The sequence below is a fragment of the Aythya ferina genome (genome assembly GCF_964211825.1).
Source record: "Aythya ferina genome assembly, chromosome: 1".
NCBI lineage: Eukaryota > Metazoa > Chordata > Aves > Anseriformes > Anatidae > Aythya > Aythya ferina.
The window spans coordinates 48,326,065-49,479,497 of record NC_140296.1 but is presented as its reverse complement, the minus strand read 5'-3'; the positions used below and the strand labels follow the sequence as shown (position 1 = coordinate 49,479,497).

The following is a 1,153,433-nucleotide window of genomic DNA, read 5'->3' as shown; positions in this document are numbered from 1 at the left end:
GGCAGACCCAGGAAACTACAGGCCTGTCAGTTTGACCTCAGTGCCAGGAAAGCTCATGGAGCAGATCCTCCTGAGAGTCATCATGCAGCACTTGAAGGGGAAGCAGGCGATCAGGCCCAGTCAGCATGGCTTTATGAAAGGCAGGTCATGCCTGACGAACCTGATCTCCTTCTATGACAAAGTGACGCGCTGGGTGGATGAGGGAAAGGCTGTGGATGTGGTCTACCTTGACTTCAGCAAGGCTTTTGACACCGTTTCCTACAGCATTCTCCTCAAGAAAGTGGCTGCTCTTGGCTTGGACTGGCGCACGCTTCGTTGGGTTAGAAACTGGCTGGATAGCCGGGCCCAAAGAGTCGTGGTGAATGGAGCCAAGTCCAGTTGGAGGCCAGTCACTAGTGGCGTCCCCCAGGGCTCGGTGCTGGGGCCGGTCCTCTTTAATATCTTCATCGATGATCTGGACGAGGGCATCGAGTGCACCCTCAGTAAGTTCGCAGATGACACCAAGTTAGGTGCGTGTGTCGATCTGCTTGAGGGTAGGAAAGCTCTGCAGGAGGATCTGGATAGGCTGGACCGATGGGCTGAGGTCAACTGCATGAAGTTTAACAAGGCCAAGTGCCGGGTCCTGCACCTGGGGCGCAATAACCCCAAGCAGAGCTACAGGCTGGGAGAGGAATGGTTGGAAAGCTGCCAGGCAGAGAAGGACCTGGGAGTGATGGTGGACAGTCGGATGAATATGAGCCAGCAGTGTGCTCAGGTGGCCAAGAAGGCCAACGGCATCCTGGCTTGTATTAGGAACAGCGTGACCAGCAGGGCTAGGGAGGTGATCGTCCCCCTGTACTCAGCTCTGGTGAGGCCGCACCTTGAGTACTGTGTTCAGTTTTGGGCCCCTCGCTACAAGAAGGACATGGAGGTGCTTGAGCGGGTGCAGAGAAGGGCGACGAAGCTGGTGAGGGGCCTGGAGAACAAGTCCTACGAGGAGCGGCTGAGGGAGCTGGGCTTGTTCAGCCTGGAGAAGAGGAGGCTCAGGGGTGACCTTATTGCTCTTTACAGATACCTTAAAGGAGGCTGTAGAGAGGTGGGGGTTGGCCTGTTCTCCCACGTGCCTGGTGACAGGACGAGGGGGAATGGGCTTAAGTTGAGCCAGGGGAGTTTTAGGTTGGATGTTAGGAAGAACTTCTTTACAGAAAGGGTTGTGAGGCATTGGAACAGGCTGCCCAGGGAAGTGGTGGAGTCACCATCCCTGGAAGTCTTCAAAAGACGCTTAGATGTAGAGCTTAGGGATATGGTTTAGTGGAGGGCTGTTAGCGTTAGGTTGGAGGTTGGACTCGATGACCTTGAGGTCTCTTCCAACCTAGAAAATTCTGTGATTCTGTGATTCTGTGATAGAATCATAGAACACCCCAAATTAGAAGGGACCAATAATAATCATCGAGTCCAGCTCCTGGCTTCACACAGGTCGACCCAAAAATTCAGACCTTATGACTGAGAGCATAGTCTGTACGCTTCTTAAACTCTAACAGTCTTGGTGCTGTGACTACGTCCCTGGGGAGCCTGTTCCAGTGCCCACCCACTCTCTCAGTGAAGAACCTTTTCCTGATATCCAGCCTGAACCTCCCCTGTCTCAGCTTGACTCCATTTCCTTGGGTCCTGTTGCTGGTCACCAGAGAGAAGAGATCGACACCTGCCCCTTCAGTCCCCCTTGGGAGGAAGCTATAGACTGTGATGAGGTCTATAGCTCCTCAGCCTCCTCTTTTCCAGGCTGAACAGGCCAAATGACCTGAGCTGCTCCTTGTACGTCTTCCCCTCTAGGCACTTTACCATTTTTGTTGCCCATCTATGGACACTCTCCAACAGTTTTACATCCTTTTGTACTGTGGTGCTCAGAACTGAACACAGTACTCAAGGTGAGGCCACACCAGTGCAGAGTAGAGAGGGACAATCACTTTTCTCAACCAACTAGCAATGCCGTGCTTGATGCACCCCAGGATATGGTTGGCTCTCCTGGCTGCCAGGGCACACTACTGGCTTGCTATCAACCAAAACCCCCAGATCCCTCTCTGCGGGGCTGATCTCCAGCATCTAATCTCCCAGTCTATATGTATCACCAGGGCTGCCCCTTCCCAGGTGCAGGACCCAACAGTTGTTCTTGTTAAACTTCATATGGTTGGTGATTGCCCAGCTCTCCAATCTGCCCAGATCCCTCTGCAAGGTCTTTCTACCCTCAACAGTGTCAACAGCTCCTCACAGTTTAGTATCATCAGCACATTTACTCAAGACACCTTCTAGCCTTACATCCAAATCAATTGAAGTACACCATAAGGACAAGGGCAGTTGATCTTGAGGTATCTCTTAGTTCCTCAAAAAATAATTCATTGGTGTCATCATCCTGGCCGGGAGGTCTGTAATAGCTTCGCACAACAACATCCCCTTTGTTTGTCCCCTAATACTCGACACAAAATTACTGAAACTCTCATTTGCTTTCAAGTTTATAATTCAGTTCTTTTTGTTCAATCACTATTAATTGCTTCTATTAATAATGTATTCGGGCTAAAAAAATTATCACTGTCTGTGCTGTGTAAATTCCATATGTTCTTACTTTTCTTTTAAAAGTTCTTTATTTTAAATTCTATTGAAATTTTTATGTCTTTTCCAAAACGCTGGATATTATCTCATCCTGCTTTGTATAACAAAGTGCATTCCCTTTGTTTTGTCCTTCTGTTTTTCTGTGTGACCCCAACTCTGATTCAGAAGACACCTTTCTGCTCCTCTTTTCCTTTAATAATTTGGAATCGTCGTTGTTGCTACAATACTGGAGTATCACAGACACTACATATGTTTCAGTCCAGACTTCATGACTCCTTTGCTTGGCAAATTCAATTTTTAGGGGCTAATTCTGTGTCTTCCATATGACTTTCAGTGTTTTGTTCCATTATAATCTGACATGCCATTTAAGCTCCCAGCTACAATGAGATAGATTCTTATCTTATTCTTACTCTTATGAATGTGTACGCAATGTTTCATTTCTGTATCCTTGTTTAGAAAATACCAATCATTTAAGTCCTGTAGCACTCAGACTTTTGCAATGTATCTGGTGCCTGAGTTAACTTAAAATTTTAAAGGAAACAACAACAGCAACCTACAAATAAATATAATAATAAGCTACTGCAAAAATAACATTAACTGTTTTCCTTCTTCCTGGTGCCACTACTTGAAAATGCAGAACAAAAAACTGTCTGAACTTCAGCCAACTGTCCCTTCCATATTTAAAAATTTCAGCTAAGTTGAATTACTCCCTCCTCCTGATAAAATTATTGTAACAGAATAATCTTTGACCAGTAATCCCTCATTGTCAAAACAAATCAAAACAAAACAAAACAAAACAAACAAACAAAGCCCTTTGGATTAGATCTGCATTCTTTTGTTTTCCATAAATTCTGTTGGCTATCAATTAGGTTAGGCAAATAGTTTAACTGAACGTATGTAAGTAGCATTTCCATGCAGCTCCTTGTAAAACTGTTTCACATTTACAAGTCCTCAGTTTCCAAAGAACAACTTTATATATTGTCTGAATTTACACTCTTCCTTTCGGGTTAGCATAATTAAGATGTAATAAAATTAATCCAGCAATGTCTAAAAAATTGTTAGTTTAAGCCCATGGAATGCTATGATGACCTTCTCATATTATTAGACAACAAAGAGAGCAGTTCAAACTGCAGCAGCACTGCTGAAGCAGCCTCAATTTTTTCTTTTGTTACTTTTAAAGAAGTAAAATGTTTTAGTAGAAAGCAATGAAAATGAAATCAAGTGGTACTAGTTGTTATTCCTTGTAGGTCCAAAGGATATTAATGATCACAGCTACTCCCCAGCTCCAAGAATTTTGACACAGTTCCACAGATTTCAGTCCTAGCACCATTTGTCTTTGGACATCTGCATTCAAACTTTAGGGAATATGTGAATTAGCATATATAAGAATTCCCTCGCTGTTCTCCTTTTTCTTTACATCCAGAACATTATTATACGTGCATATGTTTAAAAAGAAATTAAAATGTCAACTAAATCTGAATAAAAAATAGAATGAAAAGTTTCTGGTCAGAAGAAGCATTTACAGGAAACAAATCAGACAGTAATTTTAGGTTTGCACTAGTCAGGATAACATGAAAACAAAAGTGTCATGTGACTTTTTACTGATCCTGAATATACCCATCATCACCCTTCAGAAGCATTTTCTTACTTCTCTAGCAAGCAAATCACAGTGGTTCAGTGGTTCCTCAAGAGGAATAATTTTTATTTTTTTTAATTTTTTTATATCTTCCTTCTGTAAGGTTTCAAAATTTGACTCAAATGTTAACAATTCTTTCAACACATAAAATGTTGATTTTTTTTATTTTTAAAAAATCAGTATCTGTTGAAGACAGATTTATTATCTAGTTTCAGATAAGTATTATTATAGTTTATTAGTTTATTATAATTTATTACAGTTTTATTATCTAGTTATCAGATTTATTATCTAGTTTTAGACCCCTGACACAGATTTGAAAAAGACTGTGTGAGGTTGAAATTTGAAGCCCAGATTTGAAAGCACAAAGCCCTTTGGATTAGATCTGCATTCTTTTGTTTTCCATAAATACTGTTGGGTATCAATTAGGTTAGGCAAATAGTAAATATAACCATTTACCTACTAGATTAATGAATAGTCTGCTGAGACTTTCATAGAATCATAGAATCATTTCATTTTCATAAAATCATAAAAAGATAGAATATCCCCAGTTGAAAGGGATCACCAGGATCATCGTCTCCAATTCCTGGCTCTGCACAGGACCACCCAAAAATCAGACCACGTGTCTGAGAGCATTGTCCAAACACTTTTTGAACTCTGGCAGGCTCGGTGCCATGACCACTTCTCTGGGAGCCTGTTCCAGTGTCCAACAACCCTCTCAACGAAGAACCTTTTCTTAACATCCAGACTGAACCTCGCTTGACGCATAATTGTGATGGATTAATAGGACCCTTGGGTCTTACTGCTGTTCACCAGAGAAAATAGATCAGTGCCTTCCACCCTGCTCTCTTTTGTGAGGAATCTCTAATCCACGATGAAGTTGTCTCTCATTCTTTTCTTCTGTAGTGAATTATATGATTCAATGATCAGGAAAAGCTACGTACAGGAAGTAGCTTAGCATATGCCCTAGCTATTAGAAGTATAAAAGCATGTCAGTGTAAATTGTTTAGTTGCTGTTTTGTTTTTACTGCAGTTAGTCTACTCACCTGTCAGTAACAGAAATCAGGTCAATCTTGGATGTTATGAAATTTCAAATATGTCCAGGTTTTACAATGCCAAGTAAGTGACTTACTTCAGGTATAATTAACATAGAAAAAGAAAAATGCAACAAAGACGGGGAAAAATATCAAAGATTGAATGAACACTAGTCAAAATATTTGATGTTTAAAAAAGTTTCAAATTAACATAATCTCTTAGGTGAGTGATTATTTCACAGTGCTTTCTGCTGGCCTTCATGTGCAATTAGGCTGATGAGTAATGCATTGTACCTCAGAAAATCATTATTTGCAATGAGAATGCTCCCTGACATGTTTCTGAAAATCATGAAGTGTGCTATACTGAAATATCATGAAATACCATCAAATATGGTATTGTTGAGACCTCTTCAGGAGTCATAAATGCTGAGAAGGTCTTCAAACCTTTGTATATTGAGATATGTTGCAGCAAAGGAGTCTATCTGTAGACTTGTTTTCCCAGCTTCCGTTAATGACGGCTCTGCTAGAGCTGACAAGATACTGCTGTGAGGAAGCTTGTAGTGGACCTGAAACACAGCTGCTGTTGGAAAAGATAAGCAGATACTGAGAAAATGTATGAGATGAAAAGAGTCAACAAATAAAAATAAAAATAAAAATAAAAATAAAAATAAAAATAAAAATAAAAATAAAAATAAAAATAAAAATAAAAATAAAAATAAAAATAAAAGCAGAACACAAACTGAACTGAAGAAAGCAAGAGTAAAAATGACATTTAAAATACCTTAAAATCTCTTTTAACGTGCCACTGAGTAAAGAAGATGAATTGTCATCTGTAAACTGCTGTAAACTGAATCCTAAGTTTTGGAAATCTTAGGATTTCCAAATAAACAAACATACAAAATAAACAAAATAAATAAACAAGCACACAAAACTAAACAAAATAAAACACACATATACACACACAGGAAAAAAAAAAAAAAAAAAACTTTCATTATCTTGTATGCTACAAGGCCAGAGGACATTGCTAGTATCACTTCAGAAATAAATTTTTGTACTGGGAATAAAATTCCATCTGTCTTCAGATATGTGTATATAAGGGTGCCAGAAAAAATGACACATCATTTAAATCTTAAGAAGAGGTATGGAGAATTGCTGTATTGCTTTTGACTCACTTTCTGACATTTGATGAATTACATTCCTCAATAACGTATTTGTAACTTAATTGCATGCATTTAATTAAAAAAAAAAAATCCCGACAAGGGTAAAGAAAGGGAGAGAAGATCATAATAACAATGGCAATGTGAATAATAACAACATTAAAAATAAATGTTTCTAAGATTATTTACAAATGCACTTTTTTCTGTCTGAAAGATGTTAGATGTTTTAAAAAACATAGTCATTAAAATAAAGAGATTCTGAAGCTGAACAGGATCACCATGATTAATATCTGTCTCTTTACATAATGCAGTCAAAGGAACTTCCTTGATTAAAGAATTTTGCAAACAATTTCAGAACCTGAATACATAAATCTCATCATATTTCCTTCAGTGTCACTCTCCCCCAGAAGGGACACACTAATGTTCTAAGTCTGTCTTAGATGCTTTGATATCAGTGTATCAAAGAGACAGACTTTAGGCATTACATTGAAATCTATAATACTGAAAATAGCAGTTATTAGTTGCAAATCCTGGAAATTCTTGAATTCCATGAGAAATTTACTTCTTTTTTTTTTTTTTTTTATCTTTTTCTTCTTCTTTCCATATGCACCATATCTAGCTACAACACTGCATTTCCACAGAACTGCCAGAATTAATGGACCAGCATTGTACTGGAAATACGAATGAAGGAAGTCCGCACAGTAGAGATCTTATCATTTCATGTGCCTGGGAGCACATGCTGAACAGCTAGAAAAGGCTAGTGAGAACACAGATCTCCTCCTTCACTAGCTCAGGAAATCAAAGTCTGGATTAACTTCTACATTTGATCAGAATACAGAAATGAAGCATTAAATCTCCTTTCACCCTAATCACTAGCTGTAGGCTAATCACAATGTACCTGTCTGCTTCTGTAGAGGAGGGAAGCCTCCAGTGACTCTCAAGTGACAAGGCATTCTAAAAGCATGCTAACACACACTGACAGAATCAGGCTCCATATGTAATGTAGCATTAGCTGACTTTTTCTTTTAAAAAATGCAGCAGCTGTCAACCTAATTTTTAAAGAATAACTTGGGGCTTGAAGCAATGACCAAGGTTATAGACAATAAATGATCAATTTCCTCTTCAGTCTTTGGTGATTTAAACCATTTTCCATCTCTTAAAAATCTTCCACTCACTTTCATAAACAGCTTAAGGTGTGTGTGGTGCTGCTGGGACTAAAAGAATGATACAGGTAGTTTGCACTCCTCCTTTACAATTACAGTTATCCTGTAGCTAAGAAAAGAATTGATGGTCTACTGTGAAGATTTTTTTTATTTTATTTTATTTTATTTGTTTGTTTGTTTATTTTCATGGTCATTCTTTTCTGGAAATGAAAGTTATGCATTCCAGTTTTCAGTCTAAAATATATCTTAGATAATATTCAGCTGATGATACATAAAAACCTGTATCTGAGCCAGCCACATATATAGGTACCTTCATGGATCCTAAAGCATACACTCATACACAGTTTCCTAAACCTGAACATTTTTCTCCACATTTTCAAGAAGACGTTGGAGGTAATTTTTTCAGATAACATCAAGTTAGGCAAGGTAAATCTTTACAAGGGAAATTTTTGTGTGATCTTTTATCTGGTAAATATTGAGGTAATTTCTACACAACAGACCTGCAGTACTAGATATTGATCCTGAAACATTCATAAAACTGGCAGATAAACCTTTCTTGACAGGAAAGGTAGTAATAGGTGCTAAATTTTGATCTTTGCTCTTTTATGCAGGATGATATCTCAACTTCCTAAACAGAGTATTAGACGCCATTTTAAAAGGGAAATTTTATGAATTTCTTAAGTTGGAAGGCAGATACACTTACGGTTGGAGAACAGTATCTAGTCTGTGCAGCCTATCTCTTGGTCTCAATCTAAGAAGCTATCTCAGTGTCAAGTTGACATGGATTCTAAGGCAGATCTTATCTTTTAATGTGTATAAACAGCCTGGGGAGCTAATACCCCTATTTCATGACCCCTATTTAAAAGTACACATAGCAATTGGTTAACCTTTAAAATAATCAATATAAATTATGTTAATAACATATTTCTCAAAGGGTACATCAGGGAGCATTCCAGCAGTGTCAGATACACATGCAAGTATAACATTTTAGAACTGAAACCAGTATCCTTCAGATGTTAATTTTCATCAGAAACAGATATCCAATAAGTTTGATAAATATATTTTTTTTTAAATAAAGCTGCATAGTTAGTTTGCATTAATAAAATCATTATGAATTAAGTCCTGTGTCATCAGCTACATTATCATACTTGGTACCAGTATCAGGATAACTGGCCTGTAACTTTCCATGTCATCACATTTGCTTGTTCTGTATAATTACTTGGTTCTTGGTAAGAGCTTTAAAACTTTAGCTGAAACCTATTCAGATCTGCTATTTTAAATAAATAAATAAATCTACTTTTAACAGTTGACATTTTATATTCTTCTGTCTGATGTTGGGATGGAGCATATGTTGTCATCATAACAAATGCATTTTCAAAGTTTTTCTCCAAAGCAGATACAAATAACAGAACACTTTTACCCATGCATTTTGGACCAGCTGGAATTTTCCATAAATCCAATGGATAAAGAGCAAAGTGGAAGAGGAAACAATAGCTAATCTAGTGCATTGTGTTTTAAAACAAAACTGTAATAGAAGAAAAAGGTCACCTTTCCTTTACTCTCCTCAATAATGTAATGAATCTTAGTGGAAGCCAAAAAGTGTCCCCTCTATTTGAGATTAAACACCTCCCTCTTCTGGAACTTTCTGTGAAATGCATGGCAATTAAGATTCTGAACTTCACTACATGAAGCACTGTTTAATTCTTTGTACACATATCATACAGGAACGCTGGCTATGTTTTCTTTTAAATCTAGTATGTCATTAACTTGAAGAAGTAAAGAATCATATGGTTTGTTTTTTTTTTTTTTTTTCCTATTTATTTTCCTTTTATTTCCTGAGGATCTAATTTTCTTTGTTACAGAGAAAGGCAAAAGGAACAGTTGTGTTTGTTGTTTTTTTTTAGTATCTTTTTCCTTTTCCTTTTCCTTTTCCTTTTCCTTTTCCTTTTCCTTTTCCTTTTCCTTTTCCTTTTTTTTCTTCTCTTTCTCTTTTCTCTTTCTCTTTCCCTTTTGCTTTCGCTTTCACTTTCGCTTTCCCTTTCCCTTTCCCTCTCCCTTTTCCTTTTCCTTTCCTTTTCCCTTTCTCTTTCTCTTTCTCTTTCTTTTTTTTTTTTTTTTTTTTTGATACTTCAGTTATAAGTGACATATTATTAGTATACTGCAAAATTCTATCCGATTTGTCTTTTAAATGATTAAACCCACTAAGATGAAATGAAAAGTCACTATCTGTTTATCAGACATCTGCATGTGCTGTGTTAAATGCTTGGCCAATTTTTATGAATTATTAATAAACATGGTAACTTAGCTGGAAGAATGTTCATTAGTGTCTAAAGGATTAATAATTGCAGTCTGGCAACCGGTATCCCCCTCTCTATGAAGCATGTACCAAATCGTACCTACTGAGGTCAGGTACATTTTTCAAACTTAGGTTCATATTTCTACTCATCTAGTGGTTCTTAAATATACTGGTTCTTAAACTTACCTGTAACTGTCACAGACAATAATGCTGTGCTATTATAGATATTGCTGCCAATCAAATCATCACAGGTGTAATACCACATTATGGGGAGCCACTTCTTACTATGTTAATAGGAAGAGATGCTAAAATGACAAGGAGCACAGACTTTAACTAAACTGACAATCTTAGTTTATGGGAGTAATATCTTCTAGCAGTGAAGCTTCCAAGATTTATGAAAAAAGTCACTGTGAACAGTTCTCAAGTCCCTCTGGTAGTTATTTTTGTATGAAATACTGTAGAATCTGTCATGAATAGAGGAAGTACAAATATATCTTAATCTAAATATTCCTATTTATTTGTATGTACACAAACATGTATATATACAAAATATATAATTTATTTTATTTTTTATTTTATTATACTCTACATATTAATTTTATTTTATTATTAAATAAAATATATAATAATAATGCATATGCAAAATGCAGTAATGTTTATATTCACACACATGAAAATTACAAGTATTATGGGATAAATTATATTTGGGAAGTTGATGTATGCAAGTACACAGAGAGTACACACATACAGATTGTTTACTGAACACATGCACATACAGGTATAATATTTTAAGGAAAATAATTTACAGTCTATGTACCACATAAGAGATTATGTTGTTTTATTTCATTCTTTTATGTAAGATAATGAATTCTGTAACAACAACAAAAAAGTTTTATTAAAAATATTTGAATCTCCTTTTTCATTACTGACTTATATGGAATATATTGATGAATACAGTAAAATCTTGGTATTCTTTCAAATAATTCTGCATATATTTATATATTTTTATTTACAAAAATATGGGAAAACATTCAACAAAGTTTTTTCTTTTGTTGTTGTTTTGTTTTTTTTTTTTACTTATCACACTATAGCACAAGAATACAATGACTTATTTGTACATGTTGATTAGACCACCTAAAAAAATATAATTAAAAAAAGTTATTTGAATTGAAGAATTTCTGAACAATCTTTTTAATCACTGAAGTTATATTCTTAGCTCTTCTAATGATCACTATGTTCTTTGGAAAATCAGCATAGATTAAGAAAGATTAAATTTACACGTCACCTTTGATTTTTTTCTTTGTGATTTTTAGTTAACAGTGTTCTTAAATCTCCTCTTACCAAAGAGTGAATTTAAAATTAACCTCTGAATTTTGAAGTTAATTTTGGACCTCATGAACACTGTAGAAATTCATCACTGATCCTTTGTAATACATACAATTATATATATATACGCACATGCATCATACACATTTATTTAACATTAATGAAGATTACTGTAACCAGTAATCCACCATAATTCCCATACCAATCTACAGGTAATCACTTCATAGACTAAATAAATATATAAAATTTATGGTAAAGAAAATGAAAAGATGTGAAATAGCTTCAGAATCTATGAGAGAGGATACAAGTATTTTCTATGGCTAATGATCAAATGACCAATATGTACATATACATATACATATACATATTACCTTTATTAATAACAGAATCACAGGATCACAGAATGGTTTGGGTTGAAGGGACCTTCTGTGATGGTTTTATTCATCTGAGCATCTGATCTTCACAACAACTGCTCTCTCACTCCTCGTCCTCAAAGGGAAAGGGGTGGGATGGGGAGGAATGCAATGAAAAGGGCTCAAGAGTTGAGATAAGGACAGGGAGATTATTCAATAATTAGGGGGCTCCTCCACAGGCTGCACGGGAACTGCTGCTGCGTGCCTGGAGCACATCCTGCCCACCTTTTGCACCACCCTTGGGGTCTGCAGGTTTTTTTCTCACTCCTCACTCTCTCAGCTGCTGTTGGGAAGTGTGCTGTTGGGAAGTGTGCCAGTGTGCTGTCGCTCACTGGCTCGGCTCTGGGCAGCGGCCATTCCCTTTGGAGCTTGCTGAAACTGGCCCTTCTGGAGCAGCTTCTGGATTCTTCTCGAAAAGGCCTCCTCCTATAAATATTATCTATTTATACATTGAATATATAAATACCTAAAAAATATCAAATATATTATGAATACAAATATTTAATATATTAATATATATAAATTATATATGTAAACATATATAATAAAATATATTTTTGTTTTGTTATATATTTTTATATTTATAAATTCATATAAAAATATAAATACATAAATACATACAATATATAGCAATTTATATTGTTATATATTTTTTTATATAATTCATAAATTATATGAATTTTAATTATATATATTTGATTGGATGTATATTAAATACATGTATAAAGTATACAAACAAATTACGTGAATGTGAGTTATAGAAACATTTGCGAAAGAAAACTTTGCCATTGAAAATGTACTTGAAGACATATTTCATGCAAAAGTATAAATGTCTGAACTATTAGTTTTAAATTTTTAAGGGTAACTGGCATTTACTTTGTCATTGTTCTCTCAGGTGTTTTTTTAAAAAGTAAACAAGCAAAAATAAAAACCCACTTACTTCTCTTCACACAAAGATGCATGACATTTATCAACGGCAGAAGCATCACAGAATCACAGGACTACAGAAATGTTAAGGTTGCAAGGGACCTTTGGAGATCATCTGGTCCAACCCCCCTTCTCAAGCAGAGACACCTAGATCAGTTTGCCCAGGACTATGGCCAGATGGCTGTTGAAGATCTTCAAGGAGGGAGACCCTACAACCTACATGGGAAACCTGTGCCAGCCTCAAGTATTAAAGTGTTTCCTGATGACAAGATGAAATCTTTTGTGCCCACTGCCTCATGCCCTGCCCTTGGACACCACTGAAAGGTGCCTGGCTTGGTCTTCTTTAAATTTTCCCTATAGTATATTACTAAGATCCCACCTGAGGCTTCTCTTCTCCAGACCGAACTGTCCCAGTTCTCTGAACCTTTCTTAATAGGAGAGGTGCTCTTTTTCCTTAATCTTCTTCATGGCCCTCTACTAGACTCTTTCCATTATATCTAGGTCTCTCTTGTACTGGAGAGCCCAGAACTGGACAGTATTCCAGATGCAGATTCACCAATGCTGAATAGAGGGGAAGGATTACCTCTCTTGGTCTGTTGGCAATACTTTACCTAATGCAACCAAGAATACTAGTAGCCTTCATATTTGCAAGGGCACGCTGATGACTCGTGTCCTATTTGGTGTCTACCAGGACCCACAGGTCTTTTTCTGGCAAGCTGCTTTCCAGCTGGGTGACCACCAGCTTTTACTGGTCCCTGTGTTTGTTCCTGCCCAGGTGCAGAATTTTGCACTCCTCCTTGTTAAATTTCACAAGGCTCTTATCAGCCTACCTCTTCAGCCTGTCAAGGTCTCTCTGGCTGCACAACCCTCTTTCATATCCAGAGGTTCCCCCCACCCCCCCCAGCCAGTTTTGTGTCATCTCCAGACTTGCTGAGAGTACACACTGCCCCATCATCTGGATCATTAATCAAGATATTGAACAGGACTGAACCCAGTGTTTCCCCCTGGGGTACTCTGATAGTTACTGGTTTCCAACTAAACTTTGTGTCACTGATCAGCATCCTCACGGCCTGGCTACTTAGCCAGTTTTCGATACTTTATCAGCTTGGCGGTAGCATGGGAAGTAGCATTTGTGTCAACAGCAGCAATAACAATGTTTTTCTTAACTCAAAATGCCAACATTCCTCTTTGGGATTTTAAAATGTGATATTTTCAAGGGAAATCCAGGTATCAGTTCTTGGAGCTTCCTGGATTTTGTGGAATGACTGGATTTAAACAAGAAGAAATTCAAAACTGGTCATTTCAGAAAGTCATCATGAGCCATGGTTTTGCTTAGATTACCAGCATTCCCTGTAGAGTAATAGCAAACAAACAAAAAATTAGCCATGAAGAACTTCCAAGCAAGTCATCAGCTTCATGTATGCCCATCAAGAACTGCTTATAAAAATCAGGAGCAAATGAGCTGGGAGAAACTTCCTGGTCCCTGAGAGTCATAATCTCCTTAAGGGCAAATGAGAACAAATATTTTGCACATGAAGATCCAGGGATTGTAGTTGGCCTAATTGAAATCTTCAAGATCTAACTAAATATTTTATTATAAAGTTATTATTAAACAATTATTAATTAAATAGAGAGTTTTTCATACTTAATACAGATGTCCTCCCTACTGATATTCTTACAGTGATATGCAAAGAAAACCAGCCTCTCCTCTCTGGTGTTCAGTGTTCCTGCCCAATAATGGCAACAGTTCACCTCAGCCTGGAATGGCAAGTGTCCCAGAAAAGGCTGGCAACCTATGGTACTCAAAAGAAGGAACAGGATCCGTGTAGTGAGGCACTCTTGGCCCATAGACCCGGTTGGGGCTCTCAGGTTTCTTTTCTACCCACTGTCCCCTGAAATAAGGATGGTGTCATCACTGCTGCCCTGACATTTCCTCAGCAGAACTCCCAAGAACATCACAGGAAGCACCAAAAAGAAGCTGCTGGTTTGGGTGCATGTCAGAACCTGGAGCCTTGTGCTTTGTCAGGACTTAATGAGAAAAAATACTTCTCCCTAGCTTCACTTGAAGTGGTGCTGATCCCTGTGTTAGAATAGCTTATCCTGATATGAGAAAGTAAAAAGCATTTTTATGCAGTAGAATTCATAATAACACAATTTGTGTAAGACTTCATTTTTTCCAAAGTGTGTCAATGTCATACAATTAATAAAATGAGAACACTACTTACATTCACAATGAGAAACAAAACAAAACAAACAAAACAGCCGTAACAAAAAAGAAGTGACTCTTGTCTAGGAATTTAAATTGTTTGTGCCTTGCCATGGATCAAAGAAGTACTTCGTGGTTTGATTGTACTTTCACTCTGATGTTTCATTCCAGTTTAACAGGTAATATTTAAGCAGCCTCTGTGCGGCCTCTAGTGGAGAGACTTAAACCATTATTTGAATGAGTAAACTGTTACTCAGCAATAAGAATACCTGGTTTCAGCTGATCCGCTTTTTTTTTTTTTTTTTTTTTTTCAAAAAATAGTGAAAGTCAAATTTATACACATAATAAAGGTTGCTGTGCTGAAAGTAGAACAGAAATTGACCTATCTGTTTTTCCTTTCCTTTCCTTTCCTTTCCTTTCCTTTCCTTTCCTTTCCTTTCCTTTCCTTTCCTTTCCTTTCCTTTCCTTTCCTTTCCTTTCCTTTCCTTTCCTTTCCTTTCCTTTCCTTTCCTTTCCTTTCCTTTCCTTTCCTTTCCTTTCCTTTCCTTTCCTTTCCTTTCCTTTCCTTTCCTTTCCTTTCCTTTTTTTTTTTTTTGCCTTTTCTATTTTCTTTCCAAAAGAATTAAGGCCCAAATAGATACTCAAAATTAGTTTTACAGCACAGCTTACATCCATAAAGAGAAAGATATGAGGCAGATGGTTTAGGTTTATGGTACCTTCTCAAAAATCACTGTTCAGTTTTATAACCTCAGAGTTCTTTGATTTCTCAGTTTATAAAATCCAAATTCCGTTGCTCCCTACATTTCTACTAGAAAGAATCAGACAGCTATAATGAACCTATTATATTTTGGCTTTTTTTTTTTTTTTTTCCTTGCTCTTGACCTAAAACCAGTAGATATTTTCTATCTCAATAACCTCATTCCCTCCTCCTCTGCTATCCTTTCCCCAAGAAAAAGAAAAAGAACCTAACAAAGCCTCAGAGTTCCTCACTAGCTAAAGTATTGACCCGAACCCTGGGAGAACAGAAATGAGTCACCCGTTTTGTTCCATGCAGAACAGAGATTTTAACCCAGAAGTTCCACTTCCCCCCCGGATACTCAGCAGAGTGTCTGTACTGGTAGTATAAATGGAGGAAGGAGAAAAATACAGTGAACTTGCATACTGTTAGCATGCTTTCTGGAATAGTTTGGCCCATGCCAGCTAGTGCTTGTTAACACAGTGTTGAAACATGATTCCCAGGATGCCACATGCCAGGAAACTGAGGATATCAAATTTTTGAAGAGTAAAAATGTTTTTAAGTTGGAAGATACCAGCAGTATGTGCTGTTTGTCCTCACAGTCAGGGAATGTTCTTAGGTTTTATAGGGACAGAAATGTAGTTTCTGATATTGTGAAGTGCCTTTTTAAGTCTCTCTTGTTGAAGTTTTTGGAATCTGGATATCAGTTATCCATCAGGCCATTGAATCTTATTATTTCCAAGACTAACAATATTTAAATGTTTCAGGTACAGAACTTTGACTGCATTAATTCAGAATATCCTGCATTCTAAAGAAATATCTATAATATCCTACTTAATGAGTTGGGCACAAGTATGAATTCAAAGATGTGATTCATCCCAAATAGATTATTGCCTTAATTAGTGTCTCCTACATTCTAGACTTCCAATCTGATTAGTAAAGCAGGTTAAAGAATACTTTATTCAGTCCAGGAGTAGGTTTCTATCTTTCTCTGAATGGCTAGACTTAGGTTCTGTTTTTCCCTTGGTATATTCTCCTAACTGTTTTATACAGTTCCTTATGAGAGCATGGGTTTAGTCTTCATGGGCTAAACGTTTGACACAATATTACTTTTTAAGTGTCTTCTTTGATATTATTTTTTTCAGTGCTGTTATAAATGAAGTCTCAACTCCGTCTGAATTTAGTCATATTTATAAAAGAAATATTTATAAAAGGTAAAAAAGGGAAGTAAACAGCGCTGGGTGTGCGGGGAGGCTATGCTCCACCAACACGCACACACGAACATCAAACATTCTAAATATATAGAACATTGCTTTACATACTAAACCCAAGTATACCTATACATTTGTACAATCAGGAAAGAATAATCCTTTAAGTTCCATGACTTAACAGTCTCCATTTTCCACTCCTTTTCTTGATTACAAACAAGTCTCCATTTTCCATTCCTTTTGAACTATACGTCTTGCTTTAAGTTGTCAAGCAACTCGGTCTTCAGGTCTTATGTATCTTATGTATCTTATGTTTCTTCCCGGATCGAAGAAAAGCATATCCATCTCCTTTTAAAGGCCAATAAGCCTGGGTCAAAAGGCACGTCCAGGTCAGCAAGGGTCGTAACAGCAAAGGCCTGCGATGGCAGTAACAGTGGGGGGGGGGGGGGGGGAGGCAATGGTGTAGCAGAAGAATCAGTAAATGAGCCCGCAGCTCCCTCACTATCTGGCAAACCACACGTTTCTGACTGTGGTCCCATATGTCTCTTTAAGGCCTCAGAGATTGCTCGCCAGGTGCTGAGCAATGCCACCGCAACCTTTTCGGTTTTAGTTGCAGAGTCCCATACCTTGACGTCAATTTGGTTCCATGTTTCAGGATCATAAACTGTCCGATCATTAAGAAGCAGAATAAGCTGTAAGGCTACCAGGAAAGTCTTTGTTCCTAAGGATGTATGATTCCCCATAATGCACAACTTCTTACCAGCGAGAGGCAGTTGTGTGTGCAGGTCCGCTTCTCTCAGGTTGAGCTTCTTCCCAGCTCCGGTGCACCCATTTCCAGCGACTTTCTGTACAAGCTTCTCTGAGCAGTTTGCTGAGTCTGGCTGAACATATCTTCATGAGGCAATCAATGTGCCTGTTCCTGTCCTGGTTTCCATTCTGCTAGCCTGTTCCTTTTCATTCCTTTTTCTGCTTCTTTATTGATGACATAACTTACAGAATCACAGAATCACAGAATTTCTAGGTTGGAAGAGACCTCAAGATCATCGAGTCCAACCTCTGACCTAACGCTAGCAGACCCCACTAAACCATATCCCTAAGCTCTACATCTAAATGTCTTTTGAAGACTTCCAGGGATGGTGACTTCACCACTTCCCTGGGCAGCCTGTTCCAATGCCTCACAACCCTTTCAGTAAAGAAGTTCTTCCTAACATCCAACCTAAAACTCCCCTGGCGCAACTTAAGCCCATTCCCCCTCGTCCTGTAACCAGGTACGTGGGAGAACAAACCAACCCCCACCTCACTACAGCCTCCCTTGAGGTACCTATAGAGAGCGATAAGGTCACCCCTGAGCCTCCTCTTCTCCAGGCTGAACAAGCCCAGCTCCCTCAGCTGCTCCTCGTAGGACTTGTTCTCCAGGCCCCTCACCAGCTTCATCGCCCTTCTCTGCACCTGCTCAAGCACCTCGATGTCCTTCTTGTAGTGAGAGGCCCAAAACTGAACACAGTACTCGAGGTGCGGCCTCACCAGAGCTGAGTACAGGGGACGATCACCTCCCTAGCCCTGATGGTCACACTATTCCTGATACAAGCCAGGATGCTGTTGGCCTTCTTGGCCACCTGAGCACACTGCTGGCTCATATTCAGCCGACTATCCACCATCACTCCCAGGTCCTTCTCTGCCTGGCAGCTCTCCAACCATTCCTCTCCCAGCCTGTAGCTCTGCTTGGGGTTATTGCGCCCCAGGTGCAGGACCCGGCACTTGGCCTTGTTGAACTTCATGCAGTTGACCTCAGCCCATCGGTGCAGCCTATCCAGATCCTCCTGCAGAGCTTTCCTACCCTCAAGCAGATCGACACACGCACCTAACTTGGTGTCATCTGCAAACTTACTGAGGGTGCACTCAATGCCGTCGTCCAGATCATCAATGAAGATATTAAAGAGGACCGGCCCCAGCACCGAGGCCTGGGGGACGCCACTAGTGACTGGCCTCCAACTGGACTTGACTCCATTCACCACGACTCCTTGGGCCCGGCTATCCAGCCAGTTTCTAACCCAACGAAGCGTGCGCCAGTCCAGGCCAAGAGCAGCCAGTTTCTTGAGGAGAATGCTGTGGGAGACGGTGTCAAAAGCCTTGCTGAAGTCAAGGTAGACCACATCCACAGCCTTTCCCTCATCTACCCAGCGCGTCACTTTGTCATAGAAGGAGATCAGGTTTGTCAAGCAGGATCTGCCTTTCATAAACCCATGCTGACTGGGCCTGATCGCCTGCTTGCCCTGCAAGTGCTGCGTGATGACTCTCAGGAGGATCTGCTCCATGAGCTTCCCTGGCACTGAGGTCAAACTGACAGGCCTGTAATTTCCCGGGTCTGCCCTCCGGCCCTTCTTGTAGATGGGCATCACATTTGCTAGCCGCCAGTCAACTGGGACCTCCCCCGATAGCCGGGACTGCTGATAAAAAACTTCATCACAGCGCGTTGCCTCTTTTTTACCTTGAGGGCAGGCTCCCCTCTTATACCCTTCTCTCCACAGCAGTTCTTTTCAAAACAACTTTTCCTTGGTCAAACAACTTTGAATATAACAGCAACAGCAAACACCCAGAAACTTCCATGTCTTAATGGCTGGAGAGCAAGCAACCCGAGACTGCATGGAGTCTCCTGAATCACCCTTCTTTGTTCCCTCTTAACTCTTTTGTATTCCTGATGGCCTCATCATTAAGAGTCTAATGTTATCTCAACCACGGGACTTGCCCACCCCCATGGCCACACTCCCAAATCTCCCCCTTCTTTGTTAATATAAACCATTTTCTCAACACAAATTACCACTCCATATATAACATGCGCAACTGCTTACCAGCGAGGGGCAGTTGTATGCGCAGGTCTGCTTCTCTCAGCTTGAGCTTCTTTCCAGCTCCAGTGCACCTATTTCCAGCAACTTTCTGTACGAGCTTCTCTGAGCGGTTTGCTGAGTTTGGCCAAACCTATCTTCATGAGGCGATCAATGTGCCTGTTCCCTTCCTGGTCTCTGTTCCGCTAGCCTGCTCCTTTTCATTCCTTCTTTCTGCTTCTTTATTGATGACATAACTTCATCGTGTTGTCTTTTTTTTTTTTTTTTTTTTTTTATCTTGAGGGCAGGCTCCCTTCTTATACCCTTCTCCCCACAGCAGTCCTTTTCAAAAACAACTTTTCATTGATCAAACAACTTTGAATATAACAGCAACAGCAAACACCCAGAAACTTCCATGCCTTAACAGCTGGAGAACAAGCAACCCAAGACTGCATGGAGTCTCCTGAATCACCCTTCTTTGTTCCCTCTAAGCTCTTTTACATTCCTGATGGCCTCATCGTTAAAAGTCTAATGTTATCATTAACCACGGGGCTTGCCGATATCTCCCCCTTCTTTATTAATATCAACCATCTTCTCGACACGAATTACCACTCCATATATAACAGTGCCAACCTTTTTCCATTTTCTGATCTAAGAAGATATCAATAAACACAAATAAGACCCCAGTGGTTCCAGAATTTATGAAGTAGAAACATATTTTAATCATCAGCAACTGAAGACAGACGTTTGTTGGTAAGTACATACTTAAAGACCCTGCTTTGTTACAGATTCTTTTTTTATTGCTTTTCTGAAATTATGTGAAAAGAAAAATAATGTAAAATAAACTAGCTCAGTACAATGGCTCAACTCTGAGTGCTGTATAATAGCACTTCAAGAAATCTCTTGAGCTTCTAAGACCAATAGGTTTCCTATTGCCATGATTTAACAAAGTCTAATTTTGTTCTATTAACTGTTTCAAAAGATCCTGTTTCGCTGTTATCTGCATAGGTGAGGTGATTTTCTTTTTGTTTGTCTGTTTGTTTGTTTGTTTGTTTTACAGTGTTGGATAGCAGCGTATTTTCCATCTTCTCTGTTAATCTTCAAACCAGTGTGTCTATTATGATAAATAAAGCCCACAAGTATTTAGACTTTACATTTGCCCCATGTTTCTTTCTTTTTTATCTACTAAATTCTGCACAATAAATGTGTAAGATACTAGACAACAGGTTATCGGTGTACTGAAATATGACTTTTCTAACCTCCATGAACAGTTATGTGTAGGACAAAAAAAAGGACTTTAGAACAGTTATGACTGTCATTGTTAGGAGAACCTTACCTTTTCTATCACAGTAAGTACTATTATCTGTAGGACAAAATCTGATTTTTCTTAATACAGCATTGACATTGATAGTTTTATAAGGAAAATAAAATTGATAACCGTATGTCTTTGTTGGGGAGGCATGAATGATGCATTTTCCTTCAGAAATATAAAAATTGAGGGGTGTTCAGTGCTACTGTAAATTATTCTGGACAGCTATATGCACCTATATGGTTTCCTTCTTCTTCCTTGAAACCGCTTCACTTAAAAAGCCGCACGAGTCAGCTGGCATGCAAATGTATTTTATATAGGTATTATATATACACTCCATATATATTCCCTTCATTCCCCAACTTTCATTTTATGATACTGTTATTTGAGCTTATTCAAATACCTTCATATGTAATATACTTTCACTGTCGGTCTGCATCACCTTTTGAAAGCAGAATCTGCCAATGCGCCAAGCTAAGTAAGCCATGTTTCTGCTTTAGTACTGTTCTAAGCTTGAACCATGAATCAAAATATTTATCATCTTGGACTTAATGCTACACTAAGTATGGCTGAAACTTGAGCAGAGCTCACGTGTAACCTTCTGCAAAGGACTGTGTAGACATACTCTTGCATTTTTATTGCTGTAATTACACTGTAATTATATTGCAGTTTTTATGCATTTATTATTGTCACCAAAATCTCAGTTGACTGCCTCAATGATGTTAAAGTTTAAAGTTAAACCTTTTAATTTACTATGCTTTGTGATTTCCATCCAGAACAAAGACCTAGGTTTTCTTTTCAGGGAAACTGGTCAATGTGAAATAGGAAACTGGTTTGTATATTGTTGCACCCCAAGAGGGAGTTATGATGCAGGATGGGACAACTACTAAGGATGGGACAATTACTCAAGCACTCAGAGGTTCATTAACATAAAAATATGCATTTTTACTCTACTTGATGGTCAGATGATGAAGGTTTTTAATTGCCTAAATGAAATGGTAGTAATACTGAAATTATCCTGATATTATACAACATGATTCCTGTTTTTACTTTCAAATTATATAGCAGATGAATTAAATTTTGGAAATGACCTTTTTTTTCTTTGAAGGTTATGATAGATCTAACTCCAAATATGTGCAAAGATAATAAGTACAGTGTTACTCTTTATTGTCTTATTTTAAATGTAATTATATGGAAACTGAAGAACTATTTAATTTCAGAATGTCCATATGAACATATAACTTTATTTTTTCAAATGCACTTAAATTACTGCCTCCTGAAATTTCTCCCTTCTAAAAGGATAAGAAATGTAGGATAAGGATATGTAGGAAAAGGATAAGAAATTAGTATTGCTATCACTAGCAAACCTGATAACTCTAATACAAAAAATAAGCAAACAAACAAACAAAAAACTATTCTTATCTGCTGTTACATACACATTTTTAAACTTCAGTACATCTTTTTCTTGGATGCAGTTTCAATAGGTGTCTAGTTTTTGTTTTAAAGCCTACATAATTCATGGGCAATAAGTCCAGGTCCTCAGGAGATATCTCCATTTAGAATGCTAAGGAGATAAGGATTTTCTTCAACAAATTTGTTATAAGAAAATATGAAACATCAGGATATTGAATTTGGTTCTATTATATATATTTCTTTGTAGCCATTCAATTTTCTTCATCTCTTCCTTTGCTTATAAAGCAAATTGATGCAAATACTGTCTTCATTTCCTCCTCAGTAGATTTATTTTATATGTAAGTAGGAAAATAAAATATAGGGTATTATGTATTTTGAGGAATGCATTTTTGATTGATAAAAGTATAATTAGCAGTATTATTTTAAAGAAGAAAATGAAAAATTACTTACTGTTCTGAACATTGGGATATAGTTTCCTTTTTTTAAAAAAGTGACTATGAACATATGTATGTGTAAAAAGTGACTATGAATTTATGTAAATTATGGAATATATAAGAAAAAAATATATACCTACTGCATATATTAAATGTCTTCTGTACTACTTTGGTTCAAACTAATGAATTAAACTACAGAGAAGTGTACATTTCAGTTCAGAATGGTGCTACAGAGCAATAGTATGGATGGTGCAATGAAAACAAAGGGCTGAAAACTGATTTTTTAAAAAATATTTCCAGGTTGTTTTTTGTTCTTTACTGGAGTCATAAAAGATTTTAAAACTTTACACTTCACCAGAAATATTAAATTATTGAGAGAATCAGGTCCAAAATGAGAAAGTGGCTTTAAACTTTATGAGGTACAGCTGTTGTATAGCATATAGAAAACATAGTGCAGCATCTCTTGTGACTAAAAAAAATCAGGAGTTCCAAGTCCTTCATGAATGTTATAAACAAGGACAGAATCTCAATGATGTGTTTCTCTACAAGTCTGTATAGAAAGTACTATGCCTTTATGAAAAGAGATTTTCATGGAAATCCTGTACCTCATTCAAATCAGTTAGAAAAGTAACTCAACTTCTGGGATAAAGGTTGTTACCTCTTTTACTAGAAATGCAATGTTCAGACTGAGAAACTTTCCATTTGAAATTTTTCAGGGTATCAAGAAGAGCTGAGTTTGAACAAACTGCTAGTTTTCTGCTTTCTAGTGGAATACTGACTCATGAGAAAATATGTGGTAAATTCTACTTCTAAATTAAAAATGTAGAATTAATTATTTTTGTAATATCAATGGACTTTTTTTTTCTGCTAATTAATCTGTTGTATAGTTTAACATTTGTGGTGTTTGTCCACACATCTACACACCTGTGTATATTTTGAAGACTATCCCAGAGCTAAGCATATATTAGTTGAGTGTTACATTTATTATAACTTAAGTTGCATATCTGCAAGTCTGTTCTTGTCTGCAAGTACACTATCAAGGGATGTTTTTCAGTGGGGATAAGAAAAAATGACACATCTGTTGTTGCAAGGTAAATCACTTTCACAAATGATTACACAAAATAAATTTAAAAAAAAAAAAAAAGTATATTTTCTAAATTACACTTTCTGAGGTTCCTTTTTTTTTAGTCAGTGCTCACATTAAAATACTTCTGTTCTAAATAAGGTAAATACCATCATTTATTTCAAAGTACATCAAATTGGTTTTGCCCTGGTTTGCTTCCACCACTCCACCCCCCCCCCCCCCCCCGCTCCCCAGAAAAGCAGTGAAAGAAATGACTGTATATGAAAAATGTTCCAAATATCTTGAAGATCGTTCCATGTTTAAAATAACCATAAAATAAATAAAGACAACATGTTTTCATAAAATCTTAAAATGGTTTGGATTGGAAGGGACTTCAAAGATCACCTAATCACAACCCCCCTGCCATGCACAGGGAAAAATGCCACATCTGTTTTGGTTAATGGCTTCTTTGAAAATACAGTGTATACTTGTCATGAATGACAATAAACAAACTAAATGTTCAGAAACATTTGTGACAGTGATATTGACCTATGAAACGGTCCTGTTAAACCAAGGCGAACAATGTACTTGTGTGGCATTTATGACACTTAGTCTGCATTCTGTCTCCAATCTTCCTTGGTGTTTGAAGATATAGCTGCAACAAGGGTGGGTGGGGGAAATGACTACCCTATAATAATAGCAACAAAGAACTTCAGATACTGTTCAGGAAACTGTGAGATGTGTATGTCCTGTTAGACTGACAGAATACTGTTTATAATTGTTTGTTTCCATTTCCCTAACATGTTATGACTTCAAAGCACCCCCTGGTATCTTACTAGTCAGGTGTGATCTGGTTTGGGTAAACTAATGTATGTAGAAAATTAAATTGCTAGATTCTGCCACTTAGTAGCAATAGAATTTAGCTGTATATTATGAGAAATGCATTTCTGACTGATGAAAGTGTGAGTTACAGCATCATCTGGAACAACAACAAAAAAAAATGAAAGTGATACACTATTCTCATCAATGGGATATATTTGCCATCAAAAAAAAAAAAAGAGTGACTGCAACTTGCAATTATTTTCAATTTATGGAAACATTAATTACTAGATTTTTTATTTTTTTTAATACTATTGACTTTATATTCATAGTCTTTCAGGTTTCTACGCTACTTTTCAAAGAACTGGGAGGCTGTTATGAGTGGACGGGGTACTAGCTAAAGGAGTCAGATCAGGGGGTTAGATGGCTCTGTCCTGTGGTGCCAGCTGCTGGAGCAAATAGTATCCTGGCACCAGCTACTGGAGTCAATGGCATCTTCTACTCTCAGCCCTGGGATGGGAGCTGTGTGTTTTCACAGGACCAGCTATTGCAGGAGGGACTGGTGTCAGTAAGGTAAGCGTGGGGCTCTGCTCCAGTGGCTGGAGCTGGGCTTCAGGTCACAGCAGGAACAAGTTTCTGTATCTTCCTCAAACCTGGTATGTGCAGGATGTGCATGCATATTCACTAGCAAACTCCAGGCTGGGCTAACCAGTGTGTTGCAGAAGCCTTATTTTTGGGCTGGAGTATCAGGCAGATGGACATCTGTGCTGGTATACTCAGGGAGATTTGCAAATGTAGTGTGCATAAGGGCCAAGTGTGTGAGCACATACATGTGCTTGTGGTGGTTTTACTGTGCTGGGCAGCTAAACCCCACAACCGTTCTCTTACTCCCTCTCCTTTAGATGAGGAAGGGGAGAAGTAAAGCAAAGAACAACTCACGGGTTGAGATAAGGATAATTTAATTAAAGGGAAATAATTATAATAATTAAATAAAGACTACCATGAACTAAACAATTTAACTAAGGGGAAATAAAAAGGGAAAGGGGAAAAGGGAGGGAAAAAGGAAAAATAAAAAGAAGGGAGGAAAACAAACAAACAAAACAAATGAAGGCTATATGGAAGTGCAGAGGAAAGAAATTACTCTCTACTTCCCACAAATGAGCAATGATTGACCATGTCCTTGAAGCAAGGCCTCAACGTACGCAGCCAGTGTTCGAGAGGACGACCGACGTTTTCTCAACGAGAGCCCACCCCTCCCCTCTTCTTCCTGTTTCCACCTTTTATTGCTGAGTGTGACATCACATGGTATGGAATATCCCTTTGGTTGGTTTAGGTCAGCTGCCCTAGTGATGTTTCTCTTCACACTTTTTGCCCACCCCCTAAGAGGGTTGGAGAAAGGCCCGATGCTGTGCCACTGCTGCTCAGCAGTAGACACAACACAGGTGTGATAACACTGCTGTTCCAGCTACAAGTACAGAGTACGGCACTGTATGGGCTGCTGCCGGGAAAGTTAACATTCCAGCCAGACCCAGTACAGCTGAAATCTTGAAGCTAGACTAGCTGGAGAGTTGGCAATGCTTGAAGCAGGTAAGCAGGCCCAGGATCCAGGCAGGGATGCCAGAGAGACAGAGGGGATGTGCTGGTATTCAAGAGATTTGCAAATGTGTGTATGTGAACCTAGAGTACTCTGTGTATGCTTTCAATAGCGGACTTATATCTCTACCAGCTGGAGAGGATCAAGAGGACTCAGCTGTCTGTATCTAGGTTTTATGAGTCCTGCATAACTGCTGTTAAAGACAGCCCTTGATGGGGGCTGCTTGTGTGATCAGTTTTCTCAGCATCCTGTCTGTGCCTGCATGTGTCTGTGTGTCTCTGAGATATGCACTCATCTTTGGTACTGTTTGGATCTGCAAAAAGAGAAAAAGACAACCACGTCCCACAGCCTGGGAACAGACTCCAGGTCCCCAGACCTAGGCCCCAGGGTTGGGCCTCAGCAGCCAGACAGTAGCAGTCTTAGGCTGCAGCAACTACAAGAGGCAGCTGCATCCTTCACCACACTTAACAAATGTAATCATAATGAGAAAGGATGGAGTGCATCATTAACATACAGCTCAGATAATTACACAGTTCCAAAGGGGTACTGGAACTATTCCTTTTTCAAGATGAAAGCTATTCATGGGACCATGACATTGCTCAGCATGTCAGGAGAGAGAGGGTAAATCTTAAAGATTCTCTTTGTGTATATCATTAAACAGCTTCAGTGGCCACTGAGTACACGGATGCGTACCTATTACAACTGACTTTTTTTTTTTCCTTGCAGATGCCAGTATGTCAAAACACTGAAAGGAAATTTTTTTGTCTAGGCTCTTAGAAAAGCTCCAATAATACTCCAACTTTTAAGACTTTGCTTTCAGAAGACAAGTAACAGGTCTCAGTAATTGAAACTAATGCCAATTCCCAGCAGAAAAGCATACAATTTGGTTAGAAAAAACGGCTTTGTGGTTACTGTTGTGGTTTAACCTAACCAGCAGCTAAGCACCACATAGCCATTTGCTGACGCTCCCTCTACAGTGGGATGGGGGACAGAATCAGAAAAAAAAAAAAAAGTAAAAGCTTGTGGGTTGAGATAAAGAGAGAAGGATATTAGGACAGAAAGGAAAGAGAAATAATAGTAGTAATGATAATAGTAATAATAATAATATGTACAAAACAAGTGATGCACAATGCAATTGCTGACCAATGCCCATCCCATCCTCTAACAGCAGGATGGGATACTCCCCCCTCCCCCAAAACCAGCCCCCATATTAATTGTTCAGCATGACACCATATCATATGGAATATCCCTTTGGCCAATTCAAATCAGCTGTTCTGGGTCTGTCCCCTCCCAGCTACTTGTGTAGCTGCAGCTCCCTCACTGGCAGGGCTGTATGAGAAGCTGAAAACTCCTTGGCTTAGAGTAATTACTGCTCTGCATCAGCATGTTATCAAAATTATTCTCATCCTAAATCCAAAACTCAACACCATACCAGCGACTAGGTGGAAAATTAACTCTATCCTAACCCAAACCAGAAGTTAACTGGGCAAAATGGAATTGGTCCAACAGAGGGGGAAAAAAAAAAAAAAAAAGAATCTACAGTTAAGAGATGCATCAGCTCAGTGGAAAGTTCTAGATTCATGTTTCACATGGATTTTTTTATTATTATTTTTTCCAGCTGGAATTATTCTATTTTATGTCAACCATATTCAAAGGACCATCAAATTGTGCCATAGTTTCAGGGCATAACAAGTGATCTACATGTGCCATGAAGAATAAAAATAAAATATTTTTTTGCCGTCTAGAGAAGAAAAAGTTATTTAAAATAAAACTGTGATCTTTTTAGTAGTGGTAGTTGAAAATTGCAGTTTTTCTTGAACAGAATTGCCAATTTTTGACTACACTTAATATATAAAGTGCTGTTGCATAGCTACTTGACAACTGTGAAAATGTTTATTACTAAACGTATCTGTTTTGCAGCAACTGAAATAACAAAAATAAAATAAGAATAATAAAATATGACATTTCAAAATATTATTTTCAAAATAACATCTCTTAGACTTCTAAATCCTGTATATAGACTTTTCTAGATATTTTTCTATCTTTTTAGATAGATGTTTGCTATCCTTCTGATTACAGTATGAAGTTACTGTTCATAACTTTACAAACTAAATGTCTCTTCCATAAATTATTTTATAAATAGCTATAGCACATGTGTAGCATTGTCATATATGCTTTTGCACAAGGCTGTTAAATGAGGTTTGTTTCATGACAATTTGTCTGTTATTACTTTATGAATTCTTTTCACAGTGATTTTAGGGATGTCATTCAGCTGCCATTTAGACAGCCTATAATACCTAAAAAATCACAGAATGTTGACAGATATGATGCACAGTCTTCAAGTGACCCATGCATATTGATCATTGCACTTGTTATCTTGAAGGTCTTTCAGGCCAAGAAACAAGGCCAGTCAGCCAGTTCTCAACCCACCTTGCCGTCCACTCCTCTATCCCACACTTTCTCAGCTTTGCTATCAGGATGTCATGGGAGACAGTATCAAAAGCCTTGCTAAAGTCAAGGTAGACATCCACCGCTCTCACCTTATCTGCCCAGCTGGTGATGCCATCCTAAAAGACAACGAGGTTGGTCGAGCACGACTTCCACTTGGTGAATCCATGCTGACTACACCTCATAACCTTCTTGTCTTCCTATTTCTTGGAGGTGGCATCCAGAACAAGCTGTTCTGGACACCTTTCCAGGGACAGACGTGAGACTGACTGGCCTGTAGTTTCCCAGATCCTCCTTCCTGACCTTCTTGAAGACCGGAGTGACATTGACTGTCCTCCAATCTTCAGGCACCTCTGCTGTTCTCCAGGACCTTTCAAAGAGAGTGGTTCAGCAGTCACCTCTGCCAACTCCCTTAGCACACGTGGATGCACCCCATTGGGACACATGGATTTGTGTGCGTTGAGCCCACTCAGACACTCCCGAACCACTCCCTTATCAACAAGAGGGGAGATCTCCACTTCCCAGACTCTTTCTCCTCCCTCAAGGGTCAAGGAGTCCTGGGGGGGGAGTCCTTGAAGCAAAAACTGAAGCAAAGAAAGCATTCAGTATCTCTGCCTTCTCAGCGTTGTGAAATGTGTTCATCTGATTTGTGTCAATATGGAACAATGCTAGGGCCGCATGGTATGATGAATGTTACCTTCTGTCTTACATACCCTTGTATAACCACAAGTCTAAGAAAAACAGAGTGGTTAAAGTATATGGTTCTTGTATCCTGCAAAGGAATGTTTTTAGCAATTTGTGTCAATAGAGAGCTTGAAGGGAAATGCATTTGTAGGCTTTTCCTTGAAGTCTCTGATATCTGGGGGGTTTCAGAATAACTGCTATTATGACTATTGCATGGGACACTAGGCAAGTCTCCGATATCTGGCCAGGACATTAAGAAGGGGAAAGCTGAGGGAAGACTAAAAGACAAAGCTTGCAGGGGACGCTGCACAAGTCTCTGACATACAGCCAAGTTGGACAAAGGAGAAGGACAAGAGGGAGGAAGACTATGAGCCTTCAGCACAAGAGACCCTCAGAGACCCCCAGAGGGACCACCGGAGATTCATACACATGCTCCAGTAGGAGGGTTTGGATTCGAGAAACTAATTATAATAACCCTGTTCTTTTTTTAGAAGTAGTGATTATGTATTAGCCTAGGAGCATAAAAATCAGCTGCTTGATGTAACTGGTGTGCGTCTTGGTGGAGCAGAGACTCCCGGTGCACCCAGCACTGTTTGCTTACCTCTATTCCTTTAATAAATTGTAAACTTTGATTATAGTCCTATTCTGAAGACTGAGCCATTTATAACAGCGTCTTCCATACCAGGACACCCCTCTCATTCAGCAAGGGACCCACAGTATCCCTAGTCTTCCTTTTACTGTTTACATACTTATAATAAGAAATTTTTTTTTTTTTTTTTTTTTTTTTCTTTTAACTCTTTTGCAAGCCTCATCTCTAGGTGGGCTTTAACCTTCCTTGTCACGTCCCTGCAGGCCTTGACAACCCTTCTATACTCTTCCCAAGAGGACAGGCTCTTTTTTCCACATTTCATAAACCTTCCTCTTCCTTTTGATCTTATCAATGAGCTCCTTGCTCATACATGCAGGTTTCCTGACCCCCTTCCCCGATTTCCTACTCTTAGGGATGCACTGATCCTGAGCTTGGAAGAAGTGCTCTTTAAATGTAGCCCAGCTGTCACATGCACCCTTGCCTTCTAGCAACCTAGCCCATGAGATACTCCCAAGTAGGTCCTGGAAGAGGTCAAAATTGGCTCTCCAAAAGTCCAGGGTAGCAATCCTGCTTTTAGCCTTACTTCTTCCACCGAGTTCCATCTTGAACTACACCATCTTGTGGTCGCTGCATCCCAAGCTGCCCCCAACCTTCACATCCCTAACAAGCCCATCCCTGTTGGTAAGGACAAGGTCTAGGAGCACCCCCTGCCTCATCAGCTCCTCCACCAACTGTGTTAGAAAATTGTCTTCAATGCATTGTAGGAACCATTTAGACTGCATGTGCCTGCCTTGAGTTGCTTACCCAACAGATGTCTGGATAACTGAAGTCCCCCATGAGAACAAGCACTCGTGACTGTGAGGCTACTACCAGCTGCTTGTAGAAGGCCTCATCAACCTCCTCCTCCTGATCTGGAGACCTGTAGTAGACCCCCACAACAGTGTCCCCCATACCAGCCCATCCCTTAATTCTCACCTACAAGCTCTCCACTTGTCCTTCACCCTCCCCCAGGTGGAGCTGGGTACACTCTAATTGCTCATTCTAATTGCAACCCCACCCCCTTGTTTCCCCAGGGCATTCCCCAAGGGATTTCTCCCTTGCTTCATCACTGGCTGAGTACTACAGGTTCACAACCTACCTGATGCTTATTATTGTGCCCTATATGTACAGTTTTATTTGACCTACGTTTAATTTCTCCTTTTTCTCTTTGGAACTGGAGAGGCCTATGATTTCATAGCTTCTTGTTCTTATCAATTCTGCAGGTGTTTGTGTTGTTTTTCTTAGCCATCCTCCTTATTTTGGGATAGTGGGACTTTCCACTATCACCTTATCTGCTTAATCCCCCTCTGTTATGCCTGCACAATCACTTTTTTATATGCAAGGTTAGTGGAATTTTCCATTGCAAAAACATAACCTTAATTCTTACATTTATGAATTTATTTAAATGTCCAACTTAGTTGTGTTTTGTTTTTTTGTTTGTTTGTTTGTTTTCTTCTTGGTCTGAACAAGAACATGTATTGGTGAGATGGAGGTTAGAGAGAAAATTTGAAAGTAAGGGCATAGTTGTTTCATTGTTGAAAAGGAAATGATATGAAGATATATAAAGTGAAGCTGGATGTAGGAAAGTGATTCACTAAGAATATTACTCTGGATAGATACTAGTTAGATAATACGTGAATGTAATAATTATATTAAGCAAGTCACTAAAAAAGAGCAGAAGTTGTGAAGCTTAATATCAAAATTCCTTCACTGTATACTTGAGGCCAAGATCAGTCAAACAGTTATGCAGTTTATATGTCCAAGTATCATATAAGACTGTGGTATTGTCTGCATTGATAAATAATGATGATGATGATAATAGTAACAACAACAAAATCAGAGGTAGTTTTGCAAGAGAATTTCTAAAAGCTTAGTCTTTTCAAAAGTCTGTTCTTAAATATACAAAATATACTGACACCTAAAAGAAGTTGACATCTTATAGCACCACCAAAACAGCCCTTGTTGAGATGGAGATTTGCAAGACACAACTGGTGACTGAATTCAAGTTTGCAGATAAAATTAATTAGAGATGAGTAAGGAAAGACAAGACATAAAGACAAAACAAGAAAAAAAAATGGTAATACTGAAGAAAGAAATTAGAATTATCAAGACATGATCCTGGCATACTGCATAGAACATAGTGTTCTATTCAGAAATTTAGAGTGGGTTGAAGATTAAATGATGAATGATGAAAATTAAAGGGAAATGTAGTTATCCATTCAACTACAGAAACAGGTCATTGGTCAAGGAAGATAAAGATGTCATAATAGTTCTGAAATTTGACTGAAAGGAGGTAAGACAATGCAATAGCTAAGAAGTAGGAGAAACAGATGGCACTCTAGGATGAAATCAGAAGAGAGAAACTATACAGAAAATGTGTATTATATGTTTATCTTGCAAGTTCATGTCATGTGGCATTATTCGCAATTTTAAAGAAACTTTGAAAATAACAGAAGAATATTGTTCTAAAACCAAAATTTTAAACAAATGTAGTCATTATTCTTTGTTTGTTTTGTTGAAAACAAAATTCTTTTGATTTCAATATTACAATCCAACTCCCCTGGTCTTTTTCTCCTGTTAGTATTTGATATCAATTTAGAATTAGTTTACAGATCTATTGCACATTGGGGCTTTCAGATTTGTGAGTTTCCCTAGCTGGTTATTAATTAAATAATCAATGATCATTATTAATTAACTAATTAGATGGTTATTCTTTTCATAGATCATAGTATTGTAGAATCATAGATCATAGTATTGTAGAATCATAGAATGGTTTAGGTTGGAAGGGACCTTAAATATCTTCTAATTCCAACTCCCCTGCCATGGGCAGGGACACTTTCCACTAGACCAGGTTGCTCCAAGCCCCATCCAAGCTGGTCTTGAACACTTCCAGGGACAGTGTATCTACAACTTCTCTGGCAATACAATACTGCTCATACAGAAGTTTGCAATTAGTCATACATCTATTTGAGATTATTCCATCATTGATCAAGGTTTCATGAAATTAGATATCATAAAAGCATTTAAACATTTTTAATCATTTCTTGTTTCCTATGTTCTCTCCTGATCGAATACCTTAGACTGATTAATAAAATATATGCATTTCTAGGAAGTGTCTCTAAGGGCACAAAGAGGGGAAAAAACAACCACCTTAGTTAAATATTTCTTAATTCACTAGATAATTAAAAGTTATTAATGACATAAAGCACTCTGAAATGTTGTAGAGCAAATGACAACCTTGGTCTTAATTGCATATGCTAAATTGTCTCTAGAAATCTGTCTCAAATAAACAAACACTGTTCTAATTAGGACCAATTTTATCTCACTCTACCAGGTTCTCTCAGTAAGACTCCACAACCTAGATAGGAACAGCTACTACTTGGGGAAAAAAAAAAAAAAAAATCCAATATGTGAAGTCTTTAATCTTATGCAATTGAATTTGATTACAGATCAGTAGCTGTACTTCTTTTTGCTCTTTACACTCATTTTAACTCATTGATATTGTTTCATGGTAGGCTAATCAGTTAGCCTTTGGTAAATAAAGATTTAAGAACAGAAATGCTCACCAGAATAATGCAAAACTTTAGAAAAGATCATTTAAATGTTTTGGTGGATATATTCAGTTCCTGAAATAAAAATAGACACTATAATACTTATGTGATTGAGTAGTTAATTCATGGAAGCAAGAAACAATGCAATTATAAATGAAACATAAATAGCTATTTATAAAACCTTAGAGTCATAGAATCATAGGCTAGATAAAAGTTTAAGTACACTTATTTTCATCTGTGCACTCTGCAATCCTTGTTTCCCACTTCGAACTTGCACTTCCTGATTTTTTTCTTTGTCTTCACCACTGGAACCTGGGAACGAAAGGGAATGATGCACACACTCATGTAGTGGGTTTACGTGACACGGTTTTGGTAGCAGGGGGCCATAGGGGTGCCTTCTGTGAGAAGGATCTAGAAGCTGCCCCATGTTTGGGAAGGGCCCCACTGCTGCCCAGAGATGAGCCAGTAAGTGATGTTGTTTTGCGCCTCTGTGAGAGCATATTTAAGACAGGGGAAAAAAACGCTGCACCACACAGCAGCTGGGAGGGTGAGAGGAGTGAGGAACAGCCTTGCAGGCGCCCAGGTCAGTGAAGAAGGAGGGGGAGAGGTGCTCCAGGCGCTGGAGCAGAAGTCCCCTGCGGCCAGTGGTGAGGACCATGGTGAAGCAGGATGTCCCCCTGCAGCCCATGGAGTACCACGGTGGAGCAGGGTTCCACGCTGCAGCCCATGGAGGAGACCACGGTGGAGCAGGTGGCCCTGCACCGACAGAGGCTGCCGCCTGTGGAAGACCCCTGCCAGAGCAGATTCCGGGCCAGACCTGTAGCCCGTAGAGAGGAGCCCACGCAGGAGCAGGTGACCTGGCAGGAGCTGCTGCCCGTAGGGGACCCAGGTTGGAGCAGTTTTCTCCTGAGGGATGGACCCCATGGTACGGACCCATATCTGGAGCAGTTCTGGAAGAGCTGCTGCCTGTGGGAAAGCCATGTTGGATCAGTTCAGCAAGGACTGCATTCCGTGGGCGGGACCCCACAGCACATGGGACAAGAGTGACCGAGAAAGAGCGGCACAGAAGAAGCGCTATTGACTGGCCATAACTCCCATTCCCCCGTTTCCCTGCACTGCCCGGGGGAAGAAAGTGGAAGAGGGCGGATGGGGGGAAGGTGCTTGTGGTTTCTTTCCTTTGATTCTCAGTTCTCTAACTTGTTAGTAATAGGTACTAAATCTTACTATCTCCCTATGCTGAGTCTGTTTTGCCTGTCACAATAATTATTGCGAGATCTCCCTGTCCTTATCTCAACCCTTGAGCCCTTTTCATCGTATTTTCTCCCTGTTCCTCTTTGAGGAGGGGGAGTGAGAGAGTGGTTGTGGTGGAGCTCAGCTGCCCACCGGAGCAAAACCACCACACCTCATCACATCATATGATTAGCATGCAGTAAAGCCAGTGTATGCTCAAGCTTCTATGGACAAAGATCCTGGGTCATATTTTTTGGTGTTCTTTAATCACCAGTCTAGCTTGTGAGAACTTAACAGTGAAGTAATCCATGTATATGACTGCTTTAACATCCACCTCTACAGTTTATGCTGATAAGGAATTCTTACTGCAACCTTTTCTCCTATACCTGTATTTTTAAACAGCACAGCTGTAGATAACACTCTGCATAAATGCAATCTTAATATTAATCATAAAGCAAATGTAACTGGTTACAAAAAAAAAAAAATCATCCTCTTAATTTTAATTTTGTTAAGGAAGTCAACTATATCAGCACAGTTTAGTTCTCATTCTGAATCATATGAAAGATAGCCCGTTGATCTCTTATGAAAGAAAAAATACACCCCATCATTCTCAAATAGCAACAGTGATTATAATGGTTTCATTAAATTTCAGCGGTTTTGACTGATTATTTCTTGCAGATAAGTTTCAGACAGCAACAACTGTATTTTCTTTCTTGCTCTGACCTGATTTTGTTGTATTTTTTCCATTACTGTTTATGATGTACTGTGTTTGCACCCTGCTAAAATTTATCAAGAGTAAAATAGTTTTCTCTTTTTTCCTTTGCAGAAGAAATACGTACCTATTTTGTGTGAACCTGCAGGTTGTGGATAATATATGGAAAGGAAATGTTCCTTATCAGCCTTCACAGGGAGAAGCTGACAACAGTTCAATCACTGTTGTACAATGTTACTTGTTTTAATATTAAATTCAGTATCCACTGAAAAATCCCACTGAACCCCAAAGCCTCAAATAAAGTAAACTAGCTAACAAAGAAGGACTGGAAATATACCATATTTGTGATCTGTACATATATTTAAATTACTCAGACATTATACATTGTCTCAAATTTTTATGTATACAGTAATAGATATGTAATAATAATATTATATTTCCAATTTATCTGTATATACACAGAGGCTTAAAAACATAAGTTCACCTGTAGACATTGTATATATTATTCTTGATTTCTATCAATGTCTGGTATTGTGGAATCCAAATAAACATGAAAAGAATCAGAGATAACTTTCAATGTAATGCCGATATTAATGTGATTTCCAAGCAATACTTGATTTCAAATACAGAAATTATGGGGAGTTCTCAGAGTCTGACTTTAGAGAGAAATTTTCCCACTGAAAGTGTTTTGTTTTGTTTTGTTTTGTTTTTTTAATCTGCCCTGTTGCTTTAATACCTTTTATTATTTTAATTTTTATTTATTAGTATTTTATTACTCAATATTAGATATTTTCTCATCTTGAAATCATGGCTTATTTTTCAGCACAAATATACTATTTACAAATAGTATAAATTATTTACAAATATATTGTAAATAATGTGCAACTTCCAATATTTGTTTATATATTGCCTTGAAAATGTTTATAGATTTTCATATGCCATTCTTCAGTATATTTGTTGTGTATAAACACAGTCAGTCCCTTTTTCAAAGATTATCCCATTGCACAGTTGAGGATTCTTGGCTCAATAAAGGATCTGGATTCTGTTGTATGAAGCTGAATTATACTTTTCAAGGCTGTCTTACCATTTCCATTAATGGCATCCTCAGAAAGAAAATAGTAGTGCACTACGTTATTGACAAAAAATGTTATTGACAGAAACTCATTGAAATAACTTGTCAATAAAAAGGAGAGCTGGGATAAAATATGAAAAAAAAAAAAAAAAGATGTTGAAGGTTGAAGTAACTCAAGTAGTAAGACATTCAGCAACACAAAATTAAAGGGTAACACCTGTAATTCAAAAGGCTGTTTTAACAAAGTACTTGGATATATTTCCCAAATTGAGGGTCTTTGAAATGCTTAAATGAAACAGACATAGAAACAGAATGCTTTGCATTCTTTTAATCATCATTCAAGAAATGATTTCTATATCTTTCTTTCAGAATCAGTAAATTCCTTTTCAGAGATAGGTAAACCATTCTATGATTCTATGCATTATTAATGTTGTGAAGGGTCACTTGAAATATGATACAGTGTAGTCATCCATGATCAAGATTAATTGAAAGCAGAGCTGGTGTAAAGAGGAGCTATTTGTATGATCAGAGCTATGCAAAACCTGCCTTATTAATGAATCAGGGAGCTTGAGTTGTTTAACAACATTCAAATGCTAATGACTGCTGTGGTTTTGTTCAGTCACTCACACTAAAAGGCTATTTGTGCCATATTTTATAGTACTTTTTTATAATATAAAAAGTATGTGGAGGATTATTTATTTATTAAATCTATGCTAGCTGCCCATTTCTGCACATGCTCAGTGTCTGAGGACACTTGCTATACAGATAGCAGCTACTGAATATATGCAGAGAAACTGTATGTTAAAAGCAGGTGCTATAGCTGATAACCTATTACTGATAACATCATTCATTTGATGTAATCTCACCCTGAACACATCTGTTTGAGTCTGCAGAGGTTGACACTGAGGATTACACCTGTGGTCTCCAAGGTCTTTACCACAACAGAGTACTCTTAACTGCAAAATAGATGTTCATCTGGCCTGCATTTGTCCCCAGTTAGTGTGGAAGTCTGGCAGCCTGTGTTACTGCCAGAATTAGTTAAATGGTCAAAATGCAAAAATGGAAGTTTCAGATTTGGCTCCCTCCAGTCGATCAGATTTATCTCATCAGGTTTCAGGCTCTTAAACATTTCCAAGTGACTTCATATCTCATCCCAGAGCAGGTAGTACATAATTTCAATTCCAGACTGGTAGACTGCAACACAAATTTTACATTATTTTAGACTCAAAGAACAGAAAAGAACATGCAAAACATAGAAGAATTCCATCTTCATGTTCTTGGTGCACCACAGAGGAGACCAAAAGCCAGTAACCTCTAGAAGGGGATAGATCTAAACAGTGTAGACATGAGCTTGTCTGTGCTGCTTGGCCTTTTTTATTTGGTAGTACAGAAATGGACAATATGGGCAGGGAAAAAATATATACACACCTGTGGAAATAGAAATGTTGTTTTTGCAGAGTTACATTGTTTAGAAGGAGGGAATGTGGTACTGAGATATGCTTACAGTGATAAGAAAGTTTAGCAGGCGACCTTGTAAAATGCAGACAATCAGACTCCTTAGGACAATTAGGTGAAAATCACAGTGTCAAGTCAGATAAGTGAAGAAACATTACCACTTCAAGCAGTAAAAATGTCAAAAGAAATTTGAAATTTAACAGGCCGGCGACTGAAGGCCATGCATTGTTTGTGAAGCATCAGATAGATTGTGAATCTGGATTACCCACTCAGTGGGGAAACAGGGGAGGGTCCTGCCATCAAAAGGTATATAAACTGTGTTTTGGAACTAGTAGATGCGCTCTCTCCTGCTTGTGGGGCGCCCGCCATTGCAATCGCGAATAAATTACTACTTCACTGAGATCCTCGCCTGAGCCTAAGTTATTGGCTACGGAGTGTTTCTCACACACCAGCCTTAAAAAGAAATCACTCTGCATTTTGTTAAATTTCTAAGTGTGCAAAATGTTAGGGAAAATGTTGATACATTAAAAGATGTTAGGTCTCCCAGAAAGTCATACTAAGATATTACCTACAGATAACAGATAACCCTTCCTTTAGAGGATGTGATTAATGTTTTAGACTAAAATTTGGATTTGTTTGGGTGGAGAACATTTCTGTGAACAATCTTTCTTATATGTTGGGTTTGAAAGAGAATCAAAATTGAGTGGGCTATAGCATCAGAGGGAAGGGGAATAATTCTTTTTATGTATTATTAATGAACATAGCGAGGTTGCAAGACTAGGATGTAAGGATGCAAGCATGAGTAAGCCACAAATGGGCAGAAAATGCATAAATATGCTCTCTGTGTGAATTCAAAAACTTATTGGAGCAGAACAGAGCAAATGTAATTCAAAGCAAAAATTTGCATAATTCTGTGTAAGATGTGAAGACTACCAAAGAAAGCTACATCTAAAACAGTATATATGAGCAAAAGATGTGCTTATGTTTGTGGAGGAAAGTCAGGAAGAGAGAGATCTACTTAATTATTTAAGAACTTGATAGACCTTTTATAAATTACCTCTTCTAATGTATGTTGTATATATATATATAAAGGTGTTGTGAATATATATAAGTCTAAAGATGATGAAAACCAATTTAAATGTTTCATTGGTAAATAAGGAAAACTGGAAATAATGAAAGTTGCTGCACAAACACGTGTATGTTAACCCATAACATACAGCAGTTAAAGTCATGCTTTTTTTTTCCCCTCTTCTGATTTTATTTTGTGAAGTTCTAAGCATTCCACTAGAATGGTTAGAATGTTTCCACTGGAAAATTCACTGGAATTAAATATACTTTGGTCTGTGCAGAGATATTGAACAATCTAGATGTTCATCCCTGTGGGAATAGAAATGTCGTTTTCTATGTCGGGAGGTGCAAGCAATGTGTGATGTTGTGCTAAGAAAGTATGTCTGTGTAGGAATATACACCTTAGGGAAGCACATATGTAGAGAATGTACCATATGTCAAAAGGTAAATAAAAAGGTCTTCTATAACCCATCTAGAGGGGGACGGGAGCCAGGGGTTTGACCTTTCCAAAGTATACAGGTAAACTTTACTGAGTTACTTGTTTGTCCTAATTGACCACGTGACTAGATGGGTGTAAGATTTACTGCAAGGGTTAAAGCAGGCCTTAGAGATTGAGTGGGATTTTCACAGCCCCTGGCACCCTTCCTCTTCTGGGAAGGTGGAGCGAATGAATCAGACATTAAAGAAGCAATTAACTAAACTAGTGTTAGAAACCCAACTTCCTTGGGTAAAATGCTTCTGTAGGAGTCTACAGGTTTAAACAGCACCAAGAAAGGATATAGGAATTTCACCATATGAGATGCTGTTCAGATTGCCCTATCTGGGCAGAAGGGATGAGATACCACAATTCAAAATAAGAGAGTTTCCTTAAGAACTGTATTCTGGGGTTGTCTTCTTCTTTGTCATCTCTCAGGACCTGTGGGTTGTTGGCTCAAACTCCACCTTTGAAATTCCCCATTCACCACCATCACCCAGGAAACCAGGTCCTGATTCGGACCTGGAAAGAGTCAACTCTGGCCTGAATGGGAAGGACAATTACTGACCACTGAAACAGCCGTAAGAACTGCGGAAAAAGGTTGGACTCACTATACTCAAGTGAAGGCATCCGTTGACGCTAGTACCTGGGAAGCTGTTCCTACAAAAGACTTGTTGGAAGTTGAAATCGAAGAGAAAAATCTCATAATGGACTCTGAGTAGGATAAAAGCTTACAATTGTAATCTAACCTTTTATTTTCACAGGTAACTAACGAGTGTGACTTGTGATTGAGAAAAAGGACAGACCTATAGCGAACTGCAGTGCTCCCAAGGGGGGGGGTTGTTATAGTAGTAGTGTACATCTTATTCTTTGTATTGATAATTATTTGGAAACCGAAGGTTTAAAAATAATGACAGGGAAAAATTGATTACTAATTTTGTTTTTAGTGATTCTAGGCCTCAGAGAAGGCCTCGGTCAATTGGCAACTTTGAAAAGGCATGACCAGATAATAGCAAAAATGGGATACCCCATCAAAATATGGGTGACTGTGACAGAGGGTTATGTACCACAATCTGTCACGTTTGATGTTTGTGAGGTGTTAGTTTGTGGAGATTTAAATGCCCAACGACAATTGAGCAGACAGAACAAATAACTGGGAGAGACCCAACAGCCAGATTGAGAATAGCTATATGGAAATGATCCTCTATTGCCATCAGAGAAAGGGAGAAACTCAAGGAGAAAACAGGAGAGAAAACAGGAGGCCCTCTGAAATGTGGCAGTTCAAACATTTGAGATTCAAACAGGGTACGGGGATGTGAATGCCTGGATAGAATGGGTCAAATATACTGTCCAGAGTCTTAATCGTAGCTACTGCTATGCTTGTGCCTTGGGATGACCGATTGCCCAGATAGTGCCCTTCCCATGGGGGTGGACCAAAGACTCCCAAGGGATGCGATGTATGATTGCATTGTACCAAGAAAAGACTGCCTGGGGAAATGAGTCCTGTAAGTCTCTCTTTGCCGTTCCTTGCATGATAGCAATATCGCAGTTCCCCCTGCATTCTCTACAGCTATAGGTAACCATACAGCTTGCCTCTCATGGCAGGGTGTGAGTGCTACCTGGCATCTGGGAGAATTTGCCTTGTGCTACCAAGGACTTGATGGGAAACTGCTCAAGACTAGAGATCCCCAGGGCAGATCTCTGGTGGTACAATGGAGGGAAGATCTTACGGTCCACCCTACCATCTAATTGGGGAGGCACTTGTGCACTTGTTCAATCAGCTATACCCTTCATCCTGGCATTTGAAAGAGAAACATCACAAATACCCAGAAGAAGTAAAAGAGGCTTAGGAATATCATTTGATGATAGAGTATACATAGATTCTATTGGGGTACCTAGAGGAGTTCCGGATGAACATAAAGCCAGAAATCAAATTGCTGCAGGGTTTGAGTCACTGTTCTGGTGGGTAACAATCAATAAAAATGTGGATTGGATTAATTATATCTATTATAATCAGCAGAGATTCATCAAATATACCAGGGATGTGATGAGAGGAATCGCTGAACAACTAGATGCCATCAGCAAAATGTCTTGGGAAAACAGGATAGCATTAGATATGATGCTCGCGGAGGAAGGAGGTGTGTGTGTGATACTGAGCAACCATTGTTGCACTTTTACACCCAACAATACTGTCCCAGATGGCTCAGTAACTAGAGCATTGCAAGGGCTGACCACCCTTGCCAGTGAATTGGCAGAAAAAGTAGGCGTATTTACATCCTTGATCATAGTTGTAGGAGTTTTGACAGCCATTGGTTGCTGCATTATCCCCTGTGTAAGAGGACTAGTACAGTGGTTAACTGAAACAGCACTATTGAAACAAATGACCATGGAGCTACCACCTTACTCAGATAAGGTGATAATGAGGAGATAGAGAGCAAAGAAAGTGAAGAAGAAGAAGATATTTAACAAATTACACTTTAAATAAATAAATAAATAAATAAATAAATATAAAAAGAGTTTTTGCAAAAATCAACAGTTTATAAAAAAAGAAAAGGGGGGAATTGTGGGAATAGAAATGTCGTTTTTGCAGTTACATTGTTTAGAAGGAGGGAATGTGGTACTGAGATATGCTTACAGTGATAAGAAAGCTTAGCAGGCGACCTTGTAAAATGCAGACAATCAGACTCCTTAGGACAATTAGGTGAAAATCACAGTGTCAAGTCAAGTCAGATAAGTGAAGAAACATTACCACTTCAAGCAGTAAAAATGTCAAAAGAAATTTGAAATTTAACAGGCCGGCGACTGAAGGCCATGCATTGTTTGTGAAGCATCAGATAGATTGTGAATCTGGATTACCCACTCAGTGGGGAAACAGGGGAGGGTCCTGCCATCAAAAGGTATATAAACTGTGTTTTGGAACTAGTAGATGCGCTCTCTCCTGCTTGTGGGGCGCCCGCCATTGCAATCGCGAATAAATTACTACTTCACTGAGATCCTCGCCTGAGCCTAAGTTATTGGCTACGGAGTGTTTCTCACAATCCCTCTTTTTCTCTGAGCAGCACAGTGGAAAAACAAACAAACAACAGCAACAACAAACTACTGACATGTTTAATTTCAGCATTTTTTAAAGAAAAAAAAAAGTGCGGAAAAAAAAAAAAAGAAACAATTTTATTATTTCAAACAATAACTTATTTTTTGTTATTTTTAGTGGAAAGCACACTTAGATATTTGTATTTATTTTCTTCACACAGTGTCTTGGTTTCATCTGGGATAGAGTGTATTTTCCTCCTAGTAGCTTGTAAAGAGATGCATTTTGGATTTAGCATGAAAATAATCCTGAAAACAAGCTGATGTTTTAGTTGTTGCTGAGCAATGCTTATGCTAAGTCAAGGACTTTTCTGCTTCTCATACTCCCCTGCTAGTGAGGGGACAGGCTGGGCTCAGCAGGTGGCCAGCAATTGCATTGTGTATTACTTGTTTTGTATATTCTTTTATCATTATTATTATTTTTCCCTTTGTTACCTGTCCTATTAAACAATCTTTATCTCAAGCCATGGGTTTTACCTTTTTCCTGATTCTCTCCCCAGTCCCACTGGGGGAAAGCAAGCAAACATTTGTGTGTTGCTTAGCTGCCCGCTGAGTTAAACCACAACAGTCCTCCCAATGTGAGGCACAAAGGATTGAGTTAACGACAGATCTGACCAGAGTGCATTAAAATAAATTTGTTATAAGTGTCATATTAGTATAATAGTTGCTGGTCACAATGTTGATTTATTTGCTCTTAGAGTTGTCATGCTTGTTCTCAAATTCATGTTGTGTAACACTTTACTTGCTGTCTAAGTGTGCCCTGTCATGCTGTCATCTCTGGAGGCTGGATTTAGGTAATCATTTTTCTATACTGTATAATACTAGTTTATAGTATGATAAAACTACTGGTCGTAGAACTAATCTGGTTTCACTAATTTGTACTCAGCATTGCCATCATCTCCATACTTTGTGAACCATCTCTCAGAAACTATTAATGATTACTCTCTTCACCTTCTCTCCTCAGAGATCCAATCTGCAAGGGAGACAAGGGTGGGAGACACTTTCTCTTGCTCTTTCACCTTTCCTTTCTGAGCCCATGCCGTCTGAGCCCTGTTCAACACTCTTCAGCACCTTCTCAAGAGGAAGAGAATGTCTCTGGATCTGAAGACAAAACAACAGGAACAGCGCTCACTCCAATCCCCCATGACAGACAGCTACTCCAACCCCTGCAACAAGCAATGGGGTTACTCCAGCCCCTGTGACAGGCATGGCAGCTGAACCAGAGTACCAACCTGTGCCAGTATCTGTCACCCATATATACAAGAAGGAATAAAGGATGTGAAAGTCAGCTGGTATAGTAAAAAAGAAATTAAAAACTTTAGTATAGTAAAGAAATCTTGGAAATGATAATGAACTGGCCAGAAGGCAAAATTTCAGAATATTGCTAGAGAAGGAGGTGCTGCATGCTGAAGATGCCTCAATATATGGCATAAAATACCAGAAAATGAGAAGCAGCATGCCCTGTTTTATTGTGGGAAACAATCCTACTGTTATTGAGTCCTATATGGCAAGTCACTGAAACTGTTGAAGGAAAAGATCAATCGAGCCAATTTGCAGCAATGAAGGCCATCCAGCTGGCTTTAGATATTGATCAATGAGAAAAGTGACCAGTGCTCTATCTCTCTACTGAGTTATGGATGGTAGCATATGCCTAGTGGGTGTGGTTACAGCAATAGAAGCAGAGCAACTGGCAGCATAGAGGCAAACCCATCTGGGCTGTCATACTGTGGGAAGGTATTGCTGCTGAGGTAGAAAACCTAGTTGTAAAAGTACATAACATAACATAAATGCTCACATACCCAAGTTGGGCCACTGAAGAACATCAAAACAACCATCAGGTGGATCAGAATTATAGAATTGAAGTCTCTCAGGTGGATCTGGACTGGGAACATAAAGGTGGTTTACTTATAGTTCAATGGGCCCATGATACCTCAGGCCATCAAGGACAATGCAAAACATACTGGCCTCATGATCAAGGAGTGGACTTGACCATGGACATTATTGCACCGGTTATCCATGAATATGAAATGTGCTGCAGTTAAACAAGCAGTCATGGTTTTGGCTAGAATTGAGCTCATTTTCTTCATAGAGGCCTATATGATGTTGTGATTTTGATTTTTGATTAAAATAGTGGTGATGACATACTGATGTTCTGAATTGCATATGTATGTTTATATGCTACACATTCAAAAAAATATTGAAGTCCTTATTAAAAATGTATGCACTTAAGTTGCATTTCTTGATATTTCACACTTTTCTTATTATAACAAACATATACATATATAACACATAGCACACACAGCTTGTGTAATGTGTCAGTTAATAGCACTAAAAGTTATTAACGTTGCCCAATATTTCTTCTGTGTTGCACAATAGGTTGTCTAAAATTTTGCTACAGACAGTTTAGCTGAACAATCCAACACTTTCCAAAACTTGTAGCTGTGCAAATTTGTGTGCTTGTGTGTGTTCTTGCAACATAAAACAGAAACAAAGAGCAAGAGAACTAGTGACTTAAATTGTTTGCTGGTAGTCATATAAGTGAGAGTAGAATCGCTGTTAGGATAAGTATCCTTCTCTCTGTCTCCCTGACTTCTACTAAGTTCATCCATGCCAATAAAATTATTTTAGAGGTCCTTTTATCATTCTTATTATACTTTGAAAGATAGAAAATCACCATTAATTTGTATGTGATTTGGATCTATGGCAAGTGATAGTATGCCAGGACTGGAATGTTGAGAGGAGGGAGGGGCGATTTCTTCATCACTATTGGGTAGGCTGTTACAGTATTCCATGGCCTTTTTATTGTCTGAAAGTGGTTATTACTCACTGCTTTTGCTTTTTTGTTTGTTTGTTTTGGGTTTTGTTTTGTTTAGAATCATAGCATCATAGAATCATTTAGTTGGAAAAGGCCCATAAGATCATCAAGTCCAATCATCTGCTAGCACTACAAGTCCACCACTAAATCATGCACCATATTTGCATGTCTCTTAAATACCTCCAGGGATGGTGTGGAACACCGATGATGCATACAACAATAAATATTTTTGTTTCTTTCTTTTTTTTTTTTTTCTTTTTCTCTGTGTTACTCTTCTTTTTCTAATAAATCCTCACATTCAGTCTTAGCTGTTACTGATAATAAAGATGAGAATCAAATACAAGGCCTATTAACTACCCTTGTGTGGTGGCTTGACCTTTGCCAGCTGCCAGACTGCTACCTATCTGCTTTCCCTCTCCTTCGCAGGACGAGGAGAAAATAAGATGAAAGAGATAGTTGGCTGAGATAAAGAGAGGGAAATCTTTTACCAATTACTATCACAGGTAAAACATATTCAATTTGGGGAAATTAATTTATTGCCAATTAAAAATGGAATAGGATGGTGAGAAACAAGAAAAAAAAAATTCCTTTTTTCCCAGGGTCAGCTACCCTCATTCTTTTCCAGTCCTCCGGGATAGCACAGGGGGAGGGGGAATGGGGGGTTATGATCAGTTCGTTACAGTTCCTCTCTGCTGCTTCCTCCTCCTCACACTTCCCCTCTGCTCTAGTGTGGGGTCTGTTTCATGAGTTACAGTCTTTCAGGAGCTGCTCCACCATGGTCCTCTCCACAGGCTGCAGAAGAATCCCTGCTCCAGCAGAGGGAGCACCTCCTCCCTCTCCTTCATTGTTTTTGATGTCTGCAGGATTGTTCCTCACTTTTTAACCTCACTACTCACTGCCATCCAGTGATTTGTTTGTTTGTTTTGTTTTGTTTTGTTTTGTTTTGTTTTGTTTTGTTTTTAATATGTTTTCACAGAAGTGCCACCAGCTTGGCTGATGGGCTCTGCTTTGGCCAGTGGTGGCTGTGTTGTACACTGACCCAAAGCTCCAGCATGGGGCAGCACCAGACTCTTCTCACAGTGGGCACCTCTGTAGCCCTCCCCACACACTATCCACCATTACAAAACTTGTCAGCTACATCTAATATAGCCCACTTAAAAACAAGCAAACAATCAGCAGACAAATAAAAACGCTTGTATTAGCTATGAATAGGTCCTTCACATTTTTTTCCAAGTGTAGAGTCAAAGGAAAAGTAAAACACTCTTTCTTAAGAAAGCACAAGAGATTTTATTTATTTATTTATTTATTTATTGCAGCAGAAGGCTGACAGGATGGATGTCCACAGATCAGTAAAGAGGAATATCTTTCAAGAAGCGGGTATAGAAGCGGGCTTAAAGGAGAATTGACCGTCCAACAGGAAGAAATGAATCCCAGCTAAATACCAACCATTTGTTATGTGAAGTTATTATATTGCATTTTGACCAATAATTTTGGGAAAATTAAGCTCTTGTCATTGACCACAAGTCAGAATTTCAACACTTACATGGCACTGAGCTTTGTATGTCAAAACGGTCTCAAGAATGTAGATGCTGTGGTAGATGGTATAGATGTGTAGATGGTATAGCAACTGGCTTACCTTTTCTTTGAAGCACAGCTGTGAGGAGGCCAATCTTGTGACCGACAGTGTAGTTTTGACACTAATATTGTAGCAATTAGTGCTAGTTATGTAACAGCTCACATAAAGTTTATCTCCCTCCATGGAGTAAAAATATTAATTTTTATATCCATACATACAGTTTCCATTTGCTAGAGTGGGGTTTCTCCTTCAGCCGATGTTGGGTCAGTACACAAAGACATACATTCACAGAGACTAATAAGAGTTTTTTATTTATAGAAACATTGGTTTTTATCTGAACTCTCTTTTCTAACCTTGATCTAGAAGAGCATGGAGACTGTAACTGGAAATTAGGATGTGAGATTCTTCTTTGCTACAATAACATCTGGAGAAAGGTACTGTATCTGAATATATCTGAGAGATAATCATAAAGCATAAAAAAAACAGATGAAGATATTGAATATGCACAAAAATCATAGATGGAAACTGGACACAGTAGGGAAAGAGAAAGTGGGTGGATGGAAAACTTAGGATTCTCCTTTTTCATCTAAATTTCTGTTTCTTTTTAAGTTTTATGAAAATATTCTTCAGCTGTAGATAACAGGTGTTTATTATATCTATAATAAAGCACAGAACTCAGTTATGCATAGAAGGCAACTCTCATATTTCTCATCTCTTGAAAAAACGTTCCATTTAAAAAAAAAACAGTATAGATAAGGTTATTTCAGTTTTTCTAATAAAATAAGTTGATGTTGGAATTTAAAGTTATGTAATGTAAACTTAAAGAATCGATTCTAAAATGAAAGAATAAAGCAGCTATCAACATTTAGGATGGTCACCATTAAGATATTATGTTTTTATTCACAAACATATCTGTTTAATATCATTTAGAGTTGCTCTGAAAAAAAAATAAATACGTGAAGCTTAAATGGAATAAAATTTCAATGAATTTAAGAGATATTTTTAAAATATATTTTACTAAGTTAACATATTTTCATATGGGAAGTAACTGACCAAATTCATATTTGGAAAACAAGAGCTTTCATTAGGAATTTGCCAGATACTGTATGTGATTAAAAGGGGAATTAAAAGGAAGTAAAAAAATCATTTTTGTAAAGGTGATATTTTTGTTTCCTTCTTATAATATCCAGATACAAAGAGAGAAATGTTCAATATGTTGACAGCAGATGGAACCAAATAATAGATGTCCCAAAGGAAAATAATTTTAAAATAGCTAAAAGAATAATTACTTATTTTTGTAAATTTATGCAAATACGGAAAGTATTACACTCAAATGCAGCAGAAGCAGTTCCAAAAAGCAGTAAAATGCCAACATTTTCAGTGGAACTACCTGTCATTCCAGATTAGTGTTCACAGATGTACTATATATTATAGACCATTACTGAAATTGGACAGAAAATTATCTTATGTAATGCTGAAAAAAATGTCAGGCTTTGGCAAGAAAGGAAGGATATATGGAAAAGTTATGTCATAGTGAGAATAATAATGAAAAAAAAATAAAAACAAACAAACAAAGCAAGACAATAAATGTTATTCCAGTTTAGAAACAGGAAACCAGTAGCAAAAGGATTAAAAGAGAGAGAGAGAGAGAGAGAGAGAGAGAGAGAGAAAGTGTATTTTATGCAGTGGCAGCCATTTAGAGCAGTGAAACTATTTCATAGTGTTAACACTTCCTCTTATCTCTATGATTCAAAATGATCAAGGAAGCAGGAAGTACAGGATTGAGTGAAAGCTCATCAAAGTCAATTGAAAGATTCTTTGTTACTTGTGTGGGTTATCATCTATGTTTCCATAGCCTCAAGATCTGAAAACACCACGGATAGCCTGTAGTGGGAGGCAGAGCAGGAGATGTCAGAATCTTTGCTTCAAGTTTCCTTTATTAAGACTTTGTTTGATATTGGGTTTATTTACTAATCTCCAAATCTCTTTATGGCTCTTCACAATTGATTTTAGTCTTGCAAAGGAAAACACAGGAGTACAAGGAACCACTTACAAACATCCTTTGAAGGATCAGGGACTTGCAGAACAAAGTGTGTGGATAACTCTGCCATGACTGAAGTTGCAATGATACAAATAAAAGGTTCAAATTGGAAAACTGGAAAATTTGAGTTCACTGAAGTTAAATATAATGAAAGCATTAAGGTCTGAGGTTGATTAACTGACATTTTGCATAGGTCTAGAAAGATGATAGCAAATGCATGTAATATCTAACATGCACCTGCACTTATACATTTTACTGTTTTATGCTATTTTTAAATTTTGATTTGTAAATGGTTAATATTTGAGGATCACCTCCTCCAAGCTCAAGAGTAGTGCACCCAACAAAGATGAAGTCAGGCATAAGTGCCAGGAGGCCTGCATGGATGAACAAGGAGCTCCTGACCAAACTCAAGAAGAAAAAGGAGGCCAACAGAGGGTGGAAGCAAGGCCTGTGAGAAATACAGAGACTTTGTCTGAGCAGCCAGGGATCAGGTTAGGAAAGATAAAGCCCAGATAGAATTCAGTCTGGCCAAGGACGTCAAGGGCAATAAGAAGGGTTTCTACAAGTACCTCAATGAAAAAGGAAGAGTAGGGAAAATGTGGGCCCTCTCCACAAGGAAACAGGAGACCTGGTTATGTGACAGTGGTCACAAACTGGAGCACAAGAGGTTCCATCTAACTATCAGAAAGCACTTATTTACTGTGTGGTTGATGGAACACTGACATAGGTTGCCCAGAGGGGTTAGGGAGCTACATGGAGATCGATCTGGACATAGTCCTTGGCATAGTCCCTGCTATAGGCGTCTTTGCTTGAGCAGGAGTGTTGAACCAGATGACCTTCAGAGGTCCTTTCCAACCTATACCATTCTCTGATATACACAAATCTGTGGAAAACATCCTACATTCTTACTTGCCAACAAAATAATAACTTCTTTGTTCTGAACACAGGATATTATCTGAAACCAGAATGCAGGCATCACTTCAGGGAGTATTCTGACAACCCGCCTTGTAAAACAGGTGTTTAGTCCATAGTGTCAGACATCTCAATATGAAAATTAGGTAATAAATTTGCTTAACAGAGATGCAAAGTATAACTATCATGACAAGTATCTTTAAAAGTGGCACATAATCATAAGCTTTAAAAGGTAAAAACAGGAGAACACAGAGAATATCACACATATGCATTATAAAAGAAATATAGTAACACACAGCATATGGTAAATTCTCAGGAATAATTTCAAAACTATTCAGAAGTTCTACAAATATAAATACAAAGGGATGTATTTTATTCTGTTCTTATTAGAATGCTACTATTACATTACAAAAGTATATGTATCTTTTGTAGCTGCCAAGACTAAAATATATTAAAACCCCCATTTTTATGGGATACAGGGGACTGATCTATTTTCTTCAGATACTCTGCAAAAGCAAACTTGTGTCATTAGAAGAGATGTACATGTAACACAAATAGCTTTTTCAGTAATTTTTGAACTATTGCCATTCTGATTTAAATATGCATACCTCTAAATGGTAGTCTGTTAGAAATCATAAAAGTAGTCATAGAACTCTGAAAACACCTAAAATATGATTACAATGTTAAAGGCATGACCCTCTAAAATCATGATGAACTAGATGCATATATCTTTTTCTAGATCTGTTTTTTGTGGAAGAAACCAACATCTTAGTATTTGTTTACCAACAGAAAAGACACTGAGTAGGCCAACGCTTTAAGTACTGTAGTTAATTTTATTCTTATTTTTTAATTTTTCACTGGATATGGTTTGTAGCAGTTATTGTTATGGTACATTGATTTGTCTCAAATTTCTACTTCATATTTATCTTTTTCTGATTAACACCTTGAATATCATCATTATTTGCTTGTGAAGCTAGTATTTGGTCAGCGGGTACCATGCTTGCACATTCTGTTTATTCACTTAGATGAATGAGAAAGCTGTCAACTCTCAACTAATCTGAATGCAAGACAACATATTTATTTCTAGGTTCATTATCTCTCAATAATCTGCGACCAGAAGTGTTTCAGATCCCCAGATTTGGCAGTACTAGTTCATTCTACTATACTAATTACACAATCATTGTTTTCAGTTCTAATCCTTCAATAAATATTTTAATTTTTTAAATTTTATTTCAATCTTAAAATATAGTTCATAATTTATGTTCTGCTTAAAGTCTAAGTAGGTCAAATCCTGTCTCTTATTGAAGTAGTTCTTTATTTATAAATATACTACATGTAAGCAGGAGGCATGCACATTAAGAATGAACCCATTTATGGCTTTATGAAATACTTTGCACTGCTTTGTGTGGCATTATCTAACCTGTGTCATTTGACACACAAGTGAAAACTAATACTTTAATTTATAATTTAATGTAAATGTACCTTATTTAGAGTCTACAGGAGAAAAATATACTACCAAATGTCTGTTCTTTTCAGATTAAAAGCTGAGCCATTGAATACCTTAAAATTCAATGTTTATTTTGCAGCAGAATTCTGACTTTATGTTCTTTCTTCTGACAATATTAAGACAGCATTTCTGAGTATACACAGTCATCTTCTAAAGACTGTCCTAGATAGAAATAAATTTGTCCTCTTCCTATTCATTGTTAAAGGAGTTGCTTCACTGTGTCTATTAGTAAATGTTCTTAATTTTGATGCTGATGCTTCTGAGGTTCAGAGAGTTTTTAGGACTGCAAAAGAAAAAAAGTTTCATCATGGCATCTGATTTTTCTTCCATAAATTAGATGCACACACACATATTTGCTTTAATTGCTTAGCTAAATCTCACTTTCTCAAATACATCAATCTATTCCTCATTTACACTATTTCAAAGGGATATTCTTAGGTAACCTTGAGTACCTTTTCTGACATTCAGCTGCCTTGCCAGAAGGGAAAGATTTTTTCTAAAGGCTCTCATCATATCTGCCATGCCAACACAGGGGACATTAGTAGTCTAAGGTTTCTCAAATGGTGCTGAATGTCCAAGTTAGGCAAATAAATTGTTACTTCTTATTTTCTGACAAGAATTAATATGAACTATATGATTTGGCTGAACAGGCCAAAGGCATAACCACATTTCTTAGTGCAAATGAGCTAACTAATCATTAATTGAAGTTACTAAAATGTAGTATCCTGATGAAATGCTCTATTTATGAAATCTCAAAGGGAAGTGATTTAAATCTGACAGGAACTGATAGCATTCTTTATGTTTTTGTTAGTATTCATGCAATTTTAGCAATCATTTCAGGTCAGATACCAAAACAAAACAGTTTGATTCTTAAGTCAGTTCACTCCCACAATGGGAGTGAGTAGAACAGCTATATGAAAGGAATCAAGGCAGTAATTGTTCCTAAAATAAGATGCATGGTCAAGATCTGTTACAGGAAGATACTAGATCAAGTACTACATTCCCTTATAGTAAGTAAGAGTGTTCTTGGTAAATAACAGTATAGTGGGGATTGATAGCCCTTCAGCTCTTGAAGACTTCATCCCAGTGCTTTTCCTAGCACCAGACTGTACTTGAATTATACCACAACTTTCTTGGTGTTGTATAAGAAGTAAGGTACTTTTCAGCTTGAAAAATGAAATCAGAATCTGTCCTCAAAAGAGCTGCAGAACCTCTTAACCATATTTCTGATTTAGCTTCAAAGAATAACACTCAAAAGTACATGAACCTTTGTAGATTCTCCCAGCTGAACATATCTGAAATATGAACTGCATTTCATCATTTCTTCTTTCATTTTTCAGACAGATTTTTCTCCTATGAATTAATGCTTGAAATCTTCCTGATGCTTTGTGAAGTTTTTTATTTCCTTCATGAACTCATAGAGTTCATTTATCCCAGCTAATTTTTCTAATTCTCTCTGCAGTTCTCATAAAAAAAAACCTACAACAACAACAACAAACAGTATCACATAGCGTAAATAAACATCATAGCAGATTTCAGATACAGCACAGCCTGGATAACAACAGCTTGTATGATGAGATGAGAATGTCAATAGTGCATAAAAATGGGACACAAATTTGTCTGACAATGTGCTTCTCTAAAACTGATTAAACTAAAGAAGAAGATGAACATAAAACAGATACCAGGAACTTAAAGGCACTTCTGAAACAAAGAAAGAAACAGTTTGAAAGGACATAGAAAAGAAAACCCATGTCTGGCCTTATGGCCCTGGAGGGAAGGAGAAGTGGATGTGACAAGGAATCAGAAGTCCGTGTGATTACTGACGAGTAGGTGTTTGGAAGTTTGCTGGTGTTTAGTGAGGTTAACTGGTGATGTTAACTGTCACTGTGGCATTGATGATATTGATCCTGAAAGTATAGTTTATTGATTGCTTGTTAGTCACGTGTTCTCAATAAACTCTTTTAGTCCTCATCTGACTTTAAGCAATGAAAATTGGACATTTTTCCCCTGTGACAAAATCCCTCTTTGGTCTAACTTACAAATGTTGATTGATGATTTCTTGAATCAGTAAGTGATGATATAGTTTCCCTGAGATGCTTTTACAATTCTTCCCCCCCAAAACAAACCTTCTCCATTACTTTCTCTCCACCATTTCTTTCCCTATTCCTTTCATTTCCCCGTTCCTATCTCCTTCCTTTCCCAAATTCTCTTCTCTTTGAATCCAGTTTCAGCATTTACATTCAACATGTTTTTTTCTTCAGAGATGTTGTCCAGTAAAAGTATCATCAAAAGGTATAGGACTTTGAGGCACTTACCATCTGCTTCTGCTATGTCAAGTCATTTGTTTGTTTGTTTGTTTTTTTTTCATTACTTGCTAGTTCTTTCTCCCCCTCCCCACTTTTGCCATGCATTCCTATGATTTTTAGTGAATTACATGGTAAAAATGCAGCTACTTTGTAACACTGCATACATTAAAAAATGCTCTTAACCTGTGTTATTCATCTTTATGAGGCACATAGTGTCTCCACAGAGAAGTTTGAGGTGATGACGAAAAGCTACTTAAGTTCTGTTAAAAATAGAATACATCTTTTAAAAAAGTTTAACTAATAATGCATTTTATTTTGAATTTAGGTAATCTCCTTCAGTAGTCTTTTCTTTTTTGCGTGCTACATTGGGTCACACAATGAATCTCTTGCCATGCTGGTTGAAAGACTGCTGTTGTACACTGTTTTTTAACATCAAAATAGTACATACACAGAGAAATAAGACCCAACATTAAATTATTTTCACAATATGATCTTAAAAATATTTATCAATTGTGGTGGTTTAACACCAGTAGGTAGCTCAGCATTACCACACCTCTCATACTTCTCATCCTCAAAAGAAACAGGAGGAGAAAATATGATGAAAAAATATTCATGGGGTGAGATAAGGACAGGGAGATCACTCATCAATTATTGTCACGAACAAAACACTCTCAGCATAAGAAAGGTTAATGTAATTTACTGCCTACTGATAACAGACTAGAGCAGTGAGAAACTAAAAGTAAACTAAAAACACCTTCCCTGTCATCCACCCTCTTCTACATTTTCCCCATGAGGGGTGAACAGGAATGGGGGCTGCTATCAGTCCATAATGCTTCATCTCTGCTGCTCCTCCATGGTCACTCTCTGCCCCTGTGGGTCCTTGCCATGGGACACCATCCTTCCCAAACTGATCCTGTGGGGGCTTCCCACAAACAGCAGCTCTTCAAGAACTGCGCCAAACTGTCCTTCAGGAATGGACTGCTTCTGCAGCTCCTGCCAGAGCTCCTGCTCCATGCTGGGCTCCTGTCCACAGGTTACAAGTCTGTCCCAGAGTCTGCTCATTCAGGGGCTCTCCATGGGCTGCAGCTTCATTCAGGCCTTATCAACCTGCTCTGAAGTGGGCTCCTCAATGGGCTGCAGTGTGGAGATCTCTACTGTGGTACCTGTGGGCTGCAGGGGGACAACATGCTCCACCATGGGCCTCTCCACGGGCCACAGGGGAACCCCTGCTGCTGTGCCTGGAGCACCTCCTGCCCTCCTTCTTCACTTGTTGTCTGGAAGGTTGTTTCTCTCATCACTTTCTCAGTCTTCTCAGTCTTCCCCCTTTGAATCTGCTCTCCCAGAGGTACAGCAAACATCATTTATTGGCTTGGCTCTGGCCAATGGTGAATCACTTTGGAGTCAGCTGGGGCTGGCTCTGACCTGACATGGGGCAGTTTCTGGACTCTTCTCACAGAGGCCACCATTTTAGCCACCTCTCCACCTCCTAATAACAACAACTACAACAACTGCCACATAAACCTAAGTAATTGACATCTAGGATTACAATTCCAACAGTGACTGTAATTATTCCTTTACCACTCATATGTCTTCTCTGTAGTTCATTCTATTTCAAATATCAAAATGATTTTTACAGATGAGTTCAACCCATATTCATTTTATTTGTTCCACGCATTTAACCAAAGTGACTAAATTAGAGCTCTGACTTGCCTTAACAATTAGCCATAAGAGATATGGCACTGGAAAATATTGAAATGATAGTTTCAGTAATGTTATGTTTGGTTTGTACAAAGATACAAATATTCTTTTAAACAGTTTTGACAGTTATTTGTTTACATAAATATATATTCGGTAGTTCAAAACCTGGAATTTTTTTTAAGAAATAAAACTCAGCTGCCAAATAAAATGACTAGCTTAAGTTAATTTTATTCAGAAATCATAAACACATCAAATTTGGGCACTGAATGCATATTTTGAAGTTATATTTTAAATCAGAAACAATCACAGAATTGACCATTAATTGACCAGTTTTGTCGACCATTGTTTCCTGATGTCTATGATGTCTGTCAGGACATCATATGTCCTGATGTCTTCACACTGAAACAGAGTGAATATTATGGGAATATTACTTTTCTCAAGAAAATAACAAGAGAAAAATCTATGACATGTTGTTATCACTGTGTGAACCTTAATAATCCAGCAGGTCATGCCACTGTTCCTATCAGAAAATAAATGCAAATAAAATAACTTATTGTGTTAAACTATAACTGAATGTAAAATCAATGTAGAATATAAATATATATAATATATATAAGTAACTTACACACAGCTTAGTCCAAAATGGGATTATTTTATAACCCCTAAGGTTTATTATGTATGAACACTTTACCTGAACTAATTAAGCAACCTGACCTTGCTTGTTGTAACTTCGTAGATAAAATGTTACTCTTTAGCGGCTTAATCCAGTGCCTGCTTAAATCAGTACAACTGCTCTGGCTTGTCTCAGGCATTTCACATGTTGTCTTCAACTAGTAGTAAGACATTACAGTTAAAACAAGTCTTGTCTCTCTGCCTAAGTAATACATAACAACTCAAGTAGTGAATTGTCCATGGAAGAGAAAAATATTCCCCTCCCCTTCTTGCCCCCTTAATTTTTTTTTTTAATTTTTTTTTTTGGAAATGTGTGTGGAATCGCTTCAAATCATCAGTTTTTCATAAACTGTTAAAGAAATGCACTGCTCTAAGTGTTCCAATAAAAATAACAATAGCTGAATAAATGCAAAGAAGTTTGATAGAGGAAAAGTGTTTGCCAGTGAAGGATTATCATTAAAAATATTCTTAATTCAGTGAAAAACTTCCACAGAAATAGATAAAATTTAGTCTGCTGCCAAAAGAACTGACACGGGCTCTTTTATTTTTTCCTCTCTATATTCTATTTGTTTCTTTTCTGTATATTAATGATATTTCCAGAATGAGACAGAATGGAAAATATTATAGTAGCTCAATTTGTAACAGAGATAGAAATGCAATGTGCAATATAAGGACAAAGCCTTTTCCAAATAACAGTACAGATGAGGTCCATTGAAAATTGGTGAAAAAATATTTTCCTTAATTTTGTGCTCTGACTTCAATCTGATTGTTATTTACTGGAAATCATTGATATTTCTCTCATCCCCTTAAACAAAAGCAAAGTGATCATTCAGATGATTCTGTTTTTCATATTGTTGTTAAAGCTGAAAACCAGGCAGTTCAGAATAAATTATACAGAAATGGGAAAGCCACTGTATAATAAAATCAAACTTTATTTTGACTATTTTGACTATTCATCTTCCTTAAGGAAGATAAATTTAGCACTCTCTATGTTCACTTGTAATTAAAAACAATCTTGCCAAAGTTCTCAAAGATAATATGTTTATCTACATGCCTAGAAGGTTTTAAACAATGCTCTTTGATAAATAGTGTAAGAATACATCCAATGAGATGTTTCAGGTCGAAAAATGAGATTGCATGCTATCATTTGATTTCATACTCAAATTCTGCAGCTAATACGCTTCGCGAATTATTTTTCTTCCCTTACCATTCCTTAAGCATATATTTAATCGTCTTCGCAGAATGTGACATCTGAGTAATGCAGAATTATTCAATTTACTCTTATTATTATTATTATTTACTCTTATTATTGTTATTAATTTTGAATATTTTAATAAATCAAGATGTTATTATTATTATTATTATTATTATTATTATTATTATTATTATTATTTTATAATTAGTCATTATTTTGTATTTTAAAATGTATCAAAAGAGTCTTTTCTAATAAGTCTATCTCAGTGCTCCTGGATACTCACAAGTTAAAGCAAAGTTTTTGTTTGTTTGTTTGTATGTTTGTTTTATGTAAAAGGCATCACACTTTGGTAATAATACTGAGATTCTCTTATGATGCCTCATAACCATCTGACATAAAGAATTCCACATCATTCCATAAAGAATTTTAGGAGTAAAAAGAGAAATATAATTCTTACAGATAAACAAAAATAATTTTCTTGAGGTGGAGAATCCTGGATGAAGCATTTATAGAGGCTGAATTTTTTGCAGGTCCACCCACAGCAGTGGCAGCCATTGTTAGAAATGTCAACTACTATTTTTGTTGTTGTTTCAGTTGACACAATGACTCACATTTATATGAGAGGCTTGTCCCAAAATGCCACCAAGAGATCAGCTCAGGGATCCTTTTACAGGTTGTTGTGTAACTCAAAGCTGACTGGAACAAATCTCATGCAGGAGCTACATTTTCCCACCACTGCAGCAAAATTAATCATCTGAAGCAAATATATCTGCTTGATGTGGAGCATTTTAATCTTCTATAAATTTCACAACTTTCAATCAAATTTTTGGCTCCCGCCCCCATCCTCTTTACTGTGAATGCCTTTGGAATCTTAATAGTGTGAATATATACTGCATATAGAATAATTTAGGAATAGAATAGAATAGAATAGAATAGAATAGAATAGAATAGAATAGAATAGAATAGAATAGAATAGAATAGAATAGAATAGAATAGAATAGAATAGAATAGAACAGAACAGAACAGAATAGTTCAGTTGGAAGGGACCTTCTAAAATCATCTAGTCCAACTGCCTGAACACTTCATGGCTAATCAATCATTAAAGAATATTATTAACGGCATTGTCCAAATGTTTCTTGAACACTGACAGGCATGGGGCATCAACCACCACTCTAGGAAGCCTGTTCCATTGTTTGACCACTCTCAAGGTAAAAAAGTTTTTTTCTTATATTTAGTCAGAAACTCCCCTGCTGCATCTTTGTGTTGTTCCTGCACATTCTATGATTGGTTACCAGGGAGAAGAGATCAGCACCTCTCTCTCCACTTCCTCTTCTCAGTAAGTTGTAGAGAACAATGGGTCATCTCTTAGCTTCCTTTACTCAAAACTAGACAACACAAGTGTCCTCAACCTCTCTTTATAGAACATGCCTTCCAACCCTGTTGTCAGATTTGTTACCATCCTCTGGATGCTTTCAAGAACCTTAACAATCTTTTCTTGAATTGTTAAACCCATAACTGCACACACTATTCAAGGTGAGGCTGCAACAATACTAAGTATAGTGGGAGAATCATCTCCTTTGACCAGGTGGCTATGCTATGTTTAATACATCCCAAAATGTGGTTTGTCCTCTTGGCTGCCAGGGCACACTGCTGGCTCATGTTGATCCTACTGTCAACCGGCACCCCAAGATCCCTTTCTGCTGAGCAGCTCTTTAGCTTCTTGTGTCCCAGTCCAGCATTACTCCATACCAGGTGCAGAACACAGCAGTTACCTTTGTTGAACTTAATGAAGACAATCAATACTCTGTGCTCCAATGTATCTAGATTCTTCTGCAAGGCTTCTCATCCCTCCATAGATTCAACAGCACCTCTCGATTTAGTACTAACACCAAATCTACTGAGGACACACTCCACTCTTGAATCCAGATCATTGATAAAATGTTAAAGAGAACTGGCCCTAGAACTGAGCCCTGGGGCCATTGATGACAGTCTACCAACCAGATGTAGCCCCAACAGCCTTTTCAGTTCTACCATTGAGCCAGTTCATCACTCAGAACAACATAAACCTGTTTATCTCAAAGGTGGACAATTTCTCAAGAAAAATACTGTGAGGGATAACATGGGCCTTACAGGAAGATTACATCCACTGCCTTCCCCTCATCCTATGATAAGATCACCAAGAGGGTGGTTTTATTATAGAAGGAGGTCAAATTACTAAAACAGGATGAGCCCTTGATAAACCCATGTTGAGTATGCCAAATAATACCTTTGTTCTTTAAATGCCTTTCAGTATCTCCCAGGAGATCTTCGGATCAGTTGCCCTTGTTCTTATGGGAGAATTCAACTTCCCTGACATAAACGGGGAATATTCCAATGTCATGACAAGTAAGGCTGGGAAATTCCTAAAGCATGTTGAAAGCATGCTGAGCTGAGCTTTGTAAGATAAATGACAGAAGTGAAAGCAAATAGTCATGTAAAGTATTTAATGTAAAGACAGTAAAAAATAATTATCAATTAAAAATTAATTATTTAATAATTAAACTTTTGAGTGCAAAACCTTGATGCATTAGTTTTTAGGTATTTAATTAGGTCCAGATCTCATATTTTATGATATTTAAGTGAAAACTTTTGCTGTCTCAAATTCTAAAATTTTGGCAGTTAGAGCCCAAGACTATAACTGAACTTTTTTTTTTTTTTAAATGCCATTAGAGAGCAGTTGTGTTTGCTTTTGTGTTTTTTTGTTTTGTTTTGTTTTGTTTTTTTCAATTTAAACTTTTTTTTGTTTTTGTTTTTGTTTTTGTTTTTGTTTTTTCAGTTTTATTATGATACTATTGCTGACTGACTCAGGACTTTAAAAATTTACTACTTACAGTCAGCACTAAGCATCAAGATGAATCCCATCACTGCTCACCATAGTACTTCAGTGGAAATTTATAAAATCACATTTTAAAGTTTTGTTGTTTTTTGTTGTTTGTTTGTTTTGCTTTTGTGGGTTTTTTTTTTATTTATTTATTTTTTATTTGCCCCCATTTTCCTGTCAACAACAATTTGAGATCCTTGAAGAAAGAAGGGATTTTATTTTTATATAACAGAGAGACTTTTGCAAAAGAAAATTCAAGAAATTGTTATTCTTGTTGCTGAAAGTCATTATTTATCAGAGAAAAAAAAAATAAAAAAAGTAGTGAAGAAGGATTATTGAAAATTTGTTTCAGATGACACTTTTTGAGCTGCCTTGCTCTCAAATATTCTTTTTATCACTATCCAATGAAAACATGATGTACTGACCTGTCAAGAATATTTAAACCCATATTTTTCCCTACTGGCTTTGTTCACTATGGAAAAAAACACTTCCATAATTCAGGAACGATTTGGTCATGTTTTAAGAATTTATTATGACTTCAGTGCATTGGTGAAAATAGAATAGACTTACTGATGTAAATCTGAGTGTCTGAAACTTAGACTGCTATCATAAAATCTTTTTTTTTTTTTTTTTTTTTTTTTGTATCAGTACAAAGTGTACTTTGTGCATATATATATATATATATATATATCTCCATTAAGTATTAATCTGATCAAAAATAAATTCATGCCATCTTGAAAGTTGTTTTGGGAGAAACTTACAGGAGCATAGAGTGACTACATGAGGAATACACCTTTTAAAATTGGACAGATGAATTATACCTGTTAACTGAGTAGGGAATACAATTTAGGGAGAAAAAGGAAACAGGCATACTAGCAGGAAAATACAATTGCATGTAGCATTGCTTTCAAGGAACTGAAACCAGCTTCAGATATGTAAAAATACCTCATTTTAAAGATAGCTGGGACATTAAAATTTGCTTCCTTTTAAAGAGAGATGTCAGATTAATTCTTTATTATTATTGTTATTACTATTTATTTAAACATTTTGCCAAATTAAATTTTTTTAAAATATTTTAAGCTGAATGGATACTTGAATCTTGGAATTTTAAATAAGCTCCTCAAGTAACTGGAGTCATTTTAGGTGTCTGAGTGCCCAAATATGAGATTAAAAATAGCCAATACCATCTTAAAATTGTTGTACTATACAATCAAATTTGCAAGTCAAAAGAAGTTTCAATAGGTTTATTTTTTTTGGTTGTAGAGGTATAAAAAAAAAAATAACCATTTGTAAACCTGATTAACAAATTGAGGCAGATTGATGGGACTGCATTCTGTTTAGCTTGATGCATAGGTTGTGGATGTAACAATATAGTTAGTGGCAACGCAAACATTTTCAATGGTTTGTAATTAATATTTTCACTTGTTCAGTGACTCTTGGAAAGCTAAGGTCTGTGATAAATGAACAAGCAAATCTATACCTGTGTTTTCCAAGTAGACCATCCCTTCATTGCCTTATGAAAATTTCCTGCTTTGTAAGCCAGTAGTTCTTGTTCACACTACTAGACTAGTAATCAACACATGTATTGTCTTTTTTTTTTAATTATTATTTCCTTTATTTTTTATTTATTGCAGATGATTCCTAGTTTGTTCTTTCAAAGTGTAAAAGCTTTTTCTGCTTTGCTCTGGAGAAGATGCTGTGTTCTGTATTCTAGTTAGATGTAATTAATTAAAATCAGATTTCAAGTATTGCATAAGTTCAACTATACCTCTGTGCTTAATCTTTGCAGTTGTTTTGTGTTGTTCTAATCACTTGGAGTTGTTGACTATTCAGGCCATATCTTTATTGTTAAACAAGAGAGGCTAGAAAGTGAGCTTAAGCACTATATATCATCCTCTATAGTGTGAAATATAGTGAATTAATATGCATTAATTCAGTTTCAGGTTCCAAACTGAAGGAAACAATTTATACGGTATTGACAGATCTCCACCAACTAATGAGAGCCTGCATAGTCTGGTTGCATGCAAAAAGTTAAAAGCGATGAATGTCACATAGCAGTGCTCCTTTTCTAACTTTGTTTCAGATTGATGTACAACTCAGCCTGTCTTAAAAAAAGGGCAAGTATGTTCCCTGCTGTCAGGACCAAGTGCGGAAGCTCTTAGAATCTGCATGCCAGGATGGGAATTCAGAAACCACCTTCAGCCTCTTACGCTTCCTCTGGAAGAAAACTGGTACACACAAGGAAAGAAATATAGTATGCTTCAGTGGGTTCCTGAATTGAACAATCAAGGAGAGAGGACTGAACAATGCAGATAGATAGATAGACAATACCACATCCACACTTTAGAATCAACCATTAACTGCCCAAAATAACACGTAGCAGTATGACTACTTTCTTTGCACAAAAATGTTGATTTTATTCTTGAGAATAAAGAATATCTCATAATTTTATGATTTCTTCTCTTTTTGTTCCATTCTTTGGGGAAAAAAAAATCACAAATGGGCTAAACCATACATTTCTTGATTATGTAATACTATATTTCCATTAGCTATATTATTACTGTATTTCTCATTCTGGGAGCCTGGTATTTTAAAATACCTCTTTAAAATAAAGAGGTATTTTAAAACTACATCAGTAATAAACAAAATTACTAGTAATAAATACAAAAGTTTCAAAAGTAGATGCATTTCTGCTTCTTATAAGTTACCACTTTTTCATGTTGAGCTATCAGGTAATGTCAGAGAGTGAGCTGCTTTGCATACTCTTATTTAAATAAGCAACAGAGCAACAAAATATAAGAAAAATGAAGAATTAGGAAAATCACAGTCAGTAGTAACAAAACTATCTTGCATGGGAAATAATAGAAACACAAAAAGTTCAATTGTTGAAAAAGTTCAACTGGCAACAGTGATATATAATGTTGCTAGCTTTTCCTCTTGTTATGGAATTAAGTTTTGTGGTGGGTTAGCTGTGGCCAGCAGCAAAGCACGGCACCACTGTTACTCACTCCCCTGATATAACCTCAGAGGAACAGGGTAGTGAATAGGAAAATCAAAACGGACTGATGTATCACAATAAAGACAGTTTAGTAAGCAAAGGAAAAATGAAGAAATAAAACAAACAAACAAAACAAAACCCAAATGAAACAAAACAAACAAACAAAAAATCACAAGTGATGCAGAGGCAATCACTTATAACCTCGCACAAGTAGACCAGTATCCAGACAGTCTCTGAGCAAAGGCTACCTTCATGCCAATACAATCCCCTCAGTTTTTATTGTTGCAACCATCACAGTCATTAATTACTATATGGCACCAGGATCTGAAGTACTTGTTAGTAACAAGTAGGTTACTTATTAAACCTACATGTTTTACAGGGTCAGAAGAAGGGAAAAAAAAAAAAAAAAAAAAAAAAAAAAAAAAAAAAAAAAACAGCATTAAAGTGTTTTTGAAAGAAGAGATCCTACAGTCATGAAATACATTTCTTTAACAGAAAATAAAGAAAAGAAAAAAATATCATCATTTATGAACTATCACTATGTGAGGGTAAACAAAATAAAACCAAAACAAGCAAATAAACGAAAAATGAACAAACAGAATGAAACACTAAGAACCAAATTATTTTGGCTTAGCTGTCTGAAGTAATGAAGATCTCTGAATTCTGTGCTGAACTGATGAGAGCCCAATTTACATATCCTACCTGAAGATATTTGTTCCTTATGTTATGTTTGCCTATAATCTGCAGAATGCTCTCCTGGATATTGTTACACTTTTAGAGGAAAGCAGTAACACTGTGTGAGGAAAGGCTGCTACATCTTAGCTTTATAGGATTCTTAACCTTGCAACTAGATATCTGAGATAATTCACAGATTTTTATGTTTTTACTAATTTCTTTGCATCATACTGTAGATATTTCCAACTTTGGAATCTGGCTTTCTTTTAACGTTCCTGTCCATAAGAAAACTTTAGATTATTGCAAATAGAAAAGAACATTTAGAAAAAGAAGCCTGATACAGATTGCAGTAAATGAGGTCTCCTGCAAACAATGGAAAGGGACATATTCTTCCATGAGATGTGTCAGTCCATCTAAAATCTGAATTATTCTCTGCTTGTGCCTGTTTCTGTCTATGAAATACTTAAAAATCTGAAGGCAACTACTAGAATACCTGTGTAGACCTTATTATTAGAATTTCTATAATACTGTGGATCTAAATTTCATAAAACTGTTTTACCTGCTTATTGAATGACAGATTATATTTCTTCGTTAACTAACGTTCTTCAAGATCAATGCTGCCTCTCTTTTTCCCTCTCAGACTTCAAGCTATGATACAGAAAATGTTTTCTGCAACATATTCAGTTCAGTTTGCATGAGAAGACAAACAAAACCGGTATAAATTTATTGAGAATATTCTAGAAAATAATTTTTAAAAAGTGGTAAAAATTCTATCTGCATAACAAATATATGTACTATGCTAGTGTAACTAGCATTTCAAATGCAAGATGAATGTAAGTTTTTCTGTGGGATGACTTGTCTAATTTAATTTTACCCACCTAAAAGTTAAATATGTGATATGAGCAGCTCATATACAACACTCCATACACTTAACAGAAAAAGACAGTCTGAATGACTGCTAGACAGATAGACTATTCTTCCAGGAGTAAAATAATGACCTAAGACAGACAGAAGAGACTTTTCATAATTTAGAGACAGCTTTAAATTACTATATTATAGATGGCTTAAACTATATAAAATGAATCCTACCATAAAATAAAATAAAATAAAATAAAATAAAATAAAATAAAATAAAATAAAATAAAATAAAATAATAAAAATAGATAACCCTAAAGTGACAAAATGTTTAAAAATATAGATAACATGTAAATATCACATTTTTTTAACCTGGAGTAAGAGATTGCAGGTAAATCAAATTTGAATGGTTGGCTTGGGCTTATATTACGGATTTTGATCTGGTATGCCTTCTGATCTACCAAATTAGGACTGACACTGGACAGAAGCCAAACAGCAACCCTGCCACTTGCTCACTTCTCTCTCCTATGGAATGGGGAGAAAATAGAGGGTAGGCAAGAAGACTCATGAATCAAAGTAAAAAAAAAAAAATCAATAGGGAAAGCAAAAGGTGTGCATGCAAGCAAAACAGGAAGAGGAATTAATTCAGTGTTTCCTTTTCCCATCATCAGTGTTTCACAGGAAGTGTCTGGACTGATGATGGGAAAAGCACATATAACAGTTCCTTGGGAGAGCAAATCCATAACCACAAATATCCTCCCCTTTCTCTTCCTTTCTCTGAACTTTTATTGTTGAACACAGCTTCATGTAGTATAGGAAGCTGTGTTCAACAATACTCTTTGGTCAGTTTGGGTCAGCTGTTACAGCTGTGTCCACTCCCTACCTTTTGCACACACCCATCTTATTCATTGTCATGAGAGGTGTTGGAGAGAAAGAAAGCATGAACATTTTGAAAGCACTGCTCAACAACAGTTAACACTGCTTTAGCCACAAATGAAAGTACACCACACTATAGGCTTCTATGAAAAAAATATTAACTCCATCCCACTCAGTAACAGTGCAATTAGAGTGCTAAGAACTTATTTATTGATGTCCTAAAGCTTCTTGCTACCATACCTCAAGCACTGAATATCTACGTACTGTACTAGCACCATGATACAAAATGCCTCTCAAGGAGAGCTCAAGTTGACTCCCTTCTAGGTTGTGAGTTTGGGAGATCTTCCAAGCTTTTGTGATTTGACAGCGACATGTAGCCATCCAGCCAATTGTCAATGCACCTCACTGTCCACTTGTCTGTCCCATACTTCCTGGACTTCTTATGTGGATGTTATGGGAGAGTGTCAAAAGCCTTGCTGAAATCAAGGTAGATATCATCCACTGCTCTCCACTCATCTACCCCACTAGTCATCTCATCATAGAAGGATATCAGATTGGTTAAGCAAGATTTCCCCCTGGTGAATCCATGCTGACTATTTCTAATCACCTTCTTAATCTCTCGAGGCTCAAGGAATTTGAGATAAGGATGATAGTTGAGAGAAGTAACAGGCAAAACATAGATTGGATGTTCATTAGAAATGAAATAGTTGTGAAAACTATTTTAAAGAAAGTAATAATTGTGAGGAATATGTTTTGTAGTAATGTGAAGGGAAGAGGGGTTGAACATGTGTAAATTGCCCACTTTGTCAATATTGTCGATGATATGTGTATTTTAGTGTGGGTAATTCTTTTTCTCTTTGATGTAAGTGAACTTTGTGATGATTATGATGACTGTGAAGTAAGAGTATATAGTGATTATTCTTAAATATGCTCCCACAGAGGCAAAAATAACATTGCTCATTGGCTCGGTTCTGGCCAGTGGCAGATCCCTTTGGAGCAGGCTGAAGCTGTCTCTTATCTTACATGGGCCAGCTTCTCTGGATTCTTCTCACAGAGGCTACCCCTGCAGTCCCCCTCTACCAAAACCTTGCCACGTAAACTCAATACAACTGTATACTTCCTTCTTCTGCTTGAATTTTGCCAGGAGCTCTTTGCTCACCCATGCAGGTCTCCTGCCCTCTTTTATTGCCTTCTTGCTCATAGGGATACATCAACCTTGATCTTGGAGGAAGTGATGCTTGAATATTGACTAGCTCTCTTGGATCCCCATTCCTTCTAGGACCCTAGCCCATGGGATTCTTCCAAGAATGTCCTCGAAGAGGCCAAAGTTTCTCTCCTGAAGTCCAGTGTTGCTATCCTAGTTTTTGTCCTGCTGTAGAATTCAGGATCCTCAAGATCCTGAGTTCTACTATCTCATGGTCATTGCAGACAAGGTTGCCCCCAACCTTCACATGTCCAAGCAGCCTTTCCTTGTTTGTTAATATAAGGTCCAGCAACACACCTCTTTTTTTTTTTTTTTCTACATAAGAATCCTAAATTATCTTGCCACTGACTGGAATTTATAGATTTGAACAATTTTGCCATTGCAGTCTTAACATAGAGATATCCTTTGCTCATAAGGCACAAACATTAATGAAATTTAAGTGGGGAAAAAAAAAAAAAAAGAAAAAAAAAAAAAAAGGAGCATTTTATATAGTCTAAACATATCGTTTCTTCTATTTTTCAAAACGGCTTATGAAATGACTATTTGATTAATGTTCATATATTAAAAAAGATGACAAACAATATAAATTTTCTGTTTATATTGCACCCAATTATCAGAGACATCTAACAACAACTTACAAGCTACAGAATAAAATACCTCAAGCATTTAATTCTTTTGTCATAATGATTTGGGTGAATGTGTTAAGGAGTAATTATAATTTCAATGTGTTCACACAATATTTTGTCATATAAATTATATAATGTTTACCTACCAATTACAGTATGAGCTGTATGTGAGTATAAAATGAGGATGCATGCAGGTTTTACAAGTGCCTAGTGTAGAAATTATTTTCTTTGAGTGCTAAACTTTATGCAGAAATTTAACAGAAATCAAATTCAAAATGAACTTTAATGCTGTAAAACACACTAGAGGCTAAAGGTGAGGACTTCAGTTCCAGGGATGTAATTCACAGTTCCAAGGGTTAAGCACCTCATTGCGCACGAGCTGTGAATTAGGTGAGAGACAGGATTTATGAGCTCAAGCCCAGTGATGAGAGCTGGCCACGTCAGACAGATTGGGATGTAGGTGGAAAGAATACCTGACTTTATTCAAGAAATTACATTCTTAAATTGGATAAAAGAAACTTTACTGTGAGCAGGAAGACACTTCAGCCAGCTAATAAGAAACACTCTTCCAGATGAAGCATTTGATTTTATATCTCACTGAAGCTACGTAAAATGCTTGCTCTCTACTCCTCTTCTGCTTCCGGCTGCATGGTCTGCATATCACCGGACCCTTCTATGAGGCGGGAAGGGAAGGGAAGGGAAGGGAAGGGAAGGGAAGGGAAGGGAAGGGAAGGGAAGGGAAGGGAAGGGAAGGGAAGGGAAGGGAAGGGAAGGGAAGGGAAGGGAAGGGAAGGGAAGGGAAGGGAAGGGAAGGGAAGGGAAGGGAAGGGAAGGGAAGGGAAGGGAAGGGAAGGGAAGGGAAGGGAAGGGAAGGGAAGGGAAGGGAAGGGAAGGGAAGGGAAGGGAAGGGAAGGGAAGGGAAGGGAAGGGAAGGGAAGGGAAGGGAAGGGAAGGGAAGGGAAGGGAAGGGAAGGGAAGGGAAGGGAAGGGAGGAACACTATTCTTCTTTGCTGGCACATGAATATTTTGCTTTACCTAGTAAACTATCTTTATCTCAGACCATGAGTTCTCACATTTTAACCTTTCTAATTCTGTCCCCCATTGCACCTGGGTAGAATGAATAAGCAACTGTGTGGTGCTTAGCTGTCTGTTGGGGTTAGACCAAAACACAAGTCAAGTGGTTAAAGCCTCTTTGGTATGGAGGACTCTGGATGAAATATCAATCTTAGGAGGCCTGGCAGTTTGATTATATCACACTCCTCAACTGCAAATGCCATGTACTTACAATGGTGGAAGCAACCACTGGATAGCTAGAACCATATCCTGTGCTCCATGCCACCACCTGGAATGCTATCCTGGGTCTTGAAAAGCAAGTCTTTTGGTGATACTACACCCCAGAAAGAACTGAGTCAGACAATGGGAGGATATTCTGAAATAACCTTATAGGCACTTAAGCCAAACTGCACAGCAATGAATGGATATATCACATCCCCTATCATGCACCAGCCTCTTGGAAAATTGAACGATACGAAGGACTATTAAATACTACACTGAAAGCAGTGTCTGTGGGGGCAGTCAAACAATGAGATACACATTTAGCAAAAGCCACTTTGTTAGTCAACACTATCTGCCAACTAATCTGTTTGTTAATTAACAACAATCTGCCAATTGAGCTCATCCTGCTCAATCAAAGCTCTTACATACATGTAAGAGTGTTCCTTTACATGTAGAAGGGGATAAAGTTCCTGTATTGCAGATATAAAAATAAATAAATTAAAAAAAAAAAAAAAATGCTTGGAAAGACAGTTTGGGTTATTCTTGCTTTGGGCAAAGGCAAACTCATCCATGAGATTTCTTTTGCTCAAGGACCTGGTTATATTTTGTGAGCAATGTGAAAGGATGGCGACATTTCATGTGCACCTCAAGGGGGCTTGATTTTTAGACACTTGATTACAGTGATTTGAACAATATGATGTTATTTTCTGTATAATACAGTATGCTATCACTGTTATGGTTTCTATATGTCATATCAATGGTATTACAATAAAAGTCACAATGATTAATGAAAAAATAATCTTTATGGAACCAGGCAAGTGTGTGTGTATCAAAAGACAGGAAAGGTGGAGGTGATTAGTGAGGATGTATTAAAAAGTGTAAGGCAGCAAAATGTAGACAGCATAGAAAAATGGGTGGATATTATCCTTGTTTCAACTGTGATACATATTGTCCTTGTTTCAACTGTGATACAGTTATTTTTCTTCCTAGTAGATGGTATGGTGCTTCGGATTTAAGATAAGAATAATGCTAATAGCACAGTGCTGTTTTAGTTGTTGCTGAGCAGTGCTTGCACTAAGTCAAAGACTTTTCAGCTTCTTGTGCTGCTCTGACAGACAGGGGACTGTGAGTGCACAAGAAGCTGTGTGGACACATGGAAAGGTGACCCATGGAAAGGTGACCCATGGAAAGCTGACCCATACTGGCCAAAGGGATATTCCACACAATATAATGTCACGCTGAACAATAAAAACTGGGGGGACTTGACTGGGCAGGGCAAGTGAGGGTGGGGAGAGTGGCTATTGCTCATGGATTGGCTGGGCATTGTTTGGGTGGTGGTGAGCAATTGCATTGTGCATCACTTGTTTTATTTTGTTTATTCCTTTTTGTTGTTATTGCAGGTGGTGTGGATTTTTTAAATTTATTTATTTATTTATTTATTGTGTGGGGTGTGTGTGTGTTAGTAAACTGTCCTTATCTCAATCAACAAGTTCTTGCACTTTGCTTTTCAATTTTCTCTTGTATCCCACTGTAGGGATGAGTGAAAGAATGGCTGTGTGGTGCTTAGCTCCCTGATGGGTTAAACAACAATACTGCCCTATCAATTTTTGCCAATATTTATTTTTTTATTATATATATATAGTAAGAAAATAAATATTTCAATAAATAAATATTTTAATAAATATATTCTAATACCTAAGGGTGTGATCATTTGTGTAGAAGACTAATATTTACTTAGTCTTTGCTAGGCCTCAGGCATACACTAAATATGTTTCTGCATTGCAATTATTCCAGAAGCCATTTCACAACTGAGATTCTGAGGTTATTTTCTTATGCTAGTAAAAAAAACTCTTGAGTTTAGAGACAGTAAAACTAGATTCATTCTCTATAAAATTCTAGTGTAGCCTGGTATTGACTAACATTCTTATTGTTACAACTTAAATGTAAGCACCTAGGGAAAAAACAAACAAACAAACAAACAAAAAGCACTCTCAGTTATTAGTAAAATATATCTTTTGGTGTCTCTAATTATTTCCCAGAACAGCTCTGCAGACTTTATTTCTGCAGTTTACATAGGTCAGTTGTTCACACAGAGGTAGGTATACATCTCAAATTATACCGAAGTAATTCTAGCTAAATACTGCTCCAGAGAAAAGGCATAAAATTGTTTTAATGTGCAGAAGTTTAATTTATAGTTCATGTTATTGGGAGAAAATACAATGTATAAAGTTCAGCTTAAGAGAAATGTTACTATGAACTTCATTAGAAGGTCTCGATCTTGAAGTAGGTCCAACAGTTCTGTTAGTAGTTAAAACATGGAATTGGAAGGAAGAATTACTGATTTCTCTTTTCAGATTTTCCACTAAAATAATAGTCAAGTTATATAACTCTTTTCTGATTTTATCCATTTAGAGAATGTCTCTAAAATACCTACTATTTAAAGAGTGACTAATAGTAATTAGTTTTTCAGAAGAGAACTTATCTTTGCTCCTCCCTCCCTCCCTCCTTCCCTCCCTTCCTCCATCCCTCACTCCCTAACTTCCACCCCCCCTCCCTCCCTTACTTCCTTCTTTCCTTCCTTTCCCTGCAGTCTAATCTATATTGAGTAAAACAAAAATTTTGCTTTACATTGCATTTTTTAGCTTGAAAGATAATGTATTTCTTTCTAAGTGTATAATGTCTCTCTAGGTAGGAATTCAGAACTGAGTACCAACATACTGATATATGTTTCCATATCATCTGGTGATATACCAACATACCAATTTTTGCTAACATCATGTGTTAGGCTGCCATCTTAACAGTGTCTGTTGCTCAGGCTGATGAATGCATAATAACGAAAAATTGCTGAAACTTAAAGGATTGTTTGTTACCTTTCCTGATTGTACGTATATATAGGTATACTTGGGTTTAGTATGTAAAGCAATGTTCTGTATATTTAGAATGTTTGATGTTCATGTGTACGTGTTGGTGTAGCGTAGCCTCCCCGCTCACTCAGCGCTGTTTACTTCCCTTTTTTACCTTTTATAAATATTTATTTTATAAATAATACTAAATTCAGATTGAGTTGAGACCTCATTTATAACAACATCACACAGCCACTCATTCACTACTGAGAAATAAACCGGCTTCCCTGGCATATCAATCCAAAGTAGATGGAATTCAGTTAATGGCTTCCAAACTTACTCAGTGTCAAACTTCAGACTCCTTAGTTATGTCTCACTGACATTAATTAAAATCATATGAATAAATATTTGATTAAGACTAATTAGGCCAATAATTATGATTGTACCAGTAGATGCAAGCTTAATTATGTTATAAATGAGATCAGAAAAGGTAACAAACAATCTTATCAGTTCCATGACTTAACAGTCTCCATTTTCCATTCCTTTTGAGCAATATGTCTCCCTTTAAGTTGTCAAGCAACTCAGTCGTCAGGCCTTATGTATCCAGTTCTTCCCAGATCGAAGAGAAGCATATCCATCTCCTTTTCAAGGCCAATGAGACCTGGGTCAAAAGGCACGTTCAGGTCAACAGGGTGTGAGAAACACTCCATAGCCAATAACTTAGGCTCAGGTGAGGATCTCAGTGAAGTAGTAATTTATTCGCGATTGCAATGGCGGGCGCCCCACAAGCAGGAGAGAGCATATCTACTAGTTCCAAAACACAGTTTATATACCTTTTGATGGCAGGACCCTCCCCTGTTTCCCCACTGAGTGGGTAATCCAGATTCACAGTCTATCTGATGCTTCACAAACAATGCATGGCCTTCAGTCGCCGGCCTGTTAAATTTCAAATTTCTTTTGACATTTTTACTGCTTGAAGTGGTAATGTTTCTTCACTTATCTGACTTGACTTGACACCGTGATTTTCACCTAATTGTCCTAAGGAGTCTGATTGTCTGCATTTTACAAGGTCGCCTGCTAAACTTTCTTATCACTGTAAGTATATCTCAGTACCACATTCCCTCCTTCTAAACAATGTAACTCTGCAAAAACAACATTTCTATTCCCACAATTCCCCCCTTTTCTTTTTTTTTATAAACTGTTGATTTTTGCAAAAACTCTTTTTAATTTTATTTATTTATTTATTTATTTTAAGTGTAATTTGTTAAATATCTTCCTCTTCTTCACTTTCTTTGCTCTCCATTTCCTCTAATATCATCATTTTATCTGAGTAGGGCAGTGGATCTATGGTCATTTGTTTCAATAATGCGGTTTCAATTAACCGCTGGACAAGTCCCCTTACACAGGGGATAATGCAACAGCCAATAGCTGTCAAAACTCCTGGTACTACAATCAAGGATGTAAATATGGACATCACCATCCCTTTCCATTTACCAAACCAAGATTTCAACCATCCTGTGATGGAAGCATCTGCTCCCGAATTTTCTGCCAATTCATTGGCAAGGGTGGTAAGCCCTTGCAATGCTCTTGTTACTGTGCCATCCGGGGCAGTATTGTTAGGGATAAAAGTACAACAATGGTTGCCCAGCATCACGCATACATCACCCTTCTCCACGAGCATCATATCTAATGCTATCCTGTTTTCCCAAGACATTTTGCTGATGGCATCTAGTTGTTCAGCGATTCCTCTCATCGCATCCTTGGTATAATTGATGAATCTCTGCTGATTATAATAGAAATAATTAATCCAATCCACATTTTTATTGATTGTTACCCACCAGAACAGTAACTCAAACCCTGCAGCAATTTGATTTCTGGCTTTATGTTCATCCGGAACTCCTCTAGGTACCCCAATAGAATCTATGTATACTCTATCATCAAATGATATTCCTAAGCCTCTTTTACTTCTTCTGGGTATTTGTGATGTTTCTCTTTCAAATGCCAGGGTGAAGGGTATAGCTGATTGAACAAGTGCACAAGTGCCTTCCCAATTAGATGGTAGGGTGGACCGTAAGATCTTCCCTCCACCGTACCACCAGAGATCTGCCCTGGGGATCTCTACTCTTGAGCAGTTTCCCATCAAGTCCTTGGTAGCACAAGGCAAATTCTCCCAGATGCCAGGTAGCACTCACACCCTGCCATGAGAGGCAAGCTGTATGGTTACCTATAGCTGTAGAGAATGCAGGGGGAACCGTGATATTGTTATCATGCAAGAAACAGCAAAGAGAGACTTACAGGACTCATTTCCCCAGGCAGTCTTTTCTTGGTACAATGCAATCATACATCGCATCCCTTGGGAGTCTTTGGTCCACCCCATGGGAAGGGTACTATCTGGGCAATCGGTCATCCCGAGGCACAAGCATAGCAGTAGCTACGGTTGAGACTCTGGACAGTATATTTGACCCATTCTATCCAGGCATTCACATCCCCATACCCTGTTTGAATCTCAAATGTTTGAACTGCCACATTTCAGAGGGCCTCCTGTTTTCTCTCCTGTTTTCTCCTTGAGTTTCTCCCTTTCTCTGATGGCAATAGAGGATTGTTTCCATACAGCTATTCTCAATCTGGCTGTTGGGTCTCTCCCAGTTATTTGTTCTTTCTGCTCAATTGTCATTGGGCATTTAAATCTCCACAAGCTAACACCTCACAAGCATCAAACGTGACGGCTTGTGGTACATAACCCTCTGTCACAGTCACCCATATTTTGATGGGGTATCCCGTTTTTGCTATTATCTGGTCATGCCTTTTCAAAGTTGCCAATTGACCGAGGCCTTCTCTGAGGCCTAGAATCACTAAAAACAAAATTAGTAATCAATTTTTCCCTGTCATTATTTTTAAACCTTCGGTTTCCAAATAATTATCAATACAAAGAATAAGATGTACACTACTACTATAACAACCCCCCCCCTTGGGAGCACTGCAGTTCGCTATAGGTCTGTCCTTTTTCTCAATCACAAGTCACACTCGTTAGTTACCTGTGAAAATAAAAGGTTAGATTACAATTGTAAGCTTTTATCCTACTCAGAGTCCATTATGAGATTTTTCTCTTCGATTTCAACTTCCAACAAGTCTTTTGTAGGAACAGCTTCCCAGGTACTAGCGTCAACGGATGCCTTCACTTGAGTATAGTGAGTCCAACCTTTTTCCGCAGTTCTTACGGCTAGTTCAGTGGTCAGTAATTGTCCTTCCCATTCAGGCCAGAGTTGACTCTTTCCAGGTCCGAATCAGGACCTGGTTTCCTGGGTGATGGTGGTGAATGGGGAATTTCAAAGGTGGAGTTTGAGCCAACAACCCACAGGTCCTGAGAGATGACAAAGAAGAAGACAACCCCAGAATACAGTTCTTAAGGAAACTCTCTTATTTTGAATTGTGGTATCTCATCCCTTCTGCCCAGATAGGGCAATCTGAACAGCATCTCATATGGTGAAATTCCTATATCCTTTCTTGGTGCTGTTTAAACCTGTAGACTCCTACAGAAGCATTTTACCCAAGGAAGTTGGGTTTCTAACACTAGTTTAGTTAATTGCTTCTTTAATGTCTGATTCATTCGCTCCACCTTCCCAGAAGAGGAAGGGTGCCAGGGGCTGTGAAAATCTCACTCAATCTCTAAGGCCTGCTTTAACCCTTGCAGTAAATCTTACACCCATCTAGTCACGTGGTCAATTAGGACAAACAAGTAACTCAGTAAAGTTTACCTGTATACTTTGGAAAGGTCAAATCCCTGGCTCCCGTCCCCCTCTAGATGGGTTACAGAACACCTTTTTATTTACCTTTTGACATATGGTACATCCTCTACATATGTGCTTCCCTAAAGTGTATATTCCTACACAGACATACTTTCTTAGCACAATATCACACATTGCTTGCACCTCCCAATGACTCTTTTGATGTAAAACAGTTAATATTTGCCTCATTATCACTTTATTCAGCATTTCTCTCCCATCAGGGAGTATCCGTTTTCCTTCAGACTTCATGGCTCCTGATTCCTTAAAAAAATCATTTTTTTAAAACTTTTTAGTTCTTTCTTAATTTTCAACAATTCCCTGAATCCTCTCTGGATTTATTCTTCATTTTCCCTCAGACATTAGATGCCTTAAATACCTGACTTCTCTTTCTCCATATTGTAACTTTTTTTTTTTTTTTTTTTTAATACTCTCAAGCCCTGCTTTCCCAGAAAGTTGAATAGCTTGTTAGTAGCTTTCTTCACAACTCTTTTCTCCTGTCCTGACAACAGAAAATGATCCACATATTTGTAACATTAATACCTCCTTGGGAGGTTGTAATTGCTCCAAAATCTTTTTTAGAACTTACCCAAATAGATAGGTGGCCCTGTAAACCCCCCAAGGTAAAATTATCCACCTATATTGTTGCTTCCGCCCCCATTTCAGGGTCTTTCCAGTTAGAGGTGAATATACGTTTGCTCTCAGGGCCTGAGAGCACTCCATTAATTACACTGTTATTCCAGTCTAATAATTTACTAGTTGAATGCCCAATTTAATCATCAAATCCCTTCCCAACAAGTTAGTCTCTGCCTTGGATACATACAATAATTGCCCAGTGATCATTTTATCCCCTAGTCTCAGCTTGGTATCCCCCAAAAGTGGCACTGTTATCCCAGCCCCTTCTACCCCCATCACTTTTTAGGGTTTCATTAGTTAATTTAATCCCTGATACTTTACAAGTCAGTAATGACCTAGCTGTTCCCCAGTGTATTGGGTTTGATGGCAAGGTTCGGGGGCTGTGAGTAGGGGGGTGGGAAACTGCAGTGGCAGCCCCCGTAAGCAAAACCCAGAAGCCTCCCCGTGGCAGATAAGGGACAATTTCATCTGGCCCCAAAAGGGGCCCACTGCTGCCCAGAGCCAAGCCATGAGCAATACAGTCCGTGCCTCTGTGAGAGCACATCCACGAAAACAAACAAAGAAACAAACAAAAACGTGCTGCTCAACAGCAGTTGGGAGAGCGAGAAACCCCCCCCACAGACACCAAAGTCAGTGCAGAAGGAGGGGGAGGAGGCGCTCCAGGCTCTGGAGCCGAAGCCCCCCTGCAGCCGCTGGAGAGGCCCCTGGTGGAGCAGGCTGTTCCCCCCTCCCCGATGCTTGGGAAACTGAACAAACACCACAGCAAATATGCAAATATACCAAAACTTCTAGACTGTTACTTAGATAATGCCTACATCACCTTTCCCTGCTCATTCAATTTCAAACAGCTCTGTTAAATATTACATGCCACACCTTTAACACCTTCGGCAAGACTTTTAACACTTCCTTTATCTTTCTCCAGCCCGCACTTTTCTAATACCAGCACCAAAGGCTCAGTCAGAGTCCAACTTAATTCCATACCTTTTCCCTCCAAGATACTGAAACAACATATCAATATAGCATATTTCATCCCATTTTCCTTCTTTCCTCCTTCTTCCACTCCAGATATTCCTATTCGAAGTGGCCAGCCTGGCCACACTTAAAACATCTTATCAAAGCCTGTCTCTGCTAGGACTCGGGCCACAATACAGGCAGCCCTCTTTGCCTGCCATTCCTTCATCTCTCTTCCTCTCCTTTCCATCCTGGCCCTAACTCCCCCTGAAGATTTTCTTCATCTTTCTCCAACCCTCTGCCTCACTACCCGCTGCACTGTCAATACCATTAGTTTCAATCTCTTTTTTTTTTTTTTTTTTCCTTCTTATCTCCCCTCCAGACACACACCTCCAGGGCCTCCCGCAGGAGGGTCCCCCAGTGACTGTTCACTACATTCCCCCACCTTCTGAAGCATTTTCTGCGTATTTTGCAAGGCTTTAATCACACAATGAACTTTCAAGAGCCCTTGGGATACTGGGTCCTCAGGTCTCATCCCCAAGTACTTTCTCATTCTAACCCGAAGTCTCTCATATGTTTTCTGTGTTGCACACTATTATTATTCCAGCCAGGATTGGCAAGTGGGTATTTCTGCCCTGCCGGTATTACCCCTGGTCCTGGAGGATGAGCTCTTTCCCATTCTTGTATAGCAGCTCTCCTCCTGATCATTCACATTTCTTTCCCTGTAAACAATATACTTATAGACATAATTCCCTCCCCCAAGAGTATAAATAAGGTTGTAGGAACTGGTCTAATTGTTCAACTAGGCTGTTGGGGTCCTCAAATAAAGAATTCCTCTCCTTCTTAAAAGTCCTAACCTCTCTGCTGGTAAGGAGGAGGGGATAGTTCACCTAAGAGGATACGCAGTTAGTGTTAGTAGTGTTAGTATCAGGGAAGGCAAAATTCTCAATATATCTTCTACCTTGTTCAAATTCTTGCCAGAGCCTAGAGTACGATCCTTCTTTAGGGACAGTGTTAATTACAGTCCCTATCTCCCTTCCTGGAGTGACTGCTGCTGCCACCAGTTCAATATTAAGATTATAGGGAGCATAACTTGGCTCCTTCTCTGTAAAAGGAATCTTATTGTTTACACATAAATTTAAAGCCTGAATTTTCATCAGACCCGTATTTTGGCCAAAATACTGCTGTTTCCTTAATTGGTTCTTTTGTCCAGACTGATACACAATATTTAACCTTTTTTTTTTTTTTTTTTTTTTTTTTAATTATTTTTCTTTTACAATCCCTCTAATTTTGCGATTATGTTTCCAATTTCTTATCATTCTTCAGGAAGAACTATTAGTAGGCACTCCCCAGGGATATCTCCCTGTCCCCTGGAACTCATATTTTCCCATATTTCCTAACCCTCGCCAGTATGTGCTACAGAATTTTCCCTTCTGCAGTGTACCACACACCAACGTACTGAAAGATGGGGGTGTACCGCCAAGCACTTCCCCGTGCCAGCGTTACTGCACACCTGAGTTTACCAGATTCCCTGGTGTACTTCCAAGCACTTCCCCATGCAAGGATTACCGTACACCAGATTCCCCTGGTGTAGTGCCAGCACTTCCCCGTGCAAGGGCTTACCATACACCAGATCACCCGACCCCCAAGGCAATACTTAATATTTCTTACCTTGGTCTGTGCACAGAGTTACCAGATCGATTCTTAAAAACCTGGAGTGCCTACCTTCTTCCTTTCCCCACTACTTCACGGATCCTGCCTCTTTAACCAGTCTCGGGCCCTCTGTCAGCTTTCCGCAGAACCGCCACCGTCGATGCACAGGACCGCTGAAATCAGCGGGGCATGCCTTCCTGCTGCTGCGGCGGTGGGGCTCCCCAGTAGGTGACTGGCTCCCGGACGAGCCCCCAAATTGTGAGAAACACTCCGTAGCCAATAACTTAGGCTCAGGCGAGGATCTCAGTGAAGTAGTAATTTATTCGCGATTGCAATGGCGGGCGCCCCACAAGCAGGAGAGAGCGTATCTACTAGTTCCAAAACACAGTTTATATACCTTTTGATGGCAGGACCCTCCCCTGTTTCCCCACTGAGTGGGTAATCCAGATTCACAGTCTATCTGATGCTTCACAAACAATGCATGGCCTTCAGTCGCCGGCCTGTTAAATTTCAAATTTCTTTTGACATTTTTACTGCTTGAAGTGGTAATGTTTCTTCACTTATCTGACTTGACTTGACACTGTGATTTTCACCTAATTGTCCTAAGGAGTCTGATTGTCTGCATTTTACAAGGTCGCCTGCTAAACTTTCTTATCACTGTAAGCATACCTCAGTACCACTTTCCCTCCTTCTAAACAATGTAACTCTGCAAAAACAACATTTCTATTCCCACAAGGGGGCGTAACAGCAAAAGCCTTCGATGGTTGTAGCAGCAGAGGGGCCCATGGCATAGCAGTCAGATCAGTAAAGGAGCCTGCAGCTCCCTCACTATCTGGCAAGCCACACGTTTGTGACTGTGGCTCCACATGGCTCTTTAAGGCCTTAGAGACTGCTCGCCAGGTGCTGAGCAATCCCACTGCAACCTTGTCATTTTTAGTTGCAGAGTCCCACACCTTGACCTCAGTTTGGTCCCATATTTCAGGCTCATAAACTGTCCAATTGTTCCAATTGTTCTTATTTATTGATGTAACTTCATCGTGTAGCTTTTTTTTTTTTTTTTTTTTTTTTTTTTTTTTTTTTTTTTGAGGGAAGGCTCCCCTCTTATACCCTTCTCTCCACAGCAGTTCTTTTCAAAACAACTTTTCCTTGGTCAAACAACTTTGAATGTAACAACAAAAGCAAACACCCAGAAACATCCATGCCTTAAGGGCTGGGGAACAAGAGAACCATCTGGAGAACAAGAAACCTGAGACTGCATGGAGTCTCCTGAATAACCCTTCTTTGTTCCCTCTAAACTCTTTTATATTCCTGATGGCCTCATCGTTAAGACTCTAATGTTTTCCAATCCCCATGGCCACACTCCCAAATCTCCCCTTTCTTTATTAATATCAACCATTTTCTTGACACGAATTACCACTCCATATATAACAACCCATTCCCCAATGTAGAAGAGAGTAGATGAGGGGAAGGTGTTTTTAGCTTGTTTTAATTTTCTCACTGTTCTAGCTCGTTATAGTTAATAAATAATAATATTATTATTTATTAATTAGAATTAATTAAGTTAGATTAATATATTAATATATGATGAGTTTGTTATGTTCATGCCGACAATTGTTGAGTGATCTCCTTGTTCTTATCTCATCCCTTGAGCCCTTTTAATTGTATTTTCTTCCCCTTTTCCTTTGAGGAGGGGGAGTGAGAGAATGTTTGTGGTGGAGTTCAGATGCCCAGCTGGGTAAAACTGCCACACAAGTAGAGTGTACAATTCTTTTTGCAACAGCTTCATCTCTGACTTTGTATTATTATAAAGTCCACTTTTAGCAGGACACTAAGAAAAGCTGTTGATGAATCCTAATGAAACCCCACATTTCTGACCCATTCGAATAAAGAATAATGACAACAAGGACTTCCATATGTCTCTTCACACAACAGAACAACGTTCATATGACACAGGAAAATAAATGATAGAGTTATTCTGGAATGACACCATCTATAGTAGCAGATACAAGAACCCCAAATCAAGATTTGTAATAGTTAATTAGGGAAAGGGGGCATCTGTTACCAATTTCAATGCAATTTATTTTACTTTGAAGAAAAAAAATGATGAGAAAAATTGCACATGATCCACTCATAAATTCTCGATTAAAGATATAACTTATCTCCTTTAAGTATGTTGGTAATCAGATAGTTATTAGTTAGGACAGCTATTATTTAAAACAGTATTTTGTGACCTCTGGTATGAGGTTGCTGGTTAGTTCAAATAATAGAAATGACAAATACTGCTAAAAATACCCATTCACTCTAGATTTAAAATTTATTTTAGCAGCAGTGCTATTTGTACTTGTTCCCTGCTAATATTTCAATGAACTAATTTACCGTCAGCAAACTGTAGATTCATTATGTGTCACAAGATATTAGCAAAATTATTCAAACTTGAAACAGGAAGTGTTATCATTGAAAATATGCAAAAAAATTACAAACACAGAACTAGAGAATGAGAAAGTTCTAGCTGATAATTCCAATAGCAGCTTAAATTTCAAGTAAGTGCATACAACATATTCATCACAATCTCTTTGCCAAAATTTTTCAGCAATTAGAATAAATTAAATAGAATTAAATAGAATTCAGCAATTAGAATAAATTAAAAGAGAATGTGTTCATAGATACCTCACTAGTAAATGTTTTAAGAAAGTTCCAAAGATGTGCTAGTAACAGGGAACTAAACCGAACTCTTTAGTAAATGATGAAGTGATAATATTAACCTTTTTTGTACTAATCCAATTAGGCATTCCAAGATTAAACTTTCTTTCAGTATTCCTATCTTTCTCACAATATGAGTAATCAATGAATAAATTCTTTTAGTATATATGCATAAGTACTGGGAAAAATGTTTCTTGCTCTCAGGATGACAGTATCTATTTAATGGATCTATAATCCAGCCATACAACTATCCTAATCTAAATATAATCAAGGGTGAAAGGACAAAAGCCCTTCTATAATGATGTTTAAACTGGATAAAATATTAGCTTGTTCTTCTGTTCTATCTTCCACTTTCTTTAAGAGCTTTAAGTTTTAATGCCTGAAGAGTATAGAGTTGATCAAGATTTTTGATTTGGATAATTACATCAGATCTCTTTTGATGTATTCTGAAGTGTTTGGAGTAAAACTCATTTGCACCAAAATTTTTATTTCTGTCTTCTGCAACTGAAACACAAATTCCAAGCTTAACCTCTTACAATAAAACAATCCTGAAGACAGAAAGTTTGGGATTCTTTAAAGTGTAGATTGTGGATTTAAATTTTATGTTTTAGATGGACTGTGTGGCCAAGAGTTTTGTTTGGAGTGTTTTATAGTGTTTGGTGATAATTCACAATTAATATTCACACAAAATGGAATTTCAGATTCAGTCATGCTGAAATTCTCTCCAGATCTATCGATTTCCTTATCAACTCTCTGTTTATCATATACAAATCAGAATGAATCATGCTTCAAAATTCAGCTTAACATTCAACCAAAACATGCAAAAAATACTCAGTGTAAAGGAACTCAACAGTAAATTATTTATAATTTGTTTTAATTTATTTAATAATTAGTGCATGATGCAAGAAACCACAGAGCATTTTTAGAAATAGTGCACGTAAACTAGGAGACAGACAAAACATAAGTAAGTTCTTTTCTTTCTGGTATAAATGGGAAATGTAAATTCTCAATTATTTCCAGAAAACAAAAACAAAAACATAGCAGAGTAAAAATTTCAGCATCACCAGACTTTTACCCTAGTGATTCTATACTCTTTATAAATATCACATATTTTATAAATGTCACATATAGTACAAAGGACTTGACTTTGCGAAAGCTGCAGTGTAGTACACAATGAATCCACTGGAAGATGATTATTTGGAGTGTAACTGTGCGGTATTCCCATGTATTCGGAGGCAACATCTAAAAACTGTGCCAAATTTTGGGCCTCCGAGTACAAGAAAGATATCGACAAACTGACATGAGTCTAGCTAAAGTCCACTGAATTAGGAAACTGGAGCACATGGAACACAGTGAGAGAATGAGAGAACTCTGTTTGCTCCAGATGAGAAGGCTTGGAGGACTGATATACTCTGTCAAAAGAATGGTTCTGGAGAAATCAGAGTCAGACTTTCCTCAGATCTACATAGCACAGAAAAGGCCACAGGGTGCATCAAAAGAAATTACAACTACATATATGGCAAAACAAACAAACAAACAGGGTGGCAGTTACTAAACACGGGAATTAGTTGCCTGTAGAATCTGCATCCTCAGAAATTTTTATAACTGGATAAAGTCTTGAGTGAGTTGGTCTAACTTTGAAACTAGCTCTACTCTGAGCAGGAGGTTAGAACAGATGACCTCCAGAGATCTTGGAATTATTGAATAACTTAGGTTAGAAAGGATATATGGAGTTCATCATCCATGCTGTGCTTCTTCTATCATTGCTTGACGTCCTACACATTGAAATGGAATCATGCTGGAGATTGTCCTTGACGATCAACAATCTCTCTATGACCCTTTGGATCTTTCAACATAGATCCAACTGAACTAGCTGAACTACATGAAACCTGTTCTACTGAATTTAAGGTTTATACCTCGTATTTGTCTTGCTTTTCTCTCGGGATTTAGGATCTATTCTTCAAACTTTTTTTTTTCTTCTTTTTTTCCCCCTATAATTTTATGTAAAGTACAAATACATAATTCCTAGAGTAAAAAAGTAATACAGTGATGCACTTAAACTATATATAACTGGTACTCAATGATTTTCTCAAGTCAAATTTTCCTGTGATAAATTCAAAGATGGATTTTATTAGGAAAGGGTTAAAAAATACATCCATAGAGAAGTAGCTGAAAGCATAAATTATAACTGAAATATTTTGCATACAATTTAATTTTTCTATTTAAAAAAATAAAAAATAAAATAAAAAGAAGCTTTAAATCAGCAGAAAATCTCATTCTCTTAAGATACAATCAGGATATCATAGTCATAATATAAAAATATATATTTTTTAATGCAGAATCAACTATGGGTGAAAACTGCATTGCTGTTTTTTTGTTTTGTTTTGTTTTGTTTGTTTGTTTGTTTTTGTGTAGAAATAATCATCCACAAATCAGTAATTCATAAGTATACATCTGACATAGGACTTAAAGTCTTTAAGATGGCTGATCAGTTTAAGATTTGAATATAAATCTTAGGAGGTAATACTTGACTACAAATATGGTTCCTTACTACATCATAAAGGCTATAACAGAGGACATTATTAATCTTAGAGATGGATGAACCTTGGAAAACCTGCGTGCAAAGCAAACTTACCGCCTGATGTGCTCCTGGAGACTGCTGGCTCAGCAGGTTTATCCTAACATATTTCTATCAGTAAGAGAGCATTAAAAATAGTGGTTATGTCCAAGTAGTTTGTGATTTCATGCTTTGTTTATAAAAGTACATCTCCATTTTTTACATTTTCATAATCCATTCCCTTAACTATAGTCTTTACACATATTGTTCTCTCTATCCAATATGCATAACTAACTTGCACGTTTACGTCTTTCATCCATTTGTCATCTTCAGACTCATTTATGTTAATCCTTTATTAAAATTATCTGCTAAATCACAGAATCTTAGAATGGTCTGGGTTGGAAAGAACATTAAACATCATCTAGTTCCAACTAATGCTGCTGTGAGTAGGGACACCTTCTACAAGACCATGTTGCTCAAATGAATGGGGCATATACAGTTTCTCTGGACAACCTGTTCCAGTTCCTCACCACCCTCTGAATGAAGATTTTCTTCCTTATATCTAATCTAAATCTACCCTTTTTTCATTTAAAGCTGTTACTCATTGTCCTATCACTACACTCCCTTACAAAGTGTTCCCCTCCAGCTTTCTGTCGGCCTCCAGACTGAACAATCCCAGCTCTCTCAGCCTGCCTTCATAGGGGAGGTCCTCCAGCTCTTTGATGGCTTTCTTCTGGACTCACTCCAACAGGTCCATGTCCTTCTGATCTTGGGGTCCCCAGAGCTTAACACAGTACTGCAGGTGGGGTTGCATGAGACCAGAGTAGAGGAGGAGAGTCACTTTTTGGCTTTCTGGGCTCCAGGCACACACCGTTGGCTCAGCTTTTTATCAATCAGTACCCCTAGGACCTTTGCCATATGACTTCTCTCCATCCATTTACCGCCTAGCCTGCATTTGTGCTGGGGATTGACCCAACCCAGGTGTATGACCTTGTACTTAGCTTTGTTGAACTTCATGAAGTTCACACAGGCCCACATCTCAGGCCAGTCCAAGTGCCTCCGGATGGCATCCCTTCCATAAAGAAAAGTGGAATAATTTCTATTCCACGTAATTAAGCAGAGAGAACTGAATGTAATAGCTGTAGAAGTCATAGAATCCCTCAAGTAACTGCATCCATTCACTTTCCCTTAGTGAAAGAGTCACAAAATAAATTGCAAATAGTTAATAAAATTAACATTCATTTTAAAGTAAGACTATAATTATATGGTTACTTAGCACATGTTATTTATAGAAGTTAGAAAAATCAGAATACATTTCAAAGGAAAATTGCTCTCTACTTTCATTTTTTTTCAAAAGATCACACCTGTGCTGAGTAATATCAGAAACATTAGGCTCAGTGTCAATGCTATTTTGGGATTTGGTTCAGTTCAAATATTTCTTATCTTTCACCTTCACCTAAATTTATCATTTTTATAATACGATACTATTAGTTTCAGTTGCATTTTTAGTTTCAGTTATATTTTAATGGTATTATACTACTTTTTGCCAAAATGAGAAACAAAACAAAACAAACAAACAAACAAAAAAGAAAAATGAAAACACCTTTTTGGGTTATTTTGTCAGTGTTTCTTTCACTGTAGATTTACCAAAACTAGTTCTCATATTTTTGTTTGTTTGCTTGTTTGTTTTTCCTTTTCCTCCTTCTGTAATGTCAATTTACTTAGATTAGTTTGAGCTCATATTTGCCCTATAATTATTTGAATACTTATTCATGTCAAGAACTGAAAACATGTATTTCTAACCAATCAAACTTTCCTACTTAGTTCTTTTCATAAACTCAGACTTTGTTAACAAGAAATACTTGAAATAAGAATTGTTGCTTTCCTCCTAGCAACAATCTGGGCCCTGCTTTTGTATTGTTTCTTACAAGTCATAAGATTCTTCAACTTGTCAGTGATGAGTAGAAATATATTAATCCCTCCTCCCCCCTCCCCCCCCCCCCCCTTTTTTTTTTTTTTTTTTCAATTTAAACAGTTCTGAATAATGAACTGAATCATCCAGCTGGGAGTCCAGGGAATACCATAAAGAACATAAGGGAAGTGTTAAATGCATGAAAGAGTGCCTTTCAGAGTGAACTATCAGCTCAACAGTAACCTGTAGGTTCAGAAATGATTTCTTTCCTACCTTAGCAAAACAGTAAATCTAGTTACCCAATGTTTAAGGTTGTACTTGCACTTATTTATGCATTTGACTAGATATGCAAATTGGGGTTTTAACCATTTGAACCCTCTGTCAAAAAAGTAGCTGTATAATCAATTGTATAATCAATTGTAACTTTACAGTTTGAGAAAAGATAATTAATTTTGAAGATTATTTGCTTGTAATATCTGAGGAAGGGAAAATCATTTAAATTACAATATAGTTAAGTCATTCACTTGAAGTGAGTATCATATGATTGTGCAACATCTAGAACTTTCTTCAATTTAAAGCAAATATTCAAAATATTTGCTAACAATATTTTAATTTGGCTTTCTTTTGCCAGATAATGTACCACAAATTACTGCATACAAATTCAGTTCGTCATTGTTTTTATATAGGCACCTACACTAGATTAATTAATGGAAAAAAAAAAAAATCTCAAAATTATGTCTCCCTGTGCTATAAATGAAGATGGAAAGCCAGCATTTTGAATTTTGTGACTTCTAAGTGTTTAAATTGATGTTGTATTGCCACATTTGTTGTTGTTGTTGTTGTTGTTTGTTTGATTTTCTTTAAATAATGTATTCCTTTGGATTAATATTGATTTAATGGAGCCTTTCTTTCATGTCTTTGACACACTTCTCATTTCTATTAAAATGTTTTGCATTACTTCAAAGTGTTGTCAATTTATTAATCATAAATATGCAAAGTGTTAATTTGCCTTGTCTCTGACATGCCTCAACTTTCTATTTTTGTATTTATAGTAGTGCTTGTCTGCATGTAGATTCATTGCAAGAAAGCATTCTGCAGCTAAAAAATGTTTTAGTTTAAACAATTTAGAATCTAAGGACACTTCATCTCAGAATCATTACTGGCTCACTCTTTTGTAAACAAGTTTTCTGTTATAATGCTAACTTTTTTGCAGTCAGTCCAAGAGTGAAAAAGCCATAATGTTCCCTATATTAACATTCAAATACTGCTCATTATTGAATTTTCATTTGTTTTTCTTTTCTTGTAGATAATGATTTTCTGTGTGGTAGTGTGGCACGCTTACCACACTTCAAAAAAAAAAAAAAAAGCCATGCATCTCACATTCACTATTTCACTGTTAGAAAAGCTACCTTCAGATACCTTCAGAACTTTTTTCAATTGATCTGTAGTAGATTTTGTCTAAATTTTGTCTCCTTTACAAATAATTTTTCAGTGTACATAGTATTCTTTCAATAGCATAACTCCTTTCTGTCTTCCTCTGTCAAAGAGGTGGAAAACACCTTTAGTATTATAGTTGTTTCATTCTTCAGTAGCAACTGTTGCTGCCATGTCAGGTATTCTAGATTATAATGTTTTCTTACCTCTTTTGGATTTTAATGATTTTATAGAAATATTAATAAGAGTAGATACTGGGTTCTCTGAACCCAGAGAACTGGGTTCTCTGTCATCTCTGCTGAGTGCCCTAATTATTGGACAGTATGCTGTACATTGCTGGTCCTTGAGGACTTGCCATAGGATAAAGAATGAAATTCCAAATGCTATTACTTCTTCTCTACTGATGTTGTGGGAGAAACAAACAGAAACTTTGGAGATGACTGGAAAATATTATTATATAATTAAGAAACACTATGAGCATACTATTTATTTAGCAAGTTTATAGTATTACTAGAGAATAGCCAACAAAAGTATCATGCCAGCCATAAAGGTAAGCTTGCTTTCTTTTTGAGATCAAACTGTGAGTTTTCACAATAACAATAGTGTAAGGCTCTCCATCTGTGGAAAGCGACAGATATTACCAACAACCTCTTTCCAAACACTAGCAAAAACTGATAGAAACATTGAAGCAGAAGAAAAGAAAAGAGCCAGAAGCCTTAAGACAGAAAATTCAGAGATTTCATAATGTAAATAAAATCTGAGGACATACATAAATGATTGAAACCCTCATAGTCCAAAGAAAGCAACAATAATAATTAGGGAAAAAAACTAGGAGCTCAATCTGAAAATAAATTTAGAAGCCTGGCAATAGTGAGACCCCCAGAATCTTTTTACTTCTATTTCAGACAGAGAGAGAGAAATTAAATTCAGGAAACAATGTTATACTCTTAATGTTGCAAATTAATGCAGAAATTAGAATAAGTATGGACATACCATTCAGCACTGCCTATATGTGTGTATATACTGGTTCTGCTCTCCCAGCCAGGTTACAGCTGGATGTAAGTAAAGTATGTAAATGAATAAGGATATTTGCATGACATTGCTTTGTAGGTAAATCCTAAATGCACTGGGTAATGTGGTAGAAATAGTGGAGTCTCTGCAGTCTTCAGGTTTTAGTTTTGACTTCAATGAAGAGTACTTTAACATTTTTGGAGAACATATTTATATAAATATAAATATTTATATTGATGCTTTGAAAAGTCTGTTCTGTGACTTGAAGGAATTTTGCTCAAAATTAGTCAATAAGTAGTATATGTCAGATGCAAACCACAGAAAATTTTGTATCTCTAGGTGGCTGTTTCAAAAATAATTTCAGTGTGAGGGCAAGAAATAACGTTAAATGCCACTTAACTGTTTGAAGTTCTGCAAGCAAAGATTAAATCCCTACTCTTTTCAAAGCATAGAGGTAAAGATGCTTTTTTTGCTACACAGGGCATCGTAATTTCATTGTGACAACATGTAGGCATAATGGTCCTGTGGATTTCTTTGTTGCATCTAGGACTACAATGAAATTGAAAAGTTCATAATGGAATTGAAGACATCAGAATCTGCATTTGATAATATATGCTAGCAGGCTCTTTAGTTCATGTCACTATATGTCAGCAGCTGACATGCCACCAAACCAATTAGGGAAAGTTGCCAGAGTAAATTTAGCTACAGCAGGCTGTGAAACTGTGCTGAAAAATATTTCACATCCTTGAAGCAAAAGTAGCTGTGATGTGCCCTACAGTAAACGTCTGCCATGTAACATAGGTAGCACTATGCATTCCATTTGAAGGCAGCAGGGAAAAGAGAGTGTTATGGAGCAGTTATGGGAAGGGCTGAAGCAATGACTGGAAGGCCAAGACTGATAGCATCTGATAATGAGACAAATGGACCCCTTTGCAGTAAGAGAGAAAAGAAGATGCCTGTGCTTAGTAGCAGGCCCTGGATTACTTACACCTGCAGCTAGTATTCAGGTCAATAGTGAAGAATATACCCATTTCACAATCAAGACACGAAGCAATGCTTCATTAATGTTAAACTGATATAACTCAATGGTTTCTAAAAATTAAAACTCTGATAGCTTTTAGCAAATTATTGTTCAGTGCCTTCCTCTACCCATTTTCTAGCCTTCCCATTACAATCCATGTTTCTAAAATGAATTTCTTCCTTTGAGGAACTGGTATAAATAAAATCTCTGTATTCCATATTATTATTTATTTTTTTAAGAGGTATTTATCTGTAGAGAGATAATGAAATAATGATGGTAACTGTATACACTATTTTATTAAACTCCTGATGTAACATTTTTGATACAATGCTGTCCTGAATTGTGGATGTGGACTTTGGAGACAGGGAAGTGGTGGAATCTCCACCCCTGGAGGTATTCACAATGTGTGGATATGACATTAAGGGATGTTGCATGGTTTAGCTATAAGAATCAGAAGATCAGGTTAATGGTTGGACTTGCTGATCTTTTCCAATCTAGATGGTTCTATAAATCTATAAATGCTTTCAGGATGTAGAACTTCTAGAGAGGGTAGTCCCATGATTAAGGGATTGGAGCATCTGTCCTATGAGGAAAGACTAAGTGAGCTGGGCCTGTTTAGCCTAGAGAACAGAAGACTGAGAAGGGATCTTAACAACTTCTATAAATACCTGTGGGGACAATGTAAAAAGGATGGGGCCAAACTCTTCTCAGTGGTGGCCAGTGATAGAACAAGGTTATAAATATGTATAAATTGAACCACAGGAGGCTTCATATAAGGAAGAACTTCTTTACTGTGAGGGTGACAGAGCATTAGAACAGGCTATCCAGAGAGGTTGTGGAGTCTCTTTCTTTGAGGCGGGTTTCAAAACCTGCATGGATGTGATCCTGTGTAATATTCTCTAGGCGACCCTGCTTGAGCAGGGGGGTTAGACTAGATAATCTCCAACCTCAGCCATTCTGTGATTCTGTTTGAAAACAAACAAAAAAAGAACAAAGCATGTGAAATTAGACACTAGAGTAAAAACAAATTCCCAAATTTACAGTCTCCAGATAGCTATTTTTTTTTTCTCTGTACTGATATGGAAGGAGGGAGTTTGGACTGCCAAATCTGTATGTCTTATATGTCTTAAATGAAGGTGTGTGATGAACTATAAAATTCTACAGGTATTGTACGGTCTTGTCTTCTTTGTGGTCCCATAACTACATTGATATTAATTAATTGATGTTCATCATAAATTTCTCTTGAATCCTTGTTCCCATGAAGGTCCATTTCCCATCATGCTAGCTTTTGTTGTTGCACAGAAAAAATAACCAGGATTTATTGGTCTTTCACTCAAGGAACAGGAATGTAAGTGTACATATCAAGGTTGAACCTAGATTTATTGAAGACACATACCAAATATGTGTGTTAGTAGTTTCCAGCCTTCATTTTGAATGCACTTTAGAGTGGAACAGGAAAGTATTTATTTACATCTGCTGAGCTGTCTGCTACCATTCTCACTGAAATATGATTCCTTCTAATGTTACACAAAACGGATGATATACTTCAAAACTTCTGCATCCTTCCTCTGTGTCCTGCAAGAATAGAAACGCCTTTATTATTATTGTTATTGTTATTGTTATTTGTTTACTGAGAACACTGCATCTGTTCAGGCAGGCAAATAGCTAAATAGAAGAAAGCTTATCTCACCAGAAAGATGATGCATATAGATCTACAGCCTAAAGCAGGTAGGTGTGTTTTTACAGAAGAAGTAGATGATTCATATCATCTAGGGACCTAGTTATATATCATATACACATTTTCTGCAAAAGACTTACTTTACTACAGTAATGGTGTTTCCTGGGAGTCAAATGCAAACGTATTAGTTTTAAATCCTATTCCTAAAAAATTCCTATTGACCTCATAGGATTATGTGGATTTTTTAAAACTATTTATAAATTTACTGCTTTAACTGTACCCTTATCCTGATTTCTTTTAATCAAAAGGAAAGAATAACAAAGAACCCAATAATTAATATTGTTTGCTTTGAGGAAAAAAAAAAAAAAAAGATTTCTCAAAAATCTAAAATGTTTTTTAGACATCAATAATAATCAATAAAAATACAATGGCTTTTATATGGCAGCATAACAGATTCAACTCTGCACACAGTTACTGAAAATATGAAAAATTGAAAATAATGTAACTCTTGGAAGTCTCATATAATCAAGTTAATCTCTACACCGAGAAATATGGATAATACAAAGCCTCCATGCTGAATCAAACCATCAAGCTTTCAGAAGTGTCTTGCTTTCATAACACTGTTACATAAAGTAAGTGTCTCTGGGTATTTTCATGTGTTTTTATTTGGTACAGTTTTGACATGTCTTACAGTGTCATTCTCTTATTAAGGAATATTTGCTTGCAGGAGAGTTTCTGGAACTTGTATTCATGGTGATAAGTACCTTCAGAACATGAGCTGGCAGTGTGGCCAAGAAGGACAACGGCATTCTGGCTTGTATCAGGAATAGTGTAGCCAGCAGGACCAGGGAGGCGATTGTCCCCCTGTACTCTGCTCTGGTGAGGCCGCACCTTGAGTACTATGTTCAGTTTTGGGCCCCTTACTACAAGAAAGACATTGAGGCCCTGGAACATGTCCAGAGTAGGGCCATAAAATTGGTGAAGGGCCTGGAACACAAGTCTTATGAGGAGAGGCTGAGGGAATTGGGGTTGTTTAGTCTGGAGAAGAGGAGCCTCAGGGAAAACCTTCTTGCTTTCTACAGCTACCTGAAAGGAGGCAGTGGTGAGCTGGGGGTTGGCTTCTTCTCACTGATATCCAGCAATAGGACTAGAGGGAATGGCCTCAAGTTGCACCAGGTGAGGTTTAGTTTAGAAACTATGATAAATTTATTCTCAGAAAGAGTAGTCAGGCATTGGAACAGGTTAACCAGGGAGGCAATGGAGTCAACATCCCTGGGGGTGTTCAAGGAAAGGTTGGACATGGTGCTTAGGAACATGGTTTAGTGGGTGACATTGTTGGTAGGGGTTGGACCAGATTATCTTGGAGGTCTTTTCCAGCCTTTGTGATTGTATGACTCTTTGGCACATGTATAGTGATTTAACTGGCAAAGCTTCCTTTACTCAGGAATTACAAGCTGATCTATCTTATTTACCTGAAGGCATGATTATTACTATTTTTAATGACTTAAGAAGCAAATTTTTGTGTCTGTACAGTGAAATTAAAGCAGTATGGAATGAGTTTAGCAATGAACCCCTGATCCATGGTTTAACTGTTAACTCATTCTCTGGGTTTCTTGTGATCTATGAACTTTATCAAAGATGAATCTCTCTGTGGAAAATTGTGATGTTATATATGGAGTGGTAATTCGTGCCGAGAAAATGGTTGATATTAATAAAGAAGGGGGAGATTTGGGAGTGTGGCCATGGGGGTCAGAAAGCCCTGTGGTTGATGATAACATTAGACTTTTAACGATGAGGCGATCAGGAATGTAAAAGAGTTTAGACCTTTTCTGATTGTATAGGCGTACTTGAGTTTAGTAAGTCATGGAACTTAAAGGATTGTTTGTTACCTTTTCTGATTGTACATATGCATAGGTGTACTTGGGTTTAGTTTGTAAAAGCCATATTCTGTATATATAGAATGTTTGATGTTCGTGTGTGCATGTTGGTGGAGCGTAGACTCCCCGCATACCCAGCGCTGTTTACTTGCCTTTTATACCTTTTATAAATATTCCTTTTATAAATACTACTAAATTCAGATTGAGTTGAGACTTCATTTATAACAGTTACCCATGCAATGTTCTAAAAAACAGGCGTTGATATGTGACCTTTCAGGTAACATAGCACTGGATGTTGCCATTTGTTTATAATTATTTTGGAGAGATTTGTTTGTTGTTGTTGATGTTGTGCTTTGTTTTTTGTTTGTTTGGTTGGTTTTGGTTTTAGGTATCCTCCATCTTTAATTGTACAAACAATTGATTCTGTTGGCTTGGATAATTAGGATACTTATGCACACTCTTATCCATTTTTTTCTCTCCTTCTGCTTGATCTTAGCTTTTCTCTCCTCTCTCCTCAAGGAACAGAAGGCTAACACACTACCTGCTTGTGTAGATCTCTTTGTATTAGGATACCTTTAACAACTGCCTCATCTTTCATCTTTCTCAAATCTTTTTTGATATTATTTGTGTTGTGGGGGCAAAGGTATGCAAGAAGTGAGGTAGGGACACAACCAGAACAGCTGACCCAAACTGGCCAAAGGAATATTTCCTGCCATATGATGCCATACTCAACAATAAACTCAGGGGAGTTGGCCCTGGGGAGCTGTTGTTGCTCATGGGCTGGGCATCAGTCAGCTGGTGGTGAGCAATTTTTCTGTGCTTTTTTAAATATAAATATAAATATATATATATATATGTTGATATTTGTTGCCAGTGTTGTTTTATTTATTCATTTATTTTTCTTATTAAACTGGCCTTAACTTAAGCCTCAAGTTCTTGCACTTTTATTTTAAATTTTCTTCCCCATCCCACTGGGTGTGGAGGGTGAGTACGCAAACATTTGTGTGGCTGCCTGCTGGGTTAAGCTACAATAAATGAAAAAAAATTTGTGTGTGAAACCCCACACAAAATGAGTAGGTCAATATTGGAAATGTCTGACAACTTACCAAATCACTGGTCCATTTTCAAGTCATAAAGGGGAATGAAGAATCATCCTGATTAGAGTCAAAGACTCAGGAGTACCTCCATTCACTTTACATTCCAACACTCCCCCCACCCATCAATGACAGTATTTATGTATTTTTTTTGCATCTATATAAATGTAATTCGGTATGAAAAGATACTAACTGCTGCTGATCTTACATGTTTTTAAACGTTAACTCAAAATCTTCTTTGATTCTTCTTCTAGAAGAAAATCTTCTAGAATTTATTGTTGGCGTGATTATAAACTAAATCATTTAACCAGGTAAAAACAAATACTCACCACTATGATAGTTACAATAATATTAGTACATTCTTTCCAAATTACTACAGAACACTTTGTTTAGTATCACTCTATAATATGTCAACAAACACATTAATATTAATATCTAAATAAAACAGTAACAAAGTAAGTCTATTTTTTTTCAGCTATCTCAAATTCCTGAAATATTAAATGTCACTGCTTCATTACAGCAACTGCAGAGATAAGGCTTTCTACTGGCTAATCATCTACACATTTTAGTAAAGTTAATTTATGTCAAGAGATAAATTCCCTTGATCCAAACTCAATACAGTCTAATTGAGAAGTCTCATTATCAGTGGTTTGGCATACTTAATTGATTCTGAAAAAATTCATGTGAAAAGCTGTTAAGAAAACAAATATATGCTTTAAAAACAAACACAAAAGCTCTTTTATTCACATTTATCATTAGCACAGCTGTCTGATTATTAATCTGAAGATTGTTCATTCACTGCAGCATAAATACGATATATATAATGAGGAAATATGTCTCTAAAACTGAGAAATTTCCATTATTCATAAGTTTCCCACATGGTATGTGATATTACTCACCGTATAAAATAACATTATATCAACTTTTATATCATGTAGTAGTGAAATCCTCCAAAATCTACTAAAGATGATGTCTAATGTTTGTAGAGTTCCTCTTCTTTCTTTCTGTTAGATAGAAAGCTTTAGTTTCTTGAAAAGGTTTCAAGAATAACTGTCTTGGCTGAGAGACATTTTTCTCAGTGCAAGAATTGAACATGGTATTTTACATCATTTCCCAGAAAACATGCCATTACAAGGAATTATAAGATGATACTAACATAATGCCTACATGCCTACTTAATATTAATTAAAATAATGTAAGCAAAAGTCTTGTGTTGTGTTTTTGAGAGCGTGAAGAATGTCAATGACTGGAATGTTTCCATGTTTTAGTTCTAGTTGTAAGATTGCAATTTTTAAATTAGTGTTTGGAAATACCAGTGATCTCTGAATATCTGTGTATATTCTTCCACTGCAGATTAAACAGATCTATGGCTTTGTAGATGCAATGGATAGATCTGCTATGTGCTCTTTGTGGAAGTAAAGTGGAGAAAGAATAAAACAGAAATTTGCTATCAAACAATAAAAGGGCAGTTTTACATAAAAACTCTAAAAACACCATTCAGCTATTTTACAACAAAATTGGTAAACAAAGAAAAACAAACAAACAAACAAAAATAGGCTTCCCCACAGCCCGGGTTTTCAAGAGTGAGGGTTGTTATGGGGATCTTTGAAATATTTTAGAGAATTTCATGAATGAAGGTAAGTTTATAATTTACTTCTTGAAATTAAAGACTGAACAGAAGCAGTGAAGTATATTTGATTCTTTCTCATGCACTGTTTTAACATTCAGCATTTGCAGATCTATAAAATGTCTGTATTTCGTTGAAAAAGTTATTTCTATTAATGTTATTTCTGTTCCTTTTTTTTTTTTTTTTTTTTTTTCCTCCACCCACACAAACAGGTATTCATGCAAACACACACACATATACACAAACATGGCAAGGCACAGTCACTTCAACTAAACATAGATCCAAAGAAGTCAACCAGGTTGATGCTAATTAAACAAATTGGATAGCTGTCACTATCCAAGCAAAGACAAACAATTACTTCTACTCTAAACATGCTATATGTAAGGGTAAATTATATGATGTTTAAAATTCTGGCACCCTCTGTACCACTGCACAAAGTAATGTACTTATTAACGTTATTAATGCTGAAGATGAAGCAATACCATTTATTTATTTTTTTTGGGGGGGAGGTCAAAAAAGCAATACTTTTTTTTTTTTTTTTTGTCAAAAACACTAGGAGTGATCCACCTAATATATACTTTTTCAGTCTCTAACTCACTACTTCTGAGACCCTGTCAAAATAGACGTTCTTTGTCTGTTCAGAAAAGAATTTAATATAAATGTTGACATTATCTGTCTTTTAAAAAGTGAAGCTAGACACAATGGTAAGCATTTAAATTCAGTGAATAAAATAAATTATATGACGAAAATGGATTGGTGCCGGTGCAATTCCTACATTGCAGCCTCACTATAAATTCCTTTATTTTTTAAGATACCTGAATTCATTAGCTGGAAAAGATAAGTATAATTGCATGTATTACAGGCCAGTAATTGCCATCAAATAACTCTAGAATGGGGTTAATTAAAGTTAGAATAAATTAATCATTAAAATGTTTATTTTATTGTATTTTTCATTTAAATCTTAGAAGGAAAATTCTCTTCCTAATTTAGAGACCTTTCTATGTTTTTGTTTTTCAGTAAGGTGAACTTCATCATACACCTCATTGAAATTCCAATCCATAAGAAGTTTTATTAGGAAAAGTAAAGAATAAGGTCATTCTGTCCTCTTCATAAAGAAGATTAAGTAGCTACTGTATAAAAGCATTAGAGAGGAGATTACCTTGAGATTCACTATGGAACCACAGACATCCCATAATAAATTTTCTCTAAACATACATAGACAATAAACAGACAAATGAAAAAGTCTGGTCTGCTCTTTTTCCTGTGAATGTTCTGAACAAAAGAACAGCAAGATGTATCTCTGAATTTAAACTTAATTTGAAAGGACATTCCTTTTTTCAAATATTGTTAAAATTGAGTGTGTAATTTAAAATGCCACATAGCAGTGATCATTTTTCTCAAGAACTATGATGACAATGAAGCATTTTTTTTATAATGCTGAAATCATTTTGTACATACATTTCATATGTATGCTGATTCATATGTAAAATGCCACCGGGGGGGGGGGGGGGGGGGGGGGGAGGGGAAGTGAGTGCTATTTTGAGTACTTAAGATTAATGAAAAAAATCCTCTTCATTCTGCAGTCTGAGAATTTAACCTAATGGTCATGATTAAAATTAACGGTCTCATAGCTTTCATCCTCTTTCTGCTTATAAAAGGAGAACCTGGTGTTTACAGGCAAGATTATAACTTTAGAGTATTATGTGTTTGTTTAGCAACTATACTGGACTACAGGTCATTTGCAGATAAACAGCAGCAGTTCCTTTTGGAGGAATATTTATTCCTGTTTCACAGATGCATTATGAATAAGTAAACTAGTTTCATTTTACAGATGAGGAAACTAAAATACAAAGGTATTTATGTCACTCATCTAGTTGCTTGGACACAAATGAAATGACTAAGTTAGGGAACATGTTTCTGTCTTTTGTTGAAGAATAATGCACTGTATTTAGGAGTTGCAACTAGTACCCTGAAGGGGAAATTTGTGTTTAACTGCTCAGAAATGGTAATTTCTGACCACGGAATAATTTGGCATGGAGGACAAGAAAGACTGACTGAGGAATTTGTTAAACTGTCTGAAAGCAGACAGTTGTGGCCAGAAACCACAATGACTCAATGTAAGGAAGTGAAGTTTCTCTTGTTCATGAGGTAAGAAATGACACTATTTTCTTGTAATCAAGGGATGGTAGTGCTCTCTGGCTGCCTTTGTTGAGCAGAACTAGTGCTGGGGAATGAACCCCCATGCTGATGCTCGTAGGATTGGTGACACACAACTGAAGCTTGAAAAATGCTAATTTAAGCATGGACATAGGAAAATTTAAAAGGTTATCCATCTGAAACTATCATTCCTCTTCTGGCTTTTCTTTCTCTGTACATTCATTCCAAGTGTCAGAAGAGGAAAAGTAGTCACTACTTTAAATGTATCATTTAGGTCCCTATGATACATGGGAATAATCTCTTTAAAAGTAACTTGTGAAGGACATACATAACTATGTTTATGCTGCTAGCTTCAGTACAGATTCTTGACTCTCTTTGCCAGATGTGGAAATGGCTTATGACTCAGTTCTGGGTCAGAGCCAAGTATTCATCCACAGAGCTATGGTTTCCAGGGAAACGAAAGATGAGCTCACAGGCTAGATCTGCTAGTGACACACTTGGAATTTATGAAGACGTGCTACATAAAGTAAATGTAGACATTACTATAGTGAATTAGTGCAGACTTTTATGTCCTGACTTCTGGCTGTTTTCCTATCCTTTTGACAAGTTGCATCTAGTTAAAAAAATATTAAAAATTGGTCTATTTTAATTGAACAATGCAAATAGTTCCTAAAGATCTAAAAGCCTACTTTTGTGTGTGTGTGTTCGTTTCTTTTTGGTTAGAAATAAATAAATAAATAAATCCATATTGAATGGGAATATCCTGAATTAGTGTATATTCCATATACAACCTAGTTTACACATTTTGTTGTTGTTTTTTTGTTTTGTGTTTTTAATAGTATTTATGTTTGTACTGATAAAGCAATATATATATAAAGCAATATATAACAATATATGTAACAATATATTGTTACAAAATATAATATGTATGATAATGATGCAAAGTATGACTAATAAGCTTTGAGCTTTCATGAAATTTTAGATAGTACCAAGCAATCCTCCACTCTTTTATTATAGAAATACTGTGCACGTCAGTGCCTCATGCACTGACATTTAGTGCATCTGAGTCACAGAAAAGCATCCTACGGTTTCCTTTTGGTTTATTTATGTGATTGTAACTGAATTTGCCAAATACTTTTTTCCATGATACTTACCATTTTTATCTTAGACACCCAGAATATAACTTACCATCATATTTAAAACTGATTTATGTACTTAGGAGCCCGAATCCCAGAGATAAACAATGAAGCGTAGGGTCCTCAGTTATTCAGGTCCTTTGAAAACCTAAGTTCTTGCTTTAAGGACTTCAGTCTTACTCCTATATATCTAGATAAAGCAACAATAACTATGTTTCTTTCTCTTAGAAGAAGAAATGTTTAATGGCTGGTCCTCCTATAAAGGAAGCTACCAATCAGGAAAAGAATGAAACCATGTTTTTGCCCCTTATATCACATCAACCAAGGGAACTGAGTTATCACCACAGCAGAAAGAAATGTGTACAATCTACACTACACAGAGCATTAACTACAGCAGGCAAAGGGGAAAAAAGGAGTTCTTTGACTGATGTGATGATGGATATGTGTATTGGGTTTATGCGGTAAGGTTTTGGCAGCAAGGGGGCTGCAGGGGTTGCCCCTGTGCACGGAGACCAGTAGCTGCCTCTGATGCCAGCTGGCTCCAAAAGGGACACACCACTGGCCAGAGCTGAGCCAATAAGTGACATTGGTTGTGGATCTGGAAAAGCAGATTTAAGAAAGAGAAAAAAGAGAAAAAAAAAAAAAAAAGCAAACAAACCAAAACAACAAAAACAAAAACTGATGCACAATAGCAGCTGGGAGAGTGAGGAGTAAGAAATAGTCCTGAAGACACCAAGGTCAGTGAAGAAGGAAGGCAGGAAGTGTTCCAGGTGCCCCAGAGCAGAAGTTCCCTTGCAGTCTGGAGAGGTCCCTGGTGGAGCAGGCTGTCCCCCTGCAGCCCATGGGTCCCACATGGAGCAGATCTCCATGCTGCAGCCCATGGAGGAGCCCCCGGTGGAGCAGGTGGATGTGGCCTGGAGGAGGCTGCGGCCCATGGAGAGCCCCTGCAGGAGCAGGCCCCGGACCAAAGCTGCAGCCCATGGAGGGGAGCCCACGCAGGAGCAGGAGGCTTGGGGGGAGCTGCCGCCTGTGGGGGACCCGTGCTGGAGCAGTTTGCTCCTGGGGGATGGACCCCATGGTATGGAGCCATATTGGAGCAGTTCTTGAAGAGATGCTGCTTGTGGGAAGCCCCCACAGGATCACTTCAGGAAGAACTAAATCCTACGGGAGGGACCCCATAGTGCAGCATGGGCAGAGTGACTATGAAGGAGTGGCAGTGGCAAAGCATGAGGGACTGATCGCAGCCCCCATTCCCTGTTCTTTTGTGCCACTTGCAGGGGGAAGAAGTGGAAGACAGTGGATATGGGGAAGGTGTTTTTAGTTTGTGTTTAGTTTCTCACTGTTATAGTCCACTAGTGATAGGCAATAAATTTTATCGATCTCCCTAAGCTGAGCCTGTTTTGCCAGTGAAGATAATTGTTGAGTGATCTCCCTGTCCTTATCTCAACCCTTCAGCCCTTTCCGTTGTATTTTCTCCCTTTTTATCTTTGAGAACGGTGAGTTAGAGAGCAGTTGTAGTGGAGTTCAGCTGCAAAACCAGCACAATATGTAAACACATTAAACAATCTTTATAAAATCTGTGGCTAAGCATAGATTACCTGAACAATAAGACTACATATAGTCTGTAAAAGTAAAGTCTTCTGGAGAAGTCAGATTTCTGAAATAACAGTTGAAGAAGAAAAAAAAAAAGATCAAGAGAAATGAGGTCATGTAAAATGGAGACAGCTTTAGGTTATAAAGCTGTGTGCTCAGGTGGCCAAGAAGGCCAATGACATCCTGGCTTGTATATGAAGCAGTCAGCAGGTCTAGGGAAGTATAAGAAGTGGCCAGCAGGTCTAGGGAAGTGATCGTCCCCTTGTACTGAGCTCTGGTGAGGCCGCACCTCAAGTACTGTGTTCAGTTTTGGGCCCCTCACTACAAGAAGGATGTGGAGTTGCTTGAGAGACTCCAGAGAAGGGTGACGAAGCTGGTGAGGGGTCTGGAGAACAAGTCTTATGAGGAGTGGCTGGGGGAGCTGGGATTGTTCAGCCTGGAGAAAAGGAGTCTCAGGGGCGACTTTATTGCTCTCTGTAGGTACATTAAAGGGAGCCGTAGTGATGTGGTGTTTGGTCTATTCTCCCACATGCCTGGTGACAGGACAAGGAGGAATGGGCTAAAGTTGCGCCAGGGGAGGTTTAGGTTGGATGTTAGGAGAAACTTTTTTATCAAAAGTGTTGTTAGGCATTGGAATGGGCTGCCCTGGGAAGTGGTTGAGTCACCATCCCTGGAGGTCACAGAATCACAGAATCACAGAATTTTCTAGGTTGGAAGAGACCTCAAGATCATCGAGTCCAACCTCTGACCTAACGCTAACAGTCCCCACTAAACCATTTTCCTAAGCTCTACATCTAAACGTCTTTTGAAGACTTCCAGGGATGGTGACTCCACCACTTCCCTGGGAAGTCTGTTCCAGTGCCTCACAACCCTTTCAGTGAAGAAGTTCTTCCTAACATCTAACCTAAAACTCCCCTGGCTCAACTTAAGCCCATTCTCCCTCGTCCTGTCACCAGGCACGTGGGAGAACAGGCCAACCCCCATCTCGCTACAGCCTCCCTTGAGGTACCTATAGAGAGCGATAAGGTCGCCCCTGAGCCTCCTTTTCTCCAGGCTGAACAAGCCCAGCTCCCTCAGCCGCTCCTCGTAGGACTTGTTCTCCAGGCCCCTCACCAGCTTCGTCGCCCTTCTCTGCACCCGCTCAAGCACCTCCATGTCCTTCTTGTAGCGAGGGGCCCAAAACTGAACACAGTACTCAAGGTGCGGCCTCACCAGAGCTGAGTACAGGGGGACGATCACCTCCCTAGCCCTGCTGGTCACACTGTTCCTGATACAAGCCAGGATGTCATTGGCCTTCTTGGCCACCTGAGCACACTGCTGGCTCATATTCAGCCGACTATCCACCATCACTCCCAGGTCCTTCTCTGCCTGGCAGCTCTCCAACCATTCCTCTCCCAGCCTGTAGCTCTGCTTGGGGTTATTGCGCCCCAGGTGCAGGACCCGGCATTTGGCCTTGTTGAACTTCATGCAGTTGACCTCAGCCCATCGGTGCAGCCTATCCAGATCCTCCTGCAGAGCTTTCCTACCCTCGAGCAGATCAACACATGCGCATAGCTTGGTGTCATCTGCGAACTTACTGAGGGTGCACTCGATGCCCTCGTCCAGATCATCGATGAAGATATTAAAGAGGACCGGCCCCAGCACCGAGCCCTGGGGGACGCCACTAGTGACTGGCCTCCAACTGGACTTGGCTCCATTCACCACGACTCTTTGGGCCCGGCTATCCAGCCAGTTTCTAACCCAACGAAGCGTGCGCTAGTCCAAGCCAAGAGCAGCCAGTTTCTTGAGGAGAATGCTGTGGGAGACGGTGTCAAAAGCCTTGCTGAAGTCAAGGTAGACCACATCCACAGCCTTTCCCTCGTCCACCCAGCGCGTCACTCTGTCATAGAAGGAGATCAGGTTCGTCAGGCATGACCTGCCTTTCATAAAGCCATGCTGACTGGGCCTGATCGCCTGCTTCCCCTGCAAGTGCTGCATGATGACTCTCAGGAGGATCTGCTCCATGAGCTTTCCTGGCACTGAGGTCAAACTGACAGGCCTGTAGTTTCCTGGGTCTGCCCTCCGGCCCTTCTTGTAGATGGGCGTCACATTTGCTAGCCGCCAGTCGATTGGGACCTCCCCCGATAGCCAGGACTGCTGATAAATGATGGACAGTGGCTTGGCCAGCTCCTCTGCCAGTTCCCTCAGTACCCTTGGGTGGATCCCATCCGGCCCCATCGACTTGTGCACATCTAAGTGCCGTAGCAGGTCACCAACCAGTTCTTCATGGATAATGAGGGCCACATCCTGCTCCCCATCCCCTTCCACCAGCTCAGGGTACTGAGTATCCAGAGAACATCCGGTATTGCTGCTAAAGACTGAGGCAAAGAAGGCATTGAGCACCTCCGCCTTTTCCTCATCTCTTGTAACTAAGTTTCCCCTCGCATCCAGTAAAGGATGGAGATTCTCCTTAGTCCTCCTTTTTGTGTTGATGTATTTATAGAAACGTTTTTTGTTATCTTTAACGGCAGTAGCCAGATTGAGCTCCAGATGAGCTTTGGCCTTCCTAATTTTGTCCCTGCACAGCCTCGCTACTTCTTTAAAGTCCTCCTTAGTGGCCTGCCCACTTTTCCAAAGCTTATAAACCCTCTTTTTCCTCCTAAGATCAAGCCACAATTCTCTGTTGAGCCAGGCCGGTCTTCTTCCCCGCCAGCTCGTCTTTGGGCACGTGGGGACAGACCGTTCCTGCGCCATTAAGACTTCCCTCTTGAAGAGCGCCCAGCCTTCCTGGACTCCTCTGCCCTTCAGAACCGCCTCCCAAGGGACTCCACCAACCAGTGTCCTGAGCAGCTCAAAGTCAGCCCTCCGGAAGTCCAATACAGCGGTTTTACTGGTCCCCTTCCTGGCCTCGCCAAGAATAGTGAACTCCACCATTGCGTGGTCACTCTGCCCAAGACAGCTCCCGACAATCACGTCCTCCACCAGTCCTTCTCTGTTTGTGAAGAGAAGGTCTAGCGGGGCACCACCCCTGGTAGGTTCACTAACCGGCTGCGTCAGGAAGCTATCTTCCACGCTCTCCAGAAACCTCCTAGACTGCTTTCTCAGGGCTGTGTTGTGCTTCCAGGATATGTCAGGGAAGTTGAAGTCCCCCACGAGTACAAGAGCTGACGATTTTGCAACCTCTGTCAGCTGCCTGTAGAATTCCTCATCCGTCTCCTCATCCTGGTTCGGCTGTCTATAGCAGACCCCGACCAGGACACTAGCCTTGTTGTCCCTGCCGATCCTAACCCAAAGGGACTCGACCTTGTCATTCCCAACCTCGAGTTCTACAACCTCGAAAGACTCTCTAATATAGAGAGCCACACCACCACCCCTTCTATGCTGCCTGTCCCTTCTATAGAGCTTATAGCCAGGCATTGCAGCACTCCAGTCATGAGACTGGTCCCACCACGTCTCCGTGATGGCAACCAAGTCGTAGCCTGCCTGCCACACGATGGCTTCCAGCTCCTCCTGTTTGTTACCCATGCTGCGTGCATTGGTGTAGATGCACTTCAGCTGGGCCATTGCCTTATCCTCCGGCCTTGCCATTGTTCCCCCTAGCACAGCCCCAGCAATCATAGCCTCAGCCCCATCCCCCTTCCTACCTAGTTTAAAGCCCTCTCAATGAGCCCTGCCAGCTCCTGGCCCAGGATCCTTTTTCCCCTAAAAGATAGGGACCCGTCTGCGGCCATCAGGCCAGGTGCTGAGTAAAGTGCCCCATGATCAAAAAACCCAAGATTTCTGCGTTGGCACCAGTCCCGGAGCCACGTGTTTAACAGGTGGGCTTTCCGTGTCCTCTCTGTACCCCTCCCTGCCACCGCAGGGATGGACGAAAACACCACCTGCACTCCCACTCCATCCACTAACCGACCCAGTCCCCTAAAGTCCCTTTTGATAGCCTTGAGGCTTCTCTCTTCGATGTTATCACTGCCCGCCTGGACTATCAAAAGGGGGTAATAGTCAGAGGGGCGTACCAGGTTAGGAAGCTTCCTGGCAACGTCCCTGACCCTGGCCCCAGGGAGACAGCAGACTTCCCTACAGGTAGGGTCAGGCCGACAAATAGGGCCCTCTGTTCCCCTAAGAATCGAGTCACCAACAACAATAACCCTCCTGTCTTTCTTGGTGGAGGCAGTCCTGAGGCGCGGAGTTGACCTCCTCGCCCCAGGCATCCTCCTGGGAACATTTGCTACCTCTTCCTCACACACCGGCCTCTCAATCTCTAGGGCCTCAAACCTGTTGCGTAAGGACACCTGGGAAGGTGGGGCCGGAAGGGGAGGGCATTGCCTGCGATGTCGAGCAGGGACCTGTTTCCATTCCTCCTCAGCTCCCAGATCCCCTCCCTCTGCCCGACGGGGACAGGGCAGGGGGTCTGCCCCCATTTGAGGAGTCTCACCTCGGCACCTCCCCTTGAGGCCCTGCAGGGAGTTACTCCACAAGTCTATCTCCCGCTCACACTCCCTGATGGCCCTCAACCTCTCCACCTCCTCCTTGAGCTCCGCCACCATGCGGACCAGATCATCCACCTGCTCGCACCTCACGCATGCAGTTTCTCTGCCTCCCGCCGATGGCAGCAACAGGCTCAGAAGGTCTTTACAAGACATTTAGATGTAGAGCTTAGTGATATGGTTTAGTGGAGGACTTGTTAGTGTTAGGTCAGAGGTTGGACTAGGTGATCTTGGAGGTCTCCTCCAACCTACACGATTCTTTGATTCTGTGATAATTTGATGCTGTATGAAGAAAAGGAAGAGGAAATAATGAAAAGTTAATTTCCATCAAATAAGAACATACATGTATATTCGAAGTTCTGTGGCTGGAAAAATTCCTGGTAAATCTGGATATTCGACAAAGGTTTTAATTATTATTTTTATTTATTTATGCAATTGGATTTATCCTGGAGGAAAAAAAAAACAAACAAACAAACAAACAAAAAAAAACAACAACAACTACAACAAAAACAACAGCAAAAACAGACCAAAACAAAGCAGTAACTGATAAGAGAAAAAAGACAAAATGTTCCTAATCATACACTCTCAGGCCAGTATCCCATACCTCTTCCAGTTTTCTTTTAGAAAAAGAAGAAAATACCATCCAACTTATGTAAAGTATACCATATAGAGTATTCAGATATAAATTCGAGTTTCAAGCCAATGAAAAAAGAACAAAGTGTAAAGCACGTTGCTAAATGTGTAAAAGGACCCCAACGGGAAAAGAGGAAGAGGAAGAAGACATCTGCCATTATCATCACACTACAAACACACAAACATACACATGCAAAGGCATGGGCTTGCATACCTGCAATGCACATACAAAGGACTCACAATACTGATGATTCATTGGAAAACTCCAGTCCTCCTTTTAAGGAGGACTGATTCTGTTGAAGGTCAACAGAAAGGTCAAATGTAACAACAGAAAAAAAAATGGGTAGATACTAAAAGAACTTTTTTTTCTTTATTTCTTTTTTTTTTTTTTTTTCCAGACATTTTAACCTGTAATATGGTTTTCTATGTAATACACAATTTAAAGCAACTGAAACACTAGAAATTCTGTATGAATATCAGGAAACACTTTTTCATTGGGAGAGTGACTAACTGGCACAGTGGTTATGGGGTCTTCTTGGAAATCTTCAAAGGCTGTCTGGACAACTGGGCAACCTGATCTAGGTAGTATTGTTTGAGCAGGGGAGTGATGACCAGATGACCTCTGGAGGTCCCTTCCAAATTCAACCATTTTGTGATTTTGCAAATTTCAGTTGTGAGCCTTAGTATTATTGTAACTGAACTAATAATAATAGCTGCTATATTTTGTTCATATTTTGATGTTTTAAATATTTGTTAATATTTTAGATTAAACAAACACTCTCGGTTTCACATAGTTCAACTTTTGTAAGTTGTTATCCTCTTTCTGTAGATAATAATAGTCTCAACATTACACTCATCCTGTGCAAATTTAGCAAAGCTTTGAATGTACAAATGAACTAATTGCAGTTTTCAATCTAAGAAAATAAAAGTTTAAAACCAAGTAGGCTTTTCCTTAAAGCTGTGATATACTGATATGATATGGAAAAAAAACAGGGTCGTATCTCACTAGAGGATCTAAGTATATTCACTCTTTGGCATCCCCTGGGAACTTAAATACCATTTTCAGATATAATTCCTTTCAGTTTGAGAAAGAAAACCCTGAAAAACAGCAGCTTTCACTATATTTCATAGGTTGATCTTTTTGATGGTTTCAGCTGAGCTACTGTCATCATTGAAACATGTCATTTCCCTTTCTTTATTTTTGACACTTTGAGATTCAGAGTAACTGCTATCAACCTGCAATTCAAAAAGGCTCTGTGCTTCCTAATTTTTATAAACTTTTTCTTATGTGTTCAATACTGTGCAGAATAAAAGACAGAAACTACAAACTGAATGCTAAAAATATAAATAAATAAATAAATAAATAATCAATCAAACAACAACAACAACAGCAAAAAACTTGGAAAAAAAATATTGGAGAAAATTGAAATTATTGGAGAGTGTTCAGAGAAGGGCTACAAAGATGGTGAAGGGCCTAGAGGAGAATATGTATGAGGAGTGGCTGAGGTCACTTGGCCTGTTCAGCCTGGAAAAGAGAAGGCTGAGGGGAGACTTCATTGTGGTCTACAGCTTCCTCATGAAGTGAGGAGTGGAGGGGCAGGTGCTGATCTATTCTCTCTAATGAACAGTGATAGTACCTGAGGAAATGGAGTCAAGCTGCAAGAAGGGAGGTTTAGGCTGGATATCAGGAAAAAGTTCTTCACTGAGGGGGTTGTCACGCACTGGAACAGGCTCCCCAGGGACGTAGACACTGCACCAAGTCTGTCAGAGTCTAAGAAGCATTTGGACTACGCTCTCAGTCATATGGTCTGATTTTTTTGGGTAGACCTGTGTGGAGCCAGGAGTTGAACTCAATAATCCTTGTAGGTGCCTTCCAACTCGGGATATTCTATGATTCTATGATTCTAATTCTACAAGTTTTTGCAGTGGTGCTCAAAGATAAAACCTGTGAATGTTTCAGAGGCATAACTGTATTTATCACTTCCCATTAGCTCCTAAACAACTTTCATTTTCATCTTACTCTGTATTCTAAATGTCTTGCAGATCTGAAAGTTGCAAAACAGCATTCACAACATATATGTACAACATATCTTACCTGACTTTGATTCTACAATTTCTGACAGTGTACACATCCCCTATTCAGGGACTCCACCTGCTCTAGTGAGGTCTCCTGACCACATTCAGCTCTGAATCAAGGAATTTACCAGTTCATTGAGACATGCTGACACATTGGCTTAATAAAACTTCATAGCAGAGAATGAAAATAAGAAATCAAAACCACTCATGATTTAATTGAAGGGTGTTATTCAGATATCGATGAGCCCTCAGATGCACAATAATCAATGCAGGAGGAGAACAGGCCTGAGCCTGTTTAGTTTATACTTGCCTACAGAATTTCTCTAAGGTGTTCTAGGTAATGTTATACTTTGTGCTTTTTAGTCTGAAAACATTATTCCATTTCATTGGGCATTCAGATATTGAATCATAATTGCCTCAGTTCTTGCTGTTGTATTATATTCTGCCAATATTCCCTGCTACATATATGTAAGAATATTATTTGTTGTAGTAAAAAAAAATAAATACTAACTTCAAGGCATATCATTACATATGATATTACATATCAATTAATTTTCACTTCAAAAACATCAGTTCAAAAACATCTTTCTTCAAGAAAAGCAAAACTAAACAAACAAACAAAAATATTCATGATTCTCAGGTATTTTTCCAAGTCCATCTTCTATTACCCATGCAAAAAATCCAGATATTCAGAAATTAAGGTAAATAAGCTTGCATTCAACATCACTTAAAAAATCTATTTGTTTAGTCCTTTATGTCTCTATGGAAAGTCTGAACAATTTTTTTTTTTATATGCAAACTACAGATATGTATGAGTTGGTGAAAACGGAAATCAAAATGCTCTTCTGCATGAAAGTCTAATATGAACTTAGATTTTTCAACAGCTATGTTATCATAGAATCATAGAATTGTAGAATCATAGAATTGCAGAATCATAGAACTGTAGAATCATAGAATCAGAGATTCTTAGAGTCATAGAATGATTTGGGTTGAAAGAGGCCTTAAAAACCATCTTTATGCGGTTCCAACTCCCTTGCCATGGGCAGGGACACCTACCACTAGACCAGCTTGCCCAAAACCCCATCCAACGTGGCCTTGAACACCTCCAGGGATGGGACAACCACAGCTTCTCTGACAACCTGTTCCAGTGCCTCACCATGCCCACAGTAAATAATTTATTACTTATATTTAATCTAAATCTCCCCTCTTCTAGTTTAAAACCATTACTCATTGTCCTATCACTACACTCCCTGATAAAGAATCCATCTCAGGCTTTTTTGTTGGCCCCCGTTAGTTACTGGAAAGAGGCTATATGGTCTTCCCAGAACCTTCTCTTCTCCAGGCTGAACAACCTGAACTCCCTCACCTTTCTTTATTGGAGAGGTGCTCCAGCCCTTTGATTATCCACATGATCATACAGAAGTTATTCTAAAAAACAGTTTTGTAGGTTTTTAGATGCTTATGCTCAAAAGCATCACTGCCAATTAAGACAAATTTTTTACTTGGAGTTAGTGCAGACTTCTTAAAGTCCATCTTCATTCTGACTATCAGAAACTGTTATGTAGTGAATGTGAATGTACAAAACTGAAAAAGTCAGAACTCACAAACTGAAAAATGTGTGATTGTACTATGTGTGATGCCTGCACTAAAGTTGGTATCTCTTAGGTTCATAAGGTGATCACACCTCTACATAAGAAGGACTGTCCATATGAATGAGACAATACAACTGATCCTTAGGTCTTCCTAAGGACAGAAGTATAGTGAGCATGATACAAGACTGCAAGCACTACATAATTATGGCATTAGAAGCAAAATTAGTTTTCAGCTATCTGGAATTAACAAAATAAAAGTAGTTACTGAAAAATATTAAGATCACTATTTTCAAACAGTAATAAAATATTTCTATGCTTGTTGTTGTTGTTGTTTTTTATTTTAGTGAATGTATGCTAGGTTACAAGGAATTGTAACAGTTCTCTGATTCACAGATAAATCTAGCTATTTAATATAATACCTTGAGAATAAACTCATTGTGAACAAACACAAATAAAGAGGAAAACGTATTTTTACTATGGATATTTTAACTTTTATTAACTCTCAACTTTAAGAAATCAATAAACTTAGGCATATTCCCTGATTTGCATTTTCATCACTCTGCTTTAAAGTTGCCCTCAGTACTCTGAATCAAAAAGAGGGTAAATCTCCAATATACTCCTGAGCACTTCAATCACACTATGCTTCTAAGTCAGGATATGCCACTTAGATAAATAATTTTATCCTAGGTGCATGTATATTGATTTCAAACTCATTCTAGACACCTCTAAGAAATACTTCTTCAAGGAAAAAAAGGTAAGCTCCAATGATGTTGTGGTTTAACCTGGCAGACAGCTAAGCATCACAGAGCCATTCACTCATCCCTCACACATACACTGGTGTGGGGGTGAGTATCAGAAAAAATAAATAAAATAAAATAAAATAAAATAAAATAAAATAAAATAAAATAAAATAAAGTAAAATAAAATAAAATAAAATAAAATAAAATAAAATAAAATAAAATAAAATAAAATAAAATAAAATAAAACCTCATGAGTTGAGATAAAGACAGTTTAATGGCACAGAAAAAGAAGAAAATTAATAATAACAGTAGCAATGATAATGATAATAATAATTATAAAGCAAGCGATGCATAATGGAATTGCTCACCACCCACTGACCAATGCTTATCCCATCCCAAAGCAGCATGCCCTCTTCCCAGCAAGGCACCTCATTTTCAGGATGACATCACATGGTTTTAAACATCCTTTTGGCCAAAATCAACTCCATACCTGCTGAAAAAAAAAAAAAAAAAAAAAAAAAAAAAAAAAAAAGATATGTAAGATATGTCTTGCAGCACCTTAGAAAACTGAGGTGCTAGGAGTCAGTTCCAAATGTTTGTCCCACCTTGTAGGAAAATGATCTGCAACAGAAATAAGATTGATTTTTTTAATTATTATTTGGAGTGAGGAAGATAGAAGGGAGATACAGCCTCAGAAGCTCTGTGTCTCTGTGAACGAAGTCACATTAAAAGATACTGGTAGGGAAATAAGAATTTGCAGCATTAGAGATATTCAGATGTTACAGATTTTTTTTTTCTTTTATTAAATGATCATCAGTTTTGTAACCCTTGTGTCCTGTCTGTGCTAAAATAGCTGGAAATTAATGACATTCAAGATGCTTTACATGTTTGATGACTTTATATAATTCAGTGGAAAAGTGTCTCTAAGAGAGTGATACTTACGAATGGAATGGGAATTTCCAAAACCTTTAACTCTGGTGTGACTGTTGATTTTATTCTTTGGATCTTAGAGCTTAACATTACTAGTTTTATTGTGTTTTCAATTTTTTGAATTAATCTCAAATTTGTTGATATTAATGGTTTTAGATCAGTCTTTGAGCTGACACTATTTACATACAAACATAAAAACAGTTAAAAAAATATACGAACAAACCTCCACTGTCTTTCTCATAGCTGTTAGGCTAAATCCTTTGATTTGTAAGTTCTGTGTATCTCAGTTACACTCTGTATTAGGAGCTACTAAACCTGCAGCCTGAGGCAAGGCTGCTGCAACTTCATGTTCCTAGGCATAACCAGTACCAAAGCTGAAGATGCATTCCCATTAAGCACACACATACACCAAAAGTATACATCTATACACAGTCAGGAACACATAGCACTCACACAAATGTAGACAGTACCAGCTGCCTCAACCTGCTCCCCTCTGGCTGAGCAGGAGAGACCCTCCATTAGGAGTACTTAAACAAACGAACATACAAAGTGGATCCTCCCAGCAGCTGAGACACTTAGTATAAGTGGCCCCTGGATGCCATTCTCCACAGTTGCTGAAACCTGGATATACTAAGATCCTGAGGCTGCAATCCACTGCTGGTGCGGACTGTTTCACTCACTCACATGTGTACACACACACACACACACAGAGGCATTCATACCTAGAGCTGGCTGGGGTGCTCCTGCCTCTCCAATACCCACTCTGCCATGGTCTCACCCAGAGACACACTCACACCCCTGGCTCCCAGGCTGCTCCACCTACTGCTACCCAGTCAACAATCATCTAGTTCCAACCCACCTGACAGGGACTCCTTCCACTAGACCAGGTTGCTCAAAGCCCCGTTCAACCTGGCCTTGAACACTACCAGGGACGGGGCATAGACAGCTTCTCTGGGCAACCTGTTCCAGTGCCTCACCACCCTCTGATTGAAGAATTTCTTCCTTATATTTAATTTTAATCTGCCCTCTTTCAGTTTAAATGCATTATGCATTGTCCTGTCATTATACTCCCTGACAAAGTTTTCTCTCCAGCTTTCTTGTAGGCCTCCTTTAGGTACTGGAAGGCTTCTATAATATTTCTCCAGAGCCTTCTCTTCTCCAGGCTAAACTATCCCAGCTGTCTCAGCCGGCCTTTGTAGAAGAGGTTCTCTAGCCCTCTGATAATCTATGTTGCCCTGCTCTGGATTCACTCCAGCAGGTCTATGTCCTTCTGATGTTGGGGGCCCCAGAACTAAACAGTATTGCAGGTGGAGTCTAATGAAAAGAGAGCAGATCAGAGGGGAAGAATCACCTCCTTTGACCTGCTGGCCACTCTTCTTTTGATGGACACGTTTAGGACACGTTTAGCTTTCTGGGTTCCAAGTGCACACAGCTGGCTCACGATGATCTTCTCATCAAACAACATTCCCAAGTATTTCTCAGATCTACTCTCGATCCATTTTCTGCCCAGCCTCTTGGGATGGGATGTGTACTTGGGATTGCACAGGCCAGATATAGGACCTTGCATTTGGCCTTGCTGAACTTCATGAGGTTCACACAGGCCCACCTCTCAAGCCTGTCCAGGTCCTTCTGCATGGCATCCCTTCCCTCCACCATATTGACTGCACCACACTTGGTGTCATCGGCAAACATGCTAAGGGTGCATTCAGTCTCATTGTCCATGTTGCTGACAAAGATGTTAAATAGCGCTGGTCTCATGACTAACCCCTGAGGAACAGATATTCAGCACATAGCTAAAAATCAATTACACCCAAAGCTTGACAATTAATATTAATTTCTGCACCTGAGCAACTGGACATCTGTGAGTGCTCAGAACATTCTTACTTCCATCCTGATCTACCTTTTTGCTAATTTAATGTATTATTTTATATAATGTCTGTATTTGTGTTTATTTGTTTTTCAACAAGGTGGCCTAATGTTTGCCCTACAGCTACTGTGGATAAAGAGCAATGAGAATCATGGTTTCTGAGACTAATCATGTAAACTACACCTTTAGATCCATATTATACTACCTTTGAAAATTATTTCACTTATTGAAATGTCCATTTTAATGGCATTTCATTTTTATACAGACAACTTACACCACAATGACCTTTAAAAAAGTGTGTTATACTGATATAATCAGGTGAATAATACAAGATATGTGACCCAAAGACTTTTTGTTCCCTGTAGCAGTTTTCCTGGTAACATACCTACAGTAATTATGAAGAATCTGCTATGATGTGCAGAGATACTCTTTCCTTTGACACCCTAGGGAATTCTACAGTCATGTCCTTGGACTTAAATAGATTGATTCCCTCCAGGTCTTTTGTTGTAAGGTTTATGTGGAGATATATATATATATAATTCTAATGTCTGTGGAGTTCTTCAGAGAGTGATGCCCTTGAACATCTGCCAAAGTGATTCCCTGAAGACCCTCTATTAGACAAGCATGGTTCATCTGAAACCTTCAAGAATAGGAAGTTTATTACTGTTGAAGAGTTTTAGGAGAGTGATGATACCTGAAGTGTCTATTTGCCTAAGAGTTAAGATGTTTAGATTGACAAACCTCAGGAATATTCCATGTGGCTGTTTTGTCATTTCAATTAATTCTATTCTTATAGTGGGAGGGTGTCAAAAGTTTTTGTTGTTATTGTTGTTGTTTGTTTCTAAATATCCCAAACTTTTTTTTAGATGTTAAGTAGCCATAAAATTAAAGCATGTATATGAGATAGCATATGCAAACTCAGCAAGCATAAAAATCCTATTTTTTCCTTGCTGATCTTGAAAAGCTACGTGTTTAAAAGTGAAGTTAACATATTGTTGAATTTAAACTTTCTTATTGTTTGACACATATTTTAGAGAAGGAAATGCAAGGAAGTGCTATTAAGAATTCTAGGTAAAATGCTTAAAATATTTTTTATAAATCTGTAACACTGCCTATATACATTTTATATTATTATTATTATTATTACTTAATTACTTAATTTATGTATTAGGGCCTTTTTACGAGTTGAAGGAATCACAGCATTGTAGGGGTTGGAAGGGACCTCAAGAGACCATTAGGTCCATCTCCCTTGCCAAAACAGGTTCCCGAGAGCAGGTTGCCCAGGTCCAGACGGGCCTTGAATATCTCCACAGGAGATTCCACAGCCTCCTTGGGCAGCCTGTTCCAGTGCTCTGTCACCCTCACCGTGAAGAAGTTCTTTTGTATGTTGGTGCAGAACTTTCTGTGATCCTCTGTCTCCCACACTTAAGATATTTGTGAACACTGATAAAATCCCCTCTTGGTCTTCTTTTCTCAACAGACACGGGTCTCTCAGCCTTTCGTCATAGAGGAGATACTAGATGCTCCAGGCTCCGTATCATCTTTGTGACCCTCCACTGGACTCTTTCCAGGAGATCCCTGTCTTTTTTTGTACTGGGGAGTCCAGAACTGGACACAGTACTCCAGGTAGATCTTGAATGAATGAAAGAATTAAATGAAAGAAATGAAATTAATGAATGTAATTTTGAAGAGAAAAGAATGAATGAAATCTCAGAAATTTTAATTATATTCTGAAAGTACCAAAGTTTCTTGACCAAAGTTTCTTGAACATTTTTTCTTTTTATTTTACCCTTCTCTATTTCTTCAGTTAAGTTACTGAAATTCAGGATTTATGAGCTTGAAAAAGAAAATTTATACCCAGATGTTGGGCTGACCTTAAAAATTAAAGCATAAGGGCATAACCAAAAAAGTAATCATATAAACAATATAAATTTAAATAATGCTGAATTGCTGTTTTTGAATAGTAACTTTCATAATCCAACCTTGTCTATTGTGCATGTCAGTAGGTGTGCATTGGTGATAAAAATGTTCAGCATTCTTTAATAAATTCCTGAAGTAGATTAATCTTTTTTTTTTTTTTTTTTTTTTTTTTTTTTTTAATTTACTTTACTAGCTGTCAGAGTTAATAGGACCTCAACACTACAAAAATCATCACTAAAACACTGTATTTCATCTAAAATGGTATTGAGACAGTCTAGAAATAATCTAATTGCTTTTTGCTGTTCATATACATTTTCAAGTAATAATTCTTTTTGTGAAGATCAAGATTGTAGAAATGCAGAATTGCCTAAGGAGGCTGAGAGCATGGCTTTTTATATTCTTATTATTTGTCTGCTTTATTTTTTCTCTTGTTCAGAAAATTCCTTGTTATATAGACTTAATACATTGACAAGGTACCTTTGCTAGAGCTTAATGTGTCACTGTTGCTGACATAAATCTTCTGTTCAGCATGATGTTCAGCAGAAACCTTTTGGGCTTACCCAGAATATGACTTCTTTTTGTCTTAGAAAGTAAGACCAATGACAGACTCATTCCAATTTTTTAGTGAGTAATATATGTAGTGATATCAATATTAAATCCCCAAATAGCTCCACTTCCCCCACAGCACAAACACATACAATAGATGCTGGTTGCCAGAACTTTCAGTTCTATGATGTCAAGGATTTATTCTGCTTAGTAAATAGTGTGTTATTTTCTTTCATGTAGAAGAATTTACATAATTTTTAAAAGCATAGAAAACTGTGGCCTCAGAGAAAACAACAGCAAGTCTGTGGACAGTAATTTACTCGCTATCGTTTACAACCCTCTCCCCTCCCAACCTGAGATAGAAGTATTAATTTGTTGTCACACCTATTCCATAAGTTCCAGCTACAGATGTACTTTCCTTTTCAGTAGGAACATCTCTAAGAAGCCCTGTAAAAATCATGCAATGAAAGATTGCAAAAGTTTTAATACTGTGAAATCACTGCAGTATTATTTTACCTAATATTTACCTATACCAGACTGACCATTTAGTCTAAGGCATTTGTTAGCATGTCCCACAGTCTTCAGATGTCTTTGGGAGCCTGAGTGAAGCACACAGCAACTCCCTTCCAGACTCTATGCAAAAATTCCTTTCCATGTAAATGTGAAACAGTAGAGAGGTGTGCCTGAGCCTTGCTGTGACATAGAATGAGCAGCAGAGAAGTAGTCCTCATTTCTACCTGATAAAGATTTCCTTTCTCTGCTCTCTATGGATTGAATCTCAACATCTATTTTTGGCTAGATGACCGACTTTTAGTCAATATATGCTTGATGAGTTTGTTAGTGCAGAATTCATTTAATTTAAATTTTATACAAATTATGCTGTGTATTCCAACCCAAGCCATTGTATCATTCTGTGCCTGAATCTAACCTAGTCTATATTCTATATTCTGTTTATAGTCAGTGGAGAGAAAGAGGAGTTGTATCTTCTGTTTGTTTGTACCTAGCTGGTCATAGTTTTAGATATAGAAAATATCCCAGGTGTGCTTTTATTCTTTTATTGACAATGGAGTGAAGAGAGTGTGACTAAAGCATACACAGGTTTCACTATGTAGGCAGTGTATGTAGTATGTAGTGTATTTATGTACGTATTCATTATGTAGTTTAGTACGTATATATCCTTCTGTGACAGACACTATTCCCATATGATATCCGATATGGTATAAAGCAAGTAGGAAAAATAAATAATCTCTGTTTTACAGAGATTAAAATCATATCACAAAAATAGTATTCTCTTCCAGATATTTCCTTGTTTATCCAACAACAGTGTACAATTCTTGTAATAATATGTTGATTTTTGTTGTTGTTGTTTGGTTTCATTTGTTTGTTTGTTTTTCATTTCAATCACATTTAGAGTATCTGGAAGACTAGTATGTACAGCTTTCAGTAAAAATAAACTAGATTATTATTATTATTATTATTTTTGTCAAAATCTAATAGAACTTACCTAGCAATAAAATGCAAAGCTGTAAGTAAATACAGTTGCTTATGATATAAGATTTGGTAATCAAAGAAGCAGCACTCCTGTATTTGGTTTCAGATAAAGGTTCAAAAAAAAAAAAAATAAAAAATCAAGAACAACACAACTTTACCTGATTTTTTGGAATATTTTCTTCCTGCTTAATGCATACATATGAATATTTTGAGAACAACTGGGTAATTGCACTCATTCTTCCACAGCTGCCTTGAAGTCTTTAATAAAAACAAATATTAAAATATTACTTTAACACTTTCCCAACAGTTTTAATTTCTATTACTGCAGCTTTCCCTTAGACATTGGTCAGTAGAGCTTTCCATTTGCCTCAGAAAGAAAATGCAGTCTAAGCTTCTCAGTATTTATTGTAAGAAAAGCTAAAGATAGAAAAGTGAAGTAAAAAGCAAATAATGCTGGATAGGAAATGCATGTATGTTTTCTCACCATCAGCTCACAAAATTCAGTAGTATTAGCACTAAAGATTTTAAGATGCTGAACAGAAAGGCCAAGGCTTCTTGAAATATGCAGTTGACATTTTTCTCTGCTATTCTGTACTCTGTGATGGTGAAGTTATGGGTAGAGTTATTAGTTAAATTATTTTGCAAGTGAACATAATACCTACAAGGTGCATTTTATTGCAGCTCATGAAGTTTTTATTTCATACAAAAACACCGGAAAAAAAAAAAAAAAAAAAAAAAAAAAAAAAAAAAAAACACACGTCAATCAACCAAGAGCATAAAGGAGCTGAATAAAGAAAACTGAAGAGGCAGAACAAGGAAGGGGTGAAAATGGATATTTTGATATTTGTTACTGTGAGTAACATTCTGCTAGAAGTCTTGTAAAAACCTTCATATATATATACACATATTATTTTATTTATTTTAAAAAGATTAATGCTTATCATTGCACATAGCCATGTAATGTAAAAGTGCCTTTAGTCTGACATTTTCAGGGAGAAAAAAAAAAAAAAAGCCATCAAAGATACATATCCAGCTTGATACAAATCACTGTTTCTTTCTTTCCTTGGTTGTTTCTTGTGTGGATTGTTACATATCATGAAATTTATGTTTATGAACTTTACCAGTGCCATCTGCTTTAAACCAGAATAATGCAAACCAACCCCTGCAGAAAACAACCATAGTTGTAGGACTGGGGCATTGCTGTTTAGACACTGAAAGGAAAAGAAGGGGCACAAAGAGCAGTAAAATATTTTTGGACTTGAGACAAACTTATTGGAGAAAGTGATCAGATACTGTGGGACAAGCTAGAAACAGTAGATCTAATGTGGGTACAGTCTACTCCTGAGCCATTAAGATTTTCTTCTTGAAGAGTGCCCAGCTTTCCTGGACTCCTCTGCCCTTCAGAATAGCCTCCCAAGGGACTCTACCCACCAGTGTCCTGAACAGCTCAAAGTCAGTCCTACGGAAGTCCAAGATTGCGGTTTTACTGATCCCCCTCCTGACTTCGCCAACTCTTCGAGAACTTGACCATTTTGTGGTCACTCTGCCCAAGACAGCTCCCACCAGTCCTTCTCTGTTTGTGGACAGAAAGTCTAGCAAGGCACCTCCCCTGGTAGGCACACTAACCAGCTGTGTCAGGAAACTATCTTCCACGCTCTCCAGAAACCTCCTAGACTGCTTCCTCTGAGCTGTATTGCATTTTCAGGGTATATCTGGGAAGTTGAAGTCCCCCACGAGAACGAGAGCTGACAATTTCGCAGCTTCTGCCAGCTGCCTGTAAAACTTCTCGTCAGTCTCCTCATCCTGGTTTGGTGGTCTATAACAGACCCCCACCACAATGCTTGCCCTGTTGGCCTTCCCGCTGAACCTAACTCATAAGGACTCAACCTTATCAGCCCAGTCTCGAGCTCTACAACATCAAAATGCTCTCTAATATAGAGAACCACACCACCACCCCTTCTGTGCTGCCTGTCCCTTCTGAAGAGCCTAGGGCATTGCAGCATTCCAGTCATGATAGTGGTCCCACCCCATTTCCATGATGGCAACCAAGTCATAGCCTGCCTGCCACACAATGGCTTCCAGCTCCTCCTGTTTGTTGCCCATGCTGTGTGCATCAGTGTAGATGCACTTCATTTGGGCCATTGCCTTCTGCCCCTTTTAATATATCACAGAATCATGAAATCACAGAACTGTACGGGTTGGAAGGGCCCTCAAGAGCTCATTAGGTCTATCCCCCCAGCCAAAGCAGCTTCCCTAGCTTGGTATTTTTATTGATATTCCCTAGCTTCCCTAGTTGATATTTTTGGAAATATCCAAATAGGAAATACTTCCCTAGAGCATTTTCCCAGATAAGCATCCAGATGGGTCTTGAATATCTCTAGAGAAGGAGACTCCACAACCTCCCTGGGCAGCCTGTTCCAGTGCTCCATCACCCTCACAGTGAAGAAGTTCTTTCTCATGTTGGTGCGGAGCTTCCTGTGATCCATTTTTTGGCCATTGCTCCTTGTCCTCTCCCCACAGACCACTGAAAAGAGGTTGGCCAAATCCCACTGTGTCCCACACTTCAGGTATTTGTAAACATTAATAAGATCCCCTCTCAGTCTTCTTTTCTCAAGGCTGAACAGACACAGGTCTCTCAGCCTGTCCTCATAGATGCTCCAGGCCCTGAATCATCTTTGTGGCCCTCTGCTGGACTCTTTCCAGGAGATCCAGGAGGTCTTTTTTTGTAGTGGGGAGCCCAGAACTGGACACAGAACTTCAGGTGAGGCCTGACCAGGGCAGAGTAGAGGGGGAGGGTCACCTCCCTTGACCTACTGGCCACGCTCCTTTTAATACACGCCAGGATCCCACTGGTCTTCTTGGCCACAAGGGCACACTGCTGGCTCATGGTCAACCTGTCATCCATCAGGACCCCCAGGTAAATATGTGGAAAGGAAGAACTTTCTGCTTCCCCAGGCAAAAAATATAGTTGCCCTTTTAAAGTAACCTGTTCATTACAAACTCTTTGGATTAAATCCAATGTTGCTGACACTTAAAATACTTCAAAGTTAATGATTTATGCAAAATGAATGCAGTCTGGAAAGGTGGAAGGTGGAAACACTATCTTCTCTTATCTATGGTAGACAACAATGCTGAAGTTACACAGTATGAAGGAACTCTGAGGTCAGAGGAAAATGACAGTCCTTTCAGTACATAATTGGTAAGACCTGGAGTATATTACTTTGAAATAGGATGAGTGGTTATACTAATGCAAGTAGAAATGTGCTTCTGAAAAAGATTAGTTTACAGACAAAAGGACTGTTAAAAGCCTATTATTTCAAAGTGTACAATTGACTTACACTTTTTGTTATTATTATTCTATTTATTTTTCCTCAACCTGCTCTTTTGCTTTGTATTTGATGTGTGTTGTTACCTTCTAATGGAGGAGCTCACTCACTCATCCTAACTTCGTGGACAAGGCAGGCAGCCAGAAACCATTCAGGCCACAGAAGACCTCTGTTGTATTCTCCTTCTGTCATTTAAAAGACCTTTTGTCAGGACTGCACTTTTGGCTTGGTTCAGGAAAGCTGATGAAAAAGTCAGATGGTGCCACTTGCTCAAAACAACAAAGGGAATAGAGAGCAGCAGAAAGAATTGAAAACGATTTTGAATGCTCACTTCGTAAATAAAGCTACAAATGTTCCTTTCTGATCGATGACTTCAGGGGCTTCCAGCACAAAGGAGAACAACAAATTCAGAGCACTTGTAATGCTTGTAAAACTGTGCCAGAATCCCAGAATAGGTTGGTAGAAGAGGAATGTTGATTGACCTTTAGAGTAGCAAGATACAGGGAAAAACAACTGTTCCATATTTGCTGTCCTTGGCATATTTCAAATCCCCAATGTTCTGATTAAGTGAACTCTTGCTAACATGAGAATGCATTCATGAAAATTCTAGATGGTGCCTAAACAGTTTGTGTCTCAATAACTGACAGAAAGCCAGGCTATTATATTTTGTGGGAGCGAAAACTGAAAGCAAGATACATGCTTTTAAAGATATTTCCCTTGTCTTCATATATATACATACAAAGAAACTAAATTTTTTGATAATGGTTATTTCACTATACATTCCTCCTCATTTATTATTGAGAGAAAGCATTAAGAGACAGTATTAATAAGACAGTATTTGGACAAAGAAGGAAAAATTTGCTGAAACAGCTTTTAGTCAGAGGTTCCTGCTTCTGAGGTAATGAAAATAAAGTATTTCTCTCTGATATTCCAAATAAATTTTCCTCCAGTACTTGCTTGTTGAGGAGCAAAGTCCGTCTTTCTATATCTCTTTCCAAATGAAAGAGACTTTTTTTTTTTTTTTTTCTCATTCTCCTAATACTATAGAACTCCTGAGACCATTGCATTATTTATGAAGAGGTTGTAGACTTGTACCACAGTTTTGCCTTACTCTTCAGACTGATTTCAAGGCAATTCCTCCTTTGAGTCTATCTATTCTTTCAGTCCTGCCAGTTCTTTTCATAAATCCTCAGAAATTTCAAGACTACTTCCTATTATCTGAAATGTGATCAAGCTCTCAATAAGAAAATATCAAGTTCTTCACAAACCTGGTAAAGCTGTCTTTCAAAAAATATGCATGGTATTAAAATAGTAGACAAGAGGCAATGGATACAAGCTGAAACACAGGAGGTTCTGTCTAAACATCAGGAAGCACTCCTTTACTGTGTGGGTGATGGATCACTGGAACAGGTTCAGGTTGCCCATAGAGGTTGAAAATCTCCTTGGAGATCTTCAAAAGCTGCCTGGACACGGTCCTGGTCAACCTGCTCTAGGTGTCTCTACTTGAGCAGGGGGTGTGGACCAGATCACCTCCACTGCAGCTTTAACATTCTGTGATTCTGTGATAAGTTTCCTGATGTAGTGAGACTGTTGCCTGATATCTGTGAGACTCTCTGAAGTGTCTTTTGTTTATTCTGAAAAAGAAAAGAAAAGAAAAGAAAAGAAAAGAAAAGAAAAGAAAAGAAAAGAAAAGAAAAGAAAAGAAAAGAAAAGAAAAGAAAAGAAAAGAAAAGAAAAGAAAAGAAAAAAGAAAAGAAAAGAAAAAAAAAGGCCAATAGCTCGTTTTCGTCTTTGTGAAGTTATTGTGGCCATGATCATCAGGAACCACTGAAGTACCACCATCAAAAACAAAAACAAACAAACAAACAAACAAACAAACAAACCAACCACCACCAACAAACAACAACAACATGTTCTCAGTACAGAAACTTTCTCAGATAATGACCCATGGGTGGTGGATTGAATTCCACAGCAACTGCCACTCATCCTTACCACTTTTCAATAATGTTTTAATGTTGGAAAGGTTTCCATTTGTTTTTGACATTAAATCAACAAGCACTGCAAGCCACCTACCAGAAAGACATAGAGCAGCTATCCTTTCAAATTGAATAAATTGTTTCATTCTCACAACGAATAAAAAAAAATAAAAAAAATAAAAAAATAAATCTATAAATATGTTAAATAGAAGAACAGAAAAAAGAAAAATGAAGATGTTTACATTTTACTGACTACTAAGTTCAGCAAGAAGCCCCCTTCCAGAGTTTGCACCTATTTCAAGTGGGTAAGTGTAGAGTTAATACTTTTTTCAAGGCTAAGTGTCTGTATTAAGGTGGGTGATTTATGGGAGCCAAGCAAAGAAAATACACTACATCTTGGAAAGCTACCAACTGATTTTCTCGTGAAGTTGCATGTGAACAAAATGCACAATTAAGAATGAACTTGTATTTTCAGTTCCACCAGCAGGCTCTTCCTGCTACAATTACATGTGGTGTTTTTTTTTTTTTGTTTTTGTTTTGTTTTGTTTTGTTGTTATTTGTCCCTTAAAATTCCCATACTTCTCCTTCTAATATATCCATATGCAGGCTCCTGCTATAGGGAGCATAGATGAAAAGTGGCCTGCCAGCAAAGTAAGAGACTTTATATATATATATATATATATATATATATTTTTTTTTAAAAGGACTGAAAGAGAAAAGAAATTATTACAGTATTTATTATGTGTCTAGACTAATAAAAAGATTCTATGGACAAGATATCCTGGTATGGTGAAGCCTTATAACCTCAAACCATACAGATGCAAATTTACACTTTAAAATAAAATATTTCAAAATAACAATACCAATCTATCTAATCATCTGAAATGACAAATTTACAAATACCTATCATATACTAGATACCTATCTATATACCTATCTATACAAAGGAAACAACCAATAAAGGTTTATTTCCTTTCAAGGCTGTTACTGAAATAAGAAATAAGAAAAATGGGAAATTGATTCTTAGTGCATTTACTAAGTCATCCCACTCATCTTTTATATGTGAGATTGTTTGAATTCTTATCTGGATTGCTGTTACTTTTGCCCTCTTGAACACATTGTTAGAATGCAACATATTAACAGTTATGCTAAGCATTCTAGCAAGATTGACAGAAAACAAATAAACACTGACAATGAGAAAAAATATTTTGTTAAATCATCTAAAAAGTCCTATTCTCTATCTCCATCTGCTGGAGGATGCTTAACAACAGATGCTGGCAATTTTTCTAATTCTTCCTGAGTGCATCAGCTATTTTCAAGGAAAGCTAAATCCCATTTCAGAAAAAGACTAAAGGCTATCTCTCTTGGAAATAACTTTTGAAGCATAATCTCATTAGCTGAATCGTCTCTGTTTAGACATAAACACTTTCATAAACACCTAAAGTTGTACAAAACAGAATTTAGTGACCTAAATTCAAGAGTAATCATTAAAAGTACTCTCACTGACTAAGGGAACTAGGATTCCCTAGACACCTTTATTTTCACTGCTGATGTTCCCTATGCGTCAAAACTTATGCAACTGTAAGGCTATATCTATATCAGTAACGAGTGTTCAGTGATGAAAGCAGCAAAACAACTGCTGCCAAGGACCCAGAATCCACATTACATGCATTTTGCAGTGTTTTACCCTTACCTAGTTGTAGTCTGATTCTGTGTACTGAAATCCCATCAGCAGTTGCAACACCTTTACAGTTAGGTTCACTTCTCTTAAAGTTTAAATTGAAAGCTGTCTGGGCCCAGAGACCATTCCATGGCACACACCTTAACCTTAATAATTGCATGATTTACTTAAAACACACAGAAAACACATGATCTGAACCTAAATGCTAATGTCAATGCACAGTGCAGCCACCATGCTGATGCACCACTACCTGGACAAGCTGAGCAGCTAACAAGGTATCCTTTGTATTATGTCATTTGATTTTTTTTTTTTTTTTTTTTTTTTAATGTTTCCAGAGGGAACCAATTAAGCCAGGATGCTTGCAGCCCACTTAACACAAACTGACAGCATCATGTTCTGAATCAAATCCAGCAGTCATAGCCAATTTCACTTAATATCATTGTCATAAATATTGGAGCTCCACATTCATAAGTATTTCGGAGATGAAGTGAGAGACCTCCATTTCATGTCTTCTTAGATTTCAAAGTATAAGCTTACATCCTCTGTTTTCTGAGTGGGGTACACAAGCTGGCTGAGGAAGAAGCTGTTTGGATGCAGGAGAAGTAACATGCTGATTGCTCCAGAGTATGCTGATGAGATTGAATCAACACTGCAATGAGAAAACTCAGGTTTATAGGGCCAAATTCATCAAAATTAAAAGAAATGGTGACTTAAAAGAGAGAAAAAGATAAAAGTTGGGGGTTCCTGTGCCTGTTCAAACAAATAACGGTTTCGTTATAAAGAGCCATTAACTAAGTTACTCGTGTAATATGATGAATATGGACTGAAAAACAGATTTCTGCTGTTATTAGATCTTTATTTGCTTGCAGAGTTTGTCTCTGTCTTAAATTAGTGATCATTCAATTTACATGGTACACTTACAAAGTTAGAAAATGTGATAAAATATCTCAACCTTAGTATGCAAATCCCTCTAGAGTGGCCACTCTCCTTACAAGTAGGAAAACCATTTTTCAGTCACCAAAAGCTAAATAATTGAATCCAGAACTGAGAGAGGCATGTCTAATTGTGACCTTATCATGTAAAGAGAGAAAACATACCTTTTCTTTGTCCTTATTTCTCTGTTTTGTATTCTCTGTAAGTGTGCATTAGATATTCTAAATGCATACCTTACACATTAAGCTGCATATTAGAATCACATGCAGGGAAGCACAGCTTGTGCATCCTTAGCAGGCTTAGGTATTGAGACAGTTTAAATAAAATAATACCTTTCCACTTACTGAATAAGAGCACATTCAATAACTGAATTATTTAATATTTTTTGTTTGTTTTGTTTTGTTTCAGCAGCTAAAGAGTCTTGCAGTAGGTACTCAGGATAATGACGATCAGCATGATCCAAGAATATTTCTACCTGAAAGTATATTGCTCTTATATACATATACACTTATATACAGCTACCTGAGAAAAATGGAATATTTCAGGCCTTCTATTTTTTGCTGATGTGCTAGAATTACTACATTTGCTTTTTATCAAATCCATAATACACCAAATTCTGTTGGTGTGTGTGTAAAATTAATGTTAGTACAACCTCCAATGCAAGTAAAGTAGAACATAATGTTTAATACTGTATTTTCAGGATTTAAAGAGAGCCCATTGGGCTTCTTAAGCCACAGCTAACAAGCTAAAAATATAGTAAGAAAATGAAGCTGGAACCTTCAAACAATGTTAGTGTTAAACCTAAAGACTCAATAAAAAGAACATACTTTGTTTTATTACTCTGTCTATCTGGTATCAGACTGAGAAGGAAAGAAGATGAAAACAGTGAATCTGGGGAAATAATTCTGAAAAAAAAAAAAAAAAAAAAAAGAGAGAGAGAGAGAGAGAGAAAAAGAGAGGTTTACAAAGTATACTGGGGTGAAAAGGTCTTTTTCCAGCATGGAGAGTCAAGGCAGAGTCTGTGTTTTACATTTTAGATTCTGTTCTTGTGTTGTGTCAGCTTTTAGGAAGGAATTCCTTTCACTGAATTCTCCAGGAATAGCTGCAAGAATCTTCCACTAGTAATACTTGAGCAAAGTTTTCCAAATTGTACTCCTGGATTTAGGCAATTATATTTGATGTAATGCTAATTTAGGACACCTAAACTCTCCATATTTTAATGCAACACTCAACATCACACACTTTACTATTTTACTATTTTGAAGCATAATCCATCCCTTTTCAAAATCAGTGGAGTGTTTCTATTAATTTCCATAATAATTGGATTAAGCCCATACAGCTCAATAGAAAAATTACTTTCTTAGTCTTTTATGCAGAATGCATAGATCATGGTAGCAAAAATATCTCTACATGTGTTCTCTATGTTCATATCATCAGACCTTCATCACATGAAATCTGAGGTGTATCACTGTAGTTAATTCTTTCATAAAATTTGAACAAGTTATTTTATAGAATCATAGAATCATAGAATATCCTGAGTTGGAAGGGACCCTTATGGTTCTTTTGTCCACTTAAAATTCTAAATATATTAACATTGTTTATACAAAAATGGCACTCTTAAAGAAACTTTGATGCAGACCATGGAAGAGTACTCTGCATTCTTTTTGTATGTAACATAAACAGAAATAAAGTCAGACTTTCAAGTTCACAAAATAGTCTTTAACAATCTACATCTAATCTTCAATAATCCGTAACTGAAAGCAAGCAAAAATAAAATAAAATAAAAAAAAACTGATTTGTGATGGAAAAAATAATTTAGTAATTATGTTAATTCATTTCATTATATTACAGAGAAAACAGCTTTAATTGCAATCAATTTACCATTAACTTGTTAATAGATTTTTAGATTTACCAATAACTTGTTAATAGATTTTACTATGGCTTACAGTTAACATTTATAGTTAAATACTCCGTTTCAAAGAAGTAAAAGTCATGCAATATGTAACTGTGAAATTATCTATTAAAATACAACATGTTACCAAGGACATACACAGAGTCAGGGGGTACTTTAATTCATGGAGCATTAAGGAACTGTCAAGATTTAAAACATCTTCATATTAAAGATCTGATGGAAAAATCTAGGGAAAAATGTCATATACACAGTATCAATGTAACGTTTATTACTTAAGATCTCTGTGTTGTTGTTGGTGGTGGTGTTTTTTTTTGTTTGTTGTTTTTTTTTTGTTTGTTTGTTTTTTGGTTCAAGATATATTTACCTACTCTAGTACACAGCAGTTCACATCTTAGAGCCCCGCTCCTCACAATTTTCAGATCAAGTACTTAATCTCAGCACTGAGAATGCCTGACTGACTTAATTCCTGAAATACTTTGATGTGAAAGATGAGAGAACTGGTGTGCTCTGGAATTTTGCTCAGAAGTAATCAAGGCTATTTCTAGAATGTCCACATAGGGATTAGTGGTTATCCAAGCTCTGGAAGTGGAGATATAACTTATCTCTGCTGCCATTAAAAATTTTATTTCTACTCACTATTGACATGGCTAGTGTCCTTATAGAAGCACTTAAGCAAGCAGGGCGTGGTAGTTCTAGTATTTATTGCTCACTTTTTTCTTTTCCTATTGTGTAGAAAAACAAGTTTTCACAGAACCCATTTGAGTCCTGTGAAACAACATTCTGCCAAAGGGAGTAATTCAGAGCTGTCAAATGTGCCTGCAACAGACACTAAGTAACAGCCACAACAATTCATTCAAATCCCATTGTCTGCAGATGCTCTTATACTACTAGCAAGAGCTACAATTTCTACACAAATCACTATGGTCATCATATTGATTCATATTTCTCTAAATCTATAGACACTCCTATCAAGTGTGCAAAGGCAGAGTGAAGGAAACACTATCAAAACAATAATAATAATAATACTCTAAATACTCCCCACGTCACCTCCCACACTCCTACTTTCACCCCTTCCAAATTCTAAACATTAATTGTCCTGGTTTCAGTTAGGATAGAGTTAATTTTCCTCCTAGTAGCTGGTAGGGTGCTATGTTTTGGATTAGAATGAGAAGAGATAACACACTGATGTTTTAATTGTTGCAGAGCAGTGCTTACACTAAGCCACTTTTCAGCTTCTCGCTCTGCCCTGCTAGCAGGCAGGCTAGGGGTGCAGCAGGAGCTGGGAGGGGACAAACCCAGGACAGCTGACCCAAACTGGCCAAAAGGGTATTCCATACCATCTGACATCATGCTGAACAATATATAGAGGTGGCTAGCCGGGATGGGAGTCCATCTGCTTGGGGATAGGCTGGGCATCAGTCAGAGGGTGGTGAGCAATTGCATTGTGCATCACTTATTTCGTACACAGTACTAGTAGCAGTACTATTATATTTATTATTATTATTATTATTTTCCTGTCTTAATAAACTCTCTCTGTCTCAACCCACAGGCTTCCTATTTCTCTTGCCCATCCCAGAGAGGGAGGGTGAGCAAACGGCTATGTGGTGTTTAGCTGCCGGCGGGGTTAAACCACAACAAACCTGAAAACTATTTAGGAAAAAATATTAATCTTACCCCCCTTGACATGTTGGCAAATATTTTATGTGATTCATATGTTTTGTGTGACAAGATACCTGTGGTGTTTTTCCTTGGGTGGGCAGCCAAGCTCCATCTCAGCTGCTCTCTCACTGTCCCTCCTCAAAAGGGAAGGGAGAGAAAACACGATGCAAAGGGCTTAAGGGTTGAGATAAGGACGGGGAAATCTCTCAACAATTATTGTGACAGGCAAAACAGACTCAGAGTAGGGAGATAATACGCTTTATTGCCTATTACTAGCAAGCCAGAGAAGTGAGAAACAAAGAAACCAAAAACACCTTCCCCCCCCTTCCACCTCCTCCCCCTGAGCGACACACGGGAACGGGGCATGGGGGTTGCGGTCAATCTATAGCACTTCAGCACTTCAGCGCTCCTTCTCAGTCACTCTCTTCCCCCGCTCCAATGTGGGGTCTGTACCACGGGATGCCGTCCTTCCCAAACTGATCCTGTGTGAGCACCTCAAAGGCAGCAACTCTTCAAGAACTGCTCCCACATGGCTCTGTACACCCCCTGGGAGCAAACTGCTCCAACACGGGTCCTCCACTGGCGGCAGCTCCCCCCGGATCCCCTGCACCTTCGTGGGCTACAGCTCCAGCCTGGGGTCTGCTCCTGCATGGAGAGCCCCCCTCCCTGGGCCGCAGCCTCCTCCAGGCCACATCCACCTGCTCCACCAGGGGCTCTTCCATGGGCTGCAGCATGGAGATCTGCTCCATGTGGGACCCATGGGCTGCAAGGGGACAGCCTGCTCCACCAGGGGCCTCTCCATAGTCCATGGGGGAACTGCTGCTGTGTGCCTGGAGCACCTCTTCTGCCTCCTTCACTGACCTTGGCATCTGCAGAGCTGTTTCTCACTCCTGTTTCTCTCCCAGCTGCTGTTCCTCAGCAGTTTCTTTTGTTTGTTTGTTTGTTTGTTTTCCTTTCTTAAATCTGCTCTCACAATCATGCAAACAACATCGTTTATTGGCTCAGCTCTGGCCAGCAACTGGACCCTTGTCTAACATGTAGCAACTTGTGGACTCTTTGCACAGAAGTGACCCCTATAGCCCCCCCGCTACCAAAACCTTTTCACATAAGGTTGCATATTTGACACGTCCATTAAGTCTAAACGTGTAAAATTGATAGACAGTTCCCTATATATATATATATTTTTTTTAATTAGGTCATTTTCCTGTAGGTGGATGAAAGACTTCATGATACATACACAAGTTGAAGTACGAGATTTCTGTAAAATCTATTAATATTCAACTGTTTAATGTAAGATATTTGTAGCATTTACATATTTCAAAGGAAAATAAATGTTTTCAGAAATGTATTTCCTTCTAAGATGCTGAAATCTAGCCAATCTCATACACTCCACAGTGCAAAATTATTTCACACATTTTTTGTACACAATAACAGTTTTCATTAACTAGCCAGAAACTGGTACATAAAAATAGATTTTTCACCTAGGTATTTTTTTCTTTCATTTTTTCCATGTTTTTCTGAACATACATTAGGTACTCTGCAAGCACAGGGTGTGTGTGTGTGTGTGTGTATAATTTAAATTTAAGTTAAACAAAAAGTTCTTTTAAGAGTCTACTTTCTATTCTACAGTAAGGTTCTTTATTGATTAGTTTTACTTATTCTTGGGAATAATGGGTCTCATCTTTCTCATTCTGCTTATTCTCTTTTAAACTGTCACATAATTGTCACCAACAAGATGGTGTGTTGCCAGAATTTAATTAAGCTTCTCAACAATGCCATCTGGTGGGGTTAAACCAAGTTTTTTTGAGCTAACATCTGACAACAGAAAAGAATGACAATTGGTAATCTCTTTCAAGGAAACGGCAAAGCAAAACAAAATTCATTCAGTCAGCTTTGCTATTTTAGTAATAATAATTACTAAAATATGATATATCAAAGCCTGTATTTCTTAGATTATCTAAACCACAGCTAGTTATATGCACAGCTTGTGCCCAGACTGAATCTTCGTGCTAATCTTGCCATCTTTCAGGATGACATCCATCATATTCTCACCTTACACCAGGAGATGTTTCCTGTCTCTGTATTCATTTACCGTGACCTTATGACATTTATGTGACTGTTGTAGTACAATATGTTAAAGGCCATGTTGGTACAGTTGACATAACTTCACAGGGCTTCCTGGGGTTGTGGGCTCTTAAATATCCCCACAATTTCTATTTAAGTTCCTCAGAGCATCCCTACTGTAGCAAATTAACAAGTTCTTGCCAAACTGAGGGAATGGTTTATTGCAGGAACTGCTTCCTAAGAACTTAATTCAGAGAAGCAATCACAGTCGGCTACCTCTACTCCATATGATTCACCAGCACTGTTTTAAAGACTATATATTTCAGACAATCCTAGATACCTTCATATCACACACTAACACATACCCTTAGACTAAAATGATGCAGGTGTTACTTCTCAGGGTTGAGACATTTCTTTCATACTTTTTTTTTTTTTTTTTTTTTTTTTTTTTCCCCAATACTCATCCTTTCCTGCATAATAATACATTATTATACGTGACACGGATGTACCATGTGGGACCCAGAGAAGACCTGTGCTAAGTTCTGTGTAGAATGGACATAGGAAGGTTGTCCTGGATGTCCCAGAGAGAGCAATCCAAGAGCGTAGAAAAAAACAATCTGTAATACTTGTCAAAATGAAGAGATGAGTATAAAGAGGAGACTCCCTTATCACTGCAAATGTAGCTTGGAAAGTCCCATTTCTCATCTACAGAAGAACACAAGGGTACCAATTTCAAATACAAGCTCTTTGAAAAACTCTTTGAGTTTCAAATGCAAAAATGTTTTTTACATTGTCTCTGAGACACCGTCTTAGAAGAAACAGTAAAACACATAATTTCATCAAGAATCTTAGAATATACAAACTGGATGTACAGAAGCCTCTTGGGGCAGTTCTTCAAGCACTGAGTCTTGCAGAAGAAAAGGAGTGAATAGTCAAGGCAACCGTGTTAAAATCCTTACTCATCTCTGGTTCAAAGACATATAGCCTAGTGGCTGGGTCACTCGCCTCCTACAAAGTGAAACACCAGGGTCACAGGTTCAAGCTACAGCCTGGGATGCTTTGCTAGCTTCTTTTGAGCTGGCAGTATACCCAGGAGGCCACGAAGGTCAATGGCATCCTAGCTTGTAGCAGGAATAGTGTAGTCAGCAGGACTAGGGAGGTGATTGTCCCCCTGTACTCTGCTCTGGTGAGCCTGCAGCTCGAGTACTGTATTCAGTTTTGGGCCCCTCAGTACAAGAAGCACATAGAGGCCCTGGAATGTGTACAGAGAAGGGCTAGTAAGCTGGTAAAGGGCCTGGAACACAAGTCCTATGAGGAGAGGCTGAGGGAACTGGGGTTATTTAGTCTAAAGAAGAGGAGGCTCAGGGGAGACCTTCTTGCTCTCTACAACTACCTGAAAGGAAGGTGTAGGGAGCTGGGAGTTGGCCTCTTTTCCCAGATAACTCCTGATAGGACTACAGGGAATGAACTCAAGTTGTGCCAGGGGAGGTTCAGGTCAGAAATTAGGAGACACTTAATCTCAGAAAGAGTAGTCCCACATTGGAATGGGTTGCCCAGGCAAGTGGTGGAGTCACCATCCCTGGGGGTGTTCAAGGAAAGGTTGGACGTGGTGCTTAGGAACATGGTTTAGTGGGTGACATTAGTAGTAGGGTGATGGTTTGACCAGATGATCTTGAAGGTCTCTTCCAACCTCAATGATTTTATGATTCTATGAAAACAAAACAAAACAGAATACAAACCCACATTTCTATGACTATTTATATCTCTTGCATTAACTTGCTGAGAGGGACATTAGTTCATTCAGTCAGCTGAAGAATAGTAAGGAAGGGAATGTGATGAATTCAGGAGTGCTTATAAAAAAAACAAACATATTAGTGACAGAATAAGGAATTATGTTAGATTTGCACTGCTGGTGCCTTTTGGAAGGAGAAAACACAGTATTAACAAAGTGTGCATAAGCCAAACAAGAAGAGGTGTGCCAGGCTGCAAATCAAGGAAGTAGGCACAAGGAATGCAGATCAGGCAGTCATGAGAGAGGAAAAAAAAAAAAAAAAAAAAAAAGGCTGAAAGCTGTCTTCCATTGTCAAAAAACATCTTGTTGTAGATCATGGAAATTAAAGTGCTGAAAAGCAGCGCAGGACATCAAAAATCTTTACTGTCAAAATGTTGAGCAGATGCTAAGACTTATAGAAAAAATGAATGCTGACACTTCAGCAACTGATGGCAACTGATTGAGGAGCTAGATTAAACAATTCACTGAACAATGTTTAATTAGGATATAATAAATGCTTGTAGTGATGGTGACTATTCAGTCTTCTCCAACTCAGAGCTTTTTGCTGACAGCAGTTATCAAGGAAGTAATCTGAATGCCCAAAGTACAGAATTTATATGCGCATATTTGAAACAATGCTCATTACACCTACTATTGAAACAGGCCTCTAGTGCTACAAGAGTAACAGTAGAAGCCTAACTGGACTAGACTTTTTATGTCTAAAACATTTTTGTTGTTCATTTTGGTAAGCACCCTCAAAAGACCAGAAGTGCTTAAAAAAAGTTAAAAAGTTGTATCTTAGGGTATGGTAGAACTAATAACATCAACAAGTAGAGGAAACTCAGAGGAGATAGGAATAAACTAAAAGAATGAAAGAATGTCACGCTTCTTGTGCTTCTTGCAAGTTCATCCTTTCCTCCTTGCTTGTTTTACTCTGGCAACTCTTTTTTTTTTTTTTTTTTTTTTTTTTCTGTGTTGGATTTTAGGCAATCACTTCTGGTTCCTAGGAATTCTCTTTCTGACACTTTGACATGCATTTTCAGCAGTATTTAAATCTTTACTGTGCTCCATAGCCAGGAAATTTGTCTGTTGCCTAACCTTTTCTCTTTAAAGTAATATAATATAAATAGTATCATACAAACAAGCACTGCAGGTTGCAAAAATTAAAATACATGTTGTACAATAGACCCTTCCCTCATTCATCCAATTCTCATTAAATTATATTGAGAAGCCCAGAAAACAGGGCTGGTAAACATGCCAGTTAACACACCAGCTACATATAGTTAACACACCAACTATTTGTTGTTTACAGAGTCAGACTTCTGCATCCCTATGCACTTTCCTGATCAAGGAAGGTGTATACCTTCAACCCCTTTCTACACAGGGATCTGCTTTGTAACCACAGAGTATTTATTTAATTGTTGCTAGGAATAACAACAACCAGGACCAACAAAAAGTGATTTACCAATCAGGTGTTTTTTTGTTATTGTTGTTATTTTGTGTGTGTGTGTGTGTGCAGTTTTGAGTTCCACTGTATAAAAAGGATGTTAAGGTTCTTGAAAGCATCCAGAGGAGTGTAACAAATCTGACTAAAGAGCTAGAAGGCATGTTCTACAAGGAGAGGCTGAGGATACTTGGTTTGTCTAGTTTGGAGTAAAGGAGGCTAAAAGGTGACCTTGTTGCTCTCTACAGCTTCCTGGGGAGAGGAAGTAGAGAGGAAGGTGCTGGTCTCTTCTCCCTGGTAACCTATGATAGGACATAAGTGAACAACAAAAAGCTGCTCCAGGGGAGGTTCTGGCTGATATAAGGAAACAGTTCTTTACCATGAGAGTGTTAAAACACTGGACCAGGCTTCTTAAAGAGGTGGTTGATGCCTCATTCCTGTCATTGTTCAAAAAACAATTGGATAATGCCCTCAATAATATGCTTTAACTTTTGATTAGTCCTGAAGAGGTCAGGCAGTTGGACTAGATGAACATTGAAAATCTCTTACAACTGAAACATTCTACTCCTATTCCATTTCATTCCGTTCCATTCCATTCTGTTACGTTCCGTTATTCTATTCTATTCTATTCTATTCTATTCTATTCTATTCTATTCTATTCTATTCTATTCTATTCTATTCTATTCTATTCTATTCCATTCCATTCCATTCCATTCCATTCCATTCCATTCCATTCCATTCCATTCCATTCCATTCCATTCTAATTTTCTCCCCTTCCCCTTCCTCTTCCCTTCCTTTCCCTTCCCTCTTCCCCTTTTCTTTGGTCTCTAAAGAATGAGAGAAGCCATGACAACTAGAGGACAGAGGTGGATAGCTCTTTAAGTATATTAAGACTAATTGCTTCTACAGCCTACAAGAAGAATGCAAGACAGATTCAAGTTCAACCATTCGTTTCAGTACCCTTAACTAGGGTATGTCTGTCAAAATATCTTAAAATAATCACTGAAACCATAATTTAAAGTAAATGTAAAATTACTGATGAAACATGCAATCAGGATTAAAACAAGATAGAAGAAAAAAAAAGAGCATGACAGAGTGATTATGAAAGGAAAGGAAAAAAAAGGAAAAAGTACCACTAATGGGGAAAAAAGGCAAATAATATTTCTTGCTATTTCCCCCCCCCAAAAAAAAAAAAAAAAAATTGTTTATATTGTTTCAGATTGTCATATTTATTGAGTAAAATACAGTGGTTTAAATTTAATATTTTATGTATGTTTTTTTTTGTAGTTTGTCAATAAAACTTATCCATAAATATCCAAGTAATCTGATTTTACTGGGTTTTAATAAATGAATATTACTCAAAACTAAATATACAAAAACTGATATTCATCTTATTTAAACTTTTCCAAGATAATACAGTGAGTATTGGTATTTTTCAGAACTTAACATTCATGGTTTTTATGTCCTAATTAAAAGCATTAACTTCTAAATGTGTAAGTGCTTAACATTGTGTCTTTTTTTTTAAATTCCCTTTTAATTATATTTTACTTAGGGATATTTTATTAGCTCAATGATGACTTTTATACTGTGTTTAGAATCATACGAGATAATGCTAAAATGCATTTTTATTAGTAAATGTAAGAAGTGTTTTTTTTTGTTTAATTTTTGTTTTTTTACACTACCATAATATTCAGTTATATATAGCTAAAGAGTCACTTGTTGGCTTAAATTCAGCTCATTAAAACATTAAAATACTGTTTTTCAGACCCCAGTTCAACGGTCAGTGGAGAGCTGGGACTATCTCCTTAATACAGACTGTTAATGTTGTATGAGACATCCTTAGGCCATTTAAGATTTCCAGAAGGGTTTGTGGCTATGATGCTCAAATTGCACTTCTTGGAAGGCACCAAGAAGCCAAACAGGATATGCTGGATCACCATGTGCATCTGTATAAGAAACAGGACCAGCCCTAGTCTTACAATCAAAATCTTGTTTATGGGCAAAGAGGAAGCACACTTTTTGCAGCTATGTAAAATCAGGAAATTATCATCAGTATAATTAAAATATTGAGTTTAATCATTACTAGTCCATGTCTGACTGTTGCAGAAGGATAATGAATAATAATATAGTTAAAACTGTTACACAGACTTCCTTTCTACCCCTCTTTCTGTTTCTATGCTCATCTTTACCCCGTTGCTTTTGATCCTAAGGTTGATGGTTTCTTGGGGGGGGGGGGGGGAGGGAGGAGGAAGGGGGGGGTTAGGGGCACATTATACTTTTCAGCCTCTGGAGTTCTTTGCCAAGAGGACTAAGATGTTCATGTTAATAGTTCCTTATCCATTGGTCTAAGGTCCAGTTAGGATCTATCTTAAATGCTTGGTAACACACTTTTACATCTTCACTCCTTCCTTGGTCTTTGGTCTGCAGCTCCATATTGCATCCAAATGTACTCTATATGGTACCTTTTAGATAATATCCTAGATATTCTTTCTTCTCTTTGTTATTCCTAAAACTAATTTTGTCCAGTTCCTGGTCCAAATTTCTTCAATGATTGTGAGTTGTTTTTAACTGTGAGGCCTCTCATGCCAAGCCCATTCCACAATACATACCTGAGCTCCTCTGTAACACATCATGTGTCTCTGCCTCTGAAGGCCTCTGCCATCAAACCACACATCACACCTGCCTTTCTCTGCACTATATCATTAAATTAGAGTCATACATGTTTCATTCTGCATAGAAAAACTGCTTGTTACAGCTATCTGTATAAAACTATAGTTTAAATAACCAAAGATCTGCAAAAGTAGAACAAATTAGCCTTAGACATCTGGTCAGTTAAGAGAAATTGCTGTCACAAGTAAATCGTGTAAAATAAAGCTTCAAACAGGTCAACAAAAGTTCAGATAGAGCAGGCCTGCAAATAAATAAATAAATAAAGAGACCTTGCAAGCTCAGCATGAAGCATGCTAATGGCAATAAGCTACACAGTTTCACAAGAGAGAAATGCAGCATTACCGCTAACGAAATGTAGGACCTCACTTCAGCTGCCCCAAAATTGGTGCATAACAATATTTGAGAGGTTCTTGAGGTTGTCACTTTAATTTTGGTTACCATTCTAGCAGTGTACAGGCCTCCCAAGTCCTCCTCTTACCTGCTTCACGTGTGCAGGTATTTTAGACACCCTAGAATATCTCAACCACCAGACTCATTGTCCAAGCAACTGAGCCCAGCCCTACTCTGTTTTATCGTTTCAGAGTGAATTAGCAACTCCCTAGTGTCTGGTGACAGTCCCAACTCATTGCTGCATTAGAATTTGAAACAACTGATTCACTTGCGCACAGTGAATGCACACAAATGCAGGAATGCTAAGCTCTATGGTGCACACTGTACTGTTTTTAGATTATAAATATACTTACATTTTAGTAAGAATATTTTTTAAGCTTTAGAATTTGTGTGTGTGTGTAAAACATGTAATTCCGTATGATAATGATGCATTGTGTGACTCCTAGTTAACTTCTAGTTTACAGTATAGATCGGACTTCCTTTGAAATTTTCCTTTATGGTTGCAGATGTTTATTCTGATGTAACTTGTAGAATCTTATTGTCCTTCATGTCCTCATCTCTCTGTTAAATTAGTTGTAGTTTCCAGAGGATTAAAAAACTATCCCACTCTGAAGGAATTATTGTAGTCAAGAAGGCAGTTACATAAATACATGCACATGTGCAGTGAGATGAATGCAGGAAAAAGATATATTATGATTACACCACTTTAGGTCCTTACAGTAAATGCTACTATCCAGGATAAGGTTTAATACAATTCAAACTGTAAATTCATTTTTTCACACATATATAAAATTATCAAGATACCCCTCACTAAATGGAAGCTTAGTTTTTGGAACAAACACGTCTTCACCATGAAGTGTCTAATTTAAACGGGAGTATATTGTGGTGTATATCATACAATTAGATACATATTTATGTCCTCAGCCTTCCTACCTAGGCATCTACTGATTTTTGTATTACTCTTTTGAATTTCATAAAGTTACCTGGAGGCACCATTTTACTCCTATGTTCTTCAGTTTCTCTGGAGAAATCATCACAAAAAGTGGTACGGTATCAATTCCTCATGGTTTACATACAGTCTTCACCACCAAAATGTAACCTTTACCAGGAAGACAATGCACTGAAATTCCTTGTCATCTAGAGAAGTGTGATAGTAAATAGTGGTATTTTGACCATGGTGTGGTAGTTGATACTTTATTTAATGATGTTAACAAATATGCCATTTTTTTTCAGGCAGTTTCATTACACATCTCTGGCATATTTGTGAGGTTGGTGGATCAAAGACAGTATTGCTTTCACTAACCAGTCTACATTATCTGTAACAAACATATCTACTGACCCAAAATGACGATCAGGTGAGTTTGTTGTGATGGATGAATGAACACAAATTACCAGCCTCTTTGTAACAATGCAACTTGATATAGAGTGACACGTAGTGCTATAGCACATCACCCAGAAAATCTGAATCAGTGTGTCTAATTTTTCACAAACACTGAATTTGAAAGAGAGCAGCTAGCTTTTCAAAGAAGATTCTGTCAAATCAATTTTCTCTTCAGTGCTGAAAGTAAAGAGTTTATGTTACATTAACAGAGGAGATTTTAAAAGGTTTACTGTAGTTACATGTCTATATTCTGGGATACGTGGGGAGATCTTAAACTGTCACCAATACTTTCTAAAACATGAAATTGTCTCTGGTCACTGCATATGTGTTGTGGTTGTGTGAGAAGAACCAGAAGATGTATAACAATGTCCCGTGCATTTAATGATGACTTTGCTTATTCCAAGTTCAGTTTCCATCTACACTACCGGGAATTCAGTTTAACTACATTCATGTCCCACTTTAATGGAATATAGTGGTTTTGCCCTACCAGGGAGCTGAACTCCACAATTGTTTTCTCACTCACGTTCCTCAAAGGGAAACGGGAAGACAATATGATGGAAAAGGATCAAGGGGTGAGACAGGGACAAGGAGATCACTCAACAATTATCATGGACAAAATAGACTCAGCATAAGGAAAGATTAATACAATTTATTGCTTATCAATAGTGGACTATAACAGTGAAAGTTAGAAGCAAACTAAGAACACTTTCCCCTGATGCTTCATCTCCGTTGCTCCTTCTGCTCCTCAGTTGCTCTGACCCTGCTCTACATGAGGTCCCTCCCATAGGATGCAGTCCTGATCCTGCGGGGGCTTCCCACACGCAGCAGTTCTTCAAGAACTGCTCTACATATGTGTCCGTACCACAGGGTCCATCCATCAGGAGCAAACTGCTCCAGCATGGGTCCCCCACAGGCAGCAACTCCCCCTAGACCTCCTGCATGGGCTCCACTCCACAGGCTGCAGCTCTGGCCCAGAGCCTGCTTCTGCAGGGGCTCTCCAGGGGCTGGAGCCCAGCTGGAGCTGATGATGATCTGACATGGGGCAGCTTATGGATTTTTCTCACAGAGGCCACCCTGCAGCCCCCCACTATAGAAACCTTGCCATGCAAACCCAATACAATAATAAATTAAATACAATGCAATAAGCTAAAATAAGTTAATTGGTTGGGTCACCTTATAGTTAGACAATTTTTAGAAGAAGCTTACTATTTTCCTGCAAAATGCTTGCTAAGAGGCAAATACATTTAACATTTCTACTCTAAGAGAAAAATAAATTCAGCATTTCTGCTGCTTGTCCATTTGCTGTTAAAACACCTTAGGCAGGGGAAAAAAAAAAAAAAAAAAAAGATGCATGCTATATCAAACTAATACATGTATTATAAATAATGGAAGAACTCCTGTGATAAACAGTGATAAATTTAGTGCAAGGACAAAGTCATACCTTTTTTAGCTTGCCTATTTTGCTCCAGTAAACTGATCTAATTATTAATGTAAAGAAGGTGTACGCATTTAACTATTTGCACCAAAAAATCTGTTAACTCTTCTACAATGTTTTCCTTTGAAATGAAATGAGGTAAGCATTCTTCTCACACAACAGACCTGATTGTAAGTTTGCATAATAGCTCTCAAAATGAAATCCAGATATGCAGAAAATTATTCCTTTGTCAGGTAATACAAAAGAGTCCTAAGCTACTCGCAAGTAATGGATTTTACATGGCAAGGTTTTGGTAGCAGGGGGCTGCAGGATGGCCTCTGTGAGAAGAGTACGGAAGATGCTCCAGGTCAGATAAGAGCCAGCTCCGGCTGGCTCCAAAAGGGACCCACCGCTTGTTGGAGCAGATCCAGTGAGTGCCAGTTGTGCCTCTGTGAAAGCAGATTTAAGAAAGGGGAAAAAAATTGCTGCACAACAGGAGCTGGGAGAGTGAGGACTGAGAAACAGCCCTGCAGTGAAGAAGGGCAGGAGGTGCTCCAGGCCCCAGAGCTGAAGTTCCCCTGTGGCCTGTGGAGAGGCCCCTGGTGTCCCCCTGCAGCCCATGGGTCCCACATGGAGCAGATCTCCATGCTGCAGCCCATGGAAGAGCCCCCGGTGGAGCAGGTGGATGTGGCCTGGAGGAGGCTGCGGCCCAGGGAGAGCCTTCGCAGAAGCAGGCCCTGGGCCAGAGCTGCAGCCTGTGGAGAGGAGCCCACGCAGGAGCAGGAGGTCTGGGTGGAACTGCTGCCCATGGGGGACCCGTGCTGGAGCAGTTTGCTCCTGATGGATGGACCCTGTGGTACAGACACATATGTAGAGCAGTTCTTGAAGAGCTGCTGTGTGTGGGAAGCCCCCACAGGATCAGTTTGGGAAGGACTACATCCTGTGGAAGGGACCTTGTGTAGAGCAGGGTCAGAGGATGACTGTGAAGGAGCAACGGAGATGAAGCATTAGGGACCAACCACAGTCCCCATTCCCTGTTCCCCTGTACCACTTGGGGGGAGGAAGTGGAAGACGGTGGATGGGGCAATGGTGTTTTCAGCTTCTTTCCTTTGTTTCTCACTGCTCTATTAAATTTTATAAACATTCCTATGCTGAGTCTCTTTTGCCCATGATGATAATTACTGAGTGATCTCCCTATCCCTATCTCATCCCTTGATCCATTTCCATCATATTTTTCTCCCTTTCCCTTTGAGGAGGGGGAGTGAGAGAGTGTTTGTGGTGGAGTTCAACTGCCCAGCTGAGTAAAACCACCACAGCTGTCATTACAGTATATATAGCAGAGCTCTGACAAACTTAGGTAGCCATGGTGTAACGAGCAGTAGCCTTAAACAGTAGCTTTTATGTTTAAGACAGTTTTAGACTGGGGGAAGCTGTTTTACAACAACACTCCCACTGAGAGCTCATGAGAAGGAAACACAGAAGGAAACTAACAAATAAAATAGACCCAGTCAGATAACAAGATTTGAAGACAGGCAGTCCCTGTCTTACTACCCTCAGCTGTTGGCTGCCCCCTCTGCCACAAATTTAGACTGGGGCAGTCACCAGAACAGAACCGCACTTCTCCCACTGTGAACTGCCCATTTTTTTACCCAAATGGTTCGGGTGTACACAGGTTTAGATTATGAAGACTGATGGGAAAAAAAATGGCACTGCATACTTTGGCCTATCGTAAATACTCCATCACCTATTTTTCTCCCTCATCCATGAAACTGACTCACATTTTCCTTGGTGAAATTTTCCATTAGATTGTTGTAAAGAGAAGAGAAGCTAAACAATCTGAAGCCAAGGCAAGCCTAGAAAAATCTATGCCCTGTCAGTTCAATACAAAGTCTATAGTCTTGTACTATGGACTTACCATTTAACATGGTAAAAATCCTATTTCTTGGGCTTCAGCTAGACATAATCCAAATCCATGAGATTGTCTGGGATTCATTCACTGGTGCAGAAACAGCAGACTAATATGATCGCAAAACTGATACAAACTATGGTGGCTGGGCGAGATTTGTGATTACTAGAAAAACAAAAACACGTTATTTTTAAATTTTACAAGGGCAAGAAGGACTAGTGGCAAATTCTCAGTTACACTTCAGTCCATTTAAAGGCTAGGAGAACAATCTTTTGGAATCCATTTCAAAGGTCACCAGGTAAATATAACTATGTCATTTCTAGAAAAAGGATGTATTTATCTGATGCTGCAGGGTCTTGGGATTTGTCTGAACTTGTCTTAGCCTGAGCTGGTATTAGTTTGTTTTAACTGTGACAATAATTGCATAGCAGTCAATGTGCTGTGGTCTGTTGTCTAACCAGTTTTAGCTGCAGAAATACGATATTATACAGTGGAAGACAAACAAATCAATATGGTCACTGAATAACAAAGATTAGCCCTTTATGTTATCCAAATATTTCTATTTTTACAGATACTTATTTAAAGAGGAATAGGGAACTGTAAGATTTTCAAATAAATGCAATTTAAAATTTCAGAATGAATAATTCTGAGGGGGGTGTGGCAACAGACAACAGGACAATGAGATGGGACACATTAGAAGTGATAACATTTGTCTTCCCCAAAAAGCATTACACATTAGAAGCCCTGCATTCCTGGAAATGGCTGAACATCTACCTGCTTGCCAATGGGAAGTAATGAATGAATTCCTTCTTTTGCTGTGTTTATGTGCAGCTTTGCTTCTGTGACACCATGTGACTCTTAAATCAACCAGACTGTATTTTAGAACCAGTCAAGAGGACCACTTTTCTAGCATTGACATCATGTGACCAAATATCTTCTACATGTTCTGGTCTGAGAACATACAGCTGATCAAAAACCTCACTAAGACAACAAGAATGATTTTACTTTCATCCACATTCTAAAATAAATAATCTTGTTTTCATTAAAGTAAATAAAATCCTCCAGTATCATATATTTATGTAATGTTTCAATTTTCAAACAATTCCAGATGCGTACAGATTATTACAATAGATTTATATATCTAACTCATATATCTAATGTGCTTGATTAGTTTCTAACAAATATAAGAAGACATATACCACAGTCAGACAAAAATAGCAAATGGAAAGAATATTCTTGGTGATTTAGCCTGAACTCAGAGTACTCAGCAGCAGTGGATATAACAGGATATTTAAAATAATGCATTAAGACTTAAAATAGCATTAATCTACTGTCATATTTTATTTTTACTATTATCTACTATTGTAAAGGGAAGAGCAAACAGATTATCAAAGGCTGGTAACTAAAGAAGCTTTTGAAAAGTCAACATTTAAAACATTATGAAATCAGAAGTTTGGAAAAGATGAAATCAGTGGTAATGAACAACCCAACAGATACGTTCACAACATCCTTCTTATGGAAGGCTAAACACAATGTATCTGAAGGTTATAAATCTTGGCTTTATATTTCATTAGTCATGTCACGTTATAATTTATGCTGTTGAAATATTACATCATGTAATTTACGAACATTTCACAATGTCACAATAATTAAAGAATTCATAGCCGCTCAAAATTACATAATGATTTTAACCTGGATTTAAGGTCTTTTGGTATCCAGTGTCTTACATTCATTATTCCTATGTTGAAAATATTAAATGAAATCTATTAATTTGTGGGATATCTTACTCAAGGCTTAGGCTGATGAAATCTTTAAAGATGGAAATTCCACATTTTCCTTGTAGATTGAACTTGTGCATCGATTGAAATCCAATTAGATTTTTATTTATTTTCTTCTAGTGAACTATATAGAAATTTCATCAAAAGTTTGATGGGTTTCTTATCTACAAAGAAGTCAATGTTAAAAACTATGGGGTCAGAGTAGGTACTTGATTATCCTTCTCTATCTCCTATTCTATCATTCCTCCTGAAAACCTTGAACCCACTGTCTAATTAGACTAGATTAGATATCTATACTTTAGATATCCTTTTCCTCAAAACTGGAAACCTACCTTATAGTGCAAAAACTTGTAGTTAATGTTGGATGAAAAAAAAAAATGCAGGAGATACATATGTGTATTACACAGGAAAAAAAAAAAATGCAAGCCCAGAAGCAACTCTTTCTTTAAAACAAAAGTACTATTTTACAAATAAAGATAGGAAAAAAAAAATTGCATAAGGTGTTAAGGTGTCTTTAAAAATTGACTGCGAGCAATTACTTCTTTCTTTTGAAACTTGATATCATAAACTATCTATAACGGGCACTTCTGAGTGAAGCAACCACCATCTTGCAGGTGATCTTATTCCATAATAAAACAACAAGCCTAGTACTAAGTAAGCAAGCAAGTAACTAACTTTCTGACTTAGGTACACAAAACAACGTTGTCTTGCATGAATTCAAACATGTTATTGCTCTCCCACACTTGTCTGTCCAGGAAAACTGCAAACTGATAGTGTAACATAATTGAGAGGGCAGGTCTTATTCTAAGGTTACAGAAAATAAAGGAAAAACTTTCAAAGATTTTGTTGTTGTTGCTGTTTTTTAAGATTGGTTAAATTATCATTATTTTTATATTTATTTCTTTGTGTGGTCATCTTTTGCAACCACAGGTACAATTAACTATCAATAACATGTGTTCATTTTTCTAGCACACAGAGCAGAAACAAATTTATTTCATATCTTTTTTTGCTAAATGTAAACATAAATACAGATAATAATCACTGACTTTGTTTTAGTTATGATCAACTCTGATTTTCATCATTGTCACGCTAATACTTAGATGGGTGGGTTTTAATATTTCAATTTTGTTACTTGATCTGCGGAAATCGAAGTAAAAAAAAAAAATTTTATGAACACATGTGGAGTATTTCTAGCAAACATCACCAGACTACTACTTCATTGCATTACTGTAACTCTTGAAAATATATATTATGAGCATGAATAAGATCATAAAAACTCAGCCATTAAAGAGATAAGCAGAAGCATATATATTTATAAATGCCAAATGAAACTGAAATTCATTGAAATTAATTGCAAAGTTTCCAATGTTTTCTATAGATCCAAAATGTGGAAACATTCTAAACTGAGCTGGATATTCGCATAAAGATCTCATTCACAAAAGGCCTTCAGTAGATATTCTATTTATATATTCTATATAAATTCTATTCATATTGTATCATCAAATAGGATTATTACTTAAATAAGTTGACCAAATGATGATGTCTAATGTTTATATGAAGCTGCAATTCAGTCTGATTTGTCATTTGGTTGCTGTGAAAAACATCTTTAGTCCTGAAAACAAATTTAGCCTTGCTGTTCATATCAAGAGTTTCTATTTTCAATTTTCAGTTTAACATTATTAGTATTTTGTGCATTATTTTAATATTATTGTATTCTTCTTCTTCTTCACTTATTCAAATTATGTTTGAACTGAAATGAATTCCTTATCTTGTATTTAATGATTTTAATGACTTTTTTTTTTTTTTTTAAGTCGTTAAAATACAGAAGTGTTACCTGGAACATGGCCCGAAGACTGCCCAAAGGCTGGTCAATTTTGTACAGACCTTTATATGAATTTAAAATATAATAATTTAAACTAATGGTGATAATATGACTGGAGTTTTATCTTTAGTGGATGGCAGTTGTCAGAAGAAGAAAAAAAAAAAAAAAAAAAAGATTTTCATGTTCTCCTTCTCAAGTAAATTAAGCATACAAGCTGAATTAATAAAGTGAAATTCATATTTTACAAACAATCCCCCCCCTTTTTTTTCAAAATCCATCCATTGAAAATATTTTATTTCAACAATTCTGCCACGAGAGGGAGATGTTGAACTATAAATCTAAAGCAATCTTTCCTGACTACACTTGACTTATACATTATTTTGAACAATAAAGATTCCAAAACTTTATATTTTTGCATATACTTATTTCAAAGAGGAATAGGACACTGTAAGGGTTACAAATAAATGCAATTTAAAGTTTCAGAATGAATACAGAAGGAAAAATAAAATCTCTGTTGTGTTCTCTCCTTCTCAACCTCAAAAGGCAAACATTGATAAATGAGTCACAATAATCTGATTGGATATTATCAATGTATACATGTATGTGTATTAAACAAGAGAATTTATAGTTAACACACCAGTTTTAAAAAGTCATTAAAGATATTGTTATGTTTGTTTGATTGATTTTTTTTTTTTTTTCCCATTTCCTGTTTGAATCTCTTTTCTGATTTAAATTCTTACTTGGTTATGCAGGAATTACAGATTATGAAGGACATGTGAAGATATTTGGTATGGTGGTTTGTAAAAGAACAGGGCAAAATAAATTATAATGTCTGTAATATGAAAACATGAAACATGAAATCACAGCCACAAGCTGTCTTTGCTCTGTGCCACCACCTGACTCTCAGCAGCCTCATGCTGAGGACCTGTCAGCAACCATGTACAGATTGATCAGCGTTCTCTTTACTAATGGACAAGCAAGCTTTTGAAGAATTTATATTTCACTGATCTGTACTTAAAAACTGCACTCCTCCGTATGATATCTTTATGAAACAGGGTAATGAGTGGAAACACATTACACTGGATGAAGAAAACAAGGTTTCTATACTCTGAATATCTCTTAATATCATTAAGAACATTGGATTGATTTTTTGATGATATTTTTCATTGTTTGGTACAGTGTTATAAAATTGAATATTAATGAAAACCACGAGTTGTTACTGTGAAAGACTTGAGTGTGCTTAATGTTGACATATTAGTTAACACTGATTTGTCAATTACTTGTTTATATCATACTATTTAAGAAATCCTGATAAATGGGTGTCTTTCCAATTGCTGCAGGGTGAGAAACACCTTCAACAGAAATTAATGGGTGTTTCTCCTGTTTACTTAATTGTTAATCTTACTTATCTTTCAGCAGTTGACTTTTAAGCAATCCCACCTGGAAAAAAAATAACAATAACACCTGCCTGGACAGTAAGATAACATTTAACTGCAATGCTTGTCTTTAAAATCACGTGTGTATCTATGTATATCTTTGTCTACGTACAGTTCTAATTTTTAATTATCCACATTACATTATTTTCTTTTGTTGCTAAAAGTTAGAATTCAAAAAAAATATTATTTACTGCAATTAATTTCTTATCTATATAAATAATACACGAAGGTATTAATTTTCAGGCTCTTGAACAGTTGATACTTCCACAATTAAGAAAAAGGCATGAAGTTAAACATGAGCGATTAAATGTAATTCACACAAACAAACAGACAAACACCATGATGCTGACAGCTTCAAAAGAATAAAAACAAAACAAAACAAAACAAAAAAAACAGAAACATAATTAATTTAGAAGTTTGGAAACAAAATTTGGCAGCATTGTGAGGATGGAAAAATACAGTGTATTTTTTTTTCCTGCTTACTGCCACTGAGACAAATGTGAATGATTCAGACTGTTGTGAACTCGTATACTGCCGGTTTTGATTATCTGTTTTTCAGACTGAAGCAAGAAATATCAAGTAAAGTAGCATTCATGATATACATTTTATCTTAAAATTACATTTTTCAAAACTAGATTAGGTCATTATTTTCCTTTGTGAGGACACCAGTATCTGTGTTACTCCAGATCATCCATAAATATTAGGAATAAACCAAAGATGAGCTGGCCTTAATTGAGCTTCTTAATTATTGTCATTTCTAGAAGCTAACATCACATGGCTTGTTTTATATGAGCTGTTTTATGTTGATATGACTTTTTAGTGGTATATGCTAAGCTTTCAGATAACAAAAGTATTATTTCCATAGCACTCCTACAGTGTCACTACATGACTTTATTTTTACTATGAAAGGTGTGAGTGTGATCACACAAGTTTAGCTAGAGAAGATTGCCAAGCATCATGTCCACTTGGGTTTTGAGCAATTCCAAAGATGGAGACTCCATAACCACTCTGGGCAACCTGCTCCATGGTCTGACCTTCCTCATTTCAGTCATTACACCATGTTTTGTGAACTAATGTAATTCACTGGCTGTAGACTGAGAACTTCAGTTGTAAAGACATCATGATCACATTTTCCTTCTTTCTTATTTCTTCCTTTCCTTCTTTCTCTCTCTCTCTCTCCCTTTCTCTCTTTACTTTGTTAGTCTTTGATGTTAAATGTGTAACAGATTTTCCTATGCTTATATGGCTGGCAGGATGAAATAGGTGTCATCCTTTAAGGAAAAATAATATTTTTAATACTATAATATTCATTTACCACAAAACAGAGAAATTTTGGAAGACATGGACTAACGATTTTTACACAATAATACTACATGAATGCAATGAAAAATTAAGAGGTAGTCTCTGTATGTATGAATTGAAACATCATGCAAAGTCAACTGAAAAATGTGATGGTCTTAGTGATAATGATTGAGATCGTTATATGACAGTTGAACAAAATGGTGTTATATTTTGTCTATTGAAATGATACTATTTCAGACTAACCACACTGTCTATGAAGAAAAGAAAGCTATTGTGGCCGTCAAAATTAATGTAGCTTTGATATCTTTGATAGCTTTGAACTATCCTGATAAAACAGAAAGCTTAGACTGCAGCTGTAGATTGTCCCCTCTGAGTTTACTCTGTATAGTTTATAACTTCAGCCTGATCTCTACAAAAACTATTTATTGTGAGACACCCACAAAGGAGATTAATACAGGGAAGCCATAGTTTGGAATACTACCGTTTCTTTGATGAAGATAATCTAGATCTATTTTCACTCTGTTACAGAGACTGATTAGCTGATACCTAAAAATCTTCATTCATATAACAAGAATATTTTTTCCATTCAATGACAGCAATAATTTCAATCTAAGAGTTATATACCAGTTCTATGTTTACTTTGATGAAAAAAGGATTATTAGTATTAGATACACATTATTAGTATCTAGGTATATGTTTGGAATATGTTCTATAAATTTTCTCTTTTGCCACTTCTTTCAGGATATAGAATCAAGAGGATATTACATTACACTCTGTAATTACATTCTGTAATTTTGCACTCATGTTACTGATATATTAAGGAACTTATTAAAATCTTAATAGACTACTTTGTTGTTTTTTTTGTTTGTTTGTTTGTTTATTTTTCTCTTGCAGTGAGACTTTAAATTATTCTGTAGGTCTACGCAGATTCATAGAATAGTTAAGGTTGGAAGGTCATCTGGTCCAACCCCCCTGCTCAAGCAGGGACAGCTAGAGCAGGTTGACCAAGACCATGCATGATCAGACAACTTTTGAAGATCTCCAAGGAGGGAGAATCCACAAGATCCCAGGGCAACCTGTTCCAGTGGTCTGTCACCTGCACAATAAAGAAGTACTTCCTGATGTTTAGATGAAATCTCTTGTGTTCCAGTTTGTGGCCATTGCCTCTTTTCCTGACAGTGGGCACCACTGAAGATAACATGGCTCCATCTTCTTTGCACACTTCCCTCAGTTATTTATACACATTGATAAGATTGCTGCTGAGCCTTCTCCAGGCCGAACAGTCACAACTCTCTGGTCCTTTGATCATATTGGTGGCCCTCCACTGGACTTTTTCAAGTATGTCCACGTCTTTGTTGTATTGGGGGCCCAGAAATGGACACAGAACTCTAGGTGTGGCCTCACAAATGCTGAGAAGGAAAGGATCACCTCTCTTGACCTGCTGGCAATACTTTACCCAGTGTGTTGAAGAATGCCATTAGCCTTATTAGCAGCAAGGGCACATTGCTGACTCAAGGTCAACTTGCTGTCTAACAGAACTCCTAGGTTCTTTTCTGCAGAGCTGCTTTCCATCTAGGTGGTCCCCAAAATGTACTGGTGCATGGGTTTCTTCTTCCCCAGGTGCGTGGCTCTTCACTTGTCCTTGAATGTCATGAGATTTTTATATCAGCCTACCTCTCCAGCCTGTCAAGGTTCCTCTGCATGGCCCTCCAGCGAGTCTGCCACTCCCCCCCACCCTTCACCCCCCTTTTGGGTAATCCATGAATTTACTGAGGGTGAACTCTATCCCACCAACCAGACTGTTAATGAAGATGTTAAATAGGACTGGATCCAGTATTGATCCCTGGGGTACTCCGCTCATTACTGGCCTCCAGTTAGAATTTGTACCACAGACAACTACCTTCTGGGTCTGGCTGTTCAGACAGTTTTCAATCCACCCCAGTGTCTTCTCTGCACTCATTCAAACTATAGAGAAAATAAACACATAAATAATCACAGTTGAGAAAACTGAAAAGCATCTGAGTGGTTGCTGCCATTCATGAGCATGTAGCACATATAGCATGTACATCTTTATGTATGTGCATGGTAGACTTATATAAGATGTAAAATATCAACCAAAAACTTATGTTTGGTTTTGGTAAGCATATGATCTTCATTTACACAAAAAAGCCTCCAAAGATAAAATGATTTTCCATACTAAAGCTAGATAATTTATTTTCTAGTTAGAACTGAAAATATTCTTTAAGGATACTGTAAACTCAAATATATGGTTCTTTTTGGGAGTATTTATCTTATTGTTTCAAAATACAGCTACAGCCTGGAAATAGCAGGGGAGAAATAATTTATATTTATTCAGTTAGGTTACACTACACATTGTACAAAACTTTTTATGAATTCACTGACCACGTTCACTGTTAATAATTGGTGATTACCATATCGTATTATTTTAATGAGAAAAATCTAACCCCGATACCATGCAGAATACCAAACCCTACTACTGACTCAGTAGCTGTCTTACTGGTAAGCTCAAACCTGCTCACATTCTGTGCTTTACTGAATTCCATATGGCTTTGCATGGATGCCAGTATATGGTCAGTAGTAGTTAGATCTTTAAGTCAGAGTCAGACAAAAAGTCAGAATATTCCTTTACTATGAGTTCTAAACAAAGTTTCTTCTACAAAATCCCAGGTGAAAAAGAGATTAATTTAACTGGAAAAGTTAAGTGTACCTAAAAGGCTTTATACATAAGAAAGGTACATAACAAGTAGCATTTAATACAATAGATTTTTGGAAGTAGAAATATGTCTATATTAAAACCTACTTTATTTATCAGTGCTGATATGCTTCTTTTCCTGAGGAAAAGTAAAGGTGTGTAATAATATGACCACAGCAATCAGATGGACTATCTCAATGAAGAAAGTCACTGCTTTACTCTATTCTAATCTCCTTCAGTAATAAAAAGAACAGCAAGCTCACTCCTCCTGGCCTACTTCCTGTTTTTTCTTTACTGGAAATATTCCCACCCCTGTCCGTATCCCTCCCTCCTGAAGAAACTAAATTGAATCTTTTTTTTTTTTTTTTTATAAAGAAGCTTTTTTCCCCCTTTCCCCACCTTTTCAGGGGCAAAGTGACTGATTCTGCTGTACTAATGTCATAGATAACATAAGCAGCACAGATTCAAGATTTGAGCCACAAAGGACATTTCAAGATAAGATGCTGTATATGAATAAATATGGATATATGTTGTATGTGAATAAGAATTCTTACTGTCACATAAGATTCAAAGGATCAATTTGTCTGTATGTCTGACTGAATAAAAAAAAGCAGTAGTCAGCATCTACCTAAATCAAAATTGAAAAATAACACTGAAGAAGGTTTTATAAGCCTGTCCCTACTTTGGAAATAAAACAGTAAGTTGCCCCATGAACTTGCTGTTAGAATCAATTTTTTTAAGAAGGAACTTGACACTTTTTTTTTTTTTTTTTAATAGAGAGAAATCCCCTGGAAACTTTTAAAATAGTAGGCTTTTAATTTAGAAAATTGTACACTTTTTGTTCTGATCATTACTTTTTCTTCTATCTAATAAATTCATTCTATAGTGGCTGCATGACCTTTATATTTTTAAAAGTTACATTCTACAAACAAAGAGATATTTTAGAATAGAAGCCAAAATGAAATCACTGGCAGATGTAGGTTTATGTGTTCTCCCCACTTAGACAGAAAAGCTTTTTAATATTGCTGAAGTGAGGGCTAAATTTTTAATGAGCTCTATTTACCCCATGATAGTAATGTGAATAGAAACAAAGAGTATGGCTACATGGCGGAATGAAAAGTTGAGAAAAAATATTCAAATAAATAGCTACTCTATTAATTAATAGCATCTGAGAATTTAGATGCAGGGATTAACTGAACAATTCTGGCCAACTTGCTACTAAAAAAAATGACAGTAAAATAAATAAATAATGAATAAATAAATAAATAGATAAACCAAGTATTTCAGGATAGACAAAAGAGCATAGATTTGTAACTCCTTTCCTTATTTGTATCTGTATCAGGTATATTCACTCTTCTTTATAGCTTCTGCGTTTCGCATTAAAGCCCAGTTTTCTTGCACTCTTTTCTATAACAGTACTGCATCAGGGAAGGGTGAATTTCCCTATAGATACCCAGAGAAAAGCTGAGGTAAGGAGAAATGGTTTCCAGTTCTTCCACTTCCTGAAAAGTCTTACTAGTCTGCTATTGTGCAAAAGGAGAACACAGCCACTAGGAACTTAGATACAGGTGCTTTTTTGTACCTCTGTGTTGTAGGTTAACCCTGGTAAGCAACTCAGCTCACCCCTCTTCTCCCTGCAGTGGTATGAGGGAAAGGAAAGAAAGAACAAAAGCAAGAAAATTAATTGGTCAAGACACAGTTCAATAAGCAAAGCAAAGAGGAAGAAACAAAAATCTCTAAAATGGGATGCCAATGCAATCAATCACCACCTTGCATAAGCAGACCAATATCCAGCCACTGTCGGAGCAGTGTCTGCCTTCCCAAAAATGGGCCTGTTGTAGTTTAATCTGGCAAGCAGCGAAGTACCAAAGAACTGGTCACTCTCTTTCCCCAGGTGGAATGGAGGAGAGAAGCAGAAAGGTAAAAGTGCAAGAACTAATGGGTTGAGATAAAGACAGTTCAATAGGTAAAGCAAAAGATGTGTGCAACAGCAAGGCAAAGCAAGGAATTAATTTGTTATTTCCCAATGGAGGGAGATGCTCAACCACTTCCAGGAATGCCAGACCCATTCATTACCAGCAACAGTTTCTTGGAAAGACAAATGCCATCATTCTAAAAGTCCCTCTCCCCCTTCCTTCCTCTTTACCCCAGCTTTTGTTGCTGAGGATGATGTCATATGGTATAAATTATTTCCATGGTCACTTTGGGTCAGCTGTCCTGGCTGTGTCCCCTCCAAATCTCTCACATGCCCCCAGCTTATCTGCTGGGAGAGCAGAGCTGAAAAAATAGAAGTGTAAATATGGCTCAGCAATAACCAGATCACTGATGTGATTTATCAACACTATTTTAGTCACTAATCCAAAATGCAACACAATACAGACTGTTATGAAGTAAATCAAATCCCTCTCAGATAGACCCAATACATTTTGTTAGCTACCAACCTGGGAAAATTATTTAGGATAAGATTCGTCTTAGGGACTGCAGTTGCCTAAAAACTACTTGTCTAAGCTAAACTCTAGATTTCCCACTAAATGACAGAAAGCAATAGAGACTTCCAGAGTGATACATTCAACATTTTAAGATGCCAATCTTATTTACAGTTTTACAGATAAGATGAATAATCACTGATTTGTGCATGAATTAAATAAAGGACAATAGGACAATAAACTTAGGTTGAAGTAATGACATTTTAGATTGAAAATTAAGTGACTTCAGTACTGTACTGAGAATTCTGACTGATGAGAGGTGTTTCCCTCTGTCAAGATTTACAACTGAATACTACTTATGACTGTAGAGATCAAAAAAAACCTTTGACCTGTGCACACACTGGTTTCAGTCCCTATATTGCATACTCAAAGTTAGAGTTCAGAGTGTAAGTTATTACCTCTATAAAAGACATGCATTTTCAGAAAGAAAAAAAAATCAAATTCAAAACAGAGTTTAAATATGAATTGATTAGACTTGTGTTGGACCTATGAATTTTACTGAATATACATATGATCCTCAATTGAATTCTATGGCTAGTTGCAATCTGGTGACATTCCAAACTTGATTGTTTACTGCAGTATTTATTTACTTTTTTTTTTTTTTTTTTACAAGTTGTCTGATACGATGTATGTTGGCTGTATTTCTGTGGAAAAGAAGTATCAGGTAACGTACAATTAGTTTATGCACAGACATGCATTATCATGAATAATCTTTGGCACAGTCAGCACACAGATACTAATTTGTGTCTAATAGGATACTAATGTCAAATATCAATGCATTATTCATAGCCAAAAGAAAAACAAACTGTTTTACACAATAGTTTCAATATTTCTTGTTTTCTTATTGAGACATAGAAACAGATTAAAGAGAACAATTTTTTACCACTGGAAAAAAAAAAAGTATAAACATAAGTAAATTGTCATACCCTTTGTTTTGCTTGTTGATTACTGCATGCTTAGTGATTATTTTTTCTTTGTTTTCCTTTTCCTGTAAAGGGCTTGTAACATAGTACTATACATGCACTTTTGTAACTTTATGAACTGCTGACAGCTGAATTTCAAGTTAGCACTTCATCTGAACTGTTAGTATCTTAGACTGTAATTTGAAAAAGGACATCATGGTACATCACAGACTTGTACAGCATGTGTGTTCATGCTTCACCGTCTATCTTAGGAACAGAACACCACAAAGATTTTCTTCTATTATGGTGTGGTACAGAGAACAAAAAAGTTCTGTTATTTACTTTGAGAACTTTACACAATTTGGTTACCTATGTAAAAGTAAAGAGAATGTACGTAGCACAGATAAACTTAAAAGTATGTTCTAATTTAATCTTTTTATTCAAATGTTGGTTAACAGATACTGAATGGATGTCCAGAGAAACTAGAAAAGAAGTAAATGCACAAAGAAACCAAAAGAAATTCCTCTTGACTTCACACTGTGTTTTTCTCTTCTACCTGACAAACAGGTGCTTTGCACCACTTGGCTGTTAACAGTTTCACTGGCTATGTGCTAGTAGAGAGGATGACTTCATTCTAAAACTACAGTAAAATTACTGTAAGGTTAATGGACAATAATGCTTCTGGGATTGCAAAAGTTGCTATAAAAGGGAGCATAGGTAGAATATTAAAGAGGTTTTCAGGCTGATAGCATGTTACATAAAGATCAGATCACTTACCAGATGTCTGGTAGAAATACAGTACAGCAGAGAGGAAACAGACTAGGACATTCCTGTGTAAGACAACTTCCTGACACATCTGGTGAGTTAGCCAGCTAGAGAAGTGAGCCCTGCTGGACCTTTTGCTTACAGAGAAGAGCTTGTGGATGATATGAAGGTTGGAGGCTATCTTGGGCGTAGCAATCACAAAATAATAGAGTTTTCAATTATTGGAAAAGTAAGGAAGGGGTTAGCAGGCATGCCACCTTGGACTTACGGAGGGCAGACTTCATTTTGTTTAGGTGCCTGTCTGGCAGAGACCCTTGGAAGGTAGTTCTGAACGGCAAAGAACTCTGGAAGGGCTGGACACTCTTCCAGCAGGAAATTTTAAAGGCATAGGATCAGGACATTCTCACATGCCAAAAGATGAGCCAGCAGGGAAGATGATTGGCCTGGCTGAACAGAGATGTGTTTCTAGTGTTCAGAAAAAAAAAAAAAAAAAAAAAAAAAAAAGATAGAGAGAAGAGTTTATGATCTTTGCAAGAGTGAGCAGGTCACTCAGGAAGACTACAAAGATGTCATGAGGCTATGCACAAGAAAATTAGAAGGGTCAAAGCCCAACTGGAGCTTAATCTGGCTACTGCCATTAAAGACAATACAAAATGAATTTATAAATACATTAGCAAAAAAAAGAGGACTAAGGAGAATCTCCATCCTTCATAGGATGTGGGGAGAAAAATAGTGATGACGGATGAGGAAAAGGTTGAGGTATTTACTGCCTTCTTTGCCACAGTCTTTAGAAGTAGAACCTGTTGTTCTCTGAGTACTGAGCCACCTGAGCTGGTAGATAAGTGTTGGGGAGCAGAATGAAGCCCCCATAATCCACAAGGAAATGTTTAGTGACCTGCTGTTCCACTTAGATGCACACTAGAATATTGGCCCAGATGGGATCCACACAGTGGTTCTGAAGGAGCTGGCAGAAGTGCTCACCCAGCCACTTTCCATCATTTACCAGCATTTGACTATCAGAGAAGGTCCCACTTGACTGATGGTTAGCAAATGTGATGCCAATCTACAAGAAAGGACAGAAGGAGGATCCAGGAAACTACAGGCCTGTTATTCTAATCTTGGAGCCAGGGAAGGTCATGCAGCAGATCATCAGATGACATACAGGACAACCAAGAGATCAGGCCCAGTCAGCATGGGTTTACAAAAGACAGGTCCTGCTTGATGAACCTCATCTCTTTCTGTGACAAGGTGACATGCTTAGTGGATGAGGGAAAGGTTGTGGATATATTCTACTTAGGCTTCAGTGAAGCTTTTGACGCTGCTTCCCACAGCATTCTCGTGGCTTGGATGGGTGTATGCTTCATCAGGTAAAAACTGTCTGGGTGACTGGATTCAAAGAGCTGTGGTGAACAGAGGTAAATCCAGCTGTCAGCTGGTCACAAGTGGTGTCCCCCAGGGCTCAGCATTGGCGTCAGTTCTCATAAATATCTGGACAAGGGGATGTCAATGGTCTGGAAAAGGGGATAAAGTGCACCCTTAATAAGTTTGGAGAAAACACCAAGTAGGGCACAAATGTTGATATACAGCAGGTCAGGGAGGCTCTACAGAAGGATCTGGATGGACTAGACTGATGGGACAAGGCTAGCTGTATGAGGTTCAACAAGGTTAAGTGCCAGATTCGCCTGGTTGTCCTGTATGTCATGTGATGGTACTCATGATCAGCTGCACGTGGGGCACGACAGCCCCATGCAATGGGGTTGCATACAGGGTACAAGAAGAGTGGCTGGAAAGCTATGCAGAAAAAAAAAGAATTTGGGGGTAGGTCCATTTTGGTCAACAGCCACCTGAATATAAAATAGCAGTGTGCTCAGGTGACTGAGAACACTAATGGCATCCTGGCTTTTATCAGAAATAGGGTGACCAGCAGGACTAGGGAGTGATTGTCCCCCCATACTCTGCTCTGGTGGGGCCACAGCTTGAATACTATGTTCAGTTTTGGGTCCCTCACTGCAAGAAAGACTTTGAGGTGCTAGAATGTGTTCAAAGAAATGCAATGAAGCTTGTGAAGGGTCTAGAGGATAAGTCTTATTAGGAGCAGTTGAGGGAACTGGCTTTATTTAGCCTACAGATAAGGAGTATCAGAGGAGACTGTTTTGGATGTTGTGCTGATATGGGGTCAGTCTCTTGTCCTAAGTACCAAACAATAGGACAAAAGGAAATGGCCTCAAGTTGTGCCAGTGGAGGTTTAGGTCAGACATTAGGAAAAGTTTCTTCACTGAAAGGGTTGCAAAGTAGTGGAATAGGCTACTCAGGGATGGATTTATTTATTTATTTATTTATTTATGTTTTATTATTATTTTTTTAAATACCCCCAGTACCCCTGGAGGTATTTAAAAGACATGTAGATGTGGTGCTTAGGGACATGATTTAGTAGTAGATTTGACATGAGGAGAGGAGAGGAGAGGAGAGGAGAGGAGAGGAGAGGAGAGGAGAGGAGAGGAGAGGAGAGGAGAGGAGAGGAGAGGAGAGGAGAGGAGAGGAGAGGAGAGGAGAGGAGAGGAGAGGAGAGGAGAGGAGAGGAGAGGAGAGGAGAGGAGAGGAGAGGAGAGGAGAGGAGAGGAGAGGAGAGGAGAGGAGAGGAGAGGAGAGGAGAGGAGGGGGCAAATGGAGGGAAAAGGAGAGGGCAAATGGAGGGCGAGGGAGAGGGAGAGGGAGAGGGAGAGGGAGAGGGAGAGGGAGAGGGAGAGGGAGAGGGAGAGGGAGAGGGAGAGGGAGAGGGAGAGGGAGAGGGAGAGGGAGAGGGAGAGGGAGAGGGAGAGGGAGAGGGAGAGGGAGAGGGAGAGGGAGAGGGAGAGGAATTAACCTGTTCCAAAATGCCGACTCATATCAAGGAACATTTCCCAGTTCAACACCAAAAGTTATAAACAAGACAGATTCTCTCAGAACAAGTTAGAAGATTTTAACTTCGATACTAAATTCTTCCTACACTGTACAGAACCATGTGTTCTCTGTGAATGAAAGAGAACTACAGAAGAGATTGAAAATCTATTGCACAGAAACTGAAGAAGGAAATAATGTATATTAAATAAATTTTTATACCTCTAGAATAAGCTAAATAATGCAATTATTAAAAAGGAATACTGAAGAAGAAATAGCTTGGCATCATCTGTTTCAAAAATAAAGGCTATTTACAATCACTGCATCATATTTCCTGAAATGGCTAAGAAGACACTATTTCATACAGTCATGTTGCTGAGGATATTAAGATAAAATGGATTGTGTTTGTTCACTCCAGCAAGAAATGTAAAGGAACATACAACTTTTTAGCTTCTAAAAAAAATATATATATATATATATATAAATAATAATATTAATTTCAATGTTCCTTTTATTTAAAATACTTTGGAGAACAGGATTCATGCATGATGATGATTATCAATGTATCATGAAAATCCACCTTTTCAAGCATAATCTATAGATTTTAAGCCTAGTTTCTATATTTGAAATTAATATCCCTTATATGGCAAACATTCTCCAAAGCAGTTTAGAGGTGGTATTTGTAAGTTATGACTGAAAGAACATGAGAAAGCTTTCTGTTACTTCTCACAGACTTCCCATTAGTCTTCAGAATTTTCCTGAATGGAAGGAATGAATTGTTAAAACCTTCATCATCAAAAGAAAACAAAGTATTCCAAAAGAACCTTCCCAGGCTTTTTCTGGTCATACCAAAATTTAGAATTTATGTAATTCATTCTTAGTTGTTTCCTCTGTAATATATACAGTTATAGAAGCCTGCACAGCTTACCATAACACAGAATTTAATAAAGCATGTTACACAGGATTCAATCATCCTCTGGAAAGGGTTATATACAAGGCCATTCTTAACAACATTGTAACTTCAATCTATATGAAAGAAATTCATCTTATATATAAGAAATAAAACTCAATACCTGAGGGAGAGTTCTGTATAATATATGTATAGTTAGAGTGGTATAGTCTCCTCATTTCTATGTGGAGATGCTGTATTTAGTGAAGAAGAGGAACGATCTAAAAGATTTAGGCCTTTTTGGAAGAAGGGATGACAATTTTAGATTTTATTTATACAGCTTCACAAATTTTAAGATTGTCAAATCAATTGATAAAGGTGAATGTTTAAAGTGGAGAATGCAAAATCCATGTCAGTTCAACCCTGTCGTGTACATGGGCTTTCAGAATCATATTGCTTATAATAACCTACTTAATGATTCTTAAATTTTGGTAGAAAACACACCAGTGGCCATATTTTTATAAATCTGGTGAATATATTATAAGGAATGGCAAAAATTATCAATAATCATTCTCCGTTGTTTTTATTTATGTATTATTAAGAAATGGGGAGGTGTTAGTAGTTGATTTGTGGAAACACTTTTGTGATCAGGTTTTACATTTGTGGATATTAACTTAAAAGCAGAGCAAAATTATTTTCATTTCTGATATAAATATATATAGCGATAAAGATATCCCCCATCTCAAACATTCAGCTACAAATGAAGTGCAAGTACCTGTAAAATATTCAGTAAAAATTAGGAAGAATTTGACTTACAAATTATAAAATCAAAATGAATAAAGAATATCATGACAGACAGATGAGAATCTTTGAGCCTTAAAACACTTGCATTCAAGATATAATTGCAAGATTTATTAAAAGTAGCAACATGAAATAAATGACGTGTTGAGAAAAAAAAAAGAAATCAAATTCTTACCATTTCTTATGAATATTAATCTGTTGTTATTATTTTGCAAAATTAAATATTTTATCTGTAGAGAGTTAAGTACCAAAGAATTCATTCTAATAAGCCAATATATATATATATACATATACCAATATATGTGTATCTTGGACAAGATTTTTGGAACATTATGATACTATGCTCTTTCAAAGGCCAATGAAACTTGGAAACCTCTCAGCACAAAAGGAGTTACTGGAGTCTGACTGGTATAGAGCCTCTAATAAACAATCAGTAAAGTAATCAAAGACATGACATGAAAAACAAAACAGAAAGTGTATGTTCTACAGGATAAGTATGCGCAAGGAACAGATCTGTTGGATCTGTTCTACAAGATAAGTATGCCAAGGAACAGATCTCACCAAACAACAGATTTGGTCTGTGTTTTTGTGGCAGTAGGACGAACAAGGAAGTAGTATTTGTAGCATATAAAATCAGCTGAAGCAGTGCAGGAAGGAGGATGAAAATGTTTCTTGGATGAATGAAACATTTTGCCATAGTCCTACTGCATCTAAATATATTAATACCTAACACAGAATACATGCCTTTAAGATTGTACCCCCCCACACACACACACCCCTGTCCCCCGACTGACTTTTATCAAATAAATGTTGCAGGCAAATAGAATAGAATCTCACTTGGATGGATACCAACACACTGTACTAATATCTGTAAAACAGACAATTAGAATCAAACCAGTTCTCTTCCTACAAAACGCAAATGGCAGTTTTAAAAAGCACTGACTGTAATCACTGTGCAAACATTAGCACTAATATTCTATCTATCTATCTATATATATATATATTTTTTTTTTTTCAGAAATAAAGCATGTAAAACTGTAAATCTTCATCCCTATCCCAGTCAAGCTGGGTTGACTAGACTAAGCTGTACTGTCTCATTTATATTTTTGAATAACCTTTCATTGTATTGTGATAGACATATTTTCCAGAGGACAAAGTTTTCCTTGTTGTGTGTTTTGTGAAGTGTATTAAATCTGTATTTTTTTTCCATTTTTAAAGCAAGCATTTGCAGATATAAAATAAGTGCAAGATCTGTCTAAGAGAACAAAAGGCAAGAGCTGCAGCAGACGTTTACTGTTTAGCAAAATCATCCATTAATAGCAATCCACAAGATATTTAGCTGAATTTTACTTTCCGAGGTTCAGTTCGATAAGGGAAAAAAAAAAAAAAAAAAAAAAAGGAGGTGAGGCGAGTTTCAGGAGAAGGAGGAGCTGATCTGTCTCAAGGTGGAGCTATATCTTGTGTTAAATGACACTGGCAGATTAAAGCTCTCTGATGGGGAAGGGCTTAAAGGCTGAGTCAAAAGCCAAGAAGTCTCTTTATTTACGCCTACCTCCCAGCCCCTGGCAATCTGACTAATAACAAACTGAGCTAACAAGAAAGACTAGAAACAGCAGAGAGAACATAGAAGCAGCTTGGATCTAAAAATCAGACAAACCAAGTGATCAAGTAAAGCCCTGCTGAACATCTTGTTTGTTTACTGCATCCAAATGCTTGCAAACAGTTAACTATATGCAGAAAAGTCAGCATAGCTGTGAAGTATGCTGTGAATTTTAATTGAGGAAAAAGGACAACTGATTACAGGATGGTTTAATGTGCACTCTGTCTGGACGATTTTTTCAGTTGAAAGCTTTGTACTTTGTCTTCTGAACAAGGATTTTGACTTTATGGAGCTGTAACGTTACCAGAGCTTGCAGCAAAGAAACTCAGAGCAAAGTGTGCATTTTTCACAAAGAAAAATTACATTGCATTCAAACAGCTGCTCCAACTGTGTATTACTGGGTATTTTGGGCAGTTTTACGGCTGTGCAGGTAAGATAAAATCTAGTTCATTAGTTTAGGGTGTAAGAAACTCATTTCTTATCAATTGAATTTATTTTTCTGCATGACTTAGTATAACTTTTATGCTGAACGATGGCTGTTTACCCTGTATTGCAAATGGTCTTCCAGGTGCAATCTGTTAACAGTGTATGTGGATAGTTGAGTGTGTATATTAAGAAAACACTGATCTGAAATCAGCTGAAGGTGGGAGGAATGTGTGTTTCTTTTTATTTTCTGAAGTGCATGAATGATCTTAAATCTGACTGTGGCTCTATTCAGAATTTAATAAACATTCCTGAAAGCTTTTAGAAATCACCAGTTCCAGGCTGGAGACTTTAAAATTCCTCAACTTGCATTTTTTATGCAGATGAATTAAAACAAACAAATAATAAAACTTCAAGAAAGAAAGAAAAAGAAAAAAAAAAAAAAAAGCTGTTATTGATTATTATTTGACAAACATTTGACTACTCCTGAAAGTATTCAACTTTCCCTTGTAGAAAGGACTGTGACATTTTTAGTCTTTTAGAAAGCACATTGAAAAAGCTCAATTACATTATGCAGCTAGTAATGACTTTCATGAAAGTAGATAAAACCAACAAACCTAAGTTACCATGTAGTTTGCTGAAAAATCTCACCACATGAAACAGAGAAAGGTCAGCCTTATTAAGTTTTTAAATTAAAATTTATTATATTGTGAATTCATTCAGTAAATATTGATCTAATGGTACTTGAAAGTGGTTTTTATTTTACAGTTGTAGCCCACTGAGAGTTTCATTACATATTGCTGAGTGTTCAGACCAAAACAAAAGTTTTAAAGGGGAAAAAAAATCTTATTAATTTTTAGCATGTGTCTATTTATGTGTGTGAGAATTCTAGCAGTGTTGCCCACAGAAGTATGATGATGATTAAAACGGGAATGTTTTCCAATTGGTTACAAATGTTGCTACTTTCATCTTTGAGAGGAGGGCTCTCATTTTTATAAACAATTTTTTCAATATGTATTAGAATGCAACATGCTTTTCAGATTACTTTTTTTTTTTTTTTTTTTTTTTTCATTTACATTTCCTCTGGGGCTTTGTAAATACAGTTTGAATTCAATGCAGCTTGAAACTAGAATTCCTATGGGGGGGGAAAAAAGTGTGCAAACAAGTACAAATAGTCATACAATAGGTTTAAAGATGGCATCTGTGTCAAAAGGCTACATTCTTTTTTAATGTGGTTCAGAAGAAAAGATATTGATGCATGTAAAGCATGAAAAAATATGTAGTATACTGTGATCCTAGCATTATCCTGCATACATTGAAGTAAAGTTTTGGCATGTTGTAGCCTGTTCCCAGTACTTTTTGGGGTGGGAGGTGGGGGGAAAAACTTAATAGAGATTATATATATTAAACATGGGCAGCTGTAGTTCAAGGACTATTGTATGAGACAAATATATATACGTATTTGTTTTACTGAAACAGAAATAAAACACCATATATTTAAAGGCACTTTCTCATATTATGAATTGCAGTCACTGCTTTTAAACTCCTACATCTGCTTCCAGTTATCAGAAATTTCTAATGGAGGAAAAATACAGTTCACTCTGCAGTCATTTACCTTTTTTTTTTTTTTTGTGTGTGTGTGTGTGTGTTTGTTTGTGTTTGTTTTTTATGTGTGTGGTTTGTATGTGTAATGCTCATAAGAGAGCAATGAAGTCCTTGGATACTTAAATCTCTATATCTTCCTGTAACAGAAACCTTGAAGTGTTGCTAGTAACAAAGGTATTTGATTGTTTAAACTGTATTGCTGAGAAATGACAGAACATTTAGCCACACTATAAGAATATTCACACATATAATTGAATAGATTAACTAATCTTTCAGAAATTAAGACATCAAATGGTTAATTCTGTAATGATGTTTTTTTTCTGTAGTGACATTTTGTATTCCATGTTTTAATAGCTTACTTTGAAACATCATGTGACCTTTATTAGCTGGATTTTTTTAAGAAACAAGCTTAGTTCAGCCTAGAATGAATAAAGCCTAGAATGAATAAAGCACCCCAAAATTATTGTTGTAAATCTTCCAGTCCACTGTAAGATTTTTTTTTTTCTTTTAGGAAATGTGGAAATATTTATTTTAATTAAAGATTATAAACAGAGATTTTGCTCCATCTCATAGATCAAGAAATATCTTTGTTCCTGCTAATCAGACAGAAACAGAATTTTCAAATGAGGTGTAGCATAATCTAATTTCAAACGATAACAAACGTTTGATTTCATTGTGTAGATTTTGCTCTTGACTTCATAGTTGTACTGTAATGATGCATTTCTCTGGTATTGCAGAGTTTGAGATCAGTTAGACGGCTGACAAGTTAAGTTACATAATGTATTTGTGATACTGGTGATGATTTGTAAGTAGAAAGGCAAAGTTAATTATGCGTACATTTCAAAATATTTGTGTTAATAATTCTAATAGTTGGAAGGAGCTTAATAAATAGTCTTAAAAAAACTGTTTGCTCCTTGCCTAGTTGTTTCTTCTGAAATGTACTGCATTGTAAACTCTCTTCTTCTTTTCTTTGCGTACACAATTATTTTGTGTGCACACCATACATTACTAAAGAGGCTTAAAATGTGTTGTGTTTCTGCCTTCACTAAATATACATGAACTAAACCATGCACATTAAAATTTAATTAGAGGAAAAGCAATATTTTACCTACTTACTTTTCAGTCTGGGGGGGTACAAGGATTGCAGAGGAAGGATCTTTTAATTTACATACATAATGCAGAACCAAAGGAGGGATTCCCTGTATCCTGCCTGAATGGGCTTTTGCTTACAAAACATTGTTGAACAAAAACAAATCTTTTATCTCTCTTTAACAGCTGGACAACATTAAGTTGAGCTTAGCAAGATACTGTTAAAATCTGCAATGCTATATGGTGACACAAAGAAATGATCCAAAATATATTAGCCTTGATATAAGTTGCTTGGGGCAGTAACTTACTATTTCTGTCTACTGTCAAAACATATGGCATATAAATGGTCTATGTATGATATATAAATAAATACAATGCATTCCTGATTATCTCTTACTTAGGTGTATCAGCATAAAAGTACTGAAGCACTCCTCCTTATTACTGTGTCTATTGATTCAGTATGTTAAATTAAATATATTTCTCTCTGCTTAGAAAATCATTTAAATGCTTTGCAGGATATAATAATGCTAGAAAAGGTGAGGCAGGTCAGTGGAAAGCACCCCTCAACCCCCCGCCCCCTGAAAGAAAGAAAGAAACACAAAACCACAAACTGTGAAATCATGACTCTTGCTTTTTTTTTCTCCCCCTCCCCCCCCCCCCCTTTTTTTTTTTTGTATAGAATCTGCTGGGCAAGATGAAGCTCTGGATTCTTACAGTATATTCAGTTCTGGTTGCATCTGACCCTTTCCAGTCAGAGTCTTCTTTTTCTTCAGTCAGAGGATCTTGTCAGAGTTTGTGTTCCTGCGAAGAAAAGGATGATACCGTGATTATAAACTGTGAAGAAAGAGGCATCAAGATGGTATCAGAAGTAAATGTCCCACCATCACGGCCTTTCCATCTTAATCTGTTAAACAATGGCCTGACTACGTTACATGTGAACGATTTTGCTGGCCTTGTTAATGCTATCTCTCTACATCTTGGATTTAATAACATTGCAGATATCGAGCCTGGGGCTTTCAGTGGTCTCAGCTTTCTTAAGCAACTTCATATCAATCACAATTCTTTAGAAATACTTAAAGAAGATACATTTAATGGATTGGAAAATTTGGAGTTTCTTCAAGCAGACAACAATTTCATCACAGTGATTGAAGCAAGTGCCTTTAGCAAGCTCAACAGGCTTAAAGTGCTTATTTTGAATGATAATGCCATTGAGAATCTTCCTCCGAACATATTTCGTTTTGTGCCATTGACCCATTTAGATCTCCGTGGAAACCAATTACAGACACTGCCGTATGTTGGCTTTCTAGAACACATTGGTAGAATACTAGACCTTCAGTTGGAAGACAATAAATGGGTCTGTAACTGTGATTTGCTTCAGCTGAAGATATGGCTCGAAAATATGCCTCCTCAGTCAATTATAGGTGATGTTGTTTGCAATAACCCTCCAGTTATCAAAGGCAGCATCTTAAGCCGATTGAAGAAAGAGTCACTTTGTCCTACTCATCCTGTCAATGAACTTGAAGATCCTTCAGGGTCATTACCGTTGGTTGTAACCACCTCTATGGGTGATAGTCACCTATCAACTAAGGTCATTCCTATCCTGAAAGCTCCTACTAAAGAATCAGGTTTAGTGCTTCATACTTCAAAGCCAACTACTCAATTCCCAGGAATCTATTGTCCCATTCCCTGTCACTGCACCAGCCATATGCTCTCAGGAGTTCTCATGCACTGCCAAGAGCGAAATATTGAAAGCTTGTCTGATTTAGGACCTCCTCCTACAAATCCTAAAAAGCTTATTCTAGCTGGAAACATTATTCAGACATTGCTGAAGTCAGATCTTGTAGACTATGCTAGCCTGGAAATGCTTCATCTGGGGAACAATCGTATTGAAATCCTCGAGGAAGGATCTTTTATGAATATGACTAGACTGCAGAAATTATATCTCAATGGCAATCATCTTACAAAGCTAAGTCAGAATCTCTTTCTTGGCCTTCAGCACCTTGAATACTTGTACCTTGAGTATAATGCCATCAAAGAAGTTTTGCCGGGGACATTTAATGTGATGCCAAAACTTAAGGTCCTCTATTTAAATAACAACCTTCTGCAGACTTTACCACCCCATATCTTTTCAGGGGTTCCACTTACAAGATTAAACCTAAAAACAAACCAGTTTGCTCATCTGCCTGTGAGCAATGTCTTGGATGAACTGGATATGCTGGTACAAATTGAACTTGAAGACAACCCATGGGATTGTACCTGTGATTCAGTTGGGCTGCAAAAATGGATACAAAAGCTGAGTAAGAACACAATGATGGGTGATATTTTTTGTAAATCTCCAGGACACCTAGAAAAAAAAGAACTGAAATCCCTGAACAGTGAAGTATTGTGTCCAGGTTTATTAAACAGCCCTGCCCTACCATCTCATGCCAGTTTTGTGGTTGTGACAACTTCCACTACTACTACCAACACTGCAGACACAATCCTGCGGTCCCTTACAGACGCTGTCCCACTTTCTGTTCTAATACTAGGACTTCTAATTGTGTTTATAACTATCGTATTTTGTGCAGCAGGCATAGTTGTTCTTGTTCTGCATCGGCGGCGAAGATGTAAAAAGAAGCAAGCAAATGAACAAATGAGGGATAGTAGCCCAGTTCACCTCCAGTACAGCATGTATGGGCATAAGAAAACACACCACACAACAGAGCGCCCAGCTGCAGCTCTCTATGAGCAACGTATGGTTACTCCCATGGTTCAGGTCTATCACAGCCCATCCTTCAGCCCCAAACACATGGAGCAACAAGAGGAAGGAAGTGAGAAAGTAGTTAATGATTCCAAACATCTCCGCAGAAGCCTCCTGGAAAGAGAGAATAGTTCACCTCTTACTGGTTCAAATGTCAAATATAAAGCTACAGATCAATCTGCTGAATTTCTGTCTTTTCAAGATGCCAGCTGCTTGTATAGAAACATTCTTGAAAAAGAGAGAGAACTGCAGCAACTAGGGATCACAGAGTACCTACGAAAAAATATTGTCCAGCTCCAGCCTGAAATGGAAGTTCATTATCCTGGAACACATGAGGAACTGAAGTTAATGGAGACACTAATGTACTCCAGGCCAAGAAAAGTTTTTCTAGAACAAACTAAAAATGAGTATTTTGAACTCAAAGCTAATTTACATGCTGAGCCTGACTACCTGGAAGTCTTGGAGCAGCAAACATGAAATGATGCATTGGGCTGGGCCAAATTTCTCTAATTCTATTTTAAGTTAGAACCGCTGTAAATAAGTGCCTTATAATAACAAGTCAACAGTCAGAACTTAAGCACAGCAGTAATCCTAGCAAAAAAGAATAAAAAAGAAACAACAAAAAAACAACAACAACAAACAAAAATAACTCAGGGATCACTGTGGGAAGCCATGGGGTTGTGTGCAGATAATATCTTACCCCCAGTTAAACATGAACTGTATGACTGAACTGTGGGAGGAAGATTGCTTATTGCAATACTCCTCAACGTGTTTTAAAGGTGTGTATGGCACTCTTCTTTCTGTACGTAATCTATGGAAAAATATTTGTTTCTTGTACTCCTTTTCTGTCAAATTAATTACATTCCTTAAAACAAACAAACAAAAACACCTGTGTTTGTAGTCACAAGGTTAGAGCGTATTGGTTAGGTATTAGCATATGCACTGCATATATGGCCATTGTCTACAACAACACCTAACATACCCTTGTAATAAATATGAAAGGATTTGAAAAGTTGTCATACTAAATGTCAGTTAAAAACAAAATGAAATATTTTTGCATATGCACCCATACATCCAGAGCCTTCAAATACTTGATATTTACATGGAACTTCATCAAATATGTTCTTTATCAGCATGAGGAAGGAAAATATCTATGCTTACCCAACATCTTACAACAAGAAGAAAAAAAAAAAAAAAAGCAAGCCTTTGCATACTTTCCCTATCTGATAGCTTTACTTAAGTTTGGACAATCTTTTCTTAAGCTGCTGCTATAAAATATTGTGCATCACTGGTGTTTCAACTCATAATCATGGGCAATTTGAAAAGCTACTGAGAATCAGCTGTAAATATATTGCTGTGTTTAATAAGTTTGATTTTTTATATGTCTATCAATATATATAAATAACTTCTGTACTGGCTTTAAATATACGTGGAGGGAATAAGTTTGCTGTGGCTAGGAGATTCCAGGTGCAAAAGCAGGTCCTGACTGACACTACCCAAAAGCAACTCCACCCCTCCCTACAACAAAACAGTTTTGTGCAACTGCAACAAAACACATGTATGAGGAACAGTAATAGTATTTAGATGTTGTTTGTACAAAAAATATGTTATATTTTGCAGAATCTAGAAGAAAATAGTGTTGTGGGGAAATAGGGAAAAAAAGAAGAACACTGCAGATTTATTTTTGCAATGAATTCTAGCTAGATTTATATTTACTATTTATTCTGTATAATTTTGTATTATTGTTTTTTTATTATTTTTTTATTATTTTTTATTTTTTTTTCAACTCACAAGAAAAGAAAAAGCTTATTCCTAGCTGCCTTTCAAGCAAATCAAGGAACTCTTTCAATGAACATGAAATAAAGAGTATTTTAAATGTCTTTTTCTTAGAGGTCACTTTTTAAAGAATAAGGTCGCAACTTCATGCACAAGTTTAGAACTGTTCAGGAATTTTCAGAGGACACGGCTTCTCACTCTTGCCATGTGGACAGGACCATCTTGTCTGGAGTGCAGTAGGGCCATTCAATTTCTGTGCATGGTTGACACAGTGCCAGAACACAAATTATGATCTGCATTTATCTTCTTCTAAACAAATCTTTGGTAAATTGTCTATGCATGAATAACATTTTTTTTTCCTAATTTCTATTTGTAGAGCTAAGTATCAGCTGAATTTCTACATATGTATGCCAAACTTGGCACTGAAGTTTTGATAAACTAAAAGAGATACGTTCTTTAGTTCATCTTACTGCTGATGTCTTATCTACTTGTATACATATATGTGATTTCTTCATTTTCTTTGCACATGGGTACATAGGCTGCTGACAGAATTTTTTCCTATGCTGTATACAGAAGTCAAATTATCAGTTCTTTCAAATTTGCATAGAGATAATTACATTGATGGTGTTATCCTAATTTTTGTAACCCAAGGATCTGACCACTTGTTTCTGTTAACAATTCAACTTCCTTATTAATATTCTTAAAAAGTGATCACTTTGCTATGGAAATCAACCTTCCTAGCTTCCAAGAATCAAAATGTTAGTTATTAGAAAATAAGTATTCTTTCTTCTTTCTACAGCTGAGAATAATTCAGTTTAGAAAACCTCTGTATTGAGGAAGCGTAAATCTGGTTGCAATATATTTTTTCCTTGCTATCTTTATTCTAGACAAGTGAAGGTAATGCTAAGTATTACTTGTGGAGGTAAAGGTGAGACAAAGGGGAAAATGCAACTACTTTAATTTTACATTAACTTAAGTATTTAGTGTTATTTTAGCTGTCCTTGCACATCTTCATGGACATGTCAGAGAACCTATGGAAACCCCTGCTTTCATCTAGAGAGGCAACTGAAGCCCAGGTGAGATGGCTTAGAGCACTAAAATTACTCTAATTGTCTTCATCTAACTAACTAAATTAAATTCTGAAAATAATCTATTAAGAAACAATGAAAAATTGAATTCAGTCGATAGAACTGACAATAGAAAGCTTTGAATTTTAAACAGACCCACAAATATCCTTCAGTGAATTCTCAGAGATCTTAAATTAATGTGGAAAAAATCAACAACAACATATATGGTATATAAAAACAGACTTTAGCATTTCTGTGTCTTTCATTTCAGTAGTCATTTCCATTAGTAAAAAATGGGTGTAAAAATAATTCTCTGGAATTGGCAAGATGCAGGGAAATGATGAATCAGACCCTCAGGCTTTGATTTAAGAGAAATAGTTTTAGACTAAAGACAATTGCCACATGCACAGATGTCACTTTGCTTAGCTGCTAACAGTTACTTGGCAGAATGTTGAGGACAACTGTGTGGCAAAACATTTTTCTGCATTGCAGTCTCAAGGAATAACAATAAAACAAAACAAAAAAAAAGCTAAATTCATGTCAAAGCATCTCAGTTACACAGCTGTATCAGAGCATCACTCAGCAGAAGTAAACAGAGATTTAGCTTTTAGCTTTCCATCAGCAGGGTGATTCACACCATTCATTATATTAGGGTGACTGTACTTTGTGGTAGTCTGTAATGCTGCAAGTCGTTTTTCAGTATCCAGAAGTCAGTAGAATGTGGCATGTCATCCATTTTCCTATCATCTGTCCCTGCTGAACTGCCATGTAGTAAATGTTTGTATTACAAAGTGAGAGCAGGTCTGTCTATAGACTTTCCTCATAATTACATTCTCAGACAGTGACTTCCTAAATGAGGAGATTTTTTATTTTTTTATTTTTTTTCAGGAAGAAAATTTATATTGCCATAACAAAAAGGGATAAGAATTTGGCCTTATATGATTATTCTTCAGATGAAGAATATCAGTATCAGCTGATAAAATCATAACATAGGGAAGGTATTATACAACAAAAGAAGGATGAAGTATGTGTTCCCAAAAGTTCCTTGGTAACTTATTTTCATTATATTAATTATCAATGTGTTCCTAACACATTGATACCATCCTTGATACCATCTCAACACAAGCAATGTGTTCCTAACATTGTTACTGATGTTTCTGGAAAGTTGGGAGTGGTATTCAGATTTTGTTGTTATTCCTAAAGCCATGTTCTTGTATTTATTTACTTATTTATTTTCCAATGACAGACACAGTAAGTGATTTTACACATTTCACTTATCTAGAATAATGAAGGCTGGAAGGCAAAGCAATGTTTGACAGTCTGCAATGAAGTGGATCCATTTTTTTCCTGTCAGCATGATATTTTGAGGAATGATTGAGTTTGATTGAGTGGAGGAACAGCGTACAGAAGACAGGTGTACTTTGCAGCTATATTATTGTTGTTAGGGTACCTCAAAGTAACTAACATTAACATTTTTCCCCTTGCATTTGAGTGAATAAAATATATTAAATAACGATATAGACCTCTTCTCTAAATAAAAAACATAATAAATACATCTATTGCACTAATTTATTTTAACCTGCTTTTATATTTCCAACTTCATAAATGTCAAACATTCTCATTTCTTCCTGCTACAGGTGTTTTTCACACAGACTTTTAGTATTTATTTAGTAATATATTTGTATTACCTGCAGTGATGTCTCTTCAAGCTTATGAACAGAAAAAAGCAACACCCCCCCCCAAAAAAAAAAAACAAACATTTTTCAACCAAAAAAATGTGAATTTGCACATGAATTATTTGTCTATTCTGAAATGGTTCAGTAATTTCATGCGTTTTCCATTCGAATGACAGATCATCCTTTCTATAACCAAGTTGTAAATTGAAAATAAGTTCATACTTTTTCTCTGTGATGTGTTAAATCTACAAGATTTGAACTTGAGCCTTTTCACCTTCAATAACTGATTTTCTGATTGGAATCAGAGAATCAGGTTCTGGCCCTTCTCTTTATAAAGAAGTCCTCAATTTAACCCCAAACAGCAGCTCTTCATAATGTGACCTACGTAGAGGTTGCTAACTGCATAGGTTGCTAAACTGGAAAGATACTGATGAGTATAAAGATGACTTGGAGGGGAAAACACTTCATCAAGATCCGTTTCTGTTATGTGAATAGAACATGGGTATTTACTGCAATGAAAACATTATTTCACAGGGCATAGTGTTAAGGGAAAAAAAAAGAGACTGAGTCTCAAAGTCAGCATCAGAAAGAATTCTGAATTATAATTTTGAGGATGCAATTTTCTAAAGCAATATATTTCATCAGCCACACCACAACAATCTGCACATTTCAGGTAAATGTCCTGAAATTGTTACAAGGCTAAAAACAATCAAGCGCTTGTCTTAATTAAAAAGATCAGCTGAGAAACTTGCTAAAGACTTTGTCTATTTCTCTTCTCTTGTACTGCCCAAATATAAAATACCTTTATTTCCATTAATGAATTTCCATCATGGACAAATCCCGCTCTGCCATAGACAACACCCTAGCACTAAACTGAAACCTACTCCATGGGGAAGTTCTGTGTGTGTGAATTGCCTTCAGTTTTCAGTTCCTCTGCCACTTGATGTTTAGTTTACCCTACTGGATTTGGGACAGGGAAATGGATCTATTACAGAGCTTAATTTTTGAATTATAATTCAAAAGATTTGTCCCTGTTTGATTTTCTGAAGTTTATGATATTCTTGATCTTGTTCCAGGAGATGGTATCAAATACATTTTTTTGTTTGTTTGTTTTTGTTTGTTTTGTTTTTGACTTGAAATAGAAATGAGCTGTAGATGGAATCAATATGGTGAACTTAACTGCCATACTGAAAAGATGTAGCATGGCATTTTCTTTCCTGCACATCTCCTAACAGTCTTTTGGCTTCTTGACACAACAGAACAAATTCTTAAGAGCCACAGTCTAATGGAAAGCAGTTAACATAAAGAAGAAAGTAAAACACCAGATGCTGTTCAGTTTTATGAAATCAAGATGTGATGAAAAAAATTTTTTTTTAATCAGTTTCAACAAGATTGAGTGCATATGTTCCTCCTACTTCTACTACAAGGACTACTTCTACAGTTACTTTTAGTTCATGTTATGGAATGATAGCAGAGAAAAGAAGAAACAACTTAGTTTCATATATTAAGGAGAAATGTTATTTATTGTAACTTCATCTGTTTACCTTTGTAGATCAATTCATCTAGATTATTTCATTTTGAGACAAATTATTTTAGGAAATAAGTATTTTAAAAATCTTCCAGTTGTAATTTATTACCTACTAAACTCCAGAGAAATATATAAATTCAAATATAAAGACATCTAGACCCCCTTTATACATCCAGAAATCTGTCCTATGAAATGTTAGCATAAAATTGCTTTTTAAAATAAACTATAACTTTTATTTTGTTAAATTATAAAACTATTATTTTTAGTTTTGAATTAAGAGCCATCCCAGTCAGTATTTTTGCATTTTTTAATTGAATGCCAATATAACACTTTCATAATTATACATATTTGGGTTAAATACATATTAAATATTTCCATACTAAGACACATTAAAAAACAATACTGTCAAATATAATCTGACACCCACCTCTTCTTTCTCTTTGCAGAAACAATGCAGTTTGCTGTGAAAAAAAATAAAAATAAAAAAAAACAACAACAACAACAACAAAAAGCATTTAGTGGGGAGGAACAAACAAACAAAATTATCTTGTGTCTTCATGACCTATTTTGTGAGTGAAATATTTTGGATCCCCATCCCTGTGGTGCAGTATGTTCATACAGTTCATAGGAAGTATCTAAGAGGTTCAGACTAAAACAATTAAAGACATGACACTGTTAACACAAAGGAGTGGCTTAATTAATAGTCTATGTAATTGTGTTCTTTTGTAAAAAGGTAGTTGCAACAACACTTTTCAAAAGATGCGGTGTGTCAAATTTCCTTTGATTATATCTGCTAAATTGGACCCCAGTGGTCCTCTTACATCTTTATGAAACTTAGTAAGATGTGAGATTCAGGCTGCCAGTGCTGGGCTAGTTCATGGCCATCCAGACACTCTGTATGCTTGGATATTTGGAGGCCAGCAAAAAACCTCTAAGGTGATGTGTTGAAGTGAAAGAAATTCTGAGAAACAGTTAAAGATTTAGCTGGCTCTTTTCATCTTGCCCAAGATGTTCAATATTCCATAGTATTATATCGTGTGACTTAAGGATGAATGTAAAATACTAATAAATCAGAAATGTAACATTTAGATGTCACTGTTCACAAAGGGTAAATGATTACATGAGATGCCATGGAATGAACGTGAAGGTAGGGAGACTTGAACAGCCTCATGTGTTATGTAAGTGTCTTTAAGTACACTCAAAAATAACAGTATAACCCCAGAAAAGTTGGTAGGGGAGCAGAGATTTTTGTCTATTGACCGCTCATGAATACAGCATTTCTGAAGGGAAATGCTCTTCTGAGGATAGCTAACTTCATGCTTCCATACAAGATATTACGAAGGCTGAATCATGTTCTATAGTTTCTAACATAATCTTGTATGATAGGCTGAAATCTGTCACTGCTTTAAGCCCTAAAGTGTCATCTGAAGTCAGCAGGACTTCTTGCATACCTAGATTCCATGGTTATTTTTACTCATAAAAATGATCACAGAATAAACTTTTTTTTTTTTTATTATTATTTTCCTACATAAAATCAATCCTGTAAAGAAAATGATTCCTTCTGAATTTTTCATTCATGTCTTATTCCAAGGGACATTAAAGCTAAGCAAATATGTCTTTCAGATCTGGATTTATGCATCATTGTATTAGAAGTCTATAGTTTTGCCTGCACAGATACATATACATGTAGATTTAAAAACTGTGCAAAAACTTAGTGGTGTTGTTGCACCGTCTTTGATCAGCCAGCATGAATTGTGAGCACGAGACCAGCTACCATTCTTAAATTTAAAGCCAAGCCATATATATTTGAGGTTCTGAAGATTCACTTGACACTGCTTCCTGAAAAAGTGAAAGCTATGTCTTTTTATTTTTTTTAAGTTCATTTTCTCCAACAGATAAGCATGTAAAGAGATCACAGTGTAGGTTATAGAGGTCAATATCAAAAATAAACACCTAAAAGATACCTGGACTTTAAGAATAGCCTTCTTCACTAACGGAAGTAGTGCAGCACTAAAAAAGGTTATACAAAGTGTCTGTGGAACCTTAATCCCTTGGAGATTTTCAGGATTTTTCTGTACATTCTCAGCTGGTATACAGTAAGCAGCAATGCTGCTCCAAGCATCAGGAAATTGGACTTGACAACCTTCAGAGATCCCTTCCAATCAGCATTTCTTTGATTTCAACATGATTTTGCAAAAGATTTTTGAGGGTAAAATAGAAGGGTGTTTCTTTTCTTTATACACATTTCCTCAATATGAAGTTAAGCAAAAAGGTAAATACAATACTCACCAAACACTGAAATGAAGTAAAAACTTTTCAATTAAGTCCTGTAAGATACAGAGAAGCAGTAGTATCAAAGCTGCAACAACTTAAACAGTGCTTCTCTGATGTTGGTCAGAACGCATGTGAATTGTGGTTACCTAAATTTATTGTTTAAAGTATTTTTTTACTTGACATATTTTAAATCTCTAAATAAAATACTGAAACTATCTTAAATCCTTGACTGATTCTTTATTTATTTTCCTTTTTTTGTACTAGTTCAATTAATGAACTGTATGAAGTTCAACAAGGCCAAGTGCCGGGTCCTGCACCTGGGGCGCAATAACCCCAAGCAGAGCTACAGGCTGAGAGAGGAATGGTTGGAGAGCTGCCTGGTGGAGAAGGACCTGGGCGTATTGGTTGATAGTCAGCTGAATATGTGCCAGCAGTGTGCTCTGGTGGCCAAGAAGGCCAACAGCATCCTGGCTTGTATAAGAAGCAGTGTGGCCAGCAGGGCTAGGGAAGTGATTGTCCCCCTGTACTTGGCTCTGGTGAGGCCACACCTCTGTTCCTGTGTTCAGTTTTGGGCCCCTCACTACAAGAAGGACATTGAGGTACTCGAATGAGTCCAGAGAAGGTTGACGAAGCTGGTGAGGGGTCTGGAGAACAAGTCCTACGAGGAGCAGCTGAGGGAGCTGGGCTTGTTCAGCCTGGAGAAAAGGAGGCTCAGGGGCGACCTTATCACTCTTTATAAGTACATTAAAGGAGGCTGTAGCAAAATGGGGGTTGGTCTGTTCTCCCACATGCCTGGTGACAGGACAAGGAGGAATGGGATAAAGTTGCACCAGGGGAGGTTTAGGTTGGATATTAGGAAAAACTTCTTTACCGAAAGGGTTGTGAGGCATTGGAATGGGCTTCCAGGGGAGTGGATTGGGATTCCAGGGAAGTGGTGGAGTCACCATCCCTGGAGGTCTTTAAAAGACGTTTAGATGTTGAACTTAGCGATATGGTTTAGTGGAGGACTTGTTAGTGTTATGTCAGAGGTTAGACTTGATGATCTTGAGGTCTCTTCCAACCTAGACAATTCTGTGATTCTGTAATGAACCCTGTTTTCTTGAAATACTGTTTTCAAAGGTGGTGATAATCTTAGTTTTTCAAAGGGTCTTCTAGGCTCTAAAAGGACCCCTTTTAATATTATTAATATTATGTATTTAATTAACATTATTAATATTATGTATTTATTATTATTAATATTATGTATTCTGATTGTCAAAAAGTCAAATTATTGTGGTCTATGTGATTAATGCAAATTGTAAATTAAAAAATATTTTTTACATAAAATGCTACTTTGAATCTTTCAAATTATGGAGCAACAGCTGGCACAAAGTTCTTCAGAGAAAAGGTCCCTATATCTATATCTATCTATATCTATAAATCTATATCTATATCTATGTCTATATCTATATTTATTTCATACAAATATATTTCAATGGTAAATAAATAGATAAAAATTCATATGTTTCTCTTAGATCTATAGTCAGAGATTTTGACTGTTTTTATTTATTTATTTATTTGTTTATTTGCTTATCATGCTTTTGGCAGCAGTAAGCTTAGGAAGAGTTTTTCATACTCCTAAAATTCCTTTGAAACTCTATGAATATTCAAGATATAATAACAGTAAAATATGCTATTTTTTATTAGAGGTGTTGGTGGGACTGTCAATATTAACATCAAGTTTCTTGTTAATTGCTGTAATCCTCTGTGAGTCTACGGTAAACTGACTTGTTAGCAGAAAAGACACAATACTTTATATCCCTTGTAACAACACTTAGTTCAATTAGTTCTGAAGCAGACTTTTTTAGTTTAGATGGCCACTGGAAACTGATGAAAAGTGTGGATGAAAAAATAATGTACTTCAAATAGTTAAGTAATGTTTAATGTTACTATACCTAACAAATTATTCTAAAAAGATTGCATTTACAGTTTGTTTGCTCTGTTCCCTGGGTGATATTAGATGTATGAACAGCTTTTATATACTCTGCCTCACTTGTCACTTAGCTAGGATCAACTTTGTAACTGTATCAATGGAATTTTAAAACCGTATGAAATTTCTAGGCTTTGATGAATGAAGTAAGCATATTTCTTTCTGATAAACACATAATCACAGATATTCTATCAATTCTCATCAAACCAGTTCACTTTCTTGGTTACTACCACCTTACTTTGTGTCATAAACTACTGAGGGTAATACTGTGTCACTTCCTTTTCTCCATCAAAAATGTAAGAAAGACTAGAAATACGAGTATTAGAAAACCTACTGATCAGATACAAGTACTCAATGGAACTATTTAAAAAGACACATATCCACATGTTTTCTCAAATAGAAGTGTCTTTGGTTCTAGTTGGACTACAGGTTATATCAGAAAATAGCTCATGCCTCTTTTTTTTTTTTTAAAAAAAAAAAAAACAACACAAACTTTCAACCACTATGTTTTCTTGGAGCGTGTTGTCAGGGAGAAGGTGGTATGGGAAATATTAATGTTGACCAGTAGAAATATGTAATGGATATAGTAGAAATATAGATATAGCAGTAGAAATATGTAATGAATATCAGACCTCATTGATTTAAATGCATTGCTTCATGCTAGTTTTAATTAGTAGTTTTATAGTCCTTGTACAATATCTGCTATCCAAAGCTAGATACTTTCATAACAGAAAAAGAGAAAAAATGCATGCAACGATATTTGCCTTATTCCTACATTCTTTCCCAGGCATATACTTTTTTCTTTCTTGGAGAATGAATGGATCTTTGATTTGACCTGGAATGTCTGTCACTAAGTTATTGTGCAGAGTCACTGTGGAACTAATTTTCTCAGGCAGAATTGTAATTAGAAGTGTTTTTATTTTTAATTATTTTTAATGGACTTTTTTTTTTAAATGGAAATTCCTAAGAATTATTATAATTATGTATTACATTAATCTTGTACCTCTGAAAGGTACACACCTGTATATGTTTCTAACAAAACAATTATTTAGCCAGAAGAGGAAGTGAAAGATTCAAAATCAGAGAGACTGTTTAGTCAGAGAGACTAAATACATGACAGGCTATGCAGAGAACAACAACAAACTTTAAATCTTTTCTTCCTTCATGACTTTTTTTTTTTTTTTTTTTTTTTTTTAACCCATTGTTTTCATTAAAACACCACCTATGTTTTTTCTGTCCTTCGTTGGAACTTCCTCTTAGAAGTGCGACTGAGGTCGCTGCAGTACTTTGCATTAGATCATTATGTTCCTTAGCCTGTTTACGTATTTCTTGTCAAAAAAAAATAAATTATGTGGGAAAAGAATTTTCAAATCTTTGTGGGTGTGCATTGTCATATGTAGGTAGAAAACAATTACATTTGTGATTGACATTAATGTCAGATAATTACAGGTCCAATGTCTAATTTTATAGTTTTACATTGTAGAAGTAAACTTCTTATGCTGATTTGCCTTTTTTTTTTTTTTTTTTTTTTAATATATCACAAACTGTGTTTTGGTCTTGTTGGCAAGTTTTCAGGTGTTTGCTGCTTATCACTATGTAATGGGGTAGTCTCCATCCCGGGCTTTTAAAAACAGATGGGTAATGTTCTAATATATTTGCTAGTCTGTATCTTATTATTTACGTTCTTTTCTCTTTTGGAGTAAAAACCTCACAATACGAATGATTAAAACAGTTTGTATAGATGGGAGAGCAGGGGAGGAACTATATCTCAAGCTGGCTGGGAATTTTCCATCAAAGTAAATTTGATGGAAAAAATGTGTTTTCAAAAAAAAAAAAAAGAGTTTTTAACACAGGTAGACTTTTTTTTTTTTCCATAAATAACTTTTTTTTTTTTTCAGTTGAACACAGTTGTCAATAATTAAATCTTTCAGCTTGTCAAACTACTCTGTTTTGATTTATTTCTACTTTATCCACATACATGTATAGTCTTTAATAAAACCCCATGGAAATTGTAAGAGGTGAGCCTATGACTTTTTTTTTCTGTTTAAAAAGTTTATTAATTGAACATTTTCCCTTGTATCTTTATAATTTCCCATCTACCTCTACTTCTGGAAGGCATGGCAGCACAAAAACAATAGTATAAAATATACAGACTTCAATATGGCAAATATTATGGTGGTTCAGTATGAGTTTTGATTGTTGTGACAGTCAAAATGTTATCAGGCAAACCAAAAATAATGGTTCACATTGGAATTATATATATACATAAAGTTGAACATATTTATGATAAACTTTTCGTAAATATTTTACTATTTTTACTTTGTCTTTTAATGCAAGTTCAAACAGTGATGAAGTTCACAATTTTCTACTATTTTTTTTCTACTAATTCTACTAATTGTGTGAAACACAGCAAATAATTTGCATAGTATAAGATTATCAGTTCTCATGAACTGATAGGAATGTTAATTACATAGTTTGGACGCCAGACTCTTAAAACACACACCTTTCTGGAATCACCCATACCAACAGAATTCCAGGCCTGTAAGCCTCTGCACTGGCAGCTCTTGTATTAGTTGCAGATGATTCGTCTGACTCACTGACAGATATCACGAAGTAGATGACCTGCAACGTGTATTTAATGTTCATAAAGCAATGAAAGAGCCTTGATTCCCATGGCCTGGAACAGCTTCTAGTTACGGATAAAAAACCAATTCTCTTCCAACTAGTTTAGAGAAATACGTTATGTGTATAAGAAAAATAAATATGGTAACTACTGAGAGGTGTCTATTTTGATTGAGAAAGTATAAAGTCAGCCTCTGTGTAAAGAGATAGCCTTTTATTTTTTAATTTGTTGTTGTTCCTTTTTAAAGGACCTAAGTAATAATAACTATGTAATTTTCCTTGGAATGAAGGAATGCTAAGTATAATGATAATTTAATGATTTCTCTGCAATTTATTACTGGCATTTTGTGTAAAGGTAGTGATTTTGGTTCTTTTCATTTTGCATAGTGTGAGTCAAGAGTCCAATACTATCAAGAGTCCAATTATCAATGAATTTAAAATCATACAAAAATGGATAGTCAAGCAGATATTTCAAGTATCTGACAAGTGATAATTTAGTAACCTGAAGAAACACTTTCCACTTTAATATTTGTCACTTGCAGAGGATAGTAGTACTTTCTTTATCACTTAGAAAAGAAAATGGAGAATTACACATGAAAAACAGAACTAAGAGTAGTAACATTTGGACCATCTCTCCTCTCCTTTTCTTTCTTTTTTTTTTTTTCTTTTTAAGACCAACTGTTTTAAAAACATAAAAGAAGAAGTCATTTCTTGTATCAATGTTATATAATTATTTCTTAATTTCTATTTGAACATCACTCTGTTTTTTCCCACTACCATCAACACAACAGGGGAAAAAAAAAGTTTTAAAAAAAGTTGTTCTGTTGTTCTGCTATCATGTATCTGTTGGGGAAGTATGTGTGTATCTCTATTTATTTACTTATTAATCTTACTTATTAATCTTTCTTATGTTGTTGGTGTAATGAGGGATCAGTTTTTATACTCCAGTATCCATTACATATCTTTGTCAATTATACGTAGTTAATATGCTAGAATATACAATTTTTGTGTACAACCAACAAGTTAAACTTCAAATTAGGGAAGTTTAATAAGCAATTCCATCTTTATTACTGGGTTTGGATCGTTTGTGTAAAAGAGGGATGTGGCAGTGATGTAATCCAGTTATCAAAAATTATTCTTTGTAGTGCACGCTTGGCGTATTATCAAAGATGAAATCCCAGCACTACAAAAAACTATTACAGATAGTTCCATTTATTAATCCAGTAGCCAGACAGAGGCAAGACTACCTCTTCACTGGCTGAACCAGTAGTGAGGCTGTGCACATATCCCCAGTTGGTACACGTACACCCAGCACACATACACATATACACGAGGCCAGCCACACAGTTCAACACAGGTAAAAGAAAGTGCTCAATGGTTTCATCTCGTTCCTCTCTGTATCTCATCAGGAGTAAGGACTGTTAGTGGGAAATAGATACATACATAAATATATCATATATCTGAATATATACATTGAGAATTGTTCTAGTAACTGGATCTGGGGACTCAGTCGCTCCAGTTGGTGGCACGAGAGGCGCCCAGCCTCACTCCCACTCCAGTTGCCGGTAGCAACCGTCTCACTCGTGGAAACACACAAATGTCACTCCCACAGGCAAGCTCCCACAGTAACTAACTTTAGACATCCAATATATCTACTATTGTTTGTGGTGGTTGTGGAGGCTGTGGATGACCAATCCCTGGAGGTGTTCAAGACCAGATTAGATGAGGCCCTGAGCAACCTACCTAGTGGGTGGCAGGGGTTTGGAACTAGATGATCTTTGAGACCCCTTCCAACTGAAACCATTTTATGATTATATGATTCTCTGATAATGCTCTGAGATCATCAGTCTACATAGCAGCAGGCAGCTGGGGTGTGAGCATTCATGCTTCACAGCCCTACTCCACCTGCAGGTGTTCAGATGCCCTTGCGCACATGTACACACACATGAACACACATGGACTCTCTTTGCCCTGCCCGCTGCCCACAGCAATTACTCTTAGACACAGTCTACCCAGCAGCTGGCCCTTGGATCCTCTCAGATACAACTACCTCACAAACAGACTGCACACGCAGATGCGTCTGAGTCCACCTCCAAGCCCCACAATACTTGGCTTACATCTTCTGATCCCTTCAGAAGCCAATTCGTAGACCCTCCAGTCTCTCCAGTATCCAGCACAGATTCATACATAGGATCATATAGAACAGCTTGGGTTGGAAGGGACCTTAAATATTGTCTAGTTCCAACCCACTTCCTATGGGTTGGGATGATATCCACTTGATCAGGTTGCCCAGGGCCTCATCTAACCTGGACTTGAACACCTCCAAGGGCGGGGCATCCACAACCTCTCTGGGCAACCTGTTCCAGTGTCTCAACCTCTGAGTGAAGAATTTCCTCCTAACCTCTAATCTAAATCTCTCCTCTTTCAGTTTAAAACCATTCTCCCTTGTCCTAGCATTATCTGCCTGAGCAAAACGTTGCTCTCCATCTTTTTTATAAGTCCTTTGTAAGCACTGAAAGGCAGCCATGAGGTCTCCCTGGAACTTTTTCTTCTCCCGGCTGAACATTCCTCTCTCTCTCAGCCTTTCTATATATAGAGGTGCTCCAGCCATCTGATCCACTTTGTGGCCCTCCTCTTGACCAGCTCTAATAGATCCACATCCTTCTTGTGCTGGGAACCCCTTGGATACCTGCCTCCCAATCTGCTTATCCTACTTGCAGATTAGTCTTGAAATTCATTAACTATCACACACTGATATATGTACCCACATAATCAACCACTACAGTTTCTCTGCAGTTGCTGGCACCACAGATAAAAAGGCTGCCAAGACCTGTGGTTCAACTCTAGCTCCTACACTCAGATCTCCATAGATTCCCTCACAAACAGAAAAGAGAACCTCCTCACCTAGAAAAATAGTAATTTCTAGTGAACAATCACATAGAAAGTGAGCTCCAGAAAATAAATAAATAAAAATAAAAATAATAATAAACCCTCCTGTTGCTTCCACAGTATAGCTTATAACTGTTGGAATGGTATAGCTCTGCCTGTAACTGCTGTCTGCACCTGGGCCCTTGCAGGGGCAGGACATATCTCTCTTAAGGATTTGTGACAGACTTGGCTGTTTGAAGCTTGTTGGAGCCAGTTGTAGCCAGTTCCCTGCCCTCCCCAGGAGCTGATGTGACTCACCATGCAAGCAGAGCTGCCCTTCTCTTTAGGATCTCCAAAGGCTGCTAGAGAGAAATAGCCTAGCAGAGTTTAGCCCTCCCTCCCCTGGTGAGGCAACCAGTGAGGACTGGTGGGTGAAAAATGCATGCTGAAAGTTCTCAGGCCAAGGGAATAGGCACCACCCCCATCAAAGGATGGTGCCTCCCAGGTCCCCTTCACTGGAGTTCCTCTTCGCTCCTCCCAGCAAAGATTAAGCAAGGCCATGCTGCTCTTGCAGTAGTTCTTAAGGTAAAACAAAGACTCTTTTTTTGTTTGCTATAAATATTTAAACAGTTGTTAGTATTTTCTGTATTGCATATTTTGGAACATTATTTAGAATAACAATAAATTATTGTGGTTTTAGCATGTGTTTGCTTTTGCCTATAAGAAGATTTCAGTAGACAGATAGCTTTCTGTCGAAGTTCTGCTTTTTCATGTGGGGAAGTAGAGAGGGAGGTGCTGACCTCTCTTGTCTCTCTGGTGACCAGTGATAGGAGATGAGAAAATGGCTTAAAACTATATTAACAGAAGTTCAGATTGAATATTAGGAAAAGGTTCTTTACCAAATGGGTGGTTGGGCACTGGAACAGGCTCCCCAGGGAAGTAGCCATGGCACCAAACCTATAAGTCTTCAAGAACTATTTGGACAATCCTCTTAAACATATGGTTTAACTCATAGATTTCCCTGTGTGCACTCAGGAGCTTGATTCAGTGATCCTCATGGGTCCCTTCCAATTCTACATGTATGATTCTAAGTAGACAGCCAGGTAGGCATCAACAGAGTAAAGTAATACACTGTACTACTTAAACCAAAAAGTAAGAGTTAAGCACTGAGACAGCATTTAGGCAGATTAGCCATTAGGTTTTACTTTCACCAACCTCTAATCAGTAAAATTGAAGAAAGGGTGAACATGTCATGACAAATGCCTTCACTTTAATTCTAAGAGCACAACTTGAAATAATCTTTCATTGGATCATAAGGCACACTGTTGTTTATTTATTTATTTACATTTTTATTTATTATAGTTATTAAAAATGTAGTTTTGCTACAGCAATATATTTTCTTGAACTAATGTTTAATGGTTTCCAAGTTTGTTCAGAGCAAGAATCCTTACCCCCATTATACATCCTGCTTTTTATGTTTTCAACATGATTTTTAGGAAAAAAAAAGTTTGTATTTCCCCAGAGCTTATACTGTTCACCTTTATTTGCTTCTAGAACTTAATTATTCAATGACAAGACTACATTTTGAGGTTTTCAAATGAAAAGCTACTTATCCATACACACAGAGGAGTACCTCATATATGCTGGGGCATGGTGCAAACAAAGGCATTCATTCTAAGAGGAGGCTGAGCAAGAGTCAAATCACAATAAAGGACCTAAGGGCTCTCTGATTTAAGCTTCTAAACAAGGTAAATTTTAACAAACCTCAGAAAATTACAATACTAATTAGAAATAGCCGAACCTAATTGTTTACGAGTAGGACTTTTTAATACTATTACTTTTTAATTCAATATGGTTGTCAACATAGATATTATATTTTTCAGTCCCTTCTCCATTAAATGTCTTCAGAAACCTGTAGACATTATGTACTTAGTATAGGATACAGATATTAATGTATAGTTCTATATATTACTAGATAGTGCACTATACTAATCTAGAAAATTCATAGAGCATACAACCTGAGAAAGAATAGGACCAGCAAGCCATTTGAATGCATTAAAGGACCAGGAACTATTATGGATTTGCAGCTCCTGGAGTACAGTCACTGGGAGTTTAAGTAAATTAATTTATACAGTTTCTGTGACTATTAATATTTTACTGTTCATATTCATTCAAACTAGTAAAGACATTTTTGAGACTCAATATTACTATAATGAATAAGTATTTTAGCAAAGATTATATTTATGAAAAAATGTTTTATTTATTGTTTTAATATATGGAATAGAAGTTATTGAAATGATAGCCATGAGCTCTGTTTTGCTTCACCGAGTGATAGTGTCCACGTGAAAAAGAGAAGAGAAAAAATAAATATATTTGCCTTTGGCACTTGTTCATCCTGACTTGCAGAGGTGAATAGGATAAACAAAGCAGCAGACAAAGATTTGGTTATTTGATACTTTCCAAGGCCCTTTGCCTTTTGATAAAGCTAACCAAAATGACAAAAGAGTCTTCAGAGAGATTTTCATACAGTTTGTAGCAAATCAAAAGAAAAAAACAAAGTGGTGGATGTGGGGGGGGAAGTTAACACCCAGTCTTGTGAGCTTATTGTAAGATCCGACAGGCAAAGGACATTTTCTCTGGTTAATGGGCACGTTATAGGGGCCCATTGTAAAGGTTGAGTTTACAGTTATAATAATAAAAGTGTAATCCACTCTCTCAGAGCTAAGTCAGCCCCACACTACCAATGAATAAAATTTAGCTTCATGGTTTTCGGTAGTCATAAGGTAATTATATTATGTAAATGTACATTTGAGGACTGAAAAGTAAATAGTTCAATTCTAGGATGAGATTTCTTACTTCAGTCAAAATTTGGCAATTCCCTAACTTCACTTTTCAGTTGTTTAAAATGAATATGTTTGTATTTGTCCAGACACATAGCCTGCTGTTTATGTAATTGGTTCTTTGCAGACATGAAAGAGAATGACGTTCATGCTCAGTGAGAGAATCTGGATCATTCAGCAATAAAACACAGGCCTTTTTCATTTAAGTTACAGGAAAGCTTAAGATAAGACAAAGCAGCTGTACAGTGTTAAACCATTTCTTTTATTAGAGTTACTCTGTAATAACAACAAAGAAAATGTATTTGCTGTCTATTTACTTACAGCAGAAACAACCAGATGTTTGAAAGAAATAAAAGATAATGTACAAATATCAAATCTAAAATATATATACATATACATACACACAAAAGCATATGTGCATGCAGATAAATATAAATTAAAAAATAATAACCTTTGATCCTTTGGACAAGTGCTAGTTTTTCTTTGTTTATATTTTGTTGCTGTTGTTGATGTTGAGGCAGAATATTAAACTACCTAACTAGCAGCAGCAGCAGATTAGTAGGTAGCAATTCTGTAAAAAATGAACATTTTCAAAGTGGTTCATGAACCAACAATGATTAAAGAAAACTCCACTTTTGCAAAGAAAAAATATGTGGAATAAATAGTAATATTTTCCATTTGTTCAAAACCAGAGGCTTCAGCTGAATTACTATTTTCAAGTTTGTGCACCGTAATTTAAGAATTTAGAACAGCCAGAAAAAGACCAGAGGATAAAGAATAGTCATTGCCTAGAAAATATAATTTTTGTAAAAAGACTGAATGAGCTGGGACTGTTTATTCTAACAAAGAAGAAACTATGGAAAGAACATGGTGGTAGTTTATATAATACATGAAAGTATGCTGTAAAGAAGAAACAATTTCTTAGGAAAATAATAATAGTCTTCAGTTCTAATTGCGGAAAATTAGGTTAGATGTTACTAAGAAACCCCCATGGAACTTTATAACAAAGATAGCAGAACATGTAAATAAACTGAGAGGTTCTTAAATCTCTGTTATGGGAGGTCTTACAGGAAGTAAGTAGGACAAACAGCTGTCAAGGCTATCGTGTGTACAACTAATTCATCCTTGGAGCAGGAGTTTCACTTCAACTACTTCAAGTCTTCTAAGATCAACAGTGAGGTTTTTTGTTTTGTTGTTGTGTTTGGGTTTTTCTTTGTTCCGTCAACAAAACGTTTCACTATGATCATCATTGATGCATTTTTAAGACATGACCTTTTGTCTTACAGTTGTTGTGACTAAACGTATGCATGCAATATAATCTAAATTCTGAAGGCTAGACAGGGAGACACAGTATCATAGGTCAAGTACTATACAGGTGTACTTCATTATTCCCTCTATTACAAGAGGAGAGAATTCATGTTCTTCTCATGGAAGAATTCAAAGCTCAGCACAGTGTTAACTCACTGGACTCAGTGATCTTGGAGGTCTCTTCCAACCTAGATGATTCTGTGATTCTGTGAATCACTTCCAAAAGCAAGTGAGATGATTAATTAGCAGGTACATTGCAATCCACTTAGTATATCATAAAATCATACATGTAGAATTAGTTGGAAGGGACCCACAAGGATCATTGAGTCCAACTCCTGGCTCCACACAAATACCAGACCATACATCTGAAAGCACTGTCCAAACGCTTCTTGAACTCCAGCAGGCTCTGTGCTGTGACCACTTGCCTAGGAAGCCTGTTCCAGTGCCCAACTACCCCCCCCGGTAAAGAACCTTTTCCTAATATCCAACCTTAATCCCTCCTGACACAGTTTCATGCCATTCCCATGGGTCCTGACGCTGTTTACCAGAGAGATGAGCATTTGCCCCTCTGCTCCCGCTCATGAGGAAGCTGTAGACTGCTCTGAGGTCTTCTCTCTCCTCTACTCTGAACAAACCAAGTGACTTCAGCTGATCCTCATACATCTTGCCTTCTAGAGCCTTCACCATCTTTGCAGCCCTCCTTTGGACACCCTCTGATAGTTTTATGTCCTTCTTACATTGTGGCATCCAAAACTGCACACAGTACTCGAGGTGAGGCTGCACCAGTGCACAGTAGAGCGCGACAATCATTTCCCTTGACCAACTAGCAATGCCATGCTTGATGCGTCTAAGGATACACCTTGGCCTTTTGGCTGCCAAGGCACACTGCTGACTCATATTCAACTTGCTGTCAACCAAAGCCATCAGATCCCTTTCTGCAGGGCTGCTTTCTCATCCCACAGTTGTTATATACAGCCAGATATGTCCCTTCCCAGGTGCAGAATCTGGCAGTTCTTGTTAAACTTCATGCAGTTGGTGATCGACCAGCCCTCAAATTTTTCAAGATCTCTCTGCAAGATCTCTCAAACTGTGAGGGAGCCACCAGCTCCTCCCAGTTTAGTGTCATCTGCAAACTTACATAATACACTGCCAAGTCCTGCATCCAAGTTACTTGTGAAAACATTAAAGAGTATGTTTCTCTTAACACTTAATGTTATGTTTTCATGGACTTGTTAAACTGTACTATCATTCACACTGTTCAGTGCTAGCTGTTTTTTTAAGCCTCAGGTGTGTCCCCTGACAAATGAGAAGTCAAAGCTAGAACCTATGCTGCATAGAAACATATTTGTACAATAATTACTGTCTCTAATTAAAAACAAACAAACAAAACTCTTTCAGATGTTCTATCTTTTTATATATAATGACAGATAATGTTAGATAATGCCACTACTCAGAGGAGTGCTGATTTCTTGTTAGATCAAATGTTTTAATTTGTACTTCATGAAGGATTCATTGAAATAATTTATTCTAGAAATAGAGATGTCAAGGGTAACTGTGAAATGGTCTAAATCCGTAGAAAAATAAATGAGATTACTTCGTGTGAGACCTTAGTGGGTGAGTGGTAAAAAATACCTTTTTGGTATGCAAGTGTTTTTGGTTTTGTTTTTTTTACTGCGGTCTCAGCTATTCCCAATTGGTTTGAAAACATTTTAGAAACTGCATCTGGCAAATTCTAACTGTTTTTCCATACTCATTTTGGTGATACTGAGTTGATACTGAGTTTCTAGTGCTTGGTTTTAATCATTAGTTAGTTGTGCTTCCTTATAAGTTGTTTTTTTTTTTTTTTTTTTTTTTTTTCCTTGAAAGCTGAATTACTGTAAATGGTTTGGTTTTCTGTTAAGCATAAATATAAAGGAGAGGTTTGTCACCATTAGGGATGCTTGGACTCTGTCATTAACATTTTTTTTCTTTGAAAGGAAATAGTTTTACAAATGATGGATGCTAAAGGTTATATATTCAGTTTAGAAGAACTTTTTGTGATAATCAGCTTTATTTTCTCCCAGAAGAAAAACACATATACAGATTGTATTTATTGGAATGGAAATACAACGCTTTGATGTAAGTCTCGTTAGAAAGTAAAAAAGAGACTAAACCAGACACAGTGGTTTGTACAGACTGCGCGTTTCCAAATCTTTTTGACATTCTGTCCAGAAGAATCAACCAGGCAACCAGGGGGATTGAGAAGAGACTTCCTAAGTGATTTTAAAAAGTAATACAGTTTCTTAATTCATCAACTGTTATTAAATTAGTTTGCTCCCTCAACTGTCACCTCAGGTTTCATTCAAACAGCATTCTACAGTAATATCTAACCTCAGGACATGTATTCACAAAACCATTTAAAATGCATCTTTTTTTTGCAGATGTTCTCTGTGTATTCTTCCATACTACAATTTCTTTTTAATGACTGTGGAACAGCAATACTGTTAAGAAGATAAAATTAAAGAGCATAAATTATGTGTTTAACTTAGGAATTGTTTAGTATATCAAATAGTTGGGCATGTCCTTCTCCTTCAAAGCAAGTGCTAATATAATTAACAAACTTTCCCTTTGAAATGAACAGTCCATTAAAAGAAATTTTACAAGTGCACATATGCATAAAATCTATTCACAAGCATTAATGTGTGCATACTATATTGGATTTATATGGCAAGGTTTTGGTAGCAGGGGGCTGCAGGGGTGGTGTCTGTGAGAAGAGTCCAGAAGATGCCCCTTGTCCGAAAAGGGCCAGTTTGAGCCATATGCAAAGGGACCTGCTGTTGACCAGAGTCAAGCCAGTAAGCGAGGTTGATTGAACCTTAGTGAGAGCAGATTTAAGAAAGTGAAAATAAAATTATAAACAAAGAGCAACAAAAACAACAAAGTGCTGTACAACAGTAGCTGGGAGAAGGGAGTGAGAAACAGCCACGCAGACACCAAGGTCAGTGAAGAAGGAGGGCAAGGAGGTGCTCCAGGTGCCCCAGAGCAGTTTCCCTGCGGCCTGTGGAGATGCCCCTGGTGGAGCAGGCTGTCCCCCTGCAGCCCATGGGTCCCACACGGAGCAGATCTCCATGCTGCAGCCCATGGAGAAGTCCCTGGTGGAGCAGGTGAATGTGGCCTGGAGGAGGCTGCAGCCCATGGAGAGCCTCTGCAGGAGCAGGCCCTGGGCTGGAGCTGCAGCCCATGGAGAGGAGCCCATGCAGGAGCAGGGGGCCTGGGGAGAGATGCTGCCTGTGGGGGACCTGTGCTGGAGCAGTTTGCTCCTGGGGGATGGACCCCATGGTACAGACCCATGTTGGAGCAGTTATTTAGGAGCTGCTGCCTGTGGGATGCCCATGCAGGATCAATTCAGATAGGATGGCAGGAGCAGAGGTGGAGAGTGACAGAGATGAAGCATTAGGGACTGACCACAGCCCTCATTCCCTTTTCCTCTGCACCACTTGGGGAGAGGAGGTAGAAGAGGGTGGGTGGGGGAAAGGTGTTTTTAATTCATTTTTAGTTTCTTACTGCTCTAGCTTGTTAGTAATGGGTAATACATTTTATGAATCTCCCTATGCTGAGTCGTTTTTGACCTTAAAGGTAATTGCTGGGTGATTTCCCTGTCCTTATCTCAACCCTTGAATCCTCTACATCGTATTTCCTCCCTCTTTCCCTTTCAGGAGGGGGAGTGAGAAAGTGGTTATGATGGAGTTCAGCTGCCCAGCTGGGTAAAACCACCACACATGGATACACTGTTTTCTCTTCAATGACTTTTTACACATCCTCGTCTGTACTGAAGTCCTCACTTCTGTTCTCCTTCAGATAATGTCTGAAACCTTATTTGCTATTACACCTCTTGAAGATTTTTATAAGCTTGTCACCTCTATTTTTGATGAGTAAAATGTTTTGTTGTTGTCATTGTTTTGGTTGGTGTTGGTGTGTGTGTGTGAATTTAAACATTTATATTTTGAAGAATGTTGGTTACCATGCATGCTACTGACAGACAAGGCTCTTCCTCTCCCCGTTTCCTTCTCAGTCTTAAGAACCAGATGCATGATCCAAGAAATCTTACCATGTAAGAGATAGGAGATTGAATGTACACATCTACCAGTTTGCCCAGTTACTTTACATCCTGACACAATGCAGTGTTCTGTAAATTACATTACTCTGTACCCTGTAGTAGTTTATAATTACTGGGCAAAATTTAGAGAAAATTATTTAAAGAATTCATAACTTCAGATTAACATTACAATAATTCTTCACCAGGAAAGGAAGAAATGTTTGGAAATACTACTATTAGGGATATTTGTGGCAGGTGGAGATGGTGCAAATTTAGCAGCCTGATAGAAGTTAGGCTCCCTGCCCCCCAGTTCAACCAGTAGCAAGGCTAAACATGTATTGCCAGCAGGTCTTCCCCTACACAAATGCACAATACAATGCACACGTATATAAATATGTATACTTACTTGGCCAACATTGGCACACTCAGTACGCACACAAACACAAGCAGTGCTAATGTTCTCATCCAGTTTTTGTCTTTGCTTGATTAGGCTGAAGGTCTGTTTGTGGGAAATATGTATGCATGTATGTAATATATATATCTGCACTGTGGATTCTTCTAGCAGCTGGGCTCAGACATTCAGTCTGCCTATTTACAGCTCCTGAATTCCATTTTCCCCAGTTTCTGGCACCTGGACATACAAGGTTCTTAGGCCACAGTTGGTACAGAACTGCATGCAAGCACACACAAAACAAATGCCCCGGCAGCTGACCCTGAGCGTTCAGCCAATCCCATCTCATCCCATATCTTTGCTCTTCCCTCTAGACACACACACACACAGACAAAAACGTATCAAAATTGGCACCCTAGACCCCAGGTTCTCTCCAGCAGCTTCATGGGACACTCCTGGTCCCTCCAATACAAAGCTCACTCTTAGAAACCCATGATACTGAAGCCACTTTGTTAGCCCCTTGTGATCTTGTTAGAAGTCATACACACACTTGTCATGAACTTCCTCCAGTTCTTGGCAGCACAGACAAATGGACCCCCTTGACCCAAGCTCTCATTTGTAGAAATTCTTTCCTGGGAAAAAGAGTTGTACTGATAGCCTATAAAAGTAGCATGTCTAGGATCTGGAAGGGAATGGCTGAGGGCACATGTGAGATGTAAAAAGGCTTTGTATGGTTTTATGGTCATCTGAATTTATTTGTTTCCTCCACATAATTATTTTCCTTCCTCTGAGTAGTCACCTTCATATCACTGGTTTCTGAATTCATTATTCAAATTTGTTTTATTGCTATTTGTACTTAAAAAAATAAGACAGCGTATAGACCTTAAAAATATGCATCAGTTAAACTCTTTAAGGTCTGAAATATTTTTGTTTCTTACTAATGAATCACTATTATTAGACTTCCCCTGCTATATTTATCATAAATTTGCCTTTCTATACAAATTGCATTAAAAATTTACTAGTTCCTCAAACTATTTTCATGTATTATGCTTCTAAACTATAAATACTGAATGTAAACATCTCTGTAAGCTTGCATTTGCCTCTCCTTGTTTTAGTGTAAATAGAGGAAAATAAGTTGTTTATCAAAATCTGAGTGTTTCTGTGGCTTAATTCTGTACAGCTTTTCATCAAGTGTCATTATTTTTGTGTATGTACACAAAGTACAAGTAATACTAAACAAATAGTTTTTGTCCAATTCACATGACTGAACAATGACCTAGAAAACAAAGAATCAGGACTGTGATGTTTATGAGAGGCCTCCCCAAATATAAAGCATTTTGGAAGACTGGCTTTTTGTATTATTGAGGTTTGGTTTTCTTTCTAAATATGATACTCCATATGCTGAACCAAAGCTTTGAAATATTGAATGTAATATTTTACAACTTTTCCAAAGTATGTTCAGGCAAATTATCTTTAATGAATGTAATATAGCATGTATCGCTTCATAATTATAATCTGATGTGAGTTAAACAGTTAAGCCTGGCTTCATGTATAAAGCTTAGCTAAAGTATTGAGCTCGTCTTAAGTCACAAAACTTTTTTATTTTTTTTTCTTTTCGTTTGTAATGACAATGAAATCTAATCAAGTACTTTATATTAAAGCTTTAAGCATCTTGTTATGTCCATCCCAGACTTCATCTCTTGGGGGAAGGAATATATACATATGTGTACCTGTCTATCCCCAGGCTTTTATAGATAAAGATGTATAGATACCTCCAAATTTCTTTTCTGTCTGCCCATAAGCTACACCACTACATTACATGTAGCAAGTGAAATATTACCTATAGTAGGTAACATTCGATTCTAGCTTAAGCGTTATAACAAATGGAAAGTAGAAAACATGGACATATGTATACTAGCAAGAAAATGAACAATAACTCAGAGACAGAATAAGTAGTAGCAATGCTACAAAAAAAAAAAAAAAAAAAAAAAAAAAAAAAGCCTAGAGCCTATGACTATATATTTAAACAAACTCTCCATATCAGGAGAGTTACTAGAATATATAAAAATTATTAGAATATATTTTAAAATGTTTCTTTTTATTTATTAAAAACAGCATACCATTTTATCCATCTTGCATATTGTTATCAAAACAACCATTACAGTGAATGTAATATATCACTTTTGTATAGTAATGCAAATTATACCTTTTTTATTTATAATTTTTTAATTCCTTTGACTAATTCAGGCAGGATAATAAAGACGAACACACAGAAAAATAAAGTATGGCCAAATTTAGAGGAAAGATATATAAAGGGTCTTTTTTCCCTCCTTTCTGTGGAAGCATATTTCTTCCTTTTCAACATAGTTCTATGGGCAGGTGAGGAAAACTGAGCCAGCCAAAGCTACAAAGCTAGTAGAAAAAAACAGCAAATGACATATGTACCTCTATCATTCACAAAGTTGTGACTAATCCATGGGCAAATCATCCCATAGTAAATGACACCTGAAGTTTTATTAATTTCTAGTAAATTATCTGAACTTGTCCTCTAAGTGAAGACAGAGCAAAGACTAGGGACTGTGAGCCAACAGTAGCAAAGTTACTAATGTTTCAGTGGTTGAAGGTGGGCTGCAGGACCTTCACTCCACACATCATAGTACTGTCTGTGCTTCATTAGGCAGGGCATATGTAACTCTGAAAAGCAACTTGAGATTTTTTATATTGTTATGTAATGCTGTTTAATCTATTGCTTTTCACGCTTCAGATCTTTTCTTGTTTGTGTTTCTACCAAGAAAAATTCCAAGAACATTCTTCCAGACTTGATAAGATGCAAGACTTTGCCCCTTACAGAAATAAAATCATCTTGTTTATACAAAAGAATAAATGATAATAATGTAATTTTTTGTCTTATTATGTGGATCAGATGACTTCAAGGTCACATCAAAGGAGAACACAGTTGTAAAATAGTAGGTGTAGATAATAAATGTAAAAAAATGTCTAGAGATAAGCACTAGATAAATCTATAATTGGGGACATTTCCATGTCCTTCTTCTGCTGGGTGCCCCACAGCCGAGCACAGCACTCTACATGGGGTCTCACAAGAGTAGAGTAGAGAGGGACCTCCCTCTCATGAGACCTTGGATCTTGTGAGAGCAGAGTAGAGGGGGACCTCACCTCTCTCACCCTGCTGGCCATGGTTCTTTTGATGCTTCTTTTTTCTGTTTAAGCTTGGTCAGGAGCTCCATGTTCATCCATGAAGGCCTCATGGAATTTTTGCCCAACTTCCTCTTTGTTGGGATGTATTGTTCCTTTGTTTGAAGGAGGTGATCCTGGAATATTAACAAGCTTTCTTGTGCACCTTTTCCCTCCCTGTCCCATGGTACTCCACCAAGCAGATCCCTGAAGAGTCTGCTCTCCCAGTGTTCAGGTTAGTGAGCTTGCTTTGTGCCTTCCTTGCTGCCCTCAGGATCCTAAACTGCACCATTTCATGCTCACTGCAGCCAAGGCTGCCCTTGAGTTTCGTATTCCGCACCAGCCCTTCCTTGTTGGTGAGAATGAGGTCCAGCACAGCACCTTTTCTCATTGGCTCCTCTATCACTTGGAGAAGGAAGTTGTCATCAGTGCATTCCAGTAACCTCCTGGATTTCCTGTGCCCTGCCATGCTGTCCCTCCAACAGATACTGGGGTGGTACAAGTCTCCTATGAGACCCAGGACTTGTGAGGCTGCTTCTATTTGTCTATAGATTGCCTCATCTGCTTGGTCTTCCTGATCAGGTGGCCTGTAGCACCTTCCCCCTATAATGTCCCCTGTCCCTGCCCTCCCTGTAATCCTAACCCATAGACTCTCCATCCTTAAGCTGTCATCTCCTTATCCATCCCCATGCAGCATCCTTAAGCTGTCATCTCCTTATCCATCCCCATGCAGAGCTCCATACACTCCAACATCTCATTGACATAAAGGGCAATGTACAGTACAGGGAGGATGTTTCCCCTGTATCTACTTTTCCTTCCTTCCACTAGTTCACCATGAATTAACCTCTTTCTTAACATTACATTTTATAATTATTGAGGGGAGACTCAGTTTCAGAATAGGAAGAAAAAATTAAATGTGTAGATGTAGTTGTCTGTCTAACCAAAAGTTAAGATCAATGTAGATCTTGCTAATAGAGTCAGCGGAGCCCAGAGATTAGTCTGTTGATCAAATATAGGTGCTTACTTCAGTGTGACATATTTCCCCAGTCTCTATTGTCTTAAGTGACTGACTCTCCCCTAACTGTAAAGGAAACCTAGACAGCTATCAAAGCTAAACATTCTAACTATTAGGTTACAAGTTAAGAAGTCAATTCTCCTCTGGTTTAATGAATTTAAAATTCTCTTCTGTCCACAAACCACCTTCAGCAGCAAGAGTTGAAGAAAGTCGTCGTGACATGATATTTTCACAACAATACTCACAAAACTTACATGGCTTTTCAGGAAAGATGAGGAATAATTTAGCAATTATTTTTTTGCTAAATTATTCCTCAAATTGCTAATAATTGAATAAAGAAAAGAATAATTGCTAAATTATTCCTCAAATATTGCTAAATAATTCTAAAAGGGAAGGTTGAGAAGGGAAGATACAGTGACTTGGTGTCATGGTTTTGTCTGGGATATAGTTAATTTTCTTCATAAAGGCTCATATGATGCTGCATTTTGGATTTGTGATGAAAATAGTGGTGATAACACACTCATGTTTTAGTTGTTACAAAGCAGTGCTTACACAAAAACAAAGACTTTTCTGCTTCTCATGCTGCCCTGGTAGTGTGGCAGCTGGGGGTCCACAAGAAGCTGGGAGGGGGCATGACCAGGACAGCTAACCCAAATGGACCAAAGGGCTATTCCATGACATCATGCTCAGCAATACAAGCTGGGGTGAAAAGGGGGAGGGACATTCCGAATGATGGTGTTTGTCTTCCCAAGAAGACGTTACATGAGCCCCCCTTTCCTGAAAGTGTTTGAACATCCTTCTGCTGATGAGAAGTAGTGAATGAATTTACTTATTTGCTTTGCTTGCATGCACAGCTTTTGCTATACCTAGTAAACTGTGTTTATCTCGACCCACAAGTTTCCTCACTTTTACCCCTTATCCTGCATTGCACTGCAGAGAGTGCATGAGTGAGCAGCTACGTGGTGCTCACTCATGCCCACCTACAGGGGTTAAACCACAACAGTTGGCCTGGCTTAGACTGAAGAGGAGAACACTGAAGAGGAACCATGTTAATAATCCTTAAATAGATCAAAGATTGCTGCAGTGACAAGCAGATCAATCTGTTCTCCAGGCTGTTGTGGAGAAAGCAGGAAATGAAACAGTTGAAGTTAAGCATGAATGGGGAGTTCAAGTCTGTTCGTGTTACTCTGACCAATGGCTTGAATATGAGCTTAACATGGGCATGAATTTTTAATCATCTGAATTTGGGATAAGTTGAGTTTTAGTCTCTATATTGATTACATTAAACTGAAGCTGATTGCCTCAATGGATCCTATTTAGAAGGGAAAAAAAATAAAATAAATTGAAAGCAAAGTCTTATGAAAAAAAAACACATTTCTTTCCACAACAGATTTGAATGATTACAATTTGTACTATTTGTTGACCCCATACTTTCTTAAAAAACAAACAAACAACAAAAAAAATTAGATTGTCATTGACATTTAAAAGATAAATAAGTATAAATCAAATAAAACTTTTTATTTAAAAATAAAAATCGAAACATCTATGATCTCTCTGCCTCTAAGCTTCATCCTCTGTATAGTTAGTCATAATTAATTAACATAATTAACATAATGAAATATACATAATTAATTAGTCATAAGTAATAGGGTATTCTAGTCAATATGGCTTACTATGCAGTTAGAACGTTCCCATTTAATTATTTGCTGTGATATTACCTGTTCACTGTTAGCGTATTCTGATTTGTCACTTGCTGTTTTTCTTCCTGTACACACACAATCTGTCTCTTGAATTATACCATTTAGCAACTGTTACACAATTATTTCAAGGACAGTAGTGTTACTAAATAGATTTTGTCATCTTATTTACCTCATTTTGCATAGGCTTTTGAAGTTAAATGCATGCCTAAGATTTTCTTGAACCATTTTCTCTTACAGACCAACTGTCAGCATCAACAAAGCTATCTGTGCCAAGACATGGGTGTCTATATTTAGAATGAAACACCCTTCTTATTTTACAGAATGATAGAATCATAGAATGGCTCAGGTTGGAAGGGAATATATAAAATAATTTGATTGTATCTCCCACCTTATTAATATATGGACTGCAATGCATTTTTCTCCCAAAGAACCACTGAAATGGTGGTTTCTCCTTAGAAATAGACACCTCATTACTAGATAATATAATTTTACAATTTTATATGAATAGATACACAGTAGTATGAAACTAAAGTTATTGCTTCCCACTTTGTGCTGGTGCAGCCTCACCTTGAGTACTGTGTAAAGTTTTGGATGCCACTATATAAGAAGGAAAGCTATTGGAGTGTTCAAAGGAGGGCTATAAAGATGGTGAAAGGTCTGAAGGGGAAGATATATGAAGACCAGCTGAAGTCACTTGATTTGATCAGCCTCCAGAAAAGGAGAATGAGGGGAGACCTCATAGCAGCCTAGTTTCCTTATGATGGAGTAAAGAGAGGGAGGCACAGATCTCTTCACTCTGTACACCAGTGATAGGGCCCAAGGGAACAACATGAAGCTATGTTAGGGGATGTTCAAGCTGGATATCAGAAAAAGGTTCTTCACTGAGAGGGTGATCGGGCATTGGAACAGGCTCCCCAGGGTCATGGCACCGAGCCTGCCGGAGTTCAAGAAGCATTTGTATTATTCTCTCATACATATGGTCTGATTTTGGGTTGGTCCTGTGTGGAGCCAGGAATTGGACTCAATGAACTTTGTGGGTCCTTCCAACTCAGGATATTTTTTGATTCTATGAAGACTAATAATGGATATTTTTAGTCTTCATATACAATACAAATACCCAATATGAATGGGTAAAAATACAGAGGTACAGCTTACTCAGACTATTTTCTTACTATTATTCTGACAGGATTAAAAAATGTAACAATTGTATCACAGAATCACAGAGTTGTAAGATTGAAAGAACTGTAGGAAAATCATTGGAAAAATAAGTTAAAATTATAGAAGAAAATGACAAAACTGTTGTTTTCTAAGGTCAAGGGTTTTTTGTTTGTTTGTTTTTGTTTGTTTTTTTCTCTTCTTGTTGATTCTTCTGTACTTATGTTGTGATAAACATATTTTCTCAGACTATACTATGGCAATCGTTTTGCTTTGCTTTCTGGAAACAAAAATGAAAATACGGAATTTCTCCTTCCTAAAGATAGTGACTTATCATAGAAGTTTTTTACACTGACTATGCTCAAAGTGATTCATATTTCAAATAAAAAGCCATCTAACTAAAACTAAATTTCAGAATCTGTAGATTAACATGACTTCACATTCACGTGCAAGATAAAAGGTAAAATGCATACTGATTAATTTTGGTTATTAAAATTATGGTCATTATCTGTACTTAATTTTCCGTGCAAGACTGTACCTTTCATTTGTATGGGATGTAGCAAGATTCCCTTGTAGTGTAGTAATTTCCAGCTTTCACTGGTGCACTTGATCAAAATATAAAACACATTATATGTCAAATGTATCCACAGTGGCAGGCATTACTGCATGATTTGAATTGCTTAAGTGGACCCAAAATCCAGGGGCCATTCTGATTTTACAGTCAGTGGTTGATTGAATAAAACAGAAAAAATCTAATTAATTATAGATTGAATTCGTATATTAGAATTTGAATTAATATATCTGGACAATTTCTGCCCTGGATTTAGCTTTGAAATGTGTAAAGGCCAAATCAGGATAAGACTGAGTACATTCTTTGCAGTGCTGGCATAGTTAGGAAGAAAGGCTTAACCATCTTGTGGGCATGGTCTGATAATTGATGGATTAGCTCTCTAAAAGTCAGCTATTTAGCCTGCATAAACTTTCCTGGACTTTTTCCAAAGTCAGTACAGAGTGATAAGCCCTCTAGCACATTCTTTAGCAGTGGAATGAATTACGCCTACATATTATGCCTGGCTTTTGAAGACTTATACATGGTAAAATGAACCTCACTTTTTTTGGTTCTAGCTGGATTCGCCTCTGGCACATTCTCTGGCATTTATATGTATTTGTACAGTACATGCAAATCTATGAGTTGAATTTCAAAAGGAACACTGACACCCCTGTGCTGCTATCTTTTGGAGGGGATTGAGGACCCTTTGTTAGAAACCAAGACCCACTACACGCTGTACATGGAGAGGAGAAGGCCTGAAGATAAGACCAAGAGATACCAGCACATTGATGTTAAGTGCTGAAAAGCAGAAGCCTAAATCCTACGCCATATTGATGATTGTTATTTCTAGAGTGAAAATAGGTGTGTGAAACAACTCTTTCAAAAAAAACTGATACTTTCAGAAAATAACCAGTTAGCTCTGGTCTCATCTGTGTCACAGAAAAGCAATGCTGTATTTAGCACATTTTTCCCTCCTCCTGCTTAAGATGAGCTATTAAGTAATGAATAACTTTAAATTATGCAATTAAGAAGAAAACATTCAAATTCCAACAGTGTGTTTTGGTAAAGAGATATAAAGGAGGAGGTAGTTTTTCCTTGTTTCCTTTGCTCACAGTCTTCTTGATGGTCCTTTAGGTTAAACTTTATTAGAAAATAAAACAATATAATAAATTATTAGAACAGACATGAGAAATCAAGGTTTTTAATCTCTGCTCAATGTTGGAACTCAAAGCTTAACAGACAAGTTTATATTTCCTTTCTTTTCCTGGCCCACTGAATCTTGAATCATTCTGCTAACAGGCTCTTCAGAGAGAAGGAAAGTGCTACTACTCTTTCTTCTACCCAACTGATAGCCTCCAGTTTAGTGCTTAAGTGACTGTCATAAGAATGAGAAATTTACATTGCAATCTTTCATGCATGGAGGGAAATTGAATCTCAGGTTTTTGTTGCATGAATAGATATTTCAACCTGTCAGGTTTGTTTAAGGGGACTTTACAATCTTTCAGAAAAGAAGTATTTTAGAAAAATACAGCTGCCTTAACTACATGTTGTTTCATGTATTATTTCTTAAGTTGGTTCTTTTGGAAGCAATTGGGTGAACTCCATTCAGGCCTACCTATATGAAAGCAGATAAGCTGTTCAGGATTTCTAAATTGGAAAAAGTTAGTAATAACAGCTGTAGGGCCAGATTTAGTATAATCTCCTTTCACTTCAGTCACAGATGAGCAGTCATTACAATTTTGGATTTAGCTACCTACTTTCTGCTTGTTTGTTAGTGTTTGGCTTGCATTTTCAATGGGAAACCTAGCCCCAAGTGTAAAAAGAATCTGTTGTTTTATAACAGATTTTTATCCTCAGTAAATTTGCAGATGACATCAAGTCGGGGGAAGTGTTGATCTGCTGGAGGGTAGGGAGGCCCTTCAGAGGAACCTGAACAGGATGGGCCAAGGCCAGTGAGATGAGGTTCAACGTGGCTAAGTGCCAGGTCCTGCACTTTGGCCACAACAACCCCATACAATGCTACAGGCTTGGGGCAGAGTGTCTGGAAAGCTGGTCAGAGGAAAAGGATCTGGGGGTGTTGGTTGACACTTGCCTGAACATGAGCCAGCAGTGTGACCAGGTTACCAAGAAGGCCAACAGAATCCTGGCTTGTATCAGGAATAGTGTAGCCAGCAGGACCAGGGACATGATTGTTACCCTATACTCTACTCTGGTGAGGCCGCACCTTAAGTACTGTGTTCAGCTTTGGGCCCCTCACTGCAAGAAAGACATTGAGGCCTTGGAACATGTCTAGAGAAGGGCTAGGAAGCTGGTGAAGGGACTGGAATACAAGTTCTGTGAGGAGCAGCTAAGGGAACTGGGGTTGTTTAGTCTGGAGACAAGGATGCTCAGGGGTGACCTTCTTGCTCTCTACAACTACCTGATAGGAAGGTGTGGGGAGTTGGTGGTTGGCCTCTTCTTGCAGGTAACTAGTGATAGGACTAGAGGGAATGGCCTCAAGTTGCACTAGGGGAGGTTTAGTTTGGAAATTAGGATAAATTTATTCTCCGAAAGCATAGTCAGGCATTGGAACAGGTTGCCCAGTGAGGTGGTGGCATCACTGTCCCTGGCGGTATTTAAGGAAAATTTGGACATGGTACTTAGGGGCATGCTTGAGTAGGTGATATTGTTGGTAGGGGGATGGCTGGACCAGATAATCTTAGAGGTCTTTTCCAATCTTAATGATTCTATGATTCTGTGATACTGAATAACTTTACCACTTTTTTTTTTTTTAAAACAGCATTCCCTAGATAAATGAATGTGGTGTAAAAATTTTAATTACATTTGCTCTTCTATTTTCCTTAGGAAGAAGTAAGTATGTTCTTTATTTTGTGTTGGTTTTGCTAGCTTGCAACTTTTTAAGAGGTTGAATTGTGCTATTTGGAAAGATGTGTATTGAAAGCTATCCAAAACTATACTAAGTCACACAAAACTCAGAAAAATTTTGCTCTGGGGGCAGGTGGATTAAAGGAGTTGAACTCTGTCACCAGTTGCAGTCTTTGAGTCTCCTGAGGATCTGAGCAGAGGTTCAGTTCCTTGATTTGTGGAACTGTAATAGTAACTGGCTTGGGAGGGGGTCAGAGAAGGAACAGAAAGCAGGAAATCAGAAAACAGTTTTCTGAAAGCCAAAACATAGAAATGAAAACCATTGTAAGGGGAAAAAAAAAAATGGGGGTGACAATTAAATGGAAAGGGTTGCTCAAATCCCAGTCCAACTTTGCCTTAAACACTTCCAGGGATGGGGCATCCACAACTTCTCTGCCCCACCTTTTCCACTGCCTCACCACAACCACAGTAAAGAATTTCCTCCTAACATCCGATCTAAATCTGTCCTTCTTCAGCTTAAAACCATTACTCCTTGTCCTGTTACTAAACACACAGAATAAGAAACTGTCTCCTGCTTTCTTGTAGCCCCCCTTTACGTACTGGAAAACTGCAATGACGTCTCAGTGGAGCCTCCTCTTCTACAGGCTGAATAACCCCAACTTCCTCACCCTGCGAGGTGTGGGTTGAGCCCCTCGATCATCTTGGTGGCCCTCCTCTAGACTTGTTCTAATATTTCCATGTCCTTCTTGTGCTGGGAGCTCCACGGCTGAACACAATATTCTAGGTGAGCTCTCATGAAAGCAGAGTAAAGGGGGAGAATCAGCTTCCTCACCCTGATGGCCATACTTGTGATGCAGCCCAAGCTTTCTAGACTGCAAGTACACATTGCAGGATCATGTTGAAATTTTCATAAGACAACACCAAAAGTTCCTCTCAATATGCTCTCAATCTGTTCTCCACCCAGCTTGTATCTGTGTTTGGGATTGTCCCAGCATAGGGGCAAAACCTTGCACTTGGCCTTGTTGAACCTCATGAGGTTCACACAGGCCCACCTCTCAAGCCTGTCAAGGTCCCTCTGGACAGCATACCTTCCCTCCAGCATGTCAGCCACACCACGCAGCTTGTTGTCATTGGCAGACTTGCTGAGGGTGCACTCAATTGCAATGTCCATGTTAACGACAAAGATGTTAAACAGTGACTGTCCCAATACTGACCTCAGAGGAATACCACTTGTTACTGATCTCCACTTGGACTTGGAACCATTGACCTCAAATCTTTGAGAGTTAACATCCATCCAATCCCATACCCACCAAGGGGTCCATCTGTCAAATCCACATCTCTCCATTTTAGAGACAAGGATATCATGCAGAACAGTGTCAAACACTTTTCACAAGTCCAGGTGGATGATGTCAGTTGTTCTTTCGCTATCCAGCAATGCTGTAACCCCATCATAGAAGGCCACCAGGTTTGTCAGGCATGATCTGTCCTTAGTGAAGCCACGTTGTCTGTCACCGGTCACCTCAATATTTTCCATGTACTGTAGCATAGCTCCCAGTAGGATCTGCTCCATGATCTTGCTGGGCACAGAAGTGAGACTTGACTGGCCTGTAGTTCCCTGGTCTTCCTTTTTTCCCTTTTTAAAAATGAGGGTTATACCTTCCTACATAGTCAGTGGGAACTTCACCAGACTGCTATGACTTCTGAAATATGATAGACAGTGGTTTGGCAACTACATCTGTCAATTCACTTAACACCTTTAGATGCATCTCGTCAGGTCCCATGGACTTGTGCACCTTCAGATTCCTTAGCTGGTCTCAAACCTGATCTTCTCCTAAAAAATTGACTAAATTATCTATCTCAAATAGTTCAGAATTATAAATAACCATTTTTTTTTATTACAATATTTCAACCATTTTGAGACAAAATTGTTTTGAGGATTCATTGTTTTCCAGTGGGAGATTTTTTTTTTCCCTTCAGTTCTACTAAAAATATTTTGTACCTAAAATTATATGAAAGTAAATATAATAACATAATATTACTAAAATTAAGTGTATTTAATTGACTTTGTATTGATTTCTTCATTTTTTATGCTGTTTTGAGAACCATTTTAGGTGACTTTGTAGTTTGTTCTAATCTCCCATATTTATTTGATAGACATCAAATAAAATTAAGATAGATTAATCATTTGCTGGAAGACAGACTGCATTGGGGTAGGTGGCATGATTTTGGTTAGCAGGGGGATGGGAGGCTGTAGAGATGGGAGGCCTTTGTGAGAAGAGGCTGGGTCTACATAGCTGGTTCCAGCCAGTTCCAACAGACCCACCGCAGGTTAAAACTGAATTCATCAGATGATCATCCTGTTGTTATCTCATCCCACAAGTTTTTTCCACCTTGTTTTCTCCCTTTGTCTCACTGAAAAAGAGAAGTGGTTGGGTGTGGATCTGGCAGCTGGCCAAGGTCAGCCCCGCCACACAGACGGAGACTTACAACTGAAAAAGCAAAGGTGTGTTATTCAAGTGTTAGTTTCAATACAAAGTGCTTGTGGGTAAACCTCTGATATCTCTTTGTGTCTCCTTTATGTTTGAAGGAAGGGAGGAGAACTTTGTTTGCTAGGGATGTCAGTACTGCATTTTCATTGTAAAAATAGACACAAGTAAAATCACACAATAGAGATATATATCAGAATAGAAACTGCCTTTCTGGAACATCTGCTTCAGGTGATTGCATGTTTAAAACAAGCAGTGCAAGTTTTATCAGATTCAGAAGCTGAATTCACTTTACATAATAACACACCACTGCAAAGTGCGCTACTACAGGAATCAAACAAACAAGTAAACAAACAACTATACCGTTAGTACTAAAACATTAAAGCATCCTATTATTTTTTGACTTGTGATTGTGCACTTCTGTAGGAATATTAGCTTTCTAAGTTCTTCAGCAAGACTGTGATAATTTCATCCCAATGGGCACCTAAACTCCACCATAGCCACTTACTCCCACTCCTCTAAGGAAGAGGGGGTGAAAATGTGATCAAAAAGGGCTTAAGGGTTTAGATAACAACAGGGAGATTGCTCACCAAGTACTGTCACAGGCAAAATACACTCAGCATAGGGAAATTAATATAATTTATTGCTTAAAAAAATTAAAACTACAAGCAAGCTAAAAGCATCTTCTCCCCATCCACCCTCTTCTATGTCCTCCCCCTGAGCAGCTGAGGTGAATGAGGAATGAGGGATGTGGTCAGTCCCTAACATTTTGTCTCTGCCGCTCTTTCATGGTCACCCTCTGACCCTCCTGCAGTGTGGGGTCCCTCCCATGGGATGCCATCCTTCCCAAGCTGATCCTGTGGGGGCTGTCCACAGGAAGCAGCTCTTCAAGAACAGCTCCCACATGGGTCCCCCATGGGCAGCAGCTACCCCCAGATCCCCTGCTACTGCATGGGCTCTGCTCCATGGGCTGTAGCATGGAGATCTGCTCTGTTGTGGTACACCACAGGCTGCAGGAGACAGCCTGCTCTACCATGGGCCTCTCCACAGGCCACAGGGGACTTCTGCTCTGGCACGTGGAACACCTCCTCCCCCTCCTTCTTCACTGACCTTGGTGTCTGCAGGGCTGTTTCTCACTCCTCACTCTCCCAGATGGTGTTGCGCAGCTGGTTTTTTTTTTTTTTTTTCGTTGTTGTTGTTGTTTTGTTTTGTTTTTTTCTTGCCTTTCTTAAATCTCGTCTTGCAGAGGCTCAATCAACATCACTCACTGGCTCAGCTCTGGCCAGCAGTGATCCCTTTGGATCTGGCTGGAGCTGACTCTGATCTGACATGAGGCAGCTTCAGGCCTTCTCACAAAGGCCATCCATACAGCTCCTTGCTACTAAAATCTTGGCACATAAACCCAATACACAAGTATTAAAGAAGGAGACCAGGTACATAGCATTTTCTGAGAGATTTTTTTGTGTGTACAGTAACGGTCCTTAAGGTGACAAGATGGATCCTTAATGTTAAATGAAAGGAGGTTTTTTGTTTGTTTGTTTGTTTTTCACACTGCAATAAAGGGACTTTCTGATATATGAGGCAGAAAACCTGCAGCTCTCCTCAGCATTTTCCACTAGCAAATTTACTCTGCTAGTACAGCAGTTTGGCTTCATGGATTGCTCTAGGTTTGTAATTCTTCCCATGCACTATGAAATATGGTTGGGCGCTAAAAACAGACTATTCCATAACATGGAAAAATAATATGAACAGCAGAAATTGCAATGCCAGGCATTTTAAGACTTATCTCTTGTCTTAAATGTTTTATTTTCTAATAGAGAATGGGTGACAGTCTGGAATGATGGTCCTATCATTTCTCGTTGGTTCTGTGTAACCTACACCCACCGAGGAGCAGGGGTCTGGGGGGAGCTGCCTCCCGTGGGGAACCCATGTTGGAGCGAGCAGTCAGTTTGCTCCTGAGGGATGGATCCTGTGGTACAGACCCACAGTGGAGCAGTTCTTGAAGAGCTGCTGCCTGTGGGAAGCCCGTGCAGGATCAGTATGGGAAAGACGGCATCCCGTGGGAGAGACCCCACGTTGGAGCAGGGTCAGAGAGTAACTGTGAAGGAGCACCAGACACAAAGTGTTAGGGACTGACTGCAGCCCCCATTCCCCATTTTAGAAGAGGACATATGAGGGAAGGTGTTTTTAGCCTGTTTTTAGTTTCTCACTGTTCTAGCTTGTTAGTAATAGACAGTAAATTGCATTATCTCGCTATGTTGAGTCTGTTTTTCCCATGATGATAATTATTTAGTGATTTACCTGTCTTTATCCTTGTCCTATTCCTATCCTATTCCCTGTCCCTTGAGCCCTTTCCATTGTATTTTATCCCCTTTTCCTTTGAGGAGGGGGAGTGAGAGAGCAGTTCTGGTGGAGTTCCACCACTACAGTCCAGTGTAGTTCCACCAATAAATTAGTCAAATTAGTTTTTCTAATTACACATACATAAAGAAAAACAAAAGAAAACAAAAAAACCCTTGCATGTAAAAGAATAGCATATTAAAACAAATAGAAACATGTTACAAGATCCAAAATTACATTTGCTGTAATTGCCTAAGGATCTAAAAACCTAAGGTTTTTATGCTTGCTAAGCCAGGCAGAACTAAGTCCCTTTGGTGTCTTGTAGAGTTTAGAAGGGTGCTTAGGACACAATTAATTTACCCAGGTTTTAGAAAACTGGAATCTGAATATTTGATTCTAAATTGATTCCCAGGTGCTTCATTTCCAGACATTCACAAGGAAAAGGCACATTTAGATGGAAATATCTCTAGTCCTGAAAAAAAAGGTGTCTCAGATATACAGAATAATTGCCTTTTGACTTGTTACATGAATGCGGTGAAAGCTGCAGATGACTAGATTTAGTGTCAAACTTCAAAGGGACAAAATGATTTCACTATAATGGCCAAAGAAAATCAATAACTTAGTAATCATTTTGCTCTACTTTATTTTAAAAGTCACAATACATAAATCATATTACATAAATAGAGAAGCAAGATTTTAATTTCATCGTATTAAAATATTTGTCTAAATGCTACTTTCCATGTCATAAGTGATGAAAAATAATATGTAATATTAAATATTTCTCTTTTTCATGGATACAAGTGTTAATTTACTTTAGTTTTAAATTTTCACCATGAAGCAGCAATGATTTTGTCATACAAGCTCTTTTTTTTCCTTTTTTTCTTTTTTTTTTTTTTTCCTATAATATATGGTTATAGGTTATGGTTATTATTGAAATATTTCAGTGTTTCTTAGTATGGTGAATGGGGCAAAATCATTGTGACACTCACATGGAAATGTTATATACTAAGAAAAATACCCATTTAAGAAATCTATCCTATGGAAGGAAGTGTTAAGAAACACATGCTTATATATCATAATGATAAAAAGTAATCATTACTTTTCAGTCATTATTCTAATTAATAAACATTTAATGGAAAGGTAATTATTTCTCAAGAAATTTTTATTTAAGGGAAAAAAATCTTAAATGATTCTTGACAAATTGCTCTGCTTTCAGTGTTTTTCTGCCATACCTGTTAGATAGAATTGGTTATATATTTTATGGTTATATATATTGGTCTTTCATTATTTGGAATGATCCCAGGGTTTATTTTCACACTTTTAAAGATTAACTTCTGGATGAAAAATTATATTAAAAACAAACATACAAACAAAAACCCATGACATTGCAAATGTTTTGGAATGAGTTTTCACTAAAGGAAATACACCTTTGATTAACACATATTTGAAACATGGTATTTTCTATATTTTATTTCACAGCAGCTATGACTGCCTATGTTTAGTTGTGGCATTAGAAAGTATCTTTGTTTTAAATTTGCGCTTTAAAGTACAGCAAAATATAGATTATCTAAGATATTGTTTTCAAATATACCACAGTCAACAAGGTTTTTCTCTTTTAAACATCTGTATTGTGGTGTAGCAGAAAAAAAAAAAAAAAAAAAAAGCTTTTTGTAAACATAATTTCACCTGGTGTAATTGGCGTAGTGACTGTTCTGAAAAAGGAATTTGTTTATGAGGAGTATGTATGTACTCATACAGAATGTTACATTTGTCAGCCTATATCCAGCCTTCAAAGTATGGCAATTTTTCATTCAGATAACAAAGAATAGTTGCTATTTTCAAGTAGTATTTATGGTCTCATCACTTATGCACACAGGTAAACACCTGTGTCTTCTTATTTCTGAGAAGATATCTTCTTAAAAGTAAGAATGTATAAATACTGATAAATATGAAATATACTAAAGAACAGTGCGTCTTTGAGGTTATGTATACAGATTTAGCATTTTTATGAATCTTTTTCCAAATAAGAACTTGTTTATCTAGTTATTCTTTTACAGGACATTGATTCTTTTTGCTGCAGCACTTTCATCTTTCATTTATAAAGAAAGGCAATATATGCGTAATCCTTTAGAGTGCTTTCAGAATTACAAAAAAAAAAAAAAAAAAAGAGAAAAAGGTCCTTGTATTCTTAAAAGAGCACCATAGAAAGTTTGTCCTTGTCTTCACATTGACACAGATGTCAGCTTGTAGCCAAGTCTATTTAATTTTAACAAGTTTTTCCTCTTATTCAAGGGGGAAGAGAGGGAAGTGTTGGAAGAATCTATAAGCTGAATCACTGCTGTTAAAAAAAAAGAAATCTAACACACAATAGAAATCTGTTATAAAAGGAGATCTCACTGAGAGAAAAAGATTTTTCTTTTTTTTTTTTTTGTCATGAAGAAAAGATAATGCAAAGCTTTAATCTTTCTAAAGGCTTTCTACAGATATGAAAGTGTGTTACATTTTGTGTTGGTTTTTGTACTAAAACTGGCAGGTGGCTGGAAGAGGACTCAGGAGAGGTTAACATCTGTCTTTTAATAGTTTGAAGAATTCAGGTTTCATCTTAACTCATTTTAACTCTTAGAATTCTGACAGTATTAAAATCCCCTTTATATTATATATATATTGTATATATATATTGTGTATATATGTGTGTATGTATATAAATATATGTTATATTTTTTTATATTTTCTTCTTCCATTTAACTGATCCTTGTTCACGTTAATTAATGATTTAAAGGATTTAAAGGCAGAATATAATTTTCATTTCTGATGGTAAAATTTCCCTCTTTATATTTGTCTGGACCTCTGGAGAGATATATATATAATGTATATGTATGTATATATATATGTATGTATATTTTTCCTGTGAAATAAAGAAACTAAGCTGCAGATTCTAGAGAGTTGTTAATTAGCTTTCTTCTTCTTCTTCTTCTTCTTCTTCTTCTTCTTCTTCTTCTTCTTCTTCTTCTTCTTCTTTTATGTTAAGAATATCTAAGTTTTTAAACTGGAGAAAATTGTAAGAAAAAGCTTTTCTCCATAATATGTAATTTAGTTACATGATTTGCATTTATACACTGATCTCATTACTGTGCATAAAAGAATGTATGTGTATGTGTATGTGTATATGTATATGTGTGTACCTTTACTGCATATGTGCTACAGTATGCTTATACTAAATATATGAATACTATTTGTACATTGTATACTATATCTACTATATATACACACACTACATTCGTATTCTTATCTGTATATGTTTTTTTATACTATACTATATGGTTTAGTGGTTTCATGGAGGACTGGTTAGTGTTAGGTCAGAGTTTGGACCAGGTGATCTTGGAGGTCTCTTCCAACCTAGACAATTCTGTGATTCTGTGATTATGTGTATGTGTGTGTAAATTTTAGGAGATAATGGAATATGTAGCAAAAGGTAACAGAAGGCAATCCTTAAGGTCTTACACTACAAAAAATGGTGGAAAGAAAAATCCCTCCAGACTTCTAATTTTCTACTGTCTGCAAAGTATTAAAAACTTAAGTGGAAAACATTGGCCATAAATACATGCCAAAGTGAATAGGCAGTGGCATATGCTTTAACTTCTTCAGCCCGAAATATAGCAGTGTGGAAGAGGAAAGGAGTGCAGAAGTTATGCTTTCCTCTGTAGTATCTCTTATTGCAGCAATGCTGAGCTGGATGGACCACTGGTTTGGGCAAGTAGTGGTCATTCCTTGTGTTTGTTTGTTCTAAATACATTTCCAGAAGAGGACTAAGGACATCTGTAAGTGAATTACTAAATTAAACCTTTCTGATCATGTTTTCAGGACATCTTGTCACCTAGTTTCTCTTCTTTCCACAAGGTACAAATATACCCAACTACTATGACACTGAGTCCTGAACACACAAACACATATTAGTTGTGAGATCCTAATAAGAGTAAGTATTTAAAACTGTATGCTTTTTGAAATAAAGGGATCATATGAAAGTTAAAGTTTATTCTTCTTCACTGCAAATTTTAAGGATGTGACAGATATAATACATGTACAATTACATAGAAACTTAATTATTTACATTTACAAGAAAAGAAGCAAAGAAACGACTGCTGAATACCATTTCCTGGATTTCATCTGGACCCTAACTTTTTGAAAAAATAATTCCCTTATGTGTCCAAAGCTAAGGGTATGTCTAGTCTACTACCTACAAAACAGGAAGGGACCTAGCTCTGGTCCAAGGCTAAATGACACCAGCTATCTCACATCTATATTGTTTAGATATAGCCTAAGTAATATATCTTGTAGACATATCTGATGTAAAAACCTAGTTGGAGCAGCCCAAAATGTAGGCAGGAAATCAGCTAAGCAATGAAGGTGATCAGAGTTCTAGTGCTTGAGCTTCCTGGCTATCATTTATTTACTGCTGCAGTTATAGACTCAGGAATTTGCTATCTCACAATCCTGCAAGGACATAGGGAAGAAAGGCATTATAAGAAAGAAATATTTCTGGTAGTGAGGTGGTTGGGTGCAGACAATAAAACAGTGAAGCCTAGAACTCCAACTCAGTCAACAGATAATATACATCGGTCTTTTTGTTTAATAGTTTATGCCAAAATTTCCAGTCTCTTTTCCCATTTTGTTTTTCTCAGTCTCAATCCACCCACCCTATATCTTTGCTTCTGCTTTTGCTTGTTTTCAGTCCCTGTTTTGTACTGCATCCTTGCAAAATTACATAAAGAAACTTGGAACCTCATAGAATTCTGCAAGACAAAGCAATTATAGGTATATTTTTAAAGTCAGTCACTTTGTACCTGCATCTCAGACAAGGCAGAAACACATAACAACACACTACCACTAATAAGACTATAAAAATCCCCACAGTGAGAACTGCTTCTCCCCAGTAGCAGTGGGAATTGAGATACCGATAGTTACGAATGCACCCTTCCTTCAGATACAGAGAATATTCTCTTCATCAGTGCACAAAAGAAAAAAATATAATAATAATTAAAAAAAAAATCAATGTGTTATACCCTTCCAGAAACCACATTTTATACAGTTTATGCAAAAAAAAAAAAAAAAAAAAAAGCACTGGGCTTTTGTACCTGTCCTGTAAATTCATAGCATTTCTTGACACTTCTCACATTTAACTTTGACTGGATGACAAGTATGAACACTCTTGGTCTAAATTTATGAAACATAAAACAGTTCTCTTGTCACAACTGGAAGTGCTAAAGAAAACATCTAAACTGGGAAAGATTGTCTGGAACTGTTCACACACACACACACACACAAAATGCATGATGGCTGCTTACTGTGTCTCTTTCATATATCTCTCCTCCACACATATATTCACAGTCTGTGTATACATAGAATTCAGTAAAACTCTCCCAAAAAAGAAGCTCTGCATTTTCAAGTGCTATTAATAAGTGTGTTTAATGTGAGCACACTTAACTAAGCTCTTAGGAATTGCTGTCAATATTATTAGAATCTGACTAGGTTTGTAGAAAAATCTTTGTTGAGTTACAAAGGCATACAGAAATATTCTGGTTTAAAGATAAATTAGTTATGAAGAACTAATAGTTACTAGAACTAATAATAGCTAATAGTTATTAGTAAACTAGAAAAGATCCATTTGGATCAAAGTGGCCAATATCACAGTTAAAGGACTTCTTATATGTAACATATATAATCAGTTCAGGTGAACCCTTTGTAGTTCATCTGCAGTTTAGTTTGACGAAGTACACTTCCTACATTACCCATGAAAAACATGGTAAAGACTTCAGCTTGCAAAGATATATACAAAATACAAAAGGTATAAGATTCATCAGTAAAATCTTTCTGGCATTCTGTGCCTTGCTCGATCACTCTTTTCCCACATCAGGAAATGTTATAATGGCAATCTTTACTAGTAAGTATCAATTAATGTCCAAATTATACTTCTATTTACTCTCTCTGTATCTTTGCAATTTCATAAAAATCCATTGATCCTTGATCAATTAAAAAAAACTGATTTTCTTACACTCAAAGCAAATATCATTCACATTGAAAATATACTAACATATAATAAATAAACAAGGTATGTAAAAGAAGTCCATAGCATCAAAGAACTACATTAGGACAAGTAATCATTAGCGAGAGGACAGAAGAAGAGAGAAGATCCAACTGTGTTATATAATCTTGCCAGTGAGTCTTAAGGCCTCTTTGAAACTAAAGTTGACATCTTCTAGATTTCCAAGCCTCTTCTTAGGGTCTGGGCTATCACTATATGGGCCCCAGTATCACTATCACTTCAGACACATTTTGGTCCACAAACTGATCCTAACCAGTACAAGAAAGAGGCCAATGAGAAATGTTGGAGATCCATGTGTTACTGACACTGTTTCAGTTAATGACAAGTTACTGGTGAAATCACGTTTCTGAGTTATATTACTAACTTAACTTCACAATTCCATTAATGATTTGAATCTTTTAACTATAGAGATTGCAAACAACGACAAGAAAAAAAAACAGACAATATGTCTAAATTCTGGAAAATATCATATTTGATTGTGTCAGTAAGAAAGCCTATAAAACATAGACATTTTGCTGTTGTTTCTTCTGCCATTAACATGTCTACATAAAACACAGTGTAAAAAATTGCCACCAACAAGGTGAGAATTAATGTGTATTCTATTTTTTTTCCAGCTTATTGGGGAAAAAAATAATAAATAAATAAATAAATAAATAAATATCAGAGAAGGACAGAAGTTAAAAAAGAGACAGCTAAAGCAAAGTTTAATCCCTCACCTTGAAAAACATCTTGTTTCTGTCATTAAGTAATCAAATCTTCTGAGCTAGGCTTGTTTGCTTGTTTGTTTTTTTTTTTTATTTTTATTTTTATTTTAATTTTGTAGATGTGGAGGAATACATGCTACTGAGTACTTAGGGAATATGTTAAACAATGTAAGATTGTACAGATAACAAATGTCCATAAACATCTCTGTAAGCAACTTCCTAAATTGACAAACATGGCCTGAGAGATTTTTTTTTTCCCAAGCCATCTATGAAATAGGTCACATACTCCAGATTTTAAATGAATAAATGCAAATGAATAAATGCAGCACTAAAGCAGCAGAAACTAATTAAGAGAAAATAAAAAGCAAAGCAAAGCAAAGCAAAACAAGACAACAAATAAATACCTTTTATTTCTTCCAATAATTTCTTCAAGTAAAGGTCCTGTCCTGGACCCAAATCGAGATGTCAAAAAACAAAACAAAACAACTGAGAAGTAGGCCTGGATCTGTGCCATCCCCATAAAAAGAAACAAACAAACAAATAAATAGAGTAAATATATTTTTTTTTTCCCTGAATTACCTATTTGCTGATTTTTTTTTCTAAACATCTATTAAAACTTCTGCATCCGAATTTCTGACAAATGTCAAAATAAATTGTCCAGTGAAAAATATTTCCTGTATAATTTTGAACTTCTAAACTGTTTAAAATTGTACTATCCCATCATTGTGCTTTACTTAAGAAGCTTGTATTCTATTTGATTTTTTTCTCCATCTTTCTTCTTATGCATTCTAAACTCTTGTTTGAAAAATTTAGCTAAAGACCTGAACACTTGTTCCCAAATTTTCTTCATTCTTTCTCTCCAGACTGGTTTGTGAGAATCAATTTCTGTTTCAAAAAGATTATTTTTCATATTTTATAATGTTAATTATTTTATAAAATTACCTGGTTTATTCATTTACATTGATTTCTTGTCTATAATGCACATAATCATTCTGATTTAAGATAGTATAATAAATCATATTTGTATTATTTAATTTTGAAATTTTAACAAATAAAAAAGTTCCAGTGAACTTGAAGTACTTTATCATGTTGATTTTTGCTGGGATAGAGTCAATCTTCATTGTGTGATGCTATTTTTTGCAGTAGTGACCAAAACAATCCTGGTTAGATACCACTCTTACCTGTTGCTGAGCAGTGCTTTACACGGTGCCAATGCCTTTTCTGTTTCTCAAACCAGCCTGCTGTTGAGGATGCAAGACGTTTGTAGGGGAGACAGTCAGAAAGGTGGCCCCAACCTAAGGGGTATTCCAAGCCATATGACATTATGATCAACAGTAACGGCTGGGGACTATGCAGATTCTGGCATAAAAATTAACACTCCGTGATGTAACTATATCAGACAGTAGTCTTACTCTATAGTATAGTGGAATAGAGGACATACCGTGCTACCATATTTAGAGTACATGATGCTTTAGAAGAAACATCTCCTAAACAGGTAGTTTAAATATCTGTATTTCTCTCTCTCTATATATATATCTTAAATACACATCTTAAATTTTGTGGATTTTAGATTTTAGTCCTGTTAGATATGAAGAGCACATTCACTCATTATGAGTGCACTGTGTGGACACCGTTGATGTAACCCTGTAGTACAAATAATAACAGGCTGTCCAGGAACTGTATCTTGACACATTGTTGATCTTTCTCTCACTTTTTTTTTTTTTTCTTTTTCTCATGTTGCAGAAAGACTGTTAAATTAGTAAATATTTTCAAAGTGGTAGGTATTCTTAGATACAGTTTTTAAAAACTTACTGTTTTTTGATCTTGAGATATATTTCCCCATAGCTAGAGTGGTTGAGCCTGGAAGAAATCTCTCGAGTGTCTAGTCCAACTGAAAACAGGGTCAACTAGAAGAGATTGCCAAAAGCCATGGCCAGTTTTGAATATCTGCAAGGACAAAGACTCTACGATATGTCTGGACAGCTTGTTTCAGTGTAAAATATAATGTAGTACTCACAGTAAAGCACTTTTTCAAGACCAATTTTTCCTCATTCCAGAGACTAATGGTAATTATTTCAAAGACTACCTGTTAATAAAGATCTACTGATCTTTAGGAACTCTTTTGAATAGAGTTCCATTTCAACTTTAGGAGTCCTACAAAATGTAGCTGTGGTTAGTGACAACCTATATAATCTTGTTAATATAAGCATTCTGTCATGAAGAATTAGCACTTTTCATGTGCTAATCTCCACTTGTTGCCCTTTCCCTTGAGATTAGCCTTAGCTAAGCTTTTGTAATTGTAGACCAGTAATGTGGACATAGTATTTAACATCTGGAATATTGCTACCTCATTAGATCCTTCTTGTAGCTTCCTTCAGTATCTTTACAGAAATAGTTGTGCAGCATTGGAATAGACTGTCCAGGGAGTGGTTAAGTCACTGGAAGTCTTCAAGAAACATGCAGATTTAGAACTAAGTAACATGGTATTGTGGTGGACTTCAGTGCCAATTTAAAGGTTGGACTAAATAATCTTTTTCTTTCCAACCTGAATGATTCTATGATTCTATGAAATGTTTTTTATTTTATTTTATTTTATTTTATTTTATTTTATTTTATTTTATTTTATTTTATGCGTACATTTATTGAATTTGTTTTAATAAGAGTTTCAGATGACACATGGCAAGCTTGAAGATACTGCAAATATTCAGTGATATGGCTCACCAATAATGTGTCAATAAAGTTGTAATTATGTGTGGGAAATGTCAGCTGCTGGAAAAGAGGCAACCACACAAACTAGATGATCTCCTGACATGTGACAGTTTCCAGCATAGTATTTTGTGCCCTGTGGGATATGTTTTTCAAAGAGCTAGAGCTGAAAACAGGAGAGAATGCATCTCCTAAAGAAACTAAGAAATAGAATAGTCTTTGATGTGGCAACAGAATAATGTTTTTCTCCATCCCTTAACTTTTCTAGTGTAAGATGTTTATGGGTTCCTAAATTAATTTATGAGGCTAGCTAGGATTCTGTGGTAGTATAATGCTAGTCAGATGTGGAGAACTAGTTTTTGGTGGGACAGAATTCTGGTATACAGTTTGTTTGCCCGGTATGTATTAATGATTCTCAGATGAATTAAATAAAAATCTATTATTCTATAGAACATTCTTTATATTTCATCTGTTTGTATACAACTGAGACAAATGCATCATATTGCATTACTCTGCTGTTAAGCAGCTTTGTTTTGTACTTTTAAGAACAAAACTATGTTGCAAGACCATCAGAATAATGTGATTTAGACAGACATTTTTTTGGCAAAAGAAAAACTAAGGGGAATTTTATAAGCAAGGAAAGGGGAAACTTGTGAGGGAGAAAACTAACACTGTAGGTGCCATTTCTAAGGCCAATTAAAGGAAAAAAAATCTTAAAGTTGAATGCTGTTTGAAAAAAAAAAAAGAATTACAAGGAATTTTTCATGCATAAAAGCAACAAAGTACAACTTCAGGATATTCTTTTTTTTTTTTTTTTTTTTTTTTTCCAGAAAATGAGTTACCCTTCTTATGATTAACTCCAGAAAATAAATAAATAAATAAATAATAAATTTATTTCTCTGAGGATGAAAAATTCATAATGAAATCTTCCCATACTGAATGAAACTAAACTGAAATCACATTCCATCATCTATCACTAATGCACATTGCTGATGTCATTTACATGTGACAATCCCAGGAAATATGATTTCTAGAAGTAAAATGAGGTTGTTTTATACAAGTTTGCTTTGCTAGCCTAATGCATATTGAATTACATGGCAATGGCTAAAATTAAGTGGCAGACCTTATGATCTTCTGCTAAAGTGGGAGGCTTTTCATTCTCCCAGACCTTGCTGTTCTCTTCTGTAACTTGGGCGGTATGGCTAGAGCACTTGCCACTGAAGACTGTCGCTTAATAACTCAGCCTTCTCCATATCCCAGGTAACCAGGCCTCTTATTTTGTTCTGGAGAGAGCTCACATTTTCCTTAATCTTCATTTTATCATGGATGTACCTATAGAAGCTTTTCTTGTTATCTTTGATGCCCAAATTTATTCTACTAGGGCTTTAGCTTTCCTAACCTGGCTACTTGGACAAAGTCTCTGTATTCTTCCCAGGCTATCTGCCACACTCTGTAGACTTTTCTTGTGTTTGAGTTTGGCCAGAAGCTCCTTGCTCATCCATGCTGGCCTCGTGGAGTTTTTATTTCCTCTTTGTTGGGATGCATTGCTCCTGTGCTTGGAGGAGGTGATTCTTGAATATTAGCCAGCTTTCTTGGGTCCCTCTTCTGTCCAGGGCTTTGTCCCATGGTACTCTACCAAGCAGATCCACAAAGAGGCCATAGCCTGCTTTCCCGAATTCCAGGACTGTGAACTTTCTGTGTGCCCTCCTTGCTGCCCTCAGGATCCTAAACTGCACCATTTCATGCTCACTACAACCAAGGCTGCCCTTGAGTTTCATATTCCCCACCAGCTCTTACTGTTGAGAATGAGGTCCAGCATAACACCTCACCTTTCTGTCTAGATAGCCTCATCTGCTTGGTTTTTCTGGTCAGGTGGCCTCTAGCAGACCCCCACTATAATATCACCTATCTCTGTCTTCCCTTTAATCCATAAACTCTCAGTCAGCTCCTCATTCATCACCAGTCAGGGCTCCATTCACTGCAGCTGCTCACTGACATAGAGGGCAACACCCCCTCCTCGTCTCCCTTGCCTGTCCTTTGTAAAGAGCTTGTCTCCTTCACTTCCAACATCCCAGTCGTAGAAGCCATCCCACCATGTCTCTGCGAGGCCAATAAAATTATGGCCCTGCAGACATGCACTTATCTCTATTTCTTTATTCCCAATGCTATGTGTGTTTACATATAGGCAAGTTGGCCCCCAATTAAGTTGACTTATTGGCTAGAGTGGCTGGAATTCCTTTGTGCTGCTTTTCAGGTATCCTGCTGCTGTCCTGTGATCCTTCTCCAAACTCTGGGCATATATCACTTGTACTGGCATCAACTTGTTAGGAGTGGGATGGGTTGAGGTCCCCTTCCCCGGCCATATTTACAATACAGCTTTTACAGTCACATACAGTCTTGGAAAAGAACAGAAAGTTTTAATTTTGGCTGGTGAAAGTTAAAAATAACACACATATGCTTCAGGCTGTAGGTAGAAGTGTTTGAATATTTTTACCTTGATCAAAAGGGTTATAGTAAACTGTGTAATTCAAAATAATGCATAGCAATCTGCATGCTTTTTTGATGAGGAACAAATAATTATAAAGTTCAATCTTGTTCCATAAGAAATTTAATAATTTAATACATTAGAGCTGACAAACTATAAAGAAAAGTCCAAGATAGGGAAAAAAAGTTTGGTAATATACTAGTAACAGCTTTTTATTAAAAAAAAAAAAAAAAGGAGAAAAAAGAAAAAAAAAAAAGATTTGTTATTTCTAAGATTTAAACTGTAATTCTAGTGTTCTTAGTAGCCTGATAAACTGTTCCTCCTGCTGTTGCTGTCACCGTAATAAGTGACCAGCAATTTTGGACTTTGATTACAGGAACAGGCTGCCCAGAGAGGCTGTGGATGCCCCATTCCTTGAAGTGTTTAAGGCCAGGTTGGATGGGGCTTTGAGCAACATGGTCTAGTGTCCCTTCCCACGGCGGGGGGGGTGGAATTAGGTGACTTTTATGGTCCCTTCCAACCCAAACTGTTTTCCGATTCTGTGTTTCTGTGATTCTGAGATGATTGTTCTCTGTGAAAGTAAAATAACAGTTTTTACTCTAGTTTGTGTACGTCTATCTGTTACTATTCTGAGAGATGACTAAAGCAAAAAGAGAAGTCTGTGAAAAGCAGGGGAAAGTACAGATTTTCATACTTTGCCTATATGTGAACACACGAGTGGTTTGACTTATTTATATCAATACCATATTTTCCAAGGCATAATGGATGTGTAGGCCTGTTTGTTTGTTTGTTTGTTTTCTTTAGAGACATGGAGCTCAAAATGTGCATTAGTTCTTTCCTTTTCTGCACTGGAGGAGGTGCAAGTTACTTTCTGGATCTCAATAAAGTGCAATAGCACATTAAATATTAAAATTGCTTTACTAATAAGATAAAATTAACAAGAAAAATATGGATAGCAAGTAAATCTTACTTGTCCAATAGTATATTATTTGTCCAACAGTATATGATTTGTCCATCAATATATCTTTTTCTGGTTATTCATGTGAACAATGTCAACTTCTATATTAATTCTTTTGTACATCTGCTACAAGTTAATAATATGTTTCTTCATGTAGTAATTCCTAGGACAGTGACATATTGTCATACAAAATGAGGTAGACAAACAATTTGGCAGAATGCAATAGTATTGCTTCATTACTTTAATTTAAATCATAAATGAACATTACATTTCTGAATCAGATGTCTTTGCTGTTGAAAAAAAAACAGATCTAGAGAATCTGCAACTGAAAATATACAGCTCTTTGCCCAAAAGAAACAGTACTTATTAACTGCTCAAAGTATTTTGGACGTCTTTTACTTTTGTTCTGTGACCTTTCAGCAGCATGCCCCAAAATCCAATTTCTAACTTTTCCAGTTTCTGTTAAATTTGTCCTTACACTGATAGCTAAATATTGAAGTGTTTATTTTAGAAAGATTTCTATTTCAATCAATTTTGCTATTATTTAAAGTGAAATAAGTGGCTGAGCTTGCAAGCAGGGAAGCTGGGAAAACAAAACAAAACAAAACAAAACATTAAAATTGACAAATATTTTATGAACTTTTTAAACCAAATAATACTTACTTCAACAAGTATCACCATGCATGCTATCAATATGGTTTAGTTTTGTATATATAAGTATGTATTTCTGAATTCTACTCTCTAGGGCAATGAAATACTTGAAAGATTTGACTACACATCTCTCTCTCATGTCAGATATTTGACACCTACAGCACACTTACTATTTCTGTGCATTACATTTACTAATGTAGTAAAAGGGAATCTAGTAAATCTAGTAATCTAGTAATCTAGTAAAAGGGAAATAATAGCACCTTTTTAGCTGCCAGGTCACCAGGTAGAGCTATATTAAAATAACTGTTAATGTGTTTTTCTGATCACAGAATCACAGAACTGTAGGGGTTGGAAGGCACCTCGAAAGATCATTGGGTCCAACCCCCCTGCCAAAGCAGGTTCCTCAGAGCAGGCTGCCCAGGTAGGTGTCCAGACAGGTCTTGAATATATCCAGAGAAGGAGACTCCACAACCTCCCTAGGCAGCCTGTTCCAATGCTCCATCACTCTCACCGTGAAGAAGTTCTTTTGCATGTCAGTGCGGAACTTCCTGTGCTCTTACTTGCAGCCATTGCCCCTTGTCCTATCCCCACAAACCACTGAGAAGAGGTTGGCTACATCCTTCTGTCCCCCACCCCTCAGATATTTATATACACTGAGGAGATCCCCTTTCAGTCTTCTCTTCTCCAGGCTGAACAGACCCAGGTCTCTCAGCCTTTCTTCATAGGGAAGATGCTCCAGGCCCCCTGTCATCTTTGTGGCCCTCCGCTGGACTCTTTCCAGGAGATCCCTATCTTTCTTGTATCGGGGAGCCCAGAACTAGACACAGTACTCCAGGTGAGGCCTGACCAGGGCAGAGTAGAGGGGGAGGATCACCTCCCTTGACCTGCTGGCCACACTCCTTTTAATGCACACCAGGATCCCATTAGCCCTCTTGGCCACAAGGGCACAGTGCTGGCTCATGGTCAACCTGTCGTCCACCAGGACCCCCAGGTCCTTCTCCTCTGAGCTCCTCTCCAGCAGGTCATCCCCCAGCCTGTACTGATACTTCAGGTTGTTCCTCCCCAGGTACAGGACTCTACACTTGCTCTTATTAAATCTCATTTGGTTTCTTCCTGCCCATCTCTCCAGCCTGTCCAGGTCTCACTGAATGGTAGCACAGCCTTCTGGAGTGTCAGCCACTCCTCCCAGCTTTGTTTCATCGGTGTACTTGCTGAGGGCAGACATTATTCCCTCATCAAGATCATCAATGAAGATGTTGAACAAGACCAGACCCAGCACTGACCCCTGGGGAACACCGCTAGTCACAGGTCTCCAGCCAGACTCTGCTCTGCCGATCACCACCCTCTGAGCTTGGCCAGTCAGCCAGTTCTCAACCCACGTTGCCGTCCACTCATCTATCCCACACTTTCTCAGCTTTGCTAGTAGGAAATATACATATTATGATATGATACATAATATAACATTAGATATGCAGATGAATTTCTTTTGATATTTAAAATCAAATAATTTTTCAAGATAGTGTTGGAGGGCTAATGAAGTTTTTTGTTTGCTTATTTTAGAAAAGATGCAGTGAAGGTTCTGGCACTGATGAATGAAATTGAATTACCTATAATATCTGTTCTAAGTGAGAAGCTGCAGTATGTTGTGAAGAAACACTCCAAGCAAAATACTTTGTCTGGACTTCAGTGTCCTTTGAATGTCCAGCTATATGAAGGCCTATTAAAAACAATACTTATTTAAAAGAGCTTATGAATATTCACCATAAAAGTGACCTCTAAATCTATTTGTGGATGAAAGAGAATACCACTTATATGGAACTAAGAATTTATTGACAACCCAATTAATGTTTTAACAGCCTAATCTAAATACAATAGTTATTATTAGTTCTGTTAAAATAACAATATATCACTCATAGTCATAACTAATAAAGAGAAGTCACATTATTAACCTCATATTGTTATAAATGAAAAACTGTTAATATCAAGTCCATTTTATTGTGCATTAAAACCAGATTAAGCCAATGCAAGTGCAGGAAAGCCTGCATTGCCAGGTCAATACAAATCATATTTATTAGGCTATAACAAAATAGTATTTACTAGGCTATGATTAAATCTATGTGGACCTATTTCTTATACTTGCAAGTTCATTTATGTCATCATGTGTCTGGGCAATCATTTATCCAATTTTCATGTCCAGATGCCCATTTTTGCAAACTTACTCAGCTTGCTTTCAGCAGAATTTGCATCTGATGCTTTTATTTAGTAATCTGAATTTTAATTAAAAAATGAGAGAAATCTAATTAATTTGAAAGAAAAGAAACTCAAGGAGAGGTTGAAAGACTGTAAAATTTAAGTAGTACAAAGAAATGCACATAATTTTATTTTGTAGACAATTCATGTTGACAGAGCACATAGTCTGCTTTCTCTTGTGCAAGACAAAAATATCATATTCCCATCCTTAGAAAGTCACTAGACCTTTCGTGATACAGAGCAAAATAAATAAATAAATAAATAAATACAATGCAAAAATAAAATAAAATAAAATAAAATAAAATAAAATAAAATAAAATAAAATAAAATAAAATAAAATACCCAGCATTATTTGAGGAAAATCATTGGATTTAGGGAGACAGCGTTGCTGTACACATAGTTGGAGTTTTAGGGAGACACAATGTCTACATACATGTACATTGTCCCAGCTTGCAAAATTGCAAAGAAGAATGAATAAACCCCAAACAAGTTACCTTGGAATACAGTCATCTTTCATCTTTTCACAGTAAAATATTTCTCTTTTCTAATTATAACTTTTTTTTTTTTTTTTTTTTTCACCAGCTGTAATTTGAAGGTAGTTGCTTATGGAGTTAAATAAGGTGTGTTTAGGAACCTCATTATCTTTTATAAGCATCTGGTAAGCAACTGTACTGACAGATTTAAGCCTGTATATGTACTGGTTTAGAATATGAAGTTGAACCTGCCTTCACAAATGATGTGAGAATAGATGACCCAGCAACAGACAGGTCTCTCTCTGTATATTACTGTATTGTAATTCATAACTTATGAATTTATGACTGACTGAGTACTGTCTGGACAAAGACATGAGCCCATTTCTCAGAGTTTGAGGCACTGTAACAAATAGCTACAGTAACAGGGCTCTTCCACCTCTGTTTGCAGTATAGTGAAAATTTAATTAAATAACTGGAGCAGATTCAAGGCCTCAACATCAAAGTACCTTGTACAACAAGATTAAAAGGTCTTAATTCATTACAAATTAAAGATTAAATAAAATTGTTCTTTCCTTTGGACCATCTTCAAAGTAGAAAAACTTACAGACCTCTGTACATAATGGTGTCTCAGATTGGTTAAATGGGGTCATATGTTGCCTGTTGCTTTTTCACATTTAGTAAATACTAAGTGAAAGGATTTCTCCATAAATATTGAGGCAAACATACATTTATGGCACAGAACACAGTATCAAGTAATCCACTTCTACTGCCAAATAGCTTAGCTGTCCATACCCAAATTACCTTATCATTTATCCTATTTGTTTGTTTATTCCCAAACTTCATTTTTGAGTTAAAGTAAAAGTTTCCAGTAGGAAAAAATAATATCATTCAATATGGTTCTTATGTCTAGGTCTGACCAGCACTGCATCATGTTTATACTCTTTTAATCTACAGAATTCTCCATTGCCCTTCAAATAATCGCAGAATCTATTATTTCAGGTATTTTATGGTAAAAGAAACACACAAAATATATGAATATAAATAGATGTAGGACACCATGTGGGGCTTGGATTGGGATCCAGACTCAAATGGTTTGTAACATGGATGTGACCTGTCTCTGCTAGAAAGAGGTAGTATTCTTGGTTTGCAGGTGAAGAAATAGACAGTAGAGTTTATACAATAGGCAGTGTAATTTAAATTTTTGTGCCTAACGTTGCTGCAAAAATGAAGAAAAAAACAAACATCAGAGAATCATAGAATATCCGAGATTGAAGGGACCCACAAGAATCATCGAGCCCAACTCCTGTATCCCCAAAGGACCACCCAAAAAATCAGACCGTGTGTCTGAGAGCATTGTCCAGATGCTTCTTGAACTCCACCAGGCTCAGTACCATGACCACTGCCCTGGGGAACCTGTTCCAGTGCTCAACCACTTTCTTGGTGAAGAACCTCTTCCTGATATCCAGCCTGAACCTCTCCTGTTGCAACTTCAAGCCATTCCCTTGGAACCTATCACTGGTCACCAGAGAGAAGAGATGAGCTCCCTCCACTCCCCCTCATGAGGAAGCTGTAGATTGTGATGAGGTCTCCCCTCAGTCTCCTCTTATCCAGGTTGAACAATCCAGGTGACTTCAGGTTCTCCTCATATGTCTTCCCCTCTAGACCCTTCACCAACTTTGTCGACTTCCTTTGGACACTCTAACAGCTTTATATTTTTCTTACACTGTGGAGCACAAAACTGCATGCAGTACTCAAGGGGAGACCAAAATTAAAGGACAATCACTTCCCTCAGCCAGTTAGCAATGCCATGCTTGGTGCACCCCAGGATACGGTTGGCCCTGCTGGCTGCCAAGGCACACTGCTGGCTAATGTTCAGCTTGCTGTCAACCAAAACCCACAGATCCCTTTCTGTGGGGTTGCTCTCCAGCATCTCATCTCCTAGTCTGTATGTATAGACAGGCTTGCTCCTTCCCAGGTGTGGACTAATTGCCTAAAGTAAGTGGGAAAATTAAACTAATATTCACATTTTAAAGAAACTGTACAGCACTGAAGAAGCTTTCAGGGTGGAGTGTAGCTGCACTACCTGAGTGTTCCCTAGGCTTCCGACATTAGATGCTATCGCACTAGGGGAACCTGGTGTGCTGACTCTAAGGAGCAGTATGGCATGTAGAGCTGAGTGGAGACACCATGGCTAGGCTCTGTGACAAGAGGGGGACTCAATTGCTCTTGTGGACACTGACATTGATAAACTGCACATTTGGTACCCAACCGTTTGGAGCCAACGACCTGTCATATTTGTGACAAAAAGCTGTACTCTAGTGAACTTTTGCTCATTATAATATTATTATAATACCAAAACACACCTCCATCCCAAAAGCTACCTGCCTCCAAGGTGCAACCACCCTTCACTGAGCATGCGCTCCGAATTTCTTGGAGCCTATACCTTTAAATGAAAGTGAGAGAACTTTTTACCAATCATAACCAAGATATGCTTGACTAGAGTCACTCAAGCTCCACCTAAAAGATAGAAAATAATATAAATTGGATTAAGAGAAAAAGGATGTCAGGGAAGATACCATCACAAATGATACCTTCTGACTTCTAGGATCAGCCAACAGGCTGAGCCTATCTTCCCCCCACACTGGGACACTGGGGGGTAAGATTTTAACACTTGGTTTTACCAGATGTCTCTGTGGGAACTTAGAAATATCTCTAAAGTCTTTACACCTTTTGATGCATTAATAGCCAGGCTGTGTACCTGTGTATTTTATGCATGCTAGCTTGCTTTTGTAGACAGTAAATTTATTGCCAGCAATCCAAAGAACCTCTGTACTTATTGCTGTAATAAATTGCACTTAACTGTATTGTTCCTAGCTATGATAGTTCTCATTGAACATGACTAGCGTGAGGCTGTGTTACATTGTTGGTGAATCTGTGACCATAATAGTTGAGCACTCTAAATCTGAACGGAGCCATATCAGTTAATATTTTATTGGTGAATCTGTGACCATGATAATTCAGTACCCTGAATCCAACCAGACCCATAAAGGTTAATCAGCTACATCCCTTAATGCGACACCAGGTGCCAAATCTGGCAGTTGCTCTTGTTAAACTTCATAGTGTTGGTGATTGCCCAGCTCTCTAATTTGTACAGATCTCTCTGCAAGGCCTCATCACCCTCAATGGAGTCAACAGCTCCACCCAATTTGGTATTGTCTATGAACTTGCTCAAAAAACCTTCAAGTCCTTCATTCAAATCGTTTATGAAAATATTGAAGAGGACTGGTCCTAAAATGGAGCCCTGGGAACTTTGCTGGGGGATGCTAGCCTTTGGTTCCATCTCTTCTCTGTAATAAAGAGATGATCTTTGGTCTTGGTTGTATGTTAGCAGTGGTTACATGTTCATTTGAGAACAGCAGGATTTCTGCAGCCTGCTGTTAGGTAAAAGAGGTTCAAAGAGCACCACCTGTTAGGAAACACAGGCTCCAAAGCTGAGCCCTCAAGTGGCAGAGAAATGATCTAATTTGAGAAAGCGAGGCACCACTTGGGGCATCCCATGCTCAGCTGGGCGGCAGCATGCCCAGCTCCAGGCAGTGAGGTACAAGGATCCCAACAAGGGACAAGTCACCATCCCAATGTAACCCCATTTACGAGAACCCTCTGGACCTAACCTGTCAACCACCTATTCACCCATTTTTTGTTTTTATCTAACTGTATTCTGGTCATGTTGTCCAGTAGGATCCTATGGGAATCTGTCAAAATCTTTACCAAAATCCAGAAAGATTACATTAGCTGGTTTCCTTCGGTCAATTAGCTGGGTGATCTTGTCATAAAAGGAAATTAAGTTTGTTAGACATGACCCTCCCCTTGTGAACACGTTGGCTCTGACCAATGACTGCATTGTCCTTTTTCAATAACTCCCAGAATAATCTCCATAATTTTACCAGGCACTGAAGTAAGACTGGCAGACCAGTAATTGCCAGGGTCTTCTTTCTTGCCCTTCTTGAAAATTGGCAAATTTGCCAGCTTTCAGTAAATTGGGACCGCTCCAGATTCCCAAGACTGTTGAAAAATAATTGATAGAGGTCCTGCAATTACATCTCTCTGAGTACTCTGAGATGAATCCCATCAGGCCCCATGGATTTATGTGCATTCAGCAAATCCCACACAAGTTCAGGGTTAACTGGGAATTTATCATTAACCCTGAAATTATATTAAAAGAGAGAGAGAGAAAAAGTAAGACTGTAATATGATTGCTTGTCATTTTATCAGGACCAATTAAGAGACAATTGCTTGAGAAGTGAAAACATTCCTATATGCAAAAATGTGTTAATAGCATTGATTTCAGTAGCTAAAATGATTTCAAATTTCCTGATTTTTTTTACAGAACAAGCCCCCAGATAATTCAATCCATTCTGTGGGATTGTTATAAATTCTTTGACGTATGTTTTCAAACTTTTTAGAGTGATTCCTCTGTGACATGAAGACACTTCCCATTGTTACCAAATCTGATTCTTCATTTCTTTCAGAAATTACATCAAAGCCCTTCAGGTCCTTCTAAGAATGTTTGAAAATGAACCTCTTTGTTATGATTTTATTTTTCCCCTTGTCCCTCCCCCCCAACTTTAAAGGACTGTTTGATTTGAATTAAACTGTCCCTAGGCTTAGTTTGCAAACTCTTCCCCCCTCCTTTCTTTCTTTTAAACCAGCGTGTTTATTTCAACAGTTTTTTCCCTCAGGTGTTACAGTTCCATGTATAATACATTTCTATTAATGGCAACGAAATACTAACAAGAATTAAATGACTTCTCAGTTTTTAAAGATTATAAACTCCTAGCTGCTGAAATGATATCTGAGCTTTCTAAATCTAAAATAAGTTTCAATATACTTCGTTTGTTATCTGTTGCTCTGAACACTGACTGCACTAAAATATAGTGAGTAATTCAATTCCTCTGGTAGGAGGGCAAGCAATTCCACAGAAAATTTAACTCTATCTCATTTGTCTTTAAGGGAAACAGAATACCCAGAATCATAATTCCTAAATAATCTTCATGACCATCAAAACTAATGTTGGCAAAATGGAATAAAATGCTACAACATTACTACTGTGTTAAAAGATATTTCAAATATCTATTATACAAACCAAATTGCTCATTTGTAATTTATATGTAAACAGGAAAGTCAAATTTTCTTTGAAATATTCACAGAATTTTGAAAGAAAATGTATAACATTATATCACCTCACAAACAAGGTCATGTCACAAACAAGAACATAGGCAAAGCAGAGATATTTAATGCCTTTTTGCCTCTGTCTTCAACACTGATGATGGACTTCAGGATCCCGGGTACCCTGAGCTGGAGGAATGTGGCAGTGGGAATGATGAACTCCCAACCAACCCTGAAAGTGTGTGGGTGTAGTGGGTTTACGTGGCAAGGTTTTGGTAGCAGGGGGCCATCGGGGTGGTTTCTGTGAGAAAGATCTAGAAGCTGCCCCATGTTTGGGAAGGGCCCCATTGTTTTCCAGAGCTAAGCCAATAAGCGATGTTGTTTTGTGCCTCTGTGAGAGCATATTTAAGACAGGGAAAAAAACGCTGCGCCACACAGCAGCTGGGAGAGTGAAGGGAGGGAGGAACAGCCTTGCAGGTGCCGAGGTCAGTGTAGAGGGAGGGGGAGAGGTGCTCCAGGCGCCGGAGCAGAAGTCCCCTGCGGCCAGTGGTGAGGACCATGGTGAAGCAGGATGTCTCCCTGCAGCCCATGGAGTACCACGGTGGAGCAGGGTTCCACGCTGCAGCCCATGGAGGAGACCACGGTGGAGCAGGTGGGCCTGCACCGATGGAGGCTGCCGCCTGTGGAAGACCCCTGCCGGAGCAGATTCCGGGCCGGACCTGTAGCCCGTGGAGAGGAGCCCACGCAGGAGCAGGTGACCTGGCAAGAGCTGCTGCCCGAAGGGGAGCCAGGTTGGAGCAGTTTTCTCCTGAGGGATGGACCCCATGGTACGGACCCATATCTGGAGCAGGTCTGGAAGAGCTGCTGCCTGTGGGAAGCCCACGCCGGATCAGTTCAGCAAGGACTGCATCCCGTGGGTGGGACCCCACAGCACAGGGGACGAGAGTGATCGAGTAGGAGCGGCAGAGAAGAAGTGCTGTAGACTGACCATAACCCCCATTCCCCTGTTCCCCTGCTCCGCTCGGGGGGAGGAGGTGGAAGAGGGTGGATGGGGGGGGAAGGTGCTTTTGGTTTCTTTCCTTTGTTTCTCACTTCTCTAGCTTGTTAGTAATGAGCAATAAATCTTACTATCTTCTTATGCTGAGTCTGTTTTGCCCGTTACAATAATTATTGCATGATTTTCTCGTCCTTATCTCAACTCTTGAGCCCTTTTTACATATTTTCTCCCCATTCCTCTTTGAGGAGGAGGAGTGAGAGAGCGGCTGTGGTGGAGCTCGGCTGCCCACTTGAGTGGAACCACAACAGTGGAATTTGCTGATCCACCTGGATCCATACAAGTCCGTGGCTCTGGATGGGTTTCATCCCAACGTGCTCAGAGAGCTGGCTGATGTCATCGTGGAACCTCTGTCAATTATTTTTCAGTGGTCTTGGGATTCCAGAGAGGTCCCAGCTACATCAGGCTAGCAGCCATTAACCACTGGGCTCCCCCAAGGCTCCATTTTAGGGCCAGTTGTTTTTCAAAGTTTTTTATAAATTATTTGGATGTAGGACTAGAAGGTGTTTTGAGTAAATTTGCTGTTGATACTAAACTGGGTGGATCTGTTGACTGTTGAGCGTAGAAAGGCCTTGAAGAGAGATCTGGGCAGATTGGAGAGCTGGGCAATCACCAACTGCAAAAAGTTTAACAAGAGCAAGTGCTAGGTCCTGCACCTGGGACGGGGGAACCCTGGCTGTACATACAGACTGGGTGATGAGACATGGGAGAGCAGCCCTGCAGAGAGGGATCCGGGGGTTTTGGTTGGTAGCAAGGTGAATGAGAGCCAGCAGTGTGACCTGGCAGCCAGGAAAGCCAACAATATCCTTGGGTGCATCAATCACAGCATTGCTGGTTGGTTGAGGATGATGATTATCCCACTCTACTCTGTGCTGGTGTGGCCTCACCTCCAGTATTGTGTTCAGTTTTGGGCACCAGAGTACAGAAAGGATGTGAAACTATTGGAGAGTGTCCAGAGAAGTGCTACAAAAGTGGTGAAGGGCCTAGAGGGGAAAACATATGAGGAGCATCTGAGATCAGTTGGCCTGTTCAGCCTGGAATAGAAGAGGCTGAGGGGAGACCTCATTGCCATCTACAGCTTCCTCAGGAGGGGGAGTGGAGGAGCAGGCGCTGATCTTTAGTGACCAGTGATGGGACCTGCGGGAATCGTGTCAAGCTGCGACAGGGGAGGTTCAGGCTAGACATCAGGAAGAGATTCTTCACTGAGAGGGTTGTCGTGCATTGGAAGAGGCTCTCTAGGGACATAGTCACAGCACTAAGCCTGTCAGAGTTTAAGAAGCATTTGGATTGTGCTCTTAGTCATAACTGCCAACTGCCACGAGTTGGTTTTGGTGATCCTTATGGGTCCCTTCCAACTTGGGATATTCTATGATTCTATGATCACATAGATATTACTATGTGAATGTATTACTACTTCAGACAAGATATCCTCTATCATTTTTACATGTCAGCAAACACCAGGAAAATATTTAATGTTGCAAATACCTGTGTTGTACTTTTCCCAGTGACAGGATGTTAAAGTGCAAGGGACTTCCCTTTTCATATTTCTTATTCTTTTATAGTCTACCAGGTGCAAGAGAATATTTTTCTAGCCTTTAAAAGGTGAAGATACTGTACGTATTTGAATTCTTTTTACATTCTTCTTTTTACTTTTTTTTAACATTTTGTTTTGTTGAGATGTACTGTTTCGATATGTTCCATAGTAATTTAAGCCTTTATATTTCATAGGCAACTTCGGAGTCTGCTTTTTATTTGTTTTCACACTGCTAGCTCATGTTCATGTTGAACATCCCCTCATCCAAATAGATGATGTCAATTGCTTTTCCTTTATAAGTAACAAATTAAATGCCATCTGAATAATCTGAAAACTCTGAAAAATAAATCCAGAATATTGTGAATATACAATGTAAGGCATTTGTGTTATCCCAGATATTTGTTCTGTACTACAGCAGATTATTTTTTTCCTACCTGCCCTCCCCCAAAAAAATAAAAAAAGAGGTTATTTTCTTTTAGAAGGCAAGTCAATTTAGCAGTAGCTAAAATATCTTTTTACTATAATGTTATTTTCCCATTCCTAATTTAATTAAGATTTTTCAAAATATTAAGTTTTTCTGTCCTTTAAAATACAATGATTCATGGAGCACATCAACTTACTCTATAGTATTGCCAGACTTGTATAACTTTTACTAATCTGCCTCATTTAATTAGTAATAATGTGAAAGAGGTCAGTTCTACCTCAGGTCTCAAATGCATGTGAGAACTGAGAACATTAGGAATATTCACAGTTGGCATGTACTGTAATCCATATGCCACAAGCCTAACCTGTCAGTGCTAGATGAGAGAGATGTATCACATTATATTACCTACCAGCAGTTATCAAGCCACTGTGATACTGGAAGATAATGTCGATTGGATTACCTGTTCCAAATACATTTGCCACCACAAAAAATATATAATTAAGAATAATTCTGTTTTGTACGTTTTTACTTTGGGCTAAAATCTAACAGGAGAAAAAAAAAAAAAAAAGGAGTAGAAGTCTTCCTGATTTTTCATAATATGCAATTCCTTAATTTAATCTTGTGCTTCAAACAACAGAGTTGGAAACTTGCACTTTTTATGCATCACTCAAGTTAATATTCATTATGAGCACAATGGCATATGAAAATGGATTTTTGTTATTCAGGTCACACATTATGGAAAAGGTTTTCTGGTGCATTTACTCTGGGCATAACATTATTCCAGTGAAGCTTTCTTGATGCTTTTCAATATACCTTTTAGATGTAGAGCTTAGTGATATGGTTTGGTGGAGGACTTGATAGTGTTAGGTCAGAGGTTGGACTCGATGATCTTGAGGTCTCTTCCAACCCAGAAATTCTGTGATTCTGTGATTCTGTGATTTTAGACTAAAAGCTTGCAGAAAATCTACAGTATTAAATATTCCTAGATGCATAGGAGATACTCCACTTCAAGTATATGTATAGTATATAAACACACACAGCAGTATATGAGTTTGTGGGCACGTGTATGTATATATAAAAAAATGTTATCTTAAAAATATGTATTTTTTGCTATGGCAGCAATATTTGATAGCATTTTTGATCATTTGAATTTACCTTTGATATCATATTCAATTCCAAGATATTTATTGCTAAATCATTATTAATTTATTTCATTTACAGAACTGAAAATGGGGCCTGGGGCCTGTGTAATTACATTAGAAAGTAATTCAGAATTCTTAAACAATTAGGTATAAAAAAAAAAATCAATACCTCAATATATGTGATTGTGGGTATGTATAGATACACAGAAAAAGTATCATCAAAGAATCATAGAATGGCTTGGGTTGGAAGGGACTTTAAAGATCATCTAGTTTCACTCCCCCTGTCATGGGCCAGGACATGACCCACTAGATAAGGTTGCCCAGGGCTTTGTCTATCCTGATCTTGAACAACTCCAGGGGTCGGGTGTCCACAGCTTCTCCGGGCAACCGGTTCTACTGCCTCAGCACCCTCACCATAAAGAATATCCTCCTAACTAACCTCCTCTCTTTTAGTTTAAAACCATTCCCCCTTGTCTTGCCATTATCTGACTGAAAAAAAAAAGTCACTCTCAATCTTTTTTAAAAGTCCCTTCTGAGTACTGAAAGGCTGCAATGAGACAGCCTTCCATCCAGGCTGAACATCCCCACATCTCTCAGCCTTTCTTCATAGGAGAGGTTCTCCAGCCCTCTGATCAGCTTTGTGGCCCTCTTCTGGACCTGTTCTAACAAGTTGACATCCTTCTTGTGCTAGGGGCCCCAGACCTGGACTCAGGACTCCAAGTGAAGCCTCACAAGGGCGGAGTAGATGGGGACAATCACCTCCCTTGACCAACATTGGCCATGCCAATGTTGATGCAGCCCTAGATGCAGTTGGCCGCCTGGGCTGTAAGTACACACTGCTGGCTCATGTCAAGCTTTTTGTCCACCAATAATCCCATATCTTTCTCTGCGGGGCTATTCTCAATGAGTTCTTCACCCAGTCTGTAATCTTTTCTGGGATTGCCCCGGACCAGGTGCAGCACTTTGCATTTACACTTGCTGAACCTCATTCAGTTCATATGGACCCACTTCTCAAGCTTATCCGGATCCTTTGGTTTCCTTCCAGAGGGTTTCCTTCCTTCTTTTGTATCAACCATACTGCTCAGCCTGGTGTCATCTGCAAACTTGCTGAGGGTGCACTCAATCCCTTCCCTTCCCTTCCCTTCCCTTCCCTTCCCTTCCCTTCCCTTCCCTTCCCTTCCCTTCCCTTCCCTTCCCTTCCCTTCCCTTCCCTTCCCTTCCCTTCCCTTCCCTTCCCTTCCCTTCCCTTCCCTTCCCTTCCCTTCCCTTCCCTTCCCTTCCCTTCCCTTCCCTTCCCTTCCCTTCCCTTCCCTTCCCTTCCCTCCCCCCCCTCCCCCTCCCCCTCCCCCTCCCCCTCCCCCTCCCCCTCCCCCTCCCCCTCCCTCTCCCTCTCTCTTTCCCTTCCTTCCTTTATTTATTTATTTATTTCTTCCTCTGGGAAATCAGGCAAATTCTCAGATTTCGTTCTCTTTTTTTTTTGATTTTTTTCCTTCACATTATTGATTTCTTCCCCTCTCTTTTTTTTTTTTTTTCCATTTTTTAAGTATTAGATGAGTCTTCTGAATCCTCTTGAGTGATTCTGACTGTAAGAAAACTACATAGAATTTTCTGTACAGCTTCATAATCCTTCCATAGTTTGTCAGTGTAGAAATATAAGGTTCTTGCCACCTTTAATAGTAAAGAAAAAATTGATTCCTAGTGGCACCTGACCTTTCTATTGATCTCTTACATGTATGTGTTACAGTATGTATTTCACACATACTGTGTGAAAAATGTTCATGCAAAAACATAGATAAGATTGACACTGGTATTTGCTGTCTCATTTTTTGGTCCTTCAGAACATATTTGATGAGTGTAATTGCAATGTCTGTGATGTGACATATCCTGGTGGAAGAGTTACATAACCTCAACTTCTTTTCAGTCATGATACTGACTTTATATTTGTTGTCTGGTTTCTGGCAATTGTGAACAGTGTGACAGTATCTCAAACCAGCTCTATGATGTTTACAAATGTATGATGTTTACTTCATACAAATGAACTGCTTTAGTTCAAAAGGTATTTAAGCTTTAAAAGTTTTCTTGTTTTGTTTGTGCAGTCTTTGTCCTTTTCATGCTGTTAGTCCTTATCTACAGAGGGACTTTTTGTTTTGAAAAGCTCCAGATCAGTGAGTTAGACACTTGTTTATTTTTAACCTTTTCTACACTTAAATATAATAGAACAGGGTCTTTATGACCTGTACTAAGTAACTAAAATAATGAATCTCTTTTACTCTTTTTGTACTCTGTTTCCGATAAATTCATAAAAAGCAGTATCATTATTTCGTGGTTTTAATCTTTAATATTTATATTGTTAAGTGTTAAAAAATGAACTTGTTCACTAAAAGAAATAGTTAACATTCTGACCAATACTGTCTCATTTTATGTATTATTAATCAGACTACTTGTATAAGTCTATAGTGTCTTCTTTTATGCTTAGCTTGTGAGATGCCTGTGATAAGTTCATTTTTTTGTTCTGTGCTGGTACTGCTCAAGGGATACCCAGACTGTGACAATGGCCCCTAGGCGGTACTTGGTAATTACCCATAGGTAATTCACAACAGGGATCATATTTCAATTTGACACATCTAAGAAAATGGAAATTCTACAAAATAGATTTTATTATATATAATAATAGATAATACATCACTATATATAAAATCATTTACTTTCTGGAGATGAAAGCAATTTATTGCAAGTCAAATGTGAGCAGTGCAAATCAAGGATGTGGACAGAACCTACTGTTAAGCATAAGTGCATGTCATATCTTTCTATTGAAAGAATGTATTTATATATGAGTGTTGAAATTTTTGTTTTGCCTAAATGATAGTTGTGGTGGGTTAACCCCACCTGGCAGTGTTGTGGTTTAACCTGGCAGGCAGCTAACCACTACATAGCTCACTCTTCCCTCATAGTCAGATGGGGGTGAGAATGAAAAAGTGCAACTTGTGGGTTGAGATAAGGATATAAATATATATATAATAAGGAGAATATATAGGAAATAATATATAATAAGGAGGAAAAAAAAAAAAAAAAAAAAAAGAATAAATAAAACAAGTTATACACAATTGATCACCACCAGCTGACTGATGCCCAGTCAGTCCCCATGCAATGACAATTCCCTCAGCCAACTCCCCCCAGTTTTTATTGCTGAGCATGATGTCATATGCTATGGAATATCCTTTTGGTCAGTTGATGTCAGCTGTTCTCGTTCTGTCCCCTGTCAGCTTGTGCACCTCCAGCCTCCTCACTGACAGGGTGGTATAAGAAACAGAAGAGTCCTTGATTTAGCACTGTTCAGGAATAACTAAAACATTGGTGAGTTATCATCAGTATTTTCATCCTAAATCCAAAACATAGCACCATACCAGCTGCTAAGAAGAAAATAAACGTTATCCCAGACAAAACCAGGATATCTTTCTCTTAAAAGAATAAGTATGTATGTATATACATACATGAATACTGTCAGAATTTTTATTTTGCCTGAATGATAACAGTGATGGGTTGATAAGGTGTCAGATAAGCTCCCATCCAGCTGTTCACTCACTCTCCTAAATTTTATTTCTAAGCATGCCATTTTAATGGTATGGGATATCCCTTTGGTCAGTTGTGGTCAGCTGTCTGGGTTGTATCCCCACTCAGCCTCTTGCCCATCTCCAGCCTACTCACCAGGGCAGACTGAGACCTTAATGGTGTATAAGCACTGTTCAGCAACAGCTGAAACATCAGTGTGTTAGGAACAATGTTTAGGTCACAATCCTAAAATACAGCACCATACAAGTTATTGTGTGGAAAACTAACTCCATCCCAGCCAGACTAAGTACAATAACTAATGATTTTACTTTATTTCCCTGTGGTCAGTATAACAGTATTTTTAATGACTTTCCTACATATTAAATTTCTTGAGAAACATTTTTGCTTCTTGAGAAAGCAAAGTACATACTAAAATGTGTGGTCCTTCTTTGAAATGTCCCAAATAGATTAAAAATTAAATATATACTTTATTGTCAAAATAACACATTTTATACCATTAATCAGGTTGCTCTTATAATTCATGAATTCTGTGGCTGAAGTGAAAACATGGAGGAAAATTATCTTCAAGTGACAATATTAAGAAACCTTGATCATTTTTTAAATGTATACCAAAATATGACAGTTTAATAGATTATTAACAGATCTGTGCCTCTATGAATCATATGATTTATTCTGAAGGTGCATTAGGTTTCAAACAGTAACTATAACAGTGAGAAAACCCCTGTAGGAAAATTGTAAGCTCTCATTGTCTTATAGGTATAGCTAGGAACATAAGGAAATAAAGCAAAGTTATAACAAACAAGCTACTTCTAATTGCATATTTCCTACTCTTGCCAATTACTTATTTCCTGTTCTTGGAACTCATGGGAAAGGAAATTTTATTCAAAAGCATGTACAGTTGTGTATATTTCACTCAGAAGATTTCTGTGTATTTCTTTTCTCAGAAGATATCAAATTTATCTTACCATTCACAGATATGAAATACCAACTTTGTTTTAAAACTTGCTATATGTGATGCGGGATATTTTGAAATATCAACATGAAATATGTATCTTCTATAACATCTGGCAAGTAGAGAAGTATTAAAAACATTAACTTAGTACTGAAAACACAAGTTTAGTCTCTTAAAGGGTACTTAATACCAGGCTATAAAGCCATCTGGGTGTAAGAAATGCCTCAATTAAACCTACACAGTAGTAAATAATACAGGGAATGATAGGTAGAGAACATGTGGTGAGAGATCTTTGAAGAGAAGCTTTAGTTACACTTCAGTTGTGCCCAACAATTATACAGCAAATGATTCCTAGCCTTTGTTAAAGAAAATAGGCTAGACTCCTTTATTTACCCAAGAATGTAAATAGAGAAGACCATTGGACAGATGGAAATCCTGCGGCATTTGAAAGGCTAGAAAACTCTATAGGGCTTCTAGTGATACATCTGATAATATTAATAGAGCTGGCACAAAATAGTCTGAGTGAAAGAAATTCTAACTGCTCTCAGTATCTTAGAGAAAAACACATTTGAAAGTGTTTGTAGATTTGCCCAATATTATCAACACAAGAGTTCAGAAAGTCATATACCACTTTTTTGTCTGTATGACAGGAAATACAGAAAAAAATATATGACAGCAATATGGGTCAGCTTACCCACTGTTTATAAAGCAGCATTTTTAGCATTTTTATAAGGTGTCAGAGAGTACCTAACAGTACAACTTAATATATGCTAGTGGACGGGATTCCCTACTTTTTTCTTTTCACTTCATGAATTTTCATGACTTTTCACAAGTATACTTTTTACTCTTCAGATATTTACCAGTTCAAAAACTCAAAGTCAAAGGATAAATGCTGCTTAGTGATGTACTAAAACTTCTCCATTTTACTTGGAGATGACATACTGATTGATGCAAGTCCCCTGACATTTCTGACCAGGCTCATTTATAAGTTTTAGAAACTCTGGAAAGCCTTTCCTTTGATAGGAACAATATTTATTACACATACCTACTTTTGAAATAAACAAGTAACTTTAGTCCATTTAAGTTTCATCACGGAACTTTCAGGTAGTACTAAAAAGAAATTAGTCTTTTTTTCTTTTTTTTTCTTTTTTTTTTTTTTTTTTAAAGTAGAAATAATACATAACTGAAATTACATTGCTTGCATTTTTATCTTCACAGTACTTGTTTTCCTCTGTCTTTATCAGTATTTGTCTTTTTATTTTCAGTTCTGCAGTACATTAGGTTCTTTAATCTGAAGTAGTGTCTGTTACCTTCCCGTTTCACACTGTCAAACTCCTGAGGCTTGTAATACAAATGGGAAATGCATGAAGAGTTCTTTATTTACTAAAAATAATAAATAAAATTAATAATAACATATAATATTATATGTGAACATTAGAGATAAAGAGGAATCTTTTGAAATGTGAACTATAGTATGCCAGTCAGTTTTTATTGTCAAAGTACTCTTTAAGAACATTTTTAATGAGCAACTTTATGATATTTTTTTTTTTGCAGTCAAATTCCTCTAGGACTTAAGCTATTTGTGCTAGCTGTCTATGCTTTCTCTACTATTAATAGAAGGAGACAATCACCCACAGAATGGAATTGATCCTATTTCAAATACCTATTCAGGTATCTATCTATATTCATTTTAATGCTAGGAGAAATTATATAAATTGAGACATTGCATCTTGGCAGGGAAAAAATAGCAAGGAGAAAATGAAAAGTTTTTCATCATTTTATGAAGAAAAGATACGTAGGATATTTTTTGTTATTGTACTTTTATAGAATATAGATGTTGTATCTGTAACGGTAAATTCAACAGGTTGAAGAAATTTCCTCCATTATTGAAAAACAATAATATATACTATCAAATTGTAAGAATGATCTTTTATACATTTTTAGTCTGCTCTGTCTGACACTTTCAAGTATTTAAAAGTGGTTTTTGTATGAGCATGGACCACTAAATTTTCCATTTTCTTGAAAAGCCAGGAATGTGCCAGTTTGGTGCAGTGTTTATTACAGAGCCCTCCAGCACTATGTGGCCTGTTTCACCTATGCACAAACCTCTCTGTGCTCTCACTCCACACCACAGGTCATGTCAAATGCACTATGCATGCCACAAAAGCTCAGCTCCTTGGGACTACAAAGGAGTTCTCTCATTCATTGTTGATGGTGGTTTGATGTTGTTGTTTTATTATTATTATTTATTTTTTTATGGCAGGGTATGTCTGGTTTCATACCCTAGTTATCTAGGACATAGAATCAGAGAAATGGAATAATTCATGTTGCACCTGATTAATTAATTAATTAGTATCCAGTGATTCAGTACAACATAAAAAGTCCTCTAATTCAACCTCCTGCACAGAGCAGGTCCAGCTCTGAGGTCAGTCTGGGATGCTCAGGGCTTTCTCCTGAGTATCAGGGTGGACTGACCTTGCATTTGGTGGACATTTGGTGGACATTCTGTGATTTTAGAAAATTGTTATTGCAACATATGTCAGGTATATACAGTCCATTGAAGGAACTGGGGTGTGTGATCCAGAGACTTACTGGATTTTTCAAAGATTTTTCCTTATCTTGATTTGATAGTCTGTAACAAACTCCCACCATGCTATTGGCCATCCCACCTATTGGCCTGTCCTCTGTTCCTGACTAAAAAGCTTTGTCTGCCTGTCCTACACCTCATCCAACAGCTCTGTGCATTTGCACATTGCTTCTTCAGATCCTGACCCTTGTCTTCCCTACCCATCTTTCCTGAAGAGCCACTGCAGCACACTGCAGCACGCCAGCTGTGTTAGCTGTCACACTACATCTTAGCTATTGCAAAAATGTAGTAGTATATGATCCCATGAGGTGCTCTTAGTTACTCCTGTTTGTTTCTTTGGTAGCGTGTATTTGTACATGTATACTTGAAATCGGTGTCCTTTTGCCTTGATTTGCAACTTCTGAAGTCTCTTGTTCCTGCCTGTGCAGTTTGTTTTCCACCTTTGCTAACCATTTCCTCACTTAACTCTTAGTTTTTATCTGCTTCTCTCATAATTCACAGTTTAAAGATCACCACACCAGCTTCACCAACCTGATGGCAGAGATTTTTTGCCATATTTGGTCAGATACAGTCTTCAAAGAGCCCCAGCTGGACACCAGTGCCCTTGACCCCAGTGCCCTTGACCCTTGTGTCCACAGCCCAATAATCATTCTTGATATGCCTGAGGTCACTTGCTTCCAACCTTCATCATCACAGGTATTTTCACTCTCATTTGGAAGGAGCACAGTCTCCGAATGTTCCTCCTTCTGTAAAACTAGGGGTTTGGGTTGTTGCATCTACAGGGTCTCTATAAGGATCCTATCTATCTCTTTTTCATTTTTCTTGATGCTGCACAGTCTGCTCACCTATTTCTGCAGCTCCTTAACTAGGTGGCAAAGTTTCTCAGTCAGAGCACTGCTGCAGGCATGGGCACCATCTTCATTTGCTTCAGATTCAGTGAGGTGTTCCTGGGCTCCCTGCAGCCCAAGCTTTATCTGAGGAGTCTCTGATGTGCCAGGCTAGCTGCTCTTGTTGGGGCCAGGTATCATGCCCTGTGGCATAACAGTGTATGTTGAGCATTCCCATGCTGCCCTCAACAGAGTTTCGGGCTCTGTTCCACATGCTCTTCTGCACAAACTGCTGTGCAAACTATTGCATCTGTGAGTTGCTCTGTTTGATGGTCACCCTCAATTTAGCCTGCAGGGAAATTGGCCAAAAGTGTACCGGGAGTGCAGATTTTGCTTTGGCTAGGTTTATCACATTACCAACAAAACCACATGGTATGGGAAACAAAAAACAACTGCAGAGAGATTAAAAAATAAAGACAAATGGCATGCTGGCTCACCTTAGTGTATTTGCTTTTATGTCTATCTGTACTGGCTCTTCAGTGTTATGCTCCTCATTGCTCATCACCTTGGAATTAGAGAATCATAGAACCCCTAAAGTCATGGGGGAAGGGAGGGGGGGGGGGGGGAGGGGGGAGGGGAGTGACCTCTGGAAGTTGTCTGGTCCAACCCGATCTGCTCAGAGCACAGATGGTTAGCGCTGGTTCTCAAGGCCCTGTCCAGTTCAGTTTCGAGGGACAGAGACTCAACAACCTTGCAACAGCTACGTGCTTATTGAGAAGGAGAGCACCTGCAATTCAGTATCTTGTGTCCCTCCATGCCATAAGCAGGGTCAAAGAGTGCTCTACAGAAATTCCTTACCTAACAATTTGTGATTAAAAGGCCCCTTTAAATTCCTTAGGTGTGCAGTGTCTGCCACATGACACAGAGAAGAGGGGTGTATTGCATAACATGCTGCTGAGTCATACTGTGAATGGGTGGGAATGCCTATAGGACATAGTCCATGTCAGGGCCTGTGCCACATAGCTTGAAGTAGGGATCTGATCATCACAATTTAGGGTAGGGTAGATTACTTGTCTAGTCACAAGTGATGCCGTGCCAGCTGGCCTCAGTGCCAGGCATTTGATTTAATATTTTATATGTGGCTACAGAAACAAAATTCACATGATCATTCTGTGTTTTCTTTTTTTACTGTCCATAAATTAGTTGTATCTTTCTTCAAAGAGTGAACACTTGCTGTCATAATTTTCAATTTCCAGTCTGCAGAATCTGAATTTTCTAAAATGATGGCATGAACAGAATGTATTTCAGATGCTGAGCAGAGATTAAGATTATAAAGGTAGAAATATTTATTTTAGACTAGGTTGTTATGAAGTTGAATTATGTGATCTATTATATCCTACTTCACCATACAGAGGAGATTGTATTTTAGTGAAAGCACATTGTTTTAAATGGAAGAAATTCACAATGGATTTAAAGAAATACTACTTTTCAGAGAGTGGTCCATAGATTGAATATCTGAGAACCACAGAGAACACAAGTTTTTAAGCAATCAGTGAATACATCAACTTGTACTGAAGGGTACTGGTAATCTAGCAGAACTTGGCTTTGAGTATAGTCAGCCATACTAGCTATGTGCCAGAAGGGAATTCCTCACTAAGCATACTAATTCATAGATCTGCAGCGATTTAATTCACATAGAATTGTTGTGTGTTTTTTTTTTTGTTGTTGTTGTTGTTTTTTTGTTTTTTGTTTCCACATATACAAGCAATGAATTATTTTGCAGTTATGTTTTAAATTTAAATCCCTATAAATTCATGTGGACAACTTACTTGGCAAATCATGCCATTACATACATCTAATTCTACATTGCTGCATACCATGTTGTACTTTCTGCTTTAGAAAATACAAAATAAACCTCAAATTAAAACTGTGCAATAGTTTAACAAGATATAAATTATCTGTTATGATTCAACAGAAATGCCTTTTGCAAGTATATTTTCTGTTGTGGATACCATATGCATAGAAGGAGCATAGAGCTGGCTGTATTACACCTTAGTTGAACATGTGCTTTACTACAACAGATTTAACAGAGCCAGTTCCTAGGTGTGTATACACAGGAGCATTCAGACTAAGAAAAAGGACTGGATAATTTATATCACCTATATGCAAATATGTAATAACTATGTTAATCAAATATAGTCTACATTTAAAGTCTTGAGGATTAAATCTGTGGAATGTTTTTTTTAAACTAGTCTGAAACCATGACTAAATCAGTAATATATGCATTAATTTCAACTGCTGGCTATGTGCTTGCTGATGGTAATTCTTATCCAACATCAGACATGTGCTGTGTTAGAATACTTCATTATGAAGGTCTCTAGGTGGTCAATAATTGAACCAACCACTTTTTTTTTTTCTTTCTTTTTTTCTCTTTTTTTTTTTTTTTTTTTTTTTTGACTAAAAGAAGCTAAAGCACAGTGCCCCTTTGATACTGGCTTGTCCACCTACCTGTATGTCTTCAAAGTGCCTTTTAGCACTGTTGGAGATATAGTGTCTGTTAACAGAATTTCTCCATTTTATGAAATGTGGAAGAACTGCTCTGACAAGATAGACCAGATGGTTTTATGGTTTAGTGGTGTTTTTTGTTTTGTTTTGTTTTGTTTTGTTTTGTTCTTTGTTTTGTTTTCACTGGCAGTCTATTTTTTGGCATTTCTTATGAAGTTGCTATTACATATTGACAATAGCATTTTACAAATCAAATTTATTTAATAACTTTTTAATGTTTATCAGTTCTGTTTTGTTTTGTGAAGATATAAAAAATTCTGGGATCTTTGATGAATTTTAACTGTTTGTTGAGGTCAATATTCCACATTCATAATTTAGAGGAAAAAAAATATTTTACTGAAAATAAACAAAATTTGGCATATTTGTTAAAATTCAGACTAAAAATGCAGCTGAAGTATGTATTTGAACATCTCCATGTTTACATTAGTGTACTGTATAATAACTTTTGTGTTATTTTTCGATCATTAAGAATGTGTTAATATGACAAAATAAAATATTCAGAAATCTAAAACACTGGACTCAGGGCTTTTCACAAGTCACTAATTCTTTGCTTTGTGCATTTAAAACAATGTCTTTAATAACTGGATAACATAGACTGACATTTATTTCGTATTACTTCAGCCATCTAAAAGTTAGGTTTCTAGTTTAAACTAAATGTGTAGTGTCTCTATAATCACAAATCTAGAAAGTTACTTGTATTAGAACGGATGGAATTATTTGCCTTTATGGTATACTCACCTCTCTTTCAGAAATTAGACTGGATTAGATTAGCTTTTACATGATTCATGACTAAAGCTATTTTTTTTTTTCCTGTTTTCATTGCATTTATCTATTTATCTATTTATTTATTTATTTATGTTCCTGGAAGAGCTTGAATCCTTCACAGATCCTTCACAGAGAATACTAATGTTCTAAAAAAGAAATTACAGTCTTATAATAAAAGAATTATTTGCAAGTAGGGTTTCAGTCTTACTTATTGAAGTGGAACTTCAGTTGGAACTTGAGTAACAAATGGGGTGGGGGATCACAGGAAGAGAAAAAAGTGCTTGCAATTGCTGTTTTGACAAGTGACCTAGCATGCCTTCTCGACAGTGAGAAAATTCCAGAAATCAAAATATGTTCAATATATAAAAGCTATTTCTTCCATCTTAATATAAACACTGCCAGTTGTTCAGCTCTCCAGATTCTACTGCGTGTGTACCTTGAGGGCTCATTTCTGCTGCCCACACAGACTCTACATATTATCTGAGACATGCATGTGGGCAACTTGGTGGTGATTACACAACATTTATTCTGTGTGTGGTTCACTATTCTGTATTACTTCACATTTGGTGCACGCTATCTCAGGAACTGAACACTTCTGCAGCAGGAGCACAGCACTCTTACGCTGCATCTTCCAGTTCAGTGTAATGATGTTTATATTTCTTGAGAGCACTCCAAAGTGACTTAATTTACAAAAGGTATAGCAAAGTATGAGATTTACTTCAGAAACTCATGGTTTGTCATAACTTGAATTCTATATCCTATGACTCTAGACTGACCATATATCACACAATATATTGATATATTGAATATATTGATATTGCATGCTGTATGGTCAGTCTGGAGTCATGGGACTGGACAAAGCTGAAAATTAATGATTGAAAAGAAACATATGCAGTTCTATTAATATATCAAAATGGTTTCAACTCAGCTGCCCACAACTCTGTGATGATGTTCACCTTAATTTCTCTGTTCTCTACAACTCAAGACAGAAATAAGGCATAATAGTATCTCTTGGCCTTACTTGTCAAATTATTTTTAAATCAAATCTAATCAGGTTTTAAAATTAATTACAATATCAAAATTTGAGCACTTTGATCTGTTACATCTTGGTCACAAAACCAAATGTGGAGAACGTTTGTATATCCCATTTAAAACTGAATCATGAAACAAAACAAAACAAAACGAACAACGACAGAAAAAAAAAAAAAAAAAAAAAAAACAAAAAACAAACAGCAACAAACACAGCAAGGACTTCTGATACTGTTGAAAAAAAAAAGAACAACAGGATTTTCTAAATATTCAAATTTAACGTGCAAAACAGGATTGCCAGCTACCACTGGCAAGAACTGTTATGTTTCTTTGCATAAATTTTGTAAATTGGTTGTAGAATTGAAAAAGGTCAACTACTTGTAATTATATGAATGTACAGTAAATTATTCTGCAAGAATACTGTTGTCACTCAGTGTAAAATTCTATTAATTCTATAAAGTTTCTCCAGTTTCTCCTACTGCACTTGAAATCAGAAATAATTTTTGGAGTTCATCTCCAGGAAGGGGTTTCTGATGAACGCCTAATTTATAAAGTAATCAGCCCATTTCCTCAGTTCAAAATTTTCCTGAAGCTTATCACAAGGGATTAATTTGACTGGTTTGCTTGTGCAAACATAAGGAAAACAAAATTGTAATTTTTATATATTTCCCATAAGAGTGCAGAATGCCAATAAATTACTATCAGGGTTTTTTTCAGTAACAGGCCACCTAAATGAATATTTTTCATATCACTCTGCAGCAAGTTACAGAAGGAAACATGCAGCAAGCATCACATATGAATGCACAGGCACAGCTCTAGGAAAAAAGAAAAAAAAAAAAAAAGCAAAATCTGAAGCAGAGTTAGAGATGACCTATTTCTTAAACAGCAGACTACTGTGCTTAGTATGACTATTACCCAATTTAATGTGTGAGTCATAGAAAGGACTTGGCCTTTACATGCTGTTTGCTGTTGTTGTGAGATCATTCATGACTCGTTATATGACACCAAAAAGTGGTATCAGCAGGAGGAGTTGCTCATTGGTATCCTCCTGTTCCTTGTTCCTTTTGTCATGATGCATGGGCTCCATGTGCACACCACTGAGAAAGCAATACATCCAAGAAGAAAAGATTCTGCTTTTCCAAAGCCCATGATTCTATAACCCTTATTATCATGGAGCAGAGCCACACTCTGAGTTTTCACACTGATTTCAATAAGATTATATGAAGAATAAGATTATTCTCTCAAGAAAAGAAGGGAAGAACCAGTTTTATGTATAAAAGATCCAAGCAGAATTTTCTCCTAATAAAATCTGCATCCCTGCCCTTCATTTTTATGATTATTTATTTCTCTTTATTAATGGTGAAAAAACTTCGACTTATTCTGGCAATTTTTTATTTTTATTTTTTGCAGAGATAGCAAAAATGATTAAGAAAATCTTCTCCCACATGTAACAGCTTTAAACACATGCTAGACTGGCAGATTTGTGAGAAACATGCTTCCACCTGTATAAAGAGAACTAAAGAGAAGTAAACTAGAGGAAAAATCTCTTGCTGGCTTGCAGCTTTTCTCTTATACAGAAATGATAATGCCATTCCACTCTTCAGCTCTGACTACCATCAGGGCTCATAATACCTTTAATATTTCTCTTATTTTTATTCTTAACCTTACTTAAAAAAGGGTAAGTGTAAAGGGTACTTAGAAAAGGGTAACGGTGTAAAGTGACTTCAATAAGTTCACCAAGGAGGTCAGGAGTAGAAATCAAAAAAATCTGAAGCTGTCATTAGTTTTGCTCTGCATGTGCCTAAATTACCCTTTTAGTTCAAATGGAATATGGTCCAGTCTGCATGACAAGATTGGGGCTCATCATAAATGAGCCTTCAAAACTTTAATGGTGTTGACAATAGATCCTTGGCAATAAGCATTTCTATTTGCAGATTCACTTCTACTGCAGTGCAGAACATACAGGTATATATGTTGGCTCTGTGCTCTGAGCCACATAGGAGGAAAACAGAAATCCTTCCATGTGAACAAATGCATACATATGTGAAACCACATCTTCTCATGACATTTTGCATTCTACATATTCATTTTGTTTATAGTATATGCTGCTAGTCAAGTCATGTGGAATACATAATCAAATGTAATCTTTCTTGATTAGCCATACGTACTCTACTAGAGGGAGAAAACTGTTCTCTGGCATCTCTGGCAGTAGAAGAACAGTTGCTTCCACAAAGTGTTTTCTTAAATTTTAAAGGCTAACTCCTGAGATGATTCCATCTTCTTAAAGATGTGCTTTCCAAAGTACTTTCAGAGACCGTCAGAGAAAAAAATATTTCCATGAACATCTCTGTCTGAGAACCCTATTAGTGAATCAAGAAAAAAGTCAAAACTAAGCATGACATTAAAGAAGTAGAATCCCTTCCCTTTTTGATTTTGTGTCTGTGACTTGCAATGCTCTAAGTCATTTGAATAAAGATATTTCAAATATGCATTATTTCACTCTGAGCAACTGTTAATTAAACTATGCAAAATTGGAATTTGAAAATTCAAGTTATACTTAATTCAATTGATATGTAAATTATGCACTGACTTTGACAAAAAGCTGTACATAAATTCATTATGAATTTGCAGAGGATCCATTAACTAAAATGAAATTGGGATAACAGGTGTTATAAATACTTCATAATTAAATGTTTTAAAGTCATTTTTAGAAATTAAAAAAAAAAAAAAAGTCATTTGAGTTTTTGTTAGCTTTTTAAAAGATCCTAAATTAAAGTTTGAAAAAAATAATGGTTTTGAAAAACAAAAGTTCTTTTTTTTTTTTTTTAGTGTTCTATTGTGTTTTAGTGTTCAAAATGCCCTAGAAAAATAATATGATAGTCACTTGAAATTTTCAAATATTTGTAAGGGAACATGGCAAAATACAGTAAAAAATGTGCCAGATAAGCACAAAGCACACATAAGCACAATGAGACAACAGATCAGCCCTAAAAATATCTATTACAAAACCAAAGCTTTATGAAAGCAATAGTTACTGAGATCCATACACAAAAGATGTCAATGAGTAGCATACACTCAACTCAAAACAGACATCAGCAAAAATTCAGGAAAAAAATATGCTAGAGGTGTCAATATTATTTATAGACAGCCATAAATGCCTCTTTTGCGCTTTCATCTACATAAAAAAAATAAAAATAAAAATGTCAAAAGGCTGACTAAATCACTAAAAGATACAAATACATGCTAGGAGAAGTGAACTGTGTCATTTCCTTTTAATTTGCCATTTCATCCTCTTGAGAAGGTTATTCTAATCAAGAGACTAAAATAAGACTAAATGCCACCCCTCTTAGTATTTGAGACATATGTGACACAATTTCTATTTAGAAAGAAACAGGCAGTCCATTTCAATGAGACAGTTTCCCTGAGGGAGAGGAACAGTTATCTAATAAAATAGTTGACAAAATAAAATATTAGATATCCAGAGGCAAAAGGAAGCATACACAGTGCATGCAATATGTACTCTTTTTTCCCCATGCACACAATCATTGTGGCAGTGGACAATGATGGCACAGCCCTAATTAAAAAGTTAGAGAAAAAAACAAGGTTACAAGTCTGGGCAAACTGTGGTCAGCTGAATTTCATGGCTATGGGTTACTCCTGGCTGTTCCTTCTAGTGACATTGAAACAGTCATTGCAGCATGATATTTCTTGTCCAGTAAGGAGAGTGTCATACACACTCAGTCAGAAATGTCTTTTTATAAAGGATAACTAAAAGTTTATTTCTAAATCAGTTGTTTAAAGAGTATATGAAATATCATGAAAAATTAAATTCCTAACGTAAATCATTAAAGTACTCATGTTTTCCTGCCCCCCAGGGTAGATATGAATTTCTCATTAGGTGTTATAGTTAGGATAAAAATACAAAAGGTTTGTAGGTTTAAAAAGATCAGTCTTTTTAAACCTTTCTAAACCTGAACCAGAACCTAAATTTAAACATATGTGTAGCTGGAGATCTTTATTCAGGCTTGTCAAATGCATACAGAAGTGTAGTTCCAGAGAAAATGTAGCCTGATATGCCTACACTGTTAAAGATTCGCATGCTACTATAAAAGAGTTCCTTTAATCCTGTGTCTTACGCTGCCTATTACCCTGTTTCAGCCCAGCATCTTCAGCTGTGGAGTTCACACCACTACAATTGGATGAGCAAGGTGTTATGCATTCACCAAAATATATCTTCTAACTGAAGGATTGAATTGGACACCTACAATGTTAATCCAAGGCAGGGTATTGTGAGAATTAAAGTTGTGTTTTTGCAGTGGAAAATTCCACTAACGTTGCATATTCAAAAGTGATTGTGCAGGCATAGCAGTGGCATCACAGTGAGGAGTATGTTAAAAAGATAAAGGGACAGCGGAAGGTCCCACTGTCCCGAAATAAGGAAGATAGCTAAGAAAAACAAGGCAAGCAGTGGAAAATCAATAATAAAAAATAAAATAAAATGAAATAAAAATCACAGATCCTTGAGTCAAAAGAGAAGAAGGAAAAAAAAAAAAAAGGAAAAGGGTAAATTCACGGCTGATCAAGTAAAATTGTACATTTTTTGTACAGTAATAAGCATTGGGTGGTTTGTGAACCTGTAGTACTCAGCCAATGAGGAAACGGGAGGAATCAAGCATTGGGTAATAGGAGATACAAGGTTATGATACATTTTTTGCTGTGCGTTCATGCTTGCAGGACACCTGCCATTGCAATTGAAAAAAAAAAAAAAAAAGAGAGAGAGAGAGAAAAAAAGGATTTTCAGGCAAGGATTTTCACTGAAATCCTTGCCTGAGCCTGTGTTATTGGATGGAGATTTTTTCTCACAGTATATAGTATATTGAAAAATAGTCTATGTGAGCAGGTGCATAGGCTTTTATGTTGCTGACCATCCATTTTGACCAAAAGCCAAGAAGAAAACAAACAATCCAGCCTTTTAATTTTCCTCTCTGACTGATGGACCATAGTTAAAAGATTCCGTCTTGTGCTCACAGAAATCGGTGAAATGACAACCAGTAATTTCAGAGGCCAGTGAATCAGGGCCTAAATTCTCTTTTGCTCCCGTGGGACAAAGTGCCATATGGCAAGCTGGCTGTGCTTGCTCATGGTCTTACCTCAGAGAAAGGGAAAAAAAAAATATCTATGTGATCAGACATGGGTATCTGCACCTGCTCCTTTCTTTTCAGCATCACTTTAGAGCTGAAGCTGCTTTCACAGTTGCTGAATATACGAAGTGATAGAGAGAAAGGGAAATAAGAGCTAGCACTATCTCTATAGTATCATCACAATAATATACATTTTATTCAAAGATTCAGAGGAAAAATGTATGCACAGCTATGATTTCTTGAAAATGTTAGTTCATTTGCTTGCTTGTTTGTTTGTTTGTTTTTCTTTTTTTTCCCTTTGCTATTGTATCTGAAATGATTTATTTTTGATTTCTTTCTATTGGTTTAGTAGAATATTTCAGAATTTATGCTATTTATATATGCTGAGTTATTAGATACTTCTTAATCCTGAAATTACAGTTTTTAATTCTGCAGTTACTAGTGTTGTCTTGCTTTGAAAAATAACATAATATGTAATGACATTGACAGCTCATTTAATGGATATGGGTCCATTAAAAATATTTCACTTTTTTTTACATCTAACGTCTCAATTTCTCATTTATATACAGGGAGAAAGTATTGATTAGTCTTAATTTAATGAATATAGAAAATAGTTACAACTTTTAATTGAAATCCAGCTCTACAAGATTTATTGTGTGTAGAACAATATAAATACGTCCCATAGTATTATTTTCTGAAATGTATTATTTAAATACAGCAAATTAAACATTGTAAGGTTTAATTACAACTAATACAGAGATACTGTTATCTTTTGTATAAATGTTGAACTTGATTAACACTGTATATATTTAGATCAATATAATTAAAATTAAAAATAATAATTAATTAAAAAAAAAAATCTAACCAGATTCAGATTCATTATGAAAAGAATACATCACGAAATATTATATGAACTGATACAATGAAAGATGGTTATCCCACCCTTTACTTTTTGCTACACATCTCTTCCCTTCTCTTGTGAATGAATTAATTGCACTTCCAGTGGTATAAAGTTCTTTCTTTAAAGATTCATCAGTTGGTTTGCTGTTATGGTTTATCTTCCCAATTATTTCCCCATTAGACCATTTTTCTTAGCTTTAAGTAACTAATCTTTCTTTGGATTTCCTTTATACTTTTCATACTTCTTGATGTTTTTGAGAGGTACTAAACCAACACTCGGGAGATAGAGCTAATTTTCAGACATTGACACATTTCTCTGGAAGCTTTTTCAATAATTTAGTCTAAGTTTCAAATCCTCTCATGACAAACACGTAAAAAAGTGTGTGGTGGTGGTTTTTTTTTTCCTTTTTTCTTTTTTTTTCTTTGTTTTGCTTTTCATCTTCAATCCTCTTGTTTTTACATTTAGATTACAAAACCTCCAAAGTAGAGATCAATGTTAACTATATATAGCATACTCTCTCTACCATAACACATACACCCTGAATCTTGCTTTGGATCAGAGTTGCTTTCAGTACAAGTAGTTTCCAGGAACAACATGAAAATGAAACATTACTCCATCCTGAAGTACACTGATAACCATGAAGAAAATATCTATTCTGTGGTTTATGGACTCTCTCTCTCTCTTTTTTTTTTTTTTTTTTTTAAGTATTGTAAATGTTTTACTTCTTACAGGCTCAGATTTTTTGGTTGATTGGTTGGTTTGGTTTATTTCTATGCACTTAAATATTAAATATTTTTGAGGTTGCATATAAGGTGTATGTGAAACACGCATGCAGTAAACTAATCAAAATCATGTATTTTGGAATGTTTAGATGCAAAGCAATTTCAGACTGAAAAATAAAAAAAATTAAAAAAAGGGTAAAGAAAATAAGAGCACAGTGCTATTACAGAATGCTTAATCTTGAAGATGTTCACAAACATAAATTTAAGAAAGTGATGCATAACTGAAAAGTCAAGAAAATTCTGTGAAAATACTAAAGGCTATTTAAAGTTCTATTTAAGTATATCCTCAGTTATGGGAGATGCAGAATGTGCCTGTGGCAGATTTCAGGAAGCACAATCCTGTCATGCTTTGAGACGGGAATAGGAACATACCATTTGCTTACCACCTTGTTCCTGCTTTCATCATTTCTTCTTCAGAGGTCCCTCCCTCCAAAACTTACCTTTGCTGTCCATTTGAGGTGTAAAATTCCTTGAACTTTGTCAAAGATATGAACCAAGCATATGAAAAGTTATCCTCAATGTGTCTAATCTAATATTTCTGAAAAAGGGAAGAAATTGTCATATTTATGACAGCAAAATGTGTTTATTTACTATTCTGCTATAGCTGCATATAATGATAATCCCTTATTAATCTAAATAATTCTTTATAACTGAATATTTTATAGTAATCTCAGTTAAAGTAAATAGAAAACAAGACGTTTACTCATGCCCAATGCAATACCACTCTTCAATATTATTGTGAGCAACACCACCAAGATATCAACATCTTAGAAATCTCAGAAATGCCGTCATTCTAAGTCAAAGAAACTTGCAATAGATTTGGATTTATGTAGCAATTAAATATTTCAAAATTCAAAATCTAAACTCTTTTCTTTTATAATAATTTGCTTAACTTTTTTTTTTCTTTTGAAAATAAGAGAAAATAAATATTTTATGAAATTAGGCTATTCAAAATTCAAGTTAGCATTGAAGCACCTTATGTGTCTTTTGTCCAATTGACATATCAATGTGACTCTACCATATCCTTTCTCTCTCCATCAGAGTATCTGTAGTGAAATTTAGGTCAGCTGTAACAAAAAGTTTCTGCTTTCCTGAGCCATAGTATCTGCTCCTTTTACTGTGAATAATACCATGCTCCCATGAGTTGAAGAAAGTCTCTTTTTTTAGGAATATAAATAAAATCAAAATACTTTGCTGGTATTGCTTCATAATATCTTAATTTTATCTTCTAGAAATCTGTTGTAGTGCTTCAAAGTATAAAAGTTCTTGATGTCTACAAAAGACCTAATTAATTAACTAATAGACATAATTCACCTTAGTCTCAAACCTATCTGTTAGCTGCAGAATTAACCCCCCCCCTTTTTTTTTTTTTTTGATCAGCTCCACTTCATAGTCATATTAAGTATTTAACTTCAGATTCAAGTTCTCTTTGTAGGTGAAAAAAGTAGCACCTGAAAGAGAAAATACGGGATTGTAAATAAATAAATAAATAAATCAGAACTGTGGAATCCACATTCAGTGATGTGCAAGCAAAATAAATAAATAAATAAAATTGGAGATGAACTCGTGCACTCTCAGAAGCATTCTGCATTCTGTATTGGAGTAGGTCCACTGTCATATTTCAGTGAGGAGGCAACTAAACTCTATCCATATTTCTAAACTGGGTGACTAGGGCACTACTAAAAATAAAGAAAGATGTGGGTCCAGGACAGGGCCTTAGTTTCTGAGTCACCCCCCTCATAGAAAAAAAGAATATGAATGACCAAACTATTTTTGGAAAGTAATAATAATAATAAAGTAAAAATCTGACTAAAATGATTTTTCAAAAAGACTAAAATGAATTTTCAGTGAATAATCACAATGATTAACTTCAGGTATTTGTGCAATTTTAATCTTACCTTTGAGTTCTCTGTTGTTATCAGGATCTTAGAAATTTGAGAAACCTTGTACAATGCATGGTCTGAGATGCATTTTTGGGGAATTTAAATAACTGAATTCTAGCTCTGTCTCTTTGGACACTTGGTGTCTCTGCACCTTGGTTACTATTTGATGGAATATCATTTAAAAGAGAATTCAGAAGCTGTTAATGGTGTTTTTCATTTCCTGGATCTGTCAGTTGACTCACTTGTATGAGCTACGTAGCTGCTGAATACTTATACCTATAACTGAAAAATCAATGGAAGACAAGATTTGAAGGAATGATATATAGAGTTCATACATAATGTGCTCCAAAAAAAAAAAAAAAAAAAAAGCAGAGCATGTTGTATTTAACTGCTTATTCAAAACAGGGACATAGCTTGACCTTAAATCTTGGTCTTTCAATTCTTCCTTCATAAAAATGGGATGGCATTATTTTTCTTATAACAGTGTTGTATGCTAATTAATGTTTGTAAACTACATAATGTTTTGGTGGTGCATTAATCCATAACTCTGTTTTCACAGCAATGTTCACATAATGTGTGCTGAATAAATTGTGAGATTTTAAATTGAACAATGAGGAAAATAACAATCCATAAGAAGGTGGTCATTAGATCACCATCTGTTCTCCATACAAAACTAAATAGAAAAAGAAAAGTATAAACAGATCATTGACGTCTATACCACAATGCAAATGCCCAAGCAAGTCTGTCAATACTCCAGCTTCTAAATGACTGATGAGCTATAACAATATTGGATGGCAGAGTTTCACAAGATTTTGTGATTTTGAGTGATTTGGCACAATAAGGAATTAAAACTATTGTTGGAATTCAGTTTGTGGTTAGACATGCAAGTGTAAATAAGTACCTACATGGAACTGTCTACATGCGTTAGATATTTAAATTCCCACTATAGTCAATGGAGACCAGAAGATTAATTCATCTACCTAAGCATGGAGATAGTTGAGCTAACAGATATGACTGTTGCAAATCTGACATAAAAATTGTTGGAGAAGTCATTGGTGTGGTACCAGGATGAAAATCAGTGTACCCTATGGTATGAATGGTTTGAGACAGTTCTAAGTGGGCTAGTTGAATCACAGCAGTCAGTGATTGTATCACACCTAGTTGATACAGTCACTGGAAGTTATTCCAGCTTCCCAAGCTGTCTAAATTAAAAAGCAAGAACTGATCAACTAGGTTTGAGCATAACATGAAATAAATCTGTACTGCTTATATTTAAAATACTCCTTTGTACAGTTTTGTCTTGACAGTTTGGGGAAATAAAAAAGGCTATCCTGTTTTGGAAAAAAAAAAAAAAAAAAAAAAAGAGGTAATTGTATTGACATGATCTTTACTAATTTACTAATTGAGATATAAACTTATGTGTTCTATTCACAGTCTCTTTGTGGTTCTTCGGTGAGGATGATTCTTGAATCACCTAGCCGTTGCCATGAACAATAGAAGTAAAAAGACCTGAAGATGAACTTTAGATTGCATTCTCTGCTTTCAACACTTAAACATAAAAGATCCTCCTAGTCACTATGTCACAACTTAAAGGGGGTAAGTTAGCAAACACAATTTCAGTAGAAGTAGATTTTGGAATGTATTGTTATTGCCAGGTGAACTGAGACTAATGCTGTTCATATATTCATATTCTCTTAGCAAATATTTACCTAACAAAAAATATTTGAATTCTTCAGTGGCTAATAACTCACAAGACCAGGTGCACTGTACAAAAGATGTCTGTAATAATAAGAGAGGAGGAGTCTATTGACTGTTTCTTTCTACTTAACATAATAATTTCTTCCAACTTCTACCTGAGCATGTTAATGTAATGCTTTACATTCTCAGCAATAAGCATGAGGAAAATGTGCAGATGTCTAAAAATGCTTAGCTCTCCCAAAGTATATGCTTCTTATATATGAAGTTTCTTGAAGCTTGCCACATTTCTATTATTTCTATCTGACAGCACATGGTGTTGTTAGTGAGGATAATAAAGGGAGAGCAAGTGGGAACAAAATTTGTATGTATATTTGTTTTATGGGAAAAATTCTACTTTTAAGGTGATGAGCTCAAGTCTCACTAAGGTGTGTGGAGTGTGTTTTGAGTCAAAAGTCGAACACCATGAAATGATCTTCGTGGAAGTAAAGTTTAAAATTTATCTTTCAGCTCTCAGGGAAGAAAAATAGTACATGTATGTAGCTATCAGGGGGAAAATAATGTATGTAGCCCACATGCAATCCGCATTGCCTACAAACACTGAACAGTGGTGGTTTAACGCCGGTAGGCAGCTGAGTTCCACACAACTGCGCACTCACTCCCCCATGTGTGTTGGGGAAAGGGACAAAACTCATGGGTTGAAATAAAGACAGATAAATAGGGAAAGCAAAAGCTGTGCATGCAAGCAAAGAAAAATAAGTAATTAATTTAATACTTCCCATCAGCAGGCAGATATTTAGCCATTTACAGGAAAGCAGGACTTCATCACCTCTTAACAGTTACTTAGGAATACAAATGCTGTAACTTTGAACATCCTCCCCTCTTCCTTCTTTCTTCCAACTTTTATTGCTGAACATGATATCATATGGTATGGAATACCTCTTTGGCCAGTCTGTGTCAGTTGTCTTGGCTGCGTCCCCTTCCAGCTTGTTGTGCACACACAGCCTACTTGCTAGTGGGACAGTGTCATAAAGAAGGTCTTAATTGCTGTGTGAGAACTGTTCAGCAATAGCTAAAACACTGTTTTGGTCATCCAAAACATAGCACAATATGAACTGTTGTGAAAGAATTAATCCCATTCAAAAATCTTATAGCAAATAACAGATTTTTCATTTCTGATAGCTGAACACTGAAAGAAAGAGATTAGGCAAAAGGTTATATTTTATCTCTTCTCTTGTTTTCTTTCTCTAAAACAATAGAGGGAAAAAAAAATGGAGAGAAAAACAGTAGAAATGGAATTTCATTCTTTAAATCACTCACAGAACTGAGGTCAGAAGGGTAGTAGTAAAAACAATCTTTCTGTTAGCTATTTACCTTGTGACTTTGATACCTACTCATGATGAATGTAATCTGATTCAATTTTCTCTTCTTCTTACCCACTCAGGTGTTCTAATTTGCTTTTTTTTTTTTTTTGCTTTTTTTTTTCTTTTACTTCTTCTAGAGAATATCATATAAATGTTTATTATGTTTATCAGAATTACCATAATCAGTCTCCATTATTGAAGGAACTTTGTAGTAAGAGCTAGTCAGGAAAGTCTAGGCCATATTAGCATTTCCTATCTTATCCTATTGTGTTTAGGTTTTTGACATATTGTATCCAAAGTAAAGCATTAGTTGCTTGCATTCTCCACCAGTATATTGCACTGCAACCTGACTGTGAAATATGTTCATCTGATTTGTGTCAATATGGAACAATGCTAGGGCCGCATTGTATGACGAATGTGACCTTCTGTCTTACATACCCTTGTATAACCAAAAGTCTAAGAAAAACAGAGTGTTTAATATATATAGTTCTTGTATCTTGCAAAGGAATGTTTTAGCAATTCATGTCAATAGAGAGCTTGAAGGGAAATGTATTTGTAGGCTTTTCCTTGAAGTCTCTGATATCTGGGGGGTTTCAGAATAACTGCTAACTATTATGACTATTGCATGGGACACTAGACAAGTCTCTGATATCTGCCCAGGAGATTAAGGAGATGGGGAGAGCTAAAGAACAACTAAAAGACAAAGCTTGCAGGGGATGCTGCACAAGTCTCTGACATACAGCCAAGTTGGACAAAGGAGAAGGACAAGAGGGACGAAGACTATGAGCCTTCAGCACAAGAGACCCCCAGAGACCCCCAGAGGGACCACCGGAGACTGATACACGTGCTCCAGTAGGAGGGTTTGGATTCCGGAAACTAATTATAATAACCCTGTTTTTTTTAGAAGTAGTAATGAATATATATTAGCCTAGGAGCATAAAAATCAGCTGCTTGATGTAACTGGTGTGCGTCTTGGTGGAGCAGAGACTCCCGGTGCACCCAGCGCTGTTTGCTTACCTCTATTCCTTTAATAAATTGTAAACTTTGATTATAGTCCTATTGTGAAGACTGAGCCATTTATTACATGACCAATTTATGTGAATCAAAGAAATACATCCTATATTCAAAGACAAGAATTAATGGACATCTAACTGAAATCTCAAAAGTCTAGTTATTGTTAGTCAGTAATATAAATTAAAATGGAAGAAAAAAAATCTTGGTGATAATCCAGTTAGAATTGCTATGCTCCAGTTTCTAGTACCCATCCCTTCTTTCTGCTGTTATGCTCAACTTAGGACCCATAGGCCTTAGGCCCATGGGTCCTAAGGCTGATGACCTTAGTGAGTGTTAAACTGAATTGTCGGCATTCAGAGTCCTTCCCCAGGAGAGTATGATGATTCTTGCCAATGGGTCCACTTGGGGTTATTTTTATTCATTTTCTAACACTCCCTATACAGTGATTTTTCTTCACTGCTCCACAATTTCTCACTTTATCTGTATTTACTATACATGTTGTGTTTTACTTACTTGAAATACTTCCTTTGTTTGCTTTGTTAGCTCTAAAAGAAAAGAGGTTTACCTAGCTTCTAAGGTTACATTTCTGTAATGACGCATAATTGGGCATTAGTGGGAAGTTGTTAACCCTCGGACCTCTGGTATCATGCCATACTTTCAAGGTCTGTGTTGTAATTTCAAGCCTGCACTTCTCTTAATCATTTTGTTTGTTTGTTTGTTTGTTTGTTTTAATTTTAGGTCTGTGGAGAGCTCACTTTACACAGAATAACTGCATGCATACTTCCTGTATATAGTATATATACTGTATAAACACCTATTAAAAAAAAAAAAAAAAAAGGATACTCATCACACACACAAAGATATATTAAAACATGTTTAGTAAGAGTTGCTTGGTCATTAGACAATGGCTGTTGCAGCCAAACAAGCTAGAACAAGATTCCAACCAAGAGCAGATTAACTTCAGGCACAAAAGAATCAATTAAAGCCAGTCCTGAGGCCTCACAGTGGTAATACAAAGACTGCAGCCTGCTACCAGCACTAATAATATTGCAATTAACAGGACACAGCTCCTTCTGCTCAGGCTTGTTATGTAAGCCCTTTTTCATATATCATTTGGTAGTGCCAAAAAGCAGAAGGTGCTTTTAGAATGTTCACTATGATTTGATTGCTACCAGTTACATTGTTATTTTTGAGTAACTTCACTGTAGATTGTTCTTTAGATAATCTTTGTAGCATCTTTGTTAATGTGACTATAAAATCACTTAAATTGGATACTGATACAAGGTAAAGAATACTGAGGATTTTTGAAACACTCTGACCACCTGTTCTAACACATGTTCTAGTCTTTTTACCATATTTACTATTTTGTTTTTTACAGATTTCCACAATGATCTTTTATTAAATAGTAGATACTTTTGATTATTTCTATCATAAAAGTTAGTTTTGGGTTATGATTAATGATTCTCCTTTTATTTTCCCCTTTTTATTTATTTATTTTCTGATGTGATATTTATGTTTTGATTTGTTCTGCTTTCTCTTCCTGATTATTTTACTTCCTGCAATTTTTACTGGACTTAGAATTTAGGAATTCTCCTTTCAGTGTTTCAGTGTTTCCCTCCTACCCCCACCCCCATCCAAATTACCTCATTTCTTGGCTTCTCCAGTTCATAATCCATGTCAATATCCAACTGTGAAAGATAGAGGTTGACTCACACTAGCAGCCAGCAATCACTGTTTTAACATCAAGTCCAATGTATATATCACCTTCTTCTGCTTCCAACAGGGACTGAAATCTGTTCCTCAGTTTAAACTGTAATTTCTCACCATACTATCATTTTTTTAAATTTTTCTGTTGGTTTCTTTGTTGCTTTCTGTTATAAGTTCAGTCTTTTTCAGCTTTAGTTTCAATATAGCAGTGCCAAGACTTTGTAACTTCTCATACAAGCTGCTGAGCATGCCCCTGCAATTCGGATAAATTTTCAAATTGATACAGATATAATCAGTGTGTACTGGATTTATTGTTGTCATTGTTGGTTTTGATTGTATTTAGCCATCTGGCAGGCTCTACTGAGCAGGTTACTTGAAAACGAGGTTAAAAACATCAAGAACAATTCTATGACTCTTTTCATTGTTTTAAATAGTAGTACCTCTCATAGATTAAATCGGTCAGACTGTGGAGGAAAGAATGATGGAACTGGTGTTTACCTGTTTTGTATGCGAAGGAACATACTGCTGTAAAAAGGACATTTACAGGAACCTCATCCATATGAATTAGTAACAAGAACAGAGAAAAATTCCATTCACCCAGGTATACCTCTTGCAGCATCCAACAGGAAAAGCCTCAGAAAAAGTAGAATAGAGTGAAACCAGAGTAATGCTATTTTTCTAAGCCCCAGCTGTTTGAAAGATTGTAGCCTCTTAAATCAGAAATCATATTTTTACCTTTCCTACTAAGGATATCCTACAAAGTATGAGGAAATACTCTTAAGCTAATATTTATATACTTTTGGTTATAGTAGACTGTTGGAATATTCTGCTGAGCTTGCAGGTATAATTGTTCTTTTAGTCTATCTCTCTGCTTTTCAGATTATTTAGCATTTCTATGCATTTAACTCTCCTACGTATCTTGACATTTGATTTATGTGTTTCAGTAGCAGACAAATGCTTCAGATATACATTAACATAAACATGTATAGTAGTGCTCACATTTGTAATTACAAGTATCTTCAGAAGTCTAAAGTAAAAAGAGATACTTTAATCAGCAATCGTGCTCTAGTGTTCTAGTATTTGTGGTTATACAAAACAACAGCTGATTTTATAATCAATAATCACAGAATCATAGAATGACCAAGGTTAAAAGAAACCTTTAGAGATCATCTAGTCCAACCCCTCTGCCAAGCAGGATCACCTAAAGCACATTGCGCAGGATGGCACCCAGGTGAGTTTTGAATATCTCCAGAGAAGGAGACTCTACAACCTATTTTGGCAATCTGTTCCAGTGCTCTGTCACCTTCACAGTAATAGATTCTCTCTTAAATCTCTACAAATGCAGTAATAAAAGACATGATAAATGCAATATTATCATTACAGTTATGGAAAAGAATGAATTAAATATTCTTGTTGGCTAAATACAACTCTCACAAGTAATATCAGGCTTTGCCATTACCCCAAATATTGATGTTCGCAGTGTTCTGCCTAGTAGGGTATCTCTTGACATTACCTCTTATTTGTAATCAAGTGCTTTGAATGACTTCCAAATCCATTTGGGTATACAGCTGTCATCAGAAATCAATCCAATTGCTTCCAGAAGAAGCTGTTTTGTTTTGTTTTGTTTTGTTTTTCATATTGGACCTGCTACTTTTGGCATTAAACTTCTCACATAGGCTAAAATAACATCTGACTGAAGTGTCACGTTACTATAATCAAACAAATGGAAAAAGACATCAACAACCAAAAACTCAGTATCTGCATCATAGTTGGTATTTGAAGAAACTGAAGGGCTTATTTACAATAAACCATAATTTTTTCAAGGCTATCATGGGTTTTTAATTCCAACACGCAAGGTCTTATGAATGAAAATAGATGGTAATTTGCTAGTCATAATCTGCAATGGGTTTATATGCCTCTGAGAGAAAAAAAAAAAAAAAAAAGTAATCAAATTTTAAAAGAAAGTGAGAAGACAGATATACAGTGGCATCAGGGACCAGTGGTTGACAGCTGTCTGTATTCAAGGCTTGGTATTTCTAGGTCACCAAAGTAGATAGCAGTTAAATACTTATGCTGTTTCTGACACATTTTATTTTCTCATCAGTTGACTGCTCAAGATTTCTAACATCCAAGCTTTTGGGAACAAGAAATGTGTTACCTTTTACTGCCTTGATTACATCCTGACTTCTTATCCGTCCCTCACAAACTGTGTGATACATTAAGGATGATTGCAGGAAGTAAAAGCCCCTGCTAGCAGACATCTTTATGATCATAACAACAGCTTGTAAGGGTGTCTGGCTTCATAAAGGAAGCTATTAAACTTGCATGCAGTTCAGCAAAACAATTCAAGTGGCAAAGATGCATCTTAAAGCAAGCAATTTAATCTACCAAAAAGAGTCAAGTATTAACTGTTATTTATTTCTGACACAGAATCATAGAATCATTTAGGTTGGAAAAGACCTTTAAGATCATCAAGTTCAACTGCTAACGTAGCACTGCCAAGTCAACCAATAAAACATGTCCTTAAGGACACATATAAATGTCTTTTAAATACCTCCAGAGATGGTGAATCAATTAAATCCCAGAACAGCCTGTTTCACTGTCTTACAACCCTTTCACTGGAGAAAAAATTCCTAATATCCAAACTAAACCTCCCCTGGCACAACTTAAGGCCATTTCCTCTTGTCCTATCACTTGTTTCTTGGGAGAAGAGACCAAGCCCTCAGCCAGTGACTATCCTTAGAGATAGTTGTAGAGAACAACAAAGTCTCCCCAGAGCCTCCTTTTCTTTAGGCTAAACAACCCTGGTTCCCTCAGCTGATTGGGGAGACTTGTTCTCTAAGACTTGTTCTCTAGACCCTTCACCAGCTTTGTTGCCCTTCTTCGGATATACTCCAGAACCTTGATGTCCTTCTTGTAGTGAGGGGCCCCAGACTGAACACAGTATTCAAGGTGTGGCCTCACCAGGGCCAAGTACAGAAGGACAATCACTTCCCTAGTCCTGCTGGACACACTATTTCTGATACAAGACAGGAGGCTGTTGGCTTTATTGGCCACCTGAGAACACTGCTGGATCATATTCAGCCAGTTATCAACTAATACGCCCAGCTCCCTTTTCACTGGGAAGCTTTCCAGTCACTCTTCCCCCAGCCTGTAGCATTGCATGGGGTTGCTGTGACCCAAGTGCAGGATCTAGCATTTAGCCTTGTTGAACCTCATACTGTTGGCCTCAGCCCATCAGTCTAGCCTATCCAGATCCCTCTGCAGAGCCTTGTCACCCTTGAGCTGATCAACACTTGTGTCTAATTTGGTGTTGCTTGCACTTCTCCCAGCTGCTTATAGAACATTTTGTCTACCTCTTCAGCCTTGTTGGGTTGTCTATAACAGAATCTCACCATGATGTCTGCCTTGTTGGCTTTCCCCCCATTCTTATCCAAAACCACTAAACCTTGCTGTCATCATTATTAAGCTCTAGACAATCAAAGCACTTCCTAGCATACAGGGCTATCCCATTGACTCTTCTTCCTAGCCTATCTCTTGTAAAGAGTTTGTAGCCATCCATTGCAGCACTCCAGTTGTGCAAGCCATCCCACTATGTTTTTGTGATGGCAACTATGCACAGTGGCTTGCAGCTCCTCCTACTTTTTGTCCATGCTGCGTGCATTGGTTTAGAAGCATTTCAGTTGGGCTGGCAAATCCATCACCTTTTGGGGGAAATAAACCCTACTGTCTATGTAATCATTCTCAGGCACTTCTGTGATTTCTAACCCATCAATATCCCTTGTGCTTATGCTGTCACATGGCTCTTCATCCCCTACCTCTACCAGGATGGCAGACCAAGGGACCTTGCTAACACACCGTCCCACAAACACTGGCGTACTGTCCCTAAGCTTATCTTTAGCAAGCCTGTTTTTATCCCTGTTACCCTTCAAATCTAGTTTAAAGCATTTTCAATGAGGTCTGCTAACTCCTGAGCAATTATCCTGGTGTCATGTAAAAGGATCCAGGATAAAGAAAAAAAATAAATCAAAGTTCTGCTGGAGGCACCAGGCTTGGAGCCAGGTGTTGATCTGCTGGCTCTTTTGGTTTCTGTCCTCATCACTCTCTGCAACTGGAAGGATAGAGGAGAACAATGTTTTGTGCTCCTTGGCCATTAACCAGTTGTTTCAAGGCCCTGAAGTCTCTATTGCCCTTGGAATTCTTGTTGAAACTTCATTGCTGCCTTCCTTGAAAAATCAGTAATGTGTAATAATCTGAGGGCTGTATCAAGGAAAGTAGCTTTCTCTTCACATCTTTAACCCAGGTACCAGGGAGGCAGAAGACTTCCTTATAAAGTGGGTCCAGTCTGGGCCTCCTGTTCCTTTCAGACAGGAGTCTCCTGTGAAAATGACCCATGTTTTTTTCTTGGTGAGAATTGTTTTGATACACTGTGTAGGCTGACTTGACCTTGGCAATACCTCCCAGCTAGATGAACCATACTCCTCAACATTGTTCAGTTCCACTTGCAGAGACTCATACTGAGTGTGCAAGGGTACCTGGGAATGTGGGGTAGTCACTGAGAAGATGTGACTGCCTCTCTGGGCAGGAACTTGTCACCATCACCCCTTATCCATTAGATTACTGTGTACAGCCGGATTGAGGAAGGACAGGGAATCCTCCATATTGTGCGTCCATTCTGCCTTTGGGGCCTGTCTCAGGGAAGGAAGGGAGCGACTCCAGTAATCTATCTCCATCTCTGACTCCCTGATAATCCTCAACCTACTCACTTCCTCCTGAAGCTTTGTCAGTAAGCAGAGGAGTTCCTCCACCTGAGAGCACCTCCCACAGGTGTGCTCACTCTTGCTGTCCTGGTGTAAGAGTAAGGCACACTGCAGCCTGGCACTTGGGTAGCAGCATGTTCCCCCCAGAGCTCTGCCTGGGGAGCTGCATAAATTGTGGTGAGTGCTAAGCTTTGAGAGGCCATGGCCTTCTACTGGGTGGATACCAGTGTTCCCTGGTCAATTTGGCCAAGTTTCTGTGCCCTCCCAGGTGAAATTCCACCTACATCCTGACTGCTGCACCACGCCCTGTTTGCCCACCCTAGCTGCAGCACTGCAAGTCACTTGAGCTCGTCAGCAGCTGCCTTTGTACATGTGTGGCCTCTCTGGGCCCCACTCAAGCCTCTCAAGCTGCTTTCACAAAGGCTGTGGCCTCCTGGTGGCTCCTTTGTCTCCCCTGAGTTTCTCTGATGAAAGGAACACCACTATCCTCTGCTCTGCTGCTGAACAGCCCTGGAGCTGATCGCCTCGGTGATCATCAGCAGTGTTATAATAAACACCAGTCAGACATCCATCATTTCAGATTAACAGCTGAAACAGTCTGACCAGATGGTGCCAGGATTTATGGCCATGAATCTGAAGCCCCTGTGCTGCTGTCACAAAAGGATACAGAAGTCTGATTTAAATCTTAGTAGGGTCTGTCTTAGGTTTTAATGAGTACACTGAGCTTCTGATATGTAGAAAACAAACAAACAAACAAACAAACAAACAAAAAGAACTCAGGGGTAAACAAGGGTGGCATATATGCAGAAATGCATATCTGAGTGTTTCATCTAATACTTAAAACAGATCTCTAAAATAATTTGGATAAATTAAGTTCTAAAAGTTCCTTATTTCTCTACTTGCCAGGAAATCTGATCAACATGATCAAATCTCAGAATCACAGACACACAGACTGAGATTGAAAGGGACCTCTGTAGAGGTCTGAGTGTTTCGTCTCATACAATGTCCCTACCAAGTAGGGTCACCTGGAGCATGTTGCACAGGAACAAATGCAGGCTGGTTTTGAATATCTCCAGAGAAGGAGACACCACAACCTCTCTGGACAACCTGTTCCAGTGCTCCATCACCCTCACAGTAAAGAAAGGTTTTCTCATATTGAGATGGAACTTCCTGTGTTTTAGTTTATGCCCATTGCTTCTTGTCCTGTTGCAGGGCACAACAAAAAAGAGACTGGCTCCATCCCCTTGACACCCTCCCTTCAGATATTTATACACATTGGTAAGATCCCCTCTTGGTCTTCTCTTCTCCAAGCTAAACAAGCCTGGGTTTCTCAGCCTAGAATCAGCCTCTAATTTCTCAGCCTCTAATCATAGAATCATTAAGGTTGGAAAAGACCTTCCAGATGATCTGGTCCAACCATCACTCTACTACTAATGTCACCCACTAAACCATGTTCCTAAGCAGAAGGTGCAACCTTTCCTTGAACACCCCCAAGGACAGTGACTCCACCACTTTCCTGGGTAACCTGTTGCAATGCCTGACTACTCTTTCCGAGAAGAAATGTCTCCTAACTTGTAACCTAAACCTCCCCTGGCACAACTTGAGGCCATTCCCTCTAGTCCTCTCACTAGTTACCTGTGAGAAGAGGATGACCCCCATCTCCCTACAACTTCCTTTTAGGTAGCTGTAGAGAGCAAGCAAAGATCCTCCTCTTCTCCTGGCTCAAAAAACTCCAGTTCCCCAGCCACTTCTCACAAGACTTTGTGAACAGACGGTCCAGCGGGGCACCTCCCCTGGTAGGCTCACTAACCAGCTGAGTATAACTAACTTTAAACTTTTTGCCCATCTCAGCAAAAACTCCTCAAACACTATGAATGGCAAACAGTGCATTTGTATTCTAGTTTGAGGAATAAGCATTAAAACAGTAACATCTTCTTCAAAGGGTCCCATCTACTCTTGATGTAGAAACAACTGTAGAAACAACTGGACCTGAGCTACCCAGTCTAAAACATAAGTGACTACAGCTGATAAAGTAGATCACAAACACCAGAGGAACCTGCAAAAAGCTCTACAGGCATATCCTGAGTTCTTTTGCCCCTACAAGCACTTGTATGAGTGTGAAATTTTGTGCATGATTAAACAGAGAATTTCAATCTGAGCTTGGAAAATAACTAGATAGGGCCTTTGAGCTTGAAACAATAAATTGAGATTTTCATAGTCTGTTATGGCTTTATTTTTATTTTGGGGTTGGGGTTGGTTTTGGGTTTTGTTTCTGTATTTTCCTTTCTTTCAGGTGGCTTTAATGTTTGTATTCAGATGGTATTTATTACATTAGCCCAGACGTTTTAGTTAGAAAATCAGGTATTACCATGCTTTGGCATTCAGGTTTCTTTCATTCAGTCAGAAGAACATGAAAAAATGTATTTTTGAAGATGTGATAATTTTTACCTAGAAATCCCTGAGTATCCCCCAAAAATAATAATAAAAAAACCTTACGCTAAAAACAGCAAACAAAACCCACCACCAAAAAAAAAAAAAAAAAAAAAAAAAAACACAAAACAAAAACACAACAAAACACACACAAAAAACAAACAGCCTTCAGTTAAATCATGCATTAAGATATATAAACAAGAATAGATAGAAATACAGGTTTTTATATATTGTTAGTTTTAATCACTGAACACCAAATAGATTTGACAAGTAACAACAAAGCCACATTCGTCACACAGAAATTATATAAAAATAGCCCACATATAAATTAGAAATGTATTAGAATTTCCATAGTCTGAAAGATAGATAAGCTTCATCTGGAGAATTCCACATTATTTCTAACAGTTATGGTTGCCATATGCCTAGGTAATTCTGATGTATGAAACACTTTTTTTTTTTTTTCCCAATATGAAACTAATGAAAAAGTAAGAAGACAACAGAAAAATTCTGTATTAGAAAAATATGAAGCTTAACAAAGAGGCATTTTCACTATATGATTAGAATAGTATTATGGTAAAAATAGTGAACTGAAAAAGTGGAATTACTATGAAACCAATTGTCTACTACAAAGTACAATCAAAATATAATTAACACATAAATTTATATTTTTGATAGGCCTTTCTTTAGTAAGAATTTATATCCTCTCCTCTCCTCTCCTCTCCTCTCCTCTCCTCTCCTCTCCTCTCCTCTCCTCTCCTCTCCTCTCCTCTCCTCTCCTCTCCTCTCCTCTCCTCTCCTCTCCTCTCCTCTCCTCTCCTCTCCTCTCCTCTCCTCTCCTCTCCTCTCCTCTCCTCTCCTCTCCTCTCCTCTCCTCTCCTCTCTCCCTTCACAATATTTATTTTTATTTTTAAAACATATGAATTTATCATTTGCTATTAAATCATCCTTTCTAATTTAAATCTAATAATTGAGTAATGATAGAGTAGACAATAGCAGTTTAAAAACTCATCAATATGACTTTTTTTTTTTGGTGAGGTCTGCTTGCTTCCTGTTTTTACTTCTCTGTATGTGCCTTGAAAATATTGGAAACAACCACTGACAGTTTCTGCAGTTTCTACTCAAAGATTACATTGCAGTCCTCTATGAAAAAAAAAAAAAAAAGTACTTGTCATATGCTTTGCAAACAGCAATTTCTTTCTAGAAGTCAGTACAAAGAAGGAGTATAGAGAGGAGGCAACAAAATATACTGTTAGATTAGAAATCTAACACATTTTGCCTCACTCTAAGATCAAAGCATAATGAATAGTCTTTATTCATTTAAAAAAAATAAAAATAAAAAAAAAAAAGGTGTGAGCTGAAAGGGTGGTTGTCTGTTGATGCAAGAATATTTTCAATGCAGGTTTTCAAGTTGACTGAGATGTTCAGTGATACTGTAAAATTAGTAAACATATTTTAGCCAGCACATTCCTGTGCTTCATTTTATCCTAACCCAAATCTCATAATTGTAATCTTAGAATTGAAAGGAGTGAAGCTGAGAGTGCTCTGAAATGCTGGGATTTTGAGCTCCTGTGTCTTGCCCCTGTTGTTGTTCAGGTATAAGCCAGCAATTCTAAGTGTTATTCTATTGTGTGATGTGAACATTGCAGCACCACTCCAAACTGAGCAAACCTGGTGCTTCTGTGCAGTGTACTATGTGGAGTTGCCTTCTGAGCATTTTAGACTAACAAGACTGCCCTGCTATTGATGAATTCAATTTCTATTTTTAACTTCTTTGGCAAGGCACTCTGAGATATCAGAGGTAAAATTCAGTTGTGTCTGGATTTCCTTATCCAGCAGCAGAGCCCACATCCAGATTCAGATGTAGCCACTTAAATAAAGGTATCTCATATGTGGGTATTTATAGGTCAACTAGGTCTCTCTTTTTATGCTCAAAAGAGTTCTAGTGCTCAGTTCAGGTTTTCACTGCTACACATTTAGTTCCAGCTAAGGATTTACCAGTCCTACACAAGGCTGGTAAATATGTCTGGTAACAAATCTGCATTCTTTTGCATTGGCAACTGGAACTCAGGCTCAATACCCAACAGAATTAGCAGTACTCACATATGTTTGGGACTGTTGTTTCCAGTCAGCTGATAAAATACAAACATCTGGTTTAGAGTGAGATGAAGATGTCTCCAGATTACTCACATAATTAAATTGTCTAGATATACAAAAGTGCCTTTAAGATCCTTAAGATGCCAAATATTATTATTTGAGGTAATCAATAGGTTATTCAAAACAGTAACAAGGAGCTGGCAGATATGACACAGAAGAGACTTGTAAACCACTAGATTCAGTAGATGCAATGTCTGAGGGAATTTAAAATCATACTAGACATTTATTGGTGGACAATTTAATCTTGCTCTAGACAAGATAATTGATATGGAGATTGGTCAAGATATTTGTGTGTATTATGGCATTTGATGTTAATTTAGTTGCACAAAGATATAATGCCTATATCTGATGTCTTGCAAAGGCATAGAGATCTACCATAGGTCAACTCTGTGGATCTCTCAAAAGTTGTGACATCTCAAACAGTGGTAAATGAAATAAACAAATAAACAACATGCAGTCACCAATATGTTGGTGTCTACAATATGGATTTTAATCCTACCACTTCAATAAATATTATTTTAATTTCACTCACTCTGTCCAAAACTGACTTTGATATTTACATTCCAGGCACAATCTAATTAAGCAGCTATGGGCTAATAAAACTGAGATAATTATCAATAAGCAGTCCAACTTTTAACCAAGACACAGTCTCAAAAACTTTATCATATGTACTTGCTTTCTAGCAAGTTTTGTGTCTGCTTCAAGATCATGGGCTAAAGCCCTGGAAAGGGGTCCCGTAAAAGATATAGGTAAATACATTTTAAGGCTGAAGATCCTTGAAGCCTAAATTTCAACTTGCATTGAGAGTTTCATCATCTCTCTAGTCTTTTTAGATGATTAATGTTTACAAATGCTTTCCATTTCTATTTTCTCTACTGTTGTTCGCTAAAGCTATACTATACCACCTATAGTGGTAATTTAAACAGTACAGAGGAAAAGTTGCTGATTGTGACCTCTTTTACTATTTGAGATGAATCTTCAAAGTGACGGAAGAAAAGATACCTTTGCTATGCCTGCATGACAACCCAAGAAAAAACTCTGCAGGTTTCTGTGCGCCTAATACATGTTTTCACAGATAGCCAGTAAGGGCTATCTTGAAAAAAAAATCATGTAGATTTTTTTTTTTTACTTCCTTTTAAAGGTCCATGAGACAGGAGCTCCTAAGGAAGGAATTGTACAAGAGGTTTAATAAGTATTCAGTTATGTATATAAATATATAATCAATGGTATTTTGCAAACCTTGAAGAAAAAATAAGTACAGGAATGTGAGAATTTGGGAAAGAATGGGATCTTTATCTAGGATAGCCTGACACAAACAGTGAAAGATGTTTGAATTCTATTAGAAATCCATTCTGTTAGCAAGCCATTTTTGGATTGTATTCTTTTTCCCTTGAATACTATCCAACCATGGCAAATCAAGCACAAAGTTAGGTACATGGAATATATATAACTCTGTGGTTAGTTTGCTTCAAGGAATCCTAATTGAAGCTAAGCAAAGAGCCCCAGGCAGCTTCAGTCTTACTTATCTTCTGTGAAAACTAGTGTTGTCCCCTCAAGGCACCTTTAAATGGATGTCTGTTATTCATACTTTTTCTCCCTTGACTTGACATTTATGGCACTTCTGACATCTAAAACAGTAAAAAAGGGAAGGATCCTTGATATCATCCACAATTTCAAAGACATGAATGTATGACTCCCAGATATCTTAAAGATAGTTTCCTTCCCTCTTTTTTTTTTTTCTTTTCAGTTTCTACATCTTTCTGAATCACTCAAAACAAAACAAAACAAAAATTATTTCCATTGTTTCACAAAAATAAAACAACACAGCTAATTATCATAATTTAATACTCAAAATGTCAATAATGAACAGGTAAAGTAGGAGACACTAAAAATTTGCATTCCTGTAAGTATTTTGTTAAACACAAGTTTCATCTTTTGCAAAAACCTCTCCCCTATTGTAAAAACATTTCCTTACCTTGTTTTCAACAATTTTTAATGCCCCATATAAATCACAAATATCACCATTTACAAAAATAAGTGTTAAAACTTGGGAACTTTTAACTGCATTTGGCTTATGTCTACAGAACGTAGACATGAAAACCCCTCTATGGTAGGTTTTTCTAGGACGAGACCAAAGTAGACAGAACTACCATTAAGAATTTTGTGACCCAGCAAATAATGATATTTCTGCTTCGTGATTCTCTTTTATTCAACAATAAAACATCACTTCTTTTGTCTCCTGTCCTGATCTATTTATCCTCTTACTTTTCTGCTTAAACTTTCTTGGTTTACTTCTTCACCTAAAAACAGATTATCTGTCCTTTCAGAATTACTTCTTACTTTTGGTCTAGGAAAATTCTGTGCATTTTTGGCCATTGAAAATAAAAAACATAAACCTTATAATGATACTTTAAAACCTTTGTGACTGATTTATTTTGTTATACCCTTATATTTATGTTACTTTCTTCCTCTTTGTTCTATATAGTTTAATAAATAAATAAATAAATAAAAATTAAAACCTCCAAATATTTTATGCAAGGAGTTTTATTTCCAATGAACTTATATTTACTGTTGACCCCAAGTGAAATCAATGTCAAATTCCTATATTCAAGTGGAGCTAGGACTTCATCCAAGGTATGGAGTACTTTCTAGTCACTCAAGCTGGCCAAGATTGCCATGGATATGTTAAAAAATATGGTTCCTAGTTTATTCAATGAAAGAATAATTCATATAACTGTCTGTTTTCCAGAGACAAATATACAGAACCTGCCTTCCTGTAACTGTTACATTATAAGCAACAGCTTGGAGGTTTTGTTCTGAATTTCACAAGCAGTAAATTCTACTTAGAAAATGGAACCTATTTCATATCACCTAAGGTTACCTAACAAGTTAATAAACTTCTGATAACATTTTGCTGAATTTCAGCATGATATCCACTTGGCTGTATCCACTATTGAAATTACGAGTGCCTAGTTTTGTGACTTTTCATTTCGCATTTACAAATCATTTAAGTTTAAATCAATATGTAGGTCTTATTTATTTATTTATTTATCTATATGTGCTGTGGAGTGTGACAAAATTCAATAAATAATTACTCAGTTTGAACTTGAATTCTCATTTGCCCTTCAGCTGCCAATGTATAAGGGGAAAGTTTCCTGCAAATTGTGTATAGGATAAAGAATATCATGCAAAGCCTATCAACCTACCTGCTGAATACTCTGTTGACCCTATATGGAGATTTGGTTACCACAGTACATTTCCAAAGGCGCTGAGAACAAATATTATGTCAGTTGAAAGGAATCTGTGTTGTTCTACTGCCTTAACTTTTTCCAGGTATTTTCAGTGGGTGATCTCTTTTTTCCAATAATGACTTTTTTTTTCTTCTCATCTGAGCATAGATATTATACATTCCTATTTGCAAATACATCTTCTGTGATATATTATACATTCTGGATACTTCTATTCAGGTATACTCTGCATTATAAATATTAACTACAAAGTGTCTATCTTTTTTAATAGTAAAAAAATAAAAAATATATAAATCTCTTAGAAACAACTTACTTATGCATGAATTATGAAACATTTCACACGGATTTGTTCCACACATTCAACAGGCAAAGCCTTTCCCCTTTATTTGTAGCAGTCTTTACATTAACATGTAAGTTCTGATCATATAAAAGATATTGCAGGTTGAATGAAGGTAGGAATGTCTAACCAATTTTTATCCATAATCCTGTAAGCTCAAATCAATTGTTGACACTGAACTGTATAAAGCCAACTGACACACCTTACAGATATGACAGGTTCTCTGTTCAAATAGACTATGAAATGCCTTAAGCCATCTCTAATGTCAATAGATGTAGCCCTGTGAGCATCTGAATTGTCTTCAGTTCAGCACAAGGACAGTATAGCAGGAATATAAACACACAAATTCAGTAGATTTAGTGGATAGAAAAATAGCTAAAAAACATTGAAATTATGGATTCAAGCACTTGAATTTACAGGAGTTATTAACTCCCAGAAAAAAAAAAAAAAAAAAAAAAAAAAAAAAGAATGGATAGATAGACAGACACATGACACACGTTGCCAGAGAAGCTGTTCAGTACAGTTTAAAGAGTCTAGAAAGCCATTCAGCTCACACCTACAGTTCAACTCACTAGCCTGACTATAGGCATTTAGATCCCTGAAATGTCTGTATGGAGTGGACAGATATGATACAAGATTCACAGGGATCCCATGTCCTCATGGACAAGCAGCTGCAAATGATGTAGAACACCCACAGACTTTACCAATGTTAACAGATGTATGTACTTAGGGAGCTGAATTCAGCCCTGAGTAGCTAAGTATCTCCTTATTATACTGTACACCCTATCTCTGAAAGCAAATAAATGTATTAAGAAAGAAAAATACAATTATGACTCTGAGCTCTCTCTCTATCTACCAGCTGTATACTTTAGGACTCTGTAAAATAATTCTCCCCTCCAGGCAGAAACCTGCAGTATTCTGACCCAAGCTAGTGAAGTTCTGCAATATTTTTTCCTTTGGGCTGTGTCTAAATGACATACTGAATCTTCATTAAGCTTCAGAATTCTATTTTTAAACCAAATGGTGTTTGTCAGCTACACTGCTACCAATTTCATGTTTAGTACAGGCCATATTGATAAAATAGCATGGTGTTACATTTCCATCTATTCTCAACTTTCTTCCACATTGCAATCCATGCTACAAAAGAAACGTTTAATGTTGTGTTAAATGGATAAGACATTTAAATTTGGCATATTTGTACAGCATGACTTTGAATATATAGTCATATTTTGAGTAATGAGATGTGTCTAGTTTCAAAAGAATGATTATGAATGGTTATATTTATTGTACAAAAATGTAGTGCTGAAAGATGTCATATTTTATAAGTATTATCAATTATTTCTCTGAAACAAAATAAAACAATAACAACAAAAACTTTTTATTTGGAAGATCATGCTTTTCTTTCCTGCTTTCTACTTATCTTGTTCTCCTTTAAAGTGAGTGGAGCTTTATACAGCTCAGTATGACAATAATGTAGTTCTGTTTATCAGCCGATAGAGGGAAGACTCAAACCTAGGCCTCCTGCAAGATAACGATGGATAAAGCATTGATGCCAAGCCACCTGGACAAGCAATGCTTTCTTTCCAGTGTTTTGTTACTGTACACTTATTATGGATGACCTACTTTCTTTATCTTTTCTAGTAATGTAGAAGAGTATCAGATCCAACTAGGCTGCCAGTGTGGTCTGTAATTTCCAGTTTAGGAAGCAGCTGTATCCCAAAGGAAAGATGGTAGATCAGATTACCATCTTTAGCTGCATTATGCTAGATAACTAAGGCTGAAGCATTACAAAAGTTTGAAACCTAACAGCTGATTTCCAGCATGAGGTGTTGTGTTTTTTTTTTGTTTGTTTGTTTGTTTGTTTTTTCAATTTATTTTTCCAACTTTTAAATGAATTATTTGTCTTAAAAATTAAGTTTGTTCCATAATTGGAACAATTGAAATGGATCTTTACAAGTTTAGCTAACAATACTTCCTCTGTGGGGAGAAAAAAAATAATAGTTTATCTTTTTTGAGCTAAAGAAGTTGAACAAAATACGTCTAGAGTTAGGTTTCCTTTCTTCTTTCTGATAACCAGATATTTAATGCCTATTTAGTGTTATCCAAAATAAAAATTCTGACCTTCTTACATTCAATTTGATGTCTCAGTGCAACACCAAAAGTGCTTCTTCTTTCACTTACACTGAAACTGATATTCAGGAAACGTGATTGATGCATGACTTGGATGTTCATTGGTACAGAACTGGCCCAAGAATTCTAGGAAAACCCTCAGAGCTCCACAGAAGAAGAAACTAAGAAGTACAAGAAAATTCAGTTTTGTGTCAGCTGAGTTCAAATGACTGTAGAGAATCAATTTAGTTATGTGGAAGTCAGAGAATCAATTAAGTTATCTGGAAGTCAGAGAAGAGACTCTTATACTTGTGGGTATGCTGCAGGGAGACACAGATATCAACATGCCTTAAAGCACAGAATGCATATCTTCACTTAAACTACTCTGAAATTCAAGTACATTTGACTCTAAGAAATAGTGCGGAGTCCTGAACATTTGCTGCAATTTGCTGTTGTTCAGTCTAGATTTTTAGTTTGGGTCTCTGACAAACAGCAGCAGAAAAAATGGCTAACTATTCTAAACATTCACAGAAGTCACCTTTTGCTACATGATTTCTGTTTTCTAATCCTTATGTCACCATTATTTATACTTAATTTTGGTTAAAATTTAGCTTAAATGTTAAGATTCAGGATAAACTGTTTATCCTTTGCCTGATATTTTCTCTTTGTTTACCCTTATAAACCCTTACTGCCTATAGAAACACATATTTTCGAAATGCAGAAGGGGACAAAAAAAAAAAAAAAAAAAAGCAACTAAAATTATTAGGTATATGAACACATTAAAATTTAATGCATAGCTGAACGTTATCTTCATGGTGATAATACAGTATGCCATGCTTATTAGTGTCAAAGAGGTCATTGTTTCTTTGACAAGAGGTCATTGTTCAAAAGAGAATTCTGGAAGGAATAGTACTTTTACAGCAATCCTGTAACAATGGCTCTGAAGAAGTAATTCCTTGAAAGCAGTGTTGAATTAAGTCATCAACACAGCCTGCTGTGTAGGTTTTCCTGCTTATTCCCAGAAATCCTATATATTCCATGTGAGGATTTTATACTTTATGACAAAGAATGGACAGAGAGAGATGTTATTTAGCAAAATTTCATCTCATCAGTAGTGGAGTTCATTTATTAATGAATGCTTTTAAAAGTGTATGTCCTAAAGAGAATTCAGTGAAACAAATTTGTAGTCCTCATTACAGCAGAGAAGTTCATGGATACTGAAGTTTGTGCTTAACATAACAACAGTAAACCATGGTCCAGAGGACATCACAGTTTTGTTTTTTTTTTTTTTTTTTTTTTTTCTTTAGATTTTAATAGTAAGGCATTAATCCATATCTGCATAATTGCTGTAGAAATATATTCCTTGGTTGCTACACTCAAGGTCGCATTGTTTACTTTTTATATTAGCACAAAGGAATAATTTCAGTTATCTAAAGGCCAGAAAAGTCAAATAAATCTTCTTAGAAACAAGTTCTACACAGGTATTTCTTACATGTTAAATAATCTTCCGACTCCCCCTTTAAATACTACTTAATATACATGTATGTCCTCTTTTTAAAGTAATGATGGGAAATTAGAGGAAGAACTTTCACTCTATCAAGAAATTGATTTTAATTGCAATGTGCAAATCCTCTATCTTGTCATTTATCAATACCTATATTGATAATGTTAGAGTGTACTCAAGATAAATAGTTAAGAGAGTGTGGTGCAATTGCCTGAAGTAACTAGGAAAATAAAACTAACATTCACATTTTAAAGAAAATGTACAGCATTGAAGAGGCTTTCAGGGTAGGGCATAGCTGCATTACCTGAGCGTTCCCTAGGCTTCCAACCTTAGATGCTATCACTCTGGGTGAACCTGGTGTTCCAGTTCTAAGGAACAGGATGGAGTGGAGACACCACGGCTAGGCTCTGTACCAGGTGGGGACTTGATTGTTCTTGTGCACACCGAGACCAATAAGCTGCACTTTTTGCTACCCTGAGCCAAGGACCTGTCATGTTTTGACAAATGCCGTACACTAGTGTACTTTTGCTCACTATAATATCATTATAATACCAAAACACACCTCCATCCCAAAAGCTACCCACCTCCAAGGTGTGACCACCCCTCACTGAGCATGCACTCCGAATTTCTCAGAGCCTATTACTTTAAACGGAGATGGGAGAATTTTTCACCAATCAAGATATGCTTGACTAGAGTCACTCAAGCTCCACCTAAAAGACAGAAAATAATATAAATTGGCCTAAGAGAGAGGGGATGTTGGGGGAGATACCACCATCAGGGGAGATACCATTCTGAGGGAATACAACATCCTGAGGACCTTCTGACTCCTGGGACCAGTCGACGGGCTGAGCCTCTCTTCCCCCTATTGCGATGCCTTTGGGTGAGATTTGAACACTTGGTTATAAATCTCTCTAGATTCTTTGTGCCTTTTAACGTATTAATTTCCAGGCTGCACACCTGTATCACCTGTGTATTTCATGCATGCTCGCATGCTTTTGTAGACAGTAACTATCGCTGGCAATCCAAAGAACCTGTGTACCTGTAGCTATAGTAAATTGCACTTGATTGTATTGTTCCTAGTTGTGATAGTTCTCATTAAACGCAACTAGAGTAAGGGTGGTTATACTTTACTGGTGACCGTGGTAGTTCAGTGCTCTGAATCCAATCAGACCCCTAATGGTTAATGCGTTATTGCTGAATCTGACTGGACCCCTAATGGTTAATATGTTACTGGTGAATATGTGAGTGTGATAGTTCAGTACCCTGAATCCGACAGGGCCCATAACGGTTAATCGGCTACACCTCTTAACACCACAGAGAGGAAATGAAACTTTAGTGTACTCACTTTGGCATTTGAAAGCCTTCAGAATTTTGATGTATATTTAGTTAAAAACAATTAACGGATGTTTAAGTAATGTTAACTGATTTACTTGAAAGCTTAACTCTAAATCGTATTAGCTGAGGACCTAGTTCAGTGTTTCAGAAACAAACATGAGCTATTGCACAAGCCATTTGCCAATGGAAAAGTTTTAGATGATTAAGTTTATTTCAGTTGAGTTGACTGTCTGAAGAAATATATATAGCGAATCTCTGATAAAGCAGATCATTCCAGAAGAAAATATATATATATATATATGTATAAATAAACTGGTGAAAGTGAGGACATAATAAATAACAGTTTTATTTATTTATTTATTTATTTATTTATTTATTTATTTATTTATTTATTGGGGGGAGAATACATCACTCAATATGAAAAGAGTGAGTTAACGATATTAACTAAAATAATGCCAGATTTGTTTTTGCTAAAAACTTTTTTTTTTTTTTTTTCTGATCTTAATGTATTTTCAAGAGCGTTTCAGTCACAAAGTTGTTGACATTTCAAACAGGAATACAGAAAATCTATATGCTTTTCTGGCCAACATTTTCCCTTCAATTACAATGACATAAAAATTCCAATATTTTTCAACTGAGAGCAACTCAATTGCCGAGGCAGTCGTCTCAGGGCAGACGCGTTCAGCAGCGGAGCGGGGTATCGGGACAGGCAGGGCTTTTTTTCGACATCAAGGCCACTCAAGGAAGCCAAGGGAGCCGCCAGGGCCCAGCAGCCCTTGTGAGGGAGTCTGATGAGGCATAAGCGGAGCCAGCAGCACCCCCTCTACCCTGATGTTCAAAAGCAGCCCCTAGGGAGCACAGAGACCAGGACAGGTAAACAGGGTGGGGCGGGGCGTGGCAGGGCACAGTGGTTTGCACAGGCATGGTGAGCAGGGAGGGCCTCCCACCCATAAGAACAAATCTTCTAACGGTTGTCTACCACTAGCTAGGCCGCAATGGTCTACACTAGGCAGAGAGCTCTCCCTAGGAAGTCTGTATCCACCCAGACTGACTGCCCGCTCAAAACTGTGGCAGTTCAGATCTCTGGATGCAGGGAGTGCCTGAGCCTGTTGCTGCCCTCTGAGGGCAGCAGAGACACCATGTCTGTGAGGTGCGAGCAGGTGGATGACCTGGTCTGCATAGTGGCAGAGCTCAAGGAGGAGGTGGAGAGGTTGAGGGCCATCAGGGAGTGCGAGCAGGAGATAGACTGGTGGAGCAACTCCCTGCCAGGCCTGAAGGAGAGGTACCAGGGTGAGACACCCCAACTGGGGGTGGACCCCCTGCCATGTCGCAGTTGGGCAGAGAGAGGAGACCTGGGAGTTGAGCAGGAATAGAGACAGGTCCATGCTCGACCTCGCAAGCAACACCCCCCCCCCGCCTTCCACTAGCCCTACCGGCCCCACCTTCCCAGGTGCCCTTACATAACAGATTTGAGGCCCTGGAGCTTGAGAGACTGGTGGGTGAGGTTGAGGTAGAAAGTGTACCCAGGAGGATGCCTGGGGCAAGGAAGTCGACTCCACACCTCAAGGCTGCCTCCACCAAGAAAGATAGAAGGGTAATAGTTGTAGGCGACTCCCTTCTCAGGGGAAGAGAGGGCCCTGTTTGTTGGCCTGACCCTTCCCATAGGGAAGTCTGCTGCCTCCCTGGGGCCAGGGTCAGGGACATTGCCAGAAAGCTTCCCAAACTGATTTGCCCCTCTGATTACTATCCTCTTTTGATAGTCCAGGCTGGCAGTGATAATAGTGAAGAGAGAAGCCTGAAGGCTATCAAACAGGACTTTAGGGAACTGGGATGGGTAGTGGATGGAGCGGGAGTACAAGTGGTGTTTTCGTCCATCCCTGCAGTGGCAGAGAAAGGTAAAGAGAGGACATGGAAAGCCCTCCTGATAAACACATGGCTCAGAGGCTGGTGCCAACACAGAAATTTTGTGGTTTTTTTTTTTTTTTGACCATGGGGCGCTTTACTTGGCACCCGGCCTGATTGCCGCAGATGGGTCCCACCTATATCTCAGGGGAAAACTGATCCTAGGCCAGGAGTTGTCAGGGCTCATTGAGAGGGCTTTAAACTAAGTAAGAAGGGGAACAGAGCTGAAATAAGGCTTGTTGGAGGTGTCCCAGGGGGAATAATGGCTAGGCCAGAGGACAAGGCAATGGCCCAACTGAAGTGCATCTACACTAATGCATGCAGCATGGGTAACAAACAAGAGGAACTGGAAGCCATCGTGCAGCAGGCAGGCTATGACTTGGTTGACATCACGGAAACGTGGTGTGGTTCTCTATATCAGAGAGAGTTTTGATGTCATGGAACTTGAGGCTGGGAATGATAAGGTTGAGTGCCTATGGGTTAGGATCAGCGGGAAGGCCAACAGGGCAAGCATCGTGGTTAGGGCCTGTTATAGACCGCCGAACCAGGATGGGGAGACTGATGAGGAGTTCTACAGGCAGCTGACAAAAGTTGTGAAATCGTCAGCACTTGTTCTCGTGGGGGACTTCAACTTCCCAGACATATCCTGGAAGCACAACACAGCCCAGAGAAAGTAGTCTAGGAGGTTTCTGGAGAGCGTGGAAGATAGCTTCCTGACGCAGCTGGTTTGTGAGCCTACAAAGGGAGGTGCCACGCTAGACCTTCTATTCACAAACAGAGGAGGACTGGTGGGAGATGTGGTGGTCGGGAGCTGTCTTGGGCAGAGTGACCACAAAATTGTAGAGTTCTCTCTTCTTGGCAAAGTCAGGAGGGGGATCAGTAAAACTGCAGTCTTGGATTTCCGTAGGGCTGACATTGAGCTGTTCAGGACACTGGTAGCATCCCTTGGGAGGTGGTTCTGAAGGGCAGAGGAGTCCAGGAAGGCTGGGTACTCCTCAAGAAGGAAATCTGAATGGCTCAGGAACGGTCTGTCCCCACGTGCCCAAATACAAGCTGGTGAGGGAGAAGACTGGCCTGGCTGAACAGAGAGTGGTGGCTTGAGCTTAGGAGAAAAAAGAGGGTTTATAATTTTGGCAAAGAGGGCGGGCCACTCGGGAGGACTAGAAGGATGTTGAGAGGCAGTGCAGGGACAACATTAGAAAGGCCAAAGCTCATCTGGAGCTCAATCTGGCTACTGCCATTAAAGATAACAAAAAATGTTTTTATAAATACATCATCACAAAATGGAGGACTAAGAAGAATCTCTATCCTTTACTGGATGCAGGGGGAAACTTAGTTACAAGAGATGAGGAAAAGGTGGAGGTGCTCAATGCCTTTTTCGCCTCAGTCTTTAGCGGCAATACCGGTTGTTCTCTGGATACCCAGTACCCTGAGCTGGTGGAGGGGGATGGGGAGCAGAATGTGGCCCTCATAATCCACCAGGATATGGTTGGTAACCTGCTACAGCACTTGGATGTACTCAAGTCTATGGGGCCAAATAGGATCCACCTGAGGATACTGAGAGAACTGGTGCAGGAGCTGGCCAAGCCACTTTCCATCATTTATCATCACTCCTGGCTATCAGGGGAGATCCCAGTTGACTGGCGGCTAGCAAACATTACACCCATCTACAAGAAGGGCCGGAGGGTAGACCCGGGAAACTATAGGCCTGTCAGTTTGACTTCAGTGGCAGGGAAGCTCATGGAGTAGATTATCTTGAGGGTCATCATATGGCACTTGCAGGGCAAGCAGGTGATCAGGCCCAGTCAGCATGGGTTTATGAAAGGCAGGTCCTGCTTGACAAACCTGATCTCCTTCTATGATAAAGTGACGCGCTGGGTGGATGAGGGAAAGGCTGTGGATGTTGTCTACCTTGAGTGGCTCCCCATGGCTTGGACTGGCGTACGCTTCATTGGGTTAAAAACTGGCTGGATAGCCAGGCCCAAAGTGTTGTGGTGAATGGAGTCAAATCCAGCTGGAGGCCGGTCACTAGTGGCATCACCCAGGGCTCAGTACTGGGGCCAGTCCTCTTTATTATCTTCATCAATGATCTGGATGAGGGAATCGAGTGCACCCTCAGTAAGTTCACAGATGACACCAAGTTAGGTGCTTGTGTCAATCTGCTCAAAGGTAGGAAGGCTCTGTAGGAGGATCTGGATAGGCTGCACAGATGGGCTGAGGTCAACTGCATGAAGTTCAACTAGGCCAAGTGCTGGGTCCTGCACCTGGGGCACAATAACCCCAAGCAGAGCTACATGCTGGGAGATGAGTGGTTGGAAAGCTGCCTGGCGGAGAAGGACCTGGGAGTATTGGTTGATAGTCGGCTGAATATGAGCCAGCAGTGTGCTCAGGTGGCCAAGAAGGCCAACAGCATCCTGGCTTGCATAAGAAACAGTGTGACCAGCGGGGCTAGGGAGGTGATCATCCCCCTGTACTCAGCTCTGGTGAGGCCACACCTCAAGTACTGTGTTCAGTTCTGGGCCCCTCGCTACAAGAAGGACATCGAGGTGCTTGAGCGGGTGCAGAGAAGGGCGACGAAGCTGGTGAGGGGCCTGGAGAACAAGTCCTACGAGGAGCGGCTGAGGGAGCTGGGCTTGTTCAGCCTGGAGAAGAGGAGGCTCAGGGGTGACCTTATCACTCTCTACAGGTACCTTAAAGGAGGCATGAATGGTGGGGGAATGGTGTAAAGTTGCACCAGGGGAGGTTTAGGTTGGATGTTAGGAAGAACTTCTTTACCGAAAGGGTTGTTAGGCGTTGGAATGGGCTGCCCAGGGAAGTGGTGAAGTCACCATCCCCAGAGGTCTTTAAAAGATGTTTAGATGTAGAGCTTAGTGATATGGTTTAGTGGAGGACTGGTTAGTGTTAGGTCAGAGGGTGGACTAGATGAACTTGGAAGTCTCTTCCAACCTAGATGATTCTGTGAACTCCATTCAGATTTGTAGTTTCTGATTTTCTACATGAATATCAGCATACAGTATAAATAAGTGATCCAGTTCTAGACCTATACTTACGAAAGACTAGTGAAATTGCACTTTTTTTTTACTTTAATACAGTGTCAGTTAGACTAAATCTGAATATTTGCTATAGTAATGACCACATAACTAATCATGATAATGTGGACTACACCCTCAAAATGATTTCTCTTCATTGTCTTTTAAAGTAGAACAGCACTAACTGATCAGTGACAACAGTTAGATAAATCTCACTCTCAGTAAGCTCAAGGAAATTTATTTACTGTATCCAAACTTTCTGAGTCTAATTCCCTGAATTAAATAGAAATCAGTAAGATTTTTCTCTCAGCTATCTACACACAGAGCAATTTAAAAATAATCTTTAATGATTATGCACAGTTTCTCTCAAATTCTTATTTCAGAAAAATCAGAACATTTCCTTCCAAAATAGAATTACCAAATCTCTGAATGGTCTTATAGACTTACATAAGACAGTTTCACTTTCTATTTCTTTACAGTATGCAGACAAAGTGAATAACTTTGTCCTTAGTCGTCTTCTAATTTTTTAAAAATAAAAATAGAATCACATGAACATTGTGCCTGGTCATTCTATAATACTGAGCTGTATAGTATATCCTGTTCTCCAGAATTTCATACTTTTCCAGTTCAGGACTGGAGTGTTGGTACTTACTTTTTTTTTTTATTTCTTAAAAAGTATTTCTAACAGAAAGCTGTTTTGTTGTTGTTGTTATTGTTAGGGATTGACTATTTTCACTTATGCTTCACTAAATCATGCATTCTAGTATAATCAATGAGTCTTGGACTTTGTAGAATGGAGTCTGGGGTACATGGATTGAATATAATCACTATAAAAATCTTGGAGTCTGCAGAACTCTCACAAAATGTAGAACCTTTAGGCCTGAAATCCCTCTCTCTCTCTTTCCCCCTCCCTCCCTCTCTCCGTTTCTCTCTTTTTCTGAGAGTTTCCCATTCTGGTCTCTCAGACTTCTTACCCTGTATAAGTTTAAAAAGCAACTCTACAATAAGTTCTTGACAGTACCTTCAAAAATAAGCAATTGGAATGATGTAGGAAAATGGGGATTTACATCAAAGATGTTCATAATTTTCTTTGGCAAAATCCGCCAAATTTAACTGCAGTATAGGATTGGTATGCAATTATGCTGGTGAATGCTTATTATTTTCAGGTATCAGCCTTTTGTTATGCAGCAAAATCATGTACATGAGTGGATATTACTTTTTTTCCCTTCGGAAGAACTAGAGGATGTCAAATTAAATAATCATGAGGGGAAGGAAGGGTGAGAGGAAGGAAGGAATGGAGGAAGGAAGGAAGGGAGGAAGGAAGGGAGAAAGGAAGGAAGGGAGGGAGGGCTTTTTACATGCAACCTGTAATTAAACTATGGATTTTGTAGTCAGAGAATCTTGCAGAATCTTTGAAAATTCAAGACAATTTTAGAAAAATAAATTGGAATGAAAATCATCAGTCACAGACTCTTATGCATGAAGACTATATTTAGCTATACTGCTATATAAAATAGGGCCCCATGGCATTACCTAGACACAGGTCAGATGGCAGACTGTTTTGTAGGTACACCATAACCCTCAAAAGTACATTAACCATGTCCATGACATATAAAATTTGGCATTTGTTTCTCTATTAGACTCTAGTAAGTTTAGTTGGAAGGTGCAAAAAGAGAACAATTCTCAAACCAGATCCAAGCTTGTAAGTTATCAGCAATGAGCCACAAAATGACACAGTTGAAAAGGAGTTTTCTTCTAATACAATCAAAGGCAACTGTTGTGCTTCTCATGGGAACTAGAAAGTGAAAAATAAGAAAGTGGACAAAGCAAATGTTATATTACGTTTACTTCTTCAAGACTATAGATACCTGATTTCACCACTTCAGGGTTGTTTTTGGGATTTGTCTAATACCTCGGGACATTTTTGTATGACAAAAAAATTAAGAATGGCAACTACCTTTTTACTTCTCTACTTACTCTTTAAGGCAGTCTGGCACTTTGAAAAATTTAAAAGTATGTTTCTGTATGTAAGGAGAAACTAAGATTTTCTTTAACCTTAAGGTAACCTGTTTGTGAGATTTTATTAGCTCAGTAATTATTTTATTTATTTTACTTTTACTTGTGAGGATTTTTTATTTTATTTTATTTTATTTTTTATTTCAGTGTAGGTATTTATCTGCACTCTCTAGTTTTACTGAAGACTCAGAACAGAAATAATGAAATCCAATAGGAAAAGAGAATGTTTCCAGACTTCCAAATGTGCTCAAACTACTGTTGGAAATGCAGGTTTTATGAGAGACTTTCTTTTGGAATTCACAGCTCTATTCATAAAATGTTATTGTATTTGAATACATTTCAAAAAACATAGCAAATTTTCCATGCATATCTGGACCAAAGTTACAAATATTTCTCAACCTTTACTGATTCTAATATATATTGGTTTCGATCATTTTCAGTATTTCAAAGATGCTGCAAAGGTTTCATCTGAGCCCCCCCTGAGAAACTGTGTGTTTCTAAAACAGCAATTATATCGTGTGCTATGCAAATTGGACTGTGATACCGATACTTTTTTATTATTTTTTTTCCTTTACTCTGTGCTCTGGGATTATAAATCACACTGATATCCTAGAGAAAAAAAAAAAAAAAAAAAAGTAAATGTGGCATTTTTTATACCTTTATTTAGGTTGTGTCACTGTAGACCTTTTTCTTTAATACTGTGCAAAGTTGGTATGCTTGTAAGGATAAGTCATGTACAGGTACATGTACATGAGAACCTAGATATGACTTTAAAATGTATCAGAACAAATATCAAGAGAAAATGGATTCTCCTATATACACACACATGCTGTTTCAGTTGAATTTAGCAAGGATTTTCTTCCCTCTGTTAGCTCCTGTTTTCCATTACCGTGCTATGGTCCTGGTGAGTTTAGTCCTACCTCATGTAATTCCAAGTTGAGCACTGCAACTTTTTTTTTTTTTTTTTTTTTTTGGCCACTTTGATCAGGTAAGATAATGTTTGAAATAATGACTGATTATACCTTCTAATTTCTGATGCCATAAATTGTTAATTAACTGCATGGGTATGCAAGTTTTATACTTATCATACTGAAAGTATTCAGATATATCTTGAAAGAAAGTTTGACGTGAGCCAGCAGTGTGTGCTTGTAGCCCAGAAGGCCAACTGCATCAGGGCTGCATCAATAGAGGCATGGACTAGGGAAGTGATTATCCCCCTCTACTCTGCCCTTGTGAGGACCCACTTAGAGTACTGCAACCAGGTTTGGGGCCCCCAGCACAAGAAGGATGTGGACTTGTTAAAACAGGTCCACAGGAGTGCCATGAAGTTGATCAGAGAGTTAGAGCACCTCTCCTAGGCTGAGAGAGATGGGGATGTTCAGCCTGAAGAAAAGAAGGCTCCCGGGTGACTCTACCACAGCTTTTCAAGACTTAAAGGGGGCTTATAAAAAAGATGGTGTGTTGAGGGATTTTTGAAACAGCAAGGAGGCCATGACTTGCTGCAGCTGAGCAAATCAACCTACCAGGACAACCACGAGAAGTTCCCATGACAATGTTTCCTTATCGCCTGAGTGATTATATTATCAGGAATAATAATTATAATATTATATTATATTATATATAATAATAATTATATTATTAAAAATATTGTTGCCAGCAGCTGGCTTCAAGGACAAGATCTACGTGACTTCTAATCACAAGGGGGTTGTTTTCTTGCAGTTGTTTTTCTGAGTGCTTTTGACCAATAATCTTGTGTGAGACACTATCCGCCCCTATTAAATTTCCCATAAAAGTCAGGCTATTCGGGTAATAAAGGGAGAGCATGATCTGACCATACCGGTGTCTGATGTGTTTTCGGCTGTTCTTCCTGCAACAATGGAGAGCAACTTTTTGCTCAGATAATGACATGGCAAGTTTTTAAAGAGGAGAGATTTAGATTAAAGGTAAGAAGGAAATTCTTCACTCAGAGGGTAATGAGGCACTGGAACAGATTGCCCAGAGAAGCTGTGGATGACCTGTCCCTGTCTGTGGATGACCTGTCTTGAACATCTCTGGAGATGTTCAAGACCAGTTTGGGTGAGGCCCTGGGCAATCTTATCTAGTGGTTGGCAACTCAGAGCGTGGCAGGGGGTTAGGAACTAGATGATCTTTAAGGTCTTTTCCAACCTGAACGATTCTATGGTTCTATGATTCTATAAATATATAGGGATCGGTTCTGTATAGGTGTTTGTTGCTGTTGTTGATTGTTGGTGGTTGTTTTGTTTATTTTTATTATCTGTCTCTAACTGCATCTCATCTTTGTCTATCTTGGTACCTGTGTCTTTTTTACCTCATGTCAGACATGCGTAAAAATTGATAGGACCATAAAATCATGAAGGCTGGAAAAGACCTTCCAGATGATCTGGTCCAACTATCACCCTACCACCAATATCACCCACTAAACCATGTCCGTAAGCACCAAGCCCAGCCTTTCCTTAAACACCCCCAGGGACGATGACGCCTCCACATCCCTGGACAACCCATTCAAATGTCTGACTACTCTTTCTGAGAAGAAATGTCTCCTAGTTTCCAACATAAACCTCCCCTGGCACAACTTGAGGCCATTCCCTCTAGTCCTATCTTCTGTGAGAAGAGGCTGACCCCCAGCTCCCCACACCTTTCTTTCAGGTAGTTGTAGAGAGCAAGGTCTCCCCTGAGACCTCCCTCTTTTCCAGGCTCAACAACCCCAGTTCTCTCAGCTTCTCTTTCTGTTCCAGACCCTTCACTAGCTTCGTAGACCTTCTCTGGACACGCTCCAGGGCCTTGATGTCTTTCTTGAAGTGAGGGACCCAAGGCTGAACACAGTACTCGAGGTGAGACCTCATCAGAGCAGAGTACAGGGGAACAATCACTTCGCTGGTCCTGCTGGCTACGCTATTCCTGATACAAGCCAGGATGCCATTGGCTTTCTTGGCCACCTAGGCACACTGCTGACTAATGTTCAGGCAAGCATCAATCAACACCCCCAGATCCTTTTCCTTCGTCCAGCTTTCCAGACACTCTGCCCCAAGCTTGTAGCGCTGCATGGGCTTGTTGTGGCCAAAGTGCAGGACCCGGCACTGGGCCATGTTGAACCTCGTCCCACTGGCCTGTGCCAATCAACCCATCTTGTCCAGGTCCCTCTTCAGGGACTTCCTGCCCTCCGGCAGATTGACACTTTTCCCCAACTTGGTGTCGTCTGCAAACTTACAGTGGTTGTACTCAATGCCCTCATCCAAATCATCAATAAAGATATTAAAGAGGATGGGCCCCAACACTGACCTCTGGGGAATGCAAGGATTGCAGCTTTTTAAATCTCTCTTTCAAAGGCAGCTATTATATCCTGATCATAATTGTAGCAGTCCATTTCTATATGTCCTCCACCTCCACTAAAAAGTTCTTGAGATGGAGAGACAAGACTAAACACAGTTCTCAGGATGTTGGTGTTTTATATGGTAGAAAATTATGCCTTCTCTTTCCTCCTTAATGTCTTTTCTGTTTATTCTTACCACCTCATTAGCTTTTCTGTCTCCCACTGCACACTGAAAAGAGTTTTTCCAAAAACTGCTAGTTATGTCTCCACTATATCTTTCTCAAGTTGCCAACTCTGACTAATCATGTAGGAGCAATTTAGGTTATCTTTTGCTATGTGTGGCATCTGTAGCAGGCATTACTTTGGACTTACGTTGTGACATAATTTGCTGTCCTTGTAGTTATCAGTGTAAAGAAAGGAGAGGTCTTTTTTTCTTAAAGGTCTTTTCTAACCTGAATGAGTCTATAATTCTATATTTATACACATGCACACACACATATATTCCTTTCTATTCCTAATATATATTCCTGTCTTCAATAAGATAGCCCTCATCTCTCATTAATATGTTTCCTCCCACATCCAATAAAGGATGGAGATTCTCCTTACTCCTTCTTTTCTTGTTTATGGATTTATAAAATAATTTTTATTGTCTTTAACAGCAATAACCAGCAAGATTGAGCTCAAGCTGGGCTTTAGTCCTTTCAATTTTCACACTGCACAGCCTCATGATACCTTTGTAGTCCTCCTGAGTGCCCCACCCATTCTCCCAAAGGTCATAAACCCTCTTTTTCTTCCTGAGCTCTAGCCACAGCTCTCAGCTCAGCCAGGCAAATCTTCTTCCACATTGGCTCACCTTTCAGCATGTGGGGACAGCTTGTTTCTTTGCCTTTAGGATTTCTTTCTTGAAGGGTGTCCAGCTTTCCTGGACTCATTTGCCCTCCAGGACTGCCTACCAAGAGACTTCACCAATCAGTCTTCTTAACAGGTCAAAATCTGCCTTCCAGAAGTCCATGGTGGCAGTTCTGCTAACCTCCCTTCCTTACTTTTCCAATAATTGAAAACTAGAATAGAATTATAGAATATCCGGAGTTGGAAAGGTCCCATAAGGATCATCAAGTCCAACTCCTGGAACCCCACAGGTCTACCCAAAAATTCAGACCATGGCTCTATTCATTTATTATTGATTAATAATTAAGTAATTAATTAACTCTATTAATTTGTGATTGCTATGCTCAAGATGGCCTCCAACCTTAACATCACCCACAAGTCCTTGTTTATTTACAAGCAAAAGACCCAGCGGGACATCATCCCTGGTTGTCTCACTCACCAGCTGTGTCAGGAAGTTATCGTCCCCACACTTTACAAACCTCCTAGACTGTTTCCTTTCCTCTGTGTTGTATTTCCAGAAGACATCTGGTAAATTGAAGTCCCCTATGAGACAAAAGCTAGTGATTGCAAGACTTTTGACAGCTGTTTGTAGAATATTTTGTCTGCTTCATTTGTATATATGTGTATATATATGTATGTAAACACACGTATTCACATATATAAGAAAAGTGTATATTTGTACACACATAAATATATTATTTATAGACAGAAGAGAGGCATAATCAGATTACATACTTAGCATAAACTGATTTACAAAATTTAAGATCCTCCATATTCACTGACTTCTTCATAACCTTCCAGGAACAAGAGGGTCTGTTTATGTCAGGGAACACCCTTTTTCACTGAAAGCATAGTACTTGAAAACATTTAGTACTTTACAATCAGTCACAATCAAGCTCCTCTTGCCATCCTCTAAGGACAACACACTCTTGTAAAGTAGAATATAGTTAGAAATATGCTTATCTTTTGTATAGCAACTGCAGGTAAGTATTGGTGAATTAAAAAAAAAAAAAAAAAAAAAGCAAAATAACATTTCTGGTAACTCTAATTCTCCTGTCTTCTAACTGATACATTAACTGCAAATCTTGAGACAGACAGAACTATAAATCAAGGAAAAAACTATTTCTAAAATATCAAAAAGTCAAACAAATGTCTTTAATAGATATTCTGAGTCTCTATGTTTATAAAAAAGGAGGATGAAACAGTAACAAAGAACTATGTTTAAAAGCACATGGTACTGGTACTGGGTCTTTGGCTTGCATGCAGATTGCTAACCTACTAAAAAGTTGTTATAATGGTACATTTTACTTTAGTATAAAAATGGGTGAAAGAAAAGATCAAAGGTTACTAAGAACAAAAAAAAAAAAAAAGTCTGGACTTTTGGGTCTAAATGTAGACATTACAGTTCCAAGGCAATCATTCTGACAGTATAAAGTAACATCTGCTTTAAAGTTTAAAACAATGTACATTTGGAAATAACAGTAAGGACATTTCATAAACAGGAAAAGGCAGTGCTATAAATATAATTCATACATTTTTTTGAACAAAATCCTATAAATCAAAAACCAGTCTGTTTATCTATATACAAATTCCTGAGAGCTTCCCCCCTTCAGTGGTCGTTTTCCAAATGGAGATAACACTGGTGTTCATTGGTCATTGATATTTCTCATGTTCTGAAACATACAATTGAGCTTTAAATTAATTACTTTCTGGTAAGTGTTGGAATGGATTACCCAAGGAATTGCTGTTGTCCCTATCTTTGGAGCTTTTTGAGGCATGGCACTAAGGAACACGGTTTAGTGGTGGCATTTGGTAGCTCAGGGTGATGGTTGGACTTGAAGGTCTTTTCAGACCTAAATGATTCTATGATTCTGTTATGATATGGTTTTAGGTTCACAGCTGAAACAATGATATCGCTTTCAGTAATCCCTGAGTAAGTCAGGAAACTTGCTCTCTGAGAAAGTGAAATTGGTTCTAGTTCCGTTATGCTAGTTTAAGGTGACATACATTAAATTCATCCCTGCATACTCCTATACATTTTTACACTTAGAAAATACTATCATTAGTTAATACTGGCTCAAGTCAATACAATGATTTATTTATTTATATATTTTTTTTCTGGGATAGAGCTAAGGTAAAACAACAATGATACAATCTGTCTTTAATTTCTGCAGATAAGTGTATTGGCAAAATTATGCTGAAGAGCTAAGGATTTAAAAAAATATCTTTAGTTTATTTGACTTCTAATAAAGTAGTAAAACTGCAAATCAGTTAAGTTGTTATTCTTTTTTTTTTTCTTCCCTTTTGAGAAGAAAAAAATCTAGCAATATCTGGAATGTTTTAGGAGAGAACATATCTTGGCTTCTCAGAATGGGAAAACAGAAGGAACCTTCTGTAATATCACTGACAGTTTTTCAGAACTGCCCAAATGAATTTGAAGTGTTGACAATGTTTCAGATGCTTTTATTACCAACAGACTTTGCTCTTCACTTTTTTTTTTTTTTTTTAATTATAAAAATCTATGTGTAAGAATACATTTAAAGAAGCAGTTTTCTCTTTGCTTTAAGTGGTTGGAGATAATGGAAGGCATTCAATTGTAAGTACAGTAAAATGTAAGACTTCTCAGCTTGAAAGATAATTAAATCATTAAATTGAATTATTGCTAAGCAAAATATTTTATGATTCTGATAACAATTTGATTCCAAACAGTGTTTCTAGTTATTGGTGACATAGGAGTTATGAGATGTAATTTGCGTGCATATGTCAACTCTTCACCTTCTTTCCAACAGATTTCAATCATACCATTTCATCATGTTCAGCACTTATCTGACTTTGTCTGCACAATTTCAGAGAGACCATAAGCACAGCATGCTCTGAATTGCCCTGACTTTTCATCTGAAGGATTCTCTATGAAACAATGGTATAGTGAAAACAGATAAACAAGGCATTGTATACTCTAAAGCGCATAGCTCCAGCTATCTTTGAAGCTGTGTTTCAAGCTTATTGTGTAGAATGCTGATGAATCTGATTTTTTTTGCAGCTTAAAACTTTATTCAATACTTTGTTTAAATTGTGTAACCAACTTAGATTATGCATGTAATAAAATAAAATAAAATAAAATAAAAAATAGTAATAAAACAAAAAACAAAAAAAAAAATGCGTCTAAAACCAAAGTTGAAGTAGTAGTAGAGGGGAAGTACTTCAGAAGAAAAATAAAAATAAAAAAATACTAGATTTCTTCTACAGTAATCAAGAGTTAAATAATTCCAGTGCTGAGGGCGGTGTCAAGCCCCAGATAATCTAACAGTCCCACATGATCTAAGAATGACTAGAAGTCATAGCCCATCTGCTATGATTCAGTAGGAGCTGTGATAACTTGCCCATATGTGATTTTGAGGTTTTTCTCTTTTCTCTTCTTTAAAAATAAAATTATATACTAGAACAGCAAAACAACAAAAACTCCTCAAAGTTGAACAAGTTATAAAATCTTGTTTTCACAGAAACTCAGGTCTCCAGGTCTGTACTCACTTTCTGTTTTTTTCACATTAAATGTTTAGTTCTACTCAATATTTCTATCTCTGCTTCAAAATCCTTCATGAGTGATACATTAGCTAACAGAAATATTTTTGTCTTTGCAGTCTTCGGTTCACCTGACAGCTATGCTGCATTGGACTTTTGGACTTCCCCCTCCCCCCCAAAAAAAATAAAATAAAACAAAATATAGATCTCCAACAAGAATGGAGACAAAATTAAGAAATTCAGTAATCTGATAAGAATGCCCTCAAATATCACCATGTTCTGAACAAAATAAAGAAATATACAGCTTACTACTTTGAATGTTGTTTTCCCTCAATAGGTTCTTTTCAATTATTAAAAAAAAAAAAAAAAAAAAAGCTGAAATGGAATGTACACTGTCTGTCATCATTTCCTGCTAACAAAATGAGTTACTTTGATACTCTGCTGGAAAGGGAAACACACACACACACAAAAAAAAAAAAAAAAAAAAGGAAAATTCTGACATGTCATTTTCAAACCAGTGCCATTGCTTAGCATGGTTTGTGGTGAGAATTTTGATTATAATTTTTATTTTTTTATACATTTTACTTGAACAACAAACAAACAAAAAGATGTTTTGATGAAAAGGTTAATAACAGATGATATTTCAGATTCTGGAAATAAAAGGCTGAGAGGCTGCAGCCCAGGAGGGGGTGATTGAGTGATGGCCACCCCCACACATACAAAAGCAGTCCCTAGGGAGTGAGCAACCTGTAATGCAGCAAACAGGGTGGCCAAAAATGGTGTGGCACATCAGCCAGGGAGTGACACGGAAGTTTGCATGACAGCTCATGAGGGAGGGAGTGCAAGGAGGGTGGAAGGCAGGACACTTTCTTCTATTCTGGAAGCAACCAGAAGCAGCCTTCTGCTGAAACAAAAATGTTGTCCACTCACTGCAATTGCCAGCCTGAGGCTGAAACCCGTATGGAGGCATCACAGATTCCCCACACAGACATCTACTCCCAAACAGACCTCATGATGACTGAAAGAGCTGCCCAGGGAACATCTGGAAATTGCTCTAGGGCCTGAAGGCAGAGGTGTCAAGTGTACAGGTGTGCACAGCTGGATGAACTTATTGAGCATGTTACCATGTTGTGAGAGGAGCTCACCAAGCAGCATAGTATCCAGGAATCCAAGCAAGCCATTGATGTGTGGTATTGTGCACCGACATAAGATAAGCAACAGCCCTGTGTTAAGTCTTTAAAAAAGGAAGGTCAGCTAACTTCCAACCCTGAACTGATGGGCTTGATTGACTCACAAGACAAGAGAGACTGGACCCTTGTCTCTGCTTGGGATGAGCCTCCCTCTTTCCCCTGAAGTTCCCCTATGCAACAGATAAATTGCTCAGGGACTGAGGAAAGACAAATACCTTGGATGGTCAAAACCCGGTAAAGGACAACCACAGAAAGGTGGACCAACCAAACACCTGTATTAGAACCTGTGCCACCAAAAAAGTGCAAAGGGTGTTAGTAATTACAGATTCCTCACTGAGAAGCAATGAAGCACCCATTTACCATCCAGTCTCTCTAGAGAGGTTTGCTGCCTGCTGGGGCCCACATTCACAGTATCAAGAGGAGGCTACCAAGCCTAGTAAAGACAGAGGACTATCACTTACTTCTACTCTTTCACATAGGGTCGAATGAGGCTGCAATAAGAAGACACCAAAATGTCAATATACCTTGGTGAAGTTCTTGTCCATTGTAAATCTAGGGAACAAGGACATTTAGTTTAGGTTTGTCTTCCAAAAGCTTGGTTCCAAAAAATGTGGTGTAGCTATACTTCATTAGTTGCATAGTAATTGACTTTCATATTCTTTCTTTTTCACTTGCATTGCTATGTGGCCTAGAGACTTTGTCTCTGCTAGAGCTTGAAAAGCTCAGAGCAAATGGGAATGTAATAATTTGAAATTTTTAGTTAGGCAGGCCTATTAGAGAGGGGAATTTGACTGTTAGTCATGAAAGACACACAATATGTAATATGTTAGAATGTGAAGGCCTTTGAAAGTAAATTGATAGCTGAAGTCATAAACAGAGTGCAGACAATATCAGGTAATGTATTCATACCATGTATTAGTGTTGCTTGTCCTAGTGATCTTGATCTTAAATATGATTCATGGAAAGTTCCATAAGCCAGGGCTCTAAACTTTGCTTCTCTATACCATTATAAAGACTGAACCTCTCTAAATTGTCTACCTGCTTCAATGACTTTAGAGTGAGTCAAGGTCCAGCAGACACAGATAATATGCAGTCAATGATCTATATTACTCTACTAACACACAGTACTTTTCCTTCCTTCCTTCCTTCCTTCCTTCCTTCCTTCCTTCCTTCCTTCCTTCCTTCCTTCCTTCCTTCCTTCCTTCCTTCCTTCCTTCCTTCCTTCCTTCCTTCCTTCCTTCCTTCCTTCCTTCCTTCCTTCCTTCCTTCCTTCCTTCCTTCCTTCCTTCCTTCCTTCCTTCTTCCCTTCTCTCCCCCATCCCTCCCACTCCCCTCCCCCTCTCCCTCCTTCTGCCCCTCCTTCTCCCCTGCAACTTTGCCACACTATCTAAATAAGTCAAAGCAAAGGACTGTGAAACAGTTATCTTTACAACAGAGTTACAGATAAACTGAGTAAAAATGTATTTTTCATACCTGAAGAAGCCAACGCTTTTGTAACCTAGATGTAAAATGTTGAGAGTATGGACAAAGTTGTAGTTTTCCAGACAAAATCATTAAACTATGTCTTTATCAGGTGACCTAACCATAATATAAAGATTTCCTTTAACATCACGCTATTTTCCAATATCAACTATGTGGGGAAAACAGTTGAATAATCTTTGAGTTTTATTTAATTGCTTTAAAAAAATAAACTAAAATAAATTAATAAAATAAAATAACTTGTTTGACACCTAATCCAAAACAATGTCTAGATCAGAATGTTAGAAATGCTGGTTTCAAGAAATTCATTTAATATTGGTCACTACTAACTGTTGTATTTAGAAATTGATGGCAACCTATACTATCAGGCAGTAGTATAAAACAAAAGTAGATCTAGCAACTGTCAGAGAAATGATTTTAAAATGATTTATAAGATTTTTAAGAGTTAGTATCGCTATATGATTCAGGTGAATAACATAGTGTTCGGCTACATTCTGAAAGAGAAAATAAACAGATTCCAAATTTCCAGTGGTAAGTAGGTTTTACAAGCATAGAACACATCAAGTCCTGAGAGATGCAGAAGGCTGTCTGTAATGTTCCAGAAAATGAAAAGAGAGGCAATTTAAAATGGAAATTAACTTTAAATAAACATATGTTATGAATTTTAACATTCATTCTATTTATATTTTTAATTTCCAATTCTTTGATTTGTGTTACTCATATTCTTATGGATTATTGTGTGATAATGTACGAGAGGACAGATAATGTCAGAGATAATATTGGCAATAAAAAAGTAATCTGTAGTAGATCTTTGAAGAGGAGAATGATTGTAAAAAGAGGTTACGCAAGATTATGGAGCAACAAGAAGTGTCTATATCAACATTAGGATAATTGATGTGGATGAGAAAGAAAACTATTTAATTAAATTAATTAACATTAGATTAATTAATATTAACATTAAATTAATTAACATTACATTAATTAACATTAAATTAATTAACAATAATCTATTTTTAAACAATAGTATTTACACAGAAAAACAGGACTGTTGCTTAATTGCAACAACATTCTAATAGAAGCAGTATTTTCCTATTTACAGATGAAACTTTCCTAATCTACAGCTTCAGACAACTTGCTCACCTCTGCTTGTTCATATATTGTTTTATCACATGAATTATTAGTGTGTTTTAATCACTGCCTTTGCACAAATGGTAATTTACATTTTCCTTAAGTTATTTTCTATTTTTCTGGCTATAGAGTTTTCTGGAGTGAATCAACAGAGGATCCAAAATCCAAAAGTCAGAATATATGTTCTTCTGAGGCTTTGTTGACTAGAGGAAAACCTCTCTCAAACAGTATACTTAAAAGAAAAACCCAATGCGAGATATAATATAGATTTGATCTTATCTAGTTGTTTTTTTTTTTTTTTTTTTTTTTTTTCTTTTTTTTTTCTTCCTATTGAGACACTAGCCACAGACAAGGAAAGGTTTGTGAAAAAAAATGCTCATTAAAGTGTGACCTCATCTTCATGCTGAGATAAAAAAGGTTCAGTCTCTATTTCTAAGCCATGAACTTCCCTTAGAGGAAGCTTTGTCTTTGTATATGGGAAATAAGGAAAATAATTTAAGTAATAATAAAAAGATACTCATAACACAGCCTTCATTTAACATCTTGTGTTAAATGAGTGTGACCTTTCCATTACTCAGAAAATATAGTCAGCTTGAATATAATTGCATTTTTGTCAAATTTGTAAGGCTCTTGAATTCTTTTCTCTTTGAAGTTAATGATTTTCAATGAACTGTGGGATTGAGAAAAAATTATAAGCATTGCTCAAAAAGGGAAGGGTGGTTCATAACATAAACATAAAATGCTTAAATATGCTGATAAGTCTTTTCATTTGAACTTTGTTATATACAATGCTTGTTTAAAATAAGGCCATTAAAGGTTGTTTCAAAAACAGTACCTTTCATGAAGAACATTGCTTGAGATTACTGATGTATAACAAATAAACTCTGACAGTTTGTAGAGCACTCATGGTCATCATCATTTTGATCTGTCACACAGAAGCATGCATCCAGAACACCATTTCCTCTTATGACTTTTTTTCTGCTTGCATGTGTTTTTAAAATAAAATATAAATGTTTTGCTATCAGCTATTTTGTTGGCATCAGCAAACAGCAACAGTGAAAATGATTTTTTTTAAAAAAGTGATAGACAAGACAAATGAAAAGCTGTTTTTAACTGACATTGATCCCCACGCTCTAACCCATGACACTCCCTCTTGAAGGACACTAGGTTTTATTTGGGTATTGCTGACTGACCTGTGTTGGGTTTATGTGGCAAGATTTAGGTTGTAGGGAGGCTGCAGGATGGGCTCTGTAAGAAGAGATCAAGGGCTTTCTGCGTGTAATGGGTTTACGTGGCAAGGTTTTGGTAGTGGGGGGCCATTGGGGTGGCTTCTGTGAGAAGAATCCAGAAGCTGCCCCATGTTAGATAAGGGGTCTGCCACTGGCCAAAGTCAAGCCAGTAAGTGATGTTTGCATCCCTGTGAAAACATATTTAAGAAAGAGGAAAAAAAAAAAAAAAAACGCTGGGGAACAGAAGCTGGGAGAAAGAGAGGAGTGAGAAACAGACTTGCAGATGCCAAGGTCAGTGAAGAGGAGGGGGAGAGATGCTCCAGGCGCCAAAGCAGAAGTTCCCCTGTGGCCTGTGGTGAGGACCATAGTGAAGCAGGCTGTCCCCCTGCAGCCTATGGTGGAGCAGATCTCCATGCTGCAGCTCGTAGAGGAGACCACAGTGGTGCAGGAGGATCTGCACTGAAGGAGGATGCAGCCTGTGGAGGACCCCCTTGCCAGAGCAGTTCCTGGGCCAGAGCTATATCCCATGGAGCGGAGCCCACACAGGAGCAGGGGATCTGGGGGGAGCTGCCGCCCGCAGGGAACCCGTGCTGGAGCAGTTTGTTCCTGATGGATGGACCCCATGGGACGGACCCATGTTGGAGCAGTTCTTGAAGAGCTGCTCCCTGTGGGAAGCCCCTGCAGGATCTGTTTGGGAAGGATGGCATCTCGTGGGAAGGACCCCATGTGGAGTAGGGGCAGAGAGTGACTGAGAAGGAGTGGAAGAGACAAAGTGCTATAGAGTGACGGCAGCCCCCATTTCCCCATTCTCCTGTGCTATTCAGGGGGAGGATGTGGAAGAAGGTGTATGGTGGGAAGTTTTTTGTTTGTTTGTTTGTTTGTTTTTTCCCCTTTGTTTCTCACTTCTCTAGCCTGTTAGTAATAGACAATAAATTCTACTGTCTCTCTACTCTGAGTCTGTTCTTCCTGTCACAATAATTGTTAAGTGATCTCTCCCTCTCCTTATCTCAACCCTTGAGCCCTTTCATCATATTTTCTCCCTCTTTTCCTTTGAGGAGAGGGAGTGAGAGAGTGGATGAGGTGGAGCTCTGCTGCCCACCTGAGCAAAGCCACCACACTGTGACAGTCACTGATGCTTCCAGCTGTCTTCAACCCACTGCTGGACACAAGTGCCCTGTTAACCAAGGTGGTGGTGCTTGTAATATATTTAAGAAAGGATAGAAAATGCCGCAGGACAGCTGTGAGACAGAGACGTTGTCCTGCTTTCAGCTAGGATAGAGTTAATTTTCCTCCTAGTAGCTGGTATGGTGCTGTGTTTGGGATTTAGGATGAGAATAATGTTGATATCACACTGATGTTTTAATTGTTGCAGAGGGGGATAGGCTGGGAATTGGTCAGTGGGTGGTGAGTCATTGCATTGTGCACCACTTGTTTTGTACACATTGTTATTATTACTATTATCATTACTATTACTATTGTTATTATTATATTATAATTATTTATTTTCTGTCCTATTAAACTGTCTTTATCTCCACACACAAGCTTTTACTTTTTTCGTATTCTCTCCCCATCCCACTGTGGGGGGAGGGTGAGTGAATGGCTGTGTGGTGCTTAGCTGCTGGCCATTTTAAACCACAACAGATCTTTAAGGTCTCTTCCAACCCAAGCCATTCTATGGTTCTGTGTTTACTGAACTGGAAGATAAAGTCCAGTGGATACCTAATGCATTGCAGCTGTAAATGGGCAGTCTGTTCAACTAGGCTATATCTTGTCTGAAGTAAAGTAACCCCCTGAAACATTTATAGTATAGATAATCAGGTCCCCAGCACCATTTTTTTTTTTTTTTTGCTTTTTAGTTTTGCTCCTTTTTAATTCATGCTATTTGCTATTGTAGCTTTTTTTTTTTTTTTTTTCCTAATGTAGCAGAAAATTTTGCTGTTGATTATACTAGCAAGTCCTTTACATTTACAGAAACAGACTAAAAATATTTTACTGATGAATTTACCATCTTTCATTCATGAACAATCTTTCAGGGGATTATCTAGAAAAGAAAAATAGTTACATAGGTGCCCATTACTTTCGGTCTCTTTGAACTTCAAGGTCTGTAAAGAGCTCAGTAAATCTGAGATTAAGAGCAGAGGGGCAAGAAGTCCTAGTAATGGATGTTGTGACCTAACCTTGCTCACTTGCATTTAAAATTATGGTTTAAAAGTATTTCTTAAGGGGAGTCTGCAGTGCCTGAGTTTGGACATATTTAAGGAAGAGGATAGGAAGAGAGAGAGCTTGATAAGTACACAGCAGAAAAGGCACTCTTAAGGTATGGTGTGTTCCATAGCAGTGGAGGGACACCCCTGAGGTACTGCTGTTTGCAAGCAACAGATGCCAAGGTAGGAACATTGACAGGCAAAAAGGAGTAGAGAGAAAATAGTAAGCAATGAATGGTAGTAATTAAGACAACCTCTTGGTGCACTGCCGAACACTGAAAGAAATGGGACAGACTGAGTGCAACCTGCAGTGAATACAAAGGAAGTAGAGACCAGGAAGCAGGGTGAAAAAGTATATTTTTAGTTTTATTGTTGAGAAGGAAAGCTCTTTCCTTAGTTAGTTAGTTAGTTTTTTATTATTTTATATGTGTGTGTGTGTGTGTGTTTCCCCACAGTACTGGAATCAATGATCAGAAGTCATTGTTAACTGACCATAAATTTAATTAAGTACAATTTCAGAGTCGAGATTGTTCTGGTTGCTACAATAATTCATCTGGGACCACTTATCTTTAAACGATGGTTGTTCTTAATGTATGATTGGATGCAGAAATATTTCTGTGATGTGGTTTGCTTCTTGCTACTATTATATATCTGCCTTTTTGTTTCAAAGCATGTTGAAATGACATTGGCATAGCACTGGGAGAGCTGAGGAAGAAAATATGTTCTAGGGTTTCTATTCTGTACAATAAGTGAAGGTTAGTATATAACATATACATCCTCTTACTCAAATTTTAGAAAGTAGCTAGGCTTCCCCAATGCATAGTTTATTTTATCCTTATAGCTTTATTTTTTTTGAGCTGTCTCTCTCCTCTAATTTCCTGTATTTGTTATACCAAAGACTTTTAGAATGAAAATACATCACACATTAACTAGAGGCAAACTGTAATCTTTAGATTACAGTAACATCTATGTTTAGTAAAGTATAGAAGATTAGGGCCCTGGATCAGTTTAGAGAAATACCACATTTCCTATTTTCTTCTACATATGTAGCATGTATCAAAGTATTATTTCTAATGAAGAAAAAATGCTTTGAAACCCACAGCCTTCTTATTAGTCATCTTTATTTTTTCCATCCCAAAGAACTTCTTTTGTGAAAGAAAAAACACCAGTGCATAATTGTATTTGGGTTGCATTTTTCAGCAAATGCTTGTTAGTGACATAATTAAATAAGTTTAAGATTTAGCATTAACATAAGGTACTGATAAATGAGAGAATAAATGTATTTTAGTGACTGTCACATTTTAAGAATAATTATCTCTCTCACACATACACACGTTACATTCCTTCCACTGTTCTGGATTTTATTTCACAGAATCACAGAATTGACGAGGTTGGAAGAGACCTCTGAAGATCATCTAGTCCAACCCCTCTGCCAGGCAGAATCACCTAAAGGACATTGCACAGGATGGCATCCAGGCGGGTCTTGAATATCTCCAGAGAAGGGGACTCCACAACCTCTTTGGGCAACCTGTTTCAGTTCTCCATCACCCTCACAGTAAAGAAAGGTTTTCTCATATTGAGATGAAACTTCCTGTGTTTTAGTTTGTGCCATGCCTCTTGTCCTGTCACCAGTCACAACTGAAAAGAGACTGGCTCCATCCTCTTGAAACTCTCCCTTCAGATATTTATACACATTGGTAAGAGCCCCTCTTGGTCTTCTCTTCTCTAAGCTAAAGAGGCCCAGCTCAATCAGCCTCCTCTTGTATGATAGATGCTCCAGCATCTTTGTAGCCCTCTGCTGCTAACCCCACTTTAGTTCTATGTTCCTTTTGTACTAGGGAGCCCAGAACTGGACATAATACTCCAGATGTGGCCTCAGCACAGCTGAGTAGAGGGGGAGGATCACCTCCCTTGACCTGCTGGCAACACTCTTCTGAATGTACCTTAGGATAGCATTGGCCTTCTTGGCCACAAGGGCACATTGCTGGCTCATGTTTATACTGCTGTCCATTAGGTCTCCCATGTTCTTCTCTTCAGGGCTGCCCTCCAGCAGGTCAGCCCACAGCCTGTATTGGTGCTTGGGGTTATTCCTTCCTAAGTGCAGGACCCTGCACTTGTCTTTGTTGAACTTCATGAGGTTCCACACTGCTAAACTCTCCAACCTGTTTAGGTCCCTCTGAATGGCAGCACAGCCCTCTGGGGTATCAGCCACTCCTCCCAGCTTTTTATCATCCACAAACTTGTTGAGGGTGCACTCCATTCTATCATCCAGGTCATTAATGAATAAGTTGAAAAACACTGGACCCAGTACTGACCACTGGAGGAAACACACCTCCAACTAAACTGCACCATTGAACACAATCCTCTGTGCTCATCCAGCCAGCCAATTATCAGCCCACCTCACTGACCACTCACCTAGCTCACACTTCCTGAGTTTGTTTATGAGGATTATTTGTTGATATTTTTTCCTATATTTGTTTGTTTTCCTGTTTTCTTAGGTAACTGCAGGGTTTGTTTGTTTGTTTGTGTTTCACAATATCTATCATATTTCAAAGAACTTTGGCATAATTTTGTGCAAGCTAGTTACTTGGAGAACAGTAGTAGATCAAAATAACAATTTGCTGAGAAACAAGAGAAAAAAACAACCACACATAAGAAACATTTGGTTGTATTGATGCAGTTGGAACAGTGGAAACCCATGGATAAGACATGAATTGCCTTTGCAGTCATGCCATTACCTAAACTAAATATACACAACAAAAATAAATCAGAGAGAGGTCCTGATCTTTGTAAGAATTTAAAATTGAAATAACATTCCCCTATTTCTTTGGTAGAATTTGCAATACATTTTAACAGGATCTACCTGAGTCAAACATACATGGTGCAGAGTGATGAAGAATTAGGCTACATTTATCCTCTTCAAGCTTTTCTGCATTTTGCAAAGCATCACAACCAATAAAAGCACAGCAACTGGTCATCATCATTGAAATTTGTCATATTTGTCATGCATGACTTCCCCTTGGTAAAGAAATGCTGTCTACTCCTGATGATATTAACGACCTTCATGTGCCTGGAAATGTTTTCCAGGACTAGCTGCTCCATCACCTTCCTGGGATCAGGGTGAGATTGCCTGACCTATAGTTTCCTGTATCCTCCTTCTTGCCCTTCTTGAAGATAGGAGTGACATTTGCTTTCCTCCAGTCTTCAGGAGTTTCTACCAACCACTATGTCTGTTCAAAGATTACTGAGAGTGGCCTTATGTTGACAGCCATCTCTCTCAGTTCTTGTGGATGTATCCCATTAGGGCCTATAGACTTTTTATGTCTAACTTGTTTAGGTATTCATTGCACTGATCTTCTTTCACCAGGGGTATATCTTCCTTGTTCCTTGGCCTCTGGGACTTGGGATTCCTGAAGACCAGTCTTAGTACAGATTGAGGCGAAGGTACCATTCAATACCACAGTCTCTTCCATGTCATGTGTCACTAGGTTCTCTGCTTCATTCATCATTTTACTTAGTATCTTGTCTGTCACATGTATTTATAGAATCTTTTCCTGTTACCTTTGCAATCCCTTGCCAGATTTATTTCCAGTTGAGCTTTGGGTTTCCCAACTTCAGCTCTGGATGTTTAGACAATGTCTCTATTTCTCACAGGTTACCAATCACTGCATAATCAGTGCATAATATTTTATTATTTGCTCCTTCTTCCTCATGCTTTTTCCCTGCTTCAGTGCTTCAGTGTGAAGTCCCTCCCAGATGATAAAGTCCATCATGAGCTGCTCCATCACATCATGGGTCCTCAGGTTGCAGTTCCTTCTGGATGACCAGCTTCTGAGCTTCCCACATGTAGCAGCTTCCTTCAGACCACATTCACATGCTGCAACATGGGGTCTTCCATGGGCTGCAGTGTGTAGATCTGCTCTGAAGTGGTACCCCACGTGCTGCAGGGGAACAACCTGCCTCACAGTGGTCTTCACAGACTCCAGGGCAATCTCTGCCCGGGTGCCTGGAACACCTCCTCCCCTCCTTCATCACTGGTTTTGGGATCTGCAAAGCTGTTTTTCTCACTCCTCTCTCTCACGGCTGTTACACAGCATTTTGTTTCCATTTCTTAAATATTTTATCACAGAGGCACCACCAGCATCACTCATTGGCTCAGCTGTGGCTAGTGGAAGGTCCCTTTTGGAGTTGACTGGAACTGGCTCTGTGGGCAACTCCTGATCTCTCTCTGCTACAAAAAACTCACCAGGCAAATCCAATACAATTATTTTGGAATTATGGGTCTAAAATACATACACAAAATATATATCCAAATATATAACAAATGCAAACCATCCACTATACAAAATTACAAGATCTCATAGTCAAAGGGCACAATAAAAAATCCCATAGAAGATGTAGGGACAAGTTCTGTCTAGTGTGGACATAGTAATTCAGTAGGAGAAGGTTCAATTAACATAGTGCAATATTAAGACAAATCTGCATAATAATAAATAATGCATCATAATAAAGTACAATAAATGTTCTGTGTAATTTCAATAAAAACTGAGATTATGGGACTGTGACCCTTCCTTCCTTCCTTCCTTCCTTCCTTCCTTCCTTCCTTCCTTCCTTCCTTCCTTCCTTCCTTCCTTCCTTCCTTCCTTCCTTCCTTCCTTCCTTCCTTCCTTCCTTCCTTCCTTCCTTCCTTCCTTCCTTCCTTCCTTCCTTCCTTCCATCCTACCTCCCCCTACTCTCCTTTTCTCCTTCCTTCCCTCCCTTCCCCTTTCCCTCCTTCCTTGTATCTTTAACAAATAATCACAGTCAGAGTACTTTTGCTGCTAGAGTTCTAAAATTCTAAACTCTTAGTGCTATGTACAAATTTCTCTCTTTTTTTTTTTTTTTTTTTTTTTTTTTTTCCAAATTCCCCTTTTTGTGTGTGTGTTTGCATTTTCACGTTCCCAACTTTGAATGGCAAATTATCAAAATGGATAGTGAATGAAAGCATAGGTGCTGTAGAGTTGCATGTCACCCATAAATATCAAATACAAAACCTATTGATTTTTTTTTTCATTAATTTTCTTTCACTTTTCAAAACTCTGGATTTAATCAACAGCTTCTGTATGACCATGAATAACACTAACTGAAAGGAAGATATATTTTCTAAAAGACTTTTTTAGCAATGAAAACCAAAACCAACAGTAAAACCAGCATGATTTATAACAACTCATTCCTCCATTTCCGTTATCATTAAGGAAATATTTTTTCAAAATGAAGAGTTCATCAACTCTGCCTTATAAAAAAATGATGCTGTTGCAGATAGCCTTCAAGGAAGACTCCAAGAGAGTTTGGACAAATCTTCTTCAATAAATTAACCTTGGTAAAGAGAGCAAATGAGAGACCTGGTTAAAAGGAAGTTGCTGCTCAGAGATGTCCTGCCTCTGGGAACCTGTCAGTGAAAGTGGGGCATGGCCAGGTCAGGATTTCATTTTATATGCTTGCCAAGAGCATATACCACAAACAGCAGAATGTGTATCCTAGCTCAGATAGAACTTGAACAGCCATAAGTCAAATTCCTCATTGTGATGTTTGGAAGACAGCACAACATGTATATTGTCATCTTCTGAAAATAAAATTAAAAGTAAAGTAAAGCAGAGTAAAATAAAATAAAATAAAACAAAACAAAACAAAACAGAACAAAACAAAATAAAATAAAAATAAGTGACTAAGCACACCCTGAAGTACACATAGTATCAGGCATAAAGTTTCTACACTACACATTTATGATACATTTTATAATTTAAAATATAACTGGATTTATATACTGTAAGTGAGGGGAAAAAAATGGAACGTGATAAACATTGCAAAATACGTGGCATTTTGAAGTTCCTTTAATGAGTAGCCAAAAATATTATTGGAACCTTATTCTGAGAGAATTTGTTTGTATGCATGGCATTTAGGCCTACACTATATGAAAGAGTTTCAAAGTATAAGATTATGAATGGAAGCTACTGTTGAGCTTAATATGAACTGTAAAATTCAGTGGAGTGCCAGAAACTGTCAGCTGGAAAGAAGACAGGAGAATATCAACAGACTGCATTTAGAAGGAATCCTGATGTGTTGATGTAATAGTCAAATAATGAAATGATTTGCCTGCCTTAATATTCCATTTACAAAGAACTCTTTTAGCCTTTGAAGTAGAAGACTTTAGAGATCATATAAACATATGCTAGGTTGAAAACAGTCTCTGTAAGTGTATTATATTTGTCTTTATAAACATTAATTCTGATGTATCAGTAGCTACAGTTGATGTATTTAATAAACAGATATAGAAATACATTTGATAGTTTGCTAGCTATGAGTTTAAAACTAAATCCCACTTTTCAGTAAGCACTGGAAAAGTTAGATTTATCTGTCTACACAAGGGCAAGTGTATTGTCATCACATGAATAGTGTACAGAGTAACTGAAAGATTTACGGATATATTGTATGAAAAAAGGAGCAAAAGTGCTGTTTTCAAACAGTATTGAGGTGACTTGCCTCATAAATAGGAACTTTATCCACTTTTATCCCACTTCAATCAATGTCTACTATGAAAATATTCATATTGGGTTATAAAGGCTCAAGTTTCAACTGATAATGTTGACAAGAAAGCTACTCTTGTCTTTACATTCTTCATCATCTTACTAAAACAACCATGTTGAATGCAGCAATGGAATTGAAACAGTCTTACTTAATGTGACTGAAACCATGATTTCTATCATCTCATAAGATTTGACAAAGCCTTTCATTATTACTCTTTTACTCATCCAGTAAGACTGCACTCATCTCAAAAATGCAGGATGTTATATAATGCATACTACAGAATTTTCATTACTTCATGCTGTTACACAATGCCATTTTTATTTTTACTTTTATTTTTATTTTTATTTTTATTTTTTGGAACCTCTGCTGTAATGCTTTAACATATTTGGTAAAAAAATCATGATCTTTCTACAACTGAAATAGTAATTTATTTAAGTGTTTGTGTTTGTGTTTGTTTTTCTTAAAATGTGGAGGAGAATCATACTTAATTATGAACATGTTTTGAACAGATTTCTTCTATAAATGCTCTTTTAAATTATTTCATATTTTTTCATCCTTCATATTTTAAAAACTACCTGTTATCTGTTTCCTTCTTTTTAAAAATAATATATTTTTTTTGTTTGTTTCAAGCTTGTAAAATGTAATTTAAACATCAGAGATCTCCAAACTTGAAAGAAAAACAGGACATGGGAAAAAGGAAAAAAAAATAGAAATCTTTCTTTCTAGGTACATCCTCCAACAAGAAAATTTAAATTCTGATACTAAAAGAAAGTAGACACGGTTTAAAAACAATTAAACTGATTAATCCTTTCATAACACAAATTTCAATATATAACAGGTTTATTTTTGTTCCAAAATAATAACTTCTAGTAAACTCTGAAGAGTAAGAGTTATCTTCAGCATCAACGTTTCATAAAGATTTTCAGATGCACATAACAATTATGTGGTAGTCTGTATAGGAGGAAAGATGACCACTGTGATTTCAGTCCCTGATTCTTTGAAATATTTTACATGATTTAACACAAATTTTTAACATCATTACTCAGTATTATCATAACATAAAATGTCATAACATAAAATGATTTTGAGGTAAATAAGCATACATTCCCAGTTTACAAAAGGACTTTTCAAAAATTTACATGCCAAGGCCCAATTCAGCTTCAATTCTTTGGCAAGTTACTCAGTTTGTCCAAAGCAGAGGCCTAATTTTGGTCTACTAAAGAATGTATATGCAAGATGCTGAAAAATGTGTGAAAAAATATGTAAACTTATAAAGGAGTATTAAAACCTACAGTGTACAATGTCTGACATTACAGCTAATTAATTGAAAATTAGAATGCAACATTGCAAAATACTTGACTTGGGAAGCAGATGTGAAGAAAATTATATGACAGTAAAAACAAAGATAAAGTTATTCCTCCATGATTCACATTAAAGTAATATTTCTTTGTGAGTACACTTTTGAAATAAAATATTGGTATCAAAGTATACCTTTTCTTTCATAAATCAGTAAAATATTATTTTGTTTCCTTAAGATTTTTTAATATATTTATTTATTTATTTATTATTTTTTCCCAGAGAGCAAAAAGGCAAAACAAACAAAAATGGTGGAACAAAAGTAAGTAATTCTTCATCTTTAAGACAGAGGTAAGATCCAGGTTTGAAATCCAAGAGGTGATCTTTCTTCAAGCTTTCTATTTCATATTTGAGATGTGATATGAGCTAATAATTCCATTCAACCTACTAAGAGAAATTCAGAATCATTTAAAAGAGAGAGTAGGTGGCCTCTACTTTGAAAAAAATCTTATTAAGGTTTAAAAACAAAACAAAACAAAAAAGAGAAATGGTTACATAAAAAACATTATGTTTCCCTCTCAGGGAAAAAAAAAAAAAAAAAAAAAAAGGAAAAAAATATGCTATTTTCTAACTAAATCAAGGAAAAAGATCTGAAGAAGATAATTCCCAATGAACTTTTATAGTTGCATTTTTTCTCTGTTGGGGAGAATTATAATGAAAGCTAATTTGAAAGAGGAAGAGGATGATTGCTTTTCAACTGCATCAGAATTAATTCAGTTATCATAAAAGTAGACAAGCATCTGAGCTCTATGAATATTTGCCATGGGACAACTTAAGGTAGAGTAGCCAAAACAAGCAAACAAACAAACAAACAAAACAGAATCACAACAGATAGTGAAATAAAAATGATTTGTTTATTTATGAAGTGGGATGAGCATGGCAGATGGACAGTGATCTCTTCTAAAGTTCTGTTTTCTCTTGTGTTTCTGTAGTCAGTTTTAAGTTGGACTAACAAATTAAATAAAGCTCTTCTAATTTTCTCTCGTGACATAATATTTCAAAATTTAGTTTGGATTAATAAGGTTATTAATTGGTGGCTTAATAAGGTTATTAATTAAGGTTATTATTATTGGTGGCTATCCAGTAGTATAATTTCTGGGGACATAAAAAAAAAAAAAAAAAAATCTAAAACTGGAAAAAGAACTCTCCCAGCTTCTTGCATTCATAAGAACAAACAAACAAACAAGGTTTTGACACTGGAAAGTAAAACCAACCAAAAAAAAAAAAAAAAAAACCAACAAACAACAACAACAAAAAACACTTGGTATTTAGAATAGACTGTATATAACCTTATTTTTTAATGTGGTTTTCTCTCACTAGCTTTTCTCTTTCATATAATCCTATTACAAGTCAATAAACACTATTAAGTGACACTACTAAGATACTGCAACTAAAGGTAGCATAATAATACTGAAAAAGCGTTACTTCCTTTTGTTATATTCTCACAGACAAAAACAGATATATTATTGTTTAAATTCCAAAGAACTGAATATTATGAGTAGCTTTTTTTTTTTTTTGTTAATAAAGAAAAAGGTGACGTTCTTTCTCCTCAAATGCTGTATGTTATTCTTTTCACTGTCAGTTCTTCTCCTCCAATACAGACATACATACATGTTAATATACTAGCAAAAGTATAATGGAAATAACACACTCCCCTAACACAGCTAGCTAAAATTATACAGACCTCATCAAGGATTTTCTCCACTGCAGATACAGGTTGCTGATAGAAATCACAGAATCACAGAATCACAGAATTGAAGGGGTTGGAAGGGACCTCGAAAGATCATCGGGTCCAACCCCCCTGCCAAAGCAGGTTCCTTAGAATAGGCTACACATGTAGGCATGCAGACGGGCCTTAAATATTTCCAGAGAAGGAGACTTCAAAACCCCGCTGGGCAGCCTGTTCCAGTGCTCCATCACCCTCACCATGAAGTTCTTTCGCATGTTGGTACAGAGCTTCCTATGATCCATTTTTTGACCATTGCCCCTTGTGCTATCCCCACAAACCACTGAAAAGAGGTTGGTCAAATCCCTCTGTCTCCTACACCTCAGGTATTTATACACATTGATTAGATCTCCTCTCAATCTTTTTTTCTCAAGGCTGAACAGACCCAGGTCTCTCAGCGTTTTCTCATAAGGAAGATGCTCCAGGCCCCGTGTTATCTTTGTGGCCCTCCGCTGGACTCTTTCCAGGAGATCCCTGTCTTTTTTGTACCGGGGAGCCCAGAACTGGACACAGTAGTCCAGGTGAGGCCTGACCAGGGCAGAGTAGAGGGGGAGGGTCACCTCCCTTGACCTGCTGGCCACGCTCCTTTTAATGCATGCCAGGATCCCACTGGTCTTCTTGGCCACGAGGGCACAGTGCTGGCTCATGGTCAACCTGTCGTCCATCAGGTCCTTCTCCTCTGAGCTCCTCTCCAGCAGGTCGTCCCCCAGCCTGTACAGATACATGTGGTTGTTCCTTCCCAGGTGCAGGACTCTACACTTTCTCTTATTAAACCTCATTTGGTTTCTTCCTGCCCATCTCTCCAGCCTGTCCAGGTCTCACTGAATAGCAGCACAGCTTTCTGGAGCGTCAGCCACTTCTCCCAGCTTTGTGTCATCGGTGTACTTGCTGAGGGCAGACATTATTCCCTCATCAAGGTCATCGATGAAGATGTTGAACAAGACCGGACCCAGCATTGACCCCTGGGGAACACCGCTAATCACGGGTCTCCAGCCTGACTCTGCGCCGCTGATCACCACCCTCTGAGCTTGGCCAGTCAGCCAGTTCTCAACCCACCTTGTCATCCACTCATCTATCCCACACTTTCTCAGCTTTGTTAGCAGGATGTCATGGGAGACAGTATCGAAAGTCTTGCTAAAGTCAAGGTAGATGACATCCACTGCTCTCCCCTTATCTACCCAGTATGGGTAATCACAAAAAATTACCAAAAAATGTATCACAAAAAATATCAGGGGAATTAAGACTTCTGTAGATCCAATCTTATCTATTAATGTTCAAATGGAATTGTGAATGTTTTTATAAATGTTGTATTTTCATATAGAATAATTCACTGGTATTCAACATATTTCTCAGTGTTTAACAATATAATAAAAGATATCAATTTCTATACTTTTTTTTTTTTTCCTTAAATTAATCTGTTCTTTTAAAGTGAAGTTTTACGTGTATTATGCTTTCAATTTACAAGAAAAAGACTAAATAACTGCAGCATTATGATTTCATTCACACTTTACAGAATGGATGCAGCAAGGTCATTAAATTCTGTCAATACAACTTTGAAAAGGATATCACAAATCACCCAGTCCTGGAATTTAGGCATGAATATATGCCCTTTTCTAGGGAATGTAGAGAGTCTCTAAGAGGGATCTATATCTATGCATAGTTCAATGAAAATATATTGGGACTGTCAAAATAGATGTCCTTTTTATTATTTTTTCTGTGATTGTGTATATCATAGAAGATCTTTCAGAACAAGATACAACCTACCTTTTGTTAAAAAAGAAACTAGTCTAGTACTGCAAAGTGTGTGTGGGGGGGAAGTATTCTCTACCTCCACATTTCTATTTAATTCTGCCAAAATCTGTGTTTAGAAACTCATTTTTTAGCACTAAGAAAATTAAAATATCTGTCCTGGTTCCACCTAGGATAGAGTTAATTTTCCTCCTAGTAGCTGGTAGGGTGCTATGTTTGGTTGAGAAGAATGTTGATAACACACTGATGTTTTAATTGTTGCAGAGCAGGGCTTACACTAAGCCAAGGACTTTTCAGCTTCTCGTTCTGTCCTGCCAGTTAGCAGACTGGGGGTGCACAGGAGCTGGGAGGGGACAGACCCAGGACAGCTGACCCAAACTGGCCAAAGGGGTATTCCATATCATCTGATGTCATTCTAAACAATAGATAGGGGTGGCTAGCTGGGATGGGGGGGCCAGCTGCTTGGGGATAGGCTGGGAATTGGTCAGCGGGTGGTGAGCCATTGCATTGTGCATCGCTTGTTTTGTACACATTATTATTATTAGTAGTAGTTAATCTATTAATATTATTAATTATTAATTATTATTAATATTGATAATATATAATTTATATTATTATTATTAATAATAATTTTACTGTCTTAATAAACTGTCTCTATCTCAACCCACAAGCTTCACTTTCCCATTTCTCTCCCCCATCCCAGAGAGTGAGGGAGGAGAGTGAGCAAAATGTTGTGTGGTGCTTAGCTGCCGGTCGGGTTAAACCACAATAGCTTAATAGTAATCTAAGTGCTGGGGTCTAATCTGCATTTCCCTGTTTTTTTTTTTTTTTTTTTTCTTCCTTCCTTCTATTTATTTATTTATTTATTTATTTATTGGGTAAAAGCATATAAATGCATATTTCCTGGAACTGGAATACAAGACATCTGTCACCTGTAGGCACACCAAAGAATGCTAATAGCTATCTTGCTCGAATTACTCATTTCCAACACGATAGGAAAAATGTGGTTACAAGCTGTGTGCAAAGAAAGCTTTTTTTTTTTTTTTTTTTATGTCAGCTGTATTTGACACACATTGTTCTACTCACCACTCACCTGCTCATTTAATACTGTTGACCCATGCACAGAAATCCATTTGCTTGCACTACTGTTATGGTGGCATTCTTCTGTTACACTATTTTTGCACAAAAATACAGAACGAAAAACAATACAGAACAAAACAACAACAACAAAGCTGAGCTTCATTTATATTTAACACTCTGCTGTTGTAGACCAATTTTAATTACGTTTCGTAGTTTGGTTTTAGTACTTCTATTGTAGTTCTGTTAAGTGTTTATATTTGTATCAGAGCTAGAGGCAGGTGTTACTCTTTCTCGTTTGTACAAACTGTTCACCCAGTTTTCCTAATAAGAGTTAGTGAACTTGTTCCTGTGATTTATTTCACACTTACCCAGAATAAGAAAAAGAAATGTTACATCTAAGTAGACCAGGTAATCTGGTCACAAGGGAGCTACATATCTCTTTTTCATACATTCAAGGGCTTAATTTTAGTTCCCGGGGAAGGCTTTCTAGCTCTGAAAGAAATGACCTGGAGAGGTGGGGGGAGCATGAACTGAAAGCTGAACAGGGTGTGTTCATCCAGACATGAAGGGTGGCCATAGCAAGAGAAGGCTGAGGAGAATAAATATCCTTCCTGAATAGCACTGCAGTGGTCATGTATGCCCAGATTTGGGATCCTCAGGTCAGAGCAGTGCCAGGTAATTAGGAAGAGACCTGGAAAGTGCTAATCTGGGGGCCTGGACACACAAGAAGAGGTTGAGGGGGATGGGTTTGCTGAGTCTGGAGATTGCTTAGGGTGGGAATTTGTAGTGCTAGAAGAGAGGCTAATCGAAAGATTTTATTATTAATTTATTATTATTATTATTATTATTGTTATTTTCCTTGCAGGTACATACAAAAGGACATAAAATAATTGACACAGAAGAAATTCTCATTAACTATAAGGAGAAGAAAAATTTGCAATGAGATCAATTATGACCAGAGTGGCTGTAAGTGGAGAATTTGAACACATGAACAGTCTAGGCTCTAGGCAGCCTGATGTTACTCTGAACTTAGTATTGCACTGATGATCTCCAGAGGTCCTCTCCAATTTAAAGTACTCTGTTCTTCTGTCATTGCTTTATCAATTTTATCTTAATATTCAGTTGTTCACTCGTTCCTTTGAGTGAAATTCCTCAGAGCGATGTGAATGGCTGTGCTCATAGTTTAGTTTCCTGTAAAAACCTCTTAAAATTTTTATGATTATTATTATTATTTTTTTTTTTTTAATGGGATGCACCCACCATTTTCCAACCCTATCCACTATTGTTTTAGATGGAGACTTTAAAAAAAAATTAAGATGAGACATAATTTAATAAATTCTTGTTGGTAAAATTTTGTGATATGAAACAACTGTTACGTGGGACTATGACAGTAGGTTATGTTTTTTTCAAGAATTTCAAAGAAAAAAAATACTAGTGACTCTTCCTGTTCTTTCTTTTTCTTCAGAAACTGCTGGACATTAGCTGGTGAAGTATTTTGAAATAACTCTACCAATAAGAAAAAATGGCAGAGGAAGATATTGAATCCATATTAGTATTTCTTCATTGAGTTCCACTGAAAAAAAAAAAAGCATTGATATATTTTCAAATTAAGCTGATATTCTTCAGGTTTGCATTTTAAGGCAGCAGAATGGGAACAGATACGCGATCTAACTTTAGTCTAACTATAATAACTACACAAAATATAACACCAAAACATGCCACTGCAGACTTCAACATAGGTCATTCAGTAGAATAAAAAATGCAAGATTCCCAAGTAAACACATACAGCCTGAAATGAAGATTCTTCTGCATGACTTTTTACAATGATTTAATACATGCTGTTTAATATCAAACAATACAAAACATATTTTTGATTGCCTCGCCATAAAAATTTCAATCTCAAATTCTATTTGGAATTTCAAACAAAAAAGAATTAAAAAAGTGAAAAAACAAACAAACAAAAAAATCGAACCTCCAGAAGGAAAATTTCTAATTCTGTCTTACTGCTTTTTTCACTTTATTATTTTATTTTATTTTATTTTATTTTATTTTATTTTATTTTATTTTATTTTATTTTATTTTATTTTATTTTATTTTATTTTATTTTATTTATTTTATTTTATTTTATTTTGTTTTATTTTATTTTATTTTATTTTATTTTAATTTTTATTAGTATCTATACTTGCTTCTGGTTCTGCAAACCACATTCTATTCCATTGTTTCACACAGCTCAAAGTAAGAGTACTACAGGCAAATTTCATGTCATCCTATGAATAAGGGGCCAGTTATTCATGAAATATGGTTACCTCACACAAAGATTTCTAATTTACATCAAACAACTTTTTCAGCTATGATATTGCTTATACTATACAATAATGTCTTCCATGGTAAATACTTACAAGATTTTACTAAATATTTCAAGTGAGTTTGCCAAAGCTCTATACATTCACAAATGATTCAAACAGTTTTCAGCTTACAAAGCACATTTTTCTGTGTGTGTATATGCATTTTAATTTCTTTTTGTCACAACTTGGATGTCAACTTTGTACAGTAACCTACAGTATAAAAGCATTCTGTTAAAATCATTGTTGGTTCACCTATGCTTCATATCAGTACTTATCCTCTAGAAGTTTTCTGAATTGTACTTCAAATAGTTTTTTGTTGTTTCTTCCACAGAAAAAAAAAAAAAAAATCCTTCCACATGAGAAAAAAAAATCATAGAGACCTATTTTTCTTTCAATTTGATTGAAGTTCATAAATAGTTTCCAGATGACTGAAACCACATTACACAAATTCGTCACAAAAAGACAACTACTACTTGCAGTAAATTTCAGCAATGTAGTTACAAACTCAGAATGCATAAGCATAAGCATAAGCATAAGCTAGTTAATTATGGTTAAACAGGAAATCATTTATTGGGTATTTCTAAACTAACACATTTTTGAATGTACAACAATATTGTTACAATATTGTTATTTACAAGGGTTTGTTTTTTTTTTTTTTGATTTTGTGTGTGTGTGTGTGTGTGTGTGTATGTGAATCAACACAAATGACAAGACTAGAAAATACTATAAATTGTATAAATTAACTCTTCTCCCCTTATACCCATCCTCCTTCTCCCCTCCCCCAATTTTCTGGTGTGTTCTACCAATTGCTTCCACAAGGAAGAGAGTTCAGAGAACATAATATTGAGATTTGCTAATGGGAACAGATTTTCATATACAAAAGACTAAAAAAGGAAGAGAGGTGGTAAAAACACATTATTATTATTATTGTTGTTGTTGTTATTATTATTATTAGAGAAAAGAAGATTAGAAGTATACAAGTATACAAATGGAGACCCTTATCTTCCTCTTCTGACTAAACTTTGAGTGATTGATTAAGGTGGAATCTGTGATTAAAAAATAAAAAGTTGTTCAGTGAGCTCAATCTCCTGAAAGCCCAAGTAATACTCTGTCATAATGCAAGATACTTTTGTTATTCTGTCTATTCTGTATACATCATTAAGTAGAAGAAATTCAGATAGCATTAAAAATCTGAACCCTGACTTTTTACCAACACTGCTAGTTTAAGCCAGATGTTTCTTTAAGTCAGCTTTTATGGTACACTGAATACCCTTAGTTCTTTCAGCGTGTTTGTAAACAGACTTCATTGTGTTTCAAACAAAGAGCTAGAGCTGCTCATGCTGAGTTCTGAGAGTCCCTCAGAAACGCTTAGAAGAACTAAAGGAAAAGTCAAATGAGTAAAGTGCAGCAAAATGAGTAAAGTACAGCAAAATGCAAGAAACAGTATATTAAAAATAAAAATAATAATTAAAAAATAATAATAAAAAAAGAGAATAAGTGACTGACGTTATTAAATCCAGCAAACCACCTAATTGATCTATAGCCACATAAGTATCTATAAGTACACTAAAGGAGGCTGTAGTGAGGTGGGGGTTGGTCTATTCTCCCATGTGCCTGGTGACAGGATGAGGCGGAACAGGCTAAAATTGCACCAGGGGTGTTTTAGGTTGGAGATTAGGAAGAACTTCTTTACTGAGAGGGTTGTGAGGCATTGTAATGGGCTGCCCAGGGAAATGGTGGAGTCACCATCCCTGGAGGTCTTTAAAAGACGTTTAGATGTTGAACTTAGTGATATGGTCTAGTGGAGGACTTGTTAGTGTTAGGTCAGAGGTTGGACTCGATGATCTTGAGGTCTGTTCCAACCTAGAAAATTCTGTGATTCTGTAACTTGCTTGAGTATGCAGAGAAGAGCAACAAAGATGGTGAAGTGACTAGCAAATAGGATATACAAGGAGTGGCTGAGGGAACTGGGGTTGTTTAGTCTAGTGAAAAGGAGGGGAGACCTCTTCACTCTCTACAACTACCTGAAAGGTGGTTGCAGGGAAGGCATCAGTGTCTTTTCTTGGATGATAAGTGATAGAACATGAGGCAACAATCCTAAATTGCACCTTAGGTGCAATTTAGAGAGGTTTAGGTAGGATATAAGGAAGAAGTTATTCACAGAAAGAGTGGTTAGGCATTGGAACAGGCTGCCCGGGAAGGTGGTGGAGTCCTCATCCTTAGAGGTATTTAAGAGAGATTTGGATGTGGTATTTAGGGACGTAGTTTAGAAGTGGATTTGTAGTGTTAGTTGGATGGTTGGCCTTGATGATCTTAAAAGTCTTTTCCAACATAAATAATTCTGTGATTCTAATTTCTCTGTTAATTATGAGGAAAGAGACATGTAAAGTTGACATAAATTGATAAAGGAGAACTATGAAGAGAGTAATATATTTTTTTTAATTTTTCTTTTGTTAGCAAGAATAAAAGAAAAAAAATGTTTAGAAGAAATAGCAGGGAACATTTGCTTCACTTTAAAGGAAAAGCTAATCTAAAATTAAGTTTTGAATGAACTATGCTAAAGAAGAATGTAAGATTTTTACTATCAGAGAAAATTAAAGGTTTATACATCTCATAAGTATAGTTCAGGCATAATTTAAACAGTCTTATCATGATGAACTATATTCTCAATCTCCTATTAGCAGTTTTGTTCTCCGGTTCCTGCCTTTATAGCTTCTGCTTCCAAAGGCATTATCAGTGTCTTATCAAAATAATTCTGTAATGTACTTCAACCTTACACTTTTTTTTTTTTCAGCAATTATATACTGTATATTGTTTGTGTTGTAGATGCCATTTCAGTAATGAAATTCAGTGTTCAGTTTTAGACTGTGAATATGTACACTGAAGTCCATTCAGTTTTATCAAATATAAAAGGCTTCACTAATAATCTAGTCGCTCTCTCTCAAGGAGGTTTTATAAATATCGTTGTTGTTGTTATAGTAATCTTTTCTTTTCAAGTATATCTCTGAGAATAATGAGGAATTAATACTGTTTGGTTATGATACTTTTTCCCTATCAGTTGTCTGTCTCTTTTGTCTCAGCACAAGAGCTATGGCATCATTTAAATTCCATTAATATCAGAGCTTTCATGGTGGATAGGAGTGCTGTTATTTATTTTGCCCCAAGGATAGTGTTAAGATATTACATCAGTTACTTTCAGAAGTAAACAATTTTCAATTGTGTTAACTTATGCAAATTGTAAGTATGAAATATATATATATATATATAAAATAATATATATGTGCAGAAATAACTATGATTCCTGCTCGACATCACAGGCAATGCCATCCCCTTCTGGCCTCACCTTCCCAGGTGCCCTTACGCAACAGGTTTGAGGCCCTGGAGATTGAGAGACCAGTAGCTGAGGAAAAGGTAGAAAGTGTACCCAGGAGGATGCCTAGGGCAAGGAAGACGACTTCAAGCCTCAGGACTGCCTCCACCAAGAAAGAAAGAAGGGTTATTGTTGTGGGAGTCTCTCTTCTCAGGGGAACAGAGGGCCCTATTTGTTGGCCTGACCCTACCAGTAGGGAAGTCTGCTGCCTCCCTGGGGCCAGGGTCAGGGATGTTGCCAGGAAGCTTCCCAACCTGGTTCGCCCCTCTGATTACTATCCTCTTTTGATAGTCCAGGCAGGCAGTGATGACATTGAAGAGAGAAGCCTCAAGGCTATCAAACGGGACTTTAGGGGGCTGGGGCAATTAGTGGACGGAGCAGGAGTACAGGTGGTGTTTTCGTCTATCCCTACGGTGGCAGGGAGGGGTACTGACAGGACACGAAAAGCCCACCTGATAAACACATGGCTCAGGGGCTGGTGCCAGCACAGAAATCTTGTTTTTTTTGACCGTGGGGCACTTTACTAGGCACCTGGCCTGATGGCCGCAGATGTGTCCCTATCTCTAAGGAGAAAACGGATCCTAGGCCAGGAGCTGGCAGGACTCATTGAGAGGGCTTTAAACTAGGTAAGATGGGGCTGAAACAAGGCTTGTTGGAGCTATGCCAGGGGGAACAATGGCAAGGCCAGGGGATAAGGCAATGGCCCAGCTGAAGTGCATCTACAGTAATGCACACAGCATGGGTAACAAACAAGAGGAGCTGGAAGCCATCGTGCAGGAGGCAGGTTATGACTTGGTTGCCATCACGGAAACATGGTGGGACCACTCTCCTGACTGGAGTGCTGCAATGCCTGGCTATGAGCTCATCAGAAGGGACAGACAGCACAGAAGGGGTTGTGGTGTGGCTCTCTGTATAAGAGAATCTTTCGATGTTGTAGAACTCGAGGCTGGGAATGACAAGGTCGAGTCCCTTTGGGTTAGGATTGGCAGGGACAACAAGGCTAGCGTCCTGGTCGGGGTCTGTTGTAGACCGCTGAACCAGGATGGGGAGACGGATGAGGAGTTCTACAGGCAGCTGACAGAAGTTGCAAAATCATCAGCGCTTGTTCTCATGGGGGATTTCAACTTCCCTGACATATCCTGGAAGCACAACACAGCCCAGAGAAAGCAGTCTAGGAGGTTTCTGGAGAGCGTGGAAGATAGCTTCCTGACGCAGCTGGTTAGTGAGCCTACCAGGGGAGGTGCCCCGCTAGACCTCCTCTTCACAAACAGAGAAGGACTGGTGGAGGACGTGATTGTCGGGAGCTGTCTTGGGCAGAGTGACCACGAAATGGTAGAGTTCTCTATTCTTGGCAAGGCCAGGAAGGGGATTAGTAAAACCGCTGTATTGGACTTCCGGAGGGCTGACTTTGAGCTGCTCAGGACACTGGTTGGTAGAGTCCCTCGGGATGAGGTTCTGAAGGACAGAAGAGTCCAGGGAGGCTGGGCGCTCTTCAAGAGGGAAATCTTAATGGTGCAGGAACGGTCTGTCCCCACATGCCCAAAGATGAGCCGGAGTGGAAGAAGACCGGCCTGGCTCAACAGAGGGTTGCAGCTTGAGCTTAGGAGAAAAAAGAGGGTTTATAATCTTTGGAAAAAAGGGCGGGCCACTCAGGAGGACTAGAAGGATGTTGTGAGGCTGTGCAGGGACAACATTAGAAAGGCCAAAGCTCATCTGGAGCTCAATCTGGCTACTGCCGTTAAAGACATCAAAAAATCTTTTTAGGAATACATCAACGCAAAACGGAGGACTAAGGAGAATTTCCATCCTTTACTAGATACGGGGGGAAACTTAGTTACAAGAGATGAGGAAAAGGCTGAGGTGCTTAATGCCTTCTTTGCCTCAGTGTTTAGCGGCAATACCGGTTGTTCTCTGGATACCCAGTACCCTGAGCTGGTGGAAGGGGATGGGGAGCAGAAAGTGGCCCTCACTATCCATGAAGAAATGGTTGGCGACCCGCTACGGCACTTGGATTTGCGCAAGTCGATGGGGCCGGATGGGAGCCACCCGAGGGTACTGAGAGAACTGGTGCAGGAGCTGGCCAAGACGCTTACCACCATTTATCAACAGTCCTTGCTATCAGGGGAGGTCCCAGTTGACTGGTGGCTAGCAAACGTGATGCCCATTTACAAGAAGGGCCGGAGGGCAGACCTGGGAAACTATAGGCCTGTCAGTTTGACCTCAGTGCCAGGGAAGCTCATGGAGCAGATCCTCTTGACAGTCATCACGCAGCACTTGCAGGGCAAGCAGGTGACCAGGCCCAGTCAGCATGGGTTTATGAAAGGCAGGTCCTGCTTGACGAACCTGATCTCCTTCTATGACAAAGTGACGCGCTGGGTGGATGAGGGAAAGGCTGTGGACGTGGTCTACCTTGACTTCAGCAAGGCTTTTGACACAGTTTCCCACAGCATTCTCCTCAAGAAAGTGGCTGCTCTTGGCTTGGACTGGCGCACGCTTCGTTGGGTTAGAAACTGGCTGGATAGCCAGGCCCAAAGAGTCGTGGTGAATGGAGCCAAGTCCAGTTGGAGGCCAGTCACTAGTGGCATCCCCCAGGGCTCGGTGCTGGGGCCGGTCCTCTTTAGTATCTTCATCGATGATCTGGACGAGGGCATCGAGAGCACCCTCAGTAAGTTTGCAGATGACACCAAGCTATGCGCGTGTGTCGATCTGCTTGAGGGTAGGAAAGCTCTACAGGAGGATCTGGATAGGCTGCACAGATGGGCTGAGGTCAACTGCATGAAGTTCAACAAGGCCAAGTGCCGGGTCCTGAACCTAGGGCGCAATAACCCCAAGCAGAGCTACATGCTGGGAGATGAGTGGTTGGAAAGCTGCCAGGTAGAGAAGGACCTGGGAGTATTGGTTGACAGTCAGCTGAATATGAGCCAGCAGTATGCTCAGGTGGCCAAGAAGACCAACAGCAACCTGGCTTGTATAAGAAGCAGTGTGGCCAGCACGGCTAGGGAAATGATCGTCCCCCTGTACTTGTCTCTGGTGAGGCTGCATTTTGAGTACTGTGTTCAGTTTTGGGCCCCTAGCTACAAGAAGGACATTGAGGTGCTTGAGTGAGTCCAGAGAAGGGCAATGAAGCTGGTGAGGGGTCTGGAGAACAAGTCTTACGAGGAGCGGCTGAGGGAGCTGGGATTGTTCAGCCTGGAGAAAGGGATGCTCAGGGACGACCTTATCGCTCTCTATAGGGACATTAAAGGAGGCTGTAGCGAGGTGGGGGTTGGTCTTTTCTCCCATGTGCCTGGGGACAGGACAAAGGGGAATGGGCTAAAGTTGCTCCAGGGGAGGTTTAGGCTGGATGTTAGGAAGAACTTCTTTACCGAAAAGGTTGTTATACATTGGAACGGGCTGCCTAGGGAAGTGGTAGAGTCACCATCCCTGGAGGTCTTTAAAAGACGTTTAGATGTAGAGCTTAGTGATATGGTTTAGTGGAGGACTGTTAGTGTTAGGTCAGAGGTTGGACTCGATGATCTTGAGGTCTCTTCCAACCTAGACATTCTGTGATTCTGTGATATGATTAAATAATGGTGTATTTGTTCTCTCAGGTGACTTCCTTTGATCTGAATTCCTTAAATGCAAATAAATGTAAGTTTACAGTCAAGGTATGTTTATTCCATATTTTATTTTATTTTTTTTAATCTTATTCGTTTTCAAATACATTAATTGAAACCTGTTTAATAATTTTTATGTCTTTTTATATCCGTATGTATATGATGAACAGATTTAGTACACACAAATGTATTTTATATCATTTCTTCTGGACTGTGATGGAGTGTTCATTTATATGAAGCTACATATAAATCAACAAACATTTAGTGCCATGCCTCACTAAATCAGTGGAAAAACTTAAACTGCCAGAACATCCGTCTGATAAAAAGAAGTAAAATAAATAAGTTAAAAGAAGTGAAAATCCTTTAACCTTTATTTTCTAAATGATTTGTGTCATCAAATGTCACACATTATAATAGAAATATTTAAATTGTAACTCTTAAGTAAAAGAATGAAGATGTGAGTTTGAGTTTAAGAATTTTGGAGCATTCTAATCATTTGAGAAACACAACAGATTATTGATATGATATTCTACAATCACATTCCAGTAAATACTAAATATATTAAAACAACAACAAAATGCAAACTGATCTTTTGTTCATTCCTATATATTAAACTCTTTACAATCTGATATTGTAAATTGGAAATATCCTAAATCCATTATATATGTATAGTCTTAAAATTGTGCAGACTCCTCTCAGTACAAAAACAGATGTTGAATTCAAACTTGAATTTCTGTTTTCAGTGATACAATTGTAAATAACAAAATATACTCTCTAAAAGAAGTCCATTTACCAGAATTTCTGTTTTACCATATTATTTCTTGGCCACTGGAATAGACTAGAAACTAACTTCATTTAAAAATGTTAGAACAGAGCAAAGCTTTCATATTGGACAGAAATAATATGACTCATTCAGATGCAGACATCTACATTTTCATCGTGTAAAGATAAATAAGTTGGATCCCTCAAAAGTATCTTTTTTTTTTTTTTTTTTTTTTTTTTTTTTTTTTTTTTTCCCAGAGATACACTGGTCACTGAAACTGAGTCTATTCTTTAGGGGAAACATAACCATGATAAAGATTCACAGCTATTATTCAACCCTAACATCATAATTCATTTATGTAGATACTGCAAATAACCTGATGCTTACAAGCTAATTTCTATTTCTGTCCATTTTCTGAAAATTATATATATATTTTTATTTTTCTCTAAAATTGAAAGTTCAGATAGTCATTGCTTTTTCTCTTGTTTCTAATGGGTATTTATCTGTTTGAGGTATGTAACGTGATATTGTACAAGAACTCAGAGGTTATTAGTAGCACTCAGTGAGAGAATTGAAAAGCCCCTTTCATATCTGAACTTTTTTAAAGAGCCATTTTGGCACCCCCACATGTGAGTATAAAAGACACAGCAGAATCTGTGCAATATCCGGTGACCTGATTATTTCCCAAGATATTTAAAAATAATCTGTAAAATCTCACAACATAGCAGTGTTTACTGAGGTTGTATCATTAAAGCTAAACAGTTTGAGAACTGGTGCCGCACTTCAATGAAATGATACAGTTTTCTGTTATTCTGTTTTCCAAGTAAGCAGAGTGGTTCACATATACTTTAAGAAATTCAGAGCCATCCTCTACTCATTCTGGCAAAATGTTAATTGATTCCATTAAGTGCAGCCAGGACCATAATAATTCTTTCTTTATTCCATTAACTCAGTATTTTCTGTAAATGCAGATTCAGGAGCAGAAATTGGGAGTGCCATGAACTTGTTTTAACTGAAACTGAAGGACAGTATACTGAATTCAGCAAAAGCTTGTGTGCCCTTAGAGGTGGCTTTGAAAAATTACTTCCCCCATTACGCACAGCATCATTTTTTATGTGGTATTCTGGAGTTTTTCTGGAAAATAAAGTTTTGTTTGCAAAATTAAATAATTTCTAAAGAAAAGAATGAACCATGCAAAAATAGGTAGCTAAAGATCCGTGGTATAAAGCACTGATCTATAACATTTAATTTATTTTATTTTTTTCCTAGACACCCTTGGGCAGCACATGGTTAACTAACCCTCTTCAGAAGTCTTAACCACAGTTATTGCTGAGAAACTGAGAAAGCATAGCTTTGGTAGTAAATCCTATTGCTCAACACGCTGACACAACTGGCTCAGGGCACATGGCAAGCCACCAAGAATACTTGAAGTCCTACATTAGTGATAGTTTCTAGAAAAGAACATATGATCCTGTGTTCACCAACTACAACAGGAGTGTTCCCAATATTTCCTGAAGAAAGTTGAACATCTCTCTAGATGAAGCTTCAGTAATGACATGGATACGCATAAAATAGCTAGCCTACTCCCTACCCACCTGTTGATCAGGAAAACAGGTATCTCTCCTATATGGTTCACATTTTTTGGAGTAAGCATCTGAAAGAGGTAACAAAACAAGTATATAAGAAAAAATGAATTAAAAAAAAAAAAACAAACTCCAGCCCTCCAAATCCCATCTCTCTGAATGACTGGAATGCTCACTAATATACTTTAAGTCTTCTGTCTTAAAGATATCTAAGCTAAGTAAGATTTGTATTACATATTCAAAAGAATTTGATATCAGTACAGAAAAGTGTAGTCAATAAAGAAGAAGGTATTTTTGATGACTGGATGCCTTTCATCTCACTAATGATTAAGGCAATTCTAATAACCCCTAATATAGGAGAATATAAACTATACTCCTTGGAGTGTCATGAATGGCACTTTGTTAGCAGAACTGCCACCCTGGACCTCTGGAGGGAAAACTTTGGCTTGTTAAAAAGACTGATTGGTGAAGTCTCTTGGTAGGCAGTCCTGGAGGGCAAATGAGTCCAGGAAAGCTGGACACTTCAAGAAAGAAGTCCTAAAGGCACAGGAACAAGCTGTCCCCACATGCTGAAAGGTGAGCTGATGTGGAAGAAGACTTGCCTGGCTGAGCAGAGAGCTGTGGCTAGAGCACAGGAAGAAAAAGGTTTATGACCTTTGAGAGAAGGGGTGGGGCACTCAGGAGGACTACAAAGGTGTCATGAGGCTGTGCAGTGTGAAAATTAAAAGGACCAAAGCCCAACTTGAGCTCAATCTTGCTGGTTATTGCTGTTAAAGACAATAAAAATGATTTTATAAATCCATAAACAAGAAAAGGAGTAAGGAGAATCTCCATCCTTTACTGGATGTGTGGGGAAACATAGAGACAAGAGATGAGAAAAAGGCTGATGTACTTAATGCCTTCTTTGCCTAAGTTTTTAGCAGCAAGACCAGTTGTTCTTAGGATACTCAGCTCCCTAGACTGGTAGATAGGGAGTAGAATGAAGCCCTCATGATCCATGAGGAAATGGTTAGTGAGCTAAACCACTTAGATATACACAAGTCTATGGGGCCAGATGGGATCCACTTGAGGGTAATGAGGGAGCTGGTGGAAGTGCTCACCAATTCTCTTTCCATCCTTTATCAGCAGACGTGTATCGGGGGAGGTCCCAGTCGACTGGTGGCTAGCAAATGTGACACACATCTTCAAGAACAGCTGGAAAAAAAGATCAGGAGAACTACAGGCCTGTTAGTCTGACCTTGGTGCCTGGGAAGGTCATGGAGCAGATTATATTGAGTGTCATCACACAGCATTTATAGGATAACCAGGCGATCAGGACCAGTCAGCATGGGTTTATGAAAGGCAGATCCTGCTTGACAAATCTGATCTACACTCAGTGGATGAGGGAAAGGCTATGGAAGTGGTCTATTTAAACTTCAGTAAGGCTTTTGACACTGTTTCCCACATTCCCCTGAAGAAACTGACTGCTCAAGGCCTGGATGGCTGTATGCTTTGTTGGGTTAAAACTGGGTGGCCAGGCTCAGAGAGTGGTGGTGAACGGAGAGAAATCCATCTGGAAGGATGGTCCCTAGTGCTGTCTCCCAGGGCTCAGTATTGGGGCCAGTTCCCTTTCATATCTTTATCAGTGATCTGGACAAGGGGATTGAGTACACCCTCAGTATGTTTGCAGGCAACACCAAATTAGATGCAGGTGTTGATCAGCTCGAGGGTAGCAAGGCTTTGCAGAGAAATCTGGATAGGCCAGACTGATGGGCTGAGGCCAACTGCAATTCAGCAAGGTTAGGTGCTGGGTCCTGCACTTGGGGCACAACAACCCCATGCAACACTACAGACTGGGGAAGAGTGACTGGAAAACTTCCCAGTGAAAAGGGACCTGGGGGTATTGGTTGATAACTGGCTGAATATGACCCAGCAGTGTTCTCAGGTGTGAAATAAGGCCAACAGCCTTCTGGCTTGTATCAGAAATAGTGTGTCCAGCAGGACTAGGGAAGTGATTGTCCTTCTGAACTTGGCCCTGGTGAGGCCACACCTTGAATACTGTGTTCAGTCTGGGGCCCCTCACTACAAGAAGGACACTACATCAAGATTCTGGAGTGTATCCAAAGAAGGGCAACAAAGCTGGTGAAGGGTATAGAGAGAACAAGTCTTATAAGGAGCAGCTGAGGGAACTGGGGTTGTTTAGCTTAGAGAAAAGGAGGCTCAGGGGAGACCTTATTGCACTTTACAGTTACTTTAAAGGAGGTTAAAGGGGATCAAGCTCTTCTCCCAAGCACCAAGTGATAAGATGAGGGGAAAGGTCCTCAATTGCTCCAGGTTTAGGTTGGATATTAGGATATTTACTGAAAGGGTTGAGCGGCATCGTAACAGGCTGCCCAGGTGTAGCCTATTAACCGTTATGGGTCCGGTCAGATTCAGGGTACTGAACTATCATGGTCACAGATTCACCAACAATATAACACACCCTCACTCTAGTCGCGTTCAATGAGAACTATTACAGTTAGGAACAATGTAATTCCGTGCAATTTATTACAGCAACAGGTACACAGGTTCTTTGGATTGCTGGCAATAAATTCACTGTCTGCAAAAACAAGCTAGCATGCATAAAATACACAGGTACACAGCCTGGCTATTAACATGTTAAAAGCCACAAAGACTCTATAGAGGTTTCTCAGTTCCTGTGGAGACACTTGGTATAACCAGGTGTTCAAATCTCACCCAAAGGCAACCCAGTGGTAGGGGGAAGAGAGGTTCAGCCTGTTGACTAATCCCAGAAGTCATTATGGTATCTTCCCTGACATCCCTTTTCTCTTTTGCCAATTTATATTATTTTCTATCTATCTTTTAGGTGGAGCTTGAGTGACTCTAGTCAAGCATATCTTGATTATGATTGGTGAAAAGTTTTCTCGCCTTTGTTTAAAGGTGTAGGCGCTGAGAAATACAGAGTGCATACTCAGTGAGGGGTGGTCGCACCTTGGAGGCAGGTAGCTTTTGGGATGGAGATGTGTTTTGGTATTATAATGATATTACGATGAGCAAGAGTTCATTAGAGTACAGCATTTTGTCAAAAACATGACAGATCATCAGCTCAGGGTAGCAAATGTGCAGTTAATCAGTCTTGGTGTGAACAAGGACATTCAAGTCCCCCTCTTGTCACAGAGCCTAGCTGCAGTGTCTCCATTTTGCTCTAACTCCATACTGTTCCTTAGAGTTAGCACACTAGGTTCCTCTAGTGCGATAGCATTTAAGGTTGGAAGCCTAGGGAATGCTCGGGTCATGCAGCTACACCCTACCCTGAAAGCCTCTTAAATGCTGTACATTTTCTTTAAAATGTGAAAGGCAATTACTCCATACTAAGGAAGTAGTTGAGTCACCATCCCTAGAGGTCCTTGAGAAACATATAGATTTAGAACCTACTAGTATGGTTTAGTTGTGGACTTTTCAGTACTAGGTTGATGTAGATGATCTTAAAGGTCTTTTCTGACCTGAATGGTTCTATAATTCTACTATTCTATGATTCTGTGAATACAGTGTTATCCAGAATTACGAGATGGACTTAAAAAGGAAAAACTTTTAAAAGTCTTCATGTTACAAACTGCATTTTATCAAGAAATCTGCTTTGAATCTACAGTAGTTACAGTGAAAAAAAAAATTAAGGAGAGGCTTATATATCAGTGCCACATCGTAACTGACTCCTTGGAGTGTGAGAACTGATAGAAAGGTGTTTAAAGTTTAAAGGTGGTTGAAGTTACAGGCAAATGAATTAAACAGTCAATGACAAAAATATCACTGTTATTACTCATGACCCATGGGAAATAAAAATACTCATTCTGGATGGCACTGGTAGGTTTTCATTCTACTCTTCTTTTTGGCAGGACTCTTTGTTGATTAAAAATCTTAGAGGACTGAATGGAAAACAGACATATACAACCTAAAATGCAGAATGAAAGGGTAGAGAAAATAAGTTCTTGTAAACAGGAAATGAAGATAGGTTTCTACTCATGGTTAGAGGATGGTTTATTTATTGCACGTGTTGTTCTTATGCTTTCCTATGTAGTTGAAATGTCAATGGCTTTGGAGAAATACCAAATTCCCCTCTTCTCTCCCTCCTTCCTTTACTCCCTCTAATGTGTCTATATTTTTCCATGTTGCAGAGCATTTGCACTGAAGTGTAATCAGAAAGATTTCTGCTATTTTAACAAGATTATTTCCAAACCTATAAATACTTGGGGAAAAAAAAAGGAGAGGAGAGGAGAGGAGAGGAGAGGAGAGGAGAGGAGAGGAGAGGAGAGGAGAGGAGAGGAGAGGAGAGGAGAGGAGAGGAGAGGAGAGGAGAGGAGAGGAGAGGAGAGGAGAGGAGAGGAGAGGAGAGGAGAGGAGAGGAGAGGAGAGGAGAGGAGAGGAGAGGAGAGGAGAGGAGAGGAGAGGAGAGGAGAGGAGGGGAGGGGAGAGGAGAGGAGGGGAGGGGAGAGGAGAGGAGAGGAGAGGAGAGACAATAATTTGGTTTCTGATGTCATCTGGAATTCCATTATATTTCAGGTGAATGAAATGGCATTACTCATAGGGCAAAATACTCCTCAATTTGAAGGTGATATATTTTGTCATCAACATTGAAAGACTTCAAAAAGACATGAAAACAAAATATAAGGAAAGAAGTCATGTGGAAGACTGAATGCACCAAGCATCTTAATGATCTGAGAGCAGCACATCAGCTTTCTATGTGAGAATACAAGCCATATAATTTTAAACAAAAGTGGGGGAAACAACCTTTTCCACAGTGCCACTTCTCTTTCTACACTAGATTTTTTTCATGTCTATGGAGATTTTATCTTCTATATGCAAAGTGCTAATTACAGAACTGTTTCTTTTTTGTTGTTTAAAAAATTACCCACCCAAACACTCTGGCTCTCTCCAGTTACAATTTTCAAACACTTTAAAGAATTTCAGAAGTTCTGTGGTTTTTTTTGTTTGTTTGTTTATTTTTTTATTTTATTTTTATTTTTTTAGTCTAATACTGTATGTAACTGCTTTCCTCAAGATCAAATGAAACATTCAAATACATATAAACCTTCTATGCCAATGTTTAACCCAACCATTTTTATTAGCCTGAAAAGTCACCAGTTTTAGTGGTAGCAAAGAGCTGGGCAAAATGATAGATAAAACCTACAACTCAAAGATATTAAAAAAAAAAAAAAAAAAGAAAAAGTTTTTACATACTAGGAGTTGAGTTAGTTAAGACATACTTTTTGGCAAATGTTCACATTTGTAGACTTTGACATCTTGGTTTTGGAATTGCATTATGCAATCACTTTCTGCTTTGTGACTGGCAATAAGTTACCCCATGGAAACACAGCATTAATGTAGACAGATACACTTAAAGTTGACGTGAATAGGAAGAACAGGTTCTATGCCTGAAGAACTTGGGAAATCCCATATCTACTAAAATGGGCTTTTGAGAATTATCTACATTAGATACTATGTACAACCACATAATTTTATTTAAGGTTATCATATATGGTATACATCAAAGAACAAAGATCGTTCCTTAGTCTCACTAGCAGCTCTGCTCCTTTCTCCCTTGCTCTCAGGTAACCAAGTTAGTTACATGATAGTTTCAGTATTAGGGGAGTGGAATTCTCCCTGATTCCTTTTTTTGCACGCTTCTCTTCCAGGGAAAAGCTAACATGCTCAGTGTACCTATTGCATATTCTTTCCATAAATGAATAATACCAAACAATTCAGATTGTGAAATACTTTTTTTCTAATCCACAAAAAACAATCACTTATCACTTAGAGCCATGAAACAGCCCTTTTTGTTCCACAGACAAGGCTTTTTCTCTCATTTAAAACCACCACCAACAAAATCAATAAAATATATAATCTGGAAATCATTCTTATTTTATATTTATTCCAAAGTTTGTTACTTCTATTTCTCACCTAAAGAAAGACTTATGTGAGTGAAACCTTGCCCCTTTTTGTTCATCTTCAGGTAATAGATAGATATATATATATATATTATGTATTTACCTTCACTAACAGAAATAGATTAATTCTACAGAAAAAAAAAATAAAACAAATTTTAAAGATTCAAACTTTCTCAATCTTTATGAATATTCACATTAGGAATACAGAAAAAAAATAATTCTGGCAGGAATAAAGATCAGTCATTGAATTAAGAATGACTTCATGGTAATATCTGCTTATAAAAAAGATGGAGAGTGACTCTTTGCCCAAGGTAATGACAGGACAAGGGGAATGGTTTTAAGCTAAAACAGGGGAGATTTAGATTAGAGGTTAGGAGGAAATTCTTCACTCAGAAAATGGTGAGGCACTGGAACAGGTTGCTCAGAGAGGTTGTGGATGTCCCATCCCTGGAGGTGTTCAAGACCAGGGTTAGATGAGATCACTATAGCAACCTGCTCTAGTGATTGGCATCCCTTTTTATGGCACGGGGTTTGGAACTAGGTGGTCTTTAAGGTCCCTTCAACCTTCATTCTATAATTCTATGGTCTGCTCAGGTAAAAAACTACCACCACCAACAACAAAACAAAACAAACAAACAACAACAAAAAAAACACCCACTCGCTAGCTTAGATACTAAAAAGTTGTGGTCTGTATTTAAAAAAAAGGAAGACAAAACTCTTCAGGAAGAAACTACACAGGAAGTAATTGCTACTTCAAATACTTGCTTGAGGAACTACACAAATACTTTTGTAAGAATGGTATTCAGGCTGGGTTGCAGGTCATCACTCAGGAAATCCTCAGGCCAGGAAGAAAGAATACATCAACATAAATAATAATTAGCTGTGTGAAATAACGTTTTCTCTTTCCTCTCCCTTGCTTTCTCCTTTCTCCTCCCTCTCTTGCTTTCTGAATGTTCTTGAGGTTAAATTCAGGTGCTCTACAGAATTACCTCTTTGACACAGAGTTATTGCTCTTCCTTCTTTTAAAGGATTTCTCACTGTACAGATGCCAATTACATCTACATTTTTTTTTCACATCACAATAAGAAGAAACTTTCATTTTAAGAAAAACATCAACCAAAGAACCAAAGATGCCTGTAAAGATACAGATATAATCTGATCTAACATATATATATATATTATATTATATATATTATATATTATATATATAATATATACAGTTAGTGAGATATTAATTTTATTGATTTATTTTTGTGTTAGAGAGAACACCTGTTTTTTCTGCTTTAAAAAGTGACCTTCTGCAATCAAAGAGGTGTACATAAACCTAGTAGACTATAGTCAGGAGACTTTAATGTATTGCAAGACATGATACCACTTAATTAGAAAGAAAGGGAAAAAAGTACAAAAGAACCTTCAACCATATCCAAATTTAATAAGAGAAATACAATCTTCCTGAAGTCAGTAATCTTTTAGAATATGTGGTTAAAGTTAATTAAACAATACACATGGGCACAAACATCACAAGAAACTAAGCCATGACAAATCTTCAACACAAAGCACGTAGCACAGTCTGAGCTCTCCATCTGCTAACAGAAACCAGGCACTGAGACTATCTGACTCAGATGAAGTGTTTCCCTCATTCTTTCCTTGGCAATGCTTGTTTTTAGTGAGAAACCGCTTGTGTATTTTTATTTTTATTTTTATTTTATTTTATTTTATTTTATTTTTGGTTGACTGGTTTTGTTCTTTGTAGTCTGTATGTGTGAACCACCTACAATCTCATTTAGTCTTATTTAGCAACATTTGGAAAATGAACACTTCTTAACATTCTCAGTAGGGTGCAGTGGTCTAGAAGAAAGAACTAATTCATAATAAAACTTAACCTCAGTTCCTCAGTCTGGAAAGAAAAAAGGAAGGGTATTGAAGAAGGCAACAGCATCATTTCCACTTTTGGTATAACAAAATGACTGCCTTGTTACAACCATGCAGGTGCATTATAAGTAAGATATAGCTTTTGGAAAAGAAAAACAAAACAACAAACAAACAACAAGAAAGCAGGAGCTTCTTGCCTCAAAAATCTGTGTTAACTGAAAAACATCTCTGAATATATTACCATATGCAGACAGTGCCTACACAGACGGGACTGTAACTACTTCTCCATTTAGTGTGTCATGTGCCTCCAAAGTCATAATAGAACTAAAGGATTTTAAAGGTCATTTTCCAACATAAGATTCCACTATGGGAAATTATAGTGCAAATAAATGGGTGATATTCAGCCTTGGCTTGCATCTCTGGGAGTCATATATTTCTTATATCCTTCCTTACATGTATGTCTTACATCCTTCACAAGATTTGGCAATGGTTATAAGAGAGCCAGAATTTCTGGAGGCTGTTAAGTCATCCTCCCGAGCCCAAAAGCTAAATGAAATGAGATAATCACTAAGCAGGTGGGGTTTCCAGCCTTCACCATGTACAGTACAATAATAAAAAAATCAGTGAATTTATCATTAGGTACCTTTGTCAAACTAAGATTTTAGATGAGAGAGGAAATCATGCTGCTCAGGAGGGCTTCTTAATTCTGTTCAGAAGAAAGAAACAAATTGCTTTAGCTTGTGCCACAAGAGTGTTTAATCCTTAAAAGTACTATATCTATGCTGCTTTAATAAGCCAAAGTGACTTTGAACTAATTTCTATTAAGAGTTCTTTACGTCTACACAGATAACTGTAATCTTCAGCTCATGATCTCAGATTACTCCCTTACTTGTCCATTCAAATTACATATAGATACAGATGGGCTTTTCATTTCTGAAATTCAGTCAATGAAATATTATTTACAATTATGCTGAAAAATATATATATATATTTCCCCCATCTTCTGTTTTGAGATGAATGGGGAGGCTTACTTTATAAATGAACTCAAAACCCAGAAATGTAATGAGATCTCAGTATTACCGGGAACTTATCTGCTATGCAAAGCAAGTGAAGATAATATCTTAGAATTCAGTCCTTATAAAAAGCTCACCTTTAACTTCATGTTCAATCCCTTGTTTTCCACTTTAGTAATGCATTCATTTATTCCTGTGGCTATACCATGTTATTTGTGTGCAGCACCAAGAAAGATATCTTCTGAACTACTGACAGACAGCAGTGCAACTGTGGCAATTTAAAGTGTTATAGCAATTTGGAAGATATGTGAGTTAAAATCATGCAATTACTTTATTCATATGTTTGTTTCTATATACCAGAGGAAAGTTAGTGTCTCTTGAGGATGAAATTATATACTTTGCTTGTAAGAGAGAAGCAACCATATATTTATTGATACAATGTACTGATCTAACAAAGTGTAATCATAAATAAGACAGCGACTCCACAAGACTTGAGGTAGCAGGGTACACTCAATTATTTACTTCACAGAGAACAGAGTAAGTCAGACATGTCATGGAAACCCTTCTTTTTTTGAGTCACAAGCCACTCCCACTCCTGCAACAGGTCCTGCAGCCTCTTCAACTCCCACAGCTGGCCCTGTGGCCACTCCAGCTCCTGCAAAAGACTGCAACTGGGCCAGAGAACAAATCCATGCTGGTATCTGTCACCCCTTCACACAAGATGAAAAAATACACGTGAAAGTCCGCTTGCTTAGTAAGGAAAGAAACTGCTAAAATGGGGAGAGAGGAAGAAGAGGACAAGGCAGACTACTCTGAAGCAGGGCCATTATGGGAACAGGAGTAGGAGATCATAAATGCAGCAGTAACCACACGATCACTATCCTTGGGTGAGCTGCAACATATGCAAAAAGATTTTAGCCGTTGTCTATGTGAGCACATTGTCACCTGGCTGCTCTAATTCTGGGATAATGAGGCCAGTAGCTTGGAATTAGAGGGCATGAAAGCCAAGCAGCTGGGATTCCTCTCTAGGGAAGGGGCAGTGACAAAGCTATTGGATAAAGGGCACAAACTCTTATAGCAACTCCTGTCAGGTGTGAAGGAAAAATACCCTTTCAAGGAAGATATTCTATGTCACCTAGACAAGTGGACTACCATGGAGAAATGTAACCAGTACCTGAGGGAATTCGCTATGCTGGAGGTGATTTATGACCTAGACAATGACCACATATCCAAAGATTCAGATGAAGCTAAACACATGCAACCCACGTGGCAGAAGTTTGTATGGCATGCACCATCACCATATATCAGTTCATGACCTGGAAAGATGAAGAGGAACCCACAGTGGATGGGTTGCCATCCACGCCCTAACACTGAAAATCCTCCTAGGATTCTACTTCACAGCCCTACAAGCAATAGAATACCACCAAGCCCCATTTTCAATCGCCGACGTCATCTACGGCTCCACTTTCTTCGTTGCCACCAGATTCCACGGGCTCCACGTAATCATTGGATCCACCTTCCTAACTGTCTGCCTCCTCCGATTAATCAAATTTCACTTCACATCAGACCACCACTTTGGATTTGAAGCCGCAACCTGATACTGACACTTCGTAGATGTTATCTGATTATTCCTCTACATAACCATCTACTGATGAGGATCTTGCTCTTCTAGTATATTAATTAGAATTGACTTCCAATCTCTAAAATCTGGTGAAAGCCCAGAGAAGATCAATGAACATATTCACATTCATATTCTCCCTATCACTAGCCTTAAGTGCCATCCTAACCGCACTAAACTTCTGACTCGCCCAAATAAGCCCTGACTCAGAGAAACTCTCACCATACGAATGCGGATTTGACCCCCTTGGATCCGCCCACCTACTATTCTCAATCCGGTTCTTCCTCAGTAGCCATCCTATTCCTCCTATTCGACCTAGAAACTGCCCTCCTACTTCCTCTACCATGAGCGATTCAACCACAGTCGCCCCTACTAACCCTCGCTTGAACCGCAGCTATCCTACTTCTCCTAACACTAGGACTAGCCTACGAATGAGCCCAAGGGGGCCTAGAATGGGTAGAATAACAGAAAGTTAGTCTAATCAGAAGACAGCTGGTTTCGGCCCAGCAGACTACAGCCAACCCTGTAACTTTCTTATGTCACCCCTACACCTGAGCTTTTACTCAACCTTCGTCCTTAGCAGACTGGGATTGGCCTTCCACCGAACCCACCTAGTATCCGCCCTACTATGCCTTGAAAGCATAATGCTTTCAATGTTCTTAGGCCTAACAATATGGCCCATCGAAAACCAAACCCCCTCATTTACCATAGTGCCAATCATTATGCTCACCTTCTCAGCATGTGAGGCAGGCACTGGCCTGGCTATTCTAGTAGCCTCCACACGCACCCACAGTTCCGACCACCTGCATAACCTAAACCTGCTACAATGCTAAAAATTATTCTACCAACAATCATACTCCTCCCAACAGCCCTACTATCCCCACCAAAATTCCTATGAACTAACACTACTATGTACAGTCTACTGATCGCCGCCCTTAGCCTCCAGTGACTAATCCCGACCTACTACCCCTACAAATTCCTGTCCAATTGAACAGGAATTGACCAAATCTCTTCCCCCCTCCTAGTACTATCCTGCTGACTACTCCCACTTATAATTATAGCAAGCCAAAACCACCTCCAACAAGAACACCTGTCACGAAAGCGAACTTTTATTTCAACCCTAATCATAGTCCAACCGTTTATCCTTCTGCACCACAGAACTAGCACTCTTTTACATTGCATTTGAGGCTACACTCTTCCCAACCCTGATCCTAATCACACGATGGGGAAGCCAACCTGAACGCCTCAGCGCCGGCACCTACCTACTATTTTACACGCTAGTAAGCTCACTACCCCTTCTAATCACAATCATATACCTATACGTAAAAATCGGCACCCTGCACCTACCAACCCTAGAACTAACCCACCCAACCCTGTCCACCTCATGAACAAGTATCTTATCAGGACTAGCACTACTCATAGCATTCATAGCAAAAGCCCCACTATATGGCCTACACCTTTTTCTACCAAAAGCCCATGTAGAAGCCCCCATCGCAGGTTCAATGCTCCCCGACGCCCTACTATTAAAACTAGGAGGCTATGGAATCATACGAGTTATGCTACTAATGGGGCCACTGTCCAACCTTCTCCACTACCCTTTCCTAACCCTGGCCCTAGGAGGTGCCTTAATACCATCTCAATCTGCCTTCGACAAACAGACCTGAAGTCACTGATCGCCTACTCATCCATCAGCCACATGGGACTGGTGATTGCCGCAGGAATAATCCAAACCCACTGATCATTCTCGGGAGCAATAATCCTAATAATCTCCCACGGGCTAACCTCCTCCATACTATTCTGCCTAGCCAACACAAAGTATGAATGCACACACAGCCGAATCCTACTACTTACACGAGGCCTCCAACCCCTACTACCACTCATAGCCACCTGATGACTACTAGCCAACTTAACAAATATGGCCCTCCCCCCGACAACAAACCTCATGGCAGAATTAACTATCATAATCACCCTATTCAACTGATCTGCCCTCACAATTATCCTGACAGGAATTGCCACCCTACTAACCGCATCATACACCCTATTCATGCTGCTGGTCACCCAACAAGGCTCAATCCCCTCCCATATCACATCCATCCAAAACTCAACCACACGAGAGCACCTACGCATAACACTCCACATTATCCCCATATTCCTCTTGATCCTCAAGCCCGAACTAATCTCTGGAGCCCCCTTATGCAAGCATAGTTTAAACCAAACATTAGATCGTGATCCTAAAAATAGAAGTTCAAATCTTCTTGCCTGCTGAGGGGAGGTTAAATCAGCAAGGACTGCTAATTCTTGCATCTGGGCTTTAAACCCCAGCCCCCTTACTTTTAAAGGATAACAGTAATCTGCTGGTCTTAGAAGCCATCTATCTTGGTGCAACTCCAAGTAAAAGTAGTGAATCCGACACTACTCATCAACTCCCTCACACTGCTCACACTAGCAACCCTCCTAACCCCGATCATCCTTCCACTTCTCTTTAAAAACTTTAAAAACACCCCTGTTACCATCACTCACACTGTAAAAGCCGCATTTCTAACAAGCCTAGCCCCAACAACTACATTCATTTACTCTGGGCTAGAATCCATTACCTGCCACTGAGAATGAAAATTCATCATAAACTTCAAAATTCCACTAAGCCTAAAAATGGATCAGTATTCAATAACATTCCTCCCCATCGTTCTGTTCATAACATGGTCTATCCTACAATTCGCCATGTGATACATAGCCTCCAACTCCAGCAATACAAAGTTTTTTTTTTTTTTTTTTTTTTTTTTTTTTCCTTACAGTCTGCATCTTGGCCATGGAGAAAGTTTCCCAAGAGGTCCACATACTCAAAGAGAATGTTGTAGAAAAACTGGGAGTTCTTCGGAACTCTTGGGAGTTCCAGCAGTTCAAAGTGATCGTGTCCTTCTCCCCACCTGTACAAATCAGAATCTTCGGTATTAGGAGGAAGTGTTGCTTTGCTCAAGAGAGACAATATAACGAGTACACACCACTTGTCACCCTGTGGTTTTATCTGTGTGACCACAGAGATGATATGAGGAAATGGGATGGAAAATATACCTCAACACTAGAGGCACAGATACATTAGTTACAAGGAAAAACAACAATAAAAGGGGGTTCTTCCATGAAAACCGTTGCTCCAGTTTCCAGTGGAAAGTCCCCCAGACACAGTAACAAATGCCATGACCGGGACTAGAGGACCTTGCCTCCAACCATGTGAAGGAACAAATAGGATTTGGTGTCCTGGCACATCAGACCCACAAAATTATAAAGCTCTAGTGGACACCAGTGCACAGTGTACCTTAATGCCATTGAGCTATAAAGGGACAGAACACATTTATATGTCTGGATTGACAGAGGGGTCCTAGCAGATAACTATATTGGAGGCCAAAGTGAACCTAACTGGGAATGAGTGGCAAAAGCACCTCACTGGGACTGGCCTAGAGAATCCATGCATCCTTGGCAGAGACTGTTTCAGGAGAGGACACTTCAAAGATCCAAAAGGGTACCAGTGGGCTTTTGGCATAGCTGCCTTGGAGACAGAGGACATTAAACATTTGTCTATCTTGTCTGGTATCTCACAGGACCCTTCCGTTGTAGGGTTGTTGAGGGCTGAAGAACAGCTGGTGCCCATCACTACCACAACAGTGCACCAGCAGCAATATTGCACTGAGATTCCCTGATTCCCCCCCATAATTTGATTCATCAGCTGGACAGACAATGAGTGATCAGCATGACTCACTCATGCTTTAATAGTCCCAAATGGCCAGTGAAAAAGTATAATAGAAAGTGGAGATACAGTGGACTATCATGGTCAGAATGAAGTCATGCCAGTGCTGAATGCTGCCATGCCAGACATTCTGGAACTTTGATATAAACTGGAGTCAAAGGCAGCCAAGTGGTATGCCACAATCAATATTGTTAATGTGTTTTTTTCAGTCCCTTTGTCAGCAGCATGTAGGCCACAGTTTACTTTCACGTGAAAGGGCATCCAGTACACCTGGAATCGACTGACCAAGGGGTGGAAACTCAGTCCTACCATTTGCAGTGGACAAATCCAGACTGCACTGGAACAGAGTGAAGCTCCTGCACTGGAACAGAGTGAAGCATCTGCAGTACACCAATGATATCATCATGTGGGGCAACAAAGCAGAAGTATTTGAGAAAGGGAAAAAAATAGTCCAAATCCTTCTGAAAGCCAGTTTTGCCATAAAACAAAGGTCAAAGGACTTGCACAGAAGATCCAGTTTTTAGGAATAAAATGGCAAGACAGATATTTTTGAGTGGACCTGTGTGGAGCCAGAAGTTGGACTCAATGATCCTTGTGGGCCACTTCCAACTTGGGATATTCTACGATTCTGTGATTCTATGATTCATATTGTCAGATCCAAATGGATGTGATCAAGAAAATAATAGCTATATCTCCGTCAACTAGCCAAAAGAAACCTAAGCTTTCTTAGGTATTGTGGGGTTCTGAAAAATGCATATGCCAAATTACAGTCTGATTGTAAGCCCTCTATATCATAGATAATCATTGAGCTGATAATCATAGATAATCAGCTGATAATGGTAGAATGGCTCACATTGGAAAGGACCTTTAAAGATCATCTACTTCCAATCCCCCTGCCATAGGAAAGGATGCCACTCACTACAGCAGGTTGCCCAGGGCCTCATCTAAGCTGGTCTTGAACACCTCCAGTGACGGGACATCCACAACTCTCTGGACAACCTGTTCCAGTGCCTCAGCACCCTCTGAGTGAAGAATTTCCTGCTAACCTCTAATCTAAATCTCCCCTCTTTTAGTTTAAAACCACTTCCCCTTGTCCTACCATCATCTGATTGAGCAAAGAGTCGCTCTCAATCTTTTTTATAAATCCCCTTTAAGTACTAAAAGGCTGCAATGAGGTCACGCCCTGAGCCTTCTCTTCTGTAGGCTGAACAGCCCCATTTCTCTCAACCTTTCTTCATAGGAGAGGTGCTCCAGCCCTCTGATCAACTTCGTAGCACTCCTCTGGATCAATTCTAACAGATAGAAAGACTTCTCCAGACCTGGATGCAGCACTCCAAGTGGGACATCACAAGGGCAGAGTAGAGGGTCACCTCCCTCAACCTGCTAGCCACACCTCTTTTGACACAGCCCAGGATTCAGTTGGCCCTCTGGGCTGCAAGCTGGCTCATGTAGAGCTTTTCATCCACCAAAGTCCCCAAGTCCTTCTCTGCAGGGCTGATCTCAATGAGTTCTTCTCTCAGTATGTACTCATGTCCAGAATTGCCCTTTGGCTAGGTGCAGCACCTTGCAATTAGACTTGTTGAACCTCATTAGGAACACGTGGGACCAATTTTCAAGCTTGTCCAGGTCAGGTGACCTGGAAGAACAATCTCAAATGTGCCCTGAGCAATTACAAGCCTTTGAACAAATGGGTGATAGTTCATGCAGTAGCAATTGGGCCAGTCAGGAAGGACAAGATGTAAAAAATATGCTTTACTATGCAGCCAGGAAGAATGGTTGTACCTGGAGCGTCTGGTAGAAAGCACCAGAGGAGACTCAACATTGACCCTTAGGATTTTAGTGTAAGGGATACAGAGGACATGACTTCAATGGAAAGAGCAATCTATGAAGGGGTTTCAGTTACATTAGAAGTGGTGGGTACTAAAGCACAGCTCCTCTTGGCACCCTGACTGCTGGTGTTGGGCTGGATGTTCAAAGGGATGGTTTCCCATACATTTCATGGAAATGATGCTACATGGAGTAAGTGGGTTGTACTGATCACACAACAGGCTTTAATAGGAAACCCCGGTTGGCCAGGAATCTTGGAAGTGATCATGGACATGTTTCAAGGTAAAGGGGACTTATCAGTCTCACATTTGCCTTTTTCAGAGCCCTGCTAAGGACTTTCACTGAGACAGTTTCACAATGTTGAACATATTAAATAAGGTGACCGATTATTCAGAAATTATTCAGAATTGCTGTTGATAAATACACTTACAGCAATAGTGCTAATATATGATAAAAGTGATAGCAAAATGCTATCCCAGTTATTCCTCACCAAAAGGTGAAGGAACAGAGCTTACCAAGAAGGTGTCCCTGTCTTGGTAGAGGAGGAATACAGCCCGTCAACTGCCTCTTCTAGGTTTCCAATTTCTTCTTTGTTCCACCACTCTTCTTTTTTTCTCACCTTTTTTTTTTTTTTTCCCTAACACTAACTTTCTTTACACTAACTACTAACACTCTCTTATATCCTAACCTTATTTGTTCACTCCTGGGTGTGATATTTAGCATGATTTGTGTGAAGAATCAAGTACTATAGTCATATATGTTTAACATGCACTCCATTATGCTCATTATCATTGTCAGAGGTATGAACATCAGTATTCTTTTTACACATAATAGAGCAAAAGTTTTCACTCTCAGTGTTGTGGCCTTCAGGATTCTGTTCTTTCATCAAAACAGAGCCATCCCACCAACACAAGACTCTCTCCTTCAGCAACCTCTCGAACTAAGCCTGTGGACCTCCATCCACAAAGTTTGTATAAGAAATAAACAGGAGCAAGTTGCTCAGCTCCCCTTTGCCCAAGGGCGGTGCTTATCAGTGACACTAACAAGTCTGACTGCTCTCCACAACAGGTCAGAAGGCAAAAATTTCAGGCAATTGTCAAAGAAGAATGTGATGCATGCTAAAGAGGACCCACTACATAATAAAGTAAGAGAAAATGAGGAGCAATACACCCAGCTCACAGATGGGCCCTGTCATACTGTGGGAAAGCATTGGAGTTGGAGGGCTGCTTTATGAAGTCCTACATGGCAAGTTGCAGAAATTGCTGAAGGAGAAGGTGAATCGAGCCAATTTGCAGAAGTTAAAGAGATCTAGCTGTCTTTAAATATTGCTGAAAGAAATAAATGGCCAGTGGTCTGTCTGTATACTGATAGTGGAAAAATGTCCTGTGTGGGTGGTTACAGCCGTGGAAGAAGAGCAATTGGCAATACAGAGGCAAACCTATCTGGGCTGCTGCACTGTGGCAAGATATTGCCATTCTTGTAGAGAACCTGGTTGTAAAAGCACACCACATAGGTGCTCACGTGCCCAAGAATGCCACTGAGGGACATCAAAACAACCAGCAGGTTTATCAGGCTTCTGAAATTGGAGTGGCTGAGGTGGATCTGGACTGGCAACATAAGGCTGAGTTATCAATAGCTCAGTGGGCCATGTGTGTCTTACACATCAAGGAAGAGATGCAACATATAGATGGGCTCGTGACTGAGGGGTGCACTTGACCACAGACTATTGAAAAGATTATCCATGATTGTGAAACATGTTCTGCAATCAATTAAGCAAAATGATTAAAGCCTCTCTGGGAAGGAGGACAATGGCTGAAACATCAATATGGGGAGGCCCAGTGGATTGATTGTGTCACAGTTCCACAAACCCACCTTGGTAAATGCCATGTGCTTACTATGGTGGAAAGAACCATTTGATGGCTGGAAACATATCCTCTGCCCTATACCACTGCCTGGAACACTATCCTGTTCCTTGAAAAGCAAGTCCTATGGCAACATGGCACCCCATGAAGAATTGAGTCAGACAAGGGGACTCATTTCCAAAACAACCTCATAGAACCTGGGCCCAAAAGCATGGTATTGAATAGGTTTATCCACATCCCTTATCATGCACCAGCCTCTGGAAAAAGTGAATGATACAATGGACTTTTTAAGACTACACAGAGAACAACAGATGCTGGGACTTTCAAACACTAGGATACACATTTAGCAAAAGCCACCTAGTTAGTTAGCACTAGGGGATCTTCTAACTGAGCTGGTACTGCCTAATCATAACTCTTACATCTGTAGAAGGGGGTAAGGTCTCTGTAATGCACATAAAGAACATTCTGGGGAAGACAGAATAGGTTATTCCTGCTTCAGACAAAGGAAAACCCCATGCATGGGAATCTTTTTTATCAAGAATCTGGGTTCACTTGGTGGGTAAATCAGAAGGATGGGGAAATCCAATATGTACTTCATGGGGATTTGTTTTGCAGGAATAATTGCACAAGATTTGAATTGTATTATTTTAATTGCTATATAATACTGTCATGACTGCTATGGTTGCTATATGTAATATCAATGGCATTACAGTAAGAATTATAGATTAATGAAAATTAAATTTTGACAGAACCATACAAGTGCAGCAGTGATGGAACCAGAACTGACTTCAGCATGAAACTGTCCAAAACCACTCACCATCTCTCCTGCCTTGAAGGACTTCTATGACAAATAGAGCTCAAAGTCATGGATTAAATGAACTCCTTGAATGTTTTAAAGAGATGGCACATAGACTAAGGGAATAGTATTTGTGTGTATATATCAAAAGACAACAAAGTTAGTGGTGATTAACTGGGATGTATTGGAAAGTGTGGGACCTGAACATGGTATAGATGATACAAAATAAAGGGTGGATATTGTCCTGATTTTGGCTGGGATATAATTAGTTTTCCTCTTGGTAGATGTTATGGTGCAGTGTTTTTGATTTAGGAAGAGAATAATGCTGATAACACACTGATGTTTTAGTTGTTACAGAGCAGTGCTTACCCTACACCAATGACTTTTTAACTTCTTACACTTTTCTGAGGGTGCACAAAAAGGTGGGAAAGGACAGAACCAAGACATCTGACCCAAACTGGTCAGACCAATATTCCATACCAGATGACACCATGCTGAACAACAAAATTGATTGGAGTTGGCTGGAGGATGCTGAAGGGAAGGCTGCTGCTTGGGGTCTGGCTAGGCATCGGTCAGCAGGTGGTGAGCAATTTCATTGTGCATGCTTTGTATGTTCTTTTATGATAATCATTATCATCATTATCACCGTCATCAAGTAAAACAGACAACATGTCACTGTGATTGGAATATCCTTTCGAATTTAGTTGCATTTTCCTAAATTACCATTCAAATTTCAGTGTGCAAGATGTCCCTCTCACCTTGTCTTAGAATTGATGCTACCACAGATTGCATCCATAGGTGATCTTGCATACAACTATGAGTTAGAGAAACATTATCTTGGGCTACACCAAGTGCATCTACAATCAGTTTGTTGTCCTTTATGTTATTTTTTTCCTATTGAGGTGATATATCTGATAAGAGCCATCGATTAGTTCTACAATGCTAATGGAGAAGACCACAGAGGATATTCTAATTCATTTAAATCACTTGTTGTTGTGTTTAGTTTATTTTTGAGTACTTCAGCATGTATACTATGTAAGACTCCCAATCCTGTTCCTGTGATACTAGTCACATCTCTCTATGTTTGTTTTAGAGAGGTGAGGGTTTGCCTATGTGTGGCAGAATTGGATTTACACAACTATAATATAGCAGCAATTAAGGATTTATTATGTACCTTTATAGTAAATATCAAGGTTATATTATATGATTTTAGCAACTCTTAAGCAGTATCTAGGTATATATGATCCAAGTATTAGTCAATTAACACAATAGTCTAGGAATGATCAAGGACTTTGCTAAAATAGAAATAGTGACTTGGTTGAAGATTTGTGAATGGCAAGGTTCATCCAAAACTTACTGCAGGGTCCTGGAAGGTTTCTGGATCCAGTCATGCACTTAAAAAACACTTCCTAGACTGAATTACCTACCCTATTTCCTTTTTGGTATTTGTCTGCAGACTAGCTTGTTCCTTGAGGATTTGGCCTTGAGATGCTCTTCCCCTTAGGGCATCCCAGCTCAGGGGGAGATCAGGGATGCAGGTCACTGGGTCCCTGGAGAGCTCAAAGAGTTCTTGTTTTGGATCACTATTTACAGGATTGAGAGACCATTGCCTTTTGATTTTCCAAAATTCAAGTCTTTTAACAGTTTGTTTAGAAATCAGATTGTGCAGTTCCCTTCCACTTAGCACTTAATTGTGTCCTTGTCCATTAGTCACAGAGAGTCAGGATATGATCACAGGGTAGGCCTGATGATCCAGTGCCTATATTACATAAACAACAGGTGTAAAGAGGAGAGAGGCTGTCAGCCTTCACCACACTCTGTTGATAATAGAGGTGACTTTTCCTTTGGTTATGGAGAAAAAAGAGATGTGACACCATATTTATTAGATAAAGTGATTGATTTGTAGTCAAGCTCAGATTCCTTCATTAATGCCTATATGAGATTTCATGGGAATGAACTCTGCCTGGATAACGAGCTGTCTGGTTCAAAGAGTGATCACATCAAGGCCAACTTTGGCTTAAAAGCCTGAGCAAGAGTTATGCCAAGTACGGGAGCAGAGCTTACCCACCACACTGTAAAGGAACTGAGCGTATCCACCACACTGCATATTATAATTACTATGCTATACTATACTATACTATACTATACTATACTATACTATACTATACTATACTATACTATACTATACTATACTATACTATACTAACCGTCCTTCATAGGATGCACTTAGAGAACAGATGGGTTTGATTGCAGAGATAATCTTTTGCATCAGTAAATTTACTCATTTAAGAGACCATGATGGGTGAAATAACACTAGTTGCTGGCTCGTATTCCTGACCACATACAGTCCAATTTCATAAATTTGTGGGGATAAGATTGTGTTTTGTTTTGTTTTGTTTTGTTTTGTTTTGTTTTGTTTTTTTAATTATTTTTACTTGGGGCAGAAGTTGTTGTACTAATCTTAGTAATGTCTATTTTAAATTTAAATGATAGTCCCGTGCTATGTTAAACCCAGAAGTAGACTAAATAAACAGGTTAAGGTATTAAGGTAAAATTGTACCAACAGTCCAATCTTTCAGAGGTGCAAAGTTTCATATATTTTGCTTTTGGGTTTGATGTAGTGTTGTACACAGAAATATGCCAAGAAGGCCAACGGCATCCTGGCTTGTATCAGGAACAGTGTGACCAGCAGGGCTAGGGAGGTGATCGTTCTCCTGTACTCAGCTCTGGTGAGGCCGCACCTCGAGTACTGTGTTCAGTTTTGGGCCCCTCGCTACAAGAAGGACATGGGGGTGCTTGAGCGGGTCCAGAGAAGGGCAACGAAGCTGGTGAGGGGCCTGGAGAACAAGTCCTACGAGGAGCGGCTGAGGGAGCTGGGATTGTTCAGCCTGGAGAAGAGGAGGCTCAGGGGCGACCTTATCGCTCTCTATGGGTACCTCAAGGGAGGCTGTAGCGAGGTGGGGGTTGGCCTGTTCTCCCACGTGCCTGGTGACAGGACGAGGGGGAATGGGCTTAAGTTGAGCCAGGGGAGTTTTAGGTTAGATGTTAGGAAGAACTTCTTCACTGAAAGGGTTGTGAGGCACTGGAACAGGCTTCCCAGGGAAGTGGTGGAGTCACCATCCCTGGAAGTCTTCAAAAGACGTTTAGATGTAGAGCTTAGGGAAATGGTTTAGTGGGGACTGTTAGCGTTAGGTCAGAGGTTGGACTCGATGATCTTGAGGTCTCTTCCAACCTAGAAAATTCTGTGATTCTGTATGAGATATGCCTTCTTATCAGTAGACCCATTCATCATCTGGAATCCTGGTTTAATTTATTTCCCTGCCATTTCCCAAAGTTTGGGAACTTTATTATCAGATTCATCTTTATCTAAGCTCCATTCATTTTCTAAGTATAATTCAGTTTCATGCATGACCACAGTAGAATGATTTAAATACTACTTACTCCTTACTACAGCATATGCCCATACTCCAAGCATACCTAATATGAGTTTGAGATCACAGCCATTCTAGGGTTCTTTGCCCACAGGTTGGGAAGAGTAGTATTGTTAATATTTGGAATAACACCATGAACACAGCATTTCTGTCCATCATCTTGTGGAATGCTGAAAAAAAGAAAAAAAAAAGAAAAAAAAAAAGATTTGTTTCAGTGGGGGAATTCCAAACATGTTACCCTAATAAAAAGAAGGAAAAATCCGTTGCACACTAATTCTGCACTTTGTACTACTGCTATTGGTAGCTTGGTAGCTTACCAAGCAAGTGGGCCACCAGGTTTAGTAGGGTCATATGTACAGTACTGTTGGATGGTATATTGGACATCACAGGATTCCTTGGCTGTAGTTTTGGTATATTATCTTTCCCCAATAGGTGGAGAGCTAAATTCCACTTTTAAAAAGAAAGCTCAGCCTACAGAGTAGGCTGTGTACCCTTAGGTACATATGTCATTGATGGAGTACTTTGAGACAGGTGTGGTTTGAAATTCCTTTTCAGTAAGCCATTAGCTCTTTTTGCCATCCCATTTGATTGAAGGTAGTATGATCTGTGGAATACCCAATTAATTCTTTCTTGTTTTGCCCAGTCTTGTACTTTCTTACAAGAGAAGTGTCACCCATTATTACTTTGGATAACATCAGGGGTGGGTAGGTAGATGAGAGAAACAGGACAATAACCTTCACATTGTATTTTGCACATCAGTTTTCTGCCACTTAATAAGCAAGCTGGAGACTACTTCCACTCCTTTAAGGATATATCAATATCCCACAGAGGATTTGAATGGTCCAATATAAAATATAACCAATTGGCCTGAGAAACCATAAAGTTTACCCTTCATTGATACATAGAGGTAGTGTTTTAGCAGGATGATCTGCTTATAATTTCAATATACAGTGGGAAAATTCTGTAATAATATTTTCACAAGTTTTTGTGTTTGTTTGTTTTCTTGTTTTGTTTTTCTGTTTATGGGGCAGCCCTTATTCTGTGCCTCAAAGTAAAGTGCTTCCTTACCAGTATGACCTAAGTTTTGATGTAACCATTCTCCCAACCAATACAACTCAGTATTTAGGGAGTCAGGCACTATCTGCCTGAGCATGGCCTTAGGCATAATGGCCAGTGTTTAAGCAAGACAATGGCCAGATAAAAGTGGGGTGAGAAGACACACTGTCATAGTGTTTAACTGTTTTGAAAATCTGAGTAACTACCTCTGCAATAATATTCAATTTCAAACGAATCTACTGCAATCTGGAATTTCGAGTTTTTAAATATTAGTAGGAGCATGCTTCTAGATACTGGTTGCCCTCTACAATCTTGATGGTCTGTGTGTGAAAGCAAACTCTACCCACCACTCACAGTCTTTATCCCAGTGGAAATTCTGACAGCAGTGTTCATGATCACATGTTTTCCTGATAACACATTGGTTGTGTACATACTTGGAATCCTGCCCTATAAACAAGGTTCTGCATAAGAGCCATCTGTCATTAGAAAACATGATGTATACAAACAAACTGGACAGCAAAACCAGAAACATTTATTTTCCTTCCTGTATGCCTGTGTGGTCCTCCTGTCTGCTTCTCACTGAAGGCCACCTGGATCTGCTTCACTTGCAAAACTGTCACGAGGACCTCCATAGCTGCTGGAGGAACATGGTGGCAAACAGTAAATATATGAAAAGTTATGGCTTTTTTTTTTTTCCCATGTGCAACAATTAGGGGGACATAATGCAAATCACTGACTGAATGTTATGTATAAGCTATGTGACAACATTATGCATGCTTTCCCAATAAATTAATATTTCAGTCTGAAATCCAGTCCCAAGAGTAGAGATCAACTGTCCACAGCAAACCTAGAAATGCAGTCATGTGTTAATATAGCCAAAAGCAGGATGCAAACAGAGCTCTGCAAGATTTTCAAAACCGGAGGACACATCTACAGGAAAAAAACATATAGGGGAAAATAGAGAGGATCAAAACTATACTTCCAGTGGATTGGCATATTGAAATCCAGTAGCCAGACTAGCAAACGTAGCAGTTTTGAGTCCAACAGGATAGTCATAGTTTCCATGGAGCCTTGACTAGCAAAACACTGGTATTCCATAAGGGTATCCAAAAAGAGAGCTTCACAGACAAACAACGTAAAACATGACATTTTACCTGGACCGAAGCTTTCAATAGTGCATTATAAAGTCATTTCAGTCATTACTGGAAAGTATAATTAAAAACAGATTTCTTTGTGACTTCCAAATATTATCTAGCTGACACGGGTTTAGGTTCTTTAGGTACTCCAAAAGATTCTGTCTGCTCCATGCATGGAAAGCCAAAGTTTTCTTTTTCTCCTGATATTATCTTATTCTGGATAGATTTTATTAAGTTATGCTATATTCCTTCTTCCAGTAAAATATATTCACCTTTTTATCATAATTACCATTTTGAGCTTCTCATTTTCTAGGTATCTGTAGTAAAATCTGGGACTGATAATTTGTTTTTCCTTAAAATGAATACAAATGTGTTAGTTATCATTTTAGCTCCTTTTGTCTGCCATTGAGTAAACATTCATGTGTTTCAGTGAATTAAAAAAAAAAAAAAAAAAAAAAAGATACCTGCATTGTCCCTCACAGTGAAAATGGTGAGGAAAATCTTAGAATTGTTATAGCAAGGAGAGTTGCTATTTCACCTGGAGACTTTGAAGTCAATTTTCAAAGGTTATTTCTTCTCGGATTTTAAAAGTTAGTGTCTTTAAACAAGAGGAAACCTCCAAACAAATCATACCTTTAGTTATCTAACAATACCTCAAAAAAAGGAAAGGAAAAAGTTAAAGGCATGCATGATCCATACTGACCTACCTGTTTCTCCCTCAAAATATTTTCTGGGTTTCAATATTCATTGAAACTATATTTTATTTATTTATTTTCTGAGAATTTAACTGATTCAGGAGATTCCAATGCTATTTTATAATTTTACAGACTTCAGAAATCTTAGACACTTTTCAGAAAAAGTGATGGTTCTTTACTTTTCTGTTCTTTGGTGCCTAAATCTTTATATTCTCTGATATAATCTGGGACCCTTCCCCCCATAAAAACTGTAAGTACACAACAATGGAAAATATTTTTAGAGTATTGTATTCTTGTACTTTTCTAACCAGTAAAATAAGATGTGGTTCTATGGTCAAAAAATGTGTTAAGTCAGATAGGTCTCCAGGTAAACTGACATTTTGAAGTCAAAAGTGCTTGTTTGAACTAAAAAATAAATAAATAAATAAATAAATAAAATATCATCCTGAAATCAAATGAGAAATTTAAAACAGTTGTTGTTTTTATCCTTGTGGTGATATATTTTTTTCAACAGAGATGTCTAGTCCACCAGAAGAGACACCAGCACTGACTAAAGCACTAGCTATCTCACTCTGAAAGCCTGTCAAAGCCTCTCAAGCACTTGGCTTCTGATGAAATTTTGTTTCCTGAAGGAAAATGATTGATGGAAGTTTTTTACTTTCTCTGACTATAGTTGAAGTCTGACTGGAGATCAGGAATCAGGAAGAGAGGGATATTGCTTTGAACCAAGAGCAAATGCTGACCTTGTACCCAGATAAGGATTTGCAGGAAGAACCTGTGTGAATGCCAAGGACAAGTTTATCTAACTGGGGAAACAATGCTGCAGATGGATTTCCCCTGAGGAAAACAAGTGGAAAATTTCTTCCCCTTGCTATGCTCTTCTAGGAGGACAGAACCTAAGTTAGTCTGGCTGACATAAGGGCATAGCTTTTTAGAGTACAGTACTTCCCTGAAAAAGAAGAAAGAAAGAAAGAAAGAAAGAAAGAAAGAAAGAAAGAAAGAAAGAAAGAAAGAAAGAAAGAAAGAAAGAAAGAAAGAAAGAAAGAAAGAAAAAGAAAGAAAGAAAGAAAGAAAGAAAGAAAGAAAGAAAGAAAGAAAGAAAGAAAGTCAGTTCCTTTCATAGAGTTACCTAAGCTTGTGAAGAGTACTCGTAAGTAAACTAAACATCACAACCTTCCCTTTTACATGGCATATTTCTAAAGGCTTTGCAGACTCTGACATAACTATACAGTAACATGAATATTAAACCTTCATGAAAAAAGGAACTCCAAACAAATAACAAAAACTAATATTAAAACAGAGAACACCATTCACTTGCTTTTCCATTAATACAAACTATGAGAGTATATAATGCATGACAGATGTCAATCACACCTCTGGGATGTACATACATATTCCAGTGATAGGCATATTGAAAAGATACATATTAATTAATATACAGTTGATTAATATTTAATTAATATTAATCAACTATTAATTAATATATATTAATCTACAACATCCAGCTAACTACACAAAACAATCCAGCATAGAAAATGAGAGCCATCAGTCATCTCATTGTTATTATTTGATCTAGGATAGTATGGTGGAAGGAAAATGTAATTATGAATATAAATAGGCATTTCCTGCCTTCCACAGGACTTCAGTGTTATACACAAGATGCAAGCAGTACCATTATCATAGCAAGGCATGAAAGGAATGAATTGAAGGACAGGGAGATTCCTACTGCCCTCTCTCCCGTCTGTCATTCTTGTGGTGGCACAGTGTTAGCATGTTGTGCATAGCACCCATAACCTCTCAGCAAGATTGTTCTTGGAAATGTATATGAACTCTGTATATAAATGTAGGGTTAAATATTCCATTTTGGATCTGCATTTACCACAAGAGCTTTGTAATGCCTACAGAAGTACAAAATACTGTGTCAGAAATTCTGTGGATAGATTTTTCCTGTGTAAGGTGCAAACTACATAAACTACAAAACTACATGAAAAGTTTACCACAAAAATTTTGCCTGAGATTTTCAACACTAGGAAAAGTTGAAAGTCCAGTATGTATTAAGAATAAAGCTCTCAAAAACATCTTAAGGAAATAATATCTCAGACTTTCAAGTCCAGCAGCTAGTAAACAACATTTGTCCATAAAAGGCACATTTCATAACACTATCCCACGATTCAGTAAGTTATACAAACCCAAAGCAGAGGTAGTATACCAGTGTATTTTATCTCTGGTTGAAACTATCATGCATAAAGAAGATCAATTACCTCAGTATCATCAATACAGGAATTTCAGCATACCAACATTTTATTTTGAATGTCAGCCTGAACAGACCCGAGTACAAAAAACTGCAAACAATTCCTTGCTATAGGGGTATTCCTTGAGTTATGAATATTTTGTTTCATCAAAATAGCAACTTTTTCATAGGAAACATTATTATTTGTGTGTATGTGTGTGTATATAATTAATTTTCATAAATCATTACTTTTTTTTTTTTTTTTACTTTTTTAACAAAAACTAAAACATACTACAGTATTGTTAAATTGAGAAAAAAAAAAAAGTTTTTTATTCTTACCAATAAAGTTTAGATATTTGACCCTGAGGTGGGAGCAAATAAATATTTATAATGGTATGTACATATTTTGGAAGTTTATTTTAAGCCTCAGCATGCATTTTAGTAACCTTCTGAGAACTTCTCTTTTTTTTACCTGTTTATCTTCAGTGTCTTTGAATATACAATTAAAAGTCATTGATACTGAATAATTTATGGGATTGAATTGAAACATAAAACTTCAAATATAACCAAATAAAATATGTTTTTGATAAATCAGCATTTTTATTCAGATTTGTTGACCTCTAGACTCAGTGTTGTTCTAATTATGTAAATAACAAAGCAGATTACAGAGTTGGATAAATATAAACTCTGAACTATTTTTCCTAGTATAATGTGAAAATCTTTTGTCTAAATACATACATAAATTTCTGATTTATTAATTTTCATATCTATGACTCCAAATCTTCATTCTTCTACACCATTTTGGACTAATCAAGTTAGCTATTTGTTACTTAAAGTGCTCAGATGTTTGGAAATGTTTCTAGAAAATGATGTTATTTCTATTTCAACCCCATAAGTGATATAGAATAATTCAAAATGTCTCATATTGCCCTTGGAGGCAATAACTCAGCAACGATTTTTCCTTTTTCTTTTCTTTTCTTTTCTTTTTTCTTTTCTTGTCTTGTCTTGTCTTGTCTTTTCTGTTGCTTCTATGTTTGTTAAAAATGTTTTATTTCTACTTAAACAAAACATAATAACTGGACATTCCTGCACAGAACAGTGGGTAAGAATTCAGGATCTGCTTCTGTTTCCATGCAAAATCAGATCCAATAGCTGAGATCTGATTTCACAGGGAATGAAACTAAATTATCACACCATGTAAGAGTCTGATATATTTTCTGTTTTTCTCTTTTTCTTTTTCTTTAATAATACATCACAATAATATGATCAGTGGGAACTGATCTCCTGTTACATTAATGGGTCTATATATCAGAATATAGTCCCATGTATATATTTAGAATCTGTGGAAGTTCTGGGCTTATTTTTCTGTGCATGTATTTTTCAGACATGTACTGCCTATTCATGCAATATGGCTTCAAAGCATGGTGATTTTTCCCTTGATGCAGAGCAACAGTATGAGAACACTGTGGGTGATTTATCCTGTGTGATTCAGTTCAGCGAATGTGAACTGTCAAATAGTGAAATGAAGTGTGTATATTGTATAATGGAGAAATTGATACAGAATTTATAAACTGACAGTTTATTATAAAATATTATGCAATTTCCAGAATTTATGCAAATTCTTTAAAATCCTATTGCAAGTTGTTTCAGCAGCAGCTGCAGCTGTTAAAGACATGCTGGGAAGAAGTGATAATGGCAGTGCTTAGCACTTCATTACTTATCATTAATTCATGTCATCATTATGTTTCTCTATTTACATTGTGCTGGCATGTAATTTATCTGCTTACTTTCTTATAAATTCTTTCCAAGGATTATTTCCCTTAAGTTTCACTGCCAGATTTTTTCTCAAATAGGATTACAACACTGTTAGCTTCCTATATGGGCATTTGAAGTTGTTGGGTTTTTTTTTGTTTGTTTTTATTCCCCCCCCCCCCCCCCCCCCCACACACACACTTTTGGATTCCTGCAAGTATTACTAGGAAGTTAGTCAACGGTGAGTTAGTTTAATACTTCATCACTTCATCATTCAGAAGAAACTGGCATGCCCTTCACAGAGCAGCCAGATAACTCTAGAGAGGAAAGGAATTCCTGATCTGATTCCTGATCTCTTGTCAGGAATATAAGATGCTTTCCACTGGTAGGAAATGGTGTTTCATACATCAGGCTGTTGTGTTCGTGCTATCGTTCCGATATCTAGCATAAAAAGAGTCCCATCTTCTTTACCTGGGAGGAGAATTAGAACTTCTTTGTCTCTCCCGAGGCCAATACTTACATGTATGCTGGTACTTCATTAAATTGCTCAAGAATGATGGAAACTGCAAGAGACTGAAAAGGTCACTTTGCAGTGCCTCCTGTTTATGCCCAGTGAGCAGTAAACCTGAGGCTAAGTAGAGAAAAAAAAATCATGTCCCTAACAAACGGGCAAATAACCCTACCAATGGACACATAAGGCAACTTAAAGGTTTAATAGCTGTCTTTATTAGAAATCTAAACATACATTTATGACTATAGTCATTACTACTCATGATTAATGAAATCACTTTTTTTTGTTTGGTTTGTTGGTTTGGTTTCCCATTTGCTTTATATGTTGTTACCCTTTCAGAACAGTTATGCTCTTTAATTTTAGCAGATCTAGCAAATCTCCAGTAAATTCTAGCAAATCTCCAGCTATTTCACTGATTATGTATGTTTCTCATATATATATATATATATATGTAATTTTTTGAATAGTTTTTATTAGTCTTTTGAGGCAAGAAAAGGAAGCCAACTTACCATGTTGAAATACATCTCTATATTGTGGATTGAAATGCTTGCCTTAACCATAGGTACATACATCTCCAATAGATTTTATTTGAATTCTAAATATTCTGTCATGCTTTAAATGAGTTCACAGTGATTCACACTGGAACAGGACTTTGAGGAACCTAAAGCATCATTCTGCTGTGAAAACATCAAAATAAGTTCTGTATCAAGAACTGTATTGAGACACTATGTATATACATATACACAATTTATTTATTTATTTATTAAGAAAGTTAAATTCCAAAATATTTGCATATTTATATATTTTTTGCTAATTTAATATTAAAACATTTGTGATGTTGAAAAGATTTTTATTTATTTTTTAACCCCCAAAGTATTCTAAAATAAGCCATTCATTTTCATATAAGAAGACCTAGAGAAATGTAAATATATTACACTGTTGGAAGATCCTCTTCTTTGTAAGCTCATGGAGCAGATCCTCCTGAGAGTCATCATGCAGCACTTGAAGGGGAAGCAGGCGATCAGGCCCAGTCAGCATGGCTTTATGAAAGGCAGGTCATGCCTGACGAACCTGATCTCCTTCTATGACAGAGTGACGCGCTGGGTGGATGAGGGAAAGGCTGTGGATGTGGTCTACCTTGACTTCAGCAAGGCTTTTGACACCGTCTCCCACAGCATTCTCCTCAAGAAAGTGGCTGCTCTTGGCTTGGACTGGCGCACGCTTCGTTGGGTTAGAAACTGGCTGGATAGCCAGGCCCAAAGAGTCGTGGTGAATGGAGCCAAGTCCAGATGGAGGCCAGTCACTAGTGGCGTCCCCCAGGGCTCGGTGCTGGGGCCGGTCCTCTTTAATATCTTCATCGATGATCTGGACGAGGGCATCGAGTGCACCCTCAGTAAGTTCGCAGATGACACCAAGTTAGGTGCGTGTGTCGATCTGCTTGAGGGTAGGAAAGCTCTGCAGGAGGATCTGGATAGGCTGCACCGATGGGCTGAGGTCAACTGCATGAAGTTTAACAAGGCCAAGTGCCGGGTCCTGCACCTGGGCGCAATAAGCCCAAGCAGAGCTACAGGCTGGGAGAGGAATGGTTGGAGAGCTGCCAGGCAGAGAAGGACCTGGGAGTGATGGTGGACAGTCGGCTGAATATGAGCCAGCAGTGTGCTCAGGTGGCCAAGAAGGCCAACGGCATCCTGGCTTGTATTAGGAACAGCGTGACCAGCAGGGCTAGGGAGGTGATCGTCCCCCTGTACTCAGCTCTGGTGAGGCCGCACCTCGAGTACTGTGTTCAGTTTTGGGCCCCTCGCTACAAGAAGGACATCGAGGTGCTTGAGCGGGTGCAGAGAAGGGCGACGAAGCTGGTGAGGGGCCTGGAGAACAAGTCCTACGAGGAGCGGCTGAGGGAGCTGGGCTTGTTCAGCCTGGAGAAGAGGAGGCTCAGGGGTGACCTTATTGCTCTTTACAGATACCTTAAAGGAGGCTGTAGAGAGGTGGGGGTTGGCCTGTTCTCCCACGTGCCTGGTGACAGGACGAGGGGGAATGGGCTTAAGTTGAGCCAGGGGAGTTTTAGGTTAGATGTTAGGAAGAACTTCTTTACAGAAAGGGTTGTGAGGCATTGGAACAGGCTGCCCAGGGAAGTGGTGGAGTCACCATCCCTGGAAGTCTTCAAAAGACGCTTAGATGTAGAGCTTAGGGATATGGTTTAGTGGAGGGCTGTTAGCGTTAGGTTGGAGGTTGGACTCGATGACCTTGAGGTCTCTTCCAACCTAGAAAATTCTGTGATTCTGTGATTCTGTGTGATTCTGTATCACAAAGAGGTCTGGGAATGCATGAAAAGAAAAATAAACAAAATAAAGTAAAATAAACTCCTGACAAAAACTCTGAAGCCCTGAGCTGAAAATTATTATGGATATATATGCAGAATTAGTCTGGCACACCATCAGAGTCAAATAATCTGGATAACCAATAACCAGAGTCCAATAACCAGGTTCTTTGAATACTATACCTGTGGAGAGTGGAGGGTTATATACACAAGTGTTCCCAAGGTACCAAGCATGATCTACACAATCAGAATGTGAAAGAATCTAATCTCTAATATCCAAAAAAATTATTTTGCAGAAAATATTATTTGGAAAATGACACCAGGTCTTTTAGAGTCATTGAATCATAGAATGGTTTGGGTTGGAAGGGACCTGAAAGATCCAGCTCCACCACCCCTGTCATGGGCAGGGGACACCTCCCGCTACATCAGGTTGCTTAAAGCCCCATCCAACCTGACCTTGAACAATCCAGGTATGGGGAATCCACAACTTCTCTGGGCAACTTGTTCCAGTGCCTCACCTATCTTACAGTAAAGAATTTATTCTTTATAAGAGAGAGGGGATGTCGGGGAAGATACCATTGTTAGCGAAGATTCCGCTGTCAGGGGATATACCATCCCAAGGGAATATACCGTCCTGAGGACCTCCTGACTCCTGGGATCAGTCGACAGGCTGAGCTTCTCTTCCACCCCCCTCCCCATCCCCCCCCATTGGGACGCCTTTGGGTGAGATTTGAACACTTGCTTATACTGTCTGTCTCCACAGAAACTTAGAAATCTCTATAGAGTCTTTGTGCCTTTTAACACGTTAATTTCCAGGCTGTGCACCTGTGTCATCTGTTTATTTCATGCATGCTAGCTTGCTTTTGCAGACAGTAACTATCGCCAGCAATCCAAAGAAAATTGCACTTGATTGCATTGTTCCTAGTTGTGATAGTTCTCATTAAACGCAACTAGAGTAAGAGTGGTTATACATTATTGGTGAATCTGTGACCGTGGTAGTTAGTGCTCTGAATCCAGCCAGACCCCTAATGGTTAATGCATTATTGGTGAATCTGACCGGACCCCTAACGATTAATGTGTTACTGGTGAATCTGTGATTGTGATAGTTCAGTAACCTGAATCCGACAGGGCCCATAATGGTTAATCGGCTACACCCCTTAATGCGACAGAAGTGAAGGCTAAAGAAGAGGAGTGAGAGAGGTTTCCGCCATCAGCAATAGATTCATCAAAGTTTGCTAATTGTTACCATCTCACCAGTTTCACCTTCACATCCTGAAAACTCTGCTAACATTTTCAGACTCCTCATTCATGACCTACTTTAAAAAAGCTTGAGACATTGATAAATCTCTTCTTGCTATCATCAGCTATCTAAAATTATAATAAACCACACTTTCTCAAAAATTCATTTTGCTGTCACTGCAAAACCAAATTTTGCCTACAATAGTAAGGAGCCTTGAGATGTTTCTCAGAGTGCCCTATAGCAAGCCTATTTAAAAGCCAAGTAAGCAGTCATGTTTCCTTTCCTCACCAACAGCTTGCAGTGAAAAGATGTAAACCAGGAAAATCATTCATATCTTTCCTGTCTAAACAGTGCCTGACAGCTCATTGTAATTACTGAATGTCATCTGTGAGTTCAGCCATGTGCAAACACATGGAAAGAAATTGTTCCTGTAAAAGACTTGAGTGGTTCAGAGACATGAAGACTCAATAATATTGGTTAAACAATTTACATAAATATATACACATTTGTAAATACATAAGACCACAGTCACTGACTTAAAATTACACTTTAAAAAGTAAATTTTGTCAGTGGGTCACATGATACACACCATCCTCTGTTCCTTCAGAATACAGAATCGTCTAGGTTGGAAGAGACCTCCAAGATCACTGAGTCCAACCTCTGACCTAACACTAACAAGTCCTCCACTAAACCATATCACTAAGCTCTACATCTAAATGTCTTTTAAAGACCTCCAGGGATGGTGAGGTCACCTCCAGGGATGGTGAGGGAAGTGACCCCACTTCCCTGGTCAGCCCATTCCAATGCCTAACAACCTTTTCAGTAAATAAGTTTTTCCTAATATCCAACCTAAACCTCCCCTGGCACAACTTTTAGCCCATTTCCCCTTGTCCTATCACCAGGCACATGGGAGAATAGACTAATCCTCACCTTACTACAGCCTCTTTTAAGGTACCTGTAGAGAGCAATAAGGTCGCCCCTGAGCCTCTTCTTCTCCAGGCTAAATAACCCCAGTTCCCTCAGCCGCTCCTCATAAGACTTGTTCTCCAGACCCCTCACCAACTTTGTTGCCTTCTCTGGACATGCTCTAGACATGCTCCAGGACCTCCCCCCTCCCCCCTCTCTCCTCCCCCCCCCCCAAGTACGGGGGAAATACAGGTACAGTATAATATTATCATAAATATCAGAACACAGTATCATTATTATTTTTTACTGACTGTGCTTTAGAATCATTACCATTGTGAACAATTCTCCAAACAGTTGAGAAGACAGAATAAAGAAAGGAAGTTTAATGCAGAAATGTCTGATGATAAAACAGCTTTCTCATCATATATTCAGATCTGTTGCAATACAAGTCAAAATCTTCACCATTAAGGTAATAGCATTAAGTATGTCCCCACATATTAACACTTATTTTTCAGGTTCCGTAGAGATGTATGATGCAAGGTTCTAACTATTTTTAACTATTTTGTTTAGTAAACAATCTCACAAACATATTTCATTCAGGCAATTGGAATTATCTGTTATAATGTTTTCTCATGTAAGAACCTTATCCCATGGAAGTCTGTGAAGACACAGGATCAAGAAAGAGAGAGCAGAGAGAGATCAAGAAAGAAAGAGATGTCAGATTTGGCTCATTAAGTATTTATTTATTCCTTGCATGCTTGTGTTTGACAGCATCTTCACCATATGTCTTCCCTCTCTAATTTGATGTCCACAGATGTCCCATCATTGCTTTTGCTATTTCTTCTAAGGATAGATAGACTGACAAGATAATAACAGAGATGAGTCTCCACTTTCAAATAAAAAGGAGTCAGTGAATGTTTTTTTTTTACTGTTAAACATAGACTTCTGGAAAAAAATGGTCTTTCTATTTTTTCCTGCCCTTATGGAAACTTTGATTATATCACATGCACTACATATTTTATAATCAAACTATTATTTTCCATTCATTTTGAATGAAGCTGACCTATGATTCTATTATTCCTGGTTCTCTTGAGAGGTCCCAGAGGACTGGAGGCTTGCTGATGTGACTCCCATCTACAATAAGGGCCATATCGCAGAAATTGCAAGCCTGTCAGCCTGACCTCAGTTCTGGGGAAAGCTATGGAGCAAATCATCTTGGGTGAGATCACATGGCACTTGTTTGTGGCATCCAAGGGATCAGGCCCAGCCAGCACAGGTTCACAAAAGGTGGGTTGTGCTTGTCCAACCTCATCTCCTATGACTGTGTGACCAAATTGGTAGATGAGGAAAAGGCTGTTGATGTAGTCTACGTAGACTTCAGCAAAGCCTTTGACATGGTCTCCCACAGTATTCTCCTGGGAAACTGGCCGCCCATGACAGGTATACGGTAAAGAACAGGCTGGAGGGCCATGCCCAGTGGGTCGTGTTTAATGGAGTTAAGTCCATTGGGTGTCCCATAACAAGTAGTGTCCCCCAGGGGCTGGTACTGGGCCCTGTCTTGTTTAACATATTTATTGATGACATAGATGAAGGGATTGAGTGTACCCTCAGTAAGTCTGCAGATGACACCAAGCTGGGAGGTAGTGTCAACTTGCCTGAGGGTAGGGTGGCCCTTCAGAGGGATCTAGATAGGCTGGGCTGCTGGGCTGAGGTGATAACGCTCAACAAGGCCAAGTGCTGGGTCCTGCACTTTGGCCATAATAACCACATTCAGAACTATAGGCTTGGGGCAGAGTGGCAAGAAGACTGTAAAGAGGAAAGGGACCTGGGAATGTTGATCGATGCTCATCTGAATATGAGCCAACAGTGTGCCAAGGTGGCCAAGAAGGCCAGTGGCATCCTGGCCTTTATTAGAAATAAGTTAGCCAGTGGGGCCAGGGAGATGATCATCCCCCTGTACTCAGCTTTGGTGAGGCTGCTCCTCGAGTACAGTGTTCAGTTTTGGGCCCCTCACTACAAGAAAAACATCGAGGCCCTGGAGCATGTCCAGAGAAAGGCAACAAAACTGGTGAAGGGTCTGGAGCACAAGTCTTATTAGAAGGGGCACAACTTGTGCCTGGGGAGATTTAGATTAGATATCAGGAAAAACTTTTTCTCTCGAAGAATGGTCAGGCACTGGAAAAGCCTGCCAAGCAAGGTGGTGGGGTCACCGTCCCTCATGGTGTTCAAGAACGCTTGGATGAGGTGCTACGAGTATGATTTAGTAGCTTAGTGGGGAGTATTGGTGATAGGAGGATGTTTGGACTAGATGATCTTGTAGGTCCTTTCCAACCTTGTGTTTCTATGATTCTAGGATTCTATAGCACCAAATTAAGACATAGAAACAAAGGATCAGTCTACAGAACATATGTAAGAAAAATAACCAAAAAGTATACTAATATCTAGTTTATAAGTTTAAGCTGTAAGTATTATTTCACAGTCCAGTGGTGTTACATATGATACAGATACTCTTAAATTTCCATCCATTGAAGTATTTGAGCTTAAGACTAGACCATCTGATTTCACTGGCTTGATGAGATGTAAATATCTACGTGCCTTGCTTGTCTAAATAAAAAACAATCTAGCCTGAGTCCCTGTTCTTTAGAAAAAGGTCAAGTGAATGTTTTGCAGTTGTTTAAAACAATTCCGACATATTGTAACTTCAACTCTTATATTGCCTATATAAAACCGAAATGTCAATGTAGGGAACTGTAAAATAACTATTATCATTTTTAGAGTAACAAAAAATCATATCGTGATTGTTCATGTGCAAAGCTGTGTCTTGGAATTGTCAGACAAAACATGAACTTCTAAAATCTCAATATTTTAGGTATATTAAATATATATATATGCGGAATTTTTTGTTCTCTTCCTTTTGAAGGATGAAATCTGAAGCCAAAGAGATTTTTTTAAATATAATGTTTAGTTCAGTTTTGGAGCATGACTTCAATTAGCTTTTTGTTTTTTTTTTTTTTGTTGTTGTTTTTTTTTTTGTTTGTTTGTTTGTTGTTGTTGTTGTTGTCATTGTTTTCAATTGAAAACATTACTTCCTACGAAGAACTGAAGAACTTTAGCAACTTTTTGTTTTCATAATCATAGCATCTATCTCTACTTCCCTATAAAGGCCAAGTAAAATCTGGTGGGGAATTTTTCTCATTCGTCCTGGGCCTTGATACTATTAGCTTCTAAAATTAATTTTGGCTACATTTGCTTTATTTGGATTAATTGCTTTTAAAGATAAAAGTCACTCTGAGTATCAACCACATCAAGTTTTTCCTTTTCTTTAGAGAAAAGTGGTCACTTTCAGTTTTGTGCTGGTGTTTGTCAGGATTCTTTCTGTATTGCTCTTCTTTTCTTCTTCTTCAGCTTAATAGAGAAATCCTCATTATTCACTCAGAATTGCATATATTTTTATATAATTATATGTCTGTCCAAAGTTAAATCTCACCCTTTTTTGTAAGTTAAAATCCTAGTAGATTTGAAATAGTTTTCACCCTTGATAAATTCATGAACAGTATTCTGCATGCAACACAAGTGATAACCTCACTAAGTGCTGCTTAGAAGCTTTATAGTTTCACAGAAAATACTAAAGATTTCTTATGTCATGTCCATGTCTTGTACGTCACATATTTGTGTCAAGCTGTGAACTGCCACTTAAACATAATCTATAAGACGTCATTCACGAGACTGTCCAAACTGTTTAGCATATGATCCCACTGTGGGGATCTGGTCAGCATGGAGAAAAGAAGGTTCAGGGAGACCTGATCAGTATTTATAAATACATGACAAGTGAAGGCAAAGAAGACAGAGACTATTCTCAGAGGTATCCAATGACAAGACAAGAAGCAAAGGGCAAATTTTGAAATCTTAACAGAATAGTTTGTCAATTGTTTGTTTTCTTTGTTTTACTATGGGGGTGGTCAAACACTAAAATGGGTTACTCAGGTAGGTTGTGGAGTCTCCATCCCTGGAGATACTCAAAATCTGAGCGGACATATTTATATTTATACATATACATAAAAATATAAACTAGATGTTTATTATTATAAACACCAATTATCACTTTGAATGACAAAATACTATATTTAAATCAAGAAAAATTAATAACAAGGTAAAAGAAATATATGCTTTACCTATAAAGGACAATTTACCTGCTTCTCCTGGTTTTGGCTGAGATGGTGTTAATTATCTTCATAGTGATACATTGGAAAATGGAAATAGAAAATTAATTCTATCCCAGCAGAAACCAGGACACTAACTGGAAATGTCCACGATATTTTCAGGTTGTCCCATGCACAAGTTGGAAGAAACAGTAAAAGTACTTTTTTTTTTTTTTTTTTTTTTCACATTGATTGAATTGTTAACCATACAACTCAAATAACATAGAGCCATAGCATAATATAGGTGAGTAGGACCTTTTCTGCACAATTTGTCCCATTGTTTGGCTGTCCACACCAGGGAAACTTCTCTTGCTTAATTCATACCTCTATCCTCCTGTCCTCCTGTCACTCATTACTGTAAAGAGTAGCTACTGGGGCTGCTCCCTAGGCCTTCGACAGACATGTCTTTCACAGGCTGAACAAACTCTTGTGCTTCAGTCCCACCTCAAAATGAAGCTGCTCCAGCCCTGGTGGCTTTCTCATAGATTGGCTTAAGTCTTATCTGAAATCCATGAACAGCTTTATTATATCATCATATTAGTAAAAATAAAATATGCCATGCAGTAGAAAGTGTTCTAAATATTAAAGTGAAGATAAACTCAATTTTACAAAACAAAAAAAATTTGAAAATCAAGATGTCCTGTGTTATCCTTGCATAATTAAGAGAACGAGTTTTGCCATTGTAGATCAAATGCTTTAGATACTATAATTAGAGTGTTCTAAATTACATTAATATATCCTACTGCATGATTAATATTATTGTAATAAAAAAAAAGGATGATTCTTTATACATTTTATTATTATTATTATTATTTAATGGGCAAACTTCAAAACATTGATATTCCTCAGTCTTTTAAAGACTAAACTACAATATTGTCCTGCTGATACTGGGGAAAAAAATAGACTAAAAAAAAAGACATGTTCCTAAGAAAATAGTATACAGGGAAATCATTGCTGTGCTTTAGAACAGTTCTTGATTCTTAGCTCTGCATGTTTCTTTTCTGTCTGAAGCTTCTACTTCTAAGGAGTTAGGTATTTTTAGAATACCTGTCCCTATGCTCTAAAGCTCCAGCTAAAATACCTGAAATATGAGCACATACTGATGAGCTGTAAAACGTCCTGGTTTCTGAAAGTTTAGTATCAGACTTTTAAATTAAATTTTGTCCATCCCCTATAAAGGAAGTCTAAGTACAGTGTAAGCTGACTTATTTGGTGGCAATGCAAGCTCATGGTAACTATGAGCTCTCTATGAGCCCTCAACTCAGTTTTCTGCCTTTGAAATTTACAAACTGGTTCGGAAAACTGTTTTATTTAGAACAATTTTATTTATTTATTTATTTATTAAATTCACAAATCAATTAAAGGTAATTAAAATCAAATTAAAAACTGATTAATGTTAAGGTGGGAACAATGACAGGAAACTTGCTTTGATATTTCCAGTTGATATTTACATGTTGCAGTATCAAACAGCAGCTACAGTGGATAACTCTTAGCTAAATCTGGGTGAGCAAAATCTAACCCCTATTTGGGAAAATAAATACAATACAGTAAAATACAATTTAGTCATGAATAATGATCTGTAAACCTGATGAGGATATATTTATGGAAATTAGTTATTTTCAATGTCAGTTTATAATAATTGTATTCATATTTGAGATTTTATTCCATTTTGCTTTGGAGAATGAGAAAAAAAAAGTTTTTTTTTTAATATACATTTTAGAATATTTAATATAATCTTGAATGTATATTCCTATGACTTTGAAGTAACAGGTGTCACTATTAATGTCATATTTTTATTCCATTTTCACTTTTATTAATTCCAGAATTATTGAGCTTTTTATTTCTAGACCCCTCAAATAAATAAATAAATAAAATAAAAGTAGGGGAAAATTGTCATGTATTGCTTTTGTTTTCATATTTGAAATTTTAATTTAGAAGTAATTTTCCACAATTTACTTGTCACTCACCTTCCAAGCCCTTTATTGTTGTCTCTATTCCTCCAGGCAGAGAACAGTTTATTTTATACTTTATTAAAACTTTGTTATTACCGCTGCCATAGGTTCATAGAATCATAGAATATCCTGAGTTGGAAGGGACCCATAAGGATCATCAAGTCCAACTCCTGGTACCACACAGGTCTACCCTAAAATTCAGACCATGTGACTAAGAGCACAGGCCAAATGCTTCTTAAACTCCGACAGGATTGGTGCCATGATTACGTCCCTGGGGAGCCTGTTTCAGTATGTGACAACCCTCTTAGTGAAGAACCTCTTCCTGATATCCAGCCTGAACATCCCCTGCCGCAATTTGACACCATTCACTTGGATCCTATTGCTGGTCACTAAAAAGTGCATCGGCAACAGTGCATCAGCACCTGCCCCTCCACTCCCCCTTGTGAGAGCACTGTAGAGCACGATGAGGTCTCCCCTCAGACTTCTCTTCTCCAGGTTAAACAGGCTAAGTGACCTCAGTCACGCCTCATATGTCTTCTCCTCTAGGCCCTTCACCATCTTTGTAGCTCCTTCACATATTTATAGCCACAAATAACAAAAATGCGAAACACATATGCAGAAAATTAGAATAGTTTATATATGAAATTCCTATCTCAAATTTATATTTCAGTAAATTCACTCGTTCATATCAAAAAGGAAAATTTCCAGATAGTAAGGGTCAAGCATTTCAGTAAGTCTTGTGACAAGCTCCAAGTAAGGTTTCAGAAGTGTGACATAAGACTTAAGTGGAATGGAAGCAACTATGTCTTCCATTGTGACCAAAATCCCTGATTCAGCTCCTGCCTATTCCCACAATTTTTGTTAATGCAACACTTTCAAGTCATTCTCAGAGTTACTTAGAAGTGATGTTTTAAGTCCTGATGGAGATGAGTGTATTGCCATTAATGTGTTGGTGAGCTCTGCAACCTTTTTATCCTGACCAATAGATTAATTGTCATAATTGTGCAAACATTGCTGATCTTTGCCTACAGAAATGGGCTCAACCAAAATAAAATGTGGTTGGTTTATTTCATACACAGTTGTCCTTAGTCTCACTTTTTATTGCTGTCTAACAAATGAAATATTTGTCTTGCAAGTCATTGCTTAGTTGCTCCCTATTGTTTGCCCCTCACTTCAGGAAAGACATAGAGGCCCTGGAGCATTTTCCAGAGAAGGGCTACAAAGCTGGTGAGGGGTCTGGAGCACAAGTCCTGTGAAGAGAAGCTGAGGGAATTAGAGTTTAGTTTGGAGAAGAGAAGGCTCAGGGGAGACCTTCTTGCTCTCTACCTGAGAGGAAGTTGTGTGGAGCAGCGTCTTCTCACAGATAACCAGCAATAGGACTGTAGAGAATGGCCTCAAGCTGCGCTACAGGAGGTTTAGGTTGTAAATTATGAGAAATTTCTTCTCAGAAAAAGAGGAATGGGTTGCACAGGGAGGTGATGGAGTTAGCATCCCTGCGGGTGTTTAAGGAAAGGTTGGACATGGTGCTTAGGGACATGGTTTAGTTGGTGACGGTGGTGGTAGGGAGATGGTTGGACCAGATGATCTTGAAAACCTTTTCCAATCTTAATGGAAATATAATATGAATGGAAATATAATTCTATGAAATGGCACAATTCTCTCCGTGTTAATCTCCTTTTGTAGCTGGCTGTGTTCATCCTGTGTTTGTGGATGTGTCCATGTGTTGATAGGGAATATGTACTCAGCTGTGTTGTTGGCTGGACACAAGGGCAGATAAAAGCAGTAACATGGATTATAGGGAACCAGGAGTCAGTCCTTGGTATCTTAAGTTAACATCAAAAGCATACTGAACTGAACCACACTTCACTGAAAGCTTTTTTATTATTATTATTTTAAATATATATAATATATAAAAATAATACTTGACAAGAAAAAATTTCTTTATGTTTATATTATGTTCAGCCTAGAACCCTAATTTTGAGATCTTTAGGGTTTTATTTCAAGGTTATATTTTATATAACTCACATACCTTCTGCATTTTTTTTATTGTATTATATTTTATATTTGTATATTTTGTATATCTCAGATAGTTTCCGCATGTTGAATTCCATGTGCTTTGTAGGTTATGCTTTTCATAAGTATACAATTAAATAGTAAAAGATATTCTAGTTTGTTTTATACTAATCAATATTTGTCAGTATTTTTGTTAGTGGGGTTATCTCTTTCTATTTTACTCAATTTTGCTTAGTGATTTTTATTATTATTATTATTTTTTTTTCTGAGTGCTTCTGTATTTGTCTTACTCTTATTTTAGGTTTAAGACTTTTTTTTCAGCTAAATTTTACTATTTATAGTAAAATAATAATAATAAAGCTAAAAAAAAAAAAAAAAAAAAAAAACACAAGGAGATAAAACATGTTTTGTACAAGATAATTTAATTTTAGTGACAGACAACCTCAGCAGCATGGCTTATCAATGTTACATTAGCATAGTCCTTACTCTGTTTGGACATAATAGAGAAAGAAAAACTACAAATTGCCACTTCCTAATGTCAGTGCCAGTTTTTCACTCCAATGCTAGATAAAGACATTAGATGCTCATTCTCTTGGAGAACTTAACCATGAAATTTTCTATTTCTTCCCTCATGCTTTCCATCAATATGTTCATGGCCTAAGTACAACATCTCTCTGAAATTTACCATACAGTCCTATATTCCTGGGACACATGGGACATCTCATGCAGGAGATGATAGAGTGCATGCAGCCCATTTTTTTTTTTTTTAATATTCTGTATTTCAGAAAATATTTCCCATCAGTAGAAAGGCCACATTATCAAATCACAGAGAATTGTTTAAGTACATTTGATTTTGCCTATGTATTTGACAGACAGCTGCATGCAAGTCTAAACAGAGAAATAGGAGATTGCAATTTTTTAGAGAAACTTTTTTTTTTTTTTTTTTTTTTTTTCTGAATTGAGATGGTCTGTAAGGAGAAATTATAATAAAAATAATAATAATAATAAAAAGGCATTATTTCAAGGAAGCTTTTGGTTGGAAACCAGTTGGCTAAATAAATAAAATAAGGGAAAAAGGTGATTAATACTATACAGAAATGCTGTTTTGTTTGTTCGGTTAAAATTGTTGTCATTACAAACATGTAATACTAAAAAGATACAGATATAGAAGTAAAATAGCAGTTACGAGGTGAAATTAACCAAATGATAATATACCACAAGATATTACTTATTATAATGGTTCTTTTTAAAATATAATGTACTCTTTTTAAAAACTTATTGGATTGTATCGAGTAAAAAAGAAGGCCTCATTGACATGAACTAAGATACAATAACATAGAATTTTTATGTTGATACCACAAAAATTTTGACCACTGCAGACACAGACTCATTTTTGTATGTCACTGAATAGTTGGGAATATGAATGTGTTTTCACAGAATTACAAAAGAAAAGAGAATACTAAACTAATGGATGTTTGTGTATAGAGTTAAGATATTCTGGAAATATTGTTGTTATGTCTAGATAATTGGCAAGGTATAAAAATGTAATGCAATTAGAAAACTTTCTAATTTTCAAGCATTTTCATAAAGCTATTCTTTACTATAACACGGATGAATTATACCCTCTACTTCCTTATATAAACATAAGAGAGGACTGGAGACACCCACATTACCCTCACAAATGTAGCCTACCAGAGCCTTTACCTTTATTCATTTTTCCTGCCTTGAATATTCCTTAATTATTTCAAAATTTTAAATGGTTATATCTTTTTGCTAAGGCTTTACATATTGGATGGGTTTTCTTTGTTGTCTTAGAAACAAACACCTCCTCCTGCTTTTAGAAGGGTTTTTAGTTGCCCTAGGCTTCTATGGATTGAACCCAGATGTCTTTTCCCTTTGGAGCTGTTGAATATTTTGAAGTAAATATGTCCCTTGTGCAATAGTTGACTGGAAGAAAAATACTTTAGTTCTATGTTGATACCTTTCATGGTTCTTACAGGCTTGTTTTAAAGGCAGCTTTATTTAGCTACAAAAATACTTTTCATATTAAAACAAGAACAAAACAAAACCACAGAACCCTCTAAGCCATGAGAATACCAAGATAAGAACTTAAAATATTCAGTGGTTAGGGGCATATTAATCTGAGAAGACTGAAATAGACATAATTTAGAGAAGCTAGTCTATGTTGCTACACGTGCTGTCAAACCACCAAAGCCTGGAAATACCCACCTGGCTACAATCAGATGTCCAGGATATGGAGGACTGGACTGCAACACTGAATAGTGTATACTGTTAAGTAACTACAAGGTAAATCTACTTTGTTGCTTTTGGCAGGATGTTGCTCTATTTAACAGCCTTTGTGAATCCCAAACCTCCCTCCTGCCTACTGAAAATCTACATCCTTCAGAATTACATTTTTGCTGTCTCAGCCTTGGTTTTGGTCACTCCAGGTGAAAAGGTGGAAAGGAGTATGGAGTTGTCTTAACTTTTTGTAATCCATCCTTAACCACAGTGGCAGATTGCCCGTGTCTCCTTTATATGTCCCGGAAAACGTCTGTGTGCTTGGAAATTAATTCACAGTCACAAAATGAACTTACATGGCTAAAATGATGCACTGATTGCTTGTTTCATTTTAAATTATGTCTAACTTCTGTTATCTGTATTCTTATTAATGCAGAAAAAGATTAAAAACTGTCAAAACCAAACACATCCTTACTGTATTCTGTAAATTCTTATTGATTCTAATATGAATGATTACACTTATTTCTATTATGCAGTCTTTGATGTAGGTGACCGTAATTGTTTGTATGTAGCAAATAAATAGCATGTTTTTTATTTTATTTTTATGTTGGTTTTGCTTCCTTGTTACCCATCATGTTGTTTTACTCAAATACTTTTGAGTAAATTCACCTCTCCAGATCAACAATAAAAATAAGGGGGAAAAAAAAGGTTATGTAAAATTAAATAAAGTAAAACAATAAAATAAAATAAAATAATAAATAATAAAGTAATAGATTCAGAAAGAACTAACAAGAAACCTTTTTGGTCAGATGATTTTCTGACCAAAGCAGTGGTGGCAATCACAAAGCCAATCATTTCATTTTAGCTCTGATTTCAGCTAACAGAACCTGACAACCTTTTGCATAGTCTCTTGTTCTTAATTGTTCTCCAGCTATAACTCTGCTTTTGTTATATCACACATGATACTGATATACTTTAAATGGCCTAGTAATTACAGCAATGCCCTTAGGCTACTGCTGATTTTGATTTCATCTTTCATCTAATTTCACTTGAGCATACGTGTATGCGTGTGAAAAGGAAAACAAGCATAGCCTTCGACAGTTTGTCAATTTAAAACTATTTCAAAATAATAATTTATAAAATAATCTTTAAGGTAGTCTAATATATACAGGCTGCCAATAATCAAGCACTATTTCATCAATACAATTTTTCAATAAATAAGTTAAAGCTGAGCATCTTAGCCAGTCAATGCACTTTTTTTCAGTTAAACCATAGAAAATTATCAGTGGGATAGAAACAATGTAATAACTTAGATCTCTGGGTAACAAATTAGATTATGGTAGCAGAAAACGTGCAAGCTGCCACAGTTTTCTCAGTTTAGGAAATTTTGAGATATTTTTTAAAGAAGAAAAATTAAAACAACAACAACAACAAAATGATAATGTCAAACATACAAAACATTAAGTCACTTTGGCAATGATAAATGCATGAAGACAAAACTAACACTTTTTCTTCTCGTTCATATATTAAATGATACAATGCTTACTTGTTAAAAAAATTACAAGTTCCCAAAGGCTTTTTATCTTCAGAACTTTATAAAAATAAAAACTTGAAAAACTGGTTACAGTATACTGATTTTATATATTCAGATGGTGTTTGTAAAATGCAATGAGCAATCATCACAATGTTTATTTCTGCCAGTGATGCTTGCTTTACTTTCTTAATAATAACTTGGAAGCTTTTTATGCTTGTTGCCCTTTTCACTGTCATGTGAAATTATTCACAACAAATTATTCACAGCAAAGCAAAAAAGAAGTGACACAATAAGGGGAATGTACATACAATTTCTTTGTTTTTCCTGTCTTTATAAACACATGGTGTGGTTTTAATATGTCAGTTCATCCTCCTATGTTATTTTCTTCAACTGCTGCAGTAAACAGGCTTTCAGAACTGTTTCTGGCTGCCAGCTAGCTAGGCATGTGTCTGTTTGCAGACTTACAAAGAAACGTACAGACCACTCCAGCATTGTTGGATCAGTCCTGTGAGAAAGGTGTTACATCTTTATAAATATGTAACAAAATATGTAATGAATGTCTGGTAGAAAACATGTTTCTGAGCACTCTGTTTTTGCTATATCCTAAAACATTTTATTATTTTTATAGCAGCCTTACAAACATCAATGAAGAACAGGATAATGTTAAGAAATCTAAAAGGGGAAAAAAAATAATGAAACAACACTATTAATCTCTGGTGAATTCAGCAGAAATATTTAGGTTTATCTTTCTGAGCCATAGGTTCAACTTTGGCAAATTAGGGACTTATTCTATACCACTAGAGTCACACACATTTGCTTGAACAGGGACTAGTAAAGTCACTGCTATAATTTCCTTCATATAGTAATTAAATTGAAACAGGAGTTGGGAACTCAGAAAAGTACACTACACTATCAGTTTTCTGCTGACAAAATCAGCTGACAATATTTTTACTGAAACATAGAATCATAGAATCATAGAATATCCTGAGTTGGAAGGGACCCTTAAGGATCGGATCATCAAGTCCAACTCTTGACACCGCACAGGTCTACCCAAAAGTTCAGACCATGTGCCTAAGTTCACAGTCCAATAGATACCAAAACTTGTATAAAAACAAACTTCTGTAAAATCTCAGCTCTTGTATCATTGAAATAAAACTGTTGCCAAAGAAAGTCTGATATGAGATACTGAGATGGAAAGGTAAACAGAATATCAGGTCCATACCTTGAACCTTAAAAACAAAAAAAAAAAAAAAAAAAAAAAAAAAAGGATTCCTTCCATTTGTCAAAAGTTGAATTAGTCTATAGTCTGAAAATTTTACTTATGATTTTAGTTCTTTCTGTTATAGAAAAGCTGTAGCTAGTGAGGACTCTTGTTCAGTCCTTCTTTGGATTTCTGGAGCACATTGAGTTGTACTCCAGAATATAAAAAATAGATCTGTGTGTGTTTATCCACAAACAAAATTTCCTAAAGGTCATTCAAGTGAAAAATGTATTGTTAAGCACATGATTTACTTTGTGATTAGGAAATTATTAGATGACCTAAACATCATAATTAGATGATTATTAGATGATCTAAAACAATTAGATGAATTAGGAGATTGTTAGATGACTAATATAAGCTTACAGAAAGATTATAGCACAAGTTTAAGATTTTCTGGGTTGTATTTTACATGAAATAATCACTGGGTGAAAGGAAGGACAATCTCTTTTCCCCCAGAGCAACATCACAGCTTGCCTCTATCTCTGTCAAACTTCACACAGGGCCAACTTAAACAGAGGTGCTATGCTGTAATCATGAGAAGAAGGGAACTGCACTACAAAATCAAATCAAATCAAAACAAAACAAACAAACAAACAAAAAATAAAACCTCTCTGACAGTCCTAAGGGATTTATAACAAGTTTGCTAATCTTATCAGATATTCACCATGCTAAGCAAAACATTGCCTTATTTTTCATCTGTATATTGATACCTACAGACGAAGGAAAGCCTTGTGACACTTACAAATTTTAAGTGTGATAATCATGATAATCAATATTACCTCTAACCAAAATACAGGTTTATTAAAATATAATAAGCAGAGAAAATGTATAAGTAGCTTGTAATTGTCAGCTGCATTGTATAGTCAGCTGCATCATATGTCTGTATAAATACATAAGCAATGAGACCACTAAAAAGAAAACAAAACACACAAATAAACAAACAAACAAACAAAAAACATTAATTGTTGCAAGCAGCAGTCCTGAGAGAGCTTGTGAACAGCATCCTACCTAGCAGAATTTGCCAGATAAAGAACAAAGAACATGAAAAACAAAAGGGACTGTAAGCAGCCAAAACATCCGGCTGAACACACAGGAAGGATGACCAGTAAAACCAAAAAGAGAAGCAGCTAAGACACCAAGGATGATGGCAGAAAGACAGAGTACAATGATGACACCCAGCATCAGGTCCAACTTCTCTCAGCAAAAAGCTCTCAAACCCGATTACCTTGATCTTGGTGACTACAGATCTCCAAGGACTGAAACCATCAGTATTGTACTCACAGACACTTTCATAGTTGTAAGATGTGTATGGTCATAATGATTTGTTAGAACTAACCTATAGTATGAAGTATTCCTTGTATTCCTTGCTTTTCTGTGAGCACTACTAATGTAACAATCTGTTAATACCGATTTTTTTTGTTCTCAACAGAGGAAGTTCAGGTGTAGCTGGGGTGGAGGAACAAATGAGTTACAGTGAGAACATGTGATGGGATGTATCCAGTATGTACACATTTCCCTGAAGGGTGAAAAAGAAACCCAGCTGACCAAGTCAGAGATTTCAGTGTTTGTTTTTGACAAAAGCCTGTTAGATATTCATGTTCTGACACAAAACACATCCCAGAGTAAATACCAGTAAACAGGTACCTAGACATCAGAAATGTCCCTCCATTGGGATAACAAAATGATATGAATCTGTCAATTTGTGGTGAAGAACACATACACACATACATTATTTTTATTACTATTATTATTATTAATAATAATTTTATTATTATTTTACCTGATCAAATCAAACTAAGTTATTTACAATAAGCTTTGTTACAAAGTATATGACTTGCCTTTGTTTAAAGTTCAGTTACCAATAGTAGTCTTTCTCTGCACTGATGAATTTTCTGGTGACCTGAGTTTATAGATAGATAGAAAGGAAGACTGAAGCAGTTTAATTTTTGACATAGAATCGCTGTATATTTGAAAATAGAGTAGAACATATGCTAAAGACTACTTGTCATCAGCTACTTAAATTTGCACTTACAGGCACACAGAAAAATTTAATATTTAAAACAAAAAGTGTTCAACCACAATAAATCCATTATGAAAATCTCTTTTTCAAAAAGGGCCTAGTGGGTAAAACACTGAGCAGCTCTAATACAGAAAATACAATTGTTTGAAAATACATCAGTTTTCTTAAATGTGCAGAGGTCATGCATAATGCATATGCACAGGGATGACTTGTAACAAGGCAGGCATAAACTTAGAGATGCATAGTCATTGCAGAAATATACAAGATGCTATCTAGGCCACTAAGAGTAAAGTCTGGATGCTTACATCTTATGTGGTTAATCATTTTCACCCTGGTTAGGCCAATATCATGTCTCAAAACTATTTTTCAAGACAGGTGAATTTTTCTTATTATTTTTGGTTTTGTTCTCCCATTTATTTATTTATTTATCTATTTATATATTTATTTATTTTTAACTTGATCCACTTTGAAATGTATGCTACAAACTTTATGGGCTCTGGATCTAATTAAAGATCTTTGTTATGTACTGCCTAAATGCTTTCAGACAAATTTACTACGTTAATACTTTAACTCCCTAGTTCTCTGTCACATTTACTGACAACAGGGAAAAAAAAGTGGAAGAGCACAACTATAACTGTATTCTACTTTATTTATTACCTCACCTGAGCTGAGATTGTGGATTAATGTGGATTAGTAGAGGGAATGCTTGTACTAATATTAATATTAAGAGGTGTCATACTTACACTAATATTTATATTTAATAGTAGGAAAAATTAGAAAAGAGCCATGTAGTTTCCAGATGTCTATACATTTTCTCATGGCAGACCCCATTTCTTTTCTGAAATGATTATTTTCAGAAAGAAAAGTCCATCAATCATTGACAGGATTTATTTCCTATAGAGCAATAATTCATCAGAAACAGGCCAAAGGATGAATTGAAGCACTTTTGAGACGGAAAATATAGTTCTTAGTTTATTTGAAAACAGTCACTTTTGATTGCTCGAGGGTCTTTGAATGTATGTGTGCATTAAAAGCATATAAACATATAATTTTGCTATATTTTGTCTGTGTTAACAACCTATAAGAATACATAGTATTTGCCCACCTCTACAGTGATTTAGATTACAGTGATTTAGATCACTGATTAAAGTGATACAGCAGGCAGGTAGATGTAAAATTTGAAATAGTGATTTACATATCACAAAGGAGCCTTATTTCAGTGAGAATTTTGACTGCGCCATAAGTAAAGAACTTGGCCAGCAATTTTATAATATACTTTGATTTAGAAATCATGTGTTTAAATAAAAAGTTCTGCTATAATAATATAATAGAATAGAATAGAATAGAATAGAATAGAATAGAATAGAATAGAATAGAATAGAATATATAATACAATACAATACAATACAATACAATACAATAATAAATGTGTTTAAGTAAAAAGTTCTGTCAAGTTCTAAGTACAATGTTTTTGTTTGTTTTGTTTTGTTGTTCATGGTGGGTTTTGTTTATTTTTTCTTTGTTTCTGACTATTTTGGAAGTCTCAATAAAAGTGTTCAGTGTAAAGTTTCAAAATTCGGTATGAATTTAAATTAATGGTAAATATACTGGCTGGATTCAGTCCAACAGGGAGATCATTAGCAAAGCAGCAAATGTTACAGTAGTTTCTTGTTCACAGTATCAAGTTAAAATTATGAATTTTATAATTTCTATTCTTCTAAGCCTTTTGACTCTTTGTATTTTCCTTGGTACAGATACCATTCTTGATCTGGAGTCAGAAGCAAGTGTGATATGATTTTCTTGGCCTAAAGCATAAAACCTTATTAACAGCATTTTTTTTTTCTGTTCTGGAATGCAGTATGTGTTTGTGTCTGTGTATGGATGCAAGCTGACCCCAGAAAACAAAACAAAAAAGAGAAGAGAAGAGAAGAGAAGAGAAGAGAAGAGAAGAGAAGAGAAGAGAAGAGAAGAGAAGAGAAGAGAAGAGAAGAGAAGAGAAGAGAAGAGAAGAGAAGAGAAGAGAAGAGAAGAGAAGAGAAGAGAAGAGAAGAGAAGAGAAGAGAAGAGAAGAGACAGAAAAAATGTCTCTGTGCATTTACTTTTCCTATGGCTAAAAAAGTATCTGTCAAAATTTGATCTCCTTGAGCTTTTAATTAAATATTGATGTAAAGGGAAAGAAAAGTATCCCATTTAGTTGCTGTCATCAAGTACTAAATGCACATGCATGTGTATGCACAAATAATATTATTTTCAACAAATAAGGCTCCAGAATATGAATCTTCCTATAAGTGTTAATCTTAAATGTGAACAAATTCAAACAGATGAAGTGGTATTTTTTCTACATCTCATTAGTCTGTATTGTATCTTGAAGCTTACAGACAAATTTCATTTCAGGCATCCAGTACTATTATCCTCGTCAACAAGCACATTCAATTAAAATCACTTCCTTTCCAAAAACAACTTCTCCCCCATCAAATGGATTCAACATGTTATCCCATGAGTTCCTGAATCAGAGTTGTAAAAGTACTAAAATGTACATGGCATGCACTAATATTAACATATGTAAGTATTTCTTTGTGTGTTTTTTTTTTTTTTTCAGTTCATAAATGGTCTGCTAAGTACAAATGAACTGCTGAAGCTCTCAATTTATGGTATGAAAATACTCAAACTGTAATTTTAAATTTAGTTTTGGCATGAAATACTGTTGTGGTTTAACCCAGCAGGCAGCTAAGCATCACACAGCTGTTTGCTCACTCCCTCTAACAGTGGAATGGGAAAGAATTGGAAAAAGGTAAATCTCATGGGTTAAGATAAAGGCAGTTCAAAAGGACGGAAAAGGAAGGGAAAATAACAACAACAATAACAACAACAGCAACAATAATAATAATATGCCACAATGCCACTGCTCACCACCTGATAAACCCCAGCCAGTTCCCCCTAGCTGTAACTCTTCTGCATGAAGTCATCATAGAATCATATGTCATGGAATATCACTTTGGCTAGTCTGGGTCACCTGTCCTAATTGTGTCACCTTCCAGCTTCTGCTGCATCTTTGCTGGCAGGGCAGTATGAGAAAAGTCCTTAACTTAGTGTAAGCACTGCTCAGCAACTGCAAAAACATCACCTCGTTATAAACATTATTTTTCTCCTAAATCAAAAACACAGCACCATAGCAGTCACTATGAAGAAAATTAATTTCATCTCAGTGTGAAACCAGGACAGAAACCTTAAAGAATAAATAGGTTAAATATATATATATATATATATAATATATATATATATATATACATATATAAAAGAGAGAGAGAGAGTTACAGCAAAAATATTTTTTCAATAGTTTGTCATTCTTTGGTTAAATATTTTTTTTTATTAAGAGCCATATTGCCACTGTTCAAAATAATCAGACAAAACACTACATAAAGCCAAATGCAAAGATGGAGAAAATACGCACAGATTGATCTTTATGTTTCATAAACTAAGAATCAACTTTGACAAACTTCCATCTGAGCCTTAGTGGCTACAGGAGAGTCTCAACACTTCAAATCATTCAGGATGTCTTACTGAAATTTGAGGGATTCCTCAAGTGTGTGCAGGATATTGTTTTCATCATGCATTTGTAGAAGACAGTTCCTTTGGATGTTGCATGAGAAAAAAACATATTGGCTCCTAGCAAATCCATTCACATTATGGGGCCTCTGCAAATTTTTTATATTATACATAATATTTGACAAGCAGCAAAATGACCTAGGAATATGTAACTAACACAAAAAGCATTTCAAACCTTCAGTGAACTTCTGCTAGAAAGAAAGGAAAAAAAAAAAAAAAAAGAAGAAGTGGATGGACCAAAGTATCCACTAGCACAATATCCAGGAGACCTACTGTCCTGGTTTCAGCTAGGATAGAATTAATTTTCCTCCTAGTAGGTAGGGTGCTGTGTTTGGGATTTAGGATGAGAATAATGTTGATAACACACTGATGTTTTAATTGTTGCAGAGCAGGGTTTACACTAAGCCAAGGACTTCTCATCTTTACAAAGCCAAGGCCAAAGCTCATCTGGAGCTCAATCTGGCTACTGCCATTAAAGATAACAAAAAATGTTTTTACAAATACATCAACACAAAAAGGAGGACTAAGGAGCATCTCCATCCTTTACTGGATGCAGGGGGAAACTTAGTTAAAATAGATGAGTAAAAGGCTGAGGTGCTTAATGCCTTCTTCGCCTCAGTCTTTAGTGGCAATACCGGTTGTTCTCTGGATACCCAGTACCCTGAGCTGGTGGAAGGGGATGGGGAGCAGAATGTGGCCCTCACTATCCACGAAGAAATGGTTGGTGACCTGGTACGGCACTTGGATGTGCACAAGTCGATGGGGCCAGATGTGATCCAACCAAGGGTAATGAGAGAACTGGCAGAGGAGCTGGCCAAGATGCTTTCCATCATTTATCAGCAGTCCTGGCTATCGGGGGAGGTCCCAGTTGACTGGCGGCTAGCAAACGTGACACCCATCTACAAGAAGGGCCGGAGGGCAGACCCGGGGAACTATAGGCCTGTCAGTTTGACCTCAGTGCCAGGGAAGCTCATGGAGCAGATTCTGTTGAGAGTCATCACGTGGCACTTGCAGGGCAAGCAGGTGATCAGACCCAGTCAGCATGGCTTTATGAAAGGCAGGTCCTGCTTGATGAACCTGATCTCCTTCTATGACAAAGTGACGCGCTGGGTGGATGAGGGAAAGGCTGTGGATGTGGTCTACCTTGACTTCAGCAAGGCTTTTGACACCGTTTCCTACAGCATTCTCCTCAAGAAAGTGGCTGCTCTTGGCTTGGACTGGCGCACGCTTCATTGGGTTAGAAACTGGCTGGATAGCCAGGCCCAAAGAGTTGTGGTGATTGGAGTCAAATCCAGCTGGAGGCCGGTCACTAGTGGTGTTCCGCAGGGCTTGGTGCTGGGGCCGGTCCTCTTTATTCTTCATCGATGATCTGGATGAGGGCATCGAGTGCACCCTCAGTTACTTTGCAGATGACACCAAGTTAGGTGCTTGTGTCGATCTGCTCGAGGGTAGGAAAGCTCTGCAGGAGGATCTGGATAGGCTGAACCGATGGGCTGAGGTCAACTGTATGAAGTTCTACAAGGCCAAGTGCCGGGTCCTGCACCTGGGGCGCAATAACCCCAAGCAGAGCTACAGGATGGGAGATGAGTGGTTGGAGAGCTGCCAGGCAGAGAAGGACCTGGGAGTGATGGTGGATAGTCAGCTGAATATGAGCCAGCAGTGTGCTCAGGTGGCCAAGAAAGCCAACAGCAACCTGGCTTGCATAAGAAACAGTGTGGCCAGCAGGGCTAGGGAGGTGATCGTCCCCCTGTACTTGTCTCTGGTGAGGCTGCACCTCAAGTACTGTGTTCAGTTTTGGGCCCCTCGCTACAAGGACATCGAGGTGCTTGAGCGAGTTCAGAGAAGGGCGACTAAGCTGGTGAGCAGTCTGGAGAACAAGTCCTATGAGGAGCGGCTGAGGGAGCTGGGTTTGTTCAGTCTGGAGAAAATGAGGCTCAGGGGTGACCTTATAGCTCTTTACAGGTACCTTAAAGGAGGCTGTAGTGAGGTGGGGGTTGGTCTGTTCTCCCACGTGCCTGGTGACAGGATGAGCGGGAATGGGCTAAAGTTGCACCAGGGGTGTTTTTGGTTGGATCTTAGGAAGAACTTCTTCACTGAAAGGGTTGTTAGGCATTGGAACAGGCTGCCCAGGGAAGTGGTGGAGTCACCATCCTTGGAAGTCTTTAAAAGATGTTTAGATGTAGAGCTTAGGGATATGGTTTAGTGGGGACTGTTAGTGTTAGATCAGAGGTTGGACTCGATCTTGAGGTCTCTTCCAACCTAGAAATTCAGTGATTCTATGATTCTGTGATTCTCAGCTTCTCGCTCTGTTCTGCCAGCAGGCAGGTTGGGGGTGCAGCAGGAGGTGGGAGAGGACAGACCCAGGACAGCTGAACTAGCTGGCCAAAGGGGTATTCCATACCATCTGATGTCATGCTGAACAATTAATATAAGGGGGCTGGCCGGGGCGTGGGGGGGCAGCTGCTCGGGGATAGGCTGGGTATTGGTCATCGGGTGGTGAACAATCGCATTGTGCATCACTTGTTTGGTACATACTATTATTAGTAGTAATCTTATCATTATTATTATTATTATTATTATTTTATTTTATTTTATTTTATTTTATTTTATTTTATTTTATTTTATTTTATTTTATTTTATTTTATTTTATTTTATTTTATTTTATTTTATTTTATTTCCTGTCTTAATAAACTGTCTTTATCTCAACCCACAGGCTTTTTTTTTATTTTTTTATTTCCCCATCCCACAGTGTGGGGGGAGGAGGAATGGTGGCTGGGGGAGGGTAAGCGAATGGCTGTGTAGTGCTTAGCTACCAGCCGGGTAAACTATAACACCTAGATTTCACTTCTCACTTTCTCTCAACTCCCCACACTGGAAAAGCTGTTGAAGCAGCTGTTCAGTGTTGCCTGTCATTTGGTTGCCATTCACCAATGACCTCTACAGGAATTTGTGGTAGTACTGATGAGAAGCAAATAGCAAATTCCCTCTCAGTCCTCCACAGTAATAAAGATGTAAGAACCAACCCTGTCTCTCCAAGGTGCTAGAAATCCTATCCTAAATTCCAAACATTGTGTTTATGTCAATATTGCTAATGCTTACTATTTTAACATTAGTCCTGGCATGTACTTTTATTTTAACATCTCTATCTTGGAATTGCATTGCTGCTTTTTAGTTTCAAATTATAATTATAGAGCTCTCCTTTCTTGTCTTGCAGAAAAGGTAAAATCCAGTTCAAAACTGTGAAAAATGTAAAAAGTTTAGTGTTTAGCCTTGTTATGGAACTTGTATGAGAACAACTACGGAAACAAAAAAGATCATCCCTGCCTTGTTATTCAAAGCTGACTGTTGCTATTACTTTAATATAATTTCTTATCTGCTAATTAATGTGATCAGAGCACTATTCCCCTTCTGTTATTTCATATAAAGAACTATTTATTTTTTTTTAACTCCCTGTCAATCATTCTTTCAGTGTTAGTTCAGTTCAGGAGCAGAATCTCCTTTTAAAACAGAGATTGCTCCACATATTTTTATAGTTTGTGTCATTTTTGTGTTGCTGTGTCTTTTTATCAGTATTTCTCATGAAACAGGCATGACACCCATCAGCAACACTGATGGGTTCTTAAAAAACAGCGTGGCTTTGCACTTCAAAATATTTAAGCAAGTTTTGATATAATGCTAGTATCCAAGGGACCTTACATGTACTTTACATTTTTGAAGGAATTCTGCCCCCCTCCCCCCGTTTTTTAAACAGTTCAATAATATATTACACCTCTCCTGATGTGCAGTGTTATGGCAGTACCTATGCAAAATTTATGAACATGACCTGTTTTATTTGATTATATAGAGTTACTCAGAAGAAAAGCTTTCTTTTTGTGGCAATTATATCAACTGTAAGTGTCTGGAAGAATTTAGGCCAAAAAAAAAAAAAAATCCCTAAATTTTGAAGAGAAAAAAATAACTTCATTCTTTTTAAGAAAAAGAAACTGACGTTTTTGTTTGGGTTGCTTTCAAAAATGGGTACATTTCATTGTAGTGCAAAGTTGAAAGATACAGAAAATAAAAAACAAGTTTTTGAAAGTAGCAGGCTTTTGAGAAAGATAATGGGATTATTTATGTTTAAACTATTTGAAAATCAATATCATAAGTAGAGAATTGACAAGCAATACTTATTAATAGTTAAGGGGTGCTGAGAAGATATGCAAGATTGAATGAAAGGGTTGTGAACCTCACAGTCCTCTTAATAGTTCTTACAATGTAATTTACACAAACTAAAGTGAGAATTAGAATGAAACAGAAATGAAAGCTCTTGAGATTTTCTTGGACGTGTTAAACTAACTTTATAATAATAACTTAAATAATATTTCTATTCCAATGTGAACTATATAAACAAAGATAATATTACTATGAATAATAATCCTAGCAAGTATTATATTAATGTACACAATGTATTACTGAAATAACATTTTTAGAGTTACTGTTGCAAGGAAATAAGGTATTTATGCTGATTATTTATTCATACCCCAAATAAGTTTATATTTGCTAACAAAGATCACAAATCTACTAAGTACAGTACAAATGGTGTTACGGATTTGTCTGGAATAGAGTTAATGATCTTCATACAAGATCACGCAATACTGTGATTTTAGGGTTTTTGATGAAAATAGTGCTGATAACACACCAACGGCTTTAGTTGTTGCAGAGCAGTGCTTACATACAGTCAGGGACTTTTCTACTTCACATACCTACCTTTGCACTACCAGTGAGGAGGCTGGGGGTGCACACAAGGTTGAGAGGGTATGTGACCAGAACAGCTGACCCAAAATGACCAAAGGGATATCCTGTGCCATATGGTGTCATGCTCAGCAATAAAATCTGGAGTGAATAAGGAGGAAAGGGATGGCATTCAGAGTGATTTGTCTTCACCTGAAGCTGTTACATGTGACGAACACTGCTTTCCTGGAAGTGGCTGAACCCCTGGCAACCTGATCTAGTGGGTGACATCCCTGCCTATGGCAGGTGAGTTGGAATTAGGTGATCCTTAAGATCCCTTCCAACCTGAGACATTCTGTGATTCATTCTATGATTCTATGTTATTTTGAAAAATATGAATCTGAAAAAATCAATCTGAAAAAATAATAGCACAGTATATAGAACCTTCTGGTGAAGACAAATGCCATCACTCTGAATGTCATCCCCTTGTGAAATATTCTTAGTTTAATTTCTAAATTATATTATTTTTTTTGGTCTTGAGGAAACTGAAATAATTAATAAATATATAAATAATTAAACTGAAATAAATAATTAACTGAAATAATTAAATTATTAAAGGTAATATGATTGCCCTCAGCTACAGGATAATCTTTAACTTAGATCTTTTTTCCTCCACTTTTTTTTTTTTTTTTTTTTTTTTTTTTTTCTGTTCAGAGCTGTTATCTAAATCCAAAGGTTTCTGCTTCCAAAATTCTTCATAAAATAATATTTTTTTTAAATGTAGAAGTAATCATTCAGAGTGTGTGTGAACACAGTTTGCATGTTTATAGTATAAATATAAGTTTGATTGAAAAAAATAATATATATATATATTGTTCATATCTGGGTTGAACTGACAAGTACATGTCCTTGTATTCTAAAGACTTAAGAAAAGATGTATTGTTATACACTTTCATCCTGTTTGCCAAATCTCTGTAGTTCCTGCTGGAACACACCTGTTACATCCTGGGGTCTTTCTTCCCCTAATCATTCAGTCACACAGAAACAGTCCATGGCTTTCTTCCAGCCCAGATGGATCAGATTTTATTTCCAATGGAGATTAGAACTCAAGAGAAACTGTACTTCAGTCTCAGTCTGGTTGAAAATCATTGAACCATAGTGAATCTCGAGGCTAATCTGAAAAGTGCATCTGGCATGTCTAGGCATAACCATTAACAAAGGGGAAAAGTGCATACTTAACGATATTTATTTTGCTAGGTGTTTGCAGATGAGGCTTGTTTTAGACATATATCTTTAGCAATATGCAACCCAAATATTTTTAACTGTGGTCTTATTATTGGTCCCTTCCTATTGCTATTGTAAGAGGAGGCATAATAGATCTGTTTCTTATGTAACAGCTAAAAGAAAAATGTTGGATGAATTTCTGATTTAAAATAAATAAATAAATATATAAATTACAAAAGCTCTTCCATTTATTCAAATGGGACCAGAATTTCACCTACCATCTGCTGAAGTTAAAAGAAGAGACTATGTTTAGAATTACTGAGACCTAGTGTATATTTACTTCCATATGTTCAATTAGGAATGCCTAAAAAGTCATTGATTAGGGCCATGATTAGGCTTTCATTATCCTTACAACAATCTGTCATGGTTTAACCCTCGCAGGCAGATAAGTACTACACAGCTGCATACTCACTCTCCCCAGGTGGGACTGGGGAGAGAATCAGAAAGGTAAAAGTGCAAGAACTCATAGGCTGAGATAAAGACAGTTTGCTAGGTAAAGCAAAAGCCACATGTACAAGTAAAGCAAAACAAGAAATTCATTCACTACTTTCCATCATAAGACAGATGTTCAGCCACTTCCAGGAAAGCAGGGTTCATCACATGTAACAGCTTCTGGTGAAGACAAATGCCATCACTCTGAATGCCATCCCCTTCCTCCTTATTTACTCTAGATTTTATTGCTGAGCATGACAGAATATGGTACGGAATATCCCTTTGGACACTTTGGGTCAAAAACCTAAATTCACTGTATTGCGTGATCCTGTATGAAGACCATTAACTTTCAGACAAACCCATGACACAACAAATAAAGGGGCAAAGTTGTCTTATATTGCCAGCAGGTAACCGAGTTTCAAGGAGATGAAGTGACTTGCTGAAGATCACATATCTTTAGCTAAAAACTAAGTAATTGAATCTAGCTCTAGTAACTCTCATATTAAGAGTGCCATTCTACTTCTTAGGGTATTTGAAGACTCATAAAAGAGAGCTGAGTATAATTTGAGACTAAACTTATAAAGTGTTTTAAAAGCAAATGATAGCCTTTTAAAAAATAAAAATTCCACTTTTTTCCAGAGTGCCTTTTTTTTTTTTTTTTTTTTCCAGCTCATGGGCTGATCCTAGAGCAGATTCTCATGTAAAATTTGTACTAATGAGGATTTGTGCACCGAAATTCCGACCTTGGTTGTTTCAAAATTCAGGAGATAATTTATCAAATTAACATTCATGTTTCTGGAATACATTATAAAAATATAAAATTTGATTCTTCTATGAATTCAAAGTCAATGTTCTCTGAGCAAGACTTATTAATGAGATGTTATTCTGTTAGGGCAATTAAACAGGAAGAAGAAAAGATGTCAACACCTCTGATTCTACTTTTAAAACAAGAGAAACATTAAAACAAGCAACATGTTGCAAAACTGATGGGAGAAAAATTATTATTGAGAAGTGAAGTAAAGTGTGAGCACCTAAGGTGTTTTTAGCACCAAAGCAAAGACTTTTTTTTAAGCAAAAAGATGTTAAGGTTGACCATGTCCCTCTAAGCAAGAAGTGTCCTCAATCTAAAAAATCTAATCTTACCCATCAAGACACAGTATTTCAAAAAATCTGTATAGAGGAATTATTTGTCATTTCTTTCCAGACTGTCAGCCTGATGAAAGGGTTTTGTTGTTCTTCAAACAATACTCAGACAGCATCGCCCAAGTTGTGCAAGATGCAAGTAGTTTTCAAAAACTAAAACACCATGAAAAAAACATCCATTAAATATATATGTATTATATATATATATATCTTAGTACTTTCATCGTCTTCTTCTGGCTAAGGATTTTCAGAAATAAGAGAAAAAGGAGGTGAATATATATTTTTAAAGTTCTTTATTACTGCCTTTTTCAATTCACCTTTGAAGCCCAAGATGAAACTACATAGAATGTCAGGTCTTCAATTTATTTCCTAATGTTGTGCTAGTTAATATCACCATGAAGAACAATAATTACTTTCACATACCTACTTTTACTTATAAATATCTTATTTATAAATATTTACTATTTATACATATTGTATTGATATGTTAATCACAGGAGAAAAAGAAAAGAAAAATGACTAAAAACTAACCAATCAACCAAATAAATAAAACAATGCCTACATGATTAACACAATCTTTACAGGTAAGAAGAGAAAAGGTATATTGTACAGCTTCTCCTGTTGGCTATAGCTTTTCAGAATGATCTATAAATGAAAACCAAAATCTAGTACTCTCTCTGTTCTGAAAGAGAAATTATACTGCATTGTTCTAGAAGGTATATGCATGGAATAGCTAAAGCTGACACTTTATAATATAGCATATCCCAGAATCCCAGAAGCAAAAATTTGAGAAAGCAAAGCTCCATTTCTATTTTTATACACTTGAATATATCAAAATGTAAGTTAGAAATTAGTCAATTTAGTGATGGTATTGAACCACCATAAGCATAATGCTTATCCTTTTGGGGAGTTTGTATCTTCTTTAATCCAAGCAATTGTTCATGTATGTGGACAAATATTCCACATGAAGCTAAATGATGTTAGCATCATTTTAAACTTGAATTTGAATGGAAAACTTAGTCAAATGATTGCCAGATCATTTGCCTAAGGCCATTAATTCCTTAAAGTCTTTAAATGCTCTTAACAGTCAGAGAGGGATGCAGGGAAGGAAAAAAATAAAGAGGGAGGGAGATACTGTTTTTTTAAATACTGCTTCCTTAAGATGCTCAAGTTTATTTTCTTTCCCAGTGTAAGATACTAGCATTTATATTACTGCATTGAGAAACAGGCCATAACACTAAGTGGAAACTGAGAAATGCACCTTTTACATTCACTTCTTTAATCACAAGGCACTGGTGGGTGACAAATTCCCTAGCACAACTTCTTGATCTCAGTCACACTGGAAGAAGAGATTGGACTGTGAACTTAGGCACATGGTCTGAACTTTTGGGTAGACCTGTGCGGTGTCAAGAGTTGGACTTGATGATCCTTAAGGGTCCCTTCCAACTCAGGATATTCTATGATTCTATGATTCTATGTAGTTAATTGTCTTATTACACAGGAAATATTCAGGAAAGCAGAAGGATGAACTACAAATCTAGCCATATGGTAGCCTAAATCGAAGTCAATCTAATGACTGTGCTTTATCTCAGTGAGATTAGAATATGATTAACTTTTGTAGATGATACTATGAGGGAAGTAAAATTTTAAATTATAAAATCAAGTGTTTTCCTACAAATTAGTAGCTCTAATCTGGTTAGGTAGTTACATGGATGTTTTGGACAATCAGTGAAAATTAGAAATCCTGAAAATAAGAAATGTTATTCAATTTAAAACTGAATGTAATCATTCTTCCTACTTTTGCATTTCAAGATTTTTTTCATAGCCTCTTTATTTTACATTATTACATGCTGTCATTACAAGCTGCAAAAATCTGAAGGGAGCAAGAATCTTTTATTGAACCCACTGATATACTTGTGGAAAAAATGATGCAGGCATAGTTTTTCAAACACGGAAAGGAAGAATCAAACATGATAACTATATGAATTCTGGGAATGGTTGCTGTGAAATTCAGTTCATTATGTTAACTTACCAATTTGACAGAAAAGGGTAGTTAACATTTTGAGTATAGTGACACATTAGCAAGGAGAAAGCAGAAAGATAAAGCTAGTGGGGTACACTTTTTTCTTTCAGTAAAGACAATTTATGAGTTCCTGTCTTGTCTCCAGTTTTGCACCTCCATAGCTGTAGCTGAGTGAAATTGTAGGGGTCAGAACTGCCTCTTATTCCTTAAGCAGGTAAAATTAGTGAACCAGCTAACAGCTGCTGTTCAAGCTGTTGCAGAGTTGATCTATGATCAAAGGGAACAAATGACATGGCTACTCCAAGCTGGGTTTGAAAGAAAAGTCATTATCTTATGAAACTACACACTACTGGAAGAGAGAGAAAGAAAGATGTAATTGATTCTTGCAGAATAATGAGGGGTTAGCAGGAGTTGAAAGTGAAAAATTTGCAAAGGACCACAAAACAATCCCTTTTAAAAGTCCAGTAACTGAGGAAGTCAGATCTGGAAGATACGTGTTTTTGTTCTTCTCCCTCCTAAGCTATCCCAATATTCTTCTTCCTAGACAACTGCAGTTACAAGAGCACAATTGTAAAATGATTATATTTTTTTTTTTCAAAGCATAATATATCTGTAGAAGGAAAACATCTCATTTGAAAGCTTGTTTTTTTTTACACAGATACTTGCCTATATGTATATAGAAGTCATATATTATTTCTCCATATCTATTATTGTACTGTATTCAGCTGTTGGATAGAAAGCATGGGATAGAACAACCTTTATAATCTCTGTCATTCATTTTCATTGACTAAGTGCTTTCTTTTAGTTCCCCAGAAATTATAATGCAAATGCCTATAATGAAATGTCAGAATTAATTTATTTTGCTTAAATTTCCTTAATTTCCCCAAGTTGCAACAAATACACATGTCATCATTGAGCAGAAACTGATGTTTAAACTAAAGCTTTGGTTTGGTATGGTTGATGAAACAGTGCATTAGCATTGATTTAAAGATAAAACACATTCTGTAACTTGGTCACTGAATTAATAGTCGTTTAATGTAATTTGTAGCACATTAATTGTTCAGGCTGTATCTGCACATTTTAATCAATATTTTAATTGAATTTTTAAAGAATTATTATTTTTTAATTCTCCATGAATTTTGGGGTAAGAGAAGAACTGTCTACTTCCATTTACTTCATTTGTTTGCTTTTATGAAAATTATGAAAATGAATATTTAAAAGGAAACAAAATATAGGACATTTTATGAAAGAAATAAAAAGGAAAATTTTAAACCATATTTTACAATGAACACTACTGCACATATATGTATATAACACATTTGCAAATGTATCTATTCAAAAATTTATTTCAAAGTTTTACAAGCTTATTCAAACTTTTTTAGTAAAATGTAGCAGTACAGTCTTCAGTTACATTTAACCAACTTTTTTTTTTTTTTTTTTTTTTTTTTTTTGACAGGCATTTGTCTGGCTTTACATTACTTAGAAACAATTAGAAACAATATGAAAACAATATGGAAATAGTCTTAGACTGTGATTAAAAAATAGTAAAAATCATCATTATCACTTGCTTTTTTTAATGTCCTTTTCTCTTCAGTATCTGTGTTCCTCAAAAACTGTAGTAAGCAATTTGATGAAAAAAAATATTCTTTTTGGTATCAGTTGTAGTTCACCTTATTAATAAATTAAATATTAAATTGCACTAAATCAGTGCAAATAATAAAAATAGTAAATGTGAAAACATGTATGTCTGCCTTTAGCAAAAGCATACTTTTTCATTAGGGAGAATGATTGCTCTGATAATTTGATTGTATCTCTTAGAGTTAGTATATTCTATAATCCAAAATGTGCAGGTGACATCAATGTGTTTGCAAAACTGTAACTTGAGACAGTATTGGGCAACAAAAAAGGCTGGGGTAATCATCATCAACATAGCCTAAGAGGACTACTTGAACAGTTTAACATGACATAAAATCCCAAGCCTAAAAGCATGTCAGGAACTGTTCAAACAGTTTAACATAAAATAAAATCACATTTCAGTGTCCCAAAATGTTCCAAAACATTACTGAGTATACAGGTATAAATGTAGCCCCCACAGGTTTTGCCCAGTTTTGTGAATTTATAAGGCTTCAGCTTGTAGTCTACATGCTAAAAGATACCCAGTTTTAACACACTCTTATGAGAAATGTTTGATGTTTTCATTTTCCTTATTGCATATTTTGGAAGAAATGAAATTAATCATTATTGTTATTCTGTAATGCTTGCCACCATTACAATTATAAGAATGGTTGGTTTTGTTTCATTATGGTACCTGTACTTTTTGAAGAACTGACCTTGTTCAGTCTGAATACTAAACAGTCTGCATGCAATGAAAAGACCATACGCAATGAAAAAATATTTATTTGTGGATAATATATTGTTTAAATTAGAATGAAAAGGTCTCCTAGAATTAAACATTATTCTATTATAAAAGGGCAAAATAAATATCTAAATTAGCCTCAGACTTAGCAAGCGTTCCATGTCAGACTGGAAGATTTCAACTTCAGGACAGAGCAATAGTCAAATGAGTCTGCGATGTTTTGATTCTTGTTTGTTCCTGCATGACTAGATTCTCCTTTATGCTTTCTTCAGTTTACATAAGAGCTTGGGGGTTTTATATCATTAATACTGGAACAACTGTTTGCTTTTGAATAAATGGAGTCAAGCCAATAATACCCTGCTGAAGGAATTTCCAAAGTAGAGGAATGGAGACTGGAAATGCAGGTTCTTTTCTGCTTCAGTCTTCAGGGTTAGTTTAAAAGTACATGATAGAGAGCAGTTGTGCTACCATTTATTAAGAAGTCTACTGTAAAACTGCAATTGACAATGAAGAAATTTTGAGTCAGCCTCAATTACAAGAGAAATATATTACCCTTAAATACCTCCATCAGGCATGAACAGCATGAACAATAAGATGTCAAGACACGTTAGCATAATACTTTTTGAGTGCTAGTACCTCCATAGATTTTGTCTTGCTGGAAAAGAAAGTATAGTTAATTGAGCATGACCTCATTTAGCTAATTTTTATAATCAAACCAAAACAACAGGGCAAAATTTCTGACATATGGACCATTTATCTCTATCTCTTAATTTTTCTGTGTCATGTTTGCCCAAATTAGAAGCACATAAAATATTCTCCTTTCCAGAACTTCTTGTCTAAGATGTCACAAAAGCTAAATGATGAAATTTTTGAATTCTTATAACCTAGTATTGGGAAAACAAGAAAGTAAGATATCTAGAAGATATAGGCAAATATATGTTTCCTGGCTATGCAGGATTTCGTTTTACTTTAGCAGCTGAACAGTCATTTTGTCAGGCTAGACCATTCTGTCACTATGGAGGTCAACTGTTGGTACTCAGTGGCATTATTCTGGAGTCTCATTCAAACATGATACTTTAATTTGAAAGATATATGAAATATTTTAAATCTCCTCTGAATGAATGAAATCGTAGTGCAAACTTTTTTTTTTTTTTTTTTTTTTTTTAAGCAATTCAAAATCAAAGAACATTCTGATTCTGCTCTGCCTTTTCATCGTATCAGTTTACTCTTTCAATCCTATTTCAAGCCTCAGACTCTAATGCTTTTAGTACTGTTTTAGCATTGCTACCTGCCTACCAGCTCTACAGAGATTAAGAAAATTATGCTTGTCTTCCCAGGGTAATTTCTAATGAGGTACCCAACAGACTTCTCCTAAAACAAGCAAACTACAATCATAAAAGGAAAGAAAAGGAGGAAATGAAGACACACAAATCCTTTTTCATCTCCAGTTGTATCCTGTAGATTTAGAACACATGGCACCCCTTAATGGGAGAAATGCAGTATTCCTTACAGTGTTGTTACCTTTTTCTTCCCTTCCCACTCAAAAAAAAAAAAAAAAAAAAAAAAAAAAAAAGGCAAAATGACATGTGTATTTTGTACAAATTCATTCCAAAATCCTGTTTAGATCATGATATTTTCTCTAGGACATTTTTTTTTGCAAGATGTGCTCTTTAAGGCATGTCTTTAAGGCATCAGCCAGGGACCATTGTCCTTCCTTTTTTCCAAATCTGATATTATTGATGGGCTGATCAAAGAATAAAAAAATGTGAATTACTAAAGCTGAAGTTTGCTACATTTCTTGGTGAAAATCATACACTGTAATGTACAACATTACAGATTAGTCAGTTGGTTACAAAATACTTTTATTTATTTTACATAGACAGAGATTGTTTTTATGTATGTCATGCATTCTTGCCATGTTTGGAGATACTCCAGCTTTCAGTGGCCTTTTAATGTAAATAGAATATGTATATGAATGTAGGTCACATGCTTGTTGCGTCTAGCTTGGCTTAGTTCAGTTTCAGGCCTCCATATAGTTTATTAACATTGCTTAAAATTATACAGTACATTACAGTATTCCTGCTATGAATTACTGAATTCCTGAAGTAATTTCTAAATTCATTAATGTTACTGTCAAGATAAGACACCTCGTACCTTCCAAAAAGTATGTACCACAATGTATTTGAAAGGACCTACCAGAAAGAGACAGTATCTTTGAAGCACAGAATGTTGTTGTAATATTACGACTTTAATTCTCCTACTCAGAGAGAATCATTGATTACCTTGATGACAAGCCACAGCTATTAGCTTGCTAGTCTTGGGGTAGCAATTAAATTTTTTATCATTCTTCATAGAGCTGTAAAACTGTTGAATATTAAGGAAAATATTCATCCAGCATACATATGAATGCCATGTAAATGTAAATGTATATTGTGATGTGTCTCTTATATTTGCCTTTGCACATACCATAATCTTTTGGGATTATTTGGATTTGTATTTGGCATATTTTATTTTATTTTATTTTATTTTATTTTATTTTATTTTATTTTATTTTATTTTATTTTATTTTATTTTATTTTATTTTTTATTATTTATTTATTTATTTTGCTAGGCATTATGCTAAGCATTATGCTAAAAAGAACAAACTACAAAACAAGTAATTTGCTTGTCTGTCTGTAAACAAATATCAAGACTTTGCATAAACATAAAACACAATATTGAAAGATATTTAAAAAAGTGATAGCATACTTTTTTTTTTTTTTTTATAAAAAATGTTTAGACCATGTGACTAAGTGCACAGTCCAAGCACTTCTTAAATTCAGACAGGCTTGGTGCAGTGACATCCCTGGGGAGCCTGTTCCAGTGTCCAACCACCCTCTCAGTGAAGAACCTCTTCCTGATGCCTAAACTTCCCCTGCCTCAGCTTAACACCATTCTCATGGTCCTATCACTGGTGTTTATGGAGAATAGGTTGCCTGCCTCTCCACTCCCCCTTGCGAGGAAGTTGTAGACTGCGATGAGGTCCCTCCTCATAAAACAGTAGTTAACATAAGTAAAGACTGCAAAATGGAATTTATAATATTGATTTATGTTGGACAGCACTTGTTTCTGACTACCACTAATTTCTTTCTGGAGTTTTGATTGGTGGGTATGAAGCTTGGTGGGTATGAAGCCACCAAGTTATAGGTTATATTTACTGCTCTAATTACTTTTACATTGTCCCAGGAGAGTTTGTGCACTTGTGTAAGCATGGAAAACACATATGAAAAAGAAGTGAATTAGCATTCGGAAAACAAACAAACAAAAACACATGAAATCACTTCAGGGCAGATTAAAGATAAAGGAGAAAGAAATAGTCTATTTTTACAGTTTACTTTTCCTCTTCTTAAACTCCTGTAATGATTGGTAATACCTTTGATAATGCAATTCTTAAGATGATTGTTAACAGAGGCTATTAAAGTCTACTTATAATTAGTATAAATGTTTCAGCTTTAACAATTTGGAGAATAATTTTTTCTTCTGTGGAGAGCTGTGGCAGCATTAGTAGACCACACTAGCATTACTAGTAAATCTGCCATAAATTCACTGCTTCTAAAGAGGAGTGAATATCTTCCATAACAAGAAATTCGAAGGACTTGAAATGAACTGTTACTATTATTATATAATAAATAATATAACTATTTAATATAATATACAATTATATTATATATTATTATATATAATATTATTCATAACATATATAATATAATAATTATATAATATAATCAATATATGAATATGTAGCAACATATTTGTATAAAAATAAATATTATTAATTAAATAAATTATTTAATATTTCAATCACTAAAACTGAAAGAATTCTTAGCTGAAACAGCTGGGGTCTGAAGTCCCCAGTGAAGGTATTTTTACACTTTTGATCTAACACTCATTGAATTACTTGTGTACCAGAATGGGAAAGGGAATATGCAAAACAATGACTTCATTCTTAATTAAAATCAGGCTCCCTACACACACACACACACACATATTTTTTCTTCTGAATGTAGACGTTTTACGTTCCTTAGTATCCTGATTTATTTTCAGAGCTACTGTTCCTTAGTAGCTCTGAAGCCATGTCTTTGGCTCTTCTGTTGTTTGACAAATGACAGAAATATATGGGTTCAAGCAAACAGGCCTACATCACAGAATCATAGAACCATAAAATCACAAAACCATAGAATATCTGAGCTCTTCTGAGAGAGCTCTGCAGTCATGAGGTTCACACTTCTCGATTTATTATAACCCATGTTGCCAGTCTTTAAGCTTCAAAAGTCTGATTAATCCAATCCCACAACATTCATCACACACTTTCTAGTCCTGGAGGCAAAGGAGATAGGTCCAGTAGTGATAGGGGAAAAGAGAAAAAGATTTAACTTCTATCTCTAGGTTAGAGAAATCTGAAGAGATCTGATGTGTCAAAACAAACAAACAAACAAACAAACAAACAAAAAAAAGAGCCCAAAGTTTGGGTGCTCTTTCTCCTTGTCAAAAGTCTTCTGGCAGAAGGCAGAATTAAAATCATCCCAACTCAGTTTGACTGAGACACCTCAGTTTAATGTTGTCCTGGCTGAAGGCTGCACAATGCAACCTGGACAAACAGCCACTGCCACATGCATATGATAAGGTGCTTTACAGCAGAGGTTCCACAGAAAACAGCTCTGATAACAGTCTGCCATCTTGTCCCACACTTGCATGCACATTTCTAATTAATTTAGGTTATAAGCAACAGTTAAAATAGAAAACATTTAGTTTGCCATTACTATCTTAAGGCAAAATTTACAGACTTAAAACTTATTTTCAGCAGGTGAAAAATATACTTTCTTATATGCTCACGCCGTTTTGGTTGGATTTGGGCTTCACTAGATCTTTGACACTGTATATATATATATATATATTTTTTTTTTTTCAATAAAACAACGTTGTTTTTTTTTTTTTAATTAAATCAATTATTTAATAATATTTATATAACTCTATATGTTTATATATATTAGAAAAAGAAAATATATAATGTATAATTGTATGTATCTATAAATCATATAAATATATGTAATCAAATAAATAAATGTATGCATGTATACATGTATATAAATAAAATATTGCACAATAATTATAGCATTATAATAATATGAATAATTAATTATACATGTATATTCAATTTTAAATATAGAACTGAAATTAATATGAAAACCCCTCGCTTTTTACATTGTGTCTATATCATGATAAATGACATGTGAGTATGCCTTACCCATTTCTAGACATTCTCTTCTCCCTAGTACCTATTAGAAGTTGGGGACTAAAGATGGCCTCAGAAGTGTTGTAAAGAAGCACCAACTGCTCCAAGCCCTATGTTGTATGTGAACACAGTAGCAGAAACAGCTCTGTGCAGGTCTGTATGCCATTAGTGCTATGCATAATAGTTTAGAAAGCCCTGTCTTTTATGACTCATGTTTTGCTCAGAGTCTTGGTACTCAAAAATTACTACAATCTTCCAAGAAAAGAAAAAGTGTTGAAGTACAAGTCCTTCTTGTTGTTTTGTTCCAATAACAATGTCCATCATTTAAAGGATTTATCATTTGTAATCTGAATCAAGTTGGTTTCTGTTTCTCATTGCTGATACTTGGGATGATCTAAGAAAAATATTCTCCATCCTTTGACACCTTCATTTCAAGAATATTTTTCTTTCTGAAAGGCTTGCAGTTATCAAACAAGTTACTCAGTTCAAGAATAACAAATGAAATTCAGTAGCATCTGATGTGTGAGTGCTCACATGAGATCAAGATTCTCTGACCTTTAAATATACAAGTATTTCTATCCATTAAGTACAAGGATTATAGTTATACTCTGCTTCATAAAAAACAAACAAACAAACAAACAAACAAAAAAGCTCTTTTAGTTTGCTTTCCATTCAGTGGAGAGAAATAAAATCTCTTTATTCCACTGATTAGATAGAGAGGTTTGGGATATTATCTCAGGCCAACCAAGCATCCCAGACCAGTAGAAGTTTGACTGGGTATCTGAATAGCTAAGTGTCTTCCACTAACATTGGTACAGTTTTGCTCTCTACTTCAAACAACTGTTCTCCATTAAACTAAATGGAGGGTCACTTTATTCCACTAGTTACTTCCCTGGATACGAAAACTTGACTAAACTTTTTGTAATGTTTGTTTTTCAGATGAAAATGTAAGAATTCAGATGACAATGTAAGAATTTATGTTTTTCTACTATGATTATAAAGTAAGTCTGTAATAACTGAATAAGAAGTAAACTACATAACAAATTGATAGTATGTATCAATTAAAGTGACCCTTTCTATAACCTTAAACAGAATAAACTGTACGTGATCTTGAGTGTGAACAGTTCTCTCTCTGTATCATCGGGCTACTTAAGGCAGTGAAAAGGAATGTGAAATTAACTTGTTTCTTCTCTTTCTTAGTTATAGTTATAGACTAATTTGAAGAACTGCATGTCTTACATGTTCTTTTATCAGAACCAGATGTCTACCGGATGTCTAAAGCCATTTGCTCTACAAAGTGCTGAACACAAGTACTGAGTGTTTTAATCCGTCACCACAGTGATATAGGGGCTTAAAACATAACTCATAATGCAAAGTTCAAAGGTCCTACCCAGCCAACATTCCTATGATTCCTATCATAATTGCTGCCAGAAATAGTTTTAGCTAGATGTTATATAACATTAGCCATGAGGCTACAGATGGAATAAAGACCAAGTGAACAAAGGATAGAATGCAACTCTCGCATTTCAGTTGTTAAGCTTCAGTATGATTTTAGATTATGGGTCCAGAGAGCTTAAGTCCCTGCAGATAGCAAGTTGCACCTCTGCACTAGACTTTTTGTTCAGATCAGAGCATAATGTGGAGTGGTCTAAGAATACAGTACTAGAATTTCTTCCAGATGAAAATGAACCAAAATCTCTCCCAGGAGAGATTTTAATAATCGCCAGTTGCAAACGGCCATACAGTCTACACTGTCAGACCAATCTATGTGAATTTTTCTAAAAAAGGAGGAAGAAAAATGAGACTTTAAAATTTTAGAATTGGAAAGCAAGGATTTTAGCATCAACATTTTCTTGCTACAGACCTACTACTTTTAGTCCCCAACAGATTTCAGCATAGTCATAGCAGTAAAGTGTCTTGTTTCTCATATGTGTAAGGTATCTTCTCTGTGCATGTCTGCATCCTGTCTACCTGTAGTGCATGAAGTGGAGCATTGCTGATGTCTTCATGTCATCATGTCTTCAAACCATCATGTATGTTCAGTGACCTTTTAAGTCAGATTTGAGGTGCCATTTAATATAAGATCTGAGCTGATGATATCTCCCTGAATTTCCATTTTGTTTTTGAGAGATTATTCTATCTAGAGATTCTCTAGATAGAAATAATATGGAAGGATACTGGTGACAGATTCACCTTTTATAGGCTTATCTAGGAATATAGGAATTACATTAGGGTGTTTACATAATTCTAACACTTTAATTAAAGCCTGTAAGCTCTTATTAGATGTATTTCTTGTCTGTCTTCCTCATGATTACAATATCTCTAACAAGAGATACTGAAGCGTAACTGTTCTTTTTATGAGATTCAACATATAACCTTACAGAACAGTAACTACATGCTTGGTTGCAAATTGCTTATTTACTCTTCTTTATGGTCTGTCTAGCAAGGTTAATTACATGAAATCAAAATAATAACAATTTTTTTTTTAAATGGTGTTTTTTTTTTTCTTTTGTTTTGTTTTGTTTTTTCCTGTTTTCCTTCTCACATGAAGAAAAATATACATGTATATTTTAAACATGTATATACATGTTTAAAAATATAAAATATATATGTATATTTTAAAAACATGTATATTTTTCTTCATGTATACATGTATATACATGTATATACATGTTTAAAATGTATTTAAAATGTTTATATTTTAAAATATACATGTATAAAAATATACATGTATATTATAAAATATCACAACTATTGGACATGTGACCTTTCCCTGGTCACTTAAAATATCAAACAAAAAGGCAAGGGCTGCAAAGGCACAATCTGTACCTGAATTTACCAGAAGAACAAACACTTCTCTGATCTGCTAAATTAAAATCACTGTTCTGCTTACAGAGGTTTGTGTCATGCATCCAGATTCTTTGTCTTTGGTCTATAGCAGATTCTTAGGAGACAAGGAATATTATTCATTATATAGCATTCCTGTGACAATGTTAAGGAATTCAGATCCATCTGGCATCTCTCTCATTTGGCAAAATCTATTACCACTTTAATTCTAAAGTTCATTCACTGATATTGATTGCTAAGATAAATTATTATATTGGTAATTTTTAAATTTGATTCTCTATTGCTATCTTTCTCACAAGACTTCTATGAGGCACTGCTCTTCTGTATTAACATATTTATTGCTATGATTCAAATGTAATATCATAAAGAAAAAAGATAGAAATGTGAGAAAAGAAGAAGAGTTTGGCACAGATTCTTTTAAAATGGTCTGCAATTTTCCCAGTATGAATAGAATTGCATCTAATGTGATTTGAATACTGCTAAGAGTTCTTAATTTCTAAAAACATATGTGCTATAAACTTTTTAAGGAAAAGTAAATATATATATATAACTTTGAAGAGAAATGGAAGAAATGAACTATCTCAATATTTTTAATTTTCTCTCACTCTTGTTTTATCATTGTCATTTTAAGATCATCCCTATGTTCAAAAAGGTATATTTTATGTCAGCTCTCTGTTCTCAGCAAATCTGAATTTGTGAAACTCCAAAAAGGAGTTTGCATTCCTGATCCACATCATTCCTTGAATCTTTGACCTCATGTGCACAGTAAGACAAATCCACTAGTATCACATACCATTTTGTCAGGCTTCCAGGATGAGTCCCTGAGATCATTGGATTAATCTCCAGAAAGCAGCTGCATTTGTGCACCCCAGTCTCACTCAACCAGTACATTTTGTGGCATTCAAACCCATCTTTAACCAAGTCACCCAATGGTCAAGACTCACTCATTCCCCCTTGGACAGCCTCAGCCCATGTAGAAACCTTCTGATATTACCTGCAGTTTGTAATTTCCTTGGCATTGCTGGGAGGAGAAAGAAGAGGTTGGTAATTCTTGTTCTAGTGCCACCAGGCTTCCTAGGGAGCACAAGTTCAGGGAGAGTAGCCCTTGCTTCACAAAACAGATTTTTCTATTTATATAATATTCATTCTCACACACTCACCAAAATGTAATAGCGAAGTTCAGCAAAGACTTCTAGATCAAGTATGTTTTATGCCATGGCAACTCTGATGTGTCTGTCAAATAATGTCATTTATGTAGATGAATTTCTCAAAAAAAAGGGAGGATAGAAAAAGGAGGAAACAAATGACCACTCATTTAGAACCACAAAAATCAAGAAAGAAAGAAAATTTCTTACATGCCTGGATCCTTTAATTTATTAGAACAAGTATGCCCCAGAAGTATTATTTAAATAAAAATAAAATAAATAAAAACTCTCTTTAAATAAAGGATTATGTGGCTCAAATATCAGTAAAAATACCATAAAATATTAGAAAAGATTAAATGAACAAGGAAAATTGATAATTCATATAAAAAATATTTTACATTTTTCTAAGTCACTGACATTTGAAAAATAAAAAAAAACAACAAAAAAGTATCTTGCTTGTTTATGACAAGTCTTAGCAGACTAAGAAAAAGTACAAAAAGTATGTCACAAGCCATACAAATGTGCAAGAGAACAAGAAGACTAGCTTCTTTAATCCTTCATAATATGTATTTTATTATTATTATTACTTTGGAGATCTTTTAGCTTCATGCTACTAAGACTTGCAGAAATTTGAACTAATAAAACCAAGATGTTTTAAAATAAGTAAGCACACTCAGAGCTAGAAAAGAAAACTTCAGAAACATCTTGAAAAAAGAAGTACTGTTCCAAAAAAAAAAAAAAAAATCTCATGAGATACATATTAGCTATCACTATGAAAATTTTGATGAACTAATAAGTAGGTTACTATTCTACTGTATTTGTGATAAAATTAAGTGCCAGTATGGTATACCCCCTTGCTAATAAATTACATATATATATGTACATGTACATATATAAAAAGACAGGCAAAAACATGCATGAATATACACTCACAAATGCAAATAGAAGAAAAGGAAGTTGATAATTTTAATTCACTAATAATTTTAGAAAATTAGTAAGTGATGTGAAAATATAGAGAAGCAGCACAGGAAAGAAGAACTGAAGAGTATCACAGAGGTTGCTAAAACTGTCAGGATGTACAGTTAACTCTAAATCTATATTGTATTTATATTATACCACACCATATATAAAAAATATGAATAGACTTTTATCTGTTTAGGGAGAATGTCCTGGTTTCAGCTGGGATAGAGTTAATTTTCTTCCTAGTAGCTAGTACGGTGATGTGTTTTGACTTTAGGATGAGAATAATGCTGATAACACAATGAGGTTTTAGTTGTAGTGAGTAATGTTTTCTCTAAGTCAAAGATTTTTCAGCTTCTCATGTTGCCCTGCCAGCAAGAAGGCTGGGGATGCACAAAAAGATGGGAGAGAAAAGACCAAGAAACCAAGAAAACTGATGCAGACTGGTCAAAGGGATAACATATGATGTCATGCTGAAGAATAAAACTGTAGGACTTGGCCTGGGAGGTTGCTGTTGCTCAGGGACTGGCTGGGCATCATTTGGCTGGTGGTGAGAAATTGTCACTCATTTATATTTTTGTTTTATTATTATTATTATTTGTATTTCATTTTATTTTATTTCTTCTTATTATTCTTTCTTATCATCCTTATTAAACTATCCTTATCTCAACCCATAAATTCTCATACTTTTACTTTTTTTTTTTTTTTTTTTTTTTGTATTCTCTCTCCCATCCCACTTCAGGGTAGTAAGTGAATGGCTGTGTGGTACTTAGCTGTCTGTCGTGTTAAATGTTAGCAGGGAAAAAGCCAGTTGACCTTCATATCATGTTAAAAATATTTCCACTTCATCGTAATTAAGAGGCCAATAAAGAATGTCCATTAATATTAGAATCTTAATGCTATCAGATCTAGATAATGTGTTTTAGACAATTTGAAAAGAACTAGCTGCTGAAAGCTCTGGAATATAAAGGTCAATTTTCACTAAGTGTCTGGAACTGATGAAATTATAGTTGCTTGAGAGAAAAACGGTATGTTGCCAGTATCTAAAAGTCATAAAAGTGGTTAGTTAGGTCATTACAGGTCTGAGACTGATCCCTAAATAATGGCAGAGCTGATAAAAGACTTGTTTTTCTCTATCTTCAGTATTTCTTCTAACCAAGATTTAATTTTGTTTGGTAAAGGTAATTGGTAAATTTATTCAAATACTTGTAAGTAGAAGTTTAAGCACCACATTTAGATTAGTGATCTGACACAAAATGAATAAGTTTATACATTGTGAATTGTGCTTCATCCTTTATATAGAAAGAAATTGTTGAAGTATTATCTTCTTTCAGTGAATGATGTCACAAAATTTAATTCAAAATCTGCCTTCAAAGTTTAAACCTTTTTTTATTAATTCATAAGGAAAATTATCGTTGATGAAGTTTGTAGGTGACTGTTGTGAATATTGTAATAAAGAAATATGAGTGATATATTAGTGAGATTAAAAATCTGCTTTCCACAGCCAAATATGCACAGTCAGGCGAGATTCATTTTACTGTGAACTACTGTAAAGTTGTGTATCTTAGATGGAAGAATGCAGATAATATGGGTTGGAAAAAGCATATCTTGGAAAGTAATACCAACCAAGATATAAAATCTTGAATAGCCAGTGACACAAGAAGTGCTATTTATCTTCCAGACTTAGATACAATAAATATATTTATATGTATATACATAACCTTAAATTGAAAAACAAATGAAGTAGTAAATAAATAAATAAATAAATAAATAAATAAGTGATCGCAGTCATTGACTTTTTTTTTTTTTTTTTTCCTATGTGAGAGGCCTTTAGACCTGCTTTTGTGTTGCTAACCTAAGAAAACAACTGAAGCTAGAAAACAAAGGAAGGATCATTTTTATCTGGGATATTCATATAAGTCGGAGTTCACATTGTGGGTTAGAATCTTTCATACATGAAAGAGGTGCTAATGTTTTCATTGAAATAGCATACATTTTTTGATTTACTGTTCAATGCCAGGTCTTTCAGCCAGCATCAGAATCTTAGTTATAAGTGTGCAAATAGAATACAATCAATAACTAGAGAAGCCTCTGTCTTTGTGGAATCCACCTTAATCAAGAATCAGTTATCTCAGTTTGTTTGACATAACTCAAACAGATTCTGCTAAAGCATAGTGCACTACCTGAGAATTTATGACAAGGTCACAACCCAATAGCATCAGGGATCTTCCAGCCCTGCCTAGGGCATCGTTAGAACATTGACCTTGAAAGCTTTTCTGTATTTAAACTATTTGCTGCCTGCAGAGTAAAAAGATAGGGCCTGAAAACAAAAGTGTGGGGCAAATGTCACAGCTGACAATCTGTGTCAAAAAACATATACATAAAAAAAACATATACATAAAAAAACATATACAAAAAATGTATATGTTTTGTTATGCCGAATTACAGCATGTAATAAAAAAAAACAATGAAACAGATAGGACACAAATAGTCAAAGTATGTCAAGAAACATAAAAGTTGCAAATGCTGCTTACTTATGTTGACCAAGAACCAATGCTACTATAGCAGGTCTAACTATAAGGTATATACAACCTATAAAACAGCTGGTCTATAAAACCACTTTGGTTTTATTAAAAAAAAATAATAAATAAAACCACACTGGTCTATAAAACCACTGTAGACAGTGGTCTATAAAATCACTTTGAAATATTACTGGAAATAACAAAATATTAAAAAAAAAATAAATAATCCCCCTAAAAAATAGTGAATAAATGTTTCCTATTTTTTTTTTTTTTGTGGCACAAAGATCAGTTTAACATTAAAAGTAAGACAAGAAGCAATAAACAGCATTGACATTTGAAAGCTCTACTGTTCCACTTTTAACTGCAAATTATTTCAGGAAAAAAAAAAAAAAAAAAAGCTTTTAATCTAGGATATACCTCTTCCATAAGCACAGTTAAAACTTTTGATACTATATCCTGCCCTCCCCCCTTCATGTATATTTAAATCACATTTTTATTAGTCTGCCTGTCTAATTCTCAAGTAGTATTAAGCTTTATTCTTGCTTAACTGTTATTTTGTAGTTTCAAAACATTTGTCATTAATCTGGATAATTGGGGCTCAGATTATCAGAACTATTTTTTTTTTTTTTGATTTTTAATTGCTATTATCTGAAAATTCCCATTAAAAATGGCAAATTTATGAAACTATGTAAAGTAACTATTTTTATTCTCTTTTGTATGGTTCCGCATTTTTCAGGCTGATGATTGAGCACTAGGTATCCAGATTTCATATGGAGCACAGCTCCTTCACAGCAAAGCTTATTGAGGCTAATAAGAGGAACCTCATGAGTTCAACAAAGGCAAGTTCTGGGTCCTGCACCTAGGGAGGAATAACAGGCTCAGGGCTGACCTGCTGGGGAGCAGCCCTGCAGAGTCCTGGTGGACAGCATGCTAACCATGAGTCAGCAATGTGACCTTGAGGCCAAGAAGGCCAACTGGGGTATTCAGAAAACTGTTGCCAGCAGGTCAAGGGAGGTGATCTACTCAGCCCTGGTGAGGCCACACCTGCAGTATTGTGTCCAGTTCTGGTCTTCTCTGTACAAGAGGGACATGGAACTACTGAAGTGAGTCCAGAGGAGCAGTGGAACAGGTTCCCCAGAGAGATTGTGGAGTCTCCTTCTCTGGATGCCACTTGGATGCCATCCTGTGCAATGTGCTCTAGGTGATCCTGCCTGGCAGAGGGATTGGACTAGGTGATCTTAAGAGGTCCCTTCCAATCTCAGTCATTCTGTGATTCTGTTATTCTGTAACAGCAGTTTTGATTACAAGATATGGACAGAACATTCTATTTAGTTGTAGTCATTTGAGACTTCAAAACAAAATACTTAAAGGAAGCAAACATACAAATTAAAAAGTCTAGACATAGGAAAGGCACAATTAAGGAAGAAAAAAAAAAAGTGATTTTTTCTGAAAATTGTTGTCTTTAATTCATGAAAGAAATTGGTAACAAATGATGTTAAACACATGTTAAACATATGAGGTTCCACAGATCCATTCATATTCTTACCAGTCTTACAAGACCATATTTTCAAAGAGAGGTATATAAGTAAGTCCATATTCAAGCATGTACTCTTCTGGGGAGAATGAATGCTACAAATATATATATATTTTATAGTATATAAATATATATATACCCCTCTTCCTCTCACCCAGAGTTTTTTCCTGGCATTTGTCTCTCCCTTTTTGGGTTCCTTTGTAATTTGTCAGCCAGTTCCATATCCTTACTGATATAAGTTACTGTCCTGTAAACTCATACTATTATTTCCATGTGGAGAATTCCTCTACTTCAGATTACAGATCTAAAGTGATGATCTGAAAGCAAGTAGAATGACAAAGGGTATAGAAATATTAAAAACTGACATTAGTAAAAAGGTATTTGTGTACACCTGCCAAGGACTTAGTAATAATGTGAAACTATGGCTCAACACTCAGCAGGACTTTTCACAGGCAAAGACAAGTGCCTATTTTTATTTTTTATTTTTTTATTATTTTTTTTTCCATTAAATGCACTTAGAGTATTTAGGGAGCCAGAGACTTCACGTAACTTTTTCCTGACCCTTGGGGCATTGCATCTTTCTGTTCCCATTTCCCAGAGTTTGCTTTCATTAACACGCTATAGACAAGGACAATTCAGAGAAAAGAAGAGAGAGAAGAAGCATACATTCATTATTCCACTTGCTGAAAGTGAACTGCCCTGCAAAGAATGCAAGATTGACAACAACAGAGAGAATAAACAAGAGGGAGTCTGGCTCTGCAGGCCAACAGAGAAAGAGCCTGTGATCCCCCAGTGCTGACATAGGCAAAGAACCCTCTGCCATATGCAGCAAATTGTCCAAGACAAAAGACTGGCAAAGATTGAATGGACAGAAATCAACATCACAGACACTTATATAAATGTATCTCTTTAAGGAATATCAACACTTAAGAGACCTTTATCTATCTTGTAGAGGAAAATATGTTACCTCATCCCAAGAAATCACTTCCAAAAAAAAATGAACTTTTTGAGGACATTAAGTCTTATTCCAATAGAACAATATGCTGCTTTTGCTTGAAGAAAATAGGAGTGACATAATTTCAGCCTGACAGTTTTGTTATAACCCTGTCTTCCTTGAGCTGAAGATCTATTGAGCTGTATCAGCTCTCACAAAGGCTAGATATTTTTCTTCAAAAGCATCTGATTAAAGAGTTATTTTCTAGAAGTGAGTAATGGTTATATAATTTGAAATAGTTCCACACAAGATCAGTGAACTACCTAAGAATTACAGAGAGAAAAAACAGCTTAGATATCTTGAATGAAAGTGAGCTAAAGTAAAAATAATTAGAGACTGCTGAGTAAAATGAAACAATCAAAAAACAGAATAACTTTAGGGATTCAAATTATCTCCAGTGAAAGTACTTCAAGAGAGCTACTTAAAATGATTACGGAAACAGCTATAGCTATAGCAGGTTACTTTATAAAAAAAAATAAGGAATAAAATAATAAAATAGTGGCTACATATAGAGGCTGTAATATTAATAATAAAATAGGGGCTATATTCCTTCAAAGTGGCTAAATATGTCTGTCTCCTTAAGGTGTTTTGTTTTGTTTTCAGTTAAAGAACAAAATCTTTTATGACTAAGCACCAGCCTTGCAAACTCACCATGAAGTTCATGAATAAAAGTAGGTTTTTTCAGTTTTATGTATTGTTACCAAATTTGCAGTAAGAATTTAGCTGGGAATTCTGTGTATGTGTAACCAAGAACTGTCCATTATGTTCAGTTTCAGGGACATAATATCAGCCTTGCAAAAGCAATAGAGTGTTGTGATAAAAATAGACACAAAAATGTGCAGTTCATCTGAATTTCGTTTTTTCATTTATTTTCTCTAACTTTTTGACCAAAATTAAATTTCAGAATTTGATTTATTCAAAAAGTATATTTAACATCAGATAAAAAATAATAATGGTATGTACTACACATCTAGTGCATATTTGCAAGTGCAAGACAACAAACAGAAATTAAAGAATAAAAAACAGATTTTTGCTGAATCTTCTCCTACTGTCAGCCAAATATATTGACAAATTGCCTAGAATTTCAAATCTGCAAATCTTCAAATCTCAATTCAAAGCATGGTGATCTCAATTCAAATTCAATTCATAATTTATATCTACCAATTTGCTGACTTATCATATAGTGTTGACTACTGATAAAAATATATCTGTCTATACATATATACACATATATATATATACACATGTACATATATGCACACAGAATTCCCAAGGGACCAGAATAGATTATTGATTTGTATTTTATATACTACAAGTTGAGGGGCAAGAATGAGGGACTGAGAGTAAAAATACTTCATAGGTGAATAAGAGTGAGAGTCATGAAAAGTAAGCTTTAAACTGATTGTAAAACCAAGACAACACCTTAGTTTTTCAGGATATATACTGTGTTATCTCCAGTTTTGCTACACCACATTCCCAGAGGAATTGGCACCTTAGAAGGCAAATAAACAACTTATCTAAGTTCTATTGTGGATTAAGATTTATTAACAGCATCCTTGCAGCTATGAAATATAATGTCTCATCCTGAAAAAAAAAAACTACTTAATATAAAAAATTCATAATACAGGGAAGTTAACATATATGGAAGAATTCAATGCAAAATACAATCAGCACCTTACTCTTTCACCAAACTGAAAAGTGCCTTCTAGCGTTGTTTGCTTTGTGGGTTCCCTGATGCCACTGCAGAGACATTGATGTATCTAGTTCTGATCACTGGACACCTTCCACTAGAGCTGGTTCCTCAAAGCCCCATCCAATCTGAACTCTTCAGTGATGAGTGATCACAACTTCTCTGGGATGAAAGGTTGTCTGTTCCTGTTCCTGTGCCTGTTAAAGACCAAGTTTAATCTGGAAATGATTTATTAGAACAAGAATGAGGATGTGAGTTTTTTAAACATGGCCTGATCAAGCTACTTTGTCAAAAAGATGTTAGATTTGACTGCGTAATACGGAGGTCCTACCAGAATTAGCATAGCCAAAGGAGCTGATACCAACACTATTTCCCTCTTTGCTAGAAATCTACCTAGATGTGAGGAAATAAAATTCCCTAATATTGAATTGTTGAAATGCACTTTTCACTTTTTAAAATTATGTGTATCCTTGGTTAGTATGTTAATTATTTCAGTCTGGTGTATTTGACTCTACCTTATTTTCTGTATAATTCAAGTCTGTGAACTGTATTAGCTTAATAGGTGATTAAATTAAGGAGCAGCAATGTTCTGGTATATAGAGTCCAAATCCCACTTACAGACCCCACTTACATGTACATCCTACTTAAACTTGCTGTTTTATTACTTAGGTAGTTTTAGTTTTTAAATTCAATATTTTAGTCACGTATTTATTTTTCTTTACTGTTTATATAAGGATGTTTCAGAAAATACAGCACCACAAGGTTTTGAACCAAAGAGATATCTTTCTTCCCTGTCAATTTATTCAAGAAAATAAACATGCATGACAAATGAGATTAATGATGCAAGGACTGCAGTCTGTTGTTTTTGCTTTGTTTCATTTTGTTTTCTAGTGTGTTCATCTCAGAAGTTTCCCATTGCCTTATAAGACTAGGGAAGACAAAAACAAAAATAAAAACAAATAAAACAATAGACATTACCACTTTTGATCAGTCACAAATATTACAGAAAGAATACATAATAATATACATAACACAGAAAGACTGGATCTAATGAGGAACTTAGCCGTAAATTACAGTCCTTTGGCCTCTGCAGAGAAAAATGAAATATTGAAGCAATTGTTTATACCCTTTATACAGTAAGTAGGAAGAGCATGCAATTTTAAGTGACAATTGTCAAGTCACAAATCTTTAAACAGAGCTCTTTAAAACTGATTAGGAAATTATATTAAGCAAACAAAACAACAACAAAACCCACCAAATATAAAAAACAACCAATGAAACAAACAAACAAAAAAGTATGACAATTGGCCTGGAATCCAATTGTTCTGTAGGTTTTTTACTGTCTGCAGCACTGACTTTGATGCCTTTGTTTGTTTGGAGTTTGCAGTGTACAAGACTCCTTAATAGCTTTGTTATTTGATATGCTTTTATATTTATTTATTATATGCTTTTATAATTATTTAAGGGTAGATAAATCCCTGAGTCTTTTATGATAAAACATTATAATTTATATATATATATATTTATTATTATTAAAGGAAATTAACAGTGATGATTATTCTGCATTCGAGTTTGAAGGCCTAAAGATTTTTGAAAGCTTCATTGCTGTTACCCTCAGTCTTGCTTCATTAAAGTTCCATAATATTATGCAAAAAGTAGGTTATTCTTAGTACAAGTCTGGTCTAGTCATAACAAGACAGGGAACAATTTTTCATGGTAAGTAATCAGGCTCCATGGTGACGTATATGATTTTTATTTTTTTTTTTAATTCTGTAAAACATTTTTTGTGGGAGGAAAAAAAAAAAAAACAGTAGAATTAGAAGAAACAGACCTATATTATTTTATAAGTTGATGACAAAAACAAACAAACAAACAAACAAAAAAGTGTCTATTTAAACCTTAAAGTACAATAAATTTAGTTTAAATGAGAGTTCAGCTTAAAAATGTGTGAATAACACAGGTTGTACCAACAATAGATACAAGAACATCTTCATGTGTTCAGGTATTATTAAAAAAAAAAAAAAAAAAAAGAGTAAGTTTGGGAAAAGATGCCTAGTTATGAGGAAAAAAAAAAAAAAAGTGTGTGTTGGGGGAGGGAAGGGAAGGAGGAAAGATAGAAAGAAAGAAAAAAGACTAAAACTACAAAAGAAACACAGTTTCTTAAGGTTTAACTTTCCATAACTCAATCAGTAGGACCACATACCAGAGTGAAGTTTTCATACACAATGTTGGGCACAGATGTTATATGAATATGTGTGTGTGTGAGTGCATGTCTATATAATAGAATTTTGGGGAGGTTGTTTTTAATATAAGTATTCTTCCTACTCTGACGATCAACAATTTTTGAAAATAAATAGCTTTCTCAATGAAGGAACAAACAGTAAATTCTTGCTTTACTAACAGAAAGGAAACTCAAAACAGATGCAGTGAACTGAATAAAAGAAAATGCATTCAGAATGAATATCTACAGAAAGAATATCTCATTATCTATACATTTTATGTATAGCTATTGTAAAAATAAGATAATGAATTGTATTGACTTTACATGGCAAAGCTTTGGTAACAGGAGGGCTGTAGGGCTGATCTCCCTGAGAAAAGTCCAGAAGTTGTCCCATGTTAAATCTGAACCAGTTCCAGATGACTCCAAGAGGGACACACTGCTGGCCAGAGCCGAGCCAATGAGTGATGCTGGTTGCACCTCTGTGAAAACATATTTAAGAAGGGGAGGAGATGCTACACAGTAGCTGGGAGAGGAATGAGAAAGTGGAGAGAGAAACATCCCTGCAGACACCAAGGTCCATGAAGAAGGAGCAGAAGGAGACACTGTAGGTGCTGGAGCAGGCTCTCTGGAGCAGGCTGGAGCAGGGACATCCCTGCAGCCCATGATGTACCACAGCAGAGCAGATCTCCACATTGCAGCCCATGGAGGAGCCCATGGAAGAGCAGGTGGATAAAATCTGAAGGAAGCTACAGTCCATGGAGAGCCCTTGTAAGAGCAGACTCTGGGCCAGACCTGCAGTCCGTGAAGGGGAGCCCACAGTGGTCTGGCAGCATCTGCAATGCACAGGGGACAAATGCTGGAGTAGTCTATTCCTGAAGTACTGCAACCCATAGTATGTTGATTCATATTGGAGCAATTTTTGAAGAACTGCAATCTGTGAGAAGCCCACATTGGATCATTTTGGGATGGATCACATCCCATGGGAGGGACCCCACACTGGAGATGGGGAGAAGAATGAGGAGGAGCAGCAGCAACAAAATATTATGGAATGACTGTATCCGCTATTCCCCTGCACTGTTTGAGGGAACAAGGGAAAATAAGGTAAATAGGAGGGGGAGGTGTTTTTATTGTGCCTTTAGTTCTCACTTTTGTAGTCATCTGTAGTTATCAAATTACAGGAATCTTTCCTAAGCTGAGAAAGTTTTTCCTGTGACAGTAATTGGCAAGTGATCCCCTAGTCCTCATCTCAAACTATGAGCTTTTTCAACATATTTTGACCCCCCTGTTCTGTTGAGAGAGAGTGAGAGAGACTTGGTGATGTTTAGCTGTCCATGGTTGTTAAATCACCATATGAATAGGTCAGAACGTGAGATATTTTGTATGGTTTATTAATTTACTTAAATTTCACTAATGCTGGAACTAACGTATTTTGTTACAAAAACAGTATAACTGATTTATTTAATAGCGCCTCTGAGTTTTTTTACCTGCACAAAGTATTTCTTTTAAAATAGATTCAGAATACAGAAGTATATTTATTTTTTGTTGAAAGAAAGTTGACACCTGACACGTGTTGATTTTATAGCTATTTAAAATAATTTTATTATAAAAACTGATAAAGATAAACTATCCAGTGATAAATAAAACCTGAAATGAATGAGAAGTGAAAGGAAAGACTTGCACATTTTTTTCCATTCCTATATTTGTTGTCACACTAGTGGATATTTCACAATTTCAAGAAGCTTTCACTTTCACAGTGAAGTCAAAAAAATAAGACAAATATGATGACAAAAGCAAAAAATTGATGACATTTTTGCCTTTGAAGGCAAAATAAATATTGATTTTTAAGCTATTGATTGAAAATGGCATAGATATACTTTAAAAATATTGATATATGATGAAATATATAGTGCAAACGGGTTTGACTACTTTTCAAATTAATTTGGGTACATTAATGTTAAATTTAATTTTTAATAACTTCTGTCACTAAAGCCACTTCAGACATTGTCCACTTCTGGACACATAGTTCCAGAAGGTTATTTAGGCTACAGAAGACTTTTAATCTCCAGTGATAGTAAGAGCCTGGAGCCTTAGGCTGGGAAAGAATGTTACATTTAGTGCAACCACCATCAGATGCTTCAAGCAATGAATCAAGAAACTCCATATCTGTTGAAAATAAACACACCTTTCTTACAACGCATGAATTCTTCAAACATAAATCTAAACTTGCATAACTTCCCCCACCCCCCAAGAGTACCATCAAGATCATACCATTTAGTGGTGAATTCTCAGGAAAATAAAGAATATTCTTTTTGGTTTCAAGAAATGCTGTTAGAAAAAAAAAAAAATCATTAATTTTAAAATAGTTACTTGAGTATTTAAATAATGACATTGGAAACTATCTTGTGCTGTATACAATTAAAAATGATAATCTTTTCAAGCTTTAAAACAAAACTTTTCATCCCCATAATAGCATAATATCATATAGATTCCTACAATTGTTTTTGCTGCCCTCCCCCCCTCTCCCCCCCAACTTTTGTTAGTTAGTTAGTTTTTTGGTTTTCGCTTTCTTTAACAGGCTGGTATCCCTATGTTACCTTTTAGTTTTTGCTAAATAATTTAAACAGTAACATTCTGTATTCCAAATACAGACATTTGCATAACTGATTTATTGAAACATGATGCAACAATTGGCATTGTAAAATATTATGAGTGCCGAAAGTGATTTTTTCATTAATCACTGTAAATGGTTCTGACATTTTTTTAGGGCCAATTTGATGTGGAAATTATTCAAACCCTTTGGGTATAACAATTTGTTATTTAAAACCTCTTAACATGGATTGGTGATTCTACTTCAGTTTGTTTCAAGAGAGAATTATATGGCCTTTTGGAGAAGAAACAAATTCCTGAAGAATGCATTTTTAAAATATAAACATTTTTAATTGTACTATTTACTAGTAACTAAAATTACAGTTATGCCTTTTTCTTTCTTTATTTTTTTTTTCCTTGTAAAAGTACAATTTCATGGTACAGGTGGCTAAGAATAAGCCTTTCATTTCTAATATTTATTTTAGCAACTTATTAACACATAATGTATTTTAACAAGCCTGAGATATTTCTTCTTGTGAAAGGAAAATAGAGAATTTTTATGCACCTCCTTACTATCACAGAGCTTTACCTTGAAAAGTTCAGATGTGTATATTCAGATTTTTAATGTAACTTCATCTCCCTCACAAAAAAACAAACAAACAAACAAAAAAAAAAGCCTATGTATTTCATTGTATTTTTTTTTCTTTAAATAGTTCATACAAACTATAAGAATAATTTATTTATTCTCATAAAGATAAGGGTAAATATATACCAAATCTGCAAAATGTCCTCATTCTGCCTACTGAAACTGAATAGTCTTTCAATCATTTCTAGCCAGATGACTTTATGAATTTGCCTACTGAAAAAAGTCTAAAATGTGCATTCACTGAGATATTTTCCTCAGAGGCTGGCAAGCATGAAAAATCTGATCTTGTTTGATCATCTGGAAGAATCACTGTACATGGTCTCATAGGGTTAATAAGCAGAAGGATTTTTTAAGATAAAGATGATATTTTTACATTCATTTTTTATGTTGCTTGCTACTTTCCCAACAGCACAGAGTGGCAAGTATTAGCTGTCTACTACATTTCTCACCTCTGAGTGGCTTTTCTTCCCCAGGCTTCTAAAGTGAGGGGCTGGGAATAAAGAACATCAAGGAAAACAAGTGAAGAGGGGGGAAAAAATGGCTTTTGAGAACAGTTTCATGAACCATACTATCACTAAATGAATAGTGATGCTGTCCTTGTCCTTCCTTTACTTTCTTGAAGTTTTCTGTTCAGACATCCAACAGTATGCTGGCTTGCTTCTGCCTTATTCTCTTCTTCTTTAAATTCCTGCTATGGTCAAATCCATTGCTCTGTTGCAGATATGCAACTCCAGGCTGTCTGTGTATATATGCAGTAAGTGAAAAAGGCAGACAATGTGAATTAATTATTCCCTCCCTCCCCCACAAAAAAAAAATAAAATAAAATAAAATAAATAAAAATAAAAAAAAACCTTTGGCAACAATATATCAAGATCAAGCTTTGATGAAAGCTGACAGCTGAGAAAATATTTTTTTTTTTTTTAATTTTATTATCCACACTTCAGACTGTGAATCTGTTACAAGAAGATTGTTCTTTATTACAATAGAAAACTAAAGTGTAAAGGTTCATTGTTTGGTTGAATAGAAAAAAATATATACTTTCCTTATCTATTAAAGACTGTTACACTTTAGATGAAAACAATAGATATAGATAACACTTATAGATAACACTTATAGATATATTTAGTATCTGAAGCATGAATCAAAAAAAAATTGTATTTGAGGACAAAATAATACAAGTATAAATAATTAGTAATACCAGGTTTACCATATAATAGTTAAGAAAAATGAGAATAATTAGTTTTGATAGCTCATTCCAAAGTTTGCTTTGTCCTACTGGCTACTGACTGCAGCTGACATCACACATTAGTTTCCCCTACACTACAGCCATTTGACTTAACCATTTTTTGGTAATTCCAGATGGAGCATATGACTGATCAGAATGGGCTACCACAGAACACTTTAGAAATCAGACTTTTCCAGCCTTGCCTAACAGCACTTTATTGAATGCTCTTTTTTTTTATAGTGATTTCTACTTGTCCTTAAGCGAAATGTGTACAGCCATTCCAGTCACTCTTATCGATGATCTGGATGAGGGAATCGAGTGCACCCTCAGTTACTTTGCAGATGACACCAAGTTAGGTGCTTGTGTCGATCTGCTCAAAGGTAGGAAGGCTTTGCAGGAGGATCTGGATAGGCTGGAACAATGGGCTGAGGTCAACTGTATGAATTCAACAAGGCCAAGTGCTGGGTGCTGCACCTGGGGCACAACAACCCCAAGCAGAGCTACAGGCTGGGAGATGAGTAATTGGAAAGCTGCCAGGCGGAGAAGGATCTGGGAGTATTGGTTGATAGTCAGCTGAATATGAGCCAGCAGTGTGCTCAGGTGGCCAAGAAGGCCAACAGCATCCTGGCTTGTATAAGAAGCAGTGTGGCCAGCAAGGCTAGGGAGGTGATTGTCCCCCTGTACTTGGCTCTGGTGAGGCCACACCTCGAGTACTGTGTTCAGTTTTGGGCCCCTCGCTACAAGAAGGACATCGAGGTGTTCATATATATATATATATAATTTCAAGTTAGCTGGGAAAAAATAACATGACTGGAATTTTGTCAGCATTTTTATTTTGAAGTTTGAATAAGGTTATATTTTAACTATTCCATTTCTGCTGTGTTTGTCTTTGTTTCCTTTGTTATTTTTACTTTTTCTCCTTGTCCATTTTGCCATTTTTCAAATAATTTCTCTTTGAAATTTTCAGTGTGTTTCCTATTGCTATCAGAATTCTGTTTAATATATACAGAGCTCTCATTCACTTTGAAGGACTTCGAAATTTTCTCATCCAATTTGAAGGAATACAGAAATGTCTATGTTTTTCATCTTTCTGAATTCTTATTTACTTATTTCTTAGTTACATACACACATGCCCAAGCATGTTCTTTCGTGTATGTATATTTCCATATATTTTTGGAGATATGGAAGAGAGATATATATCTCTTGAAGAACAGACACCCAAGATAATGGAAACCAATTTCTGGTTTGGAAACAATATCCTTCTTGATGAAAAAAAAAAAAATGTGTGTATATATATTTTCATGACCACTGTGGCATGAAAAAATCAATGCTTTTGATATTTTTCCTCTTTTATCTTCATTATCTGGAATAACTTTTATATCTATCTATATCTATCTATGAAACTATATACTGTAGTATATAGTATAAAACTATAATTATATATACTTAAGTATATATATATTACTTATGTATATACGTAATATATATACTATAATTATACATTATATATGTAAATATATATATAATATGTAATATAATATGTATATAATATATTACTTATAATATATATATCACTTATATGTACTTATATATTGTGTATATATATAGTATGCATATCATATATACTATATATACTATGTATACTATATATAATAATATATATATAGTATATAGTATAAAAAAACTATAAAACTATATATAGTATAAAAACTATAAAAAACTATAGTATAGTATAGTTATATACTATATATATATAACTATGTATAGTTATATATAGTATAGTATAAAAACTATACTATATAAAGTATAAAAACTATAGTTTTATACTATATACTATATATATATATAGTATATTTTATAGTATGAAACTATAACTTCTTTATTTATCTATGAAAATATAATTCCCATTTCTCACCATACTCTCAATTTGGTTAAGTGATCTCACTCAAATAGCCATATGGAAACAAGTTAGTTTGGATACCAAAAATTTAAAAAAAAAAATATTTAGCACACTTTCTAATTAAATTTGGAAGCAATAGAGTAACAAATTATGTATAATTTGTTATTATTATATTATTTTAAACACAGACATATTATTATAAATACAGACAACAATTATCTAATAATGATTTTATAATTATATTTGCTTATATATTTTTAAATAATAACTGTGCATTTTAATAAACAATTTAACAATGCTGTTGCATCATTCTATTTTTATTCTATCCTCTGTACAAATACAGCTTGATACTTAAGACAATGACTTTGTACTTTGTGCATTAATTTACTTTTTTTGGAACATATTCTGTGAAATCTTTGTAGAAAATCTTTTGTCCTCTTTTGTATCACATATTTGTATCAGGCACTTTGTCAAAATTTTCTTTTGCTAGACATTTTAAATCATATCCTTCTTACAGCAGAGATTCTTAAGTAATGAAAATGAAAAGTTTGTTTCAATCCAAATTCAGAAAATTTTTCCTTTTCATAATATGAACTATAAATTGCTATCACAAAAATATCTTCCTTCATAGTATCTTGTTTTTCTCCTTGCTTGCTGCATGGACTGTTTACTTTACTGGGTTACATATACCTCCTTTGTTTTATCTCACTTATTTCACATTTACCCAATCCTTATCTCAACTTGGAAAGTTGCAATCGTGTTTTATTGTTGTTGTTGTTTTGTTTTGTTTTGTTTCAGTAAGCATCATTGTCATCTTTAAAATATATCAAACTCCTGAATACTTTGGAGCATCCATATTTTTATGGATTTTATTTTCACAGTCTGTATCACTTTTGGAAATATTTGTCTTGCTTTTTTTAGACTCTGACTTCAAGTGATCTGAATTGTGACCACTATTGAAAATCTGAAATACCTGCCAAAAAATGGCAACAACATGATTTGTACTACCACATTATGTGGAGCTAACAAGTACAAATTTTATTATTTGTTCTGCATTTCTTCATCTGCATGCTGGTTGCAGAGCAATTTCTAAGTTAATATATTTCCTCTGAAAATTGTCCATTATTATTTTATTTATTTAAAAAGTAAACAAGGAGAACTTCAGCATTGCTGTGTTTTTTGAAACAAACAAACAAAAATCAAAAAAAAAAAAAAGAAGAAGAAAGAAATGGAGAATATAATATGTATGCATGTATATTTCAAGATAAAAGCAAAGGTGTAAATCAAATACCAACAGAACTAGTTCACAGGGCTTCTGTATGGAACACTTGTTAATATGTAGTTTGCCTGATGAAAGCCTAATTGAATGAACACTATTACAGCTTCAGGGAGGGAAAAACACATAATAAAACAGATGTCAGGGATCATCCAGCAAATATGTTAAGACAGTGCTAATACAACTTTCTTGGTAGTCATAGTCATTCTGTTGATCATTGTTCTAAGCTCATAAATAATGCAAATTACTGTTGGTTTATATGTTGTGAAAATGTAAGTTCAACTAATCTCTCCAAACTCAGAAGCTTGGTGTAGGGAGCTTGGATAAATCCATAAGATTTGCAATTATCTGGCTGCCATAAATATGAAATATTTTCTGAATTAAGCCATCATTATTTCCATTCAGAGATATCTTAATCTCTGATTTTTCACTGAAAATGTTTGTTGGAAAACATTTGGTTATGTCTATATTAGTAAACTAAATAAGCCTGTGAATGTTTATGTGCATCAAAGCTAGCAAAACAGAATGGTCTGCATCTTGTCTGGTAAGCTCTTTTTACTTTTGAAAAAAGGTGAAAATTACTCATGGGACCTTGAAAATTATATCTTTGAATACTTCCTTGAGAATTCAAGCTCTTAGATCATGCCCAGCAATAGTTTGGACAATGCTAGGCAAAGCAGGCTAAGGGCTCTTTTAGCTCAGGAACAGTATAAGAGGTTGTATCCCAGGGCCCAGGAATGCCCTGTAATGTGCATTGTGTGATATTGTATTAAAGGTAGGACTCCAGAACTTGCTGGGTCCTGCACCTGTGGCACAATAATCCCAAGCTGAGCTACAGGCTGGGAAGCTGCCTGTAGTGGTTGGAAAGCTGCCAGGCGGAGAAGAACCTGGGAGTATTGGTTGATAGTCAGCTGAATAAGAGCCAGCAGTGTGCTCAGGTGGCCAAGAAGGCCAACAGCATCCTGGCTTGCATAAGAAACAGTGTGGCCAGCAGGGCTAGGGAGGTGATCGTCCCCCTGTACTTGGCTCTGGTGAGGCCGAACCTCGAGTACTGTGTTCAGTTTTGGGCCCCTCGCTACAAGAAGGACATCGAGGTGTTCGAGTGAGTCCAGAGAAGGGCAACGAAGCTGGTGAGGGGTCTGGAGAACAAGTCCTACGAGGAGTGGCTGAGGGAGCTGGGTTTGTTCAGCCTGGAGAAAAGGAGGCTCAGGGACGACCTTATCACTCTCTACAAGTACATTAAAGGAGGCTGTAGTGAGGTGAGGGTTGGTCTATTCTCACTCATGCCTAGTGACAGGATGAGGGCGAATGGGATAAAGTTGCACCAGGGGTGTTTTACGTTGGATGTTAGGAAGAACTTCTTTACTGAGAGGGTTGTTACACATTGGAATGGGCTGCCCAGGGAAGTGGTGGTGTCACCATCCCTGGAGGTCTTTAGAAGATGTTTAGATGTTGAACTTAGCGATATGGTTTAGTGGAGGACTTGTTAGTGTTAGGTCAGAGGTTGGACTCAATGATCTTGAGGTCTCTTCCAACATAGACAATTCTATGATTCTGTGATTCTTGTGCCATTTAAAGGGTATCTTATAATATTAATATATTATGAACGGCATCCTCTCTTGAAAACAACAACAACAAATAAAAACAGAAAACAATCTTTCTCTACAAAGCAATTCTGTTTTGTAAGGTTTAACTGTCTGTGATGGTCAAGAGAAATTTCATTTTTATTTGTATTTATTTATTTTTCTCCCTCTTCATTGCCTGCTTTGTAGCACATAGCAAAAATGAGAGAGAATCCTATCAACAGTACATAAGGATTTAATTAGAGTTTATTAATTTGTTTTTCACTCACTCATTTTTTAGTAAATATCATAACATAATGGCACAGATACTTCAGCGATTAGTAAAATAAACTAAAAGGATAGACTTCATGGATCAAATAACCATGAAAAGGGAGGAGGGCACTTTTATTATGACTGCAGTTTACTTTTAATGAAACATTGGTTCCCACAATCACCTGGATTAATTTTGGTTTAAAAATGGAATGAAAGAGCCCTTCAGCAGTCATTATGCAAAAAATAAATTAATACAAAACAAAGTAAAAGTGATCTCTATTTATTTCCAGATTCTGCCGCCTTTTTATGTCCTGGAGATTATCTTATTCCTTCTACATAAAGCAGAACCTATATCTAGGTGTAAATTATTATCTAAAAGTACTAAAAAATAATGCATGATGCCTTATAATCATAACAATTATTTAAACAACCTTGATTCTCACAAGGCAACTTCAAAATTTTCAATCATTTTTTTCTTATAGAAAAGAAACTCTAATGGAGGCAAGCAACATAACCTATTTTTATTTTCCTTGTTACATAGGCCTCCACAAGAAAGGGTAGAAGCAGTCTTTGTTCTCTTGAACATTAGATTTTTCAGGTTTATATGATCTTTCAAACAATGGTAGATGATAGTCCAAGTGAAATAGAGGGTGTGTTGAACAGTAGATTTATGCATTGCTCAGCATGACTAAAATTCTGACTGAAATGCCTTGTGGTAACAACAATAACAGTAAGGCAGTAAAACAGGCATAAGTAAAGCGGTGTGCCAAAACAGTAAGTGCTTTAATTCTGTGCACTTTAGTGATCTACTTTGTTTCTGCTTCTTATTTATTTGATTATGGACATGAAAAAATGTATATTATAAATATTAGAAAAAAAAAATTTAGAGTACTGAGAAAATATATTTTTAATATTGTAATTTTGTATGAAGTGAAGTAAAAAAAAAAAAAATACAGCAACTAGGACAGAAAAAAAATGAAAGGAGATCACATCTGAAAAATAGGTTGAAACTGTTACATGATTAAGCAATGTGACCCCACCACAGTGTTGCACCAGAATGCAACATCTAGACTGCATTACTAGTAGGTCAAGGGAGGTGATCCTTTTCCTGTGCTCAGTCCTGCTGAAACCACATTTAGAATGCTGGGCCCAGGTCTGTCTTCCCCAGAAGACATATCTGGAAATACTAGAGGGAGTCCAGTGAAAGACATTGGAAATGATTAAGCATCTAATGGAAAAGGAGGTGCTGAAAAAGCTGGGACTGGTCTGCCTGGAGAGAACTCACAGATATGCCAATATGCTCATTTTCTCTCTGTCCCTTACCTTTAATTTTCTTCACTTTCCAAGCAGTAAAATCAAGAAATTATATCCTTTTTTGTGTGTTCAGTCATTCAGTCATAGTTCATTGATTTACATACACACACACACACATCTCTGTAATTCCTTAATATTTTTCCATTACTTAAATTGCATAACAAATGGTTTCAGTTGGAAGGTCATCTGGTCCAACCCAGAGAGGGTTGCCATGTCTAGGTGATTTTTGAATATCTCTATGAAGAGAGACTCCACAACCTCTCTGGGAAGTCTGTTCAAATATTTGACTACCCTCAGGGTGAAATATATATATGTGTGTATATATATATAAATATATAATTATATATAATATTTTTTTTCTCTGATGTTTAAATGCATTTTTCTGTATTTTAGTTTGAGCTCAAGGAAGACACACCCACATTCACTATGCAATTTAAAGAATTCCATAAACATTTTTTCAATATTTAAATTGGAAATCGATTTAATAATATTTCGAATACGATAGCAAAATAATAAATATACAGATTTTATTTAGAGTAATAGTCCCAGTACTGATTAGATCCATTGAAATGGATAGCACATTTTCTTGCTCCAAAATTTAAAGGCACATCATTCCATTATCCAAAACTGTTCAAAGTACAATTGTTCATGGATGATTGAAAACCTGTACAAGAAAATGTACTTTAATACTTGTCTTCAAACACAGATGTTTTCCATGCACAAATAAGGCTTTTTAGGGATAAAATGAATCTCTTTAAGTTTGACTTTTTAAAAAGTTTTTATAAACGTGAGATTTCAAGCATCAGTCAAATTTAACAAAAATATATTTTAAAGTAAATTTAAAAAGGGAAGTGAATTTCTAAATAAGACCAGAGCATCCATGTATGTTATATAAATAAAATTAAATACATCTTAAAGATGAAATAAATTACTCCTTGTTGCCAGTACCTATGTTCAAGTTATTTTCTGACAACAGCAGACCACTGGGATCAAAAAAGCAGGAAAATACTTTCAGATGATCCAGCTGAAGATAGCGAGGGCAGAAAAAATAAAGAACTTAGACAATAGGATGCACACATTGGTGTTGTGGTGATAATGAGTTTTCAACAATTATATTTTCGTTTAACTGAAATGGAAAAAATGTAAAATAATATAATCAGAATGTAAAATATTTTAAGAAGATCTGCCTGGGTATCTAAGATTAAGAAATGGCTATAAATTTCAAAATCTTGTGTGGTCTTGTTGTTTTTATTTTTTTTTTTAAATTAAAACACTTATCATTTATTTGTAATTTATATATATACATTACTCATATTAAAAAAAAAAAAAAATGTCCCTGCACTTCAAAAGGCTTGCAAAAGACATAAAAGATAATAAGAAGGTTTTTTTTTAAGTATGTAAACAGTAAAAGGAAGACTAGGGATAATGTGGGTCCCTTGCTAACAAGGAGGGTGTCCTGGTAACGGGAGATGCTGAGAAGGCGGAGATACTGAATGCTTTCTTTGCTTCAGTCTTTGCTTCAAGGACTCCCCCCCGGGACTCCTCGACCCTGGTGGGAGGAGAAAGCGGCTGGGAAATGGAGGGCTCCCCCCTTGTTGAAAAGAGAGTGGTTTGGGAACGTCTGAGTGGGCTCAGTGCACACAAATCCATGGGTCCTGATGGGATCCATCAGAAAGAAAATATGTGTGCTATATGTGTTTTATTTTATGTGTGCTAAGGAAGCTGGCAGATGTGATCGCCGAACTGCTCTCTATAATCTTTGAAAGGTCCTGGAGAACAGGAGAGGTGCCTGAAGATTGGAGGATAGCCAATGTCACTCCGGTCTTCAAGAAGGGCAGGAAGGAGGATCGAGGAAACTACAGGCCAGTCAGTCTCACATCTGTCCCTGGAAAGGTGTTGGAACAGCTCATTCAGGATGCCATCTCCAAGCAGTTGGAAGAGAAGAAGGTTATGAGTAGTCAGCATGGATTCACCAAGGGGAAGTCATGCTCGACCAACCTTGTTGCCTTCTATGATGGCATCACCAGCTGGGTAGATGAGGGGAGACCTGTGGATGTCATCTACCTTGAGTTTAGCAAGGCTTTTGATACTGTCTCCCTTGACATCCTACTAGCAAAACTGAGAAAGTGTGGGATAGAGGAGTGGATGACAAGGTGGGTTGAGAACTGGCTGACTGGCCAAGCTCAGAGGGTGGTGATTGGCAGCACAGAGTCCAGCTGGAGATCCATGACTAGCGGTGTTCTCCAGGGGTTGGTGCTGGGACCAGTCTTTTTCAACATCTTCATCGACGACCTTGATGAGGGGCTAGTGTCTGCCCTCAGCAAGTATGCCGATGACACAAAGCTGGGAGGAGTGGCTGACACGCCAGAAGGCTGTGCTGCCACTCAGCGAGACCTGGACTAGCTGGAGAGATGGGTAGGAAGAAACCAAATGAGATTTAATAAGAGCAAGTGTAGAGTCCTGCACCTGGGAAGGAACAATCCAAAGTATCAGTACAGGCTGGGGGACGACCTGCTGGAGAGGAGCTCAGAGGAGAAGGACCTGGGGGTCCTGGTGGACGACAGGTTGACAGTGAGTCAGCAGTGTGCCCTCATAGCCAAGATGGCCAATGGGATCCTGGTGTGCATTAAAGTGTGGCCAGCAAGTCAAGGGAGGTGATCCTCCCCCTCTACTCTGCCCTGGTCAGGCCTCACCTGGACTACTGTGTCTAGTTCTGGGCTCCCCGGTACAAAAAAGACAGGGATCTCCTTGAAAGAGTCCATCAGAGGGCCACAACGATGATATGGGGCCTGGAGCATCTTCCCTATGAAGGAAGGCTGAGAGACCTGTGTCTGTTCAGCCTTGAGAAAAGAAGACTGAGAGGGGATCTCATCAATGTGTATAAATACCTGAGGTGTGGGAGACAGGGGGATTTGGCCAACCTCTTTTCAGTGGTTTGCAGGGACAGGATAAGGATTAATGATCACAAGACAGAGCACAGGAAGTTCCACACTGACATGCGCAAGAACTTCTTCATGGTGAGGGTGACAGAGCACCAGGGATATTGTGGAGTCTCCTTCTCTGGAGATATTTAAGGCCTGTCTGGATGCCTACCTTGGCAGCCTGCTCTAAGGAACCCAATGATCTTTCAAGGTCTCTTCCAACCCCTTCAATTCTGTGATTCTGTGGTTCCTGTCATCTTCAGTATAGAATAATGTCTCTGCAGTTAACTGTTTTGATGGTATGTATCATACCATCACATTATTTCTTAGATATGGTAGTAATTTAAAACAAAACCATACAATAGAACATAATCCAAAACTTGTTAGTAAAATTAATAGTTTTTTGTGTTGATTTTTAATGTGAATACTTTATCTTCTTTCCTTTATTTATTTATTTATTTATTTATTTATTTATTTATTTTCTCATTTGTCTGGGAAATAACCTCATTTTTTGTTTGCTTTTTTATTTTTTTTTAATTTTTATTTCTTTTTCTTTTATTTTTTTTAATTTTTAATAATTTCTAGAAGTCTTTTATTTTTTCAGTAATTATCACTCTTCTGTGTAGCAATGCAGTCATTATTGAATAGCCAAGAGTAGAGGGTATTCATTAGTAGAAAGAAGTCTATAGTTGGAAGCCAGTAACTAGCAGGGTACCCAAGAGATGAGTACTAGATGCAGTGCTGTTTAACATCTTCATTAATGATCTGAATGATGAGGCAGAGTTTGCAGATGACACAAAGCTGGTAGGAGTGGCTGATAGACCAGAGGTTCATGCTGCTATCCAGATAGACCTTGAAAGGCCAGAGAAATGGGCTAACAGGAACCTTATGAAGTTCAAAAAGGAGAACTTAAAGGTCCTGCAGCTGGAAAGGAACATATTTTCATATGCATGAAAATATGTTGGGGTTCACCCAGCTGGAAAACAGCTTTGCAAAACTCAGGGGTCCTGGTGGACACCAAATCGAACCTGAGCCATCCATGTACTCTTGCTGCCAAGGAAACTAACTTTATCCTGAGCTGCATTAGGCAAAATTTTGCCAGCAGGACAAGGGTGGTGATAGTTCTCCTGATGAGTCACTGATGAGTTCAAACATGGAGTTTGGGTCCAGTTCAGGGCTCCCTAGTACAAGAAATACCTTGACACTACTGGAGAAAATCCAATATAGGACCACAAAGATGATGAAGGGACTGGAGCTTCTCTCCTATGAGGAAAAATTGAGAGAGACTCTTCAGCCTGGAGAAGAGATCCCATTGATAAGATCCCAGTTGAGATCTTATCAATGTACATAAACATCTGAAGACAGAGTCTGAAGAGCATGGAGCCAGGTTCTTTTCAGTAGTGCCAAGTGCAAGGACAAGTCAGTGGGCACAAACTGAAACACAGGAGGTTCAATCTGAACATCAAGAAGCGCTTTACTGTATGGGTGGCTGAACACTGGAATGAAATGCCCAGAAAGGCTGTGGAGACTCCCTCCTTGAGATCTTCAAAAGCCATCTGGACACAGTCCTGGGCAACATGTTCTAGGTGTCCTTGCTTGAGTAGGGGGTTTAGATAAAAATACCATTCCAGCCAAAATCATTCAGTGATTCTGTCATATGCACGTTAAGATTTCTCTTACTCCCTTTTACTTTGAGGTTTAATGGAGGCATACACATCATCTTTTCCTTTTTATGATTCCTGAAAATGACTGAGTAAATATTTAGGTACAAGTATTTTTGTACCTAAGATTGTACCTTACTGTGAGGCAAATGGGTTGTTTGAGAATTATTGTTATTATTCCACCTGTTTTCCTACTATTGTAAAAAATGTCAGGAATGTTCACAGTCAAAATTTGGAAATGTTTTTATCTAATCTCACATAAACTCTCTAATGTGAGCTTACTACTAACATACTACTTTCACTTAGACTATGATTTCTAAGTTGTTCTGCATACATTTTGCTCTCTGAATGTTCATTGTTAACCATAGTAGTGGACTTGGTCTTACAGAAATATAAACATGAGGTTAATTTTTGCACTTTTCATAGTTCCGTTGTGATCATTGAGATGAACTAAATGAATGTCTGTTCAGTAACATATTTATAATTTGCAGGAAGGATCAAGATATGATTACATGGTTGGCATAATCAAATACTGTATGGCAAAAGGTTGTATTGCAGACTTCACCAACGTGTTTTTTACTTTCTAATGAGGCCCTAATTTAGATTGCAAATGCATGCTTATATCATGGGAAATTTTCTTTCTACCAACTCAATCCCTCTGAAATCATGTCAAGGAAAATATATTTGAACTGCTTCATTTCTTTTTCTTTGAACGATTTTCATAATACTAAACTTTTACACTATATTGAGGATTAGGGAGACTAGAACACATACTTTTCTCATGAATAAATTTTAAAATGTCATAGGTAAATTTTTTCTTTATCTGGAAGGAAGAATCATGTAAACACTGGTAAAGAAGGGAAGTCACATTTAAGGATGATCTCAACACTGGAATTAGCAACTTCAGCACTTACTTTGCATTATTTAGTCCAACAACTTTAAATAATTAATAGAAAATCTACTGAACTTTCATTTCTAGAACACAGATTTTGGCTATTTTTAGAGTGAAGTTTTATTGTTCTCCCTTTTGGCCCAGTACAGCATAACAAGCAGTTCTTTACCTAAGTAAAAATTCTGTAATGAAAAAATTTACCCTCCATTTCTGAGCCCACTATTTCATTTATTTTATTTTATTTTATTTTATTTTATTTTATTTTATTTTATTTTATTTTATTTTATTTTATTTTATTTTATTTTATTTTATTTTTACTTTTTTTTTTTTTTTTTTTTTTTTTTTTTTCTGAAATTGTGCCTAATATTTTTTAAGAGGGGACAGGGACAAGGTTTGTTTTTAGGCTTGCCAAAGGTTTATTGTGTCAGGATCCTGGAAGCAACAGTATGGTTTTGTTTGTTTGTTTGTTTGTTTTGTTTGTTTGTTTTGTTTTATTGGGAGGGTCAGGGGATTACATCCTACAATTGCATTCTTCCAAGCTGGCTTTTGGAGAAGAAAGGCCACCTGGGAACATATTCCTTCATGTCCCAATGTGCTTATGTTTATCCATGTGTACATATGTACTCTGGATAAACATGGTGCTAGAAGTTTAGGTTCTTTAATAAGAATATCAGCTTTTAGAGATTCAAAACAAAACAAAACAAAAAACATATTATTATGAGCTCATTTGTGCAGAAAAATATGAAATTGATTCATACAAACATATATTTACATATATTTACAGTACTACAGAGCTAAATCAAGTATGCCATAAGCAAGAGTACTTTAAAATTATCATGTATTATCAACAAAACCAACATAGGATCTTTATAACTGTTATAATCACTGATTCTAGCAAAAGTGAGCAGAAAGTAAAGATGCTATAAGGGGGCTATACATCTCTTTTTGAAGATCCACAAACAAGTATATGCCAACTATACTTATTTTGTACACGGTCTCAGAAATATTTGATCTCCTGATTAAGATCAGATTATATGTTGGACTATCCATTTTATTACATCAATAGTCATCCAATATTTAAATATTTAAATATTCAAATAATTACCAAACATACATTTTATCGATATTGCATTCAATATTTGCAAAACAATTTCCACAAGGAGCAGAATCTAACACTGTATTAACTGCCACATATTTCACAGAAAGTAATGAGCATATTTACACACCTATATATATCTTCAAACAAAATAAAATCAGAAGGAATACTTCTCTGTCATTTACAGTGCTTACAGCTGAGTATCAATATTTATTTGTCTGAAGAGTAAACACAGCAGTCCTCTTGTAATATTTACCACAATAGATCTTTAGTATCACTGAGTTATGAAGTGACTACTGAACCTCTCTGAATTATCCAGCCAACCAAATACCAATCAGTTGAGGCTTACATTAGTGTCACTGTAGGGTAAAAACCCATGTTTCTCACACACACACCAATGTAATTTATAAGATGTGTCATGGTTTTTATTTAGTTTCAATGATCACCCTTTGAAGTCAGTTGCATAGAAAGAAACTTACATCCTTTCTCTTTATCATTAATAGTCTTTTTTTTTTTTTTTTTTTTTTTTTTTTTTTTTTTTAAGTTATCTGGAATATATCCATAACAGACAGTACAGTTCATTGTGTCTCTAAACAGAATACATTTTCTCATGTGGTATTTTAGCTGCTTTTACTTCTAAAATTAAAAAATAGAAAAAAATTTATTCTGACAATGGCATGAAAATGGGAGGGATAGTTACTGTTTCAGGCTTAGAAGGAACTCTCTGAACTGTAGTCAAAAAAAAGAACAGGCTTTTTCATGGTCTTCCTTTAAACTGTAAAACTGTTATTTTAAAATCTACAGCACAGCTTGTTTTCCAGACTGCACTTTGATACTATGCAATACCAATTCAAATGCTGTCAACTGGCACATTTACCTTTAGAACTTTTGAATAATGAACTAGAAATTCAGCCAGGCATTCATTCAAAATCTAAATTCCTGTATCCATTAATTGACTCTTCTCACTCCATTACTTGAGCCAGAATTTTAACAGTTTTAATGTAAAATATCCACTGACGAAAAAGAGACTACTCTTATTTTCTTAACTGAAAATCCAAATGGTAGAACACATTCCTGAAACACCAGTAACATACATGGCCTGTCCATGCTTTGACTAGAGTTTGTTAGAAATTAGACTTCCTGGGATGGAGATTAAAGTGTTTCATAGCTTCTCTGGATTTGCAGAAAGATATTAGTAACACAGACCTTCATTGGTAGGTGGCTACAGACCAGACAATACTTTGATTCTTAAGGTTTAGAAACTCCACTTGTTTGGACTTTGTTCAAGAATTGGTACTGTAACCTAAAAAGTTGCTGAAAAAGTTACTAAAAAGTGCTGCTAGCACTACATTCAAACAGGTCATAATCAATAGTATTACAACAACATAATCATAAAAATATCTATATGTGGTAAAAATGTAAACTAGTAATAAATAGTTGGAATATGAAATCTATGTTAAAAAGAATTATTTACAAGTCTCTACATAAACTGAAAATAAGGAAATACAATATTTGTGATACAATACTATATCTATACAAAACAATACAAAATCTATAGATCATTGACTGCCAAACTCCGTAAGCACATTTTACAATATTTAAGTCAAATTTTGATTATGGTAAAAATGAACCATGTTACTTTATTGTTTCTTCCAAGCTAGTTTAATAATGTACTTATGTTAAAAAAAAATATGTCTTTTATAGCTTACTTTTGGGAAATTCAGGTATGGAAAGGAGATGTAAAATTCTGTGCAGAATAACCTGTGATCATCCAATTTAAGTTCTCTCCTTTAGGAGTTGTACGCTTCATTGCCTTTCCTCTTACATAGTCAACTACATACACAAATGTTGAACACCATGAAATATGAACCTTTTTAACTCTAACTGAGGGATTTATTCACATTTTCATTACAAAGGAAGTAGATACCATTACAATAAATTTGCACAGTCAAAGTATCATGTAGTCAGAGGTAAGGATTCCCACGAAAAGAATCTTTCATACACGGTCTGCATAACTGACCCAGAGATCCGTAATCTGAGTTCCTAGTTACAATACCGTTCTGACAGATAAATAAGGAGATACTAAAACTTTTGCAGCAAGCAAACTAATGAAGATCTAAATTATAGTTTATAAGCCATACCTAAGTTTTAGTGAGGAATCTTAAAATAAGCAAATGTACTTCATGATTATATTGCAATTGAAATGCTTCTGACACAGAAATTATGACCAAAATCAGCTCTGAAACCAGAGCTCTTTTTAAATGTAGTAGTTTAGCAAACAGAGATATTTTTATGACCTTATTAATCTCTCAAAAGTTATTATTGTGCTGGTATTTTTAAACATTAACTTTTAAAATGAGAAAAGAAGGAAAAAATGTGGAAAAAGATTTTGTATTAGGAAAGCTTTGAATGCAAAAACAAAAATAATAACCTTTTTCCTTTTTCATTATTTATCCCCTCACTAAATCTTATCTTCTTTCCTTAGGTTTATATCCTCCTATATTGTACAAAAATAAAATAATTGCCCTAAATAATACACACATGCTTTTCTTTATTATTCAGTGTGGTGGTATGTTTTATGTTATAAGATTCTAGTAATTATTATAAGGTGTTTGAGGCCTGCAACAACAGTTGCTAAAGCAAGATAATTCATAGAAAGGGTCAAAAGGCAATTATTTGTAAACATTTGAAAGATTTGACAGGTTTTGTTTTGTTTTGTTTTTCTTGCTTCTTGTTTTGTTTTGTTATTTCTTGCTTCTTTCCCTCTTGCCTGATAATATAAATATATTTTTTTCTTGTAAAATAATAATGATATTATAAATATTATATAGTATAAAATAAACAGAGACTATAATGAAATCCTTACTTGTGGCAAAGAGCTTCAAAGTAAAGTAGAGTCACTGTCCAAAGTCATAACAACAGATATCTGAGAACCTTAGACTCATGAGTAACTTCATCAAAAGGGTCTCAGTTGCACCTGAGATATTCTAATATTAGTGCAGAATAATCATTTTGTACTCCAGATAGGTGAAAATGCATAAAAATAATCAGGTTTAAATTGTTTGAAAGAAAAGTAACATTTATTTGAAAGTATAATGTCAACAAGAAATTAAATACATGCTGTTTATAAGTACATTAAAAGGAGGCTGTTGTGAGGTGAGGGTTGGTATGGTCTCCCACGTGCCTGGTGACAGGACAAGGGGGAATGGGATAAAGTTGCACCAGGGATGTTTTAGGTTAGATATTAGGAAGAACTTCTTTACTGAGAGGGTTGTGAGGCATTGGAATGGACTGCCCAGGGAAGTGGTGGTGTCACCATCCCTGGAGGTCTTTAAAAGACGTTTAGATGTTGAACTTAGCGATATGGTTTAGTGGAGGACTTGTTAGTGTTAGGTCAGAGGTTGGACTAGGTGATTTTGGAGGTCTCTTCCAACCTAGACAATTCTGTGTGATTCTGTATGTCTCGTATAAACTTTAAAGGAAAAAAAATATAGAGTGATTTATCTTTAAGAAGCAAATATAAGTAGAAAAAGGAAATTCATTATTATTTCAAGGATTTTGTCTTTCTCTTGGCTGATATGGCATACCCTGCAGGGATTTAGAGGACACTGAGGAACTACCTTCCAGGGCCTGTCACATTCTGAACATACTAAAAAAAAGAAGCTTTCACATTGACCCTGATTTCCATAGGAAATAAAATCAAACTCAATATTCAACCATATAAAAGAGAAGATTTGGGGAAAATAAGTTTTCTGTAAGCGTTCTCCAGAGAACCTCTGCAGGCTTCAATGGTTCAGCTCTCTTGATGCCTAATTCTAATTCAGCTGCATAAAATCTCACCTCAGCTGCATTGGCCCTGCAGCACATACGCTTGTTTTTTAAAGCCCTGTGATCCATAAAAAATCTCCTGAAAAATTCTCCGTCTTGACCAAAGCAACCCAGAAACTTCTTTTCAGATTCAGGAGGCAGAATAGGAGTGCTAATAAAAACTGAAATGACATTATATTTACAGCAAGAACATCATGTTAAGCCAATAAAGCAAACTAATTATATATCCTGACAAAATTCAGAGATGCTATCAAATGAAAGAATTTGACTGGTCCAGTTTCAGCTGAAAATTTGAAATTTCACTTCTGGTATTCAGTTGAACTATAAGTTCAACTCTGAATTCTGGCAAACAGAATCCTAATTTTTTTTTTGTGAAGATTTGACTTACATGTTTGAAAGGCAAGGTGTCACAGTAAGTCTTGAAGAGGTACTGTATGAGGTAAAATTACTTGTTTCACTTCACAGTCAAGTTCAGCAAGCAAATAATAAAAAATTGTCTGAGGAACTCATGGAAGAAAACTGTTCCTACCTTATTAATTCCATACTGCTCTTACATAAAACCCATATGCTCTCCATCTCCTTTCTATGCAATACCTTTTGCATTAATAAATTAATGCAAAATAATAGTGTATTTCTTTCATTCTTATTTCTATTTATTTATTTATTTATTTTCCCCCCAAGATCCCAAGCAATTAATATGTTGATTTAAAAACTCTTAGGTAAAATATACATCCACATAAAATTGACACTATGAGTTTAAAAAGTCCTTTGATGCAATTGAGATTCTTTCAATGATATGATGAAAAGGGTTAAATTCAACACCTTGCAGTGCTGTTTAGGGAAAAGAAAAAAAATATATATATATTATTTTTTTTCAGTATTGAAACTGTCATCTGGATGACAAAGATGTTTAGGAATATAGTTTTTGTTTTGTTTTGTTTTGTTTTGTTTTTCAATTAGCATTTTATAAGGCATATATCGTCTATAAACAATCCATATACTGGAGCAATAATTCTTGCAGATTTCCAAAAGCAAAGCTTATTCTTATTTACTAATACTTATTAGTGTATCTGTATTAGTGTATCTAGTGGACACTGTCTAACTCTTCTTACTGTCCTGCATGAATGTTCACTATCCCAAAGTCATATGAGCTCTTGGGTAGCTAAGATTACAAACTGGTGAGCTAGTTTGATAAAGGTTGCCTTATTTACAGACTTGTGTTTTGGCATTACAGCACTTTGGCTGAAAGGATTCTTAAATTAAGAGAGAAAACTTTCTACAGGTAATTTAGAAGACTGATTTGGAAAGGCCAAATTTACAGTAATTTATTTTAATCAAATATACAGGGAGACAGCATCTCAGCAAACCTAATGAAAGCTCAAGTAGTTAAGTCACATGTAGAAATCTCTTTTACAGATGTCCATATTTTGGGATCTGAATTTGAAGTTGAATCCTATTCATAAACACGTACCAACCATGGTGTCCAAACAGATTATTTGTGGCAGTTCCTAGAGCCGTCTAATTATGTAACTGCTGTTAGGTTTGTCTGGGAGGATGCATAGTTTTGCCTCTGTGGGAAGGAACCTGCAGACAATCTCAGATATGGGAAGAGGACCCTGGGAGCAATGATTATTGACAAAATGGTTGTATCCAAGTTGCTTAGTTCTTTGTCTGATCAGGAACTCAGGAAATCCAAATGGGGTCATGAGCAGGTCAGTAATTCAACATCTCTTCGATCCTTCCTGAAATAGAAATCTCAGCATTTCTACTTAAAACCAGTGGGGGACTGAAATCACCCGGAGTTCTTACAGAATCCATTTAATGTATAGATTTTTCTTTTCTTTTGTAGGATACTGAGGTCTCCCCCTTCCCATCCCCTTTCTCCTCAGCAGTGAAATAGAATAATAATAAGCTTATTATTTACGGTGATGTATGGTCCTGCATGACTGATAAAGATCCAGAATTATAAGGAAAAACAGCAAAATATGTTTTGTGCACTGGCATTTTATATATGCAAATGGATGAATAATATTTTGTCAATTATTCATTAGTGTTAAATGAACAAACCACATCCAATTGGTTGTATGTAAACTAATTCCTGCAAGGCAAACAAAATTTTAAGCAGATGTCTATGCTGCAAAAATAATGTGTGTGTAATTAAACATGGTTAAATACTGTGTATACGATTCTTTTTCTTTCATCATGTCTTGCTACTAGAATGAAGGAATAAATTCTTATTCTGCCACATTCAGATAAGGGTGACAGCCACAGCCATCTGGGCTGTGAGTTTGCAGTGCAGTTCATGTCCAAAGAACTTTCCCCCCCCATTTCCATACTGCCACACAAAAACCAAATAAAACCAAGCAAAAAGCAAAATCCTAGATTTCCAGATGACTTACGGCATTTATTCTTTTCTGTAAATAGGAAACTATATTATATGCTTTGTAAAGTAAATAAAAATAAAGTAAATAAAAATAAGAGACAACAACTTCAATATTTGCAATTTGGGCCCGTAAGGGAAATTAACTGCATGGAAAAGACCTTTCTAGAACAAATAAATGCTGTAATGTTCACCTTATTTTTTTTTCTGAACCTGTGTAGATGTGTGAAATTCTACTTGGTTGACAAGAAAGTCAACTTTTTATTAACAGTCCTATATTTATTTCATGGATTCCCAGATCTCTATTATAATCTTTCAGACTAAATCTGCATATTGGAAAAATACACAACAATAGAGCTGTTGATATTAGTTACTTTTTTAACGATTTTAAAAAGATAGTAGCAGAATTGAATGACTGAAAAAAGAAAACACTTGCAAAAAAAGCTGCACTTGCTGCAGTTGTGTGCTTGCTTCAGAGAAACCAAGACCATTTCGAAAATAATTTCTCACTGACGGTGCCTACGAAGACAACTAAATGTATTTTTCAATACATTTGATAAGAATAAAGCATATGATTTAATAGTATTAAAGCAACCTTAGGTTTTCCTTCTTTTTAGCCATGAATTTGCAATCTGAATGTTGTCCTCATACATACTGTATGTCAATAGAAGCTTTCAAAGACTCTTTTTTATAAGAGAGCATATGTTACATTTTCCCTAAACTGGGGATGTTAATTTTTAAAGAAATGATTCTGAGAATTTATGAATTTATCAGGATAGACTGCCATTTATTTTATTAAATGATCTCTCCCTTCAAGACAGAATTCTTATTGGTTGCAAGATGCTGCAGAGCAAAACAGTTTGCTTTAAAGTTTTTACGAGAGCATCATAGGATTTGTTACTAAGCATGAGCCTAAATAATAAACTCGACATTACCAAATCAGAACTAGCCAGGAAACCACAATTTTCATTTTGAAATAAATGAAACATTAATATAGTTGTGCTGGTTCCCAACTCACATGCACTGCTAGCTACAGTCTTCTTAGCCACCACTGTTAGACTAGGCTGAAAGCTGAGGTTGAAATGATCCCTAAGCAAAGTCCAACTTCAAGTTACATTTTGGGAATACCATGCATGTAAAGAATATGTTCTTTGACATTGCTGGTGATTTTAATAATACCTATTACATTTCATAATAATACCTATCACTTTTAATAGCAGCTGAGACCACCTCAGCTAAACCCCAGATTTATAAGGACCTGAGCAGTACTCTATCTTGAGAGATACACAAATTTGTAAAGTTTTATTAAATAGAAGCAAAACACTACAATGAAGTATTTGTATTCCATTTGGTCTTTGTTCACAGTGGATTTTAACATAATTTCAAGTATTCCACACTATCCACCAAGCAGCATTCTGGGCTTGAAGACAGTATTCTCAATGTGAACTGAACAAACCTGTCTTTCCTGTTGTGCAGATAGATATGCAAAAACAGAACACTAAGGATAGGTAATTTTCTTTTGATTATTTTATCTCTCAGTTTTAATTCTTTAGGATATTTTCTTTATCTTTTGAGAGATACTGACAGGCCCAGGGAATCTAGCTATCCAGAAGGACCAAGTTCCCTCAATCACAGCACAATGTGGAATTCTACTTGGGGCATTTGATATACAAAGTGGAAAATTAAGAAATTAAGTTTGATCAGATTGTGTTTGCAGTCCTCAGACACTCTACTTGTGAGACTGACAAGTCAATTCACTCTCTGTCTGTCATGAATTGTACAGCTGGTCTCCACGTGACTTATGATTCTGTTATGTAGCTCCTCAAGGGACAAGACTGGAGGTGTAAACAGATCTCAGGTACTTTATCATCATGGTAAATTAATTTCAATTTCTGAGCAAAATTGCATAATACAATATTGAAAATGCCATTACTAGTTCTGCTTTGTTGTTGTTGTTGTTTGTTTGTTTGTTTACCAATTCTACTACTCCGGCAGTTGACAGTAATAAACAAAGATGATATATAGGCTACAAAAACAATAGATTTCAGTCTTCATGGATTTATATGTGTATGTGCATATAAAATGTATACATGTATTATTTTTTCTTACAGAAAGGTAAGGATTCCCTACCTACAGACAGGTATGAATTAGACCTTCCATGAAAATTCAGTTTTATATGAAAAAAATGCAAACATTTTCAAAATAATATTTGGAAGAAAATTCTTTCTGGGTCAGTAAAAGTTTTCTTTCTAGTCAATATGACAGAATATATTTTAGAGTAAAAAGTTAAATATATTTCAATGAAAAATCAAAGTATTAAGAAAGTATTACAATCTCTGTAGCTCTTTGTATTATTGTGTTATTCTAAAAAAAAAAAAGTTAAACGATTTAGATTTCTAACTATTAACTATTTAGATTTCAGATTTCAGTAAAAAAAATACTAAAACGAAAAATATTTTACAATCCATAGACTGACAGTTTTCACCAAAAGGATATATAATAAATCTATCAAAGTAATTTCATAAAAAGGCATTAAATCATGTTTCATGGCATAAAGCAGACAATTGGTGATGCTTTTTAGGAGTATAATTGCTTTGCTCTGGTTATTTCGTAAACACAGATAAACTGTGTAAGACAACATACTTCAGGGGAAATAACTATTGTGCTGCTGTTTAATCTGACTATAGCAGGGCCCTGAAAAGTAGTGCCACCTGATGTAGCACCCTCCTACTAACATAGCCCTGAGAAGGATTAGTTAATATCACATACTACTTGGGCAGAGACACTTTGATGAAGGTGGTCTTAAAAGCATGCACAAAGGGCAGATCACCCTTTAGAGCTCCCAAAACAAGTTTCAGCCGAGTCCCACTTTGTTGGCATAGATATTTTCACTCATCCATGTCTTAGCTTTATCCCTGCCTTAAAACTGAAAGCTAAAGTCCTAAATCAGGCAACTTTCCAGACAGTTTCAGGAATGGGGAGTTCTGTGTCAGCACTGTGTAGTTTGACCTTTCACTTACTTCAATGAGCTGTAAGTAAAACATTTAATCTTATGTGATCCAGGGTACTGGGATGAATGTTACAGTGAAAGAGTAGTTTTAAAACCTCTTTCCTGTGATCTACATGAGAAAATATGATTTCCGTGGTTTATATAACATTATTATGAAGTTTATTCTTGCAAAGGTACCCCCCACTATTTAAAGGGAACTCCCCACTATTTAAAGACAGCTCCTAAGTGTAGATGAAGAAAGAGAAAGAATTTTCAATTACTTGCTATCAATAGAAAAGCAAGTTATTTTCCACAAATGTATACATTTTAAAAAACAATTTCACCAGTTCATATTTTTTCCAATATAAGAAAATAATACTTTCACTCATTCTCCCATCCCATATATATATAAAGTTTGAACATATTTAGTATAGTTCTTTGGAAAAAATTGAGAACTCATTCAAGATGTCTGTAATTAGAGCAGTCAACCCTGCTTTGTATTATTATTAATTAATTTCTATATAAAATACCTTTTTTTTTTTTTTTTTTTTGAAAAATGTCCATTTCTACTATAAATTTTACAAAATAATTCTGTCAAACTTTCCTTTATTCCTTTAACATATGCTTGAAAATTACGTTTTTACAGCTTTTCACTGGTAAGGAGTTCTACATAAGGTAATTTCTCTCAGAATAAGCATCTGGTTCAAAAGAAAATGTGAACATGTTTTCAGCAGTTCCTGAAGGTTTGAACGGCTACTGACCTCTGCGTAGAATGAATGAACAGCAGAGCTGAGAAAAAAAGGAGTCCTCAGGCTACTATTAACTCACGCTAATAAGGCAGACATGATGTACTATGGTCAGTACAAGTCTCATTTGTACATAAGCCGTAAAGAAAAAAACATTTCATCACTAACGAAAGATCGAAGGTTAAAGTATGATATGATTGCTTTTAACTGATCTTCCAGTGACAAATTTCTGAAATATGAGGAGTTCTTACATTTCAGAAATATATTCAGTGTGACTTTATATGTATGTGGCGTTTGGTGTTACAAAATGTACATGCCAAAGAAAAAGCTTTTATGTGTATTTGTGGGAACAGGCAGGGCTGAAGGGAAGGGGATGTTAAGTTTTTTTCATTATGTAGCAAAAGTAACGATTGCATAAAATCTTTACATTTACTGGCACCTAATCTTTTAGAAAAATGAAACTATTTCTTTTACAAAGCATATATTAATTTAGTAAGAACTTGAAATATAAGAAGGAAAAAATATTTAGTAAATTACTTTGACAATTGTTAGAAATATGTAGAATACCTTGAACATCATTAAATATGGTCAGATTGTATTATTATTATTATTATTATTATTATTATTATTATTATTATTATTATTATCCTTAATTGGACCTGATTCTCCAATGGTATTACTTTCTTATGTAAAGTTTATTTTTCCACACAACTTCAGAGCTTGAACTGTTGTCCTTGAGGGAGGGAAGGGAAGGAGGGAAGGAAAGGAAGGAGAGAGAGAGGGAGGGAGGGAGGGAGGGAGGGAGAGAGTGAAGATTTAAAAAATACTTTTCTTGCAATCAGAAGCTGGTAGTTGAGTATTTGCAAACCATATTACTATTTCTTTAACTATAGTCATATTTTTCTGTTACAGCCTGTATACAACGCAAACCTAAATGGCCTTGGGACAACAGTCTACGTGACCAGAGTATTGCTATCCAGCAATGGTAGGAACTCTTTTTAAATCCAGAATGTGTTAATGAAGATTCTGTGGCTGGTTCCTATATCAGTACTGTTCCTATATCACCACACAGCTGCTCACTCACTCTCCCAGGGTGGGTTGAAGGACAGAATCGAAATGGTAAAAGTGCAAGAACTCCTGTGTTAAGATAATGACAACGTACTAGGTAAAGCAAAACCTGTGAGCACAACTGTAGCAAACAAGGAATTAATTCACTACTTCCCATCATCAGGCAGGTGTTCAGCTGCCATCACTTTGAACATTCCCCTTGCTGAATATGGTATCATATGGCTTGTAATAAGTCTTTGGTCAGTCTGAGTCAACTGTCCTGGTTCCATCTCTTCCCAGCTTCTTGTGAACCACTGTGCCCCTTGCTAAAAAGGCAATACAAGGAAAGTCCTTGACTCGGTGTAAGCACTGTTCTGCAACAACTAAAAACATTGATGTGTTATCACCACTATCTTCATAAAAAATCCAAATCATACAAGTTTCTGCAAAGAAAATTACCACTTTCCCAGACAAAAACATAAGTGTTGTGTTGCAAACCTCCAGAAAAATGCTAGTCACCTTTGTTGATATAAAAATATTCATTAAAGAATATAAATGTAAGAGCTTTGGCAAGAATGATCTCTTCTGATGTTTGATGCTAGGGTAAATTTGAAAATGAGAATGGAAGAGTATCTTCCCATTACAGTTCTGAAAAACACTATACATGTATGACATTATGAAAATGATCTACCACCCCTCTATACTGTTAATCAAATTATTCTGAGATTGGTGTATAGGACCTCTCAGTAGAAAGTGGAGAAAACACCTGCAGGAAGTATCCCATTCCATTTTAAATTGAGTGTCCAAGAGAAACGAGATGAACCGTGGGAGCTACCATTTTGCATCATCAACTCACAGAAGCATCAGTTTGTCATAGAAATCTGTTTAACATGTATTTTAAGGCAAAGATACTCTATTTTTGAAATGGGAAAATAATAAAAAATAAGGCCCTAGGTAATTAGGAAGTTGAGGGATTGAATTTGATAGTCAAACTAAATTGTAAAATCCTAACTTCATAGTTGTTGTAATAGATTTTGCCAAAAGGAAGGCACATGCTATTGTATTACATTACATCAATAGCTGTACACCAGGAATGTTTATTGTTTCCCAGAGGAGGTGAATTATGTAATTTTCTTTTCTGCTTTTCTACAGAATTCATATGTGACCATCACCCCTTATTTCTTCTGAGTCAGAGCTCTGACTCAGACCCTTATACATACTCAGACCAACCTCTCATTGCTCTATGAAATTCCAACTTTATCAAGACAGTTACCAATTTAAGAATACATATCAGGAAAATAATTGAAATCTTCATATTTAAGTATCTACCTTTTGTGATCTTGCAGCTCTATGGGTAATAGTTTTACTGGCCAGAATATATAGAACAACCCTTGCTTTTAACAACTCCATATTAGTCTTTCTCTTCTTCTAATACTTTTTATTCAGGAAAATGTATATTATTAATTTAAGTGCCTGTACAAAATAGCTTTTGTCTTTTGTAAAGCTGTTCGCATCCTAGATGCCCCCCCCAAAAATAAGCATGTTAAGCTACTAAGTCCTGGCCTTAAGTTGACCTCTTTCTCTTATATAATAAAAATGTTAAAAGCTTGATGTTAATTAATGCAAATTCTTAAGAATTCTGCCTGTTCAGACCATCGTTAATGCAAAAATTCTAAATAATTATGTTCTCTGAGGACATAATTACAGCTCCAATGGTAACTTTCACAAAACAATGAAGAGTTCCACTTGACTTTTTCTTTTTCCCTCAGTAGCATTTTTAATGAATAGTTTAAGAATTGCTTCTGGTAAATTAAAAATCAGGCCCTGAAAGTAGATTTTATGAAATGGTAACTATTTGATTTGGCTGAAGCCTCCAGATGAATTTGACATATTTTTCTTTTATTTTAAAATATTTACTGTAGATAGGATGCAACAGAGAAAACATCATAGCTTTACTCTGTAGTACAAATGTCAAAAAAGTCCTTTTTCCCCAGTGCACTCACTTCAGATAAATGTCTCTATGACATTCTTTGGAATGAATTAAGGGAGAATCTAAGTTGCTTTTTACCCTGTCAAGTAAGGAACTGTAACACTAACAAGGACTGGAAGAATCAACCTAAATTAGATGCCAAGAATTATTTTGCTTCATTTCAAGTTATTCAGCTTCTGAGGATGAGTCAAAAAATGTAAGGTAATGAGCTGAGCAAGAATGAAAAACTGCTTTCTTATGACATCCTTTCTCCTCTTGATTGTACTAAATGCTTGAATGTTGCTTGAAACTTGGCTTTTAGCCTCAAGAACAATTTCAACATGGTAAGATGCATTTCTCAGCCCTCTGTGCTTCAGCAGTTGAAGATGATGCAAAAGTTGATTGTTGGATGCAGCATAGCCAGTCATATTGGTGGAACTGCTCAACAGGTTGCTGAAGCCATGTTTCCCATCATGGCTGTATGTGAAAACTGGAAAATCTGGCCTTACATAACTTAAGGAACTCAGAGTAGAATTTTCCAAGATAAGCAGATCTTATCAGCCTGAGCTTTATGGAGGAGGTGCACTATGTCATTTTATATCAAGCACATGAAAAAGAATCCCTTGTGGTCCTATGTATGGTAATCAAATTTCCTGGTTACAGTGTATTCACCCAAAGGACAGGCTTCAAGTCTTCAAATCTTGCCTTAGAGCTCCACAATATTGCCTGACCTCTCAACAGAGAACTGCTGCTTTGGAGGATAAGAAAACATATACATAACAAAGATATACATCTCCAAAGTTAAAACAAACAAACAAACAAACAAACAAACTCATGACACATGATTAGAAAGATGCTAGATCAAAAGCAAAGTGGCCATTTTGCAAACTAATGGCTGGATTATAATAGAATTTTATTTTATTTTATTTTATTTTATTTTATTTTATTTTATTTTATTTTATTTTATTTTATTCTATTCTATTCTATTCTATTTTATTTTATTTTATTTTATTTTATTTTACTCCAAAATACTTATCTACTTGTAGAAAAGGGGCTTCTGACAGCTTATTTCATGGTGTGGTTTACTTGAAAGGAAGTCACTTTTATAGTTCAGAAATTACAATTTTAATGTACTCATTAAGCAAGTAAAAAAAAGCCTGACATTCTCAGTCTTTAATTAAAATGTAGATAGTTTTCCCAGTTTGACTGTCAAATGATAAAATGGCATTTCCATGTTTCTGTAGGGTGTGATAGTGTTCATGATAGCCTACATTACAGTTTAGCTTTGTGATTTTAGATTGAAGTTTTAAGAAAAAAAGACAGGAAGTGCATTGGATATTTTATTCAAAAACCACTTCTCCTCTCTCCCAAAGTTGTTTCTCAGGCATAAGTGTTCTCTTTCAGTCACACACTAAACAAAAATCTAAATTATGGCCACAGTGAGATCATCATACAATGATCTCTGCTCTCAATTCCACTGTTGTCTCAGTACTTACTGAGAAGAGGAATGCCTCAGTTCTCAGTGCCTCCTGCACTTGCTGCTGTGGCATGTGCATTTCTAGCTAAACTGTGGAGTAATTTTTTCCTGTTTCTGTTAGGACCAACTCAACAACAGCAGGCAAATAACATTTAAAGGAACTTTGGCTAGTATGTGACTCTATAGTGAAACTAGCTTCAGCTATGTCTGTTTTGATGGAGTTACACAAAGATACTGCACAAGAGGTAATTCAGTTCAGCATGTAAACAGGGTGATTACAGTAACAGCAACTGAATAAAGCTGTAACTTCATGGCTTCTCATTTAGTCATTACTTATACTCCGGCAGAAAGATTTTTGAAATTCAGTATGCTATTTCCTGTCCTTTTGATCTATAAAGAGGAAAACGATCCTCTTTTCAAAGAGCCAATGTTTAAAAGAATACAGGAATGAACATTTTACAAACTGTAAGCATGTCAATTACTGGTGGTAGTTACTGTCTTTGTTGCTAGACGAAAAATGAGAACTTTGGTTGGTTGGTGGTAGAGTACTTGACAGGCTGTCTTGAAGGTTGTTTAAATACAGAATATAAACTCGGTGCATTTTATTAGTTTATAAAAAAGTTGCAATTGAATGACATTTTAATATTTTTTTTAAAGACATGGTCTAGGTGGATTAATTTATGACAATTAAAACTATACATATTCGTAGCAAATGAATAAAATGTAAATATGGGACATACTTTAAGGAAGGGTTTCAGGCTTTCTAGTTCTATGCAAGTAAATTAAAACAGTTCTCACTCATGGCACTTTCAGCAACCTTGTTATGATGAAGAACCTTTTGACAGTGATCATATTACAATCAAGTAGAATAACAAATGAACAAGCTTAAAATATTATATCTTTCCTTTATTTGAAGTTGTAGGTGGAGATAGCTGTAACAGTAGGAGGAATGACTTAGAAATAATGCAGTCTTAAAGGAATTTATAATATAGCGGGATTTAGGCTAGTAAAGAATAGAATGGAAAAAAAATCAAAGTTTGATTATGGCAGAGTAGTGAATGGAGAATAGAACTGCTAGCAACAGCAGGAATTTGGGAGAAAAGTCTCAGAATTAAAAAGGTGAGTATGAATAGAGTCAACTGAGAAATCATTTCTTCAATACAGTGATTGATGTGGGTTTTGTATTTCCCTCTCTTCCTGATCATCTCATCTGCTTTCAATTTTGCTTGGTAAGAATATTTTTTATACTTTTTAATGATAATTTTTTGTATATCTAGAGGTGTTGAGGGATTTTTGAAACAGCAAGGAGGCCATGACTTGCTGCAGCTGAGCAAACCAAGCTACCAGGATGACTACAAGGAGTTGCCATACAATGTTCTATCGTCTGATTTAGGAATTAAAAATATTGCTGCAAGCAGCAGGCACTCCCTTCAAGGACATGATCTATGTGGCTACTAATCACAAGGGGATTGTTTTCTTGCAGTTGTTTTGTCTGAGTGCTTTCGACCAATAATCTTGTGTAAGACACTATCCGCCCCTGCTAAATTTGCTATAAGAGTCAGGCTATTCAGGTAATAAGGAGAGCATGATCTGACCGTATTGGTGTATGTCATGACTTCGGCTGTCCTTCCTGCAACACAGAGGACCCTGTTCAAGTGATACCATAGTTGCAATTTTACAGGAAACATGAGAAGAAAGGCTAGGAGCACTAAAGGCTCTAGACATCTCCAAAACACAGATAATTTTCTCTTAAATTCTCTTCTAGAAATCAGCATTGTAATCCCATTTTATTTTTGACTCCACCTCTCCAAGGGAAAGAGTAAAGCATTGACGTAAATCTCAGTATCTCTTTCTCTGTTGACCTGAACCTTCTCCAGTTATTCTTTCATAGCCATCCAGATAAAGTTGTCTGGCTCTCAGCTGAACCCAAGAATTTACCCAGAAAGTAAATAAAATTTTTGATAATTTTTTTGTGAAACCTGATTTGAGATACCATAGTCTGCATTCATATGCATGCTCACATACAGTGTCTGGATTATCTAGTGACTAAAATGTGGTCTCAAAAATACTCAGATGCATCCCTTTTAAGATGTAGTAACTAGAAGAAAAGTAAATTATACCACTTTTTACATATAGTTTATTTATGTCTTTTGACCAAGAGGAAGGAACCTTCATTCTAGGTCTTCTCCAAAACACATGGATTAAATACAAAATTATTCATTTCTGCAAGAGTCTGTAACTCCTAAGATACTGATTAGGCTTTAATTAGGATATATGAGGCACTCTACATTTAATCTATTAAACACTGTTATGGAGAAAGAAGCTTAAGTTGCACAAAGTCAGTGAGGAAAAGAAGCTTGAGAGAGAGCAGGGCGTGTGACTGAGCTGTCTTCTGCAATGAGCAGAGTGCTGATCCATTGTTAAAGTGTTAACTCTTGGTTTTATTTTTTATTGAATTTATACACTTCTGAATTTATAGAATATGTTGTTACCTAAAATTCTTGTTACCTACTTCTTGTGCTGCATGTATTTTAGTTGAATATTACCTTGAAACATCTATCTTCCCCTGTGCCCTATATGTAACACCTAGCACATGAGTATCCTTCTGCTGTATTTCAGCTGTTTACTTGTTTGTTTCACTGGTTGGAATTAATAAGATAAATAACTACTCCTCAAATTGAAGTAAAATACTGAAAGTTTCAATGTTAAGTTCTTCTTTCTGCTACAATAAAAATGCAAAAATACAATTATTTCTGCTTTTAGGAATTGGACTAATGACTTAGCTTCCCTTATTTATTAATTTAGGACCATTAGTCCTTAAAAAGCACTAATTTGCTAACCACAATTCTAACTATCTGCTTTGTTTATCCAGTATTGTTAAACAAGTCATTTTGGACACTGGGGAATGGAGGTCTGTCTCCTGAGCTGTGTCATGGATGAAATTGTATGCTTCACTTGTAAGAGAGAAATAGCAATATATTTTTTGATATACTGTTGTTATACTTGATTATTCACTACATAGGCGACAGGGTAAAGCAAGACACATTGGCAAGACCTCCTGTTGAGGTTCAGAATGGACCCCCTTGCTTTCTAAACTCCTTGAACCAAAGAGCTAAGGAGCCTAGGTACAGCTGAATCCACATCCAGTCCCAGTCTTGGTCAATGGTTATGTCTAAGGATTATGTGCACAATTAATCTAAGATATAATCTTAGCAAAGCTTTCAAAGTTTATCAAGCTATTAATCACTTGCCAAGGATCTGTTGCAGCAAGGACTCTCTTGCAAGGCATATGTGGGCTTGAGAGGTGTCTCTACTCAAGGGGAAATCGTGTCATGCAGCCAGCTGCTGTGCAGAATAGCTCAAACAGCTCTTGGCCTGCTTACCATTTATGGGGTAAGATGACAGACTAATAGTCACATTGGGTTTTAGGCACATGCTCCATTGCCCTCAGCTTCTGAACAAGGTGTCTCTGTCAGTTTCTCCAGTACCCATCTTGATCTGATATTGTGTTTGCTATCTGCCTAAGCAAGACCTTGGGTGTAGGCAGTTCACTGGTAACTCTGTCTGCCTGAGAAAGGCCTTGGTGCAAGGGACAGTGATTAAGCAAGGCAATGGCCAGACCAAAGCCAAGTGGGGGGTGAGCACACTATCACAACCTGTTCACCTATGTCAGAGTCATCAGGTATATCTGGTATATCCAACAGCTTGAGCACTGCAACAGCTTTCTGTATAGTCTAGGCTTTTAGCTTAACTTCAGTGGTATAGGAGGAAGAGGAGAAAATAAAACTTGATGAGTACATCAAGTTTTACAAAAGTAGCAGCCCAACTTCCTACAGATGACTGATATATGTTCTCCTCTTGCTAGTGTCCGAGGCTGCCCACCCACATTCCTCACCTGTTTGGAGATGCAAGTTGCAATGTGAACTGTCATGGCTGACAGCAGTGTCTTTCGCTGTTGCTTCTCAGAATGGGGTTCATTTGTAAACACCTTTTATTTGACAGGACATCAGTTTGGATCTCTACCCTCAACTTTCCTAAACCTATTTGGAAATGCAGTATCTCTAAGATATCTACAGTTCTGTCAGTTTTGGTTAATGAGCCATCAGATTCAAAAGTTACTGATTTGAGACAGATAGACAGCTGGAAAAGTAGAATGTTCTCATCAGCCAAGTTTCTTCTTTAAAAAGTAGGAAAATGCAAAGTAAAATAAATAAATAAATAAATAAATAAAACATGACCAGGAAATAGAATAGAAACAAAAATAGACAGCAGAAACAACAGAAGGAAAAGGGGAAATGGGTGTTACACACAGCATAGAAAAAGAACAGAGTGTGTGTTCAGAATTAAAGGAAAGGAAAAATCAGACAAAGGCGTGATTTAAAACCTGAGATGGACTGTTAATTTTACTTATATAACACTTCATTTTACTCATTCAGTGTTAAGGATTTCCAGCAAAAACTAGAATCACAGAATAGAATAGAACATAGAATCATTAAGGTTGGAAAAGACCTCCAAGATCATCTGGTCCAACCATCACCCTACCACCAATGTCATCCGCTAAACCATGTCCCTAAGCACCACATCCAACCTTTCCTTAAACACTCCCAGAGAAATGACTCCACCACCTCTTTGGGCAACCCATTTCAATGTCTAACCACTCTTTCAGAGAATAAATTTCTCATAATTTACAACCTGAAACTCCCCTCCTGCAGCTTGAGGCCATTCCCTGTAGTCCTATCATTAGTTATCTGTGAAAAGAGGCCAACCCCTAGCTCCCCACAACTTCCTTTCAGGTAGTTGTAGAGAGCACGAAGGTCTCCATTGAGCCTCCTCTTCTCCAGACTAAACAACCCCAGTTCCCTCAGCTGCACTTCATAGGACTTGTGTTCCAGGCCTTCACCAGCTTTTTAGTCCTTCTATTGGACATGCCTCAGTGCCTTGATGTCATTTTGTAGTGAGGGCCCCAAAACTGAACACAGTACTCGAAATGAGGCCTCACAAGAGCAGAGTACAGGGGGATGATCACCTCCCTGTTCCTGCTGGCTACACTATTCCTGATCCAAGCTAGGACACCATTAGCCTTCTTGGCCACCTGGGCACACCGACGACTCAAGTTCAGGTGAGCATCAACCAACACTCCCAGATCCTTTTCTGCTGTCCAGCTTTCCAGCCACTCTGCCCCAAGCCTGTGGCATTGCATGTGGTTGTTGTGGCCAAAGTGCAGGACCCGGCACTTAGCTGTGTTGAACCTCATCCTATTGGCCTCTGTCCATTGATCCAAATTACCCAGGTCCCTCTGTAAGGCCTTCCTACCCTCTGGCAGATTGACACTTCCCCCTCAGCTTGGTGTCATATGCAAACTTACTGAGAGTGTCCTCAATTCCCTCATCCAAATCATCAGTAAAGATATTAAGGAGGATGAGCCCCAACACCAGCCCCTGGGGATCACCACAGATGACCTGTCGCCAGCTGGATTTAACTCCATTCACCACAACTCTTTGGTTCCAACCATCCAACCAGTTTTAAACCCAGCAAAGAGTGTACTTATCCAAGCCAAGAGCTGTCAGCTCCTCTGGGAGACTTTGGGAGACTGTGTCAAGGCTTTGCTGAAGTCTAGGTAAACTACATCAATGCTCTTTCCCTCATTCACCAGGTGGGTCACCTGGTCATAGAAGGAGATGAGGTTGGTCAGGCAAGACTTGCCTTTCATGAACCCATGCTGTCTAGGCCTGATCCCCTGGTTGTTTTGCACATATTCTGTGATTGTACTCAAGATAATCTGTTCTATAACCTTCCGTGGCACTGAGGTCAGGCTGACAGGCCTGTAGTTCCCCAGATCCTCCTTACTACCCTTCTTATAGATAGGTGTCACATTGGCAAGTCTCCAGTCATCCATGAACTCTCCAAATAACCACAACCACTGATAGATGATGGAAAGTGGCCCAGCAATCACATCCATCCCTCAGCACCCTCAGGTGGATCCCATCTGGCCCCATGGACTTATGACAGTCCAGGTGGAGCTGCAGGTCTCTGTTTACACCTGAACTGGGGAGAGGGCTGGGAGGGGGGGTTGGGGGGATTATTCTGTTCCATGTCCCAGACATCCAGGTTGGGAGGATGAGTAATCCGAAGATAAGTGGTCTAGCTAGTAAACACAGATGTGAAGAAGGCATTGAGAATCTCAGCTTTTTCCTTACCCACAGTAGTCATGCTCCCCTCTGCATCAAAGAAGGGATGAAGATTCTCCTTGTCCCTCTTCTTACTGTTAATATATTTATAAAAAACAGGTTTTGTTATCTTTTCCCACAGTGGCCAGGTTGAGATCAGGCAAGGCTTTAGCTTGTCTTTTTTCCCAGCATATGCCAGCATATGCTAGCAACTTGCTTGTATTCTCACCAAGTTGCCTGCCCCTTCTTCCACTGGACATAAACTCTCCTTTTCTTCCAGAGACTCATCAAAATTTCCCTGTTCAGCCATGTTGGTCTTCTTCCCTGCTGGCTCATCCTACAGTACATGGGAATAACCTGCTCCTGCACCTTTAAGACTTCCTTCTTGAGAGGTGTCCAGCCTTCCTGGAACCCTCTGCCCTTCAGGACTGACTTCCCAAGGAACCCTCCCTACCAGTGCCCTGAACAGTTCAAATTCTACCCTCTGGAAGTCCAAGGCAGCAGCTTTACTGCCCCCATTCCCGACTTCACCAAGCATAGAAAACTCCACTATTTTATGGTCACTCTCTGCCCAAGTCAGCTCCCTACAACCCGCCTCCCACCTTCCACTTCTCTGTTCATGAACAGCAGATTTAGTGAGGTACCCCCTCTGGTAGGTTTACTAACTAGCTGAGTCAGGAAGCTATCCTCCACACACTTCAGGAGCCTCCTAGAGTTCTTCTTCTGAGTTGTACTGTATTTTCAGCATATGTCTGGGAAGTTGAAGTCTCCCATGAGAACAACTGCTGGCAATGGTGTGACTTCTGCCAGGAAAGTCTTCCATTACTGCAGTGTTCACTTTCCCTGTTTGTCGTTACTGTCTTGATCTTTTCGTGAAGTGAAATTTCCAGTCTTAACTATGCAATCTTAAAGTATTCAATTTTCAATTACTGCAGTTCCTGTGAGCTATAAGATTCTAATTTCTATAAAGTTAAATCATAATAGGAAATCGGGGAAGGGGGGCAGGAAACCCACGCGGATGAGCAAGGAGCTCATAATAAGATCAAACAGAAGAGGAGGGTCTATGAAATGTGGAAAAAGGGCCTCTCCTCTTGGGAGGAGTATAGATGTGTTGTTAGGGCCTGCAGGGATGCAACGAGGAAGGCTAAAGCCCACCTAGAAATGAGGCTTGCAAAAGAGATAAAGGATAATAAGAAGGGTTCTTTCAAGTATGTAAACAGCAACAGGAAGACTAGGGATAATATAGGTTCCTTGCTGAATGAGGGAGGTGTCCTGGTCACGGGAGACGCTGAGAAGGCAGAGATACCGAATGCTTCCTTTGCTTCAGTCTTTGCTTCAAGGAGACTCCCCCAGGATTCCTCACCCCTGGCAATAGGACAAAGGGTCTGGAAAATGGAGGGCTCCCCCTGGTGGACGTTAGAGTGGTTCGGGAGCATCTGAGTGGGATCAACGCATACAAATCCATGGGTCCTGATGGGATATATCCATGTGTGCTAAGGAAGCTGGCAGATGTGATCGCCGAACTGCTCTCTATCATTTTTTAAAGGTCTTGGAGAATGGATGAGGTGCCTGAAGATTGGAGGATAGCCAATGTCACTCCGGTCTTCAAGAAGGGCAGGAAGGAGGATCGAGGAAACTACAGGCCAGTCAGTCTCACATCTGTCCCTGGAAAGGTGTTGGAACAGCTCATTCAGGATGCCATCTCCAAGCAGTTGGAAGAGAAGAAGGTTATGAGTAGTCAGCATGGATTCACTAAGGGGAAGTCATGCTCGACCAACCTTGTTGCCTTCTATGATGGCATCACCAGCTGGGTAGATGAGGGGAGAGCAGTGGACTTTAGCAAGGCTTTTGATACTGTCTCCCTTGACTTCCTACTAGCAAAACTGAGAAAGTGTAGGATAGAGGAGTGGACAGCAAGGTGGGTTGAGAACTGTCTGACTAGCCAAGTGTCCTGGTTTCAGTTAGAACAGAATTAATTTTCTTCCTAATAGATGGTGGAATGCTGTGTTTTGGCTTAGGATGAGAAGAGTGCTGATAACACCCCGATGGTTTAATTGTTGCAGAGCAGTGCTTATACCAAGCCAAGGACACCTCAGCCTTCTGCTCTGTCCTGCCAACAGGCAGGCTGGGGGTGCAGTAAGAGCTGGGAGGGGACAGACCCAGGACAGGTGACCCAAACTAGCCAAAGGGGTATTCCATACCATCTGACATCATGCTAAACAATATATAGGGGTGGCTAGCCGGGGGGAGGGGGCCGGACTGCTCGGGGTTAGGCTGGGCATCGGTCAGCGGGTGGTGAGCAATTGCATTGTGCATCACTTGTTTGTACATATTATTACTTTCCTATTATCACCATTGTATTATTATTATTATTATTTGTTATTGTTATTTTTGTTATTATTATTTTCCTGTCTTATTAAACTGTCTTTATCTCAACTCACAGGCTTCACTTTCCATTTCTCTCCCCCGTCCCAGAGAGGGAGGGGGAGGGTGAACGAACGGCTGCGTGGTGTTTAGCTGCCGGCCGGGTTAAACCACGACACCAAGCTCAGAGGGTGGTGATTGGCAGAGCATTGTCTGGCTGGAGACCCGTGACTAGCGGTGTTCCTCAGGGGTCAGTGCTGGGACCAGTCTTGTTCAACATCTTCATCGATGACCTTGATGGGGGAATAGTGTCTGCCCTCAGCAAGTACGCTGATGACACAAAGCTGGGAGGAGTGGCTGACACGCCAGAAGGCTGTGCTGCCATTCAGTGAGACCTGGACAGGCTGGAGAGATGGGCAGGAAGAAACCAAATGAGATTTAATAAGAGCAAGTGTAGAGCCCTGCACCTGGGAAGGAACAATCTGAAGTATCAGTACAGGCTGGGGGACGACCTGCTGGAGAGGAGCTCAGAGGAGAAGGACCTGGGGGTCCTGGTGGACGACAGGTTGACAGTGGGTGAGCACTGTGTCAAGAGGGCTAATGGGATCCTGGCATGCATTAAAAGGAGTGTGGCCAGCAAGTCAAGGGAGGTGATCCTCCCCCTCTACTCTGCCCTGGTCAGGCCCCACCTGGACTACTGTGTCCAGTTCTGGGCTCCCTGGTACTAGAAAGACGGGGATCTCCTGGGAAGAGTCCATCAGAGGGCCACAAAGATGACACGGGGCCTGGAGCATCTTCCCTATGAAGAAAGGCTGAGAGACATGTGTCAGTTCAGCCTGGAGAAGAGAAGACTGAGAGGGGATCTCCTCAGTGTATATAAATATCTGAGGGGTGGGGGACAGAAGGATGTAGCCAACCTCTTCTCAGTGGTTTGTGGGGATAGGACAAGGGGCAATGGCTGCAAGTTAGAGCACAGGAAGTTCCGCACTGACATGCAAAAGAACTTCTTCATGGTGAGGGTTATGGAGCATTGGAACAGGCTGCCTAGGGAGGTTGTGGAGTCTCCTTCTCTGGAGATATTCAAGGCCTGTCTGGATGCCTACCTGGGCAGCCTGCACTGAGGAGCCTGCTTTGGCAGGGGGGTTGGACCCAATGATCTTTTGAGGTCCCTTCCAACCCCTACAGTTCTGTGATTCTGTGATAACTTGCCTTCCCTTTGCTTAGCTTATATTCTAATAATCTACTTTTAAATTATTATAATTTTTAAATTATAATTATTTCTTTTCATTTACTGCAGCTACCTGAAGCTAAGACAAATATAACACCATAAGAACTTCCAGACTTCCAAGTCAAATAAACCCATACATTGTATTAAAATTTTCAGATGATCCAAGATTTTAGGCTGCAGGGACATTTAGATCCCAGTTTGGACTAAGACAATTCAGTTTAAAATAAATCCTTCTTGAGGTTTTACTGATTGGATCGGGCATGTAGTGGAATAAGAGACTGTTGCACAGCAATTATTTTAACTTTTGCCGTTTTGCATTTTCCTCTGATTCCACTGAAACTAGGAGAATATTTTGTAGGATAAATTATATCTAATTTTAAAACACACAAAGAATAGAGTCTAAGGGCTTATATAAGGCTTGTTGGAGGTATGCCGGGGGAACAATGCTAGGCCAGAGGAGAAGGCAATGTCCCAGCTGAAGTGCATCTACACTAATGCACACAGCATGGGTAACAAACAGGAGGAGCTGGAAGCCATCATGCGGCAGGCAGGCTATGACTCGGTTACCATCACGGAAACATGGTGGAACCACTCTCATGACAGGAATGCTGAAATGTTTGGCTAAAGGCTCTTCAGAAGGGACAAATCACTTGGGAGGACTATAAGGATTTTGCGAGGCAGTGCAAGGACAAAAAAAAAAAAGGCCAAAGCTCATCTGGAGCTCAAACTGGCTACTGCCGTTAAAGATAACAAAAAAAGTTTTTATAAATACATCAACACAAAAAGGAGGACTAAGGAGAATCTCCATCCTTTACTGGATGCAGGGGCAAACTTGGTTAAAATAGATGAGTAAAAGGCAGAGGTGCTTAATGCCTTCTTTGCCTCAGTCTTTAGCGGCAAGAGCAGTCATTCTCTGGATACCCAGCACCCTAAGCTGGTGGAAGGGGATGGGGAGCAGAATGTGGCCCTCATAATCCACCAGAAAATAGTTGGTGACCTGCTATAGCACCTGGATGTATGCAAGTCGATGGTGCCGGATGGGATCCACCTGAGGATACTGACAGAACTGGCGGAGGAGCTGGCCAAGTTGCTTTCCATCATTTATCAGCACTCCTGACTATCGGGGGAGGTCCCAGTTGACTGGCGGCTAGCAAACGTGACGCCCATCCACAAGAAAGTCCAGAGGGTAGACCCGGGGAACTATAGGCCTTTCAGTTTGACCTCAGTGCCAGGGAAGCTCATGGAGCAGATTATCTTGATGGTCATCACACGGCACTTGCAGGGCCAGCAGGTGATCAGGCCCAGTCAGCATGGGTTTATGAAAGGCAGGTCCTGCTTGATGAAGTTCATCTCCTTCTATGACAAAGTGACGTGCTTGGTGGATGAGGGAAAGGCTGTGCATGTGGTCTACCTTGACTTCAGTAAGGCTTTTGACATCGTTCCCCACAACATTCGCCTCAAGAAACTGGCTGCTCATGGCTTGGGCAGGTACAGTCTTTGCTGGGTTTAAAACTGGCTAGATAGCTGGGCTGAAAGAGTTGTGGCGAATGGAGTCAAGTCCAGTTGGAGGCCAGTCACTAGTGGCGTCCCCCAGGGCTCAGTACTGGGGCCAGTCCTCTTTAATATCTTTATCAATGATCTGGATGAGAGCATTGAGTGTACCCTCAGTAACTTTGCAGATGACACCAAGTTAGGTGCATGTATTGATCTGGTCGAAGGTAGGAAGGCTCTGCAGGAGGATCTGGATAGGCTGGAACAATGGACTGAGGTCAGCTGCATGAAGTTCATACAAAGTTCAACAAGGCCAAGTGCTGGGTGCTGCAGCTGGGGTACAACAACCCCAAGCAGAGCTACAGGCTGGGAGATGAGTGGTTGGAAAGCTGCCTGGCGGAGAAGGACCTGGGAGTATTGGTTGATAGTCAGCTGAATATGAGCCAGCAGTGTGCTCAGGTGGCCAAGAAGGCCAACAGCATCCTGGCTTGTATAAGAAGCAGCGTGGCCAGCAGGGCTAGGGAAGTGATTGTTCCCCTGTTACTCAGCTCTGGTGAGGCCACACCTCGAGTACTGTGTTCAGTTTTAGGCCCCTCGCTACAAGAAGGACATGGAGGTGCTCAAGTGAGTCCAGAGAAGGGCAACAAAGCTGGTGAGGGGTCTGGGGAACAAGTCTTATGAGGAGCAGCTGAGGGAGCTGGGATTTTTCAGCCTGGGGAAAAGGAGGCTCAGGGGTGACCTTATTGCTCTCTACAGGTACCATAAAGGAGGCTGTAGCGAGGTGGGGATTGGTCTATTCTCCCACATGCCTGTTGATAGGACGAGGGGGAATGGGATAAAGTTGCACCAGGGTAGGTTTAGGTTGTAAGTTAGGAAAAACGTCTTTACCAAAAGGGTTGTTAGGCATTGGAATGGACTGCCCAGGGAAGTGGTGGAGTCACCATCCCTGGAGGTCTTTAAAAGATGTTTAGATGTTGAACGTAGCAATATGGTTTAGTGGAGGACTTGTTAGTGTTAGGTCCGAGGTTGATCTTGAGGTCTCTTCCAACCCAGAAATTCTGTGATTCTGTGATTCTGGAGGTCATAGGACCACAGCCCTTGCTCAAGCAGGGCCACCCTTCCTTCAAAAATACTGTTACGTGTTTGCATAGCTGATAAGAAAGCTGTATTCTGGTTATTCTTTGTCAAGCTGAAAGGTTACTCTTTTGTCCTGTATTTCACAGTTTTCAGTCTGGCCAAATTGTATAAAGATAATATTTGATGCTAATGCCCCCTAATAGATTTTCAAGCTGTTTAGGGGGTAGGGTTAAGTTAAAAATATATCAACAACTCAAAGGAATACTCAGAAAATATTAAATCTGATTTGGCAAGAATAAAATTTTTATACTTGGTGATAATTAGCTGAAGAAATATAATATGTATCATTAGTGGATAAGCCTTAGCACTGAGCAAGGGAACTGGGAACTTTCACAATTGTGAAAAATAAAATTATGCAGGAATGTATAATAGATGCATTGTCCAAAACAAAATTCATTGATTTCTTCACCCTCAGAGTTCAATTTAGAGATACGCACAATTCAAGAAGTATACAGGTCAATTTAAGAGAACACAGGGAGACAAAGAAAAAAGTCAGATCTAGAAAACATGATCTACAGAAGGGATTAAAGAATTGGGGATATTTCATTTAGAGAAAGTAAAATCTGAGGTGTAAAAGTCTGATGCATAGGGAGGAGTCATCTGCCCTCTATGCCTGCAGTAAACAGCACAAAGAGCACTACTCTTGTAATATATCAGGAATAGTTTGAAATGATTGCATAAATGAGTTTTATTTTTTCCACAACCATTAAATTTTCAAATTATAAAAATCTCCTCATAAAATTTCTGGTGTACATGAAAGTACTAATTTCAGTGGAAAAAAAAACATAGCCTGTATTTATTTTTAGACTTTTCACATATGATTTCCCCTCTAGTGAACAGTTTCATTCATTGCCAAAATTTTCTGAATATCAGGGAGATATATGGTAATTGAATTATTATAATCTTTGCCATCAGCAAAAGCTGGGTGTTTTCCATTCTTTCACCTCTGATGAAAGTGACATGTAAACCCTTTATGAAATTTCTTCTCTTATTTTTTGGCTCTGCCTCTCTATTTGACACACTCTGTTTTCCAGCATGAGTTCAGAACAGTCAGATGACATTTCTTTTGAAAATTCATGTTTTGTACCAGAGAACTACAATATGGATATAATTACTTATAAATCAACTACAAAAGGCATTTTGTAAATGGATAATAATATTCCTTATACAGGCAATGCATGTTATTTTAAAAGATAAAATATAAAGCCTAGACAGGCTTGGAAATTATTATTAATATAATTTCATAGTGTAAATTTTCAGGTGCTAGGAAAATTCTATATTTGTTCTGTGACCGAATAAATAATGTATCAGTATGTTTGCATCATGTATGCCAGTAGTAACTGAAAGAAATAAGGTTTTGTTTTGGTTTAATTTTTATGTTATATGTTTATACTGACTTCCTGGCCTTAAGAACAAAGCAGGATTTTTCTGTATGGGATATAAATATTCCAAAATAGGTAACCTAAAACATTTGTTTTCATAAGGTTTGGAGGAGGGTTGAGGGGGGAGGGATACCATAGAAGTAATTAGTATTTTATTATTATTTTTTTTTTGAAACATGACTTCAGCTAGGAATATTTAAGATGCCATTTAAGTAACAGAACAAGTGGCAATGGGCAAAAACTGAAAGTATAAAGGTTCTATCTCAACATCAGGAAGCACTATCTATTTCCCTTCGATCTGGGAGGAATAGGATACATAAGGCCCGAAAGCCAAGTTGCTTAACGACTTAAAGTAAGACATACTGTTCCCACGACTAGCTCCTGAAACTCGACAGTGTTTGTAATCAAGAAAATGAATAGAAAATGGAGACTGTTATATGATCTGAGAAAAATCAATGAAGTCATGGAAGACATGGGAGCACTTCAACCGGGATTGCCATCCCCAACTATGCTCCCCCAGTAATGGACATTAATAGTAATAAACTTAAAGGATTGTTTGTTACACGTTTGCCAGAATTCAGAAGAATTCACTATGTTTATGTTTCAACTGACACTTTTTCTGATTGTATTTTTGCATTTGTCTGTGCAGGAGAAAGGCAAAGGGTGTGTGTAAATATTTTCTGTCAGTTTTTGCGACATTAGAAATCCCCAAAACAATTAAAACAGGTAATGGGCCAGGATATGTGGCCCATGCAACCCATGTTTTTTGAACAGTTCAACATCTGATGGGTATACTTCATTCTCCCCATGGGTCAAGCAATTATTAAACAAGCCCAAGGTACGCTAAAAGCTATGCTTCAAAAACAAAAAAGGGGGCGTAGAGGTGTGACCCTCAGGAAAAGATAGCTAAAGCATTCTATGTTCTTAAATTTTAAAACTGATAGACAGAGGAAGGTCCTCCAATTCACAGATATTTTAATCACAATACTTTAAACTCAATTAAAGAAATGGCAGAAGTCGTGGTTAAAAAAAAAAAAAAAAAAAAAAAAAAAAAAAAACCACCAATCATTGGGAAGGGTCCTACTCTCTAATAACTTGGGTCCAAGGCTGTGTTTGTGTTTCAACAGGAGCTGGTCCTAGATGGGTCCATCTGTCCGTCTCATCATCTGCCTTAACATGATCACAGCACTCTCCTCTGCAGTTTGGACTGCAGCTCAAACAAAATACAACATATGGGAGGGTCTCATTGACATATGCAGGACCCACAAACAAGGACTCCAGGATCTGGAGGGGCAGCCAGAACCACCCACCAGCTGGGCAGCACTCAGTGCCTGCCTCTCCCAGGGGTGTGGTTACAAAGTTTGTTAAAGACAGGATTAGTATGCCTGGTAGTTTTTCTCTGTGTTTTAATTTGTGTTAATTGTGCTTTCTTTGGTAATAAAGAAGGGGGAGATGTGGGAGTGTGGCCATGGGGGTCGACAAGCCCCATGGTTGCTGACAACATCAGACTCTTAAGGATGAGGCCATCAGGAATGTAAAGAGTTTAGAAGGAACAAGGAAGTGTGATTCAGGAGATGCCTTGTTGTCTCTGGCTGCTTGGTCTCCAGCTGTTAAGACATGGAAGTTGCTGGGTGTTTGATGTTGCTGGGCAAAGTTGTTGACCAATGAATAGTTAGTGGAAAAGTACTGCTGTAGAGTGAATGGTATAAGAAGGGAGCCTGTCCTCAGTAAGAGAGAGATGAAGTTATGCCCTCAATAAGAGAGTTGAAGTTATGTCATCAATAAAGTAGTAGCAGTTACTGATCCTGAAAGAACCCTGGTGTCTGAGTGGTCCTTACACCACACCTCTCCTGACCTGATGGCTTTACTTTGCTTAATGCAGCACAGGAGAACATTAGACTTCTTTGAAGCTGGAGAACATTGGATTTGGTGTCCAGCCAAATTCCCTGGATGTTTTCCATCAGGTTGGCCCCCAACATACATTGGTATCTGATATTGTTCCTCCCACAGTATAAGAACTTTCTGAAATTCATGAGGTACCTATCAGCCCATTTCTTCAGCCTGTCTATGTCAGCAAAACCCTCTGGTGTATCAGCCACTCCTCCCAAATGTTTGTAATCTGCAAACTTGCTGAGGGTACATTCTGTCCCATCATCCAGACAATTAATGAAGATGTTGAACAGTATTTGACCCAATATTGATCCCCAGTATTGACCCTAGTTACTGGCTTCCAGATAGACTTTGTGCTACAAATCCATCCACCCATGAACACCTTGTCTGTGAGAATCTTATAGGAGACAGGGTTTACTGAAGTCCAGGTAGAAATATTCACAGGTCTTCCTTCACTTACCTTGCCAGTCATTTCAAAATAGAAGTTTATCAAGTTGGTTAGGCATGACGTCCCCATGGTGAATCCATGCTAAACTTGTCTGGTGATTTTCTTGTCCTTTTTCTGCTTTCCAGAATTAGCTCCTCCATCAAACTTGGCAGGGATCAAGGTGAGGGTGAATATTCTGTAGTTCTCTCAGTCTGCCTTCCTGTTCTTTTTGTAGACAGAAGTGACATTTGTTTTCATAGAATCACAGAATCATTATGGTTGGAAATAATAGAATCATTAAGGTTGGAAAAGACTTTCAGTTTTCAGGCAATTCTCCCAGTAGACATGATAAATCAAGGACTGTTAAAAGGAGTCTCACAATGACACCTGCCAGCTCCCTTAGCACTCGTGGACTTATGTATGTCCAATTCTCTTCAGTATTCTCACACCTGATCCTCTCCAACAAGGAGAGGATCAGGTGTGAGAATTCCTTGCTCCAGACTTTCCCCCTGGTCACTGGGACCTGAGATTCCTGAAAGCCGGTCTTGCAGTAAATACTGAGGCAAAGAAGGCATTCAGTACCTTGGCATTTTTCTTGTCTGGTGTAACCAGGTCCCGTCTCATTCAGCAATGGAACCGCATGTTTCCTAGTCTTCCTTTTATCATCTATGTACTTATGAAAGCCCTTCTTGTTTAGAAACCCTAATTGTTGTGTAAAAATGGTAGTTTGAAACTCAGTAAGAAGTCTACTGAAACTTTTCATTATTTCATTTGTTTATTTACTATGTGTTGCACTTTACACTTATTTTGTTGTTTAAGAGTTCTTAAAAAAAAAAGAATATAAAAAAAAAGAAAAGAACCTGAACACAGAATGTGTAACAGTTTAAACATTAAAAATAAAAATAAAAGTAAAAATAAATATAGAAAAGCAAGAAAACACAGTAGGACTATGAAGCTATGTAGGATTTTTTAAAGGTCAATACCAAAATGATTCATGAAAGAAAAACAGCATTTTATTGGCAGACTATAATAGTGTGGAAATAGATGTAAAAAGGACCAATCAGTATGAAAAGCACCCTCAGGAGTGACACATTAGTGCCATTGAAGTTGTTTCAAAAAAGTGGATTAGAACACATACAAAAATAGTACTGTGTGAGGAGAAAAAAAAAAAAAAAAAAAAAAAAGCAAGTGTGAAGAGCAAGCAAAGAGCCTGATACAAAACATACCAAAGACAACAGAAATCATCTGTTTCTTTTACTGCTTGGGGTTAGGACCTTGACAAAACATGTAAATAATTGAAAAAGGGAAAATTATTGCAGAAACAGCTGGAAACTAGAGTTACGGCTATAGAAAAACTAGTACTGGCAATAGTGCTGTTGAAACAACTTGGTTCATAAACTGAACTGTGTTTTAACAAATCATTGTTTTTAATAATATAAATTTACCAAGCGAAATAGAAGGTAGCCTGTAACATTAACACTCCTAGCCACCAAATAATAGGACCTTTCCTTTATGGCAGTTCATATGAAAATTATTCTCCAAAGGTTTTGTTGTTGTTTTTCCAAAGTAACAGAATTGCACAGAATTTTTATGACTAAGCTATTCATAAAAATAATTAGTAAAGTTTTTAAATATATAGGTATATGTACCCACACATAAAATATGGAGAAATTCCAAGTTAGACAAAAAATGAATTGAACTGGAAATACAGGAGTTATTCATTGTCTATATTAATAAGGTTTATCATATTAGGTCAAAGTGTGCTGTAACTGGTTTATATCTAGTTTGTCATGATGTCTAATTTAGAGCTTCCCAACCCTCTTGTAACCAGATTTCTTCATAATATGATCTTGTAAATAATTGGAAGAGAATTAAACATGGCTTTATTCAGTCCACCTACAGCATGTCCACTGACAGGAAAATTTTGTCCAAGTAATGTATGAAGTCCACTGAATATATTTTCTTTAGTAATATGAAAAGATAAAAGAAGGAAAGTAACAATCTTTGATAAAAGGCAACGTAACAGCATGGAATTCTTTAGTATTAATGAAATTCTAGAAATTTCTAGCTTAAGAGAGCTCACAGAAGGGTACACTATGCAGAACTCTCCAAGGTGGAAGATACATCAAGCTTATATATCAGTGAACCATTATCATTTGAAACAAAAATGTATAAATTTTGCATCTCTAGACTGGAGACAGAATAACTGCACAGAGCTCAGTATAGCTTATTAGGTCAATGAAATATCATATTAACATAACTTCATAGCTTACAGTTTCAGCTATCTTATTATTCTTGACCCACATGATTCTAGAATTCATTTCTCAGTGCTTGCAGTCCAAAATTTTGGAAAGATGAACTTTCATTTATTTTTGTGGGACACTTACAAAAATATATTTCTAAATGCCTATCATGTTTGTATTGTAAAAACAGAATCAGAAGTATGTTAATTTCTAAATAACATCTTATTTTCTAAAGTTTCTAATGTATCCAGTACTGACATACCATCAGATATTACAATAGTATACGCCCTTGTGCCAAAGCACCAAGATAAAATCTTAACTAACTAAATTGTAAATACAAAATTGTATAAAACTTCCATACGTAATAAAGAATAACTTTTTTTTTTTTTTTTTCTCATGAAGCAAACAAGTTCAGAAGGTAATTAACAACTAGTTTTTAAGCCTGATCAGAACTTCTAAAAGGGAAGTCTGGGATTTGCATCTATATTTTCCTATGGAAGTCTTTTCTATGATGAATTCATATGGTTCGATTTGTGCATTTATTGAAAAACACCTTTCCTGTGACCATGGATTGTAGTTGTGGATATATTTATGACAATATTTGGAACTATCCAGAAATTATGTCAGCTATTCTTCAATAATTATTTATTAAAATTTAGCAAATGTGGAACTGATCAGTGTTGATGAGACTTTGATGGTTCAGTTATATATTCTGTGCTGATCAGGTAGTGTTTAACTGCCCAAGGAAACTATACTCAAGTCCTTCATCCCCCAGTTTGTTCATTCCCCATTCACCTTAAAATAAAAAAAAATGTCAGTGACAATGACAATTTCCCCACCTTTTCCCTCAACACTTCTCTGTTTATTAGGTTCATGTGGCAAGATTTTGGTAGCGGGGAGTTGCAGGGGTGGCCTCTTAGGGAAGAGTCCACAAGATGCCCCATGTCAGATAAGGGCCATTTTTAGGTGACTCTAAAAGGGACCCACTGCTGACCAGAGCTGAGCCAATAAATGATGCTATTTGCATCTCTGTGAAAGCATATTTAAGAAAGGGGGATAAATGCTGCACAACAGCAGCTGGGAGAGCAAGGAGGAGTGAGAAACAACCCTGCAGACACCAAGGTCAGAGCAGAAGGAAGGCAGTAGGTGCTCCTGGCATGCAGCAGAAGTTCCCCTGTGGCCTGTGGAGAGGCCCCTTGTGGAGCAGGCTGTCCCCCTGCAGCCCATGGGTCCCACATGGAGCAGATCTCCACGTTGCAGCCCATGAAGGAGACCCCCGTGGAGCAGGTGGATATAGCCTGGAGGAAGCTGCGGCCCATGGAGAGCCCCTGCCTTGGGCTGAAGCTGCAGCCTGTGGAGAGGAGCCCATGCAAGAGCCAGGTGACTGTGGTGGTTTTATTCAGGTGGGCAGTCTAGCTCCACCACAACCGCTCTCTCACTCCCCCCCTCCTCAGAGACGAAGGGGATGAAAATACAACACAGAGAACTCGAGGTTTGAGATGAGAAAGGTTTAATTAAAGGGAAAGGGAATGGGGAGAAAAAGAAACAATAAGTCCATGTGGAAGCACAGAGAGAAGGAAAAAACAAATATTCTCTATTTCTCATCAACAAGCAATGTTTGGCCACGTCCTGGAAAGCAGGGCCTCAAAACTCGTAGTGGTTGTTCAGGAGGAACAGCCCCCTCCCCCACAAGAGTCCCCCTTTTTATTGCTAAGTGTGACATCAGCTGTTATGGAATATCCCTTTGATTGGTTTAGGTCAGCTGCCCTGGTGATGTTCCCTCCCCATCACTTGCCCACCCCCAGCCTGCTGGCTCTTGGGGGCTTGGAAGGAGTCCTGATGCTGTGCTAGCACTACGCAGCAATAGATACAACACTGGAGAAATATCAGTGCTGTTCCAGCTGTGAGTGCAGAGTACAGCACTGTGTGGGCCACTGCAGGGAAAGGTGACTCCATCCCAGACAGACCCAACACAGTGACCTGGAGGGAGCTGCTGCCCGTGGGGGACCCAGGTTAGAGCATTTTGTTCCTGATGGATGGACTCTGTGGTATGGACCCATGTTGTAACAGTTCTTGAAGAGCTGCTGCCTGTGGAAAGCTCACACAAGATCAGTTTGGGAAAAACGTCATCCTGTGGGAAGGACCCCACATGGAGTAGGGGCAGAGGGTGACTGAGAAGGAGCAGTGGAGATGAAGCATTAGGGACTGACCACACCCCCCATTGCCCAACTGTAGCACTCGGGGCGGGGTGGGGGTGGGGGGAACATATAAGAGATAGATGGGGGATGGTTTTTTATTATTTATTTATTTATTTATTTATTTTAGTTTTTCACCACTCTAGCTTGTAAGTAATAGGCAATAAATTTTAGCAGTCTCCATATGATGAGTCTGTTTTGCCCATTGCAATAATTGGCAGATGTTATTCCTGTCCTTATCTCTTGAGCCTTTTTCATCATATTTTCTCCCTCCTTTTCCCTTTGAGGAGGGGGAATGAGAGGGCAGTTGTAGCAGAGCTCAGCTGCCCAGCTCAGTAAAACCACCATACTCTGTTGGACAAGTGTTGTATATATTTGCCTTTCTTTCAGATTTCATTTTTATTCTTCTCTTGCTGTCACAAATGTCTTAGAGCTGTCTTATTCTGCATTACTTACTAATAAATTTTCCAGTACTTCAGCACAGTCTTTACTCTCAGAGATACAATTTCTCAGCATTCTTGTTTTCTGCTTTCCTCATAACCTCATTCTAACTGTTCTAAGTTCTGATTTCTCCTAAATCCAGTCGTGAGTCCTTACAGCTATACATTATGCATTATTTTTTGGCTGCCTAATTCCCCAAATTATTCAAGGCAGACAGTCATTAGAAGATTTTTCCCAAAATAGCCATCACACATGCAGCTACTAAATAGTGATTCTGTTTAATGTTTATGGTTTGAGATTTATGAGGAAGATGGCAATTTTAGTTAAGTTAGCTTTTCTCTATTTGACTAAATTCATAGAATGGCTTGGGTTGGAAGGGACCTTAAAGATCGTATCGTTCCAACTATCCTGCCATGGGCAAGGATGCCACCTTGATGGGTTGCTGAGGGCTCCATCCAGTCTGGCCAAGAACACCTCCAGGGATGGAGCAACCACAATTCCTCTCGGCAACCTGTTCGAGTGCCTCACCACTCTGAGTAAACAACTTACTCCTAACGTCTAATCTAAATCTTCCCTCTTTGAGTTTAAAACCATCTACTCTTGTCTTATCACTTTCTGCCTGTACAAAAAAGTCACTCTCCATCTTTTTATAAGTTCCTTTTAAGTACTGAAAAGCTGCAATGAGGTCTCCCTGGAGCCTTCTCTTCTGCAGGCTTAACATCCCCATGTCTCTCAGCCTGTTTTCATAGAAGTGCTCCAACTCTCTAATCATCTTTGTGGCCCTTCTCTGGACCATCTCTATCAGGTCACATTTTTCTTGTGCATAAGGCCCCAGACCTAGATACAATATTCCAAGTGGGACCTCAAAAGGCAGGTCGTCAACCTTCTGGCCACTCCTCTCTTGATGAAACCCAGGATGCAGTTGGCCTTCTGGGCTGCAAGTATACACTGCTGGCTCATGTCAAGCTTTTCATCCATCAAAACTTCCAAGTCCTCCTCTGCAAGGCTGCTCTCAGTGAGTTCTTCTCCCAGTCTGTCTTCTCCCATTCTATTCTGCCTCAGTTTAGTAGTCTCAACATGAACTTGTTAAACCTCATTAAGTTCACACGGGCCCACTTATCTAGCTTGTTGAGGTCCCTTCATTCTATTCTGTCAGCTGTACCACTCAATTTCATGTAGTTTCCAAAGTTGCTGAGGGTGCTTTCAATCCCACTGTCCATGACATTGAGAAAGAGTATTAAACAGCACTGGGACCCAGACCCACCCTTGAGGGACACCACTTGTCACTTGTATTTCTGGTCAGATTACTATTATATAATGATTTAGAAGATTAAAAAAAAAAAAAAAAAAAACTAAGAGGAACTCAACATTGCAACACTTAACCACTGCCTGCAAATAAGTTATTGAAAACAGTAAGAAAAACATCAAGAGACATAATGCGATATACTTTTTAAAATCAACAGTAAGATCAGCCAATGCTGCACAAAAAAAAAAAAAAAAAAAAAAAAAAAAAAAAAAAAAAGCAACAAAAACAAAACAAACACCAACACCAGAAAAACAGTAAACCAAACAAAACTAAATCAAACCAAACCAAAACTTACCGAAATATTCTACAGTGGAAAACAAAACAGGTGAAATAGCTAGGTGTGCAGCTATGTACATTTAGAATAAAACTGTGATTAGTGAATTTAATCAAAACATTATACAAGGAACTACACAGATAACTCATGATACCTCTAAATCTCTATTTTGAAAGCAATTGATTATTGATCAACTTGTATACTGGAGACTACTTATAGAATAATTTGCTCATTATAGACTGTCTTTTAAAATTGACCAAACACGTTAATAATGCATAGCAAGGGTGTGAGTCTTTGCATTGTAGAGAACTATACTTAGGAAGATAAATCACAACATCTGTGCTTGAGATATTTGACCTTAAAATTTTTGGAAATCATTTAAATTTTATGTATGTGTGCTATCAATCTTTATTATGCACAGCTCAGAGGACTAGCTGAAATATATCTGCAAATATATTTCAAAATGCTCATACTAATCAAAGTAACCATAGGCTATGTGTGCTGAAAGCATTACTTGAGAACTGAAGGGATTCACTTTGAAGTACAAAAATGAAGCTCAAAAAAGCAAAATATTGAATGGTCATTGAAAAACATCAGAGCTGCAAACCATGACATAGTAAAATAAATCTATTTGGATAGAGGAATATTTTTTAATCAAAATAAAATAAAATATATGCATCTTACTATTTCAGTGAACTATCACAGCATGAATTAAAGTAGCAAAGTAGAAAAAAAATAAGAAAAAGAAAAACACACTTAGTTGGAACAGTCATGTAATACAGAAGATTTTTTAAAATCCAGTTATGAACATAACAGAAGCATTTTTTTTCAGGGGGAACAGGGTATGGGGAGCTTGTTTAAAGTCATCTTATACTTGGACTTGAACAGAAGATGAATATTAATTAAAAACAAAACAAACAAAAAAGAAAACAACTATATTCATTCAAATTATGGATAAGCAACATTCATAATGGCAAGATCAAGAGTAATTGTTGAAGAAGTACTCATATATTGCTAGCACATGCCTTGTATACTTATATACTCCATTATTTCTGTTGTTCTCTGTGTCAGTGATGTATCTTATGACTAAAGATTTATAATTTTATATAGCTTCAGACTGTTTTGTAGGGAATTTTTAGGATGTACCAAAAGCATGTTAGCAAGCATGATAATTACAATATATTCATTTTAAAATTTAAAATTGCTACATTTAAAATTTAAAAATTTTCTTCATTAACCAAAAATGCATTCAGACATGAAAGAAATAATACAAAAAACCTTTATACTCAACATCTGGAGACACTAAAAAAGACTGAAAATTGTGAACTTAAAAATATGTACAAATACTCTGGACAAGCATGCAAACATTAGACTAGTTGTTCATTTTAAATAGATTGTTTGAGCTCCACTTTCTTCTTCAGTTCACTAGTGCTTTTAGTCACCCAGCTCTTCATGTTGTTTCTACTTGCTTCCCTGCTGCTACATTTTGATTTTTGCTTCTTGTCTCTGTCTCCTGCTGTTCTTTTCAACAGTATTTTGCTTTTTGTTTAATGAGCAGTGAAAATTGCAGAATTCTTGACCTCTAAAGAACAGAGAGAACTTCAGAAATCAGGAATCTTGTAAATTGGACTTGGCTGCTGCTCCATGGAATACCATTAAACATCAAGGAGGACTAATCCCCCTCCCCCCCTCTTTTATTTTTTAATTCTAAAAAAGTGTATATAAAAGGTCTTACACTATAATATTGCACATGGAATAATTTCAGACTCTGGCAAGCATTAGTACAGACATTCCTGTTTTTAATTCTGCAGAACAAAGGCAATTTCAATTTAAAGCCAGGAGTAATTTTTTGCACAATTACAAAACCTCTCAAAGTAAAGGGTTATCATTTACACTGTCCAAATTATTACTCTTTTCCTTTCCCCATTAGGTAAAAAAAGTGGAATATTATCCAGAATATGATTACCTTGCACAATTCCTGTGCTTTGAATAACATAAAGGCTTTTTATTTATTTATTTATTTATTTATTTATTCCTGAAAGCCTATCAGACATGTCAGAACATATGACATCTAGTCTTTGGTATATGGGTATTTTGTGGTATGCAGTACTCAAATCAGACAGGCATGTTAATTAGTTTAGCACATGTGTGCAGAAAAATTATGTATATTTCCCAGAATGCTAGCTGAAAAAGCATGTGCATCTGTACAGATACATGTAAGCAATAAGTTATTTTGAGAACGTCTTTACCTAGTGCATGGCTGCTTAGTTCACTTTGTTCTCAGAACGTAGGTCAAAACTAAGCAAAATTTGTACTGGTAAATGTGTAGCAAGACTTTATTGTCAACAGTTTATTTATTTTCAAGTTTTGAAATGTTATTAGTTAGCTCAGAACTTAAGCACCTTACTTTAGTTTAAACCTCCAATACCCTTTAAAAGTCTATATCCTCATATAGTAGTAAATTGAGAGTGAGTTGAATGACTCCAGATTTCACTTCTAGAAAATTCTTATCTGCATAAGTAATTTTCTACTGTTCACGGTATACTTTTTAGGGCTGTGAGTGTCTAATAGTTTTAGGTTAGATGTTAGGAAGAACTTCTTTACCGAAAGGGTTGTTAGGCATTGGAACAGGCTGCCAAGGGAAGTGGTGGAGTCACCATCCCTGGAAGTCTTCAAAAGACGTTTAGACATAGAGCTTAGGGATATGGTTTAGTGGAGACTGTTAGCGTTAGGTCAGAGGTTGGACTTGATGATCTTGAGGTCTCTTCCAACCTAGAAATTCTGTGATTCTGTAATAGGCAGCTCCTCTCTATTGCTCCTTTCCTTCACATTTTTCCCCTTCTCCCCTGTGTGAGGCTGCTCCCACAGGCTACAGTCTTGACTGTAATCAATGACTGCTCCATTGTGGGTCCTGTCCTTGAGCTCCAGTCTTCAAGATTGGACTGCTCTAGCACAGATATCCCACCGCCCACAGTTCCTACCAGAAACCTGAAACAGCAAGTGCTCTCTATATGTGGCAGTTTCCTCGCAGAGCTTTACTGGATCTGGATGGGAAGGTATTACCTTTCCTCATGGTAGCCCAGCTAGTACTGTGCTTTGTACATTTGGCTAGATTGGTGTTAACACACCAGTGTTTTGACTATTGCTGAGCAGTGCTTGTGGTTTAACCCATCAGGCAGCTAAGCACCACACAGCCATTCACTCACTCCCCACACTCCTGTGCAATGGAGAAGAGAATCGGGAAAGAAAAAATAAAACTGGTGGGTTGAAGTAAAGACAGTTTAATAGGACAGAAAATGAAGGGAAAATAATGATAATTATGATAAAGGAATATACAAAACAAGTGAAGCACAAAGCGTTTGTTCACAACACACTGACCAATGCCCAGCCAGACCCCAAGCAGTGACCACCCTTCCCCCAGCCAACCCCACCAGTTCCATTGTTCATCATGATGTTTTATGTTATGGAATATCTCTTTGGTCAGTTTGGGTCAGCTGTCATTCTTCTGTCCCCTTCCAACTTCTTGTGCACCCCCAGCCTCCTCACTGGTCAGTTGGAAAAGCTGAAAAGCCCTTGACTTAGTGTGAGCACTGCTCTGCAACAAGTAAAGCACCAGTGTGTTATTACCATTATTCTTATCCTAAACCCAAAACACAGCACATAACCACGAATGAACTGTATTCCAGCAGAAACCAGGACAAGCACCAAGGCTGTCTCTCCAACCTCCCCACCCCTGCCAAAATCCAGTAGGCTGGGGGTGAGCAAGAGACTGGGAGGGAACCGAGCCAAGTCTCTAAGAAACCAAAGGTATATTGCATACTTTATGAAATCAATATGTTGAACAATAAAACCTAAGAGAAAAGAGGAAGCAGGGGGCATTTTATGAGGGAGCTTGATTTCTGAAGAGAGCTGCTACTTGTACTGAGGCCATGCTTCCCAGGCAGTGACTGTATGTTGCCTGCTGATGGGATGAGAAGTACAGATTTTTTTTTCCCCTTTTGCTTCCATCCATGACCTTTGTTTTTCTTTCACTAAGTCAACTTGCAAGTTTTGTTTCATGTATGTATTTATTTATTTTTCTATCTTATTTTCTTTCCCTGTCCTGCTGTGGGCACCTGGTGACCAGCTGAGGTTAGCCCACCAGAAGGGCATATCTACATTGTGTAGTCCTCCACAGGCTGCAGTGTGGATATTTGTTCCAATATTCAGTCCATTTCATGGGCTGCAGGGTACCTGCATCACCATGGTCTTCTCCAGGAGCTGAAGTGGAATTTCAGCTCTGGTGCCTGGAGTACCCCCTTCCCATCCTTCTCTGACCTTGGTGTCTATAGGATTCCTTCTTACAGGTTTTTCCTCACTCTTTGTCAAATGCTACACGGCATTTATTATTATTATTATTATTATTATTATTATTATTATTGTTGTTGTTGTTGTTGTTGTTGTTTTTATTGTTATTAATAATAATTATTATTATTAATTATTAATGTAATAATAATAATAATAATAATAATAATAATAATAATAATAATAATGTATTTATTTATTTATTTATCAAGCAGTGCTACAAGTTTCACACATTGGCTCCACTTTCTCCACAGATGGATTCTTTGCAGAACTTGTTGGAACTGACTGTGTCCAGCAGGGAGCAGTCCCTGGCCTCTTCTCATGAAGGCCCGTCCTACACCCTATATGCAACCACCACCTTGCTACATAAACCAATAAAGGGGATGAGGGCACTGGTCATGCCACTGTCACCCTCAGCTATGCTTCACTCCTGCTTGAGGAACAGCCGTGCTAGCACTCATAATCCCTGGCAATACTTAGCTAAAGAATGAATATGCCTATATATGCATTCATATGCATGTATGCAGCAACACATAAATTGCTGGCAAAAGTCTGGGAGGTGATAATAATACTCATGAGTAATTGTAACTACGAGCTATTTTCCCATTATACCTATGTTTCACACAACAGCAAGCCCTTCAGAATTCCTGGTGTTGTTATCCCTTTGCTCATCTTAACAGGTAAAACCACAGCAAAAGTAGTTATTAATACAGGAAGGAGTATAACAATTAAAACTAGTAAGCAGTCTCAAAAAAATCAAGTATCATAAAGTAGTCTTATACAATAACAAAGTATTATTCAAATATATCCATTTAATAAATACCCAAAAAGGATACTTGAAATAAGACTACACTTATATGGTCACTTTCTCAAATAAATTACAGTTGTCTTGAACATCAGGGTTTGGGCAATTTTATATGGGTGTCAGTGAAATTATTGTATTATATCTCTAATTTGCTTGAAGCTATTAAATGAAGAATCTAAATTATTATTATTATATCTATTTTCATTAGTGTCCTCAAGTACTCTGAAATGTGAGACATAATTTCCTAATGAACATACAACTAAAATTAGTTGAAGCTACATTCTGATAAACTAATAGATCTGAAAATGTACATAAAAATAATTGCTATCAGCAGCCAAAAGAAAATTTCATTTTATAAACCTCTACCTCTAGTAACTAAGATTGTTATGTAAAAATAAATGTTGAACTGTTTGCCTGTTTGATCTAGGAATAATTTGCAAAATGGAAGCAAAAAGCTTATTTTGCTTTTTAAACCATTGATATAGAATTTAGAAATAATGGTTTGCTTTAGTTTTCTAAACAGAGTTTAAATTGAAGTAAGTTATGAGTTTTGAACTGCTTGACAGGGAAAAGAAAGAAGTACAGTTCAATGTTTAGCCTCTGATTCTATTATGACTCCGGTAGAACTTCAAACGGGAGAAATGAAGCTGTCTAGATGTGGAAGTCTGAGATCAGCTAAGACATTGTAAGTTTGGGATATACATGTTATATGTGTTAACAGAGAAACTAACAACTTTCCATCTTCAGCCCTAAAGCAGTAGAAATCTCTATTCTATGCCTATTACAGGCATTTGTATTTTGTCAGAAGGTTCTTTCACAGATATCCAATGAACAGCTACCTCTTTCCAGCAGACAGAGATCAGACCATATCAAATGTGATCCCTCCCATTTCTCTTCTTTATTGCAAAAAGAAAGCAAATCTAAAAAAATATATCCCAACTTGTTACAAGACATCTCATCTCATTCTCCTATCCTATTTCTTCATGAAATAGGGATGATTTGTGATCCTGATGAGAGCAGGTTTGGTGGAGGTAGAAACTACACTTTTTGAGAAAGGACATCTCTGCAGAGATCCTAGCATGAGAGCAGAGGTGTAGAGATTAATTGTGAACACTGCACATATTAACAGTACAAAGAAGAAAAAAAGTAACTAAGAAAAAAAGTATATACGTTCTGTTGAATAAGGGACAACGTCTAGAAAAATGAGGGAATTCTCTCCCTTAGGAAAGGAGATACTGATTCTACTTATTTTGTTAGATCTTGGATTAATCTTTCCTGTGCTAAAACAATTGCAAATATTTTATAGTTTTTAAAATGTATGAAGATGTGTTTGTTATGATGATGCCACTTGCCAAAATTACTGATTCATCTTACTTGATAGTAGCTTATAAGTACTTAATCTTTAGTTGAATGTATTGTAACATTTTTGAGAAATAAGGAAATGCTATGACAATCTCCACAGGTCATGAATCACCACAGCTTAAACTAGGGTATTTATTTAACTATCTGTATTCCAAGTTATTGGAATTATTCAGCATGGGTTTATGAAAGGCAGATCCTGCTTGATGAACCTGATCTCCTTCTATGACAAAGTGACGCGCTGGGTGGATGAGGGAAAGGCTGTGGATGTGGTCTACCTTGACTTCAGCAAGGCTTTTGACACCGTCTCCCATAGCATTCTCCTCAAGAAACTGGCTACTCTTGGCTTGGACTGGCGCACACTTCGTTGGGTTAGAAACTGGCTGGATAGCCGGGCCCAAAGAGTCGTGGTGAATGGAGTCAAGTCCAGTTGGAGGCCAGTCACTAGTGGCGTCCCCCAGGGCTCGGTGCTGGGGCCGGTCCTCTTTAATATCTTCATCGATGATCTGGACGAGGGCATCGAGTGCACCCTCAGTAAGTTTGTAGATGACACCAAGTTAGGTGCGTGTGTCGATCTGCTTGAGGGTAGGAAAGCTCTGCAGGAGGATCTGGATAGGCTGAGGTCAACTGTATGAAGTTCAACAAGGCCAAGTGCCGGGTCCTGCACCTAGGGCGCAATAACCCCAAGCAGAGCTACAGGCTGGGAGAGGAATGGTTGGAGAGCTGCCAGGCAGAGAAGGACCTGGGAGTGATGGTGGATAGTCAGCTGAATATGAGCCAGCAGTGTGCTCAGGTGGCCAAGAAGGCCAACAGCATCCTGGCTTGTATCAGGAACAGTGTGACCAGCAGGGCTAAGGAGGTGATCGTCCCCTTGTACTCAGCTCTGGTGAGGCCGCACCTCGAGTACTGTGTTCAGTTTTGTGCCCCTCGCTACAAGAAGGACATCGAGGTGCTTGAGCGGGTGCAGAGAAGGGCGATGAAGCTGGTGAGGGGCCTGGAGAACAAGTCCTACAAGGATCGGCTGAGGGAGCTGGGCTTGTTCAGCCTGGAGAAGAGGAAGCTCAGGGGCGACCTTATCGCTCTCTATAGGTACCTCAAGGGAGGCTGTAGCGAGGTGGGGGTTGGTCTGTTCTCCCACGTGCCTGGTGACAGGATGAGGGGGAATGGGCTTAAGTTGAGCCAGGGGAGTTTTAGGTTAGATGTTAGGAAGAACTTCTTTACTGAAAGGGTTGTGAGGCATTGGAACAGGCTGCCCAGGGAAGTGGTGGAGTCACCATCCCTGGAAGTCTTCAAAAGACGTTTAGATGTAGAGCTTAGGGATATGGTTTAGTGGGGACTGCTAGTGTTAGGTCAGAGGTTGGACTCGATGATCTTGAGGTCTCTTCCAACCTAGAAATTCTGTGATTCTGTGATTCTGTGATTATTGTGTCATTGCTGATAATGAATAAAAGTTATGTAATCATTTCATATGTATTTCTAAATAAAGTTCAAAGTCAAGTAAGGTGTTCAATTTTTATGTCAATATGTTGATTTTCAGGGCCTAGATATCCATCTTTACAGAAATCTAAGGTAGATCAAATCTGTATTAGGATTCATGTTTCAGAGGCTTCTTTGAAAACAAATGAAAGAAAAAGAAAACTACCTTGCACATAGGGTATAGAAAGTCATAGTACATGTTATGTGATGAACAGAAGTGAGGCTGTAACAGGACAAACATACAATAAAATATAAATAGGATGTCAGCTAAAGTGTTCTATTACTCTCCGTAGAGTTCAGACAAATTGGCTTTTTATTAAGCCTGCCTGCATCAGCAAATCTGGTAATTTTTCTTCAGTTGAAAAAGCCACAAATCTGTTAACATGTAGGAAGCTGGTAACCTTCTCCAGCCTCTTATAGGAGAAGAGGCTGTTGCTCTGAGTTTCTCTGTCATTCTCAGGAACAATATATAGTGGCTGCTAGATGTGAAGTCAAGCCTTTCAAAATGGGGAATGCTCTTCCAGCTGAGGTCAGAAAAGTGTCCAATTAACTGTCACGTCATTGACTGCTCATAGTCCAGCAGCAAAAGAAAATTATTTATCTATTAACAAAGTAAAATTTGCACTAGGTCACTGTTAGCAATTTATTTCCACTCCTGTAACAGTCATTTCTTAACTGTAATAATCTCTTTTCTCTCCCTGGTCTTTTGATGTGAAAAATATGTTAACAAATCAAGACTGAGGGAAAAAAAAACATGGTGCTTGCTATCACCTGATGTCTGGAAATACAACTAACATTCTTTATTCAAGACACTCTTTCTGTAAATTTTTAAACAGCTACTTTTCATTAGTAAATTTAGAAATATTACATTACATTTCTTTAAACTTCTTTTGTGGTTTGGGGCTCACAATTATTATTGATACAGAATAAAGTTCTGACAGTGATGCTGCCACGGTGCTAAGATTTTATTGTTTTCAGTAGTAAACATAAAGATGTTCTTTAGCCTCACAAGGTGTGAAGCCTTCCATTCATAGAAATAAGAATTTCATTGGTAACCTCAGTTCATGCTAGGTATTTCTCAAGTCATACCCTTGTAGGAATACCCAACTAACGAGGCTAATGATTATAACAGAAGTGTTGAATTAAGTATTAACTAGTTCTCTCTTATTGAAATCATTGCAGCTTGATGCTAATGCAGTGAATTACCAATTAACTTTTTATTTTTATATTTTTATTTTTATTTTTATTTTTATTTTTATTTTTATTTTTATTTTTATTTTTATTTTTATTTTTATTTTTATTTTTATTTTTATTTTTTTACATTCAAAAAAGAGTAGATTCTATATTCCTGAATAACTGATGCAGATGAAAGTTTATAAAGCTATATCCGCACTGTCTCTGCCCCTGCAATGCTTGATACTTTTGATTTTTCATAAGACCTTAGAATAGTGAAAAGAGAATAGAAAATGTTTCCATACTGATTAATAGCAACTTTAATATGGTTATTTGACATAAAGGACACGAAGAAGGGATGTTCCTTTGTACCAGTTCAGTGAATACAGAAAGATTTGTTGAGTTCTGACTCTTCCATAACTGCTAAAGCATTTCTAGAATGACTCTGAAGCCTGTGCTGCCCCTGAGGTCCTGGCACCATGAGCAGGTAAGGTAGTTCATAAGCTGCCTACATTCAGACTGCTGAATGTATACTGGCAGAATACTGGCCAGAATACTGGCTACAAGTCCTATCCATTCTTGCAGCAAGAAATGTCAGAACATTTCTAGGAAAGGCTAAAGAATTTCAATTCTCACTGGAAATGCACTTTGATACCTAGACGATATGCACTAGGTTAGTTAAGCTTGAGAGTATGTTGCAGGAAGAATGGCCGAAAACACGACAGACACTAGTATGGTCAGATCATGCCCTCACTTTTTTACCCAAATAGCCTGACTTTCATAGTAAACTTAACAGGGGAGGATAGTTTCTCACACAAGATTATTGGTCAAAAGCACTCAGACAAACAACTGCACGAAAACAACCTCACCTGCAAGAAAACAACCCCCTTGTGATTAGCAGTCATGTAGATCCTGTCCTTGAAGCCAGCTGCTGGCAACAATATTTTTCTAAATTCCTCAATTGGGCGATGTGGGAACACTGTCATGAGAACTTCTCATAGTCATCCTGGTAGCATGGTTTGCTCATCTGCAGCAAGTCATGGGATCTTTGCTGTTTCAAAAATCCCTCAACAAGAGTACTTGCACAAGAGTATAATCACAAGAGATATCACCCCAGGAATCTGCAATACAATGTCCCTATGTTGCAGGCAGAACACAGCCACCATCTAGCACACCAACTTCTAAGTGATGTGTGAGTGTTATTGTTCTGGCCTGGAGGCTACCCCAGGCACCGCTCTATACATCGTGTTGTATCACCTCTCAGAACTGCACATTGTTAAATGTTTTATATGACTTAGAGCTATCAGCAAAACTGTTATTCTAAGAGATGCATGTTGAATAATTTTCCTTGTGTGTTTATTGCCGTTACAGTTTTGAAACTGACAGGGACAGCATAGTTTTGTTCATTCACTAAGGAAATAAAAGCATTTAACCAATAAGAGCAAGAAGAGAAGAAAAGGAGCAAGCATTTTTATTTCTGTTAATTATTTTTATTAATTCATTTTTTAATTTAAAACATTCAACTATTAGGAGCAAGAAGAGGAGAGCTCCGAGTATCCTAAATATGTATCAAGTGAATTACATTACGTCAAAGCACTTATCTGCACCTATGGGTAATTTACTTAATAGGCACCGTAGATACAGAAGATTTAAGGTCAGTATTAGCATTGGAAAGAATAATATTATTTATAAATTGTATAACATATCCCATTGATTGTGTATTCAGTCGGATGTTGGATTTGGATTAATAAAGGTTTAAATTTCTTGCTGTTTAATTTTCTCATAGAAAATTTTGTGTGTGTACTTTCTGAGATTCTCATATGGAAATTTTGTTTATTTGCTTATTTAAACTGCAAATAGTGGAGCAATTACTATTGTATTTTCCATGCTGAAGTTTTATCAGATAAAGAGTTAATCTGAATCTGACTGTGAGGAACTGGTAAAGTCTACATATTCAGGTCACCCAAGATAACTGCACACCCATTCCATCTCCCTGATATGACAACTGCTGAACTTCTGATGTCTGCACTATAGATATTTGCATATGATAGCAGTATTTATTATTATTTTTTTTTACATGGACATAATATTATAACTGGACATGATATAAGCCATGCTTTAAGCAGGGAGTTACATCAGACAATCTCCAAAGGTTCCTTACACCCTAAATAATTACATGATTTTATAATCCCTACCTGGAGCTCCAAATTTGACACTTTTTCATTATGACTACTTCTAGTAGCTGCATAACTTCTCTGTCATTCAAGTTGGCTATTTTAACAAGAACAAACAAATTACATTTATCCCAGATGTGTTATTCTTTATGCTTAATGCATAGTTGAAGACTTAATAAATACATTCTTGTAATCAAAATAGCAGGAATAGAATTACAAAGTTTGTCTCTGACTTTTTTACAATCACATTATTACTTATATTTTAGGGAATCAATTATATATATTGCTTCTTATTTAATTTTTAACAGGTAAATACTTGATTAAGAAAAATAAATACTTGAGGAAGTGCATAAAATGTAAAAGTAAACTAAGGTGAATCACAGTGTCATTTAAGGCAAATAAACTATCGGACAGAAAATGTTCTTTTCTACCTGGGACTCCTTGTCTGTGATATTGGGATTCTGTTCATTTACAGTCATTGCCAAATCACTCATAAAAGTTCTATAGTGTTATGGCTAATGATGACACCAGGCCTATGCAGCAGCAGAACAGAAAACACTTAGTCATCACTTTACAGACAGCTGTCAGTGTTCTAAGTGAACTTTCTTTCCCCCCCACCCAGTAATTAAATATGGATTGTCATTAAACAATTAGTTTTCCCTTCACAGTATTACACTGAAATATATGTCAAATTTTCAATTAATATGGACATATAAGTTATAGTTAAAGTAATAAAATAGGAACCCTTTGTTCCTCTAACATGTAAAATACAAGTCAATATTATACTGTTTATAATAATTTGTATAATTATTTAAGGTTTTCAGGTCTAAGTTATATTTTTCCATGACCTCTTTAAAGGGCAATAGGAAAGCTGATAAAGGCCCATTTCCACTCAATCAATTCAAATTAACAAACAAACAAACCTATATATATATATATAATGTGTTGTTACCCTTTTTTTTTTTTTTAAGAACATATCTCTATGTAAGATTATGACTTTCTAAAGACTTTTACAGCATAGTACATTTTCTGTAAATATATGTATCAAAAATTATCTTGAGAAAAATATAACTTTTTATGATTATTATTTTCTGATGTTTCTTTGATATTAAATACATGAGAATTGTAATGCAAGAAACATTTTGTAGAATTCTAATGTATAGGGCTAGTCTTCACAATTTCTTTAACAGACTTTTTTTGTTTCTTTTTCATTACTACATCTGATGTGATTGTAGAATTTTCCTTCTCTTGTGTTATTACAGACTCTTGGAAACCACTCTTTATCTGTTATGTTGACTGCATCTCATGGTATGACTAGGTAGAACCTTTTAATTTAAAATATGAAGATCCTTGTTGCAAAACATCTGCAAACTTGGTGTCATCAGCAAAGTTACTGAGGGTACACTCAATGCCCTCATCCAGATCATTGATAAAGATATTAAAGAGGACTGGCCCCAGTACTGAGCCCTGGGGGACGCCACTAGTGACTGGCCTCCAACTGGACTTGACTCCATTCGCCACAACTCTTTCGGCCCAGCTATCTAGCCAGTTTTAAACCAGCAAAGACTGTACCTGCCCAAGCCGTGAGAAGCCAGTTTCTTGAGGCGAATGTTGTGGGGAACGATGTCAAAAGCCTTACTGAAGTCAAGGTAGACCACATGCACAGCCTTTCCCTCATCCACCAAGCACGTCACTTTGTCATAGAAGGAGATGAACTTCATCAAGCAGGACCTGCCTTTCATAAACCCATGCTGACTGGGCCTGATCACCTGCTGGCCCTGCAAGTGCCGTGTGATGACCATCAAGATAATCTGCTCCATGAGCTTCCCTGGCACTGAGGTCAAACTGAAAGGCCTATAGTTCCCCGGGTCTACCCTCTGGACTTTCTTGTGGATGGGCGTCACGTTTGCTAGCCGCCAGTCAACTGGGACCTCCCCCGATAGTCAGGAGTGCTGATAAATGATGGAAAGCAACTTGGCCAGCTCCTCTGCCAGTTCTGTCAGTATCCTCAGGTGGATCCCATCCGGCACCATCGACTTGCATACATCCAGGTGCTATAGCAGGTCACCAACCATTTTCTGGTGGATTATGAGGGCCACATTCTGCTCCCCATCCCCTTCCACCAGCTTAGGGTGCTGGGTATCCAGAGAATGACTGCTCTTGCCGCTAAAGACTGAGGCAAAGAAGGCATTAAGCACCTCTGCCTTTTACTCATCTATTTTAACCAAGTTTGCCCCTGCATCCAGTAAAGGATGGAGATTCTCCTTAGTCCTCCTTTTTGTGTTGATGTATTTATAAAAACTTTTTTTGTTATCTTTAACGGCAGTAGCCAGTTTGAGCTCCAGATGAGCTTTTGCCTTTTTTTTTGTCCCTGCACAGGGACAACATCCTTATTGTCCTCCTGAGTGGGGGGAAAAATAAGGACAACATCCTTATTGTCCTCCTGAGTGGCCTGCCCTCTTTTCCAAAGATTATAAACCCTCTTTTTTCTCCTAAGCTCAAGCCACAACTCTCTGTTCCGATGGGGACAGACCGTTCGTGCGCCATTAAGATTTCCTTCTTGAAGAGTGCCCAGCTTTCCTGGACTCCTCTGCCCTTCAGAACTGCCTCCCAAGGGACTCTACCAACCAGTGTCCCGAACAGCTCAAAGTCAGCCCTACAGAAGTCCAAGACTGCGGTTTTACTGATCCCTCTCCTAACTTTGCCAAGAATGGAGAACTCTACCATTTCGTGGTCACTCTGCCCCAGACAGCTCCCGACCACCACATCTCCCACCAGTCATTCTCTGTTTGTGAACAGAAGGTCCAATGGGGCACCTCCCCTGGTAGGCTCACTAACCAGCTGCGTCAGGAAGCTATCTTCCATGCCCTCCAGAAACCTCCTAGACTGCTTTCTCTGGGCTGTGTTGTGCTTCCAGGATATGTTTGGGAAGTTGAGGTCCCCCATGAGAACAAGTGCTGACGATTTCACAACTTTTGTCAGCTGCCTGTAGAACTCCTCATCAGTCTCCTCATCCTGGTTCAGCAATCTATAACAGGTCCCCACCAGGATGCTTGCCTTGTTGGCCTTCCCGCTGATCCTAACCCATAGAGACTCAACCTTATCATTCCTAGCCTCAAGTTCCACAACATCAAAACACTTTCTGATATAGAGAGCCACACCACTATCCCTTCTGTGCTGCCTGTCCCTTCTGAAGAGCCTATAGCCAGACATTGCAGCACTCCAGTCAGGAGAGTGGTCTCACCATGTTTTTGTGATGGCAACCAAGTCATAGCCTGCCTGCTGCACGATGGCTTCCAGCTCCTCTTGTTTGTTACCTATGCTGGGTGCATTAGTGTAGATGCACTTCAGTTAGGCCATTGCCTTCTCCTCTGGCCTAGCCATTATTCCCCCCGGCACTCCTCCAACAAGCTTTATTTCAGCCCCGTCACCTTTCTTACCTAGTTTAAAGCCCTCTCAATGAGCCCTGCCAGCTCCTGATCTAGGATCCTTTTTCCCCTTATAGATAGGTGGGACCCGTCTGCAGACATCAGGCTGGGTGCCAAGTAAACCACCCCCTGGTCAAAAAAAAAAACACAAAATTTCTGTGTTGGCACCTGCTTCTAAGCCATGTGTTTTTCAGGTAGGCTTTCCGTGTCCTCTCTGTACCCCTCCCTGCCACTGTAGGGATGGACGAAAACACCATCTGTACTCCTGCTCCATCCAGTACCCGACACAGTCCCCTAAAGTCCTGTTTGATAGGCTTCTCTCTTCAATATTATCACTGCCAGCCTGGACTATCTAAAGAGGATATCAGAGTAATCAGAGGGGCAAATCAGGTTGGGAATTTTTCCAGCAAAATCCCTGACCCTGGCCACAGGGAGGCAGCAGACTTCCCTACGGTTAGGGTCAGGCTGACAAATAGGGCCTTCTGTTCCCCTGAGGAACAGTAGGAAATGCCTACATCAATTACACTTCTATCTTTCTTTGTGGAGGCAGTCTTGAGGCGTGGAGTAGACTTCCTCACCCTAGTCATCCTCCTGGGTACACTTTCTACCTCATCCTCATCCACTGGTCTCTCAAGCTCAGGAGGACACGAGGCCCCTCACTACAAGAAGGACATGGAGGTGCTTGAGAGAGTCCAGAGAAGGGCAACAAAGCTGGTGAGGGGTCTGGGGAACAAGTCTTATGAGAAGCACCTTTTTTTTTTTTTTTATTGTTCAGCCTGGAGAAAAGGAGGCTCAATGACCTTATTGCTCTCTACAGGTACCATAAAGGAGGCTGTAGCGAGGTGGGGATTGGTCTATTCTCCCACGTGCCTGTTGATAGGACGAGGGGGAATGGGATAAAGTTGCACCAGGGTAGGTTTAGGTTGTAAGTTAGGAAAAACGTCTTTACCAAAAGGGTTGTTAGGCATTGGAATGGACTGCCCAGGGAAGTGGTGGAGTCACCATCCCTGGAGGTCTTTAAAAGATGTTTAGATGTTGAACGTAGCAATATGGTTTAGTGGAGGACTTGTTAGTGTTAGGTCCGAGGTTGATCTTGAGGTCTCTTCCAACCCAGAAATTCTGTGATTCTGTGATTCTGGAGGTCATAGGACCACAGCCCTTGCTCAAGCAGGGCCACCCTTCCTTCAAAAATACTGTTACGTGTTTGCATAGCTGATAAGAAAGCTGTATTCTGGTTATTCTTTGTCAAGCTGAAAGGTTACTCTTTTGTCCTGTATTTCACAGTTTTCAGTCTGGCCAAATTGTATAAAGATAATATTTGATGCTAATGCCCCCTAATAGATTTTCAAGCTGTTTAGGGGGTAGGGTTAAGTTAAAAATATATCAACAACTCAAAGGAATACTCAGAAAATATTAAATCTGATTTGGCAAGAATAAAATTTTTATACTTGGTGATAATTAGCTGAAGAAATATAATATGTATCATTAGTGGATAAGCCTTAGCACTGAGCAAGGGAACTGGGAACTTTCACAATTGTGAAAAATAAAATTATGCAGGAATGTATAATAGATGCATTGTCCAAAACAAAATTCATTGATTTCTTCACCCTCAGAGTTCAATTTAGAGATACGCACAATTCAAGAAGTATACAGGTCAATTTAAGAGAACACAGGGAGACAAAGAAAAAAGTCAGATCTAGAAAACATGATCTACAGAAGGGATTAAAGAATTGGGGATATTTCATTTAGAGAAAGTAAAATCTGAGGTGTAAAAGTCTGATGCATAGGGAGGAGTCATCTGCCCTCTATGCCTGCAGTAAACAGCACAAAGAGCACTACTCTTGTAATATATCAGGAATAGTTTGAAATGATTGCATAAATGAGTTTTATTTTTTCCACAACCATTAAATTTTCAAATTATAAAAATCTCCTCATAAAATTTCTGGTGTACATGAAAGTACTAATTTCAGTGGAAAAAAAAACATAGCCTGTATTTATTTTTAGACTTTTCACATATGATTTCCCCTCTAGTGAACAGTTTCATTCATTGCCAAAATTTTCTGAATATCAGGGAGATATATGGTAATTGAATTATTATAATCTTTGCCATCAGCAAAAGCTGGGTGTTTTCCATTCTTTCACCTCTGATGAAAGTGACATGTAAAACCTTTATGAAATTTCTTCTCTTATTTTTTGGCTCTGCCTCTCTATTTGACACACTCTGTTTTCCAGCATGAGTTCAGAACAGTCAGATGATATTTGTTTTGAAAATTCATGTTTTATACCAGAGTTTAAAAACTGGCTGGATAGCCGGGCCCAAAGAGTTGTGCGAATGGAGTAAAATCCATCTACCGGCCGGTCAGTAGTGGCATTCCCCAGGGCTCAGGACTGGGGCCAGTCCTCCTTAATATCTTTATCAGTGATCTGGATGAGTGGATCGAGTGCACCCTCAGGAAGTTCACAGAAGACACCAAGTTCGGTGCGTGTGTCGATCTGCTCGAAGATAGGAAGGCTCTGCAGGAGGATCTGGATAGGCTGGACTGATGGGCTGAGGTCAACTGTATGAAGTTCATACAAAGTTCAGAAAGGCCAAGTGCTGGGTGCTGCAGCTGGGGCACAACAACCCCAAGCAGAGCTACAGGCTTGGGTAGTCATAGCTACAGGCTAGGAAAAAGCAATTTCTTGCTTTTTTCCTGCATTATCACAAAACCTTCTTAAAGTTGGCCTGAAATGACACTAATCTAGCATAGCTATTTGCAGTTTAATTAATGGATTTCTGTCTATGTAGATTTACACAGACAGATGTTTTGGGTCTCACCTGCTGGCAGTATGATGACATTATCAGGATGGAGTCACTCTGTGTTTCAAATAGCAGAATAATACTTTTGTAATAACAAATATGGTATCATACAAGAAAATCATACAATTTACTGGAACTGAAAAAGCAGATGGGACCTTTGGCAAATGATGCTATTCTTGCTTGCCATTGAGTGTTTATTCTAAAAGCATCTGTAGCACTGCAGGCAACATTTTTTTCTGAGTGAAGAACCCTGTGTACTGGGTTAAGTACCTCACATTTCCTTAAAAAACAGCATGAAAATTTACTTATTTTTGAAACTTTTCCCTCTACTGCCTTGTGAATGATGTAGAAAATAGAATCAAAATATATAAGACTAAAAGATTACAGCTATGCTGTTTTTTCTATGTAGTGATGTATAGTTTGCAAAAAATATTACTACAAACACATTTTTTGCAGTAACACCCCCATTCTCAGCAAGAAATCAACAATATAACAAACTTACATATTACCTTAGTCCTGGTGAAAAAAAAAAAAAAATCTGAAAATAAATTAGTAATTTATTTCAAGCACTATGATATTATTGTATTTACACTAATTGAATCTTTTACTCAAGGTAATTTATAGTTTATATGTTCCATCATTTGTAAAATTGATGCTTAAGTAAGTTTTCTGTAAAACTAAATAAATAAATAAATATATTACCAGTTCTTGACAAATAAACATGATGATATTACTTCATCTTTCCATTATATAAAATTACTCAGGTAGTTTAAGTAATTCAAAGTTCTACCTTATACACTTGTTTTCTGGAACTAATCTCATCCATTATTAAGATGATATGAATCTATAACCTGGTAGAAAACTGATGGGCTTTTTTCTTGTTGCTTTTTTTGTTTGTCTGTTTGGTTTTTTTTGGGGGGGTAGGAGAGTAGGAGAGGGACCTGTTTTGTTTGTTTTTTTCCTGCTGGGCTTACTTATTGCTGCCATAGGGAACTTAAATGTCCATCTGCAGCCATTTAGATCAGCAAAATGTCACTTCACTTGAAGTGGGATATAATATTGCATAATTCAAGTCGATAAACAAAGCTAGACAGGAAATCCAAGGTGGCTTGTCAAAGTGATTTCTTATAAGCATGAGCATATTAATCTTTTTGATGTATGTTGTTAGCCAACACTTGGAGTCTAGCAGATTGTATCAATTATGAGAAGAAACTTCATTTAAGGAACTGTTTAATTTGATTCAGTCCTGTTTATTTATAAACAAGTTTGTTTTAATCCTGGTCACAGCACAAATCACATAAAAAAGAGATTTGGAACTTTGAGCACATAAACTATAAACTAAAAGTCTCAAGAGAGCATCATGCACCTAGTATTTGCCAGTAAGTTACCTTTGGTTTTCAGAATTATTCTACATTCTCTTTTGAGAAGAGAATTCCCACTTTTCCCTCAAATGTCATATTCATTAAATAATACTCATGGAATATTATAATATTATTGCAAATAACACACATTACAACTAATTTGTTGGATGTTGCTCCTTTTGTTTTGGCACGGGAGATTTTATAAAACAACATATCTTTCTTAATAATTAATAAAATGCCTATCATTGCTTTCTGTTCTATTTTTAAATTTCTGAACCACTCAGATTTTGTTTCTTATCCACTGGAGTTTGTTTTTTTCAAAAGTTAAAAGTCTTGGGCACGTTAAGGAAATGGATAAGTCATTTTCCTTCTCAGACTTTTTAACTTGTATAACATCTATTTATAGTTGCAAGTAGGGAAATAATTTTTAGTATAGTGTAATAATAATAACATCTTCAGAAAGTCACATCCTTCATATGATATTAAAAATGCAAATTACAAAAAATAAAATTAAATAAATAAACACAAAATCAGTATCTGAATCAATGAAGGAATGGGGAAACATAGTATACCACAGGAAGATTAGAAGGTATTCAGAGATACACATGTAGCAAGCAGGAAATATTAGTGCTGGTTTCACTTCATTGTTAATCTGCAAGTAGTTAAGAGTTTGATTATTTTTAAAAATCTAGTAATATTATAGTGTACCATGCTACAGGTATTTAAATGTAAGTAAAAAATAATATCTACATAAGGAAAAAATATATACACTTTGTGTTGATTAATAAGTTACAAGAAAAAGATCCACCTTCCCTGCTGTGGGAGGGGACACCTACCAGTAGACCAGGTTGCACAAAGCCCCATCAAACATGTCCTTGAACACTTCCAGGGATGGGGCATCCACAACTTCTCTGGGCAACCTGCTCTGATGCTTCATCACCCACACAGTCAGAATTTCTTCCTTGTATATAATCCAACTCTACCCTCCCTCCCTCCCTCCCTCCCTCCCTCCCTCCCTCCCTCCCTCCCTCCCTCCCTCCCTCCCTCCCTCCCTCCCTCCCTCCCTCCCTTTGTCCTTCCTCCCTCCCTCCCTTTGTCCTTCCTTCCTTCCTCCCTCCCTTTGTCCGTCCTTCCTTCCTTCCTTCCTTCCTTCCTTCCTTCCTTCCTTCCTTCCTTCCTTCCTTCCTTCCTTCCTTCCTTCCTTCCTTCCTTCCTTCCTTCCTTCCTTCCTCCCTCCCTCCCTCCCTCCCTCCTTCCCTCCCTCCCTCCCTCCCTTCCTTCCTTCCTTCCTTCCTTCCTTCCTTCCTCCCTCCCTCCCTCCCTCCCTCCTTCCCTCCCTCCCTCCCTCCCTTCCATATTAAAGAGCATGTGTTCTCTGTGGCCTTACTCAAAAATGGCTGAGGGTTGTGTTTTTGGTGTTTTCTTTTGTTTGTTTGTTTTTGTTTTGTTTTGTTTTGTTTTGTTTGTTTTGTTTTGTTTTTTTAAATGAATATTAACTATGGGCAAACAAGAATTCTTTAATAAATAGGAAGCTAAATTTTCAGTAAGTGAGGTAAAGAAGAGAAAAATGCATGCCTTAAAATATTATCCAATTACATTTCTCAAAGAACTCATGCTGCATCCAGTATAATTGTGACAGCACTTTAAGATTTTTTTCCCCTGTAAGTAAAAATAGCAAATGACATACTATTCTCCACATGGCTTAAGGTTTATATAGATATGAAATTTTGTATTTTTTCTTACTTCTCATTTCTGCTGCTTTTGTTTTTATTTACCTTGTGTATAATTCATAGAATGAAATAACTTTTCTAATAGTTATCTATGATCTGGATACTACTTTCATCTTCATTTTTAGTTCAGGAAGACTTAGGGATTTTTTTAAAGTATGTCTAAGGAACATTGCATTGTCCTTTGATGCTCTTTATTTTACAGTTACTTCACATAAATACTGTACAGACCCACATTTATTTTAATTTTAATCAAAGACCAAAATATTTCTTCACCATTGGAAAAGATGTAGTTCTCAAAATACATATCAAACCAAACTGCAAGAAGAAAAAAGAAAAAAAAAAAGGGGGGGGAAAAAAAAAAAAAGAAAATCAAAAGAGGGGAAAAGAATTAGATTCACAATTTCCCTAAACAATATTTTATCATAATTTTCATAGTCAGGAAGAAGTCAGACAGCCCCTTAATAAATATATTATTGTCATCCCTTCAATTCCTCTTCTGAAACTTTTCCAAGGAAAAGGAACACTTACATAAGTCACTTTTGACCTAATGTAATTTTAAGTGGTTTCAGCATAAAATTAACATACTCATTGATTTCTAATAACTGTAAATATTCAAAGTCTTGTTAATATATCCCCTTAAATTTAATCTATGTCTGAATACTGAAAGGCACTACTTTTCATTATATAACAATATTTCTCTTGTTACACATTACATTGTACAGTGATATAACGTATTGTGTTATGTTATATCGTATCATATATGATATTATATAATATATATTGTATAATATCATAAAATCATAGAATGGCTTGGGTTGGAAGGGACCTCAAAGATCTTTTAACTCCAGCCCCCCTGCCATAGACAGGGTTGCTACTCACTAGATTAGGTTGTCCAAGGCCCCATCCAGCCTGGCCTTGAACACCTCCAAGTATGGGGCATCCAAAATTTCTCTGGGCAACTTGTTCCAGTGCCTCACCACCCTTACAGTGAAGAATTTCCTCCTAACGTAATCTAAAACTCTTTTAGTTTAAGACCATTCCCCCTTGTCCTATCATTATCTACCCAAGTAAAGAGTCCTCCATCTTTTTTATAAGACCCCTTTAAGCATTTGAAGGTCACAATGAGGTCTCCCTTGAGCCTTCTCTTCTCCAGGTGGAACAGCCCCTGCTCTCTTGGCCTTTCTTCATAGGAGAGGTTCTCCAGTGCTCTGGTCATCTTTGATGATCAGGCATCTGGTCATCTCCTCTGGTTTTGCTCTAACAGGTCCACTTCTTTCTTGTGCTGGGGCCCAAATATATATATAAATTATTTTATAACAATATAATGTTACACAACATTGTATAACAATATTTCTAAGTTATTTCCTATATTTTAGATATTGACATTAGAAATGTTGTGACATTATTTTTAAAATTTAGCCGGTACATTTCTTAGAAGATCAAAGACCTCCAATGGAGCTAAAGTAGTCACAGTAAATGCAAACTCTTTTTCTGGTTCAGCTTCTCTAGTTGATTTTCAGGGTTTTCTGGTGTTTGTACTCACTCATCCCTCCCACCCCTCTTTTTATTTCTTTAATAAAAAATCATTAATGAATGGCATGTACAATGTTATTTTTCAACAAAATTGGTTAAATTTTTGGTTGACTGTCCAATATGCAAATGCATAATAGAGGTAGGGACTGCCCTTTCCAGAACCCTGGAGTTCTCTCTTTGCATATGTAAGGTCTGACAGAGAAACTGTTCCTGGGATTTTTAAAATTTAAAATGCAGACTGCAAGCCTTGCCGTTCCATCTCTACCATTCTTGATTTCAAGAGCTTCTGGTATCTGGCCAAGTCTAGAGAAGATTGCCAGAACAGGAAAGCTACTCTGTAGTGGGAAGTATGAGCTGATGTTCTGGCACAGAGGTACAGCACAAGATTTTTACTAATTAAAAACATATGAAATGTGGTTTCTTTTGACCATGGTTTGACATCAAAGATGAACAATAAGTCTGACACATAAACTATTCTCAAGCTCTTTTAAAAAAAAGCTTTAAAGTACTTGAAAGTAACCATGTGTCATTACTAAACAAACATTGGAAGGAGGAAAATCTGCCATTGACAAACAGCTGTTCTTCTTCAAAATATGTATATACATTCTTGACGTTCCTTTCTATCTCTGTATCTTACAACCATTCTAAAATGTGGCTGGCAGGGACTACAAGGGGAGGCCATGTGGACCACGCATGGGAAGAGAAGCCTCAAATGTAGACCTAAAAATAATTCTATAGTAAAAATAAAATAAAATAAAATAAAATAAAATAAAATAAAATAAAATAAAATAAAATAAAATAAAATAAAATAAAATAAAATAAAATAAAATAAAATAAAATAAAATAAAATCAGACTGTTTTAAAGTAGGAAAAAAAAAAAAAGTAGTATTCTGACTATAGTTAGTATTCTAACTAATTCTGTAGTATAAAAAAATCTGATAATATTTTTTATGTATAAATAACCAGAATATGTCTCTTCATGACCTTTGATTATACTGCCAGAGAGTCTGGCAACCAGTATACAATGACTGTTTAGTGGATGTGCATGATTACAACTTGGGAAGTGACTGTGGCAATTCATTCTTACATTCTCTCAATTAACAACAATTTTCAGTCACTAGTGACCTTGGATTAGTTAAATCCATCAGCCTAACAGCACAAGGTATACCAAAGAAATAGAACATAATCATCTTTGCTATTTTAACATACGTTAAAATGTTTATGCTTTTTCTTGTATAGAAAGACTGTAACAGCAAATTGTATCAACAGTGAAAATAGTAACTCTGAAAACCTGAAAGGCTAATCTAATTTTCAAAAATGAAAATCAAAATAACATCTGTCTCCTCACAAGTCCTACGAGGAGCAGCTGAGGGAGCTGGGTTTGTTCAGCCTGGATAAAAGGAGGCTCAGGGGCGACCTTATCACTCTTTAAAAGTATATTAAAGGAGGCTATAGTGAGATGGGGGTTGGTTTATTCTCCCACGTGCCTGGTGACAGGACAAGGGGGAATGGGATAAAGTTGTGCCAGGGGTGGTTTAGGTTGGATATTAGGAAGAATTTCTTTACTGAGAGGGTTGTGAGGCATTGGAACAGGCTGCCCAGGGAAGTGGTGGAGTCACCATCCCTGAAGGTCTTTAAAAGACGTTTAGATGTTGAACTTAGCAATATGGTTTAGTGGAGGACTTTTTAGTGTTAGGTCAGAGGTTGGACTCGATGATCTTGAGGTCTCTTCCACCTAGACAATTCTGTGATTCTGTGATTCCTTGTTGGGGATATCGGGGGGGGGGGGGGGGGGGGGGGGAGAGGCATCAGACATCACTGTTTTTCATATATGTGATTTCATAGGTATGAAATGCTATGGGAAAATTTCACTGAAAGTGATATAATATCATATAATGTCATATGACCCTCGTGCTTTTCCAACATTATGTTGTCCAAATATTATTTTTCCTTTGTTAATGTAAGATTCAATTTCGCTATTTTTCCTTACTCTCTTGAGAAATTAATTCTATGAATTCACTCTATGAAACATTCATTTCAGTAGTATTACTTTTCTTATTAAAATTAAAATCCCTAAAAGTCTAATAAATCAAATAAATATGTTCAATACTTTATTTTCAATGTTTCTTTTTCTTTCTGTTGTACTTTTCTAAAAACAGGTGTCTATTTTCTTTGCTTTTTGTTAGGCAACTGGAGATATCTTAAACAACAACAACAGCAACAAACAAACATACAAAACCCCTCAACTTTCAGAAATTTTTGAGGACTACTCTCTAAAAATAACTGATTTAAAAGCCTAAGATTGGCTAACTAAACACTGTAAAATTAAAATATTAGATCTCTTACAATGTTACCCTAAGCCATTATTAACAATGATCTGTTTTGATAGTTTTAAAGTCAGATGTCACTTTGTCATCTTGCACAATCTGTTAGTCTGTAACCATGAAATAAATTGTATAGTCTGTTATACAGATTAAAACAAAAACGTTATTGGTAATAAATTCCCAAGAGAAAGTGCAGTTATTCTATGGTGTGATTGTCTTTGATCAGCTAAATGCCATATTTGCAAGATACTAAGTGTTACAAAAATATTTCCATGTTTTTCAGAATGCTTACCTGGTAAAGATAAGTAAGATAAAGATAAGTAAAAATAAAATAGAGTTCATATACATCTCACTCATTATTTTCAAAGTTTCATTTTCAATTGACCTTTTGCTGATTCATAATAAGGCATTTAGAACTGTTTTAATTGTTCAAAAATAAATAAATGAACGTGTGTGCAAACTAATGATAATTTTCATGAGACACATTAGATAATGCTTAAAAGCAGGAGATGATTTACATACCTGATTCAAAAGATCTGATGATGTATAATAACATTAGTATTACTGTGTCTCTACTGGTTTTGCTACAGTTATTACTAATACACATTTGCATCTGAAAAGAGAATTGTACTCCCTATTCCCTTTGGAAGGAAAAATAAATAAATTAAATTAATTTTACATTTATGTTTTTCGTTGGACAGTTACAGGTACAGTTCAAAAGAATTTTGTATAAACATTTCATGCAGAAATATATAATCATTGTTTTCTATTATTAAGCAGATGATTAATTTCAGACTTCAGCTATTTGGTACAAGTATTTTGATTAGAGAAATTAACAGCAAGATAATTCCTTTCTTTGTTAAAATCAAAATATTTTCTACCTCCATTAGCAGAGAAGAGAGAGAATGAAAGTCCTTTACTCTCAAGGGAAATGTGTCTGTCTTCAACAGGAGTAAAATTGGCTGAATATCAGTCAATAATTTTATTTTTATTTTGCTTTCTAAACTTTGAACAGAGAAAATATGATCCAAAATCAAACAGATATTTACTGTTTATATTAGCACATGGTACAATATTGTGACTCTCTTGAAAATTATTCACCTTTCACACTTTTCCAAAGGCTGAAATTTTGTCTACACAAAAGGGTTTGGCTTGCTTTATTCTGACTAAAATGACCAAAGTTTAAACAAACTAATTCTTACTATGGATTTAGCATTTGGATACTGTAGATTTTATAAGCCTACTTCACAGAGAATTATGTAAAAATAATAATAATAATAATTTAAAAAAGCAGACTAATATTTGTATGAGAAAATCACTACACATTTCTCTTAGCAGTACTCCAGTTATGATCTATTCTGATTGCATTTTCCATAGGTTAACTGATATGTTTACATTCCTTCCCATATGCTGAGTACACTGTAAATTCTCTGCTAAAATGCTGTCAGGAAGTATGAATTAAGCCATTTGTCATTGCATGCTTGTAAAACAAAATTATTTTGACATTAGAATACATACAGAAAACTATGCAAAAGAACAACTAAAGATGTTACAGTCCTATATTTAACAACGTTGAATGAGGAAAAGATTAGAAAAAGCCAGGGCCAAAAATCTAAAATCACACCATGTTTAAACTATCCATTCAGATTTTGTGAACAGTGAAATTAGAGAGCATCCACATTATCCTTTTCTTTTTCTTATTTGTCTTTTGCTCGGGCAATCCCACCAGGAAATTACTTCTCTCTGTGTACAGAAGGCAGTAATTTTTTCCTTAACCCTTCCTTTCCAACACAATGAAAAGCCTTAACGAGCATAAAGAAAGCCTTCTAATACGTTATAAATTATACTGACTAGAGAACTGTTAAAACTGGGTACAATCTGAATATGTTTCACTCTTTGATCAACATGCAGTTGATCAAAGCAATTGCAGTTTTCAATGCATTTTATGAGATTCCGTGATAGCATTATTATATTCTGTGACAGAAGCGTTACAAAAATGGTGGATAGGAAAAGGAAGAATGAAAGCAGAAGTGTAAGAACAAAAATTTTTTTCTTAAATGTAAGGTACTAAAAGGTGTTGTTTGTTTGTTTGTTTTTAGTATCATTACTGTTTTTTTTTTGTTTTGGCGAGGAAACAGCTTAACATGCATTTCACTTAAGATTACATCAATCAATCTTCCAGTTCAGAAATCTGAAAGAAAGAAAAACTAATGTAGAAGAATGGGTTTAGACTTTTCAGAGATGCAAAACTAGGCAGGTGAAGTATGTAATGGACTTTTCTGAGACTGGAAGAAAAATAAATAAATAAATAAATAAATAAATAAATAAATAAATAAGGTTGGAAGAGACCTCTGGAGTTCATGTATTCTAACAAAAACTGAGATGTTTTACCAGAGCTTCACAATGAACTGAAGCTAAAGAATATGTGAATGTATTGGATTTACATGTGTGACAATTAAAGTTGTGTTTTTGCAGTGGATAACTCCACTAACCTTGCATATTTGAAAGTTATCGTTCAGGCATAACAGTGGGGGGTATGTTAAGCAGATAAGTGGTGGGAGGAAGATGGGAGAAACCTATCCAAGTGGGGCCCTAGGTTAAGGAGGCTACACCCACCACAGGCACCCTGCTACTCCTGTCAGGAATACCAACCCATGTTGCAATACTTACCACCCCATGTTGAAGGATTCTGGTGTAGTCAGCCAGGGGGCCAGACAAACATAGGACACATTGGAGAAGAGTGTTTGGTGTTAGTTACATCTCTTGTGTAACACTTGTAAATGGATCATTAATTAAGCTTTTCTGTATTGGTAGAGAATGCAACTATTATTTCATTTGTAGCTAAGTAATAATTACTGTATTTTGATTTGAATATCTGACTCCACTTAAAAGTATCGAGAGCTCTTTTTTCCCCATGACAAGACATATATAAAGTGTCACAATATTCTTATAGTGAAATCCTGTATGTTGAATGAAAATAATAAATAAAATGTAAACACATGTTAAGTACTTTATGTATAACAGAGTCTGCTGTATTTTATTCAAGAAGTTCTGCATGAGGACAGGGTGATAAAACAGACAGAAAGAAAGAGAAACTAATCTAATCAAACAGCTGTTTTTATTATTATTTGTATGAAAAGGAGAGTAGAAGAAGAGAAGCATACTAAAAGTATTAAGGGTTTTGGATAAGACAATTTGGCAAGCTTTCATTTCTACTTATTAACTTGCCCTCCCATGAGCCAAGATCCACAACCTTCTTAAACTTTGAAGGTTGCAAATATTTTTAACTGGACTGGTTATTGACAGCAGATCACTATAGACACTTTCTGTTATTTAATAAAATGGAATAGTGAAACAGCCAAAGTGTTCAGCTGAAGACCAAATAATAATGACAAGGGAAACAAAATCGTTCTGTAGAATTTCAAAAGCTTGAAACTGCCTGTAGCTTCTGAGTTGATCAAACAAAACAGAAATAAATTGGACTTAGGGGGGAAATAAAAATAAAAGCCTGGAACATAATGAAAGGGGCTTTGTCTTGGTTTTGTTTTGTTTTCTTTTAATCTTAGCATTACCATAAAAATGTAGATGCTCTGAGCAAAAGTCTATATTCTCTACTTATCTTTGCTATATATTCGTCTGGCTTGTACTGAGGCTGCAAAGTGAAACATGAAGAAATCCTGATGTGTGGATGTTATGATTTCAACAACAACAAAAAGGTAAAAGAAAACAAACATTTGTTCAGCAGTTTACATCATTCCTTCAAATCTTATTATGAATACAAGATGACAAAAGAGATTTAAGCATTTTAGCACCTTTAGTAACAAATCCTTTATTCATAAATACATTGAAATAAAATAGATAAAATAGATAACTTTGAATAGCTTTGCAGCATCTGTTGGAAGAGTTTAGTGTGAATAATACTGTTACAAATTAAGATGTTTATATCAGAACAAAAATTGTTTGTGTGCATTCTGTATTTTTAGTGTTGTTTTCAGAATTAGTGATGATGGTAGTGTTATCTATTAAAGATCATAAAGCTACTGAAACAAAGTTTAAAAAAAAAAGTGTATCATAGAATTTGTTGTTGAGTTCATGCAACTCCACTGTCCTGACATATCTGCATATTTGAAAACTGAAGCCCTATTTTTTTCTTAATTTATGTTATATTTATCATTTGGAATAATATGGTACCATTAGGAAGAAATTATAAATCTGTTCAAACTCAGCAAGTTTCTGTATCACACTTTGATGCCATGAAAGACCATTTTTAGGTTATGTTCTCATTTTAGAAAAGAATAAATTTATCATCCTCATGATTTCTTTATTCTAATTTTTCCCCTGACTGCACATCCATAAAAATTCAAAATAGTAAAAAAAAAAAAAAAAGCTACAAAGAAAAAGCTTCTATATGATCCACATTCAACAAAGCCTTTAAATTCATTCCTAAAGTTTTGCCATTCTTATTTAGCATAGAAATTAAGTTAATGCAATTTCAGAAAGTGTTTGATTTATTGGATGAATCAGAGTCTTTTAGCAGTATTTAGATTTCATTTCTAAGGTCTTAACTCTGACAAAAATTCAAGGTCATTTGTATATGATTAACATACTTCTCTGGATTCTCAACTCAGTATTACAATTGAATGAAGACTTGGCGACCTCCTGGGATCTTAGAGAGGATTTCATAGAGTCCTAGGAGATAATCACTTAATTCTGTCACAGAGGAAATACAAGGAAATGACTTCTGTGACTAAAACCTTGAAAAATTACTCTTATTCAGCAACCTTGAATTTATTTGATCAAACAGAAGACTCATGTTTATTACAGAGGTCCTTCATCCAAAGGTTTCCAGTGTCTTCAGAAACCAAATTATTTGCAAATTTTACTTTTGACTGAGCAAATTAACCTTTGAAAGAATTGACTGTCTTTAAGTTACAGATTCAGCTGAGTAATATTCATGCACAGAGGTGTTCAGACAAAAGAGACAATGCTCATTTGCGAGACTCCTCAGAAAGGAACTTTAGTGCCTTGTGTGCAAGGGATTAGTACTGAGCAAGGGTGGCCAACATTGTGAGTGTGGTGATGGGGATCCAGAGCAGGATTTAGAATAACCTTGTTCTGCCCCAGCTCTACAACAGCAGAGACCACCCGGATAGGGTCACACCAACCCTACCATACCACATTTATACCACCTTTGTCCAGGTAGCAGCAGCCACCAAAGCCTGTTCTTTTCAGTATTTGGGTATTTGCATCAGACTCTGGCCTGAGGCTCTCTTGAAAAGTTGTACCATTGGTATTGCAGTTCTTTCTGCTTTCATATATTGTCACTTCTACGTATTTATTTCACCTGGGACCTTAAATTGGATGATAATTAAAGTAAACACTTCTAAAAAAATCCAAGGTTTGAATTTTGTAAACTAGGCTTTAATAAAATATTAACTAGAAGTAGAAAACATAGTAGCTGTGCTTAAAATAAAATACAAAAACTAAAATTGTGTAAATTATTTATTTTTTCCTTTTTTTTTTTGCTACCTCACAAGATAGATGATTTCCTCCTCACTTGTTTTGCAGTCAGAACTTTCAAGAAGCTTTCTGATTGTCTGCAATGCCTAAACACTCTCCTCTGGTTCATTGAAAACAAAAAACAAACAAACAAACAAACAAAACCCCACTATTTTTTTCACTACATCTCAGTTTATTTCTTCTTTTTACCTGTAGTCATGTCAATGTTTCCCCGCTAACAGTATTTCTCACTATCCACCCTACCTGTGCCTCAGAAGTTTCTTTCTCATCAAGGATTCAGTGTTGCTTTTTTTTTTTTTTTTTTTTTTTTCTACTCTAGAGATATACTACTTATTTAGAGCACAACAGCCAAGAAGTCAGCAAATAGGCAGTCTTCTTGCTTGTACCATTTAAGCAAAGCAGCTCTCTCTCTCTCTCTCTCTCCATATATATTATATATGATATATTATATATATTATATATATTAATATATATATTATACGTTATATATATATATATTTTATATATATATAATATATATAAAATATATAATATATATTTTATATATAAAAAATATATAATATATAAAATATATTATAAATATAAAATATATAATATATAATAAAATATAAAATATATAGATATATCTATATATTTTATATATAGATATATATAAAATTACAGGTGAACAAATGAATTGCAACCATTTTTTATTTAATCTATTCAACCTCCTTTATTTAAGTAAGATCTCCTAGTATTTGTAAAAAAAATATGCTATCCACTCCCAGAAGCAGTGAAATATAAACATTAGAAATTACTTTTCTCAGTAAATAGTCACTTCTCAATGTTAAATAATATTTTACTTTTCAAAGTTAAATAATCAAGTTTTTTGTTTATTTGTTTTGTTTTTCTTCTGCATAGCTTTCTCACTGCTCTATTAGTTGATCAATTAATTCAACAGATTAATGATTGAGGCCATTTGGCTAAAATTAAAAAAAAAAAAAAATGGGTATGTATTATCATTCAGATGACCTTTTTCTTGTCTCTGCCAAAAAGCCCAAGGTTTACATTTGTGATGCAGAGAAAGACAAGTTATGCAGGAAGTAATAAATATCTAACAAATTTAATTATTTAATTTTATTATTTAATTAATTAATTTTAATTAATTAATTTTTAATTATTTTTACTGTCATGTAAAGAAAACCCTCTCTGTTTCATTATTCTTTGTGTCTTGTGAAAACATTCATATGATAATAAAAGTGACAGAATCTCAAATACAATGTTAATTTCAGTGAAATCTCAATCTCTTAAGGGAGCGCCTTGAGCTGTTCTGTCTTCAGGTTTGCACCAAGACATACCAAACTCTTCAAAGGTTTAGTTTTTAGAAATCATAAGAAAATACAAAGTAATAAAAAGTAGCTCTTAAAACAGAAAATGAGGTATACTCATATGATTAAATATAAATGATTGATTATATATATATACATATATTCATGAACACACTATGTTGTGATGTAGATCCTTCTACTAATCTGTTCAGTACATCACCTTTAATAATTCAGATTGAAGAGACTCCATTCTTTCCATTAAACCACTATGGATTGGCTTTGGGTCTCATTGGTACTGTAGGCAAACTTCTGGACTTCTACTAATCTATGTCAGCTTTTCATTTTTTCTGTCCTTAACTCCTATCTGCCTCAGCTGCATTAACTGATTTGGTCAGTGGTGGTCTGCCTCCCCCAAAACATAAATACAAGAGAAAAAAGAAGAACAAGCAATTTTATACTTATTTTATACTTATCCTTTTCAATAAGAATAATACATAATAAATTATGTGTTGTGCATTGAAAACAAAATACAGTGAAGTAACTTTAAACTGCTAAGCTTTTTGCAATTATTCTGACCAGTCAATGCTGTACCTCAATGGCTGTACCTTGTCTAGGCTTAAATACATATACATTTCTGTAAAGGACATTTGGAAGAGAAAGAAGCTGAAAAGTAATAGAGGTGATTAAATTATTATTTAAGATATTTTTCAAATAATAGCAGAACAATAATATTAATGGAAAAATTAAATTAAAAAAATGTTTTCAATTATAAATATAATCCGTCATTAATATAAACTGGTTGTCATAAATGAGAAAACTGAAAGGACAGAGTGAAGAAAGAATTTGTGTTATATCCACTTAGCTGTTACACAACATTCAAATTTATATGAAAAGAAAATGCTTGCTACAATAGAGCTGTGGTAGTAACTGAAAAAAAAAAAAAAAAAATTGGGGTCAAAATTTCAATAGAATTAATAGTCATTTAAAAACATTAACAATATGAAGCTGAATTTGATCAATTGAAGAACTGACAGAAATATGCTTAACCATAAATGTGTGTGATTTAGCTCTGTGATTTAAGATATACAGGAAATCTTATTTTTAAATATATATATATATTAATATGACTTGCAAAAAAAAAGGAAGGGCAATAAGAAAACATTTCAATACTCCATATATCTCCATCAAGGAAATGTCAATAGTTATTTATATCCTGATTACAACAATAAATATTTGGTATGCAATTATACGTGCATTAAAAATGTTTTTCAAAGCAAGTTCTCAGAACACATATGTTCAGTCAGCAGATAGAATATTTTGGAGCAGCCACGTCACACAGTGTTACCAAGAAGGGCCTTCTGTGACACCATGAAGTATAATTATACTGATACGGTAAAATTTCCAATTCCAAAGAATTACAAAGTGGGCAGTTTGAAATCTGCATTAGAAGTAGAACTGTAGGAAAAGTAAACAGAACAAGGAGAGTAACTAAACAGCTGATTTGACCTCTACTGAAGGTAAGTATGTACAAAAAATGACTACAACAAAACTGACGTTTTCAGTACTTCCATGACCAAAATCTCTTACATCTCAACCCAGGTTTTTCTCCAAAGAAAACCCGAGGCATTTATTTCTAGGATACTCTTCTGTTCTGACATTACATGCAAGACTTTCATTGATTTAATGAGACTAAGATTAGGATTTTACTTTCCATCACGCAACTATTCACATAGATTTGTTTTTTTAACAAATAATATTAATAAATATTATCTTTAATAAATATTGTAGTAGGTAATACTGTGGTATGTACACTGTTGTGATCTACAATAAATTATTAGTAAATTATTAGTAAATTATTAGTAGTAAAAAATTATTAGTAAATCCAAATAAAATAGAATATAGGATACATATTTAATTATGTAAAAATAATACCCCTTTTGAACATGTTCTGAAAAAAAGTCAACCTTTTTTTTTTCTTTTTTAATTTTCCAGAGCTGAATATCAGTTACTACTTGAGATAAGCTTTTTAAAACTCTTCATAAGAATACTTTTCTTAGACATTGTGGAAGAGATATTTTTTATATCTACATGTCTAGAGGAGAAATTTTCTTTAATATTATCCCTTTGCAATTAAATATCCAGCCTGAAACAGGTTATCAGGCTGTCTGATGATGTTGTCTTCCTCAGTGGAAGATTCACTTCCAGAAGTAATTCAGTCTGCTGAGTTACACACAAACAACACAAAAAAGTCTTGCTTTGGGGAAGTGCCAGTCATCTTTCCACTGACTAAGGATGAACTTGAATGCTACTGATAACCATCTAATTTCTAAATGCCTTGAAGTAGGTGAGAGAAACTCAGCTTTAATGGTAGAGTTAAAAGTATTTTATTTTATTTTATTTTATTTTATTTTATTTTATTTTATTTTATTTTATTTTATTTTATTTTATTTTATTTTATTTTATTTTATTTTATTTTATTCAGTAAGCCCAGCATTTAATTTTATACTCTGTTTTTAATCAGATAATAAAAAATGTATTACGTGTACTTAAGGAGAACTTTAAAATAATATAAAAAGAAAACAAAATCATTCTACATGAGCTATAAATGTACAAGCAGTAAATGATCAGATCTTCAGTTAACATGATTGTCTCATCAACCTACTCAGTGTTATGAGTTATCATTATACATTATTTAGGAATCCAGATCCAGAAATACTTTTCTCTTTAACATGAAGTTTTACAGAGAGATGACAATAATAGTGACAGAAAAAAAACATGTCTCTTTTTACATTATTCCATTTGAGGTGCTAACTGAAAGTTATTTGCATGTGATTTCAAACCTTTTACAGTCTGTATTTCTACAGAAATGTTCAATAAAAGAGCTTTTTTTGTTGTTGTTGTTGAAGAACTAGTACTTTGGCGTCAGCACACCAACATAGAACAAAAAATAGTAATTAGTATATCCTTCCTGAGAAGAAGCTGAACCAAATAAGACCATACTCAACTTATCTTTCATTTCCCTTTCACTTGGTCTGTTTGAAGTAGAAACCCATCTAGAAGGCTGCATTTTCACATAAAGCAGGTGAGATAAGAGTCATTTCAGCAGCAAAGATATTCTGGGAAAGGCCAAAATATGAGCTCTGTACACACAGCAGGAATTGAGTATCTTCTTATTGTACGCAAAGAAACGAACAGCTGGAATGAACAAAGAAATGAACAAAGCCAGGGGCAAGGTATCTTAATGGTCCCTCCTCATCAGGCAGGTACATAACCTTTAATCTTAAAATTAAGTTAATTGGAGGTAATATATGTCCTGAAATAATAATTGTCCTGAAATGGACACTTAAGTCTTTCATTGACAAAAGACAAAAATGAAAGAAATGTCACAGATTTGATAACTGGAAAGGAGAACTGATATAGTAAAAAAAAAAAAAAAAAAAAAAAAAAAGGGCTTTATGGTGTGTCTTGGACAGGATAAAAATCCCCACAAACGTAAATAAAGTCATAAATATTTATAGCAAAACAAGTGAGTACTCAGGACATACAGAGTTGTTAACCCAATCCTTTCTTTTGTCAAGTTATTCAGGATTGAAATAAGGATTGGAAATTGACAGGAATTTTATTTACACTATATTACCTAATTTTCAATTGTGTAAAATGCAAAATAAATCCAGTGAAATTAATGCAAAGATTCACAGCTGTTTCTGAGATATTATGGCTTATACGGACATATATCTAGAATGTTATTCACCATCTGCTTGGAGATGTAAACTTTGAAAGTAACTATACAGAATATTACAATAGTTTAATTTAGTTTTGTTTTGCTTTGATTATTTTTTTTTCCAGAAAGTATGCTTTCTTCTTCCACTTAAATTAACATTATCTTTTTTTCACATTCCTCCTAGGGAAGAGCGTACAGTCCAAACATCATAAAAAAAGAGAAGCATAGCCAATGAGGAATTTTGATATTATGAAACATCGGTGTGTTTTTCAGTCCCAAAAGTCAGGTTTTTTTGTTTGTTTGTTTTCAGATGAAATATCTTTACAGTACAAGGTTTAGTCGGTATCTGCAATTTCATTTATATTGTTTTATTTATTAAATAATTTATATAAAAATATACAAATTGTTAAATTCTGACCTGTTACACTTATCCCTCTATTTACATTAAAGTTGTAAATTCACATACTTTAATTTATATGAAACTAAACGCTGAAATTTTCAAGCACAAGAGAATACAAAAACACACTAACAATGTACCTCACTAATATATTTAACAATAAATATTAACGGAAATTTATTTTCCTGAAAAGAGAAATTAAAATTTAACTTCCTTCTCATTTCTTCCTTCTGTGTGCTAAGAGATGTTAGAAATAGAATTTCTATTATATTATATATATATATATATATAATTTTAGAAAATCAAGTGAGAAACAACATATATGCTATTGATTTATTACTTAAAGTGAAACTTCAATTTAGTTACCATGAATGGAATAGATTTTTGATATATTCCTCCCTTAGTAATAAGATCCTATGAGTTTTAATTCTAAGAGCCTCAGTATTGCAATACTTCATATTATTTGATATTATACACTATGCCGAGACATACATTATGTTTGATGTTACAATAATGAAAATTTGGCTTACTCTGGATATTTTTGAGACCATACACAGATGTGATAGTGATAGATAAATCTGAGGAGGAGTTTTTTTAGTACTTAGAGTATTAAAAAATCATCTGCTCAATTTTGTCAAAATTTCAAGTTGATTTTATTTATTTATTTATTTGTTTGTTTTGTAAGCCAAGCCACTTTGTTCATCCTTAATAATTAGGTGATGAGATGAATAAGTCATCTTCGAAAAAATAAGAACAGATTGTTTACTGTTCTTTGGCATTAGGAACACTGCATGTTGTGCAAAGTCTGTTAGCATCTGCTTAAAAATATGAGCACGAGTGTGTAATGAATTGAAAGATGCTTGAACCAGTCCCTTTCAGTAATTAAAATGAGGCTTCGGAGAGTGGGAAGAGCCCTAGTTTTCATTTGACATGTACTTTGTCACATCATTGCATGTTGCAGTTTAGAAGGGAATCATTAAACTACATTTAGGAAACTATATTCTCCCTTATAACTTTCTCCTTTGAAGAATGAAACATCTGATTCTTTTTATAAAAACAAAAAATAAACATATGTAAACACTTTTATACATATATACATGTATATATATTGAAATAAGACGATTATATTTTTTAGTTTAATGTCACTTGCATTGTAATAATAAAGGATAATTTAATAATATAGTAGAGAGTAGACGGAAGAGATTTTGGGGTATTTTGTTAATTATTTTTTCTAATTTTTTTCCACAGAATTTATCTTTCCTTTGAACTGTGTCTTTTTTTCTACAATTAATCCTTGTAGAGTAAATTCTGGTTTTATAGAATAATATATTGTTCTTTAGGACAATATGTTGATAGTATACTGTCATGGAAAGACTTATTATCCTTTAAGGTCCTCATCACAGAATTGAGGGTTTAATGTATTTCTAAGTGAAAAAGTTTTTTGTTACAAATTTATTCTGAATCGTACATGAATTTCTGGCTTGCTATATGTAGAAATATATTTTAACCAAAGATGGACCCACAAAACTGTTGCTATTGTCATTTCACAATGAAGACTTTAAAAAATCATTTAACCACTCTTTTCACATATAAAATTATAGGGACTATATTCACGTAGAAAAATATCTTCAAATTATATACCAGTTATACATTTCACAATGTTTAATTTTCACTATGTAACACTGAAAAATTTTATGTATACGTTTTCCTAGCAGTTCTGCACACAATGGGGACTTACATACCAAACCCAAATTTCTATAACCACTCCACAGACATCTTAACTTATGTGATTTAATTACAAACCAAATTTTATTAATTTCTGTAATATGGTTTCCATTTTGGTTCAAATGGAATGTTTCTAGAGTGTCTCTCACACTGTCATCTGGCTTTCATTACATAATTACTTGTCAATTACTTCTTTCAGAAAAAGTACATCTAAATTTTTCATAGAATACAATGTAAATGAACAGCATAATCATGTATAGTCTTATATAATCACAGTACATAAAGAGGGCCTACAGGAAAGCTGGGGGGGACCTCTTTGACAGGGAATGTAATGATAGGAAAAATAACACCTTTAAACTAAAAATGAGTACATTTAGATTAGATATGTGGAAGAAATTCTTTACTCTGAGGGTGATGAAACACTGGAGCAGGTTGCCCAGAGAAGTTGTGGATGCCCCATACCTGGAAGTATTGAAGGCCAGGTTGCATGGGGCTTTGAGCAACCTAATCTAGTGGGAGGTGTCCCTGCCCATGGCATGGGGTTTGGAACCAGGTGATATTTGCCTTAACAGAAACCATACTATGATTATATAATATGTTTTTTTAATGTTGTTTTTATGCTATGAATAAAAATGTCTTTTGTTTGTTTGTTTGTTTGCTTATCTATGCAGTGATGTATCTTATTGATAGCTTGTGAAGAGACTGAGAGAAAGACTGATTGGCTGATCAAGTGATTATTGTTATGCATGATTATTCCTTTTGATGTTTTTCAATGGTCAAGTCAGTTTCTAAATCTTACATATGCTGTAGTCAATTAAATCAAAATAAATCTAAATTTAAACAAATCATCCATGTAAATCAGTGTTGATACGACTGCTTATCGATAAGTGTTGTGGGTTTTTTTCTCAAGTAATTAGATTAAATGATGTTAAAGACCTGTATTCTGTTTACTTTTCATGTCAAATTTATCTGAATTCACCAAAATACAAAAGAGCAGACTATTATACCCAGGGACAGATGTAAAGTCCTTCTAGAAAATTTTGATTTCATCAGACTTCAGCAGATAATTTAGGCTGATTTTACTTATTCATTAATATTTCACTTTATAAAAGTTGTTTTTGTTGTTGTTATTGTTGTTTTAATGTCCTTATTTAAAACAAGAAAGAGGACACAAGAAAATAATGTATATATTACATTCAGTGTTAAGACTACTTTAGTTACTTTATTTTAACAGTTGCATCTCTAAAATAATATTTAAAATTTTAATTTAATGTTGTAGACAACCTCTATGTACTGAAAGTTAGTGACAAGAAGTAAAACTTGAAAGAGTAAACAAAGTATGTGTTCTTTGTTTTAAATAACAAAGTTTTTTGGAAAACTGTGTTTTTCTTGGTTTCTCTTTATCCAGGCTTTTCATTTTAATTTATATTAGTTTGGTAATTTCATTAAGCCATTGTCTCTACGTGTTTTATTTCTTACTTCTCTGTGGTAATAAACTATTGCATAATTGAAATTATATCAGCATGGCAACAGGAGCCTCAGTTAAAAGCACAGGAGATAAATTACTCCCACTAAAACAGCAAAGAAGTACAAAATAGAAGATAAATAAAATATCTTCTGAATAAATAGAATGAAGGGTATGAAATTTGCTTTTGTACTGTAATGGTTTACTTTAGAGAGTCTTCATTGTCCAAAAGGAAGGTTTTAGCGCAAAGACACACTGATACATAAACCTCCAAGTAGAAGACTTTTTTTGAAATGGCTGTTCTACTCAATCATGAATATAAATTCCAGCCAGATTTTTATGGATAATGAAAGGAATCAGATCATTCATGATAGACAATGGTCCACTGATGTTTAGTTGACATTATCAATAGTCACAGCATATTCAGTTCTCTGACATGATTTTTTAGATTGGAATTTTAACAGCATTTTGATTGAAAATCTACTTACATAAAACTGTATCACTGCTTATATTAAATATTTGAACTCTACAAATGATTATTTGCAGTTTTGGACTGAACCCTATAAAGTTATAACTTATTCCAATATATTCTAAATATATTTATATTTATTAACATAAATTCTGTACACTTAGGTGTTGCTTAAGCATTAAATCTCTAAATAGATAAAGTCATGAGGGGACTGGCAAGCCTAGTCTTTTTCATCTTCAAAAAGGAACAAAACTTAAAATATTGAATGCAAAACAATGGGGAAGACGTACTCTACTGTATTGCAACATAATGTCACTGACAAAGATGTTAAATATCAATGGTCCCAGTACTGACCCCAGAAGAACACCACTCATTACTGATCCCCACTTGGACATCAAGCCACTGACCACAACTTTTTGAGTACAACCTTCTAGCCAATTCCTTACCCACCAAGTGGTCTATCCAATAAATTCATGTCTCTCCAACTTAGAGACAAGGATATCTGGGGGACAGCTTTGCACAAGTCCAGGTAGATGATATCTGTTGCCTTTCCCCTACCCACCAATGCTGTAACCCTAACATAGAAGGCCATCAGATTTGTCAGGCACAATGGATCTGTCCTTAGTGAAGCCATGTTACCAGTCACCTCCTTATTTTTATGTGCCTTAGCATAGTTTCCAGAAGGATCTGCTCCATGATCTTGCAGGCACAGAGGTGAAACTGACTGGTCTGTAGTTCCTTAGGTCTTTTTTCCCCCCTTTTTTAAAAATTGAGTTTATGTTTCCCCTCTTCTGGTCAGCGGGAACTCCACTGGACTGCCACGATTTCTCAAATATGATAGTGGCTTATCACCTACATCCATCAGTTCCCTCAGGACCTATGGATGTAACTCATCAGGTCCCATGGACTTGTGCAGCTTTAGGTTGTTTAGGTGGTCTTGGACCTATACCGGGTAGTTCGTCATTCTCCCAGTCCCTGCTTTTGCCTTCTAGGGCTTGGGCTATATAAGAGTTCTTGCTAGTGAAGACTGAAGCAAAAAAGTCATTGAGTACCTCAGCCTTCTCCGTATCCCAGGTAACCAGGTGTTGCAAGTTTACTTTGAATATTTGCAATATTTAACGTTTTTATTTTTATAATTTTGTATTATTATATATTAATATAAATACAGAATGGAAAATATTGCATTTGTATAGAAAGCCATTTCATTGTTTTCTGCAACAGGGTATTAAAGGTATTAAAGGATAGTTGTATCACAAATATTTATGTAGGACATAGAATATTTGTTTATTGGAACAAAGCAGATAAAGCTTTCATGATTTGAGGTCATATCTGCATATTATTTAATATAAATTTAATTAAATATAAATCAATTATATTTATAATTAATTTAATCAACGTGATTATATATATATAATATATATATATTTATAATTGATTTAATCAACATGACAGTGACTGCCATTATAACATTCTTTCAAAAAGCAGAGAGATAGTGCCTATATGAGGCTTTATGTTTTCAGGGCAAACTAGAGCAATGTCTGCATAATTCAGTAAATAGAGCAATAATTTCTAAAAAAATAACTTTAATTTGGAAATAAATAAATAAATAAATTGATGAACCCAATAACCACCAATGGGTTGTTAAACTTATGATTACAAGAAGCTATCTGATAATACAAGGAAATCCATGCTAATTTCTAAGACTAAAATTGTTTTTGCTTCTAAGAAAACAAAAATATGCTGCAAGCTGAGGAGCTGGATTATTTACAAAATATCAGTAAAAATTTAATAAGATTTCTTAGTATTTAAGGAGTGCATTTCATATAATGAAACAATTTGATCTTTGATAAAGAAACACAAACAAAGAAACATCTTTCTTTGATAAAGAAAAATGGTAGCAATACTGTCGATTATGACAAAAATCACACTTTTAGACAATGATGTAATATATATTACAAATAAGATATTATTTGAATACTCTTCCAAAATTTTTTCAATCTTGTTCTTCATCTGCCAGAAACATTTTGGAAATACGGATGTAAACCTAAAAATAGTCACAGGGAAGATAATTTTGAATCTTTACCAGTGCAGAGGCTTTTCTCTGTAAGATGATTATGTTTATTATCTTTAGTTGATAGGATTTTTTTTTTGAAGAGTTCTTTCAGATATTAAAACTAATTTTGTACATTAAATAATACCTATTCAATTGTATGTTAATAATAAAAATGGTAGTGCCAGAAATAAATTTTAAGATAATATTTCTGTATCTTTACTGATGTGTTCACACACAACCTAATGATGCATTCTTGAAATTAACAAACTGGTCTTGTATGTTATGTATCACATTAAAGATTCTGTTGGAATAAAAATGGTGAGAAACTAATAACAGCAAATTACAAACTAAAAATAAAAAATGAAAGGATTTCAATAAAGACATACTCTCAAATATTAGACTTCATATTTTAATTTTACTTAAGATTGCTGTCACCTGATTTATTTACAGCTTGGAAAAAGTTGTCTTTTTAACTATACCATAAACAGAGACATAAATCAAAATACAGACTTGAAAAGAGCCCAGATTTGAATTTAGTTATTTATTTACTTATTTATTTTTGGTATGAAATACATAGTACCGTAAGAGATTCATTGGAATAAGTGTACATGATACAGTTTTAAAATATAAATAAATAAATCATTGAATATTTCTTTTTAATTTTTTATTATATTAGTATTTAAAAACTACTGGTATGAACTGCATTCAGAAAAAGAACTACATTCACTGAAACTGAAAACTAATATGGAAAAGGAAGATTTTCCTGTGATAGGCAGACCTAGACAAGTTGCAAAAAGGTGCTCCATAGTCAGTAGATGGTCATTGTAATTCAGTTAGGAATTAAGTGCTAAAGAATAGGAACCACAGATAATAATATACCAAGGGACCTGTCTGATGTATCTTAAAAATGAAATTATTAGGACAGCATGAAATTTGAAAATTTTACATGCACACTGTTCGATGAGGCATTGCCCCAAGGCATTTGCAGCAGTCAAGGCATTTACTGAACCCTTTTACGTAGTCAGTTGGAAATGGGAATCTTAAGGATGTGTCTTAAAATGTTTTTTCACTCAGATGAAGAGACTGCAATACTCTGAGCAGGAAGGTACCTCCATCTGTAGAAAGACTAATGAATACTTGAATAATAATGACATGAATAATGAATAATAATGACATGTAGTGTGGCCAATTATTTCAACTGAAAATATACACTGTTAGATCTTCAGTTGCTCTTAAAAAGTCCTTAAATAAACAAACAAATAGATTTGTAAAAAGCAAACAAATGAAAAACAGAATGAACACTGAACAATACATAAAGAACAAAGCTATAATTGGAATACACTAACAAAGAAAATATCTATGTCACAAAAGCCCAGTATTTTTATAGTGAAGCATGTTACCTGGAAAGACACTCCTGTTAACAGAAAACTAGTTTTCAGGTTATTTGCTAAAGTTTTTAAATGATTTTTCTTTTAGTTCATTTAATTGATAATGCACTTTATGCTGCTCTTCTGTCATGTTCTTTAGAATCATAGAATCACAGAATAGCTGGCATTAACCTGGCTGGCAGCTAAGCAACACACAGCTGTTTGCTCACCCTCCACCCCTCCTCTGTGGGATAGGGAAGAGAATTAAGGGAAACAAGTGGATTGAGATAGAGAGAGCTTATTAGGATAGAAAAGAAAGGATGATGATGATGATGATGATGATGATGATGATGATGATGATGATGATGATGATGATGATGATGATAAAAATAATAATGTGTTATAAACAAGTGATGCGCAATGCAATTTCTCACCATCTGATGAACAATGCCCAGCCTATGCCTGAGTAGCTGGTCCCCCCACCCTAGCCAGCCACCCTATTTAATTGTTCAGCATGACACCAGATGGTATGGAATACCCTTTTGGCCAGTTTAGGTCAGCTGTCCTGGTTCTGTCCCCTCCCAGCTCCTGCTGCACCCCCAGCCTGCCCACTGGCATGACAGTGAGAAGCTAAAAAGTCCTTGGCTTAGTGTAAGCCCTGCTCTGCAACAATTGAAACATCAGTGTGGTATCGACATTATTCTCATCCTAAATCCCAAACGCAGCACCATACCATATACTAGGAGGAAAATTAACTCTATCCTAGCTAAAACCAGGACAATATCTACCCCTTATATCATACCATTTATGTCATGTTTAGGTTCCACACTTTCCAATACATTCCAATTAATTACCACTTTTCATATATGTATATAAAATATCCACTGAGTTTGCGTAGTCCATGACTGACTTTGGGCTCCATCTGTCACAGCAGTCTTTTAGGGCAGAAGAGATGGTGTGTTATGTCGGATTATCACATGCTGAAACCTGTTCTTGTTCCATTATACTGCTGTGCTTGTGCAATACTATCAAAATTAATTTGTCATTATCCGTGTGGCTGTTACTGTGATACCATTAATAGGACATTGACATATAGAAATTATAGCAGTGATGACATACAGTATTATATAATAATTAACATAATACAATTCAACTCATGTACAGGATATTCTCACCCAATATTAAACCCCCTTGAGGTACACATCGGACCTCCCCATTCCTTTGCATTACCCTCCAAGCGAATGTAGGTCCCTGCACAAAAGCAGTTCCACAAATGGGTTTGCCTTTGACTGAAGCAGGAATAGTCCAGACTGTCTTCCCCAACATGTTTTTTATGTGTGCTACAGGGACTTTGTACTTTGTCCCCTTCTAAAGTACATAACAGGTTTGATTAGGGAGGTCTAGCTCAGTTGGCAGATGCTCTAGTGTTGAGTAATCAGGTGGCTTTTGCCAAATGTGTATCCCAAAGTTCAAATGTCCCAGCACCCATTGTCTTCAGCGTAGTCTTTAACAATCTATTGTATCTCTTGATTTTCCCAGAGGTTGGTGCATGATAGGGGATGTGATACACTCCCTCAATATCACGCTCTTTGGCCTAAATGTCTATAAGGTTGTTTCAGAAATGAGTCCCATTGTCTGACCCTATTCTTTCTGGGGTGCCATGTCACTATAGGACTTGTGGCATGGGGCACAGGATGTTTCCAGTCATCCAGTGGTTGTTTTCACCACAACAACCACGTGGAGCTTATCATTGTTGATTTGAGGGAGTGTGATGTAATCAATCTGCCAGGCCTTCCCATAGTCATATTTCAGTCATTGTCCTCCATAACAAAGAGGCTTTAACCACTTGGCTTGCTTGATTGCATCATGTCTCACAATCATGAATAATCTGTGGTATAGCATCCATGGTCAGGTCCACTCCTTGATCACAAGCCCGTCTATATGTTGCATCTATGTCTTGATGGCCTGAGGTGTCACAGGTCCATCGAGCTATAAATAATTTGCCCTTATGTTGCCAGTCTTAGTACACCTGATCCATTTCAATTTTAGCAGCCCAAATCACCTGATAGTTGTTTTAGTGTTCTTCAGTGGCCCAATTCTTGGGCACATGAGCATCTACATGGCATACCTTTACAACCAAGTTCCCCACCAGGGCAGCAGTATCTTGCCACAATGCAGCAGCCCAGATGGGTTTGCCCCTGTGCTGCCAGTTGTTTTGCTTCCATTGCTGTAACCAGTCCCACAGGGCATTTGCTAACATCCAAGAATCAGAACAGAGATAGAAAAATGGCCACTTTTCTTGTTCAGCAATATCTAAAGCCATCTGGATGGCTTTCACTTCTGCAAACTGATTCAATTCACCTTCCCCCTCAGCAGCTTCTGCAACTTGTTGTGTAGGACTCCATACGTCAGCCTTCCACCTCCAATGCTTTTCCACAATAGGACACTCATCAGTGAACAGGGTATATCGATTCTCATTTTCTGGTAGCTTGTTATACAGCGCGGCCTCTTCAGCATGGCCCACCACCTCCTCCGGCGATATCCCAAAATATTTGCCTTCTGACCAATCCATAATCACTTCCAAGATTCCTGGGTGACAGGGTTTCCTGTTCGAACACCCTGAGTAATCAGTGCAACCTGTTTACTCCATGTAGCATCAGTTGCATGATGTAGAGAGTGTTCTTCCAACCCATTACCAGCAGTTGAGGTGCCAGGAGGAGCTGTGCTTCAGGACCAACCACTTCCAAAGCAGATTGAACTCCTTCATATGCTGCCAATATCTCTTTTTCAGTTGGAGCCTCAGATCCTCTCTATTCCCAACTCCAGAATGCTAGGGGTCAACCTCAAGTTTCCCCGGGCTCTTTTGCCAGAGGTTCCAGGTGGGGTCATTCTCCCCAGCTGCAATGTAGAGCACATTCTTTACATTTTGTCCTGCTTGGACTGGCCCAAGGGCTGCTGCATGAAACATCTCCTTTTTAATTTGTTCAAAGGCTTGTCATTGCTCAGGGCCCCATTTGAAATAGTTCTTCCTATGGGTTACTTGATAGAGTGGGTTTACAATCAGACTGTAATTTGGAATGTTAATTCCCCAAAACCCCACAAAACCTAGGAAATCTTTTTTTTTTTTTTTTTTCTTAATTGGTGGAGACATAGCTGTTATTATGTTGATCACATCCATTAGGATGTAATGACATCTGTCTTGCCATTTTATTCCTAAGAACTGGATCTCATATGCAGGTCCTTTGAATTTATTTTGTTTTATAGCAAAAACATCCTTCAGAAGAAGGACTATTTTTCTCCCTTTCTCAAAACTTCCTCTGCTCTGTCACCCCACACGATGATGTCATCAATGTACTGCAGGTGTCCAGGAGCTTCCTCCATTCCAGTGCAGAGTGGATCAGTCTATGGTAAAAGGCAGGGCTTTATTTCAACTGCTGGGGCAGTCAGTTCCAGGTGTATTGGACACCCCTCCAAGTAAAAGCAAACTGTGGCCTGCACTCTGCTTCTACAGGGATGGAGTGATATCAGTTGTGGCATACAACTTGGCTGCCTTTGATTCTAGTTCATACTGGATATCCAGCACTGCAGCACTCAGCGGTGGTGTGATTTAATTCAGGCCACAGTAGTCCACTGTTAGTCTCCACTCACCATTTTTGCATTGGCCATATGGGACTTTTAAAGGGTGAGTGAGTCTTGCTGATCACTCCTTGGATCTCCAGTTGACAAATTAGCTTATGGATGGGAATCAGAGAGTGTCATCTGGTACACCATTGTGAATTATCCATACCATACTGAATATTGTAGCCACGGGAATGCTAATACCTATAATGCACACCAAACACAACGTGGGGATCATCCTGTAACCAGATGACCAGTCCCAAAAGGCAAATGGTGGTATTGACTATGGGGTAATAAACCCAGGAAGGTGTTGCCCCTGTGCTGGAAGGGAGATTGTACCCTGAGGGCAATGATTCCTAATATAACTATTATTGAAGATAGACAAAACCAAAGCCACCTTGGGAGCCATATACACAGAATTAAGAGGACTCCAGCTAATCATCTAGTAAAAAAGGAACAGGGTATTTCACAGTTTCATGAAGTGGTTTATCCTTTGGTTATGGGTTAGTGAATTAGAGAAATCTATTGTGAATACATCAGCTGTAATCAAAGAATTAGAAAATAACACTCTGGATGCAATCTAGGCACTACAGGAGGAGGTGACAAGTCTGTCAAAGATAGTATTCCAGAATCTAAAGGTACTGGATTTATTACTGGCCTTGCAAGGAGGGGTTCACACTATAATTAATGCCAGTTGCTGTATGTATGTAGACCAAACAAGGCAAACTGAGACTGATCTCAAAAAATTTTTGTGAGAAAACCAAGATTTTACAAGAGGAGGCCCAATAAGATACTTCCTGGGCATTTAGAGACATTTGGGAAAAAATGATTTCGCGGTTGCCTGGAGCAATTGGCTCAAACAACTATTTGTTAGTATTCTAGTAATAATGGCATTGTGCATCTGTCATCCCTCATGAGTAAAAATATTGCACTCTAATGTTGGAAAAACTCAAGAGAGAGAAATGCGAAGAGGTGCAAAACCAACAAATAGTAGTAAGAAAAGAAGAGGGGGAATTTGCGAGAAACAGTTGTGTTTTTGCAGTAGAATGTGTTTTTGCAGTGGAAAATTCCACTAACGTTACATATTCAAAAGTGATTGTGCAAGCATAACAGTGGCATAACAGTGGGGAGTATGTTAAGGGGAAGGTCCCACTGTTCCAAAATAAGGAGGATAGCTAAGAAAAACAAAACAAAGAGTGAGAAATCAGTAAAAAAAAAAAAAAAAAAAAAAAAAAAATATGGCATAGCAATAAGTGTTGAGGTAGTCTGTGAACTTATAGCACTCAGCCAATGAGGAATCAGGAGAGGAATCAAGCATGAGGTAACAGGGAATATAAGGTTATGATATACTTCTGCTGAGCCCTCCTGCTTGCAGGATGCCCACCATTGCAATCATGAATAAAAATACTACTTCACTGAGATAGATCTTCACCTGAGTCTGTGTTACTGGCTATAGATTCTTTCTCGCAGGAGAACACCATCTCTACTTGAATTTAGATACGAGATAAGCTTGAATCTTCTAAAATCACATGAGTATAAAAATCATGGAAACAGAACTTTAGATGGTGACTGTCAAAACAAGCCACTAACTACACTAAAATTTTTCAAAATTAAGCAAAAATCTCAGTCTTGTTTTAGTATTATTGCATAAATATATTTTCTCTCTTTTTCCTTCTTAATCACTGCAGCAAATTTCCCAAACTCATTTTTCATTCACTGCTCTCAATTTGATATTTTTTTTCAGGTAGTAATTATCTTTGCACTAAAGGACCACCTGCTTCTCAAATGTACCAAAAGACAAAAGGTTATTAAATAGCAAATCATAATAGTTTGAAAGATTTTAAGAAGTCTCCAGATGCAGCTTTGAAATACTGCTGATGCAGCTCTACCAAAATGATGTGCAGTTATTTGGGATTCCAAAGCTTTTGTTTGCTATATAAGATTCTTATTTTTTCCATTTGGTAAAAAAAAAAAAAAAAAAAAAAATTGTCCACATGCAAGAGTAAGCAGGAACTGTCTTTATCAATAGAAAAATAAAATTAAAAAGTAAAGTAGGGACTGAAAGCAAAAGAGAGAAATTAAAGGATAAGGAGGAATGTGAATGGAAAGTGGAAAAGGGAAGAAGAGAGAGAAAGGGTAGGGAAAAGGGAAGGGAAGGGAAGGGAAGGGAAGGGAAGGGAAGGGAAGGGAAGGGAAGGGAAGGGAAGGGAAGGGAAGGGAAGGGAAGGGAAGGGAAGGGAAGGGAAGGGAAGGGAAGGGAAGGGAAGGGAAGGGAAGGGAAGGGAAGGGAAGGGAAGGGAAGGGAAGGGAAGGGAAGGGAAGGGAAGGGAAGGGAAGGGAAGGGAAGGGAAGGGAAGGGAAGGGAAGGGAAGGGAAGGGAAAAACGTTTATTCAGCTAAAGTTGGTAAATAAAATATTGGTAAAATTGAGAAAGCACAATAGATATGTGTATCAAAAGACATATGACCAGCAAATCGAGTGAGGTGATTCTCCTCTTCCACTCTATTCTTATGAGACCCCCCACTTGGAGTACTGCATTCAGCTCTGAGGCCCCCAGCACAAGAATGACAGAGACATATTAGAATAAGTTCAGAAGAGGTCCATGAAGATGATCAAAGGGCTGGAGCACCTCTCTTAGGAAGACAGGCTGAGAGAGTTGGGGTTCAGCCTGGAGAAGACAAGGCTCCAGGGAGACTTTATAGCAGCCTAAAGGGGGCCTGCAGGAGAGCTGGAGAGGGACTCGTTATCAAGGAATATAGTGATAGGACAAGGGGTAATGGCTTTAAACTAAAAGAGGGTAAATTTAGATTAGATGTTAGGAAGAAATTCTTTAGTGTGAGGGTGATGAGGGACTGGAACAGATTGTCCAGAGAAGTTGTAGATGTCTCATCCCTGGAAGTGCTGATGGCTATGTTGGATGGGGCTATGAGCAATCTGCTCTAGTGGAAGGTGCCCCTGCCCATGGCAGGTGGGTTGGAATCAGATGATCCTTCCAACCCAAGATGAAGTCCCTTCCAACCCAAGCCATTCTATGATTTTATGATTCTATATAAAAAAAGACTGTAGTTTAAATCTTAACCATGCTAAGACAAATACAACATCCATAATAGAATAAAGATTTTAATAATATTTCTCAAGAAGTCTTTGCACACTGAAACAGTGTAAAAAAAAAATAAGTACAAGCAAATATACGAACAAAAAAAAGACCAACAGAAGGGAAGAAAAAAAAAAGTTTTCTGTATAGGAATTTTTAAATTGTCTTGGAAATGCAGATTAAATAATCTCTAAATTCAGGTGTCATAATTTTAGTTCTCTGATTTATGTATTAATATTCTATGTATTTTTGTGCATTATGTATTAGTTTTATTTTTATGACACTAATGCTTCACTTAAAAACATTTTATATGCTTCATAAACCTTCAAAAAAAAGTAGTTTAGCTTTGAGAAAATTCAAATCAAAGTATTTTGCTATTCACATTTTTATCATAGAATCTTAGAATATCCCAGGTTGGAAGGGACCCACAAGGACTATCGAGTCCATTTCCTAGCTCCACATAGGATGACCCAAAAAATCAGAATTTGTGTCTGTGAGCACTGTCCAAATGCTTCTTGAACTCTGGCAGGCTCGGTGCCATGACCACTTCCCTGAGGAGCCTCTTCCAGTGCCCAGCCACTCTCTCAGTGAAGAACTTTTTCCTGATATCCAACATTAACCTCCCCCTGTCACAGCTTGACTCCATTCCCTTGGGTCCTATTGCTGGTCACCAGAGAGCAGAGATCAGTGCCTGGACTGATCAGTGCTCCTTCCCCTTGTGAGGAAGCTGTAGACCACAATGAGGTTTCCCATTAGTCTCCTCTTCTCTGTGCTGAACAATCCAAATGACTTCAGCCACTCCTCATATGTCTACCCCTCTAGACCCTTCACCATCTTCATCAACTTCCTTTGGACACTCTCTAACAGCTTTATATCTTTCTTATAATGTGGTGCACAAAACTGCACACAGTACTCAAGGTGAGGCTGCAACAGCCAGACAATCATTTCCCTTAACCAGCTAGCAATGCCGTGCATGATGCATCCTGAGATACAGTTGGTTCTCCTGGCAGCCAAGGCATACTGTTGTGTGAACATGAGCCAAGGCTCACATTCAGCTTGCTGTTAACCAAAACCCCCAGATCCCTTTCTGTGGGACTGCTTTCCAGCATCTCCTCTCCCAGTCTGTATTTATAGCCAGTGTTGCCCCTTCCCAGGCAGCAAATCCAGCACTTGTTCTTGTTAAACTTCACATTGTTGGTGATTGCCCAGATCTCTTATTTGTCCAGATCTCTCTGCAAGGCCTCGCCACCTTGCTGTTGACTTGATGGAGTCAACAGCTTCACCCAGTTGGTATTGTCTGTGAACTTGCTCAAAAAACCTGCAAGTCCTACATCCAAAGCATCTATGAAAACGTTGAGGAGGACTGTTTCTAAAACGGAGCCCTGGGAAACCCAGCTAGTGACAGTTCACCAGCCTGATATAACCCCATTTACAAGAATGCTCTGGGTCCGACATAACAGACAATTGTTATTACTCATCTTATTATTCTTTTATCTAATTGTTCTGGTCATTTTGTCCGGAAAGATACTGTGAGAGACAGTATCGAAAGCTTTACTGAAATCCAGAAAGATTACATCAGCTGGCTTCCTTTGGTCAACTAGATGTGTGATCTTGTCAAAAAAGGAAATTTGTTGAACATGACCTTCCCCTTGTGAACCCATGTTGACTGTTACCAATGTCTGTGTTGTCTTTCAGGTTTTTTTCAATAAGTCCCAGAATAACCTTCTCCACAATTTTACCAGGTACTGAAGTGAGACTGACAGGCCTTTAAATACCAGAGTCTTCTTCCTTGTCCTTATAGAAAACTGGGACCAAATTTGCCAGCTTCAAGTCAACTGAGACGTCTCCAGATTCCAAAGACTGTTGAAAAATAATTGAGAGAGACCACACAATGACATCAGTTAGCTCTCTGAGTACCCTGGGATGAATACCATCAGGCCCCATGGACATCCATGCATCGGGCGGTGCAGCAAATCCTGCACAATCCTTTTCCTTATCTCTTGTCACTATGTTTCCCCCCATATTTGATAAAGGATGGACATTATCCATAGTATTCCTTTTCTTGTTTATGTATTTATAAAAACATTTTTATATGTAACAGTAATTAGAGACTCTCAGTATCTTGTGGAGTCTTGTAATATGCTTAATTATGGATATTTGGATAATCAATATATTGTCCCTGGCACTAATAATTGTCTCTGGCATTAATAAGTCTTCAGTGACTTCAACAATTTTAATGAAACTGCTCACAGGAGACATTGCTTTGAGATAACTGCAAAGCTGAATATAAAAATTCCTTAGGGATTTAAGCACCTTAAAGCAAAGTTAGACCGGTTGAAGGATTTTCTAGTACACTGGCTTGCCTTGACTGCCTGCTGATTACAAGCCAAAGGCAGACAACTTGTGCAACATGCATCAAAAAAACAGCCCACTCTCAGGGTCCTTCTTTTCCAGATTCAGCCATCTGTGCTCCCCAAATCCCAGAGTTCTCAGAGGCCTGAGCACATTTACAACCTGTAAATTGCTTCTAGTGATTTTTTTTTTTCTAATGTCATCTTGAAAAATCATATGAATCATTTTTTTTTCTGTGTTTGCTTTTTGCAAAGATTCTCAATCTTCATTGCAGAAAAAAAATGTCAGTGGTATTGACACATTCAATGTAATCACGCTGTAATATAATCCCTATGAAAGCGCACACTTCAATATGTCATCTACCTTAAACTTAAGTGCTTGACTGAAACACGTAATTAGAGAATATATTTGATATATTTGTCTTTGGATCCACGTTAATGATGGAAAACATCACATATATCTGAGGTAGGAATAAGATGTATAGAGTGCTTGAGTGTAATATTGTCTACAGTGTAGTCAATAAGTTACTGGAAAGGAATTCATGAATATGTTTCCCTTAACTTCTCATCTTGGCCACTTTCTGAGGTTTATGTACCTGCAAGGTGTCATGAAGTGAAATTTAGTTTGTTTTGAAATAAATATACAAAAGAACCTAGAGTTGTTATTAACCTTCCTAGTCATTAACCTGTGCCCTAACAGAGCATAACTTGGGAGTCAGGAGTTTCTTCTTTAGGTTATTCTATAAATATCTACTTTGGATGAAAATATTTGTGAAACATTTTGTACAAACAGTTGGTCTGCCACAGAATAATAAGCAGTGGCATAAATAAAGTTACATTTGCAATGTGCATATAGTCTATGCTAAGAGTTTACTACCTAACCCTAAGAATTTATTCTGGAGATAGAAATTTAAGTAATGTTTCTGTAGGACTTGATTGTCTCTGTTTCTTAAGGAAACAAACACACATTGAGTCAAAATATTCCTTGACAACCAAAATATCAGTTATAGGCATTTTTCTGCTCTACAGTTGAAGTACAATGAAATAAATTTAGATGACTATGATACTCTCACTTCACCTGATTATGGTTTTATGGGCTCAAAATGGTGACTGAAACAAAGAGGAGGTACAATATTATTACACATATATCTTTTCTGTAATTATCCAACGGTGTATTCAAAGTAATTTTATCTTTCATATCATAGATGCAAATGTAAGTAGGGAGTATGTACCTTTTTGTTCTACTCCCCCACCCTGAGGCACCCCCTCCCCCACCCCTTTATCCATTTTTTTTTTTTTATGACTGTAATAATTTTGTTTTATAAATACATCCTTTATATACTACTGATATAGATTGTTACCATACTGTAATTACTGTAGCTGTTGCACTATATTGTGAAGTATGGTATTTGGATAAGAGAAGAGGTACTTTAGATTATTTTTTTTTTCAGTAGTGAATGTCTACCTAGGAGTAATTATTTAAAAAAAAAAAAAGTTATGAAGAATCCTTGTGATTTTCACTCTGTTGAATTAAATAGCAAATTCTTATGTTTAGTTTATATACTTATCATCTGTATAGAAGTTCTGCATATATTATGTAGAATATATACAGCAGAAGGCTAATGGGAAAATCATTGACAGTATGTTATCCTGACAGTAACCACTAAGGATGGTTGTATTCATCATTTTGCCTATTTTCCAGTTTATTCTGCTCTTTTATTTATTTATTTATTTATTTATTTATTTATTAGGAATATATAAGCATTACCCCAAAAGCATAAATATAACCAGAAAATTATGATTACAAGGACATTTAGTTACATATATATGAATCATATAATTCAATTATGACAGCTTTCTCCCATTTCATATATAAAAAAAAACTAAACACCATTCATAAAATAACCATTCAGCTGGAATATATACACAGATGATCATTTTCTGCAGTACTGTCGTAATGTGTACCATGACTATGTTTCTTACTGTTCAGCACTTTAATGATTTTATCCTACAGATTTTTGCATAATCATACATAATAGCTAAGCACCCTATTGTGAAAATATAAGCTGAATCACCATGTGCCCGCAGTCTTCTTGCAAACCTAGCAGGTTTTTGATTGGCTCTAGCAGGTTTGGGGAAATGACCATTTCAGACAGGACACAGTCAAGCAGAAAATGGTCAGATGCTGTAAATTGCATAATCTGTACAAAGAAAACTCATCTGCCATTTATAGTACATGAGATTAAATGATGAGATACTGACTGATTCAAGCTAATTTAATGACAACCTCTAACCATCTGGCTAGAAAACTGAAAGCCCTAATGCTGACCCACATAAGTTAGTCTAAAAACGTTTGGTGAGTTTAATAATGAATTATACATCAAAGCAAGAACTCATTACTGTTATAAGTAATGAATTATTTATTTTTAATCTGACAGTTCTACTACGGCTAACCAGTAAGAGATTACATTGTAAAGCAACATATATAATAAATGACTGAATACTTTTCTGTTGTGCTAGTAAATGCATAGCTTTCTGAGCCCTATGCTTTCACTTGCTGACAATATGAATCTGTGGGAAATAACACCTCCTTTTTTTTTTTTTTTTTTTTTTTTTTCCCAAGGATTCTCTGGCATTGGATCTTCCTTTGCTTTTTGGACTTACCATTTTGCAAACATATTAACCAAAACTGATGAATTTGACTGTCTTGTTTATTTCTTTCTATTTAGCATGATTTTATAAATAGTCTAAGTCCTGTAGCCCAGATTGTGTCGTTGATGTTTTTGCTTGCAGAGTCTTTGTGGACTGTCATTGAAGAAGAAAATAAATAAAATAAAAAAAAAAAAAAGCACAATTCAGAACATGATTTTTCTGACAACATCCAATTTACTGGTGATGTTTTGCGAGGTGGAAAGGAACCAGCTTGATTCTCAAAGCTGAGCTGGCAGTTAGAAAATGTACATCAGCAAATATGTTCCAAAAGCAGTAAAGCAATAACTTTCAACTTCCCCAATGCAATTTTTATGGAGTATTTTTTTATTAACAGAGACACATATTAAAATATTGTTGAAATATGGTAATGACAACTGTTTTTGAGACCACCTGTGTAATTTTCTGAAGAGATATTACTCATTGTACAGGTGCATAGTGTTGTATTTTTATTTTTGTTTTTTCCTCTCCCACTTATTTTTTGAAACATATGAATTTATTTTACATATAAGAATATATACAGTTTGATGAGTGTGTTATATCACGTTCTGTTCAAAGTAGAAGAGATCTGAAAGTAACAGAAACTGCTGAGAAATCAGAGGGTGTGATTCCATATAAATTCTACACAGGTATAAGAGGAACTGTCAAATTTTTTGAGGCATAGAGGTCAGTTATGCCAGTTGTAACAAAATATTATAGACAAGAAATACATTGATTCATGTACTATTCCTTCACTAACATCTGTCGAAAAATACATGACTTCCCTGTGTAGCAGTAGCAAGTACTAATACCTAGTCTGATATTAGTACTTGCTACTGTAAGTAAAAAAAACTAAGATTATCTTGAGAAGATTCCATTACTTGTCCTATTTAGTCAAGATTATTTAGTGTCTCTGGTAGTCAGCAAGTTGAACATTGCTGACATTCAAGAATAATCCTTACTAGGTTCACGTAGATTTAAGTGCAAAAAGTTTTATTTGAGATAGTGTATTGTGTACAGAAACCAAATGATAATAATAATAATAATCCTAAAGAACAAAACAATGGTAGTTATTATTTTGCCAGAGCATTCAACTCATAAACTAATCTCAATGCAATGCAATTGCTTTCAGATGTGGTGATGTGGTTACAAAGATAGAGAGTATAATTTGAAAGACTACCCTCATGGCATTGATCAATTTACTCACAACTATCTATATGACATCATACTGATATTTTCCATTACACTATGTAAGACAAAAAGGTATGTAAGATGATAATAATATGATGAATGAAAATAATAACCATTACTGAGGCAAAATGAAATAATCCTTCTGGTCAGGAAATCTTTTTATCTACTTGGTCTTATTCTTCTGATCAGTGTGATCCCACCATGAAAACTATGCACACAAAGAGAAGCTTTCCTTCATTTGAAATGAGATCTCTCTGCAACGCCTTTCGACCCTCATCAGAGTACACAACTCCTTCAAGTTTGGTAACTTCAGCAAATTTGCTCAAAACACCTTCTAGTCCTACATCCAAATCATTTATAAAGACATTGAAGAGGACTGGCCTTAAAATGGAGCCTTGAGGGACCCCACTAGTGACCATCTGCCAGCCAGATGTAGCCCCATTAACCACAACCCTTTGAGCCCTGCCCGTCAGCCAATTGCTCATGCGTTGTATGATGTTTTTGTTAAGTAGTATGCTGGACACTTTGTCCAGTAGGATCCAATGGGAAACCATATCAAAAGCCTTGCTGAAGTCTAAAACGATCACATCAGCTGGTTTCCCTTGATCAACTAGATGGGTGATCTTATCACAAAAGGAAATCAAATTTGTTAGGCAGGACCTACCCCTCATGAACCCATTTTGGCTGGGACCAATGACTGCATTGTCCCCCAGGTGCGCCTCAGTAACTTCAAGAATCATCTTCTCCATAATTTTACCAGGCACTGACATGAGACTGACAGGCCTGTAATTGCTAGGGTCTTCTTTCTTACCCTTCTTGAAAACTGGCACAACATTTGCCAGCTTCCAGTCTACTGGGACCTCTCCAGATTCCCAAGATCATTGAAAAATAATGGAGAAAGGTCCTGTGATGACATTAGCCAGCTCTTTAAGCACCCTGGGATGGATCCCATCTGAACCCATGGACTTGTATGGATCCAGGTGGAGCAGCAAATCTTGCACATGCTCAGGGGAGGCTGGGAGTTTGTCATTCCCACCGTCATGGTCTTCCCGTTCAGGGCACCCTGGGTCCCAAAGCCCATCATCAGCATTGAAGACAGAGGTGAAGAAGGCATTAAACATCTCTGCTTTGCCTATGTCATTGTCTGTGAGGAGACCTTCCCCATCAAGGTCTATATTTTCTTTGGTTCTCCTTTCTCTGTTAACATATCTAAAAAAAAACTTTTTTATTGTCTCTCACAGACATGGCCAGCTTTAACTCTAGTTGGGCTTTGGCCCCATGAATTTTGTCCCTACAAACATGAACAGCATCCCTATATTCCTTTCTCATCACCTGACCCTCCTTCCAGCAGCCGTACACTTTCTTTCTCCGTCTAAGTTCCAGTAGAAGATCCCTGGTCAGCCAGACCAGCCTTCTGCCCCACCCGCCTGCTTTCCGATATTTTGGAATTGCCTGATCTTGTGCTTTTAGGAGGCAGTGCTTAAAGATTGACCAGCACTGATGGACACCAATGCCTTCAAAAGCAGCTTCCCAGGGGACCTTGCTGACTAGTTCCCTGAGCAGCCTGAAGTCCGCTTTCCCCATATCCAGGGCTGAAGTTTTGGTGGCAGTTTTCCTTCTGTCACCATAAATTCTAAACTCAACCACTTCATGGTCACTATGACCAAAACAGCCGCTAATTGCCACATCTCCCACAAGACCCTCTCTGTTTTCCAGCAACAGATCAAGGAGGGCACCTTTCCTAGTTGGCTCCCTTAGCACCTACACCAAGAAGTTATCATCTAGGTGCTTTATGAACCTCCTGGACTTGCTCGTGTCGGCTGTGTGGTGATCCCAGTTGATGCCTGGCAAGTTGAAATCTCCCATAAGGACAAGGGGAGTTGATCTCCAGGCATCTCTTAGATCTCTATAGACTGCAAAAAATAATTCATTGGCGTTGTTGTCCTGGCTGGGTGGTCTGTAATAGATTCCCACAATGACATCCCCTTTATTTGTTCGTCCCTTAAACCTTACCCAGAGGTTCTTGACTTTGCCATCCCCAACTTGAACTTCCATGCAGTCCAGCCCATGCTTCACATACATCGCCACGCTGCCACCTCTCCTACCCTCCCTGTCCCTCCTGAAGTGCCTGTAACCATCTATTGAAGCACACTAGCCACAGGACTCATCCCACCAGGTTTCGCTTATGCCGATGATGTTGTAGCTGTGGGACTGGGCCAAGACTTCTAGCTCATCCATTTAATTCCTCATGCTGCTTGCATTTGTGCAGAAGCACTTCAAATGCACTTCCCTACACACAGCACCCTGTAGAGCCGACTGAAGGACCTCACTGGTACATAGTCCCTCTGATTCTAGAGCACCATCCCTTAGCTCATCAACGGCGTGCCTGGTTTTATCCCCTTACCCCTTCAACTCCAGTTTAAAGCCCTATCTATCAGCCCTGCCAACTCCAGAGCAAAAATCCTTACCCCTCTCTGAGAGAGGCACATCCCATCTGGTGACAGCAGGCCTGGCGTCACGTAGACCTTCCCATGATCGAAAAACCTGAAGTTCTGTTGGTTGCACCAGTCCTGAAGCCACGTGTTAATGTGATGAGCCCGCTTGTCAGCATCAATCCCCCTATCAGATGGGCAGAGGCAAACACAACCTGTGCCCCTGATTCTTTAAGTAGTTGGCCCAAAGCCCTAAAGTCCCTTTTGATCGCTCTCAGACTTCTTGTTGCTACCTCGTCATTACCACCCTGAAAGACCAGTAGTGGGTAGTAGTCGGTGGGCTGTACTAGGTGCTTGACTTTCATAGCTAAGTCTCTCACCCGAGCCCTGGGGAGACAACAGACTTCCCTGTCAGTTAGGTCCGATCAGCATATCGGGCCCTCTGTCCATTTCAAAAGGGAGTCCCCCGTGACAATAATCCTTCTGTCTTTCTTGACAGATGATGTAGCAATGTGGGGGGTAGGTTGCCTTGCCTTAGGCACCCGCTCCAACTGGGACGGGCTTTCGTCTACTTCATTGTTCTGACTATGGTGTTCTAGAGCCTCGTACCTGTTGCATAAGGGTAGATGGGAAGGTGAGGTGGGCAGGGACAGGGCTCACCTACCACCCTGAACAGGAACCTGCCTCCATTCCCCCCCGTGGCCTAGGTCCCCTCAATGCCTTGTGGGATGAAGGGACTTTTGTCTTCTGCGCAGCAGGAGGCACCTGTGCTGCAGCAGGCTCCTGAGTCTGTCTCAGAGAGGGTAGAGTACACCTCCACCAGTCAATTTCCCTCTCTGACTCCCTGATGCTTCTGAGCCTGCTCACCTCCTCACAAAGCTCCGCTACCTGTTTGAGCAGCTCGTCAACCTGGGCACACCTCCCACGGGCACACCCCTTGCTGCTGCTGTTGGATACGGACAGAAGACTTGGGCACACCCTACAACCCAATATCTGGATGGCTCCTGGGCAAGCTCTGGAAGTGTGGGATCCATGAGTGGACAGTGGGGTGAATCAAGAACTAGATGAATGACAGAGCTCAGGGGGTTGTGCTTAGTAGTGCTGAGTCTATTTGGAGTCCTGTGGCTAGTAGTATCCCACAGTGATCAGTACTGGGTCCAGTGCTATTCAATTTGTGCATCAGTGACCTGGATGAAGGGACAGAGTGCACCCTCAGCAAGTTTGCAAATGATACGAAGTCTGGTAGAGTGGCTGACACACCAGAGACCTGTGTAGCCATTCAGAGGGTCCTGGACAGGCTGGAGAGCTGGGTGGAGAGGAATCTCACAAGATTCAATAAGGTCACGTGCAGCGTCCTGCACGTGGGGAGGAACAGCTCCAGGTACCAGTACAGGCTGGAGGGTGACCTGCTGGAGAGCAACTTTGTGGAGAGGAACCTGGGGGTCATGGTGGACAGCAAGTTAACCATAAGTCAGAAGTGTGCCCTTATGGCCAAGAAGGCCAAGGGAATCCTAGACTGCATCAAGAGGATTGTGGACAGCAGGTCAAGAGAGGTGATCTTTCCCCTCTACTCAGCTCTGGTGAGGCCACACCTGGAATATTGTGTTCAGATCTGGGTTCCCCAACACAAGAGGGATTTACAACTTCTAGAGAGGGTCCAGCGTAGAGCTACGAAGATGATTAAGGGATTGGAGCATCTGTCCTTTGAAGAAAGACTAAATGAGCTGGGACTGTTTAGCCTGGAGATTGAGAGGGGATCATAAAAATCTCTATAAATACCTGAGGGGACAGTGTAAAGAGGATGGGGCCACTCTTCTTAGTGGTTGCCAGTGATAGGACAAGGGGTAATAGTAAAAACTGAACCACAGGAGGTTTCATCACCATATGAAGAAGAATTTCTTTATGGTTCAGGTGACAGACCACTCGTTGTGGAGTCTTCTTTAGAGATTTGCAAACCCTGCCTGGATGCTATCCTGTTTAACATACTCTAGGTGACCTTGTTTTAGTGGGGGGTTGGACTACAGGATCTCTGGAGGTTCGTCCAACCTCAACCATTCTGTGATTAGGGTGTTGTCTTCAGTATTTCTTTCTGTCTTTTGACAGATTATTTAATTCTATCTTATTTGTAGGATCACTCATGTAAAATTGCTGCCAGAAGGTAACTCTCATTAAAACCAAGTGTAAAAGCATGTATGTCCCTTTGTGTTCAAAAGCTTACACAATTAGTTCACATCACAATTGTCAGAATAAGTTACAATTCTCAGAGTTCCCATTCCTCATTTAGCTCGGCACAGGATCTGCTACCTACTTTTTTTTTTTTTTTTTTTTTTTTATGATATTATACATAAATGCAATGGAGACTTCTCTATTTAACGTAGGGATAGAATGTCTAGGTTGTCAGCCTCAGAAACAGAACTTCTTTTTTTTTTCAGACCTAAAATATAAAAAATTCTGCTGACAAAATGGCAAACATAATTCTAAGAAAAGCCTAGTTTAATTCTCTAATTTGTACTTATATTTATTGTATTTTTTGTTGTTTTTCTCTTTCCTAGATTAGCACTACAAATAAAAATAAAATTTAAAAAATCCACTTTTCAAAGTGAGTTACTGAGTAACAATAGATTTAAGGAATTTCAATTCTATTTAGTTCTACTCTGTTTTCTTTACAAACAAAATGGAAGAACAGCTTCAACAACATAAGACTACTTTCCAACTTTCATTTTAATTATACTGTAATCATTTCAATATTAACTACATTTTTCAAAGAGTATGTCGTTGTCAAAGAGTTGTTTTGCTTGCTGCTCTTAGGATCCTAAGCTTTATTATCACTGTTCACTGTAACAAAGGTTACCCTTAATTTTTGTGATTAACAGGTCCAGTAAAATGCCCAGTATCCTAGAATAATGGAATATCATAAAGGATATCCCTGGAAGGGACCCTCAAGAATCATGGAGTCCAACTCGTGGCTTCACATGGAATCACCCAAAAATCAAACCTTATGTCTGATAATGTTGTCCAAACACTTCTTGAGTTCTTTCTGGTTCAGCGAAATGACCAAACAGGCTCCTGGGGAGCCTGTTCCAGTGCTCAACCACCCTCTTGGTGTAGAACTTTTTCCTGATATCCAACCTGAACTTCCCTTGTTGTAGTTTCATGATGTTTTCTTGGGTCCTATTACTCATCAGAGAGATGACATCAGCATCTTCCCTTGCACTCCTCCTTGTGAGGAAGCTGTAGACTGTGATGAGGTCTTCCCTCAGTTTTCTTTTCTCAAAGCTGAACAAGCCAGGTGACCTCAGCTGCTCCTCATACATCTTGCTCTCTTGACCTTTCACCATATTTGTTGCCCTCTTTTAAACACTGTTTAAAAGTTTTATATTCTTGTTATGTTGTGGCATCTGTACACAGTACTCAAGGTGAAGCCTACCCTATTGGCTTGTTGATAACCTGCATAATTGTCCTTGGCACTTCTCAGAAATTTTCTTAGTTGTTTCTGACCTTTATGTTTTCCTAGTAACAGATAGTGAACAAGGTGAATTCCTTGTTTCACTTTGCTTGCATGCATGCCTTGTGCTTTACCTAGTAAACTGTCTTTATCTCAACCCACGTGTTTTCACACTTCTACCTTTCTTATTCTCTTCCCCATCCCACCTGGGAAGAGTGAATGAGCAGCTGTGTGGTATTTAGCTGCCTGCTGGGGTTAAATAACAACAGAACCACAAACGGAATAAACGTAATAGTTTAGATGCCATTATGTATTACTATTACAAAATATTCCTAGATAATTAGCATTTTTAATCCCCCTTTCTTTCATTTTAGATTCAGTTTTTCTATTGTTCCGATTTAATAGTTTTTTGGTATTGTGTATTATCTTCCCTCACTCCCTCACATTTCGAGTACTGCATCCAGTTCTGGAGCCCCCAGCACAAGAAGCATGTATATCTGTTAGAGCAGGTCCAGAGGAGGGACACAAAGATGATCAAGGGGCTGGACCACCTCTCCTACAAAAAAAGGCTGAGAAAGTTGTGGTTGTTCAGCCTACAGAAGAGAAGGCTCTGGGGTGACCTAATTGTGATCTTTCAGTACTTGAAATGGATTTACAAAACAGATGGAAAGGGACTTTGCTCAATCAGATAATATATATGAAGAGAATATATGAATTAACTTCTCTTTTGTTTGTCAGTGTTTCATTATCCCCATATTTATTTATTTATTGCATTCAGCTGATCTTAGTTTCCTGAGTCTTATAACTCAAAGTGAAATGCAAAAAGTAGTTGCTTAATGTAGGTGCCTAATTTTGTCATTGCCATGTCAAAGTGAGAATCTGATATTACAAATTTACTGTCTTACTTTTCAATACAGCTAATGGAGATATATGGGAACCTCTGAATACCCACAGAAGGCTTATAGCTATCTCATTTTACTTATCTTTACCCTACAGAAAGCCATTTTAAAATATCAGACAACTTAATTCCACTGGGGTTCTATATGTTCACTTATTTACCTTACCTTCATAACTGGAAAAAAAAAAAAAAAAAAAAAAAAAAAGCTTTATGTATTTTTAATTGTTTTGCTCTGGTGATGAGGGCATTTACTGGATTGTAAGACACTGAGCTGTTTCAAGATCTTTAATGTCTGAATGAGATCTTCTACATTACAGTTTATACAGGTGATCCTGAACACCAAGCAGCATTCATCTCTCTTCCTTGTGTAATGTAGGATGGTATCAGGCCAGAACATAAGTAAGCTAAAAACAATGCAAAAAAAAAGAAAACAAATAGTTTAGTGTTTGGGGAATTGATGTATGAGAACATCATGAATCATAGCCTGGAAAGAAGGTTTGGCTCTGGAGTCACCACCAGGGAAGGTATTATTAGTTATGATGGTTTATGGACATTTGAATCTGCAGTGAGGTCTCAAATGGAGTGTGTACGGCCACACACTTAAACCTGGAACACAGTAAACTTCTAGATACAAGGAGAAACAGGATTTATTTTTTACATTTACATAACTATAATGCCTAGATAAATTTCAAGGAAAATAGGTAAGTTCATAGTTGAATTTACACTGCATAGATTCAGGCACTTCTACAATGTGTACTAGATGCCATCCAAAGATTATAGGTAGAAATATTTGAACTATTTTCACAGCATAGCTTAGCCTTCAGTCTTTCTGTGTTTAATTCCCTCTTCACCCCCCTCCCTATGTTGCTTAGTATTATATAGTTCCGTATTATGACAAAAAAAGATTTTTCTATTAAAAAAAAAAAAGGTTCTAATCTGAAAATGTGCATCTCTTTGTTTAAATGAAAACAGTTTTAGCATTATTTTTTTCTAAAAATTTAGCAATGTGTATTATTGTACTTTGACAAGATTCTGCTCTGAGAGAAGATATACTAGACAATCAAGTTTACTATATTTTGAAACTTGGGTTGTCTCTCTTGTCTTGTCTATCTATTTCTAGATAGAATGTTCTAAATGTTCTTAAGACCTTTTTTTCAAGCTTTTTTTTTTTTTTTTTTTTTTTTTTTATATATATATCAAAACTTATTTCATTACAAAAAGGAATGAATAATCCAAGTGTTAGTACTGTCCACTCATCCATCGTGTAGATTCTTGTAAACATTTCCCAGTACAAAAAGGCATTTTGCTTTAACATGTTGTTGTCTTGTTTACTTCCTAGCCAACAATATTTGCTTTATTTTAGTCTCCCCCTCTCTCTCTCAAAAACAAAACAAAAATGGCAACAACATCAAAATCCAAGCCACCACACACATTTAGAGTAAGTTAAATCTGAAAGCTTGTAGAGTATTTAAGGGACAAGTTTTTCTTCTTGCCGCTTCAGTTTTGCTTTCATGCAATAATAAAATGACAGCTATATTCATACTTTCATGAACAAGCTACTATGTAAATTTTAGTCCTTCATTCCATCTGAAGTGGAGCAGAGGGATGTGATACAAAATAATTGCTGTCTCTGTTTTAGTTTGGTTTTCCTCTCAGGATTTCTGATTTTCCCTCTTCATTTTGTTTGACTGATGTAGGTTTTGGGGGGATTTTTAATGGTCTGATGATCATACAGTGATTAACTAAGGTTGTGGTTCAGAAAATTCTCTCTCCTTTCTAATATACTTCTTGTGAATGTGATTAAGACATTCTGAAATACAAGGAGCTTTAACAGGCTAAATACTTGAAGGCTGTTCTAGAAAACAGAGGAAAAATATAAAACTATGATGAAATATTATAAATAAAAATAACAAGTAAAAAAAAGAAAAAGAAAAAAGATCACCTAATTTTATCTTTTTGAAAAGCTGTGTTTTTTTTACCAGGCAGCTAAGAACAACACAGTTGTTCATTCACTAGCCCCCTGTTCACCTTACAAATACATAAAAGAAAGATAATGACATATTATAAACCATGTGAAATAAGCACTTTGAATAAACCAGTACTATTCCTCTTCTTCCCCCACAAAGGAGAATATGCCTATAAATATTTACTAAATAAGTCTTGATTTTGCTTTTTCAAAAGCATCTGCTTATATTTCCCTCTTCACAGAGACATTTAACAGTCAGTCAGTCAGTACAAAGAACAATGTTATTAAGGACTCCCTAGTTTACTGTTTTCACCGTATAATCAAGGTAGTTTCAAATGAACACCTCATTTGTTCTTTGTGCAGAAGCATATATTTCAGTTTCTGTAATCTATTTTTGTTTGGTTCAGAAATTCAGAAAATAATTTTATCTTTTAGTCAGCAAAGCAGAAATATATGTAGACTGCCCCAGGGGTGGAAACACAGCCCTACCATTTGCCATGGACTGATCCAGTCTGCGCTGGAGCAGGGGGAAGCTCCTGAACACCTGCAGTACATCGATGACATTATTGTGTGGGGTGATACAGCAGAGGAAGTTTTCGAGAAAAGGAAGAAAATAGTCCAAATCCTTCTGAAAGCCGGTTTTGCCATAAAACAAAATAAAGTCAAAGGACCTGCACGAGAGATCCAGTTTTTAGGAATAAAAGTCTGATTGTAAACCCGCTCTACCAAGTAAACCATAAGAAGAATGAGTTTGAATGGGGCCCTGAACAACGACAAGCCTTTGAACAAATCAAGCAGGAAATAGTCCATGCAGTAGCCCTTGGGCCAGTTCGAACAGGACCAGATGTAAAGAATGTGCTCTACACTGCAGCCGGGGAGAACGGCCCCACCTGGAGCCTCTGGCAGAAAGAACCTGGGGAAACTCGAGGTCGGCCCCTGGGGTTTTGGAGTCGGGGATACAGAGGATCTGAGGCCCGCTATACTCCAACTGAAAAGGAGATATTGGCAGCATATGAAGGAGTTCGATCTGCTTCGGAGGTGGTCGGTACTGAAGCGCAGCTCCTCCTAGCACCCCAGTTGCCGGTACTAGGCTGGATGTTCAAGGGAAGGGTCTCTTCTACGCATCATGCAACTGATGCTACATGGAGCAAGTGGGTTGCACTGATTACTCAGCAGGCTCGAATAGGAAACCCCAGTCGCCCAGGAATATTGGAAGTGATTATGGACTGGCCAGAAGGCAAATACTTTGGGATATCATCAGAGGAGGAGGTGGGTCGTGCTGAAGAAGCCCCACATTGGGCGCCAAAAAGACTGTCGTGGTTTAACCTGGCCGGCAGCTAAACACCACGCAGCCATTCACTCACCCTCCCCCCTCCCTCTCTGGGACGGGGGAGAGAAATGGAAAGTGAAGCCCGTGAGTTGAGATAAAGAAAGTTTAATAAGACAGGAAAATAATAATAACAAAAATAACAATAACAAATAATAATAATAATAATACAATGGTGATAATAGGAAAGTAATAATATGTACAAACAAGTGATGCACAATGCAATTGCTCACCACCCGCTGACCGATGCCCAGCTTAACCCCGAGCAGTCCGGCCCCCTCCCCCGGCTAGCCACCCCTATATATTGTTTAGCAGGACGTCAGGTGGTATGGAATACCCCTTTGGCTAGTTTGGGTCACCTGTCCTGGGTCTGTCCCCTCCCAGCTCTTACTGCACCCCCAGCCTGCCTGTTGGCAGGACAGAGCAAAAGGCTGAGGTGTCCTTGGCTTGGTATAAGCACTGCTCTGCAACAATTAAACCATCGGGGTGTTATCAGCACTCTTCTCATCCTAAGCCAAAACACAGCATTCCACCAGCTACCAGGAAGAAAATTAATTCTGTTCTAACTGAAACCAGGACACCTGGACAAGTACTTTTTCCCCGTTGTTTCCTCTAGCTATAGAAAACATACATCTGATCATCTTAAGAGTTCATCTTCAAAAGATAGTAAAGATAGCAAAATTGCATAAACCAGAGTTTTCAGGAAGTAAATTTAAGTATTCTCTGTATTGGGAAGAAACTCAAAACAGCTTTTGTTAAAGATAGATGAACTTTTTTTCTTTGGCAACAGCATTAAAAAAAAAAAAAAAAAAAAAAAAAAAAAACTCTTAGTTGTGAGGTCTTTAATGCTAATATGTGAAAAATGCACTACTGGTCCTTTCCAAAAATTTCCATATTTCAAGTTCCTGGCTTCTGATGATAGCAAAGTCTGATGAAAAATAGAATTTAAATTATACAGACCTAGCTACCAAGGTTCCACTGGCAACCTGAAATGAAGTGGTGAGAACAGTGGAGTGATGGAGTTTTGGTGATGCCCAGCAGGCAGAACAAAGACCAGCTATCCAATTATTCCAGAGACGATTGTGCTTCCCCTTTCCACGGCTGACAAATGGTTGTTGCAATTTAGGGAATATCTTTCTTGTAGTCAGGGACTCAGAACTGAACACCATACTCAAAGTGTGGTCTTACCAGAGCCAAATACAAATGAAAAATCACTTCCCTAGTCCTACTGGCCACATATTTCTGATGCAGACCAGGATGTCATTGGCATTCTTGGCCATCTGGGCACACTGCCAGCTCATGTTCAGATGGCTGTCAGCCAACACCCCCAGGTCCTTTTCTGCTGGGCAGCTTCCTGACACTCTCCCTTGTCTCTTCACACACATATAAAACCATGGCAAAACAAAAATAAATTAAATCTGGTCTGCAAATGAAACTTTAACTAATATTTTATACTACAATATTATGCCTGTTTTTCCTTCTTTACTGCATTTTTAATACATTTTCAAAGTTCACAACAATATTTTTACTCATAGGTTGAAGCCATTGTACCCAGAACCCTGATCCTTACTTAAGTATTATAAAGGTTTACAGTGAAAAACTCATATATTCAATTTTTGACATATGAGTTCATTTATTTTCTTGAAGTTAACATAGTGATGTGCCTAAAATAAGTGGGACTCATTTGATTTAAGCTCAATCTATGTGGCGTTGGGAATCTAAGTATATTATGAGAGAGTAATGTAAATATTAAGTTGTAATATTATTGTCTCTGTCTACATATAAATAACGAGAAAGAGGCAGTATCCATGGTGCCTTGGCCACTATTATCTAAAATCTGAAAGAAGGGGAACACAGTTTGGTGCTAGATAAAATATCAACCTTTAAGAATAGACTTCAAAAACTTTTTAAAAATTTCTTCCTGCTGACAAACTATGTCATTAATGATCCACTTATATGCATAGTTTATCTTTTGTAGCCTCAGGTCAATCAGTAACACCTGAAACAGAAAAGTAACACAAGGTAGAGCAATCTATGTTGTTATTGAATATAAAAACAAAACACCTTCATGTTGCAAATTACTTGATCAGTTCTTCACAAGTAGATATGGTTTCTAAGGGAATCAGAAAATTTATATCAAAATCTTTCAGAATATTGATGTTCTGTCATAAGTAACTACAGTTTCTAAATCTAATCAATTTTACATTTTGATAGATTCCTAGTGATAACAAAACATAACAACCAAACGAAGCAGTAAAATATATTCATATTTTCATATATTCATATATTCATATTTTATATGAATAATATATAATATATAAATATATATACATTTATAATATATAAAAATATATTCATATTTTTATATTCATATAAACTAACTGCTGTTCATAAAAACCCCTTCCTGATTTTAAATCTCAGTCTTATTTGTTTCTTTATACATTCATCTAGTTTGACTAATTAAAATTTAAAATATCCTTTAATTTCATTTATTTCTCACAAGAATATCAGTAAATGCTAGTTTTCAAAGCAACCTTAATCAATGTAAATGCCAAATATTTATCATTTTAGATGTAGGATTCAACCTCATAACTTACCATTTTATAGACCATAAAGACTGCTTGCTACCCTACAACTTCAGTGGGATACATAGTTGAAATAACAATCGTAAAAATGCCCAAATATGTATGATTTTTCTTCCTAAATTTCATTGCTGTTTATACCGTATTTTTTAGTGATAGTGTTTTTTTTCACACACGTACCTTGGGTAATGAAAATTAAATGAATGCAAGAAGAAATACTTACACAAAATTTTTAGTTAATGTACAGGCAATAATAAATTAGCACTTGTTTAATAAAATCATAGAATCATAGAATATCCTTAGTTGGAAGGGACCCACAAGGATCATTGAGTCCAACTTCTGGCTCCACAGTTCTTTCTACTCAACAATTCTAACCATATAACTAAAAGCACAGTCCAAATGCTTCTTAAACTCCGCCAGGCATGGTGCTGTGACTATGTCCCTGGGGATCCTGTTCCAGATCGCGACAACCCTCTTGGTGAAGAACCTTTTCCTGATATCCAGCCTGAATCTCCCTTGTCACAGCTTGACTCCATTCCCTCAGGTCCTAGCACTGGTTACTAAGATCAGGGCCTGCCCCCCTACTCTCCCTTGTGAGGAAGCTGTAGACTGCAATGACGTCTCCCTTCAGCCTCCTCTTTTCCAGGCTGAACAGGCCAAGCAACCTCAGCCACTCCCCATACATCTTCTCCTCTAGGCCCTTTACCATCTTAGTAGTCCCTACTGGACACTCTCCTCTGGAGTAGTCTCCTCTGGACACTCTCCAATAGTCTCACATCCTTTTTATACTGGTGTTCACACAGTACTCAAGGTGCTGCCGCTCCAGCACAGAGTAGAGCAGGACAATCACCTCCCTTGATCAGCTAACAACACCATGCTTGATGCACCCCAGGATACAGTTGGCCCTCCTGGCTAACAGGGCATACTGCTGGCTCGTGTTCAGCTTGCTACCAACCAAATCCCACAGGTCCCTCTCTGCTGGGCTGCTGTCCAGTATCTCGTCCCCCAGTATGCACATATAGATAGGGTTGCCTCGTCCCAGGTGCAGGACCTGGCTCTTGCTCTTGATAAACTTCATGTGGTTGGTGATTGCCCAGCTCTCCAATCCATCCAGATCTCTCTGCAAGGCCCTTCTACCTTTAAAAGAGTCAACAACTCTTCCCAAAGAGGAGTTTACTGTGAAGATCTAATATACTGTGCGCAAGTGGAGTTTGAAACATTTTGGGGTGCCAGATCCTTCTGACAGATCCAAGAAGGGATCTAAAAGGCTTTTGAAGTCAATGTGAAAAGTTTTAGCTAATTTCTGTATCTTAAAAACAGAAGAGAACACAACCCTTTAAAGAACTTTTGTGTAGTACACTGCTTGTGTGTTCAAATCTACTGAAGAATTTGCAGAGGATCTTCAAAATCTTGTGGGTAGCATTGTGAAGGGTACATGACTTCCTTTGAATTTTACGAAAAGGCAAGGTGGGACAAAGAACAGAAACAGGACAGCCCCACAAGCATTGAAAAAGATATACATATATATTTATATATATATCAAAGCTGGAATCTATTAGGCTTTGCACTGATTAGGTTACATGAGGATGAAAGAATTTGGCCAGGCAGTGGCAGAAAATATTGCAGGAACACAAGAAACATTGGCATCCAAACTTCTAAATGTCTAAATCTGTTTGTTGTTGTTGTTGTTGTCATTGTCTTCAGATAAAGCCCTATCTATCTGACATGAAATAATGTATTTTATACTTATGTATTATCTTAAAGTCCCCAAAGTTCCTAATTGTTTTAGAAAAGCTCTTACTGTGATGCCACAAATCACCACGGAAATGCAAAATAAAAGATGTTTAAAGTTGCTTTTATTCTTTTTGGAGAGATGAAGATTGGAACACTTTATTTATGATAACTTCCATGAACTAAATATTGTGTTTTATCTCATTCATGTATTATGTCTTAGCTCCAAATAGAGGCACAATGTTTATACCAGAAATCAATTCTAAATTTAGATACATAAATTTAGTTGTCTGAAACAACTCAAGACATAAAATAAACAAAGGTTATACCAAATTGTACTAGTTGCTAACTTATCAGTAACTACAGAGTCCAGTGTTGATTTAAAAAAAAAAAAAAAAAAAAGTTTTCCACAGTGTTCAACACACCAAATGGGCACATATGTTTTAGGATGATCTGACCAGCTCTCTTAATTCTGCTATTCTGCTAACTTTAAATTTTACTGATTAGATAAACAATGATGTGTATGGAGTCATCTAACTTGCAGATAGATGCTATAGAAAATTTGCATGTCTTAATCTGGAGCCAAATTCCTCCCTGGATATTGCTGTCTACTTTTACTGGAATACAGAAATACAAGATGCAATATAGTATTATCCATGATTCTTTGGACAGACAAACTATTTTCAACAACAAATTAAGAAAAAATAAAAGATGCATGTAAAACACGGTTGTTGTTAAAGCTTCACCTACACTTAAAGTAATACACTTTGCACAGCTAAAATAACTATGTATTGACAAATCAATTAAGCAATTAACTCCTCTTTCTATTGAGAAAACAATGAAAAATATTTTGGAAAACACATATTCTTCACAATGTTTAAAAATGCCTCAAAGCAGGAAAACATAAAAATATGTGGAAATTGAGTTTGAATTTGAACTGGCTATTATTTCTTGATTATTTCCCAGTCATAAAAGAAGCAGTATGAGTGATATTTGAAAATGGTTTTTAAAGTGTATAGCAATGAAATTGCTTTGAGCTCTCATCACTTTCATATGTTAATATGAGCATAAAATTGGAAGACAGATTAAATATATAAATTAATGTGTTTTCAGCTATCTTTCTATTTCACATATTGCCTATCATTAACAAAACATTTTAGATAGCAATTTAAAAATTTCTACAAAACATCCTGCATTTGTTATTCAGCAACATGTGAGCAGACTGAGGCACGTTCTTACAATATGTTCTTACTGTAGCCTGGAAAGTGTTTTCTAGATATTAGAAATTATTTCTTTATGTTATGTAAATTTCTCATTATATTTTTTTTTAAATTTCTTTTTATTTTAAGAAAACAGAGAGTATTATAGACCTTTGATTACAGGATATTGCTTTTACTTTTCCCTTAATAGCTGATATATTTTATATTCTGTTTTAAAATTAGGACACTCTCTTCAAAGTGTCAATGATATAAAACCTTAGTTATTATATATTTTTTAAAAATGTTAGGGATATTTTTATCATAACTTGTTTAAATATGCATATATTGGGAAAAGAATAAAATTAATTTTGATTTGTTCTATATATTTTTTCTCAAATATCTGATGTAGATTTTAAGTTTCAGGCACTGAAACTAAACCCAAGCAGCAATGTTCTCTAGAAAAGTATAAAATTTGTTTAAAATTGATTGCAAGCGTTAGAATGCCTAGAAATTTTGCATATTTCCAAGGGGTTAGAAAATCAGAAAGTTATGACAATATGCTGTTTCAAATGTTCAAGTTTAAGTATGTTGCAATTCAAAATAAAGCAGTAGCAGCACTCCAGCCCTTTAACTGCTCAGATGTTATCCATTTCACATTTACAGGTAAAAATTTATGCATAGTTTTTAATTATATTCTTTTGTCTACTTTATAACAAACATAGAGATTTAACAGCAGGTGAACATGTATATGTTCAAGAAACATGAAGGTTAGTGATTGTATTAAGTTCTAATCAACAGTATGATTACTAATGATGAACATGGTAAAGAAATAGCACTAATTACATTCAATTCACAAAAAGTTCACTTGGCTCCTCTCACGGACAATCTAGGAATTAGCAATCTTGTTAATAAGTGCTGTTTTCGTATGTGCCTTGGCCTCAATAGTTGGCAAAGCTTGGTTTTCCTGTTATTTTATTGATATGACTTATATGACTTTCTAGTTATCATCCAACTTCTTCTTGCTTTGGTTAGCTAAAACAAAAATAAAAAATCCTCCTCTCCCCCTCCCCCCCCCCCCCCCCACCCCCCAGTCACTGGTACAGTGTTCATTAATCATTTGAAAATGGGATGAATAATAGGTTAGCAAAGCACTAAGTAAAGACTAAGAAGCTTAGAAGTTTAGAGTTACCTATTTACATCAAATCTTCCTAATCTGATGATTGTATGAGATCTGCCTGCTACTCAAGTCACCTATTTATGAAAGCAGATAAAAGTAACATTTTTTTCTCTTATAATAATATAGATATATATTATTATATATTATTATTATATATTAATATATATATTCTGCATAGAAGATATCAGCTCCAAGTCTTAGAATCTTGTTTCTGGCATCCAATGTGACTAGTTTGAGCTCAAAGATTAAGTGACATTTTAGTTTTAGATAAAAAACTGAGTAAGCAGAGCACTTGCAATTTTTTAAGATGTGCAAAAAAAAAAAAATAAATAAATAAATTAAAATGTGTTAGCCCTTAAATGTTTCAGCAAATACCTCTAATATTTATTTTACTTTTCTATTTCAGGGTACTTAAAAACCATGTCATATACTCTGAACTTTATCTGCTTGAGTTGTGTTTCCTTCAGGAATGTGCAGCTCTACTGTATTTGAATGGTTAGAAAAGACTTAAAATTAAATACAGTAGTTCTTTTTATATTTTATTTGATTAATTAGACAGAATAATGTCATTTTCTCAAGTATTTCAATATATATGAATGACTATTTTCATAAAAAGGACCTTTGTTTTTACAGCCATTCATTAAACAGATTATAGAGTATATAGAATAGAGCATATATCAATGTCAATATTAATATAATTATTAATATTATTATAATTAATATATTAATAATTAATTGATTATATATAAATAGATTATAGAGTATATAGAATTCCCCTGTAATTAGGATGATCAAAGCCAGAAGAGAATCATATTTAAAAGAAGACATAGAAAACATGATATATCCTTTTGGTTAGATTTAAAAAAAAAAAAAAAAAAAAGAAAGACAAATAAAAACCAAAACACAGGTATTTAAACAAGCAAGCTTTTAATTCTCTAAAATTAAAAAAATAAATAAATAATCATTGTTCTCCAACTATTTTCTTGCAAACTGAGGGACTTTTATAAAACAGATAACATTACTAGCATTGAAAGCAAATATTAGTCAATTACGTCTTACGGCATTTTTAAGCTTTTAATCCTCTGTCCACTGTTTACAGGCAGTCAAGAGGGCTGTTTTTTAAACGTATTGATCGGACGGACAATATTATCCAGGAAAATAATATAAATACTGTCATATTTTAAATTACTAATCTCTTCTTTTGTCATTTAAATTTGGATAATTTTCATATGGCAGCTCTGGGAAAAGTAAATGTATTTCTATGAATATTCTGAATATTAAAATTAAATAAATAAATTAATTAATAATCAATAAATAAATAAGAATTACTGGGTAAGTTTACTAGAGGAAAATGAACAATACAAACACATAGAGTCTTTTTTTTTTTCTTTTAAAGTGCCTAAACTGATCTGGGTTTACAAACAGTACAGAGGAAGTCATATCACTAAGGTAGACAGGCAAAAAAAGCCTGAATGGGCATCTTACTGTTTAATATGAAAATGTATCTTACAGTTCAGTATGAAAAAGTTAATGTATATTTATGGAAGAGTACAACCCAGCCATCATTGTAGGGGTTAGATATGTGACATGGCTGAAAAATTGGAACAGGCCTTTATGAATTGCATGAGTATTTGATGTTGTGTGTGCAGGTTTAGTATTCTCACGTCTTCCACTTGTGAAAGGTGTGACAAAAAACTTCTATTTTATCTATTATTTCTGATCTCATTTTTTTCCTCAAAGATCATTTATCTAAAAAATTTCATCTGACATGCATCAAACATGTATGGATTTGTACGTACATGTTGGGAATTGGCATACAGGACGTGGACATGTGTCCGTGGAACAATTGTTCAATCTGAGCTTACCTTAAGCAACCAGGAGTAGGCCTTAGAAAATCTCGTGGCCTGCTGTAGCTGAGCAAACCAAGCTACCAGGGTAACTGTGAGAAGCTCCCACGGCAATGACTCCCACATCGCCCAATTAAGGAACTCAGAAAAATATTGTTACCAGCAGCTGGCCTCAAGGACAAGGTCTACGTGACCGCTAATCACAAGGGGGGTTGTTTTTCCTGACTGCTAATCACAAGGGGGGTTCTTTTCTTGCAGGTGGGATTGTTTTCTTATAGTTGTTTGTCTGAGTGCTTTTGACCAATAATCTTGTGTGAAACACTGTCCGCCCCTATAAAGTTCACTATAAAAGTTAGGCTATTCAGGCAATAAAATGGAGCAGCATGATCTGACTCAACTGGTGTCTGTTGTGCTTTCGGCCGTGCTTCCTAACACGTACAAATGCATGTACACTTAATTATGGGCTGAATAACTTTTAAAAAAGATTAATATTAAAAAGAAAAATAAAATGTAGATATGGTAAAAAGGACTGAGCTTATCTACAGAATAAGAATATGGAGAATTAATTTAAAAGTAATATTGAGAGCATATTTAGACCATATGGCCTCCAAAGGTCCATTCTAACCTAAACTATTCTGTGATTCTGTGAAATAGAGACCTATGCATTTTTTGACTAAGAAAGAGACTAAGGTAACAATTTCAGTGTGTATTTCAGAGAGAAGACATTCACTCACACAGAGAGTGAGGATGAGGACATATAGATGGAGTCATAGAATCATAGAATCATTAAGGTTGGAAAAGACCTCCAAGATCATCTGGTCCAACCATTCTCCTTCCACCAATATCACCCACTAAACCATGTCCCAAAGCATCAAGTCCAGCTTTTCCTTAAACTTCTCCAGGGATGGTGACTTCACCACCTACCTGGGATCCCATTCCAATGGGATCCAAGATTCCAATACTCTTACTGAGAAGAAATTTCTCCTAATTTCCAAACTAAACCTCCCCTGGTGCAACTTGAGACCATTCCCTCTAGTCCTATCACTAGTCATCTGCAAAAAGAGTCTGACACCCAGCTCCTCACATCTTTCTTTCAGGTAGTTGCAGAGAGCAATAAGGTCTCCCCTGAGCATCCTCATCTCCAGACCAAACAAGCCCAGTTCCCTCTGCTGCTCCTCATAGGACTTTTTTTCCAGGCCCTTCTCCCACTTCACAGACCTTCTCTGGATATGTTCCAGGGCCTCAATATCCTTGTAATGAATTCAGTACTTGGGGTGCAGCCTCACCAGAGCAGAGTACAGGGTAACCCCTCTGGTCCTATGACTACACTATTCCTGACACAAGCCAGGATGCTGTTGGCTGTCTTGGCCACCTGGACACACTACTGGCTCATGTTCGGGTGAACATTGAGCAACACTCACGGATCTTTTCCTCTGCCCATCTTTCCAGCCACTCTGCCCCAGTCATGTAGTATTGCATGGGGTTGTTGTGCCCCAAGTGCACGACCTGGTACTTAGTCATGTTGAACCTCATCCCATTGGTCTCTTCCTATCAATCCAAATTATCCAGGTCCCTCTGCAGGGCCTTCCTACCCACCAACAGATCAACAGTTCCCCTGAACCTGGTGTCATTTGCAAACTTACTGAGGGTGCACTCAATTCCCTCATCCAAATCATCAGTAAAGGTATTAAACAGGATGAGCCCCAACATCAACCCACAGGGAACACCACTGGTGACCAGTCATCAGCTGGGTTTAACTCCATTCACCACTATTCTCTGGTCCCAGCTGTCCAGCCAGTTTTTAACCCAGCAAAAAGTGTACCTGTCCAAGCCATGGGCTGTCAGCTTCTCCTGGAGAATATTATGGGAGAAAGTGGCAAAGGTCTTGCTGAAGTCTAGGTCAACTACATGAACAGGCTTTCCCTCATCCACCAGGTGGGTCATCAGGTCATAGAGTGAGATGATGTTGGTCAGGCAGGACTTACCTTTCATGAACCCATGTTGACTGGGCTGTGACTTGTCTTTCATGAACCCATGTTGACTGGGCCTGATCCCCTGGTTGTCCCACACATGCTGCATGATTGAATTCAAGATGACCTGTTCCATCACCTTTCCTGGCACCAAGGTCGGGCTGACAGACATGTAGTTCCCCAGATCCTCCTTATTACCCTTCTTATAGATAGGCATCACATTACCAAGTCTCCAGTCATCTGGGACCTCTCTGGATGACCATGACTGCTGATAGATGATGGAAAGTGGCCCAGCGATCACATCTGCCAACTCCTTCAGCACCCTTGGGTGTATCCCATCTGGCCCCACGGACTTGTGACAGTCCAGGTGGCGCAGCAGGTCTCTGTATCCACCTGAACTAGGCAGGGGTGGGGGTTATTCTGCTCCTTGTCCCAGACATCCAGGTTGGGAGGATAAGTAATCTGAGGATAACTGGTCTGGCTAGTAAAGACAGATGCAAAGAAGGTGTTAAGAATCTCACCCTTTTCCTTATCCTCAGTAGTCATGTTCCCTTCTGCATCCAGTGAAGAATGGAGATTCTCCTTGGCGTTCCTCTTACTGCTAATATATTTGTGAAAACATTTTTTGTTACCCTTAACCATACTGGCCAGGTAGAGCTCATGCTGGGCTTTGGTCTTCCTGATTTTTTTCTCTGCATATGCTGGCAACTTCCTTGTACTCTCCCCAAATTGTCTGTCCCTTCTTCCACCGGACATCATCACTTTTTTTTCCCAAATACTCAGCAAAATTCCCTGTTCAGCCATGCAGATCTTCTTTCCAACCAGCTCATCTTATGGCAAACAGGGACAGCCTTCTCCTGTGCCTTTATGACTTCTTTCTTGAGGACTGTCAGCCTTCCTAGACCCCTCTGCCCTTCAGGACTGACTCCCAAGGGACCCACCCTATGAGCATCCTGAACAATTCAAAGGCTGCCCTCCAGAAGTCCAAGGTAGCAGTTTTACTGACCCCCCTCCTGACTTCAACAAGAATAGAGAATTCTATAATTTCACGGTCACTCTGCCCAAGACAGTTCCTGACCATCACATCTCCCATCAGTCCTTCTCTGTTCGTGGACAGTATGTCTAGCAGGCTCACTAGCCAGCTGAGTCAGGAAGTTATCTTCCATGCACTCCAGGAGCCCTCTAGACTGCTTTTTTAATAGAACACAAACATAAATCATTACTTTTTTATACATTTAATAGAAAATCATTATTGAGGGCAATCCTAATTCTACTGAGGGAAAATTCAAAGACTTTGTTTATAGCCAGTATAGATACCTACAGAAATTATTCACTGCATGCTTATACAGCTGTCTAAGACTGGATACATAAACATTTCTTTAGAGCTGTTGGATTTTCTGCATTGACAATAAAGGGCTCCCAGGAAATGAAGCAGAGATTTAGACATCAGATATTTAAACAATCTGATTTAGATTATGGGATACTGTCCCCTCTACTACCCTATAAATGAACTCTCAAGAAGTCCTTATATTGAGACAGTAGCCTTCAGATTTTCTACTTACAGTAGCACTTAGATTTTCTACTGCTTCATGATGAATCAGATTCCTTCCTTCTATCTTAAAAGAAGAGGTATATATTAAATATGCATTAGGACAAGTTGTACCAGTTGACAAATATTAGGAATCAACACAATTCTACTGTCATATGAGAAACCTGTCACAGTGAGACCACTTTAACTTCTACTAGTGACCTTATCAAAAATACATCTGAAACATGATTTCCTCATGAGACATGACATCTGAATTTTATGAGCTCAAATGCATCCTATATCCTGTCAGAAAACTGCTGTCTTTTTTCAAGAAAGAGTCTCTATAGATGCAAGTAATAACACTTTTTTTTTTTTTTCTGAAGAATATTCTGAAAAGACTATTCCAAATATACAGTGCTTGTTGTTCTGAAGATACTCTAGGGATGTTTTGAATTGTTTTTCTTTGCAACTTTTTCAGTTTTGCACAAAGCATTCCAAAGACTGCTTCAGCCATGAAGATTTTAAGTATCACCTCCTAAGAGCACAGGAACAGGCAATTCCAAAATATCAGAAGTCAAGAAGATGGAGAAGTAGAATATTTTGGCTGACCAGGGATCTTCTTCTAGAGCTTAGGCAGAAAAAGAAAGTGCATGTACATTGGAAGTGAGGTCAGGTGACACAGGAATACCAAAGAGATACTGATGACAATGATAGGGAGAAAAATCATGCAGCCAAAGCTCAATTAGAGTTGAAGTTGGTCAGTACTGTAGGGGACAATATAAAGCGCTTTTATAAATATATTAACAGAAAAAGGTAGAACAGGTATAGCATTGGCCCGTACTTGATGAGGGACATAAATAAAGCAGAAATATTTAATGCATTCTTTGCCTCTGCTTTCAACACCAATGATGGGTCCTGGGCCACTAGAGCCCCAGTTCAGAAGACCATGACTGCAGAACACAGTCAGTTCCAAACTAGTGCATTTGTATGTATATACATCTATGGGACCGATAGGTTTCCTCAAAGGATACACAAAGAACAGGCTGATATCATAACAAGACCCCTCTCAGGTATTTTTCTTGGGAATCTGGAGGGGTCCTAGTCAAGTGGAAACTGGTAAATGTCCCATTTTTTGTCAAGTGCAAGAAAGAAGACACTGGTAATTACAAGCCTGTCAGTCTTACTTCAGTGCCAGGTAAAATTATGGAGAAGATTCCTGAGAGTTATTGAAAAACACCTGAAAGACATACAGTCATAGATCACTGCCAGCTTGGGTTTCTGAGGTGAAAATCCTGTTTAAGTAACAATTTCCTTTTCAGACAAGGTTACCCACCTAGCTGACGAGGGGAAAATGGTTGATATAGGTTTTTTGGATTTCAATGAAGATTTTAATAACGTTTCTCACAGTACTTTTCTGGAAAAATGTACAGCATACAGCTAGACAAATACATAATACAATGGGTGAATAATTGGCTGATGGGTCAGGCTCAAAGAATTATGAGGTTACATCAGGCTGGCAATTGGTCATAAAGTGGGTTCCCAAGGGCTCAATTTTAGGACCAGTTTCCTTTATTTTTTTCATAAATTACCTGGACGGAGGACCAAACTAAATGCTTACTAAGTTTGCAGTTGATACTAAATTAAGGGGAGCTGTTGACTTACATCAGGGTACAGAATTCAATCTCATTTGCCCTGAACTAATATTTTTTCACTTTTTTTTTTTTTTTTTTTTTTTTTTTTTACTCTTACTGAGCTCATAGTTATGAATGAAAAATAGTAACTGACATAATGAAAATTAGTAGCTGGAGGTGTGGAGGTGGCTTCCACCTCCAGCTGCTCTGGACCAGCAGTGCTTCTATCTGGCCACTGGGGCCACTGGCACCCAGCCCAGTGCCCAGGAAACAAGGGTCTCTGCCCAGGCTGGGGGATGCAGCTGCCACTTCCTTTTTTGCATGTTCAGCCAGTAGCAAAGCTGAGCATGTATCCCAGAGACACACAGACAGTGAAAAGACACCGGCATGACCATTCATAGAGGCTGCCCCAGTCAACGTCTGCCTTCAACAACACACATGAAAGAGACACAGACAGATGAGACCCCTTTCCTCCTCTCTGGTTGGTAGGGATAGAAGGTCCCTACTGGAGGCACATGCAATCACATCACCTGCTAGGTTCAGAAGCATATATCCACACATGTGGATCCTTTGAGTACCCGGCATGCATGTCTGTTCAGCACCCTTGCCTGCATCCTGGGCTCCTTGCTTGGCTTCTTCAAATACAGGTGCAGCCTCTCTGTCCAGAATCCCTGCCTGGATCCCAGACCCCTTACCCACTTCACAGGTCACCTACTTGCTGCTTAGTCCGGCTGGAAGTTTCCTGCAAGCACACAAGTACTCACTCACCAATCCCTCATGTACACCACATTTGCAAGTCCCTCTGGGTGTACCAGCATGGACTGCCCACCCACCTCATACCCTGGTCTAGATTCAAGGCCACATCACTTTCTGGCTAGTCCAGCTTCAAGCTTGCTATAGAACACACATGGACACCCATGCAAACAAGGTTGGGAAAACCACATTCTTCCCCCAACCCCCCAACCCTCACCCTGACAGCAGCCAGCACCAGGCACATGGGCTGCAACCTACACATGCTGTTCCAGTGGCTAGTGCAGATCCCTGCACTTGCCTCTCTCACGCTGGTCCCCCCTCTTCTCAGCATCTGGTTTGGGAACATCCACAGCACCTGCCCCAGTGTCTGGGAGTAGAAGACCTTCACTCCAATAGCTGATGCTGGGGCCCTGTTCTCTCCAGTTGCTGGCACCACAGGCTGGGGATGTCTAAATGATAAAATCTTTCTGGATTTCAGCAAAACTTTTGATACTGTTTGTCACAGTATCATTCTAGACAAAATGCCCAGCATATAGCTAGACAAATATGTAATGCAATGAGTAAACAATTGGCTGATGGATCAGGGTCAAAGGATTATAGTAAATGGAGCTATGTTAGGCTGGCAGCCAGTCACTAGTGGGGTTCCTCAGTGCTCCATTTTAGGACTAGTTCTTTTTAATGCTTTCATAAATGACTTGGATGCAGAAGTCTGTCGGGGGGAACTGCATGTGCAAGTTGAACTAGTGCCAGCTACTAGAGTCATAGGTTCATCTTTCCTGTAAAGTGTTATCTGTAGATTATTAGCCTACCAATTAGTGCGAGTGAGATTTTTTGATATTTTTTTGTGTGTGTGTGTGTTCATCTCCACAGTCTTGCCAAGTCTGTGTCTCATTCTCACTTTTTAGCAATCATAAATTAGATAATCCTGCTGGAACAACCTTCCTATGTTCTGTGTCTCTCCTTATTTATTAGTACAGCTGAATTTGGCCGTTGTCTTTTGGTTTTACCAAATGATCAGGATTTCTGTATGTAAATGTTTGTTCTTCCCATCTCATTTTTCCTGTGATACCCTTTGTCAGACTGTTTTATCCAAGGAATAAGCCATCTCAAACTCTTCATATCCTTAAAAGTGATATGAACAAAGCCTCAACTACAGCCTTTACTGTGTAAGGAAATATGGCATTAGTGCTTATAACCCTCAGACATCCCAGTGTGTAAGATCAGGACCTAGATAATTTTTTCATCATATCTTTTATTTTTGCAAATAAATCAAAATATTTTATTATTCAAAAGGATCACTTTCAAGCTGTCTCCAACACCAAAAGCACCTTTGCTTTTCTCTCTTTTTGTAATGAAGATACTGACAGAGGATTTTACCTCTGTCTATTGAATACAGCTTTTTCTTTTACTTATGATTTTAACACATAGAACTCTTGATAAGCCTAGCTGTTGTCATATCATTTCCTCATCTGAACTCCTTACTTCTCACAACTTTCATCTCACTAATGTAAATCTTGTAAAAGATGTCATATTTCAAAGCTACCATAATTAGAGGGTTCAAATCAGAAAGGGAGATTAAAATGTTTTTCAAAGTAACATGGAGAAGTTCAGATCTCACCAGAGGAAATTGTAAATCTTCTTCATTTATTTATAGCAAGAAAACATCCTTTTATATATACATATATATATGTATATTAAGTGGAAAGTAGAAAATATAAATATTTCACAGTGATAAATATTAAATGAGAATCTAAATAATGAGAATCTAAATAATTTTTATATTGTCAAACTTGATTATGATTTCTTATCTCAGCAGGTAGGCTACTGTACTAGATTTATATGACAAGGTTTTAGCAGCAGGGGGACTGCAGAGGTTGCCTCTGTGAGAACAGGCCAGGGACTGCTCCCATATTGCACAGAGACAATTCCAGCTGACTCCAGTGGAACTGTTGCAGGACAGAGCTGACGCATCAGCCAAGCCAGTGGCGGTGCATCAGTGATAATACACTTAAGCATGGGTAAAAACCTCTGCCCAGCAGTTCTGTGAGAGGAGAATGAAGGGAAAAAATGTAAGAAAAACAATGGTGCTGGAGCAGAGATTCTTCAGAGCAGTTGAATATGCCATGCAGGAAGCTGCAGCTCAGGGAGAGACCATGTGTGAGTAGGCTTCTGGCAGAACTGTGGCTTGTCCAGAGGGGTCCACACTGCAGCAGGTTTTCTGGCAGTAATTGAGTCCCATGAGGGACCCATGCTGGATCAGTCTGTTCCTGAAGGGCTGCACCCAATTGTATGAAATAGACCCTTGCTCAAACATTCCTTGAAGAACTGCAGCCTATGGGAAGGACTCACACTGGAGCAGTTGTGAAGGACTGTATCCCATGAGAAGGACCCCACATTGGAGCAGGAAAAAGCCGTACGGAATTTTATGAACTGACTGCAAGCCTTGCCATCCCCCACCCCATGCGTCCCTCATATGGGGAAGAGGTGAAACTGCTAGGAACAAGGGAGTGAAATTGAGCCTGTGAAGAAGGAAGGTGGGGGGAATTCAGAGGGAAGATGGTTTTAGTTTTGTCTTTTCTTGTTACCACCCTACTCTATTTTTAACTGCCAATAAAATAAATCTTTCCCAAGTTGAGTCTGCTTTATCCATGACAGTAAGTGATCTTCCCGTCCTTATCTCAACTCTCAAGCTCTTCCATCTTATATTTCTCCCATTTCCTGATGAAGAGAAAGAGTGAGAGCAGCTGGGTGGGATTCTGCCAGCCAGTCAAGATCAAACCTGCCATAGCTACAGACCTACTTACCTGAGAAAGTAGTTATTTTCCCAAGATATCCTACTACCACAGCTGAGATTAATCAAGAGACTTATAAAGAGTCTTATAAAGAAAAAGGATTATAGACATGGAAAAATCGTGTGGTTGAATTTAATTTTTGTCCAATGTAGCTCATATATTATATGTCTTGTATTGAAAATGTTGCATATTTTTTATTAAAAGTAGGGGATGTACTGTGAAAGTACTACATTGTTGTGCTAGTGGATGCTTTTTCTTTCTTCTCTTTCTTTTTTAAAAATATTTTTCCCTTGAAGAACTGATTTTATACAATCTTTTCACAAACTGTTTTTTTTAATCTATATATTATATTTTAGTGTATTATAATAATTTGTAGTTTTACTTTTGATGAAATAGGAATCTTAAGATGAATTTGAATTGAATATTTAATGTGTGAATATTATAAATGTAAAATTTATGTAAAATGCAGATACAAAGAAAAATACAGTGAAACTACAACTTTCTGTTTCCACATTAAGTCTGCAGCTGTCTTCCAGCTAGGTATTCAATCACACCTATTACACTGTAGATATAGCATGATACAATAACTGTGGGAATAAATCATGATGGTCACAGAACATGGCTATGGTATTACTTTCTAAGTGATTTGATATGTGCATAAGTGAATAAGAAAGTTTCAGTAATCATAATAATTAACAGAAATATCTGAAGACTCCATAAAAAATAAATAAGTCTGTAACGGGTTAAGAGTTACAAGAAAAGATTATAGCAATAAGCAAGTTTGGGATACATCTTGAATATTTAAGGACATTTTGTTTAGGGGAAAAATCAACCTAAATATGTCACATCTCTTCTGTGTTTTTTTTTTTTTGTTTGTTTTGTTTTGTTTTGTTTTGTTTTTTTCCTTTTCCTGTTTCTTATTAACAAAGACATTTTTATGGAAGCATTTCTTATTTTATAAGAATTCATCTGCTGCTACTGTTTATTCCTCCAGCTGAAGTCACAGTCTTCTGACATCACAATCATTGTCAGAAAACCTCAGGTTTATGTCAAAGAAGTGACTCAAAGTAAACACAAAGAAAACAATAAGATTTGTTTCATAATTAAATCTTACCTCCATATTGTGGTGGTTTCACAGTGATGGACTGATAAACTCTCTCATTCCTCCTCCACAAAGGGAGAGATGGGGAAGAAAGTAGGATGGGAAAGAAAAAGGCTCATGAGTTGAGAGGTTGAGATAAGGATAATTTAATTAAAGTAAAAACAAGAGGGGACAAACAAAACAAAACAAAACAAAAAGGCCATGTGGAAACACAGATAGAGAAAAATCAAACAAACAAAACACCACAATTATTCTCTACTTCTGTAGTGGGTTTAAGTGGCAAGGTTAAGCAGGGGAGCCATAAAGGTGGCTTCCAGGAGAAGAATCCAGAAGCTGCCCCGTGTTAAATAACAAAAATAAAAAATAAATAAATAAAACCATATCGCTTACCGATACGGTTTAGTGGAGGACTTGTTAGTGTTAGGTCAGAGGTTGGACTCAATGATCTTGAGGTCTCTTCCAACCTAGACAATCTGTGATTCTGTGAAAAAATAATAATTAAAAAAAAAAAAAAAAAAAACCTGCTCCAGAACTGCAGCTAGTAGAGAGAAAGGAGTAAGTAACAGCCTTGCAGATGCCAAGGTGAGTGAAGAGGGAGGGGGAGAGGTATTCCAGGCACCAGAACAGAAGTTCCCCTGTGGCCTGTGGTAAGGACCATGGTGAGCAGGCTGTCTCCCTGCAGCCCATGGACTACCACGGTGGAGCAGATATCCATGCTGCAGCCCATGGAGGAACCCCAGTGGAGCAGGTGGAGCTGCACTGAAGGAGGCTGCAGCCTATGGAGAACCCCTGCCAAAGCCGATTCTGGGCCAGACCTGCAGCCCATGGAGAGGAGCCCACACAGGAGCAGGAGGTCTGGGGGGAGCTGCCACCCATGGGGACCTGTGCTGGAGCACTTTGCTCCTGACAGATGGACCCCGTGGTATGGACCCATATTTGGAGCAGTTCTTGAAGAGCTGCTGCCTGTGGGAAGCCCATGCAGGATCAGTTCAGGAAGGACAGCATCCTGTGGGAGGGACCCCACAAGGAGCAGGGGCAGAGAGTGACTGTGAAGGAGCGGCAAAGATGATGCGTTAGGGACTGACTGCAACCCTCATTCCACCATTCTCCTAGGCTGCTTGAGGGGAGAAAGTGGAAAAGGGTGAATGGGGGGAAGGTGTTTTTGGTTTCTTTCCTTTGTTTCTCACTTCTCTAGCTTGTCAGTGATAGGCAACAAATCTTACTATCTCCCTACTCTGAGTCTGTTTTGCCCATCATAATAATTGTAGAGCAATCTCCCCATCCTTATCTCAACCCTTGAGCCCTTTGCATCATATTTTCTTCACCTTTGAGGAGGGAAAATGAGAGAGTGGCTGAAGTGGAGCTAGGCTGCCCATCTGAGTAAAACCACCACAACTTCCCAACAACAAGCAATGTTTGGCTACATCCTGGGAAGCAGGGCCTCAATGCATGTGGCAGTTGTTTGGGATGACAGATGTGGTCAACAGCTCTATGTCCAAGTGGAGGTTGGTGACAAGTGGTGTCCCTAAGGGGTCTGTCCTGTGATCCATACTGTTTAACATCTTTACCAATGACATAGTCATGGGGATCAAGTGCACCTTCAGCAGGTTTGCTGATGACACCAAGCTCAGTGGTGCAGTTGATACAACAGAAGGAAGGGATGCCATCCAAAGGGACCTGGAGAAGCTTGAGAAGTGGGCCAAATGAGCTTCAACAGGCCCGAGTGCAATGTGCTGCACCTGGACAGAGGTAGTCATAGAGAGGCATACAGACTGGGACAAGAATTCATTGAGAGCAGCTGTGCAGAGAAGGGTTGGTGGTTCTGGTGGATGAAAAGCTTGACATGAACCAGCAGTGTGCACTTGCAGCCCTGAAAGACAACTGCATCCTGGGCTGCATCAACAGATGAGTGGCCAGCTGGTGGAGGGAGGTGATTGTGCCTCCCTTCTCTGCCCTTGTGAGGCCTCACTTGGAGTCCCCAGCACAAGAAGGATGTTGATCTGTCAGATCAGGTCCAGAGGAGGGCCACAAAGATGATCAGGGGGCTGAAGAACCTCTCCTATGAAGAAAGACTGGGAGAGCTGGGGCTGTTCAATCTACAGAAGAGAAGTCTCTGGGGTGACTTCATTGCAGCTTTTCAGTACTTAAAGGTTTCTTATAAAAAAGATGGAGAGCAACTCTTTGTTCCATCAGATAATGACAGAAAAAGGGGGCATGGTTTTAAACTGAAGGTAAATTTAGCTTAGATGTTAGGAGGAAATTCTTCACTCAGAGGCTGGTGAGTCAGTGGGATAGGCTGCTCAGAGAGGTTGTGGATGCACTATCCCTGAAGGTGTTCAAGACCAGGTTAGGTGAGGCCCTGAGAAACCTGATCTAGTGGGTTGTGTATATATGTATATATGTATATATATATATGTATATATGGCCAGGGGATGACCTTGAAGGTTCCTTCCAACCCAAGCTATTCTACGGTTCTATGATTCATAACAGGAGCTTTCCTACCTTTTATTGCTGAGTGTGACATTGCATGGTATGGCATATCCATTTGATTGTTTTAGGTCAGCTGCCCTGTTGACGTCCCCTCCCCACATCTTGCCCACCCCCAGACAGGCTTTGGGGGATTTGGAGTCTTATCTATTGCACTACTCAGAAATAGACAAAACATCAGTGTGATATCAATGCTTTTTGAGCCTTGTGTGTAGAGCAGAGCACCACTGCTAAGGGGAAAATTAACTACATCCCAGCCAGACTCAGTACACATCTCCCTGCAGGAAAAAAAAAATAAAAAATAATAATTAAAAAAAAAAAAAAAAAGGAGAGAGCCATAGAAGAAATCCATACAACAGGATGAAGTAGGGGCAACATTCCATCATAGAACCTAGAACCATCCTACTTTCTGACTAGAAAGAAGGCAACTTGATGTATATTAGGAAAAAAATTTCTATTCTATTCCTTATTGAACATTTTAAAACGATGTTTCATTGGAACTGATACACGGAATTGCATGTAAATTAAATTTTAAATTATAATTTAGCATAATAATTCATTTAAAAGACAGAGAGTAAAATGAATGATCCTAAAAATAAATAATAGGAATTAGTACTTAATTTTAATTAAAAAATAGATTAATGTAGATAACAAACATGTTCAAAATCAAAAATATTGCTTTGCAGTAATAGACTTAATATCCTTCATCAGTTTTGCTAGCTGCAGAGGTGTGATTAGTAACTCTGATATTTTTTCCTCCTTTAAAATATTTTGAATCAGAAAACTGTTTTGCTGAAAGTCATTTCTTTAAAGAAATTTAGGCAACATCTAAAACTAAGCTGTAAACTTTCCCAGGATCAGAGTGGAATCCCAATAGAGAGACCAAAACCTACTGCATAGAAGTAAAAGAATTTAAGGCATACACTTGGAGTATGTCAGAAATTAAATTTAATTCCTCTAAAACTGAATACTTATCTAACCTTCCCCCCTTCTAAATAAGTGTCCACTTTAGCTGTTCTGTTGAGTTCTCTGGTTTTCAAAAACTTAAAACAAAATGAAAACAGTTCAGTGTTAACCACAGTAGGAAGCTAAGCACCAGACAGCTGCCCACTACTTCTTTCTCCATGTGATGGGGGAAAGGATTGGAAAAGTAAAAGTGAGAAAACTGGATTGAGATGAAGGCAGTTTAAAAGAGAAACCAAAAGCTATGTGTGGAATCAAAGCAAGATAAGAAATTCATTCACTACTTCTCATTGGCAGGCAGATGTTCAGCCATTTCCAGGAAAGCAGAGCATCATCACACGTAAGAGTTACTTGGGAAGACAGAAATTCAAAACATAACATTATATGAGTTATTAGAAAATTAGCTCTATCCCAGCAAAACCAGTACAATCTTGTACAAATTCTTGTCTGCTAGCCATATAATTGAATTTCTAACACTACAAAGAAAAAGATGAAATAATTTGTCTAAAATTCAAATTCCTCAGCCTTGATTGCAAGTAGCATTAAAATGAGGATTTGATGATTATGCATTATATAGAAATAAGAGATACAATCCCTTGAACAAAAATTTTAGAATAATCTCCAAAATATTAATTTGAAAATAATTTCTTGTTTGGATTAGATTTTTGTTGCTGTTTCTTTCTTCAAGTATTTCCACATTATTATATTTTACTTCGTTTTCTCTATTTATCTCATTCTTCTTAGCAGTGAGAAAGAAGGACCGGCAGAAGTGACAAAATAAAGAAAAAACACTTCAAGTTCATTTCTTTGGATTTTTCATAGAATTCACAGAATCAGAGTCACAGAATGATTTAGGTTGGAAGGGACCACTGGAGGTCATGTAGTCTAATCAACTGCTCAAGCAGGGAAGCAGGGATACCTAGAATACAACTTTTGTTGCATATAATTTTTCTATCATCTCTAGCTTTTTTTTTTTTTTTTTTTTTTTTGAGGTCAAGATAGTGTTTTTGTTAATAAATAAATAAATAAATGCACTGGTCTTACCAAGATTGACTAATCTTCTGTTTAAGTGCAAATAGCATGATCCACTCAACTGATATAGACAGCTGATCTGCTCAACTGATACAGCCATTTGTCTAAAACACAGGCCACTTTTTGTTCAGCTTTTTATGCAACAGTCAGTTAATGCCAAAGTTCTTCCCTGAGCTTTGTTAGTACATTGACCTTGCCCATCTTCCTTAAAACTTCAACCACTGTAAGGTTTTCTTGATTAGTCTAATCATGTCAATACAAGATATCAGTCTTGTGAACTAAATTCATCTATTTATCAGCATATTAAATCCTTCACTCAATATTATGTGCTGTCAGTTTTAATGGATGCATTCAGAATTCATAAAAAAAAAAAAAAAAAAAAAAAAAAAAAAAAAAAGCTGAACTTGGAAGACTGTGGATTTGTTGAATAACTAAACCTTTGTCCAAGGGCTGTCTCACCTTTCTTATCCAGGTGAAGAAAGTTCTATTTTTCTCAGTCAGATAGCGAAATATTAACAAAATACTTGAGAAACATAGCTATGTTGTTTACATGTCGGTTACTTGAAGAAAGGGTGATCCCTTATCAATAATATAGTTGTCAAACACCCACTCTAAAGTTACTTTTCAGCTACCCCATCCTAGTTTCATTGGTGTATCTTGCTTACTTAAGAATAATAATAAATTTTACCGTATGGCCACATGCTTTTATTTTTTTTATTTTTTCCCCAGGGATTTCCCACTTTGCATTAAGAGCAATTTGCTATTATTCTTGAAATGTAATTTAAAAAGACATCTCTACCTCAAGTGAATCCCAGCTCCTCCCAGTTTAGTGTTGTCTGTAAACTTGCTTTGACTGCTGCATCCAAGCCATTTAGGAAAACATTAAAGAGTCCTAAAATGGAATCCTGGAGAACCTCACTAGTGACTGACTGCCAGTCTGATGCAACTCCATTTGCTATAACCCTTTGAGCCTGACCTGTCAGCCAATTTTTCAACCATCATATTATGCATTTACCTAGCTGTATGTTGGACATTTTGTCCAGAATGATACTATGAGAAACCACATTGAAAGCTTTGCTGAAATTCTAAAGGTTTCAACTGGCTTCCCTTGGTCCCCTAGGTGGGTGACCTATAGGTCATAAAAGGAAATTAAGATCATTAAGCAAGTCTTTCCCCTTGCAAATCCATGTTGACTGTGACCAATGACTGCACTTTGTTTCATGTATTTTTCAAAACCTCTCAGAATAATCTTTTCAGTATTTTTAAGAGAGTCCTCTTTCTTCCCCTTCTGGAAACTTGGAACAATATTTACCAGCTTCCAGTCCACTAGGGTCATGGTAATGTTGTAAATAAATAAATGAAGAAATGAAATTATGGTGACATGGCTCTTGTAGATAGTTTCAATAATAGATCTTACAATTTCTGAAGCAATTAGATTTATGATTTAATTGGGGCTTCTCTTGGGAGTCCCTTGGGAGGCAGTTCTGAAAGGCAGAGGAGTCCAGGAAGGCTGGGCGCTCTTCAAGAGGGAAATCTTAATGGTGCAGGAACGGTCTGTCCCCACATGCCCAAAGACGAGCTGGCAGGGAAGAAGACCAGCCTGGCTGAACAAAGAATTGTGGCTTGAGCTTAGGAGAAAAAAAAGGGTTTATAATCTTTGGAAAAGTGGACAGGCCACTAAGGAGGACTATAAGGATGTTGCGAGGCTGTGCAGGGACAAAATTAGAAAGGCCAAAGCTCATCTGGAGCTCAGTCTGGCTACTGCCGTTAAAGATAACAAAAAATGTTTTTATAAATACATCAACACAAAAAGGAGGACTAAGGAGAATCTCCAGCCTTTACTGGATGTGGGGGGAAACTTAGTTGCAAAGGATGGGGAAAAGGCTGAGGTGCTTAATGCCTTCTTTGCCTAAGTCTTTAGCGGCAATACCGGTTGTTCTCTGGATACCCAGTACCTTGAACTGGTGGGAGGGGATTGGGAGCAGGATGTGGCCCTCACTATCCACAAAGAACTGGTTGGTGACCTGGTATGGCGCTTGGATGTGAACAAGTCAATGGGGCCGGATGGGATCCACCCAAGGGTACTGAGAGAACTGGCAGAGGAGCTGGCCAAGCCGCTTACCATCATTTATCAACAGTCCTGGCTATCGGGGGAGGTCCCAGTTGACTGGCGGCTAGCAAACGTGACGCCCATCTACAAGAAGGGCCGGAGGGCAGACCCGGGAAACTACAGGCCTGTCAGTTTGACCTCAGTGTTAGGGAAGCTCATGGAGCAGATTCTCTTGAGAGTCATCACGTGGCACTTGCAGGGCCAGCAGGCGATGAGGCCTGCCCTCTGGTGAGGCCGCACCTCGAGTACTGTGTTCAGTTTTGGGCCCCTCACTACAAGAAGGACATCGAGGTGCTTGAGCGGGTGCAGAGAAGGGCGATGAAGCTGGTGAGGGGTCTGGAGAACAAGTCCTATGAGGAGTGGCTGAGGGAGCTGGGTCTGCTCAGCCTGGAGAAAAGGAGGCTCAGGGGTGACCTTATCGCTCTCTACAGATACCTTAAAGGAGGCTGTAGAGAGGTGGGGGTTGGTCTGTTCTCCCATGTGCCTGGTGACAAGATGAGGGGGAATGGGCTTAAGTTGCACCACGGGAGTTTTAGGTTGGATCTTAGGAAGAACTTCTTTACCGAAAGGGTTGTTAGACATTGGAACAGGCTGCCCAGGGAAGTGGTGGAGTCAGCATTCCTGGAAGTCTTCAAAAGACGTTTAGATGTAGAGCTTAGGGATATGGTTTAGTGGGGACTGTTAGTGTTAGGTCAGAAGTTGGACTCGATGATCTTGAGGTCTCTTCCAACCTAGAAATTCTGTGATTCTGTGATTCTGTAACTAAATATGTATTTGTTTATTCTTCTCTCCTCTGTAAATCTCAGATCTGGCAAGCATCACCAAACTGAGAAAGACTGAGGAGAATTATTAATGAAAAGGCGAAAACAGCTAGGGGGTATCTTAGGCTGCACACTGCTAAAGATATCACAAAGTCACCATTAGTCAGAGCAGCAGCACGCAAACTAAAATTGTCAGGAGTGCTAGCAGCATTTTAAAAATGGTCAACTGACACTTTTGCATCAGACTGTGAAATCAAAGTGTTTCCCTAATTGCTTATGTGTGGTATAAAACATTCTAATGCAGAAACTTCAAGAACCATATGTGAAATGATGTATCTATGGCTTTCTAATCAGTGGGGGAAAAAAAATAAATAAATAAAAAGGAGGAAAGAATAAAATAATAAACTGATGGACTCTAAATGAAATATATTACATTTTATTGTTAGCCGAAGAGCCATCATTTTTCTGATATTTATGTATAAATTAAATTCCAATGTAGAATTTCACGTAGAATGTAAATTTTCATGTAGGATTTTCTACTATTATCTGTAAAACAACCAGCACAGTATTCATATTCTATTTGTGCATTCTCTGCAATTCTATACCATCAGTAAGGTTCCATCAGTTATTTTATTAGTATTCTTCAATGTTAGAGCAGGGGAAAGTTCTCTGATCTTGTGCTAACCAATGGTAAGAACAAGAAACAATACAAGGGCCAGAATCCCATGTTCTTCACTTACTGGCTGTGAGGTGGAAGGAAGACAGGAGTTAAATCAATAACTACACTGAGATAATGCTGTGGAGAATCAGTCCTGACATATTCTTGTGGAAAAAGAGAGTGGAAGCTTACATCCCTACCATCCATTTCCACTGTTATGGGTTTACAGGTGTGATCGGATTAAAGGAAACTAGTATCTGAAGAATTTAATGTTGTTGAAATTAGTGAGGCAGATAAGAAAGCTGTAGAAACTTATCAGATTATACTTACAGACACATAAATACACACATGCACATGAACACATGTATGTAGATATATATAAAAAACCAAAAACCTATGCCCTTAATACTTAGAAAATTAACTGTATTACCAGACGTTATTGAGACCAATGTTTTTTCACCACACTTTCACTACTTCTGAGTCAGCCATAGAAAGTCTGAAAGATGACAGGCTTGATAGAAACTAAATTTTAATAACTGTATTGATAGTTTTCTGATTTATATTTGGGAATTTCCATTAAAAACAAAAGATATGCAGGTTTATAGAGCATAACAGAACCATCACCATTTTAATTATGTGAGACTTGTGAACTCTTAATTACTGGCCTTGTTATTTTATTCATTACATATATTACTGAAATGTGTTTGCCAATTTTGAACTACTGAAGTAGGTGTAAAAGATAGAAAGGAAAATGTATATATATATATTTCCAGATAGTGATTATCTGATCTGATCTAAAATATTTACAGCACTTGACACTTACACAACCCTGTCATTATTTACTACTTGTCTGATTGCCTGGTTGCAATGTGGGATTAGACTGAGCTTAGAATTAAAGTATAACTTTAATGAAAGGTGGGAAGGTGTCCTCCTGCAGATCCTGAAGATTTCTGAGAAATTTAAAGGCAATTTTCATAAGTGACTAAATGACAGGTAGCAAAAGGGGTGAAGCATAGATGATTTCATTATGTATGTTTTCTGTCTATTACTTGCAAAAAGCTGTTATTCACAAACATCATGTGGGTGTTTAAAAGGTTCCTTTGGGAAATTAAGATAGAGAAAAAATAAATGTATGTATTCATACATAATTTTGCCTGAAATGTTTTTGTTTTATATGCCTGGTAAAAATATAGTACCAATATAGTACTACCCTTTGGGAAAGTTCAAGCACTTTGTCTCAACTGATTTGGTGAATTTCATAAAATGAAAATGTGTGGCATTGAGAAGTACATGTCATTTCTTTTACGTTGGGTTAATGTTTTCCTCACGCTCTTAGCTAAAGCATTTTCACATCTGTCATAAGAAAAGGCAAGTTGATTCTGAAATTAGGTATTATCTTCTCATTCCACATTCCATGTAGCTGTCCTGGTTTCAACTACCATGGAGTTAGTTTTCCTCCTAATAGCTGGTACAGTGCTGTGTTTTGGATTTAGGATGAGAATAATGCTGATAACACAGTAATGTTTTAGTTGTTGCACAGTACTGATTAGACTAAGTCAAGGACTTTTCAGCTTCTCATACAGCCCTTCCAGTGAGGAGACTGAAGAGAGCTGAGAGAGGGACACAGTCTGGACATCTGATCCAAAATGGCCAAAGGGATATTCCATGCCATGTGATGTCAGGCTGAACAACTATATGGGCTGACTGGCTGGAGTGTGGGGGGGGAGGGGTACCACTGCTTGGGGACAGGCTGGGCATTGGTCAGCAGGTGGTGAGCAATTGCATTGTGCATCACTTGTTTGTATACATAATTATTATTACTATTATCATTATTATTTCTCTTCCTTTTCTGTTGTATTAAACTGTATTTATTTAAACCCACAAGCTTTTACTTCTTTTTTTTTTCCTGATTCTCTTTCCCATCCCTCTGTGGGGGGAGGGGAGGGTGATTGAGCAGCTTAGCTTCCTGGTGGTTTAAACCACAACAGTAATATGCAGCAGTTTCAAGTTAATAAAACTGTTAAAATATCTTTTCTTTACTTCATAGAACCAGTTTCTGACCAGAGATATATACTAAGCACTTAGGTTCTTAATGCCTTTGACAATGCACCAAAACTTACCTTAAAAATCGTAGCTAAAAACAAGCTATCAACCATGATACTACTTTCCTATGATGAACAAAATCCTTTGCCATAAGAATACCAAATATTTTGGAATACAAACAACTTCAACACATATTCTTTTTTATTTCATCAATACTAAGGTAAGATAATTGGAAGTCACTGGCATCTTTTTTATCTACTAAGACTAAATTTCAATTAGTAAGTCTATTCTAAAAAAAAAAAAAAAAAAAAAAAAAAAAAAAAAAACATGAGAAATTTAAAAGTAATTTAAAAGTAATTTACTTATATCTGTAAAAAATAAAAATAAAAACAAAAACAAAAATTTACTTCCCAAAACAGCAAATGTAACCTCTGCAAAGAAATTACTCTACATGGTTCACAAACCTAAGTGAACCATAAAATCATAGAATGGCTTGGGTTGGAAGGGACCTTAAAGATCACCTAGTTCCCCCTCGCTGCCATAGGCAGGGATGTCATGCACTAGAGCAGGTTGCCCAGGGCCTTGTCCAACCCGGTCTTGAACACCTCCAGGGATGGGGCACCACTTCTGGGCAAGGTACTGTAGTGCCTCATCACCCTCTGAGTGAAGAATTTCCTCCTGATTTCTAATCTAAATCTCCTCTCTTTTAGTTTAAAACCATTCCCCCTTGTCCTATTGAATCATTGGAATTAGAAATTAGAGAACAATTGATTAAGAATGAATTGGTGCTATATTTGTGATGTACTTCCCCTGTGCTGCACTTAGGCCTCCAGATAACAGGAGCCCCTCATGGTTCAGACTTTAACCAAGGGGTCAGAGATAAGTAGGACTGCTTACAAAGGGACAAGATAAGGAATGTTAAACATACAAGGTCTCAAGATAACAGGAGCCTCTCAGACCCCAAGAACCAGATCAAACCAACCTTATGACCCAGATTGTGACCAAGGCCTCAGAGAGCATGCGCAAAGAGATGAGGTGAAAAGTTCAACCCTGATGAAGACATCTTACTTCATCCCCATGACCCTCAATGCCCACCACCACAAGGCACTAAGTGCAGACAAGAGGAATTTATGGAAATGACTTCTTGTAGCTAATTTTAATACTAAGCGGGGACAGGTTATGCATATGTATAGGCGTATTGGGAAACTTCATGCGTATGTAACTCTTTACTGTATATACCCATGGCAAGTTGCCATGTTAGGTGCACATGACTTTGGTGGGACTACCCCCCATGCTGCCCAGTGCTGAATAAACATACCTACTTTACTATCTTACTGACTGTGGAGTCAGCTTTCCACAAGTCACTATCACTATCTGCCTGTGTAAAAGTCAATCTCCATCTTTTTATAAGCCCTTTTTAAGTACTGAAAAGCTGCATTGAGGTCATCCTAGAGCCTTCAGGTTGAACAGTTGGCCTTCTGGACTGCGAGTGCACACTGCTGGCTTATGTTGAGCTTTTTGACCACCAGAACTGCCAAGTCATTCTCTTCAGCGCTGCTCTGAAAGAGATGAAAGAAAAAAAGTCAACTTCCTTTCTCTCTCTCCCTCTCTCTCCCTCCCTTCTCCTCCCTCCTCAACAAAACCCTTTAGTATACTGGTCTTTCATTCTAATCCATAAATAATTGTTTTCCTTAGTAAACATTAACGGAAAGATTTTTGTAATTAAAAAAAAAAAAAAGGTATTTCTTCCTCAATTAGGGGAATAAATCTAACATTTAAATGGTGAAATACAATTCAGAGGATAGTCAGAGAAGCATGAATGAGAAATCTATCTAAATACGTATAATAACAAAAGTTATTATACTGATGGAATGGGAGTCACTGCATTTAAAACTGTGAGTGAAAAGAAATGAAAGCATAGACTTTTAAGAATAGATATTATGTATCATAAACTGTAATAATACAATGTTTATTTTAATATTTCAGTGATAAAAATCTTTCAGAAATATGGCTAAGTGATATGAAAGCCTGGTAGTAAATTAATACTTTATTCTATTTTTAGTTATGCAGTTTATTACCATTTGTTTTCATAGTACACTTTCTTCTACAAAATGCATACATATATTTTGCATTCAATAATTTATTACTAATTAGTTTCCACGCAATCAATAAATATTTTGTTAGCCACACTTAATTTAACATAGGGTCTGTAAGACAATACTTTTTTTTTTTTTTTAATTATTCCTCCATATATATATATATATATATGTGTGTGTGTGTGTGTATATATATGTATATATATATATAAACATATATATAAATATTTTATTATTTTTTTTGAAACCTTTGGTACTAGCTTAAGATCTATTTTTGGACATAAAATAAATAATTAAAAATTGTTATGTTTAATTTACTTTTGAGGCCAGTGTTTTCCCTGTCATCATGTATTGTTGTGTACTTGTCAGCATTAGATTTCATTTGCCTTGTGTCAGCCCAGTTACATAAATAAAAGTCTTTTTGAATTTTCCATATATTTAACACCCAAACTTGTTGACTGGTAACTTCTTTTAAAATACTTCCCATCTATCTGTCTAGGTGATTTATTATTTCCAGACTAGAAGACTTACATATGATGACTTCTGGTGGAACTGCACCAGAACTACACAGTGTTTTAGCAGTTAAACGTTTCCTCCACCTTGTTTTACATCCTGTATTCAGAATGGACACAAATTATTTCATATCACTTTATAGGCTGGGAAAATATTTTCTTTCTCCTGATCTATAACATATCTGTATGGATATTAGACAGTGATCAAATACATGTATTATAATCTTGGGGGGGGGGGGGGGTCTAGAGGGCAAGATGTTTGAGAAGTGACAGAGGTCCCTTGGTTTGTTCAGCCCAGAGCAAAGCAGGCTGAGGGGAGGCCTCATGGTGGCCTGCAGCTCTCTCACAAGGGGAGCGAATGGGCAGGCACTGAGCTCTGCTCTCTGGGGACAGCAACAGGACCCGAGGGAATGGCATGGAGCTGGGACAGGGGAGGGTCAAGCTGGGTGTTAGGGAAAGGTTCTGCACCCAGAGGGTGGTCAGGCACTGGATCAAGCTCCTCAGGGCCTCAATGGCTTCAAGCCTGCTGGAATTCAAGAAATGTTTGGACAGTGATCTCAGACACATGGTCTGATTTTTCGGTGGTCCAGTGCAGAGCCAGGAGTTTGACTTGATGATCCTTGTTGGTCTGCTGCATCTCAGGATATTCTATGATTCTATGGCTTTTATCAATTGACAGATTTTTGTGTGTGTATATATATATACGTACATATAATTCTTTCTCTTTTTAGATTAAGCTGTGTGATTTTCATAGTGATAACCTCATAGTCTCCTTAAGGCCTTTAGAGACAGAAAGGATAGGATGCTTGGATTCTAAAGTTGTGCTGAAAATGGTACATAGCAGTTTGTTTGCACCAATGTTAATATTCTAGGTGGATATGCTATTTATAACCTTCATTATTAGCTAACAAGGGCAAAATTATTTTACTCATAGTCATCTAGCATCATCAAGAGATCCTTTTCTTCTATGAAGGTCTTCTGCAAATGCTAATTTTTATCCATCAACCCTAGATTATCCTAAATAACAAAATGCAACTATGATATTCCAGTAGTGGAATATCAGTTGGATCTCTTTCTGGCCTCCGCTGTCTACTTTGCCATTGGCTAAAATGGGAATTGGAAAACATAGCTAATATATGGACACTTTTACGTAGTTGCCTACATATAGGTGTCTTGCTCTTGAACCAGATCTCACTGCATATACTTCTCCTGTTAGAGGAAATAATTTATTCATTTAGAGAAAACACAAGGTACAAATAATAAATTTCCTCTTTAGGTACCACAGAGCTGGCCCCTAATAAAAAGAAACTGAAGGAGGGAGATGATATGCAAACATACCTGTTAAAGTCCTGAAATAGAAATTCAGGACATGCAGTAGTGAAAGTACGCATTTTGTATACCTAGAAGGAATGAGTCATAGGAATAATTTTCTCTTCAAGCTAAGGGGAAGCAAAAAGTTCACGTGCTTCCTTGTACTGGGTGGCAATATCAAGTAGATGACTAAGTGTTTTGTTGACCCAGGAATTCCGCTCCAACTTACAGAAAGTACATAAGTATCCTCTTTGAATTGTCAATATTAAATCTACTACTAGATGAACTAGAAGGCATAGTTAACCTTGCTTTAAACCCATGTTTTCTAACTCAGTAAAAATCTTGTCAGTACATTCTGCATAAATAAGATATACGTTAGATCCTACAAAATGTATACTGAAATACTAGAAAAGATTCCTCCTCAGAAAAGTTACTATTTGGATTTTTTTCTTTATTCTTTTTTTTTTTTTTTTTTCATTTATCATTTCTCCAAACATTTTTTTCTCTTTTTAAAGCTGACACCACAATGATATATGCATCTCTACATCCTGACATGTTTATAACAGTCTAAATATAACATGCCTAAATAATAATAATAATAATGGAAAAAATAAAGATAAAAAACATAATGTAACATAAAAAATAAACATAAAAACATAAAAAAAAAAAAAAAAAAACATAAAAATAAAAATCCTGTCACATCTGCATTATAACTGTTTGTTGTTGTTGTTTTTCTTGTGAGTGTACCAATGTCTGAACTTCTGTTCTAAAGTTTGCCTCAAGCTTAGCAAGCATCTGGAGTTACAGATGTTTATCTGGAATGACTATCACAATAATTTCCTGGGTTAGCCTATTCCCTGCTCATTTTGTTCTTTGCATTGCATGTTCTTAACAGTATTTGGAATCTGATAGGAGAACTATTCCGAATATTTACCACTCTTATACTTTTTTCAACGTCTAGGAATAAACCATAGCCATCCAAAGCATTTTGTTGATTTTTTTCTCTATATAATTGTTTTAAGTATTGCGCTATTAGTCTAATTTGACATACTCATAACCACATTAGAGGACCATGAAAGATTCTATTTTCTTTTGATTTTGATTCCTCCACCCCCTCATAGGTTATTAAACAAGTTAAATTATTAGTGTAATTAATGAAATGGTTTATTCATTAGTATAATATAGCTCTTTTTTTTGCTAATTTATTCACTTTTTAACAGTAATCACAAAAGGTATATACATATACAAGAAATAATATATAATTTATTATTTATATGTATATATTATATATAATATAATATATATTATGTATATATAACATGATATAATATATAATGCATATAATATATTATATATAGTGTGTATATATAATATATAATATAATGTATATATAATATATTACATATATTATATAATATATAATATATGATATTATATTATATATTATATAATATATGATATATGATATAGTGTATATATCATATATTATATATACTATATAATATATCATATATTATATATATAATTTATTATATATATTTATTATATATAATTTAAGGTATAGTTCATCTAACAGGTTCAACACTGTAAAGCTTAGCATGTACATATGTAGCTGAAGTAGCAAGCCAATGCAAACAGAGGGAAATATGGCACAAGAAAAATAAAGAAACTGATGTTTCCTTAGGAATCTATGCTGTTATTGCATAATGCAAACTGTCAATGTTAAAACCATTGTATTTTATAGTTATGGTATTCTGTTTTACTGGGCCTGGACCTAAGGAGAAAAAAAAAAAAAAAGAAAAAAAAAAAGATACTTACTAAAATCAAAAGAGAGAAGTGATTGATGGTTCTTTTTTTTGTTGTTTTTTGTTTGTTTGTTTGTTTTTGTTTTTGTTTGTTGTTGTTGTTGTTGTTGCTGTTGTTGTTTTTTTTTGTTTTTTTTTTTTTGTTGTTGTTCTCTTTGTTCTTTTCCCGCCTTATTCATAAACTGTGCCTACTGTGCTGCTTTTTGACTGAAAAATAAATAAAAAATAGGACTGATTATCTTGAAGCAAATCTCCAGGTCACAATACATGATCATGATCCCACAAGACATATAGATCAAAATAATACATTTGCTTTACCCTGCCATCTCACCTGCATTAATCAGTATTGCCTCTGATTAAGTTTACTTAGACTGCACACAGAGTTGCATTTTTATTCAGTGCTAATTTTGGGAACCTTTTCCTTGCTGTTGTAGTATACATATCTCTGAGAACTGAATGCGTGTTCAGTGCTAGCTCTCCATTCTTAATGTTAGAAGGTAATATGTTGTGGTATGTTTATGGAAATCTAGCTGTCACTCAACTTAATGTTTTTATGACCTGTTTCCCCAGTTTTGTAAATTTGCAGCAGGCAGTGTTGAAATTTTTAAACTTTCTTTTTTTTATTATTATGAATCAAACTTGCTTTTTGAGGTATTTCAGAATCTTGAATTTTACCTCACTACTTTGAAGCTTAACTTGACGAGACACTCGTAAATTGATTCTAAATTTGAGAGCACTTGTATCTGTTGTATCTTCTGGATGAAGAGTTGTTAACCTCAAAATATCAGCTTGTACATGCAGCTTCATAAAAAAAAAAAAAAAAAACAAAGCCCACAAATTTGGAAGGGATCAGGATGCTATGAAATTATTTCCTGTCTGATCAAAGTTATTTAAATGCTAACTTCAGTGGTTGGGAAAACATAGTAGCAGTATGATGACAGTGACATGAAAATCCAGGAATCCCTTACAACCTAAAAAAAAAAAAAGATATTGTGGCGGCTCAGTGTGACTTAGTAACATACTATTGTATTGACACATACGGCCTGAGTGGGTAAACATGGTTATCTAGTTGAAATAGTAATCAAGTCTGGTTAATTCACACCTAATGGCATCCCTTTTGCATTTACTGCTTAGAAATCATTTGAATTTGACTATCCTCTTCCTTGGCATATGATGTGGAAAGAAATGAAAAAAACAAGGATTTGTTTTCTGGATTTTGTTTTTCTTTGATTTCTAGACAGTCCGCAGGAATCACTTTGACTAATGGAAATAGCTTGAAGAAGACTCATTTCTATTATCAAAAACAGAAGAACAAAATTCAATCCAATATAATGAGGCCTAGACAACTTTTCTGCTGTAAATGATTAGAATTTTTATTTTATAAATATATATATATACACACTCTGTATACACAAATGTGAAGAGAGAAAGCGAGAGAGAAGTATAATGTATACGTACATATCATAGAATCATTCAAGTTAGAAAAGACTCTAAGATCATTTAGTCCAACCTTTAAAATAGCACTGACAAGCCCACCACTAATCCATGCTACTAAATTCTAAATCTACACATTTCTTGAAGACCTCCAGGGATAGTGACTCAACCACTTCCTTGGGCAGCCTATTCCAATTCCTCACAACCCTTTCAGTAAAAATTTTCTCCTAATATCCAACCCAAACCAATGTTGGCATAACTGAGGCCATTTCCCCTCTATCTTATCACTTTGTGCTTGGAAGAACAGACCAATCCCCACCCCACTATGACCTCCTTTGAGGTAATTGTAAAGTACAATAAGGTCTCCCCTGAGCCTTCTTTTGTCCAAGCTAAACAAACTCAGCTCCACACGATACTTGTTCTCTAGACTGTTCACCAGCTGCACCACTTCACCCTTCTTTGGACATGCTCCAGCACCATGATGTCCTTCTTCTAATGAGGGGCCTAAAACTGAACACAGTATCCAAATTTCAGCCTCACCAGAACTGAATACAGGACAATCCCTTCCCTAGTCCTGCTGACCACACTATTTTTGATACAAACCAGGATACTTGTGTAATAAGTATATATATATGTATATATATTTGTACTATATATATATACACACACACTATATATATATATGTATATATAAACCATATATAAATAACATATTCCTATTTTGCAATGAGGTCACAATTGAGCCTTCTTTTCTGTAGGCTGAACAGCCCCATCTCTCTCTGCCTTTCCTCATAGGAGAGGTGCTCCAGTCCTCTGATCAGCTTCATGGCTGTCCTCTGGACCCACTCAGATCCACATCCTTCTTTTGCTGGGGCTCCAGACCTGGATGCAGTACTCCAAGTGGGGCCTCACAAAGGCAGAGCAGAGGGGCACAATCAACTCCTTCAACCTGCTGCCCTCTCCAGGCTGTAATTGGCCTTCTGGGCTGCAAGCAGACACTACCGGCTCACGTCGAGCTCTTCATCCACCAGAACCACCAAGTCCTTCTCTGTAGGGCTGTATTCAATAAAACCTATAGCTCTCAGTAAAGCCTAGAGAAGAGAAGGCTCCAGGGCAACCTCATTGTGTCTTTTGAGTACTTAAAGGGTGCTTACAAAAAAGATGGAGAGGGACTCTTTTTGCTCAATCAGATAATGACAGAACAAAGGGGAAGGATTTTAAACAAACAAACAAACAAAAAAGGTAGATTTAGCTTAGAGGTTAGGAGGAAACTTCACACAGATGATGGTGAGGGACTGGTATAGGTTAGCCAGACAGGTTGTGGATGCCTCATCCCTGGAGGTGTTCAAGACCCTGTGCAACCTGATCTAGTGGGTGGCATACCTGCCTATGGAAGGAGGGGATGGAACTAGATGATCTTTGATGTTCGTTTCAACCCAAGCTATTCTCTGGTTCTATGATTCTATGTTTCATAACACGAGCTCCTCCCCACCAAGTTGGTTGGTTTAGGTCAGCTGCCTTGGTGATGTTCCCTCACCACATCTTGCCCGTTCCCAGTCAGGCTTTGGGAGATTTGGAGTCTTTGTGCTGCACCAGCACAAAGATAAAATATCAGTGTCGTGGTTTAACTCAGCCGGCAGCTAAACACCACGCAGCCGTTCGCTCACCCTCCCCCTCCCTCTCTGGGACAGGGGAGAGAAATGGAAAGTGAAGCCCGTGAGTTGAGATAAAGAAAGTTTAATAAGACAGGAAAATAATAATAATAATAATAATAATAATAATAATAATAATAATAATAATAATACAATGGTGATAATAGTACTACTACTACTAATATGTACAAACAAGTGATGCACAATGCAATTGCTCACCACCCGCTGACCGATGCCCAGCCTAACCCCAAGCAGTCCGGCCCCCTCCCCCCGGCTAGCCACCCCTATATATTGTTTAGCAGGACGTCAGGTGGTACGGAATACCCCTTTGGCTAGTTTGGGTCACCTGTCCTGGGTCTGTCCCCTCCCAGCTCTTACTGCACCCCCAGCCTGCCTGTTGGCAGGACAGAGCAAAAGGCTGAGATGTCCTTGGCTTGGTATAAGCACTGCTCTGCAACAATTAAACCATCGGGGTGTTATCAGCACTCTTCTCATCCTAAGCCAAAACACAGCATTCCACCAGCTACTAGGAAGAAAATTAATTTTGTTCTAACTGAAACCAGGACAATCAGTGTGATATTAATGCTTTTCAAGCTACATTATATGAGATTATGATACATATACATATACATCCCCACCTGGATTGAAGTTTGGGGCTTAATTATTTTTCTTTTGGAATATTCCCTAAACTTTCTCTATAGTTTTTTCTAAAGATATTAAACTAAATTATTTTATATATTCTTGTGTCGTGGTTTAACCCAGCCGGCAGCTAAACACCACGCAGCTGTTCGCTCACCCTCCCCCTCCCTCTCTGGGACAGGGGAGAGAAATGGAAAGTGAAGCTCGTGAGTTGAGATAAAGACAGTTTAATAAGACAGGAAAATAATAATAACAAAAATAACAATAACAAATAATAATAATAATACAATGGTGATAATAGGAAAGTAATAATATGTACAAACAGGTGATGCACAATGCAATTGCTCACCACCCGCTGACCGATGCCCAGCTTAACCCCGAGCAGTCCGGCCCCCTCCCCCGGCTAGCCACCCCTATATATTGTTTAGCAGGACATCAGGTGGTATGGAATACCCCTTTGGCTAGTTTGGGTCACCTGTCCTGGGTCTGTCCCCTCCCAGCTCTTACTGCACCCCCAGCCTGCCTGTTGGCAGGACAGAGCAAAAGGCTGAGATGTCCTTGGCTTGGTATAAGCACTGCTCTGCAACAATTAAAACATCGAGGTGTTATCAGCACTCTTCTCATCCTAAGCCAAAACACAGCATTCCACCAGCTACTAGGAAGAAAATTCTGCTCTAACTGAAACCAGGACATCTTGCAGAACTGAAATTCAAAATGTACTGAGTTAAAATCTGAAACTTTTTATGACTGAGTCATGTTATTTTGCTGGGTACTTCTTGAAGACATAGGCATTGTTTATAAAGAAAATGCATTTATAAAGAAAATGTAGAGAAAATTGTGCATTATATTTACTTGCTAAACTCACTGTCTTGCACAATATGTGTATTACTATTCGTATCACTTATCGCTATTTGAAACAACTTTAATGTGCTTATCACTTTCTAAATTACCCATGACTCTTTTAATTTTAGGTTAACTATGGTGATGAGTTCTTCCCCCTCTTCAAGTCTGGCTTAGATTTTCTTTTTATCCATTTTTTATCCACCAACTTCAATACTGTCAAATCTTTTACTACCTTATCAGGAAGATATTGTGTATCATTTTATATATATTTCTTGCTGTATTGTAATGTTGATAATTTTATATTTAAAATTTCTTTATTTATGTAAACAATTACTTTATTTAAAAAAAAAAAAAAAAATGACTTTATTTAAATGTTTCCGTCTGGAACATGTATCTGTTTGATACATTTTCTTAAAAACATTGATACTATTCACACATTTATGTACTCCTGGTCTCTTGATAACATCCAGCTTTAAGAAACAAACTAAAAAATGTAGTCCCTTGAGATAACACTAAATCCTTTTCCTATTATGCAAATATGAGTATTATCAGGATTTAACCCTGAAAAAATAATAAGCATAATCTAAAGCACTGCTGAGACTCTTTCTTCATCAATAGTGATGAAGACAGCTTTATTTATGATTTTATTTTTTTAATGTTTTTGTTTTTTTCTACTAAAGAATGAATATTATGCTCATCAACATTTTCAGCCTATTCCGAGGTTGGAACAAATGGTTTTATAAAAAACTTCATTTAGAAATTTTTGGAACTATAATTTTCTACCTTGACTGATAACTTTAGAAAGAATAACATATTTTTTTCAGATGTGATTTAATTTTTACAAGTTCTTGTCTCTTAGTTGCTCTTTGAATTTACTTTTATTGTCTATTCTGTAAAATAATTCAACTTTCTTTTTCCTCATCTCAGTTTTAGATTGCTCACATATTTAAGCTTTTGCTTAAATCACATTAAATTCAGTTGAACCTGTGAACATATTTTTATTTTTACTTACTTGTTTCAAAGTGAGTTTATGAATAGCGTATATATCTGCTTGACTTCCATGTTATAATCTTTTTTCATGGAAACTTACTTAAAGAAATTCCTATCCTCGGGCCTTTGCATAATATATAAACAATTTATTACATATCTTAATGATTTATTACTCTTCTGTACAATATAATATTTCTGCAAGACATTGACTTCCTAAAACTAAGTTATTGAAGCTCTTCTGAATGTTTGGTCAATGGATCCTTGAGCTTTTGTGGATACTTCTTAAAATTATGTCATAACTATAAGTGTTACTATCTTTGCTATATGCTATCTAACTGTTTTTGTCAGAAGACCATATACGGAAAATTTCTAGTAGAGCTAATCCTGAAAAAAATAAATAAATAAATTATGTGGCAGGATAACAGAGTTAAATCCTTTTTACTGTGGAAACAAGTATACATCTTGTCATTTTTTTCACATCTATTTCCTTTTTTTTTTATTTATTTGTTTGTTTGTTTTCCCTAGTCTCTCAAGATCACTCTTGATAGATCTTGAGAGTATGGAGAGGAACAATGAGGAATATTTTAGGAAACAGATGAATAGTGTAGCAGTTTTTATGGTTTCATGACATTTTGTATTGTCCTTTAAAAAGAAAAAAAAAAAAAAAAGAATGAGTAGTTCTTTTTTCCTTGACACAAGAATTTGAATTAGACACTACTCAGGAACATTTGTAAACCCTCTTTTGTATTACTACAATTGTTTTGTGTAAGTTTGTTTTAAATGCTCTAAAGTGTTTTCTAAACTGAACACAACATTAGGGTCTTAGTCAACCAGAGATGATAGCCTTATCTGCTACAAGTTTAAAGTGTTTCAAAAAATATGGACTTCACTATGTAATATTTACTTCTTTCCTTTTACTTTTATACACTGATATACTTATGTCAACATAACCTACAAGTTGATGAGTTTGTGTTTTGTTTTTGTTTTTGTTTTTCCATCTTATTTCATCCCATTTCCTGTTATACATTTGTGTATCTTTTCTCAACATTCTGCACTCCTTAGAACATAACTTTTGTCTTCAGTTTTCACTGAAGTAGGCAGCACTCATCACTTGGTCATATAAATAAGTATCAGATATCCAAATACTACAGCTTTGCAGAGAGCAGCATCTGAATGATTAGATTTTTTATTAGTTTTGCCACCATACTTTATTCTATATATTTATATATATCTATATTTATCTATATTTATCTATATATTTATCTTCATTCTTTTAGGACTGATCTTCAACCAGCTATACCTTATCTATGCTCACTTTTCTTCAGAAAATACAAATTAATTATTTAGTCTTCCGTGCCAGATAAAATACAAGTCAACCAATTCCTTTACAGTCAAAGAGAACTTAAATTTTTTGTAAAGAACTGCAGTGTCTTCATTGTAGATTGCTTCAGTTTTCAATGGTATATGCTATTCTTCTTTTAGAATTAAAAAATAGAATAATGTAATGAAGTTCTTTGGTTTTATTGAAGTAGCAACTGTAGAACATAAGCATTACAAATCAGGTACACTTGTGTAGATAACTGGTTAAGTGTAGGAACTGCAAAGGTCACAATGACTTTAATCAAATCTCTTGTGTGCAGTAATAATGCGTATCCTATTTTTTATGGCAATAACTTTAATTCTGTCACATTATAGGAGCTCATTTAGATGGTAGGTAGGTATCCCTAAAAGTAGTCAAAGAACTTTAAATTAAATGCAGAAGCAATATTCCTTTTTATTTTTTAAGATGGTCTCATAAAGAATATAATCCCGACCTTCAATAAGTGATGCTGTGCTTTAGAACAAGTCTTTTCATTGAATGCAGAAAGTAAGCTGCAGTTAGTCAGAAAACTGAACAAAGAGGTTGCAATACAGATAACACGTCTCTTCTGTCTTTCATTTCCTACAGCTTCAAGTGTATCTGAGCCTGTGGGATGAACTGATTGAAGTCTCTGATATTTCACTTACTTTCAGAAAATCTGAATAGCCAGTTATGTTTTTATAATAAAAAACCACGGTGGCAGAAAAGATCACCTATGCAGGATGAGTGAGTACCTCATTAGGACGTGAACACTGTGCAACTAAGAACAAGAAAAGAAATACTGCAGTTATAGAAAATACTTCCTATAACATATGACTTAAAGTTCTAAACAGCCTGCACATGAACATATGCATAAATATGTAAATGGCATATTGAATTGTGAAAAAAATGCCATCAAGCAAATTAAACAAGAAAACATAATATACATAATATAGAAGCTTTACATTTTTTTTTTTAGATTTATTTTTTTAGATTTTTTATGCTTTTAGATTTTGCTTCCTTGCATTTAGGAAAACACATACATTGAATGCAAAAAATATTCCAATGGAATATTCCATTCCAACTGATATTCCTAAGTGCCATTAATTTTAACCTGATTCTTAGTAAGTTGTCTTAGTAACAAGTAGCATAAGTATTCCATGATGCATTACACAGTTCTGGCAAAAATGCTTCAGGCATATCTTGACCGTGTTTGGGCAAACCCTAATGACACCTTCCCTCCGTGTACCTTTTTCTCTGGGAGGAGGTGATGCTGAATTGTAAAGGTGGGTCTCACTATGTTCAATAAGTCTTCTAGCATGGACAATTGCAGGAATAGAGCAATTAAATATATATATATAGATTGTGCTTGTTTGCTGGGAGTATACAACTGCAATGTTTTTAATTTAAGTTGATAGGAGGAGAATCAAATGAGTAAAAAATAGAAATAATCAGTATGCAACATGGGGGAAAATGGTATCAATATTTTATGACATTTTGTATGAATTTTCTGGTTAAATGTATTATTTTTTTATTATTTTTTAAAAAATAAATCTATCTTCAGTGTGTTCTACTTTAATTCACTGATGGAAGAGAAAATGGCACCAGGTTAGGCATTTCAACTCAGATACTGTGAATGGCTACATACCAGACAATTTCCTACATAGCGCTCATTAGGCTTAATTCTGTCTGCTAAAATGTAAAGAAACTTTATTTTTTTAATCTGAAAACTAAACTGGATTTAAAAGTTATTAGTTCTGTAATGTAGAGAAAATTGCTGTGGTAAAAATGACTATGAGAGTAGCATAGCCCTCCTCAAGGGCTATAATAATTATATCTTTGTACAAAATACTTTCAAAACAAAATGTATATCTACTTGCTTTACCTTAAGCTTAATTTGTTAGTAAGTGCAGTGTGAACAGGGCTGCTCCAGATGGAGGAATGAGGCAGGAGACAAAGCTGACCCCAGCATTAGCTGTGCTAGCACCAAGTGGGCTTAGTCCCACAGCACTTGATTTGTGTGGGCAAACACAGGTACTGGTAAGAGAGATATCAAAAATCTCAGACGCAACATGTGGTGGATTAGGTCCAGGTATATGTGGAATGTCCAGCCATGATCACCAGGAGATGACTGAGAAATAGATGTATCTGGAGACAAGATATGGCAGGTGTTGATCAGAGACAGGTCAGGATCAGAGCTGAGACACAGCCAGAAAACGGGCCCTCCAGCTGTCCCCAATGCTTTTGGCAAGCACTGAGACAAGGCTGGGGTGCAGTAAGTGATTCCTTCAGGAGCATGGGACTGCAGAAAGTGCATCTGAGAAGACCATCCAAGAGGTCCATACAGCTAACAGGGATGGAAACAAGCTGTCTGAGGGGTCTGTCAGCTCAAAACAGGCCCATCTACAATAAATCTCACCAGACTGGGGATGAAAAGAAGGCCCTAGGTCCATGGGGTCCATGGGTATAGAGGGTGTGCGCAGAGACTCAGCCAAGGTGGACCAGAGATATTAAAGACTATTTGGTACTTTTCAGACCTGGAAATAGATGTTAACCTCTTTTATTAAACTTTTTTAATTTTTTTTCTTTTTTTTTTTTTTTTTTGCAAAATTTGTGCAGTGTAAATATTTTTCTAGAGACAAGTGGATTTTCCCACAGAGAAGTCTATGTTTGCTTTTCACCTTCAGAACTGAAATCTCAAAAATGTTAGTAAGAACCATTGACTCTGAAGTCTGTGATGACATGTATATTATAGTTCCCTTAACATCTGTGAACATCTCTGGTCCTCTAAGAAGCTTAATAATTAATTGTAAGAAACAGAACAAAAAGTGCACACAGTCCTGTCCAAGAGCCTTGGAGCTGACTCAGAATTTGTGTTGACTGCCAGATGACAACAATGAGGATATAGATCTTGTCCACAAAAATGAGATTTCTGGATAACCTGGCAGAAACTTGATAAATATGCTTTTGCTATTAATGCACATTTTGCTGCTAAAAGTTACAACTTCTGAATTCACAAAGTGAAGTTTAACAAAGTGGAAGGAATTATGGTCTTCCCAGAAAGGTTAGACAAAAACTTTATGAAAACTGGATGAATTTCTGAAGTTCAAAGATACAGTGAATCTAGCTGGAATACATTCAAAGTCCTGCAAGTACTTTTACTTTCTCTTTTAGCTACAGCATGCTACATTGAAAGTGGCTGGAATCCTGCCTCTAATCACATAATAAAGGCTTCCTCTAAAGCTTGGGCACAGAAGGACTATCAAAAATATAACATCTGGATATAGATTTAGCTAAATAGGGACCAATAGGAAAAAGTAGTTGGGGATGGGTTTCTTGGGAACTGTCATGGCCAAAGAAGGGCGTGGATCCACATGGATCACAATCATAGAAAATGGAGAGAAAGGAGGAATAAAAGGTGCTAATTATGTGTAAATGGTCTGCTGGTCAGTACACTTGTCTAACTGAGCCCTTCTTCTCATTACCACAGTCTGCCCTCTTGTTAATACATCCGGTTCTTCTCTATTTTCTGTGCAGTCTCACTGTCTATGTTCTGTGTATATGTACCTAAGTGCCAACACCTGGGCAAGGATAGACAGTTCACTGGGAGCCTGTAGGTCCTGGGTGCATGTAACTGTATAGAATGGAGTACACTCCATTGTGTATGTTTTAGTAATTTACTAGGGAAATTAAGATTGGGCTAAAGTATCTCTGAGGCATACACGAACATGGTTTGCTTGTGCAATCAAGAAAGTTTGTGTGGGGCGTGCATGTATGTTCATGAGGTTACCTCTCCAGCTGAAACTGCAGAATACATGTTCAGTCTCCTTATTGCTCAGATCTGCAAACAGGAAGAACAGCAGCTATATCCATTGCACTGAGAAGGAAGAAAGAACCTGGGTCTGACAGTGCACAGGATTCAGCTCCAGAAAGGTGGGAAGGCATCCCACAGCCTGCAGTCCAATGGATTCCGTAAAACTCTGAAGGCTGAAAGATGAAGGATGCACCTATTCCATAAGGTCCGAAACTGTCAGCCAAAGTTCTAAAGCTAATAAGGAAGATATAAACACAAAATTTATTTGTTTATTTATTTATTTATTTTTCAGATGACATAAGTAAACAATCCAAGTGCCATAGAAGTTTTCTCATAAGAGATAACATCAGCACACCTACATATGCAGAACTAAGAACATTAACAGAAGTTATAGTGCTTGGTCAAGTGTTTGCCAGCAATACCAGACTCTGAGTAGTTAACTTAATGTGAAGCTTTCTAACCTAACCCATGTATAGCCTGTGTATTTTGGCTTCTAATCTTCATTTTACTATATCTTAAGTTTCTTAATCATATAATAAATATCCCCTTTAATATGATATTTTCCTCATATCTTATCAAGAAGATCCCACATTGCAAATAAAAGGTACAGATGAAGGAAATTTAACACGGACTAAACCTAGTGAATCCAAAGGTAGTATCATGTTGCAGGATGGCCAGTGGCTCCTACAGTGCAGTGTGCCAGAACCAGCAGGGGCTCCCTCTGGGGCAGCAGGATAGTGCCTGGAAGCCAGGGTCTGTCCCAGGTAGGTGCCGGGCAGCTAGGGGCAAAAGAGGCAGTTGAAGACCACAGCATCTGAAACCTCCTTGTGGACTGACAGGCTGAGACCAGGCTGGGACATGGGCTGTTGGGTGGGAACAGTTTGGTGGTGCTCATGGCTGGGTAGGGCAGTGCTGTGAGGAGCTGGAGCAGCTTTTCTGAGGAAGGGAGACACGGCTTCAAAGGCTGAAATGGGGTTCTGGGACATGGACTGGACTGAGGTAGCCTGGGGAGGCTGGGCAGGACCAGTAAGAACTAGAGGTACCTGCAGGGCCCTGACAGCTAAAAAATTAATTTAAAATCTGAAGAAAGTTTGAAATATTTATTTTGAGCTTCTAAATTTTAACTCTTATGTTTCACTTGTATGCTCCTTGGAGGTTGAGTTGGATTCTATTTCTGAATAAAGTGGAAGAACAATTGTTTATATACTATTACAGACTCCAAAGGACTGCTTGTATCATCTTACAAATTTCATGTTCCCATAGTGTTTCTTTACACTTGATCTTTATTACTACCATAACTTAAATTTTAGAAAATATCCAATGCATCATGTGAGGTTTACTGTAGGTTATTTTTTTGTTCTTGTTTTCTTCTTTTTTTTTTTTCTTTATTTCTCTCTCTCTCTCTCTCTCTCTATATATATATATATAGTATACTTCTTTTATATATATTTATATATATTTCTTCTTGTTAGTGTTATTAGGTATTCCCCATCACTCACCAGAGCTGGAGTTATGTGGTCTGTGAGACAGCAGACAGCATTGCGGGATAAGTATGAAACCTATTGCAGGTTTTACAGTTATGACTGTTCGTACTTGGAAGGCACTCAGAATTGATGGGTAGCAACAAAAATATCTAAAGATAAATAAAAGGAGAACATCATGCAAAAGGAATTGGCAATTTCAGAATTTCAGGGACAATCTAAAAGTAAACTCTCTCACTTTTTTTTTTTTTATTATTATTTTTTTAATGTCCTAGCAACTACCTAGTGCTAAATTCTAAAGATAAAGGTTTAGAGATGTTGATAAAATGTCTTGGTCTTGCAGACTTTATGACAATTTTTTAATGTTGTAAAAATCTTTTTGCTTCAAAAGTCACACATACTCAATAAGACACAAATTCTAGAGTTACGGGTGAACCATAAAACAAAGTCTAACTACTTACTTAAAATAACTACTAATGTAAGCTTATGAGAATGTACACTTTTCATTAAGAAGGCTTGAATAGTTCAAAATATGTTATATTTCTCCTATATTTTTTACTTCTTTCCACAGGAACTATTTTCAGAATTAGAAGTGTTGTTATAAACCATTCTAACCTATATATTTCAAGTTATTTCTTTTCAAACTAACCTAATACTATGTGGGTAACACCAGTCCTATGTTGTGTATACTACTTTCCCAACTTGAAAGATGTTATGTTACTATTTTTTTTACATCAAATATATCTATAAAAAGATAAAAAGTTGGATAAAGAGAGGCAAGATGATTGTTTGCATATTTTCTGTTTCTACATGCACTGAACTGGGCAAAAAGCTTTCCCGTACAAAACTTCCTATTTACTCTGAAGTCAGGCTTTTAAATATAATATAGATATATTTACATATAGTCATTTGGCTCACTTTCTTTTATGATAAGGGAAGAAGAATATCTATAGTTTCAAGAGCAAAGATTCTTTTTGAATTTACTGTATAAGACTGGCAGTCAATGGATCAGCATATTGATTATATTATTGATTTTGCTATTTATCCTGAAGCAAATCTGATTCTCATATAAATACTGTCTTACTCAGGGCTACATTTAGGGTTGCAACACATGCAAAAAAATATTTCAAATGTATTGAATATGCTTCATGCTTGCAGCTCAGATGGCCAATTTTATATTAGGTTACATCAAAAATAATGTAGCTAGCAGGTCAAAGGAGGTGATTCTCCTCCTCTACTCATGAGATCCCACCTGGTGTACTGCATCCAGGTCTGGGGCCCCCAGCACAAGAAGGACATGGACATGCTACAGCACATCCACAAGAAGGCCAAGAAAATGATCACAGTGCTGGAGCACCCCTCCTACAAAGACAGAGTGAGAGAATTGGGGTTTCTTAGTACAGAGAAGAGAAGGCTTCAGGGAGACTTTATAGTGGCCTTCCAGTACTTAAAGAGGGACTACAGAAAAGAGGGGGAGAGACTCTATCAGTGTTTGCCATGGACAAGGGGTAATGTTAAACCAGAAGATTTAGATTAGATATAAGGAAGAAATTCTTTACTCAGAGGGTGGTGAGGCACTGGAACAGGCTGTCCAGAGAAGTTGTGGATGTCCCATCCCTGAAGTGCTGAAGTCCAGGTTGGATGGGGCTTTGAGCCAGATGGTCTAGCGGAAGGTGTCCCGGCCTACGGCAGGGGAGTTGGCATCACAAGATCTTCAAGGTCCTTTCCAACCCAAACCACTTTATGAATCTATGATTCTATCATTCTATGTTTAACATGTACTTAAGTTCTGTTTAATAACATGATCATGAGCTTACACTATGCTTCTGAAACACGTTGTTCTTCACCTTTGAAAAAGACAACTTTAGTTCCTCCACTGTAAGACACAAATGATGATTCTTAATTACTATGTGTGAAAATTTGCTAAAGAGATGCAGAATTTTGTGCAAAGGTAAAAACAATTATTGTTATACTTGTAAACTGTATCAGCAGATTACTCACAGAATATTCAGAAATATTCTCCTCTTAATGATGCAGAAATATATGGAAGACAGGGAAGATTAACGTTGGGAATGTTAAGGTCAAAAGAATAAAGATGAGAATCTGTGAGTCATTTGAAAAAAGCTGTGGAATTAATTGAATTCTGTTACACATATAAATATAGTTGACACCTCCGTTGAATCACAGATTAGAAAAAGAATGAGTGGATTTTTAAGAACAGTAGCAACAGTAGTGTACTCACACTGGGAAGCTGCCATTTAATAGTCAACTTCTGCATACATAAGGATTTAGGTATTTCGATCTTGGGCAGCCCTTTGAGAAGCCAGGTATGTGGGCATGTGGGCTCCTGACTGACTTCAACTCAGTATGTGGGGCACAAGTATGTTGGGAAGCAAGCTCTCTGGGCTAATTACCAGGGCTTTAAACTAGGTTTTGACAGGGAAAGGGAGGGGAGCTAAAAGTGAGAAGGGCCTGTAACTGTTGAAGATAGTAGAGAAAAACCTCTGAGTTGTCCCATAGGATCGTCTGAGGGCATCTTAGAGAAGGTGATGATCCCGATACCCTGTCCAGAATTTTCTTCTTCTTGCATCCCTGTAGGAATAACTGTGCCTGCTGCTTCCCTAAAGTGCCTGTATACCAATGCGAAGAGCATGGGAAATAAACAGGATTAGTTCAAGATCTGTGTTTGGTCGCAGGGTCACGATCTCATTGCAATCACAGAGACATGGTGGGACAGCTCGCATGACTGGAACACTGTCATGGAGGGCTATGTCCTTTTTAGGAAAGACAGGCTGGGGAAGTGAGGGGGTAGGGTTGCCCTTTATGTGAGGGAGCAGTTAGAGTGTACCCAGCTCCACCTGGGGGAGGGTGATGGACAAGTGGAGAGCTTGTGGGTGAGAATTAAGGCATGGGCTGGTATGGGGGACACTATTGTGGGAGTATACTGCAGGTCACCAGATCAGGAGGAGGAGGTCGACGAGGCCTTCTACAAGCAGCTGGTAGTAGCCTCACGATCACGGGCGCCGGTTCTCATGGGAGACTTCAATTTTCTGGACATCTATTGGGTAAGCAACTCGGCCAGGCATGCGCAGTCCAAATGGTTCCTACAATGTGCTGAAGATAATTTTCTGACACAGGTGGTGGAGGAGCCAATGAGGTGTGGGGTACTCCTGGACCTTGTCCTTACCAGCAGGGATGGGCTTGTTAGGGATGTGAAGGTTGGGGGCAGCTTGGGATGCAGCGACCATGAGATGGTGGAGTTCAAGATGGAACTTGGTGGAAGAAGTAAGGCTAAAAGCAGGATTGCAACCCTGGACTTTCAGAGAGCCAACTTCGACCTCTTCTGGGACCTGCTTGGGAGTATCTCATGGGCTAGGTTGCTAGAAGGCAAGGGTGCATGTAAGAGCTGGGCTACATTTAAACAGCACTTCTTCCAAGCTCAGGATCAGTGCATCCCTAAGAGTAGGGATTTCTTAAGAGTAGGAAATTGGGGAAGGGGGGCAGGAAACCTATGTGGATGAGCAAGGATCTCTTTGATAAAATCAAAAGGAAGAGGAAGGTTTATGAAATGTGGAAAAAGGGCCTGTCCTCTTGGGAGGAGTATAGAAGGATTGTCAGGGCCTGCAGGGACGCAACAAGGAAGGCTAAAGCCCACCTAGAGATGAGGCTTGCAAAAGAGATAAAAGATAATAAGAAGGTTTTGTTTTGTTTTGTTTTGTTTTGTTTTGTTTTGTTTTGTTTTTTATGTAAACAGTAAAAGGAAGACTGGGGATAATGTGAGTCTCCTGCTGAACGAGGGGGGTGTCCTGGTAACGGGAGATGCTGAGAAGGCAGAGATACTGAATGCTTTCTTTGCTTCAGTCTTTGCTTCAAAGACTGCACCCCCTGGGACTCCTCAACCCTGGAGGGGGAAGAAAGAGTCTGGGAAGTGGAGATCTCCCCCCTTGTTGACAAGGGAGTGGTTTGGGAGCATCTGAGTGGGCTCAGTGCACACAAATCCATGGGTCCCAATGGGATGCATCCATGTGTGTTAAGGGAGTTGTCAGAGGTGATTGCCAAACCACTCTCTATCGTCTTTGAAAGGTCCTGGAGAACAGGAGAGGTGCCTGAAGATTGGAGGACAGCCAATATCACTCCAGTCTTCAAGAAGGGCAAGACGGAGGATCCAGGAAACTACAGGCCAGTCAGTCTCACCTCTGTCCCTGGAAAGGTGTTGGAACAGCTCATTCAGGATGCCATCTCCAAGCAATTGGAAGAGGTTATGAGGAGTAGTCAGCATGGATTCACCAAGGGGAATTTGTGCTTGACCAACCTTGTTCCTTCTATGATGGCATCACCAGCTGGTTAGATGAGGGGAGACCTGTGGATGTCATCTACCTTGACTTTAGCAAGGCTTTCGATACTGTCTCCCATGACATCCTACTAGCAAAGCTGAGAAAGTGTGGGATAGAGGAGTGGACAGTAAGGTGGGTTGAGAACTGGCTGACTGGCTGAGCTCAGAGGGTGGTGATCGGTGGTGCAGAGTCCCGCTGGAGACCTGTGACTAGTAGTGTTCCCCAGGGATCAGTGCTGGGTCCAGTCTTGTTCAACATCTTCATCAATGACCTTGATGAGGGACTAGTGTCTGCCCTCAGCAAGTATGTCGGTGACACAAAGCTGGAAGAAGTGGCTTACACTCAAGAAGGCTGTGCTGCCACTCAGCGAGACCTGGGCCAGCTGGAGGGATGGGTAGGAAGAAACCAAATGAGGTTTAATAAGAGCAAGAGTAGAGTCCTGCACCTGGGTAGGAACAACCCAAGGTATCAGTACAGGCTGGGGGACAACCTGCTGGAGAGGAGCTTAGAGGAGAAGGACCTGGGGGTCCTGGTGGACAACAGGTTGACCATGAGCCAGCAGTGTGTCCTCGTGGCCAAGATGGCCAATGGGATCCTGGCATGCATTAAAAGGAGCGTGGCCAGCAGGTCAAGGGAGGTGATCCTCCCCCTCTACTCTGCCCTGGTCAGGCCTCACCTGGAGTACTGTGTCTAGTTCTGGGCTCCCCGGTACAAAAAAGACAGGGATCTCCTGGAAAGAGTCCATCAGAGGGCCACAACGATGATATGGGGCCTGGAGCATCTTCCCTATGAAGGAAGGCTGAGAGACCTGTGTCTGTTCAGCCTTGAGAAAAGAAGACTGAGAGGGGATCTCATCAATGTGTATAAATATCTGAGGTGTGGGAGACAGGGATTTCGCCAACCTCTTTTCAGTGGTTTGTAGGGACAGGAGAAGGAGTAATGGTCACAAGATAGAGCATAGGAAGTTCCGCACCAACATGCGAAAGAAACTCTTCACTGTGAGGGTGATGGAGCATTGGAACAAGCTGCCTAGGGAGCTTGTGGAGTCTCCTTCTCTGGAGATATTTAAGACCCGTCTGGACGCCTACCTTGGCAGCCTGCTCTGAGGAACCTGCTTTGGCAGGGGGTTGGACCCGATGATCTTTCAAGGTCCCTTCCAGCCCCTTCAATTCTCTGTGATTCTGTGTGATACTCTGAAATCAATTAACCTCTAACATCAATCAACCTCTACATCCTCTGGAAAATGGCATGCTGTAAATTATGTACCCATTATCCTCAATTTTCTTAGAATCTGTTTCCTTAAATCAGTTGTCTTTTTGTACTACAAGTAAAGCTGTAAGAAGTAAAATATTTGTGCTTGTTTTTCTGCTTTCTCACACTTTGGGTAGTCATTTATACACAGGCAAAACAAACCTATTTATGTCCTGAAGACTTTCTATTGCCATTTTGCATGGAAATGGGTGATTGGACAACACCTAATAAGTATTGCAAAGATTAACCCTCCTGCAATCTAAGCACTAACTGGCTGTGATTTTTTATTTATTTATTTATTTATTTATTTATTTGCTGTTTATCAACAAAAGAGACGCTGAGCTTCGTCTTCTGATCTTCTTAAACTTCTTATTGTAAGTGACAATAAGGGACAAAGAACAAAAGAAAAAGGATTACTATACTTTGCAAACGCACTGATGTTGCATAGAGGGGTGAGAGAACATTATAAATATGAGTATTATATAATATTATCCATTCCATAAAGAGAAACATGAGCTTTCAGTAAACAAACAAATAAGCAGCATTTTTAGAAGTCTTTCTGCAAAGCAGAAAGGCAGTGTGATCTCTGGTTTTAGTAAAGTGAATATATCTCTGGATACAGTAAAGAAAAAAAATGTTCTGCCTAGCTACAATTTTGCTGTGGTTACTGTGGATCAGTTCTCTGAGAGGTCACAAAGCTCCTTTACGTCATGAATTCCCTCATGAATTTTAGCTGCATCATCAGCAAAGATATCTGTTTCAGTGAGTAGTAGATCATTCTAAAAACAAACAAACAAACAAACAAACAATTTCATCTGTTGTGAGCACAAATGCCAGTGTTACAGTAAGCAACATTTTCAACAGTAGATGGTCTAGTTCATATTTAAAGTCTGAAATAACTTTTAACACTTAAATATGAAACTAAAAGTTAAACAATAATGATCCAAATTTAAAGATTTTAGTGACTGTTAGTGAGTATTCTCTGGTTAATCTATGTAAGTGTTTAAGTGAAAATATTCCCTGACACAGGTGGTCCTGTTTCTTTATTACTCTTGAAAAGCTGTTGTCGGTACTTTCATTAAAAAAAAAAAAAAAATATGTATGTATCAAAATTATAGCACTAAGAGTATTTCCTACATTCTGAGAATGTTTCTTTAAAAGAATCATTGACCATACCATGAAGGTACATTTCCATTATGTATAGATCAAATATAAGATTTGCCTTGTAGCAATATTGCTAAAAATACAAGTGACTAATGCCCAAACACTCTCTGAGGAGAGGATACCCTAAGGAAATGAACCCAGGATTCTGAGCTTAGCTTAGTATTCATTGCCAGACTTCCTAAGATAACTATGTCTCTGGTTCCCTTCTGGGCTAAGTATAGAAGAAATCAGGCTGTGAAAGGGTAAGGGAACAGTCAACACTATTAGAAATCTTTATTTATTGAATTATTTATTTTTTTTTTCTACTATTAGTATAAAGAGCTACAGAGCTCCTTAACCTACAAACTCAACTAGTAAATTACATCCAGTAATGTTCTGCTTTTGTTAGAAACAATGTGGAATAATCTCTTTATCCATGTGGAAAAAAAAGCATAAATCACCCTAGAAATGGTAATCGTTAAGCAACAGTCCTAAAAACAATTTACAGGCATGCTTAAATTACACTCCCTTATAAAATCCTTTTGATGTCTTTGAGATAGCTTTTGCTTGAAGTCTGTGAGTTATATTAAATATTCTGCAAATTAATAATAACAGAAGTAGAGTTCAGCCTAACATCTGAAAAGCGGGACATAGTAATGTTTACTTGGCCTGCAACTTAATAAGACTTTGGATAAAAAGAATGTGGAGATAGATAATGTATGATTAGTAGTAAATTACGGAGCGATACCTCTCAAATGTAATTGTACCAATACTGCAACATTCCATTTTCAGTAAAATTGAGAGTACTAAGACTCCAGCTCAACGCAGTTTTCATGATTGAAAGGTGACTGCCTGGTCCTGGTTTTCTCTTGTACGCCTTTTCTCTTGACATATATAGGGAAGCCTTGGAGTTCCTCAATACCGTATGATTTGTGAACAACTCACCAGAATCATTTTGTTGTCTTGGGAATCATAGCAGCAAAAGAAAATTTAATTTTGCCCTTTTTCCTCATGATGTACTCTGTAGTGACTGGAGTTAGATTAGAGGTTTCAGTACTGTTCTGAGTTAAAATTTCCATGTTGTTGAAATCCTGAGATGATTTTAAAATAAGATTTATATTTCCACTACACCACAGTACTATCAAAAATAGTATTTAATCTTCCTAAAACCTGGTCTCTTTTCTTCAAAAACAAATTATCTATTGTATTCTATCAATAACAAAGGCTCCAGTGATGCCAAAAGAAGGTTTTCAGATATATAGATACTACAGAAACAACATACTCAGATTAGGGGAAGCATTAACTTTTAAATAGCTTAATGTTAAATGGGATGAATCTCAAGTTTCAGATAGGGTATGCTGATTTTTCATTCATTACTATATTCGCTGATGCAGAGAATCATCTATCTGCTTTAGGTCAAAATAAATCTATGCTACCTTCTGGCTTTCCAGAGAATATCTTAATTTCTTTTGAATGAAGAACAGCTAGCTAAATGAGGAAGAATGTGGTAAACCTGATAATTGTTTGATTAGTCTTCTCTATAGAACTAACATATTAGGAATATACATTACTGTGTTAAAATAGTTTGCACAAATGTGTTTACTAAAAAGTCCTCTGTTTAAATGCGTGCACATTTCATAGACTGCAGAATCAAACATTGTCTTATGCAGATAAACCAAAAAACATCCACACTAGAAGACACAGTTATGAAGGGGAATTTTCAGACATTAGAGTAGTTTACAAATATGTTCTTCACCTAAATAGAATTACATATACAAGAAGAAATGTTGCAGAGAATTCCTTCTCAGTCCATATCTTGAACCAATATGTTTCTTATATGCACCAGTTTTGTTTTCAATCAGTTCAATTAAAGTAATGAACTCGTCTGGCCAAAGCTTTAATCTGGATTGACAAAGGAAGTAAAACACAATGGTGCTTGAAGCAATTTGTTCATTATAGTGTTCCCAGGCCAGCAGTTAATGAGTTTAGGGGAATAAAGCAGCAGGGAAGGCAAGAGATTTGTCTTTCAGAATATCTTTTTCTTTCTGAAAGGTTGTACTTCTTTGGATCAGTTTAGGTAATTTAGTTACTGGGGATAAGAGTGCAGAGCAGACAGGGAGGTGGAGCAGGTAGATGAATAGTCAGTTACTCTCTGTATACTATGATTGTATGTTTCCTCAGAGAGAAGGAAAAAAAAAAAAAAAAAAAAAAAAAAAAAAGATCTGTCATATATGCAATATCTATTCAGTGATCTTCTGGGACTTGAGGCTTGGAAACCTAGAGAAAGGTTATTCTAGATTAAAGCCTCAGACTTTAACATTAGTGATAGCGTTGGAATTAATGCTGGAGTATAAATTCAAGGGTACTGCTTATGTGCTATGATCTATTTCAGAGATAGCGAAGCTCAAAAATCCAGTCTCATACACCATGAAAACTTGGTGTCTAACACAGAACATGTAAGATAACAAACTCTGAACTGGTGTCATAAATGTGAAAGGTTTCTTCCATCTATTAATTTGGTTAAAATAATTCATTACCCACTCTGTAGCTGTCATCTTTGACAACAGTTTAGAAATTGCAACTAACATTTTTAGTTGCAATTTCAGTCCATTTTATAGGGACTGATGATAATTATGTCAGTCTTTTTGCTTACTCTTAGACAAATGCTTTATTATGATATTTGTGTAATGCAACTGAGCAGGTAGACAATATTTTTGTTTGTTTGTTTGTTTAGTTGCATTCTTGCATGATAGCTAAGTAGTATGCACTGCTATTTTTATTGTTAGCATTATATAATGGTTTCAAATTAGGCTGTAATAACACAAAGATAGTTATATAAATCCCCCAAATAGATCAGAATAGAGGTTTATTACAGACTTCTGTAATATTAAAAAATATCTGTATGGTAGATGATGGTCTGATACACTGATTTACGCTTGTGGAAACTCACATGGAAATAACAGATGGTTAAAAAAAAAAAAAAAAAAAAAAGGATTATCTTCAACTTAGTATCAGAAAAAGATGGACAAAACTTTTCTGTCTGAAATTCCTGTTTGTTTTTGTTGCTGTTTGTGTGTGTTTTCTTGTTTGTTTATTTGTTTTTGACTAAGTAAAATGAAAAAAAAATAGTGAGTTTAAAAATGTTTACATGAGCATTGTTATATTTTAAGAGACTTTAGATTTGAAAAAGCAAAAATAAAAATTGCTGTATTGTTACAAAGTCTGCAAAAGCACCCTAGTTCTAATCGGGAATATATCACAGACATCATTACATTTTTTTCTAAATTTGCATAAGTGTTTTATATTTTACCCTCAGCTAGATATCCTTAAAGAGTGGACATTTACTCATACAAACCAATTTTGTCTCTTATCTAAATGTTATAATTCTCCAAGTGGTAAATGTATAACAACTATTGTCTTACTACCACTTACTTAGCAAGTGATTGTGGCATGTCTCACTTTGAAATTTGAGAATTTGTGAGCTGATGCTTTTTGTCCTAAGCATGTTGGAAGAGTAAATTTTAGTTTCATTCTAATGTTTGAATGAATGTGAGATGGAAAAGATGCTAAATGAAACATCTATTGTTTAAAATACACATAGTAGTATTTGTTGTTGTTGTTGTTTGGTTGGGTGTTAGAGTACTGTCTGTTAGGAGAGAGATTACTTTTTCTGTTATACAAATAATAAAGGCAAATTAGCTTGTGTCCATGTTTTAAAATGCAAGGAGATGTAGAGCACTTTGTGTTCTTCTGATACAGATGTTGTAGGATATATATATACATGTATTTACACAGATATATGTATGTATATATATATGTTTCTGGTTTTGTTGTTTGGTTTTTTTTGTTTTGTTTTTGTTTTTGTTTTTACATCAGCTTGCCAGTTAATTCACTGGCAAATGCTCTTAGTGGATCCTTTCTCATTCAGAGTCTCAGAGGAACAATGCAGGCCACTAGAAGCGTGAGAAAAAGAGTGCTTCAAATGAAAATATCAGAAAATTCTAATTCTAATATTGAATGTTCTTGACTGAGATTTCCTCACATTAGGTCTTTTGGGAAATAGTCAAGACAGGTACATTCAGACAAATATCACACTTACTTTCAAAAATAGCTTGAAGTAAGATCCAGGGAACTAAAGGCCAGTCAGCATAACCTCTATCCTAGGAAGACTATGGAGCTAGTACTTCTGAAAATATGCCTATGCATATGAAGAAAAGAAGGAAATTGGGAACAGTCAGTGTGGTTTTACTAAGGTGTGGTGGTTTTACTCAGGTGGGCAGCCGAGCTCCACCACAACCGCTCTCTCACTCCCCCTCTCCTCAAAGAGGAAGGGGGAGAAAATACAACACAGAGAACTCGAGGTTTGAGATAAGAAAGGTTTAATTAAAGGGAAAGGGAATGGGAGGAAAAAAAAAACAGAGACAAAAGAAGCAATCAGTCCGCGCGGAAGCACAGAGAGAGGAAAAATTATTCTCTACTTCCCATCAGCGAGCGGTGTTCGGCCACGTCCTGGGAAGCAGGGCCCCAAACGCGTAGTGGTTGTTCAGGAGGAACAGCCCCCTCCCCCACGAGAGTCCCCCCTTTTATTGCTGAGTGTGACATCAGGTGTTATGGAATATCCCTTTGGTTGGTTTAGGTCAGCTGCCCCAGCAATGTCCCCTCCCCATCACTTGCCCACCCCCAGCCTGCTGGCTCTTGGGGGCTTGGAAGGAGTCCTGATGCTGTGCCAGCACTATGCAGCAATAGACACAACACTGGAGTGATATCAGTGCTGTTCCAGCTACGAGTGCAGAGTACAGCACTGTGTAGGCTGCTGTAGGGAAAAGGTGACTCCAGCTCAGACAGACCCAACACAACTTCCACCCCTTATTCCATAACATTTGTGTCACAATCAGGTACAGTTTAGTATATAGATGTTCTCATCACCATTGTTTTCTGTTCATTGAAGCATTTTTATGTCTGTACTTCTCTTTATTCTATAGGTCTTTTCCCAAAATGCTCATAAGAACTGTTGATGGTTTCGCCTTCATCTGTCAAAGTGGTCACTCAGGGCAGGCGAAGTTGGTTTTCTTGACACCAGCACCAGCTTAGCTCACATCAGTGTTGCACTTGCCCGGTTCCTTGCAAAGTTGACCTGTCATTGGTTCTGCAGTGTCCTCCTACAACACATAACTTGGATGACAGATTAATTTTCTCCCAGTGTTAAATCTCCTTGAGGCACACACTTGATATCCCCATCTTTCTGCATTACCCACCAGGTATACCCTGGTCCTTGGGCAAAGACAATCCCACGAGTGGGTTTGCCTTTTCCTGAGGCAGGGGCAACCCACACCGCCTTCCCCATCCACTTCCCCACACGCACTACAGGGACTTTAGCTTCTCCCACAGTGTGTAGGGGTTTTGTTTCAGCAGGACCAGGACGGCTTTCAGACCCCCTGTTGTTAACTAGCCAAGTGGCCTCTGGTAGATTTATATCCCAATGTTTCCATGTCCCAGCACCCAATGCTCGCAGCATAGTTTTTAACAGTCCATTGTACCTCTCAACCTTCCCAGAGGCTTGTGGGTGATAAGGGATGTGATACACCCATTCAATGCCATGTCTCTTGGCCCAGGAAGTGATCAAATTGTTTCGGAAGTGACTCCCATTGTCGGACTCTATTCTCTCCGGTGTACCATGTCGCCACAGCACTTGCCTTTCCAGGCCCAAGATAGTGTTTCGGGCCGTGGCATGGTTTACAGGGTATGTTTCCAGCCACCCAGTAGTTGCTTCTACCATGGTGAGTATGTACCGTTTGCCTTGGCGGGTTTGTGGAAGTGGTCCGATGTAGTCAATCTGCCAGGCCTCACCATATCGAAATCCAAGCCATCTCCCCCTGTTCCAGGGAGACTTTACCCTCATGGCTCGTTTAATTGCAGCACAGGTCTCACACTGATGGGTAACCTGTGTGATGGCCTCAATGGTCAGGTCCACCCCTCGATCACGAGCCCATCTATATGTGGCGTCCCTCCCCAGATGTCCTGATGTTTCATGAGCCCATCGAGCTACAAACAGTTCACCCTTACGTCCCCAGTCCAGGTCCACCTGAGCTATTTCAATTTTTGAAGCTCGATCTACTTCTTCGTTGTTCTGATGTTCTTCGGTAGCACGATTCTTAGGCATATGGGCATCTACATGACGTACCTTTACAGCCAGGTTTTCTACCCGGGCAGCAATATCTTGCCACAGGGTAGCAGCCCAGATAGGTTTACCTCTGCGCTGCCAGTTGTTCTGTTTCCATTGTCGCAGCCACCCCCATAGCGCATTTGCCACCATCCATGAGTCAGTGTAGAGATACAGTACCGGCCACTTTTCTCTTTCAGCAATTTCTAGGGCCAGTTGTATAGCTTTCACTTCTGCATACTGACTTGACTCACCTTCCCCTTCCATGGCCTCCACAACTTGTCGTGTGGGACTCCACACAGCAGCTTTCCACTTCCGATGGCTCCCTACCACACGGCAGGATCCATCAGTGAACAACACATATTGCTTTCTGTCTTCTGGCAACTCATTGTATGGTGGTGCCTCTTCAGCACGGGTTACTTCTTCTGTCGGTGCTCCGAAATCCCTGCCCTCTGGCCAGTCCATAATCTCTTCCAGGATTCCCGGGCGATTGGGTTTCCCCATTCGAGCCCGCTGTGTAATTAACGCTACCCATTTACTCCACGTAGCATCGGTTGCATGATGTGTAGTGGGGATTTTCTCTTTGAACATCCAATGTAACACAGGTAGCCGTGGGGCCAAGAGAAGTTGTGCTTCTGTACCAACAACTTCTGAAGCTGCTCTAATCCCCTCATATGCTGTTAATATTTCCTTTTCAGTTGGGGTGTAATTGGCTTCTGATCCTCGATAGGCCCGGCTCCAGAACCCCAAAGGTCGGCCTCGAGTTTCTCCTGGGGTCTTCTGCCAGAGGCTCCAGGTGAGCCCATGCTCCCCAGCTGCAGTGTACAGTATGTTTTGCACAGCTGGTCCAGTACGGACAGGCCCAAGGGCTACTGCACGAGCTATTTCTTGTTTGAGTTGTTCAAAGGCCTGTTGTTGCTCGGGGCCCCACTCAAAAGAGTTCCTCTTTCGAGTCACTCGATATAGAGGACTCACAAGCTGACTATAGCCTGGCACATGCATTCTCCAAAGTCCCACAAGACCTAGGAAAGCTTGTGTTTCTTTTTTGCTAGTTGGCGGAGACATAACTGTTATTTTGTTGATCACATCCGTCGGAATGTGGCGACGTCCATCCTGCCATTTTACCCCCAAGAACTGGATTTCCTGTGCAGGTCCCTTGACTTTATTCTGTTTAATGGCAAATCCAGCTTTCAGAAGAATTTGAATTATTTTCTTCCCTTTCCCAAAAACTTCTTCTGCTGTGTTACCCCATACGATGATATCATCGATATACTGCAGGTGTTCAGGAGCGTTCCCCTGTTCCAGTGTCGTCTGGATCAGTCCATGGCAGATGGTAGGGCTATGTTTCCACCCCTGGGGCAGTCGATTCCAAGTATACTGAATGCCCCTCCAAGTGAAAGCGAATTGTGGCCTGCATGCTGCTGCTAGAGGGATAGAGAAAAATGCATTAGCAATATCAATTGTAGCATACCACTTGGCTGCCTTTGACTCTAGTTCGTACTGGAGTTCCAGCATGTCTGGCACTGCTGCACTTAGTGGTGGTGTGACTTCATTCAGGCCCCGATAGTCCACTGTTAGCCTCCACTCGCCATTGGACTTCCGCACTGGCCATATAGGACTGTTAAAAGGTGAATGAGTCTTGCTGATCACTCCTTGGCTCTCCAGATGGTGAACTAACTCATGGATAGGAATCAGGGAGTCTCGGTTGGTGCGATATTGCCGCCGGTGCACAGTTGTAGTTGCAATTGGCACTTGCTGTTCTTCAATCCTCAGCAATCCTACAGCAGAAGGGTCTTGTGAGAGACCAGGCAGGGTAGACAGCTGCTTAATCTTCTCTGTGCTCAAGGCAGCTATGCCAAAAGCCCACCGGTACCCTTTTGGATCCTTGAAGTACCCTTTCCTGAGGTAGTCTATGCCAAGGATGCACGGAGCCTCTGGGCCAGTCACGATGGGGTGCTTTTGCCACTCATTCCCAGTTAGACTCACTTCAGCTTCCAATATGGTTAGCTCTTGGGATCCCCCCGTCACTCCAGAGATAGAGATGGGTTCTGCCCCTTGGTGGCCTGACGGCATTAGGGTACACTGTGCGCCTGTGTCCACTAAAGCTTTATATTTTTGCGGTTCCGGTGTGCCAGGCCATCGAATCCACACAGTCCAGTAAATCCGGTTGTCCCTCTCCTCTACCTGGACAGAGGCAGGGCCCCACTAATCCTGGTCGGAGTATCTATCAATTATTTCTTCCAAACGTGAAGCAGAAACCTCTTCATCAGGGTCAGGAGTAATACTATTCCTTCTACTGCCTCTGGGGGACTGTTCAACAGAAACTGGGGCAGCAATCTTCCTAGGGGCCCTCTTTGTTGCTGTTGTATCTTTCCGTAGCTCACGTACCCGAGCAGCTAGGGCCGAGGTCGGTTCACCATCCCACTTCCTCATATCTTCCCCGTGGTCACGTAAATAAAACCACAAGGTACCTCGCGGTGTGCGTCCCGGATTCTCCCTTGTTTGAGCCGGGGACTGCTGGCGCTTGATGGCCGAAAGATTTTTCCGTTTAGGTGAGGACGAAGCTATGTGTTCATCTAACCGTTGGGACAGTTTCTCCACAGCTGAAATGCAGCCCCGTACTGGGGGAGAGAGATTTTCTTCATATTTATGAAGCTGGTTGGACACGGTATCCACAGTTGGCCCCATCCCCTCGTCCCAACCCATGACTGCCAGTGTGCTGGCATGTGTTGGGGGTGCAGCTCGTACAAACTTCCGCCACATGGACGCTGTGCATTGCACTTCATCGGGGTCTTTAGGTGCCTGGGCGTTGTTTAAATCACTATAAAGCATCTCCAGCACAGCTAATTCCCGCAGCTGCTGGAGGCCCTTATCCATAGTGGTCCATTTGTTTACTTGGTAGACAATATCCTCTTTGTGGGGATACCTTTCTTTCACTGCTGTTAGGATTCGCCTCCAGAGGCTGATAACTTGTGCCTCTCTTCCAATTACTCTATCAATGAGTCTTTCTCTAGAAAGGGATCCCAGCTGCTTGGCTTCGTTGCCTTCTAGCTGTTGGGTATTGGCCCACTATCCCAGCATCGAAGCAGCCAAGTGAGGATGTGCTCACCTGGATGGCGACTGAAGTCTTTCCGTATTTCTCGCAGCTCACTCAGAGATAGAGACCGAGTAGTTTCTGATTCATCTATGATTTCAGTCTCTTCTTCGCGATGTTGCCGTGATAACGCTGCTTTAGAGCCACTTGCCTTTTCCTCTTCTCCCTCATCCGTAGAAGGAGCTTCTTCCCTTACTAAACGACCTGATCTCCGTTTCCACTGTTTCGTCTTCACTACAGGGGCGACTGATACCATAGATGGTCGGTCCTCTAGGGTAGTCACAGTGTGTGCTGTCTCATTATCAAATTCAGGAAGCTCCCTATCCCCTTGAGGGTGCTGGGCAATGTTAATTGACATCTGATAGGCGTAAGCCAGACCCCAGCAGAGTGCAGCCAGCTGGTGGAGTTCTCTAGTATTGCCAGGGTCAGGGCATACGTCTTTCAAACATTCCACCAGTTTTCTTGGATTTTGTACTTGTTCAGGGGTGAAATTTAGAACCATTGGAGGAGAAAACCGTGATAGGTACCTGCCCAAATCCCCCCACACACCTTGCCACCCACAACTTTGTCTGGGGACAGGTCCTTGAATAATATTCTTAATAAATTGCTTTACTTTGGGGAAGATGACAAACACTAGACCTAGTGATAGGAGGATAATATCTGACCAGGGGTATCCAAGATACTGAAAGGCTGCTGTAATTAGCCCACAGGGAGAAAAGTAGAAGGCACTGTAATTCCTAATATTTTCAATAAGATAATCTCCAGGAGACCAGGAGGATAACAATGCCGGGTCTGAATACCAAACAAAACTGAAGGCCAGTATGTTACAGCACAACATGATAAAAAAAAACAAGCACAGACTTCAACACTTTCTCCGATCGGATGTAAAGGAAAAAAGAAAACAGAGAGTGGGCTATATACAACATATCCACACAGAAAAGTATTACCAGAAAACCGAGCATTATGACTACCAATATGTTAGTTGTAAATACTTCAATCAATGCTATTATTATCTCAACCCTCGAGCCCCACGTTGGGCGCCAAAAAGGACTGTGGTGGTTTTACTCAGGTGGGCAGCCGAGCTCCACCACAACCGCTCTCTCACTCCCCCTCTCCTCAAAGAGGAAGGGGGAGAAAATACAACACAGAGAACTCGAGGTTTGAGATAAGAAAGGTTTAATTAAAGGGAAAGGGAATGGGAGGAAAAAAAAAACAGAGACAAAAGAAGCAATCAGTCCGCGCGGAAGCACAGAGAGAGGAAAAATTATTCTCTACTTCCCATCAGCGAGCGGTGTTCGGCCACGTCCTGGGAAGCAGGGCCCCAAACGCGTAGTGGTTGTTCAGGAGGAACAGCCCCCTCCCCCACGAGAGTCCCCCCTTTTATTGCTGAGTGTGACATCAGGTGTTATGGAATATCCCTTTGGTTGGTTTAGGTCAGCTGCCCCAGCAATGTCCCCTCCCCATCACTTGCCCACCCCCAGCCTGCTGGCTCTTGGGGGCTTGGAAGGAGTCCTGATGCTGTGCCAGCACTATGCAGCAATAGACACAACACTGGAGTGATATCAGTGCTGTTCCAGCTACGAGTGCAGAGTACAGCACTGTGTAGGCTGCTGTAGGGAAAAGGTGACTCCAGCTCAGACAGACCCAACACATAAGGGCAAACAATGCCTAATCAACCTGACAGTGTTCTAGGGTGAGATGACCTACCTAGTGAATAAGGGAAGAACACTGGAAGTTGTTCATCTTGATTTTGGAAAGGTTTTCAACTAGAGAATATTACAGATAAACAAACCTCCACACATTAATTGTAAAATATATATAGAACTGTTAAACTTTTGCCCAAGTGATCATTTTTGCCATCACTGTTTCTTAAAAATATATTACAATTCCTTTTCAAATTAAGTATCTCCCGTAACCAAATTCAGATTTTAACTGACATTTAACTAACATTCTGACATTACTCCCACATAACAACACAATACCCATATGTGTTCTCATATTCTACTTTTGGTTTATTTATCTACACATTTTTATATCATGGATGCTTATTGGGATACTTGCAGTCCTCTTCACTTCTGAAAGCAAAATAGATTTAGATGCTTCTGAAATGTGTTGAAAATCAATTTAAAATAATGTTCATCTACTGAGCTTATTAATTTTCTTCCCTGAATTTTCAAAAATCCTTTACTTCTGACTTCTGAAATACAATAATGTTTATAGTGATTTTAATCTGTGTTGACTAAACCTGGGAATGATTATTAATGATACAAAGCATCTATAAATTAGGAAGGGTTATCTTATGTCTCTTTGGTGTACCATTTAATATATGTATCAAGCTGGAAAGTTACAAAAACAATCAGAGCCTTAGAGATCCATACTCATTATTAGGGTAGAAAACGTTAATGATTTGCTACTTAATTTGCTCTTTCACTTACTCACCTGATTTTCATGCAATACTGAAAAAGTCAGCTTTAACACAAAGCCACCTTGAAAGATTCAGGGGATATCTGTTGCTGGAGGACCAAATAAAAGCTAGACAGAATGCTGCTTTTTTTCCTGAACTTCATATTGTAATCCTTTACTCAGAGAAATTGAGAATGATGCAAATTTTAGTAACTGATTCACAGTAATATCATTATATTTATTACACCTGTTGCATATGTACTTTTAATATCAGAATCTTGGGTTTTGATTTATTAAACCATTAAATAAAAAAAAAAAAAAAAAAAAGGAGTTTAACGGTTTCATTTAAATATTTAAAATACCTTTAATACCACTTTAAAAGGAATGACTTAATGGAGAATGTTTTGGGGGCATAATAGCATAATACAGATTTTAACAGTTGACATCAGTTAAACTTGAATACAAAAGTTATACGTAACCTCTCTAGATGATAGGGGTTGCAGCATTGAGTCAGCCTGTAATTAGCAGAAAGATATAGCCTGCTTATGAAATACAAGGTATGTAGAAGCAAAACATGCCATTTTTTGAGAGGACTGCACCTGTTATGCCCCAAAAATGACTGAAGTTTCTCTTGTTTTAATATAACAGTAGATTAAAATATATCCAGAACTGAAATAAAAGGTGTAAGTGGTAAGCAGAGAACAGTTGTACCATTAAGGTAAGCAAAATTATAGAACTTTGTAGTCTTATTACTGAGGGTTTTCTTTTATTATTATTATTATTTTATTTTTATTTTTTACAAAACTTAGAAGAAAAAATGGAAAAGTGGAAGGTTATATCAGACATAATGTAAAAAATACGTAAATGTAAATGTTTTATGTTTATGTTTGACATAAATGTAAAAAGGACAGCTGTGAGAGATTATACTTGGCTAACTGAGAAATATATTAATAGTTTTTCTGTGCATGTGTCCTTACCAGGTACTTGCTGTTTCTTCAGAAGGATAGCACTCCTCATAGTATGTGGTTTTATATAGATGGATTTATATGTTTCAACATATCAATATATTAAACTAAGTTGTAAAGCTTCTGGTTCTGTATTTTTTTTGACAAAAAGAAACAGTAATATTTGAAGCACAAAATGAATATACCTCTGCTCCTAATTTCTGCAAAATACAATCTGAATGCTGGTTGTGTTTCAATAGATGTTAGCAAACATTGACTTTGGAAGTAAGAGAAGGATCTTCAAAATCATTAAATACAAAATCCACAAGTATTTACCGTATTTACAGTATGGGTGAATGAAGGTGACATAGTAATTGTACTGTGCTGGATTTTGTCTGGTGTACATTGTTTGTACAACAAAATGTCTAAATATAAGAAGGTTTCTATAATTCCTTAAGCTAAAATATCATGAATTCAATGAGAAATGACATGGCACAGAGAAATCTATACAGAAACAGAGAATATTGCCAGGGCTTCACATATAAGGTTCAGTATTATGACCCTGAAGGACAAGGTTCATAGTCATAGAATCATAGTATATGCAGAGGTCAAAGGTACTCACAAGAGTCACTGAGTCCAGCTCATGGTTCCACACAGGACAATCAAAAAATCAGACCATATCACTGAGAGCATTGTCCAAATGCTTCTCAAATTCCAGTGGGCTTGTTGCTATGACCGCTTCCCTGGTTAGCCTGTTCCAGTGCTTAACCACTCTCTTGCTGTAGAAACTTCTCCTAATATCCAGCCTGAACCTTCCCCGTCACAGATTCATGCCATTTCCTTGAGTCTTATCACTGTTCACCTGCCCTTCCATTCCCCTCATGAGAAAGCTGTAGGCCGCTGTGAAGCTTCCCCTCAGCCTGAACAATCCAAGTGAGAAATCCAAGTGATAACTCCCAGCCACTGGGGCAGGTGCTGTGGGTGTTCCCAAACCAGATGCTGGGAAGAGGGGGGACCAGCGTGAGAGAGGCAAGTGCAGGGATCTTCACTAGCCACTGGAACAGCATGTGTAGGTTGCAGCCCATGTGCCTGGTGCTGGCTGCTGTCAGGGTGAGGGTTGGGGGGTTGGGGGAAGAATGTGGTTTTCCCAACCTTGTTTGCATGGGTGTCCATGTGTGTTCTATAGCAAGCTTGAAGCTGGACTAGCCAGAAAGTGATGTGGCCTTGAATCTAGACCAGGGTATGAGGTGGGTGGGCAGTCCATGCTGGTACACCCAGAGGGACTTGCAAATGTGGTGTACATGAGGGATTGGTGAGTGAGTACTTGTGTGCTTGCAGGAAACTTCCAGCCGGACTAAGCAGCAAGTAGGTGACCTGTGAAGTGGGTAAGGGGTCTGGGATCCAGGCAGGGATTCTGGACAGAGAGGCTGCACCTGTATTTGAAGAAGCCAAGCAAGGAGCCCAGGATGCAGGCAAGGGTGCTGAACAGACATGCATGCCGGGTACTCAAAGGATCCACATGTGTGGATATATGCTTCTGAACCTAGCAGGTGGTGTGATTGCATGTGCCTCCAGTAGGGACCTTCTATCCCTACCAACCAGAGAGGAGGAAAGGGGTCTCATCTGTCTGTGTCTCTTTCATGTGTGTTGTTGAAGGCAGACGTTGACTGGGGCAGCCTCTATGAATGGTCATGCCGGTGTCTTTTCACTGTCTGTGTGTCTCTGGGATACATGCTCAGCTTTGCTACTGGCTGAACATGCAAAAAAGGAAGTGGCAGCTGCATCCCCCAGCCTGGGCAGAGACCCTTGTTTCCTGGGCACTGGGCTGGGTGCCAGTGGCCCCAGTGGCCAGATAGAAGCACTGCTGGTCCAGAGCAGCTGGAGGTGGAAGCCACATGCTTTATTTTCCTTAGCAACTATGATTTCAGTAAAATTAAAATAAAAAGTTAAAAAATGCTAGTTCAAGGCAAATGCAACTTTCATTTCTGAATTCAGAATAAAAGGAAAGAACAAAAAATCATAATGTCAGAACCCTTAAGGCACTTCTTTGCCTCACTGGCCCTGTCCAGCACTCCAGGGCTCCCCCAACACTTCCCACGGCCCAGGACCCCATTTCATTCACCTTGTGCTGTCAGCCCCTGCTTCAGGAGCATGCAGCAGGACTAGTCTCCAGATCCCCACAGCCCCGTCCTGCTGTCATGGGCCCTGCTGAATCCATGTCCCGTCCCAGCCTCTGTCTGTCCTTTTCCAAAGGGAGATGTTCAATGCCCAGGCTGGGGCTGCCCTCTTTGCCCTCTCAACTGCCCTGCTCCAAGCTGTGTTGTTGGAACAGGCCCTGCCCTGCCCAAGTGCCTGGAGAGCTGTCACCATTCCTGGCCCCAGCCCCAGGAAGCCACCAGACTGTGCTGTGCTAGACAACTAAATTAACCAAATTTCCTTTAAAAGGAATTATGTATATTTGAAAATTATTAATTATTTATTACACTTAGCAATCCATACAGGTTATGGTCAATTATTTTTGTTTGTTTTACTGTGTAAACTAATGCATGCCCTGAAAACTCTGGTTTCACACAGAAAAAAATAAAACAAAATAAAATAAAATTCCCTTGTATAAAATAGGAGCCAAGAGAGTATACTAGCAATGCAAATCTAATAGATAACTTTTTGTCAGTAACGACAAACAAATGGTTTCTTTCATTTCATGTCAGATATAATCTCTGTTCCCACAGTGAGAATAAGGGTAATCAAGAAATGTTTCCTAAGTTAATTTCATGAAAAAAAAAAAAAAAAAAAAAAAAAGAGTGATGTGATAAACATTTAATAAGAAAGAACACAGAACTCTTTGAGTTTCATGAAGCTGACATTAATTTTGTTTGTAAGATTCTAAAATGTGTGACCCAGACACAAACCTCCCTCCCTCATCTCTGTGGGAACACAAAACTGAGCATAGGACTGTTAAACAAAAAGTACTATTGTGAGGCCATAGACCTTTTACAGAAAGGCTATTGTATTCATTGTATTTGAAGTGCAGCATTTCTCAAAGATGCTGATTTTTGTCCAAAACTTAGCCTATAATAATCTATTGGACATTATCTTAGCTCTTTTGTCATGGATCTTCTTGGATCCAAATAAGTCATTTTTGTCAAACCTCACTACAAAATGGGAAAGTATAATTATGTTGCATAGTAACAATTTGTGGCCCAATCCTTGCTGCCCAATTAGACAAACATCAATACAATCTAAACGGATTTGCATTTAGCAGTATAAACTGAACAAATTCAATACAATATAAATGGATTTGCACTCAGTAGTATAAAGTAAACTGAACAAATTCAGAGTGGTGAAGTTCCTTCTACAATGTTCATAGACCGAGTCTGGCAAATTTTCAGGGCAGACAGATAAAAATGGTTTCCTCACTCATTGCTTTGCTGTCATGTGTGATCACCTCATCTGATCTCATAACACTATGTTATAATGCTTGCATTTCTTTGCAATGTTAATGATTTTTAAAAGACACAAAATTTTATTTCAATCATGCATTTTTAAAAGGTCATTTTCAGTGTTTTATGGTTTCCTCTATTTATTTATTATATTTTTTTTGGTATTATTTTCTCTCAGAAACCTAAATTAGTATTCCCTACGAATGACAATTATTTTTCATTTAGGTATTATTGATCTCAGCTCTGCAAACCACATTTAGTTGATAGTCTAGTGGACCCAATAGTGCATAGCAAAGTAGACTGAATTTTGAGGAGAAAAAAAAAGGAAAGAAAAAAAAAAAAAAAAAGAGAGAGAATCATAGAATCATAAAATCACTTAGGTTGTAAAAGACTCCAAGATCATCAAGTCCAGCCATTAAACTAGAACTTCGAAGTCTACCACTAAACCATGTCCCTAAGCACCTACACAACTTTTGAATACCTCCAGGGATGATTACTCAACTACTTCCCTGGGTGTCCTATTCCAATGCCCCACAGTGATTTATTTTTTTTCTTAATATCCAACCTAAACCTCCCCTGGCACAACATGAAGCCATTGAACATGAACATGAGCCATGAAACCAGCTAGTGGCTGCCATTCCTTGTTTGTACCTATGTTACTGCAACAGTCATTCATAAAAAGCTGAAATCTCTATCTCCACCTCTGGAGAAGGAAGAAGAGGAGGACAGCTAACCTCACTGAAAGAAATTGTCTTGAGACTTTCCATGGGCTGTCTAGTGCCATATACTGTGGTGGGTGAGAGCCAGGGGAAGGAAGAGGGAAGAGGGAAGAGGGGAGGGACGGGGAGGGGAGGGCCCTTCCACTGTCCCTAGGGGAAGGGCAGGGACAAATTCCACTAGACCAGGTGGCTCGAAGCCTCATCCAGCCTGGCCTACTTCTCCTGTTCCAGTGCCTCGCCACCCTCTGAGTAAAGAATTTCTTCCTTTTATCTAATCTAAATCTACTTTTTTTTTTTTTTTTTTTTTTTTTTTTTAAAGCCATTACTCTCTGTCCTATCACTACATTTCCTGATAAATGTCCCTCTCCAGCTTTCTTGTAGGCCCTCTTTAGGCACTGGAAGTCCACTATAATGTCTTCCCAGAGGCTTCTCTTCTCCAGACTGACCAACACCAATTCCATCATTCTGTCTTCATAGGAGAGGTGTGATTGTCCTCATGGCCCTCCTCTGGACTCATTCTAATAGGTCCATGTCCTTCTTATGCTGTGGGCTCCAGAGTTTAATGCAGTACTCTAGGTGGACTCTCATACAAGCAGAATAGATGGGGAGAATCACCTCCCTCGCCCTGCTGGTCATGTTTCTTTTTGATGCAGCCCAGAATACAGTTGGTTTACTAGGCTGCAAGTACACATTGCCAGCTCATGTTGAGCTTCTCATCAACATAATCTCCAAGTCATTCTCTCCAGGGCTGCTCTCAATCCATTCTCCACTCATCTTGTATTTGTGTTTGGAATTGCCCTGACCCAGGACCTTGAACTTGGCCTGGTTGAACTCCATGAGGTTAACACTGGCCTGCCCCTCAAGCCTGTCCAGGTCCCTCTGAATGGCATCCCTTCCTTCCAGCATGTTGACTGCACCACACAGCTTGTTGTCATTGGAAAACTTGCTGAGGGTGCACTTGATCCCACTGTCTCCATCACTGACAAAGATGTTAAACAGTGCTGGTCCTAATACCAACCTCTGAGGAATACCACTCATCACTGGTCTCTGTTTGGACATTGAGCTGTTGATCGCAGCTCTTTGAGTGCGACCATCCAGCCAATTCCTTATCCACTGACTGGTCAATCCATCAAATCTGTGTATCTCCAATTTAGAGACAAGGATGTTGTGCATGACATATCTCAAGAAAGAGAAAGTTTCCTTCCTTTGAATTAAAAAGCAGTTTTGTTTTTGCAGTTTTATTTTTCACACAAGAAAATACTTAGGGCTGTAGAGAGTGAAAAAAAAAAAAAAAAAAAAAAACATTTTTGGATTCTGCTTATTAAGTTGTAAGAGATAAATAAATAAATAAATAAAATGTCATCTTTAGACAGAAAATGGTGGCAAAGGGAAGAGAAAGAAACAAGCTTTGAAAAGGAGAATTCAGAAGAACTATGGAGAGGTAAAAGTGAAGAAGCTTGACATTGGACAAAGGCACAGAAGTTATACATGTGAGAGTATGGAGGGATCCACATGAGAAACTGTTTTGTACACCACAAAAATTATCCGCTAACAACATCTGGTAACTATATATAAAGCCAGTTTCTACTGTACAGTTACAGAAAATGCTTGAATCACAAAAGATGTGTCACACTCTCCTACACATGTTTTGGGCAAAGGTCTTTCACCTGCCTGCCACAAAATACAAAGCAAGCCTATGCTGATATGCCATGTAAATGTTCTGTGTGCATTAAAAGCTGTTAGAGTGTAAGTGTTGATGTCAGATGATGTCAGATTCAATCTGAGTAAATCTGAGGAAAGTGACTTTTGATCACCCTTTTTGTAATTATTACCTCAGCCTTGTGTGAGAACAGGAGGCTAAGAGGTGACCTGATTACTCTGTACAGCTTCCTGAGGAAGGGAAATTGAGAGGGAATTGCCCTGGACTCCTGGAAATGAGAGGATGCATAGGAATGGTGCAAAGCTGGGCTAGGTTCAGACTAAGTCTGAAGAAAAATGTCTTTAACTTTAGGGTAGTTGAACATTGGAACAGACTTTCTAGAGAGGTGGTTCATGCACCATATCTATTCAAGAGGCATTTGTGTTCAAGAGGATAATGCCCTTAGTAATATGCTTCAAGTTTTGCTTACCCTTGAAGTTGGAGTTGATAAGCTTTGAAGGTCCCTTCCCACTGAGTTAATTTAGTCTAGTCCAGCCCAGCCTATGATTTCCACTGCCCATGAGCAAGTCACTCTGTTCCTGCTTCCACAACAATGTTAACGGAAAGAGCTACTCCTTTAGAGAGGTCCTGGTTCACTCTAAGAGGTTCACTCTAAGAAATACCATTTTTTTTCTCTTCCCAAAGAAGTAAAATCCTGATAGCTAATTGTTGCCTGCTTCTAAAGGGAAGAGATAAGTACTAGAAGTACTAGACTGTGCTTGGAGGAAGACCGTAATAGCTAAGCTTGAATTAATGCACCCAAACAAACAAACAAACAAACAAAAAAACAACTCTGGATTAAGAATCTAAGTGTTTAACACAAAAATTAAAAACTACCTTCTGCAAAATATGTTCATATGCATTTATGTACAAATGCACTAGGCATTCGGATGTATACTGTGGAATAGGGAAATGCTGGCAGAGAAAAGGCATACTACACAAGGTAAGGTTTTTTGTTTGTTTGTTTGTTTTCCCCTGAAATACAAATGCGTGTTGAGGGGCTTTAGTAAACTATTTTCCTTTAATATAATCATTTAAGCAAAATACATTTGCTGCTCTCAGAAACACACCATGCTCTCTAAAGTGATCCATATTCTATTTCAAGTTAAAGTCTTCACATGGTTATTTAAAATTCTTAGTAGATAAAGACCTTCAAGTCATAAAGGTACATTATACTCCAAAATACTAGTGATAATAAAAATGCTTAATACATTATATTGTATAGCAAATAAACAGACTAAAACTAGAAAATCATTCAAAATTAAGGAAAAAAAAAGGCAGGAAGGAATTCCAAAATCTCTACAAACTAAAAAGTCTTACAACCTATAAACTTTCAAAGACATTAATTATCCTACATCATCACAGAGATTTTTAATATTTTGCAAAGGAGGGCTAGATTGTCTAGCTCCCAGTTATATATTACATTTAGAAATGTATACAATTTAGTAAAATTAATCTTGTAATCCTATAGTTTCCTATAGTTTGCCTGCAAAGATAATTTAATTTTAACTGTAAATTTGTGATGGGTATTCTTCTCAATTCCATTATTTTTTTTAAAATACAGAATTCATTATTCTGAGCAGACTTCATATGTTTGCCATGACATTATTTAAAAACAATGTATTCGCTTTTCAGAAGAAAAATCTGACTGAGTGAAGGGGAAGTTATTCTGAAAAATGTAGTAAGATCCCTCAGCTTTTAGAAAACCTCTGCAAATATTACAGTGAAATAGATTGTATTTAATTTAATTGCTTGTATATTTCTACATTTGTGAATATTGACAGATATTAAGGTGAAAATTAAAAATATTTTATTAAAAATATTTTCTTTAAGGTATTTCTGTTAGTGTTGGTTTGAGTCTGAAGGAAATCTTCCCTGCCCCCTCCTCCTTTCTGAATTCCTATGTATTATGTTATCTCAAACTGAAAACCTCAATAACAATAGCTATCTTTTTATTATGGAATTATGGCGTGATCTGCACATAATGCAGATCAATTATTTTATTTGTTAATATCTGGAAATCCTACAATGGCTTTACCAAAGTAAACACTGGCTTTCCCCAAACAAAGTTTGGTCACAAGGTGAATTCATTCTTTATTTTATTTCATTTTATTTCATTTTATTTTTTTAAAGGCGTTTGGAGTTTTTGATCATGAGTTTTTTGTTGTTTTGTGGGAAGAAAAATATTTATATGTTTTGAAGGTAAAAGAGAGTCTCTGTAGATGAAGATACAAATGCCCAAAGGATAGTATACTGCATACTAATGCCATTCTTTGACTAAAGAACAATTGTCTGAGATTTTAGGTAGAATTTAGAGAATGAAAAAGAAATATCACCCCATAGCCATGGGGGGTGGGGGGAATATTTTATTAGGGATTTCTCAGTACATCAGTCTAAATAAGACCCAGAACAAGGTCAAGATGTTTTTTGTTTCTTTGTTTTTGTTTTTCAGAAATTAAGAACTGTAAGCATGAACAAAGAGGTTTACTACATTTATGAATGCAAAAGAAAAATAAATTTACTTATGTACATATCTGTATTACTATTTCTGTTTTCTCCTACACTATATATTTATTCAAGAGATCTAAGAAGATGATTTAAGTGATCTAAGAGGGAGATGAGACAGGCAGTTTCATTAATGTTTTAGCACATATCAATAATAATAAATATTCTTAGAAAGTAGCCCCATGCTTATTGCATTTTTGTTTGCATTTTACTTTATCCTACTCTACATTTCTCTTTTGGATCATGCACTAGATCAGCATAAAAATAACATTGATGAATGAATATGAATTCAGTGTCAATGTGTCTTTGTGTTGGTACATGACCAGAATGCGCATCTGTTCCATCATGAATGCCTACACTTTGTTACGCATTTTTAGTTTTTAGTTTTGTTGTTGTTGTTTTTTAATCAAAAATGCTAGAAGACAATCTGATTTAAATGGTTTATGGCACCATGCACCATATGCACCCTCACTGTGTGTACCACACTGTGGCATGACACACATTTTACAGTCATAACTATACTCAAAATATAGAAGGTACAGTGCATGAAAAAAATGTGGAAGGCCTTGGACTCTTACCTTAGAAACACATGCTTTATTTTTTTTTCATTTTTTCTTTTTTTTTTTTTTTCATTTACATATATGAATCACTGTCTATTTGGCATTATAGAGAGCATAGACATCTACAGTCTAAAGGTAAATTATACTCAAATCTGTTGAGTATATTCGTGACTTCAAATATAAAAATATGAGCTAACTCAGACCAGCGTATTGCCTGCCTGCATTACTGCAGGCATTACTGGTGACCCACAGCCACACACTGATTCACTTGATCAAATATATATCCAGGGTCATCTGAAATACTCTCGTGATTTCCTGCCAGGCCTTCTGTCAATGCTCCATAATGACTTGGGTGTCCTGTAGCCCCTATTTCATGTCTGCCAACCACATGTGGATATCTTGAATCCCTTAGGGCATGTCAAGTGATCAAATAAAACTGGATGACTATATTTAGGCAATTAATCCCACACCCATTTTCTCTCAAGTCCCAGTTTGAGGCTGCTGTCAATGTAATAATACTGCAAAGTATTTCATGAATGTGTATCACCTATTTCATCAAAAAATTACCATGTCTGTGTTGGTGTATCACACAGAACTTGATCAGGTTCCTTCTTCATTTTTCAAATTCTAAATAAGCAACATTCTGAGAATCAAACAACATATAAAAATTTTCAATGCAGAAATGTATCTAAATGTGCAATACACCAGTGAAAGTGAACATATTTTTCAAACAAACAAGCAAACAAAACCACACTGGCAGAGCAACATCTGATTGTACAAGTTCCTTCTAGATCATAGAATCATAGAATGGCTTGTGTTGGAGGGGACATCAAAGATCATCTAGTTCCACCCTCCCTGTCTGTGGTGGTTTTACCGTGCTGGGCAGCTAAACCCCACAACCGCTCTCTCACTCCCCCTCTTTTAGATGAGGAGGAGAAGAAGTAAAGCAAAGAACAACTCACGGGTTGAGATAAGGATAATTTAATTAAAGGGAAATAATAATAACAATTAAATAAAGATTATTATGAACTAAACAATTTAACTAAAGGGAAATAAAAAGGGAAAGGGGAAAAGTGAGGGGGAAAGGGAAAAAATAAAAAGAAGGGAGGAAAACAAACAACTAAAATAAATGAAGGCTATATGGAAGTGCAGAGGAAAGAAATTACTCTCTACTTCCCACAAATGAGTGATGATTGACCACGCCCTTGAAGCAGGGCCTCAACGCAGCTGGTGTTCGAGAGGAGGACCGACGTTTTCCCAACGAGAGCCCACCCCTCCCCTCTTCTTCCTGTTTCCACCTTTTATTGCTGAGCGTGATATCACATGGTATGGAATATCCCTTTGATTGGTTTAGGTCAGCTGCCCTAGTGATGTTTCTCTCCTCACTTTTTGCCCACCCCCTAGGAGGGTTAGAGAAAGGCCCGATGCTGTGCCACTGCTGCTCAGCAGTAGACACAACACTGGTGTGATAACACTGCTGTTCCAGCTACAAGTGCAGAGTACGGCACTGTATGGGCTGCTGCCGGGAAAGTTAACATTCCAGCCAGACCCAGTACACTGTCATAGGCAGGGATGCCACCCACTAGATCAGGTTGCTCAGGGCCTTATCCAGTCTGGTCTTGAACACCTCCAGGGATGTGACATCCATAACCTCTCTGGGCAAACTGTTCCAGTGTCTCACCATCCTCTGAGTGAAACACAGATGTAAGCATAACACATACATATATGTATCTGTATTATATATTTATATTTATGTCTGTGTATACAATGTTTATTATTTGAGTATGTATAACTAAAATATACATATCAGCATATTCTATTTGTATGGTGTATATATGTAGAGAGAATATTCTTCAAAATGGTAATTATAATATACAACGGTCAAACAGTCGACTATTAAATGTAAGTAAATAAAATAATATAGATATAAACATAAGGCAAAAAGGGTAAATCTCAAAGATGAAGACCAAGAACTCTATTCTTCAGGAACTGTTTAACCTTTATTAGCAATTCATTATGACCAAGGAATTACTATTATGCCCTTTGCATATTTATTAATCCTTTAAAAATGTATTTACTCCAGAAAAGTAATTTATTTCTTTTTAATTCATTCATGATTTGTCTTCATGATAATCAAAATGTTTGATTATCTAAGACAAACAAGGTGGCAAGAGGAATGAAACATTTTTCACCAAACCTTTATAATGAGACTTTCAATATTACATTTAAAACACTTAATGTCTTTGTGCTGTATTTTGAAGTAGTTAACAGAAATGTTTAAGTAATTTTCTTCAGTTAAAGCTTTCAATACTTAGGCAGATACTAGAAATTATGTGTAGACCTATATAAGCTAATGTTTCTATTTTCTTTAAATATTGCTTCTTATTAGATTCTCATATATATCCATACCATTTTAAATTACGGTCTGTGCTATGTTTATACTTATGGAAATTATTCATTCACATTCATTCATCCAATCAGCCACTAACTATTACTGCTTATTCTCCTATTCATAAATCTCGTGTTTAATTACTTTAAAGCTCCACACAGAGGAGTAAAATCAGCATGCTGTGCAACTGAAAGAACAACCCACCGGCCCTACACCCTGCTGATATTTATTGTGTGTTGACAGTGATGGAACCTGATATAACTGAAGTTAATTTTTTATTTTAGTAAAAACTTCAAGATCCTTCATGCAGTGTGAGTCTAGTCATTGTAACAGAGCTAGGGCTCATAACAGAGATTTTTCAAATCTTACTTTAAATGAGTGAAAATCTGCTCAGCAAATACAGAAGTGAAGCATTTTTCTTTCATACCATAGATTCTCTCTGCAGAATTACAAGATTGTAATCAAGGGTACCATATGGAAAGCTGTTATTAATTAATATATTTTTAGTAATCAAATCAAGGTACTAACCACTAGCATGCCAATTATTTTATTTGTTGCAAAAATAATGAATTCCAAATGACCTGTAAATTATATGTATATATTTAAAATCATTTATATATATATCCTATGATATCATGACATGAAAGACTTCACAGACTTTACTAGCACTCAAAATTTTAAATTTGAAAACAAAATAATTAAAATGCAAATCACTACAATGAATCCTAATGGGGAATTTCAGCCACCCACATGCCTGCTGGGAAAGTTATGCATCGGGCTGCAAGCAATCCAGGAGATTCCTGGAGTATGTTGAGGAAAATTTCCTGGCCTGAGTATTAGAAAAACCAAATGTTACTGGACCTGGTGCTTGCCAGTGCAGATGAACTCAATAAAGAGGTTAAGAATGTTAAGACTGTTAAGATTGGCAGTCTGAGCTGCCAGCCATGCCCCAGTTGAGTGCCTAAGAAGCTACTTAGATGGCAGTATGTAACTAACAGTACAAATGAATAGCAAGCCCCTTTTCAGCTGATATTTTTGCAATATGTCTCTCTTTTCCCTCTTTCAGCACTTCTTCAGAATGTATTCTGAAAATAAGGAAGCTGTGCCATGGTTATTAACTGCAAAATGAATCTGAATATTTACAGTGCATGACATAGAGAATATATTCCTAACAGGTAAACACGTCAAAGAAATACTGCTTCTGTTTTTCCTAAGATGCTGATATAATCGTGCTTCTGGTCTTGACAGCACTAAATCTGTGGTGTAATATGCCAAATAAAGAGGAAATACTGCTGAACAAAAAGAAAGAACCATGTTCTCAAAATTAATATGAACCTTCCCTGTGGCATAATGAGATTTCTTTATTTTTCTTTAAAGAAATTATTGTTTTCTCAATGGGGAAGAAAATGCATTATAGTTAAAGAAAAAATGACAAAAAACTGAAAGGAAATATAAGGAGTTTTAATTTACTTTATTATTAGATTCTTACTTTGTTAGTTAAACCATTTGCATATTTACCATTTAAAAATGATAAAAGGTAAACAATCACTTATATGATACATTCACTCTTGGTGTCTTTTAATTCCTTTTGTTTGTTGTGGGTGCCATTTGATATGGAAATTATTTTAAATATAACAACAATACATACATTTTTCCTTTTTAACTTGATTCCATCAGAGACATTTTACAGCCAGAGGCATAACTGAAAGGAAGTTGGCAAAATCTTTTGTCTAAGATAGCCAGAACTGTTCCACCTCCTTCATATGCAATTCTATCTACAGGTAACAGGAAGTCAGAACTGAGCTGTAGTAGATGATGAAAATCTCCCTTCAGCTATAGAGATTACAGGCAGGTAAACAGAGCAATACGCATCCTCAGTCTACATCCCGTCAAGTACTGTAACTGAAAATTACCATTTTATGCTTATGCTCTTGATGATATTGTGATATTTGTTCAGCTATTTTTCAATTTCTCTTGGATTTGTATTGATTTAACACACTTTTATCACTTTTTTGTTACATTAAATTTAGAAAATAACAAATAATGTTACAGAGTATATTAAAATTATCAGAAATGCTTTTTATTATTTTGGTATTTATGTTTCCTTCTTTCAGTATATAAGATCTTAACACATACGAGTCTTCACTGCACCCAGGAATTTCCAGCTGCATATTTTTCCTAAAATGGAGTTCATAATGTTTACTATATCTTAAGTAGCAGATTTCCTCCTATTAGTGATAAAACAAAACCTGGCACATGGAAAGAATTTATTTTCTTGTAATAAAAAGAAACATTTTATAATGTCCATTGTGATTTATCAGTTGTAAATACAGAATAAAGGCAATGTGATGGAGTTAAACAGCTCTCCATGGGCCACTCTCAGATGCTTTGTAACCCCTCAGATCGCTTTCAAACCCCTTAGCAGAAATTTTCAGAATAATTACATCCATAATACTGATGTTAAGTAATTTATCAGTAGGACAAGAATTCTTCTGTGAAGAATTCTTTTCCTTGGAAAGAAAGAGGTGAAATAATTTTAATTTCTCAGAAACAGAGCACTGCATTGTAGAGTGAATATTGTATTCACTCTGTGGTTCTCAGACCTACTAATTGTGCTGGGGAAAAAAAAAAAAGAGAGAGAGAGAAAGAGAGAAAGAGAGAAGCATAAATCAAGCATTAATTTCTGCCAAGTAAGAAAAACAATTCAGAACTGACAAATCAAATTTAGAGATGGAGGTACATGCCTACATTTACATGCAACAGACTCTGAATTTTTGAAGTTTTAAAAATAAAGTAGGAACACGTGTTTTTAATTGAAATGCAAAGAATATAATCACCTGTTTTAAATATCAGCCAGCCCTTCATTAAATATTAAATGATTCAAAATGTGGTTCAAAACTATTCCCAGTAGCAATTAACTCCCCCTTTGCACTTAAGAATTCCTCATCTAATCTGCAAGCCACACACTTGGAAAAAAGTCAAAGCAACATCTTTTATCATAAAGTGTATTTTTAAATGAGAAATATATTTAACAGCATATCACCTGGACTTATTTTAAATGTCTCATTGATGTCTACTAACTGAAGTCAAATGACTTCTTCACTGTGTTTAAAATAATCATAAATACCAGTCAGAGAGAAAAAAAATGCACAGACTTTTGATCCCTTTGCCAAGAGAAGAATTAAACCTAATTCTACTGAATGCACTTCAGGACAGGAATCTGAGCAAAAGCAAAGTTAGAAGTGATATCAAAGAACCTATGTCCACATGGGAAAAAAAAAAATAAATAATAAAATAAAATAAAATAAAATAAAATAAAATAAAATAAAATAAAATAAAATAAAATAAAATAAAAAATAAAATGTGAGAGTGACATGCCTGAATGATATGACTGAATTATGACTGATTTCAGTGATATGACTGAAATATGCATTCTACACTGTCTGCACCGTGTAGTGCTTATATTACATTTAATTTTTGTGGGACATCAAGGCCTGATGCAATTTTTAGATGAACATTAATCCAACAAGGAGCATAATGTTCTCTGTGCCTCCCTCCCAAAATAAATGAAGCCTTTTAGGAGGGTGTTTTAAAATACATAGTGACACTTATATGTAGCAGGCAGGATCCTTTGCACTCTGGGGACAATGCTGAACTCTATGCAAAACTTTGCTATTTGCATGGACTATAAATTAAAGAGACTTTGACATACATGTATAGTGTAAAAATAGTCTTCGTCTTTCAGCCATAATGAAAGTATTATATAATTTATATATTTTTTTATCATTTTATAACATGCAAATAGAAATCATGTCTCCAACTCCATTTCATCCAAAGGAAAAAAAATAAATAATTTGAACACAATGTATAGTTTTCTTGAAATAGTAATCCAAATATAAAGAATGTTTGATTGATGCTAGTAAGTATATGAAACATAAGCTTCTATTGATATACAAATATATATTTATTTCACATTTAATTTGAAATGAAAAAGTACAGTGGTTTTGTGACCATAAAATGGCTGTCATTTTCTTCCATGAGTGATTGTCTTTTGAAGACCTAGAGACTATTTCTGTTGTCCATCAATTTTAGGAACAATATAAGATAAAGAAATGAAACAAATATGAAAATATATATATATATTAAAAAGAAAAAAGTAACATTCAAAATCTGCAGAGTCAGTTTCAAAAAAGATACTTTGGAAAAGATACACTTGGATACTGGTGCAGAAAGCAAAAACTATTATCATATTCCTCCTGGCAAAGGACTCCAGAGGCTGGCAAGTTACAGTTTTATCTATACGTGCATGTAGAAAGACAGTATCAGCTACTGGAGAGTGTGAGGATCCTGGTGTCAGTAGCTGGAGAGGGGCCACAGTTCTCCGGATCTAAGGAGGACTTTGATACCAGAGTGACAGCCACTGGAGGAATTTGTATGACTGGGCTGAGTGCCAGCTGCTAGAGTGAGACCAGGGTGGGGGTGCCCCTGCCCTGTGCTGCCAGCTACAGAAGCCAGTGGGGCATTAACTACTGGAATGGGAGGGATGTCGTCAGCCTCCTTCCCCCAGGGCAGGAACAGTGTGTGTTACCAAATCAGCTGCTCAGGGATAGGGTTGAGCAGGGTGAGTGTAGGGCTGGGCTGGTGGCTGGAGCAGGGCTGCAGGCCACAGCATGGTGCTGGGGGCAGCATCTGTGTCTGCCCCAAACTGGGTGTGCATGGGAGGGGAGGGGTGCATTCTATGGAGCAGCCAGCAGGAAGGGGACCCGTGGGCAGGTGAGAGGGGCTGGGATGAGGACAGGGGTGCTGGTTGGGCAGAGGGGCCCTGCTGGCACTCGGGGCACCCGTGAGTATGGGTGTGCTGGTGGGCCTGGAGCGGTGTGTGTGTGCCTGCACCAGGGAGCTGCTGTCTGTGCCAGCCCGAGGGCAGGAGGGGGCTGGGCTGTCTGTGCTGGTGTGGTGTGTGAGTGCACTGCGCCAGGCACATCCCTCAGTGTGGGTAGAGACCCCAGGCACCAGGCAGACCTCCAGTGGCTGTGAAGTAGTTGTCCTGAGCTGAGGCTGCTGGAGGAGACAGTTATGCTCTAACATTGCTTAACTCTATTCTGTCAAGGAGTCCAAAGCTAATGACTTTATTGTTACAGGTATATGATTTTTGCTTCCTCTTTGGCCATACACAATATTTTGAGCATAACACTAACTTGTTTTTGATTATTCTTTAGCATAACAAGTTTGTTTCCACAGAGGAAGCCTGGTTTCAAATTACTTATTTATATACCCTGATTCATTCCAGTGAACTTCAGGCATTTAGCTAAGACATCTGAACAGGGCTAGACTCAATCAACTGCCTTTTAAAGTTAGTGCAGAGACACCAGCATGGCTAGAGGGCAAATCTGTTTCTAGTGACACTAAAGTGAAATTGTACAGTTCAAGAAATTTAGAGAGAAGAACCAGAACTGAATCCTAATTTAAGCACCTCAAAGAAGTGCATGTGCAGAAGGATTGAATGATATAAAAAATTAATGTCACTGTAAGCCAAAACCTCAATTTTCTGATAATCTGAAGTAGTACAAACTGTATAAAGTGAAATGGGGAGTTCTGTGGCAGCAGGCTATGTTGAATTATGATTACTCAGCAGGAATCAGGGAACACAGATGGTAAAGTGGTGTGGTGGTTTCATACCGTAAGGTAGCCTAGCACCACCACACCACTTTATCCTGCTCCTCAAAAGAACAGAGGGAGGAAATATGATGACAAAAGCTCAAGGGTTGAGATAAGGACAGGGACATCATTCACCAGGTACAGTCATGGGTAAAACATACTCAGCATAATGGAAATTTATTGTTTATTGATAACAGACTAGAGCAGTGGGAACTAAAAGCAAATTAAAACCACCTTCCCGTTATCCACTCTCTTCTACCATCTCCCCCGAGCAGCACAGGAGAATGGGGAGTAGGCATTACGATCAGTCCATAATACTTCATCTCTGCCACTCCTTCACCTTTACTCTCTTCCTCTGCTTCCCCTGCTCCAGCGTGGAGTCCTTCCCATGGGATGCAGTCCTTCCTGAACTGATCCAACAAGGGCTTGTCACAGATGTCAGTTTTTCAAGAACTGCTCCAATACGGATATATACCATGGGGTATGGATCCCTTTAGGAACATGGAGCCCTTTAGGAACAGACTGCTCCAGCATGGGTGCTACATGGACTGCAGCTCCCACCTGACCTTCTGATACACCGTGGGCTCCTCTCCATGAGTTGCTGTTCTGCTCAGGAGTCTGTTCCTGCAGGGGCTCTTATCTACTTGCTCTGGTGTGAGCTTCTCCGTGGGCTGCAGCATGGAGATCTGCTCCACCAAGGTGCACCATGTGCTGCAGGTCAACAGCCTGCTCCACCGTGGGCCTCTCCACAGGCCACAGGGGAACTTCAACTCTGGAGCCTACAATACCGCCCTCTTCACTGACCTTGGCATCTGCAGGTTGTTTCTCTTTTCATTTTCTCACTCCTCTCCCAGTGGCTGTTGAGCAGCATTTTTTTTCCTTTTCTTAAATATACTCTGACAGAGGCACCACCAATGTCTCTCATTGGTGCAGCTTTGACCAGTGGTGCTCCCAGCTGGAACAGGTTGTTATCTAACATCTAACATTTCTTCACAATGAGGGCAGTGAGGAACTAGAACAGGTTGCCCAGAGAAGTTGTGAATGCCGCATCCCTGGAAGTGTTCAAGGCCAGATTGGATGGGGCTTTGTGCAACCTTCTAGTGGAAGGTGTTCCTAGTCATTGCAGGGGGGTTGGAAATGGATGATCTTTAAGGTCCCTTCCAACTCAAACCATTCTGTGGTTCTATGAACATAGGACAGCTTCTGGACTCTTCTCACAGAAGCCACTCTAGCAGTCCCCCACCCCCAACACACCCTTGCCATATAATCCCAACATGAGTGGATAAATATAGGAAGGACATAGAAGAATTATCTGGGAAGAATACTTACTGAAAGGAAATAAATAATCAATACTGATTACTTGCCCCTGCATTGTATCTTGATCATTGTTTTTTGTTTTTTTTTGTTTTTTTTTTTTTTTTTATTCTCCCATCTCTAACGAAAATTCTAAAAAGACTTGTAGATGTCTGTGGTTCATAGTGATTTGTCCTGGGACCTGCATGTAATGGATAATTTGGAAGCCAGTCAGTACCCCAAATTTCCAAATTTTAAGTCACAGATGGCAGTCCATCAGGTACCTAGAATTCTTGAGTTTCAACATTACATGTCATGTTCAACCTCATTCAGACCTTCCACAGAGATCATGTTTATCACAAGCTGTCTCTTTCAGTCCGCAAACTCAAGAGCTAACGATAGTATGTAATCCTTCTTCCTCATCTTTTCTGGTTAATAGTTGTAATATACATGAATTAAAGTATATATTGAATAACACTGTAAGTGTTGAATTAATAGCATATTTCTGGAGGCTAAGAAGTGTTAGTTTGAAAGACATCTATTACCTTACCTCTATTACCTTACCTTACCATCTATTACCTATAAGAAACACCAAAGAAAACAATTTTTTTAGATAATGTTAAATAAGTTTTAAAGATTTTTTTTTTGTCTTCATAAGATAGGCTAAGTTGTTAATGCAGAAGAAGTGAATAGAATAAATTGGTTGGGATTGTATGTAACATAAAAGTTTATTGTTGTTTACTAAATCATTGCTGCTTAAAGCCATTACTAGTGCATTTCAATCACTTAATTTCATACTGGTTCAATTTCTTGAACTGAGTATAACTGTATACAATAAAAATGGCTTAAATTCATGCATGCTTATTTACCATAATCCAATGCATGATCTGTTAGACTCTGAAAAAAATGAGTTGTTCTTTGTTTGTTTGTTTTTCTTAGAGAAGAATTATAACTTGATTGAAAATACATATTAATTATAGAGACATTTAGGTTCAAGTAGATACGCACAGATGCAAAGGTGATCTTTAGAACAGAGATTTTTTTAGTTTTTATTTAATTTTGAAATAAGTATTCTCCAAAGAATCTTGTACCATCGTTTTGCATTTCTTTCTTTTTTTTTATTTTTTATTTTTTATTTTTTCTGGGGGGGACACACAATAAAACTGATCAGGTAAAATTGAAACAGATGTCATCTCATGAAAAGTTTATATTTTTTCTTCTGTACTATATAAATAACATTGACATTTACATTTTAGTTGCTTAGTTCCCCATAACACATGAATTAATACATTTAAGTGATAGATGTTTACAACTCTGCTTAAAAGGATCATACTGGTTTGGAAACCCTATTAATGTGTTATATATTTATATGTAATTTAAAAAAAATTCTTAAGTCAGGCACCCAGTATTTATATTTAAGTACATATTTCTTTCTGATCAATTAATCACATTGAAAATGAAACCATGTGTCTACCATGACTTACAATACCGATTAACACTGTTTATAATGACTATATAAATAAACAATTTAGTCTCAAGTATTCTTTATCACAAAATTAAATCTGGATAAAGATCTAAACTTTTCTTTCAGTTTTGTTTAAGTCAGCCAAACTGAAAGAAAGAAAAAAAAAAGTAAGAATAGGAAAAGTAAAATAATACCAGTATGCATAATCTAAATTCTAAAACTTCATATTGGCTGATCACCAATTATATGTATGCAGACAACCATATGCCCAAATTACAAGAAACTGGTGCTTGTAACACACCAGACACCAGACAACAGAAAAGTCTAAAACTCTAGAACTAATCTGCTACACTATATATATACATATTTATTTATTTATTTATTTTTATTATTATTTTTCCTAGAATACTAAAACAAAGACTAGCTTGAGAACTGGGCACATGTGAACCTAATGAAGTTCAACAAGTCAAACTGTCAGGTGCTGTACCTGGGCTGGGGCAATCATGGACAGGAATCACAGAATCATAGAATCATTAAGGTTTGAAAAGACATTCATGTTTATCTGGCCCAACCATCACTCTAGTACTAATATCACCCACTAAACCATGTCCCTAAGCACCAGGTCCAATCGTTCCTTCAACAGCCCCAGGGATGGTGACACCTCCACTTCCCTGGGCAACTGTGGTGGTTTTACCTTGCTAGGCAACTGAACTCCATCACAACCGCTCTCTCACTACTCCTCCTTAGAAGAGGCGAGGAAGAAGAAAAGGAAAAAAACAACTCATGGGTTGAGATATGGATAATTTAATTAAAGGAAAAATAATTATTAAGGAAAAAGTATTAATTAAATAATTTAACTAAAGGGGAAAGGGGAAAGGGGAAAAGGGAAAAGAAAAACAAAACAAACAAAAAAGGCTGCATAGAAGTGCAGAAGAAAGAAATTACTCCGTACTTCCTACCAATGAGCAATGCTTGACCATGTCCTTGAAGCAGGGCCTCAACACACATAGCTGTTGTTTAGGAAGACAGACATTTTCAGAACAAAAGGCCTACCCTCCTTTTTCTTCCTTTTTCCACCTTTTATTGCTGAGTGTGACATCATATGGTATGGAATATCCCTTTGGTTGGTTTAGGTCAGCTGCCCTGGTGATGTTCCTTCCTTCCCTCTTGCCCACCCCCAACCTCCTGGCTCTTGGGGGGTTTGAGGAAGTCCTGATGCTGTGCCAGTATTGCTCAGCAGTAGACACAACACTGGTGTGATACTGGTTTCTCTTCTGGCTACAAGCGCAGAGCACAGCGATGTATGGACTGCTTCAGGGAAAGTTAACTTCATCCCAGTCAGACCCAGTACCTCAACCTGTTCCAGTGCCTGACTAATCTTTCTAAGAAACGTCTCCTAATTTCTAACCCTTCTGCAACTTGAAGCCATTCCCTCTAGTCCTATCACTAGTTATCTACAAGAAGAGGCTGACACCAAGCTCCCCACAACTTCCTTTCAGGTGGTTGTAGAGAGCAATAAGGTCTCCCCTGAGCCTCCTCTTCTCCAGACTCAACAACCCCAATTCCCTCAGCCAGTCTTCACAGGACTTGTGTTCCAGACCCTTCACCAGCTTCATAGCTCTTCTCTGGACAAATTTGAGGGCATCAATTTCTTTCTTGTATTGAGGGGCCCAAAGCTGAACACAGTACTCGAGGTGTGACTTTGACAGAGCTGAGTACTGGGGAACGATCACCTCCCTGGTCCTGCTGCCTGCACTATTCCTGATACAAACCAGGATGCCGTTGGCCTTCTTGGCTACCTGGGCACACTGCTGGCTCATGTTCAGGCAAGCACCAATCAGCACCCCCATATACTTTTCCTCTGCACAGCTTTCCAGCCACTCTACCCCAAACCTGTAGCACTGCATGTGGTTGTTGTGGCCAAAGTGCAGGACCCGGAACTTAGCCATGTTGAACCTCATCCCATGGGCCTCTGCCCATCGACCCATCCTGTCCAGGTCCCTATGCAGGACCTTCCTACCCTCCAGCAGATCAACACTTCCCCCCAGCTTGGTGTCATCTGCAAATTTACTGAGGGTGCACTCAATTCCCTTATCCAAGTCATCAATAAAGATATTAAAAAGGGTGGGCCCCAATACCGATGCCTGGAGAACACCACTCATGACCAGTCACCACTGGTCACTGGGCTTGTGTTCACCACCACTCTCTGGGCCCAGCCATCCAGTCAGTTTGTAACCCGGCAAAGAGTGTGCCTGCCCAAGCCATGGACTGTCAGCTTCTCCTGGAGAATATTATGGGAGAAAGTGGCAAAAGCCTTGCTGAAGTCTAGGTAGACTACGTCAACAGGCTTTTCTTCATCTACCAGGTGGGTCACCGGGTCATAGAGGGAAATGAGGTTGGTCACGTAGGACTTGCCTTTCATGAATCCATGCTGGCTGGGCCTGATCCCACAGTGGTCCCGCATCCATTGCATGATTGCATTCAAGGTGACTTGTTCCATCACCTTTCCTGGCACCAAGGTCAGGCTGACAGGCCTGTAGTTCCCCAGGTCCTCCTCACAACCCTTCTTATAGATGGGTGCCACATTAGCAAGTCTCCAGTCATCTGGGACCTCTCTGGATGACAATGACTGCTGACAGATGATGGAAAGAGGCCTAGCAATCACATCCATCAACTCCCTCAGCACCCTCGGGTGGATCCCACCTGGCCCCATGGACTTGTGATGGTCCAGGTGGAGCTGCAGGTATCTAATTGTTTCCATCTGAACTGTGGGAGGATTCTTCAGCTCCCCATCCTAGACTTCCAAGTCAGGAGGCCAAGTACCCTGAGGATAAGTGGTCTGGCTAGTAAAGAGAGATGCAAAGAAGGCATTAAGAACCTCAGCCTTTTCCTTATCCTCAGTAGTCATGTTCCCCCCTGTGTACAGTAAAGAATAGAGATTCTCTTTGGCCCTGTTCTTGCCATTAATATATTTATAAAAACATATTTTTTTTTTGTTATCCTTAACTATACTGGCCAGGTTGTGCTGGGCTTTTGCCTTCCTGATTTTTTCTCTGCATATGCTGGCAATTTCCTTGTACTCTTCCTGAGTTGCCTGCCCCTTCTTCCACTGGACATAAACTCTCTGTTTATCCTAGACACTCGGCAAAAGTTCCCTGTTCAGCCACGCTGGTCTTCTTCCCCAGTGGTTCACCCTGCAGCACACAGGTACAGCCTGCTTCTGCACCTTTAAGACTTCCTTCCTGAGGAGCATCCAGCCCTCCTGGACCCCTCTGCCCTTCAGGACTGACTCCCAAGGGACCCTCCCTACCAGTGTCCTGAACAATGTAAAATCTGTTCTCTGGAAGTCCAAGGTAGCATTTTTACTGACCCCCCTCCTGAATTATTCTGCCGATGACAACTCCCTACCACTACATCTCCCACTTCTCTAGACTACTTCTAGACTGCTTCCTCAGGGCTGTATTGTATTTCCAGTATATGTCCAGGAAGTTGAAGTACCCCATGAGAACAAGTGCTGGCAATTGCATGATTTCTGCCAGCTGCTTGTAGAATGCCTCATCCATCTCTTCATCCTGGTTTGGTGGTCTATAACACACCGTCAACAGGATGTCCACCTTGTTGACCAACTGCCTGATCCTTATCCATAAGGACTCTACCTTATCATTCCCAAACCTGAGCTCAACATGGAAACACTCTCTAATATACAGAGCCACACTACCACCCCTCCTTAGTAGCCTGACCCTTCTGAGGAGCTTGTAGCTGTCCATTGGAGCACTCCAGTCAAGAGAGCGGTCCCATCACATTTCAGTGATGGCAACTAGGTCATAGTTTACCTTCTGTACAATGGCTTCCAGTTCCTCATGTTTGTTGTAGAAGCTGCATACATTGGTGTAGATACACTTGAGTCGCACCCTCAACCCTGAGACTGCTCCCCCACGCTCATCACTAGAAAGTTTTATTCCCTCCCAACATCCCTCTTCATAACTAGTTTAAAGATCTCTCAATGAGCCCTGCCATTTCCCTGGCTAGAGTCTGTTTCCACCTTTGGGACAAGTGGGACCCATTGGCAGCCATCAGGCCAGGTGCTAAGTAAACCTCCCCATGATCTAGGACAAGAACTCATTGAGAACAGCTGTGCAGAGGACTTGGTGGTTCTGGTGGATGAAAAGCTCGACATGAGCTAGCAGTGTGTGCTTGCAGCCCTGGAGGCTGACTGTGTTCTGGGCTTCATCAGCAGAGGAGTGGCCAGCAGGTCAAGGGGGGTGATTGTCTGGATTTACACTGCCCTTGTGAGGCTCCTCTTGGAGTACTGCATCCACGTCTGGAATCACTAGCACAAGAAGGATGTAGATCTGTTAGTTATAATGGATCCAAGAGTGGACCATAAAGTTAATCAGATGGCTGGAGCACCTCTCCTGCAAAGAAAGGCTGAGAGAGCTGGGACTGTTCAGCCTGCAGAAGAGAAGGCTTCATTGTGGCCTTTCAGTTCATAAAGAGTACTTATAAAAAGATGGAGAGTGACTTTTTACACAGGCAGATAGTGATAGGACGAGGGGGAATGGTTTTAAACTAAAAGAGGGGAGATTTAGATTAGATGTTAGGAGGAAATTCTTCACTCAGAGGGTGGTGAAGCACAGGAACCGGTTGTCCAGAGAAGTTGTGGATGCCCCATCACTGGAGGTATTCAAGACGAGGTTGTACAAGGATGTGGGCAACCTGCTCTAGTGGGTGGCATCCCTGCCCATGGTGGGAGGGGGGAGGGATTAGAACTAGATGATCTTTGATGCCCTTCCAACCCAAGCCAATCTAAGATTCTATGATTCTGTGATCAACAAATCTTACTATTTGATCTATGCAGCACACAAAAAAAGAAGCTGACTCCTCATGCATGACTCCTGTGGAGGGAATTAATAGATATAGGAAACTATTGCGGAATATATACAATTGATTGCATAAAATTATAGTAACCATCAGGACCAATTTACTTGGGGTTATTCTGACAGAGTTTGTTCTAACTTTCTTCCTGTAATTTAGATATTTTACACTGTGGAGTAACACCAAAACCCTTTGCAGATTGTTTTTACAGGAATTTATCCAGTGATACCAAACTGAAGCATATTGTTTCAGCTTCTGAAAAGGCATGCAGACAATGAGCAGGGAAGAGTCTTGAGCAGATCTATATTTCACAAAGGCTTTCCAATACCACTGAGCCAACATCTAGAAAGTTGCATAAAATTACTGCTATCACAGATGTTCCATGATTTTCCTTAGTAATTTTTTATGATGATTAATTGCTGCATAATTGTTTCCTATTCTACATTTAATTTTAAAAGGTTTCATTATTGATTAATATTGATTTTGTGCCTTTTTTTGATAGATTAAAAAGACCTGAGCTAGTCTCCATACATGAAACACCCACCATATGTGAAGCAATACAAAACAAAAGGGTTCTGAGTCATTGACTCAACATACATGAGTACATATATGTTGTAATTACTTTAGAACAGTATTTCACAGAACCTCAATTTCATGGCCTGTAATTCCACAGTACAGTTTTGCTGGCAGATACAGATCTTTGCTGACACAGAGATTAAAATGAATAACAGAACAAAAAATTACACATCATATTTTTGTGCTTCTGCAAACATTATTGATGTATTAATTTGCAATATCAAAAAAAAAAAAAAATAGCACCAAACTCTGGCAACCACAAACCATCAAATCTTTATTTATATGGAGATAAAAGGGAGGCGATCTTCATTTTTAAGTACAAAACTCTACAAGCTGATTTTTTTCAAATAGGTCAAAACCCAGATAAAAACAATATGAATCTAGAAATCTTAATACAATGTACCACTGGCATCAATCTGCCAGTTCACCTTGATGCATTGTAAGGAAAGTAATAATATTGACAGACTAAAACAATTTTCCTATCGTAACTATCTTACTGTATGATGACAGGTTGAATGGGGCTTTGAGCAATCTGGTCTAGTGGTTGTTTCGAGCAACCTCTGTGCCTGCCCACAGTAAGGGGCCTTGAGCTACATGATCCTTAAGATCCCCTCCAACCCAAACCATTTGATGATTCTATCATTTCATGTGACATTTATTTCACATCCTTTTGTGACACCTTTATTTGAATTTTCTTTAGAATATAAAGAACAGTCTACAGTATGAACCCTAGAAGAATACTTAAAGAAAGGGCATCCAGGCATTTAACAATGAGTCTGCTCATTATTAAATGGCTGTTTCCTTTGAAAAATGACTAATAAAAATGGTATTAAATTTTACATATACGCATGTTTTTTATAAGGGTGTTCTGTTTTTTTTGAAAAGTACAATTTAAAACTCAAGTGATTCAAGGAATGTCAAAAGGATTAACTGTTGAATTCTTTAGCCCACACTGTTCTTAAAATTGTATACACAATGAAGTAGTAGAATGTAAGTTATAGATAGTGGGGCCTTAACAAATCTCATATTTGTAGTTTGGTATGTTTTTTTTCTACTGATCTTAAACAAAAAAAAAAAAAAAAAAAAAACACTTTTTTTTAAGTAATTGTGGGTCTTGGCATGGTGAACAAAAAGTAGCTCGACACTTCGGTACTGAAATGTGGAGTTTCTACCTATGGCACCAATTATCTTTGCTGCAAGTCTTAATTGCTCTGGAAAAAAAAATACACAACAACAACAAAAAACCTTTTGTATGGACTTTTATATTTCTTTCAGGCTAAGAATACTGGATATTAGAGGTGAAATGAAAGATTTTTCCATTGGCATAATAATGGTTATCTGATGGCTATAATAAGCTATATAATGGCTATATATATAGTAAGCTATAATGGCTATAATAATTGGCTATCTTCATCCATGCTGGTTCTCTTACAAGTTTATTTATTTATTTTATTAGGCAAATAGATAACACTTACTTGTTTGTGCAAGCATGATAATTAAATTAGTCCTAAATTATTTGGAGTATGTGGTGCATCAGTCCTCTTGAAATAACAGCTTATTAAGGCAAATATCTTCACTTTTTTTTTTTTTTTTTAACATATTACACAGAAAAAAAAAGTGTTAATTTGTTGGAATTAAGTGTTAATTTGTGAGAGAGATGAATATGATCTAAAATTACAAAGACAAGTCTTTACAGAAAAGAGTTCATGTATTATATTTTAAAGCTAGTAAAAATAGATTTATATAGTAAACTATACATGGTGACAGAAGCTATGTAAACAGAGGAAGAAATATATATATTCACATTCATGAAACATGAAAGCTCATAAAACCTAAGCAATTCTGCTATATTGGTTTGTTTGTGTATTATTGTTGTTGTTGTTGTTGTCATTATTATTATTTTATTATTATTATTATTTTATATTGTTGTTATTGTTTTCCTATGGTAAAGAACTGAAAAATAACTCAAGAATGTATGAATATATGTGGAATGTCATCACTCTTTGGTTTGGTCATCACTACTTTACCTACTGTTTTGAAGACGACATCTTATGCAAACCCAGATCAAACTAGAAAGAACACAGAAACTGATCCTCACAACTATGTGGTCCCTTCCCATTATTGGAAACTAGAAATGTACAAAGACAGTAATGAAAGCTACAAATCCATGTTTTTGTTTGTTTGTTTTCATTTACCATATCAATTAACTATTCATTTCCATACTCCAAAGTGGCAAGTTACTTAGATGAAATCCTCATAAAAATAAAGCTCCTACAACACCATAATAATAGTTTTCACTATTCATAAGGATGACTAAAAATTATTCCCATATTGATTTAGTCTACAGTGTTTTATATGGCTATGCAGTCTAAATGTTGTGAACATATTTTTTTTTTTTCTGTATTTTTCTAGCAGCTATTCTTCTCTAAATTTGTTTTAGACTTTTTGCTACTGTGTTGGGTCTGTCTGAGCTGGAGTCACCTTTTCCCTGCAGCAGCCCACACAGTGCTGTGCTCTGCACTCGTAGCTGGAACAGCACTGATATCACTCCAGTGTTGTGTCTATTGCTGCATAGTGCTGGCACAGCATCAGGACTCCTTCCAAGCCCCCAAGAGCCAGCAGGCTGGGGGTGGGCAAGTGATGGGGAGGGGACATTGCTGGGGCAGCTGACCTAAACCAACCAAAGGGATATTCCATAACACCTGATGTCACACTCAGCAATAAAAGGGGGGGCTCTCGTGGGGGAGGGGGCTGTTCCTCCTGAACAACCACTACGCGTTTGGGGCCCTGCTTCCCAGGACGTGGCCGAACACCGCTCGCTGATGGGAAGTAGAGAATAATTTTTCCTCTCTCTGTGCTTCCGCACGGACTGATTGCTTCTTTTGTCTCTGTTTTTTTCCTCCCATTCCCTTTCCCTTTAATTAAACCTTTCTTATCTCAAACCTCGAGTTCTCTGTGTTGTATTTTCTCCCCCTTCCTCTTTGAGGAGAGGGGGAGTGAGAGAGCGGTTGTGGTGGAGCTCGGCTGCCCACCTGAGTAAAACCACCACAGCTACCTTGTGCTACTGAGCATCAGGTACTTCATAAAATTGGCTGTGACAGTAATCTGTTTTATTCAAGGCTTTGAGCTAAATTTATTTGCACCTTTTCTGTGAAGTAAAACATTAAGTTCAGTAAAATTGTTTTTAATCTTGAAATCTAGGTTTCATTACTTAACAGAAAATAATATTCAATGAACAATGAATCATAAACAGAGCAGTTACTTTTCACTGCAGCAGCCAGTCCATCTCTACAGTGTGCTTTCTATCATTATAATGGAGCTTTTGTTTATTTCCTTTAGGAGGAAAATAGCAGGTATTTCATGTAGCCAGTAAATTTCTACAATACTCCTGTGACGGGTTTCCTATTATAATGACCTGCTAAACAATCCAGATACCCATGTGTAGCTTTAACTCTTGCCTCGCTGGCAATTTATTTATCAAAAACCATCAACTGACAACACCACCACAACAACAGTAACAACAACAAAAACTTGGACTATTTTTTGGATCATGGATATATTAACAACCTAAGTGATTCTGTGATTCTGTGCAAAAGATCATTTAGAAATTATTTGTGTGATGTTGCACTTGATGCTGAGGAACAATTAGCTGGAAAGCAGCTTTCCAGAGAAGTACCTGGGGGTCTTGGTGGACAATCATAGAATCATAGAATATCCTGAGTTGGAAGGGACCCTTAAGGATCATCAAGTCCAACTCTTGACACCGCACAGGTCTACCCAAAAGTTCAGACCATGTGCCTTAGTTCACAGTCCAATCTCTTCTTAAATTCAGACAGGCTCGGTGCAGTGACCACTTCCCTGGGGAGCCTGTTCCAGTGTGCAACCACCCTCTCTGTGAAGAACCCCCTCCTGACGTCCAGCCTAAATTTCCCCTGCCTCAGCTTAACCCCGTTCCCACGGGTCCTGTCACTAGTGTTAATGGAGAAAAGGTCTCCTGCCTCTTGACACCCCCTTACAAGGAAGTTGTAGACTGTGATGAGGTCTCCCCTCAGCCTCCTCTTCTCCAGGCTGAACAGGCCCAGTGACCTCAGCCGTTCCTCGTACGTCTTCCCCTCCAGGCCTTTCACCATCTTCGTAGCCCTCCTCTGGACACTTTCCAACAGTTTCATGTCCTTTTTATACTGTTGTGCCCAGAACTGCACACAGTACTCGAGGTGAGGCCGCACCAGTGCAGAGTAGAGCGGGACAATCACCTCCCTTGACCTACTAGCGATGCCGTGCTTGATGCACCCCAGGACACGATTGGCCCTCCTGGCTGCCAGGGCACATTGCTGGCTCATATTCAACTTGCTGTCTACCACGACCCCCAGATCCCTCTCTTCTAGGCTGCTCTCCAGCGTCTCATCGCCCAGTCTGTACATGCAGCCAGGGTTTCCCCGTCCCAGGTGCAGGACCCGGCACTTGCTCTTATTGAACTTCATGCGATTGGTGATCGCCCAGCTCTCCAACCTGTCCAGATCCCTCTGTAAGGCCTTTACGCCCTCATTTGAGTCCACAACTCCTCCAAGTTTGGTGTCATCAGCAAACTTGCTCAAAATACCCTCTATTCCTACATCCAGATCGTTTATAAAAATATTGAAAAGTACCGGCCCTAAAATGGAGCCTTGAGGGACCCCACTGGTGACCGCCCGCCAGCCTGACGCAGCCCCATTTACCATAACCCTTTGGGCCCTGCCCGTTAGCCAATTGCTCACCCAGCAACAGACAAGCTGAACATGAGCCGTCTACATCCCTATGTAGGAAAGGTATACAAAACAGTGTATACCTGTTACAGTGTATACAGTGTCTGAATGACAGAGAACATTACTAGCAGATTGAGGGAGATGATCCTACCCATGTCGTCAGCCTGATAAGGCCACATCTGAAGTGTTGTGTCCAGGTTTTATGGGAAACCTATGGGCTTTTTGGACTGGCAGCTTGATACCAAGACCTTAGGTCACCCCAGAAGTCTATGTGTAGCTAACTGAATTATTTGCATAAGTTCTGTGTAGTCTGCTGATATACCAAGCAGGGTTTCAATTCATCTGCCATGTGAATAGGTTTCTCGTGTCATTTCAAATACCTGAGCTGTTGTGGGTATCTTTGCCCATGGTGTAGGTGCACTTTTTTGAAATCCACCAGTGTATCCTAAATGTTACTAGACATCTTTGCAAATGAGAACTGGAGAGAACTTCAAATCTCTATAAGATATATACATGTATATATACATACATACACATCATATTTAGCCAGCTATATTTAGATACCTAAGTTTACAAGTCCACCATCTGTGACTCCATTTTACCCAAACAACCACTAACTGTGTTGTATAATAGCTAACAATCCTTTCCAAATTGTTGAGTCCTCAGGCAAAGAATAACTCTGAGAGTCAAATCCTGATGTGCTAATTTGGACAACATCACTTCCATTTGTTACACAGTTTTTCACTGACATTAGAACAACACAAACATAATATTTGAACTGGAATTTCATTTTAGTTCAGGGGTAGATAAAACTGCATTAATTTCTCTAGAGTTTAAATTTTCTATCTAAAACAGTTTTCTTGTTTAGATATTTATATTGGTCAAATATCTGGACAAATGCTCGAGACCTGACACTGATGTTACCTAAACATAAAATATCAAGAAAACCAATCCAGCAAAAAATAAGAAAAAATATAAATCTTTGAATATTCTTGGTTTTGATCAGTAGGACCAGTGTTGTGATTCAAGCTTGGAAATATGTACATACATAGCCCCTACACATACACCCCCACACACATTGTGTTTTTATTTTTTTTATTTTTTAATATATCTATTCTTTCCACTGAAATAAAGGAAAGATTTATTTAAATTTGCTTAATCAAAGCTATTTTTACTTAAGCAAATAGAGTTAAAAGTGCTGGCAGTTGGATTCAAACAGAAATCTGCAGACCATCTGTGCCTATAGAGAGACCACAGCACATACCCAGACAATCCCTGATATCGGCAAAACGCTAGCCCAGTTGACTCTTAAACGACCACCTAGAAGACATATTTCCTTCTGTGATAAAGAAATGGGAGTTCTAACATGTACTTTTAAGTACAGTGATGTTGCACCCTTGTTTTAATTACCTATCACTAACAAAATCACAGGAAGACTATGGGGATTATTTTGCATTATTTTTTCTAATTTACTTTCTAATATATATATATTATTTTTATCTAGAACAGTTAGGGGTTTTGTGTGTGTTTGTGTTTGTTGTTTTTTGTTTGTTTATTTTGTTTTGTTTTTACAATGCCAGAACCTTTGAAATATTTATGTTTTATTGTTTCATTCATAAACTATCATAGAGAAGATCATTCTAAATGACCACAGAAGAATCCACCAGGAAAGTCTTCAGTTTCTTTTAAAAAATTCTATCTATCTATCTATCTATCTATCTATCTATCTATCTATCTATCTATCTACCTACCTACCTACCTATCCACCTATCTGTCCATATATATATATAAAAATACAATATATATATATATATATACATATATATATATATATATCTGGAAATGTTAAAAAAAAAAAAAAAAAAAAAAAAGTGAAAATAAAACAGGATAAAAGTTTCAACTGTAACATCTAGGATGAGCTGTAAAAGTGCTGGTGAAAATTAAAATGTAGGTACCTCCAGAGTAATGCAATGAATAATTTAGCTTCAAATCAAGGAGAAATGCAAGACTCAGAATATGGAGAACATCTGAACATTGTAGATGCTATTTTAATTCAGGAAACAAAGAAAATTACTTAAGACCTTTTCAGACAATATACAATATAAATTTGATAATACTTGTGTAAGTAATCTGTTTTTCCTTTGTTTTTCATGTTGTTTACCATATTGAAAAGTCTTAGTAAATACATACAGTATTTTTCTGGTAACAGTAATTTTATAGGGAATATATATTTTCTACTTAAAAAACCTATCACTTTATAGCTATGTTTCAATAGCATGTAACCCCAATCTTTATTGTCTTCAGAGTCATGGAACTGAGAAACAATTAAATAGTGCCTATAATTTAGATCATATTATGGTTTCTGAGTGGGATACAAATTATTGGCATTAATTATGCATTAATTTTAAATAGGTTTTGCCTTCTAATATAAAACCAATTTCCTGATGTCTGTGGATATTTTCATCTTCCTTTTCTGGCTTGTAAAACCATTTGTTTACTCTATGCACATGTGTTAAAATAATGAATTCCTGCTGAAATCTGGTGCAAATGAATGTTCTGTTCTTTCACTTCAAAGCTCAGTGACTTCTGGACTTCTGACAGAATTGGTTCAAGACTTATATATTTACAGTATTTACAGAAGACAGAGGTTTACATGTACAGAGGTACATGTAGACGATGTATTAGGTCCCATCCTGCAACCATTATTTATTTCCTCATTAAATTATTACATTTTACTATAGTATGTCCAAATAAACATTTGCATTGATAATAATATATAAATAAATAAACTTGGTCTTGGAAATAAAGTTTAGTGATTAACAAATATCATAAGAAATACAAATGAAACAAATGAATTAAGAATATTAAGAGAAAAAAAAAAAATGGATTTTAAATTTCAAGACCCCTCAAAAATAATTGAAGTCAATACAAGTTATTTTGATTCAACAAAGTCTTTGGTCAGTCCAAATGTTAATGCTGAATGAATCTTTTTTTTTCTTTTTTTCAGGATTAACCATGCATACTAAAAATCAATAAGAGGATTAATATCCAGATATTCTTTCCAGAATAATAAAAAGAAGACTTCTTAAGGAAAAGCTAGACTATTAAAAATATCACAAGTTCACATTTTTGTGTTACTCTTGAAAAAGATGAAGTAAATGATACTCTAAAAGAAGTAAAATTGCATTAAGGAAATAAGTAAAATAATAAAGTGTCTTTGCTTGAACATTGCAGGATATGGTTACAACCAAAACCAAGATTCAAACAGGGAAAATTTTTGCACATGTTTAATATTCAGAGTAATAATGAATTATGCATAATCAGTAGTTTTCAACATAATGTACTACTTATTGGAAACAGAATCTGAAAACTTGAAGTAATACTGAGATAGATACATATATGTGCATACACAAAGAAGCAGAGAAACAACATGTGTGGTGTATATATAACTTTGTGTGTAACATATGGTTTTTATCACGTTGTTTAACTATATTAATCTTAAAAATTGAAATCTTTCCCATGTGCCTTCCATATGTACCTAATTTCCAGAAATTTCTAAAGCTTGAATGTAACTAGTTAGACTATAAATATAAAATTTTAACTTACCCACTAATATACTTATATAGTAACATAATCACATTTTTTAAGAAAAAGACTGAAGTGGTTCATTAAAAAGTTTAAAACTCATGCTTCCAATCATTTTACCAATTACATCTTTATTTTAATATTTTAAACAGTTTTTGTTGTTTTTTATTTGTTTCTTTCAATAAATAAATAAATAAATCAGTCTGTTGCATGGTTCAGATTGTATAGGTCACATCATCATGAAATAAATGCATAGTGACATTATGCCACCTGAAATGTCCAACCAGCACAGACCCTTGTCACTCAGCCTCATTGTCATTTTTAACAATTATTTATTTTTGTTTGTTTGTTTGTTTGTTTGTTTTTCCTGTGAAGTTAGAACATAGATTTGAAAAGCTCCTACAATAACAATGGAAACAGCACAAAGCTTCTGTATTTAGTGGTCAAGAAAAATTGTCTGATCTCATGTATAAACTGCTTAGTGTGTGAGGGTTTTAGGTGGTACAATTGTACTTCAACACGCATTACTGGAGTAAGAGAATTTGATAATACAGTCATTATATTTTTGTCTTTTTTTTTTTTTTTTCTTATATACTTATGGAACAGCATGATTTAGCCTGATAAACTTGGTATTTCTGATCATGCAAAGAGATTTGATTCTAAATGTCAGCATGATGCTTAAGTAATGCATAATGTATGTAGTGAAGGTAACTATTACTTAGTGTCATTTTTGTTCAATGAAATAACTCACTTTCCACTGTGACCTGCTAGAAGGTAAGGATTATGCTTTTTCAAAGACTGTGCTCACAGCTAAGTGAGATGTGAGATAAAAAAGAAAGAAGTGCTGGAAGACTAGATAGACACAATCTCAAGATTTTGCCCTAAATTGCTCTGGTAACTAAAATCAGGAAGTTATTCCTACAGTTCACTAGATCTTGATTTTCAGACACAGAACATACGCTTCATTTTTACTAACACAAAGGGGAAGATCATAAAATATTGTAATGAGATACTTTTTTATCATCCTTCATTTCAGTTAATCAAAATATGGTACCCATTTGCTATGTAGCATGACAGTGAAGAAGAGAAGTGCAAGGAAACTGGATAATGTGTGTCAGCACCCACATCAAGTATGAATTTAGTGCACCAAGCAAAATGAAAACTTAAGTTAACAGAAGGCCTCCTGAGATTGAGAAGGTCTTTCTTTACTCCATTAGAGAAGCAATTCCTAGGAACTGAGGATGTGGAGTAAGAAGATGCAAGAATTTCTTTCTCTAGTAAAGCATTTGTTTTTCCTAACTAGGAGCTTGCAGATCTGTGCTCAAAAGCTACAGTGTTCCATAGTAGCAGAGGAAGGAAAATATATAAATAGCGGTTACATAAAGATGTTGTAATTGCTTGCACAAAAGACAAAACAAAACCATAAAGCTTACTTCATTTGATTTCAATGAGATTTTTTTTTATATACTCAGTTGGAGGCAGAGTGGTTTTGTTTGTTTTATTTTTACTTCTCATAAGAGAAACTAGTGTTGGGAGACTGCATCGAGTACACAACACAAACCATGCTATATTTATGTTATTTATGTTCTATCAAGTCTTGATTTTCTAATTAAACACATTTTTCGCAGAGACCAGGAGTCTAGCTAACTTTGCAAGCACTATTGTTTAATAATAAGATAATTGTTTAAAATATATGTGTTGCCTCTCCACACTTGATAGCTTTAATTTATTCCTACTACTGGTATCTGAGTTTCTGACTGCACTAATGCTTAGGTCAATTTATAATTGACCTAATATTCACTTCTATAATTTTATCATTCTAAAGACTAGTCTAAATATATGATAGGCTTTAAATAGCACATTAATTCAGCATCTGACTGAAAGCTATGGTAGGAATGTATGTGTGAGATGTTATTTTGTTTCCAGGAAATAAGAGACATGGCCATGTTTCAAAGAGTTGTTATTTTTTTTTTATTTCAAAGAGAATGTTACTAAATTCATTTAATATTAAATATAATATCATGTCATGTTTTGGTGCTGAAAGACAAAGATTTAAATAAACAACAACAACAGCAAAGGTGAATCAGTAATATTGTACAAACGGAAGTAGTCTCATAATATCCAGTAATAAATCAAAAATTTATAAACAGAAATTTTGTCTATGACTTATTTATTCATAAATCTCTTTCAGATGAATACATTTAAAATAAATACATTTAAAATAAATTATTTTCAAAACAAGATTCGTGAAGTCATTTACAACTAATGAACTTTCTCAGTGATAGTAAAATAGTAACAAAGAAGGACTTCAACATCCTACATTTCCATTTAAAAAAAACTGTGCCCACAGAAATCTTCTCCTACTTTGTCATTTTTAGCAAAAATAATCTATATCTTCATATATTTTAAAAAAATATAATGTTAGAATTTACCATCCATAATAAAAACATCTCTTAAGCCATGTTGTTTTTTAACCCAAAAGACGTTTAGACGTAGATCTTAGGGATATGGTTTAGTGGGGACTGTTAGTGTTAGGTCAGGGGTTGGACGCCATGATCTTGAGGTCTCTTCCAACCTACTAATTCTGTGTGATTCTGTGCACCACAAAGACGCTTATTCAGTCACCCACAGTGGGATAGGGGAAATAATCAGAAAGGTAAAAGTGAGAAAACTTTTGAGTTGAGATAAAGACAGTTTAATAAGAAAGCTAAAGCTGCATGCACAAACAAAGCAAAACCAATGAATTAATTCACTGCTTTCCATCAGCAGGCAGATATTCAGACATTTCCAGGAAAGCAGTGCTTGTCACATGTAACAGCTACTTGCAAAGACAATTACCATCACTCCAAAAGTATTCCCATGACACCTTCTTTACCCAGGCTTTTATTGCTAAGCATATGAGCATATGAGCATATGAGCATATAATGCAATATCCCTTTGGCCAGTTTAAGTAAGTTGTCCATGCTATTTCCCTTACCAGCTTCTTTTGCATGCCCATCTTCCTCGCTGGCAGGGCAGTATAAAAAGCTGAAAAGTCCTTGGCTCTGCATAAGCACAGCTCTGCAACAGCTAAAACATCAGTGTGTTATCACTACTATTTTAATAAAAAATCAAAAACTTAGCACTATATGAGTTACTATGAAGAAAATTAACTTCACCCCAGCCAATATGTCCATAGACAGTGTGTCCCTACTGAGTCATTTGCTAAGCTTTCAGGTAGTATAAATCAATGTTTCAGATGTTATTAGTCTTACAACATTTAATGTAGCAGAGCACTGGCAAGATTTCATGTAATTTAAAGTTAGTTCTTATCGTCTGCTCACAATGCAATATGGGAGCTCCTGTAACAAGTAGCTTACACATCCTGTCCTCTCTAGTACTTTTCACAGTGCTACTGTACCTCTGGCTTTCCTGTTTTCCTCCTGAATACTGCGGTTACTCTCTCTCCCCGTCTTTTCATCTCATCATGTATGGACTGTTCTTTGTCTTCTTTTCTTCCTTGTTATTATATCCCACATTTTCTTCCCTCCCTATATTTTTATTTTTAACCTTTAGCCTCATTTTTGTTAACAATTGCTGCATTCAGTTGTCTGATAGAAGCAATGCTGCCACAGCCCCTGTCCCTTGGTAAAACCTGCAGAGAAGCTGAGCAGATATTCCCAGCAGGCAGGTAAACACGTGTACATGTGAGTTAAAAACATATATATGTGTCCAACCACACAGATCAACACAGACATAAAAATCAACACACACAAGAACACAGACATCATCAATGGCCTTATGCTGCTCCAATTTATGATTATTAAGAGATAGTAAATAAATAAATAAATATATATATATATATAATACATACAGTGTAGGTTCCTTCATAAGCTGAGATCAGACACAGTCTGCCCGGTAGCTGTCCCTGGATCCCAGTCTGCCCAGTTGCAGGCACCTAGTTATATGAGCCCCCAGTGCCTCAGCCTATCAGCCCCTTTCTACCGACTGGCATTCACACCCACTTTTAAACATCAACACACCCATACCCATGCCCATTGTGTCTCTCTACAGTTGCCCTTAGACACTCAGTCTACTCAGTAGCTGGGCTCTGGATCCCTTCGTCTTTCAGTTTCCATGTGCACAGACATGCACATATGTAAATTGATATTTCTGATAGCTGATTTAGACTTATGGTCTGACCAGCCTGCAACTACACCATCAATGGTATGGACCTCCTGGTTACTCCAGTAGCCAACTCACAGGCCATTTCCTCTCTCCAGTCAGTATCTGTCACAGACAGACATATGGCTATTTCAAAACAGGACTCTCAAGCCGTTATTCTCATTTATCACCTATTCTGTCTTGATATTCATTACACCAGCACACCAGCACATGTAGAATGCCTTTTTTTGCTTCAGTCTTTACTGCTAAGTTCAGCCCTCAGGAATCTCAGACCCTGGAGACAAGAGAAGAAGTTAGGAGAAAGGAGGACTTTCCCTTGGTTGAAAAGGGTTGGTTCAGAGATCATTTAAGCAAACTTGACATCCACAGATCACAGAATCAGAGAATCACAGAATCATGTTATTGCTAGGCCACCTTCCATCATCTTTTAAAGGTTTTGGAGAACAGGAGAGGTGCCTGAGGACTGCAGGAAAGCCAATGCGACACCAGTCTTCAAAAAGGTCAGGAAAGAGGACTCAGGAAACTACAGGCAGGTCAGTCTCACCCCTGGAAAGGCGATAGAAGAGCTTATCCTGGAGGTCATCTCCAAGCATATGGAGGATAAGAAGGTGATCAGGAATAGTTAGCATGGATTCACCAAGGGGAAATCGTGCTTAACCAATCTGATATCCTTCTATGATGGGATGACTAGCTGGGTAGATGAGGGAAGAGCAATGGATTTTGTTTACCTTGACTTCTGCAAGGTTTCAACACAGTCTCCCATAACATTCTCACAGGCAAGTTCAGGAAATGCAGTCTGTATGAGTGGACAGTGAGGTGGACTGAGAATTGGCCAGATGGCAGAGCTCAGAGGGTTGTGCTTAACGGTGCAGTTTGCTTGGAGGTGATTAGCTAGCAGTGTCCCCCAGGGGTCAGTACTGGGTCCAGTGTTCAACAACATCAGTGACCCGTATGATGGAACAGAGTGCACCCTCAGCAAGGTTGCTTGATGGCACAAACCCAGAGGAGTGGCTAATACCTCAGAGAGTTGTGCTGTCATTCTCAACAAGCTGGAGGGATGGGCTGAGAGGAACCTCATGAAGTTCAACATAGGCAAGTGCAGGGTCCTGAACCTAGGGAGGAATACCCCCATGTACAAGTACAGGCTGGGGAGTGTCCTGCTGGAGAGCAGCTCTGCAGAGAGATACCTGGGAGTCCTGGTGTACAGCAGGCTGACCAGAAGTCAGCAATGTGCCATTGTGGCCAAGAAAGCCAATAGTATCCTGGGGTGCATTCAGAAGAGTGTTGCCAGAAGGTCAAGGGAGGTGATCCTCCCCCTCTACTCAGCCCTAGTGAGGCCACACCTGGAGCACTGTGTCCAGTTCCAGGCTTCCCAGAACAAGAGGGACATGGAGCCACTGGAGTGAGTCCAGAGGAGGGCTACTAAGATTATTAGAGGACTGGAGTACCTGTCATACAAGGACAAGTTGAGCGAGCTGGGCCTGTTTAGTATGGAGAAGAGAAGAGTGAGGGGGGAACTCATCAATGTGTATAAATATCTGACGGGATGGTGTCAAGAGGATGGAGCCAATCTCTTTTCAGTTGTGTTCAGCAACAAGAGGCAAGGAGCACAAACTGAAGCACAGCAAGCTCCGGCTGAATATGAGGGGGCATTTCTTTACTGTGAGGGTGACAGAGCACTGGAACAGGTTGCCCAGAGAGATTTTGGAGTCTCCTTATCTGGAGATATTCAAAACCTGCCTTTCTCTGAAGATATTCAAAACCTGCCTGGATGCTATTTTGTGCAATGTGCTGTAGGTGATCCTGCTTGGCAGGGACATTGGACTAGATGGTCTTCAGAGGTCTCTTCCAACCTCAACCATTCTGTGATTCTATGATTCTATGATCCCTGAACTATGACAGCTCTAGTTGCTGACATCATGGATATGTGGGCCCTCTAACCTCCGTTCCCCATCCAGTGGCTGGCACTCAGACTCCCATGAACACCCTTCAGTCATTTATAACTTTTTATTTATTTATTTATTTATTTATTTTTAAATAAATGGAGTTCAGTAAGAAGACAGGTGAGACTGTACTAATGTATCTGCAATTACAATATTTTTTAAGACACTGAAAAAGTTTTTTCTTCTAATGTAGATACCATCACTGAACAGACAAAACAGAAAGAATTATAACTACATGGAATAAGCTGAAAAAAATGTTTTAAAAAAATGGTTACATTGATTAACTTTAACTAATGTTGAAGGAACATATTGTATTTTATGGCAATTTTAATCAGCCGAACTTCATAGGAAGATACTCCATGTTAACTGACATTTTCAGTAAATTCAAGAACATGGATAACCCTGCCTTTATAAAATTTAGATACCTTCTTATACCTGTAAGCAATGAATTTTTATATAACTGTGGAAAAATGGTGCTGACTATCTTCAGTCATGTCTTACAGATGTAAAGAATATTTCAGAGCTCTTAGTTGAATGATTTTTTTTTATTTATTTTTTGTTTGTTTGTTTGTTTTTAAATTTTATTGACTTTGAAGTTCTCATTTAAGCTTATGATATGGCACCTGGAATATGAGTCCACTCCTGTACTGTGAAGATGACTCCACTTTTCTTTGGGGAGTCATTTCAGGTTTTTATCTATTTTTCTTTCACTATTGCCTTAAGTGATTGACCCTCCCTATTTCTTTTGTTTTTGTTTTGTTATTATATCATCTGTCATTGGCCAACCTTAGGCTATACTCATCTATATGTTAAGGCTGAATTACCTGACAGAATTGAAATAGTTGTTTCAAGCTTTTCATAAGTCTGAATTTAAAATGACAAATATATATATGTATATATATATAAAGCCTAAATTTTAGATGTTTTCACCTAAGATAGCTCCATTTAAGGGTCATATTTAATAGTCAAAGGACAACAAGACAAATTCTTAGACCATTATCTATTTCATCTTAATGGAAAAAGCATAAGCTGGTCAAATGACCCTTCCCCCAAAAAATCAGAATTTAATATCCAATATAATATGAATAAACCAAATTGAAATTCATCAAACTGATGATTCACTGAAATCCTGGAAACAAATGATATTTGAATATCCATAGCTAATTAGAAGTTGATTCTGCTGCTCACTAAAACTGTGTGTTTCTTCAATATTATCTGAAACATGGTCTTTAGTGAGCTATGAATTTGTTGTTGTTTTTATTTTTTATTTTTTCCCCAATTTATTGAGAATACATACTTTCTGTACTTTAAAATGAAGCTAATGAAATTACCTAAAAACTAGTGTTAAAAATAAACCCGTGGCACAGGATGGAAGGTGCAGGGCAGTCCCAATGGCTGAGGAGCAGCCTTTCTCTCTGGCAAGCCAAATGGCCCGGGGGAGCCAACCCCAGGAAACGGACCCTCAGACTCCCAGCCCTCCTCCTTGTTCACATGAGGGCATCTTCCAGGCCGATCCCAACATGGCCTTTGGCCATGCGTAGGCTGCTCCATCACAGAGGCTTGCTGAGGTCACAGTGGCCACCACTGCCCCGCCTTTGCTGCGGGCCCTATAAAACAGACCCCCTGCAGCTGGGCCACCATTTGCTCAGCATTGTTGTGGTTCCGCTCGAGTGGGCAGCCGAGCTCCACCACAGCCGCTCTCTCACTCCCCCTCCTCAAAGAGGAATGGGGAGAAAATATGTGAAAAGGACTCAAGGATTGAGATAAGGACGAGAAAATCACGCAATAATTATTGTAACGGGCAAAACAGACTCGGCATAAGGAGATAGTAAGATTTATTGCCTACAACTAACAAGCGAGAGAAGTGAGAAAACAAAGGGAAAAAAAAAAAACAAAAGTACCTTCCCCCCCCATCCACCCTCTTCCACCTCCTCCCCCCGAGCGGCGCAGGGGAATGGGGAATGGGGGTTGTTATAAGTTGCCCCCTTAATTAATTTTCAGAGAGCATTGCATTAATAATAGAAAGGAATTTATTGAGTAAGCAACAGCAAGCAAAACAGCGCTGGGCGGCCGGGGAGTCTCGGCTCCGCCAACGGCGCGCACCTCACCCCCCCCCAGGGTCCCTTTTTATATCTTATTACGCAGCACATCTTGGTGTATTCTGCGACTGCGCGCACTGTTGCTAGGGGGTCGTCTCTGTCCCTCTGGTGGTCGTAAAGATGAAGGCCGTAGTCTTCCTCAGCGTTGTGGTTCAACTTCTTTCTTTATTTGGTCATGTTGGCCCAGCGTGGGACAGGAAGGCGAAATGTTGATACACTAGTTTAACAACTTATCAGGAGATGGTTACATGAACTTTGCAGCAGTGTTTTCTAAACAAAAGAGGCTACTGAGATGCAGAAGGAGAGAAGGGGAGAGGGTTCTCTTTTTGTTACATTAAGCAAAGGAATTTTCATAGTGTCTAGCTAAGCATTATACATCTCCTTACTTCAGCAGGAAACAACAGAACTCCTTGTTTTTATAATACAAAAGACAATGAACAAACATTTATGGTGTATGTATTACAGGGGTTATGGTCAGTCTACAGCACTTCTTCTCTGCCGCTCCTTCTCGGTCACTCTCGTCCCCTGTGCTGTGGGGTCCCACCCATGGGATGCAGTCCTTGATGAACTGATCCGGCGTGGGCTTCCCACAGGCAGCAGCTCTTTCAGAACTGCTCCAGATATGGGTCCGTACCACGGGGTCCATCCCTCAGGAGAAAACTGCTCCAACCTGGCTCCCCTACGGGCAGCAGCTCCTGCCAGGTCACCTGCTCCTGCGTGGGCTCCTCTCCACAGGCTACAGGTCCGGCCCGGAATCTGCTCCGGCAGGGGTCTTCCACAGGCGGCAGCCTCCGTCGGTGCAGGGCCACCTGCTCCACCGTGGTCTCTTCCACGGGCTGCAGCGTGGAACCCTGCTCCACCGTGGTACTCCATGGGCTGCAGGGGGACATCCTGCTTCACCATGGTCCTCACCACAGGCCGCAGGGGACTTCTGCTCCGGCGCCTGGAGCACCTCTCCCCCTCCCTCTACACTGACCTTGGTGCAAGGCTGTTCTCTCACTCCCTTGACTCTCCCGGCTGCTGTGTGGCGCAGCGTTTTTTCCCTGTCTTAAATATGCTCTCACAGAGGCGCAAAACAACATCGCTTATTGGCTCGGATCTGGAAAACAATGGGGCCCTTCCCAAACATGGGGCAGCTTCTAGATCTTTCTCACAGAAACCACCCCTATGGCTCCATGCTACCAAAACCTTGCCACGTAAACCCACTACAAGCATCTAGGCCCTCTGACTGCTAGTTTGCCCAGAAGGAAGAAGACTAGAAAACCAAGGCAAGCAGCAGGCCTGCTTGGTGTGCGAGGACAGCAATGCAGTCCAGTCAAGCACCAAGAAGGAATGCACCTGACCAGAAGGAGGTGTGTCATGGGTGGAGGGATAGTGCCGGCGGCACAAGACACCAGTCCCCAAGGGACCTCTGGCTCCCAGCCCACAGACACAGGTGGTACCATTGGCACTGCAACAATGTGGGGAACAGGCCAGCCCCTCAAACACCCAGCAACAGGGTGCCTGGGCTTTACCATAGGAGCAATGGTGACATGGGACAAATATGGGAGTATCAGACAGACAGCTGTGGGGATCAGAGGTGTGTCCATAGTCTGGAGCACAGTGAGGGACCCAGTAATGGCTGTAAACCAGACAGCACTGTCGGACCTCTGCATGAACAGTCTCCCCAGTGAAGTAGTCACTGCACCAAGCCTGTTGGAGTTTAAGAAGCATTTGGACTGTGCACTCACTCACATGGTCCGAATTTTTGGGTTGACCTGTGCGGTACCAGGAGTTGGACTCGATGATCCTCGTGGGTCCCTTCCAAATCGGGATATTCTATGATTCTATGATTCTATTAAAGGTATTCTACGTGTCTGTGGCAAACACAGATTAGCCATTTTCCTTTACATCATGAGCACCTAGCAGATGTACTATTTTGCCAACAGCTTTTCTGCTGTTGGGGTTCATAAGAAATCATCAAAAAGAAGGTAGGAATTCCTTGTGGACAAAATTTTGTGACAAGATTTTGTGTCTACTCTTTACTGATTTATCTATTGGCATTATTAATGATAATTTCATAAAATGTATTTACTTAGGAAGGCATTATGAATAAAATGTAACTTTTTTGACTTATATCATTAAGACCAGGCATGGAGAACTGGTCTGGGAAAAAAAAAATAAAAATAAAGAAAGAGTGAAAGAACTATCAGGGTGAAGGAATTGAAGGAGTTACAAAATTAATTTCCACTAGAAATGTAGGAACCTAAAATACACAAAATTAAAATTGCATTTTAATTGTCTCAAGCTCATTAACATGATTATGCCTAATGAAGGAAAGTCAAAAACAGATCTTTCTTTCAAAGTCAGGTGACATAGATAACACTATGAAAATATATAGAAATTAAGATTGGAGTGCAGACTTTAGAGCAAAGTGTTGGATTAAGAATTCTGAAATAAGAGAAGGCGGGAAATTGGTGAGGCAGGTTGGAAATAAACAGGCTGTCAATATCAGCCTCCCACATATTAAAAAGATATCTGGAAAGCTCCAGAATAAAGTACAACACGCAGAATCCAGGTTCAGTATTCAAGTATTGAGAAATGTATGGAAAATCTGAATTACTATTTATATTTCCTTTTCCTTTACATTATCCAGAATAAGTGTTTTCTTAAATCTGTTCAATGTCCCCTGAAACAGAACATACATGTTTATTTCTGTGCTTTAAAATAATACTGGCAGGACTTCAGGCATGTGTGGTTTTTTGGGTTGTTTCTTCTCATCTTACGAAAGCAGTGTTTCTCAAGCCATATAAGTAGATTCCATTCTTCTCTCTCTCATTTTTTATTTTATTTTTTTGTTTGTATATTCCCATATGTACAAGAATTAATACTCAGACTTAAGAGAAATGGCAGTTTGTTATGATCTGTGAGAACATACAGCTCGGTACAATATTCATAATTCCCCAAGGGGAAAAACAAAGCAAACCCAAAGTAGTGACATTAATATTGAAATGAAGAGTAGCTTCAGAAACAGAATCTCACTTATACTTTATCATCTCATCCTCAAAATAAGATAAAATTTGGGATTAGCTTTTCTGATCGTTAACTTACTGTAGATACACTTGCAATATAAACAGTAGAATACATAATTACTCATTTAAAGATCTATCCACAGCTACTGTAGAGACTTGATTGAAAATATTTCATCACTTTATCTTATACTGCTTAAATTTTACACTTTCATTATCTCAGAAAGTGTTTTATATCTTTCCAAACTGAAAATTATTTTATTTTATTTTATTTTATTTTATTTTATTTTATTTTATTTTATTTTATTTTATTTTATTTTATTTTATTTTATTTTATTTTATTTTATTTATTTTTTGTTTTAATGTATACTTTAGTATTTAGGTAGGACAAAAACATGTTCATAAAAGAATTGTTCCTCCACTGTGTTGATTTCAAATAGCTGTGCCTTAATGTTACTTGGTTTTGTTAAAAACAGAGCCTTACAGCTCATTCTTTGGTCTGAATAAAATAGACCATCAGAAGAAAAAAAAAAAAAAAAAAAAGCATAACAAATAAAAAGCATTTAGTGCACAAAATTTAGAAACTCATATTTCCCAAAAGCTCCTGTGAGGCGTAAATGCTGGATTCACTGAAGATCAAAGTGAGGTCATGTACAATTCTGGGTGTTCAGAGAAAATATATTTGTACTGAACTAATAAGGAATGCCCTGAAGCACCAGAAGCGAGGGAATATCGTCTTTTCTTATATAGCAAGGGTTTCTTCGGGAAACACTAATTTGATACAGTTCCTATGTACTTTTGCAAATCTTGTTACAGGGGCAAGGATCATCACTTTTAGTCTTGAGAAACTTTTAGTGGCAGACATGCACTTTTATGTATGGAATATTGGTAAGCCTGAGATGTGGACTGTCACTTTCAAATAATAGGACGGAAATGAAATAAGGAAAAAAACAGAAGAGCAAAAAGGGCAAATGGAATGATGGACTATGTCAAAGTTTACCTTGTTTGCCTTTCTCCTATGCTTCTGGTAACTAAATAATATAAGAATTTACAATAAAATCACTTTTGATTGCAATATTTTACATCATAGTTCCTTATTGAAGGCTGATGTTATATATTTTCGTGTAACTTCAGCAGTCTGGGAAAGTGAGAATAGCAGAAGGTGTATACTATACACTGAATGAATTCTAGATCCATCAGTATGTATCTGATATAACTTATTGGTACATTTGACTATATTTCAGCAAATGGCTCAGTATGCAGCAGAGACAGTTGTGCTGTGGGTATATTTCTCTTTTTTATATGACAACAGAACCTAATGAAATATGTTCACTGATATGAAAGGGCTTTGGTCAGTTTCTCATTGGCAGTCACTCAGAATGCTAGATTTTTCCTGGTGCAACATTGATTTAAGGAAAAATGGGAAAAAAAATCACTGAAGAAAACAAGATGAAAAGAAGTTTTATTTATATATGTGGTACTTTATTTCATTTTCCATTTGTCAACTATGAAATAAGTTTCATATGATGTATCATTTTTCATTATCTAATAATGTTACTACTCTACTAAAACTCTTGAAAAAAAGAATAACATCTTGATAGATAGAAAATAGGTTCATTTTCAAATACAAACTATAATTTTAGTTAGGTTATTTAAGCCATAGTTTTCCTCCTGGACTTGTGCTGCCAAAACTGGATAGGAGGCTTTCTCCCAGAAAGTATCTACATCCATGTTAAATTGGTATTACCATAGGAACATAGAATGGCTCGGGTTGGAAGAGAACTTGAAGATCATCTAGTTCCACCCACCCCTGCCATGGGCAGGGATGCCACCCACTAGAGTAGGTTGCCCACATCCTTGTCCAACCTTGTCTTGGCATCCATAACCTCTCTGGACAACCTGTTCCAGTGCCTCACCACCCTCTGAGTTAAGAATTTTCTCCTAACCTCTAATCTAAATCTCCCCTCTTTTAGTTTAAAACCATTATTCCTTGTCTTATCATTATCTGCTTGTATAAAAAGTCGCTCACTATCTTCTTTATAAGCTCCCTTTAAGTATTGAAAAGCCTGCAAGGAAGCCGAGAATATCTGGAGAAAAAGAAAACATCAATAATATTTTCAAAAGTGTTTCCCCACTACAAAATTTCTGTTAAAACCATCCTTTCCTTTTTTTCAAGTTCTTCCTGCAACATATTAAATATACATGACTGATGTATGGTTGTTTTAGATGAGATGTTTTTGCTGCCAGGGCTGTCTTGAAAGCTTCTGAGTATTTGGGGGAAAAGAATAAGAAACTTCAGCTTTCCAAACAGGAAAGAAGCTTGGCCTACAGATGGTTATGCATATGTGCAGTACTTACACTTCATATGTTGTAACTTCAATTCAATTCCTCCTCCATCTTTTCATGTAATTTATTTTAAGTGGCCTGCAATAAAACTGTGGAACAGGGGCTGGTGACATTTGGAGGAGTCCTTCCAAATAAGCTTTGGATGTCTAAGAACATGTGCTTATGGTGACAAATGACAGTGCTCATTCATAGAAGGTTTCATTTTAAAGAACAGAGCTGGTCTAAAAACTTGAAAGAGGAAATATTTGCCTTAAGTTTTCATCTAGTACCAGCATTAACTGATTCAACACTTCTGTGGTAATAATCACACAACTCTACAAATGTTAGAATAAAATGAAGTAAAATAAAAAATAAAACAAAGTAGAATATATAAAACAAAACAAAACAAAACAAAAAAAATAATTTTCAGTTTGGAAAGATATACTTCTGAGAAGTGAAGGAAAAAGGAATTAAATGGAAATATGTGTTCTGGTCTGTACTCTCTAAAAAGCTGAGAAAAAAAAAAAAAAAAAAAAAAAAAAAAAAAAGGCTGGTTTACATTGGATTAAGTTGTTTCTTCAATAAGAAAAAAGAGGCACAATGCAGTTGTGTAGACACTGGTATAGCTTCGTAATTGTACCACTGTTAATGCTTTGACATAAAAATTACATTTCACAATGTTCTACACTGACTATCAAACAACAATTCAGTGAGAATCATGGGGCCTGTGTCAGAGCAACAGATAAAATGATAACTTATTGTTTCTTCTGGTGTTTTCTCCAATAAGCAGTATTGTCCAAAGATCTGTTGTCACACACGAAGGTATGCATCTTGTCAATATGCATCTTGACCCCTGAAGGTGAGATTCATATCATATACTTCTAAATATCTAAAAGTGTAATGATTAAGTCTGAACTAATCACTGTATACTCCTTTAATTCACAGTATGCTTCCTGAAATAGTATGATCAATATGATTTATTTCAGTTACCTGCTCTCTGAATAATATTAATTGTCCAATTCTGGTGTTTATTTCTCTCTAGAGACTGCAAAGAGTCTGGGGTTGACTGGGGTGGGATAACTTGTGAAAACTTGTCAAAAACCTAACTATGGAAAATAGACCCTAATTATATCTTTCTGCAGCTTGCTTTGATATTTCATACTGCTAAAGGTCTGAAACACTGCCTTGTATGTGCCATGAAAGGCCTGAAACACTGCCATGACAGGGCAGATGGTTGCGTTAGAAAAGAGAGTAATGTGGTGTCCATAAATCAAATAATCAATCAATCTTGCCACTGGGAACAAATTTGGAGATGAGGCAGCAGAAAAGAGGAAAGGTTTAGAGGAAACACAGAAGAATGAATGGGTTATTTAGATAATGCAATTAAGAAAAATTGATCAACATCTCCTTGAGAGAGAATAGTTGGTAGGGTGTACGTACTTATCTGTCTGAAAAAAATATATTGATGTTTCATTCCAAGATGGAATCACCTGATCTCTTTTGTGACTTTAAGATGATATCTACACTAGCATACAATCAGGCTCAGTATGCAAAGCAGATCTATGGAGAGCAGCTGGTGCTGAGGCCTTGATGTCCATGCTATATATGTATTTTATAGAATCATAGAATCATAAAATAATTAAGGTTGGAAAAGACCTCCAAGATCATCTGGTCCAACCATCACCCTACTACCAATGTCACCCACTAAACCATGTCCCTAAGTATCAGTTCCAACCTTTCCTTGAATCTACCTCCCTGGGCAACCCGTTCCAATGGCTGACTACTCTTTCTGAGAAGAAATATCTCTTAATTTCTCTGTCTTCTCTTTTTTTTTTTTTTCTTTTTTTTTTTTTTTTCTTTTTTTTCTTCAAACTAGTTTCACTCTGGTGTCATCACAGGCTGAATAAATTTATGGCATTTTGGTATACATCTGAACCACACATCCTTCAACTTAGTGTCATCAGATAGGTATTCATCACATGGTTCTAACACTCTGTTAGCACCACTCCATGATGCACACCAAAGCACAGTAGCAGTGATAAACAGGAGATTAATTTCAAAAGCTCACTCTTGATCCAGACTGAGACAGTAGTGTAGATGAACTTGGTCTTCACCAACACATTATGGAAATAAAGCTCCAGAGTGCTCTCTCTGTCCCATCATGCAGTCAGCATGACCCCTGAACAGGGCCATTTTGATTCTGTGAAACTGTTTCTCAAAAGGTTATCATAAACCTTCCATTGAATTTTAATTTGGAAATAAAGTTCAGGAATGCACACAGATGATAACAACAGTCAGTACATAGATGATATCAGCAGTCAGTACCACAGAAGGTACCACAAAATGTTTCTAGTTTATATTTCAGATGCAAATGTAAAGAACCAGAATAATCTTTGCCAAAAGGCAGTGGAAATTGTTGATATTCATATTTGACTGTTAAAAGAAAAAAAAAAAAAAAAAAAAGACAACCTCAGCTTTTATCTTTAAAATCAGTCCACTTCTTACACAGGATATGGCTAAAGAATTTTAGGGAGAGATTTAGAATAAGGCAGAAGCCAAACTAGTTCACAATTTCTGATATTCCTTTTCCTGTTCTTGGGGGGGAGGAGGGGGGAAGAGGTAGAGAATGGGGGGGGGGAAGCGGACAGAGCCCCAGGCTTTTTTCACACTGTCCTGGTTTCAGTTAGAACAGAATTAATTTTCTTCCTAGTAGCTGGTGGAATGCTGTGTTTTGGCTTAGGATGAGAAGAGTGCTGATAACACCCTGATGGTTTAATTGTTGCAGAGCAGTGCTTATACCAAGCCAAGGACATCTCAGCCTTTCGCTCTGTCCTGCCAACAGGCAGGCTGGGGGTGCAGTAAGAGCTGGGAGGGGACAGACCCAGGACAGGTGACCCAAACTAGCCAAAAGGGTATTCCATACCATCTGACATCATGCTAAACAATATATAGGGGTGGCTAGCCGGGGGAAGGGGCCGGACTGCTCGGGGTTAAGCTGGGCATCGGTCAGCGGGTGGTGAGCAATTGCATTGTGCATCACTTGTTTGTACATATTATTATTACTTTCCTATTATCACCATTGTATCATTATTATTATTATTGTTATTATTATTTTGTTATTATTATTTTCCTGTCTTATTAAACTGTCTTTATCTCAACTCACGGGCTTCACTTTCCATTTCTCTCCCCCGTCCCAGAGAGGGAGGGGGGAGGGTGAGCGAACGGCTGCGTGGTGTTTAGCTGCCGGCCGGGTTAAACCACGACACACACTAAGAACTGTGTTTAGTTAGAATAAAGTATATATAACTGGGGGAATACAAAGATGACAAAGTAACCTAATTCATAAATAACAGTATTCTACAGAACTTTTGCAACTCAACTTCCCTAGTTATTCAGGAGCTGTACCTAGAAATACAAGTACATTTCTTTGATAAGTGACATGATTTGTTGGACTACAGAAATTGTACTGATACAGATGAAAAGCATTCAGACATACAAACATTGTAGACTTATTTTCCTATGTTGTCATTTCTCTTGAAAGAGGAAATTGTAACAGCAGCATTTTTAAAAATTAATTTCCTCCTGAAGTATTATAAAGATCTGTCCATGGTGTTACCATTACTATTGTTTTCCTTCACTAGAGTCACCTATCATGGCAGATTAGTTTTAGGTAATACTAGAGACAGGGTGTCAGGAATTAGTGTGTGAACTCTTCCTGTCTATCACAAGAGAGTACAAAAGTAATGCTAAGGAGCAAAAGCTATGCTGACTTTGCAAGCAACTTTACCAGCATGAGTATCAAGTTGGATCACTTAGCTAAAGTTATTTAAATCCATTTGTCTACAACATACATAATTTCCTATTTTACAGAGGACTTGCATTCACAGGATCACAAAAAAGGTCATTTTATACACAAACATTCTGATTAAATAATAACAAAGGTGGGAGGGGAACAATAACACTTTAATATTATAAGCTTGATATTTAATGACATTGCAATGATAGACCAAGGCTCATGACAGCTGAGTTCAAGTGGAATCTTTCAGTACAGCATGTGGCATGATTTGTTAAATATTTTTCTTTTACTCTTTATTTGAGTAGGTAATGATAGAACAAGGAGTAATGGTCTTAAACTAAAAGAGGATAGATTTAAATTAGACATTAAGAAGGAATTCTTCACTGTAAAGGTAGTGAGGCACTGGAACTATGGCAGGGGGGTTGGAACTAAGTGATCTTTAAGGCCCCTTGCAACCCAAGCTGTTCTATGATTCTATGAATCCACATAAGAAATTCTTCCACATAAGAAATTAACTGGGTTGATTTCTTTTTCCGTTCCTTTTCACAGAGAATTGAAATCAAATGGTCATGTGCTGTTAGTGCATTTCTAATGCTAAAAGATCTACTTCAGTGATGATCCTCATTATGTAATTGCTAGGGTCTCAGTCATAAGTGTGCAATTAGGAGAACAATTTGCTTCCTTGGAAACCCAGTACAAAATTTGTATAGTTTGTATAAGGCTTGAATTACTCCTTTCTTCATCTACCATTTAAAATGTCATGAAATACTCCTCTCTGTGAAGAAACAGAAGTGTAAGTTTCCTTTATTTAAATGGTTGTCTTTAAAATCAACGAGCAGGAAGTATTGTTTACATTTTGATAAATATATTTAATTTGAATTGAATTATATTGTGTTAACTGTTCTGCCATTTCTGAAAAGTCTTTATTAAATATTGCTAATAGAGAAGGATTTTGTTACATCTTACCACAAGCCTTCCATATCTTTGTCAGTTTATTTATTAGATCCTGTGAGATTGAGACAGTTCAGTGAGGAGTCATTTCACAGCAATAAAACAAATTATTTTAAAATATTATTTTTTTTCCTTGAATGTTTTCTTCTTCAATATTCCATTGCTGTGGCTTTTTTGTTTTGTTTTGTTTTGTTTTTTTTCTACTAGAATGCATTAAGTGTGAAAAATATTTCCAATAAAAGTTGGTAGATTCATTTGATTCATTTTGTTGCTAATTTTGAATTGAGATCATTTACTGACAGAAGCAAGCATAAACAGCTTCAGGAGGAATAAGGTAGATTAAGAATTATCAGAGAACTGTTTTCTTCATCTCTCTCTCACTCTCTCTCCCTCCCTGCTCCCAACCACCACCAGATGAGCCTCTTTAACATACATGTACATGTATACCTTATTTCAACTGGATCTAAATGTTTATAAAGTTCCTTCTATCCTCAGTATTTGCACACAAGCAAATAAAACACTGTTCTAACAGTTTGACAGTCCTTTGTGACCTTTTTATTGTGACCTTATTATTTGTGACCATTACTAAGATAAAACTGTAGATCACAAGAAACCCCTAAAGCATGAAAATTGTCAACAAAAGAAAAAATAAAAGAAGCCATCCTTTAATTGTTAAAATAGAACTTGAGTCTAGGAGAAAAAGGTTGATTTTGGGCAGCAGTGGATGAGTCTTATTTTGTCACATGACAAATGAGTCATGTAATGAGTTCTGCCTTCTAAATATGCAATAAAAGTGTCAAAACAAGACATATATTTGGCTGACATCTGGTAATTAAGAGCAGGATCACCTCCATGCTTCCCCAACAACCCCCCCAAAATATAAAGTTTTTTATAATTGTAAAATTATACTTAATTTTCTCTAGAGAGCCCCACAAATATGCATTTTTGACATATTTTCTTAGATATGTAGTGGACGAAAGAAGCTTATCTAGATTGGCAGATTTAAAGTTTTTTTTTTTTTTACTTTTTACATTGATTTGATGAAATATCTTGGATAAAGTGGAAAAACCCCACTGTTCCAAAAATCATTTATTAGCAACACCATAATGAGTTCAATTAGTTCCACTAGGCATAATATTGGGCTCTGATTTCTGTTTCTTATGCTTTGGAAATATTATATATGCATATGCATATGTATATTATATATGCTATTTTATACACTAAAAGATATATATACACACATACTTTTTACATATATATATATATATAAGTGAAATAATATTTTTAAGCGAACCACATGTTAAATATCATTCTAGCTACAGCTTTTGAATAAGAAAAGTTGTGTGGGTTGACCCTAAAAAAATCTATGTTGCCATCACCTCTGACAAATGCCTCTTGAATTATTACAATTAAACATCAAATTTATGAGTGAATGTAGAGCCCAAAATTGTTTTTCAAGAACAGTTCAGGGGACATGCCATCATATGGAAAGGAACTTTAAACTACAATCCTGACAAGTCCTTGTCCAGAGGCCTTGGAGATTCATAACAAAACCTTTGGTATTTCACTAGCAGTGGTAATATGATTTAGGCTTATAGAGTACCATATAATCCCATACAGGTTATGCAGGGAGAGGAATTAAGTCTGTTAACATCTAAAATTCATATTTCATGCTTCAGGCACTTAGAATAAGGTAGAGGGTAATAGGTTTTTCTCACCACCCTAAGAATTATTTGCATGTTTTCGCTAATATATGTTTAATATTAAGATACAGTTATGTTCTTTAGTGAGTGAAACCTACAGCTCTTAATAAGTGCAAAAACTTTTTGGTAGAAAAGAATCTTTGGTAGTAGGATTGTGCTACTATTTTTGACCTAGTCAAGAAAAGAGGGTGTTAGACAACTGCAAAGTAAGAATAGAAACTCCTCTGACTGCTTATAGCTGTTTGGTTTTGATTTTATTCTGGGCAAGTGTATCTTTCTGTTTAGAGAAAAATGAATGTAGGCAACTGCTTTATCTCCTAATTACTGTTTAAAAAGAGAGCACAATCACATGGATTTTTCTTTCCTTCTTTCTTTCTTTCTTTCTGAAAAGACAGAAACAACAACAACAACAAATCTTCATGATAAGTGTGAACTCAACAGTGGTATTTCTAAGTATTTTCTATGGAGCAGATTATATTGCTCTCCATTGTTCTCACCAAACATTTCCTGTGTAACTAACACCAAGTAATGGTGAATGATTTGTTTGGGATCTGTGCATGCAGCAAGAGCAGGTGAGTGGCCCAGGAGTCTGGAATACAGGCTCCTAAATGTTAGCCATTGCAGTACTTAGCATTATGTCACCTACATATGTCTCTCTTCCCAAATTCCTCACAGTTCATGGAAAACAAAGACAGGAAAATTTATCTTAATACTTCCACTCAGGTGTTTACAGAAAGAAAACAGATCCTTAGCTCAGCTTTATGAACTCTTAGCTGGCTTTAATCTTTCAGTCTGCAAGACCTGCAGACTGCCAAAGAACTGTCTTTCCTTTTATTTCATTTGAGTTCTTTATCAGTAGGTTTACTACAGTAAACAAAACTATGCCTCTGACTGTCCATTAAGCAGGACAGTCTGACTAGTTGGGTGGTGGATGGAATCCCTAAGAATCCTGAGAATCACTAAGAGTATTTTGCAATACTAATTTTAAGTAAATCTTAAAGAAGGTATTGTGAACACTGTAAATGGACTGAAAACTTAAACCTGTATTTACACATCATGTTATGACATGCTGTGCTCTTCTCTCCATCTTACTACACATTGTGTAAACTTGTCTCAGCAAAAGTCTGTTTTTTGGGAGTAGGGGAGGAAAGTATCAGCATTATCTCTAAAAACAAACAGATCATTTGAAAATTCTTGTCTTCTATCCAAATATACTTTCAGATTAAAGTATCTCTTCTATAAAAATAGCTTTATATTTATGAAAATTAAAATATTCCCAGATTGTTCTCTGCTATGTATTGTTATAGAAAAAATATGTTTGTGGTGGCAAAGAGATAAGAATCATCTGGATTTGGTTTATAGATGTGGGATAGAAAGCGATATTAACAATGAGAACATTTTTAAATTTAGCTAAATCTAAACTGCTTATCCTTCCACTAGACATGCGTGAATTACTGCACGATCATTTCAATGCTTTGATTTTTTATAAATCAAAGTGCAGTGGCAAAAGACTTTAGAATTACTTCAGTACTCTAAAGTTAAACAAAGTTGTTTGCCTTTTTTAAATACAAATTGCATCATAAATCATGCCTTTATTAAATATTTTACCAATTTGTGCGAGAAAATGAATGAAACTTCATCTTACTTGATATACGGAAGTAACAAAGACAAAGTAAATTGCTTAAGGTCACAAGATGCTTCTTGGCAAAGGTGAGTTTCAAGATTTTTAAGCCCAACTAACAAATCTTTTCCTAAAAAAATCACTATAACATTTATAGGAACAGTAATGTTCCTATATAACACATATATAACAGTATTGAATATCTAGTGGGTGTCAGATTGAATCCCAACCTTTGTCTTCTTCTTGATTTTCGCACTGGTAAAATACTGGATGAAAGGAATATAATCAGAAAGTGTTTAAACTTTATTTAATTATTTATCCTTACAAGTCACAGCTGGTGCTGATGATTATGACGGAGGTATACAAATCATAGAATCATAGAACACAACTTCTCCAGGCTGCCCATTCCTGTTCTGTACAAGCTTCAGAAACAGTAGCTTCATTGTACAACTGGGTCCTTTCCTAAGCTTTTCCAGTGGAGGTTCAACAGTTACTTATTGATTGTAACAAACTCAGTACGATATCCTTTTGGAACCTGTTTCTTCCCATTTCTGAGTCTGGTTCTATATTCTCCTTACCAAGGAATCTTTCTGTCTTTATTTACATTACAGGCTACTTACTACTTATGCCTCATTGTGTGCCTGCCCTACTTAGCACTCCAGGATACACTACCAGCTGAGCAATCTCTAGGTACTCCAAAAAAGGAGCAATTTATTCTGTCTTACTTAGTTACGATTTATTGTAACAATGTATTGTACATTGCAACATTGTAACACATTGTAACGGTGTATTGTTACATGTATGTAACAATTTATTGTACAATGTATTGTAACACTCTGGCCAAGAAGGCAAGAAGGTGATTTTCCTTTCTGCTTCCCCAACCTGAAATAATAATAATACTCATTACACATATAGCAAACAGAGCCCAAACAAATGGAAATTATATCACTTACCACACTAGGCAAGAATGCAGTGACAAAAGGTTTCAGTTAACTATAAAAGCCCTGAAGCAGGCTGCAAAAAGCACAGCCTATGCTGTAAAAAAACAGAAATACATGATAAGGTAGATTTCAGAGAACTTCTAAGAGAAATTGCAATATGACTCTTGCACACATAGACAAGAAGTGTAAATAAATAGGACAAATCAAGCATATATAATCTGAATTTCTTGCTGCAAGCTGAGCTAAGTAGATGAGCATCTACTTTCTGATAAAACATATTCCAAGCAGTTTAAATATTAGACTGTACTGATATGTATGAAGGCATGTAAAGAAGGAAGGACATCAACTGCAAATTCTTGTTCTTACAAGTATGGCAGGGAGATTACAATTAATCGATCTATTGCAGAAAACTGTTATCTATCCTTGTCCCATGTCCCATCCTTACCAGTTTAACAAAGGTGTAGTATTGTCCTCTTCTGGAAAACAAAACAAAATAAAAACAAATAAACAGACAAATATAATATATTATTTAAAACCTCCTAATGCAATCTCCAAATTCTCAAACTGGGAATTTAAGCTGGTGCTTTCAAAACAGATTTATCCTATTTAACCCAATAAAACTGTTTATGTACTGTGCCTTCCAAAAAGTCTCTAATTAGTATCTTACTCCTCTTCAGTATTGGAATTAGTTAATTTTATTGCAGTGAAAAAAACATCATGAAGAACATGCTGATGCCAATAACACATATTGCCAACAAAATAAAATAAATAAATAAAAATATATCTTGACTTTCTCTCTGAGATGCATTCATTTAAATGAAGTGTAAAAACTCAATTTTTGATCTTTACAGACACCATTTCTCACCATATAGCAAATTTATAAAACTCTGAATCACAAACTTCTGAATAATATTCAAACATGAATTTAGTTTCTAAGAGGTGTCTCATTAGTATACTGAGAAGTGCTTAAGTTTAATACTGAAATTAAATAAGAACATAGCTTAAAATAACAACTGTGTGAATAATAATAAACTTCTCCAAGCATGCACTAGCAATAAATTCTAAAGTTGTGTCAGAAGGGGGAAATACATAAATGTCTTAAGTGTACAAGCTTAGAGAATGAGCCAAAACAAATTTCTCACAGATTAAATGTAGCTTAATAGAAGTCAGTAGACTAGTACAATTTTGTATATATGCATAATATTTGTTGCTCCAAATCTTTCAAGTATGCAAATTGCTGAATGTGGCAGTTCCTTTTCCCATAATTGTTAATTTTCCTTTCCACAACATATCCCCAAATTAAATGCAGAATTTTTTCACTGAACTAAATATTTCTCAAAATATGAAGCCTCCTTTAGTCACCTCAGATTCAAAACATGAATGAATATTATACCATGGATAATAGAGCTAATCTTACAGTTAGCAAATTGAATTCTTGGTCAGTGTAAAACCCTATATAAAGCTTTGTTTGATTAAAGGATAAGCTAAGATTGTCTGGAGTATGTGGAAAGTTTCACTTCATCTAACTGGAATAGACCATGACTTGTCAAAATTAAATAATTTCTGCCAAACTCCTCTGTCACATAAAGTATGTTCCTTATGACTTTCAGTGTTTTCTCACACGTTCACAATACAGAATACTACGAGAAACATTTTATTCTTGGGAACCTAATTAATCCTGTCTTTATAAATAAATCTTTCTTCCTTTCTCAGCTCTATCTTACTCTCCTGGGGTTTTCATGTCCTTTTGTTCCAAGATTCCAGTTTACAGCTTCTTCAGTTCCTCTCTGATCCAGGAAGCTTTTTCGACTCTCACAGTAGCTCCTAAATTCTCTAACGACTTTGTTGTTGTTGTTGTTGTTGTTTTCTTTCCACATCTTCCCTTCCATTCAGTCCTATTTTTGTATATGTATGGCTGTATATATGCATATATATCCAAAGTGGAACTGTCCTTGGCCCATGCTGTCCTCTAACTGTGTAAAAGCAGTTCCTAAGAGTCCTAGCAGGCCTATGCTTGGGAACTTCCTTACAAGTAAGCTGAATAATGGCAGTGTTTGTAACCTTGCTCTCACGACTTTTCTGGAATGGGACCCAATCTCTAAAACAGGTTGCCCATTGGTGATGGAGTCTCTGTCTGTGGGGGTGTTTAAGGAAAGGCTGGACCTGATGCTTAGGGACACGGTTTAATGGGTGACATTTGTAGTTCAGTTATGGTTGGATCAGATGATCTTGAAGGTCTTTTCCAACCTTAATGATTCTATGATTCTATGACTTTGCTAGTATTGATTTTCAAAAGGGTTTCAGACTGAATTTCTACCTGATTGGTACCTGCCTCCAATTTTGCAGCATAGGCTCTGCTCCCATTTAACAACCATTTCACTCAAGGTTTAATGACACAAAGTAAAGGACAGAATTTGGATCTGCTAGTTCTTTTGAAGGAAGACATCTCTAATGCTCTAAAGTACATTGCAGCTCACTGTTTTTGCAACACCAAGAGGCTGAGCTTAGAGCAAAGAACTATAACATTTTGGCAACAGACACTATAGTAAATCAAATAATGCTGTATAAATGTGGGGAGAGTTTATAGGAGTGTTATCAAGCTTACTTATAGAGCTCAAAAGGGATATACCAACTACTCTTAGATAATTTTTTTTTTTTCCAAAATAAGGGAGAAGAAACCAGGGAAGTGGCCGTAATTGAAGAATATATAGTATCTCTCTTAAAACAGTATAAATAAATAAATAAATAAATAAATAAATAAATAAATAAATAAAGTGCCTCAAGTTAAAAAAAAAAAAAAAAAAAAAAAAAAAAAAAAAGTTAAACTGCTTTATACTCCGAGTCATCTTACTTACCAGACTAGCAATTTAAAGAATTCTTTTAAAGGCTGCTTAAAGTGTCAACCTGTACAACCAGGAAAGCATGAAATTGAAATACGTTTCCTTTTAATGCTGCACCATGCAATAATGCACCATGCCATAACCTTTTTTCAATATCATTCCACTACTATATGAGAAGAGTGACAGGTCAGAAAGACCAGTACCTTCTTACCATGTAATGGGACATCTTACAATATTAATTGTAAGTGGAAATACTGCTTGAAGAATGTCATCATATTGCTAGTGCTATCTGTAGTCACATTTTTTTTTTTTTTAATTTGTATTTTCTATTGGTATTAGCTTTTATTTTTTGATTCATTAAAGAAGTCTCCCTGAAATTAGGTCTCCTTGAAAACAGAGTCATAATTCTTTTGAAGCTTGGCAACATGGCTCATATGCTAAATAGACGTTTATAATGTTGACATGAGTTGAGCAATATGTCATTTTAATTCTCTCTTCAAAATTGTTTCCTAGTTATTATTTAAGACCACAACAGCAGCTGTAACAGAATGTTTCTGAACTGATTTTCTACAGTGAGGTAAAAACCTAGATAACAAAACATTAGTACTGAAGTAAAAGCAGTGAACCAATAAAGAACAAGCTAAAGAGTTTTAACTGAGTATAGTGCAATTTGTGAAGTGAAAAGAAATATTGATAGAGGAAAGCGAATGGGGAAAATATTCCAATATCCCAAAGTAAAGCTAACTGTATGTTGCCATTGATTAATTAATGTTACCAGTCAAAAAAGTTTGCAAGATTATAATAAACAATTGTTTTCAAGTTAGTTTATCTTCCAATATAATTCATGTCGTATGGAGCTAGAAGTCCTTCCTTTTCTTACTAATGCAAATTTAAAGAGATCACAAGGACATATTTAACACAATTTCATGAATAAACATGTAAATCCTTTTTTATTTATTTTTATTTTCCCTGCTGCAGTGTTTTTTTTTTGTTTTGTTTTGTTTTGTTTTGTTTTGTTTTTTTTCCCACATTTTACCTCATCTCTCCATTTTTCACAGTTCTTTTAATAGTTCTTTTAATAGTTAAAAAAAAATCACATAAGTCTGTGGTAGAGTTAACATAGGCAAATGTACATGCCAAAAGGGATATTTACTAAAAAGTGCATTTTTTTTCTACAAAATCTCCTGGGGAAATAGCTTAAGTAAGATATTTCTATTTATAGCAGCATCATAAGGAGATGAAGTCTCCCAAAGCCATTTTTAAAGATTAATATTACATGCCAGGTGTGAGCTTTCATTTTAATCTCTTTTACGAAGTTACTATTTAAAACGTCAGATTATGTGTAGGTGGTAATTTTTTCCTTGTTAACTTTCAAGTTTGAAATAAGAACTGTATAAAATCAAAAAGGATTTTCATGTGAAATGGCTTACTACATTTTGATATACTATTTAAAAAGTCTGTTGGATTAGGGACTGGTTCTCTAAACAGCTGCTCAGTCTATAAGAAAAATTCATCATAGAAAACTGATTTAAATATGGGAAGTATAACCATTCACTATCACAACATAGCATAGACATCCAGAAAGTTATCTGAGTCATGAAAATCATATTCTAACACAGGAAAATCTGAGTTACAGCATTTTCAGTGAAATGATATTGTAAAGTTCTGTACAACTCTTTCACCAGGTCTCTGATTTGTTCTTGTAGGCAAAGACCCAAGAAGGAATATTTCTCCTCTTGGATCTGTTTCTCATTAGGCGAAACATCATAATGACTTAAGACATAATATGACTTCATGTGATAATTTTCATAAATTAAAGATAAATGTCTTTTATGTTTGTTTTGTTTTGTTTCTTCATTCTCACTTTATTAAAATTAAAATCTAGTGAGGTAGTTTCAGAGCTCCAGAAAGATATGTTTTTTTTTTTGGTGTTTCAAAGAAGAGGAAAAAAATAATAGCTGGTATTCCTAATATCTTAAACGTAATAGTTATTTCCTTCACCTGTTCACATGCACACAGTAATTAACAAAGAAATTGTACAGACTAATCAAAGCTCTGAATTATAGCTTAATTTTTACTACATATACCAAGAACTTAACAAATTATTAATAATGCAAGTGATTATCAAGGAACTTATTTAATGATTTTGTTTTCTTTAGGAAGTCTCATTTTCTGTCAGCTACACTTTGCTACATAGAATCATATAATCATTTATGTTAGAAAAGAACCTCAAGATCATGAAGTACAACCATCAACTTGACCTACTGTGTCCCATCACTAACCCATGTCCCTTAGTGACACATCCACAGGTGTTTTAAGCACTTCCAGGGATGCAGACTCCACCACTTCCCTGGGCAGCCCATTCACTCACTGAAACTTCCTCACTGTAACTTCCTTTTGTTTAGTTGTAGGGGGCTATGGGGTCTCCTTTAGCCTCCTTTCTCCTGACTAAACAGCCTCAGTTCCCTCAGCTTATTTTTTTTCACACAATTAACTGGGGTACATATAATAAATATATGATGAAAGAAGCCTATGAGCTACTATTTTGAAAAGTTTTCACTTAATTCTATAAAAGATGCACCACCAATGCTCCACCATACATATAGCTTTGAAAATGCTAACCTTTACCCTTCCCTTAGTTTATTCAAGTCCTGCTGCTGCTCATGTGTTCTGCTTTTTTACTTGTAGACATTTGCTTATTCTAATCTCTTGTTAACTCTTCACATCTTTACTTTACATATGGCATATCACATTTCTTAGGCTTTCTCATGTATGGACTTATGTGCCAGATGTTCTAGGGCACCTTTCCATCATCTCTATTGATGGATTCTGTTCATTATGTGCCAGATGTTCTAGGGCACCTTTCCATCATCTCTATTGATGGATTCTGTTCATTCATTTCATGACAGCTGATGACTGGGAGTGTATATTAAAGGGAAGAATCATTAAACATATCCTTTTACTCACAGATTCAGAAGAACTTCTGAGTATTTGATGCACTAATTAAGAAACAGAAGCAATAAATAGAATTTCTCATTGGTAAGTTATACCATTGAATCAAACTTCACAATAAATTCTTTTCTTATGCTCATTCTACATGCACCCTTTATGGTTCACCTTGGGCTACAAGTTGAAATAAGATGCCTACTGGTATTGCTCAGTTTCACAGGGTTTAATACAACTTCAGAACATTCTAAGATAGCCAAGAGTCATGGGAAGAGTAAATGCTTGGACAATCATAATTTTTTATTTTATAAAAATTATAATTTATTTTATAAATTGGGGAAAGTCAGAGGTACAATAATAAAGAATACCTTTAGAAATTATAAATTGCATTACTGTAAATCTACAATGAGAAAAAAAAAATAGAGAAAAAAAAAAAAAAAGAAGAGGAACACTATCACTCTACACTAGATCAAGACTTGCTCAGAAGAGATATGAAGTTTGAGTTCTTAAATGTTAGCCCCCAATAATTTATTTATCAAAATGCCTGAAATTAGCTGAATTTTGAAATGCTTATTTTTTCTTCACAATCTGCATTAAAATACATTCTATACAGCCCTCTCAATAACAGTAAAATATAGGTGTTGGATCTACAGGTATGCAGTGTATGCAGGTGGCATAGTGTTGGCAAGCAGAGCTACAGGGAAAGCCCTGTGAGGAGAGTCCAGGGCTACCCTGTACCGGACAGCTCCAGCAGCCCCACTGCAGGGCACTGCTGAGCCCAGCAACCACAGATGGGTTTCTCTGGGAAAATGGATTTAAGAAAAGTCAGAATACCATATAGCAATGTGTGAGAGGGAGGATGCATTGGCAAGCGGCATGGGTTTACATGGTAAGGTTTTGGTAGCAGGGGGGTGCAGGGATGGCCTCTGTGAGAAGAGCCCAGAAGCTGCCCCACGTTAAAGAACAGCCAGTTCCAGCTGACTCCAAAAGGAACCTGCCACTGGCTAAGACTGAACCAATGAGCGATGTTTGTGCTTCTGTGAGAGCAGATTTAAGAAAGGGGAAAAAAAAAAAAAAACTGCTACGCAGTTTTTCTCTCAGCTACCTCTGAGAGAAAGGAGCAAGAACCAACCCCACAGTCCCCAAAGTCAGCGCAGAAGGAGGGCAGGAAGTACTAAAGACAAAGGGCAAGTTCCCCTGTGGCCTGTGGAGAGGCCCCTGGTGGAGCAAGCTGTCCCCCTGCAGCCCATGGATCCCACACGGAGCAGATCTCCACACTGCAGCCAGTGGAGGAGCCCCTGGTGGAGCAGGTGGATGTTGCCTGGAGGAGGCTGCGACCCATGGAGAGCCCCTGCAGGAGCAGGCCCTGGGCCAGAGCTGCAACCTGTGGAGAGGAGACCACACAGGAACAGGGGGTCTGGGGGCAGCTGCTACCCATGGAGACCCATGCTGGAACAGTTTGCTCCTGACAGATGGACCCCGTGGTACAGAGCCATATTGGAACAGTTCTTGAAGAGCTGTGGGAAGCCTGTGCAGGATCAGTTCGGGAAGGATGGCATCCCGTGGGAGGGACCCAAAGGGGAGCAGGGGCAGAGAGTGACCATGAAGGAGTGGCAGAGATGAAGTGTTAGGGACTGAATTCAGCCCCCATCCCCCTGTGCCACTCATGAGTAGGACCTGGGAAAGAGTGGATGGGTGGAAGGTATTTTTAATTTGCTTTTACTTTCTCACTGTTATATTCTGCTAGTGATAGGCAGTAAATTATATTAATCTCCCTATGCTGAGTCTGTCTTGCCCATGATGATAATGGATGAGTGATCTCCCTGTCCTTATCTCAGCCCTTGAGACCTTTCCATCATATCACAGAATCACAGAATCACATGGTTGGAAAGCTGCCAGGCAGAGAAGAACCTGGGAGTATTGGTTGATAGTCAGCTGAATATGAGTCAGCAGTGTGCTCAGGTGGCCAAGAAGGCCAACAGCATCCTGGCTTGTACAAGAAGCAGTGTGGCCAGCAGGGCTAGGGAAGTGATCGTCCCCCTGTACTCGGCTCTGGTGAGGCCGCACCTCGAGTATTGTGTTCAGTTTTGGGCCCCTCACTACAAGAAGGACATCGAGGTGCTTGAGCGAGTCCAGAGAAGGACAACAAAGCTGGTGAGGAGTCTGGAGAACAAGTCCTGCGAGGAGTGGCTGAGGGAGCTGGGTTTGTTCAGCCTGGAGAAAAGGAGGCTCAGGGGTGACCTTATCACTCTTTCTAAGTACATTGAAGGAGGCTACAGCGAGGTGGGGGTTGGTCTGTTCTCCCACGTGCCTGGTGACAGGACGAGGGGGAATGGGCTAAAGTTGCACTAGGGGTGTTTTAGGTTGGATATTAGGAAGAACTTCTTTACTGAGAGGGTTGTGAGGCATTGGAATGTGCTGCCCAGGGAAGTAGTGGAGTCACCATCCCTGGAGGTCTTTAAAAGATGTTTAGATGTTGAGCTTAGCAATATGATTTAGTGGAGGACTTGTTAGTGTTAGGTCAGAGGTTGGACTCAATGATCTTGAGGTCTCTTCCAACATAGACAATTCTGTGATTCTGTGATATTTTTCCCCCTTTTTCTTTGAAGAGAGGAAGTGAGAGAGCACTTGTGGTGGAGTTCAGCTGCCACACTGGGTCAAACCACAGCAGAGGAATGGGCAAATAATATGTGAAAATAATCACCAAGATCAATAAAGAAGGGAGAGGAGGTTCACCATGCACCAGAGCAGAGTTTGCCCTGGATCCCATAGAGAAGACCACGGTAAAACAGGTTGGTCTCCCAGCAGCCCATGGAGAGTACCATCCTGGAATAGATGGATGCAGTACATGGAGATCCTGCACTGGAGCAAGCTCCTGGCATGTACTGTGGCCTATGGAGAAGAGCCCACAATGGAGCAAGTTTTCAGGCAGTAAGTGCAGCCAGTGGTGGACCCACACTTCAGCAGTCTGTTCTGGAGGGACTACTCCCTGTGAAAAGGACCCATGATGGAACACTTCTTGAAGAACTGTAGCCAGTAGGAAGAACCCACATTGGAACAGGGGAAAAGTGTGAGGAGGAAGGAACAGGAGAAATCTGTTATGGACTGACCGTAATCCCCCATTTCTTGTACCCCTGTGCCACTTGGGATACTGGGGGGGGGGGGCGGGGGGGAGCTGGGAATGGAGAAATGAATTTTAGCCTGGGAAGAAGGGGTTTGGTTCCCCTGTTGTAGTTTTTCGTCCTCCTACTCTATTTTTCATTGGCAATGAATTAATTTTCCCCATATGGAGTCTGTTTGTTATGTGTGTGTTGTTTTGTTGTGTTTTGTTTTGTTTTGTTTTGTTTTGTTTTCCCCATGATGGAAATTTTTAAGTGATCTCCCTGTCCTTACCTTCACCCATGAACTTTTCCATTTTATTTTCTCTGTCTCTCCTGTTGGGGAGGGGGACTGAGAGAGTAGCTGGGTAGGGTCCTGAGGGTCAGCCAAGGTCAACTGCCCACAAGGTATTGCACTTTTTGTAACAGTGTTCCTTGCTCCTCCATAAGCATTTTAACTTTGCAAAGGGAGAGACTGTTTCTTTTTATATATATATATAAAAGAAGATCACAAGCCTCATTTCAGGTTTACTTTTCAAAATTAATTTTGGCAGAAAGTATTCAGACTGTCCTTGTACAAAATAGAACCAATTGTACATCCTGTTTATGAGTAATTCTATATTTTTAATTTCAAAGTATGAGTAGTTACTACTAAAGGAGAAAGATATCAGGTAAACAGCTTCTGTAAGTACTGCACTGTCTACTACATTACTACCGCTGTGGTATGAATGTGATAGTTTCCACAAAAAATAGGCCATATAACGGGTTGGTACTATATGCTGAAATTAGGTGAAGAATACTTTGCAATGTGAATAGAATAGAATAGAATAGAACAGAACAGAACAGAACAGAACAGAACAGAATAGTCATAAAGGACCTTTGAAGTCCAAGTGCCTGATCACTTCAGAGCTAACCAGAAGTTAAGCACATTACTAAGGGCATTATCCAAATGCCTCTTGAATGCTGACAGGCACGGGTCATCAACCACCTCACAACCACACAACACCTGTTCCAGTGTTTGACTACCCTCATGGTAAAGATTTTTTTCCTAATAGCTTTGTGCCATTCCTGTGTCCAGTGAGTGGTTACCAGGGAAAAGAAAACAGCACCACCTCCCTGTCCAGATCCCCTCTTCAGGAACTTGTAGAGAGCAAAGAGATTGTCTGTCTCTTAGTCTCCTTTTATTGAAACTAGACAAACCAAGTACCCTTTGCCTTTCCTCATAAGTCATACCCTACAGCTCTTTTACTGTCTTTGTTGTTCTCTGGATGTATTAAAGTGCCTTAACATCTTTTTTGTATTTTGTGGACCCCAGAACTGCACACAATATTCAAGGTGAGGCTGTACCAATGTGGGAGAATCACTTCTTTTGACTGTATTTAATGCATTCCAAATGCATTGTGTGCTCTTGTCTGCCAGGGCACCCTGCTGACATATGTTAAGCTTACCATTAATCAGCTTCCTTTCTGCAGAGCTGCTTTCTAGCTACTCATCTCCCGATCTGTACTTGTGTACTGCATTACTCCATCCTGCATTACTCCATCCAGCATTTAACTTTGTTGAGCTTCGTGCCACTGCAGATTGCCCAATGCTGCATTCTATCTAGATCCCCCTTCAAGGCCTCTTGTCCCTCCAGAGAGTCAAAAGCACCTCCCAGTTTAGTATCATCAGTGAGCTTGCTAAGGATGCATTCAACTCCTGCATACAGATCATGGATTAAAAATGAAAAGAACTGGCCTTAGGACTGAACTTCAAAGAACACTGCTAGTGACTGGCCATCAGCCAGATGTAAGATAGGAATGATAATAAATAAATAAATAAGCACCTCTTAAATATACACGATTGTTACTGAAAAACATTTGCAGTTACTGGCTCATATGATATCTAATTACTTCTTGTAAGTAGCAATAAAAGGAAAAAGTATTCTGTTATACACAATACTAATGAATAAAACTTAGTATTATCTGCTTAGAAGAGTTTCATTACTGCTTGATCAACTCAGCTCAAGTGAATTTAAAATATCTGTGATAATCAGGTATTTCTCATATGATGCAATTTATAAAGAGGCTTTTAGAAATCTGAGGGTGACTGTGTTGGTATTAGTGTAAGAAATTCTCCAAACAGAAGTCAGATTACTTCAGGCACCAGAGCTATTGTACACAATTTTGTGAAATAAACACTGAAGAGGAAGCATATCAAGGAGTCAAAGTCACACTCTCCTCTCAAAACACTGATGAGTGCCTCAACTACCAGAGAGAACTACTTCTGAAGTGAAACTATGCCATTTAACCATTATTATTATTATTATTATTATTACAATAATTATAATGAATCTTTTCTTTAATGAAGGAGAACACCTGAATTGGGGTCAGCGCTTCTAGGACAGTTTATATATTAAATTGAGAGACTGCTTAATATAAAATTGATAAGTAGTCTTAAGAACATAAAAAGCAGATCTTTTCCCTTCTAGATCAGTAGTCCTAATAATCAGGCTGCAGAATAAAGCTATCAATGGCTGGTATTTGAAAGAAAATTGTGTCAATTTTCCAAACTCCACAGAAAGTAACACTACGTTGGTAGTACTTGTGATGTGAAACTCTTCCCTCCTTCAAGGTCAGGATGGTCTAATCTATACAAGCCACTGATAAAAGCTTCTGAATCAATTCAAAGCTTGTTCACACAGTCTGCCTGATCTTCTGGGAGAATATGTAATACAGACCAACAACTGTGATAGAAAGCATCATAAAATGGTATGAATAATGGCAAGACAATAAAATACTCAATCTCTGTTTATTTTCTCTCCTTTCCTGTCTCTCTGTACTTGTTCTATTTTTAAGAACACCCTATTTGAAGGTGGGAGTTTTAAAGTCCCTCTTTGAGGCAATAGGGTATAAATTACAGTTCTTTATCTGACACTTGTAACTCGATGATCAATTAGTATTTATCAGAAAATACTAATCCTCCAGTGATTTTGAAAAAAAAAAGACTGACTTTTTCTTCAATGAATGATCAATAGTCTCTGGAGAATGCTCAGAGGTCCTGGTTTTATGTACATGGTTCCCTTGAGATCAGATCATTATAATTGACTCTGGGAGGTTTGGGAAGATACTCCCAATCCAAAGGAAGATACTCCTTGATTGTCACCAGATATTATTGCCTCCTATTGCTCTTGATATTATGAGTCCTGTCTGAAGGTATCTTGAGATACCTTTCCTCTGGACAGGAATCATTTTGCATTAGTCAGTACATTACTCCACATTACCAGCACGCTTTACTTTAGAATCAGCGTGCTTGAATGTTATATTAAAATCCCTTATGTCCCTAACCTGGAATATCTTGAGATCATAATCTCATAGAAAGACTGCAAAGAATCACCAAACCAACTCAAGGTCTCTGAAGTTAACAATCTAGTTCATCCTCTAACTAGATTAGTCCTCTGAATCTCCTGAAACATTAAATGTTTTTAGTACTTGCTGTTACATGTTTCATTATTGTGGGAAAGAATATATAACATTATTTATGTAATTTAGAGGTGGTTGATCAGATTATTTATCAGTGGTACAAGTTCAATTTTTCATAAATATAGTGTATATATTTATGTATATATTTATACACATATACACATATGTATATATGTATAGTTATAGCTAACTTTGTTTCTCAGTTTTGCCTTTCCAATTCTAAAGTAAATAAAATCAGATGAATTTGTTTAGATACACTTAATCACATAAGTCACCTTGCTTTAACAAAAATAGATGAAGCCTAGAGATATTACATGCATAGTAAGCCAATATGCCAAATTAAATCACAAAACTATCAAAAAATGAAAAGCATAACAACCAAGAGATGCATTAAAAAAAAAAAAAAAAAAAAAAAAAAAAGATTTGAATTCTTAAGGATTTTATTTGCCTGTTTGTTTTACAGTACACTGTTCTCTACTGATTATCTCAAAATATACATGTCAAAGAAATTTAACATGACTAATCAAGTAACATTCAGCATTTTCATTTAACTAAACTTGTTTTCATTCTGTTGTAGCCAACTGGATATTCAGTAAGACCATTCAACAAATAGATCAGATTGTAAAAGATTTAGTATATAGAATAGAAAATGTAATTATAATGTGATCATATGTTTTGGTCTCAGTGTCAAACATGTCACACTGCCTTAAAATATTTTTAATCAAGATTTAGCTGATTGATAAAAAGCATAGTTAAAACAGGTTAAAACACATGAAAAAAGGCAAATTCATGTATCTTACAGGTGCTTATACCATAGAAATGCTATCATCAAACTCAATATAAAATATATATATTAGGTGTATATAGTATAATTATATATTATTCTACAATTATATTGTAGAATATAGAATATATATAATAATACGATATATATATTTAATATATATAGTAAGTAAGGTATATAAGTACACCTATAAACGTTCTTGAGAGCAGTATTAATAGCATGGAAACTTTAGGTTCAAACAAAAAATCACAGTAACTGTTATAGAAGTGGTAATAGTTAAATAGAAGCATGAACTACAGTTCTGAAGTGATTTTTTGCTTAAGTCATTCATCACCCTAGGATGTGATGCTGGACTCTCACATTTAAAAACAAAACAAAACAAAACAAAACAAAACAAAACAAAACAAAAACAAACAAACAAACACACACACACACACAATTAATAACAGTCAAAAAAATAATTTGTCCCTCATGGTTTAATGTCAGGAATACAAGGAATATATAAATTATTCTGTGGATAGTTAAGCAAGCAGCTCTGTCTTATGCAGATTTTGGTAATAAGCAAATGTTCTTCTAAAGTATTTTTCACATTTTTATTTATATTCACTGTCAGTATTGCACATAGCATTTCCCTTAAGATCATGCTTTATCCTAGCAAATTATATGAATACTGCAAAATGTATTCGTTTCATTTAATGCAGTTATTGTTTTCAATTTAGAAAACTGAAAATGTACTGTTCATTTAAACACCATCCAACCAGGGTCTTGAAGAATGAAGAAAATTATTGGGAAGCCAGCTGAAAAATATGTTGTTCAGTGAAGTTTTAAATGTTTGGATTTATTTTTCAAAATGGGAACCAATAAAATAAAAGAGTTTATCTAGGACATTACATATTCCCATAACTGTTAATACTATTTTTACAGGCAGCAGGAAGATAACAGCTAAAGGAGTACTTACAAATTTAATGGGTACAACTTCTCAATAAAAAGGTCTCATTATCTCAAATTAAATGAAATAAAATGTTAGGAGCAACAGCATATCTGTTCAAACAATTTAAAATATGGGCTCAGAAAATATGAAGACACTTATCACTGTTATTATTTCATTGTAAGACAGAATTATGAAAGAAACCAGTGAAGAATTTAAATTATGGCACAACTTCTGTTGCTGTTTTGTTTTGTTCATTTTCCCAATGGATTTAAAATTCATCCTACACATTATTTCAACCTATGTAATAATGTATACCAAGAACAGTTGCAAAGGAATGTAGATTTTGCTTTTTGCCAAGTCCATGCCACAATGGACAAAATCGTAAAAAAAAAAAAAAAAAAAAACAGGAAGGGGAACTTTAGTAGTCTTTTTAACTATACTATATGGACTGGAAATGACAGAGAAACTTGCTAAATATAGATAAGGAGGAATATCACTGAAGGTCTTCAAGCACTTTACATGTGCTATCAGTTTAAAGTGATTCTTAGGGTATAATGTTGTTTTATTCTTATGAACATGAAGTGACTAGTTGGTCATGGAGCTAATCGATGGCCATAGTGCATTGCCACTATGAGGCAATAAGACACAAAATCTGGAACATTAGATGTCTCAACTGTGCAACTTTCTTCCTCTCCCATTTAGACTGGGAATGTAGAAGTGAAGAAGTTTGAAGAAGTTTGTTTTCAGCTGTCATTAGGACAGACTCTTGGCATGCAGGCCTACAAGAAAGAAACATCCTCTTAGCTCATCTTTAAATGCATCCACTTAAAAATATTGTGATTACCCTTTAATTTATAGCTTAAGTGTAAATACATTATTGATATATATTGATATATATTTTTTCTTAGTCTTTAAGCTGCCTAACATAGCTGAAAATCATGGAAGCCTTAGAAAGAGACTCTCAAGAGTGTAACTGATGGCATTATTCTCCAGACTACAGGAAGATAAATAAACAGAATAGTCCACTTTTTCTTCTCTCTTAATAACAACTGTCACAAAAATAGTATTTATATTTGCATTACTTTGAATTAGGATTTTAATAGTTCTACTGATATCTTTTCCTACTTCAGAAATTATCCACAAGGAATAATTAATTTCAAAATAAACTAATCTATACTGTGCTTTTGTATCTGATTAAATGACATCCTCTCACACAAGCTTTTTCAGTTTCCTTTGAATTTTAAAAAGCACTATGGCAAATATTGCGCAAACTTTTATTATTTAACTGCTAGGCTTTTAAATTGTGGATTTTTTCTTATATTCTGCAATATATGCTGAAGACTACTATAGCTCTGGAGGAATTGTTATCAAATCATATGTGATGCTGTGAGTCTGTTAACTATGAATATAAATACTATTAATACAAATAGTATTGAGATAAATAGGTTATTAATGCAAATTATTAAATAACTAAAAGATTATTTAATTCAAGTAACTTAAAATCTAGCATAGCGTAATGTACTATATTTCAATATAATGATGTGTAATTTGTTATATGTAGTTTATTATAATGATATTGTAATTTGTTACATTATATTTTTATGTTATAGATTGTAATTATAGCATGATTAGATTACAATGCTTTTTCAAGTATATAATGATATTATTATATCATTATAATGATATCATGCAATATTAAAATCTGAATTATTAAATAATGCATGCTATTAATGTAAGCAGGATGTTAATATAAATAGCTTAATTTATTACTATAGTTATGGCAGTAGTTATAGTTATGGCAGTAGATTAGCAGCCCCACTGTCAGGTCCATAAAACTGAATAGCAACTGCTTGTCAGTTGCTTGTCAGTTCAGACAATAAATAGGATACTGATAAAGCTGAGTAAGTATTTATGCATGCTTTTTGGTGTATTTTTTTCCTACCCTGTTCTTTGAGAAACTTCCTGAACAGATTACTGATTTCAGTTATCTCTGAATAATTACGAAAGAGAAGCAACGAGCAACAGGAATTATTATTAATGTAGTCAGAATTTTCAGAAAAACAGTAAGGAGCTCAGAATGAGATTTCCTCAGTGAAGAGAAAGACATACCCACCACCATATAATTATGCCATACAATCGGGGATGGTTTATATTCCTCCTATACATGGCTAAGAACAACTGAGGCTAATGTATACATTGCTGTAAAAGGCATTAGAAAGCCTTTTTTTTTTTTTTTTTTTTCATAAGGACTGTATTTCTTTACTTTTGTTATTTTAATCTTTGGTAAAAATATTTGTCAAATATGGTAAACATAGTGCTTTTGTTACCAAGCTTCCATTCCTTTAAAATAGAGTGAATTGTGGCTCCCCACCCTACATCCCCTTGTTCCCAGAGACTAAGAAAGTTTAGGGCAAAGAATATGGATTGGTAAAATGTGGATTTTACAATCAGCATGTCTTCAGATGATGCTAACTTCCATTGACTGAAATGTTGACTTTAGAGTAACAGAAGTTCTACACAATGGTAAGGTTTGCTGCTACATCTAAGAGAGCTGGAGAGTACGCGAGTACGCCTTTCCTTTTTCAGTTATTTATACATGGACTACAATCAAAGCATTCCAGAACTACTGATTAGAACAAATTTGTGCTGTAATAATAAATATTTTAATAAAAGAGCAAATCCAGTTTTAGGAGTCCTACTTCCATATGAGAAATACCACAGCCACATGAAAAAGCATTGGTTTCATATACAGAAGAACTCCTTAGCTGCTCAAAATGGGTTTATTTTTATTTTTTAACCAGCTGAACTTTGTGCCAGATAGGATTTTATAAAGAGTAATGTATCCCCTATCCTCCCAAGAAAGGATAAATCCAGTATACTCCAAAGTCAGTAGGAGGAGACTTATATTTTTTGCCCCGGTTACCTTAACATTATTACATTTCTATACATGTGGAGTCAGGGTTGAATTTGTGCAATTGAATAATCCTGTCATAGAATCATAGAACCCATGGCTTGGGTTGGAAGGGACATTAAAGACCAGCCAACCCCCCTGCCATGGGCAGGGACACCTCCCACTAGACCAGTTTACTCAAAGCCCCATCCAACCCAGTCTTGAACACTTCCAGGAATGAGGCATCCACAGCTTCTCTGGATACATGTAACATAGATTTTGTGAGATCACAGTCTGAGCTACGTTCTTGAATTCCTTTGTGGAGCAGGCAGGGTGTAATGCTCTTTGTCACTGCTTGTGTTTCTTTTTGGATGGTACGTAGAAGACTAGGTGACCAGAAAGCATTGTTTTCCATCTGTCTTTCATTTTAAAAGGACAGAAGAATTTCTAGTGGAGGTCCCCTGTCATTGTTCAGTTACAGGAATTGTACAAGACCTTGTGACAGCCGAAGAATGTATCTTCATGTTTCTATCAAAGACTGTCTCTTCCTATTTCTATCTGATGTCTTCATCATTTAAAGTACAGGCCAAAAATGTGTCTCACAAGATGAGCAATGTTGGTGTTTCTTCACCTGTACTTTCATTTTCATTTTCTCTAAGGCATTTATTCATCTGGGGTACTAGTTTCTCCAGATTGTTCTAGTCTTTCTCTACCTGCAAGGTAAATGCTATTCTAACGCATGAGATTTTAATGTGTGCTAGTAGAATACCAAGTCATAGTAGACAGAGTGCTCCGTAATCATTGCCATTTAGAGCAGACAGGAATCTGCCATCTGCCAAGGACATCAGTGCCAAGGCTTCTGTCATATTGATACTATTTCACTGACTGAAAAAGAGATACGTAAAGTTAACACTTGTGTTATAGCAAAATGAGAATTTGAATTATTATCCCCAGAGCAGAACTAAAGAATGAATCATTATAGGTAATGTAGAAAAAACAAACAAACAAAAACCACAATTTTAATAGCATTGTACAAGTCACTCACATGACATTGTCTAAAATATAGCACAAGTTTCTGGTAGTTCAAGTTTCAAGGAAATATAAATTTAAACTTGAATAAATGCATTCAAGTGCTACTGGAATAATGAGATGAGAGACTGCTAATAGATACATGTGTATTAGATAAATCTATACATCTACAAATGATGGAAGATATTTACACAAAATAAAAGAACAGACAAAAGAAACCAACCGTAATTCCATTCTAGCTAATGTTTAATATGTTATTAAAATAAAAATATGTTATTAAAAAAATAAAAATAAAAATAAGAAAAATAAAATATGTTATTATTATACATTATGATTGTCCTCAAGAGCATGAAACTGCCTCAGTGATCCAAAAGATCATTATTAGTACTGTATATCTATATACCAATTTTAAGATTTAACTAACACTCCTGAAACACAGAATAAATATTTTCATGAAGATGGCAGCAAGAGAAGAAAAAGGAGAAAGATCTTTTCAATTGATAACAGAAGTGTGTACCTGTATAAAAACAATCAGGCAAAGTAATTATAAAAATACCCTCCCTAAAGCACCTGGCTGAAAATTTAATTCAAACAACCTTCAGTGTATCACAAAAACATCTGTGAAGGAAAAACAATAAAAAAAAAAAATCCAGCTAGACATACTGAAAACTGTATATATAAATATATATACATATATGTAAATGTACATGGATACGCACATATAATTCATATCATAGAATCAATAAGGTTGGAAAAGGCCTTCAAGATCATCTGGTCCAATCACCCACTACCACCGATGTCACCCATTAAACCATGTCACTAAGCACCATGTCCAACCTTTTCTTAAACACCCTCAGGGACGGTGACTCCACCACTTCCCTGGGCAACCCATTCCAATGCCTGACTACTCTTTCTGAGAAGAAATGTCTCCTAATTTCCAACCTGAACATCCCCTGGCATAGCTTGAGGCCATTCCCTCTTCTATCACTCGTTAGCTGTGAGAAGAGGGTGACCCCCAGCTCCACACAACTTCATTTCAGGGAAGGGTCTCCCCAGAAGAAACCTAACATAATTCCATTCAAGCCAACATTTTCCATAACATATAAATACTTATATTTATAAATATATCATTACAAGCAATACAATATACTTGGTATATCTACATCAGAGAAGTAATTATCCACAATAAACTGTAGAAATTTTGCTGAGACATGCTGACCTCTGTTTCATATTAATACTAAAGCAGGTTAACACAAACAGAAATTAATTTGCTCAAAGAGAACTACTGTGTAAATAAATGAGACAATAATGATACTATTTAGGGACTGTGGAGTTATGAGAGTGTATTGGAGAAAGATGTTAAATATGTATAGAAATATATACATGTATATATATATTGTCATATTGCAGCTTTGGAGGTTAAAATTTCATACAATAAAAATAAAAAAAAAAAGGTTAGCTATACAAACTTTCACTTCTGTAGTAGTTACAGATTATCACGGCTGATAAAAATTGTAAAATGTATATATTTTTAATGTTTAATTTTCTTTTATTATTATTTCTTTTAATCTTTCTGCAGCATATTGATTGATTTCACACAGTATATGGGGAGCACTGTGGAAGACATTGTATTCAAGGAATTAGTGATCTCAAGCTAGCTATGTCACCCATACCAGGCCTAGTAACCATTCATTGGCATGAATGATCTATGTATATATCCCCTTGTATGTAACAAAGACAGAGAACATGCTGAGATAACCTAAACATATGCTGATAAAGATCCTGGAAGCATGCAGATGGATATTCTCTGTAGAAAGAAACTTTTGACACTGCTACCTGTCAAAACAAGAAATGAAGTTTAGTTTGTTTGGGCACCACAGAATGCAAGGGAAACTAAATGTCTCCACAGACAGGAATTCTGTGCAGTGTGTTGTGTCTGTCTAATGGGCATCTGTCCAAAGCTGCATGACAGCAGGATTCCCAGCTTCTGAAGGGATTTAGGATTTACTTACTAGCTATATTTTTTCCTATTTCCTATTATTAAAGTTATACTATGCTATTGTCTTTTTTTTAAAAAAAAAAAAAAAAAAAAAAAAAAAAACTGAGATCTGAAAAGAACCCAGTCCATTTTTACTGCAATGTCTTCTATTTTCTTATATACTACTTTCCTTCAAATACTTGTGCCTTTATTTCTTGTATGTGATATTAAATCAGACACTTAGAGTTCTTTTTTCTGTAAAAAGTAAGTTGCTAACACTCTATACATGATATTCACTATTGTAATTGGAAACCTCACGGGAAATGAAGCATGAGCTGCAGAACAAAAATGTATTGTGAAGGAAATAATGCAAAGCTCCATGCCATCTAGGTAGACCAAATTCATACGATCTTTTTCTTTCACATGCTTTTCTTCTTTTTCAAAATCTCTATTTTGTGACTGGTTCTTCTATACCCTAATATTTGTCTATTCTTCCAATTATCTTCCTCAGATCTTCTCTTTCATTATCTCTGAAGGTTTCTTTCTTACTTCTACTTTGTTCAAACAGATAAAATCAGAATAAATTATATGTGCACCAACTGATGTGTATGAATGCATGTTTGATAGCTCTATTTTACCATAAAGAGTCTAAATTTCGCAACTTTGCTATTTAAATAGCAATTTTCTCTTTTGCAGTTTCAATGAAAAATGCTATTCTGATTGCCAAGTTTTGCATACGTATACCACCTTTTTTTCCCCCATATATTTCAAATATATAAATAGTTATTCCGAATACAAGGCAGTGAAAATCCAGGTCTTTTCCTTCCTTCCTTCCTTCCTTCCTTCCTTCCTTCCTTCCTTCCTTCCTTCCTTCCTTCCTTCCTTCCTTCCTTCCTTCCTTCCTTCCTTCCTTCCTTTCTTCTTGCTGCAAAAGTTTCATAAACAGGATTAATAATCCAGTCTTCTGTATCTCCTAAGTTAGTGTGAAGAAGACCTGTCTTGTAACCTCACTGAAAATAATCAAACTAAACCAAAACTAAAGAAGCATACCAGGATTTTCAGAGTTCATTCTCCTCATCCCTTAAATCTCTTGTCAGCTTTACATTTATTTATTTATTGAGCCAGAAAATTATTTATTTGTACTACTGCATGTGTAATAAGTATTAATCAGGACAGTTTCAATGGGAAGACATTGCTTCATTTCATTTTGAAAGTTTAATTAAAATGTTTCAATTTTAAAAATATTTTTTTTGTGTGTTTTCCAGCTATGACATAAAGCATTTTTTTCAGAAAAGCCTTAAATTATTGATTATTTATTTATTTATTTATTTATTTATTCTGAGTTCTGATTATTTCCTTTCTCTCTCCCTTTAAAGAAACTCTGGAGTTTCTGCATTATAACCTTTGACATGAGTTTGGAAATAGATGTTTCTTAATAAATCACAAAAGCAATTATCTATCTGCATAATTCTAGGAAAGCAAACAAACTAGTAAACTTTGAGGATTCAATATTAATCTCATTGTGGTAAAAACATGATATTGAGTCAGTCATCACATAATGTATCATGTCTTCATGCATGCTCTAAAATCTAGATATGCTAAGCTAGAAATTCCATAAAGGCCTGTGGCTTGACAGTAGTCACAGGCTTTACGAGGCATCTATCACTAAGTATCAAGTTTCACTATCACCCCCCAATAGACTAGATTTATAGAAGCTGAAATAGGGAGTTTGATTTGTGAGCTGAGAGTTTCAGTGTTTTAACTGAAACATAATTTAGCCTGGAGAAGACAAAGCTTAGAGGGGATCTTATCACTGTGTACAAACACCTGAAGGCAAGGTGCAGAAAAGACAGAGCCGGGCTATTTTCAGTGGTGCCCAGTGACTGGCAATAGGCACAAACTGGAACACAGGAAGTTCCCTCTAAACATCAGGAAGAACTTCTTTACTGTGTATTCCACAACCTGTGTTCTAACTTACTAGATGAGAATTGTGAAAAGTGGTGTGCAGTCTCTATTAAGATCATTCAGTTCTCCATGCACTCGTAAGTCATAAGCGATTTATTTCGCTGCTTTGACCCATACTTTTCCCTCAATCACACCTGATGCCTGCCCCAGTTCTACATAATATTCTCTGTTTTTCTTGCTGTGTTTTAGTTTTTAGAAATTGGTATAAGAAATCTCAGGCATTTTTTCTTTTTCCTGCTAGCATACCAGACTATTTCATAGCATATGAGCAAGATCTCCAAGTAAAATTCATGATGTTCAGTCAGTCTGCTCCTTTGAAGCCTGCTTTTATTATATTTGGTTACTTGCCCATTTTGAAGATCAAGAATTATCTACATAGTACATTAAATGACGTTGAAAATTTCTTACAGTCAGTTCCCTTCTTTCTCAAAAGGATTTGAATTTGTCAATAAAAACAGAATCTCACTATAACACACCCTACTGTTTGCCAGAACTGGAGGGAAGGTACAATACCTGTCAATTATGATTTCCTCTCCATTTTGTTGATGAAATAACTCTCCAAACACTTTCTGATTAAATCCACTGAGATTATCTTTTTTGAATACTCTGTTTATTCTTTAATTTGTATCTTCCCTCTGTGTATGTTTTCAATGTCATCTAGTTGGGCTGGGTCTTCTTTTATACAATAATTTTCTGTTTGAAGTATATTCCAAGTTCAGGTAACCTTGTCACTTTTTCCCCCCATTTGCACACTTTCAAAAATGGGTGAGCTTTCTTATGTATGAGCATTTTTTTTTTCCTGATATAACTAAAAGCAACCCCTCTTCCCCACCTTCAGATTTAGGATCTTATACAATTGAGTGGTATGGTTTTGTTCTTATGCCCTCTTATAAATTTCCCGTGTCATGACTTTCTAGTCAAAAAAGAGAACTAGAGCTGAACAGTTCACAACTATAAAGCCCAGTAATTTGGTATTGTCAATGCTAATAACAGTCCATGAGCTTTTTACGAAATATGTAAGCCTTCTGGAATGAGGCTTGTCAGGCCTGCTCTGTCTGAACTTTGCTTGACCTACCTACAGCTTTGTTTTGCTTGGTTTACATGTGACAGCAATTTCCCTAATTAATCATGTGTCTAGCACTAATTTGCTCTACTTTTAAGGCAGCACAATTGTAGTTGTAATAATCAGTTTCTCTGCACAGAATTAGTTATTTACAACTCTAACAAAATGAAGTAGAGTAAGTCAGGCCTGGTATGACAGTAGAGACCTTAAGAAGTGGAGATACAGGATATGATGTAGAAGAGCTCAGGCATGGAGTTATAAGACACGGGGCACAGGTGTGGCAACAGAGACACCACAGCTCTAAACAACTCGCCCATCATCAGTTAAACAAGTGCAGACTTGAGGCAGGATAAAATTGGTTTTTAGGGGGGTAACAAAGAGAACAGAAAATAATACCTAACACTTGTAAAGGGCACCAAATATAGTGAATTTGTATGGAGCTGCAAACCGATGAATAGAAAGCAATGGTGTAAAAAAGTGTGTTAGCAAATATGTTGGAATCATTTCAGCTAGATCCTAGAGCAAGAAAGGAGGATTCATCAATGTGAATATCTTATTCCACCCAGCAAAGGACTCCACAAGCTGACAACTCACCATCGACTCCATCATGCCTCATATCAGAAAGAAACCATCAACCTTTGGGCCCAGATGAGCATCTGGAGAGTGAATGTAGCACAAAACCAAGGGGTGAATCTGAGAAGGGTGTGTTGTAATTGCATTTTTATTTATTTATTTATTTTTGCCAGCAATTAGATCTAGATTAATAATGACTAGACTCTTAATATTTAATTTATACTAACAATGAATTCTTGGCTTTACTTGTTTATGGAGTGCTATTAGTTTGGCCTGAAGCAAGATTTTGAGCATATAGTTCACGTATACTGTATACGTGTACGCGTATACGTGTATACTGTACACGTATACATATATTTTGAGCATACAAGTTCACGTATACTGTAATATCATTGCATTACTCGATCGAGTCATTTTAGCAGTAAAATGTGTATCTGTAATTAATTTTAAAGGATTTGAGGATACTTATGTGGTGTGATTCCAAGATCTACAAATATACTACTTGAAATCAGATAGGGAAAAAAAATGCAGGTAGTTCAGTAGAACCAGTAAAACAAAGCAAGGTTAATGGAATTACGCGATACATTACATCCACGAAGAGTGCAGTTGGTATTGACAGGGAAACATGTACAGCTTGGATTTTTAAAAGCATTTTCAGTATTCAATGCAATTAAGATCAGTATAGATATTAATATAATATCATATTTTTAATGCATATATATCTACATAAAATAATTTAAAAACAACAACTCCTAATTGTTTCTCTCTGTGGTTTTAATACATATCAGCTTTTTTTTTTTTTTTCTCTTACATTCGTAGAACATTCACTTTAATTAGAATGTGTTTTACTTTTCACGGCATTAAGTCAACGTCTGAAAGATTACAATTGTTATATTTTAAGGACAAAAAAAAAAATCCCGACACAATAACAGTATTGGATGATAACGTGTAAATTAATGGGGATTAAAACTGTAACAGGAATGCAAAAACTGTATGTACAGTCCAAATAGTAATTTCTCTTATTTTTCTAGTTTTGCACATACATCTTGATCTCCATGTCCATGATGAATAGGAAAAGAAATAATGGGCTTAAGTGCAGCAAGGGAGATTCCAGTTTGCCACTAAGAAAACTTTTGTTTGCAAAACTTAGTTTGCTCAGCCTCCAGTCTCCAAAACTGAAGGCCTTTTAAACCTAAAAATATACCTGACAAAATAGGTAGGCCTGGTCATGCTGTGAAGTAGCTCTCATGCAGCTCTCTCGCAGCTGAACTGCATAATTCTGTATCATTTATCTTCGATCTGCTCTGTGCCAGTCTGGAAATACCAGTTTCATGGGACAGCTGCAGCTCAATCTGTAAGAAATGCTGTTTCTTTGTCCATTTGCTGTTTAACTTCAGGCTGTTTTGGACTAAAACCAAATTTTGAAAAGCTTCCCATGAAGTTCAAGCCTAACTATTGAGACAGATTTAGTGAAATTCTTATATCTGACACCTTCAAAGGCAGTGGCATCCCACAATAGCATTGCTTTTGGACATCAGAAACACTTCAGAAATCTTCCCAAGCCCACAGCTGCCTGGACACTATTTTCTCAGCAGCGACCCAGTTGAGAGCTTGTTTCTATTTAGGAAATTGAGGGACAATATGACAGGAAATCAAGACGTTTATGATTAACAAAAGGTCATCTTAGCCACAAAAAAGACAAAGCAAAGCAAAAAAAGAGGAAATTTTCAGTATTAAAAGAAGCAGTCAGTGGATTTACAGTCTTTCAAATAAAAGAGCAAAATACAAGTACTTCAAGTATAAAATTATGTGTTTTGTTTTGTGGGTTAATTGTGATCTTAGGTTTAAGAGCTCACCCCACAGAAATTTGCCCTAATGCTTTCAGTCAGGAGAAATCAAATTTTCAAGATGCTTCAAGTACTATAGAAACTTTTTTTTTTTTTAAAGGTGCCACCATAGTATTTCACATGTAAGTTTTCTTTTTATGTATTTTTTTCCCTGCTGGTTTGTTTGTATAATTCTTGGTACTAATACGTTTCCTTTGACATTTGAATGGTTCTGCCACACAACATTTTGACAGGGTATGGTAAAATAGAGATTACAAAATGAAACCCCTGAGAAATCCACACAAAAAGAATTAGTTAAGATGAAGGCTTTACTTTGGTACACTTCACTTAGACAAAATAAATTGAAAGACTGCTATATTGGTAAAATAAACGTCTCAGACTTTCTCAAAAGTCAATGACAGTGTACAGATAGTAAACACTGATGTATTACAGTTCGTATAGTTTTCAGGCATGCTTCTTTCTCTCTGACCAATTAATCTTTTCAAAGAGGTAGGATTTGTAAATTGATTATATTTGTGTATATACATAGATATATGTATACTAGATGAGTATACATAGATATATGTATACTGAGATGTATAGCAAATTATTTTTATTTTTTAAGAAACTAATAAGTGTTTTTTTTTAATGTTGATGATGAGTCATGTCTAATGATGGCAATAATGCAGTAAATATTAGGGATAAAATGCTATTAAAAGCCTGTATCAAAGAATGCAGTGGTGAAAGTCGTTTCCATATTCTTTATTTTGGGCTTCTAGTGGTGGGATTAGGGTAAATATTACTCTGATCCTGCATAAAATTGAAAGAGAATGAATTGTAAGGAATAGAATGAGAAATCTGGTGGGTTGTCCACTATTATACCATTTCAGGTACAAACAGGGTGTTCAGAAACCAGTAAGGAAATTAAGTCACTATAAGCAGATCTTGTATTAGGAGAAGAAGGGGTAAAGGAGGTTCAAGATCCGCATAAACTACATTGTCTGTGGTATAGAACTATCCCCCCCTTTGTCTTAATCCAGACAGTCAGTATTCATGGCTCATGACACTTAAGAGAATGCATATAAAATGCTTGCCAAAGTAAACAAGGATGAACCTATTTTTAATAAATTATTGTTTCACCACATTTGAATGCATTCATAGGTATAGAAAGGCTTAAACTTCAAGCCTAACTAATTAATTATTCAGTAGTTAACCATATTCAAGTTGCATAGAAATGAAAAGAAAAAAAGGTGTATTTTTTGTTATCTCAAGCTTGTTCCTGATACAAGAAAAAGAGCAACAATGAAAGCAGAGGGTTTAGTTATGCAAGGTATAGTGTAAGGTCTTCTGCCTAACTCATGAAAGGGAAAAGGGAGTGCAGCAAAACTTAAGGTATTCCGGTAGTGAAAATGGTCCTGTAAAGCTGCCAATCACTTCCTGCCAAACAGAAGAAATATCATAAGGTAGAGGATATAGCTAAGCATATCATTAGCATGCTAACAGGGACAATGAGATTTTTAATCACATGCTTCTTAATATATCTCAGTATTCCATTTTCTACAAAACTATGAGTTCAAGGTGATGGCTTTTTTGTTTGTTTTTGACATTTCTGCTTAAAAGTGTGATTACATCAGAAAGCTACAAAGCTACAAGATCTGTTTCTCAAATGGAAATGCAAGGCTGTTAAACTGTGCAAGTAAAATTAAAAGACTATGAATGGCCACTCCTTGTCTTCTGAAAAGAGAAAACTACAAAAGAACATAGTGATTGGTAATAGTGTAGGTGGTACCTTTCAGGAAATATGTATATATATATATATACACACACACACACACACATATATATATATATTCTATATGTATATACTGCATATATTATGTATATATATTATACATATGTATATATTTCCTGTGTTTTAGTCTTTTGACTTGTATCTCATCACCAAGCAGAAGTCCTGTTATTGGTAGTTGTAGCAGTATTTCTTTTGAAAAGAAAATTATAAGAACTTCAACTGACCATCAACAGTGTGTGGAAAGAGTCTTTTTGCTCTGTGGAGAAAATTAAAAAGCATATGCATGAAAATATGTCAGATGGTGTCTGTTCAAAAAGAAGTAATGACGTCTAGCTGGTAATGTAGCGCTGCAGTCAAATTTTTATTGTGACAGGGGTTCTTTTTTAGTCAGTATTACATGTGAAGAATTGTTTCAAATCACATGCTAATTAGCAGGTGAATATATTTGACTAATTCCCAAATGGTCTGACAGGCTTGGTTATACTTGAACTGCTATGATAAACTAGTAAGATGTGTTTTATTATTCTGTTTAATGCAGATGTCACCTATAATGCACCCATGTTTGGCAATTCACTACAAGTTTATTTGTATCACTGATTCTCCAAAAATTAGAGGATACATTTTTGGCAGCAGTACTGTTGATAAGAATGTTCTCTGAAGGATAATTAATGCTGGAATTGGCAATGATAGCATTATTCTTTCTGGGCCTGGTTCCACCACTTTTCTTCCTACAGAGCTGATGCCTGAGAGAAGCCCCAATAAATCAGTGAAGTCATTCATAAATAACACAGTATTAACCTTCAATGAGAAAGGAAAAATCAAGTCAATTACTATTAAAATCCCTTACAACTTTTGGGATTTCACCCTTATATTTTGATTACTTGTTTAACAGTGGCATTCTGCTGAGTATTAGTGGCATTTATAGTGCCATTTCTGTTGAGTATTCTATCCAAATATTCATATGATAGTCGAGTGTAAATCTTCATTAATGTTACAGATGAGAAATACTGAAGCTACTTCTTGACTTTCTTATCAGAGAGCAACTTCAGCAGTACAAAGGAAGACATTGTGAAGCATGTTCTTTTCAGTTCCTTTGAAATGCTTGCATCTTATTCTGAGCCTCTTCAAGAAAATCACATGCAAGGAAAAGCAAGAAAAAGGCGACAACTATCTATTGTGCTCCTATTAGCATATCATCATCCGTAAGTAGAAGTGCACTGGCACAAACAATTCTGGATGGAAGTAGAGAAGATGAATGGCTGAAAGCTTATAAAAATTGCAATAGTCTTTGTATTTTTTCTTTTAAAAACAAAACGTTAAATATACTTTTTTTTTTTTTTTTTTTTTTTTTTTTTTTTTCCCCTCATCTGAAGGAATGAGACAATAAAGTTTCTGTCTTGATGGTATTCTTAAATCCTGCAAATTTAACACATTATCACAAAGTGTTGGGTAACAAGGGCTACTTTCAGGTCTCCACATATCTCAGTATATCTACTGAAATCTGTTAGCTGGAAACTAACAGATCATCTAGTTCCAACCCCCTGCCATTTGCAGGGATGTTGCAGGAACCCACTAGATCAGGTTGGCCAAGGCTCCATCCAGCTCCAGGGGTGGGGCATCCACAACTTCTCTGGGCAACCCATTCCAGTGCCTCACCATGCTGAGTAAAGAATTTCCTCCTAATCTCAAATATAAGTCTCCCCTCTTTTAGTTTAAAACCATTCCCCCTTGTCCTGTCTGATTGACACACACTGTCGATCCTGTCTGATTGACACATCTGATTGAGCACAGAGTTGCTCTCCATCTTTTTTATAAGTACCTGTTAAGTACCACAATAAGGTTTCCCCTGAGCCTTTTCTTGTTCAGTATGAAAATCCACAGCTCTCTTAGCCTTTCTTCATAGGAGAGGTGCTCCAGCCCTCTGATCAGCTTTGTGACCTTCCTCTGGACCTGCTCTAGCAGGTCCACTTCTTTCTCGTGCTGGGGTCCCCAGAGCTCAATGCAGTACTCCAAGTACTCCATTTGCAAATTTTGAAAAAGAGAATCTGTGCACTGAACAGGGAATAAAAATAGAATTGGAAACGTGATTTGCAATATGAATTCAAAAACAGAATAAAATTATGTAATCTATATATTTTGAATGGCATTTTGTATTTGTGTGTGTATATGCACATATATATTCACATATACATACCTAATTAATGATAAAATTCCCACTCCCTAGTTTTTAAACTAGTCTGCAAATTAAGCTCTTTTTATGTAAAGTTCTAGTAGGCATCTTTATTATATCGCTGTTATTATCCATATCTACTAAACCTTTTCAGGATCTGGTGATAATGTATAGTATTTGTTTTCTCCACTAAGTCTTCCTCTGAACTACTATGCAGAATCACCTGAGTGGTAAAACTTCAGCAACTCATGAAGCATCAGTGATTTCAATTTGATGTAACTGTTAGTAGGACAGATTGACGAGGAACTTGTTTATTTCCAGTCTTTTCAGTTTACCATTGTGGTATTTTAACCACCACACTGCTCTCTCACTCCCTCACCTCAACAGAACAGGATGAGAAAATATGAAGAAGAAAAAAAGCTTATGGGGTATGATAAAAACAGGGAGATTACTTACCAATCATGCAACAGAGAAGTGAGAACTAAAAACACCTTCCCCTCATCTGCTGTCTTCTACTGCCTTCCCGCAAGCAGCACAGGGGAATGGGGAATGAGGGTTGTGGTCAGTCCCTAACGCTCATCTCCACTGCTCCTTCACAGTCCCCCTCACCATGCTCCCTCCTGTACTGGGTCTGGCTGGAATGTTAACTTTCCCGGCAGCAGCCCATACAGTGCCGTACTCTGTACTTGTAGCTGGAACAGCAGTGTTATCACGCCAGTGTTGTGTCTACTGCTGAGCAGCAGTGGCACAGCATTGGGCCTTTCTCTAACCCTCCTAGGGGGTGGGCAAAAAGTGAGGAGAGAAACATCACTAGGGCAGCTGACCTAAACCAATCAAAGGGATATTCCATACCATGTGATATCACGCTCAGCAATAAAAGGTGGAAACAGGAAGAAGAGGGGAGGGGTGGGCTCTCGTTGAGAAGACGTCGGTCCTCCTCTCGAACACCGGCTGTGTGCGTTGAGGCCTTGCTTCAAGGACGTGGTCAATCATCGCTCATTTGTGGGAAGTAGAGAGTAATTTCTTTCCTCTGCACTTCCATATAGCTTTCATTTATTTTGTTTGTTTGTTTTCCTCCCTTTTTCCCCTTTCCCTTTTATTTCCCCTTAGTTAAATTGTTTAGTTCATGGTAGTCTTTATTTAATTATTATAATTATTTCCCTTTAATTAAATTATCCTTATCTCAACCCGTGAGTTGTTCTTTGCTTTACTTCTTCTCCTCCTCATCTAAAGGAGGGGGAGTGAGAGAGCGGTTGTGGGGTTTAGCTGCCCAGCACGGTAAAACCACCACAGTCCTTTTTGGCGCCCAACGTGGGGCTCGAAGGGTTGAGATAACAATAGAATTGATTAAACGCATACAACTAACACACTTGCTTGCTAGTAACCATGTACGTTGTCCTGTTAATAATAGCTTTGTTCATATGTCATGCAATCCGTGTCATATTCTCCTTTCTCCTATATATCCGATCCGACAAAGTGCTACAATCTGTGTTCACTTTTTTTAATTCCCTGTGCTGCCAAGCACTGACCTTGGGTTTACTATGGAATTCAGGCTCTGCGCTGTTATCATTTGGGTCCCATGGAAACTATCTTCCAGAGAATATTCAGAACTACACTGCCTTCCTTTTCTCATCTGGACACCAGTTTATTAATAATATCAGGAATGGTACCTTTCCCTTCTTTCACAGTGGGCTAATTACAACAGTTTGGGAGTATTTTGAAGATCCATCTGTAACCCATGTATTGCTATTTCTAATTCTGAATAACAGGTTTCATTTTCTCTCTAAGATTAGTCGATTGTTTAGAAAACTTATTTGGGAATCTGTCCCGAAACAGTCTTGTGGTGAGTGGCACGGTGTGTGGGATGATGTTAGCAGATACCTGTCACAAGTGTCTCCTCCAATAGTTTTGAACTTCACCCCTGAGCAAGTGCTAAATCCTAAAAACTTGGTAGAATGTTTGAGAATTGTATGTCCTGACCCTGATAATGCCGGAGAACAACAGCTTGCAGCATTGTGCTGGGTCCTGGTTTATTCCTATCAAACACTGTTTAACATCATCCAGCAATTTGAAGAGCGGGAGGACCGATGGCCTGGCACATCAGAACCACAAGAATACAAAGCTTTAGTGGACACTGGCGCACAATGTACCTTAATGCCATCAGGCTACCAAGGGACAGAACTCACCTGTATCTCTGGAGTGACAGGGGGATCCCAACAACTATCTGTACTGGAAGCTGAAGTGAGTCTAACTGGGAATGAGTGGCAAAAGCATCCCATTGTGACTGGCCCAGAGGCTCCGTGCATCCTTGGCATAGACTATCTCAAGAGAGGGTACTTCAAGGATCCAAAAGGATACCGGTGGGCTTTTGGCATAGCTGCTTTGAGCACAGAGAAGATTAGGCAGCTGTCTACCCTGCCTGGCCTTTCAGAAGACCCTTCTGTTGTAGGATTGCTGAAGGTTGAAGAACAACAGGTACCAATTGCTACCACAACGGTGCACCGACGGCAATATCGCACCAACCGAGACTCCCTGATTCCCATCCATGAGTTGGTTCACCGACTGGAGAGTCAGGGAGTAATCAGCAAGACTCGCTCACCCTTTAATAGTCCTATATGGGCAGTACGAAAGTCTAATGGCGAGTGGAGGCTAACAGTGGACTATCGAGGCCTGAATGAAGTCACGCTACCACTGAGTGCTGCAGTGCCGGACATGCTAGAACTTCAGTACGAACTAGAGTCAAAGGCAGCCAAGTGGTACGCCACAATTGATATTGCTAATGCATTTTTCTCCATCCCTTTGGCAGCAGCATGCAGGCCGCAGTTTGCCTTCACTTGGAGGGGCATCCAATACACCTGGAATCGGCTGCCCCAGGGGTGGAAACACAGCCCTACCATTTGCCATGGACTGATCCAGTCTGCCCTGGAGCAAGGGGGAGCTCCTGAGCACCTTCAGTACATTGACGACATCCTCGTGTGGGGCAACACAGCAGAAGAAGTTTTTGAGAAAGGGAAGAAAATAATCCAAATTCTCCTGAAAGCTGGTTTTGCCATTAAAAAGAGCAAGGTCAAGGGGCCTACACAGGAAATCCAGTTCTTGGGGGTAAAATGGCAGGATGGACGTCGCCATATTCCAATGGATGTGATCAATAAAATAACAGCAATGTCTCCGCCAACTAGCAAAAAGGAAACGCAAGCTTTCCTAGGCCTCGTGGGATTCTGGAAAATGCATGTGCCAGGCTATAGTCAGCTTGTGAGTCCTCTATATCAAGTGACTCGAAAGAGAAACTATTTTGAGTGGGGCCCTGAGCAACAACAGGCATTTGAACAAATCAAACAAGAAATAGCTCGTGCAGTAGCCCTTGGGCCTGTCCGTACTGGACCAGCTGTGCAAAATATACTGTACACTGCAGCTGGGGAGCATGGGCTCACCTGGAGCCTTTGGCAGAAAACCCCAGAAGAAACTCGAGGTCGACCTCTGGGCTTCTGGAGTCAGGGCTATCGAGGATCAGAAGCCAATTACACCCCAACTGAAAAAGAAATACTCACAGCATATGAGGGTGTTCGAGCTGCTTCAGAAGTTGTGGGTACAGAGGCACAGCTCCTCTTGGCACTGCGGCTACCTGTGTTACACTGGATGTTCAAAGAGAAAATTCCCACTACACACCATGCAACTGATGCTACATGGAGTAAGTGGATAGCGTTAATTACACAGCGGGCTCGAATGGGAAAACCCAATCGCCCAGGAATCCTGGAAGAGATTATGGACTGGCCGGAAGGCAGAGATTTCGGAGTGCCAACAGAAGAGGTAACCCGTGCTGAAGAGGCACCACCATACAATGAGTTGCCAGAAGACAGAAAGCAGTATGCGTTGTTTACTGACGGATCCTGCCGTGTGATAGGGAGCCATCGGAAATGGAAAGCTGCTGTGTGGAATCCCATACGACGAGTTGTGGAAGCCATGGAAGGGGAAGGTGAGTCGAGTCAGTATGCAGAAGTAAAAGCCATACAACTAGCCCTAGATATCGCCGAAAGAGAAAATTGGCCAGTATTGTATCTTTGTACTGACTCATGGATGGTGGCAAATGCTCTGTGGGGGTGGCTGCAGCAATGGAAAGAGAGCAACTGGCAGCGCAGAGGTAAACCTATCTGGGCTGCTACCCTGTGGCAAGATATTGCTGCCCGGGTAGAAAACCTGGATGTTAAAGTACGTCATGTAGATGCCCACATGCCCAAGAGTCGCACTACTGAAGAACATCAGAACAACAAAGAAGTGGATCAAGCTTCGAAAATTGAAGTGGCTCAGGTGGACCTAGACTGGGAACGTAAGGGTGAGCTGTTTGTAGCTCGATGGGCCCATGAAACATCAGGACATCTGGGGAGGGATGCCACTTACAGATGGGCTCGTGATCGAGGGGTGGACTTGACCATTGAGGCCATCACGCAGGTTACCCATGAGTGTGAGACCTGTGCTGCAATCAAGAAAGCCATGAAGGTAAAATCTCCCTGGAACAGGGGGAGATGGCTAGGGTTTCAATATGGTGAGGCCTGGCAAATTGACTATATCGGACCACTCCCAAAAACTCGCCAAGGCAAACGGTACATACTCACCATGGTAGAAGCAACTACTGGGTGGCTGGAAACATACCCTGTAAACCATGCCACAGCCCGAAACACTATCTTGGGCCTGGAAAGACAAGTATTGTGGCGTCATGGTACACCAGAGAGAATTGAGTCTGACAATGGGAGTCATTTCCGAAACAATCTTGTTACCTCCTGGGCAAAGAGGCATGGTACTGAGTGGGTGTACCACATCCCTTATCACCCACAAGCCTCTGGGAAGGTTGAGAGGTACAATGGACTGTTAAAGACTATGTTAAGAGCATTAGGTGCTAGAAACAATGGGACACAAATCTACCAGAGGCCACTTGGCTAGTTAACAATAGGGGGTCTGACAGCCGTGCTGGTCCTGCCGAAACAAAACCCCTACACACTGTGAAAGGAGCTAAAGTTCCCGTAGTGCATATAGGAAGGTGGATGGGGAAGGCAGTGTGGGTTGCTCCTGCCTCGGGAAAAGGCAAACCCACTCGTGGGATTGTCTTCGCCCAAGGACCAGGGTATACCTGGTGGGTCATGCAAAAAAATGGGGGGGATATCAAGTGTGTGCCTCAAGGAGATTTGACATTGAGAGAAAACTAATCTATAATCTAAGTTGTATGTTGTAGGAAGATGCTGTAGGATCAACGACAGGTCAACTTTGCAAGGAGCCGGGCAGTGCAACAAGGACTTGAGCTAAGCTGGTGCTGGTGTCCAGACATCCAACTCCACCTGCCTTGAGTGGCCACTTTGGCAGAGGAAGACCTAATCATCAACAGTTCTTATGAACATTTTCCAAGAAAGACCTATGGAATGAAAAGATACACCTGCCTATTAATCCTGTCCTGTTAAATCCTTGTCCTGTTAAAGGACAAGGGATAATGATGAGAATGCTTGTATGCTAAAGTATGGGGATCTGAGTGTGACACAAATGTTATGGAATAAGGGGTGGAGGTTGTACTGGGTCTGGCTGGAATGTTAACTTTCCCGGCAGCAGCCCATACAGTGCCGTACTCTGCACTTGTAGCTGGAACAGCAGTGTTATCACGCCAGTGTTGTGTCTACTGCTGAGCAGCAGTGGCACAGCATTGGGCCTTTCTCTAACCCTCCTAGGGGGTGGGCAAAAAGTGAGGAGAGAAACATCACTAGGGCAGCTGACCTAAACCAATCAAAGGGATATTCCATACCATGTGATATCACGCTCAGCAATAAAAGGTGGAAACAGGAAGAAGAGGGGAGGGGTGGGCTCTCGTTGAGAAGACGTCGGTCCTCCTCTCGAACACCGGCTGTGTGCGTTGAGGCCCTGCTTCAAGGACGTGGTCAATCATCGCTCATTTGTGGGAAGTAGAGAGTAATTTCTTTCCTCTGCACTTCCATATAGCTTTCATTTATTTTGTTTGTTTGTTTTCCTCCCTTTTTCCCCTTTCCCTTTTATTTCCCCTTAGTTAAATTGTTTAGTTCATGGTAGTCTTTATTTAATTATTATAATTATTTCCCTTTAATTAAATTATCCTTATCTCAACCTGTGAGTTGTTCTTTGCTTTACTTCTCCCCCTCCTCATCTAAAGGAGGGGGAGTGAGAGAGTGGTTGTGGGGTTTAGCTGCCCAGCACGGTAAAACCACCACACATTCCCTCTCTCTTAGGCCAATTTATATTATTTTCTATCTTTTAGGTGGAGCTTGAGTGGCTCTAGTCAAGCATATCTTAGTTATGATTGGTGAAAAGTTCTCCCATCTCCGTTTAAAGTAATAGGCTCTAAGAAATTCAGAGCGCATGCTCAGTGAGGGGTGGTCGTACCTTGGAGGCAGGTTGCTTTTGGGATGGAGGTATGTTTTGGTATTATAATGATATTGTAATGAGCAAAAAGTACACTAGGGTACAGCATTTGTCAAAACATGCCAGGTCCTTGGCTCAGGGTGGCAAAAAGTGCAGCTTATCCGTCTTGGTGTGCGTAAGAACAATAGAGTCCCCAGCTGGTCACAGAGCCTAGCCGTGGTGTCTTCACTCCACTCTATGCTCTGTACTGTTCCTTAGAGCTAGAACACCAGGTTTCACCAGCGCAATAGCATCTAAGGTTGCAAGCCTAGGGAACGCTCAGGTAATGCAGCTACGCCCTACCCTGAAAGCCTCTTCAATGCTGTACATTTTCTTTAAAATGTGAATGTTAGTTTTATTTTCCTAGTTACTTCAGGCAATTGCACCATAGTCACTAAAGTATGCATTTTTACTTTCAAAGCAAATTAGCCATGATGTCAAAAGCATGCAGATTCACTGCTGAGAGGCACTGTTATAAACAGCATATGGAAAATAGCCAGTTTCTAAGAAGTAATTGTTAGAATTCCAAAATAATATCTGTTTTTCATAACGAAGTCTTTCATAGCAATGGAAAGAATACTGCTAACCCAGACATTATTGTAATCTACATGGACAGAAGCACATACGTGCATACTTGTCCTGTTTAAGCTTCTGGGTGGATGGATATGAGAGGTCTTTGGGTGGGTATGTTTGCGTACTGAGTTACTATAGCCAGCATTCAAATACCTCTATATAACTATGTACTTTTAGACAGATCTTTTGTATTGCTAAAGTCTGCAATTATGAAATTGACTAGCTTGGACCATGAGCTTACATATCATTCTAGCTAAAGAATGACATAAAGTAGCAAACTCAGAGGACACAGACAGTCAGATTAAACTCTGTAATTTAATCTGTAATTACTACGCTGGAAAAGGTTTGACTGAAATTGCTCTTCTGGGAACAGTTAATTTATTGTTTGTTTTCCTGATGAGTACGTATGGTAAACATTGTAAGCATTGTCCAAACTCTTGTCATAGCCATTTGACTGAAAATAGAATTACAAGTTCTACAGAATCTACCAATCCTCATCAGATACATACTTAAAATATTTTTAAAGGGTAAGGAAAAGCGAAAGTATTTTAAAGGTTAAGGATAAAGGGAGAACCACTTCAATTTATCCTTTTATTCAAGTGAGCAAAACAAGTGCTTAAACCACCTCTCAGCTACCTTATTTGGTACAGCAGGCTCAGTCTCGCAATAAATTATTCTAAATCTGTTACTGAATAAAAGCAGAAACATAATCATTGTTTTGGTTCACATAACCCACTTCTCCACCCACCCTCCTTCAGTAACACAGGAACTAAAAGGAAGCAGGAGCCATCATTTGGAAGGCACCACCCCCCTGCAGGCACGGCCCATCTATCACCTCAGAAGCCACACCCTTCATGTGCTCTGCCTTGATTGGCTGGGCAGGTCAGCTGCCCATTAGACCTTTCCCTCTGCCAGTTCAGGGGCTGCCATTTTGTTTCAGCTGTTATTTTATAGCAGGAAACTGCCTTATCAGTAAACTTAACTTTTTGTTTACTGGCCCATGTGTGTTTGTACTCCTCGGGGGCTGTCTGATGGCCATTTCTTGATGTCATCATACCCATATGTACTCAGGCAATCCTGTGATTGTCTGGCTGGACCAACCACCCCTACCAGTGTAGCCAGAACGACTTTGGAAAAGGAAGCATCCTCTCACTGCGTACTGGAAGGCTGCCACATTAACTAGAATTATTAGGTATAAGCCCATCCTAATTGGCTATACATAGAATCTAAGTACTGCTGCATGCATCTAATCTTTCATACAAAAGAAGGATGCCTAAAGTTGGGGCCACTGGCTCACAGTCACTAGTTTTGGTTTGTTTTAATTTACCTTTCAAATTATTATCAAAAGTATGTGGAAGTATGGAAATTAATCCATCTTGTAGCTATTACTATTGAAGCCAAGTGAAGTTTCTTCACAAATCATTTTTCTCATGCTTTATATTTTTGTCAATAAGAGCAAAAGATAAAATTACATGTTTTCCCCAGCAGATCTGATGAGATCGCTCTCAGAATCTCCTCATCAATCACCTAAGTCTATTTGTGAATAACATGTCTTCAGAGAGTAGAGCACTCTAATAGCATGTAATAATCTTAAATAGATTATCACTGAATCTTCCATTTCTAAAACACCTTTGCTTACTGACAAATGGTTCTGGTTCTAAAAATGAAATTACAGCAATTTTCTGGTCTGCTGTCCCTTTCCTCTTGAAAACATTTCATGAATCTTGCCAGACATAACCTGGAATATCATACTATTGTGATGAGAAAGTCTAGGAAATTCCTGAAGAATGTTGAAGATAATTTTCCTGAAGATAACTGCCTTTTCTCCAAGTCCTCTCCAGAATCTGGCTATTTCTACTATGTCATGAGCAAGTATGCATTGTGTGTTACTTAGAAAAATGAAAATATTTGGGCATACCCTATAAATGAAAAACAAAATTGTGTTATGGCCTCATGTAACTACTGAGATGGCGGGCTGTCTGTTTGATTCTGCTTTTTACGTGTTGTTTGTTTTTTTTTTTTTTTTTTTTTTTTTTTTTTCCCAATGCTTTTGAATATCTTTTGTTTGCTTAGGAGCACAAACCATATCTAATCTCAGATAGTTTATTTCTAGCCATATACAAATGTCGTGTATTCAGAGCTTTTCTCTGAAGGTGAAGTAAACCTGTGTGAAACCTAGAATTTGAGTTTCTGGTCACGTTTCTATTTTATGGAAACTGATTAGCATGCCAAAGGAAGAGGAAGGAGAAATTATATTTAGTGCTCCATGAATACAAATGATGAACTTGTCATTGAAAGCTAAATATGATAATCATAACTTGTTGGATTTCTGATCTTGCAAACATCATCAAATTTAAAGTGCAATTGTTTTATGGGTCTGTCTGAGCTGGAGTCACCTTTTCCCTGCAGCAGCCCACACAGTGCTGTGCTCTGCACTCGTAGCTGGAACAGCACTGATATCACTCCAGTGTTATGTCTATTGCTGCGTAGTGCTGGCACAGCATCAGGACTCCTTCCAAGCCCCCAAGAGCCAGCAGGCTGGGAGTGGGCAAGTGATGGGGAGGGGACATTGCCGGGGCAGCTGACCTAAACCAACCAAAGGGATATTCCATAACACCTGATGTCACACTCAGCAATAAAAGGGGGGGCTCTCGTGGGGGAGGGGGCTGTTCCTCCTGAACAACCACTACGCGTTTTGAGGCCCTGCTTCCTAGGACGTGGCTGAACACCACTCGTTGATGGGAAGTAGAGAATAATATTTTTTCCTTCTCTCTGTGCTTCCGCGTGGACTGATGGTTTCTTTTGTTTCTTTCCCCCCCCCCCCCCATTCCCTTTCCTTTTAATTAAACCTTTCTCATCTCAAACCTCGAGTTCTCTGTGTTGTATTTTCTCCCCCTTCCTCTTTGAGGAGAGGGGGAGTGAAAGAGCAGTTGTGGTGGAGCTCGGCTGCCCACCTGAGTAAAACCACCACAACAGCTCATCAGTAATGGAGTGCTAGGTGTATGCTCAAAGCCATGACCATGAAGGTACCCACTGAAACCCCTCATAAGTTAATGACGGATCACATCATTGTAGCTCTGAGGCGGAACATTACTCAGAGGTGACTCCTTGAGGGTCAAAGCTTGTCTGTGGACAAACAAAAGGGGGAGAAGTTTGGAAATGCACAGCAAAGTTTAGAACCACCCACCCACCAAGTCTCTCCTGAACCTCGCCATTCTCAAATCTTTAACTAAGTTGCTGTTTCTATTGTAGTAAATTGTGTTGAAATCATTGTGCAAAATTAGCTGCTTAAATGTTGATTAAATGCTCTAAAGAATCATAACAACTAATCTTGTAATTTACCGTGCAAGTGTAAAATAAATCCTAAATTGCTGCTAACTCAAACTTGTGTAAAAAATCTATTCATGACAATATATTGTAAACTTAGAGATCAGCATGTAGCTATTTAGAGAAATTTCGACTTTCCCTTTAGATATTTTGTTGTTTAACATATCAGCAAAATAATGCTATGAAAAAAAAAACATTATTTTTTTTTTAATTTTTATTTTTTTCCCCGTGCATCAATGATACAAAAAAAAAATGTTTAAATAATAAAATGTTAAAAGTCATGGCTATTGGCATTAAGCCTGTGATGATTACAGGCAATATAATTTAGAATGCTGGTCTTATCTAAGATAAGACTTCTGCTAAGCCTCCTTCTTAAATTATGTATTTACTTATGCTGTCTGATATATATATATAGATATACACACGTGCAGGTATATATATTTATTTACACAAGCACTAAAACACACATAGATTTAATATAGACACATGATTTCTTTGGAGATACCCTTCTTTGTGGTCTTTTCTTTGTCTTTTCACTTCAGAGTTGTGAATACTAAAGAGCTCATCATTTCTTCTTTTAAAATTTAACAGCAAAGAAGAAAGAAAATAAAAGGGGGAATGTCTTTTTATTCTTCACTTGTTTGTACTGTGTGCTGATTGATCATTTAATTAGTTAGTTGCACTAATTTAATTAGTTTAGCTGCACTAAATGCTGGTTTTAAAATGCAATTGCTTTTTGGTAGCAATGTAATCTTGTTAATGCTTACTTTTACATACTGTCCCATCCAAAATTCCTCAAGAATTTGTTTAAATTGTGTCAACATTAAACTGCACGAAAATCAATAAAATGTTTATTAAATGCTTATTTTTAGAAAGTGAACTTACATGAGGAAGTTACAGTAGTTATATTTCTAAGTAAGGTCAAACACTCATAAAGCCTTTAAACAATAAGACAGTCAGGGTTAAATTCTCAGACACCCAGGGATAACATTTTCCTGTCTTATATCTCTTATAAATAAATAAATTCTGCTGTTGCCACATAATAAACTCTTACATGAATTACTGACAAGAGCATTAATTACATCAACTCTTGTAAGCATTCAAACTCAAATCTTTATTCCCTAGACTGGGACTGTCAGGAAGAATGTTAGAGTCAGACTGTTAAACATTTTGTTTAGGTCTGTCTCTGCCATCTCTCCATTCAGCCATTTCTGTTCTTACCCAGTAGTCTGTTTGATCTGGAGATGGGCTAGCCAAGGGATTATTCACTGTGTTATAAATGAAGTCTCAACTCAAGCTGAATTTAGTAATATTTATACTTATAAGAGGTATAAAAGCTATAAAAGGCATAAGAGGCAAGTAAACAGCGCTGGGTGTGCGGGGAGTTTACACTCCACCAACACGCACACACGAACATCAAACATTCTAAACATACAGGCATTGCTTTTACATACTAAACCCGAGTGTGCCTGTACAGTCAGAAAAGGTAACAAACAATCCTTTAACTTCCATGACTTAACAGTCTCCATTTTCCATTCCTTTTGAACTATATGTTTTGCTTTAAGTTATCAAGCAACTCGGTCTTCGGGCCTTATGTAGCCCGTTCTTCCTGGATCGAAGAAAAGCATATCCATCTCCTTTTAAAGGGCCTGGGTCAAAAGGCACGTCCAGGTCACCAGGGGGAGTAGCAGCAAAGGCCTGCGATGGCGTAGCAGTCAGATCAGTAAAGGAGCACACAGCTCCCTCACTGTCTGGCAAACCACATGTATCTGACTGTGGCCCCACATGGCTCTTTAAGGCCTCAGAGATGGCCCGCCAGGTGCCAAGCAATCCCACTGCAACCTTGTCGTTTTTAGTTGCAGAGTCCCACACCTTGACCTCAATTGGGTCCCATGTTTCAGGGTCATAAACTGTCCGATTGTTAAGAAGGAGAATAGGCTGTAAGGTTACCAGGACAGTCCATGTTTCTAAGGACACGTGATTCTCCATAATGCGCAACTGCTTACCAGCGAGGGGCAGTTGTGTGCGCGGCTCCACTTCTCTCAGCTCGAGCTTCTCTCCAGCTCCAGTGCGCCTCTTTCCAGCGACTTTCTGTACGAGCTTCTCTGAGCAGTTTGCTGAGTTTGGCCGAACCTATCTTCATGAGGCAATCAAAGTGCCTGCTCCCGTCCTGGTCTGCGTTCTGCTAGCCTGTTCCTTTTCATTCCTTCTTTCTACTTCTTTATTGATGACATAACTTCATCACATCGTGTTGCCTTCTTTTTTTTTATTTTTTTATCTTGAGGACAGGCTCCCCCTCTTATACCCCTCTCCCCGCAGCAGTTCTTTTCAAAACAACTTTTCATTGGTCAAACAACTTTTCATATAACAACAACAGCAAACACCCAGAAACTTCCATGCCTTAACGGCTGGAGAACAAGAAACCGGAGACTGCATGGAGTCTCCTGAATCACCCTTCTTTGTTCCCTCTAAGCTCTTTTACATTCCTGATGGCCTCATCGTTAAGAGTCTAATGTTATCTCAACCACGGGCCACACTCCCAACCCCCATGGCCACACTCCCAAATCTCCCCCTTCTTTATTAATATCAACCATCTTCTCGACACGAATTACCACTCCATATATAACAAAACCTGAAAAGAAATGGAAAAAGGTAATAAGAAAACAATACAAAATGGTCTAACACAGATTGTAGATAAAGAGATAAGCAGAGAAATAAATGATTGGGGAAAAAAAAAAAAAAGCTAGAGAAGTAATTTTAGAAAAAGATGAAGGAAGGGCTGATAGAACTGATGTAGTTAATAGGGCTGATAGAGCATTGATGGTGGTGATGCAAAATAGGCCAGAGATAAAGGGAGGTTTAACAAGGAGAAATAAATATCTTTAATTTAAATGAAGATTTACTGAAACCAAGGAATTCGACTTAGTAAATGTGGTCAGAAAAACTGTGCATTTATTCCTAAATAAGACAGCTGATCCCTTGCTTGAGATCAAGTGCAAACAACTGGCTTTTATTCAGACTTCTTAGGGCTAGTCTACTTTATGTCAGATTTCTCACAGAGAGGGATTTTTGGACATGGTCAAAATGGAACCACTTAAGCAGCATGGATAATTAGATCTGCATTGTTACACCTCACTGTTATTTAACAAGATATACTTCCCTAAGAGATGTGGAGGGGAAATAAAATGTTTCAGGAAACAAAAAAATAAAAAAAGACAGGAAAATAAAAGCCAAAAACAAAAATAAAGTTCAAAGGAAACCGATGAAGGCTTTTAAAAATGTTTTATGATTACACTACAGTTTGCTGCCATATGGTGAAACACATACATTCGTGTCTATTCTGACATTTGAATGTAAACTGGTAAAGGATAAAGCCAAATTTCAACCAGATCATATTGCAGTACTAGTATCTTTCCACAACATCTGACTATCAGCTAACACAGCTTTACTCTGTTGTCTGCCACCTTTTGTGATGCAGGGAGCTGAGGAAGATTGAGCTACTCTCTTTTATTCCATGTCTGGCTCCCTCTGATGCATTTTGTTCTGGTGGTACACTTAGCCCATGCAGCTCCATTTGTACCTGTAATCTGTAATGGATATTTGAAAAGATAAAAAGAAAAATGCCTGAACATCAGCCAGCCATTCTATGAATAAGGCCAGTGATATCCAAAAAATCTCTGTGAAGCTGCAAAATGCTAGGAAGAATGATGCATAATATCCATAAATGAAAAAGCAAGAATAGTTGATTTTGAATATTAAAAAACAAACAAACAACAACAAAAACCCACAACCCTCAATCTTTTGGATTTGAACAGCTTGGAAGTATAAAAATGACTAACAGGTTTTTTTATATATATTTACCAAAGCCTCTTGGTGGCCATATTTTAGGGTTTTAGCACCTTTCTCACTTGCTAGAAGGATCTGACAGATTCAGAACACCTAATCGTCAGGTTAGATTGTTACAGAGGATCACCCTGATTTTGAACAAAGCTTCACCTTATGAGACTGCAAAGAAAGAATGGAGTAACAGAGTTGTATAAGAAGCAGCTAAAGTCTTGCTGACTGCTGTCATTATTTCAGATATACAGGCTGCTGCTTCTCCTAAAAGGCAAAGCTACCATCTCATCTCCCTTGTCTGCTGCTGTAGACAGATAGTCAAAGGAAACAGATGGGTCAAAATAGTTCCATCTGTTTCACTATCATAAACTTAAAAAAGATGTTCTAATTTTAGTGTAAGACTCATGACATTAATTCAAAAAGTAAAGAAAACTAAAAAAAAAAAATTACTTTTCTAGTTTATCTTGTCTGAGTTCTTTGTGCACATCTAAATACAATGAGGTGAATGAAGCCCTGATTTGATGAGTATGCATTATATAGTATTGTTATTTTTTGCTGCCCTTTTGTTGAAGTTGCACAGCAATATCATATGCTTCATTCCTACTAAAACACAAATACACCATAAAACACAAATATACCATGACTTCAATTTAGGCACAGGAAAAAATATTTGTGTGAATACTAGAAAATGGAATAGAGATCTGAGGATTCCCCCACAACTTTCAAAGCAGAGATGCAGCCAGTTATACTGATATTTTTCCACATGCAAGCCAGTTCATAACTAAAAGGAGAATATTCATGTACTTTGTGCACACTACGCAAATAAAGGAACTTAAACTATGTAACTTTGGAAATTGAAGCAGAATGGAATTTAGCTTTGACATGGGCAGGTGACCCGTACATGCACTGGGAGATTGCGGACTGGAACAGTACAGCCAGTTTGGGTATATGGTTGCACTCAGCCTTGCTCTTCCTTCTGCATCTGCACCTGAGCCCTAGGCATATACTTGCAAAGATCAGGAAGCCTAAAAACTTTCATTTAAGTGGACATTATGTCCTTCCATAAGCAAATAAATAAACAAACAACAAGAACAAACAAACACTCATATCAGTGGATTCAGTGGCAAGGCATAAAATGAAAGGGAATCCCAGAGATGTGCAAATCATTGCTGTACTGGAGTTAGAATTTCATGATGCATTTCAGTGACACTCAGATTTCGTTCAAAGATCATTGCCACAGACTGGTCCATGGTGTCTCTGAACTCCCTAGGAACCTGGTGAGTGCAATTTACCTTATCTGAAGCACCTATACTTGTGTATAACAGCAGACGGTTGGATCTATTATAAAAAACTGTGGTGTTTGTACTGCAGTTACCTGTGTGAGAAAGGAAGCTACTAAGTTGAATAACAAGTAGATAACAAGAATGCTTTTTTCTTTGTTTGCAAAGTATCTCCTTTACAATATGATTTATTCACTGTTTTCTAATTATAGATTCTATGGATTGATCACACTCAATTTAATTTCATTAAGATATTGAATTAAAAATCCTTAGTATTTTTTCTCTTTATTGTGATTATGAAAGCTTTTTAGACTTTTGTCTTTTTTAGGTGTTTCAAGTAACGTATCAGCTAAATTGTACCAAAATGTCATACAACAGCTGGCATTCTCTTTTTGTAGATGGCTGGCACTAAGGAACTCCACAGATACAGCAAATGTCAGTCTCCCATTAAGAATGAGTCACATCATTCAAACTTTTATAATGCCAAACCCCAGTATGTCAATGGTTTTCAACAAGAATGATCTAATTGCCCATTTAACATAACTTCATTACTTGTAGAATCATAACATTATCCTTTAAAAAAAGAAAAAAGGAAAGAAAATAAAAAAATAAAGACCTTTCTCGTGAATATTGTAAATGATTTTATAAGAATATCAGAAATTAAAGAACTCTATCGCAATATTGTCAAAATAATTTTTTGGTGGATAACTGAAAATTGCAAATTCAGAGGGGGCTCCAGTAACAACAAACTCCTTTACAAGCATAGACGCAAAATGAATGTGCTTGACATTTTATGAGCAGAAGTGACAGGCCATTTCCAAATTTCTGCTGTAGAAGTTCTTCAAGGAACCTCTTGGTTTTGAGTGTGAGGTCAAAACTGAACAAAGTCCTGATATGCATCTCCTTCTTCTAAATAAGCCATGGAACACAGACATCTTTGCACTACCAAAAAAAAAAAAAAAAATCATCCTTTTTGCAGTCAGACATAGACAGATAAAAAATGATACATGTAATTATGTAGTTCTTTAACATGCAGTATTTTCACATACTTATAGCTTTCAATAAAGCTTCCTTCCAGCCAAAATTCTCCATGCTTAGTAAGATTTATTATTTGTTATTAATAACTCCTCTTTCTTCCATGGAATACATTAAGAAACAAAATATTAAAAGAAAAAAGACAAGTTCTGCTTTAAAAAGTCTTCCAGTGTCACTATATATAGCTACTAGTAGTAGAAATACATTTTTAACATTCATGGATTATCCTTAATATGATAAAACAAGCTTTCAATTTTCAATTTTTATATATTTCACAAAACTATATATATTTCATATATATATATATAATATGTATTATATATATTTCTATTTATATATATTTCACAAATGTCTTGGATTTACATGGAATAATGTTTCTTACCTTCATACTTTGAAGACTGGCACAATATTTAAATATCCATCAAGTAAATTTTATACTTTTGGTTTGGCATTTAGAATGACTTTTTTTTCTATTCATTTTTAGACAAGTATCAGTAGCTGTACATGTTATGAAAAGAAAACTGAGTTAAGACAAAGGAAGAAAAATGCAGAAAATTGCTCTGATCTTCTGTCAACTATTCAAAGTAAGTTTATATCTTTTTTGTAGACTGTCATGTGTAGAGCTGTCTAAGTCAGTTTTTATAGATTCTTCTGATATTCTTCACAGCTGTTGACCCAAACCTTGTTCCCACTCAGTTTTTGTTAAAATTAAAATCACCTGTGTCAAGTTCTTTCTATAATCTTGAAATATCTGGATCGTAAATCTTGTGACAATCAAAAGTGCAGCAGTTCTACAGATTACAAAATAAAGCAGTGCAACATGGAAGAATGGTTATCTGATTTAATAGAAATAGTAGATTTCATTCTGTTTTTGGCAACTTTTAAAAATTATCTTATTTTGCTAAATGTGTCATCTTGGGAAGTACCAGAATGATGATATTTCAAGATAGTACGACAGAATGAATGCTTGTAACACCACCATGAAAAAGAGATATGTAAAAAACTAATTCAAGCTGACAAAACATTGAAAAAAAATGACATTACATTTGCTAATCTTAAAATTTTCAGTTACTATCTAGAAACCATACAGTAAAAACTAGGTGACAAACTTAATTTTTCTATGTAGAATAGCTTATGATTTTTTTATTATTTTTTTTTTTTTTTTCATCATGTTACTGGTATTCTTGCCCTTCTGCTGTTGTGCATATATGCTGTGTTTGACTGCTGGTCACGTATTGTGTTTACATAGCAAGGTTTTGATAGTGGGGGGACATCCATGGGTGGCCTCCATGCTAAGAGTCCAGTACCTGGCAGTAGCATGGATAGAGAATGCATGCAGAAGTCAATTTCCAAACAACTGCACTCCCTGTACAGGGTACAGTCCATGTGCAGACCTATATTGGAGCAGTTCTTAAAGAACTGCCATCTGTGGTGAGCTCATGTTAGAGCAGTTCAGGAATATACTGCACCCATTGGTAGGTGTGATAAATTAGTAGGGGTTTGTTCATTGTCCTTGAGAATTTAAAGAATCTACTGAGGAGATAAGGTTTCACAACTCACGGCATTGTAACATGGGGACAAATGGGGAAGGGGGGTTGGGTAAACATCCTTGTTAAAACAAAGATTCTGTAAGATACCACCCACCCACCGCAAGACATCCTGTTTTGCCCCCACCTGAACACAAACACAACGCATGATCACCGGAGGAAGAATAACGACCCCCAACAACAGACTGCGCAGTCTCAGGACAGGTCTCGACAAGTCGACAAGTCTCGACAAGCCGGAACTTGAATGCTATAAAACAGTGACACTGGAAAGGGAAGTTGAGTGCCGTGGCGGAGCGGAGACTCTCCAGCCGCCCAGCGCTGTTTTGCTTGTGTCTGCTTACTTGATTAATAAAATAATTTCAATCGACCAGAAAATTGTGTGGTCTAACTTATAACAGTAGGGATCGGATGTTGAAGCAGGGGAAGAATGCGAGAATGAGGTAGTGGCAAAGTGTGTAAGCCGGTTGCAACCTTCATTTCCCATTTCCCATCCCCCTGCAGCACCTGGCAAGGGGAAGAGATAGAAGAATTGAGATGGAATTTGAGCCTGGAGATAAGGGGGCAAGGAGAAGGCGGGTTTAGTTTTGTTTTAATTCTCACTGTTTTGTGCTGTTATTAGTTGCAATGACAATTAATTACAATTGAAAGTAACTTGTAATTCCCAGTTAAAGTACATTGGTAGCAGATGGACTTAGATTTATATGTGGTCTTTGGCTCACACTCAGTTGGCATCACTTTGCATTATCCACATAGAACTTAGTGTAGAATAAACAATTTGGTACAGTGTACATAGTACAGTTCAAAATCACCTTCCCCTCTTCTCACAAGCTTGTTGTGGTGCAATTGCCTGAAGTAACTAGGAAAATAAAACTAACATTCACATTTTAAAGAAAATGTCTGGCACTGAAGAGGCTTTCAGGGTAGGGTGTAGCTGCATTACCTAAGTGTTCCCTAGGCTTGCAACCTTAGATGCTATTGTGCTGGGGAAACCTGGTATGCTAGCTCTAAGGAACACTATGGCCTATTACTTTAAATGGAGACAGGAGAACTTTTCACCAATCATAACTAAGATATGTTTGACTAGAGTCACTCAAGCTCCACCCAAAAGATAGAAAATAATATAAATTGGCCTAAGAGAGAGGGGATGACAGGGGAGATACCATCCTGAGGGAATACACCATCCTGAGGACCTCCTGACCCCTGGAGTCAGTCAACGGGCTGAGCCTCTCTTCCCCCCTCCCCACATTGGGATGCCTTGGGTGAGATTTGAACACTTGGTTATACTGTGTGTCTCCGCAGAAACTTAGAAATCTCTAGAGTCTTTGTGCCTTTTAATGCATTAATTTCCAGGCTGTGCACCTGTGTCACCTGTGTAATTCATGCATGCTAGCTTGCTTTTGCAGACAGTAACTATCACTAGCAATCCAAAGAACCTGTGTACCTGTTGCTGTAATAAATTGCACTTGATTGCATCGTTCCTAGTTGTGACGGTTCTCATTAAATGTGGCTAGAGTAAGGGTGGTTATACGTTATTGGTGAATCCGTGACCATGGTAGTTCAGTGCTCTGAATCGAACCAGACCCATAACAGTCAATCAGCTACACCCCTTAACGTGACACTTGTGTCTTGTTAAAAAACACTCTCCTCTTTGAAACCTCATGACACTGCTCAGGAAGTTAAATAAAATGCTGCGTGAATGAAAGAGACTTTGATGCAGGACACTATATTAAAAAAAATAAAAAAATAAAAAAAAAAAGGATGGATGGTAGGTTTAGAACTGGTACATATTGGTGAATATTGGTCTAAATTTTCACCTTCAGAAGCTATGTACATTTTTGCATTTCTCTACAATGGGAACAGAGTCTTGGCAGCATGGAATTTTTGTTGTTGTTGTTTAAATTTTGGTTTAGATTGTTTTTTTCCCTTTGAAGTGATTTTAATATTATATCCTAGGGGAAAATAAAAGGCTACAAAACTATAGAATTATCAAGTCTCTGTAGTCCTTCATCTTTAAGCAATTATGACCTATTCTGGAGAAAGAATCGTAAGAAAATGAAATGAAAACCTTCCTACATATTAGAAAGGTACTTTGTCTTTCTGGACATTTTTTATTCTATTTTCTGATATCAAAATAATTGTTATAGCTTTGATTTTTAGAAATTATTATTAGACAATGCATATTCGTTTTTCAGACGAAACATAATCTTTTTTTTTTTCCTTTTTTTTTTTTTTTCTGGGTATAATTACAATAACAGAGCTTTCTGGTAATTCAGAGGACCATTATCTATCTACCTGTACTTTGAGATACAGCTGAAATCTTCAGAGTTGACAGAGTTTACGATAAGTATAAAATAAAATAAAAAAAATAAATGGTTGTGCCTGTTCAACTTTCCATAGGACAAATTGGTCCTTTGGCTAATTTAAGTAATTGATCCACTTAGAGTAACATTTTGATTTGGTTACTGATTAGTAGAAAATTCAGAGATCCTGATGCCCGTATTAACATTAGAATAATTTGCTGATCAAGACAAGAGGAAAAATGTTTTAATCGTATTAATTAGACTCATTCCATTATTTTATCTGACATAAATACCAATTAGCTATTTGGGAGATGGCAGCTATCTTTAGTAGAGTTAAGTTCTCTAAGGATTTACGTTTTCCAAGGAGTTTCTCAGACACCGTCAGTGAGTGACTAGAATGCAGTTGTTTTGAGTGTTAATATCATTATAGGTGTATTAAACCAATATTTCCTCATCCACTATATGCATACGTGTATATGACTTCATAGTGTAAACACTAGCTCAGACTAGTTAGTAACACAGTACTGTGGCATCTAGGTGAATTTTCAATGAAACATGTCATACAAAAGTAAAATTATATAGGATATAAAGTGCAGGTCAGTTATAGTTTTCTAGATAACCATGAAATGTTCCATTACAGTAGGAATCATCCTGTTAATAGAATGAACAGGATGAAGGAGATCTGCTAAACTTCATCACTCAGATTCCTCCTAGGAATTTTTTTCTTTTATTGATAGAAATGATGCTCCCAAATTATACAGTTATTTTGGAATTCATAGAGGATTCTTTCACTGAAGATCCTATTTTTAAATTTCCTTTTGTGACCTAACAAAGACACTTAATTGAGTACATTTATGATAAATTGTGTCATTTTGTTATGATCCCCCTTACTCTGGCTAAGGCTGTGGGTTATTCCCTTGTCTGTAAAACCTCATATCATAGACCTAATATATGTTATGCTTTACTTCTTATTTGCTGTATCCTGAACAGAAGATATGCCCAAGCAAAAAAAAAATAAATAACATAGCTATGAAATTCCTTCATTCAATATTATCATGGCAGAGCTAAATCAAAATTATAAAGCTGATACTATTATTATTATTATTAGCTGATCAAAATTATAAAACAAGTAACTGATTTAAATATATACATATATATATTGTGTGATTACACTCTTTGCTGATGGTTGGTCTCTTCAATGGTGAGAAGGTAGCTAAAAACTTTTTTTTTCTTTTTGCATTTCTCAAGATATATTTTTAATCTCATCAACAGTGAGATATCTTTGACATCTGGTATGGTATGCATCAGATTATAATACATTCACTGAAAAACATGGCATGCTAGTCCATTTATTTAAGCTAGAATATACAAGAACCGGAAAATGGGATTTGAGACAAGTTTTATGTATTAACAAACTGTTTCCATTAAAAATAATAACAAAAAAAATGTTATTGCTTTATTGCTGTATTTGTAAATACAAACTACTTTAAAGGCCATAAGATCAACCACAATGGAAATGTGGGAAATGTGTTTAGTTTAGAGCTTAATAGAAAATCTGGATCTTATGTTTTTTGTCATTGTTGTTTGTTTGTTTTCCCTTGGTGATGCCTCTCGTAGCAAATTGGCAGTAATATTTTTTGACTTGACACTACTTCTACTTCTTGATTTTCAGCATCTAATGCAAGCTTATTTTCATTTCATTCAGTAGCCCTAGGGCAAACTGAAGCCTTACTACTGCTTGCAAAGACAGAAAACGAAGGGAACCTGTCCAATGGACTAATACTAACACTTTCCACTTCACTGAAATGCGTAGAGACTCTTGCTCCCTTAGGAATAGGTGTTGTATAAGTAAGTACCATGTTGTTGTAATCCTTATTCTTGAATAAAATATGATCTGAGTATTACAAGACATTGGGAGTGGATAAAGGTAACATTAGGCTTGGTGGAGTCAGGAATGATGAAACACTGTAATGGCCTTTGTCTAAACAGAGCTCAGCACTGCAGAAAATAATAATAATAAAAAAATTCCTTTGTCTTTAATTAGTAGAGATTTGGTTGTCTATGTTGTTAAAGCTTCTGCCTTAGGTCTTGATTAAAATGTGACCCAATAAGTTACATCTCTTTGTAACCAGTATTCTACCTAGCATTTATTTCTCAGTAATCGTCTTGTAATTAGTCTTTATAGGACAAGAGGAAATTAGTTGTAGCCATATGGTCCAAGCCCCAAGAAGGCAATGGAAGCATGAAGAGCAGCCCAGTGTATGATAAGATCAGGTTCAAGATCTTCTATGGAATGTAAAGGTGCAAATGTCCATGTGGCCTGATGACATACATCTTTGGGTCATAAGCGAACTAACTGGTGGATGTAGTTACTAAGTTACTGTCAATCAGATTTGAGAAGTCATGGCAGTTTAGTGAATTTCCCATTAACTGGAACATGGGAAACATAACCTTCATTAAAAAATAAAATAATAATACTAATAAAAAAAAAAGAAATAAAAAGAAAAAAAGGAAGACCCAAAGAACTATAGGCCAGTCAGCCTCACCTCTGTGCCTGGAAAGATCATGGAACAGATCCTCATAGAAACTCTGCTAAGGCACTTGGAAAATAAGGTTATTTGTGACAGCCAACATGGCTTCATTAAGGAAAGGTCATGCCTGATAAATCTGGTGGGCTTCTATAGTGGGGTTACAGCATTGGTGGGTAGGGGAAGAGCAACTGACACCATCACACCACCTACCTGGACTTCTGCAAAGCATTTGACACTGTCCTGCATGATAATCCTTGTCTCTAAATTGAAGAGACATAGATTTGATGGAGGACCACTTGGAGGATAAGGAATTGTCTGGATGGTTGCATTCAAAGAGTTGTGGTCAATGGCTCAATGTCCAAGTGGAGATCAGTAGTGTTCCTTGGGAGGGGGTGGGGGGGTGTCAGTATTGGAACTGGTGCTATGTAACATCTTTGTCAATGACATGGTGTGGTGGTTCCACTCGAGTGGGCAGCCGAGCTCCACCACAACTGATCTCTCGCTCCCCCTCCTCAAAGAGGAATGGGGAGAAAATACAATGAAAAGGGCTCAAAGGTTGAGATAAGGACAAGGAGATCACGCAGTAGTTATTGTGATGGGCAAAACAGACTCAGCATAGGGAGACAGTAAGATTATTGCTTATTACTAACAAGCGAGAGAAGTGAGAAACAAAGGAAAGAAACCAAAAGCACCTTCCCCCCCTCCCCCAACCACCCTCTTCCACCTCCTCCCCGAGGGGTTCAGTGGAACAGAAGAATGGGGGTTATGGTCAGTCTATAGCGCTTCTTCTCTGCCGCTCCTTCTCGGTCACTCTTGTCCCCTGTGCTGTGGGGTCCCTCCCACAGGATGCAGTCCTTGATGAACAGATCTGACATGGCCTTCCCACAGGCAGCAGCTCTTCCAGACCTGCTCCAGATATGGGTCCGTACCACGGGGTCCATCCCTCAGGAGCAAACTGCTCCAACCTGGTTCCCCCACAGGCAGCAGCTCCTGCCAGGTCACCTGCTCCTGCATGGTCTCCTCTCCATGGGCTACAGGTCCAGCCTGGGATCTGCTCTGGCAGGGGTCTTCCATAGGCCCCAGCCTCTGTTGGCGTAGGACCACCTGTTCCACCGTGGTCTCCTCCACGGGCTGCAGCGTGGAACCCTGCTCCACCGTGGTACTCCATGGGCTGCAGGGGGCCATCCTGCTTCACCATGGTCCTCACCACAGGCCGCTTGGGACTTCTGCTCCAGCACCTGGAGCACCTTTCCCCCTCCTTCTTCACTGACCTTGGCGCCTGCAAGGCTGTTCCTCACTCCCCTCACTCTCCCAGCTGCTGTGTATCACAGTATTTTTTTTCCCTGTCTTAAATATGCTCTCACAGAGGCGCAAAACAACATTGCTTATTGGCTCGGCTCTGGTCAGCAGCAGGGCCCTTACCTAACATGGGGCAGCTTCTAGATCCTTCTCACAGAAACCACCCCTAGGCCCCCCTGCTACCAAAGCCTTGCCACGTAAACCCACTACACATGGAGACTGGGAATGAGTGTACCCTCAGCAAGTTTGCCGATGAAACCAAGCTGTGTGTTGTTGTTGACACTCTGGAGGGAAGGGATGCCATCCAGAGGCACCTAGACTGGCTTGAGAGGTGAACCTGTGTGAATCTCATGAAGTTCAACAAGACCAAGTGCAAGGTCCTGCATCTGGGCCAGGGCAATTCCAAGCACAAACACAGGCTGGGTGGAGAATGGATTGAGAACAGCCCTGATGAGAAGGTACCTGAGTTTGTTGGTTGGTGGGAAGCTCCACATGAGCCAACAATGTGCACTGGTAGTCCAGATGGTCAACCATATCCAGGTAGAACCATCAAAAGCAGCACGACCAGCAAGTTGAGGGAGGGGATCCTCCCCGGCTACTCTGCTCTCATGAGATCCCACCTGGAGTTCTGTGTTCAGCTCTGGGGACCCAAGCACAAGGACATGGACCTATTAGAATGCAGAGTAGGGTTATGAGGATGATTAAAAGTCCTGGAACACCTCTCCCATGAAGAAAGGCTGAATGAGTTAGGGTTGTTCAGCCTAGAGAAGAGAAGGCTCCAGGGACACCTCAATGCAGCCTTCCAGTACCTAAAGGGTACAAGAAAGCAGGAGAGGGATTCTTTGTCAGGCAGTGTAGAGATAAGAGGGAATGGTTTTAATATAAGAAATGGTAGATTTAGATTAGACATTAGGAAGGAGTTCTTTATTCTGAGTGTGGTAAAGTATTGGAATGGGTTGCCCAGAGAAGTTGTGGATGCCCCACCCCTGGACGTGTTCAAGGCCAAGTTGGATGAGGCTTTGAGCAACCTAGTCCTGGGGGTGGTATCCCTGTCCATGACAGGGGGTGTGGAATTAGATGATCTTTAAGGTCCTTTCCAATCCAAACCATTCTATGATTCTGTGAAATAGCCTCATGCTGCACTGGAGGTTTAGGTTGTATATTAGGAAAAAAATTATTCACTGAAAGGGTTGCAAGGCATTGGAACAGACTATCCAGGGAAGTAGTTGAGTCACAATTTCTGGAGGTATTCAAAAGACATGTAGAAGTGGTGCCTAGGTTTAGTGGTAGACTTGGCAGGATAATGGTTGGACTTTATGATCTTGGAGGTCTTCTCCAATGTAACTGAGTCTATGATTCTATTATCTGATTCTATTTTTAGGGAAAATTGCATTCTAGGTTCAGAAACTGGAGATTTTGGTAGTTCAATATATGAAGACAATCTTTGTGGTTTTAACAAAGCTGCCATCATTTGAAGCTCCATATATGTGTATGTCTTTAAACTTGTTTTCACTTTCTGTTAAAACAGCCATCTAAAACGTGATTTTCAACTTTCTTAGGGAGAAAGAGGAAGTTAATAATACAACCAGAACTGGTATTAAGAGTACTTATTTTTCTTGGTATTTGCCTTCAGTTTTATGTAATTCACCTTTATTTCATAATTTTGGAATAGAATAACTTTGGAATAGAATCAAAAAATAGAATAGAATTTGGGGCTCCTGCCTCCAAAGTAAATGACTTAATCATTGGGTTAGAAAATGGTGTTTATGTTAATAGTCCTGTAACCATTCAGTTCAGCAACTCAACCAAAGTAACCAAGAGAGAATAAAGAAGTCCTCCAGTCAGGTCATTAGGACATGCATGCATTTGATACAGAACAGAATGAAGGGAAAACTGAACCTATGTACCACTTACAGATAGTTTATTGTGTAACATGAATTGGGAGATTGGGCAGCAGACATTTACATCATAGAAAATCCTATAAATAATAAATGCTTTTTAAATGGAATTAGAGAATGGCCTTTACCAAAATGGTAAACATTTATCTTATTTAATGATACTTTATAAACAGCTGCAGCAGACTTGGTTTTGTGGTAAGATTTGCTATTTGGATTTTATGTTACAGAATCTGTATTACTCTTTGGTATAAAGTTAACATAAAACATTTTCTAAAATAAGAAACAAAAAGAGAAGAGTTTTGGGACCTGATCATTAATTTGCTTACACAAAGAAAATTGATATCATGGACTCCTTTAACTTAGTCACGTGACTTAAGTTAGATTAAGATTTTACATTGAAATATATATATTATATTATATTATCTATATTTATATAATATATATATATTATATATATATTAAAGTGTCTTTGCTATCATTACTTCTTGCAGGAGTAGATCAGCATTTCCTAAATGTTTTTACTAATATAAGTCCCTTTAAGTTTCTATTGCTTCTGAAGGCAAATCCTCAGAATGGAACTTCCTCCTGTCTCTTTCAAATCAAAAGGGCTATTAGGTGCTCTGAGAAATTGCTGTAATTATTGTCTAAAAGTGTACCATTAGTCAGGGAACAGCTAACTGCCTTTAATTGCCAACAACAGCTGGGTAATTAATGCTACACAGATAGTATAAACACTTTGTAAATTTCTTTGAATCTTTCTGTGACTCTCTTGGGTATCATAACTCACAGTTTGAAAACATAAAACTAGAGTAGAAGTTGTGAAATTTACTATTAAAGGCAGAAAATTCAATCCCTTGTTGACTGAAACTTAAGCATCCTTTATCACAGTCACTCCCAAGGCTTATTACTAGGATTATTTATATAGCTGTTGTTATTGTCCACTATGTCCTGTTTGTACATAGGTGGGAACAAGTATTTTGTGTCAAAAAATGCTTAGAATATAAGACTTTGGTGATTAGTCAATAAATCTGGTTGCCTTTATGTATCTGTGGAGAAATAACCATAAGAGATAAAGGCAGTTCAGGCTGAGCAGGCAACAGAATAGTATAAACTATTTAGGGGGAAGACTTGGCGAAAACAGGAAATGCTTTCATTTGCTACCCTATCTGTGAAGTAAAAGAAACAAAGCCAGTATCACAGTGTCCAAGAAGGCAAGATTTAGTTTGCAGATTAGATTTATGTCTATATTCTCCTAATATAGCTGTTTCCTTCAGGGATATTTGCACTGTACATATTCTATAGTAAGAGTAAAGTTACCCAAGCTTTTTGTAAATAAGGTAAGGTAGTGCCTGTTTTCCAGTAAGAACAGCAGATCAGGCTGTGTTAATATAAGAATTTGCCAAAGCTGGTCCAGTTATTTCCTAAGACTGGTTCATGCAAAGCTAACTCATTTATAGATACACTAAACTAGTCCAAAATCCAGGCATAGTGAGACCATAAGATTATGTGTGCTCATGGACAAAAGGCTGAATCAGCAATAAGAATCATAGAATGGTTTGGGTTGGAAGGGACCTCAAAAATCATGTAGCTCTAAACCCCCTGCCATATGAAGGGATACCACCCACTAGATCAGGTTGCTCAGGGCCTCATCTAACCTGGTCTTCAACACCTCCAGGGATGATGGGGCATCCACAACCTCTCTAGGCAACTTTTTCCAGTGCATCACCACCCTCTGAGTGAAGAATTTCCTCCTAACCTCTAATCTAAATCTCCCCTCTTTTAGTTTAAAATCATGCCCCCTTGTCTTATCATTATCTGACTGAGCAAAGAGTTGCTCTCCATCTTTTTTATAAACACCCTTTAAGTATTGAAAGACCGCAATGAGGCCACCCTGGAGCCTTCTCTTCTTCAGCCTGAACAGCCCCAGCTTTTTCAACCTTTCTTCATAGGAGAGGTGCTCCAGCCCTCTGAGCATCTTTGTAACCCTACTCTGGGCTCACTCTAACAGTTATACATCCTTCTTGTGCTGGGGGTCCCAAACTTGGATGTACCACTCCAGGTGGGTCCTTACAAGGGCAGAATAGAGGGGAACAATCACCTCCCTCGACACATTGGTCACACCTCTTTTGATATAGTCTAGGATGCAGTTGTCCTTTGGGGCTGTAAGCGTGCACTGCTGGCTCATATTAAGCCTTCCGTCCGCCAGAATGACCAAGTTCTTCTCTGCAGGGCTGCTCTCAATGAGGTCTTCTCCCATTCTGTGCTCATGTCAGGAATTGCCCTGGCTCAGGTGCAGCACCTTGCACTTTGACATTTTGAACCTCATTAGGTTTATGTGGGCCTACTTCTCAAGCTTGTCCAGATCCTTTTGGATGGTATCCCTTCCTTCTGTTGTATCAACTGCACCACTCAGCTTGGTGTCATCTGCAAATTTGCTGAGGGTGCACTCAATTCCACTGTATATGACATTGATAAGGATATTAAGCAATATCAGTCCCAGAACAGACCCCTGCAGTATACCACTCGTCAACAGACTCCACTTGGACATAGACTTAGACTACCACTCCTTAGGTGTGAACTTCAAGCCCACTCCTTCTCCACTGAATGATCCACCAATCAAATCCATCTCTCTCCAATTTGGAAACCAGGATATCATGTGGGACCAAGTCAAAGGCTTTGCAGAAGAGCAGGTAGATGACATCGATCAGTCTTCCTTTGTCAAGTGATGCAGTCACTCTGTCATAGAAAGCCAACAGACTGGTCAGGCATGATTTACCCATCGTGGAGCCATGCTGTCTCTGATCACCTCCTTGTCCTGCATGTGCTTTGACATTGCTTCCAGGAGGATCTTTTTCATGATCTTGCCAGGCACAGAGGTGAGGCTTACTGGTCTGTATTTCCCTGGGTCCCCCTTTCTACCCTTTTAAAAAATGGGAGTGATTATTCCCTTTTTCCAGTCGCCAGGGAATTCGCCTGACTACCAGGACTTTTCAAACAGTGTGGAGAGAGGCTTGGCATCTACATCAGCCAATTCCTTCAGGACTCTTGGATGCATGTTATCAGGCCCCATAGACTTGTACTTGTTTAATTTCATCAGGTGGTCTCAAATCTTCTCGTCACTTACAGTGGGTGGGACTTCATCTCTCCCAGATTCTATCTATGGCTTGAGGGAAACGAGATACTTGGTAAGCCTGACTGTCAGTGAAGACTGAGGTAGAGAAGTTGTTGAGTAGCTCAGCTTTCTCCATATCTGTCATTAACTGTTCACCCTTCTCATCCATCAGAGGGGGTACGCTCTCCTTGGCCTTTCTTTTCTGAGCAATGTACCTGTAGAATCCCTTCGTGTTATTTTTTCCACCCCTTGCCAAGCTCAGTTCCATTTGTGCCTTGGCTTTCCTTATCCCATCCCTGAACATCCCTGTACATGGGATGACATGCTGAGTACAGCATCCCTGTACTCTTCCCAGTCCATGTGTGCACAGGCTTCCACTGCCTGTACATTTCCCTCTTGCACCTCAGTTTGCCCAGCAGGTCCTTGCTCAGCCATCCCAGTTGTCTGCCCTCACTGCCCACTTTTTTTACGTGGGGAGATGGAGAGTTCTTGCACTCTAAAGAAAACATCGTTAAAGGGTTGCCATCTCTCCTCAGCTCCTTTGTCCCTAAGGACAGTGTTCCAGGTGATCTCATCTACTAGGTCTTTAAATAGCTTGAAGTTAGCTCTTCAGAAGTTCAGGGTCCAAACTTTGCTCTTTTCCACACCTCTATTCCTCAAGATCACAAACTCAACCAGGGCATGGTCACTGCAGCACAGACTGCCTCTTTAATGAGCTCTTCCACATTAGTAAACACCAAGTCAAGTAATGCGTCTACTCTGGTTGGTTTGTCTAGTACCTGGACCAAGAAATTATCCTCAAGGTACTCTAGGAATCTTCTGGATTACTTACAACCTGCTGTGTAGTTTTTCCAGCAGACATCTTGGGAAAAAAAAAATGTAATTCTTTCCTGAATAAGTGTCTGTGTAAACAGAAAAAGAATCGCAGTCTGGCATTGAACCTCCATTAGCTGTGGATAACAGACAGTGTACTGTGTACAAAATATCTGAAAACTGTTCAGTTTCCATGGGGTTTTCTATCTATAGCTATAGCTAAATAATCATACCTTGGACTTCAGGAGGGCTGACTTTGACGTATTCAGTATACTGGTAGGGAGGGTCCCTTGGGAGTCATGCCTGAAGGGCAGAAGGGTCCAGGAGGGCTGGATGCTCCTTAGGAAGGAAGTCTTAAAGGAGCAGAAGCAGGCTGTACCTGTGTGCTGCAGGGTGAACCACTGGGGAAGAAGACCAGCGTAGCTGAACAGGGAACTTTTGCTGAGTGTCTAGGATAAACAGAGAGTTTATGTCCAGTGGAAGAAGGGGCAGGCAACTCAGGAAGAGTACAAGGAAATTGCCAGCATATGCAGAGAAAAAATCAGGAAGGCAAAAGCCCAGCACAACCTGGCCAGTATAGTTAAGGATAACAAAAAAAAATCTTTTTATAAATATATTAATGGCAAGAACAGGGAGAATCTCTATTCTTTACTGTACACAGGGAGGAACATGACTACTGAGGATAAGGAAAAGACTGAGGTTCTTAATGCCTTCTTTGCATCTCTCTTTACTAGCCAGACCACTTATCCTCAGGGTACTTGGCCTCCTGACTTGGAAGTCTAGGATGGGGAGCTGAAGAATGCTCCCACAGTTCAGATGGAAAAAATTAGAGACCTGCAGCTCCACCTGGACCATTACAAGTCCATGGGGCCACGTGGGATCCACCCGAGGGTGCTGAGGGAGTTGATGGATGTGATTGCTGGGCCTCTTTCCATCATCTGTCAGCAGTCATTGTCATCCAGAGAGGTCCCAGATGACTGGAGACTTGCTAATGTGGCACCCATCTATAAGAAGGGTTGTGAGGAGGACCTGGGGAACTACAGGCCTGTCAGCCTGACCTTGGTGCCAGGAAAGGTGATGGAACAGGTCATCTTGAATGCAATCACACAGCATATGTGGGACAACCTGGGGATCAGGCCCGGTCAGCGTGGGTTCATGAAAGGCAAGTCCTGCCTGACCAACCTCATCTCCCTCTATGACCCGGTGACCCACCTGGTTGATGAAGGAAAGCCTGTTGACGTAGTTGACCTAGACTTCAGCAAGACCTTTGCCACTTTCTCCCATAATATTCTCCAGGCGAAGCTGACAGCCCATGGCTTGGGCAGGTACGCTCTTTGCTGGGTTAAAAATTGACTGGACGGCTGGGCCCAGTGAGTGGTGGTGAACAGAGTGAAATCCAGCTGGCAACCGGTTACAAGTCATGTTCCCCAGGAGTCGGTGTTGGGGCCCATCCTTTTTATTATCTTTACTGATGATTTGGATAAGGGAATTGAGTGCACCCTCAGTAAATTTGCAGATGACACCAAGCTGGGGGGAAGTGTTGATCTGCTGGAGGGTAGGAAGGTCCTGCATAGGGACCTGGACAGGATGGGTCGATGGGCAGAGGCCCATGGGATGAGGTTCAACATGGCTAAGTTCCGGGTCCTGCACTTTGGCCACAACAACCACATGCAGTGCTACAGGCTTGGGGCAGAGTGGCTGGAAAGCTGTGCAGAGGAAAAGTATTTGGGGGTGCTGATTGATGCTCACCTGAACATGAGCCAGCAGTGTGCCCAGGTAGCCAAGAAGGCCAACGGCATCCTGGTTTGTATCAGGAATAGTGTAGGCAGCAGGACCAGGGAGGTGATTATCCCCTTGTACTCAGCTCTGGTGAGGCCATACCTCAAGTACTGTGTTCAGTTTCAGGCCCCTCACTATAAGAAGGAGAACAAGGCCCTGGAATTTGTCCAGAAGGGCTTTGAAGTTGGTGAAGGAAGCCTGGAACATAAATCCTATGATGAGTGGCTGAGGGAACTAGGGTTGTTGAATCTGGAGAAGAGGAGGTTCCAGAGGAGACCTTATTACTCTCTACAACTACCTGAAAGGAAGTTGCACCAGGGGAGGTTTAGGATAGAAATTAGGAGACATTTATTCTCAGAAACAGTAGTCAGGTATTGGAATGGGTTGCCGAGAGAAGTGGTGTCATCACTGTCCCTGGGGGGGACTTAGCTTAGAGAAGATAAGTCTAAGAGAGGATTTAATCAGTGTGTACAAATATCTGATGTGTGTGAATAAAGAAGATGAAGACAGGCTTTTCTTAGTGGTATCCATTGGCAGGATGAGAGGTGAAGGGCACAAGTATAAAAATAGTAAATTCCACCTAAACACACATACACAAAACAGGAAAAAAAAAAAAAAAAAAAAAAAAGAAAGAACAACAACAAGAACTTTACTGCAAGGGTTGTTGAATGCTGGAATGGGTTGCAGAGAGCAGTTGTTGAGTTTCCATTCTTAGAAATATTGAAAACCCAAATGGACATGGCCTGGAGCAACCTATTGTAGGTGACCTTGCTTTGAGCAGAGGGATTGGATGATCTCCAGAGGTTCCCTCAACTGTTCTGTAATTCAAAGTAGAACAGTATTTTAGCAGAAATAAAATGTACACTTTTCTAAACTGATGTTTCATGTTGATGTTGAACTGTCATTTAGGAAGTACAAAAATCTTTAACTGTTACAATTCATGGAATACTAGCTAAATTATCACTTATAGATGTTTTGTGTATTGTTTTATGTTTTTGTTTGTTTTGGGGGTTTTGTATCCTTTTGTTTTGTGGGTGTTTTTTGTTGTTGTGGTTGTTGTTGTTTTTGTTTGTTAGTTTGGTTGATTGATTTGGTTTTATCAGAATATATAATGACAGGCAATCCAAAGAAAAGCTACGTTGTTTAAGTATATCTACTTAAGTACTAATGGAGTTATAATTATTCAGTTTGAAGCCCAAGAAGTTAGTCATTAGATGTTATTTCTTTGTGGCGGTTTCTATGTTGGAAACCTAATATAAAGACTTGAAGTGCTATCTGACTGAAAGATGAGCAGGATAATTTAAGATAAACCTGCATACAAGAAAACGTGAATAACTGTATTGACTTATAATGTGCATGGTTCCTGACCTTTCTTCTGTTATTGACAGGATTTCAGGGCTAGACTTTTTTTTTTTTTTTTTTTTTTTTTTTTTTAAATGACATCACAAACTCTATCTACAATATTTGCTATTTGGTTTAAAAACTAAAAAAATATATTCTAATGATTTTTCCTTCAATCATTTTAATTTGTAAGTGTTCCATTTCATAGTCCATCCTAAAATCTGTCTCAGTCACAAGGAAATAGTAAATCTCTTATCTGCTGATTTAATGACTGTCAATCACCTTGGCCAGACAAATGCTAGCAGAATGCTAACCTATGTTCAGTAGCACAATACTTAGGGGTTTATCTCAACCTAGACTTTTAATTTTATACTTAGGCAACTGACCAATGGTCCATTTCAAAATTTCTGATCATATTGTTTGTAGATGATACGAAGCTGAGTGGTACAGTTGATACAACAGAAGGAAGAGATGCCATTCAAAGGGACGTGGACAGGCTAGAGAAGTGGGCCCCACCTGGAGTCCTACATCCAAGTTTGGGTCCCCCAGCACAAGAAGGATGTGTAACTGTTAGAGTGAGTCCAGAGGAGGGCTATAAAGATACTCAGGGGGCTGGAACACCTCTCCTACAAAGACAGGCTGAGAGAGGTGGGGCTGTTCGGGCTGAAGAAGAGAAGGCTCCAGGGTGACCTCATTGTGGCCTTTCAGTACTTAAAGGGTGCTTATAAAAAAGACAGAGAGCAACTCTTTGCTCAGTCAGATAATGATAGGACAAGGAGGCATGATTTTAAACTAAAAGAGGGGAAATTTAGATTAGAGGTTAGGAGGAAATTTTTCACTCAGAGTGTGGTGAGGCACTGGAAGTGTTTAAGACCAAGTTGCATGGGGCTTTGAGCAACCTGATCTAGAGGGTGGTGTCCCTTCATATGGCGGGGGGGTTGGAATTAGAGGATATTTAAGGTCCTTTCCAATCCAAAACTTTCTATGATTCTATGAAAGTCTGCACAATAAAATCTCATCTGTGAATAGGGCAAATGTAAGTATACTGCATATAGGTTGTTTAGAGTGTGTGTAATTTCTTTGTTGTTGGTGGTTTTGTTCCTCTGATGTGTCTGAATCTTTAGATGACAGCTACTTACTAGATTTTGTAGGTGGTATCCCATACCAGAAAGGTCTCTTCTATGCATTTAATTTGTGTATTTTTTACATGATAAAACAAGTTGAATGTCATCCAGAATGTTGTAATTTTTAGTTTTGCTCTTTAAGGTGAATGAATTTTGTGTAGAATGCTCAGTAATTTACAGAAGATGAGATAAAAAGGAAAAAAAATCTCAGTTTCTCTTTGCTTTAGTTTATTTTGTTTGTCAGAGTAATTTTTTCAAGCTATGCTTTCACTTCCTTAACCTAATCTCCCATCCTCCAGTGACTTAATTATTCAAGGTGTTGTTTCATTTACAATGCCAGACTTGTTTTCACTTGTTTTCAAGCAATATATTTTAAGTTAGAAAATTGACTTCTTTCTTGTTCTGATTAACAGAAAGGAATTCGTAAGTTTGTTTTGCTGTCACTTCTCTGGTCACATGTAATGTACAACCAAAAAATAAAGCTTAAACCAAGATCATCAGTACATTGTTAAATCTATACTCTGTATTTGCTTTCACCCTAAGTGGTGGGGGAAGAAGAATTAATTTTTTTTTTTTTTTTTTTTTTTTTTTTTTTTTTTTTTTGGTGTCTGAGAGTGTTCCAATCCTTGTCTTTTGACTTAGCTCTAAAGTGTTGGCTCGTAGCACACAGGGTCTACTTTCTATTGGTCCTGGTAAGATAAATATATTAATATATATAACTATAATATTTCTTGGAAGAAGTAAGGAATCATAAGAGCAGAGAACAAGCATGCCTTCATATCCCAGTGAGCTGAGAATAAGGATTCCTCTGTTCTTAAATCTTCCTCTGCTATGTTTTTTGGTTTTACTGTGTCTCTGTAATTCTTATTTTTATGTTTGTCCTTATACTCTTTGCCTTGGTAAATAGTGAGCAGAAGAAATGGAGAAAGAGTGTCCCATCCAGAATGAAACTCATGATAGCTAAGTATTTAACCCTTTTAGTAATGTTTACTGTTTGTGGCAGTTTGCTATTCTGTATAATTCTTCTGGGACTTGAATTCTTCTTGTTGGTGTTGTCTAATCTGGGCTGGAAGTTTCTGTGTAACTTCTCATTGTGTCACCTTGTCCAGGCACTGCTAGGACCTGAGGGTCCATTCTGAACTCCAGAGTGCTCAGACTTGAGGGTTAAATGCACAGAAATTGCACAGAAATGTTCTTGTCCGACTTTAAACCAAACTGAACAAACCACCCAAACCTGACTCCCTGTTTGCTGTTATTACTATTATTATTATTAATAATAATAAAAGATGAAGAAGAAAGAGAAGGAGAAGGAGAAGGAGGAGAAAGGTATGATGTACTTACATACTTTAGCACTTATGGCTTATTCAGACCTTGATCACATTGTCATCTTGTTCCTGGAAGTTGTCTTTCAAAGCCATACAGTACTGCAGAAACATTGTGAACATTGTGCTGACAAACTTCATTTTCTCCAGCTGTATTCAGCAGAGTGTCTTGTGTATGTAGTTTCATCTCTGAACATGTGTGTTGCCATGGCTGGCTATTGACTTAAATGTACTTAGTCTGTATTGTTTCACTCGGTCCAATGTACAAATCTACTGGAATTTTTGAAGTGTTAAGCACTTTAGCCATTAGTTAATAAGTTTATTAAAATTTTCACTTACTCTGTCAACACCAGTAAAGATTGTCTTCCTTAAGAATATATCAATATATCTACAAGTTAATCTTTACTACAGATTTGAACATAAGCATGAATAAGGGAAGAGTAAAGGTCAACATTTATTTTTACATAACCCCCCTCCCTGCCCCCAGCCCCCCCTCCAGCTTATAAACTGGGAAAAAGCAACATCAGGCAACATCACTGTGCAAGAAGTACTTCCTCTGAGGTGTTCATGGCTTTCCTTAAACAAGGCTCCACAGGACAATAATGAAGCATGAAGCTATCTTCTGAAAAAGGCAAACTTATTCAGCCTTTGTTCTGAGACAAACAAATACATAGCCATACCCCTTGATTAAATTGCTTGATTTATGACTAGTGTTTTGGGGTCTTACACATTTTATGTACATGTATGTACATAACTAGTACATACATGCAAAAACATCGCATACAGTGCTTCTTCAGGAAAGACTGAAAAGATCAAAGATCTTTTGACTTTGATCTTTTCAGTCTTTCCTGAAGAAGCACTGTATGCGATGTTTTTGCATGTATGTACTAGTTAAGAAATTTTTATACTCTATCAGGCCATCTGTTATGCACAATCAAGGCAGATCAATGATATGAATGTCTCAAAAATGGATTTTTTATGAACTTTATGAATTACTATTTAATAAGTTCTCAGAACAGATCTTTATAGCATAGCTAAGAAAAATGTGAGTCATGACAAATCTGATGTGTCTGCATATGCTATTAAATTGTAGCAACGGTCCTGCTAGGTTGACAGATTCTGCGATTTTCTGTTTAATCCTCCCATAATTCGTGGCAATTATGCTTCACATGAACGGAGAATATAAAACGAAAAACAAACAAATAAATAAATAAAGCCAGTGCAGGTCCTGCACTTCATTTTATAGCAACAGATGTGGTGAACTGAGGATATTAAAACAAATCTCCCAAATTAACACCATGAAGCATTCAAGGCGCCTGCAGTTTGACCTAGAGCTCCACCTAGTGGAACTTCCATGACGAAGTAACAAAAATACTTGTGTTTAAATTGCAGGCTTTAAACTTTATGAGGTTGCTGTCTGATACAGGTAATCACATTTAAGAACTCTAGGTGTTATAAACTGAGAGTTTATCCGAATTTTAAAATTAATTTATTTTAATTAGCATGGAGTATTCCTTCACTTATTTCACCTAGAAACTTAGGAAGGTGAAAAGCCATGTATAGAATATTATAATTTTGAGATTGCTAAAGAATATGTTACTTTATTTTCAGAAATCCTTTTTTAGTTCCTTTCTTTATCCTATCTGCCTCTTTAAACTCTTTAACACTATTCAATGCTATTCAATGCTATTTTAGATTTCACTTGGAGACATGTGAAAGAGCCTTCTCCAATAGGTATCCCTTCTCCAAATAGGTATCACTCTGAGTCATATTGTCATGTTTGTTTGGTTCTGAGTGTTATATATAGAGTGGTAATTCGTGTCGAGAAGATGGTTGATATTAATAAAGAAGGGGGAGATTTGGGAATGTGGCCATGGGGGTTGGGAGTGTGGCCCGTGGTTGAGATAACATTAGACTCTTAACGATGAGGCCATCAGGAATGTAAAAGAGCTTAGAGGGAACAAAGAAGGGTGATTCAGGAGACTCCATGCAGTCTCCGGTTTCTTGTTCTCCAGCCGTTAAGGCATGGAAGTTTCTGGGTGTTTGCTGTTGTTGTTATATGAAAAGTTGTTTGACCAATGAAAAGTTGTTTTGAAAAGAACTGCTGCGGGGAGAGGGGTATAAGAGGGGGAGCCTGTCCTCAAGATAAAAAAATAAAAAAAAAGAAGGCAACACGATGTGATGAAGTTATGTCATCAATAAAGAAGTAGAAAGAAGGAATGAAAAGGAACAGGCTAGCAGAACGCAGACCAGGACGGGAGCAGGCACTTTGATTGCCTCATGAAGATAGGTTCGGCCAAACTCAGCAAACTGCTCAGAGAAGCTCGTACAGAAAGTCGCTGGAAAGAGGCGCACTGGAGCTGGAGAGAAGCTCGAGCTGAGAGAAGTGGAGCCGCGCACACAACTGCCCCTCGCTGGTAAGCAGTTGCGCATTATGGAGAATCACGTGTCCTTAGAAACATGGACTGTCCTGGTAACCTTACAGCCTATTCTCCTTCTTAACAATCGGACAGTTTATGACCCTGAAACATGGGACCCAATTGAGGTCAAGGTGTGGGACTCTGCAACTAAAAACGACAAGGTTGCAGTGGGATTGCTTGGCACCTGGCGGGCCATCTCTGAGGCCTTAAAGAGCCATGTGGGGCCACAGTCAGATACATGTGGTTTGCCAGACAGTGAGGGAGCTGTGTGCTCCTTTACTGATCTGACTGCTACGCCATCGCAGGCCTTTGCTGCTACTCCCCCTGGTGACCTGGACGTGCCTTTTGACCCAGGCCCTTTAAAAGGAGATGGATATGCTTTTCTTCGATCCAGGAAGAACGGGCTACATAAGGCCCGAAGACCGAGTTGCTTGATAACTTAAAGCAAAACATATAGTTCAAAAGGAATGGAAAATGGAGACTGTTAAGTCATGGAAGTTAAAGGATTGTTTGTTACCTTTTCTGACTGTACAGGTTTAGTATGGTTTAGTATGTAAAATATACTCGGGTTTAGTATGTAAAAGCAATGCCTGTATGTTTAGAATGTTTGATGTTCGTGTGTGCGTGTTGGTGGAGTGTAAACTCCCCGCACACCCAGCGCTGTTTACTTGCCTCTTATGCCTTTTATAAATATTCCTTTTATAAATATTACTAAATTCAGCTTGAGTTGAGACTTCATTTATTACATGGGTATGTATATTTTGATTAGTGAGAATGTGGCAACAGATAAAGGGCTTTCAGTTCAGAAGACTGAAATGAATTAACAAGCACCTCAGTAAATCTATAAAATTTTCACTCAGTAAAGTGAGCCATGGATGTTGTTTTCTGGGCTCTGAGTTTGCCAAGTATATAATTTACTGGGGGAAGAGTAATACGTTGGGAAAAAAAAAAACAAAAACACAAAACAAAACAATACAACCCCCTCCCCCCTCCAGCCACCTACACACACACGCACACACACACAAAGGCATATCCCCCATGGGTAAAATTTGTTAATGCATGGAACTTTGCTGACCAGGGTGTATGGAGGGAATTGTTACGCATATTTACACATTTCAATCCTCATACTTATCTAATGTTATCATTCCTTGTTAATATCAAATAACATCTATAAGATCAAGCAGAAAATAACCTGCTGTTTTAGGGAAGGAACATATCTGGTAAAGTGGTGAAATCATAGAATCATAGAATATCTTGTGTTAGAAGAAATCATCTAGTCTAGCAAATAGTTTCATTTAAGTTCTAACCTTGGATGCTTGACATCTCCTGTCACCTGCAGCCAGGTTTTTATGATTTTGAATACTGTTTGCAACTCAGAGGGTTTCCCTGAAGTGTCAGCTTGCTCAATATGATTATGCTGCATGTGTTGCACCTGACCTGTTTGTTCTGTGGGAGTCTGATGCATTTAATTAATGTGTCCTGGGGAGAAGCAAGCTGTTCCCAGGGGAACTGAGGTGAGAAAAGGCAATGAATAATGGAAAATAGAGTTGGAAAGCACCTTTGAGGTCATCTAATTGATTCCTTTCCTCATGGTGAAGTGTATAAGTGTATTGCTCCTAGTTCTCATTTAAGAAAGGAATTCTGGTGTTATCAGTGCACAAGAATTACATCTTGCATGATGTCCTGAAATCATTCTTTGAAAACCACAGGGATTTTCACTATTAAGGCACTGGTTATTTTCTGTAGTATAGCAACATTTTGGTATGATACTGAAGTTTCTGGAGTTACTACTTTTGCAAAGAGAATATTAAGTCTTCTGTCCAAGAGAGGGTGCAGAGATATAAAGATGATGTAGAATGTGCTAGGTTGGCCAATGGCAATCAAAAATAGCACATGGAAACAGCTGTGGATCTGGCTTTTCATTTGAAATCACAAGGAATTTGAGTACTGTTTTTCTCTGGACTCCTTGGATTTGCTTCCATTTATATAGAGCTCTGCAAGATCAAGTTGAATTCAGGGATAACATTAGCTTTGCCTTCTGAAAATGGGATATACACTTCATGCTGCCACTTGGTATTGTGAATATAACTAAAAATGAATGTAAGAGGTGACAAATCAACTTATTACTGGTGTCTCTGTGCCCTTGTGCTTTTTGAGTGAAAGAGTATTTTGTAAGGACATTATGGACTCAGTCTCAGCATTCACACTATTGCTACACCTTTACTATGGGACAAGTGTGCACTAAGATGCTCACTGCACTTCCTGTCATGCTGCCATTGCCCAGACCAGACAGCTTGTTGAAATACAACATAATGATTGGCCCGCATAAATATTGATGCTTGCTTTGAAGGTAGGTTGTCATTCTGAACAGAGGACTGTTGAGTACTCTACAATATAGAAACATATCGTATCTTTCTGGTACAATGTATAGAATAAGTATGATGTCCCCTCTAGTTTATTTAAAGCTAGTTAAACCATCACTGCTTTATTTCATCAGTACACATGTCTTTTTAAGACAGGGATAATGTGGAATTTAGTTTCAAACAAGCCTACCCAGACAGCACCTAATCATCCTATTTTTTGCCCAAGTTCCACAATCACTGAAAGGCTGTCTACACACCTACTGAGAAGTGCTTCAATTTTGGTAGCATCTTGGCACCTATTTCCCAAACGTGCCTGAGAATCATTTAGAAAAATGAAGCAATCCTCAGCCAAATTGTTCTTCACAGCTTGATCTAATAGTCATGTTCAGAAAACAATTAGAGATCCTATATATATATGCCACATATATAGTGGCAGCCAATATGACCTTTAAAACAAATGACGAAGTGGAAACACAAGTGTTATTTCTTTTTAAATCTATACTGTTTGAGTAAAAATACTTCAAACAACTGGACGTTCTTAGAGAAAAAAAAAGTGTATATAAAGTGTATATTTAGCACAATATAGTCCTCTAGCCATTTTTTGTTGGAGTGAAAAGGATGGAGTTAAAAAATAAGCAAATAAATTAAAGCACCTGCCTGCCCTACAAAACAATAGTTTCTTAATAAATTGTAAAAGATGAACAATCAGTTGTTCACAGTTGAACAGTTCAACTGAAAACAGTTGAATATTTTAATTTTCTCAATTTATATAGGAATCACAGAATCATCTAGGTTGGAATAGACCTCCAAGATCACCTAGTTCAACCTTTGACCTAATGCTAACCAGTCCTCCACTAAACCATATCACTAAAGAGATGCATCTTCATTTTGAAGTTCTTTTAGAATTATTGTTCATTGTGTATAATTCAAATCTTCTGTCTTTTTGTGTGATTTACATATATATAACTACAAGAGACCCTGAATACCCTCCTTTCCAAATTTTATTTTAAACTGTAAAATCTATATATTAGGTACATGACACAATTTCCACATGGTCAGATAGTCTTTCTCTTAGTTCTTCCTCATCCCTCTGGCTTTTCACTTTAGATTTTGGCTGTTGACATCATAGCTGTATAGTAACTGTGACTCCTGCATTTTTTATTTGTTTTTAATTTGCATTTTTTTTTTTTCTTTTGGCTGCATATCAGCAAAAAAGTGATGAAACTAGTATATATCCTTCCTTCCTTCCTTCCTTCCTTCCTTCCTTCCTTCCTTCCTTCCTTCCTTCCTTCCTTCCTTCCTTCCTTCCTTCCTTCCTTCCTTCCTTCCTTCCTTCCTTCCTTCCTTCCTTCCTTCCTTCCTTCCTTCCTTCCTTCCTTCCTTCCTTCCTTCCTTCCTTCCTGTCTTTAATCGCTTCTCTTTCTTTTTTCTTTCTTTCTGTCTGTCTGTCTTCCTATCTTCCCGTCTATCCTCTCTTTCTTCCTCATTCAAGTAAAACAACTTCCAATCCATAAAAGAGAGTAGTAGCACTGACACACACAATGCAAACTGATAGCCACTGCAAAACATTTATTTTCTAAATGCTCGATTAGAAATTTGTCAGTGGAAAAATCCATATGCATCTATGCAACTCATTTGCATCTGACATCTAAACTTTTTCAATTTCATTTTATCTCAGAGACATAAAATCTGCTTCCAGTGTTGCCTGAAAGGCTACAGTGAACTTTCCAGATCTTTTAGCAATTTCCATTATTACATCATGTAAAGTCAGGGCAACAATAGTGGGAGACAAAACATTCTTGGTGTATTGTGTCCAGTTTGGGTGTATTATCTAAATTCTCATTTACTTTGTTTCTTTATTCACGTCATAGAAGTTTCCCTTAAAACAAACAAACAAAACAAGACCAAAACAAAAATGCCCTAAGCTGTCTAAAGACTAGAAATAAATAATACAAATTCCTTCCAGCACCACTACCATCATTGTTTCCTAAAGCGTTTTTCTGTGTGTGGTTCACAAAGACTATCTGAGACAATTTCTAGCAATGGGAATGACACAGCAAAATGACTTTATAAAATGCTACTCTGTAACTTTACAAGTGAAGACACGACTTTTTCTCTAAAACTGTTTTAAGCCCCTTTACTGCTTGAGATAGGCAACATTCTGTGAGGGCAGTTTGAACTGTAGCAAGGCAACAGAAAGCAAGTTTGTGAACTTTAGGAACTGGATGATTTCTTCATCAAGCATTTGCACTAAAGGGTCATAAAATATTTTGTAGTAAAGTTCTGAAAGCCTCACAGGGAATCTATGAAGACTTAAACTCATTTATAGAGACTAGAGCACATGCAGTGTGCTCTAGTCACCTCCATGTAAAAAGGTCTTCTAGTCAGAGAGCTCCTTTATTTTAGGTTACAATTGTTCAATTAAAATTACTAAGTAAGATTATTTCTTTTAATGATCTATCATTAATGTAGTAATGATAAAAAGGGGTTAAAAGTTGGCTGGGTGGCAGACCCAAAGAATCATGGTGAATGAAGTTAAATCCAGCTGGAGGCTGGTCACAAGTAGTGTCCTCCGGGTCTTGGTCTTAGTCCTGGGGCCACTTCTCTTCAGTATCTTTATCAATAATATGGATGAGGGGATTGAGTGCACCTTCAGTAAATTCACAGACAACACCAAGTTAGGCACAAGTGTTGATCTGCTCGGGGGTAGAAAGGCTCTACAGAGGGATCTGGACAGGCTGAGCAGATTGTATGAGGTTTAACAAGGCTAAGTGTCAGGTCCTGCACTTCAGGCATAACAATCCTAGAGGCTGGAGGAAGAGTGTCTGGAAAGCTGCTTAGTGGAAAGGGACCTGGGGGTGTTGGTTGATAGCCAGCTGAATATGAGCCAGCAGTGTGCTCAGGTTGCCAGGAAGGCTACCAGCATTCTGGCTTGTATCAGAAATGGTGTGGCCAGTAGGACCATGAAGGTGACTGTCCCCCTGTACTCTGCTCCGGTGAGGCTGCACCTATAGTACTGTATTCAGTTTTGGGCCCCTCAGTTATCAGGAACGACATTGAGCCCCTGGAGCATGTCCAGAGAAGGGCTACAAAGCTGGTGAGGGGTCTAGAGAACAAGTCTTATGAGGAGTGGTTGAGGGAACTGGGGATGTTCAGTCTAGAGAAAAGGAGGCTCAGGGGAGACTTTGTGCTGTACAATTATCTTAAAGGAAGTTGTAGTGAGGTGGGGCTTGGTCTCTTCTCATATTCAGTAATTGATAAGATAAGAGAAAGTGGCCTTAAGTTGTGCCAGGAGACATTTAGCTTGGATATTAGGAAAAAAAGGCTTCACTGAAAGGGCTGTGAAATATTGGAACAGGTTGCCCAGAAAAGTTTTTGAGTCACCATCCCTAGAGGTCTTCAAAAAAAGTGCATAGTGACATGGTTTAATGGTGAACTTGGCAGTGCTAGATTAAAGGTCGGACCAGATGATCTTAGAGGTCTTAGAGGTCTTTTCCAACCTAAATGATTCTATGGTTCTATAGCTGGAGAAAGTTGACAGGAGGCCTGATAATAGTTTAAGGTTTTGAAAGACTTCTATAAGAACAAAAAATGAACAAATGAGAAATTATTCCCCGCAACCAATGACTAGCAAAAAAGAGATTTAATTTCTAGTATAGAAAGTCTTCGTAGGGATGTCAGGAATAAATTTAAAACTAGTATAACATGAGATTTTTGGGACAATGTAGGACAAGAAAGACAGGAAAGATGTTCAGATACACTATTGGTATCTGTCTGCTTCAATACTAACTTTGAAAATTAATTATTAAAATTAATTCAAGTCAAAAACAGTAACAACATCTAAATTTCACACAGTCTGTGTAAAAAACAAAAACAAAAACAAAAACACACAAAACAAAACACAAAAACAACACAAATAATAATAATGATAATAATAATAATAAAGTAAAAGAGTATGAGTTTTATCACTGCATGTTAATGAACACTCAGTGACTATAATCTCTGTCCTTTATATTTAGTTCTCTGAGATGACACAGCTGCTTTCAAGTGTTGCTGTTTTCCAGAAAGGTCTCACGTACCAAAAAATGATCTCTGCAGAAGTCATCTCAGAGAGAAATTATGGAGGTTTGCAGTAGATGTGAAATATATATTATTATATGGTATATCGTTTATATTGATATATTAGTATTTAATGTATTTTATATTTAAGAAGTTTTCTGTCTTATAATTAATGTACCATAAAAATAAATAAATAAATAAATAAATAAAGAGTTGATGAAATATTATTATTGAGCATGTTACTATTCTTCTGAGGCAGAAATTTATGAAATCCATCATTTTATATTTATACTTAATTATTGCAAATAATATTGGTTAACTCTGTAAACATTAATCACTAATTTTTTACTACAAGGAATGGATGAAAAACAGGTAAACCTTTTATCTTTGAGTTCATGAAGTTTTCAGCAATTATGTCTCCCTGCAGGGTTCTACAGTTCTATAGTTCAAATGAGTTGTTTCATAGGACAAAGTAATTAAACAAAATAAAGATACTAGGGATTAGCTTTTTAAATTTTAAAATATCGTCACTGTAAATAAAAGGCCTTTTTCAGTTCAGGAATAGAAATACATACATACATACATGCATACATACAGATATATATATATACACACATAATATGCATGTTCAGATATATGTATGCATTCATGATACTACTACTAAAACCTTTTAACCAAAATCACAGACAAACACACAAAACCAACATATAATTACTTCTTTGGTTTTTTTTTGTTTGTTTGTTTGTTTGTTTTTAATATACCCTATCTCCTACAGTGACATACAAGTAAGGAATAGAAAAGATTTACATCAAAATATTAGCAATTAAAAATAACAAATTCACATTTTAGAGGGTGTTAACTCCTTTCCACCAAGTTGCTGATAAAATACTATTTGTTTTCAATCGTAGCACTTAAACATGGTAAGACTAATGGGGAAAAAAATGAAAATTTAATGCTGCATAAAAACAAATAAACAAACAAACATTGATATAATACCCAGTGTCAAGCATGCCAACAAAAAGAGAACTATACAAAGTATTACATTAAAATGTTATTTATGGGCAAACAGGAAACACATCAACTTTGTATGGAAAGCCAAGAATTTATTGCTAGGCTAGCACAAATAAAATCTTAAGAGTCTAACCATTATTAAGCTAATTGTTACAGGAAAGAAAACAGTAATGCAGTTAAAATTGTTGTGCACACAATTCGTATTTACTATGGCTATTTCTGGTGTTATACTTACCTTTCCCTTCTATGGACCCTGAAGTTGGTGATTTCATTCTAGTGTATGTGGTAAGGGAGGTGACAGGATTACACCAGGTAGCTGCTGTAATCATTCACCAGGAGGAATTTCTGAATTTCTTTTACGATCTCTTACCATCTCTTTTTTTTTTTTTTTTTTTTTTTTAACCACTTTATGATTCACACGGGGTCATTTTTATGTTTGCTAACATAACATACTTCTGCACCTTTCATTTTCTCCATGGGTCTGCAGCTCCGTGTTATATCTAAGTTTAACATTTTTGGTGTCTTGCAAGTATCAATTATGTATTCTCTTTTTCCCCTAACACCAGTCTTGTTCAGCTACAAGTCTGCATTTCTTTACATGAGCTGTTTAAAGCTGTGGTATCTCCAGCAGCCTGTGCCCCATCTCTTATGATCCCATGCCTGAGCTTCTCTACATCCTATGTCCTCGCTTCCTGAGGCCTGATTCCAGTGTGCCAGATCTGTGTTTCTCTACACTGTTTCACTGTGTTACACTAGTAAAAATCTCATTCTGTGACATATCTGCTTCTATATCAAACTATGGTTGTGCTACATACAGATACCTAAAACTAGAGAAAAAATGCCACTACCACTTGTTCAATTAGAGAACTTGCTGTCACAGCTAAACCAAGTGAAACAAAGCTGAAGGCAGGTCAAAAAATGTTCTAACAAAGGAGGCCTGGCAAACCTTAGCCATGTGGGCTTGCAAATTCAGTACAAATCCCTTTACTAGTAATGGTAGTATGGTATTGCAGTGCTACACGGTTACTGATGCATAAAGAATCATATTTGCCCTATCTTTATATTTGACCTAGTTTCTCTAAAATCATCTACAAAGTTAATTTACAGCACAAGGTAAAATTGAGTAAAAAACATCTCTATGAGTGCAGGTATACCTTTATTATTTGGATGAGTTCCATCCACAAATAGGAAAGAACAAAACATGGCAGCATACAGCCCTGATTATGGATCTCTAATGTATGTGTATTTAAAATCCCTGTTTGAATACCTGCTAGGCATTCCATGTTCTTTCAGGTCTTCAGCAAAATTGTATGTCTTAAAAGATAAACTTAACCTCATCAGCATGACATCTTCATTAACCAAAAAAAAAAAAAAAAATAATTTTAAATATGCATGACTTAAACATGTTATGCTTTTTAAAAAGTATAATTTATTTCACTTGAGTGTGCGTAATTATAGCAATTAAATAAACATTTGTTCATCTTCTGAAGAGAATCAAAATTTTGATATCTTAAAAGAGGGTAAATTAATGAAAACAAAACAAATAGTTCCACTCTTAAACAATGTTTTCCAATTCAAGAGTTGGACTTGATGATCCTTAAGGGTCCCTTCCAACTCAGGATATTCTATGAATTTACACTATTACAGCAAATTTGAACCCTCTGATGGAAACCCATTAAATCTTAGCTTACAATAAATGCAGACGTGCATTAATGCTTATTTTTATTGGCTTAATCCTTTTACATGAAGGATCCCCTCACCCCAAACACCATCTAATGTGTAATTCAATTACTTAGCCTCCAGATTCTTGAAGAAATAAAAGTTTTTTCTTTCTCCCTGAGTTGGTGTTCAATGAGGTAAACTTACACACTGAAATGTTTCATATATATAACTGAAGGACTTAAAGCATGTGTACAGGACCTCATTTTGATAGCACACATTTTTTTTTTTTTCAGAAAAAAAGAAAGTTGAAATTCCAGCAAAAATCTTCTCATGATTATTGTAGAGTAGGATAGAATTAATATTAGTTATGTATTATTTATTATGACTTATTTATTCTTTGCCTTTCAACTGATGTCTGTCATAAAGGAATGAGGTTCCTATTTTTAACTACCTTGAACACTATTTCCCAGCCTTTGCAGATTTCAACAGCGTTGTGGACTTCCTTGTTCTATTTCAAATAAATGCAGTATAAGCATTACACCTTCTGTTTCTACTCTTCTTTCCAACATGAAAAGATCTTTTATTTTACTTTTCATTTTTCATGTCTGCATCTTAATTTATTCTGCTTGTACTCAATTAACTTTGATGTGCTTTTTGACTGCAGTGTTTTCAAAACTTCATGCATATCTTATTTACGCTATTTCAGCACTGCTTTTGAGATGACTTTCTATTTTTTTTAAGAGTAAACACTAGTTAATGTAAGTTACATTGAGACAGAAAGAATCATTTTGAAGACGGAAGTAAAAAGCTGATCTCTTGTGGTTCAGAGAGAATAAATGACTGCATGGAAAGTAGATGCATATTTTTAGGCAAGGATATTTCTAGCCTTTTTTAAATGATAAAAATTTTAACACTACTTTAAACAGTATTTGGTCAGAATGTTTGTGGAAGATTTTTGGATACCATTAGCAACTTGGTCTGCTGAGATTATTTTAATTAGTCTTCTTGAGATCCGTATGTTCTGGATCTGTATTGCACTCAGTAAGAACTACTAAATAGGAGTTCCAAGACATCTGGAACACACAGATTTATATGTTTCAGAATCTTGTGTCTGCAGCAGATCTAACATGTTGTTCAAGCACCATCTTTACTGGTTATGTCTACATTGCTATATGAAAGATGGACAGCAAGCACTCATTTGCCCCAGAGGTGACAGGCACCATTGTTTGTTTATTGGCTGGTTCTTTTTTTTTTCTCTTTGCTTAGGGGTACTCCCTTTAACACTGACTCAGAGAGAGCTAGTTATAACAGTTCAAAAGTGAGTAATGAGGTGAGCTTACAATTAAGCAGTGTAGATGATCAGGGGGACATTTCTTGAGTTTTTTTTTTTTTTTTTTTTTTTTTTTTTGTGGCAGTATAAACTTATGTTATCTGCTTGGGCACATGCATCTATGATTGCACAATTAAAACTGTATGGTTAGAGGAGTATGATAGTCTTCCATTGTGTGCACCTAATATGTTGTCTGTTGTGAATTTGTATATCTGACTGTAGAGATATTTTCTCCTTCCCTTTTTATCTGACGCTTCACGCATCTCAAGTATTATGTTAACCTTGATATGTTCATGTATAGTTATTGGTAAACAATCATTCAGAGAAATATGAACAAAGTCTTTCTTTAAATACTACAGGACTGTACTTCTGATCTCAAAAATTTGTGATTAATGATTTGTAAGATATAGTCTTTTTTTCTTTTTTTTTTTTTTTTTTTAAATACTTTTATGTAGATTTTGAGACATTTAATTTTGACATGTCTGGGGCAAACTTTCCTTAAAATATTTGAGTTATGCATAATACCTTTTTTTAGTCCTCCTCTATTTGGAAAGAATATTAAATTTACTTTGCTTCTAGTGTAAATACTGATGATCTGGATTGAGTCCTTCATTATGAACTTGGGTTAAAGAAGAGATACATAAAATATACATCCTTTCCTCTGAACGAATTAGAAACTCAGAGCTTGTAGTGAGTTTGCGTAGCAAGGTTTTGGTAGCGGGGTACGGGTGTGGGGGGACTGCAGGGATGGCCTCTGTGAGAAGATTCCAGAAGCTGCCCCAGGTTAAAGAACAGCCAGTTCCAGCTGACTCCAAAAGGGACCTGCCACTGGCCAAGACTGAACCAATGAGCGATGTTTGTGCTTCTGTGAGAGCAGATTTAAGAAAGGGGAAAAAACTGCTGCACAACAGCAGCTGGGAGAGAGAGGAGTGAGAACCAGCCCTGCAGACCCCAAGGTCAGTAAAGAAGGAGGGCAGGAGGTGCTCCAGGTGCTGGAGCTGAAGTTTGCCTGTGGCCTGTGGAGATGCCCCTGGTGCAGCAGGGTGTCCCCCTGCAGCCCATAGTGCACCAGGGCAGTGCAGATCTCCTCAGTGCAGCCTGTGGAGGAGCCCCTGGTGGATATGGCCTGAAGGAGGCCGTGCCCAATGGAGAGCCCCCACAGGAGCAGGCCCTGGGCCAGAGCTGCAGCCCGTGGAGTGGAGCCAACGCAGGAGCAGAGGGTCTGGAGGGAGCTGCCGCCTGTGGGGGACCTGTGTTGTTTCTCATTGCTCAAGCTTTTACCCTTATAGATATTACTTTATTACCTTTATAGGTAATAAATTTTATTAACCTCCTTATGCTGAGTCTCCTTTGCCCGTGATGATAATTGTAGAATGACCCTGTCCTTATCTTGACCCTTGAACCCTTTTCATCATGTTTCCTCCCCTTTTCCTTTGAGGAGGGGGAGTAAGAGAACTGTTCTGTGGCATTTCAGGAGGCATATAATATAAAGTTATAAAATGTGTACACAGATACAAAAAGTTTAAATATGTCATCAATTTTACAACTGATGACAGATCAGTAGGAAATATATGTGTGTATATATATATATATATATATATATATAATCACTCTTAGAACACTTTCATTTGTTATGGCTCAGTACTCCCTTGGAAATTCCTAAGGGTCGAATTGTTCATATGCTTTTTTTTTTTCTACACATACAAGACATACAACATATCATCATTTTCCTGTTATTAATATTCTACTCTGACACACTTAAACACTGTTCTCCACTATTTTGGATCTTCTGAATGGGAAAAACCTAACAAACTGCACCTGAATGGCCATATGTGGACTTCTGAAGAAACCAAAGGCTGACTACCTGGTAATATTAACATGACTGACCTGCTTTAGGGGATGTTAACTCTAATTAGTATATAAATCGACCCATAAAAATTTGCTTCAAGTTCATGGATCAGTCTCTGAACAAGTTTTATTCAACAGTAGAACATTAAAACTACCCAGATTTTCCATTAACTGCTTATAGACCATGACTCTGTGACTGCTGCCCAGCTGCCCAACCCTGCCTATTTCCTCAGTGTTGTTTGTTATCCCTGGTAGGTAGTTAAGCACCACACAGACACTTGAAGACTCCCCACACTGCCTCAGGGACAGGAGAAGAGGAAATGAAGAGGAAGAGCAAGAAAATTTCCATTCAAGATAAAAATTGTTTAATATGTGAGGAAGTGGGAGAAAAGAGAAAGAAATCAAAACAAAGCAGGTGATACAAATATAATTAATTAACATATTCCATAGGCAGACCAATGACCATCCAGTTCCTGAGCAAAAGTTGTCTAACTTCCCTAAACACACTTTTTTACTTTTTCATTGCTGAGCATGATGTTATACGCCATGCAGTATATCTTTGGTTAGTTCAGGTCATCTGCTCAGCCATGTCCCCTTCCAACCTCTTACGCGCTCCCAATCCATACTGGGGGAGAAGAACGAAAAACAAAGAGGGCCTTGTGTTATGCAAACACCATAGAACCATAGCTGAAACAATAGTGGGTTATCAACGTGGTTTCAGTCACAAATCTAAAACAACACCATAGAAGCTGCTATGAAGAAAAATCATTACACCCTAGACAGAACCAGTATACCCTATCTCTCCTATGATGAAAGATGCCAGATAAAAGCATAGAGAGCAAAGATCAGACTTGCATAGAACATAGCATTATGATCCAAGTAGGTACACCTCATAAGCACAAAATGATTCGGAATATGTATTGGTTGGTTTAGTTGAACTTAGAGAATGACCACAGTCATGTTCTCACTTAAGTAGTGCTTGGAAGGAACTGACTACATTCTGCCCCGCCTCGTACACCCTTGTGTCCATATAGTCATCCTTCTGTCCATCAACCCCCTCATTAGTCTGGCTGCCATGGAGTCCCAGGTCCACCAGAACTACCACCATGAATGTATGGCCACCGTCACTGGGGCAGAAATCACCGAGCTGCACGCAGCCTAATCTGTCTTTTCATAGCATTGCATTTCAAGTGGAATGATGTGGCACTGCCCCATCTCTGATGCTTCTTCCAGGAGAAGGCATGTGAGGAGCAGGAATGGGCTGAGGGGCTGCCTTGCTTCCAGAGCCAGCACAACCACCACATGCTGTTGCTCAATGTCAAGAAGCCAGAGTACTGTGTTCAGTTTTGGGTCCCTCACTACAAGAAGGACATTGAGGCCTTGGAATGTGTCCAGAGAAGCGCTATGAAGCTGATGAATGGCCTCGAACACAAGTCCTGTGAGGAGCGGCTGAGGGAACTGGGGTTGTTTGGTCTGGAAGGGGAGGCTCAGGGCAGACCTTATTGCTCTCTACAACTACCTGAAAGGAAGTTGTGGGAAGCTGGGTGTCAGCCTCTTCTCACAGATAACTAGTGATAGGTCTACAGGGAATGGCCTCAATTTATGCCAGGGGAGGTTTAGGTTGGTATTTAGGAGACATTTCTTATCAGAAAGAGTAGTCAGGCACTGGAATGGGTTGCCCAGAGAAGTGGTGGCATCATTGTCCCTTGGGGGTGTTTAAGAAAAGGTTGGATGTGATGCTTAGGGACACAGTTTAGTGGGTGACATTGGTAGTAAGGGACGACATTGGTAGTAAGTTGGACGAGATGATCTTGGAGATCTAAAATATTCAGATTGTTCTAGTAACTAAATTAATAAATACTTTTAAAATCACTTTTTCTATTGCATGGAGAAAATGAAGAACCAAAACATTAATCTGATTATACAGAATTCTGCAGAAATGCTTGCTATTTCTTTTTCTATAGACTTTATATTTTTAATGATGGTTTCCCTTTACCCAATCCTTTCTCTATACTTTTTATATACTGAGACAGAAGTGATTCATCATTGATAAAGGAAATAAGCAGACAGTAAAGTGAATGTCTCTACATGGTCTGTACCCCTACTTTGGATGCTGTGGGGGAGTCCCCACAGTGAACCATATTTGCTAGCTTGTGGAAGAAGCTTAATGGGCTGATGTGAAAAGAATACATGTGGCTATGAAAATACCACGTACCAGATGGCCCTGTAGGAAAGCACACAGTATCCTGTGGATCCAGGGCAAGAGCTGATTTCTCCCACCACCATTAGCTGATTGTTACTATTCTGTGAAGGAAAGGGAGAATCAAGGGCATAATGGTAGCATTCAGAATTTCATTTCTGCTCTGCCCTGGTACCAGGGCAAAGTCATAGCCTTAACAGTGGAAGCATATCCTTACAATGCAAGTTCACATAGTTCAGACATCTGTAATGAAAAATGACAAGAAAACCTTTGAAAAAGTTTAATGTAGTGTAAAATATATAGTGCTATACACTTGGACGTTCTCCGCCAGAACTAGGAATGCAGATAAGCTTACTTGGTTTGTTGATTTGTAGGTTTATTGTTTTTCCTGGATAAAATGTTAAGATGATGATATCAGTAAACTGAAAAATCGAAAAGAAATTTAGAACAGGTATAAATATTTCTTAATATCTACTGTAATGCACAATATGTCTTACTAAGTACATGTAAGTATCACGTTAAACTGAAACTGTTAAACAAATCCCCAGATTGAGAAATTAAAAGTGAAAATAGTTGTAAGTGTAGTAATGGAAGCATTGGTAGGAGATTTGAAGCTGAATAATAATAATAATAATAAAGATGGAACAAAACACACACAAATGAGTTTGAGGCCTTTAGCAAATAATGTATATGAAAGATTGGACATTTTACTGTGGAATACAATCAGTGATAGAAATAAAAAAACAATATTTAACCCTATTATTTCCTTTTATACTATTGAATTCACCCTTGATAAATTAACCTATGGGCCTGTCCTGGTTTCATCTGGGATAGAGCTAATTTTCTTCCTAGTATCTGTTATGGTGCTGCATTTTGCGTTTGGTGTGAGAATAATGCTGATAACATATTAATATTTCAGTTGTTGCAGAGCAGTGCTTACACTAAATCAAAGACTTTTCAGTTTCTCATATCATCCTGCCAGTGAGGAGGCAGGGGGTACACAGGAAGTTGGGAGGGGTCAGAGCCAGGACAGCTGACACAAACTGGCCGAAGGGATATTCCATACCATATGATGTCATGCTGAACAATAAAACTGGAGGGAATTGGCCTGAGGAGCTTCAATTGCTTGTGGTCTGCCTGGGCATCAATTAGTGGGTCATGAGCACTTGCATTGTGTATCACTTGTTTTCTATATTGCAGAATCACAGAATCACAAAATGATTGAGGTAGGAAGGGACGTCTGGAGATCATCTTATCCAACTCACCTGCCAAGCAGTGTCACCTAAAGTGCATTACGTAGGATCACATTCAAGTGAGTTTTGAGTATCTCCAGAGAAGGAGACTCCACAGTCTCTCTGGGCAACCTGTTTCAGTGCTCTGTCACCCTCACAGTAAAGAAATACTGTCTCATATTCAGCTGTAACTTCCTGTGCTTCAGTTTGTGCCTGTTACCTCTCATCCTGTCACTGGACACAGCTAAAAAGAGACTGTCCCTGTCCTCTTGACACCCTCCCTTCAGGTATTTATACATATTGGTAAGATCCCTTCTCAGTGTTCTCTTCTCCAAGCTAAACACACAAAGCTCTCTCAGCCTCTACTCATATAACAGATGCTCCAGTCCCCTCAACATTGTAGTAGCTCTCTGCTGGACTTGCTCCAGTGGCTGCATGTCCATCTTGTACTGGGGAGCCCAGAACTGGACACAATACTCCAGGTGTGGCCTCACCAGGGCTGAGAAGAAGGGGAGGATCTGCTAGCAACACACTTCCAAATGCATCCCAGGATACTGTTGGCCTTCTTGGCCACAAAGGCACATTAGTAATGGTTAGCCTGCTGTCCATCAGGACTCCCAGGTCCTTCTCCAGCAACAATGTTTTGCAGCACATCAGTCCCAGACTGTACTGGTGGATGTGGTTACTCCTTCTTAGGTGAAGGACCCTGCACTTGCCCTTGTTGACCTTCATGAGATTGCTCTCTGACCAACTTTCCAGCCTGTTGAGGTCCTTCTGAATCGCAGCACAGCCCTCTGGGGTATCAGGCATTCTTCCCTGTTTTGTGTCATCCACACACTTGTTGAGGGTGCACTCTATCTCGTCATCCAGGTCACTGATGAATAAGTTGAACTTAAGAAGACTGGACCCAGTACGTACCCCTGGAGGACACTGCTAGCTACAGGCCTCCAATTAGACTCTGAGCTGGTGAGCACAACCCTCTGAGTTCTGCCATCCAGACAGTTCTCAATCCATCTCACTGTCCACTCACCTAGACCACACTTCCTGAGCTTGCCTGTAAGGATATTATGGTAGACAGTATTAAAAGCCTTGCTGAAGTCAAAGTAGACCACATCCATTCCTCTTCCCTCATCTACCCAGCCAGTCATCCCATCATAGAAGGCTATCAGATTTGTTAAGCATGACTTCCCCTTGGTGAATCCATGTTGACTATTCCTAATCACCTTGTTACCCTCCATATGCGTGGAGATCCCCCCAGGATGAGTTCTTCTATCGCCTTTCTAGGGATTGAGGTGAGGCTGACCTGCCTATAGTTTTCTGGGTCCTCTTTCTTGACCTTATTGATGACTGGTGTCACATTGGCTTTCTTGCATTCAAGCAAAGAAGGCATTCAGTAACTCTGCCTTCTCTGTATCCTTCATTACCAGGGCACCCACACCATTCAGCAGCACACCTACATTTTCCCTAGTCTTCCTCTTGCTACTGATGTATTTGAAGAAGCCCTTCTGGATGTCAAGGACAACAATTCTTCCCTGAATTAGCTTGAATGGCAGCATCTTTTTGTTATTTTCACTTGGTAACTGTTAGAATGGGTTAATGTCCAAGGGGGATTTCTAAGTATGGAAATGATATAAGTAGTGGAGATAAGATAAATTCAATACTATATTTTAAATTTCTGTCTTCCAGTAAGGTCTTACCTATTTTACTCACAACCCAGCTACATATGTTTCCTCCTACATAAAATATCTATTTATTTTACTCTGTTTTAATCATTATAATTAAACACATGAAATAACAACAGCAAACATTTTGATTATGTTTTTGAGATAGTATCTAAATATTATTACAGTGTTCTTAGTAAAATGCATAGCATTTAACTTGACTTCCCAAAAGTGTTAATGTAGTACATATAATTTTTTGAATCTCACTGGAATAACATCTTTATTCTGTGAATATTTGCTGCCATCTGCAGAAAAAATATAAGAAATGTTTCTTTTTTTTTTTTTTCTCTATAAATAAAATGTTGAACATTTATCACATCCCACCCTCACCCCTGCCCCAAGAAAACTTGCTTATTGTGACTAAATAAGTCTTAACTAAGAGATTCAAATAAATGGCTTCAACTATCAGCTAGAATAAAATCCTGGGAAATCTAATAAGCAGTTAATATGATTTTTTTGTGGGGCGAGAGGAGCAAGGTAGGGGGATTTTTGAGTAATGGTTTAATACATTCTTATAGATCTTTATTCAACTGTTAGTGACAGTTGTTTTTAATTGATGTTTCAAATAAAATTTTATAATATGAAGGTTAGAATTTTCTGTTACAGGAACGATGCACTCTGAAGTTGGAATTTCAAATTTGGCTGGACTAAAATTCTTAACCCTCCAACTTGCAAATTTTAGTAATATGTCTTTGTCACAGTTTGTCATTGAAAAAGACCAGTCTCACAATCATTGTGGACAAGGACTATTGATTTTTTGTCATCTATACCTCTGAGCTTGAGAGAGATGATCTCAGCTAATCTGTTCATATCCTATTTCTAATTCATGTGATTAGTTGTCTTACCCCTTGTCCCAAACCCTATCTGATGAAAAAATATTTTTAATAGAATGCCTACAGATTTTCTAGTGTATAAAATGAGAGAGGGAGTTTTACAGGATTCAGCTGACACTACTTTAATCAAGCAGTAGAATTTCCTACAGACATATTATAAGGGGGCTGATTTGAAACAATACTGAGCACAGTATATATAGACAATTATTGTGGAGACACATAAATATAAGTAAATCGTTCACTGTTGCATCTATGTAGTTCCATTAAAACATTTTTATATATTATACAACGCTTTTTTTTTTCTTCTTTTTTTTTTTTTTTCTGAGTACTTAATACTTTTGTTCCCATTTATTTTTGTAAATGCCTACAAAGACTGTCAATTTAGTCAAAAAAAAAAAAAAAAAAGCCAAAAAACCATGAAGCCAATATTTAATGAAATCACATATGTAACAAATCTACTTATTCACTGCCATTCTTACAAAAGCTAATAGACTATTTCATATTTTCTTCAATATAATTTTCACATAATACATAGTCTACTTCACTTTCAGTAATCATCACTCTTTACAAAGACAACTTTTAGGTTATATTTGATTGAAATTCTACATTTTGTACACATTCTATTCTGTACTTGGCACAATCATAAAATAACTCTTTTCAAGCAATACAATATCATGTACAAATCATGTAGGACACATTTGTCATGTGTGTTACTTTATTTATTTATTTATTTTTCTTTTGTTTTCCTATGGCAGAAGGAATCAAAGAATCACATAATCATAGAATGGTTCTACTCTCTAACTCCCCTGTCATGGGACACCTACCACTAGACCAGATTGCTCAAAGCACTATCCAACCTGGCCTTGAACACTTCCAGGAATGCGACATCAACCACTTCTCTGGGCAACTTGTTCCAGTGCCTCACCACTCTCATAGTAAAGATATAATTCCTAATATCTAAGCTAAATCTACCCTCTTTTAGTTTAAAGCCAGTACCTATTACTACACTCCTATCACTACACTCCCTGACAAAGAGTCCCCGTAGGGCCCCTTTATTGTAGGCCCACTTTAAGTACTGGAAGACCAATCTGTGTTAACTCCAGAGCCCCCTCTTCTCTAGGCTGAACAACCCCAACTTTATCAGCCTGTCTTTGTAGGAGAGGGTGTTAACCCCCCTGATCTTCTTTGTGTCCCTCATTTGGGCTTGCTAAGGTCTATCTCCTTCTGTGGGCCCCAGAGCTGAACACAGTACTCCAGGTGGAGTCTCACAAGCACAGAGTAGAGGGAGACAATCATCACCCTCAACCTGCTGCTTATGCTTCTTTTGATGCAGCCCACGATGCAGTTGGCTTTCTGGTCTGCAAGCATACATTGTCACATCATACTCAGTATTTTGTCCACCAATATCCCCATGTCCTCTCTGTATGGCTGCTGTTAATCCACTTATCACACAGCCTGTATTCATGTTTGGGATTGCCTCCAACCCAGGTGTTGGACCTTTTACTTGGGTTTGTTGAACTTCATGAAGTTTGCATGAGCCCAGCTCTCAAGCCTGTCAATGTCCCTCTGGATGGCATCCCTTCCCTCCAGCATGCAGACTGCAACACACAGCTTGGTGTCATTGGCAAACATGCTGATGTTGCACTCAATCCCACTGTCTATATCACCACCAAAATGTTAAATAATACTGGTCTCAATACAGATCCCTGAGGGACACCACTCGTTGGTCTCCACCTGGACATCAAGCTGCTGACTGCAACACTTTTGAGTGCAACCATCCAGACAATTCCACAGAGCCATTCATCAAATCCATGTCTCTCCATTTTAGAGACAAGAATGTTGTGCAGGACAGTATCAAACATTTTGCACAGGTCCAGGTGGATCATGTCAGTTACTCTGGAGATGTAGTGTTTTATTTAAATGGAAGCAAGGTTGTGTGTTTCTCTTCCCCCCCCTTCTTTTTTTTTTTCCTTTTTTTTTTCCCTTTTCTTTCAGCATGCAGGTTTCTATGTATTTATGTTGAAGAACAGAGTTAGAAGTTGGAAGGAATAATTACATTTCTGATGATTATGATATGTTTTTAATTTTCAAAGGGACTTTGCACTTTTCCTTCTATTAAAACAGTTACATGAAACTGCAATTAATTCCATACATAATATTATTTGAAGATTCTTAATATAATCAGTTTTGTGGCTTGTAAGCTTGCAAAAATTAATTTTATAAGGTAACAATTGCAATATTCAGCAATAGAGTAAGAATTGAATTCAAAGCAGAAATGGACAGAATTAGTCTTATATAGATTTCTGATGTTTTATTATACAGACATTTAAATCCATGTTTTCTACTCAGTACCTCTTATAATTGGGCTATTATGTGTCTAGTGATTGTATCATTTTCAGTCTTTCCTATACACTTAGAAAGCAATTTCTAAGATTTGATGAAAGAAGTTCTTTTTATGATTGTATAAAATGTAATAATATACTTTTGGACAATGTTGTTATGGCTTGCCATTTTATGGTATTTTCTGCTTGCTGTTACAAGCCTTTAGAGGAACTATAAATACTCATCAGGTAATGAAAGTCTGAAGTATGATAACACCTGTGTATTTGTTTCTTTAGGAACTGAACTTCAAATTTTGAGATTTTTTCATTTGTAAGATGCATTTTGAGCAAAAGTTGATGTGTAATTCAGGCTATGCTAAGGACTGACACATGGCCAATTCATCCAGTGCCTTCAACCTTGTGCCTTCAACCTTGTGCCTTCATCTATGGGTGGCAGATTAAGGTTGGTAATATTGCCAATATCAATAATGTGCTTGTTTGCTATTATTTCCTTTAAAATTATTATCATTATTATTTATATATGTATTTATTAGATTGAGAGCTTGTTGTGCTAGGTAGTTTAGCAATGTAAGAGAATTTTTGTCTGGTCCTGAAGAATTTACAATCAAATTTGAGTCTTAGTAAGTAAAAATGGCAAATAATAAGAGTGGAAATCATTTTATTAGGTAAAGTCAGCTGCTCCACAGCTGTGTATTCTGAATCATTTCTGTAAAATAAGTAAATACTTTTCACAAAATCATTATAGAATAAAATAATTTACTGATTGCTGTTGAGCCACTGATTACATGTAGTGACAGCAAGAAAGTGTGAATGTCAGGGAAAGTTTTGAAGTAGTAACTAATAAATAGATTCATATACATATATATATATATATTTTTTTTTCCCTGTAATCCTGTAATCCTACTCAGTTATTATCATGTCATATATTTATCTATTGTAATCAAAGCCTCAAATCTTTATAATACCATGACATTTTATTTAATGGAAGAATTTGAAAGATATTTTTATAGCTTATGTCAGAAAATCTGGATTCTCAAACTTCTATTGAAAGTGCAATTGCTTTTTTTAATGTTATTTTTATTTTATGTTAAGTGATGCTTTTCATAGTATATGTATTTCTGAACTACAAAGTTCTGGATTATATATATATTCAATATATATATATATATATATATATAAGTGTTTATGCTGAAATTAATTTCCACAACCAATATGCCTAGATGAGCATCTTATGTGTGGCTCTGAGGGCTCTGAGGTCACTCAGGATTTTCCTAATAGGGAAGTGAGTGGCAAAAAAGAATAATAATAATAAAAATAAAAATAATAATTAAAAAAAAAAAAGCATACTATGAGGCCTTACAAAAAGAGACTAATGTAAATTCATCATATTTCTTGCCAAAATACACACATACATTAAACTAACTGTCTAGTAGTCATCTGTCCAAGATGAAGGGGCTTTAGTGTTTAGAATCTAGTTATATGGAGGTGGAATAGAAAGATATTAAGACTCTCTATGCTTTTCCAGTAGGAATTTTACTTTACCTTTTATATCATGTACACCTTTTTGCAACAAAATATTAGAATAAGCTGTGAAAAAAAAATCTAATTCTCAGGCCCTTTTCATTAACTCCTAAAGAATCAGTACCAAAATCTCAGGGGTCAGTTGAAAGGATATGTATTATGGATACGTTTGACTGTTTTTATAGTATTCAGATTGAAAGGCTAAAAAGAGGTCATTATTCAGAACTTGGTCTTCTTCTTTATTATATTTTTGTGGCATTCCTCTTTTCTGGTAAGAAAAGAGGAATTTTTTCTGGTAAGAAAAGAGGAATATTTTTCTGGTAAATAAAGAATAATTCCTCTGTAATCTTGTTCTTCATGAAGCTGATGTGCAGGTAAGAGTCTGAGGTCATGATTTCAAGTATATTGCATATCTAAATTGTTACAGTCCGTTTACTTTGAAAAGTCCTCTGGTCACAGTATACTGTTTAGAAAAAGATTTGAGAAAATACAAAGGAGATTAATAGCTCTTTATTTAATCCTTTTCCCATCTCTCTTCCTCCCTCCTCCTCTGTTAAAAAAAAAAGGAAAAAAAAAAAAAAAAAGAAAGGCAGGGCAGAGGAAGGGGGAGGAAATGGTTTGCCAGACTGTGGCTATTATATAAAAATCTTTCTGATTGTTTTGACGTGCTGCACTTGTGTTCAGCACAGCTTAATTATTAAATTGTGTGTTGATGCCTCACTCAGAAGCATGAGATGCCAAGGTTTATTTTTAAAGCTGAAATTCTGTTTGGGTGTGCAGCTCATTTCTTTCAATTAATTCAGCTGCACTGTGTGCCTTGCTTTCTGTCATCTGCATTACAATACCAGTGACTTCCTAGCCTGTGTGGGCACCTAGCCAGAGAGACAGAGTAACCCCACTGTCTCCCTGTTCTTTCAGTCCGACTTCTATGGACTACTGCTGTCAGCAGTAAAAATACAATAAATTGAAGGTCTTTCTCTTGCATAAATTCTATGATAGAATTGAGGAGTACTGTAATATTTTACAGGAGACTGAGGCCATCTGTTAACATCCAGCTGGATGGCTTTTGGTCTAAGAAAGTAGGAACACATCTTGTGACTATTTGGGTGTTTTCTTCAGCTGTCTTTCCCATTGCTAATCTTTCAGTAATTACATTCAGTGTCACTAAGCGGTCAGAGCAATTTCCTCTCTCAGGTCAAACCTTAGGGGTTATGCTTTTAATTTATTTAACAAATTACCAACTTGCTCAGTTAAAATAAAGTCCTGTTAAGCCTTACCCAGAGAGAAGGTAAAGAGGAGGAAGATTGGAATGGTGAAGGCATTGCTATTTAAAAAGGTCAAATTTAGGACTCAGATACCATACATCTAAGTAAAGAGCAACAGGAAGGCTAGGAAACATCAAAAGTTAACCTTAGCATGGTATTTCCTGATACCATTTATTCTGTCACTGCAACAGACAGACCATCTATTTTGCAGTATATCTCAGATACAGGATACAGTCTTCATAAGGTTCACGCTTCACCCCACATATTTATTTTGCACATCAGAAGTGTTGCCAAAGTTGGTATGAAATACTTGTCTACCTTCATGTAAGTGGAATTGCTACCCTGGTGTTTTGTTTTTGTTTGTTTGTTTGTTTGTTTTATATGTATATATATATATATATATACACATACATACATACAAACATATGTATGTGTATATATATACACATACATACACACATACAAAGCTTCCTTCAATCACTAATTCCCTGAGACATGTTATATATATACATATATACTTTATACATATGATCATTATGGTTTATTCCAATTTTATATCCTCTGACTTTTCATCCTGCTTTCATTTAAAAGTATCCCAGCAACTGTAGTGGTATGACTTTAGTGAAGTCTATAAAATGAAACATATGCTTAAATCCTTTGATAGTGGGAAGGGAAGGGAAGGGAAGGGAAGGGAAGGGAAGGGAAGGGAAGGGAAGGGAAGGGAAGGGAAGGGAAGGGAAGGGAAGGGAAGGGAAGGGAAGGGAAGGGAAGGGAAGGGAAGGGAAGGGAAGGGAAGGGAAGGGAAGGGAAGGGAAGGGAAGGGAAGGGAAGGGAAGGGAAGGGAAGGGAAGGGAAAAAATATCTTGTGTAAGAAAATCTGTCTTTCACACACATGCACACACACATACACAAAAAAAAAATAGATTTAGTCAGTCCAAATGCCAAGTTGTTTTTTTGCTTGTTTTGCTTTGTTTTGTTTTACAAGGTAGATTTAACGTATCTTGTACAATTTACTCACTAGTATTGTATTGGTCAGTAGTGCATATGGTAGTACAGTAAAATAGGTAGGCAACAGTATTTGTTCCACCCAAAAGCAGAACCACCATTTACTGTAGAATATGATAGACTTCAGAGAATCTGAAGAATAGGAAGAATAATTTAAAACATTCTTTCCTGCAGTGAAACGTTAGATTAGCAAAGCCTGGGCTATTTCAGCTTCATTTCTTGGGTTTCATTCAAAAGCTAAAACCTAACTTGTAAAGATGTATGGTGATGTAAGATGCATCAAAAGGATTTTTAGTCCTTCTGGACTAACTGCTTATTATCTTATTTCCCAGCAACTGAAGGAGAATGACTTTGATCATTTCATTGGTCTGTGTTCCTGCACTCACTAATTCTATTATTACTGGGGACTATGTAGACTCAGATCTTAACCTCAGTGAGCACCCTTTCCAATTGTATATATGATAGATGTTACATGATATCCATATTCCAAGAAATGGACAGAATGTAATTTAAAGGTTTCTGTAATTTCCAGAAATAGGTTGTGCTTCATATGAATTCTGTAAGAGGCTTCTCATCATTCACCAATGTTCTGTACTTGATCACAGCACTATTGAGTTAAAAAGGTAGAAATGCATTAAGTGGAGTAAATCCAGTTTCACTTATTCTAATTTCTCACTTTATGGTTTACGCAGAGGAAAGAGTCTCAGATATGGAGCTAATAGGTTGGCTGCCAAATTCTATTAAATGAGTCTGCTCATCCACCACCATCTCTTCAATGGAACATAACCACATCAAGAAATGGCATGACTGTCAGAGTAAACATTTTAAAATTTGGAATTAAACTGCTCCATCTGTACTCAGATCTCTTAGCATGAGGCTTTCATAGAATCATATCATAGAACATCTTGGGTTAGAATGGACCTTAAAAATCATCTAGTTCCAACCCCTCTGCCATAGGAATGGGTACCACCCACTAGATAAGGTTGCCCAGGGCTCCATTCAACATGGACTTGAACACCTCCAGGGACAGAGCACCCACAACTTCTTTGGGTAACCTGTTCCAGTGCCTCTAACACATTTTTGCATAGTAACTGCAGCTTGCCAAATTAAACTTTTAGAACATGATATCAAGGTTTCTGTTTGTTAGTTTTATTTCATTGTTTTCAGTAAGTTATCGCATGAGAGCATAACACAGACTTGGGTTGAATGTTATAGAGTGGTTGCACTAGAGGGCTAAATATTATAGAATGTTTGAGTTTAGCATGGTGTCATACATACAATGATTCTTGGACCAAAATAGTAATTACTTTTACCTAGAGAGAACTGTAGTTCTTCCATTCCAGGAGGGTGAAAAAGAGAGAGAGAAAGATGAACGAGGATGAACGTGAATTGAAGAACTGGGGAAACAAGGCTTTGGAAAGAAACAGCCATTTAAACACGTGCAAGTATAAAACCGTCATAATTGAGTTGCTGTTTTTATCCAACAAGGTTTTCAACACATTCTTTTTCAATTACTTATTTGTGTACCATTTCATACTACCATGTGGAATGCATTTAGAGTTAACTTTCAAAAAAGAACTAAAGCCAATCTTAGAAAAACTTTTTTTTTTTTTTTTAAAAAAGGAAAGAAAATAAACGAAGGAAAAGAAGGAAAAGAAGGAAAAGAAGGAAAAGAAAGAAAAGAAGGAGAAGAAAGAAATAAGATAAAAGGAGAGAGAGAGAGAGAAGGAGAGAAAGAAGGAGAGAAAGAAGGAAAGAAGGAAAGAAGGAAAGAAGGAAGGAAGGAAGGAAGGAAGGAAGGAAGGAAGGAAGGAAGGAAGGAAGGAAGGAAGGAAGGAAGGAAGGAAGGAAAGAAAGAAAGAAAGAAAGAAAGAAAGAGAAAGAAAGAAAGAAAGAAAGAAAGAAAGAAAGAAAGAAAGAAAGAAAGAAAGAAAGAAAGAAAGAAAGAAAGAAAGAAAGAAACTAGCAAATACCTATAATTTAGGTAACCTTTTTTTTGGGCTATATTCTTTTATTGAAACTTTTTGAATACATTCATAGACATTATTAGCAACTCATTCCATTTGTAGGGACAATGTAAACAATAAGATAAGCTCTTAAAAAAAAAAAAAGACATAAGAATGTTGACAAAATTATACTAATATCCAAGTATATACTACACTTGTACATACTATATTATATATATATTATACCATATCCAAGTATGATAGTAATTATATCATAAGAAATCTTTTTTTCAGATGGCACAAATGGACTCTGAGTTTTTAGACTTTGCACATAAAATCTTTTTCTTTTAAGAAAATAATGTGTTCAGTGTAAAATAGCAAATCATGTGCAATTTCATTATTTTTTCAAGTTTTGGTCTTTTTTTTTTTTTTTTTTTTCTCTCCACTTTCAGTAAATCTTTTACTCAAAAGAAAAAAAGGACAAATAGCTTACAATTTCTTCTTCCTCCTTTTTAACTGAAATAAAATAAAATGGCTTCTGAAAGATCTACAGATTAGTATATAGTCTCAAACAGGAAAGCCATTTCATGAAAGTCAAACTTAAGTTTGACTGTACATAAAGACAATGAAGACAGGTCAACTCAATAACTGCACAGGAGGTAAATTCTCATTCAGTGATTCCTTCTATGAAAGATAATATCCTGTACAGTTGTTTATTTTGTGGATTCTCAGATACACTCATATCACCTAGACTTAATACTATTTCAGTTTTATTTTTTCCCCTGTTTGTGTCCTGTTTATTTAATAAATGCAATGCTCTCCTCCCCCCACCAATAAAATAAATAAATAAATAAATGCTGGCTTTTTCTAGCTAGACTACTTCAGGAGCTGAACACATGCATCTCAATGAATATTTTGTCTCATTTTCTTATGTTTGTTCATTGGCTAAATACTTCAAGTGATCAGTGTCGTGTACACTTACTGACCTTGCTGCAATGATGTAATTGTATTTAATTTCAGCTAACTGAAGATCAGTTCTACTAATTTTAGTTAAATAAGCATGGTACATGCTATAACAAATAAAGTCAAAATTAAAAGCCCAGAGTTTCATAATTGCAACATGAAGTTCAGTAAATTGGTGACTTTTAAATCTGACTTTGAAATTTGGTAGTAGAAAAAAATTGAACAGAACTATCAGAGATCTTATTTAAGAAACAAACAGACAAAACAAACAAACAAACAAACAAAAAAACAAAAATAACTTTGTTTTATTAGTGTTATTCAAGTACCTAATGTTTTAGGTGTACGTGTAAAGAACATACTTCAAAGGATTAAAAGAAGTTTCTAGGGCTTTAAGCCCTAAAATCACACATAGTAAGGTACATTTCCTGTCCAAGAAAGTTTAATAACACAGAAGTGGCACATCTACTGAGAAGAACTGTAGAATCCAAGTGATTCTACAGGTCAGGCAACAGGTGAAGACTGGATTTGAATTTTTTGACTTCTGGGCCACTGCCCTAAATGTGTCTCCTTTGCCTTAGAGGTATTTTAGAATTACTTAACTCCTGCCCAGTAAATTGCAGGGAAAATTTTTGAACTTATTGTCAAATATGAGTTAATAGGTGTGAGTTTGATTGAATGTAATACTTTTTCAAATTACCCTTTTGAAATTTAACTTCTGATTATCTCTCCTATTAACTGGATGGCTAAATCCCTAAAGAACAAATTTATGTTTCTCAAATTATATGTAATAAAATAAAATAAAATAAAATAAAATAAAATAAAATAAAATTAAAATAAAATAAAATAAAATAAAATAAAATAAAATAAAATAAAATAATCACATTGTCCATTAATTCTGTTGGAGAAAAGGATAGCTTTGTAATAATGTGTCTCCTAGACGGATACTAAAAGGAATGTTATTCCTACCAGTATGTTGTTTCCAGTATCAATTTATGCTGTCATTCTCTCCAAGGCATTATTTGGGAATCAAAATATAACTCTTTTTATATTGTTATATCTGGAAGACTCTTCTGTGGATATCCTTCCATTTTTATTCTGACATAGAGTAATTTCTTATTTTTCTACTACTTTTTCTTTTCTAAACAGACTGTTTTCTTAAAAAAACACTCAGAAATGAACTTAATTTAAAATTAAGTTAACTCTATCTTGGTTCAGTAAGGTATAGTCATAGGTATATATGTATAGGTGTAGTCATAAATTAATATACAAATATTCATTTAGGAGCCTATGAGATTCTGGATAGATACACAAACATCAAACCAGAAAGGGACCTAGGTTACTCTGTTTAACTAGTCAGAATAAAACATGTTCATCTTTGACTTTTTCCACATCCATCAAAATCCCTGATGACCTGTTCACTGTGTTCATGCAAATTTATTGTGTCTTGTGGCATAATACAAACCGCAGAATGTCACGAACCTATTATTGTAGCAAATCCAATTGTCACTTGTTCTTGAAGCTCTACTTCTGTGTATGTAAAGATATAATAGTGTATAAAAGTGTATATAAATATTTAATGTGATTTCAGGAAAAGTTCCAGTTCTGCTTAAATTCCAGTTATAATACATAATTATGTGTGAGAGACCAAATTCTCCTTTGAGTTTGTGAGATCAGAAATCCTTAGTATTGAATACTCAGCAGGTGTAATGCAACATCGTTTCATTAAATGCAGTGGAAGCAGGGAAATTTGCATAGACTGAGGATGTGTTCCTCAATATTTAATATATTTTCCCAAATGATTCTTCTAATTGCACTCTATGTTCAGCTTTATAGCTATCTGGCAGTTATAGTAGGAGGGTTATCAAATATTTAATTACATTCTGGAGTCACAGCTGTATTTTATTTCAAATCATTCCCAAGTGGTTTAAATCAATTTGTTCAATATTAAAATTTTAAACACCAACAGGACTGACTTTATGGCCAATATCAGTTAGCATAATTCTGTGAAAGTAAGTGCATTATATCACTTCCAAATCCAGTTCTGTTTTGAAAAAGGAGAGCAAAGCAAGCATTTCCTGTCCTAATTATTTGTATTTCTTCCCACAGACACTCACTGATGTTTATTTTTTAATGTTTCTGTTATTACCAGAATTCATAGTCAAAATCCATCCATTGTATGAGTTTTCAAAGCCATTTTTGGACATGAATGGAAGTTCTATATATTCCTGCTTTCAATGAAAGCAGGAATTAAGAAAATGAAATAATTAAGAAATGATTTCTTACAATTTATTTTCTGTAGACTGTTTTCATTGTATTCAATTCTACTTTTCTTATAAAATATTTCAGTTTCCATAATTTGTTATAACTAATACAATATAAACTTTTATTTGCATATAAAGTGTTTTGGTGTTAAGAGACATTTGCAACCATGAGACTTGAGACTGTCATTGAAGAGTCCGTATCCCTTAAGCAAAATTCTGGAGGCAGAGATGCATTAATAATTGAAAAGGAGATCAGCTAACATTTGTTTTAACAATTTACTTGATAATCAGAAATGTTAATTTATTTACACACATAATTGTTCAAATGGTTATGTTGAAGTGTTTAGTGCTTTGGTGCTTTAGTGTTACTGCAGACTTTCATTGTACACACACAGTGCTTTTATCTACATATAGATATGTATAGATATAAAACTAAGTTTTTCCTGAAGGGTATTTAAAACAATATATATATATTATTTCACAGAAAGTAAAGCTCTGACAAAAAATAGAGCTTTGAGAATAGCTACAAAACCACTAAGAAACTAATTAATTTAATTGTAAAGAAAATTATATCATAATAAACAGTTAAGCTTTCAATACAATCTGGCATTCTGGGATCAGGTCTAGATAGGTTATTTTGGCACTATACAACATTTCACAAGTGAAGTAGCTAAATGCAAATAAAGCAGGTCAGATTTGTTTCATTTTTTTATTGGTCACCATGATTTTCCCTGACAATTTTAAATAATCAAAATCTCTGACAGTCAGAGAAGTATCCTTTATGGGCACATGTATTTCAAGATTTGTTCTTCAAAAGAACTTTTAATTAACAATAGATTCTCACAAGTAATGGCTAATAAGCAAATTACTGTGACCTCATCTGTCATGTCATCTTTTCAAGAGCTCTTGAGGAACAGGGTGGTGAAAAAGGCATTACCTTACTTTTTGCTATTTTGATTATTAGACTGATTCTGTTGCCAGTCTATTTATTATTTAAATTGCACTGGACTTGTAGGATTGAAAGTTGATTAACACAAAGCTATTTTTCAGTGAGACATTCTGGAAACTTCCTGAGAGAACTGCAGACTGCGGATAACTGGGAATAACATTTAAACCTCTGAAAATAATAGAAATTATAATAAAAATGTGGAAACAAACAAACAAACAAACAAAAAAACACAACACACACACACAAAAAAAGCTTTTACAGGAATAGTAAACCAAACACTAAAACTATTTCTCACAAAGTTATCTTTGAAAGAATGAACAGGTGTATGAAGAAGTTTTGTACTCAGCAGTTACAGGCTATTCACACTTGCAAAGTGCATTCAGAAATGTTCTTCAGTAGTGTATATTAAAGAAGATTTGGTATATCTGTGTTGCTAATAAAAGAAGTGGCAACAAATCTGATCACCTCATTGTGCTCTTTGTTGACAGTACTTATTTTTGACTCTAATTCAGGCTATCCAAACATTTGTCTTCCTGATAAGTCAGTTTCAATGGTGACAAATGCTAAACTCTGATGACATGAGCTAGTGCTTGTCTTCTAAACTTATGAACAAAATTTGGTGCCTGCCATGCTTATATGAAGCACGAAGAATCAGAAGTGTAAAAGTGAGAAAACTCTTGTGTTGAGATAGTTTAATAGGTAGAAAAAAAAAAAAAAAAAAAAAAAAAAAAAAAAAAAAACTGATGCAAAAACAATTGGTTACCACCAGCTGATTGGTACTCAACCACTCCCTAACCAACAGCAACCCTTGGCAAACTCACCTCCTCTCCCTAATTTCATTACTGAGCATGAAATCATGCTATATGACTATGACCCTTTGGTCAGTTTGGGTCATCTATCCCAACCTCTTTTCTACCCACAACCTTCTTGCTTGGCAGGGACTAGACTGAGGAACAGAAAAAGCCTTGATGTTGTGCTCAATGGTTCTATGTTCAGGTGGAAGCCAGTGACGAGCTGTGTCCCTAAGGGGTCTGTCTTGGGACCAGTGCTTTCCAATATCTTCATCTATGACATAGATAATGGGATTGAGTGCATCCTCAGCAAGTTTGCAGATGGCACCAAACTGTGTGGTGTGATTGATACCAAAGAGTTAAGAGATGCCATCCAAAGGGACCTGGACAGGCTGGAGAAGTCAGCTCATGTGAACAGCATGAGGTTCAAGTCCGAGTGCAAGGTGCTGCACCTGGGTCGGGGCAATCACAGACATGAGGACAGACAGGGGGAAGATCTAATTGAGAGCAGCCCTTCAGAGAAGGACTTGGGGATTCTAGTGGATGAAAGGCTTGATGTGAACCAGCAGTGCATGCTTGCAGCACAAAAGGCCAACTGCATCGTGGGCTGCATCAAAATAGGTGTGACCAGCAGGTCGAGGGAGGTGATTGTCCCCCTTGTGAGGCCCCAGTTGGAGTCCTGCATCCAGGTCTGGGGCCCCAGCACAAGAAGGATGTGAACCTGTTAGTGCAAGTCCAGAGGAAGGCTGCAAAGATAATCAGAGTGCTGGAGCACCTCTCCTATGAAGAAAGGCTAAGAAAGCTGGGGCTGTTCAGGCTGAAGAAGAGAAGGCTCTGGGGTGACCTCATTGTGGCCTTTGAATACTTAAAGGGTCTTATAGAAAAAATGGAGAAGGACTCTTTATTTGGGTAGATAATGACAGGACGAGGTGTAATGGTTTTAAATAAAAGACAGGAGATTTAGATTAGAGGTTAGGGGGAAATTCTTCACTCGGAGGGTGGTGAGGGATTGGAACAGGTTGCCCAGAAAGGTTGTTGATGCCGCATCCCTGGAGGTGTTCAGGACCATGTTGGATGAGGACCTGAACAACCTCATAGGTGGTGTCCCTGCCTATGCCAGGGGGATTGGAACTAGGTGATTTTTAAGGTCCCTTCCAACACAAGCCATTCTATGATTTATTCTATCCACTAACACTTAACTACCAGTTCCTAATTAGAATTTTCAAAACAAACAAACAAACAAACAAACAAAAAAACACCTCCTCTCTGCATGTTCTGCTACACCCTCTTTTCATCCACTCACAGATGACACTGAAGGGGATGTCTGACTCTAAGCAGCAAGAGTGTTGCTGCTGTTGCAAGGAGGAATATCTTTGTCTTTATGTCTTTGATGCATCTATAATACACTTGTATTATTACTACTTAGAGGTAGTAATGACAAAAGCAAGCTGCAAAGGAATAAGTTACTCCCCTATCTTCAAATGGAAGGCTGTAGAGGGCTGCAGAAGAATGCAAAGAATTACAAAAGAATTGCAGTCTTCTTGAAAAACCTGTCCAAACATCCAAATTATTTAATGGCTGTGAATTAACTGAAACTTCTCAACAAATCTACTTCTAGGAAGTTCAAATCACTTGTAAATCATATTATCAAAGAATCATCTAGGTTGGAAAAGACATTCAAAGTCATCAAGTACAACCATCAACCTGACCTATTGAGTTCCATCACTAAACCACATCCTTACTAACATGTCTCCACATCTCTTAAATACCTCCAGGGATGGGAACTTTACCACTTCCCTGAACAGCCTGTTCCAATGATTGAGAACCCTATCCTCAAATAAATTCCTCCTAATATCCAATCTAGGCCTTGCATAACTTGAGAAAGACCGTTTCCTTGGGTCCTGACGCTTATCATCTAAGAAAAGTGACTGACATTTTCCTCATTGCAACCTCCTTTCAAGTAGTTGTATTGAGCAATAAGGTCTTCCCTCAGCCTTGTTTTCTTCAGACTAAACAACACCAGTTCCCTCAGTCACTCCTCATATGTCTTATTTTCTAGTCCCTTTACCAGCTTTTCTGCTCTGAGCTCATGCTCAAGCAAGTCTATATCCTTTCTGTAGTGAGAATGTTGGTATTCTTATAGTGAAATGTAGTTAGTTTTCTCTACGGTCCAACTTCAGGACAATACATCAGAATGTATTAGATACATCCTTTTTCATCCTAATTTAAGCCATAAAAAGCATTCAAATCTCATTACAAAAATCAGTGACAAAAAATCTTATTTTGAACTGAACACTTCTGCTTAGTATCCTTACTAGTTGTGATAAAACAACCAAAAATTGTCCATTCATTTCAACCATTTGTCCTTTGAAAAAATGTTGTCCGAATGACTATGGTCTCTAGCCCAGAACAGTGTCTTCAAAAATCAGCTTAAGTTTACTGTAACTTTTCTTATTCTGCAAAGAGGTATTCCTTTAATAATAAAATGTGTGTAATTCATGGTATTTTCCCTTAAGCAAGTATAAATCGGATTCATTAAAACGTGTATCTAAATTAAGGTATACCGAAGTAAAATAACTGTTTTTTTCATGTTTGACTAGTGGTAGTTACTCTGCCAAATTTCAGGGATTCAGAAATGCAAACTCAGCTCTGGACTCCATAAGTAATGATAATGCAAATATAGGATGCCCATAGAAGAAACAAGCATGAGAGTAAATTTTGTCTTGTGATATTCCAGACTGCCTTTCTGTGTTGTAACAACAGCTTGGTGCTGTTCAGTGCACTTCAGAACTGCCTTAGCTAGTCAGAGACAACTCTGATCAGTGGGATCAAATACACAAAAACAACAAAGGACGAAGAAGCACATCAACCAACACATGTCAGCAGAAATCACTATGCTTTTGTGACCTCAAACAAAACAGTCTCTGTACCAAGAGATTATTTTAATCATGAAACTCTTTCAAACATCCAAAGTGGAAATATGAGACATCCAAAAACTATATAAAAGCTAGAAAATGAAAAAAGAAAAACAAAAAGGATATTTAGTGTTGGTTTTCTTTCTTTTATCATTCCTTCGTTCTTTCAGGGAAATATAAGACTGTTAAACTCATGCTTTTAACAAGTAAGCTAGGAAGCATTGGATCAGCTCAATTTTTCTTTCATTTGCTTAAGCTTTTACATTGTAGTCAGTGTATTGAATGTTCATTAAATAATAATTCAGTTGTATATTATTAAGTATTAAAACCATCAAAACCTTTCATGAGTAGAATTGATTGAAAATAATGATGAAATTGACCTATTTTTGAGATTTTTTTCTGAAGAAAGGAAAGGGAAAATTGTCTACCTTACTCAAGATAGGTTAACTATCTGTTAATATCTGGTTAGATTTCTTTTCCCTTTTCTTAGCATGCTAAGAAAATAAGCTATTCTTATTGTGGAATAATTCTGCTACACAAGTTTTCTGAAGGCAGTCTTAAGAGCTGCTTTTATGGCACTGTGAAGGATAGCTTTAATCTATAAACTCATATCTATTATCTTTAAGTAACAAAGAAAATATGAGTATATTGGTCCAAGAAGACAAAATTATCTGGTAGCCATCCAGTAGCCTAAATTATGTGTTATCCTTACAGATTCAAAACCTTACTTCAAAGCTTTCCAGAGTCAGCAGAAAAACTCCTTTTCCGAAAACTCCCATTCTCTGGGGATATTGCAGCTTGTTAAATACCTAAATGACACATTAAATGATCAAATAAACACTTCATAACCACTCCTTCCTTATAAAGATAGGGGAGGGTTACAATAAAGCATTACTCAGAACCTAAAGAATTTATACTAGCCAAGGTGTTGATTACATTCTTGTTAAGTACTGCTTTGAAACAGTATATTTACCTTATGAAGTATATGAAGTACTTTTTGGACAATGCACTCTGTGTGGCATTACCTCTTTATTTGTAATTTTGCAATAAGTAAATAGATATAGCAAATGCTTTTTTTTTTTTTTTATATATATAAAACAAAATAAACAACAACAACAACAAAATGTTTAGTACACGTTGCAAAAGCAAGAACAAGACAAACTAGTTTTGTGCTCCAGTTTTGTCTTCATGAACACAGACATCTGGCTACAGGAATTTCTTCACACATATAAAATGACAATGATTTAGCTAGAAATGTGTGCATGAATGTGTGGGAAGACTGAGCAAATAAAGCTCTAAATGTGCAGGACTAGCCATGACATAAATCTTAGCCAAACTAGGTAAATACAAAAAGAGGGTATTGGATCTGCCAGAGAAGAGAACTGAAATTTGACTGATCACTTTTTCCTGAAGAATTTCTTTTTCTCTAAATATTTTATTTTTCTTGTTGCCAACTTAGTTTACTATGCAATTTCCCAGTCACATGGGGAGGAGTAGAATTAAAGCTCTGCTTCTTCCCACGTTTTTTGTTTGTTTGTTAGTTAGTTTGTTTGTTTTTCTTCCAAAGCTACAACAGATGTTTAACTTCCTTAGTAATTTCTTGTGTCAGTAGCCAGGACTACCACAGTATAACAGAAATACTGTACAAGTTCCTTTCCTGTGTTCAAAGCTGCATCCATCACTACTGAGAAAGCTTGGGCAAGCAGTAAGTACCAATATGAAATTAACTAAAGTCCAGGTATAAATATGGGGTATGTAATAAACAGAGATGGAGAGTACAGTCAGCAGAGAAAAGCATTGGTACCAACACATAACCTTGCAAGGAGCAAGGAGGATGAAGACGAAATTATTCTGTCACTACAATATTTATAATGACCAATGGTCTTGTGAACAGCCTGTGGACAGCCTGCCTGCTCATGCCTGAAAGCACATTAAGGTGTGCACAGTTTGTAAATGCAGTACAAGCTCCAAGGCATACAGAATCACACATATTTTAGGAATGACCTTCAGCCATATCTGCAGGCTTGCTGACTGGACAAACAGTGAATCTGATCTTAAGGGCAGTCAAAGCCAGTATAGTGGGATAAAATATCTCACACTCTAAGTTTATAAAGCACGTCCTTGCTCAGGGCCATATCTAATACAATAGTTAATAACAATTTATAGTATCTAAGACTATAGTTTGAGACTGATTGGTGTCTAATAAAGACTAACATGACACAAATTAGAGTACTTGAATGCTGGAGTATTTTGATGCAGCTTCCTAGTACATTTTGACAACATGAAAGCATGTTGAAATTCTGGTTAAAACTTTTCCAGGAAAGAAAGCACATGAAGATTTGATTGAGAACTGACAATAAAGCTGGATGTAAATAATTAATGACTTCTGAAGTCTGAATAACATTCTATTTTCACAGTTAGTGAAATTTTAAAATTAGATTTTTCATTTCCCATTCTCTGATACAGATATGAGAGCTGTTTCAACTCTTAATACATTCTGGAAAGACTTGAGCAAGTCTTTTGGTTTCAGGTGGAAAAAATATGAACAGGAGTCACTGATGGTTGACCAAAGATTGCTATAACAAGCTAAAAGGCAACAAGGTAAAAATTTGTCAGGAAAAAAAAAGGTACAAAAAATAAATAAAAATAAAAATAAAAATAAAAATAAAAATAAAAATAAAAATAAAAATAAAAATAAAAATAAAAATAAAAATTTAAGGTTAGGTAGTGAAAGAAGATTCACAATGGGACATAGACTACAAAGAAAAATGTTAACTTTAAGGTTATTTCTCCTGTGTCCCAATACCATTAGTTATTTGAATGTTGTCTTTGCTTAAACATAATTGCCTTTTTTTTTTTTTTTTTTAAATACGGATTTATGTTTGATGTGAAAAATTTGCTTATTTTTAATTGGTCTTCTTTCCCCTAGGTTAATTTGCAATGTGTACTCCTTTCATTCGAAATCAGCAACAAATAAAATCTATCTGAAAGGGCTTTTAGGAGGTAATGGAAATAATATTCTGCAGAACTGAAACTCATTCAGCAATGGAACCATTAAGCTGCTGAACCTCCAGACAATAAGAAGACTTTGAAAATCACTTTGAAATTCAGTAACATAGAAAGGATGCAAGCAGGTGAGAATCTGTTATATAGAACTTGTGTCTATTCTTTTATAGCCCATGTAGGACTATTTCATGAATGTTGATTGCAATACACTGTAACACCATTTTTAGACAGTCACAGAACTGGTAGCCACAACAGTATTTATACTGATGCTTTTAGAACTCCTGCTGATAATCTTTACACTGAAATACACATAATTATACAACTATTTATGTAAAGGGAAAGAACTTAGGGAGGTTTACTTGATGTGATGGTATGTGGCACAATATGGCGTGTAGTATTATAGTAGGATCTGACAGGGTTTTCAGCTTCTCCTGGATATAAATTGGTTCAGAGTCACTCAAATATTTCTGCACTTTCCAGAAATCTGTTTGAAGTGTCATCTCCTACCTTTACTTCTATCTGAGATCTGTAGCTGAGCTTCATACACCAGACTCAGTAATTGCCTCATTCAAGGTAATGGCAATAGAAAAGTGCTAGGACTTTGTACCTTTGAAATTGTCTCTGTTGGTGATGGAATCAATTAATTTAAACTGCCTTTAGCTATCAAACACTAAGAACACATAATATCACCCACAACTAGAAAAGCTAACCAAGAGATTTCAAAAAACTCTGATGTGGATCTATACACCATAAAAGTGATTGGAAATAATACTTTTATGGAGAAAAGGAAGAATGGTGGGTATCAGTAAAATACAGGTATTTGGGAAAACACAAAGAACTAGAATTGTAATTTATTGCTTAATTAAGCCTACAGTATTTTGCTTGAAGTATTTTCCCAGAAATCTATAGGAAATTGAACGTAGTGTTCAGAAAATTTTTGACTGGATTCAGCTTGCTGCTATGCACCCTACCTATGCTTCTACCTTATGCAGATTTAAGGCAGCAAGCAGTATCACAGGTCCTGGTATGATTACTACAGAAAACTAAAAGCTGCAACTCTTAGGGGTCTTGAGGCTTAATAGTGAGAATCCACATAAATGTTTCTTACTGTGATTTTTGGTTATCTTCTACGGAATCATGAGTGTCTGTCTGGAAGCATAAGACCCTGTGGAGGGTTATTATGAAGTACTAGAATATGAAGACGCTGAAATTACATAAAAGTTACTACTATTATCATCAAAATGCTTTAGGAGATATTGTAGTCCTGTAATATAATGAGGTCTCAAGTAAAACTTTCATTATTAAAACTGCTTCCATTCACTTTCATTTCACTTCCATTCGCTGTCTTGTCTCTCCCATCAACTAGCTACTGTTAAGTTTTCAAGGCTGTAAACAAATACAACCTTATTTGGATGTGCAGGGTTTTCTTCACATCAGAGTGAATGCAAGTGGAAGTCCATTCTATCATTTCTATATGTTCAGTTTAGATAGAAGATTAAAAAAAAAATAATCACATCAAAGCATTACTTTTAAAATTAATGCTAAAATGTAATTTCTCTGTTCAGTTGGTATTGCAATAGACCTTGCTCAGGCTGATTTTCAGGCTATAGAAAGGAAAGTATCTTCATTTTTTTTTTTTTTTTTCTAAAAAGATTTCACATATAAGAATGTGCTGTTATTAAAAGTATTTAACACAGTTGTTATGGAGAGTATTAATTACAGAATCAGAGAATGGCTGAGGTTGGAAGGACCTCTTAAGATCATCTAATCCAACCCCCCTGTCTTGAAAATACTGTGACTCCACAGTCTCTCCGGGCAACCTGTCCCAGTGCTCTGTCACCATTACAGTAAAGAAATGCCCTCTCGTATTCAGATGGAACTTCACAGAATCACAGAATCACACAGAATCACAGAATTTTCTAGGTTGGAAGAGACCTCAAGGTCATCGAGTCCAACCTCTGACCTAACGCTAACAGTCCCCACTAAACCATTTCCCTAAGCTCTACATCTAAACGTCTTTTGAAGACTTCCAGGGATGGTGACTCCACCACTTCCCTGGGCAGCCTGTTCCAATGCCTAACAACCCTTTCAGTGAAGAAGTTCTTCCTAACATCTAACCTAAAACTCCCCTGGCTCAACTTAAGCCCATTCCCCCTCGTCCTGTCACCAGGCACGTGGTGAACAGGCCAACCCCCACCTCGCTACAGCCTCCCTTGAGGTACCTATAAAGAGCGATAAGGTCACCCCTGAGCCTCCTTTTCTCCAGGCTGAACAAGCCCAGCTCCCTCAGCCGCTCCTCGTAGGACTTGTTCTCCAGGCCCCTCACCAGCTTCGTCGCCCTTCTCTGCACCCGCTCAAGCACCTCGATGTCCTTCTTGTAGTGAGGGGCCCAAAACTGAACACAGTACTCGAGGTGCAGCCTCACCAGAGCTGAGTACAGGGGGAAAACTTCCTGTGCTTCAGTTTGTGCCAGTTAAATTACTTGCATCAACTTGGGAGGAATATGTTGGAATATGCATATCAGCAAAGATTAATGGGTCAAATGTATGAAGACACTGAAATCAGTGAAGTTAAACTAGAAACAGCTTTCTTCCAAATTATTATAAGCATAATTTGTTAAGAATACAAAGAAGAATTACACCAAATACTTTAAGTATGCTTATTTGTGTACACTGACTGGCCAGTCTCCCTGGTACCTGGTACCTGGGACATGAGCATTCGAGGTCCACAGTGCCACTCCATTTGCAGGTTTTCAGACTCCCTTGCACACATGAATGCTCCCATTATTTGTTTTTGACTTTACGGCCCCTCCAGCAGCTAATTTACTGACCCTCCCATCTCTCCAGTATCCAGCACAGAGTTACAGCCTCTTTGATACTTACCTCCCATACTATTTATCCTACTTGCAGATTAGTTCAAGCTGATAATCACTAGTAATCACACATCACATAATCCACATGTATCTATGCAACATCAGGGGAAGTCCCATTGGGGGAGGTCCCAGTTGACTGGCGGCTAGCAAATGTGACGCCCATCTACAAGAAGGGCCGGAGGGCAGACCCGGGAAACTACAGGCCTGTCGGTTTGACCTCAGTACCAGGGAAGCTCATGGAGCAGATCCTCTTGACAGTCATCACGCAGCACTTGCAGGGCAAGCAGGCGATCAGGCCCAGTCAGCATGGGTTTATGAAAGGCAGATCCTGCTTGACAAACCTGATCTCCTTCTATGACAAAGTGACGCGCTGGGTGGACGAGGGAAAGGCTGTGGATGTGGTCTACCTTGACTTCAGCAAGGCTTTTGACACCGTCTCCCACAGCATTCTCCTCAAGAAACTGGCTGCTCTTGACTTGGACTGGCGCATGCTTCGTTGGGTTAGAAACTGACTGGATAGCCGAGCCCAAAGATTTGTGGTGATTGGAGTCAAATCCAGTTGGAGGCCAGTCACTAGTGGCATTCCCCAGGGCTTGGTGCTGGGGCCGGTCCTCTATAATATCTTCATCGATGATCTGGACGAGGGCATCGAGTGCACCCTCAGTAAGTTTGCAGATGACACCAAGTTAGGTGCGTGTGTCGATCTGCTTGAGGGTAGGAAGGCTCTGCAGGAGGATCTGGAGAGGCTGCACCGATGGGCTGAGGTCAACTGCATGAAGTTTAAGAAGGCCAAGTGCCGGGTCCTGCACCTGGGGCGCAATAACCCCAAGCAGAGCTACAGGCTGGGAGATGAGTGGTTGGAAAGCTGCCAGGCAGAGAAGGACCTGGGAGTGATGGTTGATAGTCGGCTGAATATGAGCCAGCAGTGTGCTCAGGTGGCCAAAAAGGCCAACAGCAACCTGGCTTGCATAAGAAACAGTGTGGCCAGCAGGGCTAGGGAGGTGATTGTCCCCCTGTACTCGGCTCTGGTGGGGCTGCATCTCGAGTACTGTGTTCAGTTTTGGGCCCCTCGCTACAAGAAGGACATGGAGGTGCTTGAGCGAGTCCAGAGAAGAGCGACGAAGCTGGTGAGGGGTCTGGAGAATAAGTCCTACAAGGAGCGGCTGAGGGAGCTGGGCTTGTTCAGCCTGGAGAAAAGGAGGCTCAGGGGTGACCTTATTGCTTTTTACAGATACCTTAAAGGAGGCTGTAGTGAGGTGGGGGTTGGTCTGTTCTCCCATGTGCCTGGTGACAGGACGAGGGGGAATGGGCTTAAGTTGCGCCAGGGGAGTTTTAGGCTGGATGTTAGGAAGAACTTCTTTACCGAAAGGGTTGTTAGGCATTGGAACAGGCTGCCCAGGGAAGTGGTGGAGTCACCATCCCTGGAAGTCTTCAAAAGACGTTTAGATGTAGAGCTTAGGGGTATGGTTTAGTGGGGACTGTTAGTGTTAGGTCAGAGGTTGGACTCGATGATCTTGAGGTATCTTCCAACCTAGAAATTCTGTGATTCTGTAAACATGCCCACTTTCATCTCTCTGGTCACTGCCAGCACAAGCACACAGGCCCCAGTGGAGTGTGGTCCTCCTTTCAGCTGCTGGCACTAAGATGCCCATATGAACCCATGCACATAGAATGAAGAAAGAGCTATAACAGGATTTTGATGAGACAGGATGGATTGCATTGATCAGACATGAGACATGGTCAGACAAGTTTACTGATGAGCAAAATGTATACATGTGGCCAGCCCCCTTAATTCCCACAAACTTTTATTTTTCCAGATGTATTCCTCCCCAAATCACCTGTGTCTATCCCTTTTCTCACACATAAACATCCTGTAATAAATTCTGACCAATCCTCAAGTCCCCCTCTCTTTCCCCTATTGCATAATATGTCCCCTAGTCAGCAAGGTGATCCAGAGATTCTTCCCCACCGACTGACAGTGATGAGTGACTCGTGGGGCTGAAGCTCCTATAGGACAGCTGTGGGAAGGCCAATGCAGGGGTTTATTTATCTGTCTGGCTTATTGGAGTTTTTCCACCTGTCTTCTTTCCCTGTACTTTGTGTCTGGGGGGAGACAAGCTTTTTATCACATAAACTAACATTTCAGTGGGGTACATGAACAGTATTGATGAGTGTATATTGCATAAGGCTAATTAACCTGTTCCAACTTTTACTAGCTTAATAACAGTAATAATATGTGTCAGCTTTTCATATATATTTTTTACTCTGTACAATTTAGGAATGTTTGTTGTTTATTGTATGTATTTGTGGTGGTTTTGCTCGGGTGGGCAGCCAACATCCACCACAACCACTCTCTCACTCCCCCTCCTCAAAGGGGAAGAGTGAGAAGATACAATGCAAGGGTTCAAGGGTTGAGATAAGGACAAGGAGATCACTCAATAATTATAATGATGGGCAAAACAGACTCAGAGTAGGGAGATTTATTGTTTATTACTAGCAAGCTAGAGAAGTGAGAAACAAAGGAAAGAAACCCAAACCACCTTCCCTTCATCCACCCTCTTCCACCTCCTCCCCCTGAGCGACACAGAGGAACAGGGGAATGGGGGCTGTGGTCAGTCTATAGAACTTTGTCTCCCCTGGTCCTTCATGGTCACTCTTGTCCCCTGCTCCAACGTGGGGTCCCTCCCTCCCATGGGATGCCGTCCTTCCCAAACTGATCCTACATGGGCTTCCCACAGGCAGCAGCTCTTCAAGAACTGCTCCAATAGGGTCTGTACCACAGGGTCCATCCGTCAGGAGCAAACTGCTCCAGCATGAGTCCCCCACAGGCAGCTACTCCCCCCAGGCCCCCTGCTCCTGCGTGGGCTACTCTCCCCAGGCTGCAGCTCCAGCCTGGGGCATGCTCTGGCAAGGGGGCCCTCCACAGGCTGCAGCCCTCTTCAGTGCAGCTCCACCTGCTCCACTGGGGGCTCATCCATGGGCTGCAGCATAGAGATCTATTCCACTGTGGTACACCATGGGCGGCAAGGAGACAACCTGCTTTACCAAGGTCCTCACCACATGCTGCAGGGAACTTCATCTCTGGTGGCTGGAGCACCCCCTCCTCCTCCTTCTGCACTGACCATGGTGTCTGCAGGGCTGTTTATCACTCTCTTCCAACCGCTGTTGAGCAGCATTTTTTTTTTCCTCTTAAATACACTCTCACAGAGGTGCAAACAACATCACTTATTGGTCTGGCTCTGGCCAGTGGCAGGGCCCTTATCTAACATGGGACAGCTTCTGCATTCTTCATGCAGAAAACACTCCTGCAGCCCCCTGCTACCAAAACTTTGCCATGTAAACCCACTGCAGCATTGTAGAACTGCATGGAGAATCAGAGTAAGGTAGACAAGAGGAATTAAATATTTATGTTGTTAGAACAGAATAAACCTTTGGTTTCATCAGAGGTCACCTCTACCCTACACAGTAGGTTCACTCTGTTCAATGTCCTCTATCCTAGCCTCTACTATGTCCATACTGGGAGACCTTACACTGGGAGCACCACAGTGTAAGCATGACCTCAGGACTGCTTTCAGTATACTCAGTCAGAGAATATGTGACAGGAGTTATAGGGAAGAACGGTTGTACCATACTAAATATCACAGTAGCATAGCATGAATTCTCTCCTGTTTCACATGTCCTTCACTCAGAGAGTGAGTATTTATGTTAGCAATATGGAAGAGAAAGGTACGAATGAATGTCACATTCAGAAGCTGACAAATCTGGGAAGTGGGAAGTTCTCTGAAGTCTTATATTTGCATGTGTATAGATAAAGTGCCTCTATGCAATAAAATATATTTTGCCCTTGGAAGAAGCTAAAAGAAATCAGATAAGAAAACTAAACCTATGTGAAAAAATGCCCCAAACAAAAACAAACAAACAAAAAAATCAACTCCAATCCACTGAATTTGATAAATTAAATCAGTAATTCAATTCCAAATGTGATTTTAATTAATCACAAAAAAAAAGTGATTATAAAGACAATGGACCAACTAATCACATGATATTATTATTATTATTATTATTATTATCATCATCATCATCATCATCATAAATATCAGTGTTCCTCTAAAATCGGTCATTCATCTTTCAAATGTAAGTAGAAGTCTCTTGCAATCTAATCAGGGCAATTAAATGTGTATTATTTAGGACTTAGTTTTTTTAATCATTGTACAATTTATAACTCAGTTTCTTTTATCTGTAACTTGAATCCATGAGAACAGAGCACTTGAGGGATTGAGCATCATTTTCATTAGATATAATTACTTTGAAGTAAAATCTTCATTCTATTGCAGTATAATTCCATGTTAATCTGAATCACTGTTATGCTGTTATGCTCTGGCCTGCAATAAGACTTATTTTACAGCAGATGACTGTAACTGTGAGTTACAGACCTAACAGATTCTAAAGGCATAATAGTCATAATTGGTACAGGGTACACCTGGCTTCTTGTTCCTATTTTATTTATATTTTTATTTTAACTTTAGATTTCAGAGTATCTACACTTTGCATAAAATGATTAATTCTTTTGCTGGGTGAGAGCTCCACTTGGTGGTTAATTGGACATGTAACACTATGACAAACTTTTCACTATAAAAAGAATTACAAATACATTAATGGTTATTTTCTTAGTATAATATAAGGAATTAATTTAAAAATCTAGAAAAATGATCTCCACCTGTAGTTTAAAATTAATAATAGTATTTTTATAGGTGATAATATCAGGAGATGCTGATAGAACTTTAACTATTTTTCTCCAAATTCTTGATTTATGTAACAAAATATTCTTATTTGTGCTTGGCAACTCTAGATCAGAGGACAAAAAAAATACCTTTTTCATAATAATAAAAAAGTACATTTGACTTTTTATTGTGATTCATAGTGGGGGAGGGGACAAGGGAAAGAGAGTGAGAGGGAGTAAATATAAGGCGGGGGAGAAGAGGAAAAGATGGAGAGAGAGGAGATTAAGAATTATGTTTAGCTAATTTGTTAAACTCTGATTCTATTCTGAGCCAATTAGCTGTATGGTATATGATTTTTTTTCCAGCTATTGAAATATAGATTCATATTTTCAGATTCCAAGATTTATAATCCTAAAATAAGTTTTTCTTAAATTATTAAATAAAGCATCTTGTAAGAAATTCAACCTTATAATACTACAAAGAACATGTTGTTCACTGGGAAAGTCAACACTTTGCAAGTTTCCCTTTTCTCTTTCCTTTTTTTTTTTTTCTTCTTTCTCTTTTCATTCACTGGTTTTAGCATCAAATAACTCCTTTCGCTTAATCATAAAGTTTTACAACTGGAATCTTGAACTGACAAAAGATAAGAGGGTAATCTAACTTCTACCAGAGACAATGGACAAGAAATACCAAACAGGTTCCCACTCTTTGTTACATTGTTATATCTCTTTCTTACATTGTTATATCTCTTCTTAGATTGGAAGATATGTAGTTGCTGCCAGCCAGCAGCCTAGCCACTACTTGCTGTCAGCTCTTTGACCAACTAAGAGTTTACAGAAATTCTGCCTTAATCTTGTGACTTGGTAAGAAAATCTCAACACGATTTTGAAATTATAATTGCTGTCTTATTTTCAGAGTTATTGGGAGTGATAGAATAATGACACTTAATAACGTGATACCTGTCACTCTCTGGTGACCTGAATACCTTTTAAATTAAGTGGGCATATAGACAAGTCCACAGTGCTTTATTCACTATTTTACTTACTCTGAAAATTTGTATTTCTGTAGATAAAACAGATCATAATTTCTGAAAATCTTTATGAATTCTTCTTACTGTTATTGGCTTTATTATTATTATTATTATTATTATTATTATTATTATTATTATTATTATTATTATTATATTCTTACTAAATATTTATATATTTTTGTGATCAGGCAATATTTGGCTGTTATTATAGCTAATTGACCATGTTTTCTCTCCTTCAGAAGCATATTTCTTACTCTATGACCTGTTCAGTACAGGTCAACTGAAAGTCTTTTTCTCTAAACTGTCTTTAGCATTATTATTCCAGATAAAATTTAAATAAAACAAAAGAGGTAATATTATGTGCAAAGGACTCAAAATGTTTTTATATAACCTCATAGAAAATTTCAAAATGGATAACTACAGAAAAAAAAGGCAAAATAATAATAATAATAAAATGTCAAGCTGTAGAATGACAGTGACATTTTGAAATCACCTCCTGATAATTCTATAGTCTATATATGATTTATTAGTTTGTGATAAAATCTATGATAACATGAACTGCTATTCAGAGAAAGAAAAAAGTTTAGCAATGCATGCTTAAAAATTATTCATTTATTTTTAGATTTATTGCTTTCACATAGTGCTTTTCACATACAGTGCTTTTCACATATTTTCACATATTGCTTTTCACATATGATTTATTATATCTCTTAAACCTAATCTTTGAAGAAGAAATGTTTTATCTTAAATAAATAAATAAATAAATAAATAAATATTTTACCTATATAGACAAACATTCACACATTGGAAATTCAACTTTGTTCTGAAAAAAAAAATAAATATATATATATATTTAATTTACTTACCACTATAAATTTTACACTATTTTATCAGTCACAATAACATATTAGTATGATGATTAAAATACTTTAAAACTATGCCAAAAGTTCTAAATAATAAGTGTTTCATATGGTGCAAAGTTAGAATGCTTTGTGTGGAATACAAAGTTAAAAAATAAGGAGTTCATTATGCTTAAACCTAAGTTACATTTATCCCCTGAGAGTTAAAAAAAAAAAAGAAAAAAAAAAAAGTGACAAATGTAAACTGTTTTCAGATGCTACTAATAAAAATGATGTGTGAAAGTTCATATTTTACACCCATATGAAGAATTAGATCTCAGGTGTGATTAATTACATATAGTTTTAGTTACCCAAAAGTTAGATATGTCTGACCTAATTTTCCTATAATGTCCTCATACTCAATATGGAGAAATAGACAGCTTTTGAAATGGATTGGACAAAACAATCCTGACCATTTATCTAAGAATAAGGTGAATTGAAATCTCTCTCTATATATACATGTATTTATATATATATAAAAAGCACCTATCACCATATTGATAAACACTCTTTGGAACCACTCTGATGGTGGGGTAAGAACAGGAGATGTCCTGTTAGTACCTCAGTACCTCAGGATATTTTCACCCTGCTGGACAACTGAACTGTACCACAAATGCTCTCACACTCCACCTCCTCAAAAGAAGCGACGAAGAAAGTATGAAGGAAAGAAAAAAAAAAGAAAAGCTCATAGTGAAATAAAGATAACTAAACTAAAGAGAAAAGAAAGAAGGAGAAAAACGAACAAACAAACAAAAACAAACAAACAAAACACCAAGCAAAGGAAATGCAGAAGCACAGAGAAAGTAAAAAATACTCTTTACTTCCAATCAATCAAGGAGATGTTTCTCCTGGGAAGCAGGGCCTCGATAGCAGCTGTTTGGGAAAACAGACATTTTTACACCAAAAGCCCCTCCTTCTCCTTCCTTTTTCCCACCTTTTACTGCTGAGTGTGACATCACATGGTATGGAATAAAAAACTCAAATTGTATGACAAATCCAAAAGGTCAATACAAATTTAAAGAGACTGTATTTTACTGGGATTTTTTTGTGGAATGTTCTGGCCCAGAAACAGATAGAGTTTAAATGTTCCAAGGTGTCATCCCCCTAAAATACATTTTTCAAAATACTTTTCTAAACACCATATAACTCTGAAAACATTCTAAGTGAGATTTTAGCAAAGATATGCTCTCTCCTCTGAACACTGTTATTACACTAGAAATTAAAAAGTTAAAACAAAAGATTGTATATTATATATGAACTGAGGCATCAGAGATTGGCAAGGTTTATGAATGAATTAGAAAAATGGTATAAATTACAATGTAAAAAGGACAGCATTATTTCCACATATAAAACTTATTCGAAAAAAAGATCATGATTTAGTACTATTTTGGAACTTTTTGAACATGTCTGTTATATTCAGTTTGCAATAAAGATAAAAAAGAAATTAATGGAGTAGAATCATACTATATTCTATGATTATCCTAAGCTGATAAGGATCATTGATTCCAACTCCTGGCTCTAGGACTACCCCAAAATCAAACCATATATCTGAGAGCATTGTCCAAACATTTCTTGAACTCCAGTGGGCTTTGAGTTGTGACTGCTTCCCTGGAGAGCCTGTTCCAGTGCCCAACCACCTTCTCAGTGAAGAACTTTTTCCTGAAGTTGAACCTGAACCTCCCCTGTCTCTGTTTCTGTTGCTGGTCACCAGAGAAAAGAGATCAGTGCCTGCCCCCTTCAAGGACTCTCCACCTCTGAGAGAGTCAACAGCTCATGTATGTAAGGTCTATTATAAAACCTTTTTTTTTTTTTTTTTTAAAAAAAAAAAAGATCATTTAAGGATAAATCATATAGTGAGAGACAAATAATAGACAGAAATTAAAATCACTGAAAAATATTGTGATTATACTTACTTTTTTTTTTTTTTTTTGGGTGGTCCTTTTTGGACCCAGAAGTTGGACTCAATGTGCAACCCTTCTAACTCAGCTGTTCTATGATTCTAAGATTCTGTTTTGGCAGATTAAATAATCTGGCATTCAGTCTAAAATTTGATATATTTTATTTTTATTGCAATATTATTGTATAGTCAGTGATGTACAACCTCATTTTATTGGATTTTATTGGATTCTCTAAAATATTTAATCAACAAATCACTATCACAAGAATCCTTTTTTTTTTTTTTTTTTTTTTTAACAGTTTTTATTTTTCCTTTTTTATCTTCTTGAAATCTTTACAGATCTTGATGTCAAAAACAATAGAGCAAATTATCAAGGACTTTGTCTATCTAGAAGACAGCATCTGTGAATAAATTTGCTTTTTTAAATGTTTATGTAGCAGAGATCAAGAACTTACAGTATGCTATGAAATATGAAGTGAGACCTTGTCCTCTCTGTTGAAAGCATTTTGTTAAACAGCTGAGCTAAGCTAAGTCTGAGCTAAGTATGTATAGGACTTGATCCTTCACATTTTCTTTCTCCTGGGCTACCAGAGACAGAAGAAAGAATCTCTGCCCACCATTCCTCTGAGTATCCACTGAAGTTAGTTTTATATTGATCATTACAGAGAAGAAATCCCATGCCATGCCATGCCATCTGTCTGTGCTGCTTAATAACAAAGGATCATGGAATAAATGCTGGCATTAAGGACAAAAGGTATCATCTGCTTAATACCTTACTGATAGATTTGTCTTGGAGAAAGCTATCTGGAGTGGTTCAAAACAAGTAACATTGAGGATCAGTGATCTAGGGCTCAAACTGGCTTTTTTTGCTCTATTTACTTAACAGTATATATGTATACAGTATTGTTCCTGTAGCTAGGTGTGAAAGAACTGAAATTAAGATTGTCTTTATGATTCAGTTTGTGACTTTGACTTTAAGACTTATATTCAACATGTGGATTTGAAAAAAGGATTAGGTATTATGACACACAACATTACAGTATTTAAAGCTAGGGGCTGAACTTCAAGAGCAGTACACATTATGTAGTGTTTATAATATCTAAGATAATTGTATTTTGTGGAAGAAGAACACATATGAATGACACTTAGCATCAAAGATGCCACGTTATATGGTCAATAAAAAAAGACAAATAGCTTAACTGACATACACTCAAATGTATCGATTTATTATTATTATTATTATTATCATTATTATTATTATTACTATTACTATTACTATTACTATTACTATTATTATTATTATTATTAACTCTTGTGGGAGGCAGATACAATTCTGATGCCAGTGAAACTACAGTTTCATGAATATTTATCTTCAGGGATATAGAAAGCAAAGTCTTCAGATGGTGGAAAGATTTCAAAGTGTGAATTGTGTCCATAAGCCAGATTTATATGTTGACATTCAAAAATTCTAAGCATTGGCTTCTTCTAATGACTTTAACAAAATCTGTGGCTTCTGCAGCTTTAATCTTTGACTGAAGATGGGATATTTGTGTATGTGTATATTTGTGAAGGAGGAAAAGGTTAAGTCACTGTTTGTCCTGTGTTGAAGGAAGAAATTTATATTAAAACTTTCTGACAAGCTACGGGTTAAATGATGGGCCTTAAAGTGCCTTCCTGAAACTGATTGCTAGAGAAATGCAGTCTTCCATCATATTAGGTTTCTTAGATCCTGTGTAAACTGATTGTTGTGAAACATCCAGCATACCATTTCATGGTAGTTTATTTACATGTTTACACATATATTTTTGTGAGGAAAGTATTTTCATAACCCAAAAAATGCTGTGTAATAATGAGAGGAGGAAACAGATGTTGATTACGAATCAGAACAAGAGAGGTTTGCTTCTGTTTTTATAGATAGGTTTACTCTTCTGGGAAGATTTAACTTCTAGTTTCTGATGAGAAGTAATCCAAAGTAAAATATGAAAAGGAAACAATTTATGATTAATAAAATTAAGGGGGGAAAAAGCTTACGAGAAATTAATTTTTGCTGCTATATTACTTTGAGTCTGGGAATTTCTGCATTATATTTTGTACTACATTAATTATCAACTTCTGAAACCTATTTCAACATTTAAAACAAAAGGCAAATTCACCACTTTGTATTTCCCAAATTAACAGGGAATACAAAAAAAATGGACACACGATCCAGATAATTCTGCAAGGTTAAAATACCCTTTCTTTTCCCTTGTCTCTACAATAAAATGTATTTAAAATGGCTTTTGCTGTCCTATAATAATCTTATAAAAATTGTTCTGGCTTTATCACTTGTAAAGTCCTGACATCTGATGTCTGACAAACCTAAAGGTTTTAAACTGTTTTTAAAAATGTTCCCCATGAGTTCCATGAAACATTTTCATACTTTATTGACTGAAAGCATCAAGAGATGTAGTAAATTATGAATAAGTAATCCCAATTAGTAATAATAATAATAATTTTCAATAAAATAATTATAGATTGCTTTGAATCTTTTTACTCTTTTATTGTACCACATGAAAATAAAGCAAAACCTACACTGTATGGAATTCTGGGGATAATCATGAGTAAACTATTTGCTCTGGCTAGGAACAATCAATATATTTCTGATTTTCTTCTAATATGAGAACAGATGTCAACATCAGACATGTTTTACTCGTAAGTAATCATAACATTTTGTGCAGCAGATCCTCTGTTGCATTATTCTCTTGAATTGTAATTCCACTGCACAGAAAAACTGTGACAGAGGAGTGATCTATGATCTAAAACTTGCTTAAGACATCAGTGTGGACAAAAGATCAGGTGCTAAAATACTTGCCAGTCTCAGCTCATTAGGAAATGGTACAAACTGGCAGCTGTGCTCTGCCCTTCAGTTTCAGACTCCCGTGTCCTCTGGCAACATGTTGCATATCCACTACATATTTTGGAAAAGCTATTTTTCAAATTATGTCTTCAATTTAGTCTCACAGTTAATGCCAGGGATTACAGCTTGAGTTCATTATATCTAACAAATGACACAGAAGAAGTTCGGATTTAAAAGTAAACACATACACACACACACACCACCATTATTAATGTTCTTAGTACTTAAAATTATACTCTCAACAGTTATGTCTTAAGTGACACACAACCTGCTGAATTTTTTTTTACAAAAAGAATGAGGAGTAATCAGACAAGGATCAATGTATTTCACAGCATAAGATGTGTAGTCTTTCAACATCTGATGCATAACTTACAATAATTTCTCTTGCAGTTCTTAAGAGACAAATTAGCTGTGATCTAAAATAGGCCTGTTCAAATATATATGTGTGTATATATATATATATTATTTCTAAGGGGATTTGGTTTGACACAGAGAAAAACAAATAATTAAAAAATATATCTACAAAATAATGCCTACATTTTATCTGTAAGAACAGGGTTTCATCTCACCCACGGTTTATCTCACCCCATATTACCTAGCAAAGGAGTTATGCTTCTGCTTTTACTGTTCTTTTGCATTGGCACTTGTATCAAGAATGCACTTGATACTCTCCCCTGGTTCACAATGTTAAAACCACATATTTCTTCTTCAGCAGAACTATCTATATTTGTTTCCCTAAGAAAGAGTACTTTGACAGCAACAGCCTTCATTATGTAGGGAGAGACTGAGAATATATTCTTAAAAAAAAAAAAGACACATATAGCAGAAAAAAAGATTGGCTTTATTTTTACAACTCCTTTAATGTCTTAGGAAGAGACAAGGGATACATGGAACATTAAGGATTTAAAAGAAAAATTGTGAAGGGAATAAAGAAAAAGTTTTTTATCAGGAGCATCTAACCTCATCACGAGTGACAACAGATGCCACAAATAAACTCTAATTAATGATGCTCTGATGAGAGTAAATGCCCCCTAGGGAGGAAAAAAATAATAAAAAAATAAATAAAAATAAGAATAGAGCACTGACAAAATTTAAGAGAGAGAAAAAAAAATAAGGACAAGACATAGAAAAGGTTATTGTATAAGAGCTCTGTATTTAACTGAAAACAAAGCTCAATTTCATTAAAAATAAATGCTCATGCATCTTGTAATAACTTTTGCTGTTTCCGTGGTACTTGTCACATTTTGGAGAGATGTAATGTACCCTTGGGGAACCTGACTTTACATGCTTCTTTGTGGCAGTAATTAGAGAATTTCAACTTCGTAAAAAATCTTTTTGACCACTGGAGGAAAAACATCTTACATTTTTTGTTTGTTTGTTTGACTGATTGTTTGTTTTTTAGTTCAAGTTATGTTACTGATAATATGAAATCAAACTCAGATGTGATAGATTAAAATATTTACAAAGATCATAGAAGCATAGAATCATTAAGGTTGGAAAAGACCTTCAAATCATCTGGTTCAACCATAACCTTACCACAAATATCATCCACTACACCACACCCCTAAGCACCACATCCAACCTTTAAATATTTTTTTCTCTTGTGGTTACTTGAATTAGGCAGATTTTACAAGCATTGTCATAGAACCATAGAATATCCCAAGCTGGAAAGGACCCACAAGGTATTATCAAGTCTAAATCCTGGCTCTACACAGGACCACACAAAGTCAAACTATATATCTGAGAGCATTGCTCAAGCACTTCTTGAACTCCAGGAGGCTCAGTGTTGTGACCTCTGCCTAATATGCTTGTGATCAACATATGCTCAAGAGGGAGAAGTTTTGGATTAAAGGCTGTAACAGGGAATTTTCTACAGACTTACAGGCTTCTGGAATGAACAATGAACATCTTAGTATCAGAGAGAGGATCCCAATTCACCTTCAGGATTAATGAAAAGAAGACTTTACCAAGGAGGAAAAAACAAACAAACAAACAAAAAGCCTATCTGGAATTTATTACAATGCATAAAGCCATTAAAGTTGTTAAACTGAAAAGATGAGCAGGGACAAGGATTTAACAGTCAGACACCTTTTATTATCAAGCCTGTGCCATCCTGCAGGCCTGATTTTCTCATTTTTAAAAGTTAATGCAGCAGTGTTGCATAAACTTACAAATGGGGATTAAGGCTCTGGCTAATTCCTTGGTTTATAGTTAACAACATTTAGTGAAGTACATATTTAGTGAAGTATTCTCTTAGGATGACCACACTAATGCAAGTAGAAACCAGGGAAAGTGACTATAATGATCCACTTAAAAAAAAAAAAAAAAAAGGAAAAAAAAAAAGAATAAAGATGATTTGATGATCATGTATGTTTTAGTTAGAAAATGAAAACATTCTGCTGCACATACATGTTACTAATTCATCTAGTTTATGAATTAGGCTTCCTTAATTTCTTTTAAGTTCAGTTTTCATATCTCAGTCAAATGATTACCATTCCTTCTTTCTTTCTCAGGACTTCAGTGAGAAAACATTTAGTATCAAAGACTTCTTGATAAACAAATGAATAAACAAACATAAAGCTTTATTTATTTATTTATTTACTTACTTACTTATTTTTTCTTCAATTAAAGATCTCCTTTTATTTGTTAAAAGGTGGAGGAAGGCCAAATGAGTTCTGTACATAAGTATTTTGTTAATTCAAAGCTGGTAGACATGCCCAGGCAAATAACTACATACTTACCCCATTTTCTATGTGATAACATTTTCCTATTTTCACTTTTTTCTGTCACTATTTCATTTGCTATTCAAACAACCAAAATACCTGTAGAATGATAATCCAAGAGAAATTCTCTGTGTGCAAATATGACAAAAGTGTCACTGAAGTTTAAGAAAAAACATCTGCAAATGTCAGTGATGTGTAAAGATTTAGATTAAGTCAGTAGAGGTTCATGTTAGAACTTCATAATAAATGCCAGTTTCTGAACATGAACATCAAATATATTTAACCTAATCTTCAAAAGCTGAAGTGATTATATTCACTAATTTTGCCTTCCTGAAATCTTCCTTCAGAAAAAAAAAAAAAAAAGCAAATGGATTCAAAACTAATTGTTAATTTCCTTCTCCCTCCACACCATTTTTTTTTTTTTTTTTAATTAATGTGGAATCCGATGATAGACTGCCGGAGTTCCTGTATGATCAGAATTGGTAAAATATCATATAAAGTTGCAACCATTTACATAGAATTTGTTTTCCCCATGGTATTATAGTTTAATACCTCAGTTGTGAAATAGAAAGAAAAGTTAAATATAGAATGGGTGGGTGGGGAGGATTTTTGTTGTTGTTGTTGTTATTGTAGCCTCAAAAACAACCAGAAGAAATGTCAGTGCTGAGAAGGGCTGTTCTTTGATGGAAATATGAATTTTATTATTTGACTTTTTCAGTAGGAGTAAAAATAAGACCAAAAGCTCATTTAACAAAGGCAGGCAGCCTTTTAACAGTAATGATCCAGAAATTCTTTGAATAATTTTTCCAATTTAGAGAGCCATTTTAGTTGTGCATAACAGCTAATCACAGCTAATCTTTTTGTTCCTTTTTTTTTTTTTTTCTTCTTTTCTTTTCTTTTTTTTTTTTTTTTTTTTTTTTTTTTTTTTTTCCCTCCTCCTCCAAAACGTAGAGATTCAGCAGACTACTTAAAACAGTGGTGTTTTTTCTTTCTTTCTTTTTTACATTTTTTGTTTTCCATTTTTTTTCCTTATCTCTAATCAAAATAGTGATTTTTCTAAGCTGTTTTTTTCTGGCGTGATGAATGAAATGATACAGAATGTGGTTGTGCTGGAATGAGAAGTGTGAAAGGCACTTTATCACTCTATTTCTCCATCCTAAGTAACATTTAACTTGAAGCATTAAGGGCTCTTTCTGCTCTTTAATTCACTGAGAGTTTGACCATTGATTTCATAGAGGAGAAATAAGTCACTAAAGTAGGTGCTTTTGGTGTGCTTCAGTAATGCATTTTGTCAGTTTTATTATCTCTTGAATCTTGTATTGTCACTTTAAATCTGAGTAATCTGTATCACAAGTGACATAAAACTTTGCTATATGAAGTCTGCCATTTTGAATTTATCACCTGAGATGGTAATTCAACTGGAATGGCTTCAGGGGCTGAAAACATGGTTTGTGACCCTTGCTTTTCACCTTAGCTACTGTCCTGTATGCAAGCCTCATTTCCCAATACGCTACTCTGTTAAAAAAGTTTTTATTTGGAAGAGGCTACAGTGCCACAAGGAGATAGCTGTTGTGCAACTGTAGGGTTATTTCTGTATCTCCATCTTGTTCAAGAAGAGAAGGAATGGCCATAGCCATATTGCTTTGTCTTTGTACAGATGTTTTTGCATTTATGGTTAACAGAAGTCTAGCCTGTGAGAACATATCCTTCAAGGAGTGTCATGTAGACAATATAACTAGATAGAACAAGTGAATTTTAATTCTGAATACAAATCTGTAATAATAGTTTACTAAAGTTTGATAGTTACTAAAGGAAAAGGTAAGCAGAAATCAAATATCTAATTTGTATACATGAAAAGATCCTATCTATATAAGCTAGTAATAGCTTATTACTATGTATCCTTTAATAAAGAAAAACACAGAGAGGATTATTGTCTGGTTTTAGTAGCTGTAGACTACTAGGATTTTATGATGCAATAGGATAACCTACGACCATTTAGAAACATATTTAACCCAAACAAAAACCCTAAAATTAAAATATCTGCACACACTTTTTAATATTTCTCAGTCCTGGTGCCTTATATTTTGCCAACTTATCAAATAGTTGATGCTTGCATATTAAGTAGGTATAAACCCCTCAAGATAAAATGAAAGCTTATCAATATGATTTTCAGAATCTTGCAAAAAAACTACATATCTTTCATGTTGTTATTGTCTTGCTGAAAGCATAAGTAAGGGTTAATCCAATTTCATTTTGCTTTCACCTGAAGATTTCAGAGTCAGTGCAGCAGAGAGCATTCAAAGTGACAATGGAGATTTTAATTTCTATAAAGTATTTCTTCAGTGATCAGATGTCAGGAAACATATTCTATAATGGATTATGAATGGAAAGGAAAGACTGAGATACTCATCTCAGTCAATCAGGTAAAGATTAAATCTTTAGGTTGGGAAGCAAAGGACAGGAAAGCAGATGAAAGGAAAATCTGAAGGTGAGAGACTAAATCTCAATTTCCCTCTCTCTCTGGTATCCACCTCAATTTATGCACTTTGCTGTGAAGTGGAGTCAGTTCCACAGTACATTTAGAGATGTACCCGTATGCACTGGTTCTTCGTCTGGATGTAATATTTTTGTTTGTTATTTGAAATGAATGAACACTGTTTTGCTAAATTTCAGTTACAAACTAAATGAAAAATTGATATATCCCCACAGGTTAGCAGTATTCACTCTGCCTTTAAGATGATGTTGAACATGAGAGGAATTTAGTCTTGCTGAGAAAGAAATTAAAATATTTCAGATACGGACTGAGGGCTGACACATACTTTAGTACTGCATGGGGAAGTAGGGTCAAACAGGATCTGTGTAGTAAAATAATAAGTTTGAAGCTAGATATAATACCAAGAGTAATACTCTCTTTGAATAATCATTGTATCCTGCAGGTTAAGCCCACAATGTGTTCTTTCTTCCAGTATCATTTTAGTTGTATTTAGATTATTATTCTTTATGTCATCCAAAGCTAACTTTTCATCCAAAGCTATTCATGAGCAGCAAATAGTGAGAAATTGAGTCCCTACTGTAATGTCTGTTAAGAGAAAATGCAAAGGGCAATGGGAAAGGTCTACTACTCCAGACTAAAGATATAAAAATAAAGAATTGAGTACCTCGTTATTCTACCTCCTTATCTTTCTCCCACTCCACTCCCTTAAGCTTTTTAGTCCATTTGGACTTTTTTTTCTGTGAATAAAAACAAAGTCTAGAGTGAACAAAAAAGGACAAATTCAGAGCATTTTTTGACCTAAGTACTCGACCAAGTCTTCTGTAGCACAAATAAATCCTCATTGCTGAAGCACTGCTCAGACAAAAATGCATTTTATTCAGAAGGCTCATCATCATACATTTAACAATTGAGTGAGCCTCCTTTTCTTAGAATGTATACACTAAAGGCAAAAGCAACCTCAAAAGAAAAATATACAATAAACCGAACATACTGATAAAATCTCAACAGAATTATCTGCTGCTTTACAGTTGACTTTCTTTTGCTTTTCTTTTAAAAAAGTAACTTCTTCTTCAAGAAAACAAAACAAAACTAAACAAACAAACAAAAAAGTGCATTTTGCAAAGAAAATTAAGAACATAGTTGGTAAAAATACTTTAGCTTGCCAGTTTTAATAACCTGAAGTCAGACCCAGTTCCATGCGAACAACATGAAGATCCAGGATTTGTATTGTAACTTGATTTCCTATATAAAGCTCTAGTGTAATCCAATGGTCCTTTCCTGGCACAATAATGAGCAGAAGAGAGAATTAGATTTCTGGGAGAGTATTTATTAGATGTGGGAAGGTTTATTGGTCTTTATGAGGTACTGATCTTTTTGTTCACTTTTATTTGTGCTTGATATTTGTAATGACTGATTGAAATATTCTGAGACAAATACTGTAATATATGACACAAAAGAAAGAGCTCATCTCAGGATTACTTTCAAGGTAGGGAAAATACGTCACCCTTAAATTTTCCAAGTTGTTCAACAGACCTTTCCTCTGCAGTCAGCTAGGGTTTCTGTCTCTCTTCGAAAGCTTGGATCTCCTTCCTGTGATCACTGTCACTGTTACTTTCTTTCTGGCTCCTTTTTTTCAGTCATCAAACATCTGTCTGTCTGATACAACAGTTGCAGCAACAACACAAGGAAGGTATGCTCATCAGTTCTCATAACTCTTTTATAGTTTCCCTTGGGATAAAATTTAGATCCCTTACAATATTAATGAAAGGAAGTGATTAGTATTCTGTTGTTTATCACTGTAAGAGAAAGGTTGGGATTTATATTAATTGCTTGATCCTAGGATGTGGAACATTATGGGAAGGGTTGGTGATTTGTGTGGTTTCGAATTGCTCTGTCTGTCTCTCTGACCTTTCTGCATTGAAGTTTTATGGACCTCAGCTGTTTGTCCTGTAAATTCTTATAGACATTTATCAGCTTTATGTATTTTCCTGTCTGTTTGAGGATAATTATAATTGTGTGACCCAGTCACACCAAATGTTATTGTGAAACCAAAGAATTTAATAATCTTGGTATTGAACAGTTTTTGAATGATAGGGATAAGCATTCCAAGGCTTAATTCTTAAATATTTTGCTTTCATTTCATCTTAATGTCTATATCACCATTTTAGTAAGGGTTGGCTTGGAAAAAAAAAATAAATCATTTTTTATAAAGAGAATAACTAATTAAAAGTTTAGGTTTTACACTACATTGAATTATAAAAAAAAAAAAAAAGACACCCTGAAAAACATGAACACATAATCACACAAGTTAAAATTCTCAGATGGCATATAGAAGTCATTGGCCCGTGTCTCTGCTTTGCATGATTTTGATGAGGAATTTGAGACCAGATGAAGAGTTATCAGGACTTTAAAGAGCTTTTAGACTTTGCTAACATTAAGCCATCTTTTATTGATTCAGTGTATGCAGCTCCATTAATCCCTGTTTTGTAGCTTCCCTACTTTCTTGAGGTGCTTCTATCCCAGATCCTTCTGGCCTGCCCGGTAAAACAGTAAATCTGGTAAATGACTTCCTAAGCCAAGAGACATATTGAGACAGCACCCAACAATCACAGCACCTCTTCCTAGTTGTAGGTGCATACTCTTGCATCAGCTTTGTTCCTGTTGTGGGATATAAGTCATAGAAGGGAGTATGACCATGTGAACGGCAGCTGCGCCTGATTCAGTGACACTCCTCCTAAGCCTTGGTGATAACCTACACAAAATGTATCCAGCTGATGTGAATCTAGCCTATTCTCTTAATCAGAAAGATTCACAGGGACTTTGGAGTTCACTTCATTTATACTTGTGTATGTTGATTTCAAGTACTAGTTCTCTCTCCATTTCAAGTACTAATTCTGTCTGGGACACTTATACAACAATCTAAAAGAGAAATGACAGTTTATGCTGAAATCCTGTAAATGTTTTCATATACCTGAAAATGACAGCTGTTCTACCAAAGTACTAAGGTTTGAGGCTGTATTCTTTGACAGCAGATCATTACATTTTCTAGAAACCTGGAAAACAAGACTATGTGTGCTCTAGAATTATCTTTGACAAATATATTTTGGAAAGAGGTTTTTACACAATATATAACAAATTTGAAATTATTTCTTTATTCCTTAATCTGTTGTTGTTTGTTTGTTTTGATTTGGGGCCAAGAAGAAATAATTTATATACAAATGAAACACAAAACCAAAAAAGTATAATTTCACTGTAGGGCAGAGAATGACTGGGGTTTGTTGGGCTTGAGAGGTTCACTTCTGTGTTTATTTGACAAAAAGGTTCCAAAATAGCTGTACTCTGAGCTGTCGAACTTCTGAATCATCATACACCAAGCAAATCAATAACACTGTATGGTAGTCACTGTTCAAGTAAAGAACATTGCAATAGAAAATCTTTCACCTGTACAGTCATGCACTGTAGATGTTCAACAGTGAGTAATAATGTTTTCCAAGGAAGTCACCATGAAAAAAGAAATCATCTTTCTCCTCTTTCTCCTTAATTCTACAGGGAGGGAGACAAACTAACAAACAAAAAAAGTGGGGGGGGGAGGAGGAGGAAGGAGGGTAAACAAAACAGATAAATCAAATTTTGTCCTTCAAAGGTTACTTTAAAATATTATTGTTTGTTTGCATTGTTTATGCTTTGTAATCTTTCTTTGTTTCTTTCTTTCTTTTTTTTTTTAATTTAAAGATAAATAATTTTTAAATTAAAGAATTTTAAAAATAAAGAATTCAGCACCTAATGAACACTGTTGGTAAAAATGACATTTTTATTATTTCTGAACTTATTTATCCAAATAAAATGATTCAACAATTTTGTATAATTAACATATATTTACAAACTTTTACATCACTCACAAAAAGTGTTTAGACAATTATTTAATTGCACAATAAAACAGAGATTCTATATAACAATACAACATAACAATGTTATATGACTGCATCCTGAAATTAGCTTTTAAGTCATGGAGTCTTCTACAATTTTCATGGAGCCCCTCCTTTCGTGGCTTTAATTGCTGATGTTTGAAAATATATAAACAGAAATCAAGGACAATATTTCAGTCCACGGTTACATAACTCAGTTTTGAACTTGAACGCTAAATAAGAAATTATGGAAAACAGCAACCATCTGTAAGGTTTCTTACTTCTTGTGCAATCAGCATACTCAAACACAGCATGGTCTTCCTTTTTTGAATCACTTTTTTTTTTTTTTTTTTTTCCATTACATTTTTTTGAAGTAAATCTAAATCTACTGCTTTAGAAATTCACATGGTACTCATATTCATTTATCAGTCCTGAACTTTAATAACTATTTGAAAAGGCCCTAAATTTTTGTGAATGTAAGTGGTACAAATAGTCCACACAGCTATTGAATTGGAAGAAAAACTTACTCTTTATTAACTCTGCATTTTTTAGTGCCAACAATTTTTTTTGTTGTTGTTTTCGGCACTATTTTTTTAATGTTTAAACTGCAACTTCAAAAGTAAGGAAATAAAAAGGATTCTTGCAGTTTCTATGAGTTGTTGACTAGAACCTGAAAGCTGTTTCCTGTACCTATTCTTGAGGAAATAGGGAAACCCTACCTATTTACATTATTCCCCACATAAACATTAAAATAGATGTGGGGATTGGCCGGAGCTGAGCCAATAAGTGACACTGCTTGTGTCTCTATGAGACCATATTTTCAGAATGGAAAAAAAAAAAATAAAGCTGAAAAACAGCAGCTGGGAGAGAGGAGTGAGAAAATGGAGAGAGAAACAACACCACAGACACCAAGCTCAGTGAAGAAGGAGGGGGAGGAAGTGCTCCAGGCACTGGAACAGAAGTTCCCCTGCAGCCCATGTTGTACCAAAGTGGAGCAAATATCCACACTGCAGCCTGTGGAGGACTCTACAGTGGAGCACATGGATCTGTCCTGAAGGAGGCTGCAGCCCATGGAAAGCCCCCACAGGGGCATACTCTGGGCCAGAGCCTGTAGGGAGGAGCCCACAGGTGACCAGATGATCTGACAGGAGCTACTGCCCATGGTGCAGACCCATATTGGAGCATGTCTTGAAGAACTGCAGACTTTAGGAAATCCTCATAGGATCAGTTCTGGAAGGACTGCATTGCATGGGAGGGACCTCATGCTGGAGCAAGGGAAAATTGTGATGAGGAAGGAATGGCAGATGATGAAGCATTATGGACTGACTACAATCCCCATTTCCCCTTCTCCTATGCCACTTAAGGTGAGGAGGTAGAAGAAGGTGGATGGGGAGAAAAGGCGTTTTTAGTTTGCTTTTAATTTCTCACTGTTCCAGTCTGCTAGTGTTAAGCAATAAATTCTATTAATCTCCCTATGCTGAGTCTGTTTTGCCTGTGATGATAATTGATGAGCAATCTCTCTGTCCTTATCTCAGCCCTTGAGCCCTTTTCCATTGTATTTTCTCCCCTTCCTCTGAGGGAGTGAGAGACCAGCTATGGTGGAGTTCAGCTGCCCAGCAAGGTACAACCATCACAAGTCTGCAGCTTTCTTCAGGCTATATCCACCTGCTCCACCGTGGACTCCTCCACAAGATGCAGTGTCTGCCCTGCTGCAAAACACCATGGGCTGCAGGGGAACTCCTTCTCTGGTGTCTAGAGCACCTCCTCCCCCTCCTTCTTCATTGACCTTGGTGTTTGTAGGGTTGTTTCTCACTTCACTCTCACTCCTCTCTCCCAGCTGCTGTGGAACAATATCCTTCTGCTTTCTTAAATATGCTATCAGAAAGGCACAACCAGTGTTGCTCATCGACTCAGCTTTGGCTAGCAGCAGGTCCATTTCAGAGCCATCTAGAACTAACTCTTATCTGATATGGGTAAAGTCCTGATCTTTTCTCACAGAGACTACCCCTGCAGCCTCTCCTCTACCAAAACTTTTCCACATAAACACAATACATATACATAATACCTGGGATGGGGACACACAAGACAGCTAACTCTAGCTGACCAAAGGGATATTCCATACCATAGAAAGCTGTGTTCAGGAGTATAAACTAATAGAGGATAGTGAGTCTGTTTGAATTAGCCTTTGCTCAGAGACTGGCTGAGCAGTTCATGGGAGGAGGTAAGTGACTGCCTTTGCATTTTTTTTTTTTTTTTTTTTTTTTTCCCCTCATTAAGCTGACTTTATCTCAGCTTATGTTTTTTTTTCGACCTTTGTTCTTCCAGTTCTCTATCCTGCTGACTGAGGGTGGTGACTGAGCAAGAATCTGCTGAGTGCCTAATTGCTGGGTAGGATTGACCTAGCACAGCGTTTCCAGATATTCATAACAAAAATACTGACTGAAATAAAATTGAATATCTCTATATATTTATCTACACACTTTATTATCCACTGTTAATTGTTGTTTTGAAGAAACCTATTCAGAAATGCATTGACTTTTATGAACTGCAAATAAACAAAGTATGAAGTCTCCATATACTCTTAATTTTAGTGTCCTAGTTTCAGCACGGCATAAAAGTCTACTTCAAAATATTCTGATTCAAATGTTGTATCTTTCACTCTATTCAGCTGAAATTTCACCAATTTAGAAATAAAAGCAATAAGAAAATAGTATTCTAACTTGTAACTGGATGCTATCATCCCTTTACAAGTTATGATAGAAAAAAATCTAAATGGATTCTCAGAGTTAATCTGATTAATTCAATTTTCAAGGCAGATTTTTTTTTTTCTTTTAATAATTATATTAGATCTATGTCAAAGAAGATGTCCTGCATAATTTTTAGTATAATGTGATAGCACATGATACCCAGTAATGTTATGATTGCTAAAAACTTATCATGGGCTCTAGAGTGTAAACCCAACCAATAACATTTTTTTTTCTGAATTGTATGTTTATGTCCGAGTGCATCTGTGCAAAAGTACAGCTGAATCATATCTGACAATATATATACACTTGTGACAGAGCCCTAAGTTTGCCTTAGGTTTGAGTTGGATCTCCCTAGATTTGATTATCCAATGATCAACCCAATAAAGACTGAAAGTTTTTAAATACAAAATGTCATGGTAGTTTTGAATAAAAATGATCAAGCAGTTACCTCTTTGGGAAGAGATGTGACTGCGAAACATAAAATAGACATAAAAATATTTCTAATGGAATTTAATTATTGATTGTGTTAATTCACTGTTATAGCAGTAAATTTAATATTTCAACTACAACTGAACAATTCAACACAATTTTTAATGCAATTTAACATTTCAATTTAACATTTTAATTCAATTTAACATTAAAATCACTTTGTTTTTTATCAGAGATCTTTGCAATGTAGTCTCTGAAAGTACAATTAAAACAAAGAAAACAAAGAAAAAAAGAATGCAGTCAAGTATCTAAGATCTGATTTCTCCAGTGGCTAAGGCCACTTTTACCAGCTTTTCTTTCATTAAAAATCTGAGTCAAAAAGAAGGACTTTCACAGAAGAGTGAAAACATTGTGTAGAGGAGATTAAATAAGTTCCTTTATCTTTTTATTTTCTCCAGCCAAAGCCCCTCCTGTGAACAGAGGTAAACAGTTAGAAAATTATGTTTCTAGGTTGAAGAACAATCATGACATAAACATCTACTTATAAGGCATGCTAAGACAAGACTAATTCAGCAATTAAGACTGAAAGTTCAACAGAGGTTATCTAATCATCACCAATTTTCAGCCCATGGGATAGACAGAAAGATCTAAGAAAACTCAGTATTTGTGCAAGTAAAACTCTAATGTCTCAATTTTAGCAAAAACAACTCTAAACTCAGATTATGAGGTAAACATATATTTTTTATTTTTTTATTTTTTTTAACAAGTAGGGGACAGAAATAATGGGATTGGCATTAATGCCTTTATAGCTAGCATACAGAGCAATTTTATACTTCATTTCACTTGCTATACCTTCTAGTACTTTCTTTACTTACTTGTCTTTAAATGTTCCATAGCTGAGGCACAAAAAAGACCAGGTATGTATATCAGAAAAGATCATCTTCCCTTTCCCACGGAGTACTCTCAGATATGTTCTATACTGACACCAGTTCACTGAGAGTAATTGAGAATCCAATGTCCTGGTTTTGACTGTATTTTTATTTGTTTCCTGTAGTATGGGTAAAATCCATTAACTGCATTTGACAACGAAGTCATCAGATTTTTGGAACCCTTGCAATGCACTCGTCAGTAATGGAGGGGCCTACAAATATACCAAATAAAATACTTTATATTCAATTAACAGATCAAACAGTACCTAAAATAGCAATGTAAGCCTCTCAAGAGACAACCAGAGACAATCTTTGCTCTTTGATTCAACAGAACTTTTTATCCAGAATGGTAGTGCTTGCTTGTGCAAGTGATGATGGTAAGAATTATAGGGAGAGAAAAAAAATATGCCAATAACCTTGGCAAATACGAATAACATTTCGTATTTCTTTATTTAATGAAGATAACCATTTTAGCTTTCTTTAGTGAAGAATTTTACATAGAGAGAAACTTGTACACATTGAAAAAAAAATAATCTGCAGATGTGCACAATTTCTTTTACAGAAGAAAGAGCTATATGTCATATAGTATTTATACATGATATGAGACTTAATTAACAATTTGGAAAGTGTTCCAAAAATGCACTAATGAGACTGATTACGAGAAGTTTCTGTTTCTATGAAAAGAAAATGTCTTGAATACTTCCTTGAACAATAATTCTTCTTTGAGAATAATTGCACTGTCTCCCTTGGAAACAAAGTTTATCTTCATCTAATTTAAGAAATTCTGGGAAATTTTGCTTTTACTTTGTTGTGGAGAATATTTTAGAATAGAAGAGTGTCTCCTACTATGCCTAAATTATCTCAAAACCTTACGATCTGTTATTATATGTTAAAATAAAAGGGGTGGGATTTAGCTCATTTAGATCTGTTTACCCTAAATTTATAAGGCTCTGCCCTTATCTTTGTCTTATGAACATTAGAAAAGGGTAAATAACCCCACAGTACTCCTAGACAGCTCTTGTACAATATCCTTGATAATATTCTTTATTCTCAATGAAGGAAGCTACAGAAATTTACATCATGCCTCTAACTTTTAGTTAGTTACAGTCATATGAGACAAAAGCCAGCTCAGTTCTATATGCTAATGATTGCATAGGATTTCTGCATTTAATTTCTTTAGAAAGCAAGTAATTAGAGCCTTAAATATTTGAAAAAAACCTTGGGAATTCAATAGTTAAATTGTAGAATACAATTTGGCTGGTGAGGAATTTTTATACTCCATGACATTTGCATGTTTCTGAATATTGAAGTTAGCTGGGATAATGAGTGCTTTACCTGGAGTTTTTGTTGTTTTGTTGCTGTTGTTTTCATTCACAGATTGAACGGGGTTTTGAGCAACCTCAGCTAATGGAAAGTGTCCCTGTCCCTGCATGTGGGTTGAAACTACATGATACTTAAGATTCCTTCCAACCTAAACCATTCTATGATTCAAAAAATTCTGCATTTGCCATTAGGAGACTGGAGCCATGTTGAATCCACATGACAATGGGCTAGGAACAGAACTAGAACTAGGAGCAGAATAAATGCATACCATGTGTACACAATAAGGATATCTACTTTTGTGGCACACAAACTGGTACATTACTTGCCAGTATAAGCTAGCTAATATTACTCAGTATTACACAGAATTGAAATGACTGAGATTTTAAAAATTAATTTCTTCTTAAACAATCTGACAGCATAAATGAAGTACACAGCATTTAAAGTCCTTATTTGGAGAACATTAAATAAAAATTTTATTTATAAAATTATTTTCTTTTACAAAATCAGAGAAAGAAGTGGTTTAAACAACTGTTTGTTTAACTGGACTGCCTAATGTTATGCTTAAAACACATAATTCTGTAGTTTTTTATTATATTTCACAATTCCCTGACATACTTTGAAAAAGTCCCTTTTATTTTACAGATATTAAACTTTACAAAATTATTTGAGAGAGTGATATTACAGACTGGTTATACAGATCTTTGCATCTGTAACTAACGTGATTTACAGCAGCTAAGAAAATGACCAAGTAGAAACCTTTTCACACTGAGATTAATATTACTTTTTATTTATCAGACAACATAAAAATACAACTTTTTCTCTTCTTTTCCGTACAGAGAGTTACTACTGGACTGTAATCACACCAGTTAAAAAGCAAGATATACTTTTATAAATAACTTTATAGCAAATCGTATGTTGGTTATTAGAGTGCATTTTCTGAAGCCAAAATAAATAAATAAATAAATAAATAAATAAATAAAACCACCAGAAAGAACAACAAAAACTTGCATAGAACTTATTTAATCATTCTACTAAAAGTCTTTAATTAAGTTTTAATTAGGGTTCTATGTCCTTTCCAAATGTATTGTCTTTCTTGCAAAATCAAAGCTGGCCTCTTCTGCAGAGTAGAAATAACTTCCTTATGCCTCTTTGGCATAGCAGCTGTTAACTAACAAAGTCAATGAGATCAAGATACCCAAGCTTCACCGGTATGCAGAAATCAGTCTGAGAGCCATAAGAATCAAAGTACATATCTAGGAAGCAGGCCTCCAGAAAATGTTCACACAGATGAGAAATGCACATTGAAACTCTTGCTCAGGACAAAAGGATAGATGTATATCCTGAAGTTTATGCCTGCAGTGTGTAGTTAATGGTGGGGGGTTATTCTGCCTTGGTCTTTGATTTTTCTGTTCTCTGCTTTTTCTCTGATGCAGTTTTTTCCTGGATCATACAGGTGCACTCCTGCACTAATCAGCTTTTGATCACTGTTATTTTGTTTTCATGGTCTCGAGCTGTTGGTGTTCTCTTGCATCCAAACCCTTCCATGCCACATTTAACTCTGGTATCATAAGCAATTCCCCCTATGCAGAATGGTTACCTGCTACAGCAATAAATTTGAAACAAATTTAGGCAATAGCTACCTGATTCTTAGACAACTGCTATCACAGAGAAAGCAAGCTAGCATCTGCTCAAGCCAAGGCAAGTGCAAACAAGCCCTGGGAGGCAACACTACCAGGTCAATGAAAAGCCTGAGGCTTTTTACAAGTAATGACAAAATATCATATTTCCTGAACTACAGAAGAGCTGTTCAGCAATTCTGTTCTGCTGTGTGCTGATCTGTGCATAAAATTAGATTCCAGGGCAACCAGAAAATTTGGCCTCATTGACCTTTGCTGCCCTTACCTTCTCCTGCAGCTGAAAGTATTACCAGCTCTTGGGGTAGCATAACTCTACTTCCAATTACATGACCTAACCCTTCCCAGAAATTTATCAGCAACTGCAAAAGTTTAAGTAATATTTCAAAATAAATAGGTTGCATCATATCAAAATAATAGTTATTCAAATACTACATTGTACAGACATGCTCAAGTAACATGGTGACATTTGTCACCAGAAATCTTCAGAACTAGTCAAAAATGATTAAGAATTCATTTGAAACATCAGTCAGACAAAACATGAAACAATATTTTCACTGTTTATCAACTGCAAAAGAAGACAATAATATATAATATATTAATTAATATGAGTAATATATAATTAATTGGAAAAGCAGAAAGAATATAAAACTATCAGGGGGTCTTTGATTGTGTGCTTTGGCAGAAGACAAATTACAAATTACACCTCTCCTATGAAGAAAGGCTGAGAAAGTTGGGGCTGTTCAGGCTGAAGAAGAGAAGGCTCTGAGGAGACCTCATTGAGGCCTTTCAATACTTAAAGGGGTTTTAAAGATGGAGAAAGACTTTATTTGGGTAGATAATGATAGGACAAGGGGGAATGGTCTTAAACTAAAAGAGGATAGATATAGACTAGACATTAGGAGGAAATTATTCATATTCACTGTAATGGTAATGAGGTTGACCGGAGAAGTTGTGGATGCCCCATCCAAACCTTGGCCAATCTGATTTGTTGGCATATCCGCCTGTAGCAAGGGGGTTAGAGTTAGATGATCTTTAAGGTCCCTTCCAACCTGAACCATTATATGATTTTATGATTATTTCTATGTTTGAGCTTTTTAGCTCTATTATCTCCAATATTCAACTGAATTTAGAAATAGCTGTGGAAGTGATTGTCGTGTTAAAATTATATATCTTTTAGAAATAAAGTTACTCATTGTCCTTTGTAAGATAAGCATTATTTAAAAATAATTTCAAAGCAGTCATAATTCTAGCTGAGAAAAATGTGTGCATATGTATCATCCTGTTCCATGGAAATGAACTAAATATACATGTATAAACTTCATTTTCTGTGAAATGAGTAGACAGATGGTTTGAATTCAGATGTGAGGTCTGATAATATGTCTGCATTCTGATGTCATATTCCTTTTAGAACCAGAGGTGGAATGCATTATGTAGAATAGTTTCAGTTTTGCAAAATAATTTTTACAAAAATGATTTTACAAGGTATATATTTAAGAGGATTAGCAGTTTGAAATCCACTTTCCAATGGAGAGAATTATCATGTTCGACATTGAAGCAATGACTTTACTTAAAAAATTATTGATGTATATTAAGTATGTCTCTAAATTAGAAATTGGATGAACTGGTGTAAAAATTCCTAAAGACTTCATCATGCATTTTTTAGTATTTAAAAATATATTTAATTATTATGAAATATCTCAAAATGCAGTTGTCATATCTGTGTTATACTTATGTTTTTAGAAACGTCACATAATTTGAATATCAAAGAAATTTGAAATATTTGTCAATATGAAATGTGAAAAATTTCTTAAACCACTTCAGAATCCACTTCAAAGTATGCTCAGCTCCTACACTTGATGTAAACCTTGCTCAGGCTTATGAGCTTCAATAGGCCTCAATGTAATTGTTCCTTGAACCGGACAGCTCATTAACAACAGAGCCCCAGGCAGACCTCATTACAGGAAACAAACTGATAAGGAATCTGAACTTGACTATAAGTCAATCGTTTTGTCCAATAAATGTGAAAGGAAAAGCCATCATGGCATAATTTCCCTGTTGTCTATGGTGAGTCTGACACTGTCTCACTCTCCAGGTCTTGCTGAATGGCAGTGCATCCTTCTGGCATGTTGGTCACTCCTCCCAGCTTTGTATCATCAGTGTACTTGTTGAGGGCAGACACTATTCCCTCATCAAGGTTGTTGATGAAGAGGTTGAACAAGGCCAGACCCAGCACTGACCTCTGGGGAACACCGCTAGTCACAGGTCTCCAGCCTGACTCTGCACCGCTGATCATCACCCTCTGAGCTAGTCCAGTCAGCCAGTTCTCACCCCATCTTACTGTCCACTCCTCTATTCCACACTTTCTCAGCTTTGCTAGCAGGATGTCATGGGAGATAGTATCAAAAGCCTTGCTAAACTCAAGGTAGATGACATCCACTGCTCTCCCCTCATCTACCCAGCTGGTGATGCCATCATAGAAGGCAATGAGGTTGGCTGAGTACAATTTCCCCTTGGTGAATCCATGCCGACTATTTCTCATAACCTTCTTCTCTTCCAATTGCTTGGAGATGGCATCCTGAATGAATTTTTCCAACACCTTTCCAGGGATGGAGGTGAGACTGACCGGCCTGTAGTTTCCTGGATCCTCCTTCTTGCACTTTTTGAAGACTGGAGTGACATTGGCTATCCTCCAATCTTCATGCACCTCTCCTGTTCTCCAGGACTTTTCAAAGATGATAGAGAGTGGTTCGGCAATCCTCTCTGACAACTCTCTTAGCACATATGGATGCATCCCATCAGGACCCATGGATTTGTGTGCACTGAGCCCACTCAGATGCTCCCAAATGCTCCCTTGTCAACAAGGGGGGAGATCTCCACTTCTCAGACTCTTTCTCCTCCCTCCAGGGTTGAGGAGTCCCCGGGGCGGGGGGGGGGGAGGGTGGGATGGGGTAGTCCTTGAAGCAAAGACTGAAACAAAGCATTTAGTATCTCCACCTTCTCAGTGTTCTCACAGTGTCTCCCGTTACCAGGACACCTCCCTTGTTTTACAGGGGACCCACATTATCCCTAGTCTTCCTTTTACTGTTTACATACTTTAAAAAAACCTTTCTTATTATCTTTTATCTCTTTTGAAAGCTTCATCTCTAGGTGGGCTTTAGCCTTCCTTGTTGCGTCCCTGCAGGCCCTGACAACACTTCTATACTCCTCCCAAGAGGACAGGCCCTTTTTCCACATTTCATAGACCATCCTCTTCCTTTTGATCTTATTGATGATCTTCTTGCTCATCCACGCAGGTTTCCTGCCCCCCTTCCCTGATATTCTATTCTTTGGGATGCACTGATTCTGAGCATGGAAAAAGTTCTGCTTAATAAAGTGTTGATGGGTGAATAACTGGTTGACGGGTAGGGCTCAAAGGGTTGTGGAAAATGGGTCTGCATCAGGCTGGCGGCTGGTCACCAGTAGGGTCCCTCAGTGCTCCATTTTAGGGCCAGTTCTCTTAAATGTTTTTTATAAACAATTTGAATGTAGGACTAGGAGGTGTTTTTAGCAAATTTGCTGATGATACTAAGCTTGGAGGAGTTGTTGACTCTGTTCAGGGTGGAAAGGCCTTGCAGAGAGATCTAGACAGATTGGAGAGGTGGGCAATCACCAACCACATGAAGTTTAAAAAGAGCAAGTGCTGGGTCCTGCACCTGGGAAGGGGCAACCCTGGCTATACATACAGACTGGGTGACAAGATGCTGTACAGAAGCCCCACAGAGAGGGATCGGGAGGTTTTGATTGATAGCAAGCTGCTTATGAACCAGCAGTGTGCCCTAGCAGCCAGGCTTGATATCAGGAAGAGATCAGTCACTGAGAGGGTTGTAACACACTGGAACAGGCTCCCCGGGGATGAAGTCATGGCACCAAGCCTGTCAGAGTTTAAGTGTTTGGACTGTGCTCTTAGTCATATGGTCTGAATTTTTGGGTAGACCTGTGTGGTGCCAGGAGTTGGACTTGATGATCTTTATGGGTCCCTTCCAACTCAGAATATTCTATGATTCTAAGTGGAGAATTTTTGCATGCCCTTCTGAAAAGTGTTTTTTTGTTTGTTTGTTTTTTTGTTTGTTTGTTTGTTTTTTCCTGCAAACTGTGGAACAGCATGGTCTATTGTTTAGAGTTAGTATAAAGGGAGAGCATATGCTTCATTATCACTCAATCAGCATTATCAGCTGATTTACTATCAAAAATCACTTAACTTCTTTTTGTTGTTGTTGTTTGTTGTCATTTGATACTTTCAGAATAGAAATGCAGTTTATTTTTATTTAAAATATGGAATTCTCACTAGAAAAATCCTTATACATCTATTTATGACAACTTTTGTTACCTTTTGATCACATAAGCGTCAGTATATTGGCAATATGTATCATAATAGAATATTTGATTTTTACAAGTGTAGAAATGAAAAGTTTGTTCAAACAGTTTCAAAACAAATGTTGCAACACTTTAGATCTCCATATTTAAGGAGTTAAGAGCTGTAGATAAACACTATGTGGAGATAATATTAGGTCTAGCATTTCTGAACAAATATATCCACATTTACAGCTTTACATTGACAGATTGTGTTTAACCCCAATGTACACCAACAAAATTCTCAGATTCACCCAAAATTTGAAAATTTGATCATTAACATTTATTCTCAGCTACAGGGGAAAAAGCACTATAAAAATTGATGCCATTTTAAAGAAGCTGAACAATTGGCATACAAGAGAGCTTCTCATCGATCTGTGTGCTTAATAAAGCTAAATGTTAGGAAGACTAATGTACCATACTGATGTTTTAGGAATTTCATCAATGTATTTGAAAGACAGTCATAACTCACTCACCTCTGCTGAGTTTATGAGCCATGTTTTTTCTCCAGCTCATAAAACCAACTTGCTTAACACAATACAGTGAATGATAGCATCAGAGAATATACTTCATGAAGCAAGGAAGCAAGGTGACTCATCTTTCTCCTTCCTCCTTCCTCCTTCCTCCTTCCCTTCCCTTCCCTTCCCTTCCCTTCCCTTCCCTTCCCTTCCCTTCCCTTCCCTTCCCTTCCCTTCCCTTCCCTTCCCTTCCCTTCCCTTCCCTTCCCTTCCCTTCCCTTCCCTTCCCTTCCCTTCCCTTCCCTTCCCTTCCCTTCCCTTCCCTTCCCTTCCCTTCCCTTCCCTTCCCTTCCCTTCCCTTCCCTTCCCTTCCCTTCCCTTCCCTTCCCTTCCCTTCCCTTCCCTTCCCTTCCCTTCCCTTCCCTTCCCTTCCCTTCCCTTCTCTTCCCTTCCCTTCCCTTCCCTTCCCTTCCCTGGGACTACTGCGTAGCAACTGGTCTCCTGACAATGCACGTGTTAGATACCCTTTCAAGGCTGTTTAAAACTAGCTATGAACTGGCAGAAATGCTGTAACCACAGGTTCAGATGTTGGGCTTAGAGAAATGGGGTTAAGTAGTTGGGTTAAGTAGACCATAGTATTGAGGGAAAAAAAATAAATAATAAAGTAACATTTGAAAAGGAAATCCTTGTTTTGAACAATAGAAGAAGCTTCAGAATGCCTCATTTCTTTGTGCATTTCATATGTGCTGCATGAAATATAAAAGTTTGCTTTATACAAGTTCTATGAAGCTCAGAAGCACAAAACATACCTGCTGCTCTTCCCATGGGGCCTGGGGAAAAAAAAAACAAAAAAAACAAAAAAAACTTTTTGGAGTGTCTACGGACAGTCACTAGAGGGAGCCACGTTCACATACAGTTTACTACACATGCCCCTGCAAAGCTTTCTAAAATAACCCAATTCTAGAACAAAGCGACTTTTATTTATTTATTTATTTATTTATTTATTTATTTATTTATTTATTTATTTTCTACGGAATTCTTAGGAAAAAAATATAATATGGGAAAAAAACAGTCACTTTCCTAACTGAATACGCTAGTTCAGTGAAAGATTCCAAAGAGTGAAATAACAATAGTAGAGGTACTGAAGTTTGTTCTATTCTGTGACTTTTATATGCTAGATCCAAGGATTTAAACACTTGAAATTAACCTCTTGGGTATTACAGTGTGCAGATCTAAAATCACAGGAGGGGGAAAACCTTGTGCATTGTTGCTTAACTTTTTCCATAATTCAGCAGTTACTTTCATGTTCAGCTTCACAGTTTCAAAGCACTTGTATATTAAGAATAGCTCCAAATTAAGAGTTATGGGAATTACCTTCTCAGTAATCAGTGAACAGTGTTTTTTCTGTCTGCATAACTAAAAGACTTGTAGATATTATCAGGCCAAAATATTTAAAACTTAGGAAGGATGACTTGCCAGTGAAATGCAATTGCAGCCATTTTCTCTGAAAACAGCTGGAGGCCTTTCAAGGGGATAACAGAGGTGAGTTTTTCACACTGAGAGGAACATTGAAATAGTGATTTGAGATCTTACACAAAGGATAAAGAAGGGGTAGGGGAACACGGCACATATAGATCATATAATAAATACCTTGCACAATCCCTTCTTCATTTTGTCTCAAAGTAAGACACTGCTAATTAATATGCTATTAATAGTTATAGCTAGTAATAGTTATAAATGGTTACTATATGAAAAGAATAAGCCCACTACCAAGCCCCCTGATCATGTCCGTATGCTATAATCTAAGAATTATGTCTTTCAGATGGTATAGGTAAACTGAGATATGAATTAAGTGCCAATTGCCACTTCAACACTAGGAATAAGCAAATTTGGGGTAATACATGTGATGCAATTACAAGATCTGGTGATGTTCTGCAGTAATGTATATGCAACTGGCACAGTAAACGCTACGGAATTTAGGAATTTGCAGATTAAATGACTTTTGAACAAATCACAGAATTGCAGCTTGGCTTTCTAAGGAATTACAGCTGAAGTTGTGTTTTAAGCATGTATACATATGCATACAGAAATACTTAACTGTGGAAACTATTTTTTAGTCTGGATTTATTTTTCTGTGCAGATCAATAGAGAGCAGTCATGTTAAAGCAGTGTGGGAATAATTAAAAACAAAACAAGTGAAAACAAAACAGTTTGAACTGTAAATTGTATCAAACTGTATCAATGAAAAAGGATTAAACTTTTGAGAATAAATAATGTTAACTTCTAGGAAGAGAGTTTGTAGCCTAAAGCACTCTCTGAAAACAAAAGTAAAGAATATGATACATTTTTCTATCACAATTTTTTCTCCTTTTCTTCCAGTATTTTTCTTCTTAAATATATCACCATAAATGTCAAATTATATAACTCCATCCAATAAACCTAAGGTTTTATCAGTATAATCAATATACCATTTTTATTTTATTTTATTTTATTTTATTTTATTTTATTTTATTTTATTTTATTTTATTTTATTTTATTTTATTTTATTTTATTTTATTTTATTTTATTTTATTTTTTCCAAATTCTGAAGAATAAAGTTTTTTTTTCAGGGGGGAGGGGCAGTACTAAAATGTTATGCTAATATTTCTATGTCATATAGATGATTCTGTAATTGGTTCAACAATAATATAATTTTAGTATAAACTTTTTTTGAGTGCTTTTCAGACATTGTTCTTTTGTGAGGGAGCTGATGAACCTAGACAGATCAAATTCTGAAGGTTTATTTATTTGTAATTTTTTCTGCAAGAGAGGGGATAGCACATTTCTTTTGCAATGAAAATATGTATCTATGTGTATGTAACTGTTGTGGCTTAAAGTCAACCATCAAATCTCCTGTGCCTCATGATGACATTATAGAAGTGGATATTACATGTCTAGCTATATAGCTATATACACAGAATATAATTAGCTATAAAGGTGACAAGTTTCAACATAAAATATCTGGTCCAAATCAATAATTTCTGCATAAAATAGCTACTTTTTTTTTTTTTTCCTTTTTTTTTTTTTTTCCTTGATATCTATCTACCTATCTATATAGATATATATAGATATGTGAAAATTTATGAAAGCTTTCTGAGAGTATAATGTAAACTCCGGCCTGTGGATTTTCCAGACTCCATAACAATGTACACTCATTCTTCCAAGGAACCTTGCCGTAAAATTACTTAACAATTATTTGCCCAGTGTCTAATAGAATCTTGCATTAAATTTTCATGTTAAGGCTACTGTTGACATTTTAAAGCTACAACATTTTTCCTGTCTATTATACAAACATGAGGTATGACTAATAACATTTTTTCTTTAATTACTATGGACAAAAATGTTTTTATTATAGACATATTTTATCTTAGATTCATGTATCATAACTGCAGAATATTTCCATTTTGAATTATGGAACTTAAACAGATGGCAGAGATGTATTTAAAATAATGTCACTTGACATATAATTTCTATAAATAACTCCACAGCTACAATAAACTGTTTGTAAATTTGCTCTCTTGGGAGGAAACTAAAAATTATCTCTCATTGTGTTTCAATTGTTCTTGAAATTCATCACAAATAGATACATTTTTAAAAATTTTACCTTAAAGTGAAAAGGCAGATATGAAGACAGATGCTTTCTTTTGCATTTTTTTTTCCCTATTGCGTGTTTACTGGATTCCCAAATATCTTCATGGCCTACTCATATAATAAATTCCTGAGACATTGTTCACATCTATATAGAAATATACTGATTGAGAGAAAAAACGATGAAATACGTGTTTTCACCATTTTTGTAAAACAGTCACAAAATTGTCCTGTCATAATACTGGGGACTACAAAAATAAAAAAAAAAAAAAAAAAAAAAAAAACCATAAAACAACATAATGTAATAAAACAAAACAAAATAAATAAAATAGGTTACTTTTGTTTTTTCCCCCAAAAAAAGACTATATGATGAAATATCTCAGGCATCTGACTTAGACTGAGTTTCTATATTTTAAAATAATCCTTTTAGTTTGATGAAATCACTGGGATACTGTAATATCAACCATGGAGGACAGAGAACTGTATAATATACCAAATATTTTGGTTTTATGCCACTGGTGGGTGATCTCTGGGAGAAAAGTTAGTTATTGACACAGGGAGAAAAAAAAAAAGGGGAAAAAACAAAAGCAAACAAACAAACAACTCAGACAGACTAGCAGAGCTTATGGTAACATATAGCAATAGCAACAGCAATAGCAATAGCAATAGTAACAGAAATAGTAGTAATAAAAAGCTTTAGAATCTTAAGCATATTTGCATATGATGTTTTCTGTGCCAGCAGTGGTGTTTTCAAGTTTTCATTCAAGGTTGCTGCAAACAAAAGAAAAATCTCAGAAAGATGCAACTAATCTAAAGGAGTCTTGCTGAAAACAAGTGAGAATGAACAGACTGTGTGATTTAAATTTTCTTTTAAAAATTTTGGCAGCTCCAAATTTACTTTATATACCATTTGTTCTTTATTCTTTTAGTAATGGAAAATGAGTAATGCTTCTTTTGGTATGAAAAAAATATTGTTACTGACAACTTTGTCAGCAAAACTTCATTTTTTCAGTTCTGTTAGAATCAGTTTGTCAACATAAAAGCTAAAATATTCTGAACTCAAATAAGCTTTCTCAGGCTTCTCTCCGGAGGTGGAATTAAAGGGTTTGAATAGCTTTATCTGTTCAATACTAAGGATGATTGCAGGTTCTGTTAAGTGCTTTCCAGTGGTTTAAAACTTTTAAAAGTTTTGAAATAAACCATAATTAAACTGCAAAAATTTTATCTGTGATCATGTACATAGGTATATTCCTAACCACATCATTATAGTGACATTTTTTTAGGTGGGCCTCTTACTAATACTACCCTCTCAGCCAGTTCTGTATAGACCAGTAGCATAATAAGGAAAAAAAAAATAGACATTTGGTACCACACTTTCTTTTGAGTTGGTTACCATTAGATTTTTTAATTTTAATTAATTTATTTTTTTAGAAGATATCATCAAGTTATGAAGCAGATTGCCTCCAGCAAAAAGCCACAAGTGCATCATGTAAGAAAACTTAGAAAGTTAGATTTTTTTTTTTTAATCAAGAATTAGAGTATAGCAAGACTCAGGGTTGAACAGAATCACTTACCTTGTACAGCTTTGAAGAATACAGTTTAATATTTCATAATATTATGTAGATTTGCATTGGGAAGATTATTTGTATTAGGAAATGTTTTTTCTATTCTTGGGTGCATATTGAAATATTTTAGTGAAGTGGAACAGCTCTGATTGTGTAGCTAAAATAAACAAATAAATAAAACCTACTTATTTATGCAGATTCCAGCTCCAATACATTGTTATAAAGCTTTGCAGACTATATGATTTCCTGTATGATTTTAAATTAGTGCACAGGTTAAATTTGATTTCAGGTCAAATTTGATTTCAGGTTAAATTTAATGCAATAACTGTTCCCCCCCAACTTTTTATTTTATTTATTTATTTATTTATTTATTTTAAGAGATATGATTGGTTGTGTGCACTAGTGACACTGTTTTAGAGACTTAAATTAGAACTCTTTATCATCTACTTCTTCAGCAAAGTCATGCTGTCACATTCTGATGCATCACTTTTGAAATCAAAAAGGAAAACATGTTAACTTTAGCACTGTCTTTTCCTACCAGTTTAATTTTATAATGGTTATCTCTGCATGGAACAGGGATTTTTATTTTCCTTTAAGGATATAATTTCTTACACAGAAATATAAATGTTGCCATGCTGGAACAGAGTTATAGCTGTTACAATGCCTCTGTTTGAGGTCTATCTGTTAAGGAAAATGAAAATGTCCATAGCAAAGTAGATATTAAAGAAATGTATACTAGTGACATTAAGTTTTGGTGAGGTTATATCCTGGGATAGAAATTTACACTCAAGTTAATTGTAACTACAGAACTTTTGTGGTTGGCAAAAACTAGTGATAACGCATATGAGCAACTGCATGTGAGCATTGCCCATGGGACTGACTCAGTTCACCCCCTGTCAGGAATGAATTCCAAGCATACAGCAAGTTACTGTTTTTGATTAATTTGGTGTTATTTGACAATACTGAGCAGCAACTCCATGAAGAATCTTTCCCTGGAAGGAAAAAAATTATTTATGGAGATAAATTTGGTTTAATTACATAGGCTAGAAAATGCAAGGTTTTTGTGCCCAACTACTGAATTATTTTTTTGGGTTTTGTTATTTTTTTTTCCCCAGATGTTGTACAATGTAAAAATGCATAAACAATATCGGTAGACTCTGTATTCCTTCCCACTGGCTGAGCAGAGGAACAAGAGCACTTTGTCCATATCTGAGCCCTTATTAAGCCGTACACAGTGGAATTTATTTTTCCCATTCATTTTCCTGTTTAAATGTGGAAGTACTTCGACAGAAGATTGATACAGATGTTGGCTTAGAGGCACTTTGTAGAGACAAAACCATTTTATGCAGTGAAAACTATGAACATTGACTTATCTTGATCTTGAGCATTCTAATCCCCTACACAAACCTTCCAAGAAACTAAATGTGCAGGTCCATCAAGCACTTTATGACTGAAACTGCATGTTCAAGCAGTCTTATAGAATCAACAAAAAAACATAGTACTTAGATCGACTGAGCCAAAGTTCTAATATTGAAACAGGGAGAGAATATCTCAACTAAACTAGAACAAGAAGCAGAGACAAGTTTTAAAATAATAATAATAATAAAACCAAACACCAAAGTATTTCTGAAACATGCGCTAAAGCCAAGCAGACATAAACCCATGTTTGTGTTAGAATTGTTTTTAAATATGTAGCTGGAAGGGACCTTAAGATATCACCCAGTCCACCTCTTTCCAAAAGCAAAATCAGCAGGAAAAAAAAAAAATAAATGTTTAAGTATATTTGTTGTTGCAGATATTTTAGTAACTATTAAAATATTTTAATTGCTTTATTTTGATGTTCAAAATTCCTCCCAAAAAAATTGTTTAGTGATTTAATTTTCTCATTATTTTTTTTCCTCTCAACTACTTTGTACACTAACACTTCTGTGCTTCCCTTCAGTTACTTGTTTGTTTTGTGAATGAGAAACCTTATCCCTTTGTTACAATCTTTTTTGTCATTTTTTCTTCTCATAAAATTTGTGTGTATGTTTGCTGTCTATGACTCAGTTATCTCGATTTTTTTTTTCTAGACAAACCCATATATTCTAAACTTTTTTCTTTTGAATACAGAGAAATGTAATAAAGCATGGGACCCACAGCATCACGTTAAACTCCCTAGCTTTTACCTATAGTGAAAGATATTTCAGAGAACAGCCCTTGTCTTTCAGTGAATGCTGACCCTTCCTATTGACCACATAAGGATAAGGATAATTACCTCCTCAACATAAAAATGAGGCCTAAAAAAAGTATGCCATGATAATAATTTTTATATCTTTATTAAATCAAAATATTATGTATTCTAACATCTGCCTTTGAGAACTTACAAAATAGCATTATAAGCACTTATTTTCCATAAAGCTGATTTTGCCATAGGCAGAAAAAAAATAGTAAATATTTCTGGACCTTTTGTGGACCTTTTGTTTGTATTAATACAAATTAATACAAACAAAATGTATTAATACAAATAAGTGTATTTAATCCTCTTTTGTTTGTATTAATACAAACAAAAGAGGATTAAATACACTTATAGATAAATTTTTCATCTAGTCCATGTATGTTCAACTCCAAATTCTGCCTCTTCATCCATTTTCCTGGCTCGAATGACTCCAAAACATATCATGGATTTCTGCATTAAAACAGTGCTAAACATTTTTCTTTGTGAATCACAGTCACGACTGCACTCTTGTTTTCACTTTTAGACCTGAAGAGATCAGGTACAAGTTTCTGGGATACAAGGACAAGGTTCCTGAAAAATACATTGTTTTGGACTGTATTGAAAGATAAACTCCACTATAAAAGTCTTAGAGATCTTCCTTTTTCTCAGAGAGTCATGGATGAGAGTTAAGAACATTTGTATGGGCCAGAACATTGAAGACATAATAGAGAACATGCTCCAGACTTAATAGAAGAAATAACAGACATAATAGAAGAAATTCTTTATGAGGAAAATTTGTCACAACAAATTGACAATTTATATCTGAGTTGTTATAGCAAATGATTTCCATTGAGATACTCATCCATGAAAAGGATCATCCAGCTCCTATCATAGTCCTGTAGGATGTTCCTGGTCCTTTATCCTTATATGACCTATATGGTCCTATCATGTTCCTGTAAGAACATTAAATATTTTTCTTCCATGATACAGTTTAAGATGAGGTGATCCATACACTTAAGGCATGTATACATAGTAATGGATTGAACAATACCAAGGGATGACCCTGAATCTGAAGCATGTCTATCTCTGCTGTTCAGTTATTAAAATAGTCCCTGGGACCCTTTTTTGTCACAAGCCAAATAGCCCAGTCCCGAGCAATATCCAAACATCTCTCCCCATAACAGGGGTTCAACGCATGGTGCCCAAACTGATGTGGCACAACTGGATAATTTGGGATCAGGTTGCTGTGAAAGAGTGGGGTAAAAAGAGAGGAAAGAGAGGATTTTCACCTTCTGCTTGGCAACTGCATTTGAGCTCAAGCACTCTCACCCAGTCTCTTCCTGAGCTGCATGCAAGACTTGCTGCACAGAATCACAGAATGGCTGAAATTGGAAGGGACCTCTGGAGGTCATAGAATGGATTGGGTTGGAAAGGACCTCATGGATCATCTAATTCCAACCTCAGGCACGGGGCATCCACAACTTCTCTTACTCTGATAAAGAGTCCTTCTCCTTCTTTCTTTTAAGCTCCCTTTAGGTACTAGAAAGCTGGTATAAGGTCTCTCCAGATCCTTCTCCATGATGAACAACACCAACTCCCTCAGTCTCTCTTTATAGGAAAGTTGCCACCTTTGACCATCCTCATGAGATTCCTCTGGACTCGCTCTAGTAGGTGCTTGTCCTTCTTGTGCTGGGGGCCCCAGAGCTGAACACACTTTCCAGGTGGAATCTCATGAGAGCAGAGTACAGAGGGAGAATCACCACCCTCGACCTGCTGGCTGCACTTCTTTTCATGCAGCCTAGGATATGGTTAGCTTTCTGGGCTGCAAGCACATATTGTTGGCTCATATTGAGCTTCTCATCAATCAACATCCCCAGGCCCTTCTCTTTAGAGCTGCTCTAAATCCATTCTCTGGCCAGCCTTTATTTGTGTTTGGGATTGCCCTGATTCAAGTGCAGGACCTTGCACTTGGCCTTGTTGAACTTTATGAATTTCACATCGGCCCACCTCTCAAGCCTGTCTAGGTTTCTCTATATGGTATTCCTTCCTGCCAGTGTCAACTGCACCACACGGCTTGGTGTCTTTGGCAAACCTGCTGAGGGTGCACTCCCACTGTCTCCCTGTCACCGACAAAAATGTTAAACATTGTTGGTCCCGATACTGATCCCTGAGAAATACTACTCATTGCTAGTCTCTACCTGGACATCAAGCCACTGACTGAAGATCTTTGAGTGCAGTAATCACATAAGGTACACCTTATTCACCCAGGTTATTCATCTGTCAAATTCATGTCTCTCCAATTTAAAGACAAGGATATCATGCAATACAGTGCCAAATGCTTTGCACAACTCCAAGTAGATGACATCAGTTGCTCCTCTGTGGTCCACCATTGTTGTAACCCCACCTTAGAAGATGTAGGAAACCCATGAGAATTGTCAGACATGATCTGCCCTTAGCAAAACCATGTTGGCTGTCACCAATAATCTCATTAGTTTCCATGTGCCTTAGCATAATTTCCAGGAGGATCTACTCCATGATACTGCAGGCACAAAGGTAAGACTGACTGGTTTGTAGTTCCACAGTTCTTTTTTTAACCTTTTTAAAAACGGGGGTTATATTTCCCCTCTTCTAGTCAGTGGAAACTTCACCAGACTGCCACAGCTTCTCAAATATGATGGGTAGTGGCTTCACAACTCATTCTGCCAGTTCTCTCAGGACCTGTGGATGCATCTTATCATGGACTGGCATAACTTTAGTTTCCTTAGACAGTCTCAAACCTGATCTTCTCCTGCAGTAGGTCATTCTTCATTCTCCCAGTCCCTGCCTTTGCCTTCTGTGTCTTGGGCTATGTGGCTAGAGATCTTGTCAGTGAAGACTGAGGCAAAAGAGTCATTGAATACCTCAGTCTTCACTGTATCCCAGGTAACCAGGTCTCCCATTTTCTTCTGTAGTGGGTTTACGTGGCAAGGTTTTGGTAGCAGGGGGCTCTAGGGGTGGCTTCTGTGAGAAGAATCTAGAAGCTGCCCCATGTTAGGTAAGGGCCCTGCTGCTGACCAGGGGCAAGACAACAAGCAATGTTGTTTGTGCCTCTGTGAGAGCAAATTTAAGAAAGGGGAAAAAAAAAAAAAAAAAAAAAAAAACAACAAGAAAAAAAAAAACAACAAGAAAAAAACAAAACAAAACAAAGAAACAAAAAAAAAAACCACCACCAACAAACAAACAAACAAACAAAAACTGGGAGAGTGAGAGGAGTGAGAAACAGCCTTGCAGGTGCCAAAGTCAGTGAAGAAGGAGAGGGAGAAGTACTCCAGGCACCGGAGCAGAAGTCCCCTGTGGCCTGTGGGGCCACATGGGGAATCATGGTGAAGCAGGCTGTCCCCTTGCAGCTCATGGAGTACCACAGTGGAGCAGGGTTCCACGCTGCAGCCCATCGAAGAGACCATGGGGGAGCAGGTGGATCTGCACTGATGGAGGCTGCGGCCTGTGGAGGACCCCCACCACAGCAGATTCTGGGCTGGACCTGTAGCCTGTGGAGAGGAGCCCATACAGGAGCAGGTGACCTGGCAGGAGCTGCTGCCCATGGGGGACCCATGCTGGAGCAGTTTGCTTCTGAGGGATGGACCCTGTGGTATGGAGCCATATCTGGAGCAGTTCTTGAAGAGCTACTGCCTGTGGGAAGCCCATGCAGGATCAGTTCAATAAGGACTGCATCCCGTGGGAGGGACGCCACAGCACAGGGAACGAGAGTGACTGTGAAGGAGCAGCGGAGACAAAGCACTATAGACTGACCACAACCCCCATTCCCCCATTCCCCTGTGCCACTCAGGGGGAGGAGGTGGAAGAGGGTGGATGGGGAGAAGGCATTTTTTGTTTCTTTTCTTTGTTTCTGACTTCTCTAGCTCGTTAGTAACAGGCAATAAATCTTACCGTCTCCCTATGCTGAGTCTGTTTTGCCTATTACAATAATTGTTGAGCGATCTCTCTGTCCTTATTCAGTCTAGTTTGTCTTGCTTGTACTATGCCCACATGAAATTTTATTGACCAGTCAAGTTTATCCTCATTGCTTGTACAGAACAGGTCATAAAATGGGCTTAATAATGAAGTGCTGTTGGGACTATCACAGCAAATTTTAAAAATTATTGATACACAGTGCTAAGGTAAAGTAAGGATTGAAGAAAGAAGGCAGAATATATTTTTATTCAGAAAGAGACATTCACTTGCATTTGTTTGTCACGTTAAAAACTTTAAGGAAATCCCACCTATATTGAAATAACTTTTGGTTCAAGTATATGTAGGCTAGACTGAAATGGCTAACATTTTATTCATTATCGTGCAGTCCTGTAAAACTGAATTACTCAGTTCTGTTTGCTTTTGAGTAATATCTGACTGTTATCAGCTATACATGTATATGACAATATTACTACTGTTCTGACTACTTCTGTTTTAATTTGTTTTGCTTTGTTTCTGGTGTCATGTTCTTCAGTGTTTTCACTGAGGTATTGTTTAAAAAGTTTTGAGTGCTATGTGAAGTCTCTCATCTGCTTGGTACTCGTGTCTGTACTATTCATTTCATGCATTTATACAGTCCAGAAAAGTAAATGTAAGAAAATACATTTCTCTTGCTATTCTGTGTATTTGGGGAAGTGATGTGCTTTCAATTTTATTTGATGATCCAAATTTTGTATGCTGAGTATAAAAAATACTACATTAAAACATATGCTTATTCTTAATATAGATATGTTTAGGTGCTATGATTAGGACGTCAGTAATTTTTAATTTTTCATAATTTATTCTTATTAAACCAATGAAATTACAATAGGACCATTCAACAAATTAAAACAATATTGTATGAACATTTCAAACTCTTCAAACTCTGTCTTCCTTTACATATTCATACCTTCTTTTGCTGCATTCAGTGTACATTGACAGCTATTATCTCCAGTGCTGTCACTTTACAAAAGTAGCAGTCTAGAAGACTGTTACGGATTCTGTGAGTATTCCTATGCTTTCATGGGATTAGTTTTAGCTATACTTCAATTCAAACTTTGGCTACATCTGAAATGTTGAAGGCTTTGATTTTGTTTGAAGGGATTAGAACACTGCTTTCTCTTAAAATCTTCTTTCCACCAAAGAATTAAAGGTGGCATATCTACCTTAAATGTTTAAGTGATGGTGGCAGCTCTTACCTGCTTAAGAATAAAAATTCAGAAAGGTCACCCAGCTATCCATCACAGCAATATTTTTCTTAATATATGCAAGGGTCCAGAACTATTATTTCACAAAAGCCTACTAGAGTCATGATAACCAGAGTGCTGTGCAAACTACTCCAAGATGGCTTTGCATTTCACAGGGTAAATGACTTAAGAAGTCTTTGTCCTGGAATCTGAAATAGATTGTTTTTATTTCCATAAAACTAATCATTTGAATGACACACTGAAGTATTCTGAGTACATCGAAATACTGTAATTGTATTCTAATTGTTCAAACTATCAAAACTTTTGTAGAGGTTTGTAAAGTTTCTTCCATAGAAGTTAATGTGCCAGATTCCTTGTTTGCAATTTCATGGCATAACATGCTGATAATAGGAGTGAAGATGACACTATTAGATTGTATTTGGTTTTGCTTATTTGTTTCTCTGTGTAGATTTACTATTGTATATTCTTTTGCTTTAGTGTCTTATCAGTTGAAATGATTTCATTTTTTCTGTAAGTTTGTCCATTTAACTGCCTTGCCATGCAGGTCACTTATAGAAGAAATTTAAGTCTTCTACTTAATAATAATAATAATAAACTGTTGCCAGTAGATCTTTACATTTTTTTCATTAGTTAATCCTGGAATTTTCCAGGGTTACTAAATTGATATATATAAATCTTCGGTAGATCCTCACTGAATTCCCACAGGCCAAATTTAAGTTCTTAAAAATCTAAAAGGAGTACATGTTTCTCAGAGAAGAAAAAAAAGAAAAACAACAACAACAACAAAAGTTTCCACAACATTTACTTTAGTAGACTTTATTTCAGTAGATGTTATAATATTTTAAAATAAAACAATTTTAATTTGTGTTTGTACAGTGCTTCTACTTCAGGGTTTGTAAATATTAGTTCTGTGGTCAATAAACAACCATATTCTTACTTTAAAGATATGCTACTTTTTTCCACAATCAGAACAACACTGAACAGAAACTGCAGATTGTTTGCCACAGCCTGTATTTCAAATGTTTCCTTAACCTCTAAAAATGATTGAATTGAACACCACACATAAGAACATTTAAATGTCATAACCTACTCATTAGCGGGAGGAATAAAAAGAAAAAAAATAATCCAAAGAATATAAATGCATATATATAATTGTGCATGTTCTTGCTCACCACATGCATCTTAGGAGTTACAATGCCACAGTTAAGAATAAGTAATGAAAAGGAAAAAAAGGACAGAGAGCTGAGCTGAACTCCGTGAAGTTCAAATATGCAACCCTGCTTAGTTCTGGAAGTGAAGTGACATTGACTTGTGTGGAAATTTGCATAATATAGGAAAGCTTGTTTCTTATCTTCACACAGTCGTGTTTGTTCTGGAATGGTCAACTCCAAGTAGCATTTCAAAATATATGCAAAGAAGGGCTGCTCTTGAACCTCTATAATTCCATATCCATTTGGAACACACATCAGGGTGATTGTTAAACCTCTGACTCTCCCATAACACTGCTTACATTTCAATGATCAACTTGTAAAGTATGTACATGGACAAAAAATCAACTAAGTTTAGAATAAATGGGAATTACTAAAGAATGCATTCACATGTTTGAGGGCAAATCATGTTTTGATACAATGTTATACTGTGCTAATTATCTGTTGACAGCATCATATATGTTGGAAGGGCTACTTCAGAAAGCACAGACGTGTGACAGGCAAACAAACCTATTTTTGTGGTGTCTATGCTTTTCTAGTGTAACATAACATTTGTTGTCTGTCCATGTGGATTCTACAAAGAATCATGAAGCTGGAGATATGATCTGTAACAGTAGCTATCTCACAGTCCTGAAACAGTCCTATTACTTACATCTTTTGTCTTACATTCTATGACAGCAAAGTACACTAAGGATTTGAAGAACAACTGCTAATGATAAAATTGTTTTTGTTAACACCCAAGTTGCATAGAATTTTACTAAATCCATGAAAAAAAAAAGTGAAAGTGAATACAGTAGCAAAACAATAGTAAGATATGACATTCATTTTGTTTACCCTCCCTGCTTCAGTTGAAATACTGAATATTCAAGGACTCTAATTTTCAAAAAGTTGAGTAATCCAGTTTCACTCATTCATTGTAAGTACCACATTAAAAATAACTTAATCTTGGGCCAACGAGGCTCTTAGGCATTAAGAGATTTTTAAATATTCTCTTCTATGGTGTCTAAGTCATTTTAAGTTTAAGGCCTTTATATTTATCTAGTGTACTTTCTAAGTTGTAAACCTGGGATAATATTTTACTTCTTTCTGTACAGCACTATTATGTGAACACATACATTAGAGAGGAAGGTTATTCTCATTCTTCAGCAGTGAGAACAATACAGCTTTAGCACAGGTGGCTCAGAGGCAGCTTAAATGGAAACAAGCTAAGGGACTCAGAGTTATGTACCAAATATAAGAAGACATCTGTACAATGATGCTTGAAAAAAAATATCTTCATACCACTTTTTTTATGCTATGATTCAGAAAACTATAAAATCACATGGAACCATTTAACATCTGGTTGAATTATTACACTATGACTAATGTTATTAAATAAAAATGAAAACTTTTCATGAGATCTTTCATACTTTGCCAATTTTTACTATTTCTATAGTAAAAAATTAACTATTATTAAGTTTTCCTTTATTTCCTGAGCATCTTCTGCTGCAGAATATGAGTAAAAAGATTTAACTTTGAAGCCACTTATGAGAAGTAATGGGCAAATAAAGGCGTAGGCTGCTTTTGTTTCCATCTTTGTACGATTGTTCATGGAAAGATGAAATAAGTGAAATGAATCAATCATATGTTGTCACCATTATTGGCCAAGTCCTGATGACATTACCTTGAAGTTAAGCTTAGAAAACCTCTCAGAATATCACAGCTTTTTTTTTTTTTTTCTTTCCCCCCCCCCCCCTCTCTCTCTCCACATGCTAACTTCTTTTTCTCTCTATCTACTAACAAACTTCTAGTTTTGTATACACACAAAACCAGCCTTAATATCTTTTCTTCAGAATGTGAGTATAGGAACTCTATGCATTTCACAGAAATAATGCTACTAAAAGTAGCTACAGAAAGTATTTGTCATGTACAAATACTGGGATCAGATATAGTTGCCATAGGCAAATCTGAATATATTCGAATATATCTGAATATATAATTTATAATGAATGGTCATTATAAAATGAGGCTTAACATAAACTCACATGATAACAAGTGGTGTGGTACAATTTCAGGGCAGTCCCTGTTCATCAAGGTCAGGAATCTACATGTACATGTCACACCTCTTATTCAGTCTGATTTGACAGGTTTGCTTTATGTAGAAACCTAACTACAGGATAGGAAGAGTGATGTGGTTTGGGAACATGATGAGAGACACATCTGGACCTAAGAACCCAGAAGCATCTTTATTTCCGGTTATATAGTAACATGTAGCCAGAAAAGATTAAAAAGTAAGTCAACTGAGGATAGTTAAACAAGCTTTTCTTACAAAGTTGATTGTTATTACTCACAATTTGAAAACCAAGAAAGGAAGATAAGCAAAATTAAATCAAGAAATTGTGAGAAAGGTAAAACATGGAAGTCATGTTCTCTAGAGAAGATAAGAAGAGAAATATTCCTACCTTTAATTTAGATAAGGTTATTATTGGCCTGCTTCCTGGGGAAGAGGATGATAAAAGCATAAATAAATGTGTGGTTTGTTTGTACATCTGTGAATAACCAAGCATGAGTTAGGAATCAAGATTAAGCTATATAACTGTAATATAAGTCTGTATGTGTGAGTTTAGATGAGTTGCCTAAAAATATGTGTTCAATCCCATCCTTTTTGCCTGAGAGTGTCCCAAATATATTACATCTGCTTTTCCAGAGGGATTAAGTCTTCTGCAATCCTGTATCACATCTGCTAGATAAGAACAGATCTCAGATAACACTAAACATGTAGATTTGGACAAGCTGATAAAAGTCTCTTATTGGTATAGAGGTGGAGCTTAAGAGCTATTCAAAAAACCAAACGAATATGCCTAATTTAGGGTGACATGAAGACCTTTCAAAATTACATTCATAGAATCATAGAATGGTGGGGGTTGGAAGGGACCTTAAAGATCAATTAGTTCCAACTCCCCTTAAATGGCAGGGATACTTGACACTAGATCAGATTGTCCAGTGCCCCTTCCAAACTGTCCCTGAACACTTCCAGAGATGGGGCATCAACAGCTTCTCTGGGCAGCCTATTCCAGCACCTCGCCACCCTCATTGTGAAGAATTTCTGCCTTAAATCTAATCTAAACCTTCCTTTTTTAGTTTTAAGCCATTACATCTAGTCCTATCACTACACTCTGTGATTAAGTGTCTCTCCATCTTTCCAGTAGGACCCCTTTAGGTACTGGAAGGCTGCTCTAAGGTGTCCCCTGAGCTGTCTCTTCTCTAGGCTAAATAACTCCAACTCCCTCAGCCTTTCTTCATAGGAGAAGTACTCCAGCCCTTTGATTATCTTCAAGGCCTTCCTCTGTACTGCCTTGAACTGTCCATGTCTTTCTTAAATTGGGGGCTCCAAAGGTGCACACACAGTATTCCAGAGTTGGGATTGGGATCTCATGAGAACAGAGTAGAGGGTGAGAACCACCTCCCTTGACCTGCTGGCCATACTTTTGATGAGGCCCAGGATACAGTTGGTTTTCTGGACTGCAAGCAGACATTGCTGGCTCATGTTAAGCCACTCATCAGCTAACATCCCTGTGTGTGTCTCCTCAGGGCTCTTCTCAGTCTTCTCTGCCCAGCCTGCATTTGTGTTTGGGATTGCCCTGAGTTGCAAGACATTGATGGTACTGATAGAAGGGTTGATGTAGGTGGACATGTATAGGCACTGTGACATACAGAGATTCTGAGGTAGATGCCTAAGACTGGAAGATGAGACCCGTAGAGAATCCATATCTTGGAGAAGAGATCTGAGGATGTTTCAAATTGTTTTACTATCTATGGACAGGTGAGTACTGGATGCAGTGGAAACTTAAGTGGTTTGCATACACAGAAAAATGTAGATGTGGATAATTATATGACAAACTGAATCCTAGCTATTGTGACAATAGGAATGTGGTGAATAGTTTATATCCCCAGTATATAAATTTTCCATTTAGGCTTCTTTCTCCTAAAATTCACAGAATTTAAGGGGTTGGAAGGGACCTCGAAATATCATCAGGTCCAACCCCACTGCCAAAGCAAGTTCCTTAGAGCAGGAATGAACTTTAATTCCTTTAATGAACATTAGAATCCATCTTGTTTCCTGCTAGTTTTAGTTGGGGCTTGATTCAGTTGCCTACATCTAACTGTTGACAGCATAAAGAAGTCTGTATGTAAACTGCTGAGCCTGTAGATATTCCTCAAAAACACAAAGGTTCTTGTGTAATACCTGCAACTCTGTATTAACATTTCAGATACCTTAGGACATTTCAAATGACAATGGATACTTAGGCAGAGGTGAACCCTTAATGTTTAACTATGAAATAATCCTTTATGGTTTTGTTGATGGCCTCACCACACAAATATAGTAATAATTATATACAACACACCAACTTAAGATGTCCTTGCATGTTAGATGTTGTAACCCTTACAGCATTTATTTTGTAATCACTACTGCTGTCTATTCAGCCATGAGAAAGATAACAAGCTTTAACACAATCAATAGGTATACTTTTCCACATATATCATGCATTACAAATGTAAGCAATAGTCAACTGATATTCCTGGAGTAAGAAGACACAGAGGATTAACAAGCCTGTGACCTGATTTTCATCTACACTCAGCTGATAGAACATGCAATTGTGCTTGTGTCAAATTTACTTAAACTGAAATGAAACATTTTTTAGGGCTACTTCACACTGAGAAATGATGCAAATGAAAATAAACCTTCAGGTCACATCAGCACAGTATGTTTTTTGTGTGTCCTGACAACAGTTAAATTCACAGAAATTTAGAGGAAGTTACAGAAATTCTACCTAGTGTACCTAAGTGAAAAATACTACTTATTACCTCAAAGCCTATTTTAAAATTTCTGTGTATGTAAGCTAAAATATAGGGAATATAGGGAACATGATGCAGATTGAGGTCTCACTTATATATGTGAATGATTGAAGTTAGGTGTAATCTTAATAACTCTTTTTTTTTTTTTTTTTTTTTTTTTTTTTTTTTTTTTAGATTTTATTTTGCTGCTTCATTTTGTAATGTTTTGATTTCCAGCTCCTGAAAAGATGGGCAAGTGGAGCCTTATGGACACTTCAAAAAACCATCTCATAAATAGTCCAAATTGGAAACCTACAAATAGAGCAGAGAAGTTAAGGATCATGCACCACACCATTGATGTAGGTGGTCAGAATGCTATTTGAAAAACATCTTTCCATCTAATATTATATGAATTTGGAAGGATTAGTTTGGACTGCAATGTTTGTAGTCTAGCATACTTAAGATATTTTTCAGAATTCTGCTGGATTTTTTTTTTTTTTTAAATTTAGAATAGAAGGAAAAATGTATAAAAATGTAAAAAAAAAAAAAAGTATAAAAATGTATAAAAACAAACTTTTGAATTCTACATATGTAGAATTCTACATATCTTATTAAATAATCGGTGACTTAAATATTTTTGAAAGTCAGATTACCTGAATATTTCCAAGATAATAAAATATTTTCTCTTTGGGTAAATCTAACCTTTACAGAAAAATATGAAAAAACTGTAAACAGCAATATGTTTCAGTCAGTGTATTAAAGTCTGAGTATCTTCTAGGGACAACTTTAATATTAGCAAATTAAATGGACCTTTCTGAAAAGCCCCTGTATATACACAGTCTTTCACAGAGCTGTGAAAGGAGAACCCTTTGATAAGGAAAAAAAGTTATGTTTGTAACAAGTTCAATGTAAAAAAGTCTATTTCACTATTTCTCACTTGACTCACTCAACTGACAGTTGATTATCTAAAAAAAAGACCACACTCCAGTACCTTTTGTGTTGAGATAAAGACAGCTGTCTTCGTAACGATTATGGTCAGTCACAGCCTGTGCTATTCTCTGAGCTTAACTCTACTAAGTCTTCTTCCTTTTTTTAGGTGTTTATTAGTCAGTGGCACCTACACAACCTAAAGTCATGGGTGAGTTTTGATGGAAGATATATAGGAAGATAACCATAACCCTCAGTTATGTTTTGAGGAAACAACTAGGTTTATTCATGATACATATAATGCCTGTGCCTGATTGCTTTTCAGATGCAGATCATGGTCACCAACATTTACAACTGTATAAAACAACCTGTGAATTACATGTCTAAACTCCTGTTACAGACAATGGAAGTATAGAACAAATTATGATAGCCTAAACATAGAAATCTCTTTCATTTTAAATCCCACAGGTGTTTTTCTGTAGCTGCCACACAAACAAATATTTCACTAAGAAAGCTTCCTAAGATCTTCTTCACGTCTTTCATGGCATCTCAAATGTTAGCCAGTGCCTTTTGAGAGCAAGTGACTCATGTCCCTAGTCAATACAGTCAGTAGAACTGGGTATGCATTTCTGCTTTCCTTGAATTTAGCACCCAAATCTGGCCAGCAGAACAGTTCTCCATACTCCACTGACTGTAATGAGTCATAAATGAGGGAGGGTAGCTTAAGAGGATCTCAAACTGTATCACTTTTATGCTTAAAAATTTGAAATAAAGCTTCCTCAATAACAAAGTAAAGCTTATATGTTGATTACCTTTCCTCAATATGAAATTATTTTTACAAAATGTAAAGCAGAGTCAAATTTCTATACTTGCAAGAAATGTAGTTTTCAGTTTCCAAACTGATTGCATTACATGTTTAGGAAATGTTTTGTTTGTTTGTTTATTTGGTTGTTTCTATTTTGTTTTTATTTGTTTTCTTTAACAATTTACCAATATCGCTACTGTCACTGGCCTCTCAATATTCATTTTGTCCTTATTTTTATGAGGAAATTTTCAAATCATATTTCAGAAGCAGATACATGACATTAATATCAGCCCTTTGCTGTACTATGAATGCACTTAAACATCTGTTTTGCTGTCATATGAATATTCTTACTGGAGAATTTGTGATAACTCACATGCATAACATTAGATGTGTTTAAAGATATAATCTAACCAGAAACTATGTCTATTAATTATGATTACAATAAAGAGGAATGCCTTTGTAAAGGTGAATTTCACCTTGACTTGGAACATATGTTTCAGTTTGGTAATAGCAAGCTTGTCTGATGATCTGATGATCACTGAAATTTTCTTGGGTAATTTTCCACTTTCATTGAACTCACTGAACTTCCTCCAAATCATTGGCAGGACTTTGTATTGCTTAAAATGGAGGATCATCACTGATGTCCACTAATTTAATTCAGATATATCTGCAGAAATGAGGAGTACTTGTCCTTGACGTGAGGCTTTAAATTGAACTGAAAGAGGATTAAATGTGATCCAGACACTATTTCAAAAAGAAATAACACTGAACATCAGATTTTCAACTAATGTTGAAAACTGTAGTAAGATAAACTGTAAAGCAACATATTACATTGCATTTGCTAGTGATAATATCACTGGGGCCAGGGCAACCACTTGAGTTATAGCTGCAAAGCTCATATGGAAATAAATTCTACTGGAATTATAAATAATCTGATATATTGTTTAAGAAAGGCAGCTACCTATATAAAACCTGTCTCATAGTTATAAATAATCCTGTCTTATACAAAGTTCTGATGCATTATCTATCCACCTACATAAGTTGTAGTTTTGACTTCATTTAAGATCTTTATTGCTTGGACTAAATGTTTCATCTCAAAACCAAGAAGTTATGTCCAAGAATCAGCTTTGTTCAGTCAAAGATGCAGTAACAAAACCATTTGGCTTTCTGCAGATAGCTTGTATGCTTTTGCAGTGATATATTGTCTCATTGCACTGAGCTAAAGAAACAGAAGTATTTTATTGAGTATTCAGTTTAGCAATCACAGGGCTTTCCATTTTGGTAGTTAGACTACTGCAGATTAAGAATAAGAGAATTACAGAATCATCAAGGTTTGAAAGGATATCAGGAGATCTCTAGTGCCGCTTCTAGTCAAGAAAAGGTCAACAATGAATCCAAACCAGGTTGTTAGGACTTTATCAAGCTAGGTCTTGAAAACCTCCAAGGACAGTGATACCATAATTCTGCATCCATACACAGAAATGCAGGTCCTCCTGTCTATTTTCCAACCTGTGTGCATTTGTGTACTGCATTTGAGATAGGCCACCTTCTGGTCTATTTTATTTTTCAGAAGACCTCACCTGCTCCCATCGCTCTGTCCCATGTACCCTCATCTTACCTTCCTTCACATAACTGCAAGCTCTTATCACTATCTGCTGATGTGCCTAGTTAAGGTCTCGAGGCAACATCCTGGATCCTTTGTGTAACTCAGCCTCTTGCTTTTGCAGAGTCTCTGTGAAGGTCACACAAACCTCCCACTTATCCTCCCTGATGCTATGCAGTCTCCCCTCAGTGGTGGGGCTACCATCCACCCCCATCATGCCCTGCTCCAGGGACAACAACCAGACACAAACCCTGGGAAGCTGCATTGTCCTTCTGAAACTTTGCTGGGCCCATGACTTCCAACATGCCTAGGTGCTTCCTCCAGCTAAGGCTGGGCACTAATCCTGGTGAGAGCACCACCGTCAATATACTGTCTCATCATGTCTGGAACAGAGTTTCTGGATCCCCTTTCCACTCATTGCCAAGCAATATGCCCTGCAAACAGACAAAGTCCCTGGTAGCTCTCCATGCTTGCTGGTCTCACTCAGTAGGTAACAGGTGTCCCAACAGGTATCCCCACTATAGGGGAACAAAAGATCATTCCTTTGTCAGCAGGCAGTTGTTTAGCAAACAAACAAAGGAAATAGGAACATAGGCAAATCAGACTCCTGGGTCTGTATTTTACAATGCACAAACTAGAAAATTGTCTTGATTGCCTTTATTATTGGCTCTTTATCTTAACTTCAGAAATAGTTTAGCATTGTGATTTACAACTAAAGGACCATGAATATAAAAAAACTTTTCATAATGAGTAATTAGACAAAAAATATCCAAGGTGAAATGTATGGTTCACAAAATCAGAATTACTGAATATTTTAAAAGACACAGAAAAGAGATCCAAGGGCTTCAAAAGAGCTTTATTCCTCTATCAGTTTTATAGGATTATTTTGGCACAAATTCAAGTGATGACTAAGGTAAATCTTCCTGCCAGCATACAATTTCCTGTCAAATTAATTATTGCTCTAGATGATTGTAGGTGAGGTAGATAGAAATGTCTGCTTTTCATTTTCTTGAAATATTCATTTTTATGGCCATATTTTCCAGTGTTTAGAATTTTGCTAGGTTTCAAGCATTTGGGGTGAAATGGTACATGCATGCTAACTCTTGCTGACAGATATTTAATAAAGTTTCAATTAAACACCCCAAACCTTTTTTTCCAGAATATAGTCTGGGAAAAGTGTAGTAGGTTGCTATTATGCATGCATATACACACACACAGACACAAATCTTGTTTTGATTTCTTTAGAGATATAAATGTCTTCCTTTTTAATTTCCCAAGATGGTAATATTGATATCCTTAGCATGTTTTCTATTGTTCAGTTAATAGTATCAACGGGTAAGATCTAGAGAAATCTCCAGCTGGCTTCCTGTTACAAGTGGTGTCCCCCAGGTGTTGGTACTGGGGCCTACCTTGTTTAATATGTTTATTGATGACCTAGATGAGGGGATTGAGTGTACCCTCAGTAAGCTTGCAGATGACACCAAGTCAGGAGGTAGTGTTGATCTGCTTGAGGGTAGGGTGGCCCTTCAGAGGGATCTGGATAGGCTGGACTGCTGGGCTGAGGTGAATGCGATGATGTTCAACAAGGCCAAGTGCCAGGTCCTGCACTTTGGCCACAATAACCCCATGCAATGCCATAGGCTTTGCATGTAGCATACAGTCAGAGTGGCTAGAAGTCTGTGAAGAGGAAAGGGACCTGGAAGTGCTGATCGATGCTCAGCTGAACATGAGCCGGCAGTGTGCTCAGGTGTCCAAGAAGGCCAACAGCATCCTGGCCTGTATTAGAAATAGTGTAGCCAGCAGGAGCAGGGAGGTGATCATTCCCCTGTACTCAGCTCTGGTGAAGCTGCACCTCGAGTACTGTGTTCAGTTTTGGGCCCCCTCACTACAAGAAAGATGTTGAGGCCCTGAAGCATGTCCAGAGAAGAGCAACAAAACTGGTGAGGGGTGTGGAGCACAAATCCTGTGAGGAGCAACTGAAGGAGCTGGGGTTGTTTAGTTTGGAGAAGTGGAAGCTCAGGGGAGATGTCATTGCAGTCTACAACTTCCTGAAGGGAGGTTGTGATGAAGAGGGGGTTGGCCTCTTCTCTCAGATAACTAATGATAGGATTACAGGGAATGGCCACAAGTTGCGCCTGGGGAGACTTAGATTAGGTATCAGGAAAATTTGTTTCTCTCAAAGAGTGGTGAGGCACAGGAACGGCCTGCTGGTGGCCGTCACTGTCCCTTGTGGTGTTCAAGAAGCACCTGGACAAGGTGCTACGAGATCTGATTTAGTAGCTTAGTACATAGTATTGGTGATAGGAGGACAGCTGGACTAGATGATCGTGTAGGTCCTTTCCAACTTTTTGTTTCTATGATTGTATGATATCCAGACACATTTCAGAATTCTGAAATTGTCAATTGCATTGAATGCATACTCCTTTTTGATTGATCTGCACAAATAAATTTCTCTGAGAATGACTGATCGATTGCTATCCCAGTAATCCGAGCAGTAAATTCAAGTTTTCCTTGAATCACTCATTCTGACTGGACCGTTTAAATCAGGATTTATTATTATTATTATTATTATTATTATTATTATTATTATTATTATTATTATTTTATGGTCTGTCTACTAACATCCAGAGTTGAAAACAACAAGAGGAAGAGGGAGAGGGAAGGAAAAAAAAAAGCTTTAAAAATTCCACATAGGAATGGGGAAGTGGCATAGATATTATAGCATTCTAAAATTTGACGGAAATAGGAAACTAAATTTTACATTAATTGAATCTTGTTTTATACTGAATCCATAGGTGGATTCTTTTATATGTTAACCTTGATACAGAAATATACTGAAACAAGTTTTAAATCATACTTTCCTTAAAGGTCACCAAGAATAATTTGTTGCTTTAAGTGAAAAAGCAAAGAAAAAAGCCCGTATTCAGTATGCTTTGGGATGGGATTTCCTATTTCCCTGGGAGGACTTAATATGAAATGCAGAATTTATTTTTTCATGTTTTCATTATTTAAATTAAAAGAATAGAGACACTATATGTTTGAAATATTTGATTGGGCATAAACATATGTTTTATACACTATGTACACACAAACACTTGTAAGTTCTTCAAAAAAACATGCGTAAAGTAGAAAATATATTTTATTTAGTATTTCCAGCATTTTGGAGATTATTATTGTTTGTTTTTAGATATGCCAAGTAAAGTGATATGTGGTTTCTACAATCTTCAGCAAAATCTGATCAGAGTAATATTATGAACATTACTCGAGATTTTCAAAGAAAAATATTTATTTTCTTTTTCTACATTAAATAATGTATAGCTTCATGGCCAGATGGTATCACACAAAGCACTTTGGTGATCTTCTATATTACTTGATGCAAAACTACTATTTTTTGCAGAGTTAGAATTCTATCCTTGACAGACTATAACTCATAAAATCTTTGTTGTGAAGAAAGCCAGAATACTGATAATATGTATATACATATATATATATAATGTATATATATCACAGAATCACAGAATTGTCTAGGTTGGAAGAGATCTCAAGATCATCGAGTCCAACCTCTGACCTAACACTAACAAGTCCTCCACTAAACCATATTGCTAAGTTCAACATCTAAACGTCTTTTAAAGACCTCCAGGGATGGTGACTCCACCACTTCCCTGGACAGCCCATTCCAATGCCTCACAACCCTCTCAGTAAAGAAGTTCTTCCTAATATCCAACCTAAAACCCCTCTGGCACAACTTTAGCCCATTCCCCCTCGTCCTGTCACCAGGCACGTGGGAGAATAGACCAATCCCCACCTTGTTACAGCCCGTAGAGAGTGATAAGGTCACCCCTGAGCCTCCTCTTCTCCAGGCTGAACAAACCCAGCTCCCTCAGCCGCTTGTCATAGGACTTGCTCTCCAGGCCCCTCACCAGTTTCGTTGCCCTTCTCTGGACCTGCTCAAGCACCTCGATGTCCTTCTTGTAGCGAGGGGCACAAAACTGAACACACTACTCGAGGTGCGGCCTCACCAGAGCCGAGTACAGGGGGACGATCACCAACCTAGCCCTGCTGGTCACACTGTTTCTTATGCAAGCCAGGATGCTGTTGGCCTTCTTGGCCACCTGAGCACACTGCTGGCTCATATTCAGCTGACTATCCACCAATACTCCCAGGTCCTTCTCTGCCTGGCAGCTCTCCAACCACTCATCTCCCAGCCTGTAGCTCTGCTTGGGGTTATTGCGCCCCAGGTGCAGGACCTGGCACTTGGCTTTGTTGAACTTCATGCAGTTGACCTCAGCCCATCGGTCCAGCCTATCCAGATCCTCCTGCAGAGCCTTCCTACCCTCAAGCAGATCGACACACGCACCTTGGTGTCATCTGCAAACTTACTGAGGGTGCACTCAATCCCCTCATCCAGATCATCGATAAATATATTAAAGAGGACTGGCCCCAGTACTGAGCCCTGGGGGACGCCACTAGTGACCGGCCTCCAACTGGATTTGACTCCATTCAAGAAAACTCTTTGGGCCCGGCTATCAAGCCAGTTTTTATCCCAATGAAGCATATGCCAGTCCAAGCCACAAGCAGCCAGTTTCTTGAGGAGAATGTTGTGGGAAACAGTGTCAAAAGCCTATATATATATATATATACACATATATATATACATATATATACACACATATAATATTTTATATATTATATTATATTTATATATATAATATATATATAGTATATATATACAGGTTGCCTAGATTATCTCAAACTGAACATGTATGTTCAATACATGTTAATGAGGTTTGAATTGGTTAGACTTTGGTAACAGTTATTGTGGGACACCAACATTTGTAAGATTAAAGTATATGATCAGTATTACAGTTTAAAAGGATTAAAACTGAATGAAGATTCCTTTCTGTGATTACCTATTAAAAATAATATAATTAAAACACTGCAGAATGTTCTGTCTGTCTTCTGCTTCAGTCAAACTAGAAAAAATGTTTTAATTACACTGTGTGAATTACATATTCTTAGGCTTAAAAATGTACAAAGGATCAAGAGCTACTGAAAATAACAAAAAGTCTAAATATGGGCATATCTGCCTTTTTCTTTTCTTTTTTTTTTTTTTTTTTTTTTTTTTTTTTTTTTTTTTTTTTTTTTTTCAGAGTCCTGCATTCATTCAGAGTATTATGCATTCATATTGCAAAATCTAAGAAGGGACAATAAATACTAAATTTCTGTTCATCAGACAGAAATAAGGTTTGTGCATAACCAGCTGTGTTCTGTCTTTGAACAGTAAAAGTATCTTCCAGGTGAGATGTGACAACAAAATTCCCAGTGTTCAATAATGATAAAATTTGTGTACTTTCAAGAGGTAAAGTTCTAGACTGAGTGGGGTCAAAGTTTGCTGTAAGCCAGTAATATAGATTAGGGTTAATGTTCTTTTTGTGTCTGTGAGACCCTGGTTGGCTTCCACTTAAATCAGCAGACATCAATTGACACGATGCCACCTTGGGCTTGTAGATTCCTGTTCCATTCTGTAAAGTAGGTTATAGAAAAGCTATATAAATGTTACTCATGCAGCCAATAACTTTGCAAGTGAATATTATTTGATTAGCAAGGATTTCTCAGATGGATAATGATTTGAAGATCAGACCCCACACTGTAAAATATTTTATGTTTTCTAAGGACAAAAATATCAAAAATTCATATTATTGTTTTATTTGAAAAGAATTAATACACTTACAATTCTTAAACTTAAAAGATGCCTCTACAAAGCTGCAGGTGTTATAACTTATTGCAACTCTTTATTTGTATACATACATATATTTTTTGGTAGGGAAAAGATTTACCATCCTCAAATTTTGGTTCTAAAAGGCAAGTTTTTGATTAATGATTGTTCTTTTGTTGACTAGTTTTTTGTTGTTGTTTTTGTTGTTGTTGTCTCGTGAAATACTTTAATACTGTAATATTATTATACTTTTCATAGACTTGCAATATCAGGTAAAGGTAAAGTATGTCTTTTTTTTTTTTTTCCTTTTTTTTTTTTTTCTATTGCTGAGAAACAAAATAATAAAAACTAAACATTGTCAACATGTGTTACTGAATGTTAGACTAATAAAGTTATCTTTTGAAGCCTAAGATGGGTTTGATTTATCACTTTTTTTCATTCCTGTTGTATCGTTCTCTAATTCTCTGAAATACATATAAATTCAGTAGGAACAGTTACTTCTATAATTGATCATGTTCCTACATAACTTCTCTATATACATTTTAGGTCAACTTTTAAGTTTTAGGTGTTATTTTACATTCATGATCTTGTTATATATTAAAATGAGCTGTTGTGAACTGTCTTTGCAGCCTGTGATTTCTGTTACTATCCTGTGTTTCCAGCATTCCAACACCATGCTTTAATCTGGAACAACAGAAAAATATACTCTACACTTAGTATTGTCATAAACAATGATTAAACTAGTTATATGAACAAAGTTATATTAACCTCTGTGTCAGGCAATTGCTATTATGGTAATAATTATGTTAGAATCATCTCAGGCCAAGAAAAATCCAGACAAGTCATGATGTTTTTTTTTTTTCTTTAGTAGGTTAATGAAAAGTCTGTGACCTTTCATTAGTAACAGAAAATAAAATAAAATAAAATAAAATAAAATAAAATAAAATAAAATAAAATAAAATAATAAAATAAAATAAAATAATAAAATAAAATAAAATAAAATAAAATAAAATAAAATAAAATAAAATAAAATAAAATAAAATAAAATAATAAAATTATTGAGCTATGTTATCAAAATCATACTGTTCATTTTCATAGTTATTATCCTAACCTTTAATGAGACAGTGAATCTGAAAGATCATTAGCATAGGAAACTTCTTAGAACACTTTGTCAATGTTAGATATAAAGGTGGTTGTTAAGATAAATAAATTTTTCTAACATAATTATTCCTCAGTTGTTATATGTTTCAATTTCAATTTGTCATATAGAATCTGCTTGTTAAAATGGAATATGCACAGTATATTGCCAGACAAGATGATTGAGTTTCCTATTTATCCTTTCCTTGCTGATATACATAATCATGTTGTTATGTTATTAATTAGGTGGTATGATGTGGTTATTTCTAGTAAAAGATGGTGAATACTGAAGAGCATTCTGCTTTTTCATCTTGCATCTTCAGTTCCTACATTGCAGGAACAAATGTAGAACAAAAGAGTTCTAGATTTAAGAGTGTGCAGAGATACATTAGCCTGAGAGAGAGACATCTACTTCATACTTAAATCCACATGGATACCTAGCCCCATTAAATCCTTTTAGAAGATAAATTAAATATTTCCCTTCCTTTTGATATTTTGAAAAATATTAAGAGAATATATATTTTTACACATGGAAATTACTCTGTATATGAACTTAAAATAAGCATACTAATCATTTTATTGTGGTAGAACATATGGCAGGATCAAATGAAAATCTGTATGCAGTGAGTATATCCATAGGTTGATTTTTTTCCCCATATTGTTATTATTTTTTTCCCAATAATTTCCCCTCATCCTCATTCTTGAGTCTGTCTTTAATTTTCTTCTCTACATTACCATAAAGTGATTTGTTTATTTTTTTATGTTTGCTATGGATAGCTTCACTGTTGGTTCCATAATTTCTGCTTTTATGTAAGTGCATGTGCTGAAGTAGTTTTACTCTGTAATTTAATTCAGCCCTCTAAATACATTGATATTTGTTTCTGTGTCATCTTCTTAATCATTAACTTGTTGAATTATGCAATCTGGGGACTTTAACCTTAGCTCATAAATCTTTTCTTCTAGTATCTTACTCATTTTGTTGGTTAGCAGTCTGAATTTTATTTTTCTGTCACATTGGATGAGCTTCCAGATTGCACAAATCTATATTTAATGATGGGATTCAGCTACAGATTGTAGACGACTAAATTTAGGTAATTGCAATCTGGAGCTAAATCCTATTTTAGCCTTGAGTGACTAAGCTGATGATCAAAATATGATCTTGCATGATTTCTGAGGTTGTGTTTATCTTCTCTTCTGTTGTTGTTATTACTTTTTTTTTGTTTTGTTTTGTTTTGTTTTTCTTCCTATGGAATGATGTAAGAAGGAATAAATCTAGTTTTCTGAACCATGCCATTCTTATATCAAACTCAGAATATCTTTAAAGTATGTATTAATTCATTAATGCCAAACATAAATGTGTCAGAGAACCAGAGTTAATATCAAAAAACAGTTAATTAAATTAGAATTAGTTGTTCTGCACCTAGGATGCAGTAGTACTGGATACAAACACAGACTGGGAGACAAGTTGTTAAAAGAGCAGCTCAGCAGAAAGGGATCTGGGGGTGTTGGTTGACAGTAGTCTAAACATGAGTTAGCAGTGTGCCCTGGGATCTAGAAGGGCAAACTGCATTTTGACTTGCATTAAGCACAGCATAGCCAGGCAGTCAAAAGAGGTGATTCTCCTAGTGTATTTAGCATCAGTGCAGGCTCACCTTGAATATCATGTACAGTTCTGGGCTGCACCTTTGTGGCCTCCTTGAATACTTCCAGAGGAGGGCCACAAAGGTGGAAAAAAGTTTGAAAGGCATGTCTGATGAGGAGAGGCTAAGGACACTTTTTTTGTCTAATTTGGAGAAAAGAAGGCAAGTAGGTGACCTCATTGCACTCTACAGCTTCCTGTAGAAGGAGGAATGAAGAGGGAGGTGTCAATCTCTTCTCCTTGGTAATCAATAATAGGATGAATGGGAGTGGCACAAAGTTGTGCCATGGCACATTCAGCCTAAATATAGGACTGAAAACAGGAAGACTAAATAGGAAAAAAATATTTAACCTTAGGGTGATCAAACACTGGAACAGGCTTCCTAGTGAGGTGGTTGATACTCCATACTTGTCAGTGTTCAAGAGGCATTTGGATAATGTCCTTAATAATATGCTTTAACTTTTAGTTAGTTCTGAAGTGGTAAAGCAGTTGGGCTTTATGATCTTTGAAGGTCCCTTCCAACTGAACTATTCTAATTCTAATCAAATATGTGATATCTTTCAGAATCACCTCAGATGATGGGGAGGGGATCAATACTAATTAAACAGAACATATTACTTATTATTCTGTAAAATTATTAACTGTAAAAAATATATGAAGCTACAGAGATTGGTGTGGCCACAATTTAGAAGCAGCTGTGAAGAAGGCTATCAGCTGTACAAATGTCTCATCTCTTGAGCAGAATTCTGTACAATTTAATTCACTTTGTTTACCTTGTTATATTAAGATTCATTGACACTCACTGTACTTAAATTCACACACTGTTTCTGTCTTCTTCTTCACGGTGCCTATGGTATCTATACTGTGAAATAATCATAGATACAGACAATGCAGACTGGGGAGCAATTTCCTGTGTAAGATGTGTACTGATACACCTGCCTATCCTCCTTTCAAGGGATGTTGTCAATGGCTTTAATAGACATACTTTGAGCTCACATTCAGGTACTCTTGCATCAAGAATAAAGTGGTACAATCACAGTCATTTTCAAAAAAAATAAAAAATAAAAAAAATACAGTGAATGAATTTCCCTATTGATTGGAGCTTTTCCCTTGAAAACAGGGGGTCAAGTTTAGTGATTTTGTTAGTCAGTTTGGGTCAGCTGTCCTGGTTGTGTCCCCTCACAGCTTCTTGTGTGCCCACAGCCTCCTCGTTGACTGGACAGAATGAGAAGGAAAGTGGAAGGGCCAAAGAGGACCCAACTTACCTTCAAAGAATAAATATTAGGAATTCAATATTTTTGCAAAGGTTTTAAATGAAATGCTTTCTGTCATATCTTGTCTTCATAAACAAACAAACAAAAAAACCCACCAATATATCAATGTGGTGGATTTACTCAGGTGGATGGCCAAGCTCCGCCACAAACGCTCTCTCACGCCCCCTCCTCAAAAGGAAAGGGAGAGAAAATACAATGAAAAGGGCTCAAGGACTGAGATAAAGATGGGGAGATCACACAGTAATTTAAGTGCCAGGCAAAACAGACTCAGCATGGGGAGATAGTAAGATTTATTGCCTGTTACTAACGAGCTAGAGAAGTCAGAAACAAAGAAAAGAAACAAAAAATGCCTTCTCCCCATCCACCCTCTTCCACCTCCTCCCCCTGAGTGGCACAGGGGAATGGGGGTTGTGGTCAGTCTATAGTGCTTTGCCTCCGCTGCTCCTTCACAGTCACTCTCGTCCCCTGTGCTGTGGTGTCCGTCCCACGGGATGCAGTCCTTGTTGAACTGATCCTGCGTGGGCTTCCCACAGGCAGTAGCTCTTCAAGAACTGCTCCAGATATGGCTCCATACCACAGGGTCCACCCCTCAGAAGCAAACTGCTCCAGCATGGGTCCCCCATGGGCAGCAGCTCCTGCCAGGTCACCTGCTCCTGTATGGGCTCCTCTCCACAGGCTACAGGTCCAGCCCAGAATCTGCTGTGGTGGGGGTCCTCCACAGGCCACAGCCTCCATCAGTGCAGATCCACCTGCTCCCCCATGGGCTGCAGCGTGGAACCCTGCTCCACCGTGGTACTCCATGAGCTGCAAGGGGACAGCCTGCTTCACCATGGTCCTCTCCACAGGCCACAACAGGCAACAGGGAACTTTTGCTCCGGCGCCTGGAGTACCTCTCCCCCTCCTTCTTCACTGACTTTGGCACCTGCAAGGCTGTTTCTCACTCCTCTCACTCTCCCAGTTTTTTTTTTTTTTTTTTCCCCTGTCTTAAATATGCTCTCACAGAGGCACAAACAACATCGCTTGTTGTCTCTCCCCTGGTTAGCAGCAGGGCCCTTACCTAACATGGGGCAGCTTCTAGATTCTTCTGACAGAAGCCACCCCTAGGGCCCCTTGCTACCAAAACCTTGCCATGTAAAACCACTACAATCAATAACATTCTCTTCTCTTTATAAAGCTTTCTCTGAGAATGTCTATTGGATTAACACCATATCTGTCAGTTTAGGTAGAGAGATCCTGATGTATTTAAATTATAAGAACAGAACAACTTAGATTTATCCAGTTGAGGAGTGTCTTGAATGTTCCCAACTGTAGCAGGTTGATTTAATTCCTGATCTCTCTCTCTCTCTCTATATATATATATCTTCTCTGAAACTGAATAAAGCACAAATGTCTGACAAACACTAAACCTTAGTTAGAACTTTCCAAAGTCAATTTGCAGCTGACAGTAGACTTGTAGGACTGCAAATTTTCATTTAGGAATTGGTATGTTCTAAATTGGAATTGTGCTTCTCTGCACCTCTTTGACAACAGGAAATTGCACAGAAAAGACAAGGCTTTGATTTCTCCTGATTTCTTTCTCTTCATTCACCCAGAATGGCCACTAGAGGGAAAGTAATGGATTTGTACCTGTAATGGTTGGCCAGATGGCAGGTGGCAGCTTAGACATTTCTAATAGTTGTGGGAGGCTTTAGAGTGCTTAGGAAAACTTATAGAAATTTGAACACTTAACCTTCAACAAGTCTCTAAGAACATGCACATCACAGTCTTTCTAAAGCTTATAACTAGGTCAAACAAGGACAGATTTTCACAGGAACAGCAAAAAGGAAATCCATTATGCAAAAGTCAGTTCCCTGCCAAATTTCAAGTCCCTATCCTATGGCTTTGGTGTTATAACAGCATTCCAAAGAACAGATTGCCAGAATTCTATTAACATTCAAAAATACTGTATTTTCCCTTGGCTTCATGCGGTAGCTGAAATACTTTAGCTAGAAGTTAAAAAAAAAATCATCAAAATTTCAGCTTGAGGTAATTCTTAAAATAATTGGGTAAAGTCTTAATAAATAACAAACACCTGAAAACTGGGCCAAAAATCAAACTTTCTGGGAACCTTGAAAACAATATCTAATAGACCTGCCAGTAACAAAACAGAAGAAAAAAAAGACTTGTCAGAACAGTGTGCTTTCTTCAAGAAAGACATATTTGAATTGATAAATTTCACATTAAACTTCCATATTAAACTCAGCAGAATTACAAGCAGAGTCCTATTTGTGCCAATCAAGTCAGTGGAACTAACAAGTAGACTCAAATTTTAGGGTTTGACCTGAAAGCTAAAATAGCAGAGTGCTATTTAAGTGAACAAAATTCCATCTCTTAGCATAATATTTAATAGCAAAAAATAAATTCTCATCTTTCTTACCATTCAACTATAAATATTTCATTTACTTCATTTCATTAGTTTTCTCTTCCTCAATTTCAAGTTTATTTTCAGATTTTTACACTACCTTTTGAGACTGCTATAATAATTTACAAATCAGAGAACTCAGAGAAAAGCTTTCTGTTGGCTTCAGGGAAAACTGGAACCTCTTTGTATATCAGGTCAGGACATGTATCATCATTCTTTCAGTGATGGATCCTGAAACATACCTCCATAACATTTTTACTGGTAAATAGTTCCAATATATGGTTATTTATAAATATAGATTCCAAACCTATCTTTAGGTCACTGCTTACCTGCACAAATGTTTTAATCTTTCTGATTTGAACTGCAATTATTATTATTTTGTTGAAAAGGTCCTCCCTCCATCTTTCCTGTATATATTTTCAGCTTAGGATGCATTATGAGATAAAACTCTGTGGCTTGTTCTGACTCAGATCAGCAGAAGCTCTAGCAGTAACTTAAAGCTGAGAGGTTGGCAGAGCTTTTAAAAGCTGAAAAAATGAATAAGAATTATTTAATGTAACTGAAACAAATAATATGAGATAGCTCTATTTATTTTTGAATTGTCTAATTGCATAACTCATTACCTGACACTCCCTTTTCTGGAAGAAGTAGATAGTTATCTGAATGGATGAAAAAACATCTAACCTGGACTAAGATTTGGAGAAAAAGATGAAGAATCTTAGGCTGTTATATTGAGCGTAACAGTTTACAGAGGAAGAAGGAAGAAAAGGAATTTAAAGGTGTAGCAATAGCTACTCTTTTGCTGGTACAACTAGGATAATATTGTGGTTTAACACCAGCAGATAGTCAAGCCCCACACAGCTGATTGCTCACTCTCCCCAGGTAGGATAGGGAAGATAATCAGAAAGGTAAAAGTGTGAGAACTCATGGGTTAAGATAAAGCTAGTTTGCTAGGTAAAGCAAAAGACACACACACAAGCAAAGCAAAACTAGGAATTCATTTGCCACTTCCCATCAGCAGGCAGATGTTTAGCCTTTTCCAGGAAAGCAGGGCTCATCACGGTACCAGTTTCTTGGGAAGACAAATGTCATCACTAGACATGTCCTCCCTTTCCTCCCTTATCCCAGCTTTTGTTGCTGAACATGATGCTATATGGTATGGAATATCTCTTTGGTCTGTTTGGGTTAGCTGCCCTGGCTGTGTCCCCTCCCAGCTTCTGGAGTTCCCACAGATTTTGCTCTGGCAGGGCTGCATGAGGAGCAGAAGTCTTCGGGTCTGTGTAGACGCTACTCTGCAACAACTGAAAACACTGATGTGTTATCACCACTGTTTTCTGTGGTGGTTTTACCCTAATACAGAGCTGAACTCCACCACAACTGCTCTCTCACTGTCCTTCCTTAAAGGAAAATTGGGAGAAAATACAATGCCAAGTGCTCAAGGTTTGAGATACAGACAGGAAGATCATTCAACTGTTATTGTCACAGGCAAAACAGGCTCAGCATAGGGAGTTTAATATAATTTATTGCCTATCACTAGAAGACTAGAGCAGTGAGAATCCAAAAACAAACTAAAAACCTTTCCCCACGATGTACACTCTTCTGCATTCTATCCCTGAGTGGCATGGGGGAATGGGGAATGGAGGCTGCTCTCAGTCCCTGTGCTTCGTCTCTGCTACTCCTTCATGGTCACTCTCTGCTCCTGCTCACACATGGGGTCCCTCCCATGGGATGCTGTCCTTCCCAAACTGATCCTGCATGGGCGTCCCACAGGCAGCAGTTCTTCAATAATAACTGCTGTAGATATGGGTCAGTACCACAGGGTCCATCCGTCAGGTGCAAAATGCTCCAACATGGGTGCCCCATGGGAAGCAGCTCCCCCCAGAACCCCTGCTCCTGCGTGGGCTCCTCTCCACGCGCTGCAGCTCCGGCCCAGGGCCTGCTCCTGCAGGGGCTCTCCATGGGCCGCACCCCCTCCAGGCCACATCCACCAGCTCCACAGGGGGCTCCTCCACAGGCTGCAATGTAGAGATCTGCTCCATGTGGGACCCATGGGCTGCAGGGGGACAGCCTGTTCCACCAGAGGCCTCCCCACAGGCCATGGGGAGAACTGCTGCTGCATGCCTGGAGCGTCTCCTCCCCCTCCTTCTTCACTGACCTTGGTGTCTGCAGGGCTATTTCTCATTCCTTGCTGTCCCAGCTGCTTTTGTACAGCATTTCCCCTCCCCCCCTCCCCCCCCCCCCCCCCTTTCTTAAATCTGCTGTCACATAAGCACAATCAGTGATGCTCACTGGCTCAGCTCTGACTTGTGGTGGGTTCCTTTTAACGGCAGCTGAAACTAGCCCTTACCTGACATGGGGCAGTTTCTGGTCTCTTTTCACAGAGGCTACGTCTGCAGCCCCCCTGCTACCAAAACCTTGCAATTTAAACCCAAAACATTTTCATAAAAAATCCAAACCACAGCATTGTGTAAAGGTCTAAGAAGAAAATTAACTCTGCTTCAGCCAAAACTATAATAGATGCAGACATTCCCAATCCACTGTGTTATATAGCATGTTTTATTATTTGCTGTGATGGTTTTGGTTTTTGGTAGTTATTTCAGTTCTTCATTTTCTGTGCAAAAATAATGATATTTGTTATCTGCAGTCATCCTGGCTTTAAGTACCATGCCTTAGGATTGTGTTTTTTTTGTTTGTTTGTTTTTGTGTTTTGTCCCATTTTAGCTATGTTTTTATTTTGTTTCTTATTTTCATAAATGTTTACACTTAGAATCATAGAATCATAGAATCATAGAATATCCTGAGTTGGAAGGGACCCTTAAGGATCATCAAGTCCAACTCTTGACACCGCACAGGTCTACCCAAAAGTTCAGACCATGTGCCTAAGTGCACAGTCCAATCTCTTCTTAAATTCAGACAGGCTCGGTGCAGTGACCACTTCCCTGGGGAGCCTGTTCCAGTGTGCAACCACCCTCTCTGTGAAGAACCCCCTCCTGACGTCCAGCCTAAATTTCCCCTGCCTCAGTTTAACCCTGTTCCCGCGGGTCCTGTCACTAGTGTTAATGGAGAAAAGGTCTCCTGCCTCACGACACCCCGTTACAAGGAAGTTGTAGACTGTGATGAGGTCTCCCCTCAGCCTCCTCTTCTCCAGGCTGAACAGGCCCAGTGACCTCAGCCGTTCCTCGTACGTTCTACACTTGGCAATAGCTGAGCCATAATCAATCATAGCTGTGACAGACTGATGTAATTATTAGTTGACATAAGGATTACCATGGAGTTGATCGATGATATTTGATGCAACTTCAGCCACCTGCTTTGCACATTCTGTTTTTGGCTGTCTTCTGGCAGTCATTATTTGTGAGCAGGATACAAACACTAAATTTCGTTAAACTGAGGTAAAATTTTTATTGGTGTTGGTGATTTTTTTTGTTGTTGCTTGTTTGTTTGTTTGTTTTGTTTTGTTTTGATTTGGTTTTAATATTTTCAGGAAACAGCAGTGTACTTCAGGGAATGAACATCACAAAAAGACCATTCACCTCATTAGGACCTGTTGAAGATGAAAATTCTGCAAGAAATCTAATACCTCTGATGTTCATGCAGAAAAGTTGAGCTTGCCACTCACACCCAAAGTATCTAAACATTAAAATGCTGTTTTTCAAGAAAGCTATGAATTTATATATTAATTCAGTCAATGACTTTTGCCTACATTATTTATAAAATTTAAAATAAAGTCCTGGTAAAGTGAAAGCCAGTTTGACATTATAACAATAAATAAATAATTAAACAAATTAATTCTATTCACTTTCTTCCAACCTAACCTAAAAAATACTTTTGCCTACCATACTACTTCATATTTCTTGAGAAGAGAATTTCTTGAGCTGGGTAGAAAGAAGCAATGTTCCCAAGTCCTGGATAGGCATCTCTGCACAACTATATCATGCTGTGATAAAGTTTTGTCATTTTTGTTCAATACTTCAGTCCAAATGGATTGATTGCAATGATGTCCAATAAACTTAATGGGATATACCAGTCTGCCTGAGGGAAAATAAATAAATAAATAAATAAATAAATAAATAAATAAATAAATAAAAGAGGCTGATAACAATTATGTATTTATGTGTTTTTTATCACAGCACTGGAGAAGAGCTAGTTTACAGCTTTCTCTTTCAACAAGATTATCATGAGATCATGAGGAGGGATCACTTGAGGGGCTCACTTACTCTGAAAGGGTAACATCATTGGCAAAATGAAAACTATTACAAGAATATTACGCTTAGTAACTAAATAATTAAATTGATCTTAGGGCACAGTGGCATACAAAACTACAACCTGATGTCAAACATGGTTATAACAAGTAATAACTATATATAATAGTAAGTAGTACTAAAGTACATATTTAAGAGCAAGAACACAGTTTCTGTGAGTTTAATGTATTTTGCTATAATGTTCTGGAACATTATTTGACATAAAATGTTAATTAACTAATACAGGTTCTTTCTGATGGACACATCTCCCACATTTACAACAGTCTGATATAACATTTTAATGTCTTCTGCATTCAAAATTTCAAATTTGAAGGCAAATGTCCTGCTTCAGAACTTCAGTCAGCATAAAACCTTCAAGTTTTCACAGGCTGAAATAAGAAAATTGTAAAATTAGTTTTACCTAAATTTAATTAAATTACAGAATCAAGATAAGAGAGACTTATCAGGCTTACAGGCTTATATGAGAATAATTTATGCATCTATAAATCTATTCACATTTGATATTCATCAATTACATGGATGACATGTTTAAACCTCTTTTTTTTTTTTTTTTTTTTTTTTTTTTTTTGAGAAATGGACTTACTGGATGTGTATGAATTTTCTTATTGTGCCCTCCTAAAGCAAATTTCAGAATAATAGTGTTTGGAGAATTCTCCATTTGCATTTGTCAAACACTTAATGCCACCATTCTGTTGGTCAAATTCTCATATAATATTACCTGTGCTAATCTTCCAAAGCTGAAGAGCAATAGGAGTAAACCAGTGATGAAGGCTAATGTTTGGAGACCTTCCCACTGGTGCTTTAGAATGATCAAGTTTCATATAAGAACACTTTACCTGTACTTGGATTCGTATATCTCTACACGGTAATTGGCATTAAAGCCTTTCCTATTGTTGATCACAGAATCACAGAACGGTTGAGGTTAGAAGGGACCTCTGATGATCATCTAGTCCAACCCCCAGCCAAGCAGGATCACTTAGAGAACATTGTGCAGGATGGCATCCACGCAGGTTTTGAATATCTCCAGAGAAGGAGGCTACACAACCTCTCTGGGCAACCTGTTCCAGTGCTCTGTCATCCTCCCAGTAAAGAAATGCCCTCTCATATTCAGCTGGAGCTTGCTGTGCTTCAGTTTGTGCCCACTGCCTCTCATTCTGTCACTGGGCACAACTGAAAAGAGACTGGTTCCATCCTCTTGACACCCTCTCCTCAGATATTTATACATATTGATGAGGTCTCCTCTCAGTCTTCTCTTTTCCAGGCTAAACAGGCCCAGTTTTCTCAGCCTGTCCTGGTACAACAGCTGCTCCAGTGTTCTAATTATCTTTGTAGTCCTCCTCTGGACTTGCTCGAGTAGCTCCATGATCCCCTTGTACTGGGGAGCCCAGAACTGGACACAGTACTCCAGGTGTGGCCTCACCAAGGCTGATTAGAGGGGGAGGATCACCTCCCTGGGCCTGCTGGCAATATCCCAGGATACCATTGGCCTTCTTGGCCACAAGGGCACATTGCTGACTCACGGTCAGCCAGCTGTCCACAAGGACTCCCAGGTATCTCTCTGCAGAGCTGCTCTCCAGCAGGTCAGCCCCCAAATGCTGTTGTTCATTTTCTTTCTAAGTTGTTACTGTCCCCAGGTTTTAGCTTCCAAAAGTTGGGAGTTTTTTCCAAAATAAATGGACAGCCATGTAAGACAGACATGTAAGACAATGAGAAACCTCATCACTTTTTACTTGACAGTAAACAGTAGGCATCTTTTGTATACAGGCAGATAGTGGAGATATCTGGACATAAAACTTTTAATGGGAACTCTGTTTATTGATGAAAGAAAAGGAATGAGACTAATAATCTTATTCAGGGACAGCTATATAGAAATCATAAGTACAACAACTTAGAAGGGTAAGAAATTGTGAGGGCTGGTAGGGAACAAACAGTGAGATATGGAAAGCTGAGGAAAGCAGAAAAATAGTAATAAGAAAATCTATGCCTATTGATTTATAGTAGACTCCAGGAAGTAGTTTTCCTGATAAATTTGACATTTTATGAATTTCTAGGGAGATGAATTGAAAGAACTGAAAAGCTGATATTCCACACTGTTGTGTCGTAGAGCAAAGATAATGTGTAGGGAAGTACTTTTGTACCACAGATATGGCTCTATGAGCTTCTTGATGATTCCAGCTTGCGCTCTTTCTCTCATATACTTTACCTTTTGCATTCTGTTAATCTTAATTATTGGCCACCATCTTTTTGCTATCCTTTGGCTTAATCATTAAAATTGTTAAATAAGATGCACAAAAATAGACTTAAAAGAATGGTATGGTAGAAATAAATCACAGTGCTCTATACTTTGATATTAGTGGTGTTTAGTTTATACTTCGATAGTGCAGGTGTTTGGCACCTCTGGATTTCTTCCTTCAGGTCTGGTTGTCGGTGACAGTTAGGAGAATGTAAAAATTAGAAAAAACGGTATGTTAATCAGTTTCAAGGCAGGTCAGAATTTTAGCGAGGGCCTTGCATAGATCAACTGCAGTGATGGCTCCTGAGAGACTGATGGAGCCAACCACTAAAAACACCCCAATAATGTGGTGCAGAGCCGTTTGGTCAGAGCTGCAGCCCCAGCCCCTCCCTGAGCAGGCAGGTGCTGTGCTTGTGCCTCTGTGGGTGCTAAAATCCTGAGGGCAGAGTGAGGGGTGACAGCAGCCCACCCCCTGGCATTATAAAAGCAGTCCCAAGGGAGCACTGTGAGCCAGACACCAGAACAGGCTTGGCCGTTAGAGCAGGCAGTTTGCAGGGCATGGAGGATCACAGGGGGGATCCTCTTCTCCCTTTCCTGCCTCCCTTTTTCTTCCTCTCCCCTGTTCTGGGAACTCTGCTTCTTACGACTTAGAATTCACCATGGTGGGTACCTGTAGCAGTGGCCAGGCTGAGGTGGCAACCCAAACTGAGGGGACATGAACTCTCTGGGCTCACATGGGCACCCAGGTGGATCCTCTGAGGGGTGATGTGGCAGTCCAGACTGGACACTGTGAGGAGCTCCAGAATCTGGAGGCCCCCCTGGGTCCTGAGGGAAGAGAGGGCTGTCGTGGGTACAGGTGTGCCACGCTCAAGGAACTGCTTGGGAAGATGGCCAGGTTGCAGCAAGAAATTGGCAGCTTGAGGAGCTCCTGGGAGACTCTGAGGGAGATGGATAGGAGGTGTCAACCTGCCCCTACTGATGCCCGGCAGCCCCCTCCTAAGTCCCTGCAAGGGGTAGTAGCTGATCCAGCTGCTCACCTATTGGACAGAGGGCTTGATCACCCACAAGAGGAAAGGGGCTGGACCCTCATCTCTGCTCGAAGCAGAAGGAGGCACCTGCCCCCAACACCCATGGTGCCCCCAATGTCCACAGTGTCCCTGGGCAATATATTTGAGGCTCTCAGGCAGGAAAAGGATGAGGGTCTGGACAGTAGTTGAAACCCAGGTCCCGAGAAGGATGTCAAGGACGAAGGAAGTACCAAGCATAGGAAGCGGGGCCGGATGGGGCACTGCATCCAAACCAGTGACACAAAAAAAGGGTGGAGTGTCATAGTGAATGGGTACTCCTTGCTGAGGGGCACTGAGCCTTCTGTTTGCTGTCCAGATAACCTCTCCAGAGAGGTGTGTTGTCTTCGTGGAGCACGTCAGAGACATTAGAAAGGCTCTGCTGCAGCTCATTAAGCCAGAGGACTATTATGCTGTTATTGTCATTCAGGCTGGGTTCCGGGAAGCTGCAACAAGGAAAATGAGTAACATTAAAAAGGACTTTGCATCCCTGGGAAGGATGTTGAAGGGATCGGGGTACAGCTAGTGTTCTCATCTATCCTCCCAATGGGTGACCGAGACCCAGAAAGTAGGAGAACGTGACAGGTAAATGGCTGAGAGGGTGGTGTCTAGACCAAGGCTTTGGGTAGTTTGATCTTGGGAAGCCTTTGAGAAGCTGGTTATGTGGGCTGTTGATGGACACTGACTCAGCAAGTGGGGCACAAGTGTTTTGGGGAGCAAGCTCTCTGGACTGATTACCATGGCTTTAAACTAGGTTCAACAGGGGAAGGGAGGGGAATTAAATGTGACAGAGAAGAGCTGGGGGATGTTGTCACCACTGTCACTGTTGAAGATAGTAGGGAAAAATGTCTGAGTTGTCCCATAGGATCGTCCAAGGTTCCTCAGAGAAGGTAATGCTCCTGATACCCCATCCAGAACCGTCTTGTTTCTCTCCAGGGGTAACTGTGCCTTCTGCTTCCCTAAAGTGCCTGTATACCAATGTGTGAAGCATGGGAAATAAACAGAATGAGTTGGAGATCTGCGTACAGTCACAGGGCCACGATCTCATTGCGATCATGGAGATGTGGTGGGACATCTCACATGACTGGAATGCTGTCATTGAGGGCTATGTCCTTTTTAGGAAAGACAGGCTGGGGAACCACAGTGGAGGAGTTTTCTTTTATGTGAGAGGGTAATTAGAATGTACCCAGCTCCACCTGGGGGAGGGTGAAGAACGAGCGGAGAGCTTATGGGTAAGAATTACGGGGTGGGCTGGTATAGGGGACACTGGAGTGGAGGTATACTGCAGGTCACCAAATCAGGTGGAGGAGGATGACAAGGCCTTCTACAAGCAGCTGGAAGTAGCCTTGTGATCCCAGGCGCTGGTTCTCATGGGGGAATTCAGTTATCCAGACATCTGTTGGGTAAGCAACTTGGTCAGGCACACACAGTCCAAACGGTTCCTACAATGCTTTGAAGACAATTTTCTGACGCAGATGGTGGAGGAGCCGACGAGGCGGGGGCTGCACCTGGACCTTGTCCTTACCAGCAGGGATGGGCTTATTAGGGACGTGAAGGTTGGGGGCAGCTTGGGATGCAGTGAACATGAGATGGTGGAGTTCAAGATGGAACTTGGTGGAAGAAGTAAGGCTAAAAGCAGGATTGCTACCCTGGATTTTCAGTGAGCCAACTTTGACCTCTTCTGGGACCTGCTTGGGGGTTGAGCTGTTTTGCTAGAAGGTAAGGGTGCTTGTGAGAGTGGGATAACATTTAACAGCACTTCTTCCAAGCTCATGATCAGTGCATCTCTAAGAGTAGGAAATCGGGGAAGGGTGGCAGGAGACCTGCATGGTTGAGCAAGAAGTTCATCGACAAGGTCAAAAGGAAGAAGGTCTATGAAATGTGGAAAAAGGGCCTGTCCCCTTGGGAGGAGTACAGGAGTGTTGTTAAAGCCTGCAGAGATGCAACGAGGAAGACTAAAGCCCATCTGGAGATGAAGCTTGCAAAAGAGATAAAGGACAATAAGAAGGAGTTTTTTAAGTATGTAAACAGTAAAAGGAAGACTAGGGATAATGTGGGTCCTTGGCTCAATGAAAGGAGTGTCCTTGTAAGGGGGGATGCTGAGAAGACAGAGATACTGAATGCCTTCTTTGCTTTGGTCTTTGCTTCAAAGATTCCCCCCTGGGATTACTGGACCCTGGAGGGAGGAGGAAGAGTCTGGGAAGTGGAGATCTCTCCCCTGGTTGAGGAGGGTGTGCTTTGGGAGTGTCTGAATGGGCTCAATGCACCCAAATCCATGGATCCTGATGGGATGCATCCACGTGTGCTGAGGGAGCTGGCAGAGGTGATCACTGAACTGCTCTCTGTCATCTTTGACAGGTCTTGGAGAACAGGAGAGGTGCCTGAAGATTGAAGGATAGCCAATGTCACTCCAATCTTCAAAAAGGGCAAGAAGGAGGATCCAGGAAACTACATGCCAGTCAGTCTCACCTCTGTCCCTGGAAAGGTGTTGGAACAGCTTGTTCTGGATGCCATCTCCAAGCAATTGGAAAGAGAAGGTTATGAGGAGTAATCAGCACAGGTTCACTAAGGGGAAGTTGTGCTCGACCAACCTCATTGCCTTCTATGATGGCATCACCAGCTGGGTAGATGAGGGGAGAGCAGTGGATGTCATCTACCTTGAGTTTAGCAAGGCTTTTGATACTGTCTCCCATGACATCCTACTAGCAAAGCTGAGAAAGTGTGGAATAGAGGAGTGGACAGTAAGGTGGGGTGAGAACTGGCTGACTGGACTAGCTCAGAGGGTGATGATCAGCGGTGCAGAGTCTGGCTGGAGACCTGTGACTAGTGGTGTTCTCCAGGCGTTGGTGCTGGGTCTGGTCCTGTTCAACATCTTCATCAACAACCTTGATGAGAGAATAGTGTCCACAGTCAGCAAGTACGCTGATGATACAAAGCTGGGAGGAGTGATTGACATGCCAGAAGGATGCGCTGCCATTCAGCGAGACCTGGACAGATTGAAAAGATAGGCAGGAAGTAACCAAATTAAGATTAATAAGAGAAAGTGTATAGTCCTGAACCTGAAAAGGAACAGCCACATGTATCAATACAGGCTGGGGGATGACCTGCTAGAGCGGAGCTCTGAAGAGAAGGACTTGAGGGTCCTGGTGGACAACAGGTTGACCATGAGCCAGCAGTGTGCCCCAGTAGCCAAGAGGGCCAATGGGATCCTGGCATGCATTAAAAGGAGTGTGGCCAGCAGGTCAAGGGAGGTGATCCTACCCCTCTACTCTGCCCTGGTCAGGCCTCACCTGGAGTACTGTGTCCAGTTCTGGGCTCCCTGCTACAAGAAAGACAGGGATCTCCTGGAAAGAGTCCAGCGGAGGGCCACAAAGATGACAGGGGGCCTGGAGCATCTTCCGTATGAAGAAAGGCTGAGACACCTGGGTCTGTTCAGCCTGGAGAAAAGACTGAGAGGGGATCTCATCAATGTGCATAAATACCTGAGGTGTGGGAGACAGAGGGATTTGGCCAACTTCTTTTCAGTGGTTTGTGGAAACAGGACAAGAGGCAATGGCCACAAAATGGATCACAGGAAATTCTGCACCAATATGCAAAATAACTTCCTAATGAGGGTGTTGGAGCACTGGAACAGCCTGCCCAGGGAGGTTGTGAGTCCATCTCTGGCAATATTCAAGGCCTGTCTGGAGGCCTACCTGTGCAATTTGCTCTAGGGAACCTGCTTTGGACCATAATCTCTGGAGGTCCCTTCCAATCCCTCACAGTTCTGTGATGTGAAAAGGATGACCTAGATATTTTCAATGTGAAGGTTTATTAGTGTGGAACATTAATATATTTATAGGTAATGTGGTCTTTTTACAATATTGATAGAAGCTCATATGGTAGCAGATGATGGTGCTTTCTTACGATGACTGTTTCTCATTGCATTTTCTAAATGTTTGATAGCTAAAGCAAATAACGGCAGTGCCTGTAAGGCACTGTAACCAGACTTCAGAGAAAGAGGCCATTAGAAAAGGAATAACAAAAATGTAGTGATTTTGTGTATTGACACATTTTGTTGGAGTCTGGAGGCAACTTGCTGAGCACAAGTGGGATCTGTGAAGCAGAAAAATAAATTTAGGCATATAAAGCCATGTCATGGGTGATTGCAAATGTCAAATAACAGTATGTTTAGGAAAACAATACAAGGGCATATAATAAATCTGTACTGTATATGTTTTGTCTTGTTTTGTTTTATTTTATAATAATTAATTTAGTTTATACTTAAGTATAATTAGTTGTTGAATACAAAACACATATACCAATTTGTCTTAATCTCAGAAATGTAATATGTGACCTGTGACATACAAAGTCACTACAGTACTTTTCAGTAGTCAAATTCCACCTGCTGTAATACTTTTAACCAAATGAAGAAACAGTGGATTGGATAATTTGGGTCATATTTAAAATTCAAACATATATTTGTAAAAAAATTAAAGAAAAATTTTGGTGAGCTTTAGTATAGATCACTAATTAAGAAAAAGAATGTTTTTGCATGCAAAGCAAAAATAATTAGAATACTTCTATTAGAATGATTTGCCAGTGAATAACGTTTCTTTTAAAATAAGCACCATGCTCAGCCTTTGAATATGTAAACATTGTGAGAAGCAGCATGTGTTTGTTACTATAAGTCACCAAAAATTAAAACCTAAAAGGAAAAATGGATATTTTAATGTGAATAATAGCACCTGTTAAATGAAAAGGCTCTAAAGATTGCTGTAGCAAAGTAGTGAAAACGGAATTACTTGCTTTGTAGGATAAAATATAGTTTGAGCATTTTACCTAAATTGTTCTGCTCTTTTCTATACTATCTTCATATCTTTGTCCATCCCTACGGTGGCAGGGAGGGGTTCAGAGAGGACACGGAAAGCCCACCTGTTAAACACATGACTCCGGGACTGGTGCCAACGCAGAAATCTTGTTTTTTTTGATCATGGGGCACTTTACTCAGCACCTGGCCTGATGGCCGCAGACGGGTCCCTATCTTTTAGGGGAAAAAGGATCCTGGGCCAGGAGCTGGCAGGGCTCATTGAGAGGGCTTTAAACTAGGTAGGAAGGGGGATGGGGCTGAGGCTAGGATTGTTGGGGCTGTGCTAGGGGGAACAATGGCAAGGCCGGAGGATAAGGCAATGGCCCAGCTGAAGTGCATCTACACCAATGCACGCAGCATGGGTAACAAACAGGAGGAGCTGGAAGCCATCGTGCGGCAGGCAGGCTACGACTTGGTTGCCATCACGGAGACGTGGTGGGACCAGTCTCATGACTGGAGTGCTGCAATGCCTGGCTATAAGCTCTATAGAAGGGACAGGCAGCATAGAAGGGGTGGTGGTGTGGCTCTCTATATTAGAGAGTCTTTCGAGGTTGTAGAACTCGAGGTTGGGAATGACAAGGTTGAGTCCCTTTGGGTTAGGATCGGCAGGGACAACAAGGCTAGTGTCCTGGTCGGGGTCTGCTATAGACCGCCGAACCAGGATGAGGAGACGGATGAGGAATTCTACAGGCAGCTGACAGAGGTTGCAAAATCGTCAGCTCTTGTACTCGTGGGGGACTTCAACTTCCCTGACATATCCTGGAAGCACAACACAGCCCTGAGAAAGCAGTCTAGGAGGTTTCTGGAGAGCGTGGAAGATAGCTTCCTGACGCAGCTGGTTAGTGAACCTACCAGGGGTGGTGCCCCGCTAGACCTTCTCTTCACAAACAGAGAAGGACTGGTGGAGGACGTGATTGTTGGGAGCAGAGTGACCACGAAATGGTGGAGTTCACTATTCTTGGCGAGGCCAGGAAGGGGACCAGTAAAACCGCTGTATTGGACTTTCGGAGGGCTGACTTTGAGCTGCTCAGGACACTGGTTGGTGGAGTCCCTTGGGAGGCGGTTCTGAAGGGCAGAGGAGTCCAGGAAGGCTGGGCGCTCTTCAAGAGGGAAGTCTTAATGGCGCAGGAACGGTCTGTCCCCACGTGCCCAAAGACGAGCTGGCGGGGAAGAAGACCAGCCTGGCACAACAGAGAATTGTGGCTTGATCTTAGGAGGAAAAAGAGGGTTTATAAGCTTTGGAAAAGTGGGCAGGCCACTAAGGAGGACTTTAAAGAAGTAGCGAGGCTGTGCAGGGACAAAATTAGGAAGGCCAAAGCTCATCTGGAGCTCAATCTGGCTACTGCCGTTAAAGATAACAAAAAACGTTTCTATAAATATATCAACACAAAAAGGAGGACTAAGGAGAATCTCCATCCTTTACTGGATGCGGGGGGAAACTTAGTTACAAGAGATGAGGGAAAGGCAGAGGTGCTCAATGCCTTCTTTGCCTCAGTCTTTAGTGGCAATACCGGATGTTCTCTGGATACTCAGTACCCTGAGCTGGTGGAAGGGGATGGGGAGCAGGATGTGGCCCTCATTATCCATGAAGAACTGGTTGGTGACCTGCTACGGCACTTAGATGTGCACAAGTCGATGGGGCCGGATGGGATCCACCCAAGGGTACTGAGGGAACTGGCAGAGGAGCTGGCCAAGCCACTATCCATCATTTATCAGCAGTCCTGCCTATCAGGGGAGGTCCCAATCGACTGGCGGCTAGCAAACGTGACGCCCATCTACAAGAAGGGCCGGAGGGCAGACCTGGGAAACTACAGGCCTGTCAGTTTGACCTCAGTGCCAGGAAAGCTCATGGAGCAGATCCTCTTGACAGTCATCATGCAGCACTTGCAGGGGAAGCAGGCAATCAGGCCCAGTCAGCATGGCTTTATGAAAGGCAGGTCATGCCTGACGAACCTGATCTCCTTCTATGACAAAGTGACGCGCTGGGTGGACGAGGGAAAGGCTGTGGATGTGGTCTACCTTGACTTCAGCAAGGCTTTTGACACCGTCTCCCATAGCATTCTCCTCAAGAAACTGGCTGCTCTTGGCTTGGACTGGCGCACGCTTCGTTGGGTTAGAAACTGACTGGATAGCCGGGCCCAAAGAGTTGTGGTGAATGGAGTCAAGTCCAGTTGGAGGCCAGTCACTAGTGGCGTCCCCCAGGGCTCGGTGCTGGGGCCGGTCCTCTTTAATATCTTCATCGATGATCTGGACGAGGGCATCGAGTGCACCCTCAGTAAGTTTGCAGATGACACCAAGTTAGGTGCATGTGTCGATCTGCTTGAGGGTAGGAAAGCTCTGCAGGAGGATCTGGATAGGCTGGACCGATGGGCTGAGGTCAACTGCATGAAGTTCAACAAGGCCAAGTGCCGGGTCCTGCACCTGGGGCGCAATAACCCCAAGCAGAGCTACAGGCTGGGAGATGAGTGGTTGGAGAGCTGCCAGGCAGAGAAGGACCTGGGAGTGATAGTGGATAGTTGGCTGAATATGAGCCAGCAGTGTGCTCAGGTGGCCAAGAAGGCCAACAGCATCCTGGCTTGTATCAGGAACAGTGTGACCAGCAGGGCTAGGGAGGTGATCGTCCCCCTGTACTCAGCTCTGGTGAGGCCGCACCTCGAGTACTGTGTTCAGTTTTGGGCCCCTCGCTACAAGAAGGACATGGAGGTGCTTGAGCGGGTACAGAGAAGGGCAACGAAGCTGGTGAGGGGCCTGGAGAACAAGTCCTACGAGGAGCGGCTGAGGGAGCTGGGCTTGTTCAGCCTGGAGAAGAGGAGGCTCAGGGGCGACCTTATCGCTCTCTATGGGTACCTCAAGGGAGGCTGTAGCGAGGTGGGGGTTGGCCTGTTCTCCCACGTGCCTGGTGACAGGACGAGGGGGAATGGGCTTAAGTTGAGCCAGGGGAGTTTTAGGTTAGATGTTAGGAAGAACTTCTTCACTGAAAGGGTTGTGAGGCATTGGAACAGGCTGCCCAGGGAAGTGGTGGAGTCACCATCCCTGGAAGTCTTCAAAAGACGTTTAGATGTAGAGCTTAGGGAAATGGTTTAGTGGGGACTGTTAGCGTTAGGTCAGAGGTTGGACTCGATGACCTTGAGATCTCTTCCAACCTAGAAAATTCTGTGATTCTGTGATTCTGTGATTCATCAGAGAGTGTTATAAATTTATCCTGAACCACCACGCAGTTTTACTGTTGGAAGGTCTAACATACTGTTTTCTTAAAAACAAAGATCAGTTGAGTTGAGACATTTTTTTCCACAAATTTTAGTATCTATATTATATACAGTGAGACCTGTAGAGGGAAAATTTGTGAAGTTAGCTCTAAATCATGGCAAAGAAGTAAAAACTTTCATGCAGAATAAAATACTCTGTGAAATTTCTGTTTGAAATTAGATGTTCAGTTTCATGTTCTTATTGTATAAGGTGAGCTGTTTATCTTGGTGTCAGAGTGAAAAGGAAAATAAGCCAACAGCTGTCTGAGTGCGATTAATTATAACTATCTTAGAAAATCTTTTTTAACTCTGTTTTTTTTTTTTTTTTTTTTTTTTTTTTAAAGTGTACAAAATATTATATTAAATTTACAAGATTAATTCTTAAGACTAGTTTTAATTACTTTTTAAAGTTACAGCAGAAACAGAATAACTAGCTATCAAGGCACATAACAGTTGTATATTAAATTGAAAGTCACGACACCTGTGTGTTATTCCTGGCTCTCTCTTGTTCCTAAGGCACTTTACTTCTCTGTACCTCGATTTCTATTAAATGGTGTAAATGATATTGTAGCCTTATTGCAACATTCTTTGCAGTCTAGACATTAAATATGTTATATAATTGGTATTAATATAACTTCTATTATTAACTACACTACAACAGTTATTATACTTGTTCTTTTGACTAATTAAACACTTTTCATCTTCAGATGTTATTATTATTATTATTATTATTATTATTTATTTATTTATTTTTTAAAAGGCAACTTGGATGATACCTTTGTTGTTACCATACTTTGTTACTCTACTTCTGTGACATGGAAAACTAACAGGTTTATACCATGTAGGCCAATTTATCTGATGCCATTTTTTGCAGTGCATATCGAATACAGGCAGATGAATACGTTTACTTGTATGCATGTACATATATATACACATATATGAAACATTCTTGTTGAAAGCCATAAAGGATATTTTGAGGATAATGTGTAGGAGAACTACTTTTCCTTCACTTGTTTTTCATTATAAGGCCAGATTCCTATACTCTTATTCATATTCAGTACTACTTCACCATTAGTCTTATCAGACACCCACATACCATTTTGAAAATGCACTACATATATATCAAGCATAAAGCCATCTAAATGACACTTTCAGCTATTAGTAAAATGCTGTTTTAACACACTATTTCTATTGCTTTCTGGAAATTAAACTTAGGAATAAGCAAATGGGATCATCACTTAAAAATAGTTGAGAACTTTTGTGTTGTTTTATTTCTAACTTGCTGTGATTGTGTAATTTAAGTAAAATCAAGCAAATAATGTGTTAAGGAAGAATCTGCCAGTTTCTTTATGTACTCCCAGAGTTTTCTTCAAAGTAAGAACAAAATGCTTCATTGCTTCATTTAAAACTGCATTATAAGAAAAAAACTTATAATGGTTCATTGCACTTAACTTCAGAAAAATGTCAGATCTTTTGAAGTGAACCTCAGATTAGTTCCATTACAGAGTACTTAGGCAGACATAGAACACCATGTCTATGTTTTGGTTCGGTTTGATTTTGTCATTTTCGTTTTCATTTTTTCATCTCTAAATTATTTAATTGTTTTAGCTAATTAGAAGTGGGATAAATTTGGGGTTTTGAGTTTTCTGTTGACCTAGACCAATGATTGTGATGAATTTTACTTTTTCACAATTTTAACAAATGCCTGAGTGAATTAAGTAACCTTTTATTTATTTATTTATTGGAAATACTGATAATAACGTTTCTATTGTTTCTAGGTGTTTATCAGAAGTTCTTGCACAAAAGGTCGTAACGTTTCCAACTCTATAAGCACCTCCCATTGCAGCATCAATTACGTTTCAACATCTTCAACCATTCATCATCATCACATTTACACACAACTGTTCTAGAAGCCACATGGTTATCTGTTTACTTGCTGGGAAAATGGTGTAATACAAATAACATTCCTGCTTATTTCAGGCAGAGATATGTCTAGAGATTTGTGCAAAGACTCTCAGACTCTCCACTGAACTTTGACATTTTCCTGCTGTATCCAGCCAAGGCTTTGAAAAGATAAGCATGATTCCACTTAATTTCACACCATTATTACCTAAAAAAAAGTATCATAAAACTATCAAGTCACATGACAGCACTATTTTTTTTTCCAGAAAAAGAATCAAATTCATAATTTTTCCATGAGTATATATTTTCTTCCTGTCTACCTAAAACTTTCCAGTTATTCTGATTTCTCTGTGGTATCAAAATCTGTCCCTCCTGAGTAAACAGCTGCTTTCCAGAGGTACATGGTGCCCTATACTATAAAATTCCCTCTTGGGACTCACAGACTCTCACTGTCACTCCTCACATAGGAATGCTTCTGTTTTGCAATACTTCAAAAAGAAGATAAAAAAAATGCCCTTACCAGGTTGCACTCCTGTTTTCAGACTGTCCCTTTGAACTCTCAGACAGTTTGCTTTTTCTGTTTTCCCAACAAGATACAAAGGCAGAATTTCAACAAGCTAAATGAAGCAGTGGTGTGAGAAGCCAAAACAATCAGGGAAAACAGGGTTCAATGAGAAAATTGCTGCTCCAACTTCTAGTGGGCAGTCCTCTGTCCCGGATCTGGTCAAAAAAACAACCAACCAACCAAACAAACAAACAAAAAACTTGTACAGTTTTGTATGTGTATATAGTTAGTATATATAGTGTATAAAGTATATGTAGTTATATAGTTTCAATACAGCACATATTAATATATAGTTAGTATATGTAGTAATATAGCACTTAACAATGTTGCTTTTGTTGTAGTACTGCATGCACTGTGGTATATGATAAGCCTAAAAATTGAATAGCTTGATAAATTCTCTTAGCACCATTTTTAGACCTCATTGTTGCTGATCTGAGTATGGCTCTTAGATGCGTGATACTCAGAACTGAAATATCTACCTTTTAGATGCTTAATTCCATGGTGAGATTCCTGAGCTAAATTCATGAAGACAAGTTCTTTAAAAACTTACAAAACAATGGTAAGCATTGCATGCATAACTTCACAGGCATTGGTATGTTGAAAGGAAGAATTCTGTATTTTGCTCAGTAGAGGGCATGTGATGAAAATTAACTTCCCCCAAAAATGACATTAATATGACTATAATTAAAATTAATATTTTTATGGGAATAAAATGCAGAAAATGAAATGGGATAGGTTTCAGTTTTGGAGGCCCAGACCAAAAAGTCATCTAATATCAGGCAGATGAGTAAGATGGCTAAGCCACATATTAATCAGACAGTAAATAATGTAAAGAAATTGACATACCTTTTCAATGAAGAGATTGAAATGGATATTTCATCAGAGAGATTAAGACCTTCAGAGGGTGATTCAGTTTATAGAGATGATATAGAACAAAGAAACAAGATGGAAGTAGTATAGGAATGACCATATAAGCCTAAAAAACTAAGTCAAGGATCCCTAAATTCCCCTAACAGAAAATTTTTGTAGACTTCATGACATTAATGTTGCGTGATGTGTGTGTTCTTTTGTAGGCTTGGTACGTCGGCTTCAGACTGTTCCCCTGGAGGTCTGTAAAAAATATGTATCTGGAGAGTGGATACAGAATATCCATCCTGCCTCATGTCACATTAATAATTGCAAAGGAGAAAATACTGGTATGTATAAAAATTTCTTAGTACTCATGTTAGTTCAGATTGCTTTGTCAGCTTCTGACATAGAGGATACATTTCATACATTGCTTCTCAGTGTGTTTTTGTTGTTAGCAAATGGACAAATTAATGTTATTACACATTCTTAGGTGTGCCTAAGACTGAATTGTTAGATACATCATTCCTATAGCAAATTGTAGCATAATTGCAGGCTTTTTTCTCAAAAGAAAATTGATTTTTCCTTTGAAAAATGTTCTGCTGTGTTTATTGCCCATGTGTTCGTTTGGGTTCTTATTAAAAAAAACAAATTAAAAAAAAAGTCATCCACCTTGAAAGTGCCTACCTAGGGTTCAATTTTATTTCAATTAATTATATTATTTATTACTACTTTAGCATCAGCATCATTATTTATCAAGCAATTTTGCAGGCTAGAGTTGTTTAAGCGCTTTAGGACTAAAAAGTAAACCAAAAATCCAATAAACAACAGCATTATCCACTGCCTAAAACTTTATATTGGAGTTTTAATGTCGCCCTATTTTTCTGTGCCCAAAAATGGATTTTAAGTTGTCATCCTCCTGTTCACTGAAAACATGAGTTATCTTAAACTTCCATTTTCATTGCGGAATGTTCTAGCTTCCCAAATATAGATGTCAGTTCCATTTGAAAAAAAATTATATCTGAGGTTATTATTTTTTTTTGTTCACCCATTGTTCTCAATAACCACAGAAAATAAATTTTCTCAGTTCAGATATTGATATAAACCTAGGAAACTTCAGGAATCACCATATAGTTTGCTTCATGAAATCTAATCAAAGGAGAATTGTAGGGATGAGAGGGGGAAGGACTGCTTTTCATTGAAATTCAACATTAAACATGAATTTAAACAGTGATTACATTTTAAAAAATGTTAATATACAGAGAAATGCTAATAACAAATAGCAATTGGATCATATAACCATGTATAGATGGCAGTATGATATACCTGAATCAATTAAGAAAACGAAGTCACCCTTTTAATGAACTCTAAAAACCTGCAATCACCTTTCATCTCCCAGACAAACTGGAACCAGTGTTGCAGGAAGCACGGCTGAAAGCACGACAGGCACCAGCAGAGTCAGATCATGCTCCATTTTATTGCCCGAATAGCCTAACTTTTATAGAGAACTTAACAGGGGTGGACATTGTTTCACACAAGATTATTGGTCAAAAGCACTCAGAAAAACAGCTACAAGAAAACAACCCCACCTGCAAGAAAACAAACCCCTTGTGATTAGCAGTCACATAGACCTTGTCCTTGAGGCCAGCTACTGGTAACAATATTTTCCTGAATTCCTCAATTGGGCGATGTGGGAACACTGTCATGGGAACTTCTCATAGTTGCCCTGGTAGCTTGGTTTGCTCAGCTACAGCAAGCCATGGGATTTTTGCTGTTTCAAGAAATCCCTCAACAATTCCCCCTTCTTCTTTTGAGCAAACCAAGCCTGACACAACAGTTTTACAAGTAACTCTTTAGCTATACTTACAACACACAACGATGATTACCACCACCATAAACCAAATCCTTAATCCCCTTGTGATTAAACCCAGCAACCATCTACACTTTGTTTCAAACAAGCCAGTGAACCATTGATTGAAAGGATTGATACCATATTGAATCTTTCTCATGTGCTCTTTCAGGAAAGTAATGGATTTGTGAATTGACTCATGATCAGAAAGGTTTAAACAGTACATTCCCTTAAAGTCCTCACACCCATTCCTTTGAGCCAAAAGCAAGATGTCAATAGCAGCTTGATCCTGTAAAAGCAGATGTCGCAGACTATTTTGATCTGGTAACATCTCCTCAAGTATCTCTGTTGTGGCATAGGCTTGCCTCTCGGCCCAGCATACCAATTTTTCTAAGTTGTTACGTGCGGCCGCAGATGCCACTCCAGGCACTGAAATTGCTAATGCCGCTCTAGCTGCAACCCCACACAATTCAACATTATCATTGCAATCCAATGCAAGCAATGTCCATTTATGTCTGGTGATCTCACGCAACTGTAACAAGCTAGGAGCAAATACAATGAGTTTATCTATGTAACATGGACATCTGAGAGCATTTGCAGGGATACCTTGCCAGGCCCCATTCCCACAAATCAGAAGCACATCAGGAGGTAAGGCCAAAGCTGTACAATTGTTCCAAACACTGTAGTTGTTACCCCTTGTCTCCATGCTATAAACCCCTAAACCCTGCTTAGCAGCGTCATTGCAATCACAGGTGTTATTTGTGTCTTTGTACCAGTATGGCCTTTTCCAGGTTCCTGTAGCAGGAATCATCTGATATCCACGGCTATGTTCACTTTTGTAGCCACCTTTCAGGTTCATACACATTTGACTACAGATACCAAGGTTTTGATATTCATCAATGTCTCCACAGTTTCTCTTGTCTGTAAACTCAAACCCAGCTGGACAGTCACATTCATTTATGATGCATTCCTCCAGGGGCTCATCACCCCAGTCCTTGCAGCCTCTCTGCTGGTTACACACTTTATTGATATCTATGCATTCTCCACTTCTGCACTTGAATTTGCCAGGTCCAGAGCACTGAATAACATTGTTACAGTTTGCTTCATCAGTGCCATACAGACAGTCTCTCACACCACTGCACTGCCTACTCCCATGGACACAGTTCCCATCTTCACATCTGAACTGGTCTGGCCTGCAGGTCCGAGAAGGGCAGTTAATTTCATCACTTCCATCCTTGCAATCAGGATCTCCATCACATCGCCACTTCTTGTGGATACATTCACCTGAGCCGCACTGCACCTCACTCGTAGAACACTTCACTGGAGGTGCAGGCTGGCGGCCACACTGCTCCAAAGATTCATCCGAGTGGTTGGAGCAGTCAGCATCATCAACACACACCCAGCTGATAGGGATGCAGGTAGAACTCTTGCACTGAAACTCATGAACACCACAGGTAGGAGGTGCACACTCCAGCTCATCGCTACCATCACTGCAGTCATCTTGAACATTGCAGACAAAGCTTTTGGAAATACATTGCCCACTACTGCATGTGAATTCTGCTGCACTACAAGTCACAATGCCACAATTCTCTTCATCTTCTCCACTGTCGCAGTCCTTTTCACCATCACATTTCCAGGACACTGGGATACACTGGGTTGACTGAGGACCACAGCTGATTTCATTTACCCGGCATGTTCTCGTATGACACAGCTCAGCACTCTCATCAGACCCATTTTCACAGTCCGGATCCCCATCACACTGCCATCTATTTGGCACACACTGACCACTGTTGCACACAAAGTCAGATTCAGCACACGTCTTCTTCACACAAGCACTCTCATCACTGCCATCTAAGCAGTCTTCACATTTTGCTCTAGCACCGTCGGCAGCAGTGCACAGGCCGGCGAGGGCGAGCAGCAGGCAGAGTGCCCCGCAGCGCGGCAGCACCCACCGCCGCCCTGCACCTGTGTCACTTATACTGCTCCTATTACCCATGCTGTTAGTGTCAGTGGCATCCTCCTGGTACCGTTTCTGTCTTTGTCGCCCCTTACTCTCCCCCTTTTCTTTTTTGCCACTGACCATTCACCACAAATGGATGAGACACATGATTACTAGTTAGGAAAGAGAGTGTAACGTCTGCTTTACGGCTGCAGGCCGTCCGTGCCAGCTGCAACCCTAGAAGCTGTTTGTGAACGAGCCTGACGGTGGTCATTTGGCAGTGTAATCTGCGTCTCTGCACTCCTGCCCCGCAATAGAGCTAAATTGTCACTAGTAATCTGTAGAATGTGGCAACCCCACGGAATCTTATCCAGAAACATAGTTATAGCACCGATCTGGGGACGAATAGTCTTTTTTGCATTGCAAGATAAACTTCTTATAAAAAGAATGCCAGAGAGAAGCAGCACAGCCGCTGCTGCCGCTGCCTCCATGGTTACGTCAGACAGGCTGCAGGGTCCTGATGTCCGTCCCTCTGCTCTGTGCCGACTCGCCACACGGTGAGGGTCGGCTGCCGTTGTCCACTGACGCCTCTGGTCTCCCGTAGCAACTCGATCTCGGATGGTCCGTATCGCACCGCGATTACTTCAATTTCATGCGATTACTTCAAATTTCCCGCGTCCCCCCGCGATTCCGCGTCTCTCCGCGATTCGCTTTTCCGCGTCTCTCCGCGATTCCTTTTTCCGCGTCTCTCCGCGATTCCGCGTCTCTCCGCGATTCCCTTTTCCGCGTCTCTCCGCGATTCCGCGTCTCACCGCGATTCCTTTTTCCGCGTCTCTCCGCGTCCCGTTTCTCACCCCGAGGCCGTTGCCCAGGTCGGTTAGTAGGGTGTTTCAATGCTTCTCTCTGTGCGGTGGTCGGCTTGCCGTGTGCCTCGGATCTCACGGCGCCGCTCCGATGTCCCGGCGCCGCTCCGATGTCCCGGCCTCAGCCTGTTCGGGTCTCAGCCTGTTCGGGCGCCATATATTGCAGGAAGCACGGCCGAAAGCACGACAGGCACCAGCAGAGTCAGATCATGCTCCATTTTATTGCCCGAATAGCCTAACTTTTACAGAGAACTTAACAGGGGTGGACATTGTTTCACACAAGATTATTGGTCAAAAGCACTCAGAAAAACAGCTACAAGAAAACAACCCCACCTGCAAGAAAACAAACCCCTTGTGATTAGCAGTCACATAGACCTTGTCCTTGAGGCCAGCTACTGGTAACAATATTTTCCTGAATTCCTCAATTGGGCGATGTGGGAACACTGTCATGGGAACTTCTCATAGTTGCCCTGGTAGCTTGGTTTGCTCAGCTACAGCAAGCCATGGGATTTTTGCTGTTTCAAGAAATCCCTCAACAGAACCAGATGTATTTACAGTACTGCATTGTAAACTGGAAATTTAAAAATATAAAGTGGAATTATAAACATTGTATTTTAACAGTATAGTACCACCAGTATAGCCTACAATAATTATTTTTTATTAAAATGTCTGCTAGATCTACTTCTACTCGGAACACAATTTAATATACATGTATTATTTTGTTGGCTTTTTGGTTTGTTTGTTTGTTTTTACAATGAAGACTCTAGAGAGTCTTATATGAATTTAGATTTAGGACAGCTTATCAGCAAGAAATAAGATTGGAGATTACCTAGGAACAGAAAATGTCTAGCTGATGAATAATGAGTGAGCTGTGCCTACAGTAACCTGTTCCTTTCTATCCTTGCATATATTATAGAAAAGCACGCTGTAAGAAAACACATAAGTAAATCCAGAGCTAAACATGATTCTCAGTAGGGTCAATGATGGATCAACATTTTTTAATACCTTTGTTCTTATTCTACCTAGCACAAAATTGAATTTTAACATAGTGCTAGTTAAGGTATTTCCAAATATGATACTATAGAAGCTATATAGCAATATTCCACAATACTCTATTCCACAATCTGTTTTATATTCCTCTTAACTATCTTTCTAATACATACATGTTTCTCATTACTTCATGAGGTCTTAGAAAAAAAAAAAGTAATAAATATTCAAATCCTGTCCTAGAGGAAGCATTGTTTACTTACACTTTCTGTACAACCATTTCATCTTACACAGATCAGGTATGTCAAATGTTAATTGCAGTGAGTGGCAGAGTGAAGGAAAAAGCATAGCAGGCACAAAACACTTAATGGGAATTGATAGGTGGCAGGAGTGTTTCAGAAGAAAAAGTAAATAAAAATAACTATAGAATTTAACACATCAAAAACCATAGGATTAAAAATTCTAGAGTAGTACAAATTCTAGCCCATGAAACTAAAATATTATTAGAAAAGAGACTGAGCATCTATGATAGCTGAATATTGAAGAGATTAAAATCTTATGAGCCTGAGGATGATCAGTACAGTCAGAAGAACAAAACTATGTAAAAGTTTAGGGACCACAGCAAACAAAGTAACTGAGGAGAGAAGATCAAACAGATGGGATAGCTGAAAGGAGAATATCAAAGATTCATGGTGCTACTTCTAATGCAGTGGGGAGACAACTGCACTGGGGAGAGTTGCCATGCATATATATTCGTAGAATGTATTCAGAAAACGTATTTTAAGATACATCCCGAAATATGGATTAATACTCCATTTGCAAACCAGCTACTGGGTCTTTTCCTGCTCTCTCGAGGTAGTGAGATGTAAAAGTAGTAACTGTGCTGTAAACAGATTGTTGGGGATTTGCCTGGCAACAGCTGGTAGAAGGTTTATTATCCCTTTTTTCCTTCCTTCCTTTGATATGCTTGACTGGGAGGGTACTTTATTTTAATCAACATTATTATGCTCCCTATATTTTGTCACAACTGTTTGATTAATAGCAACACTGTCTACTTTAAATTATGTTGGGAATCAAGGCAGTTTATAGAAACACAAGAATTAGGGATTATAGTGATAGTTTTATATTTATTAATGTTAAAATGTGCAGTTGAGTAGAAAGTAGAGGATAGGATAACAAAATAAAAATTGTTAATAATCATAGAATGAATATTATCTTGATGTTGTCAGTTAAGACAATCCTAGTATCAATCTTTCAAACACATCTGTGACTGATTTTAGACTTTAAATTTCAGACAGAAAAAATCAGTTTTCTACCCAATCCTTTCCCTATCAGATCATTGCCTTTAAAGTTCAAGCAAATGAAGCATTTTTGAAATACCTACACTTTTTTTTTTTTTTTTTTTTCATGATTCTGTGAGTAATCTTAGCTAAGTAAGATACATTCCGTATGTCTTTGATACATGGGAGATGAATTCAATATTGAATTTATTAGATTAAAAAAAAAAAACAACAAAAAAAAACCAAAACAGATCCAAAAACTGGTAGACCAATTTCATAAAACTTTAGATAGTTACAAGGCAGGTTATTTGTTAAAAGTAGTTTTAAAGAGAAACTTTGATTAAGTACAGCTTATATTCTTTGGACCCTGGAATGTGTCCAGAGAAGGGCTATGAAGCTGGTGAAGGGTCTGGAACACGAGTCCTGTGAGGAGCAGCTGAAGGAACTGGAGTTGCTTAGTCTGGAGAAGACGAGTCTCCTTGCTCTCTCCAGCTACCTGAAAGGACATTGAGAGAAGCTGGGGGTCAGCCTCTTCTCTCAAATAAATAGCGACAGAACTAGAAGGAAAAGGAATGGCCTCAAGTTGCGCCAGGGTAGGTTCAGGTCGGAAATTAAGAGAGATTTCTTCTCAGAAAGAGTAGTCAAGCATTGGCATGGGTTGCTCAGGGAAGTGGTGGAGTAACCATCCCTGGGGGGATTTAAGGAAAGGTTGGACTTGTTGCTTAAGGACATGGTCTAGGGGGTGACACTGGTAGTAGGGTGGTGGTTGGACCAGATGATCTCGGAGGTCTTTTCCAACCCTAATGATTCTATGATTCTATGAGTAGGACAGGACTTCAGTTTCAAACACTTATGCACTGATGTCTAATGTAGACGTTCCCAGTTAACCTCAGAGTCTAACCTGCAAGACAATAGAAATCTACGTATAATGAATATTATAGATGTGCAGTGTCACCTGAGATGCTCCAGGTTTTACCAAGGTATCTGCATAAGGCTGTACACAAAACATGAGACTGTATGTCCAAGAAATATACCTCCTTTTAAAGAAGTGTACAAGGCAAAATACTCTACAGGAACCAAAATGGTGTTAGATGCTTAGGCTGAAGCAACTGAGTCCTGCACGTTGTTGATAGAATCAGTGAAGAATCTAGACACCTATTTAGCAGAGCAAATTGGTGTTCATACTACTTGAGAGAGATCTGAACAGCTCTCATGACATCGTTGAGTTATCTTAGTTATCTCAACATGGACAAGTAGTCCTATTTGAGTTGCTACAGGAAAAATTTCCTTGCTCTGACTCTTGATCCAAAATGATATTGATTTCCATGTCACATGGAACAGTCCCAAGAGGGTTTCTCAGTTAAGTGAGGATTTCCTGTGTCGTTACATGAGGCCTCAAATATTTGTAGTCAAGAAAGAAGACTATTAGTTTAAAAGAAACATTTAAAATTAAGTTGTTTTAGAGAGTAACAAAGACAGATATGGAAACAGAAATGAAGGACTCCATTTTGGAAGGCAGTAGTATAATAAATTTAATTGGAAGCTAAAATTAGGCAAAGTTAAACTAAAATTTGCTTTAGTTTACCCATTTTTTTTTTAGTATGAGGAACCACAAGTAACACTGGAATGTGTTATACCAATAATTAGTCTTAATTCATTACTGCTCGAAGAGATTACTTAAGTTTTGATATATTTTGATTTATATTAAGATACATTCTAATTAATTTATAACTCATGTCCAGTTCCTAGACTTAATGTACAGATTACAAAGAATCACACACTGAATCATCCAGGTTGGAAGAGACCTCCAAGATTACCTAGTCCAATCTCTGACCTAACACTAACCAGTCCTCCACTAAACCATATCACTGAGCTAAACGTCTTTTAAAGACCTCCAGGGATGGAAACTCAACCACTTCCCTGGGCAGCTCATCCCAGTGCCTAACAGCCCTCTCAGTAAAGAAGTTCTTCCTAACATCCAACCTACATGTAAACCTCCCCTGGCACAACTTTAGTCCATTTCCCCTCGTCCTGTCACCGGGCACGTGGGAAAATAGACCAACTCCCACCTCGCTACAGCCTCTTTTAATGCACCTATACAGAGCAATAAGGTCAACCCTGAGCCTCCTGTTCTCCAGGCCGAACAATCCCACCTCCCTCAGCCACTCCTTGTAAGACTTGTTTTCTAGACCCCTCACCAGCTTCATTGACGTTCTCTGGACTCTCTTGAGCACCTCGATGTTCTCGTAGTGAGGGGCTGTGGTGGTTTTACTCAGGTGGGCAGCCGAGCTCCACCACAACCGCTCTCTCACTCCCCCTCTCCTCAAAGAGGAAGGGAGAGAAAATACAACACAGAGAACTCGAGGTTTGAGATGAAAAAGGTTTAATTAAAAGGAAAGGGAATGGGGAGAAAAAGAAACAAAAGAAACAATAAGTCCGTGTGGAAGCACAGAGAGAATGGAAAAAAATTATTCTCTACTTCCCATCAACAAGCGATGTTCGGCCACGTCCTGGGAAGAAGGGCCTCAAAACGTGTAGTGGTTGTTCAGGAGGAACAGCCCCCTCCCCGGTGAGAACCCCCCTTTTTATTGCTGAGGGTGACATCAGGTATTATGGAATGTCCCTTTGGTTGGTTTAGGTCAGCTGCCCCGGCAATGTCCCCTCCCCATCACTTGCCCACCACCAGCCTGCTGGCTCTTGGGGGCTTGGAAGGAGTCCTGATGCTGTGCCAGCACTACACAGCAATAGATACAACACTGGAGTGATATCAGTGCTGTTCCAGCTATGAGTGCAGAGCACAGCACTGTGTGGGCTGCTGCAGGGAAAGATGACTCCAGCTCAGACAGACCCAACACAGGGGCCCATACTGAACACAGCACTCAAGTGCGGCCTCACCAGAGCCGAGTACAGGGGGACAATCACCTCCCTAGACCTGCTGGCCACACTGCTTCTTATGTAAGCCAGGATGCCATTGGCCTTCTTGGCTACCTGAGCACACTGCTGGCTCATATTCAGCCGACTGTCAACCAATACTCCCAGGTCCTTCTCTGCCAGGCAGCTTTCCAACCACTCATCTCCCAGCCTGTAGCTCTGCTTGGGGTTGTTGTGCCCCAAGTGCAAATTAATTCAGGATTTCATTAGATAATAACATTATTATGCAAGCAAGTAGACTGCTTCCTAGGATAGACATTTGGTTTTAGGCTCTGGGTTCTTTAGTTCAGAATTCAAGGTCTTTGGGGATGACATCAGACAGATAGAGGATGACTGAGAGGATGACTTTTTTTTTTTCCTATTCTCTCCCTCATCTCACTGAGGAGGGGGGCGAGAGGGAGCAAACATCTGTGTGATGCTTAGCTGCTGGTGGCTGGATTAAATCACAACACAGAGTTTCAGCTTAGAAGTGGGGTCAAGAGTTGCAGGTTCCCAAAGAATAAAATAGTATTTGGGGTAACAATTTAGGAAGAGAAATAAATTTGTATGTACTCGTTTTCACTAGCATCTACTTGGAAGATGGTAACAATTTCACTTTCATTACTTCCGGTATGTAGCTCTTAACTTTACTGTGAAAAACCCTAGAATAAAGGTGACAATTCAACAACAGCAGGGTGTTTCTTTTGCAAAATAAAGTGGAAATTAACTGTAGGAATGCTATAAACAGGTTACATGAAGTACTCACTGCCTATCATTTCTAAAATACTTTGGAAGAATGCAATTTCCCTTTCATACAGGCTGGCACTAACCAGAGACAACCAAAATACTTTTTGCAACTTTGAAAAGTCTTTTTCTTCAGTGAAGATTTTGAAATGACAAGATTGAGGGCCACGTTGACCATTTCTGTCTATCCCAGGTAGTTATTATTTCTGATAAGGAAAATGTAGTGTATGCCTTACAAGACAGTTTGTGCAAATGACATCTTTTGAGCACTGTTTCACTTTCCTAGACAGACAATTTGAATGTAAGAGGAAAGTTAGCTATTACTCACAGTCTGCTGTCAGTTTAAGCATTCACAACCCATTGCATCTTCTGAGAACTGAAGATGCAAATCACTCTGTCTCTTCAGCAGCTCAAAAAATGTGCCAGGTGGCATATATTCCTTTATATGCTTGAATTGCTTGAAAAGCAGCATAAATCTTTTAATAACTATACTTTACTAACACTAATGAGCTCTTCTGTACCATTGAAAAAATATGAAATGAACAATGTCTAGAAATCTGCATTCTTCTAGACAACAAAGCCTAAATAATGCATATGACTTAAAACTGTACATTTTTCTAAGTAAAAAATATATGGAATTTACTTGTTTTATATGGGTTTTACCTCTTTCATTCCATTTTCTATCCTCCTGATTTTGCTTATTTATATTTCAACAGAGATACTAAGATGACTTAAGTGATTAAGTACCTGAAGTATTGCGTCCAGGTTTGGGGGCCCCACCACAAGATGTGGACCTGTCAGAGGGAATCCAGAGCAGGGATAACAAAGGTGATCAGAGGGCTGGAGCACCTCTCTCGTGAAGAAAGGCTGAGAGAGCTGGGGCTGTTCAACCTGGAGAAGAGAAGGCTCCATGGAGACCTCATTGTGGCCTTTTAATGCTTAAAGGGGTCTTATAAAAAAGATGGAGAAGGACTCTTCACTCACGTAGATAATGACAGGAAAAGGGGGAATGGCCTTAAACTGAAAGAGGATAGATTTAAACTAGGCATTAGGAGGAAATTTTTCACTGTAAGGATAGTGAGGCACTGGAGCAGGTTGCCAAGAGAAGTTGTGGATGCCCCGTCCCTGGAGGTGTTCAAGGCCAGGCTGGATGGGGCCTTGGCCAACCCGATCTGTTTGTTGGCATCTCTGCCAATGTCACAGGGATTGGAGTTAGATGGTCTTTAAGGTCCCTTCCAGCCCGAGCCATTCTATGACTCTATGATTTTTACATCTTTGTATTGCAAAGACCTTTCCAAACCAAGTTTTTTTAGATAATTTGTCATTAAGAAAGTTAAAAGGATATTTGTATCTTTGTAAATTCTTAAAAAGATATATCTGGTGGTCTATCTACACTTGTTCATACTAACATTCATGGTTATGTAGATCAGATCTTTTTGATCTTTATTTTGTGTACAAAGCACTTCACACAAAGTGTTCCATTGATAAGAAACTACTATTTTAACAAAATAATTTTCTAAGTAAACTTTGTAGTTAAATCATTAAATAAATAAGTACATAAAGTTTTACATTATTAGTACTGATGTAACAGACATAAGTCTATGTGTATTAAAGATTTATGAAAATTTAATTCAACTAATATGTAAAATTCTCTGATTTTACAGGTTAATCCAGTAACAGTAGTTACAGCAATGCTCTGTTCTTTAACTCAATGAAATGCCTCACACTTTAAATCTGAGGAATAATTTTATTTATTTATTTATTTATTTTTCCATCTAGTGTCTGTATGGCCATATGCCATATGTTTTAAAAGATCTTTGACAATACAGTAACATTTAGTTTTCTCTGAAGGATGTCTGCTATATCAGTTATGCAATCTAGACTAAAGGCCCTTTAGGTCTTTCACTTTTGTTCAATATTTTATGATTTGGGTTTATCTGGTTCCATCTGATCCTCTGATCACCAGTGATTCTCACTGCTTCTGTGAATCTTAACTCTTTCCCTTAGCTTTGGGCTTGCATTCTTTAACATTTTTTTTGCTAACACGGTTGTAGCACATTCATTTTATTGCAAAATAAGCGATTTAAGCTAAATGTATAGGACTTGACATAAGCCCAGAAAAATGTTTCATCCCCATCTATTTCTAAAGAATATAAAATGTCACTTAAAATAAGAGTTTGTAAACCTTATGCTTGCCATAATGCTTTCAAATACTATAGTGAAGTGCATCAGGTATGGGCAAGAAAACAATATAAATATAGGCTCTATTAGTGCAGAAGTATGATAGCCAAACAAAATAATCATGATTTATTATTTATTTTTTTTAAAGGGGTTAATTTTCTTCATGAGCCTAAGTTGAGATTTTCAACAGAAACTACAGAAACAAGACTACAATGCTTTTGAAATTTAAAGAGATCCTTCTAAGTTTTTTTTGGGGGGGATAATTTTGTTCTTATCACATCATATGCAAGAGGGACTAAATCTCAATGGAATAATTAAAATATTTTTTTAGTTTGATGAAAACAAAATGATATATTATTTTCACTATCTAATTTTATTGTATAATGTTGAGAACTGCCAAGTACTTTCTGAAAGTGTTTTGCAGACATATGGTACAGTATGCTTGTACTATTGCATGCCATATGTTGTCTAGGCTTAAAGCACACTGATTTTACTTTTAATTCATAATGTACATGTATATGAAGAATGGAAGTGACCCATGTGCTGCAGTTTGGCTTATTCATTGGCAGGTGCACATTTAAGGCATAAAACATATTTGTAATTATAAGGTGGCTGTTCACAAGTTCACAGAATCACAGAATCACACAGAATCACAGAATTTCTAGGTTGGAAGAGACCTCAAGATCATCGAGTCCAACCTCTGACCTAACGCTAGCAGTCCCCACTAAACCATATCCCCTAAGCTCTACATCTAAACGTCTTTTGAAGACTTCCAGGGATGGTGACTCCACCACTTCCCTGGGCAGCCTGTTCCAATGCCTCACAACCCTTTCAGTGAAGAAGTTCTTCCTAACATCTAACCTAAAACTCCCCTGGCTCAACTTAAGCCCATTCCCCCTCGTCCTGTCACCAGGCACGTGGGAGAACAGGCCAACCCCCACCTCGCTACAGCAAGTAGTTCCCAGGTTGGTAAGTTCCCAGGTTGGTAAGTAGCCATCATTAACAAATAAATGCATGTCAGTCCATTATGTTCCCAAGCACTGTACTGGGAAAAACAACAACAAAACTACAAAGGTTAAAGGAATAAAACATTCCTTTACTAATATAGGACAACAAACATATAACTTATAATGCCAAATTTAAATCCAGTAAATATTTTCAAAAATTTTTTTGACATGTAAATTCAGACCTGCAAGCCCAGAGTTGGGAAAATTAAGAATGTCTGAATCAAGTTATAAAATTATCTATTATTTCTATTATCATATTTGCACTTTACATTTCTATTGTCATTTAAGTTTTTCTGTTGAAATGCATTCGCCTCAGTCTTCAAATACCTGCTCAATGTAAAATGAAATATTTGCATGTGTTTTACTTTACCACTCTCTACACTAGGACATGAGGACAAATTATCCAGAACAATCTACAGTCTGAATGCAAAAAACTTTGACCCCAATTCAGAAAACAAAACAACCAATGAACCAAACAACCAACCAAACAAAAAACAAAACAAAACAAAACAAAAAAAACAAAACAAAACAAAAAAAAAACCAACAAAATATCCATGCCCTTAATCACATGATAAATGTGTGATTTGTGACTGATTCCTATAAATTTCATCTAGATATACCATGCTTTAATGTGTTCAGTTATAATGTATTGTCTTCACTGAAGACAATGACAGGATTCTCCCCAGTTCAACATGACAGAATTCTTATATTTAACATCATATCCATGATTTGCTAAACTGTAATGTACTTAACAAGAAAGGATGACTGCAGTTCATGTAATGAAACTGTGTGCAAAATTTTTTTTGTTTGTTTTGTTTATTTATTTATATTTTTTCTTTCATGCTGCCTTGCCTCAGTATTGTTTTTGTTCCTCTTTACATTGAAAATTAGTTGACTTGGTCATACTGTCTATGTTGTCTGCTTGGCTTTTTGTCTTCAACTAATTGCTATTGGTGGCTGTGAAATTTAGCACAGGGGTAGAATTTCTGAAACTATTCTCCTATAATGCCAGAAGGCAGCTAAGTACCGCACAGCCACTTGCACACTCTCCCCAGTTTGGATGGGGTAATCAGAAAGGTAAAAGTGCAAGAATTCATGGGTTGAGATAAAGGCAGTTTGCTAGGTAAAGCAAAAGATGTACACTCAAGGAAAGAAAAACAAGGAATAAATTCACTACTTCCCATAAGCAGGCAGATGTTCAGCCGCTTCCAGAAAAGCAGGATTCATCACACATAACAGTTTCTTGAAGACAAAAACCATCCCTCCAAATATTCCCCCCTTCCTCCTTCTTTAGCTCAGTTTTATGGCTGAACGTGACACCATATCGTACAGTATGTCTTTGTGGTCAATCTGGATCAGCTGTCCTGGCTGTGTCCCCTCCAAGCTTCTTGCACACCCCCAGCCTCCTCAATGGCAAGGCAACATAAGAAGTAGAAAAGTTCTTTAATTTGTGTAAACACTGCTCTGCAACAACTAAAATGATTGGTGTGTTATCACCACTATTTCAATCAAAAATCCAAAACAGAGCATCATATGAGCCTCTACAAAGCCTCTTCACCCCAGACACCATACTGCTTTTATTCATTTTACTTGGGAGGAAATTCTATCACTTGGAAATGATCACTTCTAGGGGAATTTGTGACTTGTGGCTCATGGCTTGTTAGATACTTCACCTGTAACATCACCTGCTAGAAGAGGCATAGGAAAGAGAAGAGAGAAAATACTGGGTAGTGTACACAGCCTTTTGCAGAAAAGCCAGAAAACCCCAAAGTGCTTCAACCTCTTACAGGCTTTTATTTTTTTTAAATCTTCCAGATGGAATTTGTTATTAAAATAGATTTTATTTATTTAAATTTATTAATTTAAATAAATTTATTAATTTATTAATTTAAACAAATTTATTAATTGAGTAGTAATCTAGTAATATAGCATGGCAGTATATTTTGAATCAATTCTACTGGAGCTGTTATTTTCTTTACATTTGCTTTTAATAATTTACAGAAATTCAAAGACTTTACACAATTATAGAATCTCAGAACAGTTTAGATTGGAAGGGACCTCTGCAAATCATCTGGTCTAACTCCCTTTTGTAAGCAAGACCACCTAGAGTAGGCTGCCTAGGACCATGTCCAGATAGCTTTTGAAGATCTCCATTGAAAGAGACTCCACAGCTTCTCTAAGGAACCTGTGCCAGTGCTCAGTCACCAGTACATCAAAGAAACATTTCCTTATACTCAGAGGGAACCTCCTGTGGTTCAGTTTGTCCCTCTCACTGGACCCCCCTGAAAAGAGCCTGGCTCCATCTTCTTTGCACCCTCCCTTCAGGTATCTATATGCATTGGTAAGATCCCCCAGGACTTCTCTTCTCTAAGCTGAACAGTCCCAGCTCTCTCAGCCTTTTTGCATAGACGAGTTGCTTTTTTAATCATCTTTGTGGCTCTTTACTGAGCTTTCTCCAGTACCTTTGCTATTCTGCCTTCAGTCTTTCTGTCTTTCTCCATGTCTTTGCTGTACTGGGGAGCCCAGAACTAGGCACAGGACTCCATGTATACCCTCACCAATGCTGAGTAGAGTGGAAGGACTGCCCTCCTTGACCTTATGGCAATAATTTGCCTGATGCAACCCGGGATACCTTTTTTATAGCAAGGACATATTGCTGGTTCATGTTCACCTTGCTGTCCCCCAGGACTCTCAAGTCCTTTTCTGCCAAGCTGCTTTCCAGCTGGGTGTCCCCCAGCATGTTGTGCTGCGTCTGGCTGTGATGGAGTTAACTTTCCCTGCAACAACCCATACAGTGCTGTGCTCTTCACTTGTAGCTAGACCAGCACCGGTATTACACCAGTGTTTTGTTTATTGCTGTACAGTACTGGTGCAGCATCATGACTGCCTCCAACCCTCCAAGAGCCAGCAGGCTCGGTGTTGGCAAGTGATGGGGAGGAGACATCACCAGGGCAGCTGGTCTAAACTGATCAAAGTGATATTATGATGTCACACTCATCAATAAAATGTGGGAAAGAGAAGGAAAATCTTGTGGTGGAAGTGTCTGTCCTCCTGAGCAACCGTTACACGTACTGAGACCCTGCTTCCCAGGAAGTGGCCAAACATTGCTCATTAATGGGAAGGAGAGAGTAACTGCTTTTCTTTCTCTGTGTTTTTGTGCAGCCTTCGCATTTTTTTTTTTTTTTTTTTTTTTTTTCCTCTCCCCTTTCAATTTAATTAAATCATCCTTATCTCAAACCCTAAGATCATCGTGTCATATTTTCTCCCTCTTCCTCTTTGAGGAGGAGGAGTGAGAGAGCACCCATGGCGGAACTCAGCTGCCCACCTGAGTAAAACCACCGCATATATATAGATGCCTGAGGTAGTTCCTCACCAGGTCCAGAATCTTCATTTGCTGCACTTAATTAACTTAATGTCAGCCAGTTTCTCCAGCCTGTGAAAGATCTCTTGATCTCCATATCATAAGCAGATACTTTTATGAGCAAGCTATAAGTTGTTCTAGACTTAGAGACAGATATTTATTCAGTATTGTTAGTACTACTACTATACAAATTTGCAACAGAAACAGAAACATTAGAACTAGACAAACTAAGCCAGAGACACTTTACTTGAAATATCAGAGAGTTTTGCTGACTAGCTTTTTTTTTTTTTTTTTTTTTTTTTTCTGAATATTCCCAGTGATTGTGAGGTGGCTCCATGGTCAGGAGGTAGGTAGACAGAATAAGAATTCACATACATGGATCAGACTATGGATTGTCAGGCTAGAAGAACTGACACATCATGGCACAGCATAGCATAGCACAGACCAGCAAAGCGCAGGCTGGAGGTGGCCTTGGCCAACCTGATTTAGTGGGTGGCATCCCCACCATGGCCGGGGAGTTAGAGTTAGATGATCTTTAAGGTCCCTTCCAACCCAAGCCATTCTTTGTTATGATTCTATGACATGATATCCATGACACTCATTTTCTATTACATTATTGCAGTTGTCCATGTCCCCCTGCCCACTCCACTCCCTCCCCTGACCACTAACACACACACACTTTAGCTCTTTTTCAGGTGAATGGTACCTTCATACTTAAACGTAAACTTTTCATACAGAAGTCATTTTGGATACTTACCACCCTGGTCACCCTTCTGTACAAAGTTTTTTTCTGTAGTTCTGCTTTGCACACTAAAATGGCATAAAAATTATTTTTCTTTGTTCTAAAATAGTTCCCTAACAATTCATAACATCTGACTCTTTTAAGTATAACTACAGTGATATTTCTTTGTATACATCTAACTACACTGGTATTTTTTTTTTGTATACATCTAACAGTTATAACCTCAATACCTCATTTAGTGTGGTTAATCATCCTTTCAGAACCTGTTACTGTGTGTAAAAAGTTGTGATTTTCTGCATCACTTTACACTTATCTTCCTTTATTTTTATCTGCCATTTTTTGAAATACTTACTGAAGATATTTGGCATTTTATCACAGTTGGCCTCATCTTTATTACTTTAATAGCAGCATCCTTGTCACTTCAGTATTTATCACTTGTATCATTTGAAGTTACGGTGAAAAGCCAGACACAAAAATAGATCTTACAGAATTTAGTTACTTCCCTTCATTTTATCCTTCATCCTACTTCCCATTTTTTAAATAATCTTTAAGAATCTTTCACAAAGGACAATATTTAATCCCTTTTGGAAGCTCAAGATGATTCTTTCGACCTGATCTTTGCTGTCTGTTCACTTGATGGCTTCAAATAAATCCATTAAATTTACAACTAGCTAAACTCTATTGATGAACTCTATCTGTCTTGATTGTTTCTCAGAACATAATTATTTATTCAGAATATATTATTCAGAATTTCTCAGAATTTAATTATTTATTTACTCCTATCCTTTTGAGTACTTTTTATTAACTTACCCAATAAGAGGTATCTAATTACCTGTCTGTAGTTTCCTGTCTCTTCTCTGTAAACTTTTAAAGTAGTGTCATCATATTAGCCATATTCCAATTTCTGGTCCTAAGGATATTTTAAAAGAGAGATTATAACACATTAGAGAAGAGGTTAGAGTCTTCATCACTGTGGCTCAAAGCACAAATGAGTTTTCTGTTCTGACATTATCTTTTCTGAGTGCTCTTCTTGGATTTTGATCATCTATTGACCTTATAAGCTGTCCATCAATCTTTATTCACCAGATCTGCTTGAAGAATGATTTACTGTTATTTTTTATAATTTTTTTTTGGCATTTCCCCTTTTTTTTTTTTCCTCCTGGCTTACTTTTTGTCAGATTTTAGTTATTTGTTTGTTTGTTTGCTTGTTTGTTGGGAAGGCAGATTAGGTAATTTCCTTTCCTGACCATTTATCCAGGACACATTTTTCAGACTTCTACCTGAAGTAGTATAAATTGCTTTTGAATCTCCAGTAGAGTGTCTTTTTAAAGCTCATGACATTTAAAAATATTCTTATTCTTTCCTACATTTCTTTTATGGTCTTCTTTATGAGCTTCCTAATTTTTATACTATCCATACATTTTTTCCTTGAAATTAAACACAACATACGTAGACTTTTTGGCTTTTGTTGGTTTTGGAAAGGCAATGACTTTAAGTATATTGTGGTCAGAACATATTATAGAACAACTTTGGACAGTAATATTATAAATTAATGATACAGTCAAATCAACAGAAATTGTATTTATTTTATTTTATTTTATTTTATTTTATTTTATTTTATTTTATTTTATTTTATTTTATTTTATTTTATTTTGTTTTGTTTTTTATTTATTTTGTTTTCAGTTACCTGACTATCTTCCCTGTTCCTTGACTCAAAATTTCAGTCTCATTTTGTTTCCTTAGTTTGTAGTTAGCCGTATTTACATGGTGGTCATTAACATCTGATATCATGTTTCCTTTCTCCATAGCATGGATAATTTCACTTATATTCAGTATGTCAGCTTCTGTTACAATTCTCATTTACTATCTCATAAAATGGTTCTAATTATTACATTTTCCTTATTTAGAACAACTACCTTGCACATATATCATACTGTCCTACAGATAGTGTCCTATATATCCTTATTCAATAATCATCTTTCTGTTTTCCATGATGTCATCATAAAATGCATGTCTGTTATTTACTGGCTGTGTGTTCTGGTGTTTCAAAAAGTTCTTCACTTTTGAATGTGGCTGATATATCTTGCTAGAGTTTCAAATCTAACTATGTATAAACTATACAGTTTTACAGCCGAGAAGGACTTACACAAAGCCAAGGTCTTTTTTTCTTCTCATGCTGCCCTGTCAGCAAGGAGGATGTGGGTGCACAAGAAGCTGGGAGGGGACACAACAATGACAGCTGACCCAAACTGACCAAAGAAATATCCCATACCATATGACAACATACTGAACAGTAAAAACTGGGGGGGAGTTGGCCAAGTTTTCTAAAGTTTATTGGAGTACAGCTGGGCATCTGTCAGCTGGTGGTGAGCAATTGCATTGTGCATCACTTTTATTTTTAAATTTCATTTATTTATTTATTTATTTATTTTAATTATTTTCCCTTTCTGTCTACCTCACACAGCAAGTTCTCACCCACTGGGGCAAGACAGCATTAGCAGTGAGCAAATAGCAGTGTGGTGCTTAGACGCTTACCAGGTTAAACCACGACAGTCTTTTTGGTGCCCAATGCGAGTCAACACAGTAGAAGTAGTATTTGAGAAAGGGAAGACAATACTCCAAATTCCTCTGAAAGCCAATTTTGTCATAAAATAAAGCCAGGTCAAGAAATCTGCACAGGAAATCCAGTTTTATAGGACTAAAATGGCAAGATGGACTTCTTCAGATCCCTAGGGATGTGATCAACAAAATAATAGTTATGTCTCCACCACCCAGCAAAAAGGAAACCCAAACTTTCTTATGTGTTGTGGGTTTTTGGACAATGCATATTCCAAATAACCTCCAGATTGTAAGACTTCTCTATCAAGTGACCCAGAAGAATGGTTTCAAATGGGTCCATGAGCAATGAAAAGCCTTTGAAAAAATTAAATATGAGATAGTTCATGCAGCAGATCTTGGGTCAGTCTGGGCAGAACAAGATGTAAAAAATGTTCTCTACACTGCAGTCAGGGAGAATGGCCCTATATGGAGCCTCAGGTAGAAAATGCTACAGGAGTTGTCTCAAGGTTCACTTTAAGGGTTTTGGACTCCGGGATGCAGTGGACCCAAGCCTTGATATACTCCAACTGAAGAGTTATTGACAGCATATGAAGGCGTTCAAGATGCTTCAGAAGTGGTTGGCACTGAAGCACATCTCCTCTCTGGACCCTGACTGCCAGTGCTGGGCTGGATGTTCAAACAGAGGGTCTGCTTTTTACTTCATACATCTACATGGAATAGGTGGGTCACACTGATCACACAACAGCCTTGAATAAGAAACCCCAGTAGCCCAGGAACCTTAGAAATGATCATGTACTAACCAGAAAGCAAATATTTTGGAATATCATCACCAGAGAAGGACGTGATGTGTGCTGAAAAGTCCCCATTACATAATAAACTACCAGAAAATGTGAAGCAATACTCCTTTTTCACTGATGGGTCCTGTTGTATTGTGGGAAAACACTGGAGGTAGAAGGCTTCTTCATGGAGTCCTATCTGACAAGTTGCAAAAACTGCTGAAGGAGTAGGCAAACTGAGTCAGTTTGTAGAAATGAAGGCCATCCGGTTGGCTTTAGAGAGTGTTGAATGTGAAAAATGTTCTATCTCTATACTGAGTTAAGGGTGGCATGAGGGTGGCAAATGCCCTGTGGGGGTGATTACAGAACTGGAAGCAGAGCAACTGGCAGTGCAGAGGTGAACCCATCTGGGCTGTTGCATTGTGGCAATATATTGCTACCCAGGTAGAGAACCTGTTTGTAAAAGTATGCTGTGTAAATGCTCATGTACCCAACAGTTGGTCTACTGAAGAACATCAAAACAACCAGCAGGTGGATCAGGTTGCTAAAACTGAAGTGTCTCAGGTGGATCTGGGATGAATTATAGTTCAGTGGGCCCATGGTACTTCAGGCCATCAAACAAGAGATGCAGCATATAGACTGTGGACTTGCCCATGGACATTATTTCATGGGTTATCCATGAATATGACATATGTACTGCAGTTAAGCAAGCCAAGAAGTCAAAGCCTCTCTGGTATGGAGGATGATGGCTGAAATATCAATGTGGAGAGGCCTGGCAGACTGATTATGGGGCACACCCACAAACCTGCCACAGCAACCACCATGTGCTTAAAAAGGTAGAAGCAACCACCAGATGGCTGAAAACATGTCTTGTGCCTCATACTCTCACTTGAAATACTATCCTGGCCACAAAAAGCAACTTTTATGGCAACGTGTCACTCCAGAAAGAACAACAGGACAACAGGAATCCTTTTCAAAACAACCATACAGACACCTGAGCAAAAGAGCATGGCATTGAATGGGTATATCATATTCCCTGTCATGTACCAGTCTGTGAAAACTGAATGATGCAATGGACTTCTAAAGACTACAGTGAGAGCAATGGGTGCTGGGACATTCAAGCATTGGGATATCCATTTATCAAAAGACACCTCGTTCATCAATACTAAAGGATCTGCCAATTGAGCACTTGTCCTGACTAACCAAAAGTTTTATGTTCTGTAGAGAGTGATAAAGTCCTTGGAGCACACAAAAAGAACATGCTGGGAAAGTCAGTTTGTTTTATTTCTGCCTTGGACAAAGGCAAACCCATCTGTGGTATTGCTTTTGCTCAAGGGTGTACTTGGTGGGTAATGTGGAAGGATGGGGACATCTGAATTGTACCTCAAGGTGATTTGATTTTGGGTGGCAATAACAAGTGATTGGAATTGTACAATGTTAATTACTATATAATGCTGTATGTCATCACTACTATGGTTGCTATATGTCATATCAACAGCATTAGAGTAAGAGTCACCCACATTAATGAAGAATGAATATTGATGAAATCAGGCAAGTGCAGCAGTGATGCGACACGAACTAGCTTCAGAATGCAACACTCTGACACCATGCATGATGTTTACTGTCCTGGACTAAAATTAATGGACATTTCAATGGGATGTTTAAATAGACTTTTTAAAGGGCTGCTCCATAAGCTAAGGGAATGACATACATGTGTGTATATCAAAGGATGGGAGCAACAGTGGTGATGAGAATGTATTGGAAAACACAAGACTTGAGCATGACATAGATGGTATAGAATAAAGGGTAGATATTGTCCTGGTTTCTTCTGGGGTGGAGTCATTTTTCTTCCTAGTAGCTGATATGGTGCCGTGTTTTAGATTTAACACGAAAATGTTGTTGATAACACACTGATGTTTTAGTTGCTGCTGAGAGAGGTTTAACTAAGTCAAGAACTTTGCAGATTCTCATACCACCCTGCCAGTGGTTTACAGGTTTACACTCTTTTCAGAAAAGGTTTACACTCTTTTCAGAAAATATATTCCATATTCTTTTGAGGGTGTGAAGAATAAAGGATCCAGTACAAATTTGACCTTCCTTCAAAAGGCAAAAATTACAGATTAAGAGAACAATTATGACTCATATTCTGAATTTTTGTAATAAAGAAATCAGCGCATCCTTTAAGGTCTATTTTCAGAAAACTGCAAGGTTAATCTCTGAGTATTCAGCACCAATCCTGTACTTTGTGTAATATGGCACACAGTTTTAATTATTTTCAAACTGGAATTACCTAAAATTGATAATATATTTTCACTGTTTCGTTCCAAGAGACATTAAATAAATTTATCTTACAGGTATGAACTTTCTTTTATCAATACAGCCATTTAAGGTTAGGGACTTAGTTCATATTATTTTAAAATTCATCAATCATCTGCCTTTTTCCTTAAAATAAAGGGAAAATATGGGGGAAAAAAGAATGATATTTCTTTAATAAATACTGATTTCAACCTGGGAATACCATCTGTGGCAGGGAATAATACTGCAGTTTCATTTCTCATGCTGTAATGAGCTGTTAAAGGTGGAACAAAGCTAGTTATCAAATTGTTCGGATTGAACAGCTGACAGTGCTTTTGATATAAAGTAATTCCACCATTTAACAATACAGTGTTCCAGTCTGCTTAAGCCCTAAGCAGTTTAGGGTGAGCTTTAGATGTCTGAGCCCAAAGCAGCAACCTAATCTTTTTATTTTCAAGACTTCCTAAAGCTACAGACCTCTAATTTCATTGGACATTTTCTGACTCAGCCTGAAATCTCCCTGAACATCTAACTGTAGTCACACATGACTGTTCTGGAGAGATAGATGCCAATATTTAAGTTGGAGCTGACCAAAAAGTTTGATATAGTTAAGGCTACAGCCAAACTTGTGACTACTTTTTACTTAATAGATTAATGGAAGTGAAAGAACTGGATACCAGAGTTTTCCAATACACACAGCGTAGGATGTTTAACCTACATCTTCTACATGATAAAAAGGATCTTAGCTAACAGACCATGAAAAACAATCTATTTGCCTCAGCTACTTGAAACTGGACCGTTATGAAATCAAGAGCCAGAAGGGGAATAGACAGGAAGTTTGATACAAATCTAAAGGCAGTCAACAGAGTTCTGCAGTTTGCTATCTTTATTTTACCTACATTTTATAAATAAAACATTGAAATATACAATGAATTACTCTGGTAGCAAAGCCAGACTGAAGGATTACACTTGCCAGAGCTGAACACTTTTTTTTTGTTGTTGTTGTTGTTATAGATGTCTTTTAAATGTGACAAAATTATATGAACAAAAAGGATTTAATAAGACATATTTCAGCCTCTGACATCACTGAAAAAGATAATTGCAGTCAAGATTACCAGTTTTTTCTCTGGTTCATGATTTGCACATCCCAGTATGTATCAATGTGAAAACAAGCAAGCAAACAATAAATAAATAAATAGATAAATACAGGAACATGAAATTAGCAAGTCATTTTTTCTTGTGGAAATAGTTGAAATTAACAGAAAGTATTTTCTGTATGCTTTAAAAGTTTAAAACTGAATAACAGTGATTTTCTGTTAAACCACTCAGCATAGATAGAATAATGCTTTCAATTACAGGTTTGTCTTTTTATTTCTATCTTCAGGAGTCACAGAAGCAAATTACTTCTGTTATGCTTGTACTATAGAACTTAAGATGTAAAACCCCTAACAATGGCTGCAGTATGACAGAGGAAAAAATAGCTTTCCAAATACCTGAAAAGTATAAAGTGAGAATGCTAGCTATCCTGATAATGTGAGAGAAATTAAGGTCAGTACCAATGTGGGAAACTAAACTTTCAGGACTAACTTTAAGCCTAGTTTGAGCTCTACTTCTTTACTGGTACTATTTTAATCAAAATAATCTATTATCATTTGTTGAGGATTGTTTAATTTATTATTATTATTATTATTATTATTATTATTATTATTATTATTTAGGTTATGTGATTCTTCAATTCTACAGCAAATTGTCAGAAAAAGAAAGTAGAATCCAAACGTGGAAAATTTGATACCACTTTATTTTAGTTATTATTTATTTCCCCAGTATTTCTTTAGGAAATATAGTACTATAACGACTTCCTATTTCACACTACATTTACTTTATAGACACTTCAAACAATGTGTTCAGACAATTTTGTACTGGGTCTGGCTGGGATGTTAACTTTCCCTGCAGCAGCCCATACAGTGCTGTACTCTGCACTTGTAGCTAGAACAGCAGTGTTGTCACACCAGTGTTGTGTCTACTGCTGAGCAGTGCTGGCACAGCACTGGGACTCTCTCTAACCCTCTTAGGGGGTGGGCAAAAAGTGAGAAGAGAAACATTACCAGGGCAGCTGACCTAAACCAACCAAAGGAATATTCCATTCCATATGATGTCACACTCAGCAATAAAAGGTGGAAACACGAAGAAGAGGGGAGGGGTGGGCTCTTGTGAAAACGCTGGTCCTCCTCCCGAACACTGGCTATGTGTGTTGAGGCCCTGCTTCAAGGATGTGGCCAAGCATTGCTCATTTGTGGGAATTAGAGAGTAATTTCTTTCCTCTGCACTTCCACATAGCCTTTATTTGTTTTGTTTGTTTGTTTTCCTCCCTTTTTTTTTTTCCTTTCCCCTGCCCCTTTCCCCCTTCCTTTTTTTTATTTTTTTTTTTAATTTTCCCTTTTAGTTAAATTGTTTAGTTCATAATAATCTTTCCTTTATAAATATAATAATAATAATAATAATATATTTTCCACGTTTGGATTCTACTTTCTTTTTCTGACAATTTGCTGTAGAATTGAAGAATCACATAACCTAAATAATAATAATAATAATAATAATAATAATAATAATAATAATAATAATAATAATAATAAATATAATAATTTATTAATATTATTAATATTATTAATATTAATATTAAAATTAATATTAAAATTATTAATATAATAATAATTTAATTAAAGGGACATAATAATAATAATAATAATAATAATAATAATAATAATAATAATTATTATTATTATGTCCCTTTAATTAAATTATTATTATAATAATTATTATTATTATAATAATAATTTAATTAAAATTATTATTATATAATTATTATTATTATATAATAATAATATATATTATATAATATATAATATATATTATATAATAATAATATATAATATATAATTATATAATAATAATATATATTATTATAAAATTATTATATAATAATAATAATAATAATAATAATAATAATAATAATAATAATAATAATAATAATAATAATAATAATTATTATTATTATTATTATTATTATGTCCCTTTAATTAAATTATCCTTATCTCAACCCATGAGTTGTTCTTTGTTTTACTTCTTCCCCTCCTCATCTAAGGAGGGGGAGTGAGAGAGCGGTTGTGGTGTTTAGCTGCCTAGCACGGTAAAACCACCACATATTTCTATATAGAAAGTTGCATTGATAGATTATTTTGCAGAATCTCTTTCAGGATCTAAAGTTCAGCAGCAAGACTGGGCATTTCTGAGACATGACTTCTTTTTAAAAAAGGAATTAAAAAAGAAAAAAAAAAGTGGGGGTGAAGAGAGGGAAAGGGAAAGGAAGTAAGGTAAGATGAGGTGAGGCAAAGGAAAGAAAAAAGCCTACAATTTTGTGAACAAATAAGAGATGTAAGCAACTTTCATTCTCCATAGGGAGGAAGAAATAGTTGCTATATGTGCTGATAAAAATAAAGCAAAACTAAATAAAACAAATACAACACCATATCATAAAATTCAACCTAAAATCAAAGCCAACATGAAATAATAAAATGTACACTCACGTGTCTTGATGAAGGACTGGCACTGAAAAGATCTTCTTCCAGATCTTTTCTCCCTGTCCATAATGACACTACATCACAAATTTGACAGTGCAAACTTCAAGTATTAAATCACTATGGAACCTTATAGTCTTTAAATATTCTTTTAATTAAATTAATTAAAAAGGTAAAACATGAACTTAGAAGGATGGTCCAAATCCCCATTGTGTCGGATAATTTTACCATTAATAAAGGGACCTTTTGAGTAGTGGACAAAGGCTGAGATAACATAATTGATATAAATTATAGTTATTATAATTTAAATAATTTGAAGATTTAGTTTTTGCACGTATCTGTATGTATGTCATCAGGAAGTTTACCAAAATTTTGTAAAGATGCTGAAATAGTTCTTATTTTATTTCTTCCACTGCATACTAACACGGTCTTTTGGTGCAGACTCAGCATTAGAAGATAAGCAAATAGTCTTTTTAAGAAGTTAAACATCATGGATATATCATAGCTAATATTGGTTAAATTTATTACTTTAAGTGGATTTCCTACACTTAGTCAAGCAGAGGTACAGGCATAAAAAGCAAGGAGATTACTGGACTCAATATTTTTTTCTGCAATCACAACCAAAACTATGTTGTATTTGCAGAATGTTTGACAGTGTTTAAGTTTAGTAAATGCATGTTTCAAATAGTTATAAGACTGCAATGTTGCAGCTGTAAAAAAATATATAAATATTTTTCCAATATAAAAAGATACTATGTAAGAAAAACAATGTAAAAAATATTATTCCAGTCAAAAATAGTAAAAAATATTGTGCCAGAAAATCAGCATAGTTTCACAGAGGAGCAGGGTTTCAGTTTCTGAAAAATGATAAATAAATTGTAAACATAAAATGTCCTGGACATAATAAACCTTGCAAAATAAAGTATTCTATTATATAATATAATATATTAATATTATATATAATATTATATAATAATAATATATAAAAATATATAATAATATATTATATATAATACATATAATATATAATAAATATTATATATTATATATAATAAATATATAATAATAATATATAATAATAATATTATATAATATTATATATTAATAAAGTATTAGTGATTAGTCTTCATAATCACTTCGTTGTATCTCATGATTTCTTCTCATAATACAGATCAAATACTGAGATGCCATTAAAATAACAGCTACTAAATATGGTCATTTCCTTTCAAGACAATGAAGAATAACTGCCAGAGGACTACCAAAAATAGATAAACCCAAATTCACTATCAATTCACAATCTGTTTCACAGCTATGGCTTGACATTTGATCTTTGAGACTTTTTAAATTATTATTATTATTTTTTTAATGACAATGATGCTTGAATCTATTCTTTACAAAATGTGCTGAGGATTTTTTCAGTGCATTTCTGTATTTCTGTGATATATTCACTGGTTTTCTAAATATTGTCTTCTGTATCCTTTGTTTGTTTGTTTGTTTGTTCCCTGTAAAATGTCTTTAGCCTTAACTTCCCAAGTAATTGATTTTGAGAAATACAAAAAATATGTACAAATAATGTACAAGCTCTACAAGACAGACATGAGCAGACTCGCATTCACAGATCTTCCACTGAAATAATAATAGTAAAAAAAGTCTCTCTCTCTCCACCCTGCCTCCTGAACATTACTGAAAACATACAAAACAAACAAACAAACAAAAGCAACCAAAAAACAAAAAAAAGGAAAAGAAAATCAATCAACCATAAAAAAGAAACCAACAAACAAAACACAACAAATAATCAGTAGAACTCCCCTTAGATAGGGAAAAAGGCTATTCTGGCTAGATAGTATGATAGAAAAATAAAATAATATATATATATATTATTTTAACATATAATATTAATATTAATATTATGCATTAATATTATATACTATATATTATATATTAACATTATATATTAATAATATATTAATATATAATAATATATATATATATATTTATATACAAGAGATGTTAAAGAATTAAAAATATCCCAGCCTCCATTAAGTGTAAAAATTTTGCTTAAATTGTATCAAAGATATATTCAAATTTTAAGTGTTATGATCTGAAAAACAGAAAATCAACATAAAATCACATCATTCTCTGGTCAGGATAAAGTGTAGATATTTTTGATGTTGAATATAAAAAAAAAGTTTAAATAAATAATCATTTATTTTATTTTAGAAAAAAGGATGGTATATCCAGCCAGATGATAGCTGCAACATACTCCAATTAGATTTTTTTTTTCATATCTTCCACTTTTGAGGATGCACCACAATGCATTTGCCAGGCAATTAATAAGTTTTGAAATATAGTGATTACGGGGAACAACTCATGCCATCTGTCTAATGATATATTCTTTGTTCTCAAGAAGGATTTCATTAACTTTGAAGGAAGTTTAGGCTAAGCTTTTAGGCTTTTGTTGAACTAAAATTAGACCAGCGTTACCCTTGATTGGATATCTGATGCAAATGGTAAAGTCAGTTATCATAACTCCAATCCTTTAAAATGATAGAACAATAAACAAGGAATGTGAAATTGAAAATATATCAGTAAATAAAAAAAAGCAAACACCTACATAGAACTGGATGTCCAATATCTGAAGTCTCCCTTGGTTAGGAATTAAAGGCAAAAAATAAAAATTAATGCCTTTCAAAAGGACCACATGCTTGCTAATAAAGATTTTTTGTTTGTTTGTTTACATATGTGTTTTTTACATATTTTTACATGTGTAAAATACATATTTATACATATTTATAAGTAATATGGAACTCTGATTGATTAAATACAGCTAATAAGTTCAACAATTTTGAACTGGTGGAAAAAATTGCTGGTGATATTAGCAGATAATTCATAAAAAAAATTATCTCCTGGCAGCTTAGTCATACTAGCCATAAATGTGTGTTTAAAGGAAAGAGAGAGGAAAACAGAAATGAGACACTTGCAGTGTACTCCTAATCTAAGAAAGATGTTCAAGAAAGCTGAGTTAGACCCTGTCTTAGGTGAAAAACTTTGTGATGGCTAAAAATGACCTAAAAAATATCATAGAATCATAGAATATCCTGAGTTGGAAGGGACCCATAAGGATCATGAAGTCTAACTCCTGGCACTGCACAGGTCTGCCCAAAAGTTTAGACCACGTGACTAAGTGCACAGTCCAATTGTTTCTTAATTTCAGACAGGCTTGGTGCAGTGACTACGTCCCTGGGGAGCCTGTTCCACTGTGCAACCACCCTCTTGGTGAAGAACCTCTTCCTGATGTCCAGCCTAAATTTCCCCTGCCTCAGCTTAACACCATTCTTGCAGGTCCTATCACTGGTGTTTACAGAGAATAGGTCACCTGTCTCTCCACTCCCCCTTGTGAGGAAGTTGTAGACCGCGATGAGGTCCCCCCTCAGCCTCCTCTTCTCCAGGCTGAACAGGCCCAGTGACCTCAGCCGCTCCTCATACGTCTTCCCCTCTAGACCCTTCACCATCTTCGTTGCCCTCCTCTGGACACTCTCCAACAGTTTAATGTCCTTCTTGCACTGTGGTGCCCAGAACTGCACACAGTACTCGAGGTGAGGCCGGACCAGCGCAGAGTAGAGTGGGACAATCACCTCCCTCGACTGACTAGCAATGCTGTGCTTGATGCATCCCAGGATACAGCTGGCCTTCCTGGCTGCCAGGACACACTGCTGGCTCATACTCAACTTGCTGTCAACCACAAGCCCCAGATCCTTCTCTGCGGGGCCGCTCTCCAGCATCTCATTGCTTATTGGCTATGTTGTACATATAGCCAGGGTTGCCCCATCCCAGGTGCAGGACCCGGCACTTGCCTTTGTTAAACTTCATGTGGTTGGTAATAATCCAGCTCTCCAATCTGTCCAGATCTCTCTGCAAGGCCTTTTCACCCTCATCAGAGTCCATAACTTCTCCAAGTTTGATGTTGCCAGCAAATTTGCTTAGAACACCTTATAGTCCTACATCCTAATCATTGATAAAGACATTGAAGAGGACTGGCCCTAAAATGGAGCCTTGAGGGACCCCACTAGTGACCATATGCCAGCCAGATGTAGCCCCATTAACCACAGCCCTTTGAGCCCTGCCAGTCAGCCAATTGCTCACCCATTGTATGATGATTTTGTTAAGTAGTATGCTGGACATTTTGTCCAGTAGTATCCTATGGGAAACCATGTCAAAAGCCTTGCTGAAGTCCAAAAAGATCAGTTGGTTTCCCTTGGTCGTCTAGATGGGTGATCTTGTCATAAAAGGAAATCAAATTTGTTAGGCGGGACCTACCCCTCATGAACCCATGTTGGCTGGGATCAGTGACTGCATTGTCCCCCAGGTGCGCCTCAGTAACTTCAAGGATGATCTTCTCCATAATTTTACCAGGCACTGAAGTGAGACTGACAGGCCTGTAATTGCTAGGGTCTTCTTTCTTACCCTTCTTGAAAATTGGCACAACATTTGCCAGCTTCCAGTCTACTGGAACCTCTCCAGATTCTCAAGATCATTGAAAAATAATTGAGAGAGGTCCCGCAATGACATCAGCCAGCTCTTTAAGCACCCTGGGATGGATCCCATCCGGACCCATGGATTTGTATGGATCCAGGTGGAGCAGCAAATCCTGCACACCTTCAGGGTTGGTTGGGAGTTTGTCATTCCCACCGTCACAGTCCTTCCTCTCATGGTACCCAGGGTCCCAAAGTTCATCATCAGTGTTGAAGACAGAGGTGAAGGCGGCATTAAACGTCTCTGCTTTGCCTATGTCATTGTCTGTGAGGAGACCTTCCCCATCAAGGTGTATGTTTTCTTTGGTTCTCCTTTCTCTAATAACATATCTAAAAAAACTTTTTTTTTTTTTTTTTTTTTTTTTTTTTATTGTCCCCCACAGACATGGCCAGCTTCAACTCTAGTTGGGCTTTGGCCCCACGAATTTTGTCCCTGCAAACATGAACAGCATCCCTATATTCCTTCCTCATATCCTGATCCTCCTTCCAGCAGCCATACACTTTCTTTTTCCATCTAAGCTCCAGTAGAAGATTCCTGGTCAGCCAGACCAGCCTTCTGCCCCACCCGCCTGCTTTCTGATATTTTGGAATTGCTTGATCTTGTGCTTTTAGGAGGCAGTGCTTAAAGAATGACCAGCACTGATGGACGCCAATGCCTTCAAAAGCAGCTTCCCAGGGGACCTTGCTGACTAGTTCCCTGCACAGCCTGAAGTCTGCTTTCCCCATATCCAGGGCTGAAGATGTGGTGGCAGTTTTCCTTCTGTCACCATAAATTCTAAACTCAACCACTTCATAGTCACTATGACCAAGACGGCTGCCAATTGCCTCTATGTTTTCCAGAAACAGATCAAGGAGGGCACCTTTCCTAGTTGGCTCCCTTAGCACCTGCACCAAGAAGTTATCATCTAGGTGCTTTGTGAACCTCCTGGACTTGCTCGTGTCAGCCGTGTGGTGGTGTCTAATATATGTCCAATATGTGTCTATTATGTGTCTAAGCAGCTGAAAATTACTGAAGACTCTAAAAATAAAAGTTACTGCAAACTCTAACAAGACTAACAACAAGATGCAAACTATTAAGATCCTTTTGTGTATTGAAAATATTCAGTACTTCTAATTTTATCAGGTATGAAGCATCTCAGAGGAAAATTCATAGATGTCAGATAAAATAGGTTGGCACAGTTAGGTTAATAAATTGCCACAGGTGACTCAAAGACAAACAAACAAAGAAACAAAACCTTAAATGTCACTTGAGTTTCTTTCATAAAATAATGAGTGTTTCATAAAATAATGAGTTTCTTTCATAAAATAGTAAGTAATGACAGTGTTCAATAGTTCCTATTGAGAAACTGTTAAATTGACCTCACATGGGCACTTTAAAAAAAAAATATTGAAAATAAAATAGCATATATGGAGCATCTTGCCTTTTATAGAAATTATAATTCTATTCAGACTTTGAAACTAGTATTTGCATTGAATTTTGATTGTTTAATTACCAGCTTGCTGGTATTGTTTTGAGGCAGATGCCAGCTATTAAGTAGACAATGAAGGAACAAAAAGTTTAATAGTTATTACTTAACCTGAGCAGTGTTATTTCTTAAAAGGTTGGAAACTAACAACAAACATTATATTTAAAAACAAACAAACAAACAAACAAACTAAAACCCACACACAAAAAAAAACACTGCCCCAAGTAGATTAATTGGAACATGTTATTTCCCTTGGGTTTATATTAATGCCAACAAGCAACTTTTAAATTAATAAAGTTGAATCTTTTGATTTAAAACACAATATGTCTATTTTTAATCCAGTAAAACTATATTATAAATTTGTATATTAATAAGTATGCTAATATGCAAATATGTAAGTATGCTAATATGCAAATATGCATACACATATTTGTTCTCTCTCTCCCTGTGAGTACACAGGAATGAAAGAAATTTAGCGGTTGCATTTTTATTTATTTATTGGGCCTCCTTTCCAGGATAACTGCAAGGGACAGAGATGAACTGCCAACAATTCTAACATCTAAATGAAAGAAAAAGAGAAATTACTTGTTTCTTGGAATGTCAAAGTGACTGCACTGACTTCTTTGTCTTATATTTTTATTTCATTGAAACCAATAAATATATTTGACCAATGCTCTGTAGAGGTAGGACTAACAAAGGATGTCACACATGTCAAAGACTGAAAAAATATCTAAATGTCTGATTCTAGACTTTCAAAAAAAAAATCTTTTTTTTTTTTTTTTTAAGAAAAAAATAAATTTAACAATTTCATAATGTAATTTAATGGAAAACATGAGTCTCTATGTGTTCAGAGGTTAAGGTAGCAGGCTTATAAAAAAATTCTGATTTCTAGAAATGTCACAGACTTCTGACATATATCTGTCTGCACCAAGAATGAGATGATACTTTTCATTTTTGAGGTTTTCTTTGCAAAAGTTTCTTGGCTTAGGAAAGACAAATTAATTCATACTGTACAAATTCTCAGGTCTGGTCACTTGGAATCAGTTTTGCATGAATGCTAAGGATTTTTTTTTTTCTTATTTCAATTTTATCCCTCTACAAACATTAAAATAAAATAAAATAAAATAAAATAAAATAAAATAAAATAAAATAAAATAAAATAAAATAAAATAAAATATAAAGACAAAATTTCTGATCAGTTAAAAGAAAGATTTATGAATTAGCTGAACAGATTTTATTGCTACAATAGTTTCTATGCATGTATTTATATTTATTTGGTATTAGAATTTTGGAAGTTTAAATTAAACAGATTATTAGACAGTGTCCATGATGATCCCACATCAACTTTGGCTACATCTAAACTTTGTAATCCTTAAATTCTTCATCTGTGTGCTCATCTCTTCCTGGAAGTGTGATGTTATACATTATACATTAGAAAGTCTCCTGCTTTCACACATCATTGGAAGAAAAGAATGTTATGAGAAATAGTCAGCATGGATTTTCTAATGGGAAGTTGTGCTCAACCAACTTCATTGCCTTCTATGATGGCATTATCAGCTGGGTAGATGAGGGGAGAGCAGTGGATGTCATCTACCTTGAGTTTAGCAAGGCTTTTGATAATACTGTCTCCCATGACATCCTGCTAGCAAAGCTGATAAACTGTGGGATAGAGGAGTGGACAGTAAGGTGGGGTGAAAACTGGCTGACTGGACTAGCTCAGAGGGTGATGATCAGTGGTGCAGAGTCTGGCTGGAGACCTGTGACTAGCGGTGTTGGTGCTGGGTCTGGTCCTGTTCAACATCTTCATCAACAACCTTGATGAGAGAATAGTGTCCACAGTCAGCAAGTATGCTGATGATACAAAGCCGGGAGGAGTGACTGACATGCCAGAAGGATGCGCTGCCATTCAGCGAGAGCTGGACAGACTGAAAAGATAGGAAGGAAGAAACCAAATGAGATTTAATAAGAGCAAGTGTAGAGTCCTGAACCTGGAAAGGAACAGCCACATGTATCAATACAGGCTGGGGGATGACCTTCTGGAGAGGAGCTCTGAAGAGAAGGACTTGAGGGTCCTGGTGGACAACAGGTTGACCATGAGCCAGCAGTGTGCTGTCCTGGCCAAGAGGGCCAATGGGATCCTGGCATGCATTAAAAGGAGTGTGGTCAGCAAGTCAAGGGAGGTGATCCTACCCCTCTACTCTGCCCTGGTCAGGCCTCACCTGGAGTACTCTGTCCAGTTCTGGGCTCCCCAGTGCAAAAAAGACAGGGATCTCCTGGAAAGAGTCCTTTGGAGGGCTACAAAGATGACAGGGGGCCTGGAGCATCTTCCGTATGAAGAAAGGCTGAGAGACCTGGGTCTGTTCAGCCTGGAGAAAAGAAGACTGAGAGGGGATCTCATCAATGTGCGTAAATACTTGAGGTGTGGGAGACAGGGGGATTTGGCCAACCTCTTCTCAGTGGTTTGTGGGGACAGGACAAGGGGCAATGGCCACAAAATGGATCATAGGAAGTTCTGCACCAAAATGAGAAAAAACTTCTTCACGGTGATGGAGCACTGGAACAGGCTGTCCAGGGATGTTGTGGAGTCTCCTTCTCTGGAGATATTCAAGGCCTGTCTGGGTGCCTACCTGGGTAGCCTGCTCTAAGGAAACTGCTTTGGCAGGGGGATTGGACCTGATGATCTTTTGAGGTCCCTTCCAACCCTTTACATTCTGTGATTCTGTGATTATTTGATTATTATTCTCATTAGAGAGGAAGAGGAAGATTAGAGTATGGCACACTTAAACAGATCTGTGTTGGAAAACCAAGAATACATTATGTACCTCATGAAGTTTTTGAGTTACTGCTAAGATAGTCTCAGTGTCTATGGTTTCACAGTATACTCTTAGTTTAACAGATAATTTTTCATTGCCTGCATTATCTTAATGCAGGCAATTAATGGTGACCGTTTTCAATGTTGCTTACATTGACCCTGCACACTGAGTGTGAATTATCTTAATGTTATAATTAATTTTAGAAAAAAAATAGGTTTCTATTCTTAACTGGACATTTATTCTCCCCGTTTAATCAGAGCTAAGCATTTTCATAGGATGATTTTTCCTGTTGTGAAATGGTTAGTAAGTTGGTCAGAATCACAGACTGGTTGAGGTTGGAAGGTACCTACGGAGATCATCTTGTCCACCTCCTTTACTCAAGCAGGAATAACTAGAGCTGTTTGCACAGGATTGTATTGAGGCAGCTTTTGAATATGTCTAAGTATGGAGACTTCACAGCCACATAGGCTTCTGCTCTGGAGGTTCATATATTTGTCCAGTAACTAAAAAAATAAAATAAAAATAGAAATAGAAATAAAAATATAAAAATAAAAATAAAAATAAAAATAAAAATAAAAATAAAAATAAAAATAAAAATAAAAATAAAAATAAAAATAAAAATAAAAATAAAAATAAAAATATTGATGAGTATCTTTTGAAGTTCTTCAAAACAAGAATGATTCCACTTAAATAAAATGCTTGTGCATCTAATGGAGGAGTCAGAAGCAAGATGTTTAGGAAACATTAAACTCACTAGTTTTGAAGTCAATGCTTACGGAAGATCATAGCGTGAATTGCACCTTGGAGTGCAACTGTCTCTGTTGCCAACAAAATAAGGTTTGAGTACCAGAGAAGATACTAGAATGTCAAAATGTTTAAGTTATGCTATAAACACTCACAGCCCAATAGTTCTGGAAATCACAGAATCGTCTAGGTTGGAAGAGACCTCCAAGATCACTGAGTCCAACCTCTGACCTAACACTAACAAGTCCTCCACTAAACCATATCACTAAACTTTACATCTAAACATCTTTTAAAGACCTCCAGAGATGGTGACTCCACCACTTCCCTGGACAGCCCATTCCAATGCCTAACAACCCTTTCGGTAAAGCAGTTTTTCCTAATATCCAACCTAAACCTCCCCTGGCGCAATTATAGCCCACTCCCCCTTGTCCTGTCAACAGGCACATGGGAGAATAGATCAATCCCCAGCTTGCTACAGCCTCCTTTAATGAACCTGTACAGAGCAATAAGGTCAACCCTGAGCCTCCTTTTCTCCAGGCTGAACAATCCCACCTCCCTCAGCCACTCCTTGTAAGACTTGTTTTCTAGACCCCTCACCAGCTTCGTTGCCCTTCTCTGGACTCTCCTGTGCACCTCAATGTCCTTCTTGTAGTGAGGGACGCAAAATTGAACACAGTACTCGAGGTGCAGCCTCACCAGAGCCGATTTTTTTTTTCTTAATATAATTTTAAAATATTTTATTTTTTAATTGCTGTTATATGTCAATTATTTTGTTGTTTTAAAATATTAAAATTATTTTAAAATATTACTTTCTATTGCACTGACATTTTAAACCCTAAATTGATAAATATGCTGCTAACACTTTATGACTCAACAGAATTCCAAATGCTCAAAACGAGGAATAATTTTTTTTTGCAAGGAAGAAAATTAATTTCATTTCAAGTCATGGGATAGGACAATTGTTATACCACAAGGTGGATGTAATACTGGTTTCCTTCTTCCAGTTTTTACTTAACATTAACAATGACAAGTTAAGTGATGAAGGATGATTTACACAAATACATCCATTTGCTATTTTCACGGGAGGTGTTTTCCATGTAGAAATTATGACAATAGTGACTATTTTTATCACTAATTGGATTTAATCTGGAAGTAATTTATCTTAAACTACAGGAGAAATAAGTGCCAAAGAGTTGAAATGATCAGCTGGTTTATCTGTAGAGCCCATCTGTAGAGCTTCCTTCTGATGCTGAAGATAACTATATGGGAGTGTTTCTATTCCCTTGCAATCAGTTCCCAACATATGGAAGAAAGTCTTAATTTTAGGTTTGTTGTTGTTGTTGTTGTTTAACCTACAGGTCATTTGTTATCATTTTAGACTTCAATAAATACAAAATGATCCATCACCTACTGGGACCCAGTAGTCTGCCTCAAGACAGGATTTTGATCCAGCATAAATTGCTCAGAAGTGCAGCAAAGAAAGTGACAGAGAAATGTTGTGAAACATATTCAGTGACGCATTGCATCTGTCTTTAAAATTCTTCTGGTAGGATCTACGGCATTTAGCTTACAGCCTTCCCTAACCACTCACTTTCAACAAAAATTAAAAAAAGTGCAGTATGATCAGGGTGAAATGAATATTCTTAACATAAGAAGGCAGTTCTGGTTAAGTGTCCTTACTTGGTAACAGATTCCAGATAAATCATGCACTGTTCTAAACTAGTCAAATTGTTCAGAATATGTGCAATAAAGAATAATTTTGTCAAGACATTTACTTATTTGGTGGCCTAAAATATCCTTTCAGTAAAAGCTTCATCTTGCTTGAAAAATATACATGGTTTGCTTATCTTCTTGAAGTGAACGATTGGGTTAAATGTAGAATATGTTGAGAACATATTCATAATTATTTTGTATCTTATTTCAACTCGGGGTGCTTTTATCAAAAACTGCATGTTCGTGAATTGTGGTGAAGAATAGAAGGGAAGAGGAAAGGGGAGAAATTCATAAAACAAGAGTGCTGCTTTGAGAACTACAAAGGGATCTGTTGAGCATGGTATTTAACTGCAGCTGTGTAAAGTAGGATCTTGTATATAAAAGCTCAAGCTGTTCAATGCTTTTTTGAGGTGTTTTATTAAAAGTGGAATATCAACAGGAAAGAATGAAAGCTGCTTGTAGAATATTTGGTATTTCCAGAGGACATGAGAGAGAGCCAAAACTTCACTGACAGAAATCATTTAATCCTACAGACATACTTAAGTCAAAGACATGATTATTATGATTGTTTTTAAAACAAACATTGGATGAGGATTTTCCCTCAATATATACATTATTGATCAAGGAATTCTACCAGACATATCCAATAAGAGAAATCTATAGAAACTGTACCTTTCAATGATACAGGGAATAATGTTAGGGGAAAAAAAAATCAAGTTGTCAGATACTTTCAACTATAAACACAGCAACTGTGGAGATTTTCTAGACAGAACTTGTAAGAAGTGTTTAAAAGCCAAGATTTGTTATTTTTTAATAATAAAAAAATAATAATCCTAGAATCCTAGACTGTACTACATTAAGTATAAAATATATTTAATCTAATTTATTTTTATGGACCTTAAGATCTTGATGAGGTACATTGGTTTAAAAGATACGTGTTAGCCTTAAATATGATTACTGTTTAACCTTCCTATTCAGCACTAGATGGCAGTCTGAATTTAAACTGTAATATATATTTTTTTATTTTCTCCTTAGAATACAGGAAACGTGTTACCTTTGTTCTATAATTAAAATCCATCATATAGATTAATCAAATAAATTTACTTTTTCCTGATTGCTGTAGTAGGATGTCTCCTAAGGCCCATTGCTATGCTACCAAAGAGTAAAGAACATAAAAGAAAAAATCAGTCAACTAATAATATTATGAGATACTCACACTGAAATTCAAAAGCTTCTTTAATCTAGAAAAGTAACAGTTGGTGCTATTTAAATGCATGTTACAATATGTTAGGTTGCTTAATGTACAAAGTAAAAAAAAATAAAAAATTAGGTCTTAAATTTAAGTGTAGCGATTAACCTGGGTTGTAAAAATATTGGGAATTTTGTAGAATTCACAGTGCTGTATCTCTCTAATTCATATTCAACATACAAAATCATCTTTCGCAGTTAGCTTTAAACCAAGCTATTCTATTGAATATGAGCTTTGGATGCATAATTTACGTAAGAATAATGAAACAGTAATAATAAATTGTTTTGAAAATAGAATAAACAAACAATACCATAAAATCCTTAGACAGACTACATTTGTTAAAACATTGACTTTCCACGTCTTCTATTATTTTGTAGGAAATAATTTTACACACTTTTTTTTTTTTTTTTTTTTTCCCTGTAAATGCTGCTAGATATTCAAGCTTTATGTTGAGCACTAACATTCTATCATAATCTTTATTTTTAGGTACTCAGCTTTTGTAATATCCAATTATCTATGTGTATTGCAGTGGGACATTCAAATAAATAAAACTATTGTTTCTGATAGAATTTTGGAAGTTAAATAATTTCAAATGGAAGTTTGCATATATATTTTTCTTTGAATACAAAATAATTGTTATTTGAATACATAAAAAACATCTTAAGTACAGCTGAAGTGTGGTGCATATCTCAGAATTAGAATTTAAGAAGGTCACATGGCAAGAGAAAATAATCATGTGTCAGAGTTAGGTGAAAATAAATTTTAAAATCCTCTGTGGTGTTTTTAGAATATCCCATAGTATGGGTTCAGGCTAGCACTCCATTACCTCAACTTCTACTCACAATTGCTTATCTTGGTCTTTAGATATTAAGGGGATGTTCAGCTTGCTTCTAGTCACAACTATATCTAGCTTCTACAGTACAACTGAGCTACTATTGTGTTTCAGTCTCACTCTGATTTCTGATCTCTATTTACTTTATAACCTAACATGCACTTTGTTATATGCTATTTGTTACTAAATTAAGTTCTTATGTTATCTGCAAAGAAGTGTTTTATTAAAACTTTTATGGTATATGTCATAGATTTTATTCTAAATCAGGTAAATCAATTTAAATACCCCAAAAGCCAAATGAAATCTGAGATAGTGAGTAACCAATGTACATTAGTTATTTTATGTTATATTAGGATCATAACAGTGTTTTCATTAGTCCTGGAAAAAATGCACTGTCATTAATAGTCTTCAGTTCACTCATTTATTCTTGATTTTCCTGAAACTTGTGAAGAAATGCTCTTTTGCTAAATGAATCTATGCAAACATAGGAGCTTGTGATTTCTCTGTAAGATTATCTCACTTTTAGAACATAGTAAATCGTTCCCTCCATACAGATCTGATATGTCTTTTACTTTTATAAATGAAAAAGGATTGTTCAAATGAAATCATTTTTCAACAGAATATAATAGTTTATTATGTATCTATACTTATTATAATCATCAATATAATAATAAATATAATACATAATATAATAAATTAATGTTAATACAGTGCTTTCAGAATCTGACTAAGTCACGGAGGCGTAGCTTTGGTATTTCTGCATAGTGAGGTAGACACAGTTCTGGAAATCACTGGCAAATTCTGACATATTCACACATGTGGTAGCTTTACTCTGCTATGCAGCAGAGTTCCACCACTACCATTCTGTCACTCCCCCTCCTCAAAGGGAAAGGGGGAGAAAATATGATGAAAAGGGCTCAAGGATTGAGATAAAGATGGGGAGATTACTCTACAATTATTGTCACAGGCAAGACAGATCAGCATAGGGATATTAATTAAATTTCCTATCACTAGCAGACTAGAGCTGTGAGAATCTTAAAGCAAATTAAACCACCTTCACCCCATCCACCCTCTTCTGTGTCTTCCCCCTGAGCAGCACAGGGGAATAGGGGTCATGATCAGTCCCTAAGTCTTCATTTCTGCTGCTCCTTCATGGTTACTCTCTGCTCCTGCTCCAACATGGGGTCCCTGCCATGGGATGCTGTCCTGTCCAAACTGATCCTGCATGGGCTCCCCACAGGCAGCAGCTCCTGCCAGACCAGGGCCTTCTCCTGCAGGGGCTCTCCATGGGCCTTCAGCCTCCTCCACATCCACGGGCTGCAGCATGGAGATCTGCTCCATGTGGGACTCATGGACTGCAGGGGGACAGCCTGCTCCACCAGGGACCTCTCCACAGGCCACAGGGGAACTGCTGCTGCATGTCTGTAGCACCTCCTGCCCTCCTTCTGCACTGACTTGGGTTCTGAAGGGCTTTTCGCAATCCTGTCTCCCCAAGCTGCTGTTGCACAGTAGTTTTGTATCCCTTTCTTATAAGTGTTCTCACAAAGGTCCAAACATTGTCTCAGCTCTGGTCAGTGGCAGGTCCCTTTTGGAGCCATCTGGAGCTGGCTCTGATCTGACCTGGGGCAGCTGCTTGGCTGTTCTCACAGAGGTAGCAACAATCTTAGATTAAATTAGGGCTATGCTGATGTTATGTGTGTATGTTAATTTAAAATATTGTCTTTTTTTTTTTTTTTTTTTCCAGAATTAAAGTTTTGGTTTGTTTTATTTTTTTGGGGGGTGAGGGAAGCAGATGTAAATGTCTAGAATTCTGTGAAAGATCATTAATAAGCATTTTTTAAAAAATATTAACAGCCATATCACTTTTTTTTTTTTTCTTCTATCTTTCATAATAGATAGGATCTCCTTAGTTTTAATAAAATGTTGTTTGCAAATAAATACCTTTTTATCATATAGACATGTGCTTTGTTAGAATTAGAGGGAAATTAAACAGATATAAGAATATGTTTGTACTTCCAAATGTGAGTAATAATTAAAACAGATAGTGGATTCTTCTTGTTTGTTTGTTTTGATATTTATTGATAAGAAGGAAGTATAACTGCATCACACAAAGAATGCCATGCTGCTACAATATAATGATAATAACAACTACAAGCATTCAGAGGTAGTAAAAACCTTGAAAAAATGAAATATACAGGGATTTACAAATATATATCTGTATACAGATATATATATGCAGACATGCATTTATATACATACATATGCATATACATATCATCTTATTTTTGTTTCCACAGCAATTCCATAGGGAATAGATTGTAGTTGTTGAGAGAGAAATGGATAAGTTTTTGTAACAGGAATGCCATGGTACAATCAAGGAAATTTAGTTAGATAGGTCTATCACAGACATCATTTCTGAAATAAGAAACAACAAAGTGCTTAGTTATCTGCACAGTAAATAACAAGTAAGGACTTCTAGTCTTTGGTGAGTGATGTGAAGTGAAAACAACAATAACAAAGGATTTTTGGGTTGCCTATATTCAAAGATGATTCAAAGATGATTAAGTTACTATCAGAAACCACTGTCACATTACAGAAATCAAAGAAGTGTTAAAGTACTGTATCTAATAGATTCTTTAAAAGTTTCATTCTATTCTGATCTATTTCTGATATTTGCATTATGATCAGATGCCTACATAGGCACTAGCCAAAATATTTTAAACACCTTTATATAGGCAGGTACATTATGGATATGGGAAAAACAAAAAAAAACAAAAAAAAAAACCCAAAACAACATAAATTAAAACTGCTTTTCCATTTGTTTTGATTTTCTTTAGGGAATATTCCATTGTACCACGTGTTTTTCATGTACCAAAACTGAGAAAAAGTAATTTGCAATTATTCTGTGAATGTGTAGGTTAAAAAATAAAAAAAGTATAAATTATAGCATGAGTAAAATTTGCTTTATATAGACTGTGAAAGAAAAAAAAATGCCTAAAAAGACAGTTAAAGAGATAATTAAATGCATTAATATATATATATATATATACATACAGAGATTTAATTTAGAGCAGAAATCCTGAATGTTCTTACTTTGCTCCTGCTTTAAGTCACAATTTTTATTATATTACCAAAACACACAGCCCAAAGCTATTCACTTGAATTCCATTGAAACCAGGGTACTGTTAAGTTTCAAGCAATTGTAAGTTTCAAAGATTTTCTAAGGCTAAAGAGGTAGCTGACATAGAGAAATGCGCAACTACTTTGTCTCAAACAAATTAATTAAATTGATACCACATGTTCCCAAAACTAGAGCTACATTTCATAGAGTCATAGAATCATAGGACAGCTTGGGATGAAAAGGCCCTTAAAGATCATCTAGTTCCAGCCCCCTTGCTCTGGGCAGGGTTGCCAATCTCTAGAGAAGGCTGCCCAGAGCCGCATTCAGCCTGGCCTTGAATGCCTCCAGGGATGGGCATCCACTACCTCTCTGGACAACCTGTTCCCGTGCCTCACCACTCTCTGAGTGAAAAACTTCCTCCTAATATCTAACCTAAATCTCCCTGTCTTAGTTTAAAACTGTTCCCTCTTGTCCTATCACTATCAACACATGTAAACAGATGTTCCCCCTCCTGTTTATAGTACTGGAATATATATAGTACTGGAATATAGTACGCCCTTCAAGTACTTGAATGCCACAATGAGGTCTCCCCTGAGCCTTCTCTTCTCCAAAGGAGTTTCCTCAACATAAGAAGGACATAGACATGTTGGAGTGAGTTCAGAGGATGAAGATCAAAGGACAAAGGACAGAAGGACAAAAGAAGGACTGAGGACAAAGATCATCAGAGGGCTGATCACTGATCAAAGATGATCCTATGAAAAAAAGGCTGAGAGAGTTGGCATTGTTCAGACAGGAGAAGGCTCAAGGGAAACCTTATAGCAGCCTTCCAGTACCTACAGGAGGCCAACAAGAAGGCTGGAGAGGGACTTTTAACAGGGCGATTAGCAATAATACAAAGGTAGTGGCTTTAAACTGAAAAAGGGTAGATTTAGATTAGATATAAAGAAGAAATTCCTTAGTATGAGGGTGGTGAAGCTGTGGAACAGGTTGTCAAGAGAAGCTGTGGATGCCCTATCCTTGGAGGTGTTGAACGCCAAGTTGGATGGGGCTTGGAGCAACCTGATCTAGTGGAGGGTGTCCCTGCATATGGCATGGGGTCTGGAACGAGATGACCTTTAAGATCCCTTCCAACCCAAACCAGTTTATGATTCTATCATATCTATTATGACTGTGATGACTATTATGGTTCTACGGTTCTATGATAAAAGAGAAGGCTATCAAAAATATTAATGAAAAGATCTGAAAATCAAATCCATTGATAGAGCATTTGATTGAATATATATTTGATATATGTATATATACATGCATTTATAACATTGATAGAATATTTGATAGAATATGATTGATATTAACCATAAATAATTCAAAATTGCATCAACAAAATGTATAAACTGTTGATATTTTTGCTGATATGATTTATATCTGTACTGGGTCTGGCTGGGATGTTAACTTTCCCTGCAGCAGCCCATACAGTGCTGTGCTCTGCACTTGTAGCTAGAACAGCAGTGTTGTCACACCAGTGTTGTGTCTACTGCTGAGCAGTGCTGGCACAGCATTGGGACTCTCTCTAACCCTCTTAGGGGGTGGGCAAAAAGTGAGAAGAGAAACATTACCAGGGCAGCTGACCTAAACCAACCAAAGGAATATTCCATTCCATATGATGTCACACTCAGCAATAAAAGGTGGAAACACGAAGAAGAGGGGAGGGGTGGGCTCTTGTGAAAACGCTGGTCCTCCTCCCGAACACTGGCTATGTGTGTTGAGGCCCTGCTTCAAGGATGTGGCCAAGCATTGCTCATTTGTGGGAATTAGAGAGTAATTTCTTTCCTCTGCACTTCCACATAGCCTTTATTTGTTTTATTTTTTTTTTGTTTTTTTTTTTTTTTTCCTCCTTTTTTTTTTTTTCCTTTCCCCCTCCCTTTTCCCCTTTACCTTTTTTTTTCCCTTTAGTTAAATTGTTTAGTTCATAATAATCTTTCTTTAATTATTATTATTATTATTATTTCCCTTTAATTAAATTATCCTTATCTCAACCCATGAGTTGTTCTTTGCTTTACTTCTTTCCCTCCTCATCTAAAGGAGGGGGAGTGAGAGAATGGTTGTGGTGTTTAGCTGCCCAGCACGGTAAAACCACCGCAATATCAAACATATCTAACAATATCTTACTAAGTTTTATAAAGAGAAGTGCTAGGTTCTCTTTCAATGTGAGATTATTCTGCAGGTAATGTACTAAATGTGGCATAAAAATGTAATGTGAAATTTAAAAGCACGTAGAAAATGGAGTTCATTTTGTATAATGTTTCAAAGAGTCAATCTGAATTTATCTTCATAGAAGGATTATTTTTAAATATAAAATACACAATATATAAACTTTATATATTGATTCTTTAAATCTATATTTATTTGATTTATTATTATTATTATTATTATTATTATTATTATTATTATTATTATTATTATTATTTTTAATCTCACTCCTGGACTACCTGCATTCTCTGTCAGTAAAGTTTCTGCCAATATTATTCTCTATGGCCTATGTGGAAAGCACCTATGGGAACAGAAGTATGTTAAAAATGATATACTAATTTGTAAAGTGATTTTTAGTACCGGCAGTTCAATGTTTCAAGACTTTTCTGCAACATATAAATGTATTACTGTGCTATTCTGTTACTGGAGGATTACTTTCCCTATAGCAAAATAGGCAGAGGCTGATTTGCCTACTTTTCCATATGCTTTTACTCCACTGTTGCCCCAGGGAACATTATAACTCTATATCTAATCTGATACAATACCAAGTTAGGGCTCTGGTTTACTATGCAGTTACAGTTGTGAAAAAAAAATAAATCTGTAGAAGACTGCTGAAGTGAAGTACATCTCTTTTCTCCATTTACTGCATGACAGGTTTAGGTGCTTTCAAAAAACTCTCCAGTGCTCACCAGAAATGAAATTCTGTGAGACAGTAAGATACAGAAGGTGCCGAGATGTGTCAGATCAGTATGCTGCTCACTCTGACAATTCACAAAATGAACCCCCTGGGGGACTGGAGAGTGGCTAATCCCTTCGTGTTCTGAGAACCTGAAACCAAATCTGATTTAAGTGTTCTAACAACAAGAATATCACACTTATTATAGTAAACTGTGGTTTAACTCTACTTTTTGTGCCTCTGGATATATTTTGAGCTGAAGTTACTGCTGTGTGTGTACAAGTATATTTAAACCATGCCTATAATGCCAAGAACCAAGTAAATTATAGAGATTTTTCATACCTCTTTACTTATCTCTGAATCATATTAAAGTGTAGGCAGAAAGCTTCTAGCATGAACTTCTAAACATGAAAGGGAGTGTATGAGTAAGTGTTCATGAAATGAAAACAAAGTGCCAATTAAATATATCCCCAGAACCTGACAGTCTTGCTTCGTAGGTGGTCTGAATCATGTTCTTAAGCCTGTAGGTAAATTCCTCCCTGCTCTGTTTTAGGAACACTAACAGACAATCTGAACAAACCATATGTGTTTAAAGATTTGCTTTTAGCTATGGCAGAATTACCTTAGGATTCCCAGATTAGCATCATGGGTTCTATGATGCCTGATTTAGCAGGTATGCTTTAAGGTTGCCTACCAGGCCAAGCTTTAACAAGTTTCTGGGGCTAATTAAAGTAAATATAAATATTCTGCCATTCTGGAGGGCAATAGGGAATTTTTTACCTGTCCTTTACTTGTCCTTTATCTGTATTTTCTACTGTGACCTTAAAGATATTACATTAAAGAATATTTTTCCTTAGGATGATCCATTTCTTTGCTATTCAGAGCTAGATGTGCTTCTCACCATGTCTATTTACTCCAGAATGAGACCAGTTTGAGTACAGCTGTACCAGTTTTGGTACCAAAATTAGCTCTTTATTATGATGTACAGCCAAACATATAAATAAATAAATAAATAAATAAATAAATAAATAATAAAAAGATACTTTAAAGGGCAGAAATAAATCAGCTCATCTAATTTAATCTAATAAATAGAAAAACTTCTATTCTGGATTCACCATAATTTTTCTGTACATTTTTACCAATCAAAGCAACTGTTAGGTGATTTTTTTTTCTTCCCAGTGACTTCATAAAAGTGACTGATATTTACATTTAACTAGTTAAGAGTTTTCAATAAAATGTCTTTTTTTTTACAAGTTAACAGAGGGCCAACACTTTAAAACTTTAAATAAATTTAATGGACACATTAAAAACAAAACAAACAAACAAACAAAAAGTATAAAGGAAAGACATGAAAACCTTATCAAAAACAAACAAACAAACAAACAAACAACAACAACAACAACAACAAAACACATCATGACCAGGTGTAAGAAAACAAATTACTTTTTCAGCCTAACTGATAAAACCTAACATGAAAATATTATCCATGTATCGAATAATATTGGAGCATGTGATCCAAAGTTGTAGTTTATTCAGGAGAGTCACAAATGCTGTATTATTGTGGAGGAATGGTTAAGTGAAATAGGACATGTGGATGTTGGGCAGTTAGGAGGCAATGGGCTAGTGAAGTAGCGTACTCAACTCACATGAGTCTGGCACGTACGCAGCTGGCTGAGAGCCAATCAGGCTCAAGGACACAATGCCCTTGAGCGACTGGGAAAGTCCCTAAGGCAGGACGGTGGCTAAAAGAAGGAGGAACTACCTGAAAAGAGCGGGAAATGTTAGCCAATCCTGAGCTTAGTTTTTGCAATATGTATGAGTTGATTATGTTCGAACTAGATAAAAGGCGACTGAGCTATCCATTAAAGTTGAAGTTCACTGTTCACTCATATTGAGCGTCTGTGTCTTCCTTCCGTCGACAACATATTATATAGTTTATTTGAAAATTATAGAACAATGAGAAGCTGACTTGTTAAATATTGATGCGTGCAAAGGATAGAACTTATATGAGTGATTTTTAATTACAATATACCCAGTGACCTGTTCCAAGAAATATTACAGCACACAAAGTCCAAGAGGTTTTTGGAACATAATGGATAGAAACATGTTCCTTATTCTTTAAAGTACTAGTTCACAAAAATACATAGCCATTTTAGAACTGAATCCAGTTATAAGAGAAGAGCTAATTGAAAATTTAAAGTTGTAAGATAATTTGGGGAAGGTAATCACAAAGAAAGCTCACTATTCCTAGAGAAGGAATGGGAACAGTTAAATAAAGATGATGAAATTAAAAAAGCAAGGTTCAACAAATTCAGAGAGCTGGTTGGCAGGGTGTCTTGGAAAGATAATCTAAAGGATAAACTTCTCTGTCAGTTACTGAAAGAGGTCATATACTAAAGATACAACAGCAAACTACCACAGTGCAGACAGAATACACTGTAAGAGATCATTATAGTTGCATGAAGAAATTCAGAAAAGACTTACACAAAAATGAGACCAAGGACTAATGTTTGAAGATGAGGAGAAAAGAATAACAAAAGCAAGCAGAGCATAGTCGATAAGATTGAATAAAGGGATGAATGAATTACAATTAGCGAAAGACATAAAAAAGAAGATGAAAAGCTTCCACAGTTATACTGTGAAGAAGAGGAAGGCTCCCTTGCTGTGTGGTGGAACAGAACAAATAACAGGTGATAAAATTTTGAAGAATCAAGTGTCTTCTTCTGTTCAAAAACAGGCTAACTTGAGAAATAATTAAACTAGCAGGGAGAAAAAAAAAAAAAAGTACGACATTGGTATCATCAAGATGAATATATTTTAAAAAGTACTTAAAAAGTACTTCTGGGGGGATAGATATATTTTACTTCCCAGTACAACATAGCCCAATCTACTTTATTTCTATAAAAATATTGAGCAAACCATGCAATTGATTAATATTAGCAAAGATGAAGAAAAAGATATGAGGTGGATACGGTAAGACAAAGAAAAAGCCTTTTGAGTGACATAAGGGTGAAAGTCTTACTGCCTCAAAAATAGCCATAAAAGTTAGTCATAGTTGCCTTGTCATCGTAGTGGTAGAACATTAAACAGAGATCTCATATATATATATATATATATATATATATATATTTTTTTTTTTTTTTCTAACAAGATGGATGATGAGAAAACAGAAAAGACTTTAAAAAATGTGGATGTCATCAGTCTGGCAGAGGTGAGAGTAAATCAGAAGACAGGATCAAAAATCAGAATGATAAATTGAGGACACGGTTGATAATAGTAAATTGAGTAAAACTGAAGTGCAAATTGCTGTGTTAAGGAGAAAACAACTAAGGCTTAAATCAGAGGTAGCCCAAAGGCAAAAAATCAATATTCATGAAAAAAAGATTGGGTTGTTATAAAATATCAAAAACTGCTTGTGAGTCAGAAGTCTGAAGCAATGGCAAAAACAGAAAATCGTCTAGGATGTGTTAGCAAGAATGTTCTATGTATTATATAATGGGTAACTTTGTTCCATAATTTCAAAGCTGACTAATTGATATATTACATTTGTTCCTGGGCAATTGGGCAATAAACAATAACTTTAAAGATAATAAATAATAATAATAATATGGGGAAAATCCAGAGGAGGGCATCAGCAGTGCACAGTAATTGAAAATAAAAATTGAAAAATCCCTCATCTATGGATAAAGGTAAGATTTAATCCAAAAATTAGAGGACTAAATGCAGGAGCGTGAGGAGGTATCGAATAGGATTTGATGACATAATCTCAGTATGTAACAGATTGTTAGAAAATAGTTTACTATTTTTTTTTTTTGTGCTTTATAAGCAATGGGATAGGACTAGAACAAATCACCTCATTTACAGTTTGTTTTTTATTTCTAAAGTAAAGCTAGTGACATTTCTCAATCAATAGCATGAGGGAAAGATACTTGCTCATATGTTTACATCTGTAATATGAAAGATGTCCATCTAAGTTCTTATCATCATTTTAAGTTACAGTGAGGGATAACCAGCTTTTCATCTTTCATTAAAGGACACAAAATATTTACTAGAATGATTACGAATATTTTAAGCAAATTAATTATTTTTGTGGAGCTATCTAGAAACATCCTATATACCCCCTATAGGGCCATATGGCCTTTTCTAATCTGAAAGTCTTTTTGAAAAACAAAAAATGCCAAAGTATTTTTCTCTCTCTTTTTTTATTTTTATTTTTTTTCTTTTTATTTCACCTACATAGAGGTAGAGGGAAATATGTACTTCCTAAAATGCTTAATCAGGCACAAACTGCTCACTCAAATCTGTGTTCTCTCTCTCTTTCACCTCTTCACATGCCTCTTTTCTTATTTTTTCTAGCTTTGAGGAAAATTTTTGATAGCCATTGACACCCTTTTCATCAGTTAGCTGTGCTGATTGCAGTGCTAAATGGCTGAACCCTAGCACACTTGTTCTTGTTCAAACAGGCAGCCATGCCACACACACTGTCTGTAAATCGCTGAGCTAAATCTGTGCATAATAACTATTGCAGGATGTACTGTAAATTATAGCATACATAAGTTTTCTGTTTAGTGTACATGATTAATAAGCACTAAGCCCTGGAAAGAAAATTAGTACAACCCGCAAATGCTGTTTGCTAGACATGTTTTTACATTTCTCATCTTTCCTAATATGATGGTTAATTGTCACTTTCTCTTCACCCCCAGAGACCAAGCATCTACTCTGAGAATGGGATTTTTATATCTATGTATTTGCTAAAGAATAATTACATTAGTGTTCACTGCTAAAACTGGAAAAAAATAATTGTACAAAAGAAGAATGATTACATGCACTTGTGTTTTTCAGCAACTATAAACATAATGCAGTCACATGTTCCTAGTACTGCAATTATTTGAAAACTGTAGTTATCCTGTAGTTGAAATATTTCTGTTACATGTATTTTTTAAAGTACATTACCCCTCACTTTCTAAATCAAGTGAAAACACAGGACAGGACATGTTAAGTTTGGTTATGTTGTAATCCTTACAAAGATTGCTTTGAATAAATAAAAGAAATACAGTGTTTATAAAGTGATAAAAATCTATAAATAGAATAATTATGTAATTTTGAATAACACAACACAATTCACAACAATAAAATTCATAAAAAATATTAATGCCTCACTAAAAAAAAATAAACATAATTGATGAACAAGTAGTTTTGCTGTAATGACACACAAATTCCATCAGAGTTTAATATATATACTGACAGAACAAGAAATGTACAAAAACTGAAACTCAACACTCCTCTAACTATTCAAATTAGGAAAAACATGACTTAAAACAAAGCATTTGTACTACATCTCAATTTGAGTATTTGAGCACTGTTTTTTTTTTTTTTTTTTTTTTTTTTTTTTTTTTTTTTTTTTTTGTTAGAAGACAGAGTCCTAAATCTGGGAGAAAATTTTAGACTTCTCAGCTTGAACTTAATGATTTTGACCTGAAAACTAAACGCCGATGTTCTTTTTTGATGAAAAAAAAAATATATATATATATTAAATATTGTAAAAAGCAAGGTAAGAATGGTGAAACGTGATGTTTTGTGACAGAGAGAGGATACACCACAAACCTGTAGATGCTCTTTTATTCTTGTGATCCAATCCAAAATAAATATGTTGGGAACAGAGGTTTCCTCCTAATAGGAAGACCTTCACACACATTTGGAGTGTTATAACTTTAAATCTTATTAAACCAAAGTCATGTGTCTAAAACAGAAAGAAATATATGTATATATTCCTATATATTCCTATATATACATATATTTCTTTCTGTTTTAGACACATGACAAGATAGTCCATATTTACAAAACTGATGAGTTGAACCTCAAGAACTGGACATACAGTATTAAACATGAAGTTGCTTTAGCTCATCTAGTTTCTTCTCTAGCCAAATGAGCAATTGAAGTAGGGGTAAATGTAAAAATATAATTTTCATTCAGTTTCCAAATAACAGCTTCAGTTTAATTACAGAAAAAGATGAGTGTCAGACAATGAGATGACAATAAAAGCCAACATTAATGGTAACATTTGGAAACACGAGACACATTCAAAGCAAGTATAGCCTCTAGGTATTTAACAGAATTATTTATGAATGATTTAAAACAAAAATACAATTTAATGGAAGGGAAAGTATATTTTTTTTCTCTTTTCTAGTTTAATGTGCAAAGCAATATATTTTTAATAAACTGTATAATTCCAATTAGAGACACGTAATCAAAGTAAAACTTACCTATGTTATTGGTGTATTCACCATTTCATCTGCAAGGAATAGGGCAGGGCAGGGCAGGGCAGGAAAGGAAATATAGAGACATAAATCTTTTGTGTCTCTATATTAATACATATGCTGATATTCTAAGAAGAAGAAATATGTGAGATTCCATTTTTCAAAAAAAAAAAAAAGTAAAATTTTAATGTAATGGTTCCAATTTATTTTTTTAACCTTAGTTATGTATTTTCTTGCACCTTTTAGTTTGTTCAGTGATACTTCTGTTTGACTGTGATACACTCTACTATATCAAGGAATGGCAACAGGTGAAGGTATCTAGCAATATAGCTGCAACTAATTATTTTACCATTTCTAAATAAACTCTCAATTAAACAACAACAGCAACAACAAAAACCCCTCTGAACTTACATCATTAGAACATTTGGTGGACTGTCCAACATGTTGTCTTACATTCAAAAACTGTTTTGAAGGCCAACACAAGTGACAGGTATTGATATGAGCTTCTTCCATGACATATAGTCCCAATGTCCAGGAACTTTCTCAGTTAAGTTTATATGTATAACTGTATAGGATGCAGCTCCTCTAGGAAAATAATAGAAGTTGTTGTTAATTCTTTCAAGATTTTCTATTATTTCCATTTTAATTTTTGTGAAATCAGTTTCTACCCTGACAACAAAGCCTCTTCATGTTGAGATAAAATAAATCCTCTGAAAACAACACAAACTGAACACCAGCTTCTTCCTACAGTTGAATTACAAGCCTATTAGTTTTGTAGTTTTTGTTATTTTTTTTTCAGTTTAACACCCTACTAAAAATAATGAATTTTTAAGAACTTTTTCTCCTATCTGTCTCTCTACTTAAAATGCAGCATGTTTTATTCATTACAAAGGATTTTTGTTTTGTTTTGTTTTGTTTTAAGATGACAACAAATTAGAATAGGATTTGTGTAAACTCAGGATGTGTGTGGGGGAAGGAAGCTGTACTTCTAACTAAATGGTTACAGCACTCAAAACAGATGAAAGGATAATATATTTAATAAACAGTTCAGCAATTACTGGTAAAGTGATTCATTCTTTCATCTTTGTTAAATTCACTAACACATTCAAAAAGATAAATTCAATCATCAGTTCTATTGGTATATCTTTAATGGAAAGCTAGAGAAATCAGTCATTTTCATTTAAATTTATGTCCAAATCATCCTGTCAGTTTTAGCATAACTCCAATGCCATAAGTAATTTGAAATGAAATCCACATTACATTAATAACTTAATTCCAATTCTGCAATGTCTGAAGCTAATCAAAGCTGTGTCTATTTATAGTAAGTAAAAATTCAGTCAATTATTATATTTTTACAACATTAATGTTAGCATTACTATATGTGATAATTTACCTGTTGAAAGAACATTTATTAATGTAGATGAAATTTTAATAAAGATAGTACATCTTTACAGATGTACACCTGTATAGACGTATACAATGCTAAGGAAATGGCCTTGCAGGCTAACACTGGAAAAACACTTTCCATAGATCCTAGTTGCATAATTTGCTGAAATAAAGCTCACCACTTTGAAAAACTAACTACTACATAACTATGGAATCCAAAGCAAAAGATTTTTAGAAGTATGAAATGTTATATTCAGAATGGCCTTTTTTGTTCTTTTTGGTTCTGAAGTCAAAGCACTACAGAAGAAATAGAACAGGAATGTTTGTGGATTCAGAGTTTTCCGAAGAATTGTTTTAATAGAATCATAGAATTATAGAAACACAAGGTTGGAAAGGGCCTACAAGATCATCTAGTTCAACTGTCCTCCTATCACCAATACTACCCACTAAGCTACGAAATCATATCACATACCACCTTGTCCTGGCACTTCTTGCATACCATGAGGGATGGTGACTCCACCGCCTCCTTAGGCAGGCCTCAGCACTCTTTGAGAGAAAAAGCTTTTCCTGTTATCTAATCTAAATCTCCCCAGGCACAACTTGTGGCTATTTCCTCGACTCCTATCAGTAGTTATTAGACAGAAGAGGCCGACCCCGTCCTCATCACAACCTCCATTCAGGAAGTTGTAGAGTGCAATGAGGTCTCCCTTCTCCAGACTCTTCTCCAGACTCCTCCTCTTCTCCAGACTAAACAATCCCAGCTCCCTCATTTGGTCCTCATAAGACTCAGCAGTTTTCTTGCTCTTCTCTGGACATGCTCTAGGGCCTTGATGTCTTTCTTGTAGTGAGGGACCCAAGATTATTTACATAATCTTTATACCATATTTGAGTTGTGTTTTTTAGGAAAAGTGGAAAATTGAGGCATGAAAAAAAAAAAAAAAAGTGTCACGTGTCTGAAGTTTTAATGTAATAAAAATTCATGTTACGCAACCTTTCTATATTACAGAATCACAGAATTGTCTAGGTTGGAAGAGATCTCAAGATCATCGAGTCCAACCTCTGACCTAACACTAACAAATCCTCCACTAAACCATATCCCTAAGCTCTACATCTAAACGTCTTTTAAAGACCTCCAGGGATGGTGACTCAACCACTTCCCTGGGCAGCCCGTTCCAATGCCTCACAACCCTCTCAGTAAAGAAGTTCTTCCTAATATCCAACCTAAAACACCCTTGGCGCAACTTTAGCCCATTCTCCCTCGTCCTGTCACCAGGCACATGGGTGAATAGACCAACCCCCACCTCACTACAGCCTCTTTTAATTTACTTATAAAGAGTGATAAGGTTGCCCCTGACCCTCCTTTTCTCCAGGCTGAACAAACCCAGTTCCCTCAGCTGCTCCTCATAAGACTTATTCTCCAGACCCCCCACCAGCTTTGTTGCCCTTCTCTGGACTTGAGCACCTCGATGTCCTTCTTGTAATGAGGGGCCCAAAACTGAACACAATACTCGAGGTGTGGCCTCACCAGAGCCAAGTACAGGCGCACAATCACTTCCCTAGCCCTGCTGGCTACACTGCTTCTTATGCAAGCCAGGATGATGTTGGCCTTTTTGGCTACCTGAGCTCACTGCTGGCTCATATTCAGCTGACTATCAACCAATACTCCCAGGTCCTTCTTCACCAGGCAGCTTTCCAACTACTCATCTCCCAGCCTGTAGCTCTGTTTGGGGTCCTGCGCCCCAGGTGCAGGACCCGGCACTTGGCCTTGTTGAACTTCATGCAGTTGACCTCAGCCCATCGGTGCAGCCTCTCCAGATCCTCCTGCAGAGCCTTCCTACCATCGAGCAGATCGAGACACACACCTAACTTGGTGTCATCTGTGAACTTACTGAGGGTGCACTGGATCCCTTTATCCAGATCATCGATGAAGATATTAAAGAGGACTGGCCCCAGCACCGAGCCCTGGGGAATGCCACTAGTGACTGGCCTCCAACTGGATTTGACTCCGTTCACCAAAACTCTTTGGACCCGGCTATCAAGCCAGTTTTTAACCCAATGAAGCATACACCAGTCCAAGCCATGAACAGTCAGTTTCTTGAGGAGAATGCTGTGGGAGATGGTGTCAAAAGCCTTGCTGAAGTCAAGGTAGACCACATCCACAGCCTTTCCCTCATCCTCCAAGCACGTCACTTTGTCATAGAAGGAGATCATATTCATCAAACAGGACCTGCCTTTCATAAACCCATGCTGACTGGGCCTGATCACGTGGTTGCCCTGCAAGTGCTGCGTGATGACAATCAAGATAATCTGCTCCATGAGCTTCCCTGGCACTGAGGTCAAACTGACAGGCCTGTAGTTCCCTAGGTCTTCTTGTAGATGGACGTCATGTTTGCTAGCCACCGGTCGACTGGGACCTCCCTTGATAGCCAGGACTGCTGATAAATGATGGAAAGTGGCTTGGCCAGCTCCTCTGCCAGTTCTCTCAGTATCCTCAGGTGGATCCTATCTGGCTCCATCTACTTGCAGACATCCAAGTGCTGTAGCAGGTCGCCAACCATTTCCTCATGGATTATGAGGGCCACATTCTGCTCCCCATCCCCTTCCACCAGTTCAAGGTACTGGGTATCCAGTGAGCAACTGGTTTTGCTGCTATAAAGACTGAGGCAAAGAAGGCATTAAGCACCTCAGCCTTTTCCTCATCCTTTGCAACTAAGTTTCCCCCCACATCCAGTGAAGGCTGGAGATTCTCCTTAGTCCTCTGTTTTGCGTTGATGTATTTGTAAAAAGATTTTAGTTGTCTTTAATGGCAGTAGCCAGATTGAGCTCCAGATGAGCTTTGGCCTTTCTAATTTTTTCCCTGCACAGCCTCATAACATCCTTATAGTCCTCCTCAGTGGCCCGCCCTTTTTTTCCAAAGATTATAAACCCCCTTTTTTCTCCTAAGCTCAAGCCATAATTCTCTGTTTAGCCAGGCTGGTCTTCTTCCACGACAGCTTGTATTTGGGCACGTGGGGACAGACCACTCCTGCACCATAAAGATTGCCTTCTTGAAGACTGCCCAGCCTTCCTGGACTCCTCTGCCCTTCAGAACCTCCTCCCAAGGGACTCTGCTAACCAGTGTCCTGAGCAGCTCAAAGTCAGCCCTCCGGAAGTCCAATACAGCAGTTTTATTGGTCCCCTTCCTGGCTTCTCCAAAAATGGAGAACTCTACCATTTCATGGTCACTTTGCCCAAGACAGATTCCAGCCACCACATCTCCCACCAGACCTTCTCTGTTTGTGAAGAGAAGGTCTAGCGGGGCACCTCCCCTGGTAGGCTCACTAACAAGCTGCGTCAGGAAGCTATCTTCCACGACCTCCAGAAACCTCCTAGACTGCTTTCTCTGGGCTGTGTTGTGCTTCCAGGATATGTCTAGGAAGTTGAAGTCCCCCACGAGAACAAGCACTGATGATTTTGCAACTTCTGCCAGCTGCCTATAGAACTCCTCATCAGTCTCCTCATCCTGATTTGGTGGTCTATAACAGACCCCCACCAGGATGCTTGCCTTGTTGGCCTTCCCGCTGATCCTAACCCATAGGGACTCAACCTTATCATTCCCAGCCTCAAGTTGCACGACATCAAAACTGTCTCTGATATAGAGAGCCACACCACCACTCCTTCCATGCTGCCTGTCCCTTCTGAAGAGCCTATAGCCAGACATTGCAGCACTCCAGTCATGAGAGTAGTCCCACCATGTTTCCATGATGGCAACCAAGTCATAGCCTGCCTGCTGCACGATGGCTTCCAACTCCTCCTGTTTGTTACCCATGGTGTGTGCATTAGTGTAGATGCACTTCAGCTGGGCCATTGCCTTCTTTCCCATCCTTGCCATTGTTACCCCTGGCACAGCTCCAACAAGCCTTGTTTCAGCCCCATCCCCCTTCTTACCTAGTTTAAAGCCCTCTCAATGAGCCCTGCCAGCTCCTGGCCTAGGATCCGTTTTCCCCTTAGAGATAGGGACCCATCTGTGGCCATCAGGCCGGGTGCCGAGTAAAGTGCCCCATGGTCAAAAAAAAAATAAAATTCTGTGTTGGCACTAGCCTCTGAGCCACATGTTTATCAGGTGGGCTTTCTGTGTCCTGTCAGTACACCTCCCTGCCACCATAGGGATAGACAAAAATATCACCTCTACTCCCACTCCATCCACTAACCGTCCCAGTCCCCCAAAGTCCCGTTTGACAGCCTTCAGGCTTCAATGTCATCACTGCCAGCCTGTACTATTAAAAGAGGATAATAGTCAGAGGGGCGAACCAGGTTGGGAAGCTTTCTGGCAATGTCCCTGACTCTGGCCCCAGGGAGGCAGCAGACTTCCCTAGGAGTAGGGTGAGGCTGACAAATAGGGCCCTCTGTTCCCCTGAGAAGGAAGTTGCCCACAACAATCACCCTTCTTTCTGTCTCAGGACTGGTGGAGGCAGTCCTGAGGCGTTGAGTTGACTTCCTTGCTATAGTCATCCTCCTGGGTAGACTTTCTACCTCTTCCTCACCTACCAGTCTCTCAAGTTCCAGGGCCTCAAACCTGTTGTGTAAGGGCACCTGGGAATGTGGGGCTGGTGAGGGGGGACATCGCCTACGATGTCAAGCAGGGACCTGTTTCCATTCCTCCCCAACTCCTAGGTCCCCTCCCTCTGCCCGACAGCAACAGGGCAGGGGGTCCATCCCCAACTGGGGTGTCTCACCCTAGTACCTGTCCTTCAGGCCCTGCAGGGAGTTGCTCCCCAAGTCTATCTCCTGCTCACGCTCCCTGATATCATTCAACCTCTCGACCTCCTCCTTGAGTTCTGCCACCAGGTGGACCAGGTCATCCACCTGCTCGCACCTCACGCACACAATCTCTCTGCCCCCCACAGGTGGTAGCAACAAGCTCAGGCACTCCCTGCATCCAGAGACCTGAACTGCCGCATTTTTGAGTGGGCCGTCAGTCTGGGTGTGTACAGACTTTCTAGAAAGAGCACTGTGCCTGGTGGAGACCATTGCAGCTTAGCTAGCAGTAGACCGGCGTTAGAGGAGTTATTCGTATCGGTGGGGGGTGTCAATGCTCTGCCCTGCCTGCTCAAACTGCCGCGCTAACTGCCGCGCCACTCCCTACTGACGCGCCACGCCCCGTTGCTGAGCTCCCGAGGGGCAGCTTTTGAATGGCCGGGGAGGGGGCCCTGCTGGCTCCGCCTACACCTCGTCCCCCTCCCTTGAGAGGGCTGCTGGGTCCTGGCAGCTCCCTCGAGTGGGCTTGATGCCGGAAAAAATAACCCTGCCTGTCAGATACCCTGCTTCGCTGCAGAACGCATCTGCCCCAGAGCCGATTGCCTCGGCAAGTTCCTAATATTAAAGCTATATTATAAAAATATGCCCTTTTCTTAGTCCAAGACATATGGCAGCAGACAAAGGTCTTTTTACATTTTAGACTCATTGAAAGGGGAACTGCAGTCAGCATTTCTGTTTAAAAACAATAAAAACAATAAAATAAAAACAATAAAATAAAATAAAATTAAAATAAAATAAAATAAAATAAAATAAAATAAAATAAAATAAAATAAAATAAAATAAAATGAAACTTCTTGCAACAGTTCAAAAGCCATATTTAACTGAACTCTTCCTGAATTAACATGTAGAACCACATGCATATGCAATACCATGTAAAATAAAATGTATATTTTAAGGCTGTGCTTCCATTTATAAGATTTTTTAATGGTTATGTATTTTAATCCTTGAAGCTTGAATGCCATTATAGGTCATTTAATCAAAACCTATTTTTTGTCTTCATCTCATTCAACACTACCTGTTATGAATGGTTACCAGATATTTCACATGGGAGCTTTGAGATTTGATTTCATCTTCCTATAATAGAGACAATATTGATTATTAATAATTTGGAATTCAGGAGTTCACAACCCCCATCTGTTTTTACTTTTCTTCTTGTCTTTCTTCAGATCTCAAAATGAGTTTATTTTAGTGGTGGTATTTTTGTTGTTTGTTTTGGTTTTGTTGATTTTGTTTTGTTTTTCAGGACTCTCATTTTGAATCACAAGTTTACATATGAAAGCTGAAAGACCTGACCTGCTCCTCAGTGTTCAGTATCACTTTGTTTGACAGATGTTATTACCAGGTCCTCCTTCTTGGGCCAGAAAGTTTTTTTACTTGGGCCAGAAAGTTTTTTTACTGTGTTCAGTTTTGGGCCCCTCGCTACAAGAAGGACATCGAGGTGCTTGAGCGGGTGCAGAGAAGGGCGACGAAGCTGGTGAGGGGCCTGGAGAACAAGTCCTACGAGGAGCGGCTGAGGGAGCTGGGCTTGTTCAGCCTGGAGAAGAGGAGGCTCAGGGGCGACCTTATTGCTCTTTACAGATACCTTAAAGGAGGCTGTAGAGAGGTGGGGGTTGGCCTGTTCTCCCACGTGCCTGGTGACAGGACGAGGGGGAATGGGCTTAAGTTGAGCCAGGGGAGTTTTAGGTTAGATGTTAGGAAGAGCTTCTTTACAGAAAGGGTTGTGAGGCATTGGAACAGGCTGCCCAGGGAAGTGGTGGAGTCACCATCCCTGGAAGTCTTCAAAAGACGCTTAGATGTAGAGCTTAGGGATATGGTTTAGTGGAGGGCTGTTAGCGTTAGGTTGGAGGTTGGACTCGATGACCTTGAGGTCTCTTCCAACCTAGAAAATTCTGTGATTCTGTGATTCTGTGAAAAGTCTTTATCGGCCTTGGCATGTTTCAGAGGGCATTATATCCAATATACACACAGCAGACAACAGGTTCATTATCAAGTAATTGAAGTTTAAAGTAGAATGAAACAAAGGCAATACAAAAACAAACAAACAACAACAACAACAACACTATGTATTAGCATTTCTTGTTACCAGGATTTAACATACATAGTTTTCATCTCCTGAGACATCTGTCCTTTGACCATGAATTAGAAAGCCAATGAACTCACTTTCTAAATGCCTTGACGCTTCACTCATCTCAATGTCTCTTCCTATATAATCAGAATAATAAGGCAATGTGTATAATTAAAGTTAATACATGTATAATTAAAAGTGTATAATTAAAATTAGTTAGCTATTATATCAAGAACATAACTAATCCAGACTATGTAAACATTTTCCTTGACTGCCTTTCAATGTGTATTCTAAAACAGCTGGTCACTGGAAATTGAATCAGGATTTAAATGTTCATAAATAAGATGAAAGGTTTTATTTTAACTAATATGATGGAAAGTTTTATTTTCACTAATATTCTTTGCCCATTGTGCTGCTTTAGAACATATGAGTACATATTTTTCAGTTAAATCAATTAAATATGTTATTCTTATGATCACATTAGTTTTATATTACAATTGACATTATGGTAGATCCTATTTTCTTTCACAAAGCACTTATCAGCAATCCATTTAATTTTTAAAGAAAAAAATAAATCCTAACATAAATATTATTCAGAAAAGTGTTTCTTGGTATCAGCAACCATGCTACAGTTTGTAGTTTCATACTTGTTTAATGTCATTTTTTTTTTTTCTCAAAAAAAATGTTTATTTTTTTTTTTCAATATTAAATAGTATTTCAACCATCTGAAAAACTCAGAAGAAATTCTAAATTGTCTGGTATTGCTTTCAGGTTACAACATAAGTTGGAGTATCTACAGAACTGGAGGATCCCAAATCACTACATGATGGTGATTATTCATCACTACATGAGGATTTCATCAAGGGAAAATAAAATATTTATACTGAAGATAGGAGGAAGGATAAGAAATTATTTCCTTTCTGCATGATGATTTACAGAAGAGGAAACCTAATTAGAGATCCATTACTGAAGCAAGACAAGATAAGGGAAAACACAAGATAATGACAATATTGGTAACTGATTCTAAAATATCTTTGGTAAGTGATATATTAAGACAAGCAAAGGAATACTGGAAGAGGCCATGTAAAACAACTTCAGGGTGATATAACTAAAACAAGCAAATAATTATTGCTTCTCTGTGTGGTGGGCTTAAACTGAAAACCTTCATCTCTTAGAGTACCCAGTCTTAATATCACCATAGTACTAAAATGTTATGGAGACCATAAAATTAGAGACTGGAGATCTGTACAGAGTGAGACGAAAATCACTTATTTAATATTTTGGCGGAACATTAAATACCTTGCAAATGATTATGGGGTCAGTAGGGACCATTTTTTTTCCCTTGACAAGGTGTAATGGAGTTTCCCTGAAGTGGTCCCTATAGTGTTGTTCTCTGAACTTGTAGCTAGAACAGCATTGGTATCACATAGATGTTTTGTCTATTGCTGAGCAGTGCACAGCACCAAGACTCCACCAAAACCCACCATGAGCCAGCAGGCTAGATATGGGGAGGGGACCAGGACAGCTGACCTAAACTGACCAAAGAATATTGCATACTATATAATGTCACACTCAGCAATAAAAAGTGGGAAAGGGGAAGGAAAAGGGGGGGTCACATTATGAAGGTATCTCTCCTTCTATATAACCGTTATGAGTACTGAGGCCCTGTTTCCCAGGATATGGCTGAACATCACATGTTGGGACGTAAAGAATATATTTTTTTTCTCTCTCTGTGCTTCTGTGCAGCCTTTGATTTTATTTATTTTTTTTTTTCCTTCTTCCTTTTGCATTTAATTAGATTATCCTTATCTCAACCTGTGAGCCTTTTTTTATCCTTTCCAGCATACTTTCTTCTCCCCCTTTTCTTCCGAGGAGGGTGAGTGAAAGAGAGATTATGGTGGAGTTTAGCTGCCCAGTAAGGTAAAACCACCACAAAAAGAAAACCTGCTTACCTGCTTTTCAGAAATCTAAAATACAAAATGTTCAGACTGTATGACGTCCATTTAAAAATCTTGATAAGAAAAATAAAAGGCAGATGGCAATTATGACTACCTGAACTGAAACTAGTACTAAACATTTATATGTCCATTATAGGAAGACTGTAAGATGGTATTAGGTAACTGATGAGAATTCTGTCGACTAAGATAAAATATATATATATTTTTTAAATGCTATTATGTATAACATTACTAATGTTAATAATTTTTAGACAATATTGACTGTTACAGATGGGATAATCTTCTTAAAAAAATGCATCAGATGACTCAAATTTTGGATTCGATTCCTCTCTTTTCTAAAATTTTCTTTCCTGACTGTTGTGGTTTAACCCAGCCAGCAGCTAAACACCCTAAGCCATTTCCTAACCCTCCCCCCTCCCTCTGTGGGACGGGGGAGAGAAATGGCAAAGTGAAGCGTGTGAGTTAAGATAAAGACAGTTTATTAAGACAGGAAAATAATAATAATAATAACAATAATAATAATAACAATAATGATGATAATAGTACTACTACTAATAATGTGTATGAAACAAGTAATGCACAATACAATTGCTCACCACCCGCAGACCGATGCCCAGCCTAACCCTGAGCAGTCTGGCCCTCCTCCCCGTGGCTAGCCACCCCTACATATTGTTTAGCATGATGTCAGATGGAATGGAATACCCCCTTTGGCTAGTTTGGGTCAGTTGTCCTGGGTCTGTCCCCTCCCAGCCTGCCCATTGACAGGACAAAGTGAGAAGCTGAAATGTCCTTGGCTTGATGTAAGCACTGCTCTGCAACAACTAAAAAAATAACATCAGCATGTTATCAGCACTCTTCTCATCCTAAGACAAAACATAGCACCCTACCAGCTGCTAGGAAGAAAATTAAATCTGTCCTAACTGAAACCAGGACATATATCCACCCCTTATTCCATACCATTTATGTCATGCTCATGTTACACACTTTCCCATACATTCTAATTAATCACCATTTTCATCTAGAGTATATAGTAATCACGGTAGTGATGACATACAGTATTATCTAATAATTAACATGATAAAATTCAACTCATAGGCTATGAGTTTAACCTGGTATTAAATCCACTTGAGGTACACACCGGACCTCTCCATTCTTTTCTATTATCCACCAAGTGTATCCAGGTCCCTGAGCGAAAACAATTCCACAAATAGGTTTGCCTTTTCCTGAGGCAGGAGTAGCCCAGACTGTTTTATCCAGCGTATTTTTTACATGCACTACAGGAACTTTATCCCCTTCTATAGTACGTAAAAGGTTTGATTGGGCAGGTCCAGCTTGGTTGGCAGATCCCCAAGTATTGACTAACCGAGTGGCCTTTGCCAAATGCGTATCCCAATTTTTGAATGTCCCAGCACCCATTGCTTTCAGTGTTGTCTTTAACAGTCCATTGTATCGTTCAACTTTCCCAGAGGCTGGTGCATGATAGGGGATATGATACACCCACTCAATACCATGCTCTTTGGCCCAAGTGTCTATAAGGTTGTTTTGGAAATGAGTTCCATTGTCTAACTCCATTCTTTCTGGGGTGCCATGTCGCCATAGGACTTGCTGCTTTTCAAGGCCCGTGATAGTGTTATGGGTGGTGGCATGGGGCACAGGATATATTTCCAGCCATCCGGTGGTTGCTTCCACCATTGTAAGTACGTGACACTTGCTGTTGCGGGTTTGAGGGAGTTGTGATGCCAGGCCTCTCCATATTTCATCCGTCCTCCTCCATACCAAAGAGGTTTTGACCCTTAGGCTTGATTGATTGCAGCACGTTTCACAGTCATGAATAACCTGTGCTATAGTGTCCATGGTCAGGTCCACCCCTGTAGTGGGTTTACGTGGCAAGGTTTTGGTAGCAGGGAGCCATGGGGGTGGTTTCTGTGAGAAAGATCTAGAAGCTGCCCCATGTTTGGGAAGGGCCCCATTGTTTTCCAGATCTGAGCCAATAAGCGATGTTGTTTGCGCCTCTGTGAGAGCATACTTAAGATAGGGAAAAAAAACGCTGCGCCAGACAGCAGCCGGGAGTGAGAGAACAGCCTTGCAGGTGCCAAGGTCAGTGTAGAGGGAGGGGGAGAGGTGCTCCAGGCGCCAGAGCAGAAGTCCCCTGTGGCCTGTGGTGAGGACCATGGTGAAGCAGGATGTCCCCCTGCAGCCCATGGAGTACCACGGTGGAGCAGGGTTCCACGCTGCAGCCCGTGGAGGAGACCATGGTGGAGCAGGTGGCCCTGCACCGACGGAGGCTGCCGCCTGTGGAAGATCCCTGCCAGAGCAGATTCCGGGCCAGACCTGTAGCCCGTAGAGAGGAGCCCACGCAGGAGCAGGTGACCTGGCAGGAGCTGCTGCCTGTGGGGGAACCAGGTTGGAGCAGTTTTCTCCTGAGGGATGGACCCTGTGGTACGGACCCATATCTGGAGCAGTTCTGGATGAGCTGCTGCCTGTGGGAAGCCCACACCGGATCAGTTCATCAAGGACTGTAGCCCGTGGGTGGGACCCCACAGCACAGGGGACAAGAGTGACCGAGAAGGAGCGGCAGAGAAGAAGTGCTGTAGACTGACCATAACCCCCATTCCCCCGTTCCCCTGCGCCGCTCGGGGGGGGAGGAGGTGGAAAAGGGTGGATGGGGGGGAAGGTGCTTTTGGTTTGCTTTTTTTCCTTTGTTTTCTCACTTCTCTCGCTTGTTAGTAATGAGCAATAAATCTTACTATCTCCTTATGCCGAGTCTGTTTTGCCCGTTACAATAATTACTGAGTGATTTTCTCATCCTTGTCTCAACCCTTGAGCCCTTTTCACATATTTTCTCCCCATTCCTCTTTGAGGAGGGGGAGTGAGAGAGCAGCTGTGGTGGAGCTCGGCTGCCCACTCGAGCGGAACCACAACAACCCCTCAGTCACTAGCCCATCTGTATGTTGCATCTCTACCTTGATGGCCTGAGGTGTCATGGGCCCATCGGGCTATAAATAATTCACCTTTATGTTGCCAGTCCAGGTCCACCAGAGCCACTTCAATCTTAGCAGCCTGATCCACCTGCTGGTTGTTTTGATGTTCTTCAGTAGCCCGATTCTTGGGCACATGAGCATCTATGTGGCGTACCTTTACAACCAGGTTCTCTACCTGAGCAGCAATATCTTGCCACAATGCAGCAGCCCAGATGGGTGATGCCCCTGTGGTGCCAGCTGTTTTGCTTCCATTGCTGTAACCACCCCCACTGGGCATTTTCTACCATCCATGAATCAGTGTAGAGATATACTGTAGAGAACTGGCCACTTTTCTTGTTCAGCAATATCTAAAGCCAGCTGAATGGCCTTCACTTCTGCAAACTGACCTGATTCACCTTCTCCCTCAGCAGCTTCTGCAACTTGTTGTGTAGGACTCCATACAGCAGCCTTCCATCTCTGATACTTTCCCACAATATCACAGGACCCATCAGTGAACAGGGCATATTTCTTCTCATTCTCTGGTAACTTCTTGTACAGTGGGGCTTCTTCAGTATGGACCACCTCCTCCTCTGGTGATATCCCAAAGTATTTGCCTTCTGGCCAGTCCATAATCACTTCCAATATTCCTGGGCGACTGGGGTTTCCTATTCGAGCCTGCTGAGTAATTAGTGCAACCCACTTGGTCCATGTAGCATCAGTTGCATGATGTGTAGAGCAGACCCTTCCTTTGAACATCCAGCCTAGTACTGTCAGTCGGGGTGCCAGGAGGAGCTGTGCTTCAGTACCGACCACTTCCAAAGCAGATCGAACTCCTTCATATGCTGCCAATATCTCCTTTTCAGTTGGAGTGTAGTGGGCCTCAGATCCTCTGTACCCTGACTCCAAAACCCCAGGGGCTGACCTCGAGTTTCCCCAGGTTCTTTCTGCCAGAGGCTCCAGGTGGGGCCATTCTCCCCAGCTGCGGTGTAGAGTGTATTCTCTACCTCTGGTCCTGTTTGGACTGACCCTAGGGCTACTGCATGAACTATTTCCTGCTTAATTTGTTCAAAGGCTTGTTGCTCAGGGCCCCATTTGAAATTATTCTTCTTATGGGTTACTTGGTAGAGTGGCAGAGTTGGTTTACAATCAGACTGTAATTTGGAATGTGCATTCTCCAAAACCCCATGACACCTGGAAAGTTTGTGTTTCTTATTTGCTAGTTGGTGGAGACATAGTTGTTGTTTTGTTGATCACATCCATTGGGATTTGACGGCGTCCATCTTGCCATTTTATTCCTAAAATCTGGATCTCTTGTGCAGGTCCTTTGACTTTATTTTGTTTTATGGCAAAACTGGCCTTCAGAAGGATTTGGACTATTTTCTTCCCTTTCTCGAAAACTTCCTCTGCTGTGTCACCCCACACAATAATGTTATCGATGTACTGCAGGTGTTCAGGAGCTTCCCCCTGCTCCAGCGCAGACTGGATCAGTCCATTGCAAATAGTAGGGCTGTGTTTCCAACCCTGGGGCAGCCAATTCCAAGTATATTGGACTCCCCTTCAAGTGACAGCAAACTGTTGCCTGCACTCTGCTGCTAGAGGGACGGAGAAAAATGCATTAGCGATATCAATTGTGGCGTACCACTTGGCTGCCTTCGATTCCAGTTCATACTGGAGTTCCAGCATGTCTGGCACTGCAGCACTCAGTGGTGGCATTACTTCGTTCAGGCCATGATAGTCCACTGTTAGTGTCCACTCACCATTAGACTTTTGCACTGTCCATATGGGACTATTAAAAGGTGAATGAGTCTTGCTGATCACTCCTTGTCTCTCCAATTGATGAATTAGCTTATGGATGGGAAACAGGGGGTCTTGTTTGGTGCGATATTGTTGCTGGTGCACAGTACTGGTCAGAATCTTTGTTTCTGTGTTTGAAGGACCCTCTGCTGGAAGCTGGATCAGCTGGATTCAGGCAACCTGTTTTTCCCAATTGTTTTCTTTTGCAACTCACGTACCTGTGCCTCTAGGGTCATGGTAGATTTTCCATCCCATTTTCTCATGTCCTCTCCATGATCTCGTATGTGAAACCACGGGGTGGCACGGGGTGTGTACCCAACCATATCATCTTCCTTGTGCAGATGAACGCTTACCCCCGATAGCTAAGACACTGGTTTGTACAGGTGGGGAGGAAAATAATCTCTCTTTAAGTTGGTGGAACTCTTCAGAAAGTTTCTCCACAGCTGAGAGGCAGGCCTGTAAGGAAGAGGAGAGACTTTCTTCATACTGTCGGAGTTGTTTAGCCACTTCATCCGCTGTGGGTTCCTCATCTTCTTTCCACGTCACTATTGCCAATGAGCTGGCATATGATGATGGTGCACTCCGTACAAACTTCTGCCATATGGGTCATGTACACCTGACTTCATCTGGATCTGTGGATGTTTGTCTGAAGTCTGGGTTCTCATAAATCACCTCCCGTATGGCTAATTCCCTCAGGTACTGGATTCCCTTCTCCATAGTGGTCCACTTGCCTGGTAGACATACAAGTTCTTCCTTGAAGGGATACCTTTCCCCCACAGCTGACAGGAGATGCCTCCAGAGGCTGTGAGATCGTGCTCCATCTCCAATTGCTTTTTCAATGCCTGTGTTTCTAGCAAGGGATCCCAGCTGCCTGGTTTCCCTGCCCTCTAATTCTACACAATTGGCTCTGGTGTCCCAGCACCGGAGCTGCCAAGTGACAAGCTGCTCACCTATGCAGCGACCAAAATCTTTTCACACATCTCGTAGCTCACGTTGGTATAGGTTTCAGGTAGTTACTGATTTTTTGGCATCCTCATCTTCCTTCTCCTGAATCCCTGATGGCCCAGCATTGTCTTCTCTATACCTAGACTTAGCAAAAGACTCTCTGTGTTCTAAACGACCTGAATCTCTATACCATTTTTTACCTTCTCTACAGGGGCTACTTGCACTGCTAGAGCTCTTTTCTCTGACCCAGCCACAGGAACAGGAATGGCTGCAGGAGCAGGAGCTGGAGCGGCTGCAGGGTCCATCGTAGGGGTTGGAGTGGCCATTGGGTCTGTCACAGGACTTGGAGTGGCCGCAGGGTCTGTCACTAGGTTGATAGTAGTATCAATTGCAGTTCGATAGGCACGGGCCAGACCCCAGAACGTTACAGTGATTTGTGTCACTGTGGAACTGCCAGAGTCATGACACCCTTTTTTCAATCATTCTACCAGTTTTTCAGGAGTTTGCAGTTTTTCAGGGATGAATTTCCAAAACACTGGAGGTGCCCACTGCTTTAGAAACCTGCCCATAACCTCCCACACTCCCTGCCACTCACAACTATCCTGCCTCAGGACAGATCTCTGGATGAGATTCCTAAGCAGTTGTTTAACTTTAAGCAAAACCTGAAGCACGTTCAGGAAATATAACAACAAGAACATGCTGGTCTGAGTATCCCAACAATATTCGATATCTTGGAGAACTATCATAATTAGCTTGAAGGATAAGAGGGTGGTGAAGGAGAAAGGGAGGGTGAACAAGTAAGAAAAAAATATCTTCCCCTCCACAGATTGGCTCCCTGATGAAAAAAAGACAATAGGTGTAATTGTTAATAGTTTCTGAGATATGGTTTCCAAAGTATAGAGTTGATGACAGTGCTGAGTACAAATAACAAGTTAGAGCCATGACCAGAAATTTCATCGTATCATAAGCCACTGTTACGATGCACAGTACCATAATGATCTTAAACCAGGGCCCGGAAAGAATAAACAACATGACAGAGAGCACATACGGAAAGTAACGTGCTATAATACTCAATTTGGAAAACAGCACAGCAGACTTGAGATTAAAGCAATCAGCATTATGACTAGGAATTATTAAGCAGGTCTAATACCTATACCAATTTTAGTTTAACACACTCTGGTCAGATCTGTCATTATCTCAATCCTTTGAGCCCCATGTTGGATGCCAAAAAATACTGTTGTGGTTTAACCCAGCCGGCAGCTAAACACCACACAGCCGTTCACTCACCCTCCCCCCTCCCTCTGTGGGATGGGGGAGAGAAATGGCAAAGTGAAGCCTGTGAGTTAAGATAAAGACAGTTTATTAAGACAGGAAAATAAAAATAACAACAATAATAATAACAATAATGATGATAATAGTACTACTACTAATAATGTGTATGAAACAAGCAATGCCCAGCCTGCCCATTGGCAGGACAGAGTGAGAAGCTGAAATGTCCTTGTCTTGGTGTAAGCACTGCTCTGCAACAAGTAAAACATCAGCATGTTATCAGCACTCTTCTCATCCTAAGCCAAAACATAGCATTCTACCAGTTACTAGGAAGAAAATTAACTCTGTCCTAACTGAAACCAGAACAATGACTTTCATTTAATCTCTTAGACTGTAACTCAAGTGGTCAGTGTTGTATTCCATGTAAGCCACATAAAATATGAAAATATGCATGACCTACATTATATTTCTATGTATACTAAGATTTGGTCTTAGTCTCTAATATACTCTGTGCTGTCCCTCATTTACAAAATATGAACAGGAATACTTCTGACCACCAAAAATTTGAGCAGTGTTCAAATACTGTGTAAGGGTGCAAATGCAGATGTAATACCTAGACAGAAGCGATGGAATATATGGATGAATTATCAGGGACTGAAATACAATCTAGTCACTGCAATAATAGTTACAGCAGAGACTTCTCACACCTGCAAGAATAGAAACACATTTAACATACTTTAAATTAGCTTTTTTTTTGACCCCAGGAATAAGCATACTAATATAGTATAACTGGAGAAGCATTTTTCTACCCAGTGACTCCTTAAAAAACAGGTTTGCCATTATTAATCATAGGCCACTGGCCTGTTATTGTAAGGCACTGATTATGCCTTTTGCTGACTGTATAAGGTCCCAGGCCTGGAATGTTTTTTTTTTTTTTTTTTTTTTTTTACCAATTCATACAATCATAGTGTGTTTTCTGTTGGAAGGGACCCTAAAGATCATATAGTTCTCAAAACCCCATCCAGCCTGCTTGAGCGAGTCCAGAGAAAGGCAACGAAGCTGCTGAGGGGTCTGGAGAACAAGTCTTATGAGGAGTGGCTGAGGGACCTAAAGTTGTTCAGATTGGAGAATAGAAGGCTCAGGGGTGACCTTATTGCACTCTTTAGTTACCTTAAAGGAGGCTGTAGTGAGGTGGGGATTGTTCTATTCTTCCACATGCCTGGTGACAGGACGAGGGAGAATGGGCTAAAGTTGCACCAGGGGAGGTTTAGGTTGGATATTAGGAAAAACTTCTTTACCGAAAGGGTTGTTAGGCATTGGAATGGGCTGCCCAGGGAAGTGGTTGAGTCACCATCCCTGGAGGTCTGCAAAAGATGTTTAGATGTAGAGCTTAGGGATATGGTTTAGTGGAGGACTTGTTAGTGCTAGGTCAGAGGTTGGACTTGGTGATCTTGGAGGTCTCTTACAACCTAGATGATTCTATGATTCTATTCTATATTAGGCCCATGTCCTTTTTGTGGTTTTGGCTCCAGTGCTGAAGGCAGTATTCCAGGTGGTAGGCTACTGAATGCAGTACTCCATATGGGATCTCACAAGAACAGAGTAAAGGGAGAGAATCACCTCCCTCCTCCTGATCGTGTTTCTTTTTATGCAGTCCAGTTGGCTTTCTCCGGTCCTCCATTCATTATGGCAACTAGCAATATGAGCATGGTACAGAATGTGTCTTGTTATGATTAGGAGTGGAATAGTGTCAGACTTTGAAAATATGGAAACAAGTTTGAATCAGAGGCCTCTGAACAAGCAGTTTACTGATAGTCAAGTGTAGGTTATTTAAGATGCTCAACATCAGATGGAAAAAGGCATCTTTTTCTTTAAGGAAAGAAGCCACAGCTAAATAAACAAATAAAACAGGAAAATAAAAGCAAAAACAAAACAAGCAACAGGTTAAGATACCTTCCAAGGTGGGGAAACAACCTCCACCTGCCACCCAGGCTTCATGTAACTCAGGGACAGAAGCAAAGAATTGGACTTTCTAGAAACTTGTAGGACACCAAAATTACAAGTTGGGGATGGAGAATAAAGAAAGTTTTCATTTCTTCTTGGGGGGACCCTTGAAAGACTCTAGAGCTTTATTGTCTTGATGTCAATAACTGAAATCATTAAGAACTGTAGCCATCAACAATAATAATGCAACATTAGTTTTACAGTGCTGATTGCTCAAACCTAATGTAGGTTATGATTATTAAGGAGTGATCACTTTGAGTATATGGTGATAATGATTGATAATGCATGACAATAAATTGAATTATTAATTGGCATTAAGGGTATTAATGAATGCCAGTCTAGTAAAATCTTATTTTTTTGAAGCTTAAAATTGCCTGATTAATCAGTTTTCTGAAAATGCCCATCACAGCACTCTTTAAATCCCTGATTATATCTACATATTCCTAATACTGAAGATCTGAATAACAAAACAATTTATAAACTTTTAAAATTATTATTACTTATTTATTTATTTTTATATTTAGGCTGAGAACTGGAAATAAATACTGGTTCTCAGAAATGGCATTGGAAGCCTTGAAATCCGAAAAGAGATAATGCTGTCCTTGTTTTGGCTAGGATAGAGTCAAGATAGAATACTTTTCCTAGTAGCTGTTGTGCTTTGGACTTAGGATGAGAATAATGTTGATAACATGCTGATGTTTTAATTGTTGCAGAGCAGTGCTTACAATAAGTCAAGGACTTTTCAGCATCTCATAGTGTCCTGCCAGTGAGAAGGCTGAGGGTGCACAAGAAGCTGGGAGTGGACATAACCCTTGGATAACTGACTCAAACTGGCCAAAGGGACATTCCACACCATATAACATCATGCTGAACAATAAAACTAGGGAGCTGGTTTCAGGGTCAGCCACTGCTCAGGGACTGGCTGTGCATTGGTCAGTGGGTGGTGTGGGGTTCAGTTGGTTTATGCATATATATTTGTATGTTTATTTATTTATTTATTTATTTTTGCATATGTAGTCAATTGTCCCAGTCTAACAAGAGGGTATATGCTTTACCATGTAAGATGAGAACAGTATTTATAAGTAATGAACCCTGGCCTCCTAGCCTGCTCAGTCCTTACCTGTCCTGCTCAGTGGAGAGCCTATTGAAAGGAACACATCCATTACTATTTCAACCCCACTTACAGCAAAGTCAAAGCTGAGAGAAACTGAGAAAAAGAGATTGGTCTGGTGGAATTGAAGTGTATGCATTAATATAAATTCATACAGAACACCATTTACAGGTGCAGCTTTAAATTACTTTACATGTGCTAACAGTGGCTAACTCAATACAGGCACAATGACATCATATGTTTTCTGAGGGATCTTGGATCTCCACCATACAACATTTGCATGTCTGTCCTGCTGAAAGCTGTGTTTTCCGTGGAGACTCACTGGCAGTATAGATCAATGATACTGTGACACAAGCAGTATCAAAGAGCATCATGGTGGCATAGGCAAGTTACATAATGGGTTGATGTTTTCCATCTGATGCTCCTAGTCCTGTAGAAGAATATTAATCATTATTTAATGGATCCCACTCTCTGTTGTTAGCATTTTGACTAGACCATACTGAGGTACATATTTATCTGTGGTCCATCAGATTCTTTCTTACTCAAAAGTCCATCCATCACCTCTACACACTGTCCTCCACGAAACTCGATGAATACCTATCAGGAATAACAGTGTATCATTTACACACTGGACCTTAATCCAATAGCACAATGGTTACAATGGAAGAAAATAATGCAAAAGTAATAAAAGTTTCCATATGTGTAAGTTTGTGAAGGATTTTGGTTTTTACCATGACACAGAAGATCTAATTAAATTTATCTTAAAGGCTTTATTTTTCTGTATGTATTACAAATAGTCCATTGGCCACATGCAAATGTCTATACCCAGACTAGAATGGGTGAAGAAAATTACAGGCATGGCATAAGTGCACAATTTTATTTTATTTTTCTGAAACTAGATTATCAATGTCATGTTTTCCTTTTTTAGAAGGTTCTTGGAAGCTATTTCTCATTTATCTCTGCTACAAAGAATTAAAATGTAAATATGTTCTGCCAACATCTTTGTATCTATGAACATAGTATTTCCTTTTCCTTTTGGGTATGAGAACCCCTTTTCAATAGAACATCATTCATTCATTGCTAGCTTCATTCATTTAACCTTTCTATTCTTTTCTGCTGTTGTTGTTTTTCTGCTAACATGTTTGTCTCATTAAAATTTTATAAGACTACTTCTGAACAGCTAGAACACCTGTCATGGTCTCTAGAAAGCAAGTGGTGAATGTGCATTTTTTGTGTTTCACTGAGAAAAACTGTCTTGGACATGCTTTAGTTTAGAAGAAATTTTCTTTCTGAGAAATGCAAAGAGATAGATCACAGATGGAGCTTCAGATGGTAGAGGCAGCCATCCAAGTCCCAGGCTGCAGGGAGTGCCTGGAGCCTGTCTTTGATGCCAAGAGAGATGTTCCCCTGTCTGGATTTGTTCTACCTAACCCTAAACCACTCAAAGCCACCAGGAAAAAATAGCAAGTGATTGTAACGGGTGACTCCCTGCAGCAAGGGACAGAAGCACCCATCTGTCAACCTGACCTATCATCCAGAGAGGTCTGCTGCCTTCCAGGGGCCCAGTTATTGTGGGGATACTGTCAAAGCTCATCCAACCATCTGACTACTATCCCCTGCTCTTATTGCACATGGGCACACATGATACTGCCGGGGAAACCTGGACAGTATCAAAAGTGAATACAGAGCTCTGGGAGCAGTAGTAGCATGGGGGCCCAGGTGGTGTTCTCCTCAGTCATTCCATTGAAAGGAAAGAGTATGAGGGGAAGGGTTCTAATAGGACAGGATATTAATAGGATAAGTTAATTGTCTGTTGAACTGGTACTGGCAAAAGAGTTTGGGGTTCTATGACAACGGGACCCCAGATTGGGATCTGCTTGGGTAAGATGTATTCACTTCTAAGTGGGACTTAGAAGTCCCATTTCACATATTTTTGCCAATATGATGTCTGATCTTATAAAGAGGTCTTTAAATAAGAAAGACAGGAGAGGGAGAGTAAGCAGCAGCTCTGTGAGAGAGTGGTAGACAGGGCTGCTGAATCAAAAGCAAAAGGGATGTGAAAGGAAAGGAAAGCAGCAAAATGGGGCTCACCTGCAGCACTTGCATGTAAGCAAGGAAGTGCTTAAAAAGCACCATTAAGGAGAAATCCCTCAAGAGCTTTCTAAGAACACAGCATTCTGGTGGGCCTCTATACACTGCCTGTATAATAATGCATGCAGTATAGGGAATAAATGAGATGAGTTAGAGATATGTGTGCAGTTGTAGGGCTTGTTGGAATCACGGAGATGTGGCAGGATAGCTCCCATGATAGCTCCCATGATTTTTGCAATGGAGGGATGCAGGCTCTTTAGGAAGGACAACCTGAGAGGATTAGGAAGGGGTGTTTTACCCAGCTAGATTCCTGAACTCCCCATCCTCAAAGGGAAAGGGGGAAAAATATGGTGGATAAGGGTCAAGGGTTGAGATAAGGACAGGGAAAACGTTCAACAATTATCGTGATGGGAAAAGCAGACCCAGCATAAGGAGATTAATGTAATTTATTGCACATCACTAGCAGACTAGAGATGTGAGAAACTAAATCAAACTAAAAACACCTTCCCAGCCCCCATCCACCCTCTTCTACCTCCTCCCCCTGAGCAATGCAGGGGAACAGAGAATTGGGGCTGCTGTCACTTCCTAGCACTTTATCTCTGCCGCTCCTTCATGGTCACTCTCTGCTCCTGCTCCAACGTGGGATCCCTCCCACGGGATGCAGTCCCTCCTGAACTGATCCTGTGAGGGCTTCCCACAGGCAGCAGCTCTTCAAGAACTGCTCCAATATGGGTCCGTACCATGGGGTCCATCTGTCACGAGTAAGCTGCTCCAGCACTGGTCCCCCACGGGTGGCAACTCCCTGCTCCTGCATGGGCTCCTCTCAATGCACTGCAGCTCCAGCCCAGAGCCTGCTCCTGTGGGGGCTCTCCATGGGCTGCAGCCTCCTCCAGGCCACATCCACCTGCTCCACTGGGTGCTCTTCCATGGGCTGCAGTGTGGAGACCTGCTACATGTGGGACTCATGGGCTGCAGGGGAACAGCCTGCTCCACCAGGGGCCTCTCCACAGGTCACAGAGGAACTTCTGCTGCTTGCCTGGAGCACCTCCTGCCTTCCTTCTGCTCTGACCTTGGTGTCTGCAGGGCTGTTTCTCACTCCTCTCTCTCCCAGCTTCTGTTGTACACATTTTTTTTTCAATTTCTTAAATCTCTTCTCCCAGAGTCACAACCAACATCGTTCACTGGCTCAGCTCTGGCCAACGACAGATCCTTTCTGTAGCCAGATGGAGCTGGCTCTGATCTGACTTGGCTCTGCTTACAGAGCCCACCCCTACAGACCCCTCTGCTACCAAGCCCTTGCCATGTAAATCCAATACACATTTAAGTGAGAGCAGCTGTAGTGCATAGAACTCTGCCTGAGGATGGATGAGGAACCAGCTGAGAGTTTATAGGCTAAGATTAAAGAAAGGACAGGTAAAGGCGTCTGTTACAGGCCACCTGACAAAGGAAAGCAAATGGATACAGGCTTTTACAGACAGGAGAAGTCTCAGGTTCTTCCTCACTAATGAATCATTGACCAAGCACATAAGGAAGAAGTCAGGAAAGTTAAATCCTTAATGGAATTGAATCTGGCCAGGGATGTCAAAGACAACAAGAAGGGTTTGTGCAAGTACATCTGTGACAAATGGAAGACTAGGGAAAATGTGGGACTACTGCTGTATGATACAGGAGACCTGGTTACACGGGACAGAAAAAAATGCAGAGGTACAAATGTCTTCTTTATCTGTCTTTACCAGCAAAACTATCTTTCAGAAATCCTGGGAAAAATCTGGACCAAGGAAGAGGTAGCTTTGGAAGAGGATTAGATCAGGGAATACATAAGCAAGCTGGACAACTGGCCTAACATAAACCCATGATCCCTGATGGGACTCACCCACAAGTAGCTGGCAGATGTCATTGCAAGACCACTCTCGATAATATTTGATTGATCATATAGACTGTGAGATTTGCCTAAGAACTGGAGAAAATCAAATGTCAATTCTATCTTCAAAAAGGTGAGGAGGACCCAGAGAACCACAGGCAAGTCAGACTCAGTTTGATCCCTTAGGAGGTGATGAACCAAGCAATGCATGAAAAGGTAAGGAAGTTTGGCAGGACCTAACCCCCTTGCATTCCATCTGGTCCTCAGATATCAGAGAGGCTGGGGGTGATTCAGATTAGATTCTGAGTGACGCCCAATTTGGCACTATAAATTCAGTCATTTTAATCACAATCATGGATACACAAATAGAGCAATATACTTTCAGTCTAGTAAATGACTGGTGTAGTTTATTGAAGCAACAGGAGTACACGTTCTTTTGGATTGCTGGTGATAAATACACTGTCTGCAAAGCACATGCAAATACCAAGAATATGACAAACACAACCAGCTACACATGTGATAACTTATGAAACAACTCTTTGGAGAACATTAGGTTTCATGGTGAATTACTCAGTATAACCTCTCGAGTGATTCAAATCTCACCCAGTAGGCATTCCTATGGGTGTGGAAGAGAAGTTCAGTCCATCAACTGATCCCAGAAGTCAGTGAAGTCCTTCCAACTTGTTTTCCCCTACATTTTCCTTTTTTTTTTTAGACCATTTTTATATTATTTTCTTACTTTTAGGTGGAGCTTGAGTGGCTGTAGTCATGCATGTCTTCATTGTGATTGGTACAAATTCTTATAAATATATATATAAATTACACTTCTGTTTTAAACATATAGGCTCAGAGAAATTCAGAGCACATGCTCAGTGAGGAGTGGTCACACCTTTGAGGCACGTAGCCTTTTTGATGGAGATGTGTTGGCATTATAATGAGATTATAATGAGCAAAGATCACCCTGAGAACATGATTTGGTAATCAGTTAGAGCCAAGGCTGGCCATGAAATCTATCAGTTCCATAGTACCATCAGATTCCCCATCCCTACAGTGATAACACAGAGCCTGGCCCCTTTGTCTTCACTCCACTCCACCCTTTGTGATATATCTCTTACAGTCAACACACAAAGATCCCCTGGTATCACCAATACCTAAGGTTGCAGGTTGTGTTGCCAAGGGTACTGTCATGGAACAGATTCCTTGCGTATCTGTCACATCTCATCCTGGAAGTTTTGTCAATGCTGAACCTTTTGTTAAGATGTGGACATACATTTAGCCTCAATAAGTCACCTTCAGCAATTATTCCACACCAGGTAATTCTGGAAACCGTTTCCGGGCACATGAACAAGAAAACCATCAGGACCAGTCAGAATGGATTCACCACATAGAAGTCATGCTTGATCAACTTGAGAAACTTCTTTTATGAAATGACTGGCATGGTAGATGAGGATACTGTCTACCTGGACTTCAGTAACGCCTTCGACATGGTCTCCCATAATGCCTCCCATTTTCTCATACACAATATATTGATGATGATGTGGGCAAACAGTGAAGCAGATTGAAAACTGACTGAATGGCCAAGCCCAGAAAGTTGTGGTCAATGGTAAAAAGTCTAGTTGGAGGCCAGTAACTAATGGTGTATGGGAGGGGTTAATACTGAGTCCAGTCCTATTCAATATCTTCATCAATGATTTGGGTGATGGTGCAGAATGTATACTCAGCAATCATGCAGATGACAAAAAACAGAGAGGAGTGGGCAATATGCCAGAAGATGATGCTGCCAAACAGAGGAACCATATTAGGAAAAGGTTCTTTACTGGTCGTACACTGGAACAGGTTCGCCAGGGAAGTGATCACAGCAGCAAGCCTACTGAAGTTCAAGAAGTGCTTGGACAAAGCTCTCAGAAGTATGGTTTGGTTTTCATGTGGTCCTGTTTGGAGCCAGGAGCAGGACTTGATGATTGTGAGTCCCTTCCAAGACAGAATCATATACTATGATTCTATGATACTAGTAGATTAAAACTTCATGAGACTTCCAACAGCTTAAACCATACTGCAGGTGCTCAGACTACTAAATATCTTCCTGGCACCTGCACTAGCAATATATTAACAACATTATGAAACAAAAATAATTATGTTAAGGAAGAGAAGAAAAATTGCATTAATGTAGGGAATTGAAACCATGTTGAGGGATTTTTGAAACAGCAAGGAGACCATGACTCGCTGCAGCTGAGCAAACCAAGCTACCAGGATGACTATGAGAAGTTCCCATGACAGTGTTCCCACATCGCCCAGTTGAGAAATTTAGAAAAATATTGTTGCCAGCAGCTGGCTTCAAGGACGGGATCTACGTGACTGCTAATCACAAGGGGGTTGTTTCCTTGCAGTTGTTTGTCTGAGTGCTTTTGACCAATAATCTTGTGTGAGATTCTATCCGCCCCTGTTAAGTTTGCTATAAAAGTCAGGCTATTCAGGTAATAAAGGGAGAGCATGATCTGACCATACTAGTGTCAGTCGTGTTTTCAGCCGTTCTTCCTGCAACACAGCCACAGTAACTTTATATGAGTTTGTGCAATTACACACTCTCTTGATAATTTTCTAAGCAGTCCACCAACACAGGAAGAGACAAATAATGCAGAAACATCTTCACTTTTGTTTCTACCAGAATGTATAAGTTGGAACATCTTCAAAATGTATATTCACATCTTCAAATCTCTTCAGCAGTTTCAGAAGGAAAAAAAAAAAAAAAAGTCATTGGACTCTCTTTCGTATGTCTGTGTTTCTCTTGTACTTCCAGTGATGGACACAGTACTCCAGGTGTAGCCTCACCAGTGCTGAGTAAAGGGGAAAGATCATCTCTTCTGACTTGCCAACAGTACTTTGCCTAATGAAGCCCAGGATACCATTAGCCTTCTTTGCAGCAAGTGCACATGGCTGACCCATGTTCAATTTGGTGTCCACCAGAACCTCCAGGTTCTTTTCAGCAAAACTCCTTTCCAGCTGAATGGTCCCCAGCATATACTTCTGCATGGGGATTTCTTCCCCACGTGCAGGACTTGGCACTTGTTGAATTTCATGAAGTTCTTCCCAGCTATTTCTCCATCCCACTGAGGTTCCTCTGTTTGGCAGCATTGTCCTCTGGTGTATTGTCCACTCCTTCCTGTTTTGTGTCATCTGCATGATTGCTGAGTATACATTCTGTCCCATCACCTAGATAAAGACACTGAATAGGACTGAACTCAGTATTGAACTTCATAATGGTACAGTCATGCATCTTTTTTTTTTTTTTTTTTCCTGCCTACCATACAAGGATATTTCAGACATTATACTGTGTCAAGTGACACTAGAAAGCTGTGTGTAGGCAGTCTAAGTCAAGTCCTTGAGTTTATAAACCCAGAGGTTTATAATTAGGTATTAATATACCTATTTTTAAAGGTCAATAACCCTTTAAAAAGGGTTTATAAAACCCAAACTTTGGGTTTATAATTATTAGAGGTATCTCCAGTAGAAGTGTCTACAGGGTTAAAAGTTTCCATTGCAGAGTGGTATTCAGCTGACTAAATGTAGATATCTGTTTACAGTGAGCTGAATACCTCCCTTATTTTCTGATAAATGCCTACAGTAATCAGTACTCCAAAGTGTATCATGCAAGAACTAGAATATACCACATTGTTACTGTTATTAGCAGGCCACAGGCATTTTGGTAGCTTTACTCAGGCCTCTGGATGTAATCAGAAATAATCTTCAATAGTTATGGCTCTGTTTTATTTGAAACTGCAAAATTTGACAGGGGTTAGGGAAAGATCAAAATAGCTACATGTATTTCCTACAGCTGAAAGCTGACTCTGTGATGATCTATTTCCTAAAGGAACAATATGCTGAGTGACAGTATTTAAATATGAGTTTGTTGACAGAATTTACAAGTATCTGTGAAAATTAATGTCATTTACATAATAAATATCAAAAAGAGAAGTAGTGCAGGAAATCATTCAGAAGACAAAAAGCAGTGTAACATGTTAATTCCTGAACACCATTACCTTCATTATTTTTAACTCCCACAAACATCTCCAAAATTTTTTTTTGTATTTCTTTTTTTTTATTATTTAATTATATATTCACATTCAGTATCCCTACTGAAAATGAACAAACTCAACTAGAAAAAAATACATAATAATTTCTGAAACAAAATAATTTTATGAGGCTTCAATTGTTTTCTGAAACATTTTTCTGTTCATAACCCAGTTAACATGTATGCTAAATGCTAGTTTCACAGAAGTATTACTTTATCTTTAAAATGTATGTGAAACATACTAATTAAGAATTGTTTGTGCAATTCATTTAACAGTTTTCCTGTGTTGTCATTGTATATTCCTATACGTTTTAATGCAACAGCTTTATAGTCAGATTTAATGACTTATTTTCACAATCTTTAAAGGTTTAAGGATGTCCATATTTTTAATTCATAAGCAAGTTAACAGATGAGTTAAAATATATGGAATTTAACTGCAAACTACCATTCATTCCCTAACATATGTTAAGAGCAAGGAAACAGATACTCATTTCAGTGAAGATTAAATTCCATTAATTTAATTTGTTCCATTCATTCAGGGCTATGATTGCCCTACAATGTGCTGTTTTCAAAGCTTTTGATGCACTTGGATTAACAGATTTGCCACTTGAATTCTGCGGGCGTGAATTTACAAGTGACCAGTTGTGTCAAGCACAAACCTATGAAAGGTAGATTTCTTCTCTTTGTAGATTTGCCTTGTAGGGTTGGCAAGACCACCAAAAGTTATGACAGTGGCTGTTTTATCTTACAGTAATATCACTGTATGACCATTTAGAAATACTTGGTCCTGCACCAACACAGACACCATCAGTTTAAGATCACATGCTGTTGAGTGTTCTCTGCAGCATTGGGTACATCAGTTATGAACAGAGGGATAAAATCTACCTTTGCTCATCTGTGAATCCCTGAAATTAAAGTCTTTGATGGCAATCAATGAAGTGAGCTTGCCTGCTGCCAAGCAAGGACAGAGTTTAGCTGAATACTAGAACTTTTATTCTAGTAAAAATGCATGATGCATGCCTTCATTGGCAAAAATTTAGCTAGTGATTATAAGTAAACACAACTTGCAGTGCTCATTGTTTGTTTTATTTTTAAAAGAAAAATATCACTCAGCACAAGTGTTATACTCTAGTTCAAAATCTTAGATTGGTTTTGTCTGAAACTATACTTGATCCAGACCTAACTTGATTTAATTTTAAAGGCATCTTAAAATCTACACAGAATAAATTGGATTTCAGTAACATCATTACAGCTCTAACAGAGACTGCACAGAAATTTGAACAAGCTAAAATGAGTATGCATATGTGACAGAAAAGCAAATGGATTATTCTTCATTATAGAGTCCTTGGGGAGTCCTTGATCTGTCAAATTACTGACATGATACTCTGTTACTGCTTCACTGGAACCCTGATGCCCTGTCATATCAATATGATGGGAGATGAATTTCACAAATGCATCTGAGCATAAATGGAAACAAGAGCACTGAGAACAGAACTTATCAGAATTTGCCAGTAAAATGGTTTCCCATCAGAAAATACTAATCTGATGTAACTTCCTCTCTGATTTTCCAACAGATACTAGGGACAAGCATTTGGAAGACTTCTAAAGCTCCTTTTCAAAAATAAGCAAGTAGCAGCCTAGCAGGACCTTGTAGATTATGTCCTCCTGCCTCTGAACTATATGGGGTGAGAGGAGAGGGAAATAGATAATTTTTGAAAACTCTAAAATGTCAGTTCACTTCCATTTAAAGAAAAAATATGAAAACCTGTTTAATATAGTCCCATTCAAAATAAAAATTATTATTATTATTATTATTATTATTATTATTTTATTCCAGAAGAGTGTGTGTAAATATTCAGGCATATATGCAAATGCACAAGGATGCTCACACATATGTTAAAATTCCTCAGAGTTCCCCACACAGGTGTCACTGAAAAATGTTAATTAAAGTTTGAGGAAACTAGGTACCATGAAATCACGTAAATGTAACACAGGCAGCCAAGGCCTATGTTTCTATTAATATCACTGAAAAACAACTTGAGAAGGTGATATACACATTATACTTGTTGCAGAGATTTTAATTTGAAATTGTCTAGTCTGGTCCCATAGTCTAAATGTCCACTAATGCCTGAGATGCATACAGTGCTCCCTAAAATATATATATATATATACATATATATATATATCTTCCAGTTTAGTTTCATACAACTATAACCCAGTTACTGTACTTCAGTACCTTTGAGTATTAGGTATGATCATAGAATCATAGAATATCCTAAGTCTGATCCCAAAAGGATCATCAAGTCCAACTCCTGGCTCCAGACAGGACCACATGAAAATCAAACCATACTTCTGAGAGCTTTGTCCAAGCACTTCTTGAACTTCAGTAGGCTTGCTGCCATGACCACTTCCCTGGCGAGCCTGTTCCAGTGCACAACCACCCTTTCAGTGAAGAACCTTTTCCTAATACGCAATCTGAACCTTTGATGCAGCTTCAGGCTGTTCTCTTGGGCCCTATTGCTGTTCACCAGAGAGAAGGAATCGGTGTCTGCCCCTCCGCTCCCCCTCCTGAGGAATCTGTAGGCCACAATGAAGTCAACTCTCAATCCTGTTTTCTAAACTGAACAAACCAAGATACCTTAGATGCTCATTACAGGTGCCTCTAGACCCTTTTACATGTCCATAGCTCTCCTTTGGATGCTCCCTTGCATCTAGTGAGATGGACTTGATGATCCTTATGGGTCCCTTCCAACCCGGGATATTCTATGATTCTATGATCCTCCTCACTGGCAGGGAGGTATGAGAAGATGAAAAATCCTTGACTTAGTGTAAGTACTGCTCAGCAACAAGTAAAACATCTGTGTTACCAACATTGTTCTCGTCCTAAATCCTGAACACAGCACCATACCAGCTACTAGGAGGAAAATTAAATCCCAGCCAAACCCAAGACACTTGTGTTTTTCTTTTTGTTTTTATTTTTTTCATTTTTTTCTCTCTCTCCCTAGATGCAAGTGTGTGTATATGAATAAATATATGAAGAACTGTGTGCTTTATTAAAAGATACTTTCTGAAGTTCAGAATTTGATCCATGCTTATGTGTCATCACTAGTATAAATAAAGTAATAATAAATAGTGAAGGTGGGAAGTTATATAAGCAGCTACAGTCAGGCTCTCTTTACATTCTCGTAAGAACCAGCTGAAACCAGGGAAAATAATTCTTACTTTATAGGTTGCATACTGTATTGTTCCTATTTGCTTCCTGAGAAAAATTCATTTATAACTCTAAAAAAAATTTTATAAAGCTACGTTTACATAAATAAATAATAGTAATAAAAAGTAATAGACTCATGGAGAAAGCAGTACACTACAACACCATAGATGAGGAGTTAATTTCATAGTTGTTCTATCAGACAAATTTGGTCATTCAACATACCTTTTGTATTTAACTTCTCATAGAATCATAGAATCATAGAATATCCTGAGTTGGAAGGGAACCATAAGGATCATCAAGTCCAACTCCTGGCACTGCACAGGTCTACCCAAAGGTTTAGACCATCTGACTAAGTGCACAGTCCAATCGCTTTTTAAATTCAGACAGGCTTGGTGAAGTGACTACGTCCCTGGTGAGCCTGTTCCACTGTGCAAGCACCATCTTGGTGAAGAACCTCTTCCTGATGTCCAGCCTAAACTTCCCCTGCCTCAGCTTAACACCATTCTTGCAGGTCCTATCACTGGTGTTTACCTGCCTCTCCACTCCCCCTCATGAGGAAGTTGTAGACCACGATGAGGTCTCCCCTCAGTCCTCTGTGACTTCAGCCACTCCTCATATGTCTTCCCCTCTAGGCCCTTCACCATCTTCGTTGCCCTCCTCTGGACACTCTCCAACAGTTTAAAGTCCTTTTTGTTCTGTGGTGCCCAGTACTTCACACAATAATCGAGGTGAGGCCGCACCAGCGGCCTCTGGCTGCATCCCAGGATGGGGGTGCATAAGAAAGTAGGAAAAGATAGAACCAGGACAGCTGACCCAAACTGGCCAAAGGGATAACATATGAAATCATTGAAATTATGCTGAACAATAAATTGAGGGGGAAGGGGAGGATTGGTTGGGACTACTGCTACTGCTCAGAGTCTAGGCATCAGGGTCAGTGGGAGTTGAGCAATTGTATAGTGCATCACTTGCTTTGTATTTTACTTTATGATATAATTACTGTCCTTAATTTGCCTTCCTTTTCTTTCCTATTAAAGTGTGTGTATCTCAACCCATGAGCTTTACTTTTTTTTTTTTTTTTTTTTTCTTTCTCCTTGAGTTTCTATCCCACATCCCACTTTGGGGCTCAGGAGTGAGAAAACAGCTGTTAGGTGCTTAGTAGCTTGCTGAGTTAAACCACAACAAGCGATATGTATGAATACTCCAGTAAATAACAGCAACATACAACAATTATCTGACCATAGTTCAAACTAAGCAGCTAAGATACATGAGCTTAATGTTATTTTTGGGTACACTTGTTAAAGGTCAAATTCTTCCTCAGGCCTCCTGAAAGTTTTTGATATTATGCCTCACAAAATCAAACTTGTGAAATTAATATTCCCTTGAGTTATCAACATATGTATTGGAGTTGTCTAAAATGTGTGTAAAATAATTATGAAAGTACATCCACTGAAGTTCTACAGGAATACCATTATTAGGTTTTGTCCTTGTTAACTTGTTAATCAGGCAGAACTGGAAATAAAACCACAGTGTTAAATTGGTTGATTCTTCAAAGCTCATCAAGAAAAAATCTAAAGGGGATAAGAGAGACAATAAATATTGGTAGAAACAACAAAACAAGATTAACAATTGAGGAAGCTAGGATACCCCCTGAGGAAAAATAATAAGGAAGACTGATGATTCTGGTGGGGTAGTATCTGGAATATTACTTTTAGTTCTGGGCATTTCACTCCTTGGGATGCTCAGGGAAAGAAAAAAAGCAAAAAAAAAAAAAAAAAAAAGATATTAAGGGACTGACTTAGTTAAGATGGAAGATTATACAAATTAACGTGTATTTCCAATGAAGCCTGAAGCTCAGCCCTTGTAAGTACACCATTATGTTTATGCATGTAATTGATTTTCAGGAAGTGATAAGTGAAGGACAAGTCTTGACTACCTGTATGTTTTCTTTGTATAATGTACCATATTATATATTGAATTTACACAGCCTGTACTAGCAGAATTAACTCAATGACTTTCAGTAGTTAAATAAAGACAACATAAGTCTACCTTGGGGATTTTATTTGCAACATGGTTAAAATGCTTGCTTATCACATGACCTTGATATCAATATTACCTCTCTCTTTCACAATAAGGTACTGCTCAAAATTGTAATCATACACATGATTTTGATTTAGTCACTTTAAAAAATACGTTTAAAAATCTTTAATTGTGTTCACTTTATAATGATACAATTTTTAAACATATAATCTATCAAATTATGTATGTGGGTTTTGTTTGTTTTTGAGAAACAGTAACACTTATCCTAGAAACCCTCTAGAAACCCTCCAGTCCAGGGCTTGGGTTCACAAATTTTCTGTGTCTCATTTCTATTAATATGTGCCACTAGAAAAGCTTATACTCACCTCCATCTCATAACTCAGTTTCTGTTGGAAGAAACCTGGACATGGGTGAAAAACTGGAATTGTTTTCAAGGGACGCACAGTAAGAATAATGAGGTGCTACTGTTCCTGAGTCTTGTATACTCAAGCAAATAAGTATAGATGTAGTTTAAATGTAACAATCAATGAAAAATGGTGAAGCATGTGGAAGAAAACACATGAAGTTCAAAAAAATAAGTAAGTCCTTCTCTGGGCTGGTTGCAGCTGGGGAAACAATGTTAGGCAATACTTTTAAAGATATTTTTAAATTTCTTCTTTCTCTTCTTATATTTGTCCAGAAATCTAAAACAGCAAGTGAAACAGTGCATCATACAAAAAAAGCATTTGAACCAAACATTTAAGAGCTTACCAAACACAGATGTTAGGTCTATTCTCAGGGATTTATTGAGACTATAAACAGTCATGTCAGTTACTCTTTTTATGTTTTCTTGTATGTGAACCTTTCCTATTCCCTCTAAGGACTGCTAGAAATTGAGTTAGGGTTCAACCATGCTCTTCAATTTCAAGGAAGGTACTTTTAACAAACTGAGTGGAGAAAGGGCATTGCATCACATCATTTCTAGAACTATAGAATCATAGAATGACTCGGGTTGGAAAGAACCCTAAAGATCATCTAGTTCCAACCCCCTTGCTGGAACACCTCCTACTAAATTAGGTTGCCCAAAGCTCAATCCAACCTGGCCATGAATGGGGCATCCATGACTTCTCTGGGTAACCTGTTCCAGTGCCTCACCACCCTGAGTGAAAAATTTCCTCCTAACTTCTAATCTAAATCTCCCCTCTTTTAGTTTAAAACCATTCCCCCTTGTCCTGTCTTTATGTGACTAAGCAAAAAGTTATTCTCCATCTTTTTCATAAGCAGAACCTATCAGTCAAATCTCAGATTGTGGAAACAGCCTTATTACAGAGGAAAGATGACAGAAATTCCTTGGCTGAAATCAAGCCAAGGAGATGTGCATGCAAAGCAAGTTAAAGCAAGCGGAGACTGCTTATAATTCTTTTTATAGTCTTACATGGTCATTGCAATATTTCTATATTTTCATTTTTTCATAATAATGAAGTACTCTTGTTCATATCCTAATAAGTTTTTCTTTTTTTTTTTTTTTTCTTTTTTTTTTTTCATTCTTTCTTTCTTTAAAATCTCTGTTTATCATCTCTGGGGAGCTGTTTATGGGAAAAAAAAATAAAAATAATCTCTTTGTATGTCAGTTTGCGGGAAAGCACATCATATCCTCCTAAGGCTAATTTGAACTGATGTGCATGATCAGTAGGCCAGCCTTGCACAAGGGCAGTCTGTAAATTAGTCTCATTATATTCTTTTGATAACTTTCAGTTATTGTTACAAATTTTAAACTGTTTTATATGAGACAATTAGCACTGTATATTTAGTAAACTTTAAACTTCATTGTGAGGATATGGCTTGTGACTTTACTCTGATACTTAGTCTTGATTTTGTGCTTAGATTCAGAAAAGCAGGAACATAGAACTAGCTAGAAGTAAGCCTGGCATAACTATATCAAACAAAAGAACAAACAACGACAACAACAAAGGCTTACTTCTGCTGTTACCCACAATGTCTTTTTGACAGCAAAATAAGACATTATAAGTGGAGAAAAATAAATAAATAAAAAATATTAGCCTAATTTAAGATTTAGTGGTGTAATATAATAATAGGCATGTGTTGTGTGAAGGTTACTAAATTTGTCATTAAGAAGACTTTGATGTTAGAGCTGCATTTTCCATCCTCTTAACTCATGGGGTTTATATGGGGCTATTTGTGTTGCCTGCCAGTTGCATTCATAGTAGCCCTCACTCTGACCTTTTAAATAAAGGGATATTTTTCCTCTGGCAGGCAATGCCTTACTTTGTCAGGCTTTTGCCACAGGCAGCAGTCACAGCTGCAGCAGGGCAGGCAGTAGTCTCTTGATCACTAAGCGGTTATCACAGATTGTGATCTTGTAATAGCAAAAATGGTATCTACTAGGCTACACTTCTGAGTAAAAAATGTTTTCAGATTACTCTTAATTGAGAACAGAATCACTTGAGAGAAGACAGGCTGATCATTTGATAGAGGTTGAACATCTTTTCTGTGTGATCAAAAGTTATAAGGGAAAATAAGCAAACAAGTAAACAGAAAATATGGGATATTTTTTTATTATTTTTTTTTTATTTATTTTTTAATCTTCTTTTAGAACTTCAAATGGATTGGCATTTTTTTTTTTTCACTAGGATAACTCTACGTTTATGAGTTATGATGGGTTTCTAGAGACTTTCTAAGTTATACTTTGGACATTAGAGTTTTCTCAAATCTTGGAAAGGGAAGACTTTTTTTTTTTTTTTTCTTTTTTCCTTTTTCTTCCCTGAAATATTCTTTGAGCTTTATCTTTAAACCAAATAAAAATGACTTAAATAACTGTGTAAAGCCTTTCTTGCAGCTATGTAATACTCAGGTTAGCATTTTGCTAGCACTATTATCATATATTAGCAGTACTGCAGTAAGTGTATTTATCAATGGAAATCACAAATCTGTTATATGTCACCTTATTAAATATATTCAGCTTTGTGAAACTGTCTCAGTGAAAGTCCTTGGTAGGGCTGTGAAACAGCCAAACGTTGGACTATTAAATGCTTTCAACTTTGCAAAACTGTCTTTGTGGAAAACCCTTATTAGGGCTCTGAAACAGATATGTCCCTTTTAACGTGACACCTACCTACCCTCATTTTAAATAAATAAATAAATAAAATCTTACTATCTCACTGAAATTTCGCTTACCGGAACTTGTATCTGCTGGATTTTGTTGTATAGCTCCTGTATATCTTGCTGTATACCTCCCATATGCAAGCACTGATCTCTTCTCACTGGTGACCTGAGGACCTGAGCGAACAGCATGTAACTAACTCAGGAGAGGTTCAGGCTGGATGATAGCAAAAGGATCTTCACTGAGAAGGTAGTTGTGCACTGGAACAGGCTTCCCAGGGAGGTGGTCACAATAGCAAGCCTACTTAAATTCAAGAAATATTTGGGCAATACTTAAAGACATATGGTCTGATTTTGGGGTGATCCTGGATGAAGCCAGGCATTGGACTTGATGATCATCAGGGGTGTCTTTCAACTCAGGATACTCTGCGATTCTATGAACCTATTATTCTGTGAATATGGCTGTGCAGTGCAGAAACCCTCCTGTTGATAAAGGAGCACAAATACTGTCAGAGCAGTCTAAAACTGAATAACAACACAGTGAAAACACTTAATGCTATTTCTCACCTATTTGCAAAACTGTGTGGAGTATTGTAGCTCAGAGATTTCCATTGTAATTTTGGTAGTTTGATTTTTCCTTATGAATATTATAAGTAATAATGAAGTGACAGTTTGGAGGTGAAACAAGTTCAAAATGACATAAAATGACATATATCAAAAGACATAAGGTAAAATTATGGTTTACATTTTGTACTCATAGTGGTGCAGTATGAAATAAACAAACAAACAAAAACCACCACAAAACAACAGCTAGTAACAAACAGCAACAACAACATCATCAAACAGCAAAAATCATCATCGTAAGAATGACAGGAAGTAGAAAGAGTGAGCAAACAACTGAAACAAGCTTTCATGTGCAAAAGATTCAGAAATCATTGAGTGGACCAAAAAATCATACCTACATGAGACAGAAGAGTAATGTGACCAGAATTCAGTGGCAACCATATTTTGAGTAGGAGTATAGACTAGGTGTTCCTTTCCAATATGAATGACTCTGTAATTCTGTGATACTAAATTATGGAATTTTTGCACATTCAGAAAAGACATGAAGCCCTGTCACAAGAGCTTAAATCATTAAACTGGAAGATGAGGTAATATAAGCAGAAAATGTCCCACAGCAAGACAGCCAATGGTGATATAGCTGACTATGGATCGTGTGTTTTCTTGTGTCTCTTTTTTTTTCTTTCCTTTTGGGAGGTAACTTTGTTTTGTAAACATCCACCTTCTGACTGCTTTCTGAAAAGATCATTGGATTCCATCTGTATGTAACTACACTATGTAAAGATTATTACTATTTGCTTTGTTAAGTGGTTAAGGAGGTTGAAACATCAATTTATATGTTCGAAGAAATAGGCATAAAATCCATCATAACAAAAATTTGCAAATTAAAAAAATGCACACTACAGTAAAATTGACAGTGTCAACAGATGGTATAAAATCACCACCATATGTGTTCTAGATATATAAAACAATGCCAAAAGAAGAGCTGCCTACTGGAATAGCTGTCAGGTGTCAAAGCCAGGATGAGCACCTACAAGTTTAGTGAAGATTGCCTGAATGCCTTTTGTAGTAAGAGACTTGCTACTAAGAAATAGAGGAATGCTTGTCTTAAAAACGTTAAAGGAATATCTGACATCAGCAATGAAGAAATGCTGTTTAAGAAAGGAATACTGAACATTTGGAAAAAAAAAAAAAAAAGTTAAAACTATGTCTTCAACATAGTAGACTAACCAGTCTTTACTCAGAATGGATGCTGACATAGGATCCTGCCTTAACCCCTACAAGAAATAAATAAATAAAATAAAGATAATAATAAAAAAGTCTCTCATGTCTCAATGACACAGCTTTGTCATTGGATTAAAACAAAAGGGTTTAGATAAATCCTAAAATGGCAGCTTTAAAGAAATGTTATTTTTCAAATCCCATAGATGTTATTGAAAATTATTTGTTTGAATCAGAAGAAAAAATGAAGAATGATGAAGACATCAGAAGTGAGAAAAAGCACTAAGTACTTCTTTACTGTGTGAGTGAAAGCACTGGAACAGGTTGCCAAGAGAAGTCATAGAGACTCCTTCCTTGGAAATCACAGAATCACAGAATCATCTAGATTGGAAGAGACCTCCAAGATCACCTAGCCAGCCTCTGGCCTAACACTAAGAAGTCATCCACTAAACAATATCACTAAGCTCTACATCTAAATGTCTTTTAAAGACCTCCAGGGATGATGACTCAACCTTCCAGAGCTGTCTGGACATGGTCCTGGGCAACCTGCTCTGGGTATCTCTGCTTGAGGTTGGATCAGATGACTTCCAGAGATCCCGTCCAACCTCAGCCATTCTGTGATTCCATGAAAAGATGAAGTTCATAAAGATAGTTACATAAGGGGAAATGATGAAGACATATGTCATGGAAAAAAAAAAAAAAAAAGTGAAAGGAAATAGTAATAAAATATTAGAGAAATAGACTAATTTCATGGCCAGTCATTAAAGTAACAGATACCTAATAAAATCTTTTATTATTATTAATAAAATAATATTATAATATTAATATTAATATTAATAAAATTATAATATTGATAAAAATATTAATAAGCACTTTTTTAGTAGTTGATAAAGATAATATGGTACACTGGATGTATTACTGCATCAGAACAGTGTAGCTGTCACTAAAGTTGTCATTGCAATGTGACAAAGTTAGTATTAGCATTCTAAAACCAGATTTATCATAGCAAGAAATGGGGGCTTCAGATCATGAAAATGTTATATTCTACAAAATATTATACCCTCCAAAATTTATCTATTCATTTTTATGAATGCTTTAGGAAACATAGATAAGCTTGTTTTATGGAAGGATTTTTTTTTCTCTCTTTTCTTTTTTCATTTTTATTTATTTTTTTTCTTTTTTTTTCTTTTTTTTTCTTTTTTTTTTCTCTTTATTTTTTTTATTTTTTCTTTTTTTTCTTTTTCTTTTTTATTTTTTCTTTATTTTATTATTATTTTTTTCCCTGTAAACTACATGTTACTTGACTTCACAGCATATAACATTGTTTCTTTGTAAATTAACGTGCAGCCTAACCCAAAAGAGTCCTGATCAATCATCAGTGCTGATGATAGTAAACTGGGAGGTGTTATCCCTGGAGGGATGTGAGGCCTTTCAAGGGGATCTAGATAGGTTGGAGCACTGGACAATTAGCAATGACAACAAAGGACAGTGTGGGGTTCTGAACTTGGCACATGGTAATGCTTGATACAGGTGCAGACTGGGAGACAAGAAGCTAGAGAGCAGATCAGCAGAAATTGCATTTGGAGGTGCTGGTTGACAGCAGTCTCAACATAAGCCTATGTATGTACTCATATGTTCTCAACATATGTACTGGCAGCCAAGAGGGTGAACTGCATTTTGGGGTGCTGTCCTGGTTTTGTCTAGAATACATTTAATTTTCCTCCTAGTAGCTGATATGGTGCTGCATTATGCATTAAGGATGAGAATAATGTTGAGAATAATGCTCTTATTTTAATTGTTGCAGAGAAGTGCTTAAACTAAGTCAAAGACTTTTCAGCTTCCCTTACTACGCTGCCAGCGAGGAGGCTGGGGGTGCACAAGAAGCTAGGAGGGGACAGAACCAGGACAGCTGGCCCAAACTAGCCAAAGGGATAGTCCATACCATATAGTGTCATACTGAACAATTATATGAGGTGCCTCTCTAGAGTGGGGGATATCACTGCTCAGAGACAAGCTGGACATTTTTCAGCAGGTGTTGAGCAATTGCAATCTGTGTTGCTTGCTTTGTGCTTTGTACATTATATATTATTATTATTTCTCTTATTTTTTTATGCTATTAAACAAGGTGGCTAGGAAACTGCAGAAATAGTACGTTCAATTTATTTTTTCTTTCATACTGTCTCTTATTCTTAATTTAAAAGCTGACATCAATACCATTCTTCAATGGTGGTTCAAGGGGTCTTGGGTATGGAAAATTTTCTTTTTTAATGACTGTAATCTTGAACCAATTACATGACTCCCTAGATTTATTTAGTAGTTATTTACATGTTTTCAGAGTCTATATTATTTGTTCTATAAATAGGTTTCTCAAGGCTCTTTCATATGAATTTTCCCACTGCTAGTTTTGAGATTGTATATAGATCTTTCTGTCATTTGCTAAATTAAAGGTTTATTAGAGACACTTCATTTAAACTGTTTTGATTCTCTCTTTATTCTCAGTTGTTTCAGTTAAAAATTTAATCATGCAGTCATAGCTAGGATGTCTTCTCTGATAGCACTGCTTTCATTTGTTCATGAGTGCAGTGATGGAGGGTAGATTAATTTAAAATGGAAAAGACAAACAAGCAATTTGTAGTTTTCCACTCCACAGCAAAAGCGTAATGTAATAAATGGGCAAGACACTGAAAGAATGTTTAGGAGAAAACTTAAGCTGTAGCTATGTTTGATCACAGAAAAATTTTCTCAGTAAAGGCAAATAACATCCCCTGGAATGAGAAAAACTTGTTTTCAGTATAGGCAGTGTGAATATTCACGTTCCTATGAAAAGCATCATATATTTATTATAAAAAAAAAAAAAAAAGAGAGAGAGAGAGAGAGAAAAGAATTTTCTTGAACGAGAAAACGGTTTTCATAATAGAGACTTACTACTTTTGTTATAATAGTTAGCGTTAGAGTTGAATATGATTTAAAGAGCTTGAGCACCTCTGGCTTGCTCACATTCATTGAATGTTTTTCAAGTCTTGATTTACTTATTTATTTATTTCTTGATGCTGTGTTGAAAAACAAGGAGCAATATATATATATACATATATATATATATACATATATAAATATATATATATGTTATTAGTGTAGAAAGCAGCTCCTGACTTGGATTAATTTGGCAGCTCTCATCATTTTCTCCTATGTTTGTCTCCCTTTGGTATAACAGACAGTCTTCCTTACCTGATTAAAACTAACATCCCTGCAGATATATTTTCATTTTGTTTTGAATCCTTCCCTCTGTTTTTGTAGAACAGATTTTGCTTTCCTTTATTTAGGTAAGGACCTGAATTTGTTCTGAGAGTGAATGTGGCAAGCTAGTTAAACTTGTGGGATCATGTTTGTCTATATTGATTGACCTTGTAAAACAAGAATTCAGTCATGCTATCAGAGAGATTATTACTCCTTTAATTCAGAATGAGAAGCATATATTAAAACTCCGAGATCATTATTCTCAGTATTATCCATGAAAAATGTGGCCAGCATTTACAGAAGCTCAGTATTATTTTCATAACATATTATTTTATAGACTCAGGTCTGGCATGTGATATAGTAATGATTAGTATTTGGATGAGTACAGACTAGATTTTTGGACAGGGACTTTGCCTGATGAAAAATGTTCTTCAAGGTACAAGATGAAGAAGGTTATTCAAATAATTAGAATCAGTCTGGTGTTCAGAATTTTGCCTTCATTCATAATTTTAAAATATTGCTCTTATTTTATCTTATCTACCATAAAGCCACTATGTAGAATACCGGTTTGAGTTAGATATTATAGAACCACACTGGTTCTGTAGGTGGTTAGAATGTCAGCCTGTACAGTCCATTCCCTCTGGGTGTTTCCTAATGGATATTAACATCTGAAGTCCACCTCACTGTAGAAAACTGTAGACAGTTTTCTGTCTACAGTTGTCTGTAGACAGAAAACACTATATTGTGTTCCAAAAATATAGTATTGTTGGAACAACACCATATCTATTGTTCTACTCCAAATAACTTTGAGCATGTGCAAGACTGTTTGAGAGGGTCCCCCAAGCAGCCTTAATTTGTTTCACCTTATATTTTCCTTTTTCTTCCCTGGTTCTTCAACTTAACTACCCCTACATCCTTCTAAAGAAATAGCCCACCCCTGTTTATCCCTTCCCTATTGGCATGCCTACCTTATATCCTTATTGGTATTTGCACTACCACTACCCTGGTCATCACTACCCCCTTAGTCATCTGTTAACAAGTTACTAGTTACTGTTAACTAGCAACCCCTTTTGATTTCCATATTCTTCTCCTCTTTTGTGGTCCTATCTTGTTAGTCATTCCGGAAGTCAGAGTAGGTGATCATATTAACCCCTTTCCCTTTTCTGTAACATCTTGATATTCCTTTTGTTGTTTTGCAGTAGCACCACAGGTCAGGATTAGCCAGCTGTACACATATACAAACTATTTCACAGAGACAGTACAATTTTTCCAATTGTTAGAACAATCTTTCCAATTGTTCCAATTCCTATGTTTTGATTTTGAAAAACTTTTTACTGAATAAATATTAGTTTTCTATAATTTCCTTTTATCAGAACAGTATCAGATAAAAAATCAGCATTTATGATGCAGCTCACCTTTGTAGGGAGAGAATTTGTACAGCTAAGGCTCAATTAGGGTTGAAGCGGGCCAGCAGTGTGGGGAACAACAAAAAAGGATTTATTGAGTATGTTAACAGGAAAAGTAGGACCAGAGCAAACACTGGTCTGACACTTAATGAGGATGGTCACCTGTGTATACATAGAGACTGGGGGAGGAGATGCTGGAGATGAACCTTACAGAAAGGGAGTTTGGTCGACAGCAAGCTGAACATGAGCCAGCAGTGTGCCTTGGCAGCCCAGAGGGCCAACCATACCTTGGGGTGCATCAAGAATGGCATTGCTAGCTGATTGAGAGAAGGGATTGTCCCACTCTGCTCTGTGCTGGTGTGGCCTTGTCTGAGTACTGTGTGCAGTTTTGAGTATAGGAAAGATACAAAACTGCTAGAAAGTTTCCAGATGAGGGCTAGAAAGATGGTGAAGGGTCTGGAAGGAAAGATATATGAGGAATAGATGATATCACTTGGGTTGTTCAGCCTGGGGAAGAGAAGACTGATGGAAGCTCAGAGGAGTGGCTGATACCCCAGAGGAATGTGCTGCCATTCAGAGGAATCTTGACAGGCTGGAGGGTTGGGCCAAGAGGAACCTCATGAAATTCAACAAGGGCAAGCGTAGGGTCCTGCACCTAGCACCAGTACAGGCTGTGGAGTGACCTGCAGGAGTGAAGCTCTGCAGGGAGGGACCTGGGAATCCTGGCAGACAGCAGGCTGACCATGAGCCAGCAATGTGCCCATGAAGGACCAAGAAGGCCAACAGTATCCTGGGCTGTATTCAGAAGAGTGTTGCCAGCAGTTCAAAGGAGGCTCTGCTCAGCCCTGGTGAGGCCACAGCTGCAATATTGTATCCAGTTCTGGGCTCCTCAGAGCAAGGGGGACACAGAACTACTGGAGTGAGTTCACAGGAGGGCTACTAAAATGATTAGAGGACTGGAGCACTTTTCATATGAAGACAGGCTGAGAGAACTGGGTGTGTTTAGACTGGAAAAAGAAGACTGAGGGGAGACCTCATTAATGTACATAAATATCTGAGGGGAGGGTGTCAAGAGGATGGAGCCAGTTTCTTCAGTTGTGGCCAGTGATGGGACAGGAGGTAACGGAACACAGGAGGTAACAGAAAGGAAGCACAGAAAGTTCCACCTGAACATGAAGGGGCACTTCTTTACTGTGAGGGTGACAGAACACTGGAACATGATGCCCAGAGAGTATGCTGAGTCTCCTTCTCTGGAGATATTCAAAACCTGCCTGGATGTCATCCTGTACAACATAATCTAGGTAATCCTTCTCAGCAGGAGGGTAGGACTAGATGATCTTCAGAGGTCCCTTCCAACCTCATCCATTCTGTGATTTTGTGATTCTGTGATTCAAGACCTCAGAACAGTCTACAGCTTCCTCATGAGGAGGAGTGCAGGGGTGGGCACCGATCTCTTCTCTCTGGTAACTGGTAATAAGACCCAAGGAAATGGCATGAACCTGTGACAGGGACAATTCAAGCTGGATATCACAAAAAGTTTCTTCACCAAGAAGGTGGTTAGGCACTGGAACAGACTCCCCAAGGAAATGGTCATGGCACCTATCCTGGTGGAGTTTAAGTAGTGTTTGGACAATGTTCTCAGACACATGGTCTGATTTTTTGGGTGGTCCTTTTTGGACCCAGGAGCTGGGCTCAATGATTCTTGTGGGTTCTTTCCAATTTAGGATATTCTATGATTCTCTGATTTTACTCTATGTTTCTCTGATTTTGAACTTTCACTAACATAAAAAAAGATTAATTAACATTAATGGAAATAATTACTGATCATTATATGTGCCAAATTGAAGGAAATATATGAAATGTTATATGGTGCTACTTAATAAACACCATTCCTTATATTCATAAAGACTAAATTATCCTGGAAAAAAAAAAAAAAAGAGCTTATTAATGCCATTGTCCCTTTACCTTTATCTCCAGAACAATGCATATTTGAAGTGATCAGTTAGACATGTTTTTCCACAGCTGAATGGTGATTTCCCTTGGGTAAGAAAACCTTAATTTACTAGTAGGGAAGCAGGTTTTAATTCAGACATCAGTATATATTCTACATGTGTTGTCCATGTAGAACTCTGGTTGACTCAGAATATCAGAATACTCCTATACAAAGGAATGGATCAAATCTGAAGATTTTGAAACAAACAGCAACAATTTCATAATGGACTAACTATATCTTATAAACCAGTGATATTCCTTATTCTGGAAATATGTTGATATATACTAATGTAATATGATTCTCAGTGAGCCAGGATATTGACAGACAATTAGTTGTGGAAATAGGACTGATTGTCTAAGTCTGCTATGAATATCACCCATAATGATAGTGAAGAAATTGAATCTAGTGTTCTGCTAAGATTTTGTCTCTGAAATTTCCTAGTGTATCACCTGTATGGTGTTCTAAATGATGATTTGTGTTGTTGCTTTGTGTGCGTGTGTGTGTAGCTTTAAAAATTCCAGTTGCTTAAAATCAAGTGTGAAGGATCTTTTTAGTACAATTTTATGAATGTACTTTAATTCAAAAGTCTTTTTATAATTTATAACATGATTTATTAGGTGTTTGTATTATCACCTTCAAATAACTTATCTGACCCTGTTACATGGTTCCACATCGATCATTTGTCAGCAAACTGCAGCTGTGTGTATTATAATATATTTTTTTCTTTATAATTGAAATATATTGCTACTCACAGTTCATTATTAAAATAGCAGTAATAAGTGGAAACATATTGGCACATACATTAATTTTAATTTCAATAGATGAAATACTAATTTCTAAACTAGTACACCCAATGTAGTAAGACATTCTGAAGTTCCTTTTGTTGTTTTATGATGATTCACAGATCATTGATATTGAATTGAGTATGAAATAGATAAATTTCTATATATCATTTCAATTTTCTGAATTTACTTTGAAACATATTGTATAAAGTCTTATAGAAATACAGTATCTGGAATAGGCTAGTATAAGCTTTTAAGCAAATTTTCCAAGTGTATGTGTTTTCATTTTTATGTAGGAAAAATAAGACAAAAAGGGTGTGTTAGAACTTCAAAATGTCCATCTTGTTACTGCTAAATTTTTTTTGTTGGTTTTTTTTTTTTTTTTTTTTTTTAAGCTGAGATTTTGACATTTTAACATAATTTAGTTTTCAGACTGTTCAGCATTATCTCACAAATTAAGCCAGTTCATGGTTACCATATGTAACTATTACTTTGGACTTAGGAAAGAAAAAAAAAAAAAAGACTGTTTAGGAAGTCTTTCAGCCATTTACACATAAGAAAACTTTTTTTTTTTTCTTCCCCATTAGAGTTTTATTTTAGCAGTTATTCAGCTAAATTCTTACTATTTTCAAGAGATTTTCTTTAACAAGTTTGGATTCTGTTTCATGCATCTGCAGAAGAAAAATGAACAAAAGTTTTCCACAGTTCACTTCAGAAGCAAGATTCACCGGTTAGCCAGATTTTCAGCAGAAATTACCTAAAGTGTGGTAAAGAAACTCTACCAACCTTATTATTGTTATACATTCCTTACATTATATTAAACTATCTAGTGCAAAATTTGCCTTTTAGAATATTTCTGAAGTAAACCATTGCTCACATCATATCTTTCACTGTTTTATTCAGTTTCTAGAGCAGAAAGTCCCAAAGTCTTAATTTATAAATGTTTTATTTTCTTGTAAATTTTATTGTTTTGGGTCTCACATCCATAGTTTATAACAGATTCTCAAAACCTCAAGAACAGAACAATATACAAAAATAACAATATTTTTGCTAGGGTAAAATAATTGAAATGGAATGAAGTTTATACAAAATTTAGAAAAATATCATTGTTTTTTAAAGAACTAGACAAAGGTATCCTTTGTAAGGTGGGAAACGTACACAAATTGATATTTGTGAGCAAACATGCAAGAATAATTTTAAGACATCACTTGTAAACAAAAAAGGTAAATAACTGTGTAAATCACCATAACATATCTGAAATTCATCCATATAAAAAGACTGAGAAATATTTGTGTCTAAATAATCATCAAAATTTTCCACTTTAGTCAAATTATCTTGCTACACAATTATTATACCATTAACATAATAATTATATAAAAACATATAACTATAATATATATAGATTTATTAATATATAGCTATATTAATTCTTAATTATAGGGGATAATTTACTGAATATTGTACTAGTCCAGGACTGTAATGCTTTCAAATATGTTACAACCTTTCTTAAAGCACATTTATGTTAGAAATATTGCTAAGAAAATTTTAAATGCATTAAAAATCCATAAAATCTTCCACATATATATATAATACTTGTTTTGATATAGTTTTATCTACCACAAAGATACTAGAATTTCTGAAACTTTTCCACCCTTTTTATAGAATCATTGAATCATTTAGGTTGGAAAAGACCTCTGAGATCATTTGGTCTAACCTTTAAGCTAGCACCGCCCAGTTCATCATTAAACCATTAAAAAAAAAAATGTTGAAATAAAATATCAAAATGCAACATTTTGAGTCATTAACTGGACATACAAATTGTATGCTTTTAGTTGGGATAATAAGGCTGAACAAGTGTGCTGAGTGGCAAAGGGAAGAGAAAACCTACTGATTTCAAAACAGTTTTCCCTCCCTCAACAGGATTTTTCATTTGGATCTACTACATCTAGCCCAGCTGTCTGCTTCAAAAAATCTTTCAGAATCTTAGTAGTTTCTTTCCCTGACTTATCGATATTTTGTGAGACTTGAAGAGTACAGTTGAAGAGCACATGAAAATTTCTGATGGGGAAACACATTAGCAAAAACCTCTTTTCCACAGAGAAATGGTTGAACACTTGTTATAATAGAATTTATTTGCAAATAATGAGTTCTTTTATATAGACTCGTTATGAATATGTGATATAACTTTTCTGCTGACAAGGAAAAAGAAAGTCAAAACATTAAAAAGTTGTATTCTTTTAGCCTACATGGAATAGTTCTTTAAAAGAACTTTTAATGGGTATTGTCAATGAGGCAATCTGAAGGGGTATAAAAGACCATTTTTTTATTGTGACATCCACTGATGATTACAAGAATCTCAGTATAAGAACAGCCCTTTCTTACAGCACGTTTTGGAGGGATTCCAAATACTTTGTCTTTTTACATACTGATTATTTATTTATTTATTTATTTTTCCTGGAATTCATTAAATTCTTTTTATATGCTTTATGGGAGGTCTTTACATATGCAATCAGGCACAGTAAATAAGTTGAAAAAGCTGAGGAATGGTTCCACAGATTTAGCACCTGGTTCTCATCTCTGGGTATTTAGAATTTGTTGTTCATTTCCAGTTCATATATCTCAAGATAGGACTTTCATATGAAGAATCCATTTTTGGAAAATGTCAAAAATAATATTTTTAATCTGGCCTGGTGACTTTGTGCAAATACAAATTATGGGAATACAAAGTTTTCTTTTCCCCAGAAAACTCTTCTCCTACATAACTTGCAGAGGGGACACATACTGATGAATTTAATTGCCTGTCAGAGAGTAACTAATTTCTGGGGTAAATGTTGGTACCTGAGTTGCAGGAACATCACAGATGGAAGAATAATTCACCCTGTAGAGTGGGTATGAACAGAATTCCACCTAGTGTTTGTCTCATTTGGATATAAACACTTAAAAAAAAAAAAAAATGAATTTAGTTACATAAATAACTACATTTAATAGGCAATGACATTTTTTCAGAACCACAGATTCACGGAATCATCAAGGTTGGAAGAGACCTCCAAGATCACCAAGTCCAACCTCTGACCTAGCACTAAGAAGTCCTCCACTAAACCATATCACTAAGCTCTAAAGCTAAACTTATTTTAAAGACCTCCAGGGATGGTGACTCAACCACTTCCCTGGGCATCCTATTCCAATGCCTAACAATCTTTTCAGTAAAGAAGTTTTTCCTAATATCCAACCTAAATCTCCCCTGGCACAACTTTAGCCTATTCCCCCTCATCCTGTCACTAGGCATATGGGAGAATAGGCCAATCCCCACCTCACTACAGACTCCTTTAAGGTAACTAAAGAGTGCAATAAGGTCACCCCTGAACCTTCTCTTCTCCAGTCTGAACAATCCCAGCTCCCCCAGCTAGCTTCTCATAAGACTTATTCTCCAGATCCCTCACCAGATTTGTTGCCCTTCTCTGGACTCACTTGAGTACCTCGATGTCCTTCCTGTAGCAAAGGGCCCAAAACTGAGCACAGTACTCAAGGCGTGGCCTCACCAGAGCCAAGTACAGGGGGACAATCACTTCCCTAGACCTGCTGGCCACGCTGCTTCTTTTACACACCAGGATGCTGTTGGCCTTCTTGGCCACCTGAACACACTGCTCAGTTCTTGCTATTTGGTACTTGCTATTTGGTTTCTGTTTATAGTAGAGGTCTGTGGTGGGTTGAACTTGGATGGCTGGTAGGTACCCACCGAGGTGCTCTCTCATGCCCCTTCATCAGCAAGACAGAGGCAGAAAATAGGAAAATAGGACAGAAGTAGGTGATGGAAGAAAAAACAATCAATCAATCAAACAAACAAAAAACTCATGGGTTGAGTTAATGATAGGGTGATTGCTCACCAATTAACATAATGGGCAAAACAGACTCAGACTGGGAAAGGTTCATTTAAGTTATGGCCAAATAATGTGTGAAGAATAGTGGAAATGAAAAGCAAACTAAAACCACCATATTCCTACGTCCTTCTTCCCAGGTTCAAGTTTAATTTCAATCCTTCTACCTCCTCTTCGCCAAGAAGTACAGCAGGATGGGGAATGGGGTTTCCCATCAGCTCATAATGCTTTGTCTCTGTTCCTCCTTCCTTCTTACATTGGGAGCTCCAGCATGGGGCCCCTCCCATGGGATACAGTCCTTCATAAACAGGTCCAACGTAGGTTCTTCCCATGGGCTTCAAGCATCCAATATGGACCCATAACATGTGCTGCAGACCTTGAGGAATGGAGTGCTCCAGCTTGGTCTCCTCCCTGCAGGCTGCATTTCCCACCAAGAACCCACTCCTCTGTGTACTCTCCACAGGCTGCACCTTCCCTTAGGGCGTTTCCATCTGCTCCAGCATGGGGACCTCCGCAGGCTGCAGTGAGGATATCTAATCCTATGTAGTCCTCCATGGGCTGCAGGGGAACAACTTACATCACCGTGGTCTTCTCCACAAGCTGTAGAAGAATCTCTAATCCTCCCCCTCTTTCTTCAAAGACCTTAATGTCCTCAGGGTTGTTTCTCTCACACTTTCTCACTGCTCTCTCACAGTTGCTGCAAAGTGATTTGTATCTTCTCTTAAATCTGCTCTCACAGAGGTGCAACCAGAAGCTCAACTTTGGCCAGTGGCAGCTCTCTTTCAGACCCAGCTAGAATTGGCTGTGTCTGTCATGGGGCAGCTTCTAAATTCTTCTCACATAGGCCAGACCTGTAGTACCTTCCCCCCTTCCCCCCCAAAGCCTTGCCACGTTAGTCCCCTGTATGGTCTTGCCCAAGCTCAGCTCTATTTTCTCTTTCATTTTTACAGCTATAATCTGGTGTTTTCTTTTCTGCCAATTTGGTACTGAGCACAATATTAAGAAGCACTTTCAAGAAAGGATTGCCTATTCTTCAAACTTATATTTTGCAGTTTGATTTTAAAATCAAAATTGTCTCAACAGCATTTGCATCTTTCACCATTTATTACTACACATCAAATTTTACAGAAAAAAAAAATATATTTTAAAAGAAAAATACTGGTTAAAGTCATTGTAGTAAACATTTTTTGAGGAAAATCACTTTGCACATAACTCTTTGGGACATGTCTTGCCAGCATTTTGTTAACATTAGGGGACTGAGTAATAAGTATGAACAATGCTGAACTACCTCCAACATGCATCATGTGCCCCTGTTCAATGTATGGTCCAAACAGTACTAGCACATCATAAGCAGCAACAGCAATAGAGAGTTGAAATGAGTCCTGATGAAAATAACATAGTTAGCATGCAAAAGAACGTTATGGAACATGATGGAACGTCTCCTCTGCAATGGAGAAGATGTTCAGGAGAGGATGTTTTTCCTGTAACCAAATAATTTCTCTTACTAGCTGGTCAACAGGGAGAGTTCCTTTGCTCTTTCTCGGTCTCCTTCTCCCATAGGTGTCATGGATCCCTCTCCCAAATGTGGCCAGCCATGGCCACAACTTGAATCAGAATCTTATTCATTCCCACAGCAATGAACTAAAGTTTACCTGACTGAACCAATCTGGATACATCTCCATGTCACAGAGGACTGTACATTTACAGTTCCCAGCAATATCCTGTGGACTTACTATGTCTATCATATCTAATCCTGTAAGAAACTAAAGTTATAAGGAAGAAAGAAGGAGCTCTGTGTATTACTCCAGGTCGTGCATGAGTCAACCATAGTGAGAGATAATAGTTTCATACAGAAATTCCCATGCTTATAACTATCATGAGTTTTTAAAGTGTTTACAGAAAGTAAGCTAAAAAACAACCATACCTTTCTCTCCCAGGAAATTCAGAAGAGGTGTTTTTTCTTTTTTCTTTTTTTTTTTTTTTAAAAAAAAAAAACAAACATTTTTTTATCTAGTCAGCCATTAAAAAAAAAAAAAGTACCATAACAACAACAAAAATTCTAAAAATGTGAACAATTATTTCCTATTTATTGCCAAACATGTTTTCCTCATACATTGGTCTTTACAAATCTAAGAAATTAGAAGATTCCTGCAGAGTTCATTCCTAAATAAATAAATAAATAAAAAATGTTTATGATAGATGAATTCAGATTGTCTGCATTTGAGCATAAAGAAGGTAACACACAGAAGGCTCTCTCCCCATTTCCAGGTACAATATTTAAGTAGCCACAGATACTAAAACCTAAAAAATGCTGGGAATTATAATCTCATAATGCAACAAACTGCTACAGTAAGTTCAGTACAATATCAAAACTGTCATGCAGTAGTTAGTGATATTAATAAATATCATAGTATTCTTGATTCTCATTTAGAAATAAAAATGTAATGCTGAATAAAAAATATTAATAAAAATAAATTAAAAACAAAAATAAATATTTAAAAATATCCTTGAGCCTAAAAAAAATAATCATCAGCTTCTTTAATGCAGCACTAACAAGCAACAGAAATATAGTATTTAAAACATTCTTACTTGTTCTGTCTTATTGGTTTGTCTTATTAAAAATAAATAAGCAAATTCTAGTAAGGCATTTCATCACTCCTTAGCCTTTTGAAAATATATGTGACAAATTGAAAGAGGGAATTCTAATGGCTTGTTCCAAGCTAAAAACAAAAGTGTGTTAGATAAAAGGAAGGATTTATTGTCATGGTTCATGCATACCTCTAGCTGAAGAGAAAACAAAGACTGTTTTTACAGAGCTGTTCAATAAAAATAAATTGTACACAAAAAAAACAATCCCTGGCTCTAAAAATAATGCTATTGAAAGACAAATCTGTGATAAATAGAGTAAGTACATTAGTGTGGTTTTGGAAAAGAGGAAAAGGAACAATTTCATTACAATTAACTTTCTCAGTAATTTTGTAAATGTAGGACATTTATGCAAATTTTAAACAATGTTTCTTTGCAGATTCACACTGCCATTTACAAAACATTGAACAAGATAATTCTATGCTTCCTTAGTTGCAGTATGTCAGTTGTAGGAAGAATACAATTAATACATCATTTCACGCAGTGCATATAATTTAAATGAATGTTTTCATTAAAAAAAAAAAGGGGGGGGGGAGGCTTCTTTCTAGGAAGCTGTGTGACACTGGGGTTATTAAATGGATGAAGGCTGTTAGTAAACTGTGGAAAAATAAACAGCTGTATTTTCTTTTAAGAGAAAATGAGTAAATAATGACCATTTCAAGGACAAAAAAATGTTTGAAGGTTGGTAGTAATATGCTTAATTGTCTTGTTTCACCAGGTTGACATATGTTCGTTTCACTCTTTTCCTTGTAGGTATATAGCTGCAAGAAAGTGTAAAACAATCTTACAGAGAGATACATAAACTAAATACACTTGAAAATAAAGTTTTTTTCTTAATTTGGCTTATTGTCTTTGAATAGGCTTCTTTGTTTTCTTTACTGTTATCATTATGCTTCTGACCTGTACTTTGGATACAGTATCGTAAGACCAGAGGGAAAGGGGTCTCCAAAAATCTCTAGTCTAACCTTCCACAGGAGCAGCTCTGTGGCCAGACCTGGTTGCTCAGGTCTGATCAGGCTATGCCCAGTCATGACTTGAAAACCATCAGTTTCATTTTTGTTGGGCAACCTGATACACTGCTTGACTATGCTCAAGGGGATTTTTTTTTTTCCTTGTATTCAATGTAAATCTCTCTCGCTCTTGCTCTCGCTCTCCCTCTCCCTTTCCGTCTCTCTCTCAAAGCATTTTGTAGAGAAAGTATAAGGCAATGGACATAAACTGGAGGTGAGAGGGAGTTTATGTCCATTGCCTTATACTTTCACTACAAATTGCTTTGAAGAGCCTGGCTCCATCTCTTTGCTGAGCTTCCTGCTGGAACCAGGGTCCTGCTGTTAGGTTTCTCCTATGGTTATCTCTTCTCCAGGCTGAACCAAACTCTATACCTCTTTTCACAAGGTGAGTGCCCCAGCCCTAACTATCCTGGTGGCCTTTCCCCCCCAAAATTGGTATTTTCTGCACCAAAGGGAATACATACTATCCAGAAATGGTCTGACAAGTGCTAACTAATGGGGAGGGAATAATCATTTTCATCAGCTTAATACAGCCCCAGACATTGCCGGTGTCTCTGTTATCAGGACACACATTCAGCTCACTGCCTGAGAGCTGCTCCCCAGCCCTTCAGCCTCCAGCCTGTCTCCCAATCCCTACTGGAGTGTCTCCCTTCATGTGGCCAGGATTTTGTATTTGACTTGAATTGTCTGTCAACCCATTATTCCAGCCTGTAAAGATCCCTCTAAAAGTCATTCTTAACCATCCTCTTCTCCCGTATTTTGGTGTCTGCAAACTTGATGACTGTCCACTGCACCACTTCTATTAATGTTATATAGGACAGGTCCCAGTACAGGCCCTTGTGGTACAACCTCAAAGCCAGTTTCCGTTAGGCCCAATCACCATTTTTTTTTATTTATTTATTATTATTTTTTTTTAGCCTAGCTAATTGTCCACTCATTGAGACCAAAATACATGTATCTCAGCTTGGACACAAATATGCTCTGATATGGCTAGAAACTTCAGACCTACCTGAAATACTAGCAAAATTAATTCAAAATGAGTTCAGACATTATTTGTATTTGAATGTTTTATATTAATCTTTCCAATAAAGATTTTATAATCCTACTTTTAAGAACTGGCAAAAATCAAATTTTAAATTTTATGTTAAATTTCATGAAGACATAGTCTTACATCTTCCTCATATATCACTTTACAAATATTTCACAAATCATTAATTCCTTATATTGTATTAAGCATATCCATTATATATATTCTTTAGTAAATGATGGTTTGCTGGTAATTTTTATTTGAAAAATTCCAATGTACCCTACATTTTTGTAAAAATAAATGAATAAAAAAAATAAAAGCAAACAAACAAAAAACAGACATGCAAATATACAGATTTATTCTGTATGTATTATACAGAGAAATTATTTCACTGCCACAGAAACAGTAATTTCATCTGGACTATGTTTCTGTTTACATGCACATAGCACTAAACAAGATGGAGAATAACACATTTAATCTAGAGAGGTTTAAAAACTGGATTAAAAGGTGAAATGAAATTCAAATGAAAGTAGCTGAGGTTAATTTTGCTATCACTGTGATAAAAGAAATCACATTAGATATTTTGATTAGTTTGGAATTTTATTTATTTATTTATTTTCCCAAGGAAATGCTTCAAGTTTTCCTCTTCCTTTTCCCTTATGGAAAATTATTTTGATAATAAGAAAGCAAATAAAATGTATTTAGCTTTATCATCAAAGTTAATTCTTGTACAATTAGGGATTTCCTTCGAGGGCACCTCATCCCAAAACCATTTACCTTGTGAAATCTGCCAAATGCACAGACAGAGGTGCTCTGGCTGCAGCTACAAAAATGTTATTGGAAATTGCTCACAATTTTATGCAAGGAACATATTAATCAGTAAATTCTGGCAGTCATTTTCCCTAAAATACATGGTAACGCTTCCTATCACTGTTGCAATCACAGAATAAGCAGCTATTCCCAACGTCTAATTCTGTACAAAATGATTCTTCGTCTAGTAATCCACCATCTGATGAGTCACTTCATTCCTTCAGACTGTTGTATAGGTAGATACGCTTCAAGAAGGAAATGTTTCATACACCAAGGTCAATAATATTGATTTTAAGCTTGCTTTGGAGGTGTATTGTCAGTTACTGTGAATCAGTTTCTGCCCTCATCACACCTTTGTTTCCACTTAAGAATTGTTCTTGTAGCAGAAAGCAACAGTATGAATTCTCATTATTTAAGACTGTGGAGCTGCACAAAACTAAATTTATTAACTGTTACCAGTTTTACTTGTTATGAAGCTGTCAACAATGTAAGCAATGATAATTTCAGGATGCCAACGCTTAACAACAGTGTTAAACCATTTTGGTCAATGTATGTTTTTAATCCATGGAGAAATCATATTTGTTACAGAATCACAGAATTTTCTAGGTTGGAAGAGACATCAAGGTCATCGAGTCCAACCTCCAACCTAACGCTAACAGCCCTCCACTAAACCATATCCCTAAGCTCTACATCTAAACGTCTTTTGAAGACTTCCAGGGATGGTGACTCCACCACTTCCCTGGGCAGCCTGTTCCAGTGCCTCACAACCCTTTCAGTGAAGAAGTTCTTCCTAACATCTAACCTAAAACTCCTCTGGCTCAACTTAAACCCATTCCCCCTCGTCCTGTCACCAGGCACGTGGGAGAACAGGCCAACCCCCACCTCGCTACAGCCTCCCTTGAGGTACCTAAAAAGAGCGATAAGGTCGCCCCTGAGCCTCCTCTTCTCCAGGCTGAACAAGCCCAGCTCCCTCAGCCGCTCCTCGTAGGACTTGTTCTCCAGGCCCCTCACCAGCTTCGTCGCCCTTCTCTGGACCTGCTCAAGCACCTCGATGTCCTTCTTGTAGCGAGGGGCCCAAAACTGAACACAGTACTTGAGGTGCGGCCTCACCAGAGCTGAGTACAGGGGGACGATCACCTCCCTAGCCCTGCTGGTCACGCTGTTCCTAATACAAGCCAGGATGCCGTTGGCCTTCTTGGCCACCTGAGCACACTGCTGGCTCATATTCAGCCGACTATCAACCATCACTCCCAGGTCCTTCTCTGCCTGGCAGCTTTCCAACCATTCCTCTCCCAGCCTGTAGCTCTGCTTGGGGTTATTGCGCCCACTTGGCCTTGTTGAACTTCATGCAGTTGACCTCAGCCCATCGGTGCAGCCTATCCAGATCCTCCTGCAGAGCTTTCCTACCCTCAAGCAGATCGACACACGCACCTAACTTGGTGTCATCTGCGAACTTACTGAGGGTGCACTCGATGCCCTCGTCCAGATCATCGATGAAGATATTAAAGAGGACCGGCCCCAGCACCGAGCCCTGGGGGACGCCACTAGTGACTGGCCTCCAACTGGACTTGGCTCCATTCACCACGACTCTTTGGGCCCGGCTATCCAGCCAGTTTCTAACCCAACGAAGCGTGCGCCAGTCCAAGCCAAGAGCAGCCAGTTTCTTGAGGAGAATGCTGTGGGAGACGGTGTCAAAAGCCTTAAAGAAAAAGGCTTTTTCTTTCTGTTAAAGAAAAAGATTGTGAAATTAGCATTACAGATGGGTACACTGAACATTAAACTGTGTAGTTAAATAAGGCATTCTAATGATCACCATTTTCTAGAACCAGTCATTTGGCTTCAAAGCTAAGAAGTGAACTGGGTTACTTTAATACAATGCTTTCTGTACCTTCAAATCTAAAATGTACACAGATTTAACAGAGCACTGCTATGTCAATGAGTAACAGCCTGAGCAAAAACCTGTCCAAAATTAAGTTGAGATACATATCCAGATGACAACCTGAAAAGTCAGCTAAATCTTTAACTTTAAATGGAATATGTAGTCTGTATATACATGGTTGCACCTTACCAGATTCACAGTATGTAATATCAACTATATAACAAAGCACATAAAACAAAAATGTGTTAATGAAAAATGGTTTAATGGCCCACTGTATACTCAGTAAATGTCTGAAGGGAAAAGGGAGGATGCTGGGTTCACTTTTTTGTGTGTGTTTTGTTTCTCTACTGTCTTCCTGTTTTATATTTTTATTTTTTTAAACTCGGGTTTAATAACCATCCTGCTTAGCTAACAAGACAATATTCTCTGATGTACTGCTGAGAAATGCCAAGGAGAGAAGCAGCTAAAAGCAATGTTTTACACAGCTTGATGCTTCTAGGAATTCACTTGATCTTTGCTAGGTTTATAAGAGTGTGCGTGTGTGTATACTTCTCTAACTAAAAATTTGCAAGTGAAATGTCATCACTAGCAGGAAGTGCTTCATTTCAATCTTTCTGCTACCATTTTCTCTTCCTCTTCTTCAGGAAAATTGGACTGCAATTAACAATAACAGCAATAGCTCTAGGCTCTCGTTCCTGCATTCTTCCCCCCCCCCCCCCCAAAAAAAAAGGATTATTTTTTTAATTCCAATAAATCTGAAAATAATATCCAATATTGTATCATTTTTATTATATGTATATATACGTACAACTGAAGGAAAAATGTATACTGTTCATAGAATCATAGAATCACAGAACAAGAGTTGGAAGGGACCCACAAGGATCATCAAGCTCCTGGCTTCACCCAGGACCACCCCAAAATCCAACCTCATGTCTGAGAGCATTGTCCAAACACTTCTTGAACTTGGGCAGGCTCAGTGCTATGACCACTGCCCTGGGGAGCCTGTTCCAGTACCTAACCACCATCTCAATGAAGAATCTCTTCTTAATATCCAACTGTCAAGATCTTCTTTTCTTATAAAACCTGACTTCAGGTTTTAGTGACTTCACTCTACTCATAGGTATTATTCAAATCTGAGGTCTCTTCAGTAACTGATACTAAAGATGTGAAGGATTACTAGATGTTTGTTTCTTTTTTATTGTCTGTTCGAAAAGACTGATTCAAAAAGTCTCCAGGTTTTGTGGTAATGCTGTTAGAGCAATGCTCTAGCATTTAATATTTTTATATTTTTATATTTTAAAGATGAGTATTTTTGTTTGTATCTTGTTTGTATATTTTTTCATATATATATATATATATATTTTTTTTTTTTTTAAAGTTTAGATCTAAATGAGGAAGTACTGCTCCTTGAATTGTGGTCTCCCAGCAAGAAATTCTCAACATTCTAGCATGAGATTGTATTGCTCTTTTCATCTATTAACTCAACATGATGGCTTTGTTGTGAAGAGGGACTGAAGAAAAAAAATAAATTTAAATATTCCAACAGATTGATTGTTATTTTCTTGCTTTTCAAAACTGTTAAATTACACAAACATTAATAGCATAACAATATTAAAAACTCAGATTTTGTTGTTGTTGTTTTTTCCCAGAGAGATGCTAAGGCAATGTTTTGAAATCGGATCAGTGAAACTGGAAATGGAAACAGAATATAACTTTGATTGTCCTGTTTTCCCTCCCTCTCTTATTTCTGCATTTTACCTCAACAAAATACCAATTTATACATGTAGCAAGGCACAGGTATTTATTTTAGACACTTTCAAACTTGTTTTCTACAGGTTAGCAGTGATTCTGGATAAGTTTAAATGATGTATCTAGATATAAGCTCACTGTGTCCATGATTTAAAGTGTTGTGAAAAATTTCACTTGATCTGACTAATTTAAAAAACAAAAACAAAACAAAACAAAACAAAAATGATACTGGTGTTAACCTGTTAACCTGAGTTAGCAAGTTGTACTTGAAGTTTGAACCTATCCATTGGAGTGGTTCTTACAAACAACTCTTCAAAATATGATCCTGCAATTTATGATATTTAGGAGGTCCATCTGGACAAGAAGCTGGACATGAGCTAGCAGTGCACACTTGCAGCCCAAAGGCCAACTGCATCCTGGGCTGCACTAAAAAAGTGGCCAGCAGAGAGAGGGAGGTGATTGTCCCTATCTACTCTGCTCTTGTAAGACCCCACCTGGAATACTGTGTGCAGGCCTGGGGCCCCCAGCACAAGAAGGATGTGGAGCTCTTGGAACAGGTCCAGAGGAGGGCCACTAAGAGGATCAGAGGGATGGAGCACCTCTCCTATGAAGAAAGGTTGAGGGAACTGGGCTTGTTTAGCTTGGAGAAGAGAAAGCTCCAGGGAGACCTCATTGCGGCCTTCCAGTACTTGAAGGGAGCGTATAAACAGGAGGGGGAACCCTTGTTTACATGTGTTGGTAGTGATAGGACAAGAGGGGATGGTTTTAAATTAAGCCAGGGGAGATTTAGGTTAGATATTAGGAGGAAGTTTTTGACTCAGAGGATGGTGAGGCCCTGGAACAGGTTGTCCAGAGAGGTAGTGGATGCCCCATCCCTGGAGGCATTCAAGGCCAGGCTGAATGCGGCTCTGAGCAGCCTGCTCTAGTGGTTTGCAACCCTGCCCAGAGCAAGGGGCTGGAACTAGATGATCTTTAGGGTCCTTTTCAACACAGGCCATTCTATGTTTCTATGATATTGCACAGATAAATGTCAAGTCACTCATGGATGGTGGTGCACTGTGACATAGTGTGCTACATACAGCTTCTTTTAGTCTTGACTTGTAACCAAGTCCCAGATCAGAAAAGTATGTCTATATTGCTAAATAAAGTCAGGGAGGGGCACATGACATTGTGGCCAGTGGCTTGTAATGACTCCCCAACTCTGCCCTGAGTCCAAACTATGCAGGGCTAGTCTTCTTTGCAGAAAAGTGTCTGAGTCCACAGTGAGTCAACATTAGATGTGGCACTTGCCTCATCTGAGTTCTGCCTTTATGGCTTCTATTACAATTCATTAATGTATTATAATCATTGACGTGTTTCTTCAGTTATATGGCAGCTTATCAAAAGGATGTTCTTACACAATATAAGTGAAGGTACATGTTGTTGCAAATCCTAGTTGGGAGTTTTGGAAGAGAAGTACAGAAGACCAGAAGTAAGATACATTAAATTGCAGATGGAGAAGGTACATGAGAAGGAAGGCCAAACAGGAGGGCTTTCATGTCACTGCTCAGAAGGGGGAAGATTTATTTTCGTTAGGCTTAAGTTTCATTAGGCTTCTCTACTTTCTTGTGCAGTGCAAGGCCAACAGACAGGAGGAACTGCAAGCTCAGATGGACAGCTAAAAAACTGTGTCAAAACTACCAGAATCACAGGAATTAGGTAGGACAGCATTCACAACTGTGACATGGATATGGCTTAAGGGAAAATAGGCAGAGAAAGAAAGAAAGAAAGAAAGAAAGAAAGAAAGAAAGAAAGAAAGAAAGAAAGAAAGAAAGAAAGAAAGAAAGAAAGAAAGAAAGAAAGAAAGAAAGAAAGAAAGAAAGAAAGAAAGAAAGAAAAAGAAAGAAAGAAAAAGAAAGAAAGAAGGAAGGAAGGAAGGAAGGAAGGAAGGAAGGAAGGAAGGAAGGAAGGAAGGAAGGAAGGAAGGAAGGAAGGAAGGAAGGAAGGAAGGAAGGAAAGAAGGAAGGAAGGAAGGAAGGAAGGAAGGAAGGAAGGAAGGAAGGAAGAAAGAAAGAAAGAAAGAAAGAAAGAAAGAAAGAAAGAAAGAAAGAAAGAAAGAAAGAAAGAAAGAAAGAAAGAAAGAGAAAGAAAGAAAGAGAGAGAGAAAGAAAAGAGGAGTGAAGTTTTGTTCTGTGTTAAAGACTTCTCTGACTGTTCAGAGATCCTGTATGAAATGGGAGATGTAGCTGTCTATGAGTCAAGATCAGGAGGAGGCAGTCCTGTAGATGTTGTGAAAGGATTAAATTGTGGTCAGGAATAATTTATATCTATTTATGTATATGTATATGTATATGTATATGTATATGTATATGTATATGTATATGTATATGTATATTTATATCAATATCAATATCAATATCGATATCGATATCGATATCGATATAGATATATATGAATGGGCTTAAGTTGAGCCAGAGGAGTTTTAGGTTAGATGTTAGGAAGAACTTCTTCACTGAAAGGGTTGTGAGGCACTGGAACAGGCTGCCCAGGGAAGTGGTGGAGTCACCATCCCTGGAAGTCTTCAAAAGACGTTTAGATGTAGAGCTTAGGGATATGGTTTAGTGGAGGGCTGTTAGCGTTAGGTTGGAGGTTGGACTCGATGACCTTGAGGTCTCTTCCAACCTAGAAATTCTGTGATTCTGTGATCTATATATCTATATCTATATCTATATCTATATCTATATTTATATTTATAAAGCACATATCACCATATTGATAAGCACTATTTGAAACCGCTCTGTTGGCAGGGGCGAGAACAGGAGTTGGCCTGTTAGTACCTCAGCACTTTTGTTTTCAACTAATTAAAAACAAACAAACAAACAAAAAACATAAGACTTTGCTATCCAGACTGTCTGCTCAATAAAATTTTGTGTTCAAGGCTTTCTAGAACTAACTGGTGGAAGTCCTTGTCATAAACCATTATCTGCCTCCTGAAGTTCCTAAACAGCAGTGGTGACACTGATGCTCCTAAACTGACAGTGAATTAAAACATATGTGGCAACTACCAAAACCCATAAGTTAATACAGTTCTGGATCTGAAAAGAGTCTGGAAAGGAAAGCGGCAGAGTTAAGGCTCAGCCTCAAAAGAGAAGAATCTGTCTTATTTAGGAAATTGCTAGGCAGCTCTCCCTGAGAAGCAATCGTGAAGAGAAAGGCTGCTTAAGTGGGATGACTGATTTCTATTTTTTTTTTTTTTAATAAAACTTCATATGTATAACAAAAGAACCGTTTAATGAATCATTGAATTGTGTACAAAACTAGGACTTTCAGAAGAAGGCCCACTTGATTAAGCCAGGATATTGCTGATGAACAAAAACACGAACACTGAGTGTAATAAAGATGGAAACTAGGTTAGGTAGGAAAATAAGACAATAAAAATATTGCTTGAGTAATCAGGAATTCTATTCCCAGACCTCTGTGTGTACCACTATAGTTTGGAAAGGAGAGGGTAGCCAATAGTGGGGAAGCAACAGTATGAGGACTGCTTAGGGAAGCTGGACATATAGAACTAAGTGGTATTCACCCAAGGGTACTCAAAGAGTTGGCTGATGTGGATGAGAAACAAATGTCTGTCATTTGCAAAAAAATGGTGGTGACTGAGGTGGTCAATGATAACTTGTTGCAGTAAGTTGTACATCCTATTGTCCTTCAACAGGAGTGTGGCCAGTAGAAGACAGAAGTCTTCTCTGCCCAGTGCTGGTGAGGCTAGGAAAGTTCTGTCCAGCTGGGAGCTCAGAGTTCTAGGGAGAGGTAGAAAAATTGGATAGGGTCCAGCAGAGGACTACCAAGATTAGGCCAAAACCATATGATCTAGGAGGAGAAATTGAGATAACTGGTCTTATTTGGCCTGGCAAACAGGAGGCTGAGGGATGCTCTAATAACAGATTAAATTGCATGAAGACAGTTAGACACTAGAACCTGAAATTCCTCTGTATTGCCAAATTCTAGAGCTAGTGACAAAAAAAAAAAAAAAAAAAAAAAAAAAAAAGTTAGGGAATATGAGATTTTAGGATTTGTTGTTGTTGTTGTTAGGATGGTAGTCTAAGCAAACAAAAGTCATTTTTAAGTATCAATCTCTCTCACAAAAACAAAAACACCTATGTTCCACCTATAGATGTTTAAGAGAATGAATGAATTTTGCCACCATGATTCTTACTTTGACTAGAGAACTTCCTGGAATCCTTTCTTTTCAGAAAGAGAGTCTGATTCTTCAAGCTGGTCATTTATGTCTGTGCAAAGCCAATATATTTCTATAGTAGCAAAAGCATTCCTTTTACATGTAATCCAGATAAACAAGCATATTTGATACAGCAGGTCAAGGGAATTATAGCTCAGTGTTTTAAGAACAGTTCAGCACCCAGTGTACCAAGCAAGAGATAGTAAGTCAGGTATAGATGCAGCAAATAATATGTCTCTGATTTAGGTTAAATTCAGAGTTTTCGTCTATAGAGATGTGATTTTCTTCATTGTAAGTGCCTTCCAATTTCACCGCACATATTCTAGCAAGACAAATGCAACAAACAAATAAATTCTAGCAAGACAAATGCAACAAAGAAAGATAATAAGGTAAAAGACTGGGATTTATATAGCCAAAGAAATATTTCAGTGAAGAAGAGATGATGCATGGTTCATTTATCTGCACACTATTCTGCATCAAAAATGTTGTATTTTGTTGTTTCAAAAATAAAATGAAAAAAAAAAAAAAAAAGGAATGGATTTAATTGTATTTGAACTAAATGAAGCTAATAACTTAAAATGCATAGGAAGTATCCAAAGCCATTATCTTAGTTGAAGGCTGTGGTTTAAAATCATTGTAAATAACACAACTTTCTCCTGCATCTTGTGAACAATCTCTTCCTTATATTTTCAAAACTTCCATAGACTCTTTGAAGTATATGTTAAGACTGATAAAGTCCTTGACTTCAGTATGCCTAGTATTTCAGTGTGTGATTTTAGTTGGTAAGTCCCTGTATTTTTAAGAAATACCTAAATTATTTGCTGTATTTGCATATATCTTGTGTTTGTGTGTGTATTCTGTTTCTAGAGAATCCCTGAGACATGATTCTACCTAGATATGTTAAGATATATTTGAACGAGGAATTTGAATGCTATGTTTGAATGTTATGTTTGTTATATATTTTTGTATAGTTTGTCTCTCTTTTTGTAGATCATGTATATGCCTAATAGAATTGCCGGAAATGCTGTTACAATCCATCTTATTGCCCAGAGAGGTTGTGGAGTCTTCTTCTCTGGAGATATTCAAAACCTGCCTGGATGCCATCCTGCGCAATGTTCTCTAAGTGATCCTAATCAGCCGCGGGGCTGGACTAGATATCTTCAGAGGTCCCTTCCAGCCTCGGCCATTCAGTGATTCTTTGATTGTGCTTTTTCCTCATTAAATAGAGCATGCAGTCCCTTTGATGAGGAGAAGATTTTATCCAGAATTTCTGATTACAACACATTAATTTATTGCAAACAAGCTTGCAAGAGTAAACAGGAGCAGCAGCCATCACGCTTAAGAGCTGAAAAAACTTCCAGTCATAGAATTAGTGGCATCTTACATGTGTGATTTATTTATTTATTTATTTATTTTCTGGCAAGACCTTGTTTCTGCGAGCAGCAAAAGTTGTATCCAAATTGATCTCCAGTCAATGAGAGAGTCTGGGTCTCCTAATTTCTTAGTCAGATTATTAAAGTTTTCACATAATCTGTAACACCGCTCCTTTCCAAAAGACTATAAAAACAGAATGAGAATATGCGCTGGAAATATGTCTTTTTTTTACTCTATAAAAGAGTTAGGGTGAATGTGCCCAGAGGCACGAGACCTCTGGGGTCCACACGACTTCTTAGCCGCTATTCATATCTGAATTTATTGGGAGCTATTATCCTTCTACTATCCTTCTGTGAGAGGTCATGATTCGTAACTTCACTGCCATGCTGATTTCACAGTTCAACAGCAGCCCAAAGCATTGCCTTTCAGTTGAAGATCTTCCTTGTGCAAATGATTTTGCTTTTAATTCCCTGTTCCTACTCAGCACTCAGTATGAGCTTCTGCCACACAGAGAGACTCTTACACATAAGAAAAGCTGTCATAAATCTTTTCTCTTTTACTACTTCTCATACTCTCACATAAAGCAGATTATTGTCTGCATGAAAGCAGCTGTTCCTAGCTCCCAGATCACTCTCTGGAGAACCACTCTCTGAGCTCTGTAGCAGCTGAACTCCTGTTGAGTTTGGATCTGTATCCTGTGTTTTTTTTTTTTTTTGCCCCAGTTTGCAGACTGAGGATGCAAAGATATGCAGTGCTTGCTCAGCTTACTCTATAGACAATTGTCTCTGGGAGCAATTTGAAACAATATCTTTTCTGGAAATAAATCTTATACTAGAACATGTTTATTAGCTTGATTTAACTCTTTCTCCCATATGAATTATTTAATATTCTTGCAGGGTAATGCCAAACAAGAGAATAAAACTGTCACATTGCATCAGGGTATTCTACTGTATAAGAATATTACAAATAGTAAACATCACAATGAACCCGCAGCTTAATTCAGCCTTCTTTTTCTGAAAAGTCAAGTACAAAAGTCTCAGGGAATTATTATAAGATTTGGTATTCTCTCATGAAGTGGAGCTTTCAGAGAATACCCATTAGAAAATGCAGCATTTGTTCTGAATGACATGAGCCTTCACAGTGTTGTTTAGAAATACAAGAAAATAAATATACTGTTTAAGGTTTTCCAGTTCAATTTAATAATACACAGTACTTATTTTGAGCCAGGCTTTATAATGGTCTGTTTAATTAATCTATTTTTATTTTATTTGTGTGTTTCTATGATTTTTTTTTCTCTATATAATAGAGCTTGCACTTGCTAAACTAGAACAGTATTTGATCAGCTCTGGGGAATGTAAGACAAAGGAAAATGTCATCCTTTCAGATTTCTATTACAGGCTACTATGGTGTACACTGCACAAGATGAATGAATACTTCCCTTTATCAATCAATCTTTGCAAACCAATTTGCTTACATTCTGCAGTGAGCTGCATTTACAAAGGGGGGGTCGATTCTTAAGAGGATTATGTGTCAGAATAAGATATAGTACAGTAACAAACAGCTTTGTAGGAACAGCTCAGGATAAAAAATAGCTGAACTGTCTATTGTATTATAATTCTTTCTGTACCTGTCTCTTTCTCTCTCTCTCTGTCTCTGTGTTTTGCTTAATATTTTAATAAAATTAATTGTAGCTGTCTACATTTTGTACTATCATGTATGAAGTTTTTATTTGAACAAAATTTTTCCACAGCTTGAGAGTTCATGGATTCTAAGGAATTTCATGTTTCAGCAGTAAATATGTTTACACTTATAATTATTTTGTTTTTAAAATACCTTAAATAATTAAACAAAGTCAAGGAGATTATACAACACTGAATGATGAGAAATGGCTATTAAAATAAACTGTAATTACCATACTTATGACAAAGCAACAAATTAAGTCCACCTCTTAAGCTTACTCTCATTTCCATTTTGCAGTCAGTGTGGGCTTTGATATTCACTTGTAAAGGAATTGGATCAGTCCTGTAATGAACACAGAACACAAATATCTGAGAAAAGATGATTATATGTTTTATAAAACATCTTATGGTTTCTAGTTTTTTAAGAATAAATTGCAAAATCAACAGACATTTAAAAATGAGAACAATGGCTCAGTGAATGGTCAACAGAAGCAATAATCTACATCCATAAAAGGTTTTTTCATACTTAGAGTTGAGATCTTGTTTTAGTCCTTCTTTGTCCTATGTGATCTCCACTGATACTCAGCTGTAGTATTCACATTATAAATTGGATAGGATATTTTACCTTCAAAAATATAAGACTCTGCCTGTAGAAAACTCATTACATGTAATAAAATAGCCAAAAATAAATAAATAAAAATAAAATTAATTAATTAATTAATTAATTAATTAAATGCATTTGTTAAATTCAACTTTGTATTTATCTTAGTCACACAAATTACAAAATAGAATAATTTAGGATGAAATAACTTTATTCTCTTTTTGTTTAGCCTGTTCTAATACTGTATTTAATTTTTATTGATAGATCTACAGATTAATATATCTTTTTCTGAATATTGATCCAAATTTCTGGATTGTCAGTGACACATATTTTGCCAATGCTTCTGAAAAGCCTTACTTACCCTTTTTATTAGAATATGTATCTGCTTGTCCTTCATATTACACTTGTCACTTGTTTATTTGTGAAGTTTAATACGACATGTAGACAAGTTTTAAGATAAAATTGAAGAGACCAATATAAAAAATTAAATCAATGAAAGTTGCTTTTTGAAATTCAGATGTGATCTGTATCAGTGTAATCTGACAGCTCCAAAGAACAACCTTGGTAGGCAGTAAACTTGCCTTGCCTCGCCTCACCTCACCTCGCCTCGCCTCCCCTCCCCTCCTCTCTTCTCCATTGGTGTTTTCACAGCAGTAGGTAGCTCAGCACCATCGTAGCAGTCTGTCACTTCCCCTCCTAAAAATAACAGGGAGAGAAAATATGATAACAAAAAGCTCATGGGCTGAGATAAGGACGGGGAGGTCACTGACAAGCTACCGTCATGGGCAAAGCAGACTCAGCATAAGGGAAATTAATGTGTTTTATTGCCAACAAGTAACAGACTAGACCAGTGAGAAATAAAAGAAAAGCAACCCAAAAACACCTTCCTACCCACTCACACTCTTCTGCATCTTTCCTCCAAGCAGCACAGTAGAATGAGGAATGAGGGTTGCAATTAGTACCTAATACATCATATCTGCCACTTCTTCTTCCTCAGTCTCTTCCCATGCTCCAACATGGGTCCTTCCCTCAGGATGCAGCCTTTCCCAAACTGATCCAATGTGTGCTTCCCATACACTGCAGTTCTTCAAGAACTGCTCCAGCGTGGGTCTGTACCTTCAGGAACAGACTGTTCCAGTCTGGGTCCCCCACAGATGGCAGCTCCCACCAGACCTCCTGCAGCTGTGGTCTGCAGCTGTGGCCTGTTGTCTGCTTCTGCAAGGGCTCTCCATGGGCTGCAGCCTCCTTCAGGCCTTACCTACCTGCTACACCGTGGACTCCTTTCTGAGCATGAAGATCTGCTCCACCGTGGTACACCATGGGCTGCAGGGGGACAGCCTGCTCCACCAAGGGCCTCTCCACATGCTTCAGGGGAACAACTTCTCCAGTTTTCACTGCTCTTGATGTCTGCAGAGTTTTTCCTTTCTACGTTTTCTTACTTACCACTCCCAGCTGCTGTTTTTCCCTTTCTTAAATGAGCTTTCACAGAGATGCATACAACATGTCTCATTGTTTCAGCTTGGCCAGTGGCAGATCCTTTTTGGAGCCAGCTGGAAATGGTTCTTATCTAACACGGGGCAGTTTCTGGACTCTTCGCACAGGGGCCACCCTTGCTGCACCACTACTACCAAATCCTTGCCACATAAACCCAATGCATCTATTCTGGCTCCTTGTCAAACTGACAAGTATATATATAAACAAACAAACAAACAAACAAACAAAAAACAGAATATGATAATGTATGCTAAAACATTCCTCTAGTAATGTATTTGCTGTGCTGATTTTCCCTTTGACAAGCCTTTGTATATGACTATCAGCTACCTTCAAAGAATTAGGTGTTTAATTTTTTAGAAATTAATAAGGGAAAATACATTGTCATTCCTTTGATAGCAATCAGAGTATGTTTTTTCTCCCCTTCTCACAGCAGCCTATGCACAGTATCTTTGCCTGAGTACTAGCTTAGAAATAAAACATAACATGATTTGTTTCTAGTTAAATTAAGAAAATCTCAATTAAATGTCAGTTGGTGTATCAGTGAATTATTTTGCAAAGTTCATAATCAAGGTATTGTCTCCTCAGAAAATATCCCTCTAGTGGGATCATCACAATGATATCCCTCCCATTCCAGAGAGAAGCCTGCAATTTGACTCCCAGCAATAATTAATATGAATTATCATTAAGCAAAAATATTAACCTTGAGTTAAGGAAGAAATCTATGAACTCTGAGGTAGCAGCACAATATAATATCAGTGGGACTTGCAATTTCAGGAACATACCGTCTCTGTCCTTAAAAACTTCTGTAAGGACACTTGCTATGACCATCAGAGATAAACAAGTTTGCATTGCATCTCAGTGATTTTTGCAAGAGAGCACAAAGATGAAGACAATGACATTATTTGTCAGAATGAACCTAGAACATCTATAACTAAATTGTCTCTTCTGTGTGATGCATGTTGTTTTATCAGGAAATTATGTCACAATAAAGTAGTCTACTCAGTTTTAGCTAGTGAGCTGAGCTGTGGATAATTTCTAAACAACTAAATTCAAGGTAGTTTCTTCTGCTTTGAAAGTAAAACAAACTACCTTAATCTTAGTAATCTCTAAGTGTGCATGCTTGGAAAGTGAAAATTAAGCAAGCTGGTATATTAATCTTTTTTTTTTTCATGTAGCTAATCCATGAATGATTGAGATTCATGTAGCTAATCCATGAATGATTGAGATTCAATCAATTCAGTCAGCTGGCTGAATCATCAGTTTCTTTACTATTATGAAGATCATGATGAGCGTACTGATCCATTTCTCTACTTTCTCTGGAAAAAGAAGCTATAAAAATGACCTCCTTACACTGTGAGGTAATTGGCTGTGCCACTGCTAAGTCAGTCACAGATATGACAACATTCTATACTGATGCAAAGGAAGGGAAAGTCATCAATCATATGCACATCTGAACTAAGTACCCTATACAGCCTTACTAGTTAACAGAGAGGGTATATTTCCAAGGCATAATTCATTTTGCCTTAAAGTAGACAGTTGAGATAGTTAGAAAAAAGTTACCCTAATTGTGTCAATTGCTCTCTTTTTAATCTGAAACAAAAATAGTAAGACTACCTTGTACACACATATATGTCTAAGAACAAAGAATTTATCAATGAATTTATCTCTGATGTTAATTGGTAATCTTACTTTTTTGTTTGTTTGTTTGTTTTTCTGTCCCTGCAGAGGAACAAAGTAAAACATGGTTTTTAAAAGACATCATATTCTATGAAAATATCTCAATAAAACAACTACTTCTTACATATCTTCTAAGGAAAAACAAACAAACAAACAAACAAAAAACACCTTCAGATTATGTTCTGAAATTATGAAAAATACAATAAAATATAGTTTTAATTTTCTTTCTATTTTGTTTCTGCTGTCAGATCTTTTAAAATATAACAGAGATCTTCCTTAATTTCTTCAACTGAATGCTTCAAATGAAGGCCAGTTTTCCAAAACAGTAGCAATAAACAATAGAAACAATTATTTCTAAGAAATGTGTGACTTTCCAGTAACAACTTTGAAAGTTAAATTCACATAAAATGATGAAGAAACCTTATTTCGGTCTTATTAGACTTTCACTAGTAGGTGATGTTAGCCTAAAATAATTTTTTTATTATTATTTTTATTTATATTTTTTTCTTATTTTTAAAGCAATAATAACAAAATCTAAGCATATACCAAAATTTAAAGCTTAAAACTCCATTTGAGAAAGTAGCTTTAAAACAGATATGCAAGTACAACACAACTGCTGGCTTCACTTTGCAATAAAGGAACATTTAGGAAATGAGTTAACATAGCTCAAATATACTGTTCGTTTGTGACAAATCATCTTATTCTTCTATATTTAATTTATGGAAATCTTTATTTCAATTACAGGTGTCCTTTATATATATATACATATACATATATACACATATATTATATATAAAATACACATACAAATGTCATAAATTTGGTATAAGGATTTTCACACTTGAACATGCATTATTAAGCAAACATAATTTTTAACCCTCTGAATATAGGAAAGACTGGGTATCAAAGTAGCTTTACATACTATATATTTCTAAAACTATTTTGAGTAACAGAATAAATGAAAATATCATTGCTTTCAGACACAAATAATGAATGAAATTCCTGTATAAAACTATATGCAATAAGTAATATTGTATTTCAGTATGTGGTTTCCTTCTGAATTCATCATTAAGGATAGATTTATACATATTCACATCGGAGGAATACTGCAATCGAATCCTATATGGAAAGTGGCTCATAAGATTATCTGAACATGTAAAGATCTGGCTTTCTTATTTACATACAAATTCAGGCTCATATTAGAGGCTTCAGAAGTAACCATCATACAGATAAACACTGATATCAATCAGTGTACTAAAGCCTGAAAATGTTGATTTTATTTTATTTTTATTTTTTTACAAGTATTTAGAAATGTAATGTTCCTGGGACTGCATCTTGAACAGGTGTGCTTAAAAGGACTTTTCGTTTGTTCAGACTCTGATCAAGACTCTTTAATTACAGAACAATAAGAATTGAAGTGTTTCTTTAAAGTTTCATTATATCTTGAATAATGTCAACATGAAAAATAAATAATTTTGACTTTTGATTCTGTATTCATTTCTGGTAGACATTAATCATTCTTGTATTCTTTTTGTTGACTTGACTTGGAACATCATCAGTTAGGACATTTAATAAATGGCTCAGTCTTCAAAATAGGACTATAATCAAAGTTTACAATTTATTACAGGAATAGAGGTAAGCAAACAGCGCTCAGTGTGCTGGGAGTCTCTGCTCCACCAAGACGCATACCAGTTACATCAAGCAGCTGATTTTTATGCTCCTAGGCTGATACATATTCATTACTACTTCTAAAAAAAAACAGGGTTATTATAATTAGTTTCTGGAATCCAAACCCTCCTACTGGAGCATGCGTATCAGTCTCTGGTGGTCTCTCTGGGGGTCTCTGGGGGTCTCTTGTGCTGAAGGCTCATAGTCTTCCTCCCTCTTGTCCTTCTCCTTTGTCCAGCTTGGCTGTATGTCAGAGACTTGTGCAGCGTCCCCTGCAAGCTTTGTCTTTTAGTCATTCTTTAGCTCTCCCCATCTCCTTAATCTCCTGGCCAGATATCAGAGACTTGCATAGTGTCCTATGCAATAGTCATAATAGTTAGCAGTTATTCTGAAACTCCCCAGATATCAGAGACTTCAAGGAAAAGCCTACGAATACATTTCCCTTCAAGCTCTCTATTAATACGAATTGCTAAAACATTCCTTTGCAAGATACAAGAACTATATAAATTAACCACTCTGTTTTTCTTAGACTTGTGCTTATACAAGGGTATGTAAGACAAAAGGTCACATTCATCATACCATGTGGCCCTAGCATTGTTCCATACTGACACGAATCAGGTGAACATATTTCACAATGTCAACATGAAAAATAAATAATTTTGACTTTTGATTCTGTATTCATTTCTGGAAGACATTAATAATTCTTGTATTCTTTTTGTTGACTTGGAACATAGTCAGTTAGGACATTTGAACACAGTAATGGATTAAAAACAGACTGAAAACTAGAATTCCTGCTACACATTTAAGGAATGATTAATTATTTCATTTATTTTAAACCAATTTTCTCTTCTCTCTACCTTAGAAAGACTTGTATTATTTTTTTTTAATACAGTAATTATGAACACTCACATAAGCTATTCTTACATATTCATATCTGATTTTATAAGGCTTAAGCCCTATACTCCTTATTTAGTCCATTAGTAAAAATAATTAATTCTGTGTCATTCAACCTCCACAATGAAGTTACATTCCTATAAACTAGACTGACTTTATATAAATTGCCATTTTCAGTTAGAGATTAACACAAAATATTTATTTCACAATATTTACATATTTAATTTAAATTAATTCCTACATTTAACTTCAGATTTGCTCTCTAACATAAAAAATGTGTTACTTTAACATTCCCTATTGAGATATTTAAACACTAACAAAGCTAAAAAAATTAATTTCAGTATAGTAATTTAAAATCATAGAATCATAGAAAGGCTCGGGTTGGTGGGAACCTTAAAGATCATCTAGTTCCAACCCTTCTGCCATAGCCAGGGTTGCCACCCACTGTATCAGGTTGCCCAGGGTCCAGCTTGGCCTGGAACACCTCCAGGGATGGGATATCCACAGTTTCTCTGGACAACCTGTTCATTGCCTCACCACTCTCTGAGTGAAGAATTTCTTCTGAATATCTAATATAAATCTTCCCCCTTGTCCTAGCATTATTTGCATGAGCAAAAAAGGTACTTGTCGTATTTGTTATAATCCCCCATTGCATATTGAAAAGCTACAATGAGGTCACCCCAAAGCCTTTTCTTTAGGCAGCACAGCCCCAGTTCTCTCAGCCTTTCTTCACAGGAGAGGTGCTACGGTCCTCTGATCAAAACCTGTCTTTCCATAAAATCCATGTTTAGATCAGATAATATGTAGAGTTAATGTTTTCTTTTCATTCCATGCACTTTCTCACCCTGTCCTTTCCCCTTTCTCTCTGGGCATATGTAACATCACTATGTTCTGTAGCATTTACTTCTTCAAAGTAGACTTTTCATTTCTCTCTGGACATTAAGACATTTCACAGTAGTTATATGAGATAGTAATACAGCCAAAATGATTTTACAGGCCTTTGGATTTATTTGATTTGATTTGCTTGTTTTCATTCCTTGCAGACTTTATATCTGACACCATTAGCTTATGACACTGTTGAAAAATCACCAACCTTTGCAGATCTTCTGAGGTACAACTCAAAAAATTGCTTGTATGTCTGAGGGTACAATATTGAGTTGAGTCATGCGCAACCATCAGTGCAACACAATGCATGTAGTTCTCTAACGCAGTGTATCTTGTACTTTGGGTTCACTGGTTTGTTCACAGTGGAGTTAAGCTGGAATCTTGCATTTTGTGCCCTTCCATTTTCTTTCATCCTCTCTTCTTTTAGATTGTTCAATTTTTTAATTCCTCAAGAGAGTATGTTTAAATATTTTTCTATGTAGTAATAACTGCCATGAACTTTTCTCTGTAATGTCAATTAATTGTATTTAATTAAAATTATGAGTGAGATTTTAGTACTCCCTTTATCTATCCATGATTTGGAAGTGTTTATGATTCTGGTTTTAGCTCTGACAATAGCTATTTGAGTGACTATGCTGTTTGCTTGCTTTCTTTGTGCCCTTTGTTTTCCTTTTGCAATATGAGAATAATGACACAGATTTTATCTTTAAATTGCTCATTGCCCTTCAGTGGTCACAGAGTTACATGTGAGCATTATAAATAGACTTCAGGCCTACAGCTATTTCCTTGTTTCCTTTAATAAACAATGCTACATGGTAATTTAATTACCTTCATCCTGCCCTACCTTAATGACTGTTATTGCTCAGCAGTGCTAAATGTCATGGCCATTTCCATTTTTCTTCAATTTAATAAATGAAAATCTGCTTATTGTGCTCTCTTGTGTTTGAACTTTTAATCATATGTTATTTTTACAGATTTGTATCGCTGAAAACAGAGAGATGTAGTCAGAGACAACTGCAGAATCTATATGATTTTATATTTTACATTTACTATAAATACCATGTTCTTTACATTATTATTTGATAATAAGTGGATAATAACTCTGTCCATCTGTGCTGAAATTGTATGTCATGGAGAACTTCATTATTCAAAATTTGGCTTCCTTCAATTTTTTTTTTTTTTCACTTGTGTTGGAGAGGAATGCAGAGAGAAAAAAACAAGACAGTCTACTGAATTTAAAGGCAGCTCTGTTGCCAGTGATACAAACTGGCAGTTTTGTTGCACCATTTAGAACTTATTATTCTCCAAAAAACTCAGACCTTATCTGAGAGGCAAAACACTCAGGTGGACATCTGAGACCAACACAGCAAAAGCATAATTTTAAGTCAGGCAGATAAAAAATACAGAAGAAACTATCAAGCTTCTCCCAAAGTTTGCTTTACAGGACTTTTCTTTATTACAGAAGAGATCTATGACTGTGAAAGGGTCCCATTTAACAGTTTAACATTAGCTGCTTTACCAAGTAAAATAAAGCATTTCTCTCTTCCTGATTTTCAGTAAGGTGTAGATCTACTGGGAGAAGGAGTAGCCAAGGGGAAAAGCTCTCTTGTTAAAAGAAATTTTTTCTGCACTTAACAGTTCTATCATTCCATAAAGTAGGATATGAGATTTGATGGCACACTGAACTTTAGTATTTATTCATCATTAGCATTCTGAATTTAAAGTATGGTCATATTTCAGAATATTTCTGAATTTAAATATTTCTGAATTTAAAGTGTGGTCATATTTCAGTCATATTTCAGATATGACTGAATGGAATTTTTTACAATTTCACAAGTTGACTATATATATATAGTTCTCATTAATATACATATATATATAAATGAGAACTATTCAAAAACTTTCATTATGAAAACTGTGATTTTCTCTATACACAAAAATACATACAAAAATAAAAAAATAAAATAAAAGCTCATTTTAAAGTGGCTAAATTAGCTATGTGTGACACAGAATCAGACACAAATTACATAATACTTTCCTTAACTATCCATGATTGTTCATAGGACTCTCCCATCAGTCTTGATATATTCCAGAGGTTAACACATTATTAACCATTTGTAAGGAAACATATCTCTGGTATTATCTCACTCATTTTAACACAAATATTCTTTACATCTTCAGCAAATAAGTAGGAAAATATCATCTAAAAACAACTTGAAGGGAAAGTCAAACATGAAAAAGACAGCACAAGGCACAGAGTTTTGGTGTTGTGAAATTTTATCCACAAATTTGATATATATGGAAAATAGATCTCACTTCAAATCAGCAGTCCTTCTTTCATTGTTTATTACTTAAAGACTCTCAGTACAGATATGAGGTAAACTGTATACCTACTCACTCAGGATAGGTAACTTAGAGCACTTAGAGGTGCTATTTCTCTGACCCTTATTCTTCCTGGAAAAAATAAATAAATAAAATAAAAAACTTGAAGAAAATGAAGAAAGAAAGGGAAAGGGAAAGGGAAAGGGAAAGGGAAAGGGAAAGGGAAAGGGAAAGGGAAAGGGAAAGGGAAAGGGAAAGGGAAAGGGAAAGGGAAAGGGAAAGGGAAAGGGAAAGGGAAAATCTCCACATTTAAAACAAACAAAAAAATAAAATCCAAAAAACTACAGCCTAAATATGCAAGTGTGATCAAACAAAGCAGATGTATGCTATTTGCTCTGTAACCAGCACTATAAACAAACTGGTTTTATATTAATAAATTCTAAAATTATTTGGAAAAGCATTTTTAGTTTTAAAAGAATAAAATTGGGAAGTATATGCAGGAAAATGCCTTAGACAACACCTTCTATACTTTTGACTGATTCGACACGAGGAAAAGATATCAGGGATTCTAGTCTGTCTTTTGACTGTCAACCTTTGGTCCAGTTCTACTGGTGCTCTTAGGAGCTTCTGAACTTTTCTAAAGTGCTTATGCCAGTGGAGAAAGAGTATAGTAAGACTGCACCATGAACTTTCTTACACTTAAAATGTATCTTTTCCCTGGTGAAGGAATAAAACTACTGTGCCTGTGAATCATATGTATATGTCAGAAGAGAGTTCAACTAAGACAGGAAATCCTCTTCTAGTGATTTGCTGCCAGGTTATGGTTCATTTGTAGCAGCTGAGTGGCACAGTGGGATCATAACTATATTTGAGAATCTGGTACAATATTTCCCTGAGGTGTTTCCATTACTGAAGTAGCTGAACTACTATACATTTTATATATTTTGTGATCTATTATAGCCCTAGATATCGAAGCAAACAAGCAAAAACATGTGGAATGTCATTTTGTCTATTTATAGGCAATATTTATACTTAATGTATATATAATTATTTTTCAAAACTTACTGATGCTTTTTCATCTTACTTTCATACAAACTATGCTTTCTAAAAATAGCCCTTTGAATTCACACTATCCAGCTATAAATATTGATTTTTTTAATCTATAAGAAAAGAGGCAAGCTCTGGCATTATACCGCTTATATTTCTGGAAAGATTAAATTCATACACTCTTCCCCCATTCCCCCTCCAGTGGAATATTACATATTTGGAATAGTTATTAACAAGAACATAATGCTGTTATTTCATATGTTGAATATAAATTTACAGTGCTGGATTAGCATTTCAAGACACCAGCGTATGTGATAAAAACATTCTGCAGTGCACATTTTTCTTGGATTATTAATGTTGACTCTAACTTTAGCAAACTAAGAAAAATCAATTTACAAAGAGCAGAATAATTATATCAAATATTATTATTATTATTTTTTTCTCTGAGGCTGGTCCATTGTATATAATGCAATACTACTTTACATATGTCTCAGAAAAGCTGTGATTTACAGATTCCAGGCTTGATCAAAAGCTTTATTACAAGTAATTGAAAAAAAATAAATATATATTTTCTTTCATTATAAAGGTATGATGATTAAAACATGGTAAAATACAGGGATATATATATATTTTTTTTTTACCCATGGAATAGCATCAAAGATATCAAAACCTTGTTTTATAACAATGCAAAGCTTATGAAATATGTTGTCTATTAAAAAACAACAACAACAACAACAATCACAGTATTATTTTTACTTATTCTTATTTAGAGGTTTGTGTGAGCATTTCTTAACAACTATTTTTCCTGAAATAGAGATTTGGGTTTAATTGGGATTTATAGCAGCATAAGGGGAAAAGCTGCAAGAAGTGATTTTTTAATCCATTAAAAGAAGCTTTATAAAATGATGGAATCACAAATTGGAATGCCTTTTGCAAAATCTTGCCCTTTTCTTGTATTTAAATCCCAATGTACAGTTGTCCTTCTATTATTTGCTAAAAAGGCTAACTTTTAATCTTCTTACTTTGCAGAACAGTGTTGCTAATTACTATTTAAAGTTGTTAGTAGATATCAAATCAAGTTAATAAACATCTTATGAATAACATACCCTTCTAAAAATGAAAATGGAAAGAGGAATGCATTTAAAACATAGTTCTAATCTCCTGCAAATTGCCAAGCTCTTCCTTAGAGGTGCTAACCAACTTCAGCTGCCCCTGGGGTCAATGGGAGCTGTGAGTATTCGTGACCTTTTCAAGGTGCGCTGAGAACCTGGTACTCTTACAGATCTCGATAGTCTAGGGCTAAAGGAAATCAACTACAAGTATTTGTCTACATTGTATACTCTACTGAAATGTAGCAAAGTATGACTGACCTGTAAAAGGCCTAGTCAGAGCACTGGAAGCTGATCCCATGGGAATTGGGATCTTAATTCCCTGAGGTGCCTTTGGATACTCCTGCTTGCTACTAGCTGATTCTACAATGCTTCTACTAAAGCCAAAGGAAACTGCCACTGCTACTACTACTGGCAAATGACTACACTGGTAGGATGGTTCTCATGAGGTATCTCTGTGTGTGTGTGTGTTAGAAATGGCTCAGGATTCAAATTAGGATTAAATAAAAAATATGATTTATTAAAAGAATATAAAGGAATAGAGGTAAGCAAACAGCACTGGGTGCACCGGGAGTCTCCGCTCCACCAGGACGCACACCAGTTACATCAAGCAGCTGATTTTTATGCTCCTAGACTAATACATATTCATTATTACTTCTAAAAAAAAACAGGTTATTATAATTAGCTTCCGGGGTCCAGTCCCTCCTACTGGAGCATGCGCATCAGTCTCCTCTGGGGGTCTCTAGGGGTCTTTCATGCTGAAGGCTTGTAGTCTTCCTCTCCAAGTTTTTTTCTCGTCCTTCCCCTTTGTACTCCTTTGGCACTGTACCAAGTTTATAGAACATTTTCTGCAGGTCTTGTCTCCCAGCCGTCCTTCAGCTTCTTTTTTCTTCTTCTTAATCTCTTGGCCACTTGGCCAGATATCAGAGGCCTGCATAGTATCCCATAACAGTCACTGGTTGTTATCAGTTGTTCTGAAACCCCCAGACATCAAAGACTTCATACAAACACAAATAGCTTTCTTATTGACACTTCACGAGTAATTAAAACATTCTTCACCAGCCATTCACAGGGACAGTCACACCTATAGCAGTGTTAAGTTAATCTGGAAGAAGACAGAAAAAAGGCTGTAACTGTTAGAAATAGAAGTCTGGAATAACAAAAGCAAACAGGTTCATAAATTTGAGGAGTATTTTCTGAAGACTTGATAAATTGACTAGAATGAGGGGGAGACTGGGACACACTGCATCTGTGGTTCAAGAATTAAATTGCCAGTGCAGGGCCCAGAGGCAGACAGGACTGTTCTTTATGGACACGAATTGTTAAAACATTCCTAACACGTGTGTGTGTGTACACATATCCAGTAACATATTAGGGGAGAGAAACTGAATCAGAAAAGCTTAGAGGCTGACTGCTAATAGTACAATGATTTATACAGCTTGGAGCTTACTTTCTTGCAGTTTCCTGAAGAGAAAGATAATCAGTGAAGAGTGCCCTACACTATTTTGTCAAACTTACTGCTTCCAGGAATACCCTAGATTTAATTACTATGTATAAATAGTAAATTCTAGCATATAGAAATACTGGGTCTGTGATGTATAGCTTTTTCTTCCAATGCGAGAACTCATTGTCCCACCTAGCTACAGAACATTAAATATAGTGACTATCCAGAAATTTAGACTTTTATGCCAAGGTCAATTTGCACTACACAAAGCGAGTGATATAGGTAGTTACTAAGACAAGATTTTAAAACAAAGTCCGTTGACTAAGAGAAGACAGCAAAGAATGCATGTATTGTGAAGAATTTTCCTTTGCTCTTTTTCTATTTTCTGTCTTTAAAAATGTCTTAAGGGGCAGACAAAAAAATAAAATAAAAAAATAAAAATTAACATCACTTCTTGTTAATGATGACAACATTATTTTTATTTAAAAGAAAATAGTGAGAAATTTTCCAGGCAATTTTCTTAAAATAAATAAATAAATAAATAAATAAATTATTGTTGCTTTAATTCTTGCATTGTTGCTTTGTATCACCAAAGGAAGAGAATCAGGAAACTTTCAGTTTATGAAAACAGATATTTTCAATGAGAAAAGTCTACTTTTTTTTTTTTTTTTTTTTTTTTTTTTTTTTTTAAGGCTTAAAACCCAATAAAAATCATTTTCCCATGCTTCTGTTTTATGGACATCTGGGAAAATTAAAAATGAAATGGCACTGCATCTGAGATACCTTATTAGTAAGAGATGCATTCTGTCATCTATAAAAATTACAATGCCACAGAGAGAAAGCAGTTCTCCATTTGTGTTTGTCATTAAGGCCAATGAGAACAAAAGCTCAGGTCAAAATTATGACTTACATATACATGTGCCTCACAAGGAAAAAAAAAAAAAAAAAAGCTACAGAAACTCTTTCCTCTCTGGCCTTTCTATAACCAGATAGTTTTATGTAATGATAAATGATATTTGTTTCTGAATACCAAGAAAAAGTCCCTACACTAAAATGATGATAGGCATAATTTTATGCAGTATTCTTGTTTGCTATGATAATATGTTATTTTTTTTTTTTAATTAAATACTGTTCTATTTAATTTTCTTGTACATCTAAGTTTCACAGTTTTTTTTTTTTTTTTTTTTTTTTTTTATAGATATTGTAATATTAACAGTTTCAGAAAACTCAAAGGAGAGAATAAACTTATTATAATTGTCCTTTGAATAATAATCAGTTCTTTAGAATGTGTAGTAGTTCTGAAATTTTATGTTTCTTCATTGAGCCTTCCTATTCTCAACATAGATATTTTGATGAACATTCATTCTGTCTTTTATTCATGTGCAGTGAGGTTTTCCTTTTCAATTTTGTTCTCTCACTGGAAAATGATACTTAGTTAATCAATGATATGTAGTCATGTCACAGTCATGTTAATTTGGGAATGTTATGAATTATTTTTTTTATGTGATTATTTTATATCAAAATCTTTTCAGCCACACATTATAGGGAGCCTATGTCTCATAATCTAATGTGAGATAAAGATAAATTATCATGAAGTCACTTAGGCTGTCACAGGATGTGTGTGTTGACTCCTTATAAACCTATATCACTCTACCAGTTAATAAGGTAGATGTTCAAAACAGCAAGAGAATTTTCTCAAATAATAGCCATAGATATGGCTTAGACAACATTAAATTAACAGGGACTAAATTGGTGACGACTTTAATGGAAAAACAGATAAAAATTCTTATCAATTAATAAACTCATTGTCATGGAATTGATTTTATACAGCTTTAATGTAGCAGCAATTAAGGATTTATTTTATACCTTTATAGTAAGTAACAAGGCTAGACTGTGCTATTTTTAACAGCACTTAATCAGCATTTGATCATTAGCCAATTTAACACAATGATTTCAACAGAATTTGCTACAATAGAAACAGCAACTTAGTTAACAATTCAAGAATGGCAAATTAACTGCAGGGTTTTGGTGGCTGTCTAAATCCAGTCAAAGGCTTCCAAAATACCCCTTAGAGTGAATTACTCACCCTACTTTTTTTGGTTTTTGTCTGTGGATGAGTTTGTACCTCGAGAAATCAGACACGAGGTGTACATCCCCTTGGGGGTGCTGTAGGAAGTGTCCAAGGAGTCCAAGATCAAGGGTGCAGCCCAGTGCAATCCCTGGAGAGCTCAAGGGGCTCTTGGCTTGGAACTACTATTTATAGGACCATGAGTTGACTGACTGTTGGATAGAACTTTTCCATCCTGGCTATGGTTCAGATAAGGCAATTTGGGTATTTTCCACCAACCCTACAATTCTGGTACCTTTAAATATGTACAGTTATGATACTCCCAAAAGCCCAGGCTGCAGGGTCTGAGATACAATCAGGGATTGCCTGTACATAGTCACCTCTTGCACTTTGATGATGGGCATTATCCCTCTTGCCCATTGATGATGGAAGACTGATGTAAGATTAGTTAATCTGAACCACAGCTGAGTTGGGGAAAAACTATTCCACCACATTTTCTTCTGGTTGCTAAATTTATAAGATAATGTGAGTGACGTGTAGTCAAACTCACATTCCTTATCACACTGTTCTTGGACTTTGATGTGATCCATCATTTCCCTGTGAATAATTTCAGTGGTAACTGCCTCAAGGCAGTACCCTTCTTTGTTCATTATAATGGGCAAGGAACAGTTGCATTGAGGCCTACTGTGATGTATAAACCTGAGCAAGTGCAAAAGCCATCACATCCATTATTGAACTTTTTTTTTTTCATAGATCTTATTTTTTTTTTCCTTAAATCTGATTAGATTTCAGCCATTCTGATGTTTAAAAAGGCTTTTACCAAACATAATCCGTTTTGTTGTCATAGAGTTGACTTCTTAGGATTCCAATGATTTTACAGTTCCATAGAAAAATGAATTTAAGTAAATATCGGGAAGATAAAAGGATACTAATACTAAATACTAAAGGTCACCTTTACCTTAAAAGCTAGGCTAGAAGCTTGAGAAAGATTACTTCAGAAACAATTACTTCAAAAATTAGGGTCTAAAATAGCATTTATAACAACTAGAGGGATTAAGAATAGGTGCTATTGATTTAAGATGGATCTTTAAACTATCTGTGTAAGACTAAGGCTGGGATTCTGCAGACTTCTGGATAAACATTCTTGATTAAAGAGATGGGTTGGCAAGGAATATAGAGGGACTTATTCTCCCTGGTTTATTCCCCTACTTATATTAAGGTCATGGATTCTAAGTATTCTGATATGGTGATGAGACCAATATAAAATAGTCTATGCTTTTGTGAACTATAAATTACTGAACAGCTTCCAGGATTCACTTTATGAAAAGACTAAATTAGATTCCAGAGAAAATAAGGAAAACCACTCAAACAGTATTGAAAGAATTTGTGAAAGCTGGAGGACAGTTTTAATGTTTGATTTTGAGAAATAGCAAGTATAATTTTTTGTCATAACTGGAAATATTCTGTGTTTCAGAATATTTTGCAAATATGAAGAATTTGTAAATATTTGATTTTTTTAAAATGCATAATAATAATAAAAACTATTATAACAGTGTAAATTTGCTTTCAAGGTGTAACAATTGTAGTTATAAAACAGCATAATTATGACAAAATCACAGTTGGTTACAACAAAAAAGGAGTATGAAAATGAAACAAAAAGGTGCTAAAATTAACATGAATGCTCCCCTCCCCCCCCCCCCCAAAAAAAAAAAAAAAAAGCCCACAAATAAAAAAAGCAACATAATTTTTCTCAGCACTACCATATATTTGAGCCAGCAGTGTGTCCTGCTGGCCAAGAAGGCCAATGGGATCCTGATGTGCATTAAAAGGAGCAGGACCAGAAGGTCAAAGAAGGTGATCCTCCCCCTCTACTCTGCCCTGGTCAGGCCTCACCTGGAGTACTCTGTCCAGTTCTGGGCTCCCTGGTACAAAAAAAAGACAGAGATCTCCTGGAAAGAGTCTATCGGAGGGTCCTGACGATAATACAGGGCCTGGAGCATCTCCATTATGAGGAGAGGCTGAGAGACCTGTGTCTGTTCAGCCTGGAGAAAAGAAGACTGAGAGGTTCTTATTAATGTTTATAAATATCTTAAGTGTGGGAGACAGTGGGATTTGGCCAACCTCTTTTCAGCGGATTGTGGGGACAGGACAAGGGGCAATGGCCACAAAATGGATCACAGGAAGTTCGGCACCAATATGTGAAAGAACTTCTTCACAGTAAGGGTGATAGAGCACTGGAACAGGCTGCCCAGGAAGGTTGTTGTGTCTCCTTCTCTGGAGATATTCAAGATCTGTCTGGAGGCCTACCTGTGCAATTTGCTCTAGGGAACCTGCTTCGGCATGGGAGTTGGACCCGATGATCTTTCGAGGTCCTTTCCAAAGCCTACTATTCTGTGATATGTTTGCTAGAGCTCCCAGAGCTCCAACATATGGGGTATTTATGTCAAAAATCATACAACAATGGATGATTTGAAATCAGGAGATACTGCATTTCTTAATTTTAAATGCCCTGCCAAAAGGCCTTTGAATGATAGCAGTAAAATCAGCTTCTCAGTGAGTTACTGTGCAAAACATTCCTTAAAGTTTCAAGCGTAGCTTGAATTCTTGGTACGTTGTTCTCTAGAATCTTCATTATGCCTGAAAATATACACTTGAAAGAAGGGAGGGTTAATAGTTATGATACTCTGGTTCTTCTTATCTTTAATTAGCCCTTGGTTAATTTAGACAGCTCTGGGACACTAGGGTATAATAATAATAATAATAATAACAATAATAATAATAATAATAATAAAAATAAAAGGACATCCAAAAAGCACAGTGCTCTATAAGCTCAAAAGGGTTCCATAAATAACATAAGAAACTGTTTCAAACTTTTATTTTTTTCTAATTAATATGAATGACTAACCTTTCACATTTTCTTCAAGGACTTTTACTCCTGTGTTTATAATAGCTGTCATGATATATATTAGTGTAGTATTCTGTTTAACTTAAACTGAATCTAACATTGGAAAACTATTCCCACCCTGGGAGGGAAAAAAAAATAATAAAAGAAGAAGAAATGAAGTAGATGTTGATAAACAAACTTTACAAATCAAATAGCTTAGTTGCCTATGTGTATTCTACAAACACCATAAAGATGCAAATTGCAACAATATTTAGAAAATTGTTTGAAAACTGCCTTAATTTTGTATATTGCTGTTGAGATTAGTTGGACATGAATGTCATAAAGACATGACATAAATGTCATGAGAAAGAAGAGGCTAAAGGAAGAAGATGTTTATTACAACTACAACTAGAACTACAACAGAAATGTAAGAATGTGAAGATACCATGCTTATTATTCCACTATAAAGCCTAGAAGTTGATTTGTCTGGAGTGTACATTTACAATAACCCTATTTATTAATATCTTAATATGATATAACTTTCTCAAATACTTTCTTGTTTGTTTGATAAATAATTATTTGTGTCTGAGCAAATTAGTTATTTGTGTCTGTATCTGTCTGAGCAAGGATCTGCAGCTTAAAGTGAGGGAAAAGAGGGAAATGTACAGGAAGTGGAAGCAGGGTTGTGTACCCTGGGAGGAATACAGGCGTGTCATCCAGATGTGTAGAGACAGGATCAGGAAAACCATGGCACAGATGGAGCTCAACTTGGCAAGGAATGTGAAGAATATCAAGAAGAGGTTCTACAGATACATAGGCAGGAGGAGACAGGCTAAGGAGAGTGTTCCCCCTCAGATAAATGAGACGGGAGAAATGGCTTCCTCAGACATGGAAAAAGCCAAGGTACTCAATAAGTGCTTTGCCTCAGTCTTCACTGGCACTCAAGCTTCTTATATCTGTCAGGACCCTGAAGCTCGAGAAGAGGGTGAGAGGAGTGGATTCTGTCCCACTGTGACAGTGGAACAAGTCTGGAACTGCCTAAGGAAATTGGATGTGTATAAGTCCATGGGGGCAGATGGTATACATCCCATGGTGCTGAGAGATGGCTGATGTGGTTGCCAGGCTGCTCTTTATCATATTTGAAAAATCATGGCTGTCAGGTGAAGTCCCTGGTTACTGGAAAGAGGGAAACATTATTCCCATTTTTAAGAAAGAGAGAAAGGAAGACCCAGGGAACTACAGGCCACTGAGCCTCACCTCTGTGCCTGGGAAGACCATGGAGCAGATCCTCCTGGAAGACATGTTAAGGCATTGTGGTGGTTCTGCTCGAATGGGCAGCCGAGCTCCACTACAGCCGTTCTCTCACTCCCCCTCCTCAAAGAGGAATGGGGAGAAAATACAATGAAAAGGGCTCAAAGGTTGAGACAAGGACAAGGAGATCACGCAGTAATTATTGTAACGGGCAAAACAGACTCGGCATAGGGAGACAGTAAGATTTATTGCCTGTTACTAACAACCTAGAGAAGTGAGAAACCAAAAGCACCTTCCCCCCCCCCCCTCACCATCCACCCTCTTCCACATCCTCCCCCCAAGCAGCGCAGGGGAATGGGGGTTATGGTCAGTCTATAGCACTTCTTCTCTGCCACTCCTTCGCGGTCACTCTCATCCCCTGTGCTGTGGGGTCCCTCCCATGAGATGCAGTCCTTGATGAACTGATCTGGCGTGAACTTCCCACAAGCAGCAGATCTTCCAGAACTGCTCCAGATATGGGTCCGTACCACAGGGACCATCACTCAAGAGAAAACTGCTCCAACCTGGGTCCCCCATGTGCAGCAGCTCCTGCCAGGTCACCTGCTCCTGCGTGGTCTCCTCTCCACAGGCTACAGGTCCGGCCCGGAATCTGCTCTGGCAGGGGTCTTCCACAGGCCACAGCCTCCGTTGGTGCAGGTTCACCTCCTCCACCGTGGTCTCCTCCACGGGCTGCAGCATGGAACCCTGCTCCACCGTGGTACTCCATGGGCTGCAGGGGGACATCCTGCTTCACCATGGTCCTCACTACAGATCGCAGGGGACTTCTGCTCCGGAGCCTGGAGCACCTCTCCCCCTCCTTCTTCACTGACCTTGGTGCCTGCAAGGCTGTTCCTCACTCCTCTCACTCTTCCAGCTGCTGTGGGTCACAGTGTTTTTTTTTTTTTTTTTTTTTTTTTTTTTTTTTTTTCTTTCCCTGTCTTAAATATGCTCTCACAGAGGCACAAACAACATCACTTATTGGCTCGACTTTGGTCAGCAGTGGGTCCCTTACCAAACATGGGGCAGCTTCTAGATTCTTCTCACAGAAACCATCCCTATGGCCCCCTGCTACCAAAACCTTGCCACGTAAACCCACTACAGGCTTGCACAAGTTAAAGAGGTGATTTGAGACAGTCAGTGTGGCTTCACTAGAGGAAGATCTTGCCTAACCAATCTGGTGGCCTTTTATGGTGGAGTGACGACATCGGTGGACAAAGGAAGGGCGATGGATATCATCTACCTAGAGTTGAGCAAAGCCTTTGAAATGGTCCCTCACCACATTCTTCCCTTTAAATTGGAGAGGTATGGATTTGAAGGATGGACAGTTAGGTGGGTAAAGAATTGGTTGACTGGTCACAGCCAAAGGGTTGTGGTCAACAGTTCTATGTGTGGGTGGAGGCCAGTCACAAGTGGTGTCCCTCAGAGGTTGTTCTTGGGTCTGGTGCTCTTCAACATCTTTATCAATGACATAGATGATGGAATCAAGTGCACCCTCAGCAAGTTTGCAGATGACACCAAAGTGAGCTGTGCAGTTGATGCAATAGAGGGAAGGAATGCCATCCAGAGGGACCTGGATAGGCTGGAGAAGTGAACCCACGAGAACCTAATGAGGTTCAACAAGGCCAAGTCCAAGGTATTGCATTTGGGCTCAGGAAATTCCCAGGTATTTATATAGACTGGGCAAAAAAAACCTTGAGAGTAGCCCTGAGGAGTAGGACTTGGGGGTCCCGATGAACACGAAGCAGGACATGAGCAAGCAATACGCGCTTGGAACCCAAAGGCCAACTGCATCCTGGGCTGCACTAAAAAAGTGGCCAGCAGAGAGAGGGAGGTGATTGTCCCTATCTACTCTGCTCTTGTAAGACCCCACCTGGAATACTGTGTGCAGGCCTGGGGCCCCCAGCACAAGAAGGATGTGGAGCTCTTGGAACAGGTCCAGAGGAGGGCCACTAAGAGGATCAGAGGGATGGAGCACCTCTCCTATGAAGAAAGGTTGAGGGAACTGGGCTTGTTTAGCTTGGAGAAGAGAAAGCTCCAGGGAGACCTCATTGCGGCCTTCCAGTACTTGAAGGGAGCGTATAAACAGGAGGGGGAACCCTTGTTTACATGTGTTGGTAGTGATAGGACAAGAGGGGATGGTTTTAAATTAAGCCAGGGGAGATTTAGGTTAGATATTAGGAGGAAGTTTTTGACTCAGAGGATGGTGAGGCCCTGGAACAGGTTGTCCAGAGAGGTAGTGGATGCCCCATCCCTGGAGGCATTCAAGGCCAGGCTTGGCATATCAACACTGTTAACATCAAGGTTTCCTTTCAGAAAGGATGTTAAAATAAGCCATATCTCCATATGTTTTAGATCTTTCATTCTATTTATGCATTGGTCTCTTCCAATCTAGAAATTCTGTGATTCTGTGATTTTATTGTGAAATTGAAATAATAGTTTTTTCCATCTTCCATATTTTCTACTATTTTATTTTTGTTTGTGTTGTGTGTGTGTTAACTACTTCCAAGGGATCACTATTTAAAATTCCTTTTTGGGATGAAACTTGAATATAGATGTCCAAGTGACCTCCTGAAAAAACCTTTTTTAACAAAAAAAGAAAAAAAAAATAAAGCAATATAAGTCTAGGCACTGGTAACTTCACTGTGTTTATTTTTAAGGCTTTTCAGGCTTTTAAGTATATCATTAGATTTTGTTTTGTTTTACCTAAAATGAAAGCAGCCTTTTGTGTATTAGCAAAGAATTATAAAATTAAGAAGTATATGAATAAAAATTTAAAAATAAGGTTGATATAAAACTGACCTTCTCAGTATGGGCATTATTTTCTTTTAATCTTATATAACTCAGGGATAACTTAAACAAATAATGGAACAAGTTCAAATTGTGATGTTAAAAGACATAATATTATTTGAAGCTAAGACCGTGAAAACCCAGTGTATGAAAAGGATGAATTCTTCCCTTTCCTTAAGTAAATTTAATAATTTTAATTTCTATACTTAATGTCACCTCATGAATCAAAAATATACATGTCAATAATAGTAGATGATGAAATATTAAGGGTAAATGTAAGTAAAATCCATGAACTGTATGCATTCCTGGAAACTGTTTTTAACCACATTCCTGATACTGACCATTTGTCATTGCTCTGTTAAGTTGTTCTGCTCATAATTTCCATTTCCATTTCTGAAAAACAAACAAAACTGAATCTGACCTTTAAAATCAAGAAAAATGGATTTAAATTCAAAATGTTGATAGTTTAAGTTCCCACATATGAAAAAGTATTTGAACTAGAATAACATTTTAGTGCATCTCTGGAGCTGGATGCATTTTTATGCATTACATTATTATTGAAAAGGCTGAAGTTTCACATCAAATTATATTTAATAACATTCAAATTGATATGGATTTTGAAAGAAGCATACAGGCATCCACTGGAAATTTCAGGAATTTAGTAAAGATTCTGAAGTGACTTTATCTGCCAGTATGTACTTTGTTGTTCTATTAATATTTTTAATGTATGTATTTATTTATTTATTTACAGAGCACTAGATATGACTTATCTGTTTCCTTAGAAATAGAAATGTATTTGCAATTCTTTCCCTAAAGGCACATTCCTGTTAACTTTAGGTATGTTCCTTTTACCTTTAATAGCCAAATCTCCATGTATTTTAATGATAAGAGATCATGTCTAGTAATAATTTTGATAGGTATATGCCCCAAACCCCTTAGTTGAAATTGATTTACTGTCTTTTAATGTCTCAGATTTGTGAAAAATCTTGAGAAAATGATCTCCTGTCCATCAAAGGATTATCTATTTTTTTCAGAAGGAAGCACATTCTGGTTTATCAGATTGAAATAGTAGACAGTTTGAACTGCTTTATCTCTTAGATGGAATTCATTTAACAGAAAAATGAAATTGTGGACCAGACACACATTTCCTAAGAAATTTCAATTAAGACTAATAAGCTGTAAGGCAGGCACTTTACTAGGTCTGAGAAATTTCACTAAGTTTAAAGCCAAGCAGAATATACAGCTATGCAGGAAACACACAGTGATTTTGTGATATATTTTGAAAATAATTTCTTCATAAATTAAAAGAAATCAAGCATTTTTATTCATTAATTCCACAGAACAACTCAGAGAAACTAATGTCACTGATTAAGAAATCAACTGAGATGATTGGAGGGGGGTTGGGAAAGGGCAGAGGAACAAATGAAGGGAATAGAGGAAGATGAGATAGGAGAACCTCAATAACAGGTCAGTGGAGATCTCTGAATAGGTAGCAAGAATAAAAATAATCCCCAATTTTCTCCAGTGTGGAAGAATCTCAAAATACAAGCTTAGTCAATGTCATTCTGAAGAACAGCAACTCACAGACTCCTTAGAAATTAAGTTGCAAAATCTCATCAAATTGTATTTTCTTTGTCTACTTAAACTCATTAAAATGACTATTCACTTTTCAGGTCATATTGCTATTTATATAATTGGCTGAAGCTAACATACAGTAGTCAAATATTTTGATACACTGCATTTTCTTTCTTTATGACTTATACTTCATGCCTTTGTGTTTATCATAGATTCAGCTGCACGCTCTAATTGGTGAGACTGCACCCACTTTACTGATTAAATTGAGATTTTAGTAACAAAATTTACTTATACACTGATTGCCCTGTGCGCTTACATTATATATTTTCGGGAAGAAAACATAATGGGTGTTACTTCCATGGTTTTCTGTGATGAATTCGCTGTCAGTCTCCCCGATGTACATGTGGTTATAGTTTGTTCAAAATATTTACAAATGGTTTTCATTTGCCAGGACTCAAATATAATGCATTTAATTTAAGCATCCAATATTTATGCCCTTTAGGAAAATGCAAAAATGAATAATTCTCTTAAAAATAAACATGTAAGTTCCCTGTTTTGATAGTATCAAAGTGATATGTTAGTGAAAAACTATCTAACATCTACTGGTAAGCAGGCACAAGTTCTATACTGCAAGAAACAGGAACATTTCTACATTCCTGGGTACAAGGGCACAGTTTTATTCAGTTATCTACTGATGAGAAACCCAGAAAAATGCCAGTTCCTTCTTCATAGAAAAAATGTTATCATATGGAAGCTCAACAATTGATCATGTACATTCAAGAATCAAGACTTTCATAAATGTTGTGATGTGCATCAGCAGGTAGATTGGTTTAAGCACAAACCAAAAGTTGACCACATTATTTCTGGAACATAGCAATGACTTTGGTAGGGAAAAAAACTGAAGGACAGTTTTGACTGATTAAGTATTGATGATAAATAACTAAATAAAAGAAAGTGACAAAAAATAACCCCCAAAAAATTTCATCAGAAATAATATTCTCCACACTTCTGTGAAGACTAAAAATTATAAGATTTTGGTTTTGGGTGTTATTTCATAGAATCGTAGAATCATAGAATATCCCGAGTTGGAAGAGACCCATAAGTATCACAGAATAACAGGATTGAAGGGGTTGGAAGGGACCTCAAAAGATCATCGGGTCCAATCCCCCAAACAAAGCAGGTTCCCTAGAGCAAGTTGAACAGGTAGGCGTCCAGACAGGCCTTAAATATCTCCAGAGAAGGAGACTCCACAACATCCCTGGGCAGCCTGTTCCAGTGCTCCATCACCCTTACTGTGAAGAAGTTCTTTCACATGTTGGTGCGGAACTTCCTGTGCTCTATCTTGTGGCCATTACTCCTTGTCCTGTCCCCGCAAACCACTGAAAAGAGGTTGGCTAAATCCCTCTGTCTCCCACACCTCAGGTATTTATATACACTGATGAGATCCCCTCTCAGTCTTCTTTTCTCCAGGCTGAACAGACCCAAGTCTCTCAGCCTTTCTTCATACGGAAGATGCTCCAGGCCCCATATCATCTTTGTGACACTCCGATGGACTATTTCCAGGAGATCTCTGTCTTTTTTTTTGTACCAGGGAGCCCAGAACTGGACAGAGTACTCCAGGTGAGGCCTGACCAGGGCAGAGTAGAGGGAGAGGATCACCTCCCTTGACCTGCTGGCCACACTCCTTTTAATGCATGCCAGGATCTCATTGGCCCTATTGGCCATGAGGGCACAGTGCTGGCTCATGGTCAACCTATCGTTCACCAGGACCCCCAGGTCCTTCTCCTCAGAGCTCCTCTCCAGAAGGTTGTCCCCAAGCCTGTACTGATAAATGTGGTTGTTCCTTCCCAGGTGCAGGACTCTACACTTGCTGTTATTAATCTTCATTTGGTTACTTCCTGCCTATCTTTCCAGTCTGTCCAGGTCTCGCTGAATGGCAGCACAGCCTTCTGGTTTGTCAGCCACTCCTCCCAGCTTTGTGTCATTGGCGTATTTGCTGAGGGCAGACACTATTCCGTCATCAAGGTCATTGATGAAGATGTTGAACAGGACCGGACCCAGCACCGACCCCTGGGGAACACTGCTAGTCACAGGACTCCAGCCAGACTCTGAGCCACCAATCACCACCCTTTGACCTTGGCCAGTCAGCCAGTTCTCACCCCACCTTACTGTCCACTCCTGTATCCCACACTTTCTCAGCTTTGCTAGCAGGATGTCATGGGAGACAGTATCAAAAGCCTTGCTAAAGTCAAGGTAGATGACACCCACTGCTCTCCCCTCATCTACCCAGCTGGTGATGCCATCATAGAAGGCAATGAGGCTGGTTGAGCATGACTTTCCCTTGGTGAATCCATGCTGACTACTCCGCATAACCTTCTTCTCTTCCAATTGCTTGGAGATGGCATCCTGAATGAGCTGTTCTAACACCTTTCCAGGGACAGAGGTGAGACTGACTGGCATGTAGTTTCCCAGATCCTTCTTCTTGCCCTTTTTGAAGACCAGAGTGACATTGGTTATCCTCCAATCTTTAGGTACCTCTCCTGTTCTCCAGGACCTTTCAAAGATGATAGAGAGTGGTTTGGCAATCACCTCTGACACACGTGGATGCATCCCATTGGGACCCATGGATTTGTGTGCATTTAGCCCACTCAGACGCTCCCGAATCACTCCCTTGTCTCTAAAGGTGGAGATCTCCACTTCCCAGACTCTTTCTCCTCCCTCCAGGGTCGAGGAGTCCTGGGGAGAGGAGGGTGGGAGGGAAGGGGAGTCCTTGAAGTAAAGACTGAAGCAAAGAAAGCATTCAGTATCTTCGCCTTCTCAGCGTCTCCCGTTACCAGGACACCTCCCTCATTCAGCAAGGGACCCACATTATCCCCTTTTACTGTTTACATACTTAAGAAAACCCTTCTTACCTTTCATCTCTTTTGCAAGCTTAATCTCTAGGTGGACTTTAGCCTTCCTTGTTGCATCTCTGCAGGCCCTGCCAACATTTCTATACTCCTCCCAAGAGGACAGGCCCTTTTTCCACATTTCATAGACCTTCCTCTTCCTTTTGATCTTATCGATGAACTCCTTGCTCGTCCACGCAGGTTTCCTGCTCTCCTTCCCCAATTTCTTACTCTTAGGGATGCACCGATCCTGAGCTTGGAAGAAGTGCTGTTTAAATGTTGACCAGCTCTTACATGCACCCTTGCCTTCTAGTAACCTAGCCCATAAGATACTCCAAAGCAGGTCCCAGGAAAGGTCGAAGTTGGCTCTCTGAAAGTCCAGGATTGCAATCCTGCTTTTAGCCTTACTTCTTCCACCAAGTTCCATCTTGAACTCCACCACCTCCTGGTCGCTGCATCCCAAGATGCCCCCAACCTTCACATCCCTAACAAGCCCATCCCTGTTGGTAAGAACAAGATCTGGGAGCACCCCCCCTCCTCATCGTCTCCTCCACCACCTGCGTCAGAAAATTGTCTTCAACGCATTGTAGGAACCGTTTGGACTGCGCGTGCCTGGCCGAGTTGTTTACAGATGTCCAGAAAATAGCAGTCCCCCATGAGAACCAGCGCCCGTGATTGTGAAGCCACTGTCAGCTGCTTGTAGATGGCCTCGTCGACCTCCTCCTGATCTGGTGACCTGTAGTAGACCCCCACAACAGTGTCCTCCATACCAGCCCACCACATAATTCTCACCCACAAGCTCTCCACTTGTCCATCACCCTCCCTCAGATGGAGCTGGGTACACTCTAATTGCTCCCTCACATAAAGGGCAACCCCACCCCCTCGCTTCCTGAGCCTGTCTTTCCTAAAAAGGACATAGCCCTCCATGACAGCATTCCAGTCATGCGAGCTGTCCCACCACATCTCTGTGATTGCAATGAGATCATGGCCCTGCGACCAAACACAGATCTCGAACTCATCCTGTTTATTTCCCATGCTCTGCGCATTGGTATACAAGCACATTAGAGAAGCAGCAGGCACAGTTACCCCTGGAGGAATGAAAGAAGAAAATTCTGGACAGGGTATCGGGATCATTACCTTCTCTGAGGAGCCCTCAGACAATCCTATGGCACAGCTCAGAGGTTTTTCCCTACTATCTTCAACAGTGACAGCAGTGACAACTTCACCCAGCCCTTCTCTGTCGCTTTTAGCTCCCCTCTCTTCTCTCATCAAACCTAGTTTAAAGCCTGGTAATTAGCCCAGAGAGCTTGATCCCCAATGCACTTACTGAGTTGAAGTCAGTCAGCAGCCCACATACCCAGCTTCTCAAAGCCCAAGATCGAAATACCCAAATCCTTGGTTCAGACACCACCCCCTCAGCTAGTCCTTCACCTGTCCTGTTCTCCTTCTTCTTTCTGGGTCCCGGTCACCCAGAGGGAGGACAGAGAAGAACACTACCTGCACCCCTGATCCCTTCAACAACCTTCCCAGGGATGCAAAGTCTTTTTTAATATACCTAATTTTTCTAGTTGCAGCTTCCCAAGATCCAACCTGAATGACAACAAGAGGATAGTGATCCTCTGGTTTAATGAGCTGTGGCAGAGCCTTCCTAACATCTCGGACACGTGCCCCAGGAAGACAGCACACCTCTCTGGACAGGTTATCTGGGCAAAAAAAGGAGCCTCAGTGCCCCTCAGCAAGGAGGGGCACTAAGGCTCTCCGTTTTTTTTTTTTGTGGCATTGGTTCATAAGGATCATCAGGTCCAGCTCCTGGCACCGCACAGGTCTGCCCAAAAGTTTAGACCATGTGACTAAGTGCATAGTCCAATCACTTTTTAAATTCAGACAGGCATGGTCCAGTGACTATGTCCCTGGGGAGCCTGTTCTAGTGTGCAACCACCCTCTCGGCAAAGAACCTCCTCCTGATGTCCAACCTAAACTTCCCCTGCCTCAGCTTAACACCGTTCCCATGGGTCCTATCACTGGTGTTTACAGAGAATAGGTGACCTGCCTCTCCACCCCCCCTTGTGAGGAAGTTGTAGACTGCAATGACTGAAGAATGTAGACTGCAGCCCCCTCAGCCTCCTCTTCTCCAGGCTGAACAGGCCCAGTGACCTCAGCCGCTCCTCATACGTCTTCCCCTCTAGGCCCTTCACCATCTTCATCACCCTCCTCTGGACACTCTCCAACAGTTTAAAGCCCTCTTTGTACTGTGGTGCCCAGAACTGCACACAGTACTCAAGGTGAGGCCGAACCAGTGCACAATAGAGCGGAACAATCACCTCCCTCAACCGACTAGCAATGTTGTGCTTGATGCATTCCAGGATACTGTTGGCCCTCCTGGCTGCCAGGGCATACTGCTGGCTCATACTCAACTTGCTGTCAACCACAACCCTCAGATCCCTCTCTGCAGGGCTGCTCTCCAGCGTCTCATTGCCCAGTCTGTACGTATAGCCAGGGTTGCCCTGTCCCAGCTGCAGGACCCGGCACTTGCCTTTGTTAAACTTCATGTGGTTGGTGATCGCCCAGCTCTTCAGTCTGTCCAGGTCTCTCTGAAAGGCCTTTCCACCCTCATCCGTGTCCACAACTCCTCCATGTTTGGAGTCATTGGCAAATTTGCTCAAAACACCTTCCATTCCTACATCCAAATCATTTACAAAAACATTGAAAAGAACTGGCCCTAAAATGGAGCCTCGAGGGACCCCACTAGTGAGGACATGAAACTGTTGGAAAGTGTCCAGAGGAGGGCTACGAAGATGGTGAAAGGCCTGGAGGGGAAGACGTACAAGGAACGGCTGAGGTCACTGGGCCTGTTCAGCCTGGAGAAGAGGAGGCTGAGGGGAGACCTCATCACAGTCTACAACTTCCTCGTAAGGGGGTGTCGAGAGGCAGGAGACCTTTTCTCCATTAACACTAGTGACAGGACCCGCGGGAACGGTGTTAAGCTGAGGCAGGGGAAATTTAGGCTGGACGTCAGGAGGGGGTTCTTCACAGAGAGGGTGGTTGCACACTGGAACAGGCTCCCCAGGGAAGTGGTCACTGCACCGAGCCTGTCTGAATTTAAGAAGAGATTGGACTGTGAACTTAGGCACATGGTCTGAACTTTTGGGTAGACCTGTGCGGTGTCAAGAGTTGGACTTGATGATCCTTAAGGGTCCCTTCCAACTCAGGATATTCTATGATTCTATGATTCTAGTGACCATTCGCCAGCCAGATGTGGCCCCATTTACCACAAGCCTTTGAGCCCTGCCCGTCAGCCAATTGCTCATCCATCATATGATGTTTTTGTTAAGTTGTATGCTGGTCATTTTGTCCAATAGGATAGGATCCCATGGGAAACCCTGTCAAAAGCCTTGCTGAAGTCCAGAAAGATCACATCAGCTGGTTTCCCTTGGTCGTCTATATGGATGATCTTATCATAAAAGGAAATCAAATTTGTTAGGCAGGACCTACCCCCCACGAACCCATGTTGGCTATTATATTTTTTAAAGTAAACTTCACATTCTTTTGTTATGAATCTATACTTTTATGTTCATTACTGATTTTACAGTAAAGACTATGAAAATGGGTCACTGGAAAACTAAGTTGTTTCATTTCCTGATAACTTTGTATTATTTTTTGTTTTCCCTTCCACCCTTTACGTTCTTGAGTGTGTCTGTGAACACATACACACTTTTGAACATCTGTGTTATTCATGCCTTTGTAGGAAAGTAAGTCATTGAGCATAAATAAATAAACTGGGCTCACTATCTTACTCAGCTGTGTTTCTACCTACAGAACAATGCAGCTGAGTTAGGAAAGATGTTTTTGAATACTTGTTTGCATATATATAGTACCGAGAAGTCCTGGGACACAAGGGAAGACAATGGAGAGGGGAAGTGAATTAACTGGGGGGGGGGAGGGGAAGGGAGGGGTGTGTATGCTCACAATAGAACTGGAGTTTAGAGGTATTAAAACACATGCCTAGATCTGAAAGCCTCAAAGGTCTCACAGTGTCCTACTTTGCATATAAAGTTGCTGATATTTGATTAACAGGACTTTCAATTATTACTTGAGCATACTATACACATGGCAAATTTCGTTAACTTGAGGATGAATTTTACCCTCAAAATATTCAATATGATTTAACTGTTTAAGTGACTGATCTTTACAATACCAGGGAGAAAACTGGGGAAAGAACCATCTGTTTAATATTAAAGTCTGAATATCTAGAACCATTTTTACTATATGCTAATATCTTAATTTGATTATTTTTTATTTATAATGAAAATTATGTTGCTAACATGTAAAATGCAGCTACATTAATATTAAATTATTAAATGTGTAAAAATATAGAAATAACAGCTTAAAGAATGGAAATTAGGCCTAACATTTCAGTAAAACACAACTTAATTTTGAAACAATTGTAGTGAAATTCCTACTTATCAAAGACATAAAGATTAGAATTATATTTCAAGAATACTATAGAGTTTGAGATAGAACTTACAGGAACATGGTATTATACCTTTTTCTGTATCATCATTTTCTACCATGTCAAGGAGGGAAAAGAAACGCTAGACAATGTGACACTGATAAGCTCTATTTATGGTGAGTACCAAGCAAAGAATAGGCTGGTCCAGGAAAACTTGCATTCACACATTGCACAAACACTATTACAGTTAGCAGAGACATTCCTGAACTAATGTCTCCAAATTAGTGAGTTGGTACAACCCAACCTGTGGCAACAGGACACTTGCTTGCAATAGTTTCTGTGTAAGTATCTTGGAAGGGCTTGCCAGCAACACCTTCACTGTTGACATATTGTCACTTTTTGATCCACAGCCAATATCAAGGCTCATCACACTCATTTACTGCTTGCAAAGGAAGGTCAGCCACAGCTTGTTGTGATGTTACTCAACTGCTGGTGAAGATAAGGTTGTGATGCACCTTTGACATATCATAGTGTTGATTAGGAACATAAAGGAACTATATCCACATACCAAATCCTCTGTGTTAACTACTTGCTTCCGGATGTTGCATTTCAATCCACGGGTAAGAAGTAGTGGTGCAGAGATCACTGGTATTGTAGTCAGAAACTTGTCTCTGTTTGTTCTTTTAGAAAGATGTGTAAGAAGTGTACATGGTCACACAGGCCAACTAAATTGCCTATGTCCAAGATTTTAAATTCTCTTCCCCATGTGAATTAGTGTGGATATTTGCAAACTGACCACTGAAATAGACCATGGCTTATGCCAAGTTTCATATCAAGTTTGGCAAAGTGTTAACTGGCACATAATGTTCTTATGTGAGGAACTATATTAATATTTTAATTATTTAAACAATCAGTTCTAGTGATGGTCTCAATACAAACATTCCCTATCACTTTAAATTAATTAATATAGAGGTAGATTCTTCAATATATGCATATACAGAATCAGATGAATATGTAATAGATCCTTTCAAACTGTTCCTTAAAGAGCTGATCTAGAATGAAGGACAAAGATCTGAGTAGCTGTTTGTCTGGATACTCCATAGAACGTTCAGGCCAGCACCATGGATTTACGGACTTAGATGTGGATTTTAACCAGTTTTAAGCTCTACAGTTTTTATAGTTTAAAAAATTAATGCTAACCTGTTGCCTGTTTTGAAGATATATATTTTTTTAAATGTTATATTGAGTCTGAAGCAGAACTGAGCTTATCTATTTTGACAGGCATGTGAAGAGAGGATAGAATCTGCATCACTCTTCTAAAGACCATACTATGTGCAATGATCCCAATCTCAGTGTCATATGCTGTAACTTCCCTTTCCACCAAATACTGAAGAGATTTCTCAGATACTATTCCAAAGTCTGTATTATTTTTTTTTTCTACCTGAGAAGACTCTAAATGTCAATTTACAACAATATTCTGTAGTGATTACTAGCAAACTGAGAATGCTCACCTGTACTGAGAATGTACTGTTCAACAGTGAAGAATCTGGGTCATACAAATTAGATGTTATTGTTATGCTGTGACTACAGAGATATAATTTCTAAAATAAGACTGTGTGCTAAATGTTATGACCAAACATTTTTAAAGAAAAAAAAACAACAACACATAGTAACAGTAAAGAGAAGAAGTCTGTATTATAAATTCCAAAGTTTACTCTTTAAATTTCTTTAGAAGTTCCTTGAAACATATGTTATTTATGTTTTCTGTATTGTATTTAATTTCATAGGAAACAGTGTGATGGACTTTACTTGAAAGTTATCTTGAAGATACACAAAAAATAAAACAGAAATCTAGTTTATATTTCAACAAGGGGTTAAGCTAAAGTACACGACAAAATACAACATTATAGTTTCATATAACATTGTCTCAGCATCTTTCTATCTTCAGCCTCCTATGTCCCTTACACCTGTTTCTTCTGTGTATTCATACATCTGCTGCTCCAGCAAGGTACTGTTTATCCCTTAAAAATCTGTTGAGATCACTGATTTAGGAAGCTGAGAAAATAAAAAGAGATATTTTAAACAGCATTTTTTTTTTTTTTTTTTTTTTTTTTTTTTAAATCCTCATTCAGAGACTAGCTGCAGTTGAAGACTTTACCATTCTCAGAATTCCCCATTAATGTCCTCTGAGGAATGTTCAGTCCCCAGGGAAGCAAGGAGGGAAGCAATAGGGTCATGGAGAAACCCTTGAGACATAAAGCTTCCTAGAGAATTGAAGAGGGCAGGGTGATTCTATAAGCTGAGCAGTACAGTGGCCAAAACAACAGAGTGCTTGATCAGCCTTTCACACTGGAACAAGCTGCAGGAGCAGGTGTTTCAGGGTCTCAAAACTGCAAAAAACAGATTTCTTAAAACCCAATTTGCTGGATCTGCTTTTTCTATCATAAGATTAATCACTTGAAAAAATTAACACTGTGCATGCTGCATCAGGAAACATATTGCAGGTGGTTTGAAAGGTAATATGTACATAATTAATAAACTAAACATTTTTTATGTTGATAATTTATTTATATATTTCGGTTGTCAGTAAAATCAAGAAGCAGGGACTATCTTCACTACATTTCAAATCAGAGTGAAAGCACTTTGTTCTTACTTTCGCCCTTGTGAGATACAGTACAAGTACAGATCAGTGGAGAACATAGTCCAAATTCCAAACATATCCTAGTTCTCCCATGAGACTTTATGAGACACTTTACCTTCAGATGTCCTTTTTGATATAAAGAACATGATATATTATTATCTAGCTATTTTGCTCTTGTTATCAACATTTCTGGATTTTTTCCCTTTCTCTCTGTCTCTTTTTGTTGCTGATGTCTTTAACTACAAAACAATTAAAGGCCCCTGGTGAAACCTAGGCGGGGATTCAGTTTGCTGTGTATAATCAAGTTGCTACTTACATTTCACATGGATCTGGGGGATGGGCCTCATTATAGTCAATGGAGATCTACAGAATACAGCAAAGAAGCCTATGGAATTTTTATGGTGATAATTGCTAGATGTATGCTTGTGCTACTTAAATGCACTGCAGTGTACTAGGATATCCAAGACATTTGTCTGGTGATGGCAGACATGACACAAGATGCACGGACGACTTGCATTCCTTTGGAGTAGTAGCTGGATGCAGGGCAGGATCAGAGGCCATTTCAAGCAGCATTAGATGTCAGTGTTTGCGCAGCTAAGTCAAGAGCCCACTGAATATAATAGCAAATGAGAAAGAATGTTCTTACATAGACATAAATATGTAAGAATCCTATCTTTCAGTGTCTTGATTTAAAGCTTGTTAGGTTATGTGATAAAACCTCATCAACACAACTGCAAAGGAGCTCAGTGAAACAATGGCAGATGGACAAACTCAAGTAGTAGACTTCCTGGAACCCAAATAGTGTCCTTCCTGGCTGTTCCCACGCACATCACAGGAGAATACAATGGCAGGAAGGAATTAAAATTAAGAATGTAGTGAAAGGGACACTGCCAAAGGAGGAACCAGGTAAAGGAATGGATTTAGGTGATCTGGGGAGGAATAATATGGTAAGATAAAGGGGTAAGCCATGAAAATGGCTGGATACGTGTAAATAATTTTCTTGTTGGTGCATTTGTCTGGCCATGCTCTGTGCCTGATCTGCACAGTCTATCCTGTCCTATTAGATTTCCTGGATAAGACACCCTTTTCAATGCACATGTGCATGTGTGTGTATGAGTGCAAGCAACTGAACCATGGGTTGGAGGGCCTGTATGTCTGTGATGCCAGCAACTGAAATAATTGTAGGTCTGGGTACCAGCAACTGGGCTGTAATTGGAGGGCACATATGCCTGGATGCCAGAGGCCGGAGAGACCAAAGTGAGTGAAACCAAGTACTATCCTCTGGGGTGGGACCAGGGGATGGAGGTCCATGTGTCTGTGGTGCCAGCATCAGGAGGGTGTGTGGGCATGAGAGTATGTGACTGAGTAAGGATCAAGCCAAACCAGCCTGTGAGTTAAGTGAAGTGGCCTGGGAGCCAGGTGCGTATAGAAGTTCAGGACCATGGGTGGTTGGTTACTGGGGACCAGGGGAGTCCTGACTGTGTGAGCATGTATCTCTGTGAGCATGCAACAGCAGGTACCAGCAGCTTGAATGGGGCCGTGGCCTCAGGGGCTTATATTTCCAGTTGACAGCACCTGGGAAGACAGAGATCCAATGGCAGCTACTGGGCAGACTGAATTTCTTAGCTTACCTACTGGAGGGATCCACATTGTACACGTGTATATATATATATATATAAATATATATAAACATGTTGGTTTAACACTGATGAGGAGCTAAGCACTACCAACACACTCTCTCAGTCCCCATCCTCATCTAAATAAGGGGAGAAAATATGATTAAAAAAGCTCATGAGTGGAAAAAAAAAAAAAAAAATAAAAATAAAAAAGCAAGAAAACAAAAAACAAACAAACAAAAACAGGGAGATCACTCACCAAGTTCCATCATGGGCAAAACAGACTCAACATAAGGGATATTAATGTAATCTAATGCTTATTCACAACAGGCTAAAGCAGTGAGCAATCTAAAAACATGTTCCTCACCATTCATCTTCTTCTACCTCTCCCCTTAGAGTGGTACAGAGTAATGGGGAATGTGGGTTGCAGTCAGTCCATAACACTATTTCTGCCACTTGTTCTTCATTTGCTGTAGCATTGGTCCCTCCCATGGGATGCTATCCTTCCCAAACAGATCCAATGTGAACTTCCTACAGGCTGCAGTTCTCTATGAACTGCTCCGATATTGTGCCGTATCGTGGGGTGCTGTTCTTAAAGAACAGGTCGCTCCAGCATGGGTCCCATATGGGTGGTAGCTCCCACTAGACCTCCTGAGGGTTCCTCTCCACAGCCTTCAGTTCTGGTCCAGATTCTGCTCCTGTGTGGGCTTTCCATGGGCTGCAATGTCCTTCAGGTCATATCTAACTATGGGGTCTTTCATGGTCTCGCAGTTCTGTGAGATCTGTTCTGGTATGGTACACCATAGGCTGCAGGGGGACAGCCTGCTCCATCACATTCCTCTCCACGGGCTTCAGGGAACTTTTGCTTCAGTGTTTGGAGTACCCACTACCATCCTTTCTTCACTGACTTTGGTGTCTGCAGAATTTTTTCTCTCTCTACTTTTTCTCACTCATCTCTCCCTGCTGCAGTTGTGCAACATTTTTTTTTCCCTTTCTTAAATATTCTCTCAAGTGCAACCAGCAATGCTCATTGGTTTAGCTTTGACCTGTGGTGGGTTGTTTTTAGAACCATCTGAACTGTGTCTTTTATCTTTTATGGGGCAGCTTCTGGACTTTTCTCATAGAGGCTACCCATGCAGCCCTGCTCTGCTAACAAGACCTTGACACATAAGTCTAATACAATATATTTAACTATCATTACTATTCTTAGTAATAGACCTCTATCTGTCTCAGCTAGAGAGGGGAGTGGGACAAGCACTGGTAGTGTCTGCATTCATATGAATGCTCTGTGTCTCTGTCTGTGATCTTTATGACAGGCTAGGTGCATATATACACATATGTTGTGTGTTCTCTATATGTCTATGCTTACTGGGGCTATATCTTCAACCTCACTGCTGGTGAACCTAGGAACATGGAAATGCAGCAGCCTTGCCTCTCTTATGCTGTCAGATCCCACAGAATATATGTTCTTCTAATATCCATCATATGTTCCAGTAATATCCAGCAACAAAGTTAATCTATATTTATATAATATTTCAATGTTTCTCATGTCTAATTTACAGTGATGCTAGCACAACCTCTACCAGCATTGTAAAAATAATAATTCTTCAGTGTAGAGGCTTTGCAAAATCTTTTTTTTTTTTTTTTTTTTTTTCCATTCAATAATTCCCATCTCTTAACATAAAACTGAAGTGAGAGATATTCCCACATTATTTGTATTTGATTCACATTTTTTTCCCCATTAAATTTGTATTTCCCCAAATTTTTCTTTGGACTGCTGATATAAGTCATGAATCATTGATTGGCAGTTGAGTACCATTAATAAATAAGCTACTTCAGTGTCTAATTTGACTTAAATCATGTGCGACAGTTTGTCCCTTTGACACACTCTGGCAAGCCCTCTATGGATCACCAGAACTCTTGGCCTGGTCAGAACAGTACGTCACAATTTGGAAGATACTGTTAAGAGGAGGTCATATTGGCAAATTTTTCATGAAAGAACTCCAGATGATCCCAAAACAATGTCAGCAGACTGCAAATACTAAATCATTCTAATTTCAACACAGGGATTTTTATTATTTATTTATTTATTTATTTATTTATCGTATTTGACTCAAAAACAGCTTGTCATAAAGCAATCTTACTACAAACAAAGTTGGATGCTACTGCTGATCTAAAATGTTCACTTCAGTTTCCAGTTGCCTCTTAAATCAGTAGGAATTATAGATTCATAGAATGGTTTGGGTTAGAAGGGACCTGAAAAACCATCTAGTCCCAACCACTCTGCCATGGTCAGGGACACCTTCCACTAAATCATGTTACTCAAAAACCTATCCAACCTGGCCATGAACACTTTCAGGGATGGGTCATCCACAGCTTCTCTGGGAAACTTGTTCCAGTGTCTCACCACTTTCATTGGAAAGAATTTCCTCCTTATATCTAATCTAAACCTACCCTTTTTTAATTTAAAGCCATTCCCCCTTGTGATATTACTACACTACACAAAGGGTCCCTCCACAACTTTCCTGTAGGAACCCTTTAAGTACTGGAAGGCTGCTATAAGGTCTCCCTGGAAATTTCTCTTCTCAAGGCGGAACAACCCCAACTCCCTCAGCCTGTCTTCATAGGAGAGGTGCTCCAGCCCCTTGATCATTTTTGTGGCCCTCCTCTGGACTTGCTCTAATAGGTCCATCTTGATCTGCTGGCCACACTTTTCATACAGCCCAGGATATGTTTGGCTTTCTGGGCTCAAGAATAAATTAGCAGCTCAAGTCAAGCTTCTTGTCCACTCCCAGGTCCTTCTCCTCAGGGCTGCTCTGAATCCATTCTCTGCCCAGACTGTATTTGTACTTGGGATTGCCCCAGCTCAGATGCAGAACCTTGCACTTGGCCTCGTTGAACTTCATGTTTTGCACAGGCCCACCTCTCAAGCCTATCCAGGTCCCTCTGGATGGCATCCCTTCCCTCCAGCATGTCGACCACACCACACAGCTTAGTGTCATGGGCAAACTAGCAGAGGGTGCACTCAATTTCACTGCCCATGTCACCAACAAAGTGCCGGTCCCAGTACTGACCCCTGAGGAACACCACTTGTTACTGATCTCTACCTGTTGCTGTTCACTGTAACTCTTTAAGTGTGACCCTCCAGACAATTCTTCACATAGTGGTCCATCCATTAAATCCATGTCTCTCCAATTTAGAGAAAAGGATATAATGGAGGACTGCATTAAATATTTTGCACAAATTGAAGTCCACTCGTTCAGATTGTCAGTAGATAAATAGAAGACCACTCCTAGTTAAGAAAAAAAGCAGCTCCCTCTTTCTTTCCTCTTTTTGACCATTTCCTGTTTGTTTTCCCTTTTCTTCTTTTCCCCCTAAATTATCAATAGCAAGATCTGTGACTGTACAGGTCAATTTGATCTGATGCTTGTATTTTGTTCATGTCCTTGACAGCTAACCTGTTATTAACTTCCAAGCTAGCAAAAAGGCTTCCAGCAGCATGAGCTCATGGGATTTTAGGCATATATTGGTGAAACTTGACAAAAATATCCAAACCTACTTTTCTATAAATGTTACTATTATCTGAAGAAGAAATCCATATTTGCAGTATGAGTCTTATCAGAACTAGTTAGTAACACCTATTTCTTAATCAGCTTCTTTTTCTGCAGAGAATACTGCTCCTGCTAGTGTGGCTATCGATGTGTTAGAAAAGCTGTGTATACAGTAGCTTCCCATAGGCAGTAGGATGGAGTGCTATTAAGGAGGAATAGGAAGCAAGTGGTTTATGATTGCTACCAGCTTTTACATTACAAAGATCTTTGATTTTTTATTCTTGCCAGTGTAATGTATATATTTCAGAAGTGCAGCAGAGCATGCTATGACTGTAATGACCAGTTAAACCACTAGTTGAAATCACATCTTTGTAGCAAAATCCTCTATGTACAGTGAAAAAGTTTTTTGGGTACATTTCAAGGATTTGCACAGACACCCTCAAATTCTGGAAACAAATTGATAGCCTTATTGTAAGTTAATTTAAAAGTAGGCCTACAGGTATGGGTTCATTTTTCCCTGTGATACATACAATATGTAGAATATGAAATTGAATTATTCTACAAAGCTATAACAAAAGAAGATTCTTCAAATCCATTTGTTCTTCAGGTTGATTGAGATACCTCTAAAGTAGAAGAGAAAGTTCAGACAAGTTCAGAGAAACACGTTCAAGATTTAAATCCCTTCCTCTTTCCAGATGATCATAGAATCACAGAATAGCTTCAGTTGGAAGGAACCTTAAAGACACTTCCACCACTGCATTTATTTTAAAGTCCTGCTAATAAGCCCAGACAACTTGCTGCCCAAAACACTCTTGCCCTAAGTGGTCACGTATGCCCCATCCTGAGTCAGCAAGCCTTGTTCCTTGAAAGTACATCCAACATCACAGAACCCAAAACCTTGAACACGTCAACACTTTACAGAATCATAGAAAAATGCAGGTCAGAAGAGACCTCTGAAGGTCACCTAGTCAATCTTTCTGATCAGTGGAGATCTACCTTTAAGATGACATCAGGTTGCTCACAACTTTATCCAAAAAATTTCATAGGGTGGAGATTCCAGACTCTGCATCCTCTTTGGGCAACTTGTTTCAGTGCTTAGGCACTTTCATTGTGAAACATTACTTCGTTACTGCCTCTTGTGATTTTCCTTGCAGCAATTTCTGCCTCCATCATTTTGGCTATGTGCCTCTGACAGTATGGTGATGTCTTCTCTATAATCTCCCTTTAGATATTGGAAGAGAGCAACTGCTGCCATGGACTTTTTCCATTCCATTCCCCTCCCCTCCCCTCCCCTCCCCTCCCCTCCCCTCCCCTCCCCTCCCCTCCCCTCCCCTCCCCTCCCCTCCCCTCCCCTCCCCTCCCCTCCCCTCCCCTCCCCTCCCCTCCCCTCCCCTCCCCTCCCCTCCCCTCCCCTCCCCTCCCCTTCTTTGCCCTACCTTGTCCTCCTTTCCCTTTCCCTTTCCCTTTCCCTTTCCCTTTCCCTTTCCCTTTCCCTTTCCCTTTCCCTTTCCCTTTCCCTTTCCCTTTCCCTTTCCCTTTCCCTTTCCCTTTCCCTTTCCCTTTCCCTTTCCCTTTCCCTTTCCCTTTCCCTTCCCCTTCCCCTTCCCCTTCCCCTTTCTCTTTTTATTTATTTATTTATTTTTTCCTTCAGGCTAATTGAATCCAGTTCTTTTAGTGTCTTTTGTACCTGCTATAACCACCTTACTGAACTTCCACCTCACTCTCTCAAATTCTTTTATGCCTCTCCTGTAGAGAGGAAGCTACAGATGATCATAGTAATTCAGATGTGGAGTCAGAAATACCTAGCAGAGTGGAATATTGACTTCCTTGCATCTACTGGCTGTATGCATGGTTATGTTCATGAAGAGCAATATACGAGCACAACTATTTGATCAGAAACCAAGTTGGCAACATTGGGGAATGAATTTTGCTAATTTTTCAGTGCCACATTTATTATCTCAACAGTGTGGTTACTGTAAATTCTTGCATAAACCTTTATCTCCCTATACCCCCAAATAATATGAACTAGTTTGATAACCTGACTTTAACTTAGGTTGAAAAAGTGTTTTGAGTGACAGTGTTAAGCAGTATACTATACTATGTGCAAAACAAGAATCCAAATGCTAACTGCAGTACTTCCAAAAACAATTATTTTCTTTAGTGATTTAAAGTCAAAGGTCAATATGATCTCTATGCATTCAAGCATTTTCTTTCTAGTGAATGTAATCTCTTAAGAAATCTGTTTGAAAACAAGAAGATGAAAACAAGTAAACATTTAAGGTTAGATAGAGAAGAAACTTCACAAAATTTATTCAGAGAAAAATTGTTACATTAGGAAAAAAAAAAAATAAATTGCTAGCTCTCCCCATCACTGACAACAATACTTGAACATTATGTACCCTTTTAGAAGTGTTTATCTATAATACTGCGGGTTCCATTTATCATAATGTGATGTGTCTTCCAAATAACAATGAATCTCTGCAGAAAAAGCACACATTATGTATTGATACAACATTAGGAGGTCCTGTCTCCAAGCTATCAGGAAAACTAATAAAACAGCTAATACAGTATACTTTCAAAAATATTGGCTCTGAGCACAAATGTTAAGGACACTTCAGCTTAGAAAGTAAAAGAATTATCTTGTCACTAAAATAGGAAATTGAAGCAAATAATCTTCTACTTAATGTAGTTTAGAGGAGAAAAAAATACTTCTGCTGGAGTAAACTGCAACAGATTTGCTTGAATTCAAACTTAAATTCAACAAATACACTAGTTAACAATTTAATAAATTTAACACACATTTTAAAATGATTTAACAACTTTAATAATATTGCATAACGACAAAAAGACCCATACTAATGATGTTCTGTGTAACCTAATTTCTCATTGTTATCAGATGGTGGTATTTGAATTCAAAATATTCACAAATTCCATTTCTAATACTAATGTTGCAGTATGAACCTCAGGAAATAAAGGAGGTATTTTTTACACTTACAGTCACAGAAGTTTTGTTCAAGTTCCAAATACTTTTTTTTCTTCAAGTTTGAATAAATATTTATAAAACTTAATTTAAAATTGCTTATTTTGTATCCAATTCTTTTCAAAACCTGTACTTTTAATTCTAGATTATAGTTTACTTCTACAATAATCATAAAAAATCTTGGATCAGATTCACAGATAATCCACAACAATTTTGTAATGGTTCAGTGTAAAGATGTAAAGTGTAAAATTTTCTGACGATAACCTACAGAACTACTATAATGGTGTGTATTTTGTGTTTATGCCCAGAGAAGGTTTCCTCATAAAATGAGGTCAGTCAAAGATTTCTTGCTGCCAGAATAAACCTATGGGCTGTGAGCACAAGCACAAACAGAAGTAACCTTAAGGCAGGTGACATTATGACTGTGCTGAACTGCAGCCAAATCTCACTTCTGAGAGAATGAAACAGTCATCCAGTTACCACTCAGTCCCATCAAAACAAGGTTAACAGATCTTGTCACACAAGTGGATAAGACTTTTTTATTTTTATATTTTAATTATGTGGGAATTTATCAGCATTGAAATGGCAAAACATACCTGAACCTTAAACATAATGAATCTGTCTTATTTATAATATAATAGTGAGATATCCAAAATATTAATAACCCTTAATATGGTAATAGCTATTATCGGCAATTTATCCATAAAAATAAAAGATCAGTAAACTCATTAAACCTTAAAGAACAACCTTATTATTTTCTTTTGAAGTATACATTAAAGAAGAAAAAAAAAAAAAAAAAAAAAGTGAAAAAGATATTATCACTTTTCCTGGCTTCATTCGTTTACATTTTCATTTGTATAAAATTGGAATTTTCTACCATTTCTCAATTCCTACTATATCCTTCAACTTTTCCAGTAGCAGACCTGAGAACATTAGCCTAGTGAATTTTCTTTTATTTTATTCTAGTGCTTTATTACTTTTTTTTAAGATCTTCTTTTTGTCATTTCTTTCTTTTTTTTTTTTTTTTTTAATTATTATTATTATTTTTATTACTATTTTCCAGTTAATAATGTCCAAAACTTTACTCATCTTTACTAATATTCTTATATTTTTCTTCCAATTACTGAATCATTTCTACTGCTCCTAACATTTTATATGTGTACATATGTATATGTGTACATAATAGATATAAATATATATAAATACATATATTTATAGATTAGAATTGCATACATATTGTCATACATATATGGGAGTCCTGACTTATTCTGTTTATCTTCATTTCTCTGGTTTACCTAATTTGATATTTTAAATTCCATCAATAAAAACTGAGATAAACACTTCCACAAAATTAGTCTCCACTTAGAAGTTAAATCATCAAAGAATAAAACTATTTATGGTAAAAAATAATAATAATAATAAAAAAAAAATGTTCATAACTAGTCTTCCTTCTGAGATTAATTTTGTGATTATTATTATTTCCCCCAATTTACAAATAAATTATTTATATTTGACTAGGATTTTCCTTTCTGAACTGGAATGATTTGTCTTAGTTTCTTAATAAAGCAATTCGTGTGAGCTCCTGACTCTCATTTGACAGACTGAAAATTCTTTGTAAGTAACTGAAGATTCACTTGTTTTCAAGTGTTATGTGCAATTGGTGACTGGTGCTTCCTTTAAATGCATGTTTTTCCTGTTTTCCAGATGTTAAGCTGGGTTTTGAATAATCTCTCACATTGGCCTCTACATTGAATGAAAAGTTCTAATTACTGTGATTATTGAAAACCCTTCTGATGTGTCAGTTTCAAAAACATAAAACACAGAAAAAAATGTTATCATCTTCCTTGTTTCTCACTCTTGTTCTTTTTCAAAAGGGAAATGGTTTAGAAGAGGAGTATCTAGACTATTCAAAGTAGCTTCATGTGGTGGTATTGTAGATATGAACACCCATGTGCATGAAAGATATATTGCCAAGTCAGATATCTATTTTTAGAATACTGATAAATCTGCTGAAAATGTTGCAGTAATATTGATAGTACTCTGAGGAACTGGAAATTTCCACCAACTCATGTAGACATATAGAGATCATGCAACTAGATAACACCATTGAGCTAATGTAACAGATAAGTTCATAAAGTAACAGATAACAAAAGTAACAGATAGTACGAAACCTGAAGTGGACAAAAGTGAAGTGATTCTCTATGTAAATTTCCAGAATAATTTTCTTCTTTATTCCTGATTGATTAGTTTATTGCTGTGTATATATATATATATATATATATATACACACGTATATATATACACATATATATATACGTATATATATATATACACATATATATACGTATATATACGTATATATATATACGTGTATATACATATACGTATATATATATACGTATATATATATATATATAGTTAAAATATGGTTTATTCTGTAAAAACAAGACTTTATTGCTTATCTGTAGTAGTATAGACAGGGTTTTTATTTTACTGCTTTGGTGAAGAAGAAATCGGGGTTGCATGCTTGATATACAAGTATCAAGTCCCAGAATAGCAAAGTACTCTGTGTCTCAGTCCTTTAACTCTTGCTTTACTATTGAAAAACTATGAACAGATATTTTTTCCTGAGCTATGGCATGTAATGGAGAAACAGGAAACATTTTCCTTTAGGAATATATAATGGCATATGCTTTCCTCTGAAAAGACATTTCCTCTGATGTAGAAATATCCTGGATAAACTACTATTCTTATCAACCTAATTTATATGTCTATCTCATTGTACTGTTCAGAAATATGCACCAAACTTTGTAATGACACAATATTTTACAGTACTTTCACTACTTTTAATGTATCTTGATACTATTCATTATTATTCATAAGTATTCACTAAGTGAAGCAGGCTAGTGGCCTGCTTCTGAATAAATCTGTTGGTCTCTACAAAATAAGCCATTTCTCCATCTCTCTATAAAAACTGAACACAATATATATATATTCTTGATGTTGGAAAGAAATGTGAAGTTTAATCAAAAGAAATTAATCTTGAATTTGCTAAGACTCACAAATTGTACAAAGGACAACCAACTCCTTTTTCAAGGAGTAAACCAGTCTCTATCTGACAGTGACTAAGAAAATACTTAATCCTCCCACAGTGGTGATATGTTCTTATTAACTTTTAGAAGTGGTTTTAACCTTAAACATATGGGATTCTGTCCCTTCTGTCTTGGTAATGCTATTTCATAATTACTCACCCAAGGTTTTCTTCCACCTTTATTTAAGATAACAGTGACCAATTTAAGACTCAAATTACTTGTGATTACTTTGTGATCTACTTGTTTTCTTTGGTAGGACGTGTTAGGGAAAAATCGATTCTCCAACACAAGGCAATGAATCTAGTGGTAGTGTTAGTATGTTCTCACCCTTTTTAGGTGCTCTACAGACAAAATTCATCATTATTAAATATACATGTATGAGCAGGTCTAGAATTTTCACATCATGCATAAACATTAAGCCAATCTGTAGTTCTACTGTTTTTTGAAGTAAATGATTCCTGCTGGTTCCTCTGGCAGTCTTCATTCAAATGGCAGTTGATTTGTTATTGTGTTTTCCAATAAGTATTTATAGACTGACAGGCCTTAAGAGTTACAGTGACTAAGAGAGAGGCTAAAGTTTGTTGATCTTTCCTTTATACTGTCATTTAAACTTTCTTTGTTTTAAAACATCTTAAAGGAAAGAATGACAATAAGTCAGGTCACTTTTTTAACCCATAAATACCACTTAGATACCCTCCTCTGGTTGTTCAAGGAAAAGCAGAGAGTATTTTGAAGATAGCATACCTCTTACTAAAGGAACAATCAGAAGCTGGCTGAATGTGAGTCATTGGTAATTTCAACACTTGCAGTACACGTCTGTCTGGTGTGAAACTAATTAACATTTATTTATGTTTCAACCCAGTTTAATCCGTAATATTTCAGCATTATGTATATCAGTGTAGAGGATTTGGAACTTTAAAATAACATGTAATATTTTAAAATTGTTTGAGACACAGGGATCATATAGTAAACTCTTGTTCTTTTCTGTCAGACAGTGTTACACGTCATGAAAGAGTTGATCACCTTGATGCTGGGAAAAATAAAATAAAGTAAAAATAAATAAATAAATAAATAAGTGGTATATTTCAGCATTACAGGCATATATTGTTTTTCCAGGTAGAGCAGAGCTTTAGATTACATTAATGAAATGTTTGCCTCAGACATTTCTCATGTTATTGTCTTCCATTTGGCAGTGAGCAGTACAATGCCTTTATGTCATGAAATATGATAAATAGCTATTCATGATTTTGATATCCTTTCTTTTGCATTTGAAAGACAGTGCTAAATTTATTATATGCTGTGAACTGAAAATAAATAACTAAAGCATATATTAACAAAACTAAAGGGTAAAGCCTACTTTTCATATCTCATACTGAACTGTTTCTGAAATCTAACACAACCAGTCATATGCTTGAAAGCTGGTTTCAAAACAGTAGGAAGATAAAATACATGGTAAAACTTTTCCTTAAGAGTTTCTTGACTGCCAGAAAAATTTACTGAGGTCTCTTTTTCCTTAGAAAACATTTAATCAGAATTGTGTATTTATCTATGTAAACCTACAACAAAACAAGTAAGGCTTACATTTTTATGACCTTCACATTTTGAATTAGACTTGAAATGTCATAACTTACTTTTCCTCAATATGAGAAAAGCAAAAAAAGTGTTGTAGATGATTCAGATCATGTGTAGATAATTCAGATCAAGGACTGTGAATTGGCCTTTCAGAAAGGAAATGTAGAAGACTCTAAATTGAAAAAGGATGAATGTTCTTTACATTTCCAGTCAATTTGAATGAAAATGGTGCTCTTTGCTGGACATTAGAAGAACATTATAAAGCTGTCTAGTTTTGTGCAGCTTGTTTAAATCAACCACCATTTCAAATACTGTGTTTTATTTTGAATATATTTACAAAATGTTGAAATGTTGAAAGAAACATCATCCCCAGATTTGATGCTACCTTTAAGTGTAAATCTTAAAAGACAAACTGATTGGTGTGCATATTGTGCAGTCACAGGAACTCAAAACAAAGTGGTTGTGAAGAAAGCATAAATGTAGATTAATTTAACCAGAAGATTAATCTGGTCTGATAGACAAGGAATGTGAAAGACTTAGGATTACTTAGTAACTTTATTTTTAGGAAAACAAATTAGGATTTTTTTTTTTTTCTAAGTTGGGAGATAGCGAGAACATTAGTGAAGATAGAAAAAATAATATAAAAACACAGGTTAGAAAGAATTACCTATTACACTAAAGGGGATAAAAATAAAAAATAAAAATAATAATAAAAAAAGGCTTGAATGATATTGTATCTTTATGTGAAGCACTCTCATTTCAAAGAGGAAAAATTGAAGACCATGAAGATTAAAGAACTAGTGGTGCCAGTTTGCAGAAAATTTGACTATGAATTATCAGTAAGGTCTGCATATAGTGTAGAACACTAACCAGTAGTGTTCTTCATAAAACTAGCAAGGAAAAATTATTTTGCATATTGCATTGTGGAAAATACAGTTGAAATACTGCTGTGAAAAATATGAATATTTTAAACAGAATAATAGTGAGAAATATTATTAAAAAAAAAAAGAAGACATAAATCACAAAATGATCAGGAATTTGTTCAGAGAGATAACATAGTAGATAGGAAGAAGTCATGAATAGCCCAATATTTCTGATTAATTAAGTGATAAATAATTTTACTGGTGAATACTCCTTCTGTGATTGCATAGTCTAATGATGATTTTTATTCCATGAAAGCATTAACATAGTAAAAAGGGTGACAGAGGAGGTGATAGTGGAAGAATAGAAGTTCTCAGGAATGAAGGACACTGATTTAGTAAAATATGATACAAATTCAGGAAATAAAAATTTTGAATTTAAAAGATATATATATATGTGCATAAATATTTTATAACTGGTTGATACTTATGGTAAAGACTCAGAAAGAAAACTGTGATGTATATGAAGCATCATACTGGTTTGGGCTAGGATAATTTTCTTCATAGTAGCTCACATGGTGCTATATTTTGGATTTGTAATCAAAACAGTGTTGATAACACACTGATGTTGCCTAGCCGTTCTTACACAGAGACAAAGATTTTTCTGTCTCATACTGCCCTGCCAGTGAGTAGACTAGGGGTGCACAATAAACTGTGAGGTGACATAACTAAGACAGATGACCTCCGCTGTCCAGAGGGATATCCCACGCCATGCTCAGCAATAAAAGATGGAGGAAATAAGGAGGAAATGGGGGCATTGGGAATTATAACATTTGTTTTCCTAAGTAACTGTTATGTATGATGAAGTCCTACTTTCTTTGAAATGGCTGAGCATCTGCCTGATGATGGGAAGTAGTGAATTAATTCTTGCTTTGCTTTGCTCACAAGTGTATCTTTTGCTTTAGCTATTAAACTGTCTTTACCTTAACTGTTTCCCCTCGTCCTGTCACCAGGCACATGGGAGAATAGACCAAAAGAAGCCTCATTGCAGAGCTTGATTGTAATATTAGAGGTACCACTGAGATATACCAGGCTAAAATATGCAGTGTCTTGTTTGCTAGAGGAAGAAATCAAAGCTTATGTTTACAGTAATGCAAATTATTAACTTTTTAGTTGCAGAAATGATTTTAGTACTAGAAAATAAAACCACTGTGAGTGTAGGGGAGGAGGAATATTTTCCTGTTAAAAGTAGATTTCATTAAAATATACTGTAAACATTAAAAAGCATGTAAGGACACCAAGTGTTCTGAGGTCAGACAGAATACAATATCACAGCTCTGTTTTGTTAATCCAAGGTTTGCTTATCCTTTCAAAAACATGGTAAAATTTATCTACCCTGACATCTATGCACACTTGGCACAAGAACTACAGGAAAAAAAAAAAAAAAAAAAAGTGTTTTTACTTAATGTTTTCTATGTATTTTGTTCAATGTCTGTATTATTGTATAAACAATAATACAATATAATACCAAAAGATTCATAGAAATATGAAGGATTACTCCCTCTATATCAGATGCCACAACAGTAAGGGAAACTGCTAGATATTTTCCTTGTTTATGTTCTTCTAGCTCACTAGAACTCATTTTCAACAGTGTCTCATTTCAATAGGAAGACTAGACAATGGTTTAAATCAAACATTCTCTTCAAATCACCTGAATGCTGGGGTATTTACCTGCTATACATGGAAACTGTGAGTTTGGTTTTACAATGCAGAGGTTTGTGGACAGAAATCCACCACTTCATCTTTCCTTCCAAACAAAAAATAACTTTGGATACATTTTCTTCAGTACACTGGCATGCTAACAAGTTGGAAATAAAACCTCTGAACAATGCTTATTCTATGCTTACTTTTCTCATTCAGGTGTAATAAAAGATTTATCCTGGTATCTTGGCCCACTCTGGTTAGCACAATGGTTTCTAAAACTCTTTATCATGAAAACAGGTGTCTGAGACTAAGAAGCAAAAATGCAAAATGGATTAAGACTAAGCAAAGATTATTACCAAAGTTCATATTGCATGTGAACTCATATTCTGAGTCTAAAAGAACATGCTACACAGCTGCTAAACATCCTTTAATGTTATTAAACTTCCACATTATGAAGTTTACAATGCAGCAAGCCATCCACCCATTGGTGGAAATAACTACCCTACATAATTTGGCTTGCAAGGCTACATTAGAAGTCATGCCAGAAATGGTGATTATGAGATATTTCTCAGGACTTGCATTCTGAACAATTTATACTCCCAGAGCATGATGTGGAGTTTGAAGAAGATAGCCATAATGCCCTCTCTATTTTTCTAAATGGAGGCAGAGCTTCAGAGCTTCTGACAGAGCTGAAGTTATGGATCTCAGAAGTAAAGTAAAATAATTAACTACAGACAGAAAGAATGGGATTCGCCTCACCTAATCTGACAGGCAATACAGTCAAAGAACTTCCAGGAGCACTTTGTATAATACTAGAATAGATCTAAACAGTGTTCTAGATGTCTCTATGCTTCATTTTATATAGTACTTGATGACTAACCAATGTACTGAAATTTAGGTGAGATGCCAAGATGTTTTAAGCCAGTTGTTTCTGTGTGGCTTAAATTAATAAAAAGGTTGGTTGTCATCTAAGTTCCTGAGCATATGAGTGTTGATGTTGAACTGTATGAACAGTATATGAACAATACATTGCTGTTGTTTCTGCTAGGAAGTATTGGACTAAGGGTACTAAGACATTTTATAATGCTCTGTTCCTAATCCAAATGTCAGGTCCCTTACTACACAGGCTTAAATGCTGCTCACCGACTTCCCAAGCTGTTCTCCTTGCCCTGGAAGGGAGAACCCACTAATTCCATCTCCCCAAGCTGCAGGGAACTGCCAGCATATGCTTTATCCTGACACCAAGAGCAATATGTGCAACTAAGACTACCAACCATATATTTCTACTAGAAATACCTTAGTATTTCTAGGAACACTAGGAAATACTAGGGAAGTAATAGGAAAAAAAAAAAAAAGAGATGCTGCTAAAAATCTGAGAAGGTGCATAAGAAATACTGTGTTATGTCGGGAGAGGAAGGGGGGAAGGGGAGAAGGGGGAAGGCAGTTATTTTGTGAACAGTTTTTGCCTTAAATGTATTTCTAGCATTCTTTGTTTTATCCAGATATTTATCCAGATTTATTTATTGATTTAATAAATAAGACTTTTTTTTTTTTTTTTTTTTTTTTTTTTTTTTTAAATTAATTTGGACCTATTAAGAGCAATTTTCCAGAAGTGTGTATACAGTTCACATTATTATTATATATCTACAAACATATAGAATAAAATACTGAATTGAAACACTGTGGTGGGTTAGCTGCGGCTAACTGCCAACCCCCCACACAGCTGCCTATCCCCAGCAGAATGAGGGGGAGAAAACAGGAAGAATAGAGGTAAGAAAAGTCAAGGGTTCAAAGAAAGGTAAGGAGATTGTTTTCCAGTTACTGTCACAGATGAAACAGACTCAACTTTGGGAAAACTGGCAATTTATTATCAGTTAAAATAAAATTGTAGATAATATGGTGGGTAGTAGAAAACAAACAAACAAACAAACAAACAAACCAACAAAAACATTAAAACAACATTTTTCAACCCCTTTCCCAGGGTCTCAACTTCATTACTTGACTCAGCTCCTCTTCCAAGTAGCATGGGAGGACTGGGAGTTAGAGTCAGTACAATGCAGTTTCTTTTTGCTGTTCCTTCTGTTTCTTCTAATACTTTTCCTCTGCTTTGGTGTGGGCTCTCCACAGTCTACAAGGAATATCTGCCTTGGGTGGAGAATCACCTCCTCCTTTCTCTTACCTTTGTGTTCACTTTGTTGCTTCTCACTGTTTTTTCTTCCCACTTTCTCTCTCTATGCACTATTTTCTGGCATTTCTTAAATATGTTTTCACAGAAGCACCATCATCTTGGCTGCTGGGCTCAGATGTATTTTGTGGTGGGGTCCATTGGAGCTAGATGGAATTGGTTATGTCTGGCATTGCAGCTCTGAGCTTCTTCTCACACAGGCCACCTCCGTAGGCCCTGTGCTGCCAACACCTCGACACCAGCATTCAATACAAACACCTACATGTGCAGTAAACATTTAATAGTGTATCTGTAAAAGCTACAAAACTAAATAAATATAAAAATATATAACTACAGATCTGACTATTGCTTTTGAAAAATTCACATAGACTTAGCTGTTGTATTTTTTTAATGGTAACAGTTCAGGAAGAAATTGTTTAGAAATTCCATTAATGCTGTTTTAGCTACTTTATATATATATATATATATATATATATTTTCTTAGACGGATTTTTGTAAAACAAGTGTCAACATGATATGCAAATACTGGCAGTGCATGTTACAAAAAAAAAAAGAATGAAGGTATAAGAATAAATGAGAAAACATACCTCACAGTTTATGACCTCATGTGCTGAATCAGATCATCACCTGCTATACATCAGTTCACAGAAGGCTAAGTGGAAATCTGTCAAACTTCTCTGACTTATAGCTCATGTGTTTCTACCTTAATCACACCAATGGCTCATGGCCAACTCGATGGACAAACCACCTGATAAGTAAATGCATTTTTCACACTAGTTTTAACATGTTGTCAAGTGTGGTGTCATAATTTTGTAAATGGTTAAGATGTCAAACAAAACAAAAACTGTCTTCAGTTTTCTACAGAAAATTTAACAAGGATACACACATATTTAACCACATATTTAAGTAGGCTTGTTAAGAAATAAACTATGATATTATTGTCCCACAAGAGTAAACACGATCAACACAGTTTACATGTTAGTGAGAGCTGGCAGTGGTGTGCAGGCTGCAAGAGGAAACAGGAATGGTCGCTGTGATGGGGTGCAGGGCGTTACTGATAGAACCCATGGTTGCTTTGGAGTTCAGTGGCATGGGAGAGTCCTGCAGCATGCTCATCGTGGTCAGCTCATGGGTACCAAAGAGCCATTATTCACACAGACATAATTTCTAAGCCATAACTGTTGTGTAGAAACAGTATATGAATATTCAGTTTGAACTGTTATTCAAACAGCCCTATTGAAAGACTTCATATATTAGCCTGATTGCATACCTTTTATGTGGTATCATTTTAGTTGTAATAACTGATCTAAAACATTTGGATCTGGATATGAAATTGAAAGTCCTTAAGTGGTTGAGGATATACCAATTCTGGCAGATGTTTGCTATTTATCATAGCATTTGGTGAATGTCACAGTGAATTAGCAGCACCTATAATTTATGTTATCTGCAAAACAATATTTCTCCAGTGTAGTCTGCAATTTCCAGCTGCAGTGGATAATGTTGCATTTTGCTTTTTTATTCAATACTAAGTCTAAATCTCTACCTTTAAAATAATACATTAGTCTTTAAACAGATGCAAAAATAAAATAAAATCCAAGTAAAAAAATAAACAAAACTCAACTTACAACAAGATACTTGCTGTGTATTGCTTATTCCTTATTCAACTTCATTTTCAGTGGATTTTTGGCACTTCAGGTTGGATCAGCACTACAAGTTCTGTAGAAAAGTGTAATGTCACAACTGTTATCTATAGGGTCACACAGATTTACAGTGGTAAGAATTTAGCTCACTTTTGCTCATGTTTCTGTTACTCCAAGCTTAGACAAGTTATTAAATTAATGGGAGCTCCTTTATCCTTTAGAAATGTTTGAACTCACTTTATAACAGACTGCTATTATCCAACATTTTGTCAGTCTATAGTGTTTTACAATGCATAGAACCTAGTGTGCCTCACTGTTCTGCTTCAGCATGTATTAGGTCATTAGAAAGATTATTTGGAACAAAAGTGCTTTGACACAATATATTTCATGAAATTCAATCAAATTTGTGATTTGTGTTTCCAAATATGAACAACAACCTGATAGTTGTCATCATCCACACCCATCCTTGCTTCTTTTGTCTATTTACTTCCACTGTGGCAGACAAAGAACACAGTAATGATCCTCATGACTTCTGCATAGGGTTCTCTGTGCTTTTGAAAGCAGAGAAGAAAATAAGCCAGCAAAATATAACTGATGTAAAACTCCTTTGACTATTTTCCCTTCTTTCTCTGTAACCCATTTTATAAAGGTTTTAGAAGAACATTTTAGAAACCATTTTAACCTTTTTACAGAGGGTGGAGGGTGCTTTCGTCTTTCAGTTTTTACGTGTGAAGACAGATCAATGAGACAGAACAATCTCATAACATACACAGGCAAAACAACAGGCAAAACACTGCAAAGGCAGTGGAGAGGAATCTCCAAAACAGAGCTTACATAGAAATAGAACACAGATGATATATTTCATTATCTCTTCCTTCTGTGGAAATGAAGATCAGAGCCACCATAGCCTCTTTCCCTCCTTGACCATCACTTCTTGCAGTTACAGACTGCCATTAACACCAGGGTGTTGAATAAAAAGCCTTGTTGAAAGGAAAAGTCTGAGTTGATGGAGACAAAGCAAGCACATCGTAGAGTGAAACAGAAGATTGTAATGCTTGTTGGTACCAAACTGGCTAAAAGAGCCCACTGTCACCACTGTATGATTTAGACAACTGCTTCCTTCTGCAGAAGCAGTCATAGGGAACTAAAGGAATTTGTGAGGACTGCGTGTGTGAGGGCATAGTGTGAGATGAAGAGCTGAAGAAACTGGGGCAGGAGGTTGGAAGAGAAAGGAATGGCACAGAAGGAACATGTTCTAGACATCTAAACAACATGCCGCATTATTAGTTAGAATGGGACACTTAGTGCTGACAATTTTAAAATAAAGTATGTGACTAATTCCCTGAACTGATTAGAAAAATTTCAGCCCTGTTAGCTTGCAAACAAACATCCATTTGTAATTATTTTAATGTAATCAAATATATATATTTATTTATTTATTAAAAACAGACAATATCTGCATTTATACCAGTTATCTCAATGCTATTGGAAATGACAAACATTATCCCAATGCCCTATGTATAGTGTTGGACCATCTGCCAAACTGATAAACTAATGCCCCTGTATTCAGAAGGGAAAGAAGCAAGGAAAACAATACTGAGTAAATAAAACACTATCCATTTTGTAGAATGACTATGAAGATGTTCCTATATTTACAATGATGTTGTAAGAACCTTACTTATGTGTTATATTTCCCATTTTCCCATATTTCCCATTTTAGAAAACCTATTTTTATACTTTGAAAAAAAAGAAGAATGAATATATTTTACAAACATATGAATAAAAAACAAACAAAAAACAACAAAACAAACAAACAAACAAAACAAAACAAAACAAAACAAAAAAAAAACACCAAAAAAAACCACTGGTATTGCAGTTATCATTTAAAGTACAATATACTCATTCTTCTCTTTATAAGTCTTCATTAGCAGTTCCAGGCTAACAAGTTTATGTTAAAAATGAGTATGGGAAGGAGGAGGAGAGCAAGGTAATATTTGGGAATATGTAATATGGTCAGTCAAACCATAATTCTGTCCTATCCTGAATCTTAGCAATGCTATACTGTCATGAATAATACATATCCCATCTGAATCATGGTACTCATGGTACTGAGCCAAGTAATTCTATCTGGGTGGTAAAACTGTGCATTTAGCATGCTTAAAGTAAAGATATGTTTTACAAATAAAATAAAATAAAAAAAATAAAAAGGAAAAAGTAGCTGGTGATTATAATGCTATTATAGGAAAGGTACAAAGGACTCTGAAAACAGTGACTTGTGCCAAATGTGTCTTAGCATAAATGACTACTCTGATAACTTCTTTAACTGGAACATTTCAATGTCAATGTGTTACCTTTAGAAATGGAATGGAACATTTTGATTGCTCAATTTGAAATTATTTTCTTCTCTGAAGTATAGTTTGTACTATACAAAAGGTCATCATTAAACAGAATCAATCAGCTTTTACCTAAATGCATTTTTTGATGAGCAATGATTATTTTGTGTACATTTGGGAAATTCCAATAAACTGCTTTTACAACAACATGCAAAGGAAAAACAAATAAAACCACAGAATTTTATGAAAATAGGAAAGCAGTTTTTGTTTCATATTTATTAAAAATACAGTCATAATGGCACATATCAAGTATTTATTGCTTTTATGTACCATTTATATTTTCCAAGGTTCAAGGAAAATCATTGAGATTAGTCAGTTGTCCAAGCCTTTGGTCAGAGAATAAATAACATTATTTTCCAAGAACTATCCAACAAAATAAAAAATATAAAATAAAAACACATCCTCAGGGAAAGAGAGTGTTGGCACAAAACCTGTCCGGGGGCAATCGACTACATAAACGTAGCTAAATATGTGCCATCTGTGAAAGAGTTTGTCCAGCAAAATTAGCAGCATTTCTTATGCAACACTCCCCATTGCTTTGGGATGCAGTTCTGTTCAGGTAAATACAGGATAATCGAAGCTCTTGCCAATTGGTGATACTGAAATGTCTGAAACTGATTGCATTTTGTATAGTGGGGATTGTTTCAGAAGCAGTAACAGAGAGAAGGTTCTAGGCACTTATTCCATTGTCCAAGTGACTTGTTTACTCCTGAACAGATGGTCTTGCAACCACAGCATACATCAGCTGACACCTTTATTACCCTAATAAGTAAAAAAAAGAAATACCAACCGTTTTCTATCTTGTTAACACAGCAGGATGTGCAGACTAGTGACAAATGCCACTAGGTGCCAAAGGTAACAAACTAGATGGATCCAGTAGGAACATAGCAAACTTAATCTGCCTGATTATTTTCAGAGCCCTGATCTTCCTTGCATTGCTACTTAACACATAAAGCCTGTATTTTTCTTCTGAAAAGGTTCACCGATCTTCAGTATTTCTTTGTATCTTTTTTTATTTTCAAGTATCTCTTATTTGAAAACAGCCTTGATTTTTAACCCATTGGAGACTTTATTTCTCTATTGTAGAATCTTCTTATTTGTCATTTTTGTTATTTGCTTTTTGTTGTTGTTGTTTTTCTTTTTTTTTTTTTTTTTTTTTTTTTTTTTTGCTTTGTTTTGTTTTGTTTTGTTTGCTTATTTTGCTTTTACAGAGAGGGATAGTATATATGGTTCAACTGTGGGTCACAATTTATGGGAACCAGAGTAACTATGGCTTGAATGGGACTATTTTGAAATAGTACACCAAAAAAGGGATGATAAGTTTTGTGGCACAGATACACATGTAAGTGCAAGGATGTTGCCCTGTCATTTCTCTTTACAGTCTTCTGTGGTGGTTTTAATTGGGTGGGCAGCCAAGCTCCATCACAACCACTCTCTCACTCCCACTCATCAAAGGGAAAAGGGGGAGAAAATACGATGCAAAAAGCTCAAGGTTTGAGCTATGGACAGGAAGATCCCTCAACAATTATTGTGACAGGCAAAACAGACTCAGAGTAGGGATACTAGTAAAATTTATTGCCTATTGCTAGTAAGCTACAGAAGTCAGAAACAAAGGAAAGAAACCACTACCACCTTCCCCCCATCCACCCTCTTCCACCTCCCACTGAGCAGCACAGGGGAATGGGGGAATAGGAGTTGCAGTCAGTCTATACCACTTTGTCTCCACTGGTCTTTCATGGTCACTCTGCCCCTGCTTCATGTGGGGTCCCTCCCATGGGATGCCATCCTTCCCGAACAGATCCTGCAGGGGCTTCCCACAGGCAGAAGCTCCTGAAGAACTGCTCCAGATATGGGCCTGTACCATGGGGGCCATCCATCTGAAGCAAATTACTCCAACATGGGTCCCCCATGGGCAGCAGCTCTTTCCAGGTCACCTGCTCCTGCATGGTCTCCACTCCACAAGCTACAGGTCCAGCCTGGAATCTGCTCCAGCAGGGGTTCTCCACAGGCCTCTGCCTCCTTCAGGGCAGATCCATCTGCTCCACCCGGGGCTCCTCCATGGGCTGCAGTGTAAAACCCTGTTCCACTGTGGTACACCACAGGACACAGGGGAACTTCTTCTCCGGTCCCAGGAGTAGTTCCTCCCCCTCCTTCTTCACTGAGTTTTGTGTCTGTAGGGCTGTTTCTCACTCCTCACTCTCCTAGAGGCTGTTGTGCATCACTGTTTGTTTGTTTGTTTGTTTTTCCACCTTTCTTAAATATGTTCTCACAGAAGCACAAAAAAACATTGCTTGTTGGCCCCTTATCTAACATGGAGCAGCTCCTGGATTCTTTTCACAGAAGCCACTACTGCAGTCCCCTGACACCAAAGCCTTGCCATGTAAGCCACAGATGGATCTGTCCCATGGCACTGCTTCTCTACTTCTCAAGGGCTTGCTTTAAGATCTGCTTCCCAGGTAACCTGCCCTTCGGCCCAGTAGTGAAGTAGTTGGGATGAAAGTGGGACAGATTTCTCACAGATGAAAATAACTTTGGCGTTGTCACATGGTATCCCCGTAACCCTACTCCACCTTTCTCAGAGGGGGCTGGAGGGCCTTGGCTGGCTCGAACTGGTTACAGCCATGTTGGATCCAGAGAAGTTGGAGGCATTTCTTTCCACTCCCTATGCTCAGGTCACTGTCCGTTTCCCCACCACCTGACAAGAGCTGCTGCTTGCTTGTGACAAGGGTTTGGCAGACCCTGGAAGGAGGGAACAACAGCCCTTTCTTTCAGAAGGAGCCCAGAAAGGCAGTAGAGGAGCGTTCAGAGAGAGCCACACTCCCAGAGACCCAAGCAGGGCCCTGGGCTGAGGGAGATACTCCTGCCTCAGGCTGCCTGTTTCTCCCACTGGGGACTGCACTGACCATTGTAGTGACTAGAGCGAGGTGGGAGGGGTGAGCACAACACTGGAGAGAAGGGCTGGGTGTCTTTTTTGAGTTCTTTAGACTCTACAGTTAATAAGGCTTTTCTGTATGGATTAGATAATTCAGGCTCTTAGGCTGTTAAAACATTAAATGGACTAACAATAGATTCATAGCTCCATCTACATGAAATGTTCCTTTGGCCCAGAGCAATATTTGGGGTGTACAAATTGCATTTTGGAAGTGCATTGAATGGTGCACTGCTTAGAACCAGCCTATGGCTGGTCCAAAGAAACAACAATGCTGGAATAACTGTCGTATGAATGCTTGGTCCTCAACATCATCAGTTTTGTTTAACACAATAACTTGTGTTTGTTTGCATTACTTATTCCTGTAAAGCTTTGTGAGGTAGCAACACCCAAAGAACAGCTGGGTCTCAAAACTTACAAAATATATTTGCCTTAATGCACTGTCTTATCCCCTTAAATGTACAAAAGTAAAATGTTTTACAATAACAAAATCCAAACAAATGTATCCAGGTAGTGTTTACAATTAACTGAGGCTACGTGCTTACTTTTTATATCATGCTTACTTTCTTTTCAGAGGTAACTAACAGTGTATGTAGCCATTTTCACATACTGATTTTACAGTATCCCTGTTTATAGAAATGATTCAACAAGTATAAAACAATGTATAAATTATGTCAACATATATGTCTAAACTGTCAACATAACTATTTGTATGATTATTTATTGCAATTATTTTGCAGCCATTCAAAGATAATTGAGTCAACATTACCTAGTATTCCATAGCTTTCTGCTCAGCCAAAAAATAGGTACGCCACAGTCTGTGGCAGTGTTCGCTTTCTTCTGTCACCTTGTTAGAACCCCTGCTCTGAAGGTACCTCATTGAAAATGTATTTTCTCTGACATTTCTGTCAAAATATACTTTTATTATTATTCCCCCTTTATATTAAAACAGAAGCAGCAGTAATCAAAACGTAAGGAAAACAAACTCTGTCAACTGTGAAAGTAAGTTTTCCCTCATAGGCAAAATATGCCTCAGAGGAATTCCAAGCACTGAAACTGTGTTCAAATCACTCTATGTCTAAACAGGGAATATTTAGTTGTTTTATCAATCAAATTGTGTTTCAGAAATAGAGATATACAAGCATGTCCAATACATATCTTATAACTCAGGAATAGCAGCATTGTGACCAACAGTGATAGTGTGGTAAATAAAAATTACCCTAAAACTAGAAAAAAAAATCATCAAGTCCATAAAACTATGAAAGGGAACAGTATTGTGAGATGTAACACTTCAGTGTATGTGTCTGATTAGGTAGATTGGTGCCATCTCCTTGGACCTAGATGGCACTTTGTGAGTGAAGTTGGCCTAGGAATTTTCTTTCACACAGCTTGATATACTCAAAAAACAGTGTTCTAAATTAAATTAATAGCAGCACCAATGTTTTCAGTCTAATTATTATACTGAATAAATCAGAAACGGTACTGACATTTCGGTTCCAGTACACTATACTACACCTCTGTGATTGCTCCATCTTAAAAAGCAAAATTTAGGTCTAGATTTAACTGTCATTTGTTTATTTTTATTGAAGAATGTCTCATGTTTACAAATACCACCCATCTATGCTTTTATTTCTGCTAGTGCTCACAGTGTCACACTTTTGGGGCTTGCTGACATTAGTACTTGATTTTCCATAGCAGCACATAGGGTCATTATTTTTGCTGTATTAATCAAATGAGAGTCTTTGAAGGCTAAGCCCTGTTAGTCTTCACTGATATTCTTCTGTGTGTTTTTCTACATAGATATACTATTAATATGTTTGTCTTTCTTTTAAACGAAGACAATGTATTAAAAAAAAAAAAAAAAAGAAAAAAAAAAAAAAAAAAGAAAAGATTTTACACAAGAGACCTAGAGACTTTCATCTTTTCAGTTGCCCAGAGAAAATAAAAATTGTTTTCTTCATGGTAGAAAAACACTGGCATATGCAATATGAATTTCCTCCCAAAGAAAGCATTATTTGTAATATAAAAGAAAGACAGAGAGCAGCTGTAAGATTATTTAGCATTCCAAACTTAACTTGCCCACTTCTGAATGTCTGTTCAGAGTGAATATTTAGTAGTGCAGCTGGCATTGTTACTGATTGAAGAACTCTACTTATTGCATTGAGCATCTTACTTTCCTCGAAAAGTATGTCACAGCTTCCTACTCACTACCTCCATCATCTAAGCTCAAATTCCTTGGGGATATTTTATTTATTTTATTTTATTTTATTTTATTTTATTTTATTTTATTTTATTTTATTTTATTTTATTTTATTTTATTTTATTTTATTTTATTTTATTATTTCATTTCATTTCATTTCATTTCATTTCATTTCATTTCATTTCATTTCATTTTTTTATTCCTGCTCTGCCCTGTCCTGCCTTTCCCCTTTCCTTCCCTCATCTTCTCTCTCCTCCACCCTCTACTACCTCCCTTACCTCTTTTTTCCATTTACTTTTTAAGTGGTCTGGATATTTATTTTTCAAATTCCAAACCAAAAATTATTAAAAACATACATAAGTAAATTATAATTGTTATTGTAAATTGTTCCAATAAGAGTCATGCAATGTTTTAGAGAGACAGATATACTTGTGTGCAAATGGAAACTCGAAGTTAGAAAAAAAAAAATTCAAAATAATAGCTATTATAGACACAGACTGCATCAAAAACTACTGCTTTTATGCATGTGAAAATAAGGCATTTTTCTTAACAGAGAGGTGGTAGTGGTAGTGACAGAAGCAGATATAAGATATATAAATCTAGAGGAGGCAGCAAAGTCTGGAATTTCAGAAGAGTATATAACTGTTACCAAAACATTACTTTTCAAAGGGCATAAAAGTCAAACCTGTATCAAAATATCATACATTCTTAGTAGTATATCATACTTGTCTGTGTTTATATTCCTAATGGTTCCAGAATGCTATCTTAAGTGCTAATTATTAGAAATATAACTTGTACTTATACTGAGGCATGAAAATCAGCAATCAAATAAAACTATCAGGAATAATCCTCTTGACAGACAGATGTTCAGTATGGGTAAAAATACAGTGTAGGTACGGTAATGGGCTGTGTACAGACCATTAATACTTTAATTTTAAATAAATGTTATTTAAATTTAAAACATTTTTTATAGATTGATATAGTGACACATTAGCAGTTTCAGAAATAAGTTTTGTTTTACTACAAAAGTTACATATTAATTCATGGAAGAAACAGAGATCCAAAGGTAACAATGGCACTAATAGTGCACTGTCTGATGAAAGGAAAATTAAAAATTAAAATTCCCTCATGTTGATTTTTTTTTTTTCCATGGAGTAAACAGAGAAAGTTATACCCTCACCATCCTCGCTTTATTTTTGGAAGGTTGTGTATCATGCTATGGTTAAAGCCATTGTTCATTTAACTAAGTACAAAAATAGCAAAAATACCAAATGGCATCTTGTTGCTAAGCTCTTACTTGTAGTGGGCTTACATGGCAAGGTTTTGGTAGCAGGGGGCCAAAGAGGTGGTTTCTGTGAGAAGAATCTAGAAGCTGCCCCATGTTTGGGAAGGCACTGCTGACCAGAGCCGAGCCAATAAGCGATGTTGTTTGTGCCTCTGTGAGAGCATATTTAAGACAGGGAAAAAAATGCTGCACCACACAGCAGCTGGGAGAGTGAGAAGAGTGAGGAACAGCCTTGCAGGCACCAAGGTCAGTGAAAAAGGAGGGGGAGAGGTGCTCCAGGCACCAGAGCAGAAGTCCCCTGCGGTCTGTGGTGAGGACCATGGTGAAGCAGGCTGTCCCCCTGCAGCCCATGGAGTACCACGGTGGAGCAGGGTTCCATGCTGCAGCCCGTGGAGGAAACCATGGTGGAGCAGGTGAACCTGCACCAACGGAGGCTGTGGCCTGTGGAAGACCCCTGCCTGAGCAGATACCAGGCCGGACCTGTAGCCCGTGGAGAGGAGACCACGCAGGAGCAGGTGACCTGGCAGGAGCTGCTGCACATGGGGGACCCAGGTTGGAGCAGTTTTCTCCTGAGGGATGGTCCCCATGGTACGGACCCATATCTGGAGCAGTTCTGGAAGAGCTGCTGTCTGTGGGAAGCCCACGCCAGATCAGTTCATCAAGGACTGCAGCACTGTAGACTCACCATAACCCCCATTCCACCATTCCCCTGCACCTGCGCCGCTCGGGGGGAGGAGGTGGAAGAGGGTGGATGGGGGGGGGGGGGGGGAGGGAAGGTGTTTTTGGTTTCTTTCCTTTGTTTCTCACTTTTCTAGCTTGTTAGTAATAAGCAATAAATCTTACTATCTCCCTATGCTGAGTCTGTTTTGCCCGTTACAATAATTACTGCGTGATCTTCTTGTCCTTATTTCAACCTTTGAGCCCTTTTCATCATATTTTCTCCCCGTTCCTCTTTGAGGAGGGGGAGTGAGAGAACGGCTGTGATGGAGCTCGGCTGCCCACTCGAGTGGAACCATGACATTACTGTTGCTGAAGGTGATCCAGACTAACTTGTAAGACTATATATTTGTTAAATGTTAGGCAACTCAACCAAAATTTGTCATTTTGCCTGATAATATATTGCTTTATTACAATGCATAGTTTGTTGATTGTTTAATTTGTGTGTGTGTTGGGGGGTGCATGGGGGGAATATCTTTTCCAGGTGAACTTCATGAGTCTTCTTCACTGCAGAATTAATTTTAGTACTTGTGTGCTGGGAAACAGGACCACTTTTTCAACAAAAGGGAAATATCCGTCATGACTTCTCTCTAAACTGTACAGCTGTGTTCTTTGAGTATGGAATTCTAGTCTAAAATATGTACATTATCTGAGTAGATCTATACTTTAATTGGTATAATTGACTAAATGTTGCATTTTGTCATAGCCAAAGACTCCAGTAACAAAAGTGTATTTTGCTGCAGGGTGAGATGGAAATGTAAACAACTGAAACTTCTTATTTTCTTGTACTACCAATTTGTTCTTTTGTCAGTTTGTTTATTTTTTATTTGGCCAGGTTTGCAGGTGTCTGTAGTGACATTGAAAAAACAATAGTGTAACAAAAGAAATCTTCATACGTAGTGGGTGTGCATATGTAAGAGGAATTTCCATTGCACAGTGGGAAGTTATATAATAATTTTAAATTATAAATTATAAAATACAGTAATAAAAGTTTGTTAGCTAATGAACCCTATAAATCAGAACTCTCCTTCATAATACCTTTAAAATATTTTCTTTTGCAACTGTCTACTTCAGCCTGTGAGCCTTCATGTCTGAGACCTATTCAACAAGTAGTGTCGTTTTTTTATGACTGAGTTCTTTAAAATTAATACTTACCTACATTTATTTATTTATTTATTTATTTTATGGTAAACCTCTTCCTAAATCCCTTCAGGTTAGACTGGCCATCCAACCTATTTTTTAATAAAATACCCCAAAGCCTGGATTTTTGGTTCATGAAAAAGTAATGAATATAAGCAAGATAGAAATATACTTGAACACGGAAGTGTCTTTTTCTTCCAGATCTAGATGGAAGTTGAATTCCCTTTCTATTAAGTCCAAATAATTAAGTAGTTTAAATATGAACATTATGCTTATTCAAAAATGCTATTTCACATAATTTTTTTTTTTAAGACAGCCTTATACTGAGCTAAAGATATTTTGTAGCCCTTCTGCATTTCTTAAGTGATCAAGAACATCACCTTGGCCTTTAATGTTAAGACTAACTGATAATTTTGAACTTTAAATTTACATTTTAATTATTGGCTAAATTTATATTTGGACAGCATTTAATAAAGATCCACATAGATCCAGCTATTTTGTTAGATTTTAAATTATGGAGGATGATGGCCTCAAAATTTTAAGCTATTTGTCTCCAGATCATGACTCATCATACACTACACAGACATCTAAGCTAATAGGTGAATAACTATTTCTATCCTTTGACCATAGAATCAGTTAAGACTAGCTCAGACTTGGAGTCTATCTTTAAGACATCTCATTTTAAATGAGATGATTCTGTCTGCAGTGAGTATCTGTCATATTCACAGAAGTAGGAATAAACTAGTTAAAATTGAAATTCTGGCTGCTGTGACTAAATTGCTGTAGGTATTCAAGATATCTCTAACAGCTCTATTCAAGTGTATGTACAGAATCCTGTATAAGTATAGTGTAGTAGTAAGCAATCCTGTTGCTCTCATATCCTGTGACTGGGAGTTTACACTGGCCAGGATGTGCTGAAATTGTGAACCACAGCCCTTTAATATATACCTAAATTCACTGTTACTCTGCAACTTATTTTTCCAGTCTGATTTCTTTAGTAATAGTATTTATTTTTCTTCAACAAAAATTCCTTGAGCAAATGGCAGTCTTGCCACTAATGCTTCAGAATAAGGTTTTCAGATGAAATGACCGGTCAATCAGTTGTCACATTACTACGTTCAAAAGTAGAGGAATCTATAAAACTCAAGAAGAGTTATAATTTTAAAAAATATGTATTTTTGTAAAGAAATACAATTTATTATGTATCTGAATAAGAAAATATATTCACTATTTTCCTCATGTAAAGGATTTATAAAAAATCATAAAGAAAATAAATTTGATTATAAAGACAGAATCTACTAATTGCTGAAAAAAAAAAAAAAAGTCTCTCATAATTGCTGGTAATATACAGTTGCTGGAAATATACAGCCAGCACTACTTGCTCAAGTCTACCAGGATTATTTTTTAGGCCAATGTCCTGGTTTCAGCTGGGATAGCATTAATTCTTCATGGTGTCTGGTATGGTGTTGTGTTTTGGATTTAGGATGAGACTATGTTGACAACACACTGGTGTTTTAATTGCTGCAGAGCAGTACTTACACTAAACCAAGGACTTTTCAGCATCTCATACTGCCCTGCCAGCTAGGGGTGTACAAGGAGCTGGGAGGAGACAAATCCAGGACAGCTGACCCAAACAGGCCAGAGGGATATTCCATAACATATGATGACATATTCAGCAGTAAAACTGAGGAGAGTTGTCCAGGTGGGTGTGGTGATTTTACTCAGGTGGGCAGCTGAGTTCCACCATGGCCACTCTCTCACTCCCCCTCCTCAAAGGGGAAAGGGAAGAAAATACGACACACAGGACTCAAGGATTCAGATAAGGATGGGGAGATCCCTCAACAATTATCATAACAGGCAAAACAGAATCAGAGTAGGGAGATTAGTAAAACTTACTGCCTATTAGTAACTAGCTAGAGAAGTGGGAAACAAAGGAAATACACCAAAAACACTTTCCCGCCATCCACCCTCTTTCACCTCCTTCCTCAGAGCAGTGCAGGGAACCGGGCAACGGGCTCCTCTCCATGGGCTACAACTCCAGCCCAGAATTTGCTCCAGTGGGGGTCTTCCACAGGCTGCAGCCTCTGCCAGTGCAGGTCCACGTGCTCCACCGGGGGCTTCTCCATGGTCTGCAGCATGGAACCCTGCTATACTGTGGTACACCATGGGCTGCAGGGGGACAGCCTGTTTCACCATGGTCCACAACACAGGTTGCAAGGGACTTCTGCTCCGGCACCTGGAGCACCTCTCCCCTCCTCTCCCCTTCCTTCTTCACTGACCTTGGCGCCTGCAAAGCCATTTCTCACTCCTCTCTGTCTCCCAGCTGCTTGCTGTGTGGCAGCATTGTTTTTTGTTTTGTTTTGTTTTGTTTTGTTTTGTTTTTTTGCTTGTTTGTTTGTTTGTTTGTTTTTTAATATGCCCTCATAGAGGCACAAACAATGTTATTACTGGCTCAGCTCTGGTCAGCAGTGGGGCCCTTACCTAACATGGGGCAGCTTCTCAAAGAAGCCACCCCTAGGGCCCCCTCCTACCAAAACCTTGCAACATAAGCCTACTACACTGGGCTGTTTTTGCTTGGTGACTGGCTGGGTATCAGTGAGTTGATAGTGAGCAATTGCATTGTGCATCACTTCTTTGTGCATCCTCCCCCTCTCCCCCCCTTTTCACCTCTCCTTTCCCCTCCCTTCCCCTTCTCACTCCTCACCTCCCCTCCCTTTTCCTCCTCTCCCCTCTGCTCCTTACATATATTTTATATACCTGTATATATTTTACAATACCTGCATTATGTCGATTTTTACTTAACGCTTTGAAAAGTCTTAGGCATTTTTACCTGTTTAGTATCTACTCAAAATTAAAAGCATGTGATTTAATTCTCCTTTTGAGAGAAAAAAAAATCTCACTTTGGGCAGACAGAATTTTACAGTTTTCACACACACATATATATATGTATCTTAATTATTTGTGGTGCTTGGTGTTATAGAGCACAATAGCCAATGGAGGAAAAAATTGTGTTTGCATATAAGGAGCTGGGTCTTTTGTTCTGCTCTGGATGATTTGTGAAAACAAGCACTTTGAACAGACTGTAGAATTTATTCCCTGAAGAAAATCCTAAACCAGAATACAGATACCATAAGAAACCTTATCTGGAAAATTCATACTTCTGATACACTAGAAAGGCCACTTTAGGTGTATGAACAAAACAGCATTAGCAAGTGTGTGTGTGTGTGTGTGTGTGTGTTGTTGTTTTTTTTTTTTTTCCTTTCTTTCTTTTTTCTTCCTTTCTTTTTTTTTTTTTTTTTTTTTCTTTTTCTTTTTTCTTAAGTTGTGAATTAGATCAGAAATCTGATACCTCTGTGACCCTTATCTGATCCTTAGATTTGGAAATCATAATAGCTGTATATTGTATATCTTTGTCTCCCAGCCTTTACCTCCACTGAGCACATATAATTAATCAGAAAGTTAGAAAAGAAGTTTTTTGTGAGACCAATATCACTATTTCATTCTATATAAAGAAATACTGGCAGCTTCTTTATAGTACTCTTCTGACATTTATGAATCAGTACTTACCACTAAACCAAATGAAAGTTAACTAAATATACTGTCTTTGATATAGAAGTGGTTGTATGAAAATCTTAACATGATCCATATGAAATTATTATTTTTTTTTTGGCATCTACAGTATTTGCAAGTCATGATTATCCATTTTATTTAAACATTTCTCTTAAAATCTGTATTACATGGCAAGATTTTGATAGAGGGCAGAGACACTGTGAGGCTGGCCTCTGAAAGAGGAGTTCAGAACCTGCCACATGTTACATAAGAGCCAGTTCCAGCTGACTACAAAAGCAACCTGTCACTGGACAAAGCTGAACCAATGAGCAACACTGTTTGGACCTCTGTGAATATATATTTAGGATTCTGAAAAAAAAAAACAAGAACAAAAATAAACAAACAACAACAACAACAACAAAAACTGTCCCACAGCAGCAGGGAGATAGGAGTGGGAAAATGTGAGAAAAACAATTCTTTAGACACCAAGGTCAGTGCAGAAGGAGAGCAGGAGGTGCTCCAGGTACCAGAGCTGAAGTTCCTCTGTAGCCTGAGAGGCTCACAGTGGAGCAGGCTGTCCCCATGCAACCTATGGTGTACTGCGCTGGAGCAGATCTCCATGCTGCAGCCCATGGAGAAGCTCCCGGTGGAGCAGGTGGATGTGGCCTGAAGGGGGCTGCAGCCAATGGAAAACCCCTGCAAGAGCAGAGTCTGGACCAGAACTACAGCCCATGGAGAGGAACCCACAGTGGAAGAGGAGGTCTGGTGGGAGCTGCCACTGATGGAAGACCCATGGTGGAGTAGCCTGTTTCTGAAAGATGGACCCTGTGGTGTGGATCCATACCGGAGTAGTTCATACAGAGCTGTTGTCTGTGGGAAGCCCATGAAGGGTCAGTTCAGGATGGACTGCATCCCGTACGATAGACCCCATACTGGAGAGTGAGAAAGAAAGTGCGGCAGAGACAAAATATTCTGTGGAGAGGACCACAGTGGAGCAGGCTGTCCCACTGCAGCCCATGGTGTATCACGGTGGAACAGATTTCCATCCTTCAGCCCTTGAAGGAGACCATGTTGGAGCAGGTGGATCTGCCCTGAAGGAAGCAGAGGCCTGTGGAAAGCCCCCACAGGAACAGGCCCTGGGCCAGAGCTGCAGCCCGTGGAGAGGAGCCCACACAGGAGTAGAAGATCTGGGGGGAGCTGCTACTTGTGGTGGACCCATGTTGGAGCAGTTTGCTCCTAACGAATGGACCATGTGGTACAGACCTATGTTGGAGCAGTTCTTGAAGAGCTGCTTCCTGTGGGAAGCTCCCGCAGGATCAGTTCAGAAAGGATGGCATCCCGTGGGAGGGACCCCACATGGAGCAGGGGCAGAGAGTGACCAAGAAGGAGTGGCAGAGGCAAAGTGTTATGGACTGACTGCAGCCCCCAATTCACCATTCCTTTGCGCTGCAGGGGAGAAGAGGTGGAAGAGGGTGGATGGGGGGAGGGGGGGAAGGTGCTTTTGGTTTCTTTCCTTTGTTTCTCTCTTCTCTAGCTTGTTAGTAATAAGCAATAAATCTTACTATCTCCCTACTCTGTTTTGACCATCATGATAACTATTGAGCAATCTCCCTGTCTCAACCCTTGAGCCCTTTGCATCATATTTTCTCCCCCTTTCCCTTTGATGAGGGGGAGTGAGACAGCAGTTGTGGTGGAGCTCAGCTGCCCTCCTGAGTAAACCACAACCCCCTATTTCCCATTCCTCTGTACTCATTGGGGATGAGAAGGTAGAATGAGGCATGTGTATGTTAGTTTGCTTTTAGTTCTCACTGTTCTAGCCTATTGTTGACAGGTAATAAATTGCATTAATCTTCCCCAAGCTGTGTTTGTTTTTCCTGTGACAGTAACTGGTGAGTGATCTTCCTGTCCTTATCTCAACCCACAAGCTTTTTTTCATCATATACTCTCCCCGTCCTTATGAGAAGAGGGAGTGGGAGAGTGGCATGGTGGAGCTCAGTTACCTGTCATTGTTAAACCACCATAACAGCTTATGTTGTTTGCCTTGTATTCTGTTGACTTGAGTGGTTGTTGCAGTTTTTTTTTTTCTTGAATTTTTTTGTTTGCTTTTTATTTTTTTTTTTTTCAGTGATTTTCTTTCGGATTTTAGAAAACAAAATACATAAAAGAAAATGTTTTCCAGTGTTGACTGTAGCTTCATGCTAGAACATTTTGCAAAAATAATTGAGACAATTCTGTTTACATTTTATTTTCTCTGTCACTCTTTTATTTTTTTCAGATTAAATAGAAAAGAGTAAACAAAACAAAAACCAAAAACTGCTAAGTGTTAGACCTAAATAGAGTTAGCTAGGATCACAGTTCCTACAGATCATCTTATCAGATCTCTGTACAGTGCAGGAGTTAAATAACTGTTATTGTGTACTTTTCTCTCATTTTTAACACTGGAGACTACTCTGACTTTTTTCTTTTGACCCTGAAGACATCATCTCTACTGTAGCTTTAGGGCACCTTTGTCATTGATGCTTTCAGGAGATGGGTGTGATTCCAAGCACTCACAGATACAGCCTTGGGATATCCACTCCACCCTTTTGTTTTCCCACACATGGTCATGGTCTGTGACTCTGACCTCATCCTTGTCAATGTGCCCATATTGATATACATGCTGAGTGGGAAATATCTATAAGCAGAGAACTTAAAGTGAGAAATATATGCACATCTCAATACGTTCTGTCTCACAAGTCCTGTAAGCCTTTTAGCAAAGTACTTTTAAAAGTTTAGTTCAGATGCTGACAGGCAAAATTCTGTCAGTGTTTCATAATAAGAAACACTTCAAGGAGTTGTCCCTTGTCCTAGAAATTAGAATAGAAACTGATGCATTATCCATTTAACTTTCAGCAGTTTATCTATATAGTTTTCTACTGTCTGTATATTTATAAACTAAGAGTACCTGTCTTGAAATTCTACACAGGAAATCAGGGACTCTATATGATATTTTTATATTAGGCTTATACCAGAAAGTATCTTTTTGCAACCAAAAGCAACAAAATGTATAAATATTTTAATTAGAGATCTAAGTTTAGGATAGCTATCCTGACAGTACAGATGTGTGACTGAGTCACTTCAAACTCTAAGTTTTCACTGCAGTTAAATCTATACATTCATTCCTACTTTCATAAATAATCAAGCTGACATTTCATGTTTGAGTGCTATGCAGATCTGAAGTCTAGCTGCTGAGTCCTTAAAAAGTGTAAAAGCTGTTTGTATGATAAGATATTGCATGTTATCAAAACTGATATGAACAGTCATTTAGCAAACAGTAGGAATAAGGTGTCAAATTGCAGAGCTTTTTTTTTTTTGTTTTGTTTTGTTTTTTTTTTAATGTCTGTGTACAACATTAGATGAAATAAAGCTTTTCAGTTTTATTGTATTAGTAGTTATTATATTAGCAGTTCAGATATAATAAAACTGCAGTTTCATTAGCACTGCACAGATTTGGTTTCATTCCTGAACTAGTACAGTACAGTCATGAAACAGAATAATGCCTGATAAAAGAGATAGATCTTTTGTGTCTAATACCATTCTGAATCTTATAGGTTCTATATAATCTGCATATCCAGGCCATGTCTATCTTTAATCCTCTGTGTTTTAATCCAAAGAAAAGAGAAGATCCTTACCTCTACCAGGGGTTTTCCACCTCAAAATTGAAGTAATAAATATTTTTATCAGGTGTAAAATGATATTAAGAGTTCTGTGTCTTGGATGACTATATTCTGAAGATGTATCAAATGAACCAGTCCCTTAATTTGATAACAGTTTACCTAAATGACCCTCTACTGAAGCACAGATGCAACACCAAAGTACTGCTTTGGTTGCAGTTGATGTCTAGCTCAAAATGGTTGTTTCTGAGCTCAAGAGGCTCAATTGGCCTTAAGAGGTCACCAGCTTTGCACTGAATTTGAAAGGCTTACCAGAACTGAGGCTTACCGGGTTTTCTCTGGTATTGTCTTGACTTGGGTGGAAATTTCTTTTAGCATGTTCATGTATGACTGCAGTCCTTTTTAATATTTTTTTTCCCCACACTTACTGTTACATTTTACAAATCTTTGAATAGTATAACCTTATTTTTATATATTTAATAATAACAAATACTTATATTGTGTAGGATGGAATATCTATCACTAGCAGAACAATTTAATGTAGAGGACTATAGAATTAGGATAATAGTAGTGCTTTGCAAGTGGGTGACACAGGATGTAGTTGGAAGGATATACATGATATTCATGCATGGGACGTTAAGAGAGAGGTATAGGCTGACAAAGGAATCTTCAGGCATCTGAACATTCAGGAGGCAGGTAAAGAAATACAGGCTTGAGGGCTGGGTAAAACAAGTTCTAGAGGTAACAAAAGGAACAAAAGGAAGTGTCAAAATAAATAAATAATTCAGACACTATATAGACAACAAATTTGGATCTACTGTGGAGCTGCAAATCAGTGAAGTAAAGAAATGGTGTAAGAGCATCAGAAAACATAAAAAATAGTCTCAGCTTAATCCTAGAGTGAGGAAAAGGAATCCATCCATATCATATTCCTCCTCACAAAGAAACCTTGTCAGTAAAATCACACTTCTGACTGAGAACTGATGATGCTGAAAGCTGAGCGTAACTGTCTTCCTAGAAGTGAAGCTTTCAACATTAGGACGTAAACAGACAGTGGAAGGGTGAGCAAAACATCTAAGGAAGGGGGGTTCACTAGGAAATGTGCATAACATTTCTAACTATTACTATTTTCTGCCACACTCCTTTTTATTTTATTTTATTTTATTTTATTTTATTTTATTTTATTTTATTTTATTTTATTTTATTTTATTTTATTTTATTTTATTTATTTTATTTTATTTTATTTTATTTTATTTTATTTTATTTTATTTATTTTATTTTTATTTCTCTCTTTTTTTTTTTTTCTTCTGTGATAATTAAATCTGAATTAGCAGTAATTTATTGATTTGAAGCATAAGATTTCCATTACACTAAGTGTAAATTGTTGGCTTGTCTTTCTGTTGTTTCTTTTTTACACATTTGAAACTTTCAGTGTAGCAAATACGTATCATATATTATGTGGTCTGGGATGGATTCTACCTGGCCGGGTCATCCTATACTGTGTTATGGGGCAGATGAAGTGAACTGAGATACATAATCATCTGTCTCATACAAGAATGTGAATTCTGCAAATGTACATGAATGTACATTCTGCGAATGTAAAAAAATTCCATGTTACCATATCTCCGACCTACTACAAGAAGCTGTTCTGTGAACACAATTTTTCCAAGTGCATCATACACAGACATGTAATTTCAATATTCAACTGTACTTCTCTTCTTTTAATGTCACCTCTTGCACAGAAAGAATAGTTCCTCTTTCCTCCCCACATCTTTGATGTACGACTTGATCCTTAGACTTATATGACACAAAATTTATCATCAAAGTTTCAGACTATTTAAGGAAAGTTCATTCCTAGAATGGAGTTAGTCATCCTGTAGTAACCACAGCCCTTATCCTCATCTCATCTCCTCTTTTGCTAGTACTGTCTAAGAACACTTTCATGCCACCCACTTCCACAAACAGCTGTTGTAGCTTGTGGAATATTCTGAGAGAAAACATGCCAGATGGCAATCATAGCAGGTAGTACTGCTGCCAAAACGTGTACAAAAAGAAATAATTTTACTTTTCTCCCTCACCCCCCAAGGGTTCTATTAAATATGAGGGAGGGGGGAAAAAGTAGGAAAAGGATATCATGAAATGGTGGTATCATTCTGGATAAAAGTTGACTCTAGTACAAAATTTGAACAGTATATGTGCTAAATTGCACACCTCCACATGTACACATGTACTCCCACATCCCCACGCACTGACACTTTGAAAGTTATTGAGATGTATTCATATCACATCTAAGATGTACTCAGTTTTCTGGGGGGAGGTGGAAGGAATATATACAAAAGTGGGTAATATATAGAGGTACACGTTTAAAAAAAATGTGAACAGTATTTTAAGTATGGTTTTAATCAGCTGTGATTATTTTTCCTTTCTAAGTCTCTTTCTCAAGGATAAGCTGCCTTATAGGATGTCACTCTTCTGACTGATTTATTAATGTGTGTGTGTTTGTGTGTGTGAAATAAAGGAATTTTGAAATGAGCATAGTATTTTTATCTTAATGGTAGCCAGTGGTTATGTTCCCTCAAACTTCTGGAGAATGGCTTCTGGACTTCCTCAACAGGAAGAGTCATGTAATTAATACTGATTTTGTCAGGTAAAGCAAAAGCAACACACAAGCAAAGCAAAACAAGTAATTAATTTGCCAGTTCCCATCAGTTGTTCAGCCACTTCCAAGTAAGCAAGGCTCATTACATGTAATGGTTTCTTGGGAAGATGTACAGCATCACTCCAAATTTCCTTCTCTTCCTCCTTCTTTACCATAGTTTTTATTGTTGAACATGATGCCATATGGTATGGAACATCTTTTTGGTCAGTCTAGGTGACCTGTCCTGGCTGTGTCCCCTCCCAACTTCTCGTGCACCCCCAGCCTCCTCACTGACAGGACAGCACAAGAAATAAAAGAAGTCCTTGACTCTGTGAAAGCTAAAATAGCTGTTGCCTTTGCAACAGCTAAAATATTGTATGTGTTATCACAACTCTCTTAATCAAAAGTCCAAAAAACAGCATTGTATAGGTCTCTACAAAGAAAATTAGTGCTCTTCCAGACAAAACCATGACACTTACAGATCTATTCTGGGTGGTGTTGGTGCTAATGCATAAAAGTAATTCCTTTCAAAGCTAAAAAAAATTGCTAGAACATAGACATAACTTTTCTGTACCACCTGCTTCATACAGCAACTTGATATGATTTTTACTGCTTGCATATCTCATATATGGATATGAGAAGTTGGACACTACAGAATCTAAAACAGATTTGTCATAGCTTGAAGATTGGAAGGCAATAATATTGGTTGATTTTTTAAGGTATTAGGCTGGACTGTTTGTCTTTTATAACTAGCAAAACACAGGATTATTCAGGAAACTTTAACGGCTTCATATCAGCAGCTTATTGCTTCATGTCATTTCAGAAGAAACACACCAACAGAACAGAAACTTTCACTTTTTCCATCATATCACTTATTATTGTCTTTAAAAAGACAATAATTATACAAGAGAAATCTTATAGGTACATATACATGGAACGTTTGTAGTACTAGTAATGACAATATTAGAAGAAATAGATTTTTAAAAAGAAGTAAACATTTGACTATGGAAAAAAATATGTGGAAAATCCCACTATGGAAGACTATTTTTATACATTGATGGATTCCTCAAGTTCAAAGAAGTTGGCTTGCTTTTTACATGTGAAAGACAAGGAAATATTCACATTGAGCTTAAGATATTCTGCTACATAGTGCTATAATCCTTTAAATCTTTAATCATTAAAAGAACCTGATAGATGGGGGAGGTGGGACAGGACGGGGGGTGGGGGGGTGATGACAACAAAAGCCTACTTGCACATTGTAATTTAAAAGCTTCCTCTTCTGTCTGTAGTCTTGTTTGTTTCTAAGAGACTTCATAGTGACCACCATATATTTCATGTGAATGTAACTGATTGACATTGACTGGTACAAAATTAACATTTCCATGGAAGCCATCATCAATTACCATCAATGATAGGATGCTCATCTAGCAAAATCTTATAAACATTGAAATATAAATCAATCACTTTGGTTTACAGCAAATACAAAGAAAAATTAAACAAATAATCATACATAAAAATGGGACTGTCACTGCAAGCAGCATGTTTTCTGCTATAAACAAACAAACAAACAAAAAGTATCACCAGATCACCAGGAAGCAAAATATAAGATTCTTGTTTCTCTTGTTTCTTTTTATTTTCACCAGTATGACTTGTAGATGACATTTGTAAATGACAATTTACAATTTTAATGATTTTTGTAAATGACAATTGTTTACGTACTTAAAAATGTCTTCCACCAATGCAAGGAGTATGCTTTTATTTATTTATTTATTTATTTTCCTAAGGAAACTGTGATTACACACACACACACACACACACACATATATATATATATAATTATTATTATTACTATCAAAATCTCTTATTATGAATTTCTGCTAGGTCTGAAAAATTCAAGAAACTTGAATATATTCAATACCTTCATATTCTTAAAAGATGGCTATGTATTGCAAATAGATGTATACAAAACTTCAATTTAACAGCAATATAAGATGTATTGATTTATTATTATTTTTATAGTAAATCATGAGATTAAATTGTGTGATTCCAACCTAAACCTACCCTGGTACACCATGAGGCCATTCCCTTTAGTCCTATCAGTAGTCATCTGCAAGAAGAGGCCAATCCCCAGCTCCCCACAACTTCCTTTCAGGTAGTTGTAGAGAGCAAGAAGGTCTCCTCTGAGACTCCTCTTCTCCACACTTAACAACCCCACTATGCTCAGCTGCAGGTCATAGGACCTGTGTTCCAGATCCTTCATCAGCTTCATAGCCCTTCTCTGGGCATGCTCCAGGTCCTCAATGTCCTTCTTGTAGTGAGGGGCCCAAAGAACGAAGTGCAGCTTCACCTCAGCAGAGTACAAGAAAACAATCACCTCCCTGGTCCTGCTGGCTACACTATTCCTGATAAAATCCAGTATGCCATTGTCCTTCTTGGCCACCTGGGCACACTGCCGGCTCATGTTCCAGTGAGCATCTGTCAGCACCCCCAGTGCTGACCCCTTCCTGAATTATTTTGAATTTTTCTGGTAAAGTTAGACCTTGCTGGTTTAATACTGAAATATAAGATTTTATTTATTCTATTTTCCAGCCTTAAAGAAAGGCCTGAAATTAAGGGCTCTCTCCCTTGCTCAGCTTCTGTATCCTGTAGGAGTGGTATTCAATGCAAAAATGTCAATAAAACTGTGAATAAAATGTTTTCCTCAACTTTGATTAGGAGTGGAAACAAAACAGAATATTACTGATGTTGATAGTTTCTATTGTGCATGTTAAAGTCAAGTAGTTTAAGTGGCACTGCATCATTCTATTGTGCTGAACCTCAGAAGGGAATACATTCATCGCAGCAGAGTCTCTTTACCCAAATAAGTTCATAATGATACACATGCACATATTCTTTCAGTAGTGGAACTAGGGAAGAAATTAAAAATTATGCTGTATGGATCAAACATTTGGTTCTCTTGTAAGTAGAAGATTTTTTTATTATCATTATTTATTTATTTTTTTCACTAACGTGAATCCAGTGACAGACAGCTTCTCTTTCTATGGATGACAGGATGACATGAAGACTTAGCAGTGACAAGCCTTGGTTATCATCTCTGATATCAATGAATAGCAAAACAGAGGTAAATAGCTACTGACCAAATTACCAATTTTGACAATTCACGTATCGCATATGTTGATGATTCTTAATGTGTTTGAAAGAGATGCAAACTCTAATGCATTCCCAAACAATCAAAACTTTCTGGAGTGGCTCTACCTTTTATTGTTCCCCATGTTGTGTCTTTGTTGGAATAGAAGTACAATAAGGAGGCAGAGGGTCAGTGTAGGAAAGCTTATGTTTTCCTACCTACTTCTTATCTGAACTAATTGTTAATTTCATACATCTGAAGGATTAGTGTCCTGAAAAATTAATATTGCTTCAGAATTGTTTGCAGCTTTAGTTAGGGTACATTTGGAACCTCTGAAATTTAGTTTATGCCCAGTATGAGTTATATGGCTGAATATTTTCATACATTCTGCAAAATGTGCTGAGTGGCAAATCAAAACACAGTGTTTTCTCTGCTGAAGGTGAAGGAAAACGTATGACAGAGAAGTAGCTGCATTGATCAGGCACAGCATGCTTAATGTTGAAGGAATTTCTCTGTCCATCCAGTATTTCCTTTCTCATAGGAACTATGATTATCTGATTATCTTTTATAGCATTTTATCTGTTTTGCATTTTCACCACTTATAGTCTTATATATTTATTTATTTAATACTGTAAAATCAGTTCTACTCAGTTTTCAAGGATGATTCCCTTAAAAACTCATATTTTTACCACTGGCACTCCCATTAAGATTCTTTAAGCTCATGTTTTCAGCAATCTCTGCTACAGAATATTCTTTCTTGCACTGTGCTGCCTGTTCTTTCAGATTTTAAAATCACAGAATCACAGAATTGTCTAGGGTGGAAGAGACCTCAAGATCATCGAGTCCAACCTCTGACCTAACACTAACAAGTCATCCACTAAACCATATTGCTAAGTTCAACATCTAAACGTCTTTTAAAGACCTCCAGGGATGGTGACTCCACCAGTTTTCTGGGCAGCCCATTCCAATGCCTCTCAACCCTCTCAGTAAAGAAGTTCTTCCTAACATCCAACCTAAAACACCCCTGGCACAACTTTAGCCCGTTCCCCCTCGTCCTGTCACCAGGCACATGGGAGAACAGACCAACCCCCACCTCGCTACAGCCTCCTTTAAGGTACCTGTAGAGAGCAATAAGCTCACCCCTGAGCCTCCTTTTCTCCAGGCTGAACAAGCCCAGCTCCCTCAGCCGCTCCTCATAAGACATGTTCTCCAGACCTCTCACCAGCTTCGTCACCCTTCTCTGGACTCGCTCAAGCACCTTGATGTCCTTCTTGTAGCGAAGGGCCCAAAACTGAACACAGTACTCGAGGTGACCTGTACTCACCAGAGCCGAGTACAGGAGGACAATCACTTCCCTAGACCTGCTGGCCACACTGCTTCTTATACAAGCCAGAATGCTGTTGGCCTTCTTGGCCACCTGAGCACACTGCTGGCTCATATTCAGCTGACTATCAACCAATACTCCCAGGTCCTTCTCCGCCAGGCAGCTTTCAAACTACTCATCTCCCATCCTGTAGCTCTGCTTGGGGTTATTGCACCCCAGGTGCAGGACCCGGCACTTGGCCTTGTAGAACTTCATACAGTTGACCTCAGCCCATTGGTGCAGCCTATTCAGATCTTCCTGCAGAGTGTTCCTACCCTCGGGCAGATCGACACACCCACCTAACTTGGTGTCATCTGCAAACTTACTGAGGGTGCACTCGATCCCCTCATCCAGATCATCGACAAAGATATTAAGGAGGACTGGCCCCAGTACCGAGCCCTGGGGAACACCACTAGTGACTGGCCTTGACAACCGGACTTGACTCCATTCACCACAACTCTTTGGGCCCAGCTATCCATCCAGTTTCTAACCCAACGAAGCGTACGCCAGTCCAAGCCACAAGCAGCCAATTTCTTGAGGAGAATGCTGTGGGAAACGGTGTCAAAAGCCTTACTGAAGTCAAGGTAGACCACATCCACAGCCTTTCCCTCATTCACCAAGTGCGTCACTTTGTCACAGAAGGAGATCAGGTTCGTCAAGCAGGACTTGCCTTTCATAAACTCATGCTGACTGGGCTGGATCGCCTGCTTGCCCTGCAAGTGCCACGTGATGGCTCTCAAGATAATCTGCTCCATGAGTTTCCCTGGCACTGAGGTCAAACTGACAGGCCTATAGTTCCCCGGGTCTGCCCTCCAGCCCTTCTTGTAGATGGTCATCAAATTGTTTCTTGTATTTCAAGCCAAATAAAATCCTACAATTTATTTTCAAGTTTTCCCTTCTATGTCCCAGCCATATCCTGTAGAAAAATAGTGTAGTTGGAATTGGCATGTCTCCACAAGAATGTTTGATGTATTAATTTTTATATTAGCTCTAATGTTCAATTCTCACAATCACAAATCTCTCTCCTTTTTTTAACTTTTTTTTTTTGTATTAAAAATTAATAATTTTACTTATAAATTATCATTATACACCTCAGAAATAATACAAGACTGGATTCCTTAATTTGCCTCTATAAACACTTACATTACATAAACTTAAGGAATACATTTTAAAGGTATGTTTTCCTGTCTTTATTAAAGACATTATATTTATATTTATATATAATTTATATTTATTTATATTTAAAATATCTTGGATTTTCTGCTGCTTGTAATTTTATTCATTGTAGGATTATATCTCATTGATGGATGTAACAATGAAGATTCAATATAGTTGGATTTCTGCAAAGCAGATTATTTAAAATTACATGACATTTAAAAAAATGAAAATTATTTGGAATTGGCAACATACTTATAGAGAAGACTAGATTGCTGACAAATGTCTAACCTAGTTATACAAGGAAGAGAACCATCTCTGTTTTCATGGAATTCCTGAGAAATTATTTGCTGGGATTAATTGTATCAGTTTGGTTTTGGAAAATCTTCACTGAGAAAATTTAAAAGTCATTCAAAGACTGTACAATTGCTAAAAATAAACAAACTTATTAAAACAAGATCTATCATATTAATGATTCAGAACAAATGAAATTATTTGAGTAAGTTGTGACAAACCATCTATTTTTGATCAGAGAAAATATAACGTGACTTTCTGTGGGATCCGTAATAAATACTAGAAGACTACAGACAGACACACACTCCTTTGATTTGACTTACATCTGATGGGATGAAAGATGCGTCTGCTCTTGAAGCTCTTTTCTGGTTTAGAGAACAGGGAAATTCTTCATAATTGGCATATTCTGAGGGCTATATTATATGTTATATAACAGTTAAATGGCTTCTAAACCAAAGCTGGCTTATGGAAAGCTGTTCAAGCCAAAGAGATCTGGTCTGCTTGTACAAATACAAAGACAACCTCATCTGACTGGGATTGGTGTCAAATATATGCATATTATATTTCAAAAGTCAAATCAAATAAAGTGATAATCTCTGTTGATCTGCATTTCCGTGACTATATCACTAAAACAGAACAAAACAAAACTAAACAACAACAACAAAACAGAAGATGGAGAGCCAATAAAGAGTCTGTTTCAAGCATTAAGTCAAATTAAAACTGATTAGCTTACCACCCTGTAGCATAAAGATAGTCTTTTCTACAGCAAATTTGCTCTGGGCATAACAATTTGGATGGTCTAAAATGAACCGAAAAACATGAGTAACTTTTTAAGTTTAGACAGTTTAGACACTGTTTAAGATCGTGGACAGTTGGAGTCAACTTTTCTAGCTCATTTACAGACCTTGTTTTTTTTTTTTTTTTTTAGGAATTTAGATGTACCTTTTGGATCTATGTAAAAATGCAGAAATAGATAGAGTCTTGCTAGCTAGAAAGTAAAACATGGACAGATGTTAATGAAATTGAAGTTATTTAGACAAAGAATAATAATTTACTTTAACAATAACATATTGCCATTAGATTTTAGTTTTAGAGAGATAATTTAGTTGTTTAAAGGCTGATTGGAAAAGCTGTGCAGGAATGTAACTAGATATAACCTATCAACATAGCTGTACAGATGGGTGAACTTTTTTTCTGTACTATAAACTGTGAAATTCAAGTTCAGTAGTATACGTAGATGCCAGTACATAAAAGTTCATAAGAGAGCATTAGTTTTGAGGCAAAAGCTTTCAGATTTCATCCCCTGTGTGTATTTTCAATGTGACATACGAACTGTGGTTTTGGACTAACCTTTTTGTCAGGTCAGTCCAGTGAAGGATATGGGAGTGTTGATCAGTCCAGTGAAGAGCAGGGCAAAAATTGTACAAAGTTATCTTCAGGCAAATTCCTGTTAACAGAAAATCAGAAAAAGTGGGTGGGTTGTGACAGAAGATAATTATTATATTCTTATGTATGAGCTGTAGATACATTTTCCCCCACACAGTATGCAATCATTGAAGACAACTGTGTGCAGTGTTAGGAAAACCATTTTATGCATAGTTATAACTTCTATGTAAAATTGACCAAGCTGTTCTGAGTAACTCTGCTTTATTCTACAAGAGCAACTAATTGCTTCCGGATATATTACAGTTTATTGGTATTGTACAGATGCATATAATTGCTGCCTTGCCCTGCTTGAATAGCAGCCATCTGTTTGTCTTTGGATGATTGCAGCATTTAATAAATACACTTTTGTCTCTATCTGAGAAGCAGTTATTCTTCCCTGACAATGTAAAGAGAATGGCATGATATTTAATGCCATTCATCATTTAATGCCACTAAGGTATGCATGTATTGAAATGTTTTACCTGACCACTGACCCGTGAAATCTTTTTTTTGTAACAGCTACTATAATTCAGTTAGGTCAACTGTGTGAATAGACGTGTCAAATAATTGAGGAATTTATAGCAATCACAGTTGGGTGTTTTCTTTTTTTTGTGTGTTTTGTTTTGTTTTGTTTTATTTTGTTTTGTTTTCCCATTAATAACAGATAATATCCTAGGAGTTGCTTAGAAAATGGCTACATTACCACGGAATAGCAAAATGGCTGAGGTTGGAAGAGACCTTTGAAGACCATCTTATCCAAACCCCCGCCAAGTAGGATCACCTAGAGTACATTGCTGAGGATAGCATCCAGGTGGGTTTTGAATATCTCCAGAGAAGGAGACTCCACAGCCTCTCTTTGGGCAACCTGTTCTGGTGCTCTGTCACCCTCAAAGTAAAGTGTCCTCTCATATTCAGCTGGAACTTCCTGTGCTTCAGTTTGTGCCCTTTTCCTCTCATCTGAAAAGAGACTGCCTCCATCCGCTTGACAGCCTCCCTTCAGATATTTATACACATTGATGAGATCGCCCCTCAGCCTTCTCTTTTCCAGGCTACACAAGCCCAGCTCTCTCAGCCTGACCTCGTATAGCAGGTGCTCCAGTCCTCTAATCATCTTAGGAGACCTCCTCTGGACTTGCTCCAGTAGAATCATAAAATCATAAATGTTGGAAAAGACCTCCAAGATCATCTTGTCAAACTATCCCCCTACCACCAATATCACCCACTAAACTATGTCCCTAAGCACCACATCTGTTGGTGCCACGTCCATTAGGGACATGGTTCAATGGGTGATACTGGTCTCCCGATGTCTCTTAATTTCCAATCTAAACCTCCTCTGGCACAACTTGAGGCCATTCCCTCTAGTCCTATTGCTAGTTACCTGTGAGAAGAGGCAGATACCTTTCAGGTAGTGGTAGAGAGCGAGAAGGTTTTCCCTGAGCCTCCTCTTCTCCAGACTTAACAACTCCACTACCCTCAGCCACTCCTCATAGGACCTGTGTTCCAGGCCTTTCACCAGCTTCGTAACCCTTCTCTGAACATGCTGCAGTGCCTCCTTGTCCTTGTACTGAGGAGCCCAAAACTGAACACAGCACTTGAGGTGTGGCCTCACTAGAGCAGAGTACAAGGAAATGATCACCTCCTGGTCCTGCTGGCTACACTATTCCTGATACAAGCCAGGATGCCATTGTCCTTCTTGGCCACCTGGGCACACTGATGGCTCACATTCAGGAAAACATCAACCAACACCTCCAGATCCTTTTCCTCTGCACAGCTTTCCAGCCACTCTGTCCCAAGCCTTTAGCACTACATGGGGTTGTTGTGGCCAAAGTGCAGGACCCGGCATTTAGCCATTGAACCTCATCCCATTCACCTCTGCCCATTGACCCACCCTGTCCAGGTCCTTCAGAAGGGCCTTCCTACCCTCTGGAAGATCAAACCTGCTGCTCCACACTGCCCCCCGCTTGTAGTTAGTTTCATGTCCCTCTCTTACTGAGAAGCCCAGAAGTGGACACAGTACTACAGTACTCCAGGTGTGGCCTCACCAGGGCTGAGCAGAGGAGGAGGATCACCTCCCTCAGCCTTCTGGCAACACTCTTCTGAATGCAATTATCCCTGTGTTCTTATTATTTAGCTATATATATACATAAATTAAAACTTCTAAGTAATTTCATTAATAAATGAACAGGTAACTTGGAAGCTAAAATGTTATGTTGGCCAGATGTAAGTGATAGTATTCAAACAGTGTGCTATTATTGTTGCTGAGAGATTTTATTTTAATGTTGAATAAGACTTCAGAAATATGAGTGAAATATAACCTCAAAGCTTTGTAAATAAATTAAACAGCAGTTCTTTAATCTTTAGCTATTTCTTATGATGAGAGTTGAGTATATGAGAACTCTTCATGTTGCCTCTAATATTCCAGGTACAGCCATTGAGAAGCATAAATCATATGAGACACCAAACAACTACTTTTAAAATGTTGATGGTCAACAAGGGAACAATGGAAGAAGATTTCATTTAGATTAATTTTGAAACGTGGAGTAAGTTGCAATAAGCATCCCTAATATTCTTTTCAATCCATGAATAGTTACAATTAAGCAGAGAAACTCCTTTTAACATTTTTGAAGTCATTTGCACAAGCTGTAAAAGAATCAGCATGTACATGATAAAATATGATGGATAGTAAACTGCTTTATGGTTGATACTTTCACATAGTTGTTCTTAATTTCAGAATTACTCATTGTTATTATGAACTACTGAATCAGACTCTTATGAGCATCCTGTAGTTCCTAATGATGAGCAAATCAAGAAAAAGGCAAATTTCTGTAGAAGAAAGAAGTTTCATTCTTTGAGGCCTGTCCTTTTCAAAACTAATCAAAAAAAAAAAAAAAAAAAAAAAAAGAAAAGAGCAACATTTAATTTCAAATTAGACAGCACTGCATAGATACATATAAGTATCTACATGATCTACATGTATTATTAAAGGGTCCTGAGAGTACTCTGTCTCTGGCCATCTGCAGAGGTTTGGTTGTAGAAGCTCTAGAACAAACTAGAGCCCGTGCATCCAAGGTCATGGTGAGCCATTCCAGACAGTTCTGGAGGACTGTCACAACCAGGGTTCACTTCTAGCTCTCAAGTGTTGTCTTCAGATGAGGGCTCCCTTGGTTTGCCTGAAACATAGGTCCTGCTGTGGTGCAACCCTGCCCTGCCCTTCCCAGCCATGATAGGCCAGGCAGGCCCCACTAGTGAACAGACCTCCCAAGCCTGGCCTCTGTCCATCCCTATGACCTTGCCTGGACATCCCAGGGATGTGCCTGACCCTCACCTGGTCTGATCCAGACCCTAACCTTCAGGCTGACCCATGTCTTCTGGCTCCCAAGCCCCCAGGGATTTTTTTTGCCAGCTCTGACAATCTGCAAATTGTGAATTACATGCTTCTGTCCTCCAGTGTTGGTGCAAACCAACATTAGGAAGTATCCACAATTTTTCAAACACTGAAGACTGTATGTTCAGAAATGTCTAAACCTTTTGGACTGGTTAACTGATCCTGTCCTTATTTTTATTTATTTTTATTTTTATTTTTATTATTTTATTTTTATTTTTATTTTTATTATTTTTATTTTTATTTATTTTTATTTTTATTATTTTTATTTTTATTTTTTTTCCCTGCTGTTGATCATGATGTTGATCATTTTAACCGACATCCCTACAAAGGTGATAAAAGTTGAAATACTGTTTAGCCTTTTTCCATGAAACCTACTAATAGATACATCTTACCTAACTTAAGACACTTCACTAATGGTGGAGGATAGGCTATTTCAGGGAACAATCTGACAATTCTGAAAAAGCAAATTCCTGTCCTGAGGTGGCTATTTTGCAACATGAACTGTCTGTTCTGAATAAGGCAGTGTCTTAAATGTCTCAAAATCTTAGTGCCTAGAGATATATCTAGTCCTTTCCTTTGAGTATAAGATGAGCTAGAGAATTTGCAAGTGATTATGAGCTGAGGGAAATAAAAATGCAAATCCATCAAGAAATATAGCTCTTATCAATTTTCTGTTTCTTAAATACAATAATATTTTATTTTAAATAACACATTCCTAACTTTTATGCATATGGAAAATTCATTAATCTATCTGTACATGTTATAAATGAACAACCTTTTATTTTTGTTTCTTTTAAAGTGGGGTTATTAATTACCAACATATCTAATAATCATAATTGGATTTCCAGACAAAATAAAACAATAAACCTCACAAATCCAAACTGTGATCAGGATGAAAGCTGAATACATAAACACTTCATTTAATGAAGAAAACCCTCAGAAATTTGAAAGGATGATGAAGCATTAGGAAATTCAGGGTTAGATAGGACCTAAGGAGTATGTAATTAAAAATAAATAATGAAACAATGATTATTAAAGCACATAGTGCTTGTAGTGTCAAATCAAAGTATTCCTAAAAAAATCTGGTGGGTGCATTTTTATTTTTTATCATGCTTCTTAAAAATAAGCACATAGAAGTATTAAATTTCAGAATCTGATTTTTTTTTTTTTTTGAGTTATGCGATAACTGAAACCACATATATATTTGCATTCATTAACTAACTGATGAACATCCTCAACACAATTTCATCTTAAAGAACTTTAGGTTTAGGAATTGAGCATTTCACTTAACTATGTAGGCATTCTGAGGAGCATAAATTCTTCTAGAGTTTCTAAATATAGGAAAACCCTATGCAAAATCCATTTATTGGTAGACTACACATGCCACTGCATGATTAGCAAGTTATGCATATTGCCTGTTCTACTCTACCCTTCTGGATGTTAGTCCTATTTTTAGGGAAAAGGATTTTTATTTTTTTCTTTTGAACATATCAGTCACCAGAGATTGGTCATAACCTTCACTTTATCTATGTCTTTTTAATTCAGACTTTTAAAATGGAACAGCATGGTGCATTGAAGGACAGAAAAATTCCACAGCAGAGATGGCTGTAAACCTGTAATGAATGTGAGAATTAGGTTTAATTTGGAGGAAAGGGTTGATTTTAATAATTATGATAGCAGATGTTGAATTATTCCCATACAAAGTTTTGCCGCTTTATTTAATATGTCCTGAGCCTGAAAGGAATGGAGAATCCAAATCCTTGTAGGTAACACAGCATAGACAACAATAATTGATAGAAATAAGAACGTAAACAGCGTGTGTGAGCACAATACCCAACACTTCCTGTTCTGAGATAGTGATTGCCCCTGAAGTCATAAACCTACAAAGAAATGAACAAGCACAAAATTTGACTAAGATGACAATCAACAAAATTAGAGAACAACCAAGTCACTTTCTCAGAAGTAAGGAAGTCAATTAAAAATAAATAAAAGCATGGATTTTCATAATTGTGGAATGGGACCTTGTGGAAAAGTAATAAAAGAGTGGCAGACATCTCATTGGGAACTGCCAGAAGTCTCATCATAGAATTATGACTGCATCTAGGCTGGATGGAACATCCTCCACTGTGAGCAGCCTGTGTTTCTGTGTGAGATACTACAAGTAGGTATACACATCTTCGATGTGTTTATATGGTTTCATGGGGGGCTTTCTCACCAGCTTGCTCATTCTTGTATTATTCATAGTCACAAAGGCAAACATAAAATTTGTTTGTAAACACAGATGTGTATAAATAGGAGCAGCAGAAAAGTTTATTTAATCATATAAACTTCAGAATAACACCAAATGATGTAACTATTAAGACATGCTTAAAAATATTTGTTTTGTGTGTGTTTCGTAAAGCTGTACTTGGTGGAACTTTTAATAAAAGTTTTGGGGTTTATTTAAAAGAATTTAAAAAATAAAGTTTAACTAATGTATGTTTACATATCTACAATTTGAAGGTAGGTCAGATAAATAAATGGAATAAAAGAAGTAAAACTTCTAGATACATCTCCACTGATAAAGAGGGACAGTGAGCTTTGGTCCTTTGAACAGGATTATTGTTTGGCTGTTAGCTATGCTGGCTAACATCAGGTATTTTGCTCCAAGACAGCAGCAGACATAATTCTGAGGCAAATAGTTCCAGGAAACACTACCAGAAAACAGTGTGAACGAAACTGTATCAGGTTTGGCTCCATGAACCCTACAGTCTTGTCACCATCACCCACCACTTACTTGTATTTTTCACAACTTTAAACAGAATTACTTATTCATTGATGAAATGAAAAATATAAATTCAAAATTAATTTCTGTATGGTAATTGTGCACACTCAACAATATTTTTTCAAATATTTCTTTTTTTTTGTATGATAGCATGCTATTTTCTATATTATCATAAATTCGATACATTGAGTGGGGCACAGTATTTTCAGTATTTAAGTGTTTGTTTTAAAGATTTTAATTTGCTTGATTATTTCTTTTTAATAATTAAGGATTGATATGTTTTTAAAACAGTAAGTGTTATAGTTTTCTGGAATGAGTGCAGAAATTATTTTTTTTCCTGAATTAAAAAAGCAGCAGTTACCATTAGCTTTGTACATGGGAGACTGCCAGATGTAGGACACTATGTAAATAGAATTCAGAAATATTCTACAGTGCTTCTAGGAACATTTGCAACCAGGCATAAATGTGAAAAAATACAAAAAAATGGTGAGATGAATGCACCAAAGCTACTAGTAATAGCTTCACTAGATTATGTGACTGACAATAGGTAATGTTCTTTCTTTTTCTGCCTTGTTTGTGCACTTCTGTATGGCAAGATCTTTATATGCAACTACAGAAATGATCTCTTTCTCTTTGGAAAGAAGTTAAACGGATAAAACTATTTTTTAGTTTTTCTTTATGATTACTCATGTTATACACTAAAATGTCTGTTAATTTACTGCTACACAAGAATTAGTTATATGTATATTCTCTTATATATATTCTCTGTATATATATTCTCTTTACCCTCCATTTTGTACAGAACAGAATTGTGTTTTCATAGGATCTGTAGACAACAGATACTCCAGATACTCTATGGGAATGTGAAAGACCAATTCAGTTACATCTTCTTTCACAGCTCCCTTAATTATTATGTTTTGTATCCCTATATGAGTTACACAGATAAATACAACAACATGCATAAATATATGCATTTATGAATTCCAAGTATTTAAAAAATGAAGAAAATATGTCAACTTACCTTTACAAAAATGCAAATAATTTTAAAGAGCCTATAGCCAAATATACCCAAGACAGAAACCCAAGAATACATGTATATCTAATTAGAAAAGAATTATGAACTCTCCCCTAACAAAAATTTGGATAGCTAATTTGACAACTACGTTTCAAGATATATCGCTTGTACATTACTTTTAAAACCGAGACTTCTTGTTTTGTTTTGTTTCAGGAGAAATCTGGTGCTGAGGTTACATACTAAATTCTGATTCATCCAATGCCATTAATTAACCATAGGATATCAAGATACATGTATATATTGACCCACAGGTATAGTGGTAATTTCATTACTTGGGAGTTTTTCTACATGAGGGAGAATTGCTATACCTTTCTTTAACAACTCCTCTAAGTAATGCTTTCAATATACAGTAGCTCTGCAAATGACTTTTTATTTTTATTTACTTATTTATTTATTTTTTTTGGGGGGGTTGAAACTGCTGATTTGCTAGGTTCTATAAAAACATTCTCAAAAGGACTGCCTAAAAAAAGCAGTATTTCTGGGAATAGCTATTTAATGACAGGACTTAAAATGGTAGCATGAATAGACCTTGAATTACAAAAAAGGTTAGCTCTTTCAAGAAGTTTTGAATCATAAAATGTCATTCACCTAGTTTTATCTTCTATAATAATACCAGTAAACTCCTTTAAAATACTGATATGCAATATTTTATATTTTCATTACATGTTAATGCACTGTGATATTTAAAATCAATAGTCTACAATGCCATCTTAAAACATTTTATTGCATTTATTCTTACTTAAGATAATTGCATATATTAAGAAGAAGCAGTGTGGTAAGCCTGCCTTTTATTTACCAAGATCTTGTAGTGATGATATTACCAAGACACTTGTGTTTAACACCAGGTTTCTAAGTTATGAAAGTAGTCAGACTACAGAATATCACAACATGTTTGGTATCCACACTACTGCAGCTGAAAGTCTGTACATCTCCCAGAATAAGGAGGTTTAAATGTAGACCTATTTCCTGTGACACAAGAGACATTGCCCACAACCAGTGAAGAACTGTAGAAATCAGAGCAATCTGATCACCTTTGTGAAGACCTTTCTAATAATTTCAAACCAATCTGTGACTGTGACAAAAGTCCATGTTATGGAAAAATAGAAAAAGGAACGCCTACAAAAATATATATCACAGTACACAACTTGCCTTTGTATCTGACACTCATACTGCAGCTGGCTGGATTGCTTTCTTGGATTTGCTTGTATGCAAATATAGCATAAATATATAGCATAAATGTAGTAAATATATTTGCATATATGCAAACGTAGCATACGCATATATGGCCTTTAGCCATGGTCAAAGGCAAATAAAGAGATCTAAGGGAGATAAAATGCATTTGCTGGGAACTTGGAGAATGTGGGAAGAGTACACTTGCTACAGATTGCTCACAGGGAAGGTGGGAGAGATAGAGTAAGTTCTTCCAGAGTTGAGAGGTCAAAATAAAGTCTGACCATTTCTCAGTCTAACTGGGAGAAAACATAGACTGAGAACAAGAGAATATTATGCCACTGTTTGTTTGTTTGTTTGTTTGTGATTTTTTTTTTATTGATTTAGGAAGCTTTTGAAAGCATAACAGAAACATTTTGTTTGAAGAAAAAAAATAAAGTTCAAAATGGCTGCCCCTAAGGCTACGTTAATTCAAAGCTGTAAGTATGCAAGACTCTGAGTCTGCAAATGACTTGGTTGTCTTCCATTAAATTCAGTGATACTTTTATATTTTATTTTGTTTTATTTTATTTTATTTATTTTATTTTATTTTATTTTATTTTATTTTATTTTATTTTATTGTTTTATTTTCACAGAATCACAGAATTTTCTAGGTTGGAAGAGACCTCAAGGTCATCGAGTCCAACCTCCAACCTAACGCTAACAGCCCTCCACTAAACCATATCCCTAAGCTCTACATCTAAGCGTCTTTTGAAGACTTCCAGGGATGGTGACTCCACCACTTCCCTGGGCAGCCTGTTCCAATGCCTCACAACCCTTTCTGTAAAGAAGTTCTTCCTAACATCTAGCCTAAAACTCCCCTGGCTCAACTTCACTTTGACTTCAATTACAGCAACGTCCAGCAGAGAACTGGATGCAAGATTTCTAATCTGAAGGTTTCTAATCTGAAGCTCTAGACCTAGACATTGCTTGAATCTTTTATGCTTGTAAACAGATACTCCTGATTCGTTTAACTGAAGACGGGTTTTAAAGGTAGTTATTGAATCCATCTATTCTCAACAGAGAGTCTTTACAAATGCATCATGTGATAAGCACAGTGAGGAGGGGGAGCACAGCACAGGAGAAGTGAGAGTGGTTCCACCAGTAGCTGAGAAACAAAACAGACTTTGAGATGTTTCCTACTTATCAGGAAATTATTCAGAAGCAGAGGATGCTCATGCTCCACTTCAATTTCACTAACAACTAGGGAACACCACTAACCAATAGGTAGGACATGCATACAGAAACAAGGCACTTAGTATTTCAGATGGCATAAAGGGTATTTCATAAGTTAGTTCATAAGGTAGTTCATAAGGTGCTGCTAAATTCTGTAAAAGTTGTCAGGGAAGTAGTGGTAACCATGGGCTATGGCCTCCTTCAGTGTTGTTGTGACTGCTTCTGTCATGTCAAAGGCCTTAGCCCATGAAGAAGTTCTAGGGAAGAACACAACTTTTCAGTTGTAGACCATACGCACTGCCTGGTACTCCTGAAGCCAGGACTTGGGGTGATGACTATCTCCCCTTTAGGATGAGCACTCTGTTTGAGAAAGTTACCAGCTAATGGAGCTTAGGGATGAGGTAGAAAGACTGTATAGTACAAGATGAATTGTAGATTGACAGGATTTTTTTTTGTGGAGACTGCAGGGACAAGAGCCCAAATGTCATCTTGTGTAGGAGGTGGACCAGCCGAATCCTATGCTTAAGCAGTGAGATGGCAGGCTGTTACCACCCTCTGATTTATCAGGTTGTTCAGTCACCTTTAACTGATCACAGACTTTGAGAGCAGCATGCACAACTTATGAGTAAAAAGTAATACTTTACTGGATATTACACACAAAATATAGCTAGGAATTAATGAGCAGTAAAGCTGAGAATCAGTATCATTCAACAAGTTGATGGGGCACCCTGAGAACCTTTGCTAGCTGGACAGGGAGAGAACAGGTTGTCCAATGCACATCCCTGCACCTACTGCTGACATGATGGCTCTGAACTGTTTCTTGTCTATACTTAAAGAGTTTCCATGTATATTTTTCCATTTGAACCTCTGAGCTATTAATGTTTCAACAATTGTATGCCTGTTTGCTAATTTACATTTCACAGAGTCATGGAATCATAAAGTCATAGAGTCATACAATGCAACATATTTACTAAAATCTATATTACTATATACTATTTTACTATTTATAAAGCATATTCAGTTATTGTATCAACCTTTTAAATTAATTCTCAGAAATCTAACACAGAGTAGGATATAAAAGAGCAGTATCACTATGCTGACCAGATCTGACAGAATATTCAGTTAAACAGGATTTTTTAGAGGGGAAACAAAAAGCAGACAAAGACACAACAATTACAACAAAATATTTTTATTACTTTTCCTGCTAGAATTATCAAGCCAATGCAAGACTTGTGTGTTTTTTATGTTAAAGGTCAACAAGTGGAGCACTTACATTTTTACCAATAATACCTCGTAAAAGTTAGGGTTTAGGTAAAGGCTAGTTTATATTATATATGTATGTAAGTATAAACAAAGAATGAAGTGGAGAAAAAAGTAAATGTATATCACATTTTGGCTTTTGCATACAGTCAGTTGGTTTCTAGCATTCACAAATATAGGTCCAGTTTTATTTACACATCTTACAGAAATTCACTATTTTCTAGTTATAAGCTTGTATTATAAAATATAGATAAAATCTGTATGGTATGTCATTCTAATTTTCTCATAGAAATGTGTTTCACTGTTAATTTGGAAGATGCCATGATCATGTGGCCATGATCAGCTATGCCTGACTACACGTACTTAGTTTGGAGGTTAATTATTTCCAAGAATCTCTTGTTATTGTACCAAAATTTTATGCAGAACATCTATTCAAAGACTTCAGTGAAGACAAATGATAACACTTTTCTGCTTAGCTGTGCAAGGTTTACCACTGTTACAAGGGCTGCTCAAGCATATTAATATCCAATCCTCATTAAGATGCAATCTCACATTCTCTTATATGTCAATTTGTGTTTTACCAGTATGTTCCAAAAAATAATAAAAAAAAATATAATAAAAAATTACATGCATGAAAATTGGAAAGCATGATGCACAATCATTACTACTAGCAGTTTCACAGCATTTATGTTGTTCAATCCATTATGTGCTGTGAGAAAGTAGGGAGCTTGGGGAGCTTAAGCAGAACTATAGGACCACCTGCTGCTGAAGCATCTGTAGTGTGCAATCCGAAAGATACAGTAAGATATATGAGATCATTATCTATAGGTTGTTAGCATAAATATGTTGGTACATGTCTACCAATGTATTCTTTGCCATGAACAAAAGAAGAAGAAGAAAGATATGCAATGTTTTGCATTTAGGCATAGACTGATTAGTGTTTTAATAATATTTTGTTTAAATTCCAAATTAAAAACAAGTGATATTTTGAAAGTTCCTAATTTCTTCTTTTCTAACAAACAAACAAACAAACAAAAACACAACTAAATGAACAACAACAACAACAACAAATACTTATTTTTCTCACAATAAAATAAAGATAGTTGCCTATATGGAGATTTATGCCAACAGACCTGCTGCTTGAGTGGCAGTCTTTGTCTGGACGTTTTCAGGTGTAAATGTTTTTGCAGATGGTCTTACTGTGTTGAACTGCCAGTTGAAGAACATCTCTTCTAAGACTAAAGTGCAAAAAAGGTGATGTCAGCTTGAACTGTGCTTCAGGGATCACCTAAGTTAATGAATAAGTTGTACAATACTGTTAAATGATAAAATTTCTATTATCATAGAAGCATAAAATCTCTAAAGTTGGAAAAAAACCTCCAAGATCCAGGAGGTCCAACTGTCCCCACTTCCTCATATTACTCACTAAACCATGTCTCTAAGTACCACATTTAACCTTAAACACCCCTAGGGACAGTAACTCCACCACCTCCCTGGGCAAACAGTTCCAACGAACTGTTCCAATGAACACTTTCTGAGAAGAAATTTCTCCTAATTTCCAATCTGAATTATTGCTTTAACTTCCTGACATCCTGGATTGCCTAAAGTCTCATAAATTGTGTGAAAGCAAATTCAGCATCAGAATCTGAGACAATTCCATTGCAATTTATTGATATCTAACCTCTACCTATTAAATATTCAGATTCCCCCAAAGGAGGATGAATATTATGACTTTCTGACTTTCACATGAAGTACTTTTTTTTTTCCTTTTTATTTTCAAACTCTTTCAGAATATCAGAATTCTCTCCCTCCCCCCCCCCCTCCCCCCCCCCCAAATATAATAGTAAAGAAAAATGTAGTGAAAAAAAAAGTGGAGTGGGAAGGGTGAAGGGAAGGAACATTCCAGTGTAAAAAGGACTGTGGAGAGGGCTGTGGTAACTGGGCAACAGACAGGCAAACACAGAGAATCAAAAGATATAAATATTGATATCATTTAATGGCTTAATCACCTCTTTCCAGTTCCTGATATTCATGGCTTAATTTGTTTCTCTAGTTGCTAACCAAAGGCTTAGTGCTGAATTTGCAAGGCCCCAGGGCTGACTTGTCAAGTTTTTTTCTGAGCTTTTCTTGACCTACCTGGAGCTTTGTTTTTACTTGGTTTAGCTGTAGCAACATATTTTCTAAGACCAAGTGGTCATGCTTAATTTGTTATAAACGTAATTTTTATGTAGATATTACTAGCAAGTAGTTATTCTGTGTAGAAACGGGTATTTATGACTCTGACATATACTGATCACAGAGAAATAAGTGCCTGGCATGACAGCAAGAGCCTTGAAGTTTTGAGTTTGGTCTTATATTTTCAGTAATGATTTTTCACCGAAGTAGTGAGGTGGGAGCAGTCTTAGCAGTTGCTAATGACAGAAATTTGAGAATCATCATAAATATGGAACAAATTTGTCTTATTATATGGAAAGACTTTGATGACTATGAAGACCAGAATATCAAAATGATGATGAATTTTATTTGGAAAAAAATCATTCTGAAAATAACTTGGAGGGGTGACTTTATCACAGTCTACAGCTTCCTCACAAGGGGGAAGTGAGGAGGAGGTGCTGATCTCTTCTCCCTGGTGATCAGTGATAGGATCCAAGGGAATGGTATGAAGCTGCACTGGGGGAAGTTCAGACTGGATATTAGGAAAAGATTCTTCACCAAGAGGGTGATCAAACACTGGAACAGTCTCCTCAGGGTGGTCATGGAACCAGGCCTTCCAGAGTTCAAGAACTGTCTGGACAGTACTCTGAGAAAAAAGGATTAATTTTTAGGTAGTTCTGTGTGGAGCCAGGAGTAGAACTCGTTGATCTTTCTGGGCCCTTTCAAACTCCAATTATTCTATGATTCTGTGAAAATAGCAGACTGTGGACAATGAAGCAATATGAGATGGGATTTTTTTTCTTTATAAATGATAAAGTAGAAGAAGAATGGTGTGTCACAAAGTGATTCTGAGTAATTAAACTAAAGCAGTTTGAAGACAACAACTGTTTCCAAGAACAGAGTTGTCATTAATGTGTTAGTGTAATCACAAAAAAGTTTGTGGAACGCTATCTGAATAATCATATAATTCTGGTAATTTCCTTGATCAGGAAAATAACCAAAACACTGCTGTGAAGGACTTCAGAGAATATGAGTTATTGTCATGGTTTTGGCTGGGATAGAATTAATTTTCTTTCTAGCAGCTGGTATTGTTATCCTTAGGTTTGTGCCCAGTGCACCCTGCCAATAAGCATACAGAGTCAGAATCCACAAGAAGGCTTTTATTGAAATAATTAATTATTATGACTCTGCAGAGTCAGGTGCTTGGTGATCTTTTGCAAAGAAGGCACACCTTTCACTTGAATCACTGCTATTTATGCACAGCAAACTTTTGAAAGTATTTATCTGTCTACTTTCAATCGTCTGTTTCAGCTCGCCTTACTTATCTCTTATCTCTACTGAGTTTACATATTACAGAGGATGAGGAAAGGAGGGGAAGAGGGGTAGGGAACCAAACCCACAGTAGCATACAGTAGCATTTTGGAGGGTATGTTTTTTAAAAATATTTTAATGACCCTTAATGAGCAAAAGGTTACTATGGGTCAGTCTGGAATCTTCAGCTGTTTTTTTGTTTGTTTGTTTGGTTTGGTTTTTTTTTTTTTTTTTTTTTTTTTGGTTTTCATCCCTTAACTCCCTTGTTTCTGCTAATTAAAGGATATGAGCCTCCCTGTTTTATTTAAAGTTTCCTTGTTTCCCCAGCTCCATATTACAGTGTGGTGCTGTTTTGGATTTAGGATGAGAATAATGCTGATAACACACTAATGTATTAGTTGTTGCAGAGCAGTGCTTACACTAAGCCAAAGACTTTTCATCTTCCCTTGCTGAAGAAGGTGGGAGGGGACACAACCAGGACAGCTGACCCGAACTGGCCAAAGAGATATTCCATACCACATGCTGTCATGCTGAACTATAAAACTGGGGGGAGTTGGCCAGGGTTGGGCAGGCAGCTCCTTTGTCAGCAGGTGGTAAGCAATTGTACTGTGTATAACTTGCTTTGTATATTCTATTGTTGCTGTTAATATTATTACTATTATTATTAATTTTCCCTTCTCTTTCTGTGCTATTAAACTTAACTTTCATCATCTTTACAGGGAAATTTTATCTTTTTTTTTTTTTTTTTTTTTTTTTTATCATGGAAGTTCATGTTGAAATGTGTGGAGTATATAATTATTATTTTACTTTTGAAAATAAATTAATCTAAGCAGTTTTCTGGTAATAATTGCTTAGTCATGGCTGTCAGCTTAATCTGAATTCACAAATGATGATTTCAGATGGATTTTACAAGTCTTCCATACCTCAAATATCTTTGAAAATAAAATAAAATAAAATAAAATAAAATAAAATAAAATAAAATAAAATAAAATAAAATAAAATAAAATAAAATAAAATAAAACAAACAAAAACCAATAATAATAATAATAAATAAAATAAAGTTATTTTATGACAATACATTTTGGTGCAAAATATTCTAAAATCTTTTGCAACAGCATTTACTGAATAAACCTTTACTGAAGAAACTGGTAACTTTAATGGGAGTATTTATAGAAAGGAAAAAAGGAAGACCTGGAGAACTACAGGCCAGTCAGTCTCACCTCTGAGCCTGGCAAGATCATGGAGCAGATCATCATCGAAAATATGCTGTGGCCCATGGAAAACAGGAAGGTAATTGGTGACAGCAAAAATGGCTTCACTAAGTCATTCATAGATCATACTATAGACAAATCTGGTGGCTTTCTATAACAGGGTTACAACATTTGTGAATAAGGGAAGAGCAACTGATATCATCTACATGAACTTCTGCAAAATATTTGATGCTGTCCACATGACATCTTTGTCTCTAAATTGGAGAGACATGAATTTGACATATGGACCACTAGATGGGTAAGGAACTGACTGGATGTTTGCACATGAGGACCACAGAGTTGCGGTCATGGCTCAGCATGCTGGAGGGAGGGGATGCCGTCCAGAGAGACCTGGACATGCTTGAAGTTATGAAGTTCAGCAAAGCCAAGTGAAAGATTCTGCACCAGGATCAAGGCAATCCTAAGCACAAATACAGTCTGGGAGAAAAATAGGTTGAGAGCAGCCCTGAGGAGAAGGACCTGGGGTTATTGGTTATTAACAAGCTCAACATGAGCAGGCAGTGTGGTCTTGCAGCCCAGAAAGCCAACTGTATCCTGGGATGTATCAAAAGAAGAATGGCCAGCAGGGAGAGGGAGGTGATTCTTTCTTTCAACTCTGTTCTTGTGAGGCCCTACATGGAGTACTATTTTCGGTTCTCAGGCCCCCTGCACAAGAAGGACACGGACCTATTAGAAAAAGTCCAGAGGAGAGCTATGAGGACAGTCAAAGGGCTGGAGCACCTCTGCTATAAAGACAGACTGCGGGATTTGGGGTTGTTAAGCCTGGAGAAGAGAAGACTCCAGGGAGACCTTACCAGTACCTAAAGAGGGCCTACAAGAAAGCTGGAGAGAGACTATTTGTCAGGGAGCATAGTGATAGAAGAAGGAGTAATAGTTTTAAACTTTAAAAGATTTAGATTAGACATAAAGAATAAATTATTTCCAATGAAGAGGTGGTGAGGCATTGGAAAAGATTGCCCAGAGAAGCTGTGGATGCCCAGTCTTTGAAAGTATTCAAGGCCAGGTTGGACAGAGCATTCTGCACTGGTGGAAAACCATTATTTTTCATTAGAATACTAAAATAAAATAAAGTAAAATAAATGGAGTTGACTATAAAAATAAATATGGGATGGGGGAAATGGAAAAAAAAAAAAAAATCACATGTGAGGGAGATACTGTCAGTCAAGACACAAGGACCAAATCCAAAGAATAACTTAGTATCTGAAATGGGACAAAGCATTGAAATAAAAGATTGTGAATCTTCAGGCATTTCTTGAACACAAAGATTTATAAGCTCCATAAAAATTCTGTGTGCTGTTTACAAACCTCACTTCTTAACCTGAGAATTTCTTAGAAGACAGTTTAATATGTAAAGCAAAAGTTGCACATACAAGTAAAGTAAAATAAGGAATTCATTCACTACTTCCCATCGGCAGGCAGATGTTCTGCCATTTCCAGGACAATAAGGCTTCACCACATAAAATGGTTACTTGGGAACTCAAATGTCATCACTCCAACTGTCACCCTGTCCTCCTTCTCTTTCCCAGCTTTTATTGCTGAACGTGACATTGTTTATTATGGAATATCCCTTTGGTAAGTCAGGGTCAACTGTTCTGGCTGTGTCTTGTGCAAGGTTCTTGTGTACTACAAGCGCCTGCAGGTACAAGGTGGGGCAGCACATGAGAAACTTAAAAGATTGGTTCCATTTGAAGTGTAAAGGTTTGTTACTGTTATTTATGTATTTTTATGTATTGGTAGAATTTATCTGCCTTGTGGGTCAATCTTATGATAGACTGAATTAGTGCATTTAATTCTTCAGCTTGTAGAGAAAAGATAAAGTTCAAGTGCCAAAGTCAAAGTTCATCCCACTCAGTCTTTAATATCACAAGAATTTTTAAAATAAAAATGTCAGATTTTTTTTTTTTTTAAGTTGAAATGCAGAAAGCTCTTTGGGTTTGAGTTTATGCCATTTATTCCATATCAGAACAGACCTGTTTAGACCTTCCATACAATCTCATGTAAATAATACTTCAAATATGATCATTTGTTCTAGAACATCACATATACAGTTGCTCAGAATCAGAAAAAAAAAAATCTTTGTCATTGATATAATAACTAATGAAACCCACGGATTGTAAATACCTATCTATGTATATAGATAAAAATCTATATACTATAGCAAATAAACAAAACCTGGTTATACATATAACCATTGTGGTAAAGACATTCTTACTCTAAAAAAAAAAAAAAAAAAAAAAAAAGAAACTAACAAAAAAAAACAACACTAATTAGCTTGTAAAAGTTAGCAGTCAGAAATTAAGGAAAGAAAAATCCTTTTTTTTTTTTTTTTTCTTTCTTTCTTTTTGCTCTCTTAAGAGATTTTCTTTAAACATGGTATTAAATACTATTAACACCTTTTTATGGGGAAGAAGGAAGACACTGAAAACTATTAGAGTAAGCGAAGAGTGTTGATTAATCTTTGTAATATGTGGGAAAGATGTATCATCTGAGAAAACTAAGGGTTTTATGTAGTATTAACTTGTGCAGACAAAAATTAGACTTCTGAACTTGATCTAGGAAGAGACTCCTTGGTAGTCAAAAGAAAATATACACCTCCAGATGATTCATCTCATCTGGAACAGGTCTCATGAATAATTCTCTGGAGGAGACTCTCTCTACTGATTGGAAAGGAAGCTCAAGCAATTTGCTTTAACTACTCTATCTACTTGAGATTAAATGGATCTCAACCTAGGAGAGTCTACAACATGAATTGGGAAGTATTTCAGATGACGTTAATGCTACATGATGTATTAATTCCAATTGCTCTAATTCTCTTGTTCACTTAAAGCCATCCAGATGAGGTAAGAAAACTGCTCTTTTTTTTTTTTTTTTTTTTTTTTTTTTTTTTTTCCTTCTTCTTCTTTCCAGCATTGTTTCTTGTTCTAGGAGGAGAAAACCAATAAAAAGAACTGTGTTACAGTAAAGGCTGATGACAGTCTTCACAGTGATGTCCCACAGACATTCTGTGCAATAAAGGATTTCAGGTCTGATGCTGTCCAGGTCTGGGATCAGCTTTTCTTTCATGGGTTCCCAACACTGGAGTGTTACAGTATCCTGAAAATTATCAATGCCTACAACCTATTCCTAAAAATCTGCCCAATTCATACCTAAAGTTCTACATATTGTGTCTTCTGGACCTTGGCTCTCTACAGTCGTTTTCCTGTTGCTTCTAGTGTTACAAATATATGCCATGCCTGAGTAAAACTGAGGACAAAATAAAACTTACACGAAAGGGTAAGACGGTAACTATCAAAAATTTACTACCAGGTTATGCATCACTGGTAAGCTTTGATGCCCAGCTTTCCACTGCAATTAGTTTTCCTCTTACGTGATCCATCAAATGTTTTAAGTTGGCCTGTCCCTGAAAATAAAGCAGTAAATCAGCCTGTGTTAGCCAAGACAGAATACATTTATCCTATAAAAAGTTTTTAAATCAAATTCTAAATATTCACCAGCTGAACTCCTCACAAATCTCAGCACGGCTGTAGTGGTTAAATGTAATTCATATCCTGACAATGAAAATTGAAAAAAAAAATCTGTAAATGTAAAAATTTTAGATTTGTATCACTACAAGATAAGAAAAGAGAAAAAAATGCTGTTGTGTAGGGCAGCAAATAACATGTATTTTTTTTCCTTTGTATACTTTAAAACCCTCATCACTACAATTTATCACTATGCTTTTAATTTATTTAAATTTTCACAGGCTATTTAAACATTCTTCAAGTGCTAAGCAACACAGTATACGGTGATGGATACTTACCCATTTAACACACAGTGACCTTAGATCTCAATAGTTCCTTGTTTTTAAACTCAAGCTGTATTTATATTCCAGCAAGTTCCTGTGCAGGAAGAGCTGCCCCTTTTCTGTTTCTCCAATAAATAATTATCAATCAAAGTGCTGGAGGTTTTAGTTAGACAAATAGAACTACAGAATAAAAGTCTAGATGAATTGTTTTCTGTAAAGCAATACTTTCTTCAGATAGTGACAAATATTTGTTGTCTGGATTCCTGGAGATTTGGACCCATCCTGCTCATAAACTAGAAAAAAGATAAAAGACAGAAGTGAGGGTTCTGCATATGGAACAGGGTGGAAAATGGGACAGAGATAAACTTTTTACCATTACATTGATCTAAACAGAAGAAGAATTTAAACTAAAATTTAGTGTTGAATAGAAAATAAAATATTAAACTGAACTAACATCATAAGACATGCGATGATTGTTGAGCCTGGAGAAGTGAGGAGGGGGGGGAGAGAGAGGGGTGGAGTTGGATGGAGTGTTGTTAGACATCTCTTTATGCAAATAAACTGGCTGCAAATTAAAAATTAGAAAAAAAAAGACATGTTTCAAACATTAGAAACAAAGACATAGTGGCTTCTCTGACTGGGAAAAATGAAACCATCCAAAACTGACATTGCTATGATAAAATCTTATTAAAGTCCTTTCATTGACTTTAAAAAATAAACTGCAGACTTTTTGCTTCATTTAGAAAAGACTGGTAGGGAAATCATAATTTCTTCAGTAATCATTAAATCTATATGCAATTATGTTCAAAACATAATGGATTAAAAAGCATTTTGCAGCCCTGTTGTCTGAAACATTTATTTTACCATCAAGCATAAGTACACTGCACATAGAAAACAGGATGCTGAAAGTTTGTCCTGTGAAGGAAAGGTAGTTCCTAACACTTATTTTAAAAGTAGATAGCCTTGGTGGTGCAGCCACTGTGTATGTTAATCAGCATATTGCTCATTCTGTGTAAGTCTGTCTCAATTCCTCTGAGATAGAAGAACTGAATGCAAAATCATATTTTGCTCCTCACCGCTTTCCTAACCCTCTTTTGAATTCCCACTAGAGTCCCTTGAAGTAGCTTCTTGACAGTTCTCCTAAGTGAATCTTGATCTTGGGATCACTGAGTGCCATTTAATGTGATTAGAACATCTCCTTATACAAAGACATACTTCTACACTTCAGATGTGACATGTAAATTATATATATATAATATTATATATATATTGTTTTCTCTTCTCTCTTTTCCAGAGTAGTTTAGTCGGTTTATTGCATAAATTATACAATATATAATATATTGTTAAATATTATATAGTCTTAATTATATATTATTGTATTATTGTTCTGTTATATATATTGTTGTGTATATATATTATTGTATTAGTGTTGTTGTGTTATTTAGTGTTGTTGTTTTTCTCATTCTTTGGTTGGCTTTCTTATCTAAAAAAATAAATAATAATAATTAAAAAAAAAAAGAACCCCAAAACCAAACCACTAATCCAGGGGAATGTGGGAGATGTTGTTACACATGTTCCTGGTACTTCCCTTACCTAGTCACTTCCCTACCTATTTAAAAACTGCTGTATCATCAATGGTTCTTCTCTGCCAAGTAGAGCCTTCTTCTTGATTGGGGTCACAGAAGGAGAAGTTCAGGCAAAGTGGTAAGTATTAAATTTTGTCCCCCTCTTTATCTTGCTAAATCAGCATGTTAAATGAGAGCTGTAATCACGTAAGATCAAATATTGATATCCACATAAAAAAGAAAAAAACAACACACCACCACTTTTTGTTCCATTTTTATGTTCATGTAGCTGCAGCTTTGTATTTCTTTCAAATTACCAACAAATTTCAAAATAATTTGTTTGGTGGGCAAATTTAATTCCTTGGCAACAGAATGGAAATTGAGCTTGTGATACTTCAGATAGTGAGAAACAATTGTTCTCAACAATGTATGCAGGGAATTGTTATGCAAGGAATATTATTGTTGAGGTTTTCATTCTATCTATCTATCTATCTGTCTATTTTGGTAACTAATTAATGGAATGAGGAGGAACCATATAATAAACTGATAATAAACTTCACTTGCTGAGATTGTCTTGCAAAACTCCTTCATGATAATATAAGCTTAAGATAATATAATTTACTTGTCCTCTTCTTCCAAGACCTGTTTTTTGTTCATAAGATAACTCCTGCATCTGAGTAAAATAATATCCTCCTACCTTTAGGAGGGATCTCAATGCCCATATTCAAATGGAAGGAACGCAAACAAGTCTGTCCTTGCTAGTGAGACTTACCCCTGTGAGATATTCACACCTTAACTAGAAATGCTACAACCTTGTATTTGTTTCCCTGCTATGGAATTGTCACTTCAGAGTTTATATCCTAGCACCACTTGTTAATGAAAGAGTAGCCATCTGACAGCTAGTTGATGTCTACACCTTGGAAGGCCATCTACAGTGTTTTTTATTATGAAATAAGGAAATGGGTTTGATCCTGTTTCAGCAGTCTTTCAGTGTTGTTGACAGTAAGAGTCCATGGTATGATTGCTTGCATTTTAAACATGCTTTGTGCTATGTTGAAGCAGATAAGTAACTCCAAAACACCTGGCCAATTGATTTGGTCAAATCACCAGGTTTTGAGGCCTATTTTTCTCCTGTTGTTGAAGTGTATATGGTGGGCCTCCCTAAGAGAAACAGAAAGCAGACAAGGCTTTATTTTTACCTCATTTTTGTTTTATTTTGAACCAAAATATTACATATCCACAGGAACAAACAATCGTGTGTGTTTTGTTAAGACATTGTTAGATGTAAGGAGACCTGGCTGTGTGTTTGTTAGTTTATGTGTTTTTATTTGCTGTTTCTGTCAAACTTTACAGTTTTATTTTGCTACCCTGTACATTGAAAGTTACAGGCATAATCTTCTTAAGTTTATAGGGACAATGTTGTTTTATTTTTCTTCTGTCATTGCTTGAATTAAGAAGTAGTGTGTTTTAAAGGTTTATCTGACCTGTTATTTCTTTATGTTTCAACTTTCTTTATAAACAGGTGATTATTTTGGAAGGACATTCATACTTAATCTTATTGGCTTGCTAAAACAAGGAATTTAAGACCAACAGATAGATGCATATTATCTTTTTGAAGATAAAATTGGTAGGTGGGCCAAAAGCTAACCTGAACAAAGCCAAAAACTGAAAGGAAAACCTTTGCCTGTTTTACAGTGCAGAGGAAAAATAAAACAATAATTTAATGTTTCCTTGTGGGAAGGAAGTTTGAAGGATAATACAATATAAAAGAAAAACAAATGTTGAAAATTGTTGATACATACATCTCTACTTATGGCTGAAAAATATCAAGCAGATGAAGACCATTTCTGAGAGATGATAGGGCCAGCAGAGAAAGATATTGGAATCTTCCCATGAAAGTTAAAGACTACCAAATATTAAAAAAAAAAAAAAAAGTGTCCATATTTTCATTTTCCATAAGCTGTTTGCATTTCATGACTTGTTCTGTGTTATAAATCAGAAATTTCTGTGATCTATCATGCAGTTCAAATAATACTGCTGGTAGTCCAAACAATTAATTTATGAACAATTTATAAGCAACCAACAATACAATTGCTCTTCTCATAAAGTTTTAATCCCTATGAAGAAAAGAAAGAAATCACAATCTTTAGGAATAGCTTGTGCGTAACTAATAAATAATTGAAGAGCTGGTTTCACAAGTGCTACTTATCTGCAAGGAATCTGGATTTCTGTTCCTTGTGCAAGAAAGGAACCTATTTCATATATTTTCAGATCACAATAATAATTAATGATTGTCTTTTGTATTTGGAGAGTTGTTTTGTTTTGTTCCTGGAGCATTCACAAGCCTGTATGAAAGAATAAGGCTTCCTTCCCAGTAGGACATGCCACAGTGTCTGACAAGGATAGGTTCTATTTTGGCCTAAATGAGGAATATTCTAAAATGTATGACCCCTTTAAGTGATGTGTGGTGTGATGTCATGTACTGAACAGAACAGTGCCAATGGGGATAAATCTATATACAAGCCAAGTAATAACAGCAACACACCATACATATATTATTTTCTAAGTCATTTAAAGGTTTGCAAAGTAAAAAAAGAAATAGATTTTTGGGCTGGCTTGTTCATTAAAACAAACAAACAAACAAACAAACAAGCAAAAAAGAATAATGTATGTGTACAGTGGGAAAGTCCATGCTCAAGAAGTGCCCTTTCTTGTGTGGCTGTACAATGATGCGCTTGCCCTGGAAAGCACCAATAGCTCTCTCCAGCAAGAGGTGTCTCTATGTATCAAATCAGGAACAACACCAGAGCAATGGCCAATGTTTGTCAGGCTGTAGCAGGGAGAGCTTGAGGTGGAGTGTAGACTGGCATACATGGTTGGATGTTTCTTTGCACACACTGTGCTTTCATGGACTTCACATGCAAAGGTCCAATTACCCCTTGTCTAGATAGTGCATACTCCTCAGAAGTTGTTTGCAAGGATCTCACTGTGGAGGCTGTTTGTTGCTCTTGTTCCACTTATTGCAGGAACATTCTTATATAATTATATTTCTGCACACTAAATCCAGGACTCTTACAGTATGACCTTAAACAATTTTGCATCAGTGACTGTTAACAGGTCTGAAAGTAGTGAATAAACAATCTGTATGCAGATAATTTGAAGAAAGCAGAACCATTGCTTGGAATTTGTTCTGCCTACTGAACATGCTACACTCCTTGATAAAACCTAGTTTAAATTTGAATTTTTAAATCACATATCATGGATGAATTCAAAAAATAAAGAAAGGTGTAAATAGAAGTGTCAACCAGCACTTCTTGCTCTTGAAAAGATGGTTTAAATTAAAATGAGAAGCTTTGTAAAGTATAAAGACTACCCAAGGAGGAAAATGTCAGATTGTACGTCACATGTGCAGCCTGCTGATACTCGCAGGACCTTATCTCATAGGGGAATAAGCTAAAGAACAGTGTGACTCTGATGGAGGTCGACACAAGAAGAATGCTTCCCCTGGGAAACGAGTAGCAGTGTCAGTGAACCCATAGCCGTTCTCTTGAATGTGTTATAGACTTTAATATGAGGAAAAAGAAAACAACAATTAACATTACAAGCATTAGAATATGCTTCCAGCTTCAAAGGTATGAATTGAGTATGGAAACCTGAAATATTGCTATTCCTATTGCTGTCAGGTACCAGCAAACTAGTGTACAAAATAGGTGAGAAAATTATCAAACACAATACTCTGTTCAACTCCACATTTATTGTACCAGACAAATTCTTTCTTTACCAATATACAAAATAATTACAAATGAATTTCCATCAATTATGTATGGTAACAACTGTTCAACCAGAATCATTAATTATTTTAAGTGAGTATTTGCCATCCCTGTTACACTAACATACTTACATAAGTTATTGAGCTATATACTCAGCTACTATAATTGACTCAGCTGCACTGTTTTTTTTTTTTTATTATTTATTATTATTATTTTTTTTAAATCTATGATTATTTGAACAAGCTACATGTCTGGCTCACAGATGTGGTCTGGGTTAAAAAGCAGATAGGTTCTTGCCTGCTGAATCTATTGCTTTCTCCTGTATCAGATGATGGGTTTCTGCATCATTTGGGAGAATAAGTTCAAATTGTATTTTTATTAGCTTTTCTGGAAGCACCATAAAATCTCATTGCTATAATGTTTATAAAAAAGACCTGAACTAAATGTTATCAGGTTTCCCATTTATCTCAATGGGTTTTGTAGCCTAAAGGGAAACAGCATAATCCTGCATGAAGTGAAAGAAATTCAGGTTTAGACTCTATGTATCTAAAAATAGATGTAATACCTTAGTAGTGTATTTTAGAAAAAATTGTTAAGAGCTCAAAGTCTCTTCAATTTATTGTATGTTGTGGTTTTTGTTTGTTTGTTTGTTTTTTTCCACTCTGAGAGAAGCAGTGCTGTAAAATAAACCTGTTATGGACTGTAGGAGGATAACAAAACCGAACAATTATTTGTGATATAGTGCATTGTAATGGGATTTTTACATATGTACCATCAGCAGCTGAATACCTGTTAGAAGCATTAAATATACATATATATATATATACATCTGTGCATTCTGCAGCAAATACCAATTAAACAAACACACACAGAAAAATCTTTTGTTTGTTTGTTTGTTCAGGACACTATTGTAGTTCCAGCTCTTTGGCACTATTATAACTACAGAATAAATTCTAGTGAATTCATTAGGACTATCAGCTCCAATCTTTCATCCTCTTACATAATATCTAGTTTTATGATTGCTTACTTAAAAGTATTAATACAAATAGTATTTATGTTTCAAAATTTACATTGATGGCTCATCCTGAGTAAATTATTTTAACATCTGTTTTAGGTAGTCAGTTAGTATGTACTATCATAATCACGCCCATCATTAAAAAAAATACATATAGCTTTACCAGTACCAGCATCAATAAACATGAGAGACAATTTTTCAAGATGGTCTCATAGAATTGAATTCTTGCTAATTATTGCAGGTTATTGCTAATTATTCCAGATGAGTACTGTTAAAATTTAGCTATTTGAATATAGACTGAAAAAAAAAAAAAAAATGTTTGACAATATACAATATAAAGCAGGAACAAAAGGATGCAAAAGTTAAATGTAATGTGCAAATGTGCAAAGCTGTTACTGAAACTTGATATACGATTTCTTTCATTAAGGTAAAGAGAAGCAAAAGTTAAGCATGTAGATGTTATATTGTTGCGGGCTGCCAGGTGCCCACCAAGCCGCTCTGTCACTGCACCTTCTCAGCAGGACTGGGGGTGAGGGGGCATATATGATGAAAATATATGATGAAAATGGGGGGCATATATGATGAAAATGGGGGGGGGGGAGGGGGGCAAATATGATGAAAATTTCAGAAAAAATGCATAAAAGGTACTGGCAAGTGGGACTGGAGGAACCACAGCTTCCCATTAGCTGAATTTTCTGACATGCATTTGTCACCTCAGTATACAGTTGCACTCCCTCCTTCTCTTTGATCTTATCCATGTTTTTCACCAGGGCTGATGTTCAAGTCTCAAGGAAAAGTAGATTTTAACAAGAAATGCCAAAAATAAGAGTGGTTATGTCTTTTCTCTCAAGGGTAAGCGAACCATATAGGAATCAAATTAGTAGGATTTGCCTTTCAGATCTTAGAAGTCCTGAAATCTTCAGCTTCCATTTTGTCAGTGAGAGGTATAACTACCAACCATCTGTAGGAAAAGGGAGAAAGTATTTCCTGTCATATATAAAGCATATCTTGCTCTAGTTCGTTAGTTTTTCTCTGATTAAGGCAAATGGATTTCTGATCTTGTGTATTTGGAACACTGTCTTGTCAATGCACGTAACCAGATTAGCCTGCATGATGCTTGGCACGGGACTAGATAGATACTGTAGCTATACTAATCAAAGTTAGGCCGAACAGTGGAGAAAAATACTGAGTTATACAGAAGAGATAGGCACATGTTTGCTTGTTTATTTCGGTTGTAGTTAAAGTGTGAATGTATTCCCAAAGTTTTTATTTCAGGCACTTAAACAGTCTTTTGGGACTAGTCCTCTGTGGATAGTATCTGGGTTTGTATTTCTGAAAATAAATAAATAAATAAATAAATAAATAAATAAATAAATAAATAAATATATTTTTTTTCTTGTATCTCTATTGTAAAGGAAGAAGAAAACATATATATGTATGTATTTAGATTGTTTTTTCTGTATTTATATATTAGGGCATATATTTACCCTAACACAAATTACTTTAAGATCTATATTTACCCTGATATCTGGTATTGATTTTAGGGCAAGTTACTCTTCGAAAAATATTTTATTTTATTTTCTAATATTTTTGAATTTATTTTAATTCTGCTGGGACGACCATTTCCCACATGTATTTGCTACCATTGGACTTTCTTAGTGTAACTAACGAAATTGCAAGTGATTCAGTCTTTCTAAAATTATTTGGATCTATTTTTGGATCTTATCTTGACTGTACGGTGCTCAGAATGAGTTACAGAAATGTCTTTAAGTGACCTACAATAGCATTTCTATTCATAAAACATGTCATAGCTTTATAGGCCGGTGTCTCATAGCTCTGAAAGCTAAAAAATTAGGCTAATCTCAAGGGGAAAGTCCCTTCCCAGTGGAACAAAATTCTTTAGAATTGCTTTGCAGAACCAAAAAATAGCAAATCTTTACCTTAAGGGAAACAAACAAACAAACAAAACAGCACATAAAGGAAGCATAGCTATAACAAAAATTGGATATTAATTTTGCTTCTTGTAAATTTGAACCAGGTATACCACATATATTGTGGGAAAACAACATTTTAGGGTTTTGGCACCAAATGAATGTTCCCTTGACAACATAGTCACTGTTCTATAAACAAGTTATTTGAAGTCGTTAAGGGATCTGAGTACAAGAAAAGTCCTATCACACTAACCTGAAAGGCAGCTACCAGAGGTGTATATAATATATACATGTACATGTATCCTGCAACACATATAACGAATCTGGGATGCTGTCTGTATGCAGGTGGTGTATATCAGTTCAGTTTCTGGGATATCAATACATAGTCAATAGGAGACATTATTATCTGAAAAAGTGGTATGCATTTGTGTCATTCCTCTTTCTCCTATGCTTCTCAGAAAGAAATAACAGAATAGGACCAGCACTTTTTCCATCACAGCAACTTTTAGTTTTAGACTTTTTAGACTGAAGAAAAACCATCAACATTAAAAATATTTGAAATATATTTGCAATTAATTACTACTCAAAGAATTAGCCTTTTAAAAAATCTTTCTGGGTTAAGGTTAGCTTGACCACCTTGAAAATTGTGCATTAGTCACTATACCACTCTAAAGAGTCAACAGCATTAAAGCAGGAAGATATACCAGGTTCTCAAAAGCAGTACATCCAACAGTGCATTTCAATTAAGTCAGTGAATCAAAAAGGCCAGACCACAGTCTAAGCCCTGGCACATGGTTTTTATCTTGTTATGAGTCACACCATGATACAAACCTGAAAGGAAACCAAGTGGTCTCTAGCCCTTTCTGTCTGCTATTGTAGGTGTAGTATTTCTGACACATAGCGTAGCATAAGACAATGACTCATTTCCAATCTAGAAACAGGGAAAGAACCATAAGAAAGAAAATAAAAGCTGTGGAAAAGAAGGAAACTCCACTGAAATTTCTGAAAGAAGTAGTGAACATCATTGCATCAGACGATATATGACCTATTATTCTGAAAATGAAATATAATCTTATTTAATTTGTTATTTTTACCATTACAGGCAGGTGGACTGCTGTGGTTTAACCCGGCCGGCAGCTAAACACCACACAGCCATTCGCTCACCTTCCCCCGTCCCTTTCTGGGATGGGGGAGAGAAATGGGAAAGTGAAGCCTGTGCATTGAGATAAAGACAGTTTATTAAGACAGGAAAATAATAATAACAGTACTAATAATAACAATAATGATGATAGTACTACTAATAACAATGTGTACTGAACAAGTGATGCACAATGCAATTGCTTACTACCTGCTGACCAATGCCCAGCCTATCCCTGAGCAGCCGCACCCCCCACCCCAGCCAGCCACCCCAGCCAGCCATCCCATGATGTTTAGCATGACATCAGATGGTATGGAATACCCTTTTGGTCAGTTTGGGTCAGCTGTCCTGGGTCTGCCCCTTCTCAGCTCTTGCTGCACCCCCAGCCTGCCTCCTGACAGGACAGAGTGAGAAGCTGAAACATCCTTGGCTTGGTGTAAGCAGTGCTCTGCAACAATTAAAACATCAGCACGTTATCAGCAGTCTTCTCATCCTAATCTAAAACATAGCACCCTACCAGCTACTAGGAGGAAAATTAAGTCTGTCCTAACTGAAACCAGGACATAGACAAAGTGGTCTTTGTCAGAAAATTTAGTTGTATCATTAAAATAAAAAAAGCAACCGTTGGGGTGTAAATAGGTAAAATACATTATTTAGAATAAAAAGATTATTCCCACTATACTCATATATAAACTATATGTAGAATAAATTCTGAATTGGATAATGAAACATTTTGTAATAGTGTCTCAGAGAAAAAGTTTTACACTTTCAGGTTCAAGGATCACTAATAGGGAAGAGGTTGAAAATATTTTCTAGGAGCTCAGAACTGTCTCAAAGGAATACATAACAAAGCTGATAGCTCAAGGCCAAGGGAATTTTTATGCCTCTGACACATAGCCTAAAAAAAAAAAAAAAAAATAAATCTATTTTTTTTCATTTCTACTCTGGAATGTAATGACCTAGCTAATAATAATAACCATACGAAAACAAGCCAATAAGCAATTAAAATTGTTGACAGAAAGTGTTTGGTAATAAATAACACAGGAAAATGTGTGTTTAATCAGTCCTCCCTTGAAGAAAAAATATCTAATAGTTCCTAAATGTTTGGTAGTTTTGAGATGTTAATGTTAGCAGAAAATTTGCAAATTCTAACTTAAACATTCCCACACTCACTAAGTGATGTTCCATCTTCTGAAAAGAGTTTTGAAATTCCAGATGCTACCAGTTAACTTCCAGCTCCCATTTGGTATTTTCCAGATTGATGACTGTTCACATTCACAAACTATGACTATACAGTAGGTGAGGAATAATGATAAGCTCTTTTTCAATCTCTGTTCTTTCAAGCCCAGAAGGCAGAACAAAGCCAATTTTTTCCCTATGCTCAAGTTTACATTCTCACTGTATTTTATTTTATTTTGAGAAGCATAGTACTTAGGCTCATAGGTGAACTGTTGTTAGTCCAAAAATACCCTTTGTTCATTTATTTTATTTTATTTTATTTTATTTTATTTTATTTTATTTTATTTTATTTTATTTTATTTTATTTTATTTTATTTTATTTTATTTTATTTTATTTTATTTTATTTTTTATAAAGCTGTCTTTTGTCACAGAGAGAGAAGTTATGGCTGATGCCGTAGGCATCAGAAGGCTAAAATATGTTTTGTTGAGTCTATAGAGTACTAGCAGAAGAGCAGTGCCCATAGCCATTACTCCTTTCCATCTGTCCTGTCTTCTTGATATGTTTGTGCATCCTGTTGAGGTCTCAAAAGTGCTTGGTGTCTTCTGTCAGTTAAAAAAGGTGCTGTTTGGAGACCAGATGTTACATTTCTTTTTCACTGGAGGAAGTTCAGCTAGCTGATCCCGTTAGTGTGATTGAGTGCTATATCCTTCTGTTGAGACAGAAGTTAAAGTGGCAATCAAGTGGGAAAATAAATAAATAAATAAATAACCTTTCTATGATACAGTAAAACTAAACTAATTGTAACAAGGATTGTTTATGTAATTTACCAGTAAAAGAAATGTGATTTTGTTGTTGTTGTTGTTGTTGTTTTTTTGTTTGGTTGGTTTGGTTTGGTTTGGTTTGGTTTGGTTTTTGAGTCCAACTCTAATATTACTGGTTTTACTTTTCCCTTTCTCATACATCAACATTTGAATATACAGCTTCTCTATACTCTTGAATAAATCTCCTCCTTCTTACTATTGGTTCAAGCATCAAACAGTTTGTTATGTTTCATTTAGAAATGTGGAATATTTCATTTATTAATGTGATTTAAATATACAGAGTTCCTTCGCTGATGCTATAAAAATGCATTAATAGATATTTTATATCATTCATTGTCAATATTACCTACATGCAGCTAGCAAAAGAACATTTTTTTCTGCCTTTCACTCAATAATTATTAAGAATCTTATGAGAGACAGATAGCACTGGTCTTCTCCAAAAGCCCTACTATAATAGCTTTATTTAATGATGCACTTTAGATAGATAGATAGATAGATAGACAGACAGACAGACAGACAGATACACAGAATGTCATTATTCAGTTTTCTTCTCTTCAGTTTTCTTCGCATGAATGTTGTGGTACTTGAATGCTGTTAAACTTCTGGACTTGAAGGTAAAGATTTTTTTAAATCAACATTGTTACACAAATCTACATAAGATTTTTAAGGTTTCAGTGGGATTGATTTGTAATGGTAAGCACACTTGTAAACATTTACAGCATTGGCCGTATTTTTTCTTAACTTCTATATTTTCTGATAATGTTTTCCCCTCTGTACATATTGCCAAAAGTGCATACTTTTAATATGTAAATACTTAAATACTGTCTTCAGTAGTGAAGACCAATGTAAACAATATGCTTAAATTTCTCTTTAATGTTTTCTTTATTATTTTTTTGCCTTGAAGTTTTGTCAGAAACATGATTTGCTCTAGCAAACTTTCAGCTTTCATACATGAAGTGGTACTAAGTGCTAATCATGTCTAACATTAAAGTATACTGTTTTTTTACATGTCAGTTCAGTTTACTTAACCTTTTTAACTAGTCTGACAAGAACAGACCTGTTCAATGAATGAATTATTTCTTAATATAGAAGGAAATATTTTAGCAACTTCCAGTTTAAAAAGTGTATTTATTCACTTCACATATGCCTTTTCTTTCTTATGAGCCGAGGTAATAACTATAAACCTTATTTTAAGTATTTGTAGTGTAGAAGGCTACACTAGGTATGGAAGGTATGGAAGCTCTCATCATAGTAGACAAATGTAGCCAGCACAGCCTCAAACTTTATATCTCTATTTAATTATCAGTTGTGTTTGGTCAAAGCCCAAGACATTTGTCTTGATACCGAACAAAATATCTGTAATTTTTAAATATATCCCAATGAAACCCTTGAAACTGTACTTATACATATTGGAAAAGGATGTGCTTGTATGAGAACCCTGTGTGATTTTATATCCATAAATAGCATTAGTATAGATGCAAATAATCATGCAAACTTGTGTTTTTAACTTTACTAAAATTACATAATGCGGCTTTAGTAATTCAGCCACTGTTACATCTTAACAGTCATTACAATCTAACTATATATTGCCTACCCACATTGGAATGAATCTTACATTACTGAAGAAACAATACAAAACAATGACCTGTATTAACTGCTAGAACATGTCCAAGGCAATGGACGCAAAACTCTAATCACTGTTCAACCTGATACACAAGAGATACACCATATCTTGGAAAAAGTGAAGAAGGATGGAAAACACCATTGGTGAGAAACTATTTTTTTTTTTGGATAATCATTGACAGTAACAGGAATTTTTAATTTCATGCTTCACCCAGTTCTGATTTTACTAACTAGCATGAAAGCATCTATCTTGAAAAATCAAGAGGTGACCATACCACCACTTTTGAGAAAAGTAAGATGAACTGACTATAGTCATGGGGTGGAATATGATGCTGTGTCCCTCCTTGCTCCACCTGTGGTTTGATTGTTGGCTTGCTCAAACACTGGCTGTTGCACCCAAGGTCTGGCTCATGCAGATAGTGACTATGGTACTGGCTACACCTGAGGCCTTGCTCATGCAGACAGTGACCACAATATCATCTCAAACTAGGTGTGGAGAAGCTGACAGACATATATCTTGCTCAGCAGTTGAGGGCCAGTGGAACACGCCAATCCAAAAACCTATTAGTCCACCATCTGTTACCCCATAAATAGTAAGCAGACCAAGAGACCTTTGAGCTCTTCAGAATGGCAGTTAGCTGCACAACAGGATCTCCCATTGAGTAGGGATGTCTCTCAAGGTCATGCCTGCTGCTGAGATCCCTTACTCCTTGTGAGAGATTCTCAGTGAGTGATTAATAGCTTATTACTCTTTGTAAATTCCACTAAGATTATATCTTAGATTGTTTGTGCACATATAATCCTTCATCATAAACAGTTGACCAAGTCTGGGACTAGGAGTGGATTTAGCCTCACCTATGCACCTTACCTCAGTAGTTCAAGTTCATGACTCAATGGGAAGGTCCTTTACACAGGGTCCATCCATCAGGAGAAAACTGCTCCAATGTGGATCTGCCATGGGCAGCAGCTCCTGCCAGGTCACCTGCTCCTGTGTGGGCTCCTCTCCACAGTCTACAGGTCCAGCCTGGGGCCTGCTTCTGCAGCGGTCCTCCACAGGCTGCAGACTCCACCAGTGCAGGTCCACCAGCTCCACTGGAGGCTCCTCCACAGACTGCAGTGTTGAACCCTGCTCCACTGTGGTACTCCATGGGCTGCAGGGGGACAGCCTGCTTCACCATGGTCCTCACCACAGACTGCAGGGGACTCCTGCTATGGCATCTGGAGCACCTCTCCCTCTCCTTCTTCACTGACCTTGGCGTTTGCAAGGCTGTTTCTCAGTCTCCTCTCTCTCCCAGCTGCTGTTCCACAGCAGTGTTATTTATTTATTTATTTATTTATTTATTTATTTATTTATTTTCTTTTCTTAAATATGCTCTCACAGATGTGCAAACAATATTGCTTATTGGTCTGTCTCTGGCCAGCAGTGGGGCCCTTACATTACAAGGGGCAGCTTCTGGATTCTTCTCACAGAAGCCACCCCAATGGCCCCTGTTAACAAAACCTTGCCACATAAACCCACTACAATCATTTATTTTTAGTTACAGTAATAAGTAAGCAAACACATTTTTTTTTTTGCACTGGGGAATGAACCTTACTAGTGTTCATCATCAAAATAAACACAGCATTAAGACCTCAGACTTCTTTGTTGTGACACATTTCATGCTTAAAAGGACTGCAACAGACAAATTACAGCACAGAATTGGTCATTTTCTGTGTGTTTTAGTGCAAATAATTGACATGCAAAATAAGTAAGTTCACATCAGTAAAGACTTTATACCTATAGAATATGGAGCCAAAGCCATGCTTTGCTGCAGTTTATGTCAGTTTCCTCTTATAGTGACTCAACTACACATCATCATGGTCATAGTACTTCAGATTTAGCTACAATGATGTAGAACACAGTTCTGCATTCTTATCCTGAATTTCTCTCTGTTTTGTTCTGAATATTTTATAAATGGGATAAATTTGTAACACTGTTCTAGATATATCCACATTATCACCAAGTGAACAGGTATGTCTATATGGCATGATGCCATGGCAGAGGAAATAGCTTTGTCTAAATAGCTTTGTCTTAGGAGTCTTGCAACAAGATTAATTAGCTTAGATGGATTTATGTTTTGGTATTGCTACTTTTTTTTTTTCTCCCCTTAGGATTAAATAAATAAATAAATAAATATTTATTATTATTATTATTATTATTATAATTATTCGTATATTTATATTAAATATATATATATATTTTAATTTGTGCAATTTTTCCCTCATATGCTGTTGAATAAAATGCATTAAATTAAATTTTACATTTTCTAATATGACTTGTAAGTGAAATCTTACATGATCATCATGTCCAGTGTATGCAAGAAAGAATATATATATATATTTTACTGTGTAAGCTGTACAGAATGCAAGAATGTAAAAGAAATAGAAAATTATAAGAATAAAAATCTTCCTTTTTAATGGTTGTTAGAAGAATTCTGATTTATCTGTGTTTTGATCCCATTTGTAAGCAGACAGAGAAAGAGTAAGGACCTCAGTAAATGTAGCAGTTTTGGCAAGTTAGTGTCTCCTATAATTTTTCATGACAGGTTATAATGACATATACTGTTATGTTGCCAGCTCTTATTAGTGTAAGCTGAAGAACAGTAGTCCCATAATTTTCTTCAGCTGCCCTGTTTTTGTTATGGTATGACATTACGTCCTTGCTTTAAATCAAACGTCTGTTCTTTATGCCTATAGCCAAGCTGAATGCTTTGGGTTGGAAATGACCTTAAAGATCACCTAATACTGACCCTGCTGCCATGGGCAGGGACGCCTTCCACTAGACCAAGTTGCTCAAAGCCCCATCCAATCTGGCCAAGGAAGGGGCATCCACAGCTCTGGGCAATCTGTTCCAGTGCCTCACCATCCTCACAGTAAAGAATTCTTTCTTTATATCTAATTTAAACCCACCTTCTTTTAGTTTAGAACCATTTCTCCTTTTCCAGTCACTACATTCCCTGATAAAGAGTCCCTCCCCAGCTTTACTGTAGGCCCCCTTTAGTCATTGCAAGGTTGTTATAATGACTTCTTGGAGCTTTCTTTTCTCCAGGCTGAACAACACCAACTCTCTCATCCTGTCTTCACAGCAGCTCCAGCCCCTTGTGGCCCTCCTCTGAACTTTTTCTAATAGGTCCATGCCCTTCTTGTGCTTCTTGTCCTTCTTGTGCTACGGACCCCAGAGATGAATGCAGTACTCCAAGTGGAGTCTCACAAGAGCAGAGCAGAGGGGGAGTATGAAGAATACTGGTTTGTACTATAGTAAGGAAACATCAATATCCTACTACTTTATATATATGTATAAACAAACAAACAAAAAAGTACATGTGAAAAAGATATTTTCTCTTCAACTTTAATTTCTAAATCTTTTTGCAGCATTGTTTTTTTTTTTTTTTTTTAATTTTATTTTTCTGTCAGGGATTTATTGTTTTTGTTTTGGTTTTGTTTTTTGATTGTTTGTTTGTTTTGAGATGAAATTGCTAGTTAATCCCCTTGTTTTTGGACCATTTTTAAGGATACTTTTCCTGTCCATGTATAGGTAAGAACAATAACTGAAGGACAAAGAGCACCACCAAAAACTTTCAATATGGATAATATTGACTGTAATTTAAAACAAAACAAAACAACAACAAATATGGACATTCTCTATATTAATAATTAATAATATATTAATAATTAATGTTTGGAGCAGAAAAAATATATGATTTTTCTTGGGGATAAAAATGTTTTTGGTTGTGTTTTTAAAGCAGTGGGCTCTGTTTTTATAATCATACTCACAATTCAAAAGGATTTTCCTGAAAATAGTACAAGAAATATGACTTGCATTATATGTGCCTTCACAAAGGAAACATTATTCTGTGATTTATTTGATAATATCCAATCATGAAATTATGCTTCTGGGTGGAAAAGATGGAATGATATTGAACTTTTAGGAGGTCTAAGCAGTCAGAAACAAAAGATCTGTGTAGTGGAATTAAAGTGAGTTCATTGGGAGTTATTATTTTGTTCTGAATATAATCATACCATATAGTCTACAGATTATTTGTAGATTATTGGGGAGGAGGAATTTTGGAGAAAGCTTTTAACATCTTTTGAGGGAGGGATTAGGTGGAGGAAGGAAAAAGGAGAGGAGAGGAGAGGAGAGGAGAGGAGAGGAGAGGAGAGGAGAGGAGAGGAGAGGAGAGGAGAGGAGAGGAGAGGAGAGGAGAGGAGAGGAGAGGAGAGGAGAGGAGAGGAGAGGAGAGGAGAGGAGAGGAGAGGAGAGGAGAGGAGAGGAGAGGAGAGGAGAGGAGAGGAGAGGAGAGGAGAGGAGAGGAGAGGAGAGGAGAGGAGAGGAGAGGAGAGGAGAGGAGAGGAGAGGAAAAAAAGTCATGTCACTTTTGTGTAAAAATATTTTTTGCTTTTCCTTGAACATGTCTGAGAGAGATTAGTGGAAAAATGGCCTTTAGATTCAAAATAAAATACAAAAATGGCACATTTCAGACCCTAGCTGAGGTATAGCAACTCATCATATTGCAGCTATTCTCTATGATACCTCTCTTTTTGGGAGGGCAAGGAGCAATGGCATTTCAATTTGACCATTTTGTTTTCTTCTCAATCCCTCTGTGAAAGTGGACCAATTGCTTGTCAATCTAGAAACACAGAAAGAAGACACTTTCGTCATCCAAGTATTTTCATGTTTACTGAAATGCAAAGCTATTCTACAAGAGAATAATCTTTTTATATTGATCAAGTATGGGTGAAATTATAGAGTTCAATTTCTTCAACAAGATACTATGATTTTTACTAATCTGACATTTATGCAAGTGGTTGTTATTAATTTATGCTGATTTTGTCTGAGGGTGATTTCTGTGAAGTGCATATTTATTACACTATGGTGAGTAACTGAAGGTGAAAAATGTATTTCTCAGTCTTGGGTTTTGGCTGAGTTACTGTCCAGAAAACTAAAGGCAAGACTGGGAGCTGGCTGCATGCTATCCCCAAGCCAAGAAGGTACTGACATGTATTTACTTCCTATTTGGGTCTCACTCACTCACTGATAGCAGCAGTGAGGCAAAGCCAGTGAAGGTAGCCGCAGAAAAATGGAATAAATGGAGCTAAAAATTGTAATGTCTACCATTTTGAATTAAACAGGTTAGAAGCCATTTGAAATATGATGGCTTTGAATGATATCAATATGAAATAAGATGGATTTGAATGATATCAATATATTAAAAAAAAAAAAAAAAAAAAAAAGAAAATAAAATAAGATATGATTATAAAACGACACAAAAATGGGACTTGCCAGTAAAACTCCACAACAGAGGAGGACAGCCAACTGAATTCAATTAAAATGAGTATAATGGTAAACAGAGTGCATTGACAAAATCCAATGTATATCTTGCATAGTATAACATACTTGATTTTTATTCTAGAAGTTTCAGTTTTCCTAAAAGCTTTCATAGATCTCTTTCTTTACATGTGAAACACATATGTAAACATATACATATATTAAAAAACAAACAAACAAACAAGTAAATCCAAGACCAAGGAAGAAGAAATTGCCACTGCCAACGTCATTCGTCTGAACAAGAACATCGGGGTGCCAGTGACTTGTCATAACAATGCTCTGATACAGTTTATACTGAGGAAGACCAACGCTGTTGATCTCAAGATTACTACTCATTGAAATATAACATGAGAGAAAGGGACTTGCTACCACAAAATATAATATATATGCATTTAAATTGTATTACTGACTATAAGTGTTAGCTTCAGTGCAGATGGGATAACAATAACTCTTTGGTGCATTTTGATTAGACTGTTAAGATATTAATTAGAGTTATAAAAAAAAAAAATATTGGTTCCACATATAGAGTGTTCCTTTTTACTCTTAACAAGATTTAAGTGTAACAAGGAAAGAAAATTTTACTAATGGATATATGAGCTATTAATTTTCTATTATACCGTTTAATACTATCTACATGATAAGGGTCTTGTCTCACTCCATCCTTCACACTGATCCTCTTTATTGTATAGTTAGTTTAAGGTTTCTTGACTTAGTTTACAGAAAGCAGCAGCTGATCAGCCTTATGATTTCAGCAGAGAACATACCTGTCATCTTGCAGGCAGATCTTTGACTTCTAGGGTGTTGAGCTGTATGTTAACTCAGGGTTAAAAGGGATTCTATAGGATACAATGATTTATGAAATATGTCTTTTCATTTGCAACTCATAGGCTAAGTACTTTGCACACACACATTTATGCATATCTGAATTAAAATGTGTTTTATCTATTTATCTATTTATTTATTTTTAGGATACAAAATTAACTTCTATAAATAATAGGTTTTGTTTTAAATTGTGTCTCTGCCTGCATTTGGATTCACAGATCATAAGGATGAAAATTAGGAAGTCTCCAGTCCCTTACTGATCACTCATCAATGGAGTTACTCTGATATCTGTTGTTGTGCAATTTATAGCCTAAGGAATTATGGTTTCCCTGTGCAGCAGCTGCAGAAACAGGTGCTAGATTTGTTTTAGTGGCATGCATCCAAAAAAACTTAAATACAAAACAAAAATGATTTCTGGGCTTTTGCCAGGTGGTCCTACTTTTCCATCTGCTGGAGAGGTTTTAATTTGCAATCACATTTTTTTTTTTCCTTAATATCTTTAGGCCTTTGTGGTCATATTTATTTTTAAATGCTTGTTTGATTGGCAGCCACACTTCATTTTGGCATCTCTCTGAGGTTAGATCACTTTCTCATAGTATTATTGTGACTCCCTAAAAGCAAGATTATGAGGTACTTTGTGTGGGAGTTTAGGTAAACCTGACTGAATCATAGAATCATAGAACGATTAAGGTTGGAAGAGATCTTCAGGATCATCTGGTCCAACCATCACCCTACTACCAGTATAACCCACTAAACCGTGTCCCTAAGCGCCAGGTCCAACTGACATATATGATAACCATGGTGAGAGATTCAAGGCTACTGGTGCATGACGTTTTAGTGAATTCTCTCCATAAGACTGGATGCTTTCTGGAGAAAGGCACCTATAGCTTTATGATGACATTCTCTGTCCTAGATCTTAGGTAGGGCACAGTAGACTTTTTTTCACTTAATTTGCATTGATGCACATGACTGTATTGACCAAAAAAAAAATGAAATACTGATGCAGAGCAGGATCACTTCCTGAAGTTATATATATCCTGCAATCCACTTATCACTCCTGAGCACAGGTTTGACTAAGGTAGCATAGTGATACAAGTGGTGATCCTCATGTACAAACTAGAAAGGTTATGCAGACTGTGGTCACAGAATGCCCACCTGTCTCTTTAGAAATTATTCACTGTAGGGGTCTTGCCTGCACTAATATACAAAAGAGAAAGAAAAAAAAAAAACACAACAGTTTTTTGAATACTTCAGTGGCAGAGGGCAATGCAATGATAATAGCCTGCTTTCATGATAGAAGGTCTTTCAAAAGGCTAGAGCTTTTGATTTCTGTAATAATATTGTTAGAACTGAAGTTAACCACTGTGGAACTGCAAGAACTGCAGAACTGTACAAGAAAAAAAATACATTCTATACCGGTACCAGATTCAGCTTGCATTCACTCACTGGTTATGTATGTAGCCCTACTACACACTTTAATGTCCTTCTCCTGTACTAATGTCTTCTAAACACTTCAGAATTCTTTTGCAGTGTGTAAACTTTGTTTCTCTTAACAAGTTGACTTGCCGAGGTGATCGGCTCCGGGGCAGATGCGTTCTGCAGCGGAGCGGGGATCGGGCCAGGCAGCCCTCATGAGGGAGGCTGATGAGGCATAGGTGGAGTCAGCAGCGCCCCCTGCCCGGCCGTTCAAAAGCTGCCCCTAGGGAGCACGAGCGACCACGAGTGCAGCGAACAGGATGGGCAAACAGGGCGTGGTGTGTCAGAAGGGAGTGCCGCGGCAGTTAGCGCGGCAGTTTGAGCAGGCAGGGCAAGCAGGAAGGGCAGAGTGCTCTCCCTCACCCATACGAACACCTCCTGTAACGATAGCCTCCCGTTAGCTAGGCTGCAGTGGTCTCCACCAGGCACGGTGTGCTCTCCAGAAAGACGGTACACACCCAGACCGACTACCCATTCAAAAATGCAGCAGTTCAGGTCTCTGGATGCGGGGAGTGTCTGAGCCTGTTGCTGCCATTGGCGGGAGGCAGAGAAACTGCAAGCGTGAGGTGTGAGCAGGTGGATGACCAGGTCCGCATGGTGGCAGAGCTCAAGGAGGAGGTCGAGAGATTGAGGGATATCAGGGAGTGTGAGCGGGAGATAGACTGGTGGAACAACTCCCTGCAGGGTCTCAAGGAGAGGTATCGAGGTAAGACACCCCAAATGGGGGTGGACCCCCCACCCTGTCGCCGTTGGGCAGCGGGAGGGGATCTGGGAGTTGAGGAGGAATGGAGACAGGTTCCTGCTCGACATCGCAGGCAATGCCCTCCCCTTCCAGCCCCACCTTCCCAAGTGCCCCTATGCAACAGGTTTTGAGGCCCTGGAGCTTGAGAGACCAGTAGCTGAGGAAAAGGTAGAAAGTGTACCCAGGAGGGTGCCTAGGGCGAGGAAGTCAACTCCACGCCTCAGGACTGCCTCCACCAAGAAAGAAAGAAGGGTTATTGTTGTGGGAGACTCTCTTCTCAGGGGAAGAGAGGGCCCTATTTGTCGGTCTGACCCTACCCGTAGGGAAGTCTGCTGCCTCCCTGGAGCCAGGGTCAGGGACGTTGCCAGGAAGCTTCCCAACCTGGTTCACCCCTCTGACTATTATCCTCTCTTGATAGTTCAGGAGGGCAGTGATGACATTGAAGAGAGAAGCCTCATGGTTATCAAATAGGACTTTAAGGGGCTGGGGCGATTACTGGAGGGAGCAGGAGTACAGGTGGTGTTTTCGTTTATCCCTACGGTGGCAGGGAGAGGTACTGACAGGACACGAAAAGCCCACCTGATAAACACACAGGTAAGAAGGGGGATGGGGCTGAAACAAGGCTTGTTGGAGCTGTGCCAGGGGGATAAGGCAATGGCCCAGCTGAAGTGCATCTACACCAATGCATGCAGCATGAGTAACAAACAAGAGAAGTTGGAAGCCATCATGCAGCAGGCAGCCTACGACTTCGTTGCCATCATGGAGACGTGGTGGGACCACTTTCATGACTGGAGTCCTGCAGTGACTGGCTATAAGCTCTTCAGAAAGGACAGGCAGCACAGAAGGGGTGGTGGTGTGGCTCTCTATATTAGAGAATCTTTCGATGTTGTAGAATTTGAGGCTGGGAATGACAAGGTTGAGTCCCTTTGGATTAGGATCTGCAGGAAGGCCAACAAGGCAAGCATCCTGGTGGGGGTCTGTTATAGACCGCTGAACCAGGTTGAGGAGACTGATGAGGAGTTCTATAGGCAGCTAACAGAAGTTGGAAAATCATTGGCGCTTGTTCTCGTGGGGGACTTCAACTTCCTAGACGTATCCTGGAAGCACAACACAGCCCTGAGAAAGCAGTCTAGGAGGTTTCTGGAGGACGTGGAAGATAGCTACCTGACGCAGCTTGTTAGTGAGCCTACCAGGGGAGGTGCCCCGCTAGACCTCCTCTTCACAAACAGAGAAGGACTGGTGGGAGATGTGGTGGTCGGAAACTGTCTTGGGCAGAGTGACCACGAAATGGTGGAGTTCTCTATTCTTGGTGAGGCCAGCAAGGGGACCAGTAAAACTGCTGTATTAGACTTCCGGAGGGCTGACTTTGAGCTATTCAGGACACTGGTTAGTAGAGTCCCTTGGGAGGTGGTTGTGAAGGGCAGAGGAGTCCAGGAAGGCTGGGCAATTTTCAAGAAGGAAATCTTAATGGCGCAGGATCGGTCTGTCCCCATGTGCACATAGATGAGCCACCGTGGAAGAAGACTGGCCTGGCTCAACAGAGAGTCACAGCTTAAGTTTAGGAGGAAAAAGAGGGTTTATAATCTTTGGAAAAAAAGGGCGGGCCACTGAGGAGGACTATAAGGATGTTATGAGGCTGTGCAGGGACAAAATTAGAAAGGCCAAAGCTCATCTGGAGCTCAATCTGGCTACTGCCGTTAAAGACAACTAAAAATCTTTTTACAAATACATCAATGCAAAACGAAGGACTAAGGAGAATCTCCATCCTTTACTGGATGTGGGGGGAAACCTTGTTACAAAAGATGAGGAAAAGGCTGAGGTGCTTAATGCCTACTTTGCCTCAGTCTTTAGCAGCAATACCAGTTGTTCTCTGGATACCCAGTACCCTGAGCTGGTGGAAGGGGATGGGGAGCAGAATGTGGCCCTCACTATTCATGAGGAAATGGTTGGCGACCTGCTATGGCACTTGGATGTACGTAAGTCGATGGGGCTGGATGGGATCTACCCAAGGGTACTGAGGGAACTGGTGGAGGAGCTGGCTTTCCATCATTTATCAGCAGTCCTGGCTATCAGGGGAGGCCCAGTTGACTGTCGGCTAGCAAATGTGATGCCCATCTACAAGAACGGCCAGAGGGCAGAACTGGGGAACTATAGGCCTGTCAGTTTGACCTCAGTGCCAGGGAAGCTCATGGAGCAGATTATCTTGAGAGTCATCGTGCGGCACTTGCAGGGCAAGCAGGCGATCCGGCCCAGTCAGCATGAGTTTATGAAAGACAGGTCCTGCCTGACGAACCTGATCTCCTTCTAAGACAAAGTGACGCACTTGGAGGGTGAGGGAAAGGCTGTGGATGTGGTCTACCTTGACTTCAGTAAGGCTTTTGACACTGTTTCCCACAGCATTCTCCTCAAGAAATTGGCTGCTTATGGCTTGGACTGGCATACGCTTTGTTCGGTTAGAAACTGGCTGGATAGCTGGGCCCAAAGAGTCGTGGTGAATAGAGTCAAATCCGGTTGGAGGCCGGTCACTAGTGGCATTCCCCAGGGCTTGGTGCTGGGGCCGGTCCTTTTTAATATCTTCATCAATGATCTGGATGAAGGGATCGAGTGCACCCTCAGTAAGTTCGCAGATGACACCAAGTTAGGTGGGTGTGTTGATCTGCCCGAGGGTAGGAAGGCTCTGCAGAAGGATCTGGATAGGCTGCACCAATGGGCTGAGGTCAACTGTATGAAGTTCTACAAGGCCAAGTGCTGGGTCCTGCACCTGGGGCGCAATAACCCCAAGCAGAGCTATAGACTGGGAGAAGAAAGGTTGGAAAGTTGCCTGGAGAAGGACCTGGGAGTATTGGTGGATAGTCAGCTGAATATGAGTCAGCAGTGTGCTCAGGTGGCCAAGAAGGCCAACATCATCCTGGCTTGCATAAGAAGCAGTGTGGCCAGCAGGTCTAGGGAAGTGATTGTCCCCCTGTACTTGTCTATGGTGAGGCTGCACCTCGAGTACTGTGTTCAGTTTTGGGCCCTTCGCTACAAGAAGGACATCGAGGTGCTTGAGCGAGTCCAGAGAAGGGCGACGAAGCTGGTGAGGGGCCTAGAGAACAAGTCCTACAAGGAGCAGCTGAGGGAGCTGGGTTTGTTCAGCCTGGAGAAAAGGAGGCTCAGGGGCGACCTTATTGCTCTCTATAGGTACCTTAAAGGAGGCTGTAGCGAGGTGGGGGTTGGTCTATTTTACCACATGTCTGGCGACAGGATGAGGAGGAATGGGCTAAAGTTGCACCAGGGGAGTTTTAGGTTGGATGTTAGGAAAAACTTCTTTACTGAAAGGGTTGAGAGACATTGGAACGGGCTGCCCAAGGAAGGGGTGGAGTCACCATCCCTGGAGGTCTTTAAAAGACGTTTAGATGTATTATACTTAGTGATATGGTTTAGTGGAGGACTTGTTAGTGTTAGGTCAGAGGTTTGACTTGATGATCTTGAGGTCTCTTCCAACCTAGACAATTCTGTGATTCTGTGATTCGGTGAAGTGAGAATGCATCTGCCCAGGACGATTTCTCTGCTTCTTCCACATTCATAAAGAAAAGAAAGAGACAAGAGACTAATTGTCCTTCAAAATATCTCAGAGGAAGAGTCATGAGTGGAAATGTAAGTGCCTTATATCTCTTCTAAGTAGTACTGTATATTACAAAATATTTCCCCTGCTACTTGTATTCATTAGAGAAACTCTTAATGTTATGGAAATAGGGAGAGGTCTTCACAGTTATGATTTCTCTGTTCTCTCCTTTTGTTCCCTCTGGGACAAAGGTCCAGCTAGACCATTTTTGACCATGTGACATTTCTACTGCCTTTGCAATTAAATGATTTCCTGTCTATTTTTCTAAACGTTAACTGATCATCTCCATTTGCTCTATGTACATTAATGTTTAGAATTCTACAATATGCACTGTCTTCTCTATCTCTCTTTACTATTGTCCTGTTCATATTGCCCAGAGGGCAGTTTGTGAGTCACCCACAGTGAGACTAAAACACAAATGAGGTCAAATGTTGTCCACCAGTTTATTACCTTTTTAATAAAAATATCAAAAAGGAAGTGAGTTAAGAAAGGAGGAGTGATAGAAAAGGTATCAAAATATAAGGGAAAGTGTTTTATAGAATGCTAGAGATAGCCACCACCATGGATCCAGCAGTGCCCTGTTGGAATGTAGTTTTTCAAAGATGCAGTGGAGAGGGTCCCTTGTGCCTTGAAATGGCACTGACTTTTCATAGTGTCCCCTCGTGGTCCTTGTACCTGTTTTCCAAGGTAACGGCACAGAGCTGTTTCATCAAGACCCATGTTCTTATTTCTAACTGGCTGAGACTGCTGCCACTGGGAGGGGAGACCTCCAGTACCATGCATTTAGCACATGCCATACTGACATTTTTCTCCTGCCCATGCATGCTGGTCTGTTCAGGTACTGGTCAATCACAAAAAGATGCACTAGCCATAGGAATAGGAAGGTCTACGTTGCTAGGCAGGAAACTCGGCAAACAATATTTGAGACGGAGTGTAAATACTGTCTTGCACAACTGCCCATATGACAATGACAATGTCAACAGTTTAATATCCAACACATAACTTCCACCTTCATTTCCTCCTATTTTCATGTGACATCAGTGGGAACACGAGAAGACAGACTCACAGAATCCCATTGTTCTTGTTTTGTCTGGAATAGACTCAATTTTCTCCACAGCAGCTCATATGGTGCTGTGTTTTGGATTTGTAATCAAAACTGTTGATATTGCACTGATGTTTTAGCTGTTGCTGAGCAATGCCTACACAGTGAAGGCCTTCTCTGTTTCTCACACTGCCCTACCAGCAGATAGTCTGGGGTTGCATAAGAAGTTGCAAAAAGACAGAGCCAGGGCACCTGTCCCCAGATGATCAAAAGGATATTCCATGCCACAGATTTCTACGTTCATCATTTGAAACTGGCATAAAGAACCGGTGGGGTAGGGAGGGACTGGATGACATTCAGAGTGATGTCATTTGTCTTCCCAAGAAACAGTTATGTATGATGCTTTCTTGGAAATGGCTAAATATCTGTTGGAACAGCGTGTTCTGGATGCCATCTCCAAGCAATTGGAAGAGAAGAAGGTTATGAGAAGTAGTCAGCATGGATTCACCAAGGAGAAGTCATGCTCAACCAACCTCATTGCCTTCTATGATGGCATCACCAGCTGGGTAGATGAGGGGAGAGCAGTGGATGTCATCTACCTTGACTTTAGCAAGGCTTTTGATACTGTCTCCCATGACATCCTGCTAGCAAAGCTGAGAAAGTGTGGGATACAGGAGTGGACAGTAAGATGGGGTGAGAACTGGCTGACTGGCCAAGCTCAGAGGGTGGTGATCGGTGGCTCAGAGTCTGGCTGGAGGCCTGTGACTAGCAGTGTACTCCAGGCGTTGGTGCTGGGTCTGGTCTTGTTCAATATCTTCATCAACAAACTTGATGAGGGAGTAATGTCTGCCCTCAGCAAGTACGCCAATGACACAAAGCTGGGAGGAGTGGCTGACAAACCAGAAGGCTGTGCTGCCATTCAGCGAGACCTGGACCGGCTGGAGAGATGAGTAGGAAGAAACCAAATGAGGTTTAATAAGATCAAGTGTAGAGTCCTGCACCTGGGAAGGAACAACCGCATGTACCAGTACAGGCTGGGGGACAACCTGCTGGAGAAGAGCTCTGAGAAGAAGGACCTGGGGGTCCCAGTGGACGATAGGTTGACCATGAGCCAGCAGTATGCTCCCCTGGCCAAGAGGGCCAATGGGTTCCTGGCGTGCATTAAAAGGAGTGTGGCCAGCAGGTCAAGGGAGGTGATCCTCCGCCTCTACTCTGCCCTGGTCAGGACTCACCTGGAGTACTGTGTCCAGTTCTAGGCTCCCCGGTACAAGAAAGACAGGGATCTCCTGGAAAGAGTCCATCAGAGGGCCACAAAGATGATACAGGGCCTGGAGCACCTTCCCTATGAAGAAAGGCTGAGAGACCTGTGTCTGTTCAGCCTGGAGAAAAGAAGACTGAGAGGGGATCTCATCAATGTGTCTAAATACCTGAGGTGTGGGAGACAGAGAGATTTGGCCAACCTCTTTTCAGTGGTTTGTGGGAACAGGACAAGGCACAATGGACGCAAAACGGATCACAGGAAGTTCTGCACCAACATGTAAAGAACTTCTTCATGGTGAGGGTGATGGAGCATTGGAACAGGCTGCCCTAGGAGGTTGTGGAGTCTCCTTCTCTGGAGATATTTAAGGCCTGTCTGGACACCTACCTGGGCACCCTGCTATAAGGAAGCTGCTTTGTTTGGGGGATTGGACCCGATGATCATTTGAAGTCCCTTCTGACCCCTTCAATTCTGTGATTCTGTGATTCTGTTATCTGCTGGTCAATGTGAAGCAGTGAAGGAATTCCTTATTTCGCTTTGTTTTCATGTATGGTTTTTGCCTTACCTATTAAAAAGCCTTTCTCTCAACCCATAAGTTTTCTGACTTTTGTCCTACCCATTTTTTGTATTCTTTGTTGTATTAGGCACAGTATTGCCAGAAGGTCAAGGGAAGTGATTCTTTCTCACTACTTAGCATTGGTGAGACCACACCTAGAGTACTGGGTACAAGAGAGACCTGGAGTGAGTCCAACCAGGACAATGAAGCACCTCTCCTATAAGGAGAGGCTGAGAGAACTGGGACTGTTCAGCCTGGAGAAGAGGAGGATCGGGAGGAATTCAGGAGGGATCTGGTGTATAAATGCTTGAAGTGAGGATACAAAGGGGATCAAACCATGTTATTTCCAGTGTTTTCCTGTATCAGGACAAGAGGCAATGGGCACAACTGGAACACAAGAGGTTCCAGTTTCCTGAGGTCTAAACATCAGGAAAGACTGCTGTGTGGATGACAGAGCATTGGAATAGGTTTCTCAGGGAGACTGTAGAGTCTCTTTCCTTGGATATATCCAAGAAGCCATCTGGACAAGTGTCCTGGGCAAGTGTCTCTAGGTATCTCTGCTTGATCAGAGAGATTAGAATAGATGATTGGTTGGGAGGTCTCTTACTCTGCCTCCTCAGTAGGATTGGGAACAGGGGAGAAAATTAGAAGGAGGAAAAAAAAAACAAAAACAAAAACAACCAAACCAAACCAAAACTTGTGGGTTTAAGATAGGAGCTGTTTAATGGAAGGAAAAAAAAAAAAAAAAAAAAAAAAAAAAAAAAAAAAGGCTTCACAGAAGAAGAGGGAGAAAACAATAACTCTTTGCTTCCCATCAGCAAGCAAAGATCGTCAGGCATGTCTTGGGAAGCAGGGCCTCAATATGCATAGTGGTTGCTCTGGAAGATAGACGCTTTTATAATGTGAGTTCCCCTTTCTCCTTCTTACCCCTCAGGTTTTACTACCAAGAATGACTTCATACAATATGGACTATCCCTAAAGTATTGACTATCCCTTTGGTCAGTTTAGGCCAGCTTTCCTGTCTGTCTCCTCCCCACTTCTTGCCCACCACAGCCTACTGGCATTTGCCAGGAGAGTCTGGGGGGTGGAAGAGACAGCCTTGATGCTGTAAGAACACTGCTCAGCAATAACCAAAACATTGGAGTGCTATCAATGCTGTTCTACAGCCAGACACATTACAAGGGGCTAGCTCATAATGTACATAGAAGAAGAAGGTAGATCAAAAATTTCTGTGCAGAAATGATGACCCTGCCAAGAAAAAAGCCTGAGCCCCGTGCTACAAGAAATAAATCTCAGGCAGAGACCATGATGAAGGGAGTAGTAGGGCCAATGTCAAGGAAGGTAGGAAGCATGTGCCTTCTGACAACAGATATAGAATTCCTTCTCCACCAGCCTATCTGCAGTTTCAGAAGAGATACATTGCCCTGGCAATAGGTAAGGAGGAAAAATCTCTGAGAGGGGAAGCACCAGTGTCAGCTGAGTCTCAGACAAGTCTGCACCACAGTAGCAGATGATAGTAACTGGAAACTTTGTCCTGTAAGGGGTGGGAGCAACCATCTGCTAACCTGAATTTATATCTCAGGAAATTTACTGAAGTGTGGGGTTCAGATGTGGAATGTTGCTGAGGGATTGCCAAGGCTTTTCCAGTCCTGAGGCTATTAGGTCTTGCTGCTTATCCAAACAGGCATCAGAGTAGACAGATAGACTATGAGCACATCAAAAGTGAGAGAGAAGGGCATGGTATCCCGTTGCTCAATGACACTGGGGACCTTATGACCATGGGAAAAGAAGAGTTACTCACTGCTTTTTTAACTTTAGTTTTCACTGATTAGGACTGCCGTCAGGCCTTCCTGGTTGCTTAACTCACTAGCAGAGACTATGGAAGTGAAGCTGCTCCCACAGTGACTGTATCCAGTCAGGAAGCACTTAAGTAAATTCTGCATTCATAAATCCATAGGATTAGACAGAATACATCTAGGGTTACTGAGGGAGCTGCCCAAAGTCATTTTTTCTACTCTCTTTGGAAGGTCAAGGCAATGAGAGGAGGAGATTCGTGATGACACTTAAAAAAAAAAAAAAAAAAAAAAAAAGTAAGCATCACAGCATCATGTCTATCTTTCTATCTTCAAAAAAGTGTAGAATATTGAAAGTATAAGTCGGTGGGCTTTGCCTCAATCCCCAAGAAAACTATGGAGAAAATATCCTGGAAATACCTGGAAGTAAGTTACTAAGACAAGAAGTACAAAGTGATTGGGAACAGACAGTATGGGTTTACCAAGGGTAAACAGTGTTTGACCAACCTGATAGTCTTTTGTAATGAGACAGCTAGGTCTATGTGAGATGTAAGAACATTACAGCTTGTATAAATTAACTTTGGCATCGAATAACATACTACTATGGTAGACAGATTTGTGAGATGTGTACAGAATAGGTAGATGATAAGAAGTTGGAAAATTGGATAGAACATCAGACTAAGAGAGTTCAACAGGCGGTTAGTTAAATTTGGAAATCAGTATCAGGGAACATTTTTTGCTTTTTTTTTTTTTTTTTTTTTTTTTTTTTTTTTAAGGAACATGCATGATAGGAGAGAGTAAATGTTCAACAACTCTGTGTGTGCCAAACTGCAGGGACCAGATGATAAATTTCAGGTCAGGGCTGCTACCCAAAGTGACCTTTGTAAGAAAATGAAACAGGTTTACAGGAATCTCCTGAAATTCAACAAAGGTGGGTGCCAAGTCCCATACCTGGGGAGGAATAAACTTATGCACCAGTACATGCTGTGTGTTGATCAGCTGCAAAGTGAGTCCTGTGTCCTTGTGGACGATATATTCACCATGAAACAGAAATGTTTACTTGCAGGAAAGAATACCAGTGACATCCTGGGCTGCATTAGCAAGAGTATAGCCAGCAGGTCAAGAAAAATGATCCTTCACCTCTGTTCAGCACTGAGACTAATGGAGTATTGTGTTTAGTATTGGGCTTCCTAGTACACAAAATACATGGAAACACTGCAGTGACTCCAGCTGAGGCCACCAAGATGGTTTGGGGACATATGAGAAAATACTAAGGTAAAAGGTTTTGAGCAGGCTGGAGAAGAGAGAGTTTATGGGATGCCACATTGCTGTCTACAGCTACTTGATAGAGGGGTATAAAGACAAAACAGGACTCCTCTGAAAGATTCAGAGTGATAGAACACACGCTGAAACACTTACAAAATATGACTACATAAAAGAATAATCTTCTTTGCTATGCAGGCAATCAAATCCAGGAAGGCACTGCCCAAAGAAGCTGTGGAAATTTTATAACCAGAAATGTTAATAGTTCCAACTTGAAAAAGATCTGGAACATTTTGATCTAATTGGACAAGCTTTGAGGAGGAGGTTGGTTTAGGTGACCTCCAGATACCCTTTCAATTCAAATTATTCTGTGATCCAATTATTTCATTTTCTGCTTTCCAAGTTGTACACCACCTATGGCTAGCTCCCAAAAATATAACTTACACTGGGGGGTGTCTCTGGTGAGTCTGGGTAGCAGTTGAATTGACTGTGCATAATGATGCTTCATGACATTTAAGTAAATTAGTTTGCAGAATCACAGAATTGTCTAGGGTGGAAGAAACCTCAAGATCATCAAGTCAAACCTCTGACCTAACACTAACAAGTCCTCCACTAAACCATATCACTAAGTATAATACATCTAAACATCTTTTAAAGACCTCCAGGGATGGTGACTCCACCCCTTCCCTGGGCAGCCCGTTCCAATGTCTCTCAACCCTTTCAGTAAAGAAGTTTTTCCTAATATCCAACCTAAAACTCCCCTGGTGCAACTTTAACCCGTTCCCCCTTGTCCTGTCACGAGGCACGTGATAAAACAGACCAACCCCCACCTCGCTACAGCCTCCTTTAAGGTACTTATAAAGAGTGATAAGGTCGCCCCTGAGCCTCCTTTTCTCCAGACTGAACAAACCCAGCTCCCTCAGCTGCTCCTTGTAGGACTTGTTCTCTAGGCCCCTCACCAGCTTCGTTGCCCTTCTCTGGACTCGCTCAAGCACCTCGATGTCCTTCTTGTAGCGAAGGGCCCAAAACTGAACACAGTACTCGAGGTGCAGCCTCACCATAGACAAGTACAGGGGGACAATCACTTCCCTAGACCTGCTGGCCACACTGCTTCTTATGCAAGCCAGGATGATGTTGGCCTTCTTGGCCACCTGAGCACACTGCTGACTCATACTCAGCTGACTATCCACCAATACTCCCAGGTCCTTCTCCAGGCAACTTTCCAACCATTCCTGTCCCAGCCTTTAGCTCTGCTTGGGGTTGTTGTGCCCCAGGTGCAGGACCCGGCACTTGGCCTTGTTGGACTTCATACAGTTGACCTCAGCCCATTGGTGCAGCCTATCCAGATCCTTCTGCAGAGCCTTCCTACCCTCGGGCAGATCGACACACCCACCTAACTTGGTGTCATCTGCGAACTTACTGAGGGTGCACTTGATCCCTTCATCCAAATCATCAATAAAGATATTAAAGAGCCCAGTATCAAGCCCTGGGGAACGCCACTAGTGACCGGCCTCCAACTGGATTTGACTCCATTCACCCCAACTCTTTGGGCCCAGCTATCCAGCCAGTTTTTAACCCAACGATGGTTGTTCAGTTCTTTGCCTGAAAATAGTTTCCATGTGTCCTGTATGGCAAATTGTGTGGATTCAATATGGAAGTCAAAACTTATTCCTTTGTTGTCTTATATACTAGAATGATAATACAGAATACACCGTGTGCTTAAATTAAAAACAAACAAACCAACCAAACAAAAAAACCCCATGAACCTAATCTGGTTATATATTCAGTATAAAAGTTTTAGCCTGCAGATTTTATTACATCTTATTTGAAATTAATAGTGACTGCCTCACAATTCACTTAAACAAGCAAGCTGCTTAAAGCAGCTATGAAATGGCTTCTTTTTAACCATGTAGAGGGATCTGTGCCCTCTGATATATGTTGTGAGTTTCATTTTCACTCAATGAGAAACAATGCAAATTAGAATCATCATGGAAAAATACATGTTCTCCTCATAGAGCTACTCAAGTTAGAGTAAGAGAGAATAAACAGAGAGTAAGAAGCTTTTACAGAAAGGTATTCCTAACTAAAGTTAAAGTGGATTTAAGGGTTATTTCTAGAACACTACGCTCTTGTTAACATGAGCTACAGATTATGTATGTCTGATCCTATCCTACTTTCTTCTAAATACATATGCTTTAGGATGCAACTAAATGTAAAGTGAACTTCACCATCATAATGGCACTTTATTTCAGCAAAGTGTTTGTGATTATAATGATTACAAGCTTTCCCCTAAAATTTATTGTTATTGTTATTGTTATTGTTATTGTTATTGTTATTGTTATTGTTATTGTTATTGTTACTGTTACTGTTACTGTTATTGTTATTGTTATTGTTATTGTTATTGTTATTATTATTATTATTATTATTATTATATGAAACATTCTCAAATATCTTCAAGCCAGAGAAAATACTGGTCTCATAGCTGTTTCACCTTGAACTGGTGCATATTATCATTTGGCATGATTCTGTCCTAGCAAAATCCAGGTTTGGTGAATGAAGTGTTGTTACAGTTTTGATCTGATATAAATAAGAATTAGAACCATGTAAACCACAGAGTATGCTGTCTTCTGGTTAGTACAATAATTATAATACATCCTCATAATATTACTCACTACATTTATACTTACTCTGAAGCTTGATTTCACCTATAGAAAAAATAACACTTTTTCACAAGCTACTGAAAATTGAAATATTTATAAGGTTTGACTTAAAGAAGAGGGAGAAATGGCATTATTGATTCCCCATTGGATTGTGTTAAGTAGTGAAGATATGTTAAGATATGACCTAAACAGAGGTTATATCATCTTTCTTCTCAAGTTTTACTAGGTGAATGTCAGGGGAAGATTCTGTTTCACATATGATGCCTGTGTTTGTCTCTAAGTATAGGTGTCTACAAGTGTATAGGCATTCAGTTTCCCAGTTCAGTTTCTGATGATCTTGTCTGTTCAACTGGTAGAGGCTGGTGAGAGATACATCTCTAGGCCATGCAGAGAAGGTGGTTACTAGAGTCTCATTACGCTCCACACTCTGTGGTGACCAGAAGAACAATAATCACATTAGATGTCAAAATCACATGTAGGCACAGCAGACTTAAATAATAGCCAACATATAGTTCTCTGGAGTACTTGAAGCTGCCACAGGGATATCATATTTGTCCTAGAGATATTGTAAGAGAGAACACAGAAGTCTTTTGACCCTATGTCCTATCTGCTGGCACTTATACAGAACTAAGAGAGTGACTCAAGGCTGGTAAAGGCCTCTGTTTTTAATCTCAAGGAATATGGGCCTGACAAAGGGCAAAGTCAGGTGCTTGAACGGAAGAGGGAACTTGGACCTATTAAAGACCTAGTGGATGAGATCCCAGGGAACACTGTCCTTGGAGACAAAGGAGCTGAACAGAGCTGGTAATTCTTTGAGGATTTTTTCCTTAGAGCACAAGAACTGTCCATCCACCTGTGTAAGAAAACGAGCAAGGAGGGCAGAAAAACCTGATGGCTGAGCAAGGACCTGATGATCAGATTGAGGTGCAAGAAGGAAATGCACAGGCAGTGTAAACAGGAACATATGTACTGGGATGCTGCCAAGATATTCAGGGATGGGATCAGGAAAGCCAAAGCACAGGTGGAACTGAGCATAGCAAGGGATGCAAACAATAACAAGAAGGAATTTTATAGGTACATTGGCCAGAAAAAAAAGACAAAGAGAGTGTACCCTATCTGATCGAAGAGAAGGGTGAACTGGTAACAACAGTAATGGAGAAGGCTGAGGTACTCAACAACTTCTTTGCCTTAGTCTTCATGGCCAGTCAGGCCTCCTGGACTCCTACATCTCTCATTTCTCTGAACCTGTAGATGAGGGCTGAAGAATCAAAGTCCTTCTTACTGTAACCAAAGAGAAGGTTCAAGACCTCCTAATGAAAATGAACAGGTAGAAGTCTGTGAGTCCCAATGAAATAAATCATGAAGGAACTGACTGATATAGTTGCCAAAACTCTCTCCATGATAGATTTGAAAAGTCCTGGCAGTCAGGTGAAGTCCCTGGTGACAAGAAAAAAATGAGACATCACTCCCATTTTTATAACGGTAAAAAGGAGGCCCTGGGGAACTACAGTCCAGTGAGCCTCACCTTTGTACCTGGAAAGATCACAGAAAAGATTCTCTTGGAAGCAATGTCAAGACAGATGCAGGACAAGGAGGTGATCTGAAAGATCTTCACCAAGGGAAAAAAAATAAAATATATATATATATATACAATATATATATATATTTATATACATATATTTATGTATATATATATATATTTATATACATAATATAATATGTCAAATGCATTGCAGAAGTCCAGGTAGATGACATCGGTGAGTCTTCCCTTGTTAACCAGTGCAGTCACTCTATCATAGAAGGGCACCAGATTCATCAGGCACAGTTTTCCCTGGTGAAGCTATATATAGCTTCATATATATATGTATATATATATATACAATATTATGTATATAATATATATATATACACAATATATATATATCTTATGTATCTTATGTATCTTATGTACTTCTTAACTTATGTACTTATGTATCTTATGTACTTCTGCAAGGCATTTGACATAGATCCACATGACATCTAATAGCAGCTTTTCAATACTTAAAGGATACTTATAAAAAAGATAGAGAACGACTTTTTGCTCAGGCAGACAATGCTAAGACAAGGGCGAATGTTTTTAAACTAAAAGAGGGGAGATTTAGATTAGATGTTAGGAGGAAGGTGATCACTCAGAGGGTGAAGAGGCACTGGAACAGGTTGCCCAGAGAAGTTGCAGATGCTCCATCCCTGGAGGTGTTCAAGACAAGGTTGGATGAGGCCCTGGGCAACCTGATCACATGGATGTCATCCCTGCCCCTGTCAGGGGGTTGGAACTAGATGATCTTTAAAGTCCCTTCCAACCCAAACTGTTCTATGACTCTATAATTTTATGATATACTTCCTGTGTTTGCTTGTTCAGTTTAACTTCAAGATTGCACTTTGGCATCTGTTTCCAAATATTCTCTGATGCTTGCTATAGCTTTATAAATTAAAGAAAATTGTTTTCTATTTTTCCATTTCAAAGTCATACATAGACATTTTCTTAAGTTAATATAGCATGCATACACATGCAAAAAAATATACTGGTCTTTTTCTTATTTGGTCCTGTTCTGTATTCGTCATTGTTACTATGAAATACTTATCACTATTTAGGCAGTGGAGTCATATGTGACGTTATTGTGTTTTGTAAGCTGTGTAGTTTTTTTACAGTACTAAGTAGCAAATCTAATCTTGAACTTGTATCCTCACTTCTCTTTTAAGAACATTTGTAATTTTAAGTTGCCAGACTGAAGTCTGAACTCCTAAAAGTAAGCACAGAGCTCTCATTTGTAAGAATGATCTGAAATGTCATCAGTGGCTTTAACCCTACTTTAGAGCTAAGAGAGCTATCAGGTACATGACAATGAAATAAGGTGTGCCTTTTTTTCTTTATGTCCACTATGCATTTCATATTTGGTGGTTTGTATTTAAGCAAAAAAGGAACAGATGGAGTTAGCTATTTATTTTGGTATTTAGCATTGATGTTTAACTTGTGGTTAATTTTAAAATAGAACTGAAAGTGTTCCCATTAGCTAATGAGGCGGATTTTTTAGAGAAGTGTAATATTTTTAATTAGACTAAGTATAGGATAGTTTCCTTGGAAAAGGGAAAGGGAAGGGGAAAAAGAAAGGGAAAGGCTAGGATTTGGGCATGCAAGCCTTTCTTCAGGTTTAAAATAGAAACAACAGCCTTCAAGCTAAATACTGGTTAAGAACAAAAGCTTTGGGTTTAAATTCATTATTTTAATCATTTAGAAAATTTGAAGAAAAGGTTTCTAGCACTGGTGAAGCTGAGAGAGATGTGGGTGAGATTCCTAGCTTCTACAGGAAAAGGAGAGGCAGTTAATTATTACTTTTGGTGTAGTGAAGAGTAAGATGAAGGCTGGGCAGAATCATTGTGTTATCAAACTGGTATCTTTACTGGGTCCACAAATTTTTGTTCCAAGTAGAACTATATTTTTTAGTTCAGAGGCTTGTCTCTTGAGAATATTGTGTATGTCATCTTTGAATCTGGATTTAGAGAGCAGAAGATACTCCTATCTGTAGGTGTTTGAAATTCCCCTGCTTGACTTCAGCATCAGAGATTCCATGAAGGCATTTGGCATGCTGAATTAAGTGCAAAATAAGTACGTATGGGATCCATGGATTTCTTCTGTTTCTGTTGTAGGTGAACTGAAGGAGTAGGCAATAGGAAAGTGTGGGAGAAAACACCTCTTGAGAAAAAACATCAAGAATTAAAAACCCTAAGAGTAGGAAAATAAAATTCATTGATGATACTGGACCTTATAGATCACTCAGACTGTTCCAGGAAGCTGTCTGTCTTGGGCCCATTTCTGAGGTTTCAGAATATGGGTTAAATGAGTATAACAACCAGTGGCTGTGTTATAGTCTAAATATAGTGTAAATTTTGAGTCAAGCCCAAGGTTTGGCCTGTGATTTAAAGTCTGTGGTAAGCACAACAGAAGTTTTATAAACATCTAAATATGTATCATCAGTGCATTCCACTGTCATTTGGGTAGTCCCTCTTCTTCCATCATATCAAGAATAAACTAGTTCAGAAACTTCTATTACCTCTTTCTCCCTTTAAACATTTGATGGATAGTTCTATTTGTTCCATTGCAGGTGATATTTTCAATTATCTCCATCTTCCACTTTGACAAGTATTAACAAGTATTAAATATGTTTATTGATTTTATTCGATTTGATAATATTGACAAGTATTAAATATGTTTAGGTTTATGTGCTGTCCTTTTCTGACTTTAAGGCTCAGTGAATGCTCATGTATTTGTGCTACCATCAGCAAGCTCCCAGCAGTCCTCACTGGTTGTTCAGATCACTTTATCATTGTTATGCTGACTAAACTGATGGTTAGGTTGTTTCCATATGCCAAATCTTAAACTGAGATTTTAAATAAATTTGGAAACTTTTTACACCTTTCTAAGATCACACAATTCAGTTCTGGACATATATACTAAAATATATTTTAATTATCAAGGTCAAATATTATGGGAAATAATTGTAATGAATCTATTACTGCAAGGTGCTAACATAAATCCTAGGTGAGTTTCTTCTGACTTGCTGTAGATTTTTTGCCACTGAACATACCCTTGAGGACTTAACAAGCAGTTTGGAAATATATGTGTCATGGGAAACCTGCAAAATATGAGGAGTAATATTAAAACCGTCATATCATCTCATCTGCACAATTAAGTTTTCTGAAGTCTGTAGCTAGTGTCTAATGAGTAAATGCATCACACTCTTAAATCCAGCATATACATAACAGTTTGATAGACTTTCATTTTGAAGCTGGTGGAGACAAGATAAGGAAAAGGAAGAAACCTTGAATCTTGAAGAAAATAATGAGTGTTCTTTTTGTAGTATGTTCCATACAAAGGAAAGAATATCAAAACAAACTTATATGCAAAGTAAATTGCTGAATGTTTGATGGTATTTTAGGTTGTGATTATTTTTTTCTTTAATTCTTAATGAGTAATTTCTAACATTTGATGTGAATATGAGTGAAGATTGCACAAGGCAGTCATCAGTATGCTGTTTGAAAACGTTAGAAAATGATCTCATTGAGGTGATAATGCTTGATATTGTTACTGATTTAATAAGAAACAAAATGAAACTGATTTGAAAAAAAAAGACATGAATAAGTGGATTTAAAAAGAGACAGTGAAATGGTGAATATCATTTGTATGCCACTTGAAATTATTCTATGGCATGTAAGAACTAGTGAATCACAATAAGCAAATGAATACTCTTAATTATTTAATATCATTGTGGTATTACACTAAGACTGGGAATACTGTTATTATATTCCTCTGAATAAAACCAAGAAAAAATTGTTATTATATTCCTCTGAATAAAACCAAGAAAAAATAACTCTCTTCATTAGTATCTCAGTCATATGCTGTTTACTGGTAACACACTCAAAAAAGGAACAAAATTCTGACAGATTTCTCTAATTCCATCTACTCTGCAAATAAGCACCGTACATTTTTGCCTTGCTCAAAGAAATAGTGACAATTAGTCTTGTCATACAAAACTATTTAATACAGTTGATTTTGTATTGTACTGCTGAAAATTACATAAAAAATAACAGCATTCACTTGTTTCAAAAGCACCAGACCACACCATCAACTTTTGATGTAGCCTTTTGTTCTGTTGCACTTACTGAAAGGGGAAAAATGATCTTGGAAATATGTTGAATAATTCTAAATAATTCAGGTAGCTAGCTGCAAATTAGAAAGCATCCAGATAACAAGTAAAGCTTGCAACACTTTTTTTTTTTTTTTTTTTTTTTTTTTTTTTTTTGTCAGACCTGGAAGAAGCAACCACTGTCGTTATACTAATAGCAGCTATCTATGCACCCATTATTAACTCCCCTTCCACTTCTGGAAGGTGGTTTAATGCCTGGAGTACAATAAGAGCAAGAGATCTGTTGTTTGATTTATTAGGCTGCAGCTTGCAGTGGTCAAGCTTGCTGGGGTAACTCAGCAGGAACTCACAAACAGGTCTAAGTCACCTGATTTGTATATCCTATTATACTGTATATTCTGTTGCTTGACTTTTTTTTTTTTTTTTTTTTTGCCTTTGTTCATCCCTTACCTCAAGTTTCCTTCAAATAAGCAATTTGCCCCTAGCTAAGTTTTTCCCATGGTTTTAGTTTAGCTGTATTTGTACCAAGACTTGGTAGTTCTTACACCATTACCTGGATCATCACTTCCTCTCATGATACCAGAGAGAGTGTTACAGAGGTGTTGCCAGCCCTGCAGGACTCTGCTCCTGCAAAAGTCCCAGTGCTCCCCTTTCAGCTGCCTGTGACATTTGCCTGTTTCTCACATGCTTCTCCCATATCCACCTATGCAATCTCTCAAAGCTCCTTGTTCTGTTACTTGTCATGACCAGCAATTTCTCATGTCACATCTAGTAGCTTTTCTGTAGTGCTTACAGTGAATGGAGAACAAGTGATTAGTAAATAAGCAAGTCATTCATGTTGTTAACTCATAACAGTAGAGGATGTGTGTCCTTAACTGAGCTTTAAAATTACCCATGTATTTTGAGATGGTTAACATAAAAACAAAACTAAATTCATAATGTTGTTATGACACTTCATGTGATTTACACGGTTGAATCACAGAATCAGAGTCATCTAGGTTGGAAGAGACCTCAAGATCATCGAGTCCAACCTCTGACCTAACACTAACAAGTCCTTCATTAAACCATATCCCTAAGCTCTACATCTAAACGTCTTTTAAAGACTTCCAGGGACGGTGACTCCACCACTTCCCTGGGCAGCCCATTCCAATGTCTAACAACCCTTTCAGTAAAGAAGTTCTTCCAATATCCAACCTAAAACACCCCTGGTGCAACTTTAGCCCATTCCCCCTCGTCCTGTCACCAGACATGTGGTAAAATAGACCAACCCCCACCTCGCTACAGCCTCCTTTAAGGTACCTGTAGAGTGCGATAGGGTCACCCCTGAGAATCTTCTTCTCCAGACTGAACAATCCCAGCTCCTTCAGCCGCTCCTCGTAGGACTTGTTCTCCAGACCCCTCACCAGCTTCGTCGCCCTTCTCTGGACTCGCTCGAGCACCTCCATGTCCTTCTTGTAGCGAAGGGCCCAAAACTGAACACAGTACTCAAGGTGTGGCCTCACCATAGACGAGTACAGGAGGACAATCACTTCCCTAGACCTGCTGGCCACGCTGCTTCTTATACAAGCCAGGATGATGTTGGCCTTCTTGGCCACCTGAGCACACTGCTGTCTTATATTCAGCTGACTGTGCACCAATACTCCCAGGTCCTTCTCTGCCAGGCAGCTTTCTAACCACTCATCTCCCAGCCTGTAGCTCTGCTTGGGGTTGTTGTGTCTCAGGTGGAGGATCCGGCACTTGGCCTTGTTGAACTTCATGCAGTTGACCTCAGCCCATCAGTCCAGACTATCCAGGTGTTCATGCAGAGCCATCCTACCCTCAAGCAGATCAACACATGCACCTATCTTGGTGTCATCTGCGAACTTACTGAGGGCGTATTCAATTCCCTCATACCGATCATCTATAAAGATATTATAGAGAACAAAAGTCACTCTTTTCTCTCTCATTCCTGCAGCTCTCATCATTCCACCAAAGCACTGAGCATTTTTCCAAAGTGTAACTGAGATGGTTATCAGTCAGAGACTGTTCCTGATATGTGTTTTGTTAACCTTTGTGAATAAAGAAACTGTCATCTGTCACGGATTAATGACAGAATAGTGGTGGTTTTTTTTTTTTTTTTTGTTTGTTTGTTTGTTTGTTTGTTTGTTTTTCTTCTATTATTACTTTATATTTCAGTTTTTGATGTGGCCTTCTGTCTATAATCCTGCAGATGGATGAGTTGTTATGTTTTATTGTCACATGACATTCCTGAACACCGTTTGAAATCACAGGCTGATCATGAGAAACACTATTGTCACCTACAATCTAGAAAAACTAGATAGGAAAAATAAGTGGTATGAAATGGAAATACTGTGAAAGTTATTATTAGAAATAATAAGCTGATTAGAAATTAGAAATAATAAAATTTCTTGTAACATGTTACAGAAAGTGAGGAAGATATTTTCTGAGTTTCTTCTTACTGTATTCAATCATTTTGTTAAGGTTTCCTACAGGATTTAGCCCAAAGAATATGTATTTAGAATATGTTGGACAGTGTTGCCAGCATATCACCAGTTTTATTGTTAATATGGCAGTGAGATACTTAATATTAACTCTGTCAATAATTTAAAAATTTAACTAAATGTTTTGTTTTGGTGTCCAGAGGTTAGAAATATTAATTACCTTTTTTTTAATTTGAGCCTTTATGCCTTACAAAGACAATTCATATGAAGTGCTTCAAACTTCAAGCTATTTCCAAATAAAAATGTCTTTTTTTTTTTTTTGGTAATATTTTTAAGGAGTGTATAATGTTTGTCTTATGTAATGAGTAGGTTTTTTTGGGTTTCAGGAATAGAAAAGTGATGAAGTGTCCGTATTTTTGGAGAATAAAATATCCTAGACTTAAATATTTAAGGAATAATTCAAACTATGTAAAGGAATTCCAACACAAAATCCATTATTATTTATGTACAACTCCAAATATTAAGTCATGTTGGAGATAGTTCTTAAAAAATAATAAAAAAAAAGACAATGTTTAGTAGAAAGTTATTGCAATTTTGTATTGGACATTGGGCCAGGGGAGGTTTATGTTGGAAATTTTCTTCTCAGAAGGAGTAGTAAGGCATTGGAGTGAGTTGTCCAGGGAAGCGGTAGTGTCACCTTCCCTGGGGGTGTTCAAGTTGTACCCAGTGCTAAGGGTCATGCTTTTGTGGGTGACATTGGCAGTAGTAGGGTGATGGTTGGGCCAGATGATCTTGAAGATCTTTTCCAACCTTAATGATTCTATGGTTCTGTGATTACATATTGTAACACCCTCAAAAACACACAAATGCACACAATAATATATTGTATTATATACAGATAAAATACAATTCAAACTACCAATATCTATTTATTTACTAAACATATAGATAAGACTTTGAAAATCCAAATATATGAAACCATCCCTATTATTTTAAGGGAACTCACTGTCTTACTGGAGCTTCTGAAATCAATCCAAACTGAGAAATAAAATTATCTTAACCTGAATTACATTATTATTTTTTTAAAAACTACCCATAGATGAAAGAGAAGTAAATAGAAGTTGCTTGTGAATTCTTGCCAAGAAAGTCACTAATAAGAGTGAACAGAAGTATTGCAATTTGATGCTTAATTACAAAATTCCTAGATTCCTATAATACAAATCTATATTAATATATATATATATTAATATATATATATTAATATAGATTAATATTAATATATATATATATTAATATATATATTAAATCTATATATAATATATTCCTATATTACAAATCTGTAATATAGAAAAGATAATGCTAAAACAGACTGTAGAAAAAGGAAACTTCTTGTGACATGTGGTGTTTCTCATGACTTGCTGTTAGTCTGTTTAGTCTTCTTTGCCCAGAAGGAAGTGAAGACTGTAGGAAAAATTCTAAAAGTTGTCAATTATATATACTGTTTTCTGATCCTCCATTAACAACCAAAATAATGTGATCTCATACCTAGTTTACTAATCTCCAAACTTATAGTTTTTCTCTATATCTTTTAAAACATTATATTCTTAACCAATTTGAGAAAGAAATTGAAAGTGATATAAAATTACTTGGAACTAACAATAGCTGGAGTGGGTTATAAAGAGATAGAAGCAGGGAAACAGAAGGAGGATTAGGAATTTTTATTTTAAGTTATTTATTTTAAGTTACATAAATCTGATGAGAGTGGAAGCTGGCTGAAATCAAGATATATCTACATTTTATGCTATTTGGCCTTTTACACACAAAATGAAAGTGGAAGTTTCCTTCATCTTTAGATTTATGCACAGGGTTGCCACAGGCATTCCTGAGGGATCTATTTACACAAGTTTTTATTGCCTGTGAGACTATGTCCAGATCAGAATAGAATACGCCATCTGAGTGATGCTGCTTAGTAGCAGCACAGCAAAACCATAATCCTTGAATAAAAGCAATGAGATATTACTGAACAAGAGACTGAGACTGTGCTGGCAAAAAGGGAACCAAACCCACTATGCCATAAAAGGCATTATCTGGAGGATGAAAACAAGACATCCAAAAGACTGAATATTTTTCTATTGCTGTCTTCAAAAGTGGATGAGAGTGGAGTTATTAAGCACAGTAAACTCAATAGAATTTCTTATTATACAAGTTTAAATTTCTCTGTTTGCAGTAGGAGTTAAAAATCATGTGGACAATACAAATATCATAAAGAATGAAGCAAATTGCTGTGCCTAACCTAAGTGCAAAGCTTCCACTGATTTTCTTTTCTTTCTTTTTTTTTTTTTTTCTTTCTTCATTCCTTTTAAAGTATGGTTATATTTTATAGAGCAACTACAAGAGAGTGCTTATCCTCATAAATGAATCAGTATAGTGCTTAAGAGAGGTACAGCAAAAGATTCGTAATTACGAGGTCGTAAAAATCATTCTGCAGTCTCACCTCTCTTCAAGCATAATTTGATGAAATAATCAAGTGGCTTAAGTAATCAGGGAGCTGATTACTAAAACCAATTAAAACACTTCTTAATTCGATTCTTAGCAGCTATTCTTGGCTTTAGATTTCAGTTAATATTTTATTTTCATTCCTTTGCTGTTACTGTAAGAAGCATTGGCAGAGGACATAGCTTATTTTATTTGTCCTTCTGATGCTTTAACAAAGCCTTGTGTTCTAGCATGGCAGCAGTTTTCAACTGGTGAAATAAAGATATATCTTGCACCATCATTAAAGCTCTTTCTGGATATTGAATGGAGTGTCTTCAGGGCTGTCTATGTATCAACCTTCAGATCCCCCAAAGGAACTACCTGTTCTCTGATATCTCACAAATGTACAAAATAACACAAAGCCAAAAATTTGGAACAAACAAATATCATTATGCTTCTGCTGTTTTGCCATTTAGCTGTCCAAAAAACTGCAGCTTACTGCAGTTGTACATTAACAGAAAAGGAAGCAAAACACATCAAGATATGATATTGTTTGCAGCAAACAATAACTGTTTGCTGCAAAAGGTGTAAGAAACATGATTAACAGATGAGTTATGAAAGACGTGAACAGTAGGAAGTAAAAATGGATATTGCAAAGCTAAGAGGAGCTGTTTGGTTGCAAACAGCAAAGCTTAGGACCTACAGTTCCTATTTTGTACACTCTCAACCCCTTTGAAAAACAGTCCCATTCAGTTCAGGAGTCTGAATTCAAATTGTTTTCTTCCAGAGTCACTGCAGAATCTAGGTGTAAGCTATATCGATATCATTAGTTCCCATCACTGCATCTTTACACAATAACCATTAATATCTAGCCCAAAGCTGACTGAAAACAAGATTCACAATCAGGCTGAATTGTAACAGTCCATATTAAAAGACCGTGGATCCTGTATAATTATAAAGGATCTGAAGGACACAATTCTCATTCACAAATTCTCCTAGTTACTGCTCATGATCACTGGAAAATTCACAGCAATTTAATGATATGTGTTTTCAAAGGGAAATAAAAAATAATTAAAATTTCCTTTTGAAATTAAAATTTCCATTTGAAAAAAAAAATTAAAAAATCCAATGAGTTTTGGTAATTGTCCCAGATATCACCAAACTAGGAGAAACTCTGGGCACTCCCAGATGATGGATACTTGGAATATTATATACATGTATTATATATATTATATATAAGTATTTATACTTGGGTATTTCATATTTCATATTGGCTGTATTGACATAAGCATTGCAATGAGTTATATTTGGTTGTGGAAACATCAGAAACACTCTATTTCAAGAGTGGCTCTTGATAACTGAGGATTTAGGGAAGAGACGGAAAAAACAGCTTTCATCGTGAAACAGCTTTCATCATTGTAGATACATTTTTCATCTCAGTTTACTTTGGTATGAGTTATTACCATGACACAACCTAGAGATACTTATTTGGTTAAGAAAGAGATGAAACGTGTCTAGTTCAGGTATTACTGCGTTAAGACAGACTGAATGGTTTGCATATATGAAACAGAAGCTAGTAAACAGGTTAGTGTTTAAATTAAGTGTTTAAATTAACCCAAGAAATCATGTCAAGTAATTAATCCATATTCCCCAGCAGAGAAACAATCTAATCTTCATTAGCCTCAGAAATATTTGAATATTCAGGCTCTGTGCATGAGTCACATATACTCAGTAGTTTTTCATTTGGACAATACTTGGTAAAAAATTATTGATGTTTCTGCAGGGAAAAGTTGGTAAACTCAAGTGTTTTAAATCTAGTAAGTATCAAAACAATTCATCGATTTATTTATGTCATGTAATTAATTACAAATAAGTGACCTGTATATTAAGAATCAATATCAACAACACAAGAGATAAATTGTGACATTACGCAATTGCAAAATATTAAATAAAGAACAATAAATTTATAAACAACTTTCTGTAGTCCCAAAACATCCTAACTCCTGTCTCACTCACTCCCCAACATGTACACATACACCCTTATGCACACATACAGGCTGCCTCAGCCACAGGGACTTATGCACCGAAGACCATGTCAACACATTTGATAGAAAGGAGATTCCCCTGCACACTGTGGCAGGGTCCTTGCATGCTGTCCTTGCACTGTTGACTCACTGCTATGTACAGGATGTTTCTGGAGTCCTGTGGAGTTGGGAAGGATGCTGCATTGCATTGCCTGGCCTGGCCTGGGCAGGGAAGGGGTGCCCTGGAGACAATGTTGATGATGACAGACTCCCATGATGGTAGTTGCTTCCTCTCTATCTTCTTTCTCTGCTGTCACAAATTTTCTTCACCCCTCTCCCCTCCCCCCCCAAATACTTCTCTTCAGACTGTCATCTGAATTTCTCAGAACTGTCTCGTTAATCCTCTGATTGCTGTTTAATTTGTCTTATTGCCTTAAGCAAACTTTCACATTGCTATTTGACATTGCTGATAATACTGTACTGTTATCAGATTTGGGTCAGGAACCACCTCAAGACCAACCAGTTTCAGATATTCTGCTCACACCCACCATTTATACTCACCATAACAACCTGTGAAACATTGCATTAAGATGCATTGGCTCTGTGATTTCAGCCATGGTATGCTCTAATGTCATTAACCATCAACAGCAATAATAAATGCTTATTTTTCTTGGCTTAGAATTTCTTCCTTGGCTTTCATTAAAGCCCATGGGAGAAAAACAAAATAACATTTCTGGGAATGACTTAGAGTATTCAAAAATAGAATTCTAAATGAGATCTGATAAAATGTGCCCTGGAGGGGTTTAGTTTTCTAAACTAAACACTTCTTCTATGAAGTCTAATGTATATGCAGTTCCCTATGTTGGCAAAATCTAAAATTATGTAGAAGGATTGCAACTGTACATGGATATGCACAAAAAGGTTCTATACTCATATATATTTCCGGAATATGCATATCATAAGCAGTATTAAAGTTCAGTTCAAAGTGTAGCTTTGCCATTATTAAATTTATCTGAAAACACTCATAGAGACATCTTTACTGTGATTCTTTCCAAACCAAATGAAAGAAAAAAAAAAAAAAAAAAAAAAAAAAAAAAAAAAAAAAAACGATTTTGCCATATCAACCAATGAATGTAGTAAGGAGAAGGAAGATGAGAATCTTATTTACCTGTTGAAAAAAAGTTAAAAGAAAGGATCTTCATTATATTACCTAGTTCTTAGATTTGGATTTCTCATCATTAGAATATTGAACCTTTGGACTACACAGAGAATATTTTCTACTGCCTTTTTTTAAAGAAAAGATTGGACTAGTCATCTGTTGTTATGGTTAGACCTTGGTCACATAAATGTAGGAAGTCTGTAGATTGTTTTGGACTTCTGGAGGACAGATTTTGAACCATTCAGGGTGCTGGTAGGGAGAGTCCCTTAGAAGTCAGTCCTTAAGGGCAGAGAAATTGAGGAAGGCTGGATGCTCCTCAAGAAGGAAGTCTTAAAAGCTGTCCCTGTGTGCCATAAGATAAGCTGGTGGTGAAGAAGACCATTGTATCTGAACACAGAACATTTTCTGAGTCTCCAAGAAAAAAGTTCATGTCCAGTGGAAGAAGGGAAAAGCAACTCAAGGAGAGTACTAGGAAGTTGCTAGCATATGCACGGAAAAAATCAGAAAGGTTAAAACACAGTATGAGCTCCATCTGGCCACTGACATTAAAAAGATAAGGAAAGTGTTTTTACAAATATAATAATAGTGAGATGAGGGCCAAGGAGAATCTCTGTCCTTTACTATACATGGTGGGGAACATGGCTACTGAGGATAAGGAAAAGGCAGAGATTCTCAATGCCTTCTTTATATCTGTCTTTAGTAGTCAGACCAGTTATCCTCAGGGTGCTCAGCCTCCCAACCTGGAAGTCTGGGATAGGGAGGAAAATAACCCCTGCACACAGTTCAGGTAGAAACAATTAGAGATCTGCAGCTCCATCTGGACTGCTTGTCACAGGTCCATTGGCCGGATGGGATCCTCCCAAGGGTGCTGAGGGAGTTGGAAGATATGATTGCTGGGCTGCTTTCCATCATCTATCAGCAGTCATAGTCATCTGGAAAGGTCATGAGTGGTTTTCTCCAGGTATCATGTAGGGGCCCAATATTTTAATATCTTTATTGATGATTTGAATGAGGGAATTGAGTGCACCCTCAGTAAGTATGCAGAGGATGCCAAATTTGGGGGCGATGTTGATCTGCTGTAGGGTAGGAAGGGCCTGCAGAGGGACCTGGACAGGATGGGTCGATGGGCAGAGGCCAATGGGATGAGGTTTAACATGCCTAAGTGCTGGGTCCTGCACTTTGGCCACAACAACCCCACGCACTGCCACAGGCTTGGGGCAGTGTGTCTGGAAAGCTGAGCAGGGGAAAAGGATCTGGGGTTGTTGATCAATGCTCACCTGAACACAAGCCGTCAGTGTGCCCAGGTGGCCAAGAAGGCCAATGGCATCCTGGCTTGTGTCAGGAATAGTGCAGCCAGCAGGACCAGGGAGGTGATCATCCCCCTGTACTCAACTCTGTTGAGGCCACACCTTGAATACTGTGTTCAGTTATGGGTCCCTCACTACAAGAAGGAGAACAAGGCCCTGGAATGTGTCCAGAGAAGGGCTACAAAGCTGCTGAAGGATCTGGAACACAAGTCCTACAAGGAGCAGCTGAGGGAACTGGGATTATTGAGTCTGGAGAAGAGGAAGCTCAGGGAAAACCTTCTTGCTCTCTACAGCTACCTGAGAGGTTGCATATGTCGGTTCAAAACATATTTTTGTGTGCTGTGCTTTCCTGTGCCTTCAGATCTCATAGATGATTTTGCCCAACCTGGTTGTCTTGGTATGCAGAGATCAGAGCACAATAATGCCTGCAATACTGATTTAAATAGTGTGATATGTAGGTATTATTTTTGCCAGCCTGGAATAACGTAGTGATTAGAAAAATACTTTGTGATGTGGCAGAGCCAGCCTTTGGTCTGCAATCAACAAACTATTTCTATTTGAAGGAGTCTATTTAAATCTACTAAACCTATTTTCAAGGCAGTAACATTTTCTAAGGTATGTTGTGCGGAAATCAATGCATATATATTAAGACATTTAAATGAAGATTTTTAAATATATCTGCTTAAATCAAGCTAGATATTTGATTAAATATCCTTGACATAGATGTCCAATGCAGTTTGAAATGTTGTGTGTTATTCAAGAAATCCACTGAAGGCTGACAGATATAACTGATCCAGTGGTGGAACTGTGCACTTCCAGAACACAAGTGGAAGCTCATCAGATACTCTAGATAGTTCAAATGAAGCTGAAGAGCTATCTATGTTAGATACCTGAATCATGCATAAATTTCTATAGCATTCTCTGCACCATCATCTGTACTCAATAGTAGTCTGTTCATTTTTAAAAGACCTGAACCCTAGACATCTTTGCTTTACTGTAGAAGCTTATATATCTGTGGAAAAAAATAAAATAAAATAAAATAAAATAAAATAAAATAAAATAAAATAAAATAAAATAAAATAAAATAAAATAAAATAAAATAAAATAAAATAAAATAAAATAAAATAAAAAAATTACATTTGAACAGCTACAATTAGATGCAATTTTTAACTCACCTATCTTGAAAAATATGCAGTCTTTCCTGGTGCGCTTTGAATCTTTCTCTGCTCATCTCCAGACAGAAGATGTGTGGGAAATATAACTGTATTTCAGATTATCATGCTTGTTGCATTCTATTTACTTCTTTTCTGCTATTCCTTCTTATAAAAAAAAACAAAAACAAAAACAAAGCATTTTTTTTCTCATATCTGTTACCAAATATAAAATTTTATTTGACACAATATTTTAGTCCTAATTTGTCCTTGTATAACATATAAATATATTCTTTTTTGGTTTTGTTTTGTTTTTGTGTTTGTTTTGTTTTTGTGTTTGTTTTTCCCTTTTAGGTTAGTGCAGTACAACTAGGTAATACTTCTCAACTTCAAATAGTAATAATTAGGTAATCTTCCAGATTATTCAGAGACTGCAGTATCTAAAACATAATCTATTGATTGATTACCTACAAAATAATATTCCAAACTGTTACTAGAAAAATATGCTGTACAATATTAGTAAATGTAACTAGATTGATTTGCATGTCCTTTTTCCTTATATCATTTTATAAAATAAGAACAAAACCAAGATGCTACATTGAAAACATTTTTAATAATTTATCTGATTTTCCTGTTACTTTATCAATAACAGTTATGGAAATGAAAAACTATGTTGGAAATTTATTTTAGAAAAAAAAAAAAACTCTTTTAAGCTAGCACCCAATTTATGAAATGTTGACCTTATCTTTTTGTTATTTGTATGGGAATTACTAAATCAATGCAAAACTAACTTCCTACCGTTGGAAATAATATAATACTTCTGTAGCAGGCAATGAATTTTAAAGAGTTCTCAAAAAGTTCATCCATTTTAAAGGGCAGCATATTCATAACCTGAACCAGAGATATTTTACTCTATCTGAAGGTTATCTGTTAAGGAAATTGAAAGCTCTCCATTCAGGCACATATTGTTTATTTTCCTGTAACTTCATTTTTTTTTCCCCCTCTTACTTAGGATTGGTAAAGGATAAGATGTAGGCTGTTGCAAGTCAGAGACATAAAGGTCAAAAGAGGCCAAAGATAACCTCCATAAGGCTAACTTGATTTATTCCATACAGACGTTTTTCCATATGCTTTATTCTATGTTTGTTCTTTTCTTGTACTTGCTTTCCATATGGCAGTCCCTCCTCCCGAAACCTGTTATTCTGTCTCAGTAACATCCTAGGTTTTGAAAAATGAATGAAAACATGGGTCTGCAGTTAAGACATCTGTAATTGTGAAGTTGTGCAGATTGGAACTGATGAAACTACTTATTTCCCAGCCTAAATATTAATAAAGCTATATATATATATATTTCCATTCAGGTTACATTTGTTCCCATCAGATTACACACTTCTTCATTCAAAGTACACACGCTTCATCATTCAAAGTGCTCAAGTCCAAAAGTAGATAAAAATGAAGTTTAGAAAAGATAAATTGTGTGAGTAAATGTATCACAAGGGCAAAGTAAACAAAACCATCTAGAAGTACATACCTGTATCCATCACCAAATCCGGTTCACAAATTTCAACAGTTATTTAATTATTCCTTCAATTTCTGAAATTCCTGCCAGACTTCCTACTGCAGTTTCCTCATCTTGCATTTTTTGATCTTGCATCAACTTATTATTCTACCTTAAAGACTACAAAATCTCAGCATGACATCTTTGCATTTATTTCATACTAATCGTCTGAGATATCCTACATCATCACAAATATGCCTAAAGTGTTTCTATCTGATCATACTGTTCAACCCACTTTTCTTCTGCTTCTTGTTTTGATTGTTGACACCAAAGCTTATGTCATTTTAATTTGTCATTTTTGTCTATTACACAGTACATTTGCAGTGTTTATATACCTGTACTGTGTAATCAGATTTCTACTATGCTTCCTAATATCATATAAGATACTTGTCCTTTATGGGAAGAAAAAAATAATATTGAATTTCACTTTGTAATATTTTGTTTATTTATTTCTTAAAGTTGCTACAAAATACAACTTAAAATATTTAGGCTTGATTTTATATATAAAAAAAAAATATGTTTAGATGAACAACACTGCATTCTTCATTGGCGAGGTGGCCAGTGCCACATGACTGAATGTTCTTATTTCAGTAAAGTTATTTTCAGTAGAGTAATTTTGTCCAAAATACACTTCTCTTGTTGATGTTGTTGTTGTTGCTGTAGTTATTAAACTCTTTTTGTAGGTAAATGATCATCTGAAATACTGTGAAATTAATGATGATCACTCAGAATTCATTGATCCTCTTTTGGGAATACAAATAATTTGTTTTCTGTCTTCCCAACACAATTTTAAAATTATGTCTGTTTACAGTAAAATGTTTCACTCTAGTAACAGTTCATCTTTATATGAGCTAACTGTATAATGACACTGTGTTGTGGTTTAACACGGCCGGCAGCTAAACACCACACAGCCGTTCGCTCCCCCTCCCCCTCCCTCTCTGGGACGGGGGAGAGAAATGGAAAGTGAAGCCCGTGAGTTGAGATAAAGACAGTTTAATAAGACAGGAAAATAACAATAACAATAACAATAACAATAACAATAACAATAACAATAACAATAACAATAACAATAACAATAACAATAACAATAACAATAATAATACAATGGTGATAATAGTACTACTACTAATAATACAATAAATATTTGTATTATTAGTATTATTATTATATTATTATATTATTATATAATAATAATAATATATAATATTATATATTATATTATATTATAATAATAATAATATTATATAATATAATATATTATATTATTAGTATTATTATTATATTATTATATTATTATTAGTATTTGTATTGTATTGTAAAAATACAATAATTGCACAATGCAATTGCTCACCACCCGTTGACCGATGCCCAGCCTAACCCCGAGCAGTCCGGCCCCCTCCCCCGGCTAGCCACCCCTATATATTGTTTAGCATGATGTCAGATGGTATGGAATACCCCTTTGGCTAGTTTGGGTCACCTGTCCTGGGTCTGTCCCCTCCCAGCTCTTACTGCACCCCCAGCCTGCCTGTTGGCAGGACAGAACAAAAGGCTGAGATGTCCTTGGCTTGGTATAAGCACTGCTCTGAAACAATTAAAACATCGGGGTGTTATCAACACTCTTCTCATCCCAAGCCAAAACACAGCATTCCACCAGCTACTAGGAAGAAAATTCTGTTCTAACTGAAACCAGGACACACTGTATTTATAAGACTGTTACTTATGAACTCTTAAACTAAGTAGTCCTTTATATTGTCGTCTCTATATATTGTTGCAGATAATATGAAAACAGCACATGGCATTTGAGTTTGACAGACAACTTTACCTTGAAAATCAGGTATGTTTTCATAACATTGGTTTTGGTAGTAAGCATTCTTTGTTTTCTCTTTCCCTTCCTCACAGTCCTCTCAGGCGTCATTTGTAATGTTTCTACTCAAATGCTAATTATGTCTCTGAAGTCTCTTACTCATTTCCTGTTCTTTTATACTTTTCAAGTGCCTCTTTCTTTTAAATGATCATTCAGTTTCTCAGAAACGCAGTCACAGTTAAATCAGTTCTGTGCTAATTAAGTGCAAATATATTGAGACAGCATACCTTAAGAGATAAAAAATGGCTTATCTTTAAAAATATATATATTTTGAAGTTATTTAAGATGCCAGTATGTCTATTGGTTCATCACCTGAACCTGAAAAGATAATTAAAAAAAAATGATAATATAAAAAAATCTGAAAACAACAGCAAAAAAAAAAAAAAAAAAACAAAACAAAACAAAAAAAAACATCTGACAGTTATCTCAACAAAGATAATTCCATATTTACACACTGACAACAACTCTGCCAGGTAGAGAGTTCCTTACAATTACCAGCTGAAGCAACTTGTAGCTCTGAAAAAAACTACCAAACAGAAACAGGAAAAAAGGTGGGGGGAGCTGGTAGCTAGAAAACAGCTAACCCCAAACTAGTTGTAAAAATGTGCTTACTTGGAACTGAAATAATTAATAAGGATATTTTTGAGGCTTAATATAAATGACATTAATTATATCCACAAGGTGTAGTTCTACACTTGTAATTTGTAACAACAAAAAGTCACATCAATATGACAATACATCCTATGTTTTTCAGGGTGGAATTAATTGCCTTGAAGGGATTAATTACACCTATTTTTTCCCATTTAGCACAAGGTAACCTAGAAAAATGGCTTATATTATATTCCTACTCATTAATGACTAAAATTAGATAAGATGAATTCTACAAGAATTCATCAACATGAATAAAATTCCAGAACTTCCTGAAGTATCACTGGAAAGTACTCTTTGCCATGAATGTGAATGATTTCAAGCCATGAGCAACAGGCATAAAGGTGTCTGTTTGCTGTACAAAATATTAAATATATATATATTATTTATTTTTTATGCATTCATTATTTCTTTTATTTAGTGTGAGGAACATCTAATTTATTATTTATTTCTTTATTTCTTTCTTTATTTTAATATATATATGGGATCACTATTAAAATGTTAAATTTTATTCTTAGGTTACAGAATCAGAACTATTTTCAGAATCTATTCTTTTGGTGTAAAAACAATGTGGAAACAGAGAGTGTATGCTTGACATCCAAAATCTTAAGATGAAAACAACAGAGAAATAACTAATTGTAATTGACTGTATTAATGAAACAAACAACAACAACAAAAATCTCTGTGTTTTGGATCATAAGCCTTCTGTGAACTGAAAGTACTTTCTAGATGCAAGCAGAATTTTTAGGATACTACCTTTCAAAGATAAACACTGTAACCTGAAAATTCTCTCTATAAGCATATCAGTGGGGCATCTGTGACTGAAAGGAAAAAAGAGTTAAAAAAATAATCAAAATAAATTGAGTTTTTAATATTGTGAGACTGGCCACAGTAATCATTTTCTCCATCCTAGCAGGAAATTAAATTAATGAAATAGCTCTGCTACTGTAGCTATTCCTTACAGTTTCAGAAGAGATGGAAGTTGTAAGGCATATATTTGGGATAAAATCAAGTCATTCCTATGCCAGCTGGATTTATTCCTCTGAATACAAGAAATTCTTGTTCAGTCTTTTAATAAGCCACGTGCTATATGTTGAGAAGAATAATTATCTGAGTGTCTTGATAATTGATTAAACTATTTGTTCAGGTATACAGTTTGATTTAATGTAGGATCAATCACATTACCTGTATTCAGTAATTGCAGTAGTTTTCCTTTGTAAAATGAGTAATACTACTCAATTTCTGGTCATCTTTAGTTATTTAGACCTTAAGGGTTAATTATATTATGCATTATTCTTGATATAATATGGAGAAATATGGAGAAATAATTGACTGACACTGATATAATAGAATGTCATCGATATTTTAATTTTTAAATTGAATTATCCTTCAAATTACATTCGTCATTTGAAATACAGGAGAATAATTCTGAAATTAGTTTAAATAAAAATGAATCATGCTACATTTCATGTATAAGAGGCAGACACTTCTAGATTACCAATTTTTTATTTATTTTTTCCTTCTCTCTGTACTTTTTTTTTTTTTTTTTTATACCTGGAAGGTTTAGAATTTCTCATATAAGGAAATTTGAGTACACACAAAACCTCTCACTCACTGACTCCCTCCCTCCCTCCACTATCATAACCAGTCATATCAGAAACAGAAACAAGAACTTGCTTCACTTAGCAAATCTCTGTTGATACACTGTCTTTTGAGAAGAGAGCTAATTAAGATGCTGATGAGGAAAGGGTTGGCACAAAAATGCTATCTGAGCATAGTAACTAACTCCCTGGTGAATCCCCACTTTTTTGATCTTGGGTCCCTCTTTCATGGTTGATAATGCAGGGGAATGATGTGCTACCTCTTACAGTGAAACTTCCAATTTTAACCTTGATGTTTAAGATCATAAATCTCTATAGTTTGGCAGTAGTCTCTGGATACTAATCAGTCATGTTTCTGCCCTATATGAATATTGCAGAGTCTGAGCAAAGCATTTCAGCTTTTGACATATTTTTCTCTTTAGAGAGAGAGGGATTTTCTTAGGTTTTTAACATGTCTTTAGGGGTCTCTTTCTGCATTCTGTCATTCATGCAATCTTGTGACAAAAGAACACTTTCTTTTGTTGCTTTTGAAGGATATCTGGATACTGACAAAGGAATGGATCGTGGTGTAAGTATAATAATATTTTTATTTATTAATGATATTTTTAAGCTCCAACTAGAATTCTGCTTAGTTTCTATGATGAAAACAAATTCAAACTACATGTGAAAGAGATCTGTTTTCTTCATTTCTTGGCTAAGCTTCTTGTATGCCTTGGGTGATTTATAAACTTCTGGTGAATCTAGAAGCAAAGAGAAAAAATCTAAAATTATCTTGCTCAAATGTCAGGTAGGAAAACACAGTGGTCTGTAATCATTCTATAAACTTGTTTTACAATAGTTTTTCAGTCTTCTTATGTCTAGGTCATATGGGAATTTTAACTGGATCAGGTATTTCTGAATATACTTTTGCTTTTGTATATATTGTTTTCTTGCCTGACTTATTATTGTTGTTGTTGTTATTAATGATTATATCAGATATACTTCATAAAATGCTTTCCACTATGTGGTGAGTTACTCTTGGTTACCAGCCAAACCCCAACCCAGCCACTCATTTACTCTCTGTCACTTCCTTGTTTGGTGTTTGCATGGACGATTTTCACAGTTTTTTGTGTTCACTTCTTTCTTTTCCTAAGTGGTGTTTTACCCTTTCCTAAATCCACTTTCCCAGAGGCCCCTGGAAAAGGGTAGCTACTGGGATCAGCTGTGCCCTGCAGTGAGAATGTTGGAGGTGGCTGGAATTGGCTTTCCATGGCACAGCACTGCCAGTTAAGAACCATATATGTGAACCATTATGAAACATGGTTTATAGGCCACATATTCAATGAAAACAAAACAAAACAAAACAAAACAAAACAAAACAAAAAAAAAAACAGGAAACAAACAAACAAAAAATCTGACCTAGTGTTTTCTTCACAGTCTTCAAAATAAATTTCTGTAGAATGTTAGTTGTAACACAAACACTACAATTACATTTGCTCAAAGATAGTTAACACTTTGGAAAATGTTAATTAAAAACAAACAAACAAACCAAAACAAAACAAATCCAAAGCAAAGACTTCTGTGTATCACAGAATAATAGAATGGTTGAGGTTAGAAGGGACATCTAGAGATCATCTAGTCCAACCTCTCTGCTCAAACAGGGTCCACTAGAGCACATAAGATTGTGTCCACATCGCTTCTGAGTATCTCCAGGGAAGGAAACTCACAAAACCTTTCCAGCACTCAGTCACCCTAGCAGTAGTTTTTCCTCATGTTCAGATGGAACTTCATGTGTTGCAGTTTGTGCACACTGCCTCTCATCCTATCACTTGAAATCACTGAGAAGAGCCTGGCCTCATCCTCTCCCCCTCTCAGCCTTCTCTTCTCCAGGCTGAACAAATCCGACTCCCTCACCCTTTCCTCATATGACAGATGCTCCAGTCTCTTCAGAAGGAAGCACTTTACTATGGACTCTCTCCAGTGGCTCCAAGTACTTGGAGCTTGTACTGGGGAGCCTAGAACTGGACACAACACTCCAGGTGAGGCTTCACCAGGGCTGAATAGAGGGGAAGGATCACCTCCCTTCACCTTCTGGCAATGTTCTTCTGGATGCACCCTAAAATACCTTTGGCCTTCTTGGCCACATGGGTACATTGCTGGCTCATGATCAACTTGCTGCCCACCAGGACACACAGGTCCTTCTCCACAGATCTACTGTTCAGGAGGTCAGTCCCCAGTCTATACTAGTGCTTGGGGTTATTCTTCCCCAGGTATAGGACCCTGCACATTCCTTTGTTGAATTTCAAGAGATTCCTCTCTTTCCATTGCTCCAGCCTGTCAAGATCATTCTGAATGGCAACGCAGAACTCTGGTTCATCAGCCACTCTTACCTGTTTTCTTTCATCAGCAGACTTGAAGAGGAGACATTCTGCCCTTCATCCAAGTCACTGATGAATCACTAGCTACAGATCTCCAATAAGACTCTCTGTCACTGATCACAACCCTCTGCAACCTGTCATTCAGCCAGTTCTCAACCCACCTCACCATCCACTCATACAGCTTGCAATTCCTGAGCTTGCCTATGAGGATATCATGGAAGGCAGTGTCAAAAGTCAAGGTAGACAACATCCACTACTCTACTTTCATCTATCTAGCCATTGTCCCACCACAGAAAGCAATCAGGTTGCTTAAGCATGATTTCCCTTTGGTGTATTCATGCTGACTATTCCTGATAACCTTCTTGTCCTCCATATGCTTAGAGGTGACCTCCAGGTTGAGCTGTTCCATTACACAGGTGTTGTCCATCTGTCCTGTCTTTCCTAAAAAGCATGTAGCCAATCACGATAAGATTCGTGTCATGTGAGCTATCACACCATGTGTCTGTTACCGCAATGACATCAAAGACCTGTGACTGCACATAGATCTCTAGTTCCTCCTGTCTAGCATTCCCCATGCTGCATACATTGTTGCACAGGTACATGTATTGGCACTTGCCAATTTCCCAGGTAGGGGTGCAAGAGGGTACCCTATAGTCATGTCTTATAGACGATTTCTTGACTGCATGTACTTGCTGGAGGTGTCCCGACTTGAGCCTTATTTTGCTGTCTGAGTGGTCCCTATAACTATTCCCTTCTTCCATCTTGACTATTTTAAAGCTTTCCTTAACAGATTGGCTAGTCTGTTGGCAAAGACGCATGTGCCCCATTAAGTGAGGTGCATCCCATCTCTCCACATTCGTTGTCAATTGTTAAGCAGGTCCCCATGGTTACAGAACCCAAAACCCTATCGTCATCACTAGAGACACAGACAGTTGTTTACTTGGAGAATTCTTCTTATCTTATACACTTCTTATCCTTTACCCTAACTAGTAGGATTTAGGACAAAATGACCTAGGTCCACAGAAGCCTTGACCACCATCCCTAGAGCTCTGAAATCTTGTTCAATAGTTTCTGAGTTGCCCTTGGTATCATTGGTGTCCACGTGAAAGACCAACAGGAAGTAATAGTTGGATGTGTGGATCAGACTAAGCAATCTTTACATGACATCTCTGATTAGAGCCCCCGGCAGACAACAAGCCTCTCTAGACAAATGGTCAGGTCAGCAGATGGGTGCCTCTGTCCCCTACAGCAGAGAGACACCCACAACAATCACTTGCTGCTAATTCTGTATGATCATTCATGGCACATAATCAATTGGGTCAGTTGCTTCATTTGAAGCCATGCCCAGCTTTTCTTTAGCTTGAAGGCCACTAAATCTGTTTGTCAACTGCAAGTCATCATGAGGAAAATGAGCTATTTCACCTTAAATGAGTAGTGACTGGTTTCCAGCCTTCATATTTTATAGACTTATGACTGCCTTATGTTTCACGTGGCACAGAGAGCCCATCTGCATCTCCACTACAGTGTAGGAGATGAGACTTCTGAAGCTGTAGAGTCTCCAAGAATGTCTTCTCTATCTCTTGCTCATCTTCATAGATGTTAAGCAGCCTGCTTACTTCCTCCCATAACTCCATGTCCTGGTGACATAACACATCAACAACAACACACCTGCTGCAGAAGAGATAACTGTCAGCCTCAACTTAGTGGAGAGGCCCTGGGCAATCCCTGCAACCTGAGGCCTGAAGAACTACTTTTACTCTCAGAAGGTCTGTTTGAGTAGAAGCCTCTAACACAGCAGCTCCAACAGCTACCAGGGAATAAGCTCTGCAGTATGTCAAAACCATACCTGAGGGAGCTTACACTACTAACACTGGAGATTAAGGATACTTCTTGCTCTCTTGTGTGCAAACTCCTGCACAAACCACTGTATTTGTTCACGGCCCCTGTTAGCTGCACTCAGATGGTCACAGAACAGTGTCTGGTTGCTGGGTTATGGATGCTTCCAGTCTTCCACTTGGCCAGCATCCATCCTTCAAAGCAGTACCCTCCTTGTGTTTTCTGCCCTGTGCAAACTGCCTGGCTGACCCACCACCCCCTATTCATCAGTCCTTGTCGCAGCACTGTCCTGGTCACCAGCACAACTTAAGGCTGATTTTTAGTGCAGCGGCTTTTTAGTGCCACTGTTGCTCCTGGCCCCACCCATGCCTCATTAACCAGAGAGCTGTTGGCCCTGGTGCATCTCTGTGCTCTGCTGGAGCTTCCTTGCTCAGGAAACCCCCCTTTATGCTGTGATCCTCCCCTCCACTGTGGCATGCACTTGCCCGAAGATGATGCCTCAGTGACGCTAGAAGGACTTCATTTGACTTTGTCATTTTGACTCAGGCCTAATATGGTGATTACTATTCACTTTTATTTAATTTCTAACATTTTTTTCCCTATTTCCTTTGGAGTCAATACCTATATATATATGTATATATATATACATGTATATCCTATACATGATTGATCATTCATTAATCAGCAACATGCAGCATTTTGAAGCCTATAAATTTTACTTTTTAAGCTAAAAAATGAATAGCATCTTCAATTCAAAATCATAAGCAACATCTTTAGGGGAAGATTTTGCCATTATCAGCTATTGTGTGGTTCTGACTGAGATGCTGCATGAGGTAGCAACTATTCTTTAATTGCATCCATTTCCATGCTGTCTTCCTTATATTCTTCACTAACACCCATGTTGAGGAGATATTAAAAATAAAATTAAAAACTAAAAAAAAGAAGGAAGAGAGGGAGGGAGGGAAGGAAGGGAAGACAGGAGGAAGGAAGATATATCAAGCTGTTTCACAACCATTAAAAAGCAAAATAGCTTTTTCTGTTGTTGCAAGTTTTATTTTTTATATCATCATTCCTCATATTGACTGAGATATTCTAGTGGAGATAGGACACTAACACATAGGGCTGCTTGCAAGAAGCATTTTTCTAAAGCATTTTAGAAGAAAAAAAAAAAAAAAGAAGTGAAGAAAGGAAAAGTTCAACTTCATAAGACGAAAAGCTAACATTCTACAACTGTAAACTATAAAAAAAAATATATCAGAGAATCAAGGATTTATTTATTTATTTATTTATTTTTGAGAAGAACATTCCAAAAAATACTACTATTTTAATTATTAACAGTCATATAGTCTTAATTTTTATATAAAATATCTGTGATGAGGGAGATAGAATACCCACATTTAATGTAGTGTTATGTTTCTTTTATTTTATTAGCTGGAGTGTTAGTGGACCTCAGTTTACTGTCTATCAGTTCATTCTTTAAGAATTTCATTTTTTCTTATGTGTTAGATAAAAAAATGAGCTGTGAAAGAAAGGCAAAAACAGAATAAAGAAGATAGGAAATGATTTTTCCTTTTATATTATAGTCATTCAGGATCTTCTTTATTAGAAGCTGTTTAAGGATGTGTAAGCATGAAACATTAACTCTTTCATCTTGTCATTTTTATTGGTTCTGCATTTGGAAGCTATTTCAAATATAGTAGATAGCTATAGGATTTTTGTCGCTTAAATGAAGTAGAATTAAGTTACGGCAACATATTAAATGGCAGGAGACAGGATGTGGGAAAAAAAAAAAAAGTCATGCATGTACTGGGTCTGGCTGGGATATTAACTTTCCCTGCAGCAGCCCATACAGTGCTGTGCTCTGCACTTGTACCTGGAACAGCAGTGTTATCACACCAGTGTTGTGTCTACTGCTGAGCAGTGCTGGCACAGCATCGGGATTCTCTCTAACCCTCCTAGGGGGTGGGCAAAAAGTGAGAAGAGAAACATCACCAGGGCAGCTGACCTAAACCAACCAAAGGGATATTCCATACCATATGATGTCATACTCAGCAATAAAAGGTGGAAACAGGAAGAAGAGGGGAGGGGTGGGTTCTCATTGTGAAAACCAGCTACATGCATTGAGGCCCTGCTTCAAGGACGTGGTCAAGCATCGCTCATTTGTGGGAATTAGAGAGTAATTTCTTTCTTCTGCACTTCCACATAGCCTTTATTTGTTTTGTTTGTTTGTTTTCCTCCCTTTTTTTTCCTTTCCCCCTCCCCTTTCCCCTTTCCTTTTTTGTTTCCCTTTTAGTTAAATTGTTTAGTTCATAATAATCTTTCCTTTATTATTATTATTATTATTATTATTATTATTATTATTATTATTATTTCCCTTTAATTAAATTATCCTTATCTCGATCCATGAGTTGTTCTTTGCTTTACTTCTTCCCCTCCTCATCTGAGGAGAGGGAGTGAGAGAGCAGTTGTGGTGTTTAGCTGCCTAGCACAGTAAAACCACCATGCGTGCAATATTAAAAAAGAATATCTTCATTAAGGCCAGAGTGTCCTGTGATTTCTTTTTTTTCCATGTTGGGTTTGGTTTTACTATCCTCTTCCTTACTCTCATCTGACTGAAGAATACAGTCAGATAAATACTGACCCTATATCAGCCAACTATTTTACTCTACTGTACTCACATCTGAACTGGGGAAGTGAAGCAGGTGAGGAGGAAAAAATTAGTCAGATTTTGACAGCTTTGACAGTTTGCTGATATGGTTAAGTATATATGTGGGGGAAAAAAAAAAATAAAAAAAATCTGGAAGCATGGAAGCCAGCTTTTTCACCAAAGACCTTCATGTGGTGCTGAACCAGCAATACAACCATTGTTGCACTCCTTTTTACCTGCACTTCCTCTAACTTGCTATTTCACTTTCTATTTCCATCACAAACTTGAAGGATAATGACTTAACACTTCAGTCTTTTCTAACATCCTTTTCATTTTAAACTAAATGCTCTTGTTTAGAATCTGAATTTACAACTTAATTAGAACTTGAAACACTTACTTCCAGTCATTTAGCTTGATTTGCTGCTTCTGTTTCAGATCTGGAGAGGAACTATTTTGCAGACAGCTGGTCCAGTTTTCCCATCTCTATCCATCTAATAAAATTATTTTTTTTCCTATATATGAGAGAAAAAAAATCTTCTATCCTGAGAAGCATCTGAAGCAAATATTTCTTGTTTAGAAATTTAATGAAATTTAGTATATTGTTCAACTCAATTAGAAGAAAAAAAAAAAAAAAAGACAAAAAATGCTGGATATCATCTTAATTTTTGCCAACAGTAAATATTTAAGAAACAGATGACAAACAAGCAAACTAGATATAATGGAAATTAAGTCAGCCATAAAATTGGGAATGATTCTAGTGGCCTAATTTAAATTCTGCAGTTTATTGGGTGTTTCATCAACATACTACTTAATTAAAGTTATTTTCTCATATTCTCATTTTCTCAGGCCTTTGATATTAATGATTTTAGTCTTTCTGTCTTCTTTCTGTGTATGCGTGTACATGAACCTGTACAACAGCATAGAGTTTTCATTGTTTCTTAAAACTTAAAACTGCTCTGAATTTTATAATTACAATAATTATAATTTAAGTATTGACTTAAAATATTGACATTATTGACTTTTGCAACAGAAAGGTTGCAAAAATCCAGATTTATTATCTATTTTGTTCTGTATTTTCATTCATTAACAATGAGAAGTGATCAGAGATGTAGTAAAGTTCTCTGTAGAGCCAACGGAACATTAGCACTATGCTTTGGGTCATTGTACTCCACAGCTATAATAAGCCTATTCAATCTACAGGCTGTTGTTCAATAATAATAAGATCCTTGTCTTCAGTTCTCTTTTAGTCCTGTACTTCCTGGGTTAATTACCAATCTTTACTTTCCTGTTCATCTTTCATGTTATTGTAATATTTGTATGGGGAAAATGTATATCTCAAGCACTTGCTAGAAAAAATATTGTCGTTCTAGCAAAGCAATGAATAAAAGGACCCAAGTAAATCTGTCTCAGGTAATTTGCTTTTTTAAAAGTAACCTGCAGACAAATACACAATACAGTTCTCACATTCACTCAGGTTATAAGTCTATTCAATAGGACAAGTAGAGACAAGAAGTGATTAATGCGTATATTCTATTATATTAGAAGAACTATGGCTACATGTAAAAATCCTCCATCCAATTTCTTCATTTTCTGCCTACAACATCCTTCCAAATTGAGAGATTTAATCTCAACAAAGAACAGTTTATCAGAATAATACAAGGTAGCACAGCATTTCCTAACAAAACTTTCAAGCAACAATAACTCCTAACAACAACATACTAATATTAGGTTTTGTATTCAAACATCACCTTCAACATCTAACTGAACACTGACAAGAAGTCTCATTAAATACAGTTCACCTGAAACAAAATAATTATTTCCATACATTGTTAATTCAAATTTGTGATCTTTGTCCAGTTCATAATTCATGATTTAGAACACTTTTCTGTATGTTTCTAAGGAATGCAACACATTTTACATGACACCATAGAATATTTCCTCAATGGCACACCAACTAGAGTTAAATTTATTTTTTCTTAAACAACTTTTTTTTTTCTTTTCTCCTCATCAAAGATTCATAGTGATCTGTATAAATGGTCTGGTACACTATTCTATCTTTAAATCATGGGAATAATATAAATAGTGTATATAATATAAATATATATATATAATATATATAAAGTTTATATAATATAAATAGTGTATACAATAAATTTTAGTCTACTAAATATTGTTATCAAAGTTAAATATAGATTCTATCATGCTTGATTAAAGATGAGAGTAGATGAAACATACATTTATATTTATATTTTTACAAAGTCATTCTTTATCTGAGGAGTTATATATATATATAATAAATACTATATTATCATATTATTATATATTATAATATTATATATTATTATAATATTTATATTATATAAATATTATATATATATATAATAAAATAATCCCTGTAAGTATGTATACACCAAAATCTAAAATACTTATGTTTTCATTGTGAACAGATGAGTTTTAACATATGACTTTGAAACATCCAAATTATACTGCTCACAAAATAATAAAAAGAAAACCAGTTAACAAATCTGGGAAGTAATACTGTTATTTTTCAATAAGGAAATTTAGATATTTTAGTGCTGTGCTCCCAGTCATTGTCGAAAGGTCACCCCAGATGGTGCAGATGACACACATAGCAGGAAAAAAAAAAAAAAAGAAAAAGAAGAAAAAAAAAATTGGAAGAGAAATAACACCTCATTTGTAAAACTGAGTGGTGTAAAAAATAACTTTAAAATGATTATACTAGATTCTTAGGTAATGAAACTTTTTCCTGGTAGACTGCTTTCTTGTATGGACCATGGGAAATACATTAGATGAAAAGGCTTTCTACAAGGGTTAGAAAGAAGAGAAATAGAGCAACTTTACTGCAAAGTGGCAACCAGTAGAGACATTGGCTGAGTGGGATATTACAGTGTAACATCAGGGTCAGGGTGAAAATGTAACAGCTGTGTTTTGCTTTGAATGGAGGAAGATCTCAGATGTAAATATATAAATATTACTCACTACATTTCTGTTAAACTCTAATGTGAATTATACAGGTGCCCTAGAGCCTTATAACCATCTGGGTACTATACTAGTTTGACAGGCTATGGACAGAAACAATAGTCCTGCCAAGAAAAATAACTGACAGCAATCTGTGTTTTACCAGCCTGAAAAATAACATAGCTTATTTTTCAAGTAGAATCCTCAGTTCATCATAATATTTGTTTGCTTAAAAATATTCTCTATGTGTAAAGCAACCAGTTAATATACCTAGTTAACAATCCTATGTACATCAGCTTCAGGCAGTAGCTTGTCCTAGAAATTGAATAGAAACTGATGTAAACTAATATGTGCACAACTGTATCTTTTCCACTGATTATTCTTTCTTCTTGCCTTTTCCTGTTTGCAAACACCAGGTTCTGCACAGTCCCCATTTTTACTTCTCCTTTGACTCAAATATACCACTTCTTAACTAGTTTCAGTTTCAGGAATGGAATATATACTTTGGGGGTGCCAGCTTAATTTTTGCCTGATATAAACTGCCATAGTTACACCAGTTTAGAGATTGTTTCTCTGTCTTTCTCTTGCCTTTCTGTATGTGATTATTTGCTACTATGACCCTTCTGTCACTTCATTTCTGCTATGATGAAATTTAAGTGTCTCGATCTGAAGGGCATGTCCTTCTCTGTGAGCAACAAAAGCTCTAGTATTTTTGGGCCCTGTAATGAAGTACATCATTATTAATTACATTTTATTAAATCCTGTCTATGTCCTGATCCTCATGAACAGTCGGGAAAATTGGGTTCCTGCCCATTTTTTTTTATTTTTTTATTTTTATTATTATTTTTTTTTTATAGTATAAATCTTACAGATGTTTCAGAAAAGTCTTTACAGGGTGGGCAGAGGCAGACCACTGACAAGATGATGAACAGGAATCTTTTAGAATCAGAGGTAATTCCACCATGTAAAGATTAAATTTTACTATTTTTATATTATTGGTATTATTATTATTATTGGTATTATTATTATTATTATTATTATTAATTTCTTAACCCTTGGAAACTGTTTAAATAAGAAATCTGAGTCATGGAAATTTAACAGCAAACGTACATTTTCAGTGTTCCCTTTGACTACTTTAAATATTTTTCATTGCAAATAAAATAAATGTCAAGTTACAGTAGGATTTTTGCTTCATACAGATTTCAGAATATTTCTGTATTATGTAATAAAGTCCCCACAGTCCTCCCAAATTAAGTCAACATGAATTATTTCAGTTCATTCCAGAGATTGAGCCCACGGCTCTGTTTACTCATGTTTATGAAAATTAGATGCAATTCATAACAATGCCATTCTTTTTAGATTGTCATAGTTCCTCTTTTATATTCATTGTATTCTTCCTGTATCTGGCTTTCCAACATTATTACACCATTCTCTTTTTCATGCAGTTCACTTGGAGTGAGAAGCAAAGCACCTAGAAATAATAAAGCAAAGGTGTTCTGAGAGCTGGAGCAGCACGGATGCATAGGAGAAATAAATTTTAGAGTCCATGTAATGGCAGTTAATATATAATGAATACCATGACCACAAAGCATAGACCTGCTCTAAAGCTTCCTTTACAGAAGTTCATAGAGGCATTATTTTTTCGTATCTGAAATGGCAAAGGGGAAAGTACATTGATTTCACTGTTGGATGGATACAATGCATCTTCCAATTCTATCTTTTTCAGTTCATGTTCTAGCCATGGTTAAATGGATTCTATTTATCACTCCAGGTATTTTTCTCTATTTTCTCTGCCTTTGTATCTCTTGTCTGACATCACATTTCAAAAGTATATACTGCATTATCTTTTCTCCATACTGTTGTCAGCCCGTCATGCTTTATTCCTGTAGGATTTTTTTTTGTTTTGTTGTAATTATTTTTTTCCACTGTTTTTTTTTTTTTTTTTTTTTTTAAATAGAAATGGTCCTTCCTTCCTTCCTTCCTTCCTTCCTTCCTTCCTTCCTTCCTTCCTTCCTTCCTTCCTTCCTTCCTTTCTTTTTCTTTCTTTCTTTCTTTCTTTCTTTTTCTTTCTTTCTTTCTTTCTTTCTTTCTTTCTTTCTTTCTTTCTTTCTTTCTTTCTTTCTTTCTTTCTTTCTTTCTTTCTCTCTCCCTCTCTCCCTCTCTCCCTCTCTCCCTCTCTCCCTCTCTCCCTCTCTCCCTCTCTCCCTCTCTCCCTCTCTCCCTCTCTCCCTCTCTCCCTCTCTCCCTCTCTCCCTCTCTCCCTCTCTCCCTCTCTCTTCCTTCCTTCTTTCCTTTTTCTCTCTCTCTCGTTCTTTCTCTATTTCTCTCTTTCTTTCTCTCTCTCTCTCTCTTTTTTTTTTTTTTTTCCCCTATGATGTTTGTGTACTTTATATTTATTTTTACTATTTCCTTTTTGATGAGAGCATGTAATCATCAAGATTCCAATTACATTTTCTTGGGTTTCTAAGCATATTTCCAGCTGCCACTCATTCTCATCTCTACTTACCTCAACATTTATAGCTGTTTAGAAATTTTTATTACAAGTCCCATTTTGTTAAGACAATATAATTTTTATAAGAATAATTTATACATATTTTAGATATTCACAAAAATGTAGAATAATAGATGTTATAAACAAGTACTTTGAATACTCCTTTTAGTCAACAATTTAGAGATAGAATTACATTCAGTAGATTTGCTCTAAGTATTAGAACATGTCCATAACAGTGATGTCACTGTTTTGATCTGAGGATGAAACTTACTTTTTGAAAACACAATTAAATTGCAATAGGTAATTTAGCTATGTCACAAATTGACACCTAAAGTTACAAACATATATATTGTCATGGTTCTGCTCGAGTGGGCAGCCGAGCTCCACCACAGCCGCTCTCTCACTCCCCCTCCTCAAAGAGGAATGGGGAGAAAATATGTGAAAAGGGCTCAAAGGTTGAGATAAGGATGAGAAAATCACTCAGTAATTATTGTAACGGGCAAAACAGACTCGGCATAAGGAGATGGTAAGATTTATTGCCTATTACTAACAAGCGAGAGAAGTGAGAAAACAAAGGAAAAAAAAAAACACAAAAGCACCTTATACTCTCACTTTACAATTATCACAACAACCTTCACAAACTTCACTTAAATCAAAAAGAAAAAGAATTCACCACACCAAAATAAACATAACATCATCACAGCACCGACAAGGTGGACATTTTGCACACACACCACCCCTCGTCCCTTCACCACACTAACATCTCACAGTTACTGCTTTCTTAAATTCTTCACAACTTGTACATTCCTAACAATCATCCTGCACATATTTTGCCCGTTACTTCTACCAACTATCATCCTTATCTCAAATTCCTCTAGCCCCACGTTGGGCGCCAAAAAAGACTGTTTTCTCATTCCCTTGACTCTCCCGGCTGCTGTGTGGCGCAGCGTTTTTTTCCCTGTCTTAAATATGCTCTCACAGAGGTGCAAAACAACATCGCTTATTGGCTCAGCTCTGGAAAACAATGGGGCCCTTCCCAAACATGGGGCAGCTTCTAGATCTTTCTCACAGAAACCACCCCTACGGCTCCCTGCTACCAAAACGTTGCCACATAAACCCACTACATATATACAATTATGTAACTGAAATACTGAATAAATGAATGTAGACAGATGGAGTATTTCTAAATAGAATCAATATTCAAAACAGTCAAACGTTTAATGACATGTAGAAAAAAGGTTGTATTATCATCTTTTGTACTATCTGTCTACTGACCTCCTTACCTTGATTTTAAATAATTCTAGTAAGCTGCCTGAAACTGGCGTTTGAAAGCAATAAACAGCTTCCCAGAAGGTTTATTGATTACTTATCTCTACTAACAATAGTACCTCTATGGACATTGCAGTACCATTTGCAGGTTCCAACCAAAATCACATTTGAACTAGATATTCTGCAAATATGTGGGGTGACACTTTCTCTTAAAGGTCTTGGAGTGATTCTTTTTTACATTACTAACTTCCCCAAGTTTAGCAGCCTGAGATATATTATTCCTTATTTACGTTGATTCAGAGCAAATATTCTATTATGTTCTGTATCACATGTTGAAAAAACGGGTCTTCCTCTGCAGGCTTTGAAGAAAAGCTTGACTGCCAAGTGAAAATCTGAACTTAGATGGTTTACCCCTATCTCATTTGATGAGGTGCTTTACTGGAGAACAGGTCTGAAATATGCTGGAGATTCTCGTAAAACCATGAGTGTTTATGATATAGATTATGTGAATTTATGGAAAAGCAGTCTGTGCACATTAGCTCATAGAAAATCCACACAAAATCAAACACTCCAAGCTATATCAAATCACTCTTTTAACCACCAAGCTCCATCATGAGTTCATGAGAACACAGTAGTCTCATACAAAACCTAATTACAGTACTGTAGTTCATATTTAGATATAGTGATGCTCTAAATTAGATCAGATTTGTCATGAGAAAACAATATATTGTGTTAGACCAACTTAGTTTTTATATGACACATTTTCAGATACACAAGATTTTTTTCAATTTGTAGTATTACTTCATGGTCTTAAGACAATCAGATTTTAATCAAAGCAATTTCCAGAGATAATAATATTTCAAAAAGTCTGAGATTTGTAAAGAATCCCTTTCATTTAATCTACTGAGACATTAACTCAATGTCTAGGTGATTTACTTTCTGTGGGAAAGAAGCAGCATGTGGCAGGACAAAAGAAAGAAAGAAACAAAAAACAAGCAAACAAAACAAACAAACAAAAACAAACAACAACAACAAAACAACAACAACAAAAAACAAACAAACAAACAAACAAACAAAAAAAAAAAAACAGAAAACTATCATTAATCAAATCAACAATTATTTAGACAGAACTGTCAAGTAGTTATAGAAAATGGTCACACATAAAGGTAAATCTAGACAAATGTGCTGGGTGTCTAAATAAATACAGGAAACCACTCAAGGCTTTAACACTTTTTTTTTTTTTACTTATATTCCTTTTCCTGAAATCAGACAGCAGGCAGTGATAAAAGCACACTACAGAAATGTTGTATTCCACATAAGGATTTCTATTTAATGTAGAAACTGCTAGATTCTACAATGTGTTTTGCTTACCCTTCACCCTCCTGCTCCCCAGCTTCCAACCCAATACTTGTAATAAATTTTTCTCTGAAAGTGATGTGAGGAAATGTCTCTACAACTGTCTGTAAGATGGTGGAACAGTTTGGTGTTTTTCACTGCGGTAAAATAAACTTTGAGATGGGGAAAGACGACTCCCTAAAGTTTTTATTTCTTATACTTACAACCATCTTATTTTTCCTCTTTTATCTCTGATCCAAATTATATAAAAATCTTATACTGTCCTCCTTCCTTGTCTGTGGATATGATCTTTATTTCACTGAAATAGGGATTTTTTATACTATAGAAATTTATCTTTATATTTCCCTATAGACACAGGTTAGTATAGATACTCTCTGCAGACTTTGAAGAGAATACACTAAACTGATAATGAAAATTATACTTCTAAATCTGTGTTTTTCAGCTCTTGGATCATAAATATGACAGCAGCGGATCACAAAAGATGATTAAATTTTGAAAATACTAAATAAACAACAACAACAACAAACTAACAAACATCAAAAGTAAACCAAAACAAACAAACAAAAAGCAAGGCAAACGAAGTAATCTATAACCCTCACTTTTTCCTTTAATTTTCTTCTTCAGGTTCAACTAATCTTTGAAATTCTTTTTGAAATATACAGAAAAATACAGAAAATCAACTGAGCTTTTTAACAATATATTTTTGCTTTCATAGTATGCGTAGTTTAGTAGATGTTTTATTCAACTTATATATTACTACCTCAGAATTGTTGAGCATCATTCAAGTACAAAATCATCAGTGGCACTACACAGTTGATCTGTGATATTTGTTTACACAGAACACATTTGTGCACCAACTTTAATTAATAGATAATTTTGTAATTTTTGTGACAAATTATTCAATTTCAGAAACAGAAGTTGCTTGAATGACTTTTAATAAAGGAGCTAATTTTAGTTTGGCTGTGGAGATTAAGATCATAAGCAATATTAATGACTTCTCTTTTTAACCTTCTTTTACATGTTTAAGGAAATCTACTGTCTTGGAAATAACATCAGGTCTCAAAGTTAAAATATGTTTTAAACTTATTTGAGTGATCTTGCCATATGTAGAAATAACACTTTTTGCAACTTTGCTTGCTTAGAATACACTATGGCTCACTGGGAGAAAACCTCTAGGAAACCATGAGAGATCCTTCCCTCATTTAAGAGTGTGTTTATTTTTTTATTTTTTCTTTGTTCATTTCAGAAACTGAGCATTTAAGCTGACCTGATTAAAGCATATAAAGCATATATGAATGAGGTTTGTATCTGGCAAGCCCTCCCCTCCCCACCCCACCTGACCCCTCCCCTCCCCTCCCCACCCCTCCTCTCCCTCCTCTCCCTTCCCCCTCTCTCTTTGTTATAGTCCAAAAAGAGTAAGAAAGTCCTGAAACTCTATATTTTATTCTTCAAATATGACATGATCTACTTGGGCTTGAATGGTAAGCTTTAGCTGTGACTTACATTTTTCTGAACACCAAAGTTTAGACTGGTTCATACAGTCCTTCTGTAGGCTTATTTTAGTTTTCTTTTACAAGTTCTCTCTGAATTACAATTAAGACCTAGAAAAAGTAAAACCAAAAAAAATAATGTTATTTCATTAATGAAGGTCAAGTATGCATAACGAAAAGAAAGGAAGGAAAGAAGGAAGGAAGGAAGGAAGGAAGGAAGGAAGGAAGGAAGGAAGGAAGGAAGGAAGGAAGGAAGGAAGGAAGGAAGGAAGGAAGGAAGGAAGGAAGGAAGGAAGGAAGGAAGGAAGGAAGGAAGAAAAAATTAGCTATTTTGATTGACTTCTGTAGTAATGATACTTTATGAGCTCAGAAGTAAAACAAACAAAACAACAACAACAGTTGAGTTTCTGGTCTTATAACTTTATGTATATATATGAGTACAACACTTATGGTTACATAAAATTATGTTTTAATTTTTAATGGTAGTAAAATAATTGGTTTTTTATTACAGAAGCAATTTTCTGTAATAGATAGCAATTTCTAACAAGTTTTAGTTAATTCTCAGGAATGTAGTTGTAGTCTTCCTGCTTTAAAATGCCTTTGTGGAATGATTAAATGTATTAAGTCATTTCCATAAGTATGTGTTAGTTTTAAGAAATCTAGATACAAGAAAAGCAATAATTTTACTTATTCAGTAATTTCCTTCTCTGGGTGATACATCATTTTGAGTAATATTGGTCTGAAAGGGTTCTTGCTGTATTGAAGGACAACATAGGAACAAAAATCTAGAATAAGATCTTATACAGAATTAGATGTTTTAGTCACTGATTGGCTGAACATCAAAAATACAATTTTAGTTTCAAACATTTCCTTCTGTTTTTCCCATTTACTACAGTAATACCTTCCAAAAGACCCTAGAGGGAAATCTTTCCTAGCTTGGAAAGCCATTCTGACTCCAAGATCCAGCATATTTGTTGCAAGAAAATTATATAGGTACTCTGGGTTAAGCCAGCAGAAACAATTTTTAGATTCAGTTGTATACTCCTGAAAATATTTAAATTTCTCCAAGATAGGAAACAGAAATAACAGTGATCACTTGATGTTTCTTCTGTCTTTACAGAGAAAGAAATATTTTCCTTCAAGAGTAGACAGTGTAGCTTTGCAGTGATTTCGAAGCTATGAATTTCAACATGTATATATATATCCATAGAAGGAAGGCAAGCTCCAAGATGAATATTCACAAACACTGTCACCTTGTTTTATGAATAGTATTTTACAGAAAGAGGATTTGTATAGTCTTAAAATGAATGCCATTACAGATGAAGGAGAATTATAATGCTAGAAACATTACACGGCACAGCCTGTGTTCCTTATTTCCTGAAAATTTTATATTTCTTAAAGAGAAAGGGAAAAAAAAAAAAAAGAGAAAGAGATAAAGGAAAGGGGAAGGGGAAGGAAAAAAGAAAAAAAGTTTACTAAAAATATTTACAAGTACCTGATAATATAGAAAAACTACATTAGATTCATATAATCTTATTATATAATATGTTTAAGGTGACAATATTTGTTCTTTTTGGATGTTCGTTTCCACACTCCCCCAACCCTAGCCCACTATAATATTTATGATAACCTAACATGGAGTGCAATTAATTGAAAAATAGATTTTTGACTTCCATTAATGGTCCTATGTAAGAAAAGGCAGGAAAATATTATACACAAGTGACAATGCAGAATTGCACTTTTATACTTACTGGATCTTAGGGAAATAGTGCAAGGTATCTTTCCACCGTCACTGTTGTGAATCATTTCACTACTTCCCTTAAAGATAATCTTTTTCCTCAACAGCCTTTCTTAAGCATTTATTGATTTTGGGGTTCTGGATATTATGGTATTGATAAAGTTTGCAGAATCTGGAGAGTTTGTTGGAGAGATGATGAGATCTTTAATGCACTATAAGAACATCAAATTCTACAACAACATGTCTGCTGCTCAGTCAGAATGGCAGGTGGTTTGTTGTTGTTGTTGTTGTTTTATGTTTTATTGGTTGGTTGGTTGGTTTGTTTTTGTCTATAGAAAAGTTGGAAAAATAAAAAACTTCCAAAGATCCAAAAAGGTCTGGGCTTAAATATCTTGAATGAAATGATTCTGTTAAAGAAAAAGAAAAGAAAATCAAAGAAAAAATCAAAATGGGATTATATTGCTGTGCTTTGTAAAACAGTTTACTAAACAATACTTTGTAATTTTGCAAAAGTGATTTGGGATAAAAACTAAATAAGATAAATCAAAGTGCTGAGATAAATTGAAGTGCTTTTTATAAAAAAAAAATATTTTATTATTAATATTATTATTTTTTTAATGAATTATATTTGTTCTTCACACCTACCTAACAGAGCCAAACATGTTTTGGAATTTGAAGATCTGGGTGTTAATATTATTATTGCACTTTTGGCAGTTTCATTACAGAATTACGTAATTTCGTTACATATTTCTTTCAGACTAGTGATTTCTCTTACTGTTCTCTCCTTCTAAAATGCATTCTACACACTAGAAAATGGGTGAATAAAACATGAGATGCCTTTGTCTTTTCCAAAACAGAGACTCACTTCTTTAAAATTAACATATTATAAATCATATATATTTCAACTGAGTTGAATTTAAGGGAGAACAAGATGCAAAAAAGCAGTGATTTAGGACTCAGTGCTTTAAGGGACCAAGAACCAGATATTTTAAAATTATAGAATGGTTGGGGTTGGAATGGATCATCTTCCAATCCCTCTGCCATAGGCAGGGACGCCTCCCACTAGACCTCAAAGTCCCATCCTACCTGGCCATGAATGCTTCCTTGAATGAAGGGACACCCACAGCTTCTCTGGGCAACCTGTTGCAGTGCCTGACAATTCACACAGTAAAGAATGTATTCCTTACATCTAATCTAAATCTACCTTCTCTTAAAGCCATTACCCTTTATCCTATCACTACACTCCCAGACAAAGAATCCCCAGCTTTCAAGTAGTCTCCTTCTAGTCTCCTTGGAGCCTTCTCTTTTCCAAGCTGAGGAACCCCAACTCCCTCAGCCTTTCTTCATAGGAGAGGTGCTTCAACCCCTTGATCATCTTTGTGGCCCTCCTCTGGAATCATTCTAATAGCCTCGTGTCTTGTGCTGGATGCACCAGAGGTGAACACAATATTCCTGGTGGGGTCTCATCAATACGCTTAATGTAACAGGATTTTGTTGTTTTTGAAGAGTTCAAGTATGTCGAAGATCTAAGATTAGTGAGATTTTTTAGAGTATCCTGATTCTTATTGTAATTAATTACATGGCAGCAACTTGGTTAGTATTTGATATTTTAAATATATACCTTCCTGTATTTCTGGAACAATAATATAAATGTTTGAGAAGAGAGCAAGTCTTATGATGCCTTCAAAAAAAAAAAAAATCTGGAGAAAAATAAAGGTAGTAAAAATATTTTTCAGTTGTTGCTTCTGATTTATTTATTTCTCCAGCAGTTTTGCTCACCAGTCTCCAATGACACTAAATGTTTGCAGTGAGAGTAATTCAGTTATATTGTTGCTGATCTGTTTTGAATATGTATCTGTTAGTAGCTTTGTTAGGAATGCCTTAAGACAAATTTTTTTTTGTGTGTGTGTGTGTTTTTTTTTTTTTTTTTACTTATTACAGAAATAGGAATGCAGTATTAAAGAAAACGAAGCTCTTATTTTCTTTTAATTCAATGTATTATAGATATAACTTCAGGAGTATTTACTCTAAAGATAGATGTGCATTTTTGCACAATATAAGTAACACAAAACTGGCCAAAACATGACAAATTAAAAAAAAAAAATTCTTGTTTTCTGCCTCAAATTACTATGTTTCATCACTGTTTAAAGACTTCCAGAATAAGAAGTTACATCTGATTTTGTTTTTAAATATTGCAATGAGGTATATGTTCTGAATTTGTTTGAAGCATTTAGGAACTTTTATCTTTTTAATTTCTATAACATCCTTGGGCAAAAGGAGTTTGTGTAATATTGTGTAATATCATAGAATGGGTTGGAAGTGGCCTTAAAGATCATTCCAAGATCCCTGTCACAGGCAGGGATGCTGCACAATAGATCAGGTTTCTCAGGTCCTCACTCAACCTAGTCTTGAACATCTCCAGGGATGGGGTATCCATAACCTCTCTGGGCAACCTGTTCCAGTTCCTCATCACCCTCTGAGTGAAGAATTTCCTCCTAACATTTAATCTAATCTCTTTTAGTTTAAAACCACTCCCCATTTCCCTAGCGTTATCAGCCTGTGTAAAAAGTCACTCTCTGTATTTTTTTTTTATAAATCCTCTCTAGATATTGAAAAGAGGTGACCCTGGAGACTTTTTTTCTTCAGCCCCAGCTCTCTCAGCCTTTTGTCATAGGAGAGGTGTTCCATCCCTCTCATCATCTTTGTAGCCCTCCTCTGGACCTGCTCTAACAGGTCCACATCCTTCTTGTGCTGGACTCAGTACTCCAAGTGGGGCCTCACAAGGGCAGAGCAGAGGGGGGCAATCACCTTCCTCGACCTGCTGGCAATTCCTCTTTTGATGCAGCCCAAGATGCAGTTGGCCTTCTGGGCTGCAAGTGCACACTGCTGGCTCATGTCAAGCCTTTCGTCCACCAGAACCCCAAAGTCCTTCTCTGCAGGGCTTCAATGAGTTTTTCTCCCAGTCTGTACTCATGTCTGGGATTGTCCTGACCCAGGTGCAGCACCTTGCATTTAGACTTGTTGAACCTCATTAGGTTCACATTGATTCACTTCTCAAGCTTGTCCAGGTCCCTTTGGATGGCATCCTTTCCTTCTGTTGTAGCAACTAATATATTAAAATTATTTCTTTGTGTGTCTTTTTGAGCAGCATTTCACCATTAGCCGAGTTAGATGTTCCTGGATTTAGTACATGAAAAATCATCAATAAATAAATAAATTTAGTTTCCCAATGCAGTTAACCATTTAATAGTTTCTGAATTATCAAATTCCAAAGTGAAAAGCTCTGAGCTGCTCTGTTTCTACCGGTTATGGAAGCCAGGGATTAACCCTTTTTAAAAGGATATGCAGATTTCATGATGCAGGTGCAGGTTGATTAATGATTTTCCTCCACTATGAAGCTATGAAAAAATCTTCATTTTACAAATGCCTTGTTGTTCTCCCATAAAACATATATACTAACATTCCTTAATAACCTATTATTTTTTATAGTTTTTACCAAAATCTTTCAGATGAAAATGAATTCTGAATTCAAATGAATCTGCCTGAGATTTTGATATCAATTTGGCAAAACTGATTTCCTTTAAACAGGTTTAAAAGAGCTGAGCCTTTTCTCCTCTGGCATCAATATTGTTTTTTAAAAAAATAAAAGTTTACACACTACAGTTCTTGCCAGTTTGTTTGGGACACTGTGTCTTTGAAGTTGTTCTGTGTGTAGCTTCCTGATATCTACTGTCACTACTGATGTAAACTCTTTTGACTTTTGTGGAATTACATAATCTTCTATGAATACACTTTTATCCTAGGTCTTTTAAATGTTATTATATTAATATAATAATGTATTAATGTAATTTCTAATATAATATGAAAATAATATCAATGCATAATATGTAAATATAAAAACATTTTGATAGCAGTATTATAATATTATATTTATTATATAAAATAATAATAATATTGTGGGCCAAAATATTAAAGCCCATAATACTTACTGTTTTAATTTTTGTTTTTATTTTTATTTATTTTTGTGTTTGTGTGTTGGCTGGTTGGTTGGTTGGGGGTTTTTTATTTGTTTTTTTTTTTTTTTTTTTTGAGTCAATGAGGCTGCATAAATGTATTTTCAATTTGTAGTCATAATAAAGTTGTCCAAATGCAAGTGACTAATAATCTTTGAAGCAAGGAACATCAAGATAAAGAAAACTGGTATTTGTCCAATTTTTGATAATATTAGGATTAAAAGGGGAAAAATATCTTGAAAAGTTAATTGTTGATTGGTGTACATATCTGCATAATGATCTGTATTAAATATTGCCTTGAAACCTCAATTAAGATCAAGGTTCCATTACACTTGGCAGCCTACAAACACCAAAAGCAGCAATTATCCCCAAAGGTTTAACAGTTTAAGTACTTGGTCCTGGAAATGATTACAGATTACCTTAATTGCAAAACTATTTGTAATTTCTGCACAATTGATGAAGTTGATCTCATACGTAACTGTTATCAATTTGTTGTCCTAGGAGACTGAAAATAAAAAAAAATAAATAAAAAAATAAAAAAATAGAGAATTAGATACAATAGCCTTCCTTTTGCAGACATAGAACTTAGGCTAAATTAAGTTGTTTTTAACTGTGGAAGTCAATGTGCCTATGCCTGATCTGGAAAGTGAATCTAGATACCTGTATCCCAAACCTGACCTTAATTTCCATGTAATTCAAGTTTTATTTCCTTTAATCAAGTCTTTTATCTCTAAGAAATACTTGTAAAGTAAGTGTTTCAAACCTATTTAAATCTACTATTGTTTATAGTTTACAGATCATCTGCATGTTTAATATTTAGAACCAGAACTGGAAAATTTGGAAAATTAAATGATCTTATTTATAAACTGTCATGAGTCAACTACAGTGCTTATGCTGTGAAAGGAATAATTTTCATGGAGACTTCTACAGATACTGGCAAAATTTATAAATCTTTAGAAATTATAATTAGTGTTTGAATCAGACACTTTTATCACGCCATCTGCGTAAGGTAATAATTGCAATGTTAGATTATACACAATTGTTATATAAAGGCTATCAACACAAGGAGAAGTTTCCAAGATAATATGATAAAGACAATGGAAGACAAAATTAGATGAAGAGAAAGACATATTATATTTCCATGTCTGTAAAACACATACTGCATGAATCTATACCACAGAAACATTTATCTGTTCTCTATAAACCTAAAAGTTAACTGGCTTCCTGTTTCACCAAATATCACATTCAAAGAAACAACTGTTACTACATGTAGGAAGAAACAAATAATTTCAAATAAGGAATTAAGCATTGTGTGATTTAGATATACAGTATGTACTGTGTAGGTGGTTAGAGCTGTAAACATATTTAACTATTAAAAACTAAATCAATTATGTAAGATATCCAGATTTCCAACCCATTGTGAAAAAGCTAAGCAACTAAAACTAAAATCTGTAACAGTCGCAATATTGAAAAAGCATATGTATAATCCACTTGATAGAAAATACTAATCATGCAAAAGGTCCAAATTCTACCTGTTTTTCCATGCTTAAGTTTAGAAACCTTTACCTGAAATGCTCATTCAAATACAATACCTGAGTGTGCTCTACATAAAAATAAAAACTCTTGGATCATGGTGTACTGGGTCTGGCTGGGATGTTAACTTTCCCTGCAGCAGCCCATACAGTGCTGTGCTCTGCACTTGTAGCTGGAACAGCAGTGTTATCACACCAGTGTTGTGTCTACTGCTGAGCAGTGCTGGCACAGCATCGGGATTCTCTCTAACCTTCCTAGGGAGTGGGCAAAAAGTGAGAAGAGAACCATCACCAGGGCAGCTGACCTAAACCAACCAAAGGGATATTCCATACCATATGATGTCACACTCAGCAATAAAAGGTGGAAACAGGAAGAAGAGGGGAGGGGGGGAGGGGTGGGCTTTCACTGTGAAAACGTCGGTCCTCCTCCCGAACACCGGCTATGTGCGTTGAGGCCCTGCTTCAAGGATGTGGTCAATCATCGCTCATTTGTGGAAGTAGAGAGTAATTTCTTTCCTCTGCACTTCCACATAGCCTTTATTTGTTTTGTTTGTTTGTTTTCCTCTCTTTTTTTTTTTTTTTTTCTTTCCCCTTTCCTTTTTTGTTTCCCTTTTAGTTAAATTGTTTAGTTCATAATAATCTTTAATATTAATAATATTAATAATAATTAACATTAATAATATTAATATCAATTATTATTATTAATATTAATAATGATAATAATTCCCCTTTAATTAAATTATCCTTATCTCAACCCATGAGTTGTTCTTTGCATTACTTCTTCCCCTCCTCATCTGAGGAGAGGGAGTGAGAGAGCAGTTGTGGTGTTTAGCTGCCTAGCACAGTAAAACCACCACACATGGCAATTATTCCAATTGTCTAAACAAAACAAACAAACCAACAAAATCAACAGCAAAACAGCAACACAAAAACACAAGCTAATGAAAAAGAATCCTGGTTAACTCAGGCAGAACCATTTGGATAGGGTTTAATAGTTTTGGAACTAGTTTGGTCAGCATTAGTTGAGGTATCTCAGGGGCAGCTTAACTTATATATGTAATATGCGAATATGAAATGAAGGTTGAAGACCTGTATGACCAAATGTGTTTATTCTATCTGCCTTACTTGTCTGGACCCCTCTTTATAAGGTTCTATAGAAAGAATTTTAATTTAATCTTAAATACATACCTGAAAAGGGCATATGAATGGGCATATGAGTCATATTCTGAAAATAAATAAATAAAAATCTTTTTTCTATTTGCTATAAAAAGATCTTAGCTTAACTTGTTCTAGTAAAGATGTGCATATAATGGATACCTGGGAGCTATGGAACCTATGTCATCTATCTGTTTAGATAATGCAATCAGTCTGCTCTCCTTCATCTGCTCAAGAATGGTGAGGTGTCTTAAAGTTCTATGTTGCACCTTCTGGTTCCATCTTGATACACTAAAGTACTTAAAATTTATGAATGCAATAAATTAATTAACTCATTTAGACAATTACATGCATTCATATAAAATAGAACTATTTAGACACCTATAACAAGGCAAGATTAATTTACAAGTTTCTTACGTTTACTATATTTACCTCAAATGCTATTAAATGTTTTGTATTAGAGATAAGAAAATACATGTACACATTGAAAATGAATGCTGAAAAATCTGTTCAAATGCCTATATCTTAGTAAATGATCAGAATTAGTATTAGATAGTATACTTTATTTGAACTCCTAATACCTGTCTCAAGTCATTTTCACTTTGCTTTGCTGTTTAATGCTATATAAAGCAATGTTTGGTCTCATAGGAATATTCATATTGTTATTGTTGCCCAGAAAAAGGTAAAGTATAAAAAAAGACATAGATCTTTTTTCCTTTTCGTTATATGTTTGTTTTTTCCTTTCACAATGCTGTGCTTCAGAACTGATTCCTGGGTAAAGATCTGGCACTATCATATCCTACTAGATACCATAAACTACTAACAGAAAGTATTTGAAAACAATTAGTGATCAAAATGCCAAAGCACATATTGGCCTAAGAACGGTTGATGTGTCATAATTTCAGCTTGATTACTGAACTGAGGTGGAGTATACAGAGAGGAAAAGCTTTGACCAAGGCATACCTCTATAACATGAACCACTCACAGTATAATGAATATAAACAAATATTTGTATTTCCTATTAGAGTTTCTAAACATTAAAAATCATTCAGAAAGCAGTAGATTTAAACACTGAGGAACTGATGGAGTTATTTTTTTCTCTTGTTAAATGCAAAATACATTCTTACCTCTCTATGCTAATTGTAGCTCATTAGCATTTGACCTGCATTTCATGTTGACTGGATTGGCACAAGAGAGAAACTGCTTCATGTAACAGGTGAGAACACCTGACGTCTCCTCATGAGATCATGTGGAAGGTACAAACTCATCATATGCTATTATTTCATGTCTGTAGAGTTTCCCTACCATTCTGTCTTCCCTAGGAGAGCATTAGTAGAGGATACATCTGTGACAAAGTACCAGTCTGTGAATTTAAGTGAAATGAATTTTCTGGATGTAGAGTGGATAAATTAACAAGTATATTCTGTTACTATTTTTATAATTTTAAGTAACTACTTTTCCTCAAATATAAATACTTACCTACATAGACCTATAATAGAACTGTATGTACTAGACCTATAGTAGAACTATATGTACTATATGAACTATATGTAATAGAGCTATTTTTCTTAAAGAAATACAATAAAATTTTGGTAGTGGGTTATATGACATTTTTGAGAAACTTACTTCAGAATGAGATTAGTCACATCCTACTGAAGACTGTTTTTCTATCCCTACTATAGAGGAATTTTAAGATGACTAGTTCATGTTAGATGTCTGCCTTGTAAATATCTACATTTGGTCAGATGAATCATATACATGATCATTGCAACAGGTTTTTGCTCACAGCTTTAACTGCACATCCACTGTGCTAAAAGGATTTTAAGGAATGTGTATATTCTTTCTATTATTTTCCTCTTGAAATGGTTATACTTAAAAGAATGTTAGTAGATATATCTGGCAAAAGAAAAGTGCAAGTAACAAACCAATATTTAGGACACAAATATTCAATTAATTTTAAGAAGGCAAAAAGATCTTTCTCATTTGAATATAATAGCATATAATTATGTCATGTGTATTTTATATTTTTCTATCAGGCATGAGCTGATAGCTGCAGGGAAGTGAAAGACTGAATTTAAAAAAAAAAAAAAAAAAGATGAGAGTGTTAATCAGGACAAACTATTCTATATTTTCAGTACTTAATATTGTCAGCGCTGTCACTTCTGCTACCAAAACACAGAATGTTGCGGATTCAACCTCTCTGGGCCCAACTTCTTTCATGTTTTTAGTTCTTCACAAGCTCATAGCAGAAAAGGAGGAGAGGAGAGGAGAGGAGAGGAGAGGAGAGGAGAGGAGAGGAGAGGAGAGGAGAGGAGAGGAGAGGAGAGGAGAGGAGAGGAGAGGAGAGGAGAGGAGAGGAGAGGAGAGGAGAGGAGAGGAGAGGAGAGGAGAGGAGAGGAGAGGAGAGGAGAGGAGAGGAGAGGAGAGGAGAGGAGAGGAGAGGAGAGGAGAGGAGAGGAGAGGAGAGGAGAGGAGAGGAGAGGAGAGGAGAGGAGAGGAGAGGAGAGGAGAGGAGAGGAGAGGAGAGGAGAGGAGAGTGTTGGGAATTGGCATAATTGTTCGATCTAAGCTTGCTTTAAGCAACCAGGGTAGGCCTTAGAAATCTCAGGGCCTGCTGTAGCTGAGCAAACCAGGCTGCCAGAGTAACTGTGAGAAGCTCCCACGGCAATGACTCCCACATCACCCAATTAAGGAACTCAGAAAATATTGTTATCAGCAGCTGGCCTCAAGGACTAGGCCTACGTGACCGTTAAGCACAAAGGGGGTTGTTTTCCTAACTTCTATTCAAAAAGGGGGGCTCTTTTCTTGCAGGTGGTGTTATTTTCTTATAACTGTTTGTCTGAGTGCTTTTGACCAATAATCTTGTGTGAAACACTGTCCACCCCTGTAAAATTCACTATAAAAGTTGGGCTATTCGGGCAATAAAGTGGTGGAGCATGATCTGACTCTGCTGGTGTCTGTCGTGCTTTCGACCGTGCTTCGCAACAAATGGCGCCCGAACAGGCTGAGACCTGAACAGGACCCGAACAGGACATCGCACCGGAGCAGGACATCGCAGCACCGGAGCGGACATCGCAGCGGCGCCGGGGCGAACATCGCAGCGCAGCGGGACACCAGCGCAGCGGGACACCGGCGGCACCGGCACATCTGAACGCAGGTAAAGCGGGAGACCAGGTACATCGGGAACCAGCGGCGCCGGGTGCCGGGACATCGGTGCGGCGCGGGTACCAGCGGCGCCGGGCGCTGAGACATCGGTGCGGCGCGGGAACCAGCGGCGCCGGGACATCGGGGATCAGCACTGCCGAGCGCCGGGACCAGCGGCGCCGCGACCTCACAGCGCTGAGCCTGACCCCGAGGCTGAGACATCGGAGCGGCGCGGGACATCGGAGCGCCGCCGGAACATCGGACTGGACATCAGAGCGGACATCGCACCGGCGCTGCACCTGACCAGACACCGAGCCGCAAACACTGTACAAAGGACTCACGGTAAGACACGGGGAAAGGAAACCGTGGGGAGCGTGGGAAAAGATCCGCGGGGAAGCGCGGGAAACGGAACCGCGCAGGGACGCGGGAAAAGGAGCCGCGGAAAACGCGGGACATTGAAATAATCGCGGTGTGATGCGGGACATCCGATATCGAGTTGCTATGGGAGACCAGAGGCGTCAGTGGACAACGTCAGCCGACCCTCACCGTGTGGCGAGTCGGCACAGAGCAGAGGGACGGACATCAGGACCCTGCAGCCTGTCTGACGGAACCATGGAGGCAGTGGCAGCAGCGGCTGTGCTGCTTCTCTCTAGCATTCCTTTTATAAGAGGTTTATCTTGCAATGCAAAAAAGACTATTCGTCCCCAGATCGGTGTTATAACTATGTTTCTGGATAACATTCCGTGGGGTTGCCACATTCTACAGACTATTAATGACGATTTAGCCCTATTGCAGGGCAGGAGTGCAGAGACGCAGATTACACCGCCAAATGACCACCGGCAGGCTTGCTCACAAACAGCTTCTAAGGTTGCAGCTGGCACGGCCTGCAGCCGTATAGCAGACGTTACACTCTCTTTCCTAACTAGTAATCATGTGTCTCATCCATTTGTGGTGATTGGTCAGTGGCAAGAAGAAAAGGGGGAGAGTAAGGGGCGACAAAGACAGAAACGGTACCAGGAGGATGCCACTGACAGTAACAGCACGGGTAATAGGAGTAGTATAAGTGACACAGGCGCAGGGCGGCGGCGGGCACTGCTGTGCTGCGGGGCACTCTGCCTGCTGCTCGCCCTCGTCGGCCTGTGCACTGCTGCCGACAGTGCTAGAACAAAATGTGAAGACTGCTCAGATGGCAGTGATGAGAGTGCTTGTGTGAAGAAGATGTGTGCTGAATCTGACTTTGTGTGCAACAGTGGTCAGTGTGTGCCAAACAGATGGCAGTGTGATAGGGATCTGGACTGTGAAGATGGGTCTGACGAAAGTTCTAAGCTGTGTCATATGAGAGCATGCCGGGTAAATGAAATCAGCTGTGGTCCTCAGTCAACCCAGTGTATCCCAGTGTCCTGGAAATGTGATGGTGAAAAAGACTGTGACAGCGATCCTGATTGCAAGGGTGGAAGTGATGAAATTAACTGCCCTTCTCAGACCTGCAGGCCAGACCAGTTCAGATGTGAAGATGGGAACTGTGTCCATGGGAGTAGGCAGTGCAGTGGTGTGAGAGACTGTCTGGATGGCACTGATGAAGCAAAATGTAACAATGTTATTCAGTGCTCTGGACCTGGCAAATTCAAGTGCAGAAGTGGAGAACGCGTAGATATCAATATAGTGTGTAACCAGCAAAGAGACTGCAAGGACTGGGGTGATGAGCCCCTGAAGGAATGCAACAAAAATGAATGTGACTGTCCAGCTGGGTTTGAGTTTGTAGACAAGAGAAACTGTGGAGATATTGATGAATGTCAAAACCCTGGTATCTGTAGTCAAATCTGTATCAACCTGAAAGGTGGCTACAAATGTGAATGTAGCCGTGGCTATCAGATGAATTCTGCTACAGGAACCTGGAAAGGGCCATACGGGTATAGAAATACAAATAACACCTGTGATTACAATGACGCTGCTAAGCAGGGTTTAGGGGTTTATAGCATGGAGACAAGGGGTCACAACTACAGTGTTTGGAACAATTGTACAGCTTTGGCCTTACCTCCTGATGTTTTTCTGATTTGTGGGGATAGGGCCTGGCAAGGTATTGCTGCAAATGCTATCAGATGTCCATGTTACTTAGATAAACGAGTTGTATTTGCTCCTAGCTTGTTACAGTTGTGTGAGATCACCAGACATAAATGGGCATTGCTTGCACCGGATTGCAATGATAATGTTGAATTGTGGGGGGTTACAGCTAGAGCGGCATTGGCAATTTTAGTGCCTGGAGTGGCATCTGCGGCCGCACGTAACAACTGCTCGGCTGCGGGGATCGGCTGTGGTGTGGACGCCCCTAGGTGCACCCTGAGCGTTTTGTTCGGAGGGGACTCCACTCTCAGCTGCTCACCGCAGGAGCAGACAAAGATCTCCTGAAGCTGCAGACAAACAGTATGTTTTCAGCTGCTGGAGGGATACTAACTGGAGTGTTAATAATTGTGTGTGTTATTCTTAAATGTCCAGGTATTTTGTGTTGAAAGTATTTGTGTAAGGGTAAGGTTTTAAAACAAAGTGTTGCAAGTCATTTCACGAGGAACACAATGAGAGACAATACTTGTTTGTTTGCTTATCATTCTAAATTATGTTCTTGTGGTATGATTGAGAGTGAGATGTGCCAGAGGCCTCTGGGTGTGCGATTGTGCTCTGTATGTGTGATTGTGCTGTGTACTGTGTGAGTGAGAGCGCGCTTTTGCCACAGTGCAGGTTATTGCCTTAGTGCAGGTTTGCCATAGTGCAGGTTATTGCCTTAGTGCAGGTTTGCCACAGTGCAGGTTATTGCCTTAGTGCAGGTTATTGCCATAGTGCAGGATTCCGGAATATGGCCCTAGTACAGGTTATCATTGCCATAGTGCAGGATTCCGGGATATTGCCATAGTACAGGTTATTATTGCCATAGTGCAGGATTCTGGGATATTGCCATAGTGCAAGCCAAAAGCATAGGAAATTGGTGCCGGCAAAAAATCATAGAGAAATGGATTTATTACAGCGCTTTTTAGAAAAAACGGGGAATCAATTGTAAGCAACTAGCAGAACGAGTTGCGATCGGTCGAGCAAAATCAATTTTCACTAGTACGGAGTCATTGTTTGAAGTAGCCACTTGGAGAAATTTAAGGGAATGTACTGTTTAGACCTTTTCAACTCACAAATTCATTACTTTCCTGAAAGAGCACATGAGAAAGAGTCAATATGGTATCAATCCTTTCAATCAATGGTTCACTGATTTGTTTGAAACAATGCATAGATGGTTACTGGGATTAGTCAAAGGGGGATTAAGGATTCTGTTCATTGTGGTGTCAATCATCATTACACATAGTATTATGTTAAATGTGGTTAAAGGGTTACTTGCAAAATGTTATAGGGATTTTGAAGTGGTGCCGGGAACAGGTACCCAGTGGATCACTGCAAAGTGGACTGAAGCAGTTTTAGAATCTGCACACGCTGAAGACGACCATGAAGAGGTTCCTGATAATCATTCTGACAATGACGTGGGCTGTGACACCCTTTGATCACCATCAAGTGATTAGGTTTAAGTGTGTTACTATTAGATTGTGTTACCATTAAGTGCTTACAGTAATTGTAGTGTTATTAGGATTAAGTTATATAGTTGTGTTATGTTATGTATTTGACACCTACTGTAAAACCAAGTACTGCCTGTACTAAAAGAAAACGGGGGAATTGTTGGGAATTGGCATAATTGTTCGATCTAAGCTTGCTTTAAGCAACCAGGGTAGGCCTTAGAAATCTCAGGGCCTGCTGTAGCTGAGCAAACCAGGCTGCCAGAGTAACTGTGAGAAGCTCCCACGGCAATGACTCCCACATCACCCAATTAAGGAACTCAGAAAATATTGTTATCAGCAGCTGGCCTCAAGGACTAGGCCTACGTGACCGTTAAGCACAAAGGGGGTTGTTTTCCTAACTTCTATTCAAAAAGGGGGGCTCTTTTCTTGCAGGTGGTGTTATTTTCTTATAACTGTTTGTCTGAGTGCTTTTGACCAATAATCTTGTGTGAAACACTGTCCACCCCTGTAAAATTCACTATAAAAGTTGGGCTATTCGGGCAATAAAGTGGTGGAGCATGATCTGACTCTGCTGGTGTCTGTCGTGCTTTCGACCGTGCTTCGCAACAGGAGAGGAGAGGAGAGGAGAGGAGAGGAGAGGAGAGGAGAGGAGAGGAGAGGAGAGGAGAGGAGAGGAGAGGAGAGGAGAGGAGAGGAGAGGAGAGGAGAGGAGAGGAGAGGAGAGGAGAGGAGAGGAGAGGAGAGGAGAGGAGAGGAGAGGAGAGGAGAGGAGAGGAGAGGAGAGGAGAGGAGAGGAGAGGAGAGGAGAGGAGAGGAGGATGTCATAGAATCATAGGATATCATGTGGGTCCATGTAAAAGTTCTTGCAGAAGTCCAGATAGAGGACATTGGATGATCTTCCCTTGTCAACTGATGCAGTCACTCCATCATAGAAGGACACCAGATTGGTTAGGCATGATTTACCCTTGGTGAAGCCATACTGGCTGTCTCAGATCACCTCCTTGTCCTGCATGTGCATTGACATTGCTTTCAGGAGAGTCTTTTCCATGATCTTTCCAGGCACAGAGGTGAGGCTCACCGGCCTGTAGTTCCCCAGGGTCTCCTTTCTACCCTTATAAAAATGGGAGTGATGTCTCATTTTTTTCTTGTCACCAGGGACTTCACCTGACTGCCAGGACTTTTCAAATCTATCATGGAGAGAGTCTTGGCAACTCCATCAGTCAGTTCCTTCATGATTTATTTCATTGGGCCCCACAGACTTCTACCTGTTCATTTTCATTAGGAGGTCTTGAACCTTCTCTTTGGTTACAGTAAGAGGGACTTACTCACACATTCTCATCCTCCCCAGATCTCTTTTGATGGACCTCAAGTTACTTATTTACTCAAGTTACTTTCATGTTACTTTCAAGTGGGTACCAACATTGTTGGTACCCACACGAAAGAGCAGAAGTGGGTAATAATCTGAAGGCTGTACTAAACTTGTAAATTTACTTGTGACCTCCCTGATCCTAGCCTTGGGGAGGCAGTAAACTTCTCTGAAAATGGGGTCTGGTTTATAGACAGGAGCCTCCATTCCCTTCAGGAGGGAATCACATATTATTGCAACTTGCTGTTGTTTCTTCATGGCGCTGGTCTTGATATTGCACTTGCTATGAAGGGTTGGTTGATCTGACCTTGGTGGGAGAACTTGCACAGATTCCTCATCTTCCAGCTTTTCATGGATGTAAAGGATGTGAAAAAGGATCCTTTACTTGCTATACCCAGAGCCTCACATCTATTCAATAATGGAAACTGAATGGGCAGAGGCTCCTCCTATGGCTACATAAGGTAACTTTTTGCCATTTCTTGGTGTCCCTCAAGTTGTTGCTTTTTATTATTTTAGGTCAGGCCTTTGAGAAGCCAGGTATGTGGGCTGCTGATGGACTCTCACTAAGCAAGTGGGGCACAAGTGTGTTGGGGAGCAAGCTCTCTGGACTGATTATCAGGGCTTTAAACTAGGTTCAACAGGGGAAGAAAGAGGAGTTAGAAGTGACAGAGAAGAGCTGGGGGATGTTGTCACTGCTGTCACTGTTAAAGATATTAGGGAAAAATCTCTGAGTTGTCCCATAAGATCATTCAAGGGCTCCTCAGGGAAGGATACCCCATCCAGAATCTTCTTCTTGCATCCCTCTAGGGGTAACTGTGCCTGCTGCTTCTCTAAAATGCCTGTATACCAATGCATGAAACATGGGGAATAAACAGGATGAGTTCATGATCTGTGTACTGTTATGGAGCCATGATCTTGTTGCAATCACGGAGACATGGTGGGACATCTTGCATGACTGGAACACAGTCATGGAGGGCTATGTCCTTTTTAGGAAAGACAGGCTGGGGAACCATGGTGGAGGAGTTTCCCTTTATGTGAGAGGGTAATTATAATGTACCCAGCTCCACCTGAAGTAAGGGTGAACAACAAGCGGAGAGCTTATGGGTAAGAATTACGGGGTGGGCTGGTATGGGGGACACTGTTGTGGGGGTGTACTACAGGTCACCAGATAAGGAGGAGGAGGTCGACGAGGCTTTCTACAAGCAGCTGGTAGTAGTCTCATGATTCCAGGCACTGATTATCATAGGGGACTTCAATTACCCAGACATCTGTTGCGTAAGCAACTTGGCCAAGCACGTGCGGTCCATACGGTTTCTAAAGTGCATTGAAATGAGTAATATTAAAAAGGACTTTGCATCCCTGGGAAGGTTGTTGAAGTGATCAGGCATTTGATATACCTATGTTTCAAAAGAAGTGTTCCAGAGGCCAGGAACCAAGGATTCAGGCATTGTCTCTACACTGGCTGAATTGTTCTCCAGACCCCTCACCAGTTTCGTCCCCTTCTCTGGACTCACTTGAGCACCTCGATGTCCTTCTTGTAGCGAGGGGCACAAAACTGAACACAGTACTCAAGGTGCGGCCTCACTAGAGCCGAGTACAGGGGGACGATCACCTCCTTAGCCCTGCTGGCCACACTGCTTCTTTTACAAGCCAGGATGCTGTTGGCCTTCTTGGCCACCTGAGCACACTGCTGGCTCATATTCAGCCGACTATCAACCATCACTCCCAGGTCCTTCTCTGCCTGGCAGCTTTCCAACCACTCATCTCCCAGCCTGTAGCTCTGCTTGGGGTTGTTGTGTCCCAGGTGGAGGACCCGGCACTTGGCCTTGTTGAACTTCATGCAGTTGACCTCAGCCCATCGGTGCAGCCTATCCAGATCTTCCTGCAGAGCCTTCCTACCCTTGAGCAGATCTACACGTGCACCTAACTTGGTGTCATCTGCAAACTTACCGAGGGTGCACTCGATTCCCTCATCCAGATCATTGATAAAAATATTAAAAAGGACTGGCCCCAGTGTTGAGGGATTTTTTGAAACAGCAAAAATCCCATGGCTTGCTGCAGCTGAGCAAACCAAGCTACCGGGGCAACTATGAGAAGTTCCCATGACAGTGTTCCCACATCACCAATTGAGGAATTTAGAAAAATATTATTACCAGTAGCTGGCTTCAAGGCCAAGGTCTACATGACTGCTAATCACAAGGGGGTTGTTTTCTTGCAGGTGGGGTTGTTTTCTTGTAGTTGTTTGTCTGAGTGCTTTTGACCAATAATATTGTGTGAGACACTATCCGCCCCTGTTAAGTTCACTATAAAATTAGGCTATTTGGGCAATAAAATGGAGCATGATCTGACTCTACTCGTGTCTGTCATGTTTTCGGCTGTGCTTCCTGCAACAGCCCCAGTAGTGAGCCCTGGAGGATGCCACTAGTGACTGGACTCCTGCTGGATTTGAATCCATTCACCACAGTTCTTTGGGCCCAGCTATCAAGCCATTTTTTAATGCAACGAAGCATATGCCAGTCCAAGCCATGAGAGGCCAGTTTGTTGAGGAGAATGTTGTGGGGAATGGTGTCAAAGTCCTTACTGAAATCAAGGTAGACCACATCCACAGCCTTTCCCTCATCCTCCAAGCGCGTCACTTTATCATAGAAGGAGATCAGGTTTGTCAAGGAGGACCTGTCTTTCATAAACCCATGCTGACTGGGCCTGATCACCTGGTTGACCTGTAAGTGCTGCCTGATGACACTCAAGATAATCTGCTCCATGAGCTTCCCTAACACTGAGGTCAAACTGACAGGCCTATAGTTACCCGGGTCTACCCTTTGGCCCTTGTTGTAGATAGGCGTCATGTTTGCTAGCCGCCAGTCGACTGGGACCTTCCCTGATAGCCAGGACTGTTGATAAATGATGGTAAGCGGCTTGGCTAGCTCCTCCACCAGTTCTCTCAGTACCCTCAGGTCAATCCCATCTGGCCCCATAGACTTTTGTACATCCAAGTGCTGTAGCAGGTTGCCAACCATTTCCTGGTGGATTATGAGGGCCACATTCTGCTCCCCATCCCCTTCCACCAGCTCAGGGTACTGAGTATTCAGAGAACAGCTGCTCTTGCTGCTAAAGACTCAGGAAAAGAAGGCAGTAAGCACCTCTGCCTTTTCCTCATCTTTTGTAACTAAGCTTCCCCCTGCATCCAGTGAAGGATGGGGATTCTCCTTAGTCCTTCTTTTTGTGTTGATGTATTTATAAACATTTTTTTAATCTTTAATGGCAGTAACCAATTTGAGCTCCAGATGAGCTTTGGCCTTTCTAATTTTGTCCCTGCACTGCCTCACAACATCCTTATAGTCCTCCTCAGTGGCCCACCCTCTTTTCCAAAGATTATAAACCCCCTTTATTGTCCTAAGCTCAAGCCACAACTCTCTGTTCAATGAGGCCGGTCTTCTTCCGCGCTAGCTCGTCTTTGGGCACATGGGGACAGACCGCTCCTGAGCCATTAAGATTTCTTTGTTGAAGAGTGCCCAGCCTTCCCCGACCTCTCTGCCTTTCAGAACCACCTCCCAAGGGACTCTACCAACCAGTGTCCTGAATAGCTCAAAGTCAGCCCTACAGGAGTCCAATACAGCGGTTTTACTGATCCCTTTCCTGACTTCACCAAGAATAGAGAACTCTACCATTTCATGGTCACTCTGCCCAACACAGCTCCAACCACATCTCCCACCAGTCCTTCTCTGTTTGTGAAGAGAAGGTCTAGCGGGGCACCTCCCCTGGTAGGCTCACTAACCAGCTGTGTCAGGAAGTTATCGTCCACGCTCTTCAGAAACCTCATAGACTGTTTTCTCTGGGCTGTGTTGTGCTTCCAGGATATGTCTAGGAAGTTGAAGTCCCCCACGAGAACAAGCACTGATGATTTTGCAACTTCTGCCAGCTGCCTGTAGAATTCCTCATCCGTCTTCTCATCCTGGTTCGGCGGTCTATAACAGACCCCCACCAGGATGCTTGCCTTGTTGGCCTTCCCGCAGATCCTAACCTATAGGGACTCAACCTTATCATTCCCAGCCCCAAGCTGCACAACAATAAAACACTCTCTAATATAGAGAGCCACACCACCACCCCTTCTGTGCTGCCTGTCCCTTCTGAAGAGCCAGATATTGCAGCACTCCAGTCATGAGAGTGGTCCCACCATGTTTCCGTGACGGCAACCAAGTCATAGCCTGCCTGCTGCACAAAGGCTTCCAGCTTCTCCTGTTTGTTACCCATGGTGTGTGCATTACTGTAGACGCACTTCAGTTGGGTCATTGCCTTCTCCTCTGGCCTAGCCACTGTTCCCCCTGGCACACCTCCAACAACACTTATTTCATCCCCATCTCCTTCTTACCTAGTTTAAAGCCCTCTCAATGAGCCCTGCCAGCTCCTGGGCTAAGATCTGTTTTCCCCTTAGAGACCCACCCCATGGGTGGGACCCATCTGCAGCCATCAGGCTGGGTGCCGAGTAAAGTGCCCCATGGTCAATAAAACACAAAATTTCTGTGTTGGCACTAGCCTCTGAGCCATGTGTTTATCAGGTGGGCTTTCCATGTCCTCTCTGTACCCCTCCCTGCCACTGTAAAGATGGATGAAAACACCACCTGTACTGCCACTCCATCCACTAACCGTCCCAGTCCCCTAAAGTCCTGTTTGATAGCCTTCAGGCTTCTCTCTTCAATATTATCACTGCCAGCCTGGACTATCAAAAGAGGATAGTAATCAGAGGGGCACACGAGTTTATTTTTTTTAGTTTAAAACCATTCCCCCTTGTCCTGACATCTGCCTGAGCACAATGTTGCTCTCCATTTTTTTTATATGCCCCCTTCAAGGATTGAAAAGTTGCAATGAGATCTTCCTGGAGCCTTCTGTTTCTCAGGGTGAACATCCCTATCTCTCACAGCCTTTCTTTGTAGGAGAAGTACTCTAACCCTCTGATTCCTCTTTGTGGAATTATTTGCTTTCTCAGGGGCAAAATACTGATGACCTTGGTAAATATATTCTGTGTCATAGTTTAATAAAGTCTTATAATATAGTTCCAGCCATGGTTAGTCCTACTATATATGTAGTATTTTCTGTGAACCAGATAGAAATAACCTAGTTTTTGTTGCTACATCTTCATTTGATTTCACTTTATTTATATATTGCCTAACTTAAAACTCAAACAAAAATTGAAACATTGCTGTTGGGTTTGTTTTGTTTGCTTATTTATTTATAT

General features: G+C 37.5%; 1 protein-coding gene, 3 long non-coding RNA genes and 1 pseudogene across 5 annotated transcripts; 3 read left to right on the top strand and 2 right to left on the bottom strand.

Annotated features, from left to right (window-relative positions):
• Positions 1-164,266: 164,266 nt before the first annotated feature.
• SLITRK6 (SLIT and NTRK like family member 6) lies at positions 164,267-169,026 on the top strand (the record flags this gene model as incomplete). The annotated part of the gene is made up of 1 exon (XM_084512201.1): positions 164,267-169,026. One exon carries the CDS (start codon positions 164,267-164,269, stop codon positions 166,787-166,789), a length of 2,523 nt encoding a protein of 840 aa, XP_084368327.1. The 3' UTR covers positions 166,790-169,026.
• A 13,552-nt stretch (positions 169,027-182,578) lies between these two features.
• On the top strand, positions 182,579-190,173 carry LOC311430308. The gene is made up of 3 exons (XR_014688689.1): positions 182,579-182,677; positions 183,647-183,840; positions 189,936-190,173. It is a non-coding gene; the product is annotated as an uncharacterized lncRNA (long non-coding RNA).
• Positions 190,174-332,718: 142,545 nt separating this feature from the next.
• On the bottom strand, positions 332,719-1,019,694 carry LOC311430311. Its single transcript, XR_014688691.1, has 2 exons — positions 1,019,651-1,019,694; positions 332,719-332,831 (listed from the first exon to the last, which is right to left on the bottom strand). It is a non-coding gene; the product is annotated as an uncharacterized lncRNA (long non-coding RNA).
• Positions 633,000-634,464, top strand: LOC311430312. Its single transcript, XR_014688692.1, has 2 exons — positions 633,000-633,308; positions 633,906-634,464. It is a non-coding gene; the product is annotated as an uncharacterized lncRNA (long non-coding RNA).
• LOC311430090 (very low-density lipoprotein receptor pseudogene) lies at positions 842,186-845,885 on the bottom strand (annotated as a pseudogene). Its single transcript has one exon. The product of its transcript is annotated as a very low-density lipoprotein receptor pseudogene (transcript).
• Positions 1,019,695-1,153,433: the final 133,739 nt, after the last annotated feature.